The sequence below is a fragment of the Ranitomeya imitator genome, chromosome 1 (genome assembly GCF_032444005.1).
Source record: "Ranitomeya imitator isolate aRanImi1 chromosome 1, aRanImi1.pri, whole genome shotgun sequence".
In the NCBI taxonomy this organism is placed as follows: Eukaryota; Metazoa; Chordata; class Amphibia; order Anura; family Dendrobatidae; genus Ranitomeya; species Ranitomeya imitator.
In genome coordinates, this window is record NC_091282.1 from 11545218 (window position 1) to 12690918 (window position 1145701).

The 1145701-nt window shown below is 47.1% G+C and overlaps 8 protein-coding genes, 4 long non-coding RNA genes and 2 pseudogenes across 16 annotated transcripts; 2 read left to right on the plus strand and 12 right to left on the minus strand.

Moving 5' to 3' along the window:
- Positions 1-52229: 52229 nt before the first annotated feature.
- On the minus strand, positions 52230-544648 carry LOC138657437 (zinc finger protein ZFP2-like). 2 transcript variants are annotated; one of them, XM_069745228.1, is made up of 9 exons: positions 544429-544648; positions 530631-530777; positions 529374-529553; positions 528352-528475; positions 86647-86744; positions 86490-86568; positions 86286-86383; positions 86029-86146; positions 52230-53825 (listed from the first exon to the last, which is right to left on the minus strand). In XM_069745228.1, the coding sequence occupies exons 2-9, from the start codon at positions 530718-530720 to the stop codon at positions 52525-52527; spliced, it is 2088 nt and encodes a 695-aa protein (XP_069601329.1). In that variant the 5' UTR covers positions 530721-530777; positions 544429-544648; the 3' UTR covers positions 52230-52524. The 2 variants fall into 2 exon arrangements, with proteins under 2 accessions (XP_069601329.1, XP_069601330.1); XM_069745229.1 differs by lacking the exons at positions 528352-528475; positions 529374-529553; positions 530631-530777; positions 544429-544648 and adding exons at positions 91345-91468; positions 92990-93169; positions 93472-93611; positions 114661-114794.
- LOC138657429 (zinc finger protein 484-like) lies at positions 133975-174913 on the minus strand. 2 transcript variants are annotated; one of them, XM_069745215.1, is made up of 9 exons: positions 174765-174913; positions 171472-171618; positions 170989-171168; positions 170372-170495; positions 155297-155394; positions 155140-155218; positions 154937-155034; positions 154696-154813; positions 133975-135726 (listed from the first exon to the last, which is right to left on the minus strand). In XM_069745215.1, exons 2-9 carry the CDS (start codon positions 171559-171561, stop codon positions 134261-134263), a joined length of 2253 nt encoding a protein of 750 aa, XP_069601316.1. In that variant the 5' UTR covers positions 171562-171618; positions 174765-174913; the 3' UTR covers positions 133975-134260. The 2 variants fall into 2 exon arrangements, with proteins under 2 accessions (XP_069601316.1, XP_069601317.1); XM_069745216.1 differs by having other exon boundaries at positions 155297-155922; positions 174765-174905.
- On the plus strand, positions 159082-162273 carry LOC138657481 (uncharacterized). The gene is made up of 3 exons (XR_011317054.1): positions 159082-161363; positions 161503-161867; positions 162214-162273. It is a non-coding gene; the product is annotated as an uncharacterized lncRNA (long non-coding RNA).
- Positions 175109-218040, plus strand: LOC138657488 (uncharacterized). The gene is made up of 3 exons (XR_011317060.1): positions 175109-175200; positions 211004-211100; positions 216308-218040. It is a non-coding gene; the product is annotated as an uncharacterized lncRNA (long non-coding RNA).
- Positions 232533-316849, minus strand: LOC138657407 (zinc finger protein 665-like). 3 transcript variants are annotated; one of them, XM_069745172.1, is made up of 13 exons: positions 316695-316849; positions 312742-312888; positions 312259-312438; positions 301076-301268; positions 262074-262171; positions 261917-261995; positions 261714-261811; positions 261473-261590; positions 252853-252950; positions 252696-252774; positions 252493-252590; positions 252253-252370; positions 232533-234364 (listed from the first exon to the last, which is right to left on the minus strand). In XM_069745172.1, exons 2-13 carry the CDS (start codon positions 312829-312831, stop codon positions 232818-232820), a joined length of 2796 nt encoding a protein of 931 aa, XP_069601273.1. In that variant the 5' UTR covers positions 312832-312888; positions 316695-316849; the 3' UTR covers positions 232533-232817. The 3 variants fall into 3 exon arrangements, with proteins under 3 accessions (XP_069601273.1, XP_069601274.1, XP_069601275.1); XM_069745173.1 differs by having other exon boundaries at positions 301145-301268; positions 316695-316841; XM_069745174.1 differs by lacking the exons at positions 252253-252370; positions 252493-252590; positions 252696-252774; positions 252853-252950.
- LOC138657485 (uncharacterized) lies at positions 379013-380327 on the minus strand. Its single transcript, XR_011317057.1, has 3 exons — positions 379949-380327; positions 379611-379730; positions 379013-379429 (listed from the first exon to the last, which is right to left on the minus strand). It is a non-coding gene; the product is annotated as an uncharacterized lncRNA (long non-coding RNA).
- LOC138657462 (uncharacterized) lies at positions 427289-432256 on the minus strand. Its single transcript, XM_069745258.1, has 3 exons — positions 432037-432256; positions 428621-428767; positions 427289-428317 (listed from the first exon to the last, which is right to left on the minus strand). The coding sequence occupies exons 2-3, from the start codon at positions 428708-428710 to the stop codon at positions 427622-427624; spliced, it is 786 nt and encodes a 261-aa protein (XP_069601359.1). The 5' UTR covers positions 428711-428767; positions 432037-432256; the 3' UTR covers positions 427289-427621.
- On the minus strand, positions 465301-580783 carry LOC138657470 (zinc finger protein 585A-like; annotated as a pseudogene).
- Positions 559595-561429, minus strand: LOC138657490 (zinc finger protein 84-like). The gene is made up of 3 exons (XM_069745271.1): positions 561325-561429; positions 560470-560867; positions 559595-560419 (listed from the first exon to the last, which is right to left on the minus strand). Exons 1-3 carry the CDS (start codon positions 561427-561429, stop codon positions 559657-559659), a joined length of 1266 nt encoding a protein of 421 aa, XP_069601372.1. The 3' UTR covers positions 559595-559656.
- Positions 580784-590781: 9998 nt separating the features above from the next.
- LOC138657474 (zinc finger protein 585A-like) lies at positions 590782-708341 on the minus strand. The gene is made up of 10 exons (XM_069745268.1): positions 708234-708341; positions 707381-707527; positions 706899-707078; positions 703520-703643; positions 699473-699570; positions 699316-699394; positions 699112-699209; positions 698872-698989; positions 657332-658533; positions 590782-592517 (listed from the first exon to the last, which is right to left on the minus strand). Exons 2-10 carry the CDS (start codon positions 707468-707470, stop codon positions 591249-591251), a joined length of 3258 nt encoding a protein of 1085 aa, XP_069601369.1. The 5' UTR covers positions 707471-707527; positions 708234-708341; the 3' UTR covers positions 590782-591248.
- Positions 708342-766365: 58024 nt separating this feature from the next.
- LOC138657432 (oocyte zinc finger protein XlCOF6-like) lies at positions 766366-815805 on the minus strand. Its single transcript, XM_069745222.1, has 9 exons — positions 815702-815805; positions 808547-808693; positions 808064-808243; positions 806958-807081; positions 775263-775360; positions 775106-775184; positions 774911-775008; positions 774671-774788; positions 766366-768025 (listed from the first exon to the last, which is right to left on the minus strand). The coding sequence occupies exons 2-9, from the start codon at positions 808634-808636 to the stop codon at positions 766635-766637; spliced, it is 2178 nt and encodes a 725-aa protein (XP_069601323.1). The 5' UTR covers positions 808637-808693; positions 815702-815805; the 3' UTR covers positions 766366-766634.
- Positions 815806-854524: 38719 nt separating this feature from the next.
- Positions 854525-1123206, minus strand: LOC138657468 (zinc finger protein 585A-like; annotated as a pseudogene).
- Positions 1005185-1099140, minus strand: LOC138657475 (zinc finger protein 271-like). The gene is made up of 7 exons (XM_069745269.1): positions 1098932-1099140; positions 1091627-1091791; positions 1091431-1091528; positions 1091192-1091309; positions 1080075-1081012; positions 1070589-1070590; positions 1005185-1006171 (listed from the first exon to the last, which is right to left on the minus strand). The coding sequence occupies exons 1-7, from the start codon at positions 1099014-1099016 to the stop codon at positions 1005472-1005474; spliced, it is 2106 nt and encodes a 701-aa protein (XP_069601370.1). The 5' UTR covers positions 1099017-1099140; the 3' UTR covers positions 1005185-1005471.
- On the minus strand, positions 1019448-1026706 carry LOC138657484 (uncharacterized). The gene is made up of 4 exons (XR_011317056.1): positions 1026570-1026706; positions 1026323-1026479; positions 1026037-1026244; positions 1019448-1019546 (listed from the first exon to the last, which is right to left on the minus strand). It is a non-coding gene; the product is annotated as an uncharacterized lncRNA (long non-coding RNA).
- Positions 1123207-1145701: the final 22495 nt, after the last annotated feature.

Consider the following 1145701-nt stretch of genomic DNA (forward strand, 5'->3'; position numbering starts at 1 on the left):
CACGGCAGGGCTTGGAAGGGAAGGAGCGCCATTTGACTTTTTGAATGAAAAATTGGCTCCACTCTTTAGCGGACACCATGTCGCGTTTGGAGAGCCCCCGTGTGCCTAAAAATTGGATCTGCCCCACAAGTGACCCCATTTTGGAAACTAGACACCCCAAGGAACTTATCTAGATGCCTAGTGAGCACTTTAAACCCTCAGGTGCTTCACAAATTGATCCGTAAAAATGAAAAAGTACTTTTTTTTCACAAAAAATTTATTTTCGCCTCAATTTTTTCATTTTCACATGGCCAATAGGATAAAATGGATTCTAAAATTTGTTGGGCAATTTCTCCCGAGTACGCCGATACCTCATATGTGGGGGTAAACCACTGTTTGGGTACATGGCAGGGCTCGGAAGGGAAGGCGCGCCATTTGACTTTTTGAATGGAAAATTAGCTCCAATTGTTAGCGGACACCATGTCGCGTTTGGAGAGCCCCTGTGTGCCTAAACATTGGAGCTCCCCCACAAGTGACCCCATTTTGGAAACTAGACCCCCCAAGGAACTTATCTAGATGCATATTGAGCACTTTAAACCCCCAGGTGCTTCACAGAAGTTTATAACGCAGAGCCATGAAAATAAAAAATAATTTTTCTTTCCTCAAAAATTATTTTTTAGCCTGGAATTTCCAATTTTGCCAAGGGTAATAGGAGAAATTGGACCACAAATGTTGTTTTCCAGTTTGTCCTGAGTACGCAGATACCCCATATGTGGGGGTAAACCACTGTTTGGGCGCATGGCAGGGCTCGGAAGGGAAGGCACGCCATTTGGCTTTTTAAATGGAAAATTAGCTCCAATCATTAGCGGACACCATGTCGCGTTTGGAGAGCCCCTGTGTGCCTAAACATTGGAGATCCCCCACAAATGACCCCATTTTGGAAACTAGACTCCCAAAGGAACTAATCTAGATGTGTGGTGAGCACTTTGAACCCCCAAGTGCTTCACAGAAGTTTATAACGCAGAGCCATGAAAATAAAAAAAAAACTTCTTTTCTCAAAAATGATTATTTAGCCTGCAATTTTTTATTTTCCCTAGGGTAACAGGAGAAATTTGACACCAAAAGTTGTTGTCCAGTTTCTACTGAGCACGCTGATACCCCATATGTGGGGGTAAACCCCTGTTTGGGCACACGTCGGGGTTTGGAAGGGAAGTAGTGACGTTTTGAAATGCAGACTTTGATGGAATGCTCTGCGGGCGTCACGTTGCGTTTGCAGAGCCCCTGATGTGGCTAAACAGTAGAAACCCCCCACAAGTGACCCCATTTTGGAAACTAGACCCCGAAAGGAACTTATCTAGATGTGTGGTGAGCACTTTGAACCCCGAAGTGCTTCACAGAAGTTTATAACGCAGAGCAGTGAAAATAATAAATACGTTTTCTTTCCTCAAAAATAATTTTTTAGCCCAGAATTTTTTAATTTTCCCAAAGGTAACAGGAGACATTTGACCCCAATAGTTGTTGTCCAGTTTCTTCTGAGTACGGTGATACCCCATATGTGGGGGTAAACTACTGTTTGGGCACATGCCAGGGCTCGGAATTGAAGTAGCGATGTTTTGAAATGCAGACTTTGATGGAATGCTCTGTAGGCGTCACGTTGCTTTTGCAGAGACCCTAATGTGGCTAAACAGTAGAAACCCCCCACAAGTGATGCCATTTTAGAAACTAGACCCCTAAAGAAACTTATGTAGATGTGTGGTGAGCACTTTGAACCCCCAAGTGCTTCACAGAAGTTTATAACGCAGAGCAGTGAAAATAATAAATGCATTTTCTTTCCTCAAAAATAATTTTTTAGCCCAGAATTTTTTATTTTCCCAAGGGTTACAGGAGAAATTGGACCCCAAAAGTTGTTGTCCAGTTTCTCCTGAGTACGCTGATACCCCATGTGTGGGGGTAAACCACTGTTTGGGCACACGTCGGGGCTCAGAAGGGAAGTAGTGACTTTTGAAATGCAGACTTTGATAGAATGGTCTGCGGGCGTCACGTTGCGTTTGCAGAGCCCCTAGTGTGCCTAAACAGTAGAAACCCCCCACAAGTGACCCCATTTTGGAAATTAGACCCCCAAGTACCTTATCTAGATAGTGGTGAACACTTTGAACCCCCAAGTGCTTCACAAACGTTTACAACGCAGAGCCGTGAAAATAAAAAATCATTTTTCTTTCCTCAAAAATGATGTTTTAGCAAGCAATTTTTTATTTTCACAAGGGTAACAGGAGAAATTGGACCCCAATAATTGTTGTGCAGTTTATCCTGAGTATGCTGGTACCCCATATGTGGGGGTAAACCACTGTTTGGGCACACGTTGGGGCTCGGAAGTGAGGGAGCACCATTTGACTTTTTGAATAAAAGATTGGCTGGAATCAATGGTGGCGCCATGTTGCGTTTGGAGACCCCTGATGTGCCTAAACAGTGGAAACCCCTCAATTCTAACTCCAACACTAACCCCAACACACCCCTAACCCTAATCCCAACTGTAGCCATAACCCTAATCACAACCCTAACCACAACCCTAATTCCAACCCTAACCCTAAGGCTATGTGCCCATGTTGCGGATTCGTGTGAGATTTTTCAGCACCATTTTTGAAAAATCCGTGGGTAAAAGGCACTGTGTTTTACCTGCGGATTTACCGTGGATTTCCAGTGTTTTTTGTGCGGATTTCACCTGCGGATTCCTATTGAGGAACAGGTGTAAAATGGCGTGTAGATTCCTTTTAAGATCACCATATGTCTGAGATGGTTTAGCCCATGTGTAGATAGTACTCGGTTCTTAATGTTTTTTCATCATATGTATTGTTTGTTACATTGGGCCCTGTCCTGCGTACCTGGGTGATACGGATGTACCTTAGGATGCAGTTGCTGTGCACTTGCTATTAGTGATTATTATTTCTTTGTATTTTTGTTTCAATTTATTTAATAAATATTATCTTTGTTATATTTTGTGGCCAGTTTTGACTCTAAGTTCTCCGCATTTTGAGTAATCTGATTTTGAGTCGCCATATATGTGCATTTTGTATTTAGTACTGACGTCTATTTTGCCTAGGTGTAAAATGCTGCGGAATCCGCACAAAGAATTGACATGCTGCGGAAAATACAACGCAGCGTTTCCGCGCGGTATTTTCCACACCATGGGCACAGCGGATTTGGTTTTCCATATGTTTACATGGTACTGTAAACCTGATGGAAAACTGCTGCGAATCCGCAGCTAAATCCGCACCGTGTGCACATAGCCTAATTCTAAAGGTATGTGCACACGCTGCGGAAAACGCTGCGGATCCGCAGCAGTTTCCCATGAGTTTACAGTTCAATGTAAACCTATGGGAAACAAAAATCGCTGTACACATGCTGCGGAAAAACTGCACGGAAACGCAGGGGTTTACATTCCGCAGCATGTCACTTCTTTCTGCGGATTCCGCAGCGGTTTTACAACTGCTCCAATAGTAAACCGCAGTTGTAAAACCGCAGTGAAATGCGCAGAAAAACCGCGGTAAATCAGCAGCAGTTTAGCACTGCGGATTTATCAAATACGCTGCGGAAAAATCCGCAGAAGACCAGAATACGTGTGCACATACCGAAACCCTAACCCTAGTTCTAATCCCAACCTTAGTGGAAGAAAAAAAATAATTCTTTTTTTATCATTGTCCCTACCTATGGGGGTGACAAGGGGTGGGGGGGTCATTGTTATGATCTGGTGGCCTTGGAGCCACATGGAACTTTCTCTGGAGTTGTGCAAACTATACTGACCGCAAATCCTGAACTTAACATCGCAACTAGAAGTAGCCGTGGGGTGTGCCTAACAAATCCTAGACACCTCGACACAGCCGGAAGACTAAATACCCCTATAGGAAGAAGTAGGAATACTATCTTGCCTCAGAGCAGAAACCCAAAGGATAGGCAGCCCCCCACAAATATTGACTGTGAGTAAAGAGGAAAGACACACGTAGGCAGGAAACAGGATTTAGCAAAAAGAGGCCACTTCTAACTAAATAGGGAAAGAAAGGACAGAATACTAAGCGGTCAGTATTTTAAACCTTCCAAAAATATCCACAGCAGATGATACAAAAAGTTCCACCATCTAACTAAAGATGTGGAGCGTATATCTGCAACTCCAGATAATCCAACAAGACTGAGAAAACACTGACCCAATCTAAGCTGGACAAGAGAAAACAAATGAACAGCACAAAATCATTCAGCACACAGCAAGTGTGCCACAGAAAAAAAAACCCAAACACTTATCTTTGCTGAATTGGCAGCAAGGCAGGAGGAACCAGACCAAGATCCAAAACATCCCTGAACCATGGACAACTGGCAAGGACTAATGAATCCAGCACACCTAAATACCCCAGTCAGAACTGCAATCAGCAGAAACACCTGACCAAGACTGCACTTCTGGGACAACTGCATTACCACTTACAACCACCGGAGGGAGCCCAAAAGCAGAATTCACAACAGTACCCCCCCCTTGAGGAGGGGTCACCGAACCCTCACCAGAGCCCCCAGGACGATCAGGATGAGCCAGATGAAAGGCACGGACCAAATCAGCAGCATGGACATCAGAGGCAAAAACCCAAGAATTATCCTCCTGGCCATAACCCTTCCATTTGACAAGGTACTGAAGCCTCCGCCTCGAAAAACGAGAATCCAAAAACTTCTCAACCACATACTCCAACTCTCCATCAACCAACACAGGGGCCGGAGGATCAACAGAGGGAACAACGGGCACCACATATTTCCGCAATAAAGATGTATGGAAGACATTATGGATGGCAAAAGAGGCCGGAAGCGCCAATCGAAAAGACACCGGATTAATAATCTCAGAAATCCTATAAGGACCAATAAACCGAGGCTTAAACTTAGGGGAAGAAACCTTCATAGGAACATGACGGGAAGACAACCAGACCAGATCTCCAACCCGAAGCCGGGAACCAACACACCGATGACGGTTAGCAAAACGTTGAGCCTCCTCCTGAGACAACACCAAATTGTCCACCACATGAGTCCAAATCTGCTGCAACCTGTCAACCACAGAATCCACACCAGGACAGTCAGAAGGCTCAACCTGCCCAGAAGAAAAACGAGGATGAAAACCAAAATTACAAATGAAAGGCGAAACCAAAGTAGCCGAACTAGCCCGATTATTAAGGGCAAACTCGGCCAATGGCAAGAAGGCCACCCAATCATCCTGATCAGCAGACACAAAGCATCTCAAATAAGTCTCCAAAGTCTGATTAGTTCGTTCGGTCTGGCCATTTGTCTGAGGATGAAATGCAGAAGAAAAAGAGAAATCAATGCCCAGCCTAGCACAAAAGGCACGCCAAAACCTAGAAACAAACTGGGATCCTCTGTCGGACACAATATTCTCCGGAATACCATGCAAACGAACCACATGCTGAAAAACAACGGAACCAAATCTGAAGAGTAAGGCAATTTAGGCAAAGGCACCAAATGAACCATCTTAGAGAACCGGTCACAAACAACCCAGATAACAGACATCTTCTGGGAAACCGGAAGATCAGAAATAAAATCCATAGAAATATGCATCCAGGGCCTCTCAGGGACCGGCAATGGCAAAAGCAACCCACTAGCACGGGAACAACAAGGCTTGGCCCGCGCACAAGTCCCACAGGACTGCACAAAAGAACGCACATCACGTGACAAAGAAGGCCACCAAAAGGACCTAGCAACCAAATCTCTGGTACCAAAAATATCAGGATGACCAGCCAACACAGAACAGTGAACCTCAGAAATCACTCTACTAGTCCATCTGTCAGGAACAGTTTCCCCACTGGACAGCGGTCAGGTCCGTCAGCCTGAAATTCCTGAAGGACCCGTCGTAAATCAGGGGAAATGACAGAAAGGACCACCCCTTCTTTCAGAATGCCGACCGGTCCAAGGACCTCAGGAGAATCAGGCAAAAAACTCCTAGAGAGGGCATCAGCCTTAATATTCTTGGAACCTGGAAGATACGAAACCACAATATCAAAACGAGAAAAAAATAAGGACCATCGAGCCTGTCTAGGGTTCAGCTGTTTGGCAGACTCGAGGTAAATCAGATTCTTATGATCGGTCAAGACCATAATACGGTGCTTAGCTTCCTCAAGCCAATGTCGCCACTCCTCAAACGCCCACTTCATAGCCAACAACTCCCGATTGCCGACATCATAATTGCGTTCAGCAGGCGAAAACTTACGGGAAAAGAAGGCACACGGTTTCATTAAGGAACCAACTGGATCCCTCTGAGACAAAGCGGCCCCTGCCCCAATCTCAGAAGCGTCAATCTCAACCTGAAATGGAAGAGAAACATCCGGTTGGCGCAACACCGGAGCAGAAGTAAATCGGCGTTTAAGCTCCTGAAAGGCAGAGACAGCCGCAGAGGACCAATTCGCCAAATCAGCGCCTTTCTTAGTCAAATCGGTCAATGGTTTAACCACGCTGGAGAAGTTAGCAATGAAACGGCGATAAAAATTTGCAAAACCCAAACATTTCTGAAGGCTCTTCACGGATATGGGTTGAATCCAATCATGAATGGCCTGAACCTTAACCGGATCCATCTCCCTAGATGAGAGAGAAAAAATGAAGCCCAAAAAAGAAACTTTCTGCACCCCAAAGAGACACTTAGACCAGTTCACAAACAAAGCATTGTCACGAAGGATCTGAAATACCATCCTGACCTGTTGCACATGAGACTCCCAATCATCGGAAAAAATCAAAATATCGTCCAAATATACAATCAAGAATTTATCAAGATAAGTCCGGAAGATATCATGCATGAAGGACTGAAAAATAGACGGAGCATTAGAGATCCCGAATGGCATCACAAGGTATTCAAAATGGCCTTCGGGCATATTAAACACAGTTTTCCATTCATCACCCTGCTTAATACGAACAAGATTATATGCCCCCCGAAGGTCAATCTTAGTAAACCAACTAGCCCCCTTAATCCTAGCAAACAAATCAGAAAGCAAAGGTAAAGGGTATTGAAACTTGACAGTGATCTTATTCAAGAGGCGATAATCAATACAGGGTCTCAAGGAGCCATCCTTCTTAGCAACAAAAAAAAATCCCGCTCCCAGCGGTGAAGAAGATGGCCGAATATGCCCTTTCTCCAAAGACTCCTTAATATAACTCCGCATGGCGGTATGTTCAGGCACAGACAGATTGAAAAGTAGTTAGGAAACTTAGGAAACTTACAGCCTGGAATCAAGTCAATAGCACAATCACAGTCCCTGTGCGGTGGAAGGGAACTGGACTTGGGCTCATCAAATACATCCTGAAAATCAGACAAAAACTCTGGAATTTCAGAAGAAGAAGAAGAGGAGATTGACATCAAGGGAACATCATTATGAACCCCCTGACAACCCCAACTAGTCACAGACATAGACTTCCAATCCAACACAGGATTATGTACCTGCAACCACGGAAAACCCAGCACGATAGCATCATGCAAATTATGCAACACCAGAAATCGACAATCTTCCTGATGGGCTGGCGCCATGCGCATGGTCACCTGTGTCCAAAACTGGGGCTTATTTTTAGCCAAAGGTGTAGCATCGATGCCCCTTAAAGGAATAGAGTTCTGCAAAGGCTGCAAGGGAAAACCACAACGCCTGGCAAACTCAAAGTCCATTAAGTTCAAGGCGGCGCCTGAATCCACAAACGCCATGACAGAAAATGATGACAATGAGCAGATCAAGGACACAGATAACAGAAATTTAGGTTGTACAGTACTGATGGTAAATGAACTAGCGATCTTCTTTGTACGCTTAGGGCAGACTGAAATAACATGAGAAGCGTCGCCACAATAATAACACAACCTATTCTGACGTCTGAATCCTTGTCGTTCCGTTCTAGACAGAATCCTATCACACTGCATAGGCTCAGGAATTTGCTCTGAGGACAATGCCACTGCGCGCACAGTTCTGCGCTCCCGCAAGCGCCGATCAATCTGAATGGCCAGAGACATAGAATCACTCAGACCGAAAGGTGTGGGAAACCCCACCATAACATCTTTAACGGATTCAGAAAGACCCTTTCTGAAAATTGCCGCCAAAGCATCATCATTCCATTTAGTCAACACAGACCATTTTCTAAATGTCTGACAATACAATTCTGCCGCCTCCTGACCCTGAGACAGGACCAACAAGGTCTTCTCCGCTTGATCCACAGAATTAGGTTCATCATATAATAATCCTAAAGCCTGAAAAAAGGAGTCTACATTAAGCAAAGCTGGATTCCCAGATTCCAGGGAAAATGCCCAATCCTGTGGATCACCACGCAGCAGGGAGATGATGATTTTCACCTGCTGAATGGAATCACGGGAGGATCGAGGTCTCAGAGCAAAAAACAGTTTACAGTTGTTTTTAAAACTCAAAAATTTGGACCTGTCACCGAAAAAACAAATCAGGAGTAGGAATCTTCGTCTCTAAAGCAGGAGTCTGAACAATATAATCAGAAATACCTTGTACCCTAGCAGCAAGCTGGTCTACACAAGAAGCTAATTCCTGAACATCCATGCTAGCACAAAACTCCTCATCCACCCAGAGATAAAGAGGGAAGAAAAGAAAAAGCAGACTACAGAAAAAAAAAATGGCTCAACACCTTTTTTCCCTTCTTCTGAGATGCATTTAACTCATTGTCGGCCAGTTGTACTGTTATGATCTGGTGGCCTTGGAGCCGCAAGGAACTTTCTCTGGAGTTGGTGGAACCTATACTGACCGCAAATCCTGAACTTAACACCGCAACTAGAAGTAGCCGTGGGGTGTGCCTAACAAAACCTAGACACCTCGACACAGCTGGAGGACTAAATAACCCTATAGATGGAAATAGGAATTCTACCTTGCCTCAGAGCAGAACCCCAAAGGATAGTCAGCCCCCACAAATATTAACTGTGAGTAATAGAGGAAAGACACACGCAGGCAGGAAACAGGATTTAGCAAAAGAGGCCACTTCTAGCTAAATAGGAAAGGATAGGACAGAATACTAAGTGGTCAGTAAAAAACCCAGCAAAAAATATCCACAGCAGATGATACAAAAAGTTCCACCATCTAACTAAAGATGTGGAGCGTATATCTGCAACTCATGAGAATCCAACTAGACTGAGAAAACACTGACACAATCTAAGCTGGACAAGAAACAAATGAATAGCACAAAATTATTAGCACACAGCAAGTGTGCCACAGGAAAAAAAACAAACAAACACTTATCTTTGCTGAATTAGCAGCAAGGCAAAAGGAACCAGACAGAGAACCTACTCCTCCCAGAACCATGGACAACTGGCAAGGACTAATGAATCCTGCACACCTAAATATCCCAGTCAGAACTGCAATCAGCAGATACACCTGGCCAAGACTGCGACTCAGGGACAACTGCATTCCCACCTACAACCACTGGAGGGAGTCCAAAAGCAGAATTCACAACACCTGTCCTGTCTGCGGTCATTGCGAAATCACTCCACAACCTGGTTAGAAAACCCCTCTGTCCAACGCCACTTCTGATTTGTGCACCTCTAACACCTCTGCCCTGTTGCCCCCTGCAGCTCGTGTGAGAACCATCACCGGCGCTGTGTGCTGGGAATGCCTGAATCAAACGGTCTACAAGACTTGCTTGTTTGGTTGCTAATATTTGTTCGAGGTTCTCATGTGGCATGATATTTTGCAATTTGCCTTTATAGCGAGGATCAAGGAGGCAGGCCAACCAGTAATCGTCATCGGTCATCATTTTAATAATACGTGGGTCCCTTTTGAGGATACGTAAGGCATAATCCGCCATGTGGGCCAAAGTTCCAGTTGTCAAATCTGCGGATGTGCTGGGTTGAGGGGCAGTTTCAGGCAAATCTACGTCATTTGTCTCCTGTTATGATACGGTGGTCTAGGAGCAACATGGAACGAGCTCTGAAGGAAGTGGTAACTGTACTGACCGCAGTCCCTAAGCTCAACACAACACTAGAAGTAGCCGTGGAATGCTCCTAACTCTCCCTAGTCTGTCATGATCCCAATGGCAGGGGATCACAAAAGGACAAGCACAAAAACAAAACAAGCTCTAGGGTGATGGAACCTGAGCTGACCGCGATCCTGAACCTAAACACACAACTAGCAGTAGCCGGGGAACGTGCCTACGATGATTCCTAGACGTCTCGCGCCAGCCGAAGGATTAACTTCCCCTATTAGAAGAAACACAGACCTCACTTGCCTCCAGAGAAACACCCCACAGAAATAGCAGCCCCCCACATGTAATAACGGTGAAATGAGAGGAAAGCACATACGTAGTTATGAAAATAGAATCAGCAAAAATGAGGCCCGCTAAAGCTAGATAGCAGAGGATACAAAAGTGAACTGCGCGGTCAGCGAAAAACCCTTCAAAAAACCATCCTGAAATTACTTGAACTCATGTGCCAACTCATGGAACATGAGGAGTAATTTCAGCCCACTAGAGCAACCAGCAGCAAGGAATCACATATCTGCAAGCTGGACTAACACAAAAATTAAGCAAAATGTGGAACAGGAAAATCAAAACTTAGCTAGTCCTGAAGATAACAGACGCAGGGAGCAGAGGTAAAAAGACACGCTGATTACATTGATAGCCGGCGAGGAAATGACAAAAAAGCCAGGTTAAATAGGAAACTCCCATAACCTGATGGAACAGGTGGACACCAGAGACCGCAGAGAACACAAGTCACCCAGTACCATCAGTAACCACCAGAGGGAGCCCAAAAACAGAACTCACAACAGTACCCCCCTCTTGAGGAGGGGTCACCGAACCCTCACGAGAACCACCAGGGCGACCAGGATGAGCCCTATGAAAAGCACGGACCAAATCGGCAGCATGAACATCAGAGGCAACCACCCAAGAATTATCCTCCTGACCATAACCCTTCCACTTGACCAAATACTGGAGTTTCCGTCTGGAAACACGAGAATCCAAGATCTTCTCCACAACATACTCCAATTCACCCTCCACCAGCACCGGAGCAGGAGGCTCAAGCGAAGGAACAACAGGTACCACATACTTCCGCAACAACGACCGATGGAACACATTATGAATAGCAAACGATGCCGGGAGATCCAAACGAAACGACACAGGGTTAAGAATTTCCAAGATCCTATAGGGACCGATGAACCGAGGCTTGAACTTAGGAGAAGAGACCTTCATAGGAACAAAACGAGAAGACAACCACACCAAGTCCCCAACAAGAAGTCGAGGACCCACGCGGCGACGGCGATTAGCAAACTGCTGAGCCCTCTCCTGGGACAACTTCAAATTCTCCACCACATGACTCCAAATCTGATGCAACCTATCCACCACCATGTCCACTCCAGGACAATCAGAAGGCTCCACCTGACCAGAGGAAAAACGAGGATGAAACCCCGAATTACAAAAGAAAGGAGAAACCAAGGTAGCAGAACTAGCCCGATTATTAAGGGCAAACTCGGCAAGCGGCAAAAAGGTAACCCAGTCATCTTGATCAGCAGAAACAAAACACCTCAAATAAGTTTCTAAAGTCTGATTAGTTCGTTCCATCTGGCCATTCGTCTGGGGATGGAATGCAGACGAAAAGGACAAATCAATGCCCATCTTAGCACAGAACGTCCGCCAAAATCTAGACACAAACTGGGATCCCCTGTCAGAAACGATGTTCTCCGGAATGCCATACCACGTTTTGAAAAAACAGAGGGACCAACTCAGAGGAGGAAGGTAACTTAGGCAAGGGTACCAGATGAACCATCTTAGAAAAGCGGTCACACACAACCCATATGACGGACATTTTTTGAGAGACAGGGAGATCCGAAATAAAGTCCATGGAAATGTGCGTCCAAGGCCTCTTCGGGATAGGCAAAGGTGACAACAATCCACTGGCCCGGGAACAGCAAGGCTTAGCCCGAGCGCAAACTCCACAAGACTGCACGAAAGAACGCACATCCCTCGACAAGGAAGGCCACCAGAAAGACCTGGCCACCAAGCCTCTAGTACCAAATATTCCAGGATGACCTGCCAACACAGAAGAATGGACCTCGGAGATGACTCTACTGGTCCAATTATCCGGAACAAACAGTCTTTCCGGCGGACAACGATCAGGTTTATCCGCCTGAAACTCCTGCAAAGCACGTCGCAAGTCTGGGGAGACAGCCGACAAAATCACCCCATCCCTAAGGATACCAGTGGGCTCAGAATTTCCAGGGGAGTCAGGCACAAAACTCCTAGAAAGAGCATCCGCCTTCACATTCTTTGAACCTGGCAGGTATGAAACCACAAAATTGAAACGGGAGAAAAACAGTGACCAACGAGCCTGTCTAGGATTCAGACGCTTGGCAGACTCAAGGTACATCAGATTTTTGTGATCAGTCAAGACCACCACACGATGTCTAGCACCCTCAAGCCAATGGCGCCACTCCTCAAATGCCCACTTCATGGCCAAAAGCTCCCGATTACCAACATCATAATTCCATTCAGCGGGCGAAAATTTTCTAGAAAAGAACGCACATGGCTTCATCACTGAGCAATCGGAGCTTCTCTGTGACAAAACCGCCCCCGCTCCGATCTCGGAAGCATCAACCTCAACCTGAAAAGGAAGCGACGTATCTGGCTGACGCAACACAGGAGCAGAAGAAAACCGGCGTTTAAGTTCCTGAAAGGCCTCCACAGCCGCAGGAGACCAATCAGCAACATCAGCACCCTTCTTAGTCAAATCCGTCAAAGGCTTAACAACACTAGAAAAATTAGTTATGAAGCGACGATAAAAATTAGCAAAGCCCAAGAACTTCTGTAGACTCTTAAGAGATGTAGGCTGCGTCCAGTCACAAATAGCCTGAACCTTGACGGGATCCATCTCAATAGTAGAAGGGGAAAAAATATACCCCAAAAAAGAAATCTTCTGGGCTCCAAAGAGACATTTAGAACCTTTTACGAACAAAGAATTGGCCCGCAGGACCTGAAACACCTTCCTGACCTGCTGAACATGAGACTCCCAGTCATCAGAAAAAAAACAAAACATCATCCAAATACACGATAATAAATTTATCCAGATATTCACGGAAAATATCGTGCATAAAAGACTGGAAGACAGAAGGAGCATTAGAAAGTCCAAAAGGCATCACCAAATACTCGAAATGGCCCTCAGGCGTATTTAATGCGGTTTTCCACTCATCACCCTGCCTTATCCGCACAAGATTATACGCACCCCGAAGATCAATCTTAGTGAACCATTTAGCCCCCTTAATGCGAGCGAACAAATCAGTCAACAATGGCCAAGGAAACTGATATTTGACTGTAATCTTATTCAAAAGACGATAATCTATGCAAGGCCTCAAGGAACCATCTTTTTTGGCCACGAAAAAAAAACCTGCACCCAAAGGGGACGAAGATGGACGGATATGTCCCTTTTCCAAGGACTCCTTAACATAATTCCGCATAGCAGTATGCTCTGGCACTGACAGATTGAACAAACGACCTTTAGGGAATTTACTGCCAGGAATCAAATCTATAGCACAATCGCAATCCCTGTGAGGAGGAAGCGAACTGAGCTTAGGCTCCTCAAAAACCTCCCGATAATCAGACAAAAATACCGGAACCTCAGAAGGAGTAGATGAAGCGATAGAAATCGGAGATGCATCATCATGAACCCCCTGACATCCCCAGCTTAACACAGACATTGTTTTCCAGTCCAGGACTGGGTTATGAGTTTGTAACCATGGCAGACCAAGCACTAAGACATCATGTAAATTATACAGTACCAGGAAGCGAATCACCTCCTGATGAACGGGAGTCATACGCATGGTCACTTGTGTCCAGTACTGAGGTTTATTCATAGCCAAAGGTGTAGAGTCAATTCCTTTCAAAGGAATAGGAACTTCCAGAGGTTCCAAACTAAACCCACAGCGATTGGCAAATGACCAATCCATAAGACTCAGGGCAGCGCCTGAATCCACATAGGCATCGACGGAAATGGATGATAATGAACAAATCAGAGTCACAGACAGAATGAACTTAGACTGTAAAGTACCAATGGCAACAGACTTATCAACCTTTTTTGTGCGTTTAGAGCATGCTGATATAACATGAGCTGAATCACCACAATAAAAACACAATCCATTTTTCCGCCTATAATTTTGCCGTTCACTTCTGGACTGAATTCTATCACATTGCATTATCTCAGGTGCCTGTTCAGAAGACACCGCCAAATGGTGCACAGGTTTGCGCTCCCGTAAACGCCGATCAATCTGAATAGCCATAGTCATGGACTCATTCAGACCTGTAGGCGCCGGGAACCCCACCATAACATCTTTAATGGCCTCAGAAAGGCCATCTCTGAATTTTGCAGCCAGAGCGCACTCATTCCACTGAGTAAGCACCGACCATTTCCGAAATTTCTGACAATATATTTCTGCTTCATCTTGCCCCTGAGAAAGAGCCAATAAAGCTTTTTCAGCCTGAATCTCTAGGTTAGGTTCCTCATAGAGCAAACCCAATGCCAGAAAAAACGCATCCACATTGAGCAACGCAGGATCCCCTGGTGCCAATGCAAATGCCCAATTCTGAGGGTCACCCCGCAGGAAAGATATAACAATCCTGAGCTGCTGAGCAGGGTCTCCAGAGGAGTGAGATTTCAAGGAAAGAAACAACTTGTTCCTAAAATTCAGAAAACTAGATCTATCTCCAGAAAAAAACTCTGGGATAGGAATTCTAGGTTCAGACATAGGAGTATGTACAACAAAATCTTGTATATTTTGAACCTTAGCAGCAAGATTATTCAGGCTGGAAGCCAAACTCTGGACGTCCATGGTAAACAGCTGAGGTCAGAGCCATTCAAGGATTAAGAGGAGGAAAAAAAAAAAAAACTTCCTCAGACTACTTTTCCTCCTACTTCAGCCAAAACGATGACCAATTTTTTTAGGCCGGCTATACTGTCATGATCCCAATGGCAGGGGATCACAAAAGGACAAGCACAAAAACAAAACAAGCTCTAGGGTGATGGAACCTGAGCTGACCGCGATCCTGAACCTAAACACACAACTAGCAGTAGCCGGGGAACACAGACCTCACTTGCCTCCAGAGAAACACCCCACAGAAATAGCAGCCCCCCACATGTAATAACGGTGAAATGAGAGGAAAGCACATACGTAGTTATGAAAATAGAATCAGCAAAAATGAGGCCCGCTAAAGCTAGATAGCAGAGGATACAAAAGTGAACTGCGCGGTCAGCGAAAAACCCTTCAAAAAACCATCCTGAAATTACTTGAACTCATGTGCCAACTCATGGAACATGAGGAGTAATTTCAGCCCACTAGAGCAAGCAGCAGCAAGGAATCACATATCTGCAAGCTGGACTAAGACAAAAATTAAGCAAAATGTGGAACAGGAAAATCAAAACTTAGCTAGTCCTGAAGATAACAGACGCAGGGAGCAGAGGTAAAAAGACACGCTGATTACATTGATAGCCGGCGAGGAAATGACAAAAAAGCCAGGTTAAATAGGAAACTCCCATAACCTGATGGAACAGGTGGACACCAGAGACCGCAGAGAACACAAGTCACCCAGTACCATCAGTAACCACCAGAGGGAGCCCAAAAACAGAACTCACAACACTAGTCATCTCGTCACAGCCTAAGAGCTAACTACCCCTAAAGAAAGAAGCAGGAAAGCTATCTTGCCTCAGAGAAAATCCCCAAAGGATAGATTAGCCCCCCACAAATAATGACTGTGAGTGGAGAGGGAAAAGACATACACAGAATGAAACCAGGATGAGCACAGGAGGCCAGTCTAGCTAAATAGATAGGACAGGATGGAATACTGTGCGGTCAGTATAAAACACTACAAAAATCCACACAGAGTTTACAAAAAATCTCCACTCCTGACTAAAGGTGTGGAGGGCAAATCTGCCTCCCAGAGCTTCCAGCAAGACATAATTAATTCACACTGATAAGCTGGACAAACATAGAAAGCACAGAATGGATAAGTCCACAATCTATGGACAGAAAAGAGCAAGCAAAAACTTAGCTTTGCTGAACTGGTCAGGATAACAGGGAACTCCAAAGAGATGTGAATCCAACCAGGAACCATTTACAAGTGGCACTGGCTGAAGAAAGAGCCAGGCCTAAATAGCCGAGCAGAAGAGACGATAAGTGGAGGCAGCTGATGACAGCTAACTCCAAGGAGCAGCCATACCACTAGAAACCACAAGAGGGAGCCCAAGAGCAGAACTCACAAAAGTGCCACTTACAACCACCGGAGGGAGCCCAAGAGCGGAATTCACAACAGTACCCCCCCTTGAGGAGGGGTCACCGAACCCTCACCAGAGCCCCCAGGCCGATCAGGACGTGCCAAGTGAACAGCACGAACCAAATCGGTGGCATGGACATCGGAGACAACAACCCAAGAATTATCCTCCTGGCCATAACCCTTCCACTTGACAAGATACTGAAGCCTCCGCCTCGAAAATCGAGAATCCAAAATCTTCTCAACCTCATATTCCAACTCTCCCTCAACCAACACCGGGGCAGGAGGGTCAACCGAGGGAACAACGGGCACCACATATCTCCGCAACAAAGATCTATGGAAAACATTATGAATGGCAAAAGAGGCTGGAAGAGCCAAACGAAAAGACACCGGATTAATAATTTCAGAAATTTTATAAGGACCAATAAACCGAGGCTTAAACTTAGGAGAAGAAACCTTCATAGGAACATGACGAGAAGACAACCAAACCAAATCCCCCACACGAAGCCGGGGACCAACACACCGACGGCGGTTAGCAAAACGTTGAGCCCTTTCCTGAGACGTCAAATTGTCCACCACATGAGTCCAAATCTGCTGCAGCCTGTCCACCACAGAATCAACACCAGGACAATCAGAAGGCTCAACCTGCCCAGAAGAAAAACGAGGATGAAAACCAAAATTACGAAAGAAAGGTGAAACCACAGTAGCCGAACTAGCCCGATTATTAAGGGCAAACTCGGCCAACGGCACGAAAGACACCCAATCATCCTGATCAGCAGACACAAAGCATCTCAAATAGGTCTCCAAGGTCTGATTAGTTTGCTCAGTTTGGCCATTAGGCTGAGGATGAAACGCCGAAGAAAAAGACAAATCAATGCCCATCCTAGCACAAATCTAGAGACAAACTGAGAACCTCTGTCAGACACAATATTCTCCGGAATGCCATGCAAACGAACCACATGCTGAAAAAATAATGGAACCAGATCTGAGGAGGAAGGCAACTTAGGCAAAGGTACCAGATGGACCATTTTAGAGAACCGGTCACAAACAACCCAGATAACAGACATCTTCTGGGAAACAGGAAGATCCGAAATAAAATCCATGGAAATATGTGTCCAGGGCCTCTCAGGGACCGGCAAAGGCAAAAGCAACCCACTAGCGCGGGAACAGCAAGGCTTGGCCCGGGCGCAAGTCCCACAGGACTGCACAAAAGCACGCACATCGCGCGACAAGGAAGGCCACCAAAAGGACCTAGCAACCAAATCTCTGGTACCAAAAATCCCAGGATGACCAGCCAACACTGAACAATGAACCTCAGAAATTACCTTACTTGTCCATCTATCAGGAACAAACAGCTTCCCCACTGGACAGCGGTCAGGCCTATCAGCCTGAAATTCCTGAAGCACCCGCCACAAATCAGGGGAGATAGCAGAAAGAATCACCCCCTCCTTAAGAATGCCAACCGGCTCAAGGACTCCAGGAGAATCAGGCGAAAAACTCCTAGAGAGGGCATCAGCCTTAACATTCTTAGATCCCGGAAGATACGAGACCACAAAATCAAAACGGGAGACAAACGGACCATCGAGCCTGTCTTGGATTCAGCCGCTTGGCCGACTCGAGGTAAATCAGATTCTTATGATCGGTCAGGACCACAACACGGTGTTTAGCTCCCTCAAGCCAATGTCGCCACTCCTCAAAGTCCACTTCATAGCCAACAACTCCCGATTGCCGACACCATAATTGCGTTCCGCAGGCGAAAACTTTCTGGAAAAAAAAGCACACGTTTCATCAAAGAGCCATCAGACTCCCTCTGAGACAAAACGGCCCCTGCCCCAATCTCAGAAGCGTCGACCTCAACCTGAAAAGGAAGAGAAACATCCGGCTGACGCAACACAGGGGCAGAAGTAAATCGGCGTTTAAGCTCCTGAAAGGCCTCAACAGCCTCAGAGGACCAATTCGTCACATCAGCGCCTTTCTTTGTCAAATCAGTAAGGGGCTTAACCACACTGGAAAAGTTGGCAATGAAACGGCGATAGAAATTAGCAAAGCCCAAAAATTTTTGAAAACCCTTCATAGATGTGGGTTGGATCCAGTCATGAATAGCTTGGACCTTAACAGGATCCATTTCTATAGACGAGGGAGAAAAAATAAAACCCAAAAAAGAGACCTTCTGAACTCCGAATAAGCACTTAGACCCCTTCACAAATAAAGCATTATCACGAAGGAACTGGAACACCATCCTGACTGTTATGTTTGCTAATGACAGGTGTTATGAAGGCAATCCAGAAACACAGTGTGCTTAGCGATCAGAGCGCACACAGTGATCTGACAAATACCCAAAAATACAAGAACGAGCTCTGAGACATGGAAACTCTGTAGACTGCACACCTGATCCTATCCTAAACACAACTAAAAGCGGCTGTGGATTGCGCCTAACAACTACCTAGGCAACTCGGCACAGCCTAAGAAACTAGCTAGTCTGAAGATAGAAAAATAGGCCTGACTTGCCCCAGAGAAATTCCCCAAAGGAAAAGGCAGCCCCCCACATATAATGACTGTGAGTAAGATGAAAAGACAAAACGTAGGGATGAAATAGATTCAGCAAAGTGGGGCCCGATATTCTAGGACAGAGCGAGGACAGTAAAGCAAACTTTGCAGTCTACAAAAAACCCTAAAGCAAAACCACGCAAAGGGGGCAAAAAAAACCCACCGTGCCGAACTAACGGCACGGCGGTACACCCTTTGCGTCTCAGAGCTTCCAGCAAAACAAAAGACAAGCTGGACAGAAAAAAAGCAACAAAAAAGCAAAAAGCACTTAGCTATACAGAGCAGCAGGACACAGGAACAATCAGGAGAAGCTCAGATCCAACACTGAAACATTGACAAGGAGCAAGGATAGCAGCATCAGGCGGAGTTAAGTAATGAAGCAGTTAACGAGCTCACCAGAACACCTGAGGGAGGAAGCTCAGAAGCTGCAGTACCACTTGTGACCACAGGAGTGAATTCAGCCACAGAATTCACAACAGTACCCCCCCTTGAGGAGGGGTCACCGAACCCTCACCAGAGCCCCCAGGCTGACCAGGATGAGCCGCATGAAAGGCACGAACAAGATCGGAAGCATGAACATCAGAGGCAAAAACCCAGGAATTATCTTCCTGAGCATAACCCTTCCATTTAACTAGATACTGGAGTTTCCGTCTAGAAACACGAGAATCCAAAATCTTCTCCACAATATAATCCAATTCCCCCTCCACCAAAACCGGGGCAGGAGGCTCAACAGATGGAACCATAGGTGCCACGTATCTCCGCAACAACGACCTATGGAATACATTATGTATGGAAAAGGAGTCTGGGAGGGTCAAACGAAAAGACACAGGATTGAGAACCTCAGAAATCCTATACGGACCAATAAAACGAGGTTTAAATTTAGGAGAGGAAACCTTCATAGGAATATGACGAGAAGATAACCAAACCAGATCCCCAACACGAAGTCGGGGACCCACACGGCGTCTGCGATTAGCGAAAAGTTGAGCTTTCTCCTGGGACAAGATCAAATTGTCCACTACCTGAGTCCAGATCTGCTGCAACCTATCCACCACAGAATCCACACCAGGACAGTCCGAAGACTCAACCTGTCCTGAAGAGAAACGAGGATGGAACCCAGAATTGCAAAAAAATGGAGAAACCAAGGTAGCCGAGCTGGCCCGATTATTAAGGGCGAACTCAGCCAACGGCAAAAAGGACACCCAATCATCCTGGTCTGCAGAAACAAAACATCTCAGATATGTTTCCAAGGTCTGATTGGTTCGTTCGGTCTGGCCATTAGTCTGAGGATGGAAAGCCGAGGAAAAGGATAGGTCAATGCCCATCCTACCACAAAAGGCTCGCCAAAACCTTGAAACAAACTGGGAACCTCTGTCAGAAACAATATTCTCAGGAATGCCATGCAACCGAACCACATGCTGAAAGAACAAAGGTACCAAATCAGAGGAGGAAGGCAATTTAGCCAAGGGCACCAGATGGACCATTTTAGAAAAGCGATCACAGACCACCCAAATGACTGACATCTTTTGAGAAACGGGAAGGTCAGAAATGAAATCCATCGAAATATGTGTCCAAGGCCTCTTTGGGACCGGCAAGGGCAAAAGCAACCCACTGGCACGAGAACAGCAGGGCTTAGCCCTAGCACAAATCCCACAGGACTGCACAAAAGTACGTACATCCCGTGACAGAGATGGCCACCAGAAGGATCTAGCCACTAACTCTCTGGTACCAAAGATTCCAGGATGACCAGCCAACACCGAACAATGAAGTTCAGAGATAAGTTTATTAGTCCACCTATCAGGGACGAACAGTTTCTCTGCTGGACAACGATCAGGTTTATTCGCCTGAAATTTTTGCAGCACCCGCCGCAAATCAGGGGAGATGGCAGACACAATGACTCCTTCCTTGAGGATACCCGCTGGCTCAGATAAACCCGGAGAGTCGGGCACAAAACTCCTAGACAGAGCATCCGCCTTCACATTTTTAGAGCCCGGAAGGTACGAAATCACAAAGTCGAAGCGGGCAAAAAATAACGACCAACGGGCCTGTCTAGGATTCAAGCGCTTGGCAGACTCGAGATAAGTCAAGTTCTTATGATCAGTCAATACCACCACGCGATGCTTAGCTCCTTCAAGCCAATGACGCCACTCCTCGAATGCCCACTTCATGGCCAGCAACTCTCGATTGCCCACATCATAATTACGCTCAGCGGGCGAAAACTTCCTGGAAAAGAAAGCACATGGTTTCATCACTGAGCAATCAGAACCTCTCTGTGACAAAACCGCCCCTGCTCCAATCTCAGAAGCATCAACCTCGACCTGGAACGGAAGAGAAACATCTGGCTGACACAACACAGGGGCAGAACAAAAACGACGCTTCAACTCCTGAAAAGCTTCCACAGCAGCAGAAGACCAATTAACCAAATCAGCACCCTTCTTGGTCAAATCGGTCAATGGTTTGGCAATGCTAGAAAAATTACAGATGAAGCGACGATAAAAATTAGCAAAGCCCAGGAACTTTTGCAGACTTTTCAGAGATGTCGGCTGAATCCAATCCTGGATGGCTTGGACCTTAACTGGATCCATCTCGATAGTAGAAGGGGTAAAGATGAACCCCAAAAATGAAACTTTCTGCACACCGAAGAGACACTTTGATCCCTTCACAAACAAAGAGTTAGCACGCAGGACCTGAAAAACCATTCTGACCTGCTTCACATGAGACTCCCAATCATCTGAGAAGATCAAAATGTCATCCAAGTAAACAATCAGGAATTTATCCAGATACTCACGGAAGATGTCATGCATAAAAGACTGAAACACAGATGGAGCATTGACAAGTCCGAACGCCATCACTAGATACTCAAAATGACCCTCGGGCGTATTGAATGCAGTTTTCCATTCATCTCCTTGCCTGATTCTCACCAGATTATACGCACCACGAAGATCTATCTTAGTGAACCAACTAGCCCCCTTAATCCGAGCAAACAAGTCAGATAACAATGGCAAGGGATACTGAAATTTAACAGTGATCTTATTAAGAAGGCGGTAATCAATACACGGTCTCAGCGAACCATCCTTCTTGGCTACAAAGAAGAACCCTGCTCCCAGTGGTGATGACGATGGGCGAATATGTCCCTTCTCCAGGGATTCCTTCACATAACTGCGCATAGCGGCGTGTTCGGGCACGGATAAATTAAATAATCGACCTTTAGGGAATTTACTACCAGGAATCAAATTGATAGCACAATCACAATCCCTATGCGGAGGTAGAGCATCGGACTTGGGCTCTTCAAATACATCCTGATAATCAGACAAGAACTCTGGGACCTCAGAAGGGGTGGATGACGAAATCGACAAAAATGGAACATCACCATGTACCCCCTGACAACCCCAGCTGGATACCGACATGGAATTCCAATCCAATACTGGATTATGGGTTTGTAGCCATGGCAACCCCAACACGACCACATCATGCAGATTATGCAACACCAGAAAGCGAATAACTTCCTGATGTGCAGGAGCCATGCACATGGTCAGCTGGGCCCAGTATTGAGGTTTATTCTTGGCCAAAGGTGTAGCATCAATTCCTCTCAATGGAATAGGACACCGCAAAGGCTCCAAGAAAAACCCACAACGTTTAGCATAATCCAAATCCATCAGATTCAGGGCAGCGCCCGAATCCACAAACGCCATGACAGAAAACGACGACAAAGAGCATATCAAGGTAATGGACAGAAGGAATTTGGACTGTACAGTACCAATGACGGCAGACCTAGCGGACCGCTTAGTGCGCTTAGGACAATCAGAAATAGCATGAGTGGAATCACCACAGTAGAAACACAGACCATTCAGACGTCTGTATTCCTGCCGTTCAACTCTAGTCATAGTCCTATCGCACTGCATAGGCTCAGGTTTAACCTCAGGCAGTACCGCCAAATGGTGCACAGATTTACGCTCACGCAAGCGTCGACCGATCTGAATGGCCAAAGACAAAGACTCATTCAAACCAGCAGGCATAGGAAATCCTACCATGACATCCTTAAGAGCCTCAGAGAGACCCTTTCTGAACAAAGCTGCCAGCGCAGATTCATTCCACTGAGTGAGTACTGACCATTTCCTAAATTTCTGACAATATACTTCTATATCATCCTGACCCTGACACAAAGCCAGCAAATTTTTCTCAGCCTGATCCACTGAATTAGGCTCATTGTACAGCAATCCGAGCGCCAGGAAAAACGCATCGACACTACTCAATGCAGGGTCTCCTGGCGCAAGAGAAAATGCCCAGTCTTGAGGGTCGCCGCGCAAAAAAGAAATAATAATCAAAACCTGTTGAATAGGATTACCAGAAGAATGAGGTTTCAAGGCCAGAAATAGCTTACTATTATTTTTGAAACTTAGAAACTTAGTTCTATCTCCAAAAAACAAATCAGGAATAGGAATTCTTGGTTCTAACATAGATTTCTGATCAATAGTATCTTGAATCTTTTGTACATTTATAACGAGATTATCCATTGAAGAGCACAGACCCTGAATATCCATGTCCACACCTGTGTCCAGAATCACCCAAATGTCTAGGGGAAAAAAAAAAAGTGAACACAGAGCAGAAAAAAAAAAAAAATGATGTCAGAACTTTTTCTTTCCCTCTATTGAGAATCATTAGTCTGGCTCCTTGTACTGTTATGTTTGCTAATGACAGGTGTTATGAAGGCAATCCAGAAACACAGTGTGCTTAGCGATCAGAGCGCACACAGTGATCTGACAAATACCCAAAAATACAAGAACGAGCTCTGAGACGTGGAAACTCTGTAGACTGCACACCTGATCCTATCCTAAACACAACTAAAAGCGGCTGTGGATTGCGCCTAACAACTACCTAGGCAACTCGGCACAGCCTAAGAAACTAGCTAGCCTGAAGATAGAAAAATAGGCCTGACTTGCCCCAGAGAAATTCCCCAAAGGAAAAGGCAGCCCCCCACATATAATGACTGTGAGTAAGATGAAAAGACAAAACGTAGGGATGAAATAGATTCAGCAAAGTGGGGCCCGATATTCTAGGACAGAGCGAGGACAGTAAAGCAAACTTTGCAGTCTACAAAAAACCCTAAAGCAAAACCACGCAAAGGGGGCAAAAAAAACCCACCGTGCCGAACTAACGGCACGGCGGTACACCCTTTGCGTCTCAGAGCTTCCAGCAAAACAAAAGACAAGCTGGACAGAAAAAAAGCAACAAAAAAGCAAAAAGCACTTAGCTATACAGAGCAGCAGGACACAGGAACAATCAGGAGAAGCTCAGATCCAACACTGAAACATTGACAAGGAGCAAGGATAGCAGCATCAGGCGGAGTTAAGTAATGAAGCAGTTAACGAGCTCACCAGAACACCTGAGGGAGGAAGCTCAGAAGCTGCAGTACCACTTGTGACCACAGGAGTGAATTCAGCCACAGAATTCACAACACCTGACCTGCTTCACATGAGACTCCCAATCATCGGAAAAAATCAAAATATCATCTAAATATACGACCATGAATTTATCAAGATAATTGCGGAAAATATCATGCATGAAAGACTGGAACACAGATGGAGCATTAGAGAGTCCAAATGGCATCACAAGGTACTCAAAATGGCCTTTGGGCGTATTAAATGCAGTTTTCCATTCGTCACCCTGTTTAATACGAACAAGATTATTATATGCCCCTCGGAGGTCAATCTTAGTAAACCAACTAGCCCCCTTAATCTGAGCAAACAAATCAGTAAACAAAGGCAAGGGGTATTGGAATTTGACCGTGATCTTATTAAGAAGACAATAATCTATACAGGGTCTCAAGGAGCCATCCTTCTTAGCAACAAAAAAGAAACCCGCTCCCAATGGTGACGAAGACGGCCGAATATGCCCCTTCTCCAAAGATTCCTTAACATAGCTCCGCATGGCGGCATGCTCTGGCACAGACAGATTGAAAAGTCGGCCCTTAGGGAACTTGCAACCAGGAATCAAGTTAATAGCACAATCACAGTCCCTGTGCGGAGGAAGGGAACTGGACTTGGGCTCATCAAATACATCCTGGAAATCCGACAAAAACTCAGGGACCTCAGAAGAGGGGGAAGAGGAAATTGACATCAAAGGAACGTCACTATGTACTCCTCGACAACCCCAACTAGTCACCGACATAGTTTTCCAATCCAGCACCGGATTATGTTCCTGTAACCATGGAAATCCCAGTACAACAACATCATGCAGGTTATGCAACACCAGAAAACGGCAATCTTCCTGATGTGCAGGAGCCATGTACATAGTCATCTGTGTCCAGTACTGAGGTTTATCCTTGGCCAAGGGTGTAGCATCAATACCCCTCAAAGGAATAGGGCTCTGCAAAGGCTGCAAGGAAAAACCACAGCGCCTGGCGAATTCTAAGTCCATTAAGTTCAGGGCAGCGCCTGAATCCACAAATGCCATGACAGAAAAGGACGACAATGAGCAAATCAGGGTCACAGATAAGAGAAATTTAGGCTGTATAGTACTAATGGTAACAGACCTAGTGACTCTCTTAGTACGCTTAGGGCAATCAGAGATAACATGAGCCGAATCACCACAGTAAAAACACAGCCTATTCTGACGTCTGAATTCCTGCCGTTCTATTCTAGTCAAAATCCTATCACATTGCATAGGTTCAGGACTTTGCTCAGAGGATACTGCCATATGGTGCACAGCTTTGCGCTCGCGCAGACGCCGATCAATCTGAATGGCTAGAGACATAGATTCGCTCAAACCGGCAGGCGTAGGAAAGCCCACCATAACATCTTTAAGGGTTTCAGAAAGACCTTTTCTGAAAATAGCAGCCAGAGCCTATTCATTCCATTTAGTGAGCACAGACCATTTTCTAAATTTCTGGCAGTATAACTCTGCCGCTTCCTGACCTTGACACAAGGCCAACAGGGTTTTTTCTGCATGATCCACAGAATTAGGTTCGTCATACAATAATCCGAGCGCTTGAAAAAAATCCATCTACATTCAATAATGCCGGATCCCCTGTTTCAAAAGAAAAAGCCCAGTCTTGAGGGTCACCACGCAGCAAGGATATGATGATTTTTACTTGCTGAATGGGATCACCAGAAGAACGGGGTTTCAAAGCAAAAAACAATTTGCAGTTATTTTTAAAGTTCAAAAACTTGGATCTGTCCTCAAAAAACAAATCAGGAGTAGGAATTCTAGGCTCTAAAGCCGGAGTCTGGACAACGTAGTCCTGGATACTCTGTACTCTTGCAGCAAGTTGATCCACACGAGAAAACAAACCCTGAACATCCATGCCAAAGCATATATCCTGATCCACCCAGATATCAAGAGGAAAAAAAAGACAAACCAGAGCACAGAAAAAAAAATGGTTCAGAACTTTCTTTTCCTTCTTTTGAGAGGCATTTAATTCATTTTCGGCCACTTGTACTGTTATGATACGGTGGTCTAGGAGCAACATGGAACGAGCTCTGAGGGAAGTGGTAACTGTACTGACCGCAGTCCCTAAGCTCAACACAACACTAGAAGTAGCTGTGGAATGCTCCTAACTCTCCCTAGGCATCTCGTCACAGCCTAAAAGCTAACTACCCCTAAAGAAAGAAGCAGGAAAGCTATCTTGCCTCAGAGAAAATCCCCAAAGGATAGATTCGCCCCCCACAAATAATGACTGTGAGTGGAGAGGGAAAAGACATACACAGAATGAAACCAGGATGAGCACAGGAGGCCAGTCTAGCTAAATAGATAGGACAGGATGGAATACTGTGCGGTCAGTATAAAACACTACAAAAATCCGCGCAGAGTTTACAAAAAATCTCCACACCTGACTAAAGGTGTGGAGGGCAAATCTGCCTCCCAGAGCTTCCAGCAAGACAGAATTAATTCACACTGATAAGCTGGACAAACATAGAAAGCACAGAATGGATAAGTCCACAATCTATGGACAGAAAAGAGCAAGCAAAAACTTAGCTTTGCTGAACTGGTCAGGATAACAGGGAACTCCAAAGAGATGTGAATCCAACCAGGAACTATTTACAAGTGGCACTGGCTGAAGAAAGAGCTAGGCCTAAATAGCCGAGCAGAAGAGACGATAAGTGGAGGCAGCTGATGACAGCTAACTCCAAGGAGCAGCCATACCACTAGAAACCACAAGAGGGAGCCCAAGAGCAGAACTCACAAAAGTGCCACTTACAACCACCGGAGGGAGCCCAAGAGCGGAATTCACAACAGTCTCCCTCAAAAAACCTGAACCCGGCCTTGCAACGCCACCAGTTTCTATTGGCCCCGGAGAAGCTTCCTCATTCAAAAAATACTCATCCCCATCATCCTCCTCGTCCTCCTCCTCTTCGCCCGCTACCTCGTCCTGTAGACTGCCCTGACCAGACAATGGCTGACTGTCATCAAGGCTTTCCTCTTCCTCGGCTGCAGACACCTGCTCCTTTATATGCGTCAAACTTTGCATCAGCAGACGCATTAGGGGGATGCTCATGCTTATTATGGCGTTGTCTGCACAAACCAGCCGTGTGCATTCCTCAAAACACCGAAGGACTTGACACAGGTCTTGTACCTTCGACCACTGCACACCTGACAACTCCATGTCTGCCATCCAACTGCCTGCCCGTGTATGTGTATCCTCTCACAATTACATAACAGCATGCCTCTGTTCGCACAGTCTCTGAAGCATGTGCAGTGTGGAGTTCCACCTTGTTGCAACGTCGATGATTAGGCGATTCTGGGGAAGGTTCAAAGACCGCTGATGGTTCTGCATACGGCTGGAGTGTACGGGCGAACGGCGGATATGCGAGCAAAGTCTGCGCACTTTGATGAGCAGGTCGGGTAACCCCAGATAACTTTTCAGGAACAACTGCACCACCAGGTTTAAGGTGTGAGCCAGGCAAGGAATGTGTTTCAGTTGTGAAAGGGCTATGGCAGCCATAAAATTCCTTCCGTTATCACTCACTACCTTGCCTGCCTCAAGATCTACAGTGCCCAGCCATGACTGAGTTTTTTTCTGCAAGAACTCGGACAGAACTTCCGCGGTGTGTCTGTTGTCACCCAAACACTTCATTGCCAATACAGCCTGCTGACGCTTGCCACTAGCTGTCCCATAATGGGACACCTCGTGTGCAACAGTGGCAGCTGCAGATGGAGTGGTCGTGCGACTGCGGTCTGTGGACGAGCTCTCGCTTCTGCAGGAGGACGAGGAGGAGGGGGGGGCGAACGCCTACAGCCAACTGTTTCCTAGACCGTGGGCTAGGCAGAACTGTCCCAATATTGCTGTCCCCTGTGGACCCTGCATCCACCACATTAACCCAGTGTGCCGTGATGGACACGTAACGTCCCTGGCCATGCCTACTGGTCCATGCATCTGTTGTCAGGTGCACCTTTGTACTCACACATTACCTGAGTGCATGTACTATGCGGTCTTTTTGATGCTGGTGGAGGGCTGGGATGGCTTTTCTCGAAAAGAAGTGTCGACTGGGTAGCTTGTAGCGTGGTACAGCGTAGTCCATCAGGGCTTTGAAAGCTTCGCTTTCAACTAACCGGTAGGGCATCATCTCTAATGAGATTAGTCTAGCAATGTGGGCGTTCAAACCCTGTGTACGCGGACGCGAGGATGAGTACTTCCTTTTCCTAACGATAGTCTCATGCAGGGTGAGCTGGACTGGAGAGCTGCAGATCGTGGAACTAGCGGGGGTGCTGGTGGACATGGCAGACTGAGAGAGGGTTGGAGATGGTATTCTTGCCGGTGCCCTCTATGCAGTGTTTCCTCCTACGAACCTGGTGATTCCCTGACTGCTTTTGCCTGGCGACGAAACCTGCACATTTACTGCAGGTGGTGCGGGAAATGGTGGGCTTACAGTGAGGGAAGGGATGTAGCGTTGCTGACTAGCTTCATTGGCCGAGGGTGCTACAACCTTAAGGGACACTTGGTAGTTAGTCCAGGCTTGCAAATGCATGGTGGTTAAATGTCTACGCATGCAACTTGTATTTAGACTTTTAAGATTCTGACCTCTGCTTAAGGTAGTTGAACATTTTTGACTGATGACTTTGCGCTGATTATTTGGATGTTGTTTAAAAAAATGCCAGACTGCACTCTTTCTACTATCGGATACCTTTTCAGGCATTGCAGACTGAGCTTCTTTAACCGGATGGCCACGCTGTCCTACAACTGGTTTTGGTTTTGCCACGCGTTTTTGCCAGATACAGGCCCGGCAGATGGAACCTGTTGCTGCTCCTCCTCCTCCACTTCAGAGCTACTGTCGCCTGCACCCTGTTCCCCCAATGGCTGCCAATCGGGGTCAACACCTGGCTCATCTATGACCTCCTCTTCTATCTCGTGTGCAACTTCGTCTGTGTCACCGTGTAAGCCGGTGGTATAGCGTTCGTGACGGGGCACCATAGTCTCATCAGGGTCTGATTCTGGATCAGTACACTGCGAGGGCAATGTTCTGGTCTGAGTCAAAGGAACAGCATAATAATCTGGCTGTGGCTGTGCATCTGTGCACTCCATGTCCGATTCAACTTGTAATGGGCATGGCCTGTTAACTGTTTCACTTTCTAACCCAGGAACGGTATGTGTAAAGAGCTCCATGGAGTAACTCGTTGTGTCGCCTGACGCATCCTTCTCTGTTGTTCTTGGTGAAGAAGACAAGGAAGCGACTTGTCCCTGAGCGTGAACATCCACTAACGACGCGCTGCTTTTACATTTATGAAACCAGAACACATGAGCTGCGCGCACAGTGAACAAGCCCGTAGAGACATGTTCACACCACCAAGAGACTTGAAAACACAAAAAAGCACAGTAAAACCAAAAACACACCGTTGCAAAAAAATCACAGTGGACAGCAAGTGCTAGTAAAAAGATGGAAAAAACAGGGTATTTGGTTGATACGTTTTTTGCAAAAAATGTATATTAAGCCGCTCTACCAAACGTCAAGGTATACCCATATCAGAGCAGTCCTAACTAATGTATGTAATCCCTATCTGATGTATTTAAAACCTGGTCATATGTACAATACCTGTATGAGAAATTCAGAAAAGGAATGTCCATGTGGACACGCTGGACAGAACGGCTCCTGTGCGCACAGCTCATAAAAAGAGGGGTGGAGGCCTCCCCAGTCTTGTGGACACAAGAAAACAATAATATGAAACCAGAACACATGAGCAGAACACACTGTTGCAAAAAAATCACAGTGGCCATTCTGTCCAGCGTGTCCACATGGACATTCCTTTTCTGAATCCTTACATGTGATCGGAGCCTTAGTTACAGGATCCATCGGTCATGATCAGTGACGTCTTGTAGATGTGATCGGTGCCTTAGTTACAGGATCCATTGGTCGTGGTCGGTGATGTTTTGTAGATGTGATCGGAGCCTTAGCTACAGGATCCATCGGTCGTGGTCGGTGACTTAGATGTGATTGGAGCCTTAGTTACAGGATCCATCGGTCGTGATCGGTGACGTCTTGTAGATGTGATTGGAGCCTTAGTTACAGGACCCATCGGTCGTGGTTGGTGACGTCTTGTAGATGTGATTGGAGCCTTAGTTACAGGATCCATCGGTCGCGGTCGGTGACATCTTGTAGATGTGATCGGAGTCTTAGTTACAGGATCCATCAGTCGTGGTTGGTGACGCCTTGTAGATGTGATCGGAGCCTTAGTTACAGAATCCATCTGTCGTGGTCGTTGACGTCTTGTAGATGTGATCGGAGCCTTAGTTACAGGATCCATCGGTCGTGGTCGGTGACTTAGATGTAATCGGAGCCTTAGTTACAGGATCCATCGGTCATGGTCGGTGACGTCTTGTAGATGTGATCGGAGCCTTAGTTACAGGATCCATCGGTCGTGGTCGGTGACGTCTTGTAGATGTGATCGGAGCCTTAGTTACAGGATCCATCGGTCGTGGTTGGTGACGTCTTGTAGATGTGATCGAAGCCTTAGTTATAGGATCCATTGGTCGTGGTCGGTGACGTCTTGTAGATGTGATCGGAGCCTTAGTTACAGGATCCATCGGTCGTGGTCGGTGACGTCTTGTAGATGTGATTGGAGCCTTAGTTATAGGATCCATCGGTCGTGGTTGGTGTCGTCTTGTAGATGTGATCGGAGCCTTAGTTACAGGATCCATCGGTCGTGGTCAGTGACGTCTTGTAGATGTGATTGGAGCCTTAGTTACAGGATCCATCAGTCGTGGTTGGTGGCATCTTGTAGATGTGATCGGAGCCTTAGTTACAGAATCCATCTGTCGTGGTCGTTGACGTCTTGTAGATGTGATCGGAGCCTTACTTACAGGATCCATCGGTCGTGGTCGGTGACTTAGATGTAATCGGAGCCTTAGTTACAGGATCCATCGTTCATGGTCGGTGACGTCTTGTAGATGTGATCGGAGCCTTAGTTACAGGATCCATTGGTCGTGGTCGGTGATGTCTTGTAGATGTGATCGGAGCCTTAGTTACAGGATCCATCGGTCGTGGTCGGTGACGTCTTGTAGATGTGATTGGAGCCTTAGTTACAGGATCCATCGGTCGTGGTTGGTGTCGTCTTGTAGATGTGATCGGAGCCTTAGTTACAGGATCCATCGGTCGTGGTAAGTGACGTCTTGTAGATGTGATTGGAGCCTTAGTTACAGGATCCATCAGTCGTGGTTGGTGACGTCTTGTAGATGTGATCGGAGCCTTAGTTACATGATCCATCGGTCGTGGTCGGTGAAGTCTTGTAGATGTGATGGGAGCCTTAGTTACAGGATCCATCGGTCGTGATCGGTGACGTCTTGTAGATGTGATTGGAGCCTTACTTACAGGATCCATCGGTCGTGGTCGGTGACGTCTTGTAGATGTGATCGGAGCCTTAGTTACAGGATCCATCGGTCGTGGTCGGTGACGTCTTGTAGATGTGATTGGTGCCTTAGTTAGAGGATCCATCGGTCGTGGTCGGTAACTTACATGTGATCGGAGCCTTACTTACAGGATCCATCGGTCGTGGTCGGTGACGTCTTGTAGATGTGATCGGAGCCTTAGTTACAGGATCCATCGGTCGTGATCGGTAATGTCTTGTAGATGTGATCAGAGCCTTAGTTACAGGATCCATCGGTCGTGGTCGGTAACTTACATGTGATCGGAGCCTTAGTTACAATATACATCAGTCGTGATCGGTGACGTCTTGTAGATGTGATCGGTGCCTTAGTTACAGGATCCATTGGTTGTGGTCGGTGATGTCTTGTAGATGTGATCGGAGCCTTAGCTACAGGATCCATCGGTCGTGGTCGGTGACGTCTTGTAGATGTGAATGGAGCCTTAGTTAAAAATGGCCTCTAGATAATACCTATATGCTGTGTCCCTTATTTCAGGTGTTTGGTCCCTAACAGGGATGTTTTTTGTCTAGATTTTTGATATATCAGGTGTATATTAACCCCTTAAGCCCCGAGGGTGGTTTGCACGTTAATGACCGGGCCAATTTTTACAATTCTGACCACTGTCCCTTTATGAGGTTATAACTCTGGAACGCTTTAATGGATCCTGGTGATTCTGACATTGTTTTCTCGTGACATATTGTACTTCATGGTAGTGGTAAAATTTATTCGATATAACTTGCGTTTATTTGTGAAAAAAACGGAAATTTGGCGAAAATTTAGACAATTTTCCGACTTTAAATTTTTATGCCCTTAAATCACAGAGATATGTCACGCAAAATACTTAATAAGTAACATTTCCCACATGTCTACTTTACATCAGCACAATTTTGGAACCAAAATTTTTTTTTGTTAGGGAGTTATAAGGGTTAAAAGTTGGCCAGCAATTTCTCATTTTTACAACACCATTTTTTTTTTAGGGACCACATCTCATTTGAAGTCATTTTGAGGGGTCTATATGATAGAAAATACCCAAGTGTGACACCATTCTAAAAACTGCACCCCTCAAGGTGCTCAAAACCACATTCAAGAAGTTTATTAACCCTTCAGGGGTTTCACAGGAATTTTTGGAATGTTTAAATAAAAATGAATATTTAACTTTTTTTCACACAAAATTTATTTCAGCTCCAATTTGTTTTATTTTACCAAGAGTAACAGGATAAAATGGATGCCAAACGTTGTTGTGCAATCTGTCCTGAGTACGCTGATACCCCATATGTGGGGGTAAACCACTGTTTGGGCGCATGGCAGAGCTCGGAAGGAAAGGAGCGCCATTTGACTTTTCAATGCAAAATTGACAGGAATTGAGATGGGACGCCATGTTGCGTTTGGAGAGCCCCTCATGTGCCTAAACATTGAAACCCCCCACAAGTGACACCATTTTGGAAAGTAGACACCCTAAGGAACTTATCTAGATGTGTGGTGACCACTTTGACCCACCAATTGCTTCACAGAAGTTTATAATGCAGAGCCGTAAAAATAAAAAATCATATTTTTTCACAAAAATGATCTTTTCGCCCCCAATTTTTTATTTTCCCAAGTGTAAGAGAAGAAATTGGACCTCAAAAATTGTTGTCCAATTTGTCCTGAGTACGCTGATTCCCCATATATGGGTGTAAACCATTGTTTGGGCGTATGGCAGAGCTTGGAAGGGAAGGAGCGCCATTTTACTTTTCAATGCAAAATTGACTGGAATTGAGATGGGATGCCATGTTGCATTTGGAGAGCCCCTGATGTGCCTAAACATTGAAATCCCCACAAGTGACACCATTTTGGAAAGTAGACCCCCTAAGGAACTCATCTAGATGTGTTGTGAGCACTTTGACCCAACAAGTGCTTCACAGAAGTTTATAATGCAGAGCTGTAAAAATAAAAAATCATATTTTTTCACAAAAATGATCTTTTCGCCCACAATTTTTTATTTTCCCAAGGTTAAGAGAAGAAATTAAACCACAAAAGTTGTTGTGCAATTTGTCCTGAGTGCGACGATACCCCATATGTGGGGGTAAACCACTGTTTGGGCGCATGGCAGAGCTCGGAAGGAAAGGAGCGCCATTTGACTTTTCAATGCAAAATTGACTGGAATTGAGATGGGACGCCATGTTGCGTTTGGAGAGCCCCTGATGTGCCTAAACATTGGAACCCCTCACAAGTGACACCATTTTGGAAAGTAGACCCCTTAAGGAACTTATCTAGATGTGTGGTGAGCACTTTGACCCAACAAGTGCTTCACAGAAGTTTATAATGCAAAGCCGTAAAAATAAAAAATCTTTTTTTTTCACAAAAATGATCTTTTCGCCCCCAATTTTTTATTTTCCCAAGGGTAAGAGAAGAAATTAGACCACAAAAGTTGTTGTGCAATTTGTCCTGAGTGCGACGATACCCCATATGTGGGGGTAAACCACTTTTTGGGCGCATAGCAGAGCTCGGAAGGAAAGGAGCGCCATTTGACTTTTCAATGCAAAATTGACTGGAATTGAGATGGGACGCCATGTTGCGTTTGGAGAGCCCCTGATGTGCCTAAACATTGGAACCCCTCACAAGTGACACCATTTTGGAAAGTAGACCCCTTAAGGAACTTATCTAGATGTGTGGTGAGCACTTTGACCCAACAAGTGCTTCACAGAAGTTTATAATGCAAAGCCGTAAAAATAAAAAATCTTATTTTTTCACAAAAATGATCTTTTTGCCCCCAATTTTTTATTTTCCCAAGGGTAAGAGAAGAAATTAGACCACAAAAGTTGTTGTGCAATTTGTCCTGAGTGCGACGATACCCCATATGTGGGGGTAAACCACTTTTTGGGCGCATAGCAGAGCTCGGAAGGGAAGGAGCGCCATTTGACTTTTCAATGCAAAATTGACTGGAATTAAGATGGGACGCCATGTTGGTTTGGAGAGCCCCTGATGTGCCTAAATATTGAAACCCTCCCCACAAGTGACACCATTTTGGAAACTAGACCCCCTAAGGAACTTATCTAGATGTGTTTTGAGAGCTTTGAACCCCCAAGTGTTTCACTACAGTTTATAACGCAGAGCCGTGAAAATAATTTTTTTTTTTTCGCAAAAATTATTTTTTAGCCCCCAGTTTTGTATTTTCACAAGGGTAACAGAATAAATTGGACCGCAAAAGTTGTTGTCCAATTTGTCCTGAGTATGCTGATACCCCATATGTGGGGGGGGGAACCACTGTTTGGGCGCATGGCAGAGCTCGAAAGGGAAGGAGCGCCATTTGGAATGCAGACTTAGATGGATTGGTCTGCAGGAGTCACGTTGCATTTGCAGAGCCCCTGATGTACCCAAACAGTACAAACCCCCCACAAGTGACCCCATATTATAAACTAGATCTCCCAAGGAACTTATCTACATGTGTTGTGAGAACTTTGAACCCCTAAGTGTTTCACTACAGTTTATAACGCAGAGCCGTGAAAATAAAAATTCTTTTTTTTTTCACAAAAATGATTTTTTTAGCTCCCAGCTTTGTATTTTTTACAAGGGTAACAGAATAAATTGGACCCCAAAAGTTGTTGTCCAATTTGTCCTGAGTACGCTGATACCCCATATGTGGGGGGGAACCACTGTTTGGGCGCATGGCAGAGCTCGGAAGGGAAGGAGCGCCATTTGGAATGCAGACTTAGATGGATTGGTCTGCAGGAGTCACGTTGCATTTGCAGAGCCCCTGATGTACCCAACCAGTACAAACCCCCCACAAGTGACCCCATATTAGAAACTAGACCTCCCAAGGAACTTATCTAGATGTGTTGTGAGAACTTTGAACCCCTAAGTGTTTCACTACAGTTTATAACGCAGAGCCGTGAAAATAAAAATTCTTTTTTTTTTTCAAAAAAATGATTTTTTAGCCCCCAGCTTTGTATTTTTACAAGGGTAACAGAATAAATTGGACCCCATAAGTTGTTGTCCAATTTGTCCTGAGTACGCTGATACCCCATATGTGGGGGGGAACCACTGTTTGGGTGCATGGCAGAGCTCGGAAGGGAAGGAGCGCCATTTGGAATGCAGACTTAGATGGATTGGTCTGCAGGCGTCACGTTGCATTTGCAGAGCCCCTGATGTACCCAAACAGTACAAACCCCCCACAAGTGACGTCATATTGGAAACTAGACCTCCCAAGGAACTTATCTAGATGTGTTGTGAAAACTTTGAACCCCCAAGTGTTTCACTACAGTTTACAACGCAGAGCCGTGAAAATAAAAAAATCCTTTTTTTTTTCCCACAAAAATGATTTTTAGTTCCCCAAATTTTTATTTTCCCAAGGATAACAATAGAACTTGGACCCAAAAAGTTGTTGTCCAATTTGTCTCGAGTACGCTGATACCCCATATGTTGGGGTAAACCCCTGTTTGGGTGCACGGGAGAGCTCGGAAGTGAAGGAGCACTGTTTTACTTTTTCAATGCAGAATTGGCTGGAATTGAGATCGGACGCCATGTCGCGTTTGGAGAGCCCCTGATGTGCCTAAACAGTGGAAACCCCCCAATTATAACTGAAACCCTAATCCAAACGCACCCCTAACCCTAATCCCAACTGTAACCCTAACCACACACCTAACCCTGACACACCCCTAATTCTAATCCCAAACGTAAATGTAATCCAAACCCTAACCCTAGCCCTAACCCTAACCCTAACCCTAGCCCTAATGGGAAAATGGAAATAAATATATTTTTTTTAATTTTATTATTTTTCCCTAAGGCTAGGTTCACATTGCGTTAGGGAAATCCGTTTAGCGCTAGCGCTAGCGGATTGCGCTAACGCAATGTCTTTTTAGGTGTCGCGTTTAGTGGTCGCGTTAACGTCCCCGCACTGGAAGATCGGGGATCGGACCTCGGGCGCCGCGGACGCTGCAAGCAGCGTCCGAGGCGCGCCACAAAAGAATGGCACCTTGCTAGCGCGAGCCGAAAATGGCACGCTCTAGCGATGCGCTACACCCGAAAATCACATTGCTGTCAATGGGTGTGCTAACGGACCCGTTGCACGGCGTTAATTGTGACATTTTCGCCGTGCAACGCTGTCCGTTAGCGTTAACCAATTAACGCAATGTGAACCTAGCCTAACTAAAGGGGTGATGAAGGGGGGTTTGATTTACTTTTATAGCGTTTTTTATATCGGATTTTTATGATTGGCAGCCGTCACACACTAAAAGACGCTTTTTATAGCAAAAAAGTTTTTGCGTCTCCACATTTTGAGACCTATAATTTTTCCATATTTTGGTCCACAGAGTCATGTGAGGTCTTGTTTTTTGCGGGACGAGTTGGCGTTTTTATTGGTAACATTTTCGGACACGTAACAGTTTTTGATCGCTTTTTATTCCGATTTTTTGTGAGGCAGAATGACCAAAAACCAGCTATTCATGAATTTCTTTTGGGGGAGGCGTTTATACCGTTCCGCGTTTGGTAAAATTGATAAAGCAGTTTTATTCGTCAGGTCAGTACGATTACAGCGACACCTCATTTATATCATTTTTTTATGTTTTGGCGCTTTTATACGATAAAAGCTATTTTATAGAAAAAATAATTATTTTGGCATCGCTTTATTCTGAGGTCTATAACTTTTTTATTTTTTTGGTTATGATGCTATATGGTGGCTCGTTTTTTGCGGGACAAGGTGACGTTTTCAGAGGTACCATGGTTATTTATATCCGTCTTTTTGATCGCGTGTTATTCCACTTTTTGTTCAGCGTTATGATAATAAAGCGTTGTTTTTTGGCTCGTTTTTTTTTTTTTTCCTTACGGTGTTCACTGAAGGGGTTAACTAGTGGGCCAGTTTTATAGGTTGGGACGTTACGGACGCGGCGATACTAAATATGTGTACTTTTATTGTTTGTTTTTTTTAGATAAAGAAATGTATTTATGGGACTAATATTTTTTTTTTTTCTTTTTTATTTAGGGATTTTTTTTTTTATTTTTTTTTTTACACGTGTGGAATTTTTTTTTTTTTACTTTTTCACTTTGTCCCAGGGGGGGACATCACAGATCACCGATCTGACAGAGTGCACAGCACTCTGTCAGATCGGTGATCTGACATACAGCCGGGCAGGATTAGAGCTGCAGCCTGATCCTGACCCGGAAGTGCTCCCTGCAGGACCCGGATGCAGCCCCGCGGCCATTTTGGATCCGGGGCCTGCAGGGAGAAGACGCTTGGTACACGGTGAGTACATCACCGTGTACCGATCGTCTCAGGGAAGCCCGCAGGGAGCCCCCTCCCTGCGCGATGCTTCCCTGCACCGCCGGCACATCGCGATCATCTTTGATCGCGGTGTGCCGGGGGTTAATGTGCCGGGAGCGGTCCGTGACCGCTCCTGGCACATAGTGCCGGATGTCAGCTGCGATAGGCAGCTGACACCCGGCCGCGATCGGCCGCGCTCCCCCCGTGAGCACGGCCGATCGCATATGACGTACTATCCCGTCACTGGGAATTAAGTCCCAGGTCACCTTGACGGGATAGTACGTCATATGGGATTAAGGGGTTAATAAGTAACTAATAAAGATTTATATTTTTAGGGGTAGGTTTACTTTTTTGGTTGGTACGTTGTTGGAGACTCCTCTATTTGAATTAGTTGAAAACTCCCCGCTATTCCACAGGCTCTCCTCTCTGCCAAGCCCTTCACTGGCTTCCTATAATCCAGAGACTCCAGTTCAAAACCCTTACTTTGCCATACAAAGCCATCCACACCCTATCCCCTCCATACATCTTTGACATGGTCTCCCGGTACTTACCAGCATGCAACCTTCGATCCTCTCAAGATCTCCTCTACTCCCCTCTCATCTTCCCAGAACCGCATCCAAGACTTCTCCCGTGCTTCCCCCATACTCTGGAACTCTCTACCACAACACACCAGACTCTCACCTACCACGGAAACCTTCAAAAAGAACCTGAAGACCCACGTCTTCTAAAAAGCCTACAGTCTGCAATGATCCTTAGTTTGCTGAACCGCCGCACGATCAGCTCTACCCTCTCCTAGTGTATCCTCACCCATCCCCTGTAGACTGTGAGCCCTCGCGGGCAGGGACCTCTCTCCTTCTGTAACTGTGCCTTGTATTGCTCATGTTTATTGTGCTTGTCTATATTTGCCCGTTCTCACATGTAAAGCGCCATGGAATAAATGGCGCTATATAAATGTATGATAATAAAAATAATTATATATATAAACTCTAGCGCCTCAGAGATAGATAAAAGCTGCCGGCAGATACAGACCTGTGGGAACCTGTGAGAAGGGGCAGAGAAGTCGAATATAAGGAGAATCTGTAGCGCTAATCCCTCAATGCAGCCATGATTATATGTAACTGGAGACCAAGAGTATGGAAACCTAGACATGACACCTATATAAAGACATGTATAAAGCCTTATGTAATTCTCACAAAACTGATAATTCATAAGGCAATTGTCCATCCAAAGTAAAGTTAATTTGTCTATTAAAAGTCTGTAATGTAGACTCACTGTGCTCTGTGCCAAAGAATCTGGTAATAATGGCAAGATGTAAAGTGGAAGAAATCCTGCTTATCTTCATTAGTGGAGCAGCGTTACATATTCTAAAAATTGCAGTACTTACTGTGCCTTTAAATGGTGTCAGCGGATCGTGCGTGGAGGAACATTGCCACCCTTGGAGACAGAGGCACATCAGCAGAGAAGCAGCAAAGTGAAGGAAGGGGCAGCGTGTGTAGAGCCAGGGGCGCTCGACTGGTAGCGTCCCTTAGTATCTAAAATCCAAGATGGAGGGTGGCGCTGGAAAGGCGTGTGCGCAGGGTATGGTGTCCTGAAGGAGCCACAAAGATGACCATTAGCGAAACGCGCGTCGGGGTGGTGGGTTCCTGGTCCTGTGCTCGGCTGGTAATTATATCTTTACCATTACTCTGTGTCTAATTAGGCTTGCACGCTTTGTTTAAATACCGCCTGTTACCTTCTCTGGGGAGTTTGTATATAGACATTCACTGTGATCAATAGTTTCCATTGTGACGCTTGTGTCTTTACATCTACACATGATATTTTCTAGTACATTTATATAACTGTTGCGGTTTGTATTGCCCATTATATAGACCCACTATGGAGTCTCAGAGTTCTGTGGCATGTACTATAGCCTACTGTACTGTTCTGATTTTCAAGGTTTTAATCCTATTGATAGATGTGACATCCCAGTGGAAAAGCAATAGGACATGCTTCACACAAGCTGTCATGGTATCACCGTGCTGCCAACACGGTCACGGATCCCAACAATATGTCAGGGATCCTGGAGAGGATACCTTTATTGTCCCCACTACTCACACCAAATTATCACGAATCGGGGTTGTTTGGTTGCCCCTGGTTCTTTCTGAAGGGGATTTATCGATATCCCAGTTCCGGTTTGGAACTTGCAGCTCTCTGGTGCCCTCCTTAGGCTATATTCACACTTTGCGGATTTTGCTGCGGATCCGCAGCGGATTTGACCGCTGCGGATCCGCAGCAGTTTCCCATAAGTTTACATTTCAATGTAAACCTATGGGAAACAAAAAACGCTGTGCACATGCTGCAGAAAAATCTGCGCGGAAACGCTGCGGATTACATTCCGCAGCATGTCACTTCTTTTCTGCGGATTTTCAGCTGCTCCAATAGAAAACTGCAGTTGAAAATCCGCAGAAGAAAACGCAGTAAAAACCGCGATAAATCCGCAGTGAAAACGCGCTGCGGTTTTCACTGCGGATTTTGGAATTCTGCTGCGGAAAAATCCGCAGTGGAATCTGCAAAGTGTGAACATAGCCTAACCCTCAGGTCAGACTAGGTACTGCACCTAGGGTAATTAGTCGCCAGAAAGGCTGCCTGCTATGTACTGGCTATTGGGCGCGCTGCAGCGAGGGCAATATAAGGGTATGTGCACACGCTGCGGATTTCGCTGCGGAACTGCAGCGTTTCCGCAGCTGCGGGTCCGCAGCGGTTTCCCATGAGTTTACAGTACATTGTAAACCTATGGGAAACGAAATCCGCAGTGCACATGCTGCGGAAAAAAATGCACGGAAACGCAGCGGTTTATATTCCGCAGCATGTCAATTGTTTGTGCGGATTCCGCTGCGGGTTTCCACGTGCTCCAATAGAAATCTGCAGGTGAAAACCCGCAGAGGAAACCACACTAGAAACCGCGATAAATCTGCAGTAAAAACCGCAGCGGTTTTGCACTGCGGATTTATCAAATCACAAGCCCTAACTGCTCCCATGCAAGCGGGAACAATAATTATCAACGCCGCTGTCGCATCAAAGATTCCCAATCGCACAGAACAAAGTATGCTGCCACCAGCTCCGAATCCACAAAAGGTTAATGGGTCCAGAGCCAACCCAAATCAATAGCGTAATTCACTTCATAAGAAGCGACTGTTCGCGCATAGAGCAGGAAAGACAGCTAGTAAATTATATATTTTACTCCATAAAAAGTTAGGCAGTGTTTACAAAGTATAAAAGATATTACAAAGACAAATTCATGTGTACCTTGCAGATTACAAAAAAAGTAGGATTAACATTGAATAGAGAACACTTAGAGGTCATTCAGATGATTTCATATCAGCATGGCGGCTGTGTGCTCAGGAGATACATCCAGGTGCATTAGCACCGCTTTGCCGAGCTGTTGTTAGCTCGCTTCCTGGACCAAGACTAAAACACAACTAAGCAGACGTAAGACATGCCTTCTCGTCGTGACATCATTAAGTGGTCTGAGAAATTATATGCAGTCTTTTTTCAGAATTTACGTTTTTGGAAGCCCCCAGACAAAGGCATTCCTTGGCAAGGGGAGGGGAAAACAAGTGGCTTTACAGGATTGGTCATCTGCAGTTTAAAAGCCACACCCTGCTCACCCATTAGTATCAAGTTGCAGTGTCTCTGCCATAGGGCTTTGTATGTTGTATGAGCGAGTGCAGGGGGGGGGAGAAAAGGGAGGTTGAAGCTGCAGTGTTTGTCTGACATGGTGCTTTCTAGAACTAATCGCACACTATGACATTTTTACATTATCGTGACACAAGCATTTAACCCGCTGGGTAACTCCCCTCCTGCCCTCTAGGCTAAACCTTACTCCCTTCCACTGTTAGTTTGGAGATAAATCTTCCAAACCCTATGAAGGATCATAACTCCTTACTGGGCAGTCTTATTGCAACAGTTCAGGTGCCATCGGATCTGACCGGGCCCCTACTACTCCTAGAGACTAAACATAATTTTGCTACCTAGCTCCTAGTGGTTGTTCTATGTATCTCCCTTCCCATGCATGCTAGAATGACTCGAGACCAAGACAGGTGATTGCCCTGTTCTGGGGATCTCGGAAATATACATATTGTACAGCTAGGACATATAGTATGTGTATAACTCCTTTAAGAATTTGGCCACATGGCTTGGATCAACAGGGGGTTTTCCTGTAGAAGGTTGCACTTCAGCTAGCTAGGGAAGGTGTGAAACCTTTGATGAAGCTGGCCAGGTGTCATGTACCATAGTATGTGCTGAAGGATGTTTTATTATTTTTATTATTCCAGGCCCAATAGTATACAGATAACTGACATGGGATTATGTCTCTAATATTATTCACAGTATAGTATCCTTATTTTCCTTAGAATTTGGCAATTAGTTAATCGATACTGTTATGACTTATATTATGTTAAAATACATAAATTGAATTACTAATGTCTGAAGTTACTTGTTTGCATAAATATTAAACAATGTTATATAAAAATGAGCTCTCCCTGTAAATTTCCCAATATGTTCAATAACATGAGTGAATTTACAAATGAAGATCCTAAAATATATTTAATTATTGATTTTGAGTATTTGGGTCCTCAGGCACGTGGAAAGCAATTTCCTTCATTAAAAAATTTAAAAATCCCATTAAAGGGAATCTGTCACCCCCAGACAATTTTGATTGATTACTATGGGCATACAGGTAATACACCAGTCTTACCTGTCTACCTCATAGCTGCTGTGTGTATATATATATATATTTATATATATATATATATATATATATATATATATATATATATATATAAATATACACAGCTCTAGCAAAAATTAAGAGACCACTGTAAAATGTTCAGTTTGTCTGATTTTTCTCTTAATATTTTTGAGTAAAATGTAAATTGTTCTTGTATTCCATAAACTACTGACAACAAGTCTCCGCAGTTCCAAACAATAAATTTTTTATTTTTTTTTTCTGAAAAGGAGAAATGGTCAAAATAACAAAACAATGCATTGCTTGCAGACCTCAAATAATGCAAGAAAAACCAAGTTCATAATCATTTAGAAACATCAATACTAATATTTTACCTCAGGAAGTGTTCAGAAATCAATATTTTGTGGAATAACCATGATTTTTGATCACAGCTTTCATGTGTCTTGGCAGCTTTCCACCAGTCTTTCACACTGCTTTTGGGTTACTTTATGCCACTCCTGGTAAAAAAAAGTAAGTAGTTCTTCTTTGATGGCTTGTGACTAGAATGAAAACCTTGTGACAAGAGAAAATCTCTGGAATGTAATCAAGAGGAAGATGGATAGTCACAAGCCATCAAACAAAGAACTGCTGACATTTTTGTACCATGAGTGGCATAAGGTCACCCAAAAGAGTGAAAGACTGGTGGAAAGCTGCCAAGACACATGAAATCTGGGATTAAAAATCATGGTTATTCCACAAAATATTGATTTCTGAACTCTTCCTGAGTTAAGTAATATTTGGAAGACACCGCACACTCTAGTTGCTGCTTATGCAAATGGTGCAAATTTATTAGACAAAACTTTACACTAGTAACACATGGGAGCAATATACAAATTTCGGATAAGCGACCACAGTAGTAACATTGACGTTTCGACTCTCCCGAGCCTTAATCATAACATCCCTAAAAACAAAAAACATGACAAGGGTAAATATAAACAAGAAAAATATACATATATACAGCATCCGTGCATAATGCAACAACGAACATTACGCCAAAGTACAAAGGAATGGAAAGCAACCATCAAGTCTTCCACGCACCAAGGATGCACCGAGGTGAATAAAATTCCTAAAGTTATGTCAGACGTGGATACCATAGGTGGTTTAAAGATCAAGGAGGTTTGAGTTCGAGAGGAGATGAGGAGAGAGACAGTATTCACTCGTTACCTTGGTATAACAATGATAAATAAGCATTGCGAATCCCTCGCTTTAAAGTATAGGTGGTGCTGCAAAGGATTGACAGGGTTTAAAAATAAGCATAGTATGTAGGTAAGGAATAATAAGGATAGAAGGCAATGAAAGGAAGGTCCCAGGTTAAATACCCAGTAGATGGTAAGGCGGTATATGGCCAAACGTGGCTTGCTGCCCTGTGTGTTGGACCTATATTGAATCAATAGTAAGAATTAACCACACTGGACATCTGGAAACATGGTGAGTAAAAGTTATGACAGGGACTGACCGGAAAGTAAGAAGGGAGGCCTGAAAAAAGGGATCACAATGACTACGTGAGATTGAATTATCTTCCCGAGTTAAAACATTAGTATCGTTGTTTCGAAATGATTCTGAACTTGTTTTTTTTGCATTATTTGAGGTCTGCAAGCAATGCATTTTTTGTTATTTTGACCATTTCATTTTCAGAAAATAAATACAAAATTTATTGATTGGAACTTCAGAGACATGTTGTCAGTAGTTTATAGAATGAAAGAACAATTTACATTTTACTAAAAAATATACCTATAAGGGTATGTGCACACGTCAGTATTTCTTGCAGAAATTTCCTGACAAAAACCGGACATTTCTGCCAGAAATGAGAAGATGTGTCCAAACTTTGGGTCTCTACTGTATATATACAATTACTCCTCACAAAACGTTTATTTCAGTTCTTCAATACAAAAAGTGAAACTCATATATTATATAGAATCATTACAGACAGAGTGATCTATTTCAAGTGTTTATTTCTGTTAATGTTGATGATTATGGCTTACAGCCAATGAAAACCCAAAAGTCATCATCTCAGTAAATTAGAACAATTAACAAAAAACACCTGCAATGGCTTCCTCAGCATTTATTAAGGTCCCTTAGTCTGTTTCAGTTGCTCCACAATCATGGGGAAGACTGCTGACTTGACAGATGTCCAGAAGGCAGTCACTGACAAACTCCACAAGGAGGATAAGACACAAAAGGTAATTGCTAAAGAAGCCGGCTGTTCACAGAGTGCTGCATTCAAGCATATTAATGGAAGGTTGAATGGAAGAAAAAAGTGTTGTAGAAAAAGGTGCACAAGCGACCGGCATAACCGCAGCCTGGAAAGGATTGTTAAGAAAAGGCCATTCAAAAATTTGGGGGTGATTCACAAGGAGTGGACTGCTGCTGGAGTCATTGCTTCAAGAGTCACCACACAGACGTATCCAGGACATGGGCTACAAGTGTCGCTTTCCTTGTGTCAAGCCACTCGTGACCAATAGACAACACCAGAAGCGTCTTACCTGGGCCAAAGAGAAAAGAACTGCACTGTTGTCAGTTATCCAAGGTGTTGTTTTAAGAAAGTAATTTTTGCATTTAATTTGGAAATCCAGGTCCCAGAGTCTGGAGGAAGAGTGAAGAGGCCACAATCCAAGCTGCTGGAGGTCTAGCGTGAAATTTCCACAATCAGTGATTGTTTTAGGGAGCCATGTCATCCGCTGGTGTAGGTAAATGGTGTTTTATCAAGACGATAATCAGCGCTGCCATCTACCAGGAAATTTTAGAGCACTTCATGCTTACCTCTGCCGACAAGCTTTTTGGAGATTGAAATTTAATTCTCCAGCAGGACTTGGCCCCTGTCCACACTGCCAAAAGTACCAATACCTGGTTTACAAACAACAGTATCACTGGGCTTGATTGGCAGCAAACTCGTCTGACCTTAACCCCATAGAGAATCTATGGAGTATTGTCAAGAGAAAGATGAGAGACACCAGACCCAACAATGCAGACGACCTGAAGGCTGCTATCAGAGCAACCTGGGCTTCCATAACCCCTCGCCTCCATGCCACGCCGCATTGATGCAGTAATTGATGCAAAAGGAGCCCCGACCAAGTATTGAGTGCATTTACTGAACATATATTTCAGTAGGCCAACATTTTGGATTTTTTAAATCATTTTTCAAGCCGGTGTTATAAAGTATTCTAATTTACTGAGATAATCACTTTTGGGTTTTCGTTGGCTGTAAGCCATAATCATCAACATTAACATAAATAAACATGTGAAATAGTTCACTCTTTGTGTAATGACTCTATATAAGAGATTCACTTTTTGTATTAACCCCTTCATGACCCAGCCTATTTTGACCTTAAAGACCTGGCCGTTTTTTGCAATTCTATCCAGTGTCCCTTTATGAGGTAATAACTCAGGAACGCTTCAATGGATCCTAGCGGTTCTGAAGTTGTTTTTTCGTGACATATTGGGCTTCATGTTAGTGGTAAATTTAGGTCAATAAATTCTGTGTTTATTTGTGATAAAAACGGAAATTTGGCGAAAATTTTGAAAATTTCGCAATTTTCACTTTTTGAATTTTTATTCTGTTAAACCAGAGAGTTATGTGACACAAAATAGTTAATAAATAACATTTCCCACACGTCTACTTTACATCAGCACAATTTTGGAAACAAAATTTTTTTTTGCTAGGAAGTTATAAGGGTTAAAATTTGACCAGCGATTTCTCATTTTTACAACGAAATTTACAAAACCATTTTTTTAGGGACCACCTCACATTTGAAGTCAGTTTGAGGGGTTTATATGGATGAAAATACCCAAAAGTGACACCATTCTAAAAACTGCACCCCACAAGGTGCACAAAACCACATTCAAGAAGTTTATTAACCCTTCAGGTGCTTCACTGCAGCAGAAGCAACATGGAAGGAAAAAATGAACATTTAACTTTTTAGTCACAAAAATGATCTTTCAGCAACAATTTTTTTATTTTCCCAATGGTAAAAGGAGAAACTGAACCACGAAAGTTGTTGTCCAATTTGTCCTGAGTACGCTGATACCTAATATGTGGGGGTAAACCACTGTTTGGGCGCACGGCAGGGCTTGGAAGGGAAGGAGCGCCATTTGACTTTTTGAATGAAAAATTGGCTGCACTCTTTAGCGGACACCATGTCACATTTGGAGAGCCCCCGTGTGCCTAAAAATTGGAGCTCCCCCACAAGTGACCCCATTTTGGAAACTAGACGCCCCAAGGAACTTATCTAGATGCCTAGTGAGCACTTTAAACCCTCAGGTGCTTCACAAATTGATCCGTAAAAATGAAAAAGTACTTTTTTTTTCACAAAAAAAATTATTTTAGCCTCAATTTTTTCATTTTTACATGGGCAACAGGATAAAATGGATCCTAAAATTTGTTGGGCAATTTCTCCTGAGTACACCAATACCTCATATGTGGGGGTAAACCACTGTTTGGGCACATGGTAAGGCTCGGAAGGGAAGGAGCGCCATTTGACTTTTTGAATGGAAAATTAGCTCAATCGTTAGCGGACACCATGTCGCGTTTGGAGAGACCCTGTGTGCCTAAACATTGGAGCTCCCCCACAAGTGACACCATTTTGGAAGCTGGACCCCCCAAGGAACTTATCTAGATGCCTAGTGAGCACTTTAAACCCTCAGGTGCTTCACAAATTGATCCGTAAAAATGAAAAAGTACTTTTTTTTTTTCACAAAAAATTTATTTTCGCCTCAATTTTTTCATTTTCACATGGGCAATAGGATAAAATGGATCCTAAAATTTGTTGGGCAATTTCTCCTGAGTACACCGATACCTCATATGTGGGGGTAAACCACTGTTTGGGCACACAGCAGGGCTCGGAAGGGAAGGCGCGCCTTTTGACTTTTTGAATGGAAAATTAGCTCCAATTGTTAGCGGACACCATGTCACGTTTGGAGAGCCCCTGTGTGCCTATGCATTGGAGCTCCCCCACAAGTGACCCCATTTTGGAAACTAGACCCCCCAAGGAACTTATCTAGATGCATACTGAGCACTTTAAACCCCCAGGTGCTTCACAGAAGTTTATAACGCAGAGCCATGAAAATAAAAAATAATTTTTCTTTCCTCAAAAATTATTTTTTAGCCTGGAATTTCCTATTTTGCCAACGGTAATAGGAGAAATTGGACCACAAATGTTGTTGTCCAGTTTGTCCTGAGTACGCAGATACCCCATATGTGGGGGTAAACCACTGTTTGGGCGCACAGCAGGGCTCGGAAGGGAAGGCATGCCATTTGGCTTTTTAAATGGAAAATTAGCTCCAATCATTAGCGGACACCATGTCGCGTTTGGAGAGCCCCTGTGTGCCTAAACATTGGAGATCCCCCACAAATGACCCCATTTTGGAAACTAGACCCAAAATATCTAGATATGTGGTGAGCACTTTCAACCCCCAAGTGCTTCACAGAAGTTTATAACGCAGAGCCGTGAAAATAATAAATACGTTTTTTCCTCAAAAATAATTTTTTAGCCCAGAATTTTTTATTTTCCCAAGAGTTACAGGAGAAATTGGACCCCAAAAGTTGTTGTCCAGTTTCTCCTGAGTACGCTGATACCCCATGTGTGGGGGTAAACCACTGTTTGGGCACACGTCGGGGCTCAGAAGGGAAGTAGTGACTTTTGAAATGCAGACTTTGATGGAATGGTCTGCGGGCGTCACAATGCGTTTGCAGTGCCCCTGGTGTCCCTAAACAGTAGAAACCCCCCACAAGTGACCCCATTTTGGAAACTAGACCCCGAAAGGAACTTATCTAGATGTGTGGTGAGCACTTTCAACCCCCAAGTGCTTCACAGAAGTTTATAACGCAGAGCCGTGAAAAGAAAAAATCATTTTTCTTTCCTCAAAAATGATGTTTTAGCAAGCAATTTTTTATTTTCTCAAGGGTAACAGGAGAAATTGGACCCCAGTAATTGTTGCGCAGTTTGTCCTGAGTATGCTGGTACCCCATATGTGGGGGTAAACCACTGTTTGGGCACTTGTCGGGGCTCGGAAGTGAGGGAGCACCATTTGACTTTTTGAATAAAAGATTGGCTTGAATCAATGGTGGCGCCATGTTGCGTTTGGAGACCCCCTGATGTGCCTAAACAGTGGAAACCCCTCAATTCTAACTCCAACACACCCCTAACCCTTATCCCAACTGTAGCCATAACCCCAACACACCCCTAACCACAACCCTAACCCCAACACACCCCTAACCACAACCCTAACCCTAAGGCTATGTGCTCACGTTGCGGATTCGTGTGAGATTTTTCAGCACCATTTTTTTAAAATCCGCGGGTAAAAGGCACTGCGTTTTACCTGCGAATTTACCGCGGATTGCCAGTGTTTTTTGTGCGGCTTTCACCTGCGGATTCCAATTGAGGAACAGGTGTAAAACGCTGCGGAATCCGCACAAATTGACATGCTGCGGAAAATACAACGCGTTTCCGCGTGGTATTTTCCGCACCATGGGCACAGCGGATTTGGTTTTCCATATGTTTACATGGTACTGTAAACCTGATGGAACACTGCTGCGGATTCGCAGCCAAATCCGCACCGTGTGCACATAGCTTAATTCTAAAGGTATGTGCACACGCTGCGGAAAACGCTGCGGATCAGCAGCAGTTTCCCATGAGTTTACAGTTCAATGTAAACCTATGGGAAACAAAAATCGCTGTACACATGCTGCGGAAAAACTGCACGGAATCGCAGCGGTTTACATTCCGCAGCATGTCACTTCTTTCTGAGGATTCCGCAGCGGTTTTACAACTGCTCCAATTGAAAATCGCAGTTGTAAAACCGCAGTGAAATGCGCAGAAAAACCGCGGTAAATCCGCGATAAATCCACAGCGGTTTAGCACTGCGGATTTATCAAATCCGCTACGGAAAAATCCGCAGAGGACCTGAATACGTGTGCACATACCCTAACCCTAACCCTAGTTCTAACTCCAACCTTAGTGGAAAAAAAAATAAAATAATTCTTTATTTTATTATTGTCCCTACCTATGGGGGTTTACTGTTTTTTTTTATTTTGATCACTGTGATAGGTTTTATCACAGTGATCAAAATTCACATTGGAACGAATCTGCCAGCCGGCAAATTCGGCGGGCGCACTGCGCATGCGCCCGCCATTTTGGAAGATGGCGGCGCCCAGGAAAGAAGACAGACGGACCCCGGGAGGCTGGGTAAGTATAAAGGGGGGGGGGAGATCAGGGCACGGGGGGGGGGGGGGGGGCGTCGGAGCACGGGGGGTGGATCGGAGCATGGGGGGGTGGATCGTAACACGGGGGGGTGGATCGGAGCACGGGGGGGTGGATTGGAGCACTGGGGGTGGGATTGGAGCACGGGGGGAGCGGACAGGAGGACGGGGGAGCGGAGCACAGGACGGAGGGGAGCGGACCACCGATCGGAGGGCTGGGGGGCGATCGGTGGGGTTGGGGCACATCAGTGTTTCCAGCCATGGCCGATGATATTGCAGCATCGACCATGGCTGGATTGTAATATTTCACCAGCTTTTTAGGTGAAATATTACAAATCGCTCTGATTGGCAGTTTCACTTTCAACAGCCAAATAGAGCGATCGTAGCCAAGGCGGGGGGGAGGGGGTTTGGGGGGTGAAGCCACCCCCCTGGGCTAAACTACAACTCCTCCTGTCCCTGCAGGCCGGGTGAAATTGGAGTTAACCCTTTCACCCGGCCTGCAGGAGCCCAATCCGGCCATGACGCATATGCTGCGTCACAGGTCGGATTGGCACAGGTTTTCATGACGCAGCGTATGCGTCAAAGGTCGGGAAGGGGTTAAAGAACTGAAATAAATTCACTTTTTAATGATATTCTAATTTTGTGAGAAGACTCAAAAGAGCACAGTAAAACCAAAAACACTCCGTTGCAAAAACATCACAGTAATCAGCAAGTGCTAGCAAAAAGATGTAAAAAACAGGGTATTTGGTTGATATTTTTTGCAAAAAATGTATAGAGCTGCTCCACCAAATGTCAAGGTATACCCATATAGAGCAGTCCTAACTGATGTATGCAATCCCGATCTGATGTATTTCAAAACTTGATCATCTGTATACTACCTGTATGAGCAGGGTTCAGAGAGGAAATGTCCATGTGGACACGCTGAATGGAACAGCTTTTGTGCAGATAGCCCACAAGGAGTGGTTCCTACAGACTTGTTCACTGTGCAAGTAGCCTATGTGTTTCTGTTTCCATAATTGTTCTCTTGTGTCTACAAGACTAGGGAGTTATCCACCACTCCTTGTGGGCCATTTGCACAAAAGCTGTTCCATTCAGCGTGTCCACATGGACATTTCCTCTCTGAACCCTGCTCATACAGGTATACAGATCATCAGGTTTTTAAATACATCAGATAGGGATTGCATACATCAGTTAGGACTGCTCTATATGGGTATACCTTGACGTTTGGTGGAGCAGCTTAGTATACATTTTTTGCAAAAAACGTATCAACCAAATATGCTGTTTTTTATATCTTTTTACTAGAACTTGATTAGTGTGATTTTTTTTGCAACTGAGTGTTTTTGGTTTTACTGTGCTTTTTTGTGTCTTCAAGTTTCTTGGTGGTGTGTGAACATGTTCCTACAGAGACTTGTTCACTGTGCAAGTAGCCCATGTGTTTCTTTTTCCATAATTTTGGGAGAATCAGCTGTAGATGTGTTTTGAAGAATATTTCCTTTGAAAACGATGTGTAATGAGAGAATTTCTCTATGTAAAGGCTTATGTTTAATTCGCATTGCAGACGGATGTAAATCGGATTGTACTCACATGACTCTTGTCCGTTTTTTATGCCCTGATATTGGAACTTTTTTTTCACACATATGGGTATGAGCCCTAAGGCTGGGTATTTATCCTCTGGAATCCTCTCTCTACAGCTGTTCAATCAACCTAGCACTAAACATGGCCGATTAACCCCTCTCAGCACTTCTTATGCTGGAGCATTTTCCTAGGTTGCTATCACTGAAGCTAACACACACACGGGTCCTCTCTGTCATATACCCCCTCACACAGAGCTCTTCTGTTGTATTCCCCCCACACATACAGCTCCACTCCATCATATTTCCCACACATAGCTCCACTCCATCACATTCCCCCACACAAAAAGCTCCTGTTATATTCTCCCCCACAGCTCCTCTCCATTATATTCCCCCATACATCTCCTCCATCATATCCTCAAACACACACAGCTCCTCTCCATCATATTCCCCCCTCATCTCCTCCTAAATACTCCACACACAGCTCCTGTTAAATTTCCCACACACACGCAGCTCCTGTCATATTCCAACCGTGCGCAGTTCCTCTGTCATATTCTCCCCCACACACAGCTCCTCTTCATCATATCCCCACACACAGCTTCTCTTTGCCATATTGCCCACACACAGTTCCTCTGTTATATTTTTCCCCACACATACTGCTCCTCTGTTATATTGCCCTCTCACACACACAGCTCCTAGCCATCATATTCCCAAACAGCTCCTCTCCATCATATCCCCCCACCAACATGTTCTATGAAACTCAGTGTTGGCAAAATGTTAGAAATTGTTCTGAAGTTCAGTGAGATATTAATTACATCTTATCAAAGGGGGTGTACTCATTTATACCGAGCAATGTTTATTAACATTTATAAAACACAGAACATAATTACAGTATCTTTCTTGCATGTCTTCTCTCATGTTTTACAAGATATGATTTGTGTATGAAAGATTTCCCACATTCTGAACATGCTTCAATGCGTGACTTCTCTCGTGGCTCACAAGACCTGATTTTTTTGTAAAGCACATTCCACATTGTAAACATGAAAATGGTTTCTCTCCTGTGTGAATTCTTTGATGTCTAACAAAATGTGATTTATCTCTAAAACATTTCCCACATTCTTAAGATGAATATGGTGTCTCTCTAGTATGAGTGTTCTGATGTCTACTAAGATTCCCTTTAACTCTAAAGGACTTTCCACATTGTAAACATGAATATGGCTTCTCTCCTGTGTGAATTCTCTGATGTATAATAAGATACGATTTAGCTTTGAAGGACTTCCCACATTCTGAACATGAAAATGGCTTCTCTCCTGTATGAATTCTTTGATGTCTAATAAGATCCCGTTTCTCTATGAAGGCCTTCCCACATTCTGAACATGAAAATGGCTTCTCTCCTGTGTGAATTCTCTGATGTTTAATAAGACTTCCTTTATATTTGAAGGCCTTCCCACATTCTGAACATGAAAATGGCTTCTCTCCTGTGTGAATTCTCTGATGTTTAATAAGACTTCCTTTATATGTGAAGGCCCGCCCACATTCTGAACATGAAAATGGCTTCTCTCCTGTGTGAATTCTCTGATGTTTAATAAGACTTCCTTTATATGTGAAGGCCCCCCCACATTCTGAGCATGAAAATGGCTTTTCTCCTGTGTGAATTCTCTGATGTAAAATAAGACACCCTTTACCTGCGAAGGATTTCCCACATTCTGAACATGAAAATGGCTTCTCTCCTGTGTGAGTTCCCTCATGCACAGCAACTTGTGATTTATATAAAAAACATTTCCCACATTCCGAACATGAAAATGGCTTCTCTCCTGTGTGAATTCTCTGATGTGTAATAAGATACCCTTTATCTGTGAAGGCCTTCCCACATTCTGAACATGAAAATGGCTTTTCTCCTGTGTGAATTCTCTCATGCATAGCAACTTGTGATTTATATAAAAAACATTTCCCACATTCCGAACATGAAAATGGCTTCTCTCCTGTGTGAATTCTCTGATGTGTAATAAGATACCCTTTATCTGTGAAGGCCTTCCCACATTCCGAACATGAAAATGGCTTTTCTCCTGTGTGACTTCTCTCATGTCTAACAAATTTTGATTTCTTTGTAAAGCATTTCCCACATTCTAAACAGGAGTATGGCTTCTCCCCTTTGTGTTTTCTTTTTGCTAAAAAATCTGAGCTTCTAATAATTTGCTGGTCACACTGAAATCTTGTATCCACTTTGGCTCCTGGAATTGTGGTAATAATGCGATATTGGTCACGAGAGGATTCCTCATGATTAGGAAGATTATTACAAAGTGAAGTGCTGTGACGTCCAGGAGGTCCATGAAGGGTAAAGAGGTATTCTCCATTAGAGTGCTTCCTGATATCTTCTTTTATACAATTTAGTGATAAACCATTAATATCACAAGGATTTACTATAAGAAAGAAAGGTAGATTGGATGTGAATTTCTTCTGCAACTCAAAAGAGATTTCTACATTTATACATTTACTTTATGGAGCTCACAATGAAGAACCTCATCAGTGAAAGGAACGGTAATAAGGTGTAAATGGACTTTTCAAAAGCTTTTGATACGGTGCCACACAAAAGGTTGCTACATGAAATGAAAACAATGGGGATAGGGGAAAATATGTGTAAGTGGGTTAAGAGCTGGCTCAGAGATAGGAAAAAAAGGGTGGTTATTAATGGAGCATACTTGGACTATGTCGCGGTTAGCAGTGGGGTACCACAGGGGTCAGTATTGGGCCCGCTTCTTGTTAACATATTTATTAACCCCTTAACCCTGAAGGGTGGTTTGCACGTTAATGACCGGGCCAATTTTTACAATTCTGTCCCATTATGAGGTTATAACTCTGGAACACTTTCATGGATCCTGGTGATTCTGACATTACTTTCTCATGACAGATTGTACTTCATGTTAGTGGTAAAATTTCCTCAATATGACTTGCGTTTATTGTGAAAAAAAACAGAAACTTGGCAAAAATTTTGAAAATGTCGCAATTTTCCAACTTTGAATTTTCATGCCCTTAAATCACAGAGATATGTTACACAAAATGCTTAATAAATAACATTTCCCACATGTCTACTTTACATCAGCACAATTTTAGAACCCACATTTTTTTTTTTAGGAAGTTATAATGGTTAAAAGTTGACCAGCGAGTTCTCATTTTTAGAACACCATTTTTTTTTTTTAGGGACCACATCACATTTGAAGTCACTTTGAGGGGGCTATATTATAGAAAATACCCAAAAGTGACATCATTCTAAAAACTGCACCCATCAAGGTGCTCAAAACCACATTCAAGAAGTTTATTAACACTTCAGGTGCTTTACAGGAATTTTTGGAATGTTTTAAAAAAAATGAACATTTAACTATTTTTCACAAAAAAATTACTCAGATCCAATTTGTTTTATTTTACTAAGGGTAACAGGAGAAATTGGACCCCAAAAGTTGTTGTGCAATTTGTCCTGGGTATGCCGATTCCATTTCTGGGGGTAAACCACTGTTTGAGTGCATGTCAGAGCTCGGAAGGGAAGGAGCGCCATTTGACTTTTCAATGCAAAATTCACTGGAATTGAGATAGGACGCCATGTTGCGTTTGGAGAGCCACTGATGTGCCTAAAACAGTGGAAATTCCCCACAAGTGACACCATTTTGGAAAGTAGATCCCCTAAGGAACTCATCTAGATGTGTGTAGAGCATTTTGAACCCCCAAGTGCTTCACAGAAGTTTAGAATGTAGAGCCGTAAAAATAAAAAATCATATTTTTTTCCCAAAAATTATTTTTTGCCTCCAATTTTTTATTTTTTCAAGGGTAACAGGAGAAATTGGACCCCAAAAGTTGTTGTCCAATTTGTCCTCAGTTCGCTGATACCTGATATGTGGGGGGAACCACTGTTTGGGGGCATGGCAGAGCTCGGAAGAGGAGCGCCGTTTGGAATGCAGACTTAGATGATATAGTCTGCGGGAGTCACGTTGCGTTTGCAGAGCCCCTGATGTACCTAAACAGTAGAAACCCCCCATAAGTGACCCCATATTGGAAACTAGACCCCCATAGAACTTATCCAGATGTGTTGTGAGAACTTTGAACCCCCAAGTGTTTCACTACAGTTTCTAACGCAGAGCAGTGAAAATAAAAAATCTTTTTTTTTTTTTTTTTTTTTTCACAAATCATTTTTTGGCCCCCAGTTTTGTATTTTTCCCCAAGGGTAACAGGAGAAATTGGACCCCAAAAGTTGTTGTCCAAGTTGTCCTGAGTACGCTGATACCCCATATGTGAGCGTAAACCACTGTTTGGGCGCACGACAGAGCTCGGAAGGGAAGGAACACTGTTTTACTTTTTCAACGCAGAATTGGCTGGAATTGAGAACGGACGCCATGTTGCATTTGGAGAGCCGCTGATGGGCCTAAACAGTGGAAACCCCCCAATTCTAACTCCAACTTTATCACACCCCTAACAGTAATCCCAACCCTAACCACACCCCTAACCCAACACGCCCCTAGCCCTAATCCCAACCCTAACCATACCCCTAACCCTAATGCCAACCCTAACCACACCCCTAACCCTGACACACCCCTAACCCTAATCCCAAGCGTAAACGTAATCCAAACCCTAACCCCATCTCTAGCCCCAGCCCCAACCCTAACTTTATCCCCATCCCTAAGCTTAGCCCCAACCCTAACTTTAGCCCTAACCCTAAGGCTTCTTTTACACATACCGGGTTTTATGTGGCCCATTATTGCGGGCCGTATCGCCTCAATTTTCACAATCTGCCACAATAGTGGACCGCAAAAAACTTGCGGATCGCTGTTTTTTGGGTTTCAGAAATCATCCTTCTGCAAAACCGGAAGTCACGGTGCACCGCAAAAACAAAGTTCTGTTGTCTTTGCGGCCCCATTGATTTTGAATGGGGGCCATGTCTGTAAGCCGGGAAAAAGAGCAGGCTCGATCTTTTTTTGATGGCTGTAAACATGGCCCTCACGGCTATATGGCACATCGTGAAATTATTATTATTACCGTTTTTGCGGCCCCATAGAAATCTAATGGGGCCGCAAAACAACGGTATGTGTAAAACAAACCTTACCCTAATTGGAAAATAGACATAAATACATTTTTTTATTTTATTATTTTCCCTAACTAAGGCAGTGATAAAGGGGGGTTTGATTTACTATTTATAGCGGGTTATTATAGCGGGTTTTTGTTTGGCAGCTGTCACACACTAAATGATGCTTTTTATTGCAAAAATTGTTTTTGTATCACATTTTGAGAGCTATAATTTTTCCATATTTTGGCCCACAGAGTCATGTGAGGTCTTTTTTTTGCGGGACGAGTTGACTTTTTATCGGTACCATGACATTTTTGTTCACTTTTTATTACGATTTTGGGGAGGCAGAATGAAAAAAAAAAAGTCATAGTTACTCACCGATAGCGGTGTTTCTCAGAGCCCATGACAGCACCACGGAGCGAGGGGATCCACACTTCAGGGACAGGAAACCTACAGATAAAAGGGCGGTACCTCTCCCTCGCATCAATTGGTTTACAGAGCATCAGAGGACCTCCAGGTTAATGATAACAAAAAATATATATACATTATAATATTGCTTATTAGAGAAGAACACCATGCATATACTGAATTATGCTATGTACATAAAAAATGTGCTCACAGCACGCGTACTGGGAGGGAATAATAAGAGGGTGCTGTCATGGGCTCTGAGAAACACCGTTATCGGTGAGTAACTACAACCTTCTCAGTCTCCCATGACAGCACCACGGAGAGCATTTCAGAGAATGGAAGCTTAGGGAGAGACCACCGCCTGAAGGACTTCTCCCAAAGGTCAAATCAGATGTAGAAGTTAAATCTAATCTGTAGTGTCTAAAAAAGGTTGAAGGTGATGACCAGGTGGCCGCCGTACAGATTTGTTCTATAGATACCTCTGACCTCTCTGCCCATGAGGTCGTTATGGCCCTTGTAGAATGAGCCTTTCGACCATCCGGGATTGTGTTCCCAGTGGATGAGTAGGCCAGGGTTATCGCTTCCTTTATCCACCTTGCCAGGGTATCCTTGGATGCTTTAAGTCCCTTCCTTGGCCCCTGAAAGCAGACAAAGAGAGATCCTTCCTTCCTACAGCTCTTGGTGGACTCTAGGTACTGAACTAGGCATCTTTTGACATCTAGAGTGTGGAATTCCTCCTCTTTACCATTTCTAGGATTTGGGCAAAATGAAGGAAGGACTACCTCTTGGGACCTGTGTAACCGAGATGCCACCTTAGGTAAATAGGCTGGGTCAGGTTTTAATATAACCCCATCATCTAGGATCTTCGTCAATGGGGGTGTTGCCGATAGGGCCTGAATGTCATTTACTCTACGGGCCGATGTTAAGGCTACCAGTAGTATGGTATTTAAAAATAACATTTCAAGGGAGGCTGTGTCTATCGGTTCAAACGGGGGTCCTGTTAGGGCAGATAGGACCAGATTCAGATCCCAGGATGGCAATTTTTGGCTGACCAATGGTTTAGATCTTGTTGCTGCTTTGATGAATCTTGCTCCCCAAGGGTTGCCTGCAATATCCTGATTATAAAGTGCATCTAAGGCTGATACCTGTACTTTTAACGTGCTGACTGCTAGGCCCTTTTCTAGACCTTTTTGTAAGAATTCAAGTACTTCCGTAATTGAGGACCCCTCCTGGATCTTTACCTTGGAGGTGGATAGGAATTTCCTCCAGGTTTTGCAGTAAGTTCTAGTGGTAACTGGTTTCATACTTTTTTGTAGTGTAGAAATCAGTTCGTCTGAGAACCCTCTTTCCCTCAGCAGTGTCCTTTCAAATTTCACGCTGTTAAATGGAGGTTCGCTGCTTGAGGGTGTAAGACTGGTCCCTGAGACAGGAGGTCTGGGAAGTCCGCTAGCACACAAGGGTCGATGATAGATAGCATCCTCAGCCAAGAGAACCAGGTTCTCTTCGGCCAGAATGGGTCTATTAGTATCATCCTTGCCCTGTCTTCTCTGACTTTCCGTATTAGTGCTGGTATAAGGATGATGGTGGGGAAGGCATATGTCAGATTCTGAGTCCATGGAAGCATAAAGGCATCTAGAACCTGAGGATTTCCCTTGGGATTAAGGGAGCAGAAGACTTCTACTTTTTTGTTTTTGTGATCGGCAAACAAGTCTATCGTTGGAGTTCCCCACATCTTTGTTATTCTTTGAAAGATGGATTGATTCAAGACCCATTCGCCTCGCTTTACTTGAGTACGACTCAGATAATCCACCTTTTGATTTTCTACCCCGCGAATATGTAGTGCCGAGAGGGATAGAAGATTCTCTTCCGCTAGTCTGAGGATCCTGGCGGAGGTGGGACCTGGTACCTCCCTGATGGTTTACATAAGCTACTGCTACTTGGTTGTCCAAAAATATGCTGACATGGTGACCCCATAGTTGGGGTAGGAAAGCCGAGAGAGCCTGACCCACAGTCCATAGCTCTTTCTGATTCGAAGAAGTTTCTAGCTCCTGATTTTCCCATGTCCCCTGAGTAACTAGGTTGTTCATGTGAGCTCCCCATCCTGTGGGGCTTGCATCTGTAGTAATTATATGGGATCTCTTTGTTGCCCAGGGGATCCCTTTGGATAAATTGTGGGCATCTGTCCACCAAAGTAGGGAATGAATAGAAGAGGAATTTAGAGTTATCTGCCTTTCTAAGTGGCCTCTCAACTTGTACTGATTCTCCAATATGTCCCATTGGAGGTCTCTTGTGTGTATCTGGGCCCACTGTACCACCGGTAAGCATGCCGAGAGAGAGTTCAGTAGTGACATTACCTCTCTTAATGTCATGGAGGGATTCCGTAAGGCTTTTGTTACTATGTGTAAGATGTTCTGTGTTTTGCACACTGGAAGGTGGCATTCTTGTTTTTGTGAGTCCAGTGTTAGGTCTAGAAACTCTTGAATTCTGCTGGGTTCCAATCTTGTTTTTTTAAAGTTTAGGAGCCATCCTAGATTTTCCAGGGTTCTCATCACTCTGTCTCTTTGAACTCTGCAGTTCTGGGCTGAGTCGCTCACTATTAGCAGATCATCTAAGTATGGAATGATTAGAATGTCTTGTTCCCTCAGATGGGCCATTATTTCTGCTACTAATTTTGTAAACACCTGGGGGGCTATTGATATTCCAAATGGAAGACCTCTGTATTGGAATTCTTCCACCTCCCCATTTTAAGAAGACTGCCAGCCTGAGGAATTTCCAATATTCCATGTGGACAGGTACGTGATAATACGCATCTCTGAGGTCTAATACCCTCATAAAGCATCCTGGAAACAGTATCTTGATGGTGGATCTTATTGATTCCATCTTGAATTTTAGGTTTCGGACATAGTTGTTCAATTTCCGTAGGTTTATTATTGTCCGATATGTACCGTCTAGTTTTGATACCAAGGATAGCGGGGAATAAAATCCTTTCCCCATTTCGTGAGGTGGAACACGCTGTAGAACTGCTTTCTTTACTAAATTTAAGACCTCGTTTTCTAATGCTCTTTGTTCCTTTGTTGAAGACCTAAGGGGAGTTATGACTTCGTTTTGAGGGGGAAAGGAGGAGAAATCTATCTTCAACCCCGATCCGATCAGACCTAGGATCCAAGGGCTGTTTGATATTTTTTCCCAGGCTGGGAGGAAAAAAGTTAATCTTCCCCCCAACCTGGGAAGACAGTCACTTGGGGGATTTTTTTTTATCTCAGGAGGGGTTGCCGAAGAGAAATCCCCTGTCCTTCCGTCCTTCCTCCCATCTAATTTTTTCCTGTGGGGGTTTTGTACAGAAGAATTTCTTATTCCGAAAGGGCCGTTGGAATGATGTTGGACCTAGGTTCGGGAATCCTTTCTTTTTATCTCCTGCTTTTTGGAGTATATCATCCAAAGTTTCACCAAACAAATATTTACCCTCAAAGGGAATTGAGCATAGTTTAAGCTTGATTTGAAGGTCTCCAGGCCAGCTTTTGAGCAATAGGGTTCGCCTGGCCGTGTCTGAAAGTGCTGCCGATTTTGATGTTAAACGGACTGAATCTGCCGATGAGTCCGCTAGGAATGCTGCTGCCCGTTATCATGGGTAGGGATTCCAGGATTTTGTTCCTTGGTGTCCTATCCCTCAGTTGTTTCTCCAGTTGATCCACCCATACCATGAGATCTGGAGGTACATGTTGCAGTTATAGCCGGCCTAACAATTCCCCCCGCTGATTCCCAGGCCCCTTTCAGTAGGGTGTCAGCTTTCTTATCTAGGGGATCCTTAAGCGTACCCATATCTTCAAAGGGGAGTGCAAACTTTTTTGAAGCTTTGGCCACCGCTACATCAAGCTTAGGAGCTTTGTGCCAGGATGTGGATGCCTCCTCCTCAAAGGGGTATTCTCTTGTGAGGGAAGGAACTGACAAGTTTTTCCTATCCGTTGTTTCCCATTCTTTTTTTATTAGGGTTTCGACATTTGGATTTATTGGAAACACTCTGTGTTTCTTCTGTCCTAAGCCCCCAAACATTATGTTCTGGATTGTTCTATCCGGATGGGGGTCTTCCATTCCCATGGTGGATCTCACTGCTTTTACCAGACCCTCCACTTCGTCTAGGGGAAAGCAGTGACGTGCTGAAAAAAAAAAAAAAGACTAAATAGCCACAGCCAGCTCACCGATCCACGCAGGTGCACGGAACTTCATCTCGGACCAGGATGAGTGAATAGCAGAAGGAATAGAAGAAAGGCGTTCCAGCTCCTTTAAAAATTTCAAAAACTTTATTTCTCCATTAAAATGCGAAACAGCAATCCTTGCCTTAGTGCGAAAATGTGAGTGCAGAGTACATGCGACGCGTTTCGATCTAAATGATCTTACTCAATGCAACATTCCCATGGTGGATCTCACTGCTTTTACCAGACCCTCCACTTCGTCTAGGGGAAAGCAGTGACGTCCTCCTTTATCTTCACCCCAGGATGAAGCTGAGGAGTCTGAGGCATCTGAATCCAGTTCCCCTGAAGTAGAGGTGTCAGACTGAGTATACAGGATCTTTATTTACTGATTTTTCCCCCTGGGTGATGGTTGAGAAGGCATTCTGAACTTCAGATCTAATTGCGGATCTTAGTTCAGAAGTAAAATCCGGGGTCTCCTCACATACTATTATTTGTATGCATGATCTACAGAGCTTCTTATCCCAAGATTCTGATAAGGGTCTATTACAAGTGGGGCAACACCGGTTTCTCATTTTCCCCGATTTCTTCTTTCCCTATTACGGGAACAGAAGGAACCCCATTACAATGATGGACTTTCTCGACATTCACTCACCATTAAATGAAATCGCAGGTACCGGTTCTGGAGGGGGGCTGGATCCTGGACCGAGGGATCCATAGATGGTGACTTGTTCGCTGCAGCCGATCTGCTGCTCTGCGTGGAGCGGTTACTGGAACAGCTACTCCGCTGGGCCATCCTGCTTTTTATGATGGCGCTTCTGTTGTTGCTGCTTAAGCTGGTGGTGCTGCTGCTGCTCTTGGAGCTGCTCGTCACTGCCTTCCATGGAGACCGCATGCGGCAAAAGCTGTCTGCATCGGTCTCCTTTTAAAATTTGCCGCCCTGCAGCGTCACCTCTGGTCCTGCACCCCTCCTCCTGCGCTCATTGGGAAAGAGTGGAGCGCTACTGCGCATGCGCCCACCCCAGAAGTCACGCTCTACTTCCGGAGCGGTGGCCATCTTGGTGCACCTACTGTGCACGCTGTCGGCGCGTGTACTCCTGGGGAAGCCAGGTGCCCCATACTCCATTCTGGAGGGGTGACGGCGCTCCCCCCCACTCACCCTGAAGGACCCATCAGTCCCAGCGGTGGCGGCCTCAAGTACTGGATCAGCCGCGGCAGGAGCCTCCTCGCTGCCGGATGCCGACTGGCCGGCCCTGGTCCTTTATCTTCGTCTGGAAGACATATTCGTGAAGGTTCCGCAATGAAGGCTCCCCGTCAGGGACAGGAAACCAACTGATGCGAGGGAGAGGTACGGCCCTTTTATCTGTAGGTTTCCTGTCCCTGAAGGGCGGATCCCCTCTCTCCGTGGTGCTGTCATGGGAGACTGAGAAACAGCTATTCATGAATTTCTTGGAGGAGGCGTTTATACCGTTACGATTACAGCGATACCTCATTTATATTTTTTTTTTATGTTTTGGCGCTTTTATACGCTAAAAACTATTTTATATAAAAAAAATTTTTTACATGGATTTATTCTGAGGGCTATAACTTTTTTATTTTTTCGCTGATGATGCTGTATGGCAGCTCGTTTTTTGCGAGACTAGATGGCTTTTTCAGCGGTATCATGGTTATTTATATCAGTGTTATTGATCGCGTGTTATTCCACTTTTTGTTCGTCGGTATGATGATAAAGCGTTGTTTTTTGCCTCGTTTTACTAAATATGTGTACTTTTATTGTTTCTTTTTTTATTTACATAAAGAAATGTATTGGAACAATATCTTTCTTTTTTCTTTATTTAGGAATTAAAAAAAAAATTGTTTACACATGTTAATTTTTTTTCTTCTACATTGTCCCATCGAGGGACATCACTATAAAGTGTCAGATCAGCGATTTTCTTTTTCCAATACTATTTCCATAGTATTGGAAACATGAAACACGGCGATCTGCAAGTTTTTGCGGTCCTTTATTGCGGCAGACCGTGAAAATTGCAGCAATATGGCCTGCAAAAAAGGCCCGCAATAACGGACCACAAAAAACCCGGTATGTGTAAAAGAAGCCTTAGGGTTAGGGCTAAAGTCAGGGTTGGGGCTAGAGATGGGGTTAGGGTTGGGATTAGGGGTGTGTTGGGGTTATGGGTGGAGTTAGAATTGGGGGTTTCCACTGTTTAGGCACATCAGGGGCTCTGCAAACGCAACATGGCGTGCGATCTCAATTCCAGCCAATTCTGGGTTGAAAATGTAAACCAGTGCTCCTTCCCTTCCGAGCTCTGCCGTGCGCCCAAACAGGGGTTTACCTCCACATACGGGGTATCAGCGTACTCAGGACAAATTACACAACAACTTTTGGGGTCCAATTTCTCTTGTTACTCTTGGGAAAATAAAAATTTGGGGGCTAAAAATCATTTTTGTGGGAAAAAAATGATTTTTTATTTTCACGGCTCTGCGTTAGAAACTATAGTGAAACACTTGGGGATTCAAAGTTCTCATAACACATCTAGATAAGTTCATTGGGTCTAGTTTCCAAGATGGGGTCACTTGTGGGGGGTTTCTACTGTTTAGGCACATCAGGGGCTCTCCAAACGTGACATGGTGTCCCATCTCAATTCCAGTCAATTTTGCATAGAAAAGTAAAACGGCGCTCATTCCGAGCTCTGCCATGCGCCCAAACAGTGGTTTACCCCCACATATCGGGTATCAGCGTACTCAGAACAAATTGCACAACAAATTTTGGGATCCAATTTCTCCTGTTACTCTTGGGAAAATAAAAAATTGGGGGCGAAAAGATCATTTTTGTGAAAAAATATGATTTTTTTATTTTTACGTTACGTTTCTATATTATAACCTTCTGTGCAGCACTTGGGGGGGGTCAAAGTACTCACCAGACATCTAGATAAGTTCCTTAGGGTGTCTACTTTCCAAAATGGTGTCACTTGTGGGGGGTTTCCACTGTTTAGGCACATCAGCGGCTCTCAAAACGCAACATGGCGTCCGATCTCAATTACAGTCAATTTTGCATAGAAAAGTCAAACAGCGCTCCTTCCCTTCCTAGCTCTGTCATGCGCTCAAACAGTGGTTTACCCCCACATATGGGGTTTCGGCGTACTCAGGACAAATTGCACAACAACTTTTGGGGTCCAATTTCTCCTGTTACCCTTGGTAAAATAAAACAAACTGGATCTTAAGTAATTTTTTTGTGAAAAAAAAGTTAAGTTTATTTTTTTTAAAACATTTCAAAAATTCCTGTGAAGCACCAGAAGGGTTAATAAACTTCTTGAATGTGGTTTTGAGCACCTTGAGGGGTGCAGTTTTTAGAATGGTGTCACACTTGGGTATGTTCTACCATATAGACCCCTCAAAATGACTTCAAATGTGATGTGGTCCCTAAAAAAAAAAAATGGTGTTGTAAAAATGAGAAATTGCTGGTCAACTTTTAACCCTTATAACTTCCTAACAAAAAAAATGTTGGTTCCAAAATTGCGCTGATGTAAAGTAGACATGTGGGAAATGTTACTTATTAAGTCTTTTGTGTGACATATCTCTGTGATTTAAGGGTATAAAAATTCAAAGATGGAAAATTGTGAAATTTTCAAAATTTTCGTCAAATTTCCATTTTTTTTACAAATAAATGCAGGTAATATGAAAGAAATTTTACCACTATCATGAAGTACAATATGTCATGAAAAAACAATGTCAGAATCACCGGGATCCATTGAAGCGTTCCAGAGTTATAACCTCATAAAGGGACAGTGGTCAGAACTGTTAAAATTGGCCCGGTCATTAACGTGCAAACCACCCTTGGGGGTTAAGGGGTTAAATACTATGTAACTATAACATTAGCACAATGACAGGTAAAGTGAGGAACACTTATACACTGGTGACATTGGCACAATTCGGGGTGGAGATTAGACAATAAATAGTTCTTAAAGGGACCCCGCCATCAGGATTTACCCCTCAATATACCACCAGTGCCATTTCACTCTCTCAAGCTTCCTATCTTGCTCTTAGTGTAGAAAAGTGTCCATGCAATTAAAAATGGAGTTTTAATATTTCAGTATCGTATGCAAATGAGATAGACTAGTCACAAAGGTGACCGTACATCCGCGAGTAGCCGAGCTCCAGCCACCGTAATCATGTCCTCAGTATGCCGAAGGGCAGGACAGGAAACCTTAGAAGACTGCAATAGCTCTGAAGGAACATTAACTCCTTAGGACCAAGCCACATTGTAAGTTACTTATGTTAATGACCGAGCCGCATTCTGACCAGCGTCACTTTATGTGATAACTCTGGAGCTTCCACACGTCCCACTGATCCTGAGATTGTTATCTGTGACATATTGTACTTCATGTTTGTGGTAAATTGTGGTCGTCATTATTTGCGTTTATTTAGGAAAATATCAAAAATTTGACAACAAAAATTAAGAGTATTTCAGAGTTTACAAATTTGTATCCCCTTAAACCATATACCGTGTATACTCGAGTATAAGCCGAGATTTTCAGCCCACTTTTTTGGACTGAAAGTCCCCCTTTCGGCTTATACTCGAGTCATACCCAGGGGTCGGCAGGGGAGGGGGAGCGGGGGCTGTCTAATTATATTCACCTGCTCCAGGCGCGGTCCCTGCAGGTCCCTGCTTCCCCGGCGTCGGCAGCAGCAGCTTCTTCCTGTACTGAGCGTTCACATGGTACCGCTAATTACAGTAATGAATATGCTGCTCCACCTCCCATAGAGCGGTAACGGGGACCGCTCAGTACAGGATGAAGCTGCGGCGTCGGGGAAGCAGGGACTGCACAGCGCCAGGACCAGGTGAGTATACAGGGAGGGGAGCGCAGTGCTGCGCGATAGTCACCTTTCCTCGTTCCGGACGCTGCTCTGTCTTCTGCAGTGACGCTCCGGTCCGAAGACGCGGTGACGTGGTTAGTGCGCGCCGTCTGCTGAACGCCAGTGCTGAAGATGGAGCTGCACCGGAACGAGGTGCAGGTGACTATAGAAAGTGCCGGGGGCCTGAGCGACAGAGTGGTGAGTATGTGATTTATTTTTTTTAATCGCAGCAACAGCAAATGGGGCAAGTGTCTGTATGTAGCATCTATGGGGCCATAACGTTTGTGCAGCACTATAAGGGGCCATAACATTTGTGCAGCACTATATGGGGCCATAACGTTTGTGCAGCACTATAAGGGGCCATAACATTTGTGCAGCACTATATGGGACCATAACATTTGTGCAGCACTATATGGGGCCATAACGTTTGTGCAGCACTATAAGGGGCCATAACGTTTGTGCAGCACTATATGGGGCCATAACGTTTGTGCAGCACTATATGGGGCCATAACGTTTGTGCAGCACTATATGGGGCCATAACGTTTGTGCAGCACTATATGGGGCCATAACGTTTGTGCAGCACTATAAGGGGCCATAACGTTTGTGCAGCACTATATGGGGCCATAACGTTTGTGCAGCACTATATGGGGCCATAACGTTTGTGCAGCACTATATGGGGCCATAACGTTTGTGCAGCACTATATGGGGCCATAACGTTTGTGCAGCACTATAAGGGGCCATAACATTTGTGCAGCACTATAAGGGGCCATAACGTTTGTGCAGCACTATAAGGGGCCATAACGTTTGTGCAGCACTGTATGGGGCCATAACGTTTGTGCAGCACTATAAGGGGCCATAACGTTTGTGCAGCACTATATGGGACCATAACATTTGTGCAGCACTATATGGGGCCATAACGTTTGTGCAGCACTATAAGGGGCCATAATGTTTGTGCAGCACTATATGGGGCCATAACGTTTGTGCAGCACTGTATGGGGCCATAACGTTTGTGCAGCACTATAAGGGGCCATAACGTTTGTGCAGCACTATAAGGGGCCATAACGTTTGTGCAGCACTATATGGGGCCATAACGTTTGTGCAGCACTATATGGGGCCATAACGTTTGTGCAGCACTATATGGGGCAAGTGTCTGTATGGGGCCATAATTAATGTTTGTGGAGGATTACGGTATATGGGGCAAATATCTTTATGGAGCATCTTATGTGGCCATAATCAGCATTTGTGCAGCATTATATTGGGCAAATGTGTCTATGGAGCACCTTATGGGGCCATTATTAACCTTTATGCAGGATTATATGGGGCACATTTTAATATGGAGCATCTTATGGGGCCCATCATGAACTGTATGGAGCATTATATGGGGCTCCTGATTCAATATGAATATTCAAAAACACAACCTACTGATGTCTCAATTAATTTTACTTTTATTGGTATCTATTTTTACTTTTGACATTTACCGGTAGCTGCTGCATTTCCCACCCTAGGCTTATACTCAAGTCATTAAGTTTTCACAGTTTTTTGTGGCAAAATTAGGGGGGTCGGCTTATACTCGGGTAGGCTTATACTCGAGTATGTACGGTAGTTAAATAACCAAAAATAGTTCATAAATAACATTTCCCACATGTCTACTTTACATCAGAATCATTTTTGAAACAATTTTTTTGTTAGGAAGTTATAAGGGTTAAAAGTTTATGAGCAATTTCTCTTTTTTTCCAACAAAATTTACAAAACCTTATTAATTTAGAGACCATCTCACATTTGAAGTGACTTTGAGGGTCCTATGTGACAGAAAATACCAAAAGTGACACCATTTGGAAAACTGCCCCCTCAAGGTGCTCAAAACCAGATTCAAGAAGTTTATTACCCTCCAGGTTCTTCACAGGAATTAATGGAATGTGGAAGGAAAAAAAGAAACATTTTAATTTTTCCACCACAAAAAATGTTGCTTTAGCTACAAACTTTTAATTTTCACAAAAGTAATAGCAGAAAATGCACCATACAATTTGTTGCACAATTTCTCCTAAGTATGCCGTTACCCCATATGTGGGGGGAAACTACTGTATGAGCGCATGGCGGGGCTCGTAAAGGAAAGAGAACCATTTGACTTTTGGAGCGCAATTTGAAAACCAGACCCCTCAAGGAATATATCTAGAGATATGGTTTCACAAAATGTTATACTATTGAACTGTGGGGAAAAAGGAGATTTTTGTGTACTCACCGTAAAATCTTTTCCTCTTAGCCTCTAATTGGGGGACACAGGACCATGGGTGTTATGCTGCTGTCCACTAGGAGGCGACACTATGCATAATCTGAAAAAGATTATACGTGGCTCCTCCTCTGCAGTATACACCCCTGGACGGCGTCAGCCTTCTCCAGTTTTGTGCAAAAGTATTAGGAGGAACTTATGTTCCTCCTAATACTGAATAATAACATAACCATGCCTATAAGAAGGCAACTATGTACGAGCTCAAGAAAACAATATGAGAACTCAACAGTAACAACGGCCCGGAAAGGGCAACAGGGTGGGAGCTGTGTCCCCCAATTAGAAGCTAAGAGAAAGAGATTTTACAGTGAGTACACAAAAATCTCCTTTACTCTATCGCCTCATTGGGGGACACAGGACCATGGGACATCCCAAAGCAGTCCCTGGGTGGGAAGCAATGGACAAATATTGTGTAGACAGGCCCCTACACTTGGGGCATCGCCGCCTGCAGAACACATCTACCCAGGCTCGCGTCCGCTGAGGACTGGGTATGAACTTTGTAGTGTTTAGTAAAAGTGTGTAGGCTAGTCCAAGTGGCCGCCTTACACACTTGTTGTTCCGAAGCCTGGTGCCGAATGGCCCAGGAGGCCCCTACTGCTCGTAAAGGAAAGAGAACCATTTGACTTTTGGAGCGCAATTTGAAAACTAGACCCCTCAAGGAATATATCTAGAGATATGGTTTCACAAAATGTTATACCATTGAACTGTGGGGAAAAAGGAGATTTTTGTGTACTCACCATAAAATCTCTTTCTCTTAGCCTCTAATTGGGGGACACAGGACCGTGGGAGTTATGCTGCTGTCCACTAGGAGGCGACACTATGCATAATCTGAAAAAGATTAGCATTGCTTCCCTACCCAAACGGACAATGACCTGGTCTTTAAACGAAACCTTATTAGATTCTGTTACCCATACAACTAAGCTAGCAGATTCCCTTAAGTACTTCTTTCAGGAAAACACAAATTCAGGACCTCAAACCACCATTATTTGGGAAACACACAAAGCAGTCATTAGGGGCGAACTCATAGCTTTGGGCTCATTTGTCAAAAAAGAAAGATCAAAACAAATACTCTCATTGCTACAACAAATTAACTCCCTTGAGAGGACCCATAAAAAATCCCTAAGCAAGATAATACAGAATGAGTTGCTGGACTTGAGGGCGCGCTGAAAAACCTGCTTAACATACAGTCGGCTAAAATGTATGAGGAGCCAACAAAAATTCTACTTACACGGTAATAGAGGTAGTAAACTAATGACTTCTTTACTTAAAAAACGCGACGAACAGAAGTTCATAAACCGCATCTTGGCTACTGATAAGTCATATAAAGATAAGACTACTGATATTGCTGAAGAGTTTCGGTCTTTTTATGAAGGCCTCTACAATTTACCCATTTCGCCACAGTTGGGAGACCCATCTGAAATCCTCACCAAAATAAAGGACTTTCTCGCACCCCTCTGGCTCCCTAAAATCTCGTTAGAAGGACACCAGACATTATTGGAGCCTATCTCTTCTAAAGAGATACTGGACACGCTAGTACTTATACCCAATGGGAAGGCCCCGGGCCCCGATGGTTTGCCTATTATTTATTATAAAAAATTTATTAAACAGCTTCTGCCTCATTTAGTGTCACTGTTCAATTCACTCTTAGAAGGTCAATCCTTGCCCAGACAGTCCCTTGAAGCTTTTATCTCTGTAATCCCTAAGGAGGGGAAAGACCCTACAGCCTGTTCGAGCTACAGACCTATTTCCCTTCTTAACTCAGATATTAAGCTTTGGGCCAAGATTTTAGCAAATAGGCTGAGCTCTTTTCTACCAAAGCTGATCCATACAGACCAGGTGGGATTCGTGAGGGGGAGGGAAAAAAAAGATAACTCAACCAAAATTATTCAGGCTATTGCGTTTGCTAAAAGCAGAGGGATCCCCTTGGTCCTCCTCTCGACAGACGTGGAGAAGGCATTTGACAGGGTGAGTTGGTGTTTCATGGAACAAGCTCTGATGAAGTTTGGCCTTCCACCACAATTTATCGGCGCAATTTTCTCCCTTTACTCACAACCTACGGCTAAGGTACGAGTGAATGGCACCCTGTCAAATAGCTTCAATATTCACAATGGTACGAGACAGGGATGCCCATTGTCCCTGTCTTTGTTCATTCTAGTCATGGAAACACTAATACAAAAAATAAGACAAGAAGCACTGATCGGAGGTCTCAAGTTTGGCTCGATAGAGTTAAAAACTTTGGCCTTTGCCGATGATTTGCTTCTCTTGATCACCAACCCTTCCCAGGCCTTCCCAGTTACTCTAGACATCCTTCTTCAATTTGGACACCTATCTAATTTCAAAGTTAATACTGCAAAATCTTTAGCATAAGTATTTCTCTTCCCCACTCATGTCTTGCTGAGTTATACACACTATGTCCCTTCTCCTGGGCTACACACTCTATAAAATATCTAGGTATTGATATCACAAAGAACCCTAGTCTCCTTTTTCAAGCGAATTATTCAGCCCTAATCAAAAAGGTGCAAAGCCTACTGAAAACTTATAATTTGCCCACACTGTCATGGCTAGGACGTGTCAACGTCTTCAAGACGTATATTATGCCAATTATCTTGTATACGTTAAACATGGTCCCGATTAATATCCCGCAAACTTATTTTAAAAATCTTAAATCTTTAATATCTAAATTCATCTGGAAACAGAAACCAGCTAGAATCACATATAGATTTCTCTCCCGCTCAACTTTAACTGGTGGTTTGAGATTACCTGACCCAGCCCTGTATTTCCGAGCAGTCCACATATGTAGATGGCTGAAGATTGTGGCTAGTTTTGAAAGAGGCGACCATGACAGTATTGACTTAACATTGTTGGGACCTAGGGGGATACCTTACCTCTGGTCACTGGCTAAACCCCCCAGTGAACTCAGACTAGACGATGTGACCCTAACTACACTTAAAATCAAGCGTTTGCTAAACAAGGACCTACCTTCGGACTCCTTCCCCTCTATGTTTGCCCCCATCTGCTCTATACCATATCTGTTAGACCCCAACTATAGAGACCCATACGGATTGTGGTCCTCTCTCCCTGGGGAGCCGCTGAAGAACTTCTACAATGGAAAAGTTTTATATAGAGGAAACTGGCCCCCAAGCTCCTTGACGCAGCCCAAAAAATTTCTGCAGACAACACTTCAGACGTACGCTCCTTGACTTCAAAAAGAGGTTCCCCCGGGGCTCTACCTGGTCATGGCTAGATATGATGACTAAAATCCCTCACCCCGAAATGAAAAGTTTTTCTCGTGTATATGCCCAGCTCGGCTCTATCAATAACCAAGCTAAACCTGCATTTATTCATTCCTGGGAGCTGGAGATGGGGTTTGTTTTCACGGAGACGCAAATCTCTAAAATTCTGGCTTTTGCACGGGGGTTTTCCCGCTGCATACTGCTTCAAGAAAATTCCTATAAAATCTTGACCAGGTGGCACTTAACGCCTGCTAAATTGTTTCACCTAGGTCTGATAGAAGACAGCTCCTGTTGGCGCTGCCGTGGGTCCCTGGGCCACCACACCCACATTTTTTGGGAATGTCCTAATTTGTCAGAATTCTGGGGGGGAAGGGATCCATGAGACCCTTAAGAGACTAAATTTAATTAAAACTAATTTACAGGCTTCTGAAGTCTTACTCTCTTGACCGTCTATTAATTTCAGACCTAAGAAGCACAGACTCTTACCATTGTTAATAAGTGCAGCCAAACATTTAATCACACTACATTGGAAAGATGCTTCCCCTCCATCCATATTCTGAGTGGTTTTCTAAGGTTGACCAAATCTTTAGGCTTGAGGAGTTATCCAGTTGGGAGATACACAGTCATGATCTGTATGTTAGAGTTTGGGCCCCCTGGAGAGAGCTGCGTGCAAACGGGTAAACTTAGTCCACTTTTGCTTTTCTAGGTGTGCCCACAATGTTTTTGGTTGGGACTGGCTATATGTTCGCAGAATGTATGGGTTACCGGCTTTGACTCAATGTATAGTACCATTTCTTGATGTACTCGTTTTAACCCCACCCTGTTTCTTTTCCTCCCTTTGATTTATTCCCTGGTTCTCTCACTCCCTGCCTTCTCTTTCATTATCCCCACCCCTATTCTTCCCCGTTCACCCTCCCCCCCCACTCCATTCCCCTCTCCTCACTCCTACTTAAAACGTGTTATCTGAAGAGTTTATTACTGACTTTGAATGTATTTGCCTGTATTGCGAGCTTAATTGTCATTGCTTCTATGTTTATTCATAAATAAAGAATTTACACACAAAAAAAAAAGAGAAAACCACCTTCTGGGAAAGAAGGCGGAGCGGGACCTTCTTAAGGGGTTTGAATGGTGGTTTCTGCAATGCTGTCAGGACCAGGTTGAGGTCCCAAGTTTCTAGTGGTCGTCTGTAGGGGGAAACCAATCAGGAAACCCCCTGAAGAAATATCCTTACTTGCGGCTTGGTAGCAATGCGCCTTTGAAAAAACACTGAGAGGGCTGACACCTGGCTCTTAAGCGAGCCCAGGGACAGCCTGGCCTCCAGACCCGATTGGAGAAAACCAAGTAGTTTGGGGAGGGAATAAGGGAATGGGGTCTTTACACGAGATTCGCACCAGGTAAAGAAAGCTTTCCAGGTACGGTAATAAATCTTGGCAGAGGCTGGCTTCCGTGCCCTGATCATGGTCCTAATAATGTCCGGCGAGAGCCCTGCCTGGGTTAGAACCCAGGTTTCAAGGGCCACGCCATCAAATTGAGGGCCCCTGAGTTCTGGTGGTAGAACGGGCCTTGTGATAGAAGATCCGGGCGATCGGGGAGGCGCCAGGGGGCGTCTGTTGTAAGTTGTACGATGTCGGCGTACCATGTACGTCTGGGCCAGTCCGGTGTTGTGAATTCTGTGGCCAAGCTCCCTCCTGTGGTCGTGAGTGGTACTTCGGCTGGTTCTGTCTATGAGCTTCCTTTGGTGGATGAGAGTGGTACTGCGGCTTCTGAGTTTCCTTCCTCAGGTGATGAGGTTAAGTCGTTAGGTGCTGCTCTATTTAACTCCACCTAGTGCTTTGATCCTGGCCTCCAGTCAATGTTCCAGTATTGGTCTTGCTTTCTCCTGGATCGTTCCTGTGGCCTGTCTATCCTGCATAAGCTAAGTTTTGCTTGTGTCATTTTTGTTTGCTATTTTTTCTGTCCAGCTTGCCATATTGGTTTTTCTTGCTTGCTGGAAGCTCTGGGACGCAGAGGGAGCACCTCCGTACCGTTAGTCGGTGCGGAGGGTCTTTTTGCCCCCTCTGCGTGGTTGTTTGTAGGGTTTTGTGTTGACCGCAAAGCAATCTTTCCTATCTTCGGTCTGTTCAGTAAGTTGGGCCTCACTTTGCTAAATCTATTTCATCTCTGCGTTTGTATTTTCATCTCAACTCACAGTCATTATATGTGGGGGGCTGCCTTTTCCTTTGGGGTATTTCTCTGAGGCAAGGTAGGCTTATTTTTCTTTCTTAGGGCTAGCTAGTTTCTCAGGCTGTGCTCGAGGCGCATAGGACTGGTCAGGAGCGCTCCACGGCTACCTTTAGTGTGGTTGGATAGGATTAGGGTTTGCGGTCAGCAGAGTTCCCACGTCTCAGAGCTCGTCCTATGTTTTTGGTAATTGTCAGGTAACTTTGTGTGCTCTGAACTACAAGGTCCATTGTGGTTCTGAATCACCTGTTCATAACAGTCCGGTGCAATTAGGATGGTTGGAACTCCCTCTCGCTTGATCTTCCTCACCACTCTGGATATCAGGGGGAGAGGTGGAAAATTGTACAGAAGCTGGAACTGGGTCCAGTCCTGGACCAGAGCGTCTGCTCCGAGCGACCGCGGATCGTGTGTTCTGGCCATGAAGTTGGAGACCTGGGCATTGAAGTGGGATGCCATTAGGTCCACATCCGGGATCCCCCCAGCGATGGCAGATCTGGCGAAAAATTTCAGGATCGAGAGACCACTCTCCCGAGTCTATTCCTTGTCGGCTGAGGAAGTCTGCTTCCCAGTTGTCCACACCCGGAATGTGGACCGCCGAGAGAACCGACCCTGTGTCCTCCACCCAGTGGAGGATGTGTGACACTTCTCGCATCGCCTGGGTACTACGGGTCCCCCCTTGGTGATTCACATATGCCACAGCCGTGGCATTGTCCGACTGTATTCTGATGTGAGAGGCTGCCAGTAAGTGATGGAAGGCCCTCAATGCCAGGAGGATGGCACCAATTTTCAGGATGTTGATGGGCATGGTCGCTTCCACTGGGGATCACTTGCCCTGTGCCCTGTGATGTAGGTGCACTGCACCCCAACCCGTCAGGCTCGCATCGGTGGTCAGAACCTTCCATTGACCTGTGAGAAATTATTTCCCCTTTGCAAGCGAGGTTGGCTTGAGCCTCCAGTGCAGGGACCTCCTGGTTGACGACGTTAACCGGAACTCCCTGTCGAGAGAGAAAGGGTTCTTGTCCCAGGTCTTGAGGATGGCTAGTTGGAGAGGCCTGAGGTGAAACTGGGCAAATGGGACCGCTTCTATTGCTGCCCCCATCCTGCCGAGGACTCTCATGGCAAACCGGAGAGATCGAGGTTTGCGGAGGAGGATGCGAACTCCTAGGCGGAGAGCCAGTGCCTTGTACTTGGGAAGGAGCACTAGACCCCTGGAAGTGTTGAATAGCATTCCCAGGAAGGTCAGAGACTGACTCGGGGTTGGTGATGACTTTTGTAGGTTGACTAACCAGCCCATGCGACTCAGATTGTCGATTGTGATTGAGACGCTGAGCTCGCTGTCCTTGAAGGTGGGAGCCTTGATGAGTAGATCATCCAGGTATGGAACGACTACTATGCCTCTGGAGTGCAGGACGTCCATGGTGGCTGCCATGAATTTGGTGAACACTCACTCAGGGAGCCGTGGCGAGTCCGAACGGGAGAGCCATGAACTGGTAGTGGTCCTGGTCGATTGTGAACCTGAGAAACCTCTGATGGGCGGGTGCAATCGGTATATGCAGGTATGCGTCTTGTATGTCTATGGAGGCGAGATATTCTCCCTTCTCCATGGACGCAATGATGGACCGAAGGGACTCCATGCGGAAGTGACGGACCCGTACATATTTGTTGAGCTGTTTTAGGTCCAGTATGGGCCGTACGCTGCCTCCTTTCTTGGGAACTACGAATAGATAGGAGTAGAACCCTTGGAAGCGCTCGGCCGTGGGGACCGGTATTATGACTCCTGCTTGAAAAAGCGAGGAGACCGCTTGGTGGAAGGCACGAGCCTTGGCTAGTGGTTTTGGGGGAACAGAGAGGAAGAATCGGTCCGGTGGGTTGGAGGAGAACTCTTTCTTGTATCCGGAAGACACTAGTTCCCTGACCCACATGTCTTCTGTAATAGGCAGCCAGACTTGATGAAAGAGCAAAAGTCGGCCGCCTACAGGTGTGGTGTCTTCCAGAGTCAGTGAGTCATGATGAGGAGAAAGTGTGAGATTTTCCTCCTCTGGGCTTAGACTGGGCTGCTTTTGACTGCCAGGTCTGACCTTTGCGTCGAACGTGAGTTGTCCCTGCGTGGGGAACAGTTACGATTTTGTGCTGGACGCGAGACGGACCAGCCGAGGAGTTCCGAAAGGATCGGAATCGAGTTTGGTTACGCTTTTTGTAAGTGCGTTTAGGTTTCAGTTGGGGAAGAGAGGTACTCTTACCCCCGGTGGCGTTGGATATCATAGTGTCCAACTGTTCACCGACAAGTCGCCCACTGAGGTAGGGGAGGTGCGTGAGGGACTTCTTTGAGGCTGCATCCACTTTCCATTCCCGCAGCCAGAGGATACACCGAATTGTGATGGCGTTTGATGCTATCCCCGCTAGACCCCTTGCTGAATCCAGAGCTGCATGAAGCATGTAATCTGCTACAACTGCTATTTGAACCGCTTGGTCCAACAGCTCAGGAGCGGATGCTTGGAGGCCAGCTTGTAAATTTTTGACCCAGGCCAGAATGGCCTAGGCAGCCCAAACTGAAGCGAACGCAGGAGCCAGGGAGGCCCCTGCAGCCTCAAAAATTGAACGATCCATGCGTTCTACCTGCCGGTCTGCTGCGTCCCTGAGGGTTGAGCTGTCTGGCAGTGAAAGAATGGACTGTGCTGCTAGCCTAGAGACTGGGGGGTCCACTTTGGGTGGATCTGTCCATTCCTTTGTATCCTTCTGTGGGAAGGGGTACCTTGCCTCCAGATATTTGCGATTAGCGAATTTTTTATCAGGCTGTGAGAGCTGCTTTTTAAGGATTGCCTTAAACTCTGGGTGGTTAGAGAAAACCTTAGGCGGCTTCAGAGCTCCTTTAAAAGAAATCTTGTGTTCTGGGGCCTCTGGTGGAGGATCAGAAATGTCCAGCACCCGATGGATGGAAGAGATTAAGTCCTCAACTAGCGCTGTATTGCTAGGGGGGATTGGGATCAGGGACCCCTCCGTTTCTTTGTCTGAGTCGGAGTCACAGATGCCTTCCAAATCCTGTGTATCACTGAGGCGTCCCCTGCTGGGTGAGCTGGGGCGGAGGCCTTCTCTGGTGGGGGATTGAGGAGATCTGCATTGTCTGTCCCTGGAAGGGGAAGGTCTAGATGACCTGGAACTACGGTGTCTCTCCCTAGAAGGGGATGACCGTGTGCTATGGGATGACGCAGATGGACTTGACCTATGGGTCCGCTTGCGTCCTGACCTAGACGTGGATGTGGCAGGGTCGTCCTGTCCCTAAGTCAAGCTCTCCCTTTGCTGGGTAGCGGTTATAGCCGAGGCATGACTCTGCAGAGCCTGAAGCAATGTGCAGGTTAGGTTATCTATAGACTGCGTCATAAATTGTGACATCTGAGTAGCCCATTCCGGCATGGCAGTAGACACCGAGGCATTGGCAGGGGCTTCTTGGGGCTCTGACACAGTAGTCTGGATGCAGTCCTGGCAGTGCGGGTACGTGCTGCCACTGGGGAGAGCGGTCCTGCAGGTTGTGCAGAATGCATAATAGCAGTCCTGCCTGGTTCTCTTGGACTCTTGGACCTTGAGCCCGGCGTAGTGCACAGAGTTGGCTATGCAGAGGACCCTACAGGGGTGGCTATGCAGAGGAACCTGTAGGGGAGCCTTATAGGGAATATGGATTCACAGCTGAGTAAAAAACTCAGCTGTGATCTTACCCCATCATTTTGCCCCTAGGTCCAGCACCGAAGATCCACAGTCCTGTGCCCCCGGAGACTGGCTGGCCTGGTCCTGGTCCTGCTGACCGGGAGATGCAGGGTTAATCCTTGTCCTGCAGCAGAAATGGCCGCCGAGAAGAAGAGGAAGGGGGAGAAGGGGCGGAGAGCTGAAAAAGGGGGGCAAAGCTGTGAAAAAAACGCGCCCTTTCTGTCTCGATCTGCCCCCTCTATGACATTGTGGAGTGTCATATTTGTCATCCTTCCAGTGGGAGGAGAGGAGGCGGCGGCTTCAGCTAGGCCGAAGCCGCGGCCTAAATTAGATGCCTGATGCCCAGAAAGGCTCCAGGCCGGCGCGGAAGTCCGGGGGGAGGGGAGTCTGATCTGAACCGGACCCCCCCGGATTTAAAGGCAGGATAGCGGTGGGGCTATAAGCGGAAGCGGGCCCTGTGAGGGGTCCCCCTGAGGCAGTATAGAGCTGGTGCTGCCGCAGATACAGGGCGCAGGGAGCCCTGTGTCTGTATTCTGCCATGCCTGCCTGCACTCCCCCCGGCCCCGACAGGAGCCCGCAGCTGGGCTGGGGTCCCTGGATGCAGGCGCAGTGTGCTGGCCCATTGCTGGGAGCTGCAGAGTGCTGCCTGTACAGGCCCTACCTGAGGCGTCTCAACCCAATGCCCCCAGAGGGGGGTTAGGGAGGGTGCTGCTGTCACCATCAGGGGGCTTCATCCTCGCCTCGACCTCAACCCAGAAACCAAAAGGAATTGGTGAAGGAGGGGGGTTCTCGACTTCGAACAGCACCCGAGGGACTGGGGAAGGAGCGACATGGGGAACAGCCATCTCTACTTCAACCGAGAACCCCGTAATAGGGGGCCGAGAAAGGAGCCGGGAGTCTCGCAGGAGACCCACTTTTCTTCATCTGCAATCCGTTGAAAAAAACAGTATAAAAATTTTTTTAGGTGTGCCTCCTATGCGACACTAAGAAAAACTGGAGAAGGCTGACGCCATCCAGGAGTGTATACTGCAGAGGAGGAGCCACGGTTAATCTTTTTCAGATTATGCATAGTGTCGCCTCCTAGTGGACAGCAGCATAACACCCATGGTCCTGAGTCCCCTGTTATGAAAGGTAATTCAGTACCACAATGGACATAGAGGTCAGCGCACATACAGTGACCTGGCAATAACCCAAAAAACAAGAACGAGCTCTGAGACGTGGGAACTCTGTTGACCGCAATCCCTAATCCTCTCCAACCACATTAAAGGCAGCCGTGGATTGCGCCTAACGCTCCCTATGCAACTCGGCACGGCCTGAGAAACTAGCTAGCCTGAAGATAGAAAATAAGCCTACCTTGCCTCAGAGAAATACCCCAAAGGAAAAGGCAGCCCCCACATATAATGACTGTGAGTTAAGATGAAAAGACAAACGTAGAGATAAAATAGATTTAGCAAAGTGAGGCCCAACTTTCTGAACAGAGCGAGGATAGGAAAGGTAACTTTGCGGTCAACACAAAACCCTACAAAAACCACGCAAAAGGGGCAAAAAGACCCTCCGTACCAAACTAACGGCACGGAGGTACACCCTCTGCGTCCCAGAGCTTCCAGCAAGCAGAAAAAAACAAATTGACAAACTGGACAGAAAAAAACAACAAACAAATAGCAAAGAGGAATTTAGCTATGCAGAGCAGCAGGCCACAGGAACGATCCAGGAGGAAACAGGTCCAATACTAGAACATTGACTGGAGGCCAGGATCAAAGCACTAGGTGGAGTTAAATAGAGCAGCACCTAACGACTTCACCACATCACCTGAGGAAGGAAACTCAGAAGCAGCAGTACCACTTTCCTCCACCAACGGAAGCTCACAGAGAGAATCAGCCGAAGTACCACTTGTGACCACAGGAGGGAGCTCTGCCACAGAATTCACAACATAACCCCCCAACTTGAGGAGGGGTCACCGAACCCTCACCAGAGCTCCCAGGACGACCAGGATGAGCCATATGAAAGGCACGAACAAGATCGGGAGCATGGACATCAGAGGCAAAGACCCAGGAATTATCTTCCTGAGCATAACCCTTCCACTTAACCAGATACTGGAGTTTCCGCCTTGAAACACGAGAATCCAAAATCTTCTCCACAATATACTCCAACTCCCCCTCCACCAAAACCGGGGCAGGAGGATCAACAGATGGAACCATAGGTGCCACGTATCTCCGCAACAATGACCTATGGAATACGTTATGTATGGAAAAAGAATCTGGAAGGGTCAGACGAAAAGACACAGGATTAAGAACCTCAGAAATCCTATACGGACCAATAAAACGAGGTTTAAACTTAGGAGAGGAAACCTTCATAGGAATATGACGAGAAGATAACCAAACCAAGTCCCCAACCCGAAGTCGGGGACCCACACAGCGTCTGCGATTAGCGAAACGTTGAGCCTTCTCCTGGGACAAAGTCAAATTGTCCACTACATGAGCCCAAATCTGCTGCAACCTGTCCACCACAGTATCCACACCAGGACAGTCCGAAGACTCAACCTGCCCTGAAGAGAAACGAGGATGGAACCCAGAGTTGCAGAAAAACGGTGAAACCAAGGTAGCCGAACTGGCCCGATTATTAAGGGCGAACTCAGCCAAAGGCAAAAAGGAAGCCCAGTCATCCTGATCAGCAGAAACAAAGCATCTCAGATATGTTTCCAAGGTCTGATTGGTTCGTTCGGTCTGGCCATTAGTCTGAGGATGGAAAGCCGAGGAAAAAGACAAGTCAATGCCCATCCTACCACAAAAGGCTCGCCAAAACCTCGAAACAAACTGGGAACCTCTGTCAGAAACGATATTCTCTGGAATGCCATGTAAACGAACCACATGCTGGAAAAACAATGGCACCAAATCAGAGGAGGAAGGCAATTTAGACAAGGGTACCAAATGGACCATCTTAGAGAAGCGATCACAGACCACCCAAATGACTGACATCTTTTGAGAGACGGGAAGATCTGAAATAAAATCCATAGAGATATGTGTCCAAGGCCTCTTCGGGACCGGCAAGGGCAAAAGCAACCCACTGGCACGAGAACAGCAGGGCTTAGCCCGAGCACAAATCCCACAGGACTGCACAAAAGTACGCACATCCCGCGACAGAGATGGCCACCAGAAGGATCTAGCCACTAACTCTCTGGTACCAAAGATTCCAGGATGACCAGCCAACACCGAACAATGAACCTCAGAGACAACTTTATTCGTCCACCTATCAGGGACAAACAGTTTCTCCGCTGGGCAACGATCAGGTTTATTAGCCTGAAATTTTTGCAGCACCCGCCGCAAATCAGGGGAGATGGCAGACAAAATTACTCCCTCTTTGAGGATACCCGCCGGCTCAGATACACCCGGAGAGTCGGGCACAAAACTCCTAGAAAGAGCATCCGCCTTCACATTTTTAGAGCCCGGAAGGTATGAAATCACAAAGTCAAAACGGGCAAAAAACAACGACCAACGAGCTTGTCTAGGATTCAACCGCTTGGCGGACTCGAGATAAGTCAAGTTCTTATGATTAGTCAAGACTACCACGCGATGCTTAGCTCCTTCAAGCCAATGACGCCACTCCTCGAATGCCCACTTCATGGCCAGCAACTCTCGGTTGCCCACATCATAATTTCGCTCAGCAGGCGAAAACTTCCTGAAAAAGAAGGCGCATGGTTTCATCACCGAGCAATCAGAACTTCTCTGCGACAAAACAGCCCCTGCTCCAATCTCAGAAGCATCAACCTCGACCTGGAACGGAAGCGAAACATCTGGTTGACAACACAGCGGCAGAAGAAAAACGACGCTTCAACTCTTGAAAAGCTTCCACAGCAGCGGAAGACCAATTGACCACATCAGCACCTTTCTTGGTCAAATCGGTCAATGGTTTAGCAATACTAGAAAAATTGCAGATGAAGCGACGATAAAAATTAGCAAAGCCCAGGAATTTTTGCAGACTTTTCAGAGATGTCGGCTGAGTCCAATTATGGATGGCTTGGACCTTAACAGGGTCCATCTCGATAGTAGAAGGGGAAAAGATGAACCCCAAAAATGAAACCTTCTGAACACCAAAGAGACACTTTGATCCCTTCACAAACAAAGAATTAGCACGCAGGACCTGAAACACCGTTCTGACCTGCTTCACATGAGACTCCCAATCATCCGAGAAGATCAAAATGTCATCTAAGTACACAATCAGGAATTTATCCAGGTACTCTCGGAAGATGTCATGCATAAAGGACTGAAACACTGATGGAGCATTGGCAAGTCCGAATGGCATAACTAGGCACTCAAAATGGCCCTCGGGCGTATTAAATGCAGTTTTCCACTCATCGCCCTGTTTAATACGCACAAGATTATACGCACCACGAAGATCTATCTTGGTGAACCAACTAGCCCCCTTAATCCGAGCAAACAAATCAGATAACAATGGCAAGGGGTACTGAAATTTAACCGTGATCTTATTTAGAAGGCGGTAATCTATACAAGGTCTCAGTGAACCATCCTTCTTGGCTACAAAAAAGAACCCTGCTCCTAATGGCGACGATGACGGGCGAATATGTCCCTTCTCCAAAGACTCCTTCACATAACTCCGCATAGCGGCGTGCTCAGGCACAGATAAATTAAACAGTCGACCTTTTGGGAATTTACTACCAGGAATCAAATCGATAGCACAATCACAATCCCTATGCGGAGGTAGGGTATCGGACTTGGGCTCATCAAATAAATCCCGGTAATCAGACAAGAACTCCGGAACCTCAGAAGGGGTGGATGACGAAATCGACAAAAATGGAACATCACCATGTACCCCCTGACAACCCCAGCTGGACACAGACATGGATTTCCAATCTAATACTGGATTATGGACTTGTAGCCATGGCAACCCCAACACGACCACATCATGCAGATTATGCAACACCAGAAAGCGAATAACCTCCTGATGTGCAGGAGCCATGCACATGGTCAGCTGGGTCGAGTATTGAGGCTTATTCTTGGCCAAAGGCGTAGCATCAATTCCTCTCAATGGAATAGGACACTGCAAGGGCTCCAAGAAAAACCCACAACGCCTAGCAAACTCCAAGTCCATCAAATTCAGAGCAGCGCCTGAGTCCACAAATGCCATGACAGAATACGATGACAAAGAGCAGATCAAGGTAGCGGACAGAAGAAATTTTGACTGTACCGTACCAATGGTGGCAGACCTAGCGAACCGCTTAGTGCGCTTAGGACAATCAGAGATAGCATGAGTGGAATCACCACAGTAGAAACACAGCCCATTCTGACGTCTGTGTTCTTGCCGTTCAACTCTGGTCAAAGTCCTATTGCACTGCATAGGCTCAGGTTTAAGCTCAGGTAATACCGCCAAATGGTGCACAGATTTACGCTCGCGCAAGCGTTGACCGATCTGAATGGCCAAAGACATAGACTCATTCAGACCAGCAGGCATAGGAAATCCCACCATGACATCCTTAAGGGCTTCAGAGAGACCTTTTCTGAAAATAGCTGCGAGCGCACCTTCATTCCACTGAGTGAGTACGGACCACTTTCTAAATTTCTGACAATATACCTCTATTTCATCCTGACCCTGACACAGAGCCAGCAAATTCTTCTCTGCCTGATCCACAGAATTAGGCTCATCGTACAGCAATCCGAGCGTCAGGAAAAACGCATCGATATTACTTAATGCAGGATCTCCTGACGCAAGAGAAAATGCCCAGTCCTGAGGGTCCCCACGCAAAAATGAAATAACGATCCTAACTTGTTGAACTGGGTCACCAGAGGAGCGAGGTTTCAAAGCCAGAAATAGTTTACAATTATTTTTGAAACTCAGAAATTTTGTTCTATCTCCAAAAAACAAATCAGGAATAGGAATTCTCGGTTCTAACATAGAATTCTGAACCACAAAGTCTTGAATATTTTGTACTCTTGCCGTGAGCTGATCCACACATGAAGACAGACCTTTAATGTCCATCGCTACACCTGTGTCCTGAACCACCCAAATGTCTAGGGGAAAAAAAAGGCAAAACACAGTGCAGAGAAAAAAAAAATGGTCTCAGAACTTCTTTTTTCCCTCTATTGAGAATCATTAGTACTTTTGGCTTCCAGTACTGTTATGAAAGGTAATTCAGTACCACAATGGACATAGAGGTCAGCGCACATACAGTGACCCGACAATAACCCAGAAATAAAGAACGAGCTCTGAGACGTGGGAACTCTGTTGACCGCAATCCCTAATCCTCTCCAACCACATTAAAGGCAGCCGTGGATTGCGCCTAACGCTCCCTATGCAACTCGGCACGGCCTGAGAAACTAGCTAGCCTGAAGATAGAAAATAAGCCTACCTTGCCTCAGAGAAATACCCCAAAGGAAAAGGCAGCCCCCACATATAATGACTGTGAGTTAAGATGAAAAGACAAACGTAGAGATGAAATAGATTTAGCAAAGTGAGGCCCAACTTTCTGAACAGAGCGAGGATAGGAAAGGTAACTTTGCGGTCAACACAAAACCCTACAAAAACCACGCAAAGGGGGCAAAAAGACCCTCCGTACCGAACTAACGGCACGGAGGTACACCCTCTGCGTCCCAGAGCTTCCAGCAAGCAGAAAAAAACAAATTGACAAGCTGGACAGAAAAAAACAGCAAACAAATAGCAAAGAGGAACTTAGCTATGCAGAGCAGCAGGCCACAGGAACGATCCAGAAGGAAACAGGTCCAATACTAGAATATTGACTGGAGGCCAGGATCAAAGCACTAGGTGGAGTTAAATAGAGCAGCACCTAACGACTTCACCATATCACCTGAGGAAGGAAACTCAGAAGCCGCAGTACCACTTTCCTCCACCAACGGAAGCTCACAGAGAGAATCAGCCGAAGTACCACTTGTGACCACAGGAGGAAGCTCTGCCACAGAATTCACAACAGTCCCCCAATGAGGCGACAGAGTAAGTTACATATTTACCATTATATTGTTGTTACAGCCCCAGATTTTACATTTTCACAAGGGGAAATGGGTACAAATGACCACATAATTTGTTACACAATTTCTGCTGAACGTGGAAATATCCCATATGATGCTGTGCAGTACTGCATAGCCACACGGTGAGACTTGGGAGGAACGGAGCGCTATTTGCCTCCTGGAGGGCAGATTTTCCTAGAATAGTTTGCCGATTCCATATACAGAGCCCGTAAGTGCTAGAAGAGCAGAATTCCCCTCAAGTGACCCCATTCTTTAAATTGCACCCCTCTGGGAATTTATCAACAGGTTCAGTGATGTAATTGACTCCATGGGTGTTCTCCAGAAACAAGCAGCAGTGGATGGTGCTAAGTGAAAATGCAAATATGCCATTGTAGTGCCCAGTACATTGTAGTGAATATACACTGTAGTGCCCAGTAGATTGTAGTGCCCAGTAGATTGTATTGCCCAGTACATTGTAGTGCCCAGTACATTGTAGTGCCCAGTACATTGTAGTGCCCAGTACATAATCAGGCCCAGTACATTATAGAGTGCAGAATATTGTAGTGCCCATATATTGTAGTGCTTAGTGCGTTGAAGTGCTCGTACATCGCAGTGCCCAGTACATTATAGAGTCCAATACATTGCAGTACACATATAATGTAGTGCCAGTCATTGTAGTGCTCATATAATTTAGTGCCCATACCTTGTAGTATCCAGTACATTGTAGTGCCCATATATTGTAATGCCCAGTACATTGTGCCCAGTAGACTGCAGTGCCCAGTACCTTGTAGTGCCATTGTAGTGCCTATACATTATACCCAGCTTGCACTTCTGGAGACGCCCACCCTGTAAATTAAGCGGTCTCTACTTGCTGCAGAAATGCCAAATATATGGACGCTAACTGCGGATTACACACAATATGGGGCTCAGGAGGAGGAGGTATTTGGATTCGGGAGTGAATTCAGATGAAGCTCTTATTGGGAACATTTTAAAAAACATTTTGATTCACATTTATCCTGCGCTCTACGCTGAGCACTTACATCGGGGTTTCCGTCTAAATATACAAAATACGTGATCCAGACGAAACCTCGAGGGATCCAATCACTAATGAAGCAGCACAGTTACTGTCTAGCCTTTGTTCAGCATTGTCCGTCTCTCAAAGATGCACAAAACTGTGGCCAACAGCACATTTATGGACGCTTGACACCGCCGGATCACCTGTTCTATGGCGTCCACAGTGTCTCTATCTGCCTTATTATAGGGAATCTTCCATCAGAGGTTCCATCCGAATCACAAGCTCAGTCATTTATATGGGAGCACGGGACTTGTGGAAGAAAAATATGGACGGAAAGTATGGAAGGAATATTAACAAAGGTAAAGGAAAACTAAATCTGTGCTTCCTAAACCATTAAGAAGAGGTGTGAAGGTGGATCCATTATTCATCGGTGCACCGCCGGACTCTACAGGAGCAGCCGCGCCATCACCGGATGCTTCTGCTGTGATGTGGACAGCGGATAAAGCTTCACTGCATCGGAGACTCCACACGATATCACACACCGGTCATCATCATCACATGCCGGTCATCATCATCACACGCCGGTCATCATCATCACACGCCGGTCATCATCATCACGCGCCGGTCATCATCAGACGTTACTCATCATCCTCATCGAATGCAGGTCATCATCATCACCTGCCTGTCATTATTACATACCTGTGGAAACATCTACCGGAATCTCCTCCTTCCCGTCACTCACACACGGCTGATTCCCCCTCGTCATCGCTTCTTCTTCTGTCTCATCCTTCACTTTATTCTTAGTCGGATCTTCCTCCTGACAGATCAGATGTAACAATCAGCACAATACAAAAAACCACCAAAATCTGTGACATCTATGAATCTGTGACATCTATGACCTCGATCAGAAATGTCCCCCCATATACAGATCCGGTACAGGGCTCAGCACCGTCTACCTGATGATCCTCCGGGATGTTGTGATTCTCCTCCGGACAGTCCTGGGGACACAGAGGACGGGGACATCTCTCTGGTGGATTTCTCCTCCTGGATCCATCTGTAGGAGACACACAGTGATGGAATAGATTGTGTCATGTGATGATGAGATGATGGGAGTAGTAGTAGGTGACCACAGAACAGACATGACAGTCTCCCCTCCTCACCCTGCTGATCGGCCCATATTGCGATCGCCTCTTGTGCTCCATGTATAACCTCAACCTTAATATCAATCAGATCTTCACCCTAAAAAGAAAAATGTAAGATGAGCTCAGGTCCCATCACTTCATGGTCAGATGTTGTGGAGGCTTCAGTGTCATCTACCTGATGATCCTCCGGGATGTTGTGATTCTCCTCCGGACAGTCCTGGGGATACAGAGGACGGGGACATCTCTCTGGTGGATTTCTCCTCCTGGATCCACCTGTGGAGACACAGACTGAATACATCACCTGCCGTGTATCTGTCTATATATGAGACACGTCTCTCAGAACCGGTAATTCTAGGTTTATGTATCAGGGACCAAATTACATTGTTGTGGTCCTCACCACCGGTACCGAGATCCCAGCACATTGTGGCCCCAAGTATGAAGTGATAATCAGCGAGGCCAAAGCCTAATGCTCTCTGCTCTGCACTTGGAGGATGAGGACCCTGAGGAGAGGGACAGAGAAGACCCTCGTCAGTCAGATGGAGGAACCGTACTAATAAACACAACTTCTCCAAGTTTCGTCTCCACCAGAGATGGAACCACAGAGGAGCTGGAGAAAGCTCCACATTTCTATCCAGCGGTTTCTTCTCTCCTAATTCGCCGTTATGGAGATTGGGGGAAAGGACGGTTACCATTTACCAGTGATTGTTTTCTGAGAGCTCATGACGTCACCATGAGGACACGGCCTCCATCCTGGACAGGATCCTCTGGGGTCACTAAGAGGAGAGAACCTGCCGTCCTCCTATTAATAGACGAATTACTGCGTTTTTATTCTTTGTTAAAGAGAGCAATCTCAGCATCTGCCTCAATATAAAGAGTAAAACAGGCAGCAAGTGCGCGGGAGGACGGTGTTGTGGGGAGCCCCCGGTACGCAGCGGTTAGTGCCCATCAATGTGCAGAAAGGACAACTAGAGAGCAGGCACCGGGGTCATGGGCGCTTACTGATGAACACAGGAGCTAAGGAGAGATTGTCTGGTCAGATTCCACAGAAAAGCCCCATAATACATATTGTACTGAACGAACAACCCTTTACGGGAGACTTACACTGATTATTATCACCATTGTGCGGCCCGATGTCCCTGCGGGGAAAACACCTGCGTCACCATCCCCCTTATATCGTTATAGTCAGACCCTTTGAAGAGGAAGAGCGGACCCCCTGACATTTTGCTGTCGTTTATCCCTTGAGGCTAGGACACCCCTGTGACGATATGGTATGAAATATCATAAGTAGTTCTCTTGCTAGCCTGGGTGGGCTAAGCCCCCCTTCTTGGAGTGATACTGCAACAGTTTGTAGCTGCAAATTCCTGGCTTTCCTTCTCAGAGAGTGTGGGGGTTAGGAGAGCCAACGGCATTTACGACCGGCATTTCCTGTGTAAGCTCTTGTTGAGCTATAAGTGAAGTAGAAACTTCGAGGATCCATGAAAGATTCTTTGTTTAGTTTTTGTTAGATATTAGGCAAACGATTTAAGCTAGAAATACGAAAATATATATTCTTATTCTCACTCGGTGTATCTACCCATCCCGCAAAACACGGGCTTCTAACTCCATCTGGTAAAGAAGTAGGGATTTCTCTGTAAATATGTATCCCAGATAGGACTAGATTCGTTCTCCTGTTCTAAAACGTACCCTAAGCCTTCTGAAGGGAACTACGCTACTATTTTGCGTTAGCTTCGGACCCGTTTAATCGAAGCTGGTGGCAGCATACCTTTGTGCTGGGCCTTTGGGAGTCGTTGTAGTGACTGCGGCATTGATAATTATTGTTCCTGCCTGAGTGGGAGTAGTTTTATCGCCTCGCTGCAGCGTGCCCAATAGCCAGTACATAGCAGGCAGCCTTTCTGGCGACTAATTACCCAGGGTGCAGTACCTAATCTGACCTGAGAGTAAGGGGGCGCCAGAGAGCTGCAAGTGTTAAGTGGAACTGTAAGCGGGATATACATAAATCCCTGCAGTTCGTGGTATATAGAAAAGCAGTGGGATACCTAAAATATGCCCCTGCTGTAAACTAAGAGGTCAATAGCCTTGTGTGTGTTTTCTCATCACATTGTTAGCAGTGGAGGGATAACTAAGATAAGCCCCCCTGCACATGTGATAGCCGTCTGTTAGCCCAAGTCATCCCAACCCGTGACGTAGGGTGTTATGAAATGTAATTCAGTACGGCAATGGACAAAGGGGTCAGTGCACATACAGTGACCTGGCAATAACCCAAAAAATAAGAACGAGCTCTGAGACGTGGGAACTCTGTTGACCGCAATCCCTAATCCTCTCCAACACAACTAGAGGCAGCCGTGGATTGCGCCTAACGCTGCCTATGCAACTCGGCACGGCCAGAGAAACTAGCTAGCCTGAAGATGGAAAATAAGCCTACCTTGCCTCAGAGAAATACCACAAAGGAAAAGGCAGCCCCCACATATAATGACTGTGAGTTAAGATGAAAAGACAAACGTAGAAATGAAATAGATTTAGCAAAGTGAGGCCCAACTTCCTGAACAGAGCGAGGATAGAAAAGGCAACTTTGCGGTCAACACAAAACCCTACAAAATCCACGCAAAGGGGGCAAAAAGACCCTCCGTACCGAACTAACGTCACGGAGGTACACCCTCTGCGTCCCAGAGCTTCCAGCTAGCAGAAAAAACAAATAGACAAGCTGGAATAGAAAAAACAGCAAACAAATAGCAAAGAGGAACTTAGCTATGCAGATCAGCAGGCCACAGGAACACTCCAGGAGGAAACAGGTCCAACACTAGAACATTGACTGGAAGCCAGGATCAAAGCACTAGGTGGAGTTAAATAGGGTAGCACCTAACGACTTCCCCATATCACCTGAGGAAGGAAACTCAGAAGCCGCAGTACCACTTTCCTCCACAAACGGAAGCTCACAGAGAGAATCAGCCGAAGTACCACTTGTGACCACAAGAGGGAGCTCTGCCACAGAATTCACAACAGTAGGGGTGACGGTCACGGTGTGAATCCTGACCAATTGGTGACAGCGGTCAGGGGATTCGTGACAACCCCGTCCGTGCATTCTGACGTCATGTGATAAAGCTTGTTAACCCCTTCCTGATATCTGGTGTTTATGCATAGAGGATGCCAGGTGCGCGTCTGTGGAGTGAGCTCAGATTCCTGCTCTTTCACAACTTCACCGCTGCTGACAGCCTGACAGCGACATTTAAAGGGAACCTGTCATGTAAAATAATGGTAATAACCTGCAAACATGGGGTTAACCGGCAGGTTACTAACATATTGAACCTGTCCGGTGTCAGCAGTGAGAGGAAATTAACTTTAGTCCCACTCAGCAGCGTTCGGCTTCCAGTCATAAAGTTTCAGCTGAAGCAGCTACAGTCACCGCTCAGTGTATAGACAGCGGCGGCTGTTACCGCGGCCCCGGCACTGACTGACAGCCAGCTCAGCATTAGAGCTGGCACTGACTGACAGCCAGCTCAGCATTAGAGCTGGCACTGACTGACAGCCAGCTCAGCATTAGAGCTGGCACTGACTGACAGCCAGCTCAGCATTAGAGCCGGCACTGATTGACAGCCAGCTCAGCATTAGAGTCGGCACTGACTGACAGCCAGCTCAGGATTAGAGTCGGCACTGACTGACAGCCAGCTCAGCATTAGAGTCGGCACTGACTGACAGCCAGCTCAGCATTAGAGCCGGCACTGACTGACAGCCAGCTCAGCATTAGGGCCGGCACTGACTGACAGCCAGCTCAGCATTAGAGCCGGCACTGATTGACAGCCAGCTCAGCATTAGGGCCGGCACTCACTGACAGCCAGCTCAGCATTAGGGCCGGCACTGATTGACAGCCAGCTCAGCATTAGAGTTGGCACTGACTGACAGCCAGCTCAGCATTAGAGCCGGCACTGACTGACAGCCAGCTCAGCATTAGAGATGGATATGACCTCAGGGAAAGGGCTAATATTATAATCCAGAAAATATATAAAACCACACACAAGATTGGTGTCACCATAACTGACCCAGAAAATCGCAGCGAGGTCGTTCTTACCGCCCAATAAATGCCGAGAAAAAAAAACAAAAAATAAATGTGGAAATTAATTTTTTTTATTAATTGTTTCACTGCATCAGGATTTTTTTCCTGTTTATCAGCAAATTATACGGTAAAATGAAAAATCCATGATGCAAAAAAACACAAGATCTCAAACGTCTGTGGATGGAAAATAAGAATGTTATGTCTTATGGAAGAAGAGGAGGAAAAACTGCAAAAATGGAAATTTGCCCCATCAGGATGAGGCTGAAACATTGATATTGATTTCTGGGATTGCTGCATCCTATAGGAGGCGCTAGAGACCCTTCTCTGTATCTGGGGAGAGGAAATTTGCATATCCTATTTCCCATGGGGCACACAAGTGTCAGCCAAGAAGGAGGAGCCGGACGCCAACCACGACCAATGATGAGATTCTGAGGGACGGACGAGCGACAGCGGATTAGGGGGAAAATCACCTGTAAATTAACCCCGACTCTGCTGAGTAACAATCCACGACAGACTTAGGGAAAGAACTCACAGGACAGAACGGACAGAAGGACGGGACATCTGCAGAGAAAATGTGACCGAGGCTCTAAGGAAGGAGAAAGATTCTGAAAGAAGAAGGACGAAGACTCAAGACTGATGAAGACGAGACAACAGCAGAGAAACCGCGACTCACAGATCAGAAGGAAATAATCAGGAAATGAAAGCTGTTGTCAGACGGAGAAAATGTAGAGAAAACCGGAGCAAATCTGGAGAAAACTCATCTATTATAGGACGACGCCGGAGAGACGTCATCACATCCACCGGAGCCAACAAGGAGCCTCTCACCTCGTGGTGTAAGAGGCCGGAGCTCCTCCATCATCACATCCTGGTACCGATCCTGGTGTCCTTCTAGATACTCCCACTCCTCCATGGAGAGATAGACAGCGACGTCCTGACACCTTATAGGAACCTGACAACAGCCACACCGTCATCACCCAGAATCCTCCAGTGCTGTATAATGTCCCAGCAGTCACCTCTCCGCTCATCACCCAGAATCCTCCAGTGCTGTATAATGTCCCAGCAGTCACCTCTCCGCTCATCACCCAGAATCCTCCAGTGCTGTATAATGTCCCAGCAGTCACCTCTCCGCTCACCACCCAGAATCCTCCAGTGCTGTATAATGTCCCAGCAGTCACCTCTCCGCTCATCACCCAGAATCCTCCAGTGCTGTATAATGTCCCAGCAGTCACCTCTCCGCTCACCACCCAGAATCCTCCAGTCCTGTATAATGTCCCAGCAGTCACCTCTCCGCTCATCACCCAAAATCCCTCAGTCCTGTATAATGTCCCAGCAGTCACCTCTCCGCTCATCACCCAGAATCCTCCAGTGCTGTATAATGTCCCAGCAGTCACCTCTCCGCTCATCACCCAGAATCCTCCAGTCCTGTATAATGTCCCAGCAGTCACCTCTCCGCTCATCACCCAGAATCCTCCAGTGCTGTATAATGTCCCAGCAGTCACCTCTCCGCTCATCACCCAGAATCCTCCAGTCCTGTATAATCTCCCAGCAGTCACCTCTCCGCTCATCACCCAGAATCCTCCAGTCCTGTATAATGTCCCAGCAGTCACCTCTCCGCTCATCACCCAGAATCCTCCAGTGCTGTATAATGTCCCAGCAGTCACCTCTCCGCTCATCACCCAGAATCCTCCAGTCCTGTATAATGTCCCAGCAGTCACCTCTCCGCTCATCACCCAGAATCCTCCAGTGCTATATAATGTCCCAGCAGTCACCTCTCCGCTCATCACCCAGAATCCTCCAGTCCTGTATAATGTCCCAGCAGTCACCTCTCCGGTATCACCCAGAATCCTCCAGTGCTGTATAATGTCCCAGCAGTCACCTCTCCGCTCATCACCCAGAATCCTCCAGTGCTGTATAATGTCCCAGCAGTCACCTCTCCGCTCATCACCCAGAATCCTCCAGTCCTGTATAATCTCCCAGCAGTCACCTCTCCGCTTATCACCCAGAATCCTCCAGTGCTGTATAATGTCCCAGCAGTCACCTCTCCGCTCATCACCCAGAATCCTCCAGTGCTGTATAATGTCCCAGCAGTCACCTCTCCGCTCATCACCCAGAATCCTCCAGTCCTGTATAATCTCCCAGCAGTCACCTCTCCGCTCATCACCCAGAATCCTCCAGTGCTGTATAATGTCCCAGCAGTCACCTCTCCGCTCATCACCCAGAATCCTCCAGTGCTGTATAATGTCCCAGCAGTCACCACTCCGCTCATCACCCAGAATCCTCCAGTGCTGTATAATGTCCCAGCAGTCACCTCTCCGCTCATCACCCAGAATCATCCAGTGCTGTATAATGTCCCAGCAGTCTCCTCTCCGCTCATCACCCAGAATCCTCCAGTCCTGTATAATGTCCCAGCAGTCACCTCTCCGCTCATCACCCAGAATCCTCCAGTCCTGTATAATCTCCCAGCAGTCACCTCTCCGCTCAGCAGCTCAATCATCTTGTTGCTGAGCTCCAGGATCTTCTTGTTCCTCTCATGTAGCAGGGAGTGCGGGGGAGGCTCTGTGATGGGGCCCGGGCTCCGCCCTCCTGACTCCTGGAGATGGATGATGGGAGTCACACCGTCCCCCGGTGTCTTCCTCACTATTGTGTAATCCTGTGTATGGAGAGAGACACTTAGGGAGAAGATTCCTTCCCGACTCCAGATCTGACAATCAGTAGAAATCCCGGGATCAATAACCGTCTCCAGTAATCTGGGGCCATAACCGGGAATATTATTCCCCTCCGGACAGACATCCCGGCCCCTCTACAGCTCTTATAGGGAATCCCCATGACAACTCCTCCGGGCAGAGAGCTCCACACAATCACTGCTCTTACAGTAAAGAATCCTTCTCTCTATTCTGGATGTCGGACTTGTCACAGAACACAATAAAGCTGATAGAAATGTAGAGGAGTTACCTCTCCGCTCAGCAGGGAGATGATCTCCAGGGCGAAGTGGAATAATCTTCTGGTGGTCTCATCCCCGTCCTCGTCCATCCTCGGGGTCATTCAGGACGAGGAGCACTGGATCAGCTGGAGGGATCTCGTCCTGCCGGCGTCTTCATGATGAAGGAGAAGATGGAAAATATATGAGACAATATAACGTGAGATCCAGAATGCAAATATCTCTATTTATACGGCTAGATAAAGGCATTGGGAGACCAAAACGTGCTGACTTTTATGGACGAATAGAGTTACCTAAAATAAAGGAAAATGTCTGCAGCAATGGCATCTGGATTTCTTTCACTCATTCTGAAGTGAATATGACAATGTAACTAAGGCTCCGATCACATCTACAAGACGTCACCGACCACGACCGATGGATCCTGTAACTAAGGCTCCGATCACATCTACAAGACGTCACCGACCACGACCGATGGATCCTGTAACTAAGACTCCGATCACATCTACAAGACGTCACCGACCACGATCGATGGATCCTGTAACTAAGGCTCCGATCACATCTACAAGACGTCAGCGACCACGATCGATGGATCCTGTAACTAAGGCTCCAATCACCTCTACAAGACGTCACCAACCACGACCGATGGATTCTGTAACTAAGGCTCCGATCACATCTACAAGACGTCACCGACCACGACCGATGGATCCTGTAACTAAGGCCCCGATCACATCTACAAGACGTCACCGACCACGACCGATGGATCCTGTAACTAAGGCCCCGATCACATCTACAAGACGTCACCGACCACGACCGATGGATCCTGTAACTAAGGCTCCGATCACATCTACAAGACGTCACCGACCACGACCGATGGATCCTGTAACTAAGGCTCCGATCACATCTACAAGACGTCAGCGACCACGACCGATGGATCCTGTAACTAAGACTCCGATCACATCTACAAGACGTCACCGACCACGATCGATGGATCCTGTAACTAAGGCTCCGATCACATCTACAAGACGTCACCGACCACGATCGATGGATCCTGTAACTAAGGCTCCGATCACATCTACAAGACGTCACCGACCACGACCGATGGATCCTGTAACTAAGGCTCCGATCACATCTACAAGACGTCACCGACCACGACCGATGGATCCTGTAACTAAGGCTCCGATCACATCTACAAGACGTCACCGACCACGACCGATGGATCCTGTAACTAAGGCTCCGATCACATCTACAAGACGTCACCAACCACGACCGATGGATCCTGTAACTAAGGCTCCGATCACATCTACAAGACGTCACCGACCACGACCGATGGATCCTGTAACTAAGGCTCCGTTCACATCTACAAGACGTCACCGACCACGACCGATGGATCTTGTAACTAAGGCTCTGATCACATCTACAAGACGTCACCGACCACGACCGATGGATCTTGTAACTAAGGCTCTGATCACATCTGCAAGACGTCACCGACCGATAGATCCTGTAACTAAGGCTCCGATCACATCTACAAGACGTCACCGACCACGACCGATGGATCTTGTAACTAAGGCTCTGATCACATCTGCAAGACGTCACCAACCACGACCGATGGATCCTGTAACTAAGGCTCAGATCACATCTACAAGACGTCACCGACCACGACCGATGGATCCTGTAACTAAGGCTCAGATCACATCTACAAGACGTCACCGACCACGACCGATGGATCCTGTAACTAAGGCTCCGATCACATCTACAAGACGTCACCGACCACGACCGATGGGTCCTGTAACTAAGGCTCCGATCACATCTACAAGACGTCACCGACCACGACCGATGGATCCTGTAACTAAGGCTCCGATCACATCTACAAGACGTCACCGACCACGACCGATGGATCCTGTAACTAAGGCTCCGATCACATCTACAAGACGTCACCGACCACGACCGATGGATCTTGTAACTAAGGCTCCGATCACATCTACAAGACGTCACCGACCACGACCGATGGATCCTGTAACTAAGGCTCCGATCACATCTACAAGACGTCACCGACCACGACCGATGGATCCTGTAACTAAGGCTCCGATCACATCTACAAGACGTCACCGACCACGACCGATGGATCCTGTAACTAAGGCTCCGATCACATCTACAAGACGTCACCGACCACGACCGATGGATCTTGTAACTAAGGCTCTGAGCACATCTACAAGACGTCACCGACCACGACCGATGGATCTTGTAACTAAGGCTCTGATCACATCTGCAAGACGTCACCGACCGATAGATCCTGTAACTAAGGCTCCGATCACATCTACAAGACGTCACCGACCACGACCGATGGATCCTGTAACTAAGGCTCTGATCACATCTGCAAGACGTCACCAACCACGACCGATGGATCCTGTAACTAAGGCTCAGATCACATCTACAAGACGTCACCGACCACGACCGATGGATCCTGTAACTAAGGCTCAGATCACATCTACAAGACGTCACCGACCACGACCGATGGATCCTGTAACTAAGGCTCCGATCACATCTACAAGACGTCACCGACCACGACCGATGGGTCCTGTAACTAAGGCTCCAATCACATCTACAAGACGTCACCGACCACGACCGATGGATCCTGTAACTAAGGCTCCGATCACATCTACAAGACGTCAGCGACCACGACCGATGGATCCTGTAACTAAGGCAACGATCACATCTACAAGACGTCAGCGACCACGACCGATGGATCCTGTAACTAAGGCTCCGATCACATCTACAAGACGTCACCGACCACGACCGATGGATCCTGTAACTAAAGCTCCGATCACATCTACTAGACGTCACCGACCACGACCGATGGATCCTGTAATTAAGGCTCCGATCACATCTACAAGACGTCACCGACCACGACCGATGGATCCTGTAACTAAGGCTCCGATCACATCTACAAGATGTCATCGACCAATGGATCCTGTAACTAAGGCACCGATCACATCTACAAGACATCACCGACCACGACCGATGGATCCTGTAACTAAGGCTCCGATCACATCTACAAGACGTCACCAACCACGACCGATGGATCCTGTAACTAAGGCAACGATCACATCTACAAGACGTCAGCGACCACGACCGATGGATCCTGTAACTAAGGCCCCGATCACATCTACAACACGTCACCGACCACGACCGATGGATCCTGTAACTAAGGCTCAGATCACATCTACAAGACGTCACCGACCACGACCGATGGATCCTGTAACTAAGGCTCCGATCACATCTACAAGACGTCACCGACCACGACCGATGGGTCCTGTAACTAAGGCTCCGATCACATCTACAAGACGTCACCGACCACGACCGATGGATCCTGTAACTAAGGCTCCGATCACATCTACAAGACGTCACCGACCACGACCGATGGATCCTGTAACTAAGGCAACGATCACATCTACAAGACGTCAGCGACCACGACCGATGGATCCTGTAACTAAAGCTCCGATCACATCTACTAGACGTCACCGACCACGACCGATGGATCCTGTAACTAAGGCTCCGATCACATCTACAAGACGTCACCGACCACGACCGATGGATCCTGTAACTAAGGCTCCGATCACATCTACAAGATGTCATCGACCAATGGATCCTGTAACTAAGGCACCGATCACATCTACAAGACATCACCGACCACGACCGATGGATCCTGTAACTAAGGCAACGATCACATCTACAAGATGTCATCGACCAATGGATCCTGTAACTAAGGCACCGATCACATCTACAAGACATCACCGACCACGACCGATGGATCCTGTAACTAAGGCAACGATCACATCTACAAGACGTCAGCGACCACGACCGATGGATCCTGTAACTAAGGCCCCGATCACATCTACAAGACGTCACCAACCACGACCGATGGATCCTGTAACTAAGGCAACGATCACATCTACAAGACGTCAGCGACCACGACCGATGGATCCTGTAACTAAGGCCCCGATCACATCTACAACACGTCACCGACCACGACCGATGGATCCTGTAACTAAGGCTCAGATCACATCTACAAGACGTCACCGACCACGACCGATGGATCCTGTAACTAAGGCTCCGATCACATCTACAAGACGTCACCGACCACGACCGATGGGTCCTGTAACTAAGGCTCCGATCACATCTACAAGACGTCACCGACCACGACCGATGGATCCTGTAACTAAGGCTCCGATCACATCTACAAGACGTCACCGACCACGACCGATGGATCCTGTAACTAAGGCAACGATCACATCTACAAGACGTCAGCGACCACGACCGATGGATCCTGTAACTAAGGCTCCGATCACATCTACAAGATGTCACCGACCACGACCGATGGATCCTGTAACTAAGGCTCCGATCACATCTACAAGATGTCATCGACCAATGGATCCTGTAACTAAGGCACCGATCACATCTACAAGACATCACCGACCACGACCGATGGATCCTGTAACTAAGGCTCCGATCACATCTACAAGACGTCACCGACCACGACCGATGGATCCTGTAACTAAGGCTCCGATCACATCTACAAGACGTCACCAACCACGACCGATGAATCCTGTAACTAAGGCTCCGATCACATCTACAAGACGTCACCGACCACGACCGATGGATCCTGTAACTAAGGCTCCGATCACATCTACAAGACGTCACCAACCACGACCGATGGATCCTGTAACTAAGGCTCCGATCACATCTACAAGACGTCACCGACCACGACCGATGGATCCTGTAACTAAGGCTCCGATCACATCTACAAGACATCACCGACCACGACCGATGGATCCTGTAACTAAGGCTCCGATCACATCTACAAGACGTCACCGACCACGACCGATGGATCCTGTAACTAAGGCTCCGATCACATCTACAAGACGTCACCGACCAATGGATCCTGTAACTAAGGCACCGATCACATCTACAAGACATCACCGACCACGACCGATGGATCCTGTAACTAAGGCTCCGATCACATCTACAAGATGTCATCGACCAATGGATCCTGTAACTAAGGCACCGATCACATCTACAAGACATCACCGACCACGACCGATGGATCCTGTAACTAAGGCTCCGATCACATCTACAAGACGTCACCGACCACGACCGATGGATCCTGTAACTAAGGCTCCGATCACATCTACAAGACGTCACCAACCACGACCGATGAATCTTGTAACTAAGGCTCCGATCACATCTACAAGACGTCACCGACCACGACCGATGGATCCTGTAACTAAGGCTCCGATCACATCTACAAGACGTCACCAACCACGACCGATGGATCCTGTAACTAAGGCTCCGATCACATCTACAAGACGTCACCGACCACGACCGATGGATCCTGTAACTAAGGCTCCGATCACATCTACAAGACATCACCGACCACGACCGATGGATCCTGTAACTAAGGCTCCGATCACATCTACAAGACGTCACCGACCACGACCGATGGATCCTGTATCTGAGGCTCCGATCACATCTACAAGACGTCACCGACCAATGGATCCTGTAACTAAGGCACCGATCACATCTACAAGACATCACCGACCACGACCGATGGATCCTGTAACTAAGGCTCCGATCACATCTACAAGACGTCACCAACCACGACCGATGGATCCTGTAACTAAGGCTCCGATCACATCTACAAGACGTCACCAACCACGACCGATGGATCCTGTAACTAAGGCTCCGATCACATCTACAAGACATCACCGACCACGACCGATGGATCCTGTAACTAAGGCTCCGATCACATCTACAAGACGTCACCGACCACGACCGATGGATCCTGTAACTAAGGCTCCGATCACATCTACAAGACGTCACCAACCACGACCGATGGATCCTGTAACTAAGGCTCCGATCACATCTACAAGACGTCACCGACCACGACCGATGGATCCTGTAACTAAGGCTCCGATCACATCTACAAGACATCACCGACCACGACCGATGGATCCTGTAACTAAGGCTCCGATCACATCTACAAGACGTCACCGACCACGACCGATGGATCCTGTAACTAAGGCTCCGATCACATCTACAAGACGTCACCGACCAATGGATCCTGTAACTAAGGCACCGATCACATCTACAAGACATCACCGACCACGACCGATGGATCCTGTAACTAAGGCTCCGATCACATCTACAAGACGTCACCGACCACGACCGATGGATCCTGTAACTAAGGCTCCGATCACATCTACAAGACGTCACCGACCACGACCGATGGATCCTGTAACTAAGGCACCGATCACATCTACAAGACGTCACCGACCACGACCGATGGATCCTGTAACTAAGGCTCCGATCACATCTACAAGACGTCACCGACCACGACCGATGGATCCTGTAACTAAGGCTCTGATCACATCTACAAGACGTCACCGATCACGACCGATGGATCCTGTAACTAAGGCACCGATCACATCTACAAGACGTCACCGACCACGACCGATGGATCCTGTAACTAAGGCACCGATCACATCTACAAGACGTCACCGACCACGACCGATGGATCCTGTAACTAAGACTCCGATCACATCTACAAGACGTCACCAACCACGACCGATGAATCTTGTAACTAAGGCTCCGATCACATCTACAAGACGTCACCAACCACGACCGATGGATCCTGTAACTAAGGCTCCGATCACATCTACAAGACGTCACCGACCACGACCGATGGATCCTGTAACTAAGGCTCCGATCACATCTACAAGACATCACCGACCACGACCGATGGATCCTGTAACTAAGGCTCCGATCACATCTACAAGACGTCACCGACCACGACCGATGGATCCTGTATCTGAGGCTCCGATCACATCTACAAGACGTCACCGACCAATGGATCCTGTAACTAAGGCACCGATCACATCTACAAGACATCACCGACCACGACCGATGGATCCTGTAACTAAGGCTCCGATCACATCTACAAGACGTCACCAACCACGACCGATGGATCCTGTAACTAAGGCTCCGATCACATCTACAAGACGTCACCAACCACGACCGATGGATCCTGTAACTAAGGCTCCGATCACATCTACAAGACATCACCGACCACGACCGATGGATCCTGTAACTAAGGCTCCGATCACATCTACAAGACGTCACCGACCACGACCGATGGATCCTGTAACTAAGGCTCCGATCACATCTACAAGACGTCACCAACCACGACCGATGGATCCTGTAACTAAGGCTCCGATCACATCTACAAGACGTCACCGACCACGACCGATGGATCCTGTAACTAAGGCTCCGATCACATCTACAAGACATCACCGACCACGACCGATGGATCCTGTAACTAAGGCTCCGATCACATCTACAAGACGTCACCGACCACGACCGATGGATCCTGTAACTAAGGCTCCGATCACATCTACAAGACGTCACCGACCAATGGATCCTGTAACTAAGGCACCGATCACATCTACAAGACATCACCGACCACGACCGATGGATCCTGTAACTAAGGCTCCGATCACATCTACAAGACGTCACCGACCACGACCGATGGATCCTGTAACTAAGGCTCCGATCACATCTACAAGACGTCACCGACCACGACCGATGGATCCTGTAACTAAGGCACCGATCACATCTACAAGACGTCACCGACCACGACCGATGGATCCTGTAACTAAGGCTCCGATCACATCTACAAGACGTCAGCGACCACGACCGATGGATCCTGTAACTAAGACTCCGATCACATCTACAAGACGTCACCGACCACGATCGATGGATCCTGTAACTAAGGCTCCGATCACATCTACAAGACGTCACCGACCACGATCGATGGATCCTGTAACTAAGGCTCCGATCACATCTACAAGACGTCACCGACCACGACCGATGGATCCTGTAACTAAGGCTCCGATCACATCTACAAGACGTCACCGACCACGACCGATGGATCCTGTAACTAAGGCTCCGATCACATCTACAAGACGTCACCGACCACGACCGATGGATCCTGTAACTAAGGCTCCGATCACATCTACAAGACGTCACCAACCACGACCGATGGATCCTGTAACTAAGGCTCCGATCACATCTACAAGACGTCACCGACCACGACCGATGGATCCTGTAACTAAGGCTCCGTTCACATCTACAAGACGTCACCGACCACGACCGATGGATCTTGTAACTAAGGCTCTGATCACATCTACAAGACGTCACCGACCACGACCGATGGATCTTGTAACTAAGGCTCTGATCACATCTGCAAGACGTCACCGACCGATAGATCCTGTAACTAAGGCTCCGATCACATCTACAAGACGTCACCGACCACGACCGATGGATCCTGTAACTAAGGCTCCGATCACATCTACAAGACGTCACCGACCACGACCGATGGATCTTGTAACTAAGGCTCTGATCACATCTACAAGACGTCACCGACCACGACCGATGGATCTTGTAACTAAGGCTCTGATCACATCTGCAAGACGTCACCGACCGATAGATCCTGTAACTAAGGCTCCGATCACATCTACAAGACGTCACTGACCACGACCGATGGATCCTGTAACTAAGGCTCTGATCACATCTGCAAGACGTCACCAACCACGACCGATGGATCCTGTAACTAAGGCTCAGATCACATCTACAAGATGTCACCGACCACGACCGATGGATCCTGTAACTAAGGCTCAGATCACATCTACAAGACGTCACCGACCACGACCGATGGATCCTGTAACTAAGGCTCCGATCACATCTACAAGACGTCACCGACCACGACCGATGGGTCCTGTAACTAAGGCTCCGATCACATCTACAAGACGTCACCGACCACGACCGATGGATCCTGTAACTAAGGCTCCGATCACATCTACAAGACGTCAGCGACCACGACCGATGGATCCTGTAACTAAGGCAACGATCACATCTACAAGACGTCAGCGACCACGACCGATGGATCCTGTAACTAAGGCTCCGATCACATCTACAAGACGTCACCGACCACGACCGATGGATCCTGTAACTAAAGCTCCGATCACATCTACTAGACGTCACCGACCACGACCGATGGATCCTGTAACTAAGGCTCCGATCACATCTACAAGACGTCACCGACCACGACCGATGGATCCTGTAACTAAGGCTCCGATCACATCTACAAGATGTCATCGACCAATGGATCCTGTAACTAAGGCACCGATCACATCTACAAGACATCACCGACCACGACCGATGGATCCTGTAACTAAGGCTCCGATCACATCTACAAGACGTCACCAACCACGACCGATGGATCCTGTAACTAAGGCAACGATCACATCTACAAGACGTCAGCGACCACGACCGATGGATCCTGTAACTAAGGCCCCGATCACATCTACAAGACGTCACCGACCACGACCGATGGATCCTGTAACTAAGGCTCAGATCACATCTACAAGACGTCACCGACCACGACCGATGGATCCTGTAACTAAGGCTCCGATCACATCTACAAGACGTCACCGACCACGACCGATGGGTCCTGTAACTAAGGCTCCGATCACATCTACAAGACGTCACCGACCACGACCGATGGATCCTGTAACTAAGGCTCCGATCACATCTACAAGACGTCACCGACCACGACCGATGGATCCTGTAACTAAGGCAACGATCACATCTACAAGACGTCAGCGACCACGACCGATGGATCCTGTAACTAAAGCTCCGATCACATCTACTAGACGTCACCGACCACGACCGATGGATCCTGTAACTAAGGCTCCGATCACATCTACAAGACGTCACCGACCACGACCGATGGATCCTGTAACTAAGGCTCCGATCACATCTACAAGATGTCATCGACCAATGGATCCTGTAACTAAGGCACCGATCACATCTACAAGACATCACCGACCACGACCGATGGATCCTGTAACTAAGGCAACGATCACATCTACAAGATGTCATCGACCAATGGATCCTGTAACTAAGGCACCGATCACATCTATAAGACATCACCGACCACGACCGATGGATCCTGTAACTAAGGCAACGATCACATCTACAAGACGTCAGCGACCACGACCGATGGATCCTGTAACTAAGGCCCCCATCACATCTACAAGACGTCACCAACCACGACCGATGGATCCTGTAACTAAGGCAACGATCACATCTACAAGACATCAGCGACCACGACCGATGGATCCTGTAACTAAGGCCCCGATCACATCTACAAGACGTCACCGACCACGACCGATGGATCCTGTAACTAAGGCTCAGATCACATCTACAAGACGTCACCGACCACGACCGATGGATCCTGTAACTAAGGCTCCGATCACATCTACAAGACGTCACCGACCACGACCGATGGGTCCTGTAACTAAGGCTCCGATCACATCTACAAGACGTCACCGACCACGACCGATGGATCCTGTAACTAAGGCTCCGATCACATCTACAAGACGTCACCGACCAATGGATCCTGTAACTAAGGCACCGATCACATCTACAAGACATCACCGACCACGACCGATGGATCCTGTAACTAAGGCTCCGATCACATCTACAAGATGTCATCGACCAATGGATCCTGTAACTAAGGCACCGATCACATCTACAAGACATCACCGACCACGACCGATGGATCCTGTAACTAAGGCTCCGATCACATCTACAAGACGTCACCGACCACGACCGATGGATCCTGTAACTAAGGCTCCGATCACATCTACAAGACGTCACCAACCACGACCGATGAATCTTGTAACTAAGGCTCCGATCACATCTACAAGACGTCACCGACCACGACCGGTGGATCCTGTAACTAAGGCTCCGATCACATCTACAAGACGTCACCAACCACGACCGATGGATCCTGTAACTAAGGCTCCGATCACATCTACAAGACGTCACCGACCACGACCGATGGATCCTGTAACTAAGGCTCCGATCACATCTACAAGACATCACCGACCACGACCGATGGATCCTGTAACTAAGGCTCCGATCACATCTACAAGACGTCACCGACCACGACCGATGGATCCTGTATCTGAGGCTCCGATCACATCTACAAGACGTCACCGACCAATGGATCCTGTAACTAAGGCACCGATCACATCTACAAGACATCACCGACCACAACCGATGGATCCTGTAACTAAGGCTCCGATCACATCTACAAGACGTCACCAACCACGACCGATGGATCCTGTAACTAAGGCTCCGATCACATCTACAAGACGTCACCAACCACGACCGATGGATCCTGTAACTAAGGCTCCGATCACATCTACAAGACATCACCGACCACGACCGATGGATCCTGTAACTAAGGCTCCGATCACATCTACAAGACGTCACCGACCACGACCGATGGATCCTGTAACTAAGGCTCCGATCACATCTACAAGACGTCACCAACCACGACCGATGGATCCTGTAACTAAGGCTCCGATCACATCTACAAGACGTCACCGACCACGACCGATGGATCCTGTAACTAAGGCTCCGATCACATCTACAAGACATCACCGACCACGACCGATGGATCCTGTAACTAAGGCTCCGATCACATCTACAAGACGTCACCGACCACGACCGATGGATCCTGTAACTAAGGCTCCGATCACATCTACAAGACGTCACCGACCAATGGATCCTGTAACTAAGGCACCGATCACATCTACAAGACATCACCGACCACGACCGATGGATCCTGTAACTAAGGCTCCGATCACATCTACAAGACGTCACCGACCACGACCGATGGATCCTGTAACTAAGGCTCCGATCACATCTACAAGACGTCACCGACCACGACCGATGGATCCTGTAACTAAGGCACCGATCACATCTACAAGACGTCACCGACCACGACCGATGGATCCTGTAACTAAGGCTCCGATCACATCTACAAGACGTCACCGACCACGACCGATGGATCCTGTAACTAAGGCTCCGATCACATCTACAAGACGTCAGCGACCACGACCGATGGATCCTGTAACTAAGACTCCGATCACATCTACAAGACGTCACCGACCACGATCGATGGATCCTGTAACTAAGGCTCCGATCACATCTACAAGACGTCACCGACCACGATCGATGGATCCTGTAACTAAGGCTCCGTTCACATCTACAAGACGTCACCGACCACGACCGATGGATCTTGTAACTAAGGCTCTGATCACATCTACAAGACGTCACCGACCACGACCGATGGATCTTGTAACTAAGGCTCTGATCACATCTGCAAGACGTCACCGACCGATAGATCCTGTAACTAAGGCTCCGATCACATCTACAAGACGTCACCGACCACGACCGATGGATCTTGTAACTAAGGCTCTGATCACATCTGCAAGACGTCACCAACCACGACCGATGGATCCTGTAACTAAGGCTCAGATCACATCTACAAGACGTCACCGACCACGACCGATGGATCCTGTAACTAAGGCTCAGATCACATCTACAAGACGTCACCGACCACGACCGATGGATCCTGTAACTAAGGCTCCGATCACATCTACAAGACGTCACCGACCACGACCGATGGGTCCTGTAACTAAGGCTCCGATCACATCTACAAGACGTCACCGACCACGACCGATGGATCCTGTAACTAAGGCTCCGATCACATCTACAAGACGTCACCGACCACGACCGATGGATCCTGTAACTAAGGCTCCGATCACATCTACAAGACGTCACCGACCACGACCGATGGATCTTGTAACTAAGGCTCCGATCACATCTACAAGACGTCACCGACCACGACCGATGGATCCTGTAACTAAGGCTCCGATCACATCTACAAGACGTCACCGACCACGACCGATGGATCCTGTAACTAAGGCTCCGATCACATCTACAAGACGTCACCGACCACGACCGATGGATCCTGTAACTAAGGCTCCGATCACATCTACAAGACGTCACCGACCACGACCGATGGATCTTGTAACTAAGGCTCTGATCACATCTACAAGACGTCACCGACCACGACCGATGGATCTTGTAACTAAGGCTCTGATCACATCTGCAAGACGTCACCGACCGATAGATCCTGTAACTAAGGCTCCGATCACATCTACAAGACGTCACTGACCACGACCGATGGATCCTGTAACTAAGGCTCTGATCACATCTGCAAGACGTCACCAACCACGACCGATGGATCCTGTAACTAAGGCTCAGATCACATCTACAAGACGTCACCGACCACGACCGATGGATCCTGTAACTAAGGCTCAGATCACATCTACAAGACGTCACCGACCACGACCGATGGATCCTGTAACTAAGGCTCCGATCACATCTACAAGACGTCACCGACCACGACCGATGGGTCCTGTAACTAAGGCTCCGATCACATCTACAAGACGTCACCGACCACGACCGATGGATCCTGTAACTAAGGCTCCGATCACATCTACAAGACGTCAGCGACCACGACCGATGGATCCTGTAACTAAGGCAACGATCACATCTACAAGACGTCAGCGACCACGACCGATGGATCCTGTAACTAAGGCTCCGATCACATCTACAAGACGTCACCGACCACGACCGATGGATCCTGTAACTAAAGCTCCGATCACATCTACTAGACGTCACCGACCACGACCGATGGATCCTGTAACTAAGGCTCCGATCACATCTACAAGACGTCACCGACCACGACCGATGGATCCTGTAACTAAGGCTCCGATCACATCTACAAGATGTCATCGACCAATGGATCCTGTAACTAAGGCACCGATCACATCTACAAGACATCACCGACCACGACCGATGGATCCTGTAACTAAGGCTCCGATCACATCTACAAGACGTCACCAACCACAACCGATGGATCCTGTAACTAAGGCAACGATCACATCTACAAGACGTCAGCGACCACGACCGATGGATCCTGTAACTAAGGCCCCGATCACATCTACAAGACGTCACCGACCACGACCGATGGATCCTGTAACTAAGGCTCAGATCACATCTACAAGACGTCACCGACCACGACCGATGGATCCTGTAACTAAGGCTCCGATCACATCTACAAGACGTCACCGACCACGACCGATGGGTCCTGTAACTAAGGCTCCGATCACATCTACAAGACGTCACCGACCACGACCGATGGATCCTGTAACTAAGGCTCCGATCACATCTACAAGACGTCACCGACCACGACCGATGGATCCTGTAACTAAGGCAACGATCACATCTACAAGACGTCAGCGACCACGACCGATGGATCCTGTAACTAAAGGTCCGATCACATCTACTAGACGTCACCGACCACGACCGATGGATCCTGTAACTAAGGCTCCGATCACATCTACAAGACGTCACCGACCACGACCGATGGATCCTGTAACTAAGGCTCCGATCACATCTACAAGATGTCATCGACCAATGGATCCTGTAACTAAGGCACCGATCACATCTACAAGACATCACCGACCACGACCGATGGATCCTGTAACTAAGGCAACGATCACATCTACAAGATGTCATCGACCAATGGATCCTGTAACTAAGGCACCGATCACATCTACAAGACATCACCGACCACGACCGATGGATCCTGTAACTAAGGCAACGATCACATCTACAAGACGTCAGCGACCACGACCGATGGATCCTGTAACTAAGGCCCCGATCACATCTACAAGACGTCACCAACCACGACCGATGGATCCTGTAACTAAGGCAACGATCACATCTACAAGACATCAGCGACCACGACCGATGGATCCTGTAACTAAGGCCCCGATCACATCTACAAGACGTCACCGACCACGACCGATGGATCCTGTAACTAAGGCTCAGATCACATCTACAAGACGTCACCGACCACGACCGATGGATCCTGTAACTAAGGCTCCGATCACATCTACAAGACGTCACCGACCACGACCGATGGGTCCTGTAACTAAGGCTCCGATCACATCTACAAGACGTCACCGACCACGACCGATGGATCCTGTAACTAAGGCTCCGATCACATCTACAAGACGTCACCGACCAATGGATCCTGTAACTAAGGCACCGATCACATCTACAAGACATCACCGACCACGACCGATGGATCCTGTAACTAAGGCTCCGATCACATCTACAAGATGTCATCGACCAATGGATCCTGTAACTAAGGCACCGATCACATCTACAAGACATCACCGACCACGACCGATGGATCCTGTAACTAAGGCTCCGATCACATCTACAAGACGTCACCGACCACGACCGATGGATCCTGTAACTAAGGCTCCGATCACATCTACAAGACGTCACCAACCACGACCGATGAATCTTGTAACTAAGGCTCCGATCACATCTACAAGACGTCACCGACCACGACCGGTGGATCCTGTAACTAAGGCTCCGATCACATCTACAAGACGTCACCAACCACGACCGATGGATCCTGTAACTAAGGCTCCGATCACATCTACAAGACGTCACCGACCACGACCGATGGATCCTGTAACTAAGGCTCCGATCACATCTACAAGACATCACCGACCACGACCAATGGATCCTGTAACTAAGGCTCCGATCACATCTACAAGACGTCACCGACCACGACCGATGGATCCTGTATCTGAGGCTCCGATCACATCTACAAGACGTCACCGACCAATGGATCCTGTAACTAAGGCACCGATCACATCTACAAGACATCACCGACCACAACCGATGGATCCTGTAACTAAGGCTCCGATCACATCTACAAGACGTCACCAACCACGACCGATGGATCCTGTAACTAAGGCTCCGATCACATCTACAAGACGTCACCAACCACGACCGATGGATCCTGTAACTAAGGCTCCGATCACATCTACAAGACATCACCGACCACGACCGATGGATCCTGTAACTAAGGCTCCGATCACATCTACAAGACGTCACCGACCACGACCAATGGATCCTGTAACTAAGGCTCCGATCACATCTACAAGACGTCACCGACCACGACCGATGGATCCTGTAACTAAGGCTCCGATCACATCTACAAGACGTCACCGACCACGACCGATGGATCCTGTAACTAAGGCTCCGATCACATCTACAAGACATCACCGACCACGACCGATGGATCCTGTAACTAAGGCTCCGATCACATCTACAAGACGTCACCGACCACGACCGATGGATCCTGTAACTAAGGCTCCGATCACATCTACAAGACGTCACCGACCAATGGATCCTGTAACTAAGGCACCGATCACATCTACAAGACATCACCGACCACGACCGATGGATCCTGTAACTAAGGCTCCGATCACATCTACAAGACGTCACCAACCACGACCGATGGATCCTGTAACTAAGGCTCCGATCACATCTACAAGACGTCACCGACCACGACCGATGGATCCTGTAACTAAGGCTCCGATCACATCTACAAGACGTCACCAACCACGACCGATGGATCCTGTAACTAAGGCTCCGATCACATCTACAAGACGTCACCAACCACGACCGATGGATCCTGTAACTAAGGCTCCGATCACATCTACAAGACATCACCGACCACGACCGATGGATCCTGTAACTAAGGCTCCGATCACATCTACAAGACGTCACCGACCACGACCGATGGATCCTGTAACTAAGGCTCCGATCACATCTACAAGACGTCACCAACCACGACCGATGGATCCTGTAACTAAGGCTCCGATCACATCTACAAGACGTCACCAACCACGACCGATGGATCCTGTAACTAAGGCTCCGATCACATCTACAAGACATCACCGACCACGACCGATGGATCCTGTAACTAAGGCTCCGATCACATCTACAAGACGTCACCGACCACGACCGATGGATCCTGTAACTAAGGCTCCGATCACATCTACAAGACGTCACCGACCACGACCGATGGATCCTGTAACTAAGGCTCCGATCACATCTACAAGACGTCACCGACCAATGGATCCTGTAACTAAGGCAGCGATCACATCTACAAGACATCACCGACCACGACCGATGGATCCTGTAACTAAGGCTCCGATCACATCTACAAGACGTCACCGACCAATGGATCCTGTAACTAAGGCAGCGATCACATCTACAAGACATCACCGACTACGACCGATGGATCCTGTAACTAAGGCTCCGATCACATCTACAAGACGTCACCGACCACGACCGATGGATCCTGTAACTAAGGCTCCGATCACATCTACAAGACATCACCGACCACGACCGATGGATCCTGTAACTAAGGCTCCGATCACATCTACAAGACGTCACCGACCACGACCGATGGATCCTGTAACTAAGGCTCCGATCACATCTACAAGACATCACCGACTACGACCGATGGATCCTGTAACTAAGGCTCCGATCACATCTACAAGACGTCACCGACCACGACCGATGGATCCTGTAACTAAGACTCCGATCACATCTACAAGACGTCACCGACCACGACCGATGGATCCTGTAACTAAGGCAGCGATCACATCTACAAGACATCACCGACTACGACCGATGGATCCTGTAACTAAGGCTCCGATCACATCTACAAGACGTCACCGACCACGACCGATGGATCCTGTAACTAAGGCTCCGATCACATCTACAAGACATCACCGACCACGACCGATGGATCCTGTAACTAAGGCTCCGATCACATCTACAAGACGTCACCGACCACGACCGATGGATCCTGTAACTAAGGCACCGATCACATCTACAAGACGTCACCGACCACGACCGATGGATCCTGTAACTAAGGCTCCGATCACATCTACAAGACGTCACCGACCACGACCGATGGATCCTGTAACTAAGGCTCCGATCACATCTACAAGACGTCACCGACCACGACCGATGGATCCTGTAACTAAGCCTCCGATCACATCTACAAGACATCACCGACCACGACCGATGGATCTTGTAACTAAGGCTCCGATCACATCTACAAGACGTCACCGACCACGACCGATGGATCCTGTAACTAAGGCTCCGATCACATCTACAAGACGTCACCGACCACGACCGATGGATCCTGTAACTAAGTCTCCAATCACATCTACAAGACGTCACCGACCACGACCGATGGATCCTGTAACTAAGGCTCCGATCACATCTACAAGACGTCACCGACCACGACCGATGGATCCTGTAACTAAGGCTCCGATCACATCTACAAGACGTCACCGACCACGACCGATGGATCCTGTAACTAAGCCTCCGATCACATCTACAAGACGTCACCGACCACGACAGATGGATCCTGTAACTAAGGCCCCGATCACATCTACAAGACGTCACCGACCACGACCGATGGATCCTGTAACTAAGGCTCCGATCACATCTACAAGACGTCACCAACCACGACCGATGGATCCTGTAACTAAGGCTCCGATCACATCTACAAGACGTCACCGACCACGACAGATGGATCCTGTAACTAAGGCCCCGATCACATCTACAAGACGTCACCGACCACGACCGATGGATCCTGTAACTAAGGCTCCGATCACATCTACAAGACGTCACCGACCACGACCGATGGATCCTGTAACTAAGGCTCCGATCACATCTACAAGACGTCACCAACCACGACCGATGGATCCTGTAACTAAGGCTCCGATCACATCTACAAGACGTCACCGACCACGACAGATGGATCCTGTAACTAAGGCCCCGATCACATCTACAAGACGTCACCGACCACGACCGATGGATCCTGTAACTAAGGCTCCGATCACATCTACAAGACGTCACCGACCACGACCGATGGATCCTGTAACTAAGGCTCCGATCACATCTACAGACGTCACCGACCACGACCGATGGATCCTGTAACTAAGGCTCCGATCACATCTACAAGACGTCACCGACCACGACCGATGGATCCTATAACTAAGGCTCCGATCACATCTACAAGACGTCACCGACCACGACCGATGGATCCTGTAACTAAGGCTCCGATCATATCTACAAGACGTCACCGACCACGACCGATGGATCCTGTAACTAAGGCTCCGATCACATCTACAAGACGTCACCGACCACGACCGATGGATCCTGTAACTAAGGCTCCGATCACATCTACAAGACGTCACCGACCACGACCGATGGATCCTGTAACTAAGGCTCCGATCATATCTACAAGACGTCACCGACCACGACCGATGGATCCTGTAACTAAGGCTCCGATCACATCTACAAGACATCACCGACCACGACCGATGGATCCTGTAACTAAGGCTCCGATCACATCTACAAGACGTCACCGACCACGACCGATGGATCCTGTAACTAAGGCTCCGATCACATCTACAAGACGTCACCGACCACGACCGATGGATCCTGTAACTAAGGCTCCGATCATATCTACAAGACGTCACCGACCACGACCGATGGATCCTGTAACTAAGGCTCCGATCATATCTACAAGACGTCACCGACCACGACCGATGGATCCTGTAACTAAGGCTCCGATCACATCTACAAGACGTCACCGACCACGACCGATGGATCCTGTAACTAAGGCTCCGATCACATCTACAAGACGTCACCGACCACGACCGATGGATCCTGTAACTAAGGCTCCGATCACATCTACAAGACGTCACCGACCACGACCGATGGATCCTGTAACTAAGGCTCCGATCACATCTATGAGACGTCAGCGACCACGACCGATGGATCCTGTAACTAAGGCTCCGATCACATCTACAAGACGTCACCGCCCACGACCGATGGATCCTGTAACTAAGGCTCCGATCACATCTACAAGACGTCAGCGACCACGACCGATGGATCCTGTAACTAAGGCTCCGATCACATCTACAAGACGTCACCGACCACGACCGATGGATCCTATAACTAAGGCTCCGATCACATCTATGAGACGTGAGCGACCACGACCGATGGATCCTGTAACTAAGGGACCGATCACATCTACAAGACGTCACCGACCACGACCGATGGATCCTGTAACTAAGGGACCGATCACATCTACAAGACGTCACCGACCACGACCGATGGATCCTGTAACTAAGGCTCCGATCACATCTATGAGACGTGAGCGACCACGACCGATGGATCCTGTAACTAAGGGACCGATCACATCTACAAGACGTCACCGACCACGACCGATGGATCCTGTAACTAAGGCTCCGATCACATCTAGAAGACGTCACCGACCACGACCGATGGATCCTGTAACTAAGGGACCGATCACATCTACAAGACGTCACCGACCACGACCGATGGATCCTGTAACTAAGGCTCCGATCACATCTATGAGACGTGAGCGACCACGACCGATGGATCCTGTAACTAAGGGACCGATCACATCTACAAGACGTCACCGACCACGACCGATGGATCCTGTAACTAAGGCTCCGATCACATCTAGAAGACGTCACCGACCACGACCGATGGATCCTGTAACTAAGGCTCCGATCACATCTATGAGACGTGAGCGACCACGACCGATGGATCCTGTAACTAAGGGACCGATCACATCTACAAGACGTCACCGACCACGACCGATGGATCCTGTAACTAAGGGACCGATCACATCTACAAGACGTCACCGACCACGACCGATGGATCCTGTAACTAAGGGACCGATCACATCTACAAGACGTCACCGACCACGACTGATGGATCCTGTAACTAAGGCTCCGATCACATCTATGAGACGTCACCGACCACGACCGATGGATCCTGTAACTAAGGCTCCGATCACATCTACAAGACGTCACCGACCACGACCGATGGATCCTGTAACTAAGGCTCGGATCACTTCTACAAGACGTCACCGACCACGACCGATGGATCCTGTAACTAAGGCTCCGATCACATCTATGAGACGTGAGCGACCACGACCGATGGATCCTGTAACTAAGGGACCGATCACATCTACAAGACGTCACCGACCACGACCGATGGATCCTGTAACTAAGGCTCCGATCACATCTACAGGACGTCACCGACCACGACCGATGGATCCTGTAACTAAGGCTCCGATCACATCTACAAGACGTCACCGACCACGACCGATGGATCCTGTAACTAAGGGACCGATCACATCTACAAGACGTCACCGACCACGACCGATGGATCCTGTAACTAAGGCTCCGATCACATCTACAGACGTCAGTGACTGATGGATCCTGTACCGGAGTCTCTGTCGCTCCTCTCCTCGGTGCTGCCGTCACTCAGGTGCTGGTACACGCTCAGTACTGAGCCGCCTCCCGCTCTCTGTACATTCGGCCTCTGCTCAGTAGAGCCGCGCTATGTGGGGTGAAGGACCTGTGGCGGTGACGTCAGTATCATGTGATAGGGGCGGGGCTCAGTACTGTGTAGGGTGAAGGACCTGTAGCGGTGACGTCAGTGTCATGTGATTAGGGGCGGGGCTCCGTGCTGGGCGCTGTTCTCTGTATCTGGAGCAGTGTTCTAGGACGGTAGACGCTTTTCCCAGGTGTGACGTCACTGGCGGTGGGCGTGTTGTGGGCGGGTGTTAGTTTTTATTGGTTTGTGTTTATTTTTGTTATAGGGATAATAGTGCAGGGGAGGAGGTGATGCTCGGGGGAGGGGGGGAGATGATGCTCGGGGGGGGAGGGAGTTGATGCTCGGGGGGGGGAGGGGAGGTGATGCTCGGGGCCGGTGGGGGGAGGGGAGGTGATGCTCGGGGCCTGTGGGGGGAGGGGAGGTGATGCTCGAGGCCTGTGGGGGGAGGGGAGGTGATGCTCGGGGCCGGTGGGGGAGGGGGGTGATGCTCGGGGACGGTGGGGGGAGGGGAGGTGATGCTTGGGGCCTGTGGGGGGAGGGGAGGTGATGCTCGGGGGGGGGGGAGGGGATGTGATGCTCGGGGCCTGTGGGGGGAGGGGAGGTGACACTCGGGGCCTGTGGGGGGAGGGGGGTGATGCTCGGGGCCGGTGGGGGAGGGGAGGTGATGCTCGGGGCCTGTGGGGGGAGGGGAGGTGATGCTCGGGGCCTGTGGGGGAGGGGGGTGATGCTCGGGGACGGTGGGGGGAGGGGAGGTGATGCTTGGGGCCTGTGGGGGGAGGGGGGTGATGCTCGGGGGGGGGGGAGGGGATGTGATGCTCGGGGCCTGTGGGGGGAGGGGAGGTGATACTCGGGGCCTGTGGGGGGAGGGGGGTGATGCTCGGGGCCGGTGGGGGAGGGGAGGTGATGCTCGGGGCCTGTGGGGGGAGGGGAGGTGATGCTCGGGGCCTGTGGGGGAGGGGGGTGATGCTCGGGGACGGTGGGGGGAGGGGAGGTGATGCTCGGGGCCTGTGGGGGGAGGGGGGTGATGCTCGGGGCCGGTGATGCTCGGGGCCTGTGGGGGGAGGGGAGGTGATACTCGGGGCCTGTGGGGGGAGGGGGGTGATGCTCGGGGCCGGTGGGGGGAGGGGAGGTGATGCTTGGGGCCTGTGGGGGGAGGGGGGTGATGCTCGGGGGGGGGGGGGAGGGGATGTGATGCTCGGGGCCTGTGGGGGGAGGGGAGGTGATGCTCGGGGCCTGTGGGGGGAGGGGAGGTGATACTCGGGGCCTGTGGGGGGAGGGGGGTGATGCTCGGGGCCGGTGGGGGAGGGGAGGTGATGCTCGGGGCCTGTGGGGGGAGGGGAGGTGATGCTCGGGGCCTGTGGGGGAGGGGGGTGATGCTCGGGGACGGTGGGGGGAGGGGAGGTGATGCTTGGGGCCTGTGGGGGGAGGGGGGTGATGCTCGGGGGGGGGGGAGGGGATGTGATGCTCGGGGCCTGTGGGGGGAGGGGGGTGATGCTCGGGGCCGGTGGGGGAGGGGAGGTGATGCTCGGGGCCTGTGGGGGGAGGGGAGGTGATGCTCGGGGACGGTGGGGGGAGGGGAGGTGATACTCGGGGCCTGTGGGGGGAGGGGAGGTGATGCTCGGGGACGGTGGGGGGAGGGGAGGTGATGCTCGGGGCCTGTGGGGGGAGGGGGGTGATGCTCGGGGCCTGTGGGGGGAGGGGAGGTGATGCTCGGGGCCTGTGGGGGGAGGGGAGGTGATACTCGGGGCCTGTGGGGGGAGGGGAGGTGATACTCGGGGCCTGTGGGGGGAGGGGAGGTGATGCTCGGGGACGGTGGGGGAGGGGAGGCGATGCTCGGGGCCTGTGGGGGGAGGGGAGGTGATGCTCGGGGCCGGTGGGGGAGGGGGTGATGCTCGGGGACGGTGGGGGGAGGGGAGGTGATGCTCGGGGCCTTTGGGGGGAGGGGAGGTGATGCTCGGGGGGGGGGGGGAGGGGATGTGATGCTTGGGGCCTGTGGGGGGGGGGAGGAGGTGATGCTCGGGGGGGGGAGGGGATGTGATGCTCGGGGCCTGTGGGGGGAGGGGAGGTGATGCTCGGGGACGGTGGGGGGAGGGGAGGTGATGCTCGAGGCCTGTGGGGGGAGGGGAGGTGATGCTCGGGGCCTTTGGGGTTAGGGGAGGTGATGCTCGGGGCCTGTGGGGGGAGGGGAGGTGATGCTCGGGGACGATGGGGGGGAGGGGAGGTGATGCTCGTGGCCTGTGGGGGGAGGGGAGGTGATGCTCGTGGCCTGTGGGGGGAGGGGAGGTGATGCTCGGGGCCTGTGGGGGGAGGGGGATGATGCTCGGGGCCTGTGGGGGGAGGGGAGGTGATGCTCGGGGCCTGTGGGGGGAGGGGAGGTGATGCTCGAGGCCTGTGGGGGGAGGGGAGGTGATGCTCGGGGCCGGTGGGGGAGGGGGTGATGCTCGGGGACGGTGGGGGGAGGGGAGGTGATGCTCGGGGTCTGTGGGGGGAGGGGAGGTGATGCTCGGGGCCTGTGGGGGGAGGGGAGGTGATGCTCGAGGCCTGTGGGGGGAGGGGAGGTGATGCTCGGGGCCGGTGGGGGAGGGGGGTGATGCTCGGGGACGGTGGGGGGAGGGGAGGTGATGCTTGGGGCCTGTGGGGGGAGGGGGGTGATGCTCGGGGGGGGGGAGGGGATGTGATGCTCGGGGCCTGTGGGGGGTGATGCTCGGGGCCGGTGGGGGAGGGGAGGTGATGCTCGGGGCCTGTGGGGGGAGGGAGGTGATGCTCGGGGGGGGGGGAGGTGATGCTCGGGGGGGGGGAAGGGAGGTGATGCTCGGGGGGGGGGAGGTGATGCTCGTGGGGGGGGGAGGTGATGCTCGGGGGGGGAGGGAGGTGATGCTCGGGGGGGGGGGAGGTGATGCTCGGGGGGGGGGGGGGGAGGTGATGCTGGGGGGGGGGAGGGGGAGGTGATTCTCGGGGGAGGGGGAGGTGATGCTCGGGGCCTGTGGGGGGAGGGGAGGTGATGCTCGGGGGGGGGGGGAGGGGATGTGATGCTTGGGGCCTGTGGGGGGGGGAGGAGGTGATGCTCGGGGGGGGCAGGGGATGTGATGCTCGGGGCCTGTGGGGGGAGGGGAGGTGATGCTCGGGGACGGTGGGGGGAGGGGAGGTGATGCTCGAGGCCTGTGGGGGGAGGGGAGGTGATGCTCGGGGACGATGGGGGGGAGGGGAGGTGATGCTCGGGGCCTTTGGGGTTAGGGGAGGTGATGCTCGGGGCCTGTGGGGGGAGGGGAGGTGATGCTCGGGGACGATGGGGGGGAGGGGAGGTGATGCTCGGGGACGATGGGGGGGAGGGGAGGTGATGCTCGGGGCCTGTGGGGGGAGGGGAGGTGATGCTCGAGGCCTGTGGGGGGAGGGGAGGTGATGCTCGGGGCCGGTGGGGGAGGGGGTGATGCTCGGGGACGGTGGGGGGAGGGGAGGTGATGCTCGGGGTCTGTGGGGGGAGGGGAGGTGATGCTCGGGGCCTGTGGGGGGAGGGGAGGTGATGCTCGAGGCCTGTGGGGGGAGGGGAGGTGATGCTCGGGGCCGGTGGGGGAGGGGGGTGATGCTCGGGGACGGTGGGGGGAGGGGAGGTGATGCTTGGGGCCTGTGGGGGGAGGGGGGTGATGCTCGGGGGGGGGAGGGGATGTGATGCTCGGGGCCTGTGGGGGGAGGGGGGTGATGCTCGGGGCCGGTGGGGGAGGGGAGGTGATGCTCGGGGCCTGTGGGGGGAGGGGAGGTGATACTCGGGGCCTGTGGGGGGAGGGGAGGTGATGCTCGGGGACGGTGGGGGGAGGGGAGGTGATGCTCTGGGACGGTGGGGGAGGGGAGGCGATGCTCGGGGCCTGTGGGGGGAGGGGAGGTGATGCTCGGGGCCGGTGGGGGAGGGGGTGATGCTCGGGGACGGTGGGGGGAGGGGAGGTGATGCTCGGGGCCTTTGGGGGGAGGGGAGGTGATGCTCGGGGGGGGGGGGGGAGGGGATGTGATGCTTGGGGCCTGTGGGGGGGGGGAGGAGGTGATGCTCGGGGGGGGGAGGGGATGTGATGCTCGGGGCCTGTGGGGGGAGGGGAGGTGATGCTCGGGGACGGTGGGGGGAGGGGAGGTGATGCTCGAGGCCTGTGGGGGGAGGGGAGGTGATGCTCGAGGCCTGTGGGGGGAGGGGAGGTGATGCTCGGGGCCTTTGGGGTTAGGGGAGGTGATGCTCGGGGCCTGTGGGGGGAGGGGAGGTGATGCTCGGGGACGATGGGGGGGAGGGGAGGTGATGCTCGTGGCCTGTGGGGGGAGGGGAGGTGATGCTCGTGGCCTGTGGGGGGAGGGGAGGTGATACTCGGGGCCTGTGGGGGGAGGGGGATGATGCTCGGGGCCTGTGGGGGGAGGGGAGGTGATGCTCGGGGCCTGTGGGGGGAGGGGAGGTGATGCTCGAGGCCTGTGGGGGGAGGGGAGGTGATGCTCGGGGCCGGTGGGGGAGGGGGTGATGCTCGGGGACGGTGGGGGGAGGGGAGGTGATGCTCGGGGTCTGTGGGGGGAGGGGAGGTGATGCTCGGGGCCTGTGGGGGGAGGGGAGGTGATGCTCGAGGCCTGTGGGGGGAGGGGAGGTGATGCTCGGGGCCGGTGGGGGAGGGGGGTGATGCTCGGGGACGGTGGGGGGAGGGGAGGTGATGCTTGGGGCCTGTGGGGGGAGGGGGGGTGATGCTCGGGGGGGGGAGGGGATGTGATGCTCGGGGCCTGTGGGGGGAGGGGGGTGATGCTCGGGGCCGGTGGGGGAGGGGAGGTGATGCTCGGGGCCTGTGGGGGGAGGGGAGGTGATACTCGGGGCCTGTGGGGGGAGGGGAGGTGATGCTCGGGGACGGTGGGGGGAGGGGAGGTGATGCTCTGGGACGGTGGGGGGAGGGGAGGTGATACTCGGGGCGTGTGGGGGGAGGGGAGGTGATGCTCGGGGACGGTGGGGGAGGGGAGTGATGCTCGGGGGGGGGAGGGGATGTGATGCTCGGGGCCTGTGGGGGGAGGGGGGTGATGCTCGGGGACGGTGGGGGAGGGGAGTGATGCTCGGGGCCGGTGGGGGAGGGGAGGTGATGCTCGGGGCCTGTGGGGGGAGGGGAGGTGATGCTCGGGGACGGTGGGGGGAGGGGAGGTGATGCTCTGGGACGGTGGGGGGAGGGGAGGTGATACTCGGGGCGTGTGGGGGGAGGGGAGGTGATGCTCGGGGACGGTGGGGGAGGGGAGTGATGCTCGGGGGGGGGAGGGGATGTGATGCTCGGGGCCTGTGGGGGGAGGGGGGGTGATGCTCGGGGACGGTGGGGGAGGGGAGTGATGCTCGGGGCCGGTGGGGGAGGGGAGGTGATGCTCGGGGCCTGTGGGGGGAGGGGAGGTGATACTCGGGGCCTGTGGGGGGAGGGGAGGTGATGCTCGGGGACGGTGGGGGGAGGGGAGGTGATGCTCTGGGACGGTGGGGGGAGGGGAGGTGATGCTTGAGGCCTGTGGGGGGAGGGGATGATGCTTGGGGACGGTGGGGGGAGGTGAGGTGATGCTCGGGGCCTGTGGGGGGAGGGGGGGTGATGCTTGAGGCCTGTGGGGGGAGGGGATGATGCTTGGGGATGGTGGGGGGAGGGAAGGTGATGCTCGGGGCCGGTGGGGGGAGGCGAGGTGATGCTCGGGGCCTGTGGGGGAGGGGAGGTGATGCTCGGGCCCTGTGGGGGGAGGGGAGGTGATGCTCGGGGCCTGTGGGGGGAGGGGAGGTGATGCTCGGGGATGGTGGGGGAAGGGGAGGTGATGCTCGGGGACGGTGGGGGGAGGGGAGGTGATGCTTGAGGCCTGTGGGGGGAGGGGATGATGCTCGGGGACGGTGGGGGGAGGGGAGGTGATGCTCGGGGCCTGTGGGGGGAGGGGGGGTGATGCTCGAGGCCTGTGGGGGGAGGGGATGATGCTTGGGGACGGTGGGGGGAGGGAAGGTGATGTTCGGGGCCGGTGAGGGGAGGTGATGCTCGGGGCCTGTGGGGGGAGGGGAGGTGATGCTCGGGGCCTGTGGGGGGAGGGGAGGTGATGCTCGGGGACGGTGGGGGAAGGGGAGGTGATGCTCGGGGACGGTGGGGGGAGGGGAGGTGATGCTTGAGGCCTGTGGGGGGAGGGGATGATGCTCGGGGACGGTGGGGAGAGGGGAGGTGATGCTCGGGGCCTGTGGGGGGAGGGGGGGTGATGCTCGAGGCCTGTGGGGGGAGGGGATGATGCTTGGGGACGGTGGGGGGAGGGAAGGTGATGCTCGGGGCCGGTGGGGGAGGGGAGGTGATGCTCGGGGCCGGTGGGGGGAGGGGAGGTGATGCTCGGGGCCTGTGGGGGGAGGGGAGGTGATGCTCGGGGCCTGTGGGGGGAGGGGAGGTGATGCTCGGGGACGGTGGGGGGAGGGGATGATGCTTGGGGACGGTGGGGGGAGGGGAGTTGATGCTTGAGGCCTGTGGGGGGAGGGGATGATGCTTGGGGACGGTGGGGGGAGGGGAGGCTCGGGGCCTGTGGGGGGAGGGGAGTGATGCTCGGGGCCTGTGGGGGGAGGGGGGTGATGCTCGGGGCCTGTGGGGGGAGGGGAGGTGATGCTCGGGGACGGTGGGGGAAGGGGAGGTGATGCTTGAGGCCTGTGGGGGGAGGGGATGATGCTTGGGGACGGTGGGGGGAGGGGAGGTGATGCTCGGGGCCTGTGGGGGGAGGGGGGGTGATGATTGAGGCCTGTGGGGGGAGGGGATGATGCTTGGGGACGGTGGGGGGAGGGAAGGTGATGCTCGGGGCCGGTGGGGGGAGGGGAGGTGATGCTCGGGGCCGGTGGGGAGGTGATGCTCGGGGCCGGTGGGGGGAGGGGAGGTGATGCTCGGGGACGGTGGGGGAGGGGAGGTGATCGGGGCCTGTGGGGGAAGGGGAGGTGATGCTTGAGGCCTGTGGGGGGAGGGGATGATGCTTGGGGACGGTGGGGGAGGGGAGGTGATGCTCGGGGCCGGGGGGGTGATGCTTGAGGCCTGTGGGGGGAGGGGATGATGCTTGGGGACGGTGGGGGGAGGGGAGGTGATGCTCGGGGCCGGTGGGGGGAGGGGAGGTGATGCTTGAGGCCTGTGGGGGAGGGGATGATGCTTGGGGACGGTGGGGGGAGGGGAGGTGATGCTCGGGGCCGGTGAGGGGAGGTGATGCTCGGGGCCTGTGGGGGGAGGGGAGGTGATGCTTGAGGCCTGTGGGGGGAGGGGATGATGCTTGGGGACGGTGGGGGAGGGGAGGTGATGCTCGGGGCCGGTGGGGGAGGGGGGGGTGATGCTTGAGGCCTGTGGGGGGAGGGGATGATGCTTGGGGACGGTGGGGGGAGGGGAGGTGTTGCTCGGGGCCGGTGGGGGGAGGGGAGGTGATGCTTGAGGCCTGTGGGGGGAGGGGATGATGCTTGGGGACGGTGGGGGGAGGGGAGGTGATGCTCGGGGCCTGTGGGGGGAGGGGGGTGATGCTCGGGGCCTGTGCGGGGAGGGGGGTGATGCTCGGGGCCTGTGGGGGGAGGGGAGGTGATGCTCGGGGACGGTGGGGGAAGGGGAGGTGATGCTCGGGGCCTGTGGGGGGAGGGGGGTGATGATTGAGGCCTGTGGGGGGAGGGGATGATGCTTGGGGACGGGGGGGGGGAGGGGAGGTGATGCTCGGGGCCTGTGGGGGGAAGGGGGTGATGATTGAGGCCTGTGGGGGGAGGGGATGATGCTTGGGGACGGGGGGGGGAGGGAAGGTGATGCTCGGGGCCGGTGGGGGGAGGGGAGGTGATGCTCGGGGCCGGTGGGGGGAGGGGAGGTGATGCTCGGGGACGGTGGGGGGAGGGGAGGTGATGCTTGGGGACGGTGGGGGAGGGGAGGTGATGCTCGGGGACGGTGGGGGAGGGGAGGTGATGCTCGGGGCCTGTGGGGGAAGGGGAGGTGATGCTTGAGGCCTGTGGGGGAGGGGATGATGCTTGGGGACGGTGGGGGAGGGGAGGTGATGCTCGGGGCTGGGGGGGTGATGCTTGAGGCCTGTGGGGGGAGGGGATGATGCTTGGGGACGGTGGGGGGAGGGGAGGTGAGGTGATGCTTGAGGCCTGTGGGGGAGGGGATGATGCTTGGGGACGGTGGGGGGAGGGGAGGTGATGCTCGGGGCCGGTGGGGGGAGGGGAGGTGATACTCGGGGCCGGTGAGGGGAGGTGATGCTCGGGGCCTGTGGGGGGAGGGGAGGTGATGCTTGAGGCCTGTGGGGGGAGGGGATGATGCTTGGGGACGGTGGGGGAGGGGAGGTGATGCTCGGGGCCGGTGGGGGAGGGGGGAGTGATGCTTGAGGCCTGTGGGGGGAGGGCATGATGCTTGGGGACGGTGGGGGGAGGGGAGGTGTTGCTCGGGGCCGGTGGGGGGAGGGGAGGTGATGCTTGAGGCCTGTGGGGGGAGGGGATGATGCTTGGGGAGGGGAGGTGATGCTCGGGGACGGTGGGGGGAGGGGAGGTGATGCATGAGGCCTGTGGGGGGAGGGGATGATGCTTGGGGATGGTGGGGGGAGGTGATGCTCGGGGCCGGTGGGGGGAGTGGAGGTGATGCTCGGGGCCGGTGGGGGGAGGGGAGGTGATGCTCGGGGCCTGTGGGGGGAGGGGAGGTGATGCTCGGGGACGGTGGGGGAGGGGAGGTGATGCTCGGGGACGTGGGGGAGGGGAGGTGATGCTCGGGGCCTGTGGGGGTAGGGGAGGTGATGCTTGAGGCCTGTGGGAGGAGGGGATGATGCTTGTGGACGGTGGGGGAGGGGATGCTCGGGGCCGGTAGGGGAGGGGAGGTGATGCTCGGGGCCGGTGGGGTGATGCTTGGGGCCTGTGGGGAGAGGGGGGGTGATGCTTGGGGCCGGTTGGGGAGGGGGGGTGATGCTTGGGGCCTGTGGGGGGAGGGGGGTGATGCTTGGGGCCTGTGGGGGGAGGGGGAGTGATGTTTGGGGCCTGTGGGGGGAGGGGGGGTGATGCTTGGGGCCTGTGGGGGGAGGGGGGGTGATGCTTGGGGCCGGTGGGGGAGGGGAGGTGATGCTCGGGGCCGGTGGGCGAGGGAGGGTGATGCTTGAGGCCTGTGGGGGGAGGGGATGATGCTTGGGGCCGGTGGGGGAGGGGGGGTGATGCTTGGAGCCGGTGGGGGAGGGGGGCTGATGCTTGGTGTCGGTGGGGGGAAGGGGTGCTGATGCTTGGGGCCGGTGGGGGGAGGGGTTCCTATGCTTGGGCCCGGTGGGGGAGGGGGGGTGATGCTTGGGGCCGGTGGGGGGAGGGGAGGTGATGCTTGGGGCCGGTGGGGGGGAGGGGTACTGATGCTTCGTGTCGGTGGGGGTAGGGGAGGTGATGCTTGGGGCCGGTGGGGGGAGGGGTTCCTATGCTTGGGGCCGGCGGGGGAGGGGGGGTGATGCTTGGGGCCGGTGGGGGAGAGGGGGTGATGCTTGGGGCCGGTGGGGGGAGGGGAGGTGATGCTTGGTGTCTGTGGGGGTAGGGGAGGTGATGCTTGGGGACGGTGGGGGGAGGGGTTCCTATGCTTGGGGCCGGTGGGGGGAGGGGGTGATGCTTGCACAGCATCGCCTTACAGTTTTTGCACATCATCATCGCTGTCCCCGATGGGGCTCACAATCTAATTTCCCTATCAGTCTTTGGAGAGTTGGAGGAAACCCACGCAAACACGGGAAGAACATACAAACTCCTGGCAGATGTCGTCCTTGGTGGGATTTGAACGCAGGACCCCAGCGCTGCACTGCTAACCACTGAGCCATCGTGCTGCCATGGATATATATATATATATATATATATATATATATATATACACTGCTCAAATAAAGGGATCACAAAGCACAGAATATAACTCCAAGTAAATCAAACTTCTGTGAAATCAAACTGTTCACTTAGGAAGCAACACTGATTGACAATCAATTTCACATGCTGTTGTGCAAATGGAAGAGACAACAGATGGAAATTATTGGCAATTATCAAGACACCCTCAATAAAGGAGTGGTTCTGCAGGTGGGGACCACAGACCACATCTCAGTACCAATGCTTTCTGGCTGAGGTTTTGGTCACTTTTGAAGGTTGGTTTTGCTTTCACACTCGTAGCATGAGACGGACTCTACAACCCACACAAGTGGCTCAGGTAGTGCAGTTCATCCAGGATGGCACATCAATGCAAGCTGTGGCAAGAGTTTCCTGTGTGTCACCGTAGTGTCCAGAGGCTGGAGGCGCTACCTGGAGACAGGCCAGTACACTAGGAGACATGGAGGGGGCCGTAGGAGGGCAACAACCCAGCAGCGGAACCGCTACCACAGCCTTTGTGCAAGGAGAAACAGGAGGAGCACTGCCAGAACCCCACAAAATGACCTCCAGCAGGCCACAAAAGTGCATGTGTCTGCACAAACGGTTAGAAACCGACTCCATGAGGATGGTCTGAGTGCCCGACATCCACAGATGGGGGTTGTGCTCACAGCCCAACATTGTGCAGGACGCTTGGCATTTGCGACAGAAAACCAGGATTGGCAAATTCGCCACTGGCGCCCTGTTCTCTTCACAGATAAAAGCAGGTTCACACTGAGCACATGTGACAGACGTGACAGAGTCTGGAGACGCCGTGGAGAGCGATCTGCTGCCTGCAACATCCTTCAGCATGACCGGTTTGGCAGTGGGTCAGTAATGGTGTGGGGTGGCATTTCTTTAGAGGGCCACACAGCCTTCCATGTGCTCGCCAGAGGTAGCCTGACTGCAATTAGGTACCGAGATGAGATCCTCAGACCCCTTGTGAGACCATATTCTGGTGCGGTTTGCCCTGGGTTCCTCCTAATGCAGGACAATGCCAGACCTCATGTGGCTGGAGTGTGTCAGCAGTTCCTGCAAGATGAAGGCACTGAAGCTATGGACTGGCCGCCCGTTCCCCAGACCTAAATCCGATTGAGCACATCTGGGACATCATGTCTCGCTCCATCCACCAATATCACATTGCACCACAGACTGTCCAGGAGTTGGCGGATGCTTTGATCCAGGTCTGGGAGGAGATCCCTCAGGAGGCCATCCGCCACCTCATCAGGAGCATGACCAGACATTGTAGGGAGGTCATACAGGCACGTGGAGGCCACACACACTACTGAGCATCATTTCCTTCTCTTGAGGCATTTACACTCACGTTGGATCAGCCTGTAATTTCATTTTCCACTTTGATTTTGAGCATCATTTCAACTCCAGACCTCCGTGGGATATTAGTTGTGATTTATGAAAAAGTATAGATATAAACACTGGCGCTCAGCAAATGACTGACCCGAGGGTAAGCTTTGCATAAAGAGCTGCTGGTTATTGAAGCAGGTTCTGTGTGTGCCTGCTAGAAAGCAAAGCCAAAAAAAAAAAGAATATATCATCGCGCTACTCCATACATGTGTAAAGCCAAATTGTGAAGATGTTAAATATGCAAATGAAGAGAAACTTACTGCGGTTATGCCAAAAGGATGGATCTGATGAGTGGTACTTAGTTTAGTGAGGTGATGATCCCAACAATTGGTGGGAGAGGGTATGATCTCTCTGAATTGCCTTGAGGTGGTATGACCGCTAGAAGATCGATAGTGGTGGATAGTTGGTGGTGAATCCTTTAATAATGCGTGAATATGCTGTTATTCAGATGTGGATATAGTATCCTGTTAGGTTGCCCTGTGTTGATCCTGGGTGTGAGGAGGACAAGTGGTGTGCCTGCGTCCGGAAGATTAACCGCTGTGCTGCAGAGGGTGACCGCAGTCGGTGTGCGGGAACCGCTGCACTGAACGCTGACAATGATTACAGGTGCCCCGGCTGTAAGCACGCTGTGTATGTGGCGGAAATGGGATGGGCGGGGTTTCAGAGTGACGTCACCAATTGAGAGGACGGGTGTGCAGAAGGAACAAGAAACCAACGCGTTTCGAGGGATAGCCGCCCTCTTCGTCAGGGTAGTTGCTGCCTGCGACTTACATCGTCCTTATTTAGATGCAGGGTCATCTTTTTTTAAAGTGTTTGGAGTTTAATGAGGGTAAATAAAGAAAAGTTAGTGGACTTGTCACGATTCACACCCCCACGTCACAGATCGGGGTGACTTTAGGCCAACAGATGGCTATCACATGTGCAGGGGGGCTTATCTTAGTTATCCCTCCACTCCACAATGTGATGAAAAAACACACACAAGGCTATTGACCTCTTAGTTTACAGCAGGGGCTTATTTTAGGTATCCCACTGCTCTTCAATATACCACGAACTGCAGGGATTTATGTATATCCCACTTACAGTTCCCCTTGAAACTGGCAGCTCTCTGGCGCCCCCTTACTCTCAGGTCAGACTAGGTACTGCACCTGGGGTAATTAGTCACCAGAAAGGCTGCCTGCTATGTACTGGCTATTGGGCACGCTGCAGCAAGGAGATATAACTACTCCCGCTCAGGCATGAAGAATAATTATCAACGCCACAGTCGCTACAACGACACCCAAAGGCCTGCACACGGTATTGCTGCCACCAGCTTCGATTAAACTGGTCCGAAGCCAACCCAAAACAGTAGCGTAACTCCCTTCAGAAGACTTAGGGTACGTTTTAGAGCAGGAAGAACGAAAACTAGTTATATATATATTTTACTCTGTTAGAATTAAGGCAGTGTCTATAAAAAGTTGTTACAATATGAGACAATTGGAATATGTACAAGGTAAATTATAAAATAAACAGGGATTAAATAAGAAAAGGTACAACTCACATGTTCTCAGTTCATATCAGGCAAAACCATGCTGGTGGGCGGAGCTCCCCAAATGTCCCAGTGCATGAGGACGCTGGTTAGGAACAACTCTTCAAGTCAGACTCACATAGGCTCCAGCAGACAGACAGACTTATAGCTCAACCTGATGACATCACAGAAAGGGGTTGGTTTTCTCAGACCCTCCTCTATCTTCAGCTTAACTAAATTTAACCTAAATTTGTCTAATGCCTGTAACTCCGCTGCAGAACATGTCATAGTCATAACAAACCCAGCATTTATCTTGTATTAGGATTTGCTCTCTATAGATACTAATCTCAGGCTAGTAGGGACACTCCATTCCAGTGTAATCCGTACTCTGTCCCTTTTGGAACTAGAAACCCACGTTTACCGTGATGGATAGGTGCGCCGATGGACTTTAGCAATATGTATTTATTATTCTCTTAGCCCAATTCGTTGGCCCAATAGCTTATCATATTAGAACAAAGGACTTCATGTTTTACGAGAACTTCTAAACCAGTTTCTGCTAGTGCAGTTGTGAGGGGTACGAGAAACTTTCCACTGCAGCTATGCCAGTCGTAAATACCTTTCTTCAATAAAACTTCCCCACATACATTGACAAGGCAAGCTAAACACAGTGAAGGGGGGGTCAATGCCCACCTTATATGTGCTGGCAGAGAAACTAAACTTATATGATATTTCATACAATATCTTGACACCTCCGCGTTTGGTGTGCGCTGCTGAGGCAGAACCCCTTGGTATGCCTCCGTGCGCACCTCAGTAGGTTCACCCTGGTGGGACAGTCCATCTGCATTTCCATGCTCCCTGCCCGTTATGTGTTCAATGGTGAAGTCAAACTGCTGAAGGGCAAGGCTGCAGCGTAGCAACTTGCCGTTGGTTCCACACATGGCGTTTAGCCAGCACAGAGGGTGGTGGTCGGTCACCACAGTGAAGGTGCGACCGTACAAGTAGGGCTGCAAACATTGCAGGACCCAGACTATGACCAGGCACTCCTTCTCGATGGTGGAGTAGGCCACTTCCCTCGGCAAAAGTTTCCGGCTCAGGTACAACAGGGGGTGCTCTTGGTCCTCCGAGTCAACCTGGCTGAGAACAGCACCGAGGCCAAACTCGCTGGCGTCAGTCTGTACCAAGAACGGTCGACTGCTGTCGACTGCTTTCAACACAGGGGCGTTGCACAGTGCTGTTTTCAACGCCTGGAAGGCCCCCTCACAGCCGTCGGTCCAGTTGACGATGTGGGGTAGCTTCTTCCTGGTGAGATCTGTCAAGGGTTTTGCCAGGCTACTATAGTGCTGTACAAAGCGCCTATAGTACCCTGCAGTGCCAAGGAAGGACATCACCTGTTTCTTGGTCCTGGGGGTGGGCCAGTTCACGATCACTCCCATTTACTCAGGCTCTGGCTTTAGGGTGCCCCCGCCTACCCGGTGCCCCAGGTAGTGGACCTCACTCATGCCCATCTGGCACTTTCCCGGCTTGATAGTCAGTCCAGCTCGGTGAATTCACCTGAGCACCTCCTTGAGATGCTGCAGGTGTTCATCCCAGGAGGAACTGAAGATGGCAATGTCATCCAAGTACGCCGCGGCATACTCCTCCAGTCCCTGAAGCAGGAGGTTGACCATCCACTGGAAAGTGGCAGGGGCATTCTTCAGCTGAAGGGCATGACTGTGGACTCGTACAGTCCGAAGGGTGTGATAAAGGTGGACTTCTCCTGCGCCTCGGGGCTCAGGGGAATCTGCCAGTATTCTCGACTCAGATACATTATGGTCAGGTACTCTGCGCCAGCTAACCTCCCCAGCAGCTCCTCGATGCTCGGCATTGGGTGCGCGTCAGAGGCTTTGATGGCGTTGAGCCCCCTCTAGTCCACGCAGAACCGAGTGGACCGGTCTTTCTTTGGTACGAGAACTACAGGTGAGGCCCACGCGCTCTTTGACCGTCAAATCACCCCCAGCTTGTAGCATCTCATCGATCTCCTGGCGCATAACCTGCTGCACCTGGTCAGAGATTCGATAGGGTGTTCGCCGTAGTGGGGCATGATTCCCGGTGTCCACCTCGTGTACTGCTCAGTCCTCCCAGGTCGGTTGGAGAACACGACCCGGAAGGGTTCCAGTGTGGTTTGCAACTGCAACCGCTGGGTTCAGTTAACAAGGCGCTTACCTCCACGTCCTCAATGGACCCACCGGCCTTGGCTTGGGCCAGCATGTCCAGGAGAGTTTCTTCCTCCCCGTCTTCGGGTAAGCTGCAGACCGGTAGGACGAAAGGTTCACATTCGTGATGAGTCTTCATCATGTTGACATGAAAGGCCTTTCGCCTACCCCGAGCGTGGTCAAGCGTGACCACGTAGGTGACCGGGTTGAGCTGGTGGATGACGTACGGGTCCTCCCAGGCTGCCTGAAGCTTATCCTTTGGTATGGCGACCAGCATCCACACCTTTTGACCCATGTGGTATGTCTGCTCCCGGGCGTTCTGATCGTACCAGTGCTTCTGGTCAGCCTGAGCCTGCGTCATGTTGTCATGCACCAACTGCGTCAAGGTCTGCATCTTGTCACGGAAGCGCATGACATACTCCACTATGGACACTTCGGAAGGGTTTGGCTCCTCTTCCCACTATTCTCTTACTAACCCAAGGGGTCCCTGGACTCGCCTGCCATACAGGAGCTCAAATGGGGAGAACCCTGTCGAGGCCTGCGGAACCTCTCGGTAAGCGAATGGCAGGTGTGGGAGGTACCGCTCCCAGTCACGCCCTTGGGTCTCAACCAGCATCTGTTTGAGGGTACCATTGAAGCGTTCACACAAGCCATTGGTCTGTGGGTGATACGCACTCGATACCAGGTGCTTCACCTGCATTCTCTTACAGAAAGCCTCTGTGAGACATAAATTAGGTCCCTTGATCAGTAAGCATTTCCCTGGGAAATCCTACACATGAAAAGATGGCCAACAGGGCATCCGCCACCTTATCTGCCCTAGTTGACGACAGAGCTACTGCCTCTGGGTACCGGGTAGCGTAGTCTACCACAGTAAGGATGTATTGCTTTCCAGAGCTGCTGGAGACAACCAGCGGGCCCACAATGTCCACCGTGATTTTCTGGAAAGGCTCCTCTATCACTAGAAAAGGGATCAGGGGAGCCTTAACAGCAGGCCCCGCCTTCCCCACTCTTTGACAGGTGATACAGGAGCAGCAGTGGTTTGACACATCTGTCCCCATCTTAGGCCAATAGAAGTGTTGAGACAGCCGGGCCTTAGTTTTGCTGATCCCCAAGTGTCCAGCTAGCGGGATCTCATTGGCAATCCGTAACAACTCACCCAGGAATTGCTGCGGGACAACCAGCTGTCTTTCCCTCAACCACTCCTTTTGTGATTCTCCCGGTACTGTCTCCCGGTATAACCTTCCTCGTTCCTAGAACACCCTCTCCTTATCAATCACAGAGGTGGGCGTCTCGGCGAGTTGTCTCAAACTCTCAAGGCTCGCATCTGTGTGCAGAGCGGCCTGAAACTCCTAGGGGAAGCCAGAAGTGACGTCAGGGTCCCTTCCCCAAGAAAACCCTCTGGGACCTGCTCTGGGTCCACCTCTGGTTCAGTCACAATGATGACTGAGGAGGGTCCGGAAGGCAGTTATCTGCGTTCCGGGCACTCTGACTGCGGGTGACAGCAGCTACGTAGGCTGTCTCCCCGGGGATTTCTGCAGACCAATCAGCCGACGCTGCTATGGGCTCTACCTCCCCATCCACCCCCAACACTCCAGGGGCAGTGCTACATATGGGCCAGTTACGTTCCTCTGTGGCACTGGTCAATTTCATGGCATCACCTTCCTCACGGTTCCCATGCTTCTCCCCATTCCCTGTAGCACCGACACTTGCCCCTGTTAGGGGTTCCTCATCCGTCTCACTCCGCAGAGCGACGTGGCTGGGCACGCCTGTACCTATGGACACATTAACCTTTGCAGAAAAAGCGTTATCAGGATCAGTTGGCATAGGTACAACATTTTCACCATCAATCCTAAGGAAAAAATGGTTATCAGATGCATCATTACAAGATAAAGCATGGTCAGGTAACACATGCGATTTCCCATCATCATCATCATCATCATCAGGGTTAATGTTACCCTTATTAGCAGATTGGGGAGGGGTGTCAGGAACGTAGTATGAAACCATCCTCCCCAAATCAGTCTCCAACAAAACATCAGTGGGCAAATTATCAGACAACCCCACTTCCTTCACCCCGCTCCCGGCACCCCAATCAATATAAACTCGGGCCATTGGTAAGGGACAGCTGATGCCCCCAATCCCAGTGACAGTTAGGGTTTTCCTCGGAATAATCTTTTCAGGGGCCGCCAGTTCGGGTCAGATGAGGGTTCGTTCAGCCCCGGTATCCTTGAGGCCTGTAGCGACATGGCCCCCTACGGTGACGTGCTGCACGTTGTCACACACCCTCCCAACCACACCACCCACCAAAAGAACTGCTGCACCGCCCGCAGGAGAGACAGCACTACAGTAAGCGTTGTCCCCCCGCGTGTGGTGCTGAAGCCTGTATTCATCCCTTCTTCCCAGCAGCGTTCGCTGGAAAGGAATGAAAAATCTTTTTTCTTTTCCCTTAAAAATAAAGTTTGTGCGTCCCCTCCCACGTGCGCCCCAAACCCCCACCCCCCCACCCCCGCTTGCCAGGAAATACTCACTGACACCCAGCTCCAGCGATGTCTCCTCTCAGCGCCGGCAGCAGGCCCTGCGTGAGCGGTCACGTGGTCCCGCTCATTACAGTGAGGAATATGCGCATATTCCTCAATGTAATGGGCGGGACCACGTGACCGCTCACACAGCACAGGGGCGAACACCCTATCGAATCTCTGACCAGGTGCAGCAGGTTATGCGCCAGGAGATCGATGAGATGTTACAGCTGGGGGTGATTCGACGGTCAAAGAGCGCGTGGGCCTCACCTGTAGTTCTCGTGCCCAAGAAGGATCGGACCACCCGGTTCTGCGTGGACTACAAGGGGCTCAACGCCATCAAAGCCTCTGACGCGCACCCAATGCCGTGCATCGAGGAGCTGCTTGAGAGATTCACCTTTTGCATTGATGAACTGAAATAAATTCACTTTTTAATATTCTACTTTTGTGAGAAGCACCTGTATCTATATATATAATTGCCTAAGGGTTTTTCCGTCTGTCTGTCTGTCCTGGAAATCCCGCCTCTGATTGTTCGAGGCCGCCAGGCCTCGACCAATCAGTGACGGGCACAGCATCGACGTAGAAATCCCGCGTCTCTGATTGGTCGAGGCCGCCAGGCCTCGACCAATCAGCAACAGGCACAGCGACGATGATGTCATAAAGGACGTAGAAATCCCACGTTTCTGATTCAGCGACGGGCACAGTATCGACGTTTCTCAGTTTGTCTCCCATAGTTGAGGTCTACCTATGATGTAAATTACAGACGCCTCTCATCTTTTTAAGTGGTGGAACTTGCACTATTGCTGACTGACTAAATACTTTTTTGCCCCACTGTATGTATTCTGAAGAATATTTCATTTGAAAACGATGTGTAATGACAGAGAATTTCTCTGTGTAAAATCGCAAACGGGTTTAAATAGGATTGTACTCACAATTACTTTTTTCCATCCTGACATCGGAACTTTTTTTTTCACACATATGGGTATGAGCCGTAAGGCTGTGTATTTATGCTGAAATCCTCTTACTCTACAACTGAAGCTAACACATACAGCTCCTCTCCGTCATATTTCCCACACACAGCTCCTCTCTGTTATATCTCGCTCAGTGGTTAGCACTGCAGCCTTGCAGCGCTGGAATCCTGGGTTCAAATCTCACCAAGGACAATATCTGCAAGGAGTTTGTATGTTCTCCCCGTGTTTGCGTGGATTTCCTCTGGGTTCTCCGGTTTCCTTCCACATTCCAAAGACATACTCATAGGGATTCTAGATTGTGAGCCCCATCAGGGATAGTGATGATAATGTGTGCAAACTGTAATGTGCTGCGGAATATTTTAGCGCCAAATAAAAATAAAGATTATTATATCTCTCCAACACACAGCTCCACTCCGTCGCATTCCCCCCCCCCCACAGCTCCTCTGTTCTATTCCCCCACACAGCTCCTCTCCATTATATTCCCCCACACAGCTCTTCTTCATATCCTCACACACACACAGCTCCTCTCCATCATGTTCCCCACGCACACAGCTCCTCTCCATCATATTCCCCCCCCCCCCCCCTCAGGTCGTCCCAATACCCCACACACAGCTCCTCTGTTAAATTTCTCCCACACACGCAGCTCCTCTGTCATATTTCCCACACACATAGCTCTTTTCTGTTATATTCCCCCTCCCACACAGCTCCTCTCCATCATATCCCCCCCACCAATATGTTCTATGAAACTCAGTGTTGGCAAAATGTTAGAAATTGTTCTGAGGTTCAGTGAGATATTAATTACATCTCATCAAAGGGGTGTACTCATTTATACTGAGCAATGTTTATTAAAATTTATAAAACACAGAACATAATTACAGTATCTTTCATGCATGTCTTCTCTCATGTTTTACAAGATATGATTTGTGTATGAAAGATTTTCCACATTCTGAACATGCTTCAATGCGTGACTTCTCTTGTGGCTCACAAGACTTGATTTTTTTGTAAAGCACATTCCACATCGTAAACATAAAAATGGTTTCTCCCCTGTGTTAATTCTTTGATGTCTAACAAGATGTGATCTATCTCTAAAACATTTCCCGCATTCTTAAGATGAATATGGAGTCTCTCTAGTATGAATGTTCTGATGGGTACTAAGACTCCCTTTAACTCTAAAGGACTTTCCACATTCTGAACATGAATATGGCTTCTCTCCTGTGTGAATTCTCTGATGTCTAATAAGATTCTCTTTATATGTGAAGAACTTTCCACATTCCGAACATGAAAATGGCTTTTCTCCTGTGTGAATTCTCTTATGTACAGCAACTTGCGATTTATATAAAAAACTTTCCCCACATTCTGAACATGAAAATGGCTTCTCTCCTGTGTGAGTTCTTTGATGCGTAATAAGAGCCGTTTTATACGTGAAGGTTTTCCCACATTCCGAACATGAAAATGGCTTTACTCCTGTGTGAATTCTCTGATGCGTAATAAGAGCCGTTTTATATGTGAAGGTCTTCCCACATTCCGAACATGAAAATGGATTTTGTCCTGTGTGAATTCTCTCATGCGCAGCAACTTGTGATTTATATAAAAAACATTTCCCACATTCTGAACATGAAAATGGCTTCTCTCCTGTGTGAATTCTCTGATGTGTAATAAGATCCCCTTTAGATGTGAAGGATTTCCCACATTCGGAACATGAAAATGGCTTTTCTCCTGTGTGAATTCTCTGATGTGTAATAAGATGCCCTTTCTCTGTGAAGGCCTTCCCACATACTGAACATGAAAATGGCTTTTCTCCTGTGTGAATTCTCTGATGTGAAATAAGACTCTCTTTGTATGTGAAGGCCTTCCCACATTCTGAACATGAAAATAACTTCTCTCCTGTGTGAATTTTCTGATGTGTAATAAGAAACTTTTTAGCTATGAAGAACTTCCCACACTCTGAACATGAATATGGCTTCTCTCCTGTGTGCATTATCTGATGTGTAATAAGACTCTCTTTATATGCGAAGGCCTTCCCACATTCTGAACATGAAAATGGCTTCTCTCCTGTGTGAATTCTCTGATGTTTAACAACACTCCATTTAGCTGTGAAGAACTTCCCACATACTGAACATGAAAATTTATTCTCTCCTGTGTGAATTCTCTGATGTTTAGTAAGACTACTTTTAGCTGAGAAGAACTTCCCACACTCTGAACATGAAAATGTTTTTTCTCCTGTGTGAATGCTCTCATGTCTAACAAATTGTGATTTAGTTCTAAAGCATTTCCCACATTCTGAACAGGAGTATGGCTTCTCTCCTTTGTGTTTTCCTTGTGTCAAAAAATCTGAGCTAGTAATTTGCTTGTCACACTGAAATCTTGTATCCACTTTGGCTCCTGGAATTGTGGTAACAATGTGAGATAGCTCAGGAGAGGATTCCTCATGATTAGGATGATTATTACAAAGTGAAGTGCTGTGAAGTCCAGGAGGTCCATGAAGGGTAATGAGGTTTTCTCCATTAGAGTGCTTCCTGATATCTTCTTTTTTACAATTTAGTGATAAACCGTTAATCCCACAAGGATTTCCTATAAGGAAGAAAAATAGATTGGATGTGAATTTCTTCTAAAAATCAAGAGATTTCTACATTTATTTTTTGGAGCTCACAATGAAGAACCTCTTCAGTGAAAGGACCGGTAATAAGGAGTATATGGACTTTTCAAAAGCTTTTGATACGGTGCCACACAAAAGGTTGATACATAAAATGAGAACAATGGGGATGGGGGAAAATATGTGTATGTGGGTTAAGAGCTAGCTCAGGGATAGGAAACAAAGGGTGGTTATTAATTATTAATGGAGCACACTGTTGTGAATTCTGTGGCTGAATTCACTCCTGTGGTCACAAGTGGTACTGCAGCTTCTGAGCTTCCTTCCTCAGGTGTTCTGGTGAGCTCGTTGGCTGCTTTGTTATTTAACTCAACCTGATTCTGTCTTCCTTGCTCCTTGTCAATGTTCCAGTGTTGGATCTGAGCTTCTGGATCTTTCCTGTGGCCTGCTGCCCTGCTTAGATAAGTGCTTTTTGCTTTTGTTGCTACTTTTTCTGTCCAGCTTGTCTTTTCGTTTTGCTGGAAGCTCTGAGACGCAAAGGGTGTACCGCCGTGCCGTTAGTTCGGCACGGTGGGTCTTTTTGCCCCCTTTGCGTGGTTTTTTGCTTTAGGGTTTTTTGTAGACTGCAAAGTTCTCTTTGCTATCCTCGCTCTTTCTAGAGTATCGGGCCTCACTTTGCTGAATCTATTTCATCCCTACGTTTGTCTTTTCATCTTGCTAACAGTCATTATATGTGGGGGGCTGCCTTTTCCTTTGGGGTATTTCTCTGAGGCAAGTCAGGCTTGTTTTTCTATCTTCAGGCTAGTCAGCTCCTCAGGCTGTGCCGAGTTGCATAGATAGTGTCAGGCGCAATCCACAGCTGCCTTTAGTTGTGTTTAGGATAGGTTCAGGTATTGCGGTCTACAGAGATTCCACGTCTCAGAGCTCGTTCTATTGTTTTTGGGTTATTGTCAGATCACTGTATGTGCTCTGATCGCTGGCACACTGTGTCACTGGATTGCCTACATAACAGTACAAGGAGCCAACCTAATGATTCTCAATAGAGGGAAAAAAGAAGTTCTGACATCATTTTTTTTTCTCAGCTCTGTGTTCAGTCTTTTTTTTCCCCTAGACATTTGGGTGTTTCAGGACACAGGTGTGGACATGGATATTCAGGGTCTGTGCTCTTCAATGGATAATCTCGTTACACATGTACAAAGGATTCAAGATACTATTGATCAGAAATCTATGTTAGAACCAAGAATTCCTATTCCTGATTTGTTTTTTGGTGATAGAACTAAGTTTCTTAATTTCAAAAATAATTGTAAGCTATTTCTGGCCTTGAAACCTCATTCTTCTGGTAATCCTATTCAACAGGTTTTGATTATTATTTCTTTTTTGCGCGGCGACCCTCAGGACTGGGCATTTTCTCTTGCGCCAGGAGACCCTGCATTGAGTAATGTCAATGCATTTTTCCTGGCGCTCGGATTACTTTACGATGAGCCTAATTCAGTGGATCAGGCTGAGAAAAATTTGCTGGCTTTGTGCCAGGGTCAGGATGATATAGAAGTATATTGTCAGAAATTTAGGAAGTGGTCAGTACTCACTCTGTGGAATGAATCTGCGCTGGCAGCTTTGTTCAGAAAGGGTCTCTCTGAGGCTCTTAAGGATGTCATGGTGGGTTTTCCTATGCCTGCTGGTTTGAATGAGTCTATGTCTTTGGCCATTCAGATCGGTCGACGCTTGCGCGAGCGTAAATCTGTGCACCATTTGGCGGTATTGTCTAAGATTAAACCTGAGCCTATGCAGTGCGATAGGACTATGACCAGAGTTGAACGGCAAGAACACAGACGTCTGAATGGTCTGTGTTTCTACTGTGGTGATTCCACTCATGCTATTTCTGATTGTCCTAAGCGCACTAAGTGGTTCGATAGGTCTGCCGTCATTGGTACTGTACAATCCAAATTCCTTCTGTCCATTACCTTGATATGCTCTATGTCTTCGTATTCTGTCATGGCATTTGTGGATTCAGGCGCTGCCCTGAATCTGATGGATTTGGATTATGCTAAACGTTGTGGGTTTTTCTTGGAGCCTTTGCGGTGTCCTATTCCGTTGAGAGGAATTGATGCTACACCTTTGGCCAAGAATAAACCTCAGTACTGGACCCAGCTGACCATGTGCATGGCTCCTGCACATCAGGAAGTTATTCGCTTTCTGGTGCTACATAATCTGCATGATGTGGTCATGTTGGAGTTGCCATGGCTGCAAACCCATAATCCAGTATTGGATTGGAACTCTATGTCGGTATCCAGCTGGGGTTGTCAGGGGGTACATGGTGATGTTCCATTTTTGTCTATTTCGTCATCCACTCCTTCTGAGGTCCCAGAGTTCTTGTCTGATTATCAGGATGTATTTGAAGAGCCCAAGTCCGATGCCCTACCTCCGCATAGGGATTGTGATTGTGCTATCAATTTGATTCCTGGTAGTAAATTCCCTAAAGGTCGATTATTTAATTTATCCGTGCCTGAACACGCCGCTATGCGCAGTTATGTGAAGGAATCCCTGGAGAAGGGACATATTCGCCCATCGTCATCACCACTGGGAGCAGGGTTCTTTTTTGTGGCCAAGAAGGATGGTTCGCTGAGACCGTGTATTGATTACCGCCTTCTTAATAAGATCACTGTGAAATTTCAGTATCCCTTGCCATTGTTATCTGACTTGTTTGCTCGGATTAAGGGGGCTAGTTGGTTCACTAAGATAGATCTTCGTGGTGCGTATAATCTGGTGAGAATCAGGCAAGGAGATGAATGGAAAACTGCATTGAATACGCCCGAGGGTCATTTTGAGTATCTAGTGATGCCGTTCGGACTTGCCAATGCTCCATCTGTGTTTCAGTCTTTTATGCATGACATCTTCCGTGAGTATCTGGATAAATTCCTGATTGTTTACTTGGATGACATTTTGATCTTCTCAGATGATTGGGAGTCTCATGTGAAGCAGGTCAGAATGGTTTTCCAGGTCCTGCGTGCTAATTCTTTGTTTGTGAAGGGATCAAAGTGTCTCTTCGGTGTGCAGATAGTTTCATTTTTGGGGTTCATCTTTTCCCCTTCTACTACCGAGATGGATCCGGTTAAGGTCCAAGCCATCCAGGATTGGACTCAGCCGACATCTCTGAAAAGTCTGCAAAAATTCCTGGGCTTTGCTAATTTTTATCGTCGCTTCATCTGTAATTTTGCTAGCATTGCCAAACCATTGACCGATTTGACCAAGAAGGGTGCTGATTTGGTTAATTGGTCTTCTGCTGCCGTGGAAGCTTTTCAGGAGTTGAAGCGTCGTTTTTGCTGTGCCCCTGTGTTGTGTCAACCAGATGTTTCTCTTCCGTTCCAGGTCGAGGTTGATGCTTCTGAGATTGGAGCAGGGGCGGTTTTGTCACAGAGAGGTTCTGGTTGCTCGGTGTTGAAGCCATGTGCTTTCTTTTCCAGAAAGTTTTCGGCTGCTGAGCGTAATTATGATGTGGGCAACCGAGAGTTGCTGGCCATGAAGTGGGCATTCGAGGAATGGCGTCATTGGCTTGAAGGAGCCAAGCATCGCGTGGTGGTATTGACTGATCATAAGAACTTGACTTATCTCGAGTCTGCCAAGCGCTTGAATCCTAGACAGGCCCGTTGGTCGTTATTTTTTGCCCGCTTCGATTTTGTGATTTCGTACCTTCCGGGCTCTAAAAATGTGAAGGCGGATGCTCTGTCTAGTTTTGTGCCCGACTCTCCGGGTTCGTCTGAGCCGGCGAGTATCCTCAAGGAAGGAGTCATTGTGTCTGCCATCTCCCCTGATTTGCGGCGAGTGTTGCAAAAATTTCAGGCGAATAAACCTGATCGTTGTCCGGCGGAGAAACTGTTCGTCCCTGATAGGTGGACTAATAAACTTATCTCTGAACTTCATTGTTCGGTGTTGGCTGGTCATCCTGGAATCTTTGGTACCAGAGAGTTAGTGGCTAGATCCTTCTGGTGGCCATCTCTGTCACGGGATGTACGTACTTTTGTGCAGTCCTGTGGGATTTGTGCTAGGGCTAAGCCCTGCTGTTCACGTGCCAGTGGGTTGCTTTTGCCCTTGCCGGTCCCAAAGAGGCCATGGACACATATTTCGATGGATTTCATTTCTGACCTTCCCGTTTCTCAAAAGATGTCAGTCATTTGGGTGGTCTGTGATCGCTTTTCTAAAATGGTCCATCTGGTGCCCTTGGCAAAAATTGCCTTCCTCCTCTGATTTGGTGCCTTTGTTCTTCCAGCATGTGGTTCGTTTGCATGGCATTCCTGAGAATATTGTTTCTGACAGAGGTTCCCAGTTTGTTTCGAGGTTTTGGCGGGCCTTTTGTGGTAGGATGGGCATTGACCTATCTTTTTCCTCGGCTTTCCATCCTCAGACTAATGGCCAGACCGAACGAACCAATCAGACCTTGGAAACATATCTGAGATGTTTTGTTTCTGCAGACCAGGATGATTGGGTGTCCTTTTTGCCGTTGGCTGAGTTCGCCCTTAATAATCGGGCCAGCTCGGCTACCTTGGTCTCTCCATTTTTCTGCAATTCTGGGTTCCATCCTCGTTTCTCTTCAGGGCAGGTTGAGTCTTCGGACTGTCCTGGTGTGGATTCTGTGGTGGACAGGTTGCAGCAGATCTGGACTCAGGTAGTGGACAATTTGACCTTGTCCCAGGAGAAGGCTCAACTTTTCGCTAATCGCAGACGCCGTGTGGGTCCCCGACTTCGTGTTGGGGATCTGATTTGGTTATCCTCTCGTCATATTCCTATGAAGGTTTCCTCTCCTAAATTTAAACCTCGTTTTATTGGTCCGTATAGGATTTCTGAGATTCTCAATCCTGTGTCTTTTCGTCTGACCCTCCCAGACTCCTTTTCCATACATAATGTATTCCATAGGTCGTTGTTGCGGAGATACGTGGCACCTATGGTTCCATCTGTTGAGCCTCCTGCCCCGGTTTTGGTGGAGGGGGAATTGGAGTATATTGTGGAGAAAATTTTGGATTCTCGTGTTTCTAGACGGAAACTCCAGTATCTGGGTAAATGGAAGGGTTATGCTCAGGAAGATAATTCCTGGGTTTTTGCCTCTGATGTCCATGCTCCAGATCTTGTTCGTGCCTTTCATGTGGCTCATCCTGGTCGGCCTGGGGGCTCTGGTGAGGGTTCGGTGACCCCTCCTCAAAGGGGGGGTACTGTTGTGAATTCTGTGGCTGAATTCACTCCTGTGGTCACAAGTGGTACTGCAGCTTCTGAGCTTCCTTCCTCAGGTGTTCTGGTGAGCTCGTTGGCTGCTTTGTTATTTAACTCCACCTGATTCTGTCTTCCTTGCTCCTTGTCAATGTTCCAGTGTTGGATCTGAGCTTCTGGATCTTTCCTGTGGCCTGCTGCCCTGCTTAGATAAGTGCTTTTTGCTTTTGTTGCTACTTTTTCTGTCCAGCTTGTCTTTTCGTTTTGCTGGAAGCTCTGAGACGCAAAGGGTGTACCGCCGTGCCGTTAGTTCGGCACGGTGGGTCTTTTTGCCCCCTTTGCGTGGTTTTTTGCTTTAGGGTTTTTTGTAGACTGCAAAGTTCTCTTTGCTATCCTCGCTCTTTCTAGAGTATCGGGCCTCACTTTGCTGAATCTATTTCATCCCTACGTTTGTCTTTTCATCTTGCTAACAGTCATTATATGTGGGGGGCTGCCTTTTCCTTTGGGGTATTTCTCTGAGGCAAGTCAGGCTTGTTTTTCTATCTTCAGGCTAGTCAGCTCCTCAGGCTGTGCCGAGTTGCATAGGTAGTGTCAGGCGCAATCCACAGCTGCCTTTAGTTGTGTTTAGGATAGGTTCAGGTATTGCGGTCTACAGAGATTCCACGTCTCAGAGCTCGTTCTATTGTTTTTGGGTTATTGTCAGATCACTGTATGTGCTCTGATCGCTGGCACACTGTGTCACTGGATTGCCTACATAACAGCACACTCGGACTAAGTCACAGTTAGCAGTGGGATACCACAGGAGTCAGTATTGGGCCCTCTTCTTTTTAACATATTTATTAATGACCTTGTAGGGGGCATACAGAGTAGAATTTCAATATTTGCAGATGACACTAAACTCTGCAGGGTAATCAATACAGAGGAGGATAATTTAATATTACAGGATGATTTATGTAAACTAGAAGCTTGGGATGATAAATGGCAAATGAGCTTTAATTGGGAAAAATATAAGGTCATGCACTTGGGCAGAAGAAATAAGATATTATTAATGATGTGCTTAATTGTAAAACTCTGGGCAAAACCGTCATTGAAAAATACCTGGATGTATGGGTGGATGACAAACTCACATTTAGTGGCCAGTGTCAGGCAGCTGCTGCAAAGGCAAATAAAATAATGGGATGCATTAAAAGAGGCATAGATGCTCATGAGGAGAACATAGTTTTACCTCTATACAAGTCACTAGTGTGACCACACTTAGAATACTGTGCACAGTTCTGGTCTCCGGTGTATAAGAAAGACATAGCTGAACTGCAGCGGGTGCAGAGAAGAGCGACCAAGGTTATTAGGGGACTGGGGGGTCTGCAATACCAAGATAGGTTATTACTCTTTGGGCTGTTTAGTTTCAGAAAACGAAGGCTAAGGGGTGATCTTATTTTAATGTATAAATATATGAGGGGAAAGTACAAAGACCTAATGATCTATTTACTCATAGACCTACGACCGAGACAAGGGGGCATCCTCTACGTCTGGAGGAAAGAAGGTTTAAGCATAATAACAGACGCGGATTCTTTAGTGTAAGAGCAGTGAGACTATGGAACTCTCTGCCGTATGATGTTGTAATGAGTGATTCATTACTAAAAAGTAAGAGGGGAATGGATACCTTTCTTGTAAAGCATAATGTTACAGGTTATACAGACCAAAAGTTTGGACACACCTCAAAGATTTTTCTGTATTTTCATGACTAAGAAAATTGTACATTTACACAGAAGGCATCAAAACTATGAATTAACACATGTGGAATTTTATACTTAACAAAAAAGTGTGATACAACTGAAATTCTAGGTTCTTTCAAGTAGCCACCTTTTGCTTTGATTAGTGCTTTGCACACTCTTGGCATTCTCTTGCTGAGCTTCAAGAGGTAGTCACCGGAAATGGTCTTTCAACAGTCTTGAAGGAGATCCCAGAGATGCTTACCATGAAGGCCTGCTGCACAAAGTCTCCTCTTAACAGTTGTGGTAGAGATGTGTCTGCTGCTAGAACTCTGTGTGGCATTGACCTGGTCTCTAATCTGAACTGCTGTTAACCTGCGATTTCTGAGGCTGGTGACTCGGATAAACTTATCCTCAGAAGCAGAGGTGACTCTTGGTCTTCCTTTCCTGGGGCGGTCCTCATATGAGCCAGTTTCTTTGTAGCGTTTGATGGTTTTTACAACTGCACTTGGGGACACTTTCAAAGTTTTCCCAATTTTTGGGACTGACTTACCTTCATTTCTTAAAGTAATGATGTCCACTCATTTTTCTTTACTTAGAATTTGTATTATGGCAAGAAAAAAGCAGCTAACAGTCTGTTCAGTAGGACTATCAGCTGTGTATCCACCACACTTCTGCACAACACAACTGATGGTCCCAAGCTCATTTATAAGGCAAGAAATCCCACTTATTAAACCTGACAGGGCACACCTGTGAAGTGAAAACCATTCCCGGAGACTACCTCTTGAAGCTCATCAAGAGAATGCCAAGAGTGTGCAAAGCAGTCATCAAAGCAAAATCTGGCTACTTTGAAGAACCTGGAATATAAGACATAATTGCAGTTGTTTCACACTTTTTTGTTAAGTATATAATTCCACATGTGTTAATTCATAGTTTTGATGCCTTCAGTGTGAATGTACAATTTTCATAGTCGTGAAAATACAGAAAAATCTTTAAATGAGAAGGTGTGTCCAAACTTTTGGTCTGTACTGTACATACTAGATTCCTTGATAGGGCATTGATCCAGGGAACTAGTCTGATTGCCGTATGTGGAGTCGGGAAGGAATTTTTTTTCCCCAATGTGGAGCTTGCTGTTTGCCGCATGGTTGTTTTTTTTGCCTTCCTCTGGATCAACATGTTAGGGCATGTTAGGTTAGGTGATGGGTTGAACTAGATTTACTTAAAGTCTCCATTTAACCTTAATAACTACGTTACTATGTAACTATAACATTATCACAATGACAGGTAAAGTGAGGAACACTTATAAACTGGTGACATTGGCACAATCGGGGGTGGCAGAGATTAGACAACAAATAGTTCTTAAAGGGACCCCGCCATCAGGATTTACCCCTCAATATACCACCAGTGCCATTTCACTCCCTCAAGCTTCCTATCGTGCCCTTAGTCTAGAAAAGTGTCCATGCAATTAAAAATGGAGTTTTAATATTTCAGTATCGTATGCAAATGAGAAAGACTAGTCCCAAAGGTGACCGTACATCCGTGAGTAGCCGAGCTCCAGCCACCGTAATCATGTCCTCAGTATGCCGAAGGGCACGATAGGAAACCTTAGAAGACTTCACTAGCCCTGAAGGAACATTAACTCCTTAGGACCAAGCCATGTTGTAAGTTACTTATGTTAATGACCGAGCCGCATCCTGACCAGTGTCACTTTATGTGATAACTCTGGAGCTTCCACACGTCCCACTGATTCCGAGATAGTTTTCTGTGACATATTGTACTTCATGTTTGTGGTAAATTGTGGTCGTCATTATTTGCGTTTATTTAGGAAAATATCAAAAATGTGACAAAAAAAAAATTAAGAGTATTTCAGAGTTTACAAATTTAAACCATATAGTTATATAACCAAAAATAGTTCATAAATAACATTTCCCACATGTCTACTTTACATTAGAATCATTTTTGAAACATTTTTTTTTGTTAGGAAGTTATAAGGGTTAAAAGTTTATGAGCAATTTCTCTTTTTTTCCAACACAATTTACAAAACCTTATTAATTTAGGGACCACCTCACATTTGAAGTGACTTTGAGGGGCCTATGTGACAGAAAATACCAAAAAAGTGACACCATTCGAAAACCTACACCCCTCAAGGTGCTCAAAACCACATTCAAGAGGTTTATTACCCTTCCGGTTCTTCACAGGAATTAATGAAATGTAGAAGGAAAAAAAACATTTTAATTTTTCCACCACAAAAAAATGTTGCTTTAGCTCCAAACTATTAATTTTCACAAAAGTAAAAGCAGAAAATGCGCCATAAAATTTGTTCTACAATTCCTCTTAAGGACGCCGATACCCCATATGTGGGGGGAAACTACTGTATGGGCGCTGTTATGTTTGCTAATGACAGGTGTTATGAAGGCAATCCAGAAATACAGTGTGCTTAGCGATCCGAGCGCACACAGTGATCTGACAAATACCCAAAAATACAAGAACGAGCTCTGAGACGTGGAAACTCTGTAGACTGCACACCTGATCCTATCCTAAACACAACTAAAAGCGGCTGTGGATTGCGCCTAACAACTACCTAGGCAACTCGGCACAGCCTAAGAAACTAGCTAGCCTGAAGATAGAAAAATAGGCCTGACTTGCCCCAGAGAAATTCCCCAAAGGAAAAGGCAGCCCCCCACATATAATGACTGTGAGTAAGATGAAAAGACAAAACGTAGAGATGAAATAGATTCAGCAAAGTGGGGCCCGATATTCTAGGACAGAGCGAGGATAGTAAAGCGAACTTTGCAGTCTACAAAAAACCCTAAAGCAAAACCACGCAAAGGGGGCAAAAAAAACCCACCGTGCCGAACTAACGGCACGGCGGTACACCCTTTGCGTCTCAGAGCTTCCAGCAAAACAAAAGACAAGCTGGACAGAAAAAAAAGCAACAAAAAAGCAAAAAGCACTTAGCTATACAGAGCAGCAGGTCACAGGAACAATCAGGAGAAGCTCAGATCCAACACTGAAACATTGACAAGGAGCAAGGATAGCAGCATCAGGCGGAGTTAAGTAATGAAGCAGTTAGCGAGCTCACCAGAACACCTGAGGGAGGAAGCTCAGAAGCTGCAGTACCACTTGTGACCACAGGAGTGAATTCAGCCACAGAATTCACAACAGTACCCCCCCCTTGAGGAGGGGTCACCGAACCCTCACCAGAGCCCCCAGGCCGACCAGGATGAGCCGCATTAAAGGCACGAACAAGATCCGAAGCATGAACATCAGAGGCAAAAACCCAGGAATTATCTTCCTGAGCATAACCCTTCCATTTAACCAGATACTGGAGTTTCCGTCTAGAAACACGAGAATCCAAAATCTTCTCCACAATATACTCCAATTCCCCCTCCACCAAAACCGGGGCAGGAGGCTCAACAGATGGAACCATAGGTGCCACGTATCTCCGCAACAACGACCTATGGAATACATTATGTATGGAAAAGGAGTCTGGGAGGGTCAAACGAAAAGACACAGGATTGAGAACCTCAGAAATCCTATACGGACCAATAAAACGAGGTTTAAATTTAGGAGAGGAAACCTTCATAGGAATATGACGAGAAGATAACCAAACCAGATCCCCAACACGAAGTCGGGGACCCACACGGCGTCTGCGATTAGCGAAAAGTTGAGCTTTCTCCTGGGACAAGATCAAATTGTCCACTACCTGAGTCCAGATCTGCTGCAACCTATCCACCACAGAATCCACACCAGGACAGTCCGAAGACTCAACCTGTCCTGAAGAGAAACGAGGATGGAACCCAGAATTGCAAAAAAATGGAGAAACCAAGGTAGCCGAGCTGGCCCGATTATTAAGGGCGAACTCAGCCAACGGCAAAAAGGATACCCAATCATCCTGGTCAGCGGAAACAAAAGATCTCAGATATGTTTCCAAGGTCTGATTGGTTCGTTCGGTCTGGCCATTAGTCTGAGGATGGAAAGCCGAGGAAAAGGATAGGTCAATGCCCATCCTACCACAAAAGGCTCGCCAGAACCTTGAAACAAACTGGGAACCTCTGTCAGAAACAATATTCTCAGGAATGCCATGCAACCGAACCACATGCTGAAAGAACAAAGGTACCAAATCAGAGGAGGAAGGCAATTTAGCCAAGGGCACCAGATGGACCATTTTAGAAAAGCGATCACAGACCACCCAAATGACTGACATCTTTTGAGAAACGGGAAGGTCAGAAATGAAATCCATCGAAATATGTGTCCAAGGCCTCTTTGGGACCGGCAAGGGCAAAAGCAACCCACTGGCACGAGAACAGCAGGGCTTAGCCCTAGCACAAATCCCACAGGACTGCACAAAAGTACGTACATCCCGTGACAGAGATGGCCACCAGAAGGATCTAGCCACTAACTCTCTGGTACCAAAGATTCCAGGATGACCAGCCAACACCGAACAATGAAGTTCAGAGATAAGTTTATTAGTCCACCTATCAGGGACGAACAGTTTCTCTGCTGGACAACGATCAGGTTTATTCGCCTGAAATTTTTGCAGCACCCGCCGCAAATCAGGGGAGATGGCAGACACAATGACTCCTTCCTTGAGGATACCCGCTGGCTCAGATAAACCCGGAGAGTCGGGCACAAAACTCCTAGACAGAGCATCCGCCTTCACATTTTTAGAGCCCGGAAGGTACGAAATCACAAAGTCGAAGCGGGCAAAAAATAACGACCAACGGGCCTGTCTAGGATTCAAGCGCTTGGCAGACTCGAGATAAGTCAAGTTCTTATGATCAGTCAATACCACCACGCGATGCTTAGCTCCTTCAAGCCAATGACGCCACTCCTCGAATGCCCACTTCATGGCCAGCAACTCTCGATTGCCCACATCATAATTACGCTCAGCGGGCGAAAACTTCCTGGAAAAGAAAGCACATGGTTTCATCACTGAGCAATCAGAACCTCTCTGTGACAAAACCGCCCCTGCTCCAATCTCAGAAGCATCAACCTCGACCTGGAACGGAAGAGAAACATCTGGCTGACACAACACAGGGGCAGAACAAAAACGACGCTTCAACTCCTGAAAAGCTTCCACAGCAGCAGAAGACCAATTAACCAAATCAGCACCCTTCTTGGTCAAATCGGTCAATGGTTTGGCAATGCTAGAAAAATTACAGATGAAGCGACGATAAAAATTAGCAAAGCCCAGGAACTTTTGCAGACTTTTCAGAGATGTCGGCTGAATCCAATCCTGGATGGCTTGGACCTTAACTGGATCCATCTCGATAGTAGAAGGGGTAAAGATGAACCCCAAAAATGAAACTTTCTGCACACCGAAGAGACACTTTGATCCCTTCACAAACAAAGAGTTAGCACGCAGGACCTGAAAAACCATTCTGACCTGCTTCACATGAGACTCCCAATCATCTGAGAAGATCAAAATGTCATCCAAGTAAACAATCAGGAATTTATCCAGATACTCACGGAAGATGTCATGCATTAAAGACTGAAACACAGATGGAGCATTGGCAAGTCCGAACGGCATCACTAGATACTCAAAATGACCCTCGGGCGTATTCAATGCAGTTTTTCATTCATCTCCTTGCCTGATTCTCACCAGATTATACGCACCACGAAGATCTATCTTAGTGAACCAACTAGCCCCCTTAATCCGAGCAAACAAGTCAGATAACAATGGCAAGGGATACTGAAATTTAACAGTGATCTTATTAAGAAGGCGGTAATCAATACACGGTCTCAGCGAACCATCCTTCTTGGCTACAAAGAAGAACCCTGCTCCCAGTGGTGATGACGATGGGCGAATATGTCCCTTCTCCAGGGATTCCTTCACATAACTGCGCATAGCGGCGTGTTCGGGCACGGATAAATTAAATAATCGACCTTTAGGGAATTTACTACCAGGAATCAAATTGATAGCACAATCACAATCCCTATGCGGAGGTAGAGCATCGGACTTGGGCTCTTCAAATACATCCTGATAATCAGACAAGAACTCTGGGACCTCAGAAGGGGTGGATGACGAAATCGACACAAATGGAACATCACCATGTACCCCCTGACAACCCCAGCTGGACACCGACATGGAATTCCAATCCAATACTGGATTATGGGTTTGTAGCCATGGCAACCCCAACACGACCACATCATGCAGATTATGCAACACCAGAAAGCGAATAACTTCCTGATGTGCAGGAGCCATGCACATGGTCAGCTGGGTCCAGTACTGAGGTTTATTCTTGGCCAAAGGCGTAGTATCAATTCCTCTCAACGGAATAGGACACCGCAAAGGCTCCAAGAAAAACCCACAACGTTTAGCATAATCCAAATCCATCAGATTCAGGGCAGCGCCCGAATCCACAAACGCCATGACAGAAAACGACGACAAAGAGCATATCAAGGTAATGGACAGAAGGAATTTGGACTCTCCAGTACCAATGACGGCAGACCTAGCGGACCGCTTAGTGCGCTTAGGACAATCAGAAATAGCATGAGTGGAATCACCACAGTAGAAACAGACCATTCAGACGTCTGTATTCTTGCCGTTCAACTCTAGTCATAGTCCTATCGCACTGCATAGGCTCAGGTTTAACCTCAGGCAGTACCGCCAAATGGTGCACAGATTTACGCTCGCGCAAGCGTCGACCGATCTGAATGGCCAAAGACAAAGACTCATTCAAACCAGCAGGCATAGGAAATCCCACCATGACATCCTTAAGAGCCTCAGAGAGACCCTTTCTGAACAAAGCTGCCAGCGCAGATTCATTCCACTGAGTGAGTACTGACCATTTCCTAAATTTCTGACAATATACTTCTATATCATCCTGACCCTGGCACAAAGCCAGCAAATTTTTCTCAGCCTGATCCACTGAATTAGGCTCATCGTACAGCAATCCGAGCGCCAGGAAAAACGCATCGACACTACTCAATGCAGGGTCTCCTGGCGCAAGAGAAAATGCCCAGTCTTGAGGGTCGCCGCGCAAAAAAGAAATAATAATCAAAACCTGTTGAATAGGATTACCAGAAGAATGAGGTTTCAAGGCCAGAAATAGCTTACAATTATTTTTTTGAAACTTAGAAACTTAGTTCTATCTCCAAAAAACAAATCAGGAATAGGAATTCTTGGTTCTAACATAGATTTCTGATCAATAGTATCTTGAATTTTTTGTACATTTATAACGAGATTATCCATTGAAGAGCACAGACCCTGAATATCCATGTCCACACCTGTGTCCAGAATCACCCAAATGTCTAGGGGAAAAAAAAAAAAGTGAACACAGAGCAGAAAAAAAAAAAAAAAAATGATGTCAGAACTTTTTCTTTCCCTCTATTGAGAATCATTAATTTGGCTCCTTGTACTGTTATGTTTGCTAATGACAGGTGTTGTGAAGGCAATCCAGAAACACAGTGTGCTTAGCGATCAGAGCGCACACAGTGATCTGACAAATACCCAAAAATACAAGAACGAGCTCTGAGACGTGGAAACTCTGTAGACTGCACACCTGATCCTATCCTAAACACAACTAAAAGCGGCTGTGGATTGCGCCTAACAACTGCCTAGGCAACTCGGCACAGCCTAAGAAACTAGCTAGCCTGAAGATAGAAAAATAGGCCTGACTTGCCCCAGAGAAATTCCCCAAAGGAAAAGGCAGCCCCCCACATATAATGACTGTGAGTAAGATGAAAAGACAAAACGTAGGGATGAAATAGATTCAGCAAAGTGGGGCCCGATATTCTAGGACAGAGCGAGGATAGTAAAGCGAACTTTGCAGTCTACAAAAAACCCTAAAGCAAAACCACGCAAAGGGGGCAAAAAAAACCCACCGTGCCGAACTAACGGCACGGCGGTACACCCTTTGCGTCTCAGAGCTTCCAGCAAAACAAAAGACAAGCTGGACAGAAAAAAAAGCAACAAAAAAGCAAAAAGCACTTAGCTATACAGAGCAGCAGGTCACAGGAACAATCAGGAGAAGCTCAGATCCAACACTGAAACATTGACAAGGAGCAAGGATAGCAGCATCTGGCGGAGTTAAGTAATGAAGCAGTTAACGAGCTCACCAGAACACCTGAGGGAGGAAGCTCAGAAGCTGCAGTACCACTTGTGACCACAGGAGTGAATTCAGCCACAGAATTCACAACAGGGCGCATGGCGGGGCTCAGAAAGGAAGGAGAACCATTTGATTTTTGGAGCTCAAAATCAGATGACAAAGATAGCGGATGCCACTTCGCGTTTGCAAAGCCCCTGCTGTGCCTAAGCAGTGGAAACCACCCACAAATGACCCCCAATTTTAAAAATAGACCCCTCAAGGAATATATCTAGAGATATGGTTTCACAAAATGTTATACATTGAACTGTGGGGAAAAAAGTTACATTTTTACCATTATATTGTTGTTTCAGCCCCAGATTTTACATTTTCACAAGGGGAAATGGGTACAAATGACCACATAATTTGTTACACAATTTCTGCTGAACGTGGAAGTATCCCATATGATGCTGTGCAGTACTGCGTAGCTACACGATGAGACTTGGGAGGAAAGAACTATTATTTGTCTCCTGGAGGGCAGATTTTCCTAGAATAGTTTGCGGACTCCATATACAGAACCCATAAGTGTTAGAAGAGCAGAATTCCCCTCCAGTGACCCCATGTTTGAAATTTCACCCCTCTGGGAATTTATCCACGGGTTCAGTGATGTATTTGACTCCATGGGTGTTCTCCACAAACAAGCAGCAGCGGATGTTGCTAAGTGAAAATGCAAATATGCCATTGTAGTGCCCAGTATGTTGTAGTGCCCAGTACATTATGCCCAGTACACTGTAGTGCCCAGTACCTTGTAGCACCTGTACATTATGCCCAGCTTGCCCTTCTGGAGACGCCCACCCTGTAAATTCAGCGGTCTCTACTTGCTACAGAAATGCCAAATATATAGACGCTAACTGCGGTTTACGCACAATATGGGGCTCAGGAGGAAGAGGTATTTGGATTCGGGAGTGAATTGAGATGAAGCTCTTATTGGGAACATTAAAAAAACAAACATTTTGATTCACATTTATCCTGTGCTCTACACTGAGCACTTACATCGGGGCTTCCGACTACCGTATATACTCGAGTATAAGCCGACCCCCCTAATTTTGCCACAAAAAAACTGGGAAAAATTAATGACTTGAGTATAAGCCTAGGGTGGGAAATGCAGCAGCTACCGGTAAATGTCAAAAGTAAAAATATACCAATAAAAGTAAAATTAATTGAGACATCAGTAGGTTAAGTGTTTTTGAATATCTATAATGAATCAGGAGCCCCATATAATGCTCCATACAGTTCATGATGGGCCCCATAAGATGCTCCATATTAAAATATGCCCCCTATAATGATGTACATGGCCACATAAGATGCTCCATACAGATATTTGCCCCATATAATGCTGCACATGGCCCCATAAGATGCCCCATACAGATATTTGCCCCCATATAATGGTGCACATGGCCACATAAGATGCTCCATACAGACATTTGCCCCCATATAATGGTGCACATGGCCACATAAGATGCTCCATACAGACATTTGCCCCCATATAATGGTGCACATGGCCACATAAGATGCTCCATACAGACATTTGCCCCCATATAATGCCGCACATGGCCACATAAGATGCTCCATACAGATATTTGCCCCATATAATGCTGCACATGGCCACATAAGATGCTCCATACAGATATTTGCCCCATATAATGGTGCACATGGCAACATAAGATGCTCCATACAGATATTTGCCCCCATATAATGCTGCACATGGCCACATAAGATGCCCCATACAGATATTTGCCCCATATAATGCCGCACATGGCCACATAAGATGCCCCATACAGATATTTGCCCCATATAATGGTGCACATGGCCACATAAGATGCCCCATGCAGATATTTGCCCCATATAATGCTGCACATGGCCACATAAGATGCTCCATACAGATATTTGCCCCATATAATGCTGCACATGGCCACATAAGATACCCCATACAGATATTTGCCCCATATAATGGTGCACATGGCCACATAAGATGCCCCATGCAGATATTTGCCCCCATATCATGCTGCACATGACCACATAAGATGCTCCATACAGATATGTGCCCCATATAATGGTGCACATGGCCACATAAGATGCCCCATACAGATATTTGCCCCATATAATGGTGCACATGGCCACATAAGATGCTCCATACAGATATTTGCCCCATATAATGATGCACATGGCCACATAAGATGCCCCATACAGATATTTGCCCCATATGCTGTTGCTGCGATTAAAAAAAAATAAAAAAAAAAATCACACACTCACCTCTCAGGTCCCCGGCACTTGCTATATTCACTTGCTCCTCGCTCCATCCTCTACACCGCTGATCAGGCAGAGGGCGGCATGCACTAGTCGCGTCACCGCGCCCTCTGACCCAGGCGTCACTGCAGAAGACGCAGCGACGCCGACGGTGGAACGAGGAGCAGGTGAATATCGCGCACTGCCCCCGTCATACTCACCTGCTCCTGGCGCGGTCCCTGCACGTCTTTTCCCCGGCGCCGGCAGCTTCCTCCTGTAGTGAGCGCTCACATGGTACCGCTCATTACAGTAATGAATATGCGGCTCCACTTCTATGGGAGTGGAGTAGGGTCCATATTCATTGCTGTAATGAGCGGTACCATGTGACCGCTCACTACAGGAGGAAGCTGCCGGCGCCGGGGAATAGAAGTGCAGGGACCGCGCCAGGAGCAGGTGAGTATTATTAGACAGCTGCCGCTCCCCCTCCCCCGCCGACCGCCGGGTATGACTCGAGTAGAAGCCGAGAGGGGGACTTTCAGCCCAAAAAAGTGGGCTGAAAATCTCGGCTTATACTTGAGTATATACGGTAAATATACAAAATACGTGAGCCAGACGAAACCTCGAGGGATCCAATCACTAATGAAGCAGCACAGTTAGGCTATGTGCACACGTCAGGATTCTTTGCAGAATTTTCCTGAACAAAACCGGACTTTTTCTGCAAGAAATCCGTTTGCGTTTTTACCACGGTTTTTCAGGAGCTTCCCCAATGCAATTAAATAGCGGCAAAAACTCCGCAAAATTAACGAACATGCTGCGTTTTTAACCGCAATGCGTTTTTTTCGCGGAATAAAAATGCAACATGTGCACAAAAATTGTGGATTGCATTCTAATAATAGGATGCTTAATGTAGCTTTTTTTTTTAGCATTTTCATAGCGAAAAAACACGAAAAAAAAAAGCGAAAAATCCTGAACGTGTGCACACAGGGTTACTGTCTAGCCTTTGTTCAGCATTGTCCGTCTTTTCAAAGATGCACAAAACTGTGGCCAACAGCACATTTATGGACGCTTGACACGGCCGGATCACCGGTTCCATGGCGTCCACAGTGTCTATCTGCCTTATTATAGGGAATCTTCCGTCAGAGGTTCTGTCTGAATCACAAGCTCAGTCATTTATATGGGAGCACGGGACTTGTGGAAGAAAAATATGGATGGAAAGGATGGAAGGAATATTAACAAAGGTAAAGGAAAACTAAATCTGTGCTTCCTAAATCATTAAGAAGAGGTGTGAAGGCGGATCCATCATTCATCAGTGCACCGCCGGACTCTACAGCAGCAGCCGCGCCATCACCGGATGCTTCTGCTGTGATGAGGACAGCGGATAAAGCTTCACTGCACCCGGAGACTCCACACGATATCACACACTGGTCATCATCATCACATGCCGGTCATCATCATCATATGCCGGACATCATCTTTATCATACGGTGGATATCATCACACCGGTCATCATAATCACACGCCAGTTGTCATTATCTGCCAGACATCATCATCACATGCCGTTCATTATCATCGAATGCAGGTCATCATCATCACACGCCAGTCGTCATCATCATCATCATCATCATATGCCGGACATGACCATCACAAGTCGGGCATCATCATCACACGCTGCTCATCATCATCATCAAATGCAGGTCATCATCATCACGTGCCTGTCATTATCACACACCTGTGGAAACATCTCCCGGAATCTCCTCCTTCCCGTCACTCACACACGGCTGATCCCTCCTCGTCATCGTTTCTTCTTCTGTCTCTTCCTTCACTTTATTCTTAGTCGGATCTTCCTCCTGATATATCAGATGTAACAATCAGCACAATTACAAGAAACCACCAAAATCTGTGACACCTATGACCTCGATCAGAAATGTTCCCCCATATACAGATCCGGTACAGGGCTCAGCACCGTCTACCTGATGATCCTCCGGGATGTTGTGATTCTCCTCCGGACAGTCCTGGGGACACAGAGGACGGGGACATCTCTCTGGTGGATTTCTCCTCCTGGATCCATCTGTGGAAACACACAGTGATGGAATAGATTGTGTTATGTGATGATGACATGATGGGAGTAGTAGTAGGTGACCACAGAACAGACATGACAGTCTCCCCTCCTCACCCTGCTGATCGGCCCATATTGCGATCGCCTCTTGTGCTCCATGTATAACCTCAACCTTAATATCAATCAGATCTTCACCCTAAAGAGAAAAATGTAAGATGAGCTCAGGTCCCATCACTTCATGGTCAGATGTTGTGGAGGCTTCAGTGTCGTCTACCTGATGATCCTCCGGGATGTTGTGATTCTCCTCCGGACAGTCCTGGGGACACAGAGGACGGGGACATCTCTCTGGTGGATTTCTCCTCCTGGATCCATCTGTGGAGACACAGACTGAATACATCACCTGCCGTGTATCTGTCTATATATTATTATTATTTATTTAGATAGCACCATTGATTCCATGGTGCTGTACATGAGAAGGGGTTACATACAAGTTACAGATATCACTTACAGTAAACTAACAATGACAGACTGATACAGAGGGGCGAGGACCCTGCCCTTGCGGGCTTACATTCTACAGGATTATGGGGAAGGAGACAGTATGTTGGTGAGGCGGTAGCTCCGGTGTTGGTGAGGCGGTAGCTCCGGTGTTGGTGAGGCGGTAGCTCCGGTGTTGGTGAGGCGGTAGCTCCGGTGTTGGTGAGGCGGTAGCTCCGGTGTTGGTGAGGCGGTAGCTCCGGTGTTGGTGAGGCGGTAGCTCCGGTGTTGGTGAGGCGGTAGCTCCGGTGTTGGTGAGACGGTAGCTCCGGTGTTGGTGAGGCGGTAGCTTCGGTAGTGGTGAGGAGGCAGCGGGGTCAGTGCAGGCTGTAGGCTTTCCTGAAGAGATGGGTTTTCAGGTTCCGTCTGAAGGATGCAAATGTAGTTGATAGTCGGACGTGTTGGGGCAAAGAATTCCAGAGGATGGGGGATATTCAGGAGAAGTCTTGGAGGCGGTTGGATGAGGAGCGAATAAGTGTGGAGGAGAGAAGGAGGTCTTGGGAGGATCGGAGATTACGTGAGGGAAGATATCGGGAGATTAGGTCAGAGATATATGGAGACAGGTTGTGGACGGCTTTGTAGGTCAGTATTAGTAATTTGAACTGGATACGCTGAGGGAATGGGAGCCAGTGAAGGGATTTGCAGAGGGGGGAAGCGGAGGAGTAGCGAGGAGACAGATGAATTAGTCGGGCAGCAGAGTTAAGGATGGACTGGAGAGGTGCAAGGGTGTTAGCAGGAAGGCCACAGAAAAGATGGGGTCGAGCGCACAGGTGGTGAGGAGACAATTAAGCCCCCCTTCAGTGATGTTGGATAGGGAGATTATGGGGTTTGGGTACTGGTCTGGTATACAAAGGGGTTGTGGTGGTTGAACAATGAAGATTTGCCTTGTTTGGTCGATCTTATTTTTAAGTGTGTGGCAAAGTCCTCAGCAGGGATGAGGGAGGTTGGAGGAGGCAGTGGGGGGCGGATGAGGGAGTTAAAGGTTTTGAATAACTGTTTGGGGTTGTAGGATAGGGAAGATACGAGGGTTGTGAAGTCGCCTGTTTAGCAGAGGTGAGAGTAGATTTTAAAGCGAGTGTTGCCTGTTTGAATGCAGTGAAGTCGTCTTGTGAATGTGTTTTCTTCCAATGCCGCTCTGCAACCCTGGACACTTGCCGCAGCTTTTTAGTGAGGTTATTGTGCCAGGGTTGTCTATTGATACATCGCACTCTGCCATGAAGGAGAGGGGCAACCGTGTCAATAGCTGATGCGAGAGTAACATTGTAGAAAGCAGTGGCACTGTCTGTGTCGTGAGGATATGGATGCCAGTGTTAGGATGGAGTCAGAGTGTGTGGGTGTCTAGGTGTGCAAGGTTTCTGCGGGGGTGCTCATGTTGCTGGACATGGTTGACCAGTGAGGAGGACAGGGATGAGAAAGTGAGCAGATGGTGGTCGGATAGAGGGAGAGGGGAGGTGGGAGACAGGGGCACAGCACTGGTTTTGTGTTTTCAAAGATTCCGGTAGTTCATATTAGATAGGGAGTGGTAGGAGGGGGTAGTAATGGGAGGCATGAGCCGTGGGGGTCCAGGGTTGGGAGACGCGAGATTCCTTTATTAACCCAACAGATCAGACGCCACATAGATTAAAGTCCTACATTAATTGCAAAACATCTGTTATCTATGCCATCATATGTACTTGCCCTCGTGTCTATGTAGGCCAGACCACACAGGAGCTGCGCCGGAGGATTCAGGGACATTTTTCCACGATCAATACAGCGGTGGCTGATAGACGCAAAGGTAAGACCCTTACTACGGTGGCGGCTCATTACTTGACGCATCATGCTGGGAGTTATACCAATACTAGAGTTATTGGTTTGGAACATCTGAGGACCTCCGATAGGGGTGGCACATTGCATAAGAAATTGCTACAGGTAGAATCCCGTTGGATCTACCAGCTCCACTCTATGGCGCCCCAAGGAATTAACGAGGACCTCCTTTTTACAGGTTTTTTGGGATAACTCGGCTATTCTTCTTCAGGATTTCTGCGGTGGTGGTGGACGTTTGGAATAGAGTTATGCATTTCCCGAACAGCATATTGAGTGGCATCGACTCCCTCTGGTTGTGATATGGAAGTCTGGAGAAGAATTTATATGTTTTTTTTTTTTGTTCTTTTTTTACAAAACTTCGGAGAAGAGGAAAAGACTCTGGACCTAAATGGAACATTAAATGGGGGAAAGGGAGAGGGATCCAATTCTTCTCCTCCCCATTGGACCATATACTACATAACAGGACAATTGAAGTATCCGCCTGTAATCCTGTGTAATATCATATCATGGAAGTGTTATCCATATATATTGTGAGGATGCTGTATATATATTGATGAATTAATCTGATTCAGCATAGTTTGATAGTATTTAATTCTGTCTTCAATGTACTGTATGTTCTAATGAAGTCTGCACACCGGAATACATATATATATATATATTTATTTCATGTTATAACACTATGATCTATATATGTGCTTATTTATTGGTATACATATGTACATAATCATAAAATCTTTTTTCAGGATTTAATCTTCTGGTTCTATATTAATCTTATAGGATTTGTTCTGCTTTCTCTTCCTTGCTGTGTACTTGCTGCCTCTCTCTATGGACTGTACAAGTATGCTTCCTCTCTTGTGCCCATAGATGTGCTGACAGTCATGCATCGCAGGACTGTCACCACATCTGCTCCCGGGAGCTGCGCTGTCATAAACACTTACGTTTCTTCAGGCTTTTTGCCTGTATCCATTCAGCTGTTTTGACCTTCCATTGGCACATGTGCAGTGTGTTATTCAGGACACTTTCATTTTCCCTTCTTCCTGGTGAGTCACTTCCGGTTTTCCGGCCCCCATGCTCTGCCAGCCACACACCAGACCTGACCACACAATTGATTATAAGGTATTTAAGCGCTATTGGGGGTATTTGCACTACTTCCCCTGACGAAGCTGTCCTAGAACAGCGACACGCGTTGGGCTTCTCCTCCGGTCGCATTTGCCCTGTGACTATTCAGCCTCACAGCATCCTGCAGCAGGATTTATCCTATGGTGCTTTCTCCAGCACTATTTTCACCTTTTGACCACTCCTAGGATCAGACTATGCAGGGTATTTCAGGGTATATATTTGGACATCTTCCCCTGTCCCTTTCTTTGGATATCTAGGGCAGTTTATTTTATCTGCTCCTCTGGGTCCATAGGTTTTTTTGCTGGAAGCTGCATATTGTGGTGGGGTGTTGCATGCTATTTGCATGCTGTGTGGCTTGTATTATACTTGACTGTGTGCATATATGTTGTTATATGGTTGTATACAGCGTGTTCATTTCAAATTTTGACTATATATAGTTACATTAATAATATTAAGTGCAGAGGGCAGGGACACGTCTGGAAGATTTCATACGTTTATATATCTATGTATATTTTGGCATACAGTGTTCACAGGGGCATCTGCACTGAGGTTATGTGTGATTTTAGATGTTTTTAATTATGTTCCCAATAAAGCTTATATTATTTTTATCATAACTTTGGTGGTGTGCAGATATTTTGATGGCTCTTGTTTCTTGTGCTTTTGTTAGTTTGCATTATTAGCCATCAGTCTTGCACCCCCTTTATATATTATATCTGCATATTGCAGTGGTGCGTCAGCTATCCCATATGTTACAGGTTTTTTAAACACCCAGTGGTGTTTTTTTCTTTTGCTTGGCAGCACACGGCTTACTGTAGCTTATTTCCTCATATTTGTGAGGATCTATTGATATAAAATATATATTGTGTGGTTATTTGGTCCCTTGTGGGTGGTATGGATTGGGAGGCGAGGGAAGCGGCGTGGAAGGCCTCAGCCTCTGCGGCATTTGTGGACACTATTGGTAACTGTCCAGATTCTAATTTTGCGCGTTTATCTATGGATCTTATGGCAGCACAAAAACATGGAATTAGATTATTATGGAACATTCGGTGTTTGGAGGAATACTTGAAATTGAATTTAGTACCTAGAGGTTTGAGGATACCTATTTTTCCAGCATGGGAACCCTCGGTGGCTTTTCGCACTACATGGGAGGAGGGGTTACTCCGCTGTTCACAAATTCTAATTAACATGCTTATTGCACATGATAGGGAACTCTTGGTGCAGGTAAAGACAGAAATCAGGGATTTGGAAAATGGCCTCAGTAAATTTGATGAGGTCTCACAAATCCAGCCCTTTAAAATCAAACTTAAAGAGGGATTGGACAAGTATGACAAGGAGATTATGGATAAAAAAAGAGCAAAATTTTTGAGGGATAAATTGGACTTCGATCAACATATGGCCTATAAGTGGGGACATCAAGGCAATCAACGTCGAGGTCTTAAAACCAGACAAGGTCCAACAAATTCCTCCCGTAACATCACAACCACTGAGGGTCCGTCTTCGAGTGATTTTTTGTCCTCGGCGGAAAGCGACACAGAACCAGGACCAGGACTAGGCGTGGGCATAGGAGACGTAGACCTAACCACTCGGATCACCAGGAACAGGGGATACAGACCTCCATATCACAACAAACGGATGAAACAACGCAAGTGATCCCGTCATCAACCAACAGTGATGGTGAGTCTGATGTTCGGGTTAAACATGATTCATTGCAGATTGTCAACTTGTCTCAACACCAACTAACACCTATTGAAACTGCAGTATTAAGCAGGGGTCTGACTTTCTCACCAGCACAACGGGCTGATAATTTCACTTTGATCAAGGATCTTTTTTTATTCTGTAGGAAAATCGTCCTCCAGGTTTTGCACATACAATCACAGGCGATTTCCTCTCTTGATCAGACTGAACATGGAGTTTTTCAAGATCTGATGGAGCTCCTACAAGAGGGTGAATCTAACACAGGTAGGCGTAATTTTCCTCACAAGAACAAATCCACTGTGTGTCCACCCCTGTCCACTATACCAGCTGTCAAAATCTTCTTCGAGATGGTCAAACAGGATATTGAAGCACTCCCCCCTAGGATAGGCCTCATGCCTAATTTGACTACTCAGGAACGACGGGCTCTATCTGACCTACGGTCAAATAAAGAATTCTTGATCAGGGAGGCGGACAAGGGGGGTAATGTTGTCCTGTGGCCCCATAGCTTGTATCTCGAGGAAGCAATTAGACAACTTGGTAACCAGCATTTTTATCGAAGACTCCCCTCCAATCCTACGGGGGTATTCTCTACGAAATTGAGAGCTCTCTTGGATAGGGCTTTTGAACTGGGGGTTATCAGTGTTCAGGAACGGGACTTTATTTGGGTAGAGGAACCAACTACATCTACGTTCTATATGCTACCCAAGGTTCACAAAGATTTGAATAAACCCCCAGGCCGACCTATCGTGTCTAGTATTGGGAGTCTGTGTGAGAAGGCGTGTATTTACATTGATTTTTTTCTACAGCCATTTGTGCTTAAATTGCCTTCTCACATTAGGGACTCCTCACACTTTATCAGCATATACAAAGGGTTGGATTTATCATCAGGGGAGATTATGGTTACCTGTGACGTGGAATCCCTTTATTCGAATATCAGTCACGATGATGGCCTACAGGCAATCATGTTTTTCCTCGATCAACAAACCAATTCTGACAGAATGCATGACTCCTTCATTATTGATTTATTAGACTTTGTTTTGAGACACAATTTTTTCTTATTTGACAGAACCTTCTATATTCAAACATCAGGCGTGGCAATGGGGGCGCGCTGCGCCCCAGCTTTTGCAAACCTTTTTTTAGGGTGGTGGGAGCACACTGTCGTCTATGTCTCCAATTTCTTCATCAATAAGGTACGGCATTGGTCGCGATTCATAGACGACATTTTCTTTATTTGGTCAGGCTCTATTGAGGAATGTCTGGAATTTCTGGACGTCCTCAATCATAATCCTTTTAATATTTTTTTGACTCACCAGTTTTCTTCTGTTGCAGTGCAATTTCTGGATCTTGAGGTTAAATGTCAGAATGGCAAATTATCTACTTGTCTTTATCGCAAGCCCACAGCGGTTAATAGTCTGTTGGAGTATCGTAGCTTCCATCCAAAACATACGAGGGATGGCATTCCGAGGGGACAATTCCTCAGGGCACGACGAAACTGTACCGATGACGAGGATTTTCGTAGGGAAGCCCATGATCTTACAGAGAGATTTAGGAGGAGGAATTACCCCAAGAAATGTATCTCTCGGGCCTATCAGAGAGCAAAAATACAGACACAGGACACCTTACTGGTCCCTACAAAGAAGGAAACGGACAAATTTGTGCGCTTCATTACCGGATACCATACTCAGTGGAACCAGGTAAGGGACATCCTGAACAATCACTGGAGAATCCTGACTGCTGACACGCAAACAGCACAGGTGATCAGCCCACGACCCTTAGTGACCGCAAAAAGGGCTCCCAATTTTAGGGACATACTTACGAGGAGCCATTATTCTAGGCCCACTCATAAATTGAATCGTGGTATTGTCCTGAAAGGCTCTTTTCCGTGCGGGAATTGCACGGTATGTACATATATGCACCCCACGCGAGATTCCTTTATTAACCCAACAGATCAGACGCCACATAGATTAAAGTCCTACATTAATTGCAAAACATCTAATGTTATCTATGCCATCATATGTACTTGCCCTCGTGTCTATGTAGGCCAGACCACACAGGAGCTGCGCCGGAGGATTCAGGGACATTTTTCCACGATCAATACAGTGGTGGCTGATAGACGCAAAGGTAAGACCCTTACTACGGTGGCGGCTCATTACTTGACGCATCATGCTGGGAGTTATACCAATACTAGAGTTATTGGTTTGGAACATCTGAGGACCTCCGATAGGGGTGGCACATTGCATAAGAAATTGCTACAGGTAGAATCCCGTTGGATCTACCAGCTCCACTCTATGGCGCCCCATGGAATTAACGAGGACCTCCTTTTTACAGGTTTTTTGGGATAACTCGGCTATTCTTCTTCAGGATTTCTGCGGTGGTGGTGGACGTTTGGAATAGAGTTATGCATTTCCCGAACAGCATATTGAGTGGCATCGACTCCCTCTGGTTGTGATATGGAAGTCTGGAGAAGAATTTATGTTTTTTTTTTTTTTTTTACAAAACTTCGGAGAAGAGGAAAAGACTCTGGACCTAAATGGAACATTATATGGGGGAAAGGGAGAGGGATCCAATTCTTCTCCTCCCCATTGGACCATATACTACATAACAGGACAATTGAAGTATCCGCCTGTAATCCTGTGTAATATCATATCATGGAAGTGTTATCCATATATATTGTGAGGATGCTGTATATATATTGATGAATTAATCTGATTCAGCATAGTTTGATAGTATTTAATTCTGTCTTCAATGTACTGTATGTTCTAATGAAGTCTGCACACCGGAATACATATATATATATATATTTATTTCATGTTATAACACTATGATCTATATATGTGCTTATTTATTGGTATACATATGTACATAATCATAAAATCTTTTTTCAGGATTTAATCTTCTGGTTCTATATTAATCTTATAGGATTTGTTCTGCTTTCTCTTCCTTGCTGTGTACTTGCTGCCTCTCTCTATGGACTGTACAAGTATGCTTCCTCTCTTGTGCCCATAGATGTGCTGACAGTCATGCATCGCAGGACTGTCACCACATCTGCTCCCGGGAGCTGCGCTGTCATAAACACTTACGTTTCTTCAGGCTTTTTGCCTGTATCCATTCAGCTGTTTTGACCTTCCATTGGCACATGTGCAGTGTGTTATTCAGGACACTTTCATTTTCCCTTCTTCCTGGTGAGTCACTTCCGGTTTTCCGGCCCCCATGCTCTGCCAGCCACACACCAGACCTGACCACACAATTGATTATAAGGTATTTAAGCGCTATTGGGGGTATTTGCACTACTTCCCCTGACGAAGCTGTCCTAGAACAGCGACACGCGTTGGGCTTCTCCTCCGGTCGCATTTGCCCTGTGACTATTCAGCCTCACAGCATCCTGCAGCAGGATTTATCCTATGGTGCTTTCTCCAGCACTATTTTCACCTTTTGACCACTCCTAGGATCAGACTATGCAGGGTATTTCAGGGTATATATTTGGACATCTTCCCCTGTCCCTTTCTTTGGATATCTAGGGCAGTTTATTTTATCTGCTCCTCTGGGTCCATAGGTTTTTTTGCTGGAAGCTGCATATTGTGGTGGGGTGTTGCATGCTATTTGCATGCTGTGTGGCTTGTATTATACTTGACTGTGTGCATATATGTTGTTATATGGTTGTATACAGCGTGTTCATTTCAAATTTTGACTATATATAGTTACATTAATAATATTAAGTGCAGAGGGCAGGGACACGTCTGGAAGATTTCATACGTTTATATATCTATGTATATTTTGGCATACAGTGTTCACAGGGGCATCTGCACGGAGGTTATGTGTGATTTTAGATGTTTTTAATTATGTTCCCAATAAAGCTTATATTATTTTTATCATAACTTTGGTGGTGTGCAGATATTTTGATGGCTCTTGTTTCTTGTGCTTTTGTTGGTCCAGGGTTGGGAGATATGTCGCCAGCAGTGAGGAGATGCAGAGAAAGGGAGAGCAGGTGGGAGAAGGAGAGTGGCCAACTTGTTTTATGTTTTGTTAGGACTGATTTGAGGTTGAGGAGCAGGTCAGCAGGGGAGGACAGAGTAGGTAAGAGGGAAGGGGAGATGATTATTTGGTTAGAGGGTGCTGGGGATTGTGAATAGCGAAGGAGAGAGAATTAGTGGAGCAAACATTGTAAGGGCATATGCAAACACTAGCTGTTTCCAGCCAGCTAACGCTCGGCACGCTCATTGCTATCTAATATAAACCTTGTGATATCTCTCTGTCCTTATCAATCTGCTCAGGTGTTCGTTGTTGATAACCAATCCTACGATTTTGTCGATATTGTTGTTGTCGATCAGCTACTGCATCGTTGTCCGGATTTTCCTGCGGCCTGTGAGATGGACCCGGCGACTTTTCTTGGCTCATTTTGTTTGGGAGAATGCGGATGCAATTAAATGTAAGTTTACCTTGGCTGACGTGGTTGAATTACATAGAAAGGAAGTGCTGCTTGTGGTAATGTGGGGGGCGGAGCCTCGTGTGGTTATGTGTGGGGACGGAGCCTCGTGTGGTAATGTGTGGGGACGGAGCCTCGTGTGGTAATGTATGAGGACGGAGCCTCGTGTGGTAATGTGTGAGGACGGAGCCTCATGTGGTAATGTGTGAGGACGGAGCCTCGTGTGGTAATGTGTGAGGACGGAGCCTCGTGTGGTAATGTGTGAGGACGGAGCCTCATGTGGTAATGTGTGGGGGCGGAGCCTCATGTGGTAATGTGGGGGATGGAGCCTCGTGTGGTAATGTGTAATGTGTGTGGACGGAGCCTTGTGTGGTAATGTGTGGGGACGGAGCCTCGTGTGGTAATGTGTGGGGACGGAGCCTCGTGTGGTAATGTGTGAGGACGGAGCCTCATGTGGTAATGTGTGGGGGCGGAGCCTCATGTGGTAATGTGGGGGATGGAGCCTCGTGTGGTAATGTGTAATGTGTGTGGACGGAGCCTTGTGTGGTAATGTGTGGGGATGGAGCCTCGTGTGGTAATGTGTGGGGACGGAGCCTCGTGTGGTAATGTGTGAGGACGGAGCCTCGTGTGGTAACGTGGGGGATGGAGCCTCGTGTGGTAATGTGTGAGGACGGAGCCTCATGTGGTAATGTGGGGGATGGAGCCTCGTGTGGTAATGTGTAATGTGTGTGGACGGAGCCTCCTGTGGTAATGTGTGAGGACGGAGCCTCGTGTGGTAACGTGGGGGACGGAGCCTCGTGTGGTAATGTGTGGGGACGGAGCCTCGTGTGTTAATGTGTGGGGATGGAGCCTCGTGTGGTAATGTGTGGGGACGGAGCCTCGTGTGGTAATGTGTGGGGATGGAGCCTCGTGTGGTAATGTGTGAGGACGGAGCCTCGTGTGGTAATGTGGGGGATGGAGCCTCGTGTGGTAATGTGTGAGGACGGAGCCTCGTGTGGTAATGTGGGGGATGGAGCCTCATGTGGTAATGTGTGAGGACGGAGCCTCGTGTGGTAATGTGTGAGGACGGAGCCTCGTGTGTTAATGTGTGGGGACGGAGCCTCCTGTGGTAATGTGTGTGGACGGAGCCTCGTGTGGTAATGTGGGGGATGGAGCCTCGTGTGGTAATGTGTGAGGACGGAGCCTCGTGTGGTAATGTGTGAGGACGGAGCCTCCTGTGGTAATGTGTGAGGACGGAGCCTCGTGTGGTAATGTGTGAGGACGGAGCCTCGTGTGGTAATGTGTGAGGACGGAGCCTCCTGTGGTAATGTGTGAGGACGGAGCCTCGTGTGGTAATGTGGGGGATGGAGCCTCATGTGGTAACGTGTGAGGACGGAGCCTCGTGTGGTAATGTGTGGGGACCAGGGTGGATAAAAAATCAATGTTTTTAAAAAAAAAATAAAAAAAAAATAAAAAAAAAAAAATCGGATTTTTTTTATTTAAATCGGAATTTTTTTCAATAAACTTCTTTTTGAGGAAAATATTTTACCATCCAAAGGTTCTTCCATCATGAGATAAAGCTGAGTTGTTTAACTCAGTAGAATAAAGGCTGTATATGTGTAACATTCACAATGCCATGCTCTTCCAGAGGTTTCTGTAGGATTAGTGGGCAGTTTCTCTCCTATATTATCACAGACGCTCGCTTTACTTACGCAGTTCTCAAAACTGAATTTGACTCCGCAGAGGTCCCAGCCTCTTCTTCACGGCAAAAATGTTACAACATGAACAGAGTTGAGAAAAAGACCTTAATCCTATTGTTCTACAAACCTATGAATACAGAATCAACCCCTTCAGTGCCAAGTCCAAGAAGTTAGACAATATGTTTCTGATTGTTTGGAGTGGAATAGATCTGCACAACACAAGAAGAATGTGAATCTAAGTGTGAGGAGGAGGAAGGGCAAGCAGACAAGAAAATGAAAGTGAAACTTTGAGCACAATACTGCAGCATAGCCACAGACAGACAAGTCTGGATCTGTTTGTGTGTACGATCTGAGGTTTATTACATTCTTTCCTTATAATGGCAGCAGGCCGTAAAAGAGACCCAGTTTGGGAATATTTTAATGAAGCTCCTTCGCCTATCGGTAAGGCAGGCATGCGTGCAAAATACAAAAGATGCAACAAAGAGATGCAAGGCCTGGTGGCGCGAATGAGGCAACATCATGAGAAGTGCAGTGATGAAGATCTATTCCACTCCAAACAATCAGAAACATATTGTCTAACTTCTTGGACTTGGCACTGAAGGGGTTAATTCTGTATTCATAGGTTTGTAGAACAATAGGATTAAGGTCTTTTTCTCAACTCTGTTCATGTTGTAACATTTTTGCCGTGAAGAAAAGGCTGGGACCTATGCGGAGTCAAATTCAGTTAGGTAGAAACTTTGATTTAAATTACTGATTTAAATCAAGCCTTACTGACTAGTGATTTAAATCGTGATTTAAATCAGTTAGATTTAAATCAAATCCACCCTGGTGGGGACGGAGCCTCGTGTGGTAATGTGTGTGGACGGAGCCTCGTGTGGTAATGTGGGGGACGGAGCCTCGTGTGGTAATGTGTGGGGACGGAGCCTCGTGTGGTAATGTGTGAGGACGGAGCCTCGTGTGGTAATGTGTGGGGACGGAGCCTCGTGTGGTAATGTGTGGGGACGGAGCCTCGTGTGGTAATGTGTGAGGACGGAGCCTCGTGTGGTAATGTGTGAGGACGGAGCCTCGTGTGGTAATGTGTGAGGACGGAGCCTCGTGTGGTAATGTGTGAGGACGGAGCCTCGTGTGGTAATGTGTGAGGACGGAGCCTCGTGTGGTAATGTGTGGGGACGGAGCCTCGTGTGGTAATGTGTGGGGACGGAGCCTCGTGTGGTAATGTGTGAGGACGGAGCCTCGTGTGGTGATGTGTGAGGACGGAGCCTCGTGTGGTAATGTGTGAGGACGGAGCCTCGTGTGGTAATGTGTGAGGACGGAGCCTCGTGTGGTAATGTGTGAGGACGGAGCCTCGTGTGGTAATGTGTGAGGACGGAGCCTCGTGTGGTAATGTGTGAGGACGGAGCCTCGTGTGGTAATGTGTGAGGACGGAGCCTCGTGTGGTAATGTGTGAGGACGGAGCCTCGTGTGGTAATGTGTGAGGACGGAGCCTCGTGTGGTAATGTGTGAGGACGGAGCCTCGTGTGGTAATGTGGGGGATGGAGCCTCGTGTGGTAATGTGTGAGGACGGAGCCTCGTGTGGTAATGTGTGAGGACGGAGCCTCGTGTGGTAATGTGTGAGGACGGAGCCTCGTGTGGTAATGTGTGAGGACGGAGCCTCGTGTGGTAATGTGTGAGGACGGAGCCTCGTGTGGTAATGTGTGAGGACGGAGCCTCTTGTGGTAATGTGGAGGACGGAGCCTCGTGTGGTAATGTAGGGGACGGGATAATGTGAAGGGTGGGATTATGTGTGGTAATGTGGTGGGGGGGCGGGATTATGGGTGGTGATGTGTTGGGGGTTGAGATTGTGTGTGGTGATGTGTTGAGGGCGTGATTGTGTGTGGTGATGTGGTGGGAGGCAGAGCTACTGTGCAGGGGGTGGGATTAGTGAGTAATCACGATGCCTCTTATATATTTAGATGGTCAGACCCCATGTAGAGGAACAGCGGACCCCCTGACATTATGCAGTCGTTGAGCCCTTGAGACAACGACACCTGTTATGATCAGGCGGCCTTGGAACAACATGAAAAAACCTTCGCTGGAGTAGTGGTAACTATACAGACCGCTAACCCTGAACTTATCACAGACACTAGAAGTAGCCGTGGGGTGTGCCTATCCAGACCTAGACACCTCGACACAGCCGGAGGACTAATTATCCCTAAAGATGGAAAATAGGAAAACTGACTTGCCTTAGAGTAGACCCCCAAAGTATAGGCAGCCCCCCACAAATAATAACAGTGAGTAGGAGAGGAAAAGACACACGCAGGCGGAAAACAGATTTAGCAAAGGAGGCCACTACTACCTAGATAGGGAAATATAGTACAGGATACTGAGCGGTCAGCACAAAATCTACACAATATCCACAGCAGAAAAATACAAAAACTCCACCACCTAACTAAAGGTGTGGAGAGTATATCTGCAACTCCAGCGAATCCAACCAGACTGAGAAAACAACAGGACAGTCGAAGCTGGAACAAAATAGAAACTATGAACCGCACGAAAAAATAGACACACAGCCTGTGAGCCTAAGAAAAAGAATCAGACACTTATCTTTAGCTGAAATGGAATGAGTCTTGAATTTGGAGGGAACAATCTTCAGCCATAGAGGCGGGGTTTTCGGGTGTTTCATCCACCTTTTCCTTACCCGCTGGCTGCATGCTGGCTGCAATATTGGATTGAAGTTCATTCTCTGTCCTCCATAGTACACGCCTGCGCAAGGCAATCTTGTCTTGTGCAGGCATGTACTACGGAGGACAGAGAATGAACTTCAATCCAATATTGCAGCCAGCATGCAGCCAGCGGGTAAGGAAAGGGTGGATGAAACACCCGAAAATCCCGCCTCTATGGCTGAAGATTGTTCCCTCCAAATTCAGGTGACAGTGTCCCTTTAAAGTCCCCATTAGTTTTACTTTGTTTCCAAAAATGAGAACAAAAAAATAAATGTATCAACAAACATATTTGTCATTGTCACATGAGGATTTATCCCACACAGTAAACACATCACAAACACCTCCCCAAAGATGCAATGAAAACACAACGATCAAAAAGTCACAGGTGCCCCCAAAATGATCCCAAAAGGTCAGCGCTGCATTCAAGAAGAGAAGCCGTCACACCGCTCCGATAACGGAAGATAAAGTGATCGGTCTCAGGGAAACGGCTGATATTATAATCCAGAAAATATATAAAACCACACACAAGATTGGTGTCACCATAACTGACCCAGAAAATCACAGCGAGGTCGTTATTACCGCCCAATAAATGCCGAGAAGCAAAATCCAAAAAATAAATAAATGTGGAAATGAATTTTTTTTTTTATTAACAGTTTCCGCTCATCTGGAATTTTCTGTTTTTCAGCTCATTATACGGTAAAATGAAAAATCTATGATGCAAAAAAACACAAGATCTCAAACGTCTGTGGATGGAAAATAAGAATGTTATGTCTCATGGAAGAAGAGGAGGAAAAACTGCAAAAATGGAAATTTGCCCCATCAGGATGAGGCTGAAACATTGATATTGATTTCTGGGATTGCTGCGTCCTATAGGAGGCGCTAGAGACCCTTCTCTGTATCTGGGGAGAGGAAATTTGCACATCCTATTTCCCATGGGGCACACAAGTGTCAGCCAAGAAGGAGGAGCCGGACGCCGACCACGACCGATGATGAGATTCTGAAGGACGGACGAGCGACAGCGGATTAGGGGGAAAATCACCTGTAAATTAACCCCGACTCTGCTGAGTAACAATCCACGACAGACTTAGGGAAAGAACTCACAGGACAGAACGGACAGAAGGACGGGACATCTGCAGAGAAAATGTGACCGAGGCTCTAAGGAAGGAGAAAGATTCTGAAAGAAGAAGGACGAAGACTCAAGACTGATGAAGACGAGACAACAGCGGAGAAACCGCGACTCACAGATCAGAAGAAAATAATCAGGAAATGAAAGCTGTTGTCAGACGGAGAAAATGTAGAGAAAACCGGAGCAAATCTGGAGAAAACTCATCTATTATAGGACGACGCCGGAGAGACGTCATCACATCCACCGGAGCCAACAAGGAGCCTCTCACCTCGTGGTGTAAGAGGCCGGAGCTCCTCCATCATCACATCCTGGTACCGATCCTGGTGTCCTTCTAGATACTCCCACTCCTCCATGGAGAGATAGACAGCGACGTCCTGACACCTTATAGGAACCTGACAACGACACCGTCATCACCCAGAATCCTCCAGTGCTGTATAATGTCCCAGCAGTCACCTCTCCGCTCATCACCCAGAATCCTCCAGTCCTGTATAATGTCCCAGCAGTCACCTCTCCGCTCATCACCCAGAATCCTCCAGTGCTGCATAATGTCCCAGCAGTCACCTCTCCGCTCATCACCCAGAATCCTCCAGTCCTGTATAATGTCCCAGCAGTCACCTCTCTGCTCACCACCCAGAATCCTCCAGTGCTGTATAATGTCCCAGCAGTCACCTCTCCGCTCACCACCCAGAATCCTCCAGTGCTGTATAATGTCCCAGCAGTCACCTCTCCGCTCATCACCCAGAATCCTCCAGTGCTGTATAATCTCCCAGCAGTCACCTCTCCGCTCATCACCCAGAATCCTCCAGTCCTGTATAATCTCCCAGCAGTCACCTCACCGCTCATCACCCAGAATCCTCCAGTCCTGTATAATCTCCCAGCAGTCACCTCTCCGCTCAGCAGCTCAATCATCTTGTTGCTGAGCTCCAGGATCTTCTTGTTCCTCTCATGTAGCAGGGAGTGCGGGGGAGGCTCTGTGATGGGGCCCGGGCTCCGCCCTCCTGACTCCTGGAGATGGATGATGGGAGTCACACCGTCCCCCGGTGTCTTCCTCACTATTGTGTAATCCTGTGTATGGAGAGAGACACTTAGGGAGAAGAATTCCTTCCCGACTCCAGATCTGACAATCAGTAGAAATCCCGGGATCAATAACCGTCTCCAGTAATCTGGGGCCATAACCGGGAATATTATTCCCCTCCGGACAGACATCCCGGCCCCTCTACAGCTCTTATAGGGAATCCCCATGACAACTCCTCCGGGCAGAGAGCTCCACACAATCACTGCTCTTACAGTAAAGAATCCTTCTCTCTATTCTGGATGTTGGACTTGTCACAGAACACAATAAAGCTGATAGAAATGTAGAGGAGTTACCTCTCCGCTCAGCAGGGAGATGATCTCCAGGGCGAAGTGGAATAATCTTCTGGTGGTCTCATCCCTGTCCTCGTCCATCCTCGGGGTCATTCAGGAGGAGGAGGGATGAGCACTGGATCAGCTGGAGGGATCTCGTCCTGCCGGCGTCTTCATGATGAAGGAGAAGATGGAAAATATAGGAGACAAAATAACGTGAGATCCAGAATGCAAATCTCTCTATTTATATGGTAGATAAAGGCATTGGGAGACCAAAACGTGCTGATTCTTCTGGACTAATAGAGCTACCAAAAAGGAAAATGTCTGCAGCAAAGGTTTCTGGATTTCTAGTACTCATTCTGAAGTGAATATGACAATGTAACTAAGGCTCCGATCACATCTACAAGACGTCACCGACCACGACCGATGGATCCTGTAACTAAGGCTCCGATCACATCTACAAGACGTCACCGACCACGACCGATGGATCCTGTAACTAAGGCTCCGATCACATCCAGAAGACGTCACCAACCACGACCGATGGATCCTGTAACTAAGGCACCGATCACATCTACAAGACGTCACCAACCACGACCGATGGATCCTGTAACTAAGGCTCCGATCACATCTACTAGACGTCACCGACCACGACCGATGGATCCTGTAACTAAGGCTCCGATCACATCTACAAGACGTCACCGACCACGACCGATGGATCCTGTAACTAAGGCTCCGATCACATCCAGAAGACGTCACCAACCACGACCGATGGATCCTGTAACTAAGGCACCGATCACATCTACAAGACGTCACCAACCACGACCGATGGATCCTGTAACTAAGGCTCCGATCACATCTACAAGACGTCACCGACCACGACCGATGGATCCTGTAACTAAGGCTCCGATCACATCCAGAAGACGTCACCAACCACGACCGATGGATCCTGTAACTAAGGCACCGATCACATCTACAAGACGTCACCAACCACGACCGATGGATCCTGTAACTAAGGCTCCGATCACATCTACTAGACGTCACCGACCACGACCGATGGATCCTGTAACTAAGGCTTCGATCACATCTACAAGACGTCACCAACCACGACCGATGGATCCTGTAACTAAGGCACCGATCACATCTACAAGACGTCACCAACCACGACCGATGAATCCTGTAACTAAGGCTCCGATCACATCTACAAGACGTCACCAACCACGACCGATGGGTCCTGTAACTAAGGCTCCGATCACATCTACAAGACGTCACCGACCACGACCGATGGATCCTGTAACTAAGGCTCCGATCAAATCTACAAGACGTCACCGACCACGACCGATGGATCCTGTAACTAAGGCACCGATCACATCTACAAGACGTCACCAACCACGACCGATGGATCCTGTAACTAAGGCTCCGATCACATCTACTAGACGTCACCGACCACGACCAATGGATCCTGTAACTAAGGCTCCGATCACATCTACAAGACGTCACCGACCACGACCGATGGATCCTGTAACTAAGGCTCCGATCACATCTACAAGACGTCACCGACCACGACCGATGGATCCTGTAACTAAGGCTCCGATCACATCTACAAGACGTCACCGACCACGACCGATGGATTCTGTAACTAAGGCCCCGATCACATCTACAAGACGTCACCGACCACGACCGATGGATCCTGTAACTAAGGCACCGATCACATCTACAAGACGTCACCGACCACGACCGATGGATCCTGTAACTAAGACTCCGATCACATCTACAGACGTCACCGACCACGACCGATGGATCCTGTAACTAAGGCTCCGATCACATCTACAAGACGTCACCGACCACGACCGATGGATCCTGTAACTAAGTCTCCGATCTCATCTACAAGACGTCACCGACCACGACCGATGGATCCTGTAACTAAGGCTCCGATCACATCTACAAGACGTCACCGACCACGACCGATGGATCCTGTAACTAAGGCTCCGATCACATCTACAAGACGTCACCGACCACGACCGATGGATCCTGTAACTAAGACTCCGATCACATCTACAGACGTCACCGACCACGACCGATGGATCCTGTAACTAAGGCTCCGATCACATCTACAAGACGTCACCGACCACGACCGATGGATCCTGTAACTAAGGCTCCGATCACATCTACAAGACGTCACCGACCACGACCGATGGATCCTGTAACTAAGTCTCCGATCTCATCTACAAGACGTCACCGACCACGACCGATGGATCCTGTAACTAAGGCTCCGATCACATCTACAAGACGTCACCGACCACGACCGATGGATCCTGTAAGGCTACTTTCACACTAGCGTCGGTACGGGGCCGACGAATACTGTGCAAGCGCCGCACAACGGGGGCAGCGGATGCATTTTTCCAGCGGATGCATTGCGGGGAGGAGGGGCAGACACAACGCAGCAAAAAACATCTTAGGCTACTTTCACACTGGCGTTTTTTTTAATAAGTCGCAATGCGTCATTTAGGGGAAAAAACGCATCCTGCAAAGTTGTTTGCAGGATGCGTTTTTGCCCCATAGAGTTACATTACCGACGCATTGCGCCGTATTGTCACACGTCGCAAACGTCTTGCGACGTTTGCGCCGTGTTGTGGCGGACCGCCGGGAGCAAAAAACGTTAAATTAACGTTTTTTTTTGCAGCCGACGGACCGCTTTTTCCTACCACGCATGCGCGGCCAGACCTCCGCCCCCACCTCACAATGGGGCAGCGGATGCGCCGGAGAAATGCATCCGCTGCACCCATTGTGCGGCGCTAACAACGCTAGTGTCGGTAACCTCGGCCTGACGCAATGCGACGGGCCGAATCCGACGCTAGTGTGAAAGTAGCCTTACATGTAACGTTTCTTGCTGCCGACGGTCAGCCACAACACGACGCAACCGTCGCATGATCGTTGCGACGTGTGGCAAATCGTCTCTAATGTTAGTCAATGGAGAAAAAACGCATCCTGCAACCAATTTTGCAGGATGCGTTTTTTCTCCTAAATGACGCAGTGTGACGTGCAGTGCACGACGCTAGTGTGAGAGTAGCCTGACGCGGTCTCTTTCACACTTCCGTCGGTTCGGGGTCGTCGCCAGCCCGATGTACCGACAGAAGTGTGGGCAGCGGACGGCCGCAGTGTTCCAACGCGTCCGCTGCCCACTGTAAAGTCCCGGGGAGGAGGAGCTCCGGCCGGGCATGCGCGGTCGGAATTGCAGGACCCGACGTATGAAAAAACGTTCCCTTGGCCGCCAAAAGACGACGCAACCGACGGAAATGTGAAAGAGGCCCGGGTCCTACCGGAGTCTCTGTCGCTCCTCTCCTCGGTGCTGCCGTCACTCAGGTGCTGGTACACGCTCAGTACTGAGCCGCCTCGCGCTCTCTGTACATTCGGCCTCTGCTCAGTAGAGCCGCGCTATGTGGGAGGAAGGACCTGTGGCGGTGACGTTAGTGTCATGTGATAGGGGCGGAGCTCAGTACTGTACTGCGTAGGGTGAAGGACCTGTGACGTCAGTGTCATGTGATTAGGGGCGGAGCTCAGTACTGTACTGTGTAGGGTGAAGGACCTGTGGCGGTGACGTCAGTGTCATGTGATTAGGGGCGGAGCTCAGTACTGCGTAGGCTGAAGGATCTGTGGCGGTGACGTCAGTGTCATGTGATTAGGGGCGGGGCTCCGCGCTGGGCGCTGTTCTCTGTATCTGGAGCAGTGTTCTAGGACGGTAGACGCTTTTCCCAGGTGTGACGTCACTGGGGGGAGGGGAGGTGATGCTCGGGGACGGTGGGGGGAGGGGAGGTGATGCTCGGGGACGGTGGGGGGAGGGGAGGTGATGCTCGGGGCCTGTGGGGGAGGGGAGGTGATGCTCGGGGACGGTGGGGGAGGGGAGGTGATGCTCGGGGCCGGTGGGGGGAGGGGAGGTGATGCTCGGGGACGGTGGGGGGAGGGGAGGTGATGCTCGGGGACGGTGGGGGGAGGGGAGGTGATGCTCGGGGCCTGTGGGGGAGGGGAGGTGATGCTCGGGGACGGTGGGGGAGGGGGGTGATGCTCGGGGCCTGTGGGGGGAGGGGAGGTGATGCTCGGGGCCTGTGGGGGGAGGGGAGGTGATGCTCGGGGCCGGTGGGGGAGGGGGAGGTGATGCTCGGGGCCTGTGGGGGGAGGGGGGTGATGCTCGGGGCCTGTGGGGGAGGGGAGGTGATGCTCGGGGACGGTAGGGGAGGGGGGTGATGCTCGGGGCCGGTGGGGGGAGGGGGGTGATGCTTGGGGACGGTGGGGGAGGGGGGTGATGCTCGGGGACTGTGGGGGGAGGGGGTGATGCTCGGGGCCTGTGGGGGGAGGGGGGGTGATGCTCGGGGCCTGTGGGGGGAGGGGGGTGATGCTCGGGGCCTGTGGGGGGAGGGGGGTGATGCTCGGGGCCTGTGGGGGGAGGGGAGGTGATGCTCGGGGCCTGTGGGGGGAGGGGGGGTGATGCTCGGGGCCTGTGGGGGGAGGGGGGGTGATGCTCGGGGCCTGTGGGGGAGGGGAGGTGATGCTCGGGGCCGGTGGGGGGAGGGGGGTGATGCTCGGGGCCGGTGGGGGAGGGGATGATGCTCGGGGCCTGTGGGGGGAGGGGGGTGATGTTTGGGGCCGGTGGGGGAGGGGAGGTGATGCTCGGGGCCGGTGGGGGAGGGGAGGTGATGCTCGGGGCCGGTGGGGGGAGGGGGGTGATGCTCGGGGCCGGTGGGGGAGGGGATGATGCTTGGGGCCTGTGGGGGGAGGGGGGTGATGTTTGGGGCCGGTGGGGGAGGGGAGGTGATGCTCGGGGCCGGTGGGGGGAGGGGGGTGATGCTCGGGGCCGGTGGGGGAGGGGAGGTGATGCTTGGGGTCGGTGGGGGGAGGGGAGGTGATGCTTGGGGCCGGTGGGGGAGGGGAGGTGATGCTTGGGGCCGGTGGGGGAGGGGTGGTGATGCTTGGGGCCGGTGGGGGAGGGGTGGTGATGCTTGGGGCCGGTGGGGGAGGGGAGGTGATGCTTGGGGCCGGTGGGGGAGGGGAGGTGATGCTTGGGGCCGGTGGGGGAGGGAAGGTGATGCTTGGGGCCGGTGGGGGGGTGAAGGTGATGCTTGAACCCGGTGGGGGAGGGGAGGTGATACTTGGGGCCGGTGGGGGGAGGTGATGTTTGGGGTCGGTGGGGGAGAGGAGGTGATGCTTGAATCCGGTGGGGGAGGGGAGGTGATACTTGGGGCAGGTAAGGGGAGGTGATGTTTGGGGTCGGTGGGGGAGGGGAGGTGATGCTTTGAGCCGATGAGAGGAGGGGAGGTGATGCTTGGGGTCGGTGGGGGAGGTGATGCTCGGGGCCGGTGGGTGAGGGGAGGGGATGTTTGGGGTCGGTGGGGAACGGGAAGTGATGCTTGGGGCCGGTGGGGGAGGGAAGGTGATGCTTGAACCCGGTGGGGTAGGGGTGGTGATGCTTGGGGCCGGTGGGGGAGGGAAGGTGATGCTTGGGGCCTGTGGGGGAGGGGAGGTGATGTTTGGGCCGGTGGGGGAGGGAAGGTGATGCTTGAACCCGGTGGGGGAGGGGTGGTGATGCTTGGGGCCGGTGGGGGAGGGGTGGTGATGCTTGAATCCGGTGAGGGAGGGGTGGTGATGCTTGGGGCCGGTGGGTGAGGGGAGGTGATGTTTGGGGTGGATGGGGGAGGGGAGGTGATGCTTTGAGCCGATGAGGGGAGGGGAGGTGATGCTTGGGGTCGGTTGGGGATGTGATGCTCGTGGCCGGTGGGTGAGGGGAGGTGATGTTTGGGGTCGGTTGGGGAGGTGATGCTCGTGGCCGGTGGGTGAGGGGAGGTGATGTTTGGGGTCGGTGGGGGGAGGGGAGGTGATGCTTTGAACCGTTGAGGGGAGGGGAGGTGATGCTTGGGGTCGGTGGGGGATGTGATGCTTGGGGCCGGTGGGTGAGGGGAGGTGATGTTTGGGGTCGGTGGGGGAGGGGAGGTGATGCTTTGAGCCGATGAGGGGAGGTGATGCTTGGGGCCGGTGGGGGAGGGGAGGTGAAGCAGACCTTCTTGCCACCGCTCACATTGATGTGCCATCCTGGATGAGCTGCACTACCTGAGCCACTTGTGTGGGTTGTAGAGTCCGTCTCATGCTACCACGAGTGTGAAAGCACAACCAACATTCAAAAGTGACCAAAACCTCAGCCAGAAAGCATTGTACTGAGATGTGGTCTGTGGTCCCCACCTGCAGAACCACTCCTTTATTGAGTGTGTCTTGATAATTGCCAATAATTTCCATCTGTTGTCTCTTCCATTTGCACCACAGCATGTGAAATTGATTGTCAATCAGTGTTGTGTCCTAAGTGGACAGTTTGATTTCACAGAAGTTTGATTTTCTTGGAGTCATATTCTGTGGTTTAAGTGTTCCGTTTCATTTTTCAAATCATCAGGGGAGGAAAAAGACATAAATAACAAGGTTGGCGGAGGAAGGTGTTTTCCTCAAGAGGAATAAACAACCTTCTTGTTCAAAATCATCTTGAGGTGTGCCGCCGCCCTTGTCTCAGTGGTTTATAAAGATTTACCTCTTCAGGGTTACTTCCTATGACCTTGAACGCTAAACAATCCACCTTTATTGTTTTCCTATCGCCACGACAGCACCCCTACGAGAGAGGGGATCCGCCCACCTTCCGGACAGGAACCTACAGGATTTAAAGGGGCGGTCCCCCTCACCACTCCAGTTTGGGTTCCTGTCCGGACGGCGGGAGCCTGCAGGATCAGCAGTCTTACCCGGGCCTCCATGCCTCCACGCGGTATTCTTTAGGAACGGCGGAATCGGGGGCTCGGAAGCAGCGTCGGGGGTGTCCTGCGTGCAGACCCCCCCTCGTCTGGCCATGAGGAGCGCGTCCCAGGAGTCGGGCAGTGCCGTCCTGGTCCGCGGTTGAGCGCGGTGTGCAGCGTCCACACCGGCGCTGGTGAACCCGGAAGTAGTTGGTACTGTGTTTTTATGATACCTGAAGAAGGATATATACTGTATCCGAAACGCATTGTATCTCTTCTATTTTAAGTTATGAAATAAAAAAATATGAAATATCATCTTTGAATGTGAGTCCTGGGAAGCGCTGCCATTCATGGGCTGGATGTGCTTTTCTTGAACTACTCATCCTGTGTGAGCCTTACTCTGGCTCTCTCACTTGGATCCACCCGAGGCAAGCTGCAAGCCCTGTATATTGAAAAGTATCTCAGAGGAAATTTGGAGGATACACGATCTAAAGCCATTTTAGTCTTTTATCAGGTGAGTGCATAAAATTGTGCACCCTTTAAAGACTATAATATTGTGTTTACGCACTTAGGGCGCCGCAATTTGTCTGTTCTTCTCTCCCAAACAGGTTTTTTTTGTATATCTCAGACCTTAGAAGAGGAAGCTCCCCTTCGGTCATCAGACCTTAGAGCGGTCATCAGGGAAGAAATTAGCTATTCCCTTAGAGGCAGCCGCCAGGAAAGGTCGGGCAGGGACATATCGCCAGGATCTAGCCTGTCCCTGCAAGAAGGGGAATGTTCCCGCTCCTCATCTCCATCCTCCTCAGATGAAGAGGGAAGGCCTTCTGAAAGATCCATCAGACAGGAAGGCGGACATGTTTTTAAGGAAAGTATGGGGTACCTTGCCGCTGGAGGACGTGGGCTAGATCCGTCATGGTGTGGATATCCCAACTGGAAGAACAGCTGAAGTCCAAGGTGCCCAGAGACAAGATGTTGAACTCACTTTCGCAAATACGTGAAAGGGTGGCGTATTTAGCGGACGCGTCAGTGGATTCTTTAAAATTGGCGGCAAGATCAGCAGGTCTCTCAAATGCTGCTCGCCGAGCCCTATGGCTTAAGACCTGGAAAGGGGATGCCCAGGCGAAAGCTAAACTGTGTACAATACCGTGTAGGGGTGAGTACCTGTTTGGCCCGGTATTGGATGATATCCTAGCTAAGGCTGAGGATAGAAAGAAAGGTTTTCCTAAAGCTTTCAATCCTACCTTTAGGAATACCTTCAGGAGACGCTTCCAATACCGAAGACCTTACCACAACCGAGACTGGGAACCATCAGACCCAAAAAAGAAAGGTTCGGACTTTAATGCCACGTCATCTTCCTCAAGAAGAAGAAGAAACTATCGTTAATAGAGATCTTCCAGTAGGGGGCAGGTTAAAATTCTTTTATGCTCAGTGGGCCAAAATAACTTCCTTAGACCAACAAAAGGCCCTTGAAAAAGAGGTCCAAATGCTAAGACGGAAGAAAGTCATAGTGGAGGTTCCAAAACATCAACAGGGGAAAGGGTTCTATTCCCCTTTATTTTTAATCTCCAAGCCAGATGGATCCTTTAGAACCATCATAAACTTACGGAGATTAAACAAACATCTAGAGTATCATGCCTTTAAGATGGAATCTATTAAAACGGCAACTAAACTTCTCTTTCCCAGATGTTATATGACAGTCCTGGATTTAAAAGATGCGTATTACCATCTGCCCATTCACCAGGATCATCAACAATTCCTCAGAATGGCGGTGCGCTTAAACGACCAGGTCAGACACTTTCAGTTTGCTGCAATGCCCTTTGGTCTATCTATGGCACCGAGGGTGTTTACTAAAGTCATGGCAGAAGTAATGGCCTATGTCAGAGAACAGGATACGTAAATTATACCCTACTTGGATGACTTCCTGGTAGTAGGAAATTCCTTTGGCCAGTGTAGTACTCGCCTAAATCATGTCATATCTTCCTTACAGGACTTGGGTTGGATAGTCAATATGGAGAAGTCAAGACTCGACCCATCAACAACTCAGACTTTCCTAGGTATTCTGCTGGATTCGGAAGGGCAACAGTGTTTCCTTCCGGAGGAGAAAAAGCAGAGGATTGTGCACAAAGTCAGTACGGTAACAAGGAAGCCAGATCTGACTTTAAGAGACGCTATGTCCCTTCTGGGATCTCTAACGTCCTGCATACCAGCCGTCCAGTGGGCTCAATTCCACACTCGAGTGTTACAGGCCCAAGTCTTGGATACAGAGAGAAGTCTTCAAGGGCAATTAGGCGGAAGACTCAGGCTGTCCACCACCACTCTACACAGTCTGAGGTGGTGGTTAAACAGAAGACATTTAGGGAAAGGAGTACGCTGGAGTGTAGTACCAGACAACACGGTCACAACCGATGCCAGTCCAATAGGTTGGAGAGCTCACATAGGAGATGTCTGGACTCAAGGGCAATGGTCTCTCTTAGAGGCTCAAGAGTCCTCGAATTGGAAAGAGCTCACGGCAGTGAAGAAGGCCTTACTCAGGTTGCTTCCATCTCTGCAGGATTCACATGTAAGAGTCCAGACAGACAACACAACAGTAGTGGCGTATCTCAACCATCAAGGGGGTACAAGGTCAAGATCCTTAATGAACACCGCCACAGACCTACTCGAAATAGCCGAAGCCCACTTTCGCTCTCTATCAGCTGTGCACATTCGGGGAGAACACAGAGGCAGATTACCTCAGCCGTCATTCTCTACGTCAGGGAGAATGGGTTCTAGATCGACGGGTGTTCAGACAGATAGTGGACCTGTGGGGATTGCCCGTTATCGATCTATTCGCAACGAGAGAGAACAGGCAGACCAGGAAGTTCGCTTCTCTTCGGGTGGCGGACAAGCCCTGTATAATAGACTCCCTTCAAATACACTGGAATTTTCCTCTGGCTTACGCGTTCCCTCCAATGTGTCTAATCCCGATAGTCCTCAGGGAGGACAGGGCGAGAGTGATCCTGATTGCCCCCTTTTGGCCCAGGAGGGCATGGTTCTCGTTACTCAGGGCAATGTCTGTGTCCGACCCCTGGGTACTGCCGACCAGCCCGGAGCTTCTTTCTCAGGGTCCATTCAGTTATCCCAATGTGGAATCCCTGCATCTGACGGCGTGGAATTTGAGAGGGAGTTATTGAGGAGAAGAGGGTTTTCAGAGGCTCTCATATCTACCCTTTTAAATAGCCGGAAAGAAGTCACCACTAAAATCTATGCTAAAACTTGGAAAAAGTTCCTTGCCTTCTACCAAAATCCCTTTTCTGGCAAGGTCCCAATTCCGGCTATTCTGGAGTTTTTACAGAAAGGCCGAGAATTGGGCTCGGCGGTAAATACCCTTAGAGTCCAAGTATCAGCTTTGGGAGCGTTATATAACAGTGATGTGGCGGGAAATAGATGGGTTTCCCGATTTATCAGGGCCACTGAACGTAGTAACCCAGTGTATATTCCTAGATTACCACCATGGGATCTAAATTTGGTTTTAGACGCCTTAACAGAACCCCCCTTTGAGCCATTAGATTCTGTCTCCATAAAAAATTTAACCTTAAAAACAGCCTTCCTAGTAGCCCTGACCTCTGCTAGGAGAGTGAGTGACTTACAAGCTTTGTCGATAGACCCTCCTTATTTAATGGTCTTTCAGGACAGGGTAGTGTTAAAACCTGATCCAGCATACCTACCAAAAGTAGCTTCCAAATTTCATAGAAGTCAGGAAATAATTTTACCATCTTTCTGTGACAATCCGAATTCAGCTGACGAGCAGAAATATCACGTTAGATGTCAGAAGAACTCTATTAGAGTACCTACACAAAACAGAACCATGGAGGCAGAGTAGGGCTCTGTTTGTTTCCTTTCAGAATCCAAGGAAAGGGGCGAGTGTAACTAAAGCGTCTATCGCCAGATGGATAAGAGATGCCATATATCTTGCTTATACTGCTAAAGGCCAGACACCACCAGATGGCATCAGGGCCCACTCCACTCGAGCCATGGCCTCATCCTGGGCGGAAAGAGCAACTTGGTCATCTCCTTCCACCTTTTATAGACATTATCGCCTTGATTTATCTTCAGAGGCCAATTTAGTTTTTGGCCATACAGTACTTAGTGCTGTAGTCCCTCCCAGGTGATTGATCTTTGAAAATCTCTCGTAGGGGTGCTGTCGTGGCGATAGGAAAACCGGTTTTTACGTACCGGTAATAGGATTTTACGGAGCCACAACAGCACCCGCACATTCCCCCCCGTAGTTATTCACTGGTTTCTGCACCCTTTGGGGAAAGTGTGCTTGTTAAAATATCACTCTTTAGAAGGTGATGGTATTTAGTAATGTTTAAGTATATATGTTTATGTACTAACTCAATGGCGGTGTCCCTTATACTCTGAAACACAAACTGGAGTGGTGAGGGGGACCGCCCCTTTAAATCCTGTAGGTTCCTGTCCGGAAGGTGGGCGGATCCCCTCTCTCGTAGGGGTGCTGTCGTGGCTCCGTAAAATCCTATTACCGGTACGTAAAAACCGGTTTCCGGGGTAACATCCTCATTGCATTGTGTGTTCCACGTGTATATGAGCGGAAGAGCGCTTAGAGCGTCCCAGAAAGCCCGCCCCTATACTACAACGTCATAGAAACACCCACCCGGTGCGTCATCCAAGAGACACCGCCGGGCATGGTTGAGGGTGCCCTTGTTGCTCTGCGTTCCAGACGACCACTATGTCCGTCACTTTCCGTATACAAACCGTAACATACGGGGGTAACATTTGTTATTATTCCCACCTACACACCAGACATCGCGGAACTATTATAGCGTCTATATACCAAACGTGGGCACGCCCACCCGGCACGTCATCCAAGAGCCTCTGCCGGACGCACTGTACCGCTTTGCGTTCCACTCTGCAATTGGGTCTGTCACTTTCGGTATGTGAGCCTTCACATCTGGGGGTGGGATTTGTTATTATTCCCACCGGCAAACCCAAACTCACGGAACTATTATAGCGCAAGTACCCCGTGTATACTCGAGAACCATCTGACAATATTATTATTCAAAACCCTATTACCGGGATAGTGGATTACAAGATCTTTGATTTCTCTAGCTATATCAAAAGTAGGGTTGTTATTGATAGGTTGGTATGTGTTAGAGTCACTAAGTTGTGTTTGTATCTCGTCCATATAGTAAGTATGGTCTAGTATCACTATTGAGCCCCCCTTATCCGTGGGTTTTATGATTAACTCATTGTTTGCTTTTAATGTCATCAGGGCCTTATGTTCCTCATTAGTTAGATTGTGTTTGATATGTACCTGACTGTTGTGAATTCTGTTATCGAACTCCCTCCTGTGGTCATGAATGGTACTTCGGCTGGTTCTGTCCATGGGCTCCCTCTGGTGGCTGTGAGTGGAGCTGCTGCTTCTGAGGTTCCTTCCACAGGTGACTTAGTTTATCCTTTGGCTGGCTGCTCTATTTAACTCCACTCAGATCGTTACTCCATGCCAGCTCTCAATGTTCTTGTACTGGTTCAGTTCGCTCTTGGATCTTCCTGGTGACCTGTCTACTCCAGCAGAAGCTAAGTCCCTGCTAGTTAATTATTAGTTCATTGTTTTCTTGTCCAGCTTGCTATCATGTTTTTGCCTTGCTAGCTGGAAGCTCTGGGATGCAGAGTGGCACCTCCGCACCGTGAGTCGGTGCGGAGGTCTTTTTGCACACTCTGCGTGGTATTTTTGTAGTTTTTGTGCTGACCACAAAGATACCTTTCCTATCCTCTGTCTGTTTAGTAAGTCTGGCCTCCCTTTGCTGAATCCTGTTTCATTTCTGTGTTTGTGACTTCCATCTTAACTCACAGTCAATATATGTGCGGGGCTGCCTTTTCCTTTGGGGAATTTCTCTGAGGCAAGGGAGGCTTATTTTTCTATCTCTAGGGCTAGTTAGCTCTTAGGCTGTGAAGAGGCGTCTAGGCAGAGTTAGGTACGCTCCACGACTATTTCTAGTGTGTGTGATAGGATTAGGGGTTGCGGTCAGCAGAGCCCCCACTTCCCAGAGCTTGTCCTGTGTTAGTTTAACCATCAGGTCGTTCCGGGTGCTCCTAACCACCAGGTACATAACAGTACAGCTGGCCCAAAGTGTTAATGCATCTCAATAGAGGGATAAGAGAAGTTCTGAGACCATTTTTTTTTCTCTGCAGTGTGATTTGTCTTTCTTTTCCCCTTAACCTCTGGGTGGTTCAGGACACAGGTGTAGATATGGACATTCAAGGTCTGTCCTCTTGTGTGGATCATCTCACTGCAAGGGTACAAAACATTCAAGATTTTGTGGTTCAGAGTCCGATGTTAGAGCCTAGAATTCCAATTCCTGATTTGTTTTCTGGGGATAGATCTAAGTTCCTGAATTTCAAAAATAATTGTAAACTGTTTCTTGCTTTGAAACCCCGCTCCTCTGGTGACCCCGTTCAACAAGTAAAAATCATTATTTCTTTGTTGCGTGGTGACCCACAAGACTGGGCATTTTCCCTTGCGCCAGGAGATCCTGCATTGCGTGATGTAGATGCGTTTTTTCTGGCGCTTGGATTGCTTTATGATGAACCAAATTCAGTGGATCAGGCAGAGAAAATCTTGCTGGCTTTGTGTCAGGGTCAGGATGAAGCGGAGGTGTATTGTCAGAAGTTTAGAAAGTGGTCTGTGCTTACTCAGTGGAATGAGTGTGCCCTGGCGGCAATTTTCAGAAAGGGTCTTTCTGAAGCCCTTAAGGATGTCATGGTGGGATTTCCCACGCCTGCTGGTCTGAATGAGTCTATGTCTTTGGCCATTCAGATCGATCGGCGCTTGCGTGAGCGCAAAGCTGTGCACCATTTGGCGGTATTCTCTGAGCATAGGCCTGAACCTATGCAATGTGATAGGACTTTGACCAGAGCTGAACGGCAAGAACACAGACATCGGAATGGGCTGTGTTTTTACTGTGGTGATTCCACTCATGCTATCTCCGATTGTCCTAAGCGCACTAAGCGGTTCGCTAGGTCTGCCACCATTGGTACGGTACAGTCTAAATTTCTTTTGTCCGTTACTCTGATTTGCTCTTTGTCATCCTATTCTTTTATGGCATTTGTGGATTCAGGCGCTGCCCTGAATTTGATGGACTTGGAGTTTGCCAGGCGCTGTGGTTTTTTCTTGGAGCCCTTGCAATATCCTATTCCATTGAGAGGAATTGATGCTACGCCTTTGGCCAAGAATAAGCCTCAGTACTGGACTCAATTGACCATGTGCATGGCTCCTGCACATCAGGAGGATATTCGCTTTTTGGTGTTGCATAATCTGCATTATGTGGTCGTTTTGGGGTTGCCATGGCTACAGGTCCATAATCCAGTATTGGATTGGAAATCTATGTCTGTGTCCAGCTGGGGTTGTCAAGGGGTACATGGTGATGTTCCATTGCTGTCAATTTCGTCTTCCACTCCTTCTGAAGTCCCTGAGTTTTTGTCGGATTACCGGGATGTATTTGATGAGCCCAAATCCGGTGCCTTACCTCCTCATAGGGATTGCGATTGTGCTATTAATTTGATTCCTGGTAGTAAGTTTCCTAAGGGCCGACTGTTCAATTTACCTGTGCCAGAGCACGCAGCTATGCGGAGTTATATAAAGGAATCCTTGGAGAAAGGTCATATTCGCCCGTCATCATCACCGTTGGGAGCGGGGTTCTTTTTTGTGGCCAAGAAGGATGGTTCTTTGAGACCTTGTATTGATTACCGCCTTCTTAATAAGATCACAGTCAAATTTCAGTACCCTTTGCCGCTACTGTCTGATTTGTTTGCTCGGATTAAGGGGGCTAGTTGGTTCACCAAGATAGATCTTCGAGGGGCGTATAATCTTGTGCGAATTAAACAGGGCGATGAATGGAAAACAGCATTTAATACGCCCGAGGGCCATTTTGAGTACCTGGTGATGCCATTCGGGCTCTCTAATGCTCCATCTGTATTTCAGTCCTTTATGCATGACATCTTCCGAGAGTACCTGGATAGATTCATGATTGTATATTTGGATGATATTTTGGTCTTTTCGGATGATTGGGAGTCTCATGTGAAGCACGTCAGAATGGTGTTCCAGGTCCTTCGTGCGAATTCCTTGTTTGTGAAGGGGTCTAAATGTCTCTTGGAGTTCAGAAGGTTTCATTTTTTACCCTTCTACTATCGAGATGGACCCTGTTAAAGTTCAAGCCATTTATGATTGGATTCAGCCGACATCTGTGAAGAGCCTGCAGAAGTTCCTGGGCTTTGCTACTTTTTACAGTCGCTTCATCGCTCATTTTTCTAGTGTTGCTAAACCGTTGACTGATTTGACCAAGAAAGGTGCTGATGTGGTCAATTGGTCCTCTGCGGCTGTAGAGGCTTTTCAGGAGTTGAAGCGTCGTTTTTCTTCTGCCCCTGTGTTGTGCCAGCCAGATGTTTCGCTCCCGTTTCAGGTCGAGGTTGATGCTTCTGAGATTGGAGCAGGGGCTGTTTTGTCGCAAAGAAGTTCTGATGGCTCGGTGATGAAGCCATGTGCCTTCTTTTCTAGAAAGTTCTCGCCTGCTGAGCGCAATTATGATGTTCGCAATCGAGAGTTCTTGGCGATGAAGTGGGCATTCGAGGAGTGGCGACATTGGCTTGAAGGAGCCAAGCATCGCGTGGTGGTCTTGACGGATCACAAGAATTTGACTTATCTCGAGTCTGCCAAACGGTTGAATCCTAGACAGGCTCGATGGTCGCTGTTTTTCTCCCGTTTTGATTTTGTGGTTTCGTACCTTCCGGGCTCTAAGAATGTGAAGGCTGATGCCCTGTCAAGGAGTTTTGTGCCTGACTCTCCGGGTGTTCCTGAGCCGGCGGGTATTCTAAAAGAGGGGGTAATTTTGTCTGCCATCTCCCCTGATTTGCGGCGGGTGCTGCAGAAGTTTCAGGCTGATAGACCTGACCGTTGTCCAGCGGAGAAACTGTTTGTCCCTGATAGATGGACTAGTAATAAATAATAATAATAATTTTATTTATATAGCGCCAACATATTCCGCAGCGCTTTACAAATTATAGAGGGGACTTGTACAGACAATAAACATTACAGCATAACAGAAATACAGTTCAAAACAGATACCAGGAGGAGTGAGGGCCCTGCTCGCAAGCTTACAAACTATGGGGAAAAGGGGAGACACGAGAGGTGGATGGTAACAATTGCTTTAGTTATTCGGACCAGCTATAGTGTAAGGCTCAGGTGTTCATGTAAAGCTGCATGAACCAGTTACCTGCCTAAGTATGTAGCAGTACAGACACAGAGGGCTAATACTGCATAAAGTGTATGAGAACATGATGCGAGGAACCTTTTTTTTTTTTTTTTTTATTATAAATAGGCCACACAGGGATCGTTAGGTTAATGCATTGAGGCGGTAGGCCAGTCTGAACAAATGAGTTTTTAGGGCACGCTTAAAACTGTGGGGATTGGGGATTAATCGTATTAACCTAGGTAGTGCATTCCAAAGAATCGGCGCAGCACGTGTAAAGTCTTGGAGACGGGAGTGGGAGGTTCTGATTATTGAGGATGCTAACCTGAGGTCACTAGCGGAGCGGAGGGCACGGGTAGGGTGGTAGACTGATACCAGGGAGGAGATGTAGGGTGGTGCTGAGCCATGGAGTGCTTTGTGGATGAGGGTAGTAGTTTTGTACTGGATTCTGGAGTGGATGGGTAGCCAGTGTAATGACTGGCACAGGGTAGAGGCATCGGTGTAACGGTTGGTGAGGAATATGATCCTGGCTGCAGCATTCAGGACAGATTGGAGCGGGGAGAGTTTTGCAAGAGGGAGACCGATTAGTAGAGAGTTACAATAGTCCAGACGAGAATGAATAAGTGAAACAGTCAGAGTTTTTGCAGAGTCGAAATTAAGAAAAGGGCGAATTCTAGAAATGTTTTTGAGATGCAGGCTAGTAGAGTTATCTCTGAGGTTCATTGTTCGGTGTTGGCTGGTCATCCTGGAATCTTTGGTACCAGAGATTTGGTGGCTAGATCCTTTTGGTGGCCTTCTTTGTCACGGGATGTGTGTTCTTTTGTGCAGTCCTGTGGGACTTGTGCTCGGGCTAAGCCCTGCTGTTCTCGTGCCAGTGGGTTGCTTTTGCCCTTGCCGGTCCCGAAGAGGCCCTGGATGCATATTTCCATGGATTTTATTTCAGATCTCCCTGTCTCTCAAAGGATGTCGGTCATTTGGGTGGTTTGTGATCGCTTGTCTAAGATGGTCCATTTGGTACCCTTGTCTAAATTGCCTTCCTCCTCTGATTTGGTGCCATTGTTTTTCCAGCATGTGGTTCGTTTGCGCAGAACGTCTGTGGAGAAAATCTAATCTACCCGAAGATTTCATCCATTATAAGTTCATGCTAAAGACATACAATTCTGCCCTTCACCTCTCCAAACAAACCTACTTCAACACCCTCATCACCTCCCTGTCCAATAACCCTAAACGTCTCTTTGACACGTTCCAGTCCCTACTCAACCCAAGAGCGCAGGCCCCAACCACGGATCTCCGTGCTGACAATCTGGCCAATTACTTCAAAGAAAAAATTGACCATATTCGACAGGAAATCATCTCCCAATCTCTTCATACCATGCACTGTCCTCCCTCCCCCACTGCATCTAGTTCACTCTCTGACTTTGAACCAGTTACAGAAGAAGAAGTAAGCAGGCTCCTTGCATCTTCTCGCCCGACCACTTGCACCAGTGACCCCATTCCGTCACATTTCCTCCAGTCCCTTTCCCCGGCTGTCACCTCTCACCTAACAAAAATATTCAACCTTTCCCTCACTTCCGGTATTTTTCCCTCCTCATTTAAGCATGCCATCATACATCCATTACTTAAAAAACCATCCCTCGACCAAAACTGTGCCGCTAATTATAGACCTGTCTCTAATCTTCCCTTCATCTCTAAACTCCTCGAACGCCTGGTCCACTCCCGTCTTACCCGCTATCTCTCAGATAACTCTCTTCTCGACCCTCTTCAATCTGGTTTCCGCTCTTTACACTCTACTGAAACTGCCCTCACTAAAGTCTCTAATGACCTACTAACAGCTAAATCTAATGGTCACTACTCCATGCTAATTCTCTTGGATCTCTCTGCAGCATTTGATACTGTGGATCATCAGCTCCTCCTCACTATGCTCCGCTCCATCGGCCTCAAGGACACCGTTCTCTCCTGGTTCTCCTCCTATCTCTCTGACCGATCCTTCACTGTATGTTTCGCTGGTTCCTCCTCCTCTCACCTTCCCCTTACTGTTGGGGTTCCTCAAGGATCAGTCCTAGGCCCCCTCCTCTTCTCTTTGTATACTGCCCCTATTGGACAAACAATCAGTAGATTTGGCTTCCAGTACCATCTCTATGCTGACGACACCCAACTATACACTTCTTCTCCTGATCTCACGCCTGCCTTATTAGAAAACACCAGTGATTGTCTTACCGCTGTCTCTAGCATCATGTCCTCCCTCTATCTGAAACTAAACCTGTCAAAAACTGAACTCCTCGTGTTTTCTCCCTCTACTAACCTACCTTTGCCTGACATTGCCATCTCCGTTTGCGGTTCCACCATTACTCCAAAGCAACATGCCCGCTGCCTTGGGGTCATCCTTGATTCTGACCTTTCATTCACCCCCCACATCCGATCACTGGCTCGCTCTTCTTACCTGCATCTCAAAAACATTTCTAGAATTCGCCCTTTTCTTACTTTCGACTCTGCAAAAACTCTTACTGTTTCACTTATTCATTCTCGTCTGGACTATTGTAACTCTCTACTAATCGGCCTCCCTCTTACCAAACTCTCCCCGCTCCAATCTGTCCTGAATGCTGCTGCCAGGATCATATTCCTCACCAACCGTTACACCGATGCCTCTACCTTGTGCCAGTCATTACACTGGTTACCCATCCACTCAAGAATCCAGTACAAAACTACTACCCTCATCCACAAAGCACTCCATGGCTCAGCACCACCCTACATCTCCTCTCTGGTCTCAGTCTACCACCCTACCCGTGCCCTCCGCTCCGCTGATGACCTCAGGTTAGCATCCTCAATAATCAGAACCTCCCACTCCCGTCTCCAAGACTTTACACGTGCTGCGCCGATTCTTTGGAATGCACTACCTAGGATAATACGATTAATCCCCAATCCCCACAGTTTTAAGCGTGCCCTAAAAACTCATTTGTTCAGACTGGCCTACCGCCTCAATGCATTAACCTAACGATCCCTGTGTGGCCTATATTAAAAAAAAAAAAAAAAAAAAAAATTAATTAACTGGTTCATGCAGCTTTACATGAACACCCAAGCCTTACACTATGGCTGGTCCGAATAACTATAGCAATTGTTACCATCCACCTCTCGTGTCTCCCCTTTTCCTCATAGTTTGTAAGCTTACGAGCAGGGCCCTCACTCCTCTTCGTATCTGTTTTGAACTGTATTTCTGTTATGCTGTAATGTCTATTGTATGTACAAGTCCCCTCTATAATTTGTAAAGCGCTGCGGAATATGTTGGCGCTATATAAATAAAAATTATTATTATATTATTATAGAACATCGTTTCTGACAGAGGTTCCCAGTTTGTTTCGAGGTTTTGGCGATCCTTTTGTGCTAAGATGGGCATTGATTTGTCTTTTTCTTCGGCTTTCCATCCTCAGACAAATGGCCAAACCGAACGAACTAAACAGACTTTGGAAACATATCTGAGATGCTTTCTGTCTGCTGATCAGGATGATTGGGTGTCCTTCTTGCCTTTGGCTGAGTTCGCCCTTAATAATCGGGCCAGCTCGGCTACTTTGGTTTCGCCTTTTTTCTGTAATTCTGGTTTCCATCCTCGTTTCTCTTCAGGGCAGGTTGAGCCTTCGGACTGTCCTGGTGTGGATACTGTGGTGGACAGGTTGCAGCAGATTTGGACTCATGTGGTGGACAATTTGACATTGTCCCAGGAGAAGGCTCAGCGTTTCGCTAACCGCCGGCGCTGTGTTGGTCCCCGACTTCGTGTTGGGGATTTGGTATGGTTGTCGTCTCGTAATGTTCCTATGAAGGTTTCCTCTCCTAAGTTTAAGCCTCGTTTCATTGGTCCGTATAAGATTTCTGAAGTTCTCAATCCTGTGTCATTTCGTTTGGCCCTTCCAGCTTCTTTTGCCATCCATAATGTGTTCCATAGGTCGTTATTGCGGAGATACGTGGCGCCTATGGTTCCCTCCGTTGATCCTCCTGCCCAGGTGTTGGTCGAGGGGGAGTTGGAGTATGTTGTGGAGAAGATTTTGGATTCTCGTATTTCGAGACGGAAACTCTAGTACCTGGTCAAGTGGAAGGGTTATGGTCAGGAAGTCAGGAAGATAATTCCTTTTGCCTCTGATGTTCATGCTGTCGATCTAGTTCGTGCCTTTCATTTGGCTTGTCCTGATCGGCCTGGGGGCTCTGGTGAGGGTTCGGTGACCCCTCCTCAAGGGGGGGGGTACTGTTGTGAATTCTGTTATTGAACTCCCTCCTGTGGTCATGAATGGTACTTCGGCGAGTTCTGTCCATGGACTCCCTCTGGTGGCTGTGAGTGGAGCTGCTGCTTCTGAGGTTCCTTCCACAGGTGACTTAGTTTATCCTTTGGCTGGCTGCTCTATTTAACTCCACTCAGATCGTTACTCCATGCCAGCTTTCAATGTTCTTGTACTGGTTCAGTTCGCTCTTGGATCTTTCTGGTGACCTGTCTACTCCAGCAGAAGCTAAGTCCCTGCTAGTTAATTATTTGTTCATTGTTTCCTTGTCCAGTTGGCTATCATGATTTTGCCTTGCTAGCTGGAAGCTCTGGGATGCAGAGTGGCACCTCCGCAACGTGAGTCGGTGCGGAGGTCTTTTTGCACACTCTGCGTGGTATTTTTGTAGTTTTTGTGCTGACCGCAAAGATACCTTTCCTATCCTCTGTCTGTTTAGTAAGTCTGGCCTCCCTTTGCTGAATCCTGTTTCATTTCTGTGTTTGTGACTTCCATCTTAACTCACAGTCAATATATGTGGGGGGCTGCCTTTTCCTTTGGGGAATTTCTCTGAGGCAAGGTAGGCTTATTTTTCTATCTCTAGGGCTAGTTAGCTCTTAGGCTGTGAAGAGGCGTCTAGGCAGAGTTAGGTACGCTCCACGGCTATTTCTAGTGTGTGTGATAGGATTAGGGGTTGCGGTCAGCAGAGCTCCCACTTCCCAGAGCTTGTCCTGTGTTAGTTTAACCATCAGGTCGTTCCGGGTGCTCCTAACCACCAGGTCCATAACACCTGACCCCTCTCTATGGACTCCAAAATAATTTTAACATCCTTTTTAACAAATTCAATAAATGTTTCAACTGGATGGTACAACGTGGTGGTTGGAAAGAACTCGGAATGCGCAGATTCAGAGTTTTTAAGGTAAACGCTGTCCCTGTGGGCTCTGATGTTGGAGCGGTTAGAGTAGACAAATTTGAAAAATGGGCCTTAAGTCTCACATTCCTAAAGAACCGCTGTAGCTCTTGATTAAGCTGGAAGGTATTGAACCTCGGCACAGGACATAAACTAAGTCCTTTTTGCAACACTGTCATTTCGAATGGGGAGAGACAATACGAGGAGATGTTGTAGACAATATTAGAGGGGGTGTCAGTACCCGTAATCTTGTCATCCTGTGTTGATCTTGACCGTAGTCGCTTCCCCCTCCACGTTTTCCTCGATGGGCCCGACCCCAGCGTGGTTCTAAAAAAGACGAACGTGTGGTACCAAAGTCGCTGTCTGAGCTGGTAGAGATGGGACTGTATTCTCGCCGTGTGGGCCTCCGGTTTCTGAAGGAGTTGGTGGACTGCCATCGGTATACTTGATTGTTCCTATAATCCTCAGTGTCCCGTAAAAACTTATTTATTTTCCTAAACTGCAGATTATGGCAAAGATCTGAGATGGTTTTATCCAGTTTCTCTTTTAGAATCTTGAAGTCCTCAGGCGAAGAGGTGCTTTTCAGTTGTTGTTCCATGGAGGTGATTTTAGTCTTGAGTTCAGTAATTTCTTTCTGTAGGAAATCAATTGTTAACACAATTAAGTCCATAGATCAGTGTTATCTTGGAACAGGGTGGGAACCCTGAGACCCCTAGGAATACGTTGTACTCAATGATACTCAGCCAGAGTAATACTATGGAGATCCAATGCTGTGAATCTCCTTAAATCTCTCTCAAAATCCCTGGTCCGTAGTTCTTCTGAAGAAGTGTGCAAAAAAGTTCCTGAAGTGGTGATCTGTGAGACAATGGAGGATGCTTCTTCTTGATTGTAGGATAAGGTGGAAAAAGACATTTGTCAAACGTAGGAGCTACCCCCCAAAAAACAGAATGAGATAAGGTTAGGGTGCACTGCCTAACCTTATCTTACAAAGCTAGGAGGGATAGCTAATACTAGAGAAGAGAGAGAGTGTTATGATCTGGTGGTTTAGGAACAACATGAGACAAGCTCTGAAGGAGGTGGTATCTGTACTGACCGCAGACCCTGAACCTAGCAGCGCAACTAGAAATAGCCGTGGGGGGTACCTGACGCTCCCTAGACCCCTCGGCACAGCCTAAGATCTAACTTCCCCTAAAGATGGAAACGGGAAACCTATCTTGCCTCAGAGAAAATCCCCAAAGGAAAGATAGCCCCCCACAAATATTGACGGTGAGAGGAGGGGAAAATAACATACGCAGAGATGAAATCAGATTTTAGCATAGGAGGCCAGTCTAGCTTGATATATAGGACAGGAAAGGATACTGTGCGGTCAGTATAAAAACTAAAAAACAATCCACACAGAGTTTACAAAATCTCCACACCTGACTAAAGGTGTGGAGGGTAAATCTGCTTCCCAGAGCTTCCAGCTAACAGAAAAAATCCATAATGACAAGCTGGACAAAAATAGAATGAACAGAACAATAAGTCCACAACATGTGGACTGAAAATAAGCAAAGCCAGAACTTATCTTTGCAGAACTGGTCAGGAAACCAGGAGAATCCAAGCAGAGATGTGAATCCAGCCAGAGAACATTGACAAGTGGCACAGGCTGAAGACTAGAGCCAGGTTAAATAGCAGAGCCAGGATAGACGATTAGTGAAAGCAGCTGCTAAAGCTAAACCCAAGGAGCGGCAGTTTTACTCAAAACCACCAGAGGGAGCCAAAGGGCAGAATTCACAAAAGTGCCATTTACAACCACCGGAGGGAGCCCAAGAACGGAATTCACAACAAGAGAGTATTCAAAAAGATATAAGTAAACTGGAGCAGTGGGCAACAACAGAATGGTTTTTAACGAGGAAAAATACAAAGTACTACATCTGGGCAATAAAAATGAAAAAAGCATATACAGAATGGAAGGATTAGGGCTAAGCAACAGCACATGTGAAAAAGACTTGGGTATACTAATAGATCACAGACTGAACATGAGTCAACAGTGTGATGCAGCAGCAAAAAAGGCAAATGCATTTCTGGAATGTATTAACAGAATCATACAGTCTAGATCACGTGAAGTCATTATTGCCCTCTACTCCTCTTTGGTCAGACCTCATCTGTAATACTGTGTCCAGTTTTGGGCACATTTTAAAAAAGGCATCAACAAACCAAAAGGTGACCGGTCTGCAAACCATGTCCTATGAGGAACGGTTACAGGATTTGGGAATGTTTAGCTTGCAAAAAAGAAGACTGAGAGGAGACTTAATAGCTGTCTACAAATATCTCAAGGGCTGTCACATTGTAGAAGGATCATTGTTATTCTCATTTGCACAATGAAAGACAAGAAGTAATGAGTTGAAACTGAATGGGAGAAAACACAGATTAGATATTAGAAAAAACTTTTTGACAGTGAGGGTGATCAATGAGTGGAACAGGCGGCCATGAGAGGTGGTGAGTTCTCCTTCCATGGAAGTTTTGAAACAGAGGCTGGACAGACATCTGTCTGGGATGATATAGTGAATCCTGCTTTGAGCAGGGGGTTGGACCAGATGACCCCGGAGGTCCCTACCAACTCTACCATTCTATGAATGAATATAGTCACAGCTGTACCCATTATTACAGCTCAGTCCTATTTATTGCTCTTAGGTGCAGGATCGGGCAAAGCTGCTATTTTATACACAGAGCTGGGTCTCATAGCTAATGAAGATGATGCTGCGCGTCTTCATATACAGTAGCTGATGGACAATGATGAAAAGAGTCAGATACCCACTGAGCTAATATTTATGTATTTATTTTACTCACTGATATAGCACCGTTAATTCCACAGCACTTTACAGATGTTATCATTATTGTCCCCTTTGGGGCTCACAATCTACATTCCCTATGAGTCTTTGGAGTGTGGGAGAAAACCAGAGAACCCAGAGGAAACCCACGCAAACACAGGGAGAACATACAAACTCCTTACAGATGTGGTCATTGGTGGAATTTGAACCCATGACCCCAGCGCTGCAAAGCAACAGTGCTAACCACTCAGCCACCAATAATCTCTACAAAGGCCAAGATCTGTATTACTGCCATATCATGACTATATAGTGGTAGATATCATCTCTGCAGAACATACAAGAGATCACAGTACAGTTATAGATGGTGACTTACCGCTAAAGTTCTTTCTGAAGGAGTCCTTCACCTTTTCCATCTGGCCCAGACAGACATGACAACTTCTCCTGCCAGGTCTTGTCTGCAGAGAATACAACAAAGACACATTCTCAGTCGCCCATGACAGCACTACCAGAGAGAGGGGATCCGCCCTTCAGGGACAGGAAACCTACAGGATAAAAGGGCGGTACCTCTCCCCTGCATCAGTTTGGTTTCCTGTCCGTGACGGGGAACCTTCTCTGACGGTGCCTGTCATGACCGACCGGAACGTATAGGACTAACCTGGCGAAGATCCAGAGCCGGCCAGTCCGGGTTCTGGCAGCGGGGAGGCCCTTGCCATGGCTGGTCCGGTATCTGAGGCCGCCACGACTTCGACCGAGGGGTCTGGAAGCGTGAGCGGGGGAAGCGTCGCCGCCACTCCAGAGAGGAGTTGGGGCGCCCCAGCACACTGCCGCACAGGACGCCAGGATTCCAAGATGGCGCTGCACAGGAAGTAGTGGAGGAACTTCCGGTTCGGGGGCAGTGAGGTGAAAATGACTACACCAAGATGGCACTGCCCCGGAACCGGAATCCTTCACTTCCGGGTCACTGACTGCGCGCGCATGCGCAGTAGCTGGAAGAAGAAAAAGAAAAAACTGCTTCCTCTAACAACGCAGCCACAGTGGGAGGGGATAAGCGCCATCTTTAAAAAGAAAGGACGCATGGAATCCTGTTGTGAGTTCCGTTCTGGAGCTCCCTCCTGTGGTTGCTAATGGTATTTTTGCGAGTTCTGCTCTTGGGCTCCCTCTGGTGGTTTCAAGTGGAACTGCTGCTCCGTTAGGTAGCTGTGGCAGCTGCCTTCACTAATCGCCTTGCCTGGGTTTGTTATTTAAACCTGCTCTGGGCTTTAGTCCATGCCTGCTGTCAATGTTCTTGGTTGGATTTGATTCTTCCCTTGGATTTCTCATATGCCCAGTCCTTGTCTGCAAAAGATAAGTTTTGCTAGTTTTGTTTGTCCATTTGTTTGGACTCTATTGCTTGCATTTTGTCTCTTTTGTCCAGCTTGTCACTATGTCTTATTCAGGCTAGCTGGAAGCTCTGGGAAAGCAGATTTGCCCCTCCACACCGTGAGTCGGTGTGGAGTTCATTTTTGTAAACTCTGCGTGGATTTTGTAGTTTTTAATACTGACCGCACAGTATCCTTTGCTCTCTGTCTATCTAGTTTAGTATTGGCCTCCCCTTTGCTGAAATCTAATTTCATTTCTGTGTTCGTCATTTCCCTCTCCTTTCACAGTCAATATTTGTGGGGGGCTGTCTTTCCTTTTGGGGGTTTCTCTGAGGCAAGATAGCTTTCTATTTCCTTCTTTAGGGGTAATTATATCTTAGGCTGTGACGAGGTGTCTAGGGAGTGTCAGGAACATCCCACGGCTATTTCTAGTTGTGTTGTTAGGATTAGGGACTGCGGTCAGTAGAGATACCACCTTCTCAGAGCTCGTTCCATGTTGCGTTTTAGCCACCAGGTCATTTCAGTGTGGCCTCTTAACCACCAGGTCATAACAGTACAGCAGGCCAAGAATGAATTGAATGCATCTCAAAAGAAGGAAAAAAGAAGAGTTCTGAACCATTTTTTTTTCTGTGCTCTGTTCTGTCTTCTTTTTCCTCTTGATATCTGGGTGGTGCTGGATATATGCTCTGGTATGGAGGTTCAGGGTTTGTTTTCTCGTGTGGATCAACTTGCTGCAAGAGTCCAGAGTATCCAAGATTATATTGTTCAGACTCCGGCTCTAGAGCCAAGAATTCCTACTCCTGATTTGTTTTTTGGGGACAGATCCAAGTTTTTGAACTTTAAAAATAGCAGCAAATTGCTTTTTGCTTTGAAACCCCTTTCTTCTGGTGATCCCATTCAGCAAGTGAAAATCATCATATCCTTACTGCGTGGTGATCCTCAAGACTGGGTTTTTGCTCTTGAAACAGGGGATCCGGCATTGTTGAGTGTGGATGCATTTTTTCAAGCGCTCGGATTGTTGTATGACGAACCTAACTCAGTAGAGCATGCTGAGAAAACACTGTTGGCCCTGTGTCAAGAAGCCGCAGAGTTATACTGCCAGAAATATAGAAAATGGTCTGTGCTCACTAAGTGGAATGAAGAGCCTCTGGCTGCTATTTTCAGTAAAAAATCTTTCTGAAACCCTTAAAGATGTTATGGTGGGCTTTCCTACGCCTATCGGTTTGAGCGAATCTATGTCTCTAGCCATTCAGATTGATCGGCGCTTGCGTGAGCGCAAGGTGGTGCACCATATGGCAGTGTCCTCTGAGCAAAGTCCTGACTCTATGCAATGTGATAGGATTTTGACTAGAGCAGAAAGACAGAAATTCAGACGTCAGAATGGCCTGTGTTTTTACTGTGGTGATTCTGCTCATGCTATTTCTGATTGCCCTAAGCGTACTAGGAGGGTTCCTGGGTCTGTTACCATTAGTACTGTACAGCCTAAATTTCTCTTGTCTGTTACCCTGATTTGCTCATTGTCGTCCTTCTCTGTTATGGCATTTGTGGATTCTGGCGCTGCCCTGAACTTAATGGACTTAGAATTTGCCAAGCGCTGTGGTTTTTCCTTGGAGCCTTTGCAGAGTCCTATTCCCTTAAGGGGGATTGATGCTACGCCATTGGCCAAGAATAAACCTCAGTATTGGACTCAGTTAACCATGTACATGGCTCAAGCACATCAGGAAAATATTCGCTTTTTGGTGTTGCATAATTTGCATGATGTTGTTGTGCTGGGTTTTCCATGGTTACAGGTACATAACCCAGTGCTGGATTGGAGATCTATGTCTGTAACTGGTTGGGGTTGTCAGGGGATACATAGTGATATTCCTTTGATGTCCATTTCCTCGTCCCCTTCTTCTGAAGTTCCTGAGTTTTTGTCGGATTTCCAGGATGTATTTGATGAGCCCAAGTCCAGTTCTCTGCCTCCTCATAGGGACTGCGATTGTGCCATTAATTTGATTCCTGGCTGTAAGTTCCCTAAGGGCCGACTTTTCAATCTGTCTGTGCCAGAGCATGCCGCTATGCGGAGTTATGTAAAGGAGTCCTTGGAGAAGGGGCATATTCGCCCGTCTTCGTCACCGTTGGGAGCGGGATTTTTTTTTGTTGCCAAGAAGGATGGCTCCTTGAGACCCTGTATAGATTATCGCCTTCTCAATAAGATCACGGTCAAATTCCAGTACCCTTTACCTTTACTTTCTGATTTGTTTGCTCGGATTAAGGGTGCCAGTTGGTTTACTAAAATCGACCTTCGAGGGGCGTATAATCTCGCGTGTATTAAACAAGGTGATGAATGGAAAATAGCATTTAATACGCCCGAAGGCCATTTTGAATATCTTGTGATGTCATTCAGGCTCTCTAATGCTCCATCGGTATTTCAGTCCTTTATGCATGATATCTTCTGGAATTATCTGGATAAATTCATGATTGTGTATTTGGATGATATTTTGGTTTTCTCCGATGATTGGGAGTATCATGTAAAGCAGGTTAGGATGGTATTTCAGGTCCTTCGTGCTAATGCTTTGTTTGTGAAGGGGTCTAAGTGCCTCTTTGGAGTTCAGAAGGTTTCTTTTTTGGGTTTCATTTTTTCCCCCTCGGCTATTGAAATGGACCCTGTTAAAGTCCAGGCCCTTCATGATTGGACTCAACCTACATCTGTAAAGAGACTTCAGAAATTTTTGGGCTTTGCCAATCTTTATCGCCGCTTTATTGCTAATTTTTCTAGTGTGGTGAAGCCTCTGACCGATTTGACGAGGAAGGGCGCTGATGTGGTGAATTGGTCCTCTGCGGCTGTTGAGGCCTTTCAGGAGCTTAAACGTCGTTTTACTTCTGCCCCTGTGTTGCGTCAGCCAGATGTTTCTCTCCCTTTTCAGGTTGAGGTTGATGCTTCTGAGATTGGGGCAGGGGCCGTTTTGTCTCAGAGAAATTCTGATGGCTCTTTGATGAAACCGTGTGCTTTCTTCTCCAGAAAGTTTTCGCCTGCTGAGCGTAATTATGATGTCGGCAATCGGGAGTTGTTGGCTATGAAGTGGGCATTTGAGGAGTGGCGACATTGGCTTGAGGGAGCCAAGCATTGCGTGGTGGTCTTGACTGATCACAAGAATCTGATTTACCTCGAGTCTGCTAAGCGGTTGAATCCTAGACAGGCTCGGTGGTCTCTGTTTTTCTCACGTTTTGATTTTGTGGTCTCGTATATTCCGGGTTCTAAGAATGTGAAGGCTGATGCCCTTTCTAGGAGTTTTTGCCTGATTCTCCGGGAGTTCTTGAGCCACCTGGGATCCTCAAGGAGGGGGTGATTCTTTCTGCTATCTCCCCTGATTTGTGGCGGGTACTTCAGGAGTTTCAGGCTGATAAACCTGACCGCTGTCCTGTGGAGAAATTGTTTGTTCCTGATAGATGGACTAGTAGGGTAATTTCTGAGGTTCATTGTTCGGTGTTGGCTGGTCACCCTGGGATTTTCGGTACCAGAGATTTGGTGGCTAGGTCCTTTTGGTGGCCTTCCTTGTCGCGGGATGTGCGTTCGTTTGTGCAGTCCTGTGGGACCTGTGCTCGGGCTAAGCCTTGCTGTTCCCGTGCCAGCGGGTTGCTTTTGCCTTTGCCTATTCCTGAGAGGCCCTGGACGCATATTTCCATGGATTTTATTTCTGATCTTCCTGTCTCTCAGAAGATGTCTGTCATCTGGGTGGTTTGTGACCGGTTTTCTAAGATGGTCAATTTGGTGCCGTTGCCTAAGTTGCCTTCCTCCTCTGATTTGGTTCCATTATTTTTTCAGCATGTGGTTCGTTTGCATGGTATTCCGGAGAATATTGTGTCTGACAGAGGTTCCCAGTTTGTTTCTAGGTTTTGGCGGTCCTTTTGTGCTAGAATGGGCATTGATTTGTCTTTTTCTTCAGCATTCCATCCTCAGACAAATGGCCAAACGGAGCGAACTAATCAGACCTTGGAGACCTATTTGAGATGCTTCGTGTCTGCTGATCAGGATGATTGGGTGACCTTTTTGCCGTTGGCCGAGTTTGCCCTTAATAATCGGGCTAGTTCTGCTACCTTGGTTTCACCTTTCTTTTGTAACTTTGGTTTTCATCTTCGTTTTTCTTCAGGGCAGCTTGAGCCTTCTGACTGTCCTGGTGTGGATTCCGTGGTGGACAGGTTGCAGCAAATTTGGACTCATGTGGTAGACAATTTGACGTTGTCTCAGTAAAAGGCTCAGCGTTTTGCTAACCGTCGTCGGTGTGTTGGTCCCCGGCTTCGTGTTGGTGATTTGGTCTGGTTGTCTTCTCGTCATGTTCCTATGAAGGTTTCTTCCCCTAAGTTCAAGCCTCGCTTTATTGGGCCTTATAAGATTTCTGAAATTATCAATCCAGTGTCTTTTCGTTTGGCCCTTCCAGCTTCCTTTTCCATTCATAATGTGTTCCATAGATCCTTGTTGCAGAGATATGTGGTACCTATGGTTCCCTCCGTTGATCCTCCTGCTCCGGTGTTGGTTGAGGGGGAATTGGAATATGTGGTGGAGAAGATTTTGGATTCTCGTTTTTCGAGGCGGAAGCTTCAGTATCTTGTCAAGTGGAAGGGTTATGGCCAGGAGGATAATTCTTGGGTTGTTGCCTCTGATGTTCATGCTGCCGATTTGGTTTGTGCTTTCCATTTGACTCGTCCTGATCGGCCTGGGAGCTCTGGTGAGGGTTTGGTGACCCCTCCTCAAGGGGGGGGGGGGTACTGTTGTGAATTCCGTTCTGGAGCTCCCTCCTGTGGTTGCTAATGGTATTTTTGTGAGTTCTGCCCTTGGGCTCCCCCTGGTGGTTTCGAGTGGAACTGCTGCTCCTTTAGGTAGCTGTAGCAGCTGCCTTCACTAATCGCCTTGCCTGGGTTTGTTTAAACCTGCTCTGGGCTTTAGTCCATGCCTGCTGTCAATGTTCTTGGTTGGATTTGGTTCTCTCCTTGGAATTTTCATATGGCCAGTCCTTGTCTGCAAAAGATAAGTTTTTGCTAGTTTTTGTTTGTCCATTTGTTTGGACTCTATTGCTTTGCAAATATGTCTCTTTTTGTCCAGCTTGTCACTATGTCATATTCAGGCTAGCTGGAAGCTCTGGGAAAGCAGATTTGCCCCTCCACACCGTGAGTCGGTGTGGAGTTCATTTTTGTAAACTCTGCGTGGATTTTGTAGTTTTTTTATACTGACCGCACAGTATCCTTTTCTCTCTGTCTATCTAGTTTAGTATTGGCCTCCTTTGCTGAATTCTGATTTCATTTCTGTGTACGTCATTTCCCTCTCCATTCACAGTCAATATTTGTGGGGGACTATCTTTCCTTTTGGGGGTTTTCTCTGAGGCAAGATAGCTTTCTATTTCCTTCTTTAGGAGTAGTTATTTCTTAGGCTGTGAAGAGGTGTCTAGGGAGAGTCAGGAACATCCCACGGCTATTTCTAGTGTTGTTGTTAGGATTAGGGACTGCAGTCAGTAGAGATACCACCTTCTCAGAGCTCGCTCCATGTTGCTTTTTAGCCACCAGGTCATATCAGTGTGGCCTCTTAACCACCAGGTCATAACAGGCAGCAGCGGCTCAGTATTGGGGTATCAGGTGTAGTAATAGGGACACATACGGCAGCAGCGGCTCAGTATTCGGGTGTCACGATTCACACCGTCACCCCTACGTCACGGATCGGTGTGACTTTAGGCCAACAGACGGCTGTCACATGTGCAGGGGGGCTTATCTTAGTTATCCCTCCACTCCACAATGTGATGAAAAAACACACACAAGGCTATTGACCTCTTAGTTTACAGCAGGGGCTTATTTTAGGTATCCCACTGCTTTTCAATATACCACGAACTGCAGGGATTTATGTATATCCCGCTTATAGTTCCACTTAACACTTGCAGCTCTCTGGCTCCCCCCTTACTCTCAGGTCAGATTAGGTACTGCACCCTGGGTAATTAGTCACCAGAAAGGCTGCCTGCTATGTACTGGCTATTAGGCACTCTGCAGCAACGCGATAACTACTCCCACTCAGGCAGGAACAATAATTATCAACGCTGCAGTCGCTACAACAATACCCAAAGGCCAGCACACGGTAAGCTGCCACCAGCTTCGATTAAACGGGTCCGAAGCTAACCCAAAACAGTAGCGTAATTCCCTTCAGAAGACTTGGGGTAGGTTTTAGAGCAGGAAGAACAAAAACTAGTAATTTATATATTTTACTCCGAAAGAAGGCAGTGTTTGTAAAAAGGCATATAACGATGTTACAATATGAGACAATTGCAAATATGTACAAGGTAATTATAAAATAAGCAGGGATTAAATAAGAAAAGGTACAACTCATGTTCTTAGTTCATATCAGTTCAGGCACCCAGGCTAGTGGGGGGGTTTCCATCTATCCCAGTGCATGAGGACTGGGTAGGAACAGCTCTTCACGTCAGGCTCACATAGACTCCAGCAGCAGACTTACTCCTGGGATCTGGCCAGACAGTTATAGCTGCAGCCTGTGACATCACAGAAAGGCTGGCTTATCCAGACACTCCTCTGTCTACATTCTGAGTACTTCAACCTTAAATTTGTCTACTTTCTATAACTTCGCTACAAAACATGTCATAGTCATAACAAGCCCAGCATTCATCTCGGATTAACATTCTAATGAGATCAAATATGTCCTGTCTGTGATACATATTTACTGAGAAATCCCTACTTCTTTACCAGATGGAGTTAGAAGCCCGTGTTTAGAGTGATGGATAGATCCACCGAGGAAGATTAAGAATATATATTTTCGTGTTCTTAACTTAAATGGTTTGCCTAATATCTTACAAAAGCAGAACAAATACCTCAGGGATTCTGGGGACTTGTAATCCAGTTCTAGCTGGACAGAGTTTGAGGCTTTACTAGCGGTCGTAAATACCTTGGCAGAGGGGATGAGGGGCTTGGGAGCTGAAAGTCAGGAATTTTGCAGCTACAAGCCATAAAAGCTGTTGCAGAATCACTCCAAGAAGGGGGGCTCAGCCCACAGCATGCTAGCAAGAGAAACTAAACTTATATGATATTCCATACCATATCGTGACACTGCACCTGGGGTAATTTGTCACCAGAAAAGCTGCCTGCTATGTACTGGCTATTGGGCATGTCAGGGTCGTCACGACAATACCCTTCATCCACCAGTCATTCCAAATCAGATTAAAAGCATGTTGGTACCGGATAAGAATGAGTCAGACACAATGCTGGTTCAAACTCATTCCATGCTCGTGTGTAACGTCACAGCAACAACTGAACCTTATTTCCTGATACACAACATTACATGATGTATTGGGGGAAGGTGTGCAGAGGGCGGGGATAGGCGGGGGTTAAGCAATGTATCTAGTATTCAGTCCCTCTGGTTGGCTCTGACGTCATCTGATGAATCTTCCTTTGTCCACATCTTGTCCACATCGCTTTAAGTATCATTTCCAGAGAAATGATACTTGTCCTTCTGGAATGTGTAACTTGTTCCTTCAGCCGAGTGAAAGTGGGGCAAAGGTGAATACTGGCAGCCATCTTAAATACAATTACATATGCATTAGCAAGCGAAGGGGAAAAACTTATTGTTTCACAGCATAAGAATATATAAAAGTACAAAAGAGTATAAAGACATATTGTTGCCTGAGGAGGTGGTGATGGCGAACTCAGTCGAGGGGTTCAAGAGAGGCCTGGATGTCTTCCTGGAGCAGAACAATATTGTATCATACAATTAGGTTCTGTAGAAGGACGTAGATCTGGGGATTTATTATGATGGAATATAGGCTGAACTGAATGGACAAATGTCTTTTTTCGGCCTTACTAACTATGTTACTATGTTTTATATATTTTTACCTTGACAATCCCCCCTAAACACTAAGTTTTTCCCTAAGAAGAAAGATCCTTCGAGACTGTCCATGTGATGGGGAAAGGGGAGGTGGATTTCTTCATCCAGACACCTCAGAAGCTCTCCCCTTGTGAGAGGCCTCCAGGCAGCTGAACCCTTCACTAGCCTCACATGGAGTTCTCCCGCTGTCCCTAAACTAAATCTCTTAGCATCATCTGAGAGTAAGGGGTATTGTCTATCTTCTTGAGAGGGACATACTTGGGGATCTCCCCTGGATCAGTGCCATCGTACTCTGGTGAGTCTACTTCTTGGTTGAGGAAGGTGCCAGTCGGAGTTGCCTTAGTGATAACCTTTTTATACAGGGGAATAACACAACAGAGGATTATCGATCCAACTACAAGAAGGGCAATCAGTACCAGACAAGCTTGTTGAAAGAATCCTTTGAGCCCACCCAACCAACCGGAAAAGAAAGATGTGTCTACTCCAGCATTAGTTTTTAATTCTGCTGCTAACCCATTTATCTTTTTAAGGGCTATCATGGTCTTTCCATTTACCCCAGAGTTCTGAGGGATATAGGTACAACATTCCTCTCCCACCATCCCACAGACTCCTCCTTTCTCAGCTAAGATCATATCAAGGGCTAGTCGGTTTTGGAGGGTCATTCTAGTGTTAGGGCCTAACTCCTCAACTATACCCTGGAAAGCATCACAGGTGAAATTGACAAACCTTTGTTCACTGTAATATATATAATTGATCCAATCAACATTTTTATTAATCTGCACCTGTGGGATTATGGAAGCAAAGCCAGCATAGATCTGGTTCTGGGCTTTAAATTGGTCAGGCACCCCCCTTGGCACTCCAATGCCATCGACATATACTAATGGATTTTCTTCATAACTTATTGGAGCTGATCGAGACTTCTCCTCTTTCTGGTATATTCATCAGGTGTCTCTGGATCCCAAGGTAAAATCTTGAACTGCACAGCTAGTTTAACAACGATGCATTGACCTATCCAGGCATTAGGCAACCTAGGACGGAGCTTACCATCTCCACATAACCAATAAATATCGTACATATACTGTGTATGATTAGCTAGCAAATCAGTATCTAGGGAACTGTTCCCTTTGCAGAAACCTGTCTTGAAGACCCCTACTGGTGTACCTGTAGTGTCGTGGGAATTATAGCAGGTATAATTATCAGCTAATACGGTTATCCCTCCTGGGACCTTTAGTGTGGGTTCTTCATGAATTAGTGGGACATAATCTGAGCAATCAGTGGACTTTAGACCCTTCAACAGATTCATAACACAGGTAGTGGTATTGTCATCAGGAAAAAACAATGCATATGTGTATAGATGTGTATTCGCTGCAGCACGAGCAATACATCCTACAGAGATACTCTGGACTCTTACATTGTATCTTACCCATTCTAACCATAAATTTGTCCTTGGGGCTGTTTGTGTTTCTATGGAGAAGACTTCTTGCCAACTAAGACCTGGAATGGGGATTACTTCGTTAACTATATTTTGCAAACGTTCACCTGGGCCTGTTTTAGCTGTACTGGTAACGGGGGCCTTGGTTGGTCTGAAGCTAATATCCTGGAGCTGTATATGGCCTAAATTCCCATAGTATCCACTATTAAACACATTATGAAAATATCTTCCCAGTACAATTGTTATCTCTGGTAACACATATATAATACTGGATAATTCCCTCTACCACCCGCTGAGTCTCGGGGCACTTGACTACATCGCAGAAATCAAATCACCAGATATTTACCGGGGCCATTAGGTTTACACAGAGAATAGTAGCATCGGGATTCTTATTTACAATAGGGGCCGAAAAGGTAGGGGCGAGGATGGCCCCCAGCCTCAGGACCAAAAACAACAGCAACATTTTCCTTCGATCACCACTGTGACTAAGCGCTGGTTCGGTCTCTTTTGCAGTGTGAAGCGTAGATCCAGGTGCTCTTTCCTTCAAGTTTTACTGACATAGCTTTTCACGACCATAAAACCACCAGGCTTCAAATTGTGACCAATATCGGTTTCTGCTGAATCTGGAAAGGAAAAAGAAACTAAAACATGGGTGTTAGCAACATTTTTACTAAGCTGAATAACATATTGAACAGCACGGTCAGTTTCTTCTGACAACTACTGAGACTGAAAATTTACAACTGAGAACCTAGCACCAAACAATATCTCCTATGGGGACAGGCCATATTTTGCAATAGGGGTAATACGAATGTATAAGAGCCCTGGCCATGGAGCCGTAGTCTCCTGCATCAATTTGGTCAATTGTCCCTTCAGCGTGCCGTTCAGCCTCTTAACTTTCCCACTGGATTGTGGAGAGTATGGAGGGCTACAGTGGATCCAAGCATTGTCAGAACCTCCTGATACACAAGAAGAAAAGGCCGGGCCTTGGTCACTTTCAGCAACTTCTGGAACACCATATCTGCATATAACTTCCATCACCAGTTTCTTTGCTGTGGTCTTTGCAGTCACGTTGGTAACGGGGAATGCTTCTGGCCAACTGGAGAACATGTCGACAACCACCAGACAATATTCATACCTTCCAGACTTCGGCAACGTGATGAGGTCCACCTGGAGCCTTTGGAAAGGATAGTCGGGCTTAGCAAGATACTTCGGGGGTACACGTTGAAGTTGACCGGGATTGCAGATCTGACAGATACATCGATGTGTGGGCCCATGCGCCCACGTGACAATAGCAGGGTACATCCGCTTAGGGAGACACACAAGTTGGTCCTTTTTCCAGCGACCATGTCCATACGTGCTCCATCAGCTTCCGCTGCTTCACTTCTTCCTTTGGAGACATTCTCTGCATCGTCATTAAGCGGTCTCGCGGGGTCCGGCAGAAAACCTCAGTCTGTCATAGATCATCAGGTTCCTGTAGAGTCAGTGTTTCTTGTAACTGTTTACGCAGAGAGCGTGTGGTCACCATAGCTGGTATGGTCTGTTCAACGGGTAGAAGAGCAGCGGATTTTGCTTGCATATCCGCAAAGGCATTACCAACAGTCTGTGGACTGTTCCATAGTACCATGCTCCTTAACTTTGATAATGGCCACCTGGGTAGGTAATTCGATTGAGTCCATGAGGGTTTTAACAGCTTCAACATTTTTCACTGAGTCCCGGCGGTAGTAACAAATCCTCGATTCGCTCATAGGCTCCGAAATCATGAACAATACCAAATGCATACTGTGAGTCCGTGTATATATCAGCCCGCCTGTCTTTGGCCAGAACACATGCAGTAGACAGAGCTCGAAACTCTGCTTTTTGTCCTGACAGGGAGGGAGGGAGTGCAGCTGCGTGCACCACAGTGTCCTCCGTAGTAACAGCGCATCCGGTATGAAATCTGCCAAAATCATCAGCATATCTTGAACAGTCTTTCAGGGCTTTGTAGAGAGGTAGCATTATGCGGGATGTGTCCGGTATTCACTAACAACATTAAGTACATTGTCCAAGGAAACGCTGGAGCTCAGTCACATCCTTTGTAGCTGACGGCTATTTTTCTTTCTTCTGTGAGGTGTCTGGCACCCTGAAGGAGACAGTGACCCAAAAATATCACTTGACCAAGGCAGAACCGAAGTTTCGAGGCCGAAACCCGACAGTTCAGATCTGACAGATACTTGCGAAAACTAACAGTGGCAACAATGGCTTCCTGCTCTGTCTGCGCACACAACAAAAAAACAAAAAAATTACCCACATACTGAAGCAGCGTGACATAAGGATATTCTAACTGACTGCCAGGGTTAGAGACACTATCCCCCCTATATATTTTTTTTTTTTCAAACTGATTGGGAAAGGACATGTAAGACACACATCTCATTATATTCATCTGCATAGGGGTTATATAGCATAAGGACCATCTGACCATCATCTTGGCTCACCAACTCTCTAGGTCTGCTCAGGTGCACTTATACATCCATCATATTGTCTTTGTCTGTATAATGGGAAAGGTTTGTTCTCAGGGTCAGCCAATTATTTTAGCGTAGCTAGCTAGTCAGAGGGCTTCCAGGGATAATACTCCTGTATCTGTCTTACACTACCTGATGTGGTTGGTTCTCTGGTGGTGGGGGTGACTAGATGACCGGTTGGGGGTGACATGACATGCTGGTCTACAGCTCCTTCCCAAAAGGATTACTGTCAGCCTACTCCCAAAAGTTAATGTCTCCACTAACCACAATCCTGTGTCAGCTTCTTATATCACTACATGTGATCTTATCTGGACAGGAATCAGTGTAATTCACTTAGGTTGGGTTGCAACACAGATTATACAAGTATTGCTCCAGTCTGGGTTTGTCTGACCGCAATGTTTACAAATCCATCTGTCTTGTCTTGGTCTGAGAATTAAGATGGCGAGAGAGATTTCCAGACACAGGGTTAAAATGAATATTGGAATATGACACTGGATTTGTGTAAGGGAGGGGGGCTGGAGCTGAAATCTGTTTCTTGGGCCACTGATAAGGAAGCGAGCTGCGAGCTGTGTCCTTGAAGCTGCGGCGGGGGAGGGGGAGTAGAGAGCGAATAAAGATCGCTGCAGCTGCTGATACAGAATAGGTTAAGTTCTTCTGGACTCAGCGCGTACTGAACCAAGGACAGAATATACACAACTCCATATTCTTCAGTGCAGCTGGCCCCCCTTTCTCTGGCCCACAGCACAAAGAGGAAAAATCACAAACCATTCGCGCAGGGGTTCACCCCTCCCATCGGCTATAAACACAGAGATAAGAATTTACAGCATTCCTCAACACAAAAGAAGAAAAACAACAACGCAGCTGTTTGACCCCTCCCATCGGGTGTCTCGGAAAACCACAGTAACGGAATACAGCAATTCTCAGACTCAATTAATTTCTACAAAACCTTCACACAATTCATATACCAAAACACCTTAGAAAAACCAATGATTGAGATATTTTATAACCAAACACGGGCTCTGCATCCTTTCATCTTTCCTCTCCATCAACCTTTTTCCATTCCTCGTTCTTTAAACCTCGCGCAACTCGCAGATGAGCTTGCACTTGTTCTAACAATCCTTTCTCTTTCAACATTCTTGACTGCCTTCTTGCCCTCCCGTGACTCTACTATTGTCTTGACTTCCACAGCATCCTCACCTAACTCGTGGGGTACGGGCTTCTTCTGCCATAAGAGACGCAACATGACTCACAGAATACTACGCCCTTCTGCAGTAGGCCGCTGACAGCGATAACAACACTGGTTTCCCATCGAAAAAACACAGAGCCTCGCGTTCGACGTGTTGTCCCTAACCCCATGAACACCAGTGATTAACAGTCTACCCTGTCACGATATTCTAAACGTTGGGAGGCGGTCTCCTAGTGAGAGCCCTCCACAGAAAAACAGGTGGTCCCCTCTCGGGACGTCTTAATTACCTATCTGGACAATATCACAGAGGCTTCGTCTCCTATCCCTTTCTCAAAGCCGCCCCCAATCCACAAACTTCCTCAATCTTTCACTCTATCACTACTAGGCAACAGTCACGGGTAGGGTGGTTGAATGGAGTACAATGACCGGTGGAGGAGGTGTGGTGTACACGAGGACGCGCAGAGTGCGATGTCTCTCAGTTGCTGGTTCGAAGTGTGGCACGGGATCGCGCTCGGTCTCACCACTCGACCGGTCACTCCCCAGACCCAAGGAGACCACAGACTAACCAATAATGGCTGAAACACTAGCAAGTGTGACACATACATAGTATGCGATCTCCACTTACCGTGTTTGGAGGGTGATCAGTCCTCGAGGTCAGCCACTACGGGTGTCGTCCACGGACGTCCAGGCATGGGTCCAGGGGGTCTCGGATCGCGGGCCACGCCCCACGTTGGTTGCGCCAAATTGTCGGGGTCGTCACGACAATACCCTTCATCCACCAGTCATTCCAAATCAGATTAAAAGCATGTTGGTACCGGATAAGAATGAGTCAGACACAATGCTGGTTCAAACTCATTGCATGCTCGTGTGTAACGTCACAGCAACAACTGAACTTTATTTCCTGATACACAACATTACATGATCTATTGGGGGAAGGTGTGCAGAGGGCGGGGATAGGCGGGGGTTAAGCAATGTATCTAGTATTCAGTCCCTCTGGTTGGCTCTGACGTCATCTGATGAATCTTCCTTTGTCCACATCTTGTCCACATCGCTTTAAGTATCATTTCCAGAGAAATGATACTTGTCCTTCTGGAATGTGTAACTTGTTCCTTCAGCCGAGTGAAAGTGGGGCAAAGGTGAATACTGGCAGCCATCTTAAATACAATTACATATGCATTAGCAAGCGAAGGGGAAAAACTTATTGTTTCACAGCATAAGAATATATAAAAGTACAAAAGAGTATAAAGACATATATTTTTACCTTGACAGGCACGCTGCAGTGACGCGATCAACTACTCCCGCTCAGGCAGGAACAATAATTATCAACGCCGCAGTCGCTACAACAACACCCAAAAGCCTGCACACGGTAAGCTGCCACCAGCTTCGATTAAACGGGTCCAAAGCTAACCCAAAACAGTAGCGTAATTCCCTTCAGAAGACTTAGGGTACGTTTTAGAGCAGGAAGAACGAAAACTAGTAATTTATATATTTTACTCCGAAATTAAGGCAGTGTTATAAAAAGATGTTGCAATATGAGACAATTGAAATATGTACAAGATAATTATAAAATAAACAGGGATTAAATAAGAAAAGGTACAACTCACATGTTCTCAGTTCATATCAGTTCAGGCAAAAACCATGCTGGTGGGCGGAGCTCCCAAAAGTCCCAATGCATGAGGTACAGCTCTTCAGATCAGACTCACATGTTCTTCCAGCAGCAGACAGACCAGGTAAAAAACTTGCTCTGTTCAAAGCCTGCAGACCCTTATAACCCACAGCCTGTGACATCACCAAAAAGAGTTGAGTTAAGATCGCCCTCCTCTTCAGTTTAGGTAAATCTAACACAAGTTTTTCTAATTCTTGTATCTCTGCTCCAGAACATGTCACAGTCATAACCAACCCAGCGTTCATCTCGTATTAACGTTGGCATTCTAAGGAGACCAAATATGTCATATGTGTGATGCGTCATTACAGAGAAATCCCTACTTTTTTACCTGATGGAGTTAGAAGCTCGTGTTTAGAGTGGTGGATAGATCCACCGAGGGAGATTAAGAATATATATTTTCCTGTTCTTAACTTAAATGGTTTGCCCAATATCTTACAATAATGGAACAAAGGACTTCCATGGATTTCTGGAAACTTCTAGACACTTCTAAACAGTTCTCTGCTAGAGGAAGATTTGAGCCTAGTCGTAAATACTTTTCGGCAATAAAACTCTCTTCCCCCATACATTCCAACACCAAGGGACAAAGAGAGCCACAGAGAGAAGGGGGGGTTTGCCCCCAGCATGAGCTGAAGGACAACGCTACAACCTCATATTATATTTCATACAATATCGTGACACCTCCCCCTTTTGGTCTGCGCTACGGTGGTAGAACCCCTTGGTATGCCTCCATGCGCACCTCAGTAGGTTCACCCTGGCGGGACAGTCCATCTGCATTGCCATGCTCCCTGCCCGTTTTGTGTTCAATGGTGAAGTGAAACTGTTGAAGGGCAAGTGTTATGCTGTGCTATCAGGCAACACAGTGTGTAGTAATCAGCGCACATACAGTGATATGGCAATAACCCAAAAACAATAGAACAAGCTCTGAGACGTGGAATCTCTGCAGACTGCAATACCTGAACCTATCCTCACACAACTAAAAGCAGCAGTGGATTGCGCCTAACACTACCTATGCAACTCGGCACTGCCTGAGGAGCTGACTAGCCTGAAGATAGAAATACAAGCCTGACTTGCCTCAGAGAAATACCCCAAAGGAATAGGCAGCCCCCCACATATAATGACTGTTAGCAAGATGAAAAGACAAAACGTAGGAATGAAATAGATTCAGCAAAGTGAGGCCCGATATTCTAGACAGAGCGAGGATAGCAAAGAGAACTATGCAGTCTACAAAAAACCCTAAAGCAAAACCACGCAAAGGGAGGCAAAAAGACCCACCGTGCCGAACTAACGGCACGGCAGTGCACCCTTTGCGTCTCAGAGCTTCCAGCAAAAGAGAATAGCAAAGCTGGACAGAAAAAACGGAAACAAAAACAAAGTAACACTTATCTAGCAGAGCAGCAGGCCACAGGAAAGATGCAGTAGCTCAGATCCAACACTGGAACATTGACAAGGAGCAAAGAAGACAGACTCAGGTGGAGTTAAATAGCAAGGCAGCCAACGAGCTCACCAAAACACCTGAGGGAGGAAGCCCAGAGGCTGCAATACCACTTTTGACCACAGGAGTGAGTTCAGCCACAGAATTCACAACAGGCAAGGCTCCAGCATAGCAACCTGCCGTTGGTTCCACACATGGCATTTAGCCAGCGCAGAGGGTTGTGGCCGGTCACCACATTGAAGGTGCGCCCATACAAGTAGGGCTGCAAGCGCTGCAGGGCCCAGACTGGCCAGGCACTCCTTCTTGATGGTGGAGTAGGCCACTTCCCTCAGCAGAAGTTTCCGGCTCAGGTATAACACGGGGTACTCTTGGTCCTCCGAGTCAACCTGGCTGAGCACAGCACCGAGGCCAAACTGGCTGGTGTCGGTCTGCACCAAGAAAGATCGAATGCTTTCAACACAGGGGCATTGCACAGTGCTGTTTTCAACGCCTGGAAGACCCCCTCACAGCCATCGTTCCAGTTGACGATGTGGGGTAGCTTCTTCCTGGTGAGGTCCATCAAGGGTTTTGCCAGGCTACTATAGTGATGTACGAAGCACCTATAGTACCCTGCAGTGCCCAGGAAGGACATCACCTGTTTGTTGGTCCTTGGGGTGGGCCAGTTCACTATTGCTTCCACTTTCTCAGGCTCTGGCTTTAGGATTCCCCCACCTACCCGGTGCCCTAGGTAGTGGACCTCACTCATGCCCATCTGGCACTTTCTGGGCTTGATAGTCCGGCTCGGTGAACTCGCCTGAGCACCTCCTCGAGATGCTGCAGGTGTTCCTCCCAGGAGGAACTGAAAATGGCAATGTCATCCATGTATGCCACTGCATACTTCTCCAGTCCCAGAAGCAGGAGATTGACCATCCGCTGGAAAGTGGCAGGGGCATTCTTCATGCCGAAGGGCATGACTGTGGACTCGTACAGTCCGAAGGGCGTGATAAAGGCGGGCTTCTCCTGCGCCTTGGGGCTCAGGGGAATCTGCCAGTATCCTCTACTCAGATCCATTATGGTCAGGTAGTTTGCACCAGCTAACCTCTCAAGCAGCTCCTCGATGCGTGGCATTGGGTGCGCATCAGAGGCTGTAATGGCGCTGAGCCCCCTGTAGTCCACGCAGAACCGGGTGGTCCGATCCTTCTTGGGCACAAGAACTACAGGAGAGGCCCACGCACTCTTTGACCGTCTAATCACCCCCAGCTGTAACATCTCATCAATCTCCTGGCGCATAACCTGCTGCACCTGGTCGGAGATTTGATAGGGTGTTCGCCGTAGTGGGGCATGATTCCCAGTGTCCACCTCATGGACTGCTCAGTCCTTCCAGGTCGATTGGAGAAGACGGGCCGGAAGGGTTCCAGTTTGGTCTGCAACTGAAACAGCTGGGGTTTGGTTAGTGAGGCTCTTACCTCCTCATCCTCAATGCACCCACCGGCCTTGGCTTGGGCCAGCATGTCTAGGAGGGTGCCTTCCTCCCCATCTTTGGGCAAGCTGCAGACCGGTAGGACGAAAGGTTCACGTTCGTGATGAGCCTTCATCATGTTGACATGAAAGGCCTTTCGCCTACCCCGAGCGTGGTCAAGTGTGACCACGTAGGTGACCGGGTTTTGCTGTTGGTGGATGATCAGCCTGAGCCTGCGTCATGTTGTCATGCACCAACTGCTTCAAGGTCTGCATCTGGTCACAGAAGGACATGACATACTCCACTATGGAGCAATAAGAAATAGACTTTGGCACTCAACTTCAATATGTCGTAATTTTTATTAGCAGCCACTCGTACAGACGTTTCGGTCAGTATTATTGACCTTCCTCAGTGTACTGCATTGACATCAAAAAAACAGAACAGAAGAATATATTATCTATGTACATAAGATACAAATAAAAAATACAAAAAAACCATTCTCAGTTCTACAATGGAACATAGAGACCAATACACTATTATATACCGTGCATATATAGTGATGGATGGGAGAATAGGGAATGGGGAAAAGGAAAATAGAATAATGGAGAGAGAAAAGGATCATACCTTATAATCAGAGTTAACAAGGATGTGGCTCAAAACTTGTAGTAAAGGTCCTAATATAAATGTATAAGGGAGGTCCTAAAATAGATCCTAAATAGAAAGAAGGGAATATATAATGACTGGGTAATTAGAGGTGTGCTTAGACTACATTAATGAAACTAACCCATATGTCGGTCCCAATAAGGGTAATGTGTGGAAAAAATCCAATGTTGGTTTTTCGTTATGGTAAGTAAAGCTAAATGAGAAAATAAAAAGATAAAATAAATAGTGGTGCATAATGTGCAAGATAAGGGTACAAAAGTGGTGACGACTGATTGGGTAAATCTACATACCCTATGAGAGTGGAGATATTATATGGGCCGAACAGGTGGGTCACAAAAGACCTCTTACCTAAATAAAAAATAATAAAATAAATATATAATAAAGGGAAACCCCATAAAGTGTAATGCCAGTTACTGTTATAATGTCTTACCTAAGATAGATAGTAACTGAATGTAGAACAAGCGAATGTATCATATGGATCTAATAGGTGGACCAAGGAATATCTTTTACCTAAATAAAAATTACCCAAATAAACGGAGAGAATAAAAAACGGGAATCTCAACCGGGAAATAACTAGCTCCATTAGGATGTCTTACCCAGGATTGGAAGTCGTTACATATGGACCAAAGTAAATGGAACAGGAATATGTCCCTGTCCTAAACAAAGGAACAGAAGCGGCTATAAGTCTGGAGTATAACCAGTAAATGACTAGTCCCGCCTATAAAATATCTGACAGAAGAGAGATCTTACCTAGAACGGATGATTAAGAGAAACGCGGTGTCCACCGCTAGTTTGGAGGTACTGCATCCAGGTTTGGAGCGCTCTTTTATGGGCTGGGGGCGGGGCTACAAACCGGCCGCATACCGGAAGTACGTCACCGGAAGTGACGTACCATCTGTACGGGTCGAATACCTGTCCTCCTAGATAAGGTGGCGATGCGTGCCATGTAACAAATGGTCCGCAGGTGTAAAGGGAGAGATGGCACACTAATGGAAGGAAGGGGGCGTGACGCATACTGGCCGTATACCGGAAGTGCGTCATTAAGACTATATGACCCTCCCCTTGTGTGTGCGTGTCACTGGGGCATAAAACAATATGGTGGTGCGTTCCACCAATGTAAACAATCTACCAAGGGTGGAAAGAATGAATATATCATACAGCTGGAGCTATAATGTTTGTAGATAAATGTTAGATACTCTACCGGTGTGAAGAGGGGTCTAAATAGGGAGTATGATCTCCTCTCATTCATATGATTTCCTGAGATTATAATAACTACTGTTCAGTACTTTACACATTTTTCTCTATATTTATTGTATTCTAGGCTCTAGTCTACTTTGTTTGAATTTTATACTGATACGTTGCTTTATCTTACAGAGTCAACAATATTGAATGTGACGGCACGGAATTGTTCACATCCTGATCCTCCTTCCCCTGGACCCCCATCCCGGTCCTTTTGTCTCCTATTATTATCATTATCATTGTTTCCTTATCCTTATTTATTTCATTTTTTAATTTTTTTATTTTTATTCTTTATTTTTTTTTTTTTTCCCCCTCTTCGTTCCTTTTTCTACCCCTCTTCACACCGGTAGAGTATCTAACATTTATCTACAAACATTATAGCTCCAGCTGTATGATATATTCATTCTTTCCACCCTTGGTAGATTGTTTACATTGGTGGAACGCACCACCATATTGTTTTATGCCCCAGTGACACGCACACACAAGGGGAGGGTCATATAGTCTTAATGACGCACTTCCGGTATACGGCCGGTATGCGTCACGCCCCCTTCCTTCCATTAGTGTGCCATCTCTCCCTTTACACCAGCGGACCATTTGTTACATGGCACGCATCGCCACCTTATCTAGGAGGACAGGTATTCGACCCGTACAGATGGTACGTCACTTCCGGTGACGTACTTCCGGTATGCGGCCGGTTTGTAGCCCCGCCCCCAGCCCATAAAAGAGCGCTCCAAACCTGGATGCAGTACCTCCAAACTAGCGGTGGACACCGCGTTTCTCTTAATCATCCGTTCTAGGTAAGATCTCTCTTCTGTCAGATATTTTATAGGCGGGACTAGTCATTTACTGGTTATACTCCAGACTTATAGCCGCTTCTGTTCCTTTGTTTAGGACAGGGACATATTCCTGTTCCATTTACTTTGGTCCATATGTAACGACTTCCAATCCTGGGTAAGACATCCTAATGGAGCTAGTTATTTCCCGGTTGAGATTCCCGTTTTTTATTCTCTCCGTTTATTTGGGTAATTTTTATTTAGGTAAAAGATATTCCTTGGTCCACCTATTAGATCCATATGATACATTCGCTTGTTCTACATTCAGTTACTATCTATCTTAGGTAAGACATTATAACAGTAACTGGCATTACACTTTATGGGGTTTCCCTTTATTATATATTTATTTTATTATTTTTTATTTAGGTAAGAGGTCTTTTGTGACCCACCTGTTCGGCCCATATAATATCTCCACTCTCATAGGGTATGTAGATTTACCCAATCAGTCGTCACCACTTTTGTACCCTTATCTTGCACATTATGCACCACTATTTATTTTATCTTTTTATTTTCTCATTTAGCTTTACTTACCATAACGAAAAACCAACATTGGATTTTTTCCACACATTACCCTTATTGGGACCGACATATGGGTTAGTTTCATTAATGTAGTCTAAGCACACCTCTAATTACCCAGTCATTATATATTCCCTTCTTTCTATTTAGGATCTATTTTAGGACCTCCCTTATACATTTATATTAGGACCTTTACTACAAGTTTTGAGCCACATCCTTGTTAACTCTGATTATAAGGTATGATCCTTTTCTCTCTCCATTATTCTATTTTCCTTTTCCCCATTCCCTATTCTCCCATCCATCACTATATATGCACGGTATATAATAGTGTATTGGTCTCTATGTTCCATTGTAGAACTGAGAATGGTTTTTTTGTATTTTTTATTTGTATCTTATGTACATAGATAATATATTCTTCTGTTCTGTTTTTTTGATGTCAATGCAGTACACTGAGGAAGGTCAATAATACTGACCGAAACGTCTGTACGAGTGGCTGCTAATAAAAATTACGACATATTGAAGTTGAGTGCCAAAGTCTATTTCTTATTGCTACTGGTTTGGGAACCTTCTTTGTGCACCTCACAGCTGTGCCACGTGTCTTCCATAATATATATACTCCACTATGGACACTTCAGAAGGGTTTGGATCCTCTTCCCAGGATTCCCTTACCAACCCAAGGGGCCCTGAACTCGCCTGCCATACAGGAGCTTGAAAGGGGTGAACCCCGTAGAGGCCTGCGGAACCTCTCGGTAAGCGAATGGCAGGTATGGGAGGTACCGCTCCCAGTCACGCCCTTGGGGCTCAACCAGCATGCATAGCATCTGTTTGAGGGTACCATTGAGGCGTTCACACAAGCCATTGGTCTGTGGGTGATACACACTCGATACCGGGTGCTTCACCTCCATTCTCTTACAGAAAGCCTCCATTAGGCGAGACATGAATTGGGTCCCTTGATCGGTAAGCATCTCCCTGGGAAATCCTACACGTGAAAACATAGCCAACAGGGCATCTGCCACCTTATCTGCCCTAGTTGGCGACAGAGCTACTGCCTCTGGGTACAGGGTAGCGTAGTCTACCACAGTAAGGATGTATTGCTTTCCAGAGCTGCTGGAGACAATGTCCACCGCGATCCTCTGGAAAGGCTCCTCTATCACTGGAAAAGGGATCAGGGGAGCCTTAAGAGGAGGCCCCACCGTTCCCACTCTTTGACAGGTGGTACAGGAGCGACAGTAGTTTGACACATCTGTCCCCATCTTAGGCCAATAGAAGGGTTGAGACAGCCGGGCCTTTGTTTTGCTGATCCCCAAGTGTCCAGCTAGTGGAATCTCATGGGCAATCCGTAACAACTCACCCCGGAATTGCTGCGGGACGACCAGCTGTCTTTCCCTCAACCACTCCTTTTGTGATTCTCCGGGTACTGTCTCCCGGTACAACCTTCCTCGTTCCCAGAACACCCTCTCCTTATCAGTCTCGGAGGTGGGCATTTCGGCGAGTTGTCTCATACACTCTAGGCTCGCATCTGCTCGCAGAGCGGCTTAAAACTCCTGGCTAGGGGAAGCCAGAAGCGTTGTCAAGGTCCCTTCCCAATGGGAACCCTCTGGGACCTGCTCTGGGTCCACCTCTGGTTCAGTCACCATGATGACTGAGGAGGATCCAGAAGGCAGACAGTTATCTGCGTTCCGGGCACTCTGACTGCGGGTGACAGCAGCTACGTAGGCTGACTTCCCGGGGATTTCTACAGACCCATCAGCCGGCGCTGTTATGGGCTCTACCTCCCCATCCACCCCCAACACTCCAGGGGAGGTGCTACTTATGGGCCAGTTACCTTCCTCGGTGGCACTGGTCACTTTCATGGCGTCACCTTCCTCACGGTTCCCATGCATCTCCCCATTTCCTGTAGCACCAACACTGGCCCCTGCTAGGGGTTCCTCAGCCGTCTCACTCCACAGAGCAACGTGGCTGAGCATTCCTGTACCTATGGACACATCAACTGTCACAGAAAAATAATTATCAGGTTCAGTTGGCACAGGTACAACATTTTCACCTAGAGAACAAATGGTTATCAGATGCATCGTTACAAGATAAAGCATGGTCAGGTAACACATGCGATTTCCCATCATCATCATCAAGGTTAATGTTACCCTTATTAGCAGACTGGCGAGGGGTGTCAGGAACGTAGTATGCAACCATCCTCCCCAAAACAAAACATCAGTGGGCAAATTATCAGACAGCCCCACTTCCTTCACCCCGCTCCCGGCACCCCAATCAATATAAACCGGGCCATTGGCAAGGGACAGCTGATGCCCCCAATCCCAGTGAGTTAGGGTTTTCCCCGGAATGATCTCTTCAGGGCCCGCCAGTTTGGGTCGGATGAGGGTTCGTTCAGCCCTGGTGTTCTTGAGGCCTGTAGCGACATGGCCCCCTACGGTGACGTGCTGCACGTTGTCACACACCCTCAGAACCACACCACCCACCAAACGAACTGCTGCATTAGGCCCTGGGGCCTTGGCTGGGTGGTTCTTCTGCTTGTCTGGACAGTGGGGACTGATACGACCATCTGGTGTGTTGGCTGGCAGGGGTACTGGCGTTGGTTGGTTACCCCCTATCCAGCTGGTGATGACTGGCTTCCACACTTCCGATCTATGGTTGGCCTCATAGGCATCGGCAATCTGCGCTGCTTTCGTCACATCTTTGGGTTCTCTGTCCATCACGAACTGTCGCACATCAGCTGGGCAAAGATGTAAGAACTGGTCTTTGATCATCAGGTCTCGCAGCTGTGCAAAGGTGGTCACTGACAGTCCTTGGGTCCACTGCTCAAAGTAGGTCTCCAGTCCATGTGCCACATCGCTGTAACTGTCGTGTGGGCCACGTTGGAGGTTCTGGAACTTTCTACGGTACACCTCGGGTGTAAGCTGGTACTTGGCTATCAGTGCCTGCTTGATGGCCTCATAGTCACCATCTTGATCTTGAGGGAGTTCCACAAATGCCTCCAGAGCTTTGCCTCTCAGCCCTGGGGTCAGGTATCGTGCCCATCCTTCTGTAGGCAGCTGGTACTGTCTGCAGGCTTTCTCAAAGGCGTGCAGGAAAGTGTCCAAGTCCCCATCCTTTTCCACAACATGAAAGTGATTGGGCCGGGGCTTCAGTATCTGAGCGCTGTTGGGCTCACGGCTCCGGGCGGTGGAGGGCATCCCCCCTGCTGAAGCATCTCCAGTTCATATTCTCGCTGGGCTTGGCGCTCAGATCGTTGGGCCTGGGCCTCCCGCTCGGCTCTCTCAGCCTCCCGCTCGGCTCTCTCAGCCTCTCTCTGGGCCTACCACTTGGCTCTCTGGGCCTCTTCGAATTGCAGGACCAGCTGCAGACGTCTCTCTGTGTCATCTGCAGAGCATTGTTGCAGGGCCAGCTGCAGGCGGAGGTCTGCGCTCCCCTGGTTGCAAGTAGGGCCGGCATTCAGTGGTTGAACCTCTGCTGCAGCACCACCTTTGCTCGTGCTGGCTTCTGCGGCCTCTGGGCTCTCTGGCCCGGCTTGGTCTGCTTCAAATTGCACCAGTTCAGCGACCATTTGAGCCTTGGATTTGCCCTGGGAGTCCAGGCCATAGTACATGCATACCCCAGCAAGAGTGTCCTTCTTCTGCTGGGCGTACCAGGCTTCTCCTTTCGCAGCCATGGTTGCCAAATAAAAGATAGGATAGAAAAACGAAGAGAAAGGGAAGGGATAATTACTAGTACACACAATTGTCCCAGGACTAATAAACACTGAGTTCGTTCTCCAAACTTATTTGTGCAGCATCCTCACAAGAACTTTGCAAGTTTTTAGTGAGAGAAATGATTGCTCAAACAAAATCACTAATGCTCTAAGATCCCACCACGCTGCCACCAATTTGTCAGGATTCACACCGTGATTGTCACCCCTACGTCACGGATCGGGGTGACTTTAGACCAACAGATGGCTATTACTTGTGCAGGGGGGCTTATCTTAGTTATCCCTCCACTGCTACAATGTGATGAAAAAACACGCAAGGCTATTGACCTCTTAGTTTACAGCAGGGGCTTATTTTAGTTATCCCACTGCTCTTCAATATACCACGAACTGCAGGGATTTATGTATATCCCGCTTTACAGTTCCGCTTGAACTTGCAGCTCTCTGGCGCCCCCCTTACCCTCAGGTCAGATTAGGTACTGCACCTAGAGTAATTAGTCGCCAGAAAGGCTGCCTGCTATGTACTGGCTATTGGGCACGCTGCAGCGAGGCGATAAAACTACTCCCACTCAGGCAGGAACAATAATTATCAATGCCGCAGTCACTACAACGACTCCCAAAGGCGCAGCACAAAGGTATGCTGCCACCAGCTTCGATTAAACGGGTCCGAAGCTAACCCAAAATAGTAGCGTAGTTCCCTTCAGAAGGCTTAGGGTACGTTTTAGAACAGGAGAACGAATCTAGTATTTAAAATATTTTACTCCATTAAAGATTAAGGCAGTGTTTATAAAAAGGTATATAAGATGTTACAATATGACACAATTGAAAAATGTACAAGGTAATTATAAAATAAAGGGATTAAATGAGAAAAGGTAACACTCACATGTTCTCAGGACATTGCAGGCAACCAGGCTAGTGGGTGGAGTTCCCATATGTCCCAATGCATCAGGACTGGCAGTCAGGACTCCTCAGATAAGACTCAGACAGACTCTGGCAGACTCTCCAGGCTGGGTAAAGTGGAGTCACTTAAATAACCACAGCCTTGTGACATCACTAACAGGGCTGGTTTCGTCAGACCCTCCTATCTCTTCAGTCTTAGTAAATTTCACACAAGTTTGTCTAATGCCTGTATCTCTGCTACAGAACATGTCAGAATCATATCACACCCAGCATTCATCTTATATTAACATTGGCGTTCTAATGAGACCAAATTTGTTCTATTTGTGACACACAGTTCCAGAGAAATACATACTCTGTCCCTGTTGGAACTTGAAGCCCGCGTTTACCGTGGCCGATAGATCCGCCGATGGAGATTCACAAACTGGACGTATTATTTTCCTAGCCTAAACCATTGGCCCAATATCTCACTATAATGGAGCAAAGGACTTCTTGCCTTTAAAGAAGGAGATCCAACCAGTTTCTGCTGGAGGAAGGTTTGAGCCGACACAAGCGATCGTAAATAATTATTTTAGGAGGGGTTTGGAAGCTGCACATACACATCTCAGAAACACACAAAGAAGGGGGGTTTTAGCCCGCAGCATGGGTCTGAAGGGCCGAGCTACAAAATCATATTATATTTCATACAATATCGTAACAAAAGGGAAGGGATAATTACCAGTACTCGTATCTCCGCTCCCGAACATGTCAGAATCACAGCATACTCCTCATTCATCTTTTACCATTGGCTTTCTATTGGTACTAAATTCGGGCTAGTTGGGACACACAGTTCCGGAGAAATCCATACTTTGTACCTGTTGGGATTAGAGGCTCATGCTTACAGCGGCTGACAGATCCGCCGATGGAGATTCGCAAAATGGACTTATTATTTTCCTAGCTTAAATCCAATATCTTATTATAATGGAACAAAGGACTCCCTGTCTTTAGAGAAATTCTATACCAGTTCTAGCTGATTCTAGATGGGAGGGGGGAGAGTGAGTAATGTAGAGAGATCGGCTTTCAGCTCCAAGCGCCATAAAAATTCTTCTGGTAGGAGGAAATGAATGGTTTGGGATCTACACATAGAAATCTCAGCAAACAAAAACACAGAGTGAAGGGGGGTCAACGCCCACCCTATATGTGCTGGCAAGAGAAACTAAAACTTATATTATACATTTCATTCAATATCGTGACAGTGCCATGTACGTTTGTGTATATAAGTTTGTGCCATGTACGTGTGTGTATAAGTGTGTGCCATGTACATGTGTGTGTATAAGTGTGAGCCATGTACATGTGTGTGTATAAGTGTTTATAAGTGTTTGCCATGTACATGTGTATAAGTGTGTGCCATGTACATGTGTGTTGTGAGGATAATGTATAATATGATTTTTAGTTTCTCTTATTAACACACATACTGTGGGCTCTGACTCCTGTTATGACCTGGTGGTTAGGAGCACCCGGAATGACCTGATAATTAAACCTCATACAGGACGAGCTCTGGAATGTGGGAGCTCTGCTGACTGCAAGCCCTATTCCTATCACACACACTAAAAATAGCCGTGGAGCGCTCCTGACCAAACCTAGGCGCCTCGTCACAGCCTAAGAACTATCTAGCCCTAGAGATAGAAAATAAAGCCTACCTTGCCTCAGAGAAATTCCCCAAAGGTAAAGGAAGCCCCCCACATATATTGACTGTGAGTAAAGATGAAAGTCACAAATGCAGAGATGAAACAGGTTTCAGCAAAGGGAGGCCAGACTTACTAAATAGACAGAGGATAGGAAAACCTACAAAAGACCACGCAGAGTGTGCAAAAAAGACCTCCGCACCGACTCTCGGTGCGGAGGGGCCACTCTGCATCCCAGAGCTTCCAGCTAGCAAGACAAAATCATGAAAACCAGCTGGACAAGAAAACAGAGAACAAAATAAGACTATAAGGAACTTAGCTTCTGCAGGAGAAGGCAGGTCACCAGAGAGATCCAGGAGCGAACTGAACGAATGCAAAAACATTGACAGCTGGCATGGAGTAACGATCTGAGAGGAGTTAAATAGAGCAGCCAACCAAAGGATAACCCACGTCACCTGTGTAAGGAACCTCAGAAGCAGCAGCTTCACTCAAAGCCACCAGAGGGAGCCCATAGACAGAACTCGCCGAAGTACCATTCACGACCACAAGAAGGAGTTAGACAACAGAATTCACAACAGACTCCCCTTCTCTCTGTGTTTCTGTATGCTGAGATGTGTATGTGTAGATCCCAAATCCCTCATGGCCCCCACCACCAAAGGAATTTTTATTGCGCTTGTAGCTGCAAGCCGATCTCCCTACATTGCTCATTCTCCATCCTCCCATCTAGAATCAGTTAGAACTGGTAAAATCCCTCTTCAAAATACATGAGGTTCTTTGTTCTATTACAATAAGATATTGGGCAACCGATTTTGGCTAGAAAGATAAGAAGTCCATGTTCCGAATCTCCATCAGCAGATCTGTCAACCACTGTAAGCACGAGCAGCTAGGCACGAGTGCAAAGTGCAGATTTTCCCGGAATCGTGTGGGACAACTAGTACGAATTTGATATTATTAGAAAGGTAATTTTAATACAAGATGATGAGGTGTGTGTTATGACTATGCCAGATTCTCGAGCGAAGATGTGATAATATTAAGTTAGGCTGGCAAATCTCATAAATTGGGATATTTGGGACTCCACCTACCAGCCTGGTTTTGGCTGAAATGATCTGAACACATGTAAGTGTTAATTTCTCATTTAATCCCTGTTATTTTATAATTGCTTTGCACATACTTTAAATTGTCTCATATTGTAACATCCTTGTAATACTTTTATAAACACTGCCTGATCTTTTATGGAGTAAAATATTTAAACTACTAGTTTCGTTCTTCCTGCTCTTAAACGTACCCAAGTCTTCTGAAGTAATTACGCTACTGATTTGGGTTGGCTTCGGACTCGTTTAATCAATGCTGGTGGCAGCATACTGGTTTTGTGCTTTTGGGAGTCGTTGTAGCGATGGTGGCATTGATAATTATTGTTCCTGCCTGAGTAGGAGTAGTTATATTGCTCTCGCTGCAGCGAGCCCAATAGCCAGTACATAGCAGGCAGCCTTTCTGGCGACTATTTACCCTAGATGCAGTACCTAGTCTGACCTGAGGGTAAGGGGGGTGCAAGAGAGCTGCAAGTTCCCAAGTGGAACTGTAAAGCGGGATATACATAAATCCCTGCAGTTCGTGGTATATTGTAGAACAGTGGGATAACTAAAATAAGCCCCTGCTGTAAATTGAAAGGTCAATAACCTTTTGTGTCTTTTCATCACATTGTAGCAGTGGAGGGATAACTAAGATAAGCCCCCCTACACATGTGATAGCCATCTGTTGGCCTAAGGTCACCCTGATCCGTGACATAGGGGTGACAGTCACGGTGTGAATCATGACATATTGGTGGCAGAGCGGTGGGATCATAGAGCATTAGTAATTTGGTTTGAGCAATCATTTCTCTCACTAAAACTAGCACGGTTCATTCAAGGACCATGCAGCAATAGTTTGGAGAATGAACTCAGTGTTTATTAGTCCTGAGAAAATGTGTGTACAGGTAATTATCCCCTCCCTTTCTCTTCGTTTTTCTATCCTATCTTTTATTTGGCAACCATGGCTGCAAAAGTAGAAGCCTGGTACACCCAGCAGAAGAAGGACACTCTTGTTGCAGTATGCATGCACCATAGCCTGAACTCCAATGGCAAATCCGAGGATCAAATGGTCACTGAACTGGTGCAATTCGAAGCAGACCATGCCTGGCCACAGAGCCCAGAGGCCGCAGAGGCCAGCACAAGCAAAAATGGTGCTGCAGCAGAGGTCCAACTACTGAATGCCGGCAGTAGTAGCAACCAGGGCGGATTGGACCCCAATCTGCTGGCGGTCTTGGAACTACTTTACACAGGTTTACACAGTAAAATATCGATATTTGCAGATGATACAAAACTATGTAAAGCAGTTAATACAAGAGAAGATAGTATTCTGCTACAGATGGATCTGGATAAGTTGGAAACTTGGGCTGAAAGGTGCCAGATGAGGTTTAACAATGATAAATGTAAGGTTATACACATGGGAAGAAGGAATCAATATCACCATTACACACTGAACGGGAAACCACTGGGTAAATCTGACAGGGAGAAGGACTTGGGGATCCTAGTTAATGATAAACTTACCTGGAGCAGCCAGTGCCAGGCAGCAGCTGCCAAGGCAAACAGGATCATGGGGTGCATTAAAAGAGGTCTGGATACACATGATGAGAGCATTATACTGCCTCTGTACAAATCCCTAGTTAGACCGCACATGGAGTACTGTGTCCAGTTTTGGGCACCGGTGCTCAGGAAGGATATAATGGAACTAGAGAGAGTACAAAGGAGGGCAACAAAATTAATAAAGGGGATGGGAGAACTACAATACCCAGATAGATTAGCGAAATTAGGATTATTTAGTCTAGAAAAAAGACGACTGAGGGGCGATCTAATAACCATGTATAAGTATATAAGGGGACAATACAAATATCTCGCTGAGGATCTGTTTATACCAAGGAAGGTGACGGGCACAAGGGGGCATTCTTTGCGCCTGGAGGAGAGAAGGTTTTTCCACCAACATAGAAGAGGATTCTTTACTGTTAGGGCAGTGAGAATCTGGAATTGCTTGCCTGAGGAGGTGGTGATGGCGAACTCAGTCGAGGGGTTCAAGAGAGGCCTGGATGTCTTCCTGGAGCAGAACAATATTGTATCATACAATTATTAGGTTCTGTAGAAGGACGTAGATCTGGGGATTTATTATGATGGAATATAGGCTGAACTGGATGGACAAATGTCTTTTTTCGGCCTTACTTACTATGTTACTATGTTACTATGTTACTATGTTACTCCCCACCAATGACCGTGATGGACGTCTGCAGCTGATTCAGCAATACTGGCAGAAGGCCCAGGCCCAGCAAGCCGAGCGAGAGGCCCGAACCGAGCAAGAAGCCCAGGCCCAGCGAGCTGAGCGAGAGGCCCAAGCCCAGCGAGAATATGAACTGGAGATGGTCCGGCAGGGGGGATACTCTCCACCGCCCGGAGCCGTGAGTCCAGCAGCGCTCAGATACCGAAGCCCCGGCCTGAGCACTTTCCCGTGATGTAAAAGGACGGGGACTTGGACACTTTTCTGCAGGCCTTTGAGAAAGCCTGCAGACAGTACGAGTTGCCTGGGAACCAATGGGCATGATACCTGACCCCAGGGCTGAGAGGCAAAGCACTGGAGGCATTTGCTGCCCTACCTCAAGAACAAGATGGTGACTATGAGGCCATCAAGCAGCCCCTGATAACCAAGTACCAGGTTACACCTGAGGTTTACCGTAGAAAGTTCCGGAACCTCCAACGTGGCCCACACGACAGCTACGGCGATGTGGTGCTTGGACTCAGGACCTACTTTAACCAATGGATCCAAGGACTGTCAGTGACCACCTTTGAGCAGCTGGGAGACCTGATGATCAAAAACCAGTTCTTACATCTTTGCCCAGCTGAGGTGCGACAGTTCGTGATGGACAGAGAGCCCAAAGACGTGACGAAAGCAGCGCAGATTGCCGATGCCCATGAGGCCAACCGAAGATCGGAAGTGCAGAAGCCAGTCACCGCCAGCTGGAGAGGGGGTATGCCTGCAACCAACGCCAGTACCCCTGCCAGCCAACACACCAGAGGCCCTGTCGCCGTGTCCAACAGCACCAGACCTACCACCAACCCTCGCCAGTGTTACTTCTGCAAGCAGACTGGTCATATCAGTCCCTACTGTCCAGACAGGCAGAAGAACCATCCAGCCAAGGCCCCAGGGCCTAATGCAGCAGTTCTTTTGGGGGTGGTGTGGTTGTGAGGGTGTGATGACGTGCAGCACGTCACCGTAGGGGGCCATGTCGCTACAGGCCTCAAGGACACCGAGGCTGAACGAACCCTCATCCGACCCAAACTAGCGGCCCCTGAAGAAATCATTCCGGGGAAAACCCTAACTGTCACTGGGATTGGGGGCATCAGCTGTCCCTTGCCAATGGCCCGGGTTTATATTGATTGGGGTGCCGGAAGCGGGGTGAAAGAAGTGGGGCTGTCTGATAATTTGCCCACTGATGTTTTGTTGGGGACTGATTTGAGGAGGATGGTTGCATACTACGTCCCTGACACCTCTCCCCAATCTGCTAATAAGGGTAACCTGACCATGCTTTATCTTGTATTGATGCATCTGATAACCATTTTTTCCCTAGGATTGATGGTGAAAATGTTGTAAATGTGCCAACTGAACCTGAGAAGCATCTCTCTGCAAAGGTTAATGTGTCCATAGTGTAGGGATTGTACTTGCTCAGGTGCGGCGGATGACACTCTAGAGACACGTTTCATTAAAAGTTCACAGGTTTATTGGTCCATAAACCACATAGCAACAGGAACAACAGGTAAACAGTCTTACTTCAGACATTTTAATCCTCAATGTCCATATTAGAGCTCCGCTCTCTCTCAGACCTGTAGGCATACAGGCTGTGCCATGTCCAGCACGTAGGCTCTCCAGCCTAAATATGGTCTCTGGGTGCTGTTCAGGACGTCTGTCCCCACTTGGAACCGTCCAACACACAGGCCACTCTGCAGTGTCCAGCCAGGACACATGGAAGTCTGTCCACTCTTACAGACTCCCAAAACACACTCTCTGTGCTACACACACACCTCTTTACATAGGTGTAACCACACCCAGGAACCTATCACATGATTAGACATGTGGTTCTGACATCACCACAGGTCCTGCAACAAACATAGATAGGCACGGTTATGCCCCTTACCCAGGGGTGAGGTATATGGGTAGCCAGACCCTCCCATCTCTCATAGTTACCCGTAACCCGGACCCAGACATACTAAACAATTTCTTATTGCTTTATGTGCATTACAGAAAACACTCCGGGTCACATCACAGCAACAAGCCTTCTCTGTGATACATACCTCCCGTTGACTATCCAACCTTTAGCCACGCTACAATAGGTACAGGAGTGCTCAGCCACGTCGCTCTGCGGAGTGAGACAGCTGAGGAACCCATAGCAGGGGCAAGCGTCGGTGCTGCAGGAAATGGGGAGATACATGGGAACCGTGAGGAAGGTGATGCCATGCAATTGACCAGTGCCACCGAGGAAGGTAACTGGCCCATAAGAGGAACTGCTCCTGAGGTAATGGGGGTGGATGGGGAGGTAGAGCCTGTAGCAGCATCAGCTGATGGGTCTGTGAAAATCCTCGAGTAGACAGCCTACGTAGCTGCTGTCACCCATAGTCAGAGTGCCTGAAACGCAGATAACGGTCTGCCTTCTGGACCCTGCTCAGTCAGCGCTGTGACTGAACCAGAGATGGACCCAGAGCAGTTCCCAGAGAGTTCCTGTGGGGAAGGGACCCTGATGTCGCTTCCGGCTCCCCCTAGCCAGGAGTTTCAGGCCGCTCTGCACACAGATGTGAGCCTAGAGAATTTGAGACAACTTGCCAAGACGCCCACCTCCGTGACTAAAAAGGAGAGGGTGCTCTGGGAACGAGGAAGGTTGTACCAGGAGACAGTACCCGGAAAATCACAACGGGAGTGGTTGAGGGAAAGATAGCTGGTCCTCCCGCAGCAATTCCGGAGTGAGTTGTTGCGGATTGCCCATGAGATCCAGCTAGCTGGACAACTGAGGATCAGCAAAACTAAGGCCCGGCTGTCTCAACACTTCTATTGGCCTAAGATGGGGACAGATGTGTCAAACTACTGCCGCTCCTGTGTCACCTGTCAAAGAGTGGGGAAGGCAAGGCCTGCTCTTAAGGCTCCCCTGATCCCTTTTCCAGTGATAGAGGAGCCTTTCCAGAGGATCGCGGTGGACATTGTGGGCCCGCTGGCCGTCCCCAGCAGCTCTGGAAAGCAATACATCCTTACTGTGGTAGAATACGCTACTCGATACCCAGAGGCAGTAGCTCTGTCGTCAACTAGGGCAGATAAGGTAGCGGATGCCCTGTTGGCTATATTCTCACGTGTAGGATTTCCCAGGGAGATGCTTACCGATCAAGGGACCCAATTCATGTCTCGCCTAATGGAGGCTCTCTGTAAGAGAATACAGGTGAAGCGTCTGGTATCGAGTGCGTATCACCCACAGACCAATGGTTTGTGTGAACGCTTCAATGGTACCCTCAAACAGATGCTACGCATGCTGGTTGAGACTCAAGGGCGCGACTGGGAGCGGTATGTTACTATTCATACAATTAGGTTCTGTAGCAGGACGTAGATCTGGGGATTTATTATGATGGAATATAGGCTGAACTGGATGGACAAATGTCTTTTTTCGGCCTTACTATGTTTCTATGGTATCTCCCACACCTGCTGTTCGCTTACCGAGAGGTTACGCAGGCCTCGACGGGGTTCTCCCCCTTCGAGCTCCAGTATGGCAGGGTTGGTAAGGGAATCCTGGGAAGAGGAGCCGAACCCTTCTTGTCCATAGTGGAGTATGTCATGCGCTTCCGTGACAAGATGCAGACCTTGACGCAGTTGGTGCATGACAACATGATGCAGGTTCAGGCTGATCAGAAGCATTGGTATGACCAGAACACCCAGGAGTGGACCTACCACGTGGGTCAAAAGGTGTGGATGCTGGTCCCCGTACCAAAGGATAAGCTTCAGGCAGCCTGGGAAGGCCTGTACATTGTCCACCAACAGCTCAACCCGGTCACCTATGTGGTCACACTTGACCACGCTCGGGGTAGGCGAAAGGCCTTTCACGTCAACATGATGAAGGCTCATCATGAATGTGAACCTTTCGTCCTACTGGTCTGCAGCCTGCACGAAGATGGGGAGGAAGATCCCCTCCTGGACATGCTGGCCCAAGCCAAGGACAGGGGGTCCATTGAGGACGTGGAGGTAAGCGTGTCGCTAACCGAGCCCCAGCGGTTGCGGTTGTAGTTGCGGACCAAGCTGGAACCCTTCCGGGCCGTGTTCTCCACCCGACCTGGAAGGACTGAGTTAGCGGTCCACGAGGTGAACACAGGAAATCATGCCCCACTACAGCGAACACCCTATCGAATCTCTGACCAGGTGCAGCAGGTTATGCGCCAGGAGATCGATGAGATGTTACAGCTGGGGGTGATTCGACGGTCAAAGAGCGCGTGGGCCTCACCTGTAGTTCTCGTGCCCAAGAAGGATCGGACCACCCGGTTCTGCGTGGACTACAGGGGGCTCAACGCCATCACAGCCTCTGACGCGCACCCAATGCCGTGCATCGAGGAGCTGCTTGAGAGATTCACCTTTTGCATTGAAGAACTGAAATAAATTCACTTTTTAATGATATTCTAATTTTGTGAGAAGCACCTGTATATATATATATATGTATTTTGAAGAATATTTCCTTTGAAAACGATGTGTAATGACAGAGAATTTCTCTGTGTAAAGGCTCATGTTAAAATCGCATTGCAAACGGGTTTAAATAGGATTGTACTCACAATCACTTTTTTCCATCCGGACATCGGAACTCTTTTTTTTCACACATATGGGTATGAGCCGTAAGGCTGTGTATTTATGCTGAAATCCTCTTACTCTACAGCTGAAGCTAACACATACAGCTTCTCTCCGTCATATTTCCCACACACAGCTCCTCTCTGTTATATCTCGCTCAGTGGTTAGCACGGCAGCCATGCAGTGCTGGAATCCTGGGTTCAAATCCCACCAAGGACAATATCTGCAAGGCGTTTGTATGTTCTCCCGGTGTTTGCGTGGGTTTCCTCTGGGTTCTCCGGTTTCCTTCCACATTCCAAAGACATACTCATAGGGATTCTAGATTGTGAGCCCCATCGGGGACAGTGATGATAATGTGTGCAAAATGTAACGCGATGTGGAATGTTAGCGCTATATAAAAATAAGGATTATATCTCTCCAACACACAGCTCCACTCCGTCACATTCCCCCCCACACAGCTCCTCTGTTCTATTCCCCCACACAGCTCCTGTCCATTATATTCCCCCACACAGCTCCTCTCCATCACATCCCCCCCACACAGCTCCTCTGTTCTATTCCCCCACAAAGCTCTTCATATCCTCACACACAGCTCCTCTCCATCATATTCCCCCCTCAGATCCTCCCAATACCCTACACACAGCTCGTTAAATTTCCCCCACACACGCAGCTCCTGTCATATTCTCCCCCACATGCAGCTTATCTCAGTCATATTTCCCCCACACATAGCTCTTCTCTGTCATATTCCCCCTCCCACACAGCTCCTCTCCATCATATCCCCCCCACCAGTATGTTCTATGAAACTCAGTGTTGGCAAAATGTTAGAAATTGTTCTGAAGTTCAGTGAGATATTAATTACATCTTATCAAAGGTGGTGTACTCATTTATACTGAGCAATGTTTATTAAAATTTATAAAACACAGAACATAATTACGGTATCTTTCATGCATGTCTTCTGTTTTACAACATATGATTTGTGTATGAAAGATTTCCCACATTCTGAACATGCTTCAATGCGTGACTTCTCTCGTGGCTCACAAGACTTGATTTTTTTGTAAAGCACATTCCACATTGTAAACATGAAAATGGTTTCTCCCCTGTTAATTCTTTGATGTCTAACAAGATGTGATTTATCTCTAAAAACATTTCCAGCATTCTTAAGATGAATATGGTGTCTCTCTAGTATGAATGTTCTGATGTGTACTAAGATTCCATTTAACGCTAAAAGACTTTCCACATTCTGAACATGAATATGGCTTCTCTCCTGTGTGAATTCTCTGATGTTTAATAAGACTCCCTTTTTCTGTGAAGGACTTCCCACATACTGAACATGAAAATGGCTTCTCTCCTGTGTGAATTCTCTGATGTTTAAGAAGATTCTGTTTAATTGTGAAGAACTTTCCACATTCTGAACATGAAAATGGCTTTTCTCCTGTGTGAATTGTCTTATGTGCAGCAACTTGCGATTTATATAAAAAACTTTCCCCACATTCTGAACATGAAAATGACTTCTCTCCTGTGTGAGTTATCTGATGTGTAATAAGACCCGTTTTATACGTGAAGGTCTTCCCACATTCCGAACATGAAAATGGCTTTACTCCTGTGTGAATTCTCTGATGTGTAATAAGAGCCGTTTTATATGTGAAGGTCTTCCCACATTCCGAACATGAAAATGGCTTTACTCCTGTGTGAACTCTCTCATGCGCAGCAACTTGTGATTTATATAAAAAACATTTCCCACATTCTGAACATGAAAATGGCTTCTCTCCTGTGTGAATTCTCTGATGTGAATTAAGACTCTCTTTGTATGTAAAGGCCTTCCCACATTCTGAACATGAAAATGCCTTTTCTCCTGTGTGAATTCTCTGATGTGTAATAAGATGCTTTTTCTCTGTGAAGGCCTTCCCACATACTGAACATGAAAATGGCTTTTCTCCTGTGTGAATTCTCTGATGTGAAATAAGACCCTCTTTGTATGTGAAGGCCTTCCCACATTCTGAACATGAAAATGGCTTCTCTCCTGTGTGAATTTTCTGATGTGTAATAAGAAACCTTTTAGCTACGAAGGTCTTCCCACACTCTGAACATGAATATGGCTTCTCTCCTGTGTGCATTATCTGATGTGTAATAAGACTCTCTTTATATGCGAAGGCCTTCCCACATTCTGAACATGAAAATGGCTTCTCTCCTGTGTGAATTCTCTGATGTTTAACAACACTCCATTTAGCTGAGAAGAACTTCCCACATACTGAACATGAAAATTTATTCTGTCCTGTGTGAATTCTCTGATGTTTAGTAAGACTACTTTTAGCTGAGAAGAACTTCCCACACTCTGAACATGAAAATGTTTTTTCTCCTGTGTGAATGCTCTCATGTCTAACAAATTGTGATTTAGTTCTAAAGCATTTCCCACATTCTGAACAGGAGTATGGCTTCTCTCCTTTGTGTTTTCCTTGTGTCAAAAAATCTGAGCTAGTAATTTGCTTGTCACACTGAAATCTTGTATCCACTTTGGCTCCTGGAATTGTGGTAACAATGTGAGATTGCTCAGGAGAGGATTCCTCAGGATTAGAATGATTATTACAAAGTGAAGTGCTGTGAAGTCCAGGAGGTCCATGAAGGGTAATGAGGTTTTCTCCATTAGAGTGCTTCCTGATATCTTTTTTACAATTTAGTGATAAACCGTTAATCTCACAAGGATTTCCTATAAGGAAGAAAAATAGATTGGATGTGAATTTCATCTATAAATCAAAAGAGATTTCTAAATTTATTTTATGGAGCTCACAATGAAGAACCTCGTCAGTGAAAGGACCGGTAATAAGGAGTATATGGACTTTTCAAAAGCTTTTGATACGGTGCCACACAAAAGGTTGATACATAAAATGAGAACAATGGGGATGGGGGAAAATATGTGTATGTGGGTTAAGAGCTAGCCCAGGGATAGGAAACAAAGGGTGGTTATTAATTATTAATCGTGCACACTCGGACTGGGTCACAGTTAGCAGTGGGGTACCACAGGAGTCAGTATTGGTCCCTCTTCTTTTTAACATATTTATTAATGACCTTGTAGGGGGCATACAGAGTAACATAGTAACATAGTTAGTAAGGCCGAAAAAAGACATTTGTCCATCCAGTTCAGCCTATATTACATCATAATAAATCCCCAGATCTACGTCCTTCTACAGAACCTAATAATTGTATGATACAATATTGTTCTGCTCCAGGAAGACATCCAGGCCTCTCTTGAACCCCTCGACTGAGTTCGCCATCACCACCTCCTCAGGCAAGCAATTCCAGATTCTCACTGCCCTAACAGTACAGAATCCTCTTCTATGTTGGTGGAAAAACCTTCTCTCCTCCAGACGCAAAGAATGCCCCCTTGTGCCCGTCACCTTCCTTAGTATAAACAGATCCTCAGCGAGATATTTGTATTGTCCCCTTATATACTTATACATGGTTATTAGATCGCCCCTCAGTCGTCTCTTCTAGACTAAATAATCCTAATTTCGCTAATCTATCTGGGTATTGTAGTTCTCCCATCCCCTTTATTAATTTTGTTGCCCTCCTTTGTACTCTCTCTAGTTCCATTATATCCTTCCTGAGCACCAGTGCCCAAAACTGGACACAGTACTCCATGTGCGGTCTAACTAGGGATTTGTACAGAGGCAGTATAATGCTCTCATCATGTGTATCCAGACCTCTTTTAATGCACCCCATGATCCTGTTTGCCTTGGCAGCTGCTGCCTGGCACTGGCTGCTCCAGGTAAGTTTATCATTAACTAGGATCCCCAAGTCCTTCTCCCTGTCAGATTTACCCAGTGGTTTCCCGTTCAGTGTGTAATGGTGATATTGATTCCTTCTTCCCATGTGTATAACCTTACATTTATCATTGTTAAACCTCATCTGCCACCTTTCAGCCCAAGTTTCCAACTTATCCAGATCCATCTGTAGAGTAGAATTTCAATATTTGCAGATGACACTAAACTCTGCAGGGTAATCAATACAGAGGAGGATAATTTAATATTACAGGATGATTTATGTAAACTAGAAGCTTGGGATGATAAATGGCAAATGAGCTTTAATTGGGAAAAATATAAGGTCATGAACTTGAGCAGAAGAAATAAGATGTATAATTAATTATGTGCTTAATTGTAAAACTCTGGGCAAAACAGTCATTGAAAAATACCTGGGTGTATGGGTGGATGACAAACTCACATTTAGTGGCCAGTGTCAGACAGCTGCTGCAAAGGCAAATAAAATAGTGGGATGCATTAAAAGAGGCATAGATGCTCATGAGGAGAACATAATTTTACCTCTATACAAGTCACTAGTGTGACCACACTTAGAATACTGTGCACAGTTCTGGGCTCCGGTGTATAAGAAAGACATAGCTGAACTGGAGCTGGTGCAGAGAAGAGCAACCAAGGTTATTAGAGGACTGGGTGGTCTGCAATACCAAGATAGGTTATTACACTTGGGGCTGTTTAGTTTCGGAAAACGAAGGCTAAGGGGTGATCTTATGTTAATGTATAAATATATGAGGGGACAGTACAAAGACCTTTCTGATTATCTTTTTACTCATAGACCGGAGACAGGGACAAGGGGGCATCCTCTACGTCTGGAGGAAAGAAGGTTTAAGCATAACAACAGACGCGGATTCTTTACTGCAAGAGCAGTGAGACTATGGAACTCTCTGCAGTAGGATGTTATAATGAGTGATTCATTACTAAAATGTAAGAGGGGACTGGATGCCTTTCTTGTAAAGTATAATGTTACAGGTTATACAGTACTGACCGAAAGTTTGGACACACCTTCTCATTCAAAGGTTTTTCTGTATTTTCATGACTAAGAAAATTGTACATTTACACTGAAGGCATCAAAACTATGAATTAACACATGTGGAATTTTATACTTAAAACTGAAATTCTAGGTTCTTCCAAGTAGCCACCTTTTGCTTTTATGACTGCTTTGCACACTCTTGGCATTCTCTTGCTGAGCTTCAAGAGGTAGTCACCGGAAATGGTCTTCCAACAGTCTTGAAGAAGTTCCCAGAGATGCTTAGCACTTGCTGGCCCTTTTGCCTTCACTCTGCGGGACAGCTCACCCCAAACCATCTCGATTGGGTTCAGGTCTGGTGACTGTGGAGGCCAGGTCATCTGGCGTAGCACCCCATCACTCTCCTCCTTGGTCAAATAGCCCTTACACAGCCTGGAGGTGTGTTTGGGGTCATGGTCCTGTTGAAAAATAAATGATGGTCCAACTAAACGCAAACTGGATGGAATAGCATGCCGCTGCAAGATGCTGTGGTAGCCATGCTGGTTCAGTATGCCTTCAATTTTCAATAAATCCCCAACAGTGTCACCAGCAAAGCACCCCCACACCATCACATCTCCTCCATGCTTCACGGTGGGAACCAGGCATGTAGAGTCCATCCGTTCACCTTTTCTGCGTCGCACAAAGACACGGTGGTTGGAACCAAAGATCTCAAATTTGGACTCATCAGACCAAAGCACAGATTTCCACTGGTCTAATGTCCATTCCTTGTGTTCTTTAGCCCAAACAAGTCCCTTCTGCTTGTTGCCTGTCCTTAGCAGTGGTTTCCAAGCAGCTATTTAACCATGAAGATCTGCTGCACAAAGTCTCCTCTTAGGCTGCCGTCACACTAGCAGTATTTGGTCAGTATTTTAGATCAGTAGTTGTAGCCAAAACCAGGAATGGAACAAATAGAAGTATAGTAGAAACATATGCACCACTTTTGTATTATCACCCACTCCTGGTTTTGGCTACAAATACGAATGTAAAATACTGACCAAATACTGCTAGTGTGACAGCAGCCTAACAGTTGTGGTAGAAATGTGTCTGCTGCTAGAACTCTGTGTGGCATTGACCTGGTCTCTAATCTGAACTGCTGTTAACCTGCGATTTCTGAGGCTGGTGACTCGGATAAACTTATCCTCAGAAGCAGAGGTGACTCTTGGTCTTCCTTTTCTGGGGCGGTCCTCATGTGAGCCAGTTTCTTTGTAGCGTTTGATGGTTTTTAAAACTGCACTTGGAGACACTTTCAAAGTTTTCCCAGTTTTTGGGACTGACTTACCTTCATTTCTTAAAGTAATGATGTCCACTCGTTTTTCTTTACTTAGCTTTTTTTCTTGCCATAATACAAATTCTAACAGTCTGTTCAGTAGGACTAACAGCTGTGTATCCACCACACTTCTGCACAACACAACTGATGGTCCCAACCCCATTTATAAGGCAAGAAATCCCACTTATTAAATCTGACAGGGCACACCTGTGAAGTGAAAACCATTCCCGGTGACTACCTCTTGAAGCTCATCAAGAGAATGCCAAGAGTGTGCAAAGCAGTCATCAAAGCAAAAGGTGGCTACTTTGAAGAACCTAGAATACAAGACCTATTTTCAGTTGTTTCACTCTTTTTTGTTAAGTATATAATTCCACATGTGTTAATTCATAGTTTTGATGCCTTCAGTGTGAATGTACAATTTTCATAGTCATGAAAATAAAGAAAAATCTTTGAATGGGAAGGTGTGTCGAAACTTTTGGTCTGTACTGTACATACTAGATTCCTTGATAGAGCGTTGATCCAGGAAACTAGTTTGATTGCCGTCTGCGGAGTCAGGAAGGAATTTTTTTTCCCCAATGTGGAGCCTGCTGTTTGCCGCATGGTTGTTTTTTGCCTTCCTCTGGATCAACATGTTAGGGCATTTTAGGTTAGGCTATGGGTTGGACTAGATGGACTTAAAGTCTCCATTTAACGTTAATAACTACGTTACTATGTAACTACACATTAGCACAATGACACGTAAAGTGAGGAACACTAATAAACTGGTGACATTGGCACAATCAGGGGTGGCAGAGATTAGACAACAAATAGTTCTTAAAGGGACCCCGCTATCAGGATTTACCCCTCAATATACCACCAGTGCCATTTCTCTCTCAAGCTTCCTATCGTGCCCTTAGTCTAGAAAAGTATCCATGCAATTAAAAATGGAGTTTTAATATTTCAGTACCGTATGCAAATGAGATTGACTAGTCACAAAGGTGGCCGTACATCCGCGAGTAGCCGAGCTCCAGCCACCGTAATCATGTCCTCAGTATGCCGAAGGGCACGATAAGAAACCTTAGAAGACTGCAATAGCTCTGAAGGCACATTAACTCCTTAGGACCAAGCCACATTGTAAGTTACTTATAATAATAATAATTTTATTTATATAGCGCCAACATATTCCGCAACGCTTTACAAATTATAGAGGGGACTTGTACAGACAATAGACATTACAGCATAACAGAAATCACAGTTCAAAATAGACACCAAGAGGACTGAGGGCCCTGCTCGCAAGCTTACAAACTATGAGGAAAAGGGGAGACACGAGAGGTTGATGGTAGCAATTGCTTTAGTTATTCGGACCGGCCATAGTGTAAGGCTCGGGTGTTCATGTAAAGCTGCATGAACCAGTTAACTGCCTAAGTATGTAACAGTACCGACACAGAGGGCTATTAACTGCATAAAGTGTATGAGAACATGATACGAGGAACTTTTTTTTTATTTATTTTTTATTGATAGGCCACACAGAGATCATTAGATTAATGTGTTGAGGCGGTAGGCCAATCTGAACAAATGAGTTTTTAGGGCACGCTTAAAACTGTGTGGATTGGGGATTAATTGTATTAACCTAGGTAGTGCATTCCAAAGAATCGGCGCAGCACGTGTAAAGTCTTGGAGACGGGAGTGGGAGGTTCTGATTATTGAGGATGCTAACCTGAGGTCATTAGCGGAGCGAAGGGCACGGGTAGGGTGGTAGACTGATACCAGGGAGGAGATGTAGGGTGGTGCTGAGCCATGGAGTGCTTTGTGGATGAGGGTAGTAGTTTTGTACTGGATTCTGGAGTGGATGGGTAGCCAGTGTAATGACTGGCACAAGGTAGAGGCATCGGTGTAACGGTTGGTGAGGAATATGATCCTGGCTGCAGCATTCAGGACAGATTGGAGCGGGGAGAGTTTGGTAAGAGAGAGGCCGATTAGTAGAGAGTTACAATAGTCCAGACGAGAATGAATAAGTGAAACAGTAAGAGTTTTTGCAGAGTCGAAAGTAAGAAAAGGGCGAATTCTAGAAATGTTTTTGAGGTGCAGATAAGAAGAGCGAGCCAGTGATCGGATGTGGGGGGTGAATGAAAGCTCGGAATCAAGGATGACCCCAAGGCAGTGGGCATGTTGCTTTGGAGTAATGATGGAACCGCACACGGAGATGGCAATGTCAGGTAAAGGTAGGTTAGTAGAGGGAGAAAACACGAGGAGTTCAGTTTTTGACAGGTTCAGTTTCAGATAGAGGGAGGACATGGTGTTAGAGACAGCGGTAAGAGAATCACTGGTGTTTTCTAAAAAGGTCGGCATGATAACAGGAGAAGAGGTGTATAATTGGGTGTCGTCAGCATAGAGATGGTACTGGAAACCAAATCTACTGATTGTTTGTCCAATAGGGGCAGAGTACAAAGAGAAAAGGAGGGGGCCTAGGACTGATCCTTGAGGAACCTCAACAGTAAGGGGAAGGTGAGAGGAGGAGGAACCAGCAAACCATACAGTATAGGATCGGTCAGAGAGATAGGAGGAGAACCAGGAGAGAACGGTGTCCTTGAGGCCGATGGAGCGGAGCATATTGAGGAGGAGCTGATGATCCACAGTATCGAATGCTGCGGAGAGATCCAAGAGAATTAGCATGGAGTAGTGACCATTAGATTTAGCTGTTAGGTCATTAGAGACTTTAGTGAGGGCAGTTTCAGTAGAGTGTAAAGAGCGGAAACCAGATTGAAGACGGTCGAGAAGAGAGTTATCTGAGAGATAGCGGGTATGACGGGAGTGGACCAGGCGTTCAAGGAGTTTAGAGATGAAGGGAAGATTAGAGACAGGTCTATAGTTAGCGGCACAGTTTTGGTCGAGGGATGGTTTTTTAAGTAATGGATGTATGATGGCATGCTTAAATGAGGAGATAAAAAATACCGGAAATGAGAGAAAGGTTGAATATTTTTGTTAGGTGAGACGTGACAGCCGGGGAAAGGGACTGGAGGAGATGTGACGGAATGGGGTCACTGGTGCAAGTGGTTGGGCGAGAAGATGCAAGGAGCCTGATTACTTCTTCTTCTGTAACTGGTTCAAAGTTAGAGAGTGAACTAGATGCAGTGGGGGAGGGAGGACAGTGCATGGTATGAAGAGATTGGGAGATGATTTCCTGTCGAATGTGGTCAATTTTTTCTTTGAAGTAATTGGCCAGATCGTCAGCGCGGAGATCCGTGGTTGGGGCCTGCACTCTTGGGTTGAGTAGGGACTGGAAAGTGTCAAAGAGAAGTTTAGGTTTATTTGACAGTGAGGTGATGAGGGTGTTGAAATAGGTTTGTTTGGAGAGGTGAAGGGCAGAGTTGTATGTTTTTAGCATGAATTTATAATGGATGAAATCTTCGGGTAGATTAGATTTTCTCCACAGACGTTCGGCGCACCTGGAGCACCGCTGCAGGAAACGTGTTTGCAGCGTGTGCCACGGTTGTCGCCGTCTGTGCCGAGTTGTTCTATGTATAGGAGGTGCAGCTTCATCCAGGGCACTTTGCAGGGTATCATTGTAATGCTTTAGAGCAGAATCAGGACATGAGATGGAGGAGATTGGGGCCAATGATGACTGCAAGTTCTTCATAAGTTTCTGGGTGTTAATGGCCTGTATGTTTCTATAAGTGTGGAAAGTGGGGGTGACCTGAGCGGGATGGCAGTTCTTGATAGAGAATGAAAGAAGGTTGTGGTCAGAGAGCGGGAGAGGGGAGTTTGTGAAATCATCCACTGGGCAAAGCCGGGAGAAGACCAAGTCAAGGGAGTTTCCATCTTCATGTGTTGGAGAGTTAGTATGCTGCGAGAGGCCGAAAGAGGAGGTTAGAGATAAAAGATGAGAAGCAGATGGGGAGAGGGGAGAGGCAATGGGGATGTTGAAATCACCCATGATAAGGGTGGGGGTGTCACAGGAGAGAAAGTGTGGAAGCCAGGTGGCAAAGTGATCCAGGAACTGATGAGAGGGGCCGGGAGGACGATACACCACCGCCACTCGCATGGAGAAGGGGACGTAGAGTCTGACAGCATGGACCTCAAAAGGAAGGGAATACAAGTGAGGGTACTTGGGGGATAATTTGGAAGGTACATTTGGGTGAAAGGAGCAGACCAACGCCTCCACCAGCTCTGTTGTCTGATCTTGGGGTATGAGAAAAGTGTAGTCCACCATATGAAAGAGCAGCAGCAGCGGTGGTGTCTGACTGCTGGATCCAAGTTTCAGTAAGAGCCAGGAGATTAAGACAGTTAGAAAGGAAGAAATCATGAATGAAGGAGAGTTTATTACACACAGAGCGAGAATTCCAAAGGGCACAATTCAAAGAGAAAGAAGGCATGCATGAAACATTAATAAGGTTAGAGGGGTTTCTGAGTGTAGCAGTTGGGAGGTTTGACTGGCTATAACATGGGGGGCCGGGGTTGGGAGAGATGTCTCCAGCAACTAGGAGAAGGATAGAAAGAGTGGGCAGATGGTTAAGTGATTTGTGAGAGCGTCTCTTGTGTTGGATGGTGGGACTGAATGGATCTGCGCTGTTAAGCAATGTGAACAGAGCATGAGTGCTATACATAGGAGAGGCAAGGACAGATGGGCCGATATGGATGGAGTATAGAGAGTTAATGCAAGGGCAGTGAATGTGAGTGAATGCAGCAGCCAGAATATAGATTATACAAATAAATATGGTGAGTATTTGTGCTGTTTCAAGTGAATATGGATTAGATATAGATTGTCTTACCTGTCTCCTGCCCTGTCTAACTGCCATGTTATAACTGCCGAACTACTTAGAAAAAAGTACTTTGAATAAAAGTACACGAATAATAGTGCACGAATGCACCCCTGCATGAATGCTTCCCCAAAGTGTGTCTACATTTATAGAAGGCTAGCTCTTAGATCTCATTTTTTTTTTTTGTTAATGACCGAGCCTCATTCTGACCAGCATCACTTTATGTGATAACTCTGGAGCTTTCACACGTCCCACTGATTCAGAGATTGTTTTCTGTGACATATTGTACTTCATGTTTGTGGTAAATTGTGGTCGTCAATTTTTTTGTCACATTTTTGATATTTTCATAAATAAATGCAAATAAGAGTATTTCAGAGTTTACAAATTTAAACCATATAGGTAAATAACCAAAAATAGTTCATAAATAACATTTCCCACATGTCTACTTTACATCAGAATCATTTTTGAAACATTTTTTTTTGTTAGGAAGTTATAAGGGTTAAAAGTTTATGAGCAATTTCTCTTTTTTTCCAACAAAACTTATAAAATGTTATTTATTTAGAGACCACCTCACATATGAAGTGACATTGAGGGGCCTATGTGACAGAAAATACCATTCGAAAAACTGCACCCCTCAAGGTGCTCAAAACCACATTCAAGAAGTTTATTACCCTTCCGGTTCTTCACAGGAATTAATGAAATGTGGAAGGAAAAAAGTGTAGTTACTCACCGATAACGGTGTTTCTCAGAGCCCATGACAGCACTACCAGAGAGAGGGGATCTGCCCTTCAGGGACAGGAAACCTACAGGATAAAAGGGCCGTACCTCTCCCCTGCATCAGTTTTGTGACAGAGCATCAGAGGTCCTTCAGGTTAGTCACAACAAAAAATATACAACTTAATCATAATGCTTAACAAGTGAACACTGTGTCTATGAGGAAAAACACTTCACACAAAAATAATGCTCACCGCACACGTGATTGAGGGGGGGAATAAGCAGGTGCTGTCATGGGCTCTGAGAAACACCGTTATCTGTGAGTAACTACGCTTTTCTCAGTCGCCCATGACAGCACTACCAGAGAGAATTACAGAGATCATTGCTTAGGGAGGGACCACAGCCTGCAGAACCCTCCTTCCGAAGGTTAGGTCAGATGAAGAGGCTAGGTCTAAGCGGTAGTGTCTGAAGAAGGTTGAAGGTGAAGACCAGGTGGCCGCCTTACAAATTTGATCTAATGGTACCTCTGACCTTTCGGCCCAGGAGGTCGCCATAGCCCTTGTGGAGCGGGCCTTCAGTCCCAGCGGAACGGCGTTCCCGGTGGATGAGTACGCCAAGGCTATTGTGTCTGTGACCCATCGAGCTATAGTGCCCTTTAGACGCTTTGAGTCCTTTTCTGGGCCCCTGGAAGCAGATAAAAAGAGACCCTTCCTATGCTGCTGGGTGATTTTAATGTATTGGACTAGACACCTTTTCACATCTAGTGTGTGGAATTTCTCTTCCTTCTTATTTTTAGGGTCTGGACAGAAGGAAGGAAGTATTATTTCCTGAGATCTATGGAATGTGGACGCAACTTTTGGTAAATAGGCAGGGTCTGTTTTTAGTATAACCTTATCGTCCAGGATTTGTGTAAAGGGAGGGTTTGCAGACAGGGCTTGGAGGTCACTTATCCTACGGGCCGATGTCAGGGCTATTAGGAGGGCTGTTTTAAGTGAAAGAATCCTAAGGGGTACTGATTCTATAGGCTCAAACGGGGATTCTGTTAGGGCTGACAATACTAAATTCAAATCCCAGGTTGGTAATCTACGTATAGTTACAGGTTTAGACCTTGCGGCTGCTCTGACAAACCGTATTACCAAGGGTTGGCCGCTATGTTTTCACAGTATAATGCTGCTAGAGCTGTTATCTGTACCTTTAAGGTACTTACTGAAAGGCCTAGGTCTAACCCCTTCTGTAGAAATTCTAGTATTTCAGCAACTGGAACCCCGTCTTGCAACCTTACCACGGAGGACAAATTTTTTTTCCAGGTTTTACCATATATTTTTGTGGTCACAGGTTTTCTACTTTTCATTAGTGTGGATACTAGTTTGTCAGAAAAACCTCTTTCCCTCAATAGTGACCTCTCAAATTCCACGCTGTCAGATGGAGATTCTCTGACTGAGGGTGGAACACCGGTCCCTGAGACAGGAGGTCCGGAAGAACCCAGGGATCGGTGATCGATAGCATCCTCAGCCATGAGAACCAGGGTCACTTGGGCCAGAAGGAGGCTATTAGGATGAGTCTGGCTCTGTCCTGCCTGATCTTCCGTAGGACTGCTGGAATGAGAATAGTAGGGGGAAATGCATACGCAAGGGTCTGTGTCCAGGGAATTGTGAACGCATCCACAGCCTGAGGGTTCCCCCTGGAGTCTAGGGAGCAGAAAGTTTCCACTTTTCTGTTGTGCACATTGGCAAAGAGGTCTATTACAGGGATTCCCCACAGATCTGTAATTTTGTTGAAGATGCCCTGATTCAGAGTCCACTCCCCCTGCTTTAATTGGGTACGACTTAGGAAGTCCGCTTTCTGGTTTTTTACACCCTTTATATGTAGGGCCGATAGGGATAGGAAGTTGTTTTGTACCAAGCTGAAAATTTCGGAGGTGGTTTTCATTAATGTTTGAGACCTGGTCCCCCTTTGGTGGTTTAAGTAGGCTACTACTACTCTGTTGTCTGAGAATACTCGGACATGATGGCCTTGTAGCTTGTCTAGGAAGACCTGAGCTCCTGACTTGTCCATATCCCCTGAGCGACTTTGTTGTCCAGGTGAGCCCCCCACACTGTGGGACTTGCGTTTGTGGTGACTATCTGAGATGCCTCTATCACCCAGGGAATCCCTTTTGATAAGTTGCTGGGATTTAGGGAAAGAATAGTAGGCAAATTTAGAGTCATGCGACCCTCTAATCGTCCCCCTAGTATTTTCTGGTTCCTTAAAATGTCCCACTGGAGAGGTCTTGTGTGGAGCTGTGCCCACTGAACCGCTGGAAGACAAGCAGAGAGGGACCGCAGTAATGACATCGCCTTCCTTAAAGTCATGGTAGGGTTTGTAGGCGCTTCCGATACTAGGTAGATTATGTTTTGTTTTTTCTTGTCTGGAAGGCGACACATTTGAGAACTTGAGTCCAAGGTGAGACCCAAAAATTATTGAACCCTGGTTGGTTCCAGCTTTGACTTCTCGAGGTTCACCAGCCAGCCCAATCTTTTTAAAGTGTCTATCACTCTGTCGCATTGCTGGCGGCAGAGTTCGGCCGAGTTGCTCACAATCAGAAAATCGTCTAGATATGGAATAATCAAGACGTCTTCCTCTCTCAGATGTGCCTTCATCTCCGCTATCAGCTTGATGAAGATGCGGGGTGCAATTGATATGCCAAAGGGAAGAGCCCTGTATTGGTATTCCCCTGTCTGTCCTTTTAGGGCTACCGCCAGTCTGAGGAATTTCTGAGAGGTCTTGTGGATGGGGACGTGATAATACGCGTCGCTGAGATTTAGAACTATCATAAAACAGTTTGGAAACAGATTTTTTTTATTGTTGACTTTATTGACTCCATTTTGAATCTCTGCTTTTTTACATAAGTATTCAACTTCCGTAAGTTTATTATAGTCCGGAAGGTTCCGTCTGGTTTGAGAACCAGGAACAATGGAGAGTAAAATCCGTTCCCTCTCGCCAGAGGGGGGACTTCTTGGATGACAGCTTTGTCTATCAGTTTTAATATTTCTAGTTCTAGAGCTTCTTGTTGTTGAGGAGACGACCTCAGCGGTATTACCACATAGTACCGTGGGGGTAGGGATAGAAATTCTATGCGAAGCCCTTCTCTTATTAAACTTAATATCCAAGGGCTGGTCGAGATTTTCTCCCAGGCCGGGAGGAATTGAGATAATCTCCCTCCCACCCTGGGGAAGATATCACTTGGGGGGGGGGAGGGTTCTATCTCGAGGGGAGTTACCAAAAAGGAACCCCCTGTCCTTCCTTTTCCCGTCATCCCATCGGTTTTGTTCCCTTGGCGGTCTTCTCCTAAAAAACTTTCTATTCCGAAAGGGCCGCTTATTATATGTTGGGGCCAGAATGGGAAAACCTTTCTTTTTATCACCTGCTTTTTACAGGATATCGTCCAGAGTCTCTCCAAAAAGAAACTTGCCCTCACATGGAATTGAACACAGTTTTTGTTTGGTTTGTAAGTCCCCCCGGCCAGCTCTTTAGCCATAAGGTTCTACGCGCTGCGTTTGAAAGAGCTGCAGATTTAGATGCTAATTTAATTGAGTCGGCCGATGAATCTGCCAAAAATGCTGCGGCTCCTCTAATCATAGGGATGGACTCTAAAATTTTATTTCTGGGGACCTCATCCCTAAGCCGTTTCTCTAGGTTGTCAACCCAGATCCTTAAAAATCGAGATGTGCAGGCAGCCGCTATGGTTGGCCTTAAGCATCCTCCTGCTGACTCCCAGGCCCCTTTAAGAAAAGTATCTGCTCTTTTATCAAGAGGATCTTTCAAGGTTCCCATATCCTCGAATGGTAATGCAAACTGTTTTGAGGCCTTAGCTACCGCAACGTCGAGTTTGGGGGCTTTATCCCATGAGACAGAAGCCTCTTCTTCAAAGGGGTATTTCCTTTTAATAGAGGGGACCAATGCATTTTTCCTTTCAGGTTTCTCCCACTTCTTTTTAATTAATGCTTGTATGTTCTCGTTAAGGGGAAACACCTTACGCTTTTTTTGGGATAACCCTCCAAACATAATGTCCTGCACAGTTTTGTCAGGACGAGGGTCCAATACCCCCATTGTTGATCTTACTGCCTTTACAAGGCCATCAACCTCATCTAGGGGGAAACAATGACGACCTCCACTCTCATTATCCGAAGAAGAGAAGGAGGAATCCTGCGTATCCGAGTCTTTACTCTCGGAGCTGGAAGAGTCAGAATTCCTATAAGGAATAGGTTGTTTCCTACTAGCTCTTTTTTCACCTTTAAATCAGAGGTCGAGACTGTGTTTAACTCCCTTAATGACAGATCGTAACTCAGAGGCGAAGTTTGGGGTCTCCTCACAGAGGACTCGTTCTATACAGGAGTCACATAGCTTCTTATCCCAAGACTGTGGTAGAGCTTTCTCGCATAAGGAGCAGGTTCTGTGTTTTGTCTTTCCCGTTTTCTTCCTTGTCTAAGATAAATGGAGAAGGGGAACCCCAATTACAAAAAGTGAGCTTTCACGAAGATCACTCACCAATCTGACGCAGCCACATGTACCGGTTCTGGAGGAGGGGCAGGATCCTGAGGTGTGAGATCCGTGGGCGGTAGCTGGTTCACCACGCTGGAATTCTTACTATTCTGCGTGGAATGGCTACCCAACCGAGAACTACGGTTGTGCGCAGAAGTTCGCTTTTTCTGAGCGTCCGACTTCTGTCGCTGATGATGGCGCTGCTGCTGCGGCTGAAGCTGCTGATCGCTGTCCTCCATGGTACCACCTTGGGTCGGCATGCAGCAAGGAGCTTCCATGTGCACCTTCTTTTAAGCGCTTATCCCCTCCCCGTGGCTGCATCGCTGAGGAAGCGCTCCTTCTTTTTTTTTTTTTCCTTCATCTTCGGTCTTCTACACCTACTGCGCATGCGCACGAGGTCAGCGACCCGGAAATGAAAAACTCCAGTTCCGGGGCAGCGCCATCTTGGTGCAGTCAGTCACCGCACTGCCCCTGAACCGGAAGCTCTCCCACTACTTCTGGTGCGGCGCCATCTTGGAGATCCAGGCATCCTGTGCGCAGCAGAGTGCCGGAGCCCCCAACTCCTATCCGGAGTGGCGGCTGCGCTTTCCCCCGCTCACACTTCCCGACCCATCGGTTGTAGCGGTGGCGGCCTCGGATACCGGACTAGCCGTGGCAGGGGCCTCCCCGCTGCCAGAACCCGGACTGGCCGGCTCCGGATTCTTCGTTCAGGTTCCGGTCTTCTTCAGGTACCGTCCAAGAAAGTTTCCCGTCAGGGACAGGAAACCAAAAAAACTGATGCAAGGGAGAGGTACCGCCTTTTTATCCTGTAGGTTTCCTGTCCCTGAAGGGCGGATCCCCTCTCTCTGGTAGTGCTGTCATGTGCGACTGAGAAAAATAAACATTTTAATTTTTCCACCACAAAAAATGTTGCTTTAGCTCCAAACTATTAATTTTCACAAAAGTAAAAGCAGAAAATGTGCCATAAAATTTGTTCTACAATTCCTCTTAAGGACGCCGATACCTCATATGTGGTGGGAAACTACTGTATGGGCGCATGGCAGGGCTCAGAAAGGAAGGAGAACCATTTGACTTTTGGAGCGCAAAATCAGATGACAAAGATAGCGGATGCCACGTCGCGTTTGCAAAGCCCTTGCTTTCCCTAAGCAGTGGAAACCCCCCACAATTGACCCCAATTTTAAAACTAGACCCCTCAAGGAATATATCTAGAGGTATGGTTTCACAAAATGTTAAAATGTTATACCATTGAACTGTGGGGAAAAAGTTACATTTTTACCGTTATATTGTTGTTTTAGCCCCAGATTTTACATTTTCACAAGCGGAAATGGGTAAAAATGACCACATAATTTGTTACACAATTTCTGCTGAACGTGGAAATATCCCATGATGCTGTGCAGTACTGCGTAGCCACACGGTGACACTTGGGAGGAAAGAAGTGTTATTTGCCTCCTGGAGGGCAGATTTTCCTAGAATAGTTTGCGGACTCCATATACAGAACCCATAAGTGCTAGAAGAGCAGAATTCCCCTCATGTGACCCCATTTGGGAAATTGCACCCCTCTGGGAATTTATCCACAGGTTCAGTGATGTATTTGACTCCATGGGTGTTCTCCAGAAACAAGCAGCAGTGGATGTTGCTAAGTAAAAATGCAAATATGCCATTGTAGTGCCCAGTATGTTGTAGTGCCCAGTACATTATGCCCAGTACATTATGCCCAGTACATTGTAGTGCCCATATATTGTAGTGCCCAGTACATTATGCCCAGTAGACTGCAGTGCCCAGTACATTGTAGTGCTTGTACATTGTAGTGGCCATACATTATGCCCAGCTTGTGCTTCTGCAGACGCCCACCCTGTAAATTAAGCGGTTTCTACTTGCTACAGAAATGGCAAATATATGGACGCTAACTGCGGTTTACGTACAATATGGGGCTCAGGAGGTGGAATAGGTATTTGGATTCGGGAGTGAATTGAGATGAAGCTCTTATTGGGAACATTAAAAAAAACAAACATTTTGATTCACATTTATCCTGCGCTCTACACTGAGCACTTACATCGGGGCTTCCGACTACCGTATATACTCGAGTATAAGCCGACCCCCCTAATTTTGCCACAAAAAACTGGGAAAACTTAATGACTCGAGTATAACCCTAGGGTGGAAAATGCAGCAGCAACTTTTAAAATTCAAAAATAAAAATAAATACCAATAAAAGTAAAACAAATTGAGACATCAGTAGGTTAAGTGTTTTTGAATATCCATCTTGAATCAGGAGCCCCATATAATGCTCCATACAGTTCATGATGGCCCCATAAGATGCTCCATATTAAAATATGCCCCATATAATGCAGCACAAATGTTGATTATGGCCGCATAAGATGCTCCATACAGATATTTTGCCCCATATAATGGTGCACATGACCACATAACATGCCCCACACAGACATTTGCCCCATATAATGGTGCACATGGCCACATAAGATGCTCCATACAGATATTTGCCCCATATAATGCTGCACATGGCCACATAAGATGCCCCATACAGATATTTGCCCCCATATAATGGTGCACATGGCCACATAAGATGCCCCACACAGATATTTGCCCCATATAATGCTGCACATGGCCCCATAAGATGCTCCACACAGATATTTGCCCCATATAATGGTGCACATGGCCACATAAGATGCCCCACATGCTGCTGGTGCGATTAAAAAAATAAATAAAAAAAATCACACACTCACCTGTCAGGCCCCCGGCACTTGCTATATTCACCTGCTCCTGCCGGGCGCTGCTGTGTCTTCCATCCTCTGCACCGACGATCAGGCAGAGGGCGGCGCGCACTAATCGCGTCACCGCGCCCTCTGACCTGAGCGTCACTGCGGAAGATGCAGCGGCGCCGATGGTGGAACGAGGAGCAGGTGAATATCGCGCACTGCCCCCGTCATACTCACCTGCTCCTGGCGCAGTCCCTGAACGTCTTTTCCCCGGCGCCAGCAGCTTCCTCCTGTAGTGAGCGGTCACATGGTACCGCTCATTACAGTAATGAATATGCAGCTCCACCCCTATGGGAGTGGAGTAGGGTCCATATTCATTGCTGTAATGAGCGGTACCATGTGACCGCTCACTACAGGAGGAAGCTGCCGACACCGGGAAAAAGACGTGCAGGGACTGCGCCAGGAGCAGGTGAGTATTATTAGACAGCCCCCACTCCCCCTCCCCTGCCGACCGCTGGGTATGACTCGAGTAGAAGCCGAGAGGGGGACTTTTAGCCCAAAAAAGCGGGCTGAAAATCTCGGTTTATACTTGAGTATATAAGGTAAATATACAAAATACGTGATCCAGACAAAACCTCGAGGGATCCAATCACTAATGAAGCAGCACAGTTAGGCTATGTGCACACGTCAGAATTCTTTGCAGAATTTTTCTGAACAAAACCGGACTTTTTCTGCAAGAAATCTGTTTGCGTTTTTACCGCGTTTTTTCAGGAGCTTCCGCAATGCAATTAAAAAGCGGCAAAAACTCCGCAAAATTAATGAACATGCTGCGTTTTTAACCGCAATGCGTTTTTTTCGCGGAAAAAAAAAATGCAACATGTGCACAAAAATTGTGGATTGCATTCTAATAATAGGATGCTTAATGTAAGCTTTTTTGAGCGTTTTTATAGCGAAAAAAACATGAAAAAAAACGCGAAAAATCCTGAACGTGTGCACACAGGCTTACTGTCTAGCCTTTGTTCAGCATTGTCCGTCTTTTCAAAGATGCACAAAACTGTGGCCAACAGCACATTTATGGACGCTTGACACGGCCGGATCACCGGTTCCATGGCGTCCACAGTGTCTCTATCTGCCTTATTATAGGGAATCTTCCGTCAGAGGTTCCGTCTGAATCACAAGCTCAGTCCTTTATATGGGAGCACGGGACTTGTGGAAGAAAAATATGGATGGAAAGGATGGAAGGAATATTAACAAAGGTAAAGGAAAACTAAATTTGTTCTTCCTAAATCATTAAGGAGAGGTGTGAAGGCGGATCCATCATTCATCGGTGCACCGCCGGACTCTAGAGGAGCAGCCGCGCCATCACCGGACACTTCTGCTGTGATGTGGACAGCGGATAAAGCTTCACTGCACCCGGAGATACCACACGATATCACACACTGGTCATCATCATCACATGCCGGTCGTCATCATCACACGCCGGTCGTCATCATCACACGCCGGTCGTCATCATCACACGCCGGTCGTCATCATCACACGCCGGTCGTCATCATCACACGCCGGTCGTCATCATCACATGCCGGACATCATCATTATCACGGGCTGGACATCATCTTTATCATACGCTGGAAATCATCATACCGGTCATCATCATCACACACTGTTCATCACCATCACACGCCAGTCGTCATTATCCCATGCCAGACATCATCATCACACGTCGGTCATCATCATCGAATGCAGGTCATCATCATCATATGCCGGACATGACCATCACAAGTCGGGCACCATCATCATCACACAGACGCCCGTCATTATCACACACCTGTGGAAACACCTCCCGGAATCTCCTCCTTTCGGTCACTCACACACGGCTGATCCCCCCTCGTCATCGCTTCTTCTTCTGTCTCCTCCTTCGCTTTATTCTTAGTCGGATCTTCCTCCTGATATATCAGATGTAAGAATCAGAACAATACAAGAAACCACCAAAATCTGTGACCTCTATGACCTCGATCAGAAATGTCCCCCCATATACAGATCCGGTACAGGGCTCAGCACCGTCTACCTGATGATCCTCCGGGATGTTGTGATTCTCCTCCGGACAGTCCTGGGGACACAGAGGACGGGGACATCTCTCTGGTGGATTTCTCGTCATGAATCCATCTGTAGAGACACACAGTGATGGAATAGATTGTGTCATGTGATGAGGAGATGATGAGAGTAGTAGTAGGTGACCACAGAACAGACATGACAGTCTCCCCTCCTCACCCTGCTGATCGGCCCATATTGCGATCGCCTCTTGTGCTCCATGTATAACCTCAACCTGAATATCAACCAGATCTTCACCCTAAAGAGAAAAATGTAAGATGAGCTCAGGTCCCATCACTTCATGGTCAGATGTTGTGGAGGCTTCAGTGTCATCTACCTGATGATCCTCTGGGATGTTGTGATTCTCCTCCGGACAGTCCTGGGAATACAGAGGACGGGGACATCTCTCTGGTGGATTTCTCCTCCTGGATCCACCTGTGGAGACACAGACTGAAAACATCACCTGCCGTGTATCTGTCTATATATTATTATTATATATATAGCACCATTGATTCCATGGTGCTGTACATGAGAAGGGGTTACATACAAGTTACAGATATCACTTACAGTAAACTAACAATGACAGACTAAAGGTACCTTCACACTGAGCAACTTTAGAACGATAACGATAGCGATCCGTGACGTTGCAGCGTCCTGGATGGCGATATCGTTGTGTTTGACACGCAGCAGCGATCAGGATCCTGCTGTGACATTGCTGGTCGGAGCTAGAAGGCCAGAACTTTATTTCGTCGCTGGACCCCCCGCTGACATCGCTGAATCGGCGTGTGTGACGCCGATCCAGCGATGTCTTCACTTGTAACCAGGGTAAACATCGGGTTACTAAGCGCAGGGCCGCGCTTAGTAACCCGATATTTACCCTGGTTACTAGGGTTGAGCGACTTAGTTTTTTTAGGGTCGAGTCGGGTTGAGCGAAACCCGACTATCTCAAAAGTCGAGTCGAGTGGAATCGGCCAATTATCGCGAAAAGTCGGGGATCGACCGAAACACAAAACCCAATGCAAGTCAATGGGGAAGCATAGTCGGCAGTGAATGGAGGCCAGGAAAACACCTACACTGCCCATTTTAATGGCAAACACATCCATTCTTGTTACAGAAGCTTGTCAATCGTAATTTAGCTTATAATAATAGTAAGGCATTGGAAATTGGGGGTCATTTGGCTAAAGTTGTGGGGGGTAGGGCTGGTTCAAGTATTTAGTGGGCCCAGGAAATCTGGACTACGTCACGGCAGTGGAGCAGGGAGAGGTAAGTATTTAAACTTTGCAAGTGCTGTGATCCTGAGCAAGCAGGGGGGCCCACTCGTTGGCATTGGCACTGGCACAGGGCCCCTCAAAGTACGGCGGTGTGTTTGCACGGCGGGGGCGCCTCCCACCGGCAGCGACACTTTTGCGTACTATGAGGGGCCCTGTGCCAGTGACGTCGCCAACGAGTATTCCCCCCCCCCCCCACCTGATGAAGGAACCTGCACCTTCATCTGCACCTTCCTCTTTGTCCCCGTGTAAGGTGGTATGGTATGCGGGAAGGGGAACCTCACTTTCAGCAGGGTCACATTCTGGCTGTGTAGCGTGCACGGGGAATGTAGCGTTCTGGGTCAATGTACCAGCAGACTCATCTATCACTGGCTGGGCAATGGGCAGGATGAGGAGGAAACACAGATATAATAATAAAGTGGGCTAAATGCAGTTCAAAATTGGTAACAGGACTAACCAGGGGGCATTGCTTTGTTCAGTGGAGTACAACTGTAATGAGAGGCTGACACAGTGAGTAGGCTCAAATCAGTAAGTAGGCTAAATGCAGTTCAAAATTGGTAACAGTAGTAAACAGGCGGCAGTGGTTTGTTCAGTGTAGGAGAACATCAAGGAGCGGCAGACACCGTTAGTAGGGCCAACAAAACAAGTAGGCCAAATGCAGTGTTATATTAAAAACAATTTAACAAGAGCCTGAAGATAGAAGCTAGGGAGAGGCAACCTGGAGAACACCTTGGAGCGGCAGACACCGTCTCTACAACCCAGACCCAACTTGTAGAACTAATGCAGTGTGGTTTCAACAACTACTTAACGAGAGCCTGAAAATGGAATTTCAGGACAGGAAACCAGGAGAACAGCACGGAGCGGCATACACCGTTAGTAGGCCCCAACCCAACTAGTAGCCCCACTGCAGTTGTTTGATTAAAAAACTATTTAACGAGAGCCTGAAGATTGAAGCTCAGGAAAGGCAACCAGGAGAACACCTTGGAGCGGCAGACACTGGTAGTAGGCCCCAACCCAAGTACTAGCCCCACTGCAGTTTGATTAAAAAAACTATTTAACGAGAGCCTGAAGATTGAAGCTCAGGAAAGGCAACCAGGAGAACACCTTGGAGCGGAAGAATCAGTTTGTAGACCACAACGAAACTTGTGGCCCCAATGCAGTTTTATAATTCTGACTGGCTGAAAACCAGCCTTTTTTTTTTTTTTTTTTTTTGAGGAGAACAGCTGTATTAAGTAGCACAGACAGACACTGCTAGTAGGCCTTACACCACAAAGTTGGCTCACTGCAGGTTGAAAAAAAGTTACATGGGTACACGGTCGGCATTGGTGTGCTCAGCGGAGGACAAATGGAAGGATGGACCGCAGACAGACTTAGTAGGCCTACAATAAAAAAAGTAGGCTCTATGCACTTTTAAATAGGTTCCAGGGGTACACAGGCAGCATTGGTGTGGTCAGCGGAGGACAATTGGAAGGAGGGACCGAAGACAGACTTAGTAGACCTAAAATAAAAAAATTTGGCTCAATGCAGTTCGAATTATCTTGCAGGGGTACACAGGCAGCATTGGTGTGGTCAGCGGAGGACAATTGTAATGAGTGTCTGACACAGTACTCCCAAAAAATAAATAGATGTTAATGTCTCGCAAAACAACAAAATCAAAAAACAAAAGGCTGGCATACTTAGGTACAGGGGTGGGTTCCTCTGCTGAGTTTCAGACATAGTAATTTGGCGCCGCTAAGTATTTACTGGTGTAAATATGGGACACTGACCCTGACTATTTTAAGTAGCATCATACATGTCAACAAATTGGTATTGTCAGTGCCAGGCATTGAAGGATGTCAGCGCATAGACTAAACATTGGTGGAGCTGTGAGAGATAATTTTGCAAGTGGTAGAGCACTGTTTGAGCTGGGGGGGAAGGGAACCCTCTTGTGGCCGGCGGTACAGGCCCAGGGCCCCTCATGTTACAACAGTGTGTCTGACGTTGGGTGCGCACCACCACCGCCAGAGACACTTTATTGTACTATGAGAGACCCAGTGGCAGTACAGTCGACCAAAAGCGGGCACACCCACCTCTTCAGACAAACAGCACTCTCATGGGTGCTTGCGCCAAGTGGCGAGACCACGGCCCCGTGAGGGGAGTTTGCCCATTTAGGGAGGTGTAAACCTGTTGTATGCTGGACAAACAGCTGCTGCAGATTAAGAGATTGGAACAGTCAGTAAAACCAATCCACAAGCAAGACCTTTTTATAGGAAAGCTAGGTGTCAGCCGGGAAAGGTGGGGCAAAATAATTAGAAATCCATGAGTGGTTCATTTTAATGAAGGTTAGATCATCAACATTTTGGGTAGCCAGACGAGTCCTTTTTTTGGTCAATATTGAACCAGCAGCACTGAATACTCATTCTGATAGCACACTAGCTGCTGGGCAAGCAAGCTCCTGCAATGCATATTCTGCCAATTCAGGCCAGGTGTCTATTTTGGATGCCCAGTAATCAAATGGGAATGACGGTTGAGGGAGAACATCGATAAGGGATGAAAAATAGTTAGTAACCATACTGGACAAATGTTGTCTCCTGTCACTTTGAATTGATACTGCAGTACCTGTCCTGTCTGCGGTCATTGTGAAATCACTCCACAACCTGGTCAGAAAACCCCTCTGTCCAACGCCGCTTCTGATTTGTGCACCTCTAACACCTCTGCCCTGTTGCCCCCTGCACCTCGTGTGAGAACCATCACCGGCGCTGTGTGCTGGGAATGCCTGAATCAAACGGTCTACAAGACTTGCTTGTTTGGTTGCTAATATTTGTTCGAGGTTCTCATGTGGCATGATATTTTGCAATTTGCCTTTATAGCGAGGATCAAGGAGGCAGGCCAACCAGTAATCGTCATCGGTCATCATTTTAATAATGCGTGGGTCCCTTTTGAGGATACGTAAGGCATAATCCGCCATGTGGGCCAAAGTTCCAGTTGTCAAATCTGCGGTTGTGCTGGGTTGAGGGGCAGTTTCAGGCAAATCTACGTCACTTGTCTCCCTCAAAAAACCTGAACCCGGCCTTGCAACTCCATCAGTTTTTATTGGCCCCAGAGAAGCTTCCTCATTCAAAAAATACTCTTCCCCATCATCCTCCTCCTCTTCGCCCGCTATCTCGTCCTGTAGATTGCCCTGACCAGACAATGGCTGACTGTCATCAAGGCTTTCCTCTTCCTCAGCTGCAGATGCCTGCTCCTTTATGTGCGTCAAACTTTGCATCAGCAGACGCATTAGGGGGATGCTCATGCTTATTATGGCGTCGTCTGCACAAACCAGCCGTGTGCATTCCTCAAAACACTGAAGGACTTGACACAGGTCTTGTACCTTCGACCACTGCACACCTGACAACTCCATGAGATAATCTCCCTCCCACCCTGGGGAAGATATCACTTGGGGGGGGGGGGGGTTCTATCTCGAGGGGAGTTACCAAAAAGGAACCCCCTGTCCTTCCTTTTCCCGTCATCCCATCGGTTTTGTTCCCTTGGCGGTCTTCTCCTAAAAAACTTTCTATTCCGAAAGGGCCGCTTATTATATGTTGGGGCCAGAATGGGAAAACCTTTCTTTTTATCACCTGCTTTTTACAGGATATCGTCCAGAGTCTCTCCAAAAAGAAACTTGCCCTCACATGGAATTGAACACAGTTTTTGTTTGGTTTGTAAGTCCCCCCGGCCAGCTCTTTAGCCATAAGGTTCTACGCGCTGCGTTTGAAAGAGCTGCAGATTTAGATGCTAATTTAATTGAGTCGGCCGATGAATCTGCCAAAAATGCTGCGGCTCCTCTAATCATAGGGATGGACTCTAAAATTTTATTTCTGGGGACCTCATCCCTAAGCCGTTTCTCTAGGTTGTCAACCCAGATCCTTAAAAATCGAGATGTGCAGGCAGCCGCTATGGTTGGCCTTAAGCATCCTCCTGCTGACTCCCAGGCCCCTTTAAGAAAAGTATCTGCTCTTTTATCAAGAGGATCTTTCAAGGTTCCCATATCCTCGAATGGTAATGCAAACTTTTTTGAGGCCTTAGCTACCGCAACGTCGAGTTTGGGGGCTTTATCCCATGAGACAGAAGCCTCTTCTTCAAAGGGGTATTTCCTTTTAATAGAGGGGACCAATGCATTTTTCCTTTCAGGTTTCTCCCACTTCTTTTTAATTAATGCTTGTATGTTCTCGTTAAGGGGAAACACCTTACGCTTTTTTTGGGATAACCCTCCAAACATAATGTCCTGCACAGTTTTGTCAGGACGAGGGTCCAATACCCCCATTGTTGATCTTACTGCCTTTACAAGGCCATCAACCTCATCTAGGGGGAAACAATGACGACCTCCACTCTCATTATCCGAAGAAGAGAAGGAGGAATCCTGCGTATCCGAGTCTTTACTCTCGGAGCTGGAAGAGTCAGAATTCCTATAAGGAATAGGTTGTTTCCTACTAGCTCTTTTTTCACCTTTAAATCAGAGGTCGAGACTGTGTTTAACTCCCTTAATGACAGATCGTAACTCAGAGGCGAAGTTTGGGGTCTCCTCACAGAGGACTCGTTCTATACAGGAGTCACATAGCTTCTTATCCCAAGACTGTGGTAGAGCTTTCTCGCATAAGGAGCAGGTTCTGTGTTTTGTCTTTCCCGTTTTCTTCCTTGTCTAAGATAAATGGAGAAGGGGAACCCCAATAACAAAAAGTGAGCTTTCACGAAGATCACTCACCAATCTGACGCAGCCACAGGTACCGGTTCTGGAGGAGGGGCAGGATCCTGAGGTGTGAGATCCGTGGGCGGTAGCTGGTTCACCACGCTGGAATTCTTACTATTCTGCGTGGAATGGCTACCCAACCGAGAACTACGGTTGTGCGCAGAAGTTCGCTTTTTCTGAGCGTCCGACTTCTGTCGCTGATGATGGCGCTGCTCCTGCGGCTGAAGCTGCTGATCGCTGTCCTCCATGGTACCACCTTGGGTCGGCATGCAGCAAGGAACTTCCATGTGCACCTTCTTTTAAGCGCTTATCCCCTCCCCGTGGCTGCATCGCTGAGGAAGCGCTCCTTTTTTTTTTTTTTCCTTCATCTTCGGTCTTCTACACCTACTGCGCATGCGCACGAGGTCAGCGACCCGGAAATGAAAAACTCCAGTTCCGGGGCAGCGCCATCTTGGTGCAGTCAGTCACCGCACTGCCCCTGAACCGGAAGCTCTCCCACTACTTCTGGTGCGGCGCCATCTTGGAGATCCAGGCATCCTGTGCGCAGCAGAGTGCCGGAGCCCCCAACTCCTATCCGGAGTGGCGGCTGCGCTTTCCCCCGCTCACACTTCCCGACCCATCGGTCGTAGCTGTGGCGGCCTCGGATACCGGACTAGCCGTGGCAGGGGCCTCCCCGCTGCCAGAACCCAGACTGGCCGGCTCCGGATTCTTCGTTCAGGTTCCGGTCTTCTTCAGGTACCGTCCAAGAAAGTTTCCCGTCAGGGACAGGAAACCAAAAAAACTGATGCAAGGGAGAGGTACCGCCTTTTTATCCTGTAGGTTTCCTGTCCTTGAAGGGCGGATCCCCTCTCTCTGGTAGTGCTGTCATGTGCGACTGAGAAAAATAAACATTTTAATTTTTCCACCACAAAAAATGTTGCTTTAGCTCCAAACTATTAATTTTCACAAAAGTAAAAGCAGAAAATGTGCCATAAAATTTGTTCTACAATTCCTCTTAAGGACGCCGATACCCCATATGTGGTGGGAAACTACTGTATGGGCGCATGGCAGGGCTCAGAAAGGAAGGAGAACCATTTGACTTTTGGAGCGCAAAATCAGATGACAAAGATAGCGGATGCCACGTTGCGTTTGCAAAGCCCTTGCTTTCCCTAAGCAGTGGAAACCCCCCACAATTGACCCCAATTTTAAAACTAGACCCCTCAAGGAATATATCTAGAGGTATGGTTTCACAAAATGTTAAAATGTTATACCATTGAACTGTGGGGAAAAAGTTACATTTTTACCGTTATATTGTTGTTTTAGCCCCAGATTTTACATTTTCACAAGCGGAAATGGGTAAAAATGACCACATAATTTGTTACACAATTTCTGCTGAACGTGGAAATATCCCATGATGCTGTGCAGTACTGCGTAGCCACACGGTGACACTTGGGAGGAAAGAAGTGTTATTTGCCTCCTGGAGGGCAGATTTTCCTAGAATAGTTTGCGGACTCCATATACAGAACCCATAAGTGCTAGAAGAGCAGAATTCCCCTCATGTGACCCCATTTGGGAAATTGCACCCCTCTGGGAATTTATCCACAGGTTCAGTGATGTATTTGACTCCATGGGTGTTCTCCAGAAACAAGCAGCAGTGGATGTTGCTAAGTAAAAATGCAAATATGCCATTGTAGTGCCCAGTACATTATGCCCAGTACATTATGCCCAGTACATTGTAGTGCCCAGTACATTATGCCCAGTAGACTGCAGTGCCCAGTACATTGTAGTGCCCAGTACATTGTAGTGGCCATACATTATGCCCAGCTTGTGCTTCTGCAGACGCCCACCCTGTAAATTAAGCGGTTTCTACTTGCTACAGAAATGGCAAATATATGGACGCTAACTGCGGTTTACGTACAATATGGGGCTCAGGAGGTGGAATAGGTATTTGGATTCGGGAGTGAATTGAGATGAAGCTCTTATTGGGAACATTAAAAAAAACAAACATTTTGATTCACATTTATCCTGCGCTCTACACTGAGCACTTACATCGGGGCTTCCGACTACCGTATATACTCGAGCATAAGCCGACCCCCCTAATTTTGCCACAAAAAACTGGGAAAACTTAATGACTCGAGTATAACCCTAGGGTGGAAAATGCAGCAGCAACTTTTAAAATTCAAAAATAAAAATAAATACCAATAAAAGTAAAACAAATTGAGACATCAGTAGGTTAAGTGTTTTTGAATATCCATCTTGAATCAGGAGCCCCATATAATGCTCCATACAGTTCATGATGGCCCCATAAGATGCTCCATATTAAAATATGCCCCATATAATGCAGCACAAATGTTGATTATGGCCCCATAAGATGCTCCATACAGATATTTTGCCCCATATAATGCTGCACATGGCCCCATAAGATGCCCCATACAGATATTTGCTCCCATATAATGGTGCACATGACCACATAACATGCCCCACACAGACATTTGCCCCATATAATGGTGCACATGGCCACATAAGATGCTCCATACAGATATTTGCCCCATATAATGGTGCACATGGCCACATAAGATGCTCCATACAGATATTTGCCCCATATAATGCTGCACATGGCCACATAAGATGCCCCACACAGATATTTGCCCCATATAATGCTGCACACATCACACGCCGGTCATCATCATCACACGCCGGTCGTCATCATCACACGCCGGTCGTCATCATCACACGCCGGTCGTCATCATCACATGCCGGACATCATCATTATCACGGGCTGGACATCATCTTTATCATACGCTGGAAATCATCATACCGGTCATCATCATCACACGCCAGTCATCATCACACGCTGTTCATCATCATCACACGCCAGTCGTCATTATCCCATGCCAGACATCATCATCACACGTCGGTCATCATCATCGAATGCCGGACATGACCATCACAAGTCGGGCATCATCATCATCATCACACAGACGCCCGTCATTATCACACACCTGTGGAAACATCTCCCGGAATCTCCTCCTTCCCGTCACTCACACACGGCTGATCCCCCCTTGTCATCACTTCTTCTTCTGTCTCTTCCTTCACTTTATTCTTAGTCTGATCTTCCTCCTGATATATCAGATGTAACAATCAGCACAATTACAAGAAACCACCAAAATCTGTGACCTCTATGACCTCGATCAGAAATGTCCCCCCATATACAGATCCGGTACAGGGCTCAGCACCGTCTACCTGATGATCCTCCGGGATGTTGTGATTCTCCTCCGGACAGTCCTGAGGATACAGAGGACGGGGACATCTCTCTGGCGGATTTCTCCTCATGGATCCATCTGTAGAGACACACAGTGATGGAATAGATTGTGTCATGTGATGATGAGATGATGGGAGTAGTAGTCGGTGACCACAGAACAGACATGACAGTCTCCCCTCCTCACCCTGCTGATCGGCCCATATTGCGATCGCCTCTTGTGCTCCATGTATAACCTCAACCTGAATATCAACCAGATCTTCACCCTAAAGAGAAAAATGTAAGATGAGCTCAGGTCCCATCACTTCATGGTCAGATGTTGTGGGGGCTTCAGTGTCATCTACCTGATGATCCTCCGGGATGTTGTGATTCTCTTCCGGACAGTCCTGGGGATACAGAGGACGGGGACATCTCTCTGGTGGATTTCTCCTCCTGGATCCACCTGTGGAGACACAGACTGAATACATCACCTGCCGTGTATCTGTCTATATATTATTATTATTTATATAGCACCATTGATTCCATGGTCTGTACATGAGAAGGGGTTACATACAAGTTACAGATATCACTTACAGTAAACTAACAATGACAGACTAAAGGTACCTTCACACTGAGCAACTTTAGAACGATAACGATAGCGATCCGTGACGTTGCAGCGTCCTGGATGGCGATATCGTTGTGTTTGACACGCAGCAGCGATCAGGATCCTGCTGTGACATTGCTGGTCGGAGCTAGAAGGCCAGAACTTTATTTCGTCGCTGGACCCCCCGCTGACATCGCTGAATCGGCGTGTGTGACGCCGATCCAGCGATGTCTTCACTTGTAACCAGGGTAAACATCGGGTTACTAAGCGCAGGGCCGCGCTTAGTAACCCGATATTTACCCTGGTTACTAGGGTTGAGCGACTTAGTTTTTTAGGGTCGAGTCGGGTTGAGCGAAACCTGACTATCTCAAAAGTCGAGTCGAGTGGAATCGGCCGATTATCGCGAAAAGTCGGGGATCGACCGAAACACGAAACCCAATGCAAGTCAATGGGGAAGCATAGTCGGCAGTGAGTGAAGGACAGGAAAACACCTACACTGCCCATTTTAATGGCAAAAACATCCATTCTTGTTACTGAAGCTTGTCAATCTTAATTTACCTTATAATAATAGTTAGGCATTGGAAATTGGGGGTCATTTGGCTAAAGTTGTGGGGGGTAGGGCTGGTTCAAGTATTTAGTGGGCCCAGGAAATCTGGACTACGTCACGGCAGTGGAGCAGGGAGAGGTAAGTATTTAAACTTTGCAAGTGCTGTGATCCTGAGCAAGCAGGGGGGGCCCACTCGTTGGCATTGGCACTGGCACGAGGCCCCTCAAAGTAAGGCGGTGTGTTTGCACGGCGGGGGCGCCTCCCACCGGCAGCGACACTTTTGCGTACTATGAGAGGCCCTGTGCCAGTGACGTCGCCAACGAGTATTCCCCCCCCCCCACCTGATGAAGGAACCTGCACTTTCATCTGCACCTTCCTCTTTGTCCCCGTGTAAGGTGGTATGGTATGCGGGAAGGGGAACCTGACTTTCAGCAGGGTCAGATTCTGGCTGTGTAGCGTGCAAGGGGAATGTAGCGTTCTGGGTCAATGTACCAGCAGACTCATCTATCACTGGCTGGGCAATGGGCAGGATGAGGAGGAATATCGTAGTTACTTACCGATAACGGTATTTCTCTGATCCCATGACGGCACTAACGAGAGAGGGATCCGCCCTCAGGGACAGGAAACCCACAGGTTAAAAAGGCGGGACCTCTCCTCCACCTCAGTTGGTTTACAGAGCCTTGCAGGGAATTTCTGCTGTAACTTAATTGGTTATTTTTACACAACAAATCATAACTATATAACTTATATAAGCTCATATATATATATATATATATATATATATATATATATTTTTTTTTTTTTTTTTTTTTGCACACCTCGTGACTTAAATTATTAGTAGTGTGGACACCCATACGTGAAGGGAGGGAATATACAGGTGCCGTCATGGGATCAGAGAAATACCGTTATCGGTAAGTAACTACGATATTCTCTTACCCCATGACGGCACTAACGAGAGAATTTCAAAGAATGAAAGTTTTAGGGTGGGACTACTGCCTCAAGAACTCTCCTACCAAAAGTTAAGTCTGAGGGAGAAGATAGATTAAGCTGATAGTGCTTGAAGAATGTAGAGGGGGAAGACCAAGTGGCTGCTCTACATATTTGATCTATTGATGCTCCACCACGTTCAGCCCAAGAGGTTGCCACCGACCTGGTTGAATGGGCCTTAATTGTGTCCGGAGCTTGTTCTCCGGAAGAGGTATATGACATCTTGATGGCATCTCTTACCCACCTTGCCAACGTGGCTTTCGATGCCTTGTGACCCTTATTTGGTCCCTGAAAGCAGACAAACAGAGCCCTCCCTTTCCTACACTCCCTTGTGGCTGACAGATAGTGTGTTAGACATCTCTTTACGTCTAGTGTGTGTAGAGCCTCCTCTTTTTTGTTTTTTGGATTGGGGCAAATAGATGGTAACGCTATCTCTTGAGATCTGTGGAATTTTGACGCCACTTTGGGAAGGTAAGAAGGGTCAGTTTTGAGGATTACTCTGTCATCTAATATTTGTGTTAGAGGTGGGTAGGCTGATAAGGCCTGCAGATCACTAATCCTGCGAGCTGAGGTTAGGGCCACCAATAAACAGGTTTTCCAAGATATTATTTTCAGTGAAGCCTGAGATAAAGGTTCGAACGGTGCCTTAGTTAGTGCTGAAAGGACTAAGTTCAGATCCCAGGGAGGAGCGGTGAGATGTATAACTGGTCTGGACCTAGTAGATGCTCTAATAAATCTTTTTACCCAGTGATTCCCCGCCAAATCCTGGTTGTAAAGGGCACCCAATGCTGCAATCTGAACTTTCAGAGTGTTTGTTGCTAGGCCTTTCTCTAATCCTTTTTGAAGAAATTCTAAAATTTCCTGAATTGGCATCTAATTTGATAGGATCACCCCTGACGTGGAGAGGAACTTTTTCCAGACTTTGCCATAGGCTCTGGTAGTTATAGGTTTTCTACTGGCCAGCAGGGTAGAAATTAAATTTGAAGAAAAACCCTTTTTTGTTAACAGTTCCCTTTCAAAAGCCAGGCCGTCATGTGCAAACTTTTTATTTGTGGGTGATTCACTGGCCCTTGATGCAGAAGGTCTGGGATATCTGGGAGTACCCAAGGATCCGCTATAGACATTAGGCGTAGCCATGGGAACCATACTCTTTTCGGCCAGAACGGAGCTATCAATATCACTTTGGCTCTGTCTTCCCTGATTTTCTTCAAGACTAAGGGAATTAGAGCTATCGGAGGAAACACATAAGCTAGATGGAATTTCCATGGAATTAACAACGCGTCTATAGCCACTGGACTCCCCCGAGGATCTATCGAGCAGAAGGCCTCCGTTTTCCGATTTTGATTGTTTGCAAATAGATCTATATCCGGGGCCCCCCAAAGATCCACTATGCGTTTGAATATTTATGTATTTAATTCCCATTCCCCCTGTTTTAATTGGGTCCTGCTTAGAAAATCTGCAGTTTGATTTTCTGACCCTTTTATGTGAAGGGCTGTCAGGGAGGACAAGTTGGCTTCTGCTTGCGACATGATGAAATTTGTCACTTTCATTAGGGATTGAGACCTCGTCCCTCCCTGATTATTTAAATATGCTACTACCACCCTGTTGTCCGTCAGTACTCTCACGTGGTGGGAACGGAGGGATGTTAAAAAATGATTGATGGCGTACTGAACTGCTAAAAGCTCTTTCATGTTCGAAGTAAGGTCTTTTTCTTCCCCTGACCAAGGACCTTGGGCAATTTGCCTGTTTAGGTGGGCCCCCCACCCCCAAGGACTTGCGTCTGTGGTCAGGATTATCGAGACCGGCCATACCCATGGAACCCCTCTCCTGAGGTTGGATGGATTTGTCCACCAGCTTAAGGAAGTTTTTGTCCGAGAGGATATTTTTAATTGCGTCTCTAAATTTCCTCCTGCGTGGGATACTGCTTCTAGTATTTCCCACTGGAGATCTCTCGAGTGGCTCTGAGCCCACTGGACCGCTGGGATACAAGATGTCATTGATCCCAGTATGGACATGGCTTTCCTTAGAGTGATCAGAGGAGAAACACTTAACTGATTCACTAGATGTATCATATTGGATACTTTCTCTTCTGGTAGACGACACTCTTGCTTTGTCGAGTCTATTACTATCCCTAAGTACAGCTGCACTTGAGACGGAATAAGCCTGGACTTTTCCAGGTTCAGAAACCATCCTAGATTTGATAGGGCTACCATCACTCTGTCTAGTTGCTGGCTGCAATGAAGAGAGGAACTGCCCATCACTAGTAGGTCGTCCAGATAAGGCACAATCAATATGTTTTGTTCCCTTATATGGGCCATTACTTCCGCCATTAATTTTGTAAATACCCTTGGGGCAATGGCTAGACCAAACGGAAGAGCTCTGTATTGGTAATGTTTTAATCTCCCTTGTATCATCACTGCCACTCTGAGGTACTTTCGGAACTCCGGATGTATTGGCACGTGATAATACGCGTCTTTTAGGTCTATTACAGTCATGAAACAAGACGGGATAAGGGATCTGACACATGATTTTATTGTTTCCATTTTGAATTTCTCTATCACCAGGTATTTGTTTAGTTGTTTCAAATTTATTATCACCCTGAAAGTCCCGTCCGGCTTCGTTCGAAGAAGAAGTGGGGAATAAAATCCCCTCGTCTCTTCCTGTTGTGGAACTTCCTGTAAGACTTTCTTTTCCAGAAGACTGAGAACTTCCCTCTGGATACTCAGTTGCTCGATCTCCGACTTTCTTTGTGGTGTAACCACAAACTGACTGTGTGGCATTGTGTGAAAGGCTGGTTTTAGGCCCGTCTTTATGATGTTTAAAGTCCAGGCACTTCCAGAAATTTTTTCCCAGGTTTGAAGAAAGTGAGTCAGTCTCCCTCCTACCTGGGGCGCACCCTCATTGTGGCTGTTTTTTATTCTCCGGTTTGTTAAACATAAACCCTCCTTTTCTGAATTTTCTGTCTTCCCACCCCTCCTTTTGGTTTTTTGGGGGGCGTCTTTGTGTGAACCTTCTCCCTCGAAAGGGCCGCCTGTAAGACTGATTTGGGAATCCTGGAAAGGCATTCTTTTTATCCACCGCTTTTTCGAGGACATCGTCTAGGGTGGGACCGAACAAATATTCCCCTTCACACGGTATGGAACACAGCTTGGCTTTAGTTTGCAGATCCCCCGGCCAGCACTTCAGCCATAATGCTCTCCTAGCCGCATTTGAGAAAGAAGCTGATCTTGCCGTCAGCCTAACTGAGTCTATTGAGGCATCTGCTAGATACGCAGCGGCACCTCTCATTGCTGACACTGAGTCCAGTATAGACTCTCTCGGGGTTTTATTTTTTAATTGAGTCTCTAAATGATCTAGCCAGACCATCAGAGCTCTCGCTGTACAAGTAGCAGCTATACCGGGTTTTAGCCCCCCGCTGGCGGCCTCCCAGGACCCCTTTAGAAAGACATCGGCCTTTTTATCCATAGGATCCTTGAGGGTTCCCATGTCCTCAAAAGGCAGAGCGAATTTTTTGGAGGCTTTCGCAATGGCGACGTCTAATTTTGGCGCCTTTCCCCATGATGCGCAGGCTGGGTCGTCAAATGGGTATTTCCTTTTGGGTGTCAACAGTACTTTTTTGTCTGGTCTTTTCCACTTCTTTTTTTATTAGGGTTTGTATTTTTTCGTTTAATGGGAATACTCTGTACTTCTTTTGTTCCAGGCCACTAAACATTAGATCTTGTACGGATTTTTTGGAACGAGTGTCCGCCAGGCCCATTGTCGCCCTAACCATTTTTACCAGCGCATCCGTTTCATCTATTGGGAAACAGTTGCGGCCGCTTTCTGAAGATGCGGAGGAGGATGCGGAAGCTGTAGAGCTATCTGAATCCTCACTCGTGCTATCTCCCTCGCTGGAGCTGTAATCTGGAGTTTTTTCTTTACGTTTTCTTTTACGGTTTTTTACGCTTTTTAGTGCGTCTGCTGTTGTGAATTCTGTGGCTGAGTTCACTTCTGTGGTCACAAGTGGTATTGCAGTCTCTGGGCTTCCTCCCTCAGGTGTTTTGGTGAGCTCGTTGGCTGCCTTGCTATTTAGCTCCACCTGAGTCTGTCTTCCTTGCTCCTTGTCAATGTTCCAGTGTTGGATCTGAGCTACTGCATCTTTCCTGTGGCCTGCTGCTCTGCTAGATAAGTGCTTCTAGTTTGTTTTCTGTTTTTTCTGTCCAGCTTGCTATTAACTTTTGCTGGAAGCTCTGAGAAGCAAAGGGGTGCACCGCCGTGCTGTTAGTTCGGCACGGTGGGTCTTTTTGCCCCTTTGCGTGGTTTTCGTTTTAGGGTTTTTTGTAGACTGCATAGTTCTCTTTGCTATCCTCGCTCTGTCTAGAATATCGGGCCTCACTTTGCTGAATCTATTTCATTCCTACGTTTGTCTTTTCATCTTGCTAACAGTCATTATATGTGGGGGGCTGCCTATTCCTTTGGGGTATTTCTCTGAGGTAAGTCAGGCTTGTATTTCTATCTTCAGGCTAGTCAGCTCCTCAGGCAGTGCCGAGTTGCATAGGTAGTGATAGGCGCAATCCACTGCTGCTTATAGTTGTGTGAGGATAGATCAGGTACTGCAGTCTACAGAGATTCCACGTCTCAGAGCTCGTCCTATTGTTTTTGGTTATTGCCAGATCTCTGTATGTGCGCTGATTACTGCACGCTGTGTTGCCTGATTGCCAGCCATAACAGTACAAGGAGCCCTCAATGATTCCCAATAGAGGGAAAAAAGAAATCCTGACATCATTTTTTTTTCTTAGCTCTGTCTTCAGTCTTTTTTTTCCCCTAGACATTAGAGTGCTTCAGGACACAGCTGTGGACATGGATATTCAGGCTCTGTGCTCCTCAATGGATAATCTCGTTGTAAATGTACAAAAGATTCAAGATACTATTGATCAGAAATCGATGCTAGAACCAAGAATTCCGATTCCTGATTTGTTTTTTGGTGACAGAACTAAGTTTCTGAGCTTCAGAAATAATTGTAAGCTATTTCTGGCCTTGAAACCTCATTCTTCTGGTAATCCTATTCAACAGGTTTTGATTATTATTTCTTTTTTGCGCGGCGACCCACAGGACTGGGCGTTTTCTCTTGCACCAGGAGATTCTGCATTGAGTAATGTTGATGCATTTTTCCAGGCGCTGGGATTGCTTTACGATGAGCCTAATTCAGTGGATCAGGCTGAGAAAAATCTGCTGGCTTTATGCCAGGGTCAGGATGATGTAGAAGTATATTGTCAGAAATTTAGGAAGTGGTCAGTACTCACTCTGTGGAATGAATCTGCACTAGCGGCTTTGTTCAGAAAGGGTCTCTCTGAAGCTCTTAAGGATGTAATGGTGGGATTTCCTATGCCTGCTGGTTTGAATGAGTCTATGTCCTTGGCCATTCAGATCGGTCGTCGCTTGCGCGAGCGTAAATCTGTGCACCATCTGGCGGTATTGTCTGAGAGTAAACCTGAGCCTATGCAGTGCGACAGGACTATGACTAAAGTAGAACGGCAAGAACACAGACGTCTGAACAGACTGTGTTTCTATTGTGGTGATTCTACTCATGCTATTTCTAATTGTCCTAAACGCACTAGGCGGTTCGATAGCTCTGCCGTTATTGGTACTGTACAGTCCAAATTCCTTTTGTCCATTACCTTAATGTGCTCTTTGTCATCGTATTCTGTCATGGCGTTTGTGGATTCAGGCGCTGCCCTGAATCTGATGGATTTGGATTATGCTAAACGTTGTGGATTTTTCTTGGAGCCTTTGCGGTGTCCTATTCCGTTGAGAGGAATTGATGCTACACCTTTGGCCAAGAATAAGCCTCAGTACTGGGCCCAGCTGACCATGTGCATGGCTCCTGCACATCAGGAAGTTATTCGCTTTCTGGTACTGCATAATTTGCATGATGTGGTCGTGTTGGGGTTGCCATGGCTACAAACCCATAAACCAGTATTGGATTGGAACTCTATGTCGGTAACCAGCTGGGGTTGTCAGGGAGTACATGGTGATGTTCCATTTTTGTCTATTTCGTCATCCATTCCTTCTGACATCCCAGAGTTCTTGTCTGACTTTCAGGATGTATTTGAAGAGTCCAAGTCTGATGCCCTACCTCCGCATAGGAATTGTGATTGTGCTATCGATTTGATTCCTGGTAGTAAATTCCCTAAGGGTCGTTTATTTAATTTGTCCGTACCTGAACACACCGCTATGCGCAGTTATGTGAAGGAGTCCCTGGAGAAGGGACATATTCGCCCATCGTCGTCACCATTGGGAGCAGGGTTCTTTTTTGTAGCCAAGAAGGATGGTTCGCTAAGACCGTGTATTGATTACCGCCTTCTTAATAAGATCACTGTTAAGTTTCAGTATCCCTTGCCATTGATTTCTGACTTGTTTGCTCGGATTAAGGGGGCTAGTTGGTTTACTAAGATTGATCTTCGTGGTGCGTATAATCTGGTGAGAATCAGGCAGGGAGATGAATGGAAAACGGCATTTAATACGCCCGAGGGTCATTTTGAGTATCTGGTGATGCCGTTCGGACTTGCCAATGCTCCATCTGTTTTTCAGTCTTTTATGCATGACATTTTCCGTGAGTATCTGGATAAATTCTTGATTGTTTACTTGGATGACATTTTGATCTTCTCAGATGATTGGGAGTCTCATGTAAAGCAAGTCAGAATGGTTTTCCAGGTACTGCGTGCTAATTCCTTGTTCGTGAAGGGATCAAAGTGTCTTTTCGGTGTGCAGAAAGTTTCATTTTTGGGGTTCATCTTTTCCCCTTCTACTATCGAGATGGATCCGGTTAAGGTTCAGGCCATCCAGGATTGGACTCAGCCGACATCTCTAAAAAGTCTGCAGAAATTCCTGGGCTTTGCTAATTTTTATCGTCGCTTCATCTGTAATTTTTCTAGCATTGCCAGACCATTGACCGATTTGACCAAGAAGGGTGCTGATTTGGTTAATTGGTCTTCTGCTGCCGTGGAAGCTTTTCAGGAGTTGAAGCGTCGTTTTTGCTGTGCCCCTGTGTTGTGTCAACCTGATGTTTCTCTTCCGTTCCAGGTCGAGGTTGATGCTTCTGAGATTGGTGCAGGGGCGGTTTTGTCACAGAGAGGTTCTGGTTGCTCAGTGTTCAAACCATGTGCTTTCTTTTCCAGGAAATTTTCTGCTGCTGAGCGTAATTATGATGTGGGCAACCGAGAGTTGCTGGCCATGAAGTGGGCATTCGAGGAGTGGCGTCATTGGCTTGAGGGTGCTAAGCATCGCGTGGTGGTATTGACTGATCATAAGAACCTTACTTATCTTGAGTCTGCCAAGCGCTTGAATCCTAGACAGGCCCGTTGGTCGTTATTTTTTGCTCGTTTTGATTTTGTGATTTCATACCTTCCGGGCTCTAAAAATGTGAAGGCGGATGCTCTGTCTAGGAGTTTTGTGCCCGACTCTCCGGGGTTATCTGAGCCGGCGAGTATCCTCAAGGAAGGAGTCATTGTGTCTGCCATCTCCCCTGATTTGCGGAGAGTGTTGCAGAAATTTCAGGCTAATAAACCTGATCGTTGTCCGGCCGAGAAACTGTTCGTCCCTGATAGGTGGACTAGTAAAGTTATCTCTGAACTTCATTGTTCGGTGCTGGCTGGTCATCCAGGAATCTTTGGTACCAGGGAGTTGGTTGCTAGATCCTTCTGGTGGCCATCTCTGTCACGGGATGTGCGTGCTTTTGTGCAGTCCTGTGGAATTTGTGCTAGGGCTAAGCCCTGCTGTTCACGTGCCAGTGGGTTGCTTTTGCCCTTGCCGATCCCGAAGAGGCCTTGGACACATATTTCGATGGATTTCATTTCTGACCTTCCCGTTTCTCAAAAAATGTCGGTCATATGGGTGGTCTGTGATCGCTTTTCTAAAATGGTCCATCTGGTGCCCTTGGTTAAATTGCCTTCCTCCTCTAATTTGGTGCCTTTGTTCTTCCAGCATGTGGTTCGTTTACATGGCATTCCTGAGAATATTGTTTCTGACAGAGGTTCCCAGTTTGTCTCGAGGTTCTGGCGAGCCTTTTGTGGTAGGATGGGCATTGACCTATCTTTCTCCTCGGCCTTCCATCCTCAGACTAATGGCCAGACCGAACGAACCAATCAGACCTTGGAAACATATCTGAGATGTTTTGTTTCCGCTGACCAGGATGATTGGGTGTCATTTTTGCCGTTGGCTGAGTTCGCCCTTAATAATCGGGCCAGCTCGGCTACCTTGGTCTCTCCATTTTTCTGCAATTCTGGGTTCCATCCTTGTTTTCTCTTCAGGACAGGTTGAGTCTTCGGACTGTCCTGGTGTGGATTCTGTGGTGGACAGGTTGCAGCAGATCTGGACTCAGGTAGTGGACAATTTGACCTTGTCCCAGGAGAAGGCTCAGCTTTTCGCTAATCGCAGACGCCGTGTGGGACCCCGACTTCGTGTTGGGGATCTGGTTTGGTTATCTTCTCGTCATATTCCTATGAAGGTTTCCTCTCCTAAATTTAAACCTCGTTTTATTGGTCCGTATAGGATTTCTGAGATTCTCAATCCGGTGTCTTTTCGTCTGACCCTCCCAGACTCCTTTTCCATACATAATGTATTCCATAGGTCGTTGTTGAGGAGATACGTGGCACCTATGGTTCCATCTGTGGAGCCTCCTGCCCCTGTTTTGGTGGAGGGGGAATTGGAGTATATTGTGGAGAAGATTTTGGATTCTCGTGTCTCTAGACGGAAACTCCAGTATCTGGTCAAATGGAAGGGTTATGCTCAGGAAGATAATTCCTGGCTTTTTGCCTCTGATGTCCATGCCCCAGATCTTGTTCGTGCCTTTCATGTGGCTCATCCTGGTCGGCCTGGGGGTTCTGGTGAGGGTTCGGTGACCCCTCCTCAAGGGGGGGGTACTGTTGTGAATTCTGTGGCTGAGTTCACTTCTGTGGTCACAAGTGGTATTGCAGTCTCTGGGCTTCCTCCCTCAGGTGTTTTGGTGAGCTCGTTGGCTGCCTTGCTATTTAGCTCCACCTGAGTCTGTCTTCCTTGCTCCTTGTCAATGTTCCAGTGTTGGATCTGAGCTTCTGCATCTTTCCTTGGGCCTGCTGCTCTGCTAGATAAGTGCTTCTAGTTTGTTTTCTGTTTTTTCTGTCCAGCTTGCTATTAACTTTTGCTGGAAGCTCTGAGAAGCAAAGGGGTGCACCGCCGTGCTGTTAGTTCGGCACGGTGGGTCTTTTTGCCCCTTTGCGTGGTTTTCGTTTTAGGGTTTTTTGTAGACTGCATAGTTCTCTTTGCTATCCTCGCTCTGTCTAGAATATCGGGCCTCACTTTGCTGAATCTATTTCATTCCTACGTTTGTCTTTTCATCTTGCTAACAGTCATTATATGTGGGGGGCTGCCTATTCCTTTGGGGTATTTCTCTGAGGTAAGTCAGGCTTGTATTTCTATCTTCAGGCTAGTCAGCTCCTCAGGCAGTGCCGAGTTGCATAGGTAGTTGATAGGCGCAATCCACTGCTGCTTATAGTTGTGTGAGGATAGATCAGGTACTGCAGTCTACAGAGATTCCACGTCTCAGAGCTCGTCCTATTGTTTTTGGTTATTGCCAGATCTCTGTATGTGCGCTGATTACTGCACGCTGTGTTGCCTGATTGCCAGCCATAACAGTCTGCCACCTGGGTTTTAATTAAGTCTTTTAATTCAGATGTGAAACTCGGCGTCTCCTCATTAACGGTGTTCCTAATACATGACGCACAGAGTTTTTTAACCCACGAATCTGGCAAATCTGCTGAACAAAGTGGGCACACTTTATGTTTACTTTTCCCTTGGCATTTCTTTCCCTAGGAAACAATAAACCCCTATTAGAATATACACTTTCACGGAGGTCACTTACCCTCCTAATGTGAGGAAGATACCGGTTGTGGCTTTGAGGATGCCTCCTCCACTTGAACCACCGTCTCCCTCCTGGATCCACCAGAGCCTCTGCTGCGCTGGGATCCTGAGCTGCTGCGCTGCGTAGGTTTCCGTGACGAATGGCGCTCCTTCGGATTCTTTGTCACAGGGGCCTGTGAAATTTCTTCCACCGACTGCTCTATTCCACTCATGGTGGTAATTACTGAGCAGCGGTATGCCCCTTTTTTTCCGGTTTTTATGCTGACAGAGCGGCGCCAGGTAACTTCCGGTTTACCCAGAGGTACCTTGCGCCGACCCCGGAAGTGACCCCCGCGCCTGCGCAGTAAGTTGCCGGACCTCGCGCGCGCGCTCACTACTTGCCGGCTCACAGGAGGGACGGAGCTTCTGCAGCCGCCGCTGCACCCTGCGTCCTGCCGCTTGTCGGTGACCGGCGTCACCACCCCCTGTGCGCCTCATGGACCGGCGGAGGAAACCTCCAGGTAGCCGCCGCTACCTATTACCGACCACTCCATCGAAAAGAGAAGAGGCAGGCTCGGTAACCTCTTCACTGCCTCCCCTCCGCGCATATCCACGAGGCCCGCCGACCCCGGAACGCGCCTTCAGGGAGGAATCCACCTGAGACCGTGGCAGGGCCCCCCGCTGCCTGAACTCGGCCCGATGGTCCCTGGACTCCTAAATGGTGAGCTGTGGGATCCCCGTCGGGGACAGGAAACCGAACTGAGGTGGAGGAGAGGTCCCGCCTTTTTAACCTGTGGGTTTCCTGTCCCTGAGGGCGGATCCCTCTCTCGTTAGTGCCGTCATGGGGTAAGAGAAACACAGATATAATAATAAAGTGGGCTAAATGCAGTTCAAAATTGGTAGCAGGACTAACCAGGGGGCATTGCTTTGTTCAGTGGAGTACAACTGTAATGAGAGGCTGACACAGAGAGTAGGCCCAAATCAGTAAGTAGTCTAAATGCAGTTCAAAATTGTTAACAGAAGTAAACAGGCGGCACTGGTTTGTTCAGTGTAGGAGAACATCAAGGAGCGGCAGACACCGTTAGTAGGGCCAACAAAACAAGTAGGCCAAATGCAGTGTTATATTAAAAACAATTTAACGAGAGCCTGAAGATAGAAGCTAGGGAAAGGCAACCTGGAGAACACCTTGGAGCGGCAGACACCGTCTCTACAACCCAGACCCAACTTGTAGGCCTAATGCAGTGTGGTTTCAACAACTACTTAACGAGAGTCTGAAAATGGAATTTCAAGACAGGAAACCAGGAGAACAGCACGGAGCGGCAAACACCGTTAGTAGGCCCCAACCCAACTAGTAGCCCCACTGCAGTTGTTTGATTAAAAAACTATTTAACGAGAGCCTGAAGATTGAAGCTCAGGAAAGGCAACCAGGAGAAAATCTTGGAGCGGCAGACACTGGGTAGTAGGCCCCAACCCAAGTACTAGCCCCACTGCAGTTTGATTAAAAAACTATTTAACGAGAGCCTGAAAATTGAAGCTCAGGAAAGGCAACCAGGAGAACACCTTGGAGCGGAAGAATCAGTTTGTAGACCACAATTAAACTTGTGGCCCCAATGCAGTTTTATAATTCTGACAGGCTGAAAACCAGCCTTTTTTTTTTTTTTTTTTTTAAGAGGGCAGCTGTATAGAGTGGCACAGACAGACACTGCTAGTAGGCCTTACACCACAAAGTTGGCTCACTGCAGGTTGAAAAAAAGTTACATGGGTACACGGTCCGCATTGTTGTGCTCAGCGTAGGACAAATGGAAGGATGGACCACAGACAGACTTAGTAGGCCTACAATAAAAAAAATTAGGCTCAATGCAGTTCGAATTATCTTGCAGGGGTACACAGGCAGCATTGGTGTGGTCAGCGGAGGACAATTGGAAGGAGTGTCTGACACAGTTAGTACTCCCAAAAAATAAATAGATGTTAATGTCTCGCAAAACAACAAAATCAAAAAACAAAATGGTGGCATACTTAGGTACAGGGGTGGGCTCCTCTGCTGAGTTTCAGACATAGTAATTTGGCGTCGCTAAGTATTTACTGGTGTAAATATAGGACACTGACCCTGACTATTTTAAGTAGCATCATACATGTCAACAAATTGGTATTGTCAGTGCCAGGCATTGAAGGATGTCAGCGCATAGACTAAACATTGGTGGAGCTGTGAGAGATAATTTTGCAAGTGGTAGAGCACTGTTTAAGCTGGGGGGGGGGAAACTCTCTTGTGGCAGGCGGTACAGGCCAAGGGCCCCACATGTTAGAATGGTGTGTCTGACGTTGGGTGCGCGCCAACACCGCCAGAGACACTTTATTGTACTATGAGAGACCCAGTGGCAGTGCAGTCGACCAAAAGCGTGCACACCCACCTCTTCAGACAAACGGCACTCTCATGGGTGCTTGCGCCAAGTGGCGAGACCACGGCCCCGTGGGGGGAGTTTGCCCATTTAGGGAGGTGTAAACCTGTTGTATGCTGGACAAACAGCTGCTGCAGATTAAGAGATTGGAACAGTCAGTAAAACCAATCCACAAGCAAGACCTTTTTATAGGAAAGCTAGGTGTCAGCCGGGCAAGGTGGGGCAAAATAATTAGAAATCCATGAGTGGTTCATTTTAATGAAGGTTAGATCATCAACATTTTAGGTAGCCAGACGAGTCCTTTTTTTGGTCAATATTGAACCAGCAGCACTGAATACTCTTTCTGATAGTACACTAGCTGCTGGGCAAGCAAGCTCCTGCAATGCATATTCTGCCAATTCAGGCCAGGTGTCTATTTTGGATGCCCAGTAATCAAATCGGAATGACGGTTGAGGGAGAACATCGATAAGGGATGAAAAATAGTTTGTAACCATACTGGACAAATGTTGTCTCCTGTCACTTTGAATTGATACTGCAGTACCTGTCCTGTCTGCGGTCATTGCGAAATCACTCCACAACCTGGTCAGAAAACCCCTCTGTCCAACGCCACTTCTGATTTGTGCACCTCTAACACCTCTGCCCTGTTGCCCCCTGCACCTCGTGTGAGAACCATCACCGGTGCTGTGTGCTGGGAATGCCTGAATCAAACAGTCTACAAGACTTGCTTGTTTGGTTGCTAATATTTGTTCGAGGTTCTCATGTGGCATGATATTTTGCAATTTGCCTTTATAGCGAGGATCAAGGAGGCAGGCCAACCAGTAATCGTCATCGTTCATCATTTTAATAATGCGTGGGTCCCTTTTGAGGATACGCAAGGCATAATCCGCCATGTGGGCCAAAGTTCAAGTTGTCAAATCTGCGGTTGTGCTGGGTTGAGGGGCAGTTTCAGGCAAATCTACGTCACTTTTCTCCCTCAAAAAACCTGAACCCGGCCTTGCAACGCCATCAGTTTCTATTGGCCCCAGAAAAGCTTCCTCATTCAAAAAAATATTCATCCCCATCATCCTCCTCATCTTCGCCCGCTATCTCGTCCTGTAGACTGCCCTGACCAGACAATGGCTGACTGTCATCAAGGCTTTCCTCTTCCTCGGCTGCAGACGCCTGCTCCTTTATGTGCGTCAAACTTTGCATCAGCAGACGCATTAGGGGGATGCTCATGCTTATTATGGCGTCGTCTGCACAAACCAGCCGTGTGCATTCCTCAAAACACTGAAGGACTTGACACAGGTCTTTGTTATGGACCTGGTGGTTAGGAGCACCCGGAACGACCTGATGGTTAAACTAACACAGGACAAGCTCTGGGAAGTGGGAGCTCTGCTGACCGCAACCCCTAATCCTATCACACACACTAGAAATAGCCGTGGAGCGTACCTAACTCTGCCTCTTCACAGCCTAAGAGCTAACTAGCCCTAGAGATAGAAAATAAAGCCTACCTTGCCTCAGAGAAATTCCCCAAAGGAAAAGGCAGCCCCCCCCACATATATTGACTGTGAGTTAAGATGAAAGTCACAAACACAGAAATGAAACAGGTTTCAGCAAAGGAGGCCAGACTAACTAAACAGACTGAGGATAGGAAAGGTATCTTTGCGGTCAGCACAAAAAAAATACAAAAAGACCACACAGAGTGTGCAAAAAGACCTCCGCACCGACTCACGGTGCGGAGGTGCCACTCTGCATCCCAGAGCTTCCAGCTAGCAAGGCAAAATCATGATAGCAAGCTGGACAAGAAAACAATGAACAAATAATTAACTAGCAGGGACTTAGCTTCTGCTGGAGTAGACAGGTCACCAGAAAGATCCAAGAGTGAACTGAACCAGTACAAGAACATTGACAGCTGGCATGGAGTAACGATCTGAGTGGAGTTAAATAGTTTATTCTTTGGCTGGCTGCTCTAAGTCACCTGTGGAAGGAACCTCAGAAGCAGCAGCTCCACTCACAGCCACCAGAGGGAGCCCATGGACAGAACCAGCCGAAGTACCATTCAAGACCACAGGAGGGAGTTCAATAACAGAATTCACAACAGTACCCCCCCCCCCTTGAGGAGGGGTCACCGAACCCTCACCAGAGCCCCCAGGCCGGTTAGGACGAGCCAAATGAAAGGCACGAACTAGATCGGCAGCATGAACATCAGAGGCAAAAACCCAGGAATTATCTTCCTGACCATAACCCTTCCACTTGACCAGGTACTGGAGTTTCCGTCTCGAAATACGAGAATCCAAAATCTTCTCCACCACATACTCCAACTCCCCCTCGACCAACACCGGGGCAGGAGGATCAACGGAGGGAACCATAGGCGCCACGTATCTCCGCAATAACGACCTATGGAACACATTATGGATGGCAAAAGAAGCTGGAAGGGCCAAACGAAATGACACAGGATTGAGAACTTCAGAAATCTTATACGGACCAATGAAACGAGGCTTAAACTTAGGAGAGGAAACCTTCATAGGAACATAACGAGACGACAACCAAACCAAATCCCCAACACGAAGTCGGGGACCAACACAGCGCCGGAGGTTAGCGAAACGTTGAGTCTTCTCCTGGGACAATGTCAAATTGTCCACCACATGAGTCCAAATCTGCTGCAACCTGTCCACCACAGTATCCACACCAGGACAGTCAGAAGGCTCAACCTGCCCTGAAAAGAAACGAGGATGAAAACCAGAATTACAGAAAAAAGGCGAAACCAAAGTAGCCGAGCTGGCCCGATTATTAAGGGCGAACTCAGCCAAAGGCAAGAAGGACACCCAATCATCCTGATCAGCAGAAACAAAGCATCTCAGATATGTTTCCAAAGTCTGATTAGTTCGTTCGGTTTGGCCATTTGTCTGAGGATGGAAAGCCGAAGAAAAAGACAAATCAATGCCCATCTTAGCACAAAAGGACCGCCAAAACCTCGAAACAAACTGGGAACTTCTGTCCGAGACGATGTTCTCCGGAATGCCATGCAAACGAACCACATGCTGGAAAAACAATGGCACCAAATCAGAGGAGGAAGGCAATTTAGACAAGGGTACCAAATGGACCATCTTAGAGAAGCGATCACAAACCACCCAAATGACCGACATCCTTTGAGAGACAGGGAGATCAGAAATAAAATCCATGGAAATATGCGTCCAGGGCCTCTTCGGGACCGGCAAGGGCAAAAGCAACCCACTGGCATGAGAACAGCAGGGCTTAGCCCGAGCACAAGTCCCACAGGACTGCACAAAAGAACACACATCCCGTGACAAAGAAGGCCACCAAAAGGATCTAGCCACCAAATCTCTGGTACCAAAGATTCCAGGATGACCAGCCAACACCGAACAATGAACCTCAGAGATAACTCTACTAGTCCATCTATCAGGGACAAACCGTTTCTCCGCTGGACAACGGTCAGGTCTATCAGCCTGAAACTTCTGCAGCACCCGCCGCAAATCAGGGGAGATGGCAGACAAAATTACCCCCTCTTTTAGAATACCCGCCGGCTCAGGAACACCCGGAGAGTCAGGCACAAAACTCCTTGACAGGGCATCAGCCTTCACATTCTTAGAGCCCGGAAGGTACGAAACCACAAAATCAAAACGGGAGAAAAACAGCGACCATCGAGCCTGTCTAGGATTCAACCGTTTGGCAGACTCGAGATAAGTCAAATTCTTGTGATCCGTCAAAACCACCACGCGATGCTTGGCTCCTTCAAGCCAATGTCGCCACTCCTCGAATGCCCACTTCATGGCCAACAACTCTCGATTGCCAACATCATAATTGCGCTCAGCAGGCGAGAACTTTCTAGAAAAGAAGGCACATGGTTTCATCACCGAGCCATCAGAACTTCTTTGCGACAAAACAGCCCCTGCTCCAATCTCAGAAGCATCCACCTCGACCTGAAACGGGAGCGAAACATCTGGCTGGCACAACACAGGGGCAGAAGAAAAACGACGCTTCAACTCCTGAAAAGCCTCTACAGCCGCAGAGGACCAATTGACCACATCAGCACCTTTCTTGGTCAAATCAGTCAACGGTTTAGCAACACTAGAAAAATTAGCGATGAAGAGACGGTAAAAATTAGCAAAGCCCAGGAACTTCTGCAGGCTCTTCACAGATGTCGGCTGAGTCCAATCATAAATGGCCTGAACTTTAACAGGGTCCATCTCGATAGTAGAAGGGAAAAAAATGAAACCCAAAAATGAAACCTTCTGAACTCCAAAGAGACACTTTGACCCCTTCACAAACAAGGAATTCGCACGGACCTGGAACACCATTCTGACCTGCTTTACATGAGACTCCCAATCATCCGAAAAGACCAAAATATCATCCAAATATACAATCATGAATCTATCCAGGTACTCTCGGAAGATGTCATGCATAAAGGACTGAAATACAGATGGAGCATTAGAAAGCCCGAATGGCATAACCAGGTACTCAAAATGGCCCTCGGGCGTATTAAATGCTGTTTTCCATTCATCGCCCTGTTTAATACGCACAAGGTTATACGCCCCTCGAAGATCTATCTTGGTGAACCAACTAGCCCCCTTAATCCGAGCAAACAAATCAGACAGCAGCGGCAAAGGGTACTGAAATTTGACTGTGATCTTATTAAGAAGGCGGTAATCAATACAAGGTCTCAAAGAACCATCCTTCTTGGCCACAAATAAGAACCCTGCTCCCAACGGTGATGACGACGGGCGAATATGACCTTCCTCCAAGGATTCCTTTATATAACTCCGCATAGCGGCGTGCTCTGGCACAGATAAATTGAACAGTCGGCCCTTAGGAAACTTACTACCAGGAATCAAATTAATAGCACAATCGCAATCCCTATGAGGAGGTAGGGGCACTGGATTTGGCCTCATCAAAAACATCCCGGTAATCCGACAAAAACTCAGGGACTTCAGAAGGAGTGGAAGGCGAAATTGACAGCAATGGAACATCACCATGTACCCCTTGACAACCCCAGCTGAACACAGACATAGATTTCCAATCCAACACTGGATTATGGACCTGTAGCCATGGCAACCCCAAAACGACCACATCATGCAGATTATGCAACACCAAAAAGCGAATATCCTCCTGATGTGCAGGAGCCATGCACATGGTCAATTGAGTCCAGTACTGAGGCTTATTCTTGGCCAAAGGCGTAGCATCAATTCCTCTCAATGGAATAGGATACTGCAAGGGCTCCAAGAAAAAAAACCCACAGCGCCTGGCAAACTCCAAGTCCATCAAATTCAGGGCAGCAGCTGAATCCACAAATGCCATAACAGAATAGGATGACAAAGAGCAAATCAGAGTAACGGACAAAAGAAATTTAGACTGTACCGTACCAATGGAGGCAGACCTAGCGAACCGCTTAGTGCACTTAGGACAATCGGAGATAGCATGAGTGGAATCACCACAGTAAAAACACAGCCCATTCCGACGTCTGTGTTCTTGCCGTTCAGCTCTGGTCAAAGTCCTATCACATTGCATAGGCTCAGGCCTATGCTCAGAGAATACCGCCAAATGGTGCACAGCTTTGCGCTCCCGCAAGCGCCGATCGATCTGAATGGCCAAGGACATAGACTCATTCAGACCAGCAGGCGTGGGAAATCCCACCATGACATCCTTAAGGGTTTCAGAAAGACCCTTTCTGAAAATTGCCGTTAGGGCACACTCATTCCACTGAGTAAGCACAGACCACTTTCTAAACTTCTGACAATATACCTCCGCTTCATCCTGACCCTGACACAAAGCCAGCAAGATTTTCTCTGCCTGATCCACTGAATTTGGTTCATCATAAAGCAATCCAAGCGCCAGAAAAAACGCATCTACATCACGCAATGCAGGATCTCCTGGCGCAAGGGAAAATGCCCAGTCTTGAGGGTCACCACGCAACAAAGAAATAATGATTTTTACTTGTTGAACGGGGTCACCAGAGGAGCGGGGTTTCAAAGCAAGAAACAGTTTACAATTATTTTTGAAATTCAGGAACTTAGATCTATCCCCAGAAAACAAATCAGGAATTGGAATTCTAGGTTCTAACATCGGATTCTGAACCACAAAATCTTGAATGTTTTGTACCCTTGCAGTGAGATGATCCACACAAGAGGACAGACCTTGAATGTCCATATCTACACCTGTGTCCTGAACCACCCAGAGGTTAAGGGGAAAAGAAAGACAAAACACACTGCAGAGTAAAAAAAAAAGGTCTCAGAACTTCTCTTATCCCTCTATTGAGATGCATTAACACTTTGGGCCAGCTGTACTGTTATGGACCTGGTGGTTAGGAGCACCCGGAACGACCTGATGGTTAAACTAACACAGGACAAGCTCTGGGAAGTGGGAGCTCTGCTGACCGCAACCCCTAATCCTATCACACACACTAGAAATAGCCGTGGAGCGTACCTAACTCTGCCTAGACGCCTCTTCACAGCCTAAGAGCTAACTAGCCCTAGAGATAGAAAATAAAGCCTACCTTGCCTCAGAGAAATTCCCCAAAGGAAAAGGCAGCCCCCCCACATACATTGACTGTGAGTTAAGATGAAAGTCACAAACACAGAAATGAAACAGGTTTCAGCAAAGGAGGCCAGACTTACTAAACAGACTGAGGATAGGAAAGGTATCTTTGCGGTCAGCACAAAAAAAATACAAAAAGACCACACAGAGTGTGCAAAAAGACCTCCGCACCGACTCACGGTGCGGAGGTGCCACTCTGCATCCCAGAGCTTCCAGCTAGCAAGGCAAAATCATGATAGCAAGCTGGACAAGAAAACAATGAACAAATAATTAACTAGCAGGGACTTAGCTTCTGCTGGAGTAGACAGGTCACCAGAAAGATCCAAGAGCGAACTGAACCAGTACAAGAACATTGACAGCTGGGATGGAGTAACGATCTGTGTGGAGTTAAATAGAGCAGCCAGCCAAAGAATAAACTAAGTCACCTGTGGAAGGAACCTCAGAAGCAGCAGCTCCACTCACAGCCACCAGAGGGTGTCCATGGACAGAACTCGCCGAAGTACCATTCATGACCACAGGAGGGAGTTCGATAACAGAATTCACAACAGGTCTTGTACATTCGACCACTGCACACCTGACAACTCCATGTCTGCCATCCAACTGCCTGCCCGTGTATGTGTATCCTCCCACAAATACATAACAGCACGCCTCTGTTCGCACAGTCTCTGAAGCATGTGCAGTGTGGAGTTCCACCTTGTTGCAACGTCGATGATTAGGCGATGCTGGGGAAGGTTCAAAGACCACTGATGGTTCTGCATACGGCTGGAGTGTACGGGCGAACGGCGGATATGCGCGCAAAGTCTGCGCACTTTGAGGAGGTCGGGTAACCCCGGATAACTTTTCAGGAAGCACTGCACCACCAGGTTTAAGGTGTGAGCCAGGCAAGGAATGTGTTTCAGTTGTGAAAGGGCTATGGCAGTAATAAAATTCCTTCCGTTATCACTCACTACCTTGCCTGCCTCAAGATGTACAGTGCCCAGCCATGACTGAGTTTCGTTCTGCAAGAACTCGGACAGAACTTCCGCGGTGTGTCTGTTGTCGCCCAAACACTTCATTGCCAATAGAGCCTGCTGACGCTTGCCACTAGTTGTCCCATAATAGGACACCTCGTGTGCAACAGTGGCAGCTGCGGATGGAGTGGTCGTGCGACTGCGGTCTGTGGACAAGCTCTCGCTTCTGCAGGAGGACGAGGAGGAGGAGGAGGGGGGGGCGAACGCCTACAGCCAACTGTTTCCTAGACCGTGGGCTAGGCAGAACTGTCCCAATATTGCTGTCCCCTGTGGACCCTGCATCCACCACATTAACCCAGTGTGCCGTGATGGACACGTAACGTCCCTGGCCATGCCTACTGGTCCATGCATCTGTTGTCAGGTGCACCTTTGTACTCACAGATTGCCTGAGTGCATGGACGATGCGGTCTTTTACATGCTGGTGGAGGGCTGGGATGGCTTTTCTAGAAAAGTGTCGACTGGGTAGCTCGTAGCGTGGTACAGCGTAGTCCATCAGGGCTTTGAAAGCTTCGCTTTCAACTAACCAGTAGGGCATCATCTCTAATGAGATTAGTCTAGCAATGTGGGCGTTCAAACCCTGTGTACGCGGATGTGAGGATGAGTACTTCCTTTTCCTAATGAGAGTCTCTTGTAGGGTGAGCTGGACTGGAGAGCTGCAGATCGGGGAACTAGCGGGGGTGCCGGTGGACATGGCAAACAGAGAGGGTTGGAGATGGTATTCTTGCTGTTGCCCTACATGCAGTGTTTCCTACCACGAACCTGGTGATTCCCTGGCTGCTTTGGCCTGGCGAAGAAACATGCACATTTACTGCAGGTGGTGCGGGAAATGGTGGGCTTACAGTGAGGGAAGGGATGTAGTGTTGCTGACTAGCTTCATTGGCTGAGGGTGCTACAACCTTAAGGGACGTTTGGTAGTTAGTTCAGGCTTGCAAATGCATGGTGGTTAAATGTCTACGCATGCAACTTGTATTTAGACTTTTAAGATTCTGACCTCTGCTTACGGTAGTTGAACATTTTTGACAGATGACTTTGCGCTGATCATTTGGATGTTGTTTAAAAAAAATGCCAGACTGCACTCTTTCTACTATCGGATACCTTTTCAGGAATTGCAGACTGAGCTTCTTTAACCGGATGGCCACGCTGTCCTACAACTGGTTTTGCCACGCGTTTTTGGCCAGATACGGGCCCGGCAGATGGAACCTGTTGCGATGTTGATGCCTGCTGCGGCTCCTCCTCCTCCGCATCAGAGGTACTGCCGCCTGCACCCTGTTCCCCCAATGGCTGCCAATCGGGGTCAACAACTGGGTCATCTATGACCTCCTCTTCTATCTCGTGTGCAACTTCGTCTGTGTCACCGTGTAAGCCGGTGGTATAGCGTTCGTGACGGGGCACCAGTCTCATCAGGGTCTGATTCTGGATCAGTACACTGCGAGGGCAATGTTCTGGTCTGAGTGAAAGGAACAGCATAGTAGTCTGGCTGTGGCTGTGCATCTGTGCACTCCATGTACGATTCAACTTGTAATGGGCATGGCCTGTTAACTGTTTCACTTTCTAACCCAGAAATGGTATGTGTAAAGAGCTCCATGGAGTAACCCGTTGTGTCGCCTGACGCATCCTTCTCTGTTGTTCTTGGTGAAGAAGACAAGGAAGCGACTTGTCCCTGACCGTGAACATCCACTAACGACGCGCTGCTTTTACATTTAGCAGTTTCAGAAGAGGAGGCGAAAGAGCTAGAGGCTGAGTCAGCAAGGAAAGCCAAAACTTGTTCTTGCTGCTCCGGCTTTAAAAGCGGTTTTCCTACTCCCAGAAAAGGGAGCGTTCGAGGCCTTGTGTAGCCTGACGACGAACCTGGCTCAACAACTCGAGACTTAGGTGCTATATTGCTTTTCCCACGACCACCTGATGCTCCACCACCACTACCATCATTACCAGCTGGCAATGACCGCCCACAGCCACGACCTCTTCGACCAGACTTCCTCATTGTTTTAAAAACGTAACCAAACTAACGGTATTTGTTACTGTAAAACCAGTTACAAGGTGAACTCAAACTTCTGTTGGATTTATATATCCCTTTATAGGTGGGTGAGACTGCAGGGAAAATCAGGCCCAATGTATAACAGTACACAGCGGCAGACAGATATGCCACTAACAGGACTGGACTGACGCAGATGCACACACTACCAATAAAAATCTCCCCCGTTTTATTTTTTCTGGGAGAATATTGAAGAAATGTGGCCCACTCTTATACAGTATATGTTCTGTGGCACAAAATTAGAGACAGATGCCACACACAGCACTGGCACCGAAGCAGAAATGCCAATCTTAATCTCCCACTATTTTTTTGTTTCCAGGGAGAATTTAAAAGAAATCTGGCCCAGTGTTACACACTAGGTTTAATGTGGCACACAATTTGAGACAGGTGGCACACACAGCACTGGCACCAAAGCAGAAATGCCAATCTTAATTCCCCACTATTTTTTTTTTAATTTATGGGAGAATTGGCAAGAAATCAGGCCCACTGTTAGACTGTATGTTTTCTGTGCCAGAAAATGAGACACAGATGCCACACACAGGACTGCCACTGATGCAGATTTGACAATTTTAATCTGCACCTTTTTTTTTTCTCTTCAGGGAGACTAGTGAATAAATCTGGGCCACTGTATTAGAGTATATTTTCTGTGGCAGAAAGTGGCTTGAAGAGATATAATGAAAAAAAAAAAAGAAAAAAAACAGGGAGTGTCCTACAATTACTATCTCCCTGCATTAATCTCAGCAAAGTATGGCAGGCAGCAATAAGGAGTGGACTGCTGCACAAAAAAGTCAAAAGTGTGGACAAACAAACAAGATAGCTGTGCAGAAAGGAAGGAACAACAGGATTTGTGCTTTGAAAAAAGCAGTTGGTTTGCACAGCGGCGTACACACAGCAATGCAGCTATCAGGGAGCCTTCTAGGGCAGCCCAATGAGCTACAGCGCTGAGGAAAAAAAAAATGTAGCTTCCACTGTCCCTGCAAACAAAAGGTGGTGTTGGACAGTGGAAATCGCTACAGCACAAGCGGTTTGGGGGTTAATGGACCCTGCCTAACGCTATCCCTGCTTCTGACGAAGCGGCAGCAACCTCTCCCTAAGCTCAGATCAGCAGCAGTAAGATGGCGGTCGGCGTGCATGCCCCTTTATAGCCCCTGTGACGCCGCAGAAAGCAAGCCAATCACTGCAATGCCCTTCTCTAAGATGGTGGGGACCAGGACCTATGTCATCACACTGCCCACACTCTGCGTCCACCTTCATTGGCTGAGAAATGGCGGTTTTTGCGTCACTGAAACGCGACTTTGGCGCGAAAGTCGCGTACCGCATGGCCGACCCCACACAGGGATCGGGTTTCATGAAACCCGACTTTGCCAAAAGTCGGCGACTTATGAAAATGAATGACTTGTTTCGCTCAACCCTACTAGTTACCATTGTAAATGTAAAAAAAAAAACAAACAAAAAAAAAACACTACATACTTACATTCCGGTGTCTGTCGCGTCCCCCGGCGTCAGCTTCCCTGCACTCGTCCTGCATCCTGTGTCAGCGCCGGCCGGCCGTAAAGCAGAGCACAGCAGTGACGTCACCACTCTGCTTTACGGCCGGCGCTTACAGAGTGCAGGGAAGCTGACGCCAGGGGACGCGACAGACACCGGAATGTATGTTTTTTTTTTTTTTTACATTTACAATGGTAACCAGGGTAAACATCGGGTTACTAAGTGCGGCCCTGCGCTTAGTAACCCGATGTTTACCCTGGTTACCCGGGGACTTCGGCATCGTTGGTCGCTGGAGAGCTGTCTGTGTGACAGCTCTCCAGCGACCACACAACGACTAAACAGCGACGCTGCAGCAATCGGCATCGCTGTCTATATCGCTGCAGCGTCGCTTAATGTGATGGTACCTTAATACAGAGGGGCGAGGACCCTGCCCTTGCAGGCTTACATTCTACAGGATTATGGGGAAGGAGACAATAGGTTGAGGGTTGCAGGAGCTCTGGTGTTGGTGAAGCAGTAGCTTCGGTACTGATGAGGCGGCAGCGGGGTCAGTGCAGGCTGAAGGCTTTCCTGAAGAGATGGGTTTTCAGGTTCCGTCTGAAGGATGCAAATGTAATTGATAGTCGGACGTGTTGGGGCAGAGAGTTCCAGAGGATGGGGGATATTCAGGAGAAGTCTTGGAGGCGGTTGGGTGAGGAGCGGATAAGTGTGGAGAAGAGGAGGAGGTCTTGGGAGGACCGGAGATTACGTGAGGGAAGATATCGGGAGATTAGTTCAGAGATATAGGGAGGAGACAGGTTATGGATGGCTTTGTAGGTCATTGTTAGTAATTTAAACTGGATACACTGAGAGAATGGGAGCCAGTGAAGGGATTTGCAGAGGGGGGCAGTAAAGGAGTAGCGAGGAGAGAGATGAATTAGTCGGGCAGCAGAGTTAAGGATGGACTGGAGAGGTGCAAGGGTGTTAGCAGGGAGGCCACAGAAAAGGATGTTGCAGTAGTCAAGGTGGGAGATGATGAGGGCATGCCCAAGCATGTTTGTAGATTGACGGTTGAGGAAAGGACGGATTCTGGAGATATTTTTGAGCTGGAGGCAACAAGAGGTGGAAAAAGCTTGGATGTGCGGTTTGAAGGACAGGGCAGAGTCAAGGGTTACTCCGAGGCAGCGGACTTCCGGTACGGGGGAAAGCGTGATGTCGTTAATTGCGATAGATAGGTCAGGTAAGGAAGATCTGTGAGATGGAGGAAAGATGATGAGTTCAGGTTTGTCCACACTGAGTTTGAGGAAGCGAGAGGAGAAGAAGGAAGATATGGCTGATAGACACTCTGGGATTCTGGACAGCAGAGAGGTGACGTCGGAGACAGAAACGTAGATCTGAGTGTCATCAGCATAAAGATGGTACAGGAATCCATGGGACTTTATGAGTTGTCCCAGGCCAAGTGTATACATTGAGAAGAGTAGGGGTCCTAGAACAGATAGGCGTGATTATGGCATGTTTGAAAGCAGAGGGGAAGGTGCCAGAAGTTAGTGATAGGTTGAAGAGGTGGGTTAGGGATGGGATAACAGTGGTGGTGAGGTTGGGGAGGAGGTGGAATGGGATGGGGTCGAGCGCACAGGTGGTGAGGAGACAATTAAGCCCCCCTTCAGTGATGTTGGATAGGGAGATTATGGGGTTTGGGCATTGGTCTGGTATACAAAGGGGTTGTGGTGGTTGAACAATGAACATTTGACTTGTTTGGTCGCTCTTATTTTTAAAGTGTGTGGCAAAGTCCTCAGAAGATTAGGGAGGTTGGAGGGGGCAGTGGTGAGCGGAGGAGGGAGTTAAAGGTTTTGAATAACTGTTTGGGGTTGAAGGATAGGGAGGATACGAGGGTTGTGAAGTAGACCTGTTTAGCAGAGGTGAGAGCAGATTTTAAAGCGAGTGTTGCCTGTTTGAATGCAGTGAAGTCGTCTTGTGAATGTGTTTTCTTCCAATGCCGCTCTGCAACGCTGGACACTTGCTGGAGCTTTTTATTGATGTTATTGTGCCAGGGTTGTCTATTGATACGTTGCACTCTGCCATGAACGAGAGGGGAAACTGTATCAATAGCTGATGGGAGAGTGGAATTGTAGAAAGCAGTGGCACTGTCTGTGTCGTGGGGTGAGGATATGGATGCCAGTGTTAGGATAGAGTCAGAGAGAGTGTTGGTGTCTAGGTGTGCAGGTTTCTGCGGGGGTGTGCATGTTGCTGGACATGTGTTACAAGTGAGGAGGACAGGGATGAGAAAGTGAGCAGATGGTGGTCGGATAGAGGGAGAGGGGAGGTGGTGAAGGAGAAGATCCACTCCTCCACCAGGTTTGTTGCCGGGGCAAGGGGTGTGGATGAAGTGGAGGCCGCCGTAACACAGCACAGCAGGGGAGGCAGTGTCATTGGGTGTTAGCCATGTTTCTATGAGGCTGATGAAGGCAAACTTGTGAGACAGAAAGAGGTAATGAATCACATGAAGCTTATTGCAGATTGAGCGGGCATTTTAAAATGCTCCAGAGAGAGGGAGGTGGGAGTCAGGGGCACAGGTTTTGTGTTTTCAAAGATTCCGGTAGTTCATATTAGATAGGGAGCGGTAGGTGGGGGTAGTAATGGGAGGCATGAGCCGTGGGGGTCCAGGGTTGGGAGATATTTCGCCAGCAGTGAGGAGAAGCAGAGAAAGGGAGAGCAGATGGGAGAAAGAGAGTGGGCGGCTTGTTTTATTAGGACTGATTTGAGGTTGAGGAGCAGGTCAGCAGGGGAGGACAGGGTAGGTAAGAGGGAAGGGGAGATGATTATTTGCCGAGAGGGTGCTGGGGATTGTGAATAGCAAAGGAGAGAGGATTAGTGGAGCAAACACTGTAAGGGCATAAGTAAACACTAGCTGTTTCCAGCCACCTAAAGGTACCTGCACACTGAACGATATCGCTAGCGATCCGTGACGTTGCAGCGTCCTGGCTAGCGATATCATTCAGTGTGACAGGCAGCAGTGATCAGGATCCTGCTGTGATATCGCTGGTCGGGGCTAGAAGGCCAGAACTTTATTTAGTCGCTGGACATCCCGCTGACATTGCTGAATCGGCGTGTGTGACGCCGATTCAGCGATGTCTTCACTGGTAACCAGGGTAAACATTGGGCTACTAAGCGCAGGGCCGCGCTTAATAACCCGATGTTTACCCTGGTTACCATCGTAAAAGTAAAAAAAAACAAACATTACATACTTACCTTCCGCTGTCTGTCCCCGGCGCTGTGCTTTCCTGCACTGGCTGTGAGCACAGCGGCCGGAAAGCAGAGCGGTGACGTCAACGCCAACGATAGGAGAATATTGAATACATATTGTTAACAACGCCCATCGGCGCATCTATCCATCACTGTAAGCAGGAGTCTCCAAGTCCAACAGGGACAGAGTACAGATTACGCTGGAATGGAGTGTCCCTAGTAGCCTGAGTTTAGTATCTATCAAGAGCAAATCTTAATACGAGATGAATGCTGGGTTTGTTATGACTAAGACATGTTCTGTAGTGGAGTTACAGGCATTAGACAAGTTTAGGTTAAATTTAGTTAAACTGAAGAGATAGGAGGGTCTGGGAAACCCAGCCCTTTTTGTGATGTCATCCGGCTGAGCTAGAAGTCTGCCAGGCACCTCAGCCTGCGTGCTGTCTGTCTGCTGGAGCCTATGTGAGTCTGACTTGAAGAGCTGTTCCTAACCAGAGTCCTGATGCACTGGGACAGATGGAAACTCCACCACTAGCCTGGTTGCCTCACATGATCTGAACACATGTAAGTGTTATTTCTCATTTAACCCCTGTTATTTTTATAATTACCTTGTACATATTTTCAATTGTCTCATATTGTAACACCTTTATATAACTTTTTATAAACATTGCCTTCTTTTGGAGTAAAAATATTTAAAGTACTAGTTTGTTCTTCCTGTTCTAAAACATACCCTAAGTCTTCTGAAGGGAATTACGCTACTGTTTTGGGTTAGCTTCAGACCCGTTTAATTGAAGCTGGTGGCAGCATATATTTGTACAGTGCCTTTGGGTGTCGTTGTAGCGACTGCGGCGTTGATAATGATTGTTCCTACCTGAGTGGGAGTAGTTTATCGCGTCGCTGCAGCGTGCCCAATAGCCAGTACATAGCAGGCAGCCTTTCTGGCGACTAATTACCCTAGGTGCAGTACCTAATCTGACCTGAAAGTAAGGGGGGCGCCAGAGAGCTGCAAGTTTCAAGTGGAACTGTAAGCGGGATATACCTAAATCCCTGCAGTTCGTGGTATATGGAAAAGCAGTGGGATACCTAAAATAAGCCCCTGCTGTAAACTAAGAGGTCAATAGCCTTGTGTGTGTTTTTTCATCACATTGCGGAGTGGAGGGATAACTAAGATAAGCCCCCCTGCACATGTGATAGCCGTCTGTTGGTCTAAAGTCACCCCGATCCATGACGGGAGGGTGACGGTCACGGTGTGAATCGTGACAGTGGGGGGCGGGATTATGTGTGGTAATGTGGTGGACGGGCGAGATTATGTGTGGTGATGTGGTGGACGGGCGAGATTACGTGTGGTGATGTGGTGGGGGACGGGATTATGTGTGGTGATGTGGTGGGATTATGTGTGGTGAGAGGCGGGATTATGGGTGGTGATGGGGTGGGGGGAGGGACTGTGTGTGGTGATGGGTTGGGGGGCGAGATTGTGTGTAGTGATGGGTTGGGGGGGCGAGATTGCGTGGTGATGGGTTGGGGGAGGGATTGTGTGTGGTGATGTGGTGGACGGGCGAGATTATGTGTGGTGATGTGTTGGGGGACGGGATTATGTGTGGTGATGTGGGATTATGTGTGGTGAGAGGCAGGATTATGGGTGGTGATGGGGCGGGATTATGGGTGGTGATGGGGTGGGGGGAGGGATTGTGTGTGGTGATGGGTTGGGGGGCGAGATTGTGTGTAGTGATGGGTTGGGGGGCGAGATTGTGTGTAGTGATGGGTTGGGGGGCGAGATTGTGTGGTGATGGGTTGGGGGAGGGATTGTGTGTGGTGATGTGTTGGGGGGCGTGATTGTGTGTGGTGATGGGTTGGGGGGCGAGATTGTGAGTGGTAATGAGGTGGGGGGCGGGATTGTGTGTGGTGATGTGGTGGGAGGCGGAGCTACTGTGTAGGGGGCGGGATTAGGGAGTAATCACAATGCCTCATATATTTAGATGGTCAGACCCCATGTAGAGGAAGAGCGGACCCCCTGACATTATGCAGTCGTTGAGCCCTTGAGGCTAGGACACCCCGTCCGTGCATTCTGACGTCATGTGATAAGGCTCGTTAACCCCTTCCTGATATCTGGTGTTCAAGCATGGAGGAGGCCAGGTGCGGGTCTGTGGAGCGAACTCCGATTCCTGCTGTTTAACCACTTGACTGCTGTTGACAGCCTGACAGTTCCATTTAAAGGGAACCTGTCATGTAAAATAATGGCAATAACCTGCAGACATGGGGTTGATCAGCAGGTTAATAACATATTGAACCTGCCCGGTGTCAGCACTGAGAGGAAATTAACTTTAGTCCCACTCAGCAGCGTTCAGCTTCCAGTCATAAAGTTTTGGCTGAAGCAGCTACAGTCACCGCTCAGTGTATAGAGATAGGAAGGTGTTACCGCGGCCCCGGCACTGACTGACAGCCAGCTCAGCATTAGAGCCGACACTGACTGACAGCCAGCTCAGCATTAGAGCCGGCTATGCCTGTCTGTGGCCTCCAGAAGACCCCTGTCTCTGCCGCCAAGGATTTCCTATGACGTCCGGTATGAACAGGATCTCAGGTTAAAGTCCCCATTAGTTTTACTTTTTTTCCAAAAATGAGAACAAAAAAATAAATGTATCAATAAACATATTTGTCATCGTCACGAGGATTTATCCCACACAGTAAACACATCACAAACACCTACGCAAACATGCAATTAAAACACAACGATCAAAAAGTCACAGATGCCCCAAAATGATCCCAAAAGGTCAGCGCTGCATTCAAGAAGAGAAGCCGTCACACCGCTCCGATAACGGAAGATAAAGTGATCGGTCTCAGGGAAACGGCTGATATTATAATCCAGAAAATATATAAAACCACACACAAGATTGGTGTCACCATAACTGACCCAGAAAATCGCAGCGAGGTCGTTCTTACCGACCAATAAATGCCGAGAAAAAAAAAACAAAAAATAAATAAATGTGGAAATGAATTTTTTTTTTTATTAACCGTTTCCGCTCATCTGGAATTTTCTGTTTTTCAGCTCATTATACGGTAAAATGAAAAATCTATGATGCAAAAACCCACAAGATCTCAAATGTCTGTGGATGGAAAATAAGAATGTTATGTGTTCTGCCCATCTTATTGTGCAGAAAGTTAATTATCTTGTAATTCAAGTTGTGGCCACTGGAGGTCATCAGTTGCCTACTTTTCATGTTGTTTACCAACCTTTCCCTCCTAAGAGCAATGTCTTATGGGTTAGTTCCGCCCACATTCTTCTTGTGAAGACAAGCTTCAGTAGCCATTTTTCCTGAGATCTGCAGAGAGGCACACGTGCTCCTGTCTCGCTTACTTTCTTACCCCTGTCCTAACGGATCTCGGTACGTTTATAAAGGTTTAATGCATCTTATGTTTGTGTTAGTATTTAAGCCTTATGCAGCTCCTATAGTCAGATATAGTTAGGCAGATGTGCTTTGCAGCTTGCAGTTAGGTTCAGGTGTACTCTGCATTTAGATAGATGCATCTTTGTATAGAATAGGGCAGTGCTGCAGAATTACTGTGTAATGCACTCTGTATAATTTCTGCTGTAATGTCCCAGTTATTTACGTGATTGCACCCTGTATGTGCTTATACTGAAATGCTGTTATTCTTTACAGTTTTTCACCAGTCATCCACTATGATCAGTCATCCACTATGATCAGTCATCCACTATGATCAGTCATCCACTATGATTATTCACTGAACATCCACCTTGTACATCAACATCATTCACTATTTGATCATCTACTATGAATACTGTCCACCATTGTTGTTCAACGTTATAGTTTTGGTTATCATCACCCTAATAAATAAGACTTAAGCATCAACACAGTCTGTTTACTGGGATGTGGATGAAGGTTTAGCCGTATGTTGGAATCCAAACAGCATCCTACGTGGAGGAAGACAGAACAGTGAAAAACGAGACCGCCAGTCGCAGGCGGTGATTGTAAAGTAAGAACAGATTAGCTGCCTTCAGTGAAACTGATAGCTGGTCGCAGGCTGTAGTTGATCAGACTGTACGGAACCGCTAACACCCACACTGCTCCGCATTCGGGTATCACAGCAGCCGCAATACAGCCGCAGGACTATACTGCAGCCTGACAAGAAGAGCTACATCATTCCCGCCACGCGGAAGCTCATCGCACACAGACTGTTTCCCGTCAAAACACTCAGCAGTACGCAGCTAAGCGCACAATGTCTCGAAACAGCACATCCTCACTCAAGACAAGGTCACGAGCAAGCTCTAGCAGGTCATCATTAGCAGAGCTGGCTGCTGTCGCTCGTGCTGAAGCAGCCAAAGCGAGGTCTTCCTTCGCCGAGAAAGAAATGCATCTAAAGCTGAGACAAGCAGAGCAAGAAGCAGAAAGTACCCGCCTGCAAGTGTCTCTAGAAAGACTTATGGCAGACAAAGAGGCAGCAGCTGCAATAGCTAAGGCAGAGTACTTGGAAGCCATGAAGGATCCTGATTATGAGGGACGCTGCAACGTTCTTGGAACAGATCTAGAGCAGCAAGATCCAGCTCAGCGCGTCGCAGAGTACGTTCATCGACACTCCAGCATGGACAACACCCTCGACAGACTACAACGATCAGCCTACGTCGATTATCATCGATCCAACCCCGAACTTCGCTACTACAAACAAGAAGACGTCCAACACAGAGGAGTCGACCACAGCTACCGTTCCACTGAGAAGAAGGTACAGCTCCCACCTCACCTTAAAGAGACATCTTCACCAGAAAGGTACTATGCAGACTGTCCGAAGCCAAGAGCGTCTCACAGGTATGGTGATGCACCACACACTAGACATGGCTATAACATACCGGCTCGTACCAACACTGATCAAGCCACCATAGACTTGGCAAAGTTCTTTGCCCGCCGAGAACTGGTAACAAAAGGGCTTGTAAAGTTCACTGACAAAGCCGAAAACTATAGGTCGTGGCGAGCTTCGTTCCAGAACGCCATTCAGGCACTGGACCTTTCTAGTAGTGAGGAGTTAGATCTCCTGGTAAAGTGGCTTGGAACTGAATCGGTCGAGCATGCTAAAAGACTAAGAGACACTAACATAGAATACCCACACATAGGTTTACGTAAAGTGTGGGAAAGACTTGACGAATGCTATGGGTCCGTAGAAGTAATAGAGAATGCTTTATTCAAAAGAATTGATGATTTCCCTAAGATAGGGCCCAAGGGTTATCAAAGACTTAGAGAATTGAGTGATTTATTGATAGAGTTACAGGTCGCCCAGAAGGAAGGTCACTTGGCTGGATTGGCATTCTTAGACACTGCTAGGGGTGTCAATCCAATAGTACAAAAACTTCCTTACAATCTTCAAGAGAGGTGGATTATACATGGTTCACGGTATAAACAAATTCATAACGTACCATTCCCTCCTTTTACTATATTTGTTGAGTTTGTCACCCAGCAAGCCAAGATCAGAAATGACCCTAGTTTTGATTTCACTCTGTCATGTTCCACTACCCCTGCTGTCAAACCCAGTAAGACACCCGTGGCAGTCCATAAAACTGATATTGATTCCACATGTCCTCCACACAAGATAACTAAGCCCCCTACGGAAGAGAGCAAACCTCAGGATGTCAGTAAGCAGTGTACTCTACACAGGAAACCACATACTCTACTAAAGTGCAGAGCCTTCAGGGAGAAGACTTTAGAGGATCGCAAAGGTTTCCTCAAGGAAAACAACATCTGCTTCAAATGCTGTGCTACAACCTCTCACTTCGCCAGGAACTGTGGAGCTAGCGTGAAATGTGCAGAATGCAGCAGCACGGATCACAATACAGCCTTGCATCCTGGACCACCTCCAGGAGTGTTGTCACAAGCAGAGGAGCACGATGAGAAACAGAAGAACACCGACGAAGGCACCCCTGCGGTCACCTCTCAATGTACGGAGATCTGTAAGGGACTCACGGCAGGCCACAGAGACAAAGCGCTCAAGATATATGCAATCCTAGATGACCAAAGTAATAGGTCTTTAGCCAGGTCCATCTTCTTTGACAACTTCAACATTGTAGGCCCCGGTTCTCCCTACTCCCTTAGGACATGTTCAGGTACCGTCGAGACGGCGGGGAGGAAAGCAACCGGATACAAAGTGGAGTCCATGGATGGCCAGACCTGTCTGTCACTACCGACCATCCTGGAGTGCAACCAGATTCCTGACAACAGGTCTGAGATACCTTCACCAGAGGTGGCAACGTATCACCCCCACCTGAAGCGTATAGCCCACCTGATACCCGAGTTGGAACCAGAAGCGCCAATAGCTATACTTCTGGGAAGAGATACACTACGAGTCCACAAGACTAGAGAATATATCAACGGCTCACGGAATGCTCCATACGCGCAGAGGCAAGACCTTGGATGGGTCATTGTAGGAGATGTCTGTCTAGGAGGAGCACACAAGCCGGTCTCAGTCAACAGTATGCTTACCAGCACACTAGAAAATGGACGTCCATCTCTCTTCCAGCCGTGTCACAATAGTCTGCTGGTAAAGGAACAACCGAGCAGCAATCCCCTACCTTGCCCTTTCTCAGTTCCTATCAACGAAGACCACGCCTGTGAAGGTGAACAAGACCACATAGGATGTACAGTCTTCCACAGGACGAAGGAAGACAACAAGGTAGCGATGTCTATAGAAGACAAGATATTCCTGGACATCATGGACGAACAAATAGTCAAGGATACGGCGAATAGTTGGGTCGCACCTCTACCATTTCGACCTCAGAGGAGACGCCTACCCAACAACAAGGAATTGGTCTACAGCAGATTCATCTCCCTAAGACACAAGCTTCAGAAGTCACCTGAGACGAAGGAACATTTCTTTACCTTCATGGGAAAGATATTCCAGAACAACCACGCAGAGATTGCACCTGCACTTCGACACGGAGAGGAGTGTTGGTACCTGCCCATCTTCGGAGTGTACCATCCTAAGAAGCCAGGTCAAATTAGAGTGGTATTCGACTCAAGTGCCAAATGCGAAGACGTGTCATTGCATGATGTCTTACTGTCGGGCCCAGACCTCAACAACAGACTTCTGGAAGTATTACTCTGTTTCCGTAGAGATTCAGTGGCATTTATGGCTGACATACAACAGATGTTCCACTGTTTTCTCGTCAAAGAGGAACACAGAAACTACCTGAGGTTCTTCTGGTACCGTGACAACGACCCGGACGAAGACATCGCAGAGTACCGGATGCGGGTACACATCTTTGGGAACAGTCCTTCCCCAGCGGTCGCAATCTACGGCCTCCGACATTCTGCCAAAAAGGGTGAAGAAGAGTATGGCTCGGACGTCAGGTCCTTTGTGGAAAAGGATTTTTACGTGGATGACTGTTTGAAGTCCACACCGACAAGTGAGGACGCAATCAGTCTACTAAAGAGGACTCGTGACATGCTCGCTCAGTCTAACCTAAGGTTACACAAGATTTCTTCCAACAGCCGAGAGTTGATGGAAGCCTTTCCCTCTGAAGACTATTCCAGCGATCTAAAGGATTTAGACCTCAGCATCGACCCCCTTCCCATGCAGCGGAGCCTTGGATTGCTGTGGGACCTGAAGACAGATACCTTCACCTTTCAGATCAGCAAGGATGAGAAACCCTTCACGCGCAGAGGAGTTCTTTCCTTCGTGAATAGTTTATACGACCCCTTGGGGTTCGTAGCTCCAGTAACCATCCAAGGGAAGCTGATGCTCAGGGACTTCACCCAAGACACTACTGATTGGGACGATCCACTTCCAGCAGAAAAGGCTGACCTGTGGGCAGAGTGGAGGAAGTCTCTTGAAGCCCTGACCAACCTTCGTGTGAAACGACCGTATGCTCCTGTGCCATCCAGAGGTCAAAACGCAAACACTTTGTATTTTCTGTGATGCATCAGTCAAAGCGATTGCAGCAGTAGCGTACCTCAAATCCACAGACGCAAGCGGACAATGCCATATCGGGTTCGTTATGAGTCGGACGAAATTGGCACCACTTCGTGAACACACGATACCCAGACTGGAACTCTGTGCTGCTGTCCTCGCAGTTGAGTTGGCCGAACTGATCTCGGATGCGATGAGGCTGAAGATCAAGGATGCAGAGTTCTACACCGATAGCAAGGTGGTACTGGGGTACATCTGTAACGAGACGCGACGCTTCTACGTCTACGTCAGCAACCGGGTACTTCAGATAAGAAGATCCACCGACCCTAATCAGTGGCACTACGTACCTACTCACCACAATCCTGCGGACCACGCGACTAGATCCGTTGCACCCAGTCATCTGAAGGACACTTCATGGTTCACAGGTCCTACCTCTTTGTACCGTTCGATGTCCCACATCAGCAGGCCTGAAACTTTCGAACTAGTGGGTCCAGATGCAGACGAAGAGATCCGACCTCAAGTGTCTGCTCTATATACAGAGATTTCAAGCTGCCACCTCGAATCTCACCGGTTCAGCAGGTTCTCCACCTGGAAGTCACTCGTTCGAGCTATAGCTTGTCTATTTCATGTAACCCAGTCCTACAAGACAGCACTTTCTAGTGATTCTGGAGATCCATCCATCCTTACTCCTGCAATGTTACTCACACAGAAAACCTTTGTCCCGAAAGCTCCACTCGGAGAATTCAATGACAAAGACCTCTACAGACGACAATGGAGGCAAGTACAAAGCGTGTCCAACGTCTTCTGGGATAGATGGAGGAAACAGTATCTCTTCACTCTGCAAACCAGGACAAAGTGGCAAAAAGAACGCCTAAACATTCAATCTGGCGATGTTGTACTCGTCAAAGACAGTCAGTCACATCGGAACGAGTGGCCACTCGGCCTAGTCATTAAGACCCTTCCCAGTAAAGATGGGAAAGTAGAGGTCAGAGTGTGCAAGCTTGGGGAGAACAAACTGTTCCTCAGGCCCGTTACCGAGCTTGTATTATTATTTTCCCCAAAAGAACCTAATTGTGGCATCTATTGACGCCAAGCGGGGAGTGTTCTGCCCATCTTATAGTGATCGGTCTCAGGGAAACGGCTGATATTATAATCCAGAAAATATATAAAACCACACACAAGATTGGTGTCACCATAACTGACCCAGAAAATCACACCGAGGTAGTTCTTACCGCCCAATAAATGCCGAGAAGCAAAATCCAAAAAATAAATGTGGAAAAAAACTTTTTTTTATTAACCGTTTCCGATCATCTAGAATTTTCTGTTTTTCAGCTCATTATACGGTAAAATGAAAAATCCATGATGCAAAAACCCACAAGATCTCAAATGTCTGTGGATGGAAAATAAGAATGTTATGTGTTCTGCCCATCTTATTGTGCAGAAAGTTAATTATCTTGTAATTCAAGTTGTGGCCACTGGAGGTCATCAGTTGCCTACTTTTCATGTTGTTTACCAACCTTTCCCTCCTAAGAGCAATGTCTTATGGGTTAGTTCCGCCCACATTCTTCTTGTGAAGACAAGCTTCAGTAGCCATTTTTCCTCAGATCTGCAGAGAGGTACACGTGCTCCTGTCTCGCTTACTTTCTTACCCCTGTCCTAACGGATCTCGGTACGTTTATAAAGGTTTAATGCATCTTATGTTTGTGTTAGTATTTAAGCCTTATGCAGCTCCTATAGTCAAATATAGTTAGGCAGATTGTGCTTTGCAGCTTGCAGTTAGGTTAATGTCTACTCTGCATTTAGATAGATGCATCTTTGTATAGAATAGGGCAGTGCTGCAGAATTACTGTGTAATGCACTCTGTATAATTTCTGCTGTAATGTCCCAGTTATTTACGTGATTGCACCCTGTATGTGCTTATACTGAAATGCTGTTATTCTTTACAGTTTTTCACCAGTCATCCACTATGATCAGTCATTCACTATGATCAGTCATCCACTATGATTATTCACTGAACATCCACCTTGTACATCAACATCATTCACTATTCGATCATCTACTATGAATACTGTCCACCATTGTTGTTCAACGTTATAGTTTTGGTTATGATCACCCTAATAAATAAGATTTAAGCATCAACACAGTCTGTTTACTGGGATGTGGATGAAGGTCTAGCCGTATGTTGGAATCCACACAGCATTCTACGTGGAGGAAGACAGAACATTATGTCTTATGGAAGAAGAGGAGGAAAAACTGCAATAATGGAAATTTGCCCCATCAGGATGAGGCTGAAACATTGATATTGATTCATAGGATTGCTGCGTCCTATAGGAGGCGCTAGAGACCCTTCTCTGTATCTGGGGAGAGGAAATTTGCATATCTTATTTCCCATGGGGCACACAAGTGTCAGCCAAGAAGGAGGAGCCGGACGCCGACCACGACCAATGATGAGATTCTGAGGGACGGAGGAGCGACAGCAGATTAGGGGGAAAATCACCTGTAAATTAACCCCGACTCTGCTGAGTAACAATCCACGACAGACTTAGGGAAAGAACTCACAGGAGAGAACGGACAGAAGGACGGGACATCTGCAGAGAAAATGTGACCGATGCTCTAAGGAAGGAGAAAGATTCAGAAAGAAGCCGCCGAGGACGAAGACTCAAGACTGATGAAGACGAAACAACAGCGGAGAAACCGCGACTCACAGATCAGAAGGAAATAATCAGGAAATGAAAGCTGTTGTCAGATGGAGAAAATGTAGAGAAAACCAGAGCAAGTCTGGAGAAAACTCACCTATTATAGGACGACGCCGGAGAGACGTCATCACATCCACCGGAACCAACAAGGAGACTCGCTTCTCACCTCGTGGTGTAAGAGGCCGGAGCTCCTCCATCATCACATCCTGGTACCGATCCTGGTGTCCTTCTAGATACTCCCACTCCTCCATGGAGAGATAGACAGCAACGTCCTGACACCTTATAGGAACCTGACAACAGCCACACCGTCATCACCCAGAATCCTCCAGTGCTGTATAATGTCCCAGCAGTCACCTCTCCGCTCATCACCCAGAATCCTCCAGTGCTGTATAATGTCCCAGCAGTCACCTCTCCGCTCATCACCCAGAATCCTCCAGTGCTGTATAATGTCCCAGCAGTCACCTCTCCGCTCATCACACAGAATCCTCCAGTGCTGTATAATGTCCCAGCAGTCACCTCTCCGCTCATCACCCAGAATCCTCCAGTCCTGTATAATCTCCCAGCAGTCACCTCTCCTCTCATCACCCAGAATCCTCCAGTCCTGTATAATGTCCCAGCAGTCACCTCTCCACTCATCACCCAGAATCCTCCAGTGCTGTTGTCACGATATGGTATGAAATATCATAAGTAGTTCTCTTGCTCAAGGCTGTGGGCTAACAAGCCCCCTTTCCCTTTCATTCAGCCAAGAGCTGCTTTGCCCCTGCACTGGGGGAAGTTTTATGGCCGAGAGGAATTTACGGCCAGGGTAGAATCTCGCTCCAGCTAGAACAGGAAAATGGCTCCAAAAATCCATGAAAGATTCTTTGTTTAGTTTTTGTTAGATATTAGGCAAACGATTTAAGCTAGAAATACGAAAATATATATTCGTAGTCCCACTCGGTGTAGCTACACATCTCATGACACTCGGGTTTCTAACTCCATCTGGTAAAGAAGTAGGGTTTTCTCTGTAAATATGTATCCCAGATAGGACATATTTGATCTCATTAGAATGCTCACGTTAATCCGAGATGATTTATGAGTTTGGTATGACTCTGTCATGTTTTGTAGTGAAGTTATAGAAATCAGAGGAAATAGTTTAAAGTTTCCTCAGAATGTAGAGAGAGGAGGGTCTGGATAAGCCAGCCTTTCTGTGATGTCACAGCCTTACTGTTTTAAGTGTCTGGCAGGCTCTGAGGAGTCACTTTTTGCTGATTTCTCCTTCTGGACTGCTTTGTCCTATTGTCCTGGAAGAGCTGGTACATCCCATGGACTGGGATGTATGGAAACTGCACTAGCCTGGTTGCTTGTCATGCTTTAAACATGTAAGTGTTGCTTTTCTCATTTATTCCCTTTATGTTATAATTACCCATGTACATATTTGCAATTGTCTCATTTATAACCTCTTTATAAACTATTTTTGATAAAGCATTGCCTAATTATTTTTAATGGGATATACTATTATATATTAGTTCGTTCTCCTGCTCTAAACCGTACCCTAAGTCTCTTGAAGGGAAAATACGCTACTGTTACTGTTGTGTTGGGTTAGCTTCGGACCCGTTTAATCGAAGCTGGTGGCAGCGAAAGTGTGCTGACGGTTGGATTCTGCTGAAGCAACTGCGGGTTTGATAATTATTGTTCCTGCCTGTGTGGGAGTAGTTATCGCGTCGCTGCAGCGTGCCCAATAGCCAGTACATAGCAGGCAGCCTTTCTGGCGACTAATTACCCAGGGTGCAGTACCTAATCTGACCTGAGAGTAAGGGGGCGCCAGAGAGCTGCAAGTGTTAAGTGGAACTGTAAGCGGGATATACATAAATCCCTGCAGTTCGTGGTATATAGAAAAGCAGTGGGATACCTAGAATAAGCCCCTGCTGTAAACTAAGAGGTCAATAGCCTTGTGTGTGGTTTTTCATCACATTGTTAGCAGTGGAGGGATAACTAAGATAAGCCCCCCTGCACATGTGATAGCCGTCTGTTGGCCTAAAGTCACCCTGATCCGTGACGTAGGGGTGACGGTCACGGTGTGAATCCTGACCCAGTGGTGACAGCGGTCAGGGGAATCGTGACAATTGGTGGCAAGGCGGTGGGATATCTTAGAGCATTAGTGATTTGGTTTGAGTAATCATTCCTCTCACTAAAAACTTGCAGAAAGTTCTTGCGAGGACTCTGCGCAAATAAGTTTGGAGAACGAACTCAGTGCTTTTTAGTTGTGAGACAATTGCGTACTGGTAATTATCCCCTCCCTTTCTCTTCGTTTTTCTATCCTATCTTTTATTTGGCAACCATGGTTGGGCTGGGAGAAACCTTTTATGAGCAGCAGACCAGAGACACCCTTGTTGCCTTATGCAAGACACAGCACATTGACTTTGCAAGCAAAAACAAAGCCCAACTGGTCGCAGATCTGGTGCAATGGGAAGCCGCTCGAGACCAATCTCAGAGCTCAGAGGCCGCAGAAGCCAGCACCAGCGAACATGGTGCTGCAGCAGAGGTCCAACCACTGAATGCTGGCCCTGTTAGTAATCCGGGCGAATTGGACCCCCACCTGCAGGCGGCCTTGAAAGAATTCCCCATTGACGACCATGAGGGACGTCGGCAGCTGATTCAGCAATACCGGCAGGAGGCCCAGGCCCAGCAAGCTGAGAAAGAGGCCCGAGCCGAGCGGCAAGCTGAGCGGGAGTACCAGCTGCAGTTAGCCCGACTGCAAATGCAGGGGTTGTCTCAGACCAACCGTGAGCCTAGCAGCGCTCAGACACCTAAGCCCCGACCCGATCACTTTCCTGTTATGGAGAAGGACGGGGACTTGGACACTTTTCTGCGGGCCTTTGAGAAAGCCTGCAGACAGTACCGGCTGCCTACAGATGAATGGGCCCGATACCTGACACCAGGGCTGAAAGGTAAAGCTCTGGAGGCGTTTGCTGCCCTCCCTCAAGAACAAGATGGAGACTATGAGGCCATCAAGCAGGCTCTGATAGCCAAGTACCAGCTTACACCCGAGGTGTACCGTAGAAAGTTCCGGACCCTCCAACGTGGCCCACACGACAGTTACAGTGATGTGGTGCATGGACTGGGGACCCACTTTGACCAGTGGACCCAAGGACTGTCAGTGACCACCTTTGCACAGCTGCGAGACCTGATGATCAAAGACCAGTTCTTTCATCTTTGCCCAGCTGAGGTGCGACAGTTCGTGATGGACAGAGAACCCAAAGACGTGACGAAAGCAGCGCAGATTGCCGATGCCTATGAGGCCAACCGTAGATCGGAAGTGCGGAAGCCAGTCACCACCAGCTGGAGAGGGGGTAAGCCTGCAACCAACGCCAGTACCCCTGCCAGCCAGCACACCCGAGGTCCTGGCCCTGTGGCCAACAGCACCAGACCTACCACCGAACCTCGCGCGTGTTACACCTGCAAGCGGCCTGGGCATATCAGTACCTTCTGTCCAGACAGGCCGAAGAACCCCCCAGCCAAGGCCCCAGGGCCTAATGCAGCAGTTCTTTTGGTGGGTGGTGTGGTTGGGAGGGTGTGTGACAACGTACAGCCCGTCACTGTGGGAGGCCATGTTGCTACAGGCCTCAAGGACACCGGGGCTGAACGAACCCTCATCCGACCCGAACTGGCGGCCCCTGAAGAAATCATTCCGGGGAAAACCCTAACTGTCACTGGGATTGGGGGCATCAGCTGTCCCTTACCGATGGCCCGGGTTTTTATTGATTGGGGTGCTGGGAGCGGGGTGAAGGAAGTGGGGCTGTCGGATAATTTGCCCACTGATGTTTTGTTGGGGACTGATTTGGGGAGGATGTATGCATACTACGTTCCTGACACCCCTCCCCAATCTACTAATGAGGGTAAAGTTAACCCTGATGATGATGATGATGGGAAATCGCATGTGTTACCTGACCATGCTTTATCTTGTGTTGATGCATCTACTAATGATTTTTTCCCTAGGATTGATGGTGAAAATGTTGTACCTGTGCCAGCTGAACCTGATAATGATTTTTCTGTGAAGGTTAATGTGTCCATAGGTACAGGTGTGCCCAGCCACGTCGCTCTGCGGAGTGAGACGGCTGAGGAACCCCTAACAGGGGCAAGTGTCGGTGCTACAGGAAATGGGGAGATGCATGGGAACCGTGAGGAAGGTGACGCCATGAAAGTGACCAGTGCCACCGAGGAAGGTAACTGGCCCATAAGTAGCACAGCCCCTGGAGTGTTGGGGGTGGATGGGGAGGTAGAGCCCATAGCAGCGCCGGCTGATGGGCCTGTAGAAACCCCCGGGGAGACAGCCTATGTAGCTGCTGTCACCCGCAGTCAGAGTGCCCGGAACGCAGATAACTGTCTGCCTTCCGGACCCTCCTCAGTCATCACTGTGACTGAACCAGAGGTGGACCCAGAGCAGGTCCAAGAGGGTTCCCGTGGGGAAGGGACCCTGACGTCGCTTCTGGCTTCCCCTAGCCAGGAGTTTCAGGCCGCTCTGCACACAGATGCGAGCCTAGAGAGTTTGAGACAACTCGCCGGGACGCGCTTCTCCGAGACTGATAAGGAGAAGGTGTTCTGGGAACAAGGAAGGTTATACCGGGAGACAGTACCCGGAGAATCACAAAAGGAGTGGTTGAGGGAAAGACAGCTGGTCGTCCCGCAGCAATTCCGGGGTGAGTTGTTGCGGATTGCCCATGAGATCCCGCTAGCTGGACACTTGGGGATCAGCAAAACTAAGGCCCGGCTGTCTCAACACTTCTATTGGCCTAAGATGGGGACAGATGTGTCAAACTACTGCCGCTCCTGTGTCACCTGTCAAAGAGTGGGGAAGGCAGGGCCTGCTCTTAAGGCTCCCCTGATCCCTTTGCCAGTGATAGAAGAGCCTTTCCAGAGGATCGCGGTGGACATTGTGGGCCCGCTGGCCGTCCCCAGCAGCTCTGGAAAGCAATACATCCTTACTGTGGTAGACTATGCTACCCGGTACCCAGAGGCAGTAGCTCTGTCGTCAACTAGGGCAGATAAGGTGGCGGATGCCCTGTTGGCCATCTTTTCACGTGTAGGATTTCCCAGGGAAATGCTTACTGATCAAGGGACCCAATTTATGTCTCGCCTAATGGAGGCTCTCTGTAAGAAAATGCAGGTGAAGCACCTGGTATCGAGTGCGTACCACCCACAGACCAATGGCTTGTGTGAACGCTTCAATGGTACCCTCAAACAGATGCTACGCATGCTGGTTGAGACTCAAGGGCGCGACTGGGAGCGGTACCTCCCACACCTGCTGTTCGCTTACCGAGAGGTTCCGCAGGCCTCGACGGGGTTCTCCCCCTTCGAGCTCCTGTACGGCAGGCGAGTTCGGGGACCCCTTGGGTTGGTAAGAGAATCCTGGGAAGAGGAGCCGAACCCTTCTGAAGTGTCCATAGTGGAGTATGTCATGCGCTTCCGTGACAAGATGCAGACCTTGACGCAGTTGGTGCATGACAACATGACGCAGGCTCAGGCTGATCAGAAGCACTGGTACGACCAGAACGCCCGGGAGCGGACCTACCACGTGGGTCAAAAGGTGTGGGTGCTGGTCCCCGTACCAACGGATAAGCTTCAGGCAGCCTGGGAGGGCCCGAACGTCGTCCACCAACAGCTCAACCCGGTCACTTACGTGGTCACGCTTGACCACGCTCGGGGTAGGCGAAAGGCCTTTCACGTCAACATGATGAAGGCTCATCACGAACGTGAACCTTTTGTCCTACCGGTCTGCAGCTTGCCCGAAGACGGTGAGGAAGACACCCTCCTGGACTTGCTGGCCCAAGCCAAGGCCAATGGGTCCATCGAGGATGTGGAGGTAAGCGCCTCGTTAACTGAACCCCAGCGGGTGCAGTTGCAAACCACCCTGGAACCTTTCCGGGTCGTGTTCTCCAACCGACCTGGGAGGACTGAGTTAGCAGTCCACGAGGTGGACACCGGGAATCACGCCCCACTACGGCGAACACCCTATCGAATCTCTGACCAGGTGCAGCAGACTATGCGCCAAGAGATCGATGAGATGTTACAGCTGGGGGTGATTCGACGGTCAAAGAGCGCGTGGGCATCGCCTGTAGTTCTCGTGCCAAAGAAGGACCGGACCACACGGTTCTGCGTGGACTACAGGGGGCTCAACGCCATCACAGCCTCGGATGCGCACCCAATGCCGCGCATCGAGGAGCTGCTTGAGAAGTTAGCTGGCGCAAAATACCTGACAATAATGGATCTGAGTCGAGGATACTGGCAGATTCCCCTGAGCCCCGAGGCGCAGGAAAAGTCCGCCTTTATCACACCCTTTGGACTGTACGAGTCCACGGTCATGCCCTTCGGCATGAAGAATGCCCCTGCCACTTTCCAGTGGATGGTCAACCGCCTGCTTCAGGGACTGGAGACGTACGCCGTGGCGTACTTGGATGACATTGCCATCTTCAGTCCCTCCTGGAAGGAACACCTGCAGCATCTTGAGGAGGTGCTCAGGCGAATTCACCAAGCAGGACTGACTATCAAGCCGGGAAAGTGTCAGATGGGCATGAGGGAGGTTCACTACCTGGGAAACCGGGTAGGCGAAGGCACCATGGAACCAGATCATGGCAATGGTGATGGGTTGGCCCACCAGGGTGAACCTGCTGAGGTGCGCATGGAGGAGAACCATCAGGTCCTGCCTCCCTAGCGCACACCAAAAGGGGGAGGTGTCACGATATGGTATGAAATATCATAAGTAGTTCTCTTGCTCAAGGCTGTGGGCTAACAAGCCCCCCTTCCCTTTCATTCAGCCAAGAGCTGCTTTGCCCCTGCACTGGGGGAAGTTTTATGGCCGAACGGAATTTACGGCCAGGGTAGAATCTCGCTCCAGCTAGAACAGGAAAATGGCTCCAAAAATCCATGAAAGATTCTTTGTTTAGTTTTTGTTAGATATTAGGCAAACGATTTAAGCTAGAAATACGAAAATATATATTCGTAGTCCCACTCGGTGTAGCTACACATCTCATGACACTCGGGTTTCTAACTCCATCTGGTAAAGAAGTAGGGTTTTCTCTGTAAATATGTATCCCAGATAGGACATATTTGATCTCATTAGAATGCTCACGTTAATCCGAGATGATTTATGAGTTTGGTATGACTCTGTCATGTTTTGTAGTGAAGTTATAGAAATCAGAGGAAATAGTTTAAAGTTTCCTCAGAATGTAGAGAGAGGAGGGTCTGGATAAGCCAGCCTTTCTGTGATGTCACAGCCTTACTGTTTTAAGTGTCTGGCAGGCTCTGAGGAGTCACTTTTTGCTGATTTCTCCTTCTGGACTGCTTTGTCCTATTGTCCTGGAAGAGCTGGTACATCCCATGGACTGGGATGTATGGAAACTGCACTAGCCTGGTTGCTTGTCATGCTTTAAACATGTAAGTGTTGCTTTTCTCATTTATTCCCTTTATGTTATAATTACCCATGTACATATTTGCAATTGTCTCATTTATAACCTCTTTATAAACTATTTTTGATAAAGCATTGCCTAATTATTTTTAATGGGATATACTATTATATATTAGTTCGTTCTCCTGCTCTAAACCGTACCCTAAGTCTCTTGAAGGGAAAATACGCTACTGTTACTGTTGTGTTGGGTTAGCTTCGGACCCGTTTAATCGAAGCTGGTGGCAGCGAAAGTGTGCTGACGGTTGGATTCTGCTGAAGCAACTGCGGGTTTGATAATTATTGTTCCTGCCTGCGTGGGAGTAGTTATCGCGTCGCTGCAGCGTGCCCAATAGCCAGTACATAGCAGGCAGCCTTTCTGGCGACTAATTACCCAGGGTGCAGTACCTAATCTGACCTGAGAGTAAGGGGGCGCCAGAGAGCTGCAAGTGTTAAGTGGAACTGTAAGCGGGATATACATAAATCCCTGCAGTTCGTGGTATATAGAAAAGCAGTGGGATACCTAGAATAAGCCCCTGCTGTAAACTAAGAGGTCAATAGCCTTGTGTGTGGTTTTTCATCACATTGTTAGCAGTGGAGGGATAACTAAGATAAGCCCCCCTGCACATGTGATAGCCGTCTGTTGGCCTAAAGTCACCCTGATCCGTGACGTAGGGGTGACGGTCACGGTGTGAATCCTGACCCAGTGGTGACAGCGGTCAGGGGAATCGTGACAGCTGTATAATGTCCCAGCAGTCACCTCTCCGCTCATCACACAGAATCCTCCAGTCCTGTATAATCTCCCAGCAGTCACCTCTCCGCTCATCACCCAGAATCCTCCAGTCCTGTATAATGTCCCAGCAGTCACCTCTCCGCTCATCACCCAGAATCCTCCAGTCCTGTATGATTTCCCAGCAGTCACCTCTCCGCTCATCACCCAGAATCCTCCAGTCCTGTATAATGTCCCAGCAGTCACCACTCCGCTCATCACCCAGAATCCTCCAGTCCTGTATACAGGTCCTTCTCAAAAAATTAGCATATAGTGTTAAATTTCATTATTTACCATAATGTAATGATTACAATTAAACTTTCATATATTATAGATTCATTATCCACCAACTGAAATTTGTCAGGTCTTTTATTGTTTTAATACTGATGATTTTGGCATACAACTCCTGATAACCCAAAAAACCTGTCTCAATAAATTAGCATATTTCACCCATCCAATCAAATAAAAGTAACATAGTAACATAGTTAGTAAGGCCGAAAAAAGACATTTGTCCATCCAGTTCAGCCTATATTCCATCATAATAAATACCCAGATCTACGTCCTTCTACAGAACCTAATAATTGTATGATACAATATTGTTCTGCTCCAGGAAGACATCCAGGCCTCTCTTGAACCCCTCGACTGAGTTCGCCATCACCACCTCCTCAGGCAAGCAATTCCAGATTCTCACTGCCCTAACAGTAAAGAATCCTCTTCTATGTTGGTGGAAAAACCTTCTCTCCTCCAGACGCAAAGAATGCCCCCTTGTGCCCGTCACCTTCCTTGGTATAAACAGATCCTCGGAGAGATATTTGTATCGTCCCCTTATATACTTATACATGGTTATTAGATCGCCCCTCAGTCGTCTTTTTTCTAGACTAAATAATCCTAATTTCGCTAATCTATCTGGGTATTGTAGTTCTCCCATCCCCTTTATTAATTTTGTTGCCCTCCTTTGTACTCTCTCTAGTTCCATTATAAGTGTTTTTTAATAACAAACAAAAAAACCATCAAATAATAATGTTGAGTTATGCACTCAATACTTGGTCGGGAATCCTTTGGCAGAAATGACTGCTTCAATGCGGCGTGGCATGGAGGCAATCAGCCTGTGACACTGCTGAGATGTTATGGAGGCCCAGGATGCTTCAATAGCGGCCTTAAGCTCATCCAGAGTGTTGGGTCTTGCGTCTCTCAACTTTCTCTTCACAATATCCCACAGATTCTCTATGGGGTTCAGGTCAGGAGAGTTGGCAGGCCAATTGAGCACAGTAATACCATGGTCAGTAAACCATTTAGCAGTGGTTTTGGCACTGTGAGCAGGTGCCAGGTTGTGCTGAAAAATTAAATCTTCATCTCCATAAAGCATTTCAGCCGATGGAAGCATGAAGTGCTCCAAAATCTCCTGATAGCTAGCTGCATTGACCCTGCCCTTGATGAAACACAGTGGACCAACACCAGCAGCTGACATGGCACCCCACACCATCACTGACTGTGGGTACTTGACACTGGACTTCAGGCATTTTGGCATTTCCTTCTCCCCAGTCTTCCTCCAGACTCTGGCACCTTGATTTCCGAATGACATGCAAAATTTGCTTTCATCAGAAAAAAGTACTTGGGACCACTTAGCAACAGTCCAGTGCTGCTTCTCTGTAGCCCAGGTCAGGCGCCTCTGCCGCTGTTTATGGTTCAAAAGTGGCTTTACCTGGGGAATGCGGCACCTGTAGCCCATTTCCTGCACACGCCTGTGCACGGTGGCTCTGGATGTTTCCACACCAGACTCAGTCCACTGCTTCCTCAGGTTCCCCAAGGTCTGGAATCGGTCCTTCTCCACAATCTTCCTCAGGGTCCGGTCTCCTCTTCTCGTTGTTCAGCGTTTTCTGCCACATTGTTTCCTTCCAACAGACTTACCATTGAGGTGCCTTGATACAGCACTCTGGGAACAGCCTATTTGTTGAGAAATTTCTTTCTGGGTCTTACCCTCTTGCTTGAGGGTGTCAATGATGGCCTTCTTGACATCTGTCAGGTCGCTAGTCTTACCCATGATGGGGGTTTTGAGTAATGAACCAGGCAGGGAGTTTATAAAAGCCTCAGGTATCTTTTGCACGTGTTTAGAGTTAATTAGTTGATTCAGAAGATTAGGGTAATAGGTCGTTTAGAGAACCTTTTCTTGATATGCTAATTTATTGAGACAGGTTTTTTGGGTTATCAGGAGTTGTATGCCAAAATCATCAGTATTAAAACAATAAAAGACCTGACAAATTTCAGTTGGTGGATAATGAATCTATAATATATGAAAGTTTAATTGTAATCATTACATTATGGTAAATAATGAAATTTAACACTATATGCTAATTTTTTGAGAAGGACCTGTAATGTCCCAGCAGTCACCTCTCCGCTCAATCCCCCAGAATCCTCCAGTGCTGTATAATGTCCCAGCAGTCACCTCTCCGCTCATCACCCAGAATCCTCCAGTGCTGTATAATGTCCCAGCAGTCACCTCTCCGCTCATCACCCAGAATCCTCCAGTCCTGTATAATGTCCCAGCAGTCACCTCTCCGCTCATCACCCAGAATCCTCCAGTCCTGTATAATGTCCCAGCAGTCACCTCTCCGCTCATCACCCAGAATCCTCCAGTATTGTATAATCTCCCAGCAGTCACCTCTCCGCTCATCACCCAGAATCCTCCAGTGCTGTATAATGTCCCAGCAGTCACCTCTCCGCTCATCACCCAGAATCCTCCAGTGCTGTATAATGTCCCAGCAGTCACCTCTCCGCTCATCACCCAGAATCCTCCAGTGCTGTATAATGTCCCAGCAGTCACCTCTCCGCTCATCACCCAGAATCCTCCAGTGCTGTATAATGTCCCAGCAGTCACCTCTCCGCTCATCACCCAGAATCCTCCAGTCCTGTATAATGTCCCAGCAGTCACCTCTCCGCTCATCACCCAGAATCCTCCAGTCCAGTATAATGTCCCAGCAGTCACCTCTCCGCTCATCACCCAGAATCCTCCAGTGCTGTATAATGTCCCAGCAGTCACCTCTCCGCTCATCACCCAGAATCCTCCAGTCCTGTATAATCTCCCAGCAGTCACCTCTCCGCTCAGCAGCTCAATCATCTTGTTGCTGAGCTCCAGGATCTTCTTGTTCCTCTCATGTAGCAGGGAGTGCGGGGGAGGCTCTGTGATGGGGCCCGGGCTCCGCCCTCCTGACTCCTGGAGATGGATGATGGGAGTCACACCGTCCCCCGGTGTCTTCCTCACTATTGTGTAATCCTGTGTATGGAGAGAGACACTTAGGGAGAAGAATTCCTTCCCGACTCCAGACCTGGCAATCAGTAGAAATCCCGGGATCAATAACCGTCTCCAGTAATCTGGGGCCATAACCGGGAATATTATTCCCCTCCGGACAGACATCCCGGCCCCTCTACAGCTCTTATAGGGAATCCCCATGACAACTCCTCCGGGCAGAGAGCTCCACACAATCACTGCTCTTACAGTAAAGAATCCTTCTCTCTATTCTGGATGTCGGACTTGTCACAGAACACAATAAAGCTGATAGAAATGTAGAGGAGTTACCTCTCCGCTCAGCAGGGAGATGATCTCCAGGGCGAAGTGGAATAATCTTCTGGTGGTCTCATCCCTGTCCTCGTCCATCCTCGGGGTCATTCAGGAGGAGGAGGGATGAGCACTGGATCAGCTGGAGGGATCTCGTCCTGCCGGCGTCTTCATGATGAAGGAGAAGATGGAAAATATAGGAGACAAAATAACGTGAGATCCAGAATGCAAATATCTCTATCTATATGGCTTGATAAATGCATTGTGAGGCCAAAACGTGCTGATTCTTCTGGACTAATAGAGTTACCAAAAATAAAGGACGTCTGCAGCAAAGGTTTCTGGATTTCTTTCACTCATTCTGAAGTGAATATGACAATGTAACTAAGGCTTCGATCACATCTACAAGACGTCACCGACCACGACCGATGGATCCTGTAACTAAGGCTCCGATCACATCTACAAGACGTCACCGACCACGACCGATGGATCCTGTAACTAGGGCTCCGATCACATCTACAAGACGTCACCGACCACAACCGATGGACCCTGTAACTAAGGCTCCGATCACATCTACAAGACGTCACCGACCCCGACCGATGGATCCTGTAACTAAGGCTCCGATCACATCTACAAGACGTCACCGACCACAACCGATGGACCCTGTAACTAAGGCTCCGATCACATCTACAAGACGTCACCGACCACGACCGATGGATCCTGTAACTAAGGCTCCGTTCACATCTACAAGACGTCACCGACCACGACCGATGAATCCTGTAACTAAGGCCCCGATCACATCTACAAGACGTCACCGACCACAACCGATGGATCCTGTAACTAAGGCTCCGATCACATCTACAAGACATCACCGACCACAACCGATGGATCCTGTAACTAAGGCTCCGTTCACATCTACAAGACGTCACCGACCGATAGATCCTGTAACTAAGGCTCCGATCACATCTACAAGAAATCAACAACCACGACCGATGGATCCTGTAACTAAGGCTCCGATCACATCTACAAGACGTCACCGACCACGACCGATGGATCCTGTAACTAAGGCTCCGTTCACATCTACAAGACGTCACCGACCACGACCGATGGATCCTGTAACTAAGGCTCCGATCACATCTACAAGACGTCACCGACCACGACCGATGGATCCTGTAACTAAGGCTCCGATCACATCTACAAGACGTCACCGACCACGACCGATGGATCCTGTAACTAAGGCTCCGTTCACATCTACAAGACGTCAGTGACCACGACCGATGGATCCTGCAACTAAGGCTCCGATCACATCTACAAGACATCACCGACCACGACCGATGGATCCTGTAACTAAGGCTCCAATCACATCTACAAGATGTCACCGACCGATGGATCCTGTAACTAAGGCTCCGATCACATCTACAAGACGTCACCGACCGATGGATCCTGTAACTAAGGCTCCGATCACATCTACAAGACATCACCGACCACGACCAATGGATCCTGTAACTAAGGCTCCGATCACATCTACAAGACGTCACCGACCGATGGATCCTGTAACTAAGGCTCCGATCACATCTACAAGACGTCACCGACCACGACCGATGGATCCTGTAACTAGGGCTCCGATCACATCTACAAGACATCACCGACCACAACCGATGGACCCTGTAACTAAGGCTCCGATCACATCTACAAGACGTCACCGACCACAACCGATGGACCCTGTAACTAAGGCTCCGATCACATCTACAAGACGTCACCGACCACAACCGATGGATCCTGTAACTAAGGCTCCAATCACATCTACAAGATGTCACCGACCACGACCGATGGATCCTGTAACTAAGGCTCCAATCACATCTACAAGATGTCACCGACCGATGGATCCTGTAACTAAGGCTCCGATCACATCTACAAGATGTCACCGACCGATGGATCCTGTAACTAAGGCTCCAATCACATCTACAAGATGTCACCGACCGATGGATCCTGTAACTAAGGCTCCGATCACATCTACAAGACGTCACCGACCGATGGATCCTGTAACTAAGGCTCCGATCACATCTACAAGACGTCACAGACCACGACCGATGGATCCTGTAACTAAGGCCCCGATCACATCTACAAGACGTCACAGACCACGACCGATGGATCCTGTAACTAAGGCCCCGATCACATCTACAAGACGTCACCGACCACGACCGATGAATCCTGTAACTAAGACTCCGATCACATCTACAAGACGTCACCGACCAATAGATGCTGTAACTAAGGCTCCGATCACATCTACAAGATGTCACCGACCACGACCGATGGATCCTGTAACTAAGGCTCCGATCACATCTACAAGACGTCACCGACCGATGGATCCTGTAACTAAGGCTCTGATCACATCTACAAGATGTCACCGACCACGACCGATGGATCCTGTAACTAAGGCTCCGATCACATCTACAAGACGTCACCGACCACGACCGATGGATCCTGTAACTAAGGCTCCGATCACATCTACAAGACATCACCGACCACGACCGATGGATCCTGTAACTAAGGCTCCGATCACATCTACAAGACGTCACCAACCACGACCGATGGATCCTGTAACTAAGGCTCCAATCACATCTACAAGATGTCACCGACCGATGGATCCTGTAACTAAGGCTCCGATCACATCTACAAGACGTCACCGACCGATGGATCCTGTAACTAAGGCTCCGATCACATCTACAAGACGTCACCGACCGATGGATCCTGTAACTAAGGCTCCGATCACATCTACAAGACGTCACAGACCACGACCGATGGATCCTGTAACTAAGGCCCCGATCACATCTACAAGACGTCACAGACCACGACCGATGGATCCTGTAACTAAGGCCCCGATCACATCTACAAGACGTCACCGACCACGACCGATGAATCCTGTAACTAAGGCTCCGATCACATCTACAAGACGTCACCGACCACGACCGATGGATCCTGTAACTAAGACTCCGATCACATCTACAAGACGTCACCGACCAACAGATGCTGTAACTAAGGCTCCGATCACATCTACAAGACGTCACCGACCACGACCGATGGATCCTGTAACTAAGGCTCCGATCACATCTACAAGACGTCACCGGCCACGACCGATGGATCCTGTAACTAAGGCTCCGATCACATCTACAAGACGTCACCGACCACGACCGATGGATCCTGTAACTAAGGCTCCGATCACATCTGCAAGACATCACCGACCACGACCGATGGATCCTGTAACTAAGGCTCCGATCACATCTACAAGACGTCACCGACCACGACCGATGGATCCTGTAACTAAGGCTCCGATCACATCTACAAGACGTCACCGACCACGACCGATGGATCCTGTAACTAAGGCTCCGATCACATCTACAAGACGTCACCGACCACGACCGATGGATCCTGTAACTAAGGCTCCGATCACATCTACAAGACGTCACCGACCACGACCGATGGATCCTGTAACTAAGACTACTTTCACACTAGCGTCGTTGCGTCTGCACATTGCGACGTGCAGACGCAACGACGCTAGCGTTATTTGTGTCGCACAACGGGGCAGCGGATGCAGATTTTCATCGCATCCGCTGCCCCATTGTGAGGTGCGGGGAGGTGGGGACGGAGTTCCGGCTGCGCATGCGTGGTCGGAAATGGCAGACCGTCGGCCGCAAAAAACGTTACATGTAACGTTTTTTGCAGCCGGTGGTCCGCCACTACACGGCGCAACCGTGACGTGTGGCAATGCGTCGCTAATGTTAGTCAATAGAGAAGAAACGCATCCTGCAAGCACCTTTGCAGGATGCGTTTTTTGTCCAAAATGACGCATTGCAAAAAACGCTAGAGTGAAAGTAGACGGGCCGCCAAAAGACGACGCAACCAGCGCAGGACGGAAATGTGAAAGAGGCCCGGGTCCGATCACATCTACAGACGTCAGTGACTGATGGATCCTGTACCGGAGTCTCTGTCGCTCCTCTCCTCGGTGCTGCCGTCACTCAGGTGCTGGTACACGCTCAGTACTGAGCCGCCTCCCGCTCTCTGTACATTCGGCCTCTGCTCAGTAGAGCCGCGCTATGTGGGGTGAAGGACCTGTGGCGGTGACGTCAGTGTCATGTGATAGGGGCGGAGCTCAGTACTGTACTGTGTATGGTGAAGGACCTGTGGCGGTGACGTCAGTGTCATGTGATTAGGGGCGGGGCTCCGTGCTGGGCGCTGTTCTCTGTATCTGGAGCAGTGTTCTAGGACGGTAGACGCTTTTCCCAGGTGTGACGTCACTGGCGGTGGGCGTGTTGTGGGCGGAGTTCAGTGTAGGCGTCGCGCAGTGAAGCTGTAATCTGCGGTGTCAGTGACGTCACACCGGAACACGTGGGGTTGTGTTAGTTTTTATTCCTGGTTTGTGTTTATTTTTTATGGGGATAATAGTGCAGGGCAGGAGGTGATGCTCGGGGCCTGTGGGGGGAGGGGAGGTGATGCTCGGGGCCTGTGGGGGAGGGGAGGTGATGCTCGGGGGGGAGGGGGAGGTGATGCTCGGGGGGGAGGGGGAGGTGATGCTCGGGGGGGAGGGGGAGGTGATGCTTGTGGCCAGTGGGGGGAGGGGAGGTGATGCTCGGGGCCGGTGGGGGAGGGGAGGTGATGCTCGGGGCCTGTGGGGGGAGGGGAGGTGATGCTCGGGGCCTGTGGGGGGAGGGGAGGTGATGCTCGGGGGGGAGGGGGAGGTGATGCTTGTGGCCAGTGGGGGGAGGGGAGGTGATGCTCGGGGGGGAGGGGGAGGTGATGCTTGTGGCCAGTGGGGGGAGGGGAGGTGATGCTCGGGGCCGGTGGGGGAGGGGAGGTGATGCTCGGGGCCAGTGGGGGGAGGGGAGGTGATGCTCGGGGCCTGTGGGGGGAGGGGAGGTGATGCTCGGGGCCGGTGGGGGGAGGGGAGGTGATGCTCGGGGCCTGTGGGGGGAGGGGAGGTGATGCTCGGGGCCTGTGGGGGGAGGGGAGGTGATGCTCGGGGCCTGTGGGGGGAGGGGAGGTGATGCTCGGGGCCGGTGGGGGGAGGGGAGGTGATGCTCGGGGCCGGTGGGGGGAGGGGAGGTGATGCTCGGGGCCGGTGGGGGGAGGGGAGGTGATGCTCGGGGCCTGTGGGGGAGGGGAGGTGATGCTCGGGGGGGAGGGGGAGGTGATGCTTGTGGCCAGTGGGGGGAGGGGAGGTGATGCTCGGGGCCGGTGGGGGAGGAGGGTGATGCTCGGGGCCGATGGGGGGAGGGGAGGTGATGCTCGGGGCCTGTGGGGGGAGGGGAGGTGATGCTCGGGGCCTGTGGGGGAGGGGAGGTGATGCTCGGGGGGGAGGGGGAGGTGATGCTTGTGGCCAGTGGGGGGAGGGGAGGTGATGCTCGGGGCCGGTGGGGGAGGGGAGGTGATGCTCGGGGCCTGTGGGGGGAGGGGAGGTGATGCTCGGGGCCAGTGGGGGGAGGGGAGGTGATGCTCGGGGCCTGTGGGGGGAGGGGAGGTGATGCTCGGGGCCTGTGGGGGAGGGGAGGTGATGCTCGGGGGGGAGGGGGAGGTGATGCTTGTGGCCAGTGGGGGGAGGGGAGGTGATGCTCGGGGCCGGTGGGGGAGGGGAGGTGATGCTCGGGGCCAGTGGGGGGAGGGGAGGTGATGCTCGGGGCCAGTGGGGGGAGGGGAGGTGATGCTCGGGGCCTGTGGGGGGAGGGGAGGTGATGCTCGGGGCCTGTGGGGGGAGGGGAGGTGATGCTCGGGGCCGGTGGGGGGAGGGGAGGTGATGCTCGGGGCCAGTGGGGGGAGGGGAGGTGATGCTCGGGGCCAGTGGGGGGAGGGGAGGTGATGCTCGGGGCCAGTGGGGGGAGGGGAGGTGATGCTCGGGGCCAGTGGGGGGAGGGGAGGTGATGCTCGGGGCCGGTGGGGGGAGGGGAGGTGATGCTCGGGGCCGGTGGGGGGAGGGGTTCCTATGCTCGGGGCCGGTGGGGGAGGAGGTGATGCTCGGGGCCGGTGGGGGAGGGAGGTGATGCTCGGGGCCGGTGGGGGAGGGGGTGATGCTCGGGGCCGGTGGGGGGAGGGAGGTGATGCTCGGGGCCGATGTAGGAGGGGAGGTGATGCTTGCGGCCGGTGGGGGGAGGGGATGATGCTTGGGGCCTGTGGGGGAGGGGTGGTGTTGCTTGGGGGAGGTGATGCTTGAGGCCTGTGGGGGAGGGGAGCTGATGCTTTGGGCTGGTGGGGGGAGGGGATGATGCTTGGGGCCGGTGGGGGGAGGGGATGATGCTTGGGGCCGGTGGGGGTAGGTGATGCTTGGGGGGGGGGAGGGGGGTGTTACAGAACCCCCCAGCACCAAGAATATGTTATGCAGTATATATTATGTATAATAGTTTCCATGTGAAATGCATCAGTCCACAGGCTGCGCCCCTGGACAAGATATTCTCTTTCTGACCTCCCCCCACCTTTGTAATTCCCACAGTAAATACCAGCAGGTTCGGGCCCCCTGCGGCTATTGTAATGTATGTCTGGCCTGCTTTTTCTATTGGCCTGCCCTGTGTATCTGTGTTATATATTCTGTGTGCTGTAAATAAAGGGAGTTCTTTAGACTGGAAATACGTGGAGAAGCAGTCAGCTTTTATATGCTCTCATGTAATCAAGAAATTCCTGCCAGCGTCCTTCATTCAGAATCCAGCCAAAACAGAATGGACCTTCTGAAACACGGGGGGGTGCTGAAAGAGGTACTACAGCACAGTAGACCCCGTTACACTGGTGGCAGACAGCGGGATATGATACCTTTTCTACAGGAGGAAAGGAATGAATGGAAGACAACTACCAGAAGTTAAAGATGACTACATTAAAAGATCTGGTGGAAGCCCGAGGGTTAATCGCCAGCAACAAAACAAAAGCGGATTTGATAGCAGCCATCATGGAACACGACAGTGCAGCGCCCCCCAATGTGAACGTGGAGGAGACTGAATTCCAGAGGGAGGTAAAGAACAGACTGGCGTTCTATGGCCCAAACCCTGCAGTAGAGATCATACGAGAGGTGATGGCTGATGTGCGTACTGATCTGAAGGAAAAGATGGCCGAGCGGACCAGGATAGAGCTAGCCAAGATGGAGATGGCAGAGCGGAGAGAGGAGAGTCAGCGAGCAGGGGGAGCTCTGGCCTCCGCCCAGGTACCTTCAACAGTAAGCCACAAAAAGATCCAGTATAATGCCTTCCGACAGTTGGGGGAGGCAGAGGAAGACATTGATGGCTTTCTGCAGGACTTTGAGCGACAGTGTGCCCTTCATCAAGTGAAGCTGGAGGAACGGGTTCAGATTCTGGCCAGCAAGCTGACAGGCCGGGCAGCGGACGCCTATCGCACGGTACCTGTTGAGGACTGTATGGACTATGAGCGGATCAAAGAAGTGATCTTAGCCCGGTATGCGCTGACACCAGAGGCATACCGCCAAAAGTTCCGCGGACTTATAAAACGAGTAACCGATACCCACGCTGAATGGGCCTGTAAATTACGTCGGTAACTGCTACAGTGGGTACAAGGGAGCCAAGCAACCACTAAGGAGGACGTCCTCCAGCTCTTCTTGTTAGAACGATTCTTTAATGGACTAAACCCCGAGACACAGGAATGGCTTTGGGACAGGCGGCCAATGACTCTTGAGGAAGCCGCTCGTCTGGCCGATGAACATCATGACGCCAGGAGGCCTCAGTTGTCTGGATCAAAGATGGTCACTAGGGGTCCGCCCATGGACCTGGAGGGCCCCAAACCACCGAAGGTTGTAGAGGGACCGGCTAGAAACCCGGCCTATCACGATTCCCCTGGGGCTCGATGCCACACCTGCTGTCAGCTGGGCCACCTGCAAAGACAATGTCCCAACCGGACTCAGCATACCCAGTCGCCAAAGGCGGGAACCGCTACATTCCACCGGGCCGCTGTACACTGCTACCAAGGTGAAGCTGACCCGGCAATGGGGGCTACAACTAACCAAGGGGTGGAAGACATGGAGGAAGTGCTGCATGAAGTAGACCCCGTGCAGGCAGCCCGGGCGGATAATCGACAACAGCATCGACAGGTCGTGTGGGGTAATGGGAAACGCAAGCAGGGACTAAGAGATTCCGGAGCAACTTTGACCCTTGTGAAGACTCATCTCGTCCGGGACCAAGAGAAGACGGACCGGACAGTGGCAGTCCATATAACAAGGGGAGCCATACATCAACTGCCCACTGCCAGGATTCACCTGAACTGGGGAGTTGGGGATGGCCTTGTGGAGGTCGGCTTGATGGAGGATTTGCCTGCAGACGTTTTGCTGGCAAATGACTTGGGGCCCATGTTGTCTGCCTTCTCGGTTGCCCCTCTGGCTGAGACATATCCTGTGACCACCCGGAGACAAGCTAGAGCTGCGGAGGCGAAATCACACTCAGAGGAGGCCCAGGTAAGACATCTCAGCCTTACACGTATTCCCATAGCCAGACACATTTCTTGGGCCACCCCAGATGAATTTAAGAGGGAGTTACTTGAGGATCCTTCATTGGAGGGATATCGTGGGAAGGCACAGGAGGGGAGAGGCGTACTGGAAGGCGAACAGTTTATATGGAAGCAGGGACTCCTCTACCGAATCACAGAGCAGCACCACACAGGGACAAGCTCCACTATAAAACGACAGCTGGTAGTTCCCAAGAAGTATAGGCAGGAGTTACTGCAAATCTCTCATGACATACCCTTGGCCGGGCACTTCGGCGTCAGTCGCACCAGGCATCGTCTGACACAAAACTTCTTTTAGCCGGGGGTAACCTATGATGTTCGTCAATAATGCCAGACCTGTGACAGTTGCCAGCACATTGGCAAGAGGGGAGATCGATGCAAGGCCAAATTACGCCCCCTCCCCATTGTGGAGGAACCATTTAGCAGAGTAGTGGTCGATCTGATAGGGCCGTTAGCCAAACCCAGTCCGTCAGGGAAAAGGTATATATTGACAGTGGTAGATTATGCCACACGGTATCCAGAGGAGGTTGCGTTACCTAACATACTGGCAATCTAAACAAAAAAGAAAAGCCACAATATAATCTGCACACCACCAATCAGGTTTATGAAACAAAAGATTCAAGGGGATTCAAGCTTCAAACCAGGGATTCAAGCTTCAGGAGGCTAATTTGCATATTCCAGGTGCCTTCTGGGAGAAGCGAAGTCTCCCTAAGCTAGAAGATCGTTGGGTACAGCCGGGACCAGCTGCTTCGAAAGCATCACCAAACCAGGGATTCAAGCTTCAGGAGGCTAATTTGCATATTCCAGGTGCCTTCTGGGAGAAGCGAAGTCTCCCTAAGCTAGAAGATCGTTGGGTACAGCCGGGACCAGCTGCTTCGAAAGCATCACCAAACCAGGGATTCTTGCCTGTAGGACATTATTGCAAGAGAGCTTGGCTGAGTAGATTACACAAGAAGGAAAACACACAGCAAGTCAGCAGGATCTAGGAGCAACATGGCAGATGTGACAACCTACATGGTGAGCTGCAGCATGTGCTACATGTTCACAGATCGACCAGAAGAAGAATCCAATTTCACCTGTCAGAAGTGTAGACTAGTGGCCCTTTTAGAAGAAAAGGTGCGGGGTCTGGAAGAAAGAATAGCAACTTTGAAACTCATCAAAGAGAATGAAGACTTTCTAGACAGAACAGAAGCATCTCTACTGGTCACAGAAGGTGCAAAAAGTGTCAGAGAACCTCCAAAAGCAGATGAGTGGAAGCATGTGACCAAAAGAAGCAAGAAGACCATGGAGAAATCACCAACCACACAACTGAAGAACCGATATCAAATCTTTGTAGAGGATGAAGATGGCACACCTAAGAATGAAGCAATACCAGCAAGCAAAAAAGAAAAGGGCACACAGCAACAAGTGACAGCAAAAAGTACAGCCAAGAAGCAACGAAGAGTGGTGGTGGTGGGAGACTCACTACTGAGAGGCACCGAAGCAGCCATCTGCAGACCGGACATAACTGCAAGAGAAGTATGCTGCCTTCCAGGTGCGATGATCAAGGATGTGACCGATAGGATACCAAAGCTCTTCAGCTCCAAGGACGTCCACCCATTTCTTCTGATACATGTTGGCACCAATGACACGGCAAGGAAGGACCTACCGACAATCTGCAAGGACTTTGAAGAGTTGGGGAAGAAAGTAAAGGAACTGGATGCACAGGTAGTTTTTTCTTCTATCCTTCCAGTAGACGGGCATGGCACCAGGAGATGGAACAGGATCCTTGATGCAAACAACTGGCTAAGACGATGGTGCAGACAACAAGGATTTGGATTCCTGGACCACGGTGTGAATTACTGGTATGATGGACTCCTCGCCAGAGACGGACTACACCTCAACAAACCTGGGAAACACACATTCGCCAGAAGACTCGCTACACTCATCAGGAGGGCGTTAAACTAGAAGAAGAGGGGACGGGAAGAAAAACATTAGACTCGAACAAAGACGACCCAGGAAAACATACTCAGAAGGGAGGTAAGAACATTTCTAAAACAATCCACAGTGAGGAGATTGGAACAAAACAAAATCCTCTAAACTGCATGCTCGCAAACGCCAGAAGCCTGACAAACAAGATGGAAGAACTAGAAGCAGAAATATCTACAGGTAACTTTGACATAGTGGGAATAACCGAGACATGGTTAGATGAAAGCTATGACTGGGCAGTTAACTTACAGGGTTACAGTCTGTTTAGAAAGGATCGTAAAAATCGGAGAGGAGGAGGGGTTTGTCTCTATGTAAAGTCTTGTCTAAAGTCCACTTTAAGGGAGGATATTAGCGAAGGGAATGAGGATGTCGAGTCCATATGGGTTGAAATTCATGGAGGGAAAAATGGTAACAAAATTCTCATTGGGGTCTGTTACAAACCCCCAAATATAACAGAAAGCATGGAAAGTCTACTTCTAAAGCAGATAGATGAAGCTGCAACCCATAATGAGGTCCTGGTTATGGGGGACTTTAACTACCCGGATATTAACTGGGAAACAGAAACCTGTGAAACCCATAAAGGCAACAGGTTTCTGCTAATAACCAAGAAAAATTATCTTTCACAATTGGTGCAGAATCCAACCAGAGGAGCAGCACTTTTAGACCTAATACTATCTAATAGACCTGACAGAATAACAAATCTGCAGGTGGTTGGGCATTTAGGAAATAGCGACCACAATATTGTGCAGTTTCACCTGTCTTTCACTAGGGGGACTTGTCAGGGAGTCACAAAAACATTGAACTTTAGGAAGGCAAAGTTTGAACAGCTTAGAGATGCCCTTAATCTGGTAGACTGGGACAATATCCTCAGAAATGAGAATACAGATAATAAATGGGAAATGTTTAAGAACATCCTAAATAGGCAGTGTAAGCGGTTTATACCTTGTGGGAATAAAAGGACTAGAAATAGGAAAAACCCAATGTGGCTAAACAAAGAAGTAAGACAGGCAATTAACCCTGCTGTTCTGTTGGTCAAAAATGACCGACTTTGAACTTCAATATTCTTTAAAATATTCAAGATGCGGCTCTGAAACCCGTGGCCGACCGACCCATCCTCATTTAAGTCAATCAACCACAAGTTTCAGAACCGCATCTTGAACACCCCCAAAAATACCAAAGTTCAAAATAGGTCTCCCCAGACCGAACAGAACAGCAGGGTTAACAGTAAAAAGAAAGCATTTGCACTACTAAAGCAGGATGGCACCATTGAAGCTCTAAAAAACTATAGGGAGAAAAATACTTTATCTAAAAAACTAATTAAAGCTGCCAAAAAGGAAACAGAGAAGCACATTGCTAAGGAGAGTAAAACTAATCCCAAACTGTTCTTCAACTATATCAATAGTAAAAGAATAAAAACTGAAAATGTAGGCCCCTTAAAAAATAGTGAGGAAAGAATGGTTGTAGATGACGAGGAAAAAGCTAACATATTAAACACCTTCTTCTCCACGGTATTCACGGTGGAAAATGAAATGCTAGGTGAAATCCCAAGAAACAATGAAAACCCTATATTAAGGGTCACCAATCTAACCCAAGAAGAGGTGCGAAACCGGCTAAATAAGATTAAAATAGATAAATCTCCGGGTCCGGATGGCATACACCCACGAGTACTAAGAGAACTAAGTAATGTAATAGATAAACCATTATTTCTTATTTTTAGTGACTCTATAGCGACAGGGTCTGTTCCGCAGGACTGGCGCATAGCAAATGTGGTGCCAATATTCAAAAAGGGCTCTAAAAGTGAACCTGGAAATTATAGGCCAGTAAGTCTAACCTCTATTGTTGGTAAAATATTTGAAGGGTTTCTGAGGGATGTTATTCTGGATTATCTCAATGAGAATAACTGTTTAACTCCATATCAGCATGGGTTTATGAGAAATCGCTCCTGTCAAACCAATCTAATCAGTTTTTATGAAGAGGTAAGCTATAGACTGGACCACGGTGAGTCATTGGACGTGGTATATCTCGATTTTTCCAAAGCGTTTGATACCGTGCCGCACAAGAGGTTGGTACACAAAATGAGAATGCTTGGTCTGGGGGAAAATGTGTGTAAATGGGTTAGTAACTGGCTTAGTGATAGAAAGCAGAGGGTGGTTATAAATGGTATAGTCTCTAACTGGGTCGCTGTGACCAGTGGGGTACCGCAGGGGTCAGTATTGGGACCTGTTCTCTTCAACATATTCATTAATGATCTGGTAGAAGGTTTACACAGTAAAATATCGATATTTGCAGATGATACAAAACTATGTAAAGCAGTTAATACAAGAGAAGATAGTATTCTGCTACAGATGGATCTGGATAAGTTGGAAACTTGGGCTGAAAGGTGGCAGATGAGGTTTAACAATGATAAATGTAAGGTTATACACATGGGAAGAGGGAATCAATATCACCATTACACACTGAACGGGAAACCACTGGGTAAATCTGACAGGGAGAAGGACTTGGGGATCCTAGTTAATGATAAACTTACCTGGAGCAGCCAGTGCCAGGCAGCAGCTGCCAAGGCAAACAGGATCATGGGGTGCATTAAAAGAGGTCTGGATACACATGATGAGAGCATTATACTGCCTCTGTACAAATCCCTAGTTAGACCGCACATGGAGTACTGTGTCCAGTTTTGGGCACCGGTGCTCAGGAAGGATATAATGGAACTAGAGAGAGTACAAAGGAGGGCAACAAAATTAATAAAGGGGATGGGAGAACTACAATACCCAGATAGATTAGCGAAATTAGGATTATTTAGTCTAGAAAAAAGACGACTGAGGGGCGATCTAATAACCATGTATAAGTATATAAGGGGACAATACAAATATCTCGCTGAGGATCTGTTTATACCAAGGAAGGTGACGGGCACAAGGGGGCATTCTTTGCGTCTGGAGGAGAGAAGGTTTTTCCACCAACATAGAAGAGGATTCTTTACTGTTAGGGCAGTGAGAATCTGGAATTGCTTGCCTGAGGAGGTGGTGATGGCGAACTCAGTCGAGGGGTTCAAGAGAGGCCTGGATGTCTTCCTGGAGCAGAACAATATTGTATCATACAATTATTAGGTTCTGTAGAAGGACGTAGATCTGGGTATTTATTATGATGGAATATAGGCTGAACTGGATGGACAAATGTCTTTTTTCGGCCTTACTAACTATGTTACTATGTTACTATGTTACTATGTAAAGACAGCTTTATTGGTAACAAAAATGAGTTAAAAACAGTTAAAAATACCCAACGCGTATCGTCACCCCTGACGAAGCGGTCGTTGTAACCGCGATACGCGTTGGGTTCTCCCACCCTCTGGTCCTGATCCACGCATTGGTTGCCGGAGTTACCCTCCTTATTATAGGTGCTTCTTTTGGGTACTCTATGCACGCTGCTGGGGTAATTTGCTGATTAGGGTCTTTCTTTGGGTAGCCTTAACTATGGGCAGTGGACATGATCTGTCCACCCTTTATTAGGGACTAAGATCTCGTTATTTCTAATATTTTGTCCATGTGTTGGCTATATCATTAGGCTTGTGGCCGTGACTTGGATTTCTCCACTGGGATGGAATAACAGGATTTGTATATACTTGCATTGATTAATCCCAGCCGTGCTTCTATATCTGTGTATTTGTGTCAGCCGCCATGTGTTACTTATACTATTTATGAGATATTGTCTTGGACAGGCCTCATGGGGGAGTTGTTTTGTGTATTTTTAACTGTTTTTAACTCATTTTTGTTACCAATAAAGCTGTCTTTTGTTTCATAAACCTGATTGGTGGTGTGCAGATTATATTGTGGCTTCTTTTCTTTTTTGTTTAGATTGCCTTTGGCCACTTTACTGCACCCCCGTTTGTTGTAACCATATAGGTAGCATTTTGTAGTGCGCCAGCATTTTTGTCTTATTCACCTAACATACTGGCAGAGACGGTGGCGGCTGCCCTGCTCCAGGTTTTCTCATGGGTTGGATTTCCCCGGGAGATTATCTTAGACCAGGGTACCCAGTTTACAGCAGAGGTGACCAACCAACTGTGGAAGCTGTGCGGCGTAAAGTCCATTAGAAGCGCCCCGTACCACCCGCAACGGGACATTAAAACAACTCATTGGGACTTTTACCAGGACCTACAGGGACTGGGAGAAATTCTTGCCTCACCTCCTGTTTGCCTATCGAGAGGTGCCCCAAGAATCCACGGGGTTCTCCCCATTCGAACTGGTATATGGGAGATGGGTAAGGGGACCCCTAGACTTAGTGCTAGAACACTGGGAAGGAGAGGGCATCATAGAAGGGGTACCTATTGTACCCTATGTGCTGGAATTCCGGGACCGCCTACAGGAGCTGACCCAGGCTGTACGTGGGAACATGCAGGTGGCACAGCGGAGCAAGCGCGTATGGTATGATCGGAGGGCCAGAGAACGCACCTTGGAAATAGGGCAGAAGGTCCTGGTGTTAGAGCCCACTAGGCAGAACAAGTTCCAAGCTGCATGGCAGGGGCCCTACCAGGTAGTGGGGAAAATAGCCGGATGGCCAAGAACACCCGGTAGCTTACCTGAGTCGGAAACTACTGCCCCGTGAAGTGAGCTATGCGGCCATCGAGAAGGAGTGCCTGGCAATAGTATGGGCACTCAAAAAGTTACAACCATATTTGTATGGATGACAGTTTTCCCTCCTAACGGACCATAATCCCCTAGTCTGGCTTAATCGGGTCTCCGGAGACAACGCCAGATTACTGCGGTGGAGTTTAGCCCTACAACCTCTGGACTTCACCATCCACTACAGACCCGGCAAACAAAACGGTAATGCCGATGGACTAAGTCGACAAACGGAACTCGTACCAACCCCATAAACTTCGGTCATCCCCAAACTGATCCGTTAAGGATCAGACTGTGTACGCCGATCGCGTCGCTGAAAAGGGGAGCCGTGTTACAGAACCCCCCAGCACCAAGAATGTTATGCAGGATATGTATGTATAATAGTTTCCATGTGAAATGCATCAGTCCACAGGCTGCGCCCCTGGACAAGATATTCTCTTTCTGACCTCCCCCCACCTTTGTAATTCCCACAGTAAATATTGGCAGGCTCCGGCCCCCTGCGGCTATTGTAATGTATGTCTGGCCCGCTGTTTTCCTATTGGCCTGCCCTGTGTATCTGTGTTATATATTCTGTGTGCTGTAAATAAAGGGTGTTCTTAGACTGGAAATACGTGGAGAAGCAGTCAGCTTTTATATGCTCTCATGTAATCAAGAAATTCCTGCCAGTGTCCTTCATTCAGAATCTAGCAAAAGCAGAGTGGACCTCCTGAAACACGGGGTGGTATTGAAAGAGGTACCCCAGCTTGGTAGACCCCGTTACACACCTGATACCCCAATACTGAGCCGCTGCTGCCGTATGTGTCCCTATTACTGCCCCTGATATCCCAATACTGAGCTGCTGGTGCCGTATGTGACACTATTACTACACCTGATACCCCAATACTGAGCCTCTGCTGCCGTATGTGTCCCTATTACTGCCCCTGATACCCCAATACTGAGCCGCTGCTGCCGTATGTGTCCCTATTACTGCACCTGATACCCCAATACTGAGCCGCTGCTGCTGTGTGTCCTTATTACTGCCCTTGATACCCCAATACTGAGCCGCTGCTGCCGTATGTGTCCCTATTACTGCACCTGATACCCCAATACTGAGCTGCTGCTGCCTTATGTGTCCCCATTACTTCACCTGATACCCCAATACTGAGCCGCAGCTGCCGTATGTGTCCCTATTACTGCACCTGATACCCCAATACTGAGCCTCTGCTGCTGTATGTGTCCCTATTACTGCACCTGATACCCCAATACTGAGCCGCTGCTGCCGTATGTGTCCCTATTACTGCCCCTGATACCCCAATACTGAGCCGCTGCTGCCGTATGTGTGTCACGATTAACACCGTGACCGTCACCCCTACGTCACGGATCGGGGTGACTTTAGGCCAACAGACGGCTATCACATGTGCAGGGGGGCTTATCTTAGTTATCCCTCCACTGCTACAATGTGATGAAAAAACACACAAGGCTATTGACCTCTTCTATATACTACAAACTGCAGGGATTTATGTATATCCCGCTTACAGTTCCACTTGAAACTTGCAGCTCTCTGGCGCTCCTTTTACTCTCAGGTCAGACTAGGTACTGCACATAGGGTAATTAGTCACCAGAAAGGCTGCCTGCTATGTGCTGGCTATTGGGAATACTCCCGCTCAGGCAGGAACAATAAATATTAACGCCGCAGTCGCTACAACGACTCCCAACTACCCAGTAAATAAATAAATAATCTTTATTTTTATATAGCGCTAACATATTCCACAGCGCTTTACAGTTTGCACACATTATCATCACTGTCCCCGATGGGGCTCACAATCTAAATTCCCTATCAGTATATGTCTTTGGAATGTGGGAGGAAACCGGAGTGCCCGGAGGAAATCCACGCAAACACGGAGAGAACATACAAACTCTTTGCAGATGTTGTCCTTGGTGGGGTTCGAACCCAGGACTCCAGCACTGCAAGGCAGCAGTGCTAACCACTGCACCACCGTGCCGCCCAGTAGAAAGGTATGCTGCCACCAGCTCCGATTAAACGGGTCCGAAGCTAACCCAAAACAGTGGCTTATTTACCTTCAGAAGACTTAGGGTCTTAACTCCCTCTTAAATTTATCTGGGGTGGCCCAAGAAATGTGCCTGGCTATGGGAATACGTGTAAGGCTGGGATGTCTTACCTGGGCCTCCTCTGAGTGTGATTCCACCTCCGCAGCTCGAGCTTGTCTCCGGGTGGTCACAGGATTTGTCTCAGCCAGAGGGGCAACCGAGAAGGCAGACAACATGGGCCCCAAGTCATTTCCCAGCAAGACGTCTGCGGGCAAATCCTCCATCAAGCCGACCTCAACAAGGCCATCCCCGACTCCCCAGTTCAGGTGAATCCTGGCAGTGGGCAGTTGATGTATGGCTCTCCCTGCTACATGGACTGCCACTGTCTGGTCCGTCTTCTCTTGGTCCCGGACGAGATGAGGCTTCACAAGGGTCAAAGTTGCCCCTGAATCTCTTAGTCCCTGCATACGTTTCCCATTAACCCACACTCCCTGCATGGGGTCCACTTCATGCAGCACTTCCTCCATCTCTTCCACCCCTTGGTTAGTCGTAGCCCCCAATGTCGGGTCAGCTTCGCCTTGGTAGCAGTGTACCCAGCTGAAGGCAGCTGTTCCCGCCTTTGGCCACTGGGCATGCTGAGTCCGGTTGGGACATTGTCTTTGCAGGTGGCCCAGCTGACGGCAGGTGTGGCATCGCGCCCCAGGGGAACTGTGGTAGGCCAAGTTTCTACCTGGTCCCCCTACAATCTTCGGTGGTTTCGGGCCCTCCAGGTCCATGGGCGGACCCCTGGTGACCATCTTTTATCCGGACAACTGAGGCCTCCTGGCATCATGATGTTCATCGGCCAGACGAGCGGCTTCCTCAAGAGTCGTTGGCTGCCTGTCCTAAAGCCATTCCTGTGTCTCGGGGGTTAGTCCATTAAAGAATCATTCTAACAAGACAAGCTGGAGGACGTCCTCCTTAGTGGTTGCTTGGCTCCCTTTTACCCACTGTAGCAGTGACCGCCATTATTTACAGGCCCATTCAGCGTGGGTATCGATTACTCGTTTTATAAGTCCGCTGAACTTTTGGCGGTATGCCTCTGGTGTCAGAGCATACCGGGACAAGATCACTTCTTTGATCCTCTCATAGTCCATACAGTCCTCATCAGGTACCGTGTGTTTAGGCGTCGGCTGCCCGGCCTGTCAGCTTGCTGGCCAGAATCTGAACTCGTTCCTCCGGCTTCACTTGATAAAGGGCACACTGCCGCTCAAAGTCCTGCAGAAAGCCATCAATGTCTTCCTCTGCCTCCCCCAACTGTTGGAAGGCATTAAACTGGATCTTTTTGTGGCTTACTGTTGAAGGTACCTGGGCGGATGCCAGAGCTCCCCCTGCTCGCTGACTCCTCTCTCCGCTCTGCCATCTCCATCTTGGCTAGCTCTATCCTGGTCCACTTGGCCATCTTTTCCTTCAGATCAGTACGCACATCAGCCATCACCTCTCGTATGATCTCTACGGCAGGGTTTGGGCCATAGAACGCCAGTCTGTTCTTTACCTCCCTCTGGAATTCAGTCTCCTCCACGTTCACATTGGGGGGCACTGCACTGTTGTGTTCCATGATGGCTGCTATCAAATCCGCTTTTGTTTTGTTGCTGACGATCAACCCTCAGGCTTCCACCAGATCTTTTAATGTAGTCCTCTTTAACTTCTGGTAGTTGTTTTCCATTCATTCCTTTCCTCCTGTAGAAGGGGTATCATATCCCGCTGTCTGCCACCTGTGTAACGGGGTCTACCAAGCTGGGGTACCTTTTTCAGTACCACCCCATGTTTCAGGAGGTCCACTCTGCTTTGGCTGGAGTCTGAATGAAGGACGCTGGCTGGAATTCCTTGATTACCTGGGAGCTTATAAAATATCACTGCTTCTCCACGTATTTCCAGTCTGACAACACTTTATTCACAGGACACAGAATATATCACACAGATACAGGGGGCAGGCCAAGAGAAAAGCAGCAGGCCAGACATACATTACAATAGCCGCAGGGGGCCGGAGCCTGCCGATATTTACTGTGGGAATTACAAATGTGAGGGGAGGAGAGAAGGGCGATATCTTGCCCCCTCTGCCCAGGGGCGCAGCCTGTGGGCTGATGCATCTCACATGGAACCTATTATACATACATATAACTGCACAACATATTCTGAGTGCTGAGTGGTTCCATAACACGTAACAGCCACCATTTGCTAGCAGCAGGTTTCTCTCCTGCACATTCTGCCAACCCTAACAGTATGTACAAAGTAATTACAAAGAAAACAGGGATTAAAACAGAAATGAACACTCACATGTTGCTTAGATCATTCCAGGCTAACCATGCTGGTGGGAGGAGCCAGACATCACAATGCATTGAGGGTTTTGTTGCAGCAGTTTCCCAAGTAAGAATGAAGGCTGGGCTGAGTGCAGTGACTTATACTTCTGAGCTTGTGACATCACTAAAGCTTGAGTTACCACTGCCCTCCCCTTTTCTCAGAGTTACAGATTTGCTAGCAATATTTATAATTATCATAACTTGGCTTGAGAACCTAGCAGAATAACGGCACACACATCACTCATCTTATATTGAAATTAGCTTTCTAATGATTCCAACCTCGGACTAGCTATTCCACTCGGTTCAGGAGAAATCCATTTCTCAGGTTTTTTTGGTGCTAGAATTTAGCAAAAGGTGCTGTAGCGAAGCTCTATCAATGCACATTCCAAATATGTATCTGTCATATTTCTATCATACTCTGGCGTCACATTATGGCTTCTCTAATATCTCCCCCACATACAACAAGCACATGGGCATTTAGACAAAAGACTGCTCTTGGCTAATTAACATTCCTACCGGAGGGGAAAAGAAAGGAGTGAGGAGAGAATGCAGTGTTACAGGCTGTGTGTGAAGAAGCTAGGGAGAACAACCTTCTGGCGGGGGAATGGAAGCCTGGGTTTGCAGCTATGAAGGTAGCAGAAAGTTCTAGAAAGGAATATGAATCAATAAGGAAAACCATTTGTCATTTTCACATTATCGTGACAACGATGTATAATGACATAGAGAATTTCTCTATGTAAAGGCTCATGTTAAAATCACGTTGCAAACGGATGTAAATTGGATTGTACTCACAATCACTTTTTTCTGTCCTGATATCAGAACTTTTTTTTTTCCCACACATATGGGTATGAGCCCTAAGGCTGGGTATTTATCTTCTGGAATCCTCTCTCTACAGCTGTTCAATCAACCTAGCACTAAACATGGCTGATTAACCCCTCTCAGCACTTCTTATGCTGGAGCATTTTCCTGGGTTGCTATCACTGAAGCTAACACACACACGGCTCCTCTGTGTCATAACCCCCCCACACACACAGCTCTTCTCTGTTGTATTCCCCCCACAAATACAGCTCCTCTTTGTCATATTTCCCACACATAGCTCCTTTCTGTTATATCAAGCTCAGTGGTTAGCACTGCAGACTTGCAGCGCTGGAGTCCTGGGTTCAAATCCCACCCAGGACAACATCTACATGGAGTTGTATGTTCTCCCCATGTTTGCGTGTTTTTCCTCTGGGTTCTCCGGATTCCAAAAACATACTGATAGGGATTCTAGATTGTGAGCCCCATCGGGGACAGAGATGATAATGTGTGCAAACCGTAAAGGGATGAGGAATATGTTAAGCGCTATAAAAAAATTAAAGATTATTATTATATCTCCCACACACAGCTCCACTCTGTCACATTCCCCCCCACAGCTCCTCTCTATTATATCCCCCACACAGCTCCTCCATTATATTCCCCCACACAGCTGCTCTTCATCATATCCTCACACACACACAGCTCCTCCTCATCATGTTCCCCATGCACACAGCTCCTTTCCATCATATTCCCCCCCTCGGTTCCTCCCAATACCCCACACACAGCTCCTCTGTTAAATTTCCCACACACACGCAGCTCTTTTCTGTCATATTCTCCCCCACACACAGCTCCTCGTCATCATATCCCCACATACACAGCTTCTCTATGGCATATTCTCCACACACACACACACACACACACGTGCCTCTCTGTCATATTTTTCCCCCACACACAGCTCCTCTCCATCACATTCCCCACACATAGCTCTTTTCCGTCATATTCCCCCTCCCACATAGCTCCTCTCCATCATATCCCCCCACCAAAATGTTCTATGAAACTCAGTGTTGGCAAAATGTTAGAAATTGTTCTGAAGTTCAGTGAGATATTAATTACATCTTATCAAAGGGGTGTACTCATTATACTGAGCAATGTTTATTAAAATTTATAAAACACAGAACATAATTACAGTATCTGTCCTGCATGTCTTCTCTCATGTTTTACAAGATATGATTTGTGTATTAAAGATTTCCCACATTCTGAACATGATTCAATGTGTGACTTCTCTCGTGGCTCACAAGACTTGATTTTTTGGAAAGCACATTCCACATTGTAAACATGAAAATGGTTTCTCCCATGTGAATTATTCGATGTCTAACAAGATGTGATGTATCTCTAAAACATTTCCCGCATTCTTAAGATGAATATGGAGTCTCTCCAGTATGAATGCTCTGATGTTTACTAAGACTCCCTTTAACGCTAAAGGACTTTCCACATTCTGGACATGAATATGGCTTCTCTCCTGTGTGAATTCTCTGATGTATAATAAGATACCCTTTATCTGTGAAGAACTTTCCACATTCCGAACATGAAAATGGCTTTTCTCCTGTGTGAATTCTCTCATGCGCAGCAACTTGTGATTTATATAAAAAACATTTCCCACATTCTGAACATGAAAATGGCTTTTCTCCTGTGTGAATTCTCTGATGTGTAATAAGATACCCTTTATATGTGAAGGCCTTCCCACATTCCGAACATGAAAATGGCTTAACTCCTGTGTGAATTCTCTTATGCGCAGCAACTTGTGATTTATATGAAAAACATTTCCCACATTCTGAACATGAAAATGGCTTCTCTCCTGTGTGAATTCTCTGATGTGTAATAAGAGTCCCTTTTTCTTTGAAGGACTTGACACATACTGAACATGAAAATGGCTTTCCTCCTGTGTGAATTCTCTGATGTATAATAAGATGTCCTTTATATGTGAAGGCCTTCCCACATTCTGAACATGAAAATGGCTTTTCTCCTGTGTGAATTCTCTGATGTGTAATAAGATGCCCTCTTTCTGTGAAGGACATCCCACATACTGAACATGAAAATGGCTTTTCTCCTGTGTGAATTCTCTGATGTGTAATAAGACTCCCTTTTTCTGTGAAGGCCTTCCCACATTCTGAACATGGAAATGGCTTTTCTCCTGTGTGAATTTTCTGATGTTTAATAAGACACCTTTTAGCTGTGAAGAACTTCCCACACTCTGAACATGAATATGGCTTTTCTCCTGTGTGAATTATCTGATGTGTAATAAGACTCTCTTTATATCTGAAGGCCTTCCCACATTCTGAACATGAAAATGGCTTCTCTCCTGTGTGAATTTTCTGATGTTTAATAAGACTCCTTTTAGCTGTGAAGAACTTGCCACATTCTGAACATGAATATGGCTTTTCTGCTGTGTGAATTCTCTCATGTCTAACAAATTGTAATTTCTTTCTAAAGCATTTCCCACATTCTGAACAGGAGTATGGCTTCTCTCCTTTGTGCTTTCTTTGTGTTAAAAAATCTGAGCTTCTAGTAATTTGCTTGTCACACTGAAATCTTGTATCCACTTTATCACCTGGAATTGTAGTAATAATGCGAGATTGCTCAGGAGTGGGTTCCTCATAATTAGGAGGATTACTAGAAAGTGAAGTGCTGTGAAGTCCAGGAGGTCCATGAAGGGTAATGAGGTTTTCTCCATTAGACTGCTTCCTGATATCTTCTTTTTTACAATTTAGTGATAAACTGTTAATCTCACAAGGGTTTCCTATAAGGAAGAAAGATAGATTGGATGTGAATTTCTTCTACAACTCAAAAAAGATTTCAACATTTATTTTATGGAGCGCACAATGAAGAACCTCGTCAGTGAATGGACCGGTAATAAGGTGTATATGGACTTTTCAAAAGCTTTTGATATGGTGCCATACAAAAGGTTTATACATAAAATGAAAACAATGGGGATTGAGGAAAATAAGTGCATGTGGGTTAAGAGCTGGCTTAGGGATAGGAAACAAAGGGTGGTTATTAGTGATGAGTGAATATACTCGTTGCTCGGGTTTTTCAGAGCACGCTTGGGTGGTCTTCGAGTATTTGTGACTGCTTGGAGATTTAGTTTTTGTTGATTCAGCTGCATGATTTACAGCTTCTAGCCAGCCTGAGTACATGTGACTGGAAGGTAACAGAATACCAAACCTCTACAATGTTTTGGTTTCTTTTCTCTTTCACCCCCTTACTACTCACCTTCTTACAATCTCCTGCAATCCCTCCACTTAGTAAAGAACTAGTCATTTCTCCCTCAATACTCCCCAGCCATCTCACTTTCTCCTCAGAACTGTTCATCCATATGCAATCCTTTTTCTCCAGACACCCACGGCCACATCATGTCCTATCCTGCTCCCACGTTCTAACGATCTGTCTGCTACTTCTCATCTCTGGCGATGTATCCCCAAATCCCCCTCAACACATCCCCACACTCATTTCTAACCCCCTGCCACAATCCTCTACACGTTTTCCCCACCATGACAACCTCATACCCATTCATTCAGCCCCCACTCCCCCGATCCCCCTACCTGGAGCACTATGGAACGTACGCTCCATCTGCAACAAACTGCCATTTATCCATGACCTCTTCATTGTTAGGGCACACGGGTTGCGTGTGTTCTCATCTTAGTTGTCTGCTGCCAAATTGGATGTGAGGTATTACGGTCGGAGAAATCAGGACACAAATGCAAGCAATTGTCTCTCAAAGACTTCTGGTTCTTTATTCGTCGGACCGCTCTTTTATGGAGAAATTGGGCAGTCTCAGCACATTACATCATGGGTTTTTTCCAACTTAACACTTATCAGAAAACTCTTTTGATCTTACATGTTCTATGTTATCATCTTTATTACTATAGTACCATTAGTCTAATGATTATTACTTTTAATCCATTTCTGTACCGTTATCGCCCTAATGGCGCCTTTGGGTCAAGCTGACATCTGTCCATGCACGTATTCTACTTATCTTTGGTTTATTGGGGATCAATTCACCTTCGTGCAGATACATTTACTCTCGATAAGACTAGGGGATTTACACGGATCTTGGTACATCCTGGTACAGAGTGATCAACAGAATTTAGTCTTGTGACAGTGAATCAGAAAACCTTAAAGCTACACGAGTCTAATGTTAAGCAAAGCGTCCATATTGGTTTGATTTAAGTATATCTTCATATGCCATACATTCTCCCCTTAACATCATCACCAACAAACTCTCCTTCCTCGGCATCACCGAAACCTGGCTCACCCCCTCTGACTCAGCCTCTGCACTTTCCTATGGCAGATTCCTTCTCTCCCACACCCCTCGCCCCAGCAACAAACGTGGTGGAGGGGTTGGCTTGCTCCTGTCCAACACCTGCTCCTTTACTCCAATCCCACTACTACTCTCCGCTACTCTTCCCTTGTTTGAGGTGCACTCTGTCCGCATCTATTCCCCCTTCAACCTCTAGCTGGCTGTCATCTATTGCCCCCCAGAACTAGCCATCTCCACGTTTCTCGACCATTTCACCACCTGGCTACTTCATTTTTTATCTGCTGACATCCCCACTATCATCATGGATGACTTCAATTTCCCTATTGACACTTCCACCTCAGCTGCCTCTAGACTTTTATCACTGACTGCCTCCTTTGGCCTCACTCAATGGTCCTCTGAGGCCACTCACAAAAGACGGCCACACGCTGGACCTCATCTTCACACGCCTCTGCTCCCTTACCAATCTTATTAACTCACCCCTCTCCCTGACCACAACCTACTGACATTCTCTTCCCTCTCCTCTCCTAGTGTGCAACCCCCACTCCACAAACTCACTCACCCACGCAGAAGTCTCAAACCCCTCAATTTACAATCAGTCTCTGAATCCCTTCTCCCCTTTACAGACGTAGCCTCCCTTCATGACACAGATGCTGTTTCCACTTTTTATAACAATAACGGCAACACTCGATTCTGCAGCCCCGCTCATGCATAGCAAAACTCGCATACTCAACAGGCAGCCCTGGCTGACCAGCCTCACCAAAGAATGGAGACGGGCTTCCAGGATCGCTGAGCAAAGATGGAGGCGATCGCGCTCTGCCGACCACTTCACTGCATACAAGCAGTCCCTCGCCAGCCTCAAGTCCACGCTCACTGCCGCAAAACAAACTTACTTCTCAACCCTCATATCCTCCCTGTCTCACAACCCTAAACAGCTTTTCAACACTTTCAATTCTCTACTCCGTTCCCCAGCACCTCCTCCCTCCCCTCTCGTTTCTGCTGAAGACTTTGCCTCTTTCTTTAAACAGAAGATCGATACAATCAGAGAAAGCCTTGGCCCACAGTGCCCAATGCCCCTCTTAGCTGCTCAACGCTGTTCCTCCAAAACCAGCTTCTCCACCATGGCAGAAGACCAGCTCTCCACCCTTCCGTCAAGATCACACCTTACCTGCACGCTCGACCCGCTCCCATCCCACCTCATCCCTAACCTTTCCACGGTCTTCATCCCAACCCAAACACACCTCTTCAACCTCTCACTCACAACAGGTGTCTTCCTCTCATCCTTCAAGCATGCCAAGATCACACTGATCCTCAAAAAGCCCTCCCTCGACCAATCCTCTGTGTCTATCGCCCGATATCTCTTCTCCCTTATGCCTCAAAATTACTGGAACAACATGTCCATCTTGAACTGTCCTCCCACCTCTCGTCCTGCTCCCTCTTTCACCAGTTACAATCTGGCTTCCGACCCCATCACTCAACCGAAACTGCCCTATCTAAAGTCACCAATGACCTACTAACTGCCAAGAGCAAGCGGCACTACTCTGTCCTCCTTCTCCAGGACCTGTCTTCTGCCTTTGACACTGTGGACCACTCCCTTCTGCTTCACATCTTCTCATCTCTTGGCATCACAGACTTGGCCCTATCCTGGATCTCGTCATATCTGACAGACCGAACATTCAGTGTCTCCCTTCCCTACGCCACCTCCTCACTTCGTCCCTTGTCTGTCGGTGTTCCTCAAGGCTCTGTTCTAGGACCCCAACTCTTCTCCATCTACACCTTCGGCCTGGGCCAACTCATAGAATCCCAAGGTATGCAGTACATTCTCTATGCCGATGATACGCAGATCTACCTATCCGGACCTGACCTCACCTCCTTACTTACCAAAATCCCACACTGTCTGCTATTTCAGCCTTCTTCTCCGCCCGCTTTCTAAAACTGAACATGGACAAAACAGAATTCATCATCTTTCCCCCATCTCACTCTACCCCTCCACCAGACCTATCATCAATGTCAATGACTGCTCACTTTCCCCAGTCCCACACGCCTGATGCCTCAGGGTGATCCTAGACTCTGCCCTCTCTTTCAAGTCACATATTCAAGCCCTTGCCTCCTCCTGCCATCTCAAACTCAAAAATATTTCCCGGATCCGCGCATTCCTTGACCGCAACACCACAAAAACACTAGTGCATGCCCTTATCATCTCCCACCTTTACTGCTGCAACCTCCTACTCTCTGACCTCCCCTCTAGCACTCTGACACCACTCCAATCCATCCTACACTCTGCTGCCCCATTAATCTACCTGTCTCCCCGCTACTCCACAGCCTCTCCCCTATGCCAAGCCCTTCACTGGCTTCCTATCACCCAGAGACTCCAGTTCAAAACCCTCACAATGACATACAAAGCCATCCACAACCTATCTCCTCCATACATCTGCGACATGGCCTCCCGATACCTACCTTCACGCAACCTCCAATCCTCTCAAGATCTTCTTCACTACTCCCCTTTCATCTCTTCTTCCCACAACCGCATCCAAGACTTCTCCCGTGCTTCCCCCTACTCTGGAACTCTCTACCCCAACACATCAGACTCTCGCCTACCATAGAAACCTTCAAAAAGAACCTGAAGACTCATCTCTTCCGATAAGCTTAGAGCCTGCAGTGATCCTCAACCTACTGAACCGCCGCACAACCAGCTCACCAACCCCCTGCAGCCTGTAAGCCCTCGCGGACAGGGTCCGGTTGTGAATTCTGCTTTTGGGTTCCCTCCGGTGGTTGTAGGTGGTAAGGCAGTTGTCCCTGGGTTGCAGTCCTGGTCAGGTGTATCTGCTGATTGCAGTTCTGACTGGGGTATTTTGGTGTGCAGGATTCATTAGTCCTTGCCAGTTGTCCATGGTTCTGGGAGGTTTTGGATCTTTGCCTGGTTCCTCCTGCCTTGCTGCCAAATCAGCAAAGATAAGTGTCTGGTTTTTGTTTCTGTGGCAGACATGCTGTGTGCTTAATAATTCAGTGCTATTCATTTGTTTTCTCTTGTCCAGCTTAGATTGTGTCAGTGTTTTCTCAGTCTTGTTGGATTCTCAGGAGTTGCAGATATACGTTCCACGTCTTTAGTTAGATGGTGGAATTTTTTGTATTATCTGCTGTGGATATTTTTTGGAAGGGTTTTAATACTGACCGCTTAGTATTCTGTCCTATCCTTTCCTATTTAGCTAGAGTGGCCTCTTTTGCTAAATCCTGTTTCCTGCCTGCGTGTGTCTTTCCTCTACTACTCACAGTCAATATTTGTGGGGGGCTGCCTATCCTTTGGGGTTCTGCTCTGAGGCAAGGTAGAATTCCAATTTCCATCTATAGGGGTATTTAGTCCTCCGGCTGTGTCGAGGTTTCTAGGATTTGTTAGGCACACCCCACGGCTACTTCTAGTTGCGATGTTAAGTTCAGGATTTGCGGTCAGTACAGTTTCCACCAACTCCAGAGAAAGTTTCATGCGGCTCCAAAGTCACCGGATCATAACAGTACAACTGGCCAATAATGAGTTAAATGCATCTCAGAAGAAGGGAAGAAAGGTGCTGAGCCATTTTTTTTTCTGCACTCTGCTTTGTCTTCTCTTCCCTCTTTTTCTGTGGGTGGCTGAGGAGTCTTGTGCTAGCATGGATGTTCAGGAATTAGCTTCTCGTGTAGACCAGCTTGCTGCTAGGGTACAGGGTATTTCTGATTATATTGTTCAGACTCCTGTTTTAGAGCCAAAGATTCCTACTCCTGATTTGTATTTTGGTGACAGGTCCAAATTTTTTAGTTTAAAATCAACTGTAAACTGTTTTTTTCTCTGAGACCTCGATCCTCCGGTGATTCCATTCAGCAGGTTAAAATAGTCATCTCCCTGCTGCATGGCGATCCACAGGATTGGGCATTTTCCCTGGAATCTGGGAATCCGGCTTTGCTTAATGTAGACTCCTTTTTTCAGGCTTTAGGATTATTATATGATGAACCGAATTCTGTGGATCAAGCGGAGAAGACCTTGTTGGCCCTGTCTCAGGGTCAAGAGGTGGCAGAATTGTTTTGTCAGAAATTTAGAAAATGGTCTGTGTTGACTAAATGGAATGATGATGCTTTGGCGGCAATTTTCAGAAAGGGTCTTTCTGAATCTATTAAAGATGTTATGCTGGGGTTTCCCAAGCCTTTCGGTCTGAGTGATTCTATGTCTCTGGCCATTCAGATTGACCGGCGCTTGCGGGAGCGCAGAACTGTGCGCGCTGTGGCGTTGTCCTCAGAGCAAATTCCTGAGCCAATGCAGTGTGATAGGATTCTGTCTAGAACGGAACGACAAGGTTTCAGACGTCAGAATAGGTTGTGTTATTATTGTGGCGACGCTTCTCATGTCATTTCTGTCTGACCTAATCGGACAAAGAGGATCGCCAGTTCATTTACCATCAGTACTGTACAACCTAAATTTCTGTTATCTGTGTCCTTGATCTGCTCATTGTCATCATTTTCTGTCATGGCGTTTGTGGATTCAGGCGCCGCCTTGAACTTAATGGACTTTGAGTTTGCCAGGCGTTGTGGTTTTCCCTTGCAGCCTTTGCAGAACCCTATTCCTTTAAGGGGCATTGATGCTACACCTTTGGCTAAAAATAAGCCCCAGTTTTTGACACAGGTGACCATGCGCATGGCGCCAGCCCATCAGGAAGATTGTCGATTTCTGGTGTTGCATAATTTGCATGATGCTATCGTGCTGGGTTTTCCGTGGTTGCAGGTACATAATCCTGTGTTGGACTGGAAGTCTATGTCTGTGACTAGTTGGGGTTGTCAGGGGATTCATAATGATGTTCCTTTGATGTCAATCTCCTCTTCTTCCTCTTCTGAAATTCCAAAGTTTTTGTCTGATTTTCAGGATGTATTCGATGAGCCCAAGTCCAGTTCCCTTCCACCGCACAGGGACTGTGATTGTGCTATTGACTTGATTCCAGGCTGTAAGTTTCCTAAGGGCCGACTTTTCAACCTGTCTTTGCCTGAACATGCCGCCATGCGGAATTATATTAAGGAGTCTTTGGCGAAAGGGCATATTCGGCCATCTTCTTCACCGTTGGGAGCGGGATTTTTCTTTGTTGCTAAGAAGGATGGCTCCTTGAGACCCTGTGTTGATTATCGCCTCTTGAATAAGATCACGGTCAAGTTTCAATACCCTTTACCTTTGCTTTCTGATTTGTTTGCTAGGATTAAGGGGACTAGTTGGTTTACGAAGATTGACCTTTGGGGGGCATATAATCTTGTTCGTATTAAGCAGGGTGATGAATGGAAAACTGTGTTTAATACGCCCGAAGGTCATTTTGAATATCTTGTGATGCCATTCGGGTTCACTAATGCTCCATCTATTTTTCAGTCCTTCATGCATGATATCTTCCGGACTTATCTTGATAAATTCTTGATTGTATATTTGGACGATATTTTGATTTTTTCCGATGATTGGGAGTCTCATGTGGAACAGGTCAGGATGGTATTTCAGATCCTTCGTGACAATGCTTTGTTTGTGAAGGGGTCTAAGTGTCTCTTTGGGGTGCAGAAGGTTTCTTTTTTGGGCTTCATTTTTTCTCCCTCATCTATGGAGATGGATCCGGTTAAGGTTCAGGCCATTCATGATTGGATTCAACCCACGTCCGTGAAGAGCCTTCAGAAATTTTGGGGTTTTGCAAATTTTTATCGCCGTTTCATTCATTTCTAACTTCTCTAGCGTGGTTAAACCCTTGACCGATTTGACAAAGAAAGGCGCTGATGTGGCGAACTGGTCCTCTGCGGCTGTCTCTGCCTTTCAGGAGCTTAAACGCCGATTTACTTCTGCTCCGGTGTTGCGCCAACCGGATGTTTCTCTTCCGTTTCAGGTTGAGATTGACGCTTCTGAGATTGGGGCAGGGGCCGTTTTGTCTCAGAGGGATTCTGTTGGTTCCTTGATGAAACCGTGTGCCTTCTTTTCCCGTAAGTTTTCGCCTGCTGAACGCAATTATGATGTCGGCAATCGGGAGTTGTTGGCTATGAAGTGGGCGTTTGAGGAGTTGCGACATTGGCTTGAGGGAGCTAAGCACCGTATTGTGTTCTTGACCGATCATAAGAATCTGATTTACCTCGAGTCTGCCAAATGGCTGAATCCTAGACAGGCTCGATGGTCCTTGTTTTTTTCCCATTTTGATTTCGTGGTTTCGTATCTTCCGGGTTCTAAGAATATTAAGGCTGATGCCCTCTCTAGGAGTTTTTTGCCTGATTCTCCTGAGGTCCTTGAACCGGTCGGCATTCTGAAAGAAGGGGTGGTCCTTTCTGCCATTTCCCTTGATTTACGACGGGTTCTTCAGGAATTTTAGGCTGACAGACCTGACCGCTGTCCAGTGGGGAAACTGTTTGTTCCTGACAGATGGACTAGTAGAGTGATTTCTGAGGTTCACTGTTCTGTGTTGGCTGGTAATCCTGGTATTTTTGGTACCAGAGATTTGGTTGGTAGGTCCTTTTGGTGGCCTTCTTTGTCACGTGATGTGCGTTCTTTTTTGCAGTCCTGTGGGACTTGTGCGCGGGCCAAGCCTTGTTGTTCCCGTGCTAGTGGGTTGCTTTTGCCATTGCTGGTGCCTGAGAGGCCCTGGATGCATATTTCTATGGATTTTCTTTCTGATCTTCCGGTTTCTCAGAAGATATCTGTTATCTGGGTTGTTTGTGACCTGTTCTCTAAGATGGTTCATTTGGTGCCTTTGCCTAAATTGCCTTCCTCTTCAGATTTGGTTCCATTGTTTTTTCAGCATGTGGTTCGTTTGCATGGTATTCCGGAGAATATTGTGTCCGACAGAGGTTCCCAGTTTGTTTCTAGGTTTTGGCGGGCCTTTTGTGCTAGGCTGGGCATTGATTTGTCTTTTTCTTCTGCATTTCATCCTCAGACAAATGGCCAGACCGAGCGTACTAATCAGACTTTGGAGACTTATTTGAGATGCTTTGTGTCTGCTGATCAGGATGATTGGGTGGCCTTCTTGCCATTGGCCGAGTTTGCCCTTGATAATCGGGCTAGTTCGGCTACTTTGGTTTCGCCTTTCTTTTGTAATTTTGGTTTTCATCCTCATTTTTCTTCTGGGCAGGTTGAGCCTTCTGACTGTCCTGGTGTGGATTCTGTGGTTGACAGGTTGCAGCAGATTTGGGCTCATGTGGTGGACAATTTGGTGTTGTCTCAGGAGGAGGCTCAACGTTTTGCTAACCGTCGTCGGTGTGTTGGTTCCCGGCTTCGGGTTGGGGATCTGGTCTGGTTGTCTTCCCGTCATGTTCCTATGAAGGTTTCTTCCCCTAAGTTTAAGCCTCGGTTTATTGGTCCTTATAGGATTTCTGAGATTATTAATCCGGTGTCTTTTCGATTGGCGCTTCCGGCCTCTTTTGCTATCCATAATGTCTTCCATAGATCTTTATTGCGGAAATATGTGGTGCCCGTTGTTCCCTCTGTTGATCCTCCGGCCCCTGTGTTGGTTGATGGAGAGTTGGAGTATGTGGTTGAGAAGATTTTGGATTCTCGTTTTTCGAGGCGGAGGCTTCAGTACCTTGTCAAATGGAAGGGTTATGGCCAGGAGGATTATTCTTGGGTTTTTGCCTCTGATGCCCATGCTGCTGATTTGGTCCGTGCCTTTCATCTGGCTCGTCCTGATCGTCCTGGCGGCTCTGGTGAGGGTTAGGGGACCCCTCCTCAAGGGGGGGTACTGTTGTGAATTCTGCTTTTGGGTTCCCTCCGATGGTTGTAGGTGGTAAAGCAGTTGTCCCTGGGTTGCAGTCCTGGTCAGGTGTATCTGCTGATTGCAGTTCTGACTGGGGTATTTAGATGTGCAGGATTCATTAGTCCTTGCCAGTTGTCCATGGTTCTGGGAGGTTTTGGATCTTTGTCTGGTTCCTCCTGCCTTGCTGCCAAATCAGCAAAGATAAGTGTCTGGTTTTTGTTTCTGTGGCACACATGCTGTGTGCTTAATAATTCAGTGCTATTCATTTGTTTTCTCTTGTCCAGCTTAGATTGTGTCAGTGTTTTCTCAGTCTTGTTGGATTCTCTGGAGTTGCAGATATACGTTCCACGTCTTTAGTTAGATGGTGGAATTTTTTGTATTATCTGCTGTGGATATTTTTTGGAAGGGTTTTAATACTGACCGCTTAGTATTCTGTCCTATCCTTTCCTATTTAGCTAGAGTGGCCTCTTTTGCTAAATCCTGTTTCCTGCCTGCGTGTGTCTTTCCTCTACTACTCACAGTCAATATTTGTGGGGGGCTGCCTATCCTTTGGGGTTCTGCTCTGAGGCAAGGTAGAATTCCTATTTCCATCTATAGGGGTATTTAGCGGTGTTAAGTTCAGGATTTGCGGTCAGTACAGTTTCCACCAACTCCAGAGAAAGTTTCATGCGGCTCCAAGGTCACCGGATCATAACAGGGTCCTCCCTCCTTATGTACTTGTGTGCCTTGTTTTTTGCTCATGTTCAATGTACTTGTCTATACTTGCCCCTATTCACATGTAAAGCGCCATGGAATAAATGGCGCTATATAAATGTATAATAATAATAATAATGTGGGGGTTGCCTGGTTGCTGGGGAATTCCCACATGTAATCAAGCTATCTATCAGCTGTAAATCATTCAGCTGCGGCGAAGAAAACTAAGTCTCCGAGCACTAACAAATACTGGGAGATCACGCGAGCGTGCTCGGGAAAACCCGAGCAACGAGTATATTCGCCCAACACTAGTGGTTATTAATGGATGAAAATCGGACTGGGTCACAGCAGTGGAGTACCACAGGGGTCAGTATTGGGCCCACTTCTTTTTAACGTATTTATTAATGACCTTGTAGGGGGCATACAGACAATATTTCAATATTTGCAGATGACACTAAACTCTGCAGGGTAATCAATACAGATGAGGACAATTTAATATTACAGGAGGATTTTTCTAAACTAGAAGCTTTTTACTGATAAATGGCAAATGAGCTTTAATGGGGATAAATGTAGGGTCATGCACTTGGGTAGAAGTAATAAGCGTTTGCAGGAGGACCTAGCTGACCCCGCTGATCCGGTCTAAGTTATTGAGGTATAGTGTGCTCCCTCTGTGATTTTGTATGCTCAGACAGTGTGGTGACTATGATTTTCTTGGCCATCTGTCTATATAAGTGACTGTTATCGACCCCATCTGAACAGAGAGTGTACAGTTGGTGGTTTGTATCAAGTGGATATAGAACGGATTGCATCTTCCTTTGCCACATTTTGGCTTGATTGCACTTAGGCATTTTTGGACTGATTCACTTACACTACAATTGGAGTGGGACCAGATGAATTGTATGGTGTGATTACCTTGTCACCTGTTTTGCACATATTGCACTTTAGTGTTGGTTATCACATATTTGTGGTACCACGGGTACCCTTAGGTTTATATCTTTATATTATTTTTTTACTTTCTTCCTTGCACTTTGCACTTTGGCTCGTGCAGTCTGAATATACATACACGTATATATATATATTTTTTTTTTTTTTTTGTCCACATTATTCTATACATAGATTGTTACCTGTCTAGTCTAAATCTATTTCTGGGGGCCACACCCTCGGCTATATATACAGATACCGGTGGGGTCAGCTTGTCTTTTTAAATTTTTATTATTTTTTGTATGATGTTTTAATCATTGTTTTCTACTGTTTCAAAAAATTCTTTTGTAACATATGGAATATTTTTTTTTGTCCTCGTGCATACTTTCTTATATTTTAAAATATACAATTATTTGCCACTTATATTTAATAAAGGCGTTATTTAAATATATTCCCTGTCTGGTGTTACATCTTACTTTAATCTGTATACTGGGTATGGTTGTACTGATCTCTTGCTAAGTGGTTTTTCCACTAAACCTTCCACAGCGCACTGGTCACTTTTATATGGTATTTTTATTCATTTTTTATTTACGTTGGCACGTGTATATATACATAATACCATTGTGTTCTGTGGACTTGCTTAGAAGTAATAAGATGTATAACTATGTGGTTAATTGTAAAACACTGGGCAAAACCGTCACTGAAAAAGACCTAGGTGCAGGGGCGGATTATCAGAGGGTCAATATGGGCGGTAGCCCAGGGCCCAGTGGTCTGGGGGGGCCCTGGGCTACCGCACAGATTGACCCCTCTGATAATTATCTGTGAATGCCGGCGGCCGTCGCCGGCATTTATGTACCCCCGCCGTACCCGGTGGGCAGTGAGAGGGGGCCCGCATCGGGCCCCTTCTCATCTGCTCACCGGGCCCCTTCCGGCGCTGCGGCGGTTTCCTACTGATGTGCGGGTGCGCGCCCGCACGTCAATAGTTAACAACCGCCGCCAGTCAATTGGAGGCTGGCGGCTGATGTCGGCCGCAGGCGCACACGTCGCCGGCGTCTGACGTCATTGTCAGTCGCCGGCGAGTGTGCTCTGTTGGAGGGAGCTCACCGCTGGAGCGCGGACAGGTGAGGAGACTTTGTTTTTTTTTTTGTTTTTTTTTTATAACGGACACACTGAGGGCAATGCTGGAGGACACTGGGGCAGATTGCTGGAGGACACTGGGGCAGATTGCTGGAGGACACTGGGGCAGATTGCTGGAGGACACTGGGGCAGATTGCTGGAGGACACTGGGGCAGATGGCTGGAGGACACTGGGGCAGATGGCTGGAGGACACTGGGGCAATGCTGGAGGACACTGGAGCAGATTGCTGGAGGACACTGGGGAAGATTGCTGGAGGACACACTGGGGCAGATTGCTGGAGGACGCTGGGGCAGATTGCTGGAGGACACTGGGGCAGATGGCTGGAGGACACTGGGGCAATGCTGGAGGACACTGGAGCAGATTGCTGGAGGACACTGGGGCAGATGGCTGGAGGACACTGGGGCAGATGGCTGGAGGACACTGGGGCAGATGGCTGGAGGACACTGGGGCAGATGGCTGGAGGACACTGGGGCAGATGGCTGGAGGACACTGGGGCAGATGGATGGAGGACACTGGGGCAATGCTGGAGGACACTGGGGCAATGCTGGAGGACACTGGGGCATTGCTGGAGGACACTGAGGCAGATTGCTGGAGACACGGGCAATGCTGGAGGGCACTGGGGCAGATTGCTGGATGACACTGGGGCAGATTGCTGGAGGACACTGGGGCAATGCTGGAGGACACTGGGGCAATGCTGGAGGACACGGGCAGATTGCTGGAGGACACTGGGGCAATGCTGGAGGACACTGGGGCAATGCTGGAGGACACTGGGGCAATGCTGGAGGACACTGGGGCAGATTGCTGGAGGACACTGGGGCAGATTGCTGGAGGACACTGGGGCAGATAGCTGGAGGACACTGGGGCAATGCTGGAGGACACTGGGGCAATGCTGGAGGACACTGGGGCAATGCTGGAGGACACTGAGGCAGATTGCTGGAGGACACTGAGGCAGATTGCTGGAGACACTGGGGCAATGCTGGAGGACACTGGGGCAGATTGCTGGAGACACTGGGGCAGATTGCTGGAGACACTGGGGCAGATTGCTGGAGACACTGGGGCAATGCTGGAGACACTGGGGGAAATGCTGGACATACTGGGGGAAATGCTGGACATACTGGGGCAGATTGCTGGACACACTGGTGGTAATATTCTGGACACACTGTCTGGGGCAATGCTGGACGCACTGGGGCAGATTGCTGGACACACTGTCTGGGGGCAATATGCTGGACACACAGGGGCAATATGCTGGACATACTGGGGCAGATTGCTGGACACACTGGGGGTAATATGCTGGACACACTGGGGCAGATTGCTGGACACAATGGGGCAGATTGCTGGACACACTGTCTGGGGGCAATGCTGGACACACTGGGGGCAATATGGTGGAGACACTGGGGCAGATTGCTGGATACTGGGGCAATATGCTGGACATACTGGGGCAGATTGCTGGACACACTGGGGGCAGGACTGGAGGCATGGGCAGAATGTAGACACGGGGCATGATTGGAGACACGGGGCAGAATGAAAGACATGGGGCATGATTGGATCATGGGGCAGGATGGATACGATGGAGACATATGGGGCAGGATGTGGAGATTATATGGGGTAGAATGGATACTCATGAGGGCAGGATGCGAGAACATATGGTTGGAGCCAGGAATGAGACACACGGGGCCAGGATGTGGAATATTATTACCATAGGGGCTAATTAATAGATATTATTACTGCAGTGATGTATTTATTTTATTTTTTTAGTATACTGTTTTAAATGGGGGTCGGTCCTGTTACTGTGCAGAGTGACACTATATTGCCTTTTTTTCTTCATGTGGTGTAATGTAGAAGTTGTGAAAAATTAAGTAATGTGTTCTGCAAGCGGAGCTCGAGATAACTGTGTTATTTCCTGCAGAAACGAGTCCTGGCTGGAAGAAATGATGGCGGTCTGTGCTGGATGAAAGATGAAGGACTTCACCTAGAGACGTCACTGGTGAGTCAGTGTTACCTATACACTGACACTATACACTGTATACTATACAGAGGTCCTGTGTATAATACCACCAGTGATCTCTGTATTACCTCTACACAGACACTGCATACTAAGTACAGATCTCCTGTGAATACTGGCACTTATGGTGATAGTATTGTGTTGTTGTTTTTTACTGAGCAGTATTGTAGTATTCAGTCACTATGTGGTGGTAATATGTGGTCTGGAAATGGTGTTGTGGTATTTGTCCCTTGTATGTGATATTTGGTCACCAAGTGGTGGTAATATGTGGTCTTGACATGGTGCGGTGGTATTTGTTCCTTGTATGTGATATTATTCGATCACTGTGGTTGTAATTTGTGGTCTGGTCATGGCGCGGTGGTATTTGTTCCTTGTATGTGATATTATTCGATCACTGTGGTTGTAATTTGTGGTCTGGTCATGGTGCGGTGGTATTTGTTCCTTGTATGTGTTAGGACTGGCGGAACGCACCAAGACAGGTGACGAAGATGCGTTCGCAGTCCGGGGTCCACCGTGCAGGTGAGAACCTGCTGCTAGCAATTTGCAGACTCTATAGCGGTACACTAAAGTAAACACGCGTGGGTTAAACCTCACCCAGCGTGAGGAAAGCGATCCTGTTAATTCACAGGACCGCAATACCGCACTAGAGAGCGAGCAAGTGGCCAGCGGACTTAACCCCAGAAGGGATTGAAGCCCGATTAGGCCCTTGCTGGCACAACACCGCAACTGGGTGTGTAGAGAACCTTCAGAAATATAAGCGCACAAGTGCGCGAGCGATGCCGCACTAACGGACGCCACTAACCACCCAGACTTGGGTATGGAAAGCGCAAGGCAGGCGCACGGCGCCGTACTGGCAGGCACAGCTACAGGACGCTGTGATGTGTGTTTAGTGTAGTAGGCTAAGTCGGGCGCTAGATAGCAGCCGTACACCTTCCGCGAACAGACATTCAATAGGGAAGGGGTAACCAAGAACGACTTGCACTCACACATACACACATATCAATTGTAAGACAATACTAGCGCATGGCCGTGCGGTCATGCGCAGTTTATATAGCTGCAGCACAGGAAATGGCTACAGAACTTTTGCCCTTCTAGGACCTGCCAAGAGGACCAATGGAATGTGCCGCAGAGCCTGAGCACATGACCCTCGATCTCCAACGGGAGATCTTGCCCTGGGCATGCTCAGTGTGTGCAGATAAGGACTTAGTCCCAGAGAAGTCCGCTCGCTGCTGACCAGAATAGGCTTCAAAGGCAGAAGCTGGAGAAGCAGCAATAACTCTTCTCACAGAGTCAGACTGAGCGAGACGCTGGGATCGACGTCCCTGCTGAGCAGACTCCACTGCGGCTGGAGGGGAATGGGAGACCGCAGCGGAGACGGATCGAGATTCCCCCTGTGCAGCAGAGGAAACTCGACTCCTAACATTACCCCCCCTCCTAGGACCCCCCCCTCCTTGGGCCTCGCTACGCTCGAAGGCAGCAATGAGCTGTGGGGCCCGAATGTTTTCAGCAGGCTCCCAAGACCTGTCCTCTGGACCATAACCCTTCCAATCCACCAAATAAAACTTTTTGCCGCGTACCACCTTGCACCCTAAAATAGCGTTCACCTCGTAATCGTCCGTAGACGAACTCGATGTCCCGGCAGATGACTCGGAAAACCGGGACATGTATACGGGTTTCAAGAGGGACACATGAAAGGTGTCGGTGATACCCAAGCGTGGAGGAAGAGCCAGGCGGTAGACCACGGGATTAACCTGCTCGAGGACCTTGAATGGGCCCAAGTAGCGAGGAGCAAACTTAGTGGACTCAACTCGCAGCCTGATGTTACGGGCGGAGAGCCACACCAAGTCGCCAGGAGCAAAGGCCGGGGCAGGGCGCCGATGTGCATCGGCGGAGGACCTCATTCTCTCCTTCGAGGCCCGAATGGCATCCTGAGTGCGGTCCCAAATGTCCCGTGCCTCCACTGCCCAGTCTGCCACCCTGGAGTCAGCAGAGGACACGGGCATAGGCACAGGAACCCGCGGATGCTGGCCGTAATTAAGGAGGAAAGGAGTCTGACCGGTGGAATCGGCTACAGCGTTATTAAGGGCGAACTCTGCCCATGGTAATAAAGATGCCCAGTCATCCTGCCTGGCAGAAACAAAATGTCGCAGATATGTGACCAGAGTCTGATTGGCCCTCTCTACCAACCCATTCGTCTCGGGATGATATGCGGAAGAGAGATTTAACTCAATGCTGAGAAGACGACAAAGCTCTCTCCAGAACCGAGACGCAAACTGGGGACCCCGGTCACTGACAATTTTGTCTGGCATGCCGTGTAGGCGGAAGATGTGTCTTATGAACAACGCTGCCAAGGCCCGTGCAGAAGGTAACCGTGGGAGCGGCACCAAGTGCACCATTTTCGAGAAATGATCGGTAATTACCCAAATGACGGTACAGCCGCGAGACTTGGGCAAACCCACTACAAAGTCCATCCCGACCATCTCCCAGGGCCTGTCTGCCACCGGCAAGGGATAGAGTAACCCAGACGGCCGTTGCCGAGGAGACTTATTTTTGGCGCATGAGACACACGCCAGAACGTAATCCCTGACATCTCGCAGCATATGCGGCCACCAGTACGTCCTCGCCAGCAGCTCAGATGTCCTTTTAGTCCCAAAGTGTCCACCCACCCTGGAGGAATGAGCCCAAGAGAGAACCTCCGGTCGCAAATTTATGGGCACAAAAGTCTTGCCTGGAGGCACAGACTCAAGCGACACCGGAGCCACGGTTCTCAAGCTCTCAGAAGGAACAATAAGCCGAGGCTCTCCTTCCTCCTCCTCAGATGACACAACAGAGCGAGAAAGAGCATCAGCTCGAATGTTCTTCTCCCCAGCGACATAATGGAGGGTGAAGTGGAATCGGGAGAAGAATAAGGACCATCTGGCCTGGCGAGAATTTAGCCTCTGGGCTGTTTGCAAATATAGCAAATTTTTATGGTCTGTAAATACTTGAAAGGGAAAACGAGCCCCCTCCAAGAGATGTCTCCACTCAGAGAAAGCCAATTTCATCGCTAGCAACTCCCTGTCCCCGATGGAATAATTCCTCTCCGCTGGTGTGAAGGTCTTGGAGAAGAAAAAGCACGGATGCTTCCGACCTTGAGCATCCTTCTGGAAGAGGACTGCTCCAGCACCAACGGAAGAGGCATCCACCTCCATTATAAACGGCTTATCGACATCGGGACGATGTAGGATGGGAGCGCTAGCAAAATGAGACTTAGTAGAAGAAAAGGCCCTGGAGACCTCTTCAGACCACACTTTGGGATTTGCTCCCTTCTTGGTGAGGGCTACCAAGGGAGCTACCAAAGTTGAGAAATGGGGGATGAACTGGCGGTAATAATTAATGAACCCCATAAAGCGCTGCACCACTTTAAGTGAATGGGGTTCTTGCCAGTCCATCACAGCCTGTAGTTTGGCAGGATCCATAGCCAATCCCTGGGCGGAGATGATATAGCCCAAGAAAGGTAAAGACTCCTGCTCAAACACACACTTCTCCAACTTTGCGTAAAGAGAGTTTGCCCGTAAGAGGTCGAAGACTCTGCCAACATCTCTCCGGTGGGAGTCAATATCTGGAGAGAAGATGAGAATATCATCCAGATAGACTACGACCGAGGTGGAAAGCATATCCCGGAAGATGTCGTTGACAAAGTCTTGGAAAACGGCTGGGGCATTACAGAGCCCGAAGGGCATCACCAGATACTCATAATGCCCATCTCTGGTGTTAAACGCCGTCTTCCATTCGTCCCCCTCACGAATGCGAATCAGGTTATAAGCTCCCCGCAGGTCTAATTTGGTAAATACCTTAGCTCCCCGTAGCCTATCAAAAAGCTCAGAAATCAGGGGCAGCGGGTACTTATTTTTAACGGTGATGGCGTTAAGACCCCTGTAGTCTATGCAAGGACGCAACTCTCCATTCTTCTTCTGTACGAAGAAGAACCCTGCCCCAGCTGGTGACACTGACTTCCTAATAAATCCTCTTGCCAAATTCTCCTGGATGTATTGGGACATAGCCTCCGTTTCCGGGAGAGAGAGGGGATAGACACGTCCCCGAGGAGGTTCTGCTCCAGGCAAGAGATCTATAGGACAGTCATAGGGACGGTGAGGCGGAAGGGTCTCCGCGGCTTTTTTGGAAAAGACGTCTGCATAAGACCAATAGTGTTTGGGGAGAGTAGAGAGATCTGCGGGTATCTCAGTGGTGGAAACCTGAACGCACTCTTTCACACATCTGCCCTTACAGGATTCACTCCAACCCAATATCCTCCCAGAGGTCCACTCAATATGTGGGGAGTGGAAACGAAGCCAGGGCATTCCCAGCAGAATCTCATCCATTCCCTCGGGAAGGACAAGAAGGGAAATAGTCTCCTGGTGGGATGGGGACATGGCTAACGTGAAAGGGACAGTCTGATGTGTGATCTGTAATGGAAGTGTCGACCCATTCACCACTCTCACGGTTACTGGTTTGGCTAGCATAGCCAGAGGTATTGCGTGGCGCTGAGCAAAAGCAGAAGACATAAAATTTCCCTCTGCTCCTGAATCCACACAAAGCTCTACTGTAAGAGTGGATATGCCTAACAGGATTGTCCCTTTAAAGGACAATTTTGAGGAAAATGCCGCGGTGTCCAGTGAACCTCCTCCAATGGACACTAGACGCGATCGTTTTCCCGACCGCCGTGGACATTTATTAGCGAAATGTCCCGGTTGCTGGCAATTTTTACATAGCACAGGTACTCGAGCGGTCTGAGACCTAGATCCCGCTCGAGAAACCTCCATGGCCTCATGGGAGTCGGACGCCATAACAGGAGATTCTAGAGGTTTGGCAAAGATGGGAGCCAGCCGAAACCTCTGCCTACACTGGGTCCGCTCCAACCTCCGCTCGTTAAAACGGAGATCGATGCGGGTAGCTATAGTAATAAGCTCCTCCAGTGTGGCGGGAATCTCCCTGGTGGCCAAGGCGTCCTTCACATGATCTGCCAGTCCTTTCCAGAACACCGGAATAAGGACTTTATCCGGCCATTCCAGCTCAGAAGCTAGAGTCCGGAATAGGATGGCAAACTGGCTGACCATGGACGAAGCCTGAGTAATTGCCAACAATTGGAGCGCGGTATCGTGGGTGACACGAGGTCCCAGAAAGACCTGCCTCAGAGCGTCCAGGAAGATAGGAGCACTCTGCACCACACGATCACCACGTTCCCAAAGCGGCGTTGCCCACTCCAACGCCCTGCCCGACAAGAGAGATATAATGAATCCCACTTTCGCCCGTTCCGTAGGAAAACGTGCAGCCAGCAGCTCGAGATGTATGGAGCACTGGCTCACGAATCCCCGACATGGCTTACTGTCACCAGCAAACTTGTCTGGAAGCGGGAGACGGGATAAGGTCGGAGCAGGGGTGGCAGCGGACAAACTGGCTGCAGCTGCACTTGCAGCCTGAACAGCGACAGCAGTAACGTCCACAGCTGAGGTTGTGCGCTCGAGAGCCGCCAACCTACCCTCCAGCTGCTGGATGTACTGCTGTAGACGCTGACCGTCTGCCATTTACTAGCCAGACCCTGGCGCTAGTATTATGTTAGGACTGGCGGAACGCACCAAGACAGGTGACGAAGATGCGTTCGCAGTCCGGGGTCCACCGTGCAGGTGAGAACCTGCTGCTAGCAATTTGCAGACTCTATAGCGGTACACTAAAGTAAACACGCGTGGGTTAAACCTCACCCAGCGTGAGGAAAGCGATCCTGTTAATTCACAGGACCGCAATACTGCACTAGAGAGCGAGCAAGTGGCCAGCGGACTTAACCCCAGAAGGGATTGAAGCCCGATTAGGCCCTTGCTGGCACAACACCGCAACTGGGTGTGTAGAGAACCTTCAGAAATATAAGCGCACAAGTGCGCGAGCGATGCCGCACTAACGGACGCCACTAACCACCCAGACTTGGGTATGGAAAGCGCAAGGCAGGCGCACGGCGCCGTACTGGCAGGCACAGCTACAGGACGCTGTGATGTGTGTTTAGTGTAGTAGGCTAAGTCGGGCGCTAGATAGCAGCCGTACACCTTCCGCGAACAGACATTCAATAGGGAAGGGGTAACCAAGAACGACTTGCACTCACACATACACACATATCAATTGTAAGACAATACTAGCGCATGGCCGTGCGGTCATGCGCAGTTTATATAGCTGCAGCACAGGAAATGGCTACAGAACTTTTGCCCTTCTAGGACCTGCCAAGAGGACCAATGGAATGTGCCGCAGAGCCTGAGCACATGACCCTCGATCTCCAACGGGAGATCTTGCCCTGGGCATGCTCAGTGTGTGCAGATAAGGACTTAGTCCCAGAGAAGTCCGCTCGCTGCTGACCAGAATAGGCTTCAAAGGCAGAAGCTGGAGAAGCAGCAATAACTCTTCTCACAGAGTCAGACTGAGCGAGACGCTGGGATCGACGTCCCTGCTGAGCAGACTCCACTGCGGCTGGAGGGGAATGGGAGACCGCAGCGGAGACGGATCGAGATTCCCCCTGTGCAGCAGAGGAAACTCGACTCCTAACAGTATGTGATATTATTGATCAAAATATACCTAAATTGCATTGCAGATTCTAACAAATATTTAATATGTTACAGTAGAGTAGGGCCCGGCCATTTTTCTGGAATAATCTGGTTCGGGTATATCATGACCCCCGTCACATGACCGGGGGGGGGGGGGCCCACAGTGTCTGAACAGCCTGGGGCCCTGGCTACCCTTAATCCACCCCTGCCTGGGTGTATGGGTGGACAACAAACTCATATTCAGTGGCCAGTGTCAGGCAGCTGCTACAAAGGCAAATAAAATAGTGGGATGCATTAAAAGAGGCATAGATGCACATGAGGAGAACATAATTTTACCTCTATACAAGTCACTAGTTCGACCACACTTAGAATACTGTGTACAGTTCTGGTCTCCGGTGTATAAGAAAGACATAGCTGAACTGCAGCGGGTGCAGAGAAGAGCGACCAAGTGTTGTGAATTCTGTGGCCAAGCTCCCTCCTGTGGTCGAGAGTGGTACTTTGGCTGGTTCTGTCTATGAGCTTCCTTTGGTGGATGAGAGTGGTACTGCGGCTTCTGAGTTTCCTTCCTCAGGTGAGGGGGTTAAGTCGTTAGGTGCTGCTCTATTTAACTCCACCTGGTGCTTTGATCCTGGCCTCCAGTCAATGTTCTAGTATTGGTCTTGCTTCCTCCTGGATCGTTCCTGTGACCTGTCTATCCTGCATAAGCTAAGTTTTGCTTGTGTTATTTTTGTTTGCTATTTTTTCTGTCCAGCTTGCTACATTGGTTTTTCTTGCTTGCTGGAAGCTCTGAGACGCAGAGGGAGCACCTCCGTACCGTTAATCGGTGCGGAGGGTCTTTTTGCCCCTCTGCGTGGTTGTTTGTAGGTTTTTGTGTTGACCGCAAAGCTAACTTTCCTATCCTCCGTCTATTCAGTAAGTCGGGCCTCCCTTTGCTAAATCTATTTCATCTCTGTGTTTGTATTTTCATCTTACTCACAGTCATTATATGTGGGGGGCTGCCTTTTCCTTTGGGGAATTTCTCTGAGGCAAGGTAGGCTTATTTTTCTATCTTCAGGGCTAGTTAGTTTCTCAGGCTGTGCCGAGTTGCATAGGGAGCGTTAGGCGCAATCCACGGCTACCTCTAGTGTGGTGTGTTAGGATTAGGGATTGCGGTCAGCAGAGTTCCCACGTCTCAGAGCTTGTCCTTTGTTTTTGGTAATTGTCAGGTCACTTTGTGTGCTCTGAACTTCAATGTCCATTGTGGTTCTGAATTACCTGTTCATAACAGTACTGGAGGCCCAAAGTACTAATGCTTCTCAATAGAGGGAAAAGAGAAGTTCTGAGACCATTTTTTTTTCTTTGCACTGTGTTCTGTCTTTCTTTTCCCCTTTACATCAGGGTGGTTCAGAACACAGGTGTGGACATGGACATTCAAGGTCTGTTCTCTTTGATGGATAATCTCGCTATAAATGTACAGAATATTCAAGATTTAGTGGTTCAGAATCCTATGTTAGAACCTAAAATTCCTATTCCTGAGTTATTTTCTGGAGATAGAGCTAAGTTTTTGAATTTTAAAATTAATTGTAAACTATTTCTGGCTTTGAAACAAGTTAAGATCATTATTTCTTTATTACGTGGCTACCCTCAAGACTGGGCATTTCCCCTTTCGCCAGGAGATCCTGCATTATGTAATATTGATGCGTTTTTTTCTGGCGCTCGGATTGCTGTACGACGAACCAAATTCAGTGGATCAGGCAGAGAAAAATTTGCTGGCTCTGTGTCAGGGTCAGGATGAGATAGAGATTTATTGTCAGAAGTTTAGAAAGTGGTCCGTGCTCACTCAATGGAATGAATGTGCGCTGGCAGCTATTTTCAGAAAGGGTCTCTCTGAAGCCCTTAAGGATGTCATGGTGGGATTTCCTATGCCTGCTGGTCTGAATGAGTCTATGTCTTTGGCCATTCAGATCGGTCGACGCTTGCGCGAGCGTAAATCTGTGCACCATTTGGCGGTATTATCTGAGCATGAACTTGAGCCTATGCAGTGCGATAGGACTTTGACCAGAGCTGAAAGGCAAGAACACAGACGTCAGAATGGGCTGTGTTTCTACTGTGGTGATTCCACTCATGCTATCTCCGATTGTCCTAAGCGCACTAAGCGTTCGCTAGGTCTGCCACCATTGGTACGGTACAGTCGAAATTTCTTTTGTCCGTTACTTTGATCTGCTCTTTGTCTTCCTATTCTGTCATGGCATTTGTGGATTCAGGCGCTGCCCTGAATTTGATGGACTTGGAGTTTGCTAGGCGTTGTGGGTTTGTCTTGGAGCCCTTGCAGTGTCCTATTCCATTGAGAGGAATTGATGCTACGCCTTTGGCCAAGAATAAGCCTCAGTATTGGACCCAGCTGACCATGTGCATGGCTCCTGCGCACCAGGAGGATATTCGCTTTCTGGTGTTGCATAATCTGCATGATGTGGTCGTGTTGGGGTTGCCATGGCTACAAGTCCATAACCCAGTATTAGATTGGAAATCAATGTCTGTGTCCAGCTGGGGTTGTCAGGGGGTACATGGTGATGTTCCATTTCTGTCTATCTCATCATCCACCCCTTCTGAGGTCCCAGAGTTCTTGTCTGATTACCGGGATGTATTCGATGAGCCCAAGTCCAATGCCCTACCTCCGCATAGGGATTGTGATTGTGCTATCGATTTGATTCCTGGTAGTAAGTTTCCTAAGGGTCGACTGTTTAATTTATCTGTACCTGAGCACGCCGCTATGCGGAGTTACGTGAAGGAGTCTTTGGAGAAGGGTCATATTCGCCCGTCATCATCGCCATTGGGAGCGGGGTTCTTTTTTGTGGCCAAGAAGGATGGTTCGCTGAGACCTTGTATTGATTACCGCCTTCTAAATAAAATTACGGTCAAATTTCAGTACCCCTTGCCGCTGCTGTCTGATTTGTTTGCTCGGATTAAGGGGGCTAGTTGGTTCACCAAGATAGATCTTCGTGGTGCGTATAATCTTGTGCGTATTAAACGGGGCGATGAATGGAAAACAGCATTTAATATGCCCGAAGGCCATTTTGAGTACCTGGTTATGCCATTCGGGCTTTCTAATGCTCCATCAGTGTTTCAGTCCTTTATGCATGACATCTTCCGAGAAAACCTGGATAAATTCCTGATTGTATACTTGGATGATATTTTGGTCTTCTCGGATGATTGGGAGTCTCATGTGAAGCAGGTCAGAATGTTGTTCCAGGTCCTGCGTGCTAATTCTTTGTTTGTGAAGGGGTCAAAGTGTCTGTTTGGTGTTCAGAAGATTTCATTTTTGGGGTTCGTTTTTTCTCCTTCTACTATCGAGATGGACCCTGTTAAAGTTCAGGCTATTTATGATTGGACTCAGCCGACATCTCTGAAGAGTCTGCAGAAGTTCCTGGGCTTTGCTAATTTTTATCGGCGCTTCATCAGTAATTTTTCTAGCATTGCTAAACCGTTGACTGATTTAACCAAGAAGGGTGCTGATGTGGTCAATTGGTCTTATGCTGGTGTGGAAGCTTTTCAGGAGTTAAAGCGTCATTTTTCTTCTGCCCCTGTGTTGTGCCAACCAGATGTTTCGCTTCCGTTCCAGGTCGAGGTTGATGCTTCCGAAATTGGAGCAGGGGCTGTTTTGTCGCAGAGAAGTTCTGATTGCTCGGTGATGAAACCATGTGCCTTCTTTTCCAGGAAATTTTCGCCTGCTGAGCGAAATTATGATGTTGGCAATCGAGAGTTGCTAGTCATGAAGTGGGCATTCGAGGAGTGGCGTCATTGGCTTGAAGGAGCTAAGCATCGCGTGGTGGTCTTGACTGATCACAAAAACTTGACTTATCTCGAGTCTGCCAAATGGTTGAATCCTAGACAGGCTCGTTGGTCGCTGTTTTTCTCCCGTTTTGACTTTGTGGTTTCGTACCTTCCGGGCTCTAAAAATGTGAAGGCGGATGCCCTGTCTAGGAGTTTTGTGCCCGATTCTCCGGGTTTGCCTGAGCCGGCGGGTATTCTCAAAGAGGGAGTAATTGTGTCTGCCATCTCCCCTGATTTGCGGCGGGTGCTGCAAAAATTTCAGGCTAATAGACCTGACCGTTGCCCAGCGGAGAAACTGTTTGTCCCTGATAGTTGTTATGTAGGCAATCCAGTGACACAGTGTGCCAGCAATCAGAGCACATACAGTGACCAGAAATAGCATGAGTGGAATCACCACAGTAGAAACACAGACCATTCAGACGTCTGTGTTCTTGCCGTTCAACTCTGGTCATAGTCCTATCGCACTGCATAGGCTCAGGTTTAATCTTAGACAATACCGCCAAATGGTGCACAGATTTACGCTCGCGCAAGCATCGACCGATCTGAATGGCCAAAGACATAGACTCATTCAAACCAGCAGGCATAGGAAAACCCACCATGACATCCTTAAGAGCCTCAGAGAGACCCTTTCTGAACAAAGCTGCCAGCGCAGATTCATTCCACAGAGTGAGTACTGACCACTTCCTAAATTTCTGACAATATACTTCTATATCATCCTGACCCTGGCGCAAAGCCAGCAAATTTTTCTCAGCCTGATCCACTGAATTAGGCTCATCGTAAAGCAATCCGAGCGCCAGGAAAAACGCATTGACATTACTCAATGCAGGGTCTCCTGGCGCAAGAGAAAATGCCCAGTCCTGAGGGTCGCCGCGCAAAAAAGAAATAATAATCAAAACCTGTTGAATAGGATTACCAGAAGAATGAGGTTTCAAGGCCAGAAATAGCTTACAATTATTTTTGAAATTAAGAAACTTAGTTCTATCACCAAAAAACAAATCAGGAATAGGAATTCTTGGTTCTAACATAGACTTCTGATCAATAGTATCTTGAATCCTTTGTACATTTGTAACGAGATTATCCATTGAAGAGCACAGACCCTGAATATCCATGTCCACACCTGTGTCCTGAAACACCCAAATGTCTAGGGGAAAAAAAAGACTGAACACAGAGCTGAGAAAAAAAAATGATGTCAGAACTTCTTTTTTCCCTCTATTGAGAATCATTAGGTTTAGGCTCCTTGTACTGTTATGTAGGCAATCCAGTGACACAGTCTGCCAGCAATCAGAGCACATACAGTGATCTGACAATAACCCAAAAACAATAGAACGAGCTCTGAGACGTGGAATCTCTGTAGACGGCAATACCTGAACCTATCCTAAACACAACTAAAGGCAGCTGTAGATTGCGCCTGTCACTACCTATGCAACTCGGCACAGCCTGAGGAGCTGACTAGCCTGAAGATAGAAAAACAAGCCTGACTTGCCTCAGAGAAATACCCCAAAGGAAAAGGCAGCCCCCCACATATAATGACTGTTAGCAAGATGAAAAGACAAACGTAGGGATGAAATAGATTCAGCAAAGTGAGGCCCGATATTCTAGATAGAGCGAGGATAGCAAAGAGAACTTTGCAGTCTACAAAAAACCCTAAAGCAAAAAACCACGCAAAGGGGGCAAAAAGACCCACCGTGCCGAACTAACGGCACGGCGGTGCACCCTTTGCGTCTCAGAGCTTCCAGCAAAAACTAATAGACAAGCTGGACAGAAAAAGTAGCAACAAAAGCAAAAAGCACTTATCTAAGCAGAGCAGCAGGCCACAGGAAAGATCCAGAAGCTCAGGTCCAACACTGGAACATTGACAAGGAGCAAGGAAGACAGAATCAGGTGGAGTTAAATAACAAAGCAGCCAACGAGCTCACCAGAACACCTGAGGGAGGAAGCTCAGAAGCTGCAGAACCACTTGTGACCACAGGAGTGAATTCAGCCACAGAATTCACAACAGTACCCCCCCCTTGAGGAGGGGTCACCGAACCCTCACCAGAGCCCCCAGGCCGACCAGGATGAGCCACATGAAAGGCACGAACAAGATCTGGAGCATGGACATCAGAGGCAAAAACCCAGGAATTATCTTCCTGAGCTTAACCCTTCCATTTAACCAGATACTGGAGTTTCCGTCTAGAAACACGAGAATCCAAAATTTTCTCCACAATATACTCCAATTCCCCCTCCACCAAAACCGGGGCAGGAGGCTCAACAGATGGAACCATAGGTGCCACGTATCTCCGCAACAACGACCTATGGAATACATTATGTATGGAAAAGGAGTCTGGGAGGGTCAGACGAAAAGACACAGGATTGAGAATCTCAGAAATCCTATACGGACCAATAAAACGAGGTTTAAATTTAGGAGAGGAAACCTTCATAGGAATATGACGAGAAGATAACCAAACCAGATCCCCAACACGAAGTCGGGGACCCACACGGCGTCTGCGATTAGCGAAAAGTTGAGCCTTCTCCTGGGACAAGGTCAAATTGTCCACTACCTGAGTCCAGATCTGCTGCAACCTGTCCACCACAGAATCCACACCAGGACAGTCCGAAGACTCAACCTATTCTGAAGAGAAACGAGGATGGAACCCAGAATTGCAGAAAAATGGAGAGACCAAGGTAGCCGAGCTGGCCCGATTATTAAGGGCGAACTCAGCCAACGGCAAAAAGGACACCCAATCATCCTGGTCTGCAGAAACAAAACATCTCAGATATGTCTCCAAGGTCTGATTGGTTCGTTCGGTCTGGCCATTTGTCTGAGGATGGAAAGCCGAGGAAAAAGACAGGTCAATGCCCATCCTACCACAAAAGGCTCGCCAAAACCTCGAAACAAACTGGGAACCTCTGTCAGAAACAATATTCTCAGGAATGCCATGCAAACGAACCACATGCTGGAAGAACAAAGGCACCAAATCAGAGGAGGAAGGCAATTTAACCAAGGGCACCAGATGGACCATTTTAGAAAAGCGATCACAGACCACCCAAATGACTGACATCTTTTGAGAAACGGGAAGGTCAGAAATGAAATCCATCGAAATATGTGTCCAAGGCCTCTTTGGGACCGGCAAGGGCAAAAGCAACCCACTGGCACGTGAACAGCAGGGCTTAGCCCTAGCACAAATCCCACAGGACTGCACAAAAGTACGTACATCCCGTGACAGAGATGGCCACCAGAAGGATCTAGCCACCAACTCTCTGGTACCAAATATTCCAGGATGACCAGCCAACACTGAACAATGAAGTTCAGAGATAACTTTAGTAGTCCACCTATCAGGGATGAACAGTTTCTCCGCCGGACAACGATCAGGTTTATTCGCCTGAAATTTTTGCAACACTCGCCGCAAATCAGGGGAGATGGCAGACACAATGACTCCTTCCTTGAGGATACTCGCCGGCTCAGATGAACCCGGAGAGTCGGGCACAAAACTCCTAGACAGAGCATCCGCCTTAACATTTTTAGAGCCCGGAAGGTACGAAATCACAAAATCGAAGCGGGCAAAAAATAACGACCAACGGGCCTGTCTAGGATTCAAGCGCTTGGCAGACTCGAGATAAGTAAGGTTCTTATGATCAGCCAATACCACCACGCGATGCTTAGCTCCTTCAAGCCAATGACGCCATTCCTCGAATGCCCACTTCATGGCCAGCAACTCTCGGTTGCCCACATCATAATTACGCTCAGCAGCCGAAAACTTCCTGGAAAAGAAAGCACATGGTTTCAACACTGAGCAACCAGAACCTCTCTGTGACAAAACCGCCCCTGCTCCAATCTCAGAAGCATCAACCTCGACCTGGAACGGAAGAGAAACATCTGGTTGACACAACACAGGGGCAGAACAAAAACGATGCTTCAACTCCTGAAAAGCTTCCACAGCAGCAGAAGACCAATTAACCAAATCAGCACCCTTCTTGGTCAAATCGGTCAATGGTTTGGCAATGCTAGAAAAATTACAGATGAAGCGACGATAAAAATTAGCAAAGCCCAGGAATTTTTGCAGACTTTTCAGAGATGTCGGCTGAGTCCAATCCTGGATGGCTTGGACCTTAACCGGATCTATCTCGATAGTAGAAGGGGAAAAGATGAACCCCAAAAATGAAACTTTCTGCACACCGAAGAGACACTTTGATCCCTTCACAAACAAAGAATTAGCATGCAGGACCTGGAAAACCATTCTGACCTGCTTCACATGAGAGTCCCAATCATCTGAGAAGATCAAAATGTCATCCAAGTAAACAATCAGGAATTTATCCAGATACTCACGGAAGATGTCATGCATAAAAGACTGAAAAACAGATGGAGCATTGGCAAGTCCGAACGGCATCACCAGATACTCAAAATGACCCTCGGGCGTAAATGCAGTTTTCCATTCATCTCCTTGCCTGATTCTCACCAGATTATACGCACCACGAAGATCTATCTTAGTGAACCAACTAGCCCCCTTAATCCGAGCAAACAAGTCAGATAACAATGGCAAGGGATACTGAAATTTAACAGTGATCTTATTAAGAAGGCGGTAATCAATACATGGCCTCAGCGAACCATCCTTCTTGGCTACAAAAAAGAACCCTGCTCCCAGTGGTGATGACGATGGGCGAATATGTCCCTTCTCCAGGGATTCCTTCACATAACTGCGCATAGCGGCGTGTTCAGGCACGGATAAATTAAATAATCGACCTTTAGGGAATTTACTACCAGGAATCAAATTGATAGCACAATCACAATCCCTATGCGGAGGTAGGGCATCGGACTTGGGCTCTTCAAATACATCCTGATAATCAGACAAGAACTCTGGGACCTCAGAAGGAGTGGATGACGAAATAGACAAAAATGGAACATCACCATGTACCCCCTGACAACCCCAGCTGGATACCGACATAGAGTTCCAATCCAATACTGGATTATGGGTTTGCAGCCATGGCAACCCCAACACGACCACATCATGCAGATTATGTAGCACCAGAAAGCGTATAACTTCCTGATGTGCATGAGCCATGCACATGGTCAGCTGGGTCCAGTACTGAGGTTTATTCTTGGCCAAAGGTGTAGCATCAATTCCTCTCAACGGAATAGGACACCGCAAAGGCTCCAAGAAAAACCCACAACGTTTAGCATAATCCAAATCCATCAGATTCAGGGCAGCGCCTGAATCCACAAACGCCATGACAGAATACGATGACAAAGAGCATATCAAGGTAATGGACAGAAGGAATTTGGATTGTACAGTACCAATGACGGCAGACCTATCGAACCGCTTAGTGCGCTTAGGACAATCAGAAATAGCATGAGTGGAATCACCACAGTAGAAACACAGACCATTCAGACGTCTGTGTTCTTGCCGTTCAACTCTGGTCATAGTCCTATCGCACTGCATAGGCTCAGGTTTAATCTTAGACAATACCGCCAAATGGTGCACAGATTTACGCTCGCGCAAGCGTCGACCGATCTGAATGGCCAAAGACATAGACTCATTCAAACCAGCAGGCATAGGAAAACCCACCATGACATCCTTAAGAGCCTCAGAGAGACCCTTTCTGAACAAAGCTGCCAGCGCAGATTCATTCCACAGAGTGAGTACTGACCACTTCCTAAATTTCTGACAATATACTTCTATATCATCCTGACCCTGGCGCAAAGCCAGCAAATTTTTCTCAGCCTGATCCACTGAATTAGGCTCATCGTAAAGCAATCCGAGCGCCAGGAAAAACGCATTGACATTACTCAATGCAGGGTCTCCTGGCGCAAGAGAAAATGCCCAGTCCTGAGGGTCGCCGCGCAAAAAAGAAATAATAATCAAAACCTGTTGAATAGGATTACCAGAAGAATGAGGTTTCAAGGCCAGAAATAGCTTACAATTATTTTTGAAATTAAGAAACTTAGTTCTATCACCAAAAAACAAATCAGGAATAGGAATTCTTGGTTCTAACATAGACTTCTGATCAATAGTATCTTGAATCCTTTGTACATTTGTAACGAGATTATCCATTGAAGAGCACAGACCCTGAATATCCATGTCCACACCTGTGTCCTGAAACACCCAAATGTCTAGGGGAAAAAAAAGACTGAACACAGAGCTGAGAAAAAAAAATGATGTCAGAACTTCTTTTTTCCCTCTATTGAGAATCATTAGGTTTAGGCTCCTTGTACTGTTATGTAGGCAATCCAGTGACACAGTCTGCCAGCAATCAGAGCACATACAGTGATCTGACAATAACCCAAAAACAATAGAACGAGCTCTGAGACGTGGAATCTCTGTAGACGGCAATACCTGAACCTATCCTAAACACAACTAAAGGCAGCTGTAGATTGCGCCTGTCACTACCTATGCAACTCGGCACAGCCTGAGGAGCTGACTAGCCTGAAGATAGAAAAACAAGCCTGACTTGCCTCAGAGAAATACCCCAAAGGAAAAGGCAGCCCCCCACATATAATGACTGTTAGCAAGATGAAAAGACAAACGTAGGGATGAAATAGATTCAGCAAAGTGAGGCCCGATATTCTAGATAGAGCGAGGATAGCAAAGAGAACTTTGCAGTCTACAAAAAACCCTAAAGCAAAAAACCACGCAAAGGGGGCAAAAAGACCCACCGTGCCGAACTAACGGCACGGCGGTGCACCCTTTGCGTCTCAGAGCTTCCAGCAAAAACTAATAGACAAGCTGGACAGAAAAAGTAGCAACAAAAGCAAAAAGCACTTATCTAAGCAGAGCAGCAGGCCACAGGAAAGATCCAGAAGCTCAGGTCCAACACTGGAACATTGACAAGGAGCAAGGAAGACAGAATCAGGTGGAGTTAAATAACAAAGCAGCCAACGAGCTCACCAGAACACCTGAGGGAGGAAGCTCAGAAGCTGCAGAACCACTTGTGACCACAGGAGTGAATTCAGCCACAGAATTCACAACAGTACCCCCCCCTTGAGGAGGGGTCACCGAACCCTCACCAGAGCCCCCAGGCCGACCAGGATGAGCCACATGAAAGGCACGAACAAGATCTGGAGCATGGACATCAGAGGCAAAAACCCAGGAATTATCTTCCTGAGCTTAACCCTTCCATTTAACCAGATACTGGAGTTTCCGTCTAGAAACACGGGAATCCAAAATTTTCTCCACAATATACTCCAATTCCCCCTCCACCAAAACCGGGGCAGGAGGCTCAACAGATGGAACCATAGGTGCCACGTATCTCCGCAACAACGACCTATGGAATACATTATGTATGGAAAAGGAGTCTGGGAGGGTCAGACGAAAAGACACAGGATTGAGAATCTCAGAAATCCTATACGGACCAATAAAACGAGGTTTAAATTTAGGAGAGGAAACCTTCATAGGAATATGACGAGAAGATAACCAAACCAGATCCCCAACACGAAGTCGGGGACCCACACGGCGTCTGCGATTAGCGAAAAGTTGAGCCTTCTCCTGGGACAAGGTCAAATTGTCCACTACCTGAGTCCAGATCTGCTGCAACCTGTCCACCACAGAATCCACACCAGGACAGTCCGAAGACTCAACCTATTCTGAAGAGAAACGAGGATGGAACCCAGAATTGCAGAAAAATGGAGAGACCAAGGTAGCCGAGCTGGCCCGATTATTAAGGGCGAACTCAGCCAACGGCAAAAAGGACACCCAATCATCCTGGTCTGCAGAAACAAAACATCTCAGATATGTCTCCAAGGTCTGATTGGTTCGTTCGGTCTGGCCATTTGTCTGAGGATGGAAAGCCGAGGAAAAAGACAGGTCAATGCCCATCCTACCACAAAAGGCTCGCCAAAACCTCGAAACAAACTGGGAACCTCTGTCAGAAACAATATTCTCAGGAATGCCATGCAAACGAACCACATGCTGGAAGAACAAAGGCACCAAATCAGAGGAGGAAGGCAATTTAACCAAGGGCACCAGATGGACCATTTTAGAAAAGCGATCACAGACCACCCAAATGACTGACATCTTTTGAGAAACGGGAAGGTCAGAAATGAAATCCATCGAAATATGTGTCCAAGGCCTCTTTGGGACCGGCAAGGGCAAAAGCAACCCACTGGCACGTGAACAGCAGGGCTTAGCCCTAGCACAAATCCCACAGGACTGCACAAAAGTACGTACATCCCGTGACAGAGATGGCCACCAGAAGGATCTAGCCACCAACTCTCTGGTACCAAATATTCCAGGATGACCAGCCAACACCGAACAATGAAGTTCAGAGATAACTTTAGTAGTCCACCTATCAGGGATGAACAGTTTCTCCGCCGGACAACGATCAGGTTTATTCGCCTGAAATTTTTGCAACACTCGCCGCAAATCAGGGGAGATGGCAGACACAATGACTCCTTCCTTGAGGATACTCGCCGGCTCAGATGAACCCGGAGAGTCGGGCACAAAACTCCTAGACAGAGCATCCGCCTTAACATTTTTAGAGCCCGGAAGGTACGAAATCACAAAATCGAAGCGGGCAAAAAATAACGACCAACGGGCCTGTCTAGGATTCAAGCGCTTGGCAGACTCGAGATAAGTAAGGTTCTTATGATCAGCCAATACCACCACGCGATGCTTAGCTCCTTCAAGCCAATGACGCCATTCCTCGAATGCCCACTTCATGGCCAGCAACTCTCGGTTGCCCACATCATAATTACGCTCAGCAGCCGAAAACTTCCTGGAAAAGAAAGCACATGGTTTCAACACTGAGCAACCAGAACCTCTCTGTGACAAAACCGCCCCTGCTCCAATCTCAGAAGCATCAACCTCGACCTGGAACGGAAGAGAAACATCTGGTTGACACAACACAGGGGCAGAACAAAAACGATGCTTCAACTCCTGAAAAGCTTCCACAGCAGCAGAAGACCAATTAACCAAATCAGCACCCTTCTTGGTCAAATCGGTCAATGGTTTGGCAATGCTAGAAAAATTACAGATGAAGCGACGATAAAAATTAGCAAAGCCCAGGAATTTTTGCAGACTTTTCAGAGATGTCGGCTGAGTCCAATCCTGGATGGCTTGGACCTTAACCGGATCTATCTCGATAGTAGAAGGGGAAAAGATGAACCCCAAAAATGAAACTTTCTGCACACCGAAGAGACACTTTGATCCCTTCACAAACAAAGAATTAGCATGCAGGACCTGGAAAACCATTCTGACCTGCTTCACATGAGAGTCCCAATCATCTGAGAAGATCAAAATGTCATCCAAGTAAACAATCAGGAATTTATCCAGATACTCACGGAAGATGTCATGCATAAAAGACTGAAAAACAGATGGAGCATTGGCAAGTCCGAACGGCATCACCAGATACTCAAAATGACCCTCGGGCGTAAATGCAGTTTTCCATTCATCTCCTTGCCTGATTCTCACCAGATTATACGCACCACGAAGATCTATCTTAGTGAACCAACTAGCCCCCTTAATCCGAGCAAACAAGTCAGATAACAATGGCAAGGGATACTGAAATTTAACAGTGATCTTATTAAGAAGGCGGTAATCAATACATGGTCTCAGCGAACCATCCTTCTTGGCTACAAAAAAGAACCCTGCTCCCAGTGGTGATGACGATGGGCGAATATGTCCCTTCTCCAGGGATTCCTTCACATAACTGCGCATAGCGGCGTGTTCAGGCACGGATAAATTAAATAATCGACCTTTAGGGAATTTACTACCAGGAATCAAATTGATAGCACAATCACAATCCCTATGCGGAGGTAGGGCATCGGACTTGGGCTCTTCAAATACATCCTGATAATCAGACAAGAACTCTGGGACCTCAGAAGGAGTGGATGACGAAATAGACAAAAATGGAACATCACCATGTACCCCCTGACAACCCCAGCTGGATACCGACATAGAGTTCCAATCCAATACTGGATTATGGGTTTGCAGCCATGGCAACCCCAACACGACCACATCATGCAGATTATGTAGCACCAGAAAGCGTATAACTTCCTGATGTGCATGAGCCATGCACATGGTCAGCTGGGTCCAGTACTGAGGTTTATTCTTGGCCAAAGGTGTAGCATCAATTCCTCTCAACGGAATAGGACACCGCAAAGGCTCCAAGAAAAACCCACAACGTTTAGCATAATCCAAATCCATCAGATTCAGGGCAGCGCCTGAATCCACAAACGCCATGACAGAATACGATGACAAAGAGCATATCAAGGTAATGGACAGAAGGAATTTGGATTGTACAGTACCAATGACGGCAGACCTATCGAACCGCTTAGTGCGCTTAGGACAATCAGAAATAGCATGAGTGGAATCACCACAGTAGAAACACAGACCATTCAGACGTCTGTGTTCTTGCCGTTCAACTCTGGTCATAGTCCTATCGCACTGCATAGGCTCAGGTTTAATCTTAGACAATACCGCCAAATGGTGCACAGATTTACGCTCGCGCAAGCGTCGACCGATCTGAATGGCCAAAGACATAGACTCATTCAAACCAGCAGGCATAGGAAAACCCACCATGACATCCTTAAGAGCCTCAGAGAGACCCTTTCTGAACAAAGCTGCCAGCGCAGATTCATTCCACAGAGTGAGTACTGACCACTTCCTAAATTTCTGACAATATACTTCTATATCATCCTGACCCTGGCACAAAGCCAGCAAATTTTTCTCAGCCTGATCCACTGAATTAGGCTCATCGTAAAGCAATCCGAGCGCCAGGAAAAACGCATTGACATTACTCAATGCAGGGTCTCCTGGCGCAAGAGAAAATGCCCAGTCCTGAGGGTCGCCGCGCAAAAAAGAAATAATAATCAAAACCTGTTGAATAGGATTACCAGAAGAATGAGGTTTCAAGGCCAGAAATAGCTTACAATTATTTTTGAAATTAAGAAACTTAGTTCTATCACCAAAAAGCAAATCAGGAATAGGAATTCTTGGTTCTAACATAGACTTCTGATCAATAGTATCTTGAATCCTTTGTACATTTGTAACGAGATTATCCATTGAAGAGCACAGACCCTGAATATCCATGTCCACACCTGTGTCCTGAAACACCCAAATGTCTATGGGAAAAAAAAGACTGAACACAGAGCTGAGAAAAAAAAATGATGTCAGAACTTCTTTTTTCCCTCTATTGAGAATCATTAGGTTTAGGCTCCTTGTACTGTTATGTAGGCAATCCAGTGACACAGTCTGCCAGCAATCAGAGCACATACAGTGATCTGACAATAACCCAAAAACAATAGAACGAGCTCTGAGACGTGGAATCTCTGTAGACCGCAATACCTGAACCTATCCTAAACACAACTAAAGGCAGCTGTGGATTGCGCCTGTCACTACCTATGCAACTCGGCACAGCCTGAGGAGCTGACTAGCCTGAAGATAGAAAAACAAGCCTGACTTGCCTCAGAGAAATACCCCAAAGGAAAAGGCAGCCCCCCACATATAATGACTGTTAGCAAGATGAAAAGACAAACGTAGGGATGAAATAGATTCAGCAAAGTGAGGCCCGATATTCTAGATAGAGCGAGGATAGCAAAGAGAACTTTGCAGTCTACAAAAAACCCTAAAGCAAAAAACCACACAAAGGGGGCAAAAAGACCCACCGTGCCGAACTAACGGCACGGCGGTGCACCCTTTGCGTCTCAGAGCTTCCAGCAAAAACGAATAGACAAGCTGGACAGAAAAAGTAGCAACAAAAGCAAAAAGCACTTATCTAAGCAGAGCAGCAGGCCACAGGAAAGATCCAGAAGCTCAGGTCCAACACTGGAACATTGACAAGGAGCAAGGAAGACAGAATCAGGTGGAGTTAAATAACAAAGCAGCCAACGAGCTCACCAGAACACCTGAGGGAGGAAGCTCAGAAGCTGCAGTACTACTTGTGACCACAGGAGTGAATTCAGCCACAGAATTCACAACAGATAGGTGGACGAATAAAGTTATCTCTGAGGTTCATTGTTCGGTGTTGGCTGGTCATCCTGGAATCTTTGGTACCAGAGATTTGGTGGCTAGATCCTTTTGGTGGCCGTCTTTGTCACGGGATGTGCGTTCTTTTGTGCAGTCCTGTGGGATTTGTGCTCGGGCTAAGCCCTGCTGTTCTCGTGCCAGTGGGTTGCTTTTGCCCTTGCCGGTCCCAAAGAGGCCTTGGACACATATCTTTATGGATTTTATTTCGGATCTCCCCGTCTCTCAAAGAATGTCGGTCATTTGGGTGGTTTGTGATCGCTTCTCTAAGATGGTCCATTTGGTGCCCTTGTCTAAATTGCCTTCCTCCTCTGATTTGGTGCCGTTGTTTTTCCAGCATGTGGTTCGTTTACTTGGCATTCCAGAGAACATCGTTTCTGACAGAGGTTCCCAGTTTGTTTCGAGGTTTTGGCGAGCCTTTTGTGCTAGGATGGGCATTGATTTGTCTTTTTCCTCGGCTTTCCATCCTCAGACAAATGGCCAGACTGAACGAACCAATCAGACCTTGGAAACATATCTGAGATGTTTTGTTTCTGCTGATCAGGATGATTGGGTGTCCTTTTTGCCTTTGGCTGAGTTCGCCCTTAATAATCGGGCCAGCTCGGCTACTTTGGTTTCGCCGCTTTTCTGCAATTCTGGGTTCCACCCTCGTTTCTCTTCAGGGCAGGTTGAGTCTTCGGGCTGTCCTGGTGTGGATACTGTGGTGGATAGGCTGCAGCAGATTTGGACTCATGTAGTGGACAATCTGACTTTGTCCAGGAGAAGGCTCAGCGTTTCGCTAACCGCAGGCGCTGTGTGGGTCCCCGACTTCGTGTTGGGGATTTGGTTTGGTTGTCATCTCGTTATATTCCTATGAAGGTTTCCTCTCCTAAATTTAAGCCTCGTTTCATTGGTCCATATAGGATTTCTGAGGTTCTTAATCCTGTGTCTTTTCGTTTGACTCTTCCAGCTTCTTTTTCCATCCATAACGTGTTCCATAGGTCATTGTTGCGGAGATACGTGGCACCTGTGGTTCCATCTATTGATCCGTCTGCTCCGGTTTTGGTTGAAGGGGAATTGGAGTATATAGTGGAGAAGATTTTGGATTCTCGTGTTTCGAGACGGAAACACCAGTATCTGGTTAAGTGGAAAGGTTATGGTCAGGAAGATAATTCCTGGGTCTTTGCCTCTGATGTCCATGCTGCCGATCTGGTTTGTGCCTTTCATGTGGCTCATCCTGGTCGGCCTGGGGGCTCTGGTGAGGGTTCGGTGACCCCTCCTCAAGGGGGGGGTACTGTTGTGAATTCTGTGGCCAAGCTCCCTCCTGTGGTCGAGAGTGGTACTTCGGCTGGTTCTGTCTATGAGCTTCCTTTGGTGGATGAGAGTGGTACTGCGGCTTCTGAGTTTCCTTCCTCAGGTGTGAGGTTAAGTCGTTAGGTGCTGCTCTATTTAACTCCACCTGGTGCTTTGATCCTGGCCTCCAGTCAATGTTCTAGTATTGGTCTTGCTTCCTCCTGGATCGTTCCTGTGGCCTGTCTATCCTGCATAAGCTAAGTTTTGCTTGTGTTATTTTTGTTTGCTATTTTTTCTGTCCAGCTTGCTATATTGGTTTTTCTTGCTTGCTGGAAGCTCTGAGACGCAGAGGGAGTCGAGTGAAATCGGCCGATTATCGCGAAAAGTCAGGGATCGACCGAAACACGAAACCCAATGCAAGTCAATGGGGAAGCATAGTCGGCAGTGAGTGGAGGCCAGGAAAACACGTACAGTGCCCATTTTAATGGCAAAAACATCCATTCTTGTTACTGAAGCTTGTCAATCTTAATTTACCTTATAATAATAGCTAAGCATTGGAAATTGGGGGTCATTTGGCTAAAGCTGTGGGGGGGTAGGGCTGGTTCAAGTATTTAGTGGGCCCAGGAAATCTGGACCACGTCACGGCAGTGGAGCAGGGAGAGGTAAGTATTTAAACTTTGCAAGTGCTGTGATCCTGAGCAAGCAGGGGAGCCCACTTGTTGGCATTGGCACTGGCACAGGGCCCCTCAAAGTACGGCGGTGTGTTTGCACGGCGGGGGCACCTCCCACCGGCAGCGACACTTTTGCATACTATGAGGGGCCCTGTGCCAGTGACGTCGCCAACAAGTATTCCCCCCCTACCTGATGAAGGAACCTGCACTTTCATCTGCACCTACCTGCACTTTCATTTGCATCTTCCTCTTTGTCCTCGTGTAAGGTGGTATGGTATGCGTGAAGGGGAACCTGACTTTCAGCAGGGTCACATTCTGGCTGTGTAGCATGCACGGGGAATGTAGCGTCCTGGGTCAATGTACCAGCAGACTCATCTATCACTGGCTGGGCAATGGGCAGGATGAGAAGGAAACACAGATATAGGCCCAAATAATAAAGTGGGCTAAATGCAGTTCAAAATTGGTAACAGGACTAACCAGGGGGCATTGCTTTGTTCAGTGGAGTACTACTGTAATGAGAGGCTGACACAGTGAGTAGGCCAAAATCATTAAGTAGGCTAAATGCAGTTCAAAATTGGTAACAGAAGTAAACAAGCGGCACTGGTTTGTTCAGTGGAGGAGAACATCAAGGAGCGGCAGACACCGTTAGTAGGGCCAACAAAACAAGTAGGCCAAATGCAGTGTTATATTAAAAACAATTTAACGAGAGCCTGAAGATAGAAGCTAGGGAAAGGCAACCTGGAGAACACCTTGGAGCGGAAGACACCGTTTGTAGAACCCAGACCCAACTTGTAGGCCTAATGCAGTGTTGTTTCAACAACTACTTAACAAGAGCTTGAAGATAGAAGCTAGGGAGAGGCAACCTGGAGAACACCTTGGAGCGGCAGACACGGTCTCTACAACCCAGACCCAACTTGTAGGCCTAATGCAGTGTTGTTTCAACAACTACTGAACGAGAGCTTGAAGATAGAAGCTAGGGAGAGGCAACCTGGAGAACACCTTGGAGCGGCAGACACCGTCTCTACAACCCAGACCCAACTTGTAGGCCTAATGCAGTGTTGTTTCAACAACTACTTAACGAGAGCCTGAAAATGGAATTTCAGGACAGAAAACCAGGAGAACAGCACGGAGTGGCATACACCGTTAGTAGGCCCCAACCACACTAGTAGGCCAAATTCAGTGTAATATTAACAACTACTTAACGAGAGCCTGAAAGTAGTGTATAATCGAGTCCTTTCGTCAAACTCAATCTGACAGGTGCCCCGCCCCTATCAAAGTGTATCAAAATGTGTAACCCCTCCCCTCTCCTTGTCTGACGGCTGGTATCCAGCTGTCCCTCCTTGTTTGATTTCCCCTTTTGATATCGTTTAATATAGTTTAATTTGCTGCATTTTGATATTATTCCCGTATTTGTGGAATAACACATGTTTATAATTATAGCCTAGTCGTGTATTTATTTTACACGTGGTTTATAACACCTTTCTCATTTGTTTTATATTAGATTTTATACGTAGCCCGAGTTTGATTCTGTTAGCTGTGTTTTATTCACAGTGTATTCATATAGTGGAGAACTTAAAACACACCAAGCTGTTTATTTGCGGCCCTACTGAACATTAACTAAATGGTAGGGTTATCTGCGGGTCAGGGGTTTATAACACCTAGGTCAATTGCTGGTGTATTCGCTTTCCCAATAAATGTTCATTTACACAAACAGAAAAGTTATTGTTTCCTGTAGCTGTCTATTTGTTTTTTGTATTCGCTCCCTTAGAAAACTTATTTGTGTTTCAGCTGTGTTATCTGAGGGTCATATTTTTGTACAAATTCATGCTGTTTGGTGATCTTTGTGAAGCAGAACTTTGTTTTATAACACATTTGTACCTGTATTGTACCTGAAGGTTATGTAGGGTTATCTGCGGGTCAGAGGCTTAAAGAAAAGTTATTGTGTCCTGTAGATGTTATCTGAGGTTATTTGTTTTTTGTATTAGCTTTCTCAGGGCAGCTGCCTGGAGGTGTTATGGTATATAATTATATCCTAGGGTCTGTATGACTACATACAGCGTGTTATGTTCATTAAAATGTTTTATTGTCGTTTGTGCCTATATATATATATATATATATATATATATATATATATAATATGACCCAATGTTACAACACAAGCAAGTAAGAAGCAGTGTGTTTTATACGAATATAAATTTTATTTCTCACAATAAAACAGCATCTCAAATTTTAAGTTAGCTAACAGCATGATGCTGACAAATGCATCTTTGCGGTATCTGATAACGACACGATGAACATTAATTCTGCATTATTTTATCACATGATGAAAATAGCCATTTTATATTGAATTACTGCAGATCGCCGGCATGACTGAGTGTAATATTGCACTCAATACTGTGCAAAGGGTCTGAATACTTATGTCCGTGTGATATTTCAGTTTTTCTTTTTAATAAATTCGCAAAAAAATCTACATTTCTGTTTTGTTCAGGCATGATGGCGTGCAGAGTGTACATTAATATATATATCTCAGAATGCAACTGAATAGTAATGCTAATTAGTCCATATAAATAGAAAATTATGTAGAAACCCAAAGTTTTGATACGTGTATGAAAATACACCAATATTAACTATTTTCGCCCGCATTTTATATAAAATCTGCATAAAAAAATCTTCTTGGCTGCACCAAAACACGTAAGAAACAAATGTACAACTTTTAGCGCTGCCGCATCCGCAGATATTATTCCAGCGTTCTTTAATTCTACATTATTTTATCACACATTAATTTCACAACTTTTATATGATATTTATAACACATTCTCATTTATAAGGGATTTATAACACAATATTGTAAAATCATTTATTGGTTCGCGGCCTTACTAATATCCTTTGAAAATAAATTCAGCATTATTATTCCATGCTGTGACATTTTTATTCTGCAGCAACCTGTTTAGTAAAAATTCAGCATTCTTTTTATATCTTTGGTTTATATTATATTAGCTTTTTGTCATAGGTCAGGGATTTTTTGCACTTTATTAATATGCGGTTATTAGTCATTTAGGACTTATGTTATCATGTTTTTGCACTTTATTAATATGCTGACCACATAGGTCAGTGATTTTTGCACTTTATTAATATGCTGTACACATATAGTATTTTTGATATCTCAAAAGGGTGTGACACATTCCCATATATTATTCCAGCTTTCTTTAATTCTACATTATTTTAGCACATATTAATTTTACAGGGGCCTGTGCTGTCTATAATTTGACTCCTTTTTATTCAAAGACACCTAACATATACAGACTTTTAATGTTTTTGTGTAAAATCGCGGGCAGACAGGCACGAACACACACACACAACACAGAACCCACACACAACAAACACACAGAACCCACACACACAACACATACAACACACACAAGAAATAGACATTTAGGACTTATTTATGATTAATATGCGATTATTAGTCATTTAGGACTTATGTTATCATGTTTTTGCACTTTATTAATATGCTGACCACATAGGTCAGGCACGAACACACACACACAACACAGAACTCACACACAACAAACACACATAACATACACAACACATACAACACACACGACAAACATACACACACACAACATACAGAACACATACAACACATGCGACACACACACACAACAAATACACATGATTTTTTGCACTTTATTAATATGCGGGCCACATAGGTCAGTGATTTTTGCACTTCATAGGTCAGGGATTTTTTTGCACTTTATTAATATGCGGTTATTAGTCATTTAGGACTTATGTTATCATGTTTTTGCACTTTATTAATATGCTGACCACATAGGTCAGGGATTTTTTGCACTTTATTAATATGCGGTTATTAGTCATTTAGGACTTATGTTATCATGTTTTTGCACTTTATTAATATGCTGACCACATAGGTCAGGGATTTTTGCACTTTATTAATATGCGGTCCACATAGGTCAGTGATTTTTCCACTTTATTAATATGCTGTACACATATAGTATTTTTGATATCTCAAAAGGGTGTGACACATTCCCATATATTATTCCAGCTTTCTTTAATTCTACATTATTTTAGCACATATTAATTTTTACAGGGGCCTGTGCTGTCTATAATTTGACTCCTTTTTATTCAAAGACATCTAACATATACAGACTTTTAATGTTTTTGTGTAAAATCGCGGGCAGACAGGCACGAACACACACACACACACACACACACACAACACAGAACCCACACACAACAAACACACAGAACCCACACACACAACACATATAACACACACAAGAAATAGACATTTAGGACTTATTTATGATTAATATGCGATTATTAGTCATTTAGGACTTATGTTATCATGTTTTTGCACTTTATTAATATGCGGTTATTAGTCATTTAGGACTTATGTTATCATGTTTTTGCACTTTATTAATATGCTGACCACATAGGTCAGGGATTTTTTGCACTTTATTAATATGCGGGCCACAAACACTTCTGCACCCACGGGCGCTTCTCAGCCAACCATGCATCCGGTACTCATCAGGCACTGTGAAATAATGCAAAAATACATCTGTGTGCAGCTGTCGGCATCAACATTTTGCTATTATAAGTTTATGGTTCTGTAAAGAACACGCAACACATACAGAACTCACACACACACACACAAATACACACAACACACAACACGCACATATTATGAAAAATGACAATCATTGTATGTGATTTAAAAGACTTTAGTTAGATTTATCAGGGGTGATTTAGTTTGAAAGCACGCAGCTCCTCGGTAATGTCTGGTGTTGGTCATGCATTTAACAGTCTTTCATATGTATCGCAGAAAGATTTTAGTTCCATCTGTGCGAGTTTGCTTTGAGCGTACTGCGCAGACATGTCAGTAAACATTTTGACATGGTCAGCATCCCACGAAGGACGACCTGTGTAAGGTGTATGTACAGCAACTTTTTGCTTTCTACCTACACGGTGCCGGGATACGGCGCGTTTCTTTAGAGGTAATACAGGAGCAAAAACGCTAGAAGAGCCTGCAAGAGCAGTATCTGCAGATTGCACAGTCTGGCACACAGGTATATTGAGGGGCTCTATGGGTGACCACATACCCTCGGAGAGCTGTTCAATTTCTCTGTTTTCAGGAGTAACTTGTGGTATGGCGTCTGTGCTATTGGCGGGCCGAGTTATGCGGGGCCTAGCGTTCTGCGCTGCACGTTTCTCTCTTGAAACGTTCGTATATTTCTGATGTGAAATCTTGGGGCTTGGATTCCCGGGTTGTTTTGGTGCCGCGTAGCATTCATCACGATCCACAACACAGATGGGCGAAAGAGATGTTGTTCGCACCGCCGTATTAGCTCTTTGTGGTTGATTCTCTTCAGCGCCATAATTACGCCGGTGCAAAACTCGTTGCTGAAGAGGCGACGTATCTAAAAGAAAAGATACAAGTGGCGGTTAGCCGCGAAACGGCGCAAAATTGGAAAAGCTAAACGGCGACGCATAGCTATGATCATGCGTAATATTTGAAAAGTTAATGGGGACAGGTACCCATGAAATCATTGTAACAATATTTACATAAACCTTTATAGAGCAGTCCAGATATATACTTACAAATATGAAGCGGGAATTGTCCCACAACAGCTCCTGGTTTAACGGGCGGCGCGATGCTCAAACTCGCAGAGGCGGGAATATTCTCTTTTTCAAGCTGTATTTTCCGGGCAACTAGATTAGCTGGTGTAAGTAAAAATATAACGATTAGCGAACACAGAATTGATTTTCTACACAAAACTGCAGCGTTGAGACGGATATATATATATATATATATATATATATATATATATATATATATATATTCAAAAATGAATTTTCTGACAGTTAGCTAGCAGCTGTAAGTAAATATGAGTATTACACAAAAGTGAGAATCGACTGTATTTCAAGTGAACAGATACCTTTTCTATTCTTGAAACACCGGCGTAACGAGCTGCCGCGTCTTTTAGGCGCATCGGGTTTCGCTGAAGTTGCAGGGTTCTTGACATCTATGATCTCCACGTCTGAACCCAGCGTATCGCGTGGTTCGGGAACACACCAGTTTTCAGGCATATCGTCAGATGTCTCCGTGTCAGTATCTGTATGAGAAATTGCGCGTAGTTCGTGTTTACATACAAAGGATTAAAGCAACTGATATAGTATAATATAGTTTTACGGTATAAACATATTTGCGGTGTAAATTAATATAGCAAGACTTATGCCGCTATATATTAATAATTCAGTATTATATTGGTGGCTACCGCTATTATTTGTTTTATTAATTTAATCATATATTTATTATGACATAATTTGTGTAATACAATAGTTAATAGATGCTATAGTTTTATGCCATAAACAGTATATATTAACATAGATAATATATATATATATATATATATATATATATATTTTGCTTTCTTACATGTGATACATGAAAGATAAATATCTTTGTACCGTGTTACAATGACATTTTTCCCTATCTAAAAGCAAAAAGGTGCTCCTAATTACCCATGATGAGGTGAAGAGCAGGCCCATTATCGGCTAGCGGCTCCACGGCTTCATTGCGCTCATAATTCTGCGTTATGAAATTATTGCGCCAATCGGGCGACATACACGGCTCTTAAATAAGAAAGAATGCATGAATATATAATTAATATAATTTACTTATAATATAATGACACAATCAGAATGAGTCAATACTCTGTACATTATACGCGTATAATACCTAATTGTGTGCTTGCAAGAAGGGGGCTGCATTGCTCGCGAGGGTATTGGGCTTCCATCTTAAATAAATAGGGGATAAGTTTTATCTATAACTGCTCCGCCAATAAATACAGTTTAAAACTACGTTACAAAAATATGCGTTACAGGCATTGATAATATTAGACCGCAAATAAAACAGTAAACACTTACTTTTCAGAGAGTAGCGCAACTGTTCAGAGAGAAATTACCACCCACCGTGAACACCCCTACAGGAAAACCGCATTATACGGCACCCGTGACTAATTGCTAGCACATGTCAGATAACAATGGTGGTTATGCCCCAGCCATAAGCCTTTCTATATTAATTATGTCCCACAAATATGGCTTATACAGTAAAAACTATATTATACATCGTTACTAAATATGCAGTTAGCTTCCAGTATAACACTAACTTATTAAACAAATAACATCCTTAATTATGGTTTAGAGATGCATAGTTAAATATAATTAAGCATTTGCGAATAATAAGACAAGTGTCTTATATACTTACATTTAGAATAGTCCTTCTTTTAGCCTAGTCTGGCTTCTGGTGGATGTCTGTTGTACTGTAGTGGGACAGTCAGCTGTATTTATCCTGAGTGTCAGAAAGCAACTCAGCTGTTAACACCCAGAAACACACCCAGTTACGCCGCATCACACGCTTTCTGTTAACACCCAGAACACAGTCATACATGCAATTAATGCATGTATTAACTCAGTATTATACGCGTATAATGTACAGAGTATTAACTCATTCTGATTGTGTCATTATATTATAAGTAAATTATATTAATTATATATTCATGCATTCTTTCTTATTTAAGAGCCGTGTATGTCGCCCGATTGGCGCAATAATTTCATAACGCAGAATTATGAGCGCATTGAAGCCGTGGAGCCGCTAGCCGATAATGGGCCTGCTCTTCACCTCATCATGGGTAATTAGGAGCACCTTTTTGCTTTTAGATAGGGAAAAATGTCATTGTAACACGGTACAAAGATATTTATCTTTCATGTATCACATGTAAGAAAGCTAAATATATATATATATATATATATTATCTATGTTAATATATACTGTTTATGGCATAAACCTATAGCATCTATTAACTATTGTATTACACAAATTATGTCATAATAAATATATGATTAAATTAATAAAACAAATAATAGCGGTAGCCACCAATATAATACTGAATTATTAATATATAGCGGCATAAGTCTTGCTATATTAATTTACACCGCAAATATGTTTATACCGTAAAACTATATTATACTATATCAGTTGCTTTAATCCTTTGTATGTAAACACGAACTACGCGCAATTTCTCATACAGATACTGACACGGAGACATCTGACGATATGCCTGAATACTGGTGTGTTCCCGAACCACGCGATACGCTGGGTTCAGACGTGGAGATCATAGATGTCAAGAACCCTGCAACTTCAGCGAAACCCGATGCGCCTAAAAGACGCGGCAGCTCGTTACGCCGGTGTTTCAAGAATACAAAAGGTATCTGTTCACTTGAAATACAGTCGATTCTCACTTTTGTGTAATACTCATATTTACTTACAGCTGCTAGCTAACTGTCAGAAAATTCATTTTTGAATATATATATATATATATATATATATATATCCGTCTCAACGCTGCAGTTTTGTGTAGAAAATCAATTCTGTGTTCGCTAATCGTTATATTTTTACTTACACCAGCTAATCTAGTTGCCCGGAAAATACAGCTTGAAAAAGAGAATATTCCCGCCTCTGCGAGTTTGAGCATCGCGCCGCCCGTTAAACCAGGAGCTGTTGTGGGACAATTCCCGCTTCATATTTGTAAGTATATATCTGGACTGCTCTATACAGGTTTATGTAAATATTGTTACAATGATTTCATGGGTACCTGTCCCCATTAACTTTTCAAATATTACGCATGATCATAGCTATGCGTCGCCGTTTAGCTTTTCCAATTTTGCGCCGTTTCGCGGCTAACCGCCACTTGTATCTTTTCTTTTAGATACGTCGCCTCTTCAGCAACGAGTTTTGCACCGGCGTAATTATGGCGCTGAAGAGAATCAACCACAAAGAGCTAATACGGCGGTGCGAACAACATCTCTTTCGCCCATCTGTGTTGTGGATCGTGATGAATGCTACGCGGCACCAAAACAACCCGGGAATCCAAGCCCCAAGATTTCACATCAGAAATATACGAACGTTTCAAGAGAGAAACGTGCAGCGCAGAACGCTAGGCCCCGCATAACTCGGCCCGCCAATAGCACAGACGCCATACCACAAGTTACTCCTGAAAACAGAGAAATTGAACAGCTCTCCGAGGGTATGTGGTCACCCATAGAGCCCCTCAATATACCTGTGTGCCAGACTGTGCAATCTGCAGATACTGCTCTTGCAGGCTCTTCTAGCGTTTTTGCTCCTGTATTACCTCTAAAGAAACGCGCCGTATCCCGGCGCCGTGTAGGTAGAAAGCAAAAAGTTGCTGTACATACACCTTACACAGGTCGTCCTTCGTGGGATGCTGACCATGTCAAAATGTTTACTGACATGTCTGCGCAGTACGCTCAAAGCAAACTCGCACAGATGGAACTAAAATCTTTCTGCGATACATATGAAAGACTGTTAAATGCATGTCCAACACCAGACATTACCGAGGAGCTGCGTGCTTTCAAACTAAATCACCCCTGATAAATCTAACTAAAGTCTTTTAAATCACATACAATGATTGTCATTTTTCATAATATGTGCGTGTTGTGTGTTGTGTGTATTTGTGTGTGTGTGTGTGTGTGTGTGTGAGTTCTGTATGTGTTGCGTGTTCTTTACAGAACCATAAACTTATAATAGCAAAATGTTGATGCCGACAGCCGCACACAGATGTATTTTTGCATTATTTCACAGTGCCTGATGAGTACCGGATGCATGGTTGGCTGAGAAGCGCCCGTGGGTGCAGAAGTGTTTGTGGCCCGCATATTAATAAAGTACAAAAAATCCCTGACCTATGTGGTCAGCATATTAATAAAGTGCAAAAACATGATAACATAAGTCCTAAATGACTAATAACCGCATATTAATAAAGTGCAAAAACATGATAACATAAGTCCTAAATGACTAATAATCGCATATTAATCATAAATAAGTCCTAAATGTCTATTTCTTGTGTGTGTTGTATGTGTTGTGTGTGTGGGTTCTGTGTGTTTGTTGTGTGTGGGTTCTGTGTTTTGTGTGTGTGTGTGTGTGTGTGTGTGTATTCGTGCCTGTCTGCCCGCGATTTTACACAAAAACATTAAAGTCTGTATATGTTAGATGTCTTTGAATAAAAAGGAGTCAAATTATAGACAGCACAGGCCCCTGTAAAATTAATATGTGCTAAAATAATGTAGAATTAAAGAAAGCTGGAATAATATATGGGAATGTGTCACACCCTTTTGAGATATCAAAAATACTATATGTGTACAGCATATTAATAAAGTCCTAAATGACTAATAACCTCATATTAATAAAGTGCAAAAAATCCCTGACCTATGACAAAAAGCTAATATAATATAAACCAAAGATATAAAAAGAATGCTGAATTTTTACTAAACAGGTTGCTGCAGAATAAAAATGTCACAGCATGGAATAATAATGCTGAATTTATTTTCAAAGGATATTAGTAAGGCCGCGAACCAATAAATGATTTTACAATATTGTGTTATAAATCCCTTATAAATGAGAATGTGTTATAAATATCATATAAAAGTTGTGAAATTAATGTGTGATAAAATAATGTAGAATTAAAGAACGCTGGAATAATATCTGCGGATGCGGCAGCGCTAAAAGTTGTACATTTGTTTCTTACGTGTTTTGGTGCAGCCAAGAAGATTTTTTTATGCAGATTTTATATAAAATGCGGGCGAAAATAGTTAATATTGGTGTATTTTCATACACTTATCAAAACTTTGGGTTTCTACATAATTTTCTATTTATATGGACTAATTAGCATTACTATTCAGTTGCATTCTGAGATATATATATTAATGTACACTCTGCACGCCATCATGCCTGAACAAAACAGAAATGTAGATTTTTTTGCGAATTTATTAAAAAGAAAAACTGAAATATCACACGGACATAAGTATTCAGACCCTTTGCACAGTATTGAGTGCAATATTACACTCAGTCATGCCGGCGATCTGCAGTAATTCAATATAAAATGGCTATTTTCATCATGTGATAAAATAATGCAGAATTAATGTTCATCGTGTCGTTATCAGATACCGCAAAGATGCATTTGTCAGCATCATGCTGTTAGCTAACTTAAAATTTGAGATGCTGTTTTATTGTGAGAAATAAAATTTATATTCGTATAAAACACACTGCTTCTTACTTGCTTGTGTTGTAACATTGGGTCATATTATATATATATATATATATATATATATATATATATATATATATATATATATAGGCACAAACGACAATAAAACATTTTAATGAACATAACACGCTGTATGTAGTCGTACAGACCCTAGGATATAATTATATACCATAACACCTCCAGGCAGCTGCCCTGAGAAAGCTAATACAAAAAACAAATAACCTCAGATAACATCTATAGGACACAATAACTTTTCTTTAAGCCTCTGACCCGCAGATAACCCTACATAACCTTCAGGTACAATACAGGTACAAATGTGTTATAAAACAAAGTTCTGCTTCACAAAGATCACCAAACAGCATGAATTTGTACAAAAATATGACCCTCAGATAACACAGCTGAAACACAAATAAGTTTTCTAAGGGAGCGAATACAAAAAACAAATAGACAGCTACAGGAAACAATAACTTTTCTGTTTGTGTAAATGAACATTTATTGGGAAAGCGAATACACCAGCAATTGACCTAGGTGTTATAAACCCCTGACCCGCAGATAACCCTACCATTTAGTTAATGTTCAGTAGGGCCGCAAATAAACAGCTTGGTGTGTTTTAAGTTCTCCACTATATGAATACACTGTGAATAAAACACAGCTAACAGAATCAAACTCGGGCTACGTATAAAATCTAATATAAAACAAATGAGAAAGGTGTTATAAACCACGTGTAAAATAAATACACGACTAGGCTATAATTATAAACATGTGTTATTCCACAAATACGGGAATAATATCAAAATGCAGCAAATTAAACTATATTAAACGATATCAAAAGGGGAAATCAAACAAGGAGGGACAGCTGGATACCAGCCGTCAGACAAGGAGAGGGGAGGGGTTACACATTTTGATACACTTTGATAGGGGCGGGGCACCTGTCAGATTGAGTTTGACGAAAGGACCCGATTATACACTACTCCTGAAAATGGAAGTTCAGCACAGGAAACCAGGAGAACAGCTCGGAGCGGCATACACCGTTAGTAGGCCCCAACCACACTAGTAGGCCAAATGCAGTGTCATATTAACAACTACTTCACGAGAGCCTGAAAATGGAAGTTCAGGACAGGAAACCAGGAGAACAGCAAGGAGCGGCATACACCGTTAGTAGGCCCCAACCACACTAGTAGCCCCACTGCAGTTGTAAAATTCCTATAGGCTGAAAACCTGACAATTGCAGGTCATTTTTTTTAAGAGGACAGCTGTATAGAGTGGCACAGACAGACACTAGTAGGCCTTACACCACAAATTTGGCTCAACGCAGGTTTAAAAAAGGTTACATGGGTACACGGTCAGCATTGGTGTGGTCAGCGGAGGACTATTGGAAGGAGGGACCGCAGACAGACTTAGTAGCCCTAAAATAAAACAAGTAGGCTCTATGCACTTTAAAATAGGTTCCAGTTGTACATAGGCAGCATTGGTGTGGTCAGTGGAGGACTATTGGAAGGAGGGACCGCAGACAGACTTAGTAGGCCTAAAATAAAAAAAGTAGGCTCTATTTATTTAAAATAGGTTCCAGGGGTACACAGGCAGCATTGGTGTGGTCAGCGGAGGACTATTGGAAGGAGGTGCCGCAGACAGACTTAGTAGGCCTAAAATAACAAAATAGGCTCAATGCAGCTTCGATTATGTGGTAGGGGTACACAGGCAGCATTGGTGTGGTCAGCGGAGGACTATTGGAAGGATTGTCTGACACAGTTAGTACTCCTAAAAAATAAATAGATGTTAATGTCTCGCAAAACCACAAAACAAACAAAAAAAAAACAGGGTGGCATACTTAGGTACAGGGGTGGGCTCCTATGATGACTTTCAGACATAGTAATTTGGTGCAAAGTATTTACTGGTGTAAATATAGGACACGGCCCCTGACTATTTTAACTAGCATCATACATGTCAACAAATTGGTATTGTCAGTGCCAGGCATTGAAGGATTTCAGCGCATAGACTAAACATTGGTGGAGCTGTGAGAGATTATTTTGCAGGTGGTAGAGCACTGTTTGAGCTGGGGGGCACTCTCTTGCGGCCAGCGGTACAGGCCCCAGGGCCCCCCATGTTACAACGGTGTGTCTGACGTTGGTTGCGTGCCACCACCGCCAGAGACACATTGTACTATGAGGCTATGAGGGAACCGGTGGCAGTGCCGTCAACCAAAAGTGGGCACACCCACCTCTTCAGACAAACGGCACTCTCACGGGTGCTTGCACCAAGTAGCGAGCCCACAGCCCCCTGGGGGGAGTTAAACCATTTAGGGAGGTGTAAACATATCATATGCTGTACAAACGACAGCAGCAAATTTAGAGATTGGAACAGTCAGTAAGACCAGTCCACAAGCTTTACCTTTGTATAGGAAAGCTAGGTGTCAGCCGGGAAAGGTGGGGCAAAATAATTAGAAATCCATGAGTGGTTTATTTTAATGAAGGTTAGATCATCAACATTTTGGGTAGCCAGGGGAGTCATTTTTTCGGTCAATATTGAACCAGCAGCACTGAATACTCTTTCTGATAGCACACTAGCTGCTGGGCAAGCAAGCTCCTGCAATGCATATTCGGCCAATTCAGGCCAGGTGTCTATTTTGGATGCCCAGTAATCAAATGGGAATGACGGTTGAGGGAGAACATCGATAAGGGATGAAAAATAGTTAGTAACCATACTGGACAAATGTTGTCTCCTGTCACTTTGAATTGATGCTGCAGTACCTGTCCTGTCTGCGGTCATTGCGAAATCACTCCACAACCTGGTCAGAAAACCCCTCTGTCCAACGCCACTTCTGATTTGTGCACCTCTAATACCTCTGCCCTGTTGCCCCCTGCACCTTGTGTGAGAACCATCACCGGCGCTGTGTGCTGGGAATGCCTGAATCAAACGGTCTACAAGACTTGCTTGTTTGGTTGCCAATATTTGTTCGAGGTTCTCATGTGGCATGATATTTTGCAATTTGCCTTTATAGCGAGGATCAAGGAGGCAGGCCAACCAGTAATCGTCATCGGTCATCATTTTTATAATGCGTGGGTCCCTTTTGAGGATACGCAAGGCATAATCCGCCATGTGGGCCAATGTTCCAGTTGTCAAATCTGCGCTTGTGCTGGGTTGAGGGGCATTTTCTGGCAAATCTACGTCACTTGTCTCCCTCAAAAACCCTGAACCTGGCCTTGCAACGCCACCAGTTTCTATTGCCCCCTGAGAAGATTCCTCATCCAAAAAATAATCATCCCCATCATCCTCCTCTGTTGTGAATTCTGCTCTTGGGCTCCATCCGGTGGTTGTTGATGGTAATGCAGTTGTGCCTGGGCGGCAGTCTTGGACAGGTGTTTCTGCTAATTGCAATTCTGACTGGGGTATTTAGCTTTGCAGGACTCATTAGTCCTTTCCAGTTGTCAATGTTCTATTGGAAGTATTGGTTCTCTGCCTGGCCTCTCCTGCTTGCTGCCAATTCAGCAAAAGATAAGTGTCTGCTTCATTTTCTTAGGCACACAGGCTGTGTGTTTATTTTTTGTGCTGTTCATAGTTTCTATTTTGTTCCAGCTTAGACTGTCCTGTTGTTTTCTCTGTCTGGTTGGATTCGCTGGAGTCGCAGATATACTCTCCACATCTTTAGTTAGGTGGTGGAGTTTTTGTATTTTTCTGCTGTGGATATTTTGTAGTTTTTGTGCTGACCGCTTAGTATCCTGTACTATACTTTCCTATCTAGGTAGAAGTGGCCTCCTTTGCTTATTTCTGTTTTCAGTCTGCGTGTGTCTTTTCCTCTTCTACTCACAGTCATTATTTGTGGGGGGCTGCCTATCCTTTGGGGGTCTACTCTGAGGCAAGTGAGTTTTTCCTATTTTCCATCTTTAGGGATATTTAGTCCTCCGGCTGTGTCGAGGTGTCTAGGTCTGGTTAGGCACACCCCATGGCTACTTCTAGTGTCTGTGATAAGATCAGGGTTTGCGGTCTGTATAGTTACCATTACTCCAGCGAAGGTTTTTTCATGCTGCTCCAAGGCCGCCTGATCATAACAGTACAACTGGCCAACAAGGAGTTAAATGCATCTCAGAAGAAGGGAGGAAAGGTTTTGAGCCATTTTTTTTTCTTCAGCCTGTTTTGTCTTCTCCTCCCTCTTAATCTCTGGGTGGCTGAGGAACCTAGTACTGGCATGAATGTTCAGGAGTTAGCTTCTCGTGTGGACCAGCTTGCTGCTAGGGTACAGGGTATTTCAGATTATATTGTTCAGACTCCTGCTTTAGAACCTAAGATTCCCACTCCTGATTTGTTTTTTGGTGACAGGTCCAAATTTTTCAGTTTCAAAAATAGTTTAAAGCCACAGCCGGTTGTATTCAGCTCAGGGTAAGTCACTGCCTCATACCATGAAAAAACTTTTCCTTTTTTTCAAATAGTGCAGCCTGCTGAAAATGTTTCCAAAAATTTCCTATTAGTGTCTTTCCACCCGTCTCCAGCTAAATAGTGGAAAAACACTACATAGGATAACCTAGAGGAGGGTTTTTGGGCCTTGCAGCGCCGTTTACGGCTGTCTGCATGGTCTCCGTGTGAGCGCAGCTCGCCCTGTAGTCTGTGTGCAGCCACAGCCGGTTGGATTCAGCTCAGGATGCGTTACTGCCTCATACCTTGAAAAAAAATTTCCTTTTTTTCAAATAGTGCAGCCTGTTGAAATTTTTTTTTAAAAATTCCTATTAGTGTTTTTCCACCCGTCTCCAGCTAAATAGTGGAAAAACACTACATAGGATAACCTAGAGGAGGGTTTTTGGGCCTTGCAGCGTCGTTTACGGCTGTCTGCACGGTCCCCGTGTGAGTTAAACTCGCTCTGTAGTCCGATCTGCAGAAAAAAAAAAAGTAAAGTTCACCAAACACCACTTAACACTTGTGTAGGCCACATTTTATCAATAATAAAGTCTAGTCCACACTTTACAACATTAGTGTTTCTTACACCTGTTAGGAGGAGCATTTCAGGAATAAGCACACTAAGGCCTTAGTACTTTTCTGCTTATCTTTATCTGTCAACCAAGATGAAGAGGGCAGGGAGTAAGGCACGTGGGCGTGGGTGCGGAGCAGGGAGAGGAGCAGGGAGAGGACGTGGTGATTCTGTGCCTGCTGCGGGCACCGGTGACTCATCATCACTCAGTTTCAGCAGGGAACAGTCCCTCATGCGCAGCTTTGTCGGAGAGCGCCGTGCACTGCTGCTGCGTGAAGATCAAATTGAAGCCGTTGTCGGATGGATGGCAGCTAACGCATCGGCATCGACTTCAATTAGTGCCACATCCTCTCAGGCACAGACCACTGGAGAGCAGCCATCTGTCTCTTCACCACCTGCCAAATTGGCCAGGCAGTCAGAGAGCCCAGGACAGGAGCCGTCTCTACTTCTGTTCTCTGAATCTCTTGGCTTGGAAACAGGGAGGCAGCCAAGCAGCATTGGAGAAATGGAAGAAAAGGCAGTGTGCAGTGATGCCCAACAGCTTTGTCTCTCTGACTCTGAAGAGGCGGGTGGGCCAGTGCCTGCGGTGACCACAGCGCAGTACGCATCTGATGATGAAACTCAGGTGCCACTTTCTGGTGCGTACTGTGCTGCCGAGACTACCCAGGAGGAGCAGTTGGTGGCAGAGGGTAGTGGAGATGATGAGGTCCTTGACCCATCGTGGCGTGAGGAACAGGAAGGTGGTGGGAGCAGCTCTGAGGAAGAGATTCCCCGAATGGGCCAAAGAGGGAGGGGGAAGACGGCGGAGCCTGTAGCCTCCACTTTGGCACCCGTTAGGAGCCTGTCTCTTTCAAAAGCCAAAAAGGGCGCTCCCAAGACTTGCAGTGCCTGGTCCTTTTTTGACACAGTTGCAGATGACATTTGTTTTGTCAAATGCAAGCTGTGTCATCAGAAAGTCAAAAGAGGTAAAAGTGTCAGCAACCTCAATACCACAAATATGTGGAAACGTGCGGACCAGGCACGCGGTGGAGTTACAAAAACACACTGAAGACGTAGGCCAACCAACAGCGGCAGCTACCACCTCTTCAGCTCGTGTTGCTTCTTCCTCCAGCTCACGCACAGCTGGTTTGGCTTCCTCCCAGGATCGCCATGGAAGAACCTCTGGCACTGTTGTCCAGAGACCTAGTGTAATTCCACCCACAGCACCACATTCCCAGTCATCCTCACACTCCCAGTCTACTCTACAGCCATCGGTAGTACAGGCATGGGAGAAAAGGCGGGCATTCTCGGCCAACCACCCCCGAGCACAGGCTCTGAATGCAGGCATTGCCAAACTTCTGTCCCTGGAAATGCTCTCATTCAGGCTGGTGGAGACTGACAGCTTCCGTGACTTGATGGCATTGGCAGTCCCACAGTACAAGGTGCCCAGCCGCTTTTACTTCAACAGGCAAGCTGTCCCTGCCCTGCACAAGCATGTTGAGGGACACATAAAACACGCGCTACTGAACGCCGTCAGTAGCAAGGTCCACCTCACCACCGATGCGTTGACCAGTCAATATGGACAGGGGCGATACATTTCCCTCACTGCCCATTGGGTTAATGTTGTTGAGCCAGGTACAGATCGTGCGAGTGGCGCAGGATGTGTCCTGACAACTCCAAGGATTGCAGGAATCCAGTCTATACGTATTGACTCCTCCTCATACACAAGTTCCTCAGAATCATCGCTGCAGGAGCCGTCACAGTCCACCTCCACATGGACCCGTGAACGTTTACCTATGACCGACATGAGCACAGCCGTGGCCAAACGTCAACAGGCCATCTTGAAACTAGTTTCATTGGGGAATCGAAGCCACACAGCGCAGGAGCTCCGGAATGCCATCAAGCAGGAGAGCGATGTGTGGTTAGTGCCAGCGAATCTCCAGCCAGGCATGGTAGTGTATGACAATGGCCGAAATCTGGTGGCAGCTTTGGCCATTGGCAACCTCACTCACATCCCATGTCTGGCACATGTGCTCAATTTGGTTGTGCAGAGTTTTCTGAGGGACTATCCGGATCTTGATGCACTGCTGCACAAGGTCCGCCTAGAGTGTGCTCACTTGCGGCGTTCCAGCTTGGCAAGATCCCGCATTGCTGCTCTGCAGCGCCGATTCCGCCTTCCGGAACACCGCATCATATGTGACCTACCTACCAGGTGGAATTCCACGTTACATATGTTGGAGCGGTTGTGTGAGCTGCAGCAAGCAGTAATGGAGTACCAGCTGCATCAGGCGCTAAAAAGTCGCAGTCAGCGCCGATCAGACTTCACAACCACAGAGTGGGCCACTATGAAGGACGTCTGCCAGGTTTTGCGTCCTTTCGATTATTCCACGCGGATGGCAAGTGCAGATGATGCACTAGTCAGCATGACTGTCCCCCTTATCTGCCTGCTTCAGCAAACTTTGCAAGCGTTAAGGGATGATGTTGTGGAAGAGGTGGAGGATGAGGAGTCACCTTTTCCATCAGCTTCTGGAGAGTCAGCGCCACGTGGTTCCTCACAAAGGGGTACGCAGGGGCCACTTTGTGAGGAGGAGGAGGAGGAGTCAATAGACGAGGAAGAACTACGTCCCGAGGAGGGAGTTACACCATTGTCCAGTGGTCAGTGTGTACAGCGAGGGTGGGGTGATGACGAGCGGGCAGAGATCATGTCTCAAGCAGGGGACAGCGTTTCTGGGCCAGTTGGCAGTCTGCAGCACATGGTGGATTTCATGCTGCAGTGCCTGAGAAACGACCGCCGCATCGACCACATTCTCAACATGCCTGATTATTGGGTGTTCACCCTCCTCGATCCTCGCTACCGGGACAACGTCCAAAACCTCATCCCAGCGTTGACCCGAGAGCGTAAAATGCAGGAGTACCACGACACACTGGTGAATTCCATCATCTTCTCCAGTCCAACTGAGAGGAGTGCTGCTAGTGCTTTACAAAGCAGCTCAGTGCGTCGAGGCAGTGGAGGAGGCTCTGCACAAAGAGGGAGCAGAAGCAGTGCCTCTGCCCAAGGCAAGACCAGTATGGCACAACTGTGGCAAACTTTTGTGTGCCCGCCCCAAATGTCTACACCATCACCGGCGGCTCCAGTCAGCAGGAGGCAACGGTTCCGTCAGATGGTGACAGACTACATGGCTTGCCCTCTTACTGTACTCCCAGACGGCTCTTCCCCGTTCAAGTTTTGGGTCTCTAAGCTGGATACATGGCCAGAGCTAAGCCAGTATGCATTGGAGGTGCTGGCTTGCCCTGCGTCTAGTGTCTTATCGGAACGTGTCTTTAGTGCCGCAGGTGGTGTACTAACAGACCGTCGCATGCGACTATCCTCCGATAACGTTGACCGGCTTACTTTCCTGAAAATGAACCAGGCCTGGATCTCGCAGGAATTTGCCACTCCTCTGCCTGATTAAGTAATTGGGTGTCATCCAGGTCTCCTGATGTGTTCATCTTTCTACCACCTGAACTGCTATTCCTGGGCTCCAACACCGCCAGTTGCGGCTCAGAAGTGCAGGCTGCACAGTCAAAACATACGACCCAGTGTTATTGGGTTTCAGTAACGTCAGCTGATCCCCAGCTGTGTAGCCGGCAATGTGTCCTGCGACCGCCACGCTGGCACAACAACCTAAATGTAAGGGAACCTGTCCCCCCCCCCCGTCATTTGTTACTGAAAGAGCCATCTTGTGCAGCAGTAATGTTGCACAGGGAAAAGGTAGCTCTTTTAGTTTAGCTCCTTGCACACGCAGAACTTAACACTTATAAAATGTGTTCACTGATACCGTTATACCGTCCCGGAGCTGGGACTTTCCTTCATAATGTGACGCAGCACAGCCATCATTCCTACCCCCTTGGTGCCATGCGCTGCCTCCTCAGCGTTGTTTTAAGCTGTCATGGAGCCTGCGCTGTTCTGTTATCCCTTGGCCATGGCCAATTTGCGCTGCCTGTCTTCTGACATAATTTGGTGTCAGGCTGGCTGCGCCTGTGCGCCCGCGCTGCCCGAGAACCCGCCTCGCAGTGTCTTCTGATTGAATCACACTGCGAGCCTGGGATCCATGGGCATGCGCAGTGCATATCTTCACCTCGGGCTCTCGCTCCTCTCCCTCCGCCTTCTTTAGACTGTGCGCCGTCAGCTGATCCCTAATAGCATGCCACGGCCGTGACGCCGCACAGTCTGAAGAAGAGGGAAGGAGGGGAGTGAGAGTCGAGGATATGCACTGTGCATGCCCATGGATCCAAGGCCCGCAGTGGGATTACATTAGACGACACTGCGAGGTGAGATCTGGAGCAGCATGGACGCACAGGCACTGACAGCCTGACACCAAATTATGTCAGAAGACAGGCAGCGCAAATTGGGCATGGCCAAGGGATAGCAGACCAGCGCAGGCTCTGTGACAGCTTAAAACAACGCTGAGGAGGCAGCGCACGGCACCAAGGGGATAGGAATGACAGCTGTGCTGCGTCCCATTACGAAGGAAATTCCCACCTCCGGGACGGTTTTACGGTATAAGGGGACACATTTTTAGTGTTTACTTCTGTGTTTGCAAGGAGCATAATTAAAAGAGCAACCTTTTCCTTTTGCATCCTTAGTGCTGCACAAGATGGCTCTTTCAGCTACAAACGTCTTGGGGGGGGGTTAAAGGTTCCCTTTCAACTTGCTCCAATCAGGCTTCGGCCTACACTCTCGTCCTCTGCTCCTCTGTGTGTGCGGCAATACCTCCAATCTGCTCCTCCTGCTGTCCCTGGGCTCTAACACCGCCAGTTGGTGCCTGGAAGTGCTGTCTGCACAGTCAACAGTCGCTCCTCTGTTATTGGGGTTCAGTAACGTCAGCTGATCCCCAGTTGTGTGTGCGGCAATACCTCCAATCTGCTCCTCCTGCTGTCCCTGGGCTCTAACACCGCCAGTTGGTGCCTGGAAGTGCTGTCTGCACAGTCAACAGTCGCTCCTCTGTTATTGGGGTTCAGTAACGTCAGCTGATCCCCAGCTGTGTGTGCGGCAATACCTCCAATCTGCTCCTCCTGCTGTCCCTGGGCTCTCACACCGCCAGTTGGTGCCTGGAAGTGCTGTCTGCACAGTCAACAGTCGCTCCTCTGTTATAGGGGTTCAGTAACGTCAGCTGATCCCCAGCTGTGTATCCGGCAACGTGTCATGCGACCACCACGCTGGCACAACAAAAATGTAAGGGAACCTGTCCCCCCCCCCCTAGGCGTTTGTTACTGAAAGAGCCACCTTGTGCAGCACTAATACTGCACAAGGAAAAGGTCGCTCTTGAAATTATGCTCCTTGGAAACGCTGAACTACACACTCATGTAATGTGTCCCCTCACACCGTCCAACCGTCCCGGAGGTGGGACTTTCCTTTGTAATGTGACGCAGCACAGCCGTCATTCCTACCCCCTTAGCTCCGTGCGCTGCCTCCTTAGCGTTGTTTGATTCCGTCATGGACCCTGCGCTGTTATGTTATCCCTTGGCCATGCACAGTTTGCGCTGCCCGTCCTCTGACATCATTTGTTGTCGTCCTGGCTGCGCCTGTGCGTCCACGCTGCCCGAAATGCCACCTCGCAGTGTCGTCTAATGTGATCCCACAGTGGGCCTGGTATCCATGGCCATGCGCAGTGCATATACTAGCCTCTCACTCCCCTTCTTCACGCTTCTCCAGACTAGGCGGCGTCAGCTGATCCCTAATAGCATGCCACGGCCGTGACGGCGCACAATCTGAAGAAGCAGGAAGGAAGGGAGTGAGAGGCGATGATATGCACTGCGCATGCCCATGGATCCCTGGCCCGCAGTGGGATTACATTAGATGACACTGCGAGGTTGGATCTCGGGCAGCTTTGACGCACAGGCACTGCCAGCCTGACACCTAAATGATGTCAGAAGACGGGCACCGCTAACTGTGCATGGCCAAGGGATAACTGTTGTGAATTCTGTGGTCAAGCTCCCTCCTGTGGTCATGAGTGGTACTTCGGCTGGTTCTGTCCATGAGCTTCCTTTGGTGGATGTGAGTGGGGCTGCGGCTTCTGAGTTTCCTTCCTCAGATGACGAGGTTAAGTCGTTAGGTGCTGCTCTATTTAACTCCACCTAGTTCTTTGTTCCTGGCCTCCAGTCTATGTTCCAGTATTGGTCTTGCTCTCTCCTGGATCGTTCTTGTGGCCTGTCTGCCCTGCATAAGCTAAGTTTTGCTTGTGTTACTTTTGTTTGCTATTGTTTCTGTCCAGCTTGCTATATTGGTTTTTCTTGCTTGCTGGAAGCTCTGAGACGCAGAGGAAGCACCTCCGTACCGTTAGTCGGTGCGGAGGGTCTTTTTGCGCCCTCTGCGTGGTTGTTTGTAGGTTTTTGTGCTGACCGCAAAGCTATCTTTCCTATCCTCGGTCTATTCAGTAAGTCGGGCTTCACTTTGCTAAAATCTATTTCATCTCTGTGTTTGTATTTTCATCTTTACTCACAGTCATTATATGTGGGGGGCTGCCTTTTCCTTTGGGGAATTTCTCTGAGGCAAGGTAGGCTTATTTTTCTATCTTCAGGGTTAGCTAGTTTCTCAGGCTGTGCCCGAGGCGCCTAGGTCTGGTCAGGAGCGCTCCACGGCTACCTCTAGTGTGGTATGATAGGATTAGGGATTGCGGTCAGCAGAGTTCCCACGTCTCAGAGCTCGTCCTATGTTATTAGTAACTATCAGGTCACTTTGTGTGCTCTTAACCACTAGGTCCATTGTGGTTCTGAATCACCAGTTCATAACAGATAACATTACAGCGCGGGCTCCGTGACAGAACCAAACAATGTTGAGGAGGTGGCGCATGGCACAAAGGGGGTTGGAATGACGGCTGTGCTGTGTCACATTACAAAGGAAAGTCCCACTTCCGGGACGGTTTAACGGTGTGAGGGGACACATTATATGAGTGTGTACTTCAGCGTTTGCAAGGAGCATAATTTTAGGAGCCACCATTTTCCATGTGCAGTATTACTGCTGTACAAGATGGCTCTTTCAGCAACAAATGCCTGGGGGGGGGTTAAAGGTTCCCTTTCAACTTGCTCCACTGCAGGCTTCGGCCTACACTCTGCTCCTCTTTGATTCCCTGGGTTTCAACACTGTCACTTGCCACCTGGAAGTGTTGTCTACACAGAAAAAACACTAGCTGATGTGTCAGTGGGGTTCAGCACCACCAGCTGTTCCCCTGCTGTGTAGTCGGCAACGTGTCCAGCACAAGCCACGCTGGCACAACAGACCAAAAGCTGCCACCAGTGCAGGCTTCGGCCTACACTCTGCTCCTCTCCTCCTCCTGCTGACCCTGTGCTCTAACACCGCCAGTTTTTGCCCGGACGTGCTAGCTGCACAGAGAAAAACACCAGTCAATGTGTCAGTGGGGTTCAGCACCGCCAGCTGTTCCCCTGCTGTGTAGCCGGCAAATTGTCCTGCAAACGCCATGCAGGCACGGGAACTGAAATTAAAGGGAACCTGCCCCCACCCCCCCAGGTGTTTCTATGTATAACAGCCACCTTGTACAGCAGTACTGCTGCATTTGTACAAGGTGGCTGACTTTTTCTCCTTGCCCACCTTGAATTTAACACGTACAAAATGTGTCTCATTACAGACCATTACAATGTCCCTGAGGTGTGACTTTCCTTTTTAATGACACGCAGCACCCCCCTTGGTAGCGCTGCCCGTCTTCTGACATCATTGGTTGGCTGCCTGTGCCTGTGCGTCCGCCCTGCCCGACACAACCCCCCACGTTGTCTCATGTATTTTGACAGCGAGGGTGTGATTGATGGGCATATGCAGTGCATATGTTCGCCTGTCTTAACTCATCTCCTTCCGCCTTCTTCAGACTGTGCGGCCTCATGGCCGTGGCATGTGAGAAGGGATCAGCTGAGGCCGCCCAGTCTGAAGCAGGTGTAAGGACATGAGTGAGCGGCGAACATATGTCCTGCGCAAGGCCAAAAATCCCAGCTCTGCAGTGTGACTTTATTAAAAGACACTGCGGGTCTGGGATTCATGGCCACTGGTAACCGCAGCGGCCAACATGAAATGAGGTGAGAAGACAGGCAGCGCTCACAGCGCATGGCCAAGGGATCACAATAGCGCAGACTCCTGTACAGTAAATAACAACGCTCAGGAGGCTGCGCCCAGCACTAAGGCGTTATTTATGTGCACCTGTGCTGCGTCTCCTTAAAAAGACAAGTCACGCCTCCAATACAGTTCTACTGTATAATGGGCAAAATTGTGTACGTCTTTCATTCTGCGTGTGCAATGAGCAAATCTTAAAGAGCAACCTTTAACTTGTGGAGCATTACTGCTGCACAAGGTGTGGCTCTTCTACATTGTAACACCTGAGGGAGGGTTAAAGGTTACCTTTGAAATTGGTTCAATTAGGCATCGGCCTACACTCTGCTCCTCTCCTCCTCCTGCTGACCCTGGGCTCTAACACCACCAGTTTCTGCCCGGACGTGCTAGCTGCACAGAGAACACCAGCCAATGTGTTAGTGGGGTTCAGCACCGCCAGCTGTTCCCCTGCTGTGTAGCCGGCATCGTGTCCAGCACAAGCCACGCTGGCACAACAGACCAAAAGCTGCCACCAGTGCAGGCTTCGGCCTACACTCTGCTCCTCTCCTCCTCCTGCTGACCCTGGGCTCTAACACCGCCAGTTTCTGCCCGGACGTGCTAGCTGCACAGAGAAGAACACCAGCCAATGTGTTAGTGAGGTTCAGCACCGCCAGCTGTTCCCCTGCTGTGTAGCCGGCATCGTGTCCAGCACAAGCCACGCTGGCACAACAGACCAAAAGCTGCCACCAGTGTAGGCTTCTGCCTACACTCTGCTCCTCTCCTCCTCCTGCTGACCCTGGGCTCTAACACCGCCAGTTGGGGCCCAGACGTGCTAGCTGCACAGAGAAAAACACCAGCCAATGTGTCAGTGGGGTTCAGCACCGCCAGCTGTTCCCCTGCTGTGTAGCCGGCAACGTGACCTGCAAACACCACGCAGGCACCTGAACTGAAATTAAAGGGACCCTAACCCCCACCCCCAGGTGTTTCTATGTATAACAGCCACCTTGTACAGCAGTACTGCTGCATTTGTACAAGGTGGCTGACTTTTTCTCCTTGCCCACCTTGAATTTAACACATACAAAATGTGTCTCATTACAGACCATTTCACTGCCCCTGAGGTGTGATTCTCCTTTTTAAATGACACGCAGCACCCCCCTTGGTAGCGCTGCCCGTCTTCTGACATCATTGGTTGGCTGCTTGTGCTTGTGCGTCCGCCCTGCCCGACACAACGCCCCTCGTTGTCTCATATATTTTGACTGCGAGGGTGTGATTGATGGGCACGAGCAGTGCATATCTTCGCCTGTCTTCACTCCCCTCCTTCCGCCTTCTTCAGACTGTGCGGCCTCATGGCCGTGGCAGGCGACAAGGGATCAGCTGAGGCCGCCCAGTCTGAAGCAGGTGTAAGGACATGTGTGAGCGGCGACCATATTTACTGCACAAGGCCACAAATCCCAGCCCCGCACTGTGACTTTATGAAAAGACACTGCGTGTCTGGGATTCATGGCCATCGTTAACTGCACCAGCCAACATGAAATGAGGTCATAAGACGGGCCGCGCTAACTGCCCATGGCCAAGGGCTAACAAGAGCGCAGACTCCTGTACAGCAAATAACAACGCTCAGGAGGCTGCGCCCAGCACCAAGGCGTTGTTTTTGGACACCTGTGCTGCGTCTCCTTGAAAAGACAAGTCACGCCTCCAATACAGTCTTAATGTACAATGGGCAAAATTGTGTACGTCTTTCATTCTGCGTGTGCAATGAGCAAAACTTAAAGAGCAACCTTTAACTTGTGGAGCATTACTGCTGCACAAGGTGTGGCTCTTCTACATTGTAACACCTGAGGGAGGGTTAAAGGTTACCTTTGAAATTGGTTCAATTAGGCTTCGGCCTACACTCTGCTCCTCCTGCAGACCCTGGGCTCTAACTACGCCAGTTGGGGCACGGAAGTGCTGGCTGCACAGAGGAAAACACCCGCCATTGTGTTAGTGGGGTTCAGCACCGCCAGCTGTTCCCCTGCTGTGTAGCCGGCATCGTGTCCAGCACAAGGCACGCTGGCACAACAGACCAAAAGCTGCCACCAGTGCAGGCTTCGGCCTACACTCTGCTCCTCTCCTCCTCCTGCTGACCCTGGGCTCTAACACCGCCAGTTGGGGCCCGGACGTGCTAGCTGCACAGAGAAAAACACCAGCCAATGTCAGTGGGGTTCAGCACCGCCAGCTGTTCCCCTGCTGTGTAGCTGGCAACGTGTCCTGCAAACGCCACGCAGGCACATGAACTGAAATTAAAGGGAACCTGCCCCCCACAGGTGTTTCTATGTATAACAGCCACCTTGTACAGCAGTAATGCTGCATTTGTACTAGGTGGCTGACTTTTTCTCCTTGCCCACGTGGAACTCAACACGTACAAAATGTGTCTCATTACTCATTAGAGACCATTTCACTGCCCCTGAGGTGTGATTCTACTTTTAAATGACACGCAGCACCCCCTTGGTAACGCTGGCCGTCTTCTGACATCATTGGTTGGCTGTTTGTGCCTGTGCGTCCGCCCTGCCCGACACAACGCCCCTCGTTGTCTGATATATTTGGACTGCGAGGGTGTGATTGATGGGCATGTGCAGTGCATATCTTCGCCTGTCTTCACTCCCCTCCTTCCGCCTTCTTCAAACTGTGCGGCCTCATGGCCGTGGCAGGCGATAAGGGATCAGCTGAGGCCGCCCAGTCTGAAGCAGGTGTAAGGACATGAGTGAGCGGCGAACATATTTACTGCGCAAGGCCATTAATCCCAGCCCTGCAGTGTGACTTTATTAAAAGACACTGGGGGTCTGGGATTCCTGGCCAACGATAACCGCGCCGGCCATCATGAAATGAGACGACAGGCAGCGCTCACAGCGCATGGCCAAAGGATAACAAGAGCGCAGACTCCTGTACAGCACATAACAACGCTCAGGAGGCTACGCCCAGCACCAAGGCGTTATTTTGGTGCACCTGTGCTGCGTCTCCTTTAAAAGAAAAGTCACGCCTCCAATACAGTCTTACTGTATAATGGGCAAAATTGTGTACGTCTTTCATTCAGCGTGTGCAATGAGCAAAATTCATAGAGCAACCTCTGACTTGTGCAGCATTGGTGCTGCACAAGGTGTGGCTCTTGTACTTTGCAACACCTGAGGGGGGGTTAAAGGTTACCTTTGAAATTGGTTCTACTAGGCTTCGGCCTACACTCTGCTCCTCTCCTCCTCCTGCTGACCCTGGGCTATAACACCGCCAGTTTTTGCCCGGACGTGCTAGCTGCACAGAGAAAAACACCAGCCAATGTGTTAGTGGGGTTCAGCAACGCCAGCTGTTCCCCTGCTGTGTAGCCGGCATCGTGTCCAGCACAAGCCACGCTGGAACAACAGACCAAAAGCTGCCACCAGTGCAGGCTTCGGCCTACACTCTGCTCCTCTCCTCCTCCTGCTGACCCTGGGCTCTAACACCGCCAGTTTTTGCCCGGACGTGCTAGCTGCACAGAGAAAAACACCAGTCAATGTGTCAGTGGGGTTCAGCACCGCCAGCTGTTCCCCTGCTGTGTAGCCGGCAACGTGTCCTGCAAACGCCATGCAGGCACCTGAACTGAAATTAAAGGGAACCTGCCCCCCCCAGGTGTTTCTATGTATAACAGCCACCTTGTACACCAGTACTGCTGCATTTGTACAAGGTGGCTGACTTTTTCTCATTGCCCACGTGGAACTCAACACGTACAAAATGTGTCTCATTAGAGACCATTACAATGTCCCTGAGGTGTGACTTTCCTTTTTAATGACACGCAGCACCCCCCTTGTTAGCGCTGCCCGTCTTCTGACATCATTGGTTGGCTGGCTGTGCCTGTGCGTCCGCCCTGCCCGACACAACGCCCCTCGTTCTCTGATCTATTTTGACTGTGAGGGTGTGATTGATGGGCATATGCAGTGCATATGTTCGCCTGTCTTCACTCATCTCCTTCCTCCTTCTTCAGACTGTGTGGCCTTATGGCCGCGGCATGCGATAAGGGATCAGCTGAGGCCGCCCCAGTCTGAAGCAGGTGTAAGGACATTTGTGAGCGGCGAACATATTTACTGCACAAGGCCATGAATCCCAGCCCCGCAGTGTGAATTACTGAAAACACACTGTTGGTCTGGGATTCATGGCCATCGATAACCGCACCGGCCAACATGAAACGAGGTCATAAGACAGGCAGCGCTCACAGCGCATTGCCAAGGGATAACAAGAGCGCAGACTCCTGTACAGCAAATAACAACGCTCAGGAGGCTGCGCCCAGCACCAAGGCGTTATTTTTGGACACCTGTGCCGCGTCTCCTTAAAAAGACAAGTCACGCCTCCAATACAGTTTTACTGTACAATGGGCAAAATTGTGTACGTCTTTCATTCTGCGTGTGCAATGAGCAAAATTTAAAGAGCAACCTCTCACTTGTGGAGCATTACTGCTGCACAAGGTGTGGCTGTTCTACATTGTAACACCTGAGGGTGGGTTAAAGGTTACCTTTGAAATTGGTTCAATTAGGCTTTGGCCTACACTCTGCTCCTCTCCTCCTCCTGCTGACCCTGGGCTCTAACACCGCCAGTTTTTGCCCGGACGTGCTAGCTGCACAGAGAAAAACACCAGCCAATGTGTTAGTGGGGTTAAGCACCGCCAGCTGTTCCCCCGCTGTGTAGCCGGCATCGTGTCCTGCAAACGCAACGCAGACACAAAGCTGCCTCCAGTGCAGGCTTTGGCCTACACTATGCTTCCCCTGCTTACCCTTTGCTCCAACACCGCTAGTTGGGGCTCTAGGAAGACAATCTTGAATAGGCAACGCATCCGTGTTCCAGCACCGCCAGCTGGTTCTCGGCAGTGTTTTTGTCACGGGTACTCCCTCGTGCCCAGCCTGGTTCCAGCACCGTCAGCTGTTTCCGGGTACTGTCAAGCTCACTGAGACACCTATGCGTTGCCCCGTCGTGTTGCGGTCGAGTTAGCCAACTCCAGGGTGCCTCCAGTTTAGGAGCTTCCTATGTGGGCTGCGTGAATTGGTAGTCAAGGCTGGTTCTGTAGTGCCAGTAGGCCAAGCTCCCCCTGTAGGACTGTTGGGGTTCGGTAACTGCGGCTGCCTCGCGGCCTAGCTGTTCTCTCCTCTCCTGTGGACCTTCTGGTCCACCACCTGGTTCCAGCACCGTCAGCTGGTTCCGGGCCGAGCCTTTGGCTTAGGTGCCTCCTCCTGGGTATTCGAGTTCCGCCAACGCCAGGCGGTCCTTGGTAGTGCTTTTAAGCGCGGGCACCTACAGCTTAGTAACCGGGTTCCAGCACCGTCAGCTGGTCCTCGGTGCCATTGGCTCTTGCACACTGGGGCAACGCATCCGGGTTCCAGCACCGCCAGCTGGTTCTCGGCAGTGTTTTTGTCACAGGTACTCCCTCGTGCCCAGCCTGGTTCCAGCACCGTCAGCTGTTTCTGGGTACTGTCAAGCTCACTGAGACACCTATGCGTTGCCCCGTCGTGTTGCGGTCGAGTTAGCCAACTCCAGGGTGCCTCCAGTTTAGGAGCTTCCTATGTGGGCTGCGTGAATTGGTAGTCAAGGCTGGTTCTGTAGTGCCAGTAGGCCAAGCTCCCCCTGTAGGACTGTTGGTGTTCGGTAACTGCGGCTGCCTCGCGGCCTAGCTGTTCTCTCCTCTCCTGTGGACCTTCTGGTCCACCACCTGGTTCCAGCACCGTCAGCTGGTTCCGGGCAGAGCCTTTGGCTTAGGTGCCTCCTCCTGGGTATCCGAGTTCCGCCAACGCCAGGCGGTCCTTGGTAGTGCTTTTAAGCGCGGGCACCTACAGCTTAGTAACCGGGTTCCAGCACCGTCAGCTGGTCCTCGGTGCCATTGGCTCTTGCACACTGGGGCAACGCATCCGGGTTCCAGCACCGCCAGCTGGTTCTCGGCAGTGTTTTTGTCACGGGTACTCCCTCGTGCCCAGCCTGGTTCCAGCACCGTCAGCTGTTTCTGGGTACTGTCAAGCTCACTGAGACACCTATGCGTTGCCCCGTTGTGTTGCGGTCGAGTTAGCCAACTCCAGGGTGCCTCCAGTTTAGGAGCTTCCTATGTGGGCTGCATGAATTGGTAGTCAAGGCTGGTTCTGTAGTGCCAGTAGGCCAAGCTCCCCCTGTAGGACTGTTGGGGTTCGGTAACTGCGGCTGCCTCGCGGCCTAGCTGTTCTCTCCTCTCCTGTGGACCTTCTGGTCCACCACCTGGTTCCAGGTCAGCTGGTTCCGGGCAGAGCCTTTGGCTTAGGTGCCTCCTTCTGGGTATCCAAGTTCCACCAACGTCAGGTGGTCCTTGGTAGTGCTTTCAGGCACGGGTACCTCCTGCTTAGTAACCGGGTTCCAGTAACGTCAGCTGGTCCTCGGTAGTTCCATTGGCTCTTGGACCTTCGGCTACCCATCCGGGTTCCAGTACCGTCAGCTAGTTCTCGGCAGTGTCTTTTGCTCTTGTACCTTCTGCTCCCCATCCTGGTTCCAGTAACGTCAGCTGGTTCCGGGCAGAGCCTTTGGCTTAGGTGCCTCCTTCTGGGTATCCGAGTTCCACCAACGTCAGGCGGTCCTTGGTAGTGCTTTTTAGCACGGGTACCTCCTGCTTAGTAACCGGGTTCCAGTAACGTCAGCTGGTCCTCGGTAGTTCCATTGGCTCTTGAACCTTCAGGTAGCCATCCGAGTTCCAGTTCCATCAGCTGGTTCTTGGCATTTTCTCAGCCTTCTTGTACCTTCTGCTACATTTCCAAGTTGAAGACCCTAAAGTCGACGACCCGGAAGACCACCCCTAAGATGACGACACCAGAGACGACAACCAGTGAGATGACGACGACCCTGGAGATGACGACCCTGAAGACCACCCCGATGACGATGACGACGGTGGAGACGACGACGGCGAAGACGACGACCCTGGAGACGACGACCCTGGAGACGACGACATGGAAGACTGAGAAGCAGAAGAACAAGAGGCTGCAGAACAAAGAGCAGAAGAACATTAAGCATAACACTTAATATCAGAGCAAAAGATATTATCTAAATTATATGCAGAAGAAGACTAAGCAGTGTATGGGGGTGAGTCCGTTCCTCCTCGTGGTGCCCCTGGATAATGCCTGATGCTGCAGGCCAAACTGAACACGGACAAATGTAACTTTTGTGACTGGCAGAACGGAAGGTGTAATCTTCAAACTTTTATAGATAACAACTACGGGAATGCCTGTCACAAATGAGAATATGATGAAGAAGTAGAATAGGAAGAATAATAACAGTTGAATAAAATGAATATGTAGAATAGGAAGAATAATAATAGTTGAATAAAATGAATATGAAGAATGTAATAAAAAAAAATAGGTAGAAGATGAAGAAGAAGATGAATAAGGTGAAGAAGAAGATGCTGATGATGATGAAGATGAAAGTGTGGGAAAAGTAAAAAAAATGAAGGGGAAGGGCGTGGAATAGTGAAACATCAATATCTGACAAAATAAAAATAAAAATTACATAGTCAATATCTTTGTCACTCCGAATGTCTTTAAAGAAAAAAAAATCATGCTATTCTATTTGATTGGGCTAAACCTCTATGCCTTTAATGTCTCCGCCACCTCCCCAAATACATCCTGCATTATTCTTAGTTGTTTTCCTTCATGTAGAATGAACCTACAAGGAAAGAAAGGGTTTATTTTAATTCCGATATTTTGGTCCCATTGACTTGCATTGGTATCTGGTATCGGTATCGGCGATATTCGATATTTTTTGAATATCGGCCGATCCAATCCGATACCGATACTTTCCGATATCGGAAGGTATCGCTCAACACTAGTAGTTAGTCCAGGCTTGCAAGTGCATGGTGGTTAAATGTCTACGCATGCAACTTGTATTTACATTTTTGACATTCCGACCTCTGCTAAAGGTCCTTGAGCATTTCTTACAGATCACTTGGCACTGATCATTCGGATCTTGTTTAAAAAAATGCCAGACTTCACTCTTCCTACTATCGGATACCTTTTCAGGCATTGCACACTTAGTTACTTTAACTGTATGGCCACGCTGTCCTCCAACTGTTTTTGGTTTTAACACACTCTGCCGGAAAGCAGAATGGTGACGTCACCGCTCTGCTTTCCGGCTGGCCGGCGCTCACAATGCAGAGAAGCACAGCGGGGGACAGACAGCGGAAAGTAAGTATGTAGTGTTTGTTTTTTTTAACTTTTACGCTGGTAACCAGGGTAAATATCGGGTTACTAAGCGCGGCCCTGCGCTTAGTAACCCGATGTTTACCCTGGTTACCAGTGAATACATCTCTGAATCGGCGTCACACACGCCTATTCAGTGATGTCTGTGGGAGATCCAGCGACGAAATAAAGTTCTGGCCTCCTAGCTCCGACCAACGATATCACAGCAGGATTCTGATCGCTGCTGCGTGTCAAACTGAACGATATCGCTATCCAGGACGCTGCAACGTCACGGATCGCTAGCGATATCGTTCAGTGTGAAGGTATCTTAACGCTATCCCTGCTTCTGACGAAGCTGCAGCAACCTCTCCCTATACTCAGATCGGCAGCAGTAAGATGGCGGTCTGCGTGCACGCCCCTTTATAGCCCATGTGATGCAGCAGAAAGCAAGCCAATCACTGCAATGCCCTTCTCTAAGATGGTGGGGACTGAGACCTATGTCATCACGCTGCCCTCACTCTGCGTCCACCTTCATTGGCTGAGAAATGGCGCTGAACGCGTCATATGAAACACGACTTTGGCGCGAAGGTCGCAGACCGCGTGGCCGACCCCACACAGTGATCGGGTCGGGTTTCATGAAACCCGACTTTGCCAAAAGTCGGCGACTTATGAAAATGACCGATCCATTTCGCTCAACCCTAATCCAGACGAAACCTCGAGGTATCCAATCACTAATGAAGCAGCACAGTTACTGTTTGGCCTTTGTTCAGCATTGTTGGTCTTTTCAAAGATGCACAAAACTGTGGCCAACATCACTTTTATGGACACTTGACACGGCCGGATCACCGGTTCTATGGCGTCCACAGTGTCTCTATCTGCCTTATTATAGGGAATCTTCCGTCAGAGGTTCCGTCTGAATCACAAGCTCAGTCATTTATATGGTAGAACGGGACTTGTAGAAGAAAAATATGGACGGAAAGGATGGAAGGAATATTAACAAAGGTAAAGGAAAACTAAATCTGTGCTTCCTAAACCAATAAGAAGAGGTGTGAAGGCGGATCCATTATTCATTATTGCACCGCCGGACTCTACAGGAGCAGCCGCGCCATCACCGGACACTTCTGCTGTGATGTGGACAGCGGATAAAGCTTCACTGCACCGGAGATTCCACACAATATCACACACCGGTCATCATCATCAAACGCCAGTCATCATCATCATATGCCGGATACGATCATCACAAGTCGGTTATCATCATCACACGCCGGTCATCATCATTACATGCTGTTCATCATCAGACGTTGCTCATCATCATCATCACCTGCCTGTCATTATTACATACCTGGGGAAACATCTCCCGGAATCTCCTCCTTCCCATCACTCACACATGGCTGATCCCCCCTCACCATCGCTTCTTCTTCTGTCTCTTCCTTCACTTTATTCTTAGTCGGATCTTCCTCCTGATATATCAGATGTAACAATCAGCACAATACAAGAAACCATCAAAATCTGTGACATCTATGACCTCAATCAGAAATGTCCCCCCATATACAGATCCGTGTTGTGAATTCTGCTTTTGGGCTCCCTCCGGTGGTTGTTGATGGTAATGCAGTTGTCTCTGGGCTGCAGTCTTGGACAGGTGTATCCGCTAATTGCAATTCTGACTGGGCTATTTAGCTTTGCAGGACTCTTTAGTCCTGGCCAGTTGTCAATGTTTCTTTGGAAGTGTTGGATCTCTGCCTGGCCTCTCCTGCTTATCTGCCAATTCAGCAAAGATAAGTGTCTGTTTATTTTTCTGAGGCACACATGTTGTGTGCTTATTTTCAGTGCTGATCTTTTGTTTCTATTTGTCCAGCTTAGACAGTGTCAGTTGTTTTTCTCAGTCTGGTTGGATTCTCTGGAGTTGCAGATATACTCTCCACATCTTTAGTTAGGTGGTGGAGTTTTGTATTTTCTGCTGTGGATATTTTTGTATTTTTTATGCTGACCGCTTAGTATCATGTCCTGTCCTTTTCTATTTAGCTAGAAGTGGCCTCATTTGCTAAGCCTGTTTTCTGCCTGCGTGTGTCTTTTCCTCTCCAACTCACAGTCATTATTTGTGGGGGGCTGCCTATCCTTTGGGGGTCTACTCTGAGGCAAGATAGTTTTCCTATTTCCATCTTTAGGGGTATTTAGTCCTCCGGCTGTGTCGAGGTGTCTAGGTTTTGTTAGGCACACCCCACGGCTACTTCTAGTTGCGGTGATAAGATCAGGGTTTGCGGTCAGTATAGTGGCCACTTACTCCAGTGAAGGTTTTCATGCTGCTCCAAGGCCACCTAATCATAACAGATCCGGTACAGGGCTCAGCACCATCTACCTGATGATCCTCCGGGATGTTGTGATTCTCCTCCGGACAGTCCTGGGGATACAGAGGACAGGGACATCTCTCTGGTGGATTTCTCCTCCTGGATCCATCTGTGGGACACACAGACTTAATACATGACCTGCCATGTATCTGTCTATATATATTACTATTATTATTTATTTATATAGCACCATTGATTCCATGGTGCTGTACATGAGAAGGGGACAGCAGAGAGGTGACGTCTGAGCCAGAAAGGTAGATCTATGTGTCATGACCATAAAATTGGTACTGGAATCCATGGGACTTTATGAGTTGTCCCAGGCCAAGTGTATAGATTAAGAGTAGGGGTCCTAGAACAGAGCCTTGGGGGACTCCAACAGAGAGGGGGTGGGATGAGGAGGTAGCGTGAGAGTGGGAGATGCTGAATGTGCGGTTGGAAAGGTATGATGAGATCCAGGATAGGGCGAGGTCTTTGATGCCAAAGGAGGAAAGGATCTATAGTAGGAGGCAGTGGTCAACCGTGTCGAAAGCAGAGGACAGGTCTAGAAGGAGGAGTACAGAGTATTGTCCGTTAGCTTTGGCTGTAGGTAAGTCGTTAGTGTTTTTGGTCAGGGCTGTCTTAGTTGAGTGATGGGGCGGAAACCAGATTGTAGATTGTCAAAGAGAAAGTTAGATGAGAGGTGGGAGGAAAGTTCAGCACGGACGTGCTACTCTAGGAGTTTGGAAGCAAATGGGAGCAGCGATATTGGGCGATAGCTGGACATAGCAGTTGGATCGATGGTTGGCTTTTAAGGATAGGCATGATTGTGGCATGTTTGAAGGCATGATTGTGGCATGTTTGAAAGCAGAAGGGAAGGTGCCAGAAGTTAGTGATAGGTTGAAGAGGTGGGTTAGGCATGGGATAAGAGTGGTGGTGATGTTGGGGAGGAGGAGGTGGGATGGGGTCAAGCGTACAGGTGGTGAGGTGCGATTTGGAGAGGAGACAATTAAGTCCCCCTTCAGTGATGTTGGATAGGGAGATTATGGGGTTTGGGCATTGGTCTGGTAAACAAAGGGGTTGTGGTGGTTGAACAATGAACATTTGCCTTGTTTGGTCGATCTTATTTTTAAACTGTGTGGCAAAGTCCTCAGCAGAGATGAGGGAGGTTGGAGGGGGCCGTGGGGGGCAGAGGAGGCAGTTAAAGGTTTTGAATAACTGGGGTTGAAGGATAGGGAAGTGTTGTGAATTCTGTGGCAGAGCTCCCTCCTGTGGTCACAAGTGGTACTTCGGCTGATTCTCTCTGGGAGCTTCCGTTTGTGGAGGAAACTGGTACTGCTGCTTCTGAGTTTCCTCCCTCAGGTGATCTGGTGAGGTCGTTAGGTGCTTCTCTACTTAACCCCACCTAATGCTTTGATTCATGCTTCCTGTCAATGTTCCAGTGTTGGACTTGTTTTTCCCTGGATCATTCCTGTGGCCTGCTGCTCTGCATAGCTAAGTGCTTCTTTGCTATTTGTTTGCTGTTTTTTCTGTCCAGCTTGTCTATTTGTTTTGCTGGAAGCTCTGGGACGCAAAGGGTGTACCTCCGTGCCGTTAGTTCGGTACGGAGGGTCTTTTTGCCCCCTTTGCGTGGTTTTCTTTAGGGTTTTGTGTAGACCGCAAAGTTATCTTTCCTATCCTCGTTCTGTCTAGAATATCGGGCCTCACTTTGCTGAATCTTTTTCATCCCTACGTTTGTCTTTTCATCTTACTCACAGTCATTATAAGTGGGGGGCTGCCTTTTCCTTTGGGGTATTTCTCTGAGGCAAGGTAGGCTTATTTTTCTATCTTCAGGCTAGTTAGTTTCTCAGGCTGTGCCGAGTTGCATAGGAAGCGTTAGGCGCAATCCACGGCTGCCTCTAGTTGTGTTTGGAGAGGATCAGGGATTGCGGTCTGCAGAGTTCCCACGTCTCAGAGCTCGTTCTATTATTTTGGGTTATTGTCAGATCACTGTATGTGCTCTGACCTCCATGTCCATTGTGATACTGAATTGCCTTTCATAACAGTACAGGAAGCCAAAAGTACTAATGATTCTCAATAGAGGGAAAAAAAAAGTTCTGAGACCATTTTTTTTTCTTGGCATTGTGTTTTGTCTTTTTTTTCCCCTAGACATTTGGGTGGTTCAGTACACAGGTGTAGCGATGGACATTAGAAGTCTGTCTTCATTTGTGGATCAGCTCTCGGCAAGAGTACAAAAGATTCAAGACACTATTGATCAGAAATCTATGTTAGAACCAAGAATTCCTATTCCTGATTTGTTTTTTTGGAGATAGAACTAAGTTTCTGAGTTTCAAAAATAATTGTAAGTTATTTCTGGCCTTGAAACCTCGTTCCTCTGGTGATCCAGTTCAACAGGTTTTGATTATTATTTTTTTGCGCGGCGACCCTCAGGACTGGGCATTTTCTCTTGCGCCAGGAGATCCTGCATTAAGTAATATCAATGCGTTTTTCCTGGCGCTCGGATTGCTGTACGATGAGCCTAATTTAGTGGATCAGGCAGAAAAGAATTTGCTGGCTCTTTGTCAGGGTCAGGATGAGATAGAGGTATATTGCCAGAAATTTAGAAAATGTCAGTGCTCACTCAATGGAACGAATCTGCGCTGGCAGCTATGTTCAGAAAGGGTCTCTCTGAAGCCCTTAAGGATGTCATGGTGGGATTTCCTATGCCTGCTGGTTTGAATGAGTCTATGTCTTTGGCTATTCAGATCGGTCGACGCTTGCGTGAGCGTAAATCTGTGCACCATTTGGCGGTATTACCTGAGCTTAAACCTGAGCCTATGCAGTGCGATAGGACTTTGACCAGAGTTGAACGGCAAGAACACAGACGTCTGAATGGGCTGTGTTTCAACTGTGGTGATTCCACTCATGCTATCTCGGATTGTCCTAAGCGCACTAAGCGGTTCGCTAGGTCTGCCACCATTGGTACGGTACAGTCAAAATTTCTTCTGTCCGTTACCTTGATCTGCTCTTTGTCATCGTATTCTGTCATGGCGTTTGTGGATTCAGGCGCTGCCCTGAATTTGATGGACTTGGAATATTCTAAGCGTTGTGGGTTTTTCTTGGAGCCCTTGCAGTGTCCTATTCCATTGAGAGGAATTGATGCTACGCCTTTGGCCAAGAATAAGCCTCAATACTGGACCCAGCTGACCATGTGCATGGCTCCTGCACATCAGGAGGTTATTCGCTTTCTGGTGTTGCATAATCTGCATGATGTGGTCGTGTTGGGGTTGCCATGGCTACAATCCCATAATCCAGTATTGGATTGGAAATCCATGTCGGTGTCCAGCTGGGGTTGTCAGGGGGTACATGGTGATGTTCCATTTTTGTCAATTTTGTCATCCACCCCTTCTGAGGTTCCAGAATTCTTGTCTGATTACCGGGATGTATTTGATGAGCCCAAGTCCGATGCCCTACCTCCGCATAGGGATTGTGATTGTGCTATCAATTTGATTCCTGGTAGTAAATTCCCAAAAGGTCGACTGTTTAATTTATCCGTGCCTGAGCACACCGCTATGCGCAGTTATGTGAAGGAATCCCTGGAGAAGGGGCATATTCGCCCGTCATCGTCGCCATTAGGAGCAGGGTTCTTTTTTGTAGCCAAAAAGGATGGTTCGCTGAGACCTTGTATAGATTATCGCCTTCTTAATAAGATCACTGTTAAATTTCAGTACCCCTTGCCTTTGTTATCTGATTTGTTTGCTCGGATTAAGGGGGCTGGTTGGTTCACCAAGATTGATCTTCGTGGTGCGTATAATCTGGTGCGTATTAAGCGAGGCGATGAATGGAAAACTGCATTTAATACGCCCGAGGGTCATTTTGAGTATCTAGTGATGCCATTCGGACTTGCCAATGCTCCATCAGTGTTTCAGTCCTTTATGCATGACATCTTCCGAGATTACCTGGATAAATTCCTGATTGTGTACTTGGATGATATTTTGATCTTCTCGGATGATTGGGAGTCTCATGTGAAACAGGTCAGAACGGTTTTTCAGGTCCTGCGTGCTAATTCTTTGTTTGTGAAGGGATCAAAGTGTCTCTTTGGTGTGCAGAAGGTTTCATTTTTGGGGTTCATCTTTTCCCCTTCTACTATCGAGATGGATCCTGTTAAGGTCCAAGCCATCCATGATTGGACTCAGCCGACATCTCTGAAAAGTCTGCAAAAGTTCCTGGGATTTGCTAATTTTTATCGTCGCTTCATCTGCAATTTTTCTAGTATTGCCAAACCATTGACCGATTTGACCAAGAAGGGTGCTGATTTGGTCAATTGGTCTTCTGCTGCTGTGGAAGCTTTTCAAGAGTTGAAGCGTCGTTTTTCTTCTGCCCCTGTGTTGTGCCAACCAGATGTTTCTCTTCCGTTCCAGGTCGAGGTTGATGCTTCTGAGATTGGAGCAGGGGCTGTTTTGTCGCAGAGAGGTTCTGATTGTTCAGTGATGAAACCATGCGCTTTTTTTTCCAGGAAGTTTTCGCCTGCTGAGCGGAATTATGATGTGGGCAACCGAGAGTTGCTGGCCATGAAGTGGGCATTCGAGGAGTGGCGTCATTGGCTTGAAGGAGCTAAGCATCGCGTGGTGGTATTGACTGATCATAAGAACTTGACTTATCTCGAGTCTGCTAAGCGTTTGAATCCTAGACAGGCTCGTTGGTCACTGTTTTTCGCCCGTTTTGACTTTGTGATTTCGTACCTTCCGGGCTCTAAAAATGTGAAGGCGGATGCTCTGTCTAGGAGTTTTGTGCCCGACTCTCCGGGTTTATCTGAGCCGGCGGGTATCCTCAAGGAAGGAGTAATTGTGTCTGCCATCTCCCCTGATTTGCGGCGGGTGCTGCAAAAATTTCAGGCTAATAAACCTGATCGTTGTCCAGTGGAGAAACTGTTTGTCCCGGATAGGTGGACAAATAAAGTGATCTCTGAAGTTCATTGTTCGGTGTTGGCTGGTCATCCTGGAATCTTTGGTACCAGAGAGTTAGTGGCTAGATCCTTTTGGTGGCCATCTCTGTCGCGGGATGTGCGTACTTTTGTGCAGTCCTGTGGGATTTGTGCTCGGGCTAAGCCCTGCTGTTCTCGTGCCAGTGGGTTGCTTTTGCCCTTGCCGGTCCCGAAGAGACCTTGGACACATATCTCTATGGATTTTATTTCAGATCTTCCCGTCTCTCAAAAGATGTCAGTCATTTGGGTGGTCTGTGATCGCTTTTCTAAGATGGTCCATCTGGTACCCTTGTCCAAATTGCCTTCCTCCTCTGATTTGGTGCCATTGTTCTTCCAGCATGTGGTTCGTTTGCATGGCATTCCAGAGAATATCGTTTCTGACAGAGGTTCCCAGTTTGTTTCGAGGTTTTGGCGAGCCTTTTGTGGTAGGATGGGCATTGACTTGTCTTTTTCCTCGGCTTTTCATCCTCAGACTAATGGCCAGACCGAACGAACCAATCAGACCTTGGAAACATATCTGAGATGCTTTGTTTCTGCTGATCAGGATGACTGGGTGTCCTTTTTGCCTTTGGCTGAGTTCGCCCTTAATAATCGGGCCAGCTCGGCTACCTTGGTTTCACCGTTTTTCTGCAACTCTGGGTTCCATCCTCATTTCTCTTCAGGGCAGGTTGAGTCTTCGGACTGTCCTGGTGTGGATACTGTGGTGGACAGGTTGCAGCAGATTTGGACTCATGTAGTGGACAATTTGACCTTGTCCCAGGAGAAGGCTCAACGTTTCGCTAATCGCAGACGCCGTGTGGGTCCCCGACTTCGTGTTGGGGATCTGGTTTGGTTATCTTCTCGTCATATTCCTATGAAGGTTTCCTCTCCGAAGTTTAAACCTCGTTTCATTGGTCCTTATAGGATTTCTGAGGTTATTAATCCTGTGTCTTTTCGTCTGACCCTCCCAGATTCTTTTTCCATACATAACGTCTTCCATAGGTCATTGTTGCGGAGATACGTGGCACCTATGGTTCCATCTGTTGACCCTCCTGCCCCGGTTTTGGTGGAGGGGGAATTGGAGTATATTGTGGAGAAGATTTTGGATTCTCGTATTTCAAGTCGGAAACTCCAGTATCTGGTTAAATGGAAGGGTTATGCTCAGGAGGATAATTCCTGGGTTTTTGCCTCTGATGTCCATGCTCCCGATCTTGTTCGTGCCTTTCATGTGGCTCATCCTGGTCGGCCTGGGGGCTCTGGTGAGGGTTCGGTGACCCCTCCTCAAGGGGGGGTACTGTTGTGAATTCTGTGGCAGAGCTCCCTCCTGTGGTCACAAGTGGTACTTCGGCTGATTCTCTCTGGGAGCTTCCGTTTGTGGAGGAAACTGGTACTGCTGCTTCTGAGTTTCCTCCCTCAGGTGATCTGGTGAGGTCGTTAGGTGCTTCTCTACTTAACCCCACCTAATGCTTTGATTCATGCTTCCTGTCAATGTTCCAGTGTTGGACTTGTTTTTTCTCTGGATCATTCCTGTGGCCTGCTGCTCTGCATAGCTAAGTGCTTCTTTGCTATTTGTTTGCTATTTTTTCTGTCCAGCTTGTCTATTTGTTTTGCTGGAAGCTCTGGGACGCAAAGGGTGTACCTCCGTGCCGATAGTTCGGTACGGAGGGTCTTTTTGCCCCCTTTGCGTGGTTTTCTTTAGGGTTTTGTGTAGACCGCAAGGTTATCTTTCCTATCCTCGTTCTGTCTAGAATATCGGGCCTCACTTTGCTGAATCTTTTTCATCCCTACGTTTGTCTTTTCATCTTACTCACAGTCATTATATGTGGGGGGCTGCCTTTTCCTTTGGGGTATTTCTCTGAGGCAAGGTAGGCTTATTTTTCTATCTTCAGGCTAGTTAGTTTCTCAGGCTGTGCCGAGTTGCATAGGGAGCGTTAGGCGCAATCCACGGCTGCCTCTAGTTGTGTTTGGAGAGGATCAGGGATTGCGGTCTGCAGAGTTCCCACGTCTCAGAGCTCGTTCTATTATTTTGGGTTATTGTCAGATCACTGTATGTGCTCTGACCTCCATGTCCATTGTGATACTGAATTGCCTTTCATAACAGGGAAGATATGAGGGTTGTGAAGTAGACCTGTTTAGCAGAGATGAGAGCAGATTTAAAAGTGAGTGTTGCCTGTTTGAATGCAGTGAAGTCAGGGCAGTACGGTGGCTTAGTGGTTAGCACTGCAGCCTTGCAGCGCTGGAGTCCTGGGTTCGAATCCCACCAAGGACAACATCTGCAAAGAGTTTGTATGTTCTCTCCGTGTTTGCGTGGGTTTCCTCCGGGCACTCCGGTTTCCTCCCACATTCCAAAGACATACTGTTAGGGAATTTAGATTGTGAGCCCTAGCCCCAGCGATGATAATGTGTGCAAAACTGTAAAGCGCTGCGTAATATGTTATATATATATATATATATATGTTATATATGCTATGTTATATATGCTATATAAAAATAAAGATTATTATTATTATTATTATTAAAAGTCATCTTGTGAATGTGTTTTCTTCCAATGCCGCTCTGCAACACTGGTCACTTGCCGGAGCTTTTTAGTGGTGTTATTGTGCCAGGGTTGTCTATTGATACGTCGCACTCTGCCATGAACGAGAGGGGCAACCGTGTCAATAGCTGATGCAAGAGTGGCATTGTAGAAAGCAGCAGCACTCTCTGTGTCGTGGAGTGAGGATATGGATGCCAGTGGTAGGATGGAGTCAGAGAGTGTGTGGGTGTCTAGGTGTGCAAGGTTTCTGTGGGGGTGCGCATTTTGCTGGACATGGATGGCCGGTGAGGAGGACAGGGATGACAAAGTGAGCAGATGGTTGTTGGATAGAGGGAGAGGGGAGGTGGTGAAGTTAGATAGAGAGCAGAGACAGGTGAAGACCAGGCCTAATGTATGTCCGTCTGTATGGGTGGCTGAGGAGAACCACTAAGTCGAAAAGATGAAGTAAGGGACAGAAGTTTGGAGGCTGTGGACTGAAGAATATCATCGGGGATGTTGAAGTCACCCATGATGATAGTGGGAATGTCAGCAGAGAGAAAGTGAAGAAGCCAGGTGAAGAATTGGTCAATAAAGGCAGTGGACGGGCCCGGAGGTCGGTATATGATGGCCACTTGGAGGTTGGAGGGAGAGTAGATGCGGACAGAGTGGACTTCAAAAGAGGGGAGGATAAGGGAGGGTAGAGGTGGGATTGGGTTAAAGGTGCAGTTTGAAGAAAGGAGAAGACCCACTCCTCCCCCATGTTTGTTGCCGGGCCGAGTGGTGTGGGTGAAGTGGAGGCCGCCATAACACAGCGCAGCAGGGGAGGCTGTGTCAGAGGGTATTAGCCATGTTTCTGTGAGGCCGAGGAAGGTGAGCTTGTGAGAGAAAAAGAGGTCATTAATCAAATGTAGCTTATTGCAGATTGATCGGGCATTCCAGAGTGTTCCAGAGAGAGGGAGCAGGGGGGTGGGCATCAGGGGCACAGGTTTTAGTTGGAAAGATTGCGGTAGTACATATTAGATAGGGAGCAGTAGGAGGGGGTAGTAATGGGAGGTATAAGCTGTGGGCGTCCAGGGTTGGGAGATATGTCACCAGCAGTGAGGAGAAGCAGAGAAAGGGAGACCAGGTGGGAGAAGGAGAGTGGCCGACTTGTTTTGTGTTTTATTAGGACAGATTTGAGGTTGAGGAGCAGGTCAGCAGATGAGGACAGGTGGGGAGGAAAGAGGGAAGGGGAGATGATTATTTGGTTAGAGGGTGCTGGGGTTTGAGGACAGCAAAGGCGAGTCAGGATTAGTGGAGCAAACACTGTAAGGGCATATGTAAACATGGTGAAGGAGTAAGATGGGCTAATAAAAAAGCTAGGTCCAAGTAATAAGAAGTGCTTACTCAGTAGACATACCCAAAAGAGACAGCGACAGAGTGAGGTCCTGACTCCTGCCGTGACTAACTGCCGTTGAAGTAACTGCACTTCACAATACTTTAACTGCCGTGATACTTTGCTGCCGGGAGACGCGTGCCCCCCTGGAATGCTACTAAATTTATAAGACAAAGTAGAGCATCAGGTGAGAGGGATTGTGGGACCTTATTTGGGATAAATTAGCAATTGGCCAACACACCAGGGGAGGTTACATGATCAAAGGCACCGGGTCTGTCTACAACCATATGCTGTAACACCTTGCACCAGATAATATCTCCTGTGACCCCAGAATGGATGTACAGCAGTAAGTACGTAATACAATGCAACAAATGAATTTAGCAAACATTCAGCAGGCACTGTTATATACCATTAACCCCTTAATCCCATATGCTGTACTATCCCGTCAAGGTGACCTGCAGGGCCGTATTTAGAGTTTCTGCTGCTCTAGGCACTTTTCGTGCTGCCTCCCCCATTGGCGAGTATGACACTATCGGCAGTGACTTAGACTACTTTAACATCAGCGATTTTTGACATTTGCGGCAGTTTTTCCGCATCCGTAACAGATCACTTACGGCAACAGTGCGTTCGGCCTCATTCATACCCTATGGGACTTGCGGACATGAGCGGCACTTGCGGTTTTGCCGCGATCCTGCAAATGCGGTACTTGCAGCAACAGGAAAAAAAAATGCTGCTAGCAGTGTTTTTTTGTCTCGCCTCAAGTGCAAAACCTCAAGTGCCGCACATGTCCGCAAGTCCCATAGGGAATGAATGAGGCCGAACGCAGAGTTGCCGGCCCGTAACTGATACGTTACGTGGCAGATGCGGAAAAACTGCAGTATCTGCCGAGAACGGAGAAAATCGCTGATGTGAAAGTAGCCAAAGCAAACCTTTCCAGTTGTCATGTGAGAATCTGGCGGATCTCATATACATTACATGGTCAGTTGATTCTGCCATGGTTGCAAGGTTTGACAGATTTCTGAAGTGAAGCCCCTCTTCAGCCTCACCCTGTTGGATGCAGGACGCAGACTTCCCTCAACAGCCTCTCCTCACTCCCGTAAGCAGCCTCCACCAGCTGAATGCAGCCTCCCCAGCAGCCTCTCATCTCACCAGCCTCTCATCTCCTCACCAGCCTCACCTCTCCTCAGCAGCCTCCCCTCACCAGCCTCTCCTCTCCTCACCAGCCTCTCATCTCCTCAGCAGCCTCCCCTCTCATCTCCTCTCCTCAGCAGCCTCTTATCTGCTCTCCTCAGCAGCCTCTCATCTCAGAAGCCTCCCATCTCCTCAGCAGCCTCCCATCTCCTCCCCTCACCAGCCTCCCATCTCCTCACCAGCCTCCCCTCACCAGCAGCCTCTCATCTCCTCTCCCCACCAGCCTCCCCTCTCCAGCCTCTCCTCAGCAGCCTCCCCTCAACAGCCTCCCCTCTCTTCAGCAGCCTCTCATCTCCTCACCCTCTCATCAGCAGCCTCTCATCTCCTCACAGCCTCTCCTCTCCTCACCAGCCTCCCATCTCCTCACCAGCCTCTCATCTCCTCTCCTCAGCAGCCTCCCCTCTCACCAGCCTCCCCTCTCCTCACCAGCCTCCCCTCACCAGCAGCCTCCCCTCTCCTCACCAGCCTCCCCTCACCAGCCTCTCATCTCCTCACCAGCCTCTCCTCTCCTCAGCAGCCTCTCCTCTCCAGCCTCCCCTTTCATCTCCTCTCCAGCCTCTCATATCCTCCCCTTAGCAGCCTCCCCTCACCAGCCTCTCCTCTCCCCTTAGCAGCCTCCCCTCTCATCTCCTCTCCAGCCTCTCATATCCTCCCCTCACCAGCCTCTCCCCTTAGCATCCTCCCCTCTCATCTCCTCTCCAGCCTCTCATGTCCTCCCCATAGCAGCCTGCCCTCACCATCCTCTCCCCTTAGCAGCCTCCCCTCTCATCTCCTCTCCAGCCTCTCATATCCTCCCTCTAGCAGCCTGCCCTCACCAGCCTCTCCCCTTAGCAGCATCCCCTCTCATCTCCTCTCCAGCCTCTCATATCCTCCTCTTAGCAGCCTCCCCTCACCAGCCTCTCCTTTCCCCTTACTAGCCTCCCCTCTCATCTCCTCTCCAGCCTCTCATATCCTCCCCCTAGCAGCCTGCCCTCACCAGCCTCTCCTCTCATCTCCTCTCCAGCCTCTCATATCCTCCCCTTAGCAGCCTCCTCTCACCAGCCTCTCCTCTCCCCTTAGCAGCCTCCCCTCTCAACTCTCCAGCCTCTCATATCCTCCCCCTAGAAGCCTCCCCTCACCAGCCTCTCCTCACCCCTTAGCAGCCTCCCCTCATCTCCTCTCCAGCCTCTCATATCCTCCCCTTAGCAGCCTCCCCTCACCAGCCTCTCCTCTTAGCAGCTTCCCCTCTCATCTCCTCTCCAGCCTCTCATATCCTCCCCCTAGCAGCCTGCCCTCACCAGCCTCTCCTCTCCTCCCTCTCATATCCTCCCCTTAGCAGCCTCCCCTCACCAGCCTCTCCTCTTAGCAGCCTCCCCTCTCATCTCTCCAGCCTCTCATATCCTCCCCCTAGCAGCCTCCCCTCACCAGCCTCTCCTCACCCCTTAGCAGCCTCCCCTCTCATCTCCTCTCCAGCCTCTCATATGCTCCCCTTAGCAGCCTCCCCTCACCAGCCTCTCCTCTCCCCATAGCAGCCTCCCCTCTCATCTCCTCTCCATCCTCTCATATCCTCCCCCTAGCAGTCTGCCCTCACCAGCGTCCCCTCTCATCTCCTCTCCAGCCTCTCATATCCTCCCCTTAGCAGCCTCCCCTCACCAGCCTCTCCTCTCCCCTTAGCAGCCTCCCCACTCATCTCCTCTCCAGCCTCTCATATCCTCCCCCTAGCAGCCTGCCCTCACCAGCCTCCCCTCTCATCTCCTCTCCAGCCTCTCATATCCTCCCCCTAGCAGCCTCCCCTCACCAGCCTCTCCTCACCCCTTAGCAGCCTCCCCTCTCATCTCCTCTCCAGCCTCTCATATCCTCCCCTTAGCAGCCTCCCCTCACCAGCCTCCCCTCTCATCTCCAGCCTCTTATATCCTCCCCTTAGCAGCCTCCCCTCACCAGCCTCTCCTCTCCCCTTAGCAGCCTCCCCTCTCATCTCCTCTCCAGCCTCTCATATCCTCCCCCTAGCAGTCTGCCCTCACCAGCGTCCCCTCTCATCTCCTCTCCAGCCTCTCATATCCTCCCCTTAGCAGCCTCCCCTCACCAGCCTCTCCTCTCCCCTTAGCAGCCTCCCCACTCATCTCCTCTCCAGCCTCTCATATCCTCCCCCTAGCAGCCTGCCCTCACCAGCCTCCCCTCTCATCTCCTCTCCAGCCTCTCATATCCTCCCCTTAGCAGCCTCCCCTCTCATCTCCCCTCCAGCCTCTCATATCCTCCCCCTAGCAGCCTCCCCTCACCAGCCTCTCCTCACCCCTTAGCAGCCTCCCCTCTCATCTCCTCTCCAGCCTCTCATATCCTCCCCTTAGCAGCCTCCCCTCACCAGCCTCCCCTCTCATCTCCAGCCTCTTATATCCTCCCCTTAGCAGCCTCCCCTCACCAGCCTCTCCTCTCCCCTTAGCAGCCTCCCCTCTCATCTCCTCTCCAGCCTCTCATATCCTCCCCCTAGCAGCCTCCCCTCTCATCTCCTCTCCAGCCTCTCATATCCTGCCCCTAGCAGCCTCCTCTCACCAGCCTCTCCTCTCCCCTTAGCAGCCTCCCCTCTCATCTCCTCTCCAGCCTCTCCTCTCCCCTTAGCAGCCTCCCCTCACCAGCCTCTCCTCTCCCCTTAGCAGCCTCCCCTCTCATCTCTCCAGCCTTTCACATCCTCCCCCTAGCAGCCTCCCCTCACCAGCCTCTCCTCTCCTCAGCAGCCTCCCCTCTCATCTCCTCTCAAGCCTCTCATATCCTCCCCCTAGCAGCCTCCCCTCACCAGCCTCTCCTCTCCCCTTAGCAGCCTCCCCTCTCATCTCCTGCCTCTCATATCCTCCCCCTAGCAGCCTCCCCTCACCAGCCTCTCCTCAGCAGCCTCCCCTCTCATCTCCTCTCCAGCCTCTCATATTCTCCCCCGTCCTCACTCACATCAGCAGACTCCCGTCTCCTCTCTCACCTCACTCCTCTCTGCAGCTTCCTCTCACACTGCCCGCCTCCTTTCCCTGCTCATCGCCGACTTCAGTATCTTCTCCAACAAACATGACATGCTGCTCAGCTCTGCAGTCTGCTCCTACATTAAGAAGAGCGCGCAGCATGTCACATGACCGGCGTCAGGACCATGATGCACTTGGGCCTGCCTGCTGCTGCTTAAAGGTACAGCACTCATTTCTGGACGCCAGATGCACTAACAAGTAATGCCCTGATAGCGGGCGGCCCTGCGCCCGAGACCCCCTCCCCCCGCAGCAGCCGGGGCTGAGGTGGGTGGTTGGTTGGGGTGACCCCGGACCTAAAAAAAAATTTTTTTTTTTTAAAACTTGCTCAGGTGCCGCCCTCTCACATCGCCCCGCCCTAGGCACGTGCCCTCAAGTGCCTAGTGGCAAATATGGCCCTGGTGACCTGGGAATTAATCCCCAGTGATGGGATAGTACGTCATATGCAATCGGCCGCGCTCATGGGGGGAGCACGGCCAGGTGTCAGCTGACTATCGCAGCTGACAGCCGGCACTATGTGCCAGGAGCAGTCACGGACCGCTCCTGGCACATTAACCCCCGAAACACTGTGATCAAACATGATCGCAGCATTCCAGGGGTATAGGGAAGCATTGCGCAGGGAGGGGGATCCCTGCGTGCTTCCCTGAGACCCTCAGTACAAGGCGATGTGCTCACCTTGTACCGAGCGTCTCCGCCCTGCAGGCCTCGGATCTAAAATGGCCGCGGGGCTGCATCCGGGTCCTGCAGGGAGGTGGCATACAAGCGCCTGCTCAGAGCAGGCACTGGTAAGCCTGCAGCCCTGCCTGTCAGATCGCTGATCTGACACAGTGCTGTGCAAAGTGTCAGATCAGCGATCTGGCCCTATAGCGTGGTGTCCCCCCTGGGACAACGTTATAAAGTTAAAAAAAAAAATATTTAGATATTAGATAATAAAAAATTCCTAAATAAAAATATATATATATTGTTCCCATAAATACATGTCTTTATCTAAATAATAAAAAAATAAAAGTACACATATTTAGTATCGCCGCGTCCGTAACGACCAGACCTATAAAACTGTTTCACTAGTTAACCCCCTCAGTGAACGCCGTAAAAAAAAAATGAGGCAAAAAACAACGCTTTATTATCATACCGCCGAACAAAAAGTGGAATAACACGCGATCAAAAAGACGGATATCAATAACCATGGTACCGCTGAAAACGTCATCTTGTCCTGCAAAAAAACGAGCCGCCATACAGCAACATCAGCAAAAAAATAAAAAAGTTATAGTCCTCAGAATAAAGTGATGCAAAAATAATTATTTTTTCTATAAAATAGTTTTTATTGTATAAAAGCGCCAAAACATAAAAAAATGATATAAATGAGGTGTCACTGTAATTGTTCTGACTCGAATAAAACTGCTTTATCAATTTTACCAAACGCGGAACGGTATAAACGCCCCCCCCCAAAAAGAAATTCATGAATAGCTGGTTTTTCTTCATTCTGCCTCACAAAAATCAGAATAAAAAGCGATCAAAAAAATGTCACGTGCCCGAAAATGTTACCAATAAAAACGTCAACTCGTCCCGTAAAAAACAAGACCTCACATGACTCTGTGGACCAAAATATGGAAAAATTATAGCTCTCAAAATGTGAAGACGCAAAAACTATTTTTTGCAATAAAAAGCGTCTTTTAGTGTGTGTCAGCAAAGGAGAGTGAGGATTAGTGGAGCAAACACTGTAAGGGCGTATGTAAACACGGTGAAGGAGTAAGATGGGCTAATAAAAAACTAGGTCCAAGTAATAAGAAGTGCTTACTCAGCAGACATACCCAAAAGAGACAGCGACATAGAGTGGGGTCCTGACTCCTGCCGTGACTAACGGCCGTTTAAATAACTGCACTTCACGATACTTTAACTGCCATGATACTTTGCTGCCGGGAGACGTACGGCATATCGGCGTACTCAGGACAAATTGTACAACAATGTTTGGGGTCCATTTTCTCCTGTTACCGTTGGTAAAATAAAACAAATTGGAGCTGAAGTAATTTTTTTGTGAAAAAAAGTTAAATGTTCATTTTTTTTAAACATTCCAAAAATTCCTGTGAAGCACCTGAAGGGTTAATAAACTTCTTGAATGTGGTTTTGAGCACCTTGAGGGGTGCAGTTTTTAGAATGGTGTCACACTTCATTATTTTCTATCATATAGACCCCTCAAAATGACTTCAAATGTGATGTGGTCCCTAAAAAAAAAAATGTTGTTGTAAAAATGAGAAATTGCTGGTCAAATATTAACCCTTATAACTCCCTAACAAAAAAAAATGTGGTTCCACAATTGTGCTGATGTAAAGTAGACATGTGGGAAATGTTACTTATTAAGTATTTTATGTGTCATATCTCTGTGATTTAAGGGCACAAAAATTAAAAGTTGGAAAATTGCAAACATTTTTAAATTTTCGCCAAATTTCAGTTTTTTTCATAAATAAATGTAAGTCATATGAAAGAGATGTTACCACTATCATGAAGTACATTATGTCACAAGAAAACACTGTCAGAATCACCGGGATCCATGGAAGCTCCAGAGTTATAACCTCATAAAGGGACAGTGGTCAGAATTGTAAAAATTGGCCGGTCATTAACGTGCAAACCACCCTTGGGGGTAAAGGGGTTAAAGGAAATGTCTCTCGGAACCGGTAATTCTAGGTTTATGTATCAGGGACTAAATTACATTGTTGTGGTCCTCTCCACCGGTACCGAGGTCCCAGCACATTGTGGCCCCAAGTATGAAGTGATAATCAGCGAGGACAAAGCCTAATGTTCTCTGCTCTGCACTCGGAGGATGAGGACCCTGAGGAGGAGGACAGAGAAGACCCTCGTCAGTCAGATGGAGGAGCCGCACTAAGAAACACAACTTCTCCAAGTTTCCTCTCCACCAGGGATGGAACCACAGAGGAGCTGGAGAAAGCTCCACATTTCTATCCAGCGGTTTCTTCTCTCCTAATTCACCGTTATGGAGATTGGGGGAAGGACGGTCACCATTTACCAGTGATTGTTTTCTGAGAGCTCATGATGTCACCATGAGGACACGGCCTCCCTCCTCCTGGACAGGATCCTCTGGGAACACTAAAAGGAGAGAACCTGCCGTCCTCCTGTTAATAGACAAATTACTGCGTTTTTATTCTTTTTTAAAGAGAGACAAATCTCAACATCTGCCTCAATATAAAGAGTAAAACAGGCAGCAAGTGCGCGGGAGGACGGTGTTGTGTGGAGCCCCCGGTACGCAGCGGTTATTGCCGATCAATGTGCAGAAAGGACAACTAGAGAGCAGACACCGGGATCATGGGCGCTTACTGATATACACGGGGAGCCAAGGAGAGATTGTCTGGTCAGATTCCACAGAAAACCCCAAAATACATATTGTACTGAACGAACAACCCTTTACGGGAGACTTACACTGATTATTACCAGCATTGTGCGGCCCGATGTCCCTGCGGGGCCAACACCTGCATCATCATCCCTCTTATATCGTTCTGCTCAAACCCCATGAAGAGTAAAGGTACCTTCACATTTAGCGACGCTGCAGCGATACCGACAACGATCCGGATCGCTGCAGCGCCGCTGTTTGGTCGCTGGAGAGCTGTCACACAGACAGCTCTCCAGCGACCAACAATGCCGGTAACCAGGGTAAACATCGGGTTGCTAAGCGCAGGGCCGTGCTTAGTAACCCAATGTTTACCCTGGTTACCAGCGTAAAAGTAAAAAAAAAAAAACACTACATACTTACCTTCCGCTGTCTGTCCCCCGGTGTTCTGCTTCTCTGCACTGTGTAAGCACAGCGGCCGGAAAGCAGAATGGTGACGTCACCGCTGTGCTTTCCGGCTGACCGGCGCTCACAGTGCAGAGAAGCAGAACGCCGGGGGACAGACAGCGGAATGTAAGTATGTAGTGTTTGGTTTTTTTTTACTTTTACGCTGGTAACCAGGGTAAATATCGGGTTACTAAGCGCGGCCCTGCGCTTAGTAACCCGATGTTTACCCTGGTTACCAGTGAAGACATCGCTGAATCGGCGTCACACACGCCGATTCAGCGATGTCTGCAGGGAGTCCAGCGACAAAATAAAGTTCTGGACTTTCTGCTCCGACCAACGATGTCACAGCAGGATCCAGATCGCTGCTGCGTGTCAAACTGAACGATATCGCTAGCCAGGACGCTGCAACGTCACAGATCGCTAGCGATATCGTTCAGTGTGACGGTACCTTAAGAGCGGACCCCCTGACATTTTGCAGTCGTTTAGCCCTTGAGGCTAGGACACCCCGTCCGTGCATTCTGACGTCATGTGATAAAGCTTGTTAACCCCTTCCTGATATCCTATGTTCATGCATGGAGGATGTCAGGTGCGCGTCTGTGGAGCGAGCTCAGATTGCTGCTGTTGAACCACTTGACTGCTGCCGACAACATGACAGTGCCATTTAAAGGGAACGTGTCATGTAAAATAATGGTAATTACCTGCAGACATGGGGTTAACCGGCAGGTTAATAAGATATTGAACCTGTCCGGTGTCAGCAGTAAGAATAAATTAACTTTAGACCCACTCAGCAGCGTTCGGCTTCCAGTCAGAGTTTTGGCTGAAGCAGCTACAGTCACTGCTCAGTGTATAGAGCCGGCACTGACTGACAGCCAGCTCAGCATTAGAGCCGGCACTGACTGACAGCCAGCTCAGGCATAAGAGCCGGCTATGTCTGTCTGTGGCCTCAAGAAGACCCCTGTCTCTGCCGCCAAGGTTTTCCTATGACGTCCGGTATGAACAGGATCTCAGGTTAAAGTCCCCATTAGTTTTACTTTGTTTCCAAGAATGAGATAAAAAAATAAATGTATCAACAAACATATTTGTCATCGTCACATGAGAATTTATCCCACACAGTAAACACATCACAAACACCTCCCCAAAGATGCAATGAAAACACACCGATCAAAAAGTCACAGATGCCCCAAAATGATCCCTAAAGGTCAGCGCTGCATTCAAGAAGAGAAGCCGTCACACCGCTCCGATAACGGAAGATAAAGTGATCGGTCTCAGGGAAACGGCTGATATTATAATCCGGAAAATATATAAAACCACACACAAGATTGGTGTCACCATAACTGACCCAGAAAATCACAGCGAGGTCGTTCTTACCGACCAATAAATGCCGAGAAACTAAACCCGAAAAATAAATGTGGAAATGAATTTTTTTTTCTTTTTATTTACAGTTTAGTCTCATCTGTAATTTTTTTTCCTGATTTTCAGCTCATTATACGGTAAAATGAAAAATCCATGATGCAAAAAAACACAAGATCTCAAACGTCTCAAATGTTATGTCTTATGGAGGACGGGAAGAAAATAATGCAAAAATGGAAATTTGCCCCATCAGGATGAGGCTGAAACATTGATATTGATTCCTAGGATTGCTGCGTCCTATAGGAGGCGCTAGAGACCCTTCTCTGTATCTGGGGAGAGGAAATTTGCATATCTTATTTCCCATGGAGCACACAAGTGTCAGCCAAGAAGGAGGAGCCGGACGCCGACCACGACCGATGATGAGATTCTGAGGGACGGACGAGCGACAGCGGATTAGGGGGAAAATCAGCTGTAAATTAACCCCGACCCTGCTGAGTAACAATCCACGACAGACTTAGGGAAAGAACTCACAGGAGAGAACGGACAGAAGGACGGGACATCTGCAGAGAAAATGTGACCGAGGCTCTAAGGAAGGAGAAAGATTCTGAAAGAGGAAGGAGAAAGATTCTGAAAGAAGAAGGACGAAGACTCAAGACTGATGAAGACGAAACAACAGCGGAGAAACCGCGACTCACAGATCAGAAGGAAATAATCAGGAAATGAAAGCTGTTGTCAGACGGAGAAAATGTAGAGAAAACCGGAGCAAATCTGGAGAAAAATCATCTATTATAGGACGACGCCGGAGAGACGTCATCACATCCACCGGAGCCAACAAGGAGCCTCTCACCTCGTGGTGTAAGAGGCCGGAGCTCCTCCATCATCACATCCTGGTACCGATCCTGGTGTCCTTCTAGATACTCCCACTCCTCCATGGAGAGATAGACAGCGACGTCCTGACACCTTATAGGAACCTGACAACAGCCACACCGTCATCACCCAGAATCCTCCAGTGCTGTATAATGTCCCAGCAGTCACCTCTCCGCTCATCACCCAGAATTCTCCAGTGCTGTATAATGTCCCAGCAGTCACCTCTCCGCCCATCACCCAGAATCCTCCAGTGCCGTATAATGTCCCAGCAGTCACCTCTCCGCTAATCACCCAGAATCCTCCAGTCCTGTATAATGTCCCAGCAGCCACCTCTCCGCTCATCACCCAGAATCCTCCAGTGCTGTATAATGTCCCAGCAGTCACCTCTCCGCTCATCACCCAGAATCCTCCAGTCCTGTATAATGTCCCAGCAGTCACCTCTCCGCTCATCACCCAGAATCCTCCAGTCCTGTATAATCTCCCAGCAGTCACCTCTCCGCTCAGCAGCTCAATCATCTTGTTGCTGAGCTCCAGGATCTTCTTGTTCCTCTCATGTAGCAGGGAGTGCTGGGGAGGCTCTGTGATGGGGCCCGGGCTCCGCCCTCCTGACTCCTGGAGATGGATGATGGGAGTCACACCGTCCCCCGGTGTCTTCCTCACTATTGTGTAATCCTGTGTATGGAGAGAGACACTTAGGGAGAAGAATTCCTTCCCGACTCCAGATCTGACAATCAGTAGAAATCCCAGGATCAATAACCGTCTCCAGTAATCTGGGGCCATAACCGGGAATATTATTCCCCTCCGGACAGACATCCCGGCCCCTCTACAACTCTTATAGGGAATCCCCATGACAACTCCTCCGGGCAGAGAGCTCCACACAATCACTGCTCTTACAGTAAAGAATCCTTCTCTCTATTCTGGATGTCGGACTTGTCACAGAACACAATAAAGCTGATAGAAATGTAGAGGAGTTACCTCTCCGCTCAGCAGGGAGATGATCTCCAGGGCGAAGTGGAATAATCTTCTGGTGGTCTCATCCCTGTCCTCGTCCATCCTCGGGGTCATTCAGGAGGAGGAGGGATGAGCACTGGATCAGCTGGAGGGATCTCGTCCTGCCGGCGTCTTCATGATGAAGGAGAAGATGAAAAATATATGAGACAATATAACGTGAGATCCAGAATGCAAATCTCTCTATTTATACGGCTAGATAAAGGCATTATGAGGCCAAAACGTGCTGATATTTCTGGACTAATAGAGTTACCAAAAATAAAGGACGTCTGCTGCCCTGGTTTCAGGATTTCTATCATTCATTCTGAAGTGAATATGACAATGTAACTAAGGCTCCGATCACATCTACAAGACATCACCGACCACGACCGATGGATCCTGTAACTAAGGCTCCAATCACATCTACAAGATATCACCAACCACGAACGATGGATCCTGTAACTAAGGCTCCGATCACATCTACAAGATATCACCGACCACGAACGATGGATCCTGTAACTAAGGCTCCGATCACATCTACAAGACGTCACCGACCACGACCAATGGATCCTGTAACTAAGGCTCCGATCACATCTACAAGACGTCACCGACCAATGGATCCTGTAACTAAGGCTCCGATCACATCTACAAGACGTCACCGACCACGACCGATGGATCCTGTAACTAAGGCTCCGATCACATCTACAAGATGACACCGACCATGACCGATGGATCCTGTAACTAAGGCTTCGATCACATCTACAAGACGTCACCAACTACGACCAATGAATCCTGTAACTAAGGCTTCGATCACAACTACAAGACGACACCGACCACGACCGATGGATCCTGTAACTAAGGCTCTGATCACATCTACAAGATATCACCGACCACGACCGATGGATCCTGTAACTAAGGCTCCGATCACATCTACAAGACGACACCAACTACGACCAATGAATCCTGTAACTAAGGCTTCGATCACAACTACAAGACGACACCGACCATGACCGATGGATCCTGTAACTAAGGCTCTGATCACATCTACAAGACGTCACCGACCACAACCGATGGATCCTATAACTAAGACTCCAATCACCTCTACAAGATGTCACCGACCACGACCGATGGATCCTGTAACTAAGGCTCCAATTACATCTACAAGACATCACCAACCACGACCGATGGATCCTGTAACTAAGGCTCCAATTACATCTACAAGACATCACCAACCATGACCGATGAATCCTGTAACTAAGGCTCCAATTACATCTACAAGATATCACCAACCACGAACGATGGATCCTGTAACTAAGGCTCCGATCACATCTACAAGACGTCACCGACCACGACCGATGGATCCTGTAACTAAGGCTCCGATCTCATCTACAAGACGTCACCGACCACGACCGATGGATCCTGTAACTAAGGCTCCGATCACATCTGCAAGATATCACCAACCACGAACGATGGATCCTGTAACTAAGGCTCCGATCACATCTACAAGACGTCACCAACCACGACTTCTGGATCCTGTATCTAAGGCTCCGATCACATCTACAAGACGTCACCAACTACGACCGATGGATCCTGTAACTAAGGCTCCGATCACATCTACAAGACGACACCGACCATGACCGATAGATTCTGTAACTAAGGCTCCGATCACATCTACAAGACGTCACTGACCGATGGATCCTGTAACTAAGGCTCCAATCACATCTACAAGACATCACTGACCGATGGATCCTGTAACTAAGGCTCCGATCACATCTACAAGATATCACCAACCACGACCGATGGATCCTGCAACTAAGGCTCCGATCACATCTACAAGACGTCACCGACCACGACCGATGGATCCTGGAACTAAGGCTCCGATCACATCTACAAGGCGTCACCGACCACGACCGATGGATCCTGTAACTAAGGCTCCAATCACATCTACAAGACATCACCGACCACGACCGATGGATCCTGGAACTAAGGCTCCGATCACATCTACAAGGCGTCACCGACCACGACCGATGGATCCTGGAACTAAGGCTCCGATCACATCTACAAGGCGTCACCGACCACGACCGATGGATCTTGTAACTAAGGCTCCGATCACATCTACAAGATGTCACCGACCACGACCGATGGATCTTGAAACTAAGGCTCCGATCACATCTACAAGATGTCACCGACCACGACCGATGGATCCTGTAACTAAAGCTCCGATCACATCTAATAATAATAATAATAATCTTTATTTTTATATAGCGCTAACATATTCCGCAGCGCTTTACATTTTGCACACATTATCATTGCTGTCCCCGATGGGGCTCACAATCTAAATTCCCTATCAGTATGTCTTTGGAATGTGGGAGGAAACCGGAGTGCCCGGAGGAAACCCACGCAAACACGGAGAGAACATACAAACTCTTTGCAGATGTTGTCCTTGGTGGGGTTTGAACCCAGGACTCCAGCGCTGCAAGGCTGCTGTGCTAACCACTGCGCCACCGTGCCGCCCATCTACAAGATGTCACCGACCACGACCGATGGATCTTGTAACTAAGGCTCCGACCACATCTACAAGATGTCACCGACCACGACCGATGGATCTTGTAACTAAGGCTCCGACCACATCTACAAGATGTCACCGACCACAACCGATGGATCCTGTAACTAAGGCTCCGATCACATCTAGAAGACGTCACCGACCACGACCGATGGATCTTGTAACTAAGGCTCCAATCACATCTACAAGATGTCACCGACCACGACCGATGGATCCTGGAACTAAGGCTCCAATCACATCTACAAGATGTCACCGACCACGACCGATAGATCTTGTAACTAAGGCTCCAATCACATCTACAAGATGTCACCGACCACGACCGATGGATCCTGGAACTAAGGCTCCGATCACATCTACAAGACGTCAGTGACCACGACCGATGGATCTTGTAACTAAGGCTCCAATCACATCTACAAGATGTCACCGACCACGACCGATGGATCCTGGAACTAAGGCTCCAATCACATCTACAAGATGTCACCGACCACGACCGATAGATCTTGTAACTAAGGCTCCAATCACATCTACAAGATGTCACCGACCACGACCGATGGATCCTGGAACTAAGGCTCCGATCACATCTACAAGACGTCAGTGACCACGACCGATAGATCCTGTAACTAAGGCTCCGATCACATCTACAAGGCGTCACTGACCACGACCGATGGATCTTGTAACTAAGGCTCCGATCACAACTACAAGATGTCACCGACCACGACCGATGGATCTTGTAACTAAGGCTCCGATCACATCTACAAGACGTCACCGACCACGACCGATGGATCCTGTAACTAAGGCTCCGATCACATCTACAGACGTCAGTGACTGATGGATCCTGTACCGGAGTCTCTGTCGCTCGTCTCCTCGGTGCTGCCGTCACTCAGGTGCTGGTTCTCGCTCAGTACTGAGCCGCCTCCCGCTCTCTGTACATTCGGCCTCTGCTGGGCGCGGTTCTCTGTATATTCGTTAATATTTAGGAGATGAGATTTTCTCTTTTCCAGGACAAATCTGTTGTGGTGGATGATCTGAAGGACCTGTGGTGATGTCACGGTCATGTGATCAGGGGCGGAGCTCAGTGGTGTGATGGGATGAAGAACCTGTGGTGACCTCACGCTCACGGTCATGTGATTAGTAGGTCGCCTTGCTGTGTGCAGCTCTTTGGTTCTCGCTGTTATCAGCCAGTACATAGAGATGAACACAGGGCCGGCTCCAGGTTTTCGGGGCCCCGGGGTAAAGAGTCTCAGTGGCCCCTATAACACAGACCACGATTCATGATGCACAGATAAGTAATCTCGGCACAGGACAATGTAGAGATTTCACAGCCCAACACCGTGCAGGACGCTTGGCATTTGCCACAGAACACCAGGATTGGCAAATTCGCAACTGGCGCCCCGTGCTCTTCACAGTTGAAAGCAGGTTCGCACAAAATCTTTGATTTAGGGGGTGACAGGTTCCCTTTAAAGTAATGATGGCCACTCGTTTTTCTTAGCTGCTTTTTTCTTGCCATAATACAAATTCTAAGGCCGGCTTCACACTTGCGAGTTTTACGGACGTAAGAGCGCAGAAACTACGTCCGTAAAACTCGCAAAAAATACGGCACAATTATTCTCTATGCCCCTGCTCCTATCTGCGTATTTTACTGATCAGTATTATACGGCTTTCTACGGCCGTACAAAATCGCAGCATGCTGCGTTTGTCACCGTACTGCGCAAGAAATACGCCAATGAAAGTCTATGGAAGCGTGAAAAATACGGATTTCACACGGACAAGCAGTGTGACTTGCGAGAAATACGCAGCGCTGTTAGAGAGAAAAGCCGGTAATTCAGTGCGGTGTACAGTAAAATCACACTGACAGCTTACAGTAGAATAGGTAGAATAAATGTGTACACATAGAATAGGTATATATATATATATATATACAGTGGGGCAAAAAAGTATTTAGTCAGTCAGCAATAGTGCAAGTTCCACCACTTAAAAAGATGAGAGGCGTCTGTAATTTACATCATAGGTAGACCTCAACTATGGGAGACAAACTGAGAAAAAAAAAATCCAGAAAATCACATTGTCTGTTTTTTTATCATTTTTTTTGCATATTATGGTGGAAAATAAGTATTTGGTCAGAAACAAACAATCAAGATTTCTGGCTCTCACAGACCTGTAACTTCTTCTTTAAGAGTCTCCTCTTTCCTCCACTCATTACCTGTAGTAATGGCACCTGTTTAAACTTGTTATCAGTATAAAAAGACACCTGTGCACACCCTCAAACAGTCTGACTCCAAACTCCACTATGGTGAAGACCAAAGAGCTGTCAAAGGACACCAGAAACAAAATTGTAGCCCTGCACCAGGCTGGGAAGACTGAATCTGCAATAGCCAACCAGCTTGGAGTGAAGAAATCAACAGTGGGAGCAATAATTAGAAAATGGAAGACATACAAGACCACTGATAATCTCCCTCGATCTGGGGCTCCACGCAAAATCCCACCCGTGGGGTCAGAATGATCACAAGAACGGTGAGCAAAAATCCCAGAACCACGCGGGGGGACCTAGTGAATGAACTGCAGAGAGCTGGGACCAATGTAACAAGGCCTACCATAAGTAACACACTACGCCACCATGGACTCAGATCCTGCAGTGCCAGACGTGTCCCACTGCTTAAGCCAGTACATGTCCGGGCCCGTCTGAAGTATGCTAGAGAGCATTTGGATGATCTAGAGGAGTTTTGGGAGAATGTCCTATGGTCTGATGAAACCAAACTGGAACTGTTTGGTAGAAACACAACTTGTCGTGTTTGGAGGAAAAAGAATATTGAGTTGCATCCATCAAACACCATACCTACTGTAAAGCATGGTGGTGGAAACATCATGCTTTGGGGCTGTTTCTCTGCAAAGGGGCCAGGACGACTGATCCGGGTACATGAAAGAATGAATGGGGCCATGTATCGTGAGATTTTGAGTGCAAACCTCCTTCCATCAGCAAGGGCATTGAAGATGAAACGTGGATGGGTCTTTCAACATGACAATGATCCAAAGCACACCGCCAGGGCAACGAAGGAGTGGCTTCGTAAGAAGCATTTCAAGGTCCTGGAGTGGCCTAGCCAGTCTCCAGATCTCAACCCCTATAGAAAACCTTTGGAGGGAGTTGAAAGTCCGTGTTGCCAAGCAAAAAGCCAAAAACATCACTGCTCTAGAGGAGATCTGCATGGAGGAATGGGCCAACATACCAACAACAGTGTGTGGCAACCTTGTGAAGACTTACAGAAAACGTTTGACCTCTGTCATTGCCAACAAAGGATATATTACAAAGTATTGAGATGAAATTTTGTTTCTGACCAAATACTTATTTTCCACCATAATATGCAAAAAAAATGTTAAAAAAACAGACAATGTGATTTTCTGTATTTTTTTTTCTCAGTTTGTCTCCCATAGTTGAGGTCTACCTATGATGTAAATAACAGACGCCTCTCATCTTTTTAAGTGGTGGAACTTGCACTATTGCTGACTGACTAAATACTTTTTTGCCCCACTGTATATGTCAGTGAGACACATATATGTATATATATTACTATTTATTCCAGCGCTATACAGCTTGAAAGCCGGTAATTCAATTACCGGCTTTTTCTTTCTCCTTCCTAAAACCCGACATGATTTGAGACATGGTTTACATACAGTAAACCATGTCTTCTCTCCATTTTTTTTGCAGATTCCACACTACTAATGTCAGTAGAGTGTATCTGCAAAATTTGGCCGTTCTAGCTCTTAAAATAAAGGGTTAAATGGCGGAAAAAATTGGCGTGGGCTCCCGCGCAATTTTCTCCGCCAGAGTAGTAAAGCCAGTGACTGAGGGCAGATATTAATAGCCTGGAGAGGGTCCATGGTTATTGGCCCCCCCCTGGCTAAAAATATCTGCCCCCAGCCACCCCAGAACAGGCACATCTGGAAGATGCGCCTATTCTGGCACTTGGCCACTCTCTTCCCACTCCCGTGTAGCGGTGGGATATGGGGTAATGAAGGGTTAAAGCTCCCAGGCTTTCTAGGCAAGATCCCACGATCTATAAACAGCCAGCAGAGGGCGCCTCACCGCAAATGAAGCTAAATATAGCTCATTGATCTATATTTAGCCTCATTCCCCGGGGTTTTGCAGCGAGGAGCAGCCTGCATTAGCAAAGCTCCTTGCTGCAAAATGTTTTAACCCCTTCAGAAGGATTTACATCGTTGGACGTTACAGATCTGCGGAGGGTGAGTATATTGTTGGTTTATTATGTTTTTTCTTTCACAGAACGAGGGTCTTCAGTGACTGGATTGGGCGTAGAATAAAATACTCCAACAACCATTGTTTTTATTTCATTAAAATAATTTTAAATAATGTGTTTGTGTTTTATTTAACCCTTTCATTCAATTGGATTAATAATGGATAGGTGTCATAATTGACGCCTCTCCATTATTAATTAGGCTTAATGTCACCTTACAATAGCAAGGTGACATTAACCCTTCATTACCCCATATCCCACCGCTACACGGGAGTGGGAAGAGAGTGGCCAAGTGCCAGAATAGGCGCATCTTCCAGATGTGCCTTTTCTGGGGTGGCTGGGGGCAGATATTTTTAGCCAGGGGGGGCAATAACCGTGGACCCTCTCCAGGCTATTAATATCTGCCCTCAGTCACTGGCTTTACTACTCTGGCGGAGAAAATTGCGCGGGAGCCCACGCCAATTTTTTCCACCATTTAACCCTTTATTTTAAGAGCTAGAACGGCCAAATTTTGCAGATACACACTACTGACATTAGTAGTGTGGAATCTGCAAAAAAAATGGAGAGAAGACATGGTTTACTGTATGTAAACCATGTCTCAAATCATGTCGGGTTTTAAGAAGGAGAAAGAAAAAGCTGGTAATTGAATTACCGGCTTTCAAGCTGTATAGCGCTGGAATAAATATTAATATATATACATATATGTGTCTAATGACATATATATATACAGTGGGGCAAAAAAGTATTTAGTCAGTCAGCAATAGTGCAAGTTCCACCACTTAAAAAGATGAGAGGCGTCTGTAATTTACATCATAGGTAGACCTCAACTATGGGAGACAAATTGAGAAAAAAAAATCCAGAAAATCACATTGTCTGTTTTTTTAACATTTTATTTGCATATTAGGGTGGAAAATAAGTATTTGGTCAGAAACAAACAATCAAGATTTCTGGCTCTCACAGACCTGTAACTTCTTCTTTAAGAGTCTCCTCTTTCCTCCACTCATTACCTGTAGTAATGGCACCTGTTTAAACTTGTTATCAGTATAAAAAGACACCTGTGCACACCCTCAAACAGTCTGACTCCAAACTCCACTATGGTGAAGACCAAAGAGCTGTCAAAGGACACCAGAAACAAAATTGTAGACCTGCACCAGGCTGGGAAGACTGAATCTGCAATAGCCAACCAGCTTGGAGTGAAGAAATCAACAGTGGGAGCAATAATTAGAAAATGGAAGACATACAAGACCACTGATAATCTCCCTCGATCTGGGGCTCCACGCAAAATCCCACCCCGTGGGGTCAGAATGATCACAAGAACGGTGAGCAAAAATCCCAGAACCACGCGGGGGGACCTAGTGAATGAACTGCAGAGAGCTGGGACCAATGTAACAAGGCCTACCACAAGTAACACACTACGCCACCATGGACTCAGATCCTGCAATGCCAGACGTGTCCCACTGCTTAAGCCAGTACATGTCCGGGCCCGTCTGAAGTTTGCTAGAGAGCATTTGGATGATCCAGAGGAGTTTTGGGAGAATGTCCTATGGTCTGATGAAATCAAACTGGAACTGTTTGGTAGAAACACAACTTGTCGTGTTTGGAGGAAAAAGAATACTGATTTGCATCCATCAAACACCATACCAACTGTAAAGCATGGTGGTGGAAACATCATGCTTTGGGGCTGTTTCTCTGCAAAGGGGCCAGGACGACTGATCCGGGTACATGAAAGAATGAATGGGGCCATGTATCGTGAGATTTTGAGTGCAAACCTCCTTCCATCAGCAAGGGCATTGAAGATGAAACGTGGCTGGGTCTTTCAACATGACAATGATCCAAAGCACACCACCAGGGCAACGAAGGAGTGGCTTCGTAAGAAGCATTTCAAGGTCCTGGAGTGGCCTAGCCAGTCTCCAGATCTCAACCCTATAGAAAACCTTTGGAGGGAGTTGAAAGTCCGTGTTGCAAAGCGAAAAGAAAAAAACATCACTGCTCTAGAGGAGATCTGCATGGAGGAATGGGCCAACATACCAACAACAGTGTGTGGCAACCTTGTGACCTTGTGAAGACTTACAGAAAACGTTTGACCTCTGTCATTGCCAACAAAGGATATATTACAAAGTATTGAGATTAAATTTTGTTTCTGACCAAATACTTATTTTCCACCATAATATGCAAATAAAATGTTAAAAAAACAGACAATGTGATTTTCTGGATTTTTTTTCTCAGTTTGTCTGCCATAGTTGAGGTCTACCTATGATGTAAATTAAAGACGCCTCTCATCTTTTTAAGTGGTGGAACTTGCACTATTGCTGACTGACTAAATACTTTTTTGCCCCACTGTATATATATATATAGAGACAGTATATATATATTTTTTTTCTTTTTGGGACACATGGATCACTTCTATAGCGGTATGTTGGTTTTGCAAGCCTGCGAGAAAACCACGCAGTACGGATGCCATACGGATTACATACGGAAGATGCCATGCGCAAAAAACGCTGACACACCCTGCCTACGGAGGAGCTACGGACCACTATTTTCGGGACATTTCAGCGTATTACGGCCGTAATATACGGACCGTATTTTCATACGCTGAGTGTGAAGCCGGCCTAACAGTCTATTCAGTAGGACTATCAGCTGTGTATCCACCAGACTTCTACACAACACAACTGATGGTCCAAACCCCATTTATAAGGCAAGAAATCCCGCTTATTAAACCTGACAGGGCACACCTGTGAAGTGAAAACCATTCCCAGTGACTACCTCTGAAAGCTCATCAAGAGAATGCCAAGAGTGTGCAAAGCAGTCATCAAAGCAAAAGATGGCTACTTTGAAGAACCTAAAATATAAGACATATTTTCAGTTGTTTCACACATTTTTGTTAAGTATATAATTCCACATGTGTTAATTCATAGTTTTGATGCCTTCAGTGTGAATTTACAATTTTCATAGTCATGAAAATACAGAAAAAAAAATAATATATATCTATATATATATATATATATAGATATATATATATATATATATCTACAGTATATATATATATTGTAGCGTGGCTAAAGGTTGTATAGTCGACGGGAGATATGTGTCACATAGGTGGCTTGTCGCTGTAACATAACCCTGCCTATCTATGTGTGTTTCCGCCATCCAGGGCAAGACGAGCGCCCCAACCCCAGGTCTGGCTCATGACACCCACGTCCGGAAGACGGTAAGACGCGCATTGCAGAAAATGACCCCCGGGGATGATGTTGAGGCCTTCCTGACGGTATTTGAGAGGGTCGCTGGGAGGGAAAAACTTCCGCCAGAGCAGTGGGCAGAAGTACTGGCGCCATACCTGACGGGAGAACCCCAGAAGGCGTACTATGACTTGACCTTGCAGGATGCCAAGGAGTATCACAAATTGAAAGCCGAGATTCTCGCACGTTTGGGGGTGACACTGACTGTCAGGGCACAGCGAATTCACTCTTGGGCCTATCACCGGGAAAAACCGCCTCGCTCCCAAATGTTTGATCTGGTGCACCTGGTCCAGAAATGGCTGCAGCCAGAGTCATCTACACCTGCACAGGTGGTAGAACAAGTGATGATGGATCGGTTTGTGCATTCCCTCCCGAGGCCTATACAGACTTGGGTTGCCCAGGGTGATCCCCAGAATGCCGATGAGCTGATCAGACTGGTTGAGAGATACCAAGGGTTGGAAGGCTCCTTCGGGAGGCAGCCCATACAGTACTGGTGGTCCCAGAAGGGGGCTGAGTCCCAAAAAGGGGTGGGGCGTCCAAGGTCACAAAGGGCGGGGGAGGTGGTGCCCAAGGTCCCTACGGGTGATATTATTTGCTGGAGGTGCCACAGGCCAGGACATATAGCTGCCCATTGTTCCCAGACCACTGAGCAGATGGACTGCAGCATGGGACGCCGTAGTTCATACTATGCATATTCAGCCTGCAGTGTGAACTCTCCGCCCAACGAGGGGCCTCAAGCGTGTCCCGTAAAGGTGAACGGTCGAGCAGTAATGGCGCTGTTAGACTCGGGAAGCTTAGTGACCCTGGTGAGGGCCACTTTTCCTCTCCACCTGCTCCCGGGAAAGAAAGTCGGTGTGCGATGCATACATGGTGATGCAAAGGACTACCCTATGGCCAGGGTGGACATTGAAACAGCATGTGGCACTGAGTCCCATGAAGTCGGCGTCGTTCGGGACTTGTTGCACCCTATAATTATTGGCCGGGATTTCTGTTTGTTTTGGGATTTGTGGGGAAAAGGTTCTGAGCTCCCTAAAAAGAGTAGGGAACCATTGAACCCTAAAAAGGTGTCGCCACACCCAGAGACAGACAGGTTTCCTTTTTGTGATCTGGTTGGGGATGAGGAGGAAGTGTCCCCTGCATCTGACATTCTGGAGTTAGAGGTAACCGGTGAAAATTTTGGGACTGCCCAACATAGGGACCCCACTCTGAGGGAAGCCTTTAATAATGTCACAGTTATTAATGGGGTTGTACAGGAGCCGGGGGCAAACACAAGATTTCCCTATTTTCTGATGAGTGGGGAGTTGTTGTACCGGGTCACGAAAATAAAGGATGAGTTGGTAGAGCAGTTGGTAGTGCCGGGTCCATATAGACGGAAAGTGTTGGACATGGCCCATTCACACATCTTGGGTGGACACCTAGGGGTGGAAAAAACGCAGGAACGGGTTGTGCAGAGGTTCTATTGCCTTGGGTGTCACCGGGAAATAGTGAACTATTGCAGGTCCTGCCCTACATGTCAGCTAACTGCTCCCACTCCTCATTTCCGGAGCCCCCTTGTGCCATTGCCCATTATTGAGGTGCCGTTCGAGAGAATTGCCATGGACTTGGTCAGTCCCTTAGTTAAATCAGCCTGGGGCCATCAGTATATCTTAGTCATCCTGGACTATGCCACACGCTATCCTGAGGCAATTCCCTTGAGAAACTCTTCCTCGAAGAGTATAGCTGTGAGTTGGTCCATGTGTTTTCCCGGACAGGTCTGCCGAAGGAGATCCTGACTGACCAGGGGACACCTTTCATGAGCAAGGTGATGAGGGAGTTATGCAAAGTCCTGAAAATCTCCCAGTTGACCTCGGTATACCAGTCAGATGGGCTTGTTGAGAGATTTAACAAGACACTGAAGAGCATGCTGAGAAAAGCTATAGAGAAAGACGGTAGAGACTGGGACTGTCTCTTACCATATCTGATGTTTTCCATTCGTGAAGTTCCACAGGCCGCGACAGGGTTCTCACCGTTTGAGCTTCTATATGGCCGACATCCGCGAGGACTCCTGGATATAGCCAAGGAAACCTGGGAAGCTGAAGTCACGCCCCACAGAAGCGTCATTGAGCATGTGGCCCTGATGCAGCAGAGGATTGCAAAGGTGATGCCTATCGTGAAAGAACACCTCCTCCAGGCACAAGAAGCTCAGGCCAGAGTCTACAATCGGTCTGCAAGAGTGAGGCAGTTCAATCCGGGAGACCGAGTTCTTGTGTTAGTTCCGACGGTGGAGAGCAAGTTCTTGGCCAAATGGCAAGGGCCATATGAGGTCGTCGAGAAGCTTGGTGAGGTAAACTATAAAATTCACTAACCAGGAAGACGGAAACCAATTCAAGTCTTCCATGTCAACCTCATCAAGCCATGGCAAGATAGAGAGCCGGCAGTAGCTCCATCTTTGCTAAGCAACCCAGAAGGTGAGGGGTCACTATAGCGGAGACGCTATCGAAGGCCCAGAAACAGCAGTGCCGGGAGTTACTCCAGAAGAACAGGGACCTGTTTTCAGAGTTGCCAGGATACACGAAGGTCATAGAGCAGGAGGTCCTGACAGAGCCACATGTGCGGGTGAACGTGAAGCCCTACCGAATTCCTGAGGCTTGTAGAGAAGTAATCTCCAAGGAGGTGGAGCGTATGTTGAAGCTTGGAGTAATTGAGGAATCCAAGAGCGGTTGGTTGAGCCCAATAGTCCTGGTCCCAAAACCTGATGGGGAGTGGAGGTTTTGTAACGACTATCGGAAGTTGAATGAGGTCTCCAAGTTCGACAAGTACCCCATGCCTCGCGTTGATGAGCTCATCGAAAGGCTTGGGCACGCCAGGTATATAACCACCTTGGATTTGACGAAGGGGTATTGTCAGATTCCCATGGCACAGGAAGCCAAGGAGAAGACGGCGTTTTCTAAACCAGATGGATGCTTCCAGTATGTCCGGATGGCGTTTGGCCTACAGGGAGCTCCGGCGACCTTCCAGAGGGCTATGGATAGAGTCCTTGCACCCCATAAGCCATACGCTGCTGCGTACCTGGATGATATCGTCATCTTTAGCCCGGACGGGGAGAGTCATCTGGAAAAAGTCCAAGCGGTATTTGATGCTCTAAGAGAGGCGGGGTTTACAATAAACCCAAAGAAGTGTGCCTTGGGTAAGGAAGAAGCTAAGTACCTAAGCTATATAGTGGGTCGCGGAGAAATAAAACCCCAAATCAGTAAAGTGGAGGCAATTCAAACATGGCCAAAGCCACTCTCCAAGAAGCAAGTTAAAGCCTTTCTAGGGATCGTGGGATATTACAGGAGGTTCATCCCAAACTTTGCCATGGTGGCTGCGCCTCTGACTGATCTGCTAAAGGGGACGAAATCAGTAATGGTTAAATGGTCCGAAGAGACAGAGTCAGCCTTCCAAGAAATGAAAGAGGCTCTGTGTAAGCAACCCGTTCTGATGGCCCCAAATTTTAAGAAAGAGATTATTCTTCAAACAGATGCCTCAGATGTTGGGGTAGGAGCAGTCCTTTCTCAAGAGCTACATGGAGAGGAGCATCCTGTTCTCTATCTGAGTAGGAAACTGTCCTCGTCTGAACAGAATTACTCAGTCGTAGAGAAGGAGTGTTTGGCCATAAAGTGAGCAATGGACACGTTACGGTACTATCTGCTGGGACGTAAATTTAGACTGACATCCGTGTTGTGAATTCTGTTGTCAAGCTCCCTCCTGTGGTCATGAATGGTACTTCGGCTGGTTCTGTCCATGGGGCTGCGGCTTCTGAGTTTCCTTCCACAGGTGATGAGGTTAATTCGTTAGCTGGCTGCTCTATTTAACTCCACTTAGATCATTGCTCCATGCCACCTGTCAATGTTCCAGTATTGGTCTAGTTCTCTCCTGGATCGTTCTTGTGACCTGTCTTCCCAGCAGAAGCTAAGTTCCTGCTTGTTTTTCTTTAGTTTGCTATTTTTCTGTCCAGCTTGCTATTTTGATTTTTGTCTTGCTTGCTGGAAGCTCTGGGACGCAGAGGGAGCGTCTTTTGCGCCCTCTGCGTGGTCTTTTCGTAGTTTTTTGTGCTGACCGCAAAGTTACCTTTTCTATCCTCAGTCTGTTCAGTAAGTCGGGCCTCACTTTGCTAAATCTATTTCATCTCTGTGTTTGTATTTTCATCTTTACTCACAGTCATTATATGTGGGGGGCTGCCTTTTCCTTTGGGGAATTTCCTTGAGGCAAGGTAGGCTTATTTTTCTATCTTCAGGGCTAGCTAGTTCCTTAGGCTGTGTCGAGTTGCATAGGGAGCGTTAGGAGCAATTCACGGCTATTTCTAGTGTGTGTGATAGGATTAGGGATTGCGGTCAGCAGAGTTCCCACGTCTCAGAGCTCGTCCTATATTATTTGTAACTATCAGGTCATTCCGTGTGCTCTTAACCACCAGGTCCATTATTGTCCTTACCACCAGGTCATAACACATCCGACCATGCCCCACTTAGATGGATGAGGGAAACGAAGGGTAGAAATGCTAGGGTCACCCATTGGTTCTTAACCCTGCAGGACTTCAATTTCCATGTGGAATGTAGGGCCGGAAAGCTGCACAGTAATGCTGATGCCCTATCAAGAATCCCTTGTCTAGTGGTAGAAAGTGCCAAGCCCCACAGCTTTAGGCAGAGGGGGAGGTATGTAGCGTGGCTAAAGGTTGTATAGTCGATGGGAGATATGTGTCACATAGGTGGCTTGTCGCTGTAACATAACCCTGCCTATCTATGTGTGTTTCAGGACCTGTGGTGATATCATAACCACATGTCTAATCATGTGATGGGTTCCTGGGTGTGGTTAGTCCTATAAAAGAAAGGCTAATGTTTAACACAGCAGATATATGTGTGGAGGTGAAATCCTCCAGAGTGTGTTAAGGCTCCAGGACTGAGCCTGAAGGACTGGACACTTGTTTTTCTTTTCCTGAGCTAAAGGCTATTTGCTTTCTGTTATTTTGCTATGTGGTTTATGAGGCAATAAACCCTGTGAACTTTTAAAGGAACACGGCCTCCTGAGTGTCAGCCGTCGCACCTGAGTGAGTGAAACCCCTGCAATATATATATATATATATATATATACTGCTCAAAAAAATAAAAGGGAACACTTAAACAACAGAATATAATTCCAAGTAAATCAAACTTCTGTGAAATCAAACTGTCCACTTAGGAAGCAACACTGATTGACAATCAAGTTCACATGCTGCTGTGCAAATGGAATAGACAACAGATGGAAATTATTGGCAATTATCAAGACACACTCAATAAAGGAGTGGTTGTGCAGGAGGGGACCACAGACCACATCTCATTACCAATGCTTTCTGGCAGATGTTTTGGTCACTTTTGAATGTTGGTTGCGCTTTCACACTCGTGGTAGCATGAGATGGACTCTACATCCCACAGAAGTGGCTCAGGTAGTGCAGCTCATCCAAGATGGCACATCAATGCGAGCTGTGGCAAGGTTTGCTGTGTCTGTCAGCGTAGTGTCCAGAGGCTGGAGGCGCTACCAGGAGACAGGCCAGTACACCAGGAGATGTGGAGGGGGCCATAGGAGGGCAACAACCCAGCAGCAGGACCGCTACCTCAGCCATTGTGCAAGGAGGAACAGGAGGAGCACTGTCAGAGCCCTGCAAAATGACCTCCAGCAAACCACAAATGTGCATGTGTCTGCACAAACGGTTAGAAACCGACTCCATGAGGATGGTCTGAGTGCCCGACGTCCACAGATGGGGGTTGTGCTCACAGCCCAACACCGTGCAGGATGCTTGGCATTTCCCACAGAACACCAGGATTGGCAAATTCGCAACGAGCGCCCTGTGCTCTTCACAGATGAAAGCAGGTTCGCACTGAGCACATAAGGCTGTGTAATTATCCTCTGGACTCCTCCCACTCTACAGCTGTTCAATCAGCCTAGCACTAAACATGGACTAAACAAAGCACTTCTTGTGCTGGAGCATTTTCCTAGGTTGCTATCACTGAAGCTAACGCGCACATGGCTCCTCTCCGTCATATACCCCACACAAACAGCTCCTCTCCATCATTTTCCACACACACAGAGCTCCTCTCTGTTATATCTTTTTAGAAAACACCAGGTATTGTCTTACCGCTGTCTATAACATCATGTCCTCCCTCTGTCTGAAACTGAACCTGTCAAAAACTGAACTCCTCTTGTTTCCCCTCTCTACCAACCTACCTTTGCCTGACATTTCGACTCTGCAAAAACTCTCACCGTTTCTCTTATTCATTCTTGTCTGGACTATTGTAACTCTCTACTAATCGGCCTCCCTCTTACCAAACTCTCCCCTCCAATCTGTCCTGAATCCTGCAGCCGGAATCATATTCCTCACCAACCGTTACACCGATGTCTCTACCTTGTGCCAGTCATTACACTGGTTACCCATCCACTCCAGAATCCAGTACAAACTTATTACCCTCACCCACAAAACACTCCATGGATCAGCATCACCCCACATCTCCTCCCTGGTCTTAGTCTACCACCCTACCCATGCTCTCCGTTCTGCTGATGATCTGAGGTTAGCATCCTCAATAATCAACGATTAATCCCCAATCCCCACAGTTTTAAGTGTGCCCTAAAAACGCATTTGTTCAGACTGTCCGACCGTCTCAACGAATTAATCTAACTATCACTGTGTTGCCTATTCAAAATTTGTTACCATAACCAGGTTCCTCACATCATGTTCTCATACGCTTCATTCATTTAATAGCCCTCTGTATCTATACTGCTACATACTTAGGCTGATAACCGGTTCATGCAGCTTTACATGAACACCCGATCCTTACACTTGGATTCAATGCGAGACATGCTCTTAATATAGTCCCCCCTCTTGTGTTCTTTGGGACAGTTTGAATTCCACAAAAAGAAATTCCTTCAATTGACCGGCCATGTTTCTGCAAAGTGTCGCGATAGTGTCAGGCTGCTGCAGTGCAGTACAGCGCAACCTCCACCAGGGGGGGCTTGAGAGGAAAGTGAGACTGCACACACAGGACAGCAGAACAGACACCACCAAGTAGCGAGAGAGTGGTCAGACAAGCCGAGTCAAAAGCACGAGATAGCATGACAGTATAATAGGATTAGACAGACGGATAGTCAGGACGTAGCAAGGGATCAGTAAACCAGGGCAAGCAAAATACGGTACAATAGGGACAAATCAAGAGAGAGTCAACAGCCAAGCCAGGAGGTCAGAATCAGAGAATCAAGCAGAACAGACAAACGCAGGGGAAGGGCAGACAGAGGAGGATAACAGACACAGGACAAGTCAGGGTTCACAGCAGGACAAACCAAGGGTTTCCAGAGTCAGGTTCACAAGCCGAAGACAGAACTATAGCTGACACTGCCAGCAAGATTCATGGGAGCTAAATAGCAAACCTGAACCCAGAATGAGGCAGAGCAAAGTTAACCCTTGACATGATCCGTCCAAAAAAGGGCAGACACTAATAAACCCTGGAACGAATCATGACAGATAGAAGGGATTTGATTCAAATGGAATTTTATATTATACAGTTTAGCCCCTAAGGGGCTGAATCAAGAAATAGAACTGTATGCCCTTTAAGGATTCATGAAGTTTGTAATAGATAGATAACTGTCCTTTTTTATAATTCACAATTTTAATTTGCAGTTATTTCCAATACACTTCATTTAGAGATTAAGGATAATGTAGTAGGTTTTATTGGATAGATATAAATCAAACAATTGTTATAATTTTTACAGTTTTATAAGAGGGTTCTATGGGGTATTTAAATGTGTTATGCATAAATTTAATAAAGATTAGATTTTAAAAGCTAGTGGTTGTATTAGGTTTTCTCAATAAAGAATAGGCACATTGGGAAGCAGTATATATATATATATATATATATATATATCCGTACAGGTATACATTGACGCCCTTAAAAGGGTTTGAATCATTAAGATCTATTAGATCCAGTACATCCATGGAACAGTAGTGAGATGCGGCAGTGGAGCAGTAAAATCACATCAAGCTTGTTCAGAGCTGTCCAGCACAGTGTTCCAGTTGCTGTCACAGCGAGCGGTTGGAGAGGCGTGGACAGGTATAAATGAATAACGGTATTGTAGGAGCCATACCTTGAGAAAGAGGGACGGCTCCCTCGAAACGCGTCGGGATTGGCCCCTACACACGTCCGTCATTCACGGACAGGTGACGTCACCAATCAGCCACGTCCCCCGCTCACCACGCTACCCCTACAGCGGCTCCATCGGCCGAGGCCAACCGCTGTGCAACAGCAGCGTTTGCACGAGGTATTGCAGCTCTTGGGAGGACGCTCCCGTATCTGACATTCGCGGATAGTGGGCAGGAAACTACCACGCAAGTCTGTCCACCCTGCACAGGACTACACGCACACCTGTAAGTGCCTCTCAGCGCGGCAATCTTTCTTGTATTGTTTACTTTTTCAACTTTGCAGATCCTATTAGCGTCTTGCGGTACCTTTTGTAGTTCATCTTCATAAAAATATCCTTCTATGCTTTCACCGCTCAAATCGCTTAATGCGTAGAGAGGTTTTCTGAATCGTATATTTACGGCCGAGACCACGAAAATTTCACACTTGTAGGTTTGCTCATAGCCTTTTGAAAAGATCTGCTTATACCGTACAATCCGGACGTGATCACCCGGTTTTAATAGAGGTTTATATCTTTTCACGGTGGAGACGTCTTGAATAGCGCGGCGCCATACTGTAATGGAGTTAGCTTTCGTGAAGGTGGCAGGAAGACATTTTATAGTACGATGATAAGCGTTATTGTAAGAGTGCACTATATCAGGTAAAAATCATCTCAAAAGCTTTTGCAAGCTCCTTGCCGGTTTTGGTCCACAGTCCGACAACCCAGACATATTTGGATAGCACGTCTATGACTGTTAAAATACATTTTAACCCATCGTTATCGCTCATGTAGTCATTCATGTAGACGAGATCAGCCTGCCAGAGACTATCCACATTGCTAACTATGATTCGATTTCTAATAAACTGTTTTCTTACGGCTTTGTGTAGAGAATACGTTTCTTGCTTGCTAAGCCACTCTCCGACATCCTTTCCACGCACGCCATATTTCTTAACGGAATTATACAGACGTTGCACGCCTCCGTAGGAACCGGGTCTCTTTGCTCTATAATAATGCTTGTGCAACAGAGTTTCGACGTTAGGCATTTAAAAAAAAAAAAAAAAAAAGTTGTCAGATTTAGATTAAACCCTTAATGAACTAGACAGGATACTTAACACAGTTACATGTACAACTTTTCATTATAACCGCTTACCGCAGCGGCTTCACAAAATGTCTACTGCTAAATTGCTAACGGTGTGTTTAATTCCCAAGATTATTATTATTTAGGTTTGTATAATGTTTATTTAATACTGAATACATGATTATCTAATGACACTTGTTTTAAACCCGTGGACTGCAAAAACAAATAGGAATGTGGTTTTGCGACTGTACAGTATAATCAGTAGGAATATATCCTGAGGATAAGAACATTATCTAGTCACATCAGTCAATACAAATTATAGTTATACATGGTAAAACTGGTAATGGCTTGACTTTTTCCAGCCCTAGGTTACAATTTTTTGTATGACTCAACAAAAACTGCTCACGTGACATAGTCAGCCGTGCATATATATACCGAACTGGCTCTTCAGTCAGATTATCAGAACTCCCCGACTGAAGAGGTCAATGTGAGTATCTGTTAGCGTATTATGGGCTGTATAATGTTTATTTAATACTGGATGTCTGATTGTCACCATTATTACGGCTTGAATATGTTTTTTAATTGTAATTATTGTAAGTAATTTATAGTTTATGCATCTATTTTGTCGCTATATACTGTGTGACGTTATGTTGAATGTCTGATTGTCACCATTATTGCCGCTTGTATATTATTATTATTTTTTTCTTTTAACCCTTTCACGACATGCGCCGTACTATTACTGCGCATGCCGTGTCACCCCCTTTGATGTGGGCTCCGGCGGTGAGCCCGCATCAAAGTCGCGACATGTCAGCTGTTTTGTACAGCTGACATGTGCGCGCAATAGCGGCGGGTGAAATCGCTATTCACCCGCCGCTATTAACCTGTTAAATGCCGCTGTCAAACACAGACCGCGGCATTTAACTACCGCATCCGGCCGGGCGGCCGGATATGACGTCATCGCCGACCCCCGTCACATGATCGGGGGTCGGCGATGCATCAGGAAGGTAACCATAGAGGTCCTTGAGACCTCTATGGTTACTGATGCCGGCCTGCTGTGAGCGCCTTCCTGTGGTCGGCGCTCACAGCACACCTGCATTTCAGCTACATAGGAGCGATCTGATGATCGCTGCTATGTAGCAGAGCCGATCAGGCTATGCCAGCTTCTAGCCTCCCATGGAGGCTATTGAAGCATGGCACAAGTAAAAAAAAAAATGTTTTAAAAAATATGAAAAAAATATAAAAAATATAAAAGTTTAAATCACCCCCCTTTCGCCCCATCCTAAATAAAACAATAAAAAAAAAATCAAACATACACATATTTGGTATCGCCATGTTCAGAATCGCCCGATCTATCAATTAAAAAAAAGCATTAACCTGATCGCTAAACGGCGTAGCGAGAAAAAAATCCGAAACGCAAGAATTACGTTTTTTTGGTCGCCGCGACATTGCATTAAAATGCAATAACGGGCGATCAAAAGAATGTATCTGCGCAAAAATGGTATCATTAAAAACGTCATCTCAGCACGCAAAAAATAAGCCCTCACCCGACCCCAGATCACGAAAAATGGAGACGCTACGGGTATCGGAAAATGGCACCCTTTTTTTTAGCAAAGTTTGGAATTTTTTTCACCACTTAGATAAAAAATAACCTAGTCATGTTAGCTGTCTATGAACTCGTACTGACCTGGAGAATCATAATGGCAGGTCAGTTTTAGCATTTAGTGAACCTAGCAAAAAAGCGAAACAAAAAAGAAGTGTGGGATTGCACTTTTTTTGCAATTTCACCACACTTGGAATTTTTTTCCCGTTTTCTAGTAAAAGACATGGTAAAACCAATGATGTTGTTCAAAAGTACAACTTGTCCCACAAAAAATAAGCCCTCACATGGCGATATTGACAGAAAAATAAAAAAGTTATGGCTCAGGGAAGGAGGGAAGTGAAAAACGAAAACGCAAAAATGAAAAAGGGCCGCGACTTGAAGGGGTTAAACCATAATTTTTTATTGAAGTTTGCATATATGATACAGGAAAAGAAGAAACTTTAGTATTATCATATAGTACATTGCATCATAACAAGGGGGTAACAGTCCTTCATTTATGTTCTGATAACTGGCAATAAACTTAACACGAGTCATATCAAAGGACGAGTGTAACAGCGACAAAAACACACACAAAATGGGGGACAAGGGTTAGGGGAGGGGGAAGGGAAGGGGGACCCGAGAAGAGGTTATAATAAATCCATACCCATTTGGGTAATTTTAATCAGAAGCCTGAGGACTACGGTTAGATAGTCGAGATACCGGAATAACGAAAGGGGTGTGGCTGGCGTATTCCGCCCCGTGGGGAGCCAAATAAGTTCCAATCTCTCTACTTTGTCAGTGAGTATAGCTGATAATTTTTCGTTTACCATGTACCATGATAGACGAGATTAACTCCCGACAAATCCAAGCCAGGTTTTTTCCAAGCCGAGGCTATAGTTTGTTTGGCTGCTAAGAATATAAACTTGATAAGGGCTCGGGAATATTTAGAAATATTGGGGATACGCTTGTTTAGTAGGGATTCCCAGGGTTTTTTCCTAAGATTGATATTTGTTATTGAGAGAATCAAGTAGTATACCCTGGTCCAAAACCTTCGAGCCGTTGGGCATAGCCACCAGATATGAAGCATATCTCCTATAGAGTTACATCCCCGAAAACAGTTTGGAGAGTAGTTAGCGACTGCCTTCGTCACTCTAGCTGGGGTCAAGTACCATCTTGTAAGTACTTTGTAATTGGTCTCTAGCATGAGGGTGCTAAGCAAGCCTCCAGTGGAGGAAGAACAAATCTGGGTCCATTCCGAGTCCGTCAGGGTTGAACCAATATCAGACTCCCAGCGAGAGGTGTAGCCCAGGCACCGCCTGTGAGTTGGAGAAATCCTACATATGAAAATGTGGAAGCACACGTCACTAGTATAATTCATAAATACTTTATTAAAGGATAACACATATTATCCATACATGATAAAATAAAAAGCAAAGTATAAAAAATGGAGATGCACATGCAAGTACACAGCACAGTACAGGTACAGCTTCACCTCTCTGAGTACATCTCAAACCTTATAAGTAATATACATGGGGCTATTCCATATATCTGTAGTGGTCAGTGGATCTAATTATAATACCACATTGGCGGCTGCCAGTGCAATTATGACAGTAATGCATACTAAGGTAATAAGTGCCAATGCACATTGAACAAGTTTCTTATAGTATCCTGTCAGTGGTTCGCCATTCATAAGGAGTCAAACATCACTACCACATAAACAATGACCAGCTGAGCCCAACTCCGTAATGCTATAGAGGTAAGTTAATAGAGGTGATACATGACCTGTATGAGCTGTGAGGATCCCCAACGCGCGTTTCGCGTTAGCTTCGTCCGGGGGTTGTGATAGCACTACAGATATATGGAATAGCCCCATGTATATTACTTATAAGGTTTGAGATGTACTCAGAGAGGTGAAGCTGTACCTGTACTGTGCTGTGTACTTGCATGTGCATCACCATTTTTTATACTTTGCTTTTTATTTGATCATGTATGGATAATATGTGTTATCCTTTAATAAAGTATTTATGAATTATACTAGTGACGTGTGCTTCCACATTTTCATATGTAGGATTTCTTTGGTTTATTTTGGAAGCGTCACACAATTAGGCCGTTCAATTTTTTGGAAATTACTGTGAGTTGGAGAGTTGATGTGTGAGTAAAGAAGGGATATGATACCTGGAGCATGTGGGTTTTGGCGGCTTCTCTGTTTAAAGGGGGTGAAGGAATAGGGGGGGGGGGCAGAGTTTCTTAGTAGAGATTGAACAAAATTTTTAAGTTGCAAGTATCGAAATATTTCTCTCGGTGGGAGATGGTATTTTTCACTCAAAGCAGAAAATGGGATAAGCCCATCCATGTTGATGAGATGGTGAACTCTCGTTATTCCCGCCGCGACCCATAGTCAGAAGTCCCTAAGGGATTCCACTCCCGGGGGGAACTGGGCATTACCCCACAAAGGGGCCAAGGGTAGGAATGAAGATATTAAACGTGAGGAGTATTTTAAGGAGTCCCAGATTCTGAGAGAGTGAACCATGATGGGGTTAGTGATTTCTCTCCGGTGTGTTGGGAGATTCCAGAGCAACGTATCTAGGGTACTCAAGTGGAGTTCTGAGGCCTCTAGAGCTAGCCATAGGGGGGGTTCAGAATAGGCATGGTACAACGTCAGTTGACCAAGTTGGGCTGCTTGATAATATTTCAAGAGGTTTGGGACCCCCAATCCCCCTTTTAGACGATAGCGGTAAAGGGTGGCTCTATTAACCCTAGGGAGACCCCCCCCCCTCCAAACAAAGGTATTAATCGCTCGCTGAGCTATTTTAAGGTATTGTGTGGGGACCGAGACTGGGAGGACCCGAAATAGATAAAGTAATTTAGGGAGTATAGTCATCTTTAGTGCGCGTACTCTGCCGAGCCAGGAGAGGTTAAGTTTGCCCCATGACTGGAGTATTGATCGAATTATACGGAGCATATGAGGATAATTAGCCCGTATAATGAGCCGTACTCTGAAGTAAGTTTCACTCCTAAGTAGTCCAAATGGTTAGAGGTCCACTGAAATGGGAAATCTTGTTTTAGCAATGTGATAGTGGAGGAAGGGAGAGTGATGTTCATGGCATAGGATTTAGAGGGATTAATTTGTAGACCTGAAATGTGTTCAAAGTTATTAAGAGTTTGAAGTAGGGCTGGGAGGGATGACCGAGGAGATGTTAGGAGGAGCAGCATGTCGTCAGCAAACAAGAAAAGTTTATGGGGGACTGATGCTGTAGTGACTCCCTGGATGGATGAATTGAGTCGAAGGTGTATCGCCAAGGGTTCAAATGCTAAAAGAAATAATATAGGTGATAAGGGACCGCCTTGGCGAGTGCCTCTATGAATAGGGAAGCGCGGGGAGGAGAAGCCGTTGTATCGTACATATGCAGAAGGGGAGCTATAAAGAGCCTGAATCATTGTAAGAAGCTTGTATATTATTTTTAATTGCAATTATTGTATTTTATAGTTTATGCGTCTATTTTGTCGCTATTTACTGTATGATGTTATGCGTTTGTTACAGATGAACCCTAGTTTTAACTATCACGTCGTCGACGAAGAGCAACTCACGGACAGCCAGCTAAGTAAGCAAAGTTTTAGAGGGAATGCGTGAAAATGAAGTTATAGGATGGGGGTACCAAACATGCCTTTATTTTATTTTAAAAGCTATGTTCCTAGACGCAGATATGGTAGAGGAATGCCACGCAGCTCCACAGTGTCTGATGGCTGAAATGCAATGTGAAACAGTCTCTGGGGTCCGTCATGTTAATTCAGAGTTAGCAGAAGCTTCGCAATACCCCGACTCACAGGAACTATTGACCGAATCGCAGCAATTGGACGCTGACGTGATGGCCGAGTGGTAACAGGACAATTCCACGCTAGCCGAAGATCCTCCGGAAGTCCTTTCGGGTCTCGCACCTCGTGCCTTTGATATACACAACCCCCCTATGTATGGTAAGTCCGGTAACAAAAAACTCTTTGTACTCTACATTACTTTGTGCAGTTTTGTTGTAATTTGACATCTATCTATTTCAGAGAGTTTCATAGACTGTACAGGCTCTGACAATGACCTGCCGGCCGTCACCACCAGCGATGATGAAGCTTGTACGGTACAACCGCTATATTCATTCACAGACCGGGATACCTGGAGCCCTACATACCCGACAACATCTACGGAAGGCAATTTCAACCACAAATGGTGCTGTGCTCTGCAATAGACTGTGCAGATGTGTGGTAAATCATCGGTTATTTATTTCAGAGACCATCATCGATTTTACAGGATCAGACGATGAAACAGAAGACAAAGAAAATACTTCACCAGGTGACAACGGTACAAGAACCGAAGAAGATTATACAATACTGTCAACGTCTTATTCATCACCCACCCAATCGCTCTGGAGACCTACCAACCTGCCGTGTAAGTTTCTAAACCGTGCTAATCTGCGACAGCAATGTTTACTATCATTTTCCTATTTTGTTAGGATGCGTCATAAATTAATTACGAGCTCTCCATTTTCTTACGCAGACACACCAAGAAAGACAGCACGCAGACAACCCTTCAGAACTATTTTTGAGAAAAAGGAATTTGAACACTGCCCACCACTGGGGCGTCTGTGGACTCAATCCACTCACCGTAAAGAAGTAAATCCTCCGGCACTCTCAGAGCGAAAAGCTGCAAGTAGCTCATTTCATTCAAGGCCTAAAAGCAGATCTGTCAAAAACGGAAATCTAAATGCAGGAACCTTGACATCCATGATTCTGAAACTTGCGCTGCAGGACCATCAGGTAGGCCAGTGAGTAATGAACCAAATTTATTACAGGTTTGTGACACTAGAGCTACAACACAGAAGCCTAAAAGTTCAGAAACGTCCGCGTAACTCCACAACACGCCCGATAAAACATAAAAAGCTGAAAACTCGAGATAGTATATCAGCGTACAAACAATGGCCCCTAGACGTAAAAAGAGTATTTGACAACCTATACAGTCATACCATGACTCTTATCAACGCGCACAGTTATTTAGCTTACCTGCTGTATCACTGTACAGAACTGTCCGCCCAGCGCCCGGATAGAGCATCCATTTCAGAAATAATGGCTTTAGAGCCTCTGTATACTGAGGCCGTTGAAGCCGTTAAAACCTGCAGAGGGCTCGTACATTATGACTAGGCATGACTGGTCGCGGTATGAAACGCAGACCCCCGCGTAAAGGCTTTTTCAATAAAAAACGCGTCATAAAATGTATTAAAAATACAACAAACGCTAAACGTACGTTAAAGAGGCGAAAAAAACTTAAGAATAGGGTAAAACGCTCTGCTTGTCACTCAACACACGTTACTCAAGTGCTTACCCCACAGAACACTACAACTTTTCAGGTTTCACCGACCGCCGTCACTGAGGCGACAGATCGCGAATCCTCGATAGATTCGCAATTCCCAGACGCGCCGCAGAATTCAGCCGCGGAGACACCTACAGTCTCCGGCATTGAAATCTCGAGTGAAGGCCACCAAGGAGCGGCGTCACAGTTTTCACCGCCTCATACACCGGACATAGGCGAGCATTCGCCGTTTTTGGAACACTTATTTCAGGTTCGTAGGGAGATGAGTAACCTCAACGCCTATCAGTATATCGACCATTTTAGATTTGCGAATTTAGACCGTATACGATCCTTTGAAGAAAGTTTGGAGATCATACACGGTTCTATTCAAACGTTACTGGATAGGATCATGAGGGATATCGACCCGGGCGACTTTATGCAATTAAGATTAGAAGGGGACGGTAGAATAAACCCAGTCTACGGTTTTAAACAATGTAGAGATAATTTTGACACGACTGCTTTCCTAAATGCTGTGGGCAATGCCTTGCAAAGCAATGCCGAGTGCATCACTGGTTATTAGAACCCGAGAAGTGGACCCTCTGGGTCGCGGCTTCAGAGCCCCCGAGGGCGAGCTGACATATGACATAGCCAAAGTGAAAGTCTACCCGCCCAGGGATTTGTTTTTCTCTGTGCTCCCTGTTAAAATGAACAAAAAATGTATCTTTCCCCTCTGTCACACATGCGCTTTGCATTCAGAAGCTGCTCCCTGGGTTCATTCGGAGGAAGAGAGGGCACTAATTGGTACGTGGTGCATGATAGAGTTATAGAGTTAGAAATGGCGGTTGAGAAGGGTTACAGGCTCGCACACATTTACGAGGTGTGGCATTTTGAGGAGACGATGACCGATCTATTTGCGCAATACATCGATTTACATCTTGGACACAAACAGGAAGCCACGGGTTATCCTGCGTGGTGCACGGGCGATACCATGAAAAAAGACTATGTAGCCGCCTATCTTGAAAAAGAAGGTATAAAGTTAGACCCCGATCATATAGAGCCAAATTCAGCTAAAAGACAAATCGCTAAACTATTTTTAAACTCTTTATGGGGTAAGTTTGTGCAGCACTCTAATCTACCTACCACCAGTGTCGTGAACAGCGCCGATGAACTCTTTGAGTACGCCTTTCTCTCGTACTATGAGGTTTCAGAGTTAAACTTTATCAGCGACGATATGGTGACTGTCAATTGGAAATACACAAAAGAACACCGCACCGCCAACAAAAACACCAACATTTTCATTGCATGCTTCACGACAGTTTATGCGCACTTAGAATTGTACACCCTTCTAGACAAATTGCAAGAGCGGTGTCTTTACCACGACACGGACTCCGTCATTTTTGTAAGTCGTGATGGCGAGTGCCAGCCACCCTTAGGAGACTACCTGGGTGAACTCACCAGCGAAATACCCCTGGGGAGTCACATAACAGAATTTGTATCCACCGGGCCGAAAAACTTACAGCTACAAATTAAACATGGGTGACACGGTCTTGAAAGTGAAAGGCATAACCCTTTATATCGGCGTTATCAATTTTGAGAGTCTAAAAGATCTAGAGAGTCTAAAAGATTTAGTGTTAGCTTACAATTCCTCTACAGTTCCTCAAAATGAAAAGACGCTCGTTGTAGAGCAGAATGGTATTGTGCGGGTCAAAAAGTACTGGGACATTGTAAGTCGACCCCTACGCAAAAATCAACGCTGCGTCTATACCAAGAGGCAGTTGTTTGATGACTTTACTTCCTTACCCTACGGTTATTAAAGCAGAATTCCCCTTTTCTTCAAACAACTGATGTCCCATTATCTCCGCTACAGGCACAGAATACGATACAGACTACAGCACCATCAAGCGACCAAAGCTTAGCTATAGACAGAGTCGTGACGTATAAAGAGAAACGTGCTCTTGAATTTACACCGCCACGCCACAGTTCTTAAACATTCAACATCATGGACCCACGGTTACAGCACCCCTTCTCTTGCATTCTAGCGGGCCCTTCTAACTCTGGAAAATCCTATTTTATCAAAGAGATTTTAGCTCACGCTAATAAATATTATTAGCGATAATATTGTTTGATTTTATTCTTGCTGGCAAAAAATGTACTGAGTCATTCCTTCCCCAGTATTCGTTTCATCGAAGGTTTGCTGCAGACGTTTGCAGATGATGAACTATTCCCGCCTGACAAGATCAACTTGGCGGTGGTGGACGATCTCATGGAGGCCGCTAGCTGTAATTCAGAACTGGAAAAAGCGTTTACTAAGTACGTTCATCATAGAAGTTTGAGCCTTTTGTATTTGGTTCAAAATGTTTTTTTGTCAGGGGAAAAAGAGTAGAACCATCACCTTGAATACCAAGTACATGGTTCTATTTAAGAACCCCCGCGATAAAATACAAATTGTCACGCTAGCCCGGCAGATGTACCCGAGGAACTCGCGTTTCTTCTTAGAAGCTTTCGAAGATGCTACGCGAGAGCCTTACGGATTCTTGCTCGTAGATTTGAGAGGCGATACGCCCGAGGAATATCATTTAAGAACGGGGTTGTTTCCACCAGCTTTACCCGCAGCGTACGTTCGAAAAGAAAAAAACTCGTTCTAAAAAGTGAATTTTTTCTCTGCGGTGATTATTCAACCCCGTAACCTTCATTCTATTAACATGTCTGGAGAGTGAGGCGTAACTGGGGTCTCATGAAAAAGCTGATGAAAGCAACCTCGTCCGAGAGAAAGTATATTCTGAAAACAGCCGGCAGAGATTTAATCGCTGCCATCGCGGAAATAGCTCTCAATATTCTGAAAGGACGGCTTCCTCTCAAAGAGCGCCAAAGAAAAATATTACAGAAATGGCGTAGAGCTATAAGAAATCTGAGTGACAAAAAAGTGTCCATTCGGAGAAAACAACATCTGCTGAATCAGTCTGGTTCTAGCTATTGCTATACTGCTAATAACGAGTTTAATAACCGGTAGATGATGGAACGTGTGGAGAAAATATACTTGGTTCCAGCGCATGAGATTAACAGACTAAAAAACATCGGCACGTCTGGGCCTATCGTACCTCAGACGACCCTCCAAGGGTTAGACGACGAAATCGGCGCCATTCTACGACGTACTGATTTGCCTGACGATGGTAAAGATTAAAAGATACACCGAAATACTACAGAGAAGTTTGCTGCATGCTAAACGCGACGTTTCTGAACTTACGCGTTTAAATCTTGTGATCCCTCCTGACGGTGAACAATCACCATCACCAGCGGCTGAAATAGAGATACGGCCCTCTGCCCCCGAGCTTATAGAACACATCAACCCCCGTTTGCGAAAAAATGCCGATATACTACGCAGCAGCTTCTTGCAACACAAAGATATTGTTACATGGACTGAGAAAGGTGAATTTGTCTACAATTGTTCCGTCGTTCCCGGCACCCATTTGTTGGACCTTGTACGGACCACTCTGCAAACTCACAGACTAACCAAAAAGAACGCCCCACACAGATGGGACGTTTTTATAAGGGCCGAATTAAACATACCTTCTTCCGTGATCGGTCATCATACGACCAGAGCCACTCTGAACGAACTAAAAACGATATTGAGCACCCAGTCAAACCCCTTTAAACAAAATCACAAGTACTCGCTACCTCAACTCCGGACACTAGAGGTCGTTTGCTGCCGAAACAGAGAATCTCGCCGCTGTCGCCAGGCGCGTGGTTAACTTTGTAAATATTAACTTTAAAATGACTGTATTGTAACCTATAGATTTGTTTGTATAACATGGAATTTTGAACTATTTACACGTTTTTCATTTCTTGATTTGTGTTTACCTCTACATGAAGCTACAATAAATGTATTTTATTTTTTTAAACAATGCCATGAAGTACGCTTTGATTTTTTATTACGTCATTATTATGAACACTACAACCAACTGTCATGGGATCCTGAGACTGCCTTCTCTCACAAAACATGTCTTGACACGTTTTCTTACACCCTGGAGGGTTATGAACACAACAGCCCGCTGTCATTAACCCTTGGGATCCTGGGACTGCCTTCTCTCACAAAACAAGTCATGTTTTTCTTACACACTGGAGAGTTTTAGACAGGAAGTGGGGCGGACTTGGTCTCTCCACCTATCAAGGACTGACACATAAGTGTTATGATCTGGTGGTTTAGGAGCAACATGGGACGAGCTCTGAAGGAAGTGGTATCTGTACTGACCGCAGTCCCTAAGCTCAACACAACACTAGAAGTAGCCGTGGGATGCTCCTGTCACTCCCTAGGCACCTCGTCACAGCCTGAGAACTAACTACCCCTAAAGATAGAAACAGGAAAACTATCTTGCCTCAGAGAAAATCCCCAAAGGATTGATAGCCCCCCACAAATAATGACTGTGAGTGGAGAGGGAAAAGACATACACAGAATGAAACCAGGATGAGCACAGGAGGCCAGTCTAGCTTGATAGATAGGACAGGATGGAATACTGTGCGGTCAGTATAAAACACTACAAAAAATCCACGCAGAGTTTACAAAAATCTCCACACCTGACTAAAGGTGTGGAGGGTAAATCTGCTTCCCAGAGCTTCCAGCATCGCAGAATTAATTCATACTAACAAGCTGGATAAACATAGAAAGCACAGAACGGATAAGTCCACAACCTGTGGACAGAAAAGAGCAAGCAAGGACTTAGCTTTGCAGAACTGGTCAGGATAACAGGGAAATCCAAAGAGATGTGAATCCAACCAGGAACCATTGACAAGTGGCACCAGCTGAAGGAAAGAGCCAGGCTAAATAGCCGAGCAGAAAGAAAATCAGTGGAAGCAGCTGAAGACAGCTAAATCCAAGGAGCAGCCATACCACTTAAAACCACCGGAGGGAGCCCAAGAGCGGAATTCACAACAGTACCCCCCCCTTGAGGAGGGGTCACCGAACCCTCACCAGAGCCCCCAGGCCGATCAGGACGAGCCAAGTGAAAAGCACGAACCAAATCGGTGGCATGGACATCGGAGGCAACAACCCAAGAATTATCCTCCTGGCCATAACCCTTCCACTTGACAAGATACTGAAGCCTCCGCCTCGAAAAACGAGAATCCAAAATTTTCTCAACCTCATATTCCAACTCTCCCTCAACCAACACCGGGGCAGGAGGATCAACTGAGGGAACAACGGGCACCACATATCTCCGCAACAAAGATCTATGGAAAACATTATGAATGGCAAAAGAGGCTGGAAGAGCCAAACGAAAAGACACCGGATTAATAATTTCAGAAATTTTATAAGGACCAATAAATCGAGGCTTAAACTTAGGGGAAGAAACCTTCATAGGAACATGACGAGAAGACAACCAAACCAAATCCCCCACACGAAGCCGGGGACCAACACACCGACAGCGGTTAGCAAAACGTTGAGCCCTTTCCTGAGACAACGTCAAATTGTCCACCACACGAGTCCAAATCTGCTGCAGCCTGTCCACCACAGAATCCACACCAGGACAATCAGAAGGCTCAACCTGCCTAGAAGAAAAACGAGGATGAAAACCAAAATTACAAAAGAAAGGTGAAACCAAAGTAGCCGAACTAGCACGATTATTAAGGGCAAACTCGGCCAACGGCAAGAAAGCCACCCAATCATCCTAATCAGCAGACACAAAGCATCTCAAATAGGTCTCCAAGGTCTGATTAGTTCGCTCAGTTTGGCCATTAGTCTGAGGATGAAACGCCGAAGAAAAAGACAAATCAATGCCCATCCTAGCACAAAAGGCCCGCCAAAACCTAGAGACAAACTGAGAACCTCTGTCAGACACAATATTCTCCGGAATGCCATGCAAACGAACCACATGCTGAAAAAACAATGGAACCAAATCTGAGGAGGAAGGCAACTTAGGCAAAGGTACCAGATGGACCATTTTAGAGAACCGGTCACAAACAACCCAGATAACAGACATCTTCTGGGAAACAGGAAGATCCGAAATAAAATCCATGGAAATATGCGTCCAGGGCCTCTCAGGGACCGGCAAAGGCAAAAGCAACCCACTAGCGCGGGAACAGCAAGGTTTGGCTCGGGCGCAAGTCCCACAGGACTGCACAAAAGCACGCACATCGCGCGACAAGGAAGGCCACCAAAAGGACCTAGCAACCAAATCTCTGGTACCAAAAATCCCAGGATGACCAGGCAACAATGAACAATGAACCTCAGAAATCACCTTACTTGTCCATCCATCAGGAACAAACAGCTTCCCTACTGGACAGCGGTCAGGCCTATCAGCCTGAAATTCCCGAAGCACCCGCCGCAAATCAGGGGAGATGGCAGAAAGAATCACCCCTTCCTTAAGAATGCCAACCGGCTCAAGGACTCCAGGAGAATCAGGCGAAAAACTCCTAGAGAGGGCATCAGCCTTAACATTCTTAGATCCCGGAAGATACGAGACCACAAAATCAAAACGGGAGAAAAACAGGGACCATCGAGCCTGTCTAGGATTCAGCCGCTTGGCCGACTCGAGGTAAATCAGATTCTTATGATCAGTCAAGACCACAACGCGGTGCTTAGCTCCCTCAAGCCAATGTCGCCACTCCTCAAACGCCCACTTCATAGCCAACAACTCCCGATTGCCAACATCATAATTGCGTTCCGCAGGTGAAAACTTTCTGGAAAAAAAAAGCACACGGTTTCATCAAAGAACCATCAGAATCCCTCTGAGACAAAACGGCCCCTGCCCCAATCTCAGAAGCGTCAAACTCAACCTGAAAAGGAAGAGAAACATCCGGCTGACGCAACACAGGGGCAGAAGTAAATCGGCGTTTAAGCTCCCGAAAGGCCTCAACAGCCGCAGAGGACCAATTCGTCACATCAGCGCCTTTCTTCGTCAAATCAGTAAGGGGCTTAACCACACTGGAAAAGTTGGCAATGAAACGGCGATAGAAATTAGTAAAGCCCAAAAATTTTTGAAGGCTCTTCACAGATGTGGGTTGAATCCAGTCATGAATAGCTTGGACCTTAATAGGATCCATTTCCATAGACGAGGGAGAAAAATAAAACCCAAAAAAGAGACCTTCTGAACTCCGAATAGGCACTTAGACCCCTTCACAAATAAAGCATTATCACGAAGGATCTGGAACACCATCCTGACCTGCTTCACATTAGACTCCCAATCATCGGAAAAAATCAAAACATCATCCAAATATACGACCATGAATTTATCAAGATAATTGCGGAAAATATCATGCATGAAGGATTGGAACACAGATGGAGCATTAGAGAGCCCGAATGGCATCACAAGGTATTCAAAATGGCCTTCGGGCATATTAAATGCAGTTTTCCATTCGTCACCCTGTTTAATACGAACAAGATTATATGCCCCTCGGAGGTCAATCTTAGTAAACCAACTAGCCCCCTTAATCTGAGCAAACAAATCAGAAAGCAAAGGCAAGGGGTATTGGAATTTGACCGTGATCTTATTAAGAAGACGATAATCTATACAGGGTCTCAAGGAGCCATCCTTCTTGGCAACAAAAAAGAAACCCGCTCCCAATGGTGACGAAGATGGCCGAATATGCCCTTTCTCCAAAGATTCCTTAACATAGCTCCGCATGGCGGCATGCTCTGGCACAGACCGATTGAAAAGTCGGCCCTTAGGGAACTTACAACCAGGAATCAAGTTAATAGCACAATCACAGTCCCTATGTGGAGGAAGGGAACTGGACTTGGGCTCATCAAATACATCCTGGAAATCCGACAAAAACTCAGGGACCTCAGAAGAGGGGGAAGAGGAAATTGACATCAAAGGAACGTCACTATGTACCCCCTGACAACCCCAACTAGTCACAGACATAGTTTTCCAATCCAGCACCGGATTATGTTCCCGCAACCATGGAAAACCCAGTACAACAACATCATGCAGGTTATGCAACACCAGAAAACGGCAATTTTCCTGATGTGCAGGAGCCATGTACATGGTCATCTGCGTCCAGTACTGAGGTTTATCCTTGGCCAATGGAGTAGCATCAATGCCCCTCAAAGGAATAGGGCTCTGTAAAGGCTGCAAGGAAAAACCACAGCGCCTGGCAAATTCTAAGTCCATTAAGTTCAGGGCAGCGCCTGAATCCACAAATGCCATGACAGAAAAGGACGACAATGAGCAAATCAGGGTCACAGATAAAAGAAATTTAGGCTGTACAGTACTAATGGTAACAGACCTAGCGACCCTCCTAGTACGTTTAGGGCAATCAGAAATAACATGAGCAGAATCACCACAGTAAAAACACAGCTTATTCTGACGTCTGAATTCCTGCCGTTCTGTTCAAGTCAAAATCCTATCACATTGCATAGGTTCAGGACTCTGCTCAGAGGACACTGCCATATGGTGCATAGCTTTACGCTCGCGCAAACGCCGATCAATCTGAATGGCTAGAGACATAGATTCGCTCAAACCAGTAGGCGTAGGGAAGCCCACCATAACATCTTTAAGGGCTTCAGAAAGACCTTTTCTGAAAATAGCAGCCAGGGCATCCTCATTCCATTTAGTGAGCACAGACCATTTCCTAAATTTCTGGCAATATAACTCTGCCGCTTCCTGACCTTGACACAAGGCCAACAGGGTTTTTTCTGCATGATCCACAGAATTAGGTTCGTCATACAATAATCCGAGCACTTGAAAAAATGCGTCTACATTCAGCAATGCCGGATCCCCTGATTCAAGGGAGAATGCCCAGTCCTGAGGGTCACCACGCAGCAAGGATATGATGATTTTAACTTGCTGAATGGGATCACCAGAAGAACGGGGTTTCAAAGCAAAAAACAACTTGCAGTTATTTTTAAAGTTCAAAAACTTGGATCTGTCCCCAAAAAACAAATCAGGAGTAGGAATTCTAGGCTCTAAAGCCGGAGTCTGGACAACATAATCTTGGATGCTCTGTACTCTTGCAGCAAGTTGATCCACACGAGAAAACAAACCCTGAACATCCATGTCAGTGCATAAATCCAGAACCACCCAGAGATCAAGAGGAAAAAAAAGACAAAACAGAGCACAGAAAAAAAAATGGCTCAGAATTTTTTCCTTCTTTTGAGATGCATTTAATTCATTTTTGGCCACTTGTACTGTTATGATCTGGTGGTTTAGGAGCAACATGGGACGAGCTCTGAAGGAAGTGGTATCTGTACTGACCGCAGTCCCTAAGCTCAACACAACACTAGAAGTAGCCGTGGGATGCTCTTAACACTCCCTAGGCATCTCGTCACAGCCTAAGAGCTAACTACCCCTAAAGATAGAAACAGGAAAACTATCTTGCCTCAGAGAAAATCCCCAAAGGATAGATAGCCCCCCACAAATAATGACTGTGAGTGGAGAGGGAAAAGACATACACAGAATGAAACCGTGATGAGTACAGGAGGCCAGTCTAGCTTGATAGATAGGACAGGATGGAATACTGTGCGGTCAGTATAAAACACTACAAAAAATACACGCAGAGTTTACAAAAATCTCCACACCTGATTAAAGGTGTGGAGGGTAAATCTGCTTCCCAGAGCTTCCAGCATCACAGAATTAATTCATACTAACAAGCTGGACAAACATAGAAAGCACAGAACGGATAAGTCCACAACCTGTGGACAGAAAAGAGCAAGCAAGGACTTAGCTTTGCAGAACTGGTCAGGATAACAGGGAAATCCAAAGAGATGTGAATCCAACCAGGAACCATTGACATGTGGCACCAGCTGAAGGAAAGAGCCAGGCTAAATAGCCGAGCAGAAAGAAAATCAGTGGAAGCAGCTGAAGACAGCTAAATCCAAGGAGCAGCCATACCACTTAAAACCACCGGAGGGAGCCCAAGAGCAGAACTCACAAAAGTGCCACTTACAACCACCGGAGGGAGCCCAAGAGCGGAATTCACAACACATAAGCCCACAAGATGGGCGACGAATGGGCGGTCATGGGGGATGTAACAGAGGCTGGACAAGGTGGCTTCCGGGACAGAGACAGAACTGACATAACAGGTATTGACACACAGAGGGGCGGAGAGTGGGAGGAGAATGGGGAGGGGTTAAGACCGGAAGTGGGGCAGGGTTGGTGTTAGAAGGTGTCAAAAAGGGGCAGGGCACCTGTCAAAACCCGGAAGTGGGCGTTTTGATGAGAACTGGGTGCTCTTACTATGTAGCTCAGAAGGAAGAGTAGCCGACTGGTGCACAGGAGCTGCTAGGTTTAAATCCTGACAGCTTTTCTCTGTCAAATTCTCCACACACAGCTCCTCTCTGTCATATTCCCCACGCATATTGATCCTCTGTTATATTGCCCCCCCCACATACACACAGCTCCTATGCATAATATTCCCCACACATAGCTCCTCTCCATCATATCCCCCCACAAAATGCTCTATGAAACACTGTTGGCAAAATGTTAGAAATTGTTCTGAAGTGAGATATTAATTAAATCTTATCAGAGGGGGTGTACTCATTTATACTGAGCAATGTTTATTAAAATTTATAAAACGCAGAACATAATTACAGTATCTTTCCTGCATGTCTTCTCATGTTTTACAAGATACAATTTGTGTATGAAAGATTTCCCACATTCTGAACATGCTTCAATGCATGACTTCTCTCATCGCTTATAAGACTTGATTTTTTTGTAAATCACATTCCACATTGTATATATGAAAAAGGTTTCTCCCCGTGTGAATTCTTTGATGTCTAACAAGATGTGATTTATCTCTAAAACATTTCCCACATTCTTAAGATGAATATGGAGTCTCTCTAGTATGAATGCTCTGATGTCTACTAAGACTCCCTTTAACGCTAAAGGATTTTCCACATTCTGAACATGAATATGGCTTCTCTCCTGTGTGAATTCTCTGATGTATTATAAGACTCCCTTTATCTGTGAAGAACTTTCCACATTCTGAACATGAAAATGGCTTTTCTCCTGTGTGAATTCTCTCATGCACAGCAACTTGTGATTTATATAAAAAACATTTCCCACATTCTGAACATGAAAATGGCTTCTCTCCTGTGTGAATTCTCTGATGTGTAATAAGATACCCTTTATATGTGAAGGCCTTCCCACATTCTGAACATGAAAATGGCCTCTCTCCTGTGTGAATTCTCTGATGTGTAATGAGACTCCCTTTTTCTGTGAATGACTTCCCACATACTGAACACGAAAATGGCTTTTCTCCTGTGTGAATTCTCTGATGTATAATAAGATACCCTTTATATGTGAAGGCCTTCCCACATTCTGAACATGAAAATGGCTTCTCTCCTGTGTGAATTCTCTGATGTGTAATAAGACTCCCTCTTTCTGAGAAGGACTTCCCACATACTGAACATGAAAATGGCTTTTCTCCTGTATGAATTCTCTGATGTGTAATAAGAGACCCTTTATATGTGAAGGCCTTCTCACATTCTGAACATGAAAATGGCTTTTCTCCTGTGTGAATTTTTTGATGTATAATAAGATACCGCTTATCTATGAAGGACTTCCTACATACTGAACAGGAATATGGCTTTTCACCCGTGTGAATTCTCTGATGTGTATTAAGCCTCCCTTTACATGTGAAGGCCTTCCCACATTCTGAACATGAATATGGCTTTTCTCCTGTGTGAATTCTCTCATGTCTAACAAATTTTGATTTATTTGTAAATAATTTTCCACATTCTGAACAAGAGTATGGCTTCTCTCCTTTGTGTTTTCTTTGTGTTAAAAAATCTGAGCTTCTAGTAATTTCCTTGTCACACTGAAATCTTGTATCCACTTTGTAACCAGGAATTGTAGTAACAACGTGAGATTGCTCAGGAGAAGGTTCCTCATGATTAGGATTATTACAAAGTGAAGTACTGTGAAGTCCAGGAGGTCCATGAAGGGTAATGAGGTTTTCTCCATTAGAGTGCTTCCTGATATCTTCTTTTTTACAATTTAGTGATAAACCGTTAATTTCACAAGGATTTCCTATAAGGAAGAAAGATAGATTATAATAATAATAATAATTTTTATTTATATAGCGCCAACATATTCCGCAGCGCTTTACAAATTATAGAGGGGACTTGTACAGACAATAGACATTACAGCATAACAGAAATACAGTTCAAAACAGATACCAGGAGGAGTGAGGGCCCTGCTCGCAAGCTTACAAACTATGGGGAAAAGGGGAGACACGAGAGGTGGATGGTAACAATTGCTTTAGTTATTCGGACCAGCTATAGTGTAAGGCTCAGGTGTTCATGTAAAGCTGCATGAACCAGTATGTAGCAGTACAGACACAGAGGGCTAATACTGCATAAAGTGTATGAGAACATGATGCGAGGAACCTTTTTTTTTTTTTTTTATTATAAATAGGCCACACAGGGATCGTTAGGTTAATGCATTGAGGCGGTAGGCCAGTCTGAACAAATAAGTTTTTAGGGCACGCTTAAAACTGTGGGGATTGGGGATTAATCGTATTAACCTAGGTAGTGCATTCCAAAGAATCGGCGCAGCACGTGTAAAGTCTTGGAGACGGGAGTGGGAGGTTCTGATTATTGAGGATGCTAACCTGAGGTCATTAGCGGAGCGGAGGGCACGGGTAGGGTGGTAGACTGATACCAGGGAGGAGATGTAGGGTGGTGCTGAGCCATGGAGTGCTTTGTGGATGAGGGTAGTAGTTTTGTACTGGATTCTGGAGTGGATGGGTAGCCAGTGTAATGACTGGCACAGGGTAGAGGCATCGGTGTAACGGTTGGTGAGGAATATGATCCTGGCTGCAGCATTCAGGACAGATTGGAGTGGGGAGAGTTTGGTAAGAGGGAGGCCGATTAGTAGAGAGTTACAATAGTCCAGACGAGAATGAATAAGTGAAACAGTAAGAGTTTTTGCAGAGTCGAAAGTAAGAAAAGGGCGAATTCTAGAAATGTTTTTGAGATGCAGGTAAGAAGAGCGAGCCAGTGATCGGATGTAGGGGGTGAATGAAAGGTCAGAATCAAGGATGACCCCAAGGCAGCGGGCATGTTGCTTTGGAGTAATGGTGGAACCGCACACCATTGGATTAGATTGGATGTGAATTTCTTCTACAACTCTAAAAAGATTTCTACATTTATTTTATGGAGCTCACAATGAAGAACCTCGTCAGTGAAAGGACAGGTAATAAGGAGTATATGGACTTTTCAAAAGCTTTTAATACGGTGCCACACCAAAGGTTGATACATAAAATGAAAACAATGGGAACAGGGGAAAATATGTGCAAGTGGGTTGAGAGCTGGCTCAGGGATAAAAAACAAAGGGTGGTTATTAATGAAGCACACTCGGACTGGGCCGTGGATAGCAGTGGGGTACCACAGGGGTCAGTATTGGGCCCGCTTTTTTTTAACATATTTATTAATGACCTTGTAGGGGGCATTCAGAGCAGAATTTCAATATTTGCCGATGACACTAAACTCTGCAGTTTAATCAATACAGAGGAGGACAATTTTATATTACAGGATGATTTATGTAAACTAGAAGCTTGGGCTGATAAATGGTAAATGAGCCTTAATGTGGATAAATGTAAGGTCATGCACTTGGGTAGAAGTAATAAGATGTATAACTATGTGCTTAATTCTAAAACACTGGGCAAAACCATAACTGAAAAAGACCTGGGTGTATGGGTGGATGACAAACTCATATTCAGTGGCCAGTGTCAGGCAGCTCCTACTAAGGCAAATAAAATAATGGGATGCATTAAAAGAGGCATAGATGCTCATGAGGAGAACATAATTTTACCTCTATACAAGTCACTAGTGCGACCACACTTAGAATACTGTGCACAGTTCTGGTCTCCGGTGTATAAGAAAGACATAGCTGAACTAGAGCGGGTGCAGAGAAGAGCGACCAAGGTTATTAGAGGACTGGGGGGTCTGCAATACCAAGATAGGTTATTACACTTGGGGCTATTTAGTTTGGAAAAACGAAGACTAAGGGGTGATCTTATGTTAATGTAAAAATATATGTGGGGACAGTACAAAGACCTTTCTGATGATCTATTTACTCTAAGACCTGAGACGGGGACAAGGGGGCATCCTCTACGTCTGGAGGAAAGAAGGTTTAAGCATAACAACAGACGCGGGTTCTTTACTGTAAGAGCAGTGAGACTATGGAACTCTCTGCCGTATGATGTTGTAATGAGTGATTCATTACTTACATTTAAGAGGGGACTGGATACCTTTGTGGAAAAGTATAATGTTACAGGTTATATATACTAGATTCCTTGATAGGGCGTTGATCCAGGGAACTAGTCTGATTGCTGTATGTGGAGTCGGGAAGGAATTTTTTTCCCCAATGTGGAGCTTACTCTTTGCCACATGCTTTTTTTGCCTTCCTCTGGATCAACATGTTAGGGCATGTTAGGTTAGGCTATGGGGTGAACTAGATTTACTTAAAGTCTCCATTTAACCTTAAATACTATGTTACTCTGTAACTATAACATTAGCACAATGACAGGTAAAGTGAGGAACACTTATACACTGGTGACATTGGCACAATTCGGGGTGGAGATTAGACAATAAATAGTTCTTAAAGGGACCCCGCCATCAGGATTTACCCCTCAATATACCACCAGTGCCATTTTACTCTCTCAAGCTTCCTATCACGCCCTTAGAGTAGAAAAGGGTCCATGCAATTAAAAATGGAGTTTTAATATTTCATTACCGTATGCAAATGAGATAGACTAGTCACAAAGGTGACCGTACATCTGCGAGTAGCCGAGCTCCAGCCACCGTAATCATGTCCTCAGTATGCCGAAGGGCAGGAAAGGAAACCTTAGAAGACTGCAATAGCTCTGAAGGAACATTAACTCCTTAGGACCAAGCCACGTTGTAAGTTACTTATGTTAATGACCGAACCTCATTCTGACCAGCGTCACTTTATGTGATAACTCTGGAGCTTCCACACATCCCACTGATTCCGAGATTGTTTTCTGTGACATATTGTACTTCATGTTTGTGGTAAATTGTGGTCATAATTATTTGAGTTTATTTATGAAAATATCAAAAATTTGACAAAAAAATTAAGAGTATTTCAGATTTTACTATTTTTTTATTTTTATCCCCTTAAACCATATAATTAAATAACCAAAAATAGTTCATAAATAACATTTCCCACATGTCTACTTTACATCAGAGTCATTTTTGAAACATTTTTTTGTTAGGAAGTTATAAGGGTTAAAAGTTTATGAAAAATTTCTTTTTTTTCCAACAAAATTTACAAAACCTTATTAATTTAGAGACCATCTCACATTTGAAGTGACTTTGAGGGGCCTATGTGACAGAAAATACCAAAAGTGACACCATTCGAAAAACGGCACCCCTCAAGGTGCTGAAAACCACATTCAAGAGGTTTATTACCCTTCAGGTTCTTCACAGGAATTAATGAAATGTGGAAGGAAAAAAATACATATTTTAATTTTTGCACCACAAAAAATGTTGCTTTAGCTCCAAACTTTTAATGTTCACAAAAGTAAAAGCAGAAAATGCACCATACAATTTGTTCTACAATTTCTCCTAAGTACGCTGATACCCCATATGTGGGAGGAAACTACTGTGTGGGCGCATGGCAAGACTCAGAAGGTAAGGAGAACCATTTGACTTTTGGAGCTCAAAATCGGACGACATAGATAGCGGATGCCACGTCGCGTTTGCAAAGCCCCTGCTATGCCTAAGCAGTGGAAACCCCCCACAACTGACCCCATTTTGGAAATTAGATCCCTCAAGGAATATATCTAGAGATATGGTTTCACAAAATGTTATACATTGAACTGTGGGGAAAAAGTTACATTTTTACCATTATATTGTTGTTTTAGCCCCAGATTTTACATTTTCACAAGGGGAAATGGGTAAAAAGGACCACATAATTTGTTACACAATTTCTGCTGAACGTGGAAATATCCCATATGATGCTGTGCAGTACTGCATACCCACACGGTGAGACTTGGGAGGAAAAAAGTGTTATTTCCCTCCTGGAGCGCAGATTTTCCTAGAATAGTTTGCGGACTCCATATACAGAACCCATAAGTGTTAGAAGAGCAGAATTCCCCTCAAGTGACCCCATTTTTGAAATTGCACCCCTCTGGGAATTTATCCACAGGTTCAGTGATGTATTTGACTCCATGGGTGTTCTCCAGAAACAAGCAGCAGTGGATGGTGCAAAGTGATAATGCAAATATGCCATTGTAGTGCCCAGTATGTTGCAGTGTCCATACATTATGCCCAGTACAATGTAGTCCAAGTACATTGTAGTGCCCAGTAGATTGTAGGGCCCAGTTCATTATAGTGAATATACATGGTAGTGCCCAGTAAGTTGCAGTGTCCATACATTGTAGTGCCCAGTACATTATGCCCAGTACACTGTGGTTCTGAGTATATTGTAGTGCCCAGTAGGTTGTAGTGCCATGTACATTGAAGTGCCTGTAAATCCCAGTGCCCAGTACATTGTAGTACCCGTACATTGTAGTGCCCAGTACTTAGCAGGGCCCAGTACATTATAGAGTGCAGGACATTGTAGTGCCCAGAAAGCTGCAGTACCCGAACATCGCAGTGTCCAATACATTGTAGTGCTCATATATTGTAGTGCTTAGCAAGCTGACGTGCCCATGCATCGCAGTGCCAAGTTGTAGTGCCTAGTCAATGCAGTGACCGTACATTGCAGTGCCCAGTAAATTATAGAGCCCAGTACATTATAGTACTCATATATTGTAGTGCCTGTTGTGAATTCTGTGGCAGAGCTCCCTCCTGTGGTCACAAGTGGTACTTCGGCTGATTCTCTCTGTAAGCTTCCGTTGGTGGAGGGAAGTGGTACTGCGGCTTCTGAGTTTCCTCCCTCAGGTGATGTGGTGAGGTCGTTAGGTGCTGCTCTACTTAACTCCACCTAGTGCTTTGATCCTGGCTTCCTGTCAATGTTCCAGTATTGGACTTGTTTTCCTCCTGGATCGTTCCTGTGGCCTGCTGCTCTGCATAGCTAAGTTTTCCTTTGCTATTTTGTTTGCTTTTCTTCTGTCCAGCTTATCTATTTGTTTGCTGGAAGCTCTGGGACGCAGAGGGTGTACCTCCGTGCCGTTAGTTCGGTACGGAGAGGGTCTTTTTGCGCCCTTTGCGTGGTTTTTAGGGTTTTGTGTTGACCGCAAAGTTACCTTTCCTATCCTCGCTCTGTTCAGAAAGTCGGGCCTCACTTTGCTAAATCTATTTCATCTCTACGTTTGTCTTTTCATCTTACTCACAGTCATTATATGTGGGGGGCTGCCTTTTCCTTTGGGGTATTTCTCTGAGGCAAGGTAGGCTTATCTTCAGGCTAGCTAGTTTCTCAGGCTGTGCCGAGTTGCATAGGTAGCGTTAGGCGCAATCCACGGCTGCCTCTAGTGTTGTTGGATAGGATTAGGGATTGCGGTCAACAGAGTTCCCACGTCTCAGAGCTCGTTCTATGTTTTTGGATTATTGTCAGATCACTGTATGTGCTCTGACCTCTATGTTCACTGTTGTACTGAGTTGCCTAATCATAACAAGTGCCCAGTACATTGTAGTGCCAGTCATTGTAGTGCCCATATAATTTAGTGCCCATACATTGTAGTATCCAGTACATTGTAGTGCCAATATATTGTAATGCCCAGTGCAATATGCCCAGTAGACTGCAGTGCCCAGTACCTTGTAGTGCCTGTACATTGTAGTGCCCATACATTATGCCCAGCTTGCGCTTCTGGAGACGCCCACCCTGTAAATTAAGCGGTCTCTACTTGCTGCAGAAATGCCAAATATATGGACGCTAACTGCGGTTTACGCACAATATGGGGCTCAGGAGGAGGAGGTATTTGGATTTGGGAGTGAATTGAGATGAAGCTCTTATTGGGAACATTTTAAAAGCCATTTTGATTCACATTTATCCTGTGCTCTACACTGAGCACTTACATCGGGGTTTCCATCTAAATATACAAATACGTGATCCAGACGAAACCTCGAGGGATCCAATCACTAATGAAGCAGCACAGTTACTGTCTAGCCTTTGTTCAGCGTTGTCCGTCTCTTCAAAGATGCACAAAACTGTGGCCAACAGCACATTTATGCACGCTTGACACAGCCGGATCACCTGTTCTATGGCGTCCACTGTGTCTCTATCTGCCTTATTATAGGGAATCTTCTGTCAGAGGTTCTGTCCGAATCACAAGCTCAGTCATTTATATGGTAGAACGGGACTTGTAGAAGGAAAATATGGATGGAAAGGATGGAAGGAATATTAATAAAAGTAAAGGAAAACAAAATCTGTGCTTCCTAAATCATTAAGAAGAGGTGTGAAAGCGGATCCATTATTCATCGGTGCACCACCGGACTCTACAGGAGCAGCCGCGCCATCACCGGACACTTCTGCTGTGATGTGGACAGAAGATAAAGCTTCACTGCACCGGAGATACCACACACCGGTCATCCTCATCACACGCCGGTCATTATCATTACACGCTGCTCATCATCAGACGTTGCTAATCATCATCATCGCATGCAGGTCATCATCACGTGCCGGTCATTATTCCATACCTGTGGAAACATCTCCCGGAATCTCCTCCTTCCCGTGACTCACACACGGCTCATCCCCCCTCGTCATCGCTTCTTCTTCTGTCTCATCCTTCACTTTATTCTTAGTCGGATCTTCCTCCTGATATTTCAGATGTAACAATCAGCACAATACAAGAAACCACCAAAATCTGTGACCTCTATGACCTCGATCAGAAATGTCCCCCCATATACAGATCCGGTACAGGGCTCAGCACCGTCTACCTGATGATCCTCCGGGATGTTGCGATTCTCCTCCGGACAGTCCTGGGGACACAGAGGACGGGAACATCTCTCTGGTGGATTTCTCCTCCTGGATCCATCTATGGAGACACACAGACTGAATACATGACCGGCCGTGCATCTGTCTATATATGAGACTCGTCTCTCAGTACCGGTAATTCTAGGTTTATGTATCAGGGACTAAATTACATTGTTGTGGTCCTCACCACCGGTACCGAGGTCCCAGCACATTGTGGCCCCAAGTATGAAGTGATAATCAGCGATACCAAAGCCTAATGCTCTCTGCTCTGCACTCGGAGGATGAGGACCCTGAGGAGAGGGACAGAGAAGACCCTTGTCAGTCAGATGGAGGAACCGCACTAAGAAACACAACTTCTCCAAGTTTCCTCTCCACCAGGGATGGAACCACAGAGGAGCTGGAGAAAGCTCCACATTTCTATCCAGCGGTTTCTTCTCTCCTAATTCACCGTTATGGAGATTGGGGGAAGGACAGTTACCATTTACCAGTGATTGCTTTCTGAGAGCTCATGAAGTCACCATGAGGACACGGCCTCCCTCCTCCTGGACAGAATCCTCTGGGGTCACTAAGAGGAGAGAACCTGCCGTCCTCCTATTAATAGACGAGTTGCTGCATTTTTATTCTTTTTTAAAGAGAGATCTCAACATCTGCCTCAACATAAAGAGTAAAACAGGCAGCAAGTGCACGGGAGGACGGTGTTGTGGGGAGCCCCCGATACACAACGGTTAGTGCCGATGAATGTGTAGAAAGGACAACTAGAGAGCAGGTACCGAGGTCATGGGCGCTTACTGATGTACACGGGGAGCCGAGGAGAGATTGTCTGGTCAGATTCCACAAAGCCCCATAATACATATTCATCTGAACGAACAACCCTTTACGGAAGACTTACACTGATTATTATCACCATTGTGCGGCCCGATGTCCCTGCGGGGCCAACACCTGCGTCACCATCCCACTTACATTGTTCTGCTCAGACCACATGAAGAGGAAGAGCGGACCCCCTGACATTTTGCGGTCGTTGAGCCCTTGAGGCTAGGACCCCGTCCCGTGCATTTTGACGTCATGTAAAAAGGCTCGTTAACCCCTTCCTGATATCCTATGCTTATGCATTGAGAATGTCAGGTGCGCGTCTGTGGAGCCAGCTCAGATTCCTGCTGTTTAACCACTTGACTGCTGTTGACAGCCTGACAGTGTCATTTAAAGGGAACCTGTCATGTAATGTTAATAACCTGCAGACATGGGGTTAACCGGCAGGTTAATAACATATTGAACCTGTCCGGTGTCAGCACTGAGGGGAAATTAACTTTAGTCCCACTCAGCAGCGTTCGGCTTCCATAAAGTTTTGGCCGGAGCAGCTACAGTCACCGGTCAGTGTATAGACAGTGGCGGCTATTACCGTGGCTCCGGCATTGACTGACAGCCAGCTCAGTATTAGAGTCGGCACTGACTGACAGCCAGCTCAGCATTACAGCCGGCACTGACTGATAGCCAGCTCAGCATTAGAGCCAGCACTGACTGACAGCCAGCTCAGCATTAGAGCCGGCACTGACTGACAGCCAGCTCAGCATTAGAGTTGGCTATGACCGTCTGTGGCCTCCAGAAGACCCCTGTCTCAGCCGCCAAGGATTTCCTATGACGTCCGGTATGAACAGGATCTCAGGTTAAAGTCCCCATTAGTTTTACTTTATTTCCAAAAATTAGAACAGAAAAATAAATGTATCAACAAACATACTTGTCATTGTCACATGAGGATTTATCCCACACGGTAAACACATCACAAACACCTCCCCAAAGATGCAATGAAAGCACAACGATCAAAAAGTCACAGATGCCCCAAACTGATCCCAAAAGGTCAGCGCTGCATTCAAGAAGAGAAGCCGTCACACCGCTCCGATAACGGAAGATAAAGTGATCGGCCTCAGGGAAACGGCTGATATTATAATCCAGAAAATATATAAAACCACAAACAAGATTGGTGTCACCATAACTGACCCAGAAAATCACAGCGAGGTCGTTATTACCGCCCAATAAATGCCGAGAATAAAAACAAACAATAAATGTGGAAATTTATTATTTTTTATTAACCATTTCCCCTTATCGGAAATTTTCTTCCTGTTTTCCAGCTCATTATACGGTAAAATAAAAAATCCATGATGGAAAAAACCACAAGATCTCAAACGTCTGTGGATGGAAAATAAAAATGTTGTGTCTTATGGAAGAAGAAAATGCAAAAATGGAAATTTGCCCCATCAGGATGAGGCTGAAACATTGATATTGATTTCTAGGATTGCTGCGTCCTATAGGAGGCGCTAGAGACCCTTCTCTGTATCTGGGGAGAGGAAATTTGCATATCTTATTTCCCATGGGGCACAAGTGTCAGCCAAGACGGAGGAGCCGGACGCCGACCACGACCGATGATGAGATTCTGAGGGACGGACGAGCGACAGCGGATTAGGGGGAAAATCACCTGTAAATTAACCCCGACTCTGCTGAGTAACAATCCACGACAGACTTAGGGAAAGAAGTCACAGGAGAGAACGGACAGAAGGACGGGACATCTGCAGAGAAAATGTGACCGAGGCTCTAAGGAAGGAGAAAGATTCTGAAAGAAGCCGCCGAGGACGAAGACTCAAGACTGATGAAGACGAAACAACAGCGGAGAAACCGCGACTCACAGATCAGAAGAAAATAATCAGGAAATGAAAGCTGTTGTCACATGGAGAAAATGTAGAGAAAACCAGAGCAAGTCTGGAGAAAACTCATCTATTATAGGACATATCATCACATCCACCGGAGCCAACAAGGAGCCTCTCACCTCGTGGTGTAAGAGGCCGGAGCTCCTCCATCATCACATCCTGGTACCGATCCTGGTGTCCTTCTAGATACTCCCACTCCTCCATGGAGAGATAGACAGCGACGTCCTGACACCTTATAGGAACCTGACAACAGCCACACCGTCATCACCCAGAATCCTCCAGTGCTGTATAATCTCCCAGCAGTCACCTCTCCGCTCATCACCCAGAATCCTCCAGTGCTGTATAATGTCCCAGCAGTCACCTCTCCGCTCATCACCCAGAATCCTCCAGTGTCGTCCTTTATAATGTCCCAGCAGTCACCTCTCCGCTCATCACCCAGAATCCTCCAGTGCTGTATAATGTCCCAGCAGTCACCTCTCAGCTCATCACCAAGAATCCTCCAGTGCTGTATAATGTCCAGCAGTCACCTCTCCGCTCATCACCCAGAATCCTCCAGTCCTGTATAATGTCCCAGCAGTCACCTCTCCGCTCATCACCCAGAATCCTCCAGTCCTGTATAATGTCCCAGCAGTCACCTCTCCGCTCATCACCCAGAATCCTCCAGTGCTGTATAATGTCCCAGCAGTCACCTCTCCGCTCATCACCCAGAATCCTCCAGTCCTGTATAATGTCCCAGCAGTCACCTCTCCACTCATCACCCAGAATCCTCCAGTCTTGTATAATGTCCCAGCAATCACCTCTCCGCTCATCACCCAGAATCCTCCAGTGCTGTATAATGTCCCAGCAGTCACCTCTCCACTCATCACCCAGAATCCTCCAGTCCTGTATAATGTCCCAGCAGTCACCTCTCCGCTCATCACCCAGAATCCTCCAGTGCCGTCCTGTATAATGTCCCAGCAGCCACCTCTCCACTCATCACCCAGAATCCTCCAGTGCCGTCCTGTATAATGTCCCAGCAGTCACCTCTCCGCTCATCACCCAGAATCCTCCAGTGCTGTATAATGTCCCAGCAGTCACCTCTCCGCTCATCACCCAGAATCCTCCAGTCCTGTATAATGTCCCAGCAGTCACCTCTCCGCTCATCACCCAGAATCCTCCAGTGCTGTATAATGTCCCAGCAGTCACCTCTCCGCTCAGCAGCTCAATCATCTTGTTGCTGAGCTCCAGGATCTTCTTGTTCCTCTCATGTAGCAGGGAGTGCGGGGGAGGCTCTGTGATGGGGCCCGGGCTCCGCCCTCCTGACTCCTGGAGATGGATGATGGGAGTCACACCGTCCCCCGGTGTCTTCCTCACTATTGTGTAATCCTGTGTATGGAGAGAGACACTTAGGGAGAAGAATTCCTTCCCGACTGCAGATCTGACAATCAGTAGAAATCCCGGGATCAATAACCGTCTCCAGTAATCTGGGGCCATAACCCGGAATATTATTCCCCTCCGGACAGACATCCCGGCCCCTCTACAGCTCTTATAGGGAATCCCCATGACAACTCCTCCGGGCAGAGAGCTCCACACAATCACTGCTCTTACAGTAAAGAATCCTTCTCTCTATTCTGGATGTCGGACTTGTCACAGAACACAATAAAGCTGATAGAAATGTAGAGGAGTTACCTCTCCGCTCAGCAGGGAGATGATCTCCAGGGCGAAGTGGAATAATCTTCTGGTGGTCTCATCCCTGTCCTCGTCCATCCTCGGGGTCATTCAGGAGGAGGAGGGATGAGCACTGGATCAGCTGGAGGGATCTCGTCCTGCCGGCGTCTTCATGATGAAGGAAATGGAAAACATAGGAGACAATATACCGTGAGATCCAGAATGCAAATCTCTCTATTTATATGGCTAGATAAAGGCATTGTGAGGCCAAAACGTGCTGATTTTTCTGGACTAATAAAGTTACCACAAATAAAGGAAGTCTGCTGCCCTGGTTTCTGGATTTCTATCACTCATTCTGAAGTGAATATGACAATGTAACTAAAGCCCTGATCACATCTACAAGACGTCACCGACCACGACCGATGGATACTGTAACTAAGGCTCCGATCACATCTACAAGACGTCACCGACCACGACCGATGGATCCTGTAACTAAGGCTCCGTTCACATCTACAAGATATCACCGACCACGACCGATGGATCCTGTAACTAAGGCTCCAATCACATCTACAAGACGTCACCGACCACGACCGATGGATCCTGTAACTAAGGCTCCGATCACATCTACAAGACGTCTCTGACCACGAGCGATGGATCCTGTAACTAAGGCTCCGATCATATCTACAAGACATCACCGACAACGACCGATGGATCCTGTAACTAAGGCTCAGTTCACATCTACAAGACGTCAGTGACCGATGGATCCTGTAACTAATGCTCCGATCACATCTACAAGACGTCACCGACCACGACCGATGGATCCTGTAACTAAGGCTCCGATCACATCTACAAGACATCACCGACCACGACCGATGGATCCTGTAACTAAGACTCCGATCACATCTACAGACGTCAGTGACCGATGGATCCTGTAACTAATGCTCCGATCACATCTACAAGACGTCACCGACCACGACCGATGGATCCTGTAACTAAGGCACCGATCACATCTACAAGACGTCACCGACCACGACCGATGGATCCTGTAACTAAGGCTCCAATAACATCTACAAGATGTCACCGACCACGACCGATGTATCCTGTAACTAAGGCACCGATCACATCTACAAGACATCACCGACCACGACCGATGTATCCTGTAACTAAGGCTCCAATCACATCTACAAGATGTCACCGACCACGACCAATGGAACCTGTAACTAAGGCTCCGATCACATCTACAAGACGTCACTGACTGCGACCGATGGATCCTGTAACTAAGGCTCCGATCACATCTACAAGACGTCACCGGCCACGACCAATGTATCCTGTAACTAAGGCCCGGATCACATCTACAAGACGTCACCGACCACGACCGATGGATCCTGTAAATAAGGCTCCGATCACATCTACAAGACTTCACCGACCACGACCAATGGATCCTGTAACTAGGGCTCTGATCACATCTACAAGAAGTCACCGACCACGACCGATGGATCCTGTAACTAAGGCTCCGATCACATCTACAAGACGTCACCGACCACGACCGATAGATCCTGTAACTAAGACTCCGATCACATCTACAAGACGTCAGTGACTGATGGATTCTGTAACTGAGGCTCCGATCACATCTACAAGACGTCACCAACCACGACCGATGGATCCTGTAACTAAGGCTCCAATCACATCTACAAGACGTCACAAACCACGACCGATGGAGCCTGTAACTAAGGCTCCGATCACATCTACAAGACGTCACCAACCACGACCGATGGATCCTGTAACTAAGGCACCGATCACATCTACAAGACGTCACTGACCACGACCGATGGATCGTGTAACTAAGGCTCCGATCAAATCTACAAGACATCACCGACCACGACCGATGGATCCTGTAACTAAGGCTCCGATCACATCTACAAGAAGTCACCGACCACGACCGATGGATCCTGTAACTAAGGCTCCGATCACATCTACAAGACATCACCGACCACGACTGATGGATCCTGTAACTAAGGCTCCGATCACATCTACAAGACATCACCGACCACGACCGATGGATCCTGTAACTAAGGCTCCGATCACATCTACAAGACATCACCGACCACGACCGATGGATCCTGTAACTAAGGCTCCGATCACATCTACAAGACATCACCGACCACGACCGATGGATCCTGTAACTAAGGCTCCGATCACATCTACAAGACATCACCGACCACGACCGATGAATCCTGTAACTAAGGCTCCGATCACATCTACAAGACGTCACCGACCACGACCGATGGATCCTGTAACTAAGGCTCCGATCACATCTACAAGACGTCACCGACCACGACCGATGGATCCTGTAACTAAGGCTCCGATCACATCTACAAGACGTCACCGACCACGACCGATGGATCCTGTAACTAAGGGACCGATCACATCTACAAGATGTCACCGACCACGACCGATGGATCCTGTAACTAAGGCTCCGATCACATCTACAAGACGTCACCGACCACGACCGATGGATTCTGTAACTAAGGGACCGATCACATCTACAAGACGTCACCGACCACGACCGATGGATCCTGTAACTAAGGCTCCGATCACATCTACAAGACATCACCGACCACGAACAATGGATTCTGTAACTAAAGCTCCGATCACATCTACAAGACGTCACCGACCACGACCGATGGATCCTGTAACTAAGGCTCCGATCACATCTACAAGACGTCACCGACCACGACCGATGGAACCTGTAACTAAGGCTCCGATCACATCTACAAGATGTCACCGACCTCGACCGATGGATCCTGTAACTAAGGCTCCGATCACATCTACAAGACGTCACCGACCACGACCGATGGATCCTGTAACTAAGGCTCCGATCACATCTACAAGACGTCACCGACCGCGACCGAAGGATCCTGTATCTGAGGCTCCGATCACATCTACAAGACGTCACCAACCACGACCGATGGATCCTGTAACTAAGGCTCCGATCACATCTACAAGACGTCACCGACCACGACCGATGGATCCTGTAACTAAGGCTCCGATCACATCTACAAGACGTCACCGACCACGACCGATGGGTCCTGTAACTAAGACTCCGATCACATCTACAAGACGTCACCGACCACGATCGATGGATCCTATAACTAAGGCTCCGATCACATCTACAAGACGTCACCGACCACGACCGATGGATCCTGTAACTAAGGCTCCGATCACATCTACAAGATGTCACCGACCACGACCGATGGGTCCTGTAACTAAGACTCCGATCACATCTACAAGACGTCACCGACCACGACCGATGGATCCTATAACTAAGGCTCCGATCACATCTACAACACGTCACCGACCACGACCGATGGGTCCTGTAACTAAGACTCCGATCACATCTACAAGACGTCACCGACCACGAACGATGGATCCTGTAACTAAGGCTCCGATCACATCTACAAGACGTCACCGACCACGACCGATAGATCCTGTAACTAAGGCTCCGATCACATCTGCAAGACATCACCGACCACGACCGATGGATCCTGTAACTAAGGCTCCGATCACATCTACAAGACGTCACCGACCACGACCGATGGATCCTGTATCTGAGGCTCCGATCACATCTACAAGACGTCAGTGACTGATGGATCCTATAACTAAGGCTCCGATCACATCTACAAGACGTCAGTGACTGATGGATCCTGTACCGGAGTCTCTGTCACTCCTCGGTGCTGCCGTCACTCAGGTGCTGGTTCTCGCTCAGTACTGAGCCGCCTCCCGCTCTCTGTACATTCGGCCTCTGCTGGGCGCAGTTCTCTGTATATTCGTTAATATTTAGGAGATGAGATTTTCTCTTTTCCAGGATGAATCTGTTGTGGTGGATGATCTGAAGGACCTGTGGTGATGTCACGGTCATGTGATCAGGGGCGGAGCTCAGTGGTGTGATGGGATGAAGAACCTGTGGTGACCTCACGCTCACGGTCATGTGATTAGTAGGTCGCCTTGCTGTGTGCAGCTCTTTTGTTCTCGCTGTTATCAGCCAGTACATAGAGATGTATACAGGGCCGGCTCCAGGTTTTCGGGGCCCCGGGGTAAAGAGTCTCAGTGGCCCCTATAACACAGACCACGATTCATGATGCACAGATAAGTAATCTCGGCACAGGACAATGTAGAGATTTCACTTCTTCCTTTACATCAGTGACATCTATGGTCGGTTCCACATCACAGTGACGCACATATACGTCGTGTGGGATTTGTGCTACAGCCGGGGTTCAGGTGTAAATGTTCCACTTGTGGTTTAACTCGTAGCCCGTGAGCCCTCGCAGGCAGGGTCCCTTCTCCCTCACCAGTCATAGCTTGTATTGTTCATGATCGTTGTCTTTGTCTTTATTATGTGCAGCCCTCCTCACATGTAAAGTGCCATGGAATTAATCATAAATTATAATAATCCGTGTATATATTACACCCGTGGTTTCTGTGTATATATTACACCCGTGGTTTCTGTGTATATATTACACCCGTGGTTTCTGTGTATATATTACACCCGTGGTTTCTGTGTATATATTACACCCGTGGTTTCTGTGTATATATTATACCCGTGGTTTATGTGTATATATTACACCCGTGGTTTCTGTGTATATATTACACCCGTGGTTTCTGTGTATATATTACACCCGTGGTTTCTGTGTATATATTACATCCATGGTTTCTGGGGCACGTGTCCTTGGCCCTCTCCCACTGCTCCCCTGGTAGCTGATGCCGGGGAGGACGCTCTGGAGCACGGCCCCTGGACTATGTTGGCTCCTCTGTCCTCCGTGGAGAAGCAGCTGGACTCCACGTCTAGTTCTGTTTCGTCTGCAGTTTTATGGTCGGGAGAGGCAGAGCAGTAACTGGAGGTGTCGCTCAGCAGGTCTAAGGAGAACTTCCCGGCTTCTGTATGACTTAGGCTACTTTCACACTTGCGTCGTACGACGCACGTCGTAATGCGTCGTTTTGGTGAAAAAAGGCATCCTGCAAAGTTGGCTGCAGGATGCGTTTTTTCTCCATAGACTAACATTAGCGACGCATTGCCACACGTCGCAACCGTAGCCAGACTCTCGGAAGCCTTCACCGCCAGTCTGAAGGTGGAGATATAGTGGAGCTTTCTGGCAGTGAGCGGTTCCCCGGGCCTCCCCTCATCAGCAGGGCGCTCTTCCTACTGGTTTGCAGACTGCTTCTCTGCTTTCCGGTTCCTCTGCCTCTCCTGCACTCTTGGCCGAATCTTGCTGCTGGGACAAGACTGGGTAAGAGGGGACTGGTAGTGCCCCAGCTGCTGGCCAGAAGATATGGTGTCCATAGAGCCCGGGGTGACCGGCCAGAAGATGCCGGGCAGCACCCCATTTTCGCCCATGCTCCCATCATCCTTTTTGGCACACAGGCTGAATGTTGGGAAGCCATGGGGGGGCAGCGGGAAGGGAGGCGGTAAAATCTTGTACAGCACTCCGGAGAAGCTCTTGCTGGGTACCAGAATGACGGAAGCTGTGGGCAGAGCTCTATGTGCTAGCGAGCCGAGCTTCTGCTGGATGCCAGTGAGGGGAAGGCTCGATTGTGGGTTCAGTCACTGAACATGGCCTTGACATCCTCTCAGGAATGTGCCAGGTCATTGGAGGCATTGGGGTTGCTGAGCCTCCAGCTGTCGAAGTTGGTGGCAGTGATCCCCCCATTCGAAAAGGAGCCGCACTGTGTGCACAGACGTGTGTCTCAGAGGGGCCACTGAGGGTGGGAGCAGAAGGTGGATGGTCTGTGTGTGGTGGGCCACTGGGGAGGTGCCAGATGTTGCAGAAGGGCCAGCTGGGGCATGTAGTCCTACTGTCAGCAGATAATGATGTCACGGTAGCTGTAGTTGGTCGCTGGACCTCTCAACACTTCCCTCATGTCCACAGTTGTCGATAGAGGGAGGTGGCCCTTGTGGATGGTGTAGGACCCCCGGGGACACTCCTGTAGTGGTGGTGTCAGGGTGCAGATTTTATAGCGCCCATGGTGTTGGTACAATCTCAAGCAGCCAGACACGCAGGTGAACTTATAAACATAATAATTTTACTGAAAGGGGTAACGGGGTCCAGTCTCTCTCTTAAAGGCAAAGTTCACAGTATATTGTGCATATGAAAGTAATGATTCTCTCCTCGTGAGACATGCGAGGTTATGGCCTCTCAGGGCGGCTGGAGCAGAGTTCTCTTCACTTGCTGCTACAGGAAGTACTATGGGCAGTCCAAGAAATATTCCACTGATGGCGGGACCTTCACAGATTGACTCTCTGTGGAAACACACTAAAGTGTGGAAGTGCTCATGGTTTTGAGCCTACCGTTCCCTATCGCAGGGGGGTAGGTTTAGGTTAAGCAAAGTCGGTGGTGTGGCAGCCATGTAGATCTGGTCCTGGCTAGAAGCAAACATGATAACCAGCATGGAGGAGAACACATGTGCAGCGTTATCTCTCGACTAGAAGACTTTACTCCTTTGGGGAGGAGATTATGTGGAGAAAGATGTCCTTCCCCCAGCGTGGACTGGCATGGACACTATGCTGGGAGCAGTAGTGTCTGCTTCGTCTGCCTTCCTCAGGCAGCTGGCCACCACCCAGAACTGTAATTTACCTCAGGAAGTGTGTGAGCCCTGAGCTGGAGGCTCCTCCCAGCCGTTTCTATGGCAGCTTGTTGTGAGAAGAATCACTTAATTTTCATATACACACATTGGCCAGTAGATGGCAGCACAGCACATTTATGAATTGTCAGTATTTGATGCAGTGCATTACATCTCCTCACTCACAGTGCCCAAACTAAGGCCGGCCTCACACTCAGCGTATAAAAATACGGTCCGTAATTTACGGCCGTAATACAAAGAAAAGTCCCCAAAATAGTGGTCCGTATCAAATCCGTAGGCAGGGTGTGTCAGCATATTTTGCGCATGGCATCCTCCGTATATGTAATCCGTATGGCATCTGTACTGCGCAATTTTCTCGCAGGCTTGCAAAACCGACATACGGACATACAATGGATCCATGTTCTCAAAAAATCGTAAAAACATATATACTGTCTATATATATATATATATATCTATAATATAACGCTGGGAGCGTCACTCTGTCCGAAGCCTTTATAGACTGCGCAGGCGTAAGCGCCGGCGCAGTCTGGCCCCCACAGTGACGCTCCCAGGAGATCTCGGTATGCGTAAGCACTGAACGCATACCGCGATCTCCACCGGAGAGTCAGGGACCGCCAGGAGGGTAAGTATATTCACCTTTCCCCGTTCCAGCGCTGCGTGCGGCTCCGTCTCCCGGCTCCTCTGCTGTGACAGTTCAGAGGGCGCGATGACGCGCTTAATGCGTGCCGGCGCCGCCCTCTGACTTACCAGTCACAGGCAGAGGAGCCGGAGTGTGTCTTCAAGAAAATGGCGCCGGAAAGCGCGGACTGCGCAGGCTCCGATTCCTGCTGCCGGAATCGGCGCCTGCGCAGTCCGCGCTTTCCGGCACCATTTTCTTGAAGACACACTCCGGCTCCACTGCAGGTGTGTCTTCAAGAAAATGGCGCCAGAAAGCGCGGACTGCGCAGGCGCCGATTCCTGCTGCCGCAATCGGCGACTGCGCAGTCTGCGCTTTCCGGCGCCATTTTCTTGAAGACACACCTGCAGTGGAGCCGGACGATAGGTAAGTATGGTATTTTTTTTTTTTTTATATGGCAGCAGCATACGGGGGCATACACACTGGAGCGTCTTATGGGGGGCATATAATACAATGGTGGCGCAGGATGGGAGCAGCACATGACAGAACGGGCGCAGGATGGCAGCAGCACATGACAGAATGGGCGCAGGATGGCAGCAGCACATGACAGAACGGGCGCAGGATGGCAGCAGCACATGACAGAACGGGCGCAGGATGGCAGCAGCACATGACAGAACGGGCGCAGGATGGCAGCAGCACATGACAGAACGGGCGCAGGATGGCAGCAGCACATGACAGAACGGGCGCAGGATGGGAGCAGCACATGACAGAACGGGCGCAGGATGGGAGCAGCACATGACAGAACGGGGGCGCAGGATGGCAACAGCACATGACAGAACGGGCGCAGGATGGGAGCAGCACATGACAGAACGGGCGCAGGATGGCAGCAGCACATGACAGAACGGGCGCAGGATGGCAGCAGCACATGACAGAACGGGCGCAGGATGGGAGCAGCACATGACAGAACGGGGGCTCAGGATGGCAGCAGCACATGACAGAACAGGGGCGCAGGATGGGAGCAGCACATGACAGAACGGGTGCAGGATGGGAGCAGCAGATGACAGAACGGGCGCAGGATGGGAGCAGCACATGACAGAACGGGCGCAGGATGGCAGCAGCACATGACAGAACGGGCGCAGGATGGGAGCAGCACATGACAGAACAGGGGAGCAGGATGGGAGCAGCACATGACAGAACGGGCGCAGGATGGCAGCAGCACATGACAGAACGGGCGCAGGATGGGAGCAGCACATGACAGAACAGGGGAGCAGGATGGGAGCAGCACATGACAGAACGGGCGCAGGATGGCAGCAGCACGTGACAGAACGGGCGCAGGATGGCAGCAGCACATGACAGAACGGGCGCAGGATGGGAGCAGCACATGACAGAACAGGGGAGCAGGATGGGAGCAGCACATGACAGAACGGGGGCGCAGGATGGGAGCAGCACATGACAGAACGGGGGCGCAGGATGGGAGCAGCACATGACGGAACGGGGGCACAGGATGGGAGCAGCACATGACAGGATGGGAGCAGCACATGACAGAACGGGGGCGCAGGATGGGAGCAGCACATGACAGAACGGGGGCGCAGGATGGGAGCAGCACATGACAGGATGGGGGCGCAGGATGGAGCAGCACATGACAGGATGGTGGGCGCAGGATGGAGCAGCACATGACAGGATGAGGACGCAGGATGGAGCAGCACATGACAGGATGGGGACGCAGGATGGAGCAGCACTAACCAGGATGGAGACCATATACCAATATAAATGCTCGCCACCCGGGCGTAGAACGGGTTCAATAGCTAGTGTATATATATATAGTCAGTAGACACATATATGTATATATATTATTACTTCATCCAGCGCTAGATAGCTTTAAAGCCGGTAATTCAATTACCGGCTTTTGCTTTCTCCTTCCTAAACCCGACATGATATGAGACATGGTTACATACAGTAAACCATCTCATATCCCTTTTTTTTTGCATATTCCACACTACTGTTAGTAGTGTATATGTGCAAAATTTGGCCGCTCTATTAAATTAAAGGGTTAAATCGTGGAAAAAATTGGCGTGGGCTCCCGCGCAATTTTCTCCGCCAGAGTGGTAAAGCCAGTGACTGAGGGCAGATATTAATAGCCTGGAGAGGGTCCATGGTTATTGGTTCCCCCCTGGCTAAAAACATCTGCCCCCAGCCACCCCAGAAAAGGCGCATCTGGAAGATGCACCTATTCTGGCACTTGGCCACTCTCTTCCCATTCCCGTGTAGCGGTGGGATATGGGGTAATGAAGGGTTAATGCCACCTTGCTATTGTAAGGTGTAGGTCCACTGTGTTTTATCAAAACCAAAGTCAGCGCAGCCGTCTACCAGGACATTTTAGAGCAGTTCATGCTTGCCTCTGCTGACAAGCTTTTTGGAGATGGAAATGTCATTCTCCAGCAGGACTTGGCCCCTGTCCACACTGCCAAAAGTACCAATACCTGGTTTACAAACAACAGTATCACTGGGCTTGATTGGCAGCAAACTCGTCTGACCTTAACCCCATAGAGAATCTATGGAGTATCGTCAAGAGGATGAGAGACACCAGCCCCAACAATGCAGATGAGCTGATGGCTGCTATCAAAGCAACCTGGGCTTCTGTCGGGCCCCCCGACGAAGCTGTGGGCGAAACGCGCGTAGGGGCGCGTGTTGTTAACCATGGAGAAGGATAAGGGTAAGATGGGGATATGGGTTTAGTCTCTCTATACTTTGATTATTGTGGGTGTTGCTGAGCTATGGGCTACTTACCCGGTACTTGACGTTATGTTCCCACCTGAGATAGCTGCAAGGGGATTTCTTTAGCATTGTGCACTTTATCTTCCCCTGTTGTCAGCGACTATCGTATATTACTAGGTACTTGTGACCCCCTAAAAATTCCCCCCCTCCCCCTGTTTTCCTTTATCTTTGGTGCAACATTGTTTTTATTGCACCCATTTCTCAATACTTAAATGTCTCTGTATTTTGTTATTATTCTGATTATATATCTGGATATTTTGTTTCCGATATATATTTTTAGTGTTGCTGATTTGGCACTAATAAATATACAATTTTATATGGTTATTTCTTTTTGAGTTATTATACTTCATTTCTTTTGGTCTCTTCTGTCTGTAAGGGATGTAAATATATGTTACTCCTTCTTCTCCCAACCCTTTTAAGTATGTGTTATTGATGTGTTCGCGCACGGTGGCACTGCTACAAAGTGTATTGTCACCGTGTACAAGAGTACTGCTACACACTGCATGTGTATTGCTCTGAATATGTGATTGTTTATATGCTTATGTTTTGCACATTTAGTGTTAGGGAAAGTTTGTCTCCGGGCCTAGTATAATGATAGGAACATGGTGTCCATAGTTGGCCATTGAGGGGGGCACTGTAACATCTAGCTAGACTAGGAGGGGCACAGTGCATAAGTATAGTGCAGCTTCCTGCTTTTAGTGAGTTGGAGTCAGGGGCTGAGAACCCGTGCAGCTCACAGGGCTGCCTGGCCAGAAGTCGCTGTGCCCTGCAATGTTTAAGAAGGGGCCCAGCATAGAACAGCTGCAAGGAAAACATAGTAACATAGTAACATAGTTAGTTAGGCCGAAAAAAGACATTTGTCCATCCAGTTCAGCCTATATTCCATCATAATAAATCCCCAGATCTACGTCCTTCTACAGAACCTAATAATTGTATGATACAATATTGTTCTGTTCCAGGAAGACATCCAGGCCTCTCTTGAACCCCTCGACTGAGTTCGCCATCACCACCTCCTCAGGCAAGCAATTCCAGATTCTCACTGCCCTAACAGTAAAGAATCCTCTTCTATGTTGGTGGAAAAACCTTCTCTCCTCCAGACGCAAAGAATGCCCCCTTGTGCCCGTCACCTTCCTTGGTATAAACAGATCCTCAGCGAGATATTTGTATTGTCCCCTTATATACTTATACATGGTTATTAGATCGCCCCTCAGTCGTCTTTTTTCTAGACTAAATAATCCTAATTTCGCTAATCTATCTGGGTATTGTAGTTCTCCCATCCCCTTTATTAATTTTGTTGCCCTCCTTTGTACTCTCTCTAGTTCCATTATATCCTTCCTGAGCACCGGTGCCCAAAACTGGACACAGTACTCCATGTGCGGTCTAACTAGGGATTTGTACAGAGGCAGTATAATGCTCTCATCATGTGTATCCAGACCTCTTTTAATGCACCCCATGATCCTGTTTGCCTTGGCAGCTGCTGCCTGGCACTGGCTGCTCCAGGTAAGTTTATCATTAACTAGGATCCCCAAGTCCTTCTCTATTGTCAGATTTACCCAGTGGTTTCCCGTTCAGTGTGTAATGGTGATATTGATTCCCTCTTCCAATGTGTATAACCTTACATTTATCATTGTTAAACCTCATCTGCCACCTTTCAGCCCAAGTTTCCAACTTATCCAGATCCATCTGTAGCAGAATACTATCTTCTCTTGTATTAACTGCTTTACATAGTTTTGTATCATCTGCAAATATCGATATTTTACTGTGTAAACCTTCTACCAGATCATTAATGAATATGTTGAAGAGAACAGGTCCCAATACTGACCCCTGCGGTACCCAACTGGTCACAGCGACCCAGTTAGAGACTATACCATTTATAACCACCCTCTGCTTTCTATCACTAAGCCAGTTACTAACCCATTTACACACATTTTCCCCCAGACCAAGCATTCTCATTTTGTGTACCAACCTCTTGTGCGGCACGGTATCAAACGCTTTGGAAAAATCGAGATATGCCACGTCCAATGACTCACCGTGGTCCAGTCTATAGCTTACCTCTTCATAAAAACTGATTAGATTGGTTTGACAGGAGCGATTTCTCATAAACCCATGCTGATATGGAGTTAAACAGTTATTCTCATTGAGATAATCCAGAATAACATCCCTCAGAAACCCTTCAAATATTTTACCAACAATAGAGGTTAGACTTACTGGCCTATAATTTCCAGGTTCACTTTTAGAGCCCTTTTTGAATATTGGCACCACATTTGCTATGCGCCAGTCCTGCGGAACAGACCCTGTCGCTATAGAGTCACTAAAAATAAGAAATAATGGTTTATCTATTACATTACTTAGTTCTCTTAGTACTCGTGGGTGTATGCCATCCGGACCCGGAGATTTATCTATTTTAATCTTATTTAGCCGGTTTCGCACCTCTTCTTGGGTTAGATTGGTGACCCTTAATATAGGGTTTTCATTGTTTCTTGGGATTTCACCTAGCATTTCATTTTCCACCGTGAATACCGTGGAGAAGAAGGTGTTTAATATGTTAGCTTTTTCCTCGTCATCTACAACCATTCTTTCCTCACTATTTTTTAAGGGGCCTACATTTTCAGTTTTTATTCTTTTACTACTGATATAGTTGAAGAACAGTTTGGGATTAGTTTTACTCTCCTTAGCAATGTGCTTCTCTGTTTCCTTTTTGGCAGCTTTAATTAGTTTTTTAGATAAAGTATTTTTCTCCCTATAGTTTTTTAGAGCTTCAATGGTGCCATCCTGCTTTAGTAGTGCAAATGCTTTCTTTTTACTGTTAATTGCCTGTCTTACTTCTTTGTTTAGCCACATTGGGTTTTTCCTATTTCTAGTCCTTTTATTCCCACAAGGTATAAACCGCTTACACTGCCTATTTAGGATGTTCTTAAACATTTCCCATTTATTATCTGTATTCTCATTTCTGAGGATATTGTCCCAGTCTACCAGATTAAGGGCATCTCTAAGCTGTTCAAACTTTGCCTTCCTAAAGTTCAATGTTTTGTGACTCCCTGACAAGTCCCCCTAGTGAAAGACAGGTGAAACTGCACAATATTGTGGTCGCTATTTCCTAGATGCCCGACCACCTGCAGATTTGTTATTCTGTCAGGTCTATTAGATAGTATTAGGTCTAAAAGTGCTGCTCCTCTGGTTGGATTCTGCACCAATTGTGAAAGATAATTTTTCTTGGTTATTAGTAGAAACCTGTTGCCTTTATGGGTTTCACAGGTTTCTGTTTCCCAGTTAATATCCGGGTAGTTAAAGTCCCCCATAACCAGGACCTCATTATGGGTTGCAGCTTCATCTATCTGCTTTAGAAGTAGACTTTCCATGCTTTCTGTTATATTTGGGGGTTTGTAACAGACCCCAATGAGAATTTTGTTACCATTTTTCCCTCCATGAATTTCAACCCATATGGACTCGACATCCTCATTCCCTTCGCTAATATCCTCCCTTAAAGTGGACTTTAGACAAGACTTTACATAGAGACAAACCCCTCCTCCTCTCTGATTTTTACGATCCTTTCTAAACAGACTGTAACCCTGTAAGTTAACTGCCCAGTCATAGCTTTCATCTAACCATGTCTCGGTTATTCCCACTATGTCAAAGTTACCTGTAGATATTTCTGCTTCTAGTTCTTCCATCTTGTTTGTCAGGCTTCTGGCGTTTGCGAGCATGCAGTTTAGAGGATTTTGTTTTGTTCCAATCTCCTCACTGTGGATTGTTTTAGAAATGTTCTTACCTCCCTTCTGAGTATGTTTTCCTGGGTCGTCTTTGTTCGAGTCTAATGTTTTTCTTCCCGTCCCCTCTTCTTCTAGTTTAACGCCCTCCTGATGAGTGTAGCGAGTCTTCTGGCGAATGTGTGTTTCCCAGGTTTGTTGAGGTGTAGTCCGTCTCTGGCGAGGAGTCCATCATACCAATAATTCACACCGTGGTCCAGGAATCCAAATCCTTGTTGTCTGCACCATCGTCTTAGCCAGTTGTTTGCATCAAGGATCCTGTTCCATCTCCTGGTGCCATGCCCGTCTACTGGAAGTTTAGAAGAAAAAACTACCTGTGCATCCAGTTCCTTTACTTTCTTCCCCAACTCTTCAAAGTCCTTGCAGATTGTCGGTAGGTCCTTCCTTGCCGTGTCATTGGTGCCAACATGTATCAGAAGAAATGGGTGGACGTCCTTGGAGCTGAAGAGCTTTGGTATCCTATCGGTCACATCCTTGATCATCGCACCTGGAAGGCAGCATACTTCTCTTGCAGTTATGTCCGGTCTGCAGATGGCTGCTTCGGTGCCTCTCAGTAGTGAGTCTCCCACCACCACCACTCTTCGTTGCTTCTTGGCTGTACTTTTTGCTGTCACTTGTTGCTGTGTGCCCTTTTCTTTTTTGCTTGCTGGTATTGCTTCATTCTTAGGTGTGCCATCTTCATCCTCTACAAAGATTTGATATCGGTTCTTCAGTTGTGTGGTTGGTGATTTCTCCATGGTCTTCTTGCTTCTTTTGGTCACTTCTTGCTTCTTTTCTAGGAGGAAAAGAGAACAGAAGCACTGCGGATGCAGCCGATAGAAGTCTGTCCCCACAGAGCAAGAAGTCAGGTCAGCACGGTCATTACACACGAGATGTGGCAGATCTTTGCCTGGGCGGCATTTTTTAGAACTGGGGCGAAGCAGTGTAGGACTCCCCCATGTGAGTTAAGAATTCCGGATGGAATAAACTCTGCGGGGACAGAGAGAAGCGGTCTGACCCGGGGCTGAATATAGAGAAGAAAAGGACAGTGCAGGGACAGAGAGGAATGTGTTTATAAGTGCCTGTAATTGATCAAGCTGTGCTGACTAAAGAAGTTGTCGTTGAAGCTAACCCAGAGTGTGTCTCTTTTGTTCTGGAGCCGTCTGTGAGGAAACCATCTACCGTACTGGGCAAGTCTAGAAGGTGCAGAAAGCCAGCACAGAGGTAACGCAGCGGAGAAATGTGAACTTTTATGGGGAACAGACCAGGGAGTCATCAAGGATTGCTGTCGGCCATGACAATGACTCTAGCACCCCCTGGTCCTTCCTTCACTTCCATAACCCCTCAGCTGTGCCACAGGCTGATTGCCTCCATTCCACGCCGCATTGATGCAGTAATTGATGCAAAAGGAGCCGCAACCAAGTATTCAGTGCATTTACTGAACAGACATTTCAGTAGGACAACATTTCGGATTTTAAAATATTTTTCAAGCTGGTGTTATAAAGTATTCTAAGTTACTGAGATAATGACTTTCTTGTTTTCATTGGCTGTAAGCCATAATCATCAACATTAACAGAAATAAACGTGAAATAGATCACTCTGTGTGGATTGTACTCTCATGACACTTGTCCTTATTTTCGGTCCTGATATCGGAATGTTTTTTTTCACACATATGGGTATGAGCCCTAAGGCTGTGTATTTATCTTCTGGATTCCTCCCACTCTACAGCTGTTCAATCAGCCTAGAACTAAACATGGCTGATTAACCCCTCTCAGCACGTAGTGTGCTGGATCATATTCCTATGTTGCTCTCACTGACACTAATACACACATGGCTCCTCTTTGTCATATACCCCACACATACAGCTCCTTTCCATCATATACCCCACACACAGAGCTCCTCTATTATATCTTTTTAGTAAACACCAGTGATTGTCTTACCGCTGTCTCTAACATCATGTCCTCCCTCTATCTGAAACTGAAAATGTCAAAAACTGAACTCCTCGTGTTTTCTCCCTCTACTAACCTACCTTTGCCTGACATTGCCATCTCCGTGTGCGGTTCCACCATTACTCCAAAGCAACATGCCCGCTGCCTTGGGGTCATACTTGATTCCGAGCTTTCATTCACCCCCCTACATCCGATCACTGGCTCGCTCTTCTTATCTGCACCTCAAACATTTCTAGAATTCGCCCTTTTCTTACTTTCGACTCTGCAAAAACTGTTTCTGTTTCTCTTATTCATTCCCGTCTGGACCATTGCAACTCTCTACTAATCGGCCTCCCTCTTACCAAACTCTCCCCTCCAATCTGTCCTGAATGCTGCAGCCAGGATCATATTCCTCACCAACCATTACACCGATGCCTCTACCTTGTGCCAGTCATTACACTGGTTACCCATCCACTCCAGTACAAACTTATTACCACCACCCACAAAGCTCTCCATGGCTCAGCACCACCCTACATCTCCTCCCTGGTCTCAGTCTACCATCCTACTCGTGCTCTCTGTTCTGCTAATTAGCTGAGGTTAGCATTCTCAATAATCAGAACCACCAACTCCCGACTCCAAGACTTTTCACGTGCTGCTCCAATTCTTTGGAATGCACTACCCAGGTTAATAAGATTAATCCTCAATCCCCACGGTTTTAAGCGTGCCCTAAAAACGCATTTTTTCAGACTGGCCGACCGTCTCCAACAAAATTGATCAGACCGCACCCAATACTAACATTGTCTCTATGGACATGGGGGCGCACGTCCTCGCCAGGGGGTCCATCCCAGAAGAAAGATCCAAGGTTCAAATGAAGAGAAGGACAGCGCCACACCAGGAAGTGAAAAGCAGCTCACACTTTATTCTACCTCCTTCAGCAACGTTTCGGTCCAAGGACCTTTATCAAGCACAGTACAAAGACATTCCAACCACCATTATATATCCTTAAGTCCACCCCCTTAATTAACAAACAGCCAATGGGAGTGCCATAATCTGATAGAAAAAACACACAACAATATAAACTTCTTATACATAAATAAAAACAGTACTATACAATTAGCAGCCTATACATATCCTCCTCTACTACAAAGCAATCCCCCCCTTATCACATTTTAACCCGCATACAAGGTATTAAGCTCCCGACTTCCAGAATGTAAACACACCCCATCATCCTATCAGGGCAGTGCATCGGCGGTTGCTATGGTCCCGTAGGCATGTTCATGAGAAGCGCAGCACAATCAGGCAACAGCGCTGACACCATGTGACCGCACCGTACCCAGCATGCAGCGCCGATCATTGCGCAAGCCCACAAGTTCCACCACCACCGCGCATGTCCCATGGGGAGATCCGCCCACTGAGGTCCCAGTCCAGCGCTTCAGTGCGCATCACCGTAGAGAAAACAATCGCTGAACGCTGTGTGCCGCAGCGCTGGTCACTGCGCAGGTCCAAATATAGTCCGCCATTGCGCATGTTCCCGCTTGGGATCCGCCCATCTCGGTCAGAGATCAGCACTTCAGTGAGCATATCCATAGTGTCACAGTCTCAAGCAGCTTCAGTGCGCATGTCTTTGTTCTAATTCTCCAAAGGCTTCAGTGTGCATGACATGCAGCATCCATACCGACACAACTGGTCCTCAATGCGCATGTCCAAAAAATAAGATTACCACAGCGCTTCTTTATTCCAAATTCACCACAGATAATATATAAATACGTTCATCTGGATATAATACCGGATCTGTTGCACATTTCTCCCCATATTCATATTTATAAAAGACACTATATGGAAATTCCAACAGTTGCTATATATTCATTGGACATTATTCAGACCCTGTAACGAGATGTCAGAAGGAAAACTGTTCCGATCGCACAATAGAGACAGTATTACCGACACAGACACATAAATGCAAAAATAACGGAGCATTCACATAAGTCACAAATAACAACATACATGGTATATCAACAGTTATTTAGGATATCCTAATGAAATTCTGGTTTATCAATGGAAACACCAACACACATAGGTGGATATAGGGAGTGTAGGTAACATAGATGCATATCCAATAAGGTAAGTAACCCTACACCCAACTGCAACGGAGGGGATAATATCAATAGTGACACCTAATACACGTGTCTTCTGTACCGTCCCCCACCCACATTAACCATAATATCCTAAACCAGGGAGATGTGGGGATGCCTAATCGTAAGAGGTACTGCCTCTAATATCACAAATCTCAATAAAAGAAAAAAAAGAAGAAAAATAATTAAAAAAAAGAATACAAAGACTATAACATGGTTAAAAACAATACACCAATGAGGAATCACAATCGACCCATAGAACACTAGAGGAGACAACTCTGCTGGTATTCAATATTCAAGCCCTTAGGAAAGAGTATCGAGCTCGAATATCCATTTTAACTCTTTCTTTTTCAAAAGGGAAACCCGGTCTCCACCTCGCCTGAGCATAGGGACGTCGTCTATAACCCTGTATCTTAACTGATTGACTGAGTGTCCCATTTCATGAAAGTGCCTAGGTACCGGAAGCTCAATGAGTTTAGTTCTAATAGTACTTTTATGTTTGCTAATCCTAGCTTTAACCTCCATTGTGGTCTCCCCTACATAGTAGAGGCCACATGGACAGCTAAGGACGTAGACCACAAAACTACTCTTACAAGTGTATCGTTTCCGTATCTCATATTTTCTACCGGTATGAGGATGGCAGAAAGATGCTCCCTTCACCATGTTGTTACAACACGCGCAACTGAGACAAGGGAAATTCCCCAAGCTCGGGCGACTCAGAGTAGTCTGTAGATCCCTCTTTGAGCTACCCACATCAGATACCACCAACTCATCCCTTACATTTCTGTTCCCCCTATAGGAGAATAGAAAGGGCAATTGGAACTCATTAACGTTGGCATGACCTCTACTAAGTAGTGGCCAATGCCTCCGTATGACACCTGAGGTCCGATTGCTGAAACCATTATATGCTGTAACAAATGGTATCCTCTTATTTGTTTCAACAGCCACTCTGGGATTGAGGAGCTCATCACGTTCCTTAGACAAGGCTTTAGCTTTAAACCCATCCAAATCGGACTTAGAATAGCCTCTTGCAAGAAATTTTTGACACATTTCATTAAGTCTCTCATCAACGAGAGTATCGCTGGAGACAATTCTTCTAACTCTCAGCAGTTGGCTCCATGGCAAGGACTCCACCATACGGCGTGGACGTTCACTGGAAAAGTGCAACAAATTGTTTCTATCCGTATGCTTAATAAACAGGTCAGTGTGTAGAAGACCATCAGACTTATAAACACAAGTGTCCAAAAATTGCATCCTAGTCTGTGAACAGTCCATGGTGAACCCCAACCCAGGGTACATATTATTCTAGTGGAGATGAAACTGCTCAAGCTCATTCCGATCCCCATCCCATACCAGGAAAATGTTGTCGATGTTGCGCCGCCAGCCCCTGACACGGCCCCAGAACTGCGAGCCGCACACATGCTCGCCCTCCAGGACAGCCATATAGATGTTAGCATAAGTGGGGGCCACATTGGACCCCATGGCTGTCCCGCGGCGCTGCAAATAGAACTCATCCCCAAAGAGAAAAAAATTCCTCCCAAGGATGACCTCCAGCAGCGCCAGGGCGAACCGTGCGCTGTCCGGAGCCATATCGGAGCCAGCAAGCGCCACACCGACAGCAGACAAACCCCTGATATGTTCAATAGATATATATAAAGAAGTAACATCAAAGGAGACCAACCAAGTGGAATCACTGACCTGTACACCCTCCAAGGATCTGATAAAGTCACTAGTATCCCTCACATAGGAGGGTGCAGAGATAGCAAATTTTCTCACCAGTTGGTCCAAAAAGACTGCCACTTTGTTGCACAGAGACCCCCTGCCCGACACAATCGGGTGACCAGGGGGCCTCTGCAGATCCTTATGAATCTTAGGGAGGGTGTACAGGACAGGAACCACTGGATGATCAATGGCCAATTTAGCATCAATAAGGCCATTGTTTAGTGCCTCATCAATCATAGTATCTAATTCCAATTTATACTCCTGGGTTGGGTTCACCTGTAATCTCTCATAGACATTTGCATCCGAAAGCTGTGACCTTATCTCACTGACATATTGTACAGTATCCATCACCACCAAAGCCCCGGCTTTGTCGGCTGGCTTTATGGTGATGGATTTGTTTCTCTTCAATATCCCAATCTCTCTATGTTCAGAATAGGATAAATTAGAAGGCCCAACCTCCTCCCATTTTGTTTCAGTCTGGCTATATCAGCCTTCACAAATTTACAAAAAGTATCTATTACAGGATCTTGTACCGGAGGCATAAAATCGCTTTTGTTATAGAGACCAAACGTATCAAGAGAAAGACATGTCGGAGAAGCAAGGGTCACAGCCCTCTCTTTATCTGAAAAGAACAATGCCAATTTCAAGCGACGGAAGAAGGAAAATAGATCAATATGGACATTAAACCAATTGGTGCTACTGTAGGGCAAAAAGATAAACCTTTGGAAAGCACCTAGGGTTTGTAGATCTGAAAGAATAAGTGAAGATATATTTACCACCAAAGAAGATGTTTCACTCACTTCCTCTTCACTGGCCGACCGTCTCAACGCATTAAACTAACTATCCCTGTGTGGCCTATTCAAATTTTTTTTACCATAGCCAGATTCCTCACATCATGTTCTCATTCACTTTATGCAGTATTAGCCCTCTGTGTCTGTACTGCTACATACTTAGGCAGTTAACTGGTTCATGCAGCTTTACATGAACACCTGAGCCTTACACTATGGCCGGTCCGAATAACTAAAGCAATTGTTACCATCCGCCTCTCGTGTCTCCCCTTTTCCTCATAGTTTGTAGCTTGCGAGCAGCAGGGCCCTCATTTCTCTTGTATCTGTTTTGATCTATGTGTTTATTGTTATGCTGTAATGTCTATTGTCTGCACAAGTTCCCTCTCTGTAAAGTGCTGCGGAATATGTTGGCGCTATAGAAATAAAATTATTATTATCTCTCCCACACACAGCTCCACTCCATCACATTCCCACCCACACAGATCCTCTCTGCTATATTGCCCTCACACATACAACTCCTCTCCATCATGTTCTCCACGCACACAGCTCCTCTCTATATTTTCCCCCACAGCTCCTCCCAATGCCCCCCCACACACACAGCTCCTCTGTTATATTTCCCACACACACGCAGCTCCTCTCTGTCATATTCACCCCCACAGGCAGCTTCTCTCCGTCATATTTCCCACACACACAGATCTTCTTCATCATATCCCCACACACAGCTTCTCTCCGGCATATCCCCCCCCCCCCCCCCCACAAACACACACAGTTCCTCTCAGTTATATTTTTCCCACACACAGTTCCTTTAATGGACTGACCGGGTTGGAATAGTGATATTGCAACCACTAGAGGCAGCACCGGGCAGGTAGTGTAGTCTGGAATAGCAAAGGAGTCGATACACAGGAACAGCAATGTAGTCTGGAGGAATAAGCAGGAATCGTAGTCAAGGAAGCCAGAAGTCGTTTACCAGGAGCAGCAGTGTCGTTTGAAGGAATAGCAGGTGAAAGGAAGCTTGAATAAAGGCAGGTAGCTCAATGACCACGCAAGGAACTGAGAGCAAGGCCAGGTTAAAATAGGGTGTGCAATCAGAATGAGCCAATCAGGAATTCAGAAGGAAGAGCTGCCAACTGGTGCACAGGAGCTGCTAGGTTCGAATTCTGACAGTACTCACCTCCTTCCAGGATGGACTTCTCTGGATGTCTCATATGAAAAGTTCTTGTAAGCCTGGGTGCATGGACATTTGCCCTCTGGCTCCCATGAATTATCTTCTGATCCATAACCCCTCCATTGTATCAAATATTGTAGTCTCCCTCTACATTTTCTTGAGTCCTGAATTTCATCAAAGATGTACTCTTCTTCACCATGGACGGTTTCTGGTGGAGGAGGTGGCTGAGTTCTTCCTGGAAAAGGGTTCTCATTGAATATCTTGAGCAAGGAGACATGGAACACGGGATGAATTTTCAGGCTGCTGGGAAGTATTAAACGGGAAGCAAATGGGTTAATTTGTGCAGAAACTTGAAAAGGTCCTATGAATTTTTCACCTAATTTAGAATACGATTTAGGAGATTGTCTTCAGATTTTTGGTAGAAAGCCAAACCTTGTCACCGACCTGAAAGGTAGGAAGCGCTTTGCGACGTTTATGGGCCGTTTGTAACATCTCAGTTAGTTATTTTTTAGCTTTCCGCAACTCTGTAAGTAACAGCAGGAATTGAGGTATTGAATGGAAGGTTAGGGATAAATACCGGATGAAAGCTATAGTTGGCAAAAAATGTACTTTGGGATGTAGAACTGTGTTTGGAGTCATTATATGCTAATTCTACTGTTGGTAGATATCATAGTAACATAGTAACATAGTAACATAGTTAGTAAGGCCGAAAAAAGACATTTGTCCATCCAGTTCAGCCTATATTCCATCATAATAAATACCCAGATCTACGTCCTTCTACAGAACCTAATAATTGTATGATACAATATTGTTCTGCTCCAGGAAGACATTTCTCCATCCAGTTCAGCCTATATTCCATCATAATAAATACCCAGATCTACGTCCTTCTACAGAACCTAATAATTGTATGATACAATATTGTTCTGCTCCAGGAAGACATCCAGGCCTCTCTTGAACCCCTCGACTGAGTTCGCCATCACCACCTCCTCAGGCAAGCAATTCCAGATTCTCACTGCCCTAACAGTAAAGAATCCTCTTCTATGTTGGTGGAAAAACCTTCTCTCCTCCAGACGCAAAGAATGCCCCCTTGTGCCCGTCACCTTCCTTGGTATAAACAGATCCTCAGCGAGATATTTGTATTGTCCCCTTATATACTTATACATGGTTATTAGATCGCCCCTCAGTCGTCTTTTTTCTAGACTAAATAATCCTAATTTCGCTAATCTATCTGGGTATTGTAGTTCTCCCATCCCCTTTATTAATTTTGTTGCCCTCCTTTGTACTCTCTCTAGTTCCATTATATCCTTCCTGAGCACCGGTGCCCAAAACTGGACACAGTACTCCATGTGCGTTCAAGCCTTTCGTTAGTTCTTTCAGTCTGTCCATTGGATTGTGGGTGGAAGGCAGTAGATAAATTGACAGTAACTCCTAACGCTGTACAGAAGGTTTTCCAAAATCTTGATGTAAACTGAACACCTCTATCAGAAACGACATTGTCAGGAATTCCATGCAGTCTGAATACCTCTTTGAACACTAATTCTGCGGTTTGTTCAGCAGTAGGAATCCCTTTAGTTGGAATAAAAGGGGCCATCTCTGTGAGCTGATCTACCACAACAAGGAAAACAGTCATTATTTTTGAGGTAAGAAGGTCCAAGATAAAATCTATTCAAATTGATCCCCAAGGCCTAGATGGAACTGGAAGAGGTTGAAAAAGTCCTAGAGGAGAAGATCATGGCGTCTTGTTCCGTGCACATGTTAAACAGGAAGAAATATATTTTCTCACATCCTTCCTACAATAAGGCCACCAAAAAGAATGAAGTAGTAGTTCTTGCATTTTGATTACTCCAGGGTGTCCTACAAGTTTAGAATTATGGACACGTTTGAGGACTTCCAGTTGAGCAAATTCAAATACATATATTAACCCCTTAGTGGCATGGGCCGTACATGTACAGCGCATGTCTTGACTCTCAGCACCGGAGCCCACATCTTTCCCGGCACATGTCAGCTGTTTTGAACAGCTAACATGTGCCCCTAACAGTCGCAGGTGGAATTGTGATCCACCCGCGGCTGTTAGCCTGCTAAATGCCGCTATCAATCTCTGACAGTGGCATTTTTTGTGATCACAGCGGAAGTGCGTTGTTACGTGTTACGGAACCACTCAGCCCGCAGAATATGTTGTGCAGTTATATGTATGTATAATAGGTTCCATGTGAGATGCATGTCCCTAATGCATCAGCCCACAGGCTGCGCTCCTGGGCAGAGGGGACACGATATTCCCCTTCTGTCCGCCCCCCACCTTTGTAATTCCCACAGTAAATATCGGCAGGCTCCGGCCACCTGCGGCTATTGTAATGTATGTCTGGCCTGCCTCTTTTCTATTGGCCTGCCCTCTGTATCTGTGTGATATATTCTGTGTCCTGTGAGTAAAGTTTTGTCAGACTGGAAATACGTGGAGAAGCAGTGATCTTTTATATGCGCTCACGTAACCAAGTGATTCCAGCCAGCGTCCATTCAGACTCCAGCCAAAGCAGAGTGGACCTCCTGAAACACGGGGTGGTACTGAAAGAGGTACCACAGCTTGGTAGACCCCGTTACATGCGTCACTAATCCCGCCCATCGGCGCTCATGTCACATGACCGAAGTAGCAGACCCCTGTGGTTGTCATTGCCGGATTGCTGTGAGTGCCACAAAACTGTTGGTGCTCATAGCAAGTGAGCATTTCTGCCACACACAGGAGATCTGATTATCGCAGCTTCTAGACTCCCATAGAGACTATTGAAGCAAGTGAAAAGTAAAACAAAATAAAAAATATATGTAAAAGTTCAAATCACCCTCCATTCACCCCTTTCAAAATAACACAATTTTAATTTTTTTTAAAATATACATATTTGGTGTTTCTGAATTCAGAATCAACCGGGCTATCAAGTTATAAAAATAATTAATCCGACCGGTAAACGGCGTAGCGAAAAAAAAAGGAAAAACGCCAGAATTAAGTTATTTTGGTCGCCACATTATTGCATTAAAATGCAATAACTGGCGATCAAAACATCGTATCTACACCAATATGGTATTAATAAAAGCGTCAGCTCCACACGCAAAAATTAAGCCCTCACTTGGCCCCAGATCATGAAAAAAGGGGACGCTACGGGTCTCGAAAAATGCCGCAATTTTTTTTTTTTTTTTTTACAAACTTTGGATTTTTTTTTCACCACCTAAATAAAAAAGAACCTATACATGTTTAGTATCTACAAACTCGAAATGACCTGGAAAATCATAATGGCAGGACAGTTTTAGCATTAGGTGAACATGGTGAAAAAAAAATCCAAAAAACAGTTGTGGAATTGCACTTTTTTTTTGCAATTTCACTGCACTTGGATTTTTTCCCATTTTCCAGTACACGATATGGTAACACCAATAGTGTTGTTCAAAAGTACAACTCATCCCGGAAAAAAACAAGCCCTCACATGACCATATTGACAGAAAAATAAAAAAAAGTTATGGCTCTGGGAAGAAGAGGAGCGTAAAACAGAAATGCAAAAACTAAAAAGGGCTGCGGCGTGAAGGGGATAAAAGAAAAGATCAATGTCTTTAGAAGGATGGTTAAGAAATAAGTCAGTTTGGTATCTCTCTTTAATTTTCATCATAAATTCTTTGGGGTCCAGTAATCCCCCCAAAAATATTGGACATAGAATGGTAGAGTCAGTGCTAGATCTCTCCTGTGGTCCAGGTTCAACAAAAATGCTGGACAGAGCATCTGCCTTGCCGTTTCTTGAACCAGGTCGATAAGAAATTATATAATTCAACCGGGAGAAAAATAAGGCCAATGTACTTGTCTTGCAGACAACCTCTTAGCTGTACAGATAAATTCAAAATTTTTGTGGTCAGTAAGAACAGTCACCGGATGATTGGCCCATTCCAAAAGATGTCTCCATTCTGAGAAGGCAACTTTAATGGCTAACAGTTCCTTATTCCCAATACCATAGTTCTTTTCTGCAGTTGACATGGTATGAGAAAAAAACGCACATGGATGAAGCTGCATTTTGTCTCCAACTCGCTGTGATAAAGCGGCTCCCACCGCAGAGTCTGAGGCGTCTACTCCGACAACAGACGGCAGTTCAGGTTTTGGATGGACAATGGTGCGGAAGTGAAAAGAGTATTTAGTTTGTCAAACGCCATTTGTGCCTCAGGAGACCAAAAAAACACTCTTGTTTTCTTTGTGAGTGAAGTAATTGGTAAGATTGTTTTTGAAAAGTTTTTAATGAATCTTCTGTAGAAATTTACAAATCCTATAACATGCTGATTCTCTATTACATTTCTTGGGGTAAGCCAGTCAACTACCACTCTGATCTTACTGGGATCCATGCTCAGACCTTCTGGGGAGATGATATATCCCAGAAATTGAGGTCTGGTTTATTCAAATTCATATTTTTCAAGTTTAATATAGCGATGGTTTTCTAGTAGACGTTCTAGAACTAACTGGACATGTCTGCGATGCTCCTCCGAGGAATCTGAAAATATAAGAATGTCATCAAGATAAACAACTTGATCCAAAAAATCTTGAAAAACATCATTGATGAATTGCTGAAAGGTGGTAGGGACGATGCTAAGGCCGAAAGGCGTAACCAGATATTCAAAATGTCCATATGGTGTTCTAAAGGCAGTCTTTCACTGATCTCATTCGGATGAGATTATAAGCCCCTCTTAGATCGAGTTTGGTAAAAAGTCTGGCAGAACGCAGTCTCTCCAGCAACTTAGTGATTAAGGGGAGTAGGTAACGATTCTTAATGGTAATTTTATTGATTTCTCAATAATCTATACATGGCGGCAGGGTTGAGTCCATCTTTTCTACAAAAACAAGGGTGCTCCATCTGGCAAAGAAGAAGGTTGAGTAAAGCCTTTCCCTAAATTTTTGTCCAGGTATTCCTTTAATACTTTAATAATAATCTTTATTTTTGTATAGCGTTAACATATTCCGCAGCGCTTTACAGGTTGCACACATTATCATCACTGTCCCCGATTGGGCTCACAATCTAAATTCCCTATCAGTATGTCTTTGGAATGTGGGAGGAAACCGGAGAACCCGTAGGAAACCCTTGCAAACACGGGGAGACCATACAAACTCCTTGCAGATGTTGTCCAAGGTGGGATTAGAACCCAGGACTCCAGCACTGCAAGACTGCAGGGCTATCCACTGAGCTACCCTGCTGCCCAATTTCAATTCTGGCTCAGAAAGATTGTAAATTTGTCCAAATGGAATTCACGCTCCAGGAAGTAAATCAATGGGACAGTCATAAGGACGATGAGGAGGCAGTTGATCGGCTTTCTTCTTACTGCAGACTTCACTGAACTGCTGGTACTGAGGTCACTCTGATTAGAAATCTTGGAAATTTGAATTTGTTTGGAATCAGATACATTAGCATGGCAATTGTTACAGTAGTCAGAGGGAAAGGTAATGTCCTCGATGCCCAGTTGATAGATGGGTTAAGAATTGAAAACCAGTGAATGCCTAGAATAACTCATGATTCATGATGATTCGGCTCCATACAGATTTCCAGGTCAATTGTCTCATGAGTAACAGATCCAGGTGATAAAGGTGATCCATCCACTGTTTCCATATCGATGGGCATGGATTTAGTTCTACTTGCAATGTTATTGTCAAGTGAGAATTGCGAGTCCATGAAATTCCCTCCTGCTCCAGAATCTAACATGGCAGAGCATTGTATTTTTTGGCTTCAAATTATGACCTGTATGGGAACGACAAAATGAGATGATGGTGATTGCTCTTTTGCCTTTATCTTGCATTATGGACAAGATGGTCTGCAGAACTGGATCTCGCTGTTCAAAGAGGTCTAAATCACATTCAGCCCTGGTATTTGTGAAGGCTAAGGTCCTTATATTAGGACAGTTGATAGCAAAATGTCCAGCGCCCCCGCAAGAGAGACATAGATTTTCTGTACGCCACCTCTCCTTCTCTACTGCAGAGAGAGGTGTACGGATTACATTAATTTGCATAGGTTCAGGAACAGTATCCTTTTCCTGTTCCTGTTTCCTTTTTCAATGCTGATTGAGTAAAGGAGTAGTTAAGGGTGTTTCCAAATACTCACAGCCTTTCCTTTCTTAGTTCAGTGAGTCTCTGATCAATTTGAAAGCATAGCTGAATAAAGTCCTCCAAATTATCAGGGGTCTCAACCCTTGCAAGTTCATCTTTGATTAGCTCTGAAAATCCTTGGCGTAATTGACTCCTCTGGGCAGCTAAATTCCATGTGGTGTCTGCCACCCAGCGGCGGAATTCAGAGGTATATTTAGCTACAGAAGGCCGCCCTTGACGTTGGTTATGCAATTTGGTTTCAGCTGTAACACAATGATTTGGGTCATCAAACACTTGGTCTATAGCAGTGATGAAAGAGAGTAAGTCATTTAGGACGTCAGAGTTCTTCTCCACATAAGTTGAGGCCCATGCAAGAGCCTCATCAGTCAGATTATTGTTAAACAGAACCTTTTTCCTGTCACTGGTAAATGGAGAAGGAAGCATCTGGAAATAGATACGGCATTGATTTAGGAATCCACAGTAGTGGTAACAATCCCCGCTGAACTTTGCAGGCAGCGGCATGTGTGCGTTTGATTACGGGCCAGAGTTGCGCAATTCCAATAATTTCCTTTTGCTGACCCAACACCTGAGTCTGCAACTTAGAAAATTTTTCTTGGTAGGTGGTACCAAAATTCTGAAGTTCAGTAACTTCTTGCCTCAGTTGGGCTGCAATGAACTCCATCCTGTGGGCGTGATTATTCTGTTATAGACTGACCTGGTTGGAGTAGTGATACTGCAACCACTAGAGGCATCATTGGGAAGGTAGCGTAGTCTGGTATAGCTAAGGAGTCGATACACAGGAACAGCAATGTAGTTTGATGGAATTAGCAGGAATTGTAGTCAAGGAAGCCAGGGGTCGTTTATCAGGTTTACCAGGAGCAGCAGTGTCATTTGAAGGAATAAGCAGGAATTGTAGTCAAGGAAGCAAGAGGTCATTTACAAGGAGCAGCAGTGTTGTTTGAAGGAATAGCAAGTGGAAGGAAGCATGACTAAAGGCCAATAGCTCAATAATCACGCAAGAAACTGACACACAGCTCCTCTCTGTCATATTCCCCACAAATAGCTCCTCTCTATCATACCCCCCCCCCCCCCCCCCACACACACACACACACACACACACACACAATGCTCTATGAAACTTAGTGTTGGCAAAATGTTAGAAATTGTTCTGAAGTTCAGTGAGATATTAACTCAATCTTATCAAAGGGGGTGTACTCATTTAAACTGAGCAATGTTTATTAAAATTTATAAAACACAGAACATAATTACAGTATCTTTCCTGCATGTCTTCTCTCATGTTTTACAAGATATGATTTGTGTATTAAAGATTTCCCACATTCTCAACATGCTTCAATGTGTGACTTCTCTCGTGGCTTACAAGACTTGATTTTTTTGTAAAGCACATTCCACATTGTAAACATGAAAATGGTTTCTCTCCTGTGTGAATTCTTTGATGTCTAACAAGATGTGATTTATCTCTAAAACATTTCGCACATACTGAACATGAATATGGAGTCTCTCCAGTATGAATGCTCTGATGTCTAGTAAGACCCCCTTTATCTCTAAAGGACTTCCCACATAGTGAGCATGGATATGGCTTCTCTCCTGTGTGAATTCTCTGATGTATAATAAGATACCCCTTATATGTGAAGGACTTCCCACAATCGGCACATGAAAATGGATTTTGTCCTGTGTGAATTCTCTCATGCACAGCAACTTGGGATTTATATAAAAAGCATTTCCCACATTCTGAACATGAATATGGTTTCTCTCCTGTGTGAATTCTCTGATGTATGATAAGACTCCCTTTATCTGAGAAGAACTTTCCACATTCCGAACATGAAAATGGCTTTTCTCCTGTGTGAATTCTCTCATGCACAGCAACTTGTGATTTATATAAAAAACATTTCCCACATTCTGAACATGAAAATGGCTTCTCTCCTGTGTGAATTCTCTGATGTGTAATAAGACTCCCTTTTTCTGTGAAAGACTTCCCACATACTGAACATGAAAATGGCTTCTCTCCTGTGTGAATTCTCTGATGTATAATAAGATACCCTTTATATGTGAAGGCCTTCCCACATTCTGAACATGAAAATGGTTTTTCTCCTGTGTGAATTCTCTCATGCATAGCAACTTGTGATTTATATAAAAAACATTTCCCACATTCTAAACATGAATATCGAGCCTCTCCTGCGTGAATTTTCTGATGTTTAATAAGACTCCCTTTAGCTGTGAAGAACTTCCCACACTCTGAACATGAATATGGCTTTTCTCCTTTGTGAATTCTCTGATGTGTAATCTGACTCCCTTTATCTGTATAGGATTTCCCACATTCCAAAGATGAAAATGTTTTTTCTCCTGTGTGACATCCCTTATGTCTAACAAATTTTGATTTCTTTGTAAAGCATTTCCCACATTCTGAACAGGAGTATGGCTTCTCTAATTTGTGTTTTCCTTGTGTTAAATAATCTGACCTTCTAGTAATTTGCTTGTCACACTGAAATCTTTTATTCACTTTGTCACCTGGAATTGTGGTAACAATGCGAGATTGCTCAGGAGAAGGTTCCTCATGATTAGGAGGATTACTAGAAAGTGTAGTACTGTGAAGTCCAGGAGGTCCATGATGGGTAATGAGGTTTTCTCCATTAGAGTGCTTCCTGATATCTTCTTTTTTACAATTTAGTGATAAACCATTATTCTCACAAGGATTTCCTATAAGGAAGAAAGATAGATTGGATGTGAATTTCTTCTACAACACAAAAGAGATTTCTACATGTATTTTATGAAGCTCACAATAAAGACCCTCGTCAGTGAAAGTACCAGTAATAGCGAAGACAACTACATGGCATAACATTAAAATGCACCTGTCACCTCTTTTGGCAGCTATAAGATGCGGCCACCGCCTTTCAGGGCTTATCTACAGCATTCTATAATGCTGTAAATAAGCCCACAGTCTGACCTGAAAGATAAGAAAAATAAGATTTACTAAACTCACCCGGGGGGAGGTCCGATGGATGTCGCAGGTCCGGGTCCGTCGCCTCCCATCTTCTTGCGACGCAGCCTTCCTACTTTCTTCCGTGCTCACCAGCATTGCACTTCTGTGCAGGCGTACTTCTCTGCAAAGTATTACAGTACGTAGGCACTGGACCTCTCTGACCTTCCCATCGCCTGCACTACTTTGCTCTGCCGTCAACAGGACTGAGAAGTGCGCCTGCGCAGGAGCGTGATGCCGGAGAGTTCTGAAGCAAGCAGGAGGGTGGCGTCGCAAGAAGATGGGAGGCGCCAGACCCGGACCTGCGGTTCGGATTATGATTGCTGAATTTGCAATATTCACCGATTAATTAGTTGAATATTTGCCGAATATAACCGAACACCATTCACATCAATGGGAGGCAAAAACAAACGCATGCTCAACACTTTAAAACTGCCCCAAATGCTGCCAAAACACCTCAAATGAGGGACAGACACCAGGAAAGTGGCCTCAATTCACCCACAGTACAAATTTTAGCATAGAACTGCAGCAATCAGCCAGGCATGAGGTATTGGGCTCTGGGACAGCATTTACAGCTTTCAACTGAATGTCACAGTAAGACGAGGTGGGTGAGGGATTGGTGTAGGACCCCTTTGTTGGGAGCCCTGATACCACATGCAACACCTCTACCTGCTTTCAGGTGGCACAAATATCAGTTTTATAGACTACCATTGTCAGAAAAATGTAAGGATAGTAACACGGGTAGTTGAGTCCAAGGAAGTGGAGGCCTGCTGGTCTCAGAGGCCTACTGCTACATGAAGGAGACCCAACTAGGAGTGTTCACATTTCCAAAAATTATTGGTAGACATCACCAAAGTGGCATCAATTGCACCACAGTAGAAATAGTATAATAGGGACCGATAGGTCTTTCACTACAGCCAACCCAGTGGATGGAGACAGTAATGAGCAAGGTGGTGGAAGCACTGTTCCGTATCCCACTGAAAGACTGGAAGGGGCGTAACTAGGTTGCCTACCAAATACCTACTCTGGCAAGTGGCAGCAGGCAAAAACTGCTACTCAAGGAGGTGCAAAAAGGTTGCACCAGGTATACTCAATGGCTGACCTACAGAATGTGGCATCTGAACCCCTACAGTGGGTAAGCTGCTACAACCCAAAGGAGGGATGAAAAATTAAGGTAGGCACTGTAGGGACTCTGGAACAACAGGTGCAGATGGGACCGGTTGAGGAACAGAAAAGCACTGGCAGGTGCGGGCAGTACCGGGTGTTAGACAGATGGGCACTGGCAGGTGCGATCTGGACCGGCTGATGGACAAAAGAGCACAGACAGGTATGAGCACAGACAGGTAAGAGCAGATAAGTACAGGGTAGACAAGCAGACAGGCGGACCTGGGGAACCTGACAACTAGCAAGCATGCAAGGCAAACTAACATCATAGGTCAGGTACCTCCATATTTTAGGAGAAGCCTTGAATAGAAGGTGTGGCCCAGACATAGTTTGGGAATACCTTAGGTTGGTGTGGGCGGTCTCTTTAAAAGGGAGGGAGCATGCGCGTGCGCCCTCTAAGCATATTTCCCGGTTAGTGATGAGTGAGTGTACTCGTTGCTTGGGTTTTCCTGAGCACGCTAGGGTGATCTCCGAGTATTTGTTAGTGTTTGGAGATTTAGTTTTCATCGCCTCAGCCGCATGATTTACAGCTACTAGCCAGCTTGATTACATGTGGGGATTCCCTAGCAAACAGGCAACCCCCACATGTACTCAGGCTGGCTAACAGATGTAAATCATTCAGCTGCGGCAATGAAAACTATATCTCCGAGCAGTCATAAATACTCGGAGACCACCCGAGCGTGCTGAGGAGAACCAGAGAAACGAGTATATTCGCTCATCACTATTCCCAGTCCTACAACTGAACCTTGGTGGAAACCGACACATAGAGGGCGAGATGAGGATAGACGGTTTTTCCACCAACATAGAAGAGGATTCTTTACTGTTAGGGCAGTGAGAATCTGGAATTGCTTGCCTGAGGATGTGGTGATGGCGAACTCAGTCGAGGGGTTCAAGAGAGGCCTGGATGTCTTCCTGGAGCAGAACAATATTGTATCATACAATTATTAGGTTCTGTAGAAGGACGTAGATCTGGGGATTTATTATGATGGAATATAGGATGAACTCGATGGACAAATGTCTTTTTTTGGCCTAACTAACTATGTTACTATGTTACTATGAGGAGGTGGTGTGTGAGTGGGAGACACTGAATGTCCTGTCTGTTAGGTAAGAGGAGATCTAACAAAGGGCCAAGTCTGTAATGTCAACAGATCAGAAAGTCTATAGTAAGAGGGAATGGTCCACTGTGTCAAAGACAGATGTCAGGTCCAGGAGAAGGAGGAGGAGAAACTTGCGTCACTTTCACTTTCATTTGGCGGTTAGTAGGTCATTGGTGACTTTAGTCAGGGCAGTTTCATTGGAATGGTGCGGTCTGAAGTCAGATTGTAAGAGGTCATAGAGGGAGCAAGAGGACAGGAGGGAGGACAGTTCAAAATGGACGTGTTGTTCCAGTAGTTTGGTAGCATAGGGGAGAAATGATATGGGGCGATAGGTAGACATAGAGGATGGGTCAAGGGTGGGTTTTTTGAGGATGGGTGTGATCGAGGTATGTTTCAATCAGGATGGAAGACACCAGTTGTTAGTGACAGGTTTAAGAGGAGGGTTATGCTTGTGATGAAGACTATAGAGATCAAAGCAGCAGAATCATTTTAGAAACCTCTGCAAACCATGACAGAAACTCCCAAACACATACAAAATTCGAACAGTTGGAGTCAAAACTACTGTCTTAAAATTAAAAAAATAGTATTTATTAAGTAACAAGTCACATCTTTTAATAATCATTTACAACGATATAATAAAAGCGTATAATCAATTCATATTGCTTGCTTCTATATGGCTTACATACTTCAAGAACCTGATGCCTCAGGTCGTATTTTCTTTATTAGTGTGGATTTGTGGCTCTGTTAACTGTGTCCTTCCTTTACGTTACTATGAATTGATTATACGCTTTTATTATATTGTTGTAAATGATTATTATAAGATGTGACTTGTTACTTAATAAATACTATTTTGTTAATTTTAAGACAGTAGTTTTGACTCCAACTGTTCGAATTTTGTTTGTGATAAAGACTGTGGTAAAGTTTGGAATGAGGTGGGACGTTATAGTATCAAGTTTAGAGGTGGTGAGGCAAAGTATTCAGCCGAGATGAGGGGGGAACTGGTGGACACAGGAAAGAATTGAAAGTACTGAATTAGCTGTTAATGGTTGTTAGACAGGTATGATATGAGGGATGAAAAGTCGTTCTGTTTTGCTGCAGTCAGAGTTTGCGCAGTATTTTTACAACTTCTGTTACTGGACGGGCAACTCCGCTCCCTTTCTTTGGCAGCCGTACAGTGGTACTCTTTTGTAGATGAGGGGCAGAAAGAACATGTGCTCCAGTAGATGGCAAGCGCTGCATCAAATGGCCTCTGCTCCTCTTCCTCCACCTTAACATCACACATACAGTATAGTCCTCAGTGGTGGCACCCCGGGATGCTGGCCTTCAGGTCAGAGTGGCAAAGAAAAAGCCATATCTGAGACTGACTAATAAAAGGAAAAGATTAATATGGGCAGAAGAACACAGACATTGGACAGAGGAAGATTGGAAAAAAGTGTTATGGACAGACGAATCCAAGTTTGAGGTGTTTGGATCACACAGAAGAAATTTGTGAGAGGCAGAACAACTGAAAAGATGCTGGAAGAGAGTCTGACACCATCTGTCAAGCATGGTGGAGGTAATCTGATGGTCTGGAGTTGCTTTGGTGCTGGTAAAGTGGTAAACCTATTCCCACATATAATGCTTCAAACATAAAGATACCAAATATACATTTTTGGTGAAGAATCGACAACAAGTGGAACACAATTGTGAAGTTGAACCAAATTTATTGGTTATTTTACAATTTTGTGGAAATTCAAAAACTGAAAAGTGGGGGGTGCAATATTATTCTGCCCCTTTACTTTCAGTGCAGCAAACTCACTCCAGAAGTTCATTGTGGATCTCTGAATGATCCAGTGTTGTCCTAAATGCCTCATGATGATAAATATAATCCACCTGTGTGTAATCAAGTCTCCGTATAAATGCACCTGCTCTGTGATAGTCTCAGGGTTCTGTGTGAAGCACAGAGAGCATCATGAAGACCAAGGAACACAACAGGCAGGTCCGTGATACTGTTGTGGAGAAGTTAAAAGCCAGATTTGGATACAAAATGATTTCCAAAACTTTAAACATCCCAAGGAGCACTGTGCAAGCGATCATATTGAAATTGAAGGAGCATCATACCCCTGCAAATCTACCAAGACCCGGCCGTCCCTCTAAACTTTCATCTCAAACAAGGAGAAGACTGATCAGAGATGCAGCCAAGAGGCCCATGATCACTCTGGATGAACTGCAGAGATCTACAGCTGAGGTGGGACAGTCTGTCCATAGGACAACAATCAGTCGTACACTGCACAAATCTGGCCTTTATGGAAGAGTGGCAAGAAGAAAGCCATTTCTCAAACATATCCATAAAAAGTGTTGTTTAAAGTTTGCAACAAGCCACCTGGGAGACACCAAACATGTGGAAGAAGGTGCTCTGGTCAGATGAAACCAAAATCAAACTTTTTGGTAACAATGCCAAACGATATGTTTGGCGTAAAGGCAACACAGCTCATCACCCTGAACACACCATCCCCACTGTCAAACATGGTGGTGGCAGCATCATGGTGTGGGCCTGCTTTTTTTCAGCAGGGACAAGGAAGATGGTTAAAATTGCTGTGAAGATGGATGGAGCCAAATACAGGACCATTCTTGAAGAAAACCTGTTGGAGTCTGGCAAAGACCTGAGACTGTGACAGAGATTTGTCTTCCAACAAGACAATGATCCCAAACATAAAGCAAAATCTACAATGGAATGGTTCACAAATAAACGTATCCAGGTGTTAGAATGGCCAAGTCAGAGTCCAGACCTCAATCCAATTGAGAATCTGTGGAAAGAGCTGAAAACTGCTGTTCACAAACGATCTCCATCAAACCTCACTGAGCTCGAGCTGTTTGCCAAGGAAGAACGGGCGAGAATTTCAGTCTCTCGATGTACAAAACTGATAGAGACCTACCCCAAGAGACTTGTAATTGCAGCAAAAGGTGGCGCAACAAAGTATTAAGTTACAGGGGCCGAATAATATTGCACGCCCCACTTTTCAGTTTTTGAATTTCCACAAAAATTTAAAATAACCAATACATTTTGCTCAACTTCACAATTGTGTTCCACCTGTTGTTGATTCTTCACCAAAAATTTACATTTGGTATCTTTATGTTTGAAGCATGATATGTGGGAAAAGGTTGAAAAGTTCCAGGGGGCCGAATACTTTCGCAAGGCACTGTATAAAAAGGACTTTGATTAGGGAACGTGAGAGGCCGCCCCTAACAGATGAGTTTTTAGGGAGCACCTAAAAATGTCTAAGTCGTGGTTATACTCCTAATTTAATGGGGTACAAAGGGTAAGAGGTGAGTCATCAAGGTAGGAGACTGAACTGAATGGAACAAAGTCCAGATCAGGGGTGTTACCGTCTTTGTGTGTCTCAGAGTTTGAAAGTTGTGAGAGTCCACGAGAATTGGCTAGAGATAGAAGCTGGGATGCAGTTGGGGAGGTGGAGCTGTTGAAGTCTCCCAGTATAAGGGTTGTCAATCCTGAGGACTTGAAGTGTGCCCGCAACGCATAAAAGTGGTCAAGGAAGTGAGTGGGTGAGTCTGGGGGCTGGTATATGACTGCTACTCTGAGGGAGAGGGGATGGAACACCATGTACGATCACTGCTAACTCCACGATAACCCTACACTCCTCGCTGCCAACAACATTCCTGTTTTTAACCCAATAAATAAATGCAGGCCGATTGGATGCCATTCTTCTTTTGAGGTTCACACCATCAGGGTAAATTTTCCCTGTTGCTTTTTCTCCCTAGAAAGGGACGCACCCATGTTTGCAGTATCAAAACATGCTGGAAGACAATCTTGACAGTGGTTTTCCCCAGCACAGCAGTGATGCTCACAGTTTGAGTCGCAGTGATAGCCTTCCAACCACAGAAACGTTCAGTTGTCAACGCAAAAACATTAGCAGCCTTGCAGCACTTTATTCCTGTGTTATAACCCCACAAAGGACAGCATCTGCAAAGAGTTTGTATTTGCTACCCGTGTTTGCGAGGGTTTACTCCCAGTAATTATTTGTCTACCCACACTACAAAGACATGCAGATAGTAAATATAGATTGCGAGTCCAATGATGACAGTGACAGTAATGTCTGTAAAGCGAATGTTGAACTATTGGCGCTATATAAGTGATAAAACACCCCCAAAAATTGAAAGTGATGTTCAGCCACACTCATGTGGCACACATGAGTTTCATATATTACATTTGTGAGAAAAATGCAAGGATAGTAACACGGGTAGTTGACTCAGAGACAGTGGAGGACTGCCGGTATCGGAGGCCTACTGCTACAGGCAACACACATGAAGGTCACCCAACGCAGAATCTACACATTTACAAAAATTAGTACCAGACACTAACAAAGTGTCATCAATTTTACCAAACTAGAAATAGTATAATAGGGACCGACAGGTCTTCCACTACACCCAAACCAGCAGATGGACACGCAAGCAGGACTGTTCACATTTCCACAAATTAGTGTTAACATCTACAGCAGCAGCAGGCACATAAGCCCCACTTAAGATATCAGAGACTGCAATTACGCAAGAATAATGCAGGACACTAAAAACTACAACATACAATAACAGAAGTTGTCAGTTGTCTTTGGATAGGATGTTACGTTAGTGGATCACTAGTGCTTTCAGAAACATTAACACCTACCCCACATACACCTCAAACACAAAGCCTAATCCCCCTTCCTCCACGACCTCGCTTTTTCCCAGTCATGTTGCTCAGATAGTGTGGTAGGAGCACACTATTAGCAACTAAAAATATTTTTTTTTACTCTGCACAACCTCTGCACACAGCTGAATTTCAGTGGCACAAAATTAGACGATGAAATATGGCATGATTAATCACATTACAGCAGAAAGAATTGTTTCAGCGTCGATGAGGCCTGTATGACAAAGAAGATCTGCTCAAAAAATTTTCAAAGTCAGATGTCCCCTATTGTATGATATTAGTAACAGATGATTTTTTTTGGGGGGGTGGATGAGGCCTGTTTAACATTGACTAGACGCTCAAAACAATTTCAAAGTAACATGTCCCTCTACTGTCCCCCAAAGTGACATGTCCTCTCCACCCACCCCGTTAACAAAAGATGAATTTTGGGGGCCTGTCGATAAGGTCTGTATTACATTGACTAAATGCTCCAAACAATTTCAAAGTGACATGTCCCCTACTGTATGATGTTAGTAATAGTAGATTTTTTTTGGGGGGCTGTCGATAAGGCCTGAATAAGATTGAGTGGATCCTCCAAACAATTTCAAACTGAGATGCCCCCTTCTGTATTCGGTCAGTCACATAAAATAATTTTTTATTAGTGTAAATGAGTCCTGTATAATCTAGAAGATTTTCCGTGGCGTTGGAATGCCCTCTTTCCTACAGTTGCTGCTGGTTTGCTTGAAAAATATGGATGACGTGTAATAACGTGAACTGATCAGGAAAAGGGCCATGATGGTGGCGGGAATGGAAACATAAAACAGGATTAATAACAGGACAGCTATGAGAAGTACGAGATCCATGATCCAGCCTACAACGATTACTCATTTACCCAACACCAATTACCAAAGAGCGTTCGATGCTCGTCAGAAGATAGGTGTCACAGATGTGCGTCTCAAGCTAGGTATAAAAGATGCCCGTGAGAAATTGGATGCCCAAGATGCACATAATCTAGAAGATAGTTTTGAGCCTATTTCAAACTCATATCTCGGCTGCTGTATCACGTTTGTAAAAAAAATAAAATTAATTAATTTGAATGTAATATAGTAACATAGTTATTAAGGTTGAAGGAAGACTTTGAGTCCATCTAGTTCAACCCATAGCCTAACCTAACATGCCCTAACATGATGATCCAGAGGAAGGCAAAAAAAACCATGCGGCAAAAAAATAAGCTCCACACTGGGGAAAAAAATTCCTTCCCGACTCCACATACGGCAATCAGACTAGTTCACTGGATCAACACCCTAATAAGGAATCTAGTATATATAACCTGTAGCATTATACTTTTAAAGAAAGGCATCCAGTCCCCTCTTAAATTTAAGTAATGAATCACTCATTACAGCATCATACGGCAGAGAGTTCCATAGTCTCACTGCTCTTACAGTAAAGAATCCGCGTCTGTTATTATGCTTAAACCTTCTTTCCTCCAGACATAGAGGATGCCCCCTTGTCCCTGTCTCAGGTCTATGATTAAAAAGATCATCAGAAAGGTCTTTGTACTGTCCCCCCATATATTTATACAGTAACATAAGATCACCCCTTAGTCTTCGTTTTTACAAACTAAATAGCCCCAAGTGTAATAACCTATCTTGGTATTGCAGACCCCCCAGTCCTCTAATAACATAGTAACATAGTAACATAGTTAGTAAGGCCGAAAAAAGACATTTGTCCATCCAGTTCAGCCTATATTCCATCATAATAAATACCCAGATCTACGTCCTTCTACAGAACCTAATAATTGTATGATACAATATTGTTCTGCTCCAGGAAGACATCCAGGCCTCTCTTGAACCCCTCGACTGAGTTCGCCATCACCACCTCCTCAGGCAAGCAATTCCAGATTCTCACTGCCCTAACAGTAAAGAATCCTCTTCTATGTTGGTGGAAAAACCTTCTCTCCTCCAGACGCAAAGAATGCCCCCTTGTGCCCGTCACCTTCCTTGGTATAAACAGATCCTTGGTCGCTCTTCTCTGCACCTGCTCCAGTTCAGCTATGTCTTTCTTATACACCGGAGACCAGAACTGTGCACAGTATTCTAAGTGTGGTCGAACTAGTGACTTGTATAAAGGTAAAATTATATTCTCCTCATGAGCATCTATGCCTCTTTTAATGCATCCCACTATTTTATTTGCCTTTGTAGCAGTTGCCTGACACTGGCCACTGAATATAAGTTTGTCATCCACCCATACACCCAGGTATTTTTCATTGACGGTTTTGCCCAGAGTTTTAGAATTAAGCACATAATTATACATCTTATTACTTCTACCCAAGTGCATGACCTTACATTTATCCCCATTAAAGCTCATTTGCCATTTATCAGCCCAAGCTTCTAGTTTACATAAATCATCCTGTAATATAAAATTGCCCTCCTCTGTACTGATTACCCTGCAGAGTTTAGTGTCATCTGCAAATTTTGAAATTCCACTCTGTATGCCCCCTACAAGGTCATTAATAAATATGTTAAAAATAAGAGGGCCCAATACTGACCCCTGTGGTACCCCACTGCTAACCGCGACCCAGTCCGAGTGTGCTCCATTAATAACCACCCTTTGTTTTCTATCCCTGAGCCAGCTCTTAACATACTTACACATATTTTCCCCTATCCCCATTATTCTCATTTTCTGTATCAACCTTTTGTGTGGCACCGTATCAAAAGCTTTTGAAAAGTCCATATACACTACATCCACTGGGTTCCCTTGGTCCAATCCGGAACTTACCTCTTCATAGAAGCTGATCAGATTAGTCTGACATGAACGGTCCCTAGTAAACCCGTGCTGATACTGGGTCATGAGGTTATTCCTCTTCAGATACTTCAGTATAGCATCCCTTAGAATGCCCTCCAGGATTTTACCCACAGTAGAGGTTAAGCTTACTGGCCTATAGTTTCCGAGTTCAGTTTTTGTCCCCTTTTTGAATATTGGCACCACATTTGCTATACGCCAGTCCTGTGGTACAGACCCTGTTATTATGGAGTCTCTAAAGATTAAAAATAATGGTCTATCAATGACTGTACTTAATTCCTGCAGTACTCGAGGGTGTATCCCATCCGGGCCCGGAGATTTGTCAATTTTAGTGATTTTTAGACGCCACCGCACTTCCTGCTGGGTTAACCAGGTGACACTTTATGGGGAATTTTTGTTATCACTATATCACATTGTCTGCCATGGAATTTTTTTGTGTAAATACTGATGAAAAAAAGTAATTTAACATATTGGCCTTTTTCTCATCCTCATCCACCATTTCACCCAGACTATTTTTAAGGGGGCCAACACTATCATTTTTTATTTTCTTACTATTTACGTAGTTAAAGAATATTTTGAGATTATTTTTACTCTCTCTGGCAATGAGTCTCTCTGTCTCAATCTTTGCTGCCTTGATTTGCCTTTTACAGAATTTATTTAATTTTTTGTATTTATTTAATGCCTCCTCACTACCTACTTCCTTTAATTCTCTAAATGCTTTCTTTTTGTCCTTTATTGCGCCCCTTACAGCTCTATTTAGCCATATTGGTTTCCTCCTATTTCTAGTATGTTTATTCCCATATGGTATATACTGTGCACAGGTCCTATCCAGGATGCTAATAAACGTCTCCCATTTTCTTTGTGTATTTTTGTGTCTCAGGATATCGTCCCAGTTAATTGCACCAAGATCCTCTCTCATCCGTCGGAAATTTGCCCTCCTGAAGTTTAGTGTCCTTGTAACCCCTCTACTACACATCTTATTAAAGGATACATGAAAACTTATTATTTTGTGATCGCTATTTCCCAAGTGACCCCCAACCCTTATATTTGCTATGCGGTCTGGCCTGTTGGTTAATATTAGGTCTAGCAGTGCCCCCCTTCTTGTTGGGTCCTGAACCAGTTGTGAAAGGTAATTGTCTCTCATAGTTGTCAAAAACCGATTACCTTTGCTGGAACTGCAGGTTTCTGTTCCCCAATCTATTTCAGGGTAGTTGAAGTCCCCCATAATAATGACTTCTCCTTCAGTCGCAGCTTCATCTATTTGCTTTACGAGGATATTCTCCATTGCTTCCATTATTTTTGGAGACTTATAACAAACCTCTATCAGTAATTTATTATTTTTCCCCCTCCCCTTATCTCCACCCACAGGGACTCTACATTTTCATTAGATTCACCTATATTATCACGCAGGATGGGTTTTAAGGACGATTTTACATATAGACACACCCCTCCCCCTCGCTTATCTGTACGGTCATTTCTGAACAGACTATAACCCTGCAAGTTAACAGCCCAGTCATGGCTCTCATCCAGCCACGTTTCAGATATCCCTACTGCTAGTAACAGACGGTACTATATGGCGGTATACGTGAAATCTGTTACTTCACAGAGTCACTTAAGACAAGAGAACGCTGTGCCCTGTTAACCTCAGAGAGGAACACAGATACCAAATAGAGCGAACAGTGGTCATGCAGTCAGAATAGCACACATGCAAATCTCCTCACCGGAGGTGCCAGCATTCTAGGGGCTTATTTCAGCCAACCCTGAAACCACATGCACATGACCACACTGGCACTGAACAAAAAACTTAGTTGATACCAGCGCATGGCCGTGCTGATGGCAGCACGGCCATGCGCTGGTATCAACTAAGTTTTTTCAGCGAACCTTTTATGGCTGCAGCAACTTCTGGACCTTCCTAGAGGACCAATGGGAGCTGATACAGTACCTGAGCCACTTCAGGACCTTCCTAGAGGACCAATGGGAGCTGATACAGTACCTGAGCCACGTCAGGACCTTCCTAGAGGACCAATGGGAGCTGCTGTAGTACCTGAGCATGTGACCCCCCGACCTCCAATGAGAGGTCTTACCCTGGGCATGCTCAGAAGGGGAAAAGCAGAACTTAGTCCCAGAGACGTCTGCTCCCCGCTGAACAGTACTAGCTACAATCGATGAGCCTGGAAAGGCAGCAGTAACCATCCGCACCATATCAGGCTGAGCCAGATGCTGGGACCGACGTCTGCTGAGAAGGCTCCACTGCTGCTGGAGAAGAATGGGAGACCGCAGCGGAGATGGTTCGAGATTCCCCCTGTGCAGAGTCGGGAACTCGACCCCTAACAGACAGGTTCATATCACAGCCAAAACATGACAATGTGGCAGAAGGCGGACTGTATCTCATTCAGCGAAAGAAAATATTATAATTTTTTTTATGCGCATTAGGTCTGCAGTTTCATATCACCACCACGAAATGACAACGTGGGACACAGCAGGCTATTTCACATTTAGCTACAGAAAAAAATTATAACTTTTTTTTAATGTGCCATAGGGCTGCAGACAGTTATATATCACCACAGCACTAAATGACAAGGTGAGATACAGCAGGCTGTTTCACATTTAGTTAGTGAAAAAATATTAATTAGAATGTTATACTTCTGCATGGAGCACAATAGAAGGAGTGCACAACACGTGCCCTGCTGGCTTTCTTTGTGGACCTCACTAATGTCCAAAAAAGAAAAAAATGCTGGAAGGTAAATTTAAATTATGCCTAGTACACTGTAGTGCCCAGTAATTTGTTGTGCCCAGTAATTTGTTGTGCCCAGCATATTGTAGTGCCGAGTACATTGTAGTGCCCAGTACATTGTAGTGCCCAGTACATCGTAGTGCCCAGTACATCGTAGTGCCAATATAATGTAGTGTCCAGAAAGCTGAAGTGCCTGTACATCGCATTACCCAGTACATTGTATTGCCCAGTACATTTTAGTGCCCCATAAGTTGCAATGCCCAGTACATTGCATTGTAGTGCCCAGTTCGTTGTATTGCCCAGTACACTGCATTGACCTTACATTGTAGTGCCCAGTACATTGTAGGGTCCAATACATTGTAGTGTCCAGTAGACTGCAGTGACCAGTACATTGTAGTGCTCGTACATTGTAGTGCCCAGTACATTGTAGGGTCCAATACATTGTAGTGTCCATATATTGTAGTGTCCAGTAGACTGTAGTGCCCAGTACATTGTAGTGCTCGTACATTGTAGTGCTCAGTACATTGTAGCGCCAGCACCTTGTAGTGCCTGTACATTGTAATGCCCATACATTATGCCCATACATTATGCCCAGCTTGCACTTCTGGAGACGCCCACCCTGTAAGTTAAAGGGTCTTACTTGCTACAGAAATGACAAACATATGGACACTAACTGCCGTTTACGCACAATGTGGGGCTCAGGAGGAAGGGGTATTTGGATTCGGGAGTGCAGATTTAGCCGGACTTCTATTGGTGGCAGCCATGTAGCTTTCCCAGATGTTTTGTACTACCAGTAACATGGAAGCCTCTATATTTACGTTAACAGATGACGGGACTTGCTTTATTTTGTGACTTAAGATGAAGCTTTTATTGTATTGGGAACATTTTACAAAACATTTTGATTCACATTTATCTTGTGCCCTACGCTGAGCACTCACATCAGGGTTTCCGTCTAAATATATAAAATGCTTGATCCAGATGAAACCTCGAGGGATCCAATCACTAATAAAGCAGCACAGTTACTGTCTAGCCTCTGTTCAGCGTTGTCCATCTTTTCAAAGATGCACAAAACTGTGGCCAACATCACTTTTATGCACGCTTGACACAGCCGGATCACCGGTTCTATAGTGTCCACAGTGTCTCTATCTGCCTTATTATAGGGAATCTTCTGCCAGAGGTTCTGTCCAAATCACAAGCTCAGTCATTTATATGGGAGCACAGGACGTGTGGAGAAGAAAAATATGGATGGAAAGGATGGAAAGAATATTAACAAAGGTAAAAGGAAAACTAAATCTGTGCTTCCTAAATCATTAAGAAGAGGTGTGAAGGCGGCCCTGTTATTCATTGGTGCACCGCCGGACTCTACAGGAGCAGCCGCGCTATCACCGGACACTTCTGCTGTGATGTGGACAGCGGATAAAGCTTCGCTACACCGGAGATTCCACACGATATCACACACTGGTCATCATCATCATCACACGCCAGTCATCAACATCACACGCCGGATATCATCGTTATACGCCGGACATCATCGTTATACGCCGGTCATCATCATCACACGCCGGTGATCATCATCATCACACGCTGCTCATCATCATCATCACAAGCTGCTCATCATCATCATTATCACATGCTGATCATCATCATCATTATCGCATGCTGGTCATCATCATCATCACGTGCCAGACATTATCATGTACCTGTGAAAACTTCTCCCAGAATCTCCTCCTTCCCGTCACTCACACACGACTGATCCCCCCTCATCATCGCTTCTTCTTCTGTCTCATCCTTCACTTTATTCTTAGTCGGATCTTCCTCCTGATATATCAGATGTAACAATCAGCAAAATACAAGAAACCACCAAAATCTGTGACCTCTATGACCTCGATCAGAAATGTCCCCCCATATACAGATCCGGTACAGGGCTCAGCACCGTCTACCTGATGATCCTCCGGGATGTTGTGATTCTCCTCCGGGCAGTCCTGGGGATACAGAGGACGGGGACATCTCCCTGGTGGATTTCTCCTCCTGGATCCATCTGTAGGAGACACACAGTGATGGAATAGATTGTGTCATGTGATGATGAGATGATGGGAGTAGTAGTAGGTGACCACAGGACAGACATGACAGTCTCGAATTCCTCACCCTGCTGATCAGCCCATATTGTGTGAATCCTAAACCCCTCATTTCACCCCTCCCTCAAGAATGTAGATGGTTCTATGCTGCAGGCAGACCTGTCTCCCTACCCTACTCATTTTCCCCTCCCACCTGGTACTGGTTAAAACTGGTACAGAAGCATGGGCTTCTATTGTTCTTTCAAGGTTATATATATTGGCACCAATCAGGGCTAGAGATATAAGACTTATATATTCCGGATGTGCATCGAGGGATCTATAACTCCCTGAAACCGCTAGAAGCTAAACCCAACGAGTGCAAAGTGCGGGTTTCTCTGTAAGCGGTTCAGGTAATTACACTTAAAATAATCCCCATGATGTGGGGCACATTCTGATCATTGTGTCTTTCGTATACGAGATTCATACAGCGAGCTAGGCATAAAAATAGTTTTCATTATTCCAAGTGAAGGGGAGGTTTCAGCCTCTAAGTGAGGTCCCCACAGGGTGAATGCCTTGGTTTTAGGCTAGGAAATAACTGAGTGAAGCAGCAGTCTTGAGGTGTCTTTTTCTGGGGTCCAGCTGCTATACAGATGTGCTATGCATCTAGTTGTGTACCCTCCTCCACAGCACACAGTCGGCCATGAGATAAGGTGACATAACGAAATGTAAGTGTTTATTTTCAACCTTAATCCCATTTTATTTGTAATTGTATTGTACATATGATATTTGTATCCTTTATAATAACTTTTTATACCTCTGTAAACACTGCCTACCTTTTTTGGAGTAAAATATAAAATTACTAGCTTGTCTCTCCCTGCTCTATAACGTACTGTCACGTCCTCTGAAGTGAATTATGCTACTAATCTGGGTTGGCTCCAGACCCGTTAATAACTAAGAAATCGGAGCTGGTGGCAGCATAATTTGTCCTGTGCAAACGGGCAGCGTTGATAATTATAGTTCCCGCCTGAGTGGGACTAGTTATATCGCCCTCGCTGCAGCGTGCCCAATAACCAGTACATAGCAGGCAGCCTTTCTGGTGACTAATTATCCTAGGTGCAATACCTGGTCTGACCTGAGGGTAGGGGGGGCCAGAGAGCTGCAAGTTCCAAACCGGAACTGGGAAGTGGGATACAGATAAATCCCCTTCAGAAAGAACAAGGGGCAACAAAATAACCCCGGATCACGACAAATTGGTATGAGTGGTGGGGATGATACAGGTATCCTCCCCACATGATGCTCAATACAGTATAATGGCCACACATGATGCTCCATACTGTATAATGGCCCCACATGATGCTTCATACTGTATAATGGCCACACATGATGCTCCATACTGTATAATGGCCACACATGATGCTTCATACTGTATAATGGCCACACATGATGCTCCATACTGTATAATGGCCCCACATGATGCTTTATACTGTATAATGGCCACACATGATGCTTCATACTGTATAATGGCCACACATGATGCTCCATACTGTATAATGGCCACACATGATGCTTCATACTGTATAATGGCCACACATGATGTTCAATACTATATAATGGCTACGCAGTGCTCCACATACTGCATAATGGCCCCACATGATGCTCCATACTGTATAATGGCCGCACATGATGCTCCATACTGCATAATGACCGCACATGATGCTCCATACTGTATAATGGACACACATGATGCTCCATACTGTATAATGACCCCACATGATGCTCAATACTGTATAATGACCACACTTGATGCTCAATACAGTATAATAGCCGCACACAGTTCTCCATACTGTATAATGATCCCACATGATGCTCAATACTGTATAATGCCCCCTCCCATCTTGTATGCATGGCTCATCTCCCCCCCATCCTGTATGCATGGCTCATATCCCCCCCTACTGTATGCATGGCTCATCTCCCTGCCATCCCATATGCATGGCTCATCTCCCTCCCATCCCATCCCATCCCATCCCATATGCATGGCTCATATCCCCCCTCCTGTATGCATGGCTCATATCCCCCCTCTCATGTATGCATGGCTCATCTCCCTCCCATCCCATATGCATGGCTCATCTCCCTCCCATCCCATCCCATATGCATGGCTCATATCCCCCCCTCCTGTATGCATGGCTCAAATCCCCCCTCTCATGTATGCATGGCTCATCTCCCTCCCATCCCATATGCTTGGCTCATATCCCCCCTCCTGTATACATGGCTCATATCCCCCCCTCCTGTATGCGTGACTCATCTCCCTCCCATCCCATCCTGTATGCATGGCTCATATTCCCCCCCTCCTGTATGCATGGCTCAACTCTCAACCCCCTGCTCCTATCTTGCATTGCTCGGCTCCCCGTCCTCCTTCATTCCCCCGATCTCCTGTCCCCCAGACTCACCTTTTTCACACCGCGCGGCCGCACCGAACATCCCTCTATCTCTGTCCCGACTCCCGGCGCAACACCTTCTTCCTGCGTGAGCGGTCATGTGGTACCACTCATTAAGGTCATGAATATGCCCATATTCATGACCTTAATGAGCGGTAATAATAATATAATAATAATAATAATTTTTATTTATATAGCGCCAACATATTCCGCAGCGCTTTACAAATTATAGAGGGGACTTGTACAGACAATAGACATTACAGCATAACAGAAATACAGTTCAAAACAGATACCAGGAGGAGTGAGGGCCCTGCTCGCAAGCTTACAAACTATGGGGAAAAGGGGAGACACGAGAGGTGGATGGTAACAATTGCTTTAGTTATTCGGACCAGCTATAGAGTAAGGCTCGGGTGTTCATGTAAAGCTGCATGAACCAGTATGTAGCAGTACAGACACAGAGGGCTAATACTGCATAAAGTGTATGAGAACATGATGCGAGGAACCTTTTTTTTTTTTTTTTATTATAAATAGGCCACACAGGGATCGTTAGGTTAATGCATTGAGGCGGTAGGCCAGTCTGAACAAATGAGTTTTTAGGGCACGCTTAAAACTGTGGGGATTGGGGATTAATCGTATTAACCTAGGTAGTGCATTCCAAAGAATCGGCGCAGCACGTGTAAAGTCTTGGAGACGGGAGTGGGAGGTTCTGATTATTGAGGATGCTAACCTGAGGTCATTAGCGGAGCGGAGGGCACGGGTAGGGTGGTAGACTGATACCAGGGAGGAGATGTAGGGTGGTGCTGAGCCATGGAGTGCTTTGTGGATGAGGGTAGTAGTTTTGTACTGGATTCTGGAGTGGATGGGTAGCCAGTGCAATGACTGGCACAGGGTAGAGGCATCGGTGTAACGGTTGGTGAGGAATATGATCCTGGCAGCAGCATTCAGGACAGATTGGAGCGGGGAGAGTTTGGTAAGAGGGAGGCCGATTAGTAGAGAGTTACAATAGTCCAGACGAGAATGAATAAGTGAAACAGTAAGAGTTTTTGCAGAGTCGAAAGTAAGAAAAGGGCGAATTCTAGAAATGTTTTTGAGATGCAGGTAAGAAGAGCGAGCCAGTGATCGGATGTAGGGGGTGAATGAAAGGTCAGAATCAAGGATGACCCCAAGGCAGCGGGCATGTTGCTTTGGAGTAATGGTGGAACCGCACACGGAGATGGCAATGTCAGGCAAAGGTAGGTTAGTAGAGGGAGAGAACACGAGGAGTTCAGTTTTTGACAGGTTTAGTTTCAGATAGAGGGAGGACATGATGTTAGAGACAGCGGTAAGACAATCACTGGTGTTTTCTAAAAAGGTCGGTGTGATATCGGGAGCAGAAGTGTATAATTGGGTGTCGTCAGCATAGAGATGGTACTGGAAACCAAGTCTACTGATTGTTTGTCCAATAGGGGCAGTATACAACGAGAAGAGTAGGGGGCCTAGGACTGATCCTTGAGGAACCCCAACAGTAAGGGGAAGGTGAGAGGAGGAGGAACCAGCAAAACATACAGTGAAGGATCGGTCAGAGAGATAGGAGGAGAACCAGGAGAGAACGGTGTCCTTGAGGCCGATGGAGCGGAGCATAGTGAGGAGGAGCTGATGATCCACAGTGTCGAATGCTGCAGAGAGATCCAAGAGAATTAGCATGGAGTAGTGACCATTAGATTTAGCTGTTAGTAGGTCATTAGAGACTTTAGTGAGGGCAGTTTCAGTAGAGTGTAAAGAGCGGAAGCCAGATTGAAGAGGGTCGAGAAGAGAGTTATCTGAGAGATAGCGGGTAAGACGGGAGTGGACCAGGCGTTCGAGGAGTTTAGAGATGAAGGGAAGATTAGAGACAGGTCTATAATTAGCGGCACAGTTTTGATCGAGGGATGGTTTTTTAAGTAATGGATGTATGATGGCATGCTTAAATGAGGAGGGAAAAATACCGGAAGTGAGGGAAAGGTTGAATATTTTTGTTAGGTGAGAGGTGACAGCCGGGGAAAGGGACTGGAGGAGATGTGACGGAATGGGGTCACTGGTGCAAGTGGTCGGGCGAGAAGATGCAAGGAGCCTGATTACTTCTTCTTCTGTAACTGCTTCAAAGTCAGAGAGTGAACTAGATGCAGTGGGGGAGGGAGGACAGTGCATGGTATGAAGAGATTGGGAGATGATTTCCTGTCGAATGTGGTCAATTTTTTCTTTGAAGTAATTGGCCAGATCGTCAGCACGGAGATCCGTGGTTGGGGCCTGCTCTCTTGGGTTGAGTAGGGACTGGAACGTGTCAAAGAGACGTTTAGGGTTATTGGACAGGGAGGTGATGAGGGTGTTGAAATAGGTTTGTTTGGAGAGGTGAAGGGCAGAATTGTATGTCTTTAGCATGAACTTATAATGGATGAAATCTTCGGGTAGATTAGATTTTCTCCACAGACGTTCTGCGCACCTGGAGCACCGCTGCAGGAAACGTGTTTGCAGCGTGTGCCACGGTTATTGCCGTCTGTGCCGAGTTGTTTTATGTATAGGAGGAGCAGCTTCAGCGGTACCACGTGAACGCTCACTCAGGACGAGCTACAGGCGCTGAGACCAGGCATCGCTGGAGCAGGATGAGTATGACGTCTTCAAGGAGGGTGGGAGGCAGACAGGCGGGTGGGGGGCTGGGGGGCGGTCAGCCGGGAGGTGACTCAGGACTTAAATGAAAAAAAAAACTTGCTCAGGTGCCGCCCCTCCGCATCGTACCGTCCTAGGCACGTGCCCTCAAGTGCCAAGTGGCAAATACGGCCCTGTCCATCAGAGCCAACAAGGAGCCTCACTTCTCACCTGGTGGTGTAAGAGGCCGGAGCTCCTCCATCATCACGTCCTGGTACCGATCCTGGTGTCCTTCTAGATACTCCCACTCCTCCATGGAGAGATAGACAGCGACGTCCTGACACCTTATAGGAACCTGACAACAGCCACACCGTCATCACCCAGAATCCTCCAGTGCTGTATAATGTCCCAGCAGTCACCTCTCCGCTCATCACCCAGAATCCTCCAGTGCTGTATAATGTCCCAGCAGTCACCTCTCCGCTCATCACCCAGAATCCTCCAGTGCTGTCTGTATAATGTCCCAGCAGTCACCTCTCCGCTCATCCCCCAGAATCCTCCAGTGCCGTCCTGTATAATGTCTCAACAGTCACCTCTCCGCTCATCAATCTGAATCCTCCAGTGCCGTCCTGTATAATGTCCCAGCAGTCACCTCTCCGCTCATCACCCAGAATCCTCCAGTGCTGTGCTGTATAAAGTTCCAGCAGTCACCTCTCCGCTCATCACCCAGGATCCTCCAGTCCTGTATAATGTCCCAGCAGTCATCTCTCAGCTCATCACCCAGAATCCTCCAGTGCTGTATAATCTCCCAGCAGTCACCTCTCCGCTCATCACCCAGAATCCTCCAGTGCTGTATAATGTCCCAGCAGTCACCTCTCCGCTCATCATCCAGAATCCTCCAGTGCCATCCTGTATAATGTCCCAGCAGTCACCTCTCCGGTCATCACCCAGAATCCTCCAGTCCTGTACAATATCCCAGCAGTCACCTCTCCGCTCATCACCCAGAATCCTCCAGTCCTGTATAATGTCCCAGCAGTCACCTCTCCGCTCATCACCCAGAATCCTCCAGTCCTGTATAATGTCCCAGCAGTCACCTCTCCGCTCATCACCCAGAATCCTCCAGTCCTGTATAATCTCCCAGCAGTCACCTCTCCGCTCATCACCCAGAATCCTCCAGTCCTGTATAATGTCCCAGCAGTCACCTCTCCGCTCATCACCCAGAATCCTCCAGTCCTGTATAATCTCCCAGCAGTCACCTCTCCGCTCAGCAGCTCAATCATCTTGTTGCTGAGCTCCAGGATCTTCTTGTTCCTCTCATGTAGCAGGGAGTGCGGGGGAGGCTCTGTGATGGGGCCCGGGCTCCGCCCTCCTGACTCCTGGAGATGGATGATGGGAGTCACACCGTCCCCCGGTGTCTTCCTCACTATTGTGTAATCCTGTGTATGGAGAGAGACACTTAGGGAGAGGAATTCATTCCCGACTCCAGATCTGACAATCAGTAGAAATCCCGGGATCAATAACCGTCTCCAGTAATCTGGGGCCATAACCCGGAATATTATTCCCCTCCGGACAGACATCCCGGCCCCTCTACAGCTCTTATAGGGAATCCCCATGACAACTCCTCCGGGCAGAGAGCTAAGTTATGAATAGGTAATTCAGAACCACAATGGACATTGAAGTTCAGAGCACACAAAGTGACCTGACAAAAACCACAAAACATAGGACGAGCTCTGAGACGTGGAAACTCTGCTGACCGCAATCCCTAATCCTATCATACCACACTAAAGGCAGCCGTGGATTGCGCCTAACGCTCCCTATGCAACTCGGCACAGCCTGAGAAACTAGCTAGTCCTGAAGATAGAAAAATAAGCCTACCTTGCCTCAGAGAAATTCCCCAAAGGAAAAGGCAGCCCCCCACATATAAAGACTGTGAGTTAAGATGAAAATACAAACACAGAGATGAAATAGATTTAGCAAAGTGAGGCCCGACTTACTGAATAGACCGAGGATAGGAAAGATAGCTTTGCGGTCAACAAAAAACCTACAAACAACCACGCAGAGGGGCAAAAAGACCCTCCGCACCGACTAACGGTACGGAGGTGCTCTCTCTGCGTCTCAGAGCTTCCAGCAAGCAAGCAGAACCAAAAAAGCAAGCTGGACAGAAAATATAGCAACAAAAGGACACAAGCAGAACTTAGCTTATGCTGAGCAGACAGGCCACAGGAACGATCCAGGAGGAAGCAAGACCAATACTAGAACATTGACTGGAGGCCAGGATCAAAGCACTAGGTGGAGTTAAATAGAGCAGCACCTAACGACTTAACCTCATCACCTGAGGAAGGAAACTCAGAAGCCGCAGTACCACTCGTGACCACAGGAGGGAGCTTGATCACAGAATTCACAACAGAGCTCCACACAATCACTGCTCTTACAGTAAATAATCCTTCTCTCTATTCTGGATGTCGGACTTGTCACAGAACACAATAAAGCTGATAGAAATGTAGAGGAGTTACCTCTCCGCTCAGCAGGGAGATGATCTCCAGGGCGAAGTGGAATAATCTTCTGGTGGTCTCATCCCTGTCCTCGTCCATCCTCGGGGTCATTCAGGAGGAGGAGGGATGAACACTGGATCAGCTGGAGGGATCTCGTCCTGCCGGAGTCTTCATGATAAAGGAAAAGATGGAAAATATAAAAAACAATGTAACGTGAGATCCAGAATGCATATCTCTCTATATGGCTAGATAAAGGCATTGTGAGGCCAAAATGTGCTGATTTTTCTGGACTAATAAAGTTACCAAAAAGGAGGACGTCTGCTGCCCGGGTTTCTAGATTCCTGTCACTCATTCTAAAGTGAATATGACAATGTAACTAAAGCCCTGATCACATCTACAAGACGTCACCGACCACGACCGATGGATCCTGCAACTTAGGGTATGTGTCCACGTTCAGGATTGCATCAGGATTTGGTCAGTATTTTCCATCAGTATTTGTAGCCAAAACCAGGAGTGGGTGATAAATGCAAAATTGGTGCAGATGTTTATATTATACTTTTCCTCTAATTGTTCCACTCCTGGTTTTGGCTTACAAATACTGATGAAAAATCCTGACCAAATCCTGATGCAATCCTGAACGTGGACACATACCCTAAGGCTCCGATCACATCTACAAGACATCACCGACCACGACCGATGGATCCTGTAACTAAAGGTACTGTTACACTAAGCGACGCTGCAGCGTCGCTGTTTGGTCGCTGGGGAGCTGTCACACAGACAGCTCTCCAGCGACCAACGATGCCGGTTCCCTGGTAACCAGGGTAAACATCGGGTTACTAAGCGCAGGGCCGCGCTTAGTAACCCGATGTTTACCCTGGTTACCAGCGTTAAAGTAAAAAAACCAAACACTACATACTTACATTCCGCTGTCTGTCCTCCGGCCAGGGGCGGATTATCAGAGGGTCAATTTGGGCGGTAGCCCAGGGCCCAGTGGTCTGGGGGGGCCCTGGGCTACCGCACAGATTGACCCTCTGATAATCATCTGTGAATGCCGGCGGCCGCCGCCGGCATTTATGTGCCCCCCCGCCGTACCCGGTGGGCAGAGAGAGGGGGCCCGCATCGGGCCCCTTCTCATCTGCTCACCGGGCCCCTTCCGGCGCTGCGGCGGCTTCCTATTGACGTGCGGGCGCGCTCCCGCACGTCAATAGTTAACAACAGCCGCCAGCCAATTGGAGGCTGGCAGCTGGTGTCGGCCGCAGGCGCACACGTCGCCGGCGTCTGACGTCATTGTCAGTCGCCGGCGAGTGTGCTCTGCTGCAGGGAGCTCGCCGCCTGGAGCGCGGACAGGTGAGGAGACTGCTTGTTTGTTTTTTTTTTTTTTTATAATGGTGGACACACTGAGGGCAATGCTGGAGGACACTGGGGCAATGCTGGAGGACACTGGGGCAGATTGCTGGAGGACACTGGGGCAGATTGCTGGAGGACACTGGGGCAGATTGCTGGAGGACACTGGGGCAATGCTGGAGGACACTGGGGCAATGCTGGAGGACACTGGGGCAGATTGCTGGAGGACACTGGGGCAGATTGCTGGAGGACACTGGGGCAGATTGCTGGAGGACACTGGGGCAATGCTGGAGGACACTGGGGCAGATTGCTGGAGGACACTGGGGCAGATTGCTGGAGGACACTGGGGCAATGCTGGAGGACACTGGGGCAATGCTGGAGGACACTGGGGCAGATTGCTGGAGGACACTGGGGCAGATTGCTGGAGGACACTGGGGCAGATTGCTGGAGGACACTGGGGCAATGCTGGAGGACACTGGGGCAGATTGCTGGAGGACACTGGGGCAGATTGCTGGAGGACACTGGGGCAATGCTGGAGGACACTGGGGCAGATTGCTGGAGGACACTGGGGCAGATTGCTGGAGGACACTGGGGCAATGCTGGAGGACACTGGGGCAGATTGCTGGAGGACACTGGGGCAGATTGCTGGATGACACTGGGGCAGATTGCTGGAGGACACTGGGGCACATTGCTGGAGGACACTGGGGCAGATGGCTGGAGGACACTGGGGCAGATGACTGGAGGACACTGGGGCAGATGGCTGGAGGACACTGGGGCAGATGGCTGGAGGACAATGGGGCAGATGGCTGGAGGACACTGGGGCAGATGGCTGGAGGACACTGGGGCACATTGCTGGAGGACACTGGGGCAGATGGCTGGAGGACACTGGGGCAGATGGCTGGAGGACACTGGGGCAGATGGCTGGAGGACACTGGGGCAGATGGCTGGAGGACACTGGGGCAGATGGCTGGAGGACACTGGGGCAGATGGCTGGAGGACAATGGGGCAGATGGCTGGAGGACACTGGGGCAGATGGCTGGAGGACACTGGGGCACATTGCTGGAGGACACTGGGGCAGATGGCTGGAGGACACTGGGGCAGATGGCTGGAGGACACTGGGGCAGATGGCTGGAGGACACTGGGGCAGATTGCTGGAGGACACTGGGGCACATTGCTGGAGGACACTAGGGCACATTGCTGGAGGACACTGGGGCAGATGGCTGGAGGACACTGGGGCAGATGGCTGGAGGACACTGGGGCAGATGGCTGGAGGACACTGGGACAGATGGCTGGAGGACACTGGGGCAGATGGCTGGAGGACACTGGGGCAGATGGCTGGAGGACACTGGGGCAGATGGCTGGAGGACACTGGGGCAGATGGCTGGAGGACACTGGGGCAGATGGCTGGAGGACACTGGGGCAGATGGCTGGAGACACTGGGGCAGATGGCTGGAGGACACTGGGGCAGATTGCTGGAGGACACTGGGGCAGATTGCTGGAGGACACTGGGGCAGATGGCTGGAGGACACTGGGGGCAGATGGCTGGAGGACACTGAGGCAGATGGCTGGAGGACACTGAGGCAATGCTGGAGGACACTGGGGCAGATGGCTGGAGGACACTGGGGCAGATGGCTGGAGGACACTGGAGCAATGCTGGAGGACACTGGGGCAGATGGCTGGAGACACTGGGGCAGATTGCTGGAGACACTGGGGCAGATTGCTGGAGACACTGGGGCAATGCTGGAGACACTGGGGCAATGCTGGAGACACTGGGGGAAATGCTGGACATACTGGGGCAGATTGCTGGACACACGGTTGGTAATATTCTGGACACACTGTCTGGGGGCAATGCTGGACGCACTGGGGCAGATTGCTGGACACACTGTCTGGAGGCAATATGCTGGACACACTGGGGCACTATGCTGGACATACTGGGGCAGATTGCTGGACACACTGGGGGTAATATGCTGGACACACTGGGGCAGATTGCTGGACACACTGGGGCAGATTGCTGGACACACTGTCTGGGGGCAATGCTGGACACACTAGGGGCAATATGCTGGAGACACTGGGGCAGATTGCTGGACACTGGGGCAGATTGCTGGACACTGGGGCAATATGCTGGACATACTGGGGCAGATTGCTGGACACACTGGGGGCAGGACTGGAGGCATGGGCAGAATGTAGACACGGGGCATGATTGGAGACACGGGGCAGAATGAAAGACATGGGGCAGGATTGGATCATGGGGCAGGATGGATACGATGGAGACAGATGGGGTAGGATGGGGAGATCATATGGTGTAGAATGGATACTCATGAGGGCAGGATGCGAGAACATATGGCTGGAGCCAGGAATGAGACACACGGGGCCAGGATGTGGAATATTATTACCATAGGGGCTAATTAAGGGATATTATTACTGCAGTGATGTATTTATTTTATTTTTTGAGTATACTGTTTTAAATGGGGGTCGGTCCTGTTACTGTGCAGAGTGACACTATATCGCCTTTTTATCTTCATGTGGTGTAATGTAGAAGTTGTGAAAAATTAAGTAATGTGTTCTGTAAGTGTAGCTCGAGATAACTGTGTTATTTCCTGCAGAAACGAGTCCTGGCTGGAAGAAATGATGTCGGTCTGTGCTGGATGAAAGATGAAGGACTTCACCTAGAGACGTCACTGGTGAGTCAGTGTTACACTGACACTATACACTGTATACTATATAGAGGTCCTGTGTATAATGTCACCAGTGATCTCTGTATTACCTCTACACAGACACTGCATACTAAGTACAGATCTCCTGTGAATACTGGCACTTATGGTGATAGTATTGTGTTGTTGTTTTTTACTGATCAGTATTGTAGTATTCAGTCACTATGTGGTGGTAATATGTGGTCTGGAAATGGTGTTGTGGTATTTGTCCCTTGTATGTGATATTTGGTCACCAAGTGGTGGTAATATGTGGTCTTGACATGGTGCGGTGGTATTTGTTCCTTGTATGTGATATTATTCAATCACTGTGGTTGTAATTTGTGGTCTGGTCATGGCGCGGTGGTATCTGTTCCTTGTATGTGATATTATTGGTCAAAATATACCTAAATTGTATTGCAGATTCTACCAAATATTTAAAAGGTTACAGTAGAGTAGGGCCCGGCCATTTTTCTGGAATAATCTGGTTCGGGTATATCATGACCCCCGTCACATGACCCCCGTCACATGACCCCCGTCACATGACCGGGGGGGGGGGGCCCACAGTGTCTTAACAGCCCGGGGCCCTGGCTACCCTTAATCCACCCCTGCCTCCGGCACTCTGCTTTCCTCTGCACTGTGTAAGCACAGCGGCCGGAAAGCACAGCGGTGACGTCACCGCTGTGCTCTGCTTTCCGGCTGGCCTGCGCTCACAGTGCAGAGAAGCACAGCGCCGGAGGACAGACAGCGGAATGTAAGTATGTAGTGTTTTTTTTTACTTTTACGCTGGTAACCAGGGTAAACATCGGGTTAATAAGCGCGGCCCTGCGCTTAGTAACCCGATGTTTACCCTGGTTACCAGTGAGGACATCGCTGAATCGGCGTCACACATGCCGATTCAGCAATGTCTGCAGGGAGTCCAGCGATGAAATAAAGTTCTGGACTTTCTGCAGCGACCAACGATGGCACAGCAGGATCCTTATCGCTGCTGCGTGTCAAACTGAACGATATCGCTAGCCGGGACGCTGCAACGTCACGAATCGCTAGCGATATCGTTCAGTGTGACGGTACCTTAAGGCTCCGATCAACATCTAGAAGACGTCACCAACCATGACCGATGCATCCTGTAACTAAGGCTCCGATCAACATCTACAAGACGTCACCAAACATGAACGATGGATCCTGTAACTAAGGCTCCGATCACATCTACAAGACGTCACCAACCATGACCGATGCATCCTGTAACTAAGGCTCCGATCAACATCTACAAGACGTCACCAACCATGACCGATGGATCCTGTAACTAAGGCTCCGATCACATCTACAAGACGTCACCGACCATGACCGATGGATCCTGTAACTAAGGCTCCGATCAACATCTACAAGACGTCACCAAACATGAACGATGGATCCTGTAACTAAGGCTCCGATCACATCTACAAGACGTCACCAACCATGACCGATGCATCCTGTAACTAAGGCTCCGATCAACATCTACAAGACGTCACCAACCATGACCGATGGATCCTGTAACTAAGGCTCCGATCACATCTACAAGACGTCACCGACCATGACCGATGGATCCTGTAACTAATGTTCCATTCACATCTACAAGACGTCACCAACTACGATCTATGGATCCTGTAACTAAGGCCCCGATCACATCTACAAGACGTCACCGACCACGACAGATGGATCCTGCAACTAAGGCTCCAATCACATCTACAAGACGTCACCGACCATGACCGATGGATCCTGTAACTAAGGCTCCGATCACATCTACAAGATGTCACCGACCATGACCGATGGATCCTGTAACTAAGGCTCCGATCACATCTACAAGACGTCACCGACCAATGGATCCTGTAAATAAGGCTCCAATCACATCTACAAGACGTCACTGACCGATGGATCCTGTAACTGAGGCTACGATCACATCTACAAGACGTCAGTGACCACAACACATGGATCCTGTAAGTAAGGCTCCGATCACATCTACAAGACGTCACCAACCACGACCGATGGATCCTGTAAGTAAGGCTCCAATCACATCTACAAGACGTTACCGACCATGACCGATGGATCCTGTAGCTAAGGCTCTGATCACATCTACAAGACGTCACTGACCGATGGATCCTGTAAATGAGGCTCCAATCACATGTTCAAGATGTCACCGACCATGACCGATGGATCCTGTAACTAAGGTTCCGATCACATCTACAAGACGTCACCGACCGATGGATCCTGTAACTGAGGCTCCGATCACATCTACAAGACGTCACCGACCACGACAGATGGATCCTGTAACTAAGGCTACGATCATATCTACAATACGTCACTGACCACGACCGATGGATCCTGTAACTAAGGCTCCGATCACATCTACAAGACGTCACTGACCGATGGATCCTGTAACTAAGGTTCCGATCACATCTACAAGACGTCACTGACCGATGGATCCTGTAATTGAGGCTTTGATCACTTCTACAAGACGGCATTGACCACGGCAGATGGATCCTGTAACTAAGGTTCCGATCACATCTACAAGACGTCACTGACCACGACCGATGGATCCTGTAACTAAGGCTCCGATCACATCTACAAGACGTCACCGACCACGACCGATGGATCCTGTAACTAAGGCTCCGATCACATCTACAAGACGTCAGTGACTGATGGATCCTGTAACTAAGGCTCCGATCACATCTACAAGACGTCACCGACCACGACCGATGGGTCCTGTAACTAAGGTTCCGATCACATCTACAAGACGTCACCGACCACGACCGATGGATCCTGTAACTAAGGCTCCGATCACATCTACAAGACGTCAGTGACTGATGGATCCTGTAACTAAGGCTCCGATCACATCTACAAGACGTCACCGACCACGACCGATGGATCCTGTAACTAAGGCTCCGATCACATCTACAAGACGTCACCAACCACGACCGATGCATCCTGTAACTAAAGGTACCGTCACACTAAGCGACGCTGCAGCGATACCGACAACGATGTCGATCGCTGCAGTGTCGCTGTTTGGTCGCTGGGGAGCTGTCTCACAGACAGCTCTCCAGCGACCAACGATGCCGGTTCCCTGGTAACCAGGGTAAACATCGGGTTACTAAGCGCAGGGCCGCGCTTAGTAACCCGATGTTTACCCTGGTTACCAGCATAAAAGTAAAAAAAACAAACACTACATACTTACATTCCGCTGTCTGTCCTCCGGCACTCTGCTTTCCTCTGCACTGTGTAAGCACAGCGGCCGGAAAGCACAGCGGTGACGTCAGACAGCGGAATGTAAGTATGTAGTGTTTTTTTTTTTACTTTTACGCTAGTAACCAGGGTAAACATCGGGTTACTAAGCGCGGCCCTGCGCTTAGTTACCCGATGTTTACCCTGGTTACCAGTGAAGACATCGCTGAATCGGCGTCACACACGCCGATTCAGCAATGTCTGCAGGGAGTCCAGCGATGAAATAAAGTTCTGGACTTTCTGCAGCGACCAACGATGTCACAGCAGGATCCTTATCGCTGCTGCGTGTCAAACTGAACGATATCGCTAGCGAGGACGCTGCAACGTCACGGATCGCTAGCGATATCGTTCAGTGTGACGGTACCTTAAGGCTCCGATCAACATATACAAGACGTCACCAACCATAACCGATGGATCCTGTAACTAAGGCTCTGATCACATCTACAAGACGTCACCGACCACGACCGATGGATCCTGTAACTAAGGCACCGATCACATCTACAAGTCGTCACCGACCACGACAGAAGGATCCTGTAACTAAGGCTCCGATCACATCTACAAGACGTCACCGACCACGACCGATGGATCCTGTAACTAAGGCTCCGATCACATCTACAAAACGTCACCGACCATGACCGATGGATCCTGTAACTAAGGCTCCGATCACATCTACAAGACGTCACTGACCGATGGATCCTGTAACTGAGGCTCCGATCACATCTACAAGACGTCAGTGACCACAACCGATGGATCCTGTAACTAAGGCTCCGATCACATCTACAAGACGTCACCGACCATGACCGATGGATCCTGTAACTAAGGCTCCGATCACATCTACAAGATGTCACTGACCGATGGATCCTGTAACTAAGGCTCCGATCACATCTACAAGGCGTCACCGACCACGACCGATGGATCCTGTAACTAAGGCTCCGATCACATCTACAAGACGTCACCAACCACGACCGATGGATCCTGTAACTAAGGCTCCGATCACATCTACAAGACGTCACTGACCGATGGATCCTGTAACTAAGGCTCCGATCACATCTACAAGGCGTCACCGACCATGACCGATGGATCCTGTAGATAAGGCTCTGATCACATCTACAAGACGTCACTGACCGATGGATCCTGTAAATGAGGCTCCAATCACATGTTCAAGATGTCACCGACCACGACCAATGGATCCTGTAACTAAGGCTCCAATCACATCTACAAGACGTCACTGACCGATGGATCCTGAAACTAAGGCTCCGATCACATCTACAAGGCGTCACCGACCACGACCGATGGATCCTGTAACTAAGGCTCCAATCACATCTACAAGGCGTCACCGATCATGACCGATGGATCCTGTAACTAAGGTTCCGATCACATCTACAAGATGTCACCAACCGATGGATCCTGTAACTAAGGCTCCGATAACATCTACAAGACGTCACCGACCACGACCAATGGATCCTGTAACTAAGGCCCCGATCACATCTACAAGACGTCACCGACCACGACCGATGGATCCTGTAACTAAGGCTCCGATCACATCTACAAGACGTCACTGACCACAACCAATGGATCCTGTAACTAAGGCCCCGATCACATCTACAAGACGTCACCGACCACGACCAATGGATCCTGTAACTAAGGCCCCGATCACATCTACAAGACGTCACCGACCACGGCCGATGGATCCTGTAACTAAGGCCCCGATCACATCTACAAGACGTCACCAACCACGACCGATGGATCCTGTAGCTAAGGCCCCGATCACATCTATAAGACGTCACCGACCACGGCCGATGGATCCTGTAACTAAGGCCCCGATCACATCTACAAGACGTCACCGACCACGACCGATGGATCCTGCAACTAAGGCTCCGATCACATCTACAAGATGTCAGTGACCACGGCCGATGGATTCTGTAACTAAGGCCCCGATCACATCTACAAGATGTCACCGACCACGACCGATGGATCCTGTAACTAAGGCTCCGATCACAACTACAAGACGTTACCGACCACGACCGATGGATAATGTAACTAAGGCTCCGATCACATCTACAAGACGTCACCGACCACAACCAATGGATCCTGTAACTAAGCCTTCGATCACATCTACTAGACGTCACCGACCACGACCAATGGATCCTGCAACTAAGGCTCCGATCACATCTACAAGACGTCACCGACCACGCCCAATGGATCCTGTAACTAATGCTATGATCACATCTACAAGACATCACCGACCACGACCGATGGATCCTGTAACTAAGGCTCCGATCACATCTACAAGACGTCACCGACCACGACCGATAGATCCTGCAACTAAGGCTCCGATCACATCTACAAGACGTCACCGACCATGACCAATGGATCCTGTAACTAAGGCTGCGATCACATCTACAAGACATCACCGACCACGACCGATGGATCCTGTAACTAAGGCTCCGATCACATCTACAAGACGTCACCGACCACGACCGATGGATCCTGTAACTAAGGCTCCGACCACATCTACAAGACGTCACTGACCACGACCGATGGATCGTGTAACTAAGGCTCCGATCACATCTACAAGATGTCACCGACCACGACCGATGGATCCTGTAACTAAGGCTCCGATCACATCTACAAGACGTCAGTGACTGATGGATCCTGTAACTAAGGCTCCGATCACATCTACAAGACGTCACCGACCACGACCGATGGATCCTGTAACTAAGGCTCCGATCACATCTACAAGACTTCACCGACAACGACCGATGGGTCCTGTAACTAAGGCTCCAATCACATCTACAAGATGTCAGTGACTGATGGATGCTGTAACTAAGGCTCCGATCACATCTACAAGACGTCAGTGACTGATGGATCCTGTAACTAAGGCCCCGATCACATCTACAAGACGTCACCGACCACGACCGATGGGTCCTGTAACTAAGGCTCCGATCACATCTACAAGACGTCACCGACCACGACCGATGGATCCTGTAACTAAGGCTCTGATCACACCTACAAGACTTCACTGACCACGACCGATGGATCCTGTATCTAAGGCTCCGATCACATCTACAAGACGTCAGCGACCACGACCGATGGATCCTGTAACTAAGGCTCCGATCACATCTACAAGATGTCACCGACCACGACCGATGGATCCTGTAACTAAGGCTCCGATCACATCTACAAGACGTCACCGACCACGACCGATGGATCCTGTAACTAAGGCTCTGATCACATCTACAAGACGTCACCGACCATGACCGATGGATCCTGTAACTAAGGCTCCGATCACATCTACAGACGTCACCGACCACGACCGATGGATCCTGTAACTAAGGCTCCGATCCCATCTACAAGACGTCACTGACTACGACCGATGGATCCTGTAACTAAGGCTCCGATCACATCTACAAGACGTCACCAACCACGACCGATGGATCCTGTAACTGAGGCGCCGATCCCATCTACAAGATGTCATCGACCACGACCGATGGATCCTGTAACTAAGGCACCGATCCCATCTACAAGACGTCACCGACCACGACCGATGGATCCAATAACTAAGGCTCCGATCACATCTACAAGACGTCACTGACCACGACCAATGGATCCTGTAACTAAGGCTCCGATCACATCTACAAGACGTCACCGACCACGACCGATGGGTCCTGTAACTAAGGCTCCGATCACATCTACAAGACGTCACCGACCACGACCGATGGATCCTGTAACTAAGGCTCCGATCACATCTACAAGACGTCACCGACCACGACCGATGGATCCAATAACTAAGGCTCCGATCACATCTACAAGACGTCACCGACCACGACCGATGGATCCTGTAACTAAGGCTCCGATCACATCTACAAGACGTCACCGACCACAACCGATGGATCCTGTAACTAAGGCTCCGACCACATCTACAAGACGTCACTGACCACGACCGATGGATCGTGTAACTAAGGCTCCAATCACATCTACAAGATGTCACCGACCACGACCGATGGATCCTGTAACTAAGGCTCCGATCACATCTACAAGACGTCAGTGACTGATGGATCCTGTAACTAAGGCTCCGATCACATCTACAAGACGTCACCGACCATGACCGATGGATCCTGTAACTAAGGCTCCGATCACATCTACAAGATGTCACCGACCACGACCGATGGATCCTGTAACTAAGGCTCCGATCACATCTACAAGACTTCACCGACAACGACCGATGGGTCCTGTAACTAAGGCTCCGATCACATCTACAAGATGTCACCGACCACGACCGATGGATCCTGTAACTAAGGCTCCGATCACATCTACAAGACTTCACCGACAACGACCGATGGGTCCTGTAACTAAGGCTCCGATCACATCTACAAGACTTCACCGACAACGACCGATGGGTCCTGTAACTAAGGCTCCAATCACATCTACAAGATGTCAGTGACTGATGGATGCTGTAACTAAGGCTCCGATCACATCTACAAGACGTCAGTGACTGATGGATCCTGTAACTAAGGCCCCGATCACATCTACAAGACGTCACCGACCACGACCGATGGGTCCTGTAACTAAGGCTCCGATCACATCTACAAGACGTCACCGACCACGACCGATGGATCCTGTAACTAAGGCTCCGATCACACCTACAAGACTTCACCGACCACGACCGATGGATCCTGTAACTAAGGCTCCGATCACATCTACAAGATGTCACCGACCACGACCGATGGATCCTGTAACTAAGGCTTCGATCACATCTACAAGACGTCACCGACCACGACCGATGGATCCTGTAACTAAGGCCCCGATCACATCTACAAGACGTCACCGACCACGACCGATGGATCCTGTAACTAAGGCTCTGATCACATCTACAAGACGTCACCGACCACGACCCATGGATCCTGTAACTAAGGCTCCGATCACACCTACAAGATGTCACCGACCACGACCGATGGATCCTGTAACTAAGGCTCCGATCACATCTACAAGACGTCACCGACCACGACCGATGGATCCTGTAACTAAGGCTCCGATCACATCTACAAGACGTCACCGACCACGACCGATGGATCCTGTAACTAAGGCTCTGATCACATCTACAAGACGTCACCGACCACGACCCATGGATCCTGTAACTAAGGCTCCGATCACACCTACAAGATGTCACCGACCACGACCGATGGATCCAATAACTAAGGCTCCGATCACATCTACAAGACGTCACCGACCACGACCGATGGATCCTGTAACTAAGGCTCCGATCACATCTACAAGACGTCACCGACCACAACCGATGGATCCTGTAACTAAGGCTCCGACCACATCTACAAGACGTCACTGACCACGACCGATGGATCGTGTAACTAAGGCTCCAATCACATCTACAAGATGTCACCGACCACGACCGATGGATCCTGTAACTAAGGCTCCGATCACATCTACAAGACGTCAGTGACTGATGGATCCTGTAACTAAGGCTCCGATCACATCTACAAGACGTCACCGACCATGACCGATGGATCCTGTAACTAAGGCTCCGATCACATCTACAAGATGTCACCGACCACGACCGATGGATCCTGTAACTAAGGCTCCGATCACATCTACAAGACTTCACCGACAACGACCGATGGGTCCTGTAACTAAGGCTCCGATCACATCTACAAGATGTCACCGACCACGACCGATGGATCCTGTAACTAAGGCTCCGATCACATCTACAAGACTTCACCGACAACGACCGATGGGTCCTGTAACTAAGGCTCCGATCACATCTACAAGACTTCACCGACAACGACCGATGGGTCCTGTAACTAAGGCTCCAATCACATCTACAAGATGTCAGTGACTGATGGATGCTGTAACTAAGGCTCCGATCACATCTACAAGACGTCAGTGACTGATGGATCCTGTAACTAAGGCCCCGATCACATCTACAAGACGTCACCGACCACGACCGATGGGTCCTGTAACTAAGGCTCCGATCACATCTACAAGACGTCACCGACCACGACCGATGGATCCTGTAACTAAGGCTCCGATCACACCTACAAGACTTCACCGACCACGACCGATGGATCCTGTAACTAAGGCTCCGATCACATCTACAAGATGTCACCGACCACGACCGATGGATCCTGTAACTAAGGCTTCGATCACATCTACAAGACGTCACCGACCACGACCGATGGATCCTGTAACTAAGGCCCCGATCACATCTACAAGACGTCACCGACCACGACCGATGGATCCTGTAACTAAGGCTCTGATCACATCTACAAGACGTCACCGACCACGACCCATGGATCCTGTAACTAAGGCTCCGATCACACCTACAAGATGTCACCGACCACGACCGATGGATCCTGTAACTAAGGCTCCGATCACATCTACAAGACGTCACCGACCACGACCGATGGATCCTGTAACTAAGGCACCGATCCCATCTGCAAGAGGTCAGTGACTGATGGATCCTGTATCTGAGGCTCCGATCACATCTACAAGACGTCAGTGACTGATGGATCCTGTACCGGAGTCTCTGTCGCTCGTCTCCTCCGTGCTGCCGTCACTCAGGTGCTGGTACACGCTCAGTACTGAGCCGCCTCCCGCTCTCTGTACATTCGGCCTCTGCTGGGCGCGGTTCTCTGTATATTCGTTGATATTTAGGAGATGAGATTTTCTCTTTTCCAGGATGAATCTGTTGCGGTGGATGATCTGAAGGACCTGTGGTGATGTCACGGTCATGTGATCAGGGGCGGTGCTCAGTGGTGTGATGGGATGAAGAACCTGTGGTGACCTCACGCTCACGGTCATGTGATTAGTAGGTCGCCTTGCCGTGTGCAGCTCTTTTGTTCTCGCTGTTATCAGCCAGTACATAGAGATGTATACAGGGCCGGCTCCAGGTTTTCGGGGCCCCGGGGTAAAGAGTCTCAGTGGCCCCTATAACACAGACCACGATTCATGATGCACAGATAAGTAATCTCGGCACAGGACAATGTAGAGATTTCACGTCTTCCTTTAAATGAGTGACATCTATGGTCGGTTCCACATCACAGTGACGCACATATACGTCGTGTGGGATTTGTGCTACAGCCGGGGTTTAGGTGTAAATGTTCCACTTGTGTAATTTGTAGACTGAGCTCTCACGTGTGGGGTCCTTTCTCCAGTACTTGTCGCTGACTTGTATTGTTCATGATCGTTGTCTTTGTCTTTATTATGTGCAGCCCTCCTCACATGTAAAGCGCCATGGAATAACTAATTATTATTATTATTTATTGTTATAGCGCCATTTATTCCATGGCGCTTTACATGTGAGGAGGGGTATACATAATAAAAACAAGTACAATAATCTTGAACAATACAAGTCATAACTGGTACAGGAGGAGAGAGGACCCTGCCCGCGAGGGCTCACAATCTACAAGGGATGGGTGAGAATACAGTAGGCGAGGGTAGAGCTGGTCGTGCAGCGGTTTGGTCGATCGGTGGTTACTGCAGGTTGTAAGCTTGTCGGAAGAGGTAGGTCTTCAGGTTCTTTTTGAAGGTTTCGATGGTAGGCGAGAGTCTGATGTGTTGGGGTAGAGGGTTCCAGAGTAGGTGGGATGCATGAGAGAAATCTTGTATACGATTGTGAGAAGAGGAGATAAGAGGGGAGTAGAGTAGGAGATCTTGTGAGGATCGGAGGTTGCATGCAGGAAAGTACCGGTGTAACAGGCCAGATTAACCTCCCCACCCAGAATATACAAAGGGTATTATTTGGACTAGGCCAGTTTATACCCCTCTGGGCCAGAATATATCCCAGCTGCTGTAGATCAGATTTTTCATGCTTTTGAGAACCATTGAGTGATATACGTGATGACGGGGCCCCAGGCAGCACACAGGGGCATCAGGCAGAGCACAGGGGGGGCAGAGACAGCGCATGGGGCCCCAGACATGGCACAGGATTGAGTGATATACCCAGGCAGCACACGGGGGCAGAGACAGCGACCGGGGTCCCAGGCAGCGCACAGGGCCCCAGGAAATGCACAAGGGCCCTAGGCAGAATACAGATGCCCCTGGCAGCACACATGGGCCTCAGGCAACACATGGGGGGAAAGAGACAGCGAACGGGGTTCCAGGCAGCACACGGGGCCCCAGGTAGCACACTGGGGCCCGAGGCAATGCACGGGGCCCCAAGCAGCGCTCGGGGGCCCCAAACATCACACAGGGGCCCCAGACATCACACATTGTACAGAGGCCCCAGACATCACACAGGTGCCCCAGACATTGCACAGGATTGAGTGATTTACTCAAGAACGAGGCCCCAAACATCGCACGGGGGGTCCCAGACAGCGCACAGGGGCCCTAGACAGTGCATGGGGGTCCCAGACAGCGCACAGGGGCCTTGCGCGCTGTCTCTTCCCCCTTGCATGCTGTCTCTCCCCCCAGTGCGCTGTCTGGGGTCCCATGCGCTGTCCCTGCCCCTCTGTCCACTGCCAGGGGCCCCTGTGTGCTGCCTGGGGCCACTGTACGCTGCCTGGGGCCCCGTGCGCTGCCAGGGGCCCCTGTATGTTGCCTGGCGCCCTTGCGCTGCCTGGGGCCCCTGTGTGCTGCCTGGGGCCACTGTGTGATGCCTGGGGCCCCTGTGCGCTGCCTGGGGTCCCGTGTGCTGCCTGGGACCCCGTTCGCTGCACCCCATGTGCTGCCTGGGGTCTTGTGTGATGCCAGGGGCCCCTGTATGCTGCTTGGGCTCACTGTTTGATGCCTGGCACCCTGTGTGCTGCCTGACGCCCCTGGTTGCTGCCTGGGACCTTGTTCGCTGTCTCTGCCCCTCGTGTGCTGCCTGGGGCCCTGTTATTGAATATATCACTCAATGGTTCTCAAAAACCTGAAAAATCTGATCTACAGCAGCTGGGGTATATTCTGACCCGGAGGAGTATAATCTGGCCTAGGCCACTTTAACCTTGGGTATATTCTGGGCGGGGGGTTAATCTGGCCTGTTACACCGAGAGATGAGGTCACAGATGTATGGAGGAGACAGGTTGTGGATGGCTTTGTATGTCATGGTTAGGCTTTTGTACTGGAGTCTCTGGGTGATGGGGAGCCAGTGCAGGGATTGACAGAGAGGAGAGGCCGGGGAATAGCGGGGGGACAGGTGGATTAGTCGGGCAGCAGAGTTTAGAATAGATTGGAGGGGTGCGAGAGTGTTAGAGGGGAGGCCACAGAGCAGGAGGTTACAGTAGTCAAGGCGGGAGATGATGAGGGCATGGACCAGGGTTTTTGCAGATTCTTGGTTGTGGAATGTACGGATCCGTGAAATATTTTTGAGTTGAAGTCGGCAGGAAGTGGAAAGGGTTTGGATATGTGGTTTGAAGGAGAGATCAGCGTCAAGGATTACCCCGAGGCAGCGAGCTTGTGGGACTGGGGAGAGTGGGCAGCCATTTACTGTAATGGATAGGTTCGTTGGGGAGGTCGCGCGAGATGGGGGAAAGATGATGAATTCTGTTTTGTCCATGTTAAGTTTTAGAAATCCAGTGGAGAAGAAGGATGAAATAGTGGACAGACATTGAGGGATTCTGGTTAGTAGGGAGGTGATATCTGGTCCAGAGATGTAGATCTGTGTCGTCAGCATAGAGATGATATTATGCTGTAAGAATCAGGCTGCACTCAGATGTCACCCGAGTGCAGTCCTATAGTGAGTGTGACGATTCACAGGAGGAAAACGGGAAGTGGACCCTCTAGACCGCGACGACGAACCCATCACGGACGAGCTGACCAGATAGACCGCCCCCTATACAGGGAGAGTTAGGGGCAGGCCCGTGAGGGACTATCGCCACGGAAGCTGGAGGACCAGGACGGGAGAAGACCAAGATGAGGCGTGGATAGTAGGACCACAGAGTAATGCTATAGAATCAGGCTGCACTCAGATGACACCCGAGTGCAGTCCTATAGAGAGTACTGCAGAGACACAGGACTGATGGGTAAACTGCACCAGTACAGGGACTGGCAAAGGGACTGAGGAAACACAGAGGCTAGCAGGATCCAGGAAAGACAGGAACTGCAGAGACACAGGACTAATGGGTAAACTGCAGCAGTAAGACAGGATAAACCCAAAGTCAGAGGGAAAACGAACTTCACAGAGACTAAGAGCGGACAGGAACACCTGAAGGAACAAATGATAACCAGGCACAGAGGGACGGCAGGAAGCAGTTTAAATACCTACAGGCAGGGTAGCACTTCCAGGTAACAGACCTCAAGTACCATAGAGAGGACAATAAGCAGAACCAACCACAGGGTATTAGTCCTCCAGGACCATAGAGGAGACAAGATCAGAAGTGCACACGCGCAGCACTGAACCTGGTATGCGTGCGCGCACGAGAAGCAGAGGCCGGGAGCGAGCGCGGAGAAAGAGACGCTGACTGGGGAGGCGGCAGCAACGGTATGACAGATGATACTGAAAGCCGTGAGATTCTATGAGCTGTCCCAGGCCGAAGGTGTAGATGGAGAAGAGCAGGGGCCCTAGGACTGAACCTTGTGGGACTCCGACAGATAGGGGGCGAGGTGAGGAGGTGGTGTGTGAGTGGGAGACGCTGAATGTCCGGTCATTTAGGTATGATGAGGTCCAGGATAGGGCCAATTCTGTGATGCCAAGGGATGAGAGGGTCTGTAATAATAGGGAATGGTCCACTGTGTCAAAGGCAGAGGACAGGTCCAGGAGGAGGAGGACAGAGTAGTGTCGCTTGGCCTTTGAGGTTACTAGGTCATTGGTGACCTTAGTTAGGGCAGTTTCAGTGGAGTGGTGTGACCGTAAGCCAGATTGTAAGCGGTCGAAGAGGGAGCAAGAAGAGAAGTGGGAGGACAGTTCAAGATGGACGTGTTGTGCCAGTAGTTTTGAGGTATAGGGGAGAAGTGATATAGGGCGATAGCTAGATACAGAGGATGGGACAAGGGAGGGCTTTTTGAGGATGGGTGTGATTGAGGCATGTTTAAAGCTTGAGGGGAAAACACCAGTTGTTAGTGATTGGTTAGGGTTGGGATGAAGACTGTGGTGTGGTTTAGGATGAAGTGGGATGGGTTCGGATCAAGTGCACAGGTGGTGAGATGTGATCTTGAGAGTAGAGTGGAGAGTCAATCTATAATGGTGGAGAAGTTGGTTTTGGAGGTGGAGGGCTGGGCAGTTGGGAGAAAGAGCTCTGGGAGTTGTTGACCAAAACTGTCTCTGATGTTATCAATCTTCTGCTTGAAAAATGAGGCAAAGTCTTCAGCTGAGATTAGTGGGGAGGGAGGAGGTGCTGGGGGATGGAGGAGAGAGTTGAAGGTGTTGAATAACTGTTTTGGGTTGTGAGACAGGGAGGATATGAGAGATGAGAAGTAGGTTTGTTTAGCTGTGGCGAGTGTGGCCTCGAAAGTAGTGACGGACTGATTGAATGCGATGAAGTGCTCGTTGGAGTGGGATCTTTTCCATCTCCACTCAGCAGCCCTGGAAGCTCGCCTCAGTTCTTTGGTCAGGCTTGTGTGCCAGGGCTAACTGTTGATTTTGAGCTTTGGTATCTGTGCGAGGGGCGACCGATTCCAAAGCTACAGCTATTGTGGTGTTATACAAAGCGGCAGGGAACTTATGTCTGTGAGAGGGAGGAGGGATTCAGACAGTGAGTGTAGATCGAGGTGTTTATGATTTCTGCGAGGGTGTGCAAGTTTGTGGGGTGGGGATTGTGGGCAAGGAGTGGAGAGGGAAGAGAATGTGAGTAGGTTGTGGTCAGAAAGAGGGAGAGGAGAGTTAGAGAGATTAGATAGGGAGCAGAGGCGGGTGAAGATGAGGTCCAGTGTGTGGCCATCTTTGTGAGTGGCTGCAGAAGACCATTGAGTGAGGCCGAAGGAGGAAGTGAGAGATAGAAGTTTGGTGGTAGCTGAGAGGGAAGTGTCAATGGGGATGTTGAAGTCTTCCATGATGGTAGTGGGGATGTCCGCGGAAAGGAAATTAAGTAGCCAGGTGGTGAAGTGGTCAAAAAAGGTGGAGCCTGGCCCTAGTGAGCGGCAAATGACAGCCAGTTGGAGGGTGAGTAGATGTGCACATAGTGCACCTCAAAGGAAGGGAGGGTAACAGAGGATGGCAGTGAGATTGGGGTGAAGGAGCAGTTATCTGACAGGAGAAAACCAACTCCTCCACCATGTTTGCTGCTGGGGCGGGGTGTGTGAGAAAGGTGGAATCCACCATACAAAAGTGCAGCAGGAGAGGCTGTGTCAGAAGGGGTGAGCTATGTTTCGGTGATGGCGAGGAAGGAAAGTTTGTGAGTAATTAAAAGATCATGGATATGGGAAAGTTTGTTGCAGACTGAGTGAGCGTTCCACAGAGCTCCTGTTATTGGGACTGGGGAAGCGGGGGCCGGGCAAATGGGTATAAGGTTAGAGAGATTACGGAAAGTTGTGATAGAGCGTGGATGGGAGGTAGAACTGACTGTGGGGATGGGGAGGAGGACCAGGATTTGGAGCAACATCACCGGCAGTGAGGAGGAGCAGAGAAAGTGTTAGAAGGTGGGAGCAGGAGAGGGCATGAGGGGCTGTCTGTGCTTGGAGACAGAGGATTGTATGTTGAGGAACAGTTCAGAGGAGGAGGTGAGATGGATGGGGAGGATTGAAGAAGAAATGAACAGTTCCTTACTAGGTGTAGAGATTAAGGAGGTTAGTAGAAAGTGAAGGATTATAGGGATGAGAGTGAAAACAAACAGAAACATTGTTTACAGTGACTGGCCAGTTACCTTCAGTTCCCTTTTGCTTCCATTCTGGAATTAATTCTGAGCATTACACTTCTATGATATGCTTATGTGATACACTGGGCAGACTGATGTCTTGGCAGACTTATGTATATATGTGAAACAAAGTACATTCAGGTAGGGTTGAGCGAAATGGGTCGGCCAGATTCAGAAGTCGCCGACTTTTGGCAAAGTCGGGTTTCATGAAACCCGACCCGACCCCTGTGTGGGGTCGGCCATGAGGTCGGCGATATTTAAGATATCGGGAATCGGTATCGGAATTCATATTTAAGTGTAAAATAAAGAATAAAAATAAAAAATATTGATATACTCACCCTCGGACGCGCCCTGGTTCTCACCGGCAGCCTTCCTTCCTGAGAATGAGCGCCTGAAGGGCCTTCGATGACGTCGCGGCTTGTAATTGGTCGTGTGAGCGGTCACATGGGCGTTCACGCGACCAATCACAAGCCGCAACGTCATCTAAGGTCCTTCAGGCGCTAATTCTTAGGAAGGAAGCGTCCGAGGGCGCGTCCGAGGGTGAGTATATTCCTAATAGGTATATACTCACCCTCGGACGCGCCCTGGTTCTAACCCGCAGCCTTCCTTCCTAAGAATCAGCGCCTGAAGGACCTTAGATGATGTCGCGGCTTGTGATTGGTCGCGTGACGCCCATGTGACCGCTCACACTACCAATCACAAGCCGCGACGTCATCGAAGGTCCTTCAGGCGCTCATTCATAGGAAGGAAGGCTGCCGGTGAGAACCAGGGCACGTCTGAGGGTAAGTATATCAATATTTTTTATTTTGATTCTTTATTTTACACTTAAATATGGATCCCAGGGCCTGAAGGAGAGTTTCCTCTCCTTCAGACCCTGGGAACCATTAGAAACCCAATGCACTGCATTGGGTTTCGTGTTTCGGCCAACCCCGACCCCGACTTTTCTATAGGATCGGCCGATTTCACTCGACCCGACTTTTGAAAAAGTCGGGTTTCGTGAAACCCGACCCGATCCTATAAAAAGAAAAGTCGCTCAACCCTACATTCAGGTGTGAAGATAATTAAAGGGAACCTGTCACCCCGTTTTTTCAAGAAGAGCTAAAAATAGCGTTAAATAGGGGCAGAGCTGTGCTTTACATTAGTGTATTTTGGAGCCTTTATTCCCCACCTATGCTGCCGAAATACCTTTGTAAAGTCGCCGTTTTGGGCTGTCACTCACGCTGGTCAGGTCATATGGGCGTGGTGACAGCGCTATTTCTCCCCCAGATCTCCGTTGGTGGTGTAGTGGTGTGCGCATGTCCAAGTGGCAAATCCACTGCGCAGCTTCAAGGAAAATAGCGCGATCTGCGCTATTCAGCTGCTTATCGGTGGGCGTGGCCATCTTTGTGAGGCCGCGCGTGCGCAGATGGTTCTTCTCGGCTTCCTGGGGCTCCAGGAAAATGGCCGCGGAATGCTGCACGTGCGCAGATGGAGATCGCGGCGACCATTTTCCTGCAGCCGAGATGCGAACAATTCAGGAGCCGAGGGTAGACCGGGCACGGAAACAAAATGGGCCATTTTAGAGAACCGATCTACTACTGTAAGTATGACGGTACAGCCTGAGGAACTTGGTAGATCAGTAATAAATTCCATGGCGATATGCTGCCACGGGGCAGAAGGAACTGGAAGAGGAAGCAGAGCGCCACGGGGTAACTGTCTTGGCACTTTGTTCTTGGCACAGGAAGGACAAGAAGCGACAAACTCTTCCACATCTTGACGTAACGTAGGCCACCAATAGTAGCGGGCGATGAAAAGGAAAGTCTTCTTAATCCCCGCATGACCTGCCAATTTCGAAGAATATCCCCAGCGAAGCACCATTTCTCTGTCACCTTCAGCCACAAGGGTTTTACCCGGAGGCGGACTGAACACCCTTAAAGGAGCTACAGTGACCATCTTGGAAGGATCCAAGATATGTGCTGGTTCTTTGTCGGTATCCTCCAGCTGGGAAAGCTTAGACAGTGCGTCAGCTTTGATATTCTTGTCACCAGGCCGACAACGAAGCTCGAAGTTGAAACGAGCAAAAAACAAGGACCATCGGGCCTGTCGTGGATTAAGTCTTTGCGCAGTCTGAAGATAGGCCGAATTTTTAGGGTCAGAGAAAATTACAAATGGATGTACGGCTCCCTCCAGAAGATACCTCCATTCTTCAAGTGCCAGCTTTATGGCCAAGAGTTCACGGTCTCCGATGGTATAATTGCGTTCTGAGGCAGAAAACGCTTTTGAAAAGAATCCACATGGAACCATTCGATCCACAGGGGACCTTTGGGAAAGCACTGCTCCAGCACCTGAGGAGGAGGCATCAACCTCAAGAATAAATGGCTTGTTAATCTCTGCACGGTGCAATACAGGAGCGGAGGAAAAAGACTGCTTCAGGAGCATAAAGGCATTTTCGGCCTCCGGGGTCCATATCTTCGGGTTGGAACCTTTACGGGTAAGGGAGGAAAGAGGCTGAATCCCAGAGGAGAAATGTGATATGAACTGCCTGTAGTAATTAGCAAATCCAAGAAACCGCTGGATGGCTTTTACTCCGTAGGGTCGCAGCCAATTGAGAATGGCATTCACTTTCTCAGGGTTCATCTTAAGTCCAGAATCCGAGATGATGTATCCAAGAAAGGGTAGAGAAGTTTGCTCGAAGAGACACTTCTTGTACTTAGCATAAAGACGATTTTCTCTCAAACGTTGCAAAACCAAATGAACACTTCTTCTGTGGGTCGGTAAATCAGCTGAAAAAACTAAGATGTCATCTAGATACCCCACAACACAGGAGTAGAGAAGGTCTCGGAAGATGTCATTGACGAATTCCTGGAAGACTGCGGGAGTATTGCACAGGCCGAACGGCATGACTAGCTATTCATAATGACCGTTCCGGGTGTTAAAGGCGGTCTTCCATTCATCTCCGGCGCGAATACGAACAAGATTGTAAGCACCCAGTAGATCTAACTTTGTGAAGATTCGCGCCCCTCTAAGCCGATCAAAGAGCTCCGGAATGAGAGGTAGAGGGTATTTGTTTTTGACCGTGATATTATTCAGGCCTCTGTAGTCAATGCAAGGATGAAGCGAACCGTCCTTCTTCTTGACGAAGAAAAATCCCGCACCTGCGGGTGAAGAAGACCTCCGAATGAATCCTTTAGTTAAAATTTCTTGGATGTATTCGGACATAGCCTGAGTCTCCGCAGGAGAAAGCGGGTAAATTCTTCCTCTAGGTGCTGTAGAACCGGGAAGAAGCTCGATTGAGCAATCATAGGAACGGTGCGGAGGAAGACTCTCAGCTTCTTTCTTGTCAAAGACATCAATGAAGGACCAGTAAGGAGAAGGTAATCCGGAGGGGACGGAAACCGCCACTGGAGGGACAACAGGACAAACGGACAGTAGACATTGTTTCTTACAAGTAGGTCCCCAACGAAGCATGTCTCCTGAACGCCAGTCAAAAGTAGGTTCATGAGTTTGGAGCCACGGTAACCCGAGTAACAGAGCATGGGCGAGATTAGGCAGAACGTAAAAAGTGATCTTTTCACAATGTAGAGCCCCGATCTGCAGCTCAACTTCTTCCGTAACCATGGTGATGGCGTCTTGCAAAGGTCTCCCATCTACGGAGGCAATTAAATGTGGAGTGTCCAAATTGAGAACTGGAACGCGAAGCCTCCGAACCACTTCAAGACTGAAAAAATTGCCTGCCATGCCCGAATCCACATACATGACCTCAGAAAAACGCTTCAGATTAAGAACCAGTAAGACTGACAAGAACAAAGGTTGAGAGGAATCAGGAACCCCTAGGGAGGTCTCTTACCTGTCCTAGGCGGAGGAGTTTTCCAGTCTCTCGGGGCAAGACCACAACAGAGAACGTCTCTCCCTACGACGCTGTTCCGCCATCTTGACTCGATCTACTTGCATGGGCTCAGGAACGGAAGCAGAAGGAGACACCAAAGGCCGCAGACTCCCAGACCAGCGGACAGACGGTGTGGAATGAATAGGTCTCCTCTCTCTAGCGGACACACGAGATTGTTCTTGAAAATGTAAGTCAATGCGCGTAGACAGGGAAATACGATTTTGTAAAGCAGTTGGGGTATCCCGTCCAGCCAGTTCATCCTTTATCCGACTAGACAGACCTCGCCAGAAGGCACCCACCAAAGCCTCATTGTTCCACCCTAGCTCCGAGGCTAGGGTACGAAAGCGGATGGCATATTGGCCAACAGTTAGAGAACCTTGCTGAAGGTTGAAGAGATTCCATCGTAGAGGCCAAGCGTCCGGGCTCATCAAAAACCTTGCGAAAGGTCTCCAGAAAAAACGCCAATTGAGACTATGGGAGACGGCACTGGTTCAGGAACTCCCTACAGAGTTTGGGATCCCCACTAAACCTAGGAGGTTTGCCAAGACGAGGTGGCGGATGAGGCAAAGAAGCAGAGTTAGAGTCTTGAGAGACTACTTGAGCGGATACCGCAGAGACGACTGCAAGTTAAATAGGCGGTCGTCGATTGAAGCCATACTGGTCAGCATATGTGCCTGCGTATCACGCTGCTGGAAGAGCTCTTGCTGGAGACCCGCAAGTTGAGTAGCATTAACTGGGTCAGCCGCCTGTAACGAAGTCAGGCGAGACTCCATGGTCTTCATAAAGGACATAATGTGCTGCTGATTGTCGCGCAAGTGCGCCAATTCCTTCTGGGCAGAAAACGCGGTACCGGCGGGGTCCATGGCCTGATCGTACTGTGACACTACCAAGGAGGTGGAGCTAGAGTGGACCCTCTGGACCGTGAAAAAGACCTACCCCTGGGCAAGCTGACCTAGTGGGACCGACCCCTATACAGGGACCGTCAGGAGAAGGCCCAGAGGTCACCAGACCACAGTAGCTAATACCGAGAGATGCGGCTCAGAAGGAGGGAAGGGAATGAGACAAAAAACAAAGAAAGTACTGGGGACGGTAATACTGGAACCAGGACGACTGGAACAACTGCAACAGAAAACACACGCTCAAAGGTACAGGAAAACAGGGAAGCTGGAACGAAGGCGAATCTGTAGGGAGAGAGAGAGAGAGGATTAAGGGAAACGAACGATGGGAAATGCTAACAGAGGCAGAGGAGAGCATGGACAAGGGATAACGCAGGATGACGTGAATAGCACAGGGATGCCAGACACTAGAGAACAGAGAGGCCAGAGACATAAGCAAAAAGCAAATGACGATCAGGCGCCACCATGCAGGGGAGACGGCCTGATATACCAGACACCTCACCCGGATTGGCTGTAGGAGATCAATGGATTCAGGTATCCAACAGCAGAAGGATTGTAGCGCGTACGCCCTCTAGAGAAGCCAGAACGCTTGCGCAGGAGACGGATCCCTGTAGCAGAGCCAGAAACAGGAAGCTGAGGAGCACCGAGGAGAGGAGCGCGCTGGGAACTGGAAGCAGGAAGAGTCGGCGCCACTGCAGAAGCACAGAGGAAAGCGCGCCGGGATCCTGGAGCTGAGCGGCAGGAACGAGCAGGAGGAACAGCCGCAGAAGAAGCAGGAGGAGCGTGTCGGGACACTGAGCTGTAGATAAGACCGTGATGCCAGTGGCCTTAGTTTATAGGCCATTTTGGGGTGACAGATTCCCTTTAAGCTCAAGTCCAGACAGACAGGACCTTGCCTGTGGACAAATCTGAAGCTGCCAGATCACCAGAGCAGCTGACGTCCGAGCACCAATGGGAAGGCGCCACATCATAGACATGCTCAGATGGGTGAAATCTGGACTTAGGCTCCAGAGCATAACGCTGCACGTGTGAACCAGTAGTCACCATAGGCTTAGCTGGAGAGCCAGCAATAACTTCACATACAGCACGATCCTGGGAGGGAAAAGCACTGGGACCGGAGTCTGTGCTGAGCAGTCATCCCAGTGGCCGACCCTGAATGGGAGACCACTGCACCAGACAAGGCTTGGGATCTATCCTGTGCAGCAGGAGAATCCCGGCGCCTCACACACACACACAAAATCTGCTTGAAACGCAATATCTGTTTATTTTTCAAAAAATGTAAAAAAAAATTGCATGGGCTCCTGCATAATTTTCATAACCAGCAGAGGGAAAGCTGAGGGCTGATGTTAATATTCTGGTAAGGAGCCAATCGCCATAAAGGTTCCCAGACTATTAATATCAGCTCACAGATGTTTTCTGGGGAGCTTCGATCCTCTGTGAGGTTAATAGGGATTGTGTCTAGCGTCATATCTTTTGTTACTGTGTGCGAGTGGCAAGGTTCTATTGCAGAGCATCTGCTCCATTACTGTGTGCAAGTGACACAGCTCTATTGCAGAGCATCTGCTTCATTACTGTGTGCGAGTGACACAGCTCTATTGCAGAGCATCTGCTCCATTACTGTGTGCGAGTGACACTGTTCTATTGCAGAGCATCTGCTTCATTACTGTGTGCGAGTGACACTTCTATTGCAGAGCATCTGCTTCGTTACTGTGTGCGAGTGACACTGTTCTATAGCAGAGCATCTGCTTCGTTACTGTGTGCGAGTGACACTGTTCTATTGCAAAGCATCTGCTTCATTACTGTGTGCGAGTGACACTTCTATTGCAGAGCATCTGCTTCGTTACTGTGTGCGAGTGACACTGTTCTATAGCAGAGCATCTGCTTCGTTACTGTGTGCGAGTGGTAATACTGCGTGTGCTGCTCACTGAGTGATGTCTAACTCAGTGAGAGCTAGCAATCGCTCACTGCGTTCTCCGCCATTGTTCACATTAGCTGCAGTATTACATCTCTGCACAGTGGACCCTGGGTGGCGAACACACTTTATTATTATATTTTGTTTAGTGTGTTACGCCAACCCTAAGGTTGCCGTCACACTATCAGTATTTGGTCAGTATTTTACATCAGTATTTGTAGCCAAAACCATGAGTGGGTGATAATACAGAAGTGGTGCATATGTTTCTATTATACTTTTCCTCTAATTGTTCCACTCCTGGTTTTGGCTACAAATACTGATGTAAAATACTGACCGAATACTGCTAGTGTGACGGCAGCCTAAGGCTGGAGTCGAACTCAGCATAAGACAATACGGTCCGTATATTACGGCCGTAATACGCTGAAAAGTCCCCAAAATAGTGGTCCGTAGCTCCTCCGTAGGCAGGGTGTGTCAGCGTATTTTGCGCATGGCATGTAATCCGTATGGCATCCGTACTGCGTATTTTTCTCGCAGGCTTGCAAAACCGACATACGGCTATACAAGGGATCCATGTGTAAAAAAAACAAACAACATATATACTGTCTATATATATATATGTGTCAGTAGACACATATATGTATATATATTATTACTTCATACAGTGCTAGATAGCTTTAAAGCCGGTAATTCAATTACCGGCTTTTGCTCTCTCCTTCCTAAACCCGACATGATGAGACCTGGTTACATACAGTAAACCATCTCATATCCCCATTTTTTTTTTTTGCATATTCCACACTACTAATGTTAGTAGTGTGTATATGCAAAATTGGGCCGTTCTAGCTATTAAATTAAAGGGTTAAATGGCGGAAAAAATTGGCGTGGGCTCCCGCGCAATTTTCTCCGCCAGAGTAGTAAAGCCAGTGACTGAGGGCAGATATTAATAGCCTGGAGAGGGTCCATGGCTATTGCCCCCCCCCCCCTGGCTAAAAACACCTGCCCCCAGCCACCCCAGAAAAGGCACATGTGGACGATACGCCTATTCTGGCACTTGGCCACTCTCTTCCCATTTCCATGTAGCGGTGGGATATGGGGTAATGAAGGGTTAATGCCACCTTGCTATTGTAAGGTGACATGAAGCCAAATTAATAATGGAGAGGCGTCAATTATGACACCTATCCATTATTAATCCAATACTAGTAAAGGGTTAAAAAAAAACAACACATTATTAAAAAATAATTTAATGAAATAAAAACAAAGGTTGTTGTAATATTTTATTCTACGCTCAATCCAATCACTGAAGACCCTCGATCTGTAACAAAAAAAAAAAAAAATAAACCAACAATATTCATACCTTCCGCAGATCTGTAACGTCCAACGATGTAAATCCATCTGAAGGGGTTAAAATATTTGGCAGCCACGAACTCTGCTAATGCAGCGTTGTTCCTGGCTGCAAAACCCCGGGGAATGAAGGTAAAGTAGGTCATTGACCTATATTTACCTTCATTTGCGGTGAGGCGCCCTCTGCTGGTTGTCCCTAGATCGTGGGAACTTTCCTAGAAAGCTCCCAGGCTGTTCATTACTAAACCTTGGGCTTGGTATTACAGATAGATAGATAGCTAGATAGATAGATTATATATATATATATATATATATATATATATATATATATATATTCATCACTTACATTTGTTTTGTGTGTGTAAACATTATATTTGAACATGGTATGTAATCATATTATGGTCTTCAATGGAGAATGAAAAAGAAGAGGTTGAACAAGGAAATGACATCACAATTGAGGATATGTTATTTAAAAAGTGAATTGAATTGCATTACTGCACTAGAAATATGAAAAATTGAGAATGCTTAGTGCATAAATTGGCCAATTCATGTGTACCTGGAAGCCAAGATAAGGCGATTCACGTTTTCAGGACCTAACATAATGCCATTCCTCTCTTCGAATAATGTCTTCATCTGTATGGGAACCTAATGTGAATCTTCTCTTGGACTGAAATCTATATCTCTGTGGAGGGGTAGGGTCCTGCAGTGATTAAAAACGCCTGAGGCCAATTTATGCTCTAAGCATTCTCAATTTTTCATATTTCTAGTGCAGTAATGCAATTCAATTTTCAGATTTGAATGCTATGGTGCCACAGAGTGCTGCGTTATACGTATGATTATATGTGAGTTGGTTACTCTAGGTAAGCACCTGTTCAGACTTAGTTTATGTTTGGATGTGACGGTCAGTTTTTTAAAATTGTTCTTCTGTTCAGTGACATATTAATTAAAATCTTCCTTATCGAATGGGGTGTATTCATTTATGCTGAGCAATGTTTATTACAATTTATAAAACACAGAGAACATAATTACAGTTTCTTTCCTGCATGCCTTCTCTCATGTTTTACAAGATATGATTTATGTATAAAAGATTTTTCACATTCTGAACATGAATACGGCTTCTCGCCTGTGTGACTTCTCTTATGACTCACAAGACTTGATTTTTTTGTAAAGCACATTCCACACTGTAAACATGAAAACAGTTTCTTCCCTATGTGAGTTCTTTGATGTCTAACAAGCACTGAATTATCTCTAAAGCATTTCCCACATTCTGAACATGAAAATGGCTTCTCTCCAGTATGAATGGTGTGATGTCTACTAAGACTCCCTTTATCTCTGAAGGACTTCTCACATAGTGAACATGAATATGGCTTCTCCCCTGTGTGAATTCTCTGATGTATTATAAGATACCCTTTATATGTGAAGGACTTCCCACATTCCGAACATGAAAATGGCTTTTCTCCTGTGTGAATTCGCTCATGCATAGCAACTTGTGATTTATATAAAAAACATTTCCCACATTCTGAACATGAAAATGGCTTCTCTCCTGTGTGAATTCTCTGATGTTTAATAAGACTCCCTTTATCTGTGAAGGCCTTCACACCTTCTGAACATGAAAATGGCTTTTCTCCTGTGTGAATTCTCTCATGCATTGCAACTTGTGATTTATATAAAAAACATTTCCCACATTCTAAACATGAATATCGAGCCTCTCCTGTGTGAATTCTCTGATGTGTAAAAAGACTCGCTTTATCTGTGAAGAACTTACCACATTCTGAACATGCATAGCAACTTGTGATTTATATAAAAAACATTTCCCACATTCTGAACATGAAAATGGCTTCTCTCCTGTGTGAATTCTCTCATGTACAACAAATTGTGATTTATTAGTAAAGCGTTTCCCAAATTCTGAACAGGAGTATGGCTTCTCTCCTTCGTGCTTTCTTTGTGTTAAAAAATCTGAGTATTTAGTAAATTGCTTGTCACATTGAAATATTCTATCCACTTTGTCACAGGGAATTGTGGCAGCAATGCGAGATTGCTCAGGAGAGGGTTCCTCATGATTAGGAGGATTATTACTAAGTGAAGTGCTGTGAAGTCCAGGAGGTCCATGAAGGGTAATGAGGTTTTCTCCATTAGAGTGCTTCCTGATATCATCTTTTTTACAATTTAGTGATAATCCGTTATTCTCACGAGGATTTCCTGTAAGGATGAAAGATGGATTGGATGTGAATTTTTCCTACAACACAAAAGGGATTATTACATTTATACTATGGAGCTCAGTGAAAGGACCGGTAATAAGGAAGACAACTACACAGAGCCGGCTTTAGGTTTTCGTGGGCCCCGGGCGAAAGAGTCTCAGTGGGCACCTTAAACACATACCATGATTTATTGGTATTATAATGCCACATGGAAACAGAATGATAACACCATACTGATCATTAACAAAAACCACTGCACCAAAACTAATATTATCACCGTATAGAGGTAGATATCAGTTGTAGACAGGGGTTCCGTATACCTTACATATGTGTATTACTTACTGATAAATCCAGTGACTCGCCAATGATGTTTTCGTTTCTCCTGTTCTTCCCCAGCTCAGACCACTATGACAACTTAATACTTTCATATCTTATTTCTGCAGAAATTCACACGCAAAATTGGGCACATCAAGTCTTACCAAACTAAATAGAGACCTTGACAAACCGGCAATCTGGGAACTCATCCATGTCACAGGCACTAATTACAGTGATGAAATGGCTGATAGCGACTTGATATCTGCCAACACCAGAGGCAGCCATCACTTACGACAAGTAACCGACGCATGTCAATACCAGCCAAGACTTGTCCTGCGGGCACTATTGCCATAATTCTACCACACAGGGATCTGATCAGTCGGTTGTGGTAGGGGAGCCATAGTGATTAACTATCACGGGGCATGGATTATTATAAGCACTCCATGAGGCGTACCCCGATTCAGGGGAGACCCCACTCAGGAGGACCGGTGTCCATTAATTTCACCTCTCATTTCCACACCCCAGTTTTCTGACACCCTGCAGCTAACACTGTACCCCTTCTAGATTATTATTATTATAATTTATTTATAAAGTACAATTAATTCCATGGTGCTGTACATGAGAAACCACAGCTATACTGCCCTCTCTATGCCTCCACACAGTGATAATGTTTTGTTTCCCCCCCTATGAAGATTTTGTGTATCCACTTGGAAATGACCTGCTTTCTGCTCTATATGATAATTATGGCGCTCTTTGCTCTATAAAATAATAATACACCTTACAGCAGTGTTCCCCAACTCCGGTCCTCAAGAGCCACCAACAGGTCATGTTTTCAGGATTTCCTCAGTATTGCACAGGTGATAATTGCATCCCCTGCACAGGCAATAAGTCCATCACCTGTGCAATACGAAGGAAATCCTGAAAACATGACCTGTTGGTGGCTCTTGAAGACCGGAGTTGGGGAACACTGCCTTACAGTAATAACGTTCCCTTTTTCCACACACTCAGATCCACCATCGTTGATCGCTCACCTCTTGGATATGCTCGGTATCCGTCAGTGCAGGATGGCCGTACACTGGTGACCGAGGTTCATTGTGAGTTATTGCAGCGGTTTGAACTTTCCTGCAGATCGAGTGATGCTGGAGCCGATGACCCCACTGACAGCGCGACCTAAGCTGACTGAAAGGTCAAACGGGTGGAATAAATCATGACACCTTGACTCAGAGCCTCCACTGACACAAGACACAGGATCCAGCCCTGTCCCTGACCTCCTGCCCGGTCCTTCTATTCTCCAGTAGAGAAGCAGCCCGGCTGCCGGCACAGTGGTGAGGTGAGATCAGCAGATACAGTGCACAGTGGCCGGGCCGCCACTTGTACACCATTAGGCCTCTTTCACACTTCAGTCTTTTGACGTCAGTCTGAAACCGCCATTTTCCTAAAATAGCGGATCCGCCATTTTTCTTTTGCGGATCCGCTATTTTCCCATAGACATGCATTAGCGACGGATTGTGGCGGATGGTCGTTCGTTCCATCAGCCATGTGATGGATCCGTCGAAATTTGGCGGACGTTGTCTAGACATTGACGGACATTATAACGTTTTTTATCTGCGCCGAAATGGCGGTTCGCGACGGATCCGTCGCATCCGACATTCCATAGAATGGCCGCCTATGGGCGATGGATCCGTCGCGACCGTCATTTCGGCAGATCCGTCGCCCCAATCCGCTTTTCCAATTGCGCATTCTCCAAAAAGTAGATACTTTTCCTAGACAACCCCCAAGTAACTGATCCGTCAAAAAAACGGATCCGTTAGAACCGTTTTCTCAACAATTGTGACGGATCCGTCGATCTGTCACTATGTCAGAGCAGACTGACGCCAAACAACTGAAGTGTGAAAGAAGCCTTAAAGTGCACTGCCAGCAGCTGTCTTCTAGGCAGGAGACGGTGGCAAGTGGGCCCCCCTGTATGTCCAGAGCCCAAGCACTTACCCAGGTGCGCTGGATGGTGACGCCGGACGTGTCAAAACATTAACACAAGGACGATAAAGTGACTAACACTTGTAAACTGGTGAAATTGGCTCAAGTCAGGGGTGGCAGAGATTAGACAATAAATAGAGAGTTCTGTCATCAGGATTTACCCCTTAATATAACACCAGTGCCATTTCTCTCTCTCAAGCTTCCTATCATGCCCTTAGTGTACAAAAAAGTGTCCACGCAATTAAAAATCAAGTTTTAAGATTTCAGTACGATATTAGCCGAGCTCCAGCCACCGTAATCATGTCCTCAGTATGCCGAAGGGCAGGATAGGAAACCTTAGAAGACTGCAATAGCTCTGAAGGCACATTAACTCTTTAGGACCAAGCCACATTGTACGTTAATGACCGAGCTTCATTTTTAGAATTCTGACCACTGTCACTATGTGGCAATAACTCTGGAGCTTCACTTGATCCCACTGATTCTGGGACTGTTTTTCATTACATATTGTACTTCACGTTAGTGGTAAAATTTGGTCGTTATTATTTGCTTTTATTTAAAAAAAATTGTATTTTGTGGTTTTCATATTTTTATGTTTTTTTTAATACCCTTAAACCATACAGTTAAATAACCAAAAATAATTAATAAAGAACATTTCCCACATTTCTACTTTACATCAGAATCATTTTTCAAACATCATTTTTTTTTAGGACGTTCTAAGGGTTAAACGTTTATCAGCAATTTCTCATTTTTCAAACTAATTTTATATTTGAAGTGACTTTGAGGGGTCTATATGACAGAAAATACGCAAAAGTGACACCATTCTAAAAACTGCACCCCTCAAGGTGCTCAAAACCACATTCAAGAAGTTTATTAACCCTTCAGGTGCTTCACTGGAATTAAAGCAATGGGGAAGGAACTAATTAACTATTTAATTTTTTCCACAAAAATGTTGCTTCAGCTTAAAATTTGTAATTTTCACAAAGATAAAAAGAGAAAATGCATCATGTAATTTGCAATTTCTCCTGAGTACACCGATACCCTATATGTGGGGGAAAACTACTGTATGAACGCTGTTATGGCTGGCAATCAGGCAACACAGCGTGCAGTAATCAGCGCACATACAGAGATCTGGCAATAACCAAAAACAATAGGACGAGCTCTGAGACGTGGAATCTCTGTAGACTGCAGTACCTGATCTATCCTCACACAACTATAAGCAGCAGTGGATTGCGCCTAACAACTACCTATGCAACGCGGCACTGCCTGAGGAGCTGACTAGCCTGAAGATAGAAATACAAGCCTGACTTACCTCAGAGAAATACCCCAAAGGAATAGGCAGCCCCCCACATATAATGACTGTTAGCAAGATGAAAAGACAAACGTAGGAATGAAATAGATTCAGCAAAGTGAGGCCCGATATTCTAGACAGAGCGAGGATAGCAAAGAGAACTATGCAGTCTACAAAAAACCCTAAAACGAAAACCACGCAAAGGGGCAAAAAGACCCACCGTGCCGAACTAACAGCACGGCGGTGCACGCCTCTGCTTCTCAGAGCTTCCAGCAAAAGACAATAGCAAGCTGGACAGAAAAAAACAGAAAACAAACTAGAAGCACTTATCTAGCAGAGCAGCAGGCCCAAGGAAAGATGCAGTAGCTCAGATCCAACACTGGAACATTGACAAGGAGCAAGGAAGACAGACTCAGGTGGAGCTAAATAGCAAGGCAGCCAACGAGCTCACCAAAACACCTGAGGGAGGAAGCCCAGAGACTGCAATACCACTTGTGACCACAGAAGTGAACTCAGCCACAGAATTCACAACAGTACCCCCCCCTTGAGGAGGGGTCACCGAACCCTCACCAGAACCCCCAGGCCGACCAGGATGAGCCACATGAAAGGCACGAACAAGATCTGGGGCATGGACATCAGAGGCAAAAACCCAGGAATTATCTTCCTGAGCATAACCCTTCCATTTGACCAGATACTGGAGTTTCCGTCTAGAGACACGAGAATCCAAAATCTTCTCCACAATATACTCCAATTCCCCCTCCACCAAAACAGGGGCAGGAGGCTCCACAGATGGAACCATAGGTGCCACGTATCTCCTCAACAACGACCTATGGAATACATTATGTATGGAAAAGGAGTCTGGGAGGGTCAGACGAAAAGACACCGGATTGAGAATCTCAGAAATCCTATACGGACCAATAAAACGAGGTTTAAATTTAGGAGAGGAAACCTTCATAGGAATATGACGAGAAGATAACCAAACCAAATCCCCAACACGAAGTCGGGGTCCCACACGGCGTCTGCGATTAGCGAAAAGCTGAGCCTTCTCCTGGGACAAGGTCAAATTGTCCACTACCTGAGTCCAGATCTGCTGCAACCTGTCCACCACAGAATCCACACCAGGACAGTCCGAAGACTCAACCTGTCCTGAAGAGAAACGAGGATGGAACCCAGAATTGCAGAAAAATGGAGAGACCAAGGTAGCTGAGCTGGCCCGATTATTAAGGGCGAACTCAGCCAACGGCAAAAATGACACCCAATCATCCTGGTCAGCGGAAACAAAACATCTCAGATATGTTTCCAAGGTCTGATTGGTTCGTTCGGTCTGGCCATTAGTCTGAGGATGGAAGGCCGAGGAGAAAGATAGGTCAATGTCCATCCTACCACAAAAGGCTCGCCAGAACCTCGAGACAAACTGGGAACCTCTGTCAGAAACAATATTCTCAGGAATGCCATGTAAACGAACCACATGCTGGAAGAACAAAGGCACCAAATGAGAGGAGGAAGGCAATTTAACCAAGGGCACCAGATGGACCATTTTAGAAAAGCGATCACAGACCACCCAAATGACCGACATTTTTTGAGAAACGGGAAGGTCAGAAATGAAATCCATCGAAATATGTGTCCAAGGCCTCTTCGGGACCGGCAAGGGCAAAAGCAACCCACTGGCACGTGAACAGCAGGGCTTAGCCCTAGCACAAATTCCACAGGACTGCACAAAAGCACGCACATCCCGTGACAGAGATGGCCACCAGAAGGATCTAGCAACCAACTCCCTAGTACCAAAGATTCCTGGATGACCGGCCAGCACCGAACAATGAAGTTCAAAGATAACTTTACTAGTCCACCTATCAGGGACGAACAGTTTCTCGGCCGGACAACGATCAGGTTTATTAGCCTGAAATTTCTGCAACACTCTCCGCAAATCAGGGGAGATGGCAGACACAATGACTCCTTCCTTGAGGATACTCGCCGGCTCAGATAACCCCGGAGAGTCGGGCACAAAACTCCTAGACAGAGCATCCGCCTTCACATTTTTAGAGCCCGGAAGGTATGAAATCACAAAATCAAAACGAGCAAAAAATAACGACCAACGGGCCTGTCTAGGATTCAAGCGCTTGGCAGACTCGAGATAAGTCAAGTTCTTATGATCAGTCAATACCACCACGCGATGCTTAGCACCCTCAAGCCAATGACGCCACTCCTCGAATGCCCACTTCATGGCCAGCAACTCTCGGTTGCCCACATCATAATTACGCTCAGCAGCAGAAAATTTCCTGGAAAAGAAAGCACATGGTTTGAACACTGAGCAACCAGAACCTCTCTGTGACAAAACCGCCCCTGCACCAATCTCAGAAGCATCAACCTCGACCTGGAACGGAAGAGAAACATCAGGTTGACACAACACAGGGGCACAGCAAAAACGATGCTTCAACTCCTGAAAAGCTTCCACGGCAGCAGAAGACCAATTAACCAAATCAGCACCCTTCTTGGTCAAATCGGTCAATGGTCTGGCAATGCTAGAAAAATTACAGATGAAGCGACGATAAAAATTAGCAAAGCCCAGGAATTTCTGCAGACTTTTTAGAGATGTCGGCTGAGTCCAATCCTGGATGGCCTGAACCTTAACCGGATCCATCTCGATAGTAGAAGGGGAAAAGATGAACCCCAAAAATGAAACTTTCTGCACACCGAAGAGACACTTTGATCCCTTCACGAACAAGGAATTAGCACGCAGTACCTGGAAAACCATTCTGACTTGCTTCACATGAGACTCCCAATCATCTGAGAAGATCAAAATGTCATCCAAGTAAACAATCAAGAATTTATCCAGATACTCACGGAAAATGTCATGCATAAAAGACTGAAAAACAGATGGAGCATTGGCAAGTCCGAACGGCATCACCAGATACTCAAAATGACCCTCGGGCGTATTAAATGCCGTTTTCCATTCATCTCCCTGCCTGATTCTCACCAGATTATACGCACCACGAAGATCAATCTTAGTAAACCAACTAGCCCCCTTAATCCGAGCAAACAAGTCAGAAATCAATGGCAAGGGATACTGAAACTTAACAGTGATCTTATTAAGAAGGCGGTAATCAATACACGGTCTTAGCGAACCATCCTTCTTGGCTACAAAAAAGAACCCTGCTCCCAATGGTGACGACGATGGGCGAATATGTCCCTTCTCCAGGGACTCCTTCACATAACTGCGCATAGCGGTGTGTTCAGGTACGGACAAATTAAATAAACGACCCTTAGGGAATTTACTACCAGGAATCAAATCGATAGCGCAATCACAATTCCTATGCGGATGTAGGGCATCAGACTTGGACTCTTCAAATACATCCTGAAAGTCCGACAAGAACTCTGGGATGTCAGAAGGAATGGATGACGAAATAGACAAAAATGGAACATCACCATGTACTCCCTGACAACCCCAGCTGGTTACCGACATAGAGTTCCAATCCAATACTGGATTATGGGTTTGTAGCCATGGCAACCCCAACACGACCACATCATGCAAATTATGCAGTACCAGAAAGCGAATAACTTCCTGATGTGCAGGAGCCATGCACATGGTCAGCTGGGCCCAGTACTGAGGCTTATTCTTGGCCAAAGGTGTAGCATCAATTCCTCTCAACGGAATAGGACACCGCAAAGGCTCCAAGAAAAATCCACAACGTTTAGCATAATCCAAATCCATCAGATTCAGGGCAGCGCCTGAATCCACAAACGCCATGACAGAATATGATGACAAAGAGCACATTAAGGTAATGGACAAAAGGAATTTGGACTGTACAGTACCAATAACGGCAGAGCTATCGAACCGCCTAGTGCGTTTAGGACAATTAGAAATAGCATGAGTAGAATCACCACAATAGAAACACAGTCTGTTCAGACGTCTGTGTTCTTGCCGTTCTACTTTAGTCATAGTCCTGTCGCACTGCATAGGCTCAGGTTTACTCTCAGGCAGTACCGCCAGATGGTGCACAGATTTACGCTCGCGCAAGCGACGACCGATCTGAATGGCCAAGGACATAGACTCATTCAAACCAGCAGGCATAGGAAATCCCACCATTACATCCTTAAGAGCTTCAGAGAGACCCTTTCTGAACAAAGCCGCTAGTGCAGATTCATTCCACAGAGTGAGTACTGACCATTTCCTAAATTTCTGACAATATACTTCTACATCATCCTGACCCTGGCATAAAGCCAGCAGATTTTTCTCAGCCTGATCCACTGAATTAGGCTCATCGTAAAGCAATCCGAGCGCCAGGAAAAATGCATCAACATTACTCAATGCAGAATCTCCTGGTGCAAGAGAAAACGCCCAGTCCTGTGGGTCGCCGCGCAAAAAAGAAATAATAATCAAAACCTGTTGAATAGGATTACCAGAAGAATGAGGTTTCAAGGCCAAAAATAGCTTACAATTATTTCTGAAGCTCAGGAACTTAGTTCTGTCACCAAAAAACAAATCAGGAATCGGAATTCTTGGTTCTAGCATCGATTTCTGATCAATAGTATCTTGAATCTTTTGTACATTTACAACGAGATTATCCATTGAGGAGCACAGAGCCTGAATATCCATGTCCACAGCTGTGTCCTGAAGCACTCTAATGTCTAGGGGAAAAAAAAGACTGAAGACAGAGCTAAGAAAAAAAAATGATGTCAGGATTTCTTTTTTCCCTCTATTGGGAATCATTGGTGAGGCTCCTTGTACTGTTATGGCTGGCAATCAGGCAACACAGCGTGCAGTAATCAGCGCACATACAGAGATCTGGCAATAACCAAAAACAATAGGACGAGCTCTGAGACGTGGAATCTCTGTAGACTGCAGTACCTGATCTATCCTCACACAACTATAAGCAGCAGTGGATTGCGCCTAACAACTACCTATGCAACGCGGCACTGCCTGAGGAGCTGACTAGCCTGAAGATAGAAATACAAGCCTGACTTACCTCAGAGAAATACCCCAAAGGAATAGGCAGCCCCCCACATATAATGACTGTTAGCAAGATGAAAAGACAAACGTAGGAATGAAATAGATTCAGCAAAGTGAGGCCCGATATTCTAGACAGAGCGAGGATAGCAAAGAGAACTATGCAGTCTACAAAAAACCCTAAAACGAAAACCACGCAAAGGGGCAAAAAGACCCATCGTGCCGAACTAACAGCACGGCGGTGCACCCCTCTGCTTCTCAGAGCTTCCAGCAAAAGACAATAGCAAGCTGGACAGAAAAAAACAGAAAACAAACTAGAAGCACTTATCTAGCAGAGCAGCAGGCCCAAGGAAAGATGCAGTAGCTCAGATCCAACACTGGAACATTGACAAGGAGCAAGGAAGACAGACTCAGGTGGAGCTAAATAGCAAGGCAGCCAACGAGCTCACCAAAACACCTGAGGGAGGAAGCCCAGAGACTGCAATACCACTTGTGACCACAGAAGTGAACTCAGCCACAGAATTCACAACAGAACGCATGGCAAGGCTCAGATGGGAAGGAAGGAGCGCCAGGACTTTTGAATGCAAAATTGGCAGAAATAGATAGCAGACGCCATGTCGCATTTGCAGAGCCCCTGCTGTGCCTAAACAGTGGAAACTCCCCACATCTGACCCCATTTTGGAAAATAGACGCCTCAAGGAAAATATCTAAAGGTTCGGCAAGCATTTTGAAACCACAAGTCCTTCAGATAATTTTAAAACATTGGACTGTGAAAATTTAAAAATGACGTTTTAGCCACAAATCTTTCATTTTCACAAAGAAATCATGTAGGGGTGCAGTGAGCATACTGACTCCATGTGTTTCACAAAATGTTATACCATTGAATGGTGAAAAAAATTACATTTTACCACTATAATGTTGATTTAGCTGCAGATTTTAAATTTTCAGAAGGGAAAATGGGTAAAAGTGACCACATAATTTGTTACACAATTTCTGCTGAATGTGGAAATACCACATATGATGCTGTGCAGTATTGCGTAGCCACACAGCGAGACTTGGGAGGAAAGTAGCGCTATTTGACTCTTAGTGAACTCATTTTTGTAAAATAGTTTGTGGACTCCATATACAAAACCCTTAAATGCAATAAGAGCAGAAGTCCCACCTCAAATCACCATAATTTTGGAAATTACACCTCCCTGGAAATTTACCTACTGGATCGGTGATGTATTTGACTCCATGGGTATTTTCCAGAAACAAGCAGCAGTGGAGGTTGATGAGTGAAAATGCAAATATGCCATTGTAGTGAACATACATTGTAGTTGCAGCGCCCCAGAGATCTGGTCGTTGCAGTATGACGCTCTGCCACTAAGGGGAGTGATGGTACGTCCGATGGCACTGAAGGAATTCTCCTGACCAGGTATCACCAGAACACATTACACTTCACACTCCGGCCACTAGGGGGAGCAAAAGGCTTTATTTATTGGGCCACTCCTCACACTGGTAAAACTAGGGGTCGGGGAGGAAGTTAGTCAGAAGCTGACTGGGTTGGATTCAGGCAACATCCCGTGGCAGGGGGTGTTGCAGGGAGAAGGCACAGGGGGGTCCCTGTCAGGCGTGGGAACCTGGCAGGTGCCTAGCAAACAGAACAGAACGTAACGGAACCGCGCCTGCACACCCCGCGGCGGTATCCAAGAGAGAGACACGAAGGGAAGGATATTGTGGAACAGTGTAAACGAGATCAAGCACAAAGGAGTACCAGTAGGAGTCGTGCCGTGAGACCGAGGCAACATCCTACTGAGGCGCGTAGCCGGTGGCCGGAACACCGCGGGAGTAACTGACTCTAGGCCTTACTCCGAACTCCGCAGGACAGTTAATTATAGGTTGGCTGTCTCACCTAAACACCTACGAAGACATAGGGGGCAACAGTGGGAGAGGGGCGTCTCTAGGGTCCCGGAAGAGCTCCGAGCCTTCCCGTCATACGGGTGCGTCCTAGCCATAACATACCTGGGGGACGTTGAACTAGTAACATCTGGAACTAAAGAAAGAGAGAGCTGTAGAGAACGAACGAACGAGAACAGCAGTTGTGAGGACTATTCCGAATGCTCAGCAGGGTAGGACTACAACACAAACAGGCGCTAGTGGTAGGCAACGATTTCCATCTGTGAAGGAAACTCTGGATGTGCCCATCGGACCGGCCGGTCTCAGATAGCCCTGTTAAGCATGCTCTGGATTGTGGATCCTGAAGTCTTCAGTAAAGAGGTAAAGTGACTGCAACCCTGTGTCCTCGTTATTGACTGCACCTCACACCATCACCATCCACCTTACTAGGAAGCCCTGGGGACACACTTCACCTGTGGGAAGGTATACCATCCAGCTGCCATTCCATCACCCCAGCGGACCCCACAGCAGCGTCGGTCACCCTGACCGAACACCACAGGTGGCGTCATGAACCCCTGACAGACTGTACCACCTTTATTGGACGCCCCTTAGCAGGGTCGCGGACCGGGTCTAGCCACCGTGACAGCCTCAGAACCGAACCAGAGAGGCCCGGTACCGAGAACTCGTGGCCCTGTGTCTGGGGGCGCTTCAACTTGGCGTCACGAACAGGATCGTACTTAAGCCTGAGAATCAGGTCATGTGTGCCTTGGAACTGTGATTGAATTGTGCATGAACTGTGATCTGTTGCAAAGACTGTGTACTGCTATTTGCCGCAAGATTCCCGCCAAAACCGCCGCCATTGCCACGCCACGAGGAGCGCAGGAGAAGAAGAAGGACGTGGAAGTGGGCATGAGCAAGCTGAAGAGCGCGAAGAGTAATGGCCGCCCAGTCTAAATATTTCTGTACTTTGAGGACGTGTCTGTCAGCAGCCGAGATCCGCCTCCTGATCCTCAGTGGAGGGCGGAGACAAAGAAAACAAAACCGCCCACGAAGGAGAGAGCGGGAAAAGGACAAGGAGGGAGAAGAAGTAAGCCATGTGGGAGACGCCATGGCCAGCCGACCGGGATTGGAGCGTGGGGTCGGAGCCGAGGACTCCCCCAGCTACCCAGAGAGATACCGCGGCCAGGCGTCACCTGTTGGCCCTGACTTCCTGCAGGCCGGAGTGGACGAGCTCAGCGATCAACTCCGGCGGACGCAGCTGAGCACTGAGGCCGGGTTGAAGGAGACCGTCATCGGGGGCCTCACCAGACGTCTGTCGGCAGCCTCGTGTGGTCCAGAGCGAGAAAGAAGTTCCAGCGCTCCGAAGCCAGAAAGCAAGGCCCTGCCGGAAAGCGAGATACTGCAAACAGAGATGACGACGCCACAGCGCAAGGCCCCGCAGTCAGCGTTCCAGATCCCAGCGGAGACGGAGCAGGCCGGCACCGGAGGGACCGCATCTGAAGCAGGTATGAAGAACGACCCTGCCCCAGTGACAGAAGACTTACTGACAAGCTCCGTAGCAGCGCCACCTGCTGCCATGACTAAGACTAACTCTGAACTGAAAAATCCTAACACTACTACCACAGTGGGCATTATTGCCACTACTGAACCTGCTACCAAAACTGACATTCGAATCCAGATTATACCTGAAGGACCGATTAGTGACATTGATACCGCATCAGATGAGAAAAGAGATATGCAAAGCCATAAGACCCCCATCTGGAGTGAGGGAGCCCTTTATGTGGCACCTGGTAGCCGCCAGTATCCAGCTGGGCTACTCCGACCGGTGCTACCCCCTGAGTTACAGCACTAAACCTTGAAAAACCTGAAAATCACTGCAATGGGGACTTCACGTGATATCATACACCAGTCATCATCATCATCGTCGTCACACTCCGGTCATCATCAAAATCATACGCTGTTCATCATCATCACACACCGATCATCATCATCGCACACCGGTCATCATCATCACATGGGCAGGTCATCATCATCATGTGCCGTTCATCATCATCATGTGCCGGTCATCATCATCATCATGCGCCGGTCATCATTATCACGCGCCCGTCATTATCACATACCTGTGGAAACCTCTACTGAAATCTCCTCTTTCCCGTCACTCACACAAGGCTGATCCCCCCTCGTCATCACTTCTTCTTCTGTCTCTTCCTTCACTTTATTCTTAGTCAGATCTTCCTCCTGATATATCAGATGTAACAATCAGCACAATACAAGAAACCACCAAAATCTGTGACACCTATGACCTCGATCAGAAATGTCCCCCCATATACAGATCCGGTACAGGGCTCAGCGCCGTCTACCTGATGATCCTCCGGGATGTTGTGATTCTCCTCCGGACAGTCCTGGGGATACAGAGGACGAGGACATCTCTCTGGTGGATTTCTCCTCCTGGATCCATCTGTGGAGACACACAGTGATGGAATAGATTGTGTCATGATGATGGGAGTAGTAGTAGGTGACCACAGAACAGACATGACAGCCTCCCCTCCTCACCCTGCTGATCGGCCCATATTGCGATCGCCTCTTGAGCTCCATGTATAACCTCAACCTTAATATCAATCAGATCTTCACCCTAAAAAGAAAAATGTAAGATGAGCTCAGGTCCCATCACTTCATGGTCAGATGTTGTGGAGGCTTCAGTGTCATCTACCTGATGATCCCCCGGGATGTTGTGATTCTCCTCCGGACAGTCCTGGGGATACAGAGGACGGGGACATCTCTCTGGTGGATTTATCCTCCTGGATCCATCTGTGGAGACACAGACTGAATACATCACCTGCCGTGTATCTGTCTATATATGAGACACGTCTCTCAGAACCGGTAATTCTAGGTTTATGTATCAGGGACTAAATTACATTGTTGTGGTCCTCACCACAGGTACCGAGGTCCCAGCACATTGTGGACCCCAAGTATGAAGTGATAATCAGCGAGGACAAAGCCTAATGCTCTCTGCTCTGCACCCGGAGGATGAGGACCCTGAGGAGGGGGACAGAGAAGACCCTCGTCAGTCAGATGGAGGAGCCGTACTAATAAACACAACTTCTCCAAGTTTCCCTCCACCAGGGATGGAACCACAGAGGAGCTGGAGAAAGCTCCACATTTCTATCCAGCGGTTTCTTATCTCCTAATGCGCCGTTATGGAGATTGGGGGAAGGACGGTTACCATTTACCAGTGATTGTTTTTTGGGAGCTCATGAGGTCACCATGAGGACACGGCCTCCCTCCAGGACAGGATCGTCTGGGATCACTAAGAGGAGAGAACCTTCTGTCTTCCTAGTAGGAGACGAGTTACCGTGTTTATATTCTTCTTTAAACAGAAAAAATCTCAACATCCACCTCGATATAAACACAAAAATAGGCAGCAAGTGCGCAGAAAGTTCTTTGTCTCTAAAGGAGGAAAGTGCACATGTACGGTTCACAGATGAAGTCACAGCGCTCAGGAGGACGGTGTTGTGGGGAGCCCCCGGTACGCAGCGGTTAGCGCCCATCAATGTGCAGAAAGGACAACTAGAGAGCAGGCACCGGGGTCATGGGCGCCTATTGAGGAACACGGGGAGCCGAGGAGAGATTGTCTGGTCAGATTCCACTGAAAAGCCCCATAATACATATTCTACTGAATGAACAACCCTTTACGGGAGACTTACACTTATTATTAGAGCGCCCCCGTGGGCAGTGGGGTACTCGGTACCGGGTCCTTCGGTTCTCAGGGGGATGTCACAGTGGCTGACCCAGTCCGTGGCCCTCGGGAGGTCCGCTGTAAAAGGGGGAAAGGTCTTTAAAGGGATAATGTTCGTGACGCCACCTGTGGTATTCGGTCAGGGTGACCGACGCTGCTTAGGGGTCCGCTGGGGTGATGTTATGGCAGCTAGAAGGTATACCTTCCCACAGGTGAAGTATGTCCCCAGGGCTTCCCAATGTGTAGACAGTGGATGGTGTAAGGCGCAGTGAAGAACGAGGACACCAGCTTGCAGTCTCTTTACCTTTATACTGAAGGTTCAGCATCCACAGTCCAGAGCACCAGATCACAGGGCAGGTAGAGTCCGGCCGGTCTGAAGGCAAATCCAGAGTCCCCTTATCCAGGTGGAAATCAGTAGCCTTCCTCTAGCGCCTGGGTGTTGTAGTCCCTCCCTGCTGAGGCTCTCGTAAGGTCCTCACAACTGTTGTAGATGTTCTAGATGTTATGTCTCTCTCTGTCCCCAGATGGATAGCATAAACCCGTATGACTGGTGGCTTGAGGCTTTTTACAGGGACTCTAGCATGCCCCGGCCTCCGAGGGGTGCCGCCGTGTCTCCTGGGTGAAGGGGCGCATCAGTAACTTGCAATTAGCTGTCCTGCCGATCTCTGGAGCAAGGCATAAAGGACTGTTGCTCCCTCGGTGTTCTGGCTACCGGATCCTGCGCCTCAGGAGGCAGCCTGTGCAGGGCAGAACTCCTTCTGGTTTCCTCTCCTTTTGCTATTACTTCTTGTCACTCTCTACTATACAGTTTGCTGTTCGTGTCTCTTTCTTGGGAACTGCCGCAAGTGGGGCAGGTGCAGCTCCGTGGCATTCTGTCTAGGCCTCTGACAGGATCCCACCCCTGTCAGGGACCAACTACCTGAGCGGAGCTCAGGCCGCAACTAACTGGGAGAAGCCCAGCCAGCTTCTGACTAACTTCCTATCCAGACCACCAGTTTTACCTAATTGTGAAGAGTGCCCTAATAAATAGGAGCATAGCTCCCCCTGGTGGACTGGAGTATGAAATGTGTTGTATGTTTGTGGTACCTGGTAAAGTGATCTCCTTTATTGCCTCCAAATGTAAAATCACTCCCCCCTAGAGGAGAATGACATTACTGCAATGAACAGGACCCTGGGGCGCTGCATTATTACCACCATTGTGGGGCCCAATGTCCCTGCAGGGCCAACACTTGTGTCACCATCCCACTTATATCGTTCTGCTTAGACCCCATGAAGAGGAAGAGCGGACCCCCTGACATTTTGCGGTCATTGAGCCCTTGAGACTAGGACTCCCCATCCCGGGCTTTCTGACATCAGGTAATAAGGCTCTTTATCCTCTTCCTGATATCTTATGTTCATGCATGGAGGATGCCAAGGGAACCTGCAGGCGAGGGGTTAATTTGCAGGTTAATAACATATTGAACCTGCCCTGGCGTCAGCACTGAAAGGAAATTAACTTTAGTCACACTAGGCAGCATTCGACTTCCAGTCCTATAGTTTCGGCGGGAGCAGCTACAGTCACCACTCAGTGTATAGAGACCAGCGGCTGTTACCATGGCCCCGGCACTGACTGACAGCCAGCTCAGAATTAGTGTCAGTCAGTGTCAGGGGCGCGGATTCAGCTGCTGCTCACTACACACTGAGGGACACTGATGCCGCGTCTACGCCACCTCTATGGCTGGAAGCCAAAAACTGCTGGAGAAACAAAGATAATTTCCTCCTGGCAACGGGGGTCTCAGTACAGGCACTGGGCAAGTTCTAAACACTACTACCTGCAGGTTATCACCATATCTAAAGGTTAATAGTCCAACAAGGCATCTCGCAGCTCACCTCGTGGTGTAAGAGGCCGGAGCTCCTCCATCATCACATCCTGGTACCGATCCTGGTGTCCTTCTAGATACTCCCACTCCTCCATGGAGAGATAGACAGCGACGTCCTGACACCTTATAGGAACCTGACAACAGCGACACCGTCATCACCCAGAATCCTCCAGTGCTGTATAATGTCCCAGCAGTCACCTCTCCGCTCATCACCCAGAATCCTCCAGTGCTGTATAATGTCCCAGCAGTCACCTCTCCGCTCATCACCCAGAATACTCCAGTCCTGTATAATGTCCCAGCAGTCACCTCTCCACTCATCACCCAGAATCCTCCAGTGCTGTAGAATGTCCCAGCAGTCACCTCTCCGCTCATCACCCAGAATCCTCCAGTGCTGTATAATGTCCCAGCAGTCACCTCTCCGCTCATCACCCAGAATCCTCCAGTGCTGTATAATGTCCCAGCAGTCACCTCTCCGCTCATCACCCAGAATCCTCCAGTGCTGTATAATGTCCCAGCAGTCACCTCTCCGCTCATCACCCAGAATCCTCCAGTCCTGTATAATGTACCAGCAGTCACCTCTCCGATCATCACCCAGAATCCTCCAGTGCTGTATAATGTCCCAGCAGTCACCTCTCCGCTCATCATCCAAAATCCTCCAGTGCTGTATAATCTCCCAGCAGTCACCTCTCCGATCATCACCCAGAATCCTCCAGTCCTGTATAATGTCCCAGCAGTCACCTCTCCACTCATCACCCAGAATCCTCCAGTCCTGTATAATGTTCCAGCAGTCACCTCTCCGCTCATCACCCAGAATCCTCCAGTCCTGTATAATGTCCCAGCAGTCACCTCTCCGCTCATCACCCAGAATCCTCCAGTGCTGTATAATGTCCCAGCAGTCACCTCTCCGCTCATCACCCAGAATCCTCCAGTCCTGTATAATGTCCCAGCAGTCACCTCTCCGCTCATCCCCCAGAATCCTCCAGTGCTGTATAATCTCCCAGCAGTCACCTCTCCGCTCAGCAGCTCAATCATCTTGTTGCTGAGCTCCAGGATCTTCTTGTTCCTCTCATGTAGCAGGGAGTGCGGGGGAGGCTCTGTGATGGGGCCCGGGCTCCGCCCTCCTGACTCCTGGAGATGGATGATGGGAGTCACACCGTCCCCCGGTTTCTTCCGCACTATTGTGTAATCCTGTGTATGGAGAGAGACACTTAGGGAGAAGATTCCTTCCCGACTCCAGATCTGACAATCAGTAGAAATCCCGGGATCAATAACCGTCTCCAGTAATCTGGGGCCATAACCGGGAATATTATTCCCCTCCGGACAGACATCCCGGCCCCTCTACAGCTCTTATAGGGAATCCCCATGACAACTCCTCCGGGCAGAGAGCTCCACACAATCACTGCTCTTACAGTAAAGAATCCTTCTCTCTATTCTGGATGTCGGACTTGTCACAGAACACAATAAAGCTGATAGAAATGTAGAGGAGTTACCTCTCCGCTCAGCAGGGAGATGATCTCCAGGGCGAAGTGGAATAATCTTCTGGTGGTCTCATCCCTGTCCTCGTCCATCCTCGGGGTCATTCAGGAGGAGGAGGGATGAGCACTGGATCAGCTGGAGGGATCTCGTCCTGCCGGCGTCTTCATGATGAAGAAGAAGGTAAAAAACATAGGGGACAATATAATGTGAGATCCAGAATGCATATACTGTATCTCTATGGCTTCATAAAGGCATTGTGAAGCCAAAACGTGCTGATTCTTCTGGACTAATAAAGTTGCCAAAAAGAAGGAAATCTGCTGTATCCTGTAACTAAGGCTCCGATCACATCTACAAGACGTCACCGACCACGACCGATGGATCCTGTAACTAAGGCTCCGATCACATCTACAAGGCGTCACCGACCACGACCGATGGATCCTGTAACTAAGGCTCCGATCACATCTACAAGACATCACCGACCACGACCGATGGATCCTGTAACTAAGGCTCCGATCACATCTACAAGACATTACCGACCACGACCGATGGATCCTGTAACTGAGGCTCCGATCACATCTACAAGACATCACCGACCACGACCGATGGATCCTGTAACTAAGGCCCCGATCACATCTACAAGATGTCACCGACCACGACCGATGGATCCTGTAACTAAGGCTCCGATCACATCTACAAGACATCACCGACCACGACCGATGGATCCTGTAACTAAGGCTCCGATCACATCTACAAGACGTCACCGACCACGACCGATGGATCCTGTAACTGAGGCTCCGATCACATCTACAAGACATCACCGACCACGACCGATGGATCCTGTAACTAAGGCTCCGATCACATCTACAAGACATCACCGACCACGACCGATGGATCCTGTAACTAAGGCCCCGATCACATCTACAAGACGTCACCGACCACGACCGATGGATCCTGTAACTAAGGCTCCGATCACATCTACAAGACATCACCGACCACGACCGATGGATCCTGTAACTAAGGCTCCGATCACATCTACAAGACATCACCGACCACGACCGATGAATCCTGTAACTAAGGCTCCGATCACATCTACAAGACATCACCGACCACGACCGATGGATCCTGTAACTGAGGCTCCGATCACATCTACAAGACGTCACCTACCACGACCGATGAATCCTGTAACTGAGGCTCCGATCACATCTACAAGACATCACCGACCACGACCGATGGATCCTGTAACTAAGGCCCCGATCACATCTACCAGACGTCACCAACCACGACCGATGGATCCTGTAACTAAGGCTCCGATCACATCTACAAGACATCACCGACCACGACCGATGGATCCTGTAACTAAGGCTCCGATCACATCTACAAGACATCACCGACCACGACCGATGGATCCTGTAACTGAGGCTCCGATCACATCTACAAGACATCACCGACCACGACCGATGGATCCTGTAACTAAGGCCCCGATCACATCTACAAGACGTCACCGACCACGACCGATGGATCCTGTAACTAAGGCTCCGATCACATCTACAAGACATCACCGACCACGACCGATGGATCCTGTAACTAAGGCCCCGATCACATCTACAAGACGTCACCAACCACGACCGATGGATCCTGTAACTAAGGCTCCAATCACATCTACAAGACGTCACCGACCACGACCGATGGATCCTGTAACTAAAGGCTCCAATCACATCTACAAGACGTCACCGACCACGACCGATGGATCCTGTAACTAAGGCTCCGATCACATCTACAAGATGTCACCGACCACGACCGATGGATCCTGTAACTAAGGCTCTGATCACATCTACAAGACGTCACTGACCAAGACCGATGGATCCTGTATCTAAGGCTCCGATCAGATCTACAAGACGTCACCGACCACGACCGATGGATCCTGTAACTAAGGCTCCGATCACATCTACAAGATGTCACCGACCACAACCGATGGATCCTGTAACTAAGGCCCCGATCACATCTACAAGACGTCACCGACCACGACCGATGGATCCTGTAACTAAGGCTCCGATCACATCTACAAGACGTCACCGACCAATGGATCCTGTAACTAAGGCTCCGATCAGATCTACAAGACGTCACCGACCACGACCGATGGATCCTGTAACTAAGGCTCCGATCACATCTACAAGATGTCACCGACCACAACCGATGGATCCTGTAACTAAGGCCCCGATCACATCTACAAGACGTCAGTGACTGATGGATCCTGTACCGGAGTCTCTGTCGCTCCTCTCCTCGGTGCTGCCGTCACTCAGGTGCTGGTACTCGCTCAGTACTGAGCCGCCTCCCGCTCTCTGTACATTCGGCCTCTGCTGGGCGCGGTTCTCTGTATATTCGTTGATATTTAGGAGATGAGATTTTCTCTTTTCCAGGATGAATCTGTTGCGGTGGATGATCTGAAGGACCTGTGGTGATGTCACGGTCATGTGATCAGGGGCAGAGCTCAGTGGTGTGATGGGATGAAGAACCTGTGGTGACCTCACGCTCACGGTCATGTGATTAGTAGGTCGCCTTGCCGTGTGCAGCTCTTTTGTTCTCGCTGTTATCAGCCAGTACATAGAGATGTATACAGGGCCGGCTCCAGGTTTTCGGGGCCCCGGGGTAAAGAGTCTTAGTGGCCCCTATAACACAGACCACGATTCATGATGCACAGATAAGTAATCTCGGCACAGGACAATGTAGAGATTTCACTTCTTCCTTTACATCAGTGACATCTATGGTCGGTTCCACATCACAGTGACGCACATATACGTCGAGTGGGATTTGTGCTACAGCCGGGGTTTAGGTGTAAATGTTCCACTTGTGGTTTATCTTGTAGCCCGTGAGCCCTCGCAGGCAGGGTCCCTTCTCCCTCACCAGTCATAGCTTGTATTGTTCATGATCGTTGTCTTTGTCTTTATTATGTGCAGCCCTCCTTATGTGCCATGGAATAACTAATAATGAATGATAATAATCTGTGTATATTACTGTGAACATATGAGGTTGTGGGTTGTTATAATCACCTAGGCAGGTTAACGATGCATCTGTTTTTATTCCATGCATCCATGGTTGTACAACATATCCAGGTAGATGGCCAACATACAATGTCCTCAGTCCACAAGTTCCCAATCTGAGATCGGTAGTTCCATTGGAATCATACCAAGTGATACCCACTGTCTCCCAACTTTTGGCTGGCCCACAGCTTTTGGTATCTCCAGCCGGTATAGTGTGCAGTCACAACCTATGTTCCTCCAGATGATGGATATGACTGTAGCTCATGGATACCGCTCCAGCCAACAACCGATCTCCAAGTCCATAGACCATCCATCCATCCCAGCTTTGATCCTCCCCATCGAAGTCACTCCAACAACTGCCTGATTCAACTGCTGTGTCTTTTTCTCCCTCCCCCTTAAACATTTTTCTTTAGCTCACAGAGCAAAGCATATTCCATCACCTGGGTCAGTAGATGAGACCACCCGTGGTGACGGCTCCCCTGGGTCTACAAACCCCATCCACACAATGGGCTTATGGCTAGAAGAACAATGGATTGATAGGATCATTGCTTTAAATTTACCTTTAGCACTCTCCTGTCTGGCCTTAAGGTACCGTCACACTGAACGATATCGCTAGAGATCCGTGACGTTGCAGCGTCCTGGCTAGCGATATCGTTCAGTTTGACACGCAGCAGCGATCAGGATCCTGCTATGCCATCGTTAGTCGCTGCAGAAAGTCCAGCACTTTATTTCGTCGCTGGACTCCCTGCAGACATCGCTGAATCGGCATGTGTGATGCCGATTCAATGTCTTCACTGGTAACCAGGGTAAACATCGGGTTACTAAGCGCAGGGCCGCACTTAGTAACCCAATGTTTACCCTGGTTACCATCGTAAAAGTAAAAAAAACAAACACTACATACTTACCTTCTGCTGTCTGTCCCCCGCTGTGCTTCTCTGCACTGCCTGTGAGCGCCGGCCAGCCGGCAAGCAGAGCACAGCGGTGACGTCACCGCTCTGCTTTCCGGCTGCTGTGCTCACAGTCAGTGCAGGAAAGCACAGCGCCGAGGACAGACAGCGGAAGGTAAGTATGTAGTGTTTGTTTTTTTTACTTTTACGATGGTAACCAGGGTAAACATCGAGTTACAAAGCGCGGCCCTGCGCTTAGTAACCCGATGTTTACCCTGGTTACCGGCATCGTTGGTCGCTGGAGAGCTGTCTATGTGACAGCTCTCCAGTGACCAAACAGCGACGCTGCAGCGATCGACATCGTTGTCGGTATTGCTGCAGCGTCGCTTAGTGTGACGGTACCTTTAAGGTACCGTCACACTCAGCAACTTTGCAATGAGAACGACAACGATCCGTGACGTTGCAGCGTCCTGGATAGCGATCTCGTTGTGTTTGACATGCAGCAGCGATCTGGATCCCGCTGTGATATCGCTGGTCGGAGCTAGAAGTCCAGAACTTTATTTCGTCATCAGGTCGGCGTGTATCGTCATGTTTGACAGCAAAAGCAACGATGCTAGCAATGTTTTACATGGCTAACAACCAGCGAGAACGAGAAGTGAGTCGCCGTTACGTCACTGGATTGCTCCTGCATCGTTCTGGAGCTGCTGTGTTTGACGTCTCTACAACGACCTAAACAGCGACGCTGCAGCGATCGGCTCGTTGTCTATATCCCTGCAGCGTCTCTGAATGTGACGGTACCTTAAGGCTTACATAAGATCCATCCAGCCTGCTTGCCTTCCTCTGCTTACTGTCATTGAATGTAAACATTGATTCCTGAGAATGAACTGACGAGCAAGAAAATCACTAATAAAACACACCAAGAAAATATCTAATAAAACACAACAATATCGACGCAACCGGTGCTCCGTGCTGGAAAAAGCCTCTATCTCTTAGAACTGTGGACTCTACATCCATTCGTCCTATAGTCTTTAGTAAGTGTCCATATTCTCACAATTACACCCGTGGTTTCTGGGGCACATGTCCTTGGCCCTCTCCCACTCCTTACCTGGTAGCTGCCCGTGCTCCTCGGGCTGTGCTCCCGCCTGTACTCGGTGTCCTGGGCTGATGCCAGGGAGGATGTGCTGGAGCATGGCCTTAGAACTATGTTGGCTCCTCTATCCTTCTTGGGGAAGCAGCTGGACTCCACGTCTAGCTCTGTTTCGTCTGCAGTTTTGTTTCCGGGAGAGGCAGAGCAGTAACTGGAGGTGTCGCTCCACAGGTCTAGGGAGCACTTCCCGCCTTCCGTATGACTAAAGCAGGGGTCCCCAACTCCAGGCCTCGAGGGCCGCCAACAGTGCAGGTTTTCAGGATTTCTTTAGTATTGCATCGGTGGTAATGTGATCATCTGCACAGGTGATGATTCCAACCCCTGTGCAATACTAAGGAAATCCTGAAAACCTGCACTGTTGGCGGCCCTCGAGGCCTGGAGTTGGGGACCTATGGACTAAAGGTACCGTCACATTAAGCAACGCTGCAGTGATATAGACAGCGATGCCGATCGCTGCAGCGTCGCTGTTTAGTCTTGTGTGGTCGCTGGAGAGCTGTCACACAGACAGCTCTCCAGCGACCAACGATGCCGAAGTCCCCAGGTAACATCGGGTTACTAAGCGCAGGGCCGCGCTTAGTAACCCGATGTTTACCCTGGTTACCATTGTAAATGTAAAAAAAAAAAAAACACTACATACTTCCATTCCGGTGTCTGTCGCGTCCCCCGGCGTCAGCTTCCCTGCACTGTGTAAGCGCCGACCGTAAGGCAGAGCGGTGACGTCATCGCTGTGCTGTGCTTTACAGCAAGTCGGTGCTGACAGTGCAGGGAAGTTGATGCCGGGGGACGCGACAGACACCAGAATGTAAGTATGTAGTGTTTTGTTTTTTTTTACTTTTACAATGGTAACCAGGGTAAACATCGGGTTACTAAGCGCGGCCCTGCGCTTAGTAACCCGATGTTTACCCTGGTTACAAGTGAAGACATCGGTGGATCGGCGTCACACACGCTGATTCAGCGATGTCAGCGGGTGATTCAGTGACAAAATAAAGTTCTGGACTTCTAGCTCCGACCAACGATGTCACAGCAGGATCCTGATCGCTGCTGCGTGTCAAACACAACGATATCGCTATCCAGGACGCTGCAACGTCACGGATCGCTATCGTTATCGTTCTAAAGTTGCTCAGTGTGAAGGTACCTTAACCCAGACTCTCTGAAGCCATCACCACCAGCCTGAAGGTGGAGATATAGTGGAGCTTTCTTGGAGTGAGCAACTCCCCAGGCCTCCTCTCATCAGCAGGGCGCTCTTCCTACTGGTTTGCAGACTGTTTCTCTGCTGCTTTCCGGTTCCTCTGCTTCTCCTGCACTCCTGGCCGAATCTTGCTGCTGGGACAAGGCTGGGTAAGAGGGGACTGGTAGTGCCCCAGCTGCCAGCCAGAAGATACGGAGTCCTTAGAGTCCGTGGCGAACTGCCAGAAGATGCTGGGCAGCGCCCCCTTTTAGCCCATGCTGCCATCATCCTTCTTGGCACACAGACTGAATGTTGGGAAGCCATAGGTAGCGGAATGAGCGGGAAGCTGTGGGCCAGAGCTCCATGTGCTAGTGGGCCAAGCTGCTGCTGGATGCCGGTGAGGGAAAGGCTCTCTTGTGAGTGCAGCCACTGAACATGGCCTCGACATCCTTCCAGGAATGTGACAGGTCGTTGGAGGCAGTGGAGTTGCTGAGCCTCCAGATGTTGAAGTTGGCGGCAGTGAGCCCCCCATTTGTCCAGGGCCTCAGGTACGCTGGATGTTGACGCCAGGCCTGGATATACATATACACAGACTAGGAACCTCCTCCGATTCTTGTTACTGGATTCCTGTGATGATTCTGAACCGTTGTCAGCTTTTCTCCAGATTATGACAGAATATTGCACTCAATGACGCGTAGGCTTCCGCACAGTGTGTACAGGGCCCCAGACTTTTTTTTTTTTTTAAAGCAAACTGCTCCGTTTAGGATTTTTTAATGAAAACTCCTTTCTGACATTAGACGTAATAATCCGTTCCTGTGCCCTGGGCCTTTTTGACCAAGGATGGATTGATACTTCATTTTGATTCTGAAAGCTGACGCCCGGCAATAAGTGCCAGGAGCTGACATTCACTGCTCCTGGCACTTTAACCCCCGAAATGCTGCAATCTAACGCCATTGCAGCATTCCTGGTGCCGGCAGGGCGCTGACAGCTCCTCTGCCTTTGGATCGGAGACCCTGCGGCGTCACGCAGGTCCTGATTGCTGCTATGGTGACCCGATGTCATCATGACGACATCTGGATCACCAGAGCTAGGGAACTTGTTGATCATGCGCAGTGCATAATCAGCAATTTTCCCCGTCAGTGCAGAGCTGACAGTTTCTACAGCATGGGGATGCTGCTGCATTCACATTCTATACAAGCAATCAGCCTGCAATAAATGATAGTCCCATAGTGGGACAAATTAAAAAAGTAAAAGTTAAAAAAAAAATTAAATAGTTGTAAAAATATTTTTTAAAAATAATCATGAAAAAATCAAAAGATACTGTGACTGTAAATAAATATAGAAAATAAAAAGTACACAGATTTGGTGTCGCCGCGTCCGCAACGACCCGACCTATAAATCTGTCCCACTAGTTAACGCTTTTAGTGAACACCATTTAAAAATAAATAAAAAACAAGGCAAAAACCAGTGCTTTATCATCATACCGTTGAACAAGTTTAAGAATACGAGATCTTGTCCTGCAAAAAATTTTGGTGCCATTTTTACCCACATCTTGTGTGAAAATGTAGATTTTGGGGCTAAAACAAAATTTTGGCGGTAAAACTGTGATTATTTTTTCTGCACTGCTTAATAGTATAAAATTCTGTGACACACCCGTGGTTTCAATATGATCACTGCTCCCCTAGATGAATTCATTGAGGTGTAGTTTGTAAAATGGGGTCACTTTTTTTGGGGGGGTCTGCTGTTCTGGCACCTCAGGGGCTCTCCCAGTGGGTCATGGCACCTACAAACCATAACCGTAACATCTGGCGCTCCTTGCCTTCTGAGCTTTGCACTGTGCCTGAAACATGTTTTCTGATTACATGTAGGGTATTGGCCACTCAGGAAAAATGAACCTCAGTTTGTTGTAAAAGTTTTCCTATTAGCCCTTAGAAAAATTAAAAACTTGGGGCTACAACAACATTTTAGTGGTAAAAAATGTAATTACCGTATATACTCGAGTATAAGCTGACCCCCCTAATTTTGCCACAAAAAACTGGGAAAACTTAATGACTCGAGTATAAGCCTAGGGTGGAAAATGCAGCAGCTACTGGAAAATGTCAAAAGTAAAAATATATACCAATAAAAGTAAAATTAATTGAGACATCAGTAGGTTAAGTGTTTTTGAATATCCATATTGAATCAGGAGCCCCATATAATGCTCCATAAAGTTTGATGGGCCCCATTAAATGCACCATATTAAAATATGCCCCATATAATCCTGCATAAAGGGTAATAAGGGCTCCATAAGATGCTCCATAGACACATTTGCCCAATATAATGCTGCACAAGTGTTATGGCCCCATAAGATGCTCTGTACAGTTACTGCCCCTTATAGCGCTGCACAAGTGTTATGGCCCCATAAGATGCTCCGTACAGTCAATACCCCTTATAGTGCTGCACAAGTGTTATGGCCCCATAAGATGCTCCATACAGTCACTGCCCCTTATAGTGCTGCACAAACATTATGGCCCCATACAGCCACTTGCCCCTTATAGTGCTGCACAAACATTATGGCCCCATACAGATGCTCCATACAGCCACTTGCCCCTTATAGTGCTGCACAAGTGTTATGGCCCCATAAGATGCTCCGTACAGTCACTTGCCCCATATAGTGCTGCACAAGAGTTATGGCCCCATAAGATGCTCCGTACAGTCACTTGCCCCATATAATGCTGCACAAGTGTTATGGCCCCATAAGATGCTCCGTACAGTCACTTGCCCCTTATAGTGCTGCACAAGTGTTATGGCCCCATAAGATGCTACATACAGCCACTTTCCCCTTATAGTGCTGCACAAACATTATGGCCCCATAAGATGCTCCATACAGACACTACCCCTTATAGTGCTGCACAAACATTATGGCCCCATACAGTGACTGCCCCTTATAGTGCTGCACAATCGTTATGGCCCCGTACAGATGCTCCATACAGACACTGCCCTTTATAGTGCTACATTTTATAGTGTTACACTATATTTAGGATAATATATAGGGAGCAATACAAATATTGATACATCACACTCTGCCATGATCGAGGTGCGACCTTGTCAGTAGCTGATTCGAGAGTGGCATTGTAGAAAGCAGCGGCACTGTCTGTGTCGTGGAGTGAGGATATGGATGCCAGTGGTAGGATAGAGTCAGAGAGTGTGTGGGTGTCAAGGTGTGCTTATACTCAACTCCCGTGCTGGCTCGATTCCTGCGGTGTCAGCTCTCGCTCTCCCTGGAGCTCCAGTGCTGTTGTTGTGACACTTGACTCTGGTGCCCAATCAGCGCTGGGGTCACTGTCCTTGCCTCCTGTCAAATTCAACATGAAGAGAAAGTGAGAGACCAGCAGCAGCCCGGCCTTCTTCTTCATGTTCAATTTGTCTGAAGGCAGAAACAGAGACGCTAATGCTGACTGGGCGCCAAGCTCACGTGTCATAATACCGCACAAAAGCCCTGGGTAGAGCGAGTGCTAACACCGCAGGAACATGAGGGGAGTATAGGTTTTATTTTATTGGGGCTGAACATTTAGACTAAGAAGGCGTTGTCCCAATAGTGGACAATCGCTTTCAGTGTTCAGTGTGTCTGGAGGTGAGAACTCTAGAGCTTTATTATGCCAAACTGAGCTGAACTCTATTGTTGTTCCGGAGGGGGGGGGGGGGGGGTGTCACGGGGTCCTTCGTCGATATCACACAATCAACAGAGCTAGAGTATAGTAAACAATTCCAAGACCTTTATCTAGGCAAAAATATGAAAGGTCCATATACGATCCACCATACAAAAGATAAAATAGTCCAGAACTCGAATGCAGTATAGTAACAGGATAAAAGTCCAACAATCCAGCAGAGGACAGCATAGTCCACATACTCTTCCTTCTCTCTGATATGCTGTGTCCACATCATCACTCCACACAGGACTGATCTGTGTCACCACCCTGATATTTACAAGTCCCTCTCCTCATTCACAGGTTAGGGGGATGGGTCGCAGGGGCTCATTATTTCAACAAACTAGTTCAATATGTCATTAGCATATTAGCAAACAACATTATTCACTGCCCCTGTGGAGAGATAACAGTACAGGACTGTGGGGGCTGATATCAGATGGCAAATAACAGCAATTCATCAATTGGAAAATAACTCATCCTACAAGAGAGCACCATGATAATCCGTAAAATATAAATATACACAAAATGATACCCACAACAAATTATTTCGCTTTAATTATTGTATTGTTAATGTTGTTACTTATGACTTTTGTGTTTAAAACTGTTAAACTGTAAAGCGCTGCGGAATATGTTGGCGCTATATAAAGATTATTATTATTATTATTATATCCCACCATCACAGGGTGAATACCTGCAACCACATGGACTATGCTATACATTGTGTTTCGTTTTCCTGATATGCCAGAAAGGCCATGTTTCTTTTGATGAACTTTGCACTAGTTTATGCCGTATCTTAAATAAACCAGAATATTCAAATTAGAAATGTTCCTGTGTCTACCTCTGTGAGCAGCCGAGTGAGCAAGTCTACCAGAAGAGAGCGATTTTCAGGAACACTCTGTTAGGGCTAGCAAAACGCACCGAGTAAATATAGATGTTTTATTGTAATTGATGCGTTCGCAGACCGGGGTCCACCGTGCAGGGGGAACCTGCTGCTAGCAAACGGCGGCACTATATGGCGGTATGAACTAGCTCTGTTATTTCACAGAGTAGCTGTGAAAGCAAAGCACTGCGCCCTGTTAGACTTCACAGAGGCACAGGCTTACTACCCAAATGAGAGCAGTCAGTGGTCATGCATGCACACAAAACTCACCGGAGGTGCCAGCATTCTAGGGGCTTATTTCAGCCAGGTCCCTGAATACATACAAACACAATCTCCTCGCCGGAGGTGCCAGCATTCTAGGGGCTTATTTCAGCCGGGTCCCGGAACACAATCTTACATGACCACACAGGCGCAAAGCACATAACTTAGAAAGATACTAGCGCATGGCCGTGCGGCCATGCGAGCCTTAAATAGTTGCAGCATGTACAGGACCTTCCTAGAAGGACCAATAAGAAGCTGCTACAGAGCCTGAGCACCTACAGGACCTTCCTGGAGGACCAATGGATTTAGCTGCAGTATCTGAACATGTGACCCTCGATCTCCACTGAGAGATCTTACTCTGGGCATGCTCAGAACAAGAAAAGCAGGACTTAGTCCTAGAAGCATCTACTCGCCGCTGCCCAGCACTGACTTCAATGGGAGAAGCAGGAAAAGCAGCGGTAACTCTTTATACAGAGTCAGATCTAGCGAGATGCTGGGACCGACGTCTCTGCTGAGCAGGCTCAACTGCGGCAGGAGAAGAAAGGGAGACCGCAGCGGAGATGGCCCGAGAATCCCCCTGTGCAGAGGCGGGAACTCGACCCCTAACATACTATAACCCTCAGAAGAGCCCTACTTTGAAGATTTGTCTAGAAAGGTTTGTGTGCGCTATGTAGACAGAACCCCCCCTGCCAAAGTGAAACAATTGTACAAACTACATCCATCAATAAATGCATGTAGCAGTAAAAGGAGATTATATTAGCACATGTGAAAGCAATGCGGGGTACATCAGTGTATAAGGTAGTGGAATACCATGGAAAATAGGAAAACATAACATTCTTTGAACGTGTAATGAACTGACGTCGTTTTTAAAGGGTTGTTTCTCTCAGCTCAATTCTGCATTGAGAAGTGAACAGTATTGCACCATTCAACAGCACTCAGCACAGCAGGACTACAAATCACAGCAATCACATAGAGGAGCACACATTACTCTGCATGTCGCTCCTGACCAGAATGCTTCAAGAGAATAACATTCAGCTGCGTTTGGTCCGTCTGAACTGACACAATCACAAAGGGATGGCACCACCGCCATGTCATAGTTCCCATTCTAGATCTTTGATATTGCCCTAGACAGCACTGATTGATCATCACTGTAGGGGGCACTGTCAATGGCTTTTATAGTAACAACATTGCAATTAGCTGCTCAGAATTAACTGGTCAATTGTAGCGATCATCGATGGAGGAGAACAGTGTTCTCCTCCCAAACTACCAGAAGATTAGTAAAGACAGTCTGTGGTCAGGTCACTTTATTGTATAGGTATGTGCATTTCCAGAAGACCTTCCCAACCATGTTGTATTAGTACATCATATGTCGAGAAGGATTCAAAAACTAGAAGCACACTTTTATATCTGTTTCTTTCAATTAATTTTTGCAGTTAGTTTTTTTTTTAATACGGTTTAATGAATATTGACATAGAAACATACAAAGTCTATACAGTTTTCACACTATCACAACTTCTGATTCTCCCGAGTGTTCGTGAAATTCTGAACGCAGTAATAAGAAGCAGGGGTCATGGTGACAATTCAGCTTCACTGAAGAGAAATAAGGTTTTTCTGATCCCACCTCTATTCACAATACTTTTCTATGTGGTTCTCGATCACATGACCATAGGTGAACTAAATTTTGTTGAATGTCAGAATCAGGCTATATCAATACACCGTTATTGGCTGCTAATTGTTTGTGAATAACCTGATGTTACAAAATATTTTTTTACACTTTTATAGCATTTCCTATATTCCAAACAATGTGGTCTCATGTATGTGAACACGTTCAGATGTATTAAAATGTTATTTTCTTGTAATAGATTTTCCACATATAGAAAATCAAAATGGTTTCACTCCAGTGTGACTTTTCTGATGCTTAACAAGATCCGATTTGTATGCAAAACACTTTTCACATTCTGAACATGAATATGGCTTCTCTCCCGTGTGACTTCTCTTGTGTGTAAGAAGATTTGATTTATTCATAAAGCATTTTCCACATAGTGAACATGGAAACGGTTTCTCTCCTGTGTGACTTCGTTGATGATCCCGAAGTTTGGTTTTTGTAATAAAACATTTCCCACACTGGGAACATAAAAATGGCTTTTCTCCGGTGTGAATTTTCTGATGTTTTGCAAGATCAGATGAATGTGTAAAGCATTTCCCACATTCTGAACATGAGAACGGCTTCTCACCTGTGTGAATTCTCTGATGCTTTACAAGGTCTGATGGATGTGTAAAACATTTCCCACATTCTGAACATGAAAACGGCTTCTCTCCTGTGTGAATTCTCTGATGTTTAACTAAATCTGATTTACCTGTAAAGAATTTTCCACAGTCTGAACATATATACAGATTCTCTCCTGTATGAATTCTCTGATGTTTAACACAATCTGATTGATAAGTAAAACATTTTCCACATTCGGAACAAGAATACGGTTTCTCCCCTGTATGACTTCTTTCATGTCTAACAAGACCTGATTTTTCTGTAAAACACTTACCACAATGTGAACATGAAAATGGCTTCTCCCCTGTGTGACTTTTTTCGTGTCTAATGAGACCTGATTTTTCTGTAAAACACTTACCACATAGTGAACATGAAAATGGCTTCTCCCCCGTGTGACTTCTTTCATGTCTAACAAGACTTGATTTATCCGTGAATGACTTCCCACATAGTGAACATGAAAATGGCTTCTCTCCAGTGTGACTTTGCTGATGTCTAATAAAATCTATTTTCCAGGTATAAGACTTCCCACATTCTGAACATGAAAATGGCTTCTCACCTGTATGAGTTTTCTGATGTTTAGCAAAATGTGATTTACGTAGAAAACATTTCCCACATTCTGAACATGAATATGATTTCTCTTTTGCATGATTTCTCTGATGTTTAACAAGACCTGATTTATCTATAAATGACTTGTCACATAGAGAACATGAAAATGGCTTCTCTCCTTTGTGAATCCTTTCATGCACAACAAGAATTGATTTACCTATAAAACTTTTCCCACATTGCAAACAGGAGTATGGTTTCTCCCCTGTGTGAATTCTTCTATGTGTATGAAGACTTGATCTTCTTGTAAAGTATTTTCCACACTGACCACATTGAAACTTGTTGCCCACTTTCTGATCTGGACTTGTGGCAACAATCTGAGATTGGTGAGGAGAAGATTCCTCATGATTAGTGGGTTTATGTGTTACATCTGTACTGTAGAGTGCTAGATTTACATCAGGGGTAATTAGATTTTCTTCTGAAGAGTGCTGCTTCATGTAGTCATCTTCTAGCTTATAATTTAGCAAGAAAATGACGTTTCCCTCAGAATTCCCAATGAGATTTTCTGTTAAAATTAAAAGGAGATTTTGTAAGTGTCTTTAACCAAAGTAGATATAACATTGCTATAAAGCTGGACAAACAATGGTAGTTTTTGATGCAGTCAGAGTTACAATTTTTGACCTGGCATGAAGGAGAAGTACACATCATGCTTTTTTAATACAATCCTAACTTTTAAACTACTCAAAAAAACCTGCATGTGTGATTTTATCCCTATAAAACCTTGTTTAGCATCTTACAATGTATCAATGACAAAGGTTAAGATTCTGATCTACATCCAGCAACACCTTCATTCCATAAATCCATAAACAATAAAACTCAAGGAATTCAGAAGTGTTTCACGAGACAGACTCAAAGATGTTGAACTTATTGTCATTTTATTTTTCTCTACAATAAAAACAATTGCACAAGTCGACATTATTCATGCATGTTTTTAGATTTCATTTCTTTGTTGTTTCTTTGTAACGTGCCAAAATTTAGTTGGGACGATTTTTTTAAAAAATATTCTCCTTTTTAAAAAGCCACAGCGCTATTATTTTTCTATTTGCTTAGATGAAGATTTATTATTTTGCTTTTATCATTTTGGGAGGAAAAGGAAGAGAATATGCAAAAAAAATGTAATGCTACCAATGTTTTTAACACTTTCTTTTCTTTAACGGTTTACAGTATTGTTAGGTTTTGGGACTATAGTTTTTTTTTAAATGCTTTTATTTTCAGGATTAATATAAGTAAATAATCCACTTTCCATATTTTTCTTTATATTTTATTTTCTTTATATATTTATAATTTCACAATTTTTTCTGTCCTACTAGAGGATTTTTAATGGAAGCCATCATCAGAAAATGATCTATTGTTTAAATACTGTTTTTTGTGTTAAATGTATTTTTAAAATATTTTTAGCAATTGTTTTTTTCCGTATCATAATTCTGTAGTGAAAGAAAAAGAAGAAATCTTGCATTTTTCACACTGACCACTGGGGCTTTTAAGACTGTAACTTCCTGTTGCTTCAGCAAACACTACACGTACATTAGCCACAATGGTCGGATCCTAACCCCGTCTTTTGTATATCTAATGATAGCGTTATTGTGAAAGGAGTGACACTGTGACATCACCTAAATAATAGGTCATTTTACATACCTGTGGAAACAACGACTGGAACTTCCTCTCTCTCGACAGTCAGACATGATTGATCTCCCATACTCCTCTCTTCTTCTTCATCCTCCACTTTAATATTTGTCAGGACTTCCCCCTGATATATCAGATGTAACATTCAGTACAATACAGGAGACAGGTAGGAAAAAAATTAAATAAATCGAAGAGATCAAGATAAGAAATCAACAAACTTCCCCCTGCTTTATACAGATCCGGTACAGGGCTCAGCGCCGTCTACCTGATGATCCTCCGGGATGCTGTGATTCTCCTCCGGACAGTCTGGGGAATACAGAGGACGGGGACATCTCTCTGGTAGATTTTTTTCCATGAGTTCATCTGTATGAGACACACAGTGATGGAATAGATTGTGTCATGTGGTGATGAGATGATGGGAGTAGTAGTAGATGACCACAGCTCAGACATGACAATCTGCCCTCCTCACCCTGCTGATTGGCCCATAAATCCATTGTTTCTTCTTCTTCATCGATAACCTCAACCTTAATATCAATCAGATCTTCACCCTAAAATGAAAAATGTAAGATGAGCTCAGGTCCCATCACTTCATGGTCAGATGTTGTGGAGGCTTCAGTGTCATCTACCTGATGATCCTCCGGGATGTTGTGTTTCTCCTCCGGACAGTCCTGGGGATACAGAGGACGGGGACATCTCTCTGGTGGATTCCTCCTCCTGGATCCATCTGTGGAGACACACAGTGATGGAATAGATGACCTTCCATATATCTATATACCCGACACAGTGATCGAATACTTGACCTGCCGTGTATATATCAGACACATTAACTCCTTGTTTCTATGATAGGGTTATGAGTTATTCCCTTCTTCTAAGAAGGTGCTGTTATCGCAAAAAAAAAAAAATATATATATATATATATATATATACACAGAACGATGCAAAAACGTCAGGTGTTTAAAAAAAATGCAGAGTAAGAAGCTTTCAAAGAGAATTGATCAATTAGTTTTAGCAATTAATAAAATGCAAAGTGAACAAAGAAAAGAGAAATGTAAATCCGACCAATATTTGTTGACCGCCCGTCGCCTTCATTACTTCTCGGTCACTTGTACGGTTGGAGATTTTGTAGGATTACAGTCAAGTGTACAAGTAACCAATTATACCAGACAGATGATTATGATCATCATTTTCATATGAGGGTTGAATCCCAGTCATTTACTGAAACGGACACAGCTGTGTGGGAGGCTTAATGCTGAGTGAAAAGGTGAGGATGTGGAAGACAGTTTCATGACATACCTCATGACGAAACTGAGCACAGAAAGAAGATGCAAAGTAGTTATACAACATCAGCAAGGTCTCTCCCAGTAAAAGAATTCACAGCAGAGTTTCAAAATGTGTTTCTCAACATATTTTGAAGAAACATCAAAAAATATAAAACGGTAAGAACCGTAGACGTAGTACGATACGATACGATAGACTTTATTGATAGTCAGCCAAGGGAACTTAGTGCAGCAGATGAAAGATACATAATGAAGATGACCAGCAGTGCCGTCAGCTCAGAACTGGCAGCAACCAGTGGATCAAGCTACTACTGTTTGGAAAAGTCTGCCCAGAATTGGTCTTCATGGAAAAATTGTGACCAAAAAGCAAATCCTTCCACACTGAGGCAAGGCCAAGCTAAACTATGCAAAAGAACATAGGAGTCAGTGAGGCGGGAAGGGGATGGGGGGGTTTGGGGATGGGCAAGGCAGAAAAATAACAGAAGATCTCTGGAATGAGGGGTAAAATGTGAAATATTCAGATGTAACAAAGTCTGGAGAGCAGCACTATAATAATGATATAAGAATGAGGGTCTGCAGGAACAGTGACGCACAGTGGAGGGCCCGGCTTGGCTACGGCTCCATTTCAGCACATGGAGTTGTGGATTTGGTCAGGATTAGTGGTGTCCTCAACGCTGAGAAATCCAAGAGATACTTATCCATCATGTGATCCCATCAGAGAGGCGTCTGATCGGCTCCAAATTTATTCTCATCAAAAATAACAGGCAGAAGTCCTGAGACTGCTAACACAGCCTCCGCGAATGCACTCAGGCAAACATTCATGGTGGACTACCAGACATAGCGGCGTTCAGCGTGAGGTAAGACAGTAGAAAACTGTGAGGAAAAAGCATGAAAAGCTAAATAACAGCATCACTCACCACTGCTACGTAAGAAAAGCAGCACTTCGTCATGGTCGTCACATGAGGAGTCAAAGAGGTAGGTAAGCTACAGCGGTTCCAAGTAAACTACTAAAAGCCTGAAGAAGAGCAGTTCACGTGAAACAGCTGTCGCTTACTTACCTCTTTATGTCTCTTCTCCTGATGTGATGACCACAATACAATGCGGCCAAATTTATTCTGCAGCCGGGCAATGACCCCCAACATCCAGCCAATGTCATTAAGAATGAAGAGTCCTATCTGTGATCCCGTCTGTCTGGGATCACATGAAGAGACAGAAGGATCCGCACAAGCCTCATACACAGAAGATCTGGAGTCAGGTCTCCAAGATGTTTGGAGGAACCTTGATGCCATGTTCACCAGATACAGAGGCGACTAGGGAGTTCACCGAAAACTGATTATGGAGGCAGTGGCAGTCACCAGAAAATGATGATGGAGGCAACAGACAGTCACCATGTACAGATGATGGAGGTGAAAGGCAGCCAACAGATACTGATGATGGATGCGATGGGCAGTGATCACATAGCAATCATGGAGGCGACGAGCGGTCATTGGATACTGATGACGGAGGCAACAGGAGGTCACCAGATATCGATGATAGAGGTGACGGGCGGTCTTCAGATACTGATGATGGAGGTGACGGGCAGTCTCCAGATACTGATGATGAAGGTATCGGGCAGTCTCCAGATACTGATGATGGAGGTGACGGGCCGTCACCAGATACTGATGATGGACGTGACGGGCCGTCACCAGATACTGATGATGGAGGTGACGAGCGGTCATTGGATACTAATGACGGAGGCAACAGGCGGCCACCAGATATCGATGATAGAGGTGACGAGTGGTCTTCAGATACTGATGATGGAGGTGACAGTGGTCACCAGATATCGATGATAGAGGTGACGGGTGGTCTTCAGATACTGATGATGGAGGTGACGGGCGGTGACCAGATACTGATGATGGAGGAGACAGGCGGTCACCAGATACTGATGATGGAGGCGACGGGCGGTCACCAGATACTGATGTGTTGTGAATTCTGTGGTCATGCTCCCTCCTGTGGTCATGAGTGGTACTTCGGCTGGTTCTGTCTATGAGCTTCCTCTGGTGGATGTGAGTGGGGCTGCGGCTTCTGAGTTTCCTTCCTCAGGTGACGAGGTTAAGTCGTTAGGTGCTGCTCTATTTAACTCCACTTAGTTCTTTGTTCCTGGCCTCCAGTCAATGTTCCAGTATTGGTCTTGCTTTCTCCTGGATCGTTCTTGTGGCCTGTCTGCCCTGCATAAGCTAAGTTCTGCTTGTGTTATTTTTGTTTGCTATTTTTTCTGTCCAGCTTGCCATATTGGTTTGTCTTGCTTGTTGGAAGCTCTGGGACGCAGAGGAAGCACCTCCGTACCGTTAGTCGGTGCGGAGGGTCTTTTTGCGCCCTCTGCGTGGTTGTTTGTAGGTTTTTGTGCTGACCGCAAAGCTATCTTTCCTGTCCTCGGTCTATTTAGTAAGTCGGGCCTCACTTTGCTAAAATCTATTTCATCTCTGTGTTTGTGTTTTCATCTTTGCTCACAGTCATTATATGTGGGGAGCTGCCTTTTCCTTTGGGGAATTTCTCTGAGGCAAGGTAGGCTTATTTTTCTATCTTCAGGGCTAGCTAGTTTCTCAGGCTGTGCCCGCGGCGCCTAGGTCTGGTCAGGAGCGCTCCACGGCTACCTCTAGTGTGGTGTGATAGGATTAGGGATTGCGGTCAGCAGAGTTCCCACGTCTCAGAGCTCGTTCTATGTGATTAGCAACTATCAGGTCATTTTCTGTGCTCGTAACCACCAGGTCCATTGTGGTTCTGAATCACCTGTTCATAACAGTACTGGAGGCCCAAAGTACTAATGCTTCTCAATAGAGGGAAAAGAGAAGTTCTGAGACCATTTTTTTTTCTTTGCATTGTGTTTTGTCTTTTTTTTCCCCTTTACATCAGGGTGGTTCAGAACACAGGTGTAGACATGGACATTCAAGGTCTGTCCTCTTTGATGGATAATCTCGCTATAAGTGTACAGAACATTCAAGATTTAGTGGTTCAGAATCCTATGTTAGAACCTAAAATTCCTATTCCTGAGTTATTTTCTGGAGATAGAGCTAAGTTTCTGAATTTCAAAAATAATTGTAAACTATTTCTGTCTTTGAAACCCCGCTCCTCTGGTGACCCAGTTCAACAAGTAAAGATCATTATTTCTTTATTACGTGGCGACCCTCAAGACTGGGCATTTTCCCTTGCGCCAGGAGATCCTGCATTATGTGATATTGATGCGTTTTTTCTGGCGCTCGGGTTGCTTTATGATGAACCTAATTCAGTGGATCAGGCAGAGAAAATCTTGCTGGCTCTGTGTCAGGGTCAGGATGAGGTAGAGTTATATTGTCAGAAATTTAGGAAGTGGTCTGTGCTCACTCAATGGAATGAATGTGCTCTGGCAGCAATTTTCAGAAAGGGTCTCTCTGAAGCCCTTAAGGATGTCATGGTGGGATTTCCTATGCCTGCTGGTCTGAATGAGTCTATGTCTTTGGCTATTCAGATTGATCGACGCTTGCGTGAGCGTAAAACTGTGCACCATTTGGCGGTATTACCTGAGCATAAACCTGAGCCTATGCAATGTAATAGGACTTTGACCAGAGCTGAACGGCAAGAACACAGATGACGGAATGGGCTGTGTTTTTACTGTGGTGATTCCACTCATGCTATCTCTGATTGTCCTAAGCACATTCAGCGTTTCGCTAGGTCTGCCACCATTGGTACGGTATAGTCGAAATTTCTTTTGTCTGTTACTTTGATCTGCTCTTTGTCATCCTTTTCTGTCATGGCATTTGTGGATTCAGGCGCTGCCCTGAATTTGATGGACTTGGAGTTTGCTAGGCGCTGTGGGTTTTTCTTGGAGCCCTTGCAGCATCCTATTCCATTGAGAGGAATTGATGCCACGCCTTTGGCCAAGAATAAGCCTCAGTATTGGACCCAACTGACCATGTGCATGGCTCCTGCGCATCAGGAGGATATTCGCTTTTTGGTGTTGCAGAATCTGCATGATGTGGTCGTGTTGGGGTTGTCATGGCTACAAGTCCATAACCCAGTATTGGATTGGAAATCAATGTCTGTGTCAAGCTGGGGTTGTCAGGGGGTACATGGTAATGTTCCATTTCTGTCTATTTCTTCATCCACCCCTTCTGAGGTCCCAGAGTTCTTGTCAGATTACCGGGATGTATTTGATGAGCCCAAGTCCAGTGCCCTACCTCCGCATAGGGATTGCGATTGTGCTATCGATTTGATTCCTGGTAGTAAGTTTCCTAAAGGTCGACTGTTTAATTTGTCTGTACCTGAGCACGCCGCTATGCGGAGTTACGTAAAGGAATCCTTGGAGAAGGGTCATATTCGCCCCTCGTCGTCGCCATTGGGGGCAGGGTTCTTTTTTGTGGCCAAGAAGGATGGTTCGTTGAGACCTTGTATTGATTACCGCCTTCTAAATAAAATCACGGTCAAATTTCAGTACCCCTTGCCGCTGCTGTCTGATTTGTTTGCTCGGATTAAGGGGGCTAGTTGGTTCACCAAGATAGATCTTCGTGGTGCGTATAATCTTGTGCGTATTAAACAGGGCGATGAATGGAAAACAGCATTTAATACGCCCGAGGGCCATTTTGAGTACCTGGTTATGCCATTCGGGCTTTCTAATGCTCCATCAGTGTTTCAGTCCTTTATGCATGACATCTTCCGAGAGTACCTGGATAAATTCCTGATTGTATACTTGGATGATATTTTGGTCTTCTCGGATGATTGGGAGTCTCACGTGAAGCAGGTCAGAATGGTGTTTCAGGTCCTGCGTGCGAATTCTTTGTTTGTGAAGGGGTCAAAGTGTCTCTTTGGTGTTCAGAAGGTTTCATTTTTGTGTTTCATTTTTTCCCCTTCTACTATCGAGATGGACCCTGTTAAAGTTCAGGCCATTTATGATTGGACTCAGCCGACATCTCTGAAGAGTCTGCAAAAGTTCCTGGGCTTTGCTAATTTTTATCGTCGCTTCATCAATAATTTTTCTAGTATTGCTAAACCGTTGACTGATTTAACCAAGAAGGGTGCTGATGTGGTCAATTGGTCTTCTACTGCTGTGGAAGCTTTTCAAGAGTTGAAGCGTCGTTTTTCTTCTGCCCCTGTGTTGTGCCAACCAGATGTTTCGCTCCCGTTCCAGGTCGAGATTGATGCTTCTGAGATTGGAGCAGGGGCTGTTTTGTCGCAAAGAAGTTCTGATGGCTCGGTGATGAAACCATGCGCCTTCTTTTCCAGGAAGTTTTCGCCTGCTGAGCGTAATTATGATGTTGGCAATCGAGAGTTGCTGGCCATGAAGTGGGCATTCGAGGAGTGGCGTCATTGGCTTGAAGGAGCTAAGCATCGTGTGGTGGTCTTGACTGATCACAAGAACTTGACTTATCTCGTCTTGACTTATCTTATCAGGTGACGAGGCGCAGCTCCGGTATGACGTGGCTGTGCCTGCGCCCCTCTGCCTTCAGGCATGTCTGGCGGTCATGACGTTGGTGGAGTCCGACGTAGGTATGTGGGGATGCTGCTATAAGGGGTCATATGATTGGGTAAATCTTAGGTGCTATATGTCAGGCTGGACGGGATTGGCCACATTAAGCCTGTAACATCGACTAGCCCCACACAGGAAGGTCTACGCCAGATAAGGAATTGATCACTATGGCAACGAGTATACATGGTGAGATCGAGGAAAGCTGAATTGTAAATAAGCACTTGGTTTTAGTGTTTTTTGTACTTTTTCACCGGTATTTAAATGCGGAGGATTGTTTGATAATGTTTGTTTATACATTATAATACCTGATGTTTATTTTGTTTATGTTTATATAATGTTGATTTATATTGTGAGATGGGTGGGACTTATTAGTGATTGGCTCCCTGCGTGGTGTCCACACTATTTAAGACCACCTGTCAGCCATATTTGTATGCTTGAAAAAGACCAGCATATGGTCGAAACGTCGCTTGTGCTTAATGGCTGAATAAAGGATTTATTTTGATTTATACACCCGGTGGAGCGCTGTCCCTTTGTGCAGACTGTGACGTGTTACCCAGGTGGGTTCCCTGGATATGGAACGAGCGCCCGAATAAGGGAGTGCTGTCGGTCATCTACATTTGATTTATGCTGGATTGAACCCAGACGGACTTGCACCTCAACCATGATGATGGAAGGTAATACGTTTTCAGAGATGGGTGACTCTGATATGGCCAGAACTTTTTCTTATACTGATGATGATGCAACACGGATATTATCTGGTTCAACTGTGGACACCACGTTTTTAAATAAACCAACTACTGATATGTTGAAAAAGAGGTGGGAAAATGAAAAGAGGAAACTAATTTCACTTGAACTCCATGCCATAATGTTAACGGAGTACTATAGAGTGAAAAGAATCCCACGGGGGTTACGCCCACATCTTAGGCCAACCCTTTTCCCCGAGAATACGCAATTCTGTGCAAAGTTTGAGGCCATCTCTAATAAATTTGCATTTGATATGATGCTATTGAACATCGAATTCCTAAACAAAGAAATGGAGATGACTAGAAAGAATATCATCGAATGGGAAGACCAGCTTACCAAACAAATGACAACACAAGATTGGAGTCTCCTTAAAACTAAAATGGAGGAAAACCTGATTAAATTCAGGTCTGATATAGAAACCACCAAGAGGACGAAGTGGTTTAGGGATATGGAGGACTATAAAGGTGGTCGGGTATTTGCCTGGCAAGTGAGATCCAACCCATTTTCTAAGAATAATAAAGGAGTGAGTATGCCATCGAGACGAAAGAGGAGGCAACAAACACGAAAATACTCTAACTTTGGATTTACTACAGCTGAATCCGATTCTACGGATGATTCCACTGCAGGGGGCAGTAGAGGAGCACATTTTTTGGAACCGGCCAGGATGGACAAAACTACTCCAGGAAACGGAGGCGGAGAGGGGGTCGGAAACACAGAAAACAAGGGACATTCCAGGGAACAGAAATCAGGGAGGACAATGGCGATGAGAACAAGGAACATGAAGAATCCTTGACAGATGGTCATGACTTAGTGGTAAATATTTCTTCGATTGTTTTATCTGAGACTGAACTTAAAGTTATATCTAAAGGACTATCGTTTTGTCCATCCAGTCATCCGGACTGGTTTGGAATCGAGATTGATTTGCAGGCTTTTTTTTAGAAGGCTGAGATTGTCATCATATTTCTCGGATAAAACTGAGAATTTGAATGATGGTGGATCTACACAAGGTTTTTCACTTAGAGAATTGGGCCTTTATAACAAGAGCTCTTTCCAGCCTCCTGCAAAGAATCATTTTGTAGAGTCCTATATAGAACTAGTACAAAAAGAAATCTACCATTTGAAAAATACGTATAAACCTGCTGCATATCATAATATGACTACATCTGAGAGGAAGGCTGTTAATGATCTAGCCAATAATACTGCAATAACTATCAAAAGAGCCGATAAAGGCGGAGCAGTGGTTATAATGGATAGCCTTAAATATAAGGCGGAGATATGTAGGCAGCTGGGGGACCATCTTGTGTATGAGAGATTGACCTGCAATCCCACCCTGCGATTTCAGAAAGAATTACAGCTTGTGATCAGTGACTCCCTAGCCACGGGATTGATTGATCACAAGCTGGCAGAGTTCTTAACTGTTGAAGCACCAGTTATACCAGTGCTATATGTGTTACCAAAAATCCATAAAGATCTGGAGAACCCCCCCGGTAGACCTATAGTCTCCGGGAGGGGTTCACTATTCAGTAAAACAGCTGTGTTCCTGGATAAAGTGTTACGTCCCTTTGCAGTGTCAGCACGATCATTTGTAAGGGATACAGGTGATTTCCTTGAAAAAATTGAGAGTTTGACAGTATCTGAATCATCTATCTTAGCTTCGTTCGATGTGACATCGCTTTACACGTCAATCGAACATGACAAAGGATTAGAGGCTGTTCAGTGTGCGTTATCGGGCTCTGACGTGGCCCCAGAGTGTGCACAGCTTGTCCTCACACTGTTGGAGCTCATCCTGAGGAGGAATTACTTCCTCTTTGGTGATGAGTTTTTCCTTCAGTTAAGAGGTACCGCCATGGGGTCCAATGTGGCCCCCACGTATGCCAACATCTACATGGCGGTATTTGAGGACAGGTTTGTGTACCCTTCTATCCTTTGGCGCCACGTCAGAGCCTGGTGGCGTTACATTGATGATATTTTTGTTGTTTGGGAAGGGAGTCTGATCGATCTGGAGGAGTTTCATGCTAGCCTCAATTAAATATATCCAGAACTGCAATTTACTTTGTCACACTCGGTATCACAGATTCAGTTTTTGGATACTTTAGTCTATAAAAATGGAGATAGATTAAAAACGGACATATTTATTAAGGACACGGACAAAAATAGTTTATTGTCATTCAACAGTAACCATCCTAGAAGGATAGTGGATTTGCGCCCATGGAGCCAATTATTAAGGGTACGAAGAATTGTATCTGATGAAAATTTAGTTGATCAACGTTTGGAGGACATGTGTTTGAAATTTGTGGCTAGGGGCTATCCAAGAAAAAATGTGGAGGCATTTAAGATTAAAGCTCGTAGCTCAACAAGGGAAAGTGTCCGTAAGAAAATCTCCTCCAAAAACGTGTGTGATCGCATTCCGTTTGTTTCCACTTACAACTCTGTAAGTAATCGTATTGGTGGTGTAATAAAAAAGCACTGGGCCCTCCTACAACGTGGCCTACCACAGGTGTCAGGTTTTAAACTGCCCCCTATGATGTCATACAGAAGGGGAAAGAATCTAGGGGATAGACTAATTAGATCCGATTTCGGTACCTCCAGGAATGTGATCCAGAAAACATTGAGTACACCGAGACATGGGAATTTCCCATGCCTCGGATGCGCTTGTTGCAACAATATGCTGAAGGGGGACTTTTTTTGTCATCCCCATACTGGGAAGAAATTCTTCTTAAAGGAGAGGTATACATGTATGTCTAGCTATGTCATCTACATGATTACCTGCCCTTGTGGACTCGCCTATATTGGCGAAACAACAATGGAGGTGAAAGCCCGCATCACCAAACATAAAAGTACAATCAGAACGGGACTCACTGAGTTGCCAGTACCAAAACACTTTGTTGATAGGAAGCATTCAGTGAATCAGTTAATATTCAGGGTCATAGATCATGTTCCTGTTTTGAGAAGGGGTGGGGATAGGTTACAAATGCTTAAAACAAAAGAGATAAAATGGATCTATATTTTAGGTTCATTACAACCAGGGGGACTCAATATTGATTTCAATCTTCAAGGATGTGTTTATTGAATCTTCGTCCCCCTTTGTGGTATATATATATAAAAATAAAAATATATTTTTTCCCCCTTCTATGTTGTATATGTTGCTCGTCATGTTTTTAACATTGTCGGTATATTTTATGTTTTTATTGGATCAGACACACATGTGACAGTCGGTGGATGGATATGGATGAAGATACTGCGATATATTAAAATTGGATAATTTACGTGGATTAAGAATAATAAACAAAGATGATGCTTCTCCAAGTTCCCGACTGCCACAGTGTTGCTGTTATATGTTTTATATTGTATGTTCACTACAGTGGTGGTAGATATATTATATTTATGTTTTTCCTTGATCTGTATTCATGATTTGACCTGTGCTGTTAAAGTTTAATGAAGTACACTATGCATTAGTGATTTTTGAGAGGATTATTTAGTATCTTCTAGTAGATGAGCTCCATTATAAAGTATGCACTTTCTTAGTCTCTAACCTGCTAGACAGTGCCGGGATAGGAGTATTGTGAGCACGGGTGTGCATTGCGTCTGAGCGGCTCTTATGTGCTCCGGTCATGGCGCACTGCGCCTGTGCCGATGCTCCTTGTCCTGGACTGACTGGGGGGCGTGGCCTAGGGATGACGCGGTAATGTTTACCAGCGTTCCCCTGGTGACCTGCTCGGTTTGGAGATGTATGGAGGTGCGGCATCAGTCTTGGTCATTTCCGGGCGCGGCCTCTGTCGGGTCAGGTGACGAGGCGCAGCTCCGGTATGACGTGGCTGTGCCTGCGCCCCTCTGCCTTCAGGCATGTCTGGCGGTCATGACGTTGGTGGAGTCCGACGTAGGTATGTGGGGATGCTGCTATAAGGGGTCATATGATTGGGTAAATATTAGGTGCTATATGTCAGGCTGGACGGGATTGGCCACATTAAGCCTGTAACATCGACTAGCCCCACACAGGAAGGTCTACGCCAGATAAGGAATTGATCACTATGGCAACGAGTATACATGGTGAGATCAAGGAAAGCTGAATTGTAAATAAGCACTTGGTTTTAGTGTTTTTTGTACTTTTTCACCGGTATTTCACCGGAGGATTGTTTGATAATGTTTTTTTATACATTATAATACCTGATGTTTATTTTGTTTATGTTTATATAATGTTGATTTATATTGTGAGATGGGTGGGACTTATTAGTGATTGGCTCCCTGCGTGGTGTCCACACTATTTAAGACCACCTGTCAGCCATATTTGTATGCTTGAAAAAGACCAGCATATGGTCGAAACGTCGCTTGTGCTTAATGGCTGAATAAAGGATTTATTTTGATTTATACACCCGGTGGAGCGCTGTCCCTTTGTGCAGACTGTGACGTGTTACCCAGGTGGGTTCCCTGGATATGGAATGAGCGCCCGAATAAGGGAGTGCTGTCGGTCATTTACATTTGATTTATGCTTGACTTATCTCGAGTCTGCCAAACGGTTGAATCCTAGACAAGCTCGTTGGTCGCTGTTTTTCTCCCGTTTTGACTTTGTGGTTTCGTACCTTCCGGGCTCTAAAAATGTGAAGGCGGATGCCCTGTCTAGGAGTTTTGTGCCCGACTCTCCGGGTTTGTCAGAGCCGGCGGGTATTCTCAAAGAGGGGGTAATTTTGTCTGCCATCTCCCCTGATTTGCGGCGGGTGCTGCAAAAATTTCAGGCTAATAGACCTGACCGTTGCCCAGCGGAGAAACTGTTTGTCCCTGATAGATGGACGAGTAGAGTTATCTCTGAGGTTCATTGTTCGGTGTTAGCTGGTCATCCTGGAATCTTTGGTACCAGAGATTTGGTGGCTAGATCCTTTTGGTGGCCGTCTCTGTCGCGGGATGTGCGTTCTTTTGTGCAGTCCTGTGGGATTTGTGCTCGGGCTAAGCCCTGCTGTTCTCGTGCCAGTGGGTTGCTTTTGCCCTTGCCAGTCCCGAAGAGGCCCTGGACACATATCTCTATGGATTTTATTTCGGATCTCCCCGTCTCTCAAAAAATGTCGGTCATTTGGGTAGTTTGTGATCGCTTCTCTAAGATGGTCCATTTGGTACCCTTGTCTAAATTGCCTTCCTCCTCTGATTTGGTGCCATTGTTCTTCCAGCATGTGGTTCGTTTACATGGCATTCCGGAGAACATCGTTTCTGACAGAGGTTCCCAGTTTGTTTCGGGGTTTTGGCGAGCTTTTTGTGCTAGGATGGGCATTGATTTGTCTTTTTCCTCGGCTTTCCATCCTCAGACAAATGGCCAGACTGAACGAACCAATCAGACCCTGGAAACATATCTGAGATGTTTTGTTTCTGCTGATCAGGATGATTGGGTGTCCTTTTTGCCTTTGGCTGAGTTCACCCTTAATAATCGGGCCAGCTCGGCTACTTTGGTTTCGCCGTTTTTCTGCAATTCTGGTTTCCATCCTCGTTTCTCGTCAGGGCAGGTTGAGTCTTCTGACTGTCCTGGTGTGGATACTGTGGTGGATAGGTTGCAGCAGATTTGGACTTATGTAGTGGACAATTTGACATTGTCTCAGGAGAAGGCTCAACGTTTCGCTAACCGTAAGCGCTGTGTGGGTCCCCGACTTCGTGTTGGGGATTTGGTTTGGTTGTCATCTCGTTATATTCCTATGAAAGTTTCCTCTCCTAAGTTTAAGCCTCGTTTCATTGGTCCGTATAGGATTTCTGAGGTTCTTAATCCTGTGTCTTTTCGTTTGACCCTTCCAGCTTCTTTTTCCATCCATAACGTATTCCATAGGTCATTGTTGCGGAGATACGTGGCACCTGTGGTTCCATCCGTTGATCCTCCTGCCCCGCTTTTGGTTGAGGGGGAGTTGGAGTATATAGTGGAGAAGATTTTGGATTCTCGTATTTCGAGACGGAAACTCCAGTACCTGGTTAAGTGGAAGGGTTATGGTCAGGAAGATAATTCCTGGGTCTTTGCCTCTGATGTTCATGCTGCCGATCTGGTTCGTGCCTTTCATTTGGCTCATCCTGGTCGGCCTGGGGGCTCTGGTGAGGGTTCGGTGACCCCTCCTCAAGGGGGGGTACTGTTGTGAATTCTGTGGTCATGCTCCCTCCTGTGGTCATGAGTGGTACTTCGGCTGGTTCTGTCTATGAGCTTCCTCTGGTGGATGTGAGTGGGGCTGCGGCTTCTGAGTTTCCTTCCTCAGGTGACGAGGTTAAGTCGTTAGGTGCTGCTCTATTTAACTCCACCTAGTTCTTTGTTCCTGGCCTCCAGTCAATGTTCCAGTATTGGTCTTGCTTTCTCCTGGATCGTTCTTGTGGCCTGTCTGCCCTGCATAAGCTAAGTTCTGCATGTGTTATTTTTGTTTGTTATTTTTTCTGTCCAGCTTGCTGTATTGGTTTGTCTTGCTTGTTGGAAGCTCTGGGACGCAGAGGAAGCACCTCCGTACCGTTAGTCGGTGCTGAGGGTCTTTTTGCGCCCTCTGCGTGGTTGTTTGTAGGTTTTTGTGCTGACTGCAAAGCTATCTTTCCTGTCCTCGGTCTATTTAGTAAGTCGGGCCTCACTTTGCTAAAATCTATTTCATCTCTGTGTTTGTGTTTTCATCTTTGCTCACAGTCATTATATGTGGGGGGCTGCCTTTTCCTTTGGGGAATTTCTCTGAGGCAAGGTAGGCTTATTTTTCTATCTTCAGGGCTAGCTAGTTTTTCAGGCTGTGCCCGCGGCGCCTAGGTCTGGTCAGGAGCGCTCCACGGCTACCTCTAGTGTGGTGTGATAGGATTAGGGATTGCGGTCAGCAGAGTTCCCACGTCTCAGAGCTCGTTCTATGTGATTAGCAACTATCATGTCATTTTCTGTGCTCGCAACCACCAGGTCCATTGTGGTTCTGAATCACCTGTTCATAACACTGATGATGGAGGTGACGGGCGGTCACCAGATACTGATGATGGAGGTGACGAGCGGTGACCAGATACTGATGATGTAGGAGACGGGCGGTCACCAGATACTGATGATGGAGGAGACGGGCGGTCACCAGATACTGATGATGGAGGTGACGGGCGGTCACCAGATACTGATGATGGAGGTGACGGGCGGTCACCAGATACTGATGATGGAGGTGACGGGCGGTCACCAGATACTGATGATGGAGGTGACGGGCGGTCACCAGATACTGATGATGGAGGCGACGGGCGGTCACCAGATACTGATGATGGAGGTGATGGGCAGTCACCAGATACCGATGATGGAGGTGAAGGGCGGTCACCAGATACTGATTGGATTTACATTTCTCTTTTGTTCACTCACTTTGCACTTTGTTCCTTGAATGTAAGTCTTTTCCAGCAGAACAGCTTCATCACAAACACAGATGTCTAGAATCACCAGACCGCATACTACTGATAATGCCGCCCGATCCTAGAGAACAGATTTCCACATGATCGTGGTGCTGCGCAGAGTCCCACATGGAAAATCTCTCTCACAAATTTCTGTGACTGCTCCACTCATACCAGACCGACAAATGCTAAAGGGACCGTCATACAGCGAATGGAAACATTTCACATAAATGGCAAAATTAGGGCTCTGATTTAATATCAAAGACACATTTTAAGTGTTTCTACATAACATGAAACTGCACATCGGCCTCTGTGCCCACAGTAATGGGAAACAACATACTACTAATGTATAAGTCACATGTCTCACCTCGTGGTGTCAGAGGCCGGAGCTCCTCCATCATCACATCCTGGTACCGATCCTGGTGTCCTTCTAGATACTCCCACTCCTCCATGGAGAGATAGACAGCGACGTCCTGACACCTTATAGGAACCTGACAACAGCCACACCGTCATCACCCAGAATCCTCCAGTGCTGTATAATGTCCCAGCAGTCACCTCTCCGCTCATCACCCAGAATCCTCCAGTGCTGTATAATGTCCCAGCAGTCACCTCCCCGCTCATCACCCAGAATCCTCCAGTGCTGTACAATGTCCCAGCAGCCACCTCTCCGCTCATCACCCAGAATCCTCCAGTCCTGTACAATATCCCAGCAGTCACCTCTCCGCTCATCACCCAGAATCCTCCAGTCCTGTATAATGTCCCAGCAGTCACCTCTCCGCTCATCACCCAGAAACCTCCAGTCCTGTACAATATCCCAGCAGTCACCTCTCCGCTCATCACCCAGAATCCTCCAGTCCTGTACAATATCCCAGCAGTCACCTCTCCGCTCATCACCCAGAATCCTCCAGTGCTGTATAATCTCCCAGCAGTCACCTCTCCGCTCATCACCCAGAATCCTCCAGTGCTGTATAATCTCCCAGCAGTCACCTCTCCGCTCATCACCCAGAATCCTCCAGTGCTGTATAATGTCCCAGCAGTCACCTCTCCGCTCATCACCCAGAATCCTCCAGTCCTGTATAATGTCCCAGCAGTCACCTCTCCGCTCATCACCCAGAATCCTCCAGTGCTGTATAATGTCCCAGCAGTCACCTCTCCGCTCATCACCCAGAATCCTCCAGTGCTGTATAATGTCCCAGCAGTCACCTCTCCGCTCATCACCCAGAATCCTCCAGTGCTGTATAATGTCCCAGCAGTCACCTCCCCGCTCATCACCCAGAATCCTCCAGTGCTGTACAATGTCCCAGCAGCCACCTCTCCGCTCATCACCCAGAATCCTCCAGTCCTGTACAATATCCCAGCAGTCACCTCTCCGCTCATCACCCAGAATCCTCCAGTCCTGTATAATGTCCCAGCAGTCACCTCTCCGCTCATCACCCAGAAACCTCCAGTCCTGTACAATATCCCAGCAGTCACCTCTCCGCTCATCACCCAGAATCCTCCAGTCCTGTACAATATCCCAGCAGTCACCTCTCCGCTCATCACCCAGAATCCTCCAGTGCTGTATAATCTCCCAGCAGTCACCTCTCCGCTCATCACCCAGAATCCTCCAGTGCTGTATAATCTCCCAGCAGTCACCTCTCCGCTCATCACCCAGAATCCTCCAGTGCTGTATAATGTCCCAGCAGTCACCTCTCCGCTCATCACCCAGAATCCTCCAGTGCTGTATAATGTCCCAGCAGTCACCTCTCCGCTCATCACCCAGAATCCTCCAGTGCTGTATAATGTCCCAGCAGTCACCTCTCCGCTCATCACCCAGAATCCTCCAGTGCTGTATAATCTCCCAGCAGTCACCTCTCCGCTCATCACCCAGAATCCTCCAGTGCTGTATAATCTCCCAGCAGTCACCTCTCCGCTCATCACCCAGAATCCTCCAGTGCTGTATAATGTCCCAGCAGTCACCTCTCCGCTCATCACCCAGAATCCTCCAGTCCTGTATAATGTCCCAGCAGTCACCTCTCCGCTCATCACCCAGAATCCTCCAGTGCTGTATAATGTCCCAGCAGTCACCTCTCCGCTCATCACCCAGAATCCTCCAGTGCTGTATAATGTCCCAGCAGTCACCTCTCCGCTCATCACCCAGAATCCTCCAGTGCTGTATAATGTCCCAGCAGTCACCTCCCCGCTCATCACCCAGAATCCTCCAGTGCTGTACAATGTCCCAGCAGCCACCTCTCCGCTCATCACCCAGAATCCTCCAGTCCTGTACAATATCCCAGCAGTCACCTCTCCGCTCATCACCCAGAATCCTCCAGTCCTGTATAATGTCCCAGCAGTCACCTCTCCGCTCATCACCCAGAAACCTCCAGTCCTGTACAATATCCCAGCAGTCACCTCTCCGCTCATCACCCAGAATCCTCCAGTCCTGTACAATATCCCAGCAGTCACCTCTCCGCTCATCACCCAGAATCCTCCAGTGCTGTATAATCTCCCAGCAGTCACCTCTCCGCTCATCACCCAGAATCCTCCAGTGCTGTATAATCTCCCAGCAGTCACCTCTCCGCTCATCACCCAGAATCCTCCAGTGCTGTATAATGTCCCAGCAGTCACCTCTCCGCTCATCACCCAGAATCCTCCAGTGCTGTATAATGTCCCAGCAGTCACCTCTCCGCTCATCACCCAGAATCCTCCAGTCCTGTATAATGTCCCAGCAGTCACCTCTCCGCTCATCACCCAGAATCCTCCAGTCCTGTACAATGTCCCAGCAGTCACCTCTCCGCTCATCACCCAGAATCCCCCAGTCCTGTATAATGTCCCAGCAGTCACCTCTCCGCTCATCACCCAGAATCCTCCAGTCCTGTACAATGTCCCAGCAGTCACCTCTCCGCTCATCACCCAGAATCCCCCAGTCCTGTATAATGTCCCAGCAGTCACCTCTCCGCTCATCACCCAGAATCCTCCAGTGCTGTATAATGTCCCAGCAGTCACCTCTCCGCTCATCACCCAGAATCCTCCAGTCCTGTATAATGTCCCAGCAGTCACCTCTCCGCTCATCACCCAGAATCCTCCAGTCCTGTATAATGTCCCAGCAGTCACCTCTCCGCTCATCACCCAGAATCCTCCAGTGCTGTATAATGTCCCAGCAGTCACCTCTCCGCTCATCACCCAGAATCCTCCAGTGCTGTATAATGTCCCAGCAGTCTCCTCTCCGCTCATCACCCAGAATCCTCCAGTGCTGTATAATGTCCCAGCAGTCACCTCTCCGCTCATCACCCAGAATCCTCCAGTGCTGTATAATGTCCCAGCAGTCACCTCTCCGTTCATCCCCCAGAATCCTCCAGTGCTGTATAATGTCCCAGCAGTCACCTCTCCGCTCATCACCCAGAATCCTCCAGTGCTGTATAATGTCCCAGCAGTCACCTCTCCGCTCATCACCCAGAATCCTCCAGTGCTGTATAATGTCCCAGCAGTCACCTCTCCGCTCATCACCCAGAATCCTCCAGTCCTGTATAATCTCCCAGCAGTCACCTCTCCGCTCATCACCCAGAATCCTCCAGTGCTGTATAATGTCCCAGCAGTCACCTCTCCGCTCATCACCCAGAATCCTCCAGTGCTGTATAATGTCCCAGCAGTCACCTCTCCGCTCATCACCCAGAATCCTCCAGTCCTGTATAATCTCCCAGCAGTCACCTCTCCGCTCATCACCCAGAATCCTCCAGTGCTGTATAATGTCCCAGCAGTCACCTCTCCGCTCATCACCCAGAATCCTCCAGTGCTGTCCTGTATAATCTCCCAGCAGTCACCTCTCCGCTCATCACCCAGAATCCTCCAGTCCTGTATAATGTCCCAGCAGTCACCTCTCCGCTCATCACCCAGAATCCTCCAGTGCTGTATAATGTCCCAGCAGTCACCTCTCCGCTCATCACCCAGAATCCTCCAGTGCTGTATAATGTCCCAGCAGTCACCTCTCCGCTCATCACCCAGAATCCTCCAGTGCTGTATAATGTCCCAGCAGTCACCTCTCCGCTCATCACCCAGAATCCTCCAGTGCTGTATAATGTCCCAGCAGTCACCTCTCCGCTCATCACCCAGAATCCTCCAGTGCTGTATAATGTCCCAGCAGTCACCTCTCCGCTCACCCAGAATCCTCCAGTGCTGTATAATGTCCCAGCAGTCACCTCTCCGCTCATCACCCAGAATCCTCCAGTGCTGTATAATGTCCCAGCAGTCACCTCTCCGCTCACCCAGAATCCTCCAGTGCTGTATAATGTCCCAGCAGTCACCTCTCCGCTCATCACCCAGAATCCTCCAGTGCTGTATAATGTCCCAGCAGTCACCTCTCCGCTCATCACCCAGAATCCTCCAGTGCTGTATAATGTCCCAGCAGTCACCTCTCCGCTCATCACCCAGAATCCTCCAGTGCTGTATAATGTCCCAGCAGTCACCTCTCCGCTCACCCAGAATCCTCCAGTGCTGTATAATGTCCCAGCAGTCACCTCTCCGCTCATCACCCAGAATCCTCCAGTGCTGTATAATGTCCCAGCAGTCACCTCTCCGCTCACCCAGAATCCTCCAGTGCTGTATAATGTCCCAGCAGTCACCTCTCCGCTCATCACCCAGAATCCTCCAGTGCTGTATAATGTCCCAGCAGTCACCTCTCCGCTCATCACCCAGAATCCTCCAGTGCTGTATAATGTCCCAGCAGTCACCTCTCCGCTCATCACCCAGAATCCTCCAGTGCTGTATAATGTCCCAGCAGTCACCTCTCCGTTCATCCCCCAGAATCCTCCAGTGCTGTATAATGTCCCAGCAGTCACCTCTCCGCTCATCACCCAGAATCCTCCAGTGCTGTATAATGTCCCAGCAGTCACCTCTCCGCTCATCACCCAGAATCCTCCAGTGCTGTATAATGTCCCAGCAGTCACCTCTCCGCTCATCACCCAGAATCCTCCAGTCCTGTATAATGTCCCAGCAGTCACCTCTCCGCTCATCACCCAGAATCCTCCAGTGCTGTATAATGTCCCAGCAGTCACCTCTCCGCTCATCACCCAGAATCCTCCAGTGCTGTATAATGTCCCAGCAGTCACCTCTCCGCTCATCACCCAGAATCCTCCAGTGCTGTATAATGTCCCAGCAGTCACCTCTCCGCTCATCACCCAGAATCCTCCAGTCCTGTATAATCTCCCAGCAGTCACCTCTCCGCTCATCACCCAGAATCCTCCAGTCCTGTATAATGTCCCAGCAGTCACCTCTCCGCTCATCACCCAGAATCCTCCAGTGCTGTATAATGTCCCAGCAGTCACCTCTCCGCTCATCACCCAGAATCCCCCAGTGCTGTATAATGTCCCAGCAGTCACCTCTCCGCTCATCACCCAGAATCCTCCAGTGCTGTCCTGTATAATCTCCCAGCAGTCACCTCTCCGCTCATCACCCAGAATCCTCCAGTGCTGTATAATGTCCCAGCAGTCACCTCTCCGCTCATCACCCAGAATCCTCCAGTGCTGTATAATCTCCCAGCAGTCACCTCTCCGCTCATCACCCAGAATCCTCCAGTGCTGTATAATGTCCCAGCAGTCACCTCTCCGCTCATCACCCAGAATCCCCCAGTGCTGTATAATGTCCCAGCAGTCACCTCTCCGCTCATCACCCAGAATCCTCCAGTGCTGTCCTGTATAATCTCCCAGCAGTCACCTCTCCGCTCATCACCCAGAATCCTCCAGTCCTGTATAATGTCCCAGCAGTCACCTCTCCGCTCATCACCCAGAATCCTCCAGTGCTGTATAATGTCCCAGCAGTCACCTCTCCGCTCATCACCCAGAATCCTCCAGTGCTGTATAATGTCCCAGCAGTCACCTCTCCGCTCATCACCCAGAATCCTCCAGTGCTGTATAATGTCCCAGCAGTCACCTCTCCGCTCACCCAGAATCCTCCAGTGCTGTATAATGTCCCAGCAGTCACCTCTCCGCTCATCACCCAGAATCCTCCAGTGCTGTATAATGTCCCAGCAGTCACCTCTCCGCTCATCACCCAGAATCCTCCAGTGCTGTATAATGTCCCAGCAGTCACCTCTCCGCTCATCACCCAGAATCCTCCAGTGCTGTATAATGTCCCAGCAGTCACCTCTCCGCTCACCCAGAATCCTCCAGTGCTGTATAATGTCCCAGCAGTCACCTCTCCGCTCATCACCCAGAATCCTCCAGTGCTGTATAATGTCCCAGCAGTCACCTCTCCGCTCACCCAGAATCCTCCAGTGCTGTATAATGTCCCAGCAGTCACCTCTCCGCTCATCACCCAGAATCCTCCAGTGCTGTATAATGTCCCAGCAGTCACCTCTCCGCTCATCACCCAGAATCCTCCAGTGCTGTATAATGTCCCAGCAGTCACCTCTCCGCTCATCACCCAGAATCCTCCAGTGCTGTATAATGTCCCAGCAGTCACCTCTCCGCTCATCACCCAGAATCCTCCAGTCCTGTATAATCTCCCAGCAGTCACCTCTCCGCTCATCACCCAGAATCCCCCAGTGCTGTATAATGTCCCAGCAGTCACCTCTCCGCTCATCACCCAGAATCCTCCAGTGCTGTCCTGTATAATCTCCCAGCAGTCACCTCTCCGCTCATCACCCAGAATCCTCCAGTCCTGTATAATGTCCCAGCAGTCACCTCTCCGCTCATCACCCAGAATCCTCCAGTACTGTATAATGTCCCAGCAGTCACCTCTCCGCTCATCACCCAGAATCCCCCAGTGCTGTATAATGTCCCAGCAGTCACCTCTCCGCTCATCACCCAGAATCCTCCAGTGCTGTCCTGTATAATCTCCCAGCAGTCACCTCTCCGCTCATCACCCAGAATCCTCCAGTCCTGTATAATGTCCCAGCAGTCACCTCTCCGCTCATCACCCAGAATCCTCCAGTGCTGTATAATGTCCCAGCAGTCACCTCTCCGCTCATCACCCAGAATCCTCCAGTGCTGTATAATGTCCCAGCAGTCACCTCTCCGCTCATCACCCAGAATCCTCCAGTGCTGTATAATGTCCCAGCAGTCACCTCTCCGCTCATCACCCAGAATCCTCCAGTGCTGTATAATGTCCCAGCAGTCACCTCTCCGCTCATCACCCAGAATCCTCCAGTGCTGTATAATGTCCCAGCAGTCACCTCTCCGCTCATCACCCAGAATCCTCCAGTGCTGTATAATGTCCCAGCAGTCACCTCTCCGCTCATCACCCAGAATCCTCCAGTGCTGTATAATCTCCCAGCAGTCACCTCTCCGCTCTTCCCCCAGAATCCTCCAGTCCTGTATAATCTCCCAGCAGTCACCTCTCCGCTCATCTCCCAGAATCCTCCAGTCCTGTATAATGTCCCAGCAGTCACCTCTCCGCTCATCACCCAGAATCCTCCAGTGCTGTATAATGTCCCAGCAGTCACCTCTCCGCTCACCCAGAATCCTCCAGTGCTGTATAATGTCCCAGCAGTCACCTCTCCGCTCATCACTCAGAATCCTCCAGTATTGTATAATCTCCCAGCAGTCACCTCTCCGCTCATCACCCAGAATCCTCCAGTCCTGTATAATGTCCCAGCAGTCACCTCTCCGCTCATCACCCAGAATCCTCCAGTGCTGTATAATGTCCCAGCAGTCACCTCTCCGCTCATCACCCAGAATCCTCCAGTGCTGTATAATGTCCCAGCAGTCACCTCTCCGCTCACCCAGAATCCTCCAGTGCTGTATAATGTCCCAGCAGTCACCTCTCCGCTCATCACCCAGAATCCTCCAGTGCTGTATAATGTCCCAGCAGTCACCTCTCCACTCATCACCCAGAATCCTCCAGTGCTGTATAATGTCCCAGCAGTCACCTCTCCGCTCATCACCCAGAATCCTCCAGTGCTGTATAATGTCCCAGCAGTCACCTCTCCGCTCATCACCCAGAATCCTCCAGTGCTGTATAATGTCCCAGCAGTCACCTCTCCGCTCACCCAGAATCCTCCAGTGCTGTATAATGTCCCAGCAGTCACCTCTCCGCTCATCACCCAGAATCCTCCAGTGCTGTATAATCTCCCAGCAGTCACCTCTCCGCTCTTCCCCCAGAATCCTCCAGTGCTGTATAATGTCCCAGCAGTCTCCTCTCCGCTCACCCAGAATCCTCCAGTGCTGTATAATGTCCCAGCAGTCACCTCTCCGCTCATCACCCAGAATCCTCCAGTGCTGTATAATCTCCCAGCAGTCACCTCTCCGCTCTTCCCCCAGAATCCTCCAGTCCTGTATAATCTCCCAGCAGTCACCTCTCCGCTCATCTCCCAGAATCCTCCAGTCCTGTATAATGTCCCAGCAGTCACCTCTCCGCTCATCACCCAGAATCCTCCAGTGCTGTATAATGTCCCAGCAGTCACCTCTCCGCTCATCACCCAGAATCCTCCAGTGCTGTATAATGTCCCAGCAGTCACCTCTCCGCTCATCACCCAGAATCCTCCAGTCCTGTATAATGTCCCAGCAGTCACCTCTCCGCTCATCACCCAGAATCCTCCAGTGCTGTATAATCTCCCAGCAGTCTCCTCTCCGCTCACCCAGAATCCTCCAGTGCTGTATAATGTCCCAGCAGTCACCTCTCCGCTCATCACCCAGAATCCTCCAGTGCTGTATAATGTCCCAGCAGTCACCTCTCCGCTCATCACCCAGAATCCTCCAGTGCTGTATAATCTCCCAGCAGTCTCCTCTCCGCTCACCCAGAATCCTCCAGTCCTGTATAATGTCCCAGCAGTCACCTCTCCGCTCATCACCCAGAATCCTCCAGTGCTGTATAATGTCCCAGCAGTCACCTCTCCGCTCATCCCCCAGAATCCTCCAGTGCTGTATAATGTCCCAGCAGTCACCTCTCCGCTCATCACCCAGAATCCTCCAGTGCTGTATAATGTCCCAGCAGTCACCTCTCCGGGTATCACCCAGAATCCTCCAGTGCTGTATAATGTCCCAGCAGTCACCTCTCCGCTCATCACCCAGAATCCTCCAGTGCTGTATAATGTCCCAGCAGTCACCTCTCCGCTCATCACCCAGAATCCTCCAGTCCTGTATAATGTCCCAGCAGTCACCTCTCCGGTCATCCCCCAGAATCCTCCAGTCCTGTATATTCTCCCAGCAGTCACCTCTCCGCTCTTCCCCCAGAATCCTCCAGTCCTGTATAATGTCCCAGCAGTCACCTCTCCGCTCATCACCCAGAATCCTCCAGTACTGTATAATGTCCCAGCAGTCACCTCTCCGCTCATCACCCAGAATCCTCCAGTGCTGTATAATGTCCCAGCAGTCACCTCTCCGCTCATCACCCAGAATCCTCCAGTCCTGTATAATCTCCCAGCAGTCACCTCTCCACTCTTCCCCCAGAATCCTCCAGTGCTGTATAATCTCCCAGCAGTCACCGCTCCGCTCATCACCCAGAATCCTCCAGTCCTGTATAATGTCCCAGCAGTCACCGCTCCGCTCATCACCCAGAATCCTCCAGTGCTGTATAATGTCCCAGCAGTCACCTCTCCGCTCATCACCCAGAATCCTCCAGTCCTGTATAATCTCCCAGCAGTCACCTCTCCGCTCATCACCCAGAATCCTCCAGTGCTGTATAATCTCCCAGCAGTCACCTCTCCGCTCATCACCCAGAATCCTCCAGTGCTGTATAATGTCCCAGCAGTCACCTCTCCGCTCATCACCCAGAATCCTCCAGTGCTGTATAATGTCCCAGCAGTCACCTCTCCGCTCATCACCCAGAATCCTCCAGTGCTGTATAATGTCCCAGCAGTCACCTCTCCGCTCATCACCCAGAATCCTCCAGTCCTGTATAATGTCCCAGCAGTCACCTCTCCGCTCATCACCCAGAATCCTCCAGTGCTGTATAATGTCCCAGCAGTCACCTCTCCGCTCATCACCCAGAATCCTCCAGTCCTGTATAATGTCCCTGCAGTCACCTCTCCGCTCATCACCCAGAATCCTCCAGTCCTGTATAATGTCCCAGCAGTCACCTCTCCGCTCATCACCCAGAATCCTCCAGTGCTGTATAATGTCCCAGCAGTCACCTCTCCGCTCATCACCCAGAATCCTCCAGTGCTGTATAATCTCCCAGCAGTCACCTCTCCGCTCATCACCCAGAATCCTCCAGTGCTGTATAATGTCCCAGCAGTCACCTCTCCGCTCATCACCCAGAATCCTCCAGTGCTGTATAATGTCCCAGCAGTCACCTCTCCGCTCATCACCCAGAATCCTCCAGTGCTGTATAATGTCCCAGCAGTCACCTCTCCGCTCATCACCCAGAATCCTCCAGTCCTGTATAATGTCCCAGCAGTCACCTCTCCGCTCATCACCCAGAATCCTCCAGTGCTGTATAATGTCCCAGCAGTCACCTCTCCGCTCATCACCCAGAATCCTCCAGTCCTGTATAATGTCCCTGCAGTCACCTCTCCGCTCATCACCCAGAATCCTCCAGTCCTGTATAATGTCCCAGCAGTCACCTCTCCGCTCATCACCCAGAATCCTCCAGTGCTGTATAATCTCCCAGCAGTCACCTCTCCACTCATCACCCAGAATCCTCCAGTGCTGTATAATGTCCCAGCAGTCACCTCTCCGCTCATCACCCAGAATCCTCCAGTGCTGTATAATGTCCCAGCAGTCACCTCTCCGCTCATCACCCAGAATCCTCCAGTCCTGTATAATGTCCCAGCAGTCACCTCTCCGCTCATCACCCAGAATCCTCCAGTCCTGTATAATGTCCCAGCAGTCACCTCTCCACTCATCACCCAGAATCCTCCAGTCCTGTATAATGTCCCAGCAGTCACCTCTCCGTTCATCACCCAGAATCCTCCAGTCCTGTATAATGTCCCAGCAGTCACCTCTCCGCTCATCACCCAGAATCCTCCAGTGTTGTATAATGTCCCAGCAGTCACCTCTCCGCTCATCACCCAGAATCCTCCAGTCCTGTATAATTTCCCAGCAGTCACCTCTCCGCTCATCACCCAGAATCCTCCAGTGTTGTATAATGTCCCAGCAGTCACCTCTCCGCTCATCACCCAGAATCCTCCAGTCCTGTATAATCTCCCAGCAGTCACCTCTCCGCTCATCACCCAGAATCCTCCAGTCCTGTATAATGTCCCAGCAGTCACCTCTCCGCTCATCACCCAGAATCCTCCAGTGCTGTATAATGTCCCAGCAGTCACCTCTCCGCTCATCACCCAGAATCCTCCAGTCCTGTATAATGTCCCAGCAGTCACCTCTCCGCTCATCACCCAGAATCCTCCAGTCCTGTATAATGTCCCAGCAGTCACCTCTCCGCTCATCACCCAGAATCCTCCAGTCCTGTATAATGTCCCAGCAGTCACCTCTCCGCTCATCACCCAGAATCCTCCAGTCCTGTATAATGTCCCAGCAGTCACCTCTCCGCTCATCACCCAGAATCCTCCAGTCCTGTATAATGTCCCAGCAGTCACCTCTCCGCTCATCACCCAGAATCCTCCAGTCCTGTATAATGTCCCAGCAGTCACCTCTCCGCTCATCACCCAGAATCCTCCAGTCCTGTATAATGTCCCAGCAGTCACCTCTCCGCTCATCACCCAGAATCCTCCAGTCCTGTATAATGTCCCAGCAGTCACCTCTCCGCTCATCACCCAGAATCCTCCAGTGCTGTATAATGTCCCAGCAGTCACCTCTCCGCTCATCACCCAGAATCCTCCAGTGTTGTATAATGTCCCAGCAGTCACCTCTCCGCTCATCACCCAGAATCCTCCAGTCCTGTCCTGTATAATGTCCCAGCAGTCACCTCTCCGCTCATCACCCAGAATCCTCCAGTGCTGTATAATGTCCCAGCAGTCACCTCTCCGCTCATCACCCAGAATCCTCCAGTCCTGTATAATGTCCCAGCAGTCACCTCTCCGCTCATCACCCAGAATCCTCCAGTGCTGTATAATGTCCCAGCAGTCACCTCTCCGCTCATCACCCAGAATACTCCAGTGCTGTATAATGTCCCAGCAGTCACCTCTCCGCTCATCACCCAGAATCCTCCAGTCCTGTATATTGTCCCAGCAGTCACCTCTCCGCTCATCACCCAGAATCCTCCAGTCCTGTATAATGTCCCAGCAGTCACCTCTCCGCTCATCACCCAGAATCCTCCAGTCCTGTATAATGTCCCAGCAGTCACCTCTCCTCTCATCACCCAGAATCCTCCAGTGCTGTATAATGTCCCAGCAGTCACCTCTCCGCTCATCACCCAGAATCCTCCAGTCCTGTATAATGTCCCAGCAGTCACCTCTCCACTCATCACCCAGAATCCTCCGGTGCTGTATAATGTCCCAGCAGTCACCTCTCCGCTCATCACCCAGAATCCTCCAGTGCTGTATAATGTCCCAGCAGTCACCTCTCCGCTCATCACCCAGAATCCTCCGGTGCTGTATAATGTCCCAGCAGTCACCTCTCCTCTCATCACCCAGAATCCTCCAGTGCTGTATAATGTCCCAGCAGTCACCTCTCCGCTCATCACCCAGAATCCTCCAGTCCTGTATAATGTCCCAGCAGTCACCTCTCCACTCATCACCCAGAATCCTCCGGTGCTGTATAATGTCCCAGCAGTCACCTCTCCGCTCATCACCCAGAATCCTCCAGTGCTGTATAATGTCCCAGCAGTCACCTCTCCGCTCATCACCCAGAATCCTCCAGTCCTGTCTAATCTCCCAGCAGTCACCTCTGCGCTCATCACCCAGAATCCTCCAGTGCTGTATAATCTCCCAGCAGTCACCTCTCCGCTCATCACCCAGAATCCTCCAGTCCTGTATAATCTCCCAGCAGTCACCTCTCCGCTTATCACCCAGAATCCTCCAGTGCTGTATAATGTCCCAGCAGTCACCTCTCCGTTCATCACCCAGAATCCTCCAGTCCTGTATAATCTCCCAGCAGTCACCTCTCCGCTCATCACCCAGAATCCTCCAGTGCTGTATAATGTCCCAGCAGTCACCTCTCCGCCCATCACCCAGAATCCTCCAGTGCTGTATAATGTCCCAGCAGTCACCTCTCCGCTCATCACCCAGAATCCTCCAGTGCTGTATAATGTCCCAGCAGTCACCTCTCCGCTCATCACCCAGAATCCTCCAGTGCTGTATAATGTCCCAGCAGTCACCTCTCCGCTCATCACCCAGAATCCTCCAGTCCTGTATAATGTCCCAGCAGTCACCTCTCCGCTCATCACCCAGAATCCTCCAGTGCTGTATAATGTCCCAGCAGTCACCTCTCCGCTCATCACCCAGAATCCTCCAGTGCTGTATAATGTCCCAGCAGTCACCTCTCCGCTCATCACCCAGAATCCTCCAGTGCTGTATAATGTCCCAGCAGTCACCTCTCCGCTCATCACCCAGAATCCTCCAGTGCTGTATAATGTCCCAGCAGTCACCTCTCCGCTCATCACCCAGAATCCTCCAGTCCTGTATAATGTCCCAGCAGTCACCTCTCCGCTCATCACCCAGAATCCTCCAGTGCTGTATAATGTCCCAGCAGTCACCTCACCGCTCATCACCCAGAATCCTCCAGTGCTGTATAATGTCCCAGCAGTCACCTCTCCGCTCATCACCCAGAATCCTCCAGTGCTGTATAATGTCCCAGCAGTCACCTCTCCGCTCATCACCCAGAATCCTCCAGTGCTGTATAATGTCCCAGCAGTCACCTCTCCGCTCATCACCCAGAATCCTCCAGTCCTGTATAATGTCCCAGCAGTCACCTCTCCGCTCATCACCCAGAATCCTCCAGTGCTGTATAATGTCCCAGCAGTCACCTCTCCGCTCATCACCCAGAATCCTCCAGTGCTGTATAATGTCCCAGCAGTCACCTCTCCGCTCATCACCCAGAATCCTCCAGTCCTGTATAATGTCCCAGCAGTCACCTCTCCGCTCATCACCCAGAATCCTCCAGTGCTGTATAATGTCCCAGCAGTCACCTCACCGCTCATCACCCAGAATCCTCCAGTGCTGTATAATGTCCCAGCAGTCACCTCTCCGCTCATCACCCAGAATCCTCCAGTGCTGTATAATGTCCCAGCAGTCACCTCTCCGCTCATCACCCAGAATCCTCCAGTCCTGTATAATCTCCCAGCAGTCACCTCTCCGCTCATCACCCAGAATCCTCCAGTCCTGTATAATGTCCCAGCAGTCACCTCTCCGCTCATCACCCAGAATCCTCCAGTGCTGTATAATCTCCCAGCAGTCACCTCTCCACTCATCACCCAGAATCCTCCAGTCCTGTATAATGTCCCAGCAGTCACCTCTCCGCTCATCACCCAGAATCCTCCAGTCCTGTATAATCTCCCAGCAGTCACCTCTCCGCTCATCACCCAGAATCCTCCAGTCCTGTATAATCTCCCAGCAGTCACCTCACCGCTCATCACCCAGAATCCTCCAGTGCTGTATAATGTCCCAGCAGTCACCTCTCCGCTCATCACCCAGAATCCTCCAGTGCTGTATAATGTCCCAGCAGTCACCTCTCCGCTCATCACCCAGAATCCTCCAGTCCTGTATAATGTCCCAGCAGTCACCTCTCCGCTCATCACCCAGAATCCTCCAGTCCTGTATAATCTCCCAGCAGTCACCTCTCCGCTCAGCAGCTCAATCATCTTGTTGCTGAGCTCCAGGATCTTCTTGTTCCTCTCATGTAGCAGGGAGTGCGGGGGAGGCTCTGTGATGGGGCCCGGGCTCCGCCCTCCTGACTCCTGGAGATGGATGATGGGAGTCACACCGTCCCCCGGTGTCTTCCTCACTATTGTGTAATCCTGTGTATGGAGAGAGACACTTAGGGAGAAGATTCCTTCCCGACTCCAGATCTGACAATCAGTAGAAATCCCGGGATCAATAACCGTCTCCAGTAATCTGGGGCCATAACCGGGAATATTATTCCCCTCCGGACAGACATCCCGGCCCCTCTACAGCTCTTATAGGGAATCCCCATGACAACTCCTCCGGGCAGAGAGCTCCACACAATCACTGCTCTTACAGTAAAGAATCCTTCTCTCTATTCTGGATGTCGGACTTGTCACAGAACACAATAAAGCTGATAGAAATGTAGAGGAGTTACCTCTCCGCTCAGCAGTGAGATGATCTCCAGGGCGAAGTGGAATAATCTTCTGGTGGTCTCATCCCTGTCCTCGTCCATCCTCGGGGTCATTCAGGAGGAGGAGGGATGAGCACTGGATCAGCTGGAGGGATCTCGTCCTGCCGGCGTCTTCATGATGAAGGAGAAGATGGAAATCACCGGGGACGAGAGAACGACAATCACTAAATTCTGCCAAATATCAACATTTATCAGGAGGAATCTGGAGGAAAAGACACAAAACTCCACCGCGGCCTCCTCCGCCGATCTGACCGCTCATTATCAGCCTTGTAGGAGGAGGACGGTCACCGTGGTAACTACACCTCCAGCAGAGGACGGTCACCGTGGTAACTACACCGCCAGCAGAGGACGGTCACCGTGGTAACTACACCTCCAGCAGAGGACGGTCACCGTGGTAACTACACCGCCAGCAGAGAACGGTCACCGTGGTAACTACACCGCCAGAGGACGGTCACCGTGGTAACTACACCATCAGCGGAGGACGGTCACCGTGGTAACTACACCACCAGCAGAGGACGGTCACCGTGGTAACTACACCTCCAGCAGAGGACGGTCACCGTGGTAACTACACCGCCAGAGGAGGACGGTCACCGTGGTAACTACACCTCCAGCAGAGGACGGTCACCGTGGTAACTAGACCGCCAGCAGAGGACGGTCACCGTGGTAACTACACCTCCAGCGGGGGATGGTCACCGTAGTAACTACACCGCCAGCAGAGGACGGTCACCGTGGTAACTACATCGCCAGCAGAGGACGGTCACCGTGGTAACTACACCTCCAGCAGAGGACGGTCACCGTAGTAACTACACCGCCAGCAGAGGACGGTCACCGTGGTAACTACATCGCCAGCAGAGGACGGTCACCGTGGTAACTACACCGCCAGCGGGGCCGTGAGATGAGGAGACGCTGCACATCCCCCATACAATGCTGCCCGTCCCCAACACTGAGGAGCCGCAGTCACAGGGAGCAGGAGCCTCCACAGGAACAGCTCTGATCTCACCCCACACTCTCCTCTCACAGATTTACCACAAACCCTCCTGTAATGTCACCGGAATGGCGGGAAATCTGCTGCTGGCTGACACCAGAGAACACGAGCTGCACACAACCAGCACGGAGCTGCTGCACTGAGAGCGGAAGGACCTGTGGTGACGTCACCGTCATGTGATCAGGGGGCGGGGCTCAGGAGAGAGGAGGTGAAGGACCTGTGGTGATGTCGTCATGTGATCAGGGGGCGGGGCTCAGGAGAGAGGTGAAGGACCTGTGGTGACGTCACTGTCATGTGATCAAGGGGCGGGGCTAAGAAAAGAAGTGGTGGAGGACCTGTGGTGACGTCACCGTCATGATATCAGGGACGGAGTTAAAACATAAGTAGTGAAGGACCTGTGATGACGTCATGCCCATGTGATCATGCAAGCTTTTTAAAAAACCACTGGAAAGGGGCGGGGCCTCCTCCTCTCTATTGCTAGGCAGCCACATTGTGCTGAGCATTAACCCCCCACAGGCCGCCCCCAGTATCAGCTCCTTCACCCAGAAATGCGTGAAGACGTCAACTCAGCGCTGGAAAATAAAATCTCCTGGAGGGGGCGCTGTTCCTTGTGTAGTGCTGCGTGGGTCCTGTTGTTTGCGTGGGACTGCTTGCTAAGCTGGGGATGTTACATGGTTCTGCCAGGATGATGTGTGGGGTCCCTTCAGTTGGGCTGTCAGTGGAGTGGGGGAGGGGGTGTAGTGTCACCTGTGGCAGAGGCCTTGCTTGGGTTTTGGTTCAGGGGGGGCAGAGCTTCTGAGTGGTCCCCAACCAGGTCACCTTCATTACAACTGGGTGACGGCCCCTAATAGTGGAGGAGAACCTCAGCAGACCGCGCTGGTACTGAAGGTAATCTCTATATAACGACCAACATGGATATTACCGCCATATGGTCAGTGGTAGATACCAGCCCTACAGAGCATATAAGAGATCACAGCACAGTTACTGAGCCTCTGCTGCCGTATGTGACCCTATTACTGCACCTGATACCCCAATACTGAGCCTCTGCTGCCGTATGTGTCCCTATTACTACACCTGATACCCCAATACTGAGCCGCTGCTGCCGTATGTGACCCTATTACTACACCTGATACCCCAATACTGAGCCGCTGCTGCCGTATGTGACCCTATTACTGCCCCTGATACCCCAATACTAGGCCGCTGCTGCCGTATGTGTCCCTATTACTACACCTGATACCCCAATACTGAGCCTCTGCTGCCGTATGTGACCCTATTACTGCCCCTGATACCTTAATACTGAGCCTCTGCTGCCGTATGTGACCCTATTACTGCACCTGATACCTCAATACTGAGCCGCTGCTGCCGTATGTGTCCCTATTACTGCCCCTGATACCCCAATACTGAGCCTCTGCTGCCGTATGTGACCCTATTACTGCCCCTGATACCTTAATACTGAGCCTCTGCTGCCGTATGTGACCCTATTACTGCACCTGATACCTCAATACTGAGCCGCTGCTGCCGTATGTGTCCCTATTACTGCACCTGATACCCCAATACTGAGCCGCTGCTGCCGTATGTGACCCTATTACTGCACCTGATACCTCAATACTGAGCCTCTGCTGCCGTATGTGACCCTATTACTGCACCTGATACCCCAATACTGAGCCTCTGCTGCCGTATGTGTCCCTATTACTGCCCCTGATACCCCAATACTGAGCCGCTGCTGCCGTATGTGTCCCTATTACTGCACCTGATACCCCAATACTGAGCCTCTGCTGCCGTATGTGTCCCTATTACTGCCCCTGATACCCCAATACTGAGCCGCTGCTGCCGTATGTGTCCCTATTACTGCACCTGATACCCCAATACTAGGCCGCTGCTGCCGTATGTGTCCCTATTACTGCACCTGATACCCCAATACTGAGCCGCTGCTGCCGTATGTGTCCCTATTACTGCACCTGATACCCCAATACTGAGCCTCTGCTGCCATATGTGTCCCTATTACTACACCTGATACCCCAATACTGAGCCTCTGCTGCCGTATGTGACCCTATTACTGCCCCTGATACCCCAATACTAGGCCGCTGCTGCCGTATGTGTCCCTATTACTACACCTGATACCCCAATACTGAGCCTCTGCTGCCGTATGTGACCCTATTACTGCCCCTGATACCTTAATACTGAGCCTCTGCTGCCGTATGTGACCCTATTACTGCACCTGATACCTCAATACTGAGCCGCTGCTGCCGTATGTGTCCCTATTACTGCACCTGATACCCCAATACTGAGCCGCTGCTGCCGTATGTGACCCTATTACTGCACCTGATACCTCAATACTGAGCCTCTGCTGCCGTATGTGACCCTATTACTGCACCTGATACCTCAATACTGAGCCTCTGCTGCCGTATGTGTCCCTATTACTGCCCCTGATACCCCAATACTGAGCCGCTGCTGCCGTATGTGTCCCTATTACTGCACCTGATACCCAATACTGAGCCTCTGCTGCCGTATGTGTCCCTATTACTGCCCCTGATACCCCAATACTGAGCCGCTGCTGCCGTATGTGTCCCTATTACTGCACCTGATACCCCAATACTAGGCCGCTGCTGCCGTATGTGTCCCTATTACTGCACCTGATACCCCAATACTGAGCCGCTGCTGCCGTATGTGTCCCTATTACTGCACCTGATACCCCAATACTGAGCCTCTGCTGCCGTATGTGTCCCTATTACTGCACCTGATACCCCAATACTGAGCCTCTGCTGCCGTATGTGTCCCTATTACTGCACCTGATACCCCAATACTGAGCCTCTGCTGCCGTATGTGTCCCTATTACTGCACCTGATACCCCAATACTGAGCCTCTGCTGCCGTATGTGTCCCTATTACTGCACCTGATACCCCAATACTGAGCCTCTGCTGCCGTATGTGACCCTATTACTGCCCCTGATACCCCAATACTGAGCCGCTGCTGCCGTATGTGTCCCTATTACTGCCCCTGATACCCCAATACTAGGCCGCTGCTGCCGTATGTGTCCCTATTACTGCACCTGATACCCCAATACTGAGCCGTTGCTGCCATATGTGTCCCTATTACTACACCTGATACCCCAATACTGAGCCGCTGCTGCCGTATGTGTCCCTATTACTGCCCGTGATACCCCAATACTGAGCCGCTGCTGCCGTATGTGTCCCTATTACTGCACCTGATACCCCAATACTGAGCCGCTGCTGCCGTATGTGTCCCTATTACTGCCCCTGATACCCCAATACTGAGCCTCTGCTGCCGTATGTGACCCTATTACTGCCCCTGATACCCTAATACTGAGCCTCTGCTGCCGTATGTGTCCCTATTACTGCCCCTGATACCCCAATACTGAGCCGCTGCTGCCGTATGTGTCCCTATTACTGCACCTGATACCTCAATACTGAGCCGCTGCTGCCGTATGTGTCCCTATTACTGCACCTGATTCCCCAATACTGAGCCTCTGCTGCCATATGTGTCCCTATTACTGCCCCTGATACCCCAATACTGAGCCGCTGCTGCCGTATGTGCCCCTATTACTGCCCCTGATACCCCAATACTGAGCCTCTGCTGCCATATGTGTCCCTATTACTGCCCCTGATACCCCAATACTGAGCCGCTGCTGCCGTATGTGTCCCTATTACTGCCCCTGATACCCTAATACTGAGCCTCTGCTGCCGTATGTGTCCCTATTACTGCACCTGATACCTCAATACTGAGCCGCTGCTGCCGTATGTGTCCCTATTACTGCCCCTGATACCCCAATACTGAGCCGCTGCTGCCATATGTGTCCCTATTACTGCCCCTGATACCCCAATACTGAGCCTCTGCTGCCATATGTGTCCCTATTACTGCCCCTGATACCCCAATACTGAGCCGCTGCTGCCGTATGTGTCCCTATTACTGCCCCTGATACCCTAATACTGAGCCTCTGCTGCCGTATGTGTCCCTATTACTGCCCCTGATACCCCAATACTGAGCCTCTGCTGCCATATGTGTCCCTATTACTGCCCCTGATACCCCAATACTGAGCCGCTGCTGCCGTATGTGTCCCTATTACTGCCCCTGATACCCTAATACTGAGCCTCTGCTGCCGTATGTGTCCCTATTACTGCACCTGATACCTCAATACTGAGCCGCTGCTGCCGTATGTGTCCCTATTACTGCCCCTGATACCCCAATACTGAGCCGCTGCTGCCATATGTGTCCCTATTACTGCCCCTGATACCCCAATACTGAGCCGCTGCTGCCGTATGTGACCCTATTACTGCACCTGATACCCCAATACTGAGCCACTGCTGCCGTATGTGTCCCTATTACTGCCCCTGATACCTCAATACTGAGCCGCTGCTGCCGTATGTGACCCTATTACTGCACCTGATACCCCAATACTGAGCCTCTGCTGCCGTATGTGACCCTATTACTGCACCTGATACCCCAATACTGAGCCTCTGCTGCCGTATGTGACCCTATTACTGCCCCTGATACCTCAATACTGAGCCTCTGCTGCCGTATGTGTCCCTATTACTGCACCTGATACCCCAATACTGAGCCTCTGCTGCCGTATGTGTCCCTATTACTGCCCCTGATACCCTAATACTGAGCCTCAAGTGCCGTATGTGTCCCTATTACTGCACCTGATACCCCAATACTGAGCCTCTGCTGCCGTATGTGTCCCTATTACTGCACCTGATACCTCAATACTGAGCCGCTGCTGCCGTATGTGTCCCTATTACTGCCCCTGATACCCCAATACTGAGCCGCTGCTGCCATATGTGTCCCTATTACTGCCCCTGATACCCCAATACTGAGCCTCTGCTGCCATATGTGTCCCTATTACTGCCCCTGATACCCCAATACTGAGCCGCTGCTGCCGTATGTGTCCCTATTACTGCCCCTGATACCCTAATACTGAGCCTCTGCTGCCGTATGTGTCCCTATTACTGCCCCTGATACCCCAATACTGAGCCTCTGCTGCCATATGTGTCCCTATTACTGCCCCTGATACCCCAATACTGAGCCGCTGCTGCCGTATGTGTCCCTATTACTGCCCCTGATACCCTAATACTGAGCCTCTGCTGCCGTATGTGTCCCTATTACTGCACCTGATACCTCAATACTGAGCCGCTGCTGCCGTATGTGTCCCTATTACTGCCCCTGATACCCCAATACTGAGCCGCTGCTGCCATATGTGTCCCTATTACTGCCCCTGATACCCCAATACTGAGCCGCTGCTGCCGTATGTGACCCTATTACTGCACCTGATACCCCAATACTGAGCCTCTGCTGCCGTATGTGACCCTATTACTGCACCTGATACCCCAATACTGAGCCTCTGCTGCCGTATGTGACCCTATTACTGCACCTGATACCCCAATACTGAGCCTCTGCTGCCATATGTGTCCCTATTACTGCACCTGATACCCCAATACTGAGCCTCTGCTGCCGTATGTGACCCTATTACTGCCCCTGATACCTCAATACTGAGCCTCTGCTGCCGTATGTGTCCCTATTACTGCACCTGATACCCCAATACTGAGCCTCTGCTGCCGTATGTGTCCCTATTACTGCCCCTGATACCCTAATACTGAGCCTCAAGTGCCGTATGTGTCCCTATTACTGCACCTGATACCCCAATACTGAGCCTCTGCTGCCGTATGTGTCCCTATTACTGCACCTGATACCCCAATACTGAGCCTCTGCTGCCGTATGTGACCCTATTACTGCACCTGATACCCCAATACTGAGCCACTGCTGCCGTATGTGTCCCTATTACTGCACCTGATACCCCAATACTGAGCCGCTGCTGCCGTATGTGTCCCTATTACTGCACCTGATACCCCAATACTGAGCCTCTGCTGCCGTATGTGTCCCTATTACTGCACCTGATACCCCAATACTGAGCCGCTGCTGCCGTATGTGTCCCTATTACTGCCCCTGATACCCTAATACTGAGCCTCTGCTGCCGTATGTGTCCCTATTACTGCACCTGATACCCCAATACTGAGCCTCTGCTGCCGTATGTGTCCCTATTACTGCACCTGATACCCCAATACTGAGCCTCAAGTGCCGTATGTGTCCCTATTACTGCACCTGATACCCCAATACTGAGCCGCTGCTGCCGTATGTGTCCCTATTACTGCACCTGATACCCCAATACTGAGCCGCTGCTACCGTATGTGTCACTATTACTGCACCTGATACCCCAATACTGAGCCTCTGCTGCCGTATGTGTCCCTATTACTGCACCTGATACCCCAATACTGAGCCGCTGCTGCCGTATGTGTCCCTATTACTGCACCTGATACCCCAATACTGAGCCACTGCTGCCGTATGTGCCCCTATTACTGCACCTGATACCCCAATACTGAGCCGCTGCTGCCATATGTGTCCCTATTACTACACCTGATACCCCAATACTGAGCCTCTGCTGCCGTATGTGTCCCTATTACTCCACCTGATACCCCAATACTGAGCCGCTGCTGCCGTATGTGTTCCTATTACTGCACCTGATACCCCAATACTGAGCCTCTGCTGCCGTACCATGGCCCACCAACAGGTCTTGCAACGGCGCGGCCTTCTTGGTGAAGTCCTTGATAAACCTCCGGTAGTAGCCCACCAACCCGAGGAACTGCCGGACTTCATGAAGGTTACCGGGCTGCGGCCAGTCCTTGATCACCGTGACCTTGTCGGGGTATGGGGCCACTCCTTGAGCACTCACCACATGGCCCAGGTACTGTACCTTGGGTTTGAGCAGATGGCATTTGGACGGTTTCACCTTTAGGCCAAAGTTGGACAGCGCTTCAAAGACCTCGGCCAGGTGCTTCAGATGGTCTTCATAGGTCTTAGAGAAGACAATGACATCGTCCAGATACAGCAGCACGGTCTCAAAGTTCTTGTGTCCCAAACAGCACTCCATCATCCTCTGGAACGTCCCCGGGGCGTTACACAATCCGAAGGGCATGTAGTTGAACTCACAGAGACCCATCGGCGTCGTGAAGGCTGTCTTTTCTTTGTCCGCCTCTGCCACGGGAACCTGCCGATACCAACTGGTGAGATCTAAAGTAGAGAAGTAATTAGCAGACTTTAACGCAGCCAAGGACTCCTCTATCCTAGGCAGGGGGTGTGCGTCCTTATGTGTAATGCGGTTTAATTGCCTATAATCCACACACATCCTCATGGTGCCATCTTTCTTCCTAACGAGGACTAACGGAGCTGCCCAGGGGCTACAGCTGTCTCTCACTACCCCAGCCTCCTTCATCTCTCATAACATGTCCTTGGCACACTGATAATGAGCTGGAGGTACAGGACGGTATCTTTCTTTTACGGGTGGGTGATCTCCGGTGGGGATGTGATGTTGAATCCCTTTTACCCGCCCGAAATCAAGGGGGTGTTTGCTGAATACCCGCTCATACTCGTGAACCACCCTGTAGGCCTCCTGTATCTGGTGAGATGGAGTAGCATCAGTGCCCACATGTAATTCCTGACACCAATCTTTTGATTGCTCTGTAGAGCCGTTGTCCTCCGCCGACTTGGACGGAGCCAAGGGCTCGGGTGCCTGTATCACACTATTATTAACATTAAACAGCTTGACAAGTGTGACATATTTGGTTAGGTGGACTTCCTCCTCCCCGCAGTTAAGAACACGCACCGGCACCCTCCCCTTGCGGACGTCAACCACCCCTCTGGCTGTCAGGGGGGTAGGCCTATTCTCCGAATACACAGGTTCTACCAGGGCCTGATAGTCTTTACCCCTGAGACCTATGGCTGCACGACACCATATTAACATTTCACTCCTGGGGGGTATTGCAATGGGATTCGAATCACTCACTGTGACCCGGCCAATTTCACCACCAGTCAGCTCCACTTGCTGTCTCCGCATTAGGGCTCTGATTTCTTTCTGCAAAGCACGTTGCTCACTGTGACCAGCTGTCTCTGCTACTTGCTGCAACAAAACAATAACTTCTGCAAGATAATTTTCTATAACATTAGTACCGATGGTCATCATGGGGTAACGTTCACGTCGGTCAATATCAACAATGACAATTCCTTGGGCCTCCAATTCTACCCGCCCCACCTTAATAGTGACCTCTTTATATCCCACTTGCGGCAGTGGCTAACCATTGCTAGCTATTATGGTGAAATCATCATCAGGGGCACGGGTGATGTCAGTGTCCTCCCAATAACGCCTATAAAGAATGCAGGGCATAGTTGTCACCTTGGAACCGGTGTCCAGCAAAGCGTTCATGGGGATACCGTCGATCACGATGGGGAGAATAGGACGCCCCCCGACGTATTTGGCTCTCCAATTTTGCGGGCCTGGGCGTTCTACTCCTGGGGGTTGGCCCTTGGCCCCAGGGGTTGCTCATTTAACTGACAGTACCTTGCAAAATGGCCCACCTGGTGGCAGCAGCGGCAGATAGGTTGTCCATCCTGATGAAAACGATCGTCTCTGCCTCTGGTCGATGGAACCCTCCTTGGTCGTTGCCAGGGGACATCCTCCGGTCTGGAAGCCAGCTGGATCTTCTCCTTGGGGGCCTCCTGTAGGGACTGGACAGTCCAGGCTAGAGCAGCAACGCTCTTGGCCAGTTCCTGTATCTGGAGGCGCAGTCCTGCAGGGGAGTCGTCTTCCAGGATCTGGGCATCGGCCTCGGCGGAGACAGGTGCGTCTGGCACCACCTCCTGGTGGTATGTGAGGGCTTGCCGCCTGGGAAGTGTGGCAAGTCTGGGCTGCCACTCCGGTAGCGCCTAGTTAGCTTTATCTTTGAATTGCGCGAAAGTCAGATCTGGATTCTGCATGGCCAGGAAGTGTAGCTGGGCCCTTTGGTTACTGCACAAGAGCCCTTCAATGAACCGCTCTTTCAGGAGTTTATCTTCATCTTGCATACTGCTTGGGTCACTTTCTCATACAGGAGAACAAATGAGCTTACAGATAACAAGTTTAAAAAGTACAAAATTTTATTAAGACACTGAAAAACACACACTGACAAGTACATACATGAAATAGGATCCGGGTTAGGCGGATCTGCTCGGATGATCACACTTTTGAACGTCAGGCTAGTGATTTAAAAACACGCTTTGAACAGCGGGGATATAGCCATCGGTGTGTGAGATATGGGTATAACAGGGCCAAAAACACCCCACGCAATCGGTTGTTGTATTCAAAAAAGGTAAAGAGGACAGATGAATCAATACGATTCATATCTGAATTTAATCATGAGTGGGACAGTATACGTACCATTTTGAATAAACATTGGCGGATCCTTAGCACTGAGCCCTCCTTGAGTCCCTTCTTGTCCGATCGCCGTTTGATGACCCCGAGGAGGGCATGAAATTTAAAAGACCTCCTGGTTAAGAGTCATTATGTGGCCCCTGTGACTCCTCTTTTTGGTTCAGTACGCCGCACCTTGGGATGCTACACGTGTGGACACTGTGCTGCCTGCGCCAATGTCCTGCGCAGCTCCTCATTCTCCTCAGCAGACGGTAAAAGAAATTTTGAAATCAGACATTTTATATCTTGCAGTAGCAAAAACTTTATTTATTATGCTACTTGCAGCTGTCATCTCATCTATATTGGTTTAACATCACGCGAATTGAGAGTGAGGGTGAGAGAGCATGTGCGGGACATTGGCGCGGCCAGAACGGTGGAGGATGTCTCCCAACTAAAAACTATACCAAAACACTTTTATAAATATCATGACTGTAATCCCAGTGAGTTCATGGTAAGGGGGATAGACCTCATCCACACGGGCATACGAGGGGGCAATATCAAACAACTCCTTGCCCAACGTGAACTCAGATGGATTGTGACTTTGGGCACCACCAGACCGGGGGGCCTGAATGAAGCTCTTAATTTTGCCCCGTTTTTGTAGCCCATAGTAAGATCTGTTTCTCCCCTTTGTGATAAGGTGTCTGCTTCACCTTCTTTATTTTCTTTTAAAGTACTGTGTTTAACTTGTGTTTTTTTCTTGTTTATTATAGTCTTCTATATGATGCCCTTCGTATCCTCTGAATACTCCGACCTCACACCGGCATGCAGAAGCATTTTTTACAGACCTATCATGTGCTCTTTATATTATTGGTCATTGTGCCTATGTATATTGTCATATGTAAGCAGTTTTGGGTCTCTATACTGTCATTATATCGGTACAGTTATTATATGGTATCTCTTCTGCTGTGGTGCGGTCTTGGTCTGCAGTGCGCGTGCGTTCTTTTTCTCCTGGCTCCGCCCCTCCTTGGTCCGGCCGCTCGGCGTCCTTGGTCGGTGACTGGGTGTCATGGTTACTCCATGCTCCCATTCAGTCGGCTTTGGAGGCTGGCCGGGCGGGGTGGTTGCGGCGCCGGGGGCCATTGACGCATGCGCCGTGTATTGGCAGTCCCCGCTGACTTCCGGGTCACGTGCTTCTCATGTGACCGGAAACAGTGGATATAAGGCTTGTTTTGGTGGAGTACGGACACTTCCCCTTGAGAAAGCTAACAGATCGCTGGAGCGAAACGTACGTCGGGGGTCTCGCCTAACGTTATCCATCTCTCTACCTGGGTAAGAGGAACCATCAGAGATTACCTGTACTGCGCTCTTTACGCTAGTGGCATTTACATTACTGGCAGTCTGGTAGATCTCTTTGTAGTATGCCCTGGACTTTGGATCGCCTTTAGGATAGTACTATTCAGCGTTACTTTGGCTGCTATCCTTGACCTCATATGCACTTTTGTGAGGTCTATGGCTTACATTGACCCATTGTCCATTTAGGCACATGGTTATTCCTCTGCTTTACCAGCACTTCACATTACTCCCTGGATACGATGGGGTATAGGGATGGTCTTTAGTGTCCTTATTTTATTTCATGTATGTACTTGTCAGTGTGTGTTTTTCAGTGTCTTAATAAAATTTTGTACTTTTTAAACTTGTTATCTGTAAGCTCCTTTGTTCTCCTGTATGAGATATTGCCGTTTGGAGCAGGATTTGGTAGTGCTCAGGACATGGTTTCTGGACACTCTACAATATGAGCCTGGGTTTATGTATATTGCTTGGGTCACTTTGCTTGATGGCCCGCAGTGCCTCTTGCAGATTAAGGGCATAGTCCCGTAAGCTATCCTGCGGCCGCTGCTTGCACCCATAGAACGTCAATTTAATTTCCGTAGCGGTGTGGGTGTCAAAGGTGGCTTTAAGCTTGGCAAATACTTGTTGCGCAGTTTTCTTGTCCGCAGCGGGCCATGACTTTACTTCCCTCAATGCCGCTCCAAAGAGTTGGCCGATTATCATATGAACCTTCTGAGGCTCCGTCAAGGGATAAAACTCAAGCAGGCTACAAATCCCCTCTTTAAAGTCAGTTAACGTATGAGCTTCTCCAAAGTATCGCGGGAGCCAGGCGGCCCCTGGTAGGTACGGCATAGAGAAGGGCATTATGGCTGCTGTAGCGGCGGCACTATACCGCTGGTGGGTGGGAGCGGTAAGCCCTGCGGCCTCTAGCGGCGATACCGGGTTTGTGGCTGTGCTTACCGCGGAATCCAGAAGGGCTCCCAAGTCTGCAGCTGTGGCCACCGCCTCCGCTCCTCTGGAATCCGACATGGCCATTCCTTCCCCTCGGGGTCGGGGTTCTCATTCCGGGGTCGGCACCTCACTGCGTCTTCCGCTCCGTGCACTTTTTGCAGCCGGCTCCACCCACGAAGCTATGGCTCCTCCCTTCGCGCCCCACACGACGCGGCAATGGCGGATTTTTGGCGGCAAATAGCAATACACAGTCTTTGCAATAAGTCACAGTTCAATCACAGTTCCAAGGCACACATGACCTGATTCTTCAGGCTTAAGTACAATCCTGTTCGTGACGCCAAGTTGAAGCGCCCCCAAACACAGGGCCACGAGTTCTCGGTATCGGGCCTCTCTGGTTCGGTTCTGAGGCTGTCACGGTGGCTAGACCCAGTCCGTGACCCTGCTAAGGGGCGTCCAATAAAGGTGGTGCGTAGTGCGAGGAATAACGAGGACACAGGGTTCAGTTTCTTTATCTTTTACTGAAGGTTTCAGGATCCTCAATCCAGGGCACTGTTAACGGGGCTGACTGAGACCAGCTGATCCGAAGGCACATCCAGAGTTCCCTTTGCAGGTGGAAATCAGTGTCTACCCACTAGCGCCTGTGTGTTGTAGTGCTTCCCTGCTGAGCATTCAGGATAGTCCTCACAACTTCTGTTCTCGTTCTCTCTAGATCTATCCTTTCTCCGTCCCCCAGGTATGTTATGTCTAGGACGCACCTTTATGACAGGTAGGCCTGGAGTTATTCTGGAACCCTAGTGTCGCTCCTCTCCCACGATTGCCTCCTATGTCCTTCTTAGGTGTTGTATGGTAGACAGCCAACCTGTAATTAACTGTCCTGCCGCTGTTTGAAGTAATGCGTGGAGACTGTTACTTCCTCGGTGCTCCGGCCACTGACTATGCGCCTCAGTAAAATGTTGCCGTTCTCGGGGCACGACTCCTACTGGATCTCCTTTGTGCTGATCTCGTTTCTCACTGTTCCACAATATCCACTGGGTAAATCTGACAGGGAGAAGGACTTGGGGATCCTAGTTAATGATAAACTTACCTGGAGCAGCCAGTGCCAGGCAGCAGCTGCCAAGGCAAACAGGATCATGGGGTGCATTAAAAGAGGTCTGGATACACATGATGAGAGCATTATACTGCCTCTGTACAAATCCCTAGTTAGACCGCACATGGAGTACTGTGTCCAGTTTTGGGCAGCAGTGCTCAGGAAGGATATAATGGAACTAGAGAGAGTACAAAGGAAGGCAACAAAATTAATAAAGGGGATGGGAGAACTACAATACCCAGATAGATTAGCGAAATTAGGATTATTTAGTCTAGAAAAAAGACGACTGAGGGGCGATCTAATAACCATGTACAGTCATGGCCAAAAGTATTGACACCCCTGCAATTCTGTCAGATAATACTCATTTTCTTCCTGAAAATGATTGCAAACACAAATTATTTGGTATTATTATCTTCATTTAATTTGTCTTAAATGAAAAAAACACAAAAATAATTGTCCTATAGCCAAATTGGATATAATTCCACACCAAACATAAAAAGGGGGTGGACAAAAGTATTGGCACCATTCGAAAAATCATGTGATGCTTCTCTAATTAGTGTAATTAACAGCACCTGTAACTTACCTGTGGCACCTAACAGGTGTTGGTAATAACTAAATCACACTTGCAGCCAGTTGACATGGATTAAAGTTGACTCAACCTCTGTCCTGTGTCCTTGTGTCTACCACATTGAGCATGGAGAAAAGAAAGAAGACCAAAGAACTGTCTGAGGACTTGAGAAACCAAATTGTGAGGAAGCATGAGCAATCTCAAGGCTACAAGTCCATCTCCAAAGACCTGAATGTTCCTGTGTCTACCGTGCGCAGTGTCATCAAGAAGTGTAAAGCCCATGGCACTGTGGCTAACCTCCCTAGATGTGGACGGAAAAGAAAAATTGACAAGAGATTTCAATGCAAGATTGTGCGGATGTTGGATATAGAACCTAGACTAACATCCAAACAAGTTCAAGCTGCCCTGCAGTCCGAGGGTACAACAGTGTCAACCCGTACTATCCGTCGGCGTCTGAATGAAAAGGTACTGTATGGTAGAAGACCCAAGAAAACCCCATTTCTTACCCCAAGACATAAAAAAGCCAGGCTGGAGTTTGCCAAAACTTACCTGAAAAAGCCTAAAACGTTTTGGAAGAATGTTCTCTGGTCAGATAAGACAAAAGTAGAGCTTTTTGGGCAAAGGCATCAACATAGAGTTTACAGGAGAGAAAAAAGAGGCATTCAAAGAAAAGAACACGGTCCCTACAGTCAAACTTGGCGGAGGTTCCCTGATGTTTTGGGGTTGCTTTGCTGCCTCTGGCACTGGACTGCTTGACCGTGTGCATGGCATTATGAAGTCTGAAGACTACCAACAAATTTTGCAGCATAATGTAGGGCCCAGTGTGAGAAAGCTGGGTCTCCCTCAGAGGTCATGGGTCTTCCAGCAGGACAATGACCCAAAACACACTTCAAAAAGCACTAGAAAATGGTTTGAGAGAAAGCACTGGAGACTTCTAAGGTGGCCAGCAATGAGTCCAGACCTGAATCCCATAGAACACCTGTGGAGAGATCTAAAAATGGCAGTTTGGAGAAGGCAGCCTTCAAATATCAGGGACCTGGAGCAGTTTGCCAAAGAAGAATGGTCTAAAATTCCAGCAGAGCATTGTAAGAAACTCATTGATGGTTACCGAAAGCGGTTGGTTGCATATATTTTGGCTAAAGGCTGTGCAACCAAGTATCAGGCTGAGGGTGCCAATACTTTTGTCTTGCCCATTTTTGGAGTTTTGTGTGAAATGATCAATGTTTTGCTTTTTGCTTCATTCTTTTTTGTGTTTTTTCATTTAAGACAAAGTAAATGAAGATAATAATACCAAATAATTTGTGTTTGCAATCATTTTCAGGAAGAAAATGAGTATTATCTGACAGAATTGCAGGGGTGTCAATACTTTTGGCCATGACTGTATAAGTATATAAGGGGACAATACAAATATCTCGCTGAGGATCTGTTTATACCAAGGAAGGTGACGGGCACAAGGGGGCATTCTTTGCGTCTGGAGGAGAGAAGGTTTTTCCACCAACATAGAAGAGGATTCTTTACTGTTAGGGCAGTGAGAATCTGGAATTGCTGCCTGAGGAGGTGGTGATGGCGAACTCAGTCGAGGGGTTCAAGAGAGGCCTGGATGTCTTCCTGGAGCAGAACAATATTGTATCATACAATTATTAGGTTCTGTAGAAGGACGTAGATCTGGGGATTTATTATGATGGAATATAGGCTGAACTGGATGGACAAATGTCTTTTTCGGCCTTACTAACTATGTTACTATGTTATATCCTTCGCTTCGTGTCTTTTTCTTAGGATACCGCCGCAAGGTAGTGCAGGCGCGGTTCCGTAACGTTCTGTTCTGTTTGCTAGGTACCTGCCAGATTTCCCAGTTCTAACAGGTCCTCCCTGGAGCTCTCCCAGGCTTCGTTCTGTCTAACTTCCTGTCCAACCCCTAGTTTTACCAATGTGAGGAGTGGCCCAATAAATAAGCCTTTTACTCCCCCTAGTGACCGGAGTGTGAAGTGTAATGTGTGCTGGTGATACCTGGTCAAAGAAATCCTTTAGTGCAGTCAGACGTACCATCACTACTGTTATGATCTGGTGGTTAGGACAAATAGTGGACCTGGTAGTTAGAGCACCAGGAAAGACCTGATAGTACATTAACACAGGACAAGCTCTGGGAAGTGGAACCTCTGCTGACCGCAATCCCTAATCCTATCACGCACACTAGAAATAGCCGTGGAGCGCTCCTATCATGACCTAGGCGCCTCGTCACAGCCTCAGAACTAGCTAGCCCTAGAGATAGGAAAAATAAGCCTATCTTGCCTCAGAGAAAATTCCCCAAAGGAAAAGGCAGCCCCCCACATATATTGACTGTGAGTAAGATGAAATCACAAACACAGAGATGAAATAGATTTAGCAAAGAGAGGCCCGACTTACTAAACAGACAGAAGATAGGAAAGGTCACTTTGCAGTCAGCACAAAACCCTACAAAAGCCACACAGAGTGCAGGGAAAAATACCTTCCGCACCGACTAACGGAGCGGAGGCGCCCCTCTGCGTCCCAGAGCTTCCAGCAAGCAAGGCAAAATTCACATAAGCATGCTGGACTGAAAAAATAGCAAACAAGAAAAAAAGCAAAGCGAAACTTAGCTTCTGCTGGAGGAAACAGGTAACCAGAAAGATCCAGGAGCGAACTAGACCAATGCTACAACATTGACAGCTGGCATGGGGCAAAGATCTAAGTGGAGTTAAATAGAGCAGCCCACTAACGAATTAGCCTCGTCACCTGTGGAAGGAAACTCAGAAACACCCACAGGCACCAGAGAAAGCCCATGGACAGAACCAGCCGAAGTACCATTCATGACCACAGGAGGGAGCCCGACAACAGAATTCACAACAGTACCCCCCCCTTGAGGAGGGGTCACCGAACCCTCACGAGAGCCCCCAGGCCGACCAGGATGAGCCAAATGAAAGGCACGAACCAGATCGGCCACATGAACATCAGAGGCAAAAACCCAGGAATTATCCTCCTGACCATAACCCTTCCACTTGACCAAGTACTGGAGTTTCCGTCTCGAAATACGAGAATCCAAAATCTTCTCCACCACATACTCCAACTCCCCCTCAACCAACACCGGAGCAGGAGGGCAATAACGACCTATGGAACACATTATGGATGGCAAAAGAATCTGGAAGGGCCAAACGAAATGACACAGGATTGATAATCTCAGAAATTTTATACGGACCAATGAAACGAGGCTTAAACTTAGGAGAGGAAACCTTCATAGGAACTGTTGTGAATTCTGTGGCAGAGTTCACTCCTGTGGTCACAAGTGGTACTTCGGCTGATTCTCTCTGGGAGCTTCCGTTTGTGGAGGAAAGTGGTACTGCAGCTTCTGAGTTTCCTCCCTCAGGTGATCTGGTGAGCTCATTAGCTGCTTCTCTACTTAACTCCACCTAATGCTTTGATCCATGCTTCCTGTCAATGTTCCAGTGTTGGACTTGTGTATCTCTGGATCATTCCTGTGGCCTGCTGCTCTGCATAGCTAAGTGCTTCTTTGCTATTTGTTGCTATTTTTTCTGTCCAGCTTGTTTATTTGTTTTGCTGGAAGCTCTGGGACGCAAGGGGTGTACCTCCGTGCCGTTAGTTCGGTACGGAGGGTCTTTTTGCCCCCTTTGCGTGGTTTTCTTTAGGGTTTTGTGTAGACCGCAAAGTTATCTTTCCTATCCTCGTTCTGTCTAGAATATCGGGCCTCACTTTGCTTAATCTATTTCATCCCTACGTTTGTCTTTTCATCTTACTCACAGTCATTATATGTGGGGGGCTGCCTTTTCCTTTGGGGTATTTCTCTGAGGCAAGGTAGGCTTATTTTTCTATCTTCAGGCTAGTTAGTTTCTCAGGCTGTGCCGAGTTGCATAGGCAGAGTTAGGCGCAATCCACAGCTGCCTCTAGTTGTGTTTGGAGAGGATCAGGAATTGCGGTCTGCAGAGTTCCCACGTCTCAGAGCTCGTTCTATTATTTTGGGTTATTGTCAGATCACTGTATGTACTCTGATCGCTATGTACATTGTGTTACTGAATTGCCTATCACAACAAGGAACATAACGAGACGACAACCAAACTAAATCCCCAACACGAAGTCGGGGACCCACACAGCGCCGGCGGTTAGCGAAACGCTGAGCCTTCTCCTGGGACAATGTCAAATTGTCCACCACATGAGTCCAAATCTGCTGCAACCTATCCACCACAGTATCTACACCAGGACAGTCCGAAGACTCAACCTGCCCTGAAGAGAAACGAGGATGGAAACCAGAATTGCAGAAAAACGGCGAAACCAAAGTAGCCGAGCTGGCCCGATTATTAAGGGCAAACTCAGCCAACGGCAAAAAGGACACCCAATCATCCTGATCAGCAGAAACAAAGCATCTCAGATATGTTTCCAACGTCTGATTAGTTCGTTCGGTTTGGCCATTTGTCTGAGGATGGAAAGCCGAAGAAAAAGACAAATCAATGCCCATCCTAGCATAAAAGGATCGCCAAAACCTCGAAACAAACTGGGAACCTCTGTCCGAAACGATGTTCTCCGGGATGCCATGTAAACGAACCACATGCTGGAAAAACAATGGCACCAAATCAGAGGAGGAAGGCAATTTAGACAAGGGTACCAAATGGACCATCTTAGAAAAGCGATCACAAACCACCCAAATGACTGACATCTTTTGAGAGACGGGGAGATCCGAAATAAAATCCATAGAAATATGCGTCCAGGGCCTCTTCGGGACCGGCAAGGGCAAAAGCAACCCACTAGCATGAGAACAGCAGGGCTTAGCCCGAGCACAAGTCCCACAGGACTGCACAAAAGAACGCACATCCCGTGACAAAGACGGCCACCAAAAGGATCTAGCCACCAAATCTCTGGTACCAAAGATTCCAGGATGCCCAGCCAACACCGAACAATGAAGCTCAGAGATAACTCTACTAGTCCATTTATCAGGGACAAACAGTTTCTCTGCTGGGCAACGGTCAGGTCTATCAGCCTGAAATTTTTGCAGCACCCGCCGCAAATCAGGGGAGATGGCAGACAAAATTATCCCCTCTTTGAGAATACCTGCCGGCTCAGAAACACCCGGAGAGTCAGGCACAAAACTCCTTGACAGGGCATCAGCCTTCACATTTTTAGAGCCCGGAAGGTACGAAACCACAAAATCAAAACGGGAGAAAAATAACGCCCATCGAGCCTGTCTCGGATTCAACCGTTTGGCAGACTCAAGATAAGTCACATTTTTGTGATCTGTCAAGACCACCACGCGATGCTTGGCTCCTTCAAGCCAATGACGCCACTCCTCGAATGCCCACTTCATGGCCAACAATTCTCGATTACCAACATCATAATTGTGCTCAGCAGGCGAAAACTTTCTAGAAAATAAAGCACATGGCTTCATTCCGGAGCCATCAGAACTTCTTTGCGACAAAACAGCCCCTGCTCCAATCTCAGAGACATCAACCTCAACCTGAAACGGGAGCGAAACATCTGGCTGGCACAACACAGGGGCAGAAGAAAAACGACGCTTCAATTCCTGAAAAGCATCCACGGCCGCAGAAGACCAATTGACCACATCAGCACCCTTCTTGGTCAAATCAGTCAACGGTTTAGCAACACTAGAAAAATTAGCGATGAAGCGACGATAAAAATTAGCAAAGCCCAGTGACTTTTGCAGGCTCTTCACAGATGTCGGCTGAGTCCAATCATGAATGGCCTGGACTTTAACAGGGTCCATCTCGACAGTAGAAGGGGAAAAAATGAACCCCAAAAATGAAACCTTCTGAACTCCAAAGAGACACTTTGACCCCTTCACAAACAAGGAATTAGCACGAAGGACCTGGAACACCATTCTGACCTGCTTCACATGAGACTCCCAATCATCCGAAAAGACCAAAATATCACCCAAATACACAATCAGGAATTTATCCAGGTACTCTCGGAAGATGTCATGCATAAAGGACTGAAACACTGATGGACCATTGGAAAGCCCGAATGGCATCACCAGGTACTCAAAATGGCCCTCGGGCGTATTAAATGCTGTTTTCCATTCATCGCCCCGTTTAATACGCACAAGATTATACGCCCCTCGAAGGTCTATCTTGGTAAACCAACTAGCCCCTTTAATACGAGCAAACAAGTCGGACAGCAACGGCAAAGGATACTGAAATTTGACTGTAATTTTATTAATAAGGCTGTAATCAATACAAGGTCTCAAAGAACCATCCTTCTTGGCCACAAAAAAAGAACCCTGCTCCCAACGGTGATGACGATGGGCGAATATGGCCTTTCTCCAAGGATTCCTTTATATAACTCCGCATAGCGGCGTGTTCTGGCACAGATAAATTGAACAATCGGCCCTTAGGAAACTTACTACCAGGAATCAAATTAATAGCACAATCACAATCCCTATGAGGAGGTAGGGCACTGGACTTGGGCTCATCAAATACATCCTGATTATCCGACAAAAACTCCGGAACTTCAGAAAGAGTAGAAGATGAAATTGACAAAAATGGAACATCACCATGTACCCCCTGTCAACCCCAGCTGGACACAGACATAGATTTCCAGTCCAATACTGGATTATGGACCTGTAGCCATGGTAACCCTAAAACGACCACATCATGCAGATTATGTAACACCAAAAAACGGATATCCTCCTGATGTGCAGGAGCCATGCACATGGTCAATTGGGTCCAGTACTGAGGCTTATTCTTGGCCAAAGGCGTAGCATCAATTCCTCTCAATGGAATAGGATGCTGCAAGGGCTCCAAGAAAAAACCAGAGCGCCTAGCATACTCCAAGTCCATCAAATTCAGGGCAGCGCCTGAATCCACAAATGCCATAACAGAGTAGGAAGACAAAGAACAAATCAGAGTAACGGACAATAGAAATTTTGACTGTACCGTACCAATGATGGCAGACCTAGCGAACGGCTTAGTGTGCTTAGGACAATCGGAGATAGCATGAGTGGAATCACCACAGTAAAAACACAGCCCATTCCGACGTCTGTGTTCCTGCCGTTCAGCTCTGGTCAAAGTCCTATCACATTGCATAGGCTCAGGCCCATGCTCAGATAGTACCGCCAAATGGTGCACAGTTTTACGCTCACGCAAGCGCCGATCGATCTGAATAGCCAAAGACATAGACTCATTCAGACCAGCAGGCATAGGAAATCCCACCATGACATCTTTAAGGGCTTCAGAGAGACCCTTTCTGAAGATTGCTGCCAGGGCACATTCATTCCACTGAGTGAGCACAGACCACTTTCTAAACTTCTGACAATATATCTCTGCTTCATCCTGACCCTGACACAGAGCCAGCAAGATTTTCTCTGCCTGATCCACTGAATTAGGTTAGTCATAAAGCAATCCGAGCGCCAGGAAAAACGCATCCACATCACGCAATGCCGGATCTCCTGGCGCAAGGGAAAATGCCCAGTCTTGAGGGTCGCCACGTAACAAGGAAATAATGATCCTTACCTGTTGAACAGGATCACCTGAGAAGCGAGGTTTCAAAGCTAGAAACAATTTACAATTATTTTTGAAATTCAAGAACTTAGATCTATCACCAAAAAATAAATCAGGAATTGGAATCCTAGGTTCTGACATCGGATTCTGAACTACAAAATCTTGAATGTTTTGTACCCTTGTAGTGAGATTATCCATCCAAGAGGACAGACCTTGAATGTCCATGTCTACACCTGTGTTCCGAACCACCCAGAGGTAAAGGGGAAAAGTGAGACAGAACACGCTGCAAAGAAAAAAAAAATGGTCTCAGAGCTTCTCTTATCCCTCTATTGAGATGCATCAATACTTTTGGCCAGCTGTACTGTTATGATCTGGTGGTTAGGACAAATAGTGGACCTGGTAGTTAGAGCACCAGGAAAGACCTGATAGTACATTAACACAGGACAAGCTCTGGGAAGTGGAACCTCTGCTGACCGCAATCCCTAATCCTATCACGCACACTAGAAATAGCCGTGGAGCGCTCCTATCATGACCTAGGCGCCTCGTCACAGCCTCAGAACTAGCTAGCCCTTAAGATAGGAAAAATAAGCCTATCTTGCCTCAGAGAAAATTCCCCAAAGGAAAAGGCAGCCCCCCACATATATTGACTTTAAGATGAAATCACAAACACAGAGATGAAATAGATTTAGCAAAGAGAGGCCCGACTTACTAAACAGACAGAAGATAGGAAAGGTCACTTTGCAGTCAGCACAAAACCCTACAAAAGCCACACAGAGAGTGCAGGGAAAAATACCTTCCGCACCGACTAACGGAGCGGAGGCGCCCCTCTGCGTCCCAGAGCTTCCAGCAAGCAAGGCAAAATTCACATAAGCATGCTGGACTGAAAAAATAGCAAGCAAGAAAAAAGCAAAGCGAAACTTAGCTTCTGCTGGAGAAAACAGGTAACCAGGAAGATCCAGGAGCGAACTAGACCAATGCTACAACATTGACAGCTGGCATGGGGCAAAGATCTAAGTGGAGTTAAATAGAGCAGCCCACTAACGAATTAGCCTCGTCACCTGTGGAAGGAAACTCAGAAACACCCACAGGCACCAGAGAAAGCCCATGGACAGAACCAGCCGAAGTACCATTCATGACCACAGGAGGGAGCCCGACAACTGAATTCACAACACACTCCCCTTAGTGGCAGAGCAACGTTACTGCAATGAACAGATCTCTGGGGCGCTGCATGACCCTATTACTGCCCCTGATACCCCAATACTGAGCCGCTGCTGTCGTATGTGTCCCTATTACTGCCCCTGATACCCCAATACTGAGCCGCTGCTGCCGTATGTGTCCCTATTACTGCCCCTGATACCCCAATACTGAGCCGCTGCTACCGTATGTGTCCCTATTACTGCCCCTGATACCCCAATACTGAGCCGCTGCTGCCGTATGTGTCCCTATTACTGCACCTGATACCCCAATACTGAGCCTCTGCTGCCGTATGTGTCCCTATTACTGCACCTGATACCCCAATACTGAGCCGCTGCTGCCGTATGTGTCCCTATTACATTATATGATGATCCTGATGAGGTCACATCAGCTGGGGCGGAGCTCAGACGGCTTAAACAGGGTTCTGTGGATGCTGAGAGGTATTGCACCCTGTTCAGACGAGGTCAGGTGGAATGACCCAGCACTCAAGAGTCAGTTTTTAGCAGGTTTGAGTGAAAGACATAAAGATTTACTCATTGCATATCCTGCATCTGATACTTTGGAAACTGCTATGCAGTTAGCTATCCGTGTGGATAGAAGATTGAGAGACTGACAGAATGAAGAGAAGGCTCTTATTATGCTGAACCCCGTCTCTCAGGATAGCCCCGTTGACAGCGGAGAACCAATGCAAGTTGGGGCGATGTCCTCTCGTTCCCAGGAGAGGGAGAAGAGGTTCGCTGAAGGGCTATGCTTGTATTGTGGTAAGGCTGACCATTTTATTAAGCAATGTGAGGTTCGCATAAGGAAAGAAAAAAAAAAAAAAGGTCAGTAGGAGTAACACTCCCATTCGTATTGCGTTTTTACGGTCCGCAGGAGTTTTTTTTTTCTGGTAATACCACATATCATAGTCATTTCATTTATTTTCAGGTAATGGTGGATTGTTGTTCTGAACTTAATTTGATTGATCAACAATTCCTAGGCAAATATAAGTTTGATTCTGAACCATTGTCATCTCCTATTCCTGTTGTGGCTATTGATAACACTCCTCTGGAACATGGGTGTATTTCTCGAAAGGTTACCGGGTTCCCACTTACTGTGAATATGGAACATCAGGAGTGTATAGACTTGTTTGTTCTTGCTAAATTACCTTGCCCAGTCGTCCTGGGTTTACCCTGGTTAAAAATGCACAATCCTTTGCTGGACTGGTCATCTAGTACTATAAGGCCCTGGGGTCAGGGGTGTTATGGTAATTGTTGTAATGTTCACATTGCTGCTGTTGTGAAGAAGGAGCTACCTGAAGCCATTCAGGATTTCTGGAGGGTATTTTCGGAGGTCGAGTCGCTAGCTCTACCACCCCATAGAGATTAGGACTGTGCTATTGAGTTCGTTCCAGGTGCCACACTTCCTAAGAATCGATTACATAATCTGACGATTCCCAAGAGGGAGGCCTTAAGGGAATACCTACAGACTAGTTTAGCTGCAGGTCTTATAGGACCATCTAAATCCCCTGTGGCTGTAAGATTCTTTTTTTTCAAAAAGAAGGATGGGGGCCTTAGGCCGTGTCTGGATTTTCGGGAGATTAGTACAATCACTGTGCGCAATCCTTACCCGTAACCGCTAATTCCGGTTTTGTTTAACCAACTAACCGGTGCGAAGTGGTTCTCTAAGATTGACCTTTGTGAGGCATATATTTTGTTGCGGGTGAAGGAGGGCAATCTTGCCTTGCGCAGGCGTGTACTATAGAGGACAGAGAATGAACTTCAATCCAATATTGCAGCCAGCATGCAGCCAGCGGGTAAGGAAAGGGTGAATCAAACACCCAACCCCGCCTCCATGGCTGAAGATTGTTCCCTCCAAATTCAGGTGACAGTGTCCCTTTAATTCAGTTTTTCATGTATCTTTACTGAAGAAAGTTGGCACATCAGATAAGGAGGCGATGCCGACTGTTCCCCCAGTTGATGAGGACGGTGAGTTTGAGATTTCACGCATTTTAGATTCCAGGTGGCACAGAGGAAGCTTGCAGTGTCTCATGTCCTGGAAGGGTTTCGGTCCCGAGGATAATTCCTGGGTGAAAGCTGGGGACGTCTCGGCCTCAAGGCTGATTAAGGCTTTTCACAAGAGATTTCCGAATAAGGCTCGGCAAAGAGGATCCGGAGGATCCTCGTAAAAGGGGAGGTACTGTTAGAATCTGTTTTGTTTTTGACTATCCGCCATCTTGTTGTGGTTTTCTGGCTGTTTTTTTCCCCTCGTGCTGGGATGTCTTAGGTCAGGTGTTTGTATCACCCTTTATTACCCAGCACCTGTCTCCCATTCCTTGCTGGACAACAGTGTTAATCCGCTAGAGTTCTGGCTGGGTGTTTTGATTTATTTCTGTTAGATTTTATGCAGTACTGGAACTCTGGTTCTGCTATCCTTAGTTTCTGTTTTCAGTTTGTTTCTGCAGCCTTCTCTGTGTTTCCTATTGATTGGGGGAGGGTGGTCCTTGAAAGATCTAAGGACTGGGTATAAAAACTACCTGTTTTTATACCCAGTCCTTAGATCTTTCAACGACCACCCTCCCCCAATCAATAGGTCTTTGCTTGAGTTTAACTTAGGATCGTCAGTGGGTCTATTCGCAAGGAATGGGTCGCCCACTCCATCGTAGGGTATCAGCCTAGTCTCAGTGCAGGGTCACTTCTATCCTAGTTCTGTGTTGCAGTTCCATAACAATAGGCCTGTATAGTATAATGCATTCCCCCATAGGTCTGTATAGTATAATGCACTCCCCATGGGCCTGTATAGTATAATGCACTCCCCATGGGCCTGTATAGTCTAATTCACTCCCCATAGGCCTGTATAGTATAATGCATTCCCCATGGGCCTGTATAGTATAATGCATTCCCCATGGGCCTGTATAGTATAATGCACTCCCCATGGGCCTGTATAGTATAATGCATTCCCCATAGGCCTGTATAGTATAATGCATTCCCCATGGGCCTGTATAGTATAATGCATTCCCCATGGGCCTGTATAGTATAATGCACTCCCCATAGGCCTGTATAGTATAATGCACTCCCCATGGGCCTGTATAGTCTAATTCACTCCTTACAGGCCTGTATAGTATAATGCATTCCCCATAGGCCTGTATAGTATAATGCATTCCCCATAGGCCTGTATAGTATAATGCACTCCCCATGGGCCTGTATAGTCTAATTCACTCCTTACAGGCCTGTATAGTATAATGCATTCCCCATAGGCCTGTATAGTATAATGCATTCCCCATAGGCCTGTATAGTATAATGCACTCCCCATGGGCCTGTATAGTCTAATTCACTCCCCATGGGCCTGTATAGTATAATGCATTCCCCATGGGCCTGTATAGTATAATGCATTCCCCATGGGCCTGTATAGTATAATGCATTCCCCATGGGCCTGTATAGTATAATGCACTCCCCATGGGCCTGTATAGTATAATGCATTCCCCATGGGCCTGTATAGTATAATGCACTCCCCATAGGCCTGTATAGTATAATGCATTCCCCATGGGCCTGTATAGTATAATGCATTCCCCATGGGCCTGTATAGTATAAAGCACTCCCCATGGGCCTGTATAGTATAAAGCACTCTCCATGGGCCTGTATAGTCTAATTCACTCCCCATGGGCCTGTATAGTATAATGCACTCCCCATGGGCCTGTATAGTATAATGCATTCCCCATGGGCCTGTATAGTATAATGCACTCCCCATGGGCCTGTATAGTATAATGCATTCCCCATGGGCCTGTATAGTATAATGCACTCCCCATAGGCCTGTATAGTATAATGCATTCCCCATGGGCCTGTATAGTCTAATTCACTCCCCATAGGCCTGTATAGTATAATGCATTCCCCATGGGCCTGTATAGTATAATGCACTCCCCATGGACCTGTATAGTATAATGCACTCCCCATGGGCCTGTATAGTATAATGCACTCCCCATGGGCCTGTATAGTATAATGCACTCCCCATGGGCCTGTATAGTATAATGCATTCCCCATGGGCCTGTATAGTATAATGCATTCTCCATGGGCCTGTATAGTATAATGCATTCCCCATGGGCCTGTATAGTATAATGCACTCCCCATAGGCCTGTATAGTATAATGCATTCCCCATGGGCCTGTATAGTATAATGCACTCCCCATAGGCCTGTATAGTATAATGCACTCCCCATGGGCCTGTATAGTATAATGCATTCCCCATGGGCCTGTATAGTATAAAGCACTCTCCATGGGCCTGTATAGTCTAATTCACTCCCCATAGGCCTGTATAGTATAATGCATTCCCCATGGGCCTGTATAGTATAATCCACTCCCTATTGGTCTGTATAGTATAATGCACCCCCATTAGGCAGCCTGTATAGTATAATTCACTCCCCAAAGGCTTGTATAGTATAATGCACCCCCAACAGGCAGTCTGTATTGTATAATGCACCCCCATTAAGCTGCCAGTACAATATAATGCATTCCCATTAGGCAGTCTGTATAGTATAATGCACGGTCATTACATAGCCTTTATAGTATAATGCACACCCATTAGGCCGTCAGTACAATATAGTGCACCCCCATTAGGCATTCTGTATAGTATAATGCACCCCATTAGGCAGCCTGTATAGTATAATGCACCCCCACTAGGCAGCCAGTACTGTATAACGGATCCCCATTAGGCAACAGTACAATATAATGCAGTCCCATTAGGCAGACTGTATAGTGTAATGCACCCCCCATTAGGCAGTCTGTACAATATAATGCACCCCCATTAGGCAGCCAGTACAATATAATGCACCCCCATTAGGCAGTCTGTATAGTATAATGCATGCCCATAAGGCAGCCTGTATAGTATAATACACCCCCATTAGGCAGTCTGTATAGTATAATACACCCCCATTAGGCAGTCTGTATAGTATAATACACCCCCATAAGGCAGCCAGTACAGTATAATGCACCCCTATTAGGTAGTCCGCACAGTATAATGCACCCCCATTAGGCAGTCTGTATAGTATAATGCACCCCATTAGGCAGCTAGTACAAAACAATGCACCCCCATTAGGCAGGCAGTACAATATAATGCACCCCAATTACGCAATCTGTATAGTATAATACACCCCCATTAGGCAGTCTGTATAGTATAATGCACCCCATTAGGCAGGCAGTACAATATAATGCACCTCTATTAGGCAGTCTGAAAAGTATAATGCATCCCCATTAGGCAGCCTGTATAGTATAATGCACCCCCATAGGCAGCCAGTACAATATAATGCACCCCCATTAGGCAGCCTGTATAGTATAATGTTATAAAGGCACAGATGATTGGCCTCGGGGAGACCAAAACATCCAACACCGCGGAGACACCATCACGTGTTTCTCAACGCAGCGATTCCAGAACACTGCCCCCATCCCTTATGGGAAATATGCAGATGCATGTAAAGAAGCTGCGGAGACACCATCACGTGTTTCTCGACGCAAGCAGTGAATAGCCAGGCCTTTCCCCGGGAAGGAACAACCACGGGAAGGGCAGCATCCTATAAAGGAAAGCCACCTATGCCAAGCATGGTATCCATCCACAGACAGCTGTTTCGGGGTTTTTGCCCCTCATCAGTGTGGAGTAGGAATCTGGCTATTAGGAGCAGTGCCTAGTAAAAAGGCTATAAAGGCACAGATGATTGGCCTTGGGGAGACCAAAACATCCAACACCGCGGAGACACCATCACGTGTTTCTCAACGCAGTGATTCCAGAACACTGCCCCCATCCCTTATGGGAAATATGCAGATGCATGTAAAGAAGCTGCGGAGATACCATCACGTGTTTCTCGACACATAGCCTTTTTACTAGGCACTGCTCCTAATAGCCAGATTCCTACTCCACACTGATGAGGGGCAAAAACCCCGAAACAGCTGTCTGTGGATGGATACCATGCTTGGCATAGGTGGCTTTCCTTCATAGGATGCTGCCCTTCCCGTGGTTGTTCCTTCCCGGGGAAAGGCCTGGCTATTCACTGCTTGTGTCGAGAAACACGTGATGGTGTCTCCGCAGCTTCTTTACATGTATAGTATAATGCACCCCCATTAGGCAGTCTGTATAGTATAATGCACCCCCATTAGGCAGCCAGTACAATACAATGCACCCCCATTAGGCAGTCTGTATAGTATAATGCACCCCCATTAGGCAGCCAGTACAATACAATGCACCCCCATTAGGCAGTCTGTATAGTATAATGCACCCCCATTAGGCAATCTGTACAATACAATGCACCCCCATTAGGCAGTCTGTATAGTATAATGCACCCCCTTTAGGCAGCCTTTATAGTATAATGCACCCCCATAAGGCAGCCTTTATAGCATAATGCACCCCAATTAGGCAACCACTACAATACAAAGCACCCCCATTAGGCAGCTTGTACAATATAATGCACCCCCTTTAGGCAGCCAGTACAATATAATGCACCCCCATTAGGCAGCGGGTTCAATATAATGCACCCCCATTAGGCAGCGGGTACAATATAATGCACCCCATTAGGCAGCCTGTACAATATAATGCACCCCCATTCCTTCCCCCCTCCCTCTTTCCCCCTGTTGGATTGTCCACTCACCCCCTCCCTCCAGCTATACAAGCTGGTGCAATGTGAGACCATGGTATGCCCGTCAACACAGGATCCGCTTATGACCCTAACTGGTTAAGGGCAGTTCTTCTAGCACATGGATTTAAACTCTTGTTTGTTAATTTAAACTCGAATATAATAATACAGGATAATCATAGAGGAAGGAAACTTATATTTCTGGAATATGCATAATTAAAGCTATTCACAGTGGCGTTTTTGGTCTTCTGCGTCCAACAGAAATCGAGTAAAGGGTATATGCTTCCCAGTAACATACAGTAGATATACAATGTTTGATATCAAAAGAAAGGTAATGTCGTAATAAGAAAAATAATACCCGTCGTTTCTTTCCGAGGTTTCCACCCAGAGTTATGGCAAATAGGAGTTTTTTTGTAACTTTATAAAAGGGGGCATAACCAGCTCACCCAGTGAGGTCATCGAGCGGGAGACCCATGGTTTTGGGCAAAGGTATAAAGCTCAGAGGTCCACACAAAGAAGCTGTCTTTTGCCCGGGGAATCAGCTTTGGAAAGCTGGGCATTGTGACCTGTTGCTCTGGGAAGGTTCCCCTCCCCCCTCCTTCACATGGTGTGTCATTGACTGAGATGTGCAAGTTCTTATTTTAATCCATTTTATTTTGAAATTGTCTGTATATACTGTATCTTGTCTCTTTTGTAACCTCTTTTATATTGTTGTAAACACTGCCTATATTTTCTGGAGTAAATCTATAAATTTACTAGTTTTGTTTTTCCTTGATCTATAAATGTACTGCCATGACCTCCATGCTAATTACCCTACCTTTTGGGTGGGCTCCTGACCCGATATTGATTTGAATATAGCACGAGGAGCTGGTGGCAGCAAAGTGTTCTGGGGTATTTGGGAGACCCTGGCAATGATGGAACGGAGGGTTAAGTGTGTATTTCCTGCCTGAGACTGGGGATATACATTTTGCCCTCACTGCAGAGTGTCCAATAGTCAGTACACAGCAAGGCAGCCTTTCTGGCGACTACTTATCCTAGGTGTAGTTCCCTGACTGACCTAAGAGTAAGGGGGCACCAAAGAGCTGCAAGTTCCTAACCGGGACTGGAAAGTGTGATATAATAAATCCCTGACAACTGCGAGCAATTACACACCCCAGTTCCTGACAGCCACTTGCCTTTTTAAGTAGCCCCAGCAGTTCAATCAGTGCTTCTGAATGTCTGCAGCTCGCCAAAGACCTGGCTCCTGAAAGTCTTGGACATAGTATTCCAGCCATCTCCTACTGCGGATCCTTGGAGCACATGTGGAGACAGGAAGCCCTGTTTGCCATCAACATTTGCAAAGGAAGGAAGAGAGATTCTGAATCTATTTCTACGATTTATGCTGGACTTAAGGTTTATTCCGGCCTGCCGTGGTGTCTCCTGCCTCTGTACCTGCAATTTTGTAAAACCTTTCCCCTGTGGTTTGCTGACTTATATGAAGTAATACAAGCACTTCTTAAGCAAGCTTGTGTTTCTCCGGACCCAAGACTCTATACAGATTGTTTTCAATACATTACATTAGAGTCACACAGGCGTCTTCTACCTGTCACAGTCCTCACAGGTGACTTGAGACTGTCTGTGATCATCCTGGAGCCGATCACTGGCTGAGCCTTTGCCATTTTGGCTATTCTTCCATCCATTTAAATGGTAGTCTTCAGTTTTCTTCCATGTCTCTCTGATTTGGCTTTCCATTTTAAAGCACTGGAGATCATTTTAGCTGCACAGCCCATCGTTGTCTGCACTTCTTTATAAGTTTTACCCTCTCCAATCCACTTTTCAATCAAAGTAAGCTTCTTCTGAACAATGTCTCGAGCGACTCATATTTCTCAGGCTTTCAAGGAGCAATGAATGTACAACATGTTCTGGCTTCACCCTTACATAAGGGCCACCTGATTCACACCTGTTTATTCACAGAATGATTAACCTCACTAATTGAACTCCATACTGCTATCATTGTAAACACTTACCCCGTTCAATTAATTATTCTAATACAAAGAAAAACCTGCAGATCATGAATGCGGAGTGTGGTGTTTTCATAGAATCTACTGCACCAAATGGTAAACTGTGTGACATGTGGAAATATAATTTATACCAAACACAGTGATTAAACTGGTTAGTTATATTGGACTGCTATTATTTTGAACACTACTGTATGTGTTTCTTTCTTTAGTTGGTGAAGAGTCTGAAATGTTGACTCTTCTTGTAGGTTAAATTGATATTTCTAAACTGAAGAATGGCTATTATTTACCTCTTATAACAGCTCCTACAGTTTATTGTACTGTTGTCTTTACAAAACCATAACCAGGAACACTCTACAGGATAGCTGCCGGATCATGGCTCCATCACAAGGACCACAACCTCGGCTGAAAGAATACAGATCTTCTCCATTGACCATCACTGAACCTATGTGTATGCTTGGGAGAGCCGGGATTGGGACCCACCAATCACATGGCTCCATGGAGATGCTCAGAGAAACCAGGTTGTGACCCTCCGGTCAACTGACCTTGTACCTCAATGACCTTTCAGCTTTCTAAGCGTTACCTCCTCTGTGCGCCACTGGTGGGGGTAGTTAGCCCTGGAAGCTCTGAAGTCACAGCTGCTCTTATCCTGGTGAGTCAGCAGAAGGGTGTAAGTCTGTAATTTTGCACCATCTTGGTTATTTGTTGGCACTGTTCTATGTGTTATTTGCCTGTTGTGTGGTTCAATAAAGTATTAATACACTGTTTTACCCTCACCCTGTGTTGGCAGAGTAGTATTATGCCTACGGTCAAAGGAGAACGGGAGTTCGGTAGGATGAGCCCTGGTCCATGCGGCTTTGGCTAGCCACCCACTGCACCCCCAGTAGATAGATGTTGTATTATGTCACTAACTCATTCATTCCAGGCCAAGAAGATTGGGTGCGGTCCTTAAAAATCATTGAGACCATACAAAATACTACATGTAGTACTTTTCAATATGGGGTGTACAAATGTTTGCATCAACTAATCTGAGTAAAACTGAAGATTTTGTAATTAAAGTTATAGTAGGTCATGCCTGCAGGTGGCACACATGGTTTGTGGCCCCACTGTGCCACAGGACTGGGCCTACCTAGGCAGAGGCATGCCTAAGCAGCTACCTGGCTTTCACTGGAGCTCCTGAATGCGGAGTCAGACTTGAGCAGCAGATAGCCGCCAGGTACCACTCCTAGGCAGAGCCCGATACTGCAGGTGCTGAATACAAGGTTCGCAGACTCTAACAGGGCTAGGGCTCTGTTCAGACTACGCTTCAGGCAGGAAAAATACTGATACAGTAACAGACAGGACTTGATTCAGTATATTTTCAGACAGGTGTAGTCTCAGGGTTCAGGGACTGCCGGAGCGGTTTCGGGCTATGTTCAGACACATGGGTTTCGGGACATGGTTGAGACTCTGGCCACACACGGACTAAACTTGGGCACTCTCTGCACAAGGACCAGGAGACCTAACAACTCACAGACTAACTAATGAATCAATGATGTTGCTTTGCCACCTCCCTATTGGGGACGGTGCCGCTTCTAAAAGATGCATCCCAGCAATTGGCTGGGGGCATCTTAGCAGGTGCACTCTTCCCCTTTAAGAGGAAGAGATCACGTGCACTATGCACTCAGCTGGAGGTTAGTGAGAGCAGGGAGAACACCGGGGACCACACCGCACAGACAGGGTGGAGAGTCTGCCACTGTCTCTGCATGGAGAAGGAGAAACATGTAGAGATGCAGGCAGAACCGTTACATATTATTAACCTTACCTTCATGTTATTGATTAAAAAACATGTTCTATGAAACTCCGTGTTACCAACATTTTAAAAACTGTTCTTGTGTTCAGTGAGATATTGAAATGTTACTGATTAAAGGGGGTGTACTCATTTATGCTGATCAACATTTATTGAAATTTATAAAACAGAGTGAACATAATTAACATTTCTTTCCTGTATGCCTTCTCTCATGTCTAACAAAAATTTTTCCCGCATAGCGAACATGAATATGGCTTCTCTTCTGTGCGACTTCTCTCATGTGTAATAAGACCCAATTTATCTGTAAAGCATTTCTCACAGAATGAACATGTTTTCTCCTGTGTGAGTTCTCTGATGTCTATAAAGATTTGACTGCAATGTAAAGCATTTTCCACATCGTAAACAGGAGAATGGTTTCTCCCCTGTGTGAATTCTTTGATGTCCAACAAGCTTTGATTTATCTTTAAAACATTTCCCACATTGGGAACATGAATATGGCTTCTCTCCTGTGTGAATTCTCTGATGTATAATAAGACTCCCTTTATCTTTGTATGATTTCTCACATTCTGAACATGAAAATGGCCTTTCTCCTGTGTGAATTCTCTGATGTTTAATAAGACTCCCTTTATCTGAAAAGCATTTCCCACATTCCGAACATGAAAATGGCTTTTCTCCTGTGTGAATTCTCTGATGTCTAATAAGACTCCCATTATCTGAATAGGACTTCCCACATTCCGAACATGAAAATGGCATTTCTCCTGTGTGAGTTCGCTCATGCATTGCAACTTGTGATTTAAATAAAAAACATTTCCCACATTCTGAACAGGAGTATGGAGTCTCTCTTGTATGAGTTCTCTGATGTGTAATAAGAGTCCCTTTTTCTGTGAAGGCCTTCCCACATTCTGAACATGAAAATGGCTTTTCTCCTGTGTGAATTCTCTGATGTATAATAAGATTTGATTTATGTGAGAAAGCCTTCTTACATTCCGAACAAGGAAATGGCGTTTCTCCTGTGTGACTTCTCACATGTCTAACATATTGAGATTTATGTGTAAAGTTTTTCCCACATTCTGAACATGAATATGGCTTCTCTCCTGTATGAATTCTCTGATGTGTAATAAGAGTACTTTTTTCTTTGAAGGACTTATCACACTCTGAACATGAAAATGGCTTTTCTCCTGTGTGAATTCTCTCATGTATAACAAATATTGATTTCTTTGAAAAGCATTTCCCACATTCTGAACAGGAGTATGGCTTCTCTCCTTTGTGCTTTCTTTGTGATAAAAAATCTGAGCTTTTAGTAAGTTGCTTATCACACTGAAATCTTCTAACCACTTTGTCACCTGGAATTCTGGTAACAATGGGAGATTGCTCAGGAGAGGGATCCTCATGATTAGGGAGATTGTAAGAAAGTGAAGTACTGTGAAGTCCAGGAGGTCCATGAAGGGGAATGTGGTTTTCTTCATTAGATTGCTTCCTGATATCTTCTTTTTTACAATTTAGTGATAATCCGTTATTCTCACAAGGATTTCCTATAAGGATGAAGGATAGATTGGATGTGATTTTTTTTCTACAATACAAAAGGGATTTCTAAATTTACATTATGAAAACAAATATAAAGCACTTTTTGTGTGAATCAGCAGATATTAGGTTAAAGTGAGTGACTACTACACCCCTGGATTAAAGGTACTGTCACACTAGACGATATCGCTAGCGATCCGTGACGTTGCAGCGTCCTCGCTAGCGATATCGTCCAGTGTGACAGGCAGCAGCGATCAGGCCCCTGCTGTGCTGTCCCTGGTCGGGGAAGAAAGTCCAGAACTTTATTTCGTCGCTGGACTCCCCGTAGACATCGCTGAATCGGCGTGTGTGACACCGATTCAGCGATGTCTTCACTGGTAACCAGGGTAAACATCGGGTAACTAAGCGCAGGGCCGCGCTTAGTAACCCGATGTTTACCCTGGTTACCATCCTAAAAGTAAAAAAACAAACACTACATACTTACCTACAGCCGTCTGTCCTCCAGCACTGTGCTCTGCTCTCCTCCTGCTCTGGCTGTGAGCGTCGGTCAGCCGGAAAGCAGAGCGGTGACGTCACTGCTCTGCTTTCTGGCTGCCCGGCGCTCACAGCCAGACCAGAGAAGCAGAGCGCCGAGGACAGACAGCAGAAGGTAAGTATGTAGCGTTTGTTTTTTTACTTTTTAGGATGGTAACCAGGGTAAACATCGGGTTACTAAGCGCGGCCCTGCGCTTAGTTACCCGATGTTTACCCTGGTTACCGGGGACCTCGGGATCGTTGGTCGCTGGAGAGCTGTCTGTGTGACAGCTCTCCAGCGACCAAACAGCGACGCTGCAGCGATCCGGATCGTTGTCGGTATCGCTGCAGCGTCGCTATGTGTGACGGTACCTTAATTGTGCAGCTCCAGGCACAAAACTTAACAGGATTGATCCTCCATGGCTGCAGTGGTGCAACCTGATCCTTCACCAAGAGGTCCAGATTGAAAGAATCAGGATAAATATATAAGTAAAAAATGGTCTCCAAAAGTGCTGCCAAGGATGTAGGGAGAGTTTTCTTATTAAAATTATTTTATTAAACCTTTAGTGACTGGGCTAAATTTTTAAAATCTGACCAGTGTCCCTTTATGTGGCAATAACTCTGGAGCGCTTCAAAATATCCCAGTGACTGAGTTTTTTTTTTGGCACATTATAATTTATGATCTTCGTAAATTTAGGTCGATAGGTTTTCTATTTGTTTATAGAAAATATCAGAAATTTGACGAAACGGTAAAAAAAAAAATGAAAATGGTTAAATTCTGAATGATGATCTCTTTAATCCAGATAGTTATACTACAGACTGAGAAATGACTATACGTTCATCATATATGCAAGTGCTTCTCACAAAATTAGAATATCAAAAAGTTAATTTTTCAGTTCTTCAATACAAAAAGTGAAACGCATATATTATATAGAGCCATTACAAACAGCGTGATCTTTCACGTGTTTATCTCTGTTAATATTGATGATTATGGCTTACAGCCAATGAAAACCCAAAAGTCATTATCTCAGTAAATTAGAATACTTTATAACACCAGTTTGAAAAATGATTTTAAAATCCGAAATGTTGTCCTACTGAAATGTATGTTCAGTAAATGCACTCAATACTTGGCCGGGCTCCTTTTGCATCAATTACTGCATCAATGCGGCGTGGCATGGAGGCAATCAGCCTGTGGCACTGCTGAGGAGTTATAGAAGCCCAGGTTGCTTTGATAGCAGCCTTCAGCTCGTCTGCATTGTTGGGTCTGGTGTCTCTCACCTTCTCTTGACAATACCTCAGATTCTCTATGGGGTTAAGGTCAGGCGAGTATGCTGACCAATCAAGCCCAGTGATACTGTTGTTTTTAAACCAGGTATTGGTACTTTTCGCAGTGTGGACAAGTGCCCCCTAAGCCCCCCCCCCCCCGAGGGTCCTTTTTAAGGTCTAAAAACACCTGAAAATGATGGAAACACTGCTCAAATGACACGGGAACATCATGGGGATCGCCCCTGGAAGCATTCCTGACTCCAAATAATTAGCCCCAGACTGAAAATTTCCTCCCCCACTTAGGATTAGTTCAGACTCAGCGCTTTTGAAGCGTTTTTCAACTTTAACATTGCTTTCAACCACTACAAAATGCATTCACTGGGAAATGTCATTGTAACATTTAATGTCCCTAGCTGGCCATGTGGTGGGTGACACATAAGCAGACCCATTTTGTTTCATTTACGAAGGAGGCACTCAAAGTCACAGAGCCTATTTTTACTGGTGCATCAGGCGGCATTAATCTTCTTAAAGGGCCATTATTAGGCCAGCGTCACACTCAGCGTATAAAAATACGGTCCGTAATTTACGTCCGTAATACGCAGAAAAGTCCCCAAAATAGTGGTCCGTATCTCCTCCGTAGGCAGGGTGTGTCAGCATATTTTGCGCATGGCATCCTCCGTATGTAATCCGTATGGCATCCGTACTGCGAGATTTTCTCGCAGGCTTGCAAAACCGACATACGGACATACAATCCATGTTCTCAAAAAATCATAAAAACATACATATCATTGAGACACATATATGTATGTATATTAATATTTCATCCAGCGCGAGATAGCTTTAAAGCCGGTAATTCAATTGCCGGCTTTTGCCATCTCCTTCCTAAACCCGACATGATATGAGACATGGTTTACATACAGTAAACCATCTCATATCCCTTTTTTTTGCATATTCCACACTGCTAATGTTAGTAGTGTGTATGTGCAAAATTTGGGCACTCTAATAAATTAAAAGGTTAAATGGCGGAAAAAATTGGCGTGGGCTCCCGTGCAATTTTTTCCGCCAGAGTGGTAAAGCCAGTGACTGAGGGCAGATATTAATAGCCTGGAGAGGGTCCATGGTTATTGGCTTCCCCCTGGCTAAAAACATCTGCCCCCAGCCACCCCAGAACAGGCACATTCTCATATGAATTCGAGCCTGGGAGCTTTCCAGGAAAGTTCCCATGCTCGAGTTCATATGAGGACAACCAGCAGAGGGCGCCTCACCGCGAATGAAGGTAACTACAGGTCATTGACCTACATTACCTTCATTCCCCGGGGTTTTACAGGCACGAGCACAGCTGCATTATAGCAGAGCTCCTGCCTGTAAAATATTTTAACCCCTTCAGATGGATTTACATCGTGGGACGTTACAGATCAACGGAAGGTATGTATATTTGTTGGTTTATTATTTTTCCTTTGTTACAGAGCGAGGGTCTTCAGGTGGATTGAGAGAGTAATAAAATATTAAAACAACCTGTGTGTTTATTTCATTAAAATAATTTTTAATAATGTGTGTGTTTTTTTTAACCATTTCATACAATTGGATTAATAATGGAAAGGTGTCAGAATTGACGCCTCTCCATTATTAATCTGGCTTAATGTCACCTTACAATAGCAAGGTGACATTAACCCTTCATTACCCCATATCCCACCTCTACACGGGAATGGGAAGAGAGTGGCCAAGTGCCAGAATAGGTGCATCTTCCAGATGTGCCTTTTCTGGGGTGGCTGGGGGCAGATGTTTTTAGCCAGGGGGGCCAATAACCGTGGACCCTCTCCAGGCTATTAATATCTGCCCTCAGTCACTGGCTTTACTACTCTGGCGGAGAAAATTGTGCGGGAGCCCATGCCAATTTTTTCCGCCATTTAACCCTTTAATTTAATAGCTAGAGCGCCCAGATTTTGCACATACACTCTGCTAACATTAGTAGTGAGGAATATGCAAAAAAAAGGGGATATGAGATGGTTTACTGTATGTAACCATGTCTCATATCATGCCGGGTTTGGGAAGGAGATAGCAAAAGCCGGCAACTGAATTACCGGCTTTAAAGCTATCTCGCGCTGGATGAAATATTAATATATATACATATATGTGTCTCAATGATTATATATATATATATATATATATATATATATATATACCACCTTGCCGTGGTTGATGGGCACACATGAATTGGCCAATTTATGCGCTAAGAATCTTCATTTTATCTATAACTGTAAGTTTTATGAAAAAAATTTTTTGAAAATATTTTTTTATGAAAAAATATTTTTGAGAAGTATGATTCATATCGAATATTTGTCTGTGTTTTCACATGGCCTAGATTCATATACATGTGCTGCTGTGTTTTTTTTATATCTATATGATACAGCCTGCAGCTTGCATGTGTTCACATTGGGAGTGCTGGTTGGCTTTTTTTCTTTGTTTAGTGTATGGATGTGGCTGCATCCAGACTGATCTTGCACTCCTCCCATTGACCTTGCAGGTGGCGGTAATCATCTCTAGTTGCCCATAAATTGTAGGTTTAGCCCAGAGTGACATGTTTGTCCAAAGTTGTAGGCTGGTGGCCCAAGAGTGGCATGTACAGTAGAGTAGGACCCATCAGAGAGAGATCACCTTGCCGTGGTTGATGGGCACACATGAATTGGCCAATTTATGCGCTAAGAATCTTCATTTTATCTATAACTGTAAGTTTTATGAAAACATTTTTTGTGAAAAAAATGTTTTATGAAAAAATATTTTTGAGAAGTATGATTCATATCGAATATTTGTCTGTGTTTTCACATGGCCTAGATTCATATACATGTGCTGCTGTGTTTTTTTATATATATATATATATATATATATATATATATATATATATATATATATATATATATATATATATATATATATATATATATATATACACACAGTACAGACCAAAAGTTTGGACACACCTTCTCATTTAAAGATTTTTCTGTATTTTCATGACTATGAAAATTGTAAATTCACACTGAAGGCATCAAAACTATGTATTAACACATGTGGAATTATATACTTAACAAAAAAGTGTGAAACAACTGAAAATATGTCTTATATTCTAGGTTCTTCAAAGTAGCCACCTTTTGCTTTGATGACTGCTTTGCACATTCTTGGCATTCTCTTGATGAGCTTCAAGAGGTAGTCACCGGAAATGGTTTACACTTCACAGGTGTGCCCTGTCAGGTTTAATAAGTGGGATTTCTTGCCTTATAAATGGGGTTGGGAGCATCAGTTGTGTTGAGCAGAAGTCTGGTGGATACACAGCTGATAGTCCTACTGAATAGACTGTTAGAATTTGTATTATGGCAAGAAAAAAGCAGCTAAGTAAAGAAAAACGATTGGCCATCATTACTTTAAGAAATGAAGGTCAGTCAGTCCGAAAAATTGGGCAAACTTTGAAAGTGTCCCCAAGTGCAGTGGCAAAAACCTCAAGCGCTACAAAGAAACTGGCTCACATGAGGTCCGCCCCAGGAAAGGAAGACCAAGAGTCACCTCTGCTTCTGAGGATAAGTTTATCCGAGTCACCAGCCTCAGAAATCACAGGTTAACAGGAGCTCAGATCAGAGACTAGGTCAATGCCACACAGAGCTCTAGCAGCAGACACATCTCTACAACAACTGTTAAGAGGTGACTTTGTGCAGCAGGCCTTCATGGTAAAATAGCTGCTAGGAAACCACTGCTAAGGACAGGCAACCAGCAGAAGAGACTTGTTTGGGCTAAAGAACTCAAGGAATGGACATTAGACCAGTGGAAATCTGTGCTTTGGTCTGATGAGTCCAAATTTGAGATATCTGGTTCCAACCACTGTGTCTTTGTGTAACGCAGAAAAGGTGAACGGATGGACTCTACATGCCTGGTTCCCACCGTGAAGCATGGAGGAGGAGGTGTGATGGTGTGGGGGTGCTTTGCTGGTGACACTGTTGGGGATTTATTCAAAATTGAAGGCATACTGAACCAGCATGGCTACCACAGCATCTTGCAGCGGCATGCTATTCCATCCGGTTTGTGTTTAGTTGGACCATCATTTATTTTTCAACAGGACAATGACCCAAAGCACACCTCCAGGCTGTGTAAGGGCTATTTGACCAAGAAGGAGAGTGATGGGGTGTTACGCCAGATGACCTGGCCTCCACAGTCACCAGACCTGAACCCAATCAAGATGGTTTGGGGTGAGCTGGACCACAGAGTGAAGGCAAAAGGGCCAACAAGTGCTAAGCATCTCTTGGAAGTCCCTCAAAATTGTTGGAAGACCATTCCTGATGACTACCTCTTGAAGCTCATCAAGAGAATGCCAAGGGTGTGAAAAGCATTCATCAAAGCAAAAGGTGGCTACTTTAAGGAACCTAGAATATAAGACATATTTTCAGTTGCTTCACACTTTTTTGTTAAGTATATAATTCCACATGTGTTAATTCATAGTTTTGATGCCTTCAGTGTGAATGTACAATTTTCAGTCATGAAAATACAGAAAAATCTTTAAATGAGAAGGTGTGTCCAAACTTTTGGTCTGTACTGTATATATATACCTATTCTATGTGTACACATTTATTCTACCTATTCTACTGTAACCTGTCAGTGTGATTTTACTGTACACCGCACTGAATTGCCGGCTTTTCTCTCTAACACCGCTGCGTATTTCTCGCAAGTCACACTGCTGGTCCGTGTGTAATCTGTATTTTTCTGGCCCCTATAGACTTTTATTGGCGGATTTTTTGCGCAATACGGTGACAAACGCAGCATGCTGCGATTTTCTATGGCCGTAGAAGACCGTATAATACGGATCAGTAAAATACGGCTGATAGGAGCTGGGGCATAGAGAATAATTGGGCCGTGTGTAATGCGTGTTTTACGGACGTGTTTTATGCGCTCATAAAAAAAAAAAAAGTTATTGCAATTTTAAAACGGGATAGTTACAATTGTACCTACTCAGCCGGACGAAGGTTAAAAAGTAGGCCCAATGAAAAGGAGTGGGTCTTCTAGACTTGGAATGTCCATACACTAAGTGCATGGGCTGTCAAATGTTTCCCCATGAGGGGTTCATTTTTTTTTTTAAAAATTTGTTAACGGGCATCATAAACAGTTGCTGCTGGGAAGGTGCAGGTTTTTACTAAAAATATGGCGGACGAATCGTTGGATGAAGTGATCAGGAAAAAGGGGCATGGTGATGACAGGAATGGGAACGTACATGATTAATAACAGCGGTGGGAGGTATGAGATCCAGGATACAGCCTACAATGATTAGTCGTTTAGCCACCACCAATTACCAGAAGATCGGTGTAACAGATGCGCTTGTTAGGCTGCCGTCACACTAGCAGTATTTGGTCAGTATTTTACATCAGTATTTGTAGCCAAAACCAGGAGAGGGTGATAAATGCTGAAGTGGTGCATATGTTTCTATTATACTTTTCCTCTGATTGTTCCACTCCTGGTTTTGGCTACAAATACAGATGTAAAATACTGACCAAATACTGATAGTGTGACGGCAGCCTTAGACTCGGCCTAAAAAATGCCTGTCAAAAACATGTTGCCAAAGACGCACGTTTCTGTCTAAAAGGCAAAGTGCAACATGTTCGAGAGATGCTGAATTATAGAAAGCAGATCAGTGTTGGAGGAAAACCAAACAAACTGATGGACGCTTGTGAAAAACAAAGTTTAAAGAGCAGTGCACCGTCCGTAACTATACACACACCCGTGGCACAAGCTTCATCTTCACCCATACATATTACCAATAATATCCAAATGTCACAGTCAACAATTATTTCTTCCAGTGTAACGAACATTGATAAAGGAATGCCACTAAATGTAGACAACCACGACCCTAGGAAACATCAGATTTCCTCTTTACAAGATATGGACGATGATGGTATTGATGACGACTTTGAAATTTACCATATTCCCACCAAAAAAAGGCCGTGAATGTCTGGAAAATCATTTTCTCTTGGGCAAACTTTCCCTCTAACTAAAGTGGTACTGAATGATGAATACACAGCTCTCATGTCTATTTAGCCTTAGATGGTTGAAAGATGATGTATTCTGTTTTGTCCATGTTCACTTTTTGAAAGCGAGCAGAATGAAGGATGAATTAGCAGGAAAACGTGTGATTTGGGTCAGTAAGGAGGTGACGTCAGGTTCAGATAGGGAGATCTGCGTGTCATTGGCGTACTGATGATATTGCAAACCGTGCCATTACACGTCACGACACATCAGCTTTCCCAGGCCGAAGGTGTAGATGAGAAGAGTAGGGGTCCTAGAACTGAGCCTTGGGGAACACCGAAAGACCGTGGTCGAGGTGTGGGAGAGGGAGACACTGAATGTCCCCGTAACAGCCTGGTTATTTTTTAAATACTCTGCCGATAACCCCAAAAAGGCCATTTGCACTGCCGGCCATACCCACATCAGCAGGGTAGCAAAACTCCCATCCTAACCACCACAAGCATGATCAGGCACATGGCAGCAAAGCACCCGACTTTGATGGTTGAACACAAAGCTCCATGAACAATGTCTGTGGGTGATACCACTGTTTCTTCCGATGTTGTGTGTGCAAGCCAATCCCCTGTCCACTGTGCATGCAAAGATGCCTCATGCCCTGCATCTGCAGTTGCACACAAACTCAACTAGCACCATCAACAAGCACGTCCATGTCCTTGTCCCATCGCAGCGGTCAGTTGTCCATACCCCAGTCGTTAGAACGCAACCGTAAATACGCAGCCAACGCCACAGTACTAAATTCACACATTTCTTGTCTGCTTGCGCTCGAAATGTTGCATTTTAGGCAAATGTGAGACCTAAGCTTTCCGCAATCTGAAGGCGGTGACCATCACAAGGTACTCGTTACCCAGCCGCCGCAATTTTGCCCGGTCTATCGTCCTGACAATACAAAAGCAAGCACGTGCCCCACAACATTACCCGGGCCCTCAACAATGCTGTTACAGGGAAAGTGCACCTAACCACGGACACGTGGACAAGTGCTTGTGGGCAGGGACGGTACATCTTGCTGACGGCACGCTGGGTTAGCGTAGAGGAAGCCATGACCCAGTCGGACATTGGGAGACCATGTTACAGATGTATGGAGACAGGTTGTGGAAGGCTTTGTATGTCATAGTTAGGGTTTTGAACTGTAGCCTCTGGGCAATTGGAAGGCAGTGAAGGGCCTGGCAGAGAGGTGAGGCCGAGGAATAACAGATCGACAGTTGGATTACTTGGGCATCAGACTTTAGGATAGATTGGAGTGGTGCAAGAGTGCTAGAGGGGAGGCCAGAGAAAAGGTTGCAATAGTGAAGGTGGGAGATCATGAGGGCGTGCACAAACATTTTTGCAGTTTCTTGGAATGTACGGATCCTTGAACTGTTTTTGAGTTGTAGTGGGCAGGAGGAGACAAGGGCTTGGATATGTATATTGAAAGAGGGCAGAGTCGAGGATCATCCCGAGGTCCCGAACATGCGGGACTATTTGTACCGATGTGGCGTCCCGGCATTACACAGGCACGTGTCCGACAACATTACCCGTGCCCTCCAATATGCTGTTATTGGTAAAGTCAACCTAACCACAGACACGTGGACAAGTGCTTGTGGTCAGGGATGGTACATCACACTAACAGCACACTGGGTTAACATGGTGGAAGCCGGGACCCAGTCCAATCTTGGGATGGTGCACGTCCTCCCAACCCCAAGTATTGCGGGCCCTACGTCAATCTGGGTTGCCCCCACAGTCTTCAGCTCCTGCACCTCCTCCTCCTCTTCAGCCTCCATCTCCGAAAGTAGCACATCAGTCACAAGCTGGAAGCACTGCAGCACTGCCTCAGCCAAGTGGCAACAGGCTGTGCTGAAGCTAATATGCAAGCCGCACAATGATGAAGAGTTATGGACAGCTCTGAAAGAGCAGGCAGATCGGTGTCTGACACCGCTGAACCTACAGCCAGGCATGATCGTGTGTGACAATAGCTGGAACCTGGTGGCTGCTCTGTGTCGAGGCGAGCTCACACACGTGCCATGCCTGGCCCATGTGCTTAACCTCATTGTTCAACATTTTCTGAAAAGCGACATGGAGGTGCCAGATCTGCTAGGAAAAGTACGAGGCTCTGTGTACCCATTTTAGAAAGTCAGCAAGAGCTTCATCCGCCCTTGACGTGCTTCTGCAGCACTTGCAGCTTCTGGCTCACCGACTGGTGTGTGATGTCCTCCCCTTGTATTGGAACTCTACACTGCATATTTTGGAAAGGATTTGTGAGCAGAAGAGGGCAGTTGTTGACTACTAGCATCAACAAGGCGGTAGGTATTCAGTTCTGACTTCACACATACGATTTTAGGAGTGGACATGGATGTCAGACATATGTACCATTCTCCAAAACTTTAAGGAATTCACCAAGATGGTGAGCGGCAATGGCGCCATAATTAAAATCTCCATCCTGCTTCTCTGTGTTCTAATATTAATATTTATAGTTATTTATAGTTATTTATATAGCGTCAACATATCTACAGTTTGAAGCAACAGTCCTAAGTAACAACAATAACAATAATACAATAATTAAACAGAAATAAAACTACCTTGCTCGTGACAGCTTACAATCTACAATGAGGTGGGGGAGATAAAATAGGGATTTTTGTGTACTCACCGTAAAATCCTTTTCTCCGAGCCATTCATTGGGGGACACAGACCGTGGGTGTATGCTGCTGCCACTAGGAGGCTGACACTAAGTGATACAAAGAAAGTTAGCTCCTCCCCTGCAGTATACACCCTCCTGCTGGCTCTCAGCTAACCAGTTCGGTGCAAAAGCAGTAGGAGATCAATAACAATATATGAGCGTATAGCATGTCATATTATATATGAGAGTATAGCATGTCAGATTATAAAAAACAATCATAAGCTAATAACAGGGTGGGAGCTGTGTCCCCCAATAAATGGCTTGGAGAAAAGGATTTTACGGTGAGTACACAAAAATCCCTATTTCTCCTTCGCCTCATTGGGGGACACAGACCGTGGGACGTCCCAAAGCAGTCCCTGGGTGGGGACAACAATAGATCAGGCCCTGTGTAACCGCTACTTACAAGTGCGCCACCGCGGCCTGCAGAGTCCGCCTGCCCAGACTCACATCTGTGGAAGTGTTGGAATTATAGTGCTTCAAGAATCCATGCGGACTGGACGAATCCGCAAGCTTGCAGGCGTGCCTTGCCGACGCCTGGTGCCTAGAACCCTTGATAGACAGGGAGATAGGCTGACATCTAGCACGGAAGGACTCCTGGATGGTGGAACGAATTCACCATGTTATCATGGTCGATGAAACGGCTAAACCCTTCCTGAAAATGTCAGGAAGCCTTCCTCTACCGTCAGGAAACCCAAATAAAGCGTCCAACCTTCGGAAGGGCGCCGTCCTCAAGACGTACCTACTCAGAGCACTCACTTTGTCCAGAATATGGGGGAACTCATTCCATTTTGTGGACTGGTGCCAAAAGAGATGAGGGAAGAACTATGCCCTCATAACAGTGGTAATACAGTACCACCTTGGTAACAAGGGATGGGGATGGCCTGAGGACAACCTTGCCTCGAAGGTAATAAGGGAAAAAAGTCTGAAAGAGCAGAGCAGCTAGCTCCGAAGACTCGTCATAGTGAGAATATTGCAGAGGAAAAAGGGGCGACTTTCCCTGATAGTAAAGTCTGCCCGGATGAAAAGGAGCCTACTGTAAGGCTCCTAGGAATAATAACGTCCCAATGAGCTAGTGGTATGCGATAGAGAAGGACTACGTGTGAAAACTCCCTGTGAGAAAGTCCCTACTTGCAGTTTTGCTGCGATAAGGCGAGAAGATACTAGCTCCGCAAACAAAAAACGGACGTGGTCAGTGCGGATCTCTGAGGATCACTGGGGCCCCTTTCTGCTTCCGAAAGGCTTTCGGAAGTAGTGGAAGGGGAGTTATGGAAACTGGTACCACGGCAGAACCAGAGCATGGAGTGCGATGGCTCTTGGATCTCGAGGCCGAACCACGAACTCGCGTACATTGGCCTTCAGTCTGGATGTCATCCCACCTACAACTGGAGAGCTCCAGTAAGGACAGATCTGATGGAAGACTTCGGGGTGAAGTTCCCACTGACTTTAGGCGGAACCCTGACGGCTGAATTTGTTTGCCGTTCAGAGTTCTACTCCTTGGAGTCCTACCGAGATCACCGAATAATAGACTTTGGCCCATCAGAGAAAGTGAGGTACCTCGGTCATGGCGCCTGACCGTGGGTACCTGCTAGATGACTGACGTATGGCACCGCCGTGGCATTATCCAATTGAATTCGGATAGGGTGACCCGCCAGAAGGCAGTGGACCTGCTGTAGGACTAACGTTCAGATCTCCAGAACAATGATAGGGAGAAAAAGACTGGCATTGGTAGTTACTAATAACCATTGAACCGGGAGAAACGCCCTGGATGAAGAAGGAGCTCAGAGACTATTGTCTGAAAGTCTGTTTGACTTGCTGAAAACAAGCAGAGCGAAGGAAACCGCATCCAATGTCGTCACCATTTTTCCTCAGAACTCTCCTAGTAAATCGAATGAAATGAGGGGGTGAGTAATCAAGTCCTCAGAACTCTCCTTGCGTGAGCTCCCTGTTGAAGGGCCATGACCTTGTCTCGAGGAAGAATTACCATCCTTCTAGAAGTGTGCAGGATCATCCTCAAAAAGGATATCTGCTGGGCTGGAAATGAGGAGAACTTGTCTAAGGGTACCGTCACACAGTGGCATTTTGATCGCTACGACGGCACGATCCGTGACGCTCCAGCATCGTAATAATATCGCTCCAGCGTCGTAGACTGCTGTCACACTTTGCAATGTACGACGCTGGAGCGATAATTTCATGACGTATGTGCGATGTAGAAGCCGTTGGTTACTATGCGCACATCGTATACAATATCGTGCACACCTTTATTACACCATGCGATCATGCCGCCACAGCGGGACACTAGACGACGAAAGAAAGTTTCAAACGATCTGCTACGACGTACGATTCTCAGCGGGGTCCCTGATCGCAGGAGCGTGTCAGACACAGCGAGATCGCTGGAACGTCACGGATATATCGCTGGAACGTCACAAATTGTGCCGTCGTAGCGATCAAAATGCCACTGTGTGACGGTACCCTAAGTGTAGCTGCCAGCCCAGGAGAGAAGGTATCGCAAGAGATATAGACGACTCAGCGTAGTCCTGGAAGGGCGGCTAGACAGTCGACCACACAGGGCAAGATGAGCACGCCTCTAGAGTGCAAGAGAAACATGACATCTGCCATGACCCGTGCGAACACTCTGGGTGCGGAAGCAAGGCCAAAGGACAAGGTTGTGACTTGAAAATTCTGTTGACGAATGGAAAGGCGAAGGGATTTTTGCAGAGGGTAAGCACCCCAAATATCAATGGATGCCGGAAACTGCACCTTTTTCTGTTGAAGTAATGGCTGAGCGGAGGGACTCCATCCAAAGAAGGAGGACCATGTCAAAGGTTGTTAGAAGTTTGAGGTCCAGGGTCGATCTTACTTTTCGTTCCCCTGTTTGAAACCAAGATCCCTTAGATCTAGACTGTGCTGGACAATCCTTATACAATCCTTTGTCAGTCTCCCGCTCAAAGGATTTGATTGGCCAGTTGTTACTGGTGTGAATCAAGGTAGTTAAGGTCTCCAGCCAGGAGACCATTGCTCTAGCAATCCATGCGGCCGCTAAGGAGGATAGAGCGCCGAACCCAAAGATGGAACGAACCAGATTTGCTATCTGACAGTCCGTGGTATTTTTAATTGATGACCCATCGGGTAGGGATACTGGTAGGTATACCACAGGAGATTCTACCCGGTTAATCTGCCCATTGGCAGAATGTGCGGCTGCATCCAGCAAGTCATAGTCTCTTGCCATCTCCTCTTTTCACGGTGCAGAGAGAAAAATTAGGAACCCTCGATCCATCAACCTCTTAACAGGGAAGTGGAGAGGAATTGTCCGCCTTCTTGTATCTTCCGCTAAATAGTGGTGATGCAGAGGGGGGTGCTCGTACGCCAAAAAGGGTGTCTCTGTATGTCCACAGAGTCCAGGTCTCCGGGTGGACAGGACAGGTTGTCTGGCGTTAGGCCTGGATGCAGAAGAGGAAACATGGAGGCGACACTCCGTGTGCTCGTCTGTTGATGGTGTGGGGAGATCGGTGCCCTTTAAAGGACTCGTCGCCCTTAAAAAAACAGGCCAGGCATGGCATCCCACATAGAAGCTTCTGTCCAGTGAATCGCTTATCCGAATTGAATGGCAAATGCTCTCGAGGGAGTTTAGTCTCTGAAGCTTTGGCAAGTTCAGGCAATATCCAATCCATATTCAGAGCCTTGCTGTCATCAAATCATTGGTGAGGGAGCAGGAAACGAAAAACTTCCGTTTTCTAGATGCCTGTATGTTTCTAGACGCCTGCACGTTTCTAGAATACTTGCGGCCCCTGCTAGCCGATGGCTCCCATGTAGGATAGGGACCATGTATATTGGTCCTGCGAGCACTCCAAACACAGAGGGTACACAGAGGGATTCAATCTCTTGGTCAGAGAACCATGGATTGGGGTCAGTGAAGAAGTCCACTGAGGGGAACTAGAGGATAAAGCTGGGGTCGGCGGCGGAGGGCTCCTCGGATTGATCAAGCGCCTTTAAGACCAAGGAATACTGGTCATGCACCTTTAAGACCAGGGAATACTGGTCAAGCCCCTTTAAGACCAGGGAATACTGGTTATGCGCCTTTAAGACCAGGGAATACTGGTCATGCACCTTTAAGAACAGGGAATACTGGTCATGCACCTTTAAGAACAGGGAATACTGGTCATGCACCTTTAAGAACAGGGAATAATGGTCGTGCACCTTTAAGAACAGGGAATAATGGTCGTGCGCCTTTAAGACCAGGGAATACTGGTCATGCGCCTTTAAGACCAGAGAATACTGGTCATGCGCCTTTAAGACCAGAGAATACTGGTCATGCGCCTTTAAGACCAGAGAATACTGGTCATGCGCCTTTAAGACCAGAGAATACTGGTCATGCGCCTTTAAGACCAGAGAATACTGGTCATGCGCCTTTAAGACCAGGGAATACTGGTCATGCGCCTTTAAGACCAGAGAATACTGGTCATGCGCCTTTAAGACCAGAGAATACTGGTCATGCGCCTTTAAGACCAGAGAATACTGGTCATGCGCCTTTAAGACCAGAGAATACTGGTCATGCGCCTTTAAGACCAGGGAATACTGGTCATGCGCCTTTAAGACCAGAGAATACTGGTCATGCGCCTTTAAGACCAGAGAATACTGGTCATGCGCCTTTAAGACTAGGGAATACTGGTCATGCGCCTTTAAGACCAGGGAATACTGGTCATGCGCCTTTAAGACCAGAGAATACTGGACATGCGCTTTAAAAGATCAAGGAATACATGTCATACGCCTTTAAGACTGGGAATACTGGTCATGTGCTTTTAAGACCAGGGAATACTGGTCATGCGCCTTTAAGACCAGAGAATACTGGTCATGCGCCTTTAAGACCAGGGAATACTGGTCATGCGCCTTTAAGACCAGGGAATACTGGTCATGTGCCTTTAAGACCAGAGAATACAGAGAATACTGGTCATGCGCCTTTAAGACCAGAGAATACTGGTCATGCGCCTTTAAGACCAGAGAATACTGGTCATGTGCTTTTAAGACCAGAGAATACTGGTCATGCGCCTTTAAGACCAGAGAATACTGGTCATGCGCCTTTAAGATTAGAGAATACTGGTCATGTGCTTTTAAGACCAGAGAATACTGGTCATGCGCCTTTAAGACCAGGGAATACTGGTCATGCGCCTTCAAGACCAGGGAATACTGGTCATGTGCCATTAAGACCAGAGAATACAGAGAATACTGGTCATGCGCCTTTAAGACCAGAGAATACTGGTCATGCGCCTTTAAGACTAGAGAATACTGGTCATGCGCCTTTAAGACCAGGGAATACTGGTCATGCGCCTTTAAGACCAGGGAATACTGGTCATGCGCCTTCAAGACCAGGGAATACTGGTCATGTGCCTTTAAGACCAGAGAATACATAGAATACTGGTCATGCGCCTTTAAGACCAGAGAATACTGGTCATGCGCCTTTAAGACTAGAGAATACTGGTCATGCGCCTTTAAGACTAGAGAATACTGGTCATGCGCCTTTAAGACCAGAGAATACTGGTCATGCGCCTTTAAGACTAGAGAATACTGGTCATGCGCCTTTAAGACTAGAGAATACTGGTCATGCGCCTTTAAGACCAGAGAATACAGAGAATACTGGTCATGCGCCTTTAAGACCAGAGAATACTGGTCATGCGCCTTTAAGACCAGAGAATACTGGTCATGTGCTTTTAAGACCAGAGAATACTGGTCATGCGCCTTTAAGACCAGGGAATACTGGTCATGCGCCTTCAAGACCAGGGAATACTGGTCATGTGCCTTTAAGACCAGAGAATACAGAGAATACTGGTCATGCGCCTTTAAGACCAGAGAATACTGGTCATGCGCCTTTAAGACTAGAGAATACTGGTCATGCGCCTTTAAGACCAGGGAATACTGGTCATGCGCCTTTAAGACCAGGGAATACTGGTCATGCGCCTTCAAGACCAGGGAATACTGGTCATGTGCCTTTAAGACCAGAGAATACATAGAATACTGGTCATGCGCCTTTAAGACCATAGAATACTGGTCATGCGCCTTTAAGACTAGAGAATACTGGTCATGCGCCTTTAAGACTAGAGAATACTGGTCATGCGCCTTTAAGACTAGAGAATACTGGTCATGCGCCTTTAAGACCAGGGAATACTGGTCATGCGCCTTTAAGACCAGGGAATACTGGTCATGCGCCTTTAAGACCAGGGAATACTGGTCATGCGCCTTTAAGACCAGGGAATACTGGTCATGCGCCTTTAAGACCAGGGAATACTGGTCATGCGCCTTTAAGACCAGGGAATACTGGTCATGCGCCTTTAAGACCAGGGAATACTGGTCATGCGCCTTCAAGACCAGGGAATACTGGTCATGTGCCTTTAAGACCAGGGAATACTGGTCATGCACCTTTAAGACCAGGGAATACTAGTCATGCACCTTTAAGAACAGGGACAGGGAATACTGGTCATGCGCCTTTAAGACCAGGGAATACTGGTCATGCACCTTTAAGACCAGGGAATACTAGTCATGCACCTTTAAGAACAGGGACAGGGAATACTGGTCATGCGCCTTTAAGTCCAGGGAATACTGGTCACGCGCCTTTAAGACCAGAGAATACTGGACATGCGCTTTAAAAGATCAAGGAATACATGTCATATGCCTTTAAGACTAGGAATCCTGGCCACGTGCTTTTAAGACCAGGAAATACTGGTCATGTGCCTTTAAGACCAGGGACTACTAATCGTGTGCCTTTAAGACCAGGTACTTCCTTCCCGGGTACTGATGTAGAGTCGATGTGGCCCTTTAATGCAAAAAATACTGTCACCCCAGTGTGAGCTGGCCGGGTGGACCAAGATGGCCACCGGGAGTTGCAGAGTTGATAAAAATCTCGCAGAGAGCGAGAAGCGCCAATTTGGGGGGCGGAGCCACAGACACGATGTTGAATAGGCCTAAGCCGGGGCCTAAATTTCTGTAGCCGGCGGACGTCACCAGTGGGTCGTTCCAGGCAAGACTTCCAGGATGCGGCCTACAAATCAGCCGAAGCCGGGGGCTAAATTTTTGCAGCCATCCAGAGCGTTACCTCAGAGAGGTGGGCCACAGGGAAGTGGCTGAGGCTGCCTGTCAGCATGTGGATATCCCTCTGAAGATGGATCCACTCACCATCGGTACGCGTCCCAGCATGGAGCCGCCGCGGATGTGGGTTTCAGCGCTGTTCTGAGCAGCGTGGACGGTGCAGGGATAAGCCTCAATCCATCATCCTTTGTTAGGGGAGTGGAGAGGACCCGTCTGCCTCCTTGTGCCATCCGCTTTCACACTGGTGGGACAGTGGGGGCTGCTCGGACGCCATAGAGAGGGGCCTCTGTACAGCCACGGAGCTCAGTCCGGGTGGACAGGGCCAGTTGTCCGGCATTAGGCCTGGCTCCAGGAGAGGATACATGGAGGCGACACTCCATGTGGTCGCCTGCTGCTGGTGTGGGGAGATCGGGACCATGAAAGGAACCGTCGCCCCTGAAGTGAGCTCAGGCATGGCTTCCCACGTCGCAGGAGAGGGTACGGGGAGGTATACTCGCCGTGCTCGCCTGTTGATGGTTCGGGGGAGATCGGAACCTTGAAAGGAACCGTCGCCCCCTTCACTCCGTTAATTAAAAAATCAAAATTTACAGAAAAGTAAACAATAAAATAAAAACGTTGGGGTCTGAAACAGACCCATGTGCCTCCTACAGACACTAAGCAAGGACTGGTTAGCTGAGAGCCAGCAGGAGGGTGTATACTGCAGGGGAGGAGCTGAGAGCCAGCAGGAGGGTGTATACTGCAGGGGAGGAGCTGAGAGCCAGCAGGAGGGTGTATACTGCAGGGGAGGAGCGGAGAGCCAGCAGGAGGGTGTATACTGCAGGGGAGGAGCCGAGAGCCAGCAGGAGGGTGTATACTGCAGGGGAGGAGCGGAGAGCCAGCAGGAGGTGTATACTGCAGGGGAGGAGCTGAGAGCCAGCAGGAGGGTGTATACTGCAGGGGAGGAGCCGAGAGCCAGCAGGAGGGTGTATACTGCAGGGGAGGAGCCGAGAGCCAGCAGGAGGGTGTATACTGCAGGGGAGGAGCCGAGAGCCAGCAGGAGGGTGTATACTGCAGGGGAGGAGCCGAGAGCCAGCAGGAGGGTGTATACTGCAGGGGAGGAGCCGAGAGCCAGCAGGAGGGTGTATACTGCAGGGGAGGAGCCGAGAGCCAGCAGGAGGGTGTATACTGCAGGGGAGGAGCCGAGAGCCAGCAGGAGGGAGTATACTGCAGGGGAGGAGCCGAGAGCCAGCAGGAGGGTGTATACTGCAGGGGAGGAGCTGAGAGACAGCAGGAGGGTGTATACTGCAGGGGAGGAGCTGAGAGCCAGCAGGAGGGTGTATACTGCAGGGGAGGAGCCGAGAGCCAGCAGGAGAGCGTATACTGCAGGGGAGGAGCCGAGAGCCAGCAGGAGGGTGTATACTGCAGCGGAGGAGCTGAGAGCCGGCAGGAGGGTGTATACTGCAGGGGAGGAGCTGAGAGCCGGCAGGAGGGTGTATACTGCAGGGGAGGAGCTGAGAGCCAGCAGGAGGGTGTACACTGCAGGGGAGGAGCTGAGAGCCGGCAGGAGGGTGTATACTGCAGGGGAGGAGCTGAGAGCCGGCAGGAGGGTGTATACTGCAGGGGAGGAGCTGAGAGCCAGCAGGAGGGTGTATACTGCAGGGGAGGAGCCGAGAGCCAGCAGGAGAGCGTATACTGCAGGGGAGGAGCCGAGAGCCAGCAGGAGGGTGTATACTGCAGGGGAGGAGCTGAGAGCCAGCAGGAGGGTGTATACTGCAGGGGAGGAGCTGAGAGCCAGCAGGAGGGTGTATACTGCAGGGGAGGAGCTGAGAGCCAGCAGGAGGGTGTATACTGCAGGGGAGGAGCTGAGAGCCAGCAGGAGGGGGTATACTGCAGGGGAGGAGCTAACTTTCTTTGGATCACTTAGTGTCAGCCTCCTAGTGGCAGCAGCATACACCCACGGGCTGTGTCCCCCAATGAGGCGAAGGAGAAAACTACAGGGGAATGTATTTACAATGATGTATTTACAATGATATTACTGGGGTTTGTCGAAAGTCGTGGAGGCCTGAGGACAAGGAGGAGAGGAGACCATGGTCAGTTGTCCTCTTGGTGAGGACACGGAAGTATCGACTTTTTGCAGTCTTGCACGCATGGCTGAGTTTATGTTAAGCTGCCTTTCCCATCACTCTCGCGTTCTCAAAATTTTGGGTGACAGGCAATACTGATTATTGACACTTATAGACCCATGCTACAAGGAGAACTTTATATCGCTTATTCCAGAGGAAGACAGGTGTACTACAATGTTGGAGGACCATAGGGCCCTTCTTGCTGAATTATTTAAAAAATTCCCATCTGAAAACGCTGGCAGAAGAAGTCACAGTTCGTTGGCCAAGTAAGGAGTACAGGTGAGAGAGACAACCCCAATCCAGCAGAGGCAGTAGAACACTGGCAAAGTTCGGGGAGAGTTTTCCCAGACCATCCCATCGCCCTGGCCCTGAGGCATGGGGGACTCTCACAAGGAGTGCAATGTTTGGGAAAAAGTTTGGCCTGTAATTTCTAATTTTTTAAACTAAAATAGTGTACCGAAATAGGGTACCAGACAGCAAATACAGCAGAATGTAGGCCTGAATTTCCACAATTTGTAGGCCACAAATGCATCAGACATCTGACAGCGATACCACACATGCCAAATATATGGCCTGTATTTTTTTTAAATGCAAAATAGTGCTGTATATAGGTAGAGTAACAGACAACAAAAACAGTGGAAAACTGGCCTAAAATGCCCAAACTTGGAGCACGCTGATATGAGGCCTTTTTTGTTTTTTGGTGAATTTAAAACAAACAAAACAAAAAAAAGAGTGGCACATGGCTACCACATAGAACTATGCTACGTATGGCTGCGGAAATTCGATTTTTTTAAAAACAGATACACCAGGACTCAGTCTGAGTTAACAGACTGTATTAATGTGTTTTTTTGCTTTTTGGTGAATTTATAAAAAAACAAACAGAAACAAAGAGTAGAACAAGGCTAGCACACAGAACTATACTACGTATGCCTGCAAAACTATGGTTATTAAACAGATACACCAGGCCTCAGTCTTACATAACAGACTGTATACATTTATTTGTTTTTTTTTGGTGAATTTAAAAAAAAAAGAAAACTGCAGCTAGATATATAGTAACTAAGCAGCAGCAGGCAGTTATGGATCTTTGGGAGGGATGCAGTGGGAGCAATGGACGCACATACAGAGCCTGCAGGCCTTGCACTGATGTGGATATGTTGTGTCCTGCCTGCCTAGCACTGCAATCTCGGGACCCACGAATTAGCTCTAAAAAAGACTGTTGGTTGTGGAATTAACAGTTGCAGACCTACACTAACTCTAAAACCACGATTCTGACCCTATCCCGGCAGCAGCCCTTGCTGAATCTGGAACGGCGCCTGGTCTCTTATACTCGGGATGATGCTGTGCGGCCCAGCCATTCACTGCACGACCACAACAAAGATGGCTGCCGCGTTTCATCGCCTGGCAGAAAATCCCTGCACCATGATTGGGTCTCTAAATTCTGGGTGGAGACACCAGTTACCGCCGAATAATCCCGGAAATGCTCGGTGCTCGGCGAGTACACCGATACTCAGGCGAATAACGAGTAGTGGCGAGCACGTTCGCTCGTAACTAATAAATACCTTTTTCCATATTTACAATAAAGTCTAAAAAATTCTCGTAGCGTCGGCGGTTCTTCATTTATCCAATGCCTGGCTATTAATTTGCGTGCAACGTATAACAACCTAGCTATCGTCAATTTGAACTGATTTTGAATCTGAATCCCCTCCACATAACCTAAAATACAAACCACAGGATCCCTCTCAATTCTACAGTCATACACTCCCTGTATAGTGCTAATAACCGCTATCCAGTATGAGTCCAGTCTGGAGCACCGCCACAACATATGTAAGATCCCGGCCCCATCAGCCTGACAACGAGGGCATCCAGGAGTCTTTCTCAGTCCTGCCCTGTATAGTCTTTCAGGTCCTGTACACTCTATGGAGCACATATATTTGTGAGAGTCTACCTGGCTCACTCAGTGACAATCGGGGTATGTATTCCATAATCGCCTCCCACTTATCCTCTTCTATCGGTCCCAATTCGTCTTCCCACTTCTCTTTAGCCTTGATCGGGTAATTGATTAAAAAGGTGTGCATTAAGTCTTTATAAATACCTGACATAACCTCTTTTGTTCCCCCATCACTACACACATAGTCCACCAATATGTATTTTTGGTCCCTCATAGAAACCGTCTTACTCTGCGCTATGTAAGCGTGACAGAGCTGTCTATACTGGAATCTACAGATCTCAGGTAACTCATATTCCTCCTGCAGTTCCTCAAAAGTCACTAGTCCTTGCGAGTCCTGTAATTGGGCCATGTATTGAATTCCTTTCCTCGTCCAGTTTTTAAATTCCCCCATTTTGCCATATAGGGGAATAGTTAGTCAGGGCCTCCACTCGCCTAATCCTTTTAATCTCTCCCACACCTTGTGTACCAGGGCTAGCGTGGGGCACGACAGTCCCAGTTTACTAAAACTTCCTGCCTCCAGTCCTTGAACCAATAAGTCTCTCCCCAGTACCCAAGTCAATATCCGCCCTACCGAACCAGTGCACTCTGTCTCTCTCCATCCCCTCAGCTGTTGGCCCTGAGCTGCTAGATAATAAATTCACGGGCTCAGGAGTGCCAGCCACCCTCATTTTTGGGCCTCTGTAATATTTCCAGTCTAATCCTCAGTTGTTTTTTCCCCCCCACAGAAGATCTCTACATATAGAATTGATTGTACGGAACCACAGTTTAGGTAACCATATGGGGGCATTGTGCAGCACGTACAACACCTGGGGAATCAGCACCATTTTAATCAGATTTGTACTTCCTGCTACTGATAGATGTAATCTACATCACGCCCCCACTTTGCTTCTGAACTTACCCAATAGCCGGATCAGATTCAGGTCTATATAGCTCGAGAGTGGGAGCGATACCTGAATGCCCAGGTACTTTGACTGCCGCACAATCGCCAACCTACTACCATTCCCCTCTATCCTAAAGTCTTCACCACTACCGTTCACAGCTAGAATGTTGGATTTCTTCCAATTAATTACCAGGCCTGACATAGCCTCAAATCTCCCAAGGATGCTCATCACACCCCGCAAGGATTCATCAGGGTCTTCCAGGAAAAGCAGCACATCATCTGCGCATAAAGCTATTTTTTCCTCAATGTCCCATATTTAAACCCCCTGACCGGGGCTGCCTTTCTAATTGTCTGCGACAAGGGCTCCACTGCCAACACAAAAAGTAGAGGAGACAGTGGACACCCCTGTCTGGTCCCCCTGTGAAGAGCGAATTGTCTGGATGTCTGTCCATTAACCCTGACCCTAGCAGTTGGGGATGTGTACAACAGCCGCCTCCATGATATGACGGTTGGTCCAAATCCCAAGCACTCCAACACCTTCCAAAGATAGCTCCATTCAATACTGTCTAATGCTTGACGTGCATCCAATGACACTACCACCCTACAACCCTCATTATCCAACAGCAGCTGCAGATTAAGGAAGAGTCTACGTTAATTAAGGAAGAGTCCACGGTATTCACGGTGGAAAATGAAATGCTAGGTGAAATCCCAAGAAACAATGAAAACCCTATATTAAGGGTCACCAATCTTACCCAAGAAGAGGTGCGAAACCGGCTAAATAAGATTAAAATAGATAAATCTCCGGGTCCGGATGGCATACACCCACGAGTACTAAGAGAACTAAGTAATGTAATAGATAAACCATTATTTCTTATTTTTAGTGACTCTATAGCGACAGGGTCTGTTCCGCAGGACTGGCGCATAGCAAATGTGGTGCCAATATTCAAAAAGGGCTCTAAAAGTGAACCTGGAAATTATAGGCCAGTAAGTCTAACCTCTATTGTTGGTAAAATATTTGAAGGGTTTCTGAGGGATGTTATTCTGGATTATCTCAATGAGAATAACTGTTTATCTCCATATCAGCATGGGTTTATGAGAAATCGCTCCTGTCAAACCAATCTAATCAGTTTTTATGAAGAGGTAAGCTATAGGCTGGACCACGGTGAGTCATTGGACGTGGTATATCTCGATTTTTCCAAAGTGTTTGATACCGTGCCGCACAAGAGGTTGGTACACAAAATGAGAATGCTTGGTCTGGGGGAAAATGTGTGTAAATGGGTTAGTAACTGGCTTAGTGATAGAAAGCAGAGGGTGGTTATAAATGGTATAGTCTCTAACTGGGTCGCTGTGACCAGTGGGGTACCGCAGGGGTCGGTATTGGGACCTGTTCTCTTCAACATATTCATTAATGATCTGGTAGAAGGTTTACACAGTAAAATATCGATATTTGCAGATGATACAAAACTATGTAAAGCAGTTAATACAAGAGAAGATAGTATTCTGCTACAGATGGATCTGGATAAGTTGGAAACTTGGGCTGAAAGGTGGCAGATGAGGTTTAACAATGATAAATGTAAGGTTATACACATGGGAAGAAGGAATCAATATCACCATTACACACTGAACGGGAAACCACTGGGTAAATCTGACAGGGAGAAGGACTTGGGGATCCTAGTTAATGATAAACTTACCTGGAGCAGCCAGTGCCAGGCAGCAGCTGCCAAGGCAAACAGGATCATGGGGTGCATTAAAAGAGGTCTGGATACACATGATGAGAGCATTATACTGCCTCTGTACAAATCCCTAGTTAGACCGCACATGGAGTACTGTGTCCAGTTTTGGGCACCGGTGCTCAGGAAGGATATAATGGAACTAGAGAGAGTACAAAGGAGGGCAACAAAATTAATAAAGGGGATGGGAGAACTACAATACCCAGATTAGCGAAATTAGGATTATTTAGTCTAGAAAAAAGACGACTGAAGGGCGATCTAATAACCATGTATAAGTATATAAGGGGACAATACAAATATCTCGCTGAGGATCTGTTTATACCAAGGAAGGTGACGGGCACAAGGGGGCATTCTTTGCGTCTGGAGGAGAGAAGGTTTTTCCACCAACATAGAAGAGGATTCTTTACTGTTAGGGCGGTGAGAATCTGGAATTGCTTGCCTGAGGAGGTGGTGATGGCGAACTCAGTCGAGGGATTCAAGAGAGGCCTGGATGTCTTCCTGGAGCAGAACAATATTGTATCATACAATTATTAGGTTCTGTAGAAGGACGTAGATCTGGGGATTTATTATGATGGAATATAGGCTGAACTGGATGGACAAATGTCTTTTTTCGGCCTTACTAACTATGTTACTATGTTACGTATGTTTATTGCTGTAGACCTGTTCGGCATAACTCCGGATTGATCAGAGTGGACAAGATCTTGCGCACCACACTCGTTAATTGGTTGGCTATAATTTTGGCCATCATTTTTACATCTGCCGTCAGCAGCGAAATGGGCCTGTAGGACTCCGCTAACCTTGGGTCTCTACCTTCCTTAGGGATGAGCACTACCACAGCCTCCCTCATGGACAACGGCAGTGCTCCACACTCCAAAGCTTCCTCGAAGACTGCCTTTAGTCTAGGTGCTACCATCTCAACCAACCGTTTATAGATCTCACCCGGGAGTCCATCTGCCCCGGAGCCCTATTATTTGTCAGACATTATAGCTGTTTCAATCTCCTCCTCTGTTACAGGCTCTTCCAGTCTCCTCCTGTCACTCTGCAATCCAAGGGAGTCCTGCCGCCACAAGAAACCCTTCCATTTCTGCTGATGAGGCACCTAACTCAGAAGTATATACTTGCTCATAAAATCGTCTAAAATCTTCCAGGATATCCTCCGTATCCACCACCTCCATCCCCTCTTCCGTCTTCAGCTTGTATGCAAATGAGGAGTCCCTCTGTGCTGCCACCACTCACCGTAGAATTGTGCCTTCTGGAAAGCTTTTTTCCTCTACTCTCTTTATAGTATGTTGACTCCCTCCTGAGATTCCTTGAGCCTGTGTTACCTCTCCACTGATGGGTTCGCTATCGGTTCCCTTTCCGCCCTTTATAAAGCCTCCATCACTGCCCTGTCTTCCGATCTAGTTTTAGACTTACATCTAGAAATTTTTCAAAACAGAATTTCTCAAATATGCCTTCATGGCATCCCACACCACTCGCCTGTCAGCACTACCTTCATTGATCTGCCAATATTCGTCTAACTCCCCCTTTATTGCTTCCATATTAATATGTTCCAGCCATAGTGGATGGAGCCTCCACCCATTCCCCTGTCCAGACCTCCCCCCGCCTTATTAATAAACAGCTCCAGAGGTTTATGGTCCAAGATCACTCTCGGAAGATATTGCACCCCACAAATCAATTGTGCCAACAATTCATTACCTGACGCCAAATCAATTCGCGAGAGAGATCCATCGCGAGTAGCAGAAGTAACACACCACATCCCCATTCCTGACCCTCCACAGGTCTACCATTCCAAGCTCTTTCACATAGTTCCCAAATTATGTCAATTTCCGGCCTTTTCCTATTCCCCGTTTATGCCAATCCCATCCCTCATCCATCACATTATTAAAATCACCAATAATTAATAACGGTAGTCCCACAAACCTTTTGTACAAATCCATCACCTCCTGGATCTTCCTCTCCGAGTACGGAGGTGGTATGTACATGGCCACTATACATAGCAATTGATCATAAATTTTACAGATTACAAAAACGTATTGGCCTTCACTGTTGACATGGCTTTTAATTTCCTCAAAGGGGGCGGATGCTCCCATCAACAACGAGACCCCCCTGGCATATGAGTACATGGAGTGATATGCCCTCCCGAACCAACTTCTCTTCAACACCTCCACCTTCTCCTTCATCAAATGTGTCTATTGAAGGCATATCACGTCCGGTCCCTCCTTCCTAATATAGTCCATAATCGCTGTTCTTCATGATCCATCAGACAATCCCCTCACATTCCAATTAAGAATTTTTATCTTACCACCCACCATACTGTATTTCCCTAGGCGTATACATTCCCAATCCCGTAGTGGACAATACTTCTCATAAGAATCCCCTAAAACCAACCCATAGCGTGAAGGGCCTCCCCCTGCACCCCACTATTGATGAACATAACAAACCATTACCAAAGCCTCCCAATATGTTTCTCCCCTCTAAGCCAGAGAGTGGGTAACTCTATACCTAGCAAACTCACAAACGTTAACTCAAAACCGTGAATAACTTTCAATTCCTCCATTTCTCCTCTGCTTATATGTGCTATTGTCTACAGTCCCTCCATTGTCCATAATAACTAGAACGCAGGATATAAAAAAACCCTCTATATAACAGAACCATCCATCTTTCCTCCTTCACAAGTATACGGCCCGCCAAGTCTCTCAGCGTGTCTTCTCACTTCTCCCTTCCTTTACTAGCGCTGAACCTTTTCTCGGTCAAGTCCAGCCACTTGGTGGCCTCCTCCGGAGTTGGAAAAAAATGAGCAGATCCCAGGGCCACAACCCTGAGCTTAGCAGGATACAAAGAAGAGTACGCCAGTTCCAGATATCTCTTAACCTTTTCTTCACCCCACCATACCGTGTTCTTTGCCTCTGAACCTCAGCCGAGTAGTCGAGGTATATGGACACTGTTTGGTACTTAATACTCATATCCTTAGCCATTCTTGCCTTCCGTAGGATAATGCCTCTATCCCTATAGTTAAGGATCCTGGCCAGGATGGTATGGGGGGAGGAACCCGGAGAGAGGGGCCTCATGGGGACGCAGTGTGCTCTCTCCACTGCAAACCGCTTGGTCAGATTATCAGCACCTATTTTATTGCGGAGCCAGTCCTCAACAAATGCTGTAGGACCAGTCCCTTCTGCCTTTTCAGGGATGCCCACCAACCGCACATTATTCCACCTGGAGAGGTTTTCTAAAATGTCATTTTTATCAGCCAGAATGGCACACCGCTGCAGGCACTGAATGTGGGATATCTGCATTAGAAAGTTGGTCCTCCAGTGTGCTCACTCTTTCTTCCACTACCCCCACTCTGGTATCAGCCTTGATAATGGCTGCCTTCGTATTGCTCATTTCCTCCTTTATACCGTCCACTCTCTTTGTAAGGGTAGTTAGTGCAGTTTTGCAAAACTTAATCAGATCATATATGTCTCTGATTGTGGGCTCCCCTACTACGGGCTCCTCAGAAGTCTCCTGCATCACGCTTTCCTGCCTTCTCTCCTCTCCCTCTGGCCAATCCTGTGCTGCATAGTCCTCCAGATCCTCTCCATCCAGTTTCTCCCCGGTCTCCTCCTCACCCACTTCGGCCATCACCTGTGCTCCTCCGTCCACCCACGCAAATCTTTCAAGTTTAGCAGCAATCTCAAGCCGCTTTATGTATGCTCCATTAGCTGCACCGGATTTCTCCACTTCCTCCACACTGTCGGCGCCGTCATGGACCTGGCTCCCCGTTCCCGCGTCCCTCTGCCTTTTTTCTCACCATTTCTGCAGTCCTCAATAATACCGTACGTCAGAGTCGGTTCCTGCGACCTTCTGCAACTGGTATAGGGCAGTACTGGTACTCTGGAGGCACTTTTAACCAGACAAAATTAGGAAAGGATTACAACAGGAGTCCTGAAAGCAGTCTGCTCACATGGAGTGTTAAGCCAAGCCCCCGGCAGCGCTGACTTTGGTCTTGATAAAACACAGTGGACCTACACCAGCAGATGACATGGCTCCCCAAACCATCACTGATTGTGGAGAATTCACACTAGACCTCCAGCAGCTTGGATTGTGGCCTCTCCACTCGTCCTCCAGACTCTGGGACCTGGATTTCCAAATTAAATTCAAAACTTACTTTCATCTGAAGACAACACCTTGGAGCACTGACAACAGTCCGATTCTTTTTCTCCTTGGCCCAGGTAAGACGCTTCTGGCGTTGTCTATTGGTCATGAGCGGCCGGACACAAGGAATGTGACACTTGTAGCCCATGTCCTGGACACATCTGTGTGTGGTGAAGCAATGACTCCAGCAGCCGTCCGCTCCTTGTGAATCTCCCCCACTTTACTGAATGGCCTTTTCTTAACAATCCTTTCAAGGGTGTGGGCTAGCGAGGAATGTGAGCGGACGTGCGGCTGATCTCTCTCCCCGCACCGCTCTGAAAAGTGGCCTTTGAAGGCGCCGCCGAACGCCAAAAACCGGCCAGAGAGGTCCCGCAAGTACCCGGCGAGGGGGAGAAAGCACCGCTGTTAACGAGCGGTGAGAAGCAGAGATGCCGCGCCGCAAGCAGGTGGCGCCAGCAGCCGGCGCGAAAATTCAAGATGGCGCCGTGGCTGAGGAGGAGGCGGCCAGAGCCAGCGTTTCATACCGCCGGAGGCTGGAGGTAATAGCCCGGCTGGAGCGCTTTGCCCGTACGGAGGAGGGGGGAGCCCTGCTGTTGGGTCCAGAAGGACTTGATGAGGTGGAAGCCCTGATGAGGCAGAAAGGTGGAGGGGAAGTCAGGGCCAGTGAAGTGGAGGTGCAGCGTTCCCCAGGGAGGGCGCAGGGAGTGCACAGTGCAGAAAATGTGACACCTGCTGATAGCCCTGTGCAGACCAATGATTCTAATGAAGTGCAGCAGCCAAGTACGGGGGAACCAACACTGCAGGACATTTTCTCTGTCGTTATACACTGCAAATCTGCTTTGGCTGCGCTGAACCTAAGGGTGGATGATCTCACAGTTGAAATGAAGTCCCTTAATTCTGCTATGCGCAAAGTGGAAAAAAGAGTGGAGGTGGTGGAGGAGCGTGTGGGCAGTGTGGAGGACCAGACAAACGAACTGTTAAAAAGAGAAAAGAAATATATTCAACGAATCGCAGAGTTAGAATTTAAGACAGATGATTTGGAAAATCGATCCCGGAGAAACAATTTAAGAATAATCGGGGTGCCGGAGAAGGTGGAGGGAAACAACCCCACTGAATATATTGAGGCATGGCTTAAGAACTCGGTGGGAGGAGCAGACCTTACCAACCATTTCTCGGTGGAGAGGGCTCATCGGGTCCCCACTCGTCCTCTGCCGCCTGGATCTGCCCCTCGAGCTATATTGGCAAAAATTTTGGACTACCGGGATCGGGAAACTCTACTGAGGAAGGCTAGGCTGAGTGATGGCCTGAGCATAAACGGAAGTCGGATCTCCATTTATCCGGATTACTCGGCATCGGTGCAGAAACTTAGAATGAAGTTTGGTGAAGTCAAGCGACGGCTCCGTGAACTGGACCTAAAATATTCAATGCTCTACCCAGCCAAGCTCTGGGTGGTGGCGATGGATCGTGTTCAATTTTTTCAAAATCCGGAGGAGGCGACGCAATGGCTGGACACCAATGCCAAGAAAATTGGCACTGATCGGAACCGTTGAGACTGATTCTGAAGATCTATAACTCTACTGGATCTGCCTCTCTTTGGGGGAGGGGCTCTGTTTGAATGTTACTGTTGAAGTTGGCCTAATTATACCTAACGATTACAGTATTGTGTTCGGCGGCGCAATGAATAGTTCATATTGGTCGCGGTGGGTGGGGGAGAGATGGACGGTAAAGGAACTAGCTCTAGGGTATATCAAGTGCCCTCAATTCTCATATAGAGAAAGAAAGTTCGGAGTATCTGAGTTATTTTGAATTCCAGATGGGGAAGGTTGGTTTAGTTGTTAGGGTGGGGGGGAGGAGGGCATTGGTGGAGACCTGGGAGAGGTGACTCTCATCTTATATCTTTCTTTAAGGAAATGGGAGGGAATGTTAATATTATAAGTTGGAATGTTAGGGGGCTAGCAGATGCCACTAAGCGGGCGGCAATATTCCAGTACCTATTGAAACAGAGGCCCTCGGTGATATGCCTGCAAGAAACTCATTTAGTTGAGGAAAAAGTTGATATGTTACAGAAAAAATGGGTGCGCAGGGCATATCACTCGACGTTCTCTAATTATGCAAGGGGGGTGTCTGTTTTGGTCCATACAAGTACTCCATTTGAGGAAATTGAAGTAAAAATTGATAAGGATGGTCAGTATGTTTTTTTAGTGTGTAAAATTTTTAACCGCTTGATTTGCATTGTTTCACTATATATACCCCCGCCGTATTCTGGCAAGAAAATTCAAGAGATTTTGGAGCATATGAGAGGGTGGGTCGGGGTTCCCTTTTTGGTGGTGGGAGATGTGAACAACATTGCTGATGACCATTGGGATAAGAGTAATCACGCTCCGCTACGCGGGGATGGGAATGGCACCCCTTTTGGGAACTATCTTAGAGAAATAGGCTGGATTGACTTATGGCGGGTTCGCAATTTTAGCACATATTCTTATTCTTGCTACTCGACCACGTACGGTTCTATGTCTCGAATCGATGTCGCCTTGGGTAATGATGGGATGAACGAATTACTAAGTGGGGTGGAATATAATCCTAGGATTCTATCAGATCATAGTCCGGTGCGGGTCTCATTAAAGCTATCAGAACAGGTTGGGTCACGGAAGATGGGATGGAAGGTTCACCCCTCCTGGCTACAACTCCTGGACATGGAAAGGGTGGGGGCTGAGATAGAGGAGTTCTTTAAGATCAATGAGGGTAGTGCGGAATGCCATGTAGTATGGGACACTATGAAGGCGTATTTGAGGGGTATTTTGTTTCGGGACATATCACGACACAAGACTAGGACTAGAACACAGGATCAAGCTGTCCTGGAGGAACTGAAGGAAGCTGAGGCGGCATTGGGGGCCCATTGCTCTAGGGAGTCTCAGAGTCGGATGAGGAAGGCTCAACAGGAGGTCAATCAATTGTATCTGAGAAAGGCGGAGAGATTGCGGGCTTTTCAAAGAGCATCTTTCTATTCGGAGGGGGAAAAGGTGGGGCATTTACTGTCGGTAGTGGCATCCGCACAAAGGGATTCCTCGCACGTCTACTCCATTAAGAGGGAGGATGGAACATTGGCTACTCGGGGGGAGCAGATTCTGGAAGTGTTTGGGAAATTCTATGATAAACTATATACTTCTAGTGTGGAGAGGGGGGCTGAGGACATGATGGGTTACTTGGAGGGGATTGACCTGCCTAGGTTGAGCAGAGAAGAATGTGAGTTGTTGGAGGAGCCGATTGGGGAGGAAGAATTGGGAGCTGCTTTGGCGGGGGTTGCTGGGGGTAAGGCTCCGGGGGCGGACGGTATTCCAGCCGAGGTGTACAAGGTACTGAAAGAAACATTGTTGGCCAGATTGTCGGAGGTGTATAATAGTTCACTGGAAAGAGGGGAGCTACCTTCATCAATGAGAGAGGCTATTGTGGTCGTTATACCTAAGGCCGATAAGGACCCACAACTACCAGAATCCTATAGACCAATCTCACTTTTGACGGCCGACATCAAGATTCTGGCAAAAGCTCTGGCAAATAGGTTATCCAGGGTGATTGACAGACTGGTTCACCCGGATCAGTCAGGCTTTATGCCCAACAAATCAACGGCACTCAATCTGAGAAGGTTATTTTTAAATTTGCAAATCCCCTCTGACAATGTCGGAAGACGGGTTGTGGTATCCTTAGACGCCCATAAGGCTTTTGATTGCGTGGAGTGGAGCTATTTGTGGTCAGTACTGGAACGAATGGGGTTTGGACCTAAATTTATTTCATGGGTGCAGCTGTTGTACTCTTCTCCGGTAGCCAAAATTAGAGTGAATAACGCTCTCTCTGAGACCTTTTCGTTGTCTAGAGGTACTAGACAGGGCTGCCCTTTGTCCCCGCTGCTCTTTGCGTTGGCGGTGGAACCCCTTGCTGCGAAGATCAGAGGTTCCCGGGAGGTGAGGGGTTTTATATACGGGGAGGCAGAGGAAAAAGTAGCGTTGTACGCTGATGATATTCTGCTATTCTTGGAGGATTCTGAGGAGACCCTGATTAAGACGGAAGCCATTATTGAGGAATTTGGTAGTTACTCGGGCCTAAGGATCAATTGGGACAAATCGAATATGATGTTGATAGATGGGGATAGCGGGGACGGTGGTGGGGAGGTTTCTTCTACAAGGTTGAAGCTAGTTGATAAATTTAAATACCTGGGGATTCAGATCACTCTCCCTTTGACTAGCTTTGAGGAACTGAATTTGGCACCTCTTCTGCGGAGGATACGTACTAAGGTCCAGGCGTGGAGGAAGTTACATTTATCAGTAATCGGCAGGATAAACTTGATAAAGATGATTGTGATGCCACAACTACTTTATGTGCTGCACAACTCCCCTATATGGATATCGCAGAATAGGTTTCGGAGGATTAGATCTTTGTTTGGGGAACTGATTTGGGGTGGAAAGAGCCCCAGATTTAAACAGGAAACTCTACAGAGACCAAAGACGGAGGGAGGGGTGGCATTGCCTAATCCGTGGTTGTATTTTTTGGCTTCACAGTGCCAGCATTTCAAGGGATGGGGAGATGTGGTAGGTGGGACGCGGGCACCTTGCAGCCTGAGATCACTGATTGGGACGAAGGTGTTGAGTGAGGGTCTGGAGGGGGGACATTTCCGAGAGAAGGGCTCTAAATTTTGTACTATTAGGCTCATCCATAAGGTTTGGGACAAAGTTAAGGGGATTAGGGGTGTGCACGCACTCACTAGATTCTCACCCATTTGGAATAACTGTGTCCTACAGGAGTTTAGACAGATGGAGGGATTTCATAATTGGAGGGAGGCAGGCATCTCTCGGATGGGCCAGATTCTACATCAGGGCAGAATTAGAGACTTTGAGGCATTGCAGGAGGAGTTTTTACTACCGGACTCTGAGTTGTTTCAATACCGCCGTCTTTCACATGCGCATCGGGCACAGTGTAGGAGAGGACCCGTTGAAATACAGGTGGACCTAATGCTAGATTTTATCCTTGTAGGGGGTGGCACGAAGGGGGTGATCTCGGGAATATACGAATTCCTTTTGTTCTCTTTCTTGGAGGAACACCCTATTAGAGCAAGGGCGAAATGGGAGGCGGACCTTGGGGCAATTGATAATGATCATTGGGAATCAGTACTGGACTATGTGCCCAAAATATCAATGAGCGAGCCTGGGAGGCTATCACAATTATTTGTTATTCATAGGGCATATAGAACTCCGGATATGTTATTCAAAGCCGGATTGAGATCTAGTTCAGAATGCCCCAGATGCTCGCAGTCCGATGCGGGCATCCTTCATATGTTATGGCAGTGCCCCAGGTTGTCCTCCTTCTGGGTGGTGGTGCTGAATAAAGTGGGACTGGCATATGGTTGCACTGTGCCGCGTGATCCCCTGGTATGTGTTTTGGGCTATGTTGAGGAGATCATAACTGATAAGATGTATAAAGTGGTTATTGCCAGACTGTTATTTATCGCGTGAAAGTTGATTGCCAAATTCTGGATTAGAGAAGAGCCACCAACAAGGAGAGACTTTATGAAGCAAGTGGACCATATCATTGCTTTGGAGAGGAGTATCTACGTTAGGAGGAGCAAGGCGGACCTCTTTGACAGGCTGTGGAACCCGTGGCTTGAATCAATGTGATTTAAAAGACCTTGTGCTCCATTGGGAGGTTTATTGACAAATCATCTTCCTTTTCTTGTACTTTTATATATGACAAAGTAGGGGGGGTCGACTCTTGACAGGTCTCTAGAGGGGGGGGAAGGGGGGTGGGAGTTTGGTTTGGGACTAAATATGTTTTCCTTTTTTTAAAAAAACAAGTATTGTACACTGGTATATTGCTGATAACAAAGTATTCCTTTTATTGTTTATGTGCAATATTTATGGTTCAATTAAAAATATCTGATTTAAAAAAAACAATCCTTTCAAGCCTGTGGTTATCCCGGTTGCTTGTGCACCTTTTTCTACCACTTTTTCCTCCCACTCAAATTCCCAATAATATGCTCGGATAGTCTTCTCCATGATTGTGGAGCTACTGAAACAGACTAAGGGACCTTTATAAACACTTAGGAGCCTTTGCAGGTGTTTTTGTTAATTATTCTAATAAACTGAGATAATGACTTTTGGGTTTTCATTGGCTGTAAGCCATAATCATCAACATAAGATTTCATCCATTATAAGTTTTTGCTTAAAACATACAACTCTGCCCTTCACCTCTCCAAACAAACCTATTTCAACACCCTCATCACCTCCCTGTCCAATAATCCGAAACGTCTCTGACACGTTTCACTCCCTATTCAACCCAAGAGTGCAGGCCCCAACCACGGATATCCACGCTGACAATCTGGCCAATTATTTCAAAGAAAAAAATGACCATATCCGACAGGAAATTATCTCCCAATCCCTTCATACCATGCACTGTCCTCCCTCCCCCACTGCATCTAGGTCACTCTCTGACTTTGAACCAGTCACACAAGAAGTAATCAGGCTCCTTGCATCTTCGCGCCCAACCACTTGCACCAGTGACCCTATTCCGTCACATCTCCTCCAGTTCCTTACCCCTGCTGTCATCACTCATCTAACAAAAATATTCAACCTCTCTCGCTTCTGGTATTTTTCCCTCCTCATTTAAGCACGCCATAATACATCCATTACTTTAAAAACCATCCCTCGACCAAAACTGTGCCGCTAACTATAGACCTGTCTCTAATCTTCCCTTCATCTCTAAACTCCTGGAACACCTGGTCCACTCCCGTCTTACCCGCTATCTCTCAGGCAGGCGCCGACAAGCCTCCTGCAGTGCCTGTCAGATCGCTGATCTGACACAGTGCATTGCAAAGTGTCAGATCAGCGATCTGACACTTTACCATTATGTCCTACCCAGGGACAAAGTAAAAAAAAAATATATATTTACATGTGTATAAAAAAAAAAAAAAAACCTAAATAAAAAAAATATATATATTGTTCCAATAAATACATTTCTTTATGTAAATAAAAGGAAAAAAATAAAAGTACACATATTTAGTATCGCCAGGTCCGTAACGACCCGACCTGTAATACTATCCCACTAGTTAACCCTTTCAGTGAACACCATAAAAAAAAACAAAATCCAAAAAACAATGATTTATCATCATACCGCCGAACAAAAAGTGGAATAACACGCAATCAAAAAGACGGATATAAATAACCATGGTACCTCCAAAAACGTCATCTTGTCACGCAAAAAACGAGCCGCCATACAGCATCATCAGCGAAAAAATAAAAAAGTTATAGTCCTCAGAATAAAGCGATGCAAAAATAATTATTTTTTATATACAATAGTTTTTATCGTATAAAAGTGCCAAAACATAAAAAAAGATATAAATGAGATATCGCTGTAATCGTACTGACCCGAAGAATAAAACTGATTTATCCATTTTACCAAACGTGGAACGACATAAACGCCTCCCCCAAAAGAAATTCATGAATTGCTGGTTTTGTTCAGTCTGCCTAACAAAAGTCGGAATAAAAAGCGATCAAAAAAATGTCACATGCCCGAAAATGTTACCAATAAAAAGTCAACTCGTCCCGCAAAAAATAAGACCTCACATGACTCTGTGGACCAAAATATGGAAAAATTATAGCTCTCAAAATGTGGTAACGAAAAAAATATTTCAGTGTGTGACAGCTGCCAATCATAAAAATCCGCTAAAAAACCCGCTATAAAAGTAAATCAAACCCCCCTTCATCACCCCCTTAGTTAGGGAAAAATAATTTAAAAAAAATGTATTTATTTCCATTTTCCCATTAGGGTTAAAGTTAGGGTTAGGATTACGTTTACGGTTGGGTTAAGGGTGTGTTTGGATTAGGGTTTCAGTTATAATTGGGGGGTTTCCACTGTTCAGGCACATCAGGGGCTCTCCAAACGCGACATGGCGTCCAATCTCAATCCATACAATTCTGCGTTGAAAAAGTAAAACGGCGCTCCTTCCCTTCCGAGCTCTCCCGTGCGCCCAAACAGGGGTATACCCCAACATATGGGGTATCAGCGTACTCAAGACAAATTGGACAACAACTTTTGGAGTCCAATTTCTCCTGTTACCCTTGGGAAAATACAAAACTGGGGGCTAAAAAATCTTTTTTGTGGAAAAACAAGATTTTTTATTTTCACGGCTCTGCGTTATAAACTTTAGTGAAACACTTGGGGGTTCAAAGTGCTCACCACACATCTAGATAAGTTCCTTGGGGGGTCTAGTTTCCAATATGGGGTCACTTGTGGGGGGTTTCTACTGTTTAGGTACATCAGGGGCTCTCCAAACGCAACGTGACGCCCGCAGACCATTCCATCAAAGTCTGCATTTCAAAACCCCAATTCTTCCCTTCCGAGCTCTGCCATGCGCCCAAACAGTAGTTTTCTCCCACATATTGGGTATCTGCGTACTCAAGACAAATTGCACAACAACTTTTCGGGTCCAATTTCTCCAGATACCCTTGGGAAAATACAAAACTGGGGGCTAAAAGATCATTTTTGTGGAAAAAAAAGGATTTTTTTAGTTTTTACGGCTCTACATTTTAAACTTCTGTGAAGCACTTGGGGGTTCAAAGTGCTCACCACACATCTAGATAAGTTCCTTAGGGGGTCTACTTTCCAAAATGGTGTCACTTGTGGGGGGTTTCAATGTTTAGGCACATCAGTGGCTCTCCAAACGCGACATGGCGTCCGATCTCAATTCTAGCTAATTTTGCATTGAAAAGTCAAACGGTGCACCTTCCCTTCTGAGCTCTGCCATGCGCCAAAACAGTGGTTTATCCCCACATATGGGGTATCGGCGTACTCAGGACAAATTGTATAACAATTTTTGGGGTCCATTTTCTCCTGTTACTCTTGGTAAAATAAAATAAATTGGATCTGAAGTAAATTTTCTGTGAAAAAAAAGTGAAGTGTTCATTTTTTTTTAAACATTCCAAAAATTCCTGTGAAACACCTGAAGAGTTAATAAACTTCCTGAATGTGGTTTTGCGCACCTTGAGGGGTGCAGTTTTTAGAATGGTCTCACACTTGGGTATTTTCTATCATATAGACCCCTCAAAGTGACTTCAAATGAGATGTGGTCCCTAAAAAAAATGGTGTTGTAAAAATGAGAAATTGCTGGTCAACTTTTAACCCTTATAACTCCCTAACAAAAAAAAATTTTGGTTCCAAAATTGTGCTGATGTAAAGTAGACATGTGGGAAATGTTACTTATTAAGTATTTTGTGTGACATATCTCTGTGATTTAATTGCATAAAAATTCAAAGTTGGAAAATTGCGAAATTTTCTAAATTTTCACAAAATTTCCGTTTTTTGTTCACAAATAAACTCAAGTAATATCAAATAATTTTTACCACTATCATGAAGTACAATATGTCACGAGAAAACAATGTCAGAATCACCGGGATCCGTTGAAGCGTTCCAGAGTTATAACCTCATAAAGGGACAGTGGTCAGAATTGTAAAAATTGGCCCGGTCATTAACGTGCAAACCACCCTCGGGGGTAAAGGGGGTAAATGTACAAAATAATTTCATCCTATTTATGGGTAAAAGAAAAAAAAAAGTTTTCAGAAGGTCGATAAGAAAACCTTCTTTTGGGAATTCATGTATTTTGCCATTGGATGGAGAATTATTTATTCACGTTAGCGACGATTTCTAGACCGGGAGTGAAGGTTCTTCTAAAGGGCCGATCCCAAAATCACTACATTGGTCTTATAGTAAAGTGCACACATCATTTATTTTCTAATCATTTCTAATATCTGGCCTGTCCTGCACATATCACCCCTCAGTGCGCCCCTCCAGGCTCTATTTACCTGTCAGTCGCCATTGGAACCAATATATAGCGAGAAGCCATACGTTATATGGCGGGGGCAACAGGGCTGCATGTTACACACCAGGGACCAACGGGGCTGGATGTAGGGGGGCACGGAGGCGCAGTGGTTAGCACAGCAGCCTTGGAGCGCTGGGGTCCTGGGTTCAAATTCCACCAAGGACAATATCCTGCAAGGAGGTTGTATGTTCTCCCCGTGTTTGCGTGGGTTTCCTCCGGGTTCTCCGGTTTCCTCCCACATTCCAAAGCCATGCTGATAGGGAATGTAGATTGTGAGCCCCAACGGGGACAGTGATGATAATGTGTGTAAAGCAATGTGGAATTAATGGCGCTATATAAATGAGTAAAAATAAATAAAAATATTATACACCGGGGGGGGGGGGGGGGAAGTTGGGCTCGAAGTTATACACGAGAGGAAAACGGGGCTGGATGTTATATATCGTTAGGGCGGGGGCTGGGCATTGGGCTGGACGTTATATACTTTGGGGCAACGGGGTTGGACGTTATACACCAATGAGCAATAAGTCAGAATGCAACGATTAACGCAGGCGGCCCAATACTCTTCTCCATATCGTGAATCTATCCATATTACAATATTGCCCATAAATATTGCTGACAGGGGATATATTCAGTGTATGGTGAAGGCCGCCAGCACAGGGCAGTACTTTGTCTCCATGTTTATATGTTGATTGACCCAACATGATTATCAGATAACGAGAACTCTAAATGTACCGTCACACATAGCGACGCTGCAGCGATACCGACAACGATCCGGATCACTGCAGCGTCGCTGTTTGGTCGCTGGAGAGTTGTCACACAGACAGTTCTCCAGCGACCAACGATGCCGGTAACCAGGGTAAACATCGGGTTACTAAGCGCAGGGCCGCGCTTAGTAACCCGATGTTTACCCTGGTTACCATCGTTAAAGTAAAAAAACAACCACTACATACTTACCTACCGCTGTCTGTCCTCGGCGTTCTGCTTCTCTGGTCTGGCTGTGAGCACAGCGGCCGGAAAGCAGAGCGGTGACGTCACCGCTCTGCTTTCCGGCTGCCCGGCGCTCACAGCCAGACCAGAGAAGCAGAGCGCCGAGGACAGACAGCGGTAGGTAAGTATGTAGTGGTTGTTTTTTTACTTTAACGATGGTAACCAGGGTAAACATCGGGTTACTAAGCGCGGCCCTGCGCTTAGTAACCCGATGTTTACCCTGGTTACCAGCGAAGACATCGCTGAATCGGTGTCACACACACCGATTCAGCGATGTCAGCGGGAGATCCAGCGATGAAATAAAGTTCTGGCCTTTCTTCCCCGACCAGCGACATCACAGCAGGGGCCTGATCGCTGCTGCCTGTCACACTGGACGATATCGCTAGCGAGGACGCTGCAACGTCACGGATCGCTAGCGATATCGTCTAGTGTGACGGGGCCTTAAATGTGGCCACCGCAGTTGTTTCTAGATACAAGCTCGGAATCACTTATGATAAAGCAATTCTCCACAGAGGAGGGACTAAACATTTGTCATGTAATGTCACCTACCTGGTGTCCTCCGCTTGCCTCCGAATGAGACTGGTGTTCTGGTTCTCCTACAGCCAAGATGGCCTCCATAGTGGCAGAGGGATGACAGCCGTATGTCTGACCCACACCTCCATAGCACGGCACTTCCTGACTTACCACAGGGCTCTTCATGCCACTGGGCGGCCGGCCTGGATGTGGAGGGACCAGAACATCGGCCTCAGTGTAGGAGGCAAACAGAGGGGACAGGTAGGACGACTCTACATGTGACTTGTGTCGTCACTCGTCAGCACCAGGCAGAGGCTGCTACATCACCGAGATCCATAGGACGGGGAGATTCATAACCTGGAACACAAGCTCAGTCATTTATATGGCAGCACGGGACTTGTGTAAGAAAAATATGGACAGAAAGGATGGAAGAAATATTCACAAAGGTAAAGGAAAACTAAATCTGTGCTTCCTAAATCATTAAGAAGAGGTGTGAAGGCGGATCCATCATTCATCGGTGCACCGCCGGACTCTACAGCAGCAGACGCGCCGTCACCGGACGCTGCTGCTGTGATGTGAGCAGTGGATAAAGCTTCACTGCAGCGGAGACTCCACACAATGGTCATTATTACATACCTGTGGAAACATCTCCTGGAATCTCCTCCTTCCCGTCACTCACACACGGCTGATCCTCTCTCGTCATCGCTTCTTCTTCTGTCTCCTCCTTCACTTTATTGTTAGTCGGATCTTCCTCCTGATATATCAGATGTAACAATCAGCACAATACAAGAAACCACCAAAATCTGTGACATCTATGACCTCGATCAGAAATGTCCCCCCATATACAGATCCGGTACAGGGCTCAGCACCGTCTACCTGATGATCCTCCGGGATGTTGTGATTCTCCTCCGGACAGTCCTGGGGACACAGAGGACGGGGACATCTCTCTGGTGGATTTCTCCTCATGGATCCATCTGTGGAGACACACAGTGATGGAATAGATTGTGTCATGTGATTATGAGATGATGAGAGTAGTAGTAGGGTGACCACAGAACAGACATGACAGTCTCCCCTCCTCACCCTGCTGATCGGCCCATATCGCGATCGCCTCTTGTGCTCCATGTATAATCTCAACCTTAATGTCAATCAGATCTTCACCCTAAAAAGAAAAATGTAAGATGAGCTCAGGTCCCATCACTTCATGGTCAGATGTTGTGGGGGCTTCAGTGTCGTCTACCTGATGATCCTCCGGGATGTTGTGATTCTCCTCCGGACAGTCCTGGGGACACAGAGGACGGGGACATCTCTCTGGTGGATTTCTCCTCCTGGATCCATCTGTGGAGACACAGACTGAATTCAGCGGGCACGGCCGAGACACAGGCAGGCAGACACGGCTGGTACTCTGGCAGGACAGGTACTGACTAGGTAGGTACCAGAATACAGGCACGTTTATGGAAACAGGTTCAGACCTGTTCAGACAGGAGGGTATATTGGAACAGATAGGAACCTGACCCACAGGTAGCAGAACGGAAGTAGAGCAGGACCACAAAGAGCGGATGCAAAGCAGAACCACAAGAGGTGGAGCTAAGAGCAGAAACGTAGGAGGCGGAGCTAAGAGCAGAACCACAGGAAGCAGAGCTAAGAGCAGAAACGTAGGAGGCAGAGCTAAGCAGAGCTGAAGGAGGCGGAGCAAAGAGCAGAACCGCTGGAGGCGGAGCCAAGTGCAAAACTGCTGGAGGCGGAGCCAAGTGCAAAACCGCTGGAGCCAGAGCCAAGTGCAGAAAGGCACAGAGCCACAGGTTGCAGCGAGCAGAGCAGAAAGTCGCAGAGCCACAGGTTGCGGCGGGCAGAGCAGAACAGAGCAGAACCGCAGGTTTGAGGCAAGCAGAGCAGGAAGGCGCAGAACCACAGGTTGCGGTGAGCAGAGCAGGAGGGAGAGGACACAAGGTTACTCACAGCTGAGTGGGAAAGGCAAACAGACAAGGAAAAAACAGGAACAGATATAGACCAGGGTACAGACAGGGACAGGAACGGGACAAGCCACAAAGACAAGGATTCAGACCAGGGTACAAAGCCCCACTGGGTAGCTGAGACAGGAAAGGACCTGGCAGCTCAGTAGCAAGACACTAACTGAGGAAGACAGTTGCTCAGGCACCCTCTAATGCAGGGGTCCCCAACTCCAGTCCTCAAGGCCCACCAACAGGTCATGTTTTCAGGATTTCCTCTGCATTGCACAGGTGATGCAATTATTACCTGGGCAAGACTAAGGAAATCCTGAAAACATGACATGTTGGTGGGCCTTGAGGACTGGAGTTGGGGACCCCTGCTCTAATGGGTGGGGATGCCTTAAGTACCTGAGGCCTCTTGGCAATTGGCAGAGGACACCTTAGGAAGGTGCACAAAGTCTCAATAAGAATCAGGAATTGCCAGCGCCCCCCTATGCACACAGCCAGGAAGCATGCACAGAGCAGGCAGGAGACATGAGGCACACAGCATGGAGCCGGAAAAAGACAGAACTCACAGCATGGCCCGGAGTAGTTAGTAAGTTGGTGTGTAAGGCAGGTGGGGGATGGGAGGCCATGCAGTGATGCCGGCAGGGTTGTTACACGTGTGGGGGTAAACCACTGTTTGGGCACATGGCAGAGCTCAGAAGGGAGGGAGCGCCATTTGACTTTTTGAATGTAAAATTGGCTGGAATCAATGGTGGTGCCATGTTGCATTTGGAGATCACCTGATGTGCCTAAGCAGTGGAAACCCCTCAATTCTAACTAAAACTCTAACTCCAACACACCCCTAACCCTAATCCCAACCCTAACCCTAACAAACCCCTAACCCTAATCCCAACACACCCCTAACCCTAATCCCAACCCTAACCCTAACAAACCCCTAACCCTAATCCCAAACTTAACCATAACCCTAACCACAAACCTAACCTAATCTCAACCCTAACCCTAATCTCAACCCTAATCCTAACCCACCTCTAACCCTAATCCCAAACTTAACCTAATCTCAACCCTAACCCAAACCCTAACCTCAACCCTAATCGCAACCCTAACCCTATTGGGAAAATGGAAATACATTTTCTTTATTTTATTAATTTTCCCTAACTAAGGGGGTGATAAAGGGGGGTTCATTTACTATTTTTTTTTATTTTGGTCACTGTGATAGACCCTATCACAGTGACCAAAACGAACCAATAGAGAAATCTTCCTATTGTTGCATGCATGAAATCCGTCTACCATATTGTGATAAGTAACACCACACGGCACGACAACGAAAACGGGATGATTAATACTGGACCCTGTGTATGGCCTCACAGAGGTCAATCCTGACCATATGCAGTGAGGTTGTAGACTTACATACATACAGCTCTGGCTAAAATTAAGAGACCACCACATCAGATCCTGTCATGGCCGCCAATCTCCAGACCTGAACCCCATTGGAAACCTCTGGAATGTAATCAGGAGGAAGATGGAGAGTCACAAGCCATCACACATAGAAGAACGGCTGACATTATTGTACCAGGAGCCTGTGAGAGACTGGTGGAAAGCTGCCAAGACGCAGGAAAGCCGGGATTAACAATCATGGTTATTCCACACAATATTGATTTCTGGAATCCTCCGGAGGTAAAACATTAGTGTTGTTGTTTGTAAATGATTTTGAACTTGTTTTTTTGCATTATTTGAGGTCTGCAAGCAATGCATTTTTTTTGTTATTTTGACCATTTCTCATTTTCAGAAAATAAATACAAAATTTATTGCTTGGAACTTCGGAGACACGTTGTCAGTAGTTTATAGAATAAAAGAACAATTTACATTTTACTCTAAAATATAAAGAGAGAAATCAGACAAACTGAACATTTTGCAGTGGTCTCTTCATTTTTGCCCGAGCTGTATATCAGTACATGGATCTATTGGGTGTACATCACTCCCATATAGAACGACACATATATATTATCTGGCTTACATGCTCTTTTTCCTATCCAAGGTCTGTTCTAGTCATAGTAAGAAATATGTCTGTGACATATATAATTAGGGCAGTGTGTGTAGTTTACTGTACATGTATTTATTGAATAAATAATATAACAAAAAGGGTGGGGTCACCGTTATTTTTACTAACCAGCCTGGTGAAAGAAGACAGCTGGGGTAGGTTTTATTATTCTGGGAAGGGGCCAGTATCCGTAAAGCTTCCACGGTTATTAATACCAGCTCAAAGGTTTCTGCTTACTGTTTATTAAAATGGAGGGACCCCCAAAAAACATGAAGTGGGGTCCCCCTTAAATTTAATAACCAGCAAACACTAAACAGAGAGCTGCGGACTGGAATTTATAGGCTGGGAAGGGGCAATGGATATTGGTCCCCTCCCAGACTAATAACATCCGGCCTCAGCCGCCTCTGCTCTTCAGCTTTGTAATGTCAGCTGTCATCAAGCCCAGGGGTCAGTAATGGAGAGGCGTCTATCAGATTCTCCCTTTTCTAACCTCATAATCAAAAGTAAGACACACAGTAAAAAGTCCTTTAATTGAACAAGACATAACCCCCACATATCCCCTCTTTTTCCCATTTATTAACTTAAAAATAAAAGGTGACGTCATTAAGGCGGCTGCTGGTCACACGCAACCTCGTTCTCACGCTAAACTCTGAGTGATAACATTACTGATGTCACCGCTCAGCAATGCAACCAGACTTAGCAGAGCTGAGCTCGTCGTGGGACATCATCATTATGGATTATTGGCGGACAGATGACGATGTCTTAGATTTTTAATTTTTATGTTATTAAATAGGAAAAGAGGGGATATGTCGGGGAAGGTTTTGTTCAATTAAAGAGCTTTTTTCTGTGTGTGTTTATTAATTTTCACTACAGGGTTAGCGATGGTTGTGCCTGACAGATGCCGATCTATTACTAACTCCTGGACTCGAGGTCAGTGGACATTAAAAAGCCGACATCATCCACAAAATATTACCTCAATTGTCAATGCACCAGGGCAAGTACCTAATGGATGTTCCTTTTCTGGGCAGATGCAGGCAGCTATTATTAGGCTGGAGAGGGACAAATATCCATGAGTCTTCCCAGCCTGAGAATATCAGCACCGTGCTGTCAGCTTTACCTGCGCTTGTTATCAAAACGAAAGGGAGACCCCAAGTCTTAATTGTTTCTTTTTTTATACACATTGTGCCGCCAATCGCAACTATGCCAGTACTTGTCATGGAGAAAAATCATCTATTATAGGACGACGGCAGAGAGACGTCATCACATCCACCGGAGCCAACAAGGAGCCTCTCACCTCGTGGTGTAAGAGGCCGGAGCTCCTCCATCATCACATCCTGGTACCGATCCTGGTGTCCTTCTAGATACTCCCACTCCTCCATGGAGAGATAGACAGCGACGTCCTGACACCTTATAGGAACCTGACAACAGCCACACCGTCATCACCCAGAATCCTCCAGTGCTGTATAATGTCCCAGCAGTCACCTCTCCGCCCATCACCCAGAATCCTCCAGTGCTGTATAATGTCCCAGCAGCCACCTCTCCGCCCATCACCCAGAATCCTCCAGTGCTGTATAATGTCCCAGCAGTCACCTCTCCGCTCATCACCCAGAATCCTCCAGTGCTGTATAATGTCCCAGCAGTCACCTCTCCGCTCATCACCCAGAATCCTCCAGTGCTGTATAATGTCCCAGCAGTCACCTCTCCGCCCATCACCCAGAATCCTCCAGTGCTGTATAATGTCCCAGCAGTCACCTCTCCGCTCATCACCCAGAATCCTCCAGTGCTGTATAATGTCCCAGCAGTCACCTCTCCGCTCATCACCCAGAATCCTCCAGTGCTGTATAATGTCCCAGCAGTCACCTCTCCGCTCATCACCCAGAATCCTCCAGTGCTGTATAATGTCCCAGCAGTCACCTCTCCGCTCATCACCCAGAATCCTCCAGTCCTGTATAATGTCCCAGCAGTCACCTCTCCGCTCATCACCCAGAATCCTCCAGTGCTGTATAATGTCCCAGCAGTCACCTCTCCGCCCATCACCCAGAATCCTCCAGTGCTGTATAATGTCCCAGCAGTCACCTCTCCGCCCATCACCCAGAATCCTCCAGTGCTGTATAATGTCCCAGCAGTCACCTCTCCGCCCATCACCCAGAATCCTCCAGTGCTGTATAATGTCCCAGCAGTCACCTCTCCGCTCATCACCCAGAATCCTCCAGTGCTGTATAATGTCCCAGCAGTCACCTCTCCACTCATCACCCAGAATCCTCCAGTGCTGTATAATGTCCCAGCAGTCACCTCTCCGCTCATCACCCAGAATCCTCCAGTGCTGTATAATGTCCCAGCAGTCACCTCTCCGCTCATCACCCAGAATCCTCCAGTGCTGTATAACGTCCCAGCAGTCACCTCTCCACTCATCACCCAGAATCCTCCAGTGCTGTATAACGTCCCAGCAGTCACCTCTCCGCTCATCACCCAGAATCCTCCAGTGCTGTATAATGTCCCAGCAGTCACCTCTCCACTCATCACCCAGAATCCTCCAGTCCTGTATAATCTCCCAGCAGTCACCTCTCCGCTCATCACCCAGAATCCTCCAGTGCTGTATAATGTCCCAGCAGTCACCTCTCCGCTCATCACCCAGAATCCTCCAGTGCTGTATAATGTCCCAGCAGTCACCTCTCCGCTCATCACCCAGAATCCTCCAGTGCTGTATAACGTCCCAGCAGTCACCTCTCCGCTCATCACCCAGAATCCTCCAGTCCTGTATAATGTCCCAGCAGTCACCTCTCCACTCATCACCCAGAATCCTCCAGTGCTGTATAATGTCCCAGCAGTCACCTCTCCGCTCATCACCCAGAATCCTCCAGTGCTGTATAATGTCCCAGCAGTCACCTCTCCGCTCATCACCCAGAATCCTACAGTGCTGTATAACGTCCCAGCAGTCACCTCTCCGCTCATCACCCAGAATCCTCCAGTGCTGTATAACGTCCCAGCAGTCACCTCTCCGCTCATCACCCAGAATCCTCCAGTGCTGTATAATGTCCCAGCAGTCACCTCTCCGCTCATCACTCAGAATCCTCCAGTGCTGTATAATCTCCCAGCAGTCACCTCTCCGCTCATCACCCAGAATCCTCCAGTGCTGTATAATGTCCCAGCAGTCACCTCTCCGCTCATCACCCAGAATCCTCCAGTGCTGTATAATCTCCCAGCAGTCACCTCTCCGCTCATCACCCAGAATCCTCCAGTGCTGTATAATCTCCCAGCAGTCACCTCTCCGCTCATCACCCAGAATCCTCCAGTCCTGTATAATGTCCCAGCAGTCACCTCTCCGCTCATCACCCAGAATCCTCCAGTCCTGTATAATGTCCCAGCAGTCACCTCTCCGCTCATCACCCAGAATCCTCCAGTCCTGTATAATGTCCCAGCAGTCACCTCTCCGCTCATCACCCAGAATCCTCCAGTCCTGTATAATCTCCCAGCAGTCACCTCTCCGCTCATCACCCAGAATCCTCCAGTGCTGTATAATCTCCCAGCAGTCTCCTCTCCGCTCATCACCCAGAATCCTCCAGTGCTGTATAATGTCCCAGCAGTCACCTCTCCGCTCATCACCCAGAATCCTCCAGTGCTGTATAATGTCCCAGCAGTCACCTCTCCGCTCATCACTCAGAATCCTCCAGTCCTGTATAATGTCCCAGCAGTCACCTCTCCGCTCATCACCCAGAATCCTCCAGTCCTGTATAATCTCCCAGCAGTCACCTCTCCGCTCATCACCCAGAATCCTCCAGTGCTGTATAATGTCCCAGCAGTCACCTCTCCGCTCATCACCCAGAATCCTCCAGTCCTGTATAATGTCCCAGCAGTCACCTCTCCACTCATCACCCAGAATCCTCCAGTGCTGTATAATGTCCCAGCAGTCACCTCTCCGCTCATCCCCCAGAATCCTCCAGTCCTGTATAATGTCCCAGCAGTCACCTCTCCGCTCATCACCCAGAATCCTCCAGTGCTGTATAATGTCCCAGCAGTCACCTCTCCGCTCATCACCCAGAATCCTCCAGTCCTGTATAATGTCCCAGCAGTCACCTCTCCGCTCATCACCCAGAATCCTCCAGTCCTGTATAATGTCCCAGCAGTCACCTCTCCGCTCATCACCCAGAATCCTCCAGTCCTGTATAATGTCCCAGCAGTCACCTCTCCGCTCATCACCCAGAATCCTCCAGTCCTGTATAATGTCCCAGCAGTCACCTCTCCGCTCATCACCCAGAATCCTCCAGTGCCGTCCTGTATAATGTCCCAGCAGTCACCTCTCCGCTCATCACCCAGAATCCTCCAGTCCTGTATAATGTCCCAGCAGTCACCTCTCCGCTCATCACCCAGAATCCTCCAGTGCTATAAAATGTCCCAGCAGTCACCTCTCCGCTCATCACCCAGAATCCTCCAGTCCTGTATAATGTCCCAGCAGTCACCTCTCCGCTCATCACCCACAATCCTCCAGTGCTATAAAATGTCCCAGCAGTCACCTCTCCGCTCATCACCCAGAATCCTCCAGTGCTGTATAATGTCCCAGCAGTCACCTCTCCGCTCATCACCCAGAATCCTCCAGTGCTGTATAATCTCCCAGCAGTCACCTCTCCGCTCATCACCCAGAATCCTCCAGTCCTGTATAATCTCCCAGCAGTCACCTCTCCGCTCAGCAGATCAATCATCTTGTTGCTGAGCTCCAGGATCTTCTTGTTCCTCTCATGTAGCAGGGAGTGCGGGGGAGGCTCTGTGATGGGGCCCGGGCTCCGCCCTCCTGACTCCTGGAGATGGATGATGGGAGTCACACCGTCCCCCGGTGTCTTCCTCACTATTGTGTAATCCTGTGTATGGAGAGAGACACTTAGGGAGAAGATTCCTTCCCGACTCCAGATCTGACAATCAGTAGAAATCCCGGGATCAATAACCGTCTCCAGTAATCTGGGGCCATAACCGGGAATATTATTCCCCTCCGGACAGACATCCCGGCCCCTCTACAGCTCTTATAGGGAATCCCCATGACAACTCCTCCGGGCAGAGAGCTCCACACAATCACTGCTCTTACAGTAAAGAATCCTTCTCTCTATTCTGGATGTCGGACTTGTCACAGAACACAATAAAGCTGATAGAAATGTAGAGGAGTTACCTCTCCGCTCAGCAGGGAGATGATCTCCAGGGCGAAGTGGAATAATCTTCTGGTGGTCTCATCCCTGTCCTCGTCCATCCTCGGGGTCATTCAGGAGGAGGAGGGATGAGCACTGGATCAGCTGGAGGGATCTCGTCCTGCCGGCGTCTTCATGATGAAGGAGAAGATGGAAATCACCGGGGACGAGAGAACGACAATCACTAAATTCTGCCAAATATCAACATTTATCAGGAGGAATCTGGAGGAAAAGACACAAAACTCCACCGCGGCCTCCTCCGCCGATCTGACCGCTCATTATCAGCCTCGTAGGAGGAGGACGGTCACCGTGGTAACTACACCGCCAGCAGAGGACGGTCACCGTGGTAACTACACCGCCAGCAGAGGACGGTCACCGTGGTAACTACACCGCCAGCAGAGGACGGTCACCGTGGTAACTACACCTCCAGCAGAGGACGGTCACCGTGGTAACTACACCGCCAGCAGAGGACGGTCACCGTGGTAACTACACCGCCAGCAGAGGACGGTCACCGTGGTAACTACACCGCCAGCAGAGGACAGTCACCGTGGTAACTACACCGCCAGCAGAGGACGGTCACCGTGGTAACTACACCGCCAGCAGAGGACGGTCACCGTGGTAACTACACCGCCAGCAGAGGATGGTCACCGTGGTAACTACACCACCAGCGGGGCCGTGAGATGAGGAGCAGACGCTGCACATCCCCCATACAATGCTGCCCGTCCCCAACACTGAGGAGCCGCAGTCACAGGGAGCAGGAGCCTCCACAGGAACAGCTCTGATCTCACCCCACACTCTCCTCTCACAGATTTACCACAAACCCTCCTGTAATCTCACCGGAATGGCGGGAAATCTGCTGCTGGCTGACACCAGAGAACACGAGCTGCACACAACCAGGACGGAGCTGCTGCACTGAGAGCGGAAGGACCTGTGGTGACGTCACCGTCATGTGATCAGGGGGCGGGGTCAGGAGAGAAGTTGTGAAGGACCTGTGGTGACGTCACCGTCATGCGACCAGGGGGCGGGGTCAGGAGAGCAGTGGTGAAGGACCTGTGGTGACGTCACCGTCATGCGACCAGGGGGCGGGGTCAGGAGAGCAGTGGTGAAGGACCTGTGGTGACGTCACCGTCATGCGACCAGGGGGCTGGTGATGTGTGAAAGAGGCTCTAATCCCCACTGGTTGCGGTTTGTCAGCGGGCCGTACGTTGGCCGGTATTATTATTATTATTTATTATTATAAATAATGAGTACAGTAGGATATGAGTACAGAGGTGGCGCTGGGTCGCGGCTGTAGAGCTGCACAGGCTGATGATGAAGCCTCTGTGGCTTTTGCTGCCATGAATTGCAGTGAGCATAGACAGGACTGATGAGCTGCTATTCCGCTGTGCGGTCCTCGCTCTGCTGTGCCGTGTGATCCAGAGGAGGAGGACGCCATTTGTTTTCCAGGTGTGAGTTTCTTTGGACATAAGGCTACGTTCACATTTGCGTTTTGCGACGCATGCGTCCTTTTTTGCCGAAATTTGGACGCAAAAAAAATGCAACTTGTTGCGTTTTCTGCGCCCGACGCGGCAAAAAAAACGCATGCGTCGCACAACGCATGTCCATGCGTCCCCCATGTTAAATATAGGGGCGTATGACGCATGTGTCGCCGCAGCGTTTCCCGACGCTGCATCGGGAAACGCTAATGTGAACGTAGCTTAAGGGAATCTGTCCGCCCAGTTTTGCCTATAAGCTGCGCACATCGGGTTCATCTGCAGCGTTCTGTAGAATAAACACTTGTCATCGCTGCAGCTTTCCTATCTTCTGTCGTTGATGGGATCATGAAGTCACAGATGCTCTACAGTGAGAGATGATGCTGCATCACTCGGTGCTCTTGGTAGACCTGCACTTCATCAGGACAATGGTCCAAAACACACATCTAAGGCCAATGTTGCATTTTTAAAGAACATGGTAAAAGTGACTCAGTGGCCAAGTGTCTTCTGATCTGAACCCCACAAACACCTATGGGGAATTCTGAGGAGACAAGTTGTCATCACTCTCCATCCAGCATCTAGGCGCTAAGAAAGCTAAAAGAGAAAGACGATGATGCATTATGTAACCAACTTGTTTATTCCAGGCCTAGAGGACTTGGCGCTGTCCTAAAAAAACATGGAGGACATGTATAACACTAGATGTAATTGTTTTCGATAGGGGGTGTACTCATTTTTGCATCAACTAACCTGAATAAAACTGAAGATTTTCTACTGAAAGTTATATTAGGTCTCGCTCGCAGGTGGCGCACCTGGTTCATGGACCCACTGTGCCACAGAACCGGGCCTACCTGGGCAGGGGCATGGCTACGCAGCTACCTGTTCACTGGAGTTCCTGAAGGTGGAGTCAGGCTTGAGCTGCAGGTAGCCACCATGAGCTGCAGGTAGCCACCAGGTACCTCTCCTAGGCCGAGCCCAGCACTGCAGCGGCTCACCACAGGGGTCCGGTTCGCTGACTAACAGGGCTAGGGCTCCGTTCAGACTACTTTTCGGGCAGGAAGGATGCTGACTAGATTTAGTATGTGTTCAGACCGCTGGGGTCTCAGGGTTTAGGAAATCTTACAGCAGTTTCAGATTTCAGGGACCACCAAAGCGGTTTCATACTGCATTCGTAGACAGTCTCGGTTCAGACATAAGCCACACACGGTCCAGAGGTTCAAATTCAGGCCCTGGCTGCACACAGACCAGGAATCCAGATTTGGGCACCGGCCACTCTAGGATCAGGGTATCATTGATGTTGCTTCAGCACCTCCCTTTTGAGGAGGGTGCTGCTTATACAAGATGCCTCAAAGCTATTGGCTGGGGGCATCTTAGCAGGTGCGCACACTGCCTCTTTAAGAGGGGAGAACGCGCACTATGCGCGCTGCCAGAAGTTAGTGAGAGAAGCCTGGGAGAATGACAGAGACCATGTCGCACAGTCAGGGCGAGGAGTACGCCGGCGTCTTCATGGAGGAGGAGAGCCATGCAGCACTGCAGGTAGAGTTGTTACATATTATTGACCTTACTTTCATTTTATTGAGTAACTCCTTTACCCCCGAGGGTGGTTTGCATGTTAATGACCGGGCCAATTTTTACAATTCTGACCACTGTCCCTTTATGAGGTTATAACTCTGGAACGCTTCAACGGATCCCGGTGATTCTGAGATTTTTTCATGACATATTGTTCTTTGGGATAGTTGTAAAGTTTCTTCGATATCACTTTATTTGCGATAAATTTTGAAAAAATTTAGCCATTTTCCAACATTGAATTTTCATGCCCTTAAACCCTTCATGACCCAGCCTATTTTGACCTTAATGACTTGGCCATTTTTTGCTATTCTGACCAGTGTCCCTTTATGACACACTTCATGTCCTCAGAACTACCAACCCTTATCCTGGGAGACTTCAACATCCCCATTAACAGCCCCACTTCCACATCTGCTCCCAGCTTCTATCACTAACTACTTTGCTCGGCCTCTAACTGCTCTCAACCTCTGAAACACACAAAGACGGTAACACCTTGGACCTGATCTTCGTCCGGCTCTGTTCAATCTCTTACCTAGATAACTTACCGCTTCCCCTCTCTGACCACAACATTCTCTCCTTCATACTCACAAATCCTCGCTCACCCCAGCACCCTCCTACCTACCACACACTTAGAAATCTACATGCTATTAATCCTCACGCACTTTCAGACTCCCTACACTCATCATTGTCCCCAATCTCTTCTTTTTCCTGTCCTGATCTGGCGGTACATCACTACAACGACACTCTTAGAAGCCCCCTAGACCAAGTAGTGCCCCTCACCCTCAGAACCTCCAAACACAGAGTAAAACAGCCCTGGCTCACATCGCAAACCCGATTTCTCCAGCGATGCTCTAGGAGTGCTGAACGCTTATGGAGGAAAACTCGCACACCAGAAGACTTCATACACTTCAAATTTATGTTAAGGACCTATAATTCTGCCCTTCACATTGCCAGTCCTACTTCACCACCCTGATCTCCTCACTATCCAACAACCCCAAGAAAATTTTTGACACCTTTCACTCCCTCCTCAGGCCAAAAGCACAAGCCCCTATCACAGACATTTGTGCTGATGACCTGGCCTCCCACTTTATAGAGAAAATAGATAATATTGGTCAGGAAATCCGCTCCCAGACACCAAGTTCAGTGACTCCCATCCCTCCTGCATCTCCCCTGGCTCACTCTCCACATTCGATCCCATCACAGAAGAAGAAGTCTCCCAGCTCCTCTCTTCTCGTCCGACTACATGCACCACCGACCCCATTCCCTCACACCTCCTCCAGTCTCTCTCTCCAGTCGTCACAACTCACCTAACTTCAATCTTTAATCTCTCCCTCTGACATTTTCCCCTCCTCCTTCAAACACTCTATCATTACTCCATTACTAAAGAAATCCACCCTTGACCCATCCTGCGCAAACAACTACAGACCGGTCTCCAATCTCCCCTTCATCTCTAAACTCTTGGAGCGCCTAGTCTACTCCCGCCTTACCCGTTACCTCTCCACTCATTGCCTCCTAGACCCTTCACAGTCCGTTTTCCGCCCCCTACATTCGACAGAAACTGCACTCATCAAAGTGACCAACGACCTTCTAACAGCAAAATGTAATGGTGACCACTCTCTGCTCATTCTTCTCGACCTTTCTGCAGCTTTCGACACTGTTGACCACCGTCTCCTTCCCTCTAGGCTCCAGTCACTAGGCATTAAGGACACTGCTCTCTCCTGGTTCTCCTATCTTTCTGACCGCTCCTTCAGTGTTCTGTTCTCTGGCTCCACTTCATCTCCTCTTCCTCTCACTGTCGGGGTACCTCAGGGCTCAGTCCTTGGCCTCCTTCTCTTCTCCCTCTACACGGCTCCAATTGGACAGACCATCAGCAGATTTGGCTTTCAGTACCATCTTTATGCTGATGACACACAACTATACACGTCATCCCCTAACCTTACCCCCGCTGTACTACAGAACACCACTGACTGTCTGCCGTCTCCAACATCATGTCCGCTCTCTATCTGAAACTCAACCTCTCCAAAACTGAACTTCTTCTGCTCCCGCCATCTACTAACCTCCCTAAACTTGATGCTTCCCTCTCCGTGGGTGGCACCATAATAACACCCCGGCAGCAGGCGCGCTGTCTGGGTGTTATGTTTGACTCCGATCTCTCCTTCACATCCCATATACAATCTCTTGCCCGCTCGTGCCGCTTACACCTAAAGAACATCTCTAGAATCTGCCCTTTTCTCACCATGGAAACAACAAAAACCCTCACTGTCTCCCTGATCATCTCCCGCCTGGACTACTGCAACGCTCTATTAATTGGCCTCCCCCTCACTCGACTTTCCCCTCTCCAGTCCATCCTTAATGCAGCAGCCAGGGTCGTCCATCTGGCTAATCATTACTCGGACGCGTCCGCTCTTCGCCAGTCATTACACTGGCTGCCCATTCATTACAGGATACAATTCAAAGTACTTGGTCTCACCCACAAAGCTCTCCACAGTGCGGCCCCCCATACATCTCCTCCCTCATTTCTGTCTATCGGCCTAACAGACCACTGCGCTCTGCAAATGACTTTCGGCTAACCTCTGCACTAATCCGTACCTCCCACTCCCGACTCCAAGACTTCTCCCGTGCTGCGCCAATCCTCTGGAATGCTCTACCCCAAGATATTAGGACCATCCATAATTTGCATAGTTTTAGGCGCTCGCTCAAAACACATTTGTTCAGAGCGGCCTATCACGTTCACTAATCAAAGTCATTTTATGTTTGTGTGTGTGTAGCATATTCACTATCTCCATCTATTCCCCAACCCCTGAAGATGGCCGGACCATGATTGTAAATACATCATTGTAAATACACACCTGTACTTTGTATCTCCTCCACCTCCATTGTAGATTGTAAGCTCTCACCAGCAGGGTCGTCTTATTGGGCTTTAATTATTGTATTGTTGACGTTGTTACTTATGACTGTTGTGTTTAAAACTGTAAAGTGCTGCAGAATATGTTGGCGCTATATAAATAAAGATTATTATTGTTTTTTCGTGACATTGTTCTTTAGGATAGTTGTAAAGTTTCTTCGATATGACTTTATTTGTGAAAAAAACGTAAATTTTGAAAAAATTTAGCAATTTTCCAACATTGAATTTTTATGCCCTTAAGTCATAGTAACATAGTAACATAGTTAGTAAGGCCGAAAAAAGACATTTGTCCATCCAGTTCAGCCTATATTCCATTATAATAAATACCCAGATCTACGTCCTTCTACAGAACCTAATAATTGTATGATACAATATTGTTCTGCTCCAGGAAGACATCCAGGCCTCTCTTGAACCCCTCGACTGAGTTCGCCATCACCACCTCCTCAGGCAAGCAATTCCAGATTCTCACTGCCCTAACAGTAAAGAATCCTCTTCTATGTTGGTGGAAAAACCTTCTCTCCTCCAGACGCAAAGAATGCCCCCTTGTGCCCGTCACCTTCCTTGGTATAAACAGATCCTCAGCGAGATATTTGTATTGTCCCCTTATATACTTATACATGGTTATTAGATCGCCCCTCAGTCGTCTTTTTTCTAGACTAAATAATCCTAATTTCGCTAATCTATCTGGGTATTGTAGTTCTCCCATCCCCTTTATTAATTTTGTTGCCCTCCTTTGTACTCTCTCTAGTTCCATTATATCCTTCCTGAGCACCGGTGCCCAAAACTGGACACAGTACTCCATGTGCGGTCTAACTAGGGATTTGTACAGAGGCAGTATAATGCTCTCATCATGTGTATCCAGACCTCTTTTAATGCACCCCATGATCCTGTTTGCCTTGGCAGCTGCTGCCTGGCACTGGCTGCTCCAGGTAAGTTTATCATTAACTAGGATCCCCAAGTCCTTCTCCCTGTCAGATTTACCCAGTGGTTTCCCATTCAGTGTGTAATGGTGACATTGATTCCTTCTTCCCATGTGTATAAGCTTACATTTATCATTGTTAAACCTCATCTGCCACCTTTCAGCCCAAGTTTCCAACTTATCCAGATCCATCTGTAGCAGAATACTATCTTCTCTTGTATTAACTGCTTTACATAGTTTTGTATCATCTGCAAATATCGATATTTTACTGTGTAAACCTTCTACCAGATCATTAATGAATATGTTGAAGAGAACAGGTCCCAATACTGACCCCTGCGGTACCCCACTGGTCACAGCGACCCAGTTAGAGACTATACCATTTATAACCACCCTCTGCTTTCTATCACTAAGCCAGTTACTAACCCATTTACACACATTTTCCCCCAGACCAAGCATTCTCATTTTGTGTACCAACCTCTTGTGCGGCACGGTATCAAACGCTTTGGAAAAATCGAGATATACCACGTCCAATGACTCACCGTGGTCCAGCCTATAGCTTACCTCTTCATAAAAACTGATTAGATTGGTTTGACAGGAGCGATTTCTCATAAACCCATGCTGATAAGGAGTTAAACAGTTATTCTCATTGAGATAATCCAGAATAACATCCCTCAGAAACCCTTCAAATATTTTACCAACAATAGAGGTGAGACTTACTGGCCTATAATTTCCAGGGTCACTTTTAGAGCCCTTTTTGAATATTGGCACCACATTTGCTATGCGCCAGTCCTGCGGAACAGACCCTGTCGCTATAGAGTCACTAAAAATAAGAAATAATGGTTTATCTATTACATTACTTAGTTCTCTTAGTACTCGTGGGTGTATGCCATCCGGACCCGGAGATTTATCTATTTTAATCTTATTTAGCCGGTTTCTCACCTCTTCTTGGGTTAGATTGGTGACCCTTAATATAGGGTTTTCATTGTTTCTTGGGATTTCACCTAGCATTTCATTTTCCACCGTGAATACCGTGGAGAAGAAGGTGTTTAATATGTTAGCTTTTTCCTCGTCATCTACAACCATTCTTTCCTCACTATTTTTTAAGGGGCCTACATTTTCAGTTTTTATTCTTTTACTATTGATATAGTTGAAGAACAGTTTGGGATTAGTTTTACTCTCCTTAGCAATGTGCTTCTCTGTTTCCTTTTTGGCAGCTTTAATTAGTTTTTTAGATAAAGTATTTTTCTCCCTATAGTTTTTTAGAGCTTCAATGGTGCCATCCTGCTTTAGTAGTGCAAATGCTTTCTTTTTACTGTTAATTGCCTGTCTTACTTCTTTGTTTAGCCACATTGGGTTTTTCCTATTTCTAGTCCTTTTATTCCCACAAGGTATAAACCGCTTACACTGCCTATTTAGGATGGTCTTAAACATTTTCCATTTATTATCTGTATTCTTATTTCTGAGGATATTGTCCCAGTCTACCAGATTAAGGGCATCTCTAAGCTGGTCAAACTTTGCCTTCCTAAAGTTCAGTGTTTTTGTGACTCCCTGACAAGTCCCCCTAGTGAAAGACAGGTGAAACTGCACAATATTGTGGTCGCTATTTCCTAAATGCCCAACCACCTGCAGATTTGTTATTCTGTCAGGTCTATTAGATAGTATTAGGTCTAAAAGTGCTGCTCCTCTGGTTGGATTCTGCACCAATTGTGAAAGATAATTTTTCTTGGTTATTAGCAGAAACCTGTTGCCTTTATGGGTTTCACAGGTTTCTGTTTCCCAGTTAATATCCGGGTAGTTAAAGTCCCCCATAACCAGGACCTCATTATGGGTTGCAGCTTCATCTATCTGCTTTAGAAGTAGACTTTCCATGCTTTCTGTTATATTTGGGGGTTTGTAACAGACCCCAATGAGAATTTTGTTACCATTTTTCCCTCCATGAATTTCAACCCATATGGACTCGACATCCTCATTCCCTTCGCTAATATCCTCCCTTAAAGTGGACTTTAGACAAGACTTTACATAGAGACAAACCCCTCCTCCTCTCCGATTTTTACGATCCTTTCTAAACAGACTGTAACCCTGTAAGTTAACTGCCCAGTCATAGCTTTCATCTAACCATGTCTCGGTTATTCCCACTATGTCAAAGTTACCTGTAGATATTTCTGCTTCTAGTTCTTCCATCTTGTTTGTCAGGCTTCTGGCGTTTGCGAGCATGCAGTTCAGAGGATTTTGTTTTGTTCCAATCTCCTCACTGTGGATTGTTTTAGAAATGTTCTTACCTCCCTTCTGAGTATGTTTTCCTGGGTCGTCTTTGTTCGAGTCTAATGTTTTTCTTCCCGTCCCCTCTTCTTCTAGTTTAACGCCCTCCTGATGAGTGTAGCGAGTCTTCTGGCGAATGTGTGTTTCCCAGGTTTGTTGAGGTGTAGTCCGTCTCTGGCGAGGAGTCCATCATACCAGTAATTCACACCGTGGTCCAGGAATCCAAATCCTTGTTGTCTGCACCATCGTCTTAGCCAGTTGTTTGCATCAAGGATCCTGTTCCATCTCCTGGTGCCATGCCCGTCTACTGGAAGGATAGAAGAAAAAACTACCTGTGCATCCAGTTCCTTTACTTTCTTCCCCAACTCTTCAAAGTCCTTGCAGATTGTCGGTAGGTCCTTCCTTGCCGTGTCATTAGTGCCAACATGTATCAGAAGAAATGGGTGGACGTCCTTGGAGTTGAAGAGCTTTGGTATCCTATCGGTCACATCCTTGATCATCGCACCTGGAAGGCAGCATACTTCTCTTGCAGTTATGTCCGGTCTGCAGATGGCTGCTTCTGTGCCTCTCAGTAGTGAGTCTCCCACCACCACCACTCTTCGTTGCTTCTTGGCTGTACTTTTTGCTGTCACTTGTTGCTGTGTGCCCTTTTCTTTTTTGCTTGCTGGTATTGCTTCATTCTTAGGTGTGCCATCTTCATCCTCTACAAATATTTGATATCGGTTCTTCAGTTGTGTGGTTGGTGATTTCTCCATGGTCTTCTTGCTTCTTTTGGTCACATGCTTCCACTCATCTGCTTTTGGAGGTTCTCTGACACTTTTTTCACCTTCTGTGACCAGTAGAGATGCTTCTGTTCTGTCTAGAAAGTCTTCATTCTCTTTGATGAGTTTCAAAGTTGCTATTCTTTCTTCCAGACCCCGCACCTTTTCTTCTAAAAGGGCCACTAGTCTACACTTCTGACAGGTGAAATTGGATTCTTCTTCTGGTCGATCTGTGAACATGTAGCACATGCTGCAGCTCACCATGTAGGTTGTCACATCTGCCATGTTGCTCCTAGATCCTGCTGACTTGCTGTGTGTTTTCCTTCTTGTGTAATCTACTCAGCCAAGCTCTCTTGCAATAATGTCCTACAGGCAAAAATTCATGGTTTGGTGATGCTTTCGAAGCAGCTGGTCCCGGCTGTACCCAACGATCTTCTAGCTTAGGGAGACTTCGCTTCTCCCAGAAGGCACCTGGAATATGCAAATTAGCCTCCTGAAGCTTGAATCCCTGGTTTGGTGATGCTTTCGAAGCAGCTGGTCCCGGCTGTACCCAACGATCTTCTAGCTTAGGGAGACTTCGCTTCTCCCAGAAGGCACCTGGAATATGCAAATTAGCCTCCTGAAGCTTGAATCCCTGGTTTGGTGATGCTTTCGAAGCAGCTGGTCCCGGCTGTACCCAACGATCTTCTAGCTTAGGGAGACTTCGCTTCTCCCAGAAGGCACCTGGAATATGCAAATTAGCCTCCTGAAGCTTGAATCCCTGGTTTGGTGATGCTTTCGAAGCAGCTGGTCCCGGCTGTACCCAACGATCTTCTAGCTTAGGGAGACTTCGCTTCTCCCAGAAGGCACCTGGAATATGCAAATTAGCCTCCTGAAGCTTGAATCCCTGGTTTGGTGATGCTTTCGAAGCAGCTGGTCCCGGCTGTACCCAACGATCTTCTAGCTTAGGGAGACTTCGCTTCTCCCAGAAGGCACCTGGAATATGCAAATTAGCCTCCTGAAGCTTGAATCCCTGGTTTGGTGATGCTTTCGAAGCAGCTGGTCCCGGCTGTACCCAACGATCTTCTAGCTTAGGGAGACTTCGCTTCTCCCAGAAGGCACCTGGAATATGCAAATTAGCCTCCTGAAGCTTGAATCCCTGGTCACAGAGATGTCACACACAAAATAGTTAATAAATAACATTTCCCACGTGTCTACTTTACATCAGCACAATTTTGAAACAAATTTTTTTTTTTAAATAGGAAGTTTTAGGGTAAATTCACACCGGGCGTTTTTACTGCGTTTTTTAACGCTAATTTTCAGCTAAGACTTCAGAAATCTCCTGCACACATTGTTTTTTTGTTTGGCCAGTATTTTGTGCTTTGCTGCGTTTTTGGACATAGGCATGTCACTTCTTTCAGCGTTTTTCACCCATTGACTTGAATGGATGGTGAAAAAACGCTGCAAATACGCAGGTTGACTTTTCTTGCATCGTATTTGCTGCAGAAAAGTCAAGGAGAGCCGGATGTGACGTCACACCCAGCTCTGCTACATCTAGATGGCAGGCTGCATGAAGTGTCCGTACAGCCTGTCATCCAGCAGCGGACCCGATCCCCATTCACTTGAATGGGGGGTCCGACAATACAGTGTTTGACACAGTCATATGCATGGCAGCGCTGAAAACACCGCTTGTGATTGGCAGTGAAATCATCCCCACCGGTCAGAGAACCGCGGCTCCCCGCTGTCAGAAGACAGCAGGAGCGCTCAGCTGTGATTGGAGGTGTAAACTCACCTCCGATCACTGGTGTCAGCTGATGGGACTACTGCTCCCATCATCTGACACCTGCTGCCGCTAATTACAGTGACAGCATGAGCGGCTGATGGGAGTTTTCATCTGCCGCTCCTGTGCTATAAATAATAATAAAACGGAGTTGGGTCCCCCCCATTTTTGACAACCAGCCTTGCTAAAGCTCACAGCTGGGGGCTGATATTCTCAGGCTGGTAAGGGGCCATTGATTTAGGCCCCCTCAGCCTAAAAATAGCAACCCGCAGCTGTCCAGAAAAGGCGCATTTATTAGATGCGCCAATTCTGTCGCTTTGCCCGGCTCTTCCCACTTGCCCTGTATCGGTGGCAAGCGGGTAATTAGGGGGTTAATGTCAACTTCCTATTGTAAGGTGACATTAAGCCGGCTTAGTAATGGAGAGGCATCAATAAGACATCTATCCATTACTAATCCTATAGTAGTTAAAGGGTTAAATAAACACACACACACATGCAGAAAAAAGTCAAATGAAATTAAAACACACAGTTTTGCCATCTTTTTTTTGTTCTGCCATTCCAAAGCGAAGCCATCAATCTTCTGTAATAAAAATAAAATTAAACACCAAAAGTACAGTATACTTCCTGATCCGTCGCAGTCCAATATACCGAGTGTCCCATGATGTATCTGGAGGGAGATAAAGCACTGGGAGCGCTGCTAATGCGACTGCTCTCGGCTGTAAGTGACTGGGGAATGCATGAGACGGAGCGGGCGCAGGGTTAGTAACGAGCGGTGACGTCACCGAGCCTGCGCTCCATCACTGCCTGACCGAAGGTAATCTCGGCACCGTGGGAAAATGCCGGGGAAGAGGAGACCGCAGGTAATGTATCGATCTATTCTATCAATTTATCTATTCATTCTATCTACAGGAGGTTGTTTTTTTTCCTCTGTGTGCACTCAACTTTATTGGCATGCACAAAGAAAAAAAACACATGAAAAAATGCACCTAAACCTGCTTTTTGGCGCAGCTTCTTTCCTGCCAAGATGATGGGGTTTTGCTACGGAAAAAAAAAACGCCCAGTGTGAACTTACCCATAAGGGTTAAAAGTTGATCAGCGATTTCTCATTTCTCCAACAAAATTTTTTTAGGGACCACCTCACATTTGAAGTGACTTTGAGGGGTCTATATAATAGAAGATATCCAAAAGTGACACCATTCTAAAAACTGCACCCCTCAAGGTGCTCAAAACCACATTCAGGAAGTTTATTAACCCTTCAGTTGCTTCACAGGAATTTTTGGAATGTGGAAGAAACAAAATGAACGTTTAACTTTTTTTCACAAAAAATTTACTTAAGATCCCAAAAATTTTTTGACAAGGGTAACAGGAAAAAAATGGACCCCAAATATCGTTGTGTAATTTCTCCTGAGCATGCCGATACCCTATATGAAAGAGAAAACTACTGTTTGGGTGCACAGCAGAGCTCGGAAGAGAAGGAGCGCCATTTGACTTTTTGAATGCAAAATTTGCTGGAACATTTGGCGAACGCCATGTCGCGTTTGGAGAGCCCCTGATGTGCCTAAACAGTGGAAACCCCCCTCAAGTGACACCATTTTGGAAATTAAACTTCTCAGGGAACTTATCTAGATGTGTGTTGAGAACATTGAACCCTCAGGTGCTTTAGAGGAGTTTATAACGTTGAACTGTGAAAATTAAAAAAAAAAATTAAATCACATTTTCTCCACAAATATGGTTTTAGCCTCAAATGTTGCATTTTCATAAGGCTACTTTCACATCCATTTTTCGATGTCAGGCGCAATCCGGCAAATTGAGTAAAAAACGGATCCAGCGAATGATGCCGCTGGATCCGCTTTTTATCCATAGACTTGTATTAGTGCCGGATGGCCTTCCGTTTTGTCCTTTTTTCGCTGGATCCGGTAAAAATTCCAGATCCGGTGGCCAAACAAAACGTACAGATGAATGTTTTTTGTGTCCGGCGAAAAACCGGACAGCGCCTGATCCGGCGCTGTCCGGCTTTTCTTGTAATGGAAGCCTATGGTGACAGATTCCGTTTTTCCAATCTGCACATGCCCAGAAATGGAATATTCCCTTCGGGGTGTCTCTCTCTCTCTCTCTCTCCTCCTCCAATTGGCAAAAACACATCGACGGATCCGACAGAAGAACTGATCCGTCGCATCAGTTTCTTCACTCATTTCGCCGGATCCAGCAATCCGTCCCGCCGCCGGATAATGCCTGACGGCGAGGGATGGATCTGTGAAAGTAGCCTAAGGGTAACAGGTGATAGTGCATGATACAATTTGTTGTGCAATTTCTCCTGAATACTCTAATACCAAATATGAGGGAGAAAACTACTGTTTGGGCGCACTGCAGGGCTTGGAAGGGTAGGAACCTCATTTGACTTTTTGAATGTAAAATTTGTAGAATGTAGAATTGTTAGCGGACATCTTATCCCGTCTGATGTGCCTAAACAGTGGAAATCCCCCCCCCCAAGTGACCCCATTTTGAAAACTAGACCCCTGAAGGAATTTCTTTAGATGTGCAGTGAGCATCCTGAACTCCCAGGTGCTTCACAGAAGTTTATAACATTGAGCCGTGAAAATAATGAAATCACATTTTCCCCACAAAAATGTTATTTTAGCCCCAAATTTAGCATTTTCATAAGGGTAACAGGAGAAATTGCACCATACAATTTGTAGTTCAATTTCTCCTGAGTACACCAATACCCCATATGTGGAGGAAAACTACTTTTGAGGCACAGTGCAAGGCTCAGAAGGGAAGAGGTGCCATATTGGAGTTCAGAGTTTGCTGGAATGGTTTGCGGGTGCCATGTCACATTGGCAGAGCCCCTGAGGTGCCAGGACAACAGAAACCCCCTATATGTGAACTCATTTTACAAACTACACTCCCCAATGACTTCATCTACTGGTGCAGTGATCATATTAACACCACATGTGCTTCACAGAATTTTATACCACTGAGCGGTGAAGAAATAATTACATTTTTACCACTAAAATGTTGTTTTAGCCCCAAGTTTTTAATTTTTCTAAGGGGTAACAGGAAACGTTTTTACAACAAACTGAGGTATATTTTTTCCGGAGTGCACCAATACCGTACATGTAATCGGGAAATATTTTTCAGGCACAGAGCCCCTGAGGTGCCAGAACACCAGAAAAAAAACCATAAATGACCCCATTTTACAAACTACACCTCTCAATGAATTCATCTAGGGGGCGCAGTGATCATATTGACACCACAGATGTGTCACAGAATTTTAAACCATTGGGAAGTGAAGAAAAAATAAGTAAATTTTTACTGCTAAAATTTAGTTAAAGATCCACATTTTACATTTTCACACAAGAGGTGGGTAAAAATAGCACCACAATTTGTCCCACAATTTCTACTAAATGTGGCAATACCCCATATGTGGCTGTGTAGTACCACTTAGTGCTATTTATTTTACTAGAACAGTTTGCGGACTCCATTTACAGAGCTTCTAATTGCTAGAAAAGCAGAATCCCCCCTCAAGTGATCCCGTTTAGGAAATTACACTCCTTTGTGGTCTCATCAGAATCACATAATTCGGAGATTTAGACGTAAACCCCAATGTAAGTGCTCAGCGTAGTGCGCTGGATAAATGTGATCTCAAAATTTATGTAAAATATTCCCAATAAAAGCTTTAAATTAATCCTCTGGCGACTTTTATCTACAAGTGTAGTGACAATTTTGACTCCATGGGTATTTTCTCTAGTTGCCTTCCACGACAGCATAGGAGGTTGTCTCCATACCCTAATGGGGGACAGGAAGCACAAGAGGTTAAATACCCCTCCCACTAACCAGTGTCTTTCCTGTCGCCCATGGGGCATGGAGAAGTTCCTGGTACGCTGCGTGGCCGGCTTCAGCAGTAGTACCTGTTATGTTGCCGAGCAGTGGTGGTGGGGCCTGGCCTTCCTCCTCCTTTCTGCTCCCGTCTCCTCTGGATTACGGGACCGCTCTCCTGGTCCACCTGCGTCCCCTTGCGGGGGTAAAGCGGACCAGTAATCCCGTTCCCGGAGGCCTCCCTGAGCTCTCCGGCATCTCCCCCTCCTGGCGCGCTGTTCAGTGACCCGGAAGTTGCATCGTTCTGCGGCGCATAACTTCCGGGTCCTGCTTTCCTGCTGGGAACGCTCACACTTCCGGGACTCTGGGAGTGGAGAACGGTGTACAAAGCATGCTGCACGCCTGCTTGGGACTTTGGAGGGGGAGGCAGATTGCCAGCAATGGGGCAGCATTTATTTCCTATATAAAGCTGCCAGAAGACGTCTCTCATGTAAGACTGATCACCACCATGTGCCCTGCACAGCCCAGCGCTCCCCAAGCCCCAGTAAGTGTGGCAGAGATAGGTCCTATCTGAGGTTATGGGTTTTTAGGATTCCCTTCTTATACTTCTCTCCCTCTATTTTCAGGGAGACAAGTCTACCCATAAAGCCTCCAATAAACGCAAATGTGCCATCTGTAACAAGAAGCTACCCTTAACCCCTTTACCCCCAAGGGTGGTTTGCACGTTAATGACCGGGCCAATTTTTACAATTCTGACCACTGTCCCTTTATGAGGTTATAACTCTGGAACGCTTCAACGGATCCCGGTGATTCTGACATTGTTTTCTCGTGACATATTGTACTTCATGATAGTGGTAAAATTTCTTTGATATTACCTGCGTTTATGTGTGAAAAAAAACGTAAATCTGGCAAAAATTTTGAAAATTTCGCAATTTTCCAACTTTGAATTTTTATGCAATTAAATCACAGAGATATGTCACACAAAATACTTAATAAGTAACATTTCCCACATGTCTACTTTACATCAGCACAAATTTTGGAACCAAATTTTTTTTTTTGTTAGGGAGTTATAAGGGTTAAAAGTTGACCAGCAATTTCTCATTTTTACAACACCATTTTATTTTAGGGACCACATCTCATTTGAAGTCATTTTGAGGGGTCTATATGATAGAAAATACCCAAGTGTGACACCATTCTAAAAACTGCACCCCTCAAGGTGCTCAAAACCACATTCAAGAAGTTTATTAACCCTTCTGGTGCTTCACAGGAATTTTTGGTATGTTTAAATAAAAATGAACATTTTTTTTTTCACAAACAATTTACTTCAGCTCCAATTTGTTTTATTTTACCAAGGGTAACAGGAGAAAATGGACAATAAAAGTTGTTGTACAATTTGTCCTGAGTACGCTGATACCCCATATGTGGGGGTAAACCACTGTTTGGGCGCATGGCACAGCTCAGAAGGGAAGGAGCGCCGTTTGACTTTTCAATGCAAAATTGACTGGAATGGAGATGGGACGCCATGTTGCGTTTAGAGAGCCACTGATGTGCCTAAACATTGAAACCCCCCACAAGTGACCCCATTTTGGAAAGTAGACCCCCTAAGGAACTCATCTAGATGTGTGGTGAGCGCTTTGAACCCCCAAGTGTTTCACTACAGTTTATAACGCAGAGCCGTGAAAATAAAAATTCTTTTTTTTCCACAAAAAATATTTTTTAGCCCCCAGTTTTGTATTTTTCCAAGGGCAACAGTTGAAATTGGACCCCAAAAGTTGTCCAATTTGTCCTGAGTATGCTGATACCCCATATGTTGGGGTAAACCCCTGTTTGGGCACACGGGAGAGCTCGGAAGGGAAGAAGCACTGTTTTACTTTTTCAACGCAGAATTGGCTGGAATTGAGATCGGACGCCATGTCACGTTTGGAGAGCCCCTGATGTGCCTAAACAGTGGAAACCCCCCAATTATAACTGAAACCCTAATCCAAACACACCCCTAACCCTAATCCCAACAGTAACCCTAACCACACCTCTAACCCTGACACACCCCTAACCCTAATCCCAACCCTATTCCCAACTGTAAATGTAATCCTAACCCTAATTTTAGCCCCAACCTTAACCCTAATGGGAAAATGGAAATAAATACCTTTTAATTTTTTTATTTTTCCCTAACTAAGGGGGTACAAATATATATAGACAACTACCATGGTAGCACTAGTAAAAGTCAGAAATCTGTACCACTAGTCACAACAGGACCTAAACGGCCTATCATCAAATACATAACAACAACGAAAAAAAGATGATAAATGACCAAAAAAGTATCATCAAAAATGTATAAACTTTATTCATATTAAAATCCAGCAAGTATATGAAACGTGACACACAGCATGGCGCCACAGGACTAGACCCTGCAGTAAATGCAGCAGGAGGCACGCGCACAGGAATATCAGTCCACAGAGTACAGTGATCACATATTGCCTGACGTGATTTCAGAAAAAATAAACAAAATGAAGAAAATAAGCCTAAAAACTCAGCATACATAAATAAATACGGCAATACATGAGCAGACCAATTAACGTGGGAGGCGACAACATCAACGGTGACCTAAATAGTACACCGCAGACTACAGACCCAGGAAAGTTAATCAAATGACAGTGCAGTGTAAAGGTAATAGTAAACCTGGGACTGCCGATATACACATTGACTCGTAAGTACTACAATACAGCTATACGGCCGACATCACCACCGAATAATACCCACCGCAATGTGGACTGAAGATCCCGGGAGCGCGCCTCCGCCCCAACGCGCGTTTCGGTGCAAACACCTTCGTCAGAGGGCAGGAAGGGGGGTTGATTTACTTTTATAGCTTTTTTTAGCAGATTTTTATGATTGGCAGCCATCACACACTGAAAGACGCTTTTTATTGCAAAAAATATTTTTTTGCGTTACCACATTTTGAGAGCTATAATTTTTCCATATTTGAGTCCACAGAGTCATGTGAGGTCTTGTTTTTTGCGAGACGAGTTGACGATTTTATTGGTAACATTTTTGGGCACATGACATTTTTTGATCGCTTTTTATTCCCATTTTTGTGAGACAGAATGACCAAAAACCAGCTATTCATGAATTTCTTTTGGGGGAAGCGTTTATACCGTTCCGCGTTTGGTAAAATGGATAAAGCAGTTTTATTCTTCGGGTCAGTACGATTACAGCGATACCTCATTTATATCTTTTTTTATGTTTGGCGTTTTTATATGATAAACTATTTAATAGAAAAAATAATTTTTGCATCGCTTTATTCTGAGGACTATAACTTTTTTATTTTTTCTTTGATGATGCTGTATTGCGGCTCGTTCTTTGCGGGACAAGATGACGTTTTCAGCGGTACCATGGTTATTTATATCTGTCTTTTTGATCGCGTGTTATTCCACTTTATTGGCTATTGGCGGTATGATAATAAAGCGTTGTTTTTTTTTGCCTCTTTTTTTAAATTTTTTTACGGTGTTCACTGAAGGGGTTAACTAGTGGGACAGTTTTATAGGTCGGGTCGTTACAGACGCGGCGATACTAAAGAAATGTATTTATAGGAACAAAATATATATATATTTATTTTTTTAGTTTTTTTTTGTTTTTTTTTAATTTCTTTTAGACATGTGAATATTTTTTTTCACATTATAACATTGCCCCGGGGGGGCATCATGTTATAGTGTAAGATCGCTGATCTGACACTTTGCTGTGCACAGTGTTAGATCAGCGATCTGACGTGCACTCCTGCAGGCTTACCAGCGCTTGCTCTGAGCAGGCGCTGGTAAGCCACCTCCATTTTGGAACCGGGCCTGCTGCAGGGAGGAGGTAAGAGACCCTCGCAGCAACGCGATCACATCACGTTGCTCCGGGGGTCTCAGGGAAGCACGCAGGGGGCCCCCTCCCTGCGCGATGCTTCCCTATACCGCTGGAACACTGCGATCATGTTTGATCGCAGTATGCCGGGGGTTAATGTGCCAGGGCGGCCCGTGACCGCTCCTGGCCCATAGTGCCGGATGTCAGCTGCGATAGACAGCTGACACCCGGCCGTGATCCCCCCGTGAGCGCGGCCGATCGCATATGACGTACTATCCCGTCAATGGGCATACGGGCCCACCCCACCTCAACGGGATAGTACGTCTAATGTCAGAAAGGGGTTAAAAATGGGAGAAAAAGTTATGCCAATCCTGTACGGATAAGTTGGTCAGAGCCGAACTGTTATGGACCTGGTGGTTAGGAGCACCCGGAACGACCTGAAGGTTAAACTCACACAGGACAAGCTCTGGAAGGTGGGAACTCTGCTGACCGCAACCCCTAATCCTATCACATAACTAGAAATAGCCGTGGAGCGTACCTAACACGACCTAGACGCCTCTTCACAGCCTAAGAGCTAACTAGCCCTAAAGATAGAAAATAAAGCCTACCTTGCCTCAGAGAAATTCCCCAAAGGAAAAGGCAGCCCCCCACATATATTGACTGAGTTAAGATGAAAGTCACAAACGCAGAAATGAAACAGGTTTCAGCAAAGGGAGGTCAGACTTACTAAACAGACTGAGGATAGGAAAGGTATCTTTGCGGTCAGCACAAAAAACTACAAAAGACCACGCAGAGTGTGCAAAAAGACCTCCGCACCGACTTATGGTGCGGAGGTGCCACTCTGCATCCCAGAGCTTCCAGCTAGCAAGGCAAAATCATGATAGCCAACTGGACAAGGAAACAATGAACAAATAATTAACTAGCAGGGACTTAGCTTCTGCTGGAGTAGACAGGTCACCAGAAAGATCCAAGAGCGAACTGAACCAGTACAAGAACATTGACAGCTGGCATGAAGTAACGATCTGAGTGGAGTCAAATAGAGCAGCCAGCCAAAGAATAAACTACGTCACCTGTGGAAGGAACCTCAGAAGCAGCAGCTCCACTCACAGCCACCAGAGGGAGTCCATGGACAGAACTCGCCGAAGTACCATTCATGACCACAGGAGGGAGTTCGAAAACAGAATTCACAACACCGAACATCCCTCATTAATTGAAGAGATACGTTCACTAGTTAAACAGTAGGTTCAGACCTCATTAGCCACGGTTACCTCTCCCCTACGTTCACCTGGTCAATCGCTTCCCAAGAAAAGAAAGTTCCAGGTGGAGCACTCTGACTCAGAATCGGACGTCTCTTACGAATTGTCCTCAGATGGGAAGATTCTCTGCCCCATAAAAACCCTGAAGTCAGGAAATATCTTTTTTCTTCAGAACATATTTAAGAGTTGGTGGGTGCAGTGCGGAACACTATGGGGTTAAAAGAGGAACCTGTCCCTCAGTCCATACAGGATGAATTATTTGGGTTACATACAGATAAACAGATTGGCTTTCCCGTGCATAACAGTATCATGGATATGATTAAATCGGGATTGGGAGCTTCCAGAGAAGAGGCTGACCACCACCTCAGACTTCAAACACAGGTTTCCCCTTGATGAAGATCTATTCAAATGGGGTATCCCCAAGGTAGATGTTCAGGTGGCGACAGTGGCAAAAAAGACCGCCCTACCATTTGAAGACTCCTCCCAATTAAAAGATCCCATGGATAGAAAAATTGAGAGTCTGCTCAAAAAGTCCTGGGAGACCTCCACTTCTGCTCTCAGGTCTTATATAGCATCTACCTGTGTAGCCAGGTCTCTTTTTCATTGGATAGAAGAGTTGGAGAACCGTATCTCCCAGGGAACTCAGAGAGACGATGTTTTGGACTCTCTGCCTATTCTCCAGAAGGCGACTGGTTTCCTGACAGATGCCTCTATGGAGTCAATCCGTGTTGCCGCTAGATCTTTGGTCCAGACTAAGGCTAGGTTCCCATTGCGTTAATGGGACCGCGCTAACGGACAGCATTGCACGGCGTTAAATTAACGCCGTGCAACGCGTCCGTTAGCGCGCCCATTCACAGCAATGGGAACGCGCATCACTAGCGCGTGCCATTTTCGGCACACGCTAGCGATGTGCCAGTGTTTTGTGGCGCGCCGCAGACGCTGCTTGCAGCGTCCAAGGCGCGCCCGAGGTCCGTTCCTTGCGTCCAAGGCACTAAACAGATTGCACTAACGCAATCTGAACCTAGCCTAACTCAGCTAGAAGAGCTCTCTGGCTTAAGATGTGGAGTGGAGTGGAGATGTAACCTCAAAAATAAAACTGTGCTCCGTCCCCTTTAAAGGAGAGTATGTGGGCCATCTCTGGATGATATCCTGGAAAATGCCACAGATAGGAAAAAGGCCCTTCCTGAACAGAGACCTCCCAGGATGCGTTTATTTTGGCCCTCCCAGTCCAAGGGTAAAGGGAAATCTGGAAGATAGAGCTATGCCAAGGGGAAAGCCAAGAATATTCTCATCCCTCAGCAAGAAAAACAATGACTCCGATCCGGTGGGAGGAAGGCTTTCGAGATTCGTTCACAATTGGCAGGATATTTCCAACAGCTCCTGGGTCATAAATGTCATTCAGGACGGCAGTTTAATAGAATTCAAAGCCATTATTCCCGTATTTTCATGGTAAAAAAAAGCCCTCGGGACAGGCTCGGATTATAATAAACCTAAAGTCTCTCAATCACTACATCACCTACCACAAATTCAAAAGGGAGTCCATAAAATCAGCCATTCCACTGATAGGCCCACACTCCTACATGGCGACTGTAGATCTCAAAGACGCCTGCTTTCATTTCCCTATACATCCTCATCACAGGAAGTACCTAAGATTTGTGGTTCGGCTGAATCAGAGTGTTTCATTTCCAGTAAAATGTACTTCCTTTCGGGATCTCCTCGGCTCCAAGGGACTTCTCCAGAGTCATGGCAGAAGCAGTGTCACATATACGGAAGCAGGATATCGCCATTGTACCCTACCTGGACGACCTGCTAATCATTGGTCCTTCCGCCGAGGTCCTCAAGGAGAAGCTATCCAAAACCCTGGACACCTTTCAAGACCTGGGTTGGGTTCCCAATCTGAAAAAATTCCAGCTTCACCCGTCAAAAAACAATAAAATTTTGGGAGTCCTCCTAAATTCGGCAAGTCAGAAGTCTATTCTACAGAACATCATTGGCAAAATTTGATAGCCAAAGTCCTAAGCTTCAAAAAGCAAAGACCCTATGGACAGCCATGGCTCTCCTGGGGTCTATGACAGCTTGCATTCAGTCAATTTCTTGGGCCCAAGCCCATTCCAGACTTCAGCAGACGCACATTCTGGAAAACTGGAAAGGAAATCCAAACTCCTTAAACAAAAGGACCCATACACCAGGGAGAGTGAGAACCTCCCTAACCTGGTGGCTAAAACAATCAAATCTTTCCAGGGGCGTAGACTGGATACAAACTCCCCTGGTGACGGTAACAACGGATGCCAGCAGAAGAGGCTGGGGGGCTGTGGTGTTACATGTCCCGTTCCAAGGACACTGGAGTCAAAGAGAGCACCAAATCCTCCAACTTCAGAGAGTTAAGGGCAGTGGAGAAGGCCCTCTGGCAGCAGTTTGATCACAGGTCACCATGTCAGAGTGTACTCGGACAATATGATGACTGTAGCCTATCTCAAGTACCAAGGGAGCCCGAAATTCAACTGTGTGAATGTGATCTCAAGCAGAATCTTCTGCTGGGCCCAGAAACACCTCCTCTCATTGACAGCAATATACCTGAAGGGGTCTGTAAACATACAAGCAGATCTCCTAAGCCATCAGGACATGCAGCCAGAAGAATGGAGCCTGAAAACACAGGTCTTCAAAATGTTGACAAGCAAATGGGGCCTACCCTAGGTGGATCTGTTAGCCTCAAGCCAGAATGCACAGGTCGAGGCATACTTCTCTCTAAATCCCAGAGACGCTTCTCAGGGAATAGACTCCTTTGCCCACGCATGGAGGTTCCGACTGGCATGTTTCCCCTCGATACTGTTGCTGGCAAAAACCCTTCGAAAAATCCGGGACGATCGAGTTCCAACTATCCTGGTAGCTCCAGTATGGCCGAAAAGGAGCTGGTACCATCTCATCATAGAACTCCAGGTGGACGGTCCCTTTTTTTTGCCACTGTCAAACGACCTTCTTCTGCAGGGTCCTCTTTATCACCCAAATCCCTGAAGGTTGAATCTGGCTTCTGAAGCCCAGGTATTGAGAGCCAAAGGACTCTCAGAATCAGTAATCTCCACCTTGCAAAAGTCCAGGAAACCTGTTACCAATGCCATATATAATAAAGTTTGGAAAAGGTTCTTTTCGTGGTGTCACCCTAATGTACCTGACCCCTTCCACCCAAAATATTTCTCAAATACTGGACTTTTTACAAAAAGGGCTGGAATTAGGGCTTAAACCAAGCACACTGAAGCTCCAGGTGTCTGCTCTAAGTTCTGTTTTTGACCAGGATCTAGCCAACCATCGGTGGATAAAAAGATTTATGATTTCAGCAATTAGGCATAACCCCAAATGACAAATCTTAATCCCATCATGGGACTTAAACTCAGTCCTAAGAGGCCTCACGGGCCCTCCATTCGAGCCCCTATCCACTTGCACCCCTCAGCTATCTTGTAAAGCAGCCTTCCTGGTTGCCATATCTACAGCAAGATGAGTAAGGGAATTGCAGGCTCTATCAATCAGAGAACCTTACCTCAGCATGAGGGATGATTCCATTATTTTTCGTCCCGATCCATCTTTTCTTCCGAAGGTGGTGTCAGACTTTCACCGATCGCAGGATATAGTCCTCCCGTCCTGCCAGAATCCAGCAAATTCAGAGGAAGAAAAATTCCATACTCTGGATGTCCAGCGCATAATCCTACACTACGTAGACCAGTCTAAATCTTTTAGGATTGACCAAATCTCTTCGTCCATTTTATTGGCCGAAATAAAGGCAAAAAAAGTAGCGAAGAGTACAATTGCCAACTGGATAAAAAAGGCCGTAGGTGAAGCATACCTAGCCCAAAACATGACGGTACTTGCAGGCCTAAAAGCGCATTCCACCAGATCTACTTCAGTTTCCTGGGCCGAAAGAGCTGGCGCATCTACTGAGCAGATTTGCAGGGCCGCAACATGGTCTTCTTTATACACCTTTACCAAACATTATAGATTGGAATTCTTGTCCAATCGGGATCTTGTCTTTGGCCGGAAAGTGCTCCAGGCTGTGGTCCCCCCTAGTGCAGAATTGGTTAGCATTCCTCCTATGCTGTCGTGGAAGGCAACTATAGAAAATAGAATTAGACCTACCAGTAATTCGGTTTCTAGGAGCCTTCCATGACAGCAGTAATTCAATCCCGACATTCTTGGATACATCTATGAGAACCGAAAGGTAACCGGTGCTATGGTGTTAGTTGTAAGTCACTGGTTAATGGGAGGTGGGAGAGGTTTTTAAACTCTTGTGCTTCCTGTCCCCATTAGGGCATGGATCCAACCTCCTATGCTGTCGTGGAAAGCTCCTAGAAACAGCATTACCGGTAGGTCTAATTCTATTTTCCAGATGCAAGCAGCAATGAATGTTGCCAAGTGAAAATTGCAAACTGCCGTTGTAGTGACCAGTACGCTGTAATGACCAGTACATTGAAGTCACTAGTACATTATGCCCAGCCCGTGCTTCTGGAGACATGCACCGGTAAGTTAGGTGCGCTCACATCGCTTCAGAAATGCCAAACATGTGGGCGCTATATATGGTTTACACTGTGGGGCTCAGAAGGGAGGGAGGCATTTGGATTTGGGAGCAGAGAATTTGCTGAATTTCTTTTAGAGGGTGAGGAGCCATTTAGCTTTTCCTGAGCCTTTGTACTACCAGTAACGTGGAAGCCCCCTATATTTCCGTTAACAGATGACAGATCTGAGTGGGGACTTGTTTTTTTGTGGATTGAGTTGAAGCTTTTATTGGGAACATTTTACATTTAGGATCACATTTATTCTGCAGTCTACGCTGAGCACTTACTTTGGAGTTTCCACCTAAGGGCTCATTCCCAATTGCGAGCAAGGGTGGAATTGGGCAGGTTAATCTTTGCGAAGGACGTATGAATCAAGCCGCATACAAGGTTATCCTGGAAAAACAGTTGATTCCTTCTGCTGAGGGTATGAGGGCTGGCTTTTCCAGCAGGACAATGTGCCATGCCACACAGCTAGGTCACTCAAAGTGCGGATGAAGGACCACCACATCAAATCCCTGTCATGGCCGCCCAATCTCCAGACCTGAACACCATTGAAAACCTCTGGAATGTAATCAAGAGGAAGATGGATAGTCAAAAGCCAACAAAGAAGAACTGCTGACATTTTTGTATCAGGAGTGGCTGTTGTGAATTCCGCTCTTGGGCTCCCTCCGGTGGTTGTAAGTGGCACTTTTGTGAGTTCTGCTCTTGGGCTCCCTCTTGTGGTTTCAAGTGGTATGGCTGCTCCTTGGAGTTAGCGGTCTTCAGCTGCTTCCACTGATCGTCTTTTCTGCTCGGCTATTTATGCCTGGCTCTGTACTTCAGCCAGTGCCACTTGTAAATGGTTCCTGGTTGGATTCACATCTCTTTGGAGTTCCCTGTTATCCTGACCAGTTCAGCAAAGCTAAGTTTTTGCTTGCTCTTTTCTGTTCACAGATTGTGGACTTATCTGTTCTGTGCTTCTATGTTTATCCAGCGTTATCAGTATGAATTAATTCTGTCTTGCTGGAAGCTCTGGGAAGCAGATTTACCCTCCACACCTTTAGTCAGGTGTGGAGATTTTTAGTAAATTCTGCGTGGATTTTTGTAGTGTTTTATACTGACCGCACAGTATTCCATCCTGTCCTATCTATCAAGTTAGACTGGCCTCCTGTGCTCATCCTGGTTTCATTCTGTGTATGTCTTTTCCCTCTCCACTCACAGTCATTATTTGTGGGGGGCTTATCTATCCTTTGGGGATTTTCTCTGAGGCAAGATAGTTTTCCTGCTTCTATCTTTAGGGGTAGTTAGCTCTTAGGCTGTGACGAGGTGCCTAGGGAGAGTTAGGAGCATCCCACGGCTACTTCTAGTGTTGTGTTGAGCTTAGGGACTGCAGTCAGTACAGGTACCACTTTCTTCAGAGCTCGTTCCATGTTGCTCCTAAACCACCGTGTCATAACAAGTGGCATAAGGTCACCCAGGAGCAGTGTGAAAGACTGGTGGAAAGCTGCCAAGACGCTTAAAAGCTGTGATTAAAAATCATGGTTATTCCACAAAATTCTGATTTCTGAACTCTTCCTGAGTTAAAAAATAAGTATTGTTGATTCTAAATGATTATGAACTTGTTTTCTTTGCATTATTTGAGGTCTGCAAGCAATGCATTTTTTTGTTATTTTGACTTTCTTATTTACAGGGAAAAAAAATACAAAATGTATTGCTTGGAACTTCGGAGACATGTCAGTAGTTTATAGAATAAAAGAACAATTTACATTTTACTCAAAAATATAAAGAGAAAAATCAGACAAACTGAACATTTTGCAGTGGTCTCTAAATTTTTGCCAGAGCTGTATATACACACACACACGTTCAAATCACCCCCTTTTCAAAATAAAAGAAAAATCAAACATACACATATTTGGTATTGCCACGTTCAGAATCGCCCGATCTATCAATAAAAAAAAAAAGGATTAACCCAATTGCTAAACGGTGTAACGAGAAAAAAAGTCAAAACGCCAGAATTACGTTTTTTGGTCGCTGCGACATTGCATTGAAATGCAATAACGGGCAATCAAAATATCATCAGCTCGTCCTGCAAAAAAATAAGCCCTTATCCAACCCGAGATCACGAAAAATGGAGATGCTACCGATCGTGGAAAAAAAATATATATATTTGAAGAATGGGCAGAACAAAAATTGGAACAGGACCTTCAGTGTGAACAGAACATTATGTTCAGTGATGAGGCAAACTTTTTTGGGTGGGCCATTTATATGGATACACCTACCGTAAATAACATGGGAATGGTGACAGTTTTCTTGCGTAGGGTGTCTTGCATTGAAATCTGCTGCAATGTCCCGGGTACTGCGTTTACAAGACATCAACACAATTTCTATCTGCTCCTTACGTAAATAACTCATGAAAGAATAAAGTTACGTTAAAACCGAGCACACCATTGTTTTTCTTGTGAAATTCTCAATAAGTTTGATGTGTCACATGACGCTCTTCCCATTGGAAAAAATAAAGTTGGATCCAAAATGGCCGACTTTCTTTCTTTCTCAGGATGGACCAAACTGTAGATTTTGCCACTCCTAATATTGTAGCAATTTCTCGGATGGGTTTTTTCTGTTTTCGCAGCTTAAGGATGGCTTGTTTCACCTGCATGGAGAGCTCCTTTGACCGCATGTTTACTTCACAGCAAAACCTTCCAAATGCAGCACCGCACCTCAAATCAACTCCAGGCCTTTTATCTGCTTAATTGAGAATGACATAACGAAGGGATTGCCCACACCTGTCCATGAAATAGCCTTGGAATCAATTGTCCAATTACTTTTGGTCCCTTTAAAAACAGGGTGGCACATGTTAAGGAGCTGAAACTCCTAATCCCTTCATCCAATTTTAATGTGGATACCCTCAAATAAAAGCTGAAAGTCTGAACTTCAACTGCATCTGAATTGTTTTGTTTAAAATTCATTGTGGTAATGTCTATAACCAAAATTAGAAAAATGTTGTCTCTGTCCAAATATATATGGACCTAACTGTATGTCTCGAGCCGATTTCCAATGTTGTTCTCCATAGCCCCATTGAGTTGCTGAGGAAGCACACAGTGTGTGATATTCAGTATGACTAATGACCCCTTCTTTTGTGCTAGATTCAGTATGATATCGAATAAGTATGGTTTGGACATTATCCTTTTAAATATTGAATATCTACAACAGGAAATAAAAAAAAAAGTTGATTTGGACATACCAGTGCTGGAATCTGAGATTAAAAGCCTTATGAGAGAAGATGAATGGAATAGCTTCAAAGAATTGTTGAAAACTAAATTTGATAAGCTGCATCTTGAGCTAGAGGACGTAAAGCGGAGGAAATGGACTCGTGAGATGGAAGATTATAGAGATGGGAATATTTACAATTGGCAGAAAGAGAACTCAGGAAATTGGAGGAAAAAAGACTCTGCTTATGTATATGATAGTGATTTTGTGCCTTTTAATTATGACTTTTTCAGGTTTGGATCCCCCAAAGGAAAAATTGAAAACAGCACGAAAAGGGGAGGAAAGAAGCATCGGAGACAACAAAAAAGAGAAAAAAGGGAAAAACAAATCACCAGTAGAAAAACCAAGTGGCGACGAGGAGCAAGGATCAGGTTTAATTGTAAATATTTCTAAAAAAAACTCTCACTGACTGTCAGGTATCAGCTTTGAATAAGGGTTTATCCTTTGGACTTAGTACCCATGTGAATTGGTTTCATTTAGGTCTGGATTTGCAAAACTTCTTTAGGTTGATAAAACTGAAGGAGTGGTTTTGCTATAATCCAGGAATGGAAAAAATTTCCACTAGTGAATTAAATTTAAAACAGGTAAAATCAGGAAAAAGAGTAACTTTATTCCTTCAGAAAATTCTCCAGTCATAGAAGCTTTTATATCTGCTGAGTGATGACATTGAGAAATTAAAAAATGGGCGTACAAAAAAATGTATGCATCCCAATATGACACTGGGGGAAATGGAAGCCCTACGTGAGTTGGCACAGAATGATGAAATAATTATAAAAAAGGCTGATAAGGGGGGTGCAGTGGTTGTCTTAGATAGAAATGAGTACATTGAGGAAATTAAGAGACAGTTGGAGGACCCGAGGGTGTATGAGAGACTGTCTCATGATCCTAAATTTTACATTGCGAGAGAAATTAAAACTATTTTAGAGAGTGCTATGGAGAAGCAAATCATTGATCAAGATGTGTATGGTTTTTTGACCATCAAATTTCCAATTATACCGGTGATATATACGTTGCCAATTATACCGGTGATATATACGTTGCCAAAGATACACAAATCTCTCGTACACCCTCCGGGTAGACTGATAGTTTCGGGGTGCAACTCTATTTTTTCAAATATTGGGGTCTTTTTAGATAAAATTCTTAATCCAATTGCTAGTCACACAGAATCTTTTGTTAGAGACACAACAGATTTTTTAGAAAAAGTAAATGGAATTGAGGTGATGGGTGAAGTGATGCTGGCATCGTTTGAGGTCACTTCACTGTATACATCCATAGATCATGGCCGGGGGCTTGCTGCAATAAGTAAAAAATTATTGACTACTCACTATTCCACTGAGACCAGGGGATTTATAATACAGCTGTTAGAACTAGTGTTAACTAAAAATTATTTTTTCATTTGGGGACACTTTTTATTTGCAATTACGTGGGACCGCCATGGGCGCAAACATGGTGCCCGCGTATGCAAATAAAGTTATGAGTGTCATCGAGGAAGACTTCGTCTATGTGTCCCACCACTTTGGCCAGGTGGCCGCGTGGTGGAGATACATAGACGATGTCTTCCTCGTATGGACAGGTACGGAGGACTCTTTGCTTGAATTTCATGACTACCTGAATACGATTGATGAAACAATTAAATTTACCCTTGTGTATTTGTGTACAAACATACAATTTTTAGATGTCAATGTCCAAATTGAGAGTGGTAAACTCACTACTCAATTATTTATAAAAGCCACAGATAAGAATGATCTATTGCTTTTTAATAGTCAACACCCCAGAAAAACAAAAGAGTCCATTCCATATAGCCAGCTTATGCGGGTCAAGAGAATTGAGAGCAATGAGGATTCGTTGAAAAAAATCTATGGAAGGGACTTTTAAAAAATCTCTGAAAGAGGGTATCCAAGAAAGTCGTTACAAACACAAAAAGATAAGGTTGACATATTACTGAGAAAGGATTTGCTTCAGAAAAAACCTAAATCGAAAGAATTTGATCGTATTCCTTTTGTAACATCATTTTGCGAGGAAAGTGGTAAAATTGTAGACATCATATGTAAACATTGGGGAATGCTATACAAATGCTCTCCTAAGGTGAAGGAGTTCTCAAAACAACCGATTTTTTCATATAAGCGAAGCCGTACTATTGCGTCAACTCTGGTGAAATCAGATATTGGCTCTTTTAAAAAGCAAGGTCAAACTACACTCACTGGCAAAAATAGGAGAGGCTGCTTTCCATGCTTGTCTTGTATCAACTGTAATTTGATGCTCAAGGGTTCTAATTTTTCTCACTCCATCACCAATGAGGAATATAGGATACAGCATGATTTGACTTGTGACTTATAGTTTGTTGTGTATTTACTTCAGTGCCCTTGTTCCTTATGGTATGTCGGTGAAACTACATGTGATTTCAAGACTGGAATCAACCAACACAGACAACCAACACATAAGGAAAAAACGTATGGACTTACCGGCGTCTAAACACTTTGTGGAAAAATCACATACTGAAAAACAGTTGCGCTTTCGTATTATAGACATGATACCTGTCCAAAGGAGAGGGGGGGACCGTGTATGGTTACTCAAGAGGAGGGAGTTGGAGTGGATAATGAAACTTAATACTTTAATACCCTCTGGTCTTAGTGTGGATTTCAAATTAAATCCAATCATGTAAATGTGATGATGGGTATATTCTCTCCGAAGATGTATACTATTTTTTATCTTGTATTGTCCTTTTTTTTTGATAAAAGGACTAATAAACTTATATGGTTTTTTTCTCTTTTTTTTCAGGTGTCCCATCCTATGAAGCAAGATGTTTCACACTTATTATGATTTTGCACAATGGATGATGGATCTATATGGTTTTTCTTATGTTTTGCTTATGTTTATTATTTATTATTTTTTATCCTTTTCTCTGATCTCTGTACCTTTTGACATACTGATTGGTATGGACTCAAAAGAATAAACTTAAAATTAGTAAGCATTGGAAGCATCCCTGTCTTGGTCGTTGTTTTGAATATGTTTCTCTAGGGATATAGAAGATGTAGCCAAAGATTGGGTTATTTAATGTCACGATGTAATGGACCAGGGAAACGCGGGGGGTATCCTGTTGTGAATTCTGTGGCTGAGTTGACTTCTGTGGTCACAAGTGGTATTGCAGTCTCTGGGCTTCCTCCCTCAGGTGTTTTGGTGAGCTCGTTGGCTGCCTTGCTATTTAGCTCCACCTGAGTCTGTCTTCCTTGCTCCTTGTCAATGTTCCAGTGTTGGATCTGAGCTACTGCATCTTTCCTTGGGCCTGCTGCTCTGCTAGATAAGTGCTTCTAGTTTGTTTTCTGTTTTTTCTGTCCAGCTTGCTATTAACTTTTGCTGGAAGCTCTGAGAAGCAAAGGGGTGCACCGCCGTGCTGTTAGTTCGGCACGGTGGGTCTTTTAGCCCCTCTGCGTGGTTTTCGTTTTAGGGTTTTTGTAGACTGCATAGTTCTCTTTGCTATCCTCGCTCTGTCTAGAATATCGGGCCTCACTTTGCTGAATCTATTTCATTCCTACGTTTGTCTTTTCATCTTGCTAACAGTCATTATATGTGGGGGGCTGCCTATTCCTTTGGGGTATTTCTCTGAGGTAAGTCAGGCTTGTATTTCTATCTTCAGGCTAGTCAGCTCCTCAGGCAGTGCCGAGTTGCATAGGTAGTGATAGGCGCAATCCACTGCTGCTTATAGTTGTGTGAGGATAGATCAGGTACTGCAGTCTACAGAGATTCCACGTCTCAGAGCTCGTCCTATTGTTTTTGGTTATTGCCAGATCTCTGTATGTGCGCTGATTACTGCACGCTGTGTTGCCTGATTGCCAGCCATAACAGTACAAGGAGCCACACCAATGATTCCCAATAGAGGGAAAAAAGAAATCCTGACATCATTTTTTTTTCTTAGCTCTGTCTTCAGTCTTTTTTTTTCCCCTAGACATTAGAGTGCTTCAGGACACAGCTGTGGACATGGATATTCAGGCTCTGTGCTCCTCAATGGATAATCTCGTTGTAAATGTACAAAAGATTCAAGATACTATTGATCAGAAATCGATGCTAGAACCAAGAATTCCGATTCCTGATTTGTTTTTTGGTGACAGAACTAAGTTCCTGAGCTTCAGAAATAATTGTAAGCTATTTTTGGCCTTGAAACCTCATTCTTCTGGTAATCCTATTCAACAGGTTTTGATTATTATTTCTTTTTTGCGCGGCGACCCACAGGACTGGGCGTTTTCTCTTGCACCAGGAGATTCTGCATTGAGTAATGTTGATGCATTTTTCCAGGCGCTGGGATTGCTTTACGATGAGCCTAATTCAGTGGATCAGGCTGAGAAAAATCTGCTGGCTTTATGCCAGGGTCAGGATGATGTAGAAGTATATTGTCAGAAATTTAGGAAGTGGTCAGTACTCACTCTGTGGATTGAATCTGCACTAGCGGCTTTGTTCAGAAAGGGTCTCTCTGAAGCTCTTAAGGATGTAATGGTGGGATTTCCTATGCCTGCTGGTTTGAATGAGTCTATGTCCTTGGCCATTCAGATCGGTCGTCGCTTGCGCGAGCGTAAATCTGTGCACCATCTGGCGGTATTGTCTGAGAGTAAACCTGAGCCTATGCAGTGCGACAGGACTATGACTAAAGTAGAACGGCAAGAACACAGACGTCTGAACAGACTGTGTTTCTATTGTGGTGATTCTACTCATGCTATTTCTAATTGTCCTAAACGCACTAGGCGGTTCGATAGCTCTGCCGTTATTGGTACTGTACAGTCCAAATTCCTTTTGTCCATTACCTTAATGTGCTCTTTGTCATCGTATTCTGTCATGGCGTTTGTGGATTCAGGCGCTGCCCTGAATCTGATGGATTTGGATTATGCTAAACGTTGTGGATTTTTCTTGGAGCCTTTGCGGTGTCCTATTCCGTTGAGAGGAATTGATGCTACACCTTTGGCCAAGAATAAGCCTCAGTACTGGGCCCAGCTGACCATGTGCATGGCTCCTGCACATCAGGAAGTTATTCGCTTTCTGGTACTGCATAATTTGCATGATGTGGTCGTGTTGGGGTTGCCATGGCTACAAACCCATAATCCAGTATTGGATTGGAACTCTATGTCGGTAACCAGCTGGGGTTGTCAGGGAGTACATGGTGATGTTCCATTTTTGTCTATTTCGTCATCCATTCCTTCTGACATCCCAGAGTTCTTGTCGGACTTTCAGGATGTATTTGAAGAGTCCAAGTCTGATGCCCTACCTCCGCATAGGAATTGTGATTGTGCTATCGATTTGATTCCTGGTAGTAAATTCCCTAAGGGTCGTTTATTTAATTTGTCCGTACCTGAACACACCGCTATGCGCAGTTATGTGAAGGAGTCCCTGGAGAAGGGACATATTCGCCCATCGTCGTCACCATTGGGAGCAGGGTTCTTTTTTGTAGCCAAGAAGGATGGTTCGCTAAGACCGTGTATTGATTACCGCCTTCTTAATAAGATCACTGTTAAGTTTCAGTATCCCTTGCCATTGATTTCTGACTTGTTTGCTCGGATTAAGGGGGCTAGTTGGTTTACTAAGATTGATCTTCGTGGTGCGTATAATCTGGTGAGAATCAGGCAAGGAGATGAATGGAAAACTGCATTTAATACGCCCGAGGGTCATTTTGAGTATCTGGTGATGCCGTTCGGACTTGCCAATGCTCCATCTGTTTTTCAGTCTTTTATGCATGACATTTTCCGTGAGTATCTGGATAAATTCTTGATTGTTTACTTGGATGACATTTTGATCTTCTCAGATGATTGGGAGTCTCATGTGAAGCAAGTCAGAATGGTTTTCCAGGTACTGCGTGCTAATTCCTTGTTCGTGAAGGGATCAAAGTGTCTCTTCGGTGTGCAGAAAGTTTCATTTTTGGGGTTCATCTTTTCCCCTTCTACTATCGAGATGGATCCGGTTAAGGTTCAGGCCATCCAGGATTGGACTCAGCCGACATCTCTAAAAAGTCTGCAGAAATTCCTGGGCTTTGCTAATTTTTATCGTCGCTTCATCTGTAATTTTTCTAGCATTGCCAGACCATTGACCGATTTGACCAAGAAGGGTGCTGATTTGGTTAATTGGTCTTCTGCTGCCGTGGAAGCTTTTCAGGAGTTGAAGCGTCGTTTTTGCTGTGCCCCTGTGTTGTGTCAACCAGATGTTTCTCTTCCGTTCCAGGTCGAGGTTGATGCTTCTGAGATTGGAGCAGGGGCGGTTTTGTCACAGAGAGGTTCTGGTTGCTCAGTGTTCAAAACATGTGCTTTCTTTTCCAGGAAATTTTCTGCTGCTGAGCGTAATTATGATGTGGGCAACCGAGAGTTGCTGGCCATGAAGTGGGCATTCGAGGAGTGGCGTCATTGGCTTGAGGGTGCTAAGCATCGCGTGGTGGTTTTGACTGATCATAAGAACCTTACTTATCTTGAGTCTGCCAAGCGCTTGAATCCTAGACAGGCCCGTTGGTCGTTATTTTTTGCTCGTTTTGATTTTGTGATTTCATACCTTCCGGGCTCTAAAAATGTGAAGGCGGATGCTCTGTCTAGGAGTTTTGTGCCCGACTCTCCGGGGTTATCTGAGCCGGCGAGTATCCTCAAGGAAGGAGTCATTGTGTCTGCCATCTCCCCTGATTTGCGGAGAGTGTTGCAGAAATTTCAGGCTAATAAACCTGATCGTTGTCCGGCCGAGAAACTGTTCGTCCCTGATAGGTGGACTAGTAAAGTTATCTCTGAACTTCATTGTTCGGTGCTGGCCGGTCATCCAGGAATCTTTGGTACCAGGGAGTTGGTTGCTAGATCCTTCTGGTGGCCATCTCTGTCACGGGATGTGCGTGCTTTTGTGCAGTCCTGTGGAATTTGTGCTAGGGCTAAGCCCTGCTGTTCACGTGCCAGTGGGTTGCTTTTGCCCTTGCCGGTCCCGAAGAGGCCTTGGACACATATTTCGATGGATTTCATTTCTGACCTTCCCGTTTCTCAAAAAATGTCGGTCATTTGGGTGGTCTGTGATCGCTTTTCTAAAATGGTCCATCTGGTGCCCTTGGTTAAATTGCCTTCCTCCTCTGATTTGGTGCCTTTGTTCTTCCAGCATGTGGTTCGTTTACATGGCATTCCTGAGAATATTGTTTCTGACAGAGGTTCCCAGTTTGTCTCGAGGTTCTGGCGAGCCTTTTGTGGTAGGATGGGCATTGACCTATCTTTCTCCTCGGCCTTCCATCCTCAGACTAATGGCCAGACCGAACGAACCAATCAGACCTTGGAAACATATCTGAGATGTTTTGTTTCCGCTGACCAGGATGATTGGGTGTCATTTTTGCCGTTGGCTGAGTTCGCCCTTAATAAATCGGGCCAGCTCGGCTACCTTGGTCTCTCCATTTTTCTGCAATTCTGGGTTCCATCCTCGTTTCTCTTCAGGACAGGTTGAGTCTTCGGACTGTCCTGGTGTGGATTCTGTGGTGGACAGGTTGCAGCAGATCTGGACTCAGGTAGTGGACAATTTGACCTTGTCCCAGGAGAAGGCTCAGCTTTTCGCTAATCGCAGACGCCGTGTGGGACCCCGACTTCGTGTTGGGGATCTGGTTTGGTTATCTTCTCGTCATATTCCTATGAAGGTTTCCTCTCCTAAATTTAAACCTCGTTTTATTGGTCCGTATAGGATTTCTGAGATTCTCAATCCGGTGTCTTTTCGTCTGACCCTCCCGGACTCCTTTTCCATACATAATGTATTCCATAGGTCGTTGTTGAGGAGATACGTGGCACCTATGGTTCCATCTGTGGAGCATCCTGCCCCTGTTTTGGTGGAGGGGGAATTGGAGTATATTGTGGAGAAGATTTTGGATTCTCGTGTCTCTAGACGGAAACTCCAGTATCTGGTCAAATGGAAGGGTTATGCTCAGGAAGATAATTCCTGGGTTTTTGCCTCTGATGTCCATGCCCCAGATCTTGTTCGTGCCTTTCATGTGGCTCATCCTGGTCGGCCTGGGGGTTCTGGTGAGGGTTCGGTGACCCCTCCTCAAGGGGGGGGTACTGTTGTGAATTCTGTGGCTGAGTTCACTTCTGTGGTCACAAGTGGTATTGCAGTCTCTGGGCTTCCTCCCTCAGGTGTTTTGGTGAGCTCGTTGGCTGCCTTGCTATTTAGCTCCACCTGAGTCTGTCTTCCTTGCTCCTTGTCAATGTTCCAGTGTTGGATCTGAGCTACTGCATCTTTCCTTGGGCCTGCTGCTCTGCTAGATAAGTGCTTCTAGTTTGTTTTCTGTTTTTTCTGTCCAGCTTGCTATTAACTTTTGCTGGAAGCTCTGAGAAGCAAAGGGGTGCACCGCCGTGCTGTTAGTTCGGCACGGTGGGTCTTTTTGCCCCTTTGCGTGGTTTTCGTTTTAGGGTTTTTTGTAGACTGCATAGTTCTCTTTGCTATCCTCGCTCTGTCTAGAATATCGGGCCTCACTTTGCTGAATCTATTTCATTCCTACGTTTGTCTTTTCATCTTGCTAACAGTCATTATATGTGGGGGGCTGCCTATTCCTTTGGGGTATTTCTCTGAGGTAAGTCAGGCTTGTATTTCTATCTTCAGGCTAGTCAGCTCCTCAGGCAGTGCCGAGTTGCATAGGTAGTGATAGGCGCAATCCACTGCTGCTTATAGTTGTGTGAGGATAGATCAGGTACTGCAGTCTACAGAGATTCCACGTCTCAGAGCTCGTCCTATTGTTTTTGGTTATTGCCAGATCTCTGTATGTGCGCTGATTACTGCACGCTGTGTTGCCTGATTGCCAGCCATAACAGTATCCGTCCCCCAAAGGCATCTGTGTTCATACTTAGGAATGGGATGCCCCACTTACATGGGGAGGGTATCCTAGACCTGGTGACGCGTATTGGACTTATGTCCTGCCCCTTTAAATTCGGTGGCACGTCAAATGTTTTCCCATATAGAGAACACTATATATGCATATACGATCGTACATGGGGTGCTTCACTTTGAAGTTTATTTGTAAAAAAATGTCCTCTTCCTAATGAAGCTCAGAGGTGCAGAGTTCGAGGGGATGTGATCGCAACCTTCATATAGATTTACATGGAGTATTATCCTTTGGAGGTCCGCCATCCATTTGGGCAAAATTTCCCTTAACCAATATGGTGCTGCGATCCTCCAGCGACTCTGCGCAACTGCGGTGCTAAGCATTGTGGATCTCGGACTTAGACGTCACTGACATGCGCAGTGTGCGCAAGAGGACGCTGGGGATCGTGGCGTTCAAGACTGAAACTTATGAGTAAGTGTGGTCTAATTACGATCTTTGGGACAGGGACACCTGATTTTCTTTTAATATTAATTGACTATTTAGTCATTTTCAATCACTACCACGCAGTATGTAATGTATAATACCCATTAACATCAAGGTTTAGTGGGTTAAATAATCTGCACAGATACCTTTGTACTGATGGTTAATGTATGTACTATGTATTATTTTTTATATTACACTCAATGAATTCTCTAATGAGATATGTACGGTATGTGTTTCACATAAAATGCTGTCTCACTCTTGTATTCACTGCTTGAGAAAGGATAACACATCTGAAACGTTGCCACGCCATTCAGGCATTAAAGTCCACTTTTTTCAATTGTTTTGTGCTGCTTTTCCTTTTTTTAATCTATAATATATATACATATATATATATTTATATGTATTATACACACACACAGTATGTATATATGTATATATAATGTGTGTTTCATTCGCAAGATCTAAGGATGAAACACAGCAACCACCTAGAGCAAGAACCAGTCACCATTACAATAGCAGACATCCAACAGCAGTTCAAGAACATGAAGAGTTGGACAACACCTGGCCCAGACATGATCCACACCTACTGGCTAAAGAAATTCACAGCGGTACATGAACGCATGGCAAAGCAGATGAACCAACTGCTAGAAGCAGGCCACCACCCAGCTTGGCCAAAACAAGGAAGAACAGTGCTGATCATGAAGGATCTTCACAATTGAACAGGTCCATCCAACTACCGCCCAATAACCTGCCTTACAACAACATGGAAACTCCTGTCAGGCATCATAGCCACCAAGCTACAGAACCATATGAACCAGTACATGAATCCAGCTCAGAAAGGCATTGGGACGGACACCAGAGGCATTAAGCACCAGCTCCTAGTAGATAGAGCAGTCGTTCAAGACTCAAGATCCAGACAGACCAATCTCAGCACAGCCTAGATTAACTATAGGAGAGCCTATGACTCAATGCCACACACATGGATCTGTGAATGCTTGGCTCTCTACAATGTCAACAGGAAATTAAGAACCTTCCTCATCAACTGAATGGGTCTATGGAGAACAACATTGGAAGTCAACTCAAGACAACTAGCACAAGTGACCATCAAATGCGCCATTTACCCAGGTGATGCACTGTCCCCATTGTGCAGTTCTGCATAGGCTTGAACCTCCTCAGCCAGATAATTACGGAGTCTGGCTATGGATACAAGTTCAAGAGTGGAAGTACCATCAGCCACCTCCTCTACATGGATGACATCAAGCTGTATTTGAATAACGAACGAGACATCAACTCACTGATCCACCTGACAAGGATCTACAGTCAAGACATCGGGACTGGAGAAGTGTGGCTGGTTGGTAATAAAGAGAAACAAGGTAGTCAAAACTGATGGAGTGGAATTACCAGCAGGGCACATAGTAGATGTACAGACATGCTACAAGTACCTCGGTAACCATGAGGAGGAGGCAAGGAAAGCAGCAACATCCAAGTACCATCAAAGGGTAAGACAGGTCCTGAAGAGTCAGCTCAATGGGAAGAATAAAGTCCACGCCATCAATACATATGCCCTACTAGTTATCAGATACCCTGCTGGCATAGTGTACTGGCCAAAAGAAGAGCTGGAAGCTGCAGATGTGAAGAAACGAAAGCTCCTCACAATGCATGGAGGTCTCCACCCTAAGTGTAAGGAAAACAGCGTGAGCACAACTAGAAGAAGGTGCTAAGGTTAGGTTCCCAAACCGTACAGACAATGAGTAAAAACCTAGCACTCAACTTAAATGTATTTGTTGAAAATTTTATTGTAGCATACAGGAAAACCTTTCAGTCTGGTGCGACCTTCATCAGTTACGTAATACTAGTGTGCAGAAGGCAGATATAAATCTAATAAATTATCTACCGCTATTGCATGCTGAACGAGTCTCTCTAATGTTAATATATGCGGAATAACAGATTTATATCTGCCTTTTGCGCACTAGTAATATGTAACTGATGAAGGTCGCACCAGACCAAAACGTTTTTGTGTACACTACAATAACATTTCCAGCAAATACATTTAAGTTGAGTGCTAGGTTTTAACTCATTGTCCACCCCAAGTCTAACACACAAAGACTGTATACCAACAGAAAGGAGGGTGGTCGAGGCTTGATAAGCATCCAAGCCACCATCACAAATCAAACAAGGAGTATCCAGGAATACATCAGAAAAATGACACCAAAAGATGAGATGCTGAGAGAAAGCCTAAGGCAGCAACAACAATAGATCTGGAAGGAAGAACAGGAACATGAACTGCCATGGCAAGCCAAGCCACTGCATGGGACATACCATCGACAGATAATGGAGGTGGCTGACACGGAGAAATCCTACCCATGGCTGGAGAAAGCTGGACTCCGAGACAGCACAGAGGCCCTAATCATAGCGGCACAAGAGCAAGCACTAAGTACCAGATCCATAGAAGCAGGAATCTACCACACAAGACAAGACCCAAAGAGCAGACTATGCAAAGAAACCTCAGATGGCTCTGTAAACTGTGGCCTCTGTTTGCACAGTATGCATTTTGTAGCACTGGCAGCCCGCCTGCATGTGCGTTACTAATAGGCTGTAAGCCAGATGCTCTGCATTGCTTGTGTGAATAATGCCACATACAGACTATTATCTTTTTGTGCACTAAAATACCAAACAGCCAACACTGGATTGAAAGTGGTTGTTTCATCGGTATTGGTGCACCTGTGTTCCTGCCATCATTAATCGGGTCCGCTGCACCCTGCCAGTGCATTTGTTTTGGAGGCCTGAGCAGGTAATCATCTCTGCGTTTTTCTCTGTGACTTTTTTCAAATTTTTGGAGGATTTTTTAAGTCCTCTTTTTGTGTCTGTGAGCTTTGATTGATGTTTAGCGCTAGGACTAATGGAGCACACTCGGACTGGGTCGTGGTTAGCAGTGGGGTACCACAGGGATCAGTATTGGGCCCTCTTCTTTTTAACATATTAATGACCTTGTGTGGGGCATACAGAGCAGAATTTCAATATTTGCAGATGACACCAAACTCTGCAGGGTAATCAATACAGAGGAGGACAATTTTATATTCCAGGATGATTTATGTAAACTAGAAGCTTGGGCTGATAAATGGCAAATGAGCTTTAATGGGGATAAATGTAAGCTCATGCACTTGGGTAGAAGTAATAAGATGTATAATTATGTGCTTAATTCTAAAACTCTGGGCAAAACTGTCAATGAAAACGACCTGGGAGTATGGGTGGATGACAAACTCATGTTCTGTGGCCAGTGTCAGGCAGCTGCTACAAAGGCAAATAAAATAATGGGATGCATTAAAAGAGGCATAGATGCTCATGAGGAGAACATAATTTTACCTCTATACAAGTCACTAGTTCGACCACACTTAGAATACTGTGCACAGTTCTGGTCTCCGGTGTATAAGAAAGACTTAGCTGAACTGGAGCGGGTGCAGAGAAGAGCGACCAAGGTTATTAGAGGTGTTATGAAAAGCAATTCAGTTCCACAATGGACATAGCGGTCAGAGCACATACAGTGATCTGACAATAACCCAAAATCATAGAACGAGCTCTGAGACGTGGGAACTCTGCAGACCGCAATCCCTAATCCTCTCCAAACAACACTAGAGGCAGCCGTGGATTGCGCCTAACTCTGCCTATGCAACTCGGCACAGCCTGAGAAACTAACTAGCCTGAAGATAGAAAATAAGCCTACCTTGCCTCAGAGAAATACCCCAAAGGAAAAGGCAGCACCCCACATATAATGACTGTGAGTTAAGATGAAAAGACAAACGTAGAGATGAAATAGATTCAGCAAAGTGAGGCCCGAATTTCTTAACAGAGCGAGGATAGGAAAGGTAACTTTGTGGTCTACACAAAACCCTAAAGAAAACCACGCAAAGGGGGCAAAAAGACCCTCCGTACCGAACTAACGGCACGTAGGTACACCCTTTGCATCCCAGAGCTTCCAGCAAAACAATTAGACAAGCTGGACAGAAAAAATAGCAAACAAATAGCAAAGAAGAACTTAGCTATGCAGAGCAGCAGGCCACAGGAATGATCCAGGGAAAAACAAGTCCAACACTGGAACATTGACAGGAAGCCAGGATCAAAGCATTAGGTGGAGTTAAGTAGAGAAGCACCTAACGACCTCACCACATCACCTGAGGGAGGAAACTCAGAAGCCGCAGTACCACTTTCCTCCACCAACGGAAGCTCACAGAGAGAATCAGCCGAAGTACCACTTGTGACCACAGGAGGGAGCTCTGCCACAGAATTCACAACAGTACCCCCCCCTTGAGGAGGGGTCACCGAACCCTCACCAGAGCCCCCAGGCTGACCAGGATGAGCCACATGAAAGGCACGAACAAGATCGGGAGCATGGACATCAGAGGCAAAAACCCAGGAATTATCTTCCTGAGCATAACCCTTCCATTTAACCAGATACTGGAGTTTCCGTCTTGAAACACGAGAATCCAAAATCTTCTCCACAATATACTCCAACTCCCCCTCCACCAAAACCGGGGCAGGAGGGTCAACAGATGGAACCATAGGTGCCACGTATCTCCGCAACAATGACCTATGGAATACGTTATGTATGGAAAAAGAATCTGGAAGGGTCAGACGAAAAGACACAGGATTAAGAACCTCAGAAATCCTATACGGACCAATGAAACGAGGTTTAAACTTAGGAGAGGAAACCTTCATAGGAATATGACGAGAAGATAACCAAACCAGATCCCCAACACGAAGTCGTGGACCCACACGGCGTCTGCGATTAGCGAAACGTTGAGCCTTCTCCTGGGACAAGGTCAAATTGTCCACTACATGAGTCCAAATCTGCTGCAACCTGTCCACCACAGTATCCACACCAGGACAGTCCGAAGACTCAACCTGTCCTGAAGAGAAACGAGGATGGAACCCAGAATTGCAGAAAAATGGCGAAACCAAGGTAGCCGAGCTGGCCCGATTATTAAGGGCGAACTCAGCCAAAGGCAAAAAGGACACCCAGTCATCCTGATCAGCAGAAACAAAGCATCTCAGATATGTTTCCAAGGTCTGATTGGTTCGTTCGGTCTGGCCATTAGTCTGAGGATGGAAAGCCGAGGAAAAAGACAAGTCAATGCCCATCCTACCACAAAAGGCTCGCCAAAACCTCGAAACAAACTGGGAACCTGTCAGAAACGATATTCTCTGGAATGCCATGTAAACGAACCACATGCTGGAAGAACAATGGCACCAAATCAGAGGAGGAAGGCAATTTAGACAAGGGTACCAGATGGACCATCTTAGAAAAGCGATCACAGACCACCCAAATGACTGACATCTTTTGAGAAACGGGAAGATCTGAAATAAAATCCATAGAGATATGTGTCCAAGGCCTCTTCGGGACCGGCAAGGGCAAAAGCAACCCACTGGCACGAGAACAGCAGGGCTTAGCCCGAGCACAAATCCCACAGGACTGCACAAAAGTACGCACATCCCGCGACAGAGATGGCCACCAAAAGGATCTAGCCACTAACTCTCTGGTACCAAAGATTCCAGGATGACCAGCCAACACCGAACAATGAACCTCAGAGATAACTTTATTCGTCCACCTATCAGGGACAAACAGTTTCTCCGCTGGACAACGATCAGGTTTATTAGCCTGAAATTTTTGCAGCACCCGCCGCAAATCAGGGGAGATGGCAGACACAATTACTCCTTCCTTGAGGATACCCGCCGGCTCAGACAAACCCGGAGAGTCGGGCACAAAACTCCTAGACAGAGCATCCGCCTTCACATTTTTAGAGCCCGGAAGGTACGAAATCACAAAGTCAAAACGGGCAAAAAACAGCGACCAACGAGCCTGTCTAGGATTCAACCGCTTAGCAGACTCGAGATAAGTCAAGTTCTTATGATCAGTCAATACCACCACGCGATGCTTAGCTCCTTCAAGCCAATGACGCCACTCCTCGAATGCCCACTTCATGGCCAGCAACTCTCGGTTGCCCACATCATAATTTCGCTCAGCAGGCGAAAACTTCCTGGAAAAAAAAGCGCATGGTTTCTGTTGTGAATTCTGTGGCTGAATTCACTCCTGTGGTCACAAGTGGTACTGCAGCTTCTGAGCTTCCTCCCTCAGGTGTTCTGGTGAGCTCGTTAACTGCTTCATTACTTAACTCCGCCTGATGCTGCTATCCTTGCTCCTTGTCAATGTTTCAGTGTTGGATCTGAGCTTCTCCTGATTGTTCCTGTGACCTGCTGCTCTGTTTAGCTAAGTGCTTTTTGCTTTTTTGTTGTTTTTTTTCTGTCCAGCTTGTCTTTTGTTTTGCTGGAAGCTCTGAGACGCAAAGGGTGTACCGCCGTGCCGTTAGTTCGGCACGGTGGTTTTTTTTTGCCCCCTTTGCGTGGTGTTGCTTTAGGGTTTTTTGTAGACTGCAAAGTTCGCTTTACTGTCCTCGCTCTGTCCTAGAATATCGGGCCCCACTTTGCTGAATCTATTTCATCCCTACGTTTTGTCTTTTCATCTTACTCACAGTCATTATATGTGGGGGGCTGCCTTTTCCTTTGGGGAATTTCTCTGGGGCAAGTCAGGCCTATTTTTCTATCTTCAGTCTAGCTAGTTTCTTAGGCTGTGCCGAGTTGCCTAGGTAGTTGTTAGGCGCAATCCACAGCCGCTTTTAGTTGTGTTTAGGATAGGATCAGGTGTGCAGTCTACAGAGTTTCCACGTCTCAGAGCTCGTTCTTGTATTTTTGGGTATTTGTCAGATCACTGTGTGCGCTCTGATCGCTAAGCACACTGTGTTTCTGGATTGCCTTCATAACACCTGTCATTAGCAAACATAACAGTACAAGGAGCCAAACTAATGATTCTCAATAGAGGGAAAGAAAAAGTTCTGACATCATTTTTTTTTTTTTTCTGCTCTGTGTTCACTTTTTTTTTTTTCCCCTAGACATTTGGGTGATTCTGGACACAGGTGTGGACATGGATATTCAGGGTCTGTGCTCTTCAATGGATAATCTCGTTATAAATGTACAAAAAATTCAAGATACTATTGATCAGAAATCTATGTTAGAACCAAGAATTCCTATTCCTGATTTGTTTTTTGGAGATAGAACTAAGTTTCTAAGTTTCAAAAATAATTGTAAGCTATTTCTGGCCTTGAAACCTCATTCTTCTGGTAATCCTATTCAACAGGTTTTGATTATTATTTCTTTTTTGCGCGGCGACCCTCAAGACTGGGCATTTTCTCTTGCGCCAGGAGACCCTGCATTGAGTAATGTCGATGCGTTTTTCCTGGCGCTCGGATTGCTGTACGATGAGCCTAATTCAGTGGATCAGGCTGAGAAAAATTTGCTGGCTTTGTGCCAGGGTCAGGATGATATAGAAGTATATTGTCAGAAATTTAGGAAATGGTCAGTACTCACTCAGTGGAATGAATCTGCGCTGGCAGCTTTGTTCAGAAAGGGTCTCTCTGAGGCTCTTAAGGATGTCATGGTGGGATTTCCTATGCCTGCTGGTTTGAATGAGTCTTTGTCTTTGGCCATTCAGATTGGTCGACGCTTGCGCGAGCGTAAATCTGTGCACCATTTGGCGGTACTGCCTGAGGTTAAACCTGAGCCTATGCAGTGCGATAGGACTATGACTAGAGTTGAACGGCAGGAATACAGACGTCTGAATGGTCTGTGTTTCTACTGTGGTGATTCCACTCATGCTATTTCTGATTGTCCTAAGCGCACTAAGCGGTCCGCTAGGTCTGCCGTCATTGGTACTGTACAGTCCAAATTCCTTCTGTCCATTACCTTGATATGCTCTTTGTCATCGTTTTCTGTCATGGCGTTTGTGGATTCGGGCGCTGCCCTGAATCTGATGGATTTGGATTATGCTAAACGTTGTGGGTTTTTCTTGGAGCCTTTGCGGTGTCCTATTCCATTGAGAGGAATTGATGCTACACCTTTGGCCAAGAATAAACCTCAATACTGGGCCCAGCTGACCATGTGCATGGCTCCTGCACATCAGGAAGTTATTCGCTTTCTGGTGTTGCATAATCTGCATGATGTGGTCGTGTTGGGGTTGCCATGGCTACAAACCCATAATCCAGTATTAGATTGGAATTCCATGTCGGTATCCAGCTGGGGTTGTCAGGGGGTACATGGTGATGTTCCATTTTTGTCGATTTCGTCATCCACCCCTTCTGAGGTCCCAGAGTTCTTGTCTGATTATCAGGATGTATTTGAAGAGCCCAAGTCCGATGCTCTACCTCCGCATAGGGATTGTGATTGTGCTATCAATTTGATTCCTGGTAGTAAATTCCCTAAAGGTCGATTATTTAATTTATCCGTGCCCGAACACGCCGCTATGCGCAGTTATGTGAAGGAATCCCTGGAGAAGGGACATATTCGCCCATCGTCATCACCACTGGGAGCAGGGTTCTTCTTTGTAGCCAAGAAGGATGGTTCGCTGAGACCGTGTATTGATTACCGCCTTCTTAATAAGATCACTGTTAAATTTCAGTATCCCTTGCCATTGTTATCTGACTTGTTTGCTCGGATTAAGGGGGCTAGTTGGTTCACTAAGGTAGATCTTCGTGGTGCGTATAATCTGGTGAGAATCAGGCAAGGAGATGAATGGAAAACTGCATTCAATACGCCCGAGGGTCATTTTGAGTATCTAGTGATGCCGTTCGGACTTGCCAATGCTCCATCTGTGTTTCAGTCTTTTATGCATGACATCTTCCGTGAGTATCTGGATAAATTCCTGATTGTTTACTTGGATGACATTTTGATCTTCTCAGATGATTGGGAGTCTCATGTGAAGCAGGTCAGAATGGTTTTTCAGGTCCTGCGTGCTAACTCTTTGTTTGTGAAGGGATCAAAGTGTCTCTTCGGTGTGCAGAAAGTTTCATTTTTGGGGTTCATCTTTACCCCTTCTACTATCGAGATGGATCCAGTTAAGGTCCAAGCCATCCAGGATTGGATTCAGCCGACATCTCTGAAAAGTCTGCAAAAGTTCCTGGGCTTTGCTAATTTTTATCGTCGCTTCATCTGTAATTTTTCTAGCATTGCCAAACCATTGACCGATTTGACCAAGAAGGGTGCTGATTTGGTTAATTGGTCTTCTGCTGCTGTGGAAGCTTTTCAGGAGTTGAAGCGTCGTTTTTGTTCTGCCCCTGTGTTGTGTCAGCCAGATGTTTCTCTTCCGTTCCAGGTCGAGGTTGATGCTTCTGAGATTGGAGCAGGGGCGGTTTTGTCACAGAGAGGTTCTGATTGCTCAGTGATGAAACCATGTGCTTTCTTTTCCAGGAAGTTTTCGCCCGCTGAGCGTAATTATGATGTGGGCAATCGAGAGTTGCTGGCCATGAAGTGGGCATTCGAGGAGTGGCGTCATTGGCTTGAAGGAGCTAAGCATCGCGTGGTGGTATTGACTGATCATAAGAACTTGACTTATCTCGAGTCTGCCAAGCGCTTGAATCCTAGACAGGCCCGTTGGTCGTTATTTTTTGCCCGCTTCGACTTTGTGATTTCGTACCTTCCGGGCTCTAAAAATGTGAAGGCGGATGCTCTGTCTAGGAGTTTTGTGCCCGACTCTCCGGGTTTATCTGAGCCAGCGGGTATCCTCAAGGAAGGAGTCATTGTGTCTGCCATCTCCCCTGATTTGCGGCGGGTGCTGCAAAAATTTCAGGCGAATAAACCTGATCGTTGTCCAGCAGAGAAACTGTTCGTCCCTGATAGGTGGACTAATAAACTTATCTCTGAACTTCATTGTTCGGTGTTGGCTGGTCATCCTGGAATCTTTGGTACCAGAGAGTTAGTGGCCATCTCTGTCACGGGATGTACGTACTTTTGTGCAGTCCTGTGAGATTTGTGCTAGGGCTAAGCCCTGCTGTTCTCGTGCCAGTGGGTTGCTTTTGCCCTTGCCGGTCCCAAAGAGGCCTTGGACACATATTTCGATGGATTTCATTTCTGACCTTCCCGTTTCTCAAAAGATGTCAGTCATTTGGGTGGTCTGTGATCGCTTTTCTAAAATGGTCCATCTGGTGCCCTTGGCTAAATTGCCTTCCTCCTCTGATTTGGTACCTTTGTTCTTTCAGCATGTGGTTCGGTTGCATGGCATTCCTGAGAATATTGTTTCTGACAGAGGTTCCCAGTTTGTTTCAAGGTTTTGGCGAGCCTTTTGTGGTAGGATGGACATTGACCTATCCTTTTCCTCGGCTTTCCATCCTCAGACTAATGGCCAGACCGAACGAACCAATCAGACCTTGGAAACATATCTGAGATGTTTTGTTTCAGCAGACCAGGATGATTGGGTGTCCTTTTTGCCGTTGGCTGAGTTCGCCCTTAATAATCGGGCCAGCTCGGCTACCTTGGTTTCTCCATTTTTTTGCAATTCTGGGTTCCATCCTCGTTTCTCTTCAGGACAGGTTGAGTCTTCGGACTGTCCTGGTGTGGATTCTGTGGTGGATAGGTTGCAGCAGATCTGGACTCAGGTAGTGGACAATTTGATCTTGTCCCAGGAGAAAGCTCAACTTTTCGCTAATCGCAGATGCCGTGTGGGTCCCCGACTTCGTGTTGGGGATCTGGTTTGGTTATCTTCTCGTCATATTCCTATGAAGGTTTCCTCTCCTAAATTTAAACCTCGTTTTATTGGTCCGTATAGGATTTCTGAGGTTCTCAATCCTGTGTCTTTTCGTTTGACCCTCCCAGACTCCTTTTCCATACATAATGTATTCCATAGGTCGTTGTTGCGGAGATACGTGGCACCTATGGTTCCATCTGTTGAGCCTCCTGCCCCGGTTTTGGTGGAGGGGGAATTGGAGTATATTGTGGAGAAGATTTTGGATTCTCGTGTTTCTAGACGGAAACTCCAGTATCTGGTTAAATGGAAGGGTTATGCTCAGGAAGATAATTCCTGGGTTTTTGCCTCTGATGTTCATGCTTCCGATCTTGTTCGTGCCTTTCATGCGGCTCATCCTGGTCGGCCTGGGGGCTCTGGTGAGGGTTCGGTGACCCCTCCTCAAGGGGGGGGTACTGTTGTGAATTCTGTGGCTGAATTCACTCCTGTGGTCACAAGTGGTACTGCAGCTTCTGAGCTTCCTCCCTCAGGTGTTCTGGTGAGCTCGTTAACTGCTTCATTACTTAACTCCACCTGATGCTGCTATCCTTGCTCCTTGTCAATGTTTCAGTGTTGGATCTGAGCTTCTCCTGATTGTTCCTGTGACCTGCTGCTCTGTTTAGCTAAGTGCTTTTTGCTTTTTTGTTGCTTTTTTTCTGTCCAGCTTGTCTTTTGTTTTGCTGGAAGCTCTGAGACGCAAAGGGTGTACCGCCGTGCCGTTAGTTCGGCACGGTGGTTTTTTTTTGCCCCCTTTGCGTGGTTTTGCTTTAGGGCTTTTTGTAGACTGCAAAGTTCGCTTTACTGTCCTCGCTCTGTCCTAGAATATCGGGCCCCACTTTGCTGAATCTATTTCATCCCTACGTTTTGTCTTTTCATCTTACTCACAGTCATTATATGTGGGGGGCTGCCTTTTCCTTTGGGGAATTTCTCTGGGGCAAGTCAGGCCTATTTTTCTATCTTCAGGCTAGCTAGTTTCTTAGGCTGTGCCGAGTTGCCTAGGTAGTTGTTAGGCGCAATCCACAGCCGCTTTTAGTTGTGTTTAGGATAGGATCAGGTGTGCAGTCTACAGAGTTTCCACGTCTCAGAGCTCGTTCTTGTATTTTTGGGTATTTGTCAGATCACTGTGTGTGCTCTGATCGCTAAGCACACTGTGTTTCTGGATTGCCTTCATAACACCTGTCATTAGCAAACATAACAGGTTTCATCACTGAGCAATCAGAAACTCTCTGCGACAAAACAGACCCTGCTCCAATCTCAGAAGCATCCACCTCGACCTGGAACGGAAGAGAAACATCTGGTTGACAACACAGGGGCAGAAGAAAAACGACGCTTCAACTCTTGAAAAGCTTCCACAGCAGCAGAAGACCAATTGACCACATCAGCACCCTTCTTGGTCAAATCGGTCAATGGTTTGGCAATACTAGAAAAATTGCAGATGAAGCGACGACAAAAATTAGCAAAGCCCAGGAACTTTTGCAGACTTTTCAGAGATGTCGGCTGAGTCCAATCATGGATGGCTTGGACCTTAACAGGATCCATCTCGATAGTAGAAGGGGAAAAGATGAACCCCAAAAATGAAACCTTCTGCACACCAAAGAGACACTTTGATCCCATCACAAACAAAGAATTAGCACGCAGGACCTGAAAAACCGTTCTGACCTGCTTCACATGAGACTCCCAATCATCCGAGAAGATCAAAATGTCATCCAAGTACACAATCAGGAATTTATCCAGGTACTCTCGGAAGATGTCATGCATAAAGGACTGAAACACTGATGGAGCATTGGCAAGTCCGAATGGCATCACTAGATACTCAAAATGACCCTCGGGCGTATTAAATGCAGTTTTCCATTCATCGCCTCGCCTGATTCGCACCAGATTATATGCACCACGAAGATCTATCTTGGTGAACCAACTAGCCCCCTTAATTCGAGCAAACAAATCAGATAACAATGGCAAGGGGTACTGAAATTTAACCGTGATCTTATTTAGAAGGCGGTAATCTATACAAGGTCTCAGCGAACCATCCTTCTTGGCTACAAAAAAGAACCCTGCTCCTAATGGCGACGATGACGGGCGAATATGCCCCTTCTCCAGGGATTCCTTCACATAACTGCGCATAGCGGCGTGCTCAGGCACGGATAAATTAAACAGTCGACCTTTTGGGAATTTACTACCAGGAATCAAATTGATAGCACAATCACAATCCCTATGCGGAGGTAGGGTATCGGACTTGAGCTCATCAAATACATCCCGGTAATCAGACAAGAACTCTGGAACCTCAGAAGGGGTGGATGACGAAATTGACAGAAATGGAACATCACCATGTACCCCCTGACAACCCCAGCTGGACACCGACATGGATTTCCAATCTAATACTGGATTATGGGCTTGTAGCCATGGCAACCCCAACACGACCACATCATGCAGATTATGTAACACCAGAAAGCGAATAACCTCCTGATGTGCAGGAGCCATGCACATGGTCAGCTGGGTCCAGTACTGAGGCTTATTCTTGGCCAAAGGCGTAGCATCAATTCCTCTCAAAGGAATAGGACACTGCAAGGGCTCCAAGAAAAACCCACAACGCTTAGCATACTCCAAGTCCATCAAATTCAGGGCAGTGCCTGAATCCACAAATGCCATGACAGAATACGATGACAAAGAGCAGATCAAGGTAACGGACAGAAGAAATTTTGACTGTACCGTACCAATGGTGGCAGACCTAGCGAACCGCTTAGTGCGCTTAGGACAATCAGAGATAGCATGAGTGGAATCACCACAGTAGAAACACAGCCCATTCAGACGTCTGTGTTCTTGCCGTGAGCTGATCCACACATGAAGACAGACCTTTAATGTCCATTGCTACACCTGTGTCCTGAACCACCCAAATGTCTAGGGGAAAAAAAAGGCAAAACACAGTGCAAAGAAAAAAAAATTGTCTCAGAACTTCTTTTTTCCCTCTATTGAGAATCATTAGCACTTTTGGCTTCCTGTACTGTTATGAAAAGCAATTCAGTTCCACAATGGACATAGCGGTCAGAGCACATACAGTGATCTGACAATAACCCAAAATCATAGAACGAGCTCTGAGACGTGGGAACTCTGCAGACCGCAATCCCTAATCCTCTCCAAACAACACTAGAGGCAGTCGTGGATTGCGCCTAACTCTGCCTATGCAACTCGGCACAGCCTGAGAAACTAACTAGCCTGAAGATAGAAAATAAGCCTACCTTGCCTCAGAGAAATACCCCAAAGGAAAAGGCAGCCCCCCACATATAATGACTGTGAGTTAAGATGAAAAGACAAACGTAGAGATGAAATAGATTCAGCAAAGTGAGGCCCGACTTTCTTAACAGAGCGAGGATAGGAAAGGTAACTTTGCGGTCTACACAAAACCCTAAAGAAAACCACGCAAAGGGGGCAAAAAGACCCTCCGTACCGAACTAACGGCACGGAGGTACACCCTTTGCGTCCCAGAGCTTCCAGCAAAACAATTAGACAAGCTGGACAGAAAAAATAGCAAACAAATAGCAAAGAAGAACTTAGCTATGCAGAGCAGCAGGCCACAGGAATGATCCAGGGAAAAACAAGTCCAACACTGGAACATTGACAGGAAGCCAGGATCAAAGCATTAGGTGGAGTTAAGTAGAGAAGCACCTAAGGACCTCACCCACATCACCTGAGGGAGGAAACTCAGAAGCCGCAGTACCACTTTCCTCCACCAACGGAAGCTCACAGAGAGAATCAGCCGAAGTACCACTTGTGACCACAGGAGGGAGCTCTGCCACAGAATTCACAACATAGAGGACTGGGGGGTCTGCAATACCAAGATAGGTTATTACACTGGGGGCTATTTAGTTTGGAAAAACGCAGACTAAGGGGTGATCTTATTTTAATGTATAAATATATGAGGGGACAGTACAAAGACCTTTCTGATGATCTTTTTAATCATAGACCTGAAACAGGGACAAGGGGGCATCCTCTGCGTTTGGAGGAAAGAAGGTTTAAGCATAATAACAGACGCGGATTCTTTACTGTAAGAGCAGTGAGACTATGGAACTCTCTGCCGTATGATGTTGTAATGAGTGATTCATTAATTAAATTTAAGAGGGGACTGGATGCCTTTCTTGAAAAGTATAATGGTACAGGGTATATGCACTAGATTCCTTGATAGGGCGTTGATCCAGGGAACTAGTCTGATTGCCGTATGTGGAGTCGGGAAGGAATTTTTTTCCCCAATGTGGAGCTTACTCTTTGCCACATGGTTTTTTTTTTGCCTTCCTCTGGATCAACATGTTAGGGCATGTTAGGTTAGGCTATGGGTTGAACTAGATGGAAAAGTCTTCCTTCAACCTTAATAACTATGTTACTATGTAGGACTGGCAAACGTAAGGACCCTTGACGTGGGTTGCCAGCTTATGCATTGTGGACCCAATATTAACCAATACCTTACATACATTGATATGTTTTATTGGACTTTATCTTGCAGGGTGCAGTTGGACCGAGATGGCTCTGTAAACTGTTGGCCTCTATTCATACAGCATGCATTTTGTAGCACTGGCAGCCCGCCTGCATGTGCGTTACTAATAGGCTGTAACCCAGATGCTCTGCATTGCTGCACCTGTGTTTCTGCCATGATTAATCGGGTCCGCTGCACCCTGCCAGAGCATTTGTTTTGGAGGCCTGAGCAGGTGGTCTTCTCTGATTTCTTCTCTGTGAGTTTTTACCTCAGAAACCGTCCAACACATAGTGGCAGGATGCAAAATGCAAGCAGGAACAGCTTATCCCTAACACCACAACCAAGTTGCTGGAATTGTATACAGGAACATCTGCACAGCATATGGGCTAAGTCCCCCTAAAGGTACCTTCACACTCAGCGACGCTGCAGCGATACCGACAACGATGCCGATCGCTGCAGCGTCGCTGTTTGGTCGCTGGAGAGCTGTCACACAGACAGCTCTCCAGCAACCAACGATCCCGAGGTCCCCGGTAACCAGGGTAAACATCGGGTTACTAAGCGCAGGGCCGCGCTTAGTAACCCGATGTTTACCATGGTTACCAGCGTAAACGTTAAAAAAACAAACACTACATACTTACCTTCCGCTGTCTGTCCTCCGGCGCTCTGCTTTCCTCTGCACTGTCAGCGCCGGTCAGCCGGAAAGCAGAGCGGTGACGTCACCGCTGTGCTTTCCGGCTGGCCGGCGCTGACACAGGATGCAGGAGGAGTGCAGAGAAGCACAGCGCCGGGGACAGACAGCTGAAGGTAAGTATGTAGTGTTTGTTTTTTTAACGTTTACGCTGGTAACCAGGGTAAACATCGGGTTACTAAGCGCTGCCCTGCGCTTAGTAACCCGATGTTTACCCTGGTTACCAGTGAAGACATCGCTGCATCGGCGTCAAACGCCGATCCAGCGATGTCAGCGGGAAGTCCAGCGACGAAATAAAGTTCTGGACTTTCCTCAGCGACCAACGATCTCCCAGCAGGGGCCTGATCGTTGGTCGCTGTCACACATAACAATTTCCTTAACGATATCGTTGCTACGTCACAAAAAGCAACGATATCGTTATGTGTCACGGTACCTTAAGTCCAAGTGGGAGACCCGAAAAAAAGTGGTGAAGAATGAAAGGGCTCAAATCCTGTGTGACTTCAAGATTCAGATGGATAAGCAGGTGTTGGCTAACCAACCAGACATTGTGATAGTAGACAAGGATCAAAAGACAGCAATGATAATAGATGTGGCAGTGCCAAGTGACTGCAACATCAGAAAAAAGGAATATGAGAAGCTGGAGAAATACCAGGGCCTCAAAGGAGAACTGGAGAAGATGTGGAAGGTGAAGTCCACAGCGATTCCAGTGGTGATAAGAGCACTTGGAGCAGTGACCCCTAAGTTTGAAAAATGGCTACAACAGATCCAAGGAGCAACATCTGAGCTCTCTGTCCAGAAAAGTGCAATGCTGGGAACAACGAAGATCCTGTGCAGAACCCTCAAACTCCCAGGCCTCTGGTAGAGGACCTGAGAATGAGAAAGGACAACAAAGACCACTCCCATTGGTGGTGAGAAGTTTTAAGTTTTGTGTGTGTGTGTATAATCTATATAATTGCATTGTAATGTTTTCATTTCCTGTTCTGTCCAGATGTTACCGTATCCCAGAATTCCAAGCAGAGGAAGTTCACCGACCGCCATATTGGGACACCCAATTGATAGGTGTCTCTGTCACGATATGGTATGAAATATCATATAAGTTTAGTTGCTCTTCAGCTCATGAGGTGGGCTAAACCCCCCCTTCACTAGCTGACTCTCCTTGTTTCTCTCTGGGCTACGGACTGTATGCTAGAAGGGGGTTTTATTGCCCTGGGGTCATAAATTCCAGGCTCGGACGAAAGTCCCTCACCCCTCCCACCTGCACTAGCGCAAACTGGAGAAGTGGCTCCAAAATTCATGAAATATTCTTTGTTTGGTTTTTGGACGATATTATGCACCATGTTTACGTTAGGAACATGAAAATATATATTCGTATTCCCACTCGGTGTATCTACACATCCCATGAAACTCGGGCTTCTAACTCCATCTGGTAAAGAAGTAGGGATTTCTCTGTAAATATGTATCCCAGATAGGTCATATTTGATCTCATTAGAATGCTCACGTTAATCCGAGATGAATGAGGAGTATGTTAGGACTCTGACATGTTTTGTAGTGAAGTTATAGAAATCAGAGAAAATAGTTTAAAGTTTAGGCAGAATGTAGAGAGGAGGGTCTGGATAAGCCAGCCTTTCTGTGATGTCACCGCCTTAATGTTTTAAGTGTCTGGCAGGCTCTGAGGGACACTTGCTGCTTGATTTCTTGTCTTCTCCTGGAAGAGCCCTGCACACGTCCAAATGAGCTGGGACGTATGGTTGCCTGTCATGCTTTAAACATGTGAGTGTTGCTTTTTCTCATTTATTCCCTTTATGTTATAATTACCCTTGTACATATTTGCAATTGTCTAATTTGTAACATCTTTGTAAAATATTTTGATAAAACACTGCCTGAAACTTTTGATGGGGTATATTATTTAATACCAGTTCTTTCTCCTGTTCTAAACCGTACCCTAAGTCTCTTGAAGGGAAAATACGCTACTGTTGTGTTGGGTTAGCTTCGGACCCGTTTAATCGAAGCTGGTGGCAGCGAGAGTGTGCTGACTTTTGGGGTTATGCTGAAGCGACTGCGGCGTTGCTAATTATTGTTCCTGCCTGAGTGGGAGTAGTTATCGCGTCGCTGCAGCGTGCCCAATAGCCAGTACATAGCAGGCAGCCTTTCTGGCGACTACTTACCCAGGGTGCGGTACCTAATCTGACCTGAGAGTAAGGGGGCGCCAGAGAGCTGCAAGTGTTAAGTGGTACTGTAAGTGGGATATACATAAATCCCTGCAGTTCGTGGTATATAGGAAAGCAGTAGGATACCTAGAATAAGCCCCTGCTGTAAACTAAGAGGTCAATAGCCTTGTGTGTGGTTTTTTCATCACATCGTGGAGTGGAGGGATAACTAAGATAAGCCCCCCTGCACATGATAGCCATCTGTTGGCCTAAAGTCACCTCAATCCGTGACGTAGGGGTGACGGTCATGGTGGGAATCCTGACCAATTGGTGACAGCGGTCAGGGGAATCGTGACAGTCTCAATATGGAAACTGCTGCTCATACCAACCTATAGAGTGGTACCACCAGCGGAACACTATTACACCACACACACGTTATACGCTGTATGCACCACACACACACACGCAACCTCTTGCGTGGTACCACCAGCGAAACACCGTCGCGAACACACAGCCGCTAGGATCAGCCGAATGATTCACTGACTGCACCATCTTTGTACAGGAGGAGCGCATGCACAGTTTTAATGTGACCGCCGCTATCTGTCTGCACAAAGAGGTGGCGGTCTGATTTACAAATTACGCGCAGGTGCAGTGAATCATTCAGCTGATCCCGACGGCAGATACGCAACGTGTCTACAGGCAGAGGAAGCCGTCACATTAAAGGGGTTTTCCCACGAACGAAAGTTCATTTAAAATATTGACTGACCATGTACGGAGCATACCACATCTCCTGGGCAGGGGAGGAAGCAAAAGATAATACTAACATTACAGTAGAGGATCACAATGGATTCATTTTGTGAGGTAAAATATTTCACTGACTGTTTTTAAAAAATATTTAACCTCACAAAATGTATCCTCTGCGATCTCCTGCTGTAATGTCAGTATTCCCTTTTGTTTCCTCCCCTGCCCAGGAACTGTTGGATGTTCGGGACACGTTCAAACAATTTTAAAAATTGGGAAAACCCGTTTAAAAAGCAAATATGAATGCCAACATAGCTTCTCCTAAAAAGTACGCCAATGACAATGAAAGGAAAGCAGCAAAGGCACAATGTTGAAGACAACAAAGGGCAAATGAGACTCTTGAAGAGCAACAGCATCACTGGAACTCAAACAATGCATATAAGCGTAGGCATCAAGCACATGAGTCCCCTGATGCAAAAGTCATTAGATTATCACAGGATGCCATTAGGCAATAACAGCGCCGCATGCCTGCCCCCGTCGTGACATTACCACCCTCCCAATGCGATAGCATCGGGCCTGCATAGATGTCCATTACAGATAGAATACCAGCTGCCTGCTTCTTCCCTAAATAAATAATTTGGAGGTGTGCTTTGGGTCATTGTCCTGTTGTAGGATGAAATTGGCTCCAATCAAGTGCTGTCCACAGGGTATGGCATGGCGTTGCAAAATGAAGCGAATTTAATGAAGCTGCCAGTTGAGGACCTGTGAGGCGTCAATTTCTCAAACTACAGACTCTAATGTACTTGTCTTGGTGATCAATTGTGCAGCGGGGCCTGCCACTTCTCTTTCTACTCTGGTTAGAGTCTCTTTGTGCTCTCCTCTGAAGGGAGTAGTACACATTGTTGTAGGAAATCTTCAATTTCTTGGCAATTTCTGGCATAGAATAGCCTTAATTTCTAAGAACAAGAATAGACTGTCGAGTTTCACATGAAAGTTCTTTTTTTTTGGCCATTTTGAGAGTTTAATGGAACCAACAAATGTAATGCTTCAGATTCTCAACTAGATCAAAGGAAGGTCAGGTTTATAGGTTATCTAATCAGCCAAACTGTTTTCAGCTGTGCTAACATACTTGCACAAGGGTTTTCAAGGGTATTCTAACCATACATTAGCCTTCTTATACAGTTAGCAAACACAAAGTGGCCTCTATACACCTATGAAGATATTGCATTACAAACCAGACGTTTGCGCTAGAATAGTCATTTACTGTTATGATCCGGTGACCTTGGAGCAGCATGAAAACTTTCACTGGAGTAGTTGGTAACTATACTGACCGCAAATCTTGATCTTAACACCGCAACTAGAAGTAGCCGTGGGGTGTACCTAACAAGCCCTAGACACCTCGACACAGCCGGAGGACTAAATACCCCCAAAGATGGAAATAGGAATACTACCTTGCCTCAGAGCAGAACCCCAAGGGATAGGCAGCCCCCTACAAATATTGGCTGTGAGTAGGAGAGGAAAGACACACACAGTCAGAAAACAGGATTTAGCACAAGAGGCCACACTAGCTAAAATAGGAAAGGATAGGACAGAGTTCTGTGCGGTCAGTAATAAAACCCTTCCAAAAATATCCACAGCAGATTATACAAAATATTCCTCCATCTAACTAAAGACGTGGCACGTATATCTGCAACTCCAGAGACTACTAAACTCAGAGCAGGAATACAATAAAAAAAAAAACAAGCACACAGCTTGTGTGCCATAGAAAAAGAAACAGACACTTATCTTTGCTGAATTGGCAGCTAAGCAGGAGAAGCCAGACAGAGATCCAACACTTCCCAAGAAACATTGACAACTGGCAAGGACTAATGAGTCCTGCAAACCTAAATACCCCAGTCAGAATTGCAATCAGCAGATACACCTGTCCAGGACTGCAGTCCAGAGACAACTGCATTACCACCTACAACCACCGGAGGGAGCCCAAAAGCAGAATTCACAACAATTTACCACATTAACAATGTGTAGAGTGTATTTCTGAATCATGTAATGTTAGCTTCATTGGAAAAAACTGCTTTTCTTTCAAAAATAAGGAAATTTCTAAGCGACCCTAAACTTTTGAACGGTAGTGTATTTATGGATACATTATCTTTTGATTTTTTTTGTAAATATTTTACAATTATTGGAAAAACATTTTATTTATTTTTTTTCTTTGACCCACTATGGGACCATCACTTTTTGCAGGCTAATCGCTTACATAGCATGGGGATGCAGTAGCATCCCCATGCTATGCAAACTGTCAGCTCTGCTCTGACAGAAAGTTGCTGATCATGCACTGCGCATGATCAAGCAACTTTCCTAGCTCTGGTGGCCCATCACGCAGCGTGGTCTCCAATCCAAGGGCAGAGGGGCCGTCGTCCCTCTGCCAGCTCCCGGAATGCAGCGATCGAGTTCGATCGCAGCATTTAAGGGATTAAAGTGCCAGGAGCAGTGTGGGAACGCTCCTGGCACTTAGTGTCAGCTGTCAGAATCACCCGGCGCATGATCGCCTGAACGTAATAATCTATCCTGCGTCACTAAGTACCAGCATGCATGGACGTATTATTACTATGTCGGTAAGGAGTTAAAAAATGTTCTATGAAACTCCTTGTTGCCAAAATTTTATTCTTGTGCTCAGTGAGATATTGATAAAATCTTACTTATCAAAAGGGGTGTACTCATTCATTCTGAGCAATGTTTATTAAAATTTATAAAACACAGTGAACATAATTACAATTTATTTCCTGTATGCCTTCTCTCATGTCTAACAAGATTTGATTTATTTACAAAAGATTTCCTACGCAGTGAACATGAATACGGCTTCTCTCCTGTGTAAAAAGAGTTGATTTATCTGTAAAGCATTTCTCACACAATGAACATGAATACAGGTTTTCTCTTGTGTAAATTCTCTGATGTTTATTACGTGGTGATTTACATGTATGCATTTTCCTCATTGGAAACATGAAAACGGATTCTTCCCTTTGTGAGTTATTTGATGTTTAACAAGACTTGAATTATCTGTAAAAAAAATTTCACATTGTGAACATGAATACGGCTTCTCTCCTGTATGAATTTTCTGATGTTTAATAAGATTCCCTTTATCTGTAAAGCATTTTCCACATTCCAAACATGAATATGGCTTCTCTCCTGTATGAATTCTCTGATGTCTAATAAGATGGTCATTAAATGGGAAAGACTTCCCACACTCCGAACATGAAAATGGCTTCTCTCCTGTATGAATTCTCTGATGTTTAGTAAGTTTCGCTTTATTTGTAAAGCATTTTCCACATTCCGAACATGAAAATGGCTTCTCTCCTGTATGAATTCTCTGATGTATGATAAGATTCCATTGATCTGTGAAGGACTTCCCACATTCCAAACATGAAAATGGCTTCTCTCCTGTATGAGTTCTCTGATGTTTAACAAGATCACTTTTATTTGTGAAGGCCTTCATACATTCCAAACATGAAAATGGTTTCTCTCCTGTATGAATTCTCTGATGTTTAGTAAGATACCTTTTATCTGTAAAGCATTTTCCACATTCCGAACATGAAAATGGCCTCTCTCCTGTATGAATTCTCTGATGTATGATAAGATTCCATTGATCTGTGAAGGACTTCCCACATTCTAAACATGAAAATGGCTTCTCTCCTGTATGAGTTCTCTGATGTTTAACAAGATCACTTTTATTTGTGAAGGCCTTCATACATTCCAAACATGAAAATGGTTTCTCTCCTGTATGAGTTCTCTGATGTTTAGTAAGATACCTTTTATATGTAAAGCATTTTCCACATTCCGAACATGTAAATGGCTTCTGTCCTGTGTGAATTCTCTGATGTCTAACAAATTTTGATTCATCTGTTAAGCATTTCCCACATTTTGAACGTGGATATGGAGTCATGGCTGTATGAATTCTCTGATGTCTAATAAGACTCGGTGTCTCCGTGTAGGATTTCCCAAATTCCAAACTTGAAAATGGATTTTCTCCTGAGTGAATTCTCTCTTGTCTAATAAGTTTTGATTTATTTGGAAAGCATTTCATAAATTCTGAACAGGAGTATGGCTTTTTTCCTTTATGCTTTCTTTGTGTTAAAAAATCTGAGCTTTTAGGGACTTGCTTATCGCACTGAAATCTTGAATCCACTTTGTCACCTGGAATTGTGGTAACAATACGAGATTGCTCAGGAGAGGGTTCCTCATGATTAGGAGGATTATAAGGAAGTGAAATACTGTGAAGTCTAGGAGGTCCATGAAGGGTAATGAGGTTTTCTCCATTAGAGTGCTTCCTGATATCTTCTTCTTTACAATTTAGTGATAATTCGTTGTTCTCACAAGGATTTCCTATAAGAATGAAGGATAGATTGGATGTGAATTTTTTTCTACACTACAGTAGGGATTTTTAAATTTACTTTATAAAAACAAAAAGCGCTCCCTTGTGTGAATCAGCAGATAATATTAGGTTAAGGCGAGTGACTACTACTCCCCTGGATTAGTTGTGCAGCTCCAGGCACAACCATGGTGTTAACATGATTGATCCTCCATGGCTGCAGTGGTGCCGCCTGATTGTCCAGATTGAAAGAATCAGGATAAAAATATAAGTAAAAAGTGGGCTTCCGAAAGTGTTGCCAAGGATGTAGGTAGAGTTTTCTTATCTTATTAAAATTATTTTATTAAGCTACGTGTTGTGGAGCCTGTCCTGCTCCTTCATCGGTCTAATACAAACTGAGTAATACATGCCGTCATTTATACAATCCATAATGACATCACAACCTTAGAAGTTGTCCACTACAATGTGTATTGGGAAATCAATTTAAACATTGGAAATAAGGCTTTCTTCAAATACTTGCGATTCCAAATGTGCCTGTGAGCAGCACTATCACTGCACGCTCATCTCCATCACGTGACCCCCGGATGTAGCTGACTCTGATGTCCGGTGATTTCACAACAACTTCCGGAACTGGAAGCTGAACCAGCATCACCGAGGTGGGACGCAGTCTCCTTCAGTGACTCCTCTGGGTGGAGTTTCATTGCGATGCTGGGCTGTGACGTGCGATGAAGCTCTACCCACAGCTCAGTCACTCAGGGAGACTGGGTCCCGCCTCGGTGATTATTACAAAATACCAGTGATTGTCTTTCCAATGTCTCTAACATCACGTTCTCCCTACATCTGAAACTGTCAAAAACACCTTGTGTTACCTCCTTCCACTAACCTACCCATGCACGATATTGCCATTTCCGTGTGTGGTTCTACCATTGCTCCCCAGCAACATGCCCGCTGTCTTGAGTTCATACTTGATTCCGATCTTTCATTCACCCAGTACATCTGATCACTGGCTCGCTCTTGTTGTTATCTGCACCTCAAATCATTTCTAGAATTCGACCTTTTCTTACTTTTGACTCTACAAAAACTCTTACTGCTACTCTCACTTATTCGGTCTCCCTCTTATTAAACTTTCCCCTAAGGACTATCTGTCCTGAATGCAGTAGTCAGGATCATATTCCTCACCAACCGTTACACCGATGCCTCTACCCTGTTCCAGTCATTACACTGGTTACCCATCCCATACAGAGTTCAATATAAACTTATTACTTTCATCCACAAAGTGTTCCATGCTTCAGCACCCCCCCATCTCCTCCCTCATCTCAGTCTACCACCCTACCCGTGCCCTCCATTCTGCTAATGACCTGATTAACATCCATAATATAATCCGAACAACCCACTCCCATCTCCAAGACTTCTCATGTGATACGCCAATTTTTTGAAATGCACTACAAAGGACAATTCGACTAATCCCCAACACCCACAGTTTTAAGCGTGTCCTAAAAACGTACTTCTTCAGACTGGTCTACCGCCTCAACACATTTATCTAACTATCCCTGTTTTGCCCACACAAAATTCACTACAAAACCAGCACCCTCGTATCATCTGTTCTCACACCCTCCATGCACTTAATAGCCCTCTGTGTCCGTACACACACTGGTTGGTGAGTGGTTCTTGCATCATTACATGAACACCCTATTTATTACATTGATGGCTGGACCGTACAATACAAGCACTTGTTACCATCCACCTTTTGTCTCTCCTATATCCTCAGATTGTAAGCAGCAGGGCCCTCACTCCTCTTGGTATCTGTTGATTTATGTGATTATTGTTATGCTGTAATGTCTTTTATTGTCTGTACAAGTCCCCTTTAAAATCTAAAGTGCTGTGGAATATGTTGGCTCTAAAGAAATAAAATTATTACTGTCTGTTATTGTCCGCAGTGCTGACGTCTCATTGAGAGAACTATAGCCAATAATGGAGATTGGCAGCTCTGCCGGAATAAATGGCATCAGCTGCTCAAAACCACTGATCTCCCTTACAGGCTGCAGAGCTGTCAATGTGATATCAGCACTGCAGAAAATAACGGACATTGGTAGCAGCAACGGAGACTCAGCACTGAACCAGGGGAGGGTGAATAAACCACAGGATTTTTGTTTGTCATTGAGAGACAGTGGTTTTCCAAAATCAGAAAACCCCTTTTAAGAGATTAATATGATGAAATGTGTTTATAAAACATTTCCCATAGTGAACATGATTACAGCTTCGATCTTGTGTGACTTTTTCATGTCTAACAAGATTTAATTAATCTCTAAAGAATTTCCCACATAGTGAACATGAGTACGGCTTCTCTCTGGTGTGACTTCTTTTATATACAACTTTATTTGATTTTTGTGACAAACATTTCCCAAATAATAGGCCTTAGTAACATAGTAACATAGTTAGTAAGGCCGAAAAAAGACATTTGTCCATCCAGTTTAGCCTATATTCCATCATAATAAATCCCCAGATCTACGTCCTTCTACAGAACCTAATAATTGTATGATACAATATTGTTCTGCTCCAGGAAGACATCCAGGCCTCTCTTGAACCCCTCGACTGAGTTCGCCATCACCAACTCCTCAGGCAAGCAATGCCAGATTCTCACTGCCCTAACAGTAAAGAATCCTCTTCTATGTTGGTGGAAAAACCTTCTCTCCTCCAGACGCAAAGAATGCCCCCTTGTGCCCGTCACCTTCCTTGGTATAAACAGATCCTCAGCGAGATATTTGTATTGCCCCCTTATATACTTATACATGGTTATTAGATCGCCCCTCAGTCGTCTTTTTTCTAGACTAAATAATCCTAATTTCGCTAATCTATCTGGGTATTGTAGATCTCCCATCCCCTTTATTAATTTTGTTGCCCTCCTTTGTACTCTCTATAGTTCCATTATATCCTTCCTGAGCACCGGTGCCCAAAACTGGACACAGTACTCCATGTGCGGTCTAACTAGGGATTTGTACAGAGGCAGTATAATGCTCTCATCATGTGTATCCAGACCTCTTTTAATGCACCCCATGATCCTGTTTGCCTTGGCAGCTGCTGCCTGGCATTGGCTGCTCCAGGTAAGTTTATCATTAACTAGGATCCCCAAGTCCTTCTCCCTGTCAGATTTACCCAGTGGTTTCCCGTTCAGTGTGTAATGGTGATATTGATTCCTTCTTCCCATGTGTATAACCTTACATTTATCATTGTTAAACCTCATCTGCCACCTTTCAGCCCAAGTTTCCAACTTATCCAGATCCATCTGTAGCAGAATACTATCTTCTCTTGTATTAACTGCTTTACATAGTTTTGTATCATCTGCAAATATCGATATTTTACTGTGTAAACCTTCTACCAGATCATTAATGAATATGTTGAAGAGAACAGGTCCCAATACTGACCCCTGCGGTACCCCACTGGTCACAGCGACCCAGTTAGAGACTATACCATTTATAACCACCCTCTGCTTTCTATCACTTAGCCAGTTACTAACTCATTTACACACATTTTCCCCCAGACCAAGCATTCTCATTTTGTGTACCAACCTCTTGTGCGGCACGGTATCAAACGCTTTGGAAAAATCGAGATATACCACGTCCAATGACTCACCGTGGTCCAGCCTATAGCTTACCTCTTCATAAAAACTGATTAGATTGGTTTGACAGGAGCGATTTCTCATAAACCCATGCTGATATGGAGTTAAACAGTTATTCTCATTGAGATAATCCAGAATAACATCCCTCAGAAACCCTTCAAATATTTTACCAACAATAGAGGTTAGACTTACTGGCCTATAATTTCCAGGTTCACTTTTAGAGCCCTTTTTGAATATTGGCACCACATTTGCTATGCGCCAATCCTGCGGAACAGACCCTGTCGCTATAGAGTCCCTAAAAATAAGAAATAATGGTTTATCTATTACATTACTTAGTTCTCTTAGTACTCGTGGGTGTATGCCATCTGGACCCAGAGATTTATCTATTTTAATCTTATTTAGCCGGTTTCGCACCTCTTCTTGGGTTAGATTGGTGACCTTTAATATAGGGTTTTCATTGTTTCTTGGGATTTCACCTAGCATTTCATTTTCCACCGTGAATACCGTGGAGAAGAAGGTGTTTAATATGTTAGCTTTTTCCTCGTCATCTACAACCATTCTTTCCTCACTATTTTTTAAGGGGCCTACATTTTCAGTTTTTATTCTTTTACTATTGATATAGTTGAAGAACAGTTTGGGATTAGTTTTACTCTCCTTAGCAATGTGCTTCTCTGTTTCCTTTTTGGCAGCTTTAATTAGTTTTTTAGATAAAGTATTTTTCTCCCTATAGTTTTTTAGAGCTTCAATGGTGCCATCCTGCTTTAGTAGTGCAAATGCTTTCTTTTTACTGTTAATTGCCTGTCTTACTTCTTTGTTTAGCCACATTGGGTTTTTCCTATTTCTAGTCCTTTTATTCCCACAAGGTATAAACCGCTTACAGTGCCTATTTAGGATGTTCTTAAACATTTCCCATTTATTATCTGTATCTGCCTTAGGCTGGTTTCACATTTGCGTTTTTTGCCGCTGCGTTTTAGCGCAAAAAAAAGCATGCTTTTTTTCCCTATACTTAACATTAAAAACGCATGCGTTTTGTTGCATGCGTTTTGCCGCGTTTTGTGGCCGCATGCGCCTTTTCTATGCATGCGTTGTGTTGCAGAAATGCAACATGTAGTAATTTCTAGCGGCGTTTTTTTGCCACAAAAAAACCTATTGCTGTCTATGTAAAGGCATGCGTTTTTAAGCACATGCGTTTGCATGCGTTTTTACATGCATGCGTTTTAATAGAAAAACACAAGAATACACACTAATAAGCCAACCCCAAACCCTAACCCTAAGGGATCCGAACCCTAACCCTAACGGATCCTAACCCTAGCCCTAAGGGTTAGGATCACTTAGGGTTAGGGTTATGGTTAGGATCCCTTAGGGTTAGGATTCCTTAGGGTTAGGATCCCTTAGGGTTAGGATTAGGATCCCTTAGGGTTAGGATCCCTTAGGGTTAGGATCCCTTAGGGTTAAGGTTAGGGTCAGGATCCCTAGGGTTACTAGGGATCCTAACCCTAACCCTAGCTATTTCTGTTTAAAGTGGGTTTTCTTGTTGATTTTGAGGATTGGCAGCTGTCAGACACTTCTCATCATGCGTTTTAAAAGCGCAAACACAGGAAAAAACGCACGTAAACGCGTGAAAACGCCGCGTTTGTATTAAAACATGTAAAAACGCGTTTTAATGCGTTTTTTTCACCACATGCGTTTGCGTTTAAAACGCTGCGTTTTTAAACGCAAATGTGAAACCAGCCTTACAGATCCATTTTTTTAATTAGTTTTTTTTTCATCCTCACATTTCAGGAGTCATAATGTTATTATACACTAGGAGGCAACGGGGTTGGATGTTATATTCCAGGGGGCACAACAGGGCTGGCTGCTATACAACGGGGAAGTGTGTGTAAGGCTGGGTTCCCATTGCGTTATGGGACCGCGTTAAACGGACAGCGTTGCACGGCGAAATTAACGCCGTGCAACGCGGCCGTTAACGCGCCCATTCACGCTAATGGGAACGCGCTTCACTAGCGCGTGCCATGTTTGGCACGCGCTAGCGACGCGCCGGTGATTCCTGGCGCGCCGCGGACGCTGCTTGCAGCGTCCGAGGCGCGCCCGCGGTCCGTTCCCCGCTCTCGCAGATCGGGGATCTGCGAGAGCGGGGACGTTACCGCGACCCCGACCGCAGCCCCATAGAAAACATTGCGTTAGCGCAATCCGCTAGCGCTAAACGGATTGCACTAACACAATGTGAACCTAGCCTAAGGGGGGGTCAATGGGTTTGCATGTTATATACCGAGGGGAGGGGGGCAATGGGGTGATGGTTGTTATACACCAGGGTGCGGCGACGGGGCCGGATGTTATACACTGGGGGGTATGGCAAGGCTGGATGTTATACACGGGGGTGGGGGTGGGGGTCTGGCAATGGGACAATAGATGTTATACACCGGGAGATGCAATGGGGCCTGAAAGAGAAACCAGAATGCAATGATTAATGAGAGTGGCCCAATGCTTTTCACCCTATAGTAAATCTATCCAGATTACAAGATTTGGCCAAATATAACATGCTGGCAGTAGATACAAGTGGATGGTAAAGGGCGCCTGCTCTGGGCAGCATCTTGTCTCCATGTTTCTATGTTAATTGAACCAGGTCTCAGAAACCAACATGATTGTCAGATAACAACAATTCTAAATGTGGCCATTGCAGCTGTTTGTACATACAAACTCGTAATCCCTTTTATGATAAAGCAATTCTCCACCCCGGCACAGAGGAGGGACTAAACATTTGCCATGTACTGTCACCTGCCTGGTGTCCTCCGCTTGCCTCCGACTGACATTTGTGTTTGATTCTCCTACATCCAAGATGGCCTCCAGAGTGGCAAAGGAATGACAGCCGTATGTCTCACCCACACCTTCATAGCATGTACTTACTGACTTACCATAGGGCTCTTCATGCCACCGGACGGTCTGCCTGGTTGCAGAGACCAACATGCTGACCTCAGTGTAGGAGACAGTGGAAGGCATCATTATAATCGCACGCCATCATCACGTGCTGGACATTATTACACACCTGAGGAAACATCTACCGGAATCTCCTCCTTCCCGTCACTCACACACGGCTGATCTCCCCTCGTCATCACTTCTTCTTCTGTCTCATCCTTCACTTTATTCTTAGTCAGATCTTCCTCCTGATATATCAGAAGTAACAATCAGCACAATACAAGAGACTGCCAAAATCTGTGACCTCTATGACCTCGATCAGAACTGTCCCCCCATATACAGATCCAGTTAAGGGCCCAGCATCATCTACCAGATGTTTCTCAAGGACATTCTGATTCTCCTCTGGACAGTCCTGGGGATACAGAGGAGCGGGACATCTTTCTGGTGGATTTCTCCTCCTGGATCCATCTGTAAAAAAACACAGTGACGGAATAGATTGTGTCATGAGATGATGGGAGTAGTAGTAGGTGACCACAGCACAGACATGACAGTCTCCCGTCCTCACCCTGCTGATCGGCCCATATTGCGATCGCCTCTTGAGCTCCATGTATAACCTCAACTTTAATATCAAGCAGATCTTCACCCTAAAAAGAAAAATGTAAGATGAGCTCAGGTCCCATCACTTCATGGTCAGATGTTGTGGAGGCTTCAGTGTCATCTACCTGATGATCCTCCGGGATGTTGTGATTCTCCTCCGGACAGTCCTGGGGACACAGAGGACGGGGACATCTCTCTGGTGGATTTATCCTCCTGGATCCATCTGTAGAGAGACACAGACTGAATACATCACCTGCCGTGTATCTGTCTATATACAGTGGGAACGGAAAGTATTCAGACCCCTTTACATTTTTTCACTCTTTGTTTCATTGCAGCCATTTGGTAAATTCAACAAAGTTAATTTTTTTTCTCATTAATGTTCACTCTGCACCCCATCTTGACTGAAAAAAAAAAAAACAGAAATGTAGATATTTTTGCAAATTTATTAAAAAAGAAAAAAGCATTAAGTTACTTACCGGTAACGGCGGTTTTCGGAGGCCCATGACAGCACCACGAGAGAGGGGATCCGCCCTTCAGGAACAGGAAACCTACAGATACAAAAGGGCGGCATCGGCACCTCTCCCACGTATCAGTTGTATTTCAGAGTCTGAGAAATCTAGTCGATTAATACTTCAGATCTTTCTGCCTAGGATGATGCCATGGCTCAGGTGGAATGCGCCCTCAGATTCAGCTGAGCCGGACCCCCACCTGTTGTATAAGCCAGAGAGATAGCCTCCCTAATCCATTTGGCTAGCATGCATTTTGATACTCTAAGCCCTTTCTTAGGACCAAAAAAGCTGTTTTGAGGGATAGCATCTTTATTGAGGCTGACTGTAGGGGTTCAAATGGGTCCTTTGTCATAGCTGAAAGGGCTAGGTTAACATCCCATGGCATGCTTTTAGTTTTGTGTATGGGTCTAGCTCTACCAGCTGCCTTAATAAACCTAGAAACCCAATAGTTATTGGCAATGTTACAAGAGAACAGGGCACCCAGGACTGAGACCTGTACTGTTAGTGTACTCGTGGAAAGATTCAACTCCAAACTCTTCTGCAGAAATTCTAGGATCTGACGTATCGGAACCCCCTCTTTGATGTTAAAATCTGAAGTGGCCAGGAACTGCGTCCAGGTTCTAGAGTAGATTTTTGTTGTAATTTGTTTTCTACTCTTCACAGGGTATCCACTAAATTTGGGGAGAAGCCTCTATCTTTCAACAATGACCTCTCAAACTCCATGCCATTAAATGAAGTCCCCTGACTTGTGGATGGTTGATCAGCCCCTGGTAGAGCAGGTCCAGAAGGTCTGGAAGCACCCAGAGATCGCATACCGACCTAGTTCTGAGCCACATGAACCAGGTCCTTATGGGCCAAAATGGGACAATTAGTATGACTCTTGCCTGATCTTCCCTGATTTTCCTCACTACCAGAGGTAACAGGGTCAATGGTGGGAACGCACAAGCCAAGGAGAAATCCCATTTTATCAAGAAGGCGTCCACTACCAGAGGATTCTCCCTGGGATTTAGGTAACAGAATTTTCTTTTCTGTTTTGTCTGGTGGCAAAGAGGTCCACCTTGATTGACCAGAAACTCATTAAGGGACATAAGATTTATTATGGTTCTAAATGATTTACGGTATCTGGTTTCTGAATAAGGAATAGAGGAAAGTAAAATCCTCTGTACCTCTCTCAGATTCTGGAACCTCTATCAGGACTTTAAGGCACAAACTCACAACTTCTGCTTCTAATGCCATCTGTTCAAGGGGAGAAGAGCGCAAGGGAGTTAATTTAAAATTATTTCGTGGAATGTGACTAAACTCAAGTCTGAGTCCATCAGATATTATGCTCCGCACCCAATCACTATTTGTGATTTTTGACCATGCTGATAAGAAGGCTAACAATCTCCCCCCCAGGGATTGCTAATCATTGGTCAGGTTTCTTACGCTCGCCTGAGGAACGACGGAACATAAAGCCCGCTCTCTTCTACATTTATCCTCCCATCTAAAATGGTTTCTAGTGGGTGATAATGTGCGCTTTCTTCCCTGACCAAATCTTTTCCTGTTGAAGGGACGACGGTAGGACATGCATGATAAATTAGGAAATCTCTTTTTATCATCCCGGCTTTCTCCAGCAGCTCATCCAGGGCCGGACCAAACAGATACTCCCCCTTGCATGCGATAGCACAGAGTTTTGACCTCGTTTGGATGTCCCCGACCAGCATTTCAACCACAGGGCTCTACGAGCCGCGTTAGAGAGTCCTGCTGCTCTGGCCGCCATTCTAACCAAATCAACTGAAGCGTCTAATAGGAAGGCAGCGGCCTCTTCAATCACCGGTAGGGCACTCAAAATAGTATCTCTAGAAGCCCCTTCTCTTAACTGGGATTCTAATACTGGGATTCATGGATCTGGCCGTACAAGTTGACGCTACCGCTGGTCTTAGGGAACCGGCCGCCATTTCCCAAGTTCCCTTAAGGAAGAAATCTGTCTTCCTGTCTTCCTGTCAAGGGGATCCTTAAGCGTCCCCCATATCATCAAAGGGTAGTGAGGCTCGTTTTTATGTTTTGGCCACTGCAGCATCTAATTCAGGGGCTTTGTCCCAGGTGTTGACTGCCGGGTCGCCGAAGAGTTCTCTGGGTTTCAGAGCTGGTGGTAAAGAACCCTTCTTTTCAGGCTTTTTCCATTCTCGGAAAATTAGCTCCTGGATCTTTTCATTTAATGGAAAGTACCTTCGTCCTTGTCTGGATAGCTGCTGTTTGGGTTCTGCTATGCACATCGTTCCCCTGACCGTTTTAACCAACTTATCTACCCGATCCAGGGGCAGACAGAAGCGGGCAGTCTTCCCCAGACGAGGGAACTGAATCATAGGAGCCCTCCTCTCTTTCCTCATCCGCCGAAGAATCAGAGTCCAAAGGGGCCTTGTATTTCAAGCTTCCTGCTTGAGACAGGGACTTGAGGGATTCTTTACTTCCGCCCTGACCATCTCTTTCAGGCTTGCAGTGACATTAAGGGATTCTTCTGCTACCTAAGGGAGGACAGTAAGGCAACATAGTCTAATAAACCGAAGCTTAAACTTAGGGGAAGAAACCTTCATAGGAACATGACGAGAAGACAACCAAACCAAATCCCCCACACGAAGCCGGGGACCAACACACCGACGGCGGTTAGCAAAACGTTGAGCCCTTTCCTGAGACAACGTCAAATTGTCCACCAAATTAGTCCAAATCTGCTGCAGCCTGTCCTCCACAGAATCAACACCAGGACAATCAGAAGGCTCAACCTGCCCAGAAGAAAAACGAGGATGAAAACCAAAATTACAAAAGAAAGGTGAAACCAAAGTAGCCGAACTAGCCCGATTATTAAGAGCATACTCGGCCAACGGCAAGAAAGACACCCAATCATCCTGATCAGCAGACACAAAGCATCTCAAATAGGTCTCCAAGGTCTGATTAGTTCGCTCAGTTTGGCCATTAGTCTGAGGATGAAACGCCGAAGAAAAAGACAAATCAATGCCCATCCTAGCACAAAAGGCCCGCCAAAATCTAGAGACAAACTGAGAACCTCTGTCAGACACAATATTCTCCGGAATGCCATGCAAACGAACCACATGCTGAAAAAATAATGGAACCAGATCTGAGGAGGAAGGCAACTTAGGCAAAGGTACCAGATGGACCATTTTAGAGAACCGGTCACAAACAACCCAGATAACAGACATGTTCTGGGAAACAGGAAGATCCGAAATAAAATCCATGGAAATATGCGTCCAGGGCCTCTCAGGGACCGGCAAAGGCAAAAGCAACCCACTAGCGGGGGAACAGCAAGGCTTGACCCGGGCGCAAGTCCCACAGGACTGCACAAAAGCACGCACATCGCGCGACAAGGAAGGCCACCAAAAGGACCTAGCAACCAAATCTCTGGTACCAAAAATCCCAGGATGACCAGCCAACACTGAACAATGAACCTCAGAAATAACCTTACTTGTCCATCTATCAGGAACAAACAGCTTCCCCACTGGACAGCGGTCAGGCCTATCAGCCTGAAATTCCTGAAGCACCCGCCGCAAATCAGGGGAGATAGCAGAAAGAATCACCCCCTCCTTAAGAATGCCAACCGGCTAAAGGACTCCAGGAGAATCAGGCGAAAAACTCCTAGAGAGGGCATCAGCCTTAACATTCTTAGATCCCAGAAGATACGAGACTACAAAATCAAAACGGGAGAAAAACAGGGACCATCGAGCCTGTCTAGGATTCAGCCGCTTGGCCGACTCGAGGTAAATCAGATTCTTATGATCGGTCAGGACCACAACGCGGTGTTTAGCTCCCTCAAGCCAATGTCGCCACTCCTCAAACGCCCACTTCATAGCCAACAACTCCCGATTGCCGACATCATAATTGCGTTCCGCAGGCGAAAACTTTCTGGAAAAAAAAGCACACGGTTTCATGAAAGAACCATCAGACTCCCTCTGAGACAAAACGGCCCCTGCCCCAATCTCAGAAGCGTCGACCTCAACCTGAAAAGGAAGAGAAACATCCGGCTGACGCAACACAGGGGCAGAAGTAAATCGGCGTTTAAGCTCCTTAAAGGCCTCAACAGCCTCAGAGGACCAATTCGTCACATCAGCGCCTTTCTTCGTCAAATCAGTAAGGGGCTTAACCACACTGGAAAAGTTGGCAATGAAACGGCGATAGAAATTAGCAAAGCCCAAAAATTTTTGAAGGCCCTTCACAGATGTGGGTTGGATCCAGTCATGAATAGCTTGGACCTTAACAGGATCCATTTCTATAGACGAGGGAGAAAAAATAAAACCCCAAAAAGAGACCTTCTGAACTCCGAATAGGCACTTAGACCCCTTCACAAACCATTATCACGAAGGATCTGGAACACCATCCTGACCTGCTTCACATGAGACTCCCAATCATCGGAAAAAATCAAAATATCATCCAAATATACGACCATGAATTTATCAAGATAATTGCGGAAAATATCATGCATGAAAGACTGGAACACAGATGGAGCATTAGAGAGCCCAAATGGCATCACAAGATATTCAAAATGGCCTTCGGGCGTATTAAATGCAGTTTTCCATTCGTCACCCTGTTTAATACGAACAAGATTATATGCCCCTCGGAGGTCAATCTTAGTAATCCAACTAGCCCCCTGTATCTGAGCAAACAAATCAGTAAGCAAAGGCAAGGGGTATTGGAATTTGACCGTGATCTTATTAAGAAGACGATAATCTATACAGGGTCTCAAGGAGCCATCCTTCTTAGCAACAAAAAAGAAACCTGCTCCCAATGGTGACGAGGAGGGCCGAATATGCCCCTTCTCCAAAGACTTCTTAACATAACTCCGCATGGCGGCATGCTCTGGCACAGACAGATTGAAAAGTCGGCCCTTAGGGAACTTGCAACCAGGAATCAAGTTAATAGCACAATCACAGTCCCTGTGCGGAGGAAGGGAACTGGACTTGGGCTCATCAAATACATCCTGGAAATCCGACAAAAACTCAGGGACCTCAGAAGAGGGGGAAGAGGAAATTGACATCACAGGAACGTCACTATGTACCCCTTGACAACCCCAACTAGTCACCGACATAGTTTTCCAATCCAGCACCGGATTATGTTCCTGTAACCATGGAAAACCCAGTACAACAACATCATGCAGGTTATGCAACACCAGAAAACGGCAATCTTCCTGATGTGCAGGAGCCATGTACATGGTCATCTGCGTCCAGTACTGAGGTTTATCCTTGGCCAATGGTGTAGCATCAATACCCCTCAAAGGAATAGGGCTCTGCAAAGGCTGCAAGGAAAAACCACAGCGCCTGGCGAATTCTAAGTCCATTAAGTTCAGGGCAGCGCCTGAATCCACAAATGCCATGACAGAAAAGGACGACAATGAGCAAATCAGGGTCACAGATAAGAGAAATTTAGGCTGTATAATACTAATGGCAACAGACCTAGCGACTCTCTTAGTACGCTTAGGGCAATCAGAGATAACATGAGCAGAATCACCACAGTAAAAACACAGCCTATTCTGACGTCTGAATTCCTGCCGTTCTGTTCTAGTCAAAATCCTATCACATTGCATAGGTTCTGGACTCTGCTCAGAGGATACTGCCATATGGTGCACAGCTTTGCGCTCACGCAGACGCCGCTCGATCTGAATGGCTAGAGACATAGATTCGCTCAAACCGGCAGGCATAGGAAAGCCCACCATAACATCTTTAAGGGCTTCAGAAAGACCTTTTCTGAAAATAGCAGCCAGAGCCTCTTCATTCCATTTAGTGAGCACAGACCATTTTCTAAATTTCTGGCAGTATAACTCTGCCGCTTCCTGACCTTGACACAAGGCCAACAGGGTTTTTTTCTGCATGATCCACAGAATTAGGTTCGTCATACAATAATCCGAGCGCTTGAAAAAATGCATCAACATTCAATAATGCCGGATCCCCTGTTTCAAGAGAAAAAGCCCAGTCTTGAGGGTCACCACGCAGCAAGGATATGATGATTTTTACTTGCTGAATGGGATTACCAGAAGAACGGGGTTTCAAAGCAAAAAAACAATCTGCAGTTATTTTTAAAGTTCAAAAACTTGGATCTGTCCCCAAAAAACAAATCAGGAGTAGGAATTCTAGGCTCTAAAGCCGGAGTCTGGACAACATAGTCCTGGATACTCTGTACTCTTGCAGCAAATTGATCCACACGAGAAAACAAACCCTGAACATCCATGCCAAAGCATATATCCTGAACCACCCAGATATCAAGAGGAAAAAAAAGACAAACCAGAGCACAGAAAAAAAAATGGTTCAGAACTTTCTTTTCCTTCTTTTGAGATGCATTTAATTCATTTTTGGCCACTTGTACTGTTATGATCTGGTGGTCTAGGAGCAACATGGAACGAGCTCTGAAGGAAGTGGTAACTGTACTGACCGCAGTCCCTAAGCTCAACACAACACTAGAAGTAGCCGTGGAATGCTCCTAACTCTCCCTAGGCATCTCGTCACAGCCTAAGAGCTAACTACCCCTAAAGAAAGAAGCAGGAAAGCTATCTTGCCTCAGAGAAAATCCCCAAAGGATAGATTAGCCCCCCACAAATAATGACTGTGAGTGGAGAGGGAAAAGACATACACAGAATGAAACCAGGATGAGCACAGGAGGCCAGTCTAGCTTGATAGATAGGACAGGATGGAATACTGTGCGGTCAGTATAAAACACTACAAAAATCCACGCAGAGTTTACAAAAAATCTCCACACCTGACTAAAGGTGTGGAGGGTAAATCTGCTTCCCAGAGCTTCCAGCAAGACAGAATTAATTCACACTGATAAGCTGGACAAACATAGAAAGCACTGAACAGATAAGTCCACAATCTGTGAACAGAACAGAGCAAGTAAGAACTTAGCTTTGCTGAACAGGTCAGGATAACAGGGAAATCCAAAGAGATGTGAATCCAACCAGGAACCATTTACAAGTGGCACTGGCTGAAGGAACAGCCAGGCCTAAATAGCCGAGCAGAAGAGACGATAAGTGGAGGCAGCTGATGACAGCTAACTCCAAGGAGCAGCCATACCACTTGAAACCACAAGAGGGAGCCCAAGAGCAGAACTCACAAAAGTGCCACTTACAACCACCGGAGGGAGCCCAAGAGCGTAATTCACAACACCCATGCACTTCTGAGGGGGACTGCGTCACTGAGTGAACATTCACGTAGATCACTTACCAGTGGCTGCAGTAAAAAGGTACCAGAATATGAGGGGGGAGTTCTTCCCAGTCGATGCTGCCAATCCCTGTCTGGAGGACCTCTTACGACTGGACTGGTCACTCCTTCTGTCACGCTCCTTTTCTTTGGGCTTCTGTCGTACCTCTTCCAGCAGCTGGGGCTGCTGCTCGTGATCACTCTCCATCATGAATCAACACTGAGACCAGAAGCAAGGGTCCGGACCTGGAGCCTGCTTAAATTCCCCCTTACGGTCAGCAGATCCGCCATGCGCTGCCCCGATTTGCTCTCTGCCCCCATAGGTGCACAGACAGGCTAGAGGGGCCTGCATGTGTCCGGTGTTCAATTCCGGTGGGCGCAGCGATCCCGGTGACCCGGAAGCGCACGCCAGCTCCGTCTCCAATGTCACCGCGGCCTATCAGCGCTTCCTTTATGTGATCAGAGCAGCACAGGATGCCCAGACAGCCAGAGGCGCTCCGGACAGCGCCAACCATCATGCCACCGGTTCCCCACGCAACACTCCAGCACCATCCACGCACTGCTGGAGCAGGTGCTGACCAGAAGAAGGGATTTAAGCAGGCTCCAGGTCCGGACCCTTGCTTCTGGGCTCAGTGTTGATTCATGATGGAGAGTGATCATGAGTGCTGGCCTCCATGGAGACGGATGTCCTCTGGAATCTGTTCCCTGCTGCGAATGCCACCGCTGGGCAGCCCAGCCAGGACCACCATGGCGGCGTCTCAAGGAACTCTGCACTGGCTGAGGTAGGAGACCCCCCGGAACATGAGTCGGCTGGCCTGGGATGCATAGGTTCTTCTGTAGGATTTAGTCCCTATAGGAACAGGAAACCAACTAATATGTGGGAGAGGTGCCACCCTTTTGTATCTGTAGGTTTCCTGTTCCCGAAGGGCAGATCCCCTCTCTCGTGGTGCGGTCATGGGGACTGAATAAAATGAAATATCACATGGTCATAAGTATTCAGCCCCCTTGCTCAGTATTGAGTAAAAGCACCTTTTGAGCTAGTACAGCCATGAGTCTTCTTGGGAATGATGCAACAAGTTTTTTCACACCTTGATTTGGGAATCCCCTGCCATTCTTCCTTGCAGGTCCTCTACGGTTCCGTCTGGTTGGATGGTGGACAGCCATTTTCAGATGGTTTTGGGTCAGGGCTCTGGCTGGGCCAGTCAAGAATGGTCAGAGTTGTTCTGAAGCCGCTCCTTTGTTATTTTAGCTATGTGCTTAGGGTCATTGTCTTGTTGGAAGGTGAACCTTTGGCCAAGTCTGAGGTCCAAAGCACTCTGGAATAGGTTTTCATCCAGGATATCTCTGTACTTGGCCCCATTCATGTATCCTTCAATTGCAACCAATCATCCTGTCCCTGCAGCTGAAAAAACGCCCCCATAGCATGATGCTGCCACCACCATGCTTCACTGTTGGGATTGTACTGGGCAGGTGATGAACAGTGCCTGGTTTTCTTCACACATACCGCTTAGAATTATCACCAAAAAGGTCTATATTCGTCTCATCAAACCAGAGAATCTTATTTCTCATAGTCTGGGAGTCCTTCATGTGTTTTTTTTTAGCAAACTCTATGTGGCTTTCATAGGTCTTGCACTGAGGAGAGGCTTCCATCAGGCCACTCTGCCATAAAGGCCCAAATTGTGGAGGGCTGCAGTGATAGTTGACATTGTGGAACTTTCTCCCATCTCCCTACTGCATCTCTGGAGCTCAGCCACAGTGATCTTGGGGTTCTTCGTTACCTCTCACCAAGGCTCTTCTCCCACGATTGCTCAGTTTGGCTGGACGGCCAGGTCTAGGAAGACTTCTGGTGGTCCCAAACATCTTCCATTTAAGGATTATGGAGGCCACTGTGCTCTTAGGAACCTTGAGTACTGCAGAAATTCTTTTGTAACCTTGGCCAGATCCGTGCCACAATTCTGTCTCTGAACTCCTTGGCCAGTTCCTTTGACCTCATGATTCTCATTTGGTATGACATGCCCTGTAAGGTCTTATATAGACAGGTGTGCGCCTTTACAAATCAAGTCCTGTAAGTTTAATTAAACACAGCTGGACTCCAATGAAGGAGTAGAACCATCTCAAGGAAATGGACAGCATATGACCTAAATATGAGTGTCTAAGCTAAGAGTCTGAATACTTATGACCATGTGATTTTTCAGTTTTTCTTTTTCAATAAATTTGCAAAAATTTCTTCATTTCTTTTTTTTTTTCAGTCAAGATGGGGTGCAGAGAGTACATTAATGAGAAAAAATGAACTTTTTTGAATTTACCAAATCGCTGCAATGAAACAAAGAGTGAAAAATTTAAAGGGGTCTGATACTTTCCGTACCCACTGTATGAGACACGTCTCTCAGAAGTGGTAATTCTAGACTAAATTACACCGTTGTGGTCCTCACCACCGGTACCGAGGTCCCAGCACATTGTGGCCCCAAGTATGAATCAGCGAGGCCAAAGCCTAATGCTCTCTGCTCTGCACCTGGAGGATGAGGACCCTGAGGAGGGGGACAGAGAAGACCCTCGTCAGTCAGATGGAGGAGCCGTACTAAGAAACACAACTTCTCCAAGTTTTGTCTCCACTAGGGATGGAACCACAGAGGAGCTGGAGAAAGCTCCACATTTTAACCCCCTAAATGCATTAATTAATATGGGACAAAGACCCACCACGGGGTCAAAACGTTACCTACTTACCTACTTTAGACCTACCACGGAGTCCCTCTCCTAATTGCCTTAACACTGTGGTGACTTGAATAAACTTTTTGCTCCTGTTATGCATTTAAAAAATCCAAACCAGAGTGCGGCAGTTTTCTTCAATATAAGCTTGCTTTCGGAGGTAGGTACCAAGACTAACATCCGATATCCTGCTTTAACCCCAGGAGCTTTTTTCCGTTTTGCGTTTTCGTTTTTCACTCCCCTCATTCCCAAAGCCATAACTTTTTTATTTTTCCATCAATATGGCCATGTGAGAGCTTATTTTTTGCGGGACAAGTTGTACTTTTGAACATCACCATTGGTTTTACCTTGTTGTGTACTAAAAAAAAAAAAATGGAGAAAAAATTCCAAGTGAAATTGCAAAAAAAGTGCAATTCCACTCTTGGGTGTTTTTTTATTTTTTTTATTTTATAGTTTCACTAAATGCTAAAACTGACCTGCCATTATGATTCTCCAGGTCATTAAGAGTTCTTAGACACCAAACATGTCTAGGTTCTTTTTTTTATATGAATCAAACTGACCCTAAGAGATAGGGAGAAAAAAGGGGAACAAACGCTGCACACGATCTGTAAAAACGGTTTCTAAATTGCACGCTATAATAGTTGCACTCACTAGAAACAGGCAAAATGAGGCATAAACATACGGCAGCTCAACCAGCTAGGCTCATGGGAGGCTTCAGACAACAGTGGTGAAAGCAATCAATAGACAGAGAAATTCCCAGATAGTTGTCTGCGCTTCCGTCACAAGATTCTCGTGGAAATCAAATATAATCGTTTATTTAGGCGTTACAGGATAAAACAACACGTTTCGTCTCCAACATTCCGGAGTCTTCTTCAGGTTATTTAAAAAATAAGTATATCATATATGATATGACATACGTATTTTTCTTTAAATAACCTGAAGAAGACTCCGGGATGTTGGAGTCGAAACGCGTTGTTTTGTGCCTATATATTAGCATGGGAGAAAGAACTTGGACTGGGAGGTTGAGCGCATTTATACAAATTTGTTTGGGCCATCTAGCTGTGTAAGAGTTCAAGAACACTCATATAAGATGGTCACAAGATGATATACCACCCCAGTGGTAACTCGTACCTGGTACCCCAACATACCCCCTGCCTGTTGGAGGTGTAATAGAGATAAAGGGGAGTTCCTGCACATTTGGTGGTCATGTGATAAGATTAGACCGTTTTGGAATAGTGTTTTGAAGGTTATCACCAAGTTGTGCAAAACCCCCATGGCCAAACCTCATCTTTCTGAACTGGTCTCGCGATCTTTCACAGACCAAGTACTAATCACTACTCCTATTTATATTAGCAGCGGCCTAACTAATTATTCCCACAAAATGGCGCTCTCAGAGTAGTCCGAGCGTTGTTGATTGGCTCCAAAAAGTTGATCAGCTTTATTATGTAGAGGAAATTGGAGCTTTCACAAACTTCTCAAGAGACAGGTTTGGGGTAACATGGCAGCTACGGGTTCTGTATAGAGAATCGGATGAATACTTAAGGATGATGAGTCGGCAGTCTCACACAACGACTGAATGAAGATCTGGCGTCCACCGTAAAAACTAACAAGTTTTCATAAGAGATTAATGCTTGTCACATAGGTCTCGTGAAGCTGTAAGGCACTAACGCCGATACCACTATCCATTCTTACATGGAGGACTCCCCTACCTCCCCTCCTTCATCTTATCTTCCTCAGCCTACTTTCTCTATCTGTCTCTCTGTATCAATGTTATAATTAAAGATCTATAGGTGTGTACACATTAGAGTCCTTCCTCATAAAACAGTAGGAAAATGAAGACAAACTGTTGTGGAATGAAAGACTGTAACTTCTACTATGATTAATCTTAACATGTACCATGTGACGACTTAAAGAAGGAACTATTGACAACATTTTATTGAAAAAAAACACACACAAACCCCGTTATGGAATTTTACATTATTGTTTATTTGTGTTATATAACCCAATAAAAAGAGGTTTAAAAGAAACGAGACGTTTTATCCTATAACTCCTAAATAAACGATTATATTTGATTTCTGCGAGAATCTTGCGACGGAAGCGCCGACAACTACTGTATCTGGGTATTTCTCTCATTTTGTGCAATTTTCCGATACCCGTACCGATTCTACTTTTCGTGATCTGGGGTCGGTTGAGGGCTTATTTTTTGCGTGCTGAGCTGACGTTTTTAATGATACCATTTTGGTGCAGATACGATCTTTTGATTGCCCGTTATTGTATTTTAATGCAATGTTGTGGCGACCAACAAAACAATTTTGCCGTTTTGTCTTTTTTTTTCCTCGCTACGCCACTTAACGATCAGGTTGATGCTTATTTTTATTGATAGATCGGGTGATTCTGAACACGACGATACCAAATATCTGTATGTTTGTTTTTTTTAAATTCTTTTATTTTGAATGGAGTGAAGGGCGGGTGATTTAAGCTTTTATTTTTTTCATATTTTTAAAAACTTTTTTTTATTTTTGGCATGCTTTAATAGCCTCCATGGGAGGCTAGAAGCTGCAATAACTCGATCACCGCTGCTATAACTCGATCACCTCTGCTACATAGAGGCGATGGGCAGATCGCCTCTATGAGCGCCGACCACTGGGTGGTGCTCACAGCAATCCGGCACCACCAACCATAGAGGTCTCAAGGAGATCTCTGGTTGTCATGCCGACGCACTGATGACCCCCAATCATGTGACGGGGGTCACCAGTGCAAGCATTTTCGGCTGTCAGTTTGACAGCAGTATTTATTTAGTTAATAGGCACGGGTGGATCGCGATTCCACCCGCATCTATTGTGGGCACATGTCAGCTGTTCAAAACAGCTGACATGTCCCGGCTTTGATGCGGGTTCACTGCCGGAGCCCACAATAAAGCGGGGGTTACTGCCATCGGACGTACTATTCCGTCCGATGGCAGTAAGGGGTTAAAGGAGCGTACTGTGGCCTTTTTGTTATATAAGTGGCTCTGCACTGCCTGAGCATCCATTAAATGCTATTTTACTATACCACGTGCTCAATTACACTCTTATGTCCAGCGGACCCCTAGGATGCCCGCCATACAGTAGTTCAAAGGGTGAAAATCCCTTGGAAGTCTGCGATACCTCGCGAATGGCGAACATCAAGTAGGGCAGCAACATGTCCCAATTCCTTCCAGCCTTGGAAACTACCTTCTTCAACATGGCGAGAAAGGAGTACACCAGGAGCATATAAAGCTATCTAACTCGTGGGGGGTTCTGTTGGTGGATCTCTCCCGCTGCGCCTGGCTCTGGGACCCTGTATTGGTAAGCGCTGCTCCGGTTTACTTTTGGACTGTCATACCACTGGGTGTTGTCGACTAAGTAGTATATACCTGACACAGTTAAACCTACAGTGACTTGCGTTTATATTGTAACTGTTATATTGGCCCCATAGTCAGTACGCACCGGGGGGATACCCACTCATGTTTTTATCATCCTTGTACGTTGTATTTTTTGATACTATTTTGATGATACTAGTCACACTTTTGTATTAACATATGTGGTTTAATAAAGTATTGTTATTATTTTCTATTACCTATATGCTCCTGGTGTACTCCTTTCTCGTAATCTTTATGGAGTTGGTTCTTGCGTTTGGTGAGGGGTCTTTCTGCACTATTTAGTGCTTTGAATTCCCCTTGTATATTTATTATGTTGCCTGGTCTTGTTACCCTTCTTCAACATGGACTTGAGGGTTTTGTTGAAGCACTTGAACTATTCCGTCTGTCTGGGGATGATACACCAATGTGCGCAACTGTTTATTTTGAGAAGCTTGCACAGTTCCTTCATCACCTTGGACTTAAAAAAGGAGTCCACTGATCAGTAAGGATCTCCTTTGGTAGCCCAAGGCGACAGAACATGGCAAACTCCCAGGCAATAAGCTTAGCCGTTATGCGGAAGCGGAATCTCCTCCGGATACCAGGTGGCGTAGTCTACGACCACAAATATGTGTTGGTGGCCCCGAGCGGATTTTACTATTGGCCTTACCAGATCCATCGCAGTCCGCTTGAAAGGTACCTCTATAACGGTAGAGGTACCAACGGACTCCGGTAGTTTGTGGTGGGTGAGGTTAGTTGGTACTCAGGACACATTTCACAGAACCTCAGCGTAGACCCCAGGCCAAAGAAAAACCACTGCAATACGCGCTCCTGCATCTTTTTGGTCCCCAAGTGCCCTCCCGGCATATGGGTGTGAGCTATTTCGAGCACTGCCCGACGGTAGGATTGGGGCACTACCAGTTCTACCACCTCATCCCGGATTTTTTCAACCCTGTATAGTAAATCCTGGTTGATCACCATAAGTGGGAACACCGTCGCTGACCTGATTGCTGAGCCACTCCATTTACCTCAATTATTCTTTCCTGTGCCCGTATCAGAGTGGGATCCTGGAGCTGAACTGTCCCACATGTACCAGGGCACACTTCCAGCTCGGGGATCTACGGAGTCTCCTCGACCTCTTCTGCCAATACCACGAGGGGAAAGCTATCGTGGTTACACTCTGCTACTAGGTTGGCGACCCCTGTGGCAGGTATCCCTGACTTGGGATCTTCGGGTTCTGATCCCGGAACAACATTTACCCTGGGAGGGTTCATTTTATTTTTCCACAGAGACCAGAAGATGGGCAAATCCCTTCCCAGGACAGCCCCATAAGGAAGGGTCTTCACTACTCCCACCACATGTTTATTCTCCCCGCAGGGCATAACAAACGAGACCTCCACTGTTGGGTACTCGCGGAGTTCACCATGTATACACACAACACCCACATTTTTCCCAGGGGATACTAAACCCGAGATTAATGACCCATGCACAAGTGTCACTAGGCTCCCTGAGTCCAGGAGGGCCTTTTCCATGTCACAATTGACGCACACCTGGCACAGATGCGGTCCACCCGCTGGGACGAACGGATTCGTGGTAAAAAAAAAAGCCTGGGCGTACATCTGCAGAGTATACCCACAGTCCATAGGTTCAGCTGTCAGGGAGCAGTTGGCAACATTTCCTGGCCCTTGGCACTGCCAACACTTAATAGCTACGGCATTACTGGACCTTAACCCCTTCATGACCTTGGGATTTTTCATTTTTCCGTGTTCGTTTTTCACTCCCCTCCTTCCCAGAGCCATAACTTTTTTATTTTTCCGTGAATTTGGCCATGTGAGGGCTTATTTTTTGCGGGACGAGTTGTACTTTTGAACGACATCATTGGTTTTAGCATGTCGTGTACTAGAAAACGGGAAAAAAATTCCAAGTGCGGTGAAATTGCAAAAAAAGTGCAATCCCACACTTGTTTTTTGTTTGGCTTTTTTGCTAGGTTCACTAAATGTTAAAACTGACTTGACATTATGATTCTCCAGGTCAGTACGAGTTCATTGATACCTAACATGACTAGGTTATTTTTTATCTAAGTGGTGAAAAAAAATTCCAAACTTTGCTAAAAAAAAAAAAAAATAAAAAAAAAAATTGCGCCATTTTCCGATACTCGTAGCGTCTCTATTCTTCGTGATCTGGGGTCGGTTGAGGGCTTATTTTTTGCGTACCGAGATGACGTTTTTAATGATAGCATTTTGGTGCAGATACGTTCTTTTGATCGCCCGTTATTGCATTTTAATGCAATGTCGCGGCGACCTAAAAAAACGTAATTCTGGCGTTTCGAATTTTTTTCTCGCTACGCCGTTTAGCGATCAGGTTAATGCTTTTTTTTAATTGATAGATCGGGCGATTCTGAGCGCGGCGATACCAAATATGTGTAGATTTGATTTTTTTTTTATTGATTTATTTTGATTGGGGCGAAAGGGGGGTGATTTAAACTTTTATATTTTTTTCACATTTTTTTAACTTTTTTTTTTACTTTTGCCATGCTTCAATAGCCTCCATGGGAGGCTAGAAGCACGCACAACGCGATCGGCTCTGCTTCATAGCAGCGATCTGCTGATCGCTTCTATGTAGCAGAAATGGAGGTGTGCTGTGAGCGCCGACCACAGGGTGGCGCTCACAGCCACCGGTCATCAGTAACCATAGAGGTCTCAAGGACCTCTATGGTTACCATCCTGACGCATCGCCGACCCCCGATCATGTGACGGGGTCGGCGATGACGTCATTTCCGGCCGCCCGGCCGGATGCGGTAGTTAAATGCCGCTGTCTGCGATTGACAGCGGCATTTAACTAGTTAATAGGTGCGGGCAGATCGCGATTCTGCCCGTGCCTATTACGGGCACATGTCAGCTGTTCAAAACAGCTGACATGTCCCGGCTTTGATGCGGGCTCACCGCGGAGCCCTGCATCAAAGCAGGGGATCTGACCTCGGACGTACTATCCCGTCCGAGGTCAGATAGGGGTTAAGGCTAATTTAGGGGAACCGGGTCTCTTGTCACTCTCACTCCAGGGCACCCCCTCAGTATGGGATCGGTCCTGATTGGCCCCAGCAGAGGGTCCCAGGCTCCTGCGTTGACGGAGTCCGATGTGATAACAGTAGTGGAGCAGAGTCCCCTGAGAGGCCGTATACCGCTCAATCAGGCTGACCATCTGGTCTACGGTACCGGGATCCTCTTGGCCCATCCATCGCTGAATAGCGGCTCGCAAAGTAACTTCTTCAAGATGCTACTCTGTCCTCCACTTGTAAAAGAAATGGTTAATCTTCATCTTTTAAATATCAGAAAAATAGCAGAAAAACAAGTATTGCACAATGTTACCATCTGAGTCTCATTTAGCATGATTTCCCGGATATCTACATAGCAGTGGTCAACAATTCCCAGAAACTGTCAAAGGCGTCTGGCTGTTTTTGTCCAGATTCTGTTTTGTCCAAAAACACCCAAAAATGTTGAATATTCAGCCAGAATCTCATAAAACCGCAGATATGTGCAAAGACTCCCCGCATTCTTTCACCTAATCTATCTTGTATCCCAGGATGTATATGACAACCCATTGTGTAACCCATGTATATGTGCCAATTTATTATGTAACTCTACGTTTCCTTTTGATCTTGGGCCTTTAAAAGTCCAGCCCTGAAAATAAAGACCAGAGACAACTTGGACAGACAACGAGCGTGTGTCTCTCTGATTATTGCTTCATCGCTTAGGTACCTAAAAGACAGAACACCTGAGTAGGTTGGAAATCCCTTCTCTAACACACTCATTACCTGTAGTAATGGCACCAGTTTGAACTTGTTATCAGTATAAAAGACACCTGTCCACAACCTCAAACAGTCACACTCCAAACTCCACTATGGTGAAGACCAAAGAGATGTCGAAGGACACCAGAAACAAAATTGTAGCCCTGCACCAGGCTGGGAAGACTGAGTCTGCAATAGGCAAGCAGCTTGGTGTGATGAAATCAACTGTGGGAGCAATAATAAGAAAATGGAAGACATACAAGACCACTGATAATCTCCCTCGATCTGGGGCTGCACGCAAGATCTCACCCTGTGCGGTCAAAATGATCACAAGAATGGTTAAAAAATTTCCCAGGACCACACGGGGGGACCTAGTGAATGACCTGCATAGAGCTGGGACTACCATAACAAAGGCTACCATCAGTAACACTCTACACCGCCAGGGACTCAGATCCTGCAGTGCCAGACGTGTCCCACCGCATTTGGATTATCCAGAATATTATTGGGAGAACATCATATGGTCTGATGAAACCAAAGTAGAACTGTTTGGTAGAAACAAAACTCGTCATGTTTGGAGGAGACAGAATGCTGAGTTGCATCCAAAGAACACCATATCTACTGTGAAGCATGGGTGTGGGAACATCATGCTTTGGGGTTGTTTCTCTGCAAAGGGACCAGGACAACTGATCCATGTACATGAAAGAATGAATGGGGCCATGTATCGTGAGATTTTGAGTGCAAACCTCTTTCCAATAGCAAGCGCATTGAAGATGAAACGTGGATGGGTCTTTCAGCATGATAATGATCCCAAACACACCACCAGAGCAATGAAGGAGTGGCTTCGTAAGAAGCATATCAAGGTCCTGGAGTGGCCTAGCCAGTCTCCAGATCTCAACCCTATAGAAAACCTTTGGAGGGAGTTGAAAGTCTGTGTTGCCCAGCGACAGGCCCAAAACATCACTCTTCTAGAGGAGATCTGCATGGAGGAATGGGCCAACATACCAACAACAGTGTGTGGCAACCTTGTGAAGACTTACAGAAAACGTTTGACCTCTGTCATTGTCAACAAAGGATATATAACAAACTATTGAGATGAACTTTTGTTAATGACCAAATACCTATTTTCCACTATAACTTGCAAAATAAATCTTGCCAAATCAGACAAGGAGATTTTCTGGATTTGTTTTCTCATTTTGATTTTGTGGTCTACCTATGAAGTCAATTACAGGCCTCGCTCATCTTTTTAAGTAGGAGAACTTGCACAATTGGTGGTTTCCCCCACTGTGTCGATCCTTGCATAGGATCCCCCTCACTACCTCACAGTGCATAAAAATGAGGTCCACCAGTTTTGTGCACGTCTTAAAATAGTGGAAATCGCTGCACAGAGGCCAGACGGAGTATCTCTGTAATCGCACTGACCAGAAGAATAAAATCACCTAATCACTTCTACCACATGGGGAACGGTATAAAAAAAATAAATAAAACCAATTTTTCACCTGCTGTTGATTTCTTTCATTCTGCCTCCCAAAGATCACATTAAGGCTCAGCGCACATTTATCTTGCGCTCTGCACTGAGCACTTACACCAGGTTTTCTGTGTAAATCTCCACAATACGTGAATCAGACAGAACCCCAGGCAAAAGATTCCCTATAATGAGGCAGATGGAGGCACTGTGGACGCAGTCTGACTTGTGATTTGTGCACTTTTGAAAAAAAGGACACAGCTGAACAGAGGCCAGACGGAATACAGAGTAACACTGCTGCTTCATTATAGTGAACACCAAAGTAAGTGCTCAGCGTATAGCGCAGGATAACTGTGATCCCAAATGTTATGTAAAATGCTACCAATAAAAGCTGCCACTCAATCCACAAAAAAGTCCCCTCTCAGATCAGTCATCTATCAATGGAAATATAGCGGGCTTTCATGTTGCAGGTAGAACAAAGGCTCTAGAAATGGCTCCTCACCCCCAATAGAAATTCAGCAAATTCTGCACTCCCAAATCCAAATGCCCCCCTCTCTTCTGAGCCCCACAGTGAGCCTAAACCACATTTAGCGTCCGCTTGTTTAGCATTTCTGTAGCGATGAGAGCACGCCTAATTTACAGGTAAGTGTGTCTAGAAGTAAGAGCTGGGCACAACTCAGCAACAACCACTGCTGCTTATTTCTGGAAAACACCCATGGAGTCAAAATAGTCACTACACCTGTATACAAATTCCTAGAGGGGTGCAATTTCCAAAATGTGGTCACTTGAGGGGAGGTTCTGTATATGGAGTCTCAGGGCCGGCTCCAGGTTTTTGAGGGCCCCGGGCGAAAGAGTCTCAGTGGGCCCCCCTTTAACACATACCCCGATTCATGATCGCATATAAACACAGCCATGTAGTATATAACACTGTCCACGTAGTATATAGCAGCCCATGTAGTATATAGCAGCCCACGTAGCATATAGCAGCCCACGTAGTGTATAGCAGTGCCACTCACTCATGCACTGGTAGGACTAGGAGCTCCTCCTGAATCTGCCTCATAACTTCAGCAGCAAGGCAGCCAGCCAGGGGCGGAGAGCAGAGCAGAGAACGTGCTCTCTCCACCCACAAACAATGTCATGCTGGCTGCCTTCTCTTAACCCCTATGTGTGCCTGCCTGGCTGCACTCACTGAGTGATAAGATGCTTGTGTCAGAGCTGTCACATAGGGGTTAAGAGAACGCAGCCAGCAGTGACTTTGTAGGCGGAGAGAGCATGTTATCTCCTGCTCTGCTCTCCCAGCTGTATCTATGACAGCGTGAGTGGGCCCCCCTCTCTCCCCAGGGCCCCGGCATTTGCCCGCTGTGCCGGGTGCTGACGCCGGCCCTGTGAGTCTGCAGACTATTCTACCTGATTTGTACTCCAAGAGTCAAATAGCGCCCCCTCCTCCCAAGCCAAAGTCTCACTGTGTGGCTAAGCAGTACTGTACAGCCACATATGGGGTATTTTCACGTTCAGCAGAAATTGTGGGACAAATTTTGGTGCCATTTTTACCCACTTCTTGTGAAAATATAAAATCTGGGGCTACAACTATTTTTTTGTGGTAAAAAATATAATCATTTTTTTCTTCATTGCTCAATGAAATAATATTTTGTGTCACATTTGTGGTGTCACTATGATCACTGCACCCCTAGATGAATTCACTGGGAGGTGTAGTTTGTAAAATAGTCCACTTATGTGGTTTCCACTCTTCTGGCACCTCAGATGCTCTTCCAGTGGGTCAATGCACCTGCAAACCATAACAGCAAAGTATGCACTACAATTTGGCGCTCCTAAGTGCCTCCCAGCTATTGGCTGGGGACACATTAGGAGTGTGCGCACTGGAGCTCTCCCATAGGCGCACTAAAACATGCCCCCAGGAAACCTGTCTGGTGTGCACAAGGCCTAGAACACAGGACCTGGATCCGAGGACGCGGCAGGGCAACCTGGGCAGTGAGCAAGTTGGAGTCACTGCCCGAGGGGAGGAGCGGAGGCATGCAGAGACGATCGCATTACAAAAAGTAGTTTTCAACCACATATGGGGGATTGACATATTCAGAAGAAACTGCGTTAAATTACATTGTTAAAGGGAATCTGTAACCTCATTTTTCGCATATAAGCTGCGGCCACCGCCAATAGGGGCGTATCTACAGAATTCTGTAATGCTGTAGATAAGCCCCCAATGTAACCTGAAAGATATGAAAAACAAGTTAGATTATACTCACCCAGGGGCGGTCCGGGTCCGGCGCCTCCCATCTTCATGTGATGAGGTCCTCTTCCTTGCTTCTGTCGCGGCTCATGCGCAGGTATAATTCTTTGCCCTTTTGAGGGTAGATCGAAATACTGCAGTGCGAAGGTGCTGAGAAAGCTCAGAGAGGGAAAGCTCTGCCCTCAACAGGGCAAATCGGTACGCCTGCGCAGGAGCCGGGACACAAAGCGAGAAGGATGACGACATCGTGTGAAGATGGGAGGAGCTGGACTCGGACCTGCGACGCCCATCGGACCCGGACCCTGGGTAAGTATAATCTAACTTGTTTTTCTTATCTTTCAGGTTACATTGGGGGCTTAGCTACAGCATTACAGAAAGCTGTAGATAAGCCCCTAATGGTGGTGGCCGCAGCTTATATGCGAAAAATGAGGTGACAGATTCCCTTTAATTTTCTCCTATCATCCCATTTAAAAATTGAAAAATTGGGGCAACAATTTAGTGAGGAATAAAATGGTAATTTTTCATTGACTCAGCCCAATCTTATACCATTCTGTGAATCAAAGCAATATCATCAGAACAGGAATCATATTATAATCATAAATGTATCAAAACCAAATCCATACCTTCACTAGGGGGCTTATATAAATTAGCACAATGGACACTGCCAATATGGAATTATTACTGAAAACATGAAGTCAGTAGTCCACCAATAAGTATCATAAGTTATTTTATTAAATCATAATAACAGAAAGGCATACACATAGGGCATAAACAATTAAGTCAATAAAATACCATGCCAGCAGCCCCAACGCGCGTTTCAGGTCTGCATCTTCTAGGAGGCTGTCAACGTGGTATTTCACCAGGGGTAACATGCCTAAGTACGTGATACTCTTTTTTGCTGCATATATTTGCTTTGAATGTACATGTGGTCTAGAGTATCACTACATTTCAGACCTCACTCAGTACGCACTGATTATTGTGTGGATATTGGTATTGGATTCTATCAATTGATCAGTATTCAGCATTTTTTGTTAAAACTATTAACATTGAAGCACTAGCACTTTATGGTAATTGAATCATGTATATGCCTCTCACCTTTATATTAACCCCTTTACCCCCAAGGGTGGTTTGCACGTTAATGACCGGGCCAATTTTTACAATTCTGACCACTGTCCCTTTATGAGATTATAACTCTGGAACGCTTCAACGGATCCCGGTGATTCTGACATTGTTTTCTCGTGACATATTGTACTTCATGATAGTGGTAAAAATTCTTTGATAGTACCTGCGTTTATTTGTGAAAAAAAACGGAAATTTGGCGAAAATTATGAAAATTTCGCAATTTTCCAACTTTGAATTTTTATGCAATTAAATCACAGAGATATGTCACACAACATACTTACCGTATATACTTGAGTATAAGCCGACCCGAGTATAAGCCGACCCCCCTAATTTTGCCACAAAAAACTGGGAAAACTTATTGACTTGAGTATAAGCCTAGGGTGGAAATGCAGCATTTACCGGTGAATTTCAAAAATAAAAATAGATCATTATTTCCCCATAGCTCTGCCATATAGTGCTCTGCACCGTTCATATTGCCCCATAGCTGTGCCCCATATACAATGCTCTGCAGCGTTCATTGTGCCCCATACAGTGCTCTGCACCGTTCATTGTGCCCCATAGTGCTCTGCACCGTCCATTGTGCCCCATACAGTGCTCTGCACCGTTCATTGTGCCCCATACAGTGCCCTGCACCGTTCATTGTGCCCCATACAGTGCTCTGCACCGTTCATTGTGCCCCATACAGTGCTCTGCACCGTTCATTGTGCCCCATACAGTGCTCTGCACCATTCATTGTGCCCCATACAGTGCTCTGCACCATTCATTGTGCCCCATATAGTGCTCTGCACCGTTCATTGTGCCCCATACAGTGCTCTGCACCATTCATTGTGCCCCATACAGTGCTCTGCACCGTTCATTGTGCCCCATATAGTGCTCTGCACCATTCATTGTGCCCCATATAGTGCTCTGCACCGTTCATTGTGCCCCATACAGTGCTCTGCACCATTCATTGTGCCCCATATAGTGCTCTGCACTATTTATTTTGTCCCATAGATGCTCCACATAAATCTGTGCCGCTGCTGCTGCAATAAAAAAAAAAACAAAACACATACTCACCTCTCTTGCTTGCAGCTCCCGGCGTCTCGTTCCGGCGTCCAGTCCCGGCGTCTCTGCACTGACTGATCAGGCAGAGGGCGCCGCGCACACTATATGCGTCATCGCGCCCTCTGACCTGAACAGTCAGAGCGCAGAGACGCTGGGAAGATGGAGGCGCCGGGAAGATGGAGCGACGCCCGGCGGCTGGAACGCGGACAGGTGAATATGACATACTTACCTGGTCCCAGTGATCCTGACGCTCACTCTGCCTGTCACAGCTGGTCTTCGGTGCCGCAGCTTCTTTCTCTATCAGCGGTCACCGGCTCCGCTGATTAGAGAAATGAATATGCGGCTCCACCCCTATGGGAGGTGGAGCCGCCTATTCATTTTTCTAATGAGCGGTCCCACGTGACCGCTGAAGAGGGGAAGAAACTGCAGCACAGAAGACCGTGGGACGGCAGGGGGAGCGCCAGGATCGCCAGGACTAGGTAAGTATACCTCAGCGCCCTCACCCGCCGACCCTGCCACCCACCTTGAATCGAGTATAAGCCGAGAGGGGCACTTTCAGCCCAAAAATTTGGGCTGAAAATCTTGGCTTATACTCGAGTATATACGGTAATAAGTAACATTTCCCACATGTCTACTTTACATCAGCACAATTTTGGAACCAAAATTTTTTTGTTAGGGAGTTATAAGGGTTAAAAGTTGACCAGCAATTTCTCATTTTTACAACACCATTTTTTTTTTAGGGACCACATCTCATTTGAAGTCATTTTGAGGGGTCTATATGATAAAAAATACCCAAGTGTGACACCATTCTAAAAACTGCACCCCTCCAGGTGCTCAAAACCACATTCAAGAAGTTTATTAACCCTTCAGGTGTTTCACAGGAATTTTTGGAATGTTTAAATAAAAAGGAACATTTAACTTTTTTTCACAAAAAATTTACTTCAGCTCCAATTTGTTTTATTTTACCAAGGGTAACAGGAGAAAATGGACCCCAAAAGTTGTTGTACAATTTGTCCTGAGTACGCTGATACCCCATATGTGGGGGTAAACCACTGTTTCGGCGCATGGCAGAGCTAGGAAGGGAAGGAGCGCCGTTTGACTTTTCAATGCAAAATTGACAGGAATTGAGATGGGACGCCATGTTGCGTTTGGAGAGCCACTGATGTGCCTAAACATTGAAACCCCCCACAAGTGACACCATTTTGGAAAGTAGACCCCCTAAGGAACTCATCTAGATGTGTTGTGAGAGCTTTGAACCCCCAAGTGTTTCACTACAGTTTGTAACGCAGAGCCGTGAAAATAAAAAAAATAAAAATTTCCCCCCAAAATTATTTTTTAGCCCCCAGTTTTGTATTTTCCCGAGGGTAAGAAGAGAAATTTGACCCCAAAAGTTGTTGTCCAATTTGTCCTGAGTGCGCTGATACCCCATATGTGGGGAAGAACCACTGTTTGGCCGCATGGGAGGGCTCGGAAGGGAAGGACTGCCATTTGGAATGCAGACTTAGATGGATTGGTCTGCAGGTGTCACATTGCGTTTGCAGAGCCCCTAATGTACCTAAACAGTAGAAACCCCCCACAAGTGACCCCATATTGGAAACTAGACCCCCCAGGGAACTCATCTAGATGTGTTGTGAGAACTTTGAACCCCCAAGTGTTTCACTACAGTTTATAACGCAGAGCCGTGAAAATAAAAAAATCTTTTTTTTTCCCACAAAAATTATTTTTTAGCCCCCAGTTTTGTATTTTCCTAAGGATAACAGGAGAAATTGGACCCCAAAAGTTGTTGTCCTATTTGTCCTGAGTACGCTGATACCCCATATCTTGGAGTAAACCCCTATTTGGGCGCACGGGAGAGCTCGGAAGGGAAGGAGCACTGTTTTACTTTTTCAACGCAGAATTGGCTGGAATTGAGATCGGACGCCATGTCGCGTTTGGAGAGCCCCTGATGTGCCTGAACAGTGGAAACCCCCCAATTATAACTGAAACCCTAATCCAAACACACCCCTAATCCCAACGGTAACCCTAAACACACCTCTAAACCTAATCCTAACCCTATTCCCAACCGTAAATGTAATCCTAACCCTAACTTTAGCCCCAACCCTAACTGTAGCCTTAACCCTAACCCTGATGGGAGAATGGAAATAAATAAATTTTTTTATTTTTCCATAACTAAGGGGGTTATGAAGGGGGGTTTGATTTACTTTTATAGCGAGTTTTTTAGCGGATTTTTATGATTGGGAGCCGTCACACACTGAAAGACGCTTTTTATTGCAAAAAATATTTTTTGCGTTACCACATTTTGAGAGCTATAATTTTTCCATATTTTCGTCCACAAAGTCATGTGAGGTCTTGTTTTTTGCGGGACGAGTTGACGTTTTTATTGGTAACATTTTCGGGCACGTAACTTTTTTTATCGCTTTTTATTCCGATTTTTGTGAGGCAGAATGACCAAAAACCAGCTATTCATGAATTTCTTTTGGGGGAGGCGTTTATACCGTTCCGCGTTTGGTAAAATTGATAAAGCAGTTTTATTCTTCGGGTCAGTACGATTACAGCGATATCTCATTTATATCATTTTTTTATGTTTTGGCGCTTTTATACGATAAAAACTATTTTACAGAAAAAATAATTATTTTTGCATCGCTTTATTCTCAGGACTATAACTTTTTTATTGTTTTGCTGATGTTGCTGTATGGCGGCTTGTTTTTTGCGGGACAAGATGACGCTTTCAGCGGTACCATGGTTATTTATATCTGTCTTCTTGATTGCGTGTTATTCCACTTTTTGTTCGGCGGTATGATAATAAAGCGTTGTTTTTTGCCTCTTTTTTTCTTTTTACGGTGTTTACTGAAGGGGTTAACTAGTGGGCCAGTTTTATAGGTCGGGTCGTTACGGACGCGGCGATACTAAATATGTGTACTTTTATTGTTTTTTTGTTTTTATTTAGATGAAGAAATGTGTTTATGGGAATAATATTTTTTTTTTCATTATTTAGGAATATTTTTTTATATTTTTTTTTACACATTTGGAAAAATTTTTTTTTACTTTTTTATTTTGTCCCGGGGGGGACATCACAGATTGATGATCTGACAGTTTGCACAGCACTCTGTCAGATCACCAATCTGACATGCAGCACTGCAGGCTTCACAGTGCCAGTGCTCAGGGAAGCCTGCAGGGAGCCCCCTCCCTGCGCGATGCTTCCCTGTACCGCCGGCACATCACGATCATCTTTGATCGCGGTGTGCCGGGGGTTAATGTGCCGGGGGCGGTCCGTGACCGCTCCTGGCACATAGTGCCGGATGTCAGCTGCGATAAACAGCTGACACCCGGCCGCGATCGGCGACACTCCCCCCATGAGTGCTGCCGATCACATATGACGTACTATCCCGTCGGGGGTCATAGGGGCCCACCCCACCTCGACGGGATAGTACGTCTAATGTCAGAAATGGGTTAATGAGGGAGTACGTGTCACTAATACACGATTCCCCTGTTGCAATCACTGTTGACTTTTTCCTTAATTATTGATGGATTGATGAATATTGTATCATACAATTATTAGGTTCTGTAGAAGGACGTAGATCTGGGGATTTATTATGATGGAATATAGGCTGAACTGGATGGACAAATGTCTTTTTTCGGCCTTACTAACTATGTTACTATGTGTACGCCTTCTTATTATGATTAAAATAACTTATGATACTTATTGGTGGACTATTGACTCCATGTTTTCAGTAATAATACCATTATGTGAATTGCCTAAGGGTTAAAAATGATCAGTACACCCCTAGATGAACTCCTCAAAAGGTTTAGTTTCCAAAATTGGGTAACTTGTGGGGGTTTCTCCTGTTTTGGCATGTCAGGGAGTTTTCAAATGTGACATAGCATCTGCAATCCATTGCAGATATAATTGCACTGCAGAAATCAATTGGTGCTGCTTCCCTTCCGAGCCTTGCCATGTGCTCAGTAGTTTTCCACCAAATATTGGGTATTGGCGCACTCGGGAAAAATCGCACAACAAATTTTGAGGTACACTTTCTCCTGTTACCCTTATGGAAATAAACATTTCGGGGTTAAAGCAACATGTTTCTGGGAAAAAATGTGATTTTATATTTTCACGGCTCTACATTATAAAATTCTGTCAAGCAACTGCAGTTTCAAGGTGCTCACCATAACTCTAGATACATTCCTTGAGGGGTGTAGTTTCCAAAATGGGGTCACTTGTGGAGGGTTTCCATTGTTTAGGCACAGTAAGGACGTACAAATACGACATGAGGTCCACTATTTATTTCAGCCAATTTTGAGCTCCAAAAGTCCAATGGCGCTCCTTCACTTCCGAGCTCTGCCATGCACCCAAACAGTGGTTTACCCCCACATATGGGGTATCAGCGCAGTCAGGAGGAATTGCACAACAATTTGTATGGTCCACTTTCTCCTGCTATCCTTTTGAAGATTAAAGATTTGGAGCTAAATCAATATTTGAGAGGAAAATTTTAATTTTTTATTCTACAGTTTTATTCTTCAATTACTATGAAGCACCTAAAGAGTCAATAAACTTGTTGAATGTGGTTTTGAGCACCTTGAGGGGAGTAGTTTTTAAAATGGCGTCACTTTTGTCACATGGGCCCCTCAATGTCAATTCAAATGGGATGTCGCCCCTAAAAAAAACTTGATTTTGTAAATTTTGTTAGAAAAATGAAAAATTGCTGATAAAGTTTTAACTCTTCTAACTTCCTATCAAACAAAAAAAAAATGTTTCAAAAATGGTGCTGATAAGTAGACATGTGGGAAATGTTTAACTATTTGGTTTAAGGGCATAAAAATTCAAAGTTTAAAAATGACACATTTCTGTTATTTTCATAAATAAATGCAAAAACGATAGACCAAAACTTACCACTATCATGAAGTACACCAAGTCCTGAAAACAATGTCAGAATCAGTGGGATCTGTTGAAGGACCTGTCCCTGAACCAAGGTTTTCCTATTGAGCCCGGTACTTATAGGATTGAAGGTGCAAGTTTCCATTATTTCTGCTTTATCTCCCAGAATAAAAACAAATAAATGTAATACAGTAAATAAAAAATACATATTTGGTATTGCCACTTCAGGGTTTATCCTACATGGTACGCTACATATATATTCAAGAAGAGAAGCCGTCACACAACATGGACAATGGAAAATAAAGTGATGGTTCTCAGGGAACAGTCTCAATATTTAAAGGGGAACTCCGAGAAATGGAATAAAAATAATTAAAATACATTTAAATATTACACATTTTAATAAATATCTTTATTTAGCAAAAATGTATCAAAAAGGTAATCTTTAGTGTGCAATGATGATGTTAACCCCTTTCCGACATTAGGCGTACTAATACACCCACGTCGGAATCCCTCCCTTTGATGTGGGCTCCGGCGCTGAGCCCACATCTTTCCCGGCACATGTCAGCTGTTTTGAACAGCTGACATGTGCCTCTAACAGCCGCGGGTGGAATTGCGATCCACCCGTGTTAACTGCTGCTATCAATCTATGACAGAGGCATTTAACTCGCGTTTACCGGAAGTGCGCCAAAAATCCCGCCCATCGGTGACCCCGTCACATGACCGCGGGTCACAGATTATTATTATTAATTATTATAGCGCCATTATTATAGGGGTATACATAATAAAAACAAGTACAATAATCTTGAACAATACAAGTCACAACTGGTACAGGAGGAGAGAGGACCCTGCCCGCGAAGGCTCACAATCTACAAGGGATGGGTGAGGATACAGTAGGTGAGGGTAGAGCTGGTCGTGCAGCGGTTTGGTCGATCGGTGATTACTGCAGGTTGTAAGCTTGCTGGAAGAGGTAGGTCTTCAGGTTCTTTTTTATATATAAAGGTCAATAACAAATACAGTCAGTACAGTGTGTGCAAACCACTGGACATGTATCCAACCAATAAACGATCATGGGAAAAAAGTGGCGTGGACTCCCGCGCAACCCTCAATACCAGCAGAGGGAAAGCCCGCAACCGGGTGCAGATGCCCACAGCCTGGGAAGGGGGCAACACCCATGGAGCTTGGTAGGTCTCCAGCAGATCAGTTCGGTTGTCATAACCGAATAGCTATGAGCGCCGCCCGGTGATCGATGGTCATAGCAACTGACAATTTCTGATACACACAGGCGATCTGATCATCGCCTGTGTGTAGCAGAGGCGATTGGACAGCTGCAACTTCTAGTCTCCCATGGAGACTATTGAAGCATGTGCAAAAAAAGTTTAAAAAAATTTAAAAAACCATCCGCCCGATTCAAAATAAAACAAATAAAAAAAAATCAAACTTACTCATATTTGGTACCGCCGCATTCAGAATCGCCCGATCTATCAATAAAAAAAAATAAAAAATTAACCTGATCGGTAAACGTCGCAACGAAAAAAAAATTCAAAACGCCAGAATTACGTTTATTTCGTCACCGCAACATTGCAATAAAATGCAACAATGGGCTATCAAAAGATCTTATCTGCACTGTCACGATTCACACCGCGACTGTCAACAGTACGTCACGATCGGGGGTGACCTTTGGCCAGCCCACGGAGATCAATTGTGCAGGGGGCTTATCTTTGTTATGAGACAAAGTATGTATGTACAAAGCAAGTATAAAATAACACGGATTAAAGAAGAAAGATAAAACTCACATGTGCTCAGATCATTTCAGCCAAAACCATGCTGGTAGGCAGAGCCAAATATCCCAATTCATGAGAAGGTCTGGCAGCAACAGCTCCTCAGACAAGACTGAATGCTGGGTGAAGTGCAGAAACTTATAACTGCAGCCTCGTGACATCACTAAAGGGGTTGAGTTAACATCGCCCTCCCCTTTCCTCAGCTGTACAGTTTTCTCCAACAATTCTTATACCTCTCATATCGTCGCTCGAGAATCTGGCAGAGTCATAACACACACCTCATCCATCTTGTATTAAAATTAGCTCTCTATTGATACCAAACTTGTCCTAGTTGTTCCACACGGTTCCGGAGAAATCTGTACTTTTTACTAGTTGCGTTTAGCTGCTAGTGGGCACAGTGGTTGACAGATCTACCGATGGAAGTTAGCAATATATACTTATTATTTTTCTAGCCCAAATCGGTGGCCCAATATCTTATTATAATAGAACTAAGAAGCTCATGTCTTCTGACAGAAACTAGACCAGTTACAGCTGGTACTAGATGGGAGGAGGGATGAGTAAGTTGCTCAGAACCTGGAATTTACAGCTAGCGCAATAAAACCTCTTCTACACACACACACACACGTCAGCAAGCAAAAACACAAAGAGAAGAGGAGCCAGAGCCCACAATATGTGTGCTAACAGGGACAATTAAAAATCATATTATACATTATCGTGACATGCACCAATATTGCATCATTAAAAACGTCAGCTCAGCACATAAAAAATAAGCCCTCACCCGTCCAGAGATCATGAAACATGGAGACGCTACAGGTCTCGCATAATGGCGCCATTTTTTAACCAAAGTTTGGATTTTTTTTTTCACCACTTAAATAAAAAAGAACCTATACTTGTTTGGTGCCTGTGCACTCGTAATAACCTGGAGAATCACAATGACAGGTCAGTTCTAGCATTTGGTGAACATTGTGTAAAAAAAGAAAAGAAAAAAAAACAACTCTAGAATTGCGCTTTTTTTGCAATTTCACTGCACTTGGAATTGTTTTCCTGTTTTCTAGTACTCGATATGTTAAAACCAATGGTGTAGTTCAAAAGTACAACTCGTCCCCCAAAAAACAAGACCTCACACGGCCAGTTTGAAGAAAAATAAAAAAGGTATGGATCTGAGAAGAAGGGAGCAAAAAATGAAAGCAAAAACACAAAAATAACTCCGGTCATTCAGGGGTTAAATGTCTGCTCCCAGCTGTGAAGTTGTAGGATGGGCTGCGTAAAGACGTCAGCTCGAGACATGTTGGGTGAGGAAGGCTAAATATCCATGGCCACATAGCCTGAGAGTACCAGCCCCCAGCTGTCAGCTTTACCTGCGCTTGTTATCAAAGATAGGAGACCCCAAGTCTCATTTTTTATATTTTACACAGTGCAGCGGCCAATCACAACCATGCCAATACTTGAGGTGGCTGTGACGGGGCCTGAAGGGCCTCCACAGGAAAAGCTTTTTGATTTGCTGCGTCGTACATATTCAACAAGCTATGTTCAGGCTCCGAAACCCAAAGAGTAACACGGACTTCTGTGAGAAGTCTATGATCAGGATCGTCCACCTCTAATGACAAAAGCAGAGAAACCGCGACTCACAGATCAGAAGGAAATAATCAGGAAATGAAAGCTGTTGTCAGACGGAGAAAATGTAGAGAAAACCAGAGCAAATCTGGAGTAAACATCCACCGGAGCCAACAAGGAGCCTCTCACCTCGTGGTGTAAGAGGCCGGAGCTCCTCCATCATCACATCCTGGTACCGATCCTGGTGTCCTTCTAGATACTCCCACTCCTCCATGGAGAGATAGACAGCGACGTCCTGACACCTTATAGGAACCTGACAACAGCCACACCGTCATCACCCAGAATCCTCCAGTGCTGTATAATGTCCCAGCAGTCACCTCTCCGCTCATCACCCAGAATCCTCCAGTGCTGTATAATCTCCCAGCAGTCACCTCTCCACTCATCACCCAGAATCCTCCAGTGCTGTATAATGTCCCAGCAGTCACCTCTCCGCTCATCACCCAGAATCCTCCAGTGCTGTATAATGTCCCAGCAGTCACCTCTCCGCTCATCACCCAGAATCCTCCAGTGCTGTATAATGTCCCAGCAGTCACCTCTCCGCTCATCACCCAGAATCCTCCAGTCCTGTATAATGTCCCAGCAGTCACCTCTCCGCTCATCACCCAGAATCCTCTAGTCCTGTATAATGTCCCAGCAGTCACCTCTCCGCTCATCACCCAGAATCCTCCAGTCCTGTATAATGTCCCAGCAGTCACCTCTCCGCTCATCACCCAGAATCCTCCAGTGCTGTATAATGTCCCAGCAGTCACCTCTCCGCTCATCACCCAGAATCCTCCAGTGCTGTATAATGTCCCAGCAGTCACCTCTCCGCTCATCACCTAGAATCCTCCAGTGCTGTATAATGTCCCAGCAGTCACCTCTCCGCTCATCACCCAGAATCCTCCAGTCCTGTATAATGTCCCAGCAGTCACCTCTCCGCTCATCACCCAGAATCCTCCAGTCCTGTATAATGTCCCAGCAGTCACCACTCCGCTCATCACCCAGAATCCTCCAGTGCTGTATAATGTCCCAGCAGTCACCTCTCCGCTCATCACCCAGAATCCTCCAGTCCTGTATAATGTCCCAGCAGTCTCCTGTCCGCTCATCACCCAGAATCCTCCAGTCCTGTATAATGTCCCAGCAGTCACCTCTCCGCTCATCACCCAGAATCCTCCAGTGCTGTATAATGTCCCAGCAGTCACCTCTCCGCTCATCACCCAGAATCCTCCAGTCCTGTATAATGTCCCAGCAGTCACCTCTCCGCTCAGCAGCTCAATCATCTTGTTGCTGAGCTCCAGGATCTTCTTGTTCCTCTCATGAAGCAGGGAGTGCGGGGGAGGCTCTGTGATGGGGCCCGGGCTCCGCCCTCCTGACTCCTGGAGATGGATGATGGGAGTCACACCGTCCCCCGGTGTCTTCCTCACTATTGTGTAATCCTGTGTATGGAGAGAGACACTTAGGGAGAAGAATTCCGTCCCGACTCCAGATCTGACAGTCAGTAGAAATCCCGGGATCAATAACCGTCTCCAGTAATCTGGGGCCATAACCGGGAATATTATTCCCCTCCGGACAGACATCCCGGCCCCTCTACAGCTCTTATAGGGAATCCCCATGACAACTCCTCCGGGCAGAGAGCTGCACACAATCACTGCTCTTACAGTAAAGAATCCTTCTCTCTATTCTGGATGTCGGACTTGTCACAGAACACAATAAAGCTGATAGAAATGTAGAGGAGTTACCTCTCCGCTCAGCAGGGAGAGGATCTCCAGGGCGAAGTGGAATAATCTTCTGGTGGTCTCATCCCTGTCCTCGTCCATCCTCGGGGTCATTCAGGAGGAGGAGGGATGAGCACTGGATCAGCTGGAGGGATCTCGTCCTGCCGGCGTCTTCATGATGAAGGAGAAGATGGAAATCACTAAATTCTGCCAAATATCAACATTTATCAGGAGGAATCTGGAGGAAAAGCCACAAAACTCCACCGCGGCCTCCTCCGCCGATCTGACCGCTCATCATCAGCCTCGTAGGAAGACGGTCACCGTGGTAACTACACCTCCAGCAGAGGACGGTCACCGAAGTAACTACACCGCCAGACGAAGACGGTCACCGTGGTAACTACACCTCCAGGAGAGGACAGTCACCATGGTAACTACAGCGCCAGCGGAGGACGGTCATCGTGGTAACTACACCTCCAGCAGAGGACGGTCATCGTGGTAACTACACCTCCAGCAGAGGATGGTTATTGTGGTAACTAGGTGCATACTAAAACCCTATGTGCCAAATTAACCTATACCTCTGCCTATGGTAGATATTTTAGTCGTATTCATCTATACCTTTGCCTATTTTAGATTTTTTTTTACCGTTTCATTTTCTTAATTTAGTTTTCCTTTCCACTTCACTCCATTTGAAGCAGAGTAACCAATTTATTTACATATGTATTTATTTGACATAAAGTTGCAATACATGAATGTAGGGGTTACATTTTTTGGAAACGGAATAACGGTTTTGAGCTCCGTTTTTTTTATTGGAATATGTTCATATTAGTCCAACAACGTTATCTTCCAAGTTTCATTAGGAGCTTTTTAGGGATTCAGTCTTTATGCGCCATAATCTGCCATACCTAAACCAAGAATCTGCAAAGACCCTAGTCCATGCCCTCATCATCTCCCGCCTTGATTACTGTAACCTCCTGCTCTGTGGCCTCCCCTCTAACACTCTCGCACCCCTCCAATCTATTCTAAACTCTGCTGCCCGACTAATCCACCTGTCCCCCCGCTATTCCCCGGCCTCTCCCCTCTGTCAGTCCCTGCACTGGCTCCCCATCACCCAGAGACTCCAGTACAAAAGCCTAACCATGACGTACAAAGCCATCCACAACCTGTCTCCTCCATACATCTGTGACCTCGTCTCCTGGTACTTACCTACACGCAACCTCCGATCCTCACAAGATCTCCTTCTCTACTCCCCTCTTATCTCCTCTTCCCACAATCGTACACAAGATTTCTCTCGTGCATCCCCCCTACTCTGGAACCCTCTACCCCAACATATCACACTCTCACCTACCATCGAAACCTTCAAAAAGAACCTGAAGACCCACCTCTTCCGACAAGCCTACAGCCTGCAGTAACCACCGATCGACCAAACCGCTGCACGGCCAGCTCTACCCTCACCTACTGTATCCTCACCCATCCCTTGTAGATTGTGAGCCCTCGCAGGCAGGGTCCTCTCTCCTCCTGTACCAGTTGTGACTTGTATTGTTCAAGATTATTGTACTTGTTTTATTATGTATACCCCTCCTCACATGTAAAGCGCCATGGAATAAATGGCGCTATAATAATAAATAATAATAATAATACCTATGCCTGTGGTAGTTTTTTTTCTAAAGTTGAATTTTTTGAATCTATTTTTTCTTTCCACTTCACTCTATTTAAAAATAAATTAGCGGAGGTTAAACTTTAATTGCGTTTTCAACAAAGCAAACCCATACATTTCTATATAGTAACTTTACATTTGAAATAAACACTGAATCCCTAAGAAGATCTTGATGAAACTTTGAAAATAAGTTTGTCATTAATATGAACTTTTTCCAGCAAGAAAAACAGCTTAAAAATGTAATTCTGTTTTCAACAATGTTAATGCATACATTCCTATATAATAACTTTACATTTCAAATAAACAGTGAATCCCTAAGTAGATCTTCATCGAAAATTTTTGCCTTAGGCCGGCCTCACACTAGCGAGTTTTACGGACGTATGAGAGGTGCAGAAAATACGGATTACACACGGTACAATGCTTCTCTACGCCCCTGCTCCTATCTGCCGTATTTTACTGATCGGTATTATACGGCTTTCTACGGCCGTAGAAAATCAGAGCATGCTGCGTTTGTCACCGTATTGCGCAAAAAATCCGCCAATGAAAGTCAATGGGGGCGAGAAAAATACAGATTACACACGGACCAGCAGTGTGACTTGCGAGAAATACGCAGCGGTGTTCTATAGAAAAGCCGGAAATTCAGTGCGGTGTCCAGTAAAATCACACTGACAGGTTAGAATAGAATAGGTAGAATAAATGTGTACACATAGAATAGAGTATATATATATATATATATATATATATATATATATATATATATATACATACATACACACACACACACATACACACGATGGTGGCCCGATTCTAACGCATCGGGTATTCTAGAATATGCATGTCCACGTAGTATACAGCACAGAGCCATGTAGTATATTGCCCAGCCCACGTACTATATTGCCCAGCCCACGTACTATATTGCCCAGCCACGTACTATATTGCCCAGCCACGTACTATATTGCCCAGCCACATACTATATTGCCCAGCCACGTACTATATTGCCCAGCCATGTACTATATTGCCCAGTTATGTAGTATATTGCACAGCGACGTAGTATACAGCACAGCCACGTAGTATATTGCCCAGCCACGTACTATATTGCCCAGTTACGTAGTATATTGCACAGCGACGTAGTATACAGCACAGCCACGTAGTATATTGCCCAGCCACGTACTATATTGCCCAGTTACGTAGTATATTGCACAGCGACGTAGTATACAGCACAGAGCCATGTAGTATATTCCCCAGCTACGTAGTATATTGCCCAGCCAGGTTTGTCACATTTAAAAAAAAAATAAATATATATATACTCGCCTTTCTGAGGGCCCCTTGTAGTCTACGGCAGCTTTGGGTCCCAGCAGTGGTATGAGCGCAGGGCCTGTGATGACGTCGCAGTCACATGACCGTGACGTCATGGCAGGTCCTTCTCCCATACCATCTTTGCCACTGGAACCTGCAACGGAAGATGGCGGCCGGCGCGAGCGACTACGGAGGGTGAGTATAGCAGTTTTTTTTTATTATTATTATTTTTAACATTACATGTTTTACTATTGATGCCGCATAGGCAGCGTCAATAGTAAAAAGTTGGGGACACACAGGCTTAATAGCGGCAGTAACGGAGTGCGTTACCCATGGCATAACGCGGTCCGTTACCGCCAGCATTAACCCTGTGTTAGCGGTGACCGGAGGGGAGTATGCGGGCGACAGGCACTGACTGCGGGGAGTAAGGAGCGGCCATTTTCTCCTGGACTGTGCCCGTCGCTGATTGGTTGCGGCGGCCATGACAGGCAGCTTGCAAGACCAATCAGCGAATGAATAACCGTGACAGACGGAAGTGACCCTTAGACAATTATATATATGTCAGTGAGACACATATATGTATATATATTATTACTTCATACAGCGCTAGATATCTTTAAAGCTGGTAATTCAATTGCCGGCTTTTCATTTCTCCTTCCCAAACCCGACATGATATGAGACCTGGTTACATACAGTAAACCATCTCATATCACCATTTTTTTAGCATATTCCACACTACTAATGTTAGTAGTGTGTCTATGCAAAATTTGGGCACTCTATTAAATTAAAGGGTTAAATCGTGGAAAAAATTGGCGTGGGCTCCCGCGCAATTTTCTCCGCCAGAATGGTAAAGCCAGTGACTGAGGGCAGATATTAATAGCCTGGAGAGGGTCCATGGTTATTGGCCCCCCCCGGCTAAAAACATCTGCCCCCAGCCACCCCAGAAAAGGCACATCTGGAAGATGGTATGGGAGGAGGACCTGCCATGACGTCACAGTCATGTGACCGCAACGTCATCACAGGCCCTGCGCTCATACCAACCCTGGGACCGGAAGCTGCCGTGGACTACAAGGGGCCCTCAGAAAGGTGAGTATATATTTATTTTTTATTTTTTAAAATGTGGCAAACCTGGCTGGGCAATATACTACGTAGCTGGGCAATATACTACGTGGCTGGGCAATATACTACGTAGCTGGGCAATATACTACGTAGCTGGGCAATATACTACGTGGCTGGGCAATATACTACGTAGCTGGGCAATATACTACGTGGCTGGGCAATATACTACGTAGCTGGGCAATATACTACGTGGCTGGGCAATATACTACGTCGCTGTGCAATATACTACGTGACTGGGCAATATACTACGTGACTGGGCAATATACTACGTGGCTGGGCAATATACTACGTGGCTGGGCAATATACTACGTGGCTGGGCAATATACTACGTGGACATGCATATTCTAGAATACCCGATGCGTTAGAATCGGGCCACCATCTAGTGTGTGTGTGTGTGTGTGTGTGTGTGTGTGTGTGTGTGTGTGTGTGTGTGTGTGGGTGTGGGTGTGGGTGTGGGTGTGTGTGGGTGGGTGTGTATGTATATATATATATATATATATATATATATATATATATATATATATATATATGTATATGTATATATATATATATATATATATATATATATATATATATATATATATAAAAAGATCCTAATGAAACTTGGAAGATAACGTTGTTGTACTAATATGACCTAATTCCAATAAAAAAAACGGAGCTTAAACCGTTTTTCCGTTTCCAGCCTTGATAACACACTAGGCATAGGTATGGAAGAATATGGCGCATAAAGACAGAATCCCTAAAAAGATCCTAATGAAACTTGGAAGATAATGTTGTTGTACTAAAATGAACTAATTCCAATAAAAAAAACGGAGCTCAAAACCGTTATTCCGTTTCCAACCGTGATAACACATTAGGCATAGGTATGGCAGAAAATGGCGCTTAAAGACTAAATCCCTAAAAAGATCCTAATGAAACTGGGAAAGTAACTTTCTGTCACTAATATGAACTTTTTCCAATAAAAAAAACGGAGCTTAAAACCGTTATTCGCAATTCTTACCAAAGTGATGATGGGAGAGCCTGGTGTTGCAGCTTGACTTCAGTAAGGTACCGTCACACATAGCGACGCTGCAGCGATATAGACAACGAGCCGACCTAAACTAGATCGCTGCAGCGTCGCTGTAGAGACGTCAAACACTGTAACAGCAGAACGATGCAGGAGCGATCCAGTGACGTAACGGCGACTCGCTTATTGTTCTCGCTCCATGTAAAACGTTGCTGGCGTCGTTGCTTTTGATGTCAAACATGACGATACGCGCCGATCTAGCGACCAAATAAAGTTCTGGACTTCTAGCTCCGACCAGCGATGGCACAGCGGGATCCAGATCGCTGCTGCGTGTCAAACACAACGAGATCGCTATCCAGGACGCTGCAACGTCACAGATTGTGGTCGTTCTCGTTGCAAAGTTGCTGAGTGTGACGCTACCTTAAGATATGCCCCAGCCAGCATGTCCACTTACTCTGCATTCTGTGCCCCAGCCAGCATGTCCACTTACTCTGCATTCTATGCCCCAGCTCACATGTCCACTTACTCTGCATTCTGTGCCCCAGCCAGCATGTCCACTTACTCTGCATTCTATGCCCCAGCCAGCATGTCCACTTACTCTGCATTCTATGCCCCAGCCAGCATGTCCACTTACTCTGCATTCTATGCCCCAGCCAGCATGTCCACTTACTCTGCATTCTATGCTCCAGCCAGCATGTCCACTTACTCTGCATTCTATGCCCCAGCTCACATGTCCACTTACTCTGCATTCTGTGCCCCAGCCAGCATGTCCACTTACTCTGCATTCTATGCCCCAGCCAGCATGTCCACTTACTCTGCATTCTATGCCCCAGCTAGCATGTCCACTTACTCTGCATTCTATGCCCCAGCCAGCATGTCCACTTACTCTGCATTCTATGCCCCAGCCAGCATGTCCACTTACTCTGCATTCTATGCCCCAGCCAGCATGTCCACTTACTCTGCATTCTATGCCCCAGCCAGCATGTCCACTTACTCTGTATTCTATGCCCCAGCCAGCATGTCCACTTACTCTGTATTCTATGCCCCAGCCAGCATGTCCACTTACTCTGCATTCTGTGCCCCAGCCAGCATGTCCACTTACTCTGTATTCTGTGGTTGCTGGGTACTGGATGTGTGAGAGGAGGGTTTATAAACTATCTCAAGGTAGACAATATTAGGCTAGGTTCTCATTGCGTTAGGGCAATCCGTTTAGCGCTAGTGGATTGCGCTAACGCAATGTCTTTTTAGGGGTCGCGTTAAATGTCCCCGCTAGCGCTAGCTGCAAGCAGCGTCCGAGGCGCGCCACAAAAGAACGGCACTTCGCTAGCACGTGCCGAAAATGGCACACACTAGCAATGCGCTTTAACATTGCTGGCAATGGGAGCGCTAACGGACACGTTGCACGGCGTTAATTTCGCCGTGCAACGCTGTCTGTTAGCGCTCACCCGAAAACGAAATGAGAACCTAGCCTTAATATTATCTCACTCAAAACATCCCCCTCCCTCTCTCAGTTCAGGTACACAGAGAAGGGAGTTGTAAGGCTATGTGCACACGTTCTGTATTTTTTGCGGATTTTTTGCTATAAAAACGCGATAAAAACGTGAAAAAAACGCTTACATATGGTTCCCAATCATTTCAATGTAATCCGCAAAACTTGTGCAAATGTTGCGATTTTTTTCCGCGAAAAAAAAAACAAATCGCGGAAAAAAAAAGCAACATGTTCATTAATTCTGCGGAATCGCTGATTTCCCGCACACTGTAAAAAATCTACCATAGGTATAGACTAATATGACACATAGGGTTTTAGTATTTTCCTAGTAACTACACCTCCAGCAGGAGACGGTCACCGTGGTAACTACACTGCCAGAGGAAGACGGTCACCGTGGTAACTACACTGCCAGCAGAGGACGGTCACCGTGGTAACTACACCGCCAGCGGGGCCGTGAGATGAGGAGCAGACGCTGCACATCCCCCATACAATGCTGCCCGTCCCCAACACTGAGGAGCCGCAGTCACAGGGAGCAGGAGCCTCCACAGGAACAGCTCTGATCTCACCCCACACTCTCCTCTCACAGATTTACCACAAACCCTCCTGTAATCTCACCGGAATGGCGGGAAATCTGCTGCTGGCTGACACCAGAGAACACGAGCTGCACACAACCAGGACGGAGCTGCTGCACGGAGAGCTGAAGGACCTGTGGTGACGTCACCGTCATGTGATCAGGGGGCGGGGCTCAGGAGAGATGTGGTGCCATGATGCCCATGTGACCATGCATGTGATGTGGAGGGGCGGGTCCTCTTCCTGAAGTGCAGCTGATGCTGGCAGACCCGGATGTGCTGTGTTATGTGCTGTGTTATGTGCTGTGTTGTGTTATGTGCTGTGTTATGTGCTGTGTTGTGTTATGTGCTGTGTTGTGTTATGTGCTGTGTTGTGTTATGTGCTGTGTTGTGTTATGTGCTGTGTTATGTGTTGTGTTATGTGCTGTGTTGTGTTATGTGCTGTGTTATGTGCTGTGTTATGTGCTGTGTTGTGTTATGTGCTGTGTTATGTGCTGTGTTGTGTTATGTGCTGTGTTATGTGCTGTGTTATGTGCTGTGTTATGTGCTGTGTTATGTGCTGTGTTATGTGCACACGTTGCAGATTTACTGCAGTTTTTATGCGGATTCCTATAATAGAACTGGGGTAAAACACTGCGGAATCCGCACAAAGAATTGACATTCTGCAGAAAATAAACCGCAGCAATTCTGGATGGAATTTTCCGCAGCATGTGCACAGCGGATTTGGTTTTCCATAGGTTAACATGCTACTGGAAACGCATGGAAAACTGCTGCAGATCGGCAGCGTGAAATCCGCAATGTGTGCACAGACCCTTACCCCCCGCAGTGACTCCCCCCAGACCCACAGACAGACCCTCACCCAGCAAACCATAAAATATCAAATCTGGAGGGGGCGTCGTCTGTTACGTAGGGCTGCAGGTCCTGGTTTTTGCATGGTGCTGCTGTTACATGGCGCTGCCAGGGTAATGTCTGGTATCACTTCCATTGGGCTGCGCAGGGGAGTGTGGAGTTCCCTGTGTGGGGGCTGTATAGGGAGGGGCTCCTATGACGGACAGGACTCTTCCTGTTTAATAATAATAATCTCTATTTATATAGCGCCAACATATTCCGCAGCGCTTTACAGTTTAATAATTTCAAACACAAACAGTAACAACGTTAACAATACAATAATTAAAGCAACACAAGCCGCCCCTGCTCGTGAGAGCTTACAATCTACAATGAGGTGGGGGGATGACGTGTATAGTTGTGTGTCATCAGCATAAAGATGGTACTGAAAGCCAAATCTGCTGATGGACTGTCCATTTGTGGCTGTGTAGAAAGAGAAGGGGGCCAAGGACTGAGCCCTGAGGTACCCCGACAGTGAGAGGAAGAGGAGCTGAAGTGGAGCCAGAGAATAGAACACTGAAGGAGCGGTCAGAAAGGTAGGAGGAGAACCAGGAGAGAGCAGTGTCCTTAATTCCTAGTGACTGGAGCCTAGAGAGTTGGAGAGGGTGGTCAACAGTGTCAAAAGCTGCAGAAAGATCGAGGAGAATGAGCAGAGAGTGGTCACCGTTACATTTTGCTGTCAGAAGGTCATTGGTCATTTTGATGAGTGCAGTTTCTGTCGAATGTAGGGGGCGGAAAACGGACTGTGAAGGGTCTAGGAGGGAGTGAATGGAGAGGTAGCGGGTAAGGCGGGAGTAGATCAGGCGCTCCAAGAGTTTAGAGATGAAGGGGAGATTGGAGACCGGTCTGTCCTTATTTGTGCAGGATGGGTCGAGGGTGGGTTTCTTTAGTAACGGAGTAATGATAGAGTGTTTGAAGGAGGAGGGGAAAATGCCTGAGGAGAGTGAGAGATTAAAGATTGTAGTTAGGTGAGTTGTGATGACTGCAGAGAGAGACTGGAGGAGATGTGAGGGAATGGGGTCAGTAGGGCATGTAGTCAGACAAGAAGAAGAGAGGAGCCTGGAGACTTCTTCTTCTGTGATGGGATCGAATGTGGAGAGCGAGCCAGGGGAGATGCAGGGAGGAATGGGAGTCACTGAACTTGGTGGCTGGGAGACTGATTTCCTGACCGATATTATCTATTTTCTTTATAAAGTGGGAGGCCAGGTCATCAGCACAAATGTCTGTGATAGGGGCTTGTGCTTTTGGCCTGAGGAGGGAGTGAAAGGTGTCAAAAAGTTTCTTGGGGTTGTTGGGTTGTAAGATCAGGATGGTGAAGTAGGTCTGTTTGGCGAGGTGAAGGGCAGAGTTATAGAGTAGTGGAGCTACTTGGTCAACGGTGCTTGTAAGAGTGTCATTGAAGTGATGTGCAGCCAAATCAGGACGGGAAAAAGAGGAGATTGGGGACAGTGATGAGTGTAAGGAGTCTGAAAGTGTATGAGGGTTAATGGCTTGTAGATTTCTGAATGTGTGGTAGGTAGGAGTGTGCTTTGGTGGGCGAGGGATTGTAAGCGCGAAGGATAGAATGTTGTGGTCAGAGACGGGAAGCGGTGAGTTATCAAGGTAGGAGATTGAACAGAGCTGGATAAAACCAGGTCAAGGGTGTTACCGTCTTAGTTTCAGAGGTTGAGAGCTGTTAGAGGCCTAGAGAAGTGGTTAGTGATAGAAGCTGGGATGCAGATGTAGAAGTGGGGCTGTTAATGGGGATGCTGATGTCTCGCAGGATAAGGGTTGGTAGTTCAGAGGACATGAAGTGCGGCACCCTGGCAGAGAAATGTTCCAGGAAGTGGGTGGTTGAGCCTGGGGGCCGGGATATGACCGCTACTGTGAGAGAGAGGGGACGGAAGAGCCTGATGGTGTGGACCTCAAAAGAAGGGAATAAGAGTGATGGAACTGGGGGGATAACCTGGAAAGTGCATTGTGGGGACAGGAGTATGCCAACTCCACCACCATGTCTGTTTGTGGGTCTTGGGGAATGGGAGAATTGTAGGCCACAATGGGAAATGGCAGAAGGGGAGACAGTGTCAGAATCCGGAATCCAGGTTTCCGTGAGGGCCAACAGATTAAGAGAGCTGTTCAGAAAGTAATTGTGTAGGAAAGGAAGCTTGTTACATACAGACCATGGATTCCAAAGGGCACAATTAAAAGCAGGAGATGAAGGAGTGCAACTAATATTAGTAAGGTACGTAAGGTTTCGATGTGAGGTAGGGTAGGGGTTGAGGTTATATTCGGCAATCCTTCTTATTCTTGTCGTTTCGGTCCTACATACACGTTGTAATGCGACGCTCGTCACTTGCTAATGGCGCAAAACCACGCACTGCTACACGCGGTAAAAACATCCTTATCTCAAGAGCAGGTCAGTTCTGATGAAAACCTGTATGTAGGACCGAAACATCAACAATAAGGATTGCAAAATGAAATTTGCTTTCTTTCACTGCAACTTCCTGAGTTCCAAGTATTTCTATTGCATTATCTATGGGTTGAAACCCTATTTGGACTCCTCATCTCACAACAAGGAGTGCCGTAAATCGTTTCAACACAATACATTGGTGGAGCAAAGTGCCGCCAACAACTTCTTCCACCCATCAATATATGCGACTGAGGCAGCAGACGTGATGATGTCACTTCAAAGCGTCTGCTGTGCAAAGACTCTAGGGGGACGGGAGCAAGATAAGGATGTTCATTTATGTGTATAGGATGTACGCCTATATATAGGAGGCTATGTGAGGGCACTCATACTGTATATAGGAGGCTATGTGAGGGCTCATACTGTATATAGGAGGCTATGTGAGGGCTCATACTGTACATAGAGAGGCTATGTGAGGGCTCATACTGTATATAGAGAGGCTATGTGAGCACTCATACTGTATATAGGAGGCTATGTGAGGGCTCATACTGTATATAGGAGGCTTTGTGAGGGCTCATACTGTATATAGGAGGCTATGTGCAGGCTCATACTGTATATAGGAGGCCATGTGAGGGCTCATACTGTACATAGAGAGGCTATGTGAGGGCTCATACTGTATATAGAGAGGCTATGTGAGCACTCATACTGTATATAGGAGGCTATGTGAGGGCTCATACTGTATATAGGAGGCTATGTGAGCACTCATACTGTATATAGGAGGCTATGTGCAGGCTCATACTGTATATAGGAGGCCATGTGAGGGCTCATACTGTACATAGAGAGGCTATGTGAGGGCTCATACTGTATATAGAGAGGCTATGTGAGCACTCATACTGTATATAGGAGGCTATGTGAGGGCTCATACTGTATATAGGAGGCTATGTGAGCACTCATACTGTATATAGGAGGCTATGTGCAGGCTCATACTGTATATAGGAGGCCATGTGAGGGCTCATACTGTACATAGAGAGGCTATGTGAGGGCTCATACTGTATATAGAGAGGCTATGTGAACACTCATACTGTATATAGAGAGGCTATGTGAGGGCTTATGCTGAATATAGGAGAATATGTGAGGGCTCATACTGTATATAGGGACTCATACTGTACATAGAGAAGCTATGTGAAGGTTCATGCTGAGTGTAGTGGAACATGTGGGGGATCACACTGTATATAAGGGGCTATGTGGCTGTTTGTATTGGCTGTTCGTATTGTACATAGAGAGGTTATGTGGAGGCTCATACTGTGTTTAGGAGGCTATGTTGGGACTCATACTGTATATAGAGGCTCATACTGTATATAGAGAGGCTATGTGAGGGCTTATGCTGAGTATAGGGGGACTTTTGGGGCTAACGTTGTATATAAGAGGCTGTGCGACAACTCATTGTCACGGGGCTACTGCGACAGAGAGGTTCCAGAGAACCACAGCGCTCTGGGCCTCGTTCACACACAGTGAACAGAAGCTCTTCACCTGTATTCTGACCTGGCTGCTTTGTGCCAGCAGTGCAGGAGTTAACCTTATTGTTAAATTGCTGAGTGCTGGGTCTCTCAGCTCAAGTGGATTTTGTAATCTGATCCTCTATATAGACCCAGTCATGACTTCAGCTAGTGTCAGTGATCAGTTCTACTGCCAGGCTTGGAGGTTGAAGGAGCGTAGTGTTTGTGTTGGAGGTTTATCTACATAGATTGGTGTCTGCAGTTTTGGAAGCATGTTTTACCTGTTTTCCTTCCTAAGTTTATTCCTTCTCTTCCCTTCTCTGTGTTTCCTCTGTGGATGTGTGAGCATTTGGTGAGTTTGAGACTTTTAGTTACCTTGTCTGTATACCCTGTTATTTGTTGTATTATTACACTGGTGCAGTCCACCTCCTTTGGGGGGAGAGGGGGCCCCTGATAGGGCCAGCACAGTAGACATGGATACGCTGGCGGCTCAGGTCTCCTAACCATCATAGGTACCCCTGAGATAAGGGAAAGCCAGGGCCCCATTATAGTGGTAGGGACAGGTGCAGGTCCCAGTACGCCGTCCTGCCCTTTTATCGCCGCTTACGGCGTGACAGTATCACTGACCTTAAAAAATTTTCTTGGTCCAATATGGACCCCATTACTGCTTTAGCTGGACAAATGCAGCAACTCAGTCTAGAGGTGGCGGACCTCCGCTCGGCGGTTGTGCAGCACAGTCCAGTGGCCACTGCAGGGGTTGCTACACCTCCACAAGCTTCGCTGGAGCCTAAGATTGCGTTACCTGACAGGTTCTCAGGGGGGCACAACAAATTTGTTACATTCAGGGAGGCCTGTAAATTGTATTTTAGGTTGCGTCCTCACACTTCAGGTTCAGAGGAGCAGAGGGTTGGAATTATAGTATCGCTCCTACAAGGTGACCCTCAGGCCTGGGCATTTTCACTTACCGCTGACGCATTGCCGTTACGGACTGTGGAGGAGATTTTTCGAGCCTCAGGTCAAGTGTATGATGATCCTGACTGCGTCTCCCTTGCTGAGTCCACAATACGCCATCTTACACAGGGAGTCCAGCCAGTAGAGGATTACTGCTCTGAGTTTCGGAGATGAGCTACTGACACATTGTGGAATGACCCTGCACTCCATAGTCAATTTTATCAGGGTCTATCTGATAAAATAAAAGATGCCTTCGCCCTACAGGAGGCACCAACCACACTGGAGGCAGCTATGTCTCTTGCGATCCATATGGACCGCCGCCTGCGCCAGAGACTTAATGAATCGCCGCTATTCAAGGGTAATTCAGATTTGGACTCACCAGAATCTGAGTCTCTAGGAGAACCTATGCAGTTGGGTGGCGCTACTCGTTCTAAGGGGGCTGCAGTAGTAAAGCGTAAGGGAGGTGCATGTTTTTTTTGTGGCAGAAGGGGTCATTATGTGTATGTGTGTCCTTCTAGAAGACAACCGCCGGAAAACTATTGAGCCCGGGTTGCGGGGAGGTTGGCAACTCAGGTGTAATAATTTCCTCCTTACGTAAACCTCAATTTTTCCTACCGGTCGAGATTCGTCTTGGTGAATATAGGTTCAATATCTCTGCCTTTCTGGACTCTGGGGCAGGGTTTAATTTAATTGATGCTGGGTTTGTTCAGGCACATGGGCTTAAGACTCAAGAGTTGTCTAGACCCATACCTATAATTGCCATTGATTCTGCACCTTTGAGCCAGGGGACTTTCACTCAGATCGTCCGTGGGGTGAGCCTACAAATAGGGGCATTACACTCTAAGTCAATAGATTGTTATGTGTTGGGGGGTTTGCCGTCGCCTGTACTCGGTTTACCATGGCTCATGTTACACAACCCAGTGTTAGACTGGCAGACTCGGGAGGTTACTAGATGGAGTGAGTTTTGTCAGGAACATTGCCTGGGTACTCAGCTGGCCGGGTTGAGTTCTCAGGTTTTGCCAGAGTTCATCTCAGATTTTGAGGATGTATTCTCTGAAGAGGGGAGTCAAGAGCTGCCTCCACACCGTCCTTATGATTGCACTATACGTCTCATTCCTGGTGCTAAACTGCCTAAAGTAGGCTATACAACATCTCTGCTCCAGAGAGATAGGCCATGAAGGACTATATCATGGAGAGTCTGGCCAAGGGTCATATCAGACCCTCATCATCACCCATTGCTGCCAGGTTCTTTTTTGTAAAGAAGAAGGATGGGGGTTTGCGCCCATGCTTAGACTTCCGTTATTTAAATCAGATTACGGTCCTGGATTCTTTTCCGCTCCCTCTTATTCTGGACCTCTTTAACCAAATTGTGGGGGCTAAATGGTTCTCCAAATTAGACCTCAGGCGGGCATATAATCTCATTCGGATGAAGGAGGGGGATGAATGGAAGACGACGTTTAATACTCCAAAGGGACATTACGAGAACTTGGTTATGCCTTTTGGGTTAAGTAATGCTCCTGCTGTGGTTCAACACTTTGTCAATGACATACTTAGTCACTTAATAGGTAGGTTTGTGGTGGTATATCTCGATGACATCTTAATTTATTCCCCTGACCTCGAGTCTCATCAGGATCATGTACGGCAGGTCCTTCAGGTACTCAGGGACAATAAACTGTTTGCCAAACTTGAGAAATGCATGTTTGCAGTTAAAGAGATTCCGTTTCTGGGTTATTTCTTATCCTCCACAGGTTTTCGTATGGATCCGGCTAAGGTCAGGGCGGTCTTGGAGTGGGATTGTCCTGAGGACCTTAAGGCTTTACAGAGGTTTTTAGGTTTTGCTAATTTCTATCGCAAATTTATTAAAGACTTTTCAGTGGTAGCCAAACCATTGACAGACATGACCAAGAGGGGCACGGATTTCTCCGTATGGTCCAGTGCGGCCAGTAAGGCTTTTGAAACTTTGAAAAAGTGTTTTTCCACTGCACCCATATTAATACAGCCTGACATCACTCAGCCATTTGTGGTAGAGGTGGATGCCTCTGAGGTAGGGGTGGGAGCTGTATTGTCTCAGGGGATTTCTCCGAGTAAGTGGCGTCCGTGCGCATTTTTATCGAGAAAATTATCTCCTACGGAGAAGAATTATGATATTGGTAACAGGGAGCTGTTGGCAATTAAATGGGCATTTGAGGTATGGCGTCATTTTTTGGAGGGAGCACTTCACCCAGTCATGATGATCACAGATCACAAAAATCAGTTGTATTTAGAATCTGCAAAGCATCACACACCTAGGCAGGCAAGGTGGTCTCTGTTCTTCGCTAGGTTCAATTTCTACATTACGTACCGGCCAGGAAATAAGAATGTCAAGGCTGATGCGTCATCCCTTTGTTTCCCGGAGGGTGGGGATAATTGTGAACCAGGTCCTATACTGCAGAATGGTGTAGTAGTCGCCGCAATTAATTCTGATCTTAAGAAAGAGGTGGTAGAGGCACAGAGGGACGCCCCAGCAGCCTGTCCGTTAGGTAAACTTTTTGTTCCAGCTAATCTCCGTCTCTGGGTCATAAATGAGCATCATGACTCGGTTTTGGCTGGACACCCTGGAAGTAAGGTTACCGCAGACCTACTCTCTCGGCGTTTTTGGGGGTCTGGGGTAAGACATGATGTACAGGAATATGTCGCTGCCTGCAGTGTGTGTGCGCGTTCCAAGTCCTCTCGTTCTCGCCCGTCTAGGTCTCTCCAACCTTTGGAGATTCCCAATAGACCTTGGACTCATTTGTCAATAGATTTCATCACTGACTTACCGGTTTCGGAGGGTAATAGTTATTTTAGTTGTAGTTGATAGATTTAGCAAAATGTCTCATTTCATTGCGCTCCCCGCATTACCAAATGCTAAGACTCTGGCACAGGTCTTTATTAAAGGGAACCTGTCACCTGAATTTGGAGGGACTAGTTTTGGGTCATATGGGCGGAGTTTTCGGGTGTTTGATTCACCCTTTCCTTACCCGCTGGCTGCATGCTGGCCGCAATATTGGATTGAAGTTCATTCGCTGTCCTCCATAGTACACGCCTGCACAAGGCAATCTTGCTTTGGAGGTTGTGAGACTGCATGGTATTCCTTCAGATATTGTCTCAGACCGGGGGGTGCAGTTTATTTCTAAGTTTTGGAGGGCTTTCTGCAGCCGGTTGGGGACTCATTTGTCGTTTTCTTCAGCTTTCCATCCTCAATCCAATGGTCAGACTGAACGCGTAAATCAAAATCTTGAGACTTATTTCAGGTGTTTTATCTCAGAGAATCAGGAGGACTGGGTTAAATACTTACCGTTAGCAGAATTTGCTATAAACAATCGTACTCATGAGTCTACTGGTAAGTCCCCGTTTTTCGGGGCATATGGTATTCATCCTCAATCTAGTTCATTTAATAGGAGGGATTCCTCAGGTGTTCCTGAAGAGGAGAGGTTTTCTTCATCCATCACGTCCGTATGGCAAGAAGTTCTTGAAAAATTAAAGAGGATGGGTTCCAGATACAAGAATGCGGCTGATCGGAGACGTATGGAAGGTCCGGACCTGTGTGTGGGTGATTGGGTTTGGTTGTCCTCAAAAAATATTAAGCTGAGAGTTCCCTCATGGAAATTGGGCCCTAGGTTCATTGGCCCTTATAGGATTGTGGCCGTCGTGAATTCCGTTGCTTTTCGGCTGGCTTTGCCTCAGTCATTTGAGATCTATAATGTTTTTCATCGCTCCTTACTCAAAAAGGTTGTGGCATCATCCAATCAGTCCCCTTCACCTCCATCTCCGTTCCTTGTTGATGGAAATCTCGAGTTCCAGATTTCCAAGGTTATGGATTCTCGTTTAGTTCGTGGATCCCTACAATATCTGGTACACTGGAGAGGGTACGGTCCGGAGGAAAGGACGTGGGTACCTGCTGCTGCTGTCCATGCAGTTAGGTTGGTTCGGGCATTTCATACAGCTCATCCTGAGAAACCTGTTCCTGAGGTTCCGGAGGTCTCCCATAGAAGGGGGGGGGGGGGGTACTGTCACGGGGCTACCGCAACAGAGAGGTTCCAGAGAACCACAGCGCTCTGGGCCTCGTTCACACACAGTGAACAGAAGCTCTTCACCTGTATTCTGACCTGGCTGCTTTGTGCCAGCAGTGCAGGAGTTAACCTTATTGCTGAGTTGCTGAGAGCTGGGTCTCTCTCAGCTGAAGTGGATTTTGTAATCTGATCCTCTATATAGACCCAGTCCTGACTTCAAACCAGGCAGTAGAACTGATCACTGACAATAGCTGGAGGTTGAAGGAGCTGTTGTGAATTCTGTGGCTGAGTTCACTTCTGTGGTCACAAGTGGTATTGCAGTCTCTGGGCTTCCTCCCTCAGGTGTTTTGGTGAGCTCGTTGGCTGCCTTGCTATTTAGCTCCACCTGAGTCTGTCTTCCTTGCTCCTTGTCAATGTTCCAGTGTTGGATCTGAGCTACTGCATCTTTCCTTGGGCCTGCTGCTCTGCTAGATAAGTGCTTCTAGTTTGTTTTCTGTTTTTTCTGTCCAGCTTGCTATTATCTTTTGCTGGAAGCTCTGAGAAGCAAAGGGGTGCACCGCCGTGCTGTTAGTTTGGCACGGTGGGTCTTTTTGCCCCTTTGCGTGGTTTTCGTTTTAGGGTTTTTTGTGGACTGCATAGTTCTCTTTGCTATCCTCGCTCTGTCTAGAATATCGGGCCTCACTTTGCTGAATCTATTTCATTCCTACGTTTGTCTTTTCATCTTGCTAACAGTCATTATATGTGGGGGGCTGCCTATTCCTTTGGGGTATTTCTCTGAGGTAAGTCAGGCTTGTATTTCTATCTTCAGGCTAGTCAGCTCCTCAGGCAGTGCCGAGTTGCATAGGTAGTGATAGGCGCAATCCACTACTGTTATAGCTGGCAATCAGGCAACACAGCGTGCAGTAATCAGCGCACATACAGAGATCTGGCAATAACCAAAAACAATAGGACGAGCTCTGAGACGTGGAATCTCTGTAGACTGCAGTACCTGATCTATCCTCACACAACTATAAGCAGCAGTGGATTGCGCCTATCACTACCTATGCAACTCGGCACTGCCTGAGGAGCTGACTAGCCTGAAGATAGAAATACAAGCCTGACTTACCTCAGAGAAATACCCCAAAGGAATAGGCAGCCCCCCACATATAATGACTGTTAGCAAGATGAAAAGACAAACGTAGGAATGAAATAGATTCAGCAAAGTGAGGCCCGATATTCTAGACAGAGCGAGGATAGCAAAGAGAACTATGCAGTCCACAAAAAACCCTAAAACGAAAACCACGCAAAGGGGCAAAAAGACCCACCGTGCCGAACTAACAGCACGGCGGTGCACCCCTTTGCTTCTCAGAGCTTCCAGCAAAAGATAATAGCAAGCTGGACAGAAAAAACAGAAAACAAACTAGAAGCACTTATCTAGCAGAGCAGCAGGCCCAAGGAAAGATGCAGTAGCTCAGATCCAACACTGGAACATTGACAAGGAGCAAGGAAGACAGACTCAGGTGGAGCTAAATAGCAAGGCAGCCAACGAGCTCACCAAAACACCTGAGGGAGGAAGCCCAGAGACTGCAATACCACTTGTGACCACAGAAGTGAACTCAGCCACAGAATTCACAACAGTACCCACAGGACTGGGCGTTTTCTCTTGCACCAGGAGATTCTGCATTGAGTAATGTTGATGCATTTTTCCAGGCGCTGGGATTGCTTTACGATGAGCCTAATTCAGTGGATCAGGCTGAGAAAAATCTGCTGGCTTTATGCCAGGGTCAGGATGATGTAGAAGTATATTGTCAGAAATTTAGGAAGTGGTCAGTACTCACTCTGTGGAATGAATCTGCACTAGCGGCTTTGTTCAGAAAGGGTCTCTCTGAAGCTCTTAAGGATGTAATGGTGGGATTTCCTATGCCTGCTGGTTTGAATGAGTCTATGTCCTTGGCCATTCAGATCGGTCGTCGCTTGCGCGAGCGTAAATCTGTGCACCATCTGGCGGTATTGTCTGAGAGTAAACCTGAGCCTATGCAGTGCGACAGGACTATGACTAAAGTAGAACGGCAAGAACACAGACGTCTGAACAGACTGTGTTTCTATTGTGGTGATTCTACTCATGCTATTTCTAATTGTCCTAAACGCACTAGGCGGTTTGATAGCTCTGCCGTTGGCTGAGTTCGCCCTTAATAATCGGGCCAGCTCGGCTACCTTGGTCTCTCCATTTTTCTGCAATTCTGGGTTCCATCCTCGTTTCTCTTCAGGACAGGTTGAGTCTTCGGACTGTCCTGGTGTGGATTCTGTGGTGGACAGGTTGCAGCAGATCTGGACTCAGGTAGTGGACAATTTGACCTTGTCCCAGGAGAAGGCTCAGCTTTTCACTAATCGCAGACGCCGTGTGGGACCCCGACTTCGTGTTGGGGATCTGGTTTGGTTATCTTCTCGTCATATTCCTATGAAGGTTTCCTCTCCTAAATTTAAACCTCGTTTTATTGGTCCGTATAGGATTTCTGAGATTCTCAATCCGGTGTCTTTTCGTCTGACCCTCCCAGACTCCTTTTCCATACATAATGTATTCCATAGGTCGTTGTTGAGGAGATACGTGGCACCTATGGTTCCATCTGTGGAGCCTCCTGCCCCTGTTTTGGTGGAGGGGGAATTGGAGTATATTGTGGAGAAGATTTTGGATTCTCGTGTCTCTAGACGGAAACTCCAGTATCTGGTCAAATGGAAGGGTTATGCTCAGGAAGATAATTCCTGGGTTTTTGCCTCTGATGTCCATGCTCCAGATCTTGTTCGTGCCTTTCATGTGGCTCATCCTGGTCGGCCTGGGGGTTCTGTTGAGGGTTCGGTGACCCCTCCTCAAGGGGGGGGGTACTGTTGTGAATTCTGTGGCTGAGTTCACTTCTGTGGTCACAAGTGGTATTGCAGTCTCTGGGCTTCCTCCCTCAGGTGTTTTGGTGAGTTCGTTGGCTGCCTTGCTATTTAGCTCCACCTGAGTCTGTCTTCCTTGCTCCTTGTCAATGTTCCAGTGTTGGATCTGAGCTACTGCATCTTTCCTTGGGCCTGCTGCTCTGCTAGATAAGTGCTTCTAGTTTGTTTTCTGTTTTTTCTGTCCAGCTTGCTATTATCTTTTGCTGGAAGCTCTGAGAAGCAAAGGGGTGCACCGCCGTGCTGTTAGTTCGGCACGGTGGGTCTTTTTGCCCCTTTGCGTGGTTTTCGTTTTAGGGTTTTTTGTGGACTGCATAGTTCTCTTTGCTATCCTCGCTCTGTCTAGAATATCGGGCCTCACTTTGCTGAATCTATTTCATTCCTACGTTTGTCTTTTCATCTTGCTAACAGTCATTATATGTGGGGGGCTGCCTATTCCTTTGGGGTATTTCTCTGAGGTAAGTCAGGCTTGTATTTCTATCTTCAGGCTAGTCAGCTCCTCAGGCAGTGCCGAGTTGCATAGGTAGTGATAGGCGCAATCCACTGCTGCTTATAGTTGTGTGAGGATAGATCAGGTACTGCAGTCTACAGAGATTCCACGTCTCAGAGCTCGTCCTATTGTTTTTGGTTATTGCCAGATCTCTGTATGTGCGCTGATTACTGCACGCTGTGTTGCCTGATTGCCAGCTATAACAAGGAGCGTAGTGTTGGAGGTTTATTTACAGAGATTGGTGTCTGCTGTTTTGGTTGCATGTTAAACCTGTTTTCCTTCATAGTTTTCTCCTTCTCTTCCCTTCTATTTGTACCCTCTGTGGTTGTGTGAGCATTTGGTGAGTTTGAGATTTTTAGTTACCTTGTCTGTATACTCTGTTATTTGTTGTATTATTACACTGGTGCAGTCCACCTCCTTTGGGGGGAGAGGGTACCACTGATAGGGCCTGCACAGGAGACAGGGATACGCTGGCGGCTCAGGTCTCCTAACCATCATAGGTACCCCTGAGATAAGGGAAAGCCAGGGCCCCATTATAGTGGTAGGGACAGGTGCGGTCCCAGTACGCCGTCCTGCCCCTTTATCGCCGCTTATGGCGTGACACCCTCCCAACCACCCCACCCACCAAAAGAACTGCTGCGTTAGGTCCTGGGGCCTTGGCTGGGGGGTTCTTCTGCTTGTCTGGACAGTAGGGACGGATATAACCAGTCCGTTTGCAAACAAAACTCTTGCCGGTGGTAGGTCTGGTGCTGTTGGCAACGGGGACAGGGCTTCTGGTGTGTTGGCTGGAAGGGGTACTGGCGTTGGTTGCAGGCTTACCCCCTCTCCAGCCGGTGGTGACTGGCTTCTGAACTTCCGATTTATGGTTGGCCTCATAGGCATCGGCAATCTGCGCTGCTTTCGTCACGTCTTTAGGTTCTCTGTCCATCACAAACTGTCACACCTCAGATGGGCAAATATGTAAGAACTGGTCTTTGATCATCAGGTCTCGCAGCTGTGCAAAGGTGGTCACTGACAGTCCTTGGGTCCACTGGTCAAAGTGGGTCTTGAGTCCATGTGCCACATCGCTGTAACTGTTGTGTGGGCCAAGTTGGAGGTTCCGGAACTTTCTACGGTAAACCTCAGGTGTAAGCTGGTACTTGGTTATCAGGGCCTGCTTGATGGCCTCATCGTCACCATCTTGTTCTTGAGGTAGGGCAGCAAACGCCTCCAGTGCTTTGCCTCTCAGCCCTGGGGTCAGGTATCGTGCCCATTGGTCCCCAGGCAGCCCATACTGTCTGCAGGCTTTCTCAAAGGCCCATAGAAAAGTGTCCAAGTCCCTGTCCTTTTCCATCACAGGAAACTGCTCGGGCCGGGGCTTCGGTATCTGAGCGCTGCTGGGCTCACAGCTGGACTGGGACGACCCCTGCATTTGCAGTTGATCTAACTGCAGCTGGTACTCTGGGTCCGCTTGCCGCTCGGCTCTCAGCCTCCCGCTGGGCCTCTTCGAATTGCAGGACCAGCTGCAGACGTTTCTGTGTCATCTGTGGAAAATTGTTGCAGAGCCAGCTGAAGGCAGAGGTCCGCGCTCCCCTGGTTGCAAGTAGGGCTGGCATTCAGCAGTTGGACCTCGGCACTGGTGCTGGCTTCTGCTGGGCTCTGAGGCCAGGCTTGGTCTACTTCAAATTGTACCAGTTCAGTGACCATTTGAGCCTTGGATCTGCCATTGGAGTCCAGGCCATGGTACATGCATACTCCAACAAGAGTGTCCTTCTGCTGGGTGTACCAGGCTTCTCCTTTTGCAGCCATGGTCGCCAAGTAAAATATAGGATAGAAAAATAAAGAGAAGGGGAGGGGATAATTACCAGTACACACAATTGTCTCAGGACTAATAATCACTGAGTTTGTTCTCCAAGCTATTGCTGCAGGGTCCTTGGAAGAACCGTGCTAATTTTAGTGAAAGGAATGATTGCTCAAAACCAGATCACTAATGCTCTTTGCTCCCACTGCTCTGCCACCAATGTCACGAATCGGGGTGACCTTTGGCCAGCACATGTGCAGGGGGGCTTATCTAAGGCTAGTTTCACACAAGCGTTTTGAGGAGCTGTGGAGGGCTGAGGACTTCCTCTGTGAAGCCCCGCCCTCGGCCGCACCTCCGCCACTAGCTCCGCCTACTTCTGCATGTGGCCTGCGTACCTATCTTTAACATAAGGTACGCAGGTCGTGCGGCTGTATGCGGATGCTTCCGTATGCGTCGTTTTGATGATGCGGAGAAAAGAAATTGCTACCATCTGCATCCTACGCTGGTCGCCGCAACGTCAAAACGACTCATGCAGAAGCATCCGCATACAGCCGCACGACCTGCGTACCTAATGTTAAAGATAGGTACGCAGGCCACATGCAGTAGGCGGAGCTAGCGGCGGAGGGCGGGGCTTCACGGAGGAAGTCCGCAGTTCCTCAAACCACTAATGTGAAACCGGCCTTAGTTATCCCACCACTGCTAACATGTGATGAAAACACAACAAGGCTATTGACCTATCAATTTACTGCAGGGGCTTATTTTAGGTATCCCACTGCTGCTCCAATATAACACGAACTGCAGGGATTTATGTATATCCCGCTTTACAGTTCCGCTTCAGAACTTGCAGCTCTTCGGCGCCCCCCTTATCCTCAGGTCAGTCAGGGAACTACACCTAGGATAATTAGTCGCTGGGCGGGCAGCTTCACTGTGGACTGGCTAGCAGGCACGCTTCAGCGAGGCAATTATAAATGCTCAAGCTGCAGCCAGATAATAACTTATAAAACCCCGTTCCGTCGCTTCCAGTTCTACCAAATAGCCCAGAACACACTTCGCTGCCACCAGTTCAGATTTCTCCACAGAGGGGTTCAGAGCCAACCCAAATTAGTAGCATAATTAGGCACATAAAACATTCGCATAGAACAGGGAGAAGACGAACTAGTAGGTTTATAGTTTACTCTAAAAAAGGAGGCAGTGTTTATAAAAAGTATATAAAGATTTTACAATATGAGACAATTTAAAGTATGTACAGCAATTATAAAATAAACAGGGATTAAAGAAAGATAAAACTCACATTTTGCTTAAGTCATTTCAGGCTAACCATGCTGGTTGAGAATTCAGACATCACAATGCATGACAAAGGGTCTTTTTGTATTAAGGTACCAGGCAAGAGTGAATGCTGGGCTCAGTGTAGTAATTTATGCTTCTCAGCTTGTGACATCACTAAAGGGCTGGTTAATGATAATGCACTGCTCTTGGTTATTTATGTTCTTAATAGTCTGGAGACAAAGAAATTCCTGAGTGAGAAGGAAGGGCCCACTAGTGGCTTTGCAGGATTGGTCACCTGCAGTTTACAGCCACACCCTGCTCACTATTAGTCTCAAGTTGCATAGTGTATCTATACCAACGAATGAAGTGGAAGCGGAAAAAGGGGGGATCAACAGTCTAGGACCATGGTCACACGCGCAAAAATCTCTCAGACCATAGCATTTTAAATTATCTGACAGTTGTGTTGTGCAGAAGTCTGGTGGATACACAGCTGATAATCCTACTGAATAGACTGTTAGCTGCTTTTTTTCTTGCCATAATACAAATTCTAAGTAAAGAAAACCGAGTGGCCATCATTAATTTTAGAAATGAAGGTCAGTGAGTTCGAAAAATTGGGAAAACTTTGAAAGTGTCCCCAAGTGCAGTTGCATAAACCAGCAAGCGCTCACATAGCTCACATGAGGTCCGCCCCAGGAAAGGAAGACCAAGAGTCACCTCTGCTTCTGAGGATAAGTTTATCTGAGTCACCGGCCTCAGAAATCGCAGGTTAACAGCAGCTCAGATTAGAGACCAGGTCAATGCCACACAGAGTTCTAGCAGCAGGCACATCTCTACAACAACTATTAAGAGGAGACTTTGTGCAGCAGGCCTTCATGGTAAAATAGCTGCTAGGAAACCACTGCTAAGGACAGGCAACAAGCAGAAGAGACTTTTTTGGGCTAAAGAACACAAGGAATGAACATTAGACCAGTGGAAATCTGTGTTTTGGTGTGATGAGTCAAAATTTGAGATCTTTGGTTCCAACGACCGTGTCTTTGTGCAACGCAGAAAAGGTGAACTCTAACGTGAAGCATGGAGGAGGAAGTGGTGTGATGTGTGGGGGGGCTTTGCTGGTGAGACTGTTGGGGATTAATTCAAAATTGAAGGCATACTGAACCAGCATGGCTACCACAGCATCTTGCAGCGGCATGCTATTCCATCCGGTTTGCGTTTAGTTGGACCATCATCGTTTTTTTTTCAACAGGACAATGACCCCAAATACACCTCCAGGCTGTGTAAGGGCTATTTGACCAAGAAGGAGAGTGATGGGGTGCTACGCCAGATGACCTGGCCTCCACAATCACCAGACCTGAACCCAATCGAGATGGTTTGGGGTGAGCTGGACCCCAGAGTGAAGGCAAAAGGGCCAACAAGTGCTAAGCATCTCTGGGAACTCCTTCAAGACTGTTGGAAGACCATTCCCGGTGACTACCTCTTGAAGCTCATCAAGAGAATGCCAAGGGTGGGCAAAGCAGTCAACAAAGCAAAGGGTGGTTACTTTGAAGAACCTAGAATATAAGAGATATTTTCAGTTATCTCACACTTTTTTGTTAAGTATATACAGTAATTCCACATGTGTTAATTCATAGTTTTGATGCCTTCAGTGTGAATGTACCATTTTCAGAGTCATGAAAATGGTACATCTACAGATGGGGGCTGGAGTGAAGCGCAGCTGGGTGGAGGCCCCCCATGACTGCTTTTAGCCGGGCGGTCTTTTTAAATAAAGCCACGGATGGGGATAGGAGGATGGCAAGGAGGGGAGGAGCTAGAAAGGGGGGAGCTAGTAGGGAAAGTGCGGGAAAACCGCCATTCCCTACCTTTATCCAGGACGAAGAAGACATGCTTGATGGCGTCGGCCGAGTCCATGATGTCCCAGCTGCGAGATGGCCAGGTCCAGGAGAGGGGGCTGGCTCGAGGCTCAGCTGGCCTCGATCATTGGTGCTGCAGGAGGATCCGGACAGAGTTAGCGGGGCAGGAGGACCAGGCCCCCAGAAAGACTCTCACCCGAAGTCCCGGCGCGTGGCAGGCGCAGGCTCCGGAGCCCCTCCAGGGACCCTGCGGGCGGTGAGTCCGGCGGTGCTGCCCCCCGGTTGCTCCCGCTCCGGCAGGAATCCAAGTACCCAGCCTGCAGGCGCCGGGCGTCAGGCCCAGGACACCGCCGCTGCTGCTGGGAGCGCCGGACCGGAAGTGCGGCCTGCACGATCCAGGCAGAGCGCAGCCGCCGCTTCCTTCGCTTCCGGTCGGTCCCCTGCTTCCAGAGGGCGCGCGGCCGCCGCTTCACCGGCTCCATCTGCAGTCCCGGTGTCCAGAGGGCGAGCAGCCGCCGCGCCACCTGCCCCCTGTGGATCCCCGGCGCCCAGAGGGCGAGCGGCCGCCGCTCCCCCTGCCCCCATCAGGTCCCCAGCGCTCAGGGGGCGTGCAGCGGCAGGCAGAGGAGCACAGCCAGGAAGAGCAGCGGCAGCAGCCAGGAATGTGGACCCTCTACCTGCGGCAGGCACCCACAGCGCATCTCCTCCCAGGGTGCCTGCTGGGATTACTACAAGGAGTGCACAGGCGGCGGACGGTCAGTGGCCGGGAGATCTTCAACATCCCGCACACACGGAACGGCGCAGTGGAGGGAGAGATGCAGGCAGCAGTGTCGAGCTGCCTGCCCGGGAGCGAGGAAGGTTACACGACCGGGCGGGCTCGCCCGGTTTTGAGCACGTGGATCGGTCGAGGTCGCCTAGGAGGTCTCCTGAGCACAGAGCAGCGTGTACCCGTTACCCATCTGATGGTGGGGTGGCGAGGGATACTGGCCACGGACAAAGGAGTGGGTCGGTACAGCAGCTCCATCACGCTCGGTTGAGGCGTGGATGTCTGGGCGGGGGGTGGAACCCCCGTCGGGGAGTGGGTTGGTAAGCCCTGGTCGGGTGTTGGAGGTTGCATCGTCATGTGTATCGGTTTCGGTTCAGACAGAGAAGGAAAACGGCGATACGGTTAAATTAGATGACAGAGCGAAAGGGGAAGTTTATGTGTGCTTTGAAGGGCCGTTGGGAGCGCATTTGAAGAAAGAGGTGAAGGAGAAGATTTGGCGAGATGAGTACGTGGAGATTTTTTCCCTGCTTCCGTTGGAGAAGTTTAACTTGGATAAAGGAAAAAAAGACGATAGCAAGAAGGAGGAGGAAGAAAAGCGGAGGTGGCGGTTAATTCCGCAGACATTTGTGAATTGGTTGCAGGCATTTGCAATATTGGCGAGTGTAGTGGGGGAGAAGGCGCCCGAGAATTGCTCGGGTTTGTTTTGTATTTAGACTCGATTGGGGAGGCGCATCGTACATATGGCGGTCAGACGTGGCTGCGGTATGATGAGCAGTTCAGGCAGAGAAAGGCGGTGAGGCCAGAAATTAGGTGGGACCAGTAGGATATAGGCCTTTGGCTGAAGGTTATGGCCCCAGCTAGACATGGGCAGTCCTTTGACGGGTCTGGAGGTGGTGGCAGCCAGCAAGCGGGACACGGAAGCAGTAGTCAGGGTACACAGGGAGCAAAGGAGAAGTCTGGAACCTGCTGGCAGTTTAACCCCTTCCCGACCCATGACGCCACGTAGGCGTCATGAAAGTCGGTGCCATTCCGACCCATGACGCCTATGCGGCGTCATGGAAAGATCGCGTCCCTGCAGATCGGGTGAAAGGGTTAACTCCCATTTCACCCGATCTGCAGGGACAGGGGGAGTGGTAGTTTAGCCCAGGGGGGGTGGCTTCACCCCCTCGTGGCTACGATCGCTCTGATTGGCTGTTGAAAGTGAAACTGCCAATCAGAGCGATTTGTAATATTTCACCTATTATAACGGGTGAAATATTACAATCCAGCCATGGCCGATGCTGAAATATCATCGGCCATGGCTGGAAATACTAATGTGCCCCCACCCCACCCCACCGATCGCCCCCGCAGCCCCCCGATCTGGCCGGTACACTGCTCCGGCTCCCCTCCGTCCAGTGCTCCGCTCCCCCCCGTGCTCTTGTCCGCTCCCCCCGTGCTCCAATCACCCCCCCGTGCTCCAATCACCCCCCCTGCACTCCGATCCACACCCCCCGGTGCTCCGTTCCACCCCCCCGTGCTCCATTCCAGCCCCCCCGTGCTCCATTCCAGCCCCCCGTGCTCCGTTCCACCCCTCCCGCGCTCCGATTCCCCCCCGTGCTCAGATCCCCCCCCCCGTGCTCCGATCCCCCCCCCGTGGTCCCCCCCCACCCCGTGGTCCCCCCCCACCCCATCATACTTACCGATCCAGCCGGGGTCCCGTCTGTCTTCTCCCTGGGCGCCGCCATCTTCCAAAATGGCGGGCGCATGTGCAGTGCGCCCGCCGAATCTGCCGGCCGGCAGATTCGTTCCAAAGTGCATTTTGATCACTGAGATATAATCTATCTCAGTGATCAAAATAAAAAAAAATAATAAATGACCCCCCCCCTTTGTCACCCCCATAGGTAGGGACAATAAAAAAATAAAGAAATTTTTTTTTTCCACTAATGTTAGAATAGGGTTAGGGTTAGGGGTAGGGTTAGGGGTAGGGTTTAGGGGTAGGGTTAGGGTTAGGGGTAGGGTTAGGGGTAGGGTTAGGGGTAGGGTTAGGGCTAGGGGTAGGGTTAGGGGTAGGGTTAGGGCTAGGGTTAGGTCTAGGGTTAGGGTTTCGGTATGTGCACACGTATTCTGGTCCTCTGCGGATTTTTCCGCTGCGGATTTGATAAATCCGCAGTGCTAAACCGCTGCGGATTTATGGCGGATTTACCGCGTTTTTTTCTGCGCATTTCACTGCGGTTTTACAACTGCGATTTTCTATTGGAGCAGTTGTAAAACCGCTGCGGAATCCGCACAAAAGAAGTGACATGCTGCGGAATGTAAACCGCTGCGTTTCCGTGCAGTTTTTCCGCAGCATGTGTACAGCGATTTTTGTTTCCCGTAGGTTTACATTGAACTGTAAACTCATGGGAAACTGCTGCGGATCCGCAGCGTTTTCCGCAGCGTGTGCACATACCTTTAGAATTAGGCTATGTGCACACGGTGCGGATTTGGCTGCGGATTCGCAGCAGTGTTCCATCAGGTTTACAGTACCATGTAAACATATGAAAAACCAAATCCTCTGTGCCCATGGTGCGGAAAATACCGCGCGGAAACGCTGCGTTGTATTTTCCGCAGCATGTCAATTCTTTGTGCGGATTCCGCAGCGTTTTACACCTGTTCCTCAATAGGAATCCGCAGGTGAAATCCACACAAAAAACACTGGAAATCCGCGGAAAATCCGCAGGTAAAACGCAGTGCCTTTTACCCGCGGATTTTTCAAAAATGGTGCGGAAATATCTCACACGAATCCGCAACGTGGGCACATAGCCTTAGGGTTAGGGTTGGAATTAGGGTTGTGGTTAGAGTTAGGGGTGTGTTGGGGTTAGGGTTGTGGTTAGGGGTGTGTTGCGGTTAGGGTTGTGATTAGGGTTATGGCTACAGTTGGGATTAGAGTTAGGGGTGTGTTGGGGTTAGTGTTGGAGGTAGAATTGATGGGTTACCACTGTTTAGGCACATCAGGGGTCTCCAAACGCAACATGGCGCCACCATTGATTCCAGCCAATCTCATATTCAAAAAGTCAAATGGTGCTCCCTCACTTCTGAGCCCCGACGTGTGCCCAAACAGTGGTTTACCCCCACATATGGGGTACCAGCATACTCAGGACAAACTGCGCAACAATTACTGGGGTCCAATTTCTCCTGTTACCCTTGTGAATCTAAAAAAATGCTTGCTAAAACATAATTTTTGAGGAAAGAAAAATGATTTTTTATTTTCACGGCTCTGCGTTGTAAACGTCTGTGAAGCACTTGGGGGTTCAAAGTGCTCACCACATATCTAGATAAGTTCCTTGGGGGGTCTAGTTTCTAAAATGGGGTCACTTGTGGGGGTTTCTACTGTTTAGGCACACCAGGGGCTCTGCAAACGCAACGTGACACCCGTAGACCATTCCATCAAAGTCTGCATTTCAAAACGTCACTACTTCACTTCCGAGCCTCGGCATGTGCCCAAACAGTGGTTTACCCCCACATATGGGGTATCAGCGTACTCAGGAGAAACTGGACAACAACTTTTGGGGTCCAATTTCTTCTGTAACCCTTGGGAAAATAAAAAATTCTGGGCTAAATAATTATTTTTGAGGAAAGAAAACGTATTTATTATTTTCACGGCTCTGCATTATAAACTTCTATGAAGCACTTGGGGGTTCAAAGTGCTCACCACACATCTAGATAAGTTCCTTTGGGGTCTAGTTTCCAAAATGGGGTCACTTGTGGGGGGTTTCTACTGTTAAGCCACATCAGGGGCTCTGCAAACGCAACGTGACGCCCACAGAGCATTCCATCAAAGTCTGCATTTCAAAACGTCACTACTTCACTTCCGAGCCCCGGCATGTGCCCAAACAGTGATTTACCCCCACATATGGGGTATCAGCGTACTCAGGAGAAACTGGACAACAACTTTTGGGGTCAAATTTCTCCTGTTACCCTTGGGAAAATAAAAAATTGCAGGCTAAAAGATCATTTTTGAGAAAATAATTTTTTTTTTTTATTTTCATGGCTCTGCGTTATAAACTTCTGTGACGCACTTGGGGGTTCAAAGTCCTCACCACACATCTAGATTAGTTCCTTTGGGGGTCTAGTTTCCAAAATGGTGTCATTTCTGGGGGATCTCCAATGTTTAGGCACACAGGGGCTCTCCAAACGTGACATGGTGTCCGCTAATGATTGGAGCTAATTTTCCATTTAAAAAGCCAAATGGCGTGCCATCCCTTCCGAGCCCTGCCGTGCGCCCAAACAGTGGTTTACCCCCTCATATGGGGTATCAGCATACTCAGGACAAACTGGACAACAATATTTGGGGTCCAATTTCTCCTATTATCCTTGGCAAAATAGGAAATTCCAGGCTAAAAAATCATTTTTGAGGAAAGAAAAATTATTTTTTATTTTCATGGCTCTGCGTTATAAACTTCTGTGAAGCACCTGGGGGTTTAAAGTGCTCAATATGCATCTAGATAAGTTCCTTGGGGGGTCTAGTTTCCAAAATGGGGTCACTTGTGGGGGAGCTCCAATGTTTAGGCACACAGGGGCTCTCCAAACGCGACATGGTGTCCGCTAACAATTGGAGCTAATTTTCCATTCAAAAAGTCAAATGGCGCGCCTTCCCTTCCGAGCCCTGCCGAGTGCCCAAACAGTGGTTTACCCCCACATATGAGGTATCGGCGTACTCGGGAGAAATTGCCCAACAAATTTTATGATCCATTTTATCCTACTGCCCATGTGAAAATGAAAAAATTGAGGCGAAAATAATTTTTTTGTGAAAAAAAAGTACTTTTTCATTTTTACAGATCAATTTGTGAAGCACCTGAGGGTTTAAAGTGCTCACTAGGCATCTAAATAAGTTCCTTGGGGGGTCTAGTTTCCAAAATGGGGTCACTTGTGGGGGAGCTCCAATTTTTAGGCACACAGGAGCTATCCAAACGCGACATGGTGTCCGCTAACGATGGAAATAATTTTTCATTCAAAAAGTCAAATGGCGCTCCTTCCCTTCCGAGCCTTACCATGTGCCCAAACAGTGGTTTACCCCCACATGTGAGGTATTGGTGTACTCAGGAGAAATTGCCCAACACATTTTAGGATCCATTTTATCCTGTTGCCCATGTGAAAATGAAAAAATTGAGGCTAAAATAATTTTTTTGTGAAAAAAAAGTACTTTTTCATTTTTACGGATCAATTTGTGAAGCACCTGGGGGTTCAAAGTGCTCACTATGCATCTAGATAAGTTCCTTGGGATGTCTAGTTTCCAAAATGGGGTCACTTGTGGGGGAGCTCCAATTTTTAGGCACACGGGGGCTTTCCAAACGTGACATGGTGTCCGCTAAAGAGTGGAGCCAATTTTTGATTCAAAAAGTCAAATGGCGCTCCTTCCCTTCCAAGCCCTGCCGTGCGCCCAAACAGTGGTTTACCCCCACATATGAGGTATCAGCGTACTCAGGACAAATTGGACAACAACTTTCGTGGTTCAGTTTCTCCTTTTACCATTGGGAAAATAAAAAAATTGTTGCTAAAAGATAATTTTTGTGACTAAAAAGTTAAATGTTCATTTTTTCCTTCCATGTTGCTTCTGCTGCTGTGAAGCACCTGAAGGGTTAATAAACTTCTTGAATGTGGTTTTGAGTACCTTGAGGGGTGCAGTTTTTAGAATGGTGTCACTTTTGGGTATTTTCAGCCATATAGACCCCTCAAACTGACTTCAAATGTGAGGTGGTCCCTAAAAAAAATGGTTTTGTAAATTTCGTTGTAAAAATGACAAATCGCTGGTCAAATTTTAACCCTTATAACTTCCTAACAAAAAAAAATTTTGTTTCCAAAATTGTGCTGATGTAAAGTAAACATGTGGGAAATGTTATTTATTAACTATTTTGTGTCACATATCTCTCTGGTTTAACAGAATAAAAATTCAAAATGTGAAAATTGCAAAATTTTAAAAATTTTCGCCAAATTTCCGTTTTTATCACAAATAAATGCAGAATTTATTGACCTAAATTTACCACTAACATGAAGCCCAATATGTCACGAAAAAACAATCTCAGAACCGCTAGGATCCGTTGAAGCGTTCCTGAGTTATTACCTCATAAAGGGACACTGGTCAGAATTGCAAAAAACGGCAAGGTCTTTAAGGTCAAAATAGGCTGGGTCATGAAGGGGTTAATGACGGTCAGTGTAAATACGGGAATACCTGTAAATTTAAGCATGTGTGTTCCCACTGTAATGGAAGTTCCCACGGGACTTCAAAATGTTTCAGGAAGGGGAAGGGAAAGCCAGCATTGGGTACCGGTCAAGGGGGAGAGCCCGGTGAGGCTTCACGAGATGGCCCCCTTTCTAAATAGGTACCCCGATCAGATGAAGGCAGGTATTATTTTTAATGGTTTTGCGGATGGTTTTAGGATTCCTCCCCCGAGTCACGAGGTTCCTTTTTCGATTAAGAATTTGCGGTCGGCAATGTTTCATGCCGAGGTTGTTGATGCTAAACTCAAAAAAGAAGTGGAGTTGGGAAGGATGTCGGGGCCGTTTTTGGACCCGCCGACGGAAGGTATGGTGGTTTCCCCTTTGGGGGTGGTGCCTAAGAAAGAGCCGAATAAATTTCGGTTGATTCAGCATTTGTCGTATCCAAAGGGTCGGTCGGTAAATGATGGCATCGCCCAAGAGCTGTGCTCTGTTGAGTATACATCATTTGATGCAGCGGTGCAGTGGGTGAGGAGGCACGGCCCGGGGGCCTTATTGGCAAAGACGGATATTGAATCGGCCTTCCGTTTGCTTCCGATGCACCCGGACAGCGTTCCGTTGTTAGGTTGTTTTTGGAATGGTGGCTACTATTTGGATAGATGTTTACCAATGGGTTGCGCCATTTCTTGTTCCTTGCTTGAGACGTTTAGTACTTTCCTGGAGTGGGCGGTTAGGGACGTGGCGGGAGTTCAGTCTGTTATCCATTATTTGGATGATTTTTTGTTTATTGGTCCGCCTGATTCCGCGGTATGCCGTAATGCGTTAATGGCTATGTTTTGGGTCGCAGAGCGTTTTGGAGTTCCTTTAGCAGCGGATAAGACGGAAGGTCCCAGTACGGTGATGATTTTTTTGGGAATTTTAATTGACTCCGAGAGAATGGAGTGTCGGTTGCCGGAGGATAAGCTGGCTCTGCTGCAACAAGAGGTTGATGGAGCTAGGAAGAGGCGGAAGCTGACTTTGAAGGAGTTGCAGTCTCTTTTGGGTAGATTGAATTTTGCATGCAGGATCATACCCATGGGCAGGATATTTTGTCGCAGGTTGTCGGTCGCGACGGCAGGGGTGAAGGAGCCGCACCATTTTATTCGCTTGAGCAAGGAACACAAAGACGACTTGCTAGTGTGGCAACGTTTCTTGAGCAATTACAACGGGCGGTCATTGATTCAACAGGAGGTATTAACCAACTTTGACTGCGAGATATACACGGACGCAGCCGGTTCGGCCGGTTACGGGGCCTATTGCGGGGGTCGGTGGTGTGCCGGACGTTGGCCGGGCCAGTGGAGGGAGTTGGGCCTTACAAAAAACCTGGTTTTTTAGAATTGTTTCCTATCGTGGTGGCGGTTTCCATTTGGGGGGAAATGTTTGCTAACAGGAGGGTTCGTTTTCATTGCAACAATATGAGTGTCGTGTCGGTGATTAATAGTTTATCGGCCTCGTCTCCCCCGGTGATTAAGTTGGTGAGGGAGTTGGTTTTCCGGTGCTTGGAGCTGAACGCTTGTATTTCGGCGGTGCATGTGCCGGGTGTACAGAACTCAATAGCCGATGCATTGTCTCGTTTCCAGTGGGACCGTTTTCGGGAATTGGCGCCGGACGCGGAGATCTCGGGAGAGGAATGCCCTTTGCATCTTTGGAACGTGATTATGGACGAGCGGGCCAGTTGATTCAGGAGTCAGTTACGAGCCAAACCTGGGCATCATACGAAGCCTCTTGGCGGGTATGGCAAAGTTGGGTGTCGGTGTGGGGCCAGTTGGTGTCTGACGAAGATAGGATGTTGGCGGTGTTATTCTTAATCGGCAAGGCGGCCGAGGAAGGTTGGTCGATTTCGAAGGTAAATAAATTTGTTGCTGGATTGGCTTTTGCTTTTAAGTTGCAGGGGTTGGTGGACGCGACAAAACACTTTTTGGTCAGACAGGCACTTAGGGGTTTTAGGAGAGGTAATCAGACGATTGACCGTCGCCGCCCCATTTCGTTTAGCCTTTTGGAACGGTTGGGCGGAGTCTTGGAGATTATTTGTGGTTCTAGTTTTGAGTTGGCGTTGTTTCGACTCGCTTTTTCATTAGCATTTTTTGGGGCAATGCGCGTTGGGGAGCTGGTGTCAAGCTCCAAAGTTAGGGCAGGGGGTTTGTGGGCGGAGGATGTGGAAGTTTGGATGGGGGGTATCGTTTTTTTGGATTCGGCATTCAAAGACTGACCAAATAGGGAGAGGAAAACGTGTGGTGCTGGGGAGGGTTAACGGGTCTTTGATGTGCCGTAGGGGTTGTCTGGAAGCATACTGGCAGTTGTGGTCAGGCAGATCCGGCCCTTTGTTGTGTCACGCAGAAGGGTCATTTTTGTCACGCTTTCAGTTCATTGCAGTGTTGAAAAGGGGTTTGCGGGAGTTGGGCCTTTTTTACGGATTTGTTTGGGTCGCATTCATTTTGAATCGGGGAGGCATTGGAAGCTGATAGTTTGGGTTTGGGCGCGGAGGACATACGTAGAATTGGCAGGTGGACTTCGAATCGTTACTTAAGTTACGTCCGTCATTAATCTAGCGGTGTGTTACGATTTTGTATTTGACTCGTGTTTTTTCTTCATGCATCTTGTTGCAGGTGGGTCCCCTTTCTTAGCCTGGATCTTCGGACATTCGTTCGTTCATTGGGGGGCGCTGCGGGCCGAGGTCAGGCCGGACGGTAGGCAACTGGGTTTTAGTAGGCGGCAAGTTGTCATTCGGTGGTTGGGATATAGGGGGATGGTGTGGAGCAGGGCCCTTCCTGAATTTTCCAAGGCGGTTCGTTTAGATAGACAACCTGACATTTTGATTGTGCATTTGGGGGGGAACGACTTTGGTGTACGGCCTGTCAGGGAGTTGATAAGGGACATACGGTTTGTTTTGTTGAGGTTGCAGGTATCATTTCCTGGTGTGTTGATCGTGTGGTCAGATATTGTGCCTAGGAAACGGTGGAGGGTGGCTAGATCTTTGAAGGGTATTAACAGGGCTAGGGTCAAGCTAAACAGGGCAATATCGGGTTTTGTTTCTAGAAACTGGGGTATTAGTGTTAGACATTTTGAATTGGAGTCGGGGCTTGGTAACTACTGGTTGGAGGACAGAGTTCACTTGAATGTGATTGGAATTGATTTGTGGACTTTGGCATTGCAAGAAGGAGTTGAAAGGGCGTTGGGGCACTCACGAGCCTGAGGTGGTCAGGGCTGTTCGTGTGTGGTGGGGGGGTGGGGGTTCTTGGAGTTGACGCTGATTGGTTGGGGGAAGGAATTGGAGCATAATTACAGGCAATTTAAAATGTGGTGGGGTTGGATCTGGCATTTTGGTATGGGCTCTGGACGGGGTTTTACCCTGGGAGCTGTTGGTGGTTTTCTCTTCCCGGAACGGGATGTACGGTGCCCTCGAGCTGGTGATTGACGGCTGAGGGTAATATGGTGGTCGATCTTCTTTTGTGGGGTTTTTCCAGATCTTTTAGCTCCAAGAACCCTCCCCTCGAATTTATATTGTTGTATTAAGGTTTATGTTATTTTGTTAATAAAAGTTGGCCGCTGTGGCCAAAATATCAAAAAGAATAATTGGTTATGTTTTTTTTAAGGAAAGGGTTGGGTCAGTGGGCAGGTTGTGGTGGTTTAGGTTACATACGAAGGAAAAGACTGTACTCGGCATACGCGGTCAAGATGGGGGCTGGAGTGAAGCGCAGCTGGGCGGAGGCCCCCCATGACTGCTTTTAGCCGGGCGGTCTTTTTAAATAAATCCATGGATGGGGATAGGAGGATGGCAAGGGGGAAAGGAGCTAGAAAGGGGGGAGCTAGTAGGGAAAGTGCGGGAAAACCACCATTCCCTACCTTTATCCAGGATGAAGAAGACCCACCCACCCTCCCTTGTTGGCTTGTGCTTAGGGGGTTTTTTAATGGGGAGGGAATCGTCGTGGATAGTTCATATATCGATATGGTGGTGGAAGTTATATATATAAAAAAGAAACAAAAAAAAAAAACGGGGTTTGGGGAGTGTTATGACCTGATAGTTAAACCTCAAACAGGACAAGCTCTGGGATGTGGGAGCTCTGCTGACCGCAATCCCTAATCCTATCACACACACTAGAAATAGCCGTGGAGCGCTCCTGACGCTCCCTAGGCGCCTCGTCACAGCCTAAGAACTAGCTAGCCCTAGAGAAAGAAAGTAAAGCCTACCTTGCCTCAGAGAAATTCCCCAAAGGAAAAGGCAGCTCCCCACATATATTAACTGTGAGTTAAGATGAAAGTCACAAACACAGAAATGAAACAGGTTTTAGCACAGGGAGGCCAGACTAACTAAATAGACAGAGGATAGGAAAGGTATCTTTGCGGTCAGCACAAAAACTACAAAAGACCACGCAGAGTGTGCAAAAAGACCCCCGCACCGACTCACGGTGCGGAGGCGCCACCCTGCATCCCGGAGCTTCCAGCTAGCAAGACAAAATAATGAAAGCAAGCTGGACTAGAAAACCAAGAACAGAAAATAACAAACGGGGACTTAGCTTCTTGCAGGAAGAGACAGGTCTCAGAAAGATCCAAGAGCGAACTGAAGCAATGCAAAAACATTGACAGCTGGCATGGAGTAACGATCTAAGTGGAGTTAAATAGAGCAGCAAACCAAAGGATAAACTGCGTCACCTGTGTAAGGAACCTCAGAAGCAGCAGCTCCACTCACAGCCACCAGAGGGAGCCCACGGACAGAACTCACCGAAGTACCATTCACGACCACAGGAGGGAGCTCGACAACAGAATTCACAACAGTACCCCCCCCTTGAGGAGGGGTCACCGAACCCTCACCAGAGCCCCCAGGCCGATCAGGATGAGCCAAATGAAAGGCACGAACTAGATCGGCAGCATGAACATCAGATGCAAAAACCCAGGAATTATCCTCCTGACCATAACCCTTCCACTTGACCAGGTACTGGAGTTTCCGTCTTGAAACACGAGAATCCAAAATCTTCTCCACCACATACTCCAACTCCCCCTCGACCAACACCGGAGCAGGAGGATCAACGGAGGGAACCATAGGCGCCACGTATCTCCGCAACAACGACCTATGAAACACATTATGGATGGCAAAAGAAGCTGGAAGGTCCAAACGAAATGACACAGGATTAAGAATTTCAGAAATCTTATATGGCCCAATGAAACGAGGCTTAAACTTAGGAGAGGAAACCTTCATAGGAACATGACGAGATGACAACCAAACCAAATCCCCAACCCGAAGTCGGGGACCAACACAGCGCCGGCGGTTAGCGAAACGTTGAGCCTTCTCCTGGGACAATGTCAAATTGTCCACCACATGAGTCCAAATCTGCTGCAACCTGTCCACCACAGTATCCACACCAGGACAGTCCGAAGGCTCAACTTGCCCTGAAGAGAAACGAGGATGGAAACCAGAATTGCAGAAAAAAGGAGAAACCAAAGTAGCCGAGCTGGCCCGATTATTAAGGGCGAACTCAGCCAAAGGCAAGAAGGACACCCAATCATCCTGATCAGCAGAAACAAAGCATCTCAGATATGTTTCCAAAGTCTGATTAGTTCGTTCGGTTTGGCCATTAGTCTGAGGATGGAAAGCCGAAGAAAAAGACAAATCAATGCCCATCTTAGCACAAAAGGACCGCCAAAACCTTGAAACAAACTGGGAACCTCTGTCCGAGACGATGTTCTCCGGAATGCCATGCAAACGAACCACATGCTGGAAAAACAATGGCACCAAATCAGAGGAGGAAGGTAATTTAGACAAGGGTACCAAATGGACCATCTTAGAGAAGCGATCACAAACCACCCAAATGACCGACATCCTTTGAGAAACAGGGAGATCAGAAATAAAATCCATGGAAATATGCGTCCAGGGCCTCTTCGGGACCGGCAAGGGCAAAAGCAACCCACTGGCACGAGAACAGCAGGGCTTAGCCCGAACACAAGTCCTACAGGACTGCACAAAAGAACGCACATCCCGTGACAAAAGGCCACCAAAAGGATCTAGCCACCAAATCTCTGGTACCAAAGATTCCAGGATGACCAGCCAACACCGAACAATGAACCTCAGAGATAACTCTACTAGTCCATCTATCAGGGACAAACAGTTTCTCCGGTGGACAACGGTCAGGTCTATCAGCCTGAAACTTCTGCAGCACGCGCCGCAAATCAGGGGAGATGGCAGACAAAATTACCCCCTCTTTAAGAATACCCGCCGGCTCCGGAACACCCGGAGAGTCAGGCACAAAACTCCTTGACAGGGCATCAGCCTTCACATTCTTAGATCCCGGAAGGTATGAAACCACAAAATCAAAACGGGAGAAAAAGAGCAACCATCGAGCCTGTCTAGGATTCAACCGTTTGGCAGACTCGAGATAAGTCAAATTCTTGTGATCCGTCAAGACCACCACGCGATGTTTAGCTCCTTCAAGCCAATGTCGCCACTCCTCGAATGCCCACTTCATGGCCAACAACTCTCGATTGCCAACATCATAATTGCGCTCAGCAGGCGAGAATTTTCTAGAAAAGGCACAAGGTTTCATCACCGAGCCATCAGAACTTCTTTGCGACAAAACAGCCCCTGCTCCAATCTCAGAAGCATCAACCTCGACCTGAAACGGGAGCGAAACATCTGGCTGGCACAGCACAGGGGCAGAAGAAAAACGACGCTTCAACTCCTGAAAAGCCTCTACAGCCGCAGAGGACCAATTGACCACATCAGCACCTTTCTTGGTCAAATCAGTCAACGGTTTAGCAACACTAGAAAAATTAGCGATGAAGCGACGGTAAAAATTACCAAAGCCCAGGAACTTCTGTAGGCTCTTCACCGATGTCGGCTGAGTCCAATCATAAATGGCCTGGACCTTAACAGGGTCCATCTCGATAGTAGAAGGGGAAAAAATGAAACCCAAAAACGAAAATTTCTGAACTCCAAAGAGACACTTAGACCCCTTCACAAACAAGGAATTCGCACGAAGGACCTGGAACACCATTCTGACCTGCTTCACATGAGGCTCCCAATCATCCGAAAAGACCAAAATGTCATCCAAATATACAATCATGAATCTATCCAGGTACTCTCGGAAGATGTCATGCATAAATGACTGAAACACAGATGGAGCATTAGAAAGCCCAAATGGCATAACTGTTGTGAATTCTGTGGCAGAGTTCACTCCTGTGGTCACAAGTGGTACTTCGGCTGATTCTCTCTGGGAGCTTCCGTTTGTGGAGGAAAGTGGTACTGCGGCTTCTGAGTTTCCTCCCTCAGGTGATCTGGTGAGGTCGTTAGGTGCTTCTCTACTTAACTCCACCTAATGCTTTGATCCATGCTTCCTGTCAATGTTCCAGTGTTGGACTTGTTTTTCCCTGGATCATTCCTGTGGCCTGCTGCTCTGCATAGCTAAGTGCTTCTTTGCTATTTGTTTGCTATTTTTTCTGTCCAGCTTGTCTATTTGTTTTGCTGGAAGCTCTGGGACGCAAAGGGTGTACCTCCGTGCCGTTAGTTCGGTACGGAGGGTCTTTTTGCCCACTTTGCGTGGTTTTCTTTAGGGTTTTGTGTAGACCGCAAAGTTATCTTTCCTATCCTCGCTCTGTTAAGAAAGTCGGGCCTCACTTTGCTGAATCTATTTCATCCCTACGTTTGTCTTTTCATCTTAACTCACAGTCATTATATGTGGGGGGCTGCCTTTTCCTTTGGGGTATTTCTCTGAGGCAAGGTAGGCTTATTTTTCTATCTTCAGGCTAGTTAGTTTCTCAGGCTGTGCCGAGTTGCATAGGCAGAGTTAAGTAAATAGGGCAGCACACTGCAGCGCCAAAACATGCAAACTTGAAAACACGAAATTTGAACTGCATTACTGCACTAGAAATATGAAAAATGAGAGCTTTTAGCGCATAAAAATGGCCAATTTTATGTGTACCTCGTAGCCACTTTACGGCATCTCTCTTATACGAGGTCCTACGCTTGACCTACCTCGCTGAGAATAAACGTCTCCATCTGAATGGGTACATGTGAAACCTCTTCTTGGACTCAAATTCTCTCTCTCTGTGGAGGGGTATTGGACCTACTATAATTAAAACACCTGAAGCTAGGAGGCGGGGAGTGCACGATCAGAAGGCTAGAGAATACATTTCAAAAACCTGCCCTGCACATCCAAACATAGACTGAGTGTGAACAGGTGCTGAACCCAGAGTCGCCAACTCGTATATAGTTAAGTAAATAGGGCAGTACACTGCAGCGCCAAAACATGCAAACTTGAAAACACGAAATTTGAACTGCATTACTGCACTAGAAATATGAAAAATGAGAGCTTTTAGCGCATAAAAATGGCCAATTTTATGTGTACCTCGTAGCCACTTTACGGCATCTCTTAGTGCAGTAATGCAGTTCAAATTTCGTGTTTTCAAGTTTGCATGTTTTGGCGCTGCAGTGTGCTGCCCTATTTACTTAACTATATACGAGTTGGCGACTCTGGGTTCAGCACCTGTTCACACTCAGTCTATGTTTGGATGTGCAGGTCAGGTTTTTGAAATGTATTCTCTAGCCTTCTGATCGTGCACTCCCCGCCTCCTAGCTTCAGGTGTTTTAATTATAGTAGGTCCAATACCCCTCCACAGAGAGAGAGAATTTGAGTCCAAGAAGAGGTTTTACATGTACCCATTCAGATGGAGACGTTTATTCTCAGCGAGGTAGGTCAAGCGTAGGACCTCGTATAAGAGAGATGCCGTAAAGTGGCTACGAGGTACACATAAAATTGGCCATTTTTATGCGCTAAAAGCTCTCATTTTTCATATTTCTAGTGCAGTAATGCAGTTCAAATTTCGTGTTTTCAAGTTTGCATGTTTTGGCGCTGCAGTGTGCTGCCCTATTTACTTAACTATATACGAGTTGGCGACTCTGGGTTCAGCACCTGTTCACACTCAGTCTATGATTGGATGTGCAGGTCAGGTTTTTGAAAAGCATAGGCAGAGTTAGGCGCAATCCACGGCTGCCTCTAGTGTTGTTTGGAGAGGATTAGGGATTGCGGTCTGCAGAGTTCCCACGTCTCAGAGCTCGTTCTATGATTTTGGGTTATTGTCAGATCACTGTATGTGCTCTGACCGCTATGTCCATTGTGATACTGAATTGCCTATCATAACACATAACCAGGTACTCAAAATGGCCCTCGGGCGTATTAAATGCTGTTTTCCATTCATCGCCCTGTTTAATTCGCACAAGATTATACGCCCCTCGAAGATCTATCTTGGTGAACCAACTAGCCCCCTTAATCCGAGCAAACAGATCAGACATCAGCGGCAAAGGATACTGAAATTTGACTGTGATCTTATTAAGAAGGCGGTAATCAATACAAGGTCTTAAAGAGCCATCCTTCTTGGCCACAAAAAAGAACCCTGCTCCCAATGGTGACGACGACGGACGAATATGACCCTTCTCCAAGGATTCCTTTATATAGCTCCGCATAGCTGCGTGCTCTGGCACAGATAAATTAAACAGTCGGCCCTTAGGAAACTTACTACCCGGAATCAAATTAATAGCACAATCGCAATCCCTATGAGGAGGTAGGGCACCGGATTTGGGCTCCTCAAATACATCCCGGTAATCTGATAAAAACTCAGGAACTTCAGAAGGAGTAGAAGGCGAAATTGACAACAATGGAACATCACCATGTACCCCTTGACAACCCCAGCCGGACACAGACATAGATTTCCAATCCAATACTGGATTATGGACCTGTAGCCATGGCAACCTCAAAACGACCACATCATGCAGATTATGCAACACCAAAAAGCGAATATCCTCCTGATGTGCAGGAGCCATGCACATGGTCAAATGAGTCCAGTACTGAGGCTTATTCTTGGCCAAAGGCGTAGCATCAATTCCTCTCAATGGAATAGGATACTGCAAGGGCTCCAAGAGAAAACCACAGCGCCTGGCAAACTCCAAGTCCATCAAATTCAGGGCAGCGCCTGAATCCACAAATGCCATAACAGAATAGGATGACAAAGAGCAAATCAGAGTAACGGACAAAAGAAATTTAGACTGTACTGTACCAATGGTGGCAGACCTAGCGAACCGCTTAGTGCGCTTAGGACAATCGGAGATCGCATGAGTGGATTCACCACAGTAAAAACACAGTCTATTCCGACGTCTGTGTTCTTGCCGTTCAGCTCTGGTCAAAGTCCTATCACACTGCATAGGCTCAGGCCTATTCTCAGAGAACACCGCCAAATGGTGCACAGCTTTGCGCTCACGCAAACGCCGATCGATCTGAATGGCCAAGGACATAGACTCATTCAGACCAGCAGGCATGGGAAATCCCACCATGACATCCTTAAGGGCTTCAGAAAGACCCTTTCTGAAAATTGCCGCCAGGGCACATTCATTCCACTGAATAAGCACAGACCACTTTCTAAACTTCTGACAGTACACCTCCACTTCATCCTGACCCTGACACAATGCCAGCAAGATTTTCTCTGCCTGATCCACGGAATTTGGTTCATCATAAAGCAATCCAAGCGCCAGAAAAAACGTATCAACATCACGCAATGCAGGATCTCCTGGCGCAAGGGAAAATGCCCAGTCTTGAGGGTCACCACGCAACAAAGAAATAATGATTTTTACTTGTTGAGCGGGGTCACCAGAGGAGCGGGGTTTCAAAGCTAGAAACAGTTTACAATTATTTTTTAAATTCAGAAACTTAGCTCTATTCCCAGAAAATAAATCAGGAATAGGAATTCTAGGCTCTAACATAGGATTCTGAACCACAAAATCTTGAATGTTTTGTACCCTTGCAGTGAGATGATCCACACAAGAGGACAGACCTTGAATGTCCATCTCTACACCTGTGTCCTGAACCACCCAAAGGTCTAGGGGAAAAGAAAGACAAAACACCGTGCAAAGAAAAAAAAATGGTCTCAGAGCTTCTCTTATCCCTCTATTGAGATGCATTAATACTTTGGGCCAGCTGTACTGTTATGACCTGATAATTAAACCTCAAACAGGACAAGCTCTGGGATGTGGGAGCTCTGCTGACCGCAATCCCTAATCCTATCACACACACTAGAAATAGCCGTGGAGCGCTCCTGACGCTCCCTAGGCGCCTCGTCACAGCCTAAGAACTAGCTAGCCCTAGAGAAAGAAAGTAAAGCCTACCTTGCCTCAGAGAAATTCCCCAAAGGAAAAGGCAGCCCCCCACATATATTAACTGTGAGTTAAGATGAAAGTCACAAACACAGAAATGAAACAGGTTTTAGCACAGGGAGGCCAGACTAACTAAATAGACAGAGGATAGGAAAGGTATCTTTGCGGTCAGCACAAAAACTACAAAAGACCACGCAGAGTGTGCAAAAAGACCCCCGCACCGACTCACGGTGCGGAGGCGCCACCCTGCATCCCGGAGCTTCCAGCTAGCAAGACAAAATAATGAAAGCAAGCTGGACTAGAAAACCAAGAACAGAAAATAACAAACGGGGACTTAGCTTCTTGCAGGAAGAGACAGGTCTCAGAAAGATCCAAGAGCGAACTGAACCAATGCAGAAACATTGACAGCTGGCATGGAGTAACGATCTAAGTGGAGTTAAATAGAGCAGCAAACCAAAGGATAAACCCCGTCACCTGTGTAAGGAACCTCAGAAGCAGCAGCTCCACTCACAGCCACCAGAGGGAGCCCACGGACAGAACTCACCGAAGTACCATTCACGACCACAGGAGGGAGCTCGACAACAGAATTCACAACAGGGGAGTACACTTTAGATGCGTTTGAGGGAGGGGAGTTGGGTTCATTCTCTACATTTTATTTGTTTATTGTCACAGTGGCAGTGTGGTGGGAGGGTGGGGGTTCTTGGAGTTGACGCTGATTGGTTGGGGGAAGGAAATGGAGCATAATTACAGGCAATTTAAAATGTGGTGGGGTTGGATCTGGCATTTTGGTATGGGCTCTGGACGGGGTTTTACCCTGGGAGCTGTTGGTGGTTTTCTCTTCCCGGAACGGGATGTACGGTGCCCTCGAGCTGGTGATTGACGGCTGAGGGTCATATGGTGGTCGATCTTCTTTTGTGGGGTTTTGCCAGATCTTTTAGCTCCAAGAACCCTCCCCTCGAATTTATATTGTTGTATTAATGTTTATGTTATTTTGTTAATAAAAGTTGGCCGCTGTGGCCAAAATATCCAAAAGAATAATTGGTTATATTTTTATTTAAGGAAAGGGTTGGGTCGGTGGGCAGGTTGTGGTGGTTTAGGTTACATACGAAGGAAAAGACCGTACTCGGCATACGCGGTCATGTATATTTACTGTATGTAATCCATCTCTTCTATCCTGTCGGCTCCTGCAGTGATTTTACAGAACCCAGCAAATGAATTACCGGCTTTTCTTCTATCTATATTTCTGTGCAATATAAATACATATACACTGCTCCAAAAAATAAAGGGAACACTTAAACAACAGAATATAATTCAAAGTAAAACAAACTTCTGTGAAATCAAACTGTCCACTTAGGAAGCAACTCTGTTTGACAATCAATTTCACATGCTGTTGTGCAAATAGAATAGACAACAGATGGAAACTATTGGCAATTATCAAGACACCCTCAATAAAGGAGTGGTTCTGCAGGTGGGTACCACAGACCACATCTCAGTGCCAATGCTTTCTGGCTGAGGTTTTGGTCACTTTTGAATGTTGATTGTGCTTTCACACTTATTGTAGCATGCGACGGACTCTACAACCCACACAAGTGGCTCAGGTAGTGCAGTTCATCCAGGATGGCACATCAATGTGTTTTGTGGCAAGGTTTGCTGTGTCTGTCAGCATAGTGGCTGGAGGAGCTACCAGGAGACAGGCCAGTACACATGGACAGGGCCATAGGACGGCAACAACCCAGCAGCAGGACCGCTACCTCAGCCTTTGTGCAAGGAGGAACAGGAGGAGCACTGCCAGAGCCCTGCAAAATGACCTCCAGCAGGCCACAAATGTGCATGTGTCTGCACAAACGGTTAGAAACTGACTCCATGAGGATGGTCTTATTGCCCGACGTCCACACATGGGGGTTGTGCTCACAGCCCAACACCGTGCAGGATGATTGGCATTTGCCACAGAAAACCAGGATTGGCAAATTCACCACTGGCGCCCTGTGCTCTTCACAGATGAAAGCAGGTTCACACTGAGCACATGTGACAGACGTGACAGAGTCTGGAGACGCCGTGGAGAGCGATCTGCTGCCTGCAACATCCTTTAGCATGACTGGTTTGGCAGTGGGTCAGTAATGGTGTGGGGTGGCATTTCTTTGGAGGGCTGCACTGCCCTCGATGTGCTCAACAGAGGTAGCCTGACTGCCAATAGGTACCGAGATGTGATCCTCAGACCCCTTGTGACACCATATGCTGGTACGGTTGGCCCTGTGTTCCTCCTAATGCAGGACAATGCCAGACCTCATGTGGCTAGAGTGTGTCAGCAGTTCCTGCAAGATGAATGCACTGAAGCTATGGACTGGCCCGCCCATTCCCCAGACCTGAATCCGACTGAACACATCTGGGACATCAAGTCTTGCTCCATCCACCAACGTCACATTGCACCACAGACTGTCCAGGAGTTGGCGGATGCTTTAGTCCAGGTCTGGGAGGAGATCCCTCAGGAGACCATCCGCCGCCTCATCAGGAGCATGCCCAGGCATTGTAGGGAGGTCATACAGGCAAATGGAGTAATAATCCGTCCTGCGTCAATAAGTACCAGCATGCGTGGACGTATTATTACTGTCTGTCGGTAAGGGATTAAAAAATGTTCAATGAAACTCCTTGTTGCCAGAATTTTAGAAATTTTTCTTGTCTTCAGTGAGATATTAATTAAAAACTTGCTTATCAAAAGGGGTGTACTCATTTATTCTGAACAATGTTTATTAAAATTTATAAAACAGAGTGAACATAATTATAGTTTATTTCCTGTATGTCTTAAGTCATGTCTAACAAGATTTGATTTATTTACAAAAGATTTCCCACACAGTGAACATGAAAACGGCTTTTCTCCTGTGAGGCTTTTCTCTTGTGTAATAAGACTTGATTTATCTGTAAAGCATTTCTCACAGAATGAACCTGAATACAGGTTGTCTCCTGTGTGAATTCGCTGATGTTTATTAAGTGGCGATTTACCTAAAAGCATTTTCCTCATTGGAAACATGAAAACGATTTCTCCCCTGTGTGAATTCTTTTTTGATGTCTAGTAAGATCCCCTTTGAAGGCCTTCCCACACTCCAAACATGAAAATGGCTTCTCTCCTGTATGAATTCTCTGATGTTTTATAAGATCGCCTTTATCTATGAAGGCCTTCCCACATTCCAAACATGAAAATGGCTTCGCTCCTGTGTGAATTCTCTGATGTCTAATAAGATTGCTTTTCTCTGTAAAGCACTTTCCACATTCCGAACATGAAAATGGCTTCTCTCCTGTATGAATTCTCTGATGTTTTATAAGATGCCCTTTACTTGTGAAGGCCTTCCCACATTCCAAACATAAAAATAGCTTTGCTCCTGTGTGAATTCTCTGATGTGTAATAAGACTCCCTTTATATGTGTAGGATTCCCCACATTCTGAACATGAATATGGCTTTTCTCCTGTATGAATTCTCTGATGTTTTATAAGATGCCCTTTACTTGTGAGGGCCTTCCCACATTCCAAACATGAAAATGGCTTCGCTCCTGTGTGAATTCTCTGATGTATAATAAGACTCGCTTTAATTGTAAAGGCCTTCCCACATTCCAAACATGAAAATGGCTTCGCTCCTGTGTGAATTCTCTGATGTATAATAAGACTCTCTTTATCTATAAAGCATTTTCCACATTCCGAACATGAAAATGGCTTTTCTCCTGTGTGAATTTTCCGATGTTTAGTAAGAAACCTTTGAGCTGTAAAGCATTTTCCACATTCCGAACATGAATATGGCTTCTCACCTGTATGAATTCTGTGATGTATAATAAGACTCTCTTTATCTGTGTACAATTTCCCACATTCCGAACATGAAAATGGCTTTTCTCCTGTGTGAATTTTCCGATGTTTAGTAAGAAACCTGTGAGCTGTAAAGCATTTTCCACATTCCGAACATGAATATGGCTTCTCACCTGTATGAATTCTGTGATGTGTAATAAGATTCTTTTTCTGTGTGTAGAATTTCCCACATTCCGAACATGAAAATGGCTTTTCTCCTGTGTGAATTCTCTGATGTATAATAAGACTCTCTTTATTTGTGTAGGATTCCCCACATTCTGAACATGAATATGGCTTTTCTCCTGTGTGAATTCTCTGATGTCTAATAAGACTCCCTTTATCTGTAAAGCATTTTCCACATTCAGAACATGAAAATGGCTTTTCTCCTGTGTGAATTCTCTGATGTATAATAAGAATCCATTTATCTGTAAAGCATTTTCCACATTCCGAACATGAAAATGGCTTCGCTCCTGTGTGAATTCTCTGATGTCTAATAAGACTTCCTTTATCTGTAAAGCATTTTCCACATTCCGAACATGAAAATGGCTTTTCTCCTGTGTGAATGCTCTCATGTCTAACACAATTTGATTCATTTGAAAAGCATTTCCCACATTCTGAACAGGAGCATGGATTTTCTCTTTTATGTTTTCCTTGTGTTAAGAAATCTGAGCTTGTAGTAAGTTGCTTGTCATACTGAAATCTTGTATTCACTTTGTCACGTGGAATTCTGGTACCAATGTGAGATTGCTCTGGAGAGGGATCCTCATGATTAGGAGGATTATAAGAAAGTGTAGTGCTGTGAAGTCCAGGAGGTCCAGGAAGGGGAATGAGGTTTTCTCCATTAGGTTTCTTCCTGTTATCTTTTTTACAATTTAGTGATAATCCGTTATTCTCACAAGGATTTCCTATAAGGATGAAGGATAGATTGAATGTGAATTTTTTCTACAACACAACAGGGATTTCTAAATTTATTTAATAAAAAACAAATAGAAAGCGTGAGTGACTACTACTCCGCTGGATTAATTGTGCAGCTCCAGGCACAACCATGGTGTTAACATAATTGATCCTCCATGGCTTCAGCGGTGCTGCCTGATCCTCCACCAAGAGGTCCAGATTGAAAGAATCAGGATAAAAATGTAAGTAAAAAATGGGTTTTCAAAAGCACTGCCAAGGATGTAGGGAGAGTTCTTATCTTATTAAAATTATTTTATTAAGCTAGGTGTTATGGAGCCTGTCCAGCTCCTTTATCGGACTAATACAAACTGAGTAATACATGCCGTCATTTATACAATCCATAGTGACATTACAACCTTAGAGGTTGTCCACTACAATGTGTAGTGGGCAAACCAATTTAAACATTGGAAATAAGGCTTTCTTCAAATACCTTGCGTTTCCAAATGTGCCTGTGAGCGGCACTATCACTGTACGCTCATCTCCATCACGTGACCCCCGGATGCAGCTGACTCTGATGTCGGGTGATATCACGACAACTTCCGGAATTGGAAGCTGAACTGGCATCTCCAAGGCGGGATCCAGTCTTCCTCAGTGACAGCTGTGAGCGGAGTTTCATTGCGATGCTGGGCTGTGACATGCGATGAAACTCTACCCACAGCTCAGTCACTCAGTGAGACTGGGTCCCGCCTCGGTGATTATTATAAAACACCAGTGATTGTCTTTCTGCTGTCTCTAACATCATGTCCTCCCTCTATCTGAAACTGAAACTGTCAAAAACTGAACTCCTTGTGTTTTCTCCCTCCACTAACTTACCCATGCACGACATTGCCATCTCCATGTGTGGTTCTACCATTACTCCCCAGCAACATGCCCACTGTCTTGGGTTCATACTTGATTCCGATCTTTCATTCACCCCCCCCCCCCCCCCCACATCCGATCACTGGCTCGCTCTTGTTATCTGCACCTCAAAAACATTTCTAGAATTCGATCTTTTCTTACTTTTGACTCAGCAAAAACTCTTACTGTCGCTCTTTTTCATTCTCGTCTGGACTATTGCCATTTTCTACTAATCGGTCTCCCTCTTACTAAACTCTCTCCCCTGGACTATCTGTCCTGAATGCAGTAGTCAAGATCATATTCCTCACCAACCGTTACACCAATGCCTCTACCCTGTGTCAGTCATTGCCCTGGTTACCCATCCGCTACAAAGTTCAATATAAACTAATCACTCTCACCCACAAAGCACTCCACGCTTCAGAACCCCTCTATCTCTCCTCCTCGACTCAGTGTACCACTCTACACGTGCCCTCCATTCTGCTAATGACCGGATTATCATCCATAATATAATCCAAACAACCCACTCCCATCTCCAAGACTTCTTGCGTGATGCGCCAATTCTTTGAAATGCACCACAAAGGACAATTCAATTTATCCTCATGGTTTTAAAGGGAACCTGTCACCCAAAGGCCCACCCCCCCCCCCCCCAGGCGTTTTTAACTATAAGAGCCACCTTGTGCAGCAGTAATGCTGCATTCTGACAAAGTGGCTCTTTTAGTTCTGGGTGCTGTAACTGCCGAATCAGTTTTGTAATTTGTCCTAAATACCTTTTCTTCAGCCAAGGAGGCAGGCCTTTCCCCCTACTGCAGACGCCACACAGCCGTCTCTCAAATCTTCTTGGCGCCAGGCGCCGCCTCCTCACCACTGTTTTGAAAATGAGCCGGCGCCTGCGCTCTTTTCTCCTGCCTTGGGCAGGCGCAGTGAGCGCTGCCCGTCTGTCCTCATATGCAGACCAACTGACTGCGCCTGTGCGGACGCCCTGCCTGTGAATCCCAGCCCCGCAGTGTCTTCTTATTTATTCATACTACGGTGCTGGGATTGACAGGCAGGACGTCCGCACAGGCGCAGTCAGCTGGACTGCATATGAGGACAGACGGGCAGCGCTCACTGTGCCTGCCCAAGGCAGGAGAAAAGAGCACAGGCGCCGGCTCATTTTCAAAACAGTGGTGAGGAGGTGGCGCCTGGCGCCAAGAAGATTTGAGTGATGGCTGTGTGGCATCTGCAGCAGAGGGGAAAGGCCTGCCTCCTTGACTGAAGAAAAGGTATTTAGGACAAATTACAAAACTGATTATTTCGGCAGCTACAGCACCCAGAACTAAAAGAGCCACCTTGTCAGAATGCAGCATTACTGCTGCACAAGGTGGCTCTTTTAGTTAAAAACGCCTTGGGGGGGGGGGGTGACAGGTTCCCTTTAAGCATGCCCTAAAATTGCACTTCTTCAGACTGCTCAGACAGGCCTACTGCCTCAACACACTTATCTAACTATCCCTGCTTTGCCCACACAAAATTTACTACAAAACCAGCACCCTCGTATCATCTGTTCTCACACCCTCCATGCACTTAATAGCCCTCTGTGTCCGTACACACACTGGTTGGTGAGTGGTTCTTGCATCATTACATGAACACCCTATTTATTACATTGATGGCTGGACCGTACAATACAAGCACTTGTTACCATCCACCTTTTGTCTCTCCTATATCCTCAGATTGTAAGCAGCAGGGCCCTCACTCCTCTTGGTATCTGTTGATTTATGTGATTATTGTTATGCTGTAATGTCTTTTATTGTCTGTACAAGTCCCCTTTAAAATCTAAAGTGCTGTGGAATATGTTGGCTCTAAAGAAATAAAATTATTACTGTCTGTTATTGTCCGCAGTGCTGACGTCTCATTGAGAGAACTATAGCCAATAATGGAGATTGGCAGCTCTGCCGGAATAAATGGCATCAGCTGCTCAAAACCACTGATCTCCCTTACAGGCTGCAGAGCTGTCAATGTGATATCAGCACTGCAGCCAATAACGGACATTGGTAGCAGCAACGGAGACTCAGCATTGAATCAGGGGAGAGTGAATAAAGCACAGGATTTTTGTTTTCACTGAGAGACAGAGGTTTTCCAAAATCAGAAAACCCCCTTTAAACCCTTCCCGACCTTTGACGCCCCGTAGGCATCATGAAAGTCGGTGCCAATCCAACCTGTGACGCCTATGTGGCGTCATGGAGGGATCGCGTCCCTGCAGATCGGGTGAAAGGGTTAACTCCAATTTCACCCTCCCCCCCCCCGTGGCTACAATCGCTCTGATTGGCTGTTGAAAGTGAAACAGCCAATCAGAGCAATCTGTAATATTTCACCTATGAAAATTGGTTAAATATTACAATCCAGCCATGGCCGATGCTGCAATAGCATCGGCCATGGCTGGAGACCCCGATCTGGCCCCCCCACCGACTGACGGCGGGGATCTGCAGCCGCCGTCAGTGTTCCGTACCCCTCCATCCTGTCCTAAGCGCCTTTCTCTCCCCTCTGACCCTCCCCCGTCCTCCTCTCCGCCCTCCCCCCCTGCTGTCTGATCGCACCCCCCCATACTTACCTAGTCCCGGTGTCCCTCCCGGTGTCCTCGGTCTTCTCGTATGGGCACCGCCATCTTGGAAAATGGCGGGCGAGTGCGCCAGCCGAATCTGCCGGCCGGCAGATTCATTCCCTGCACATTTTGATCGCTGTGATAGGTTCTATCACAGCGATCAAAATAAAAAAAAATAGTAAATAAACCCCCCCCCCTTTATCACCCCCATAGGTAGGGAAAAAAATAAAAAAGAAAAAAAATATTTATTTTTGTTTTTCCGTTAGGGTTAGGGGTAGGGTTAGGGTTGCACTTAGGGTTAGGGTTGCACTTAGGGATATCATTGCACTTAGGGATAGGGTTGCACTTAGGGATAGGGTTGCACTTAAGGTTAGGGTTGCACTTAGGGTTATCGTTGCACTTGGGGTTGCACTTAGGGCTAGGGCTGCACTTAGGCTTAGGGTTGCACTTAGGGATATCGTTGCACTTAGGGTTATCGATGCACTTAGGGTTAGGGTTGCACTTAGGGATATCGTTGCACTTAGGGTTATCGATGCACTTAGGGTTAGGGTTGCACTTAGGGTTATCGTTGCACTTAGGGTTGCACTTAGGGTTAGGGTTGCACTTAGGGTTAGGGTTGCACTTAGGGCTAGGGTTGCACTTAGGGCTAGGGTTGCACTTAGGGTTGGGGTTGCACTTAGGGCTGGGGTTGCACTTAGGGATATCGTTGCACTTAGGGTTAGTGTTGCACTTAGGGCTAGGGTTGCACTTAGGGCTAGGGTTGCACTTAGGGTTGCACTTAGGGTTGGGTTGCACTTTGAGTTAGTGTTGCACTTAGGGCTAGGGTTGCACTTAGGGCTAGGTTTAGAATTAGGGTTAGAATTAGGGTTAGGGTTGCAATTAGGGATAGGGTTAGAATTAGGGCTAGGGTTGGAATTAGGGTTAGAATCAGGCTATGTGCACATGGTGCGGATTTGGCTGCGGATCCGCAGCGGATTGGTCGCAGTTTTCCATCACGTTTATAGTACCACGTAAAACTATGGAAAACCAAATCCGCTGTGCCCTTGGTGCGGAAAATACAGCGCGGAAACGCTGTGTTGTATTTTCCGCAGCATGTCAATTCTTTGTGCGGATTCCGCAGCGTTTTACACCTGCTCCATAATAGCAATCCGCAGGTGAAATCCACACAAAAAACACAGGAAATCCACAGGTAAAGCGCAGTGCGTTTTACCTGCAGATTTTTCAAAGACGGTGCGGAAATATCCGCACACACATCCGCAACGTGGGCACATAGCCATAGGGTTAGGGCTGGAATTAGGGTTAAGACTAGGGTTAGGGGTGTGTTGGGGTTAGGGTTGTGGTTAGGGTTGGGATTAGGGTTAGGGGTGTGTTGGGGTTAGTGTTTGAGTTAGAAATGAGGGGTTTCCACTGTTTAAGCACATCAGGGGGTCTCCAAACGCGACATGGCGCAACCATTGATTCCAGCCAATCTTGCGTTGAAAAAGTCAAATGGTGCTCTCTCCCTTCTGAGCCCTGACGTGTGCCCAAACAGTGGTTTACCCCCACATATGGGGTATCAGCGTACTCAGGAGAAACTGGACAACAACTTTTGGGGTCCAATTTCTCCTTTTACCTTTGGGAAAATAAAAAATTGTGGGCTAAAAATCATTGTTGAGGAAAGAAAAATGATTTTTTATTTTCACGGCTCTGTGTTATAAACTTCTGTGAAGCACCAGGGGGTTTAAAGTGCTCACTATGCATCTAGATAAGTTCCTTGGGGGGTCTAGTTTCCACAATGGGGTCACTTGTGGGGGAGCTCCAATGTTTAGGCACACAAGGACTCTCCAAACACGACATGGTGTCCGCTAACGATGGAGATAATTTTTCATTCAAAAAGTCAAATGGCGCTCCTTCCCTTCCGAGCCTTACCATGTGCCCAAACAGTGGTTTACCCCCACATGTGAGGTATCACTGTACTCAGGAGAAATTGCCCAACACATTTTAGGATTCATTTTATCCTGTTGCCCATGTGAAAATGAAAAAATTGAGGCTAAAATAAATTTTTTTTTTTTTAAAAAAGTACTTTTTCATTTTTACGGATCAATTTGTGAAGCACCTGGGGGTTTAAAGTGCTCACTATGCATCTAGATAAGTTCCTTGGGACATCTAGTTTCCAAAATGGGGTCACTTGTGGGGGAGCTCCAATGTTTAGGCACACGGGGGCTCTCCAAACGCGACATGGTGTCCGCTAAAGATTGGAGTCAATTTTTAATTAAAAAAGTCAAATGGCGCTCCTTCTCTTCCGAGCCCTGCCGTGCGCCCAAACAGTGGTTTACCCCCATATATGTGGTATCAGCGTACTCAGGACAAATTGGACAACAACCTTCATGGTCCAGTTTCTCCTTTTACCCTTGGGAAAATAAAAAAAATTGTTGCTAAAAGATAATTTTTGTGACTAAAAAGTTAAATGTTCATTTTTTCCTTCCATGTTGCTTCTGCTGCTGTGAAGCACCTGAAGGGTTAATAAACTTCTTGAATGTGGTTTTGAGTACCTTGAGGGGTGCAGTTTTTAGAATGGTGTCACTTTTGGGTATTTTCAGCCATATAGAATATTTATATATTTTTCATCCTCACATTTCAGGAGTCATAATGTTATTATACGCTAGGGGGCAACGGGGTTGGATGTTACATACCAGGGGCACAACAGGACTGGATGTTATACACCGGGGGGGGGGACGGGGCTGGATGCTATACACCGGGGAAGTGTGTGTTGGGGGGGCGATGATTGTTATACACCAGGGTGCGGCAATGGAGAAGGATACTATATACTGGGGGGGTTGGCGGGGCTGGATGTTATACACTGGGGGGGACAATGGGACAATAGATGTTATACACCAGTGGATGCAATGGGGCCTGAAAGAGAAACCAGAATGCAATGATTAATGAGAGTGGCCCAATGCTTTTCGCCCTATAGTGAATCTATCCAGATTACAAGATTTGGCCAAATATAACATGCTGGCAGTAGATATAAGTGGATGGTAAAGGGCGCCTGCTCTGGGCAGCATCTTGTCTCCATGTTTCTATGTTAATTGAACCAGGTCTCAGAAACCAACATGATTGTCAGATAACAACAACTCTAAATGTGGCCATTGCAGCTGTTTGTACATACAAGCTTATAATCCCTTTTATGATAAAGCAATTCTCCACCCCGGCACAGATGAGGGACTAAACATTTGTCATGTACTGTCACCTACATGGATCCTCCACTTGCCTCCAACTGAGACCTGTGTTCTGGTCCTCCTACATCCAAGATGGCCTCCAGAGTGGCAGAGATACGACAGCCGTATGTCTGACCCACACCTCCATATCATGGCACTTCCTGACTTACCATAGGGCTCCTTATGCCACCGGGCGGCCTGTATGGATGTAGAGGAACCAACATGCTGACCTCAGTGTAGGAGACAGTGGGAGGCATCATTATAATCACACGCCAGTCATCATGATCACACGCTGGACATTATTACACACCTGTGGAAACATCTCCCGGAATCTCCTCCTTCCCGTCACTCCCACACGGCTGATCCCCCCTCGTGATCGCTTCTTCTTCTGTCTCATCCTTCACTTTATTCTTAGTCGGATCTTCCTCCTGATATATCAGATGTAACAATCAGCACAATACAAGAGACCACCAAAATAGACACCTATGACCTCGATCAGACATGTCCCCCCATATACAGATTCAGTTAAGCGCCCAGCATCATCTACCGGATGTTTCTCAAGAACATCGTGATTCCCCTCTGGACAGTCCTGGGGATACAGAGGACGGGGACTTCTCTCTAGTGGATTTCTCCTCCTGGATCCATCTGTAAAAAAAGCACAGTGACGGAATAGATTGTGTCCTGTGATGATGAGAGGATGGTAGTAGTAGTATATGACCACAGAACAGACATCACAGTCTCCCGTCCTCACCCTGCAGATCGGCCCATATTGCGATCGCCTCTTGTGCTCCATGTATAACCTCAACCTTAATACCAATCAGATCTTCACCCTAAAAAGAAAAATGTAAGATGAGCTCAGGTCCCATCACTTCATGGTCAGATGTGGGGGCTTCAGTGTCATCTACCTGATGATCCTCCGGGATGTTGTGATTCTCCTCCAGACAGTCCTGGGGACACAGAGGACGAGGACATCTCTCTGGTGGATTTCTCCTCCTGGATCCATCTGTGGAAACACACAGGCTGAATATATGACCTGCCGTGTATCTGTCTATATATGAGACACGTCTCTTAGAACCGGTAATTCTAGGTTTATGTATCAGGGACTAAGTTACACTGTTGTGGTCCTCACCACCGGTACCGAGGTCCCAGCACATTGTGAGCCCCAAGTAGAAGTGATAATCATCAAGGCCAAAGCCTAATGCTCTCTGCTCTGCACCCGGAGGATGAGAACCCTGAGGAGGGGGACAGAGAAGACCCTCGTCAGTCAGATGGAGGAGCCGCACTAAGAAACACAACTTCTCCAAGTTTTGTCTCCACTAAGGATGGAACCACAGAGGAGTTGGAGAAAGTTCAACATTTTAACCCCTAAATGCAGCGATAAATATTGATTGCAACATTTAGGAGGTTGGGAGAGGGCCGATCGTTGTCGTGGCAACCCTAGATAGTCATGACAACCTCGTGATCTGCCAGTGTCAGCCTATTTAGACCATGCAAGGAGCACAGTTTAAGAGGCTTCTGTCAATGCAGTACATGTACACTGTAATGCATTATATCTGCGATCAGAGTAATAAGTTAATGTCCCATAGAGGGAATAAGTACCGTATATACTCGAGTATAAGCCGACCCAAGTATAAGCCGAGACCGCTAATTTTGCCACAAAAAACTGGGAAAACGTATCGACTCGAGTATAAGCCTAGGGTGGGAAATGCAGCAGCTATTGGTAAATTTCAAAAATAAAAATAGATACCAATAAAAGTAAAATTAATTGAGCCATCAGTAAGTTAAATGTTTTTTAATATCCAGATTGAATCAGGAGCTCCATATAATGCTCCATACAGTTCATGATGGCTCCCATAAGATGCTCCATATTAAAATATGCCCCATATAATGCTGCACAAAAGGTTAATTATGGCCCCATAAGATGCTCCATATTAAAATATGCCCCATATAATGCTGCACAAAAGGTTAATGATGGCCCCATAACATGCTCCATATTAAAATATGCCCCATATAATGCTGCACAAAAGGTTAATGATGGCCCCATAACATGCTCCATATTAAAATATGCCCCATATAATGCTGCACAAAGGTTAATGATGGCCCCATAAGATACTCCATATTAAAATATGCCCCATATAATGCTGCACAAAGCTTAATGATGGCCCCATAAGATACTCCATATTAAAATATGCCCCATAAATAATGCTGGACAAAGGTTAATGATGGCCCCATAAGATACGCCATATTAAAATATGCCCCATATAATGCTGGACAAAGCCTAATGATGGCCCCATAAGATGCTCCATATTAAAATATGCCCCATATAATGCTGCACATAGGATAATGATGGCCCCATAAGATACTCCATATTAAAATATGCCCCATATAATGCTGCACAAAGCTTAATGATGGCCCCATAAGATACTCCATATTAAAATATGCCCCATAAATAATGCTGGACAAAGGTTAATGATGGCCCCATAAGATACGCCATATTAAAATATGCCCCATATAATGCTGGACAAAGGATAATGCTGGCCCCTATGGGGGCCTGTTGCCAGTGTCGCCGCTGGCTCAGGCCCCCAGCACTTGCGATATTCACCTGTCCCCGTTCCACCACCGCGCGTCACTGTGTCTTCTAGGTCTCTGCAGTGACTGTTCAGGCAGAGGGTGTGCACTAAACACGTCATCGCGCCCTCTGACCTGAACGTCACAGCCAGAGGACGCGTTAGACAGAGCCCGGAAGTGGAAAGGGGACAGGTGAATATCACATGGCTCACCCTCCCCCATTATACATTATAATTCTTAACCTGCTGTTGATTTTTTCATTCTGCCTCCCAAAGATCGCATTAAAGCTCAGAGCACATTTATCCTGTGCTCTGCGATTACATCGGGTTTTCCATGTAAATCTCTAAAACACGTTAATCTGGCAGAAGATTCCCTATAATGAGGTAGATGGAGGCACTGTGGACTCAGCCTGACTTGTGATCTGGTGGTGTCGTCTTTAGGATTGCATAAAAGTGCTGATGGCCACAGTTTTGTGCACTTCTGAAGAAGAGGACATGGCTGAACAAAGGCAAGATGGAGTCCAGAGTAACACTGCTGCTTCATTATAATGAATGGATCCCTCAGGGGTTTCATCTGAATCACGTCACTCGAAAATTTAAATGGAAACCCCAAAGTAAGTGCTCAGCGTATAGCACAGGATAAATATGATCCCAAACTTTGTAAAATGTTCCCAGTAAAAGCTGCAACTCAATCCTCAAAAAAAGTCCCACTCAGGTCAGTCATCAATGGAAATAAAGCGGGATTCCATGTTACTAGTAGAACAAAGGCTCCGGAAAAGCAGTCTGGAAATGAATCCTCACCCCCGAAAGAAATTCAGCAAATTCTGCACTTCCAAATGCAAATGCCCCCCCCCCTTCTGAGTCCCACGGTGAGCCTAAACCACATTTAGCATCCACATGTTTAGCATTTCTGTAGTGATGAGAGTACGCCTAATTTACAGGTAAGTGTGCCTAGAAGCAAGAGCTGGGCACAATGTACACTGCTCAAAAAAATAAAGGGAACACTTAAACAACAGAATATAACTCCAAGTAAATCAAACTTCTGTGAAATCAAACCGCTTAGGAAGCAACACTGATTGACAATCAATTTATCATGCTGTTGTGCAAATGGAATAGACAACAGATGGAAATTAGTGGCAATTATCAAGACACACTCAATAAAGGAGTGCTTCTGCAGGTGGGGACCACAGACCACATCTCAGTACCAATGCTTTCTGGCTGATGTTTAGGTCACTTTTGAATGTTGGTTGTGCTTTCACACTCGTGGTAGAATGAGACAGACTCTACAACCCACACAAGTGGCTCAGGTAGTGCAGTTCATCCAGGATGGCACATCAATGCGAGCTGTGGCAAGAAGGTTTGCTGTGTCTGGCAGCATAGTGTCCAGAGGCTGAAGGCGCTACCAGGAGACAGGCCAGTACACCAGGAGACGTGGAGGGGGCCGTAGGAGGGCAACAACCCAGCAGCAGGACCGCTACCTCAGCCTTTGTGCAAGCAGGAACAGGAGGTGCCCGATGTCCACAGATGGGGGTTGTGCTCACAGCCCAACACAGTGCAGGACGCTTGGCATTTGCCACAGAACACCAGGATTGGTAAATTCACCACTAGACGGGGCCATAGGAGGGCAACAACCCAGAAGCAGGACCGCTACCTCAGCCTTTGTGCAAGGAGGAACAGGAGGAGCACTGCCAGAGCCCTGCAAAATGACCTCCAGCAGGCCACAAATGTGCATGTGTCTGCACAAACGGTTAGAAACTGACTCCATGAGGATGGTCTGAATGCCCGACGACCACAGATGGGGGTTGTGATCACAGCCCAACACCATGCAGGACGCTTGGCATTTGCCACATAAAACCAGGATTGGCAAATTCACCACTGGCGCACTGTGCTCTTCACAGATGAAATCAGGTTCACACTGAGCACATGTGACAGACGTGACAGAGTCTGGAGACGCCGTGGAGAGCGATCTGCTGCTTGCAACATCTTTCAGCATCACCGGTTTGGCAGTGGGTCAGTAATGGTATGGGGTGGCATTTCTTTGGAGGGCCGCACAGGAGGTAGCCTGACTACCATTAGGTACCGAGATGAGAGCAGTTGGCCCTGGGTTCCTGCTAATGAAGGACAATGCCAGACCTCATGTGGCTGGAGTGTGTCAGCAGTTCCTGCAAGATGAAGGCATTGAAGCTATGGACTGGCCCGGCCGTTCCCCAGACCTGAATCTGATTGAACACATCTGGGACATCTTGTGTCGCACCATCCACCAACGTCACATTGCACCACAGACTGTCCAGGAGTTGGTGGATGCTTCAGTTCAGGTCTGGGAGGAGATTCTTCAGGAGACCATCCGCCGCCTCATCAGGAGCATGCCCTGGCATTGTGGGGAGGTCATACAGGCATTTGGTGGCCACACACACTACTAAGCATCATTTCCTTGTCTTGAGGCATTTCCACTGAAGTTGGATCAGCCTGTAATTTGATTTTCCACTTTGATTTTGAGAATTATTCCACATTCTGACCTCCATGGGATATTAATTTTGATTTCGATTGATGATTTTTGTGTGATTTTGTTGTCAGCACATTCAACTTTGTACAGAACAAAGTATTCAAGGAGAATATGTCATCTATTCAGATCTAGGATGTGTTATTTTAGTGTTCCCTTTATTTTTTTGAGTAGTGTATTTGCACCACACTGTCCGATTTGCAATTTTCCCTCAACAAAAACCACTGCTGCATGTTTCTGGAAAATACCCATGGAGTCAAAATAGTCACTACACCTGTAGATAAATGCCTAGAGGGTTAATTTCTAAAATGTGGTCACTTGAGGCGAGATTCTGCTCTTCTGGCACTTAGGGGTTCTGTATATGGAGTCTACAAACTATTCTACGAAGACCTGCACTCCGAGAGTCAAATAGCTCCCCCCCCCTCCTGAGTCTCACTGTGTGGCTAAGCAGTACTGTACAGCCACATATGGGGTATGTCCATGTTCAGCAGAAACTGTGGGACAAATTTTGGTGCGATTTTTACCCACTTCTTGTGAAAATGTTAAATCTGAGGCTAAAACAATTTTTTTGTGGTAAAAAAAAATGATGATTTTTTCTTCACTGCTCAATGGTATATTTTGTGTCAATTTGTGGTGTCACTATGATCACTGCTCCTCTAGATGAATTCATTGGGAGGTGTAGTTTGTAAAATAATTCACTTATGAGGTTTCCACCCTTCTGGCATCTCAGATGCTCTTCCAGTGGGTCATTGCACCTGCAAACCATAACAGCAAAGTACGCACTACAATTTGGCGATCCTACCCTTCTGAGTTCTACACTGTGCATCAAAAGTGTTACGCTCGTGGTTGGGGAAACAGTATACCTCGGACCGGGGAAAGCCAGGAAGTATGTCACTAAGTGAGCACCAGGGTATTCACTAGAGCCCCCTGATGGTGTGGTTAGATTGGGCCCATATTAACGCCAAGTTGTAGTGTGAACACAGAAATAGATATTTTGAGTTTTGAACTATACAGAATGCATTCAAACCATGACAGAGCAGCATTGCTGGTCGTACATTTACAGACAGACAATGTTCATAGTGACACAATCTTGAGAACTGTTTACTGGATGCTCAGCCACTCCAGAATCCAGTACAAACGTATTGCCCTCACCCACAAAGCACTCCACGGATCAGCACCACTCTACATCTCCTCCCTTGTCTTAGTCTACCACCCTACCCGTGCCCTCCGTTCTGCTAATGACATGAGGTTAGCATCCTCAGTAATCAGAACCTCCCACTCCCGTCTCCAAGACTTTTCACGTGCTTCACCAATTCTTTGGAATGCACTACCCAGGTTAATACGATTAATCCCCAATCCCCAAAGTTTTAAGTGTGCCCTAAAAACTAATTTGTTCAGACTGACCTACCGCCTCAACACATTAACCTATCCCTGTGTGGCCCATTCAAAATTTTTACCAAAACCAGGTTTCTCGCATCAATGTTCTCACATGCTTTATGCATTTATAGCCCAGTGTGTCTGTACTGTTACATACGAGGGGCGATCCAAAAGTAATGATCGGTTATTTCTATTGCACACAGAAATTAAAATAAAATATTTTCTCTCTTAGGCCAATAACCGGTTCATGCAGCATTATATGAACACCCAATTATTACAATATGGCTGGTCCGAACAACGAAAGCAATTCTTACCATCCACCTTTCGCTTCTCCCTTTTTTTCTCATAGATTGTAAGCTTGCGAGCAGCAGGGCCCTTGTTCCTCTTGGTATGTTTTGATCTATGTGTTTATCGTTGTGCTGTAATGTCTATTGTCAGTACAAGTCCTCTCTAACATGTAAAGTGCTGTGGAATATTTTGACACTATAGAAATAAAATTATTATTACTTCCATTGTCTGAAGGCTTTTAACTCACAAATAGTTCTACGTTTGTTGTTTGTTATTGTAAAACATGGAGGTTTATTTAACCTCTGTCTGCTGTGGACTTGTTATCCTTCAGAGATTTTTGAATTGTGTGGCTTTATTGCCCATTGTCTGATGTTTGCCTTGTATCTCTAATTCATCTTATCCCAAAGGCTGGCCACTAAAGGGCGAGGCTGAACCAGAGTTACACAGTGTAAATCTACTATATAATTGTCTAAGGGTCACTTCCGTCTGTCTGTCTGTCACAGATATTCATTGGTCGCGGCCTCTGTCTGTCATGGAATCCAAGTCGCTGATTGGTCTCGCCAGCTGCCTGTCATGGCTGCCGCGACCAATCAGCGATGGCCAAAGTCCGATTAGTCCCTCCCTACTCCCCTGCAGTCAGTGCTGGCGCCCGCTCCATACTCTCCGCAGTCACCGCTCACACAGGGTTAATGTCAGCGGTAACGGACCTCGTAATGCCGCGGGTAACTCACTCCGTTACCGCCGCTATTAACCCTGTGTGACCAAGTTTTTACTATTGATGCTGCCTATGCAGCATCAATAGTAAAAAGATCTATTGTTAAAAATAATAAAAAAAATAAAAAATCATCATATACTCACCCTCCGGCGCCTTTCCCGCTCCTCGCGACGCTCCGGTGACCGTTCCAGCAAGGTGGCACGTTCTGGTGCTAAGGATGGTATGCGACAAGGACCTTCCATGACGTCACGGTCATGTGACCGCGACGTCATCACATGCCCTGCGCGCCTGCGCGAGAAGAACCTTCCATGACGTCACAGTCATGTGACCGCGACATCATCACATGTCCTGCGCGAGAAGAACCTTCCATGACGTCACGGTCATGTGACCGCGACGTCATCACAGGTCCTGCGCGCCTATGCGAGAAGGACCTGCCATGACGTCACAGCCATGTGACCAAGACGTCATCACACCCTGGGACCGGAAGCTGGCGAACAGGCGACAGAACTACAAGGGGCCCTCGGATCGGAAGGTGAGTATGTTTATTTTTTAACCTGTGACATACGTGGCTGGGCAATATACTACGTGGCTGGGCAATACACTATGTGGCTCTGTGCTGTATACTATGTCACTGGGCAATATACTTCGTGGCTGGGCAATATACTACGTGACTGGGCAATATACTACGTGACTGGGCAATATAGTACGTGACTGGGCAATATACTACGTAACTGGGCAATATACTATGTAACTGGGCAATATACTACGTGACTGGGCAATATAGTACGTGACTGGGCAATATACTACGTAACTGGGCAATATACTATGTAACTGGGCAATATGCTCTGTGCTGTATACTACGTCGTTGGGCAATATACTACGTAGCTGGGCAATATACTACGTGACTGGGCAATATACTACGTGACTGGGCAATATACTATGTGGCTCTGTGCTGTATACTACGTCATTGGGCAATATACTATGTAACTGGGCAATATGCTCTGTGCTGTATACTACGTCGCTGGGCAATATACTACGTGACTGGGCAATATACTACATGGCTGGGCAATATACTACGAGGACATGCATATTCTAGAATACCCAATGCGTTAGAATCGGGCCACCATCTAGTTACTATATAAGACCAGAGAAACATGACAAAGATAGAAGCAGAAAGTTGGGTACCTGTACTTATACGTGTACAGTGTTGTGATACCTGCATAAGTGGGGACGCCCAGGCAGTGTTGTGAATTTTCCAGGAGTTTTCTGTTTTGGTGGTTGCTTCTCTGATATTCCAGAGAGATGATGTTTAAAAAGTTCCTTGGTGATGATGTGAGTATATGTACTTAATCTTTATATGTATTTATAATTTATATGTACTTGACCTTTGTATGTTAAAATATACAAAAGTGTATGCAATCATACTATTCCTTTAATTTTGTACTTTGAAATAAAACTGCGTTATATCGCAAGTAGTAGCCTTCTTTAACCCCTTTACCCCCAAGGGTGGTTTACACGTTAATGACCGGGCCAATTTCTACAAATCTGACCACTGTCCATTTATGAGGTTATAACTCTGGAACGCTTCAATGGATCCCAGTGATTCTGACAGTTTTCTCGTGACATATTGTACTTCATGATAGTGGTAAAATTTCCTTTATATTGAGCTTATTTGTGAATAAAGCGGAAATTTGGCAACAATTTTGAAAATTTCGCAATTTTCCATCTTTGAATTTTCATGCCCTTAAATCACAGAGATATGTCACACAATATACTTAATAAGTAACATTTTCCACATGTCTACTTTACATCAGCACAATTTTTGAACCAAAATTTTTTTTTGTTGGGTAGTTGTAAGGGTTAAAAGTTGACTAGCAATTTCCCATTTTTGCAACACCATTTTTTATTGGGACCACATCACATTTGAAGTCACTTTGAGGGGTCTATATGATAGAAAATACCGAAGTGTGGCACCATTCTAAAAACTGCACCCCTCAAGGTGCTCAAAACCACATTTAAGAAGTTTATTAACCCTTCGATTGGAATCTTTAAAAAAAAATGAACATTTAACTTTTTTTCACAAAAAATTAACTTCAGATCCAATTTATTTTTTTTATTTTACCAAGGATAACAGGAGAAATTGGACCCCAAAAGTTGTTGTGCAATTTGTCCTGAGTACACAGATACCCCATATGTGGGGGTAAACCACTGTTTGGGCGCATGGCAGAGCTCAGAAGGGAAGAAGAGCCATTTGACTTTTCAATGCAAAATTGGTTGGAATTGAGATAGGACGCCATGTCTCGTTTGGAGAGCCCCCTGATGTGTCTAAGCAGTGGAAACCCCCCAAAAGTGATCCCATTTTGGAAAGTAGACCCCCTAAGGAACTTATCTAGATGTGTGGTGAGCACTTTGAACCCTCAAGTGCTTCACAGAAGTTTATAATGTAGAGCTGTGAAAATTAAAAAAATCTTTTTTTTCCCACAAAAATCTATTAGCCCCCAGTTTTGTATTTTCCCAAGGGTATCTGGAGAAATTGGACCCCAAAATAATATGGGAAAGTGAAAGTAGGCATCTTTTACATCTATATAGTCCCCATAAAGGAGTTTGGACCTATCAGAGGGATGGCTGATTTTATTTTTTATTTTTTCCAAACTGTTTTTATTAAACATTTTCAATTAAACATTTTCAACATTAGTATATTAACATGCAAACATAGGTACAAGGAATTACCTCCCTCTTTCCGGTATTACAGAAGCCCATTATTAAAGACGGTAACTATTTTAGCGTTCCAATTTGCAAATTAAGGCAAAGTACCTCTCAATCAAGATTAACATAAGGCTAAAAACATAGAATTCAACATGGAAATACAATACGAGTGGACTACCACTCTGTAACTAGATAACCCCAAATGATGAGAGAGGGGAAGTTATAGCTAGAGAAAAAATGAAAAACAAAAAAGAGGGGGGAGGGGTCAACAAACAGACTAGGGAAAGTCGAAGGGAGGGAAGGGGGGAGGGGGGACACACGGCTCCGCACTTCGCTCAATGTGTTATTTAGGAGACAACTCCGCTCACAAGGGTGTTCGGCCCGCTACCGCCTGTTCCAGAAACCATGTAGTTGTACAGAAGCATTGTTTGAGCCTCTGTTGTATATGCGTTGGAAGGATGGGTATAAGTGGCTGCCATAGTTCAAAAAAATTTTGGGTTTTTAGTTCCTTCTGAAGGGATGCTTCCACCCAATCCATCCTAAATAGGAAGGAGAGTTTGTCCAGGAAGATCCTCAGGGTGGGCACATTAGGTGCCAGCCAGGTTTGTAAAATCGTTTTCCGGGCCGAGGCCGAAATCATATACAAGAATTTTCTACCATGAGTGGGGATCACAGCCCCTTCATTAGTAATGTACCCGAAAAGAGCCCAGGCTGGGGTGAGAGCTACTCTATATGGTGTATGCGTATGAGTAAATACAAGTATGTGTTGTCAAAATTGTTGGATTTGTGAGCAAGCCCATAAACAGTGGAACATGTCTGCCTCGGCCTCTCCACACCTGGAACAGATCGGACTCGGTATATTACCCATAAGAAAGTTGCGCCTTGGCGAGATATAGGATCTATGCATAATCTTCAACGCCATTTCCCAATAAGATATAAACGGTGTAAATTTAAGCGTGTTCCTCAACATTTGTAAAATCAGAGTAGGTGTCAATGACGGGTCACGGAGCTGCCACTTCATTATTCCTGTGGAATGTTCTTCCCTCTTGGTCTCAGTTCTTAGGAATGTATAGTAGTCTGACACAAGCCGTTTCGTCAGCTTGCATGTGGTAAGTTTGGTTATCAGCTTATCCTGCCAGTCATTATCACTGAAGCCACAAGTAACACTCGTCACATAGCTCTGTAGTTGCATGAAGTGGAAAGGGTGTGTATTGATGAAATCAAATAAAAGTGTCGCCTGATGGCTGATTTTATTGACTCCATCTTGAATTTGCGGTAAGTGATGCAATGATTGAGAGCCTTTAGGTTTATGATAATCCGGGCTTGTTCCGTGGTTTTTTTTTTACCATGAAAATAAGGGAATAATGACCTCTTCCCTATTCGTTTGCTAGAACTGGGGATATTGCCCTTGAGATCAACAGCTCCTGAACCCCCGACATCATTAGAGCTTGAGCCTCCCGAGATGGAGGGGAGGTGACTCTCAAGATCCGGGGAGGGGGGCATCGAATTCTAATAGAAGGCCCTCTCAGATGACGTTTAGGACCCAGTGGCTGGTGGAAATAGACTGCCAATTGAGGATGAACTTCGAGAGCCTCCCCCCACTGGATGGGAGTCATTTTTTTTATTGCTGTGGTTGCTGGGAGACAAGAATATTCTTGGGTTTCCCCTTGGCATAGCTCCATCTCCCAGATTTCCCCTTCCCATGGATTGGGAGGGCTGAGATTGGGATGGCTGAAAAAAAACGCTTCCTGTGTGGTCTTTGTTCAGGAAGGGCCTTCTTTCTATCCTTGGCCTTCTCCAGGATTTCATCCAGAGCTGGCCCAAACGCGTACTCGCCCTTAAAGAGAATGGAGCATAGTTTTATCTCCGCTCCACATCTTGAGCCAGAGATCCTTTCTGGCAGAGTTAGCCAGGACCAAAGACCTAGCAGCAATATGAATTGGCTCCAAAGCGGCATCAGCCAGGAATCCAGTCGCCTTCCAAAGTATGGGCAGCGAGTCCAACAGATCTCCTCTAGAGGTACCCTGGGAGACGTGGTTCTCCAACTCATCCAGCCAACAGAAGAGGGACCTGGCTATGCAGGTGGATGCAATATTAGACCTGAGAGCAGAGGTGAAAGTTTCCCATGATTTCCTTAGAAGACTCTCAATCTTCCTATCCATGGGATCTCTCAGCTTTGGGGAGTCTTCAAAGGGTAGGGTGGTCTTTTTTGCCACCTGAATGTTCACCTTTGATCAGATCTTCATCAAGGGGAAATCTAAGTTTGAAGTCTGAAGGGGTGGTTAGCCGTTTTTCTGGAAGCTCCCTGTTATAAACTGGTGGTTCAGAAACACAATGGACCTGGTGGTTAAGAGCACCCAAAGTGACCTGATAGTTACTAATAACATAGGACGAGCTCTGAGACGTGGGAACTCTGCTGACCGCAATCCCTAATCCTATCATACCACACTAAAGGTAGCCGTGGAGCGCTCCTGACCAGACCTAGGCGCCTCGGCACGGCCTGAGAAACTAGCTAGCCCTGAAGATAGAAAAATAAGCCTACCTTGCCTCAGAGAAATTCCCCAAAGGAAAAGGCAGCCCCCCACATATAATGACTGTGAGTAAGATGAAAATACAAACACAGAGATGAAATAGATTTTAGCAAAGTGAGGCCCGACTTACTGAATAGACCGAGGATAGGAAAGATAACTTTGCGGTCAACACAAAAACCTACAAACAACCACGCAGAGGGCGCAAAAAGACCCTCCGCACCGACTAATGGTACGGAGGTGCTCCCTCTGCGTCCCAGAGCTTCCAGCAAGCAAGACAAACCAATATAGCAAGCTGGACAGGAAAAATAGCAAACAAAAGTAACACAAGCAGAACTTAGCTTATGCAGGGAAGACAGGTCACAAAAACGATCCAGGAGAGAGAGCAAGACCAATACTGGAACATTGACTGGAGGCCAGGAACAAAGAACTAGGTGGAGTTAAATAGAGCAGCACCTAACGACTTAACCTCGTCACCTGAGGAAGGAAACTCAGAAGCCGCAGCCCCACTCACATCCACCAGAGGAAGCTCATGGACAGAACCAGCCGAAGTACCACTCATGACCACAGGAGGGAGCTTGACCACAGAATTCACAACAGTACCCCCCCCTTGAGGAGGGGTCACCGAACCCTCACCAGAGCCCCCAGGCCGACCAGGATGAGCCAAATGAAAGGCACGAATCAGATCGGCAGCATGAACATCAGAGGCAAAGACCCAGGAATTATCTTCCTGACCATAACCCTTCCACTTAACCAGGTACTGGAGTTTCCGTCTCGAAATACGAGAATCCAAAATCTTCTCCACTATATACTCCAACTCCCCCTCAACCAAAACCGGGGCAGGAGGATCAACGGATGGAACCACAGGTGCCACGTATCTCCGCAACAATGACCTATGGAATACATTATGGATGGAAAAAGAAGCTGGAAGGGTCAAACGAAAAGACACAGGATTAAGAACCTCAGAAATCCTATACGGACCAATGAAACGAGGCTTAAACATAGGAGAGGAAACTTTCATAGGAATATAACGAGACGACAACCAAACCAAATCCCCAACACGAAGTCGGGGACCCACACAGCGCCTGCGGTTAGCGAAACGTTGAGCCTTCTCCTGGGACTATGTCAAATTGTCCACTACATGAGTCCAAATCTGCTGCAACCTATCCACCACAGTATCCACACCAGGACAGTCCAAAGACTCAACCTGCCCTGAAGAGAAACGAGGATGGAAACCAGAATTGCAGAAAAACGGCGAAACCAAAGTAGCCGAGCTGGCCCGATTATTAAGGGCGAACTCAGCCAAAGGCAAAAAGGACACCCAATCATCCTGATCAGCAGAAACAAAACATCTCAGATATGTTTCCAAGGTCTGATTGGTTCGTTCAGTTTGGCCATTTGTCTGAGGATGGAAAGCCGAGGAAAAAGACAAATCAATGCCCATCCTAGCACAAAAGGCTCGCCAAAACCTCGAAACAAACTGGGAACCTCTGTCAGAAACGATGTTCTCCGGAATGCCATGTAAACGAACCACATGCTGGAAAAACAATGGCACCAAATCAGAGGAGGAAGGCAATTTAGACAAGGGTACCAAATGAACCATCTTAGAGAAGCGATCACAAACCACCCAAATGACCGACATCTTTTGAGAGACGGGGAGATCCGAAATAAAATCCATAGAGATATGTGTCCAGGGCCTCTTCAGGACCGGCAAGGGCAAAAGCAACCCACTGGCACGAGAACAGCAGGGCTTAGCCCGAGCACAAATCCCACAGGACTGCACAAACGAACGCACATCCCGTGACAGAGACGGCCACCAAAAGGATCTAGCCACCAAATCTCTGGTACCAAAGATTCCAGGATGACCAGCCAACACCGAACAATGAACCTCAGAGATAACTCTACTCGTCCATTTATCAGGGACAAACAGTTTCTCCGCTGGACAACGGTCAGGTCTATTAGCCTGAAATTTTTGCAGCACCCGCCGCAAATCAGGGGAGATGGCAGACAAAATTACCCCCTCTTTGAGAATACCCGCCGGCTCAGGCAAACCCGGAGAGTCGGGCACAAAACTCCTAGACAGGGCATCCGCCTTCACATTCTTAGAGCCCGGAAGGTACGAAACCACAAAGTCAAAACGGGAGAAAAACAGCGACCAACGAGCCTGTCTAGGATTCAACCGTTTGGCAGACTTGAGATAAGTCAAGTTCTTATGATCAGTCAAGACCACCACGCGATGCTTAGCTCCTTCAAGCCAATGACGCCACTCCTCGAATGCCCACTTCATGGCCAGCAACTCTCGATTGCCAACATCATAATTACGCTCAGCAGGCGAAAACTTCCTGGAAAAGAAGGCACATGGTTTCATCACCGAGCCATCAGAACTTCTTTGCGACAAAACAGCCCCTGCTCCAATCTCAGAAGCATCAATCTCGACCTGGAACGGGAGCGAAACATCTGGTTGGCACAACACAGGGGCAGAAGAAAAACGACGCTTCAACTCTTGAAAAGCTTCCACAGCAGCACAAGACCAATTGACCACATCAGCACCCTTCTTGGTTAAATCAGTCAACGGTTTAGCAATACTAGAAAAATTATTGATGAAGCGACGATAAAAATTAGCAAAGCCCAGGAACTTTTGCAGACTCTTCAGAGATGTCGGCTGAGTCCAATCATAAATGGCCTGAACTTTAACAGGGTCCATCTCGATAATAGAAGGGGAAAAAATGAAACCCAAAAATTAAACCTTCTGAACACCAAAGAGACACTTTGACCCCTTCACAAACAAAGAATTCGCACGCAGGACCTGGAACACCATTCTAACCTGCTTCACGTGAGACTCCCAATCATCCGAGAAGACTAAAATATCATCCAAGTATACAATCAGGAATTTATCCAGGTACTCTCGGAAGATGTCATGCATAAAGGACTGAAACACCGATGGAGCATTGGAAAGCCCGAATGGAATAACCAGGTACTCAAAATGGCCCTCGGGCGTATTAAATGCTGTTTTCCATTCATCGCCCTGTTTAATACGCACAAGATTATACGCACCACGAAGATCTATCTTGGTGAACCAACTAGCCCCCTTAATCCGAGCAAACAAATCAGACAGCAGCGGCAAGGGGTACAGAAATTTGACTGTGATTTTATTTAGAAGGCGGTAATCAATACAAGGTCTCAACGAACCATCCTTCTTGGCCACAAAAAAGAACCCTGCTCCCAATGGCGACGACGACGGGCGAATATGACCCTTCTCCAAGGATTCCTTTACGTAACTCCGCATAGCGGCGTGCTCAGGCACAGACAAATTAAACAGTCGACCTTTAGGAAATTTACTACCAGGAATCAAATCGATAGCACAATCGCAATCCCTATGCGGAGGTAGGGCACTGGACTTGGGCTCATCAAATACATCCCGGTAATCCGACAAGAACTCTGGGACCTCAGAATGGGTGGATGATGAAATAGACAGAAATGGAACATCACCATGTACCCCCTGACAACCCCAGCTGGACACAGACATTGATTTCCAATCCAATACTGGGTTATGGACTTGTAGCCATGGCAACCCCAACACGACCACATCATGCAGATTATGCAACACCAAAAAGCGAATATCCTCCTGATGCGCAGGAGCCATGCACATGGTCAGTTGGGTCCAGTACTGAGGCTTATTCTTGGCCAAAGGCGTAGCATCAATTCCTCTCAATGGAATAGGATACTGCAAGGGCTCCAAGAATAACCCACAGCGCCTAGCAAACTCCAAGTCCATCAAATTCAGGGCAGCGCCTGAATCCACAAATGCCATGACAGAATAGGATGACAAAGAGCAGATCAAAGTAACGGACAAAAGAAATTTCGACTGTACCGTACCAATGGTGGCAGACCTAGCGAACCGCTTAGTGCGCTTAGGACAATCGGAGATAGCATGAGTGGAATCACCACAGTAAAAACACAGCCCATTCCGACGTCTGTGTTCTTGCCGTTCAGCTCTGGTCAAAGTCCTATCACATTGCATAGGCTCAGGTTTATGCTCAGATAATACCGCCAAATGGTGCACAGTTTTACGCTCACGTAAGCGTCAATCGATCTGAATGGCCAAAGACATAGACTCATTCAGACCAGCAGGCATAGGAAATCCCACAATGACATCCTTAAGGGCTTCAGAGAGACCCTTTCTGAAAATTGCTGCCAGCGCACATTCATTCCATTGAGTGAGCACAGACCACTTCCTAAACTTCTGACAATATATCTCTACCTCATCCTGACCCTGACACAGAGCCAGCAAATTTTTCTCTGCCTGATCCACTGAATTAGGTTCATCATAAAGCAATCCGAGCGCCAGAAAAAACGCATCAATATCACATAATGCAGGATCTCCTGGCGCAAGGGAAAATGCCCAGTCTTGAGGGTCGCCACGTAATAAAGAAATAATGATCTTAACTTGTTGAACTGGGTCACCAGAGGAGCGGGGTTTCAAAGCCAGAAACAGTTTACAATTATATTTGAAGTTCAGAAACTTAGCTCTATCTCCAGAAAATAAATCAGGAATAGGAATTCTAGGTTCTAACATAGATTTCTGAACCACAATGTCTTGAATATTTTGTACTCTTGCAGTGAGATGATCCACACTAGAAGACAGACCTTTAATGTCCATCACTACACCTGTGTCCTGAACCACCCAAATGTCTAGGGGAAAAGAAAGACAAAACACAGTGCAGAGAAAAAAAAATGGTCTCAGAACTTCTTTTTTCCCTCTATTGAGAAGCATTAGTACTTTGGGCCTCCAGTACTGTTATGAACTGGTGGTTCAGAAACACAATGGACCTGGTGGTTAAGAGCACCCTAAGTGACCTGATAGTTACTAATAACATAGGACGAGCTCTGAGACGCGGGAACTCTGCTGACCGCAATCCCTAATCCTATCATACCACACTAGAAGTAGCCGTGGAGCGCTCCTGACCAGACCTAGGCGCCTCGGCACGGCCTGAGAAACTAGCTAGCCCTGAAGATAGAAAAATAAGCCTACCTTGCCTCAGAGAAATTCCCCAAAGGAAAAGGCACCCCCCCACATATAATGACTGTGAGTAAGATGAAAATACAAACACAGAGATGAAATAGATTTTAGCAAAGTGAGGCCCGACTTACTGAATAGACCGAGGATAGGAAAGATAACTTTGCGGTCAGCACAAAAACCTACAAGCAACCACGCAGAGGGCGCAAAAAGACCCTCCGCACCGACTAATGGTACGGAGGTGCTCCCTCTGCGTCCCAGAGCTTCCAGCAAGCAAGACAAACCAATATAGCAAGCTGGACAGAAAAAATAGCAAACAAAAGTAACACAAGCAGAACTTAGCTTATGCAGGGAAGACAGGTCACAACGATCCAGGAGAGAGCAAGACCAATACTGGAACATTGACTGGAGGCCAGGAACAAAGAACTAGGTGGAGTTAAATAGAGCAGCACCTAACGACTTAACCTCGTCACCTGAGGAAGGAAACTCAGAAGCCGCAGCCCCACTCACATCCACCAGAGGAAGCTCATGGACAGAACCAGCCGAAGTACCACTCATGACCACAGGAGGGAGCTTGACCACAGAATTCACAACAGCTCCCATTCCTGATTGATCATATCCACAATACTCATGCACGGGAAAGTCGATCTGTCTGTCCGTATGTAAGCCACTAAATAACTCATCCTGTATGGATTGAGGGACAGGTTCCTCCTCTAGCCCCATAGTGCTCCGCCCTGCATTCACCAACTCTTCAATATGTTCTGAAGAAAAGAGATATTTCCTAACCTCCGGGATCTTATGGGGTATGGACTCTTCCCATCTACCTGAGGACGACTCATAAGAAATGTCTGACTCTGAGTCAGAGTCCTCCACCTGAAACTTTCTCTTCTTATGGAGCGATGGACCAGGAGAGGGAGGTGGCGGGGGAGGGATAACTGTGGCTAATGAGGCTTGAACCTCTTGCTTGATGAGCATATGTATCTCCTTGATTAGAGAGGGGTGCTCCACTCTGACCACCTTATCTGTACAAGATTGGCATAGCTTTTTCTCCCATCTCAAGGGTAGCTTTAGATTACAGATGGCACATTTGCTTCTAGTGGAGGTTTTATGGGTAGACTTGTCTCCCTAAAATAAAGGGAGAGAAGTATAAGTAGGGGAGCCTATAATACCCATACTCTCTATTAGAACCCTTCCCACTACACTTACTGGGTCTGGGGGAGCACTGAGCTCTGCAGGCGCAGGGCAGGACGTAATCTCCATGCTGACAGGGGATCAGTCTTTCCTGGGAGATGTCTTCTGGCAGGTTTATATAGCCCATAAACACTGCCCATCAGCACTACAAGGTGCCTCCCCCTCCAGGGTCAGCAGCAGACATCAGTGTCTTCAACGTTCTTAGCATGCCGCTCGGAATTCCAGGGCCCGCTCAGGGCCTAGACTGGAAGTGACACGCTGGAACGCAGTACCCGGAAGTGACGTGACCTCCAGGTCACCAAACGGCACGCACAGGAGGGGGAGACGCTGGAGGGCTCGAGGAGGCCTCCAGGAAGGGGATCACTTGCCCGCTTTACCCCCGCAAGGGGACGCAGGTGGGCCAGGAACGGTCTCAGAAACCACCGAAGGGGAGACGGGAGCAGAACGGAGGAGGAATTATTATGAAGTATTATGTGAGGTCTGTGATGTGGAACATGGCCTTCCGTGGTTTATGCTGAGTGGATAATAAACCACATGGACTATTTATCTGAAAAAAACGTGCCTGTCTATGTTTATCCTGCTGCCAAGCGAGTGTCCCCCAAGACATGTAGCGGGTGAAACGCTACAAATTATATATATATATATATATATATATATATATATATATATATATATATATATATATATATATATATATATATATATATATATATACACACACACATATACTCATAACAGAATACACAGTGTAACACACACCACACACTTCTGCTCCGCACGGGCTGAGGACAGTTTCTATACAATCACACACGGCTTCGTTCTCACACTAACCTCAGGGCTAACATTACTGATGTCACCACTCAGCAACACAACCAGATGTAGCAGAGTTCGGGCTCGTCGTGGGATATCATGATGATGGATTCTCGGCAGACAGCTGACAACGTCTTTGATTTTTTTCTGTGCATGTGTCTTTCTTACTTTTGATTATGGGGTTACTAGTGGGGGTGTCCGATAGACACCTCTCCATTACTGACACCCGGACTTAATGTCAGCGAACATTACACAGCTGACCCTAACCCCAAATAATATTACCGGCAGCCAGAACTATTGGTGCATCTAATGGATGTGCCTGTTGTAGGCAGCTGCGGGCTGCTATTTTTAGCCTGGGAGGACCAAATATCCATGGGCCTTCCCAGCCTGAGAATACCTGCCCCCAGCTATCTGCTTTACCTGTGCTTGTTATCAAAAAGAGGAGACCCCAAGTCTTTTTTTTTTATTTTTATTTTACACAGTGCAACGGCCAATCATGGCCATGCCATTACTTGACATGGCTGTGATGGGGCTGGAAGTGACCCCACAGTAAAAGCTTGTTGGTTGGCTGCGTTGCAGCTTTTCAACAAGCTATGTTCAAGCTCCCAAACCCAAACAGTAAGGCCGGCTTCACACTTGCGAGTTTTACGGACGTAAGAGCGCAGAAACTACGTCCGTAAAACTCGCAAAACATAGGGCACAATTATTCTCTATGCCCCTGCTCCTATCTGCCGTATTAAACTGATCCGTATTATACGGCTTTCTACGGCCGTAGAAAATCGCAGCATGCTGCGTTTGTCACCGTATTGCGCAAATAAAACGTCAATGAAAGTCTATGGAAGCCCCAAAAATACGGATTACACACGGACCAGCAGTGTGACTTGCGAGGAATACGCAGCGGTGTTAGAGAGAAAAGCCGGTAATTCATTGCGGTGTACAGTAAAATCACACTGACAGGTTACATTAGAATAGGTAGAATAAATGTGTACACATAGAATAGGTATATATATATATGTCAGTGAGACACACATATACATATATATATATATATAATATTTCTTCCAGCGCTAGATAGCTTTAAAGCCGGTAATTCAATTACCGGCTTTTGCTATCTCCTTCCTAAAACCCGACATGATATGAGACATGGTTACATACAGTAAACCATCTCATATTCCCATTTTTTTTTGCATATTCCACACTACTAACGTTAGTAGTGTGTATCTGCAAAATTTGGCCGTTCTATCTAGTAAATTAAGGGGTTAAATGGCGGAAAAAATTGGCGTGGGCTCCCGCACAATTTTCTCCGCCAGAGTAGTAAAGCCAGTGACTGAAAGCAGATATTAATAGCCTGGAGAGGGTCCATGGGTATTGGCCCCCCCCCAGCTAAAAATACCTGCCCCCAGCCACCCCAGAAAAGGCACATCTGGAAGAGGATCGTCCACCTCTAAGACGTGACAACAGCGGAGAAACCGCGACTCACATCAGAAGAAAATAATCAGGGAAAAGAAAGCTGTTGTCAGACGGAGAAAATGTAGAGAAAACCAAAATCACCTATTATAGGATGACGCCTGCAAGACGTCATCACATCCACCGGAGCCAACAAGGAGTTTCTCTTCTCACCTCGTGGAGTAAGAGGCCGGAGCTCCTCCATCATCAAGTCCTGGTACCGATCCTGGTGTCCTTCTAGATACTCCCACTCCTCCATGGAGAGATAGACAGCGACGTCCTGACACCTTATAGGAACCTGACAACAACGACACTGCCATCACCCAGAATCCTCCAGTGCTGTATAATGTCCCAGCAGTCACCTCTCCGCTCATCACCCAGAATCCTCCAGTGCTGTATAATGTCCCAGCAGTCACCTCTCCGCTCATCACCCAGAATCCTCCAGTGCGGTCCTGTATAATGTCCCAGCAGTCACCTCTCTGCTCATCACCCAGAATCCTCCAGTACCGTCCTGTATAATGTCCCAGCGGTCACCTCTCCGCTCATCACCCAGAATCCCACAGTGCCATCCTGTATAATGTCCCAGAGGTCACCTCTCCGGTTGTCATGGATCCCACCATGCTACCCACAATATGTCACGGATCCCAACCATATGTCACGGTTCATGGGGAAGAAACCTTCATCATCCCCGCCAATCACACCAATTTGTCACGAACGGGGGTTGTTTGGTTGCCCCTGGTTCCTTCTGAAGGGGATTTATCTATATATTACTTCCCAGTTCTGACTTGGTCAGGCTAGGTACTGCACCTTGGGTAATTAGTCGCCAGAAAGGCTGCCTGCTATGTACTGGCTATTGGGCACGCTGCCGCGAGGGCAATATAACTACTCCCACACAGGCGGGAACAATAATTATCAACGACGCCGATCGTTGCAACGACGCTCGATCGCACAGGACAAAGTATGCTGCCACCAGCTCCGATTAACTGGTCCAGAGCCAACCCAAATCAGTAGCATAATTCACCTCAGAGGACGCACAGTTCGTATAGAGCAGGAAGAGACAAGCTGGTAAATTGTATATTTTATTCCCAAAAAAGGTAGGCAGTATTTACAAAGTATTAAAACGATATTATAAAGACAAATCACGTGTACATTGCAATTACAAATAAAAGGATTAAAATGGAATAGAACACTTACAGGTCATTCAGATAATTTCATCTCCTTTCGCCCATGTGCTCAGGAGGTACATCAAGATGCATAGGGACAGCTTGCCGGGCTGTTGTTAGCTCGCTTCCTGAACCAACACTGACTCACAACTCAGCAGCGTTAAGATATGCCCTCCCGTCCTGACATCAATGAGTGGGCTGAGTAATGAGATGCACTCCTTTCTCTATTATTTACATTTTTGAGTTCACCAAACAAAGACATTACTAGGAAGAATAAAGGGGAAAGCGTGACTTGAGGGGATTGGTCTACTCTGCTCATGCATTGGTATCAAGTTGCACAGAGTATCTGCCATAGGGCTTTTATTGTTGTATGAGTGAATGCAGAGGGGGAGAAAGGGGGGGGGGGGGGTCGAAGCTGCAGCGTGTTTCTGTGCCATGGTACCTTCTAGAATAATCTCACATTATGATATTTTTACATTATCGTGACACCGCTCATCACTCAGAATACTCCAGTGCTGTCCTGTGTCACGATGATGTAAAAATGCCATATTGTGAGTTTAGTTCTAGAAGATACCATGGCACAGACACACGCTGCAGATTCGACCCCCCCTTTCTCCCCCACTGCATTCGCCGATACAAAAACAAAGCCCTAGGACAGACACACTTTGTGCAACTTGATACCAATGTGTAGCAGCCGGAACTGAGCAGCTTATGGCTTTTAGCTGCAGCAGACAAATCTCCCTACCCTACTCATTCCCCCCTCCCACCTGGTACTGGTTGAAACTGGTGAAGACACCATGAGCTTCTATTGTTCTTTTAAGGTTATATATAGTGGCACCAATCAGGGCTAGAGATATAAGGATTATATATTCCGGACGTCCATCGAAGGATCTATAACCCACTGAAACCGCTAGAAGCTAAACCCAATGAGTTCAAAGAGCGAGTTTCTCCATAAGCGAGTGTTGTAACTACGCTGTATTTACACTTAAAAGAATCGAGCCGACGTGGTGGACCTCCTGATCATTGTGTCATCTTTCTACGAGGTTCCTACGCCAAGATATGTGGGATGATGATTTTTCACAATGCTAAGACAGGGGAGTATCCAGCCTCTGAGTGAGGTCACCACAGGGAGAGGGCTTTGGTTTTAGGCTAGGAAATAACTGAGTGGAGCAGGAGTCTTCACGTGCTTTTGCCCGGGGTCTAGCTGCTAGCCAAGGGTGATGCATCTGGATATATGCCCACCATCCCCCACAGCACACTGCCAGCAAGCAGATGAAATGATCTGAACGCTATGTAAGTGTTTTTTCTTCAGCTTTAATCCCATTTTATTTGTAATTGTACTATACATACAATACTTGTCTTCTTTATAATATCTTCTTGTACTTTGTAAACACTGACTACGTTTTTAGGAGTAAGATATAAAACTGCTAGCTTGTCTCTCCTTGTTCCATAACTAACTGTCACGTCCTCTGAAGTGAATTACGCTACTAATTTGGGTTGGCTTCAGACACGTTAATAATTAGGATATAGGAGCTGGTGGCAGCGGATTTGTCCTGTGCGTTTGGGAGGCTTTGTAGCGACAGCGGTGTTGATAATTATTGTTCCCACCTGAGTGGGAGTAGTTATATCGCCCTCGCTGCAGTGCACCCCTTAGCCAGTACAAAGTAAAGCAGCTTTTCTGGCAACTAATTATCCAGGTGAAGTACCCTGACTGACCTGAGGGTACGGGGGCGCCAGAGAGCTGCAAGTTCCAAACCGTAAATGGGAAGTGGGATACAGATAAATCCCCTTCAGAAAGAACAAGGGGCACCCAAACCACCCCGGTTCCTGACAAATTGGTGTGAGTAGCACAGTCATCTCCCAGAATCCTCCAGTGCCGCCCTGTATATTGTCCCAGCAGTCACCTCTCCGCTCATCACCCAGAATCCTCCAGTGCTGTCCTGTATAATGTCCCAGCAGTCACCTCTCCGCTCATCACCCAGAATCCTCCAGTGCTGTATAATGTCCCAGCAGTCACCTCTCCGCTCATCACCCAGAATCCTCCAGTGCTGTCCTGTATAATGTCCCAGCAGTCACCTCTCCGCTCATCACCCAGAATCCTCCAGTGTTGTATAATGTCCCAGCAGTCACCTCTCCGCTCATCACCCAGAATCCTCCAGTCCTGTATAATGTCCCAGCAGTCACCTCTCCGCTCATCACCCAGAATCCTCCAGTGCTGTCCTGTATAATGTCCCAGCAGTCACCTCTCCGCTCATCACCCAGAATCCTCCAGTCCTGTATAATGTTCCAGCAGTCACCTCTCCGCTCATCACCCAGAATCCTCCAGTGCTGTATAATGTCCCAGCAGTCACCTCTCCGCTCATCACCCAGAATCCTCCAGTGATGTCCTGTATAATGTCCCAGCAGTCACCTCTCTGCTCATCACCCAGAATCCTCCAGTCCTGTATAATGTTCCAGCAGTCACCTTTCCGCTCATCACCCAGAATCCTCCAGTGCTGTATAATGTCCCAGCAGTCACCTCTCCGCTCATCACCCAGAATCCTCCAGTGCTGTATAATGTCCCAGCAGTCACCTCTCCGCTCATCACCCAGAATCCTCCAGTGCTGTATAATGTCCCAGCAGTCACCTCTCCGCTCATCACCCAGAATCCTCCAGTACTGTATAATGTCCCAGCAGTCACCTCTCCGCTCATCACCCAGAATCCTCCAGTGCTGTATAATGTCCCAGCAGTCACCTTTCCGCTCATCACCCAGAATCCTCCAGTGCTGTATAATGTCCCAGCAGTCAGCTCTCCGCTCATCACCCAGAATCCTCCAGTGCTGTCCTGTATAATGTCCCAGCAGTCACCTCTCCGCTCATCACCCAGAATCCTCCAGTGTTGTATAATGTCCCAGCAGTCACCTCTCCGCTCATCACCCAGAATCCTCCAGTCCTGTATAATGTCCCAGCAGTCACCTCTCCGCTCATCACCCAGAATCCTCCAGTGCTGTCCTGTATAATGTCCCAGCAGTCACCTCTCCGCTCATCACCCAGAATCCTCCAGTCCTGTATAATGTCCCAGCAGTCACCTCTCCGCTCATCACCCAGAATCCTCCAGTGCTGTATAATGTCCCAGCAGTCACCTCTCCGCTCATTACCCAGAATCCTCCAGTGCTGTATAATGTCCCAGCAGTCACCTCTCCGCTCATCACCCAGAATCCTCCAGTCCTGTATGTCCCAGCAGTCACCTCTCCGCTCATTACCCAGAATCATCCAGTGCTGTATAATGTCCCAGCAGTCACCTCTCCGCTCATCACCCAGAATCCTCCAGTCCTGTATAATGTCCCAGCAGTCACCTCTCCGCTCATTACCCAGAATCATCCAGTGTTGTATAATGTCCCAGCAGTCACCTCTCCGCTCATGACCCAGAATCCTCCAGTGCTGTATAATGTCCCAGCAGTCACCTCTCCGCTCATCACCCAGAATCCTCCAGTGATGTCCTGTATAATGTCCCAGCAGTCACCTCTCCGCTCATCACCCAGAATCCTCCAGTGCTGTATGTCCCAGCAGTCACCTCTCCGATCATCACCCAGAATCCTCCAGTCCTGTATAATGTCCCAGCAGTCACCTCTCCGCTCATCACCCAGAATCCTCCAGTCCTGTATAATCTCCCAGCAGTCACCTCTCCGCTCATCACCCAGAATCCTCCAGTCCTGTATAATGTCCCAGCAGTCACCTCTCCGCTCATCACCCAGAATCCTCCAGTGCTGTATAATCTCCCAGCAGTCACCTCTCCGCTCATCACCCAGAATCCTCCAGTGCTGAATAATGTCCCAGCAGTCACCTCTCCGCTCATAACCCAGAATCCTCCAGTCCTGTATAATGTCCCAGCAGTCACCTCTCCGCTCATCACCCAGAATCCTCCAGTCCTGTATAATCTCCCAGCAGTCACCTCTCCGCTCATCACCCAGAATCCTCCAGTGCTGAATAATGTCCCAGCAGTCACCTCTCCGCTCATAACCCAGAATCCTCCAGTCCTGTATAATGTCCCAGCAGTCACCTCTCCGCTCATCACCCAGAATCCTCCAGTCCTGTATAATCTCCCAGCAGTCACCTCTCCGCTCATCACCCAGAATCCTCCAGTCCTGTATAATGTCCCAGCAGTCACCTCTACATTCATCACCCAGAATCCTCCAGTGCTGTATAATGTCCCAGCAGTCACCTCTCCGCTCATCACCCAGAATCCTCCAGTCCTGTATAATGTCCCAGCAGTCACCTCTCCGCTCATCACCCAGAATCCTCCAGTCCTGTATAATGTCCCAGCAGTCACCTCTCCGCTCATCACCCAGAATCCTCCAGTCCTGTATAATGTCCCAGCAGTCACCTCTCCGCTCATTACCCAGAATCCTCCAGTCCTGTATAATCTCCCAGCAGTCACCTCTCCGCTCATCACCCAGAATCCTCCAGTCCTGTATAATGTCCCAGCAGTCACCTCTCCTCTCATCACCCAGAATCCTCCAGTCCTGTATAATGTCCCAGCAGTCACCTCTCCATTCATCACCCAGAATCCTCCAGTGCTGAATAATGTCCCAGCAGTCACCTCTCCGCTCATCACCCAGAATCCTCCAGTGCTGTATAATGTCCCAGCAGTCACTTCTCCGCTCATCACCCAGAATCCTCCAGTGCTGTATAATGTCCCAGCAGTCACCTCTCCGCTCATCACCCAGAATCCTCCAGTCCTGTATAATGTCCCAGCAGTCACCTCTCCGCTCATCCCCCAGAATCCTCCAGTCCTGTATAATCTCCCAGCAGTCACCTCTCCGCTCATCACCCAGAATCCTCCAGTGCTGTATAATGTCCCAGCAGTCACCTCTCCGCTCATCACCCAGAATCCTCCAGTGCTGTATAATCTCCCAGCAGTCACCTCCCCGCTCATCACCCAGAATCCTCCAGTGCTGTATAATGTCCCAGCAGTCACCTTTCCGCTCATCACCCAGAATCCTCCAGTGCTGTATAATGTCCCAGCAGTCACCTCTGCGCTTATCACCCAGAATCCTCCAGTCCTGTATAATGTCCCAGCAGTCACCTCTCCGCTCATCACCCAGAATCCTCCAGTGCTGTATAATGTCCCAGCAGTCACCTCTCCGCTCATTACCCAGAATCCTCCAGTGCTGTATAATGTCCCAGCAGTCACCTCTCCGCTCATCACCCAGAATCCTCCAGTGATGTCCTGTATAATGTCCCAGCAGTCACCTCTCCGCTCATCACCCAGAATCCTCCAGTGCTGTATGTCCCAGCAGTCACCTCTCCGATCATCACCCAGAATCCTCCAGTCCTGTATAATGTCCCAGCAGTCACCTCTCCGCTCATCACCCAGAATCCTCCAGTCCTGTATAATCTCCCAGCAGTCACCTCTCCGCTCATCACCCAGAATCCTCCAGTCCTGTATAATGTCCCAGCAGTCACCTCTCCGCTCATCACCCAGAATCCTCCAGTGCTGTATAATCTCCCAGCAGTCACCTCTCCGCTCATCACCCAGAATCCTCCAGTGCTGAATAATGTCCCAGCAGTCACCTCTCCGCTCATCACCCAGAATCCTCCAGTCCTGTATAATCTCCCAGCAGTCACCTCTCCGCTCATCACCCAGAATCCTCCAGTGCTGTATAATGTCCCAGCAGTCACCTCTCCGCTCATCACCCAGAATCCTCCAGTGCTGAATAATGTCCCAGCAGTCACCTCTCCGCTCATCACCCAGAATCCTCCAGTCCTGTATAATCTCCCAGCAGTCACCTCTCCGCTCATCACCCAGAATCCTCCAGTGCTGTATAATCTCCCAGCAGTCACCTCTCCGCTCATAACCCAGAATCCTCCAGTCCTGTATAATGTCCCAGCAGTCACCTCTCCGCTCATCACCCAGAATCCTCCAGTGCTGAATAATGTCCCAGCAGTCACCTCTCCGCTCACCACCCAGAATCCTCCAGTGCTGAATAATGTCCCAGCAGTCACCTCTCCGCTCATAACCCAGAATCCTCCAGTCCTGTATAATGTCCCAGCAGTCACCTCTCCGCTCATCACCCAGAATCCTCCAGTCCTGTATAATCTCCCAGCAGTCACCTCTCCGCTCATCACCCAGAATCCTCCAGTCCTGTATAATGTCCCAGCAGTCACCTCTACATTCATCACCCAGAATCCTCCAGTGCTGTATAATGTCCCAGCAGTCACCTCTCCGCTCATCACCCAGAATCCTCCAGTCCTGTATAATGTCCCAGCAGTCACCTCTCCGCTCATCACCCAGAATCCTCCAGTCCTGTATAATGTCCCAGCAGTCACCTCTCCGCTCATCACCCAGAATCCTCCAGTCCTGTATAATGTCCCAGCAGTCACCTCTCCGCTCATTACCCAGAATCCTCCAGTCCTGTATAATCTCCCAGCAGTCACCTCTCCGCTCATCACCCAGAATCCTCCAGTCCTGTATAATGTCCCAGCAGTCACCTCTCCTCTCATCACCCAGAATCCTCCAGTCCTGTATAATGTCCCAGCAGTCACCTCTCCATTCATCACCCAGAATCCTCCAGTGCTGAATAATGTCCCAGCAGTCACCTCTCCGCTCATCACCCAGAATCCTCCAGTGCTGTATAATGTCCCAGCAGTCACTCCTCCGCTCATCACCCAGAATCCTCCAGTGCTGTATAATGTCCCAGCAGTCACCTCTCCGCTCATCACCCAGAATCCTCCAGTGCTGTATAATGTCCCAGCAGTCACCTCTCCGCTCATCACCCAGAATCCTCCAGTCCTATATAATGTCCCAGCAGTCACCTCTCCGCTCATCACCCAGAATCCTCCAGTCCTGTATAATGTCCCAGCAGTCACCTCTCCGCTCATCCCCCAGAATCCTCCAGTCCTGTATAATGTCCCAGCAGTCACCTCTCCGCTCATCCCCCAGAATCCTCCAGTCCTGTATAATCTCCCAGCAGTCACCTCTCCGCTCATCACCCAGAATCCTCCAGTGCTGTATAATGTCCCAGCAGTCACCTCTCCGCTCATCACCCAGAATCCTCCAGTGCTGTATAATCTCCCAGCAGTCACCTCCCCGCTCATCACCCAGAATCCTCCAGTGCTGTATAATGTCCCAGCAGTCACCTCTCCGCTCATCACCCAGAATCCTCCAGTGCTGTATAATCTCCCAGCAGTCACCTCCCCGCTCATCACCCAGAATCCTCCAGTCCTGTATAATCTCCCAGCAGTCACCTCTCCGCTCATCACCCAGAATCCTCCAGTGCTGTATAATGTCCCAGCAGTCACCTCCCCGCTCATCACCCAGAATCCTCCAGTGCTGTATAATGTCCCAGCAGTCACCTCTCCGCTCATCACCCAGAATCCTCCAGTCCTGTATAATGTCCCGTGAGATGAGGAGCAGACGCTGCACACCCCCCATACAATGCTGCCCGTCCCCAACACTGAGGAGCCGCAGTCACAGGGAGCAGGAGCCTCCACAGGAACAGCTCTGATCTCACCCCACACTCTCCTCTCACAGATTTACCACAAACCCTCCTGTAATCTCACCGGAATGGCGGGAAATCTGCTGCTGGCTGACACCAGAGAACACGAGCTGCACACAACCAGGACGGAGCTGCTGCACTGAGAGCGGAAGGACCTGTGGTGACGTCACTGTCATGTGATCAGGGGGCGGGGTCAGGAGAGAGGTGGTGCCATCATGCCCATGTGACTGCGCATGTGACATGGAGGGGCGGGGCCTCTTCCTGCAGTGCAGCTGATGCTGGCAGACCCGGATGTGCTGTGTTATGTGCTGTGTTATGTGCTGTGTTGTGTTGTGTTATGTGCTGTGTTGTGTGCTGTGTTGTGTTGTGTTATGTGCTGTGTTGTGTGCTGTGTTATGTGCTGTGTTATGTGCTGTGTTATGTGCACACGTTGCAGATTTACTGCAGTTTTTATGCGGATTCCTATAATAGAACTGGGGTAAAACACTGCGGAATCTGCACAAAGAATTGACATGTTGCAGAAAATAAACCGCAGTAGTTCTGGACGGAATTTTCCGCAGCATGTGCACAGCGGATTTGGTTTTCCATAGGTTAACATGCTACTGGAAACGCATGGAAAACTGCTGCAGATCCGCAGCGTGAAATCCGCAATGTGTGCACAGACCCTTACCCCCCGCAGTGACTCCCCCCAGTCCCACAGACAGACCCTCACCCAGCAAACCATAAAATATCAAATCTGGAGGGGGCGTCGTCTGTTACGTAGGGCTGCAGGTCCTGGTTTTTGCATGGTGCTGCTGTTACATGGCGCTGCCAGGGTAATGTCTGGTATCACTTCCATTGGGCTGCGCAGAGGAGTGTGGAGTTCCCTGTGTGGGGGCTGTATAGGGAGGGGCTCCTATGACGGACAGGACTCTTCCTGTTTAATAATAATAATAATCTCTATTTATATAGCGCCAACATATTCCGCAGCGCATTACAGTTTAACAGCTTCAAACACAACAGTCATAAGTAACAACGTTAACAATACAGTAATAAAGCACAATAAGCTGCCCCTGCTCGTGACAGCTTACAATCTACAATGAGGAGGGGAGATACAAAGTACAGATGTGCTGCACATTGTCACACATCCTCTGTCACGGGGCTACCGCGACAGAGAGGTTCCAGAGAACCGCAGCGCTCTGGGCCTCGTTCACACACAGTGAACAGAAGCTCTTCACCTGTATTCTGACCTGGCTGCTTTGTGCCAGCAGTGCAGGAGTTAACCTTGTTGCTGAGTTGCTGAGAGCTGGGTCTCTCTCAGCTGAAGTGGATTTTGTAATCTGATGCTCTATATAGACCCAGTCCTGACTTCAAGCCAGGCAGTAGAACTGATCACTGACAATAGCTGGAGGTTGAAGGAGCGTAGTGTTGGAGGTTTATTTACAGAGATTGGTGTCTGCTGTTTTGGTTGCATGTTAAACCTGTTTTCCTTCCTAGTTTTCTCCTTCTCTTCCCTTCTATGTGTTTCCTCTGTGGTTGTGTGAGCATTTGGTGAGTTTGAGACTGTTAGTTACCTTGTCTGTATACCCTGTTATTTGTTGTATTATTACACTGGTGCAGTCCACCTCCTTTGGGGAGAGGGTGCCACTGATAGGGCCTGCACAGGAGACAGGGATACGCTGGCGGCTCAGGTCTCCTAACCATCATAGGTACCCCTGAGATAAAGGAAAGCCAGGGCCCCATTATAGTGGCAGGGACAGGTGCGGGTCCCAGTACACCGTCTTGCCCCTTTATTGCAGCTTACGGCGTGACACCCTCCCAACCACCCCACCCACCAAAAGAACTGCTGGGTTAGGTCCTGGGGCCTTGGCTGGGGGGTTCTTCTGCTTGTCTGGACAGTAGGGACTAATATGACCAGTCTGTCTGCAAACAAAACACTGGCCGGTGGTAGGTCTGGTGCTGTTGGCAATGGGGACAGGGCCTCTGGTGTGTTGGCTGGAAGGGGTACTGGCGTTGGTTGCAGGCTTACCCCCTCTCCAGCTGGTGGTGACTGGCTTCTGCACTTCCGATTTATGGTTGGCCTCATAGGCATCGACAATCTGCGCTGCTTTCGTCACGTCTTTAGGTTCTCTGTCCATCACAAACTGTCACACCTCAGCTGGGCAAATATGTAAGAACTGGTCTTTGATCATCAGGTCTTGCAGCTGTGCAAAGGTGGTCACTGACAGTCCTTGGGTCCACTGGTCAAAGTGGGTCTTGATTCCATATGCCACATCGCTGTAACTGTTGTGTGGGCCAAGTTGGAGGTTCCGGAACTTTCTACGGTAAACCTCAGGTGTAAGCTGGTACTTGGTTATCAGGGCCTGCTTGATGGCCTCATCGTCACCATCTTGTTCTTGAGGTAGGGCAGCAAACGCCTCCAGTGCTTTGCCTCTCAGCCCTGGGGTCAGGTATCGTGCCCATTGGTCCCCAGGCAGCCCATACTGTCTGCAGGCTTTCTCAAAGGCCCGCAGAAAAGTGTCCAAGTCCCTGTCCTTTTCCATCACAGGAAACTGCTCGGGCCGGGGCTTCGGTATCTGAGCGCTGCTGGGCTCATAGCTGGACTGGGACGACCCCTGCATTTGCAGTCGGGCTAACTGCAGCTGGTACTCCCGCTCCGCTCTCTCAGCCTCCCGCTGGGCCTCTTCGAATTGCAGGACTAGCTGCAGATGTTTGTGTCATCTGTGGAAAATTGTTGCAGAGCCAGCTGAAGGCGGAGGTCCGCGCTCCCCTGGTTGCAAGTAGGGCTGGCATTCAGCAGTTGGACCTCGGCAGCAGCACCACTGGCGCTGGTGCTGGCTTATGCTGGGCTCTGAGGCCAGGCTTGGTCTACTTCAAATTGCACCAGTTCAGTGACCATTTGAGCCTTGGATCTGCCATTGGAGTCCAGGCCATGGTACATGCATACTCCAACAAGAGTGTCCTTCTGCTGGGTGTACCATGCTTCTCCTTTTGCAGCCATGGTCGCCAAGTAAAAGATCGGATAGAAAAACAAAGAGAAGGGGAGGGGATAATTACCAGTACACACAATTGTCTCAGGACTAATAATCACTGAGTTTGTTCTCCAAACTATTGCTGCAGGGTTCTTGGAAGAACCGTGCTGATTTTAGTGAAAGGAATGATTGCTCAAAACCAGATCACCAATGCTCTATGATCCCACTGCTCTGCCACCAATGTCACGAATCGGGGTGACCTTTGGCCAGCACATGTGCAGGGGGGCTTATCTAAGGCTAGTTTCACACAAGCGTTTTGAGGAGCTGCGGAGGGCTGAAGACTTCCTCTGTGAAGCCCCGCCCTCGGCCACACCTCCGCCACTAGCTCCGCCTACTTCTGCATGTGGCCTGCGTACCTATTTTTAACATTAGGTACGCAGGTCGTGCGACTGTACGCGGATGCTTCCGTATGCGTCATTTTGGCGATGCGGAGAAAAAAAGAAATAGCTACCATCTGCATCCTACGCTGGTCGCCGCATCGTCAAAACGACTGTATACTTAGGAAGAAATGCTGGCGCACTACAAATACTATCTATACACTAATATCAAGCGGGGGTGCAGTAAAGTGGCCAACAGCAATCTAAACAAAAGGAAAAGAAGCCACAATATAATCTGCACACCACCAATGAGTTATATGAAACAAAGACAATTTTATTGGTATCAAAGGTAATTTAAAAACAGTTAAAAATGCATCAAAATAACTCCCCCATGAGGCCTGTCCAAAACAATATCTCATAAACGGTATAGATAGCGCATGGTGCCTGGCACAAATACACACAATATAGAGGCACAGCTGGGTTTGATCAATACAAATGTATACACCACCTGTTATTCCATCCGGGAAATACAAGTCAAATAATATGGACAACCCGTAGGCACAAATATAGGAGATAATGAAATATCAGTCCCTACTGAAGGATGGATAAAACATGGCCATTGCCCCTAATAAGGCAGTCAAATAGACAAAGAATGAGAAAACCTCAACAGCGTGCATGGAGAACCCTCAAAAAAGGACCTATAGTAAGGAGGGTAGCTCCGGCAACCAATGCATGGATCAGGACCGCAGGGTGGGAGAACCCAACGCGTATCGCGGTTACAACGACCGCTTCGTCAGGGGTGATTGCTTACCGAATAAAACCTCCGTCTTTATATCCCAAATAAAGTGGCCATAGGTGCGCACCGGTGTGTAACTCCCAACGAACCGGAAGTGAAGAAACCGGAGCCCGCATGGAGGAAGGTCAGCGGCGTGATGTATTCGCGCATGCGCGCACGATAAAAGAAACCAAGTGAGGGCAGACGTCTCTGCCCATACTGTTCCAGTGCGCACGCGCCGGAACTATAGCCGGCGGTCCGCATCAGAGCAGATAGAACAAGAAGGGGAATCGCCCACAGAGGCGTGTGGTAACATGCGGAGACGGCATACTGGAGGAGGAACAGGAAGGGATATGACCGACCTACATCCCAATACTGGAGGAAAGACATATAATTAGGAAAATACTCTATACAATAAGAAAATAAGAAAATATAACAAAAAACACCCAATAACAACAAATAATAAGAAAATAAATAGAAACAAAGAAAATAAACATAAATATGGATATAAACATAAATATAACGATAATATAAATAAAAAACAAAAAACACAACACACTTGCCAATCACCAAACTAAACCCTTATAAACCATAAACATAATCCAAAATACACAACTAACCAAGAAAAAATAATAAAAATAAGAAATGCCCATATAACATAGCCTGCCACCCATGATAGAAATGGCCAACCCCCCATAGACCTCATAGTCCATAAAACTATCACTGGTGTCCCCAGAATAGTCCACAATAATGAAGATCCATTGGGAGAAGGGGAAAATTCCCGCCGATCAATCCAATTCTTCACAAAAGTACGTCACAAGTCCCGATGTTATCCATTCCTGAGGTAGATGCGGTATCCAGTATATCCAACCATCGAATTGAAACTCTGGGGGAGACCTTCTCAAGATAGCCATCCAACTACAAAACCTCGTCAAAGAATCATCCGTCATATAAGGATCAAACAAGAAGGAGTCCAATATAGAGATCCTACAGGAATTTAACTATCCCAGGAAGCCTGTAAAAAGGAGATCTTCATTAATGCCCTGAGGTGCTATAGACTTAAGCAGATAAATCCACCGAGACTCCAATTGTAGGAGCCGCTTGTGCAGGGAGCCACCCCTCCCAGAGCCCCTAACATGTTCTAGGCCAATAATCTTGGTGTTGGCATAGCTACCACTATGGTGAAGTAGATAATGAGAGGCCACCGTGGTAAGTGTCTTACCCTTTCGGCTGTCAGCGGCCGCCATATTGATAGTGGAGAAATGACCCTGCATTCTCCTGCGTAATTCCTGCGAAGTCTGACCTACATAAATGCAGGGACATGAGCATATTAGAGCATAAATGACGTGAGTGGTTTTACAATTGATATATGATTTTATTCTATGTTGCACCTGATCTACCGGATTGCAGAAAGAGTCACGCGTCGGATGCATGTATGGACACATGTTGCAATCCCCGCATGGAAATGAGCCTCTCAACACAATACCTCGATTAAGTCTACGTGTGGGTCTATTATAATGGCTTTTGGTAAGGATGTCCTTAAAATTAGGCGCCCTCCTAGCCGTTGTTAGTGGGCGCTCACTGACAACCTGAGATGTTTGTGTGTCAGTGGTCAAAATCCTCCAGTGGTTATTCAAAATTCTACTCACCTGAGACCATTGGGTATGATATCCCGTGATGAATCGCGCATAGCTATCTGGTCTCTTCTTATTGGTAATAAGTAAAGAATCTTGTGTCTGCTGTTTTGCCCTCTGATAAGCCCGAGAGATGCATTTTTTGGGGTAATTCCTTGTCAGAAACCTTTTAGTCAAGTCCTGGGCTGTCGTCTTAAAGTCCGAATCCTGCGTACAATTCCGTCTTGCCCTAAGAAATTGTCCAGTCGGAATTCCATCCCTGGTGTGTTTCGGATGAAAACTCCGATATTCCAGCAGGCTATTGACAGCAGTGGGCTTCCGGTATAGACATGTAGATAACATGCCGTCCTGACACTTGACTTCCAGGTCCAAAAAATTAACTGCAATGGAGGAGAAATGATGAGTCAAAAAAATATTAAAAGTATTATTGTTAAGAAACCCCAAAAACTGAAGACATTCCTCAGGAGAGCCGGACCAAATGAAAAATATGTCGTCTATAAAGCGCGACCAATGTCGCACTCTGCTGTTAAAAATATCAGATGTATAGACGATAGTCGACTCCCACCACCCTAAAAAAAGATTAGCGAAGGCCGGGGCACATCTCGCCCCCATGGCCACACCAGATGTCTGCAAAAAATATGTCCTGTCAAACAGAAAAAAATTATGTCTCAAAGCAAAATTAAGCAAATCAACAATAAAGGAATCGTGCATTCTGTCTGAATTGGTCTGTTGGTCAAGAAAAAACATGACTGCATGTATACCGTCATCATGATTGATGTTTGAGTACAGCGACTCAACGTCGCAGGTGACCATGAGCTCCCCTGGTGCTAGTGACACCCCTTTGTACATGCTGATAAAATGCGAAGAGTCTCTCGTATATGATGGTAATACCGCCACAAGCGGCTGCAGAAAAAAGTCGACATAGGTACAAGCCCTCTCACACAAGCTGCCAATACTGGAGACTATCGGACGACCCGGCGGCTTGTTAGTACTCTTGTGGACTTTGGGTAACATATAGAAAGTTGGCGTGACTGGTTGTTCTACCCAAATAAAGTCCCGCTCCTGAACATTGATGATCCCCAATTCGAACGTCCTATCGATAAGTCTCCTTAGTTTGGTGGCATAAACCCCCGTGGGATCAGAGGGGAGCCTACGATAAAAGCGTGTATCGTCTAATTGTCTATGGGCTTCTTCCAAATACATATTATGGGGCCATAGAACAATATTGCCGCCTTTATCCGCTTCCCTGATTAGAAACTCTTTGTTATTCTTGAGGCTAAGCAGAGCCCTGCGCTCCTGGTCAGTGAGGTTAATACCAACACCCGACCTATCGGGTAACGCCTCAATGTCCTGTTTAACCATCTCAAAATAAATTTTAACAGCTGGAACAGTAGAGAGGGGAGGACATACCAAAGACCTGTTTTTGTGAGGAAATCGTGGCCTACCTGTGGAGGACTCCCCTTCCTGTAGCAAATCCATAAGATCCTGGAACGTTCTCTGCTCCGTTTGGTCAATAGTAGACATACTTTGTGGATGATTATGCAACACCTGCAACGTAATTTTTCTACAAAAGAGAAAAAGATCCTTTATTAGCGTGAATTTGTCCGTCAGTTGTGATGGCGAGAAGGTCAGCCCCCTCCTCAATACAGAGGCCTCTACAGTGGTTAATTGATGTTCAGACAAATTAATAATTTGTAGAGTATCAGCATCAAGGTTGTCATACTCATGGACATTGTCCATGGACTGTGTGGTTATTTGCGGTTCTTCTTCCGTTGATTCTGGAACACCAGTCTGGAATTCCTGTTCCTGGTGACCCGAGTGAAGAGACTTGTGTCTCCTCCGCCCCCGTCTGACTCTGGTCCTACTTCTGACTCGCTTTCCGCGGAAGATAAAAAATCACTCGATAAATGTCCATCCAAAGTCGGACCATATCGTGTCGACTCCTTCAGATTGGATCTAGTGCTCGGTCCCCGGCGCTGATTCCCTTGATGCCTCCAATTAAAAGCCACCTTCCGATCAAAGTCTGACTTGTCTCTTAGAAATTTTGATCTCTTTTTATCCCTGATCTCTTTATCATATTTGTCCAAAGCCTCCTTTAATTTCACCTTAAAAGGCTGGATCTGTGTTATTTCATCAAATTTATTGAGACCATTCTCCAAACTCTTAATATCAGTTTTAACAAGGCACAGGAGTTCTCTATCGTGTGAGATTAAGAGATTGATCAAAATCTGCGAACACCGTAACAAGCCGTCCTCCCATGTAGCACGGAAGGCTACTGAAGGCTCCCATGCTGGAAAGATGGGAATTCTCAAACCTCTCGGTACCAAATTCAATTTAAGGTATTCCTCAAGGCAACGAATATTCCACAATAATTTGATACCTTGTTTTTGCGCCGCCATGAGTTCTGTGGTTAGCCGTGAAAAATCCGACTCCGGACACCCCTGAATAGTGTCTGTAAACGCCGCTGAAGCAGATACTCCGCCGCTGAAGCAGAGAGTATCTGCTTCAGCGGCGTTTACAGACACTATTCAGGGGTGTCCGGAGTCGGATTTTTCACGGCTAACCACAGAACTCATGGCGGCGCAAAAACAAGGTATCAAATTATTGTGGAATATTCGTTGCCTTGAGGAATACCTTAAATTGAATTTGGTACCGAGAGGTTTGAGAATTCCCATCTTTCCGGCATGGGAGCCTTCAGTAGCCTTCCGTGCTACATGGGAGGACGGCTTGTTACGGTGTTCGCAGATTGTGATCAATCTCTTAATCTCACACGATAGAGAACTCCTGTGCCTTGTTAAAACTGATATTAAGAGTTTGGAGAATGGTCTCAATAAATTTGATGAAATAACACAGATCCAGCCTTTTAAGGTGAAATTAAAGGAGGCTTTGGACAAATATGATAAAGAGATCAGGGATAAAAAGAGATCAAAATTTCTAAGAGACAAGTCAGACTTTGATCGGAAGGTGGCTTTTAATTGGAGGCATCAAGGGAATCAGCGCCGGGGACCGAGCACTAGATCCAATCTGAAGGAGTCGACACGATATGGTCCGACTTTGGATGGACATTTATCGAGTGATTTTTTATCTTCCGCGGAAAGCGAGTCAGAAGTAGGACCAGAGTCAGACGGGGGCGGAGGAGACACAAGTCTCTTCACTCGGGTCACCAGGAACAGGAATTCCAGACCGGTGTTCCAGAATCAACGGAAGAAGAACCGCAAATAACCACACAGTCCATGGACAATGTCCGTGAGTATGACAACCTTGATGCTGATACTCTACAAATTATTAATTTGTCTGAACATCAATTAACCACTGTAGAGGCCTCTGTATTGAGGAGGGGGCTGACCTTCTCGCCATCACAACTGACGGACAAATTCACGCTAATAAAGGATCTTTTTCTCTTTTGTAGAAAAATTACGTTGCAGGTGTTGCATAATCATCCACAAAGTATGTCTACTATTGACCAAACGGAGCAGAGAACGTTCCAGGATCTTATGGATTTGCTACAGGAAGGGGAGTCCTCCACAGGTAGGCCACGATTTCCTCACAAAAACAGGTCTTTGGTATGTCCTCCCCTCTCTACTGTTCCAGCTGTTAAAATTTATTTTGAGATGGTTAAACAGGACATTGAGGCGTTACCCGATAGGTCGGGTGTTGGTATTAACCTCACTGACCAGGAGCGCAGGGCTCTGCTTAGCCTCAAGAATAACAAAGAGTTTCTAATCAGGGAAGCGGATAAAGGGGGCAATATTGTTCTATGGCCCCATAATATGTATTTGGAAGAAGCCCATAGACAATTAGACGATACACGCTTTTATCGTAGGCTCCCCTCTGATCCCACGGGGGTTTATGCCACCAAACTAAGGAGACTTATCGATAGGACGTTCGAATTGGGGATCATCAATGTTCAGGAGCGGGACTTTATTTGGGTAGTACAACCAGTCACGCCAACTTTCTATATGTTACCCAAAGTCCACAAGAGTACTAACAAGCCGCCGGGTCGTCCGATAGTCTCCAGTATTGGCAGCTTGTGTGAGAGGGCTTGTACCTATGTCGACTTTTTTCTGCAGCCGCTTGTGGCGGTATTACCATCATATACGAGAGACTCTTCGCATTTTATCAGCATGTACAAAGGGGTGTCACTAGCACCAGGGGAGCTCATGGTCACCTGCGACGTTGAGTCGCTGTACTCAAACATCAATCATGATGACGGTATACATGCAGTCATGTTTTTTCTTGACCAACAGACCAATTCAGACAGAATGCACGATTCCTTTATTGTTGATTTGCTTAATTTTGCTTTGAGACATAATTTTTTTCTGTTTGACAGGACATATTTTTTGCAGACATCTGGTGTGGCCATGGGGGCGAGATGTGCCCCGGCCTTCGCTAATCTTTTTTTAGGGTGGTGGGAGTCGACTATCGTCTATACATCTGATATTTTTAACAGCAGAGTGCGACATTGGTCGCGCTTTATAGACGACATATTTTTCATTTGGTCCGGCTCTCCTGAGGAATGTCTTCAGTTTTTGGGGTTTCTTAACAATAATACTTTTAATATTTTTTTGACTCATCATTTCTCCTCCATTGCAGTTAATTTTTTGGACCTGGAAGTCAAGTGTCAGGACGGCATGTTATCTACATGTCTATACCGGAAGCCCACTGCTGTCAATAGCCTGCTGGAATATCGGAGTTTTCATCCGAAACACACCAGGGATGGAATTCCGACTGGACAATTTCTTAGGGCAAGACGGAATTGTACGCAGGATTCGGACTTTAAGACGACAGCCCAGGACTTGACTAAAAGGTTTCTGACAAGGAATTACCCCAAAAAATGCATCTCTCGGGCTTATCAGAGGGCAAAACAGCAGACACAAGATTCTTTACTTATTACCAATAAGAAGAGACCAGATAGCTATGCGCGATTCATCACGGGATATCATACCCAATGGTCTCAGGTGAGTAGAATTTTGAATAACCACTGGAGGATTTTGACCACTGACACACAAACATCTCAGGTTGTCAGTGAGCGCCCACTAACAACGGCTAGGAGGGCGCCTAATTTTAAGGACATCCTTACCAAAAGCCATTATAATAGACCCACACGTAGACTTAATCGAGGTATTGTGTTGAGAGGCTCATTTCCATGCGGGGATTGCAACATGTGTCCATACATGCATCCGACGCGTGACTCTTTCTGCAATCCGGTAGATCAGGTGCAACATAGAATAAAATCATATATCAATTGTAAAACCACTCACGTCATTTATGCTCTAATATGCTCATGTCCCTGCATTTATGTAGGTCAGACTTCGCAGGAATTACGCAGGAGAATGCAGGGTCATTTCTCCACTATCAATATGGCGGCCGCTGACAGCCGAAAGGGTAAGACACTTACCACGGTGGCCTCTCATTATCTACTTCACCATAGTGGTAGCTATGCCAACACCAAGATTATTGGCCTAGAACATGTTAGGGGCTCTGGGAGGGGTGGCTCCCTGCACAAGCGGCTCCTACAATTGGAGTCTCGGTGGATTTATCTGCTTAAGTCTATAGCACCTCAGGGCATTAATGAAGATCTCCTTTTTACAGGCTTCCTGGGATAGTTAAATTCCTGTAGGATCTCTATATTGGACTCCTTCTTGTTTGATCCTTATATGACGGATGATTCTTTGACGAGGTTTTGTAGTTGGATGGCTATCTTGAGAAGGTCTCCCCCAGAGTTTCAATTCGATGGTTGGATATACTGGATACCGCATCTACCTCAGGAATGGATAACATCGGGACTTGTGACGTACTTTTGTGAAGAATTGGATTGATCGGCGGGAATTTTCCCCTTCTCCCAATGGATCTTCATTATTGTGGACTATTCTGGGGACACCAGTGATAGTTTTATGGACTATGAGGTCTATGGGGGGTTGGCCATTTCTATCATGGGTGGCAGGCTATGTTATATGGGCATTTCTTATTTTTATTATTTTTTCTTGGTTAGTTGTGTATTTTGGATTATGTTTATGGTTTATAAGGGTTTAGTTTGGTGATTGGCAAGTGTGTTGTGTTTTTTGTTTTTTTATTTATATTATCGTTATATTTATGTTTATATCCATATTTATGTTTATTTTCTTTGTTTCTATTTATTTTCTTATTATTTGTTGTTATTGGGTGTTTTTTGTTATATTTTCTTATTGTATAGAGTATTTTCCTAATTATATGTCTTTCCTCCAGTATTGGGATATAGGTCGGTCATATCCCTTCCTGTTCCTCCTCCAGTATGCCGTCTCCGCATGTTACCACACGCCTCTGTGGGCGATTCCCCTTCTTGTTCTATCTGCTCTGATGCGGACCGCCGGCTATAGTTCCGGCGCGTGCGCACTGGAACAGTATGGGCAGAGACGTCTGCCCTCACTTGGTTTCTTTTATCGTGCGCGCATGCGCGAATACATCACGCCGCTGACCTTCCTCCATGCGGGCTCCGGTTTCTTCACTTCCGGTTCGTTGGGAGTTACACACCGGTGCGCACCTATGGCCACTTTATTTGGGATATAAAGACGGAGGTTTTATTCGGTAAGCAATCACCCCTGACGAAGCGGTCGTTATAACCGCGATACGCGTTGGGTTCTCCCACCCTGCGGTCCTGATCCATGCATTGGTTGCCGGAGCTACCCTCCTTACTATAGGTCCTTTTTTGAGGGTTCTCCATGCACGCTGTTGAGGTTTTCTCATTCTTTGTCTATTTGACTGCCTTATTAGGGGCAATGGCCATGTTTTATCCATCCTTCAGTAGGGACTGATATTTCATTATCTCCTATATTTGTGCCTACGGGTTGTCCATATTATTTGACTTGTATTTCCCGGATGGAATAACAGGTGGTGTATACATTTGTATTGATCAAACCCAGCTGTGCCTCTATATTGTGTGTATTTGTGCCAGGCACCATGCGCTATCTATACCGTTTATGAGATATTGTTTTGGACAGGCCTCATGGGGGAGTTGTTTTGATGCATTTTTAACTGTTTTTAAATTACCTTTGTTACCAATAAAATTGTCTTTGTTTCATATAACTCATTGGTGGTGTGCAGATTATATTGTGGCTTCTTTTCCTTTTGTTTAGATTGCTGTTGGCCACTTTACTGCACCCCCGCTTGATATTAGTGTATAGATAGTATTTGTAGTGCGCCAGCATTTCTTCCTAAGTATACAGTCGTTTTGACGATGCGGCGACCAGCGTAGGATGCAGATGGTAGCTATTTCTTTTTTTCTCCGCATCGCCAAAACGACGCATACGGAAGCATCCGCGTACAGTCGCACGACCTGCGTACCTAATGTTAAAGATAACGCAGGCCACATGCAGAAGTAGGCGGAGCTAGCGGCAGAGGGCGAGGCTTCACAGAGGAAGTCCGCAGTTCCTCAAAACACTAATGTGAAACCGGCCTTAGTTATCCCACCACTGCTAACATGTGATGAAAACACAACAAGGCTACTGACCTATCAATTTACTGCAGGGGCTTATTTTAGGTATCCCACTGCTGCTACAATATAACACGAACTGCAGGGATTTATGTATATCCCACTTTACAGTTCCGCTTCAGAACTTGAAGCTCTCCGGGGCGCCCCTCTTATCCTCGGGTCAGTCAGGGAACTACACCTAGGATAATTAGTCGCCGGGTGGGCATCTTCACTGTGGACTGGCTAACAGGCACGCTTTAGCGAGGCAATTATAAATGCTCAGGCTGCAGCTAGACAATAAGGCCGGGATCACACATGCAAGAAACACGTCCGTGTCTCGCATGTGAAATCCAAGCTCTGGCGCCGGCACTGTGGAGCGGAGCGTGCGACCGCATAGCAACACATGGAGCGGCAAGCTCTGCTCTGGAGTGCCGGCGCCAGAGCTTGGATTTCACATGCGAGACATGGACGTATTTCTCGCATGTGTGATCCCAACCTAACTTATAAAACCCCGTTCTGTCGCTTCCAGCTCTACCAAATAGCCCAGAACACACTTCGCTGCCACCAGTTCAGATTTCTCCACAGAGGGGTTCAGAGCCAACCCAAATTAGTAGCATAATTAACTTCAGGCACATGAAACATTCGCATAGAACAGGGAGAAGACGAACTAGTAGGTGTATAGTTTACTCCACAAAGGAGGCAGTGTTTATAAAAAGTATATAAAGATTTTACAATATGAGACAATTTAAAGTATGTACAGCAATTATAAAATAAACAGGGATTAAAGAAAGATAAAACTCACATTTTGCTTAAGTCATTTCAGGCTAACCATGCTGGTTGAGAATTCAGACATGCATGACAAAGGGTCTTTTTGTATTAAGGTCCCAGGCAAGAGTGAATGCTGGGCTCAGTGTAGTAATTTATGCTTCTCAGCTTGTGACATAACTAAAGGGCTAGTTAATGATATGCACTGCTCTTGGTTATTTATGTTCTTAAGAGTCTGGAGACAAAGAAGTTCCTGAGTGAGAAGGAAGGGCCCACTAGTGGCTTTGCAGGATTGGTCACCTGCAGTTTACAGCCACACCCTGCTCACTATTAGTCTCAAGTTGCATAGTGTATCTATACCAACGAATGAAGTGGAAGCGGGAAAAGGGGGGTCAACAGTCTAGGACCATGGTCACACGCGCAAAAATCTCTCAGACCATAGCATTTTCAATTATCATGAAAGATGTGTTGTGCAGAAGTCTGGTGGATACACAGCTGATAGTCCTACTGAATAGACTGTTAGAATTTGTATTATGGCATGAAAAAATGCAGCCAAGTAAAGAAAACCGAGTGGCCATCATTACTCTAAGAAATGAAGGTCAGTCAGTTCGAAAAATTGGGAAAACTTTGAAAGAGTTCCCATGTGCAATTGCAAAAACCATCAAGCGCTACAAAGAAACTGGCTTACATGAGGACCGTCCCAGGAAAGGAAGACTAAGAGTCACCTCTGCTTCTGAGGATGTTTATCTGAGTCACCAGCCTCAGAAATCGCAGGTTAACAGCAGCTCAGATTAGAGACCAGGTCAATGCCACACAGAGTTGTAGCAGCAGACACATCTCTACAACAACTGTTAAGAGGAGACTTTGTGCAGCAGGCCTTCATGGTAAAATAGCTGCTAGGAAACCACTGCTAAGGACAGGCAACAAGCAGAAGAGACTTGTTTGGGCTAAAGAACGCAAGGAATGGACATTAGACCAATGGAAATCTGTGCTTTGGCCTGATGAGTCAAAATTTGAGATCATTGGTTCCAACGACCGTGTCTTTGTGCAACGCAGAAAAGGTGAACGGATGGACTCCTCTAACATGAAGCATGGAGGAGGAAGTGTTGTGATGGTGTGGGGGTGCTTTGCTGGTGACACTGTTGGGGATTTATTCAAAATTGAAGGCATACTGAACCAGCATGGCTACCACAGCATCGTGCAGCGGCATGCTATTCCATCCGGTTTGCGTTTAGTTGGACCATCATCATTTTTTTTTCATCAGGACAATGACCCCAAACACACAGATGACTTGGCCTCCACAGTCACCAGACCTGAACCCAATTGAGATGGTTTGGGGTGCGCTGGACCCCAGAGTGAAGGCAAAAGGGCCAACAAGTGCTAAGCATCTCTGGGAACTCCTTCAAGACTGTTGGAAGACCATTTCCGGTGACTACCTCTTGAAACTCATCAAGAGAATGCCAAGAGTGTGCAAAGCAATAATCAAAGTAAAAGGTGGTTACTTTGAAGAACCTAGAATATAAAACATATTTTCAGTTATCTCACACTTTTTTGTTAAGTATATAATTCCACATGTGTGAATTCATAGTTTTGATGCCTTCAGTGTGAATGTACAATTTTCAGAGTCATGAAAATACAGAAAAATCTTTGAATGATAAGGTGTGTCCAAACTTTTGGTTTGTACTGTACATATCCACTAATTTGCACACACACTGTACTAATTGTATTTGTCACTGACATCTACTGTATATGTCTATCTATTCTATATGTATTTACTGTATGTAATCCATCTCTTCTATCCTGTTGGCTCCTGCAGTGATTTTACAGAACCCAGCAAATGAATTACCGGCTTTTCTTCAAACTATATTTCTGTGCAATATAAATACATAGTAACATAGTAACATAGTTAGTAAGGCCGAAAAAAGACATTTGTCCATCCAGTTCAGCCTATATTCCATCATAATAAATCCCCAGATTTACGTCCTTCTACAGAACCTAATAATTGTATGATACAATATTGTTCTGCTCCAGGAAGACATCCAGGCCTCTCTTGAACCCCTCGACTGAGTTCGCCATCACCACCTCCTCAGGCAAGCAATTCCAGATTCTCACTGCCCTAACAGTAAAGAATCCTCTTCTATGTTGGTGGAAAAACCTTCTCTCCTCCAGACGCAAAGAATGCCCCCTTGTGCCCGTCACCTTCCTTGGTATAAACAAATCCTCAGCGAGATATTTGTATTGTCCCCTTATATACTTATACATGGTTATTAGATCGCCCTTCAGTCGTCTTTTTTCTAGACTAAATAATCCTAATTTCGCTAATCTATCTGGGTATTGTAGTTCTCCCATCCCCTTTATTAATTTTGTTGCCCTCCTTTGTACTCTCTCTAGTTCCATTATATCCTTCCTGAGCACCGGTGCCCAAAACTGGACACAGTACTCCATGTGCGGTCTAACTAGGGATTTGTACAGAGGCAGTATAATGCTCTCATCATGTGTATCCAGACCTCTTTTAATGCACCCCATGATCCTGTTTGCCTTGGCAGCTGCTGCCTGGCACTGGCTGCTCCAGGTAAGTTTATCATTAACTAGGATCCCCAAGTCCTTCTCCCTGTCAGATTTACCCAGTGGTTTCCCGTTCAGTGTGTAATGGTGATATTGATTCCTTCTTCCCATGTGTATAACCTTACATTTATCATTGTTAAACCTCATCTGCCACCTTTCAGCCCAAGTTTCCAACCTATCCAGATCCATCTGTAGCAGAATACTATCTTCTCTTGTATTAACTGCTTTACATAGTTTTGTATCATCTGCAAATATCGATATTTTACTGTGTAAACCTTCTACCAGATCATTAATGAATATGTTGAAGAGAACAGGTCCCAATACCGACCCCTGCGTTACCCCACTGGTCACAGCGACCCAGTTAGAGACTATACCATTTATAACCACCCTCTGCTTTCTATCACTAAGCCAGTTACTAACCCATTTACACACATTTTCCCCCAGACCAAGCATTCTCATTTTGTGTACCAACCTCTTGTGCGGCACGGTATCAAACGCTTTGGAAAAATCGAGATATACCACGTCCAATGACTCACCGTGGTCCAGCCTATAGCTTACCTCTTCATAAAAACTGATTAGATTGGTTTGACAGGAGCGATTTCTCATAAACCCATGCTGATATGGAGTTAAACAGTTATTCTCATTGAGATAATCCAGAATAACATCCCTCAGAAACCCTTCAAATATTTTACCAACAATAGAGGTTAGACTTACTGGCCTATAATTTCCAGGTTCACTTTTAGAGCCCTTTTTTGAATATTGGCACCACATTTGCTATGCGCCAGTCCTGCGGAACAGACCCCGTCGCTATAGAGTCCCTAAAAATCTATATATATAATTGTCTAAGGGTTTTTCCGTCTGTCTGTCTTTCTGTCTGTCTGTCCTGGAAATCCCGGCTCTCTGATTGGTCGAGGCCGCCAGGCCTTGACCAATCAGCAATGGGCACAGCGACGATGATGTCATAATGGTTGCCATGGCGACAATGATGTCATAAAGGTTGCCTCGATCAATCAGCGACGGACACAGTCTGCCGCGAATTCTGGAATCATCATTGTCCATATATTACAGGGACATGCATATTCTAGAATACCCGATGCGTTAGAATCGGGCCACAATCTAGTAAGAAATAATGGTTTATCTATTACATTACTTAGTTCTCTCAGTACTCGTGGGTGTATGCCATCCGGACCCGGAGATTTATCTATTTTGATCTTATTTAGCCGGTTTCGCACCTCTTCATACATATACACTGCTCCAAAAAATAAAGGGAACACTTAAACAACAGAATATAACTCCAAGTAAATCAAACTTCTGTGAAATCAAACCGTCCACTTAGGAAGCAACACTGATTGACAATCAATTTCTCATGCTGTTGTGCAAATAGAATAGACAACAGATTGGCAATTATCAAGACACCCTCAATAAAGGAGTGGTTCTGCAGGTGGGTACCACAGACCACATCTCAGTGCCAATGCTTTCTGGCTGATGTTTTGGTCACTTTTGAATGTTGGTTGTGCTTTCACACTCGTGGTAGCATGAGACGGACTCTACAACCCACACAAGTGGCTCAGGTAGTGCAACTCATCCAGGATGGCACATTAATGTGTTTTGTGGCAAGAAGGTTTGCGGTGTCTGTTAGCATAGTGGCTGGAGGAGCTACCAGGAGACAGGCCAGTACACATGGACGGGGCCATAGGAGGGCAACAACCCAGCAGCAGGACCACTACCTCAGCCTTTGTGCAAGGAGGAACAGGAGGAGCACTGCCAGAGCCCTGTAAAATGACCTCCAGCAGGCCACAAATGTGCATGTGTCTGCACAAACGGTTAGAAACTGACTCCATGAGGATGGTCTGAGTGCCAGACGTCCACAGATGGGGGTTGTGATCACAGCCAAACACCATGCAGGACGCTTGGCATTTGCCACAGAAAACCAGGATTGGCAAATTCACCACTGGCGCCCTGTGCTCTTAACAAATGAAAGCAGGTTCACACTGAGCACATGTGACAGACATGACAGAGACTGGAGACACCGTGGAGAGCGATCTGCTGCCTGCAACATCCGTCAGCATGATCGGTTTGGCAGTGGGTCAGTAATGGTGTGGGGTGGCATTTCTTTGGAGGGCCGCACTGCCCTCGATGTGCTCAACAGAGGTAGCCTGACTGCCAATAGGTACTGAGATGTGATCCTCAGACCCCTTGTGACACCATATGCTGGTACGGTTGGCCCTGTGTTCCTCCTAATGCAGGACAATGCCAGACCACATGTGGCTGGAGTGTGTCAGCAGTTCCTGCAAGATGAATGCACTGAAGCTATGGACTGGCCCGCCTGTTATGATCCGGTGACCTTGGAGCAGCATGAAAACTTCCACTGGAGTAGGTGGTAACTATACTGACCGCAAATCCTGATCTTAACATCGCAACTAGAAGTAGCCGTGGGGTGTACCTAACAAATCCTAGACACCTCGTCACAGCCGAAGGACTAAATACCCCTATAGATGGAAATAGGAATACTATCTTGCCTCAGAGCAGAACCCCAAAGGATAGGCAGCCCCCCACAAATATTGGCTGTGAGTAGGAGAGGAAAAACACACACAGGCAGAAAAACAGGATTTAGCACAAGAGGCCACACTAGCTAAAATAGGAAAGGATAGGACAGAGTTCTGTGCGGTCAGTATTAAAACCCTTCCAAAAATATCCACAGCAGATTATACAAAAAATTCCTCCATCTAACTAAAGACGTGGAACGTATATTTGCAACTCCAGAGAATCCTACACTCAGAGCAGGAATACAATCAAAAACAAGCACACAGCTTGTGTGCCATAGAAAAAGAAACAGACACTTATCTTTGCTGAATTGGCAGCTAAGCAGGAGAAGCCAGACAGAGATCCAACACATCCCAAGAAACATTGACAACTGGAAAGGACTAATGAGTCCTGCAAACCTAAATACCCCAGTCAGAATTGCAATTAGCAGATACACCTGTCCAGGACTGCAGCCCAGGGACAACTGCATTACCACCTACAACCACCGGAGGGAGCCCAAAATCAGAATTCACAACAGTACCCCCCCTTGAGGAGGGGTCACCGAACCCTCACCAGAGCCCCCAGACCAATAAGGATGAGCCAGATGAAAGGCACGAACCAAATCAGCAGCATGGACATCAGAGGCAAAAACCCAAGAAATATCCTCCTGGCCATAACCCTTCCATTTGACAACGTACTGAAGCTTCCGCCTCGAAAAACGGGAATCCAAAATCTTCTCAACAACATATTCCAACTCCCCATCAACCAACACAGGAGCCGGAGGATCAACAGAGGGAACAACGGGCTCCACATATTCCGCAATAAAGATCTATGGAAGACATTATGGATAGCAAAAGAGGCCGGAAGCGCCAGTCGAAAAGACACCGGATTAATAATCTCAGAAATCCTATAAGGACCAACAAACCGAGGCTTAAACTTAGGAGAAGAAACCTTCATAGGAACATGACGGGAAGACAACCAGACCAGATCCCCAACCCGTAGCCGTGAACCAACACACAGACGACGGTTAGCAAAACGTTGAGCCTCCTCCTGAGACAACACCAAATTGTCCACCACATGAGCCCAAATCTGATGCAACCTGTCCACCACAGAATCCACATCAGGACAGTCAGAAGGCTCAACCTGCCCAGAAAAAAACGAGGATGAAAACCAAAATTACAAAAGAAAGGCGAAACCAAAGTAGCCGAACTAGCCTGATTATTAAGGGCAAACTCGGCCAATGGCAAGAAAGCCACCCAATCATCCTGATCAGCAGACACAAAGCATCTCAAATAAGTCTCCAAAGTCTAATTAGTTTGCTCGGTCTGACCATTTGTCTGAGGATGAAACGCAGAAGAAAAAGACAAATCAATGCCCAGCCTAGCACAAAAGTCCCGCCAAAACCTAGAAACAAACTGGGAACCTCTGTCGGACACAATATTCTCCGGAATACCATGCAAACGGACCACATGCTGAAAAAACAACGGAACCAAATCCAAAGAGGAAGGCAATTTAGGCAAAGGCACCAAATGAACCATCTTAGAGAACCGGTCACAAACAACCCAGATAACCGACATCCTCTGGGAAACCGGAAGATCGGAAATAAAATCCATAGAAATATGCGTCCAGGGCCTCTCAGGGACCGGCAATGGCAAAAGCAACCCACTAGCACGGGAACAACAAGGCTTGGCCCGCGCACAAGTCCCACAGGACTGCACAAAAGAACGCACATCACGCGACAAAGAAGGCCACCAAAAGGACCTACCAACCAAGTCTCTGGTACCAAAAATGCCAGGATGACCAGCCAACATGGAACAGTGAACCTCAGAAATCACTCTACTAGTCCATCTGTCAGGAACAAACAGTTTCCCCACAGGACAGCGGTCAGGTGTGTCAGCCTGAAATTCCTGAAGAACCCGTCGTAAATCAGGGGAAATAGCAGAAAGGACAACCCCTTCTTTAAGAATGCCGACCGGTTCAAGGACCTCAGGAGAATCAGGCAAAAAACTCCTAGAGAGGGCATCAGCCTTAATATTCTTAGAACCCGGAAGATACGAGACCACGAAATCAAAACGGGAAAAAAACAAGGACCATCAAGCCTGTCTAGGATTCAGCCGTTTGGCAGACTCGAGGTAAATCAAATTCTTATGATCAGTCAAGACCACAATACGGTGCTTAGCTCCCTCAAGCCAATGTCGCCACTCCTCAAACGCCCACTTCATAGCCAACAACTCCCGATTGCCGACATCATAATTGCGTTCAGCAGGCGAAAACTTACGGGAAAAGAAGGCACACGGTTTCATTAAGGAACCAACAGGATCCCTCAGACAAAACGGCCCCTGCCCCAATCTCAGAAGCGTCAACCTCAACCTGAAACGGAAGAGAAACATCCGGTTGGCGCAACACCGGAGCAGACGTAAATCGACGTTTAAGCTCCTGAAAGGCAGAGACAGCCGCTGAGGACCAATTCGCCACATCAGCGCCTTTCTTCGTCAAATCGGTCAAGGGTTTAACCACGCTGGAAAAATTAGCAATGAAACTGCGATAAAAATTTACAAAACCCAAAAATTTCTGAAGGCTCTTCACAGATGTGGGCTGAATCCAATCATGAATGGCCTGAACCTTAACCGGATCCATCTCTATAGACGAGGGAAAAAAATAAAGCCCAAAAAAGAGACCTTCTGCACCCCGAAGAGACACTTAGACCCTTTCACAAACAGGGTATTGTCACGAAGGATCTGAAATACCATCCTGACCTGTTCCACATGAGACTCCCAATCATCGGAAAAAATCAAAATATCGTCCAAATATACAATCAAGAACTTATCAATATAAGTCCGGAAAAGATCATGCATGAAGGACTGAAAAACAGATGGAGCATTAGTGAGCCCGAATGGCATCACAAGGTATTCAAAATGGCCTTCGGGCGTGTTAAACGCAGTTTTCCATTCATCACCCTGCTTAATACGAACAAGATTATATGCCCCGAAGGTCAATCTTCGTAAACCAACTAGCTCCCTTAATCCTAGCAAACAAATCGGTAAGCAAAGGTAAAGGGTATTGAAACTTGACCGCGATTTTATTCAAGAGGCGATAATCAATACAGGGTCTCAAGGAACCATCTTTTTTAGCAACAAAAAAGAACCCCGCTCCCAACGGTGAAGAAGATGGCCGAATATGCCCTTTCTTCAAAGACTCCTTAATATAGCTCCGCATGGCGGTATGTTCAGGCACAGACAGGTTGAAAAGTCAACCCTTAGGAAACTTACAGCCTGGAATCAAGTCAATAGCACAATCGCAGTCCCTGTGCGGTGGAAGGAAACTGGACTTGGGCTCATCGAATACATCCTGAAAATCAGACAAAAACTCTGGAATTTCGGAAGAGGAAGAAGAGGAGATTGACATCAAAGGAACATCATTATGAACCCCCTGACAACCCCAACTAGTCACAGACATGGACTTCCAATCCAACACAGGATTATGCACCTGCAACCACGGAAAACCCAGTACGATAGCATCATGCAAATTATGCAACACCAGAAATCGACAATCTTCCTGATGGGCAGGCTGTTGTGAATTCTGTTGTCGGGCTCCCTCCTGTGGTCATGAATGGTACTTCGGCTGGTTCTGTCCATGGACTTCCTCTGGTGGGTGTTTCTGAGTTTCCTTCCACAGGTGACGAGGTTAATTCGTTAGCTGGCTGCTCTATTTAACTCCACTTAGATCTTTGCTCCATGCCACCTGTCAATGTTCCAGTATTGGTCTAGTTCACTTCTGGATCGTTCTTGTGACCTGTCTTCCCAGCAGAAGCTAAGTTCCAGCTTGTATTTCTTTGGTTTGCCATTTTTCTGTCCAGCTTGCTATTTTTATTGTTGTCTTGCTTGCTGGAAGCTCTGGGACACAGAGGGAGCGCCTCCGCACCGTGAGTCGGTGCGGAGGGTCTTTTTGCGCCCTCTGCGTGGTCTTTTTGTAGGTTTTTGTGCTGACCGCAAAGTAACCTTTCCTATCCTCGGTCTGTTCAGTAAGTCGGGCCTCACTTTGCTAAATCTATTTCATCTCTGTGTTTGTATTTTCATCTTTACTCACAGTCATTATATGTGGGGGGCTGCCTTTTCCTTTGGGGAATTTCTCTGAGGCAAGGTAGGCTTTATTTTTCTATCTTCAGGGCTAGCTAGTTCCTTAGGCTGTGCCGAGCTGCATAGGGAGCGTTAGGCGCAATCCACGGCTATTTCTAGTGTGTTCGATAGGATTAGGGATTGCGGTCAGCAGAGTTCCCACGTCCCAGAGCTCGTCCTTTATTATCAGTAACTATCTGGTCATTCCGTGTGCTCTTAACCACCAGGTCCATTATTGTCCTGACCACCAGGTCATAACAGTACAGGTGGCCCAAAGTACTAATGCATCTCAATAGAGGGATAAGAGAAGTTCTGAGACCATTTTTTTTTCTTTGCAGTGTGTTTTGTCTCTTTTTTCCCCTTTACCTCTGGGTGGTTCAGGACACAGGTGTAAACATGGACATTCAAGGTCTGTCCTCTTGGATGGATAATCTCACTACAAGGTTACAAAACATTCAAGATTTTGTGGTTCAGAATCCGATGTCAGAGCCTAGGATTCCAATTCCTGATTTGTTTTTTGGTGATAGATCTAAGTTCTTGAATTTCAAAAATAATTGTAAATTGTTTCTTGCCTTGAAACCTCGCTCCTCAGGTGACCCTGTTCAACAAGTAAAGATCATTATTTCTTTGTTACGTGGTGACCCTCAAGACTGGGCATTTTCCCTTGCGCCAGGAGATCCGGCATTGCGTGATGTTGATGCGTTTTTCCTGGCGCTTGGATTGCTTTATGACGAACCTAATTCAGTGGATCAGGCAGAGAAAATCTTGCTGGCTCTGTGTCAGGGTCAGGATGAAGCGGAGATATATTGTCAGAAGTTTAGAAAATGGTCTGTGTTCACTCAGTGGAATGAATGTGCCCTGGCAGCAATCTTCAGAAAGGGTCTCTCTGAAGCCCTTAAGGATGTCATGGTGGGATTTCCCATGCCTGCTGGTCTGAATGAGTCTATGTCCTTGGCCATTCAGATCGATCGACGCTTGCGTGAGCGTAAAGCTGTGCGCCATTTGGCGGTACTATCTGAGCATGGGCCTGAGCCTATGCAATGTGATAGGACTTTGACCAGAGCTGAACGGCAAGAACACAGACGTCGGAATGGGCTATGTTTTTACTGTGGTGATTCCACTCATGTTATCTCCGATTGTCCTAGCGGTTCGCTAGGTCTGCCACCATTGGTACGGTACAGTCTAAATTTCTATTGTCCGTTACTCTGATTTGCTCTTTGTCATCCTATTCTGTTATGGCATTTGTGGATTCAGGCGCTGCCCTGAATTTGATGGACTTGGAGTATGCTAGGCGCTGTGGTTTTTTCTTGGAGCCCTTGCAGTATCCTATTCCATTGAGAGGAATTGATACTACGCCTTTGGCCAAGAATAAGCCTCAGTACTGGACCCAATTGACCATGTGCATGGCTCCTGCACATCAGGAGGATATCCGCTTTCTGGTGTTACATAATCTGCATGATGTGGTCGTTTTGGGGTTGCCATGGCTACAGGTTCATAATCCAGTATTGGACTGGAAATCTATGTCTGTGTCCAGCTGGGGTTGCCAGGGGGTACATGGTGATGCTCCATTTTTGTCTATTTAGTCTTCCACTCCTTCTGAAGTTCCAGAGTTTTTGTCGGATTATAGGGATGTATTTGATGAGCCCAAAGCCAGTGCCCTACCTCCTCATAGGGATTGCGATTGTGCAATTAATTTGATTCCTGGTAGTAAGTTTCCTAAGGGCCGATTGTTCAATTTATCTGTGCCAGAACACGCCGCTATGCGGAGTTATATAAAGGAATCCTTGGAGAAAGGCCATATTCACCCGTCATCATCACCGTTAGGAGCAGGGTTCTTTTTTGTGGCCAAGAAGGATGGTTCTTTGAGACCTTGTATTGATTACCGCCTTCTTAATAAAATTACAGTCAAATTTCAGTATCCTTTGCCGTTGCTGTCTGATTTGTTTGCTCGTATTAAAGGGGCTAGTTGGTTCACCAAGATAGATCTTCGAGGGGCGTATAATCTTGTGCGTATTAAACAAGGCGATGAATGGAAAACAGCATTTAATACGCCCGAGGGCCATTTTGAGTACCTGGTTATGCCATTCGGGCTTTCCAATGCTCCATCAGTATTTCAGTCCTTTATGCATGACATCTTCTGAGAGTACCCGGATAAATTCCTGATTGTGTATTTGGATGATATTTTGGTCTTTTCGGATGATCGGGAGTCTCATGTGAAGCAGGTCAGAATGGTGTTCCAGGTCCTTCGTGCGAATTCCTTGTTTGTGAAGGGGTCAAAGTGTCTCTTTGGAGTTCAGAAGGTTTCATTTTTGGGGTTCATTTTTTCCCCTTCTACTATCGACATGGACCCTGTTAAAGTCCAAGCCATTTACGATTGGACTCAGCCGACATCTGTGAAGAGCCTGCAAAAGTTCCTGGGCTTTCCTAATTTTTATCGGCGCTTCATCGCTAATTTTTCTACTGTTGCTAAACCGTTGACTAATTTGACCAAGAAGGGTGCTGATGTGGTCAATTGGTCTTCTGCAGCTGTAGAGGCTTTTCAGGAGTTGAAGCGTCGTTTTTCTTCTGCCCCTGTGTTGTGCCAGCCAGATGTTTCGCTCCCGTTTCAGGTTGAGGTTGATGCTTCTGAGATTGGAGCAGGGGCTGTTTTGTCGCAAAGAAGTTCTGATGGCTCGGTGATGAAGCCATGTGCTTTCTTTTCTAGAAAGTTTTCGCCTGCTGAGCGTAATTATGATGTTGGTAATCGTGAGTTGTTGGCCATGAAGTGGGCATTCGAGGAGTGGCGTCATTGGCTTGAAGGAGCCAAGCATCGCGTGGTGGTCTTGACAGATCACAAGAATTTGACTTATCTTGAGTCTGCCAAACGGTTGAATCCGAGACAGGCTCGATGGTCGTTATTTTTCTCCCATTTTGATTTTGTGGTTTCGTACCTTCCGGGCTCTAAGAATGTGAAGGCTGATGCCCTGTCAAGGAGTTTTGTGTCTGACTCTCCGGGTGTTCCTGAGCCGGCGGGTATTCTCAAAGAGGGGGTAATTTTGTCTGCCATCTCCCCTGATTTGCGGCGGGTGCTGCAAAAATTTCAGGCTGATAGACCTGACCGTTGCCCAGCAGAGAAACTGTTTGTCCCTGATAGATGGACTAGTAGAGTTATCTCTGAGATTCATTGTTCAGTGTTGGCTGGGCATCCTGGAATCTTTGCTACCAGAGATTTGGTGGCTAGATCCTTTTGGTGGCCGTCTTTGTCACGGGATGTGCGTTCTTTTGTGCAGTCCTGTGGGACTTGTGCTCGGGCTAAGCCCTGCTGTTCTTGTGCCAGTGGGTTGCTTTTGCCCTTGCCGGTCCCGAAGAGGCCCTGGACGCATATTTCTATGGATTTTATTTCGGATCTCCCCGTCTCTCAAAAGATGTCGGTCATTTGGGTGGTTTGTGATCGCTTTTCTAAGATGGTCCATTTGGTACCTTTGTTTAAATTGCCTTCCTCCTCTGATTTGGTGCCATTATTTTTCCAGCATGTGGTTCGTTTACATGGTATCCCGGAGAACATCGTTTCTGACAGAGGTTCCCAGTTTGTTTCGAGGTTTTGGCGATCCTTTTGTGCAAGGATGGGCATTGATTTGTCTTTTTCCTCGGCTTTCCATCCTCAGACAAATAGCCAAACCGAACGAACTAATCAAACTTTGGAAACATATCTGAGATGCTTTGTTTCTGCTGATCAGGATGATTGGGTGTCCTTTTTGCCGTTGGCTGAGTTCGCCCTTAATAATCGGGCCAGCTCGGCTACTTTGGTTTCGCCGTTTTTCTGCAATTCTGGTTTCCATCCTCGTTTCTCTTCAGGGCAGGTTGAGTCTTCGGACTGTCCTGGTGTAGATACTGTGGTGGATAGGTTGCAGCAGATTTGGACTCATGTGGTGGACAATTTGACATTGTCCCAGGAGAAGGCTCAACGTTTCGCTAACCGCCGGCGCTGTGTGGGTCCCCGACTTCGTGTTGGGGATTTGGTTTGGTTGTCGTCTCGTTATGTTCCTATGAAGGTTTCCTCTTTTAAGTTTAAGCCTCGTTTCATTGGTCCGTACAAGATTTCTGAGGTTATCAATCCTGTGTCATTTCGTTTGGCCCTTCCTGCTTCTTTTGCCATCCATAATGTGTTCCATAGGTCGTTATTGCGGAGATACGTGGCGCCTGTGGTTCCATCCGTTGATCCTCCTGCCACGGTGTTGGTTGAGGGGAGTTGGAATATGTGGTGGAGAAGATTTTGGATTCTCGTGTTTCAAGACGGAAACTCCAGTACCTGGTCAAGTGGAAGGGTTATGGTCAGGATGATAATTCCTGGGTTTTTGCCTCTGATGTTCATGCTGCCGATCTGGTTCGTGCCTTTCATTTGGCTCATCCTGGTCGGCCTGGGGGCTCTGGTGAGGGTTCGGTGACCCCTCCTCAAGGGGGGGTACTGTTGTGAATTCTGTTGTCGGGCTCCCTCCTGTGGTCATGAGTGGTACTTCGGCTGGTTCTGTCCATGGACTTCCTCTGGTGGGTGTTTCTGAGTTTCCTTCCACAGGTGACGAGGTTAATTCGTTAGCTGGCTGCTCTATTTAACTCCACTTAGATCTTTGCTCCATGCCACCTGTCAATGTTCCAGTATTGGTCTAGTTCACTCCTGGATCATTCTTGTGACCTGTCTTCCCAGCAGAAGCTAAGTTCCAGCTTGTATTTCTTTGGTTTGCTATTTTTCTGTCCAGCTTGCTATTTTTATTGTTGTCTTGCTTGCTGGAAGCTCTGGGACGCAGAGGGAGCGCCTCCGCACCGTGAGTCGGTGCGGAGGGTCTTTTTGCGCCCTCTGCGTGGTCTTTTTGTAGGTTTTTGTGCTGACCGCAAAGTAACCTTTCCTATCCTCGGTCTGTTCAGTAAGTCGGGCCTCACTTTGCTAAATCTATTTCATCTCTGTGTTTGTATTTTCATCTTTACTCACAGTCATTATATGTGGGGGGCTTCCTTTTCCTTTGGGGAATTTCTCTAAGGCAAGGTAGGCTTTATTTTTCTATCTTCAGGGCTAGCTAGTTCCTTAGGCTGTGCCGAGTTGCATAGGGAGCGTTAGGCGCAATCCACGGCTATTTCTAGTGTGTTCGATAGGATTAGGGATTGCGGTCAGCAGAGTTCCCACGTCCCAGAGCTCGTCCTTTATTATCAGTAACTATCTGGTCAATCCGTGTGCTCTTAACCACCAGGTCCATTATTGTCCTGACCACCAGGTCATAACAGCAGGCGCCATGCGCATGGTCACCTGTGTCCAAAACTGGGGCTTATTTTTAGCCAAGGGTGTAGTATCAATGCCCCTTAAAGGAATAGGGTTCTGCAAAGGCTGCAAGGGAAAACCACAACGCCTGGCAAACTCAAAGTCCATTAAGTTCAAGGCGGCACCTGAATCCACAAACGCTATGACAGAAAATGATGACAATGAGCAGATCAAGGACACAGATAACAGAAATGTAAGTTGTACAGTACTGATGGTAAATGAACTAGCGATCCTCTTTGTCCGCTTAGGGCAGACTGAAATGACATGAGAAGCGTCGCCACAATAATAACACAACCCATTCTGACGTCTGAATCCTTGTCGTTCCGTTCTAGACAGAATCCTATCACACTGCATTGGCTCAGGAACCTGCTCTGAGGACAACGCCACAGCGCGCACAGTTCTGCGCTCCCGCAAGTGCCGGTCAATCTGAATGGCCAGAGACATAGAATCACTCAGACTGGAAGGCGTGGGAAACCCCACCATAACATCTTTACCGGATTCAGAAAGACCCTTTCTGAAAATTGCCGCCAAAGCATCATTATTCCATTTAGTCAACACAGACCATTTTCTGAATTTCTGACAATACAATTCTGCCACCTCTTGACTCTGAGACAGGGCCAACAAGGTCTTCTCAGCTTGATCCACAGAATTAGGTTCATCATATAATAATCCTAAAGCCTGAAAAAAGGAGTCTACATTAAGCAAAGCCGGATTCCCAGATTCCAGGGAAAACGCCCAATCCTGCGGGTCGCCACGCAGCAGGATCGAGGTCTCAAAGCAAAAAACAGTTTACAGTTGTTTTTAAAACTCAAAAATTTGGACCTGTCACCAAAAAACAAATCAGGAGTAGGAATCTTCGGTTTTAAAGCAGGGGTCTGAACAATATAATCCGAAATACCCTGTACCCTAGCAGCAAGCTGGTCTACACGAGAAGCTATTTCCTGAACATTCATGCTAGCACAAGGCTCCTCAGCCACCCAGAGATAAAGAGGGAAGAGAATATAAAGCAGACTGAAGAAAAAAAAATGGCTCAACACCTTTCTTCCCTTCTTCTGAGATGCATTTAACTCATTATTTGCCAGTTGTACTGTTATGATCCGGTGACCTTGGAGCAGCATGAAAACTTCCACTGGAGTAGGTGGTAACTATACTGACCGCAAATCCTGATCTTAACACCGCAACTAGAAGTAGCCGTGGGGTGTGCCTAACAAATCCTAGATACCCCTATAGATGGAAAAAGGAATACTATCTTGCCTCAGAGCAGAACCCCAAAGGATAGGCAGCCCCCCACAAATATTGGCTGTGAGTAGGAGAGGAAAAACACAGGCAGAAAAACAGGATTTAGCACAAGAGGCCACACTAGCTAAAATAGGAAAGGATAGGACAGAGTTCTGTGCGGTCAGTATTAAAACCCTTCCAAAAATATCCACAGCAGATTATACAAAAAATTCCTCCATCTAACTAAAGACGTGGAACGTATATCTGCAACTCCAGAGAATCCTACACTCAGAGCAGGAATACAATCAAAAACAAGCACACAGCTTTTGTGCCATAGAAAAAGAAACAGACACTTATCTTTGCTGAATTGGCAGCTAAGCAGGAGAAGCCAGACCGAGATCCAACACGTCCCAAGAAACATTGACAACTGGCAAGGACTAATGAGTCCTGCAAACCTAAATACCCCAGTCAGAATTGCAATTAGCAGATACACCTGTCCAGGACTGCAGCCCAGGGACAACTGCATTACCACCTACAACCACCGGAGGGAGCCCAAAAGCAGAATTCACAACACCCACCCATTCCCCAGACCTGAATCCGATTGAACACATCTGGGAGATCAAGTCTCGCTCCATCCACAAAGGTCACATTGCACCACAGACTGTCCAGGAGTTGGCGGATGCTTTAGTTTAGGTCTGGGAGGAGATCCCTCAGGAGACCATCCGCCTCCTCATCAGGAGCATGCCCAGGCATTGTAGGGAGGTCATACAAGCAAATGGAGTAATAATCTGTCCTGCGTCAATAGGTACCAACTTTAGTTGAAGTATTATTACTGGCTGTCGGTAAGGGGTTAAAAAATGTTCAGTGAAACTCCTTGTTGCCTGAATTTTAGAAATTTTTCTTGTGTTCAGTGAGATATTAATTAAAAACTTACTTATCAAAAGGGGAGTACTCATTTATTCTGAGCAATGTTTATTAAAATTTATAAAACACAGTCAACATAATTATAGTTTATTTCCTGTATGTCTTAAGTCATGTCTAACAAGATTTGATTTATTTACAAAAGATTTCCCACACAGTGAACATGAATACGGCTTCTCTCGTGTGTAATAAGACTTGATTTATCTGTAAAGCATTTCTTACAGAATGAACCTGAATACAGGTTGTCTACTGTGTGAATTCTCTGATGTTTATTAAGTGGCGATTTACCTAAAAAGCATTTTCCTCATTGGAAACATGAAAACGATTTCTCCCCTGTGTGAATTCTTTTTTTATGTCTAGTAAGATTCCCTTTGAAGGCCTTCCCACACTCCAAACATGAAAATGGCTTCTCTCCTGTATGAATTCTCTGATGTTTTATAAGATCGCCTTTATCTATGAAGGCCTTCCCACATTCCAAACATGAAAATGGCTTTGCTCCTGTGTGAATTCTCTGATGTCTAATAAGATTGCTTTTCTCTGTAAAGCATTTTCCACATTCCGAACATGAAAATTGCTTCTCTCCTGTATGAATTCTCTGATGTATAATAAGACTCCTTTTATTTGTGTAGGATTCCCCACATTCTGAACATGAATATGGCTTTTCTCCTGTATGAATTCTCTGATGTTTTATAAGCTGCCCTTTACTTGTGAGGGCCTTCCCACATTCCAAACATAAAAATGGCTTCGCTCCTGTGTGAATTCTCTGATGTGTAATAAGACTCCTTTTATTTGTGTAGGATTCCCCACATTCTGAACATGAATATGGCTTTTCTCCTGTATGAATTCTCTGATGTTTTATAAGATCCCCTTTACTTGTGAGGGCCTTCCCACATTCCAAACATGAAAATGGCTTTTCTCCTGTGTGAATTCTCTGATGTATAATAAGATTCATTTTAATTGTAAAGGCCTTCCCACATTCAAAACATGAAAATGGCTTCGCTCCTGTGTGAATTCTCTGATGTCTAATAAGACTCTCTTTATCTATAAAGCATTTTCCACATTCCGAACATGAAAATGGCTTTTCTCCTTTATGAATTCTCTGATGCTTAGTAAGACACCTTTTTTCTGTAAAGCATTTTCCACATTCCGAACATGAATATGGTTTCTCACCTGTATGAATTCTGTAATGTGTAATAAGATTCTTTTTATCTGTGTACAATTTCCCACATTCCGAACATGAAAATGGCTTTTCTCCTGTGTGAATTCTCCGATGTTTAGTAAGACACCTTTTAGCTGTAAAGCATTTTCCACATTCCGAACATGAATATGGCTTCTCACCTGTATGAATTCTGTGATGTGTAATAAGATTCTTTTTTTCTGTGTAAAATTTCCCACATTCCAAACATGAAAATGGCTTCGCTCCTGTGTGCATTCTCTGATGTATAATAAGACTCCCTTTATGTGTATAGCGTTTTCCACATTCTGAACATGAAAATGGCTTTGCTCCTGTGTGAATTCTCTGATGTCTAGTAAGACTCCCTTTTTCTGTAAAGCATTTTCCACATTCCGAACATGAAAATGGCTTTTCTCCTGTGTGAATTCTCTGATGTATAATAAGACACCTTTTATCTGTAAAGCATTTTCTACATTCCAAACATGAATATGGCTTATCACCTGTATGAATTCTGTGATGTGTAATAAGATTCGTTTTATCTGTGTAGAATTTCCCACATTCCGAACATGAAAATGGCTTTTCTCCTGTGTGAATGCTCTCATGTCTAACACATTCTGATTTCTTTGAAAAGCATTTCCCACATTCTGAACAGGAGCATGGATTTTCTCTTTTATGTTTTCCTTGTGTTAAGAAATCTGAGCTTGTAGTAAGTTGCTTGTCATACTGAAATCTTGTATTCACTTTGTAACGTGGAATTCTGGTACCAATGTGAGATTGCTCTGGAGAGGGATCCTCATGATTAGGAGGATTATAAGAAAGTGAAGTGCTCTGAAGTCCAGGAGGTCCAGGAAGGGGAATGAGGTTTTCTCCATTAGAGTGCTTCCTGTTATCTTTTTTACAATTTAGTGATAATCCGTTATTCTCACAAGGATTTCCTATAAGGATGAAGGATAGATTGGATGTGAATTTTTTCTACAACACAAAAAGGATTTCTAAATGTATTTAATAAAAAACAAATAGAAAGCGTGAGTGACTACTACTCCGCTGGATTAATTGTGCAGCTCCAGGCACAACCATGGTGTTAATTAACATGATTGATCCTCCATGGCTGCAGCGGTGCTGCCTGATCCTCCACCAATAGGTTCAGATTGGAAGAATCAGGATAACAATGCAAGTAAAAAATGGGTTTTCAAAAGCGCTGCCAAGGATGTAGGGAGAGTTCTTATCTTATTAAAATTATTTTATTAAGCTACGTGTTATGGAGCCTGTCCAGCTCCTTTATTGGACTAATACAAACTGAGTAATACATGCCGTCATTTACACAATCCATAGTGACATTACAACCTTAGAGGTTGTCCACTACAATGTGCAGTGGGCAAATCAATTTAAACATTGGAAATAAGGCTTTCTTCAAATACCTTGCATTTCCAAATTTGCCTGTGAGTGGCACTATCACTGTACGGTCATCTCCATGACGTGACCCCGGATGCAGCTGACTAGGTCCCGCCTCGGTGATTATTATAAAACACCAGTGATCGTCTTTCTGCTGTCTCTAACATCATGTCCTCATGTATCTGAAACTGAAACTGTCAAAAACTGAACTCCTTGTGTTTTCTCCCTCCACTAACTTACCCATGCACGACATTGCCACTTCCATGTGTGGTTCTACCATTACTCCCCAGCAACATGCCCACTGTCTTGGGTTCATACTTGATTCCGATCTTTCATTCACCCCCTCCCCCCCCACATCCGATCACTGGCTAGCTCTTGTTATCTGCACCTCAAAAACATTTCAACAATTCGATCTTTTCTTACTTTTGACTCAGCAAAAACTCTTACTGTCGCTCTTTTTCATTCTCGTCTGGACTATTGCCATTTTATACTAATCGGTCTCCCTCTTACTAAACTCTCTCCTCAGGACTATCTGTCCTGAATGCAGTAGTCAGGATCATATACCTCACCAACCGTTACACCAATGCCTCTACCCTGTGCCAGTCATTGCACTGGTTACCCATCCGCTTCAGAGTTCAATATAAACTTATTACTTTCACCCACAAATCTCTCCATGCTTCAGTTCCCTCCTACCTCTAATCCCTAGTCTCAGTCTACTACCCTACACGTGCCCTCTATTCTGCTAATGACCTGATTAACATCCATAATATAATCCAAGCAACCCACTCCCATCTCCAAGACTTCTTGCGTGATGCGCCAATTCTTTGAAATGCACCACAAAGGACAATTCAACTAATCCCCAACACCCATGGTTTTAAAGGGAACCTGTCACCCCCCCCTCCCAGGCGTTTTTAACTATAAGAGCCACCTTGTGCAGCAGTAATGATGCATTCTGACAAAGCGGCTCTTTTAGTTCTGGGTGCTGTAACTGCCGAAATAATCAGTTTTGTAATTTGTCCTAAATACCTACTCTTCAGCCAAGGAGGCAGGCCTTTCCCCCTTGCTGCAGACGCCACACAGCCGTCATTCAAATCTTCTTGGCGCCGGGCGCCGCCTCCTCACCGCAGTGAGCGCTGCCCGTCTGTCTTCATATGCAGTCCAACTGACTGCGCCTGTGCGGACGCCCTGCCTGTGAATCCCAGCCCCGCAGTGTCTTCTTATTTATTCATACTACGGTACTGGGATTCACAGGCAGGGCGTCCGCACAGGCGCAGTCAGCTGGACTGCATATGAGGACAGACGGGCAGCGCTCACTGCGCCCGCCCAAGGCAGGAGAAAAGAGCGCAGGCGCCGGCTCATTTCAAAACAGCGGTGAGTCGGCGCCAGGCGCCAAGAAGATTTGAGTGATGGCTGTGTGGCGTCTGCAGCAAGGGGGAAAGGCCTGCCTCCTTGACTGAAGAAAAGGTATTTAGGACAAATTACAAAACTGATTATTTCGGCAGTTGAAGCACCCAGAACTAAAGGAGCCACCTTGTCAGAATGCAGCATTACTGCTGCACAAGGTGGCTCTTTTAGTTAAAAACGCCTGGGGGGGTGACAGGTTCCCTTTAAGCATGCCCTAAAATTGCATTTCTTCAGACTGCTCAGACTGGCCTACCGCCTCAACACATTTGTCTAACTATCCCTGTTTTGCCCACACAACATTTACAACAAAACCAGCACCCTCGTATCATCTGTTCTCACACCCTCCATGCACTTAATTGCCCTCTGGGTCCGTACACACACTGGTTGGTGAGTGGTTCTTGCATCATTACATGAACACCCTATTTATTACATTGATGGCTGGACCGTACAATACAAGCACTTGTTACCATCCACCTTTTGTGTCTCCCCTATATCCTCATAGATTGTAAGCAGCAGGGCCCTCACTCCTCTTTGTGTATTTATGCGATTTTTGTTATTCTGTAAAGTCTTTTATTGTTTGTACAAGTCCCCACTAAAATCTAAAGTGCTGTGGAATATGTTGGCGCTATAGAAATAAAATTATTATTGTCTGCTATTGTCCGCAGTGCCGACGTGTCATTCAGGTAACTGAAGCCAATAACGGAGATGAGCAGCTCTGCACGAATAAATGGCATCAGCTGATCAAAACCACTGAGCTGCCTTACAGGCTGCAGAGCTGTCAATGTGATATCAGCACTGCAGCCAATAACGGACATTGGTAGCAGCAACGGAGACTCAGCATTGAATCAGGGGAGAGTGAATAAAGCACAGGATTTTTGTTTTCACTGAGAGACAGTGGTTTTCCAAAATCAGAAAACCCCCTTTAAGAGATTAACACCTTTCTGACCTCGGACGGGATAGTACGTCCGAGGTCAGATCCCCTGCTTTGATGCAGGCTCCGCGGTGAGCCCACATCAAAGCCGGGACATGTCAGCTGTTATGAACAGCTGACATGTGCCCGTAATAATCGCGGGCAGAATCGCGATCTGCCCACACCAATTAACTAGTTAAATGCCGCTGTCAAACGCAGACAGCGGCATTTAACTACCGCTTCCGGCCGGGCGGCCGGAAATGACATCACCGCCGATTCCCGTCACATGATCGGGGGTCGGCGATGCTTCAGAATAGTAACCATAGAGGTCCTAGAGACGTCTGTGTTTACTGATCACCGGTGGCTTATGAGCGCCACCCTGTGGTCGGCGCTCACAGCACACCTCCATTTCTGCTACATAGCAGCGATCAGCAGATCGCTGCTATGTAGCAGAGGCGATCGAGTTGTGCCTGCTTCTAGCCTCCCATGGAGGCTATTGAAGCATGGCAAAAGTAAAAAAAAAAAAGTTAAAAAAAATGTGAAAAAAATAAAAAAAAATATAAAAGTTTAAATCACCCCCCTTTCGCCCCAATCAAAATAAATCAATAAAAAAAAAAATCAAATCTACATACGCTCAGAATCGCCCGATCTATCAGTTAAAAAAAAAGCATTAACCTGATCGCTAAACGGCGTAGCGAGAAAAAAATTTGAAACGCCAGAATTTTGGTTTTTTTTGGTCGCCGCGACATTGCATTAAAATGCAATAACGGGTGATCAAAAGAACGTATCTGCCCAAAAGTGGTATCAATAAAAACGTCATCTCGGCACGCAAAAAAAAAATCCCTCAACCGACCCCAGATCACGAAAAATGGAGACGTTACGAGTATCGGAAAATGGCGCAATTTTTTATTTAATTTTTTTTAGCAAAGTTTGGAATTTTTCTCACCACTTAGATAAAAAATAACCTAGCCATGTTAGGTGTCTATGAACTCGTACTGACCTGGAGAATCATAATGGCAGGTCAGTTTTAGCATTTAGTGAACCTAGCAAAAAAGCCAAACAAAAAACAAGTGTGGGATTGCACTTTTTTTGCAATTTCACCGCACTTGGAATTTTTTTCCCATTTTCTAGTACACGACATGCTAAAACCAATGATGTCGTTCAAAAGTACAACTCGTCCCGCAATAAAAAAGTTATGGCTCTGGGAAGGAGGGGAGTGAAAAACGAACATGGAAAAACGAAAAATCCCAAGGTCATGAAGGGGTTAATATGATGAAATGTGTTTATAAAACATTTCCCATAGTGAACATGATTACAGCTTCGATCTTGTGTGACTTTTTCATGTCTAACAAGATTTAATTAATCTCTAAAGAATTTCCCACATAGTGAACATGAGTATGGCTTCTCTCTGGTGTGACTTCTTTCATGTACAACTATAGTTGGTTTTTGTGACAAACATTTCCCACATTATGGGCCTTACAGATCCATTTATCCATTTTTTTATTGATTTTATTTTTCATCCTCACATTTCATGAGTCATAATGTTATTATACACTAGGCGGCAACGGGGTTGGATGTTACATACCAGGGGCACAACAGGGCTGGTTGTTATACAACGGGAGGGCAACGGGGCTGGATGCTATACACCAATGTGCAACGGGTCTGGATGTTATACACCATGGAGGGGCAATGGGACTGGATGTTATACACCGGGGAAGTGTGTGTTGGGGGGGGCGATGATTGTTATACACCAGGGTGCGGCAATGGAGATGGATGCTATATACTTTGGGGGGGGGGGGCAGGGGGGTTGGCGGGGCTGGATGTTATACACTGGGGGGGGGACAATGGGACAATAGATGTTATACACCAGTGGATGCAATGGGGCTGGAAAGAGAAACCAGAATGCAATGATTAATGAGAGTGGTCCAATGCATTTCACCCTATAGTGAATCTATCCAGATTACAAGATTTGGCCAAATATAACATGCTGGCAGTAGTGGATGGTAAAGGGCGCCTGCTCTGGGCAGCATCTTGTCTCCATGTTTCTATGTTAATTGAACCAGGTCTCAAAAACTAATAAGATTGTCAGATAACAACTCTAAGGGTACCGTCACACAGTGGCATTTTAATCGCTACGACGGCACGATCCGTGACGCTCCAGCATCGTAACAATATCGCTCCAGTGTCGTAGACTGCTTTCACACTTTGCAATGTACGACGCTGGAGCGATAATTTCATGACGTATGTGCGATGTAGAAGCCGTTGGTTACTATGTGCACATCGTATACAATATCGTGCACACCTTTGTTACACGATGCGATCATGCCGCCACAGCGGGACACTAGACGTCGAAAGAAAGTTTCAAACGATCTGCTACGACGTACGATTCTCAGCGGGGTCCCTGATCGCAGGAGCGTGTCAGACACTGCGAGATCGTAACTATATCGCTGGAACGTCACAAATCGTGCCGTCGTAGCGATCAAAATGCCACTGTGTGACGGTACCCTAAATATGGCCATTTCAGCTGTTTGTACATACAAGCTCATAATCCCTTTTATGATAAAGCAATTCTCCACCCCGGCACAGAGGAGGAACTAAACATTTGTCATGTACTGTCACCTACATGGATCCTCCACTTGCCTCCAACTGAGACCTGTGTTCTGGTCCTCCTACATCCAAGATGGCCTCCAGAGTGACAGAGATATGACAGCCGTATGTCTGACCCACACCTCCATATCATGGCACTTCCTGACTTACCATAGGGTTCCTTATGCCACCGGGCGGCCTGTATGGATGTAGCGGAACCAACATGCTGACCTCAGTGTAGGAGACAGTGGGAGGCATCATTATAATCACACGCCAGTCATCATGATCACGCGCTGGACATTATTACACACCTGTGGAAACATCTACCGGAATCTCCTCCTTCCCGTCACTCACACAAGGCTGATCCCCCCTCGTGATCGCTTCTTCTTCTGTCTCATCCTTCACTTTATTCTTAGTCGGATCTTCCTCCTGATATATCAGATGTAACAATCAGCACAATACAAGAGACCGCCAAAATAGACACCTATGACCTCAATCTGACATGTCCCCCCATATACAGATCTAGTTAAGGGCCCAGCATCATCTACCGGATGTTTCTCAAGAACATTGTGATTCCCCTCTGGACAGTCCTGGGAATACAGAGGACGGGGACTTCTCTCTAGTGGATTTCTCCTCCTGAATTCATCTGTAAAAAAGCACAGTGACGGAATAGATTGTGTCCTGTGATGATGAGATGATAGGAGTAGTAGTAGGTGACCACAGAACAGACATCACAGCCTCCCGTCCTCACCCTGCAGATCGGCCCATATTGCGATCGCCTCTTGTGCTCCATGTATAACCTCAACCTTAATACCAATCAGATCTTCACCCTAAAAAGAAAAATGTAAGATGAGCTCAGGTCCCATCACTTCATGGTCAGATGTTGTGGAGGCTTCAGTGTCATCTACCTGATGATCCTCCGGGATGTTGTGATTCTCCTCCGGAGAGTCCTGGGGATACAGAGGACGGGGACATCTCTCTGGTGGATTTCCCCTCCTGGATCCATCTGTGGAGACACAGACTGAATACATCACCTGCCGTGTATCTGTCTATATATGAGACACGTCTCTCAGAACCGGTAATTCTACCTTTATGTATCAGGGACTAAATTACACTGTTGTGGTCCTCACCACCGGTACCGAGGTCCCAGCACATCGTAGCCCCAAGTAGAAGTGATAATCATCAAGGCCAAAGCCTAAAGGTACCTTCACACTGAACAACTTAACAACGATATCGCTAGCGATCCGTGACATTGCAGCGTCCTGGATAGCGATATCGTTGTGTTTGACACGCAGCAGCGATCTGGATCCTGCTGTGACATCGTTGGTCGGAGCAGAAAGGCCAGAACTTTATTTCGTCGCTGGATCTCCCGCAGACATCGCTGAATCGGCGTGTGTGATGCCGTTTCAGCGATGTCTTCACTGGTAACCAGGGTAAACATCGGGTTACTAAGCGCAGGGCCGCGCTTAGTAACCTGATGTTTACCCTGGTTACCATTGTAAATGTAAAAAAAAAACAAGCAGAACATACTTACATTCCGGTGTCTGTCCCCTCGACGTAAGCTTCCCTGCACTGACTGTCAGCGCCGGCCGGCTGTAAAGCACAGCGGTGATGTCACCGCTCTGCTTAACGGCCGGCCGGCGCTGACACAGTGCAGGGAAGCTGAGGCCGGGGGACAGACACCAGAATGTAAGTAACATAGTAACATAGTTAGTAAGGCCGAAAAAAGACATTTGTCCATCCAGTTCAGCCTATATTCCATCATAATAAATACCCAGATCTACGTCCTTCTACAGAACCTAATAATTGTATGATACAATATTGTTCTGCTCCAGGAAGACATCCAGGCCTCTCTTGAACCCCTCGACTGAGTTCGCCATCACCACCTCCTCAGGCAAGCAATTCCAGATTCTCACTGCCCTAACAGTAAAGAATCCTCTTCTATGTTGGTGGAAAAACCTTCTCTCCTCCAGACGCAAAGAATGCCCCCTTGTGCCCGTCACCTTCCTTGGTATAAACAGATCCTCAGCGAGATATTTGTATTGTCCCCTTATATACTTATGCATGGTTATTAGATCGCCCCTCAGTCGTCTTTTTTCTAGACTAAATAATCCTAATTTCGCTAATCTATCTGGGTATTGTAGTTCTCCCATCCCCTTTATTAATTTTGTTGCCCTCCTTTGTACTCTCTCTAGTTCCATTATATCCTTCCTGAGCACCGGTGCCCAAAACTGGACACAGTACTCCATGTGCGGTCTAACTAGGGATTTGTACAGAGGCAGTATAATGCTCTCATCATGTGTATCCAGACCTCTTTTAATGCACCCCATGATCCTGTTTGCCTTGGCAGCTGCTGCCTGGCACTGGCTGCTCCAGGTAAGTTTATCATTAACTAGGATCCCCAAGTCCTTCTCCCTGTCAGATTTACCCAGTGGTTTCCCGTTCAGTGTGTAATGGTGATATTGATTCCCTCTTCCCATGTGTATAACCTTACATTTATCATTGTTAAACCTCATCTGCCACCTTTCAGCCCAAGTTTCCAACTTATCCAGATCCATCTGTAGCAGAATACTATCTTCTCTTGTATTAACTGCTTTACATAGTTTTGTATCATCTGCAAATATCGATATTTTACTGTGTAAACCTTCTACCAGATCATTAATGAATATGTTGAAGAGAACAGGTCCCAATACCGACCCCTGCGGTACCCCACTGGTCACAGCGACCCAGTTAGAGACTATACCATTTATAACCACCCTCTGCTTTCTATCACTAAGCCAGTTACTAACCCATTTACACACATTTTCCCCCAGACCAAGCATTCTCATTTTGTGTACCAACCTCTTGTGCGGCACGGTATCAAACGCTTTGGAAAAATCGAGATATACCACGTCCAATGACTCACCGTGGTCCAGCCTATAGCTTACCTCTTCATAAAAACTGATTAGATTGGTTTGACAGGAGCGATTTCTCATAAACCCATGCTGATATGGAGTTAAACAGTTATTCTCATTGAGATAATCCAGAATAACATCCCTCAGAAACCCTTCAAATATTTTACCAACAATAGAGGTTAGACTTACTGGCCTATAATTTCCAGGTTCACTTTTAGAGCCCTTTTTGAATATTGGCACCACATTTGCTATGCGCCAGTCCTGCGGAACAGACCCTGTCGCTATAGAGTCACTAAAAATAAGAAATAATGGTTTATCTATTACATTACTTAGTTCTCTTAGTACTCGTGGGTGTATGCCATCCGGACCCAGAGATTTATCTATTTTAATCTTATTTAGCAGCATACTTCTCTTGCAGTTATGTCCGGTCTGCAGATGGCTGCTTCTGTGCCTCTCAGTAGTGAGTCTCCCACCACCACCACTCTTCGTTGCTTCTTGGCTGTACTTTTTGCTGTCACTTGTTGCTGTGTGCCCTTTTCTTTTTTGCTTGCTGGTATTGCTTCATTCTTAGGTGTGCCATCTTCATCCTCTACAAAGATTTGATATCGGTTCTTCAGTTGTGTGGTTGGTGATTTCTCCATGGTCTTCTTGCTTCTTTTGGTCACATGCTTCCACTCATCTGCTTTTGGAGGTTCTCTGACACTTTTTTCACCTTCTGTGACCAGTAGAGATGCTTCTGTTCTGTCTAGAAAGTCTTCATTCTCTTTGATGAGTTTCAAAGTTGTTATTCTTTCTTCCAGACCCCGCACCTTTTCTTCTAAAAGGGCCACTAGTCTACACTTCTGACAGGTGAAATTGGATTCTTCTTCTGGTCGATCTGTGAACATGTAGCACATGCTGCAGCTCACCATGTAGGTTGTCACATCTGCCATGTTGCTCCTAGATCCTGCTGACTTGCTGTGTGTTTTCCTTCTTGTGTAATCTACTCAGCCAAGCTCTCTTGCAATAATGCCCTACAGGCAAAAATTCGCGCGCCGTAAGGCGCGCGGTTTGGTGATGCTTTCGAAGCAGCTGGTCCCGGCTGTACCCAACGATCTTCTAGCTTAGGGAGACTTCGCTTCTCCCAGAAGGCACCTGGAATATGCAAATTAGCCTCCTGAAGCTTGAATCCCTGGTTTGGTGATGCTTTCGAAGCAGCTGGTCCCGGCTGTACCCAACGATCTTCTAGCTTAGGGAGACTTCGCTTCTCCCAGAAGGCACCTGGAATATGCAAATTAGCCTCCTGAAGCTTGAATCCCTGGTTTGGTGATGCTTTCGAAGCAGCTGGTCCCGGCTGTACCCAACGATCTTCTAGCTTAGGGAGACTTCGCTTCTCCCAGAAGGCACCTGGAATATGCAAATTAGCCTCCTGAAGCTTGAATCCCTGGTTTGGTGATGCTTTCGAAGCAGCTGGTCCCGGCTGTACCCAACGATCTTCTAGCTTAGGGAGACTTCGCTTCTCCCAGAAGGCACCTGGAATATGCAAATTAGCCTCCTGAAGCTTGAATCCCTGGTTTGGTGATGCTTTCGAAGCAGCTGGTCCCGGCTGTACCCAACGATCTTCTAGCTTAGGGAGACTTCGCTTCTCCCAGAAGGCACCTGGAATATGCAAATTAGCCTCCTGAAGCTTGAATCCCTGGTTTGGTGATGCTTTCGAAGCAGCTGGTCCCGGCTGTACCCAACGATCTTCTAGCTTAGGGAGACTTCGCTTCTCCCAGAAGGCACCTGGAATATGCAAATTAGCCTCCTGAAGCTTGAATCCCTGGTTTGGTGATGCTTTCGAAGCAGCTGGTCCCGGCTGTACCCAACGATCTTCTAGCTTAGGGAGACTTCGCTTCTCCCAGAAGGCACCTGGAATATGCAAATTAGCCTCCTGAAGCTTGAATCCCTGGTTTGGTGATGCTTTCGAAGCAGCTGGTCCCGGCTGTACCCAACGATCTTCTAGCTTAGGGAGACTTCGCTTCTCCCAGAAGGCACCTGGAATATGCAAATTAGCCTCCTGAAGCTTGAATCCCTGGTTTGGTGATGCTTTCGAAGCAGCTGGTCCCGGCTGTACCCAACGATCTTCTAGCTTAGGGAGACTTCGCTTCTCCCAGAAGGCACCTGGAATATGCAAATTAGCCTCCTGAAGCTTGAATCCCTGGTTTGGTGATGCTTTCGAAGCAGCTGGTCCCGGCTGTACCCAACGATCTTCTAGCTTAGGGAGACTTCGCTTCTCCCAGAAGGCACCTGGAATATGCAAATTAGCCTCCTGAAGCTTGAATCCCTGGTTTGGTGATGCTTTCGAAGCAGCTGGTCCCGGCTGTACCCAACGATCTTCTAGCTTAGGGAGACTTCGCTTCTCCCAGAAGGCACCTGGAATATGCAAATTAGCCTCCTGAAGCTTGAATCCCTGGTTTGGTGATGCTTTCGAAGCAGCTGGTCCCGGCTGTACCCAACGATCTTCTAGCTTAGGGAGACTTCGCTTCTCCCAGAAGGCACCTGGAATATGCAAATTAGCCTCCTGAAGCTTGAATCCCTGGTTTGGTGATGCTTTCGAAGCAGCTGGTCCCGGCTGTACCCAACGATCTTCTAGCTTAGGGAGACTTCGCTTCTCCCAGAAGGCACCTGGAATATGCAAATTAGCCTCCTGAAGCTTGAATCCCTGGTTTGGTGATGCTTTCGAAGCAGCTGGTCCCGGCTGTACCCAACGATCTTCTAGCTTAGGGAGACTTCGCTTCTCCCAGAAGGCACCTGGAATATGCAAATTAGCCTCCTGAAGCTTGAATCCCTGGTTTGGTGATGCTTTCGAAGCAGCTGGTCCCGGCTGTACCCAACGATCTTCTAGCTTAGGGAGACTTCGCTTCTCCCAGAAGGCACCTGGAATATGCAAATTAGCCTCCTGAAGCTTGAATCCCTGGTTTGGTGATGCTTTCGAAGCAGCTGGTCCCGGCTGTACCCAACGATCTTCTAGCTTAGGGAGACTTCGCTTCTCCCAGAAGGCACCTGGAATATGCAAATTAGCCTCCTGAAGCTTGAATCCCTGGTTTGGTGATGCTTTCGAAGCAGCTGGTCCCGGCTGTACCCAACGATCTTCTAGCTTAGGGAGACTTCGCTTCTCCCAGAAGGCACCTGGAATATGCAAATTAGCCTCCTGAAGCTTGAATCCCTGGTTTGGTGATGCTTTCGAAGCAGCTGGTCCCGGCTGTACCCAACGATCTTCTAGCTTAGGGAGACTTCGCTTCTCCCAGAAGGCACCTGGAATATGCAAATTAGCCTCCTGAAGCTTGAATCCCTGGTTTGGTGATGCTTTCGAAGCAGCTGGTCCCGGCTGTACCCAACGATCTTCTTCTCCCAGAAGGCACCTGGAATATGCAAATTAGCCTCCTGAAGCTTGAATCCCTGGTTTGGTGATGCTTTCGAAGCAGCTGGTCCCGGCTGTACCCAACGATCTTCTAGCTTAGGGAGACTTCGCTTCTCCCAGAAGGCACCTGGAATATGCAAATTAGCCTCCTGAAGCTTGAATCCCTGGTTTGGTGATGCTTTCGAAGCAGCTGGTCCCGGCTGTACCCAACGATCTTCTAGCTTAGGGAGACTTCGCTTCTCCCAGAAGGCACCTGGAATATGCAAATTAGCCTCCTGAAGCTTGAATCCCTGGTTTGGTGATGCTTTCGAAGCAGCTGGTCCCGGCTGTACCCAACGATCTTCTAGCTTAGGGAGACTTCGCTTCTCCCAGAAGGCACCTGGAATATGCAAATTAGCCTCCTGAAGCTTGAATCCCTGGTTTGGTGATGCTTTCGAAGCAGCTGGTCCCGGCTGTACCCAACGATCTTCTAGCTTAGGGAGACTTCGCTTCTCCCAGAAGGCACCTGGAATATGCAAATTAGCCTCCTGAAGCTTGAATCCCTGGTTTGGTGATGCTTTCGAAGCAGCTGGTCCCGGCTGTACCCAACGATCTTCTAGCTTAGGGAGACTTCGCTTCTCCCAGAAGGCACCTGGAATATGCAAATTAGCCTCCTGAAGCTTGAATCCCTGGTTTGGTGATGCTTTCGAAGCAGCTGGTCCCGGCTGTACCCAACGATCTTCTAGCTTAGGGAGACTTCGCTTCTCCCAGAAGGCACCTGGAATATGCAAATTAGCCTCCTGAAGCTTGAATCCCTGGTTTGGTGATGCTTTCGAAGCAGCTGGTCCCGGCTGTACCCAACGATCTTCTAGCTTAGGGAGACTTCGCTTCTCCCAGAAGGCACCTGGAATATGCAAATTAGCCTCCTGAAGCTTGAATCCCTGGTTTGGTGATGCTTTCGAAGCAGCTGGTCCCGGCTGTACCCAACGATCTTCTAGCTTAGGGAGACTTCGCTTCTCCCAGAAGGCACCTGGAATATGCAAATTAGCCTCCTGAAGCTTGAATCCCTGGTTTGGTGATGCTTTCGAAGCAGCTGGTCCCGGCTGTACCCAACGATCTTCTAGCTTAGGGAGACTTCGCTTCTCCCAGAAGGCACCTGGAATATGCAAATTAGCCTCCTGAAGCTTGAATCCCTGGTTTGGTGATGCTTTCGAAGCAGCTGGTCCCGGCTGTACCCAACGATCTTCTAGCTTAGGGAGACTTCGCTTCTCCCAGAAGGCACCTGGAATATGCAAATTAGCCTCCTGAAGCTTGAATCCCTGGTTTGGTGATGCTTTCGAAGCAGCTGGTCCCGGCTGTACCCAACGATCTTCTAGCTTAGGGAGACTTCGCTTCTCCCAGAAGGCACCTGGAATATGCAAATTAGCCTCCTGAAGCTTGAATCCCTGGTTTGGTGATGCTTTCGAAGCAGCTGGTCCCGGCTGTACCCAACGATCTTCTAGCTTAGGGAGACTTCGCTTCTCCCAGAAGGCACCTGGAATATGCAAATTAGCCTCCTGAAGCTTGAATCCCTGGTTTGGTGATGCTTTCGAAGCAGCTGGTCCCGGCTGTACCCAACGATCTTCTAGCTTAGGGAGACTTCGCTTCTCCCAGAAGGCACCTGGAATATGCAAATTAGCCTCCTGAAGCTTGAATCCCTGGTTTGGTGATGCTTTCGAAGCAGCTGGTCCCGGCTGTACCCAACGATCTTCTAGCTTAGGGAGACTTCGCTTCTCCCAGAAGGCACCTGGAATATGCAAATTAGCCTCCTGAAGCTTGAATCCCTGGTTTGGTGATGCTTTCGAAGCAGCTGGTCCCGGCTGTACCCAACGATCTTCTAGCTTAGGGAGACTTCGCTTCTCCCAGAAGGCACCTGGAATATGCAAATTAGCCTCCTGAAGCTTGAATCCCTGGTTTGGTGATGCTTTCGAAGCAGCTGGTCCCGGCTGTACCCAACGATCTTCTAGCTTAGGGAGACTTCGCTTCTCCCAGAAGGCACCTGGAATATGCAAATTAGCCTCCTGAAGCTTGAATCCCTGGTTTGGTGATGCTTTCGAAGCAGCTGGTCCCGGCTGTACCCAACGATCTTCTAGCTTAGGGAGACTTCGCTTCTCCCAGAAGGCACCTGGAATATGCAAATTAGCCTCCTGAAGCTTGAATCCCTGGTTTGGTGATGCTTTCGAAGCAGCTGGTCCCGGCTGTACCCAACGATCTTCTAGCTTAGGGAGACTTCGCTTCTCCCAGAAGGCACCTGGAATATGCAAATTAGCCTCCTGAAGCTTGAATCCCTGGTTTGGTGATGCTTTCGAAGCAGCTGGTCCCGGCTGTACCCAACGATCTTCTAGCTTAGGGAGACTTCGCTTCTCCCAGAAGGCACCTGGAATATGCAAATTAGCCTCCTGAAGCTTGAATCCCTGGTTTGGTGATGCTTTCGAAGCAGCTGGTCCCGGCTGTACCCAACGATCTTCTAGCTTAGGGAGACTTCGCTTCTCCCAGAAGGCACCTGGAATATGCAAATTAGCCTCCTGAAGCTTGAATCCCTGGTTTGGTGATGCTTTCGAAGCAGCTGGTCCCGGCTGTACCCAACGATCTTCTAGCTTAGGGAGACTTCGCTTCTCCCAGAAGGCACCTGGAATATGCAAATTAGCCTCCTGAAGCTTGAATCCCTGGTTTGGTGATGCTTTCGAAGCAGCTGGTCCCGGCTGTACCCAACGATCTTCTAGCTTAGGGAGACTTCGCTTCTCCCAGAAGGCACCTGGAATATGCAAATTAGCCTCCTGAAGCTTGAATCCCTGGTTTGGTGATGCTTTCGAAGCAGCTGGTCCCGGCTGTACCCAACGATCTTCTAGCTTAGGGAGACTTCGCTTCTCCCAGAAGGCACCTGGAATATGCAAATTAGCCTCCTGAAGCTTGAATCCCTGGTTTGGTGATGCTTTCGAAGCAGCTGGTCCCGGCTGTACCCAACGATCTTCTAGCTTAGGGAGACTTCGCTTCTCCCAGAAGGCACCTGGAATATGCAAATTAGCCTCCTGAAGCTTGAATCCCTGGTTTGGTGATGCTTTCGAAGCAGCTGGTCCCGGCTGTACCCAACGATCTTCTAGCTTAGGGAGACTTCGCTTCTCCCAGAAGGCACCTGGAATATGCAAATTAGCCTCCTGAAGCTTGAATCCCTGGTTTGGTGATGCTTTCGAAGCAGCTGGTCCCGGCTGTACCCAACGATCTTCTAGCTTAGGGAGACTTCGCTTCTCCCAGAAGGCACCTGGAATATGCAAATTAGCCTCCTGAAGCTTGAATCCCTGGTTTGGTGATGCTTTCGAAGCAGCTGGTCCCGGCTGTACCCAACGATCTTCTAGCTTAGGGAGACTTCGCTTCTCCCAGAAGGCACCTGGAATATGCAAATTAGCCTCCTGAAGCTTGAATCCCTGGTTTGGTGATGCTTTCGAAGCAGCTGGTCCCGGCTGTACCCAACGATCTTCTAGCTTAGGGAGACTTCGCTTCTCCCAGAAGGCACCTGGAATATGCAAATTAGCCTCCTGAAGCTTGAATCCCTGGTTTGGTGATGCTTTCGAAGCAGCTGGTCCCGGCTGTACCCAACGATCTTCTAGCTTAGGGAGACTTCGCTTCTCCCAGAAGGCACCTGGAATATGCAAATTAGCCTCCTGAAGCTTGAATCCCTGGTTTGGTGATGCTTTCGAAGCAGCTGGTCCCGGCTGTACCCAACGATCTTCTAGCTTAGGGAGACTTCGCTTCTCCCAGAAGGCACCTGGAATATGCAAATTAGCCTCCTGAAGCTTGAATCCCTGGTTTGGTGATGCTTTCGAAGCAGCTGGTCCCGGCTGTACCCAACGATCTTCTAGCTTAGGGAGACTTCGCTTCTCCCAGAAGGCACCTGGAATATGCAAATTAGCCTCCTGAAGCTTGAATCCCTGGTTTGGTGATGCTTTCGAAGCAGCTGGTCCCGGCTGTACCCAACGATCTTCTAGCTTAGGGAGACTTCGCTTCTCCCAGAAGGCACCTGGAATATGCAAATTAGCCTCCTGAAGCTTGAATCCCTGGTTTGGTGATGCTTTCGAAGCAGCTGGTCCCGGCTGTACCCAACGATCTTCTAGCTTAGGGAGACTTCGCTTCTCCCAGAAGGCACCTGGAATATGCAAATTAGCCTCCTGAAGCTTGAATCCCTGGTTTGGTGATGCTTTCGAAGCAGCTGGTCCCGTATGTATGTACTGTATGTACTGTTTTTTTTTTTTTTACATTTACAATGGTAACCAGGGTAAACATCGGGTTACTAAGCGTGGCCCTGCGCTTAGTAACCCGATGTTTACCCTGGTTACCAGGGGACTTCGGCATCGTTGGTCAATGGAGAGCTGTCTGTGTGACAGCTCTCCAGCGACCACACAGCGACGAAACAGCGACGCTGCAGCGATCGGCATCGTTGCCTATATCACTGCAGCGTCGCTTAATGTGACGGTACCTTTATGCTCTCTGCTCTGCACTCGGAGGATGAGAACCCTGAGGAGTGGGACAGAGAAGACCCTCGTCACTCAGATGGAGGAGCCGCACTAAGAAACACAACTTCTCCAAGTTTTGTCTCCACTAAGGATGGAACCACAGAGAAGTTGGAGAAAGTTCAACATTTTAACCCCTAATGCAGCGATAAATATTGATCGCAACATTTAGGAGGTTGGGAGAGGGCCGATTGTTGTCATGGCAACCCTAGATAGTCATGACAACCTCATGATCTGCCAGTGTCAGCCGATTTAGACCATGCAAGGAGCACAGTTTAAGAGGCTTCTGTCAATGCAGTACATGTACACTGTAATGCATTATATCTGCGATCAGAGTAATAAGTTAATGTCCCATAGAGGGAATAAGTACCGTATATACTCGAGTATAAGCCGACCCAAGTATAAGCCGAGACCCCTAATTTTGCCACAAAAAACTGGGAAAACGTATCGACTCGAGTATAAGCCTAGGGTGGGAAATGCAGCAGCTATTGGTAAATTTCAAAAATAAAAATAGATACCAATAAAAGTAAAATTAATTGAGCCATCAGTAAGTTAAATGTTTTTTAATATCCAGATTGAATCAGGAGCTCCATATAATGCTCCATACAGTTCATGATGGCTCCCATAAGATGCTCCATGCAAAAATATGCCCCATATAATGCTGCACAAAATGTTAATTATGGCCCCATAAGATGCTCCATATTAAAATATGCCCCATATAATGCTGCACAAAGGATAATGATGGCTGTTATGAACAGGTAATTCAGAACCACAATGGACCTTGAAGTTCAGAGCACACAAAGTGACCTGACATTTACCAAAAACATAGGACGAGCTCTGAGACGTGGAAACTCTGCTGACCGCAATCCCTAATCCTATCACACCACACTAGAGGTAGCCGTGGATTGCGCCTAACGCTCCCTATGCAACGCGGCACAGCCTGAGAAACTAACTAGCCCTGAAGATAGAAAAATAAGCCTACCTTGCCTCAGAGAAATTCCCCAAAGGAAAAGGCAGCCCCCCACATATAATGACTGTGAGTAAAGATGAAAATACAAACACAGAGATGAAATAGATTTAGCAAAGTGAGGCCCGACTAACTGAATAGACCGAGGATAGGAAAGATAGCTTTGCGGTCAACACAAAAACCTACAAACAACCACGCAGAGGGGCAAAAAGACCCTCCGCACCGACTACGGAGGTGCTCCCTCTGCGTCTCAGAGCTTCCAGCAAGCAAGAAAAACCAATATAGCAAGCTGGACAGAAAATATAGCAAACAAAAGTAACACAAGCAGAACTTAGCTTATGCAGGATAGATAGGCCACAGGAACGATCCAGGAGGAAGCAAGATCAATACTAGAACATTGACTGGAGGCCAGGATCAAAGCACCAGGTGGAGTTAAATAGAGCAGCACCTAACGACTTAACCTCATCACCTGAGGAAGGAAACTCAGAAGCCGCAGTACCACTCTCATCCACCAAAGGAAGCTCATAGACAGAACCAGCCGAAGTACCACTCACGACCACAGGAGGGAGCTTGGCCACAGAATTCACAACAGATGGCCCCATAAGATGCTCCATATTAAAATATGCCCCATATAATGCTGCACAAAGGATAATGATGGCACCATAAGATGCTCCATATTAAAATATGCCTCATATAATGCTGGACAAAGGTTAATAATGGCCCCATAAGATGCTCCATATTAAAATATGCCCAATATAATGCTGCACAAAGGATAATGATGGCCCCATAAGATGCTCCATATTAAAATATGCCCCATATAATGCTGCACAAAGGATAATGATGGCTGTTGTGAATTCTGCTTTTGGGTTCCCTCCAGTGGTTGTAGGTGGTAATGCAGTTGTCCAGGAGTTGCAGTCATGGTCAGGTGTATCTGCTGATTGCAGTTCTGACTGGGATATTTAGGTGTGCAGGATTCATTAGTCCTTGCCAGTTGTCCATGGTTCAGGGAGGTTTTGTTTCTGTGTCTGGTTCCTCCTGCCTTGCTGCCAATTCAGCAAAGATAAGTGTTTGGTTTTTTTTTTCCTGTGGCACACATGCTGTGTGCTTGATATTTTGTGCTATTCATTTGTTTTGTCTTGTCCAGCTTAGATTGTGTCAGTGTTTTCTCAGTCTTGTTGGATTCTCAGGAGTTGCAGATATACGCTCCACATCTTTAGTTAGATGGTGGAATTTTTTGTAACATCTGCTGTGGTTATTTTTTGGAAGGGTTTTAATACTGACCGCTTAGTATTCTGTCCTATCCTTTCCTATTTAGCTAGGAGTGGCCTCTTTTGCTAAATCCTGTTTCCTGCCTGCGTGTGTCTTTCCTCTACTACTCACAGTCAATATTTGTGGGGGGCTGCCTATCCTTTGGGGTTCTGCTCTGAGGCAAGGTAGAATTCCTACTTCCATCTATAGGGGTATTTAGTCCTCCGGCTGTGTCGAGGTGTCTAGGATTTGTTAGGCACACCCCACGGCTACTTCTAGTTGCGGTGTTAAGTTCAGGAATTGCGGTCAGTATAGTTTCCACCAACTCCAGAGAAAGTTCCATGCGGCTCCAAGGCCACCAGACCATAACAGATGGCCCCATAAGATACTCCATATTAAAATATCCCCCATATAATGCTGCACAAAGGTTAATAATAGCCCCATAAGATGATCCATATTAAAATATGCCCCATATAATGCTGCACAAAGGAGAATCAAGGCCCCATAAGATGCTCCATATTAAAATATGACCCATATAATGCTCCATAAAAGTTGATGGCCCCATAAGATACTCCATAGAATAATATGCCCCATATACTGCTCCATAAAAGTTGATGGCCCCATAAGATGCTCCATAGAATAATATGCCCCATATGCTGCTGCTGAGATTAAAAAGAAAAAAAAATGACATACTGACCTCTCGCCCCAAGCCGATGTTTTGAGCAGGTGGGGACACCAGCGCGCTATGGGGGCCTGTTGCCAGTGTCGCAGGTGATTTCCCAGTGCTCTGCATGCGGCTAGCTGCGTCACATACCACTGGACTTCATAGCGTACTCCCATAGGAGTCATTTACCTGATAGGTGGGTCTACTCCAGCCACAGCTGAGTTACTTATTACCAAATTTTTAGCGTACTCCTATGGAGTCATTCACCTGATAGGTGGGTCTACCCCAGCCACAGCGTTATTCACAGTTCTCATATTTATCTGTCTGATGAAGGTCATAAAGACCGAAACGTTACAGTGAAATATACTGGGATGATTTAATAAAATATTGAATAAGAAATTCCTTTTTGAGTGCCGGATTTTTGTAATTATTTATATATTGGGACTGGCGACCCTTGTCTGTGCACCATATCTACTTAAGGTGTGACGTGTCAATTTTTTGGAGCTTATTTTTTGGAAATGAATCCTCACCCCCGAAAGAAATTGAGCAAATTCTGCACTTCCAAATGCAAATGCCCCCCTCTTCTGAGTCCCACGGTGAGCTTAAACCACATTTAGCATCCACATGTTTAGCATTTCTGTAGCGATGAGAGTAAGCCTAATTTACAGGTAAGTGTGTCTAGAAGCAAGAGCTGGGCACAATGTACACTGCTCAAAAAAATAAAGGGAACACTTAAACAACAGAATATAACTCCAAGTAAATCAAACTTCTGTGAAATCAAACTGTCCACTTGGGAGCAACACTGATTGACAATCAATTTCACGTGCTGTTGTGCAAATGGAATAGACCAGGGGTCCCCAACTCCAGTCCTCAAGGCCCACCAACATGTCATGTTTTCAGGATTTCCTTAGTCTTGCCCAGGTAATAATTGCATCACCTGTGCAATGCAAAGGAAATCCTGAAAACATGACCTGTTGGTGGGCCTTGAGGACTGGAGTTGGGGACCCCTGGAATAGACAACAGATGGAAATTATTGGCAATTATCAAGACACACTCAATAAAGGAGCGGTTCTGCAGGTGGGGACCACAGACCACATCTCAGTACCAATGCTTTCTGGCTGATGTTTTGGTCACTTTTGAATGTTGGTTGTGCTTTCACACTCGTGGTAGCATGAGACAGACTCTACAACCCACACAAGTGGCTCAGGTAGTGCAGGATCCAGGATGGCACATCAATGCGAGCTGTGGCAAGAAGGTTTGCTGTGTCTGCCAGCATAGTGTCCAGAGGCTGAAGGCGCTACCAGGAGACAGGCCAGTACACCAGGAGACGTGGAGGGGGTGGTAGGAAGGCAACAACCCAGCAGCAGGACCGCTACCTCAGCCTTTGTGCAAGGAGGAACAGGAGGTGCCTGATGTCCACAGATGGGGGTTGTGCTCACAGCCCAACACAGTGCAGGACGCTTGGCATTTGCCACAGAACACCAGGATTGGTAAATTCGCCACTGGACGGGGCCATAGGAGGGCAACAACCCAGCAGCAGGACCACTACCTCAGCCTTTGTGCAAGGAGGAACAAAAGGAGCACTGCCAGAGCCCTGCAAAATGACCTCCAGCAGGCCACAAATGTGCATGTGTCTGCACAAACGGTTAGAAACTGACTCCATGAGGATGGTCTGAGTGCCCGACGACCACAGATGGGGGTTGTGATCACAGCCCAACACCATGCAGGACGCTTGGCATTTGCCACAGAATACCAGGATTGTTAAATTTGCCACTGGCGCCCTGTGCTCTTCACAGATGAAAGCAGGTTCACATTGAGCACATGTGACAGACGTGACAGAGTCTGGAGACGCCGTGGAGAGCGATCTGCTGCTTGCAACATCTTTCAGCATCACCGGTTTGGCAGTGGGTCAGTAATGGTATGGGGTGGCATTTCTTTGGAGGGCCGCACAGCCCTCCATGTGCTCGCCAGAGGTAGCCTGACTGCCATCAAAGCCACCAATCGGGTCCCGTTTATACATTCTTATCACCCATTTGCCTATATTTTACATAGGTCCATTCGCCAAAACTGGCATTTACTGTCTAAAGCCTACCCTAACGTTGCTGAATTTCAAAACCCATTTCTCCCCTGCTTCAAACGCCCACCTAACCTGAAAGACGCTTTGGTGAGGGCAGACTTGGGGTCTGGTAAATCGTCCCCTCGCCAACGTTTTTTACAAAATCCCCGTACAGGAACTTTTCCGTGCCTTAATTGTTCACAGTGCCACAACGTCCTCAAGGGCTCCTCCTTTCACCATCCTCGCTCGGGTAAAATATTCCGTATTCCAGATTACTTCACCTGCGCCTCATCATGGGTCATATATTTGATCAAATGCCCGTGTGGACTTCTATACGTGGGGGAAACCACGCAATCTATACGCGATCGTATCTCTAAGCACAAATCTACGGTCCGTTGCAAAAACCTTTTATTACCCATCCCGTCACACTTCCATACTCGAGGCCATAATGTCTCACAATTACAGTTTCAGGTTATTGAACACATCCCCCCCATTCGACGCGGCGGGGATCGGGTGGCCCGTTTAAAACGGAGGGAGGCTTTTTGGATCCACACGTTGGAGACCCTTCACCCATTGGGTCTTAACAGAGACTACGATTTGGCATCATTTCTCTGAATACCTACTCAGGCAGTAATTTCTCCCCATGGTACATCCACACCACTTTCCTGTAGGCCCCAGATGAGGCCGCGCGTATCCGACTCATCCCATTACATTCGATGTTACCACTATTCACCGGTCCTATTGTATTTTCTGTGCATCTCTCTCCTAGGTGGATACTCACTTTCCATATGGCAAATGTATATTTACATATGTATGTATTACATTGGTAATTGTTTTTTTTTCTCTTCTATCATTAGAGCCGACTGTACTGAGGCCTCTTTAACGCCATTAGTAGACCGCACTGGACCAAGTCTGCTCTCTTCACTATGCCTAGTAATCGCACGACTGAATACAATGCAGAATGAGCGTATTCACCACGGAGATCCTCCACCAATCACTGGATCTCCGCTAGGCACCACCCCTCTACGTTTCCTGTGTCTACCTACATTCGTATTCTGTCAGGTGGAACCTTTTGACTGTGGCATATTTTCCTAGGAGCAGTGACACACATGCACGTCACTTCCGCCGGCTCTGTCTCATGTGTTACTTACATAGCCGCACGCTAGTCTCACAGCGTTACCATGTCTCCGTGACGTCACTTCCGGTCCATCGCACACTTGTTCATTGGCTGTTTGGCTGATATGGCCCCTCCCTTTGCTTATTTAGTAGCGGTCTTTTACATCTCCTGATCAGACCAGCGGTGGACACCGCGTCTGTCAGTGGCACATCTCTATTCACCTATTTAAGGTAACCACCCTCCAGCGCAGCATGTCGCCTTCCTCATAGTACTTCGGTATGTATACTTACCACATTCCTCTGTTTACCCTCAGCCTATTAACCGGCCCAGCGTTCTTGTAAGGTACGCCCAATATAGCACTCCCTCTCACCACTGCACCGCAGGTTGACGTTAGTCTTATTTCACTCTCTTATGATCTTTAGACGCCGCATTCACTAGTGCCCCGAGACTCTATGGTCTCTTTGCCCTTACTCGAGTATAGTACGGTACGTGCCTTACACTCCGTTTTCTTGTTCTTTTTTCTTTTTTTACTCCATGTTGTGGAACAGTTCTGTGCCTCGGTATTCGGTATGGTCCTCTTTAGCATACATGTCGCTCGCACATGAGACCTGTTTTTGATATTGATGCTGTTCTATCTTTCCCCATGCTATGTATATACTTTGTTTATTTGTTAATTTTGGTTTATTTTTGGTTGTTTGTTTTTCACATGTAGTTACTGATGAAGGTCCGTATGATGGACCGAAACGTTTGTTGGGTACTACAATAAAATTTGCACATAAGCATCAAGTTGAGTGCTAGGTTCTTTTCGTTATTTGCATTAAGGTGTGGGAGCCTACCTTAGCACCATCCTACCAGTAGTGCACACGTTTCTTTCCACTACACACTGAGCACATGTGACAGACGTGACAGAGTCTGGAGACGCCGTGGAGAGCGATCTGCTGCTTGCAACATCTTTCAGCATCACCGGTTTGGCAGTGGGTCGGTAATGGTATGGGGTGGCATTTCTTTGGAGGGCCGCACAGCCCTCCATGTGCTTGCCAGACGTAGCCTGACTACCATTAGGTACCGAGATGAGATCCTCATACCCCTTTTGAGACCATATACTGGTGCGGTTGGCCCTGGGTTCCTGCTAATGCAGGACAATGCCAGACTTCATGTGGCTGGAGTGTGTCAGCAGTTCCTGCAAGATGATGGCATTGAAGCTATGGACTGGTCCACCCGTTCCCCAGACCTGAATCCGATTGAACACATCTGGGACATCTTGTGTCGCACCATCCACCAACGTCACATTGCACCACAGACTGTCCAGGAGTTGGTAGATGCTTCAGTTCAGGTCTGGGAGGAGATCCCTCAGGAGACCATCCGCTGACCTCATCAGGAGCATGCCCTGGCATTGTGGGGAGGTCATACAGGCATTTGGTGGCCACACACACTACTAAGCATCATTTCCTTGTCTTGAGGCATTTCCACTGAATTTGGATCAGCCTGTAATTTCATTTTCCACTTTGATTTTGAGAATTATTCCACATTCTGACCTCCATGGGATATTAATTTTGATTTCGATTGATGATTTTTGTGTGATTTTGTTGTCAGCACATTCAACTTTGTACAGAACAAAGTATTCAAGGAGAATATGTCATCTATTCAGATCTAGGATGTGTTATTTGAGTGTTCCCTTTAATTTTTTGAGCAGTGTATTTGCACCACACTGTCCGATTTGCAATTTTCCCTCAGCAACAACCACTGCTGCATGTTTCTGGAAAATACCCATGGAGTCAAAATAGTCACTACACCTGTAGATAAATTCCTAGAGGGGTAATTTCTAAAATGTGGTCACTTGAGGCGAGATTCTGCTCCTCTGGCACTTAGGGGTTCTGTATATGGAGTCCACAAACTATTCTACGAAGACCTGCACTCCAAGAGTCAAATAGCTCCCCCCCCCCTCCAGAGTCTCACTGTGTGGCCAAGCAGTACTGTACAGCCACATATGGGGTATGTCCATGTTCAGCAGAAACTGTGGGACAAATTTTGGTGCCATTTTTACCCACTTCTTGTGAAAATGTTAAATCTGAGGCTAAAACAATTTTTTTGTGGTAAAAAAAATGATTTTTTCTTCACTGCTCAATGGTATATTTTGTGTCAATTTGTGGTGTCACTGTGATCACTGCTCCTCTAGATGAATTCATTGGGAGGTGTAGTTTGTAAAATAATTCACTTATGAGGTTTCCACCCTTCTGGCATCTCAGATGCTCTTCCAGTGGGTCATTGCACCTCCAAACCATAACAGCAAAGTATGCACTACAATTTGGCGCTCCTACCCTTCTGAGTTTTACACTGTGCATCAAAAGTGTTACGCTCGTGGTTGGGGAAAAAGTATACCTCGGACCGGGGAAAGCCAGGAAGTATGTCACTAAGTGAGCACCAGGGTCTTCACTAGAGCCCCCTGATGGCGTGGTTAGATTGGGCCCATATTAACACCAAGTTGTAGTGTGAACACAGAAATAGATATTTTGAGTTTTGAAATATACAGAATGCATTCAAACCATGACAGAGCAGCATTGCTGGTCGTACATTTACAGACAGACAATGCTCATAGTGACACAACCTTGAGAACTGTTTACTGGATACTCAGCCACTCCAGAACCCAGTACAAACGTATTGCCCTCACCCACAAAGCACTCCACGGATCAGCACCACTCTACATCTCCTCCCTTGTCTTAGTCTACCATCCTACCCGTGCCCTCCGTTCTGCTAATGACATGAGGTTAGCATCCTCAGTAATCAGAACCTCCCACTCCCGTCTCCAAGACTTTTCACGTGCTCCACCAATTCTTTGGAATGTACTACCCAGGTTAATACGATTAATCCCCAATCCCCAAAGTTTTAAGCGTGCCTTAAAAACTAATTTGTTCAGACTGACCTTCCGCCTCAACACATTACCATAACCAGGTTTCTCGCATCAATGTTCTCACATGCTTTATGCATTTATAGCCCAGTGTGTCTGTACTGTTACATACGAGGGGCGATCCAAAAGTAATGATAATCGGTTATTTCTATTGCACACAGAAATTAAAATAAAATGTTTTCTTCTCTCTTAGGCCGGCTTCACACTTGCGAGTTTTACGGACGTAAGAGCGCAGAAACTACGTCCGTAAAACTCGCAAAAAATACGGCACAATTATTCTCTATGCCCCTGCTCCTATCTGCCGTATTAAACTGATCAGTATTATACGGCTTTCTACGGCCGTAGAAAATCGCAGCATGCTGCGTTTGTCACCGTACTGCGCAAGAAATACGCCAATGAAAGTCTATGGAAGCGTGAAAAATACGGATTTCACACGGACAAGCAGTGTGACTTGCGAGAAATACGCAGCGCTGTTAGAGAGAAAAGCCGGTAATTCAGTGCGGTGTACAGTAAAATCACACTGACAGCTTACAGTAGAATAGGTAGAATAAATGTGTACACATAGAATAGGTATATATATATATATATATGTCAGTGAGACACATATATGTATATATATTAATATTTATTCCAGCGCTATACAGCTTGAAAGCCGGTAATTCAATTACCGGCTTTTTCTTTCTCCTTCCTAAAACCCGACATGATATGAGACATGATTACATACAGTAAACCATGTCTTCTCTCCATTTTTTTTGCAGATTCCACACTACTAATGTCAGTAGAGTGTATCTGCAAAATTTGGCCGTTCTAGCTCTTAAAATAAAGGGTTAAATGGCGGAAAAAATCGGCGTGGGCTCCCGCGCAATTTTCTCCGCCAGAGTAGTAAAGCCAGTGACTGAGGGCAGATATTAATAGCCTGGAGAGGGTCCACGGTTATTGGCCCCCCCCTGGCTACAAATATCTGCCCCCAGCCACCCCAGAAAAGGCACATCTGGAAGATGCGCCTATTCTGGCACTTGGCCACTCTCTTCCCATTCCCGTGTAGCGGTGGGATATGGGGTAATGAAGGGTTAATGCCACCTTGCTATTGTAAGGTGACATTAAGCCTAATTAATAATGGAGAGGCGTCAATTATGACACCTATCCATTATTAATCCAATTGAATGAAAGGGTTAAATAAAACACAAACACATTATTTAAAATTATTTTAATGAAATAAAAACAATGGTTGTTGGAGTATTTTATTCTACGCCCAATCCAGTCACTGAAGACCCTCGTTCTGTGAAAGAAAAAACATAATAAACCAACAATATACTTACCCTCCGCAGATCTGTAACGTCCAACGATGTAAATCCTTCTGAAGGGGTTAAAACATTTTGCAGCAAGGAGCTTTGCTAATGCAATGCTACTCCTCGCTGCAAAACCCCTGGGAATGAGTCTAAATATAGATCAATGAGCTATATTTAGCTTCATTTGCGGTGAGGCGCCCTCTGCTGGCTGTTTATAGATCGTGGGAACTTGCCTAGAAAGCCTGGGAGCTTTCTAGGAAATTTCCCACGATCTATGAACATCCAGCAGAGGGCGCCTCACCGCAAATGAAGCTAAATATAGCTCATTGATCTATATTTAGCTCATTCCCCGGGGTTTTGCAGGGAGGAGCAGCCTGCATTAGCAAAGCTCCTTGCTGCAAAATGTTTTAACCCCTTCAGAAGGATTTACATCTTTGGACGTTACAGATCTGCGGAGGGTAAGTATATTGTTGGTTTATTATGTTTTTTCTTTCACAGAACGAGGGTCTTCAGTGACTGGATTGGGCGTAGAATAAAATACTCCAACAACCATTGTTTTTATTTTGTAAAACATGGAGGTTTATTTAACCTCTGTCTGCTGTGGACTTGTTATCCTTTAGAGATTTTTGAATTGTGTGGCTTTATTGCCCATTGTCTGATGTTTGCCTTGTATCTCTAATTCATCTTATCCCAAAGGCTGGCCACTAAAGGGCGAGGCTGAACCTGAGTTACACAGTGTAAATCTACTATATAATTGTCTAAGGGTCACTTCCATCTGTCTGTCTGTCACAGATATTCATTGGTCGCGGCCTCTGTCTGTCATGGAATCCAAGTCGCTGATTGGTCTCGCCAGCTGCCTGTCATGGCTGCCGCGACCAATCAGCGATGGCCAAAGTCCGATTAGTCCCTCCCTACTCCCCTGCAGTCAGTGCTGGCGCCCGCTCCATACTCTCCGCAGTCACCGCTCACACAGGGTTAATGTCAGCAGTAACGGACCGCGTTATGCCGCGGGTAACTCACTCCGTTACCGCCGCTATTAACCCTGTGTGACCAAGTTTTTACTATTGATGCTGCCTATGCAGCATCAATAGTAAAAAGATCTATTGTTAAAAATAATAAAAAAAATAAAAAATCATCATATACTCACCCTCCGGCACCTTTCCCGCTCCTCGCGACGCTCCGGTGACCGTTCCAGCAAGGTGGCACGTTCTGGTGCTAAGGATGGTATGCGAAAAGGACCTTCCATGACGTCACGGTCATGTGACCGCGACATCATCACTTGTCCTGCGCGGGAAGAACCTTCCATGACGTCACGGTCATGTGACCGCGACGTCATCACAGGTCCTGCGCGCCTATGCGAGAAGGACCTGCCATGACGTCACGGCTATGTGACCAAGACGTCATCACACCCTGGGACCGGAAGCTGGCGAACAGGCGACAGAACTACAAGGGGCCCTCGGATCGGAAGGTGAGTATGTTTATTTTTTAACCTGTGACATACGTGGCTGGGCAATATACTACGTGGCTGGGCAATATAGTACGTGACTGGGCAATATACTACGTAACTGGGCAATATACTATGTAACTGGGCAATATACTACGTGACTGGGCAATATAGTACGTGACTGGGCAATATAGTACGTAACTGGGCAATATGCTCTGTGCTGTATACTACGTCGTTGGGCAATATACTACGTAGCTGGGCAATATACTACGTGACTGGGCAATATACTACGTGACTGGGCAATATACTATGTGGCTCTCAGCTGTATACTACGTCATTGGGCAATATACTATGTAACTGGGCAATATGCTCTGTGCTGTATACTACGTCGCTGGGCAATATACTACGTGACTGGGCAATATACTACATGGCTGGGCAATATACTACGAGGACATGCATATTCTAGAATACCCAATGCGTTAGAATCGGGCTACCATCTAGTTACTATATAAGACCAGAGAAACATGACAAAGATAGAAGCAGAAAGTTGGGTACCTGTACTTATATGTGTACAGTGTTGTGATACCTGCATAAGTGGGGATGCCCAGGCAGTGTTGTGAATTTTGCAGGAGTTCTCTGTCTTGGTGGTTGCTTCTCTGATATTCCAGAGAGATGATGTTTAAAAAGTTCCTTGGTGATGATGTGAGTATATGTACTTAATCTTTATATGTATTTAATATTTATATGTACTTGACCTTTGTATGTTAAAATATACAAAAGTGTATGCAATTATACTATTCCTTTAATTTTGTACTTTGAAATAAAACTGCGTTATATCGCAAGTAGTAGCCTTCTTTAACCCCTTTACCCCCAAGGGTGGTTTACACGTTAATGACCGGGCCAATTTCTACAAATCTGACCACTGTCCATTTATGAGGTTATAACTCTGGAACGCTTCAATGGATCCCAGTGATTCTACATAGTAACATAGTAACATAGTTAGTAAGGCCGAAAAAAGACATTTGTCCATCCAGTTCAGCCTATATTCCATCATAATAAATCCCCAGATCTACGTCCTTCTACAGAACCTAATAATTGTATGATACAATATTGTTCTGCTCCAGGAAGACATCCAGGCCTCTCTTGAACCCCTCGACTGAGTTCGCCATCACCACCTCCTCAGGCAAGCAATTCCAGATTCTCACTGCACTAACAGTAAAGAATCCTCTTCTATGTTGGTGGAAAAACCTTCTCTCCTCCAGACGCAAAGAATGCCCCCTTGTGCCCGTCACCTTCCTTGGTATAAACAGATCCTCAGCGAGATATTTGTATTGTCCCCTTATATACTTATACATGGTTATTAGATCGCCCTTCAGTCGTCTTTTTTCTAGACTAAATAATCCTAATTTCGCTAATCTATCTGGGTATTGTAGTTCTCCCATCCCCTTTATTAATTTTGTTGCCCTCCTTTGTACTCTCTCTAGTTCCATTATATCCTTCCTGAGCACCGGTGCCCAAAACTGGACACAGTACTCCATGTGCGGTCTAACTAGGGATTTGTACAGAGGCAGTATAATGCTCTCATCATGTGTATCCAGACCTCTTTTAATGCACCCCATGATCCTGTTTGCCTTGGCAGCTGCTGCCTGGCACTGGCTGCTCCAGGTAAGTTTATCATTAACTAGGATCCCCAAGTCCTTCTCCCTGTCAGATTTACCCAGTGGTTTCCCGTTCAGTGTGTAATGGTGATATTGATTCCTTCTTCCCATGTGTATAACCTTACATTTATCATTGTTAAACCTCATCTGCCACCTTTCAGCCCAAGTTTCCAACTTATCCAGATCCATCTGTAGCAGAATACTATCTTCTCTTGTATTAACTGCTTTACATAGTTTTGTATCATCTGCAAATATCGATATTTTACTGTGTAAACCTTCTACCAGATCATTAATGAATATGTTGAAGAGAACAGGTCCCAATACTGACCCCTGCGGTACCCCACTGGTCACAGCGACCCAGTTAGAGACTATACCATTTATAACCACCCTCTGCTTTCTATCACTAAGCCAGTTACTAACCCATTTACACACATTTTCCCCCAGACCAAGCATTCTCATTTTGTGTACCAACCTCTTGTGCGGCACAGTATCAAACGCTTTGGAAAAATCGAGATATACCACGTCCAATGACTCACCGTGGTCCAGTCTATAGCTTACCTCTTCATAAAAACTGATTAGATTGGTTTGACAGGAGCGATTTCTCATAAACCCATGCTGATATGGAGTTAAACAGTTATTCTCATTGAGATAATCCAGAATAACATCCCTCAGAAACCCTTCAAATATTTTACCAACAATAGAGGTTAGACTTACTGGCCTATAATTTCCAGGTTCACTTTTAGAGCCCTTTTTGAATATTGGCACCACATTTGCTATGCGCCAGTCCTGCGGAACAGACCCTGTCGCTATAGAGTCACTAAAAATAAGAAATAATGGTTTATCTATTACATTACTTAGTTCTCTTAGTACTCGTGGGTGTATGCCATCCGGACCTGGAGATTTATCTATTTTAATCTTATTTAGCCGGTTTCGCACCTCTTCTTGGGTTAGATTGGTGACTCTTAATATAGGGTTTTCATTGTTTCTTGGGATTTCACCTAGCATTTCATTTTCCACCGTGAATACCGTGGAGAAGAAGGTGTTTAATATGTTAGCTTTTTCCTCGTCATCTACAACCATTCTTTCCTCACTATTTTTTAAGGGGCCTACATTTTCAGTTTTTATTCTTTTACTATTGATATAGTTGAAGAACAGTTTGGGATTAGTTTTACTCTCCTTAGCAATGTGCTTCTCTGTTTCCTTTTTGGCAGCTTTAATTAGTTTTTTAGATAAAGTATTTTTCTCCCTATAGTTTTTTAGAGCTTCAATGGTGCCATCCTGCTTTAGTAGTGCAAATGCTTTCTTTTTACTGTTAATTGCCTGCCTTACTTCTTTGTTTAGCCACATTGGGTTTTTCCTATTTCTAGTCCTTTTATTCCCACAAGGTATAAACCGCTTACACTGCCTATTTAGGATGTTCTTAAACATTTCCCATTTATTATCTGTATTCTCATTTCTGAGGATATTGTCCCAGTCTACCAGATTAAGGGCATCTCTAAGCTGTTCAAACTTTGCCTTCCTAAAGTTCAATGTTTTTGTGACTCCCTGACAAGTCCCCCTAGTGAAAGACAGGTGAAACTGCACAATATTGTGGTCGCTATTTCCTAAATGCCCAACCACCTGCAGATTTGTTATTCTGTCAGGTCTATTAGATAGTATTAGGTCTAAAAGTGCTGCTCCTCTGGTTGGATTCTGCACCAATTGTGAAAGATAATTTTTCTTGGTTATTAGCAGAAACCTGTTGCCTTTATGGGTTTCACAGGTTTCTGTTTCCCAGTTAATATCCGGGTAGTTAAAGTCCCCCATAACCAGGACCTCATTATGGGTTGCAGCTTCATCTATCTGCTTTAGAAGTAGACTTTCCATGGTTTCTGTTATATTTGGGGGTTTGTAACAGACCCCAATGAGAATTTTGTTACCATTTTTCCCTCCATGAATTTCAACCCATATGGACTCGACATCCTCATTCCCTTCGCTAATATCCTCCCTTAAAGTGGACTTTAGACAAGACTTTACATAGAGACAAACCCCTCCTCCTCTCCGATTTTTACGATCCTTTCTAAACAGACTGTAACCCTGTAAGTTAACTGCCCAGTCATAGCTTTCATCTAACCATGTCTCGGTTATTCCCACTATGTCAAAGTTACCTGTAGATATTTCTGCTTCTAGTTCTTCCATCTTGTTTGTCAGGCTTCTGGCGTTTGCGAGCATGCAGTTTAGAGGATTTTGTTTTGTTCCAATCTCCTCACTGTGGATTGTTTTAGAAATGTTCTTACCTCCCTTCTGAGTATGTTTTCCTGGGTCGTCTTTGTTCGAGTCTAATGTTTTTCTTCTGACAGTTTTCTCGTGACATATTGTACTTCATGATAGTGGTAAAATTTCCTTTATATTGAGCTTATTTGTGAATAAAGCGGAAATTTGGCAACAATTTTGAAAATTTCGCAATTTTCCATCTTTGAATTTTCATGCCCTTAAATCACAGAGATATGTCACACAATATACTTAATAAGTAACATTTTCCACATGTCTACTTTACATCAGCACAATTTTGGAACCAAAATTTTTTTTTGTTGGGGAGTTGTAAGGGTTAAAAGTTGACTAGAAATTTCCCATTTTTGCAACACCATTTTTTATTGGGACCACATCACATTTGAAGTCACTTTGAGGGGTCTATATGATAGAAAATACCGAAGTGTGGCACCATTCTAAAAACTGCACCCCTCAAGGTGGTCAAAACCACATTTAAGAAGTTTATTAACCCTTCAAGTGGAATCTTTAAAAAAAAAATGAACATTTAACTTTTTTTCACAAAAAATTAACTTCAGATCCAATTTATTTTTTTATTTTACCAAGGATAACAGGAGAAATTGGACCCCAAAAGTTGTTGTGCAATTTGTCCTGAGTACACAGATACCCCATATGTGGGGGTAAACCACTGTTTGGGCGCATGGCAGAGCTCAGAAGGGAAGAAGAGCCATTTGACTTTTCAATGCAAAATTGGTTGGAATTGAGAGAGGACGCCATGTCTCGTTTGGAGAGCCCCCTGATGTGTCTAAGCAGTGGAAACCCCCCAAAAGTGATCCCATTTTGAAAAGTAGACCCCCTAAGGAACTTATCTAGATGTGTGGTGAGCACTTTGAACCCCCAAGTGCTTCACAGAAGTTTATAATGTAGAGCTGTGAAAATTAAAAAAATCTTTTTTTTTTTGCACAAAAATGTTTTAGCCCCCAGTTTTGTATTTTCCCAAGGGTATCTGGAGAAATTGGACCCCAAAATAATATGGGAAAGTGAAAGTAGGCGTCTTTTACATCTATATAGTCCCCATAAAGGAGTTTGGACCTATCAGAGGGATGGCTGATTTTATTGACTCCATCTTGAATTTGCGGTAAGTGATGCAATGATTGAGAGCCTTTAGGTTTATGATAATCCGGGCTTGTCCCGTGGGTTTTTTTACCATAAAAATAAGGGAATAATGACCTCTTCCCTATTCGTTTGCTAGAACTGGGGATATTGCCCTTGAGATCAACAGCTCCTGAACCCCCGACATCATTAGAGCTTGAGCCTCCCGAGATGGAGGGGAGGTGACTCTCAAGATCCGGGGAGGGGGGCATCGAATTCTAATAGAAGGCCCTCTCAGATGACGTTTAGGACCCAGTGGCTGGTGGAAATAGACTGCCAATTGAGGATGAACTTCGAGAGCCTCCCCCCACTGGATGGGAGTCATTTTTTTTATTGCTGTGGTTGCTGGGAGACAAGAATATTCTTGGGTTTCCCCTTGGCATAGCTACATCTCCCAGATTTCCCCTTCCCCTGGATTGGGAGGGCTGAGATTGGGATGGCCGAAAAAAAAAACGCTTCCTGTGTGGTCTTTGTTCAGGAAGGGCCTTCTTTCTATCCTTGGCCTTCTCCAGGATTTCATCCAGAGCTGGCCCAAACGCGTACTCGCCCTTAAAGGGAATGGAGCATAGTTTTATCTCCGCTCCACATCTTGAGCCAGAGATCCTTTCTGGCAGAGTTAGCCTGGACCAAAGATCTAGCAGCAATAATAATAATAATAATAATAATAATCTTTATTTTTATATAGCGCTAACATATTCCGCAGCGCTTTACACACATTATCATTGCTGTCCCCATTGGGGCTCACAATCTGAATTCCCTGTCAGTATGTCTTTGGAATGTGGGAGGAAACCGGAGTGCCCGGAGGAAACCCACGCAAACACGGAGAGAACATACAAACTCTTTGCAGATGTTGTCCTTGGTGGGGCTTGAACCCAGGACTCCAGCGCTGCAAGGCTGCTGTGCTAACCACTAAGCCACCTTGGCTCCATAGCGGCATAAGCCAGGAATCCAGTCGCCTTCCGGAGTATGGGCAGCGAGTCCAACAGATCTCCTCTAGAGGTACCCTGGGAGACGTGGTTCTCAAACTCATCCAGCCAACGGAAGAGGGACCTGGCTATGCAGGTGGATGCAATATTAGACCTGAGAGCAGAGGTGGAAGTTTCCCATGATTTCCTTAGAAGACTCTCAATCTTCCTATCCATGGGATCTCTCAGCTTTGAGGAGTCTTCAAAGGGTAGGGTGGTCTTTTTTGCCACCTGAATGGTCACCTTGGGAATACCCCATTTAATCAGATCTTCATCAAGGGGAAATCTAAGTTTGAAGTCTGAAGGGGTGGTTAGCCGTTTTTCTTGAAGCTCCTATTCCTGATTGATCATATCCACAATACTCATGCACGGGAAAGTCGATCTGTCTGTCTGTATGTAAGCCACTAAATAACTCATCCTGTATGGATTGAGGGACAGGTTCCTCCTCTAGCCCCATAGTGCTCCGCCCTGCATTCACCAACTCTTCAATATGTTCTGAAGAAAAGAGATATTTCCTAACCTCTGGGATCTTATGGGGTATGGACTCTTCCCATCTACCTGAGGACGACTCATAAGAAATGTCTGACTCCAGAGTCCTCCACCTGAAACTTTCTCTTCTTATGGAGGGATGGACCAGGTGAGGGAGGTGGCGGGGGAAGGGATAACTGTGGCTAATGAGGCTTGAACCTCTTGCTTGAGGAGCATATGTATCTCCTCGATTAGAGAGGGGTGCTCCACTCTGACCACCTTATCTGTACAAGATTGGCATAGCTTTTTCTCCCATCTCAAGGGTAGCTTTAGATTACAGATGACACATTTGCTTCTAGTGGAGGTTTTATGGGTAGACTTGTCTCCCTAAAATAAAGGGAGAGAAGTATAAGTAGGGGAGCCTATAATACCCATACACTCTATTAGGACCCTTCCCACTACACTTACTGGGTCTGGGGGAGCGCTGAGCTCTGCAGGCGCAGGGCAGGACGTAATCTCCATGCTGACAGGGGATCAGTCTTTCCTGGGAGATGTCTTCTGGCAGGTTTATATAGCCCATAAACACTGCCCATCAGCGCTACAAGGTGCCTCCCCCTCCGGGGTCAGCAGCAGACATCAGTGTCTTCAACGTTCTTAGCACGCCGCTCGGAATTCCAGAGCCCGCTCAGGGCCTAGACTGGAAGTGACACGCTGGAACGCAGTACCCGGAAGTGACGTGACCTCCGGGTCACCAAACGGCAGGCACAGAAGGGGGAGACGCTGGAGGGCTCGAGGAGGCCTCCAGGAAGGGGATCACTTGCCCGCTTTACCCCCGCAAGGGGACGCAGGTGGGCCAGGAACGGTCTCAGAAACCACCCGAAGGGGAGACGGGAGAAGAACGGAGGAGGAAGGCAGAGCCCATGACCACCACTGCCTGGCTGCAATTCTCACACTTTACACTTTAATTGCCGGCCACGCAGCATACCTGGAAGCTCTCCATGCCCCATGGGGGACAGGAAAGACACTGGCTAATAAGAGGTGGGAGGTTTTTTTAACCTCTTTGTGCTTCCTGTCCTCCATTAAGGTATGTCACTGGTCACTGAGTGGTTAAATACGTCAGCTCCCAGCTGTGAGTTTGTAGGACGGGCTGCGCAAAGACATCTGCTCGAGACATATCGGGTGAGGGCAGCGTCCTGTCAGGTTCCGTGAAAGCGCTTTCCTCTCTCACCAAACCTAACAGGACGAGAGGAGGAGCGAGTGCTCAGTAAAGCAGGAGACGATTTTTGTAGCTGACGGAGGATATTCGACATCCATCTCATCAGCCTGACAGGTGTATTGGAAGCCGGAGGACGCCGCAGAGCTGCTGGAATAAACTACACAAACTGTTCTCATCCTGCGCTGAGCAAAAATGTGTGTAATGTTGTACATTCTGAAACGTGTATGGAATATATATATATATATATATATATATATTTTATTATTATTATTTATTATTATAGCGCCATTTATTCCATGGCGCTTTACATGTGAGGAGGGGTATACATAATAAAACAAGTACAATAATCTTGAACAATACAAGTCACAACTGGTACAGGAGGAGAGAGGACCCTGCCCGCGAGGGCTCACAATCTACAAGGGATATACATACACATATACTCGTAACAGAATATACAGTATAACACACTTCTGCTCCGCACAGGCTGAGGACAGTTTCTATACAATCACACACAGCTTCGTTCTCACACTAACTTCTGGGCTAACATTACTGATGTCACCGCTCAGCAATACAATCAGATGTAGCAGAGTTCGGGCTCGTCGTGGGATATCATGATGATGGATTCTCGGCGGACAGCTGACAATGGCTTTGATTTTTTCTGTGCGTGTGTCTTTCTTACTTTTGATTATGGGGTTACTAGTGGGGGTGTCTGACAGACACCTCTCCATTACTGACACCCGGACTTAATGTCATCGAACATTACACAGCTGACCCTAACCCCAAATAATATAACCGGCAGCCAGAACTATTGGCGCATCTAATGGATGTGCCTGTTGTAGGCAGTTGCTGGCTGCTATTTTTAGCCTGGAAGGGCCAAATATCCATGGGCCTTCCCAGCCTGAGAATACCAGCCCCCAGCTATCTGCTTTACCTGCGCTTGTTATCAGAAATAGGAGACCCCAAGTCTTTTTTTTTTATTTTACACAGTGCAACGGCCAATCACAGCCATGCCAATACTTGACATGGCTGTGATGAGGCCGGAAGTGCCCCCACAGTAAAAGCTTGTTGATTGGCTGCGTTGCAGCTTTTCAACAAGCTATGTTCAAGCTCCCAAACCCAAACAGTAACATGGACTTCTGTGAGAAGTCTATGATCAGGATCGTCCACCTCTGATGAAGACGTGACGACAGCGGAGAAACTGTGTCACAGATCAGAAGAATATAATCAGGGAAAAGAAAGCTGTTGTCAGACTGAGAAAATGTAGTGAAAACCAAAATCACCTATTATAGGATGACGCCTGCAAGACGTCATCACATCCACCGGAGCCAACAAGGAGCTTCTCACCTCGTGGTGTAAGAGGCCGGAGCTCCTCCATCATCACGTCCTGGTACCGATCCTGGTGTCCTTCTAGATACTCCCACTCCTCCATGGAGAGATAGACAGCGACGTCCTGACACCTTATAGGAACCTGACAACAATCACACCGTCATCACCCAGAATCCTCCAGTACCGTCCTGTATAATGTCCCAGCGGTCACCTCTCCGCTCATCACCCAGAATCCTCCACCCAGCAGTCACCTCTCCGCTCATCACCCAGAATCTTCCAGTACCGTCCTGTATAATGTCCCAGCAGTCACATCTCCGGTCATCACCCAGAATCCTCCAGTACCTTCCTGTATAATGTCCCAGAGGTCACCTCTCCGCTCATCACCCAGAATCCCACAGTGCCATCCTGTATAATGTGCCAGAGGTCACCTCTCCGGTTGTCATGGATCCCACCATGCTACCCACAATATGTCACGAATCCCAACCATATGTCACGGTTCATGGGGAAGAAACCTTCATCATCCCCGCCAATCACACCAATTTGTCACTAACGGGGGTTGTTTGGTTGCCCCTGGTTCCTTCTGAAGGGGATTTATCTATATATTACTTCCCAGTTCTGACTTGGTCAGGCTAGGTACTGCACCGTGGGTAATTAGTCGCCAGAAAGGCTGCCTGCTCTGTACTAGCTATTGGGCATGCTGCAGCGAGGGCAATATAACTATCCCCACACAGGCGGGAACAATAATTATCAATGCCGCCGATCGCTGCAAAGACGCTCGATCGCACAGGACAAAGTATGCTGCCACAAGCTCCGATTAACGGGTCCGGAGCCAACCCAAATCAGTAGCATAATTCACCTCAGAGGACGCACAGTTCGTATAGAGCAGGAAGAGACAAGCTAGTAAATTGTATATTTTATTCCAAAAAAAGGTAGGCAGTATTTACAAAGTATTAAAACAATATTATAAAGACAAATCACGTGTACATTGCAATTACAAATAAAAGGATTAAAATGGGATAGAACACTTACAGGTCATTCAGATAATTTCATCTCCTGTTCGCCCATGTGCTCAGGAGATACATCAAGATGCATAGGGACAGCTTGCCGGGCTGTTAGCTCGCTTCCTGAACCAACACTGACTCACAACTCAGCAGCGTTAAGATATGCCCTCCCGTCGTGACATCAATGAGTGGGCTGAGTAATGACATGCACTCTTCTTTCTATTATTTACGTTTTTGAGTTCACCAAACAAAGACATAACTAGGAAGAAGAAAGGGGGAAAGCGTGGCTTGAGGGGATTGGTCTACTCTGCTCACGCACTGGTATCAAGTTGCACAGAGTATCTGCCATAGGGCTTTTATTGTTGTATGAGTGAATGCAGAGGGGGAGAAAGGGGGGGGGGGTCGAAGCTGCAGCGTGTGTCTGTGCCATGGTACCTTCTAGAATAATCTCTCATTATGACATTATTACATTATCGTGACACCGCTCATCACTCAGAATACTCCAGTGCTGTCCTGTGTCACGATAATGTAAAAATGCCATATTGTGAGTTTAGTTCTAGAAGACACCATGGCACAGACACACGCTACAGATTCGACTCCCCCTTTCTCCCCCACTGCATTCGCCGATACAAAAACAAAGCCCTAGGACAGACACACTCTGTGCAACTTGATACCAATGTGTAGCAGCCGGAACTGAGCAGCTTATGGCTTTTAGCTGCAGCAGACAAATCTCCCTACCCTACTCATTCCCCCCTCCCACCTGGTACTGGTTGAAACTGGTGAAGACACCATGAGCTTCTATTGTTTTTTTTAAGTTTATATATAGTGGCACCAATCAGGGCTAGAGATATAAGGATTATATATTCCGGACGTGCATCGAAGGATCTATAACCCACTGAAACCGCTAGAAGCTAAACCCAATGAGTTCAAAGAGCGGGTTTCTCCATAAGCGGGTGTTGTAACTACGCTGTATTTACACTTAAAAGAATCGACCCGACGTGGTGCACCTCCTGATCAATGTGTCGTCTTTCTACGAGGTTCCTACGCCAAGATATGTGGGATGATTTTTCACAATGCAAAGACAGGGGAGTATCCATCCTCTGAGTGAGGTCACCACAGGGAGAGGGCTTTGGTTTTAGGCTAGGAAATAACTGAGTGGAGCAGGAGTCTTCACGTGCTTTTGCCCGGGGTCTAGCTGCTACCCAAGAGTGATGCATCTGGATATATGCTCACCATCCCCCACAGCACACTGCCAGCCAGCAGATGAAATGATCTGAACGCTATGTAAGTGTTTTTTCTTCAACTTTAATCCCATTTTATATGTAATTGTACTATACATACAATACTTGTCTTCTTTATAATATCTTCTTGTACTTTGTAAACACTGACTACCTTTTTAGGAGTAAGATATAAAACTGCTAGCTTGTCTCTCCTTGTTCCATAACCAACTGTCACGTCCTCTGAAGTGAATTACGCTACTAATTTGGGTTGGCTTCAGACACGTTAATAATTAAGAAATAGGAGCTGGTGGCAGCGGATTTGTCTTGTGCGTTTGGGAGGCTTTGTAGTGACAGCGGTGTTGATAATTATTGTTCCCACCTGAGTGGGAGTAGTTATATCGCCCTCACTGCAGTGCACCCCTTAGCCAGTACAAAGTAAAGCAGCTTTTCTGGCAACTAATTATCCAGGTGAAGTACCCTGACTGACCTGAGGTTATGGGGGCGCCAGAGAGCTGCAAGTTCCAAACCGTAAATGGGAAGTGGGATACAGATAAATCCCCTTCAGAAAGAACAAGGGGCAACCAAACAACCCTGGTTCCTGACAAATTGGTGTGAGTAGCACAGTCATCTCCCAGAATCCTCCAGTGCCGCCCTGTATATTGTCCCAGCAGTCACCTCTCCGCTCATCACCCAGAATCCTCCAGTGCTGTCCTGTACAGTCATGGCCAAAAGTATTGACACCCCTGCAATTCTGTCAGATAATACTAATTTTCTTCCAGAAAATGATTGCAAACACAAATTCTTTGGTATTATTATCTTCATTTAATTTGTCTTAAATGAAAAAACACAAAAGAGAATTATCCTAAAGCCAAACTGGATATAATTCTACACCAAACATAAAAAAGGGGGTGGACAAAAGTATTGGCACCCTTCGATAAATCATGTGATGTTTCTCTAATTTGTGTAATTAACAGCACCTGTAACTTACCTGTGGCACCTAACAGGTGTTGGCAATAACTAAATCACACTTGCAGCCAGTTGACATGGATTAAAGTTGACTCAACCTCTGTCCTGTGTCCTTGTGTGTACCACATTGAGCATGGAGAAAAGAAAGAAGACCAAAGAACTGTCTGAGGACTTGAGAAACCAAATTGTGAGGAAGCATGAGCAATCTCAAGGCTACAAGTCCATCTCCAAAGTCCTGAATGTTCCTGTGTCTACCGTGCGCTGTGTCATCAAGAAGTTTAAAGCCCATGGCACTGTGGCCAACCTCCCTAGATGTGGACAGAAAAGAAAAATTGACAAGAGATTTCAACACAAGATTGTGCGGATGTTGGATAAAGAACCTCGACTAACATCCAAACAAGTTCAAGCTGCCCTGCAGTCCGAGGGTACAACAGTGTCAACCCGTACTATCTGTCGGCGTCTGAATGAAAAGGGACTGTATGGTAGGAGACCCAGGAAGACCCCACTTCTTACCCCGAGACATAAAAAAGCCAGGCTGGAGTTTGCCAAAACTTACCTGAAAAAGCCTAAAATGTTTTGGAAGAATGTTCTCTGGTCAGATGAGACAAAAGTAGAGCTTTTTGGGCAAAGGCATCAACATAGAGTTTACAGGAGAAAAAAAGAGGCATTCAAAGAAAAGAACACGGTCCCTACAGTCAAACATGGCGGAGGTTCCCTGATATTTTGGGGTTGCTTTGCAACCTCTGGCACTGGACTGCTTGACCGTGTGCATGGCTTTATGAAGTCTGAAGACTACCAGCAAATTTTGCAGCATAATGCAGGGTCCAGTGTGAGAAAGCTGGGTCTCCCTCAGAGGTCATGGGTCTTCCAGCAGGACAATGACCCAAAACACACTTCAAAAAGCACTAGAAAATGGTTTGAGAGAAAGCACTGGAGACTTCTAAGGTGGCCAGCAATGAGTCCAGACCTGAATCCCATAGAACACCTGTGGAGAGATCTAAAAATGGCAGTTTGGAGAAGGCGCCCTTCAAATATCAGGGACCTGGAGCAGTTTGCCAAAGAAGAATGGTCTAAAATTCCAGCAGAGCATTGTAAGAAACTCATTGATGGTCACCGGAAGCGGTTGGTCGCAGTTATTTTGGCTAAAGGTTGTGCAACCAAGTATTAGGCTGAGGGTGCCAATGCTTTTGTCCGACCCATTTTTGGAGTTTTGTGTGAAATGATCTATGTTTTGCTTTTTGCTTCATTCTCTTTTGTGTTTTTTCATTTAAGACAAATTAAGTGAAGATAATAATACCAAAGAATTTGTGATTGCAATCATTTTCAGGAAGAAACTGGGTATTATCTGACAGAACTGCAGGGGTGTCAATACTTTTGGCCATGACTGTATAATGTCCCAGCAGTCACCTCTCCGCTCATCACCCAGAATCCTCCAGTCCTGTATAATGTCCCAGCAGTCACCTCTCCGCTCATCACCCAGAATCCTCCAGCCCTGTATAATGTCCCAGCAGTCACCTCTCCGCTCATCACCCAGAATCCTCCAGTCCTATATAATGTCCCAGCAGTCACCTCTCCGCTCATCACCCAGAATCCTCCAGTGCTGTATAATGTCCCAGCAGTCACCTCTCCGCTCATCCCCCAGAATCCTCCAGTGCTGTATAATGTCCCAACAGTCACCTCTCCGCTCATCACCCAGAATCCTCCAGTGCTGTATAATGTCCCGTGAGATGAGGAGCAGACGCTGCACATCCCCCATACAATGCTGCCCGTCCCCAACACTGAGGAGCCGCAGTCACAGGGAGCAGGAGCCTCCACAGGAACAGCTCTGATCTCACCCCACACTCTCCTCTCACAGATTTACCACAAACCCTCCTGTAATCTCACCGGAATGGCGGGAAATCTGCTGCTGGCTGACACCAGAGAACACGAGCTGCACACAACCAGGACTGAGCTGCTGCACTGAGAGAGGAAGGACCTGTGGTGACGTCACCGTCATGTGATCAGGGGGCGGGCTCAGGACAGAAGAGGTGTGGCTGTGGAGTTGTGGTGACGTCATGCCCATCTGTCCGGTGTTCTCCCTTTGGCAGCTGTAACCAGTGATGGGAAATCTAGCTCATTCAGGTCATTCAGATCATTCAGTTCAGTTTCTCTGGATTCTGCTGAGAAGAGATGGATCAGTTCTAGTTCGTTACATAGAAGCTGCGGCTCCTAGGATGAGTTATAGTTTTGTTAAAATGATCAGAAATAGTTAATACATCTGATCATTACATAACAAACTCTTGTTAAAGGGGCACTCAGTCTGGAGAAAAAAAAAATTCAAAAGTTATTTATTCAAGTTAGTAATTTCTTTTTTTTCTTTCTGAACTATTTATTATTATTAATATTATTTACATGGCGTGACAGATTACCCACAGAACCGCAGGCTACACTGATCACATGGGAGCAGTAGGAACATTTTGCTTTCTTCTGATCTCCACTGTGAAGTGATTCCATACCTGGCTCCTGTCTCTTCAGTGTATTATCTGCACACATTCCGGTCACTTGCAGTCTCTGGTATTGAGCACTATATTCATTTCACACCACTGCAGTAGGCGGCAAAAGGAAGAGATGTGGTGAAACGACGCAGAACTACAGATTTACCAGCTGCCCATAGCAACCAATCACAGCTCAGATTTCACTTGGCAGAGCGCTGCACTACTGCACTATCAGAAAGCTGACCTGTGATTGGTTGCTATGGGGCAAAGAAAATCTTTCTATTAGACAACCTGATAATTCTCCACCCTATCCTGGGAGGAGCTGATAGGGAATGCATCATGTCATGTGACCTGTGAACTAAATGAACTAGATGTTCTGTTGAGAATGACCCTGGACAGCCTAGTTCAACGTGACGCATCTCACTGAGCCCAGCAGCAGTTCCCCCTGTGTTAGGCCGGCGTCACACTCAGCGTATGAAAATACGGTCCGTTTTTTACGGCCGTAATACGCTGAAAAGTCCCCAAAATAGTGATCCGTAGCTCCTCCGTAGGCAGGGTGTGTCAGCATATTTTGCGCATGGCATCCTCCGTATGTAATCCGTATGGCATCCGTACTGCGAGATTTTATCGCAGGCTTGCAAAACTGACATACGGCTATAGAAGGGATCCATGTGTCAAAAAAAAACAAACATATATACAGTCTATATATATATATATATATATATGTCAGTAGACACATATATGTATATATATTACTATTTATTCCAGCGCTATACAGCTTGAAAGCCGGTAATTCAATTACCGGCTTTTCCTATCTCCTTCCTAAACCCGACATATGAGACCTGGTTTACATACAGTAAACCATCTCATATCACCTTTTTTTTTGCATATTCCACACTACTAATGTTAGTGTGTATCTGCAAAATTTGGCCGTTCTAGCTAGTAAATTAAAGGGTTAAATGGCAGAAAAAATTGGCGTGGGCTCCCGCACAATTTTCTCTGCCAGAGTACTAAAGCCAGTGACTGAGGGCAGATATTAATAGCCTGGAGAGGGTCCACAGTTATTGCCCCCCCCCTGGCTAAAAACACCTGCCCCCAGCCCCCCCAGAAAAGGCACATCTGGAAGATGCGCCTATTCTGGCACTTGGCCACTCTCTTCCCATTCCCGTGTAGCGGTGGGATATGGGGTAATGAAGGGTTAATGCCACCTTGCTATTGTAAGGTGACATTAAGCCAAATTAATAATGGAGAGACGTCAATTATGACACCTATCCATTATTAATCCAATAGTAGTAAAGGGTTAAAAAAATACACAAACAGATTATTACACATTATTTTAATGAAATAAAAACAAAGGTTGTTGTAATATTTTATTGAACGCCCAATCCAATCACTGAAGACCCTCGATCTGTAACAAAAAAACATAATAAACCAACAATATCCTTACCTTCCGCAGATCTGTAAGGTCCAACGATGTAAATCCATCTGAAGGGGTTAAAATATTTTGCAGCCACGAGCTTTGCTAATGCAACATTGCTCATGTCTGCAAAGCCCCGGAGAATGTAGGTAAAGTAGGTCATTGACCTATATTTACCTGCATTTGCGGTGAGGCGCCCTCTGCTGGTTGTCCTCATATGAACTCCAGCCAGGGAGCTTTCTAGGAAAGTTCCCACGATCTAGGAACAGCCAGCAGAGGGTGCCTTACCGCAAATGTAGGTAAATATAGATCATTGACCTATATTTACCTTCATTCCCCGGGGTTTTGCAGACATGAGCAATGTTGCATTAGCAAAGCTCGTGGCTGCAAAATATTTTAACCCCTTCAGATGGATTTACATCGTTGGACTTTACAGATCCTCGGAAGGTAAGTATATTGTTGGTTTATTATGTTTTTTTTGTTACAGAACGAGGGTCTTCAGTGATTGGATTGGGCGTTCAATAAAATATTAAAACAACCTTTGTTTTTATTTCATTAAAATAATTTTAAATAATGTGTTTGTGTTTTTTTTAACCCTTTACTAGTATTGGATTAATAATGGATAGGTGTCATAATTGACGCCTCTCCATTATTAATTTGGCTTAATGTCACCTTACAATAGCAAGGTGGCATTAACCCTTCATTACCCCATATCCCACCGCTACACGGGAATGGGAAGAGAGTGGCCAAGTGCCAGAATAGGCGCATCTTCCAGATGTGCCTTTTCTGGGGTGGCTGGGGGCAGATGTTTTGAGCCGGGGGGGGGGCCAATAACCATGGACCCTCTCCAGGCTATTAATATCTGCCCTCAGTCACTGGCTTTACTACTCTGGCGGAGAAAATTCTGCGGGAGCCCACGCCAATTTTTTCCGCCATTTAACCCCTTAATTTACTAGCTAGAACGGCCAAATTTTGCATAGACACACTACTGACATTAGTAGTGTGGAATATGCAAAAAAAATGGTGATATGAGATGGTTTACTGTATGTAATCATGTCTCATATCATGTCGGGTTTAGGAAGGAGAAAGCAAAAGCCGGCAATTGAATTACCGGCTTTAAAGCTGTCTAGCGCTGGAAGAAATATTAATATATATATATATACAGTGGGGCAAAAAAGTATTTAGTCAGTCAGCAATAGTGCAAGTTCCACCACTTAAAAAGATGAGAGGCGTCTGTAATTTACATCATAGGTAGACCTCAACTATGGGAGACAAACTGAGAAAAAAAAAAAAAAACAGAAAATCACATTGTCTGTTTTTTTAACATTTTATTTGCATATTATGGTGGAAAATAAGTATTTGGTCAGAAACAAAATTTCATCTCAATACTTTGTAATATATCCTTTGTTGGCAATGACAGAGGTCAAACGTTTTCTGTAAGTCTTCACAAGGTTGCCACACACTGTTGGTGGTGTGTTGGCCCATTCCTCCATGCAGATCTCCTCTAGAGCAGTGATGTTTTTGGCTTTTCGCTTGGCAACACGGACTTTCAACTCCCTCCAAAGGTTTTCTATAGGGTTGAGATCTGGAGACTGGCTAGGCCACTCCAGGACCTTGAAATGCTTCTTACGAAGCCACTCCTTCGTTGCCCTGGCGGTGTGCTTTGGATCATTGTCATGTTGAAAGACCCAGCCACGTTTCATCTTCAATGCCCTTGCTGATGGAAGGAGGTTTGCACTCAAAATCTCACGATACATGGCCCCATTCATTCTTTCATGTACCCGGATCAGTCGTCCTGGCCCCTTTGCAGAGAAACAGCCCCAAAGCATGATGTTTCCACCACCATGCTTTACAGTAGGTATGATGTTTGATGGATGCAACTCAGTATTCTTTTTCCTCCAAACACGACAAGTTGTGTTTCTACCAAACAGTTCCAGTTTGGTTTCTTCAGACCATAGGACATTCTCCCAAAACTCCTCTGGATCATCCAAATGCTCTCTAGCAAACTTCAGACAGGCCCGGACATGTACTGGCTTAAGCAGTGGGACACGTCTGGCACTGCAGGATCTGAGTCCATGGTGGCATAGTGTGTTACTTATGGTAGGCCTTGTTACATTGGTCCCAGCTCTCTGCAGTTCATTCACTAGGTCCCCCCGCGTGGTTCTGGGATTTTTGCTCACCGTTCTTGTGATCATTCTGACCCCACGGGGTGGGATTTTGCGTGGAGCCCCAGATCGAGGGAGATTATCAGTGGTCTTGTATGTCTTCCATTTTCTAATTATTGCTCCCACTGTTGATTTCTTCACTCCAAGCTGGTTGGCTATTGCAGATTCAGTCTTCCCAGCCTGGTGCAGGGCTACAATTTTGTTTCTGGTGTCCTTTGACAGCTCTTTGGTCTTCACCATAGTGGAGTTTGGAGTCAGACTGTTTGAGGGTGTGCACAGGTGTCTTTTTATACTGATAACAAGTTTAAACAGGTGCCATTACTACAGGTAATGAGTGGAGGAAAGAGGAGACTCTTAAAGAAGAAGTTACAGGTCTGTGAGAGCCAGAAATCTTGATTGTTTGTTTCTGACCAAATACTTATTTTCCACCATAATATGCAAATCAAATGTTAAAAAAACAGACAATGTGATTTTCTGTATTTTTTTTTCTCAGTTTGTCTCCCATAGTTGAGGTCTACCTATGATGTAAATTACAGACGCCTCTCATCTTTTTAAGTGGTGGAACTTGCACTATTGCTGACTCACTAAATACTTTCTTGCCCCACTGTATATTAGGCAGGGTCTGACTACATACCCTACATTTCCCCTGATGAAGACGCTCTAATAGCGTCGATACGCGTGGGGCTTTGGTCTCCCAAGGGACAGGACCTGGTAACCCACTATTGCATTTGCAATAGGACCATTTTGACACTTTTTGATGGTTTTACTTTTTTCCATACTTCAGGACATCAAGTTTAGATTCTTTGATTGGTATATGGTGACTGTATGCACATGTGTATTCGTCAGTTAGGACGTATGATGATGGCAGCTAGGCACCTGATTATTTGGCAAACAGTATACAGGTGTTGGATATAACTTTTGGCCATTTAGGTTTGCATACGCCATTATGCATTTGATGACATATACTACAATCATTTCCTGTGTACCTGGTTGGAATATGTGGGTTACTTTGGCATAGGATGTATGTGCCTTCCAAAAGTATTCAGCCCCCTGGAGCTTTCCAACCTTTTCTCACATATCCTGCTTTAAACATAAAGAAGCCAAATGTAAATTTTTGGTGAAGAATCAACAACAAGTGGAACACAATTGTGCAGTTGAATGAAATTTATTGGTTGTTTTAAATTTTTGTGGAAATTCAAAAACTGAAAAGTGGGGCGTTCAATATTATTTGGAGAGCAAGCTCAGTGTTTACTAGTCCTGAGACGATACCGTGTGTACTTGCGATTACCCCCTGCCTTTCTCTTCTTTTTTCTATCCTATCTTTTATTTGGCAATGTTGGCCGCAAAAGGGGAAGCCTGGTACACCCAGCAGATGAAGGACACTCTTGTTGGAGTATGCATGCACCATGGCCTGGTCTCCAAAGGCAAATCCAAGGCTCAAATGGTCACTTGAACTGGTGCAATTTGAAGTAACACTAAATAGTGTTAAAATCTTGGCAATATACAGGTGCTACTACAGGACAGATCCCAGTACCATGGCAGCTGACCCACGGGTCAGGGATGCTGGTTCGGAGAGGGTGTCAAGCAGAGCGGGATGGCCACTGGGATGGGTTCAGACTGTGCAGCTTCTGGATAGACAGGACAGCCACTAAGATTATTATTTATTTACATAGCTCCATTAATTCCATGGTGCTGTACATAAGAGGGAGTTACATACAAAGTTATAGATATTTACAGTAAAAAAATTTTACAATGAGACTGGTACAGAGGGGAGAGGACCCTGTCCTTGCGGACTTACATTCTACGGGACAATGGGGAAGCAGTAGCTCTGGTGGTGGTGAGACGGTAGAATGATTATTGCAGGCTGTAGGCTTTCCTGAAGACATGAGCTTTCAGATTCCATCTAAAGGATCCGAGGGTGGTGGATAATCAGACGTGTTGAGGCATGGAATTCCAGAGGATGGGGAATATTCAGGAGAAATCTTAGAGACGGTTGTGTGAGGAACGAATAAGAGTGGAGGAGAGAAGGAGGTCTTGGGAGAATCGAAGATTACATGAGGGAAGATATTGGGAGATTAGGTCAGAGATATAGGGAGGGGACAGGTTGTGGATGGCTTTGTAGGTCAGTGTTAGTAGTTTGAACTGGATTCGTTGGGGAATTGGGAGCCAGTGGGGGGATTTGCAGAGGGGAGAAACAGGGGAGTAGCGAGGAGAGAGGTGGATTAGTTGGGCAGCAGAGTTGAGGACAGACTGGAGTGGTGCAAGAGAGCTGACAGGGAGGCCACAGAGGAGGGTGTTGCAGTAATCCAGGCGGGAGATGATGAGGGCATGCACAAGAGTTTTAGTAGATTGAGGGCTGAGGAAGGGATGGATTCTGGAAATATTTTTGAGTTGGAGGCGACAGGAGCTGGCAAGAGTTTGGACGTGTGGTTTGAAGGACAGGGCAGTGTCGAGAGTTACTCCGAGGCAGCGGATTTCAGGTGTGGGAGAGAGCGTGATGCTGTTTACCATAATAGATAGATCAGGTAGGGAAGATACGTGAGATGGAGGAAAGATGATGAGTTCGGTTTTGTCTACATTGAGTTTTAAGAAGCGAGAGGTGAAGAAGAAGGATATGGCTGATGGACACTCCTGAATTCTGGACAGCAGAGAGGTGACATCTGGGCCAGAGACGTAGACCTGAGAGTCGTCCGCATACAGGTGGTACTGGAAGCCATGGGACTTTGAGTTGTTCTAGGCCAAGGGTATAGATGGAAAAAAAGTAAGGGCCCCAGGACAGAGCCTTGAGGGACTCCAACACAGAGAGGGCGAGATGAGGAGGTGGTGTGGGAGTGGGAAACACTAAATGTGCGGTCGGAAAGGTAAGAGGTGATCTAGGACAGGGCAAGGTTTTTGATGCCAAGGAAAGAAAGACTCTGTAGCAGTAGGCCGTGGTCAACTGTGTCAAAGGCAGAGGACAGATCGAGAAGGAGGAGGATGGAGAACTGTGTTAGCTTTGGCTGTGAGTAAGTCATTAGTAATTTTGGTCAGGGCAGTTTCGGTGAAGTGGTGGGGGCAGAAGCCAGATTGGAGGTTGTCAAGGAGAGAGTTTGATGAGAGGTTGGAGGTAAGTTGAGAATGGACATGCTGCTCAAGGAGTTTGGATGCAAACTGGAGCAGTGATATGGGGTTATAGCTGGGCATAGCAGTTGGGTCAAGGTTTGTTTTTTTGAGGATGGGTGTGATGGTGGCATGTTTGAAGGAAGAGAGGAAGGTACCAGAAGATAGCGATCGGTTCAAGAGATGGGTTAGGGCTGGAATGAGCATGTTAGTGAGGATGGGGAGCAGGTGGGAAGGGATGGGGTCAAGTTCACAGGTGGTGAGGTGTGATTTGGAAAGGAGATGAGTATGCTCTCCATCAATGATGTTCGAGAGTGAGGTTATTAGGGAAGGGCAGAGGTCTGGTATATGGAGTGGTTGGGGTGGTGGAACAGTAAAGGTTTGCCTTGTTTGGTTGATCTTATTTTTGAAGTAGGTGGCAAAGTCCTCGGCAAAGGTGAGGGGAGTTGGAGGTGGCAGTGGTGGGCAGAGGAGAGTGTTGAATGTGCTGCACAGTTGTTTTGGGTTATAGGATAATGAAGATACAAAGTTTGTGAAATAGCTCTCACCTCTGCTAAACAGACCTAATTTGAAGGCAAGTGTAGTTTGTTTGAATGCAGTGAAATCGTCTGGCAGGCGTGTTTTTTGTTGTGCCAGGGTTGCCTATTGATTCACCGCACTTTGCCATGCGTGAGAGGGGCGACTGAGTCTATGCCTGATGTGAGGGTGGAGTTAAAGTAAGCGGTGGCGCTGTCCATGTGGATTGAAGATATGGAGGACAGAGGTAGAAGAGAATCGGAGAATGTCTAGGTGTGCGAGGTTTCTGCGAGGATATGTTAGTGGCTGGACATGGGGGGCACATGAGGAGGACAGGGATGAGGGGAGTAGGTGGTGGTCAGATAGGGGGAGGAGAGAGGTTGTGAGATGGAGTTAGACTGTACAGGTCAGGGTATAGAATAGGACTAGATGAATGGCTGGATGGAATCGGGAGCAGGTTCAACAGGATGGGCAGGATCAGGAACATGGATAGGATCAGGTAATGATAAGGCAGACAGGTTCAGGAGGCTAGAGTACAGGGACCATAAACCAAATAGACAAGAATACATTGATCAACTAAGTTGCTAAGGCACCTCTCAACAGAAGGAGATGCCTTAAGTACTAAATGCCTCCCAGCTATTGGCTGGGTACACATTAGGAGTGTGCCCACTAAGCACGCTCCCAAGAAACCTGCCTGGTGTGCACAAGGCCTAGAACAGGGGATGCGGCAGGGCAACCAGGACAGTGAGCAAGTTGGTGTACCTGCCCGAGGGGAGGAGCGGAGGATGCAGAGACGCTGGCATTACAAAAAGTAGTTTTCAACCACATATGGGGGGGATTAGCGTACTCAGAAATTGCGTTCGCAAATTACACTGCTAACTTACTCCTATCATCCCTTTCGAAAATTGAAAAGATGGAGCAACAATTTAGTGGGGAAAAAAAAATTCGTAATTTTTCATTGACAGCCCAATTTTATACCATTCTGTGAATCAAAACAATATCATCATAACAGAAATCATTATAATCATAAATGTATCAAAACCAACTCCATACCTTCACTAGGGGGCTTATATAAATTAGCACAATGGACACTGCCAATATGGAATTATTACTGAAAACGCATCAATCCATAAACAATTAAGTCAATAAAATACCATGATGCCAGCAGCCCCAACGCGTGTTTTGCGTGTAGTTCTTCTGGGAGGCTGTCATCATGGTATTTCACCAGGGGTAACATGGTTTAGTACGTGATACTCTTTTTTGCTGGATATATTTGCTTTGAATGTACATGTGGTCTAGCATAGAGTAGCACTACATTTCAGACTACAATCAGTACGCACTGATTATTGTGTGGAAATTGGTATTAGATTCTATCAATTGATCAGTATTCAGCATTTTTTGTTAAAACTATTAACAGTGAAGCACTAGCACTTTATGGTAATTGAGTCATGTACAGTGGGGCAAAAAAGTATTTAGTCAGTCAGCAACAGTGCAAGTTCCACCACTTAAAAAGATGAGAGGCGTCTGTAATTTACATCATAGGTAGACCTCAACTCTGGGAGACAAACTGAGAAAAAAAAATCCAAAAAATCACATTGTCTGTTTTTTTAACATTTTATTTGCATATTATGGTGGAAAATAAGTATTTGGTCAGAAACAAAATTTCATCTCAATACTTTGTAATATATCCTTTGTTGGCAATGACAGAGGTCAAACGTTTTCTGTAAGTCTTCACAAGGTTGCCACACACTGTTGTTGGTATGTTGGCCCATTCCTCCATGCAGATCTCCTCTAGAGCAATGATGTTTTTGGCTTTTCGCTTGGCAACACGGACTTTCAACTCCCTCCAAAGGTTTTCTATAGGGTTGAGATCTGGAGACTGGCTAGGCCACTCCAGGACCTTGAAATGCTTCTTACGAAGCCACTCCTTCGTTGCCCTGGTGGTGTGCATTGGATCATTGTCATGTTGAAAGACCCAGCCATGTTTCATCTTCAATGCCCTTGCTGATGGAAGGAGGTTTGCACTCAAAATCTCACGATACATGGCCCCATTCATTCTTTCATGTACCCGGATCAGTCGTCCTGGCCGCTTTGCAGAGAAACAGCCCCAAAGCATGATGTTTCCACCACCATGCTTTACAGTAGGTATGGTGTTTGATGGATGCAACTCAGTATTCTTTTTCCTCAAAACACGACAAGTTGTGTTTCTACCAAACAGTTCCAGTTTGGTTTCATCAGACCATAGGACTTTCTCCCAAAACTCCTCTGGATCATCCAAATGCTCTCTAGCAAACTTCAGACGGGCCCGGACATGTACTGGCTTAAGCAGTGGGACACGTCTGGCACTGCAGGATCTGAGTCCATGGTGGCGTAGTGTGTTACTTATGGTAGGCCTTGTTACATTGGTCCCAGCTCTCTGCAGTTCATTCACTAGGTCCCCCCACGTAGTTCTGGGATTTTTGCTCACCATTCTTTTGATCATTCTGACCCCACGGGGTGGGATTTTGCGTGGAGCCCCAGATCGAGGGAGATTATCAGTGGTCTTGTATGTCTTCCATTTTCTAATTATTGCTCCCACTGTTGATTTCTTCACTCCAAGCTGGTTGGCTATTGCAGATTCAGTCTTCCCAGCCTGGTGCAGGGCTACAATTTTGTTTCTGGTGTCCTTTGACAGCTCTTTGGTCTTCACCATAGTGGAGTTTGGAGTCAGACTGTTTGAGGGTGTGCACAGGTGTCTTTTTATACTGATAACAAGTTTAAACAGGTGCCATTACTACAGGTAATGAGTGGAGGAAAGAGGAGACTCTTAAAGAAGAAGTTACAGGTCTGTGAGAGCCAGAAATCTTGATTGTTTGTTTCTGACCAAATACTTATTTTCCACCATAATATGCAAATAAAATGATAAAAAAACAGACAATGTGATTTTCTGGATTTTTTTTTCTCAGTTTGTCTCCCATAGTTGAGGTCTACCTATGATGTAAATTACAGACGCCTCTCATCTTTTTAAGTGGTGGAACTTGCACTATTGCTGACTGACTAAATACTTTTTTGCCCCACTGTATATGCCTCCCAATTATTCCTTTCCTTAATTATTGATGGATTGATGTGTACGCCTTATTGTTATAATTTAATAAAATAACTTATGATACTTATTGGTGGACTATTGACTCCATGTTTTCAGTAATAACACCATTCTGTGAATTGCCTGAGGGTTAAAAAATGATCAGTACTAGTGATGAGCAAGTGTACTTGTTGCTCCGGTGACCTCCGAGTATTTGTTATTGCTCGGAGATATAGTTTTCATCGCCTCATTTGCATGATTTACGGCTTCCAGATACGCTGAATATATGTGAGGAATGTCTGTTTGTAAGGGAATTTCCACATGTATTCAGCTTATCTGAAAGCCGTAAATCATGAAACTGAGGTGATGAAAACTATATCTCCGAGTAATAACAAATACAAATACTCGGAGGTCACCCAAGCATGCTCGGGAAAACCCAAGCAACGAGTATACTCGCTCATCACTAATCAGTACACCTCTAGATGGACTCCTCAAGAGGCTTAGGGTACCGTCACACACTGCCATTTCGATCGCTACGACGGTACGATTCGTGACGTTCCAGCGATATCGTTACGATATCGCTGTGTCTGACACGCAGCAGCGATCAGGGATCCTGCTGAGAATCGTACGTCGTAGCAGATAGTTTGGAACTTTCTTTCGTCGCTGGATCTCCCGCTGTCATCGCTAGATCGGTGTGTGTGACACCGATCTAGCGATGCGATCTAGCGATGCGTTCGCTTGTAAACAGGGTAAACATCGGGTTACTAAGCGCAGGGCCGCGCTTAGTAACCCGATGTTTACCCTGGTTACCAGCGTAAATGTAAAAAAAAACAAACAGCACATACTTACATTTCGGTGTCCGTCAGGTCCCTTGCCGTCTGCTTCCCGCACTCACTGACTGCCGGCCGTAAAGTGAAAGCAGAGCACAGCGGTGACGTCACCGCTGTGCTGTGCTTTCACTTTACGGCCGGCAGTCAGTGAGTGCGGGAAGCAGACGGCAAGGGACAGACACCGGAATGTAAGTATGTGCTGTTTTTTTTTTTTACGCTGGTAACCAGGGTAAACATCGGGTTACTAAGCGCGGCCCTGCGCTTAGTAACCCGATGTTTACCCTGGTTACCCGGGGACCTCGGCATCGTTGGTCGCTGGAGAGCTGTCTGTGTGACAGCTCCCCAGCGACCACACTACGATTTACCTACGATCACGGCCAGGTCGTATCGCTGGTCGTGATCGTAGGTAAATCGTATAGTGTGACGGTACCCTTAGTTTCCAAAATTGGGTAACTTGTGGGGGTTTCTCCTGTTTTGGCATGTCAGGGACTTTTCAAATGTGACATAGCATCCGCAATCCATTGCAGACAAAATTGCGCTGCAGAATTTAACTGGTGCTCCTTCCCTTCCGAGCCTTGCCATGTGCTCAGTAGTTTTCCACCAAATAATGAGTATTGGCGCACTGTTACCCTTATGAAAATGAAAATTTCAGGGTAAAGCAACATGTTTCTAGGAAAAAAATTGATTTTATATTTTCACGGCGGGCCTCTCTGACCTTTCCCGGCGCCTGCCCACTGCAGTACTTTATCTGCCCTCAACAGGGCAGATAAAGTACACCTGCGCCGGAGCCGCAGCCTGAAGACAAGAAGAGGACATCATCGTAAGAAGATGGGAGGCCCCGGACAGCGACGCCCATCGGACAAGAACAGAACCAGGACCGCCCCTCTGTGAGTATAATCCAACCACTTCTTCTCATCTTTCAGGATACATCGGGGGCTTATCTACAGCATTACAGAATGCATTACAGAATGCTGGAGATAAGCCGCTGATGCCGGTGGGTTTAGCTCACCTTCGATTTTTGGGGTGACAGGTTCCCTTTAACCCCTTCATGACCCAGCCTATTTTGACCTTAAAGACCTTGCCGTTTTTTGCAATTCTGACCAGTGTCCCTATATGAGGTAATAACTCAGGAACGCTTCAATGGATCCTAGCGGTTCTGAGATTGTTTTTTCATGACATCTTGGGCTTCATGTTAGTGGTAAATTTAGGTCAATAAATTCTGCGTTTATTTGTGATAAAAACGGAAATTTGGCGAAAATTTTGAAAATTTCGCAATTTTCACATTTTGAATTTTTATTCTGTTAAACCAGAGAGTTATGTGACACAAAATAGTTAATAAATAACATTTCCCACACGTCTACTTTACATCAGCACAATTTTGGAAACAAAATTTTTTTTTGCTAGGAAGTTATAAGGGTTAAAATTTGACCAGAAATTTCTCATTTTTACAACGAAATTTACAAAACCATTTTTTTTAGGGACCACCTCACATTTGAAGTCAGTTTGAGGGGTCTATATGGCTGAAAATGCCCAAAAGTGACACCATTCTAAAAACTGCACCCCTCAAGGTGCACAAAACCAGATTCAAGAAGTTTATTAACCCTTCGGGTGCTTCACAGCAGCAGAAGCAACATGGAAGGAAAAAATGAACATTTAACCTTTTAGTCACAAAAATGATCTTTCAGCAACAATTTCTTTATTTTCCCAATGGTAAAAGGAGAAACTGAACCACGAAAGTTGTTGTCCAATTTGTCCTGAGTACGCTGATACCTCATATGTGGGGGTAAACCACTGTTTGGGCGCACGGCAGGGCTTGGAAGGGAAGGAGCGCCATTTGACTTTTTGAATGAAAAATTGGCTGCACTCTTTAGCGGACACCATGTCACATTTGGAGAGTCCCCGTGTGCCTAAAAATTGGAGCTCCCCCACAAGTGACCCCATTTTGGAAACTAGACACCCCAAGGAACTTATCTAGATGCATAGTGAGCACTTTAAACCCCCAGATGCTTCACAAATTGATCCGTAAAAATGAAAAAGTACTTTTTTTTCACAAAAAAAATCTTTTAGCCTCAATTTTTTCATTTTCACATGGGCAACAGGATAAAATGGATCCTAAAATTTGTTGGGCAGTTTCTCCTGAGTACACCGATACCTCACATGTGGGGGTAAACCACTGTTTGGGCACATGGTAAGGCTCGGAAGGGAAGGAGCGCCATTTGACTTTTTGAATGAAAAATTATCTCCATCGTTAGCGGACACCATGTCGCGTTTGGAGAGACCCTGTGTGCCTAAACATTGGAGCTCCCCCACAAGTGACCCCATTTTGGAAACTAGACCCCCCAAGGAGCTTATCTAGATGCATAGTGAGCACTTTGAACCCCCAGGTGCTTCACAAATTGATCCGTAAAAATGAAAAAGTACTTTTTTTCCACAAAAAAATTATTTTGGCTTCAATTTTTTTAATTTTTACATGGGCAGCAAGATAAAATGGATCCTAAAATTTGTTGGGCAATTTCTCCTGAGTATAGCGATACCTCACATGTGGGGGTGAACCACTGTTTGGGCGCACGGCATGGCTCGGAAGGGAAGCAGCGCCATTTGACTTTTTGAGTGAAAAATTAGCTCCAAATGTTAGCGGACACCATGCCACGCTTAGAGAGCTCCTGTGGGCCTAAACATTGGAGCTCCCCCACAAGTGACCCCATTTTGGAAACTAGACCCCCTAAGGAACTTATCTAGATGCATAGTGAGCATTTTGAACCCCCCGGTGCTTCACAAATTGATCCGTAATTATGAAAAAGTACTTTTTTTCCACAAAAAATTTATTTTGGCTTCAATTTTTTTAATTTTTACATGGGCAGCAAGATAAAATGGATCCTAAAATTTGTTGGGCAATTTCTCCTGAGTATAGCGATACCTCACATGTGGGGGTGAACCACTGTTTGGGCGCACGGCATGGCTCGGAAGGGAAGCAGCGCCATTTGACTTTTTGAGTGAAAAATTAGCTCCAAATGTTAGCGGACACCATGCCACGCTTAGAGAGCTCCTGTGGGCCTAAACATTGGAGCTCCCCCACAAGTGACCCCATTTTGGAAACTAGACCCCCTAAGGAACTTATCTAGATGCATAGTGAGCATTTTGAACCCCCCGGTGCTTCACAAATTGATCCGTAATTATGAAAAAGTACTTTTTTTCCACAAAAAATTTATTTTGGCTTCAATTTTTTTAATTTTTACATGGGCAGCAAGATAAAATGGATCCTAAAATTTGTTGGGCAATTTCTCCTGAGTATAGCGATACCTCACATGTGGGGGTAAACCACTGTTTGGGCGCTCGGCATGGCTCGGAAGGGAAGCAGCGCCATTTGACTTTTTGAGTGAAAAATTAGCTCCAATTGTTAGCGGACACCATGCCACGCTTAGAGAGCCCCTGTGTGCCTAAACATTGGAGCTCCCCCACAAGTGACCCCATTTTGGAAACTAGACCCCCTAAGGAACTTATCTAGATGCATAGTGAGCATTTTGAACCCCCCGGTGCTTCACAAATTGATCCGTAATTATGAAAAAGTACTTTTTTTCCACAAAAAATTTATTTTAGCCTCAATTTTTTTAATTTGTACAAGGGTAACAGGATTAAATAGATCCTAAAATTTGTTGGGCAATTTCTCCTGAGTACACCGATACCTCACATGTGGGGGTGAACCACTGTTTGGGCGCACGGCAAGGCTCGGAAGGGAAGGAGCGCTATTTGACTTTTTGAATGGAAAATTAGCTCCAATCATTAGTGGACACGTTGCGTAATGAAAGTATGTAGTATATGTCAGGTTGGTATGTGGTTTAGTGTACGTCAGGATGGTGTGTGTTGTGTAGTATACACCACACACACACACCAACCTGACATACACTATACCACACCACACACCAACATGACACTACGTCAGGTTGGTGTGTGTGGTGTGGTGTAGTGTACATCAGGTTGGTGTGTTTGGTGTAGTATACACCACACGCACCAACCTGACGTACACAGCGCCACACACACCAACCTGACACGCTACGTCAGGTTGGTGTGTGTGGTGTACTGTACGTCAGGTTTGTGTGTGGTATAGTGTACGTGAGGTTGGTGTGGTGTAGTGTACGTCAGGTTGGTGTTTGTGGTGTAGTATACACACACACACCAACCTGACGTACACAACGCCACACACACCAACCTGACACACTACGTCAGGTTGGTGTGTGTGGTGTAGTGTACGTCAGGTTGGTGTGTGGTATAGTGTACGTTAGGTTGGTGTAGTGTACGTCAGGTTGGTGTGTGTGTAGTACACACACACACACCAACCTGACATACACTATACACACCAACCTGACGTACACAACGCCACACACACCAACCTGACACGCTATGTCAGGTTGGTGTGTGTGTGGTGTAGTGTACGTCAGGTTGTTGTGTGGTGTAGTGTACGTCATGTGTGGTGTAGTATACACCCCACACACCATCCTGACGTACACAACGCCACACATACCAACCTGACACGCTATGTCAGGCTGGTGTGTGTGGTGTAGTGTACGTCAGGTTGGTGTGTGTGGTGTAGTGTACGTCAGGTTGGTGTGTGTGTGGTGTATACTACACCACACACACCAACCTGACATACACTACACCAAACATCAACCTGAAATACACTACACCACACACACCAACCTGACGTAGTGTGTCAGGTTGGTGTGTGTGGCGTAGTGTACGTCACGTTGGTGTGTGGTATAGTGTACGTCAGGTTGGTGTGCGGGTGTTGTGTATGTCAGCCTGGTGTGGGTGAGTCCATGTCAGGATGTGTTTAGTCAATGGACGTGTGATGAATTTTGAAGCATTCATTCAAACACAGTCCAGGTTTGTCAGGACACGTTTCACATTGGAAACGAGTTGTTTTTCTTGTCCCCCTTTTATAGCACACTCGGCACCTTTTTCTTATCCCCTCTCTGGGGAAAATGTTGCCCCGGTACCATACGGGAAACTTGAGTTCCAGAGGTGCTGGGGCCCGCTCCTTCCTCGCCTCCAAACATCAGGGCCTTTATCACCGCCTCCTGGAACTGAAGGAAGGTGTTGTTGGTCTGGCCTGCACATCGTGATAGCACGTATGCGTTATACAGTGCTATTTGTACGATGTGCACAGCCAGTTTTTTATACCACACCTTCGTCTTCCGCATGGCACTATAGGGCTGGAGGACTGGATCAGAAAGATCAACTCCCCCTATGTGTTTGTTGTACCCCAGGGCACAGTCCGGTTTTTGGACCTGTACTGGGGTACCTCGAACGGTGGTGGCCGTGGTGCAGGGACCATGGATTGTTGTCAAGAAAAAGACGTCCCTTTTGTCTTTGAACTTGACCACAAGCATGTTGCCACTACATTGGGCCCGGCTCTCACCCTTTGGGAGAGCCTGCTCAATTAGTGACAAAGGGAGACCCCTCTTGTTTCTGCGCACGGTACCGCAAGCGACGGTAGCTCTGGCAGAGAGGGATTGAAAGAGTGGGATGCTTGTATAAAAGTTATCAACGTACAGATGGTAACCTTTATCAAGCAGTGGGTGGACCAAATCCCACACTATTTTCCCACTCACTCCCAGACCAGGTGGACATTCTGGGGGCTGGATCCTTGTGTCCTTTCCTTGATAAACTCTAAAGCTGAGAGTGTACCCTGAGGTACTCTCACAGATCTTGTAGAGTTTTATCCCGTACCTCGCCCTTTTGCTTGGCAGGTACTGACGGAACTGAAGCCTCCCTTTGAAGTGGATGAGGGATTCATCCACACAAATTTCCCTTTGGGGAATGTACACTTCAGCAAACTTGTTGCTGAAGTGTTCGATAACTGGCCGAATTTTGAACAGCCTATCAAAATTCGGGTCATCGCGAGGAAGGATGTCCGTATGGTCCCTAAAGTGGAGAAATTTACAGTGGGGAAAAAAAGTATTTAGTCAGTCAGCAATAGTGCAAGTTCCACCACTTAAAAAGATGAGAGGCGTCTGTAATTTACATCATAGGTAGACCTCAACTATGGGAGACAAACTGAGAAAAAAATCCAGAAAATCACATTGTCTGTTTTTTTAACATTTTATTTGCATATTATGATGGAAAATAAGTATTTGGTCAGAAACAAAATTTCATCTCAATACTTTGTAATATATCCTTTGTTGGCAATGACAGAGGTCAAACGTTTTCTGTAAGTCTTCACAAGGTTGCCACACACTGTTGTTGGTATGTTGGCCCATTCCTCCATGCAGATCTCCTCTAGAGCAGTGATGTTTTTGGCTTTTCGCTTGGCAACACGGACTTTCAACTCCCTCCAAAGGTTTTCTATAGGGTTGAGATCTGGAGACTGGCTAGGCCACTCCAGGACCTTGAAATGCTACTTACGAAGCCACTCCTTCGTTGCCCTGGCGGTGTGCTTTGGATCATTGTCATGTTGAAAGACCCAGCCACGTTTCATCTTCAATGCCCTTGCTGATGGAAGGAGGTTTGCACTCAAAATCTCACGATACATGGCCCCATTCATTCTTTCATGTACCCGGATCAGTCATCCTGGCCCCTTTGCAGAGAAACAGCCCCAAAGCATGATGTTTCCACCACCATGCTTTACAGTAGGTATGGTGTTTGATGGATGCAACTCAGTATTCTTTTTCCTCCAAACACGACAAGTTTTGTTTCTACCAAACAGTTCCAGTTTGGTTTCATCAGACCATAGGACATTCTCCCAAAACTCCTCTGGATCATCCAAATGCTCTCTGGAAAACTTCAGACGGGCCCGGACATGTACTGGCTTAAGCAGTGGGACATGTCTGGCACTGCAGGATCTGAGTCCATGGTGGCGTAGTGTGTTACTTATGGTAGGCCTTGTTACATTGGTCCCAGCTCTCTGCAGTTCATTCACTAGGTCCCCCCGCGTGGTTCTGGGATTTTTGCTCACCGTTCTTGTGATCATTCTGACCCCACGGGGTAGGATTTTGCGTGGAGCCCCAGATCGAGGGAGATTATCAGTGGTCTTGTATGTCTTCCATTTTCTAATTATTGCTCCCACTGTTGATTTCTTCACTCCAAGCTGGTTGGCTATTGCAGATTCAGTCTTCCCAGCCTGGTGCAGGGCTACAATTTTGTTTCTGGTGTCCTTTGACAGCTCTTTGGTCTTCACCATAGTGGAGTTTGGAGTCAGACTGTTTGAGGGTGTGCACAGGTGTCTTTTTATACTGATAACAAGTTTAAACAGGTGCCATTACTACAGGTAATGAGTGGAGGAAAGAGGAGACTCTTAAAGAAGAAGTTACAGGTCTGTGAGAGCCAGAAATCTTGATTGTTTGTTTCTGACCAAATACTTATTTTCCACCATAATATGCAAATAAAATGTTAAAAAAACAGACAATGTGATTTTCTGGATTTTTTTTTCTCAGTTTGTCTCCCATAGTTGAGGTCTACCTATGATGTAAATTACAGACGCCTCTCATCTTTTTAAGTGGTGGAACTTGCACTATTGCTGACTGACTAAATACTTTTTTGCCCCACTGTATGAATCGCCTCAAAACGTTTGCGATTCATAACCATGCCATATATTGGAGTTTGATATAAAATATCAGTACTCCAGTATTGGCGAATTTCTGGTTTCTTCACAATCCCCATGTGAAGGACCAGTCCCCAATATTTCATCATTTCTACAGAGTCAACGGGATTCCAAGTAGAAAATGATGAAACTGGGTTTTGGGAAAAAAATTGCAGGGCGTACAAATTTGTTTGCTCCACCAGGAGACTGACGATTGACTCCGAGAAAAAGACTTTGAAAAAGTCTATTTCCCGGAGGTTGGCAGTCTCAAATTGGATTCCTGATTGGGGAATGAAATCAGGAATCCGTGGAGCAAAATTTTCAGGGACGGGGGTCCAGATGGGGGCACTAGTGCTAGGTTGGGCGTGACTAGCACTAGGTTGGGGGTTACTTACTCTTGGCTGTGTGTCTTCTCCCCTGGACTGCGGACGATTTCTCGTCCTGCGACATCTTGGGGGTGGCGAGTCCGTGTCACTAGAGGAGGAAGAGTGGGAGGAGTACAGAAAAGTGGGGTCCTCTCCCTCATTATCAGCTTCGGAGGCAAGAAAGGAATATGCCTCCTCAGCTGAGTACAGCCTTGATGACTGGGATGAACGGGACATTGTGTGTGGGGTGTGTGCGTGTGTAAAAAAAAAACAACTAAACTTTATTATGGTGTTGCGTGTGCGTGTGTATGTGCGAGTGTTTGGTGAAACTATTCTGCAGGAGGAGGCTGTCAGGCGCGGGGGGGGGGGGGCTGTCAGGCGCGGGGGGGGCTGTCAGGCGCGGGGGGGCTGTCAGGCGTGGGGGAGCTGTCAGGCGCGGGGGGCTGTCAGGCGCGGGGGGCAGGAAGGGGCTGAGGAGATGCAGCGTCAGATGGAGCTGGCAGCAGCAAGTGATAAAGGGGGGTGATCAGGTGGGCAGGGGGTGATCAGGGGGGCAGGGGGTGACTAGTGGTGATCACTGAAGAGGGTGATCACTAGGTGAGGAGGGGCTGACAGGCGCAGGGGGCGGTAAGAGGAGAAATTAAAAAAAAAAAAGCACAGAAGCTGCAGGTGATAAAGGGGGGCAGGGGGTAATCAGTGGGGGGCAGGGGGTGATCAGGCGGGTGGGGGTGCGCGGGGGGGTTGGGGTTGATCAGGGGGTGATCACTAAAGAGGGTAATCACTAGGGGAGGAGGGGCTGACAGGCGTGGGGGATAGGAGAGGAGAAAACGGAGCAGGCAGCAGCAGGTGATAAAGGGGTGCAGGGGGGTGATCAGGTGTTCAGGGGGGGCAGGGGGTGATTAGGTGGGGCAGGGGGTGATCGGGGGGGGGCGGGGGGTGATTAGTGGTGATCACTGCAGAGAGTGATCACCAGGGGAGGAGGGGCAGACCGGCACAGGGGGCGGTAGGAGAGCAGAAAAACACTGCAGCTGCAGGTGACAAAGGGGGGCAGGGGGGTGATCACCGGAGCAGGGGGGCGATCAGGGGTGCAGGGGGGAGGGAGCGGAGGTTGGGGGGAGTGGAGGACAGGAGAGGGGAGTTACCTGTCTGCAGCAGCAGCTGGGGTACTGGCAGTGGCAGTGGGGGAGGCGGTGGCAGCGGCGGCGCCGACACTGTGAAGAGGTGTGCGGCGGCGATCACGGTGTCTGGGGGCACAGGTGGGCAGTCAGGCACTTCGCTCCTCAGCTTCCATGGATGGGATGAAGCTGAGGAGCGAGGCAGACATTGTTTTTCTCCGCCCCTCCACATCTAATTGGAGGGCTAGCGTCACATGGACGCTAGCTCCAATCAGATCAGAGGGGGGTGAAAAAAAGGTCAGCAGCGGTGATCGTAGACCCGGGGGGGCAAAGCCACCCCCCCTGGGGTCAAGTATAGGTCCCCCTGCACCTGCGGGTCGGGTGAACTTTCATTAACCCCGGTCACCCGGCCCGCAGGAACGCAATCCTTCTGTGACACAGCATATGCGTCACAGGTCGGATTGGCACCGACTTTCATGACGCATACGCTGTGTCACAGGTCGGGAAGGGGTTAATAAACTTTTTGAATGCGGTTTTGAGTACCTTGAGGGGAGAAGTTTTTAAAATGGCGTCACTTTTGTCACATAGGCCCTCAATGTGAATTCAAATGGGATGTCGCCCCTAAAAAAAACTTGATTTTGTAAATTTTTGTTAGAAAAATTAAAAATTGCTGACAAAGTTTTAACTTCCTAACAAAAAAACAAATGATGTTTCAAAAACGGTGCTGATAAGTAGACATGTAGGAAATGTTTAACTATTTGGTTTAAGGGCATAAAAATTCAAAGTTTGAAAATGTAAAAAATTTCAAATTGACAAATTTTTGTTATTTTCATAAATAAATGCAAAAAAAATCAATCAAATCTTACCACTATCATGAAGTACACCAAGTCATGAAAAAACAATGTCAGAATCAGTGGGATCTGTTGAAAGCCCCTGTCTTTGAACCAAGGTTTTCCTGTTGAGCGCGGTACTTATAGGATTGAAGGTGCAAGTTTCCATTATTTTGGCTTTATCTCCCAGAATAAAAACAAATAAAAACATAATAAATATTTTTATTTAGCAAAAATGTATCAAAAAGGTAATCTTTAGTGCGCAATGGTGATGTTAACCCCTTTCTGACAGTTGTCGGAATCCCTCCCTTTGATGTGTTCTCTGGCGCGGAGCCCACATGGGTTGGCTTGACAGCCAGAGGTCTCCAGCAGGCCACTATGGTTGTCATAGCCGAATTGACATGAGCGCCGCCCGGTGATCGCTGCTCATAGCAAGTGAGAATATCTGATACACACAGGCGATCTGATCGTCGCCTGTATGTAGCAGAGGCGATTGGACACCTGCAGCTTCTAGTCTCCCATGAAGACTATTGAAGCATGTACAAAAAAAAGTTTAAAAAAAATAAATAAATAAAAAATATAAAAGTTAAAATCACCCACCATTCGCCCCATTCAAAATAAAAAATCAAACCTACACATATTTGGTATCACCGAGTTCAGAATCTCCCGATCTACCAATATGAAATAAGAATTAACCCGATTGGTACACGGTGTAATGAGAAAAAAATTCAAAATGACAGAATGTTTTTTTGATCGCCACGACATTGCAATAAAATGTAATAATGGGCGATCAAAAGATGGTATCTGCACTGAAATAATATCAATAGAAACATCAGCTCAGCACACAAAAAAATAAGTCCTCACCCGACCAGAGATCATGAAACATGGAGATGCTACAGGTCTCTGAAAAAGGCGCCATTTTTTAACAAAAGTTTGGATTTTTTCCTGACCACTTAAGATAAAAAAGAACCTAGACATGTTTAGTGTCTATGAAAGCGTAATGACCTGGAGAATCATAATGACAGCTCAGTTTTAGCATTTCATGGTGGACATGTTAAAAAAAACAAACAAAAAAACACACACACCACAACAACTGGTGTGAATTGCACTTTTTTTTTCAATTTTACTGCACTTGGAATTTTTTTTCCTATTATCCAGTACATGACATTGTAAAACCAATGGTTTCATTCAAAAGTACAAATCGTCCCATAAAAAACAAGCCCTCACACGGCCATTTTGACGAAAAATAAAAAAAAAGGTATGGCTCTGAGAAGAAAAGGAGGAAAAACGAAAATAACTCTGGTCATTAAGGTGTTGGGTATGTCTGCTCCCAGCTGTGAGTTTGTAGGATGGGCTGCGTAGACATCTACTCGAGACATGTCGGGTGAGGGCAGCGTCCTGTCAGGTACCGTGAAAGCGCTTTCCTCTGTCACCAAACCTGCAGAGTAAAGCAGGAGGCGACCTTTGTAGCTGACGGAGGAGATTCAACATCCATCTCATCAGCCTGACAGGTGTATTGGAGGCCGGAGGGCGCCGCGGAGCTGCTGGAATAAACTACACAAACTGTCTTCATCCTGTGGTGGGGTTAGAGATATATATACACGGTACAGAATATATAGTGTAACACACACTTCTGCTCCGCACAGGCTGAGGACAGTTTCTATACGATCACACACGGCTTTGTTCTAGTAACATAGTAACATAGTAACATAGTTAGTAAGGCCGAAAAAAGACATTTGTCCATCCAGTTCAGCCTATATTCCATCATAATAAATCCCCAGATCTACGTCCTTCTACAGAACCTAATAATTGTATGATAATAATAATAATAATCTTTATTTTTATATAGCGCTAACATATTCCGCAGCGCTTTACAGTTTTTGCACACATTATCATCACTGTCCCCGATTGGGCTCACAATCTAGAATTCCTATCAGTATGTCTTTTGAATACAATATTCAATATATATGATACAATATTGTTCTGCTCCAGGAAGACATCCAGGCCTCTCTTGAACCCCTCGACTGAGTTCGCCATCACCACCTCCTCAGGCAAGCAATTCCAGATTCTCACCGCCCTAACAGTAAAGAATCCTCTTCTATGTTGGTGGAAAAACCTTCTCTCCTCCAGACGCAAAGAATGCCCCCTTGTGCCCGTCACCTTCCTTGGTATAAACAGATCCTCAGCGAGATATTTGTATTGTCCCCTTATATACTTATACATGGTTATTAGATCGCCCCTCAGTCGTCTTTTTTCTAGACTAAATAATCCTAATTTCGCTAATCTATCTGGGTATTGTAGTTCTCCCATCCCCTTTATTAATTTTGTTGCCCTCCTTTGTACTCTCTCTAGTTCCATTATATCCTTCCTGAGCACAGGTGCCCAAAACTGGACACAGTACTCCATGTGCGGTCTAACTAGGGATTTGTACAGAGGCAGTATAATGCTCTCATCATGTGTATCCAGACATCTTTTAATGCACCCCATGATCCTGTTTGCCTTGGCAGCTGCTGCCTGGCACTGGCTGCTCCAGGTAAGTTTATCATTAACTAGGATCCCCAAGTCCTTCTCCCTGTCAGATTTACCCAGTGGTTTCCCGTTCAGTGTGTAATGGTGATATTGATTCCCTCTTCCCATGTGTATAACCTTACATTTATCATTGTTAAACCTCATCTGCCACCTTTCAGCCCAAGTTTCCAACTTATCCAGATCCATCTGTAGCAGAATACTATCTTCTCTTGTATTAACTGCTTTACATAGTTTTGTATCATCTGCAAATATCGATATTTTACTGTGTAAACCTTCTACCAGATCATTAATGAATATGTTGAAGAGAACAGGTCCCAATACTGACCCCTGCGGTACCCCACTGGTCACAGCGACCCAGTTAGAGACTATACCATTTATAACCACCCTCTGCTTTCTATCACTAAGCCAGTTACTAACCCATTTACACACATTTTCCCCCAGACCAAGCATTCTCATTTTGTGTACCAACCTCTTGTGCGGCACGGTATCAAACGCTTTGGAAAAATCGAGATATACCACGTCCAATGACTCACCTTGGTCCAGTCTATAGCTTACCTCTTCATAAAAACTGATTAGATTGGTTTGACAGGAGCGATTTCTCATAAACCCATGCTGATATGGAGTTAAACTGTTATTCTCATTGAGATAATCCAGAATAACATCCCTCAGAAACCCTTCAAATATTTTACCAACAATAGAGGTTAGACTTACTGGCCTATAATTTCCAGGTTCACTTTTAGAGCCCTTTTTGAATATTGGCACCACATTTGCTATGCGCCAATCCTGCGGAACAGACCCTATCGCTATAGAGTCCCTAAAAATAAGAAATAATGGTTTATCTATTACATTACTTAGTTCTCTTAGTACTCGTGGGTGTATGCCATCCGGACCCGGAGATTTATCTATTTTAATCTTATTTAGCCGGTTTCGCACCTCTTCTTGGGTTAGATTGGTGACCCTTAATATAGGGTTTTCATTGTTTCTTGGGATTTCACCTAGCATTTCATTTTCCACCGTGAATACCGTGGAGAAGGTGTTTAATATGTTAGCTTTTTCCTCGTCATCTACAACCATTCTTTCCTCACTATTTTTTAAGGGGCCTACATTTTCAGTTTTTATTCTTTTACTATTGATATAGTTGAAGAACAGTTTGGGATTAGTTTTACTCTCCTTAGCAATGTGCTTCTCTGTTTCCTTTTTGGCAGCTTTAATTAGTTTTTTAGATAAAGTATTTTTCTCCCTATAGTTTTTTAGAGCTTCAATGGTGCCATCCTGCTTTAGTAGTGCAAATGCTTTCTTTTTACTGTTAATTGCCTGTCTTACTTCTTTGTTTAGCCACATTGGGTTTTTCCTATTTCTAGTCCTTTTATTCCCACAAGGTATAAACCGCTTACACTGCCTATTTAGGATGTTCTTAAACATTTCCCATTTATTATCTGTATTCTTATTTCTGAGGATATTGTCCCAGTCTACCAGATTAAGGGCATCTCTAAGCTGGTCAAACTTTGCCTTCCTAAAGTTCAGTGTTTTTGTGACTCCCTGACAAGTCCCCCTAGTGAAAGACAGGTGAAACTGTACAATATTGTGGTCGCTATTTCCTAGATGCCCAACCACCTGCAGATTTGTTATTCTGTCAGGTCTATTAGATAGTATTAGGTCTAAAAGTGCTGCTCCTCTGGTTGGATTCTGCACCAATTGTGAAAGATAATTTTTCTTGGTTATTAGCAGAAACCTGTTGCCTTTATGGGTTTCACAGGTTTCTGTTTCCCAGTTAATATCCGGGTAAAGTCCCCCATAACCAGGACCTCATTATGGGTTGCAGCTTCATCTATCTGCTTTAGAAGTAGACTTTCCATGCTTTCTGTTATATTTGGGGGTTTGTAACAGACCCCAATGATAATTTTGTTACCATTTTTCCCTCCATGAATTTCGACCCATATGGACTCGACATCCTCATTTCCTTCGCTAATATCCTCCCTTAAAGTGGACTTTAGACAAGACTTTACATAGAGACAAACCCCTCCTCCTCTCCGATTTTTACGATCCTTTCTAAACAGACTGTAACCCTGTAAGTTAACTGCCCAGTCATAGCTTTCATCTAACCATGTCTCGGTTATTCCCACTATGTCAAAGTTACCTGTAGATATTTCTGCTTCTAGTTCTTCCATCTTGTTTGTCAGGCTTCTGGCGTTTGCGAGCATGCAGTTTAGAGGATTTTGTTTTGTTCCAATCTCCTCGCTGTGGATTGTTTTAGAAATGTTCTTACCTCCCTTCTGAGTATGTTTTCCTGGATCTTCTTTGTTCAAGTCTAATGTTTTTCTTCCCGTCCCCTCTTCTTCTAGTTTAACGCCCTCCTGATGAGTGTAGCGAGTCTTCTGGCGAATGTGTGTTTCCCAGGTTTGTTGAGGTGTAGTCCGTCTCTGGCGAGGAGTCCATCGTACAAGTAATTCACACCGTGGTCCAGGAATCCGAATCCTTGTTGTCTGCACCATCATCTTAGCCAGTTGTTTGCATCAAGGATCCTGTTCCATCTCCTGGTGCCATGCCCGTCTACTGGAAGGATAGAAGAAAAAACTACCTGTGCATCCAGTTCCTTTACTTTCTCACACTAACCTCAGGGCTAACATTACTGATGTCACCGCTCAGCAATACAACCAGATGTAGCAGAGTTTGGGCTCGTCGTGGGATATCATGATGATGGATTCTCGGCGGTGGCTTTGATTTTTTCTGTGCGTGTGTCTTTCTTACTTTTGATTATGGGGTTACTAGTGGGGGTGTCTGATAGACACCTCTCCATTACTGACACCCGGACTTAATGTCATCGAACATTACGCAGCTGACCCTAACCCCAAATAATATAAACGGCAGCCAGAACTATTGGTGCATCTAATGTAAGTGCGGCTGCGGGTTGGGGATGGTTAAATATCCATGGCCACTTAGCCTGAGAGTACCAGCCCCCAGCTGTCAGCTTTACCTGTGCTTGTTATCAAAGATAGGAGACCCCAAGTCTTTTATATTTTACACAGTACACCGGCCAATCACTGCCATGCCAATACTTGAGGTGGCTGTGATGAGGTTGGAAGTGCCTCCACAGGAAAAGCTTATTGATTGGCTGCGTTGCACATATTCAACAAGCTATGTTCAGGCTCCCAAACCCAAACAGTAACACGGACATCTAGGAGAAGTCTATGATCAGGATCGTCCACCTCTAATGAAGACGTGACGACAGCGGAGAAACCGCGACTCACAGATCAGAAGAAAATAATCAGGAAATGAAAGCTGTTGTCAGACGGAGAAAATGTAGAGAAAACCGGAGCAAGTCTGGAGAAAACTCATCTATTATAGGACGACGCCGGAGAGACGTCATCACATTCACCGGAGCCAACAAGGAGCCTCTCACCTCGTGGTGTAAGAGGCCGGAGCTCCTCCATCATCACATCCTGGTACCGATCCTGGTGTCCTTCTAGATACTCCCACTCCTCCATGGAGAGATAGACAGCGACGTCCTGACACCTTATAGGAACCTGACAACAGCCACACCGTCATCACCCAGAATCCTCCAGTGCTGTATAATGTCCCAGCAGTCACCTCTCCGCTCACCACCCAGAATCCTCCAGTGCTGTATAATGTCCCAGCAGTCACATCTCCGCTCATCACCCAGAATCCCCCAGTGCTGTATAATGTCCCAGCAGTCACCTCTCCGCTCATCACCCAGAATCCTCCAGTGCTGTATAATGTCCCAGCAGTCACCTCTCCACTCATCACCCAAAATCCTCCAGTCCTGTATAACGTCCCAGCAGTCACCCCTCCGCTCATCACCCAGAATCCTCCAGTGCTGTATAACGTCCCAGCAGTCACCTCTCCGCTCATCACCCAGAATCCTCCAGTGCTGTATAATGTCCCAGCAGTCCCCTCTCCGCTCATCACCCAGAATCCTCCAGTCCTGTATAATGTCCCAGCAGTCCCCTCTCCGCTCATCACCCAGAATCCTCCAGTGCTGTATAATGTCCCAGCAGTCACCTCTCCGCTCATCACCCAGAATCCTCCAGTGCTGTATAATGTCCCAGAAGTCACCTCTCCGGTCATCACCCAGAATCCTCCAGTGCTGTCTAATGTCCCAGCAGTCACCTCTCCGCTCATCACCCAGAATCCTCCAGTGCTGTATAATGTCCCAGCAGTCCCCTCTCTGCTCATCACCCAGAATCCTCCAGTGCTGTATAACGTCCCAGCAGTCACCTCTCCGCTCATCACCCAGAATCCTCCAGTGCTGTATAATGTCCCAGCAGTCCCCTCTCCGCTCATCACCCAGAATCCTCCAGTCCTGTATAATGTCCCAGCAGTCCCCTCTCCGCTCATCACCCAGAATCCTCCAGTGCTGTATAATGTCCCAGCAGTCACCTCTCCGCTCATCACCCAGAATCCTCCAGTGCTGTATAATGTCCCAGAAGTCACCTCTCCGGTCATCACCCAGAATCCTCCAGTGCTGTCTAATGTCCCAGCAGTCACCTCTCCGCTCATCACCCAGAATCCTCCAGTGCTGTATAATGTCCCAGCAGTCCCCTCTCTGCTCATCACCCAGAATCCTCCAGTCCTGTATAATGTCCCAGCAGTCCCCTCTCCGCTCATCACCCAGAATCCTCCAGTGCTGTATAATGTCCCAGCAGTCACCTCTCCGCTCATCACCCAGAATCCTCCAGTGCTGTATAATGTCCCAGCAGTCACCTCTCCGCTCATCACCCAGACTCCTCCAGTGCTGTATAATGTCCCAGCAGTCACCTCTCCGCTCATCACCCAGAATCCTCCAGTGCTGTATAATGTCCTGTGAGATGAGGAGACGCTGCACATCCCCCATACAATGCTGCCCGTCCCCAACACTGAGGAGCCGCAGTCACAGGGAGCAGGAGCCTCCACAGGAACAGCTCTGATCTCACCCCACACTCTCCTCTCACAGATTTACCACAAACCCTCCTGTAATCTCACCGGAATGGCGGGAAATCTGCTGCTGGCTGACACCAGAGAACACGAGCTGCACACAACCAGGACGGAGCTGCTGCACTGAAAGCTGAAGGACCTGTGGTGACGTCCCCGTCATGTGATCAGGGTCGGGGCTCAGGAGAGAAGTGGCATGGACTTGTGGTGACGTCATTCTCACGTGACCGCGCACCGTGTTATGTCACGTGAAGGGGCGGGGCCTCTTTCTGCAGCGCACAGAAGATGTTGACAGACATGGATGTTCTCCATTATCTCCAGACCAGAGCCTTACAAATTGCTGCTCAGCACTAACTCCCACAGACTACAGCCTCTCACCCAGCAAACCATAACTTAACCCCTTCATGACCTTGGGATTTAACGTTTTTGCATTTTCGTTTTTCGCTCCCCTCCTTCCCAGAGCCATAACGTTTTTATTTTTCCGTCACTATGGCCATGTGAGGGCTTATTTTTTGCGGGACGAGTTGTACTTTTGAACGACATCATTGGTTTTACCATGTCCTGTACTAGAAAGCGGGGAAATAATTCCAAGTGCGGTGAAATTCCAAAAAAGTGCAATCCCACACTTGTTTTTTGTTTGGCTTTTTTGCTAGGTTCACTAAATGTTAAAACTGACCTGACATTATGATTCTCCAGGTCATTACGAGTTCATAAAGGCACAGATGATTGGCCTCGGGGAGACCAAAGCATCCAACACCGCGGAGACACCATCACGTGTTTCTCAACGCAGTGATTCCAGAACACTGCCCCCATCCCTTATGGGAAATATGCAGATGCAAGTAAAGAAGCTGCGGAGACACAATCACGTGTTTCTCGACGCAAGCAGTGAATAGCCAGGCCTTTCCCCGGGAAGGAACAACCACGGGAAGGGCAGCATCCTCATCAGTGTGGAGTAGGAATCTGGCTATTAGGAGCAGTGCCTAGTCACTGCTTGCGTAGAGAAACACGTGATGGTGTCTCCGCAGCTTCTTTACATGCATCTGCATATTTCCCATAAGGGATGGGGGCAGTGTTCTGGAATCACTGCATTGAGAAACACGTGATGGTGTCTCCGCGGTGTTGGATGTTTTGGTCTCCCCGAGGCCAATCATCTGTTACTTTATAGCCTTTTTACTAGGCACTGCTCCTAATAGCCAGATTCCTACTCCACACTGATGAGGGGCAAAAACCCTGAAACAGCTGTCTGTGGATGGATACCATGCTTGGCATAGGTGGCTTTCCTTCATAGGATGCTGCCCTTCCCGTGGTTGTTCCTTCCCGGGGAAAGGCCTGGCTATTCACTGCTTGCGTCGAGAAGCACGTGATGGTGTCTCCGCAGCTTCTTTACATTACGAGTTCATAGACACCTAACATGACTAGGTTATTTTTTATCTAAGTGGTGAAAAAAAACTCCAAACTTTGCTAAAAAAAAAAAAAAAATGGCGCCATTTTCCGATACCCGTAGCGTCTCCATTTTTCGTGATCTGTGGTCGGGTGAGGGCTTATTTTTTGCGTGCTGAGCTGATGTTTTTATTGATACCACTTTTGTGCAGATACGTTCTTTTGATCGCCCGTTATTGCATTTTAATGCAATGTCGCGGCAACCAAAAAAACGTAATTCTGGCGGTTCAAATTTTTTTCTCGCTACTTCGTTTAGCGATCAGGTTAATGCTTTTTTTAATAATAGATCGGGCGATTCTGAACGCGGCGATACCAAATATGTGTAGGTTTGATTTTTTTTTATTGTTTTATTTTGGATGGGGCGAAAGGGGGGTGATTTAACCCCTTTACCCCCAAGGGTGGTTTGCACGTTAATGACCAGGCCAATTTTTACAATTCTGACCACTGTCGCATTATGAGGTTATAACTCTGGAACGCTTCAACGGATCCCGGTGATTCTGACATTGTTTTCTCGTGACATATTGTACTTCATGATAGTGGTAAAATTTATTTGATATTACCTGCATTTATTTATGAAAAAAATGGAAATTTGGCAAAAATTTTGAAAATATCGCAATTTTCCAACTTTGAATTTTTATGCAATTAAATCAGAGAGATATGTCACACAAAATACTTAATAAATAACATTTCCCACATGTCTACTTTACATCAGCACAATTTTGGAACCAAATTTTTTTGTTTGTTAAGGAGTTATAAGGGTTAAAAGTTGACCAGCAATTTCTCATTTTTCCAACACCTTTTTTTTTAGGGACCACATCTCATTTGAAGTAATTTTGAGGGGTCTATATGATAGAAAATACCCAAGTGTGACACCATTCTAAAAACTGCACCCCTCAAGGTGCTCAAAACCACATTCAAGAAGTTTATTAACCCTTCAGGTGTTTCACAGGAATTTTTAGAATGTTTAACTAAAAATGAACATTTAACTTTTTTTCCACAAAAAATTTATTTCAGCTACAATTTGTTTTATTTTACCAAGGGTAACAGGAGAAAATGGACCCCAAAAGTTGTTGTACAATTTGTCCTGAGTATGCCGATACCCCATATGTGGGGGTAAACCACTTGGGTGCATGACAGAGCTCGGAAGGGAAGGAGCGCCATTTGACTTTTCAATGCAAAATTGACAGGAATTGAGATGGGACGCCATGTTGCGTTTGGAGAGCCCCTGATGTGCCTAAACATTAAAACCCCCCACAAGTGACACCATTTTGGAAAGTAGACCCCCTAAGGAACTTATCTAGATGTGTGGTGAGCACTTTGACCCACCAAGTGCTTCACAGAAGTTTATAATGCAGAGCCGTAAAAATAAAAAATCATATTTTTTTCACAAAAATGATCTTTTCGCCCCCAAATTTTTATTTTGCCAAGGGTAAGAGAAGAAATTGGACCCCAAAAGTTATTGTACAATTTGTTCTGAGTACGCTGATACCCTATATGTGGGGGTAAACCACTGTTTGGGCGCATGGCAGAGCTCGGAAGGGAAGGAGCGCCATTTGACTTTTCAATGCAAAATTGACTGGAATTGAGATGGGACGCCATGTTGCGTTTGGAGATCCCCTGATGTGCCTAAACATTGAAACCCCCGACAAGTGACACCATTTTGGAAAGTAGACCCCCTAAGGAACTCATCTAGGTGTGTTGTGAGAGCTTTGAACCCCCAAGTGTTTCACTACAGTTTATAACGCAGAGCCGTGAAAATAAAACATCTTTTTTTTCCCACAAAAATTATTTTTTAGCCCCCAGTTTTGTATTTTTCCAAGGGTAACAGGAGAATTAGGACCCCAAAAGTTGTTGTCCAATTTGTCCTCAGTACGCTGATACCCCATATGTGGGGGGGGGGAACCATCGTTTGGGCGCATGGGAGAGCTCGGAAGGGAAGGAGCGCCATTTGGAATGCAGACTTAGATGGAATGGTCTGCAGGCGTCACATTGTGTTTGCAGAGCCCCTAATGTACCTAAATAGTAGAAACCCCCCACAAAGTGACCCCATATTGGAAACTAGACCCCCGAAGGAACTTATCTAGATGTGTTGCGAGAACTTTGAACCCCCAAGTGTTTCACTACAGTTTATAACGCAGAGCCGTAAACTTAAAAATCTTTTTTAGCCCCCAGTTTTGTATTTTCCCAAGGGTAACAGGAGAAATTGGACCCCAAAAGTTGTTGTCCAATGTCTCCTGAGTACGCAGATACCCCATATGTTGGGGTAAACCCCTGTTTGGGCGGATGGGAGAGCTCGGAAGGGAAGGAGCACTGTTTTACTTTTTCAACGCAGAATTGGCTGGAATTGAGATCGGATGCCATGTCGCGTTTGGAGAGCCCCTGATGTGCCTAAACAGTGGAAACCCCGCAATTATAACTGAAACCCTAATCCAAACACACCCCTAACCCTAATCCCAACACTAACCCTAACCACACCCCTAACCCTGACACACCCCGAACCCTAATCTCAACCCTATTCCCAACTGTAAATGTAATCCAAACCCTAACTGTAGCCTTAACCCTAACCCTAGCCCTAGCCCTAATGGGAAAATGGAAATAAATACATTTTTTAAATTTTCTAATTTTTCCCTAACTAAGGAGTTGATGAAGGGGGGTTTGATTTACTTTTATAGCGGGTTTTTTAGCGGATTTTTATGATTGGCAGCTGTCACACACTGAAAAACGCTTTTTATTGCAAAAAATATTTTTTGCGTCTCCACATTTTGAGAGCTATAATTTTTCCATATTTTGGTTCACAGAGTCATGTGAGGTCTTGATTTTTTTGCGGGACAAGTTGTCGTTTTTCTTGGTAACATTTTCGGGCACGTTACAATTTTTTTATCGTTTTTTATTCCGATTTTTGTGAGGCAGAATGACCAAAAACAAGCTATTCATGAATTTCTTTTGAGGGAGGCGTTTGTACCGTTCCACGTTTGGTAAAATTGATAAAGCAGTTTTATTCTTCGGCTCAGTACGATTACAGCGATATCTCATTTATATCATTTTTTTGTGTTTTGGCGCTTTTATACAATAAAAACTATTTTATAGAAAAAAAATTATTTTTGCATCGCTTTATTCTGAGGATTATAACTTTTTTATTTTTTCGCTGATGATGCTGTATGGCGGCTCGTTTTTTTGCGGGACAAGATGACGTTTTCAGCGGTACCATGGTTATTTATTTCTTTTTGATCGCGTGTTATTCCACTTTTTGTTTGGCGGTATGATAATAAAGCGTTGTTTTTTGCCTCGTTTTTTTTTTTTACCGCGTTCACTGAAGGGGTTAACTAGCGGGACAGTTTTATAGGTGGGGTCGTTACGGACGTGACAATACTAAATATGTGTACTTTTATTGTTTTTTTTTATTTAGATAAAGAAATGTATTTATAGGAACAATATTTTTTTTTGGGGGGGGGGGGAATTTAAAAAAATTTTTTTTTACACATGTGAATTTTTTTTTTACACTATAACATTGCCGAGGGGGCCCCATCATGTTATAGTGTAAGATCGCTGATCTGACACTGCTGTGCACTGTGTTAGATCAGTGATCTGACATGCACAGCTCCAGGCTTCACAGTGCCTGCTCTGAGCAGGCGCTGTGAAACCACCTCCCTTCCTGCAGGACCTGGATGCCGCGGCCATCTTCGATCCGGGCCTGCTGCATGGTGGAGAAGTAAGAGACCCTCTCAGAAAAACACGATCACATCGCGTTGCTTCGGGGGTCTCAGAGAAGCCTGCAGGGAGCCCCCTCCCTGCGCAATGCTTCCCTATACTGCCGGCACACTGCGATCATGTTTGATCGCGGTGTGCCGGGGGTTTATGTGCCGGGGGCAGTCCGTGACTGCTCCTGGCACATAGTGCCGGATGTCAGCTGCGATAGTCAGCTGACACCCGGCCGCGCTCCCCCCGTGAGCGCGGCTGATCGTGCTGGATGTACTATTCCGTCCTTGGGAATTAAGGCCCACCCCACATGGACGGAATAGTACGTCCAATGACAGAAAGGGGTTAAACTTTTTTTTTCATATTTTTAAAAACTTTTTTTAAACTTTTGCCATACTTCAATAGCCTCCATGGGGGGCTAGAAGCTGACACCACTCGATCAGCTCAGCTAGATAGCAGCGATCATCAGATCGCTCCTATGTAGCTGAATTGCAGGTGTGCTATGAGTGCCGACCACAGGGTGGCGCTCACAGCAATCCGGCATCAGTAACCATAGAGATCTCAAGGACCTCTATGGTTACTATCCTGATGCATTGCCGACCCCCGATCATGTGACGGGGTCACCGCTGCGCTCATTTCCGTCCGGAAGCGCCGGTTAAATGCCGCTGTCAGCGTTTGACAGCAGTATTTAACTAGTTAATAGCGGCGGGTAAATCGCGATTTCACCCGCCGCTATTGCGGGCACATGTCAGCTGTTCAAAACAGCTGACATGTCCCGGCTTTGATGCGGGCTCACCGCCGAAGCCCTGCATTAAAGCGGGGGATCTGACCTCGGACGTACTATCCCGTCCGAGGTCAGAAAGGGGTTAAATATTTAATATGGAGCTGGCGCTGTGTGTTACGTAGGACTGCGGGTCTTGTTTTTTTCATGGGGTTACTGTTACATGGCACTGCCAGGGTAATGTGTGATGTCCCACACACTCCCTACCATTGGGCTACATGTGTGGTGCGCGGGGGAGTGTGGTGTCCCCTGTGTGGGGGCTGTATAGGGAGAGGCACCTATGGTGCGGGGGAGAGGATTATGCCCTGCACATGATCAAGCAACTTTTCTAGCTCTGGTGACCCATCACGCGGCGCTTTCTCCGATCCAAGGGCAGAGGGGCCGAGTTTCATCGCAGCATTTAGGGAGTTAAGGTGAGGAGAGCAGTGCGGGACCGCTCCTGGCACTTAGCACCAGCTGTCAGAATCAGCTGGCGCACGATCGCCCGTCCTGCGTCAATAAGTACTAGCATGCGTGGACATATTACTGTCGTTAAGTGTTGTGAATTCCGTTCTGGAGCTCCCTCCTGTGGTTGCTAATGGTATTTTTGTGAGTTCTGCCCTTGGGCTCCCTCTGGTGGTTTCGAGTGGAACTGCTGCTCCTTTAGATAGCTGTAGCAGCTGCCTTCACTAATCGCCTTGCCTGGGTTTATTATTTAAACCTGCTCTGGGCTTTAGTCCATGCCTGCTGTCAATGTTCTTGGTTGGATTTGGTTCTCTCCTTGGAATTTTCATATGGCCAGTCCTTGTCTGCAAAAGATAAGTTTTTGCTAGTTTTTGTTTGTCCATTTGTTTGGACTCTATTGCTTTGCAAATATGTCTCTTTTTGTCCAGCTTGTCACTATGTCATATTCAGGGTAGCTGGAAGCTCTGGGAAAGCAGATTTGCCCCTCCACACCGTGAGTCGGTGTGGAGTTCATTTTTGTAAACTCTGCGTGGATTTTGTAGTTTTTTATACTGACCACACAGTATCCTTTTCTCTCTGTCTATCTAGTTTAGTATTGGCCTCCTTTGCTGAATTCTGATTTCATTTCTGAGTACGTCATTTCCCTCTCCTTTCACAGTCAATATTTCTGGGGGGCTATCTTTCCTTTTGGGGGTTTTCTCTGAGGCAAGATAGCTTTCTATTTCCTTCTTTAGGGGTAGTTATTTCTTAGGCTGTGAAGAGGTGTCTAGGGAGAGTCAGGAACATCCCACGGCTATTTCTAGTGTTGTTGTTAGGATTAGGGACTGCGGTCAGTAGAGATACCACCTTCTCAGAGCTCGCTCCATGTTGCGTTTTAGCCACCAGGTCATATCAGTGTGGCCTCTTAACCACCAGGTCATAACAGTTAAGAGTTTAAAAAATGTTCTATGAAACTCCTTGTTGCCAAAATTTTTGAAATTTTTCTTGTGTTCCGTGAGATATTAACCCCTTCACGACATGTCCCGTACTAGTACGGCGCATGTCGTGTCTCCCCTTTTCATGTGGGCTCCAACGGTGAGCCAATATTAAAGTCGTAACATGTCAGCTGTTTTGTACAGCTGACATGTGCGCGCAATAGCAGCGGGTGAAATCACGATTCACCTACCGCTATTAACCTGTTAAATGCCGCTGTCAAACGCTGATGGGTCGGCGATGCATCAGGATGGTAACCATAGAGGTCCTTGAGGTCGGCGCTCATAGCAAGCCTGCAATTCAGCTACATAGCAGCGATCTGATGATCACTATTATGTAGCTGAGCGATCGAGTGTGCCAGTTTCTAGCCTCCCATGGAGGCTATTGAAGCATGGCAAATGTTAAAAAAAAATGTTTTTAAAAATATGAAAAAAAAAATATATATATAAAAGTTTAAATCACCCCCCTTTCGCCCTATCCAAAATAAAACAATAAAAAAAATCAACCCTACACATATTTGGTATCGCCGCGTTCAAAATTGCCCGATCTATCAATAAAAAAAAGCATTAACCTGATCGCTAAACTGCGTAGCGAGAAAAAAATTAGAAACGCCAGAATTACGTTCTTTTGGTCGCCGCGACATTGCATTAAAATGCAATAACGGGCGATCAAAAGAACATATCTGCACAAAAATTATATCCATAAAACGTCAGCTCGGCACGCAAAAAATAAGCTCTCAACCGACCCCAGATCACGAAAAATGGAGACGCTACGGGTATCGGAAAATGGCGCAATTTGGTTTTTTTTTTTAGCAAAGTTTGGAACTTTGTTTCACCACTTAGATAAAAAAGAACCTAGACATGTTTGGCGTCTATGAACTCATAGTGACCTGGAGAATCATAATGGCAGGTCAGTTTTAGCATTTAGTGAACCTAGCAAAAAAGCCAAACAAAAAACAAGTGTGGGATTGCTATTTTTTTGCAATTTCACCACACTTGGAATTTTTTTCCGGTTTGCTAGTACAAGACATGGTAAAACCAATGGTGTTGCTCAAAAGTACAGCTCGTCCTGCAAAAAATAAGCCCTCACATGACCATATTGATGAAAAAATAAAAAAAAGTTATGGCTCTGGGAAGGAGGGGAGCGAAAAACGAAAAAGGGCCGTGGCGGGAAGGGGTTAATTAAAAACTTACTTATCAAAAGGGGTGTACTCAATTATTCTGAGTAATGTTTATTAAAATTTATAAAACTCAGTGAACATAATTACAGTTTATTTCCTGCATGTCTTAAGTCATGTCTAAAAAGATTTGATTTATTTACAAAAGATTTCCCACACAGTGAACATGAATACGGCTTTTCTCCTGTGTGGCTTCTCTCGTGTGTACTTGATTAATGTGTAAAGCATTTCTCACACAATGAACATGAATACAGGTTTTCTCCTGAGTGAATACTCTGATGTTTATTAAGTGGTGATTTGCCTGTAAACAGTTTCCTCATTGGAAACATGAAAATGATTTCTTCCTTGTGTGAATTCTTTGATGTTTAGCAAGATATGATTTATCTCTAAAATTTTTCCCACATTCTAAACAGGAGCATTGAGTCTCTCCTGTATGAATTCTCCGATGTGTAGCAAAATTCCCTTTATTCGTGAAGCATTTTCCACATTCCGAACATGAAAATGGCTTCTCTCCTGTATGAATTCTCTGATGTATAATAAGACTCCCTTTATCTGTGAAGGCCTTCCCACACTCCAAACATGAAAATGGCTTCTCTCCTGTATGAATTCTCTGATGTATAATAAGACTCCCTTTATCTGTGAAGGCCTTCCCACATTCCGAACATGAAAATGGCTTTGCTCCTGTGTGAATTCTCTGATGTCTAATAAGACTCCCTTTATCTGTAAAGCATTTTCCACATTCCGAACATGAAAACGGCTTTTCTCCTGTATGAATTCTCTGATGTTTAGTAAGACGCCTTTTATCTGTAAAGCTTTTTCCACATTCCAAACATGAATATGGCTTCTCACCTGTATGAATTCTGTGATGTATAATAAGACTCCCTTTATCTGTGTAGACTTTCCCACATTCCGAACATGAAAATGGCTTTTCTCCTGTGTGAATTCTCTGATGTCTAACAAATTTTGCTTTCTTTGTAAAGCATTTCCCACATTCTGAACAGGAGTATGGCTTCTCTCTTTTATGTTTTCCTTGTGTTAAAAAATCTGAGCTTCTAGTCATTTGTTTTTCACACTGAAATCTTGTATCCACGTCATCACCTGGAATTTTGGTAACAATGGGAGATTGCTCAGGAGAGGGTTCCTCAAGAATAGGATGATTATAAGAAAGTGAAGTACTGTGAGGTCCCGGAGGTCCATGAAGGGTAAAGAGGTTTTCTCCATTAGAGTGCTTCCTGATATCTTCTTTACAATTTAGTGATAAACTATTATTCTCACAAGAATTTCCTATAAGAAATTTCAAAATTTATTTTTATTAAAAAAACAAATAGAAAGCGCTCCTTGTGTGAAACAGCAGATAATATTAGGTTAAGGTGAGTGACTACTACTCCCCTGGATTAGTTGTGCAGCTCCAGGCACAACCCTGGTGTTAACATGATTGATCCTCCATGGCTGCAGTGGTGCTGCCTGATCCCCCACCAAGAGGTCAAGATTGAAAGAATCAGGATAAAAAGATAAGTAAAAAAAATGGGCTTTGAAAAGCACTGACAAGGATTCAGGGAGAGTTCTTATCTAAGGGTTCCTTCTCACTTGCGAGAAATACGTCCAAGTCTCGCAGGTTAAAACCCTGCTCTGGCGCCGGCGCTCCAGAGTGGAGCGTGCAGCTCCATGTATTGCTGTGCGGCCGCAAGCTCCGCTCTGGAGTGTCGGCGCCAGAGCAGGGTTTTAACCTGCGAGACTCGGACGTATTTCTCGCAATTGAGAAGGAGCCCTTATTAAAATTATTTTATTAAGCTACGTGTTATGGAGCCTGTCCAGCTCCTTCATCTGACTAATACAAACTGAGTAATACAATGTGTAGTGGGCAAATAAATTTAAACATTGGAAATAAGGCTTTTTTCAAATACCTTCTGTTTCCAAATGTGCCTGTGAACGGGGCCATCACTGTACGCTCATCACCATTACATGACCCCCGGATGCAGCTGACTCTGATGTCCGGTGGTGTCACGACAACTTCTGGAATTGGAAGCTGAACTGGCATCACTGAGGCGGGACCCAGTCTTCCTCAGTCACTGTGCTGTGGGCGGAGTTTCATTGCGATGCTGGGCTGTGATGTGCGATGAAGCTCTTCCCACAGCTCAGTGACTCAGGGAGACTGGGTCCTGCCTCGATGATTATTACAAAATACCAGTGATTGTCTTTCCAATGTGTCTAACATCATGTCCTCCCTTTATCTGAAACTGTCAAAAACTGATCTCCTTGTGTTTTCTCCCTCCACTAACTTACCCATGCATGACATTGCCATTTCCGTGTGTGGTTCTACCATTACTCCCCAGCAACATGCCCGCTGCCTTGAATTCATACTTGATTCCGATCTTTCATTCACCCTTTACATCTGATCACTGGCTCGCTCTTGTTATCTGCACTCCAAAAACATTTCTAGAATTCAACCTTTTTTTTTACTTTTCACTCAGCAAATACTCTTATTGTCGCTCTTTTTCATTCTCAACTGGACTATTGCCATTTTCTACTAATCGGTCTCCCTCTTCCTAAACTCTCCCCTCAGAACTATCTGTTCTGATTGAAGTAGTCAGGTTCATATTCCTCAACAACCGTTACACCAATGCCTCTACCCTGTGCCAGTCATTGCACTGGTTACCCATCTGCTTCAGAGTTCAATATAAACTTATCACTGTCACCCACAAAGCACTCCACGCTTCAGAACCCCTCTATCTCTCCTTCTCGACCTAAAAAATGCATTTCTTCAGACTGACCTACCGCCTCAACACATTTATCTAACTATCCCTGTTTTGCCCACACAAAATTCACTACAAAACCAGTACACTCGTATCATCTGTTCTCACACCCTCCATGCACCTAATAGCCCTCTGTGTCTGTACACACACTGGTTGGTGAGTGGTTCTTGCATCATTACATGAACACCCTATTTATTACATTGATGGCTGGACCGTACAATACAAGCACTTGTTACCAACCACCTTTTGTCTCTCCTATATCCTCATAGATTTTAAGCAGCAGGGCCCTCATTCATCTTGGTATCTGTTGATCTAGGAGTTTATTGTTATTCTGTAATGTCTTTTATTGTCTGTAAAGTCCCCTGTAAAATCTAAAGTTCTGTGGAATATGTTGGTGCTATAGAAATAAAATTATTACTGTCTGTTATTGTCTGCTGACGTCTTATTGAGAGCACTATAGCCCATAAAGGGATTTTTGTGTACTGACCATAAAATCCTTTTCTCTGAGCCATTCATTGGGGGACACAGACCGTGGGTGTATGCTGCTGCCAATAGGAGGCTGACACTAAGTGATACAAAAAAAGTTAGCTCCTCCCCAGCAGTATACACCTTCCTGCTGGCTCTCAGCTAACCAGTTCGGTGCAAAAGCAGTTGGAGATCAACAACATATGAGAGTATAGCATGTCAAATTATATATGAGAGTATGGCATGTCAATTTACAAAACAAGCAGAGTCTAATAACAGGGTTGGAGCTGTGTCCCCCAATGAATGGCTCGGAGAAAAGGATTTTATGGTGAGTACACAAAAATCCCTATTTCTCCTTCGCCTCATTGGGGAACACAGACCGTTGGACGTCCCAAAGCAGTCCCTGGGTGGGACAACATCAGATCAGGCTCTGTGTAACTGCTACTTACAATAGCGCCACCGCGGCCTGCAGAGTCCGCCTGCCCAGACTCATAACAGTAGAAGTCTGAGAATTATAGTACTTCATGGCTGCATGCGGACTGGACAAACCCGCAAGCTTGCAGGCGTGCTTTATTTACGCCTGGTGCCTAGGGCCCAAGAAACCTCGATCAATAGAGTGGAGTTAGGCTGACGTCTAACCCGGAAGGACTCCTGGATGGTGTAACGAATCCACCAGGCTAACATGACCGATTAAATGGCTAAACCCTTCCTGTAACGATCAGGAAGCATTCCTCTGACTGTCAGGAAGCCCAAATAAGGTGTCCAACCTTCAGAAGGACACCGAGCTTGATACGTACCTACTCAGAGCACTTACTTCGTCCAGAACATGGAGAACCCATCCCCCTTTTGTGGACTGTTAACAAGGGACAGGGATGACCTGAGGACAACCTTGCCTTGGTGGTAATAAGAAAAAAAGTCTGAAGAACAGAGCGGCTAGCTCCGAAGACTCGCCAGGATGACGAGATAGAAGAGATAAAAGAGGAGACCTTCCCTGATAGTAAAGTCTGTCCGGATCAAAAATAGTCTACTGTAAGACTCCCAGGACCATTAAGAACCCAAAGATCTAACGGTATGTGAAAGGGAAGGACCACATGTGAAAACTCCTTGCGAGAAAGACCCTACTCGCAGTTTCGTTGGAATAGGTCCTAGCTCCGCAAACCCCCCCCCCAAAAAAAAACCTAACGTGGTCCCCGTGCGGATCTCACAAGACCACCGGGGCCCTTCCTGCTTCCAAACTACTCACGGAGGTAGTGCAATGATTTTTGGATTTCAAGGCCGAACTATGAACTCGAGTACATTGGCGTCCAGTCTGGACATCATCCGATCTACATCTGGAGTGCCTCAGAGAAGGCACATCTGATAGAAGACTTCCGAGAGAGGTTCCCACTCACTTGAGGCGCGACACTGACAGCTGAAGGAGTCTGCTGTCCAGAGGTCTACGCCTGGGATGTGTACTGCCGAGATCACCTAATGAGAGATCTCGGCCCATCAGAGAATGGGAGGCACCTCGTCCATGATGCCTGACCGTCGGTACCTGTTGGAAGATTGACGTATGGAACAGCGGTGGCATTATCTGATTGAATTCAGATGGGAGACCCACCAGAAAGCAGAGGACCTGCTGTAGGACTAGCCGTATCGTTCGGATCCCCAGAACAACGATCGGGAGAAGAAGGCTGTCAACGGCAGTTACTAATAATCATTGAACTGGAAGGAACTCTCCCGGATGAGGAAGGAGCTCAGAGACTACCTTCTGAAAGCCTATTTGAGCTACCGAAAACGAGTGAAGCGAAGGAAAACAGCTTCCATTGCTGTCACCATTTTTCCTCAAGACCCTCTGAGTTGAAGAGCCACGGCCTTGTCTCAAGGGAGAATTACCAACCCCCTGGAAGTGTTCAGGATCATCCTTAAAAAGGATATCTGCTGGGCTGAAAAAGAGGAAAAACTTGTCTAGATGAAGCTGCCAATCCAGGTGAGAGGGTATAGCAATTAATATAGACGACTCAGCGTAGTCCTGGAAGAGCGGCTAGAAAGTCGACCGGACAGGGCAGGACGACCACGCCACTAGGGTGCAAGAGGAACATGACAGCCATCATGACCCTTGTGAACACTCAGGGTGCGGTAGCAAGGCCGAAGAACCAGGTTGTGACTTGAAAATGCAGTTTGCGAATGGAAAAGCGAAAAAGAGGGGAAAATAAGAATGTGAAATTAAGCATCCCGAATGTCGGTGGATGCCAGAAACTCCACCCTTTTACGTTGAAGAAAGCTGAGCAGAGAAACTCCATCCGAAGAACGAGGACCTTGTCAAGCTTGGTAGAAGTTTGAGGTCCAGAATTAGTCTTACTTTTCGGTCCCTCTTTTTGGAACCAATATCCCTTAGATCTAGACAGTCCTGGAGAACTCTTCCACTGCTGGTTGGGTCTATAGGAAACGTGATCGTAGGGAGTGATGTCAGAGGCATTTTTGAACGCAGAGTACACTTCCATTCTCTGAACTATAATGCCCTTCTGGATGTAATGGTATTTGCTGCTGACAGCGCTGCGCAACTAGCCGCATCCGAGAGCCGTGAACCAGCTAGTCTCCCGCTCAAGAAATTTGATTGACCAGCTGTACTGTCTTCGGGAAAAGGTTACTGTTGTGAATCAAAGTAGTAAAGGTCTTCAACCAGGAGACCATTGCTCTAGCCACCCAAGAGGTGGTTAAGGAGAGCACTAAACCCGAGGCTGCAACACGGAACAAATCAGATCTGCTATCTGATAGTCTGTAGTAATTTTAATTCATAACCCCTCGGGCAGGAATACTAGTAGGTATGCCACAGGAGATTTTCCCCGGTTAATCTGCCAAATGGCAGAATGACCAGCTGCATCAAGAAGGTCAGAAAAAGCAGTCTCTTGCAACCTCCGCTCTCTTTTGACAGTGCGGAGTTAAAATGATGAACCCTTGATCCACCACCCTCTTAACAGGGAAGTGGAGAGGGATCGTCCGGCTTCTTGCCTCCTCTGCTAAATAGTGGTTATGCAGAGGGGAGTGCTTGGATGCCAAGAGAGGGGTGCCATTGTACATCCACAGAGTTCAGGTCTCCGGGTGGAAAGGGCTGGTTCCGGTGTTAGGTCTGGCTGCAGAAGAGTATACATGGAGGTGACACTCCATATGCTTGTCTATTGATGGTGTGGGGAGATCAATGCCCTTTAAAAGGAACCATCGCCCCTAAGAATCAGACTAGGGATGGCATCTCACATCATAGGGAGGTATACGTGGAGGGGATACCCCACATGTTTGCATATTGGCTGAAAAAAAGGATATGTTGGTGTCAACCTGAGCCTGCCTCCAGATATTTGGCTGAAAATCTGTGGGACTTAGATCCTCCTGATTTAGGCTGTTGTAACCACGTTTTTCCCAATGGGTTGGCTCTGTAAGAGATCTGACGATCTCTGTCTTGATTAGGTCAACCTGGGCCAACGGGGTTTGACGCTGTGGTCCACCCGAAAAGACTTAAAACGTGCCTGAAACTGGCGACGAAATGCTGCCTAAACCTTTGCTGTGAGAGAAAATTGCTTTCTCCTCCTGTGGTATCAGAAATGAGCTGATCCAATTTTTCGCCAAATAATCGGCCACTCTGATAGAGCAGAGCAGTAAGAGACTTCATCCAAGAACGCATTAATCAGATAGTGACCTGCTAGGGCGACCTGATTCAAAATCTCGGTCACCTCTGATGGCAGATCCTTATCCTGTTGAGCTCTCCTCAAAGACTCTGATCTGGATATGGCCTTGGCCACCCAAGACGCCGCAAAAGAAGGCGAGAGGGTTGAGCCTGAGGCCTCAAATACTGAACGCACCAGACCTTCCATAAGTCGATCGGTTGGATCCCTAATAGAAGAACCATTAGGAATGGATAATAACGTCTTTAGAAACCAAATGAGATACGGGAGGGTCTACTGAAGGGGATTCCGCCCACTTCCTACGGAACTCTGAGGCGAAAGGATATCTGCATTTAGAGCCCTCTGCCCCGAGAACGTCTATCCGGCTGCTCCCAGAGACGCTGTACTATATCCTCAAACTCAGGATGAGAACAAAATACGTAAGCTACTTACCAGTAGCAGTGTTTTTCAGGAGCCCATGACAGTACAACAAGAGAGGGGATCCTCACTTCAGGGACAGGAAACCTACAAACATAAAAGGGCGGCACCTCTCTCCCGCATCAGTTGGTTTACAGAGCATGAGAAGGCCTCCTAGGTTAGTAGCATAAAAACAACTTAATATATGGTACAATTCACCAAGTGAGCAAACTTTAGCACTTAAAGGAAAATAAAGTGTTGACCCATATAAGAAAAGGGTAGGGAATATAAGGGTGCTGTCATGGGCTCCTGAAAAACACCGCTACCGGTAAGTAGCTTACGTATTTATTCAGTCACCATGACAGCACCACGAGAGACTTTCAAAGAAGTAAAAAGGACTAGGGAGGGACAACTGCTTCAAGCACCCTTCTCCCAAACGTGAGATCAGAGGAGTTTATCTAGTCTATAGTGTCTTAAGAAAGTAGATGGAGAAGACCATGTGGCCGCCTTACAAATGTCTTCAATCGACACTTCAGATCTCTCCGCCCAGGATGTGGCCACGGCTCTAGTGGAATGAGCTTTAACACCTTCTGGGATCTCCATGCCACCTGCTGTATAAGCCATAGATATTGCCTCCCTGATCCATCTAGCTAGTGTGTTTTTAGATACTTTAAGTCCCTTTCTAACTCCCTGGAAGGATATAAATAGGGAATTATCTTTTTTCCAAGCGTTTGTAGCTGAAATATATTTAAGAAGACATTTTTTAACATCAAAGTATGACAATTATGTTCTTTATCATTAGTGGGATTAGGACAAAATGAGGGAAGAACAACCTCTTGTTAACCTATGAAATTTTGAAGCTACCTTTGCAAGATAAAAGAGGATCAGGTCTCATAACAACTCTATCTTCCCTAAACTGCATGTACGGAGGCTGTTTGGACAAAGCTTGTATATCACTAATCCTTCTTGCGGATGTAAGCGCAACCAAGAGAGCTGTTTTCAAGGATAGGATTTTAATTGGGGCATCATCAATAGGCTCAAATGGAGCTTGCGTTAAAGCTGAGAGAACAAGATTTAGGTCCCATGAAACTACTTTTTGTTTAATGATTGGTCTACATCTCATAACTGCCTTGAAGAACCTGACTATCCAATGATTGCTGGCCAAATTTCTATTGTATAGTGCCCCTAGAGCCGATACTTGAACCCTAAGCGTACTTTTGGCTAGGCCCATATCTAATCCTTTTTGCAGGAATTCTAAAATTTGTTTAATACAGGGTTCCTGACCAATTCGTGTTTCTGAAACTGATAAGAATTTCTTCCAAATCCTGACGTAAATGTTTGTTGTAGAGTCTTTTTCTACTTTTAAGTAATGTATTTACCAGGTCCCGCGAAAACCCCCTCCCCTTAGTAATGACCTTTCAAATTCCACGCTGCTAGATGTAAATTGGCCACTCGTGGATGGAGGATTGGGCCCTGGGAGAGGAGATTTGGTATTTCTGGAAGAATCCATGGCTGGGAAATGGACATCTTTCTTCTCAGCCAAGGAAACCATGATCTTCTGGGCCAGAACGGGGCTATCAGGACTATTCGGGCCCCGTCTTCCCGTATTTTCCTCAGAACTATTGGGATTAAGTTCAGAGGGGGAAACGCATAGGCGAGATTGAAGTGCCATGGGATTAGAAGAGCGACTACCGCATACGGATTGTCTCTGGGGTTTAAGGAGCAGAATCGATGTAGCTTTCTGTTTTCTCGGTTGGCAAAGAGATCTATGTCTGGACATCCCCACAATTGTATGATCTGATTGAAGATTGATGAGTTTAGTGTCCAATCTCCCGGTCTGAGTTGGTTGAGGCTTAGATAGTCGGCCATGATATTGTACTTCCCTTTTATGTGAAGAGCCGTGAGTGATAGTAGATGATTTTCGGCCATCTGAAAAATACGATCCGCGACCTCCATTAATGAAACGGACCGAGTACCTCCTTGATGGTAAATGTAGGCTACGGTTACCTGGTTGTCGGAGAAAAGTCTGATGTGCCGACCCTGTAGGGGTATAAGAAAACTACTGAAAGCGTGTTCTACCGCTAATAACTCCTTTAGATTGGATGACAAACTCTGTTCAGACTGAGACCACAGCCCCGGCACCCAACTACTTTCCCCTGGGGCTAGCATCTGCAGTTATTATCCAAGTTATATGATTTATCCAGGGAACACCCCTATGTAAATTTGGTACGTGTGTCCACCAATGTAGTGATTGAATGGATTCAACAGGCAATGAAAATTTACTGTCAAGATGAGCTTTTAGGCGATGGGAATTCTGTAAAATGTCCCACTGTAGTGTTCTGGTATGATATTGAGCCCAGAGAATCGCCGGAATACACGATGTGAGTGAACCCAATAGTGACATCGCCCCTCTTACAGAGGCTGATGGATTATTAATCATTCAGGTCGCTAGTCGCTGGATACCATCCACTTTTGGATCCGGCAGTGATTGGTACCGTAATCACTGGGCGGTCCTTCCTAGCCGGAGATGTTTTACGGCTTGAGGACTTGCTCTGCCTCGATTTTTGGATATTCTTGTCTCCACCAGTGCGACTACTGCCACTAGATCGCCGCTGGGATATAATTCGAGGCTCCTCAATGGGCTGAATCTGCTGCTGCTTGTCAGGCAGAGGGGCTCCCTGCTCCGGCGACTTTATCATCACAATGAGTCAGAAGCACTCAGCAGTCGTCAGACTCCTCATTAAATATGCCCCCAAGGTACCGCCCCCTGATGGGGGTCAGCAGGTTCTCCAGGTGATCTGCCCGGTACCATGTTTAAATGTTGGAGTGCCTCCCCCAGGACCGTTCCCCGGACCGACCGTAAACAGGCCTCCGCCCCCCCTTTGAAGGTCCATCCGCAAACCTGCCTCCACCGCTTATTTGCCGGATACCTGGATCAGGTTCGGACGCGATAGTGACATCATCGGCCGACGCGGTCCCACTGCACATGCCCTGCTGCCAGCTGCGTAATCCTGACACGCCCCTTCCGGTCGCGACCGGGGTGAGCGAGCCGACGCGCAGTCGAAGAAGCCAGCGCCGCCCAAACCGACGCGCACATCATCGCCAGGCCGCGGACAGACCCCGGGAGGACCCACGGGCGCGGCCACAACAGAAGACCCCATATACTCACCTGGTACCTGATGGCGACGGATCACTTAAGAGGCAAGCATTTAAATAAAAGCTGCCCCTCTCTGCTGACACCGACACCAGATGTTCCCCTGCTGTGTGGTGCTTCCGGCGTCCTGGACAGACCGAGGCAGGGGACTCCCACTACCTGAATCGGCCTGCCAGGACTGGGTTATCTTCATTTCTTCGACCTTCTTCATAAGGCCTGTCTGAAGAGGTTCCCCTGCCAGGGACAGGAAACCAACCTATGTGGGAGAGAGGTGCCGCCCTTTTATGTCTGTAGGTTTCCTGTCCCTGAAGGGCGGATCCCCTCTATCTTGGTGCTGTCATGGCGACTGAATAAAAAACTCTATGGGGCTGCTTAAAAGACACCTTATGACCGGAAGCCAAGGTGGGTACGTCCTCTACCCCCAGGTTTTGGTTGATGGCTTCAATGAGACTGTCTACTGACTCCTAGTAATCAGGCGCTTCTAAATTGAGGGACCCTTCGGAATCGTACTCCGAACAATGTTCACTAATCTCCGCTGGTGAGGGTGAACGAAAGATGGAACTCAGCGATGCAGATGCCGGGGGACGCGGTGTGGGTTCGTTTCCCCCACGTCTGCATAGTGAGAGAGCGGCCCCTGCAGGCCGGAGACTCCTGTGAGTCAGAGGACCTCTCCAGGACAGGCGAACCGCTGCTCCTGGACTAAGATGGGGTATGAAGGGACTCGATTGCCTTTGTTAGGGATGCCATAGATTGCGACAAAGACAAAGGCCATTCCGGGGGGAAGACCATGCTTTCTGCTCCTAACACACTGGGATGAGTCGCAGGGGAGGGCTCCTGAGCGTGCTCGGAACCGCAGGCCTCACAGAGACGTTTACTCTGGGTAAGCGGAAAAGCGGACCGACAGGCCATACATGAGGCATATATAAAAACGTATGAGACTGGGTCCTTCTAGCCATGCTGGACCTGCTGCTGTTATAATCAGAACTTGGATAAGCTGCAGGAATATATATTGCAGCTGCCAGGCTGGGGGGAGTAGCACTTACCCCAGTCCTGTGTCTCAGGAGGAAGCATCAGTGATGTCCCATATAAAAAATGCGCCCAATTGGTGGACGGTCCCATTGGAAATGGCGGAGTTTTGACTCGCGGCCTATCGGAGGCCGAAGCCGGGGGCTAAATTTTTCCCCGGCATCCGCCCGAGGTTGAGGCGGCTAAAAGAGGTGGGACTTCCACCTGCGGCCTAACCACGCCAGAAGCCAGGGACTAAATTATCTGAGGCCCACCCGAGTATGGAGGGGACGGACCCAGAAGAGGGAGGCAGGAACGGGATCTCGGCCCACGGACAGGCACCGCCAGCAGCAGGGAGCTCCCAGCACCCGCCCGAGAACATGGGCACGGGGCTGGAGCGTGGCTTCCCATCTTGAACGGCAGGGGAAAACTGCGCCGCAGCAGGATCCTTCCCAGCTCCCCACCTCGCATGGCTCCAGAGATTAAAGTTAGAGGGGGGGCTGTATAACAGACGGTGTAGGCACCCTAGCTCCATCTTCCCTTCAGGGGATGAGGAGAGGGACCGTCCGCCTCTTTCCATCACCGTTGTCTGAGCATTGGTGATGCAGTGGGGGCCGCACGGACTGTCCATATGCGCCTGTACAGCCTAGGGTTTCGTTACCTTAGGGTGGTCAGGGCTGAGTCTGGCATATTGTCCCACGTTGCGGGAGAGGATATGTGGAGGCGACACTCCACGTGCTCGCCCGTTGTTGGTTTGGAGAGATCGGACCCCTTCAAAAGGGTCCGTCGCCCCGTCTCGTCTTCCATGGTGAAAAAGAAAGGAAAAAAAAACGGAGGTCTGGAAACCAGACCTGTGCCTCCTAAGACACTAAGCATGAACTGGTTAGCTGAGAGCCAGCAGGAAGGTGTATACTGCAGGGGAGGAGCTAACTTTTTTTGTATCACTTAGTGTCAGCCTCCTATTGGCAGCAGCACACACCCACGGTCTGTGGTATCATCACTGCAGAAAATAACGGACATTTGTAGCAGCAACGGACACTCAGCACTGAACCAGGGGAGAGTGAATAAACCACAGGATTTTTGTTTGTTACTGAGAGACAGTGGTTTTCCAAAATCAGAAAACCACCTTTAAGAGATTAATATGATTAAATGTGTTTATAAAACATTTCCCATAGTGAACATGATTACAGCTTTGATCTTGTGTGACTTATTCATGTCTAACAAGATTTAATTAATCTCTAAAGAATTTCCCAGATAGTGAACATGAGTACGGCTTCTCTCTCGTGTGACTTCTTTCATGTACAACTATAGTGGATTTTTGTGGCAAACATTTCCCACATTATAGGCCTTACAGATCCATTTTTTTAAATTGTTTTTCCATCTTCACATTTCAGGAGTCATAATGTTATTATACACTAGGGGGCAATGGGGTTAGACGTTATATACCAGAGGGCACAACAGGGCTGGCTGTTATGCACCGGGGCTGGATGTTATGCACCGTGGAGGGGCAAAGGGGCTAGATGTTATACACCGGGGAGGTGTGTGTTGGGGGGGGAGGCGATGGTTGTCATACACCAGGGTGCAGCATCGGGGCCGGATGTTATACACTGGGGGGAACAATAGATGTTATATACAGGGGGATGCAATGGGGCCTGAAAGAAAATCCAGAATGCAATGATTGAGAGTGGCCCAATGCTTTTCGACCTAAAGTGAATCTATCTAGATTACAAGATTTGGCCAAAAATTACATGCTGACAGGGGATATAAGTGGATGGTAAAGGGTGCCTGCTCTGGGCAGCATCTTGTCTCCATGTTTATATGTTAATTGAACCAGGTCTCAAAAACTAATATGATTGTCAGATAACAAAAACTCTAAATGTGGCCATTGCAGCTGTTTCTAGATACAAACTCATAAACCCTTTTATGATAAAGCAATTCTCCACCCCGTCACAGAGGAGTGACCAAACACTTGCCATGTACTGTCACCTGCCTGGTGTCTTCTGCTTGCCTCCGACTGAGACTTTTGTTCTGGTCATTCTACATCCAAGATGGCCTCCATAGTGGCAGAGGGACGACAGCCGTATGTCTGACCCACACCTCCATAGCACGGCACTTCCTGACTTACCACAGGGCTCTCCATGCCACTGAGCGGCCTGCCTGGATGCAGAGAGACCAACATGGTGACCTCAGTGTAGGAGACAGTGGGAGGCATTATTATAATCACATGCCGGTCATCATCATCATGCACTGGACATTATTACACACCTGTGGAAACATCTCCCGTAATCTCCTCCTTCCCGTCACTCACACACGGCTGATCCCCCCTCGTCATCGCTTCTTCTTCTGTCTCTTCCTTCTCTTTATTCTTAGTCGGATCTTCCTCCTGATTTATCAGATGTAACAATCAGCACAATACAAGAAACCACCAAAATCTGTGACATCTATGACCTAGATCAGAAATGTCCCCCCATATACAGATCCGGTACAGGGCTCAGCACCGTCTACCTGATGATCCTCCGGGATGTTGTGATTCTCCTCCGGACAGTCCTGGGGATACAGAGGACGGGGACATCTCTCTGGTGGATTTCTCCTCCTGGATCCATCTGTAAAAAAACACACAGTGACGGTATAGATTGTGAGATGAGATGATGGAGTAGTAGTAGGTGTAGATGACCACAGAACAGACATGACAGTCTCCCCTCCTCACCCTGCTGACCAGCCCATATTGCGATCGCCTCTTGTGCTCCATGTATAACCTCAACCTTAATATCAACCAGATCTTCGCCCTAAAAAGAAAAATGTAAGATGAGCTCAGGTCCCATCACTTCATGGTCAGATGTTGTGGAGGCTTCAGTGTCATCTACCTGATGATCTTCCGGGATGTTGTGATTCTCCTCCGGACAGTCCTGGGGATACAGAGGACGGGGACATCTCTCTGGTGGATTTCTCCTTCTGGATCCATCTGTGGAAACACACAGGCTGAATACATGACCTGCCGTGTATCTGTCTATATATGAGACATAGTAACATAGTAACATAGTTAGTAAGGCCGAAAAAAGACATTTGTCCATCCAGTTCAGCCTATATTCCATCATAATAAATCCCCAGATCTACGTCCTTCTACAGAACCTAATTGTATGATACAATATTGTTCTGCTCCAGGAAGACATCCAGGCCTCTCTTGAACCCCTCGACTGAGTTCGCCATCACCACCTCCTCAGGCAAGCAATTCCAGATTCTCACTGCCCTAACAGTAAAGAATCCTCTTCTATGTTGGTGGAAAAACCTTCTCTCCTCCAGACGCAAAGAATGCCCCCTTGTGCCCGTCACCTTCCTTGGTATAAACAGATCCTCAGCGAGATATTTGTATTGTCCCCTTATATACTTATACATGGTTATTAGATCGCCCCTCAGTCGTCTTTTTTCTAGACTAAATAATCCTAATTTCGCTAATCTATCTGGGTATTGTAGTTCTCCCATCCCCTTTATTAATTTTGTTGCCCTCCTTTGTACTCTCTCTAGTTCCATTATATCCTTCCTGAGCACCGGTGCCCAAAACTGGACACAGTACTCCATGTGCGGTCTAACTAGGGATTTGTACAGAGGCAGTATAATGCTCTCATCATGTGTATCCAGACCTCTTTTAATGCACCCCATGATCCTGTTTGCCTTGGCAGCTGCTGCCTGGCACTGGCTGCTCCAGGTAAGTTTATCATTAACTAGGATCCCCAAGTCCTTCTCCCTGTCAGATTTACCCAGTGGTTTCCCATTCAGTGTGTAATGGTGACATTGATTCCTTCTTCCCATGTGTATAACCTTACATTTATCATTGTTAAACCTCATCTGCCACCTTTCAGCCCAAGTTTCCAACTTATCCAGATCCATCTGTAGCAGAATACTATCTTCTCTTGTATTAACTGCTTTACATAGTTTTGTATCATCTGCAAATATCGATATTTTACTGTGTAAACCTTCTACCAGATCATTAATGAATATGTTGAAGAGAACAGGTCCCAATACTGACCCCTGCGGTACCCCACTGGTCACAGCGACCCAGTTAGAGACTATACCATTTATAACCACCCTCTGCTTTCTATCACTGAGCCAGTTACTAACCCATTTACACACATTTTCCCCCAGACCAAGCATTCTCATTTTGTGTACCAACCTCTTGTGCGGCACGGTATCAAACGCTTTGGAAAAATCGAGATATACCACGTCCAATGACTCACCGTGGTCCAGTCTATAGCTTACCTCTTCATAAAAACTGATTAGATTGGTTTGACAGGAGCGATTTCTCATAAACCCATGCTGATATGGAGTTAAACAGTTATTCTCATTGAGATAATCCAGAATAACATCCCTCAGAAACCCTTCAAATATTTTACCAACAATAGAGGTTAGACTTACTGGCCTATAATTTCCAGGTTCACTTTTAGAGCCCTTTTTGAATATTGGCACCACATTTGCAATTGCGGTAATTCTAGGTTTCTGTATCAGGGACTAAATTACATTGTTGTGGTCCTCACCACCGGTACCGAGATCGCAGTACATTGTGAGCCTCAGGCATGAAGTAATAATCAGCGAGGACAATTCCTAATGCTCTCTGCTCTGCACTCGGAGGATGAGGACCCTGAGGAGGGGGACAGAGAAGACCCTCGTCAGTCAGATGGAGGAGCCGCACTAAGAAATACAACTTCTCCAAATTTGGTCTCCGCTAGGGATGGAACCACAGAGAAGCTCCACATTTTAACCCCCTAAATGCAGAGATAAATTAATAGCGATCGCAACATTTAGGAGGCCGGGAGAGGGCCGATAGTTGTATCATGGCAACACAAGATCGCCATGACAACCTCGGGATCTGCCAGTGTCAGCCTGTTTAGACCATACCAGGAGCACAGTCTAAGAGGCTTCTGTCGATGCAGTACATGTACACTGTAATGCCTTATATCTGAGATCAGAGTAATAAGTTAAGGTCCCATAGAGCAGAGGTGTCAAACTGCATTCCTCGAGGGCTGCAAACAGGTCATGTTTTCAGGATTTCCTCGTGTTGCACAGGTGATAATTTAATCACCTGCACAGAATGATTCCATCACCTGTGCAATGCTAAGGAAATCGTGTAAACATGACCTGTTTGCAGCCCTCGAGGAATGCAGTTTGACACCTCTGCCATAGAGGGACTAAGTAAAAAAGTAAAATAAATCACAAAATAAAAGAAAAAAACATACGAATAGATATTTATATAAATAAGAATGAAAAGTCATCTTGTCCCGCTAAAAAAACAAGAGGCCAAACAGCTCCATCAGTGTAGAAATAACATACCGTACATATAGCTCTCAGAATAAAGTGATGCAAAAACAATTTCATTTTACTATAAAATAGTTTCATTGTGTACATTTTTTTTTATAAATGTCATATCATTGTAATGGTACTGACCCAAAATTGTTTTACCACACGGTGTACAGCATAAAAAAAGAATAAAAAAAAATAAACTTAAAAATCAATTCCTAAATTGCTGTTTTTTTGTTCATTCTAACTCCCCAAAAATCAGAATGGAAAGCGATCAAAACATGTCATGTGCCCAAACATGGTACCAATAAAAACGTCAGCTCGTCCTGCAGAAAACAAGAACTCAAATCACTGTCGGCAGAAATATAGGAAAATTATAGTGCTCAAAATAGGGTGATGTAAAAACTTTATTTAGCAAAAAAAAGTGTCTTTTAGATTGCGAAAGAAACCAAACATAAAAACCCGATATAAATCTGGTATCACTGTAATCGCACCGACCCGAAGAATAAAGTCTTCTTATCGCTTATACCGTATGAGGAACTGCGTAAAAGAACAATTCTTTATCTGCTGTTAATTTGTTAATTCTGCCTTCCAAAGATTGAAGTAAGGTTGGGCTCACATTTATCCTGCACTCTACGCTGAACACTTACATCGGGGTGTCCGTAAAATTCTATGAAATATGGGATTCAAATGAAACTGCCGGTGGAAGATTCCCCATAATGAGGCAGATGGAGGCACTGTGTACACTGTCTGACCTGTGATGCAGAGGTGTCCGCCTTTTTAAGCGTGCTGTAGTGCAGTGGGTTTGGTGCAGTGCAACAGATAGGCATGGACCACAGAAAAGTTCAAAGTAAATGTCTTTAATGTCCAAAAACTCACACACAGAAGTGATGTCCTCCGGATCACAGCCGGGTCACCGTAAACACAGTCTAGAAATCCAAACTGGTTGCCGTGGACGATGGCACCGCTGTGTCTTTTGGGTGCAACAGCCACCTTGAGTTCCCTGGTTCTGTGTTAGCTTCACACAGTCCTAGGTTGCACAGAGACACCTGCCTCCACATCCACACATACAGTGGGGAAAAAAAGTATTTAAAGGGAACCTGTCACCCCGTTTTTTCAAGATGATATAAAAATAGCGCTAAATAGGGGCAGAACTGTGCTTTAAATTAGTGTATTTTTGGAGCCTTTATTCCCCACCTATGCTGCCAAAATACCTTTGTATTGTCTGGTCATATGGGCGTGGTGACAGCGCTGTTTCTCCCCCAGATCTCCGTTCGTGGCGTAGTGGTGTGTGCATGCCCAGCAGGCGAATCCAGTGCGCAGGTGAAGGAAAAAAGCGCGATCTGCGCTATTCCGCGGTTTATTGGTGGGCGCGGCCATCTTTGTGAGGCCGCGCGTGCGCAGATGGTACTTCTCGGCTTCCGGAAAATGGCGGCGGGATGCCGCGCGTGCGCAGATGGAGATCGCGGTGGCCATTTTCCTGAAGCCCCGGCACACCACTACGCCACCAACGGAGATCTGGGGGAGAAACAGCGCTGTCACCAAGCCCATATGACCAGACCAGCGTGAGTGACAGCCCAAAACGGCGACTTTACAAAGGTATTTCGGCAGCATAGGTGGGGAATAAAGGCTCCAAAAATACACTAATTTAAAGCACAGGTTCCCTTTAATCAGCCACCAATTGTGCAAGTTCTCCCACTTAAAAAGATGAGAGAGGCCTGGAATTGACATCATAGGTAGACCACAACTATGAGAGTCAAAATGAGAAAACAAAATCAGAAAATCACCTTGTCTGATTTGGCAAGGTTTATTTTGCAAATTATGGAGGAAAATAAGTATTTGATCACCTAAAAACATGCAATATTTCTGGCTCCCACAGACCTGTAACTTCAAGAGGCTCCTCTGTCCTCCACTCATTACCTGTAGTAGTGGCACCTGTATGAACTTGTTATCAATATAAAAGACACCTTGTCCACAACCTCAGTCACTCTCCAAACTCTACTATGGTGAAGACCAAAGAGGTGTCGAAGGACACCAGAAACAAAATTGTAGCCCTGCACCAGGCTGGGAAGACTGAATCTGCAATAGGCAAGCAGCTTTCTGCAATACGCAAGCAGCTTGGTGTGATGAAATCAACTGTGGGAGCAATAATAAGAAAATGGAAGACCGTATTTTTCGGACCATAAGACGCACTTTTTCCCCAAAAAATATTGGGGGGAAATGGGGGTGCGTCTTATGGTCGCAATGTACTTACTGTTTTCGGTGATCTCGCTCCCGTTCAATGGTGCTCGGTGCTGTGTGGGGCTCCGGAGACATTGTGCGGCAGTTTCGGCGATCCTCGGTGCTGTGCAGGACTCCGGGGACATGGTGCTCATTTTGAGCGGTCCTCTATGCTGCAGGGGGGGCTCCAGTGACATTATGCGAAAACTCGAAGCCCCGCAGTTCTATTTCCACCTGAAGTGGCGCATGTGCAAATTGAGATCTCTGTTCCGAGATCTCGTCTCCTGAGATCTCGGGACAAGATGTCGTTGCCGATATCTCAATCTGCGCATGCGCCGACTCCGGCGGCCATTTTCCCGGACGCCACAGCATCAAGGCAAGGGAATAGAGCTGCGGGGCTTCAGGCTTTCACATAATGTCGTCGGCCTACACCAATGCCTTCATTAATTCTTTTGAGGAACATTACATCTATTCAGAGGGCTTATTTATTGAACATGCCACATGCTATTATCGCTACATAGATCACATTTTTTTAATCTGGACAGGGACACCTGACTTACTACAATCATTCTATTTACCCTTGAACTCTGTCTACCCAGAGCTTCAATTTATTATGCACTATAACAAAGACTATATCTCCTTCCTGGACACCATGGTACATAAGGACATTTATGGGAAACTTATGACAGATTTGTTTGTCAAACCCACTGATTGCAATAGCCTTCTACATTATTCCAGAAGATATCCAAAAGCAACCAAACATAGTCTTCCCCGGTCTCAGTTTTCAAAAGTGTCTAGGATAGTCACTGACCCGGATATACTCCCTACTCGCCTGGATGACATGTCACTAAAATTTAGAGACAGACAATACCCCTTGAGATTATTAGAACAGGAGAAAGCCTGCATCCTATCTCCCCAGTTTCCCCTCCTCCACCTACATTTGCCAAGGAGAGGGTGCCTTTTCTACACACCTACCACCCCCTCATGCCGAAAGTCCATTCTATCACAAGAAAACACTGGCCACATCTTTCTAAAGTGTACCCCAATATTGAGGGTTTCAGCATGCCAACACTGACGTGCGATAGAAGGGCTCCCAAGATCAGGGACAAACTCGTACGGGCCAACATTGGCAGTGCACGTCTCACTACCACTCAACGGCTTCTATCTACATGTCGCCAAGGCACCTTCCCATGCCTCAATTGTGCTGCTTGCTCCAAAGTAAAAAAATCTGACAGTGTCACCCATACACGTTGGGGAAAGATGATGCATTAGGAGAGGAAAACAAGTTGGCAGGGATTGATACATTGGATGGGAAAGAACCAAGGGAAGGTGTGGACAGACTTGAAAACAAAGACACATTCGGAGGTGAGGGTGGAGGGGTTGGTTAATGTCTTTTAGCAGCTTTTCGTTTCCTGGACTTTGTTTTGCTGCTTCTTCGGTCTTTTGGTTCCTGTTGCTGCATGGTTGAAGTGGAAGGCTGGGCTGCTGCACTCAGCTGTGTGGTTGAAGGGGAAGGCTGGGCTGCTGCACTCGGCTGCATGGTGCAGCTGGGTACTGTTGGAACAGTCCTAATGTACAGCGGTGGTTGTGGTGGTGGTGGATAGTGCCACTGATGCTGTCCTGGAGCTTGTTGCCCTGTAGGGAATGAAGTTTATGCCTGCTGCTGATATCGGGACCGCTGTATGGCCTCGGTATAAGCAGCCTGACAGGCCTTCATCACATAGAGCTGGAGTTCATGCGTAAGGTTTTCCAACACGCCCCGCTCTATTGCGGTAAAAAAATGTTGCATCGGTCTCTGAAGGTCGGCTTCCAGGCGGTCAAGGTGTCTGTGGACTTCCTGGAATAGTGTGTTCACATGAGAGATCCCACTATCCAGTCTTTCTACAACCGCCTTGATCCCAGCCTGGAAGACCTGGAAGTGAATAAACTCAGGCATGACTGACCTCTCCCAGGCCCTCTGCCGCTGGCGAGCAGACTCAAGTAAAGTAGTGGCAGAGAGGAAAACCAGATGGACCAGCTTCCTGTTCCCCAGCTTGTGAAGCCTGCCTGGTTGCTACATTGCTGGTGGATGAGTGGGCCTGCTCGTTGGCTGGTCGATGAGGGGCTGCTCCAACAGAGGACGATCCAGGTTGTGTGGTGCTGCTCCAGGTTCTGTGTAGAAAATTAATGAAAATCATAAGTAGAAAAAAAAAGTTTAAATAATTGTTAGACAACATAAAAGATACTCACGTTCGCTGAGCAACCGCAGGCTTCAGAAAAGAAAGCTGATGATGGTACTTATATTTTCTGATTTTTCGAGCAGCACCACTTCGAACCCGAATCTCCTCTCTCATGTCCTTATTGAAGAGATCTTTCATCGAACGCCAACGGACTTTTATTATCTTCACTGTGAAGGGGGAAGAAAAAAAAAGTAACTGCACAAAGACACCAACATTTACAGCAAAAGCGACTCGTAAGACCACATTGCAATACTTACGAAAATCCTTTCTGACTTGCGGCCTTGCATGGTCCCAATCATCCAACAGCGATCTGGCCACTTCTTCCCAGAGTCGTCGGATCAAGGCTGAGTCGGAATGATTCCAATCACAGGGGTCCCACAACGCTGCTCGCTCTTGCACAGCTTGAATAGATGAAATGCAAAAAAAGAATTTTTAAGTAAAACTGAAAACAAATTCTATTACAACTCTGATAAAGGCTACTTACAACCCATCTTTCCTCATCAGCAACTTAAGGCCGACGACCCTGGGAAGATTCATTTCCACTTGACTGCTCCTGCTCTTCTGATCTGGAAGGTTCTTGTAAAGAAAATACATGACCGCATATGCCGAGTACGGTCTTTTCCTACGTATGTAACCTAACCACCAAGACTGCCCACCGACCCAACCTTTTCCTTAAATAAAAACATAACCAATTATTCTTTTGGATATTTTGGCCACAGCGGCCAACTTTTATTAACAAAATTAACATAAACATAAATACAACAGTATAAATTCGAGGGGAGGGTTCTTGGAGCTAAAAAGATCTGGCAAAACCCCACAAGAGAAGATCGACCACCATATTACCCTCAGCCGTGAAAACCAGCTCGAGGGCACCGTACATCCCGTTCCGGGAAGAGAAAAAACCACCGACAGCTCCCAGGGTAAAACCCCGTCCAGAGCCCATACCAAAATGCCAGATCCAACCCCACCACATTTTAAATTGCCTGCAATTATGCTCAAATTCCTTCCCCCAACCAATCAGCGTCAACTCCAAGAACCCCCACCCCCCCACCACACACGAACAGCCCTGACCACCTCAGGCTCGTGAGTGCCCCAACGCCACCAACGCCCGTTCAACTCCCTCTTGCAATGCTAAAGTCCACAAATCAATCCCAATCGCGTTTAAGTGGACTCCGTCCTCCAACCAGTAGTTACCAAGCCCTGACTCCAATTCAAAATGTCTCACACTCCGTTCCTGGAAACAAAACCCGCTATTGCCCTATTGAACTTGACCCTAGCCCTATTAATACCCTTCAAAGATCTAGCCCCCCTCCACTGTTTCCTAGGCACAATATCTGACCACACAATCAACACCCCAGGAAATGATACCTGCAACCTCAACAAATCGAACCGTATGTCCCTAATCAACTCCCTGACAGGCCGCACACCCAAGTCGTTCCCCCCCAAATGCACAATTAAAATGTCAGGTTGTCTATCTAAACGAACCGCCTTAGAAAATTCAGAAAGGGCCCTGCTCCACACCATCCCCCTATATCCCAACCACCGAATGACAACTTGACGCCTACTAAACCCCAGTTGCCTACCGTCCGGCCTGACCTCGGCCCGCAGCGCCCCCCAATGAACGAACGAATGTCCGAAGATCCAGGCTAAGTAAGGGGACACACCTGCAACAAGATGCATGAAGAAAAAACACTTGGGTCAAATACAAAATCATAATCACACCACTAAATTAATGACGGACGTAACTTAAGTAACGATTGGAAGTCCACCTACCAATTCTACAAATGTCTTCCGCGCCCAAACCCAAACTATCAGCTTCTGATGCCGCCCCGATACGAAATGAATGCGACCCAAACAAATCCGGAGAAAGGCCCAACTCCCGCAAGCCCCTTCTTAACACCGCAATGAACTGAAAGCGTGACAAAAAGGACCCCTCTATGTGACACAACAAAGGGCCAGATCTGCCTGACCATAACTGCCAGTATGCTTCCAGACAACCTCTAGGGCACATCAGAGACCCGCTAACCCTCCCCAGCACCACACGTTTTCCTCTCCCCATTTGGTCAGTCTTTGAACGCCGAATCCAAAAAACGATACCCCCCGTCCAAACTTCCACATCCTCCGCCAACAAACCCCCTGCTCGAACTCTGGAACTCGACACCAGCTCCCCAACACGCAATGCCCAAAAAAATGCTAATGAAAAAGCGAGACGAAATAATGCCAACTCAAAACTCGAACCACAAATAATCTCCAAAACTCCGCCCAACCGTTCCAAAAGGCTAAACGAAATGGGGCGGCGACGGTCAATCGACTGATTGCCTCTCCTAAAACCCCTAAGTGCTTGTCTGACCAAAAAATGCTTAGTCGCGTCCACCAACCCCTGCAACTTAAAAGCAAAAGCCAATCCAGCAACAAATTTGTTTACCTTCGAAATCGACCAACCTTCCTCGGCCGCCTTACCGATCAAGAATAACACCGCCAACATCCTATCTTCGTCAGACAGCAACTGGCCCCACACCGACACCCAACTTTGCCATACCCTCCAAGAGGCTTCGTATGATGCCCAGGTTTGACTTGTCACAGACTCCTGAATCAACCGGCCCGCTCGTCCATAATCACGCTCCAAAGATGCAAAGGGCATTCCTCTCCCGAGATCTCCGCGTCCGGCGCCAATTCCCGAAAACGGTCCCACTGGAAACGAGACAATGCATCAGCTATTGAGTTCTGCACACCCGGCACATGCACAGCCGAAATACAAGCGTTCAGCTCCAAGCACCAGAAAACCAACTCCCTCACCAACTTAATCACCGGGGGGGATGAGGCCGATAAACTGTTCATCACCGACACGACGCTCATGTTGTCGCAATGAAAACGAATCCTCCTGTTAGCAAACATTTCACCCCAAATGGAAACCGCCACCACGATGGGGAACAATTCCAGCAAAACCAGATTTTTTGTAAGGCCCAACTCCCTCCACTGGCCCGGCCACCGTCCGGCACACCAACGACCACCGCAATAGGCCCCGTAACCAGCCGAACCGGCTGCATCCGTATAAATCTCGCAATCAAAGTTTGTTAAGACCTCCTGCTGAATTAACGACCGCCCGTTGTAATTGCACAAGAAACGTTGCCACACTAGCAAGTCGTCTTTGTGTTCCTTGCTCAGGCGAACAAAATGATGCGGCTCTTTCACACCTGCTGTTGCGACTGACAACCTGCGACAAAATATCCTGCCCATGGGTATGATCCGACATGCAAAATTCAATCTACCCAAGAGAGACTGCAACTCTTTCAAAGTCAGCTTCCTCCTCCTTCTAGCTCTATCAACCTCCTGCTGCAGCATGGCCAACTTATCCTCCGGCAACCGACACTCCATTCTCTCGGAGTCAATTAAAATTCCCAAAAAACTCAACACCGTGGTGGGACCTTCCGTCTTATCCGCCGCTAATGGAACTCCAAAAAGCTCTGCTACCCAAAACATAGCCGTTAACGTATTACGACACACTGCGGAATCAGGCAGCCCAATAAACAAAAATCATCCAAATAATGGATAACCGACTGAACTCCCGCCACGACCCTAACCACCCACTCCAGAAAAGTACTAAATGTTTCAAACAATGAACAAGAAATGGCGCAACCCATTGGCAAACATCTGTCCAAATAGTAACCACCATTCCAAAAGCAACCTAACAACGGAACACTGTCCGGATGCACCGGAAGCAACCGGAAGGCCGATTCAATATCCGTCTTTGCCAACAGCGCCCCCGGGCCATGCCTTCTCACCCACTGTACCGCTGCATCGAATGATGTATACTCAACAGAGCACAGTTCTTGGGCGATGCCATCATTTACCGACCGACCCTTTGGATACGACAAATGTTGAATGAACCGAAATTTATTCGGCTCTTTATTAGGCACCACCCCCAAAGGGGAAACCACCATACCCTCAGTCGGCGGGTTCAAAAACGGCCCAGACATCCTTCCCAACTCCACTTCTTTCTTGAGTTTAACATCAACCACCTCGGCATGCAACATTGCCGACCGCAAATTCTTAATCGAAAAAGGAACCTCGTGACTCGGGGGAGGAATCCTAAAACCATCCGCAAAACCATTAAAAATAATACCTGCCTTCACCTGATCAGGGTACCTATTTAGAAAGGGGGCCATCTCGTGAAGCCTCACCGGGCTCTCCCCCTTGACCGGCACCCACAACTGGCTTTCCTTTCCCCTTCCTGAAACACTTTGAAGCCCCGTGTGAACTTCCATTACAGTGGGAACACACGTGCTTAAATTTACAGGTGTTACCGTATTTACACTGCCCGTCATTAAACTGCCAGCAGGTTCCAGACTTCTCCTTTGCTCCCTGTGCACCCTGACTACTGCTTCCGTGTCCCGCCTGCTGGCTGCCACCACCCCCGGACCCATGAAAGGACTGCCCATGTCTAGCTGGGGCCATAACCTTCAGCCAAAGGCCTATATCCTTCTGGTCCCACCTAATTTCCGGCCTCACCGCCTTCCTCTGCCTAAACTGCTCATCATACCGCAGCCACGTCTGACCGCCGTATGTACGATGCGCCTCCCCAATCGAGTCCAGATAGCAAAACAAACCCGAGCAATTCTCGGGCGCTTTCTCCCCCACTACGCTCGCCAATATTGCGAATGCCTGTAACCAATTCGCAAATGTCTGCGGAATTAACCGCCACCTCCGCTTTTCTTCCTCCTCCTTTTTGCTATCGTCTTTTTTCCCTTTATCCAAGTTAAACTTCTCCAACGGAAGCAGGGAAAAAATTTCCACATACTCGTCTCTCCAAATCTTCTCCTTCACCTCCTTTTTTAACGGCCCTTCAAAGCACACATAAACTTCCCCTTTCGCTCTGTCATCTAATTTAACCGTATCGCCTTTCTCCTTCTCTGTCTGAACCGAAACCGATACACCTGCCGATGCCACCTCCAATACCCGACTAGGGCTTACCAACCCACTTCCCGACGGGGGTACCACCCCTCGCCCAGCCAACCACGCCTCCACCGGCGATGCGGCAACCCCAGCTGCCGACCCCCCCTCCAATCTACGCAAAATTTGTGACATACCCTGCAATAAGTCCTGCATACCTGGCACCTCTGCCACAATCGGCCCACTCCTCTGCCGTTCCTCACACACCGCCACCCGACCTCCCCTAACTTCCTGCAACCCGGCCCCTGCGGGCGACAAACCAGACATAGACTCATACTCACAACGCTGTGCGGGTGCTGTGTCCCCGCCAGCCGGACCTCCGGATCCCTGTCGCTCCGACCTCCCTTGACGATCACCGCTGGACTCCGACACCTCCTCACCGCGTCGATGCCCTGGGCCCGCGCCCCTGGCCTCCTCGTCACCAGGGGGGACCCGAGCGTGTTGGAACTGCTGCGCCGCTAGCCCTCTCTGCCCCAGGCCCGCGCCCCTGGCCTCCTCGTCACCAGGGGGGACCCGAGCGTGCTGTAGCTGCTGTACCGACCCACTCCTCCGTCCGTGGTCAATCTCCCCCGCCACCTCACCGTCCGATGAGTAACGGGTAAATGCTGCTCTGTGCTCCGGAGACCTCCTGGGCGACCTCGACCGATCCCCGCGTTCCAACCCGGGCGAGCCCGCCCGGTCGTGTAACATTCTTCGCTCCCGAGCAGGCAGCTCGACACTGCTGCCTGCATCTCTCCCTCCGCTGCGCCGTTCTGTACAAGCGGGACGTATAAGATCCCCCGACCGCTGACCGTCCGCCGCCTGTGTACTCCTCGTGGTCATCCCAGCAGGCACCCTGGGAGGTGATGGGCTGTGGGTGCCTGCCGCCGGTAAAGGGTCCGGATTACTGGCTGCTGCTGCTGCTCTTCCTGGCCGTGCTGCTCCTCCTAGCCGCGCTGCTCCTCCTGGCTGTGCCGCTCTACCCGGCTGTGCTGTTCCTCCTGGCAGCGCTGCTCTTCCTCTTCCTGCCGCTGCGCGCCCCCTGGGCGCTGTGGATCTGCTGGGGGCAGGGGGAGCGGCGGCCGCTCTCCCTCTGGACACCGGCACAGCAGGAGAAGCCGGTGGAGCGGCGGCCGCGCGTCCCCTGGGAGCAGGAGACCTGACAGGAGCTGGGGAAGCTGCGGCTGCGCTCTGCCAGGATCGCGCGGGCCGCACTTCCGGTCCGGCGCTCCCGGCAGCAGCGGCGGTGTCCTGGGCCCGACTCCCGGCATCTGCAGGCCGGGTACTTGGATTCCTGCCGGAGCGGGAGCGACCGGAGGGGGCAGCGCCGCCGGACTCACCGCCCGCAGGGTCCCTGGAGGGGCTCCGGAGCCTGCGCCTGCCACGCGCCTGGACTTCGGGGGATAGTCTCTCTGGGGGCCTGGTCCTCCTGCCCCGTGAGCTCTGCCCGGATCCTCCTGCAGCACCGATGATGGAGGGCAGCTGGGCCTCAAGCCAGCCCCCTCTCCTGGACCTGGCCATCTCTCTCAGCTGGGACATCATTGAATCCGCCGACGCCATCCTGCACGTCTTCCTTCTCCTGAATTAAGGTAGGGAATGGCGGTTTTCCCGCACTTTCCCTACTACCTCCCCCTTCTAAACCCCTCCCCCCTTTCCATTCTCCTATCCCCAGCCGCAGCATTATTTAAAAAGACCGCCCGGCTCAAAGCAGTCATGGGGGGCCTCCTCCCAGCTGCGCTTTGTTCCAGCCCCCATCTTGATTTACCACATGTTTAGTATTGACAGTAAATACATACCAATCAGTAAATCAAATGTGATTACATAATCAGGGTCATGTCCACTTTCGAAAGCTTCAGTGGAGGACATGTTGGAAGAGCAGCCAGCAGTCAAGTGAAACACTACAGAAAAGAACAGATAAGAAAAATTAAACTTGTTAACAGCCAAACACAATGAACCCCCCCCCCAAAAAAAGAACAGTGGACACCAATACTTACATTACAGGCATTAGTCCAGCTGCACAGCAGTCAGGCAGTACCTGGAAGACATCAGCACCAGGAAGGCGGCAGCACCTGGAAGACGGCAGCACCTGGAAGACGGAAGCACCTGGAAGACGGCAGCACCTGGAAGGCGGAAGCACCTGGAAGACGGCAGCACCTGGAAGACGGCAGCACCTGGAAGACGGAAGCACCTGGAAGACGGAAGCACCTGGAAGACGGAAGCACCTGGAAGACGGTAGCACCTGGAAGACGGCAGCACCTGGAAGACGGCAGCACCAGGAAGACGGCAGCACCAGGAAGACGGCAGCACCAGGAAGACGGCAGCACCTGGAAGACGGCAGCACCTGGAAGATGGCAGCACCAGGAAGATAACAGCAAAGTCTGCAAGGAGAAGAAAAAAATTAGTACAGAGTACAGACTGCAAAGACAGACAGATATTTTCAAAGCTTCTATACTTACATCCAGAGTCTTGTCCAGAGTCTTGTGCTTCCATCCAAAGTCTTGAGAGTAATGGACTTCCTGTCTCCAGACCCCCTTTTATACATCAGGGATTTTGCAGGTGGTAACATCATTTCCTGGACATGACTAATGTGAAGTACGCATGTGTATCGAACGCATGCATATGCATGTCCTTGCGTACCAATGCGTTCCCATAGACAGTAATGCATTTTTTTACACACTCATCCGCAATCAGCTGCATGCAGACTATTGCGCAATATTTGATGCCTCAAAAAAATGAAACATGTTGCGTTTGCCAGACACCGCCGAACACTGCGAAATGACGCATGCGTACGCGTACGCATGCAAAAGTATGTCCCTGCATACACCATGTTAAAGATATGTATGCATGATGCATGTGGATCATACGCTGCGCACAGAAATGTTAATGTGAACCCGGCCTAACATGCTTGTTTTCTGATTTACCTGGTCGAGATACCTTGATATGAAGTGCACCCCTATAATTTGGACTTAGGTTTTTATTCTTAATTTTGGTATTACCCTGTGCTTCTCCTATTCCCTTTGTGTTATGATACTTGTTGTTTTTGATTCTTACATGTTTTCTCCTTGTCTTTTAGCAACCCCATGACTAAGACCTGGGAGGTCGAGACGTTGGGTGTTTTTGTCACACTGTATTATTGAGAAATCACAATTTTGTTGGCACCACTTTATTCCTTGGACAATTGTTAATATAATAAACTATTACCAATTTTTGCAAACAACCCATTAGCGTGTGCGGTGAATTATGACTTTACCTATCACAATGCATAAAAACGCGGTCTGCCAGTTTTGTGCACCTTTTAAAATAGTGGAAATCGCCGCGCAGAGGCCAGATGGAGTGTTTCTGAAATTTCAGCAACCCAAAGAATAAAGTCGCCTAATCACTTATACCACAAGAGGAACGGTGTAAAAAATAAATAAAACCAATTCTTCACCTACTGTTGATTTTTTTCATTCTGCCTCCCAAAGATCACATTAAGGGTCAGCGCACATTTATCCTGCGCTCTGCACTGAGCGCTTACACCGGGGTTTCCGTGTAAATCTCTAAAATACGTGAATCAGACGGAACTCCCGGCAGATTCCCTATAATGAGGCCGATGGAGGCACTGTGGACACAATGTGACTTGAGATCCGGCGGTGTCCGTCTTTTTAGGATTGCATAAAAGTGCCGTCGGCCACAATTTTGTGCACTTCTGAAAAAAAGGACACCGCTGTACAGAGGCCAGACGGAGTCCAGAGTAAAACTGCTGCTTCATTATAGTAACATAACATAGTAACATAGTTAGTAAGGCCGAAAAAAGACATTTGTCCATCCAGTTCAGCCTATATTCCATCATAATAAATCCCCAGATCTACGTCCTTCTACAGAACCTAATAATTGTATGATACAATATTGTTCTGCTCCAGGAAGACATCCAGGCCTCTCTTGAACCCCTCGACTGAGTTCGCCATCACCACCTCCTCAGGCAAGCAATTCCAGATTCTCACTGCCCTAACAGTAAAGAATCCTCTTCTATGTTGGTGGAAAAACCTTCTCTCCTCCAGACGCAAAGAATGCCCCCTTGTGCCCGTCACCTTCCTTGGTATAAACAGATCCTCAGCGAGATATTTGTATTGTCCCCTTATATACTTATACATGGTTATTAGATCGCCCCTCAGTCGTCTTTTTTCTAGACTAAATAATCCTAATTTCGCTAATCTATCTGGGTATTGTAGTTCTCCCATCCCCATAGTGAATGGATCCCTCGGGGTTTTCATCTGAATCACGTCACTCCGAGATTTAGACGGAAACCCCAAAGTAAGTGCTCAGCGTAGAGCGCAGGATAAATGTGATCCCAAACGTTATGTAAATGTTCCCAATAAAAGCTGCAACTCAATCCATAAAAAAAGTCCCCATTCAGGTCTGTCATATGTCAATGGAAATATTGTTACTAGTAGAACAAAGGCTCTGGAAAAGCAATGTGGAAATGGCTCCTCGCCCCCCAAAAGAAATTCAGCAAATTCTGCACTCCTAAATCCAAATGCCCCCCTCGTTTGTGAGCCCCACAGTGAGCCTAAACCACATTTAGCGTCCACATGTTTAGCATTTCTGTAGCAATGAGAGTACGCCTAATTTACAGGTACATGCGTCTAGAAGCAAGAGCTGGGCACAATGTATGGGCAGTACACTGTTCGATTTGTAATTTTCACTCAGCAACAACCACTGCTGCTTGTTTTTACTTTGACACCCATGGAGTCAAAATAGTCAGCAAACCTGTAGACAAATTCCTAGAGGGGTGTAATTTTCAAAATGTGGTCACTTGAGGGGAGGTTCTGTATATGGAGTCTGCAAACTATTCTACCATGATTTGCACTCCAAGAGTCAAATAGCGCCCCCTCCTCCCAAGTCAGAGTCTCACTGTGTGGCTAAGCAGTACTGTACAGCCACATATGGGATATTTCCACGTTAAGCAGAAACTGTAGGACAAATTTTGGTGCCATTTCTACCCATTTCTTGTGAAAATGTAAAATGTGGGGCTAAAACAATTTTTTGTGGTAAAAAATAATGATTTTTTCTTCACTGCTTAATGGAGTAATATTTTGTGTCACATTTGTGGTGTCACTATGATCCCTGCACCCCAAGATGAATTGATTGTGAAGTGTAATTTGTAATATAGTTCACTTATGGGGTTTCCACTCTTCTGGCACCTCAGGTGCTCTTCCAGTGGGTCATGGCACCTGCAGACCATAACAGCAAAGTACGCACTACAATTTGGCGCCCCTACCCTTCTGAGTTTTACACTGTGCATCAAAAGTGTTACGCTCGTGGTTGGGGAAACAGTATACCTCGGATCGGGGAAAGCCTGGAAGTATGTCACTAAGAGAGCACCAGGGTCTTCACTAGAGCCCCCTGATGGTGTGGTTAGATTGGGCCCATATTAACGCCAAGTTGTAGTGTGAACATAGTAATAGATATTTTGAGTATTGAAATATACAGAATGCATTCAAACCATGACAGAGCAGCATTGCTGGTCGTACATTTACAGGCAATGTCCATAGTGACACAATCTTGAGAAAGGTTTACTCCCATTGTCTGAAGGTTTTTACCCCACAAATAGTTCTACGTTGGTTGTTTATTGTAAAACATGGAGGTTTAATTGTACATGGGGGGCTGAGGTGGTGGTCACCCAGGGCCCCGCGCTCTGAGGGGGCCCACCGGGAGCTACGCTACTGTAACTGTTAGTTACATTTTGCAGAAGAGCAGGGAGAATCGATCTCCCTGCTCTGCTGCCCGGCCGCTACGGGCCCCTGAGCAGATTTGGGAAGCCCCGATGCCAGAAGTGGGCTCCCCGCCCGTCATCGCAAGGTCAGCTGATCGTATTGATAGGAGTGCTACGCTCCTTCTCCCATCATCCCCCTGTCAGCGTCTGGCGTCACAGACATGGACAGAGGGTGCGATGATGTCACTAACCGGCGCCCGCTGTCAGGAGATGAGCGAGCGCTCAGAGCTGTGGAGGAACCAGGAAAAAGAGAGGTGAGTATTTATTCATTTTGTTTTATGGAGGCTGCCTTATACTACAGGGTCTGCCTATAGGGATGCTGCATTATACTACAGGGTCTGCCAATAAGGGTGCTGCCTTTTACTACAGGGTCTGCCTATGGGGTGCTGCCTTATATTACAGCATCTGCCTATAGAGGTGCTGCCTTATACTACAGAGTCTGCCTATGGGGGTGCTGCTTTATACTACAGGGTCTGCCTTTGGGGTGCTGTCTTATATTACAGCATCTGCCTATGGGGTGCTACCTTATACTACAGGGTCTGCCTATAGGGGTGCTGCATTATACTACAGGGTCTGCCTATGGGGTGCTGCCTTATACTACAGGGTCTGCCTATAGGGGTGCTGCCTTATACTACAGAGTCTGCCTACGGGGGTGCTGCTTTATACTACAGGGTCTGCCTTTGGGGTGCTGCCTTGTGCTATAGAGTCTGCCTATGGGTGCTTCCTTGTGCTATAGAGTCTGCCTATGGGGGATGCATTATACAATATAGAGTTTGCCTATGGGGGCTGCCTTGTGCTATAAAGTCTGCCTATAGGGGGTGCATTATACAATATAGAATAGGCCTATGGGGAGTGCATTATACTGTATGGAGGCTTATTGGGAGTGCATTATACTACATTTAGGACTTCTGGTGCATTATACTATATGGAGGCTATCTAGGGGGCATCATACAGTGTGGAGATTACAGTGAAGGGGCCATCATTGTTGTGAATTCTGTTATCGAGCTCCCTCCTGTGGTCATGAATGGTACTTCGGTGAGTTCTGTCCATGGACTCCCTCTGGTGGCTGTGAGTGGAGTTGCTGGTTCTGAGGTTCCTTCCACAGGTGACCTAGGTTATTCTTGGGCTGGCTTCTCTATTTAACTCCACTCAGATCGTTACTCCATGCCAGCTGTCAATGTTCCTGTACTGGTTCAGTTCGCTCTTGGATCTTTCTGGTGACCTGTCTCTTCCTGCAAGAAGCTAAGTCCAGCCTCTTGTCCAGCTTGCTTTCATGATTTTGCTTTGCTAGCTGGAAGCTCTGGGATGCAGAGTGGTACCTCCGCACCGTGAGTCGGTGCGGGGGTCTTTTTGCACACTCTGCGTGGTCTTTTGTAGTTTTTTGTGCTGACCGCAAAGATACCTTTCCTATCCTCGGTCTGTTTAGTTAGTCTGGCCTCCCTTTGCTAAAACCTGTTTAATTTCTGTGTTTGTGACTTTCATCTTTACTCACAGTTAATATTTGTGGGGGGCTGCCTTTTCCTTTGGGGAAATTTCTCTGAGGCAAGGTAGGCTTTATTTTCTATCTCTAGGGCTAGCTGGTTCTTAGGCTGTGTCGAGGCGTCTAGGCCATGTCAGGTACGCTCCACGGCTATTTCTAGTTGTGTGATAGGATTAGGGATTGCGGTCAGCAGAGTTCCCACTTCCCAGAGCTTGTCCTGTATCGGTTTAACCATCAGGTCATTTCGGGTGCTCCTAACCACCAGGTCCATAACAGTACAGCTGGCCCAAAAGTGTTAATGCATCTCAATAGAGGGATAAGAGAAGTTCTGAGACCATTTTTTTTTCTCTGGAGTGTGTTTTGTCTCTCTTTTCCCCCTTTACCTTTGGGTGGTTCAGGACACAGGTGTAGATATGGACATTCAAGGACTGTCCTCTTGTGTGGATCATCTCACTGCAAGGGTACAAAGCATTCAAGATTTTGTAGTTCAGAATCCGATGTTAGAACCTAGAATTCCAATTCCTGATTTGTTTTCTGGGGATAGATCTAAGTTTTTGAATTTCAAAAATAATTGTAAACTGTTTCTAGCTTTGAAACCCCGCTCCTCTGGTGATCCCGTTCAACAAGTGAAAATCATTATTTCTTTCTTGCGTGGCGACCCTCAAGACTGGACATTTTCCCTTGCGCCAGGAGATCCTGCATTGCGTGAGGTTGATGCGTTTTTTTTCTGGCGCTTGGATTGCTTTATGATGAACCAAATTCAGTGGATCAGGCAGAGAAAATCTTGCTGGCTTTGTGTCAGGGTCAGGATGAAGCGGAGGTATATTGTCAGAAGTTTAGAAAGTGGTCTGTGCTTACTCAGTGGAATGAGTGTGCCCTGGCGGCAATTTTCAGAAAGGGTCTTTCGGAAACCCTTAAGGATACTATGGTGGGATTTCCCACGCCTGCTGGTCTGAATGAGTCTATGTCTTTGGCCATTCAGATCGATCGGCGTTTGCGTGAGCGCAAAGCTGTGCACCATTTGGCTGTACTCTGAGCACAGGCCTGAGCCCATGCAATGCGATAGGACTTTGACCAGAGCTGAACGGCAGGAACACAGACGTCAGAATGGGCTGTGTTTTTACTGTGGTGACTCCACTCATGCTATTTCCAATTGTCCTAAGCGCACTAAGCGGTTCGCTAGGTCTGCCACCATTGGTACTGTACAGTCTAAATTTCTTTTGTCCGTTACTCTGATTTGCTCTTTGTCGTCCTATTCTGTTATGGCATTTGTGGATTCAGGCGCTGCCCTGAATTTGATGGACTTGGAGTTTGCCAGGCGCTGTGGTTTTTTCTTGGAGCCCTTGCAGTATCCTATTCCATTGAGAGGAATTGATGCTACGCCTTTGGCCAAGAATAAGCCTCAGTACTGGACTCATTTGACCATGTGTATGGCTTCTGCACATCAGGAGGATATTCGCTTTTTGGTGTTGCATAATCTGCATGATGTGGTCGTTTTGGGGTTGCCATGGCTACAGGTCCACAACCCAGTATTGGATTGGAAATGTATGTCTGTGTCCAGCTGGGGTTGTCAAGGGGTACATGGTGATGTTCCATTGCTGTAAATTTCGTCTTCCACTCCTTCTGAAGTCCCTGAGGTTTTGTCGGATTACCGGGATGTATTTGATGAGCCCAAATCCGGTGCCTTACCTCCTCATAGGGATTGTGATTGTGCTATTAATTTGATTCCTGGTAGTAAGTTTCCTAAGGGTCGACTGTTCAATTTATCTGTGCCAGGACACGCCGCTATGCGGAGTTATACTGTATAAAGGAGTCCTTGGAGAAAGGGCATATTCGCTCGTCATCATCACCGTTGGGAGCAGGGTTCTTTTTTTGTGGCCAAGAAGGATGGTTCTTTGAGACCTTGTATTGATTACCGCCTTCTTAATAAGATCACGGTCAAATTTCAGTACCCTTTGCCGCTACTGTCTGATTTGTTTGCTCGGATTAAGGGGGCTAGTTGGTTCACCAAGATAGATCTCCGAGGGGCGTATAATCTTGTGCGTATTAAACAGGGCGATGAATGGAAAACAGCATTTAATACGCCCGAGGGCCATTTTTAGTACCTGGTGATGCCATTCGGGCTTTCTAATGCTCCATCTGTGTTTCAGTCCTTTATGCATGACATCTTCCGAAAGTACCTGGATAGATTCATGATTGTATATTTGGATGCTATTTTGGTCTTTTCGGATGATTAGGAGTCTCATGTGAAGCAGGTCAGAATGGTGTTCCAGGTCCTTCGTGCGAATTCCTTGTTTGCGAAGGGGTCTAAATGTCTCTTTGGGGTTCAGAAGGTTTCATTTTTGGGTTTCATTTTTTCCCCTTCTACTGTCGAGATGGACCCTGTTAAAGTTCAGGCCATTTATGATTGGACTCAGCCTACATCTGTGAAGAGCCTGCAGAAGTTCCTGGGCTTTGCTAATTTTTACCGTCACTTCATCGCTAATTTTTCTAGTGTTGTTAAACCGTTGACTGATTTGACCAAGAAAGGTGCTGATGTGGTCAATTGGTCCTCTGCGGCCGTTGAGGCTTTTCAGGAGTTGAAGCGCCGTTTTTCTACTGCCCCTGTGTTGTGTCAGCCAGATGTTTCACTCCCGTTTCAGGTCGAGGTTGATGCTTCTGAGATTGGAGCAGGGGCTATTTTGTCTCAAAGAAGTTCTGATGGCTCGGTGATAAAACCATGTGCCTTCTTTTCTAGAAAGTTCTCGCCTGCTGAGCGCAATTATGATGTTGGCAATCGAGAGTTGTTGGCTATGAAGTGGGCATTCGAGGAGTGGCGACATTGGCTTGAAGGAGCCAAGCATCGCGTGGTGGTCTTGACGGATCACAAGAATTTGACTTATCTCGAGTCTGCCAAACGGTTGAATCCTAGACAGCCTCGATGGTCGCTGTTTTTCTCCCGTTTCAATTTTGTGGTTTCATACCTTCCGGGCTCTAAGAATGTGAAGGCTGATGCCCTTTCAAGGAGCTTTGTGCCTGACTCTCCGGATGTTCCTGAGCCGGCTGGTATTCTCAAAGAGGGGGTAATTTTGTCTGCCATCTCCCCTGATTTGCGGCGGGTGCTGCAGAAGTTTCAGGCTGATAGACCTGACCGTTGTCCAGCAGAGAAACTGTTTGTCCCTGATAGGTGGACGAATAAAGTCATCTCTGAGGTTCATTGTTCGGTGTTGGCTGGTCATCCTGGAATCTTTGGTACCAGAGATTTGGTGGCTAGATCCTTTTGGTGGCCTTCCTTGTCACGGGATGTGCGTTCTTTTGTGCAGTCCTGTGGGATTTGTGCTCGGGCTAAGCCCTGCTGTTCTTGTGCCAGTGGGTTGCTTTTGCCCTTGCCGGTCCCGAACAGGCCCTGGACGCATATTTCCATGGATTTTATTTCAGATCTCCCTGTCTCTCAAAGGATGTCGGTCATCTGGGTGGTTTGTGATCGCTTCTCTAAGATGGTCCATTTGGTACCCTTGTCTAAATTGCCTTCCTCCTCTGATTTGGTGCCATTGTTTTTCCAGCATGTGGTTCGTTTGCATGGCATTCCGGAGAACATCGTCTCGGACAGAGGTTCCCAGTTTGTTTCAAGGTTTTGGCGGTCCTTTTGTGCTAAGATGGGCATTGATTTGTCTTTTTCTTCGGCTTTCCATCCTCAGACAAATGGCCAAACCGAACGAACCAATCAGACTTTGGAAACATATCTGAGATGTTTTGTTTCTGCTGATCAGGATGATTGGGTGTCCTTCTTGCCTTTGGCTGAGTTCGCCCTTAATAATCGGGCCAGCTCGGCCACTTTGGTTTCGCCTTTTTTCTCTAATTCTGGTTTCCATCCTCGTTTTTCTTCAGGGCAGGTTGAGTCTTCGGACTGTCCTGGTGTAGATTCTGTGGTGGACAGGTTGCAGCAAATTTGGACTCACGTAGTGGACAATTTGACATTGTCCCAGGAGAAGGCTCAACGTTTCGCTAACCGCCGTCACTGTGTAGGTCCCCGACTTCGTGTTGGGGATTTGGTTTGGTTGTCGTCTCGTTATGTTCCTATGAAGGTTTCCTCTCCTAAATTTAAGCCTCGTTTCATTGACCCTTATAAGATTTCTGAGGTTCTCAATCCTGTGTCATTTTGTTTGGCCCTTCCAGCTTCTTTTGCCATCCATAATGTGTTCCATAGGTCGTTGTTGCGGAGATATGTGGCGCCTATGGTTCCCTCCGTCGACCCCCCTGCCCCGGTGTTGGTCGAGGGGGAGTTGGAGTATGTGGTGGAAAAGATTTTGGATTCTCGTATTTCGAGACGGAAACTCCAGTACCTGGTCAAGTGGAAGGGTTATGGTCAGGAAGATAATTCCTGGGTTGTTGCCTCTGATGTTCATGCTGCCAATCTGGTTCGTGCCTTTCATTTGGCTCGTCCTGATCGGCCTGGGGGTTCTGGTGAGGGTTCGGTGACCCCTCCTCAAGGGGAGGGGTACTGTTGTGAATTCTGTTATCGAGCTCCCTCCTGTGGTCATGAATGGTATTTCGGTGAGTTCTGTCCATGGACTCCCTCTGGTGGCTGTGAGTGGAGTTGCTGGTTCTGAGGTTCCTTCCACAGGTGACCTAGGTTATTCTTAGGCTGGCTTCTCTATTTAACTCCACTCAGATCGTTACTCCATGCCAGCTGTCAATGTTCCTGTACTGGTTCAGTTCGCTCTTGGATCTTTCTGGTGACCTGTCTCTTCCTGCAAGAAGCTAAGTCCCCGATTGTTATTTTCTGTTCATTGTTCTCTTGTCCAGCTTGCTTTCATGATTTTGCTTTGCTAGCTGGAAGCTCTGGGATGCAGAGTGGTACCTCCGCACCGTGAGTCGGTGCGCGGGTCTTTTTGCACACTCTGCGTGGTCTTTTGTAGTTTTTTGTGCTGACCGCAAAGATACCTTTCCTATCCTCGGTCTGTTTAGTTAGTCTGGCCTCCCTTTGCTAAAACCTGTTTCATTTCTATGTTTGTGACTTTCATCTTTACTCACAGTTAATATTTGTGGGGGGCTGCCTTTTCCTTTGGGGAAATTTCTCTGAGGCAAGGTAGGCTTTATTTTCTATCTCTAGGGCTAGCTAGTTCTTAGGCTGTGTCGAGGCATCTAGGCCATGTCAGGTACGCTCCACGGCTATTTCTAGTTGTGTGATAGGATTAGGGATTGCGGTCAGCAGAGTTCCCACTTCCCAGAGCTTGTCCTGTATCGGTTTAACCATCAGGTCATTTCGGGTGCTCCTAACCACCAGGTCCATAACACATCATACAGTGTTGGAGCCATCAAACAGTTTGAAGTCTACTAAGGGGTCAGTATACTGTGTGGGTGGTACTATACAGTGAGGGGGCATTATACTGTGTATAAGAGAGCATCATACTTTGTATAGGGGAGCAGTACAGTGGGAGACTCGGGTCATTATTAAATGTAAAGTGGGCACTTATTGTTATAGGGGAAGTCAGGCTACTGTGACTATCAAAGGGGCACACAGGGCATTATTACTTTCTAGGGGGCAAAATGTGGGCACTGTTTTCTAGGGCACTTGCACCCGGCATTACTATATTCTAGAGGGTTGCTTTAGAATTTAGAAGGCACAGAGAACCACACAGCAGGTGCAGTAATAAGGACACATACGGCAGCAGTGGCTCAGTATTGGGGTATCAGGTGCAGTAATAGGGACACATACGGCAGCAGCGGCTCAGTATTGGGGTATCAGGTGCAGTAATAGGGACACATACGGCAGCAGATGCTCAGTATTGGGGTATCAGGTGCAGTAATAGGGATACATACAGCAGCAGCGGCTCAGTATTGGGGTATCAGGTGCAGTAATAGGGTCACATACGGCAGCAGCGGCTCAGTATTGGGGTATCAGGTGCAGTAATAGGGACACATATGGCAGCAGCGGCACAGTATTGGGGTATCAAGTGCAGTAATAGGGACACATACGGCAGCAGCGGCTCAGTATTGGGGTATCAGGTGCAGTAATAGGGACACATACGGCAGCAGATGCTCAGTATTGCGGTATCTGGTGCAGTAATAGGGATACATACAGCAGCAACGGCTCAGTATTGGGGTATCAGGTGCAGTAATAGGGTCACATACGGCAGCAGCGGCTCAGTATTGGGGTATCAGGTGCAGTAATAGGGACACATACGACAGCAGCGGCTCAGTATTGGGGTATCAGGTGCAGTAATAGGGACACATACGGCAGCAGATGCTCAGTATTGGGGTATCAGGTGCAGTAATAGGGATACATACAGCAGCAGCGGCTCAGTATTGGGGTATCAGGTGCAGTAATAGGGTCACATACGGCAGCAGCGGCTCAGTATTGGGGTATCAGGTGCAGTAATAGGGACACATATGGCAGCAGCGGCACAGTATTGGGGTATCAGGTGCAGTAATAGGGACACATACGGCAGCAGCGGCTCAGTATTGGGGTATCAGGTGCAGTAATAGGGACACATACGGCAGCAGATGTTCAGTATTGGGGTATCAGGTGCAGTAATAGGGATACATACAGCAGCAGCGGCTCAGTATTGGGGTATCAGGTGCAGTAATAGGGTCACATACGGCAGCAGCGGCTCAGTATTGGGGTATCAGGTGCAGTAATAGGGACACATGGCAGAAGCGGCACAGTATTGGGGTATCAGGTGTAGTAATAGGGACACATACGGCAGCAGCGGCTCAGTATTGGGGTATCAGGTGCAGTAATAGGGTCACATACGGCAGCAGCGGCTCAGTATTGGGGTATCAGGTGCAGTAATAGGGTCACATACGGCAGCAGCGGCTCAGTATTGGGGTATCAGGTGCAGTAATAGGGACACATGGCAGCAGCGGCACAGTATTGGGGTATCAGGTGTAGTAATAGGGACACATACGGCAGCAGTGGCTCAGTATTGGGGTATCAGGTGCAGTAATAGGGACACATACGGCAGCAGCGGCTCAGTATTGGGGTATCAGGTGCAGTAATAGGGTCACATACGGCAGCAGCGGCTCAGTATTGGGGTATCAGATGCAGTAATAGGGACACATACGGCAGCAGCGGCTCAGTATTGGGGTATCAGGTGCAGTAATAGGGACACATGGCAGCAGCGGCTCAGTATTGGGGTATCAGGTGCAGTAATAGGGACACATGGCAGCAGCGGCACAGTATTGGGGTATCGGGGGCAGTAATAGGGACACATACGGCAGCAGCGGCTCAGTTTCGGGGTATCAGGGGCAGCAATAGGGACATATACAGCAGCAGCGGCTCAGTATTGGGGTATCAGCAGGATGAGGAGTTTGTGCAGGTTGGGAATAGATGGTGATGGGGCTGGAATATGAGAAGTGAAACGTTGGAATCCCTCCCTTTGATGTGGTCTCTGGCGCTGAGCCCTCATCTTTCCCGGAACATGTCTGCTGTTTTGAACAGCTGACATGTGCCTCTAACAGCAGCATTTAAAATGGCACACCGGAAAACCCGATAGGTAAACGGCGTAACGAGAAAAAAATTTTAAACGCCAGAATTTCGTTTTTTTGAATGTTGCTACATTGCAATAAAATGCAGTAATGGGCAATCAAAAGATCGTATCTGCACCAAAATGATATCAATAGAAACATCAGCTCGGTACACAAAAAATAAGCCCTAACCAACCAGAGATCATGAAACATGGAGACGCTACAGGTCTCAGAAAATGGTGTCATTTTTAACCAAAGTTTGGATTTTTTTTTCACCACTTAAATAAAAAAGGACCTATACTTGTTTGGTGCCTGTGAACTTGTACAGGAAAGATATATATCTTGGTACCGTGTTAGCCAGGGGATAGAAAAATATTTAGAATTGAGAGTCCTCAGTGGTTGATACCTTTTAATGGCTAACTGAAAAGATGGTAACAAATTGCAAGCTTTCGAGACTACTGGTCTCTTCATCAGGCATAAACTATGCCTGATGAAGAGACCAGTAGTCTCGAAAGCTTGCAATTTGTTACCGTCTTTTCAGTTAGCCATTAAAAGGTATCAACCACTGAGGACTCAATTCGAAATATTTGTGAACTCGTAGTGACCTGGAGAATCATAATTTGAGGTCAGTTTTAGCATTTGGTGAACATGGTTAAAAAAACAAACAAACTGTGGAATTGCGCTTTTTTTACAATTTCACCAGACATGGAATTATTTTTCCTGTTTTTCAGTACTTGATATGAAAAAACCGATGGTGTCATTCAAAAGTACAACTTGTTCCGCAAAAAAAGACCAAACATGGTCAGTTTGATGAAAAATTAAAAAAGGTATGGCTCTGAGAAGAAGGGAGTAAAATTCGAAAACAAAAAAAGAAAATAACTCTGGTCGTTAAGGTGTTAAATATGTCAGCTCCCAGCTGTAAGTTTATATGACGGGCTGCTCAAGACGTCTGCTCAAGACATGTCGGGTGAGGGCAGCGTCCTGTACCGTGAATGCGCTTTCCTCTGTTACCTAACCTGACAGGACGAGCGGAGGAGCGAGTGCGGATTAAAGCACGAGGCGACCTTTGTAGTTGACTGAGGAGATTCAACATCTATGTCATCAGCCTCACAGGTGTATTGGAGACCGGAGGACGCAGTGGATCTGTTGGAATAAACTACACAAACTGTCCTCAGCCTGTGGTGGGGTTAGATATTGTGAGGCAGTGACCCCTGTTGCAGCTAGGGTACGCTGTTTGTGCTCTCCAGAATGTAACAGAAAAAATAAAATGATTCAGCTCACCCTTGTAATGGTATTCTCACAGCCCACGAGAAATTTGATCTGAGCACGGAAATGTCTCTGCTTGACGCCTGGTACTTGTGCATGAAAATGAAAGTATCCAGCTCAGGAAATAAAATCAAAAGTCTTTATTTGGTTTGGACAAATTTAAAAAGTAAGCTGCTTGACAAACCAGTGCATACTGGAGGAAGGAATGTCTTGAATAACTGGACGCGTTTCGAACACGTATAGTGCTCTTAGTCCTCAGTCTCTCCAGAATGCGCACGGAGGCGTAGTGAGGCCATGAGGGCGCACTGCAGACACAGGTGTGGCTGTAATTAGAATGGTGAAGCAGTGACTGATTAAAAGTCCTGTACTAGAGGGGGAGGTGTGTCAGTGTAGTTTTGGAGGCAGACCAAGCAGTTGTCTGCAGAGCTCTTTTTGTGTGGAGCAGCAAGACGGCAAGAGGAACCAAAGGGACTGACACCCTGCGTCCCTGGCTGTCTTATGTTTACCCGGCTGCAATCCGGAGTACAAAGAGTGCTGTGCAGAGACTTGGTACCGGCGTGCGCTTGCCCAGGGAAACTGCACAGAGGGAAGTCCGGCCTATTTATTGACTGCAAACTAAAAGCCTGTATTTCTAATGGACTGTATGAAGAAGCTGTTTACTGTATATTGCTAATAGACTGTGTGAAGTAACACATTAAAGAAACTTGAACTTGCTTGGGTCACTGCCGTTTCACTGCGTATGGTCCTACCGTTGCATCACAATATATACACGGTACAGAATATACAATGTAACACACACTTCTGCTCCGCACAGGCTGAGGACAGTTTCTATACAATCACACACGGACTCTCGGCGGACAGCTGACAATGTCTTTGATTTTTGTCTGTGTGTGCATGTCTTTCTTACTTTTGATTATGGGGTTACTAGTGGGGGTGTCTGATAGACACCTCTCCATTACTGACATCCGGGTTTAATGTCAGCGAACATTACACAGCTGACACCAACCCCAAAACTATTACCGGCAGCCAGAACTATTGGTGCATCTAATGTAAGTGCCTTTTCTGGGCAGCTGCGGGCTGCTATTTTAGGCTGGGGAGGTCTAAATATCCATGGGCCTTCCCAGCCTGACAGTACCAGCCCCCAGCTGTCAGCTTTACCTGTGCTTGTTATCAAAAAGAGGAGACTCCAAGTAGCTTTTTTTTTTTTTTTTTTACACAGTTCACTGGCCAATCATGGCCATGCCAATTGGCTGTGTTGCAGCTTTTCAACAAGCTATGTTCAAGCTCCCAAACCCAAACAGTAACATGGACTTCCAGGAAAAGTCTATGATCAGGATCGCCCACCTCTAATGAAGGCATGACAACAGCAGGGAAACCGTGACTCTCAGATCAGAAGAAAATAATCAGGGAAATGAAAGCTGTTGTCAGACAAAGAAAATGTAGAGAAAACCAGAGCAAGTCTGGAGAAAACTCATCTATTATAGGACGCCGGAGAGACGTCATCACATCCACCGGAGCCAACAAGGAGCCTCTCACCTCGTGGTGTAAGAGGCCGGAGCTCCTCCATCATCCCGTCCTGGTACCGATCCTGGTGTCCTTCTAGATACTCCCACTCCTCCATGGAGAGATAGACAGCGACGTCCTGACACCTTATAGGAACCTGACAACAAAGACACAGTTACAGTATCACCCAGAATTTCCCAGTGCTGTCCTGTATAATGTCCCAACAGTCACCTCTCCGGTTGTAGTGAAATATGTATAGGTATATATGTGTGAGCAGCAGTAATTTAACATCTGTCCCGAGACTGCAGGTCTCGCAGGGGGTCACAGCATATGTTATCCTAACAAGGCAGTCTACTGTCTCCAATCTTGCCAGGGGGTCTTGGTAAGAACCAGGAAGAAGGGGAAGCGTTTCACACCTTCAACTCTTTTGAAGATAGATGTCAATTACAGCCTCACATTATCTGTGAGAAACTTTACACAGGGAACTTCAGAGGAAATAATATATTCATTGGTGGAGTGTTCACGGCCCAGTCACAAACAAGCATTTATAAATACTAACATGAGGGGCTGGTCTAGAAATTTGACCTCCAGGGTGACTCTATAAATTAGACCTACACACAAAGGAGGGTGTTCACAGATTGAGGGCAGCCAAGCTGATGTGATCCATTCCAAATTCGCCACCCCAGGGAGCAGAAAGCAGACTACAAAGTTAGACATTTCAGTAACTTTTCTCCCGTTTATTTATATAACTGTTTTGCATATTTGTATGTCACTTTTATTACCTTATTTTTATACCATTTTTATTGTAAGCATTGTACCTTTTCTATTAAAGAATAAAACTTTAATAAGTTGAACCTCGTATGTTCTAAAGAATCCATAGCCTTAAATTGTGTGAGCCTTATGATTGACAGACAGTAGTAGTAATATTTCCGGGACTCATCGCCGCTGTGTTCGGTGAGTGGTGGCAGCGTGTATGAGCGGGTGTGTGGCATGGGCTGGTGTGTGATTATGCTCCCATTACAGCATAGAACAGAGGTTGAATGCTGAACTAAGAGAGGGGAGATAGATTAACCCTCGCAGGCGCAACCCCAAGTCGAGTGCTGAGAAAGGGGTATGTGACACCGGTCATCACCCAGAATCCTCCAGTGCTGTCCTGTATAATGTCCCAGCAGTCACCTCTCCGATCATCACCCTGAATCCTCCAGTGCTGTACAATGTCCTAGCAGTCACCTCTCCGCTCCTAACCCGGAATTCTCAGGTGCCGTCCTGTGTAATGTCCCAGCAGTCACCTCTCCGGTCATCACCCAGAATCCTCCTGAGCTGTCCTGTATAATGTCCCAGCAGTCACCTCTTCGCTCATCACCCAGAATCCTTCAGTGCCATCCTGTATAATGTCCCAGCAGTCTCCTCTCCGATGATCACCCAGAATCCTCCAGTGCCGTCCTGTATAATGTCCCAGCAGTCACCTCTCCGGTCATCACCCAGAATCCTCCAGTCCTGTATAATGTCAAAGCAGTCACCTCTCCGGTCATCACCCAGAATCCTCCAGTGCCATCCTGTATTATGTCCCAGCAGTCACCTCTCCGGTCATCACCCAGAATCCTCCAGTGTCATCCTGTATAATGTACACAGGAGGCTGTGTAATGTCCCAGCAGTCACCTCTCCGGTCATCACCCAGAATCCTCCAGTGTCATCCTGTATAATGTCCCAGCAGTCACCACTCCGCTCATCACCCAGATTCCTCCAGTGCCCTCCTGTGTAATGTCCCAGCAGTCACCTCTCCGGTCATCACCCAGAATCCTCCAGTGCCATCCTGTATTATGTCCCAGCAGTCACCTCTCCGGTCATCACCCAGAATCCTCCAGTGTCATCCTGTATAATGTACACAGGAGGCTGTGTAATGTCCCAGCAGTCACCTCTCCGGTCATCAACCAGAATCCCCCAGTGTCGTCCTGTATAATGTCCCAGCAGTCACCTCTCCGCTCATCACCCAGAATCCTCCAGTGCTGTATAATGTCCCAGCAGTCACCTCTCCGGTCATCAACCAGAATCCCCCAGTGTCGTCCTGTATAATGTCCCAGCAGTCACCTCTCCGCTCATCACCCAGAATCCTCCAGTGCTGTCCTGTATAATGTCCCAGCAATCACCTCTCCGGTCATCAACCAGAATCCTCCAGTGTCATCCTGTATAATGTCCCAGCAGTCTCCTCTCCGCTCATCACCCAGAATTCTCCAGTGCCATCCTGTATAATGTCCCAGCAGTCACCTCTCCGGTCATCACCCAGAATCCTCCAGTGTCATCCTGTATAATGTCCCAGCAGTCACCTCTCCGCTCATCACCCAGAATCCTCCAGTGTCGTCCTGTATAATGTCCCAGCAGTCTCCTCTCCGCTCATCACCCAGAATTCTCCAGTGCCATCCTGTATAATGTCCCAGCAGTCACCTCTCCGGTCATCACCCAGAATCCTCCAGTGTCATCCTGTATAATGTCCCAGCAGTCATCTCTCCGCTCATCACCCAGAATCCTCCAGTGCTGTATAAAGTCCCAGCAGTCACCTCTCTGCTCTTCACCCAGAATCCTCCATTGCCGTCCTGTATAATATCCCAGCAGTCACCTCTCCGCTCATCACCCAGAATCCTCCAGTGCCGTCCTGTATAATGTCCCAGCAGTCACCTCTCCGGTCATCACCCAGAATCCTCCAGTGTCCTCCTGTATAATGTCCCAGCAGTCACCTCTCCGCTCATCACCCAGAATCCTCTAGTGCCCTCCTGTATAATGTCCCAGCAGTCTCCTCTCCGCTCATCACCCAGAATTCTCCAGTGCTGTATAAAGTCCCAGCAGTCACCTCTCCGCTCATCACCCAGAATCCTCCAGTGCTGTATAACGTCCCAGCAGTCACCTCTCCGCTCATCACCCAGAATCCTCCAGTGCTGTATAATGTCCCAGCAGTCACCTCTCCGCTCATCACCCAGAATCCTCCAGTCCTGTATTATGTCCCAGCAGTCACCTCTCCACTCATCACCCAGAATCCTCCAGTCCTGTATAATGTCCCAGCAGTCACCTCTCCGCTCATCACCCAGAATCCTCCAGTCCTGTATAATGTCCCAGCAGTCTCCTCTCCGCTCATCACCCAGAATCCTCCAGTGATGTATAATGTCCCAGCAGTCACCTCTCCGCTCATCACCCAGAATCCTCCAGTCCTGTATTATGTCCCAGCAGTCACCTCTCCACTCATCACCCAGAATCCTCCAGTCCTGTATAATGTCCCAGCAGTCACCTCTCCGCTCATCACCCAGAATCCTCCAGTCCTGTATAATGTCCCAGCAGTCTCCTCTCCGCTCATCACCCAGAATCCTCCAGTGCTGTATAATGTCCCAGCAGTCACCTCTCCACTCATCACCCAGAATCCTCCAGTGCTGTATAATGTCCCAGCAGTCACCTCTCCGCTCATCACCCAGAATTCTCCAGTGCTGTATAAAGTCCCAGCAGTCACCTCTCTGCTCATCACCCAGAATCCTCCATTGCTGTCCTTTATAACGTCTCGTGAGATGAGGCAGAGACGCTGCCCGTCCCCAACACTGAGGAGCCACTGTCACATGAATACTCTTATTGGGAACAGCCGCAGCACACACAGGGATAGCTTTATCCAAACCAAATTTCCATAACATAGTCATCTTTCCGCTCATCACCCAGAATCCTCCAGTGCTGTGTAATGTACCAGCAGTCACCTCTCCGCTCATCACCCAGAATCCCCCAGTGCTGTATAATGTCCCAGCAGTCACCTCTCCGCTCTGTTACGAGTCGAATTCCCACCCCTGCACAGGGGGAATCTCGAACCATGTCTGCAGCGGTCTCCCATTCTGCATCAGCCGCAGTGGAACCTGCTCAGCAGAGACGTCGGTCCCAGCGTCTCACTCAGTCTGATACTGTGCAAAGGGTTACTGCTGCCTTTCTAGGCTCTGCTATTGTACCCTGCACTGGTCTGCGGCAAGCCGGCTTTTCTGGGACGAAGTCCTGCTTTGCACACAATGAGCATGCCCACAGGAGGACCTCTCATTGGAGGTCGGCGGTCACACGCTCAGGCCCTGTAGCAGCTCCCAGTGGTCCTCCAGGAAGGTCCTGTTGAGCTGCAACTATAAAATGTTCGCATGGCCGCACGGCCATGCGCTAGTGTCAATTTATGTATGAGATCAGCGCCAGTGTGGTCATGTTTGTGTGTGTATTCAGGGACCCGGCTGAAATAAGCCCCTAGAATGCTGGCACCTCCGGCGAGGAGTTTCATGTGAGTGGATTCAGGGCTGGCGTATAGCCATTAGAATTCCGGCTCCACCAAAGAGGAGCGGCATGTTTGCTATTGACTGCATGACCACTATCGGCTCTACTAAGTAGCTGTGTTCCTCTGTGAGCTTAACAGGGCACAGCGTTCTCTTTGCTAACAGACTCTGTGAAGTAACAGAGTTAGTTTATACCGCCATATTGTGCCGCCTTTACTAGCAGCAGGTTCTTTCCTGCACGGTGGACCCCGGGTTGCGAACGCACCTTCTGATATATATATTCTATTGCGTTCCGCCAACCCTAACTGTACACTAGCGCCAGGGTCTGGCTAGTAATGGCGGATGAACAGCGATTGCAGGGGTACATTCAGCTGCTGGAGGGCAGGTTGGTGGCTCTCGAGCGTGCAAATTTGGCGGTGGATGTTACCGCAATAGTTGTTCAGGCTGCTAGAGTGGCTGCAGCAACTTTACCCACTGCCACCTCTGTTCCGACCTTATCTCACCTCCCGCTGCCTGAAAAATATTCTGGTGACAGTAAATCCTGTAGGGGTTTCTTGAGCCAGTGCGGTACACACCTCGAGCTCCTGGCTGCACGTTTTCCCACAGAGCGGGCAAAGGTGGGATTCATAATCTCTTTTCTGTCGGACAGAGCTTTGGAGTGGGCTACGCCGCTGTGGGAGCGCAACGATCATGTGGTGCAGAGTGTTTCTCGGTTTCTGGGCACTCTGAAACAGGTCTTTTTGGGACCTCGAGTCACCCATGATACGGCGCTCCAACTGCTGGCATTGACTCAGGGTTCGATCATGGTCAGCCATTTTGCCGTCCACTTCCGGACATTAGCGTCTGAGCTGGAGTGGTCTGGCTGACCATGTGAAGGACTCTTTGGCCACTAGGGAGATTCCCGCCACACTGGAGGAGCTCATAGCTATATCAACTCGCATCAACCTTCATTTTCACTAGCGAAGGTTGGAGCGAGCCCAGTGTAGGCAGAGGTTTCGGCTGGCTCCCACCTTCGCCAAACCTTTAGAATCTCTGGTCCAGGCGCCCAAGTCACATGAGGCCATGGAAGTGTCATGAGCGGGATCCAAGTCCCGGTCCGCTCGTGCACTTAAGGTCTGTCATGTTTGCCGGCAGTCAGGACATCTTGCCTCCAAGTGTCCTCAGCGGTCGGGGGAACGTCAGCGTCTAGTGGCAGTTGGAGGAGGTACACTAGACACGGCGACGTTTACCTCTAAGTTGTCCTTCAAGGGGACAATTACCATAGGCCCATCCACGCTTATGGTAGAGCTTTGCGTGGACTCTGAGGGTAATTTTATGTCATCCGCTTTCGCCCAGCGACACGCAATACCCCTGGTGATGCTCGCCAAACCAGTAACCGTTCGAGTGGTAAATGGGTCGACACTACCCTCACAGATTACCCTCCAAACCATTCCTTTCATTCTGTGTCTTCATCACATCAGGAGATTATCTCTCTATTAGTCATTCCTGAGGGAATTGATGAGGTCCTGTTGGGGATACCATGGCTACGCTATCATTCTCCTCATATAGAGTGGTCCTCAGGGAGAATTTTGGGATGGAGTAAATCCTGTGAGGGTAGATGTCTGAGGGAGTGCGTTCAGGTTGCTACAACAGAGGTACCCGCAGATCTTTCCTCTCTCCCCAAGCACTATTGGCCCTATGCGGACGTGTTCTCCAAAAGGGCTGCGGAGACCCTTCCGCCTCACCGCCCCTATGACTGTCCTATTGACCTCTTTCCTGGTGCAGAGCCTCCCCGGGGTTGAGTCTATCCGTTATCTATCCCGGAGACTGAGGTAATGTCTCAGTACATTCAAGAGAATCTGGCAAGAGGATTTATTAGGAAGTTAGTTTTACCTTCAGGGGCTGGGTTCTTCTTCATGCACCCCCTGACGAAGGATTTAATCCGAAACGCGCATCGGGGTGCTCTGTGCTTGGAGGGATGAACTTTACCAGGTATAATCCTACTCATTATTTGTTTTCATTTATACTTGATACGACTTTTCTGCAGGACATTGGTCTCTTATAAATTGTTTTTCTTACATTGTGCTGTTTCTTATCATACTCCCCTCATTTTACATTGCTCAATATAGGTCACATTCCCCTAACACTTGTCTCTGGTATATTATACATTTGGGCAGGACATACTACCCAGATACATAGATTTATTATTTATTCCTTCTTATCAGCCTCTAGCCTAAGTTGCTTCAACACCCCTTGATTTATAATACTGTGTTTACATCAGCACATTGTTGTTTTTTCACTAGCTCCACATATATATCATATATATATATATATATATATATATATATATATATATATATATATATATATATATATATACAGTGGGGCAAAAAAGTATTTAGTCAGTCAGCAATAGTGCAAGTTCCACCACTTAAAAAGATGAGAGGCGTCTGTAATTTACATCATAGGTAGACCTCAACTATGGGAGACAAACTGAGAAAAAAAAAATCCAGAAAATCACATTGTCTGTTTTTTTAACATTTTATTTGCATATTATGGTGGAAAATAAGTATTTGGTCAGAAACAAAATTTCATCTCAATACTTTGTAATATATCCTTTGTTGGCAATGACAGAGGTCAAACGTTTTCTGTAAGTCTTCACAAGGTTGCCACACACTGTTGTTGGTATGTTGGCCCATTCCTCCATGCAGATCTCCTCTAGAGCAGTGATGTTTTTGGCTTTTCGCTTGGCAACACGGACTTTCAACTCCCCTCCAAAGTTTTTCTATAGGGTTGAGATCTGGAGACTGGCTAGGCCACTCCAGGACCTTGAAATGCTTCTTACGAAGCCACTCCTTCGTTGCCCTGGCGGTGTGCTTTGGATCATTGTCATGTTGAAAGACCCAGCCACGTTTCATCTTCAATGCCCTTGCTGATGGAAGGAGGTTTGCACTCAAAATCTCACAATACATGGCCCCATTCATTCTTTCATGTACCCGGATCAGTCGTCCTGGCCCCTTTGCAGAGAAACAGCCCCAAAGCATGATGTTTCCACCACCATGCTTTACAGTAGGTATGGTGTTTGATGGATGCAACTCAGTATTCTTTTTCCTCCAAACACGACAAGTTGTGTTTCTACCAAACAGTTCCAGTTTGGTTTCATCAGACCATAGGACATTCTCCCAAAACTCCTCTGGATCATCCAAATGCTCTCTAGCAAACTTCAGACGGGCCCGGACATGTACTGGCTTAAGCAGTGGGACACGTCTGGCACTGCAGGATCTGAGTCCATGGTGGCGTAGTGTGTTACTTATGGTAGGCCTTGTTACATTGGTCCCAGCTCTCTGCAGTTCATTCACTAGGTCCCCCCGCGTGGTTCTGGGATTTTTGCTCACCGTTCTTGTGATCATTCTGACCCCACGGGGTGGGATTTTGTGTGGAGCCCCAGATCGAGGGAGATTATCAGTGGTCTTGTATGTCTTCCATTTTCTAATTATTGCTCCCACTGTTGATTTCTTCACTCCAAGCTGGTTGGCTATTGCAGATTCAGTCTTCCCAGCCTGGTGCAGGGCTACAATTTTGTTTCTGGTGTCCTTTGACAGCTCTTTGGTCTTCACCATAGTGGAGTTTGGAGTCAGACTGTTTGAGGGTGTGCACAGGTGTCTTTTTATACTGATAACAAGTTTAAACAGGTGCCATTACTACAGGTAATGAGTGGAGGAAAGAGGAGACTCTTAAAGAAGAAGTTACAGGTCTGTGAGAGCCAGAAATCCTGATTGTTTGTTTCTGACCAAATACTTATTTTCCACCATAATATGCAAAAAAAATGATAAAAAAAAAACAGACAATGTGATTTTCTGGATTTTTTTTTCTCAGTTTGTCTCCCATAGTTGAGGTCTACCTATGATGTAAATTACAGACGCCTCTCATCTTTTTAAGTGGTGGAACTTGCACTATTGCTGACTGACTAAATACTTTTTTGCCCCACTGTGTGTGTGTGTATATATATATATATATATATATATATATATATATACATTGTTTGACACTCTGCACCTTTGTGTCTTGCATGTTTGCACAATTGTAGTTTTCTTCCACATGGCTATGGACTGATGAGAAGCAGCAATAAATAGCTACATACAATTGTTTATTCCTCTGTGGATATATTGTGCTGTTTATTCCAAGTCTTACACAAGTTGTATATATTATTGTCCGTCCTAATATTCACAATCTATTATGCTTAATTCTTTTATATATTTTTAACTTTTCCAAGTACAGGCACATGCTGTAGTGCCAGCTGTCAAAAATTAAAGGCAATTTTACCTATATATATTTCTTGGCCTTATTTATTATTCTATATTAGCTTCTTGTTATTTTTTCCAATCCCGCTCTGTTTGTTCATTTTACCAAAATACCCTGAGTGGTTTGCCACTCACTTTTTGTGTATCAGTAACCTCTCCGACTCTAATATTTTTATTGTATTTTATTACCTTTAAAATTTGTTTATAGTGGGTTAGTTCTATACGGTGTACATACTTTACTCATCGTGCAGAAGAAGAGTGGAGAACTGCGTCCATGCATAGACAACAGGGGTCTTAACTCCATCACCATTAAGAACAAGTACCCACTACCCCTGATATCCGAGCCCAGCAGTCACCTCTCCGCTCATCACCCAGAATCCTCCAGTCCTGTATAATGTCCCAGCAGTCACCTCTCCGCTCATCACCCAGAATCCTCCAGTCCTGTATAATCTCCCAGCAGTCACCTCTCCGCTCATCACCCAGAATCCTCCAGTCCTGTATAATCTCCCAGCAGTCACCTCTCCGCTCATCACCCAGAATCCTCCAGTCCTGTATAATGTCCCAGCAGTCACCTCTCCGCTCATCACCCAGAATCCTCCAGTCCTGTATAATGTCCCAGCAGTCACCTCTCCGCTCATCACCCAGAATCCTCCAGTCCTGTATAATCTCCCAGCAGTCACCTCTCCGCTCATCACCCAGAATCCTCCAGTCCTGTATAATCTCCCAGCAGTCACCTCTCCGCTCATCACCCAGAATCCTCCAGTGCTGTATAATCTCCCAGCAGTCACCTCTCCGCTCATCACCCAGAATCCTCCAGTGCTGTATAATCTCCCAGCAGTCACCTCTCCGCTCATCACCCAGAATCCTCCAGTCCTGTATAATCTCCCAGCAGTCTCCTCTCCGCTCATCACCCAGAATCCTCCAGTGCTGTATAATGTCCCAGCAGTCACCTCTCCGCTCATCACCCAGAATCCTCCAGTCCTGTATAATGTCCCAGCAGTCACCTCTCTCCTCATCCCCCAGAATCCTCCAGTCCTATATAATGTCCCAGCAGTCACCTCTCCACTCATCACCCAGAATCCTCCAGTGCTGTATAATGTCCCAGCAGTCACCTCTCCGCTCATCACCCAGAATCCTCCAGTCCTGTATAATGTCCCAGCAGTCACCTCTCCGCTCATCACCCAGAATCCTCCAGTGCTGTATAATGTCCCAGCAGTCACCTCTCCGCTCATCACCCAGAATCCTCCAGTCCTGTATAATGTCCCAGCAGTCACCTCTCCGCTCATCACCCAGAATCCTCCAGTCCTATATAATGTCCCAGCAGTCACCTCTCCGCTCATCACCCAGAATCCTCCAGTCCTATATAATGTCCCAGCAGTCACCTCTCCGCTCATCACCCAGAATCCTCCAGTGCTGTATAATGTCCCAGCAGTCACCTCTCCTCTCATCACCCAGAATCCTCCAGTGCTGTATAATGTCCCAGCAGTCACCTCTCCGCTCATCACCCAGAATCCTCCAGTGCTGTATAATGTCCCAGCAGTCACCTCTCCTCTCATCACCCAGAATCCTCCAGTGCTGTATAATGTCCCAGCAGTCACCTCTCCGCTCATCACCCAGAATCCTCCAGTGCTGTATAATCTCCCAGCAGTCACCTCTCCGCTCATCACCCAGAATCCTCCAGTGCTGTATAATGTCCCAGCAGTCACCTCTCCGCTCATCACCCAGAATCCTCCAGTGCTGTATAATGTCCCAGCAGTCACCTCTCCGCTCATCACCCAGAATCCTCCAGTGCTGTATAATGTCCCAGCAGTCACCTCTCCGCTCATCACCCAGAATCCTCCAGTGCTGTATAATGTCCCAGCAGCCACCTCTCCGCTCATCACCCAGAATCCTCCAGTGCTGTATAATGTCCCAGCAGTCACCTCTCCGCTCATCACCCAGAATCCTCCAGTGCTGTATAATGTCCCAGCAGTCACCTCTCCGCTCATCCCCCAGAATCCTCCAGTGCTGTATAATGTCCCAGCAGTCACCTCTCCGCTCATCACCCAGAATCCTCCAGTCCTGTATAATGTCCCAGCAGTCACCTCTCCGCTCATCACCCAGAATCCTCCAGTGCTGTATAATGTCCCAGCAGTCACCTCTCCGCTCATCCCCCAGAATCCTCCAGTGCTGTATAATGTCCCAGCAGTCACCTCTCCGCTCATCACCCAGAATCCTCCAGTGCTGTATAATGTCCCAGCAGTCACCTCTCCGCTCATCACCCAGAATCCTCCAGTCCTGTATAATGTTCCAGCAGTCACCTCTCCGGTCATCACCCAGAATCCTCCAGTGCTGTATAATCTCCCAGCAGTCACCTCTACGCTCATCACCCAGAATCCTCCAGTGCTGTATAATCTCCAAGCAGTCACCTCTCCGCACATCACCCAGAATCCTCCAGTGCTGTATAATGTCCCAGCAGTCACCTCTCCGCTCATCACCCAGAATCCTCCAGTCCTGTATAATGTCCCAGCAGTCACCTCTCCGCTCATCACCCAGAATCCTCCAGTCCTGTATAATGTCCCAGCAGTCACCTCTCCGGTCATCACCCAGAATCCTCCAGTGCTGTATAATGTCCCAGCAGTCACCTCTCCGCTCATCACCCAGAATCCTCCAGTCCTGTATAATGTCCCAGCAGTCACCTCTCCGCTCATCACCCAGAATCCTCCAGTCCTATATAATGTCCCAGCAGTCACCTCTCCGCTCATCACCCAGAATCCTCCAGTGCTGTATAATGTCCCAGCAGTCACCTCCCTGCTCATCACCCAGAATCCTCCAGTCCTATATAATGTCCCAGCAGTCACCTCTCCGCTCATCACCCAGAATCCTCCAGTGCTGTATAATGTCCCAGCAGTCACCTCAACGCTCATCACCCAGAATCCTCCAGTCCTGTATAATGTCCCAGCAGTCACCTCTCCGCTCATCACCCAGAATCCTCCAGTGCTGTATAATGTCCCAGCAGTCACCTCTCCGCTCATCACCCAGAATCCTCCAGTGCTGTATAATGTCCCAGCAGTCACCTCTCTGCTCATCACCCAGAATCCTCCAGTGCTGTATAATGTCCCAGCAGTCACCTCTCTGCTCATCACCCAGAATCCTCCAGTGCTGTATAATGTCCCAGCAGTCACCTCTCCGCTCATCACCCAGAATCCTCCAGTGCTGTATAATGTCCCAGCAGTCACCTCTCTGCTCATCACCCAGAATCCTCCAGTGCTGTATAATGTCCCAGCAGTCTCCTCTCCGCTCATCACCCAGAATCCTCCAGTGCTGTATAATGTCCCAGCAGTCACCTCTCTGCTCATCACCCAGAATCCTCCAGTGCTGTATAATGTCCCAGCAGTCACCTCTCCGCTCATCACCCAGAATCCTCCAGTGCTGTATAATGTCCCAGCAGTCACCTCTTCGCTCATCACCCAGAATCCTCCAGTGCTGTATAATGTCCCAGCAGTCACCTCTCCGCTCATCACCCAGAATCCTCCAGTGCTGTATAATGTCCCAGCAGTCACCTCTCCGCTCATCACCCAGAATCCTCCAGTGCTGTATAATGTCCCAGCAGTCACCTCTCCGCTCATCACCCAGAATCCTCCAGTGCCGTATAATGTCCCAGCAGTCACCTCTCCGCTCATCACCCAGAATCCCCCAGTGCTGTATAATGTCCCAGCAGTCACCTCCGCTAATCACCCAGAATCCTCCAGTGCTGTATAATGTCCCAGCAGTCACCTCTCCGCTCATCACCCAGAATCCTCCAGTCCTGTATAGTGTCCCAGCAGTCACCTCTCCGCTCATCACCCAGAATCCTCCAGTGCCGCCCTATATAATGTCCCAGCAGTCACCTCTCCGCTCATCACCCAGAATCCTCCAGTGCTGTATAATGTCCCAGCAGTCACCTCTCCGCTCATCACCCAGAATCCTCCAGTCCTGTATAATGTCCCAGCAGTCACCTCTCCGCTCATCACCCAGAATCCTCCAGTGCTGTATAATGTCCCAGCAGTCACCTCTCCGCTCATCACCCAGAATCCTCCAGTCCTGTATAGTGTCCCAGCAGTCACCTCTCCGCTCATCACCCAGAATCCTCCAGTCCTGTATAATGTCCCAGCAGTCACCTCTCCGCTCATCACCCAGAATCCTCCAGTGCTGTATAATGTCCCAGCAGTCACCTCTCCGCTCATCACCCAGAATCCTCCAGTGCTGTATAATGTCCCAGCAGTCACCTCTCCGCTCATCACCCAGAATCCTCCAGTGCTGTCCTGTATAATGTCCCAGCAGTCTCCTCTTCGCTCATCACCCAGAATCCTCCAGTCCTGTATAGTGTCCCAGCAGTCACCTCTCCGCTCATCACCCAGAATCCTCCAGTCCTGTATAATGTCCCAGCAGTCACCTCTCCGCTCATCACCCAGAATCCTCCAGTGCTGTATAATGTCCCAGCAGTCACCTCTCCGCTCATCACCCAGAATCCTCCAGTGCTGTATAATGTCCCAGCAGTCACCTCTCCACTCATCACCCAGAATCCTCCAGTCCTGTATAATGTCCCAGCAGTCACCTCTCCGCTCATCACCCAGAATCCTCCAGTGCTGTATAATGTCCCAGCAGTCACCTCTCCGCTCATCACCCAGAATCCTCCAGTGCTGTATAATGTCCCAGCAGTCACCTCTTCGCTCATCACCCAGAATCCTCCAGTCCTGTATAATGTCCCAGCAGTCACCTCTCCGCTCATCACCCAGAATCCTCCAGTGCTGTATAATGTCCCAGCAGTCACCTCTCCGCTCATTACCCAGAATCCTCCAGTCCTGTATAATGTCCCAGCAGTCACCTCTCCGCTCATCACCCAGAATCCTCCAGTCCTGTATAATGTCCCAGCAGTCACCTCTCCGCTCATCACCCAGAATCCTCCAGTGCTGTATAATGTCCCAGCAGTCACCTCTCCACTCATCACCCAGAATCCTCCAGTCCTGTATAATGTCCCAGCAGTCACCTCTCCGCTCATCTCCCGGAATCCTCCAGTCCTGTATAATGTCCCAGCAGTCACCTCTCCACTCATCACCCAGAATCCTCCAGTGCTGTATAATGTCCCAGCAGTCACCTCTCCGCTCATCACCCAGAATCCTCCAGTGCTGTATAATCTCCCAGCAGTCACCTCTCCGCTCATCACCCAGAATCCTCCAGTGCTGTATAATCTCCCAGCAGTCACCTCTCCGCTCATCACCCAGAATCCTCCAGTCCTGTATAATGTCCCAGCAGTCACCTCTCCGCTCATCACCCAGAATCCTCCAGTGCTGTATAATATCCCAGCAGTCACCTCTCCGCTCATCACCCAGAATCCTCCAGTCCTGTATAATGTCCCAGCAGTCACCTCTCCGCTCATCTCCCAGAATCCTCCAGTCCTGTATAATGTCCCAGCAGTCACCTCTCCGCTCATCACCCAGAATCCTCCAGTCCTGTATAATGTCCCAGCAGTCACCTCTCCGCTCATCACCCAGAATCCTCCAGTGCTGTATAATGTCCCAGCAGTCACCTCTCCGCTCATCACCCAGAATCCTCCAGTCCTGTATAATGTCCCAGCAGTCACCTCTCCGCTCATCTCCCAGAATCCTCCAGTCCTGTATAATGTCCCAGCAGTCACCTCTCCGCTCATCACCCAGAATCCTCCAGTCCTGTATAATGTCCCAGCAGTCACCTCTCCGCTCATCACCCAGAATCCTCCAGTGCTGTATAATGTCCCAGCAGTCACCTCTCCGCTCATCACCCAGAATCCTCCAGTCCTGTATAATCTCCCAGCAGTCACCTCTCCGCTCATCACCCAGAATCCTCCAGTGCTGTATAATGTCCCAGCAGTCACCTCTCCGCTCATCTCCCAGAATCCTCCAGTCCTGTATAATGTCCCAGCAGTCACCTCTCCGCTCATCTCCCAGAATCCTCCAGTCCTGTATAATGTCCCAGCAGTCACCTCTCCGCTCATCACCCAGAATCCTCCAGTGCTGTATAATCTCCCAGCAGTCACCTCTCCGCTCATCACCCAGAATCCTCCAGTGCTGTATAATGTCCCAGCAGCCACCTCTCCGCTCATCACCCAGAATCCTCCAGTCCTGTATAATGTCCCAGCAGTCACCTCTCCGCTCATCACCCAGAATCCTCCAGTCCTGTATAATGTCCCAGCAGTCACCTCTCCACTCATCACCCAGAATCCTCCAGTCCTGTATAATGTCCCAGCAGTCACCTCTCCGCTCATCTCCCGGAATCCTCCAGTCCTGTATAATGTCCCAGCAGTCACCTCTCCACTCATCACCCAGAATCCTCCAGTGCTGTATAATGTCCCAGCAGTCACCTCTCCGCTCATCACCCAGAATCCTCCAGTGCTGTATAATCTCCCAGCAGTCACCTCTCCGCTCATCACCCAGAATCCTCCAGTGCTGTATAATCTCCCAGCAGTCACCTCTCCGCTCATCACCCAGAATCCTCCAGTCCTGTATAATGTCCCAGCAGTCACCTCTCCGCTCATCACCCAGAATCCTCCAGTGCTGTATAATATCCCAGCAGTCACCTCTCCGCTCATCACCCAGAATCCTCCAGTCCTGTATAATGTCCCAGCAGTCACCTCTCCGCTCATCTCCCAGAATCCTCCAGTCCTGTATAATGTCCCAGCAGTCACCTCTCCGCTCATCACCCAGAATCCTCCAGTCCTGTATAATGTCCCAGCAGTCACCTCTCCGCTCATCACCCAGAATCCTCCAGTGCTGTATAATGTCCCAGCAGTCACCTCTCCGCTCATCACCCAGAATCCTCCAGTCCTGTATAATGTCCCAGCAGTCACCTCTCCGCTCATCTCCCAGAATCCTCCAGTCCTGTATAATGTCCCAGCAGTCACCTCTCCGCTCATCACCCAGAATCCTCCAGTCCTGTATAATCTCCCAGCAGTCACCTCTCCGCTCATCACCCAGAATCCTCCAGTGCTGTATAATGTCCCAGCAGTCACCTCTCCGCTCATCTCCCAGAATCCTCCAGTCCTGTATAATGTCCCAGCAGTCACCTCTCCGCTCATCTCCCAGAATCCTCCAGTCCTGTATAATGTCCCAGCAGTCACCTCTCCGCTCATCACCCAGAATCCTCCAGTGCTGTATAATCTCCCAGCAGTCACCTCTCCGCTCATCACCCAGAATCCTCCAGTGCTGTATAATGTCCCAGCAGCCACCTCTCCGCTCATCACCCAGAATCCTCCAGTGCTGTATAATGTCCCGTGAGATGAGGAGCAGACGCTGCACACCCCCCATACAATGCTGCCCGTCCCCAACAGTGAGGAGCCGCAGTCACAGGGAGCAGGAGCCTCCACAGGAACAGCTCTGATCTCACCCCACACTCTCCTCTCACAGATTTACCACAAACCCTCCTGTAATCTCACCGGAATGGCGGGAAATCTGCTGCTGGCTGACACCAGAGAACACGAGCTGCACACAACCAGGACGGAGCTGCTGCACTGAGAGCTGAAGGACCTGTGGTGACGTCACCGTCATGTGACCAGTGGGCGGGGCTCAGGAGAGAAGTGTTTGGACTTGTGATGATGTCATGCAGATGTGTTAGGCTATGTTCACACTTTGCGGATTCCACTGCGGATTTTTCCGCAGCAGAATTCCAAAATCCGCAGTGAAAACCCGTTGCGGTTTTTACTGCGGATTTATCGCGGTTTTTACTGCGTTTTCTTCTGCGGATTTTCATCTGCAGTTTTCTATTGGAGCAGGTGAAAATCCGCAGAAAAGAAGTGACATGCTGCGGAATGTAATCCGCAGCATGTGCACTGCGTTTTTTGTTTCCCATAGGTTTACATTGTTCTGTAAACTCATGGGAAACTGCTGCGGATCCGCAGCAAAATCCGCAAAGTGTGAATATAGCCTTAGGTGTCACTGCACAGGGGGAATCTCAAGCCATCTCCGCTGTGGTCTCCCATTCTTCTCCATCCGCAGTGGAGCCTGCTCAGCAGAGACATCGGTCCCAGCGTCTGGCTCAAGCTGATGCTTTACGTCTGATTACTGCTGCTATTCCAGGTTCAGCTATTGTAACCAGCATTAATCAGACGTTCCAGGGACTAAGTCCTGCTTTTTGTCAACTGAGCATGCCCGTGAGACATGGTCACATGCTCAGGTCCTGTAGCTGCCCTGATTGGACCACTGAGAAGTTCCCGGAAGGACGCAGCTATAATAGCTTTGCTTGGCCATGCGCTAGTATAAATCTAAATTCTGTATGTCTGGATGTAATTTGGTGAAAGCTCCTAATTGAGCCCCCTCCCTAGCATTGTTGACTGAGTGTGGGTGATTGGAGCTAACTTGTGCCATCCAGCGCAAGGCACGGAATACAGCGTCCGTCAGAGCGGCGCCGTGCACAAATACTGCGCTTTCCTGGCCCAAGTTTAGGGTGGTTAGTGGCGTCCGCCAGAGCGGTGCTGTACACACCTAGTGCTGTAGATCATTAGTATGGTTTCTGGCATCGCAGTTGCAGCGCTGAATGCTAGAGGGCCTCTAACCTGCATCCTTAGGGCAGAGTCCTGTGACCAAAACACTAGCGTTCACTCTGCAGTATTGCGGCCCTGTGACGTAACAGGGTGCGCCTCTTGTATACCGGGAGAAGTTACCCCACATGTTCACGTTATGCCGCCATATATAGGTGTCACTTCTGCATGGTGGACCCCGGGCTGTGAACGCACCTTATATCCTCTTTAATATTATTTGGTGCGTTCCACCAACCCTAACAACATGTGACCGTGCACCAGATTATGTCACGTGAAGTGGTGGAGCCTCTTTCTGCATTGCACAGCTGATAATGGCGGACTGCTATGTGCTCTGTAACCCACCCCGAGCCTCACAGATGGCTGCTCGCCAGTAACTCCCCCCAAATCCCACAGACAGCCCCCTCACCCAAAAGTGCAAGAAGGCGGTGAACCATAACTAAAGAATAAAATCTGGAAGGGGCACTGTTTATTACATAGGTCTGTGCGTCTATGTGGGGAAAGAGGGGGTCCTGTTTTTTGCATGGGGCTGCTGTTTCATGGCGCTGCCAGGGTAATGTGTGATACCACTTTCATTGGGCTGCATGTGAGGTGTGTGGGGGAGTGTGGTGTCCCCTGTGTGGAGGCTGTATAGGAGGGGCTCCTATGGTGCGTGGGGGAGTGTGGTGTTCTCTGTGAGGGGGCTGTATAGGGAGGGGCTCCTATGGTGCGCAGGGGAGTGTGGTGTTCCCTGTGTGGGGGTTGTATAGGGAGGGGCTCCTATGGTGCGTGGGGGAGTGTGGTGTTCTCTGTGAGGGGGCTGTATAGGGAGGGGCTCCTATGGTGCGCAGGGGAGTGTGGTGTTCCCTGTGTGGGGGTTGTATAGGGAGGGGCTCCTATGGTGCGTGGGGGAGTGTGGTGTTCTCTGTGAGGGGGCTGTATAGGGAGGGGCTCCTATGGTGCGTGGGGGAGTGTGGTGTTCTCTGTGAGGGGGCTGTATAGGGAGGGGCTCCTATGGTGCGTGGGGGAGTGTGGTGTTCTCTGTGAGGGGGCTGTATAGGGAGGGGCTCCTATGGTGCGCTGGGGAGTGTGGTGTTCCCTGTGTGGGGGCTGTATAGGGAGGGGCTCCTATGGTGCATGGGGGAGAGTGGTGTTCCCTGTGTGGGAGCTGTATAGGGAGGGGCTCCTATGGTGCGTGGGGGAGTGTGGTGTTCTCTGTGAGGGGGCTGTATAAGGAGGGGCTCCTATGGTGCGCAGGGGAGTGTGGTGTTCCCTGTGTGGGGGTTGTATAGGGAGGGGCTCCTATGGTGCATGGGGGAGTGTGGTGTTCTCTGTGAGGGGGCTGTATAGGGAGGGGCTCCTATGGTGCGCTGGGGAATGTGGTGTTCCCTGTGTGGGGGCTGTATAGGGAGGGGCTCCTATGGTGCGCTGGGGAGTGTGGTGTTCTCTGTGTGGGGGCTGTATAGGGAGGGGCTCCTATGAATGACAGGACTCTTCCTGCTTGTACATAAAGTTCTTTCTCCCATGAATAGTGGTGAGGACACAGGACTGCAGGGTTACACCCGGCCACCAGAGGGCTCCACATACAGAGCTCTCTCCCCTCCCTGTGCTGCTCAGTTTTAGCCTGGTGTCCATAGATGTCAGTAACCAATTGTATCCAGTCTCTGCATGATTTTTTTTTTCTGTTTTATTGTAACAACCCTGCCGGCATCACTGCATGGCCTCCCATCCCCCACCTGCCTGATACATCAACTTCCTCACTACTCTGGGCAATGCTGTGAGTCCTGTCTGCTGCCGGCTCCATGCGGTGTGCCTCATGTTGGCTGCCTGCTCTGTGCATGTTTCCTGGCTGTGTGCATAGGGAGGTGGCGCTGGCCATTCCTGATTCTTATTGAGCCTGTGTGAGTAGTGGAGCGCCCCCAGACGCAGGGTCGCGGGTTACTCAGTATCGGTCCTCTCTGTCTCGGTGCTGGGGTTGTCACGGTGGCTGGACCCGGTCCGTGACCCTGCTAAGGGGCGTCTAATAAAAGGGGTGATGAAAGTTTGTCAAGGGTTCGTGATGCCACCTGTGGTCTTCGGTCAGGGTGACCGACGCTGCTTGGGGGTCCGCTGGGGTGATGGAATGGCAACTAGATGGTATACCTTCCCACAGGTGAAGTATATCCCCAGGGCTTCCCAGTAGTGTAGGTGGTGATGATGTGAGGCGCAGTTAATAACGAGGACACAGGGTTGCAGTCTCTTTACCTTTTTACTGAAGACTTCGGGATCCGCAATCCAGAGCACTGCTAACTGGGCTGGCTGAGTCCGGCCGGTCCGAAGGCACATCCAGAGTTCCCTTTGCAGGTGGGAATCAGTGCCTACCAACTAGCGCCTGTGTGTTGTAGTCCTTCCCTGCTGAGCATTCGGGATAGTCCTCACAACGTTCGTGTTCGTTCTTTCTCTACTCCGTCCCCCAAGATTATCTGGCTAGGACGCACCCGTATGACGGGAAGGCTCGGAGCTATTCTGGGACCCTAGAGACGCCCCTCTCCAACTTTGCCCCCTATGTCTGCTTAGGTGATGTAAGGTAGACAGCCAACCTATAATCAACTGTAAAAAGAGATATGAATGGCACTGAGAAAAACCGCTCTTAAGGTACCTTCACACATAACAATATCGTTAACGATATCGTTGCTTTTTGTGACGTAGCAACGATATCGTTAAGGAAATCGTTCTGTGTGACAGCGACCAACAATCAGGCCCCTGCTGGGAGATCGTTGGTCGCTGGGGAAAGTCCAGCACTTTATTTTGTCGCTGGATCTCCTGCTGACATCGCTAAATCGGCGTGTGTGACGCCGATTCAGCGATGTCTTCACTGGTAACCAGGGTAAACATCGGGTTACTAAGCGCAGGGCCGCGCTTAGTAACCCGATGTTTACCCTGGTTACCAGCGTAAAAGTAAAAAAAACAAACACTACATACTTACCTACCGCTGTCTGTCCCCGGCGCTCTGCTTCTCTGCACTCCTCCTGCACTGGCTGTGAGCGTCGGTCAGCCGGAAAGCAGAGCGGTGACGTCACCGCTCTGCTTTCCGGCCGCTGTGCTCACAGCCAGTGCAGGAGGAGTGCAGAGAAGCAGAGCGCCGGGGACAGACAGCGGTAGGTAAGTATGTAGTGTTTGTTTTTTTTACTTTTACGCTGGTAACCAGGGTAAACATCGGGTTACTAAGCGCGGCCCTGCGCTTAGTAACCCGATGTTTACCCTGGTTACCCGGGGACCTCGGGATCGTTGGTCGCTGGAGAGCTGTCTGTGTGACAGCTCTCCAGCGACCAAACAGCGACGCTGCAGCGATCGACATCGTTGTCGGTATCGCTGCAGCGTCGCTGAGTGTGAAGGTACCTTTAGTACTCACTGATAAGGGATGAATGTGCTCTGAATCACGGACACATTCCAGAAACCTTCACCTTGCTGGAGGTGCTTGCTATGAAGAAGGTGCATACAGGGTCCAATAAAACAAGAAAAAAGCAGCAACACTCCACTTCTTGGTGAAAAAACAACCTTAGTCCTTTATTGCATAATAAAGATCATGGACAAGGTATTACGGGTAAAACAAGTGCAGGTTATGCAGGCAAATGAAGCAGGACGACGGCCGTTTCACGCAATATGCGCTTCTACGGGTTCAGATGGCATATTGCGTGAAACGGCCGTCGTCCTGCTTCATTTGCCTGCATAACCTGCACTTGTTTTACCCGTAATACCTTGTCCATGATCTTTATTATGCAATAAAGGACTAAGGTTGTTTTCTCACCAAGAAGTGGAGTGTTGCTGCTTTTTTCTTGTTTTATTTGAACCTATAATCAACTGTCCTGCCTCTGTTTGAAGTAATGCTTGGAGTCAGTTACTTCCTCGGCGTTCTGACCACCGGCTACGTGCCTCAGTAGGATGTTGCCGATCTCGGGGCACGACTCCTACTGGATATCTCCTTGTGCTGCGATTTCGTTTCTCACTTCTCCACAATATCCTTCGCTTCGTGTCCTTCCTTAGGATGCCGCCGCAAGGTAGTGCAGGCGCGGCTCCGTGTCATGCCGCTGCTGCTGCCGCCGCCTCTCCCCACTGCAGCTCGCCGGGTGCGCGCGCGTCGCATTCAGCTCTGCGTGTGCGCACATCTGATTCCTCTGTTGGCGCTCTTTCCTGTCCTCTCCGTCATCCTGGAGGACTGTAACCCGGAAGTAGCTCCCACGCTGCTATGTAAACTGCTTCCAGCTGCTTCTCTGTGCCTGATGTTCATTTGTGTTTACAAGTGCTTCTGGTTGCCTGTGGTCTCTGAGCGTTCCTAGGTCTCTGATCTTGGGTCTCCTCCTCTCTTTGCAGTGCCTGCCTGGTTCCTGTGTTCCTCCCGTGTTCCTTCAGTTCCTTTTCCTCTGCGGTATCTGCCCGGCTCCTTTATCCTTTCCTTGCTCCCGTCAGCCTCAGTGTCTCCATATTGTCCTGCCAGCCTCCGTGCCTCCGTAGCGTTCAGATCTTCTCCCTCGTCTCAGTAGTTCCTTTCTGTTCCCTCTGTCCCTTTTTGCCTACAGTGTACCCGTCTATCTCAGTCGATCCTCCAGCTTCCGTGGCAATAGTCCCTCTCGGGCCTGCCCCTAACTCTCCCTGTATAGGGGGCGGTCCACCTGGTCAGCTCGCCCGAGAGGGGTTCGTCGTCACGGTCCTGTGGGTCCACTCTCCCTTTTCCCTGTTTGAATCGACACGCTCAAATAGGACTGCACTCGGGTGACATCCGAGTGCAGCCAGATTCTTACAGCATCACACTCCGTAACGTTCTGTCCTTTCTGCTAGGTACCTGCCAGGAACCCACCCCTGACAGGTCCTCCCTGGAGCTCTCCCAGGCTGCGTTCTGTCCTAACTTCCTATCCAACCCCAGTTTTACCAAAGTTTGAGGAGTGGCCTAATACATAGTGCCTTTTGCTCCCCCTGGTGGCCGGAGTGTGAAGTGTAATGTGTGACTGTGATACCTGGTCAGGTGAACTCCTTTACTGCAATCAGACATAACATCACTCCCCTTAGTGGCAGAGCGACATTACTGCAACGACCAGGACTCTGGGGCGCTGCAAGTAGTGTAGCTTACATATCATTCGTCAAACTTGACAGGTAGGCCCGCCCCTATCAAAGTGTATCAAAAGTGTGTAAGCCCTCCCCTCCCTGTCAGTGTATCTGGATGCCTCCCCTTTTGATACGGGTTTGATATTGTTATCATACTATTTGATACAGCGCTTCTCACTTTATATCATATTAGATTCTCATTTTATATGAAGTTGATATGAGTTTGCTGGTGTTATCACCAGATCAATGTATTTTGTTTGTTAGTCCTAATGATCACGTAGAGCAAAATGATAGTGTTTCTGGCGTATCTTGTTCAGCAATTTATATGATTTTTATATCCTAGCAGTGTATTTATTTGCTACTGTGATTCTCATTTTACACATGGTTTGTAACACACCAGGCTCATTGTATGGGCATATTATGTATATGACCATGTTACAACACTATCAAGTATGAAGCGGGTGTTTTATACGTTTGTAAAAAAAAAGCAAAGACACAATATTGTAAAAGTTTAAAAGATTTATTGTTGTAAAATAAATGCATTTCAAAGACATTTCAATAATATAACAATTCTTACAGATTATAAAAAAAGCATAATTAAATAGTACAATTAACATACCGTACATCAACACACTTCTTACAAAATAAAAAATAAATAGTATCACAAGTACAATGAACATACATCATTACACTTCTTACAAAATAAATAATATAGTGTTATAAGCCAAGTACAGCATTTATCCAGTACATTCTTTACATTGTGAGCCACATGGTTTGTAGTATCGGTAGAGACCTTTTTTTAGGTAACAGAGTTCCGCGTGTGGTGCCTAATGACGGGGAATGTAAAGATTGAATTGTACGGGGCGTCGGGGCTAGCTGCTGTGGTGTAGATACAGCGCGTATCTCACTGCTGAAAATGTTTAATCCATCTAAAAGCTTCCTAGTAGTGGGGTTACCCACAACTGTAGATGGGATATTTAGCACGGCCATAGCCTGCATAAATGAATCCCAACCCGGCGGTAAATTTCTACTGTTCAGAGCATGACTCTGCGTTGTACTACGTACCAAATCCAGTAAGTTAGACCCGGGTATTACGGAGCCTTTGAAAATAAATTCAGCTTTATTATTCCAGGCTGTAACATTTTTATTCTACAGTAACCTGTTTAGTAAAAATTCAGCATTCTTTTTATATCTTTGGTTTATATGGCTGACAATTTCAGCAGCCTCTTGATTTTTATCAGAGTCGGTATTTGACAATTGTTGCTGATCAGGATCAGGAATGCTAACGAGATTTAAAGCCGCTACTTCTTTTGAGCTGTGTCGCGTATGTACCAAGTAGCGCTGTAGCACAGAGCTATACATTTTAATTTTCACATCATCGGGAATGTCACGACGTTGTAATATGGCACTTTCGCTTATATTATCTGTAGTAGGGGGTCTTAGTTTGTCTAGCTCCTGTTTGGGGACTAGATACATTTTCTCTGTATGCTCCATTATCTTCCTGTGAGCAGGCTTGTTATTATTGGAATTGAAAAACCTAACAGAGGGCCGATAAACCCGCCGGCCTGCTTTAGTAGGCGCTTCTTTTTCTTTATGGGCTGAAATCTGTCGCTCAGGGTTCTTATAGCTTTACGCCACTTCTTTAATATGCCCTTTTGGCGCTCTTTCAGCTGAATCCTGCCTTTTTAAGATGTTTAAAGCAATCTCGCCTATGGCTGTAATTAAATCATTGCTTGCATTGCACAAAATAGACTTTCTGACAGCGGGGGTTGCTTTCACCAGGGTTTTTAAGAGAACCCAGTTACGCCGGAGTCTTTCAGACATCTTTACATCACAACGCACACAGCATAGAATGTCTGATTCCACGTAAAATTCACTTTTTAGAAGTGTTTTTCTTTTGAACATGGACTGGTGGAAACATCCCAGTCCTTAAGATCCTCAGGGGTATTAGCTCTCAAATCTACCAGCAAATACCCGTAAGGCTCCCGCGTGGCATCCTCAAAAGCTTCTAGGAAAAAACGTGTTTTTCCGGGATACATCTGCCTGGCTAGAGTTAAAATTTGTAATTTATCTCAAGGATTATTAAAAAGCACCATGTACTTTGTGTTTAAATTTATTGTGCGGCTTTTCTTACCCTAGCAAAATATGTTTTGTAGCAGGTAGAAAATGCAGAGATTTCTGTTGTGCACATACTTGGTGAATGCTTTTCGCTAGCCCTCTCCATGAGATCATCAACAATAGTCAAATTCACCTTGTCTGGGGTGAATAATTCGTCATCTACGAATGTATTCGGCAGACCCTCCACAAATCTGGTGTTGGGAAAAGAGAGAGATTTCATCATATAGTTTTTGCCAGCATGAATATAACCAAACAATATTATCGGGTTTGTGATAAAATTTTTTTACTTTCAATATTATATAGCAGTTGTTTTACAAAATAGCTCTTTCCAGAATTAGACGGGCCTGCTAGAATGCATGAGAATGGGTGATGCAGGCGTGTATCCATCACAATTCTCAGCTAATAGCCAAAAGGCAAGGTGGTGAAATCAACTAATAGTCGCCGTTTTGTGTAAACGCACTTTTGTGTTTTGCGTAATGATCTTGTTTCGATGTCCCAGTGTTGAGGGAGGATCTAAATTGATCCTTCACGGTTGACTCAGTGATTTCCAAATTAATCTACAGGGCGTTGCCGGCAACTGAAAATGACCAGACGGAGACGCGTGCCTCTGTGTGGGGGATCGAGCAGATCTCTGGGCCCCCGTTTATTGTGTATGAGTTTTCATAGTCATAGAAATTATACTTCAACCAATCAGCATAAGAATACGCTCACAGTTCTTAACCTATAAGAATACAGGAAAAACTTAACCCATGAGGATACCCCAAGCAGGATGGCACCATTGAAGCTCTAAAAAACTATAGGGAGAAAAATACTTTATCTAAAAAACTAATTAAAGCTGCCAAAAAGGAAACAGAGAAGCACATTGCTAAGGAGAGTAAAACTAATCCCAAACTGTTCTTCAACTATATCAATAGTAAAAGAATAAAAACTGAAAATGTAGGCCCCTTAAAAAATAGTGAGGAAAGAATGGTTGTAGATGACGAGGAAAAAGCTAACATATTAAACACCTTCTTCTCCACGGTATTCACGGTGGAAAATGAAATGCTAGGTGAAATCCCAAGAAACAATGAAAACCCTATATTAAGGGTCACCAATCTAACCCAAGAAGAGGTGCGAAACCGGCTAAATAATATTAAAATAGATAAATCTCCGGGTCCGGATGGCATACACCCACGAGTACTAAGAGAACTAAGTAATGTAATAGATAAACCATTATTTCTTATTTTTAGGGACTCTATAGAGACAGGGTCTGTTCCGCAGGATTGGCGCAGAGCAAATGTGGTGCCAATATTCAAAAAGGGCTCTAAAAGTGAACCTGGAAATTATAGGCCAGTAAGTCTAACCTCTATTGTTGGTAAAATATTTGAAGGGTTTCTGAGGGATGTTATTCTGGATTATCTCAATGAGAATAACTGTTTAACTCCATATCAGCATGGGTTTATGAGAAATCGCTCCTGTCAAACCAATCTAATCAGTTTTTATGAAGAGGTAAGCTATAGACTGGACCACGGTGAGTCATTGGACGTGGTATATCTCGATTTTTCCAAAGCGTTTGATACCGTGCCGCACAAGAGGTTGGTACACAAAATGAGAATGCTTGGTCTGGGGGAAAATGTGTGTAAATGGGTTAGTAACTGGCTTAGTGATAGAAAGCAGAGGGTGGTTATAAATGGTATAGTCTCTAACTGGGTCGCTGTGACCAGTGGGGTACCGCAGGGGTCAGTATTGGGACCTGTTCTCTTCAACATATTCATTAATGATCTGGTAGAAGGTTTACACAGTAAAATATCGATATTTGCAGATGATACAAAACTATGTAAAGCAGTTAATACAAGAGAAGATAGTATTCTGCTACAGATGGATCTGGATAAGTTGGAAACTTGGGCTGAAAGGTGGCAGATGAGGTTTAACAATGATAAATGTAAGGTTATACACATGGGAAGAGGGAATCAATATCACCATTACACACTGAACGGGAAACCACTGGGTAAATCTGACAGGGAGAAGGACTTGGGGATCCTAGTTAATGATAAACTTACCTGGAGCAGCCAGTGCCAGGCAGCAGCTGCCAAGGCAAACAGGATCATGGGGTGCATTAAAAGAGGTCTGGATACACATGATGAGAGCATTATACTGCCTCTGTACAAATCCCTAGTTAGACCGCACATGGAGTACTGTGTCCAGTTTTGGGCACCGGTGCTCAGGAAGGATATAATGGAACTAGAGAGAGTACAAAGGAGGGCAACAAAATTAATAAAGGGGATGGGAGAACTACAATACCCAGATAGATTAGCGAAATTAGAATTATTTAGTCTAGAAAAAAGACGACTGAGGGGCGATCTAATAACCATGTATAAGTATATAAGGGGACAATACAAATATCTCGCTGAGGATCTGTTTATACCAAGGAAGGTGACGGGCACAAGGGGGCATTCTTTGCGTCTGGAGGAGAGAAGGTTTTTCCACCAACATAGAAGAGGATTCTTTACTGTTAGGGCAGTGAGAATCTGGAATTGCTTGCCTGAGGAGGTGGTGATGGCGAACTCAGTCGAGGGGTTCAAGAGAGGCCTGGATGTCTTCCTGGAGCAGAACAATATTGTATCATACAATTATTAGGTTCTGTAGAAGGACGTAGATCTGGGGATTTATTATGATGGAATATAGGCTGAACTGGATGGACAAATGTCTTTTTTCGGCCTTACTAACTATGTTACTATGTTACTATGATACAGGAAAAATGGAAACTACAGATATGGTCGTGTCTTTTTGGCATAAAAACGATATTAACAGATGCCTCAGTCTTGTATAGCGATACACCCACAAGTCTCTTATCTGGCTCGAGTTAGAATACTCAAGGTCTTTATACCAATTATAAATCATAGCCTAGTTGAATAACAAAATGTTATCTTTGTGAGAAACAGGACAGAGTTACTTCATAGCAGCTGTAACCTTCTACCTAAGTAAATAACAGAATTTATCTTTAACCAACAACAAAATGGAGTCAAAGCACAAAATGGAGAATCTTTCATAATTTGTTCCTTCACACCAGTACTTTTTATTCCTCACAATGGCCTTCTTCTGTACGACAATACGTTTCTGAGTTTCTGTGTCAGAATTAAGCAGGTAGTCCAGAACTATATCTTTTAGACTGTTGAAATTGATAGATTGAGAGTTACCGACATTTAGTGTTATACCCTTAACTTTTAAGAGAGTTTTACCGGTGTTGAGTTTGTATCCGTAAGTTTTGGGGGCCGTGGATACAAATTCTGTGATGTGTGTGCCATCGGGTATTTCACTGGTCAGCTCCCCCAGGTAATCGCCTAAAGGCGGCTGCCACTCACCTTCCCTATGTACAAAAATAACAGAATCTGTGTCGTGATAAAGGCACCTGTCCTGCAGCCAGTCCAGCAGCGAATAGAGCTGTAACCGAGCATACGCGGTTGTAAAACATGCTGTAAAAATGTTTGTGTTTTTGTTGAGTGTGTGGTGGCCTTCTGCATATTTCCAGTTAATGGTTGCGGTGTCATCATCAAGGAAATGTAACATCAAGATGTCATAGTAAGGCAGGAACAAATACTTAAAAAGCTCATCTGGGTCCCTAACAATGCTGGTGCATGATAGATTAGATCTCTGAGCAAACTTTCCCCATAAAGAATTTAAGAAAAGCTTGGAGATCTGTCTTTTAGCAGGGTTAACGCCTATATTTTCAGACCGTAATTGTATACCTTATTTTTCAAGAAAGGAGTCAATGTACTGCCTTTTCTTGATTTAATCAGTGCACCAGCTAGGATAACCAGAGCCTTCCTGCTTATCCCTAAGATGTAATTTAATGTAGGGAACAAACAGATCATCAGTGGTGTTAGGAAAATGCCATATTTCATAGATGTGCGCGATCCGATACCCTTTTTCTACCGAGATCTCGAAATCTATAGTGCACCAGGTGCCTGTCAGGGCACGTTCGTCGTCACTATGGGCACAAATATGTCTGTGAATTTACAGTGCATGTGTAGCAGAGGGGAAACATTAATTTTTTGTTGAGTTTTACAGGTAGAACAGGAAAAGATAAATCTCTCGGCGGATAGACCGTGACTTTAGCAATGCCAATGTATTTTTTAATGAATCCAAAATTGTCGTAGATGATGTCTGGATGGCCTACAGGGTATGTTTTAGTTTTGTTTACAAAGAGGTACAGGCTGGTGAAATCATAGTACTGTGAAGTCTCCCCTTCTTCTAGATGGTGATAGAGCTTAATGGCGTTAGTTCGGCCGCCATAAAGCGCATCACGGGGGTCTAAAGGAAGGGGAAATTCCATCTGGTGGAGAAATGTTTGAAGGTTAGAATCATTTTGAACCATTTCATTCCACTCATGCTCCCTCATCAGTCTTACTGTGTACCCGCAGCACTGTAAGTAGCGCTTTTTAGCTAGAAAGGTGTAATATAATTGGCTTTAGGAAGTGGTAAAAACATCCCTGAAATTCAAAGGCTATGTGTTTGTCGTTAACATAGGCATAGCCATCTAGAAAATATTTCCCGACTCATTTTTCACCGTCTCTCAAATCATGCTGGATGTCAATGTTCTCGGAGTGCGCTACATACATGAGCCATTGTATAGCGGGTGACGAGTAGCGCTTTTTTGCCTGCTGATAATTATCACCAGGTAAAATGGCGATGGTCTTTTTTGGAAGAAATGTAAACTGGTGCATTGCCATACACACCGAGGCCAGGGTGATGAGCTGAAAAGGATCAACACATCTGCTCACTACAATCATTTGCTTTTGACGCTTACATTATTTTTTAACATTTTTCTGTCATCTGCATAATAAGCTCTCTATAGATCTCACGGGAGTGTCTCAAAATTTGAACGTCCTGTTTGCAATAAAATTTTAGCTCTGCCATGTAGTCAAAAACTGTATGTTTCTGACTCTCATGCCACTCCATGAACTCTACCTTCTCACCAGGTGACATGTACTCTACCCCATAATATTTCACATCAGGTATGAGGCCTACATAGTTTTGGTTTTCTCTGGTAATAAATAAGTGTGGAAATGCCATTTGCCGCCTGAAAAACCCATGGCCTGTGGTAATTTACTAGGTTTCATGGGTATGAAATTTAGAGAGTCTATGACCCTTATAGACAAATCGGGTAGCGTCACACACAAGAGACGGCCACCTTGGGTTATCAACTTTACCTGTAGTTTTTCAAAAATCAGTTCCTTAACAATAAAGTAAGAATCGTACCGTCCTGCATTGTGGGCTATAAATGTATAACCTGAAAAATTTCCACTGGTAAAGAACTGTACAAAGTCATGTGTGCATGACTCACCTTCAAATTCCCAGGAAGGCGTACTATACAGCACTGTAGCATAAATATAATTTGGGATATGCGTACCTGTCTCCTGCATATATTCAAAGTCGTAAAATATATATTGATCAGTTTCCTCCCTTGGCACATACCACCGCTTGTAACAAAGATGCTCATCGAATTTATTTATGCGGGCTTGACATACAGGGCAGCGCAAACCATTACATTTATGCTCAGTCTCGCTATTTCTGAGCACAAAACGGTTGCATGCATCACAAAATGTTTTAAGCCTGCAGAATGATAGATCGCCTACAGCCAATTGTGTGTGATAATCTAAGCACTCGCTCGAGCGGCAATAAACCCTGCAAACAGGGCATCTGGGCTGTTGGGCGCCAGTGCTTTCTATACAATTCTCTCTCTGACAGGCTTTACAAAAATATTGACAGGATTGGTTGTTCTTGTAATGAAACACCGAATTACACCACTCACAAAAGTAAGCATCTCCGATAAGGCCTTTCATATTTTTGATACCGCAGTAGTGGTTATCATGGAACAATATGAATACGGTTTTACCATTAGCTGAATTGCCGGACTGAAAGTAACGCCAATCACCCTGACTATAGTACAGTACTTTAATGACAATCCCCAAATATTTTTCAAATGCTGGAATGTCACTAAAACTCAATAATTGATCATCAGGGATGGCCAGTGCTGTGTGTATGTTTTTAGAGCGGCTCAGTAAAATATCATCAAAGACATCCGTGTCGTCCATCAAGGCACACACACTAGCAGCCAAACACAGAGCCATTGTCTCTTTTAATGATCTGACTGCTCGCTATAAATTTCAAGCAACCTTTTTTACACCACCACGTTGGTTTTTAATGATGGTACAACTAGCTTTAACTAATTGGATGCTAGGCATTCAGCGTTACTTTGAAGTGTGCGGGCAACAGCATTTAAAAAAGATTCAGTATTAAAATCTTCCCGGGTTTGTTTTGTAGTGAAAATAGGGTCTAAAGTATCACCACCTTCAAGCCATCTTCCCTGTGCATGCCTCCTCCGAACCCCCTGGAAGGGCAATCCAACACTGTGTCAGAAGTCTCTGGTTTGCTCGTCATCAGGATGTGCCAACCCCAGCTTGCCCTGCCTATTCTCAGAACCGGGACAACACTGCTGATAGACGTCCAAAAGGACTCCAGTGCTCCCATCCGCACATTCCCCACTTGACTAGCGGTGGTGCTTCCAGGACCTGAAACCGGCACAACAAAGAGCCGTTCTTCCAGGACACTGGGCAAGACCTGGGTAAGTTTCCTTCTTGACTTTCTGCTCCTGATTCTTCAGCTTCACTCAAGAACAGGAAGCCAACTGATAAGGTGGAGAGGTCCTACCCTTTAATTCAGTAGATTTCCTGTCCTTATGGGGTGGATTCCCTCTCTTGTATGGTGCTGTCATGGGGGACAGGAATATTTTAGAAATTGTTCTCGTGTTCAGTGAGATATTAATTACAATCTTATCAAAAAGAGTGGATTCATTATGCAGAGCAATGTTTATTCAAATTTGTAAAACACAGAACATAATTAGTTTTTTTCCTGTATGATTTCTCTCATGTCAAACAAGATTTATTTACCAAAGATTTCCCACATAGTGAACATGAATACTACTTCTCTACTGTGTAATACTTGTAATATGTAGTAAGACTTGATTTATTTATAAAAGATTTTCCACATTCTGAACATGAATAAGGCTTCTCTCATTTGTCACAACACTTGATTTATCTGTAAAGCAGTACTCAGGGTAAACGAATGAATACGGCTTTTCTACAGTGTGAATTCTCTGATGTTTACGAAGTTGTGCTTTACGTGCAAAGCATTTTCCACATTGTAAACATGAAAACGGTTTCTCCCCTGTGTGAATTCTTTGATGTTTAACAAGATTTGATTTATCTCTAAAACATTTCCCACATTCTAGACATAAATATGGAGTCTCTCCTGTATGTATTCTCTGATGTTTAATGAGACTTCCTATATCTGTGAAAGACTTCCCACATTCTGAACATGAAAATGGCTTTTCTCCTGTGTGAATTCTCTCATGTCTAACACATATTGATTTATTTGTAAAGCATTTTCCACATTCTGAACACGAATACAGCTTCTCACCTGTGTGAATTCGCTGATGTTTAGCAAGATTTGATTTATCTCTAAAACATTTCCCACATTCTGAACATGAATATGGCTCCTCTCCTGTGTGAATTCTCTGATGTGTTACAAGACATATTTTATATGTAAAGCATTTCCCACATTCTGAACATGAATATGGCTTATCTACTGTGTGAATTTTTTCATGTGTAATAAGACTTCCTTTATCTGTGTAGGATTTCCCACACTTAGAACATGAAAATGGCTTCTCTCCTGTGTGAATTCTCTGATGTATAACAAATCTTGATTTCATTGTAAAGCATTTCCCACATTCTGAACAGGAGTATGGCTTTTCCCCTTTTTGTTTTTGTTGTGTTAAAAAATCTGAGCTTGTAGTAATTTGCTGATAACACTGAAATCTTGTATCCACTTTGTCACCTGCAATTGTGGTAATAATGTGAGATTGCTCAGGAAAGGGTTCCTCATGATTAGGCGGATTATAAGAAAGTGAAGTGCTGTGAAGTCCAGGAGGTCCATGAAGGGTAATGAGGTTTTCTCCATTAGCGTGCTTCCTGATATCTTCTTTACAGTTTAGAGATAATCCATTATCCTCAAAAGGATTTCCTATAAGGATGAAAAATAGATTGGATGTGAATTTTTTTCTACAACACAAAAGGGGATTTCAAAACTTTTTTATGAAGCTCACAGTAAAGACCCTCGTCAAAGTACCGATAATAAGGAAGACAACTACATGCCATAACAAACTCAATGATGAATAAAGTGAATAACACTTATAAACTGGTGACACTGGCAAGAGTCAGGAGTGGCAGAGATTAGTCAGCAAATAGGCTGTTCTTAAAGGGAAACTGTTATCAGGATTTATCGCATTTTATATACCACCAGTGCCATTTTACTCCCTCAAGCTTCCAATCATGCCCTTAATGTAGAAAAGAGTCCACGCAATTAAAAACGGAGTTTTATCCTTTCATTACTGCATGTAAATGAGTTGTCAAAAAGTGGCCCTACATTCAAGAGTAGTCGAGCTCCAGCCACCATAATTATGTACTCATGCCTAAGGGCATGATAGGAAATATTAGAAGAAGACTGAAATAGCTCTGAAGGCACATTAAGAGGTTAAATCCTAATTACAGGCCCCAGGGGTGGACACTGACTGTGAATGATCGTTGTGCAGGACTTGTGTCTGCTCCCTCATCCCCCCTTCTATAATTAACTATATATTAAGCATATATTGAAAAAAAGAGAGACATACAGGGGATTTCTTATCCCAAAGTTTGAGAAGGAAAATCTATATAGGTAGAAGTGGAACGATCACAGTATCTTGGCAGTATCCTGTAGTGCAAATGGGCCTCCCTTCCCCTTGGAGCCTCCTCTATCCCTTGGTGCCTCCCTACCTCCCCTGGGCTACTCTACACCCTGGAGCCTCCCTACCCCCTAGAGCCTCCCTACCTCCTTGGACACTCTACACCCCGGAGCCTCCCTAACCGCTCTGATCCTCCCTATTTTCGGGATCCTCCTTACAACCTGGAGCCTCCTTAACCCCTGGAGCCTCCCCTACCTCCTCCTGGAGCCTCCCTACACTGCTTGGCCCATATGCAGCTGAACCTGCTCCACATGTGATATGTCCACCACACCCATAACGCTAACTAAGTCTTTAAAAATGATCTTTATTAGTCCCTTCCTGCAGTCAGTAAACTCCAGCAGTCCAGGACTGCTGTCATTCAATCCTACTGTGCCGTGGGAGCCACCCACAGCACTGTGACTGACACCCCAGCGTGTGGTGGTGGAGGAGATGAGGGATGACGTAGTTATTAATCATATATACACTGCTCAAAAAAATAAAGGGAACACTAAAATCCCACATCCTAGATATCTCTGAATGAAATATTCCAGTGGTAAATCTTTATTCATTACATAGTGGAATGTGTTGAGAACAATAAAACCTAAAAATGATCACAATAAATCACAACTAATATCCCACGGAGGTCTGAAGTTGGAATAATGCTCAAAATCAAAGTGGAAAATGAATTACAGGCTTCAGTGGAAATGCCTCAAGTCAAGGAAATGATGCTCAGTAGTGTGTGTGGCCTCCACGTGCATGTATGACCTCCCTACAACGCCTGGGCAAGCTCCTGATGAGGCGGCGGATGGTCTCTTGAGGGATCTCCTCCCATACCTGGACTAAAGCATCCGCCAACTCCTGGACAGTCTGTGGTGCAACGTGACGTTGGTGAATGGTGCGAGACATGATGTCCCAGATGTGCTCCATCAGATTCAGGTCTGAGGAACGGGCGGGCCAGTCCATAGCTTCAATGCCTTCATCTTGCAGGAACTGCTGACACACTCCAGCCACATGAGGTCTGGCATTGTCCTGCATTAGGAGGAACCCAGGGCCAACCACACCAGCATATGGTCTCACAAGGGGTCTAGGGATCTCATCTCGGTACCTAATGGCAGTCAAGCTACCTCTGGCGAGCACATGGAGGGCTGTGCGGCCCTCCAAAGAAATGCCACCCCACACCATTACTGACCCACTGTCAAAGAGGTCATGCTGAAAGATGTTGCATGCAGCAGATCACTCTCCACGAAGTCTCCAGACTCTGTCACAACTGTCACATGTGCTCAGTATGAACCTGCTTTCATCTGTGAAGAGCACAGGGTGCAGTGGCAAATTTGCCAATCGTGGTGTTCTGTGGCAAATGCCAAGCATCCTGCACAGTGTTGGGCTGTGAGCACAACCCCCATCTGTGGTCCTCGGGCACGCAGACCATCCTCCTGGAGTCATTTTCTAAACGTTTGTGCAGACACATGCACATTTTTGGCCTGCTGGAGGTCATCTACGCTGACAGACCCAGAAAACCTTCTTGCCACAGCTCACATTGATGTGCCATCCTGGATGAGCTGCACTACCTGAGCCACTTGTGTGTGTTGTAGAGTCCGTCTCTTACAACCACAAGTGTGAAAGCACAACCAACATTCAAAAGTGACCAAAACATCAGCCAGAAAGTATTGGTACTGAGATGTGGTCTGTTGTCCCCACCTGCAGAATCACTCCTTTATTGAGTGTGACTTGATGATTGCCAATAATTTCCATCTGTTGTCTATTCCATTTGCACAACAGCATGTGAAATTGATTGTCAAACATTGTTGCTTCCTAAGTGGACAGTTTGATTTCACAGAAGTTTGACCTACTTGGAGTTATATTCTGTTGTTTAAGTGTTCCCTTTATCCAGTGTATATATACAGTGCCTTGCAAAAGTATTCGGCTCTCTGGAACTTTTCAACCTTTTCCCACATATCATGCTTCAAACATAAAGATACCAAATGTAAATTTTTGGTGAAGAATCAACATGTGGAACACAATTGTGAAGTTGAACGAAATTTATTGGTTATTTTAAATGTTTGTGGAAATTCAAAAACTGAAAAGTGGGGCATGCAATATTGTTTGGCCCCTTTACTTTCAGTGCATCAAACTCACTCCAGAATTTCATTGTGGATCTCTGAATGATTCAATGTTGTCCTAAATGCCTAATGATGATAAATGTAATCCACCTGTGTGTAATCAAGTCTCTGTATAAATGCACCTGGTCTGTGATAGTCTCAGGGTTCTGTTTGAAGCACAGAGAGCATCATGAAGACCAAGGAACACAACAGACAGGTCCGTGATACTGTTGTGGAGAAGTTTAAAGCCAGATTTGAATAAAAAATTATTTCCAAAACTTTAAACATCCCACGGAGCACTGTGCAAGCGAACATATTGAAATGGAAGGAGTATCATACCACTGCAAATCTACCAAGACCCGGCCGTCCCTCTAAACTTTCATCTCAAACAAGGAGAAGACTGATCAGAGATGCAGCCAAGAGGCCCATGATCCCTCTGGATGAACTGCAGAGATCTACAGCTGTGGTGGGACAGTCTGTCCATAGGACAACAATCAGTCGTACACTGCACAAATCTGGCCATTATGGAAGAGTGGTAAGAAGTAAGCCATTTCTCAAAGATATCCATAAAAAGTGTTGTTTAAAGTTTGCAACAAGCCACCTGGGAGACACCAAACATGTGGAAGAAGGTGCTCTGGTCAGATGAAACCAAAATTGAACTTTTCGGCAACAATGCCAAACAATATGTTTGGCGTAAAGGCAACACAGCTCATCACCCTGAACACACCATCCCCACTGTCAAACACGGTGGTGGCAGCATCATGGTTTGGGCCTGCTTTTCTTCAGCAGGGACAGGGAAGATGGTTAAAATTGATGGGAAGTTGGATGGAGCCAAATACAGGACCATTCTTGAAGAAAACCTGTTTGATTCTGCAAAAGACCTGAGACTGGAACGGAGATTTGTCTTCCAACAAGATAATGACCCCAAACAAAAAGCAAAATCTAAAATGGAATGGTTAAAAAAAATGTATCCAGGTGTTAGAATGGCCAAGTCAAAGTCCAGACCTCAATCCAATGGAGAATCTGTGGAAAGAGCTGAAAACTGTTTTGTACATCGAGAGACTGAAATTCTTGCCCATTCTTCCTTGGCAAACAGCTCGAGCTCAGTGAGGTTTGATGGAGTTTTCCTCACAAAAATGTTATTTTAGCTCCAAGTTTCTAATTTTTCTAAGGGCCAATAGGAATTTTTTTCACAACAAACTGAGGTCCATTTTTTCCTGAGTGCGCCAATGCCTTACATGTAATCAGGAAATATTTTTCAGGCACAAAACAATCTCAGAAGGCAAGGAGAGCCAGATTTTACTGTTATGGCTTGCAGGTGCCATGACCCACTGGGATATGCCAATGAGGTGCAACCGTAAGTTAGGCGGGTTCTCATTGCTTCAGAAATGCCAAACATGGACACAATATGTGGTTTACACTGTGGGACTCAGAAGGGAGGGGGCCATTTGGGAGCAGAAAATTTGCTGAATTTCTTTTGGCGGGTGAGGAACCATTTCGCTTTTCCAGAACCTTTGTGCTACCAGTATCGCGGAAGCCCCCTATATTTCCATTGACAGATGACGGACCCGAGTGGGGACTTTTTTTGTGGATTAAGTTGAAGCTTTTACTGGGAACATTTTACATCACGTTTTGGATCACTTTTACCTGGCACTCAACGCTGAGCACTTTCCTTGGGGTTTCAATCGAAACCCTTGAGGGATCCATTCACTATAATGAGGCAGCAGTGTTACTCTGGACTTCATCTGTCCTCTGTTTAGCGGTGTACTTTTTTTCAGAAGTGCACAAAACTGAGGCCGACAGCACTTTTATGCAATCCTAAAAAGGACACCGCCGAATCACAGGTACTATAGCGTCCACAGTGACTCCATCTGCCTCATTATAGGAAATGTTCTGCCAGAGCTTCTGTATGAATCATGTATTTTAGACATTTACACGGAAACCCGGGTGTAAGAGCGCAGGGGAGAGCACAGGATAAATGTGATCCAAAATGTTATGTAAAATGTTCCCAATAAAAGTTTAAGCTCAATCTACAAAAAAAAGTCCCCACTCAGGTCTGTCATCTGTTAATGGAAATATAGGGAGCTTCCACGTTACTGGTAGTACAAAGGATCTGGAAAAGCGAAATGGCTCTCGCCCCTCAAAAGAAATTCAGTGAATTCTGCACTCCCAAATCCAAATGTCCTCCTCCCTTCTGAGCCCCAGTGTGAATAGACCACATTTAGTGCCCATGTTTGGAATTTCAGTAGTGATGAGAGCCAGCCTAATTTACAGGTGCCTGTCTCCAGAAGCACGGGTTGGGCATAATGTCCTGGTCACTACAACGTACTGATCACTACAATGGTAGTTTGCAGTTTTCACTCAGCAATATCCACTGCTGCTCGTTTCTGGAAAAGCCCACGGAGTCAAAATCGTCACTACACCTGTATATAAATTTACAAACGGGTGTAATTTATAAAATGGGATCACTTGAGGGGGGATTCTGCTTTTTCTAGCACTTAGGGGTTCTGTATATGAAGTCCTCAAACTATTCTAGGAAAATCTGAGCTCCAGGAGGCAAATAGCTTTACGTTCCTCCCGAGTCTTGCTGTGTGGCTAAGCAGTACTGTACAGCCACATATGGGGCATTTCTACATTTAACAGAAATTGAGGGACAAATTTTGGTGCAATTTTTTACCCATTTTCCAATATGAAAATTTGAAATGTGGGGCTAACGCACATTCTTGGTGTTAAAAGTGTAAATTATTTTTTCTTCACTGCCCAATGGTATAAAATTCTGTGACCAACCTGTGGTGTCAATATGATCATTGCACCCATAGATGAATTGAGAGGTGTAGTTTGTAAAATGGGGTCACTTGTATAGGGTTCTGTTGTTCTGGTGCCTCATGGGCTCTGCCAATGTGACATGGCACACTCCAAAAAGTGCAGCAAAATCTGTACTGTAATATGGCGCTACTTCCCTTCTGAGCTTTGCACTGTGCCTCAAAAGTAGTTTTCGACCACATATAGGGTATCTGTTAGCTCAGGAGAAATTGGGGAAATTGGGGACCATTTTCTCCTGTTACCCTTGTGAAAATAGAAAATATGTGGCTAAAAACATTTTTGTGGTAAAAATTAGAGTTTTTATGTTTTCATGGTTCAACGTTATACGGTCTAGTTTCCAAAGTGGTGTCACTTGTGGGGTGTTTCCACTGTTTAGGCACATCAGGGGGCTCTAAAAACGCAATCCGCTAATTATTCCAGCAAATTTTACATTGAAAAAGTCATATTGCGATCCCCCCCCTTCCCCACATATGGGGTATTGGCATGCTCAGGAGAAATTGCACAACAAATTGTATGGTTTATTTTCTCCTGTTATCTTTGTGAAAGTAAATAAAAATTCGGTCTCAAAAGGAAATTTTTGGTGAAAAAAATGAAATGTTAATTTTTTACTTCCACATTCCATTAATTCCTGTGAAGCACCTGAAGGGTTAATAAACTACTTGAATGTGATTTTGAGAACCTTGAGGGGTGCAGATTTTAGAATGGTGTCACTTTTGGGTATTTTCTGTTATATAGGCCCCTCAAAGCCACTTCAAATGTGGTTCCTAAAAAAATGGTTTTGTACATTTTGGTGTAAAAATGAGAAAACGCTGGTCAACTTTTAACCCTTATAACTTCATTGAAAAAAATATATATATGTGTTTCAAAAATTGTGATGATGTAAAGTAGACATGTGGAAAAGGTTATTTATTATTTTGAGTTATCTAACTCTCTGATTTAAGGGCATAAAAATGTAAAAGTTTGAAAATTGCAATTTTTTCACAAATAAACGCAAGCCATACCAAATAAATTTTACCACCATGAAGAAGTACAATATGTCACAAGGAAACATTCTCAGAATCATTGGAATTCATTGAAGCGTTCCAGAGTTATGACCTCATAAAGTGACAGTGGTCAGAATAGAAAAAAATTGGTCTGGTCAGGAAGGTGAAAACAGGCTTCGGAGTGAAAGGGTTAATATGATGCAATTTGTTTATAAATCATTTCCCACATAATGAACATGATTACAGTTTCGATCTTGTGTGACTTCTTCATGCTTAACAAGACTTAATTTATCTATAAAGCATTTCCCACAGTCTTAACATCAATACGGCTTATCTCCTGTGTGAATTCTCCCATGTACATTAAGATTTATTTCTATGTTCCATATAGTGAACAGGAGTACGGCTTCTCTCTGGTGTGCCTTCTACCATGTACAACTGAAGTTGATTTTTGTGAAAAACATTACCCACATAATAGGCCTTACAGATCAAGTTTTCTATTGATTTTTATTTCTTTTTTTAAGTTTATTATCTTCACATTTACAGAGTAATAATGTTATTTTTCACTAACCTGTGTTCTTCTGCTATTCAACCTATAACTGTAAGAAAATACTGACAACTGGGTGTTACCATTCCCTTTGTCAAAAAGGGGCATTCTCCTACATTGTCCTAACAGTGCTGAGTGTCAGAAAGTGTGTGGACACATAAATGGAGAATGGTAACACCTCGTTATCATGTTATTTATAAATCTAGGAGGAACCGCTGTGCATCCGCACAGGAGTTTTTCTTTCTTTGGTAACACAATTCTTGTTGAAAATAATTTGATCCAATTTATTAGTAAAAAAAAAATGGGGGGGACATCAAAGAGGACACCTTCTTTTTGGAATTTATGTATTTTGCCATTAGAAAGAGATTTATTCACGTTACTCAGATGGGTGGACGATTTCTGGATGTTTTGTTTGTCTAGAGCTGGGATTTCAAACTTCAACACACAGAGGGCTAAAATGAAAAACTTAGTCACAGGCCAACCAGTATACAGCATAAAGGGCGCCTGCTCAGGGCAGGATCTTGTCTCCATGTTTATATGTTGAATGAATCAGGTTTCAAAAACCAACATTATTGTCAGATAACGAGAACTCTAAATGTGGCCATCGCAGCTGTTTGTACATACAAGCTCGTAATCCCTTATGAAGCAATTCTCCATGCCGGCACAGAGGAGGGACTAAACATTTGTCATATACTGTCACCTACCTGGTGTCCTCCGCTGTCTTCCGACTGAGACCGGTGTCAGGTCCTCCTACATCCAAGATGGCCTCCATAGTGGCAGAGGGACGACAGTCATATGTCTGACCCACACCTCCATAGCATGTACTTACTGACTTACCATAGGGCTCTTCATGCCACTGAGCGGCCGGCCTGGATGAAGAGGACCAGAACGTCGGCCTCGGTGTAGGAGGCAGTGGGAGGCAAAGAGAGGGGACAGGTAGGACGACTCTACATGTGACATGTGTCATCACTCGTCAGCACCAGGCAGAGGCTGCTACATCACCGAGATCCATAGGACGTAACCTGTAACACCAGCTCAGTCAATTATGTGGGAGCACCGGACTTGTGGAAGAAAAATATGGAAGCAAAGGATGGAAGTATTATTCACAAAGGTAATGGAAAACTAAATACAGTTGAAACCAGAAGTTTCCATCCACTATATATATATATATATATATATATATATATATATATATATATATATATATATATAAAGACACATCTGCAAGTTTTTCTCAACATCTGACATGACATCAGAATAAACCTTTCTTGATTAAGGTCAATTAGGATTACTATAATTATTCATATTTGCCAAATGCGAGACTGAGAGGGAATGTGTTACGGAATTTTTATTACTTACTGCAAAGTCAATATTTTCCATCCATTTCATTTGTATTTGGTGCCATTGCCCTTAAACTTGGGTCACATGTTTTGGATTTCCTCCCACAAGCTTCTCACAATAGTTGGCCGGAATTTGGGCACATTTTTCCTGGCAGAACTGGTGTAACTGATCCCGGTTTGTAGGTCGCCTTGCTCGCACCGGCCTTTTCAGCTTTGCCCATAAATTTTCAATAGGATTGAGATCAGGGCTTTGTGATGGCCACTGCAAAACTTTGACTTTGTTATCCTTAAGCCACTTTGTTACCATTTGGCAGTATACTTCGGGTCAATGTCCATTTAGAAGACCCATTTGCACCCAAGCTTTAACTTCCTGGCTGATGTCTTGAGATGTTGCTTCAGTATTGCAACATAATCTTCTTTTCTCATGATACCATCTATGCTGTGAAGTGCACCAGTCCCTCCTGCAGCGAAACAACACCACAACATGATGCTCCCACCCCCAATGTTTCACAGTGGGGATGGTGTTCTTAGGCTTCCCAGCTTCTCCATTTTTCATCCAAACGTAACAATGGTCATTATGCCCAAAAAGTTCAATTTTAGTTTCATCAGACCACAGGACGTCTCCAAAACTTAAGGTCTTTGTTCCTATCTGCATATGCAAATATTAATCTTGCTTTTCTATGTTTCTTTTGGAGTAATGGCTTCTTCCTGGCAGAGTGGCCTTTCAGCTCATGTTGATACAGTACTTGTTTCCCTGTGGAAAGTGACACAATCTTACCAGATTCCGCCATCATCTTCACAAGGTATTTTTCTTTTGTCCTTGGGTTGATATGCACATGTCAGACCAAAGCACGTTCATCTCTGGGACACAGAACCCATCTTCTTCCTGAGCGGTATGATGGCTGGACATTCCCATCTTGTTTGCACTTGTGTATAATTGTTTGTAGAGATGAACGAGGCACCTTCAGGGATCGTTAAATTATACCCAAGGATGAGACAGTCCTTGTGCAAGTCCACCATTCTCATCCTGATATCTTGGCTGATTTCTTTAGACTTTCCCATGATGCTACACAAAGAAGCAGTGTGTTTCAGGTGTGCATTAAAATGCACCCACAGGTGTGTCTCTAATTAACTCAGATGTTGGCAAAAAAACTATCAGAAGCTTACGAAAACATGACATAATCATATGGGCAGTCCAGAATTGTTTAAAAGCACAGTAGTCTTAGTGGATGTAAACTTTTGACTTTGCAGTAAGTAATAAAAATGCCGTAAAACATTCTCTCTCATTATTCAGTCATTTGGTGAATATTAATAATTATGGTAATCTTAATTAACCTAAAACGGGAAAGGTTTATTCTTATTTTAAGTCAGATGTTAAGAAAAACATGCAGATGTGTCTTTTATATAGTGGATGTAAACTTCTGGTTTTAACTGTATGTGCTTCCTAAATCATTAAGAAAAGGTGTGAAGGTGGCCCCATTATTCATCGGTGCACCGCCGGACTGTACAAGGGCAGCAGCGCCATCACCGGACACTTTTGATGTGATGTGGACAGTGGATAAAGCTTCACTGCAGCGGAGACTACACGTGATCTAACACTCCGGTCATCGACACAAGCCAGCCATCATAGTCACATGCCGGTCACATTACATACCTGTGGAAACATCTACCGGAATCTCCTCCTTCTCATCACTCACACACGACTGATCCCCCCTCGTCATCGCTTCTTCTTCTGTCTCGTCCTTCACTTTATTCTTAGTCGGATCTTCCCCCTGATATATCAGATGTAACAATCAGCACAATACAAGAAACCACCAAAATCTGTGACATCTATGACCTCGCTCAGAAATGTCCCCCCATATACAGACCCGTACAGGGCTCAGCACCGTCTACCTGATGATCCTCCAGGACATCATGAATTTCCTCTGGAGAGTCCTGGAAACACAGAGAGCGGGAAATCTTCTCTGGTGAATTTCTCCTCCTGGATCCATCTGTAGGAAACGCAAAGTGATGGAATAGATTGTATGATGAGATGATGAGAGTTGTAGTAGGTAACCACAGAACAGACATCACAGTCTCCCCTCCTCACCCTGATGATTGGCGTATATTGCGATCACTTTATGGTCAGATGTTGTGGAGGCTTCAGTGTCATCTACCTGATGATCCTCCGGGATGTTGTGATTCTCCTCCGGACAGTCCTGGGGATACAGAGGACGGGGACATCTCTCTGGTGGATTTCTCCTCCTGGATCCATCTGTGGAGACACACAGACTGAATACATCACCTGCCGTGTATCTGTCTATATATGAGACACGTCTCTCAGAACCGGTAATTCAAGGTTTATGTATCAAGGACTAAATTAAACTGTTGTGGTCCTCACCACCGGTACCGAGGTCCCAGCACATTGTGGCCCCAAGTATGAAGTGATAATCAGCGAGGCCAAAGCCTAATGCTCTCTGCTCTGCACCCGGAGGATGAGGACCCTGAGGAGAGGGACAGAGAAGACCCTCGTCAGTCAGATGGAGGAGCCGCACTAAGAAACACAACTTCTCCAAGTTTCCTCTCCACCAGGGATGGAACCACAGAGGAGCTGGAGAAAGCTCCACATTTCTATCCAGCGGTTTCTTCTCTCCTAATTCACCGTTATGGAGATTGGGGGAAGGACGGTTACCATTTACCAGTGATTGTTTTCTAAGAGCTCATGATGTCACCATGAGGACACGTCCTCTCTCCTCCTGGACAGGATCCTCTGGGATCACTAAGAGGAGAGAACCTGCCGTCCTCCTATTAAAAGATTAGTTACTGAATTTTTATTCTTCACTTCCTTTGTCAAATGGTTAAGTCCTGGCGATCGTACCAATACAGGAGCTGTGACCACGCGATTGCCGCTGGGAGCTCGGCTTATGTGATAGCAGAGACCCGGCTATCAATGCCAGGAGCGGTGCCCGCATTGCGCCCATCTGTTTAACCCCCTAAATGCCACAATTAATATTTTTTGCAACATTTAGGAGGCTGGGACTTTAACTTTTATTACTTTGATTGCTGGTATAATAAACTGCAATGCTTCATACCTGTCAGTGCTGCACTGACAGAAGCCTCTTGCGCCACGCTCCTGGACTAAATTACGTTTTCAGCGGTACCATTTTTATTTACATTCAACATTTTATTTCACTTTTTGTTCAGAGATTTGAGGAAGAAGCGTAGTTTTTTTTGCCAAACTTTTTGTATCTTTTTTATGTGCTCATTGAAGAGGTTAACTAGTGGGACAGTTTTATAGTTCGGGTCATTCTGGACGCGGCCATACAAAAATACGTGTATGAAGATTTTATTTTGTGTAATTTTAAAAAATATTTTTTTCAGTTTTCGAAAAACTTTTTTTTTTAAGTTTAAAAAAAAACTGAAAAAATATTTTAAATTTCACAAAATAAAAAAAATGAAAAAAAAAACATTATACCTATTATTATTATTTATTATTATAGCGCCATTTATTCCATGGCGCTTTACATGTGAGGAGGGGTATACATAATAAAAACAGGTACAATAATCTTAATCAATACAAGTCACAACTGATACAGGAGGAGAGAGGACCCTGCCCGCGAGGGATCACAATCTACAAGGGATGGGTGAGGATACATGAGGAGAGAGGACCCTGCCCACGAGGGCTCACAATCTACAAGGGATGGGTGAGGATACATGAGGAGAGAGGACCCTGCCCGCGAAGGCTCACAATCTACAAGGGATGGGTGAGGATACAGTAGGTGAGGATAGAGCTGGCCGTGCAGCGGTTTGGTCGATCGGTGGTTACTGCAGGTTGTAGGCTTGTCGGAAGAGGTGGGTCTTCAGGTTCTTTTTGAAGGTTTCGATGGTAGGTGAGAGTCTGATATGTTGTGGTAGAGAGTTCCAGAGTAGGGGGGATGCGTGGGAGAAATATTGTACGCGATTGTGGGAAGAGGAGATAAGAGGGGAGTATATAGTATATAGCAATAAATAGGTATAATTATGTAATAAAACAAGAACAAATAAAGTACACATATTTGGTATTGCCGTGTCCAGAATGACCTGACCCTATGAATCTGTTCTACTAGAACTACTTCTTTAATGAACACATTAACAAAAAAAGATAAAAAATGAGGCATAAACTACGCTTGTTCATCATATCTCTTAACAAAAAGTGGAATAAAATGTGATAAAAAAGTTGAATGTAAATAAAAATGGTACTCTTGAAAACATAATTTTGTCCAGCAAAACACAAGCCACCATACCATTCATTAATGCAAAAATAAAAAAAAACTATAGCTCTCAAAGTAAAGCAATGCAAAATAATTTTTTTTTCCTATGGAAATGTTTTTATTGTATAAAAACGACAAAACATAAAAAAACTATATAAGTGTGGTATCGCTGCAATTGTACTGACCCGAAGAATAGAGCTGCCTTTTTAACCACACGTGGAATGGCATAAAAAAACTCCCAAAATTTGCAATAGAAAGCGATCAGAAATGTCCGAAAATAGTACCAATAAAAATGTCAATTCTTTACCTGCTGTTGATTTATTCATTCTGCCTTCCAAAGACCGCAGTAAGGCTCAGCGCACATTTATCCTGTGCTCTGCGCTGAGCGCTTACACAAGGGTTTGCATGTAAATTGCTGAAATATGTGATTCAGACGAAACTCCCGGTTGAAGATTCACTCTAATGAGGCAGATTGAGGCACTGTGGATGCCGTCTGGCCCATGCTCTGGAGGTGTTGTGCATAAAAGTGAAGGCTGCCACAGTTTTATGCACTTCTGAAAAGAAGGACACCACTGAGCAGAGGCCAGACGGAGTCCAGAGTAACTTTGCTACCTCATTATAGTGAATGGATCCCTCTGGGAAATTATTGACGACGATTTTGACTCCATGGGAATTTTACAGAAACAAGCAACAATTGATGTTACTCAGTGAAAATTGCAAATCTGCCAGTGTAGTGCCCAATAGATTGTGCCCAGCTCATCCTTCTGGAGACATGCACTCATAAATTAGGCGGGCTCTCATCACTACAGAAATGTAAGGCATGTGGATGCTAAATGTGGTTCAGGCACAATGGGCTCAGAAGTAGGGCGGGTAGGATTTGAGGGAGTAGAATTCGCTGGATTTCTTTTGGCGGGTGAGGAGCCATTTCACTTTTCCAGAGCCGTTGAACTACCAGAAACATGGAAGCCACCTATATTTCCGTAAACAGACCTGAGTGGGGACTTGCTTTTTTTTGTGGATTTATTAAACCTATTATTGATTCAGATGAAACCCCCGAGGGGTGTAATTTCCAAAATGGAATCACTTGAAGGGAGATTCTGTCTGCTCTTCTGACCCTTAGGGGCTCTGTATATGGAGTACACAAACTTTTCTACGATAATTTGTTTTCAAAGAGTCAAATAGCATTCCGTCCCTCCGGAGTCTCACCATATGGCTAAGCAGTAAAGTGCAGCCACATGTGAGGTATTGCCACAATCAGCAGAAATTGAGCTACAATTTTTTGTGCATTTTTTTACCCATTTCCATGTGTGAAAATGTAAAATCTGGGGATAACACAACATTTTTATAGCAAAAAAGTGATTGTTTTTTTCTTTTCTGCCTAATGATATAAAATTACGTGACACACCCATGGTGTCAATATGATCACTGCACCCCAAGATCAATTCATTGAGAGGCATAATTTGTAAAATGGCATCACTTATTGGGGGTTCTGGCACCTCAAGAGCTCTACTAGGGAGTCATGGCATCCACAAACCATTCCAGACAAATCTGCATTATAATATGGAGCTTCTTCTCTTCTAAGCTTTGCACTCTGCCTGAAAAGTAGTTCTTGACCACATATGGGGTATTGGCGTACTCAAGAGAAATTGTGTAACAAATTGCACCATTGATTTTTTCCTATTAGCCATTTTAAAAATTGAAAACTTGGGCCCAAAGCAACATTTTAGTGGAAAAAAAATTGTAATTTTCCATTGACTTGATCCAATGTTATACTTCTCTGTGAATTGCCTGAGGGCTAAAATTGCTCACCACACTACTAGATGAATTCCTCAAGAGGTGGAGTTTACAAAATTGAGACATTTGTGGGGGTTTCTGCTGTACTGGCATGTCAGGGGTTCTTCAAATATGACATGACATTCGTTATCTATTCCAGACAAAATTGTGCTAAAGAATTCAATTGGCGTTCTTTGCCTCTTGAGTCCTGCCATACACCAAAACAGTAATTTTCCACCATATATGGGGTATCGGCATACTCTGGAAAAATCATACAACAAATTTTAGGGTCCATTTCCTCCCGTTACCCTTATGAAAATGAAAAATTTGGGGCTGAAGTAACATTTTTTTGGGAAACTGTGAAGCACTTGAGGGTTCAAGATGCTTACAAAACATCTAGATATATTCCCTGAGGGGTGTAGTTTGCAAAATAGGATCACTTATAGGGGGTTTCCACTGTTTAGGCTCTTCAGGGGCTCTCCAAACACAACGTGGTGTCTGCTATTTATTCCAGCCAATTTTGGGCCCAAAAGTGGTGGTCCTTTCTTTGTCGTGCACCCAAACAGTAGTTTTCCACCACATGGGGTGTTTTGACGTACACAGGAGAAACTGCACAACAAATTGTATGGTCCACTTTCTCCTGTTACTGTTGAAAATGCAAAATTAAGGTCTAAAGTGAAATTTGGGTGGGAAAAAGTAAAGTTTAAATTTTTTTCCCTCCACATTGCTTTAATTCCTGTGAAGCTCCTAAAGGGTTAATAAAGTTCTTGGCTGTGGCTTTGAGCACCTTTGAGGGGTTCAGTTTTTAAAATGGTGTCCCTTTGGGGTATTTTTTGTCACATGGGCAGCCCCGTAGTCACTTCAAATGTGAAGTGGTCCCTAAAAAAATGGTTTTGTAAATTTTGTTAGAAAGTTGAGAAATTACTGATAAAACCCTTCTAACTTCCTAACCAAAAAAAAGGTTAAAAAATGATGCTGATGTGAAGTAGAGATGTGAGAAATATTATTTATTAACTACAGCTCTGGAAAAAATTAAGAGACCGCTGCAAAATGTTCAGTTTGTCTGAGTATTCTCTTTATAGGTATATTTTTGAGTAAAATGTAAATTGTTCTTTTAGTCTATAAACTACTGACAACATGTCTCCGAAGTTCCAAGCAATACATTTAGCTTTTTTTCTGAGAAAGAATAATGGTCAAAATAAAAAAAAAACTCAGTGCTTTCAGACAGAAATAATACAAAGAAAACAAGTTCATAATCATTTAGAAAGAACGATACTAATATTTTAACTCCGGAACAGTTCAGAGATCAATATTGTGTGGAATAACCATGATTTTTGATCACAGCTTTCATGCGTCTTGGCAGCTTTCCACCAGTCTTTCACACTGCTTTTGGGTGACCTTATGCCACTCATGGTACAAAAATGTAAGCAGTTCTTCTTTGTTTCATGGCTTGTGACTAGTGATCAGCGAGTATACTCGTTGCTCGGGTTTTCCCGAGCACGCTCGGGTGGTCACCGAGTATTTGTGACTGCTCGGAGATTTAGTTTTCATTGCCTCAGCTGAATTATTTACAGCTGATAGACAGCTTGAATACATGTGGGGATTCCCTAGCAACCAGGCAACCCCCACATGTACTCAGGCTGGCTAGTAGCTGTAAATCATTCAGCTGTGTCAGCAAAAACTAAATCTCCGAGCAGTTACAAATACTCGGAAACCACCCGAGCGTGCTTGGGAAAACCCGAGCAACGAGTATACTCGCTCATCACTACTTGTGACTATCCATCTTCCTCTTGATTACATTCCAGATGTTTTAAATGGGGTTCAGGTCTGGAGAATGGGCGGCCATGACAGGGATTAGATGTGGTGGTCTCTTAATTTTTGCCAGAGCTGTATTTAGTTTGACATTTCTCTTTGATTTAAGCAAATAAAAATTCAAAGATTGAAAATTGCAACATTGTTTTTTCAAATGTTCAATATTTTCATAAATAAACGTAAAAAATATCGCCACGAACACGATCATGAAGTACAATATGACACGAGAAAACAGTCTCAGAATCAGTGGGATCCGATGAAGTTCCAGAGTTATTATCTCATTAAGGCTACTTTCACACTAGCGTCGGATTCGGCCCGTCGCATTGCGTCGGGCCGAGATTCCGATGTTAGCGTTTGGGTGCAGTGGATGCATTTATCCGGCGCATCCTCTGCCCCATTGTGAGGTGCGGGGAGGTGGGGGCGGAGTTCCGGCCGTGCATGCGCGGTCGGAAAAAGCGGTCCGTCGGCAGCAAAAAACGTTACATTTAACGTTTTTTGCTCCCGGCGGTCCGCCACAACACGGCGCAACCGTTGCACGACGGTTGCGACGTGTGTCAATACGTCGCAATGCGTCGGTAATGTTACTCTGTGGGGCAAAAACGCATACTGCAAACAACTTTGCAGGATGCGTTTTTTCCCCTAAACGATGCATTGCGACGTATTCTAAAAAACGCCAGTGTGAAAGTAGCCTAAGTGACAGTGGTCAGAATTGTAAAATTTGGCCTGGTCAGGAAGGTGAAAGCAGACTGGGGATGAATGGGTTAAACAGAAAAATCTCAACATCTGCATTGATATAAACACTAAAAAGGGCAACTAGTGCACGGAAAGTTCTTTGTCTCTGAAGGAGGAAAAAATTGGCACATGTATGGATAAAGGATGAAGTCACAGCGCTCGGGAGGACGGTGTTGTGGGGAGCCCCCGATACGCAACGGTTAGCGCCTATCAATGTGTAATATGAGAGGACAGTAGAGAGCCGGCTTTTTTGTACCATACGTTTGCTGTTCGCATGGCATTCTATGGTTTGAGGACCTGATCTGAGAGATCTACCCCCCAATGAATTTACACTGACAAGCAAAATGGTAACAATGTTCTGACCTTCTGACTTTCAGGCTCCATATCTCACCATCCACTACTGCGGAACGTGACACTCCCATCATGTTACAGACAATCATCTTGGCTATCTCATACAGAATTTTAACTTGAAGCCATTTAGCCTATGATTAGTTATGGTAAAGCTACTTGGTAATATTTTTTTTTTCACTAACACTCTGACATCTTGTTTGGTAGCAATTTCCGGAGATCACTGCTAAATGACTTCTCTCTCCATTGCTCACAGCTCCAAACAAACCTCCTATGAAGCCCGGTATTTATAGGATCGCAGGTTCAAGACCTTCAATATGTAACAACAGCGGAGAAACCGCGACTCACAGATCAGAAGAAAATAATCAGGAAATGAGAGCTGTTGTCAGACGGAGAAAATGTAGAGAAAACCAGAGCAAATCTGGAGAAAACTCATCTATTATAGGACGACGCCGGAGAGACGTCATCACATCCACCGGAGCCAACAAGGAGCCTCTCACCTCGTGGTGTAAGAGGCCGGAGCTCCTCCATCATCACATCCTGGTACCGATCCTGGTGTCCTTCTAGATACTCCCACTCCTCCATGGAGAGATAGACAGCGACGTCCTGACACCTTATAGGAACCTGACAACAGCCACACCGTCATCACCCAGAATCCTCCAGTGCTGTATAATGTCCCAGCAGTCACCTCTCCGCTCATCACCCAGAATCCTCCAGTCCTGTATAATGTCCCAGCAGTCACCTCTCCGCTCATCACCCAGAATCCTCCAGTGCTGTACAATGTCCCAGCAGTCACCTCTCCGCTCATCACCCAGAATCCTCCAGTCCTGTATAATGTCCCAGCAGTCACCTCTCCACTCATCACCCAGAATCCTCCAGTGCTGTATAATGTCCCAGCAGTCACCTCTCCGCTCATCACCCAGAATCCTCCAGTGCTGTATAATGTCCCAGCAGTCACCTCTCTGCTCATCACCCAGAATCCTCCAGTCCTGTATAATGTCCCAGCAGTCACCTCTCCGCTCATCACCCAGAATCCTCCAGTGCTGTATAATGTCCCAGCACTCACCTCTCCGCTCATCACCCAGAATCCTCCAGTGCTGTATAATGTCCCAGCAGTCACCTCTCCACTCATCACCCAGAATCCCCCAGTGCTGTATAATGTCCCAGCAGTCACCTCTCCGCTCATCACCCAGAATCCTCCAGTGCTGTATAATGTCCCAGCAGTCACCCCTCCGCTCATCACCCAGAATCCTCCAGTGCTGTATAATGTCCCAGCAGTCACCTCTCCGCTCATCACCCAGAATCCTCCAGTGCTGTATAATGTCCCAGCAGTCACCTGTCCGCTCATCACCCAGAATCCTCCAGTCCTGTATAATGTCCCAGCAGTCACCTCTCCGCTCATCACCCAGAATCCTCCAGTGCTGTATAATGTCCCAGCAGTCACCTCTCCGCTCATCACCCAGAATCCTCCAGTGCTGTATAATGTCCCAGCAGTCACCTCTCCGCTCATCACCCAGAATCCTCCAGTGCTGTATAATATCCCAGCAGTCACCTCTCCGCTCATCACCCAGAATCCTCCAGTCCTGTATAATCTCCCAGCAGTCACCTCTCCGCACATCACCCAGAATCCTCCAGTGCTGTATAATCTCCCAGCAGTCACCTCTCCGCACATCACCCAGAATCCTCCAGTGCTGTATAATATCCCAGCAGTCACCTCTCCGCTCATCACCCAGAATCCTCCAGTCCTGTATAATCTCCCAGCAGTCACCTCTCCGCACATCACCCAGAATCCTCCAGTCCTGTATAATCTCCCAGCAGTCACGTCTCCGCTCATCACCCAGAATCCTCCAGTGCTGTATAATGTCCCAGCAGTCACCTCTCCGCTCATCACCCAGAATCCTCCAGTCCTGTATAATCTCCCAGCAGTCACCTCTCCGCACATCACCCAGAATCCTCCAGTGCTGTATAATGTCCCAGCAGTCACCCCTCCGCTCATCACCCAGAATCCTCCAGTGCTGTATAATGTCCCAGCAGTCACCTCTCCGCTTATCACCCAGAATCCTCCAGTGCTGTATAATGTCCCAGCAGTCACCTCTCCGCACATCACCCAGAATCCTCCAGTGCTGTATAATGTCCCAGCAGTCACCCCTCCGCTCATCACCCAGAATCCTCCAGTGCTGTATAATGTCCCAGCAGTCACCTCTCCGCTTATCACCCAGAATCCTCCAGTGCTGTATAATGTCCCAGCAGTCACCTCTCCGCTTATCACCCAGAATCCTCCAGTCCTGTATAATGTCCCAGCAGTCACCTCTCCGCTCATCACCCAGAATCCTCCAGTCCTGTATAATGTCCCAGCAGTCACCTCTCCGCTCATCACCCAGAATCCTCCAGTGCTGTATAATGTCCCAGCAGTCACCTCTCCGCTCATCACCCAGAATCCTCGAGTGCTGTATAATGTCCCAGCAGTCACCTCTCCGCTCATCACCTAGAATCCTCCAGTCCTGTATAATATCCCAGCAGTCACCTCTCCGCTCATCACCAAGAATCCTCCAGTGCTGTATAATGTCCCAGCAGTCATCTCTCCGCTCATCACCCAGAATCCTCCAGTGCTGTATAATGTCCCAGCAGTCACCTCTCCGCTCATCACCCAGAATCCTCCAGTCCTGTATAATCTCCCAGCAGTCACGTCTCCGCTCATCACCCAGAATCCTCCAGTGCTGTATAATGTCCCAGCAGTCACCTCTCCACTCATCACCCAGAATCCTCCAGTCCTGTATAATGTCCCAGCAGTCACCTCTCCGCACATCACCCAGAATCCTCCAGTGCTGTATAATGTCCCAGCAGTCACCTCTCCGCTGATCACCCAGAATCCTCCAGTCCTGTATAATGTCCCAGCAGTCACCTCTCCGCTGATCACCCAGAATCCTCCAGTGCTGTATAATGTCCCAGCAGTCACCTCTCCGCTGATCACCCAGAATCCTCCAGTGCTGTATAATGTCCCAGCAGTCACCTCTCCACTCATCACCCAGAATCCGTCAGTGCTGAATAATGTCCCAGCAGTCACCTCTCCACTCATCACCCAGAATCCTCCAGTCCTTTATAATGTCCCAGCAGTCACCTCTCCGCACATCACCCAGAATCCTCCAGTGCTGTATAATGTCCCAGCAGTCACCTCTCCGCTCATCACCCAGAATCCTCCAGTCCTGTATAATGTCCCAGCAGTCACCTCTCCGCTCATCACCCAGAATCCTCCAGTCCTGTATAATGTCCCAGCAGTCACCTCTCCGCTCATCACCCAGAATCCTCCAGTGCTGTATAATGTCCCAGCAGTCACCTCTCCACTCATCACCCAGAATCCTCCAGTGCTGTATAATGTCCCAGCAGTCACCTCTCCACTCATCACCCAGAATCCTCCAGTGCTGTATAATGTCCCAGCAGTCACCTCTCCGCTCATCACCCAGAATCCTCCAGTGCTGTATAATGACCCAGCAGTCACCTCTCCGCTCATCACCCAGAATCCTTCAGTCCTGTATAATGTCCCAGCAGTCACCTCCCCGCTCATCACCCAGAATCCTCCAGTCCTGTATAATGTCCCAGCAGTCACCTCTCCGCACATCACCCAGAATCCTCCAGTGCTGTATAATGTCCCAGCAGTCACCTCTCCGCTCATCACCCAGAATCCTCCAGTCCTGTATAATGTCCCAGCAGTCACCTCTCCACTCATCACCCAGAATCCTCCAGTGCTGTATAATGTCCCAGCAGACACCTCTCCGCTCATCACCAAGAATCCTCCAGTGCTGTATAATGTCCCAGCAGTCACCTCCCCGCTCATCACCCAGAATCCTCCAGTGCTGTATAATGTCCCAGCAGTCACCTCTCCGCTCATCACCCAGAATCCTCCAGTCCTGTATAATGTCCCAGCAGTCACCTCTCCACTCATCACCCAGAATCCTCCAGTGCTGTATAATGTCCCAGCAGTCACCTCTCCGCTCATCCCCCAGAATCCTCCAGTCCTGTATAATGTCCCAGCAGTCACCTCTCCGCTCATCACCCAGAATCCTCCAGTGCTGTATAATGTCCCAGCAGTCACCTCTCCGCTCATCCCCCAGAATCCTCCAGTGCTGTATAATGTCCCAGCAGTCACCTCTCCGCTCATCACCCAGAATCCTCCAGTGCTGTATAATGTCCCAGCAGTCACCTCTCTGCTCATCACCCAGAATCCTCCAGTGCTGTATAATGTCCCAGCAGTCACCTCTCCGCTCATCACCCAGAATCCTCCAGTGCTGTATAATGTCCCAGCAGTCATCTCTCCGCTCATCACCCAGAATCCTCCAGTCCTGTATAATGTCCCAGCAGTCACCTCTCCGCTCATCACCCAGAATCCTCCAGTGCTGTATAATGTCCCAGCAGTCACCTCTCCGCTCATCACCCAGAATCCTCCAGTCCTGTATAATGTCCCAGCAGTCACCTCTCCGCTCATCACCCAGAATCCTCCAGTCCTGTATAATGTCCCAGCAGTCACCTCTCCGCTCATGACCCAGAATCCGCCAGTGCTGTATAATGTCCCAGCAGTCACCTCTCCGCTCATCACCCAGAATCCTCCAGTGCTGTCCTGTATAATGTCCCAGCAGTCACCTCTCCGCTCATCACCCAGAATCCTCGAGTGCTGTATAATGTCCCAGCAGTCACCTCTCCGCTCATCACCCAGAATCCTCCAGTCCTGTATAATATCCCAGCAGTCACCTCTCCGCTCATCACCCAGAATCCTCCAGTGCTGTATAATGTCCCAGCAGTCACCTCTCCGCTCATCACCCAGAATCCTCCAGTCCTGTATAATATCCCAGCAGTCACCTCTCTGCTCATCACCCAGAATCCTCCAGTGCTGTATAATGTCCCAGCAGTCACCTCTCCGCTCATCACCCAGAATCCTCCAGTCCTGTATAATGTCCCAGCAGTCACCTCTCCGCTCATCACCCAGAATCCTCCAGTGCTGTATAATGTCCCAGCAGTCACCTCTCCGCTCATCACCCAGAATCCTCCAGTCCTGTATAATCTCCCAGCAGTCACCTCTCCGCTCATCACCCAGAATCCTCCAGTGCTGTATAATGTCCCAGCAGTCACCTCTCCACTCATCACCCAGAATCCTCCAGTCCTGTATAATGTCCCAGCAGTCACCTCTCCACTCATCACCCAGAATCCTCCAGTCCTGTATAATGTCTCAGCAGTCACCTCTCCGCTCATCACCCAGAATCCTCCAGTCCTGTATAATCTCCCAGCAGTCACCTCTCCGCTCATCACCCAGAATCCTCCAGTGCTGAATAATGTCCCAGCAGTCACCTCTCCACTCATCACCCAGAATCCTCCAGTCCTGTATAATGTCCCAGCAGTCACCTCTCCACTCATCACCCAGAATCCTCCAGTCCTGTATAATGTCCCAGCAGTCACATCTCCGCACATCACCCAGAATCCTCCAGTGCTGTATAATGTCCCAGCAGTCACCTCTCCGCTCATCACCCAGAATCCTCCAGTCCTGTATAATGTCCCAGCAGTCACCTCCCCGCTCATCACCAAGAATCCTCCAGTGCTGTATAATGTCCCAGCAGTCACCTCTCCGCTCATCACCCAGAATCCTCCAGTCCTGTATAATGTCCCAGCAGTCACCTCTCCGCTCATCACCCAGAATCCTCCAGTGCTGTATAATGTCCCAGCAGTCACCTCTCCACTCATCACCCAGAATCCTTCAGTGCTGAATAATGTCCCAGCAGTCACCTCTCCGCTCATCACCCAGAATCCTCCAGTCCTGTATAATGTCCCAGCAGTCACCTCTCCACTCATCACCCAGAATCCTCCAGTGCTGTATAATGTCCCAGCAGTCACCTATCCACTCATCACCCAGAATCCTCCAGTCCTGTATAATGTCCCAGCAGTCACCTCTCCACTCATCACCCAGAATCCTCCAGTCCTGTATAATGTCCCAGCAGTCACCTCTCCACTCATCACCCAGAATCCTCCAGTCCTGTATAATGTCCCAGCAGTCACCTCTCCGCTGATCACCCAGAATCCTCCAGTGCTGTATAATGTCCCAGCAGTCACCTCTCCACTCATCACCCAGAATCCTTCAGTGCTGAATAATGTCCCAGCAGTCACCTCTCCACTCATCACCCAGAATCCTCCAGTCCTTTATAATGTCCCAGCAGTCACCTCTCCGCTCATCACCCAGAATCCTCCAGTCCTGTATAATGTCCCAGCAGTCACCTCTCCGCTCATCACCCAGAATCCTCCAGTCCTGTATAATGTCCCAGCAGTCACCTCCCCGCTCATCACCCAGAATCCTCCAGTCCTTTATAATGTCCCAGCAGTCACCTCTCCGCACATCACCCAGAATCCTCCAGTGCTGTATAATGTCCCAGCAGTCACCTCTCCACTCATCACCCAGAATCCTCCAGTCCTTTATAATGTCCCAGCAGTCACCTCTCCGCACATCACCCAGAATCCTCCAGTGCTGTATAATGTCCCAGCAGTCACCTCTCCGCTCATCACCCAGAATCCTTCAGTCCTGTATAATGTCCCAGCAGTCACCTCCCCGCTCATCACCCAGAATCCTCCAGTCCTGTATAATATCCCAGCAGTCACCTCTCCGCACATCACCCAGAATCCTCCAGTGCTGTATAATGTCCCAGCAGTCACCTCTCCGCTCATCACCCAGAATCCTCCAGTCCTGTATAATGTCCCAGCAGTCACCTCTCCACTCATCACCCAGAATCCTCCAGTGCTGTATAATATCCCAGCAGACACCTCTCCGCTCATCACCAAGAATCCTCCAGTCCTGTATAATCTCCCAGCAGTCACCTCTCCGCTCATCACCCAGAATCCTCCAGTGCTGTATAATGTCCCAGCAGTCACCTCTCCGCTGATCACCCAGAATCCTCCAGTGCTGTATAATGTCCCAGCAGTCACCTCTCCGCTCATCACCCAGAATCCTCCAGTGCTGAATAATGTCCCAGCAGTCACCTCTCCACTCATCACCCAGAATCCTCCAGTCCTTTATAATGTCCCAGCAGTCACCTCTCCGCACATCACCCAGAATCCTCCAGTGCTGTATAATGTCCCAGCAGTCACCTCTCCGCTCATCACCCAGAATCCTCCAGTCCTGTATAATGTCCCAGCAGTCACCTCTCCGCTCATCACCCAGAATCCTCCAGTCCTGTATAATGTCCCAGCAGTCACCTCTCCGCTCATCACCCAGAATCCTCCAGTCCTGTATAATGTCCCAGCAGTCACCTCCCCGCTCATCACCCAGAATCCTCCAGTCCTGTATAATGTCCCAGCAGTCACCTCCCCGCTCATCACCCAGAATCCTCCAGTCCTGTATAATGTCCCAGCAGTCACCTCTCCGCTCATCACCCAGAATCCTCCAGTCCTGTATAATGTCCCAGCAGTCACCTCTCCGCTCATCATCCAGAATCCTCCAGTGCTGTATAATGTCCCAGCAGTCACCTCTCCGCTCATCACCCAGAATTCTCCAGTGCTGTACAATGTCCCAGCAGTCACCTCTCCGCTCATCACCCAGAATCCTCCAGTACTGTATAATGTCCCAGCAGTCACCTCCCCGCTCATCACCCAGAATCCTCCAGTGCTGTATAATGTCCCAGCAGTCACCTCTCCGCTCATCACCCAGAATCCTCCAGTGCTGTATAATGTCCCAGCAGTCACCTCTCCGCTCATCACCCAGAATCCTCCAGTGCTGTATAATGTCCCAGCAGTCATCTCTCCGCTCATCACCCAGAATCCTCCAGTCCTGTATAATGTCCCAGCAGTCACCTCTCCGCTCATCACCCAGAATCCTCCAGTGCTGTATAATGTCCCAGCAGTCACCTCTCCGCTCATCACCCAGAATCCTCCAGTCCTGTATAATGTCCCAGCAGTCACCTCTCCGCTCATCACCCAGAATCCTCCAGTCCTGTATAATGTCCCAGCAGTCACCTCTCCGCTCATGACCCAGAATCCGCCAGTGCTGTATAATGTCCCAGCAGTCACCTCTCCGCTCATCACCCAGAATCCTCCAGTGCTGTCCTGTATAATGTCCCAGCAGTCACCTCTCCGCTCATCACCCAGAATCCTCGAGTGCTGTATAATGTCCCAGCAGTCACCTCTCCGCTCATCACCCAGAATCCTCCAGTCCTGTATAATATCCCAGCAGTCACCTCTCCGCTCATCACCCAGAATCCTCCAGTGCTGTATAATGTCCCAGCAGTCACCTCTCCGCTCATCACCCAGAATCCTCCAGTCCTGTATAATATCCCAGCAGTCACCTCTCCGCTCATCACCCAGAATCCTCCAGTGCTGTATAATGTCCCAGCAGTCACCTCTCCGCTCATCACCCAGAATCCTCCAGTCCTGTATAATCTCCCAGCAGTCACCTCTCCGCTCATCACCCAGAATCCTCCAGTGCTGTATAATGTCCCAGCAGTCACCTCTCCACTCATCACCCAGAATCCTCCAGTCCTGTATAATGTCCCAGCAGTCACCTCTCCACTCATCACCCAGAATCCTCCAGTCCTGTATAATGTCTCAGCAGTCACCTCTCCGCTCATCACCCAGAATCCTCCAGTCCTGTATAATCTCCCAGCAGTCACCTCTCCGCTCATCACCCAGAATCCTCCAGTGCTGAATAATGTCCCAGCAGTCACCTCTCCACTCATCACCCAGAATCCTCCAGTCCTGTATAATGTCCCAGCAGTCACCTCTCCGCTCATCACCCAGAATCCTCCAGTGCTGTATAATGTCCCAGCAGTCACCTCTCCACTCATCACCCAGAATCCTCCAGTCCTGTATAATGTCCCAGCAGTCACATCTCCGCACATCACCCAGAATCCTCCAGTGCTGTATAATGTCCCAGCAGTCACCTCTCCGCTCATCACCCAGAATCCTCCAGTCCTGTATAATGTCCCAGCAGTCACCTCCCCGCTCATCACCAAGAATCCTCCAGTGCTGTATAATGTCCCAGCAGTCACCTCTCCGCTCATCACCCAGAATCCTCCAGTCCTGTATAATGTCCCAGCAGTCACCTCTCCGCTCATCACCCAGAATCCTCCAGTGCTGTATAATGTCCCAGCAGTCACCTCTCCACTCATCACCCAGAATCCTTCAGTGCTGAATAATGTCCCAGCAGTCACCTCTCCGCTCATCACCCAGAATCCTCCAGTCCTGTATAATGTCCCAGCAGTCACCTCTCCACTCATCACCCAGAATCCTCCAGTGCTGTATAATGTCCCAGCAGTCACCTATCCACTCATCACCCAGAATCCTCCAGTCCTGTATAATGTCCCAGCAGTCACCTCTCCGCTCATCACCCAGAATCCTCCAGTCCTGTATAATGTCCCAGCAGTCACCTCTCCACTCATCACCCAGAATCCTCCAGTCCTGTATAATGTCCCAGCAGTCACCTCTCCACTCATCACCCAGAATCCTCCAGTCCTGTATAATGTCCCAGCAGTCACCTCTCCACTCATCACCCAGAATCCTCCAGTCCTGTATAATGTCCCAGCAGTCACCTCTCCGCTGATCACCCAGAATCCTCCAGTGCTGTATAATGTCCCAGCAGTCACCTCTCCACTCATCACCCAGAATCCTTCAGTGCTGAATAATGTCCCAGCAGTCACCTCTCCACTCATCACCCAGAATCCTCCAGTCCTTTATAATGTCCCAGCAGTCACCTCTCCGCTCATCACCCAGAATCCTCCAGTCCTGTATAATGTCCCAGCAGTCACCTCTCCGCTCATCACCCAGAATCCTCCAGTCCTGTATAATGTCCCAGCAGTCACCTCCCCGCTCATCACCCAGAATCCTCCAGTCCTTTATAATGTCCCAGCAGTCACCTCTCCGCACATCACCCAGAATCCTCCAGTGCTGTATAATGTCCCAGCAGTCACCTCTCCACTCATCACCCAGAATCCTCCAGTCCTTTATAATGTCCCAGCAGTCACCTCTCCGCACATCACCCAGAATCCTCCAGTGCTGTATAATGTCCCAGCAGTCACCTCTCCGCTCATCACCCAGAATCCTTCAGTCCTGTATAATGTCCCAGCAGTCACCTCCCCGCTCATCACCCAGAATCCTCCAGTCCTGTATAATATCCCAGCAGTCACCTCTCCGCACATCACCCAGAATCCTCCAGTGCTGTATAATGTCCCAGCAGTCACCTCTCCGCTCATCACCCAGAATCCTCCAGTCCTGTATAATGTCCCAGCAGTCACCTCTCCACTCATCACCCAGAATCCTCCAGTGCTGTATAATATCCCAGCAGACACCTCTCCGCTCATCACCAAGAATCCTCCAGTCCTGTATAATCTCCCAGCAGTCACCTCTCCGCTCATCACCCAGAATCCTCCAGTGCTGTATAATGTCCCAGCAGTCACCTCTCCGCTGATCACCCAGAATCCTCCAGTGCTGTATAATGTCCCAGCAGTCACCTCTCCGCTCATCACCCAGAATCCTCCAGTGCTGAATAATGTCCCAGCAGTCACCTCTCCACTCATCACCCAGAATCCTCCAGTCCTTTATAATGTCCCAGCAGTCACCTCTCCGCACATCACCCAGAATCCTCCAGTGCTGTATAATGTCCCAGCAGTCACCTCTCCGCTCATCACCCAGAATCCTCCAGTCCTGTATAATGTCCCAGCAGTCACCTCTCCGCTCATCACCCAGAATCCTCCAGTCCTGTATAATGTCCCAGCAGTCACCTCCCCGCTCATCACCCAGAATCCTCCAGTCCTGTATAATGTCCCAGCAGTCACCTCCCCGCTCATCACCCAGAATCCTCCAGTCCTGTATAATATCCCAGCAGTCACCTCTCCGCACATCACCCAGAATCCTCCAGTGCTGTATAATGTCCCAGCAGTCACCTCTCCGCTCATCACCCAGAATCCTCCAGTCCTGTATAATGTCCCAGCAGTCACCTCTCCACTCATCACCCAGAATCCTCCAGTGCTGTATAATATCCCAGCAGACACCTCTCCGCTCATCACCAAGAATCCTCCAGTCCTGTATAATCTCCCAGCAGTCACCTCTCCGCTCATCACCCAGAATCCTCCAGTGCTGTATAATGTCCCAGCAGTCACCTCTCCGCTGATCACCCAGAATCCTCCAGTGCTGTATAATGTCCCAGCACTCACCTCTCCGCTCATCACCCAGAATCCTCCAGTGCTGAATAATGTCCCAGCAGTCACCTCTCCACTCATCACCCAGAATCCTCCAGTCCTTTATAATGTCCCAGCAGTCACCTCTCCGCACATCACCCAGAATCCTCCAGTGCTGTATAATGTCCCAGCAGTCACCTCTCCGCTCATCACCCAGAATCCTCCAGTCCTGTATAATGTCCCAGCAGTCACCTCTCCGCTCATCACCCAGAATCCTCCAGTCCTGTATAATGTCCCAGCAGTCACCTCCCCGCTCATCACCCAGAATCCTCCAGTCCTGTATAATGTCCCAGCAGTCACCTCCCCGCTCATCACCCAGAATCCTCCAGTCCTGTATAATGTCCCAGCAGTCACCTCTCCGCTCATCACCCAGAATCCTCCAGTGCTGTATAATGTCCCAGCAGTCACCTCTCCGCTCATCACCCAGAATTCTCCAGTGCTGTACAATGTCCCAGCAGTCACCTCTCCGCTCATCACCCAGAATCCTCCAGTACTGTATAATGTCCCAGCAGTCACCTCCCCGCTCATCACCCAGAATCCTCCAGTGCTGTATAATGTCCCAGCAGTCACCTCTCCGCTCATCACCCAGAATCCTCCAGTGCTGTATAATGTCCCAGCAGTCACCTCTCCGCTCATCACCCAGAATCCTCCAGTGCTGTATAATGTCCCAGCAGTCACCTCTCCGCTCATCACCCAGAATCCTCCAGTGCTGTATAATGTCCCAGCAGTCACCTCTCCGCTCATCACCCAGAATCCTCCAGTGCTGTATAATGTCCCAGCAGTCACCTCTCCACTGATCACCCAGAATCCTCCAGTGCTGTATAATGTCCCAGCAGTCACCTCTCCGCTCATCACCCAGAATCCTCCAGTGCTGTATAATGTCCCAGCAGTCACCTCTCCGCTCATCACCCAGAATCATCCAGTGCTGTATAATGTCCCAGCAGTCACCTCTCCGCTCATCACCCAGAATCCTCCAGTGCTGTATAATGTCCCAGCAGTCACCTCTCCGCTCATCACCCAGAATCCTCCAGTGCTGTATAATGTCCCAGCAGTCACGTCTCCACTCATCACCCAGAATCCTCCAGTCCTGTATAATGTCCCAGCAGTCACCTCTCCGCTCATCACCCAGAATCCTCCATTGCTGTATAATGTCCCAGCAGTCACCTCTCCGCTGATCACCCAGAATCCTCCAGTGCCATCCTGTATAATGTCCCAGCAGTCACCTCTCCGCTCATCACCCAGAATCCTCCAGTGCTGTATAATGTCCCAGCAGTCACCTCTCCGCTGATCACCCAGAATCCTCCAGTGCCATCCTGTATAATGTCCCAGCAGTCACCTCTCCGCTCATCACCCAGAATCCTCCAGTGCTGTATAATGTCCCAGCAGTCACCTCTCCGCTCATCACCCAGAATCCTCCAGTGCTGTATAATGTCCCAGCAGTCACCTCTCCGCTGATCACCCAGAATCCTCCAGTGCCATCCTGTATAATGTCCCAGCAGTCACCTCTCCGCTCATCACCCAGAATCCTCCAGTCCTGTATAATGTCCCAGCAGTCACCTCTCCACTCATCACCCAGAATCCTCCAGTCCTGTATAATGTCCCAGCAGTCACCTCTCGGCACATCACCCAGAATCCTCCAGTGCCGTCCTGTATAATGTCCCAGCAGTCACCTCTCCGCTTATCACCCAGAATCCTCCAGTCCTGTATAATGTCCCAGCAGTCACCTCTCCGCTGATCACCCAGAATCCTCCAGTGCTGTATAATGTCCCAGCAGTCACCTCTCCGCTCATCACCCAGAATCCTCCAGTGCTGTATAATGTCCCAGCAGTCACCTCTCCGCTGATCACCCAGAATCCTCCAGTGCCATCCTGTATAATGTCCCAGCAGTCACCTCTCCGCTCATCACCCAGAATCCTCCAGTGCTGTATAATGTCCCAGCAGTCACCTCTCCACTCATCACCCAGAATCCTCCAGTCCTGTATAATGTCCCAGCAGTCACCTCTCGGCACATCACCCAGAATCCTCCAGTGCCGTCCTGTATAATGTCCCAGCAGTCACCTCTCCGCTCATCACCCAGAATCCTCCAGTCCTGTATAATGTCCCAGCAGTCCCCTCTCCGCTCATCACCCAGAATCCTCCAGTCCTGTATAATGTCCCAGCAGTCACCTCTCCGCTCATCACCCAGAATCCTCCAGTCCTGTATAATGTCCCAGCAGTCACCTCTCCGCTCATCACCAAGAATCCTCCAGTGCTGTATAATGTCCCAGCAGTCATCTCTCCGCTCATCACCCAGAATCCTCCAGTGCTGTATAATGTCCCAGCAGTCACCTCTCCGCTCATCACCCAGAATCCTCCAGTCCTGTATAATCTCCCAGCAGTCACGTCTCCGCTCATCACCCAGAATCCTCCAGTGCTGTATAATGTCCCAGCAGTCACCTCTCCGCACATCACCCAGAATCCTCCAGTGCTGTATAATGTCCCAGCAGTCACCTCTCCGCTCATCACCCAGAATCCTTCAGTGCTGAATAATGTCCCAGCAGTCACCTCTCCACTCATCACCCAGAATCCTCCAGTCCTTTATAATGTCCCAGCAGTCACCTCTCCGCACATCACCCAGAATCCTCCAGTGCTGTATAATGTCCCAGCAGTCACCTCTCCGCTCATCACCCAGAATCCTCCAGTCCTGTATAATGTCCCAGCAGTCACCTCTCCGCTCATCACCCAGAATCCTCCAGTGCTGTATAATGTCCCAGCAGTCACCTCTCCGCTCATCACCCAGAATCCTCCAGTCCTGTATAATGTCCCAGCAGTCACCTCTCCGCTCATCACCCAGAATCCTCCAGTCCTTTATAATGTCCCAGCAGTCACCTCTCCGCACATCACCCAGAATCCTCCAGTCCTGTATAATGTCCCAGCAGTCACCTCTCCGCTCATCACCCAGAATCCTCCAGTCCTGTATAATGTCCCAGCAGTCACCTCTCCGCTCATCACCCAGAATCCTCCAGTGCTGTATAATGTCCCAGCAGTCACCTCTCCACTCATCACCCAGAATCCTTCAGTGCTGAATAATGTCCCAGCAGTCACCTCTCCACTCATCACCCAGAATCCTCCAGTGCTGTATAATGTCCCAGCAGTCACCTCTCCGCTCATCACCCAGAATCCTCCAGTGCTGTATAATGACCCAGCAGTCACCTCTCCGCTCATCACCCAGAATCCTCCAGTGCTGTATAATGTCCCAGCAGTCACCTCTCCGCTCATCACCCAGAATCCTTCAGTCCTGTATAATGTCCCAGCAGTCACCTCTCCGCTCATCACCCAGAATCCTCCAGTCCTGTATAATGTCCCAGCAGTCACCTCTCCACTCATCACCCAGAATCCTCCAGTGCTGTATAATGTCCCAGCAGACACCTCTCCGCTCATCACCAAGAATCCTCCAGTCCTGTATAATGTCCCAGCAGTCACCTCTCCGCTCATCACCCAGAATCCTCCAGTCCTGTATAATGTCCCAGCAGTCACCTCTCCGCTCATCACCCAGAATCCTCCAGTCCTGTATAATGTCCCAGCAGTCACCTCTCCGATCATCACCCAGAATCCTCCAGTGCTGTATAATGTCCCAGCAGTCACCTCTCCACTCATCACCCAGAATCCTTCAGTGCTGAATAATGTCCCAGCAGTCACCTCTCCACTCATCACCCAGAATCCTCCAGTGCTGTATAATGTCCCAGCAGTCACCTCTCCGCTCATCACCCAGAATCCTCCAGTGCTGTATAATGACCCAGCAGTCACCTCTCCGCTCATCACCCAGAATCCTTCAGTCCTGTATAATGTCCCAGCAGTCACCTCTCCGCTCATCACCCAGAATCCTCCAGTCCTGTATAATGTCCCAGCAGTCACCTCTCCACTCATCACCCAGAATCCTCCAGTGCTGTATAATGTCCCAGCAGACACCTCTCCGCTCATCACCAAGAATCCTCCAGTCCTGTATAATGTCCCAGCAGTCACCTCTCCGCTCATCACCCAGAATCCTCCAGTGCTGTATAATGTCCCAGCAGTCACCTCTCCGCTCATCACCCAGAATCCTTCAGTCCTGTATAATGTCCCAGCAGTCACCTCTCCACTCATCACCCAGAATCCTCCAGTGCTGTATAATGTCCCAGCAGACACCTCTCCGCTCATCACCAAGAATCCTCCAGTCCTGTATAATGTCCCAGCAGTCACCTCTCCGCTCATCACCCAGAATCCTCCAGTGCTGTATAATGTCCCAGCAGTCACCTCTCCGCTCATCACCCAGAATCCTCCAGTGCTGAATAATGTCCCAGCAGTCACCTCTCCACTCATCACCCAGAATCCTCCAGTCCTTTATAATGTCCCAGCAGTCACCTCTCCGCTGATCACCCAGAATCCTCCAGTGCTGTATAATGTCCCAGCAGTCACCTCTCCGCTGATCACCCAGAATCCTCCAGTGCTGTATAATGTCCCAGCAGTCACCTCTCCACTCATCACCCAGAATCCTCCAGTCCTTTATAATGTCCCAGCAGTCACCTCTCCGCACATCACCCAGAATCCTCCAGTGCTGTATAATGTCCCAGCAGTCACCTCTCCGCTCATCACCCAGAATCCTCCAGTCCTGTATAATGTCCCAGCAGTCACCTCCCCGCTCATCACCCAGAATCCTCCAGTGCTGTATAATGTCCCAGCAGTCACCTCTCCGCTCATCACCCAGAATCCTCCAGTGCTGCATAATCTCCCAGCAGTCACCTCTCCGCTCATCACCCAGAATCCTCCAGTGCTGTATAATGTCCCAGCAGTCACCTCTCCGCACATCACCCAGAATCCTCCAGTGCTGTATAATGTCCCAGCAGTCACCTCTCCGCTCATCACCCAGAATCCTCCAGTGCTGTATAATGTCCCAGCAGTCACCTCTCCGCACATCACCCAGAATCCTCCAGTCCTGTATAATGTCCCAGCAGTCACCTCTCCGCTCATCACCCAGAATCCTCCAGTCCTGTATAATGTCCCAGCAGTCACCTCTCCGCACATCACCCAGAATCCTCCAGTCCTGTATAATGTCCCAGCAGTCACCTCTCCGCTCATCACCCAGAATCCTCCAGTGCTGTATAATGTCCCAGCAGTCACCTCCCCGCTCATCACCCAGAATCCTCCAGTCCTGTATAATGTCCCAGCAGTCACCTCTCCGCTCATCACCCAGAATCCTCCAGTGCTGTATAATGTCCCAGCAGTCACCTCTCCGCTCATCACCCAGAATCCTCCAGTGCTGTATAATGTCCCAGCAGTCACCTCTCCGCTCATCACCCAGAATCCTCCAGTGCTGTATAATGTCCCAGCAGTCACCTCTCCGCTCATCACCCAGAATCCTCCAGTGCTGTATAATGTCCCAGCAGTCACCTCTCCGCTCATCCCCCAGAATCCTCCAGTCCTGTATAATCTCCCAGCAGTCACCTCTCCGCTCATCACCCAGAATCCTCCAGTGCTGTATAATCTCCCAGCAGTCACCTCTCCGCTCATCACCCAGAATCCTCCAGTGCTGTATAATGTCCCAGCAGTCACCTCTCCGCTCATCACCCAGAATCCTCCAGTCCTGTATAATGTCCCAGCAGTCACCTCTCCGCTCATCACCCAGAATCCTCCAGTGCTGTATAATGTCCCAGCAGTCACCTCTCCGCTCATCACCCAGAATCCTCCAGTGCTGTATAATGTCCCAGCAGTCACCTCTCCGCTCATCACCCAGAATCCTCCAGTCCTGTATAATGTCCCAGCAGTCACCTCTCCGCTCATCACCCAGAATCCTCCAGTGCTGTATAATGTCCCAGCAGTCACCTCTCCGCTCATCACCCAGAATCCTCCAGTGCTGTATAATGTCCCAGCAGTCACCTCTCCGCTCATCACCCAGAATCCTCCAGTGCTGTATAATGTCCCAGCAGTCACCTCTCCGCTCATCACCCAGAATCCCCCAGTCCTGTATAATGTCCCAGCAGTCACCTCTCCGCTCATGACCCAGAATACTCCAGTGCTGTATAATCTCCCAGCAGTCACCTCTCCGCTCATCACCCAGAATCCTCCAGTCCTGTATAATGTCCCAGCCGTCACCTCTACGCTCATCACCCAGAATCCTCCAGTGCTGTATAATGTCCCAGCAGTCACCTCTCCGCTCATCACCCAGAATCCTCCAGTGCTGTATAATGTCCCAGCAGTCACCTCTCCGCTCATCACCCAGAATCCTCCAGTCCTGTATAATGTCCCAGCAGTCACCTCTCCGCTCATCACCCAGAATCCTCCAGTGCTGTATAATGTCCCAGCAGTCACCTCTCCGCTCATCACCCAGAATCCTCCAGTGCTGTATAATGTCCCAGCAGTCACCTCTCCGCTCATCACCCAGAATCCTCCAGTGCTGTATAATGTCCCAGCAGTCATCTCTCCGCTCATCACCCAGAATCCTCCAGTCCTGTATAATGTCCCAGCAGTCACCTCTCCGCTCATCCCCCAGAATCCTCCAGTCCTGTATAATCTCCCAGCAGTCACCTCTCCGCTCATCACCCAGAATCCTCCAGTGCTGTATAATGTCCCAGCAGTCACCTCTCCGCTCATCACCCAGAATCCTCCAGTGCTGTATAATGTCCCAGCAGTCACCTCTCCGCTCATCACCCAGAATCCTCCAGTGCTGTATAATGTCCCAGCAGTCACCTCTCCGCTCATCACCCAGAATCCTCCAGTGCTGTATAATGTCCCAGCAGTCACCTCTCCGCTCATCACCCAGAATCCTCCAGTGCTGTATAATGTCCCAGCAGTCACCTCTCCGCTCATCACCCAGAATCCTCCAGTCCTGTATAATGTCCCAGCAGTCACCTCTCCGCTCATCACCCAGAATCCTCCAGTCCTGTATAATGTCCCAGCCGTCACCTCTACGCTCATCACCCAGAATCCTCCAGTGCTGTATAATGTCCCAGCAGTCACCTCTCCGCTCATCACCCAGAATCCTCCAGTGCTGTATAATGTCCCAGCAGTCACCTCTCCGCTCATCACCCAGAATCCTCCAGTCCTGTATAATGTCCCAGCAGTCACCTCTCCGCTCATCACCCAGAATCCTCCAGTCCTGTATAATGTCCCAGCAGTCACCTCTCCGCTCATCACCCAGAATCCTCCAGTGCTGTATAATGTCCCAGCAGTCATCTCTCCGCTCATCACCCAGAATCCTCCAGTCCTGTATAATGTCCCAGCAGTCACCTCTCCGCTCATCCCCCAGAATCCTCCAGTCCTGTATAATCTCCCAGCAGTCACCTCTCCGCTCATCACCCAGAATCCTCCAGTGCTGTATAATGTCCCAGCAGTCACCTCTCCGCTCATCACCCAGAATCCTCCAGTGCTGTATAATGTCCCAGCAGTCACCTCTCCGCTCATCACCCAGAATCCTCCAGTGCTGTATAATGTCCCAGCAGTCACCTCTCCGCTCATCACCCAGAATCCTCCAGTGCTGTATAATGTCCCAGCAGTCACCTCTCCGCTCATCACCCAGAATCCTCCAGTGCTGTATAATGTCCCAGCAGTCACCTCTCCGCTCATCACCCAGAATCCTCCAGTCCTGTATAATGTCCCAGCAGTCACCTCTCCGCTCATCACCCAGAATCCTTCAGTGCTGTATAATGTCCCAGCAGTCACCTCTCCGCTCATCACCCAGAATCCTCCAGTGCTGTATAATGTCCCAGCAGTCAACTCTCCGCTCATCACCCAGAATCCTCCAGTGCTGTATAATGTCCCAGCAGTCACCTCTCCGCTCATCACCCAGAATCCTCCAGTCCTGTATAATGTCCCAGCAGTCACCTCTCCGCTCATCACCCAGAATCCTCCAGTGCCGTCCTGTATAATGTCCCAGCAGTCACCTCTCCGCTCATCACCCAGAATCCTCCAGTGCTGTATAATATCCCAGCAGTCACCTCTCCGCTCATCACCCAGAATCCTCCAGTGCTGTATAATGTCCCAGCAGTCACCTCTCCGCTCATCACCCAGAATCCTCCAGTCCTGTATAATGTCCCAGCAGTCACCTCTCCGCTCATCACCCAGAATCCTCCAGTCCTGTATAATGTCCCAGCAGTCACCTCTCCGCTCATCACCCAGAATCCTCCAGTGCTGTATAATGTCCCAGCAGTCACCTCTCCGCTCATCACCCAGAATCCTCCAGTGCTGTATAATGTCCCAGCAGTCACCTCTCCGCTCATCACCCAGAATCCTCCAGTGCTGTATAATGTCCCAGCAGTCACCTCTCCGCTCATCACCCAGAATCCTCCAGTGCTGTATAATGTCCCAGCAGTCACCTCTCCGCTCATCACCCAGAATCCTCCAGTCCTGTATAATGTCCCAGCAGTCACCTCTCCGCTCATCACCCAGAATCCTCCAGTGCTGTATAATGTCCCAGCAGTCACCTCTCCGCTCATCACCCAGAATCCTCCAGTCCTGTATAATGTCCCAGCAGTCACCTCTCCGCTCATCACCCAGAATCCTCCAGTGCTGTATAATGTCCCAGCAGTCACCTCTCCGCTCATCACCCAGAATCCTCCAGTCCTGTATAATGTCCCAGCAGTCACCTCTCCGCTCATCACCCAGAATCCTCCAGTGCTGTATAATGTCCCAGCAGTCACCTCTCCGCTCATCACCCAGAATCCTCCAGTCCTGTATAATGTCCCAGCAGTCACCTCTCCGCTCATCACCCAGAATCCTCCAGTCCTGTATAATGTCCCAGCAGTCACCTCTCCGCTCATCACCCAGAATCCTCCAGTGCTGTATAATGTCCCAGCAGTCACCTCTCCCCTCATCACCCAGAATCCTCCAGTGCTGTATAATGTCCCAGCAGTCACCTCTCCGCTCATCACCCAGAATCCTCCAGTGCTGTATAATGTCCCAGCAGTCACCTCTCCGCTCATCACCCAGAATCCTCCAGTGCTGTATAATGTCCCAGCAGTCACCTCTCCGCTCATCACCCAGAATCCTCCAGTGCTGTATAATGTCCCAGCAGTCACCTCTCCGCTCATCACCCAGAATCCTCCAGTCCTGTATAATGTCCCAGCAGTCACCTCTCCGCTCATCACCCAGAATCCTCCAGTGCTGTATAATGTCCCAGCAGTCACCTCTCCGCTCATCACCCAGAATCCTCCAGTCCTGTATAATGTCCCAGCAGTCACCTCTCCGCTCATCACCCAGAATCCCCCAGTCCTGTATAATGTCCCAGCAGTCACCTCTCCGCTCATCACCCAGAATCCTCCAGTGCTGTATAATGTCCCAGCAGTCACCTCTCCGCTCATCACCCAGAATCCTCCAGTCCTGTATAATGTCCCAGCAGTCACCTCTCCGCTCATCACCCAGAATCCTCCAGTGCTGTATAATGTCCCAGCAGTCACCTCTCCGCTCATCACCCAGAATCCTCCAGTCCTGTATAATGTCCCAGCAGTCACCTCTCCGCTCATCACCCAGAATCCTCCAGTGCTGTATAATGTCCCAGCAGTCACCTCTCCGCTCATCACCCAGAATCCTCCAGTCCTGTATAATGTCCCAGCAGTCACCTCTCCGCTCATCACCCAGAATCCTCCAGTGCTGTATAATGTCCCAGCAGTCACCTCTCCGCTCATCACCCAGAATCCTCCAGTCCTGTATAATCTCCCAGCAGTCACCTCTCCGCTCATCACCCAGAATCCTCCAGTGCTGTATAATGTCCCAGCAGTCACCTCTCCGCTCATCACCCAGAATCCTCCAGTGCTGTATAATGTCCCAGCAGTCACCTCTCCGCTCATCACCCAGAATCCTCCAGTGCTGTATAATGTCCCAGCAGTCACCTCTCCGCTCATGACCCAGAATACTCCAGTGCTGTATAATGTCCCAGCAGTCACCTCTCCGTTCATCACCCAGAATCCTCCAGTCCTGTATAATGTCCCAGCAGTCACCTCTCCGCTCATCACCCAGAATCCTCCAGTCCTGTATAATGTCCCAGCAGTCACCTCTCCGCTCATCACCCAGAATCCTCCAGTCCTGTATAATGTCCCAGCCGTCACCTCTCCGCTCATCACCCAGAATCCTCCAGTGCTGTATAATGTCCCAGCAGTCACCTCTCCGCTCATCACCCAGAATCCTCCAGTGCTGTATAATGTCCCAGCAGTCACCTCTCCGCTCATCACCCAGAATCCTCCAGTCCTGTATAATGTCCCAGCAGTCACCTCTCCGCTCATCACCCAGAATCCTCCAGTCCTGTATAATGTCCCAGCAGTCACCTCTCCGCTCATCACCCAGAATCCTCCAGTCCTGTATAATGTCCCAGCAGTCACCTCTCCGCTCATCCCCCAGAATCCTCCAGTCCTGTATAATCTCCCAGCAGTCACCTCTCCGCTCATCACCCAGAATCCTCCAGTGCTGTATAATGTCCCAGCAGTCACCTCTCCGCTCATCACCCAGAATCCTCCAGTGCTGTATAATGTCCCAGCAGTCACCTCTCCGCTCATCACCCAGAATCCTCCAGTGCTGTATAATGTCCCAGCAGTCACCTCTCCGCTCATCACCCAGAATCCTCCAGTGCTGTATAATGTCCCAGCAGTCACCTCTCCGCTCATCACCCAGAATCCTCCAGTCCTGTATAATGTCCCAGCAGTCACCTCTCCGCTCATCACCCAGAATCCTCCAGTCCTGTATAATGTCCCAGCAGTCACCTCTCCACTCATCACCCAGAATCCTTCAGTGCTGTATAATGTCCCAGCAGTCACCTCTCCGCTCATCACCCAGAATCCTCCAGTGCTGTATAATGTCCCAGCAGTCAACTCTCCGCTCATCACCCAGAATCCTCCAGTGCTGTATAATGTCCCAGCAGTCACCTCTCCGCTCATCACCCAGAATCCTCCAGTCCTGTATAATGTCCCAGCAGTCACCTCTCCGCTCATCACCCAGAATCCTCCAGTGCCGTCCTGTATAATGTCCCAGCAGTCACCTCTCCGCTCATCACCCAGAATCCTCCAGAGCTGTATAATGTCCCAGCAGTCACCTCTCCGCTCATCACCCAGAATCCTCCAGTGCTGTATAATGTCCCAGCAGTCTCCTCTCCGCTCATCACCCAGAATCCTCCAGTGCTGTATAATATCCCAGCAGTCACCTCTCCGCTCATCACCCAGAATCCTCCAGTGCTGTATAATGTCCCAGCAGTCACCTCTCCGCTCATCACCCAGAATCCTCCAGTGCTGTATAATGTCCCAGCAGTCACCTCTCCGCTCATCACCCAGAATCCTCCAGTCCTGTATAATGTCCCAGCAGTCACCTCTCCGCTCATCACCCAGAATCCTCCAGTCCTGTATAATGTCCCAGCAGTCACCTCTCCGCTCATCACCCAGAATCCTCCAGTGCTGTATAATGTCCCAGCAGTCACCTCTCCGCTCATCACCCAGAATCCTCCAGTCCTGTATAATGTCCCAGCAGTCACCTCTCCGCTCATCACCCAGAATCCTCCAGTGCTGTATAATGTCCCAGCAGTCACCTCTCCGCCCATCACCCAGAATCCTCGTCCTGTATAACGTCCCAGCAGTCACCTCTCCGCTCATCACCCAGAATCCTCCAGTGCTGTATAATGTCCCAGCAGTCACCTCTCCGCTCATCACCCAGAATCCTCCAGTGCTGTATAATCTCCCAGCAGTCACCTCTCCGCTCATCACCCAGAATCCTCCAGTGCTGTATAATGTCCCAGCAGTCACCTCTCCGCTCATCACCCAGAATCCTCCAGTGCTGTATAATCTCCCAGCAGTCATCTCTCCAGTCATCACCCAGAATCCTCCAGTGCTGTATATTGTCCCAGCAGTCACCTCTCCGCTCATCACCCAGAATCCTCCAGTGCTGTATAATCTCCCAGCAGTCATCTCTCCAGTCATCACCCAGAATCCTCCAGTGCTGTATATTGTCCCAGCAGTCACCTCTCCGCTCATCACCCAGAATCCTCCAGTGCTGTATAATCTCCCAGCAGTCATCTCTCCAGTCATCACCCAGAATCCTCCAGTGCTGTATATTGTCCCAGCAGTCACCTCTCCGCTCATCACCCAGAATCCCCCAGTCCTGTATAATGTTCCATCAGTCACCTCTCCGCTCATCACCCAGAATCCCCCAGTCCTGTATAATGTCCCAGCAGTCACCTCTCCGCTCATCACCCAGAATCCTCCAGTGCTGTCCTGTATAATGTCCCAGCAGTCACCTCTCCGCTCATCACCCAGAATCCTCCAGTGCTGTATAATCTCCCAGCAGTCACCTCTCCGCTCATCACCCAGAATCCTCCAGTGCTGTATAATGTCCCAGCAGTCACCTCTCCGCTCATCACCCAGAATCCTCCAGTCCTGTATAATATCCCAGCAGTCACCTCTCCGCTCATCACCCAGAATCCTCCAGTCCTGTATAATGTCCCAGCAGTCACCTCTCCGCTCATCACCCAGAATCCTCCAGTCCTGTATAATGTCCCAGCAGTCACCTCTCCGCTCATCACCCAGAATCCTCCAGTGCTGTATAATCTCCCAGCAGTCACCTCTCCGCTCATCACCCAGAATCCTCCAGTGCTGTATAATCTCCCAGCAGTCACCTCTCCACTCATCACCCAGAATCCTCCAGTGCTGTATAATGTCCCAGCAGTCACCTCTCCGCTCATCACCCAGAATCCTCCAGTCCTGTATAATGTCCCAGCAGTCACCTCTCCACTCATCACCCAGAATCCTCCAGTCTTGTATAATGTCCCAGCAGTCACCTCTCCGCTCATCACCCAGAATCCTCCAGTGCTGTATAATGTCCCAGCAGTCACCTCTCCGCTCATCACCCAGAATCCTCCAGTCCTGTATAATGTCCCAGCAGTCACCTCTCCGCTCATCACCCAGAATCCTCCAGTGCTGTATAATGTCCCAGCAGTCACCTCTCCTCTCATCACCCAGAATCCTCCAGTGCTGTATAATGTCCGAGCAGTCACCTCTCCGCTCATCACCCAGAATCCTCCAGTGCTGTATAATCTCCCAGCAGTCACCTCTCCGCTCATCACCCAGAATCCTCCAGTCCTGTATAATCTCCCAGCAGTCACCTCTCCGCTCCTCACCCAGAATCCTCCAGTCCTGTATAATCTCCCAGCAGTCACCTCTCCGCTCAGCAGCTCAATCATCTTGTTGCTGAGCTCCAGGATCTTCTTGTTCCTCTCATGTAGCAGGGAGTGCGGGGGAGGCTCTGTGATGGGGCCCGGGCTCCGCCCTCCTGACTCCTGGAGATGGATGATGGGAGTCACACCGCCCCCCGGTGTCTTCCTCACTATTGTGTAATCCTGTGTATGGAGAGAGACACTTAGGGAGAAGAATTCCTTCCCGACTCCAGATCTGACAATCAGTAGAAATCCCGGGATCAATAACCGTCTCCAGTAATCTGGGGCCATAACCGGGAATATTATTCCCCTCCGGACAGACATCCCGGCCCCTCTACAGCTCTTATAGGGAATCCCCATGACAACTCCTCCGGGCAGAGAGCTCCACACAATCACTGCTCTTACAGTAAAGAATCCTTCTCTCTATTCTGGATGTCGGACTTGTCACAGAACACAATAAAGCTGATAGAAATGTAGAGGAGTTACCTCTCCGCTCAGCAGGGAGATGATCTCCAGGGCGAAGTGGAATAATCTTCTGGTGGTCTCATCCCCGTCCTCGTCCATCCTCGGGGTCATTCAGGAGGAGGAGGGATGAGCACTGGATCAGCTGGAGGGATCTCGTCCTGCCGGCTGATAACAGAGAGAACAGATTTCCATATAAAGTAGGAAGTGTCTGCTGCACTGAGAGCTGAAGGACCTGTGGTGATGTCATAGTCATGTGACTAAGGGGCGGAGCTCAGGAGAGTAGTGTATTGGTGACATCACCACGTTCCTTCAGCTCTCAGTGCAGCAGACATTTCCTACTTTATATGGAAATCTGTTCTCTCTGTTATCAGCCATTATACAGGGGACTGTGTGACGTCGGCACCAAGGAGAGAATCCAGGAGAGGAGACTGGAGGCCGAGACACAGGATCCATCTGTCGTGAGAGGAGCAGCTAGGGTTTTGGTTAAGGATTCACCTTCCCCTTACTGTAGGGGTTCCTCAAGGACATCGTTCTCTCCTGGTTCTCCTCCTATCTCTCTGACCGATCCTTCACTGTATGTTTTGCTGGTTCCTCCTCCTCTCACCTTCCCCTTACTGTTGGGGTTCCTCAAGGATCAGTCCTAGGCCCCCTCCTCTTCTCTTTGTATTCTGCCCTTATTGGACAAACAATCAGTAGATTTGGTTTCCAGTACCATCTCTATGCTGACGACACCCAATTATACACCTCTTCTCCTGTTGTCACGCCGACCTTTTTAGAAAACACCAGTGATTGTCTTACCGCTGTCTCTAACATCATGTCCTCCCTCTATCTGAAACTAAACCTGTCAAAAACTGAACTCCTCGTGTTTTCTCCCTCTACTAACCTACCTTTGCCTGACATTGCCATCTCCGTGTGCGGTTCCACCATTACTCCAAAGCAACATGCCCGCTGCCTTGGGGTCATCCTTGATTCTGACCTTTCATTCACCCCCCACATCCGATCACTGGCTCGCTCTTCTTACCTGCATCTCAAAAACATTTCTAGAATTCGCCCTTTTCTTACTTTCGACTCTGCAAAAACTCTTACTGTTTCACGTATTCATTCTCGTCTGGACTATTGTAACTCTCTACTAATCGGCCTCCCTCTTACCAAACTCTCCCCGCTCCAATCTGTCCTGAATGCTGCAGCCAGGATCATATTCCTCACCAACCGTTACACCGATGCCTCTACCCTGTGCCAGTCATTACACTGGCTACCCATCCACTCCAGAATCCAGTACAAAACTACTACCCTCATCCACAAAGCACTCCATGGCTCAGCACCACCCTACATCTCCTCCCTGGTATCAGTCTACCACCCTACCCGTGCCCTCCGCTCCGCTAATGACCTCAGGTTAGCATCCTCAATAATCAGAACCTCCCACTCCCGTCTCCAAGACTTTACACGTGCTGCGCCGATTCTTTGGAATGCACTACCTAGGTTAATACGATTAATCCCCAATCCCCACAGTTTTAAGCGTACCCTAAAAACTCATTTGTTCAGACTGGCCTACCGCCTCAATACATTAACCTAATGATCCCTGTGTGGTTCATTCAAATTTTTCACCATAATCAGGTTCCTCGCATCATGTTCCCATACACTTTATGCAGTTATTAGCCCTCTGTGTCTGTACTGTTACATATTTAGGCTGATAACTGGTTCATGCAGCTTTACATGAACACCCGAGCCTTACACTATGGCCGGTCCAAATAACTAAAGCAATTGTTACCATCCACCTCTCGTGTCTCCCCTTTTCCTCATAGATTGTAGCTTGCGAGCAGCAGGGCCCTCATTCCTCTTGGTATCGGTTTTGATCTATGTGTTTATTGTTAAGCTGTAATGTCTATTGTATGTACAAGCCCTCTCTATAATGTAAAGTGCTGCGGAATATGTTGGCGCTATAGAAATAAAATTATTATTATTAGGGGGGCAAAGCTTCTCACATTTCCTGCACCGTCCCAATCTATTCCCAACCTGCATAAACTCCTCATCCTGCTGATACCCCAATCCTGAGCCGCTGCTGCTGTATGTGTCCGTATTACTGCACCTGCTGTGTGGTTCTGTGTGCCTCTAATTTCTGTAGCAACCCTCTAGAATATAGTAATGCCGGGTGCAAGTGCCCTAGACAACAGTGCCCAATATCTATAATATAACGCTGGGAGCGTCACTCTGTCCGAAGCCTCTATAGACTGCGCAAGCGCAAGCGCTGGCGCAGTCTGGGCATCACAGAGCGACGCTCCCGGGAGATCGCGGTGTGCGTTCACACTGAACACACACCGCGATCTCCACCGCAGAAGCAGGGACCGCCAGGAGGGTGAGTATCTGCCTATATTCACCTGTCCCCGTTCCATCGCTGAGCGGCGCCATCTTCCCGGTCTTCGGTCTGTGGCCTTCAGTTCAGAGGGCGCGATGACGCGCTTAATGCGCGCCGGCGCCGCCCTCTGACTGAACAGTCACAGCCAGGAGACCGGGAAGATGGCGGCGCTCAGCGATGGAACGCCGGACAGGTGAGTATAGTAAGTGCTGGGGGGGCCTGAGCTGGCGGCGATACCGGCACCTGACCCCCACAGCACGCCGGTGTCCCCACCTGCTCAGGCCCCCCAGCACTCGGCGCCGAGCGGGTCAGAGGCAGTATGGGGACGCAGGATGGAGCAGCACATAACAGTATGGGGACGCAGGATGGAGCAGGACATAAGGATGGGGACGCAGGATGGAGCAGCACATAAGGATGGGGACGCAGGATGGGAGCAGCACATAACAGTATGGGGACGCAGGATGGAGCAGCACATAACAGTATGGGGACGCAGGATGGAGCAGCACATAACAGTATGGGGACGCAGGATTGAGCAGGACATAAGGATGGGGACGCAGGATGGAGCAGCACATAAGGATGGGGACGCAGGATGGAGCAGCACATAAGGATGGGGACGCAGGATGCAGCAGCACATAACAGTATGGGGACGCAGGATTGAGCAGGACATAAGGATGGGGACGCAGGATGGAGCAGCACATAAGGATGGGGACACGGGATGGAGCAGCACATAAGGATGGGGACGCAGGATGGAGCAGCACATAACAGTATGGGGACGCAGGATGGAGCAGGACATAAGGATGGGGACGCAGGATGGAGCAGCACATAAGGATGGGGACGCAGGATGGAGCAGCACATAAGGATGGGGACGCAGGATGGAGCAGCACATAAGGATGGGGACGCAGGATGCAGCAGCACATAAGGATGGGGACGCAGGATGGAGCAGCACATAAGGATGGGGACGCAGGATGGAGCAGCACATAACAGTATGGGGACACAGGATGGAGCAGCACATAAGGATGGGGACGCAGGATGCAGCAGCACATAAGGATGGGGACGCATGATGGAGCAGCACATAAGGATGGGGACGCAGGATGGAGCAGCACATAAGGATGGGGACGCAGGATGGAGCAGCACATAAGGATGGGGACGCAGGATGGAGCAGCACATAAGGATGGGGATGCAGGATGGAGCAGCACATAACAGTATGGGGATGCAGGATGGAGCAGCACATAAGGATGGGGACGCAGGATGGAGCAGCACATAAGGATGGGGACGCAGGATGGGAGCAGCGCATCACAGGATGGGAGCAGCGCATGACAGGAAAGGGAACGCAGGATGGAGCAGCACATGACAGGATGGGGATGCAGGATGGAGCAGCGCATGACAGGATGGGGACGCAGGATGGAGCAGCACATGACAGGATGGGGACGCAGGATGGAGCAGCGCATGACAGGATGGGGACGCAGGATGGAGCAGCACATGACAGGATGGGGACGCAGGATGGAGCAGCGCATGACAGGATGGGGACGCAGGATGGAGCAGCACATACCATGATGGAGACAATATACCAATATAAATGCTCGTCACCCGGGCGTAGAACGGGTTCAATAGCTAGTAAAGTAATATTGCCCTGTGTGCCCCTTTGACAGTCACAGTAACCTGAGTTCCCCTAAAAGTACCCACTTTACATTTAATAAGGTCCCGAGCCTCCCTCCCCCTGTACAGCTCCCCTATACACGGTATGATGCTCTCCTGTACACCGTATAATGCTCTCTCATCGTACAGGGTGGCCATGTATATGGATACACCTAAATAAAATGGGAATGGTTGGTTATATCAACTTCCTGTTTGTGGCACATTAGTATGTGCGAGGAGGAAACCTTTATAAGATGGGTGGTGACTATGGCGGCCATTTTGGATCCAACTTTATAAATTGCCCACCCAGGTGTATCCATATAAATGGCCCACCCTGTATATATACTGACACCTTAATATCCCCCAAACTGTTTGATGGCTGCAACACTGTATGATGGCCCCTCACTGTAATCTCCACACTGTATGATGGCTTCCTAGATAACCTCCATATAGTATAATGCACTCCCCATAGGCAGACTCTATATTGTATAATGCTCTCTCCACAGTCTGACTCTGTATTGTATAATGCACCCCCCATAGGCAGACTCTATAGTACAATGCACTCCCCATAGGCAGACTCTATAATATAATGTACTCCCCATAGGCAGATTCTATATAGTATGATGTACTCCCCATAGGCAGACTCTATATTGTATAATACTCTCCCCACAGTCTGACTCTGTATTGTATAATGCACTCCCCATAGGCAGACTCTATAGTACAATGCACCCCCATAGGCAGACTCTATAGTATAATGCACTCCCCATAGGCAGACTCTATAGTATAATGCACTCCCCATAGGCAGACTCTAGTACAATGCACCCCCATAGGCAGACTCTATAGTACAATGCACTCCCCATAGCAGAATTTATTAAGTATAATGTACTCCCCATAGGCAGATTCTATAGTACAATGCACTCCCCATAGGCAGACTCTATAGTGCAATGCACTCCCCATAGGCAGACTCTAGTACAATGCACCCCCATAGGCAGACTCTATAGTATAATGCACTCCCCATAGCAGAATTTATTAAGTATAATGTACTCCCCATAGGCAGACTCTATAGTACAATGCACTCCCCATAGGCAGACTCTATAGTACAATGCACCCCCATAGGCAGACTCTATAGTACAATGCACTCCCCATAGGCAGACTCTATAATACAATGCACTCCCCATAGGCAGACTCTATAGTACAATGCACTCCCCATAGGCAGAATTTATTTAGTATAATGTACTCCCCATAGGCAGATTCTATATAGTATGATGTACTCCCCCTAGGAGTGCCAGCGACAGTGCAGGGTATTGATGCAAGAGACTCGTGCGAGTTTCTCACATTGCACTCGCAAGTGTAACCCCCGGCCTAAAGTGGCTGCCAGGTACACATGAATTGGCCAATTTATGCACTAATCACTCTCAATTTTTCCTATTTCTGGTGCAGTAATGCAATTCAATTTTCATATTTCATTGGCTGGCTCCTACATTGGCTGGTGTGTATGTGTCTTTATTTAACTCTTTATGTACCATGTTATCAATGAGGGTATCTGACTGACACCTTATCGTTACTAAACATTGTGATTGATATTATATATATACTAGCTATTGAACCCGTTCTACGCCCGGGTGGCGAGCATTTATATTGGTATATTGTCTCCATCATGGTATGTGCTGCTCCATCCTGCGTCCCCATCCTGTCATGCGCTGCTCCATCCTGCGTCCCCATCCTTATGTGCTGCTGCATCCTGCGTCCCCATCCTTATGTGCTGCTCCATCCTGCGTCCCCATACTGTTATGTGCTGCTCCATCCTGCGTCCCCATCCTTATGTGCTGCTCCATCCTGCGTCCCCATCCTTATGTGCTGCTGCATCCTGCGTCCCCATCCTTATGTGCTGCTCCATCCTGCGTCCCCATCCTTATGTGCTGCTCCATCCTGCGTCCCCATCCTTATGTGCTGCTCCATCCTGCGTCCCCATCCTTATGTCCTGCTCCATCCTGCGTCCCCATACTGTTATGTGCTGCTCCATCCTGCGTCCCCATCCTTATGTCCTGCTCCATCCTGCGTCCCCATACTGTTATGTGCTGCTGCATCCTGCGTCCCCATCCTTATGTGCTGCTCCATCCTGCGTCCCCATCCTTATGTCCTGCTCAATCCTGCGTCCCCATACTGTTATGTGCTGCTCCATCCTGCGTCCTCATACTGTTATGTGCTGCTCCATCCTGCGTCCCCATCCTTATGTGCTGCTCCATCCTGCGTCCCCATCCTTATGTCCTGCTCCATCCTGCGTCCCCATCCTTATGTCCTGCTCCATCCTGCGTCCCCATACTGTTATGTGCTGCTCCATCCTGCGTCCCCATCCTTATGTGCTGCTCCATCCTGCGTCCCCATCCTTATGTCCTGCTCCATCCTGCGTCCCCATACTGTTATGTGCTGCTCCATCCTGCGTCCCCATACTGCCTCTGACCCGCTCGGCGCCGAGTGCTGGGGGGCCTGAGCAGGCGGGGACACCGGCGTGCTGTGGGGGTCAGGTGCCGGTATCGCCGCCAGCTCAGGCCCCCCCAGCACTTACTATACTCACCTGTCCGGCGTTCCATTGCTGAGCGCCGCCATCTTCCCGGTCTCCTGGCTGTGACTGTTCAGTCAGAGGGCGGCGCCGGCGCGCATTAAGCGCGTCATCGCGCCCTCTGAACTGAAGGCCACAGACCGAAGACCGGGAAGATGGCGCCGCTCAGTGATGGAACGGGGACAGGTGAATATAGGCCGATACTCACCCTCCTGGCGGTCCCTGCTTCTGCGGTGGAGATCGCGGTGTGTGTTCAGTGTGAACGCACACCGCGATCTCCCGGGAGCGTCGCTCTGTGAGGCCCAGACTGCGCCGGCGCTTGCGCAGTCTATAGAGGCTTCGGACAGAGTGACGCTCCCAGCGTTATATTATAGATATATAATTTTTTTTCATTTTCACTTATATTTCTGTGTGTAAACACCATAATTTGGAATATGGTATGTAATGACATTATGGTACACGTTGTAGGTAAAGGACATGCCACCTTTATGGGACGCGGTGTCTGATGGCTATAAAGATAAATATCATCCTGACGATTGCTGGACAAGAGTCCACCGAGACCTGTATCCAGAGTGGGAATCATTCACAAGCACACTTCACTTGCAAATTAGCAATTATTTTTTAATGTTATTTAAAAATTAATAATATTTTTTTTAAATGGACTGAGAATGATCATAGTGGGTTGTATTTTAGCTCGTGACATTCGACAAAGGTGGCGGTGTGTAAGAGATCGGTTTAACAAATTCCATGCAAAATATTCCAAGAGTGGCTCATCACCACCTAAAAATAAATATCCATTCTATGATGAGCTGCTGTGTACGTTCACGAGCAGGACATTACAAAGGTACGTTTTTAACACTGATGATAAATTATTATTTTAAGATATAAACAGCCTTAATAATGAAGCCTTTTTTTCTTTTATTTACACTACACTGAAGGGAACCTTCAACCTGCTGAGCCCCAAGGCACCAACATTAAAGATACAGCAGCCACATCCATGCCAGAAGTAGAAGCTGGGACATCTGCAGCTGCAGAAAGTGCACCAACTGCGAGCACATCCAGAGCTGCCTATCCAGTGGCAGTAACTGAGCCAAAAAAACAAAAAAAGAGTCTGAGGCTACAAGACTGGCTAGACAAACATTAGATCTAATAAAAAAAAACTACAACGGAGGATCAATTCGACTTTTTTGGCTCAACTATAGCCAGTAGGACTTGCTTACTGCTGTGTTTTCTATGATGGCAGCATTTGAGGACCCAGCACCAATCGCTAGCTTCAGTGACGTTATGGTGGGGCTCACTAGTGTTTTACGGCCGAATCCCCAACCACGAGAACCAGAATAACACCAGTGATACCCAAGACCAGCAAGCATTTTATTATGAGTCAGCAACATCACCCAATGAAAGTTTCAGTACCGATTCAGGTCCTAGATATGGGCATTGCCCCGAGTATAATTTTTTAAATTAACTTCGTTTCTGGTCACTGAATGCAACAACCCATCTTGGGCACCACAGTTGGTGCCGTGACCCTCTGCTACTGTGATATGGGTGTACGCCATCGTACTCCTGACCACGCCATTCACATTTTGAAAGTTGAGGCGATTCCTGCCAACAAGTGTCACAGATCAGCCATTAAGCAGTTCCATGACTCAAAAGATTTCTGCCACAGAGTTTTGCGTTGCCAGCACGAGCCCCGCTTCACCACCAAGAGACCAAACACCTTCTTCTAAGCAGGGCAAAATTCTTGTTCTGTGGTCAAATAAATTACTTATTTGACCAAAAATTTAAAAAATGGTTTTGTTATTGAAAAAAAAAAATGACAATGTTTGCCATAATGGTTTTATGTGGTATAAAATAAAGTTATCTTTCAAAATTTGTTTGGTTTTAGCAACATTCACATAAGGGGGTATATACAAGGGCACATGTGCTGAATAACAAATACTTTTGGCACTACTCCAGCTCATTTTATTACAGTGCTGGAGTGGTAATACAAATGTAATTAACCTGACCTACTGAACAGCCGCCATCTAAGTTTACTCCTGGTGACCTTCCCACTCTACACCACCATCTTTTGATTGATACTTGTGACTGAACAGAATAAAAGTCACATAGCAAACTAAAATGGATGATAGGCATATTCGAGCCTTGTTATGGCTGTCATGAACTAACATTGATATCAGGGACGGCATTATGGGCAAGCAGATGTCTAAGACCCCAGCTCCTCCAGGGGCACCCAGCCTGCCGTTATGGGGCCCCTGAGCAAGAGGGTACCGATGCCGCACCTCACCCCCACCAATTGTGCATTCAACTTATCGACATCATAGAGTCCGATACAGTTGAACGCAGTGATGGAGGAGAGTCATGTGACGCTCCCTCTCTCATCACTCAATTAAAATCAAATAAAATTTAAAAAAAATGAACATTCAGTTATGGTGTATTAACATGAACATACATAATTAACAACATTTTTTGCAAAACAAAAAAAAATATTTTCTTTGGTATCTTCTTGTTTTAAATTGTCTTCCATTCTGCTCTGCTGGTCAGGCTGTATTGTAGAACAAGACGTGCACTCTCGCTAGAGAGGCTGTACATCACCAACACAGGAGTATTGCCAGTGCGCGGCACCTTCTGGACTCATGAAATAGTCAGTGAAGGTTTCTCGCACTCAGGCACCAGAGTTGGATGGCCTTCCCAGACCTACGTTGACCACTTGAGTAAATACCGGCTGCTGTGACTCCTCAGCTACCTCAGTGCTGTACTCACGAGCAAAGTTATGGAGTACACAGCAAGCCTTAAGCACAGCGTCAGCGCTGTCTATATCCAACTGGATGGGTGTGTGAAAGATCCTTCACTGACTACACATGATTCCGAAGGTGCATTTCACATATCTGCGTGCACAACTCAGCCGATAATTAAAAATCTTCCGTCGGGCATCCAATCCCCTTTGTGGGTAGGGGCGCAGTAGGTTGGTCAATAAGGGAAATGCCTCATCCGATACCATCACAAAGGGATCTGGATATGTGGAACCCGGCAAAGGTCATGGGGCTGGAAACGTTCCATAATCTTGAAGAATTTGCAGACCAGTCTGTGATGTTCGCAACACCTGAGAGTCCCCAGTACTTCCATAGGCACCAAATTTGTAATGTGCATCAGCCGCCGCCTTCAGGACCACAGAATTATACTTAGAATTAAAGAAGCGTGATCCTGATCGTGTTGGCTGCTGAACCCTTACATGTTTTTCCATCAACACCACCTATGTAGTATGGAAAATTGGCCACAGACTGAAAGCCTGCTCCGACCCGCAGCCAAGTCTCCTCGGTTGAGGAAGGCATCATGATGGTCTGCAACTTCTGTCGGATCACGTTACATGTGCACCTCACAATTAGTGAAATGGTGGATTTACCAACTCTAAATTGGAGGTGCAGTGACGCATAGCTCTCTCCTGTGGCCAGAAATATACAAAGGAAAAATAAAGCTGATTGGAAAGTCACCAACAATTACATTGACTTGTAGGATTGCTACCTTCCAATAGGTGGCACTAGAGCTCTAGTTCTCTTCCTCTCTGAAAAGACAATTTGCATAATTAACAAAAATTATTGACATAGAAGGTATATTCATATTTTACATATTGACTTTTTGAAAAACATGTCACAATAATACTTGAAATGAATGATCAGTCATCAGATCCAGGTATCGGCTTTAAAGCAGTTAAATTCCACAGCGGGATTAAACATGCGGTGGCTCAAAGTGCATCCTGCCGACCACTCTTCACGTGATCACGTGGACAATCCATTGCCATGACGGCGTGGGGTCAGATGATGACTTGTTGGGGTCATGAAGACCCTTCTCTGAACAACGGCCTGTGGCCAGCGTTTAGAGGAGACGCTCGCTTCTGCTGTCCATGGCAGATCTTTTGACACTTTAATAAAACAGCACACAAAAACATTTTGGTACTGTTGTATTCAGAAATGGGTAATTAAAAAATATAAACTAACGAATGTAATGATGAAAAAAAATTGCACTTACCGCAAGGTGATGAGCACCCTTTCCTCAGCTGAGATCGCCTTTCTCATGACTATCAAAATAGTTCAGCTCCGGGGCCAAGATCATTAACAGCCTGTCAAATCTGTGTACTGGTATTCAGCAGAAAGCTATCAATTTATCTGGATATCTAGAAAAAAATCGACTTAAAAAAATGGTTAGGTAACCATGGTGATTTTTTTAGGGACATATTTTACATATGAAACTATCTTTACATACGGTTAACTTACCTCCTTAAATCTCTGTAGAACACATTGAAGCGCCCCTTCTCACTTCACCCTAATACAATAGGGTGCACTCATAGCTTTGTTTTTCTCCTTCTGGACCCTTCCTATTAAGATAAAACAGATACTGCACAACACAGTGAAAAAAGAAAGACATGTAAGATATTATTTAGGCTATGTGCACACGTTGCGGATTGTATGCGTTTTTGCCACGTTTTTTCACAGCGAAAATGCATACACAACACAACCCATTGAATTCAATGGGATTCCGCAATGCGTGATGCTACATCATCTGGGGTCATTGTCGCGAGGCATCACTGGGAACTGGAGCTGCCGGGAGCAACGCGAGGATCGGGAAGGCTGCGGGGGCCGCCAGAAAGGTGAGAATATGAAGATTTTTTATTGTTTTTATTATTTTTAACATTATATCTGTTTACTATTGATGCTGCACTGCAGTACTTTGTCTGCCCTCAACAGGGCAGAGCAAAGTACACCTGCGCCGGAGCCGTTGCTGAAGATCAGAAGAGGACGTCTTGTAATGAAGATGGGAGGCGCCGCAGCGGACCAGAGACGCCCATCCGACCTGACCAGCAGCGGGACCGCCCCTGGGTGAGTATAATCTAACGTTTTTTTCTCCTCTTTCAGGTAACATCGGGGGCTTATCTACAGCATTACAGAATGCTGCAGATAAGCCCCTGATGCCGGTGGGCTTACCTCACCCGCGATTTTCGGGGTGACAGGTTCCCTTTAAGAAAATGCGTTACATTTGCCACTTTAATAATCTTTATTAATAATAATATCCCTATGGACAGGAGCATGGGTAAGGTCCACTAATGGTCTCGGGTATTTTCTACTATATAGCCACTGTGCTGTTTAATATGGAGGGATCTATTTACCCGTGACTTAGGAAAATGTATTAGCCAGTTTTTGTTAAGGCCCCTTCACATTTAGCGACGCTGCAGCGATACCGACAACGATTCGGATCGCTGCAGCGTCGCTGTTTGGTCGCTGGAGAGCTGTTACACAGACCGCTCTCCAGCGACCAACGATGCCGGTAACCAGGGTAAACATCGGGTAACTAAGCGCAGGGCCGCGCTTAGTAACCCGATGTTTACCCTGGTTACCATGCTAAAAGTAAAAAAAAACAAACACTAGATACTTACCTACAGCCGTCTGTCTTCCAGCGCTGCGCTCTGCTTCTCTGCTCTCCTCCTGTACTGGCTGGGAGCCGGAAAGCAGAGCGGTGACGTCACCGCTCTGCTTTCCGGCTCACAGCCAGTGCAGGAGGAGAGCAGAGCACAGCGCTGGAGGACAGACGGCGTTAGGTAAGTATCTAGTGTTTGTTTTTTTTACTTTTAGCATGGTAACCAGGGTAAACATCGGGTTACTAAGCGCGGCCCTGCGCTTAGTTACCCGATGTTTACCCTGGTTACCAGTGAAGACATCGCTGGATCGGTGTCACACACGCCGATCCAGCGATGTCTCCAGGGAGTCCAGCGACGAAATAAAGTTCTGGACTTTATTCAGCGACCAACGATCTCCCAGCAGGGGCCTGATCGTTGGTCGCTGTCACACATAACGATTTCATTAACGATATCGTTGCTACGTCACAAATAGCAACGATATCGTTAACAATATCGTTATGTGTGAAGGTACCTTTACTTAATGCACTGGGCATCTTATGGCTTTTGTTCCAGTATGTGAATCATACATGGAATAGTGGCTTTGTGTTCTTGTCCAGGGGGTGCCATCACTCAAGGTGCACCATTAACCCCTTATTTTTCCTCTGTGTGGTATATTGTTTCAACATGTAATTTTTAATGATGGAATTTAATAAAATCTAACATATTTTTATATACTTTGGTTGTTTGCTCCCATTTCTTTGTTGTTTTTTTTAGAACCTAATAATTGTATGATACAATATTGTTCTGCTCCAGGAAGACATCCAGGCCTCTCTTGAACCCCTCGACTGAGTTCGCCATCACCACCTCCTCAGGCAAGCAATTCCAGATTCTAACCGCCCTAACAGTAAAGAATCCTTTTCTATGTTGGTGGAAAAACCTTCTCTCCTCCAGACGCAAAGAATGCCCTCTTGTGCCCGTCACCTTCCTTGGTATAAACAGATCCTCAGCGAGATATTTGTATTGTCCCCTTATATACTTATACATGGTTATTAGATCGCCCCTCAGTCGTCTTTTTTCTAGACTAAATAATCCTAATTTCGCTAATCTATCTGGGTATTGTAGTTCTCCCATCCCCTTTATTAATTTTGTTGCCCTCCTTTGTACTCTCTCTCGTTCCATTATATCCTTCCTGAGCGCCGGAGCTGCCGAAATCTCTTCCATTCTCCTCCTGTCACCGCTGAGCCGTCTACACCGCAGCTGCCGGAATCTCCTCCATTCTCCTCCTGTCACCGCTGAGCCGTCTACACTGGAGCAGCCGGAATGTCCTCCATTCTCCTCCTGTCACCGCTGAGCCATCTACACCGGAGCTGCCGGAATCTCCTCCATTCTCCTCCCATCACCGCTGAGCCGTCTACACCGGAGCTGCCGGAATCTCCTCCATTCTCCTCCCATCAATGCTGAGCCGTCTACACCAGAGTTGCCGGAATCTCCTCCATTCTCCTCCTGTCACCGCTGAACCGTCTACACCGGAGCTGCCGTAATCTCCTCTATTCTCCTCCTGTCACCGCTGAGCCATCTACACCGGAGCTGCCGGAATCTCCTCCATTCTCCTCCCATCACCGCTGAGCCGTCTACACCGGAGCTGCCGGAATCTCCTCCATTCTCCTCCCATCAATGCTGAGCCGTCTACACCGGAGCTGCCGGAATCTCCTCCATTCTCCTCCTGTCACCGCTGAACCGTCTACACCGGAGCTGCCGGAATCTCCTCCATTCTCCTCCTGTCACCGCTGAGCTGTCTACACTGGAGCTACCGGAATCTCCTACATTCTCCTCCTGTCACCGCTGAGCCATCTACTCCGGAGCTGCCGGAATCTCCTCCATTCTCCTCCTGTCACCGCTGAACCGTCTACACCGGAGCTGCCGGAATCTCCTCCATTCTCCTCCTGTCACCGCTGAGCTGTCTACACTGGAGCTACCGGAATCTCCTACATTCTCCTCCTGTCACCGCTGAGCCATCTACTCCGGAGCTGCCGGAATCTCCTCCATTCTCCTCCTGTCACCGCTGAACCGTCTACACCGGAGCTGCCAGAATCTCCTCCTGTCACCGCTGAGCCGTCTACACCGGAGCTGCCAGAATCTCCTCCTGTCACCGCTGAGCCGTCTACACCGGAGCTGCCGGAATCTCCTCCATTCTCCTCCTGTCATCGCAGAGCCATCTACACCGGAGCTGCCGGAATCTCCTCCATTCTCCTCCTGTCACCGCTGAGCCATCTACACCGGAGCTGCCGGAATCTCCTCCATTCTCCTCCTGTCACCGCTGAGCCGTCTACACCGGAGCTGCTGGAATCTCCTCCATTCTCCTCCTGTCACCGCTGAGCCGTCTACACCGGAGCTGCCGGAATCTCCTCCATTCTCCTCCTGTCACCGCTGAGCCGTCTACACCGGAGCTGCCGGAATCTCCTCCATTCTCCTCCTGTCACCGCTGAGCCGTCTACACCGGAGCTGCCGGAATCTCCTCCATTCTCCTCCTGTCACCGCTGAGCCGTCTACACCGGAGCTGCCGGAATCTCCTCCATTCTCCTCCTGTCACCGCTGAGCCGTCTACACCGGAGCTGCCGGAATCTTCTCCATTCTCCTCCTGTCACCGCTGAGCCGTCTACAGCGGAGCTGCCGGAATCTCCTCCATTCTCCTCCTGTCACCGCTGAGCCGTCTACACCGGAGCTGCTGGAATCTTATCCATTCTCCTCCTGTCACCGCTGAGCCGTCTACACCGGAGCTGCCGGAATCTCCTCCATTCTCCTCCTGTCACCGCTGAGCCGTCTACACCGGAGCTGCCGGAATCTCCTCCACTCTCCTCCTGTCACCGCTGAGCCGTCTACACCGGAGCTGCTGGAATCTTATCCATTCTCCTCCTGTCACCGCTGAGCCGTCTACACCGGAGCTGCCGGAATCTCCTCCATTCTCCTCCTGTCACCGCTGAGCCGTCTACACCGGAGCTGCCGGAATCTCCTCCATTCTCCTCCTGTCACCGCTGAGCCGTCTACACCGGAGCTGCCGGAATCTCCTCCATTCTCCTCCTGTCATCGCTGAGCCGTCTACACCGGAGCTGCCGGAATCTCCTCCATTCTCCTCCTGTCACCGCTGAACCGTTTACACCGGAGCTGCCGGAATCTCCTCCATTCTCCTCCTGTCACCGCTGAGCCATCTACTCCGGAGCTGCCGGAATCTCCTCCTGTCACCGCTGAGCCGTCTACACCGGAGCTGCCGGAATTTCCTCCATTCTCCTCCTGTCACCGCTGAGCCGTCTACACTGGAGCTGCCGGACTCTCCTCCTGTCACCGCTGAGCCGTCTACACCGGAGCTGCCGGAATCTCCTCCATTCTCCTCCTGTCACCGCTGAGCCGTCTACACCGGAGCTGCCGGAATCTCCTCCATTCTCCTCCGTCACCGCTGAGCCATCTACACCAGAGCTGCCGGAATCTCCTCCATTCTCCTCCTGTCACCGCTGAGCCGTCTACACCGGAGCTGCCGGAATCTCCTCCATTCTCCTCCTGTCACCGCTGAACCGTCTACACCGGAGCTCCCAGAATCTCCTCCTGTCACCGCTGAGCCATCTACACCGGAGCTGCCGGAATCTCCTCCATTCTCCTCCTGTCACCGCTGAACCGTCTACACCGGAGCTGCCAGAATCTCCTCCTGTCACCGCTGAGCCGTCTACACCGGAGCTGCCGGAATCTCCTCCATTCTCCTCCTGTCACCGCTGAGCCGTCTACACCGGAGCTGCCGGAATCTCCTCCATTCTCCTCTTGTCACCGCTGAGCCGTCTACACCGGAGCTGCCGGAATCTCCTCCATTCTCCTGTCACCGCTGAGCCGTCTACCCTGGAGCTGCCGGAATCTCCTCCATTCTCCTCCGTCACCGCTGAGCCGTCTACATCGGAGCTGCCTGAATCTCCTCCATTCTCTTCCTGTCACCACTGACCGTCTACACCGGAGCTGCCGGAATCTCCTCCATTCTCCTCCTGTCACCGCTGAGCCGTCTACACCGGAGCTGCCGGAATCTCCTCCATTCTCCTCCTGTCACCGCTGAGCCATCTACACCGGAGCTGCCGGAATCTCCTCCATTCTCCTCCTGTCACCGCTGAGCCGTCTACACCAGAGCTGCCGGAATCTCCTCCTGTCACCGCTGAGCCGTCTACACCGGAGCTGCCGGAATCTCCTCCATTCTCCTCCTGTCACCGCTGAGCCGTCTACACCGGAGCTGCCGGAATCTCCTCCATTTTCCTCCTGTCACCGCTGAGCCGTCTACACCGGAGCTGCCGGAATCTCCTCCATTCTCCTCCTGTCATCGCAGAGCCATCTACACCGGAGCTGCCGGAATCTCCTCCATTCTCCTCCTGTCACTGCTGAGCCGTCTACACCGGAGCTGCCGGAATCTCCTCCATTCTCCTCCTGTCACCGCTGAGCCATCTACACCGGAGCTGCCGGAATCTCCTCCATTCTCCTCCTGTCACCGCTGAGCCGTCTACACCGGAGCTGCTGGAATCTCCTCCATTCTCCTCGTGTCACCGCTGAGCCGTCTACACTGGAGCTGCCGGAATCTCCTCCATTCTCCTCCTGTCACCGCTGAGCCGTCTACACCGGAGCTGCTGGAATCTCCTCCATTCTCCTCCTGTCACCGCTGAGCCGTCTACACCGGAGCTGCCGGAATCTCCTCCATTCTCCTCCTGTCACCGCTGAGCCGTCTACACCGGAGCTGCCGGAATCTCCTCCATTCTCCTCCTGTCACCGCTGAGCCGTCTACACCGGAGCTGCCGGAATCTCCTCCATTCTCCTCCTGTCACCGCTGAGCCGTCTACACCGGAGCTGCCGGAATCTCCTCCATTCTCCTCCTGTCACCGCTGAGCCGTCTACACCGGAGCTGCCGGAATCTTCTCCATTCTCCTCCTGTCACCGCTGAGCCGTCTACAGCGGAGCTGCCGGAATCTCCTCCATTCTCCTCCTGTCACCGCTGAGCCGTCTACACCGGAGCTGCTGGAATCTTATCCATTCTCCTCCTGTCACCGCTGAGCCGTCTACACCGGAGCTGCCGGAATCTCCTCCATTCTCCTCCTGTCACCGCTGAGCCGTCTACACCGGAGCTGCCGGAATCTCCTCCATTCTCCTCCTGTCACCGCTGAGCCGTCTACACCGGAGCTGCTGGAATCTTATCCATTCTCCTCCTGTCACCGCTGAGCCGTCTACACCGGAGCTGCCGGAATCTCCTCCATTCTCCTCCTGTCACCGCTGAGCCGTCTACACCGGAGCTGCCGGAATCTCCTCCATTCTCCTCCTGTCACCGCTGAGCCGTCTACACCGGAGCTGCCGGAATCTCCTCCATTCTCCTCCTGTCATCGCTGAGCCGTCTACACCGGAGCTGCCGGAATCTCCTCCTGTCACCGCTGAACCGTTTACACCGGAGCTGCCGGAATCTCCTCCATTCTCCTCCTGTCACCGCTGAGCCATCTTCTCCGGAGCTGCCGGAATCTCCTCCATTCTCCTCCTGTCACCGCTGAGCCGTCTACACCGGAGCTGCCGGAATTTCCTCCATTCTCCTCCTGTCACCGCTGAGCCGTCTACACTGGAGCTGCCGGACTCTCCTCCTGTCACCGCTGAGCCGTCTACACCGGAGCTGCCGGAATCTCCTCCATTCTCCTCCTGTCACCGCTGAGCCGTCTACACCGGAGCTGCCGGAATCTCCTCCATTCTCCTCCGTCACCGCTGAGCCATCTACACCAGAGCTGCCGGAATCTCCTCCATTCTCCTCCTGTCACCGCTGAGCCGTCTACACCAGAGCTGCCGGAATCTCCTCCATTCTCCTCCTGTCACCGCTGAACCGTCTACACCGGAGCTCCCAGAATCTCCTCCTGTCACCGCTGAGCCATCTACACCGGAGCTGCCGGAATCTCCTCCATTCTCCTCCTGTCACCGCTGAACCGTCTACACAGGAGCTGCCAGAATCTCCTCCTGTCACCGCTGAGCCATCTTCTCCGGAGCTGCCGGAATCTCCTCCATTCTCCTCCTGTCACCGCTGAGCCGTCTACACCGGAGCTGCCGGAATTTCCTCCATTCTCCTCCTGTCACCGCTGAGCCATCTACACTGGAGCTGCCGGACTCTCCTCCTGTCACCGCTGAGCCGTCTACACCGGAGCTGCCGGAATCTCCTCCATTCTCCTCCTGTCACCGCTGAGCCGTCTACACCGGAGCTGCCGGAATCTCCTCCATTCTCCTCCGTCACCGCTGAGCCATCTACACCAGAGCTGCCGGAATCTCCTCCATTCTCCTCCTGTCACCGCTGAGCCGTCTACACCGGAGCTGCCGGAATCTCCTCCATTCTCCTCCTGTCACCGCTGAACCGTCTACACCGGAGCTCCCAGAATCTCCTCCTGTCACCGCTGAGCCATCTACACCGGAGCTGCCGGAATCTCCTCCATTCTCCTCCTGTCACCGCTGAACCGTCTACACCGGAGCTGCCAGAATCTCCTCCTGTCACCGCTGAGCCGTCTACACCGGAGCTGCCGGAATCTCCTCCATTCTCCTCCTGTCACCGCTGAGCCGTCTACACCGGAGCTGCCGGAATCTCCTCCATTCTCCTCTTGTCACCGCTGAGCCGTCTACACCGGAGCTGCCGGAATCTCCTCCATTCTCCTGTCACCGCTGAGCCGTCTACCCTGGAGCTGCCGGAATCTCCTCCATTCTCCTCCGTCACCGCTGAGCCGTCTACATCGGAGCTGCCTGAATCTCCTCCATTCTCTTCCTGTCACCACTGACCGTCTACACCGGAGCTGCCGGAATCTCCTCCATTCTCCTCCTGTCACCGCTGAGCCGTCTACACCGGAGCTGCCGGAATCTCCTCCATTCTCCTCCTGTCACCGCTGAGCCATCTACACCGGAGCTGCCGGAATCTCCTCCATTCTCCTCCTGTCAACGCTGAGCCGTCTACACCAGAGCTGCCGGAATCTCCTCCATTCTCCTCCTGTCACCGCTGAGCCGTCTACACCGGAGCTGCCGGAATCTCCTCCATTCTCCTCCTGTCACCGCTGAGCCGTCTACACCGGAGCTGCCGGAATCTCCTCCATTTTCCTCCTGTCACCGCTGAGCCGTCTACACCGAAGCTGCCGGAATCTCCTCCATTCTCCTCCTGTCACCGCTGAGCCGTCTACACCGGAGCTGCCGGAATCTCCTCCATTCTCCTCCTGTCACCTCTGAGCCATCTACACCGGAGCTGCCGGAATCTCCTCCATTCTCCTCCTGTCACCGCTGAGCTGTCTACACCGGAGCTGCCGGAATCTCCTCCATTCTCCTCCTGTCACCGCTGAGCCGTCTACACCGGAGCTGCCGGAATCTCCTCCATTCTCCTCCTGTCACCGCTGAGCCGTCTACACCGGAGCTGCCGGAATCTCCTCCATTCTCCTCCTGTCACCGCTGAGCCGTCTACAGCGGAGCTGCCGGAATCTCCTCCATTCTCCTCCTGTCACCGCTGAGCCGTCTACACCGGAGCTGCTGGAATCTTATCCATTCTCCTCCTGTCACCGCTGAGCCGTCTACACCGGAGCTGCCGGAATCTCCTCCATTCTCCTCCTGTCACCGCTGAGCCGTCTACACCGGAGCTGCCGGAATCTCCTCCATTCTCCTCCTGTCACCGCTGAGCCGTCTACACCGGAGCTGCTGGAATCTTATCCATTCTCCTCCTGTCACCGCTGAGCTGTCTACACCGGAGCTGCCGGAATCTCCTCCATTCTCCTCCTGTCACCGCTGAGCCGTCTACACCGGAGCTGCCGGAATCTCCTCCATTCTCCTCCTGTCACCGCTGAGCCGTCTACACCGGAGCTGCCGGAATCTCCTCCATTCTCCTCCTGTCATCGCTGAGCCGTCTACACCGGAGCTGCCGGAATCTCCTCCATTCTCCTCCTGTCACCGCTGAACCGTTTACACCGGAGCTGCCGGAATCTCCTCCATTCTCCTCCTGTCACCGCTGAGCCATCTACTCCGGAGCTGCCGGAATCTCCTCCATTCTCCTCCTGTCACCGCTGAGCCGTCTACACCGGAGCTGCCGGAATTTCCTCCATTCTACTCCTGTCACCGCTGAGCCGTCTACACTGGAGCTGCCGGACTCTCCTCCTGTCACCGCTGAGCCGTCTACACCGGAGCTGCCGGAATCTCCTCCATTCTCCTCCTGTCACCGCTGAGCCGTCTACACCGGAGCTGCCGGAATCTCCTCCATTCTCCTCCGTCACCGCTGAGCCATCTACACCAGAGCTGCCGGAATCTCCTCCATTCTCCTCCTGTCACCGCTGAGCCGTCTACACCGGAGCTGCCGGAATCTCCTCCATTCTCCTCCTGTCACCGCTGAACCGTCTACACCGGAGCTCCCAGAATCTCCTCCTGTCACCGCTGAGCCATCTACACCGGAGCTGCCGGAATCTCCTCCATTCTCCTCCTGTCACCGCTGAACCGTCTACACCGGAGCTGCCAGAATCTCCTCCTGTCACCGCTGAGCCGTCTACACCGGAGCTGCCGGAATCTCCTCCATTCTCCTCCTGTCACCGCTGAGCCGTCTACACCGGAGCTGCCGGAATCTCCTCCATTTTCCTCTTGTCACCGCTGAGCCGTCTACACCGGAGCTGCCGGAATCTCCTCCATTCTCCTCCGTCACCGCTGAGCCATCTACACCAGAGCTGCCGGAATCTCCTCCATTCTCCTCCTGTCACCGCTGAGCCGTCTACACCGGAGCTGCCGGAATCTCCTCCATTCTCCTCCTGTCACCGCTGAACCGTCTACACCGGAGCTCCCAGAATCTCCTCCTGTCACCGCTGAGCCATCTACACCGGAGCTGCCGGAATCTCCTCCATTCTCCTCCTGTCACCGCTGAACCGTCTACACCGGAGCTGCCAGAATCTCCTCCTGTCACCGCTGAGCCGTCTACACCGGAGCTGCCGGAATCTCCTCCATTCTCCTCCTGTCACCGCTGAGCCGTCTACACCGGAGCTGCCGGAATCTCCTCCATTTTCCTCTTGTCACCGCTGAGCCGTCTACACCGGAGCTGCCGGAATCTCCTCCATTCTCCTGTCACCGCTGAGCCGTCTACCCTGGAGCTGCCGGAATCTCCTCCATTCTCCTCCGTCACCGCTGAGCCGTCTACATCGGAGCTGCCTGAATCTCCTCCATTCTCTTCCTGTCACCACTGACCGTCTACACCGGAGCTGCCGGAATCTCCTCCATTCTCCTCCTGTCACCGCTGAGCCGTCTACACCGGAGCTGCCGGAATCTCCTCCATTCTCCTCCTGTCACCGCTGAGCCATCTACACCGGAGCTGCCGGAATCTCCTCCATTCTCCTCCTGTCACCGCTGAGCCGTCTACACCAGAGCTGCCGGAATCTCCTCCATTCTCCTCCTGTCACCGCTGAGCCGTCTACACCGGAGCTGCCGGAATCTCCTCCATTCTCCTCCTGTCACCTCTGAGCCGTCTACACCGGAGCTGCCGGAATCTCCTCCATTTTCCTCCTGTCACCGCTGAGCAGTCTACACCGGAGCTGCCGGAATCTCCTCCATTCTCCTCCTGTCATCGCAGAGCCATCTACACCGGAGCTGCCGGAATCTCCTCCATTCTCCTCCTGTCACTGCTGAGCCGTCTACACCGGAGCTGCCGGAATCTCCTCCATTCTCCTCCTGTCACCGCTGAGCCATCTACACCGGAGCTGCCGGAATCTCCTCCATTCTCCTCCTGTCACCGCTGAGCCATCTACACCGGAGCTGCCGGAATCTCCTCCATTCTCCTCCTGTCACCGCTGAGCCGTCTGCACCGGAGCTGCCGGAATCTCCTCCATTCTCCTCCTGTCACCTCTGAGCCATCTACACCGGAGCTGCCGGAATCTCCTCCATTCTCCTCCTGTCACCGCTGAGCTGTCTACACCGGAGCTGCCGGAATCTCCTCCATTCTCCTCCTGTCACCGCTGAGCCGTCTACACCGGAGCTGCCGGAATCTCCTCCATTCTCCTCCTGTCACCGCTGAGCCGTCTACACCGGAGCTGCCGGAATCTCCTCCATTCTCCTCCTGTCACCGCTGAGCCGTCTACACCGGAGCTGCCGGAATCTCCTCCATTCTCCTCCGTCACCGCTGAGCCATCTACACCAGAGCTGCCGGAATCTCCTCCATTCTCCTCCTGTCACCGCTGAGCCGTCTACACCGGAGCTGCCGGAATCTCCTCCATTCTCCTCCTGTCACCGCTGAACCGTCTACACCGGAGCTCCCAGAATCTCCTCCTGTCACCGCTGAGCCATCTACACCGGAGCTGCCGGAATCTCCTCCATTCTCCTCCTGTCACCGCTGAACCGTCTACACCGGAGCTGCCAGAATCTCCTCCTGTCACCGCTGAGCCGTCTACACCGGAGCTGCCGGAATCTCCTCCATTCTCCTCCTGTCACCGCTGAGCCGTCTACACCGGAGCTGCCGGAATCTCCTCCATTCTCCTCTTGTCACCGCTGAGCCGTCTACA

Coding starts and splice junctions, on each gene's coding strand:
- LOC138657429 (XM_069745215.1), bottom strand. CDS start 171,561: ATGACCCCGAGGATGGACGAGGACAGGGATGAGACCACCAGAAGATTA. Junction 170,496..170,988: donor TTGAGCTGCTGAGCGGAGAG/GTGACTGCTGGG, acceptor TGTCGTTGTCAG/GTTCCTATAAGGTGTCAGGA. Junction 155,219..155,296: donor ACATCCCGGAGGATCATCAG/GTAGACGACACT, acceptor TTTTCTCTTTAG/GGTGAAGATCTGATTGATAT.
- LOC138657407 (XM_069745172.1), bottom strand. CDS start 312,831: ATGACCCCGAGGATGGACGAGGACAGGGATGAGACCACCAGAAGATTA. Junction 301,269..312,258: donor TTGAGCTGCTGAGCGGAGAG/GTGACTGCTGGG, acceptor GGCTGTTGTCAG/GTTCCTATAAGGTGTCAGGA. Junction 261,996..262,073: donor ACATCCCGGAGGATCATCAG/GTAGATGACACT, acceptor TTTTCTCTTTAG/GGTGAAGATCTGGTTGATAT.
- LOC138657462 (XM_069745258.1), bottom strand. CDS start 428,710: ATGACCCCGAGGATGGACGAGGACAGGGATGAGACCACCAGAAGATTA. Junction 428,318..428,620: donor TCTCCCTGCTGAGCGGAGAG/GTAACTCCTCTA, acceptor CTCCATACACAG/GATTACACAATAGTGAGGAA.
- LOC138657437 (XM_069745228.1), bottom strand. CDS start 530,720: ATGACCCCGAGGATGGACGAGGACAGGGATGAGACCACCAGAAGATTA. Junction 86,745..528,351: donor CCGGCCTCTTACACCACCAG/GTGAGAAGTGAG, acceptor GTGTCTCCACAG/GTGGATCCAGGAGGAGAAAT. Junction 53,826..86,028: donor TCCGGTAGATGTTTCCACAG/GTATGTAATAAT, acceptor TCTTTCTTATAG/TAAATCCTTGTGATATTAAT.
- LOC138657490 (XM_069745271.1), bottom strand. CDS start 561,429: ATGGCTGCCTCTGGTGTTGGCAGATATCAAGTCGCTATCAGCCATTTC. Junction 560,868..561,324: donor CAGATTGCCGGTTTGTCAAG/GTCTCTATTTAG, acceptor TTTGTGTTGTAG/GAAAAATTCACATCCAATCC. Junction 560,420..560,469: donor AGAATTCACACAGGAGAGAA/GCCATTTTCATG, acceptor ATAAATCACAAG/TTGCTATGCATGTTCAGAAT.
- LOC138657474 (XM_069745268.1), bottom strand. CDS start 707,470: ATGACCCCGAGGATGGACGAGGACAGGGATGAGACCACCAGAAGATTA. Junction 698,990..699,111: donor ACATCCCGGAGGATCATCAG/GTAGACGGTGCT, acceptor CTGATATATCAG/GAGGAAGATCCGACTAACAA. Junction 658,534..698,871: donor TCCAGGAGATGTTTCCACAG/GTATGTAATAAT, acceptor TCATCCTTATAG/GAAATCCTTGTGAGAATAAC.
- LOC138657432 (XM_069745222.1), bottom strand. CDS start 808,636: ATGACCCCGAGGATGGACGAGGACAGGGATGAGACCACCAGAAGATTA. Junction 775,361..806,957: donor CCGGCCTCTTACACCACGAG/GTGAGAGGCTCC, acceptor GTCTCTCTACAG/ATGGATCCAGGAGGATAAAT. Junction 768,026..774,670: donor TCCGGTAGATGTTTCCTCAG/GTGTGTAATAAT, acceptor TCATTCTTATAG/GAAATCCTTGTGAGAACAAC.
- LOC138657475 (XM_069745269.1), bottom strand. CDS start 1,099,016: ATGGAGGAGTGGGAGTATCTAGAAGGACACCAGGATCGGTACCAGGAT. Junction 1,091,792..1,098,931: donor CCGGCCTCTTACACCACGAG/GTGAGAGGCTCC, acceptor GTGTCTCCACAG/ATGGATCCAGGAGGAGAAAT. Junction 1,091,529..1,091,626: donor AATATACGCCAATCATCAGG/GTGAGGAGGGGA, acceptor CGTTTCCTACAG/ATGGATCCAGGAGGAGAAAT.